This window comes from Manis javanica, chromosome 4, assembly GCF_040802235.1.
Source record: "Manis javanica isolate MJ-LG chromosome 4, MJ_LKY, whole genome shotgun sequence".
Classification (NCBI taxonomy): Eukaryota; Metazoa; Chordata; class Mammalia; order Pholidota; family Manidae; genus Manis; species Manis javanica.
In genome coordinates, this window is record NC_133159.1 from 82,696,041 (window position 1) to 83,758,711 (window position 1,062,671).

Here is a 1,062,671-nt window from a genome sequence, read left to right on the forward strand (position 1 = left end):
TACAAGTAGCAGGGGAAGGATAAAATACAGGAAGGGTAGAAGAGTTTGAAGTACTGAAAAGAGACTGTTATACTAGAAAAGACTGAGATATCATAAGGGAATGATTAAACAATTGGCTCTAAGTTTACCAGATGGGATTAACATGTCTTTCTCCTCTATTAACTGGTGGTATAGGTGCGTATATTTGTATGTGCTGAGAAGGATGGGAGTTTCCTTTCAAAGTGATGGGTTAGACTGTGAGAAGAGTGCATTTTTGGAAGGGAAGACAAAAGCTCCATTTTGGAGATACTAAATTTGAGATGCCTGATAGACATCTGAAAGGAAAGGGCGATAGGCATGTAGGTAGGTGAGCCTGGCATTCAGGGGAGAGGACGTGCTGGAGATAGAAAGGTAGGTGTTCTCAGCAAGTAGAGGTGTTTTAGTGCCAGAGAATGGCTGCCCCTGGCAACTTTAGTCTTGGAGGAACCTGCACCTTTCCCAGTTATTGTCTGACAACTTCTGCGTGCACAGCTGGGGCAGGGGGATGGACGCTTAACTGATTCTACTTTTTTCTTGATCATCAGACTAAGGAAAATAGAAGAGTAAGAGCAGACTTGGTTGACCTAGAGGGTGTGTATTGGTGCTGAGTACAAAATCTTTAGACATACGCATTTTTGCTCACGAAAGGGAGCAAGGCCAACCAGCCAAACTCCCGACCAGCTTCGAGGAATAGTGAGAACACTGTCTGCGTGGCATCCAGCTTGGTATTTCCAAAAGGAAAGTCCTATCCTTTTGTAGCCTCCTGGCTTAATACAAAGGCATGGGAAGAGAAGACATGAAAGGTTCTCTGTCTCTGACTGACCGCTAACAAAAGCCACTTGCCTCCTATTGCTTCTAACTTTTTACCTTCTAAAAATAACATCTTTGAGAGCTGGGCCTGCATATCCATCTGTCTACTGGGGTTCTCAGCGTCCTTGCATCATAGTCACGCTTTATTATGAGATGTTTAAGTCATGTAACCAGCTTTCCCTTCCTTCCCTTTGTACTCGCCACGCTTTCCTCTGCTTCACACATCCATCTTCCCTAAGTGTGCTCCGACATGACAGTGGAAGTAAACGCTCTATTTCACATCACCGGGGATGGATGCCGTCTTTCCAAGGAGACGGGTGTGAACTGAACTTCTCTGCGTCGCTGACATAATAGAAAACTCCCGCTCTGTGGAGGTGTCGGCAGGTCCGTTATCATACCTGACTTGCTTTCAGTTGCTGACTCCGCAGAGTCTGTCTTATTCTTGAAATGAATGTAGTCCCCTTTTCTGAAAAGCCCCAAGCAAGGGATAGGAGAAAAGTTAATAATAATAATGGTGGTAATAATATTAAGTATACTAATATTGTTAGCTATCATTTATTAAATAACATGTTATGTGCTGAGTCACTATGTCCATTCCTTTGCCTGCCTAAGTCAGATGCAGGGCAAGTGGAGTTGGGACGCCGTGCACAGAGGTCAAGCCCTGAAGTCAAACTGTGTGGGTTAAAATTTTGGCAGCATCACTCATCGCTGTGTGATCAGAGACCCCTTTTGCCTTGATTTTTTTTTATGTGAAAAAAGAGGATAATAATAAGGAGGATAATAAGAGTATTTACTAAGTAAGGTGGTTTCACGGACTAAATTTGGGCAACATAAAGAAAGTGATTTTGACATATAAAGGAATTTAAAAAAACACTTGGTATGTGATAAGTCATCCATAAATGTTAAATTTATGAATATTATGATTAAATTTGTCCTATCCAAAAAATGAGATAAATCAATCAACCTAAGTGATCCTAAACTGCATCATGATAGTGGGAAATCTGGACTTAAAGTCATTTGCTCACGACTGTACATTGTCCAGTGGTCCGGAGGCCAGGCACCCGCATGAGAGATTTCTGACCTTTGTATGTAATGGGGAGTTTCACTCTAATGTAAGAAAGAGATAGTGATAGACACATTAGGTGCTGTGCACACTAGTACACGGTATATCATTCTCAAGAGAAACCGCTGTGTTCCCATGACACCCGTCTTTGAGCTAGGTCAGGGGGCCCTGATTCGCGTGCAAGTGAGCAACCCCAGCACGAGCAGCTGTGTGAGGTCCACACGCCCGGCCACCCGCAGCACTTCCTGGGCCGCAGTCCTGGCTTTACGGTGGGGCCTGTGCAGGTACAAGTGCTTAATAAACTTTAAGGCTCTCCTAATTATTATCCTGGGATGCCTATTGTGTGAGTTTCAATACCTGGGAATATTTATGCCATCTGGGTAGAAATAAAAAGCCCCTGAAAGTTGATGTTATAACTCCCAGTGCATTTTCCTCTTTCTTTTTCTTGTTTCTAATGTTGACAACCGCCCACATGGTATTCACTGGTTCTCAGTGCAGCCCTCAGAAACGCCAGCTGGCTGCATGCCAGCGTCATGAGGGTGAGAGTGTTGAGAGCTCCCTCATAGCAAAACCTTGTCAATGACAAGCATTGTTTCTGAATCTGAAATATTTTTCTTTTTCCGGCCCTTTAGCTTTTCTTCCCACCTGGGAATGGGACCCAGAATGGGTTTCTAATTATATCGTGGTAGCTGTGATTCCTAACCACACCAGTCCTCCTATTTATGCAGCATCACTCACTTAGCTGTACCAGCTAATATGTGGAGACGGGATGGTGCTGTCAGCGTGCACATGCAACATTGCAGGGAGTCTGCTGTGCCTCCTTGTAGTTCCACGCTGTCTTTTTAAAATGTGATTTGTTTCCTCCAAACCTGTCCAATGCACAGCATCAGGGAGAAAAATAAAAACACAAAACCTGCCTCCTGCCTGTTTTTGGCAATTTTAACAATCTTTGTCTTAAATTAATACACATGCTAAATTTTCCTGTTTGAGAATCAATGACCACTGAAATCCAAACACAAGTATTTCAAAACCCAAGCTCTTTCTTCTATTCTAATAACAATTTTTCAGGTAGCAACACCGACTCAAAGGAATATTGTTTAGTTTGGAATCTGTTCTTGTGTACATTGAATTGCTGATTAGAGCAATAAAGGAAGGAAGCTTCCAGAGTCACAGCACTTACTAGACTGTATAGTAACATGTTATCTTTTACTCAAGAGGCATAATGCTTTAAAAATTGATCCTGACTGGCTTTAGGGACTATTTTGGCCTCTGAAATTTTCCAGCCGAAATCTAAGAGATCCCGACTGAATGTATTTTGCACATAATGAACATATGTGGTGAACCTTCAACCTGTGTGTGATGTTTGCACACCACTGTAATAACTTGATGTATATTAATAACTATATTAATCTGCTAAGAATGAGATCCGTTCACTGGCTTAAGATTTCTTTAGAGAATGATGAAGTTAGGATTCCTAGGCTTGTCTTTCAAGTGTCCTTGGTTTACATTTGACGCTGTGATAGTTCAGAAAACTGTATTATCTCATATGGAGCATGCTCTCCTACCAAGACTCCCAGGGGTTGCCAGATTGGATTCCAAGTGGCTTTGGATTTAGATGCTATAATAGAAGAGAGGGATTGTGATGACCCCTCTTCTACCATAGACCAGAGGTTTCCTTGTGTCTGTAACTCCTGACCCAGGGCTGTCCAGTAATTATTTACATTGCAACTACAGTTTGGAATAGTTTAACTGTTTCTCCTCTAGGTCTATCACGCATTTTTTTTGGAGATAAACGTGAGTTAGTATTTACTCAGTACTCTGTTCTAGGCATGTTCTAAGGGCTTTAATACATGTAAGTCCACTTAGTCATCACAACAATCCTATGAGGTGACATTATATTCCCAGTTTTCAGATGCACACACTAAAACACAGCAAAGTGAGGGTTACAGTTACTAAATGGAGGAGGGAAAAGAGGCCCAGGCCCTCCTACTCCGGGCGTAGTGCTTTTAACCACTGTGATCGTAGACATTCAGAGATAGCTTTTTTTTTTGTAGAAGGAAGAGTAAGGGAACTTTCCAATATCAGGTTAAGCCAGAAGAGAAGTAAGTTTTATAATACATAAACTTCCTGGCTTTCCAGGCTACTTCATCATTAGAAACAGCCTTTAAGATTCCTTAATTTGGGGAAAATTCAAATCTATTTTAGCTGCACATTTTCTTTTCTCCTTTGCAACAAATATATTCTAAGTACATACCATACTGAGAGTGCAAGAAGAAATTGAAAATAGTAAGAGGTATGAGCATAAAGATTCCCTCAACATGTATCATACTAATAGATGTTTTTGGAACTGGTAACGCCTAGCATTTTAAGCCTTACCTAAGAAAGAGAGAAGTTCCCCTCCGAGGGAATGCAGTGCTCATAGCAGTTGTATCATTGGAGAAGAAGCACTGCTGTGCCGTACAATCAGAGGGACTTCAGGCACCACATTTGTTAGCTTCATGCACATTTACAGGACATTTTCTGTAAACACATTGCATAGTGCATTGACCAAGGGCTAGAGATTTCAAGGGATGCCTTTGAATAGAATGTATTGATTTACTCCTATTAGGCTTAGCCCTGCCTCACAGTGATGGAAGGAGTCTTGGGTGCTCCGAGTCCCGAACTATTGCAGTTCGAACTCAGGCATTACTGAATGACCAGGATTTCCAAGGGACATAATGCAATGAGGACCACTTGGAACTCTACTCTTGGAGACCTATGTGTACACTTTACCTTGGTCTGTGACCAGGACACAGGACGAGCATGAGCCATTGGTTCATTTGTTTAAATACCTTCCATATCATTCCATATTACCCAATCCATCTCAACCTGGTATAAGTTCAACAGCATTCTCTTCTTGGCCTTAACTAGACAGTGAGTCCTTTAGATGTCCAGTGTTACTTTATGATTATATTCATTGTCTCTCCACAAAAGAACATTAGCAGTACTTTTGCATGATTTGGTTGATCCTCCTGCCTTAGAATTCTAAAGCCTCCCGCAAAGAAAAGGGTGTCCTAGTAAAAACTCCACATATTAGGATAATTCACTAACCAGTGGTTGCACTGTTAATTTGATTTTGCTGCTGATCAGAGATAGGAAGGGAATTGTAATTGAAATGCATTGCAACCAATTTGTAAATGTTGGTACACATTATCCACCATTGTTATGCTATTATGCTATTAACATAAATTATCACATGGAGATAATTTAAAACTGTTAACTGACACAGGTATATCTTACTGTTGGTGATAATTACACAAAAAGGAAGGAGGTCAGGCTAAATGTTGCATGGTCTTACTGCATGGACTATTGATGGACAGTAGTGATTAAGTGATGTTAGCATGTTAGAAAAATTACTTTGTTCCTGACATTTCTATTAATTTTCTGTTACACATGAACTTAAGATGTATTCAAATGAGCAACAGGTTTTTCTTAAGAACACACTCTAGGGGCTAACTTTTCTAAAGTCATTATTCTACTTCATATTAATATAATATTGATTTCAATGAGTCTGTGTTTCACATCTTTTAGAATCATACTTATTTTCTTCAAAGATATTTTCTTTAAAAAGATAGAAAACACTATTTTTTATTATAGTATCTTTGATATACAATCTTACGAAGGTTTCGCATGAACAGCATTCTGTTTTCAACATTCACCCATATTATCAACTCATTACCTCCAACTCCCATTTCAGTCAACTGTCCATTAGCATATTAAGATGCTATAGAGTCATTATTTGTCTTCTCTGTGCCCTACTGACTTCCCCGTGACCTATCTATATTGTGATTGTAAATTATAATTGCCCTTATAATCCCTCCCTCTCCCTCTCTTCCCCCTCCCCAACCTCTCTCCTTGGTAACCACTAGTCACTTCTTGGAGTCTGTGAGTCTGCTGCTGTTTTGTTCCTTCAGTTTTGCTCCATTGATTTACTCCACAAGTGAGTGAAATCATTGGATACTTGTCTTTCTCTGTCTGGCTTATTTCACTGAGCATAATACCCTCTAGCTACATCCATGTTGTTGCAAATGATAGGATTTCTTTTCTTTTTATGGCTGAATAATATTCATGTATATGTACTACATCTTCTTCATCCATTCATCTCCCTATAGACACTTAAGTTGCTTCCATATCTTGGCTATTGTAAACAGTGCTGCGATAAACATAGGGGTGCATGTTTTTTTGAATCAGGGATCTTGGAAAACACTAACTTTTTACTAGTGAATTCTTGGTTGACCACATGAACTTCCAATTCATATATGTACTGATTAATTGTGTTCTATATTTTTAAGTGAATTAGAATGAAAAATAATAAGCTTATGTTCAGAAGGTGAGTATTCAGTTTGACTAAGGGAACTGGGTATGTGGGCTAGTTCTTTGTTGAGGCTATGGCACTTTGAAGAAAGATATATTGTTTTTCCTATAGAATTTATCAGATTATGTACTGTATGTGGCCTTTGGGATATTAACCAACAAATGGAAAACTAACATCAGTTCTGTGGTGGAAAATAAAGCCAGATGAGAAACATTGGATTTCTTAGATGTAAGCTTTGAAAATCTTCAATGCTTGAAGCTTCTCAGCCAGAGGTTAGGTTGTCAATGGGTATCACAGGGAAAATGCTGGACAAGTGTCAAGCCTGGACATGTTATATGAAATCTTACTACAACTAGATGTCAAGGACAAAACATAAAATGATAAATGGGACCTTAACAGATAATGTGCTTTCATTTCATCTCATCCCAAAGGGTTCCATCAATGTGAACACTGTGGAGTCCATGAGAGGCATGTGTTTCAAGTATTTATGAGACAGATAAAACACCATACGTGGCCTTCTAGAGCTGTGAACAGGAGGCCTGGGCTGGTTTCCTGGTGCTCAGGTCAGGGGACAACTGCACATAAACTTAGAACAAGCTATAATAATTTTCTTATTCTAAAATGTGGAGTGTTAATCACTGCATCAGGTCATAGTGGAGATGTTTCTAAGTGTTAAATTTAAAGAATCATGAAGGATGAAAGATGTATATCATCACAATTACTCTTGAAAATCTCAGAAAGTTGCCACATCCATGACGGAGTCAGACTCCCATGAGCCCAGTGCTGCCAGCTTGATGGTTGGGGAGATCAGGATTTCTGGGAGTGCCAGAGGCAGTAGGTGCCTTCTATTTGGCACTGTAATGTACGAGATGTATGTATCTGTAAGTACCAGAATTTGAGTCAACATGGCAAGGATATTCACATGCTGAGGGGCATGTAAGACCTGGAGCTGGTTGAAGAAGCAGATTTTCATATTCTCACATTCCATCTACAATTCATTCTGGATATACACATACTGAGTGAAATCACTGAAACTGATGGCTTAATTTCATTATGTTAATGGTTATCTCTCACTTTTTTCCTTCCTTTGCTGCCTCCTTCTTTTTCTCTTCTCTTTTTCTCTCCTCTCTTCCCTCCCCTCTCAACAGTTAGCATTATTTAATATCTGACTGTCTCTTTCAGATAAAATAGAAACAATAAGCCTTTTAAAAGAAAAAACTTAAATGTGGTCTATTCTCAGCTCTAAGAGCTCTAATTTTTCAAATCCCTATGTCTAACTTTCTGTTAGCAGCGATTCATAGCTTTTTTGTAGTAGCTGATGAAAGCTAAGGACCCTTCCTTAAGAAAAATGCACTATATACTTTCAAATTCAATGTAAAAGAAAGTTAATACCCATGCATTGTCTTGTAATTCTTCATGAAGATTCTCAAGACAAGCACAGATCTCTCCTTTAGAGAGAAGGTGGTGTACATTCTTATGATCTAATATTCTTAGACCATCACTTTAGTGGGTGTCTATAATGACAATAACACCAATAGTGAATAGCTAGCATTCACTAAGTGCTTAAATCTATACAGGCACTAGTCTAAGTTAACTAATTTACCATTTTACCACATCCCAATGATAAATGTACTGTTATCCTCATTTTTTTGTTAAGGAAACTGAGATACAGTGAGGTTAAGGAATTTGCACAACTAGTGAGTGCCTGGGTCATGATTTGAGCCTAGGAAGTCTGGTTTGAGAGTGTGGGCTATTGTCCACTATGCAATACTATCTTGCTATATAAAATAAACTGGGTGTCTTTCTACTTGCCTTGGTAAAAATGAGAAGAGAATATTATCTTGGCTATACTGTATCATTCAATTTTGACTCTGAAAATATTCCTTACCAACCAGAAGTGCTTCTCCCCTTGGAAGAGAGGACATGCCTCCTCTTAGTATTTGAAGCTGGCTCTTGACCTACAACTAGCCAGTCCTACAATACCCTTGTTAAGTACATGATTTGATTTCTGGTAGTTTTACAACCTAATTCTGGATTCCTAAAAGGACTATGACTACTTTCCAGAACAGTTTAATCTCATACTACTATTTGTTTTAAGATCAAAATGCAATTTCAAAGAGTGTTCAATAAAATATGATATATTACTTTGTAAGTATAAGAAATCTAACTTGAAGTAACTCAAGGGAGAAAAGAAAAATTTGTTGGATCATGAGTTCCACAGAACTACTAAACAGTGATGTCATAGAAGTTCAGGGAGGCCATGGGCCTCAACAAAAATTCAGACAGGGAGGCTTGTGCTCTTGGATGTACCTGGTTCTCATCTGCCTTTTCCTTTTTTCATTTCTCTTACTGCCAACCGACTTTCTCCAAATGGCAAGAAACATGAACCACCATGCTTTACAAGCTTTGTATTTTGCACAAAGGGAGTCAGCTTTGTCATTTTTTTATGTCATATTCAAGAATCTAAGACTATATCATTTATATTGACCCCATTTGGGTAAATTTGCCATCTCTGGAACAAATGAAATGTGACTTGGGGTATAGGGATTGCATCATGTGAAAACATATTTGTACCACAGAAATATGTGGATGGGGTAGGGAGGGAGAAGTTCCCAGGAAAAGTGACAGAGTGATGAATGTACAATACTTACTGGTTCACTGCAAAGGAAAACTCAGCCAAAAATATTTGCTTGAGGTTATCATCAAATTACACAACATTATTAGACAGAGGGCTTGAAAGCATTTCTTGCTTTGTACAATTAGAGGAATGCATTGGGAAAAATGGTGTGCAAATTGAATGTGTGTTAATTTAATAAGTAGGTAGCTAGTTGGAAAATTTTATTATTAATATTTCAGCAATAGTAATGTTATTAAAGTAAATAATATCATCCTTGATTTGTGTTTTTTGTATCAGTTTCAAATGAGATAAAGTACACTTGTAGGGAGAATCCAGTAGGAATTATAAGCACCTTTCTTAGGAGAATAGCTGTGACTTTCTGGTGAATGACTTCTGGGAGAATCTGGCATTGTGATTAAGATGACTTTAAGCTGAGAATGAAAGTGAACATGCAAAGTTTAATGACTGACTTCTCAAAGGTTTTTTTTTTTATAGTGTAACTGCCACCTGGTACTTTTAATGAAGTAGTAAAATAGACTTAGTATGTATAGGACTTGAGTAAGAGGATTCTGAGCCTTAGGCTAGCCCAGTGCCCAGAAGAATCTGAAGTTTGCAACAGAATTTCAAGGGTCTATTTACAGGTGCCTTATATTGTTGTCATTGTGCTGAGTAAAAGATGGATAATTCTGGACAAGAGTGTACTTAGGAATTTTGTCAGTAAAGAAGTCTTGCATCTCTGGCACAAAAACAGACCCATAGATGAATGGAACAGAATAGAGAACCCAGATATAAACCCAAGCATATATGGTCAGTTAATATACAGTAAATATACATGGACATACGGGGGGGAAATGACAGCCTCTTCAACAACTGGTATGGGCAAAACTGGGCAGCCACATTTGTAAAAGAATGAAACTGGGTTATTGTCTAACTCCATGCACAAAAGTAAACTCGAAATGGATCAAAGACCTGAATGTAAGTCATGAAACCATAAAATTCTTAGAAGAAAACATAGGCAAAAATGTATTGAATATAAACACGAACAACTTTTTACTGAATGCATCTCCTCAGGCAAGGGAAACAAAAGCAAAAATGAACAAATGGGACTATGTCAAGCTAAAAAGCTTCTGTAAGGCAAAGGACACCATCAGTAGAACAAAAAGGCATCCTATAGTATGGGAGAATATATTCATAAATGACATATCCAAAAAGGGGTTAATACCTAAAATATATAAAGAACTCACATGCTCAATACCCAAAAAGCAAATAACCTGATTAAAAAATGGGCAGAGGGTATGGACAGACAATTCTCCAAAGAAGAAATTCAGATGGCCAACAGGAACATGAAAACATACTCCACATTGCTAATTATCAGGGAAATGCAAATTAAAACCACAATGAAATATCACCTCACACCAGTAAGGATCACCACAATCCAAAAGACAAGAAACAACAAATGCTGGCAAGTATATGGAGAAAGGAGACCCTCCTACACTGTTGGTGGAAATGTAAGTTAGTTCAACCATTGTAGAAAGTATGGAGGTTCCTCAAAAAACTAGACATACCATTTGACCCAGGAATTCCACTCCTAAGAATTTACCCTAAGATTGCAGGATCCCAGTTTGAAAAAGACATATGCACCCCTATGTTTATTGCAGCACTTTTTACAATAGCCAAGACATGGAAGCAACCTAAGTGTCCATCAGTAGATGAATGGATAAAGAAGAGGTGGTACATATATACAATGGAATATTATTCAGCCATAAAAGGAAAACAAATCCTACCATTTGCAACAAGATGGATGGAGCTAGAGGGTATTATGCTCAGTGAAATAAGCCAGGTGGAGAAAGACAAGTACCAAATGATTTCCCTCATTTGTGGAGTATAACAACAAAGCAAGACTGAAGGAACAAAACAGCAGCAGACTCACAGAACCCAAGAAAGGACTATCAGTTACCAATGGGTGGGAGTAGGGAGGGGTGGTTGGGGAGGGAAAGAGAAGGGGATTGAAGGGTATTATGATTAATACACATGGTGTGTGGGGGGGACATGGGGAAGACAGTGTAGCAGAGAGAAGGCAATAGTGACTCTGTGGTATCTTACTACACTAATGGAGAGTAACTTCAATGGGGTAAAGGGAGGACTTGATAATATTCGTGAATGTAGTAACCACAACATTTTTCATGTGAACCTTCATAAGAGTGTGTATCAATGATACCTTAATAAAAAAAAAAAGGAAGTCTTGCATCTTATGGAGGTCGTATATTCAGCATTGAATTAGAATTAAGATGTGAAGGTCCAATTTCTTTCTCATTCTTTCTGGTTCCTATTGAGTAAAAGAAATTTGCTTCTGGGACTTAATGTATTTGAAAATACATAGGAGTCAGATAGAAGCCTTCCTCCTAGACCAGCTTGAGGGTGGGACACAGTGTGGTGCTGTGGATGGGCCCTGCAGTTTCAAACTCCAACATTTGGAAAAATGAATATCAAAAAGTTTAGCTTTCACATTTTTGAACAGGTGCTTTATATTTATATTTATATTTATATTTATATTTATATTTAATATTTTAAAACTCTCATCTATCATTAATTCTGGGAACCTGATGATGGGAACTCTATAGTCAATTTTTAGCAATGTGTTTTACATCTGAGAATAAATGTGAATTTGCACAGGAAGTTCAAAGGACAACTTAAGATGGAACAAATGCAACTCCTGGTTTATGGTGACAGCTGGCCGTAACAGTAGCTTGAAAGGACAAGCAGGTATAAATGGAGGAGAGAGGGAACAGAGGGAAGAGATATGGGAGAAAAATGAGGAAGGGTACAAAATTGGTATGAAACGGTGTATTCATAAGAGATTGTCACTGTACCCAAATTATAGCCACCAATTCTATGTAGGGGGAAAAGAAAATAGGATGTTAGAATTATAATTTGTAAGAGATAAAAACCAGCATATTTTTGGTCATTTAGAATTATTAATCATTACCCATCATGTCACTGAAAGGCATTATTATATAGTTGCCCTAGACTGTGGGCTATAGAATTGAAGTTCAAAAATCTTCCTTCTTGTTGGTTGTATGACCTTGATAACTTAACCTCTTAAATCTCAGCTACTCCACCTTCAGAGTATAGATAATAATGGAAGCTTCTTGAGAAGGTTGTTGTTCTGATTAAATGAGCAAATCCATATAATGTTATTACCACAGTGCCTGCTATTCAGCAGATGCTTAGTAAAGTTTCCTGGTATCTAGGGCTCAATCTTAAAAATAAGCCATTAATTTCCCATCCTCACTTATGGACAGAAAATCTGTCCCATTGTGTGACATGCCACATCTGGTCCCATTCTTGGGTTCAGTACCCTCTGGAATGGCCTTAACATTATCTGGTTATGGATACCTCTTTGCAGGGAACAGTAACAGACTACTCAAAATAGAAGTGACAGTCTTACTTACCATTCCTACTGATGAGGAAGCTAAGTCCCAGAATGCTTAAGCATCCTTCATGGCCACCCAACTAGTTGGTGTTAGATTAACGATTTTGTCAACTAACATAAACTTTTTCCATTGTATCATTGGTTCTCAGGATTCTTTGGGAGATAGGAACCTCTTTTAGCATCTGATACAAGCCATAGACTCAATCCTCATCCAATGTATGTCTGAACACACATAAACCTTTTTGCATACAGTCTCGAGGAACTCCATGTCCTACTTGCTACAAGCTCTTGGTTACGGACTCTAACTGATGTTGGCACCATGACCAAAAAACCTTTTGGTTAATTTCATCCTTATTCCCTTTTTCTTCCATGTCTTTCCTCCCCTTATTATGTAGACCACAGAGTCAGGGGCAGGAGATCTAGAAGCAGTGACATATGTTATATTTTAGAGCTGGTTTGAATCTAGAGGTCTTACTCCATGCATCCTTAGGAAACATTTCAAGAAATATGGAACCCACTCCAAGAAAAATGTTTTCTAAAAATTGCCTCAGGAATAGGGCAAGGAATAAACTTTAGAAAAAACATAAATGTGGGAGTATGTCCATATGTGTGATAGTTCTAATTTGTATTATATTAAGAACATATGAAATGAGATGGTGCCTCCAGATTGTGCTCATAATGGTGAGAAAAATTGCCAAAAATCATTGCTTTCTTTACCTCCTGCAAATGAAACTTATATCCAAACTAAAGTTTTCTCATCAGTTGTGAGATGATTTACTTTCTCTTTGGGAAAAGTTGGAAACTATTTCTCTATATGCAGGAGTGAATAGTGGTAGGTATAAGAGAATGGAAAGATAGATTACTGTGTCTTCAAAATAATGAGTGGTTAATAGTGTGTTCCTGAAAGGATGAAAGGAGAGGCAAAGGGTCAGAGTGGAGTGAGGAGAGAGAACGGAGGAGACAGAAGCATGGTTGCCAGCTGTTCATCTACTCCCTGCATTTCTGTTGGTGGCAGAGAGGACCCCCACTGTCCCCTCCAACTTAGCCTAAAGTCCCTGGATAAAATGGCAAGTGTATTAGTGTGCTTGGGATGTCATTAAAAAATACCACTTACTGGGTGGCTTAAACAACAGAAATTAATCTTCTCACAGTTCTGGAGTTTGAAAGTTCCGGATCAATGTGTCAACAGGGTTGGTTTCTACTGAGGCCTCTTTCCTTGGCTGGCATTTGACCACCTTCTTGCTGAGTCCTCCTCCATGTGGTATTTCCTCTGTGTGCATGTATCTCCAGTGTCCCTTCTGTGTGACCATATTTCCTCTACGAGGACACCAATGAGATTGGATTTAGGGCCCACCCTAATGGCCTCACTGTAATTTAAGTACCTCTGTAAGAGTCCCATTTGGAGGTACTTGGGGTTAGGGCTTCAACATTTGATTTGGGGGGAAACACAATTCAGCCCATAACAGCAGGGTAGCTTGACAGCCTGCCAGAGGTAAAAAGGTCATCCTTTCAGAGGTAAGTGGAAGTTTCTGTGCTTTTTATTGGAGCAATATTTCTGTAAGGTAGAGTGATGTAAGGTTTGCTCACCACTTACCCTTTCAGCCATCAGGACTTGGAAGATGTAGAGTACACAGTGCTAAGCTGGCTCTTTAACCAAAGTGTGTCCTGACTCTTGAGCCAGCTGTCTCTGCAAAAAAACTGAAGTGTTTGGACAAAAGATTTTTCTGTAACCCTTAGAATGTATTTCCAAGAGGGCTGCCAACCCTGATCTAAAGGCTTTGCTCCCGTCCTGCTCTCACTGCTGTGTTTACCTACCATACTGGAGCATTTTCAATCCTGTCAGCTTGTCTACAACTTTACATTTTTTTATAGTAACTTACTAGCCAAATATCAAGGCTGCTCACTGCTTTTTAGATGTTCAAAGTCAAAAGTTGCACAGTATTATGTTTTTTACTTTATTTACAGGTTATATCTATTTTTGGCAACTTCTGACAGCCCTTTACAGTACGGGGGCTACAGCAAACCCACTGAAACTCTGGCTTTTATGGAGAGCAAAACAAGCCAGAAAATTATTTTCCCCAACTAAGTTGGGAGATAGATTTTTGTTCCCTTCAGCCTCCATAAATCCTCTCTCTCTCCATTACAGGTTTACCCTAAGAATGGAATTTTGTGTCTTGCTTGCATTTTATATATTTTGTCTGGAGTATTTCACATAAAATAGAAAAGTACTTTTCATATCTTTTATTTAAAGCCAGGACATCTTCTGAGCTTAAGAGGTGACTTTTAGAAATGGAGCTAGGATGTGACAGTTTGTCCCAGATGGGTGACAAATCTAAACTGTGCTGGGCTACGAAGCCAGACAGGTTTCAAAAGCCTCTTACCATATTTATTTTTATATGTATACTTCATCTCATGTCCCTTGCCATATGATCTGCCATCAGTTACCCAATGGTAATGAAAACCTCCCTTTTTTAAACAGGGTAGAGACACAATAAAGTAACTGGAGCCAGTGAGGCTGCCACTTCAGCTTTTTGTCTTACTGCCTAGCGCTGCACATCCTTGACTCCTTTCTCCTCCCTTTTAAAAAGCTGCCATTTGTATAGTTTCCTCTCTTCATCTTCTGAAATTCCCTGGGAAAATTGTAGTGTTATATTTCAGAGCACTTTGGAATCAGACCGGGAATTGGAATCCTGACTCCACACTTGCTGTGTGAACTTGGCAAGTTTTTTACCCTTTCTCTGCGTTGGTTTTCTCATCTCTGAGTGGGTGCTCATATGAAGAATAAATGAGATTTTATTTATTAAGTACTTAGTCTAGTGCTTGTTTACCCAGTATAAACACTCCACAACTGAAAGCTGTTTTCACCTTTCTTTTTCTCTCTTGCTTGTGTTTTGTAATTTTGGTTCCTCCTCCCTGCCCTCCTCACCCTCCTCCTCTTTCCTTTCTCTCCCCTCTCTCTTCTCCTTTTTGTCCTTTATTGTCCAGTCTTCTCTTTCTTCTCCACAAAATGACATTTTATCTATCTATCTATCTATCTATCTATCTATCTATCTATCTATCTATCTATCTATCTATCTATCTATCTATCTACCTACCTACCTACCTACCTGTCATCTATGTATCATCTACCTAGCTACCTATCTGTCTGTCTATCTATCTATCTATCTATCTGTCTATCTATCATCTATCTATTTATCATCTATCTATATCTATCACTTGTCTACCCACCTTGGCCTGTGACCTACTCCAATAAGTTTCTAACAAGGTGCTGTGTTGGGAATCTTTAGGGATATTTTAACTCTTTCACAAGCCTGGGGGAAGCCTTAAATTGATCTGTAATAGCACTTCTTTGTCTCTTTTCTTTGGGCTCCAATTAGATCTACTCAGTATAGAAAAACTAGAAAAACTGTATGGTTCATTCTTATCAGAGAGAAGATCTGTTGAGGAGTCATAAAAGTCTTACATTAAAAAGAGAGATGGAGTGGAGGAAAATGATCACTTTTTTTTTACAGTAACATCCTTCAACAATTGCAGTCCATAGGGATTAGGAAAGAGAACAAACAAATTAAATGCTTTGTGTTTCTCTTTTCTCATCTATAAAATTAAAGAGATGGACTAGAGGCTTTATACCTATTCTAAATACTAGTGGTGGACCATGTCAGCATAACTTTTTAATTGAGAGATGCTTTGGTGTCTGAGGACCTCAGCCTTTTCTTTGAAGGCTACTATAAGAAAAAGTTTTATGAATCACACCATTGTATTAGCTATTTAAGAAAATTATCGAGGACATCATCCACTACGTTATTCAGTGTGGCTTCTGTATATAATCCATTTCACTATTTCATATTGGCTTCTAGGAAACTTACATTCAAATTCTAGTCATTGAAGGGGTCTTCACAAGCTTACTAACTATATTATCCCTAATCCTGGTGTTTAAGAAATAACATATTCAGATTTTCTATTTTATAATATTTACCTTAAATTGTCTCTAGAAGAACTAAGGGTATACACTGATATGTAATTCTTATTCCTTCCTCTGGTTTCTCTAACTTCTTAGCATTCACAATACCATTTCCTCCAGATGCCTTTTCATTCACACACCTTCTTAGGCTTTGTTTATCTTTAGTGTAAAGTCAATGATTAATAATTTTTACACATGTATAAATGGAGGGAACCTCTTCTTTCTTCTCCCCTGAAGTCTAATTTTTGTTTGGCTTGTACAGGTCATTTTATGTTATTTGGTAAGAGAAAATCTACATACAGTGATAACTGATACTCCACATCATACATGATTTTTCTGATGATCTTAACTTTTCTGGTGAAGACTTTTTAAAAATTTTCTATATTACTCTTTCCTTTTGTTTGAGAATATGCCATATTTTACTTTGGAACATGCCATATTTTACCTTGAGGAGATGAACTCCAGACAAAATTCTTTCCAAATTGCTTAGTTTCTACCCTACTTAAAATCAATCACTTATTGCAAGCCAAATTACTCACAGAATGTATTTGGCTCATGGCAATTCTTGGTTTGGTAATTTACTGCAGGTTATTGAAGCAGTTTGGCATCTTAATTTAGCAAATTGCTTCAGGAGGATTTTGGTCATTTATAACAAAATTTTTACTAGGTGAGGGACACATGTAAAATTATTTTATAAAGAAAGACAGCTAAGACACTGATAATTAAAATAACACGTAAATTAACACACATTGAATGCCAGGCATCTGGAATAGGACTTCTTGGGTTTGCACTCCAGATTCTTAACTAATGCATCATTTGATTTTAAACAAGTCACTTAGTCTTCCTGTACTTCACTGTTTTTGTTTTTCTAATCTGTATAATGGGCTTAAAATTGCACTTTTAGCTTAACTCAGAGCCTGATGCATAAATAGTATTATTTCTTTGGTGACTTTTAATTTCTAGAATAAACTGTCAAAACTGGAAGATAATCATAATTACCCTATCTCCTGTCTTAGGGTCCTTTGTTGTTGGGTTTCTGTTATCCAGATAAAATTGTCTTTTTCTCCAGTTTTATCTTGGACATTGGGGAACAAAAAGAAGTAGTATGTGTAAAATCAAGATGAAAAAAAAGTTGATGATTTAAACAAATAAGCACAGTTTCTTATAAAACCCAGAAAGGATAGAGTGCCACTCAGTTCATTAACCAGTTACTAAATGGTGTTTGTGTTATCCCCGTGAATACTAAATGAACTCATTATGATATGTGCTATTACAGTGAATAGCAAATGAATTCATAATGATAGGATCCATAAAAATATTCCTAATGGAGGAGTTATGCATTATCAAGCTGGTTTCTAGAGTAACTGAGGCTTACATTTAAATAGGGGAAATAAATAATACTGGCACAACATTGGTTAGTTGGAGTTATTTGAGTAGGTCTACAGAACTGAAAACACAGTTAGTGCCATGGTAATGTACCAGTAGCCCCAAATGACTCTCTTTTTTTTTTTTTTTGTTTCTGTCCTTTATCACTGATGGCTGGTGTTTATTTTTGTCTTTGATTCAAAGAGAAGGATCCAGTTATATGCAGCTGGTCAGCAGTGAACCTGTGGCTTGTGATTAGATAGACTAGGTGAGAAAGTCTTGAAGGCTTTCCAGCCATTCTGCCCAGAGGCTATTGAAGGACTGGAGACCACGCCTGACCAAACCTCAGGTCGGCTGCCATGCATAAAATCCAGTGAACCCCCTCATCTGCCCGCTTCTGCTCAGCATAAGAATACAAGAAATTTTCAAATTAATGGCATGAAGGGTATACCGTTGAGGTGATGTTTGAATTTTATTGACCATCGTAAATAGATAATGAAATCATAGCAGCAACAAGAGCACAGATGTTGTCTTATTATAAACTTGCAAACGATGAGCTGTGAGCCTGAAGACCACACGAGGGGCACTTGTGGGCCATCAGTGGACTGGACACCACATTGTGATAACTTCTCATCTAAAGGCAGAATTAATTTCTTAGAAAAAAGAGACACAGCTTCTTGGCTTCATAATAAAATACCTCCAGGGCTAAAGTTTCAAGAACCAGCAGTATTATGCATGTGGATAAAGTGAAGGTTCCTAGGCCAGAATGCTCACCTGAACCTAAACTACTTGATGATGTAACTGGCCTCCTGCGAGGCTACTGCTTCCACACCCATAGGGATGAGCTATTACTGACTGAATCACTATATAAAGAGCTCTGCCCAGTGCTCTGGGTGGAGGTGGAGACGAAGGAGGGTTACAGACCTACAGACTGTTGGATGCAGATGTAATTCTAGTGCTCGACCTGCCCCGTTGGGAGAACAAGCAGGGTAGTAAGCCCTTTTGCCCAAGAATGTTCCATTGTCATTCTTTGGTCTCAATGAATCCACAGTGAACTTGCCCAGGGCTGAAACCCATTGGCAAGACAATATGTCACCCTAATTTACAGATTACATTTGAGCCAATGACAGTAAAATTTAGCAAGAAGTTTAAAAAGTAGAAGAAATAGAAGGTAAAACTTTACTAAGGAAAGCAATTCAATTAAATAACGTTACTTGTAGCCTACTGTATGCAAAGCATTGTGGGAGATACAGAAATAAGATACTAGTGGTTTTCAAGAAATTTTCAATATAGCTTGTCATGTCCATTTTGACCATGATATAAATTAGATTGGGATAAAAATTGGAACCATATACACATTATGGAATGTGAATAATAATAGCAAAATAATAGCAAACATTTATATAGAAGTTTCTATGTGCCAAGAACTTTTCTGACCACTTTACCTAAGTTAACCCATTTAGTCCCCATACCAGGCCTATGCTGTAGGCCCTGTTGTTATCCCTAACTTATATGTAAGAAAACTGAGCCACAAATGGTTAAGTAACTCAGATAGCTAAGTGACTGCCACCTTTTCTTACTTTCCTTCCATGATGGAGGGTTGTTGATGAGAAGTAGCTACTACGTGTAGAGAATTTTGAGGTTGAACAAGAGCGTGGAGCCACAAGATGGAACGAGGTTGGATTACTGATACCATGAGAAAGCTTTGACTTTTCAAGCAAGAAGGTGGTGTGAAATAGAATGGTTGGTGAAAAAATCAAAACAAGATGTTTGAGAATTAGAATATCAATGATATTTTTAAGTTGGTGGTCCATGGAGGTTGTCCATGGAAGTGGTTTCCAAATTACACCTCGTTAAAAAAGAGCAGGCTGTTAAGTGAGGACAGTAAGTGAAATCTGTTCTTCTGCAGAATTTGGCGTTCAGGGCCAAGAAAGCGAGGATGAGATCAGTTATAGGGCATTTTTTGAAAGGAGAGCTTTATGATTTAAAAATGATTGTCAGAGAAGAGTCATCAATGGAGATGGAGGGTTGAAGATGAAATCAGTTTTATAATTTGTATATGTTACACACTACTGGTAGCATAGGAAATTGGTCACACATACAGCCTTTTTGTTATAATGATTCACCATTGTGTGAGGAAAGGTTTGCTGGTGCTTTCCCCAGCTCAAGCTCTTCCTTAGCCAGTGGATCTACTTTATCTGTGACTGTGATCCAAAAAGGGAAGGAAAGGAATTCATGACCAAGGTAGAAAAGGAAGTGAACCCAGGAAGTCCCTTCAAGGAAGCCAAGAGAAGAGTTTTCTAATTCTTTCAATTGGCTCATTTCAATATCACTTCAATGGTTCCTGAAGAAATTTTTGGCTATCTTTCAGACCCTGACTGTAAATAAAAAATTTCTTAAAACACACACACACACACACACACACCTCCAGTCATCAGCAATTTCCTGTATTACCTAAATACATAATATATATTATGATTCAAGTATCTTTGATTATCTTAACCTTATTAAAACAATGGCATTAGAGCCTGTCTAACTTATCAGTGGCATGTTACACCTTTTGGAAATCAGAGAATTTTTCACATAGTGCCAACTGAAATGTTAAATGAATTAAATGTAATTAGATGTGAGCTTTAACACACATTACCTCATTTAATACTGACAAAAATCCTGTGAAACAGGTATTATTATCCTGTTTTACAACTGAGAAAACACGTTAATTGACTTGCCTAAGGTCACACAGGGAGGAGTAGAAAAACATGGTCTTGAATGGATTCCAAACACCCAAACACTCCCTCTTTCCCCTGCATTATATTTGTTTCATTTGTACTTAAAATTTAATGTACAGGGTGAATATAAACTCTAAATCTAATTGTACCATTAAAAATAATATTTTTTTTATCATGATGATTTCTAAAAACTGTTCACAGTCTTGTACTGCAGCTCACACCTCAGCAGAAAGAACTCTCAGCAAAGTGGGACCATTGTATACAGCTTAAAAAGGCTCCCAAATAGGGTACTTAGTAGCAGCTCCACTGACAACCTCCTGGATGTTAGTCTTAATGGGAGCAGATATTTCTGTGGGTGGAGAATGCTATTATTAGCATCCTTAGAGTCATCATGTTCTTAGCATGGTACCTGAAGAAAAAACAATGATGTAGATTTATTGAAACTGGTGTCCACTATCCTTCTGGAGTTAACTGATAATCAATTACTTAGCTGTCCTTAATATCTTTTCTATTTCTACCTAACAACCACAGTAACAGCACAAATGGATTACTGCAATAATTTATTCCTTCAACAAACTTTTTTAAAGTAATTATTCAGAGATAGGCACTGGGATTTGCATTTTGGACAAGAGGATGGATAGAGTGCCTAATTTATTCTCTTGAGGCTCTAATTCTCTAGTGTGTGTATTTCAGGTACTTAGATATAGGTACTTGTATATATGTATATAGTGTGTGTAGTTTAAGAAATCTTATTAATAATAAGCTGGCATTATGCTCCAAACTAGCAGTTGTCTCAGATGACTCAAGTTCTCAACTTTTCTAGGGGAGGAGCTGCCTTACATGCATTTCTCTTCTCATCTTCACTTCTCCCTTCCCCCACCAGCTGTACTTAGTGAGGCCAAAATATTCATTAAATGATTTCTTGATTGACTTTTGGGGATCCTTATTTTTTAAGGTATATACTTAGCATTTTCCTCATGGCAATAATGATTTCTAATAATTTATGATCAGTTAGATTTATTCTTTCATCAAACACTAATGAGTGCTACTCAGTGGTGTAGATAGTTTATGGATAGTGGTCACTGAGTTCAATATATATCTTAACAAAGTCTTAAACTCCAGGATTACTTAAGATGATTTGGTGTCATGTCAAAATTGTGTCCTAAAGTCAGCAAATCAGGCAGTGTCAGCATAATGCTACCACCATTAAATGATCTAACTTTAAAATCCACATGGTTATTCTATGTTGGCCCATCCAGGGGAGGAGAAAGAACTGAGGAAACAAGAACGCGCTTGGTCATAGGTGGCAAATCACCCAGTCAATTGTCTTGCCTTTCTAGGAAGCCTTGTGTCAAAAGCCTATTGATCAGATCTACAGCTGATAAAGTAGCTGAAGCTTCAAAAGCAAAACAACCCCCAGAACCCAATAAATCCGTTTGCTTAAATACAAAACCAAAGAAAGCTAAGTGACGTCATGAGAAAATCTTCTGTTTAGCAGTCAGGGATATGCCATGTAGTCTTTTGGGAGACTGGAGATGAGAATTTAGCTTGCATAAATGATTCCACTGTTTTAATGGATGATTATGAAATGACCAGAAAAAGCATATTTTCTTGTCTCATTTTGATCAGGGATTAAGATAATGCAGTGGAACAAGTTTGATCATTAAACGGCTCCAGGAAAACTTATGTTTACTAAAAAAAAAATTAAAACTAAACCATTCTTCTCTTTATATTATTTAAGTGACAATATTGTTTGCTTCTTTATTTTCATGATAACCACTTTACCAGGTCGGCTTATTTTTCCTGAGAAATTAGAATTATGTGACCTCAAAGTCGATAATGTACATTGCAAAGCAATAAAATGAGCTTGAAGAGTTTAAGGTCATTTCATGATTAATTAGATTTTGAATTAGCTCTTCTTTTCAAGGATACTTTGTGGTAAATCTCACAATCTTGCCTGCATGCATGTGTACATAGTGTGTGTATGTTTGTCCTTTGGACAATATTTAGCCCTACTGACTCCTCCTCACTTTTTGAAATATTTTCTACCTTTGGACTCCATGACTGCTGACTGTTGATTTCTTTCCCATCCTTTACTTCTTAATATTCCTTTTGGAGATTTCCCTCCTTCTCCCATCTCTTTAATATGACTCCTCAGCTTTCTGTACAGGTTCCCTTTGCATCATTCTGCACCTGCTCCTTGAGTGATCTCAGTGATGACTCCCAGATCTTCTGTTCAAATCCTTCCCTTAAGCTCCCTTTTACTGACTTTACTAGATTTCTCTACTTTGTTGTTTCTCAGACACCTAAAGTTCAGTATGTTAAAAATATTTATATAGGAATATATGTAAGCAACTGAAGTGTCCACCAATAGATGGATGGATAAAGAAGATGTGGTTAATACACACAGAGGAAAAGAGAGAAACCTGCCATTTGCAACAATATGGATGGACCTAGAGGGTATTATGCTCAGTGAAATAAGTGAGCTGGAGAAAGATAAATACTGTTTGATTTCACTTATTTGTGGAATATACAAACAAAGCAAAACAAATTGAACAAAATAGCAGTAGACTCACAGACACTGAGAAGTGACCAGTGGTTACCATGGGGTAAGTGCTAGGGTGGGTGAGGTGGGGAGTGTGAGGGGGATAAAGGGGCACAAAAATTCTTAGTCATAATAGTCATAATGTAGGCTGGTCATAGGGATGGTAGTACAGTATGGAGAATATAGCCAATGATTCTGTAACATCTTCCTATGTTGACAGATAGTAACTGCACTTGCGGGGATGAGGATTTAATAAGGTGGGTAACTGTTGAACCACTGTGTTGTATACCTGAAGCCAATATAAGATTGCATATTAATGAACAGGTGGAGGTGCACAAGCTGCCCTGGGACAAAAGAAAAGCGGGCACTTTAAAAGTCTTAAAGGGATAAGTGTTTAGGGTGATGGACATCTCCTCCCAAAACCATATATATTTTGAAAATACATCAAATACAACTATTCCTAAAAGAGAGACCAGAAGATGCAGTACAACAGCCAGGCTACAACTACATCCGCAATAACTCAGCATCTCATGAAAAGGGTAAGATACAAAGCCGTGACCCAGCAGGAACCGAGCATTCCCCCCATCCCAGCTCATCGGCTGGAGGAAAAGAATCAGAGTGGGGAGGTTGTGAAAGCACAGGACTGCTAAATAAACAGCCCTAGTAATCTGCATGGGGAGCATAGACACACACTGCATAGTGTACTGGATACTAGAGAAATGGAAAAGTAAAATCTGAGACTAAGACTGCAAACAGGTTCACACAGCCAGCTGCCCTGGGACAAAAGAAAAGTCTTAGAGGGACAAATGGTTAACAGGTGGACAAAATTGTCCTGGCACACAACCCAGCAGGCTGGGAACTTTAAGGAACTTCAGGTGTCCTAAGCCCCTGGGTGGCAATGCTATTCTGAAGCCATTTACAGTGATAAGCAGCCTGCTGTTCATTCCCCCCCCGCCAGCACTGCAAGCAAACTGGTTGACCTGTCATTGCTGTGGAGCAGACCGGGAGCAGCCCCACCCACAGCAACCACACAGAGTCTTCTCCCAGCACGCAGCTAACTGGGCCAGACACAGAGGGTACCCCCTGTGCGCAGTTGACTGGCACAGGCGGTAGAGATGGGTAAGTGGCCAGAAAGCAGGGAGGAACTTTATTCTCCCAGCTGACACATACACCACTCACCAGCAATCAGTTCTATCACCATGAAAAGGCAGAAGAACCTGGTTGAGTCCAAAATCACTCAAATGCCAGAGAGAGGGCCTGGTGAGATGGAAATAACCAATCTGCCTGGAAAAGAATTCAAAATAAAAGTCATAATCATGCGATGTAGCTGCAGAGAAATATGCAAGACCTAAGGGATGAATGCCGGAGGGAGATAACAGAAATGAAACAAACCATGGAAGAATTTAAGAGCAGACTGGATGAAGTGGAAGAGACTGTTAATGGAATAGAAATCACAGAACAGGAATACAGAGAAGCTAAAGCAGAGAGAGATAAGAGGATCTCTAAGAATGAAAGAATATTAAGAGAACTGTGTAACCAATCCAAACTGAACAATATTTGCATTATAGGGGTACTAGAAGAAGAAGAGAGAGAAAAAGAGATAGAAAATGTCTTTGACAAAATAATTGCTGGAAACTTCTCCAGTCAGGGGAAGGAAATAGCATCTCTTATCACAAGGGACCCAAGGAGGACAACACCAAGACATATAATAATTAAAATGACAAAGATCAAAGACAAGGACAGAATATTACAAGCAGCCAGAGAGAGAAAAAAGATCACATACAAAGGAAAATGATCAGGCTATTATCAGACTTCTCAGCAGAAACCTTACAGGCAAGAAGAGAATGGCATGATATAATTAATGCAATGAAACAGAAGGGCCTCGAACCAAGAATAATCCAGGACGATTATCATTTAAATTTGAAGGAGAGATTAAACAATTCTCAGATAAGCAAAATTTGAGGGAATTGACCACCCACAAACCACCTCGACAGGGTATTATAAAGGGACCTTTGGAAGTATGCTAGATGGAAGTACTCCTAAGGCTAAATAGATGTCACCAGAGAAAATAAAATCACAGCAAAGAAAGCAGGCCAACCAAATACTAACCAAATGCAACATAAAATCAGCTATCCACAAAATCAGTCGAGGGAAACACAAAAGAGTACAGAATAAACACCTAACATATAAAGAGTGCAGAAAGAAGAAAAAGAAGGGAGAGTAACAAAGAATCATCAGACTGTGTTTATAATAGCATAATAAGTGGGTTAAAGTTAGACAATTAGATAGTAAAGAAGCTACCCTTAAAACTTTGTAACCACGAATCCAAAGCCTGCAGTTGCAATAAGTATATACCTATCGATAATCGCCCTAAATGTAAATGGACTGAATGCACCAATCAAAAGACAAAGACTAAAGAAATGGATAAAAAAAGCAAGACCCATCTATATGCTGCTTACAAGAGACTCACCTTAAACCCAAAGATATACACAGACTAAAAGTGAAAGGATGGAAAAAGATATTTCATACAAACAATAGGGAGAAAAAAGCAGGTGTTGCAGTACTTGTATCAGACAAAATAGACTTCAAAACAAAAACAGTAACAAGAGATAGAGACGGACATTACATAATGATATAGGGATCAATCCAACAAAAGGATATAACCATTTTAAATATCTATGCACACAACACAGGAGCACCGACGTATGTGAAAGAAATGCTAACAGAATTAAAGGAGGAAATAGAATGCAATGCATTTATTTTAGGAGACTTCAACACACCACTCACTCAAAAGGACAAATCAATCAGACAGAAAATAAGTAAGGACACAGAGGCACTGAACAATGCATTAGAACAGATGGACCTAACAGACATCTACAGAACTCTACACCCAAAAGCAGCAGGATACACATTCTTCTCAAGTGGACATAGAATATTTTCCAGAATAGACCACATACTATGCCACAAAAAGCCTCAGTAAATGAAAAAAGATTGAAATTCTACCAACCAACTTCTCAGATCACAAAGGTATAAAACTAGAAAAAAATTGTACAAAGTAAACAAAAAGGCTCACAAACACATGGAGGCTTAACAACATGCTCCTAAATAAGCAGTGGATCAATGACCAAATAAAACCAGAGATCAAGCAATATATGGAGACAAATGAAAACAACAGCACAATACCCCAAACTTCTGTGAGATGTGGCGAAGGCAGTTCTAAGAGGTAAGTATATAGCAATCCAGGCCTATTTGAAGAAGGAAGAACAATCCCAAATGAATAGTCTAAAGTTACAATTATTGAAACTGAAAAAAGAAGAACAAATGAGGCCCAAACTCAGCAGCAGGAGGGACATAATAAAGATCAGAGAATAAATAAATAAAATTGAGAAGGATAAAACAATAGAAAAAAAAAATTAATGAAACGAAGAGCTGGTTCTTTGAGAAAACAAACAAAACATAAACTCCTAGTCAGATTTATTAAGATAAAAAGAGAATCTACACACATAAACAGAATCAGAAATGAGAATGGAAAAATTACAATGAAACCACAGAAATACAAAGAATCATTAGAAAATACTATGAAAATTTATATGATAACAAACTGGATAACCTAGGAGGAATGGACAACTTTCTAGAAAAATACAACCTTCCAAGACTGACTGAGGAAGAAACAGAAAATCTAAATATACCAATTACCAGTAACAAAATTGAACTGGTAATCAAAAAACTACCAAAGAACAAAACCTGCAGGCCAGATGGATTCACTGCTGAATTTTATCACAGATTTAGAGAGGCCATAATACCCATTTTCCATAAAGTTTACCAAAAAATAGAAGAGGAGGGAATACTTCCAAACTCATTCTATGGAGCCAGCATCACTCTAATACCAAATCCAGGCAAGGACACCACACACAAAAAAATTACAGACCAATATCCCTGATGAACATAGATCCAAAAAATACTCCATAAAATATTAGCAAACCAAATTCAAAATACATCCAGAGGATCATATATCATGATCAAGTAAGATTCATCTCAAGGATGCAAGGATGGTACAACATTTGAAAATCCACCAACATCATCCACCACATCAACATAAAGAAGGACAAAAGCCACATGATCATTTCCATAGATGCTGAAAAAGCATTCAACAAAATTCAATATCCGTTCATCATAAAAACTCTTAACAAAATGGGTATAGAGGGCAAGTACCTCAACATAATAAAGGCCATATATGAAAAACCCACAGCCAACATCATACTTAACAGCAAGAGGCTGAATGCTTTTCCCCTAAGATCAGGAACAAGTAAAGGATGCCCACTCTCCCCACTTTTATTCAACATAGTACTGGAGGCCCTAGCCACAGCAATCAGACAACACAAAGAAATAAAAGGAATCCAGATTGGTAAGGAAGAAGTCAAACTGCCACTGCTTGCAGATGACATAATATTGTACATAAACAACCCTAAAGAATCCACTCCCAATCTACTAGAACTGATACCTGAATTCAGCAATGTTGTAGGATATAAAACTAATACACAGAAATGTGTTGCATTCCTATACACTAATGATGAACCAGAAGAAAGAGAAATTAGGAAAATAATTCCATTCACACTTGCATCAAAAAGAATAAAATACCTAGGAAAAAACCTAACCAAGGAAGTGAAAGACCTATACCCTGAAAACTACAAAACACACTTAAGACAAATTAAAGAGGACTCTAATAAATGGAAATTCATCCCATGCTCTTGGCTAGGAAGAATTAACATTGTCAAAATGGCCATCCTGCCTAAAGCAATCTACAGATTCAATGCAATGCCTGTCAAAATACTGACAGCATTCTTCAATGAACTGAAACAAATAGTTTTAAAATTCATATGGAACCATAAAAGAGCCCAAATAGCCAAAGCAATCCTGAGAAGAAAGAATAAAACAGGAGGGATCTCACTTCCCAACTTCAAGCTGTACTATAAAGCCACAGTAATCAAGACAATTTGGTACAGGCACAAGAACATACCCATAGACCAGTGAACAGAATAGATAGTCCAGATATTAACCCAAACATAGAAGGTAAATTAATATGCAGTAAAGGAGCCATGGATATACAATGGGGAAATGACAGCTGGTGTTGGCTAAACTGGACAGCTACATGTAAGAGAATGAAACTGGATCATTGTCTAACCCCATACAAAAAAGTAAATTCAAAATGGATCAAAGATCTGAATGTAAGTCATGAAACCATAAAACTCTTAGAAAAAACATAGGCAAAATCTCTTGGACATAAACATGAGTGACTTCTTCATGAACTTACCACCCTGGGTAAGGGAAACAAAAGCAAAAATGAACAAGTGGGACTATATCAAGCTGAAAACCTTCTGTACAGCAAAGGACACCATCCATAGAACAAAAAGGCATCCTACTGTATGGGAGAATATATTCATAAATGACATATCTGATAAAGGATTGACATTCAAAATATATAAAGAGCTCATGCACCTCAGCAAACACAAAGCAAATAATCCAGTTAAAAAATGAGCAGAGGATTTGAACAGACAGTTCTCCAAAGAAGAAATTCAAATGACCAACAGGCACATGAAAAGATGCTCCACATTACTAATCATCAAAGAAATGCAAATTAGAACCACAATGAGATATCACCTCATACCAGTTAGGTTGGCCACCAGTTAAAAGACAAACAACAAATGTTGGCGAGAATGTGGAGAAAGGGGAACCCTCCTACACTTCTGGTGGGAATGTAAATTAGTTCAACCATGTGGAAAGCAGTATGGTGGTTCCCCCCAAAATTTAAAAAAAGTACCATTTGACCCAGGAATTCCACTCCTAGGAATTTACCCTAAGATTGCAGGATCCCAGTTTGAAAAAGACATATGCACCCCTATGTTTATTGCAGCACTATTTACAATAGCCAAGAAATATACCAACTTAAGTGTCCATCAGTAGATGAATGGATAAAGAAAAGGTGGTACATATTCACAATGGAATATTATTCAGCCATAAGAAGAAAACAAATCCTACCATTTGCAACAACGTGGATGAAGCTAGAGGGTATTATGCTCAGTGAAATAAGCCAGGTGGGGAAAGACAAGTATCAAATGACTTCACTCTTCTGTGGAGTATAAGAACAAAGAAAAATATGAAGGAACAAAACAGCAGCAGACTCACAGAACCTAAGAATGGACTAACAGTTAACAAAGGGATAGGGACTGGGGAGGATGGGTGGGAAGGGAGGAATAAGGGGGAAAAAGGTGCATTACAATTGGTGCACATAATGTGTGTGGGGGAGCATGGGGAAGGCAGTATAGCAGAGAGAAGACAAGTAGTGATTGTATAGCATTTTACTACACTGATGGACAGTGACTCTAATGGGGTATGTGGTGGACACTTGATAATGGGGGAAGTCTAGTAACCATAATGTTGCTCTTGTAATTGTACATTAATGATACCAAAATAAAATATAAGAAATAAAAAAGATTGTATATCAACTGTAGTTTAATTAGAAAAATAAAGTTTCATTTCCCTGTAACCTTGTCCCTTTTTCTTTGTCAATTATTATTATTATGCTAGCTTCCCAAGTATCACCAGCACAACCTGTTGAGATAAATTTCAGTCAATTATGTTAAAGGAATTAAGTAAGAAGGACATTAGTCTGAGGCTTTAATGACGTAGTAGCATATTTAAGCAAACCAAAAATCAAAGCCTATAATATCTCAAGGTTAAGGAATTCAAACCTAAGGACAACCAATCACAGCCAGCCATCTAGGCTTTCCCTAATAATGCATAGTTTCAAGTGTAGTTTATTTGCTTTGTTCCACCTCTTCCCTATCAAGCTCCACCCTGCTCCCATTGTTAGAAAGTATCCTAACCACTTCTAGGTTATCCCTGTGCAGTTTGATCACTGCCCACCTGGAAACAATTTTTGCTGAAACGCCTAAAATGTTTAAAATTCTCAGTTTATCTTTTAACAATTGTTCTGAGGTAAGAGAGAACACCATATTGATGCAATTTTACCAGTGTCTGGGGGAAGAAAGTAATATTTGAATTTACTGTGTTGAAACTTTGCTTTAAGAAGTGTTTCAGTATGGGGAGTTGATCAGGATTGCATAAAGATCACCATACAACCATCTAGGATGGATGGAAACAGCAAGTGAAGATTTTCGAAGGAAGAGATTCAAAGAATCACCTGGCTGATGACGTTCAAAGAAGAGTTGATGGGTGTTTGCGGAAGTGTCCCTAAGTAACAACCCAGCCATTCGCCTGAGTTCGAATCTCCTGGAAGGGGAAAGTTTTACTAATGAAGACTACAGAAGAGTAAAGTCATGCTGATATCGATGATAAATGTTGTTAGGACGAGGTAGGTAATTTCCATCCCCAGCTTCCAATCTATGTATTTGGTTTTGTTTCTCATTATGCTCATACTTGTTTTAGACAACTGGGCAGCTGATGCATGCAAATATACACTCGGTTCCCATATTCATATAGAGCTTTCCTACAATTTCTCAGAAGAATCCATTCACAAATGATCATTGCTAATAAAAATTGCTTTTTAAGGCCTATTTAAATTGATATTTAATTTAATTTAAATGTCTAAGAGTGAATTCTAGCCCCATCTGAGACTTGCACAGCTCTTTGGTCCCCAAAATGTATCTGTCACAAAACTCTTTTATACTATCCATGGCACTTATTTGCCTATTGTTTGTATGTATACTTTCCCTGACTAAAAAATCTTTGAAGGCAGTTCTAAGAGCTATTCTTGAAAAACAGAAGTTCAGTAGATATATGTTGAAAGAATCCAGTTTGATGGTTGTGTGGTTATTCTTAATATGAAGTAATTTTTTTCTGTAAAAAATGCTGTTTCATTAGCATTAGTTGCTTTAGGTGTTTAAGAGTCATAAACTCCCTATGCTATTATGTAATTCTAATTTGGAAAATTGTGTGAAGGCCTGAGGCATTGTAATATCTGCTGAGGAACATAAGCTTCAAGTCAGACTGATTTTGGCTCCTCGAAAACTATGGGCTTTTGAGAAAATATTCTAGCTTTGGAGACTTCATTTCTCCTCTTAATACACCAAGATAATTACTCCTGACTGTATTTCTTTCCCAGGGCTGCAGTAACAACATATCACAAACTGGATAAATAATGAATTTATTGTCTCATGGTTTTCGAAGCCAGAAGTATGAGGTTAGGTTATTATCAGGGCCACAGTCCTCCTGAAACCTGGTTTGCGTCTTTCCAGCTTGGTGGAAGGCTGGCAGTCTTTGGCATCCGTCAGCTTGCAGCTGTGTCACTCCAGTCTGTGCCTCTGTTATCACATGTGTTCACCCTATGTTTGTGCCTTGACGTGGCCATGGCCATCTCCTTAAAAGTAATATGATATTGTATTAGTGGCCCACCCTGCTCCAGTATGAACTCACTGTAACCTAATAAATTACATGTGCATAACTCTATTTCCAAATAAATTTACATTCTGAGATAATGGAGGTTTGGACTTTAACATATCTTTGGGGCAGGGGGACCATTTCAACCCATAAACACTGACATACAGAATCCTGTTTGAACTAGAATGAAAAACTAATTCCTTGGCATCTAGTAGGGGCCACAGAATTATATTCCATTCCTTCCTCCTTCATGCTGGGTTATAATTACAGTGACTTCCCATAACTGATTTTGGTTTGTCCCATTGCCCTTATGCTTGTCAGCAAATGTGAATTAAACATGGCAAAATTTGGGTCACTGTATTTTTCCCTGTTGCTCCACACCCTCATGCCAGTTTCTGAGGACATGAGCTAATTAATGTTTATTGGTATTTTTGTTAAAAGAATCATTTACTTGCCCCTCCTACAGTATTTATCCATTGCTGGCTTCTTTCTTTGTCATTTTGTCCAGTCTTGCTTCCTTCTCTTAAACACCACAATATGCTTTTGTGCAAGGAGCCAGCTCACTCCAGGGAGATGGCTGGCCCCACTGCCAGGGACCCCCCCCAGAACCAGCTCTGACACAGGAGGCAAGATGGCTCCAGGAGGTGCAAACTGTCCTAACTTAGGGTTGATCATAGAAGGGTAGTTACTTTTAATTGTAACACTTTACTTTTGGCTGTGCTCACCTCCTGCCAGATTTCTAATTCCCTTAACATTTAAGATTGCCAAATCAGGCCATCTGTAAACATGAAAAGTTGTAAAACTGGGGTCTTTCACCAAAGTGATAGTTTTAATTTTCTGAACAGAAGAAAACCTGTTTTTTCCAGTCCTGAAAATCCTAAACAATATAGTTTGGAGTGGGTTTACCCTCTCCCTTCTCCATCCTCTGCACTTCTGAAGACTTTCTAGATGTGGGTGGATTTTGGTTCAATGTCCAGCTTTTAAAATTTCCTTTTCCTTTTTCTTTCTGTCAAGAATGTGCCTTGGCAAACTGTTATGGAAAAGCCCAGCACAGCCTTTTTGAGCCAGAAAGGTTCAACCTATGCTGACAGGGCAGCCCCAGCTCTCTGCTGTTGGTGACTTATTCTGTTTATTCTACTTATGTTTCCTTTTAATTAAAATGTCATTTTTAATTAAAAATGAAATGTCAAGAAGGAAAAAAATTTGGCAAAGTCCAGAATTTGCAATGAATGCAAGCAGAAATAGTCGGTTGAGAGAAAAAACTTTGAAAGGATGAGAACAGTTCTATTCACCATTTTGGTAAAAAAAACAAAGAAAAAACTCAAGAATAGGCTTGGAGAGGTTTGAATGCCCTTTGTTGTTCATGACACACATGAACATCTGCTTTATAGCATGTTCCCATAATTAAAAAATATATAGTTGATGTATGGGCACATGCTTTAAGTTAATGAGTGATGCCAATAGATGCCACATTTTTCATGAGTGACAGAGCCACTAATGAGATGTAGCATTGACTGCAGAGGGCACCAATAAATTGTGTAAAACACCCCTGCTGGCCATTTATTTAATTTATTTTACTGAAGTGTAATCCCTTACAGTTTAATATGGAGCTTTTATTTTGTTATAAAGACCCAAGCCTACAATGGGCCTTTTAAGAATTATGCATCATTTATGCCTCCCATTTCAGCATTGCTCTGATAGAGAATGTTCCACGTTATGATTAAATCCTCTAAGGGGTGCTTCTATAGGCAAGTAAATTCCATAAAAATAACCTCACTTGAGTATACATCACCTTTAGTGGAGAGTAGGAGCTGACACGTGGTTAGGAAGATGGCGGGGTGTGGAGACATCAGTTGTGGAGGAATGACAGGAAGTAGTGTTGGTGCTGACTCAGTGGGGGACCAGTGGGGAGTGAGCGTCCCCCCAGCAGGTGGTGCCTTGATTCATTTCTCTTTTTATGCCTATTTGTTCTTTCCATCAGGCTGAAGAACTCCTCCTCCCTCTCTATCTTTGTTCAATTACCTTTTTCTTCCCTTTGTAGCACCATTTTTTTCCCTGACTTAGATCTTTGCATATCCTTCATCTCCTGATTGAAATGCAATTCTCCAGCGCCCCCCTTCATACTCTCACTACTACTTAACTATGAATTTTCCACCTAGCCACTCCCTCTCATCCTGTGAGGCTCAGTTTCTAAAATCAGTTCTCAGTATCACCCAAATCTATCCTGTAACTGCCTTTCCTCTTACCATCAATAGGTTCTCTGATCACTGACCCCCAAAATATTCTTTTATAACACCCTGGACTTCTTCTTTGTAGCATTTATAGCAACTGTATTTAAATGCTTAACTGACAACTTAATTTGCTTAGGTTTTCTATAATGTAAGCTCCAGGAGAGCAGCAATCGTGCCTACCCTGCTCATGGCACATGGTAACCATTAGATCAATATTTGTTGTTGACTGGAGCTTACTCTCAGTAAAGACTATAAAGTCTTTGGTTTACTAAAAAGCAAGTTAAAAGTAGTACAGGTTCATACAGATTACAAATGAGCTTTACAAATCACAGTCAGACAGACAAACTATTCTGTCTCTAGTCCTGCTGTGATTTATGAAAATGATAATAAGGCTTAGGATTTCATTCTCTAATGATATAAGAAAAAATTCAATTTATGGAGACATCATTTGGTAAACCTATACTGAGATTCTAGTGTTTGCTGGGAAGGGGTTGAGCTTGGCAGCTCTTGTCCCTACACTCTAGGTGCTCTCAATTTAGTAAAATTGTCGAGCAAGTGGCAATGAAGAACACTTTTATGTTGGCTGTCTTTTTTATTTCCCCACCAGTAAATGTCATCTACAGGCAAATGAAAGTCAAGGGTCTGCCCAACTCTTAACTGGGTCTATTTACAAAATTAAAACTAATGGAGATTGAAATGCTGTTCCTTGTTTACCTTATTAGCTGATTAACAAGTATGAAATAACTACTTCTGTTGAAAAATAAATAAAATGGTGGAAGTGGTATTAGGTATATATTAATTTCCCTGTCTAGTGCTCAATTTTGTAAATATAAGTAATAAAAGTAAAGACATCTCCTATCCATTTCACTGGATATTTTTTGACAGTTATCTTTAAAAAGTTATTGAAAAGCTTTGCCCATTTTTCTTTATCACCATGATAGTCAAGAAGTTCTGACTTGTGTCCAGTTGAAATCTCTCCTGCTATATTAAATTAATTTCAGCTTGTTTGCTTTTCTGTATCCATGGAGAACAGCTGATCAGCATCCTTCATATAAAACCCTTTATATTCTTGGAGACAGTAATTTCCTGTGAAATATTTAGTTGAAAGTTCCATAAACTTTAAGAGAAAAAAAGGGCTATGGTTAGCTTATATTTCACAAAAATATTATTCTAAAGCTTTGGACATAAAGATAGTTACATTTACTTTACTGTGTCACAAATTAATGTTAACCTCCTTTGCAATAGCATTTCAAGTCCCATCACGATACATTTAAATCACATATTTCCTGTCAAGTGTGGTTAATTATTTTGAAAGTGTGTGCATCCTTGCAACGTTTTTTGACTTTTCTTTATTTCTTAATACACCTCCTTGCCTATATTCTATAATTTAAATTTGTAATTGTCCTAATGTAAGTTATTATTCATTTTGCATTGATTTTAGCAATTCAAGTCTAAAACCTTGAAATCTGATTGCAGGTAGCCAAGAAAAAAATGTTTTTTTGAAATACAGAAAAGAAATATGTAATCTTAGGATAGAGTCATTTGATTTCAGGAGTAGTATTTTAAAAATACCTTACCCCTAATATTAATTTCAGGAGTTTACAATTGTCCACAGTAGTTTAAGAAATCCAAACATTTATTTAACAATAAAGCCAAAAATGTCACTGAAACTGAAAACATTTGTATGGTGATCTAGATGTGAAGCTATTTGTGGGATTGGCAGCCCATGGTATTATCCATTTTATAATTTCTTCATTCTTTACATCAAGAGGTTCTTCTCCTTGGATGTTCTGTTTGGAGGGGTCTCTGCACAAATTAACAAAGAAGTTCTGCCCAAGTGTTTCCTTGGTTTTGGTGAAAGGCTGCCCTCTTGTGCAGAGATGTGAAGCAACTGTTTAAAAAACTTCATTTACCTTATTAGCTGTTGTAATTTCTGTTGGATTATGAAACGGATATTACTACTGTGCTTGGAAGCCACAAGTCATTGCTTAGAAATACCAAGAATTCACCCTTACCCTTCTTTTAGACTCCTTGTACTTTAGAAAAGGATTATGATTTTCCTGGTTACTTTCTACAACTCAGGCCAAATTACAATCTCACCTTCAATACAAGAATATAGCCCACCACCCGCTAACAGGGGTTCTCGTTCGAAAAATAAGTGATGTGTTTATTCCTAATTATAAGATCTTCTGATATGTGCATAAACAATCATATAACTAAATGAAAAGTCAGAACTGCTCACTTCAGTCTCTTGAAGGCTAGGATTTGATTTTGTCACTTGTGGGAGAGAAGTAACTTGGAGAATCCTTCTTAAGATATGCACTTACAAATGAAAAAGTGTATGCATTCTCCCACATTTTGTTTGTCTTATTTTTCCAAGTATTTAGTTCCATTGAAGTAGTGCTTCTAAAGTGCATATTTGATAAGTATTAAAATAGGTGGATTATTTCTATCTGAGAATTTAACCATAAATTTTATTTTATGCAAATGTTTTCTTGTTCTTTTAAAATTTAGGGTTTTAAAGAACTTAACAAATATTTATTATCACTTAGGAAAGAATTAGTTTACTATCTTTGTGAAAGTTATGGGTCTATGAATCCTGAGTAATGTTATATGAGTGAATTACTCAGTCTCTAATCCACAGTTCACAGAATGTAGAATGATGTGGATTACCATTTAGAATTCCACAAGGCCTTTAGTCATAGGAGGATGTTTGAACTCCTTCCTTTTGGAAGATAAGAATGACTTAAAAGCAAACAAATCCTCCCCCCCAGAGAAAACATATGTCCACACAAAAAGTTGTACAAAAATGTTCACAGCAGTGTTATTCATAATAATGATAAACCCAAAAAGTGGGAACAATCCGAGTGTCCATCAATGGATAAAATGTGGTTTATCAATACAAGGGTGTATTATGCAGCCAAAAAAAGAAATGAAGTACTGACCCTACCACCAGGATGAACCTTGAAAATATTATATTAAGTGAGAGAAGCCAAACACAAAAGGTTACATAATGTTTGATTCCATTTTATAAAATGTTCAGAATAGGCAAATCTATAGAGATAGGAAGTACATGTTATGGTTTCATAAGGCTCTGGGTGATGTCAGGAGAGAGAGAGGGAGACAGGAAAAGGGGAGGGACTATTAATGGCACAGGGTTTTTTTGGGGGGGCTGATAACAACGTTCTAAAACTGAGGTGTTAGCTGCACAACTTCGTGAATATATTAGAAACCATTGAATTATACAATTTAGATGAATTTTATGGTACTAGAATTATCTCAGTAAAGCTGTTATTTAAACAGAAGACAAACTGAACGAAAGTAAAAAAAAGCAAAAAGCCACCCTGCCGAGTTCTGTAAAAAAATCTTTTCCTTTGTTTCAGTGGCTGACATTTGGCATTCAAAACTCTTCATGCGTGTGCATTCAGCCTCACAGAAGTATCTAGGTGTTTAAGGATTTTAAGGCACTGGTTCAAATCTGCTTCTTGTTTTATGAGTTTGATTATCACAAATAATATTCCTTCAGATTTTATTTTCCCCTTCCAGGACAAAATGTCTTGGAGGGAATGTAAATATTTTAAATGTTGTTACAATATTTATATGAGCAGAAACAGCCAAGGCTGGCATTTTGTGCTAATGGATACTAGCACAAGCTTTAAGGTCTGATTGATTGAGTCAAATCCTACCTATTGGTTTTAAAATTTTGCACAAGATTTTTTTTTTGTGCCTCAGTTTCCTTAGCTATAAAATGGGGAGAGCAGTACCTCTTCACACAGCTCATGTATTAGATGAAATAAAGCGTTTTAATCACTTTGCAAAGTTGCTTAGCACACAGGAGATACTCAAAAAAGACAGAAATTAGTAATGATACTTCTGAAGGAAATAATTCTATTTATTTAACTAAAGCACATGAATAGAAAACAGAATTAACAGCTTCCTCAAGCTGCTTTAATGTTAATTAGGGAGATTTTGCATTGGTCTTTAAAAATATGAATATTTATGGAACTCTGCGTTAAGATACATATTATTTTCCTTTCAAAGAAAAGCTAAATAGAACTATGTAAGGAATCATCACAGCTATGGGGGAAGGGGCAGAATTATTCTGTTCAGGTATTATTTTCAAAATAATGGATTTTACTTGTTTTAGGAGATTTTTTTCTTTTTATCACAATCGCAATCAGCACAGAACCCTCTTTCAGCAGCGACAGAAACAGCTGGACCACCCATTCTGATGAGGGTTTACTCTTCAGTATTTATAGTAACACCCATTTCACCAAGTGGAGCCCGAAGAAGGGAAAAACAAACAAGTGACTTTCCTTCTGCCAGGTAACTGTTTTCTTTTGTATTAAATTTCCTTTCCTGCAGTTTCACCAGCTTCAGATCCTGAAGCCTCTTTTGCCACTCAGGGGGTACTTGAAGGAGGCTAAACCCACGTAGCCAATAGGAATTTAATTTGAACAATACAAAGCTTTGCTTTAAATATCCTGTAGAAGCATTAAGAAAGCAAGTCCATAAACATACCAAAGACCTTGAGATCTGAAACAGACTTTGTTCGAAGTCTGACAGGCATAAATACGTGTGTTTTCTGGGGATATTAATGAAATGGTTAATTCTGTTGTCATGGCAACAAAGAACAGCTGTGATAAAAAAAGTGAAAGGTCTATACATAATGCCCAGGACAAGGTCTCTCTAGTTAGAAAGCTGATTTTCTTAGCTACAATAGAAGTGATGTGTTTTCAATATCATCCTAAGCTTTCACATCAAATCCTTCTAGGTAATCCAATAAATAGACCAATAGCATAAAAAAGGAATATATGTTTGCACATTATAAACCTCGTAAAAGAAGTTTACCTATGCTCAATCTTAAGAGGGGATCGGGAAAGTGAACATATGCTCCTGCAAAAATAAAAGCCTATATTGGGTGGAAATGGTAAAAAATAAAATCAGTTCAAGTGGGCTACCAGAGTAATTATCAAACACATTATTATCTAGCCATTCAGCAGGAATGTATTATATTTGAGATAACAGCATCACTGTCCACAACAGCAATGTCAACAGCAAAAAGAATTTAATTTTACAGACTCGCCAGAACATAAGAATGTAAGTGAAGAGAGTTTGTTTTCCACTCCCAGCAGTGTTGCTTGTGTGACTTTATTACAATTTGATGAATATATAATACCAGTAAATCCACCACAGACTGCAGATGAATTTCGGTCTCTATGATAAAGACCCATATAATATGTCATCTCCACACACCTCTTCTCTTCCCCATCTGGTTCCTAGATTTCTTGGTCTTCCTCCTCTCTACTCCTCCGAGGTCTCTGGCAGAACCATCCTCTCCACTGTGTTCCACGTTCTTGGGTGAGGCACCCACAGTTCCTCTCCTGCTTTACTGTACCAACCAAGGTCGCTCCAGTCTGCTCTCTACCCACATGTCAAAGTAATCTTTCTAAAACACAAATCAAATTGTGTCACTTGCCTTAAAATCTTTCAGGTATTTTCCCTTGCAGACAAAAATCCAAATTTTTTTGTTTTATTTATCTCTTTGTTTCTTAAAGAAAAATTGTGTATATTTAAGGTACATGTGATTTGGAATACATACACAGAATGAAATGATTATTACAGCCAAGCTAATTAACATATTCATCTCCTCACGTGGTTACCATGGTGTGTGTGTGGGGGGGGGGGGGGCACCTGAAATCTACTCCCTTAGCAAGTTGCCAGTATGCAATACAATGTTATTAACTACAGTCATGCTGAGCATTAGGTCTCTAAAGTTAGTCGTCTTATATAACGGCAAGTTTGTGCCCTGTGACCATCCTCCCCAATTTTCCCAGCTCCCTGCCTGCTGGTAAGCACCAATTCAAGTCTACGCTTCTATGTATTTGACATTTTTAGATTCCAGCTATAAGTAAGAATAAGGTACTCTTCTTTCTGTGTCAGGCTCATTTTACTTAGTAAAATGTCCTCCAGGTTCATCCACGTTGTTTCAGAAGGCAGGATCTCCCTCTTAGAAGACCCTTTATGATATGAGCCTTCATGATTTTACCCTCACGTCCTTTGATGCCCCACACCTTACTCTCTAGTAAGAAGAACTTCTGAAGCCCTCTGAAATGGCAATATATTCTCAATGTCTGTGTCATTTTAGAACTGCTTCTTCTCTTAATTTGAATGTCTCTTTTTGCTTCTCCATTTCATGTTCTCCAATATGTAATATAAAATTTAACTCATGTTCAAAGTTCGGCAACATAGTGTTATATGTAATGGTAAAAAGAAATGGTCAAAATTTTAAATGTCTGATAGTTAAATAAATTGTGGCATAGCCACAATATGGAATATTTTGAAACTATTATAAAGTATTCTAGAGACATACATATATTGATACAGAAAATATGCTATATTTTTAGGTTATTGTCAGGTGAAAAAGCAGTATGTTCCATATGATTCAACTTTTAAAAATTAACTTCATCAATGCATAATTTATGTATTAATAAATGCACACATTTAAGTGTGCAGTTTGATAAATTCTTTTAAAATGAATGCTACTATGTAACCATCATCACAAGATGTAGAACATCACCCAAAAATTTCTCTTGTTCCCCTTTCTAGTCAATTCTACTGTCCCCTCGTGCCTTAGGCAACCACTCATTTGCCTTCTATCACTGTAGATTAGATTTTCTTTCCTAGAGTTTCATATGAATGAAACCACACCACACATGCTTTTTCATGTCTGTCTTTTTTCTTTCAGCACAACGATTTTGAAATTTCCCCATGTTGTTGTGTCAATAGTCCCTTCATTTTTATTGCTGAGTAATTCTCTACTTCAGTATTCAATATTTTATCTATTCATATGTGGATGGACTTTTGGGTTATCCAGTTTTTGCCAATTATGAATAAGCTCTCTGTGAACATTCAAGTACAATTCTTTGCATGGACATGTGTTTTTGTTTCTCTTGTTAAATATATCTAGCAGTAGAATTGCTCAGTTGATTGACAAGTGTATATTTAACTTTATAGGAAACTGCCAAATTGTTTTCCAAAGTTGTGAACCATTTTCCATGTCCATCAGCAATGCACGAGAATTCCAGTTGTTCCATAGTCTTACTAAATTTAATATTGCCATTCTTTTAAATTGTGACCATTCTAGTGGTTGTATACTAGTATCTCACTGTAGTTTTAATTTGCATTTACCTATTGATTAGTGACATTGAGCATCTTTTCATGAGCTTATTGGCTTATGGTATCTTTCTGGTGTCTATTCAAATATTCTACTCATTTTTAAAATTTGTCTTTGTCTTGAGTTGTAAATTTTTTTTTTACTTTTTCTGGAAACAAGCCTTTTGTTTATGTGTTTATTACACATGAAACATGTATATTACCTAATATTATGTAGTGACAAAAATTATAAAATATATGATATTTGCACACTCCTATATATATTTCCTCCCTGCCTGTGACTTGACTTTCTTAAGAGTTTCTTTCAAAGAGGAGTAGTTTTTATGTGATTACATTTTGGTAAAAATAGAACATATAAACACATCTGTCAAACAGAGAAAAGAACCTGGAAAGATACACACCAAAATGTTCACAGTGAGTATCTGTGGGTGGTAGAATTATGGGTGATTTTTCTTTCTTCCTTTTTTTCTCCCCCTAACTTTTCCATAGCAAACATGAATTGTATTTTTATAATGCAAGAAAAATTAAATATACATGGTAACAAACTTATACCAGTTATCATGTTTCCTTCTGGAGATCTTCACCTATACTTCTCCAGCCCGAGGGAGGTTAGGCAACATTCTCCATTTTGATAAACTCCTGAATGTGTCTTTCATCTTTGCATTTCCAGAACCCAGCTCAGTATCTGCCATAGTAGGTGCACAATAAAATCTGATTGAACTCACTCAGCAAATATTTATTGAGCACTTACTATACACCAGGAGTGTGCCTGGCATTAGGAATACAGTGGTATATGAAATAGAGATCTTGCAAATAAATAGCTTATAGCTGAACAAATGAAATAAGGGACATTGTGTTATGGATAAACCTCTGTATTGTCTGTGCCTAGCATGATTCCTAGCACCTACTAGGTACTTGATAAAAGTGTGTTGATGAATGACATGGAGCAATAATAATTGAGCCTTGAATTTTTAGTGCCATTGTTTCAGATATATTACCTATTTATCTCACAAGTTTTCTTTTTCACTTATGTAACAGGTACCAGGGTGGACAGTTCAAATAAATGAGGATTCAATAAAAGACTGAGGAAAGTCTACAGTACAGACTTTTATTGGGAGTTGCCAAACGAACTGAACTATTATTCCTGGACTTTTACAGAGCTGATGACTACCCAGAGGAGAGGTTTAGGGAGGGATCTAGCTAAAAAAAAATTTTTTGTTATTATTTTTTTCTCTAGGAGAGTTCATCTTTAAATAAAAATGGGGTCCCTGACACCAGCCTGTAACTGTCTCCTTTCCTCTTTGTAGGGAGTGGTCAGATCAGATATCAAGGCAGTTAAAATGGTCTTAATTATTAACAAGACTATGATCATTCCTTACATAGGTTGTTGTCTATGTATTCCTCAGTCATCAGAATCAGGACACCAGTGTCATTATCTGTATAATCAAATTGGATGATTTCTTCTTCAGGCTCTCTAATCTGCATGATACTACTAATTCATTTCCTGTGAAACGTTAAGTCCCAGATATTAGATACATCATCATTGGTTACTCTGTTTGAACCTTTTCCTAATAAGGGCAAATGGAAGTGGTGATTGCAAGAAGTCTCAAGAACATATGAATAAAGAAAATGTTCTTTCAGCAGATGATAAATTCTAGTGATCGGGTCATTTCTGTGTAAATAGAAAAGGCAATCAGTGTGTGGTGGATTTTTTTCCTGAATAAATTGAACATTGACTGCTGTTTTAGAAGTGCAATGTATTTTTTTCTTTCTAAGCTAATATTTGGCAGGCAGGTTTTTTGAGTGTCAAACATTTAGAACTGGAGATTAAAGTACTTTTGTTTAAATTTTATGGTAGCATTCCACAAGGTGGGAATTTTTACAAACATTAGTTTCACTCCAAATATTGCTTCTGTCTTCTGCTTTGAGGGGAAGTCACTATCTGTGGGTGGAAATACATACTTTGATATATTTAGTAACATTATAGAGGCAGAAAAAAAAAGTAATTGAGTGCAAATAGAGAAAATGCTCATATTATAATCTTGAGCTTTCCAGACAGTAACATATTTGTGGGGAACACCTGCTGTTGTCTAATTATTGGTGAATTCTGGACTTCTTGTTAACTTGTGTTAAATTGAATTTGGATCATCCCTTACTCTGGCCATACTCATCGCCCTGCTGCATTTACAGACTCTTACTGGCTGACTCCGGATCGCCCCCTCAGTCCTTTTACAGGAAGACTGATTGTGCAGTTCCTTAAAGCAGCAAGACCTATGTTTCAAACTTTCTCATTTCTTCCTGTAGTTGAAAGGAATTACGGTAGGATGTCTTGGAGACAACAGTGGACTTTCGTCTGGTTTAGTTTTATATGAGAAAACTCTGGAAGGGGGAACACTTTTTTATACAGTAAATGCCCTGGAAGAAATTGATTACCCACTTGGGGGTTAAGGGGACTTCTACTATTCTGCCATAATTTCCTTTAAAATCCTAAAGGTTGAAGAAGAAGGTTCTTGGAGGGAAGAAGGGTGATGCATCATTCATTCTATCTTCAAAAATTAAAACCCAGCAAACGAAGACCCAAAGTCTAACACAGCTGTAATATTTCCATCTCATCAATAAAGTCAGGGATTTTTTAAGTTTGTAAGTTTGTAAATTACCTAATCATTGCCTCAATACACTGATTATAAAATGAAAATAATCATAGTATCTATGTCTTTGACTTATGTTGAAGTTAAACCAGATAATTTAAATAAGCCATTAAGACAAAGGATGACACACAGTAAGGGCTCAATAAATGTCAATAATTATTATTATTACTGTTAGTATTATTATTGATGCTGTTATTTTCCACTTTTGCTATTATTATTGATAACTCCTCCATGGTCCCTGTAGTGTTTAGCAGTAAACTCTATAATTTAAAAGGGTAAACATTCATCTTTGAGGGTGATCAGGAAGTAACATTGCCTTTCTGGAGAGAAGCATCCTAAAACATTAGAGATCATTGAATCCCACTTAGGAAGAAGGGAATGTTCTAAGCCTTTAAGGTCTGCAGCTTTGAGGGGAAGAATTCCATGGGTGGCTGTCTGAGCTTGAGCCAAGGTCCTGGAGCATGGCAGTGTTTCCCATGGTGCTGAGATAGCACTAAGTGTAAGTCAAGAGTTGGTGGGGATCTATCCACAGTTCTATTTGTCAGTATAAGTCCATGATCTCTCTTCCACAAATCTGATTCCCAAAAGCTCCAGAAACCAAGAGGATTATGATTTATTTATTTATTGGTAACATCATTTGTCAGCAAAACTGACCTGACCTTCCCTCATTTGAGGTGTAATCTAATCTGATGTGATGTGAATCTTTTGGAACATTTTCCCTTACAGTGAATACACTGATCTAGAAATATTAATGACTTTGTTCACGGAGTGCTGCCTTGATCTCACTGGGGATATATATGATATGCAGGCTATGCATTTTTCCTAAAACGTGAAAAATTTTGAAATAGGAAAGATGTGTGGTCCCAAGCTTTGCGGATAAAGGATTAAGAACTACACCTGCACACAGATTCCTTTTGGTCTGGCAAAGCGAGCAGCCCCAAGGTAATCCCTTGTTTCCTCCCCAGGGCTCCCCTCTGAATGCCTGATCCTGGGATCTCTCATCACCACGCAGGCCTGGCGGGCTCCCAGAGGGGAGAGAAGCCAGGCCGAGGTCACAGCCATGAGGGTCTGTGGTGATTCTTGCCTAAGAGAGAGCTGTGCATCCCCACTTTTGAAGTCAGGAGTCAGAATTTAGAGACTATTTAGACAATCAGAATTCAGTCTGTGGGGTGAGCTCCTCAGTGAGACTAAACTATGCCCTGTGTGCCTGACCTTTCTGGTTCCAGCAAGGCCTCCGTGTATTGGAGACCTGTGTTCTCAACACCTTCGGCTTTCCGTGTAGTGTTGAGAGCCCCTACCACCATGTGCTGTACCTTCAATGCCTCCTCCAGTGGTGTAGCCAGTTCTTGGGGCAATGCTGGGGTGACACCTTCCCTTCTCTTTCCACTCACCTTAAAAACAGGACATTACATTACCTTGAGATATGGACCAAAAGACAATATGTAACAAATCATGTTAGATACAGAAAGTCAAGTTAAAGAGATGCTAGGTTCCCAGACCTAAGCAAGACGTGGATATATCCTAGTGCTAATATATGCTAGAGAAGGTATCTGTGAGTTGGAAGAGTGTTCATTAATTAAACTCTAGAAACAGTATCATGGACAGAAATGATTGAAGCACCAGGGAGAAAGGAGCTTTGCCCTGGGGAAGTGACTTGCCAGCCCACATGCTCTGGACTATTAGGATCTCAGTCAGCAAACATTCCAACCATCAGCCAGCCCCCTCACTTTATTCCTATGGTTTCCTTGCCTAGAGGGAAGAAAATGCCCGTCTGAAGGCCCGAGAGCAGAGGCTCCTTTGTTCTAGTTCTCATGGCATATTCTGTTTTCTCCAACTGTGTTGTGTGTTGAGGTAGCAAGAGCGTGCCCCAGGATATGGAGCCAGCTGAGGTCTGTGTGCTGTCAAGCCCCTGAAGCTGAGTGACTGAGGCCAGCACTCTGGGAGGACTTCTTGGAGGTGGGTGCAGCCTCCCTGAGACTCAGCCTTGCTTACAAAGAGCAGACAGGTGATTAGATGAAGCTGACCGTGGCAACTTCTCTAGCTGTCAGATGGGAAATGTGCATCTTCCCCTCAGAGTTTTCTTCCCGAAGTGAAACATCTATTTTTGTAGCTTTATATATTTTTTAAGGTTTGGGTACATCAGGTTGACAACAATTAGTCTAATAAAAATATTTACTAAGTGTCGATTGTTTTAGCCTTGCAGTGCCAGGCCTCAGGGACATGCAAGAGAAGTGAAGATAAGTTCTTGCCTTGGGGAGACAAAACCAACAAATCTTAAACAGGAAGGAAATATTTCTGCAGCTAAACCAGGGCAAGTGACTGTGGCTGGTTTTATTGGCGGTGGGGAGATGTGGGGACTGACTCAGTTAAAGGAAAGCCAGAGAGGCACGGGCTGACTTGGTGAGAGGTTCTAAAATCTTTCAAAAGGAAAGAAACTTGAGTGTCTGAAGGACCAGGCATGCAATGCAAGGGGCGTGCTTAGATGGTCTGTCTCCCTGGGGAGCCCTGCCTAAAGAGATAGTTGCTTCTAATTTTAGCTCAGCTGTCAGCAAACTTTTCCTGTAAAGTACCAGAAAGTAAGTAGTTTAGGCTTTGCAGGTTAAACTGTCCCTGTCGCAGTGTCACAGCTCGACTATGAAACTTTGCTGCAACTTGACTAGGCATCCCTAACCCATAAAAGTAGCCATAAACAATTTGGTTAGTGAACGGGTGTACCTTTGTTTTCAGTAAAATTATTGACAATAACAAGCTGCCTTGCTGTGGCAACCAGGGTATGCCCACCTCTGCTCTGGAACTGGTGTTGCTAGATCAGAGTTTTCATAAGGATTTAGAAATCAGAATCGTAATGTGAAATATTTTTTCACATTTTTTAAGGTGTTGACTCAAACACATTTTTTAAAGGACAAATTGGATTTGGTAACTAAAGCAGAGAAAGGAGGGCCTTCTAATAAGATGAAGAGTATGAGAAGGATGATGGGTGGATGTAAGGTGCTCCTGGTGGATGGTGTAGAGCCAGACTGGCCAGAATCAGATCCCAGCTCACTGGCTGTGAGACCCAGGACAGAAGACCTCACCTCCCAGGCCTGAGTTTTTCCATTTCTGTATTATAAGGATTAAATGAATTATTATTCATAAAAGTACTTAAAACAATCCCTGGCATAGAAGAATCACAAATAGTTATTGGGCTGATGAAAATAGAAAGACCCACTAAAAAGATGTGTAAATAACAGGCTGGATGTTTAGGCCACCTTACTATTTAGGAATAAGTGCCAATTTAAGTGTCACCAATTGTAGATTTCCCAGGTTACTTAATTCCATATAGGCAGATGACTTTCATTCAGTCCAGAGTCAAACTCTACTCCTGACTGGTCCCTCACCCTGCAAATGAGTCTCTTGGTCCCAAGGGCACCAGATGGAACAGGAATAAATACTAAAGGGGAGGAAGAAGAGGGAAGGAACATCTAAGGAAGTTGATTAAGTGTGAATTTCTTCATAAGTTATCACAGTTCGTACCACAGTCCTGCACAGGACATTTACAGCTTTAGTCCTCCGAGTCCAGATGCCTGCTGCTGCTAACTGGCTGTGGCAGGAACCCAAACCGAATCTAAGGTCAATGCCCATGTGCTTTCTTCTATAGCTGGGGTTTTCAAATTGTGTCTCATGAAATGCCAGCTTTTGGGAAAGTGACCATGAGCTCCTGTGAGCATCCATCTGTCTGTCTTTATGTTGAAAACACCAAGGCCTAGAACACAGAGGAGGTGTTTGTAAATCAATGTGTTAATGCATGAATGAAGGCAGGCAGGCAGGCATTCTTTACCTTCATTCTTCACCTGTCTCAACCACAGAAATTCTATTGCATCTGTTTATTCTCTAAGATCCTAGAGAGAAGCTTATGTGAAAAAAAAGTTCGGAGCTAATGCAGTGCATCTCATTGTCTCTGAAAATGCACCTTTGCAACAGGAGACATTATTTTACACATGACATTTGCAACAAAACTCAACAAATTATTAAGTATCATTACTATGTTACTCTAAGAGGGTGTCACCTCCAGGCCTGAGCTGAGATGAGAATCATTTAGCAAGTAGAGACCCTTGAGATTGTCCCAGGCCCCCAAAATTCCCAGCAGTTCAACAGCACTCCCAGGACCTGCCCAGGCCAGTGGGTAGAATCCTCTTCCTGAAGGCCAATTCTACTGTGCAATGTGCACACTGCAGTGTGCACACCCCTAAGCAGAAGGACAAGATTTCTGGAGGAAAAGAAGGTATTTTTTCTTCATTGACCTGAACATCCCTGCTATGGTGTCCTCAGGTGTGCATCTAAGGCCTCTCATGGCCAGGAGCAGAGAGAGGTTTGGACTGGTTTCATTTGCACTTTTGTCTCAGGCCCCATAAATATTAGGGCCACCCTCACTGGGCCCACTTAACAGAAGCAGGGGCAGATTTTTTTCTTTTTAACCAAAAATAGAGCTGATAAACACAAAAAGGATTGAGAGTTTCAGTGGCTCTGGGGACTGGCAGGATGTGAATTAGTGGATGCTAATAAAGCCGTGTAAAATCAGATCAACAGAATCCAGGTGACAGCAATGGAACACTGGTGCCTCCAGGCCCAGCCTGGCACACAGGTGGTGGGGGCCCCTTGGAGACTCATGCTGATTCTTTCGTTGCTGGAAGTTGGGAGAGGGGTATAGGAAACTCTTAGAGAAGAGCTGACGTAAGTATGCTTGCAGGTGAGGGTTAATTAACCATTGACATTTATTTCACGTTGATAGTGTGACTTCATTGGGCCTCACTGGCTTGTGAGACCTGAGGATATTCAGATTAGGTTAAAACTCATCCTGGCCCTGTGGGACGAGCCCAGTGCTGAGAGTGGAGCATGCCACCCCATCAGAACAGGCCTCGCTAACATGCAGCCCCTCTTGCCACAGTTCTCTGAAAGTTCCCTTTGTGATTCTTTGGAGGAAGTTTTCTAAGAATCCATTCTATTAGGGAGCCCCAAATCTGTAGTTTCCTTCTAATGAGCCTGTTAATTTGATGACAGAATTATCAAATATAAACACCGCCCTCCTTTGGGCTGCAGGTGCTTCATAATGAGATTGGGACAGGGGAACAGAACTGCCAGACACATTAAAGAAGCTAGTGCTCCTGACTAAGGAAGGACTTATTAATGATTTTAGTCCCAAAGGAAGAGACGCAGAGAAATTCTTCAGAAAAAAAGAAATGGCAGTGGTGAAATCAAAGCAACCCAGATGGCCTATAAACAGCTAATTATGTGGAAGACCCAGAAGCAACTCTGAAGTTTCTTCCCCAGCTGCCTATGGAGTCTGCCAGGTAGCCAGATGCTAGCGGGGCACACACGGCTTCCACACAGGTCATTCGCAAAGTGGTGCTACACATTAAAGCAAACAATAGCCCTTTAGTATACTTTATGTACCAAAAAATATTTTAGATCTTTATGACTCAACTTCTAGGGGATTTATAAACCCCCCCATAGTATTCAGTGAATAAAAATTATTATACAGGTTTTTTTTTGTTATCAGAAAGGCGTGATATATGTTGATGGACAGTGACTGTGAACAGGGATGTGGGGGGGGGGACTTGGTGAAGGGAGGAGCCTAGTAAACATAATGTCCTTCACGTAACTGTAGATTAATGATACCGAAATAAAATTAAAAAAAAAAAGAAGGGCGTGATAGAGCATGCTGCCTGCATGTGTTCGTGCACGTCCATAAACACAGCTTCCGATTAAGGAAAGAAAATGATTCTAGGATATTGTTCATTAATTGTGATTAAAGATAAGTGGCAACATTTTGCTGAATACTCTTATTTCATGTCAAACTTTCCTTTGTCATCTTAGAAGAATCAAGTCCAAAGCTAGGCTCAGACTCTGAAATAAGAGGCTGTGATTGAAAAGCTCCGCTCAATCTCTAGTCCTTCACCGCAGCTGGGTGACACCCAGATGGACATTGGAGAGCAGGTAGCACAGGTGCTTCTCCCACACTGAGTCTGGTGATCTCAGCATTAACTGCACAGCAGCCAGACGCCCGGATCTAGGCTGGAGAACAAAACAGAAGGGTGGGAAAGGATATGCGGTGGCTTTCTGTTTAGAGCTAATAAACTGCCAGGATGGTGTTACCTAAGGCAACAGGAGGTGGGCTACTAGGGAGGCTGCCTTAATTTCTTAGCTTTTTCTTATCATGCTTAAGATTTTCTTCTTTTTAAACTGAGGAGTTTCCACCATTCTCTGTGCTTTGATTCTTGGTGATTACTAATTGATGGGGATTGTGTAAGAGTAGAAAGACTACTGCCCTCCAGAAATTCAGATACTTTGCAGGGGTCACTTTTAATTATATCAAATAAGAAGAGAGAACCACTGTGGTAATTTTATGTTCAATACCAGGGCTCAGTCTAGAAACCTAGAAGAAGACATTCATAGTTCATTCTTGTGCTTCTCTGGGCTCACACATGTTTATGTGCATTATCATTTTCTGGTGTACTTATCAGTCCCCTTTATAATACTATGAGTTCCTTGAAGAGAGGAGCCAGGTGGTATATGCTACTTAATTTAAATTTTTATTACAGGGGGAAGAATGATCTCTTCAACAAATGGTGCTATGACAAATGGACATCACATGCAACAGATTAAAGTTGGACCTGCACTTTACACCATCTAAAAATATAAATTCAAAATAGATAAAAAACCTAAATGCAAAAGCTAAAAATATAAAAATCTTAGAAGAAAACATAGGTGCAAATCTTGTGACCTTGTATTAGGTATGACACCAAAAATATAAGCAATAAAGTTAAAAAGTAAATAAATTGGACAGCATAAAAATTTCAAAAATTTTGTGCTTCAAAGAACAGTATCAAGAAAGTGAAAAGGCTACATACAGAATGGAAAGAAATTTCACAAACCGTATGTATAATAAGGGACTCACATCTAGAATATATGAAGTACTTCTGTAATTCAATATAAAGGAGAGAAGTAACCTAATTAAAAATAAGCAGAGAAACAAAAATTCTCAATCGTAATATAAGTTGGTTATGGGGATAGTAGTACAGCAGGGAGAATATAGCCAATGATTCTGTAGCATCTTTCTATGTTGACAGGTAGTAACTGTGCTATTGGGGGTGAGGGTTTAATAATGTAACTGGTGAACCACTGTGTTGTATACCTGAAACCAATATAGGATAGTATATCAACTATACTTCAATAAAAAAAATAAGCAGAGAGTATGAATTGAATATTCTCCAAAAAAGAAATAAGATAACCAATACACACATGAAAAAGATGCTCAATATCATAAGCTATTAGGTAAATGCAAGTCAAAACCACAATGAGATACCATTTTACATATAGGATTACTATATTCAAAAGAGCAGATAGTAAGTGTTGGTGAGGATGTGGGGAAATTAGACCTTCACACACTGTTTGTGTGAATGGGAAATGGCACAGGCACTTGGAAAACAATCTTATAGTTTCTATAGCAGAGGGATTATAGCCCATAACATTGTAAAATCTTTGTGTGGTGACAAATGGTAACTATACTTATCATAGTGAGCAATTAATAATATATGTAATTGATGAATCACTAAGTTGCTCATTTGAAACAAATATAATGTTATATATCAACTAAATGTCAATAAAAACAGTTTAAAAAAAGTAAAGAAGGTTAACATAGTTACCACGTGGCCTAACTATTCCACTCCTAAGAGAAATGGAAGCATATCTCCACACCAAAACCTGTATGTGAGTGTTTATAGCACAGCTTTATCAACAACAGCCAAAAAGTGTAAACAATCCAAATGTCCAGTAGCTGGTGAATGGGTAAATAAAACATCGGTATAGCTACCCAATGGGATATTGTGCAGCCAGAAAAAGAAATTAAATATTGATACATACTATAATATGGATGAACCTTGAAAACATTATGCTAAGTGAAAGAATCAAATGTGTGATTCCATTAATGAAATACCCATAATAGGCACATTTACAGACAGAAAGCAGATTAACGTTTGCCCAGCACTATGGCAGAGAGGCATAAGAAGAGACTGCTAGTGGGTAGAGGGTTTCTCTTTTTGGGGTGATAAAATTGATTGGGTTGATGGTTATACAACTCTGTGAATATACTAAAAACTAGTGAATTGCATACTTTTAATGGCTGAAGTTTATATTATGCGAATTATATCTCAATAAAGTTGTTATAAAAAATAATCTATTGTGAATCAGGCAAAGGTGAGCAGGGCAATTGCTTGCAGCCCAGTGCACCAACAGTCAGATGTGTAGGGAGCAGAGATTACTACCAGGAGAGAAGGATTAACTCTCGTTTCTGGGGATACTCTCAGAGAGGAGACCCCAAGTGCTTCAGGGAGTTTTTGAAAAAAGGAAAGAAACTTATTGCTCTGTGAGATGATGAAAAGCAATGCAGAATGAGGGAACAGCACATGTTAAGGCATTAAAGTATTTGATATATTATATTTTGACATAAGGTTGATTTTTAAAAATTCTGTGCTGCCAAAGGAAAAAATAAGGAGGCTTGAAAACATTTCCTTGGGCAATGGCTCCGGTACTGATGAGAGGTGGCCAGGATGTGCGGAGGAGTGGAGGGTGGGGGACACACAGATGGCACGTGTACGGAGCCCTCAAATCTGGACCTGAGCGAATCAGCCTTCTTCATCAGCACACAGCCCTCTGAGGTCTGTTGGCTCTTTTTTCTATTTTAGAGACGAGGGAGATGAGGCATGGAGAGGTTAGGTAACTTGCCCAAAGTCTAGAGCTGCTATGTGGCAGGGTTGGGATTCAAACCTGGGACATCCATCTGCCAAGCTGTGGGCCACTGCTTTGTTTTGAAGATTGTGTTTCAGTTTTGCATCCCCTGAGAACCCAGCACAAATCTGGGCCCATCCATGGTCCTTTGGAAATGACTGTTAGGGGAACGAATCCAGCTCGCCTGTCTACCCAGTCCAAAGAGTTCGTGCAAGGAAGACCAGCCCATGCATAAGCAGTGCGACCAGCTATGAGAAGTTGGAAAGGGAGAAGTTGGAAAGGGAGGAGGTCCTGGTCCATATTTCCAGATAGCTGCCTCTTTCCTGCCTTCTTACTCTTCATAAAGTCCAGCCAGCAGATTCTACCACACAGTGGCACTATTCTGATGAGCTAATATTTATTAATATTTGATATTATATTATATTACTAGTATAATCAAGTTAATATTTATTAAACACTTTCCATGCAAGGCACTGTTAAGCACTTTGCATGCATTATCTCCCTTTGACCTCACAATAAGGCTGAGAAGTCGATCCATGAGAGAGTGGTATATTGGTTAACAGCATGGAATCAAGTGTTAAACTGCATGTGCTCAAATCTTAGCTCTGCCATTTACCAGCAGGGAGGTTTGAAAGCTGTTTAATAGCTCAGCACCTCAGTTTCCTCATCTCTAAATTGGTCATAATAATAGTACCACTTCATAGGATTGTTGTGATCGCTGAAAAAATTGTGGGATATACAGTGTTTGGAATAAGGCCTGACACAGAGTGACAGCTCGTTAAGTGTTAATGGCTATCAGTAATCTCCGTTCTTCTCTATTCTACTTCTGTTTACAACTGAGAAAAGAGATTTAGATTCTTAAGGACCTTCCACAAGAAGACACAGCTATGAGGCAGAGCCAGGATCCAAACCCAGGGAGCCTGATTCCAGAATCTGCACCTCAGCCAGATACCACATCACCTTTCTACAAGGTGCAGTTCACCTGCTAGATGTCCTCTGTGAAGCATCCTTTGTCTTTGCCAGATGGATTTAGGATGCCTTTAGTGGTATTTCCATTACAGCACATTCGACGTTTTATTAGAAGTATATAATACTGTGTAATTCTAGTGTTTTCCTGCTGCTTTACACAGTACCTTGTATCTACTGATTCTTAATAAATATGTGTTGTTGTTCTCAACTCTATCACTACTTATATCTTCAATCCATCCCCTCCTCCCTAACCCCACCAGTGCTGCCTTATTAGTTCAGGCTCTCAAAATTTCTTGCTTGAGTGGATGTAACGGCACCCCAATTAGACTTTGTGCTACCATAAACCTCCCCATACCCATGATGTGAGATACCCTTATTAAGTTTCTGTTCTGTGCAAGCAAACAATCTAGTTTCCTAGCTGATAAAATTCATCCAAAAGCTAAATGTACATATACATTTAAGCCCAATAATTTCATGATAATTTGGACAATCTGGCACCCTGAAAATCCTTAATAATTATTATTTATGAATGTAGAACTTGTGCTATTTAAACAATAGTGAGGAAGAGTATTGACTTGTGAACACCTCTTGACTGAGTGTAAAAATGTTGACTTAATACTAGTATTCAAAGTATGGTTTTCTTTCCTGTCACTGTACCAAAAGCCATCTGAAATTTTCAGCTGTCTGAGAAATTCCATGTGGGTCTGTTTCTGATCATGACCATCCTCTTTAAGGAAGATATCTAGTTCTGAACTCTCTGAAATTGTTAAGCATTCACTCATTAAAACATCACTTGACACAGAAATTAATAAACTTCATTTCCTAAGTAAATAAATCCTTTACAATGCATCAAGATTAAGAGCACTTCATTTTCATTTTGCCTCAGCATGGAACTTGTAGGCTAAATTTTATTAACTGCTCAATTACACAGCCTGGTTAGGGCCAGGCAGCTTCAAAATTTTCTATTTGCTATAATTCTTTTATATATATTTTTTTATCCCGTGGGTTGCACCTGACTCAAAATTTGGATTCTGAAATTATACTGCTTTAGTTTTTAATACCTTGGTGACTAATGAGGTTAAGCACCTTTTTATGCATTTATTGATCATCTGAACATCCTTTTTTGTGTAGCATCTAGTATGTCTCTTGCCTATTTACTTTATTGGTGGTCTTTTCACTACTGATTTGTAGGAGTCACTTTTATACTTTGTACATGAGTCCTTTGTCAGTTATACGTGTTGAAAATGTAATTTCACTCTTGGTGACTTGTTTTCTTTACTCTCTTAATGGTCTTTTGATGAAAAGAAACTCCTAATCTGCACCAACTTTTTCCTTCATGATTAGTGTTTCTGTTTCTTGTTTATGAACTATTTATCATTCTACACCTATCAGATGGCTACTAGAACTTTTCCCCAACAGTGTAAGTGTTAACAACAATGTGGAGCAACTCGAATTCTGCTGGTGAAGTGTCAGTGACTATAATCATTTTGTAAAACATTGGAAGCACAAATAAAATTAAATACACACAATTTCCATTATTCAGCAATCATATTTTTGGTTATTTACCAATGGAAACACATACATTCAGGCACCCAAAGACACACACAAGAATTTTCATAGCAGCATTATTTGTAGAGTAAGAAAGCCTATCAACAAACTGTATTTCCTTCAATAGTAACTTAGATATAAAATGATAACATATCCAAGCACTGGAATACTATACAGCAATGAAAATGACCAAATTACAATTATATGCAATGATATAAATGACTCTCCCAAAGATAATCTGAGTGACAGGAACCAGTCATTTAAAAAAATACATACTGAATGGTTCCATTCATGTAATGTTCAAAAATACTTCAAACTCATTTTGGCATTTTGGAAGTGTTTACTCCTGGGAAGAAAGAAAGGAGGCCCAAGGAGGGTTTCTGGGCTGCAGAGAAATTTTTTGATTTGGGTGGTGGTTAAATCAATGTTCTCTTTTTGTTTTTCTCCTTGTGTGATAAGCTGAAACTTAGAACTTACACACTTTTCTGTATGTGTTATATATTAATAAAAGAAGTTTTTAAAAACTAAAGTCAACATGACAAAAATCATATTAAATTTCCTCTTGAAAAATATTTGACTCCACATTTTAATATGTCTTATTTTCCACATCAAGGTAATCTGCTATTTCTTGGACACAAATGCTGAGTTTTAGTTCTAAGGTCATGTAAGTAGCTACTTTAGACATTTTTTCTTCATGTTTTAGGTACTACATGCTAGAAATACAGAACTGTATGGACCTCAAAATCATCTTCAAATTCCCTAATAAAGAGCTGAAGTAGGGCAGTGAGAATGTAAGTTGGTATGGGAACACTTCTTATTTGAGAGGTAGAAATGGTAGGAGGTATTGTCAAAGGATGGGAGGAATGAAGTGGGACAGGTTGTAATTGATTTTTTTGGTTGTCAATTCATCATATATTCACCCAAATTTGGAAACAGCAGGGACAATGAAGAAAGATAGGAGCCCACAGAAGGCTCTTGATCTTTGCAGAATGTATTGTTTCCTATTGCTGCCATAACAATTCACCATAAATGAGTGACTTAATGCAACACAAATATTTATTATCACACAGTTCTGGAAGTCAGAGTCTAAAAAAGTGTCTCATTAGGTTAAAATCAAGTTACAGGCAGAGCTATTTTCCATTCTAGAGTCTCTTGGGGACAATCTATTTTCTTGCATTTTCCAGCTTTCTAGAGGCTGCTCACATTCCTTGGCTTGCTTTTTCCATTTTCAAAGCCATAAACGACCAGGAGAGTATTTCTCAATTGCATTGTTCTGACACCCTTTCTCTTCTGCCTCCCTCTTCCTCATATAAGAACTCTTGTAAGATTACATTCAGCCCACGAATGTAATCTAGGATAATCTCCCTGTTTTAAGGTCAGGTGATTATCAACTTTAATTCAGTCTGTATATTTGTTTGCCCCTTGCCATGTAGCATAATATGTTTACAATGTCAAGCATTAGGACATGAGCAACTTGGGAAGGAGATGTTATTTTGCCTACCACGCAATAATCAGATATTATTTGATATGATACAAAAAAAGATGACATGAACTTTGGGCTCCATTGGTGACATGTGGAGTCTGAAAATAAAGCCACAGAGGGCAGAACAGAGAGATGAAGGGAAATAGTTCTGATGATGCCACTGTTTGAAACCCTGCATCCAATAAAAGCTTTAGTGAGATCTACCCCTGGGTTTTTTACTTATGTAAGCCAATGAAATTCTTCTTTCTTTTCGTTTTGAATTGGGTTTTCTTTCCTTTGAAATCAAACTTCCTGAGTAATAAAGGGCAGAAAAGAAAGTAAGAGTTCATTATAATTCTAATTATCAATCCTGAAAGACTGGGAGAAGGATAAAGCTATCATATGTGCAGAAGGAGGAGAATATATGAACTAAGGAGGAGCTAGAATTGATGTGAGGCATATGGAGTTAGGGCTTGTATTTGAATATCCGTTGTCCAATAAGCACTCTGATACATAAGTTTGTGTTTGCAATTCAGGGAAACGGGATGACACAAATGGATTTTGGTCTCCAATCATTTTCCTTTTATCTTCCATGTAGATGTTTTATCTGTGATGTTCTGGGTTTGCTTGTTCCTTGGACTCGGACATAGCAGAAGAAAACATAAAGCTATGGCATTCTTGTCTTTAGGAAACCAAAAATTTTTATTTTGAGTGTTGGCTCAGAATAAATTGCAATAGGAAGCATTGTCATTGGCCATAATTGTTGGCAAGACTTTGAGTAAAAATTGCTTATACTCATAGTTTCAAAAAAAAATCATGATTAGCTTCCTTCAGTTGTCCCAAATTCCTAATCCCTCCCTCCCCCACTAATTCAAAAGAGTCTCTTTTAAAATAGAGGAAATAAACGTTTGACTTTCTAACCTAAAGATAAATTAGATCGAAAGGTTCTTATACCTCCAACAAATACATGCACTTACCATTTTCAGTAATCTTATATCTTTACACATCTTTAGGCACACTTATATATGTGTATATGTTTTTGTACATATGCTTATATATATAATAATGTATATAAATACTTGACATTTTATCTTTGACCAAATACCTAGGTTCCATGGAGATGGATACCACAGAAAGATGAATAAGCTAGCACTGTTAACAGGTTGGTAGATCTCATTTTCAATAAAAACACATAAAGGAAAATTATTGGTTAGAGAGGATGTTTGGCCCATGTGTTGACTGATGCAAATATTCAAAAACTGCCAGCAGTATATAAACTTGAATTCGTCAATGGTAGTGGAATAAAGAAGGCAGAGACACAGAAAGGAGCACACAGGAGGCTCTTGGTGCTTGTGGAACATAGCATATGGAAAGCACTTTGTAAATTCTGTAAATAAATAACTGCATGGATACATTAATCAATATGACTCACTACAATAGACTATTTACCAGTGACAGAATGACTTGGCTTTTTTTTTATAGCACAGCAGTTTATAGTGCATATGAGAACATAAATATGAATACAACGATAGCCAATATCAGAGTTTATAAATGCTCTAGATCAGTTAATGAAGGGCTAACTCACTCAAAGGGACAATCAGTCATTCATGTTTCCAACCTAATGAGACAACTCAGTTTGAAGATGTCATCTGTAATTTTAAAAGTTTAAGCAGAAAATCCATATTAATTAATAAGAGAGGTAACATATTAATTTGTGTTATCATATTAATTAATAAAGGAGAGACTTCATGAACTTCCCAGAATCCTTAAGGCTCTGTTCCAAATTTTCACTCTGCAGGCAGTTTCCTGAATTGCATGCATCTGTGGGTAAGAGGAAAAGTTACAGCTCCGGGTAGATAATACTGTGTCTAATGGCTTTTCTGTTAATTGAATTAACTTCATAGGATAGAAGTAGATCAGATCCTACCAGGTAATAAGCTCATTGCTAAGGGCAGCACCTTAACCCTTTTAGAAAATAGTTATAACATAATTTCTTCAGATCATTTTTCTGGTATCCCAAGACTACCAAAGTAAATAGTGCATCTCCAAATATCCATATTATAGAAAAATAAATAATAACTCCTGAGCAAAATTATCTGGAAGAGAGGGTATCTTGCCAATGGGTTTCAGCCCCAGGCAAGTTCACTATGGATACAATGTGACCAAAGAAATGACAGTAGAATATTCTTGGGGTGAAAGGGTTATACCCAACTTTACTTCCACGGTGGCAGGTCAATCACTAGAATACCATCCACTCAGAGTGAGTCTGCATGCAGCAAGCCGGTCTCTGCCTCTGGGCCTCACTTCCCCTGCAGCCGACTCAGTTTCTGTCCTCTGTGCTGCCAGGATTCCAGTCTCATCTCTGCCCTACTACAGCCTTGCAGCCGTGCCACTGTTCCACCCAGAGTCCTGGACAGGGCTCTTTATATAGAGTCAATATCCACATATTGCCCACATAGGGGTAGCAAGCTAGCCAACCAGAGCCTGGTGAGAATCCTGGCCATAGGAGCCTTCACTTTATCCACAGAGGGCATTACCTGAAAGTCAATAAACTGAACTTCATTTATAAATATGATACCAATTAAATATAATCAATTTATGTAAGGCATTGTTTGCTTGTCTTTGAATTCCCCTTTAAAATAAAAAAAGAAACAAAACATGTTCAACCCAGCTCATAGAATTGAGAAAGTAAAATTAGATAATTATGCATGTGCATAATTATAATATACATATATATGTTGTTTTATTACTGGAATAGAAGTCCAACTTGGAGGTACTGATGTACAAGTATCATCTGTCTAGAAGGGATGACTGCAATCCCCATAGTGGGAGGGAATAAAAAATCTCAAGAACACCTTGGAGACTGCTTCTAGTCCTCAGTTCTATGGATTTTAGGCATTGATTGCTATTACCCTACTTCAGTTTATCTTTGTGATAATTTGAATAACTCAGGCTATTTTCAACCTCAGGGCCTTTGCACTTGCTGTTTCCACTTCTGAAACACAATCTTACCTATTTTTTATGTGTTTGGCTCCTGCCCACCCTATGAAGATCAAGAGTCCTCCTTATCTCTACTCCATGCCCTTGTTGTTACTGTCAAAGTACTTACTGTGATTGACAGTTTACTTGCTTTCTGTGTCTTCCGCTGAGGCATAAGCTCTGTAAGGCAGGAGCTGTGTCTTTCTTGATTATAGTTGAATCACCACCAACCAGAAAGTGCTCAGCATTTAAGGGAAGTATTTAAGTGTGTTTGAATGAATGAGTGAATGAATAAAACATAGATTCTAATTCCCGGAGGGACTTATAGATGGTTCAAACGTGTCTCTCTCTCTCTCTGCCTTACCTCTCAACATATGTTCATTTTGTTCTAGCTAATTTCAAGTTCTTATAGTTTTCTGAATATTCTATACTTTTCACATTTCTGTGCTTTTCTTCTTGTCTTTACTGCTTGAGATGCCCTTTCATTACCTATTTAAGACATTCCTTTATGAGCTAAAAATGTGGCTTCATTTATCATCTTGTCAAGGGAGTAGGCTCTAGATGTCCCTTCTCTTAAAATTGTTTTCCTAGCACTCATCACACATGCTGTTAACGGTTATGTGCCCATTTCCCCTGTTGATTATAAGCAGCTTGTATTTAGGGAATCTTCATCATTTGAGTTCATACCCTCAGTCCTTAGTCCAGTGCTTGGTATGTGATGGTGGTTTGATAGATATTTGTAAAATGAGTGATTGGCTGGATGAAGAGAAGAGGGAAAGCAGATGGTATATTAGACATACCCAACATACCTAGAATCACACCTGACTTGCTCTGTGACTTGTAACAAGTTTTTGTGTGACTTCTAACAAGTTACTTAGGCTCTTTAAGCACCAATGTCCTCATAGGAAAAAGCAATAGAACATACCTTAATCATTTTAATATTAAAATAATGTATTTTGTATTGGTGAGGGATCTCCAGAAAACAGAACCAATAGTGTGTATATGTGTGTTTGTGTGTGTGCATTTGTGTGTGTGTGTGTGTGTGTGTGTGTGTATGAAGAGATTTATTTTAAAGAGTTGGCTCATGTCATTGTGGAAAAGACTGACAAGGGAGTATGGCCAGCAGGCAGAAGAGAGGTTACAGTTCAGGTCCAAAGACAGTCTGTTGTAGAATCAGGAAGAGCCAATGTTATAGAGGATGTCCAGAGGCCATCTGCTAGAGAAGTTTCTCTTGCTTGAGGGAAGATATACTTCCGTTTTATTTGGGCCTTCAACTAATTGGATGAGGCCCATCTCACTATGGAGAGCAATCTGATTAACTCAGGCTCTACTGACTTGAATGGAAATCTCTCATCCAAAAACACCTCACAGAAACATCTAGAGTATTCCTTGGCCAAGTATCCAGGCACTGGCCCAGTGAAGTTGACACATAAAATTAACCATCATACATGTAGAACAGTTAGTGCAGCTTCTTAGACATAGGAAACACTCATAAGACTCCTTGGTCTGATCCTGTCTTCCCTCATATCTGAAGGTCAGGAACCATGAGAATGTGGGTGTTGTGGTTAATAACATGTTGCTGGATGAAATAATGTGATTTTCATTTTTCCTCTATTCTGAGTCTCTGTAAGCAAAATTGAAGTATGTTTCCTATAAACTACATGGATAAGAAATGCTTCTTAGTGTAAAACAGTAAGTGGATACAATAGAAAGATATGTGGGGAACATACTAATATAAAATCATGAATTGCCATGGCCTAGCTCAAGGCCTGATCACCCCAAAGTAGTTCAAGAAAAGAGCTAACTTGCTGTGAGCTAATCCACTCTTTCTCAGAGGAGGATGCAAACGTCATAAACTACTACTTTCTTCAATCTCTATTAAGGGAATTTCTGCCTGGCAGCCAGTATCTTGAAGAGGACTCAGATATATGTGCATAGGCTGTATTTTCATAAAGTTCTCAGAGTAAAAACTTCTCATCAGATTAAAGTAAAAGGTAATACATTATGGTGGCATCAAAATGGCCTTGGCAAATTTCTGGATAACTTGAACTGTTTGCTAAGCTGTTACCATGTCCAAAAGGTAAACTGTCTCCACTGTGACAGAGCAAGAATGGAGTCAGTTTATATGAGTCCTTAATATTTCACAATGAACTTAAGAAGCATGGATGTTTCTTAAAGTGAAGATGCTCTTTCAGTGGTGGGCTACCATTTCCCATGCCTCTTGCCCCAGGGTCACTGTAAGAAGCCAGGCCTATGGCCAGTGAAAGGTGCACTTTGGCAGAATAGAGTTGAATTCAACAGAGAAACCTGGGTAAGAAGGACAGAACATGAAGCATTTGAATGACTGCACTGTCATCACCCTCGGTAGATCTGAACTAGCATTGTGTATACATGTGGATGGAATTCACTGTAGAATTAACCAAAAACTGCTCCACCTCAAAATCTAAATGGTTGACTTGTGATTGTATTTGCAAAAATGGCAGAAAAAGACCATGTTGTTCAAATTCCCTTATGAAATTTTATTTGATATTACTCAGTTATACAGATTTTGTAGTAAATGTGATTTTCTAAAAGTGCATAATCAAACATTTTATTTTTTATGATTATGCATTTGTCAGGAACATGCCACAGAGTATTATTTAAAGATTTACTACTTATGGATTCATATAAAAATATGTCACAAAGAAGAGATACATTAATTCACATGATGCTATTTGCTGATAATGAAAATAGAGAAATACAAAAATATTATTTGTCAATAACAGAATATTTTTTAAAATTTCATTACTTTTGAAATTGAATATAAACACTAAAATAGAGAGTAGTCAAACTGCTTTAGCACATTTAATATACATTACCAATACTACATTTTTCATCCTTGATTAATGAAGCACATGACCCACTGCTGTATAATTTGGGCTTTGTTCAAACATTAATTGCTATAATCATGAAGGTTACTACTGGAGGCAGAGAGAGCAGATCTGTGCATAGCACAAGGATGGCTTTAACCAGAGCTCCAACCTAACAGCTTATTTTGTTGGAAACATAGTTTAAATATTTGAAGAAGAATATCATGGTGTTTCATTGGTAGAGTTTAGACACCCATCTCAGGCATATGTGGTGCATAGCACAGAGTGACATCAATGGCCACTTATACTCTCCATGTCAGTATCTGGCACGAAGCTGTTTCAGTAAAGGCACCTTAAAGAAGTTTGGTAACCCCTTTTTGGTTTTCTTTGCCTCCGTAGTAAATCATTATTTGACTTTCTTCATTTGTGCTTTATGGGGCTAATTACATTTGCTTAGAAACAGTGTTAAAATTAAATGCATTTTTAAATGATCAAATGCTTACTTGGAAACATTTTCTTGTAGTTTAAATTACACTTTGTTCAAAAATACTTCATTTTGCTTACAGTTAGAAATCAAAGACAGAGCACAACAGAGGGAAATTTGGTAACTGTTGCATTAATTGCCAGACAAAGTTAATATTTTTCGCAATGGACAACTGATGGTAAACATCCAATTAACCACTACACAGTTATTTACCAACCATCCTCAGAAAATAATTATTCTATTACATGACCATTATTGAATGGTCTCTGGCAGTAGACTTTTTTCAATTTAGAAATTTCTTTAGCAATTATATGTGTATGTTTAAGGAATTAGGTGCTTGCTTGCTTTAATTTAGAAACAACTGAACATAATAATCACAATTAAAAAGATCAGCACATGTAGGTGACCTCAAAGTTCACAGCAACTGTTTCACAAATCACCTTAACACACCAGATTATTGGCAGCCAAGGGCAAGCCTCTCCTTGGCTCATAAGGTGTTGTCCTGGAAGCCATTTTGATGCAATCTATAATAGGGCAGACGCTGAGACACAGAGCACAGCCTGTGCAAGTGTCAGTAATGGTGGGCAGGTGGGTTTCGGGATCAAACTGGATAGCCTGCAAACAGAAATAAGGAGTATTGATGTCACTGTCCACAAAGGTCAAGAATGCCCCCATTTTAGCAGTGACATTTTTCTCCATGGCAGCAGAGCTGCGCCTGGGCAGGAGCATGACCAGTGCTCTGCTGTGGCTGTAGCAACAGCTGAGCTGCCAAAGAGAAGGGAAAAAAGAAAGAAAAGAAAAAAATTCTTTTCAATTAGAAACACAATGTTTAAAATTCCTCAGAGGCATTTTTCTTGTGTTGTGTGGGGAAAATATGTCATGACACAGTAGCTGTAGTTTCCTTTGTTCTGAGCAGAGCTCAGGTCCTTCCACCACCAGGATGGGGCGCCTGTTTCCTGAGGTTGGCGGGGGCCTCGCACACATCCTCCTGCCCCTCCACACCCTCACTGTTGTCCACAGTGGAGAATTATCTTCAGATGGGGCAATGAGTGTAGTTGCGTGGATTTCAAACTATACGGTTTATGTGGATTTCAATATACACGTGTAGTTTTTATAAGAAAGCTGTAGAAAAAAATTAGCTTAAGAGCCTGCTTTGAGGTTTGAGAGTTTCCGAGACAATTATAGCAATGTCCCACCACAAAGGGAGAAAATCCGGGACACGTGGCTTCATCTGAGCCTGACGTGACTCAGCTGTGAGAACCAGGGCACGGCCTTCCGGCTCTGAAACTGCTCAGGGATTGGAGAAACTCCACAGTTTATTCCTTCCTATCTCCTTTCCTTCCCCACTTCCTTCCTGCCTTTTTTTTTTTCAACATGAAGCAATCTATAATAAGCAATAAAAATACCTAATGTGAAATTTACAACTGAGATTTTTTTTTTTAAGTCATGATGTTTATTTTCCCATTAATGAGAAATGTTTCAACAACAGGAATAACATACAAGAATTTCCAGCTGGGGGGACTTCAGGGCAGCTGTGTGGGGGCAGAGGGAACTTAGGGGACTTGACTGGAAGTCTTACTTGCAGAACAAGTACAGTGTATTTACTCAGACTGTGTATTAGTCTGGAGTGATGAAGGAGGGGCTGTAAAAATTGTGAGGGACATTAAGTCCCCCAACCCCTAACATACTCCTTGAGGCCACATCTGCAAATCTTACATTTTCAAATTACTGCATTATTCTTTTTCCTGTGTCATATACAACGTGTTATAATCCAATTCAAAATAATTTTTTTTGTTAAAAATCTTCCTTCACCTAATGATGCTATGTAACTATAATTCTTTCTCTTGTGTGTATAAAAATGAAAATGGTATTATTGTTATTATGTCAGACTCCTTAATATAAAAAATAAGTAAGATCTTTAAGGAAACCACCATATTATATCTGAACAAGAACTGTCGCTATGACAAACTATAAGAAGATTTGTCCACACAAATTGTTGCCAGGTTTTATAAAACAACATCTCAGATGGCTGTTTGAGTGAATAAAATCTACATCTCTTCCTTATGTAGCTTTTATAAATAGAAACCCAAGGACCAGTTGATAAAAATAATACAATACTTACGTCTTAGAAGTCTTATTCATTGGAAATTTGCAAATGTATAAAACTTTACATTCAGTTGATTTCATCTTCTGTTTTTTTATCTTCTTAAGACAGACTTCTAGGTCTTTTTAAAAGGATGACTTATAAAATCTTTTTAATGCATAATTATGTTTTTTTCCTCATTGCTAAGGTTATTTTTCCTGAAGTTGTAACAATGTTAGGATTCCAAGGTGGGAATCATAACTTCTAAGATTTAAGATATGAGAACTCTAAAGCTGTGATTTTAATGATAGGAATTCTTTACTTATCTCTGATCCGTTAATTAGAGGAAAAATGAAATGAAAGTGAACATGCTATGATTAGCATTTTCAAAGTAACTATTAAAGACACCTTTCAGCTAGAAAAAAAGTGATACACTGGGCAAAAACTTGGTATAGAGCTGATGTCGAATTAAGGAGGAGGAGATTTTTTTAAAAATTAAAATATGTCTACCTTATCTCTATTAGGTGGTCAGAAGAATATGCAAAATCCTGCCATGAGCACCATGGGACCTTCCTCCAGGCTGAGTAAGGCAAATGAACTTCAATTTTTTAAAATGGGCCATTTTATCTACCTTGAAAATTCCATTAATCGTCTTAAAGGGATCTTATTTTACTTTATTATACTTCTTTACAGCTTGAGCAGTTTAATGAAAATAATATCATTCTGCAGGTTTTTGCCTGAAGACAGTTGAATCCTCACTTTTTCTTCACTGTCCCGTGGCAGATACTCAGCCAATGTGTGAGGAGCTGGGAGGAATCTACAGCTCTGCTCACGTGGCAGGAATACAGCTGGTTGGCTTTTCCAGCTACATAGGAATTTCTGGTCCCAACCTCCACAAGTAATTGGTGGGAAATGCTTTTTCTTTCTAACCATAGTAAAGACCCAATCAGTGTTGAACGGCAGAGAATTCTCTTTTGGTAGAAGGAATCAGGTCATTTCTGATAAATGGTCATTGCTTTGCCTCTGTACTGAAGCATAATGCTTCCTAATGACTTGCATTGTGTGAATTTCTCTTTTCAGTTAAATTTTTCTTCCAATTCCATGGGTGGTGAAATGATATTAAAATAATACTGTGCCCTGAATAGTGGCATAGTTAGTATAAGTTACAGATTTCCTTTAAAAATCAACTATGCCAAGGAGAGGGAGAGGACAGATATGCCCCTGCTGAGGAGCGACATTTGGCATGTCTGGTTTGCCTCTCACACTTAGCAACAGAAGATGCTTTCTGCTAAAAACACCAGAAGAAACATGCCTCACAGCATCTTAATTACAGCAGAATTCTTACCTGGTAGCCAGAGTCATTACAGGTCATGTAGCATTTACCACAGTTGATACACATTTCTTCATCGATCACAGCCACAACTTGCTCTATGTTGCTCAGTTCACCATATGTTCCAAGGTACTGCAGAGCTTTGCCAATTACATCCTAAAAGATAGGCACTGAATTACCGACAGTATTCATGTGAAAACATTACCTTGTAATAATTATTACTATCAGCCCAAATTTCCCTGTTTATATAATGTGGCACTATGTAACTTAGGAGGCTCTGGATATTGCAGTTCTCCATAGATATACTTTTCATAGTTGTAGCTTAAACATTTCTGCCTTCAGAAAGATGGGCAATATGTACATATAGATTTAGCTTTGAAACCCAAGACTTAATTAACTGCATTCCATAGGTTTTCCACTACTTATTCTAAAACGGCATTTTTGTGGACAGAAGAAAGGATGCCCTTTGCAGTGGCGGTGGCTTTCTTTTCTCTCAATTTTGGACTCTGAAGGATCCAATAGTAATGAAAAGCAACAAAGGGTAATGCATTTATACTGGAAAATTTTAGATTGCCAGGAATGAGGGGAATAAAAATGTGTAAGCTATGCATTTATATCACTGTATTTGAATTCTAGATTTCCACTCAGAAAAGTGCTATGATAGCATACCCACCTGTCATGCTTTGAAGAATATATTTAATTATTTAAAAATTCTAATTTATGTTAATTAATTGGGTTCATTTAATAGCTAAATAAGATGCTCTGTTACTTTTAAAGAACGTGGATTTTGTTCATTCACCACGGAGTATTTTTCATGCGGATGCACACTGCTTTGTTCTTCACAGTAATTGGAAAGTGTGCTTAATATGTGAAACACAGAAGATGTTTCATCAACAATAAAAAACACTTTTTTCCATAAAACAAAACAGAAGAATGTAACAGGGCTTGTCAAATTAGTATGCGGTCAAGATTTGCTGCTTTTGCTTTTAACTTTGAACAAGAGAATCTTTTGTTTGAATTCAAGATCCGTGTTCAAGGAGGTCTGGCTCTTCCTTAAAACCATCTTCCTATATTCTCTCAGGTATTGCCTTTTCTGCTCTTCTTTTTATGAGCTTGGTTACCCTTTTTTAGTTTTTTTTCTATTTCAGCTCTAAATGACAATATGCTCATGAGCTTTCAAACTACAAGTTTACATTAGTATATACAGCTCACGCAACTCTGCAAGAGTAAGATGATAGAAAACTTACAAGAGTTCACTATTTTCTTTTCAATGCGTTGAAGGTATCATTTCAACTACACTTCAGTCTGTTCACAGGTGGGCACTAGATGTCTAAATCAATATCTCTATTCTGAATTGCTCTCATAAACTCAAGATCTACATTTATCAACTGCATGATGAGTATTGTCACTAGAATATGGTATCTCAAATGCACCACTCACTGAACTCATCAACACCACAAACCTGGATCTTCCTTCTGATTTCCTCAGGTTTGTGAACAGTGTTAGGATTTTTCCAATCACAGAGGCTTGAAATTTCAGTTATATTTCATTCCAACTTCTACTCCAATATCTCATCTGTTGCCAAGTTTTCTGAGCTCTGGATCTGCAGTATCTTTTGAGTCCTCTTTCCCTGTCAACTACAATGTTTAATCATTGCTAATGAACTTCCCATTTCCTCTAATGCAGATGTAAGCACCTACTTGGTAAGTCTCCTCTTCAGATTCTTCCTTTCCTACCCTACCCTATGTAATGCTGTCATCTTAATCTAGGCTGTACAGCACAGACTAAATTTCTCACTACCTTACTAAAAAATCTGTTGAATTAAACACAGTCTCACATTTAAGTCTAGCATTTAAGGCTTCTACCAACGTGTCTTTTTTGGTCTCATTTCTCGCTTATAAAATCCACATGCTTCAGTCACACTGGACACATGCTCCATACTGAACTCATTCGACTCCTCTGACACCTGATGTTATGTTGAGTCCTCTGTCCAGAATACCCGACCTTCCCATATCTACTTTGCAAAATCTTACCCATCCTTCAAAGACATCCCATATGCCACCACTTTTTGCACATTTCTTCAGTCCTTTCCTAACCAAACTGAGGAAGGGGTCTCTCTCTCTTCCTCTTTCCCATATTCCTCATTGTCTTCTCCCTCTGTCCTTTTCTCTCCTCTGTATCCTCACTTTTGTTCCCCTTGCAAACAGCCTATAGTATTTTTCCTATTATGTGGAACTAATGATAACAAATACCTTTTGAGGTCCAAGTATCAGGCCATGCCATGATTTTTAAGCATTCTCTCTTTTAAACACCTGCATTTTATAGATGATGAGATTCATTGAAGTAAGTGATGAAGCAGGAATTCAGACCAGACCTACCTAACACCAGATTTTATGATCATGAGCGCTCCACCATGCTGACTCATCTGTTCTTTCTCTATTTAGCAAATTCTACTTCATGGTATAGAGAGTTTCTATATTTAGCTTCCTCCATGCAGTTCTTGGTAGGCTTTATGCATTTTTGCACCCCATGTGGTTTATCTTGCTCCTTCAGATGACTGTAACATAATGTGTACTCACATATTTATGAAAATAGATATTATAAATAAAATAAGTAGATATTTCATTCATCTATATACCAAATGTACCACATAAGTGAATAGTTGTATGGGCTAATAACTACTTGTTAATATTTATGGAACATTTTTATTAATATGGGAGCCATGAAAAGAATTGAGTACTTCTTTAAATACAAAATAATCATAGTCAAAGTATCTGGATATGTTTCAAATATTCTAATAACATTTTAAGGCAGTAAATGCATGAGGTTACTCTGGCTATAAAAGGCTACTTATATGTGATAGAAAATAAGTTTTTCAATTTGGTAAATAAGCCAGTCAAAAACAGTTGTTCCATTAAACCAGATCATGGCTTGACTGAAATTACCAGTAAATAATCAGAGGTGATTAAACAAGAAATTCCCTACACAGTCATCAAGCTTATAAAGCTTATTCAGAAGAAATAATATACATCTCTAATAAATTTTATTTTAAGAATCAAGTTCACATTCTGTAAACATTAAATGTGCCTTTGGCTCTATATTGGAGATTTTCTGCCGTCACTTACTAAAATATTATTGTTTAATGTCAAACTAAATAAAACAAAGTCCTTGGAGCCTCGAAAAGTTATAAGCATGTGGTGTAAAAAGTTACACTTCATTCATCATAGTTCTTAAAGAATTATGTATTTAATCTGGAAGAGGGTAAAAGAATGATGGCTATTTTAAATTATTTTGGGAAGAGTATCAAAGAAAATGAATTGCCATTCTCAGTGACTGAAAATCTAGACATTTGCTTAAAACTCAAAGCTTCCAAGTAGTAGTGCCAGTTTATGAATATCCTGAGTACACATTCCTGAAATTTGTTGTTCACTGAAGGACACACATAATCCGTAAAGCACATATGGTTAGTTGAGGCCTTCTTGGACACACATCTGTGGAGATTAGGAAACCTGCATTCATTATGCCAAGCAGGATATAGATATACAAAGGTTGAGTGATCTGCTATAGCCATTCCTGATTGGTGGAAATGTTTATGTGTGGATGTGTGTGTGGAGAAAGTGATACTAAATTCTTTTAAGGATAAAGGATGCATTTGATTTTAAATATAAGTGTTCTCAAAATTAACATTGTGAAGGACTACAGATTTCTAGAATCACATCTTTGTCAATTAATTATTTGTTTGGGATAATCAAAAGTATTTTCAAATCCTAGATCAGTCAAAATTTTTGTTAGTTATAAAGTTTAGGACCACAGAGTGAGGAACTAGAGGGCCTCAATCCTACCCCTGCTGTATCATACTTAGTTTATTATGCTTAGAATGAGTTTATTAGTTTTGGCCTATTCTTTATAGGTGAATGAACTATTTTCAAGTTGTGATTGTTATCTGGCACATTAACTGTTCTTCTTAGCTTTAAGTCTTCCACACATCTGATAGGCATGGAATATTTTCTATGACACCTATAAATAAGTGCTATTCAAATGGTGGGACCAAGGATGGCGTGCTGTGGCAATCACTGCAACTTCTGTCTGAAAGGGATCTGATATTTAAATTATTTGGTCATAGCTGCTTAATGGCTTTGCCATTTCTTTATCTGAACCATTACCAATGTTACATATTCTTATCTTTTACACCAAGTTCACTACTTGCCTAATAAATCTATCAAAATAGGAAAGGAGAGCCTTTGGTTTGTACTTAACTGAATTTACACCGACTCTTAATAAATTCTTCCTTTACTAGCACTCTCAAGTCAAAAGTTTAATGATCTTGATCAAGGTTACATGAGTGTATATACATGCCAAATTCATTAAGATGTATACTAAGAATTGTGCATTTTATGTATCTCAAAAAAAATTAATGATCTTTGTAGAATTTCACTGGGGTCAGATCTCAAGCTTTCTGGTGTTCTATCTTCTCTCCACTCACAGAACTACATCCACCTTTTCCTTTTCCAAAAAGCGGGGATCCACATTGATTTTGCAGCAATATCATGCATAAATACTTTGAAAAATGAAGCATGCAGTTTATTTCTGATATGCTATGTAACACCCTCTGTGCTAAGAGGCAGGGAGGGGGTACTGCACAGTGAGAAAAGGAAGGCTTGAGTTTAAATTCAACAGAACTCTGATAACTGAGGGCTGGGCATGAAGATGCTGAGATGGGAGGGCAAAGACAGAGCATGAGCCAGAAAATAAAGTAGTACATTGGTAGAGAAGGTGAGAGAAGCAAGTAAACCAGGAGACAGGACAGAAGCAAGTGAGAATCTGGGAACTGAAGTGAGTGAGAGAGGGTGTAGTGGGAGGGAGCTTGTCAGTGAGAGAGGCAGATGGGTGAGGTTTGCGTGTGACCAAGGTTGATTCAGTACAGCTTTGTGGCCTTGATCCCTGTATTCTTTCAAGCTTTAAAGTAGAAAATTCCTTGCCAGACACTTTGGATTTAAATTCATTTGATGAAGCAAAATGTGACATGTGTTTACTGTATCTTTACCTATTAGGCTTCAACTCTCAAATATGTTCTCCCTATCCTTTTAAGTTCTAAGAGCATTCTCTACAGGGAAGTGAGGACGATAATAAGAGTTGAACAGTTCCCTCTAATTGTAAGTTAACAGTGTACCACCTGCTCTAAGTAGTGGGTGTATTTTCTCTCTTTTACTTTTAATAGACAAAATACATTTCCATTTTTTCCTAATATTGTTTCCAAATTCAGATAACTCAAGGTTTTGGTACTTCTGAAACATCCTTAAATCTTGATACCACTCTTCCATGACCATCATTGGCAATGTGCTCTCTATTTTCTATGCTCATTGAACACTGAGTTATCTAATGCTTAACCCTTTCCCTACTCCGTGGGAAACAGTAATTGCTATCATCACATTGCTATTGGACAGGTTCTCATTCTTCTTGATCCATCTTCAGGTTATGCTTCTGACTATGGGATTGTTTTCTGTTATTTTCTCAAAACTTACTGAAATTAGATTTACTCAAGGTGTGATACGTCCACCCTTCTGTGGCCTAATGACCTCTAAGATGACATGGGCTGCTCTGCTGACTTCCCTTCAAGATTCTTTTAGCTGCATTTTCCCCAAATGAATTTTTATAAGGAGCCAGAAATACCTGAATGCAGCAAATCCCCTCATTGCTTCTCTTTTGTGAGATTAAATTTCCAAAGAGGCAATTCAATAATTTTTCAGATGTTTTACCTTTAGTGGAGTGGGATTTTCATCTGAAGTCGGTAAAAGCTTGCATGGCTCCTCTATATTGCCTGTCCATATTAACCATCTGGTTACAAGGTCTCTGATGTAGTCCCTGGATAACATTTCTGTTTTTTTCTTTCATTTCACTCTTGTGCAGCTGCTTCTTCTACACTTCACCATCAAATTTGTGGATTTCTATGCTTGTGTATATCTTTTTGACATATACTGCTCCTCCCTAGCCCTTCGATTAGACCTGTTTATTCCAAACAAGATACACCTTCCCACTGTCACATTCAGTGAGGAAGCACATCTCAAAACATCTCCATAAGACTTAGGAGATGATTTTTACCAAAATCTGTTCATGGTCTTTGGAGTTCAGTTTTATAATTTTTCATCTGCTATTTGTGGGTATATAGACAACTGAGAATGTTAATGTTACCCCCGTCTACTCCCTGGTATCTTCTGAAAATTGCTGGGAAAGCCGTCGACCATTTTTCTTTCTGTGCCATCCCTTTATTTGCCATAGTATCTAATATGGTCTTACAGCTTTATCTGAGTACTTTTTTCTTTCCTCTCACAATTCAATTGAAATAATAAACCACTCGATCAGGCTGACTGGTCTCCTGCCAACACTGTCTTGCCAGTCTTATGAGATGCAGTCCATCTCTTACTAGAAGCAGCAGGAAGAAGAGATGCAAACATCAGTAGCGCCCCTAAACCATTCATTTTCCTACCCAGAAATTCAAAGACGTTAGAGATACATTCTTGGCTTCATAAAGAGAATGAGAATTCATTCTCATATATATCAACAGAAGTGGAAAGCATTCGGGGGACTTTATAAGTCTTGGCAGACTCTCAAATCTCTGTTATATGCTGCCTGGGAATAAAGCACGTTTCTCATTTAGCGGGGCCAAATGTGCACACTGTCACCAGTTCTCTTCGGTGAGGAGACAAAACTGCCTCCTTTTGGTTTCTTTTCTCTAGCACAGATGTACCTATGGAATGTGTCAGGAGCTTTGTCAGAAAGTTCTGGCTCAACTTTCAGAAGGAGACCTTTACACCTATTGCAGGAGGCCAGGTCTGTTTTCCCTTATCTTATTCTTCCCCTTCAGCCGTCCAGCACTGGTTTTGATTGCCTTCTTCCCCAGATGCCTTTTCTTTCTACTTCTTTCACAAAACGGGCAGTTCTACAATATGGCATATGTACGGTGAATGCTGTGTCGTTATGAAATGGAAATGAAGGTGTGAGGCTGTTAAAGAGGAAGTCGCCTGGTTGCCAGGCTGACCCTAGCACCCCACACCTAGGTGTAAGATCCAGGACCTCTGGGGCCATTTTTAAGCTTCCAAGGAGGCAAGGAGAAGCTGGATGGCATGCTGCTAGCAAAGACTTCTGGTTCTCAAAGACCCCCTAGTCAGTATATCCCTGGGAATAACCACTCTTGATGCTCTAGCTGAAATTCTAAGCAATTTAACCAGCACATCCCCTTGACCTTTTATACCATGTTAAGACTCATAAGAAAACTGGGTTATTTTTCTCATTGTTGCCTCTTAGTTTGGTCCTTTTGATGAATTCCAGTTGAATAAAGGAATGAGATTACTGCTCTGGCGCTACTACCTAGTTGATCCAGGGATTGTGTGTTGGATTTAAGGTCCTATAGCTTATGTTATTGCAACTTTGTACAAATATTATGCTTTGAAAAACATAGTTGATGCAATTGAAATGACACTTTATTTTTGTCTTTTGTGAGAGACAGCAGAAGATAGTGCTTAAGGGCCCAAGTAAGAGAGCCAGACTTTGGAATTGAATCTGGGCTTTGATGTCTTCCCAGCTCTGTGACTTTGGGAAAGTTATTGAACCTATTTATCAACTACTTATTCAGTAGACTAGGGGAAATATAGGTACTTGATAGGGTTATTGTGAAGATTAAATGAGTTAATTCACAAGTATGTAGAACAGTGCCTGAAACCTCAAAAGTACTCAATAAATATTAGCTTTTATTATTAATTCTCTGCTTAATTAACACTAATTTATTAAACTCCATGTTAAATATCACCATCTCTGTGAAGCTTTCCACAATTACCCGAGGCAGAACTAATCCCTTTCACTCCTCTGAGTTCCCAGAGCATTTTGTACATATTTGAGTGAACTGTAAATAATTTTTAACATGTGTCTTTCTCCCTTGTTAGACTATGAGCTCCATAAGGATAGATGTCTTCCTTTTTAAAATTCATGTTGTATTCCTCGTTTCTAGCACAATTCCTGGATTGCAGTGAGTGCATAATGAATATATGTTAGTGGCACATCTCCACTCAGACTGGGAAAAATCCCTGAGCTTTGGACCATGCCTTGTATGTCTTCAGTCCTGGGCCGGGACCTTAGCACACTGCTAGTCACATAGCAAATATTCAATAAATACTTACTGATTGACTGATATTGAAAGTGCCTACCTCTGAAGCAACAAGCCAGTAAATCTTCTCTGAGGCATTTGAAAGGAAAAAGGAACAAAAGATGAGATCTACTGAGCATGGCTTGCTTAGAAATAATATTGTCACACTCATAACCAGGGAAGATGGGGTAGATTAGAAACTTGAATGCATGACTGAAAACCTCTTAAGACAAGCGGGGCTGAGTTAACTTTGTGGGGCACTGGGGCTCTTTCGATAGCAGATGGGGAATGATATGCTGTGCTAGCTGAGAGGGTAAACAAAGCAGTGTCATGGAGTTTAGACCATTGAGTGGGAGAATCTATAAAGAGGCCAGCAGAGAGGAGGGAAGAAACAAGATAAAACAAACAGATGGATTGGACAGAGAAAATATTCAGCATGAAATCAGATAGCCCGGCTCTCCAGGAAAAAGGGAAGGAAAAATGGTGTGTCAAGAACAGAAGAAACACTGTACAGAAAACATAAAAATAATGATGGAGCAGCAGAAGGAAATACATAGAGGCCTGGATGTGTGTGGCAGAATAAAACAGTGTAAGCACAAGAAGCAATGTCTGGTTTGCATGCTGAGAGAGAACGACCCTTGAAGGGAATGTGGTTGTTGATTTCAACGGGGACTAAACAATCACACAGCTGCGTCACGTGTATGGGGCCTGAAATAATGGGCAAAGAGGCAGGGGACTCGTATGAGAACGGCAATAACCATGGCCACTTACTTTTGTACAGCACTGTGCTATGTACTATACTTTTACACTCATTATTTCTTTTAAAACAATGGAGTGGAGGCCTTCTGATGTTATCTAGCATTTATTCTCCCTCCTGTTGGATCATTACCATAGCCATCTAACCGGTCGCCCTGCTTCTGCCCTGGCCCATCTAGGATCTTGTGTCAACGGCAGCCAGAATGATCCTTAAAAACATTAAGTCTGATGACGTTATTCTTCCTCAGAACAAAGCCTCAACGGTTTCCTGCCAAGGACTTCTCCCATTTCAAGGTGTCTGCACATTCTGTTCCTCCTGAATTGGAATGTTCTTCCCACAGATATCTATCCGTATAGTTCATTCTCTCACTCTTTAAAGTGTTTATTCAAATGCCATTTAATCAGGCGGGCCTTTCATGAATAACGTCTCTGGCAATTCCTGTTCTCCTAATTCTGCTGTATTTGCTCCGGAGCCGGGTGCCCATCACACATGGTATACATTTGGTTGCTTATTTGCGTGTGTCTCCTTACTGAAATGTAAGTGCTGTGAGACTTGGCCTTTTGTTTTGCTCACCACTGAATTGCTAGTGGCTGTGGCAGTGCTGGGACATGGTGGCCCAATTGTTGGATGAATGATGGAGTGGACCTTTGGATGAATGTGACAATTGATGCCAACAAGAGGTTGGAATCTCAGTGGTTACATGTGAATGATACAATAAAACAATACACGGGGTTGCCAAGGCAGGCAGTGCTTTCTGACCCAAGCACAACTTCCTTATTCTTAAGGTTTTCTCTTTTTTTGGGTTTCTCGTATCATCATTTCCTTCAGGTTCCTCTTCTGTTTCTCTGATGATCACTTCTTCTCATTTGCTTTCCCAGAACTTCCTACTTCTTTCTACATATGAGGTTAAGTAAGAGTTAAGAAAATAGATACGAAGCTTCTGTCTTGTGTCTGGCACACAGTAGGCAGTCCAAATGTCTATTCTTTTTCCTTCCTACCCTTCATCACAGGCCTATCATTTGCTTGACTTCACTAATTTCAATATGCTCAAATCTAAAGTTTGCATCCCACATCAAAAAGAAAAAAAAAAAAGAAAGCATTAAATCTAAAAGCATAAGAACAAACCTTGATTCATTATCTTTCATTTTTCTTTATCCTAGTTAGTGGGACAATCAAAAACCTAATCGTCTCACTTTCCTTATTCTCCTTACTAGCCCTGGTCTCTCAATTTATAATGAGAATCATTAAGTTTGAGAGGGAGAATAACAAGACTTCACCAACTTCACCTCTTCCTCTGTCTCCATAACCATGGCCACTCACCAAACTGGAGCCACATTATGGATCACTTGGGACATCCCTTCCCCCTTCCCCTTCTCATTCCTCCCCAGACCCCAGTGCTCCTAATGTGCCAGTTTCTCAGAAAGGCCTTCCTCAGCTCCTGAAATCTAAATTAGGTTTTGCTATGAAAGGTTGTTGTTTTTACATAGTTCATATCACAAATATAACTTTATATTTTTCATGTGATTCTTTGTTTAACATGTTTCTTTCTCTATTCTTATGCTTTATAAGAACAGGGGCTCTATCTGTTTTATTTATTGTACTATAGATGCCCAATTCCTAACTCACTGCTTGCCTCATAGTAGGTATGAAATAAAGATTTCCTGGAAAATATAGGGGCTTCTTCAAAACTTCCAACTTGGCTGGGCTCCAGAGCTTTATGTATCCCTACTTTCATTCTTGAATTCATTTTATTAGACAAAATGGAAATGGACACTCACCTTAACCTGTTTATCTTCTTTAACCTCTCCATTCCTAACATAATAACTAACAGTAGGTAATGTTTATTTAGGCCTTATTTGGTGCAGGCTAAGCCACTTCACACATTACCTAATTTATAGCTCTAGGAATCATACACTTTTATTATCTCCATCTTGCAGATTAGCTTACCGAGGTAAGTTCGTGCAGCTATAAATGGCACTGCCATAATTAGAACCCAGATAATAAGACAGAGTAGTCCCCTGCTTAATTCAGGAAACTCTTCTCCCATAAATGTAATCTGCTAAAATCTTTCAAACTTTGCTACATATTTCAATGAAGAAAACAGCTTTTAAAGACTTTTTAATGGTCACTTTCTTCAAACATGGCTACTTACTAAAATGAGCCCAAATTCAGTTTCATTAAATGCATAAGGCATGAAGCAGGAAGGAAATCATGAGATGTCCTTCCTCTATCCAAGATGACTTTATGTATTGTATGGACTCCATTCCTTCCCTACTTGCTCACTATAAAGTTTCCTTACTCATATCATTTCTGGTAGCTTAGCTTTTGTCTCTTAGTATATAAACACATGTAAACATAGATTATGTTCACATAAATAAATTGACAGTCCCTCTACAACATTTCCTTTTTTTTGTCACTTTCCTAGTGATTTTTAAGTTCTGGAAAGAGTATTCCAATATATTTTGTTCTTACTTTCTTAACCTTTATTCATTCTTCAATTTACCATCTCCTGGACTGTACTTTTCATAACTTCACTAAAGCTGCTTAGGCCAAGACAAGTGAAAATATGAAGGGTCTACAGGTTATGCCCAGGAGTTGACTTTAGGATCATGGTTAAGATGTGGGAATTTTAAGCAAAGGGTAAAATAATGAGATTTGCATTTTAAAAATCATATACTCCATAATAGTTGGGGGACACATTTAGGTAAGAATGACAAAAGAAGGTAGGAGGCCAGTTAGTAGAGTATTTCAGAATTCAAGGAAAGAATGTGTGAAGAACTGCATTAAGGTCTCCTCAGTGGGGATACCTCAGAAGAGGGGGGAGACATGAGAGATAAAAATCAGACATTGGTGAATTGCCCCATGGTCTCATTCATGAATTCAGGCTGAATTTCAGGTTTCTGGCTTAGGAAAGAAAGTGGACAGGGTGCAGTTACTGAGACACAGGACTCAGGAGGGAGAGCAGGTTTGAAAGCAATGGTAATCAGCTTAGTTTTAAATATGCTGGCCCTTGTGCTCCTTGTTTAGACGGTCTGGATGAAGGTACCTAGCAGATAGTGGGGAGCACAGGTCTGAAGCATTAAAAAAAAGGTAGTGATGGAGAATAGCTGAGTCAATGTATAGGAAAAGTTTAGATGAATCAGAAAGGGAGATGATATAGAAAGAAGGAAGCAGAGGGATGAATTCAAACATCATTATCACTTAGCAAATTCTGAGAGGCTGAACATTTGAATGTAAAGTAAGACATACAGTTTATGAAACATTTTTGTCATCGAGTCATAATTTGAGAGATGGAAGGGGCCACTTTAAAATACATGAATTGAGATCTTGGGACAGTTGTCTATTTGAGAAAAAAATTAAGTTATAAACATATCTGATACTTCAGAGCAAAACAAATTTTAAATCAATTCACAGGTTTAAATATTAAATTTTGAAAAGGAGAAATCACAAAATAAGCTTTTGCCAGGTATGATCACATAAAGTTAAAAATTCTGCATGTATTTATGAAAATACCATAATACAATGAGTCAAATGGCAATATATAAAAAGTTTATAAAAACTTATAAGATGAATAGAAATACCCCAACAGAAAATTGGTAAAAAAAAAATGAGCAGCAAATTCACAAAAGAACAAATGGTCAAAAATATATAAAAACATACCAGCCTCACTACTGTTCAGACATTCAAAATTAAAGAAAAAAGTGAGATACTTTTTTGACCTTTACATTAGCTAACATTAAAAATAAATTCATTATTGATGGGTGTCTATGAAAATGGGCCTGCTCATATTTTTGGGCAGAATGTAAATTTGAATTCTTCCTGGAGAGCAATTTGGCAATATGTATCAAATGTCCTAAGTGCACTTGTAATTTCTGTTGAGAAAACAATAAGGTATCTACACAAATGGTTTTGTATAGTGATAGCTATAATGGTCTTATTTGCATAAAATTCTGGAACAACCTAAATGTTCAACAGTAATTAATTAAAAAAATTTAATAATAAGTTCATACTATGAAATACTATGAAACCATTATTTTGATGTAAAAGTGACATATAAATTGTTATGAGAAAATTTAAAGTGGAAAATTTAAGAGTACTGTATGTTTATTTTAATATATTGTATTTAGGTATAGAAAAAGGACTAGACTTTTATAAATCTAAATTTTATTAGTGATTAAGTTTAGGTGGTGGAATGATTGGTAATTTTTATTGTGATCTTTGTGCTTTTAACATTAGAAATAAATGAAAACAAAAAATGAAACTACAGAAGTAGGGGAGGAGGAAGGAAAGGAGAAAGGAAGAGACTTCTTTGTCCACTAATATTATGTTATAGGTCTCTTATTAGATATTTGCCCCAAATTGAGTGATTAACAGTGCAATTATAACAAAACCCACCTGTTGCAATTCCCTTATTAAAGGTTTCTCTCATTCCTATCGATGTCTTCAGTTTTCATGAGCTGTCTCTTATATTCTATATATTTTCTAGGATGGATCCAAACTTTTCTAGTTCCTATTATGAGTTAATCTATTGAATCTCCTAAACCAGCAGTTTTCAGTTTCACCCTCATCCCCAACTCTACTAGTTTACTACATTACTTGACCAAATGATTTAATCTATATTTGTACCTCAATTTTCTCATACATAAAATGAATAAAGGATAGTACCTATCCCAGGTATTGTGAAATTTAAATGAGATTAACCACATATAGCATTTAGAACGGTAGAGACTATTCATTGCCACCTACTTCCATGGGTTCTTCTAGAAGGTAAACCTTCTCTCCTATTCTGAAAAATCATATTGGAGTAGGCAACAAAGTAGCTTTATTAGAGAACCATGATCGAATTAAAAATACAGTCACACACACGGGCATGCACGCGCACACCTGCACACACACACATACACCACACAAATGCGCACACACACACACACATCACTTGAAGTAACAACATCATGGCTCTAAGGATCAGGAGTCATTTAAAGCACAGATGGCCTAGGGATGTCTCTGGGGCCACAGAAGGTCTCTACATCTTCCCTCTTCCTCTAAAACATGAGTTGTCCCCCACTCTAAAGAAAGCCTTATAGAAAGCCAGACGAAGAGAGCACTGATTGTTGTAACGAATCTAACTCCTCATTTCCCAAGGAGATGGATGCACTTATAACTACTGAAAATACACCCCACCCCACCCCCCAGAAATAACCCCACCATTATCAGCCATCAGTATGTTTTCTGACGGGACACATCATCTTTCTAGAATCACAACAGGTATTGCGGGTATGGGCATCCTGAGAAGGCCCAGGTGGTGGAAGGTCCCCTGGATGTTGAGAAAAATCTACCAAAACAACCCACTAATACGTCAGCACTGTTATGGTCTTAGATGCTGAGAAGATGGTATCTACAATGTTTTGAGGCTTATGCAACACCAGGGCTCCATCTATTTGGATTAAAGCTCTTGAGTGAGACAATTTAGGAGAGGAATGTAAATCTACTGTTTTTAGTAAGACTCCTCATCCCTCCTTGATACTTTAAAAACATTGCCATACTTTCCTGACTTCATACGTTTTTGGTTTAGTTAATTCTGTTGTGTTTGATATTTTACTGGATAAGTAATCAACCAGCTTTAGTTCAGTTATAGCAGGCTTTTTGTTTGTACTGTTTCTGTGTTGCTTCTAGGTTACCAATACATTCTTGAAGAAAGAGAAGACTAGAAAAGGTCAGGACGCTTTTATAATCACCTTGCTCTTCTTTCATTTCCTAGTGTAAATAATACCTTTCTTTTGAATTTTTTACACATAAGAAAAAGATGGATATCTTACATGAAATTCAAATTCATTAAGAAGAGAGACAGAGCTAGGATAACTTCTACTAATCCTGAATCATACAATAACCATAGCCAAAGGGGGTGGTGGGGTGCAGACTTGTGAAGAATTGAAGGATCTGGACTCCTGTTCACCATTAGTATCCAGTTTATCCTTTCAGTAGCATACAAATAATTTAAAGGAATCAGCTCAAGAGACTATCTGAGGCTAGTATGCTGCTGGAAGTCCCAAGTGGTCACTTTATTTGGAATTATGACATTGAAGTGCTCCTAGAATTTGTGTTCAGCAACTTCCTTATTTCCTTTCATAATTCTGAATCACTTAAATTTTGCAGTATCAAGTTTAAGGTGCACTGTTTTTAGTATAGGACTTTTTTTCTCCCAATAAGTAGAGGGGATTTTTAAGGGTTCCAATTATTAGTTGACTACTAAAGATGAATTTCAGGGAGGTCCATGTGAGAGCTCCTATGGGGCAAGATTTTCAGCTGATGCTTCAAACAGAGAAAGGTAGTAAGGGAGTAGATTATTACTAAATAGAGAAGAGTGAGCTTCAGTAACTACAAACTACATTCAGTGATGGTGATTTCAGAGAGAATGTGGACCTTTAACACTCGCCACCCCCTTTTTTTCATCACGATTGCTTTAAGACAATTCCATCTTGAGAGAGGTGGGCAGGAGGGAAGTAGATTAGTGGTAAGTGTGTAAACTGAGGGATCTTTGTGGGGATGGTCCTCTTGTATCCTGACTGTGGCGCTGGATACAGGAACCTACACATGTGATGAAATTGCACAGAATGAACACACATGTGCATGCACACACATCAAATAAGAAGAGGTAAAACTGGAGAAATCTGAATAAGACCAGTAGATTGTATCTGTGTCATTATCCGGGTTGGGACATTGTAGTAAGAGTTCTGCAACAGGCTACCACTGGGGAAACTGGCTAAAGCATGCATGAGACCTCTTTATTTTTTTGTTACAACTGCATGGGAACCCAGTATCTCTCTCAAAATAAAACATTCAAAAGAAAAATGAGAAACATAATACACACACAATTCTGTCTTAATGATAATTTTTGCTATTATGCAGAAAATTATCTCCTGATGGTTTTGTTGTATGATTTAGTTGTGGATTAAAGTAATTTAAAAATGACAATGAGAAGATGAAGAAATCACCTAAATATTTCCTGGCCCATTTAATACATATGGAATTTCTATGAAGCTCAACCTTGAGAGTGTTCTCAAAAGTATAAAATATATAAATAGAAGAGGCTATCCTATTACTATAGACAGAATTTTTAAAACTGTCCATGTATTTTTAAAACAAAGTTAGTGATGCATTTAAACAGTAAATAAACACTTAAACTATATTGTATGTTAAACAGCAATATAGACATTTATACTATGGCTTAATTTTTACCTTGATGGTAGGAACAGGCTTTTGAGGGATAAAAAGCTTTCTCTCAAGTGGTGGAAAAACTGTCTTTTGTTCTTTCAGTTTAATCTTGTTCTCTGCTATGATTTTCTTGCGCTGCTCAAGATAAGGTCCAAAACTTGGCAGTTTCTAAAAGGAAAACATGTAAATAAGAAACCATGCTAGTTCATAGAAGAGAAAAATGTGAGGATATAAACAAATAAATATTATCAGCAAACAAATGTGTGTTTTAGATTATTTCTTATATCCTGTAACAAGTATACAACAAGATTTTCATTCTTTTTTGGGCCACTAGACTTCTAGGTATCAGATGCCATTAATCATTAAAAAGAACACAAGAGCACAATACCTTTACCAAATATGCACGTATTAAATATAGTAATGTTAATTAAAATTTCTTTCTAAATGGAACAAAGTTCACGGTGGAAAACCAAATCCATTCACTTAAAACAATAGCTATTAGTTAGACCATTTGTTTGGTTCATATAGGCAGAAGGTGAAACCTATTGATGTTTTTTTCTTTCCTCTTCATCAGGTTTTTAGCACAATATAGACACAGCCATAGTCCCTGACAAATGCTTTTGTCAATAGCAAAGGTACTTTGCCAAAGTTCTAATTTGTGTCTCTATTTTATTGTGTTCAAGTTCTTACTACATCTCTTTAAAGATTGTAACCAATGTTGATTGCAATTACTGGAATAGCTGAAAAAAAATGGTGAAAATATTGATTTCTCTGTTCAAAAAATAAATTTTATTTCGCATGAAGGATGCAGAAATAGAAATGAAAAGCAGAGGAAATACCACAGTGCTTAAACTCCATCATTATTCAAAATCACATGACGAAGCTTTAAATCTCAAGGTTATTCAATTGTACGTTACAAAGTTCATTTATAAAGATACCTGGGTGTCATGGAAAGACGCTAAGTGGTTTTAAGTTAACAAGAATATGCCCTCATTCTATTCATCATCTCACAATCATTTCCTCTTCACTTTGTTCTTCTCCTCTTCTCGAACCTTTGATCCTCACTTCTACTGACATATACTGCTGGTGACAGACACCACTGGATTCCGAATGTTCTGTGCCCTCCTGTGGCCTGGGATTGCTAAGTGTCTTTTCTAAGACTGCAAACACTCTCTCTCTCTCTCTCTCTCTCTCTCTCTCTCTCTCTCTCTCTCTCTCTCTCTCTCCTGCAGAATAAAGCCCACTTATCTAGCTGATGGAAGCTTGGAATACTACAGCCCTTCAAGGTCATCCTGATCTCTGACCCAGCAAGTACTTCAATGAAAAAGCACACTTATTTCAAAACACTGGCCTCCACTTGTCAGGTTGCATAATGCCCCAGGAAAATGAGTTCTCTGGTTTTTTAGAGATGTTGGTAGGGTAGATAAACTAAACTAAAGTCGTGTTACAGTTCAGCCAAACTGCAATGAAAGTCGATGTTAGGCAGAGCATATTTACATGGAGATGTCTAAGGTCATTACTTCCATTATCAACTTACTGTAATAACGTCAAAAAGTCAAGCAAAAGGAAAAGTGCTATGAATGTCAAATTAATTTATATACAATTAAACTAGAACTATGTCCTTCATTTCTATACCTTAATGATTCCCCAAATAACAATATTTAAAAATTGGATTAATATGAAATGATATGATGATGGGAGTGAACATAATGTAGACATTTTACCATGACATAAGTGATATTGTCTTGTTAAAAAGCAGAAAATAAATGAGAGTATAGAACAAATCCTCAATACTTATCACACATAAGCCCCTTTAATGTAAAAAAGGTAGTGCTTCTTTGAAATGCCCTCCTATGAAATGGTTTCTTCCTCAGGCAGATGAAGTGTTAGGGATCACACTTGGTGCCGAGGAAATGCCCCCGGTCCAGTCGCACCTCGTGAGGTGGCGAGCCACGTTCACGTGATGTCAGTCTTGTAGAATATCACTCTCTCCACTCTCCTCTTACATATCAGGGGCATCTGAAGCCTGACCTTATGTTCTTGGAGATTATCAAAAATTGTTAAGTGTTGAAACACAGCCTCTAGTTCTAGCAGATCTGTCATGGTGGCAAGTCTATGAAGATCTGCACCATTATCCTGATTCCCTGGTTGGCTCCTACCTTACTCAACACAATCTTAATTCCTCCTAAGAACTCTATGAAGGTTATTCAAAAGAAATCATTCTTGGAGCTTTTTGATTTATCTTCTGTTGAAAATAGATCAGAAGAGACTTTTTTTTCCATTTAGGTTATTCTTTATTGAAAGGGAGACAAATAAAGCAGCTACATTTAACCTGATGATTTCAAATTGTTCCAATGATGGTAATAATAATAATAAGCACCAACAATAATAATAATATTTGAAAATCCCTTGGTACTGAACAGAATGCAGACTGAGTAACCCTCTACCAGCCTGATATTTTCTGTAATTCTTTGCAGTGGTTGACTACATTTTCCATATTTAAATCATGCTAGTGTTTCCATGGCTAATAGTACTATGAATCTAGTGTGCTAATCTTTTACAATTAGTCCTAAAAAGAGGTTCTCAGTTCAACATTAAGATTCCTATAGGATTTTCCTTGTGTGCTGGTTAGAAGAATCAATGAAAAAGAAGGAAACTGATGCCAAATTTTTCTTTAACTTGAAAGCATATTCATGTAAAACACCAGTGACTGTTCCCTCAGTTTTCTACCATGCATCTCCAAGTGAAATAGGGTCCAGTTGTGTGCAGTTTCTCCTGCTCTCTGGTGATCCCCAAGCCCAGGGTTTAGTACCAGCTTCCCAAACTGCAAGGCTGCCATAATCATTTTGCTTTCTGTATTAGGATAAGAAAGCTAAGTGCTTTTAAAAATTACTACACTGTGTGCATTAAAATGCCTCTAGGATATCTGAGTACTGAGCACACTAAAAAGTTCAGTTTTCTGAAAACTGAAAAGACCATTTCTCCCCTGCACCAGAGGGTCACCTTTGCATGTACTGCGTTTGGACATATGTTCATGCTCTCATCTTGCAAAAAGCAAAACAAAAAACAAAAAGCAAAACAAAACAAAACTAAGAAAGAGTGAAGATGAATGCATAGTTGGCTACAGTGTATGAATGCAATCAGTGATTAATAAAGCATTTAGTTGAAGTCTCTGCTTGAACATATAGTTAAATGATTTCCTATTGAAGGAGAAGCAGCAGAGACCGGCAGACCCAGCAACAGGAGCTTTTCTTCTTCATTCATTATTTTCTTAAAAAGTAGTAGCGTGTGGTAACTCAAAGCAAGAGGTTTTGAGTGCCATGCTATATGTCTTATACAAAAGAAAAAGTTCTTTAGGACCATCAAAAGCTGCTTTGTAACTGATGAACTGAACAAAGCTCAGAAGTGGTATGATTTTTGTTTCAATAGTTTCTTCAGGGATTCATCATTGATGAATTTGTTCTCATCAGAAAAGCTAAATCCTACTCATTTAAAGATAACAGTATCTCACACTAAAACTGTCTCTATCCAGATACAAAAAGTATTACATTGCCAACAGAAAAGTGACAACATAATGAATCAACAATGATATCTTAAGCTAGCAAAGCTTTAAGGTAAAGAAGTCTACTTGGATTATAATTTATTCATGGATCAATCTAAAGGTAATTGAGCATATTATGAAGTTGAAAGGGTTCCTGTTTATAATAGAAGCAGGCATTGGTATCTTCCAATTTAAATTGCATGATTTTTATGGGAATGGCAGCAAGTTGGCTAATAGCTTGGTCCACAGGGCTGTAATGGATCAACTCTATTTCCCTAATCATACTCTCTTATCTGATTAGAAACAGTAACAGCAAGAAAAGTAATTACTTTGATATCCAAAATGGTAATAAGTTAAAAGATTTTCAAAAAAAGGATTTCAGGTTTATACTGAGTGTGATACACTTATATATATATATATATATATGTATATATATCATTATGTGTGCGTGTGTGTGTGTGTGTGTGTGTGTGTGTGTGTGTGTGTGTGTATACACCAACAGACTAAAGAATAAGTTAGATGTAAAGGATATATATTTCACAATGTCTCTCCTGAGGATTTCAGCCTCAGACTGGTTCACTATGGATTCAGTGAGACCCAAAAATGACAACAGAACATTCTTGGGGTAAAAGGGTTTATACCCAGCTTTATTCTCATGGTGGTATGTTTAGCACTAGAATCATGTCTGTATCCAGCAGTCTGCAGGTCTGTAATCCACCTCCATCTCTGTTTCCCTCCAGAGCACTGGGAAGAGCTCTACATATAGTGGCTCAGTCAATAATAGCTCATTGACAACATGTGTGGAAGCAGTAGCCTAGCAGTAGGCATCACATCATCAAGTAGTTTAGGGTCAGGTGAGGATCCTGGCCATAGGAACTTCCATTTTCCCCAAATATAACTATCTAAGAAATGACCTTTTGTTTTTCTTTACAGAAAACATGTTCACATATGACTTAGTTACACTATTAAGTTTTGCCATTTAGTCAACAAATACAGTATTGAATGGATGCTCAGGGCTAGGAGCTGTCCCATGCCACCTTTAAGGTTAAGTAATTTCCATATGATGTATGTACAGTTATTATTGTTATTAATTTTATAACTATCTCTTGCTATTCATTAAGGGCTACTGTCAAAGTGAATTATATATCAGGTATACGTGGGTACTGCAGTTATCTAAAGGAACGATATTCCAACATCCTTGGAAACTTTGGTCTCAATCAAATGACTAACAATCGGGCAGAAAAAATGAAAAAATAAGCCTTCAAAGAGCTGATCTTTAACAAAAGTCAGGGAGGCAATGGAGTATTCTTTGGATATCTAAAATAAAAACGTAGAACACAATGGCTGGGAGCGTTGCTTCTCTGAGTATGTTTCTAACACACCCTAATTTTAATCTCTGTGGGCCCTGCATGATACAAGATAGAGATCAGAAGTTTATTCTATTCTATCTGAATCATTTACTTTTCTTCTTCCCTTTCCTCAATTATAAGAGTAATCAACAGCTTAGTTTTGACTGTGAGTTTTATTTCAAAATCTATTTTAGCATGGCTTAGATTCAGAAACTCAGATTTTTCCCCATGAGTAATTGGCATGTAATGCTTAATCACTGATATAACAGTAAGCAGTTTTTCATGACATTATCACATTTGGATGGTAGGAAACAATAGGAAAACAGAGAGAAGGACCATCCATATAGTACGTTATCATAATACTATGTAGTGCTTAGTGTTGCAAACTGGGACACTGGACTTGGGCATGCAAAATATATGGAATTAATGAACTATAACTATTAGTTAAACCTGATAAATTTAAACATACAACTTTTTATAAAATATTGACATCTAAACCAGTCAAAAGCAATGATAGATCATGCTTCAGAGTGAAACTAGAAAGCCAACATTTACATAGTGGGTAGGGTAGATTTAGAAGTCAAATTTGCATTAAAATCATAGTTTTACATTCATTAGCTGTGTGACCATGAGCCAATTACTCAGCCATCCTGCTACTAATTTTTCTCATCAATGAAATGAGAGTGACAGTATCTAACACACGATATTGGTAGAAGCATTAAATGGACTAAAGTTTGTAAAGTGCATGACTGCCAATTTATTCCCATAAGCTTTAACTGCTTATATTTCATTGTGTAGCATGCTCTTTATTTCCATGTTTGCTCATGCACCCCCTCTGCTAGGAATGCCTCCTCCCAGTCTTTTTTTTATCTTGTACATGCCCGTTTGGTGTTTTGATCTCAGGTTGGTCTTTGTAGCATCCAAGTAATCCCCATTACTGACAGCCTTCCCCGCTTAGTGTTTGGGGCCCTCACAGTGCTGCAGAGCACTCGGGATGTATTATAACTCTTGCATTTGTGGCACTGCCTTATTGCTTTTAGCGCATTTCTCCATTTTCCCCATTCGATGTCCTAGAGAATTAGTTTGTTATCCAGCACATAGTAGGTATGCAATATGTTTTTGAAAACTTAACAAGTGAATGAATGGATATCTTTAATGTGCTTAAAAATTCCTACTGGTTTTTTGAAATGTCTGATAATCTGAAAAAATTACTTTCAGAAAGAAAATAAATTACATAAAATGGTTCTTTTAGTATTAAAAATTATGCAGAGTAAAAAATATTTACACAATAGTTGTGATTCATAAATTCAAAAAACATTTATGAACTGCCAGGCTCTTGAAATTTATAAAGGACAATCTGTGACCAGAAAGAGCCCATGGCTAGTAAGAATGTCAGCACCCCAAGACAAGGGCTAGGGCAGAGCTGACACAGGATGTTAGAGAAGCAATGACAGTGTATACACAACTCAGGCTGAGGGGCAGGGCTCTTCTAGAGGAGCTGATATCTGAGCTAAGTTTGAAGGATCAGGAGAAGGTAGGTTGCAAAGTAGTGAAGATGGAGGTGTGAGGGGCAGGAAAGGGGAAGAAAATTCTCCTGGTGGAAGAAACTGCAGAGAGAAGGGGGTGACACTTTGGAAGAGATACTAGCGAGCCAGTAGATTGCTATTCCCTGCTTTGGATTTAATAAGATGCAAGAGGGTGGGAAGTGTCCTTGTTGAAGGGGCAGCAGAGCATATTTTGTTGTGAAGTGATGGAGTCAGAATGTATGTTTGGAAGAATGTCAATCAAGAGAAGAAAATCCAGCACTCAAGAATGCCAGCACAGGATGAAGGAGGTAAGACTTGCTTTAGGCCAAGCATTGTGCCAGTGCTGGAGCCACAAAGACAAATAGAAGGTGGTTGTTTCTAAAAGCAGTTTATGGTCTTGTGAGGAAGACTGACTTATGTTCAATGGAACTGAGGTGAGAAAATTATTCCTTTATATTGATTATTGAAGGGATGCATATCAGATTCCTCTAAAGACACAGACTTCATTGTTTAAAGCAATAACTTGTAAAACCATACTGAATCCAAATTCTCTATGACCCCCAAAACTTTGATAAAGCCCCCTATATACTCACATACCTTGGGGAGAAATTTGGAAGAAAATCGGTGAAACAGGTTTGAGTGTCATAGTTGGGTTGGTATATAGCTCAAAGGACAGAAACCAACAAGAAGTAAGACTGAGGGAGATGCAGAATTCAGTGACAGCAGGAATTTATAGTCAGAATGGCCTAGAGATTTTGTAGCAGTTTCCAGAAGGACGGACTGGGTGATTTCAGTTGACATCTGGGTTAATATTAAGGAAGAATGAGAAGAATAGAGAAAGAGATGCACTGACAGTTTGTTGTAACCCTGATTCAAATGAGCAACTAACTCCAGCTAAGAAATGAAGAAAGATTTCCAGGTAAAGGAGGAATTTAAACTGTGATGAGAGATTATAAAAGGGAGATATAATGTGTGGTGCCAGAAAGAGAAGAGAGAGATAGAGGAATAGGTGAGTAAAGGAATGAAAAGTTAGGAAACTACAGGAAGAACTCATTCTTATGTGGTTATGATACAGTGTGACTGGGAATAGTGGATAAAGCTGGGAAATCTGTAGAAGGCTCTGAATTCTGGACAAAGCAGTTTGGGTTTTTATTCTTAGAGTGTAGGGAAATACCAGATATTTGAAAGCATGTGATCAGATTCCTGAGGTGGCAGAAAGAAGGGGTCTAGGGTTAGGGAGGATGTCTGTGGTTGAAAGAAGATGATCCAGTATGTTGGATCACATGAATGAGGTTCCAGTAGTAGCAGAAAAGCAAAATTGATGACCTATAAGATATGTTTGAAGAGCGTATGGTACTCTGGAAAATAGAAAATCAACATTGACTACAGGTTCCAACTTCAGCAGCACAATACCAATGTTCACTTCCATGCTACCTGCTGACTGTTACACCCCTACTCTGACAGGGTCTCCCACTGAAAACCACCCAGCTTTCATTCTGTCCGACATAGAACCCCTCTCTGACAGACCACAATCTTTCTTTGCTAATCATCTTTCTGCAAACGACCCCTGGCCTCTCATCAACCCCTACTTAGTCAGAATCTCAAACACTTTTCAAAATCACATAGGAACTTGTGTTAGCTGCTGGCTACATAGACTGAGTTACTTAGTCAGATAAAATAGTTACTTAGTCAAATAATAAATAAAATAATGTTGGTGGAGAGGGTTTAAATAGGATTAGTTTTTCTTTCCTGGTACTCTGGAGGACCTCTGCTTATATTTTCTACTGATGATGAAGTGGGGGAAGAAGGCATGGGGAAAATGAACTTCCTCAACAATAACTGTCATGAAAAGTGATTGTACATCTTCTATAGGAAAGAATTGTATCACCATCATCTTCCTTAAAAACAACACATTTATTAAGCATTGCTATAGACCAGGCCCTTTGCAAAGCACCTAAGTACACTCTGTTTTGTATTACAAACCCAGGTGGTGGGTATTGTTCTTGTCCCTTTCTACAAATGAGAAAAATGAGGTGCAGAAAGGTGAAGTAACCAGTTCCTATTCTCACCATTAATAAAAGGCAGAGCCAGGACACAAATCCCAGTCTGGCAGTTGTCAGCCCCTGTGCTGTGCTGTCACTCTTATTTCTTGCTAGCCCTTAAAAACTTTGTATGAGTATTTAATGTATTTTTGATTCATATAAAACAATATACTATGCATATACTCCAATCTTTGAAATCTATGCTTCCTGTTTTTCTCAACCCACAAACTGTGAAGGGAAAAATGTTTCACAGAGTAGATGTCATTAAAAAGAAATGCTGAACGCATACCATGCAAAATATCTGTATTAGTTCAGTCCTGTTTATTACTGGCCTCAAGTTTAATGAGCTCAAGTTAATACAGGTGAAAGGCCAGAATGTTGCATGCTGCAGTTAATGAAATACCATAGAGCTGCTGAGAAAATTATTAGCAACCAAATGTGAATTTAATATACTTCATCCTCAAGAAGGAGTGCCCCATGGGAGGCATTTTTCTGGGGGAGGTAATGTGGTATATTGGAAATAGCACTCGCTTGAGAGTTAGGAGATGGGGCCTCTGATCTTAGCCTCACTTTAGCTTGTTTTGTGACTTACAGCAGCCTAGTGACTCCATCTGAGTCTCAGTCTTCTCATGTATAAAATGAGGGGTTTGCACCAAAGGTTCCTTCCAGTGATGTTTTATTTTCAAATTTACAGTTAGAAATCCTCAGGATTTATGACTACATTGGGTTGAGTCACAAATTGTAACTCTTTCTCTCCTATTTAACTATAGAACAGTCTCAACCTTTCTAAGCCATAGAATGTGCATAATATGGATGATGTTTATCAAACTCCCAAGGTTGGATGAATTCATAAACTGTTTTAGCCTTCACTGGTGCAAGGTATAACCACAGACGTCAGGGCTATTTTCTCATTATTAAATAATCATGAAATCTGTATAGATAATTAGTAGAAATAATAATTTTTAAAATAAAAGTGATTATGATCTGTAGAAATTGGGAAATTCATACAGATCATGACGAACATTACATTATAATTATCTTTACAAACTTTGGTCTAGTTAAAAACTCACCCAAGACACATTCTAAACAAATCAACCACATACATATCAGAAGTGGATATAAGTGATACCAGGCATGAAATTGTCAAGTAAGAATATAACATATGTACATTTAAGGTTGCATTTGGTACATACTGGATGTTTGAGGATACCGGAGGAAAATAAAGCTTCTGGTAAAGCAGTGCAATATACAGAACTATCACTCATTCTCAAGTGCCAAGACAAAGACACTTAGTCTCTAAGACAAGTCACTGCCCTCTGTGTTTTCATCTGTGCAAAATGGGAATGACAGTGACCACCCTGCCTTCTTGTTCTTCATGATGATTATTTGAAAGAGGAAGGCACTAATATATTAAGATATAGTTTTTACTATTTTGAAAATTACATTTAAAGAAAGCAGTAAGACCCAGTGACATTTTATTATAGTGAACATAACATGCATTTAACAAGTAATGTAAAGATGAGATATTCTGAATTACAAAATGTCACAAAATATTGGCTACACATAAAGAAGGACATCCTGAGCTACACAGTCTTAGGAGGACTTGAATGAAATAATTTGCTTTAGAAATCCACCTTCAAAGTGCTATTGCTTTCATGGTTAAATATTGCATAGAATGTCAAGGGCAAAAACCAATGAGGGAAAATGGAATAAAAATTACTTCATACAATGGGATGGAAATGGAGGGAAACAGAAAAATGGGGTGATGAGGAAAATGGGACTGTCATAAATACAAAAAAGCATTCAGGATACAGGCTACATTTGAAGTAAGAGTAGGAGATTAATCAGCCTCTTCCATATTTATTCAATATAATACCTAATATTTTCATACACTGAAACACCTGGATGAGTGCTTTAAGCCTTTTTACCTGAAAGTGTGGCACAGGGCATGAAATATTACATTTGATCCAATCAAAAACCCTATTTGGAGTAACAGTTCATGACATATTGGAAAAAATGATAATCATTTTGAAAGTCAATTTTAAGGGTTTCTATGCTAAGCAGGAGATTTGTGTTGGAGAGAAAATGAAAAAGCAAGTGCAAGTTTTTAGTTGAAAGGAAAGAATTTTCTATGACAATTAATTCTCATACTAGTTGGAAGTATTTAACATGGGAAAGAATTTTCTATATGTGTGGCAAAGTGCTTCATAAACAATAGCTTCTGCATGCAGATATAGAAACACTAGCAAATATCCATTAGATAAAATTATCTCTGAGACTGGATCAGTACAGGAAGCAATCATTACCCCATGGATTTTGGGGTTTCCTCTGTCACTTCATCACTTTCTGAACTATATTACTGTTATTTATGTATTCTCCATCTTTCCAAATATATCATAATTACTTTGAAACAGGATACTTCTTGAATACGGCTTCTCATCTCTATAGTTCTTTTCACACGGCTGGCCTTAATTAAATATTTGATGAATGAAGGACTAAAATCAAGGATTAAATAGCTACACTGACAAGAAATTTCAGCTAACCCTATGTGGTCACAGCTTAATGATGACAACTGATGTAGTCAGAACACTTTTCATATGAAGTATTCAGAAAGGTTCTCTCTATGCAAGATGTTTCCAAGAGTGAGATTCATCTAATGCTTAACGACCAAACAAATAACATTTGGCCAGGTCTATAATATTACATAAACCAATTCCTGATAATAACACTTACTTTGAATTGTAACAACATCCTACAGCCCAGTAGCATTTGTAGTAATAAGGTATTGTAAGATAGAGTTCCACTCATCAATTTAGATTCAATGGCCAGAGCTCAATACAAGTAATTTCCCTGCGTTTTTCAGATTCCTTGCTTCATGTTTTCTATCAAAGAAATAATAATGATCAACTATTTCACTCTTCTGTTCATAACAAAATTAAACAACAAAAAAGTGTAGATCATAGTTATTATAAAAACCATTATTTTACTAAAGTTTTTGAATATCTGTGAATCTAGGCAATTATTGTATTAGGTCAAATATTCAGCTTCAAGGAAACAATAATCAATCTGATCGTGTGGGATTTGCAAAGGCTGTATTGCCAGGTTGTCCATGATGCTGGTCTCTACTAAACCCCACTGTCCTTGGCTACCATAGTCCATAGTGAAGGGGAGCTGACGTTTGGCGATGGTCAATATTGCAAAATGAGGAGAGCAGCCAGAGAAACCAGCCATTAGGCTGACAGCAGGATAATCTGTACAAAATATTCTCAGCTTCATCAGATATCAGCCAGTTGCTGAATGCCGCATGTCCCAGGAGGCATTAGCATCAAACTCTAAAGCTAAATAATATGTTTATAGCACTTAGGGCTATAGAAATAGTGTTTTCATATTATCTCATTTAATTTCCAGAACAGCCTAATTGTAATATTGATGAAACCCAAGGCCCACAGATGTGGCAAGCACAAAATGCCCAAGGACAATGCCACCTATGAGCAAGCAGCAGAGCAAACTCAAACCTAGGTCTCCCAGATCCAAGCCTAGCACCTTCTCCTCTACATTGACTGGCCATGACCTTCCTGAGCTTTTTGGCTGCTATTGCACCTAAAATTATTGCAAGGTGTTCGGTGTTTTAGGAAATGATGCCAAGAGAAAGATATAATAAAATGTATTTGTATGAAAATCTCAGTCTATGTGCTAAGTATTGACGATATAACTGGGGTCAGAACATATGATCCCTATCTTCATGGAGTTTGCAGTAGTTTGTAATATAAAATGATTAAACAGAAACAAATAATCCTATAAACACATACAACATTTATCACAATTTTCAATGATTCATATTTATTCAATCATTTATTTTAGGTCTAATGCCATCAACCTCTAACCATTATTGTACTCACCAGGCAAAGTCTTAGCTTGTATTTAACCCAGTTATCCAGTTTTTCCGTATTTGCTTTTCAACACTGAATATGACTGGAGAATGAATGCACACCTCACCACAGATTCATAACTGTAATCTCAAAGGGGCACGTAGGTCTGGCTGTGCAAAGCTTTGCAGGAATTTTTCCCCCGTTTCAAACCAACTAAAGTTGTTATGTTACCACCTACTCTTTAATTTTCTTTACCACATGACGCTTTTATACCTTCTCTCTCTTAAAATCTAAACTGCCACTCCTTTTCATTCTCACTTGATAATCTTGCCTCACATTATCAGTTAAAAATGCTGAAGTAATTTTTCTGTTCAGAATGTTATAAATCTACCTCATCTGTGCTATCATCCTTCATCTTTTCTTCTGCTGTGGTGGGAAGTATCCTGCCTCTTTAGAAGGCTTCATTGAAGGCTCTATCTCACATACATCCAATTATCTGAAGGAATTTGCTCCTGTAATTTTTATCTCGGACCATCTCATGATTCGCTCTCATTTTCTTATTAGTTCCACTTATAAATATGCTTTAATCCCTCCCATCTTAAAAACAAAAACAGAAAACAAATCCTTCGACTTTCTAGCCACTTTCAGACATCATTTATCTTTTTTCCCTTACAGCTTCTTGTAAGCATTGCTAATAGTGCCTGTCCTCACATTCTTACCTCTCATTCACCCCTCAATAGATTCTTTTCAGGAACTTGTCCCCCACAGAAATGCTTTGGTAATAGGGTCCACAGCCTTTATTTTGCAAATCATATGGCCACATTTTTGTTCTCATCTTTATCTCTCAGCGTCACTTAATGAAGACACCTCCCTCCTTCTTAAAATACTATCTTACTGTTCCTCCTGCATCATGCCTTATCTCCTTTGTTGGGTATATCTTTCTCTGTGAAACATAGAACTCAGAATATCTAAGGCTTGGTCTTAGAAATTTTTTTCCCTTTGTCGGCATACCCTTTCCAAGTGATTTAATCTTGTCTGTGGCCTTAAATATCATTTATGCTATAGCCTTTAATTTATAGTTCCAGTTGTGTTCTTTATACTGAGCTCCAGATTTTTATATTCAGCAGCTTATTTAATATATTTACTTAAATGCTGAACAGCAATCTCAAGATTAACTTGCCTTAGGTAGATCTCTTGTTACTTGACTCCAAATGTGCCTTCTCCAATCTTCCCTATCTCAGTTAATGGAATGACTTAACCATTTACTCAAATGAAAGACTTAGGGTTATCCTGAGTTCCTTTCTTTCCCTTACCTTCCCCTTTAGATATGATCCTTCAACAAAATTTTGGGGGCCCACCCCCAATATATACCTGAAATCTCTCCACTTCTCACCATCTCCATTGATATGGCTCTAGTCCAAGGCTCCATTGTCTCTCACTGCAGTAGCTCCCTAAATGGTCTGCCTACTTTCTTTTTTGACTTGCCATATGGATTCTTCATATAGTAGCAAGAACAATTGTTTTAAATAGAAATGAGAACATGTCATCCCTCTGCTTAAAATTCTCCAATGATTTCCCAATCACTTAAAATAAATCCTAAAACTTTACAATGACTGCATGCTTATCTGGCTTCTACCTGTTCAACTTCATTTTTTACCACTCTCTTCTTAATTTGCAACACTGCAGTTATTGTGGTCTGGCTGTGCTCAAAATGTCTTATAAGGTTTTATACCCTTTATACTTAAAGTAGACCCTCCAGATCACACCTGTATATCTCACTTTTCACAGCCATCATATTCTTTATTCATTTATTTTGTATCTCCATCCTCTCTAGAAGGTGTGAGCTATCAGAATAGAATGTTCATCAGTTGTACACTGATGCTTCCCCAGGACCTCGAACAATACCTGATCCATTGTACATTCTCAAATGAATGAACGTATTGGGTAGCAATATATTAAGAATAAACAGTACAGTCCTGGAGTTTAACTTGGCTTCCAGGCCTGGTTCTATTATTTACTAGGTTTCTGATCTGGTCAAATTTTGCTTAACCTTCTTAAGATCTCTGTTGCCTTATTATGAAAATTATACTTCATAGATTATATACATATTGTATAAAGGATTATTTATTTTATATAAAGTATATAAAGTGAATCCAGAGCTTGGTATACAGTAGCACTTAATAAATGTTAGTCCTTATCATCAGCATTGCTATCGTTTTAGAAATCCTAGCAATGTGTTATGGTTCTCTTATTAGTATTAACTTACATGTGCTTTAGCACATTTTGCTATGTGCTTAATATTATGCCAGAGTAAACATTCCCCTGACCTCCAGTAAACCATTTTTTCCAGATTTTTTAAGGGAAATCAATGGATTAAGCATGTTTTACATGATGAAGAATTGCTTGTTTCACATTTAGACTGCATACATAAAGTAAGGATTGTTTGCAGAGTTACATAATTTGATGCTTCACATGTTTAAATAAGTAAAATTAAGAAAATGAAGATTTGATGGTTGAGAAGTAAATGTAAATACTAGTGCTTAAAGAATGAAGCAAGACCATTCTGTAGCCTAAAGTAAAGCTGTCATCTGTGGGGGTTGGGGAACGATGCTAAGATCTGAGCCCATTACCATGCTACTTCATGAACATCTGGCAGTCTGTCACTTCACAGGCAACAACATCTTCTCTAAACAGAAGAGACTTGAATTCATCAGGGATTCCCATAGTACAGTATATGCTTAACTTAAGTACCTGCTTTCCACGATTTCCATAGATTATCATATTCATGACAGTGTGGAGTGAAGGCATTCTTCTCACTCTCTAACCAGAACATGAACAAGAAATTAAACATTGGCAGGCACTTTGTCTCCAGTTTGTTGGACAAGTAAGAAAAGGATTTTCCACCCATTTATGTAAATGAAATTCTGTCAACTTAGAACATTTTAACAAAGATGACAGCCGCCTGTCTATTAATAAATTCCTGACAGGATAACAATTACAACTGCAGTTGACTGTTTTGTATTTCAGTAAATGTAGGTCAGTGAGTATTTTTAAGGAATTTATTTAAAATAAATTTGCAAACCCCAATAAATTTTCCCTTCATCTCAATTAACTCAGAAAGGTATTTCAACATATATATTCTTGCCTTCTTAAGAGTGGTTTTAGAATATTATGCCTAAAAGCCTTTTAATATTTATAACTATGTAATTAAATATATATGAGCTTACTCTGTGTGTGTGTATATATATATATATATATATACATATACATAAAGACACATATAAATACAGGTAACACATCTGTACTGTAATCCAGTATTTTGAATTCTATAGACAGATTTAAAGCATAATAGGCTCTCTGTCACCCAGGAGTCATTATTCAGTTTAGGGATTATCTGGGTCCTTGTATTGCTTCTTCTTTCTGACTTTGGGTTTTTTCATTGTCGACCATCAGAAAGGAAGGGTAAAGATACATAACAAATTAATTAATCTGGTTGCCCATCAAGCTTTGGGAATGTGGTTAGTAGAGGAAAAAGTGAATTTAATGAATAAATTGAGTTTTGGTGGATTATCTATGGCACTCATTAATACACCCAGACCTGAGGCCCTATTAGTTATATTTCAGAAAGTGACTCCCTAAACAGAATGAGAATGAGACTTTTGAATTTCCTTTTGTGGAAGACCTTTCTAAGAGAATGTGTTTTTCTCTGTCTAGGGGAGCTTGTGAGAGGGTCTATGTTGATGTATTAGAATTACAAGTACTCCCAAAACAGTGAATAATTTTATTTTTATCTACTACAAATTGAAAGCATAACATTGCAATTCAGCACATTTAAGGTGTTATCATACATTGTTCTTGTGCATATAAAAAGAGAAAGAACAAAATAAATTGTTTAAAACACTAGTAAAACTTTTTTACATTTAGAGTCTGCTAATTTAAGAATATCATCAATTAATTGAAAGACATCCTGATTCAGAGATATTAAGACATGAAAAAATTACATGTTTTAGAATTGATGAAATGTATCATGTTTCCCAAATACTGGCTCAGTTCTAAATTTATTTCTCATTACTGTTATAGCCATAATAATGGCATCTCATTATTCCTAGAGCTATGCAATGTGAAATTTACATCATCATTCCTAAAATCCTATTTATAAAGAAAATTCTGTTTTCAGAAGTATAAAACAAACAAATCTTATCATCAGAGAAAAGCAGGGAATAAATGTTGCTCTATTTCCAGCTTTATCTTTGAAAACAATGTGGCGTCTGAAAGAAAGAAGGCAGAGAAGTCATCAGTCATGTTTCTGATTTGGGTTTGAGTCCAGATCTGAATGCTTCTGAGGTAGAGTCTGTTCTTTCTTCAATTCCATTTTCTACCCATATCTCCCCTGGAGGTAGGTGACACCAAAGTTTTTCTTTTTCAAAAAGCCAAGAACATGTACAAAGTGTATTTGTATTTGTATCTTGTAATGTGAAGTCAAGGAAAAAGTATAACTAACTTTGTTCCTTCAAAGAAAATCATATCTGACTAGTTTTTAATAGCAAGATTGACTTCTTGTATTTCTGTATGAATGTCTTTGCATGAGCTAAATATCTGAACAGTTGATGGACCTAGTTATTTCTAGGAGAAATTCTGTTGATCAGTGTGCAGAGATTAAGTCTAGCACTGCCCCTTGGAGATACTTTTTCTAGGACAGAATGAGCCACAGGGAGAAAGATACACAAGACAAAGTCTAAAGATTCAGCATCATTAATGACATTTAATGGCTGATGTGGGTTATGTCAGCCAACAGTCCTAGGAGAGTACATTTTCCCTGAATAAGAATGATTCAGAAAGATAATCTCATATTTTATTAGAACCAATGAAATCATAAGCAAATACTATATATTCCTGTTAGTCATCCAGTGATGGAACTGTGTATATGGATTCCTTAAATGCAAAGTACTGCTAAATTCCTAAGTAAACCAACCCCTACTTCAGAGTCATAGTAATCTATCTCTTGTGGCAGATGAACTGTGAGACTTATCCTTCTCATTACACAGGCTTTTCTGTGTTTCTTCATTCATCTCTCATACTCAATAATCCTTTTACCACTCTTTCTGAGTTCATAATTTAAATGTAATCTATTCACTACTGAAAAAAGGACCCTGAAGTAAATAGGATGCCTTTGAGTTGTAGCCAAAGAAGCTATTACTGGTCAGACAATGGTCCAGGCTCTGTTACATATATGACAATATGGGAAGCCTCACTGCTCACTTGCTTTCATTAATGTTTCATATCAACACACAGAATTAAGGCTGGGCACTGACTTTGGGGTCCTCTCCTGCTCTGGTCTTGCATTTCATGTTTGAAAGAAAAGTACTTGAGGGTCAGAACTGGCCACAGTACATTCCTTGGTTTGTCATTAAAATAGATTTTGATTTTATTATTTAGATGTTCAGAAGTAGCAGATTGGGGTAAATTGCCATTCATTCCACCAAATAAATGCTAGACAGCCATTAAAAAGAAAATAATATTTAGGATTACCAGAAGTATATAAAATGCTTACACAATAAGATAGGAAAAAGAGGGCAGCATGAGAAGTGAGGCAAACACTTCCTCCCAAAACCACATATAACACAAAAATACAGCAAATACAACTAATCCTAAAAGAGTGACATGAAGACTGCAGAACAGACTTCTGAGGAAAGTAGAAAACCTCATGGAAAAGGGTAAAGTAGCAAAGCCAAGATCCAGCAGGACCCAAGCCCTTCCCCAAACCCACCTCACAGGTGGAAGGAAGAGAAACGGAGCTGGGAGGGAGTAGAAGCTCAAGACTGTTAAACACGCAACCCTGGAGACCTGCTTGGGGAGCATGAAACAACCTTACATAGTGCTCTGGAGATTACTGAGGTTGGAAAGCAAAGACAGGCAGAATACTTGGAGAAATGGAGATTCCAGCCACTTGTGGAGAATGTGTACCCACAATCAGCAGCACGGAAATAAAAAAAGGTGTGCACTTTGAAACACTTGAGGGGCTTCAAAAGGGGCTTAAGTGAGAGGGGTGCTAAAGGGGTAGGGATTACACAGAGCTTGCTGCTCAGGAGAAAGGACAGGTGGACAAAATCATCCTGGCTCACTAAGCCCAGCAGTTTCAGAACTTTCAGGAGCTTCAGACACTCCATCCCCCTGGCTGGCAAATGCAGTGCTGAGGCCCCCAACTGTGGTACACAATCTGCTGCTGCTTCCTTCTGGTAGGCTCCAGTCCACTAACCTGAGGCCCCTGCCATCACACTAGGCCAGCTAGAGGGTGGCCGCAACTATGGTGCTAAAGGGGCATAATGCAGAGGCTCCTCCCTGCATGCACAGCCCAATGGACATGGCAGTGGAGGCAGGCACTGTAGCCGGGAAACAGGAAAGAGCTCTTTCCTCCTGGCAGGCACGGGGGACACCTGCCTACAACCCCTGCCATTGTTCCAGGTGCTTGTCATCTACACAGAGTAGAGCTTCTGGGCACTAGAGGGCACTGCCTACACAAAGATATTATTCCAGAGGAATCACTAGAAAAATGAAATGGCAAAAAAAATTGTACAAACAAAAATACAGAAGAAGATACCAGAAAGGGAGCTAAACTGAAATCACCAATATTCTTGATAAAGATTTCAAGACAAAAATCATAAACATGCTTATAGAGCTACAGAAAAATATTCAATAACTCAGGGATGACTTCAAGAAAGAGATAGAAACTTTGAAAAATATAGTGTCTGAAATGAAACATACAATGGGGGATTTAAAAGATTAGATGAGGTAGAGGAGACAGTAAATTGAATAGAAATTATAGAATAGGAAAACAAAGAAGCTGAGGTACAGAGAGAAAAAAGGATCTCTAGAAGTAAACAATAGTAAGAGAACTGTGCAACCAATCCAATGGAACAATATTTGCATTATAGGGGTACCAGAAGAAGAAGAGAGAAAAAGAGATACAAAATCTCATTGAGGAAATTATTGCTGAAAACTTCCCCAATATGGGGAAGCAAATAGTCTCTCAGGTCATGGAAATGCAGAGATTTCCCAACACAAGAGACCCTAGGAAGATGACAAGACATATAATAATTGAAATGGCAAAGATCAAGGACAAGGAGAGAGTATTAAAAGCAGCCAGACAAAAAAGATCACGTACAAAGGAAAGCCCATCAGGCTATCATCAGACTTCTCAGCAGAAACCTTATAGGCCAGAAGGGACAGGAGTGGCATGATATATTTAATGGAATGAAACAGAAGGGTCTCGAACCAAGAATAATCTACCCAGCAAGATTATCATTCAAATTTGAAGAAGGGATTAAACAATTTCCAGGTAAGCAAAAGTTAAGGGAATTTACCTTCCACAGACCATATCTACAGTGTATTTAAAAAGGACTGCTGTAGATGGAAGTGCTCCTAAGGCTAAATAGCTGTCATCAAAGAAAATAAAAACACAGTAAAGGAAGTAGACCAATTAATTACTAAGCAAATTCAAAATTAAATAAGCTACCCACAAAGTCAGTCAAGGGATAGATGAAGAGTACAGAATATGACACCTAATATATAAAGAGTGGAGGAGGAAGAAGAAGAAGGGGGGAAAAAACAGCCTTCAGATTGTGTTTGAAATAGCATAACAAATGAGTTAAGTTTGACTGTTAAATAGTAAGGAAGCTGGCCTTGAACCTTTGGTAACCACAAATCAAAGCCTGAAATGGCAATAAGTACATATCTATTGATAATCACCCTAAAAGTAAATGGACTGAATGAACCAATCAAAACACAGAATTACAGAATGGATAAAAAACAAGACCATGTATCTACATGCTGCCTAGAAGAGACTCACTTTAAACCCCAAAACATATACAGACTAAAAGTGAAGGGATGGAAAAATATATTTCATGTAACTAATAGGGAGAAAAAAGGAGTCACAATATTTGTTTCACACAAAATAGAATTCAAAACAAAGAAAGCAACAAGAGATATTACATAATGATAAAGAGGTCAGTCCAAAAAGAGGATATAACCATTATAAATATCCATGCACCCAATATAGAAGCACCTAAATATGTAAAACAGAAGCTAGCAGAATTAAAGGAGGAAATAGAATGCAATGTGTTCATTGTAGAAGAATTCAACACTACTCACTCCTAAGGACAGATCAACCAGACAGAAAATAAGTAAGGCGACAGAAGCACTGAACAATGCATTAGAACAGATGGATCAAAGAGACATCTACAGAACACTCCATCCAAAAGTAGCAGGATACACATTCTTCTCAAGTGTACATGGAACGTTTTCCAGAACAGATCACATACTAGGCCACAAAAAGAGCCTCAGTAAACTCAGAAAGACTGAAATTGTGCCAAACATCTTCTCAGACCACAGAGGTAAATTATGCAAAGAAACCAAAAAAGCCTGCAAACATGTGGAGTTTTAACAGCACGCTCCTAAATAATCAATGGATCAATGACCTAATAAAAACAGAGAACAAGCAACATATGGAGGCAAATGAAAACAACTCAACACACCAAAAGTGGGTGAGGCATCAAAGGTAGGTCTAAGAGGAAAGCATATTGCAACACAGGCTTACCTTAAGAAAGAAGAACAATCTCAAATGAACAATCTAAACTCACAATTAATGAAACTAGAAAATGATTAAAAGATGAGGCACAAAGTCAGTAGAAGGAGGGACATAATAAAGATTAGAGCAGAAATATATAAAATTGAGAAGAATAAAACAATAGAAAGAATCAATGAAATCAGGAGTTGGTTCTTCAAAAAATAAACAAAATAGATAAACCCATAACCAGACTTATCACAAAAAAAGAGTCTACACATAAATGGAATCATAAATCATAAAGAAAAAATCACTATGAACATCACAGAAATACAAAGAATTATTACAGAATACTATGAATGACTGTATGCTAACAGACTGGATAGCTTAGAAGAAATGGACAACATTCTAGAAAAATACAACCTTCTAAGACTGACTCAGAAAGAAAGATGAAATTTGAACAGACCGATTACTAGCAATGAAATTGAATTGGTAATTTAAAAACTACCTAAGAACAAAACTCCTGGACCAGATGGCTTCACTGCTGAATTTTATCAAACATTTAGAGAATACCTAATACCCATCCTTCTTTAAGTTTTCCAAAAAGTAGAAGAGGAGGAAATACTTCCAAACTCATTTTATGAGGCCAGAAACACTCCAATACTAAAACCAGACAAACACACCACAAAAAAAGAAAATTACAGACCAATATCCCTTATGAACATAGGTGCAAAAATACTCAACAAAATATTAGCAAACTGTATTAAAAAATAAATCAAAAAAGATCATCCATCATGACCAAATGGGATTTACTCCAAGGGTACAAGGATGGTACAGCATTCAAACATCTTTCAACATCATACACCACATCAACAATAAGAAGGAAAAAATCACATGATCCTCTCAATAGATACTGAAAAAAGCATTTGACAAAATTCAACACCCATTAATGATAAAAACTCTCAACAAAATGGGTATAGAGGGCAAGTACCTCAACATAGTAAAGTCCATATATGACAAACCCACAGCCAACACTGTATTTCACAGTGAAAAGCTGAAAGCTTTTCCACTAAGATTGGAAAAAAGGCAAGGATGCCCACTCTCCCCACTTTTCTTCAACAAAGTACTAGAGGGCCTAGCCAAGGCAATCAGACAACACAAATAAATAAAAGGCATCCATATTGGTAAGGAAGAATTTAAACTGTCACTGTTTGCATATGACATGATATTGTACATAAAAAAACCCCTAAAGAATCCACCCAAAAACTAGTAGAATAAGTGAATTCAGCAAAGTTGCAGGGTACAAAATTAATACACAGAAATCTGTTGAATTCCTATACACTAATGATGAACTAGCAGAAAGAGAAATCAGGAAAACAATTCCATTCACAATTGCATCAAAAAGAATAAAATACCTAGAAATAAACCTAACCAAGAAGGTGAAAGCTCTATACCCTGAAAACTACAAGACCTCATGAGACAAATTAAAGAAGACACGAATAAGTGGAAATATATCCCATGCTCATGGATAGGAAGAATTAATGTTGTCAAATTGGCCATCATGCCTAAAGTAATCTACAGATTCAATGTAATCTCTATCAAAATGCTAACATTACTCTTCAACAAACTAGAACAAATAGTTCTAAAATTCACATGGAACCACAAAGGACCCTGAATAGCCAAAGCAATCATGAGAAGGATGAGCAAAATTGAGGGATTATACTCCCTAAATTTAAGCTTTACTACAAAAATCACAGTAATCAAACAATTTGTTACTGGCACAAGAATAGATGCATAGATCAATGGAACAGAATAGAGAGCCCAGATATAAATCCAAACATATATTGTCAATTCATATATGATAAAGGAGCCATGCATATTCAATGGGAAATGACAGCCTCTTAAAGAATTGGTGTTGGCAAAACTGGACAGCTATGTGTAAGAGAATGAAACTGGATTATTGTCTAACTCCATACACATAAGTATACTTAAAATGGATCAAACACGTGAATATAAGCTATGAAACCATAAAACTATTAGAAGAAAACATAGGCAAAAATCTCTTGAATATAAACAGGAGCAACTTTTTTTAGAACACATCTCCTCAGGCAGGGGAAACAAAAGCAAAAGAACAAATGGGACTACATCAAACTAAAAAGCTTCTGTACAGCAAAAGACAGTAGAACAAAAAGGGATCCTATAGTATGGAAGAATATATTCAGAAATGACTTATCTGATAAGAGCTTAGCATCTAAAATATATAAAGACCTCACAGGCTTCAATACCCAAAAAGCAAATAACCCAATTAAGAAATGGGTGGAGGATCTGAAAAGACACTTTCCCAGGAAAAAATTCAGTTGGCCAACAGGTGCAAGAAAAAAATACTCCACATCACTAGTTATCAAGGAAATGCACATTAAAACCATAAGAAGATAATCACCTCACACCAGTTAGGATGGCGAACATGCAAAAGACAAAGAACAACAAATGCTGGTGAGGATGCAAAGAAGGGGGAACCCTCCTACACTGCTGGTAGGAATGTAAATTAGTTCACTCATTGTGGAATATGCAGGTTCCTCAAAAAATGAAAAATAGAAATACCATTTGACACAGGAATTCCACTCCTAGGAATTTACCCCAAGAATGCAGGAGCCCAGTTTAAAAAAGACATATGCACCCCTATGTTTATTGTAGCACTATTTACAATAGCCAAGATATGGAAGCAACCTAAGTGTCCATGAGTAGATGAATGGATAAAGAAGAGGTGGTACATATACACAATTGAATATTATTCAGTCATAAAGAGAGAAGAAATCCTCCCATTTGCAACATGGATGGAGCTAGAGGGTATTATGCTCAGTGAAATAAGCCAGGTGGAGAAAGACAAGTTCCAAATGATTTTACTCATTTGTGGAGTATATCAACAAAGCAAAACTGAAAGAACAAAACAGCAGCAGACTCACAGGCTCTAAGAAGGAACTAGCAGTTACCAAATGGGAGGGGTGGGGGAGGATGGGTGGGCAGGGAGGGAGAAGGGGATTAAAGGGCATTATAATTATCAGTCACAGTATAGGCATGTCATGGGGAAGGCAGTATAGCATGGAGAAGACAAGTAATGACTCTACAGCATCTTACTACACTGATGGGAAGTGACTTCATTGGAGTGGGTGGGGGGACTTGATAAAATGGGTGAATATTGAAACCACAATATTGCTCATGCGAAACCTCCATAAGTTTATATTATCAATAATACCTTAATTTTAAAAAAACTTTTTCACAATCTATTTTAAGAGAAATAAAAAGCAGAATTAGAGCAGTATATGCAGTATGACCCTAATGTGGTTTAAGAAGTTGTTTATATGTGTATACACACATCTTCACACACAACTGGAATCTCTGAGTAGTGAGATTACAGATAATCCTTTTTATACTTGAGTGTTTTGCAATTTTGTACAGTAAACACATAGTACTTTTATAATTAAAAAATGTTATTAAAACAATTATTGTCTTAAAAGGTACACTAATGGGAAATATAAAACTCTGTATGAGAACAAAATTACAATTATAACAACCAAAATAGTTATCCTGTTGTTGTTACTGTTATTTTTAGTATGAGCCTCAAATCATAATCTAGAATAGTAGCTCCCAAGCAAATCTAAACTGTGGGAGAATGCATAGGTAGTGAGTAAACAGACATAAATATGGTAAGCACACCTTAAGCCTAATTATAAAATCTGTCTAAATACATATTCAGTGAGAAATGTTCATCCACTCCAGCAAAGCATTCTATATATATGAGGTTAAAGATTTTTCCTTTTCTCCCCTTTTTAAAAAATTTTGGTTTCATTAATCTACAATTACATGAGGAACATTATGTTTACTAGACTCCCCCCTTCACCAAGTCCCGCCCCCACTTACCCCATTAGTCACTATCCATTAGAGTAGTAAGATGCTGTAAATTCACTACATGTCTTCTGTGTTGCACAGCCCTCCCCGTGCCCCACCCCCAACATTATACATGCTAATTGTAAGGCCCACTTTCTTCCTCCCCACCCTTCTCCCTCCCTTCCCACCCATCCTCCCCAGTCCCTTTCCCTTTGGTAACTGTTAGTCCATTCTTGGGTTCTGTAATTCCGCTGCTGTTTTGTTCCTTCAGTTTTCCTTGTTCCTATACTCCACATATGAGTGAAATCATTTGGTACTTGACTTTCTGTGCCTGGCTTATTTCACTGAGCATAATACCCTCTAGCTCCATCCATGTTGTTGCAAATGGTAGGATTTGTTTTCTCCTTATGGCTGAATAATATTCCATTGTGTATATGTACCACCTCTTCTTTATCCATTCATCTACTGATGGACACTTAGGTTGCTGCCATTTCTTGGCTATTGTAAATAGTGCTTGATAAACATAGGGATGTATCTGTCTTTTTCAAACAGGGCTGCTGCATTCTTAGGATAAATTTCTAGAAGTGGAATTCCTGGGACAAATGGTATTTCTATTTTGAGCTTTTTGAGGAATCTCCATACTGCTGTCCGCAATGATTGAACTAATTTACATTCCCACCAGCAGTGTAGGAGGGGCTCCCTTTCTCCACAACCTTGCCAATATTTGTTGTTGTTTGTCTTTTGGATGGTGGCCATCCTTACTGGTGTGAGGTGATATCTCATTGTGGTTTTAATTTGCATTTCTCTGATCTCTGATGACTAGCGATGTGGAGCATCTTTTCATGTGTCTGTTGGCCATCTGAATTTCTTTTGGAGAACTATCTGTTCAGCTTCTCTGCCCATTTTTTAATTGGATTGTTCACTTTTTGTTTGTTGAAGTGCATGAGCTCTTTATCTATTTTGGATGTCAACCCTTTATCGGATCTATCATTTATGAAAATATGCTCCCGTACTTTAGATGCCTTTTTGTTCTATTGATGGTGTCCTTTGCTATACAGAAGTTTTTTAGCTTGATATAGTCCCACTTGTTCATTTTTGCTTTTGTTTCCCTTGTCCAGGGAAATATGTTCATGAAGCAGTTGCTCATGTTTATGTCCAAGAGATTTTTGCCTATGTTTTTTTCTAAGAGTTTTATGGTTTCATGGCTTACATTCAGATCTTTTGATCCATTTTGAATTTACTTTTGTGTATGGGGTTAGACAATGATCCAGTTTCATTCTCTCACATGTAGCTGCCCAGTTTTGCCAACACCAGCTGTTAAAAAGGCTGTCATTTCCCCATTGTATGTTCATGGCTCCTTTATCATATATTAATTGACCATATATGTTTGGGTTAATGTCTGGAGACTTTATTCTGTTCCACTGGTCTGTGGCTCTGTTCTTGTGCCAGTACCAAATTGTCTTGATTACTGTGGCTTTGTAGTAGATTGAAGTTGGGGAGCAAGATCCCTCCCACTTTATTCTTCCTTCTCAGGATTGTTTTGGCTATTCAGGGTCTTTGGTGTTTCCATATGAATTTTAGAACTATTTGTTCCAGCTGGTTGAAGAATGCTGTTGATAATTTGATAGGGATTGGATTGAATCTGTAGAGTGCTTTGGGCAGGATGGCCATTTTGACAATATTAATTCTTCCTAGCCAAGAGCATGGGATGAGTTTCCATTTGTTAGTGTCCTCTTTAATTTCTCTTAAGAGTGTCTTGTAGTTTTTGGGGTATGGGTCTTTCACTTCCTCGGTTAGGTTTATTCCTAGGTATTTGATTCTTTTTGCTGCAATTGTGAATGGAATTGTTTTCCTGGTTTCTCTTTCTATTAGTTCATTGTTAGTGTATAGGAATGCAACAGATTTCTGTGTATTAATTTTGTATCCAGCAACTTTGCTGTATTCCAATATTAGTTCTAGTAGTTTTGGAGTGGAGTCTTTAGGGTTTTTTTTGTACAATATCATGTCATCTGCAAATAGTGACAGTTTGACTTCTTCTTTACCAATCTGAATTCCTTGTATTTCTTTGTTTTGTCTAGTTGCCATGGCTAAGACTTCCAGTACTATGTTGAATAACAGTGGGGAGAGTGGGCATCCATGTTTTGTTCCCAATCTTAGAGGAAAAGCTTTCAGCTTCTTGCTGTTCAGTATGATGTTGACTGTGGGTTTTTCATATATGGCCTTTATTATGTTGAGGTACTTGATCTCTACACACATTTTGTTGAGAGTTTTTATCGTAAATGGACATTTAATTTTGTCAAAATCTTTTTCAGCATCTATGGAGATTATCATGTGATTTTTGTCCTTTTTTTTGTTGATATGGTAGATGATGTTGATGGAATTTCAAATGTTGTACCATCCTTGCATCCCTGGGATGAATCCCACTTGGTCATGGTGTATGATCCTTTTGATGTATTTTTGAATTCGGTGTGCCAATATTTTGTTGAGTATTTTTGCATCTATGTTCGTCAGGGATATTGGTCTGTAATTTTCTTTTTTGGTGGGGTCTTTGCCCGGTTTTGGTATTAGGGTGATGCTGGCTTCACAGAATGAGTCAGGAAGTATTCTTTCCTCTTCTATTTTTTGGAAAACTTTAAGAAGAATGCATATTATGTCTTCTCTGTATGTCTGATAAAACTCCGAGGTAATTCCATCTGGCCGGAGAGTTTTGCTCTTGGGTAGTTTTTAAATTACTGCTTCAATTTCTTTGCTGGTAATTGGCCTGTTTAGATTTTCTGTTTCTTCCTTGGTCAGTCTTGCATGGTTGTATTTTTCTAGGAAGTTGTCCATTTTTTCTATGTTTTTCTCCTTGTTAACATATAGTTTTTGGAGTATTCTTTAATAATTCCTTGTATTTCTGTGGGGTCCATCGTGATTTTTCCTTTCTCATTTCTAATTCTTTTGATGTGTGTAGATTCTGTTTTTCTCCTAATAAGTCTGGCAAGGGGCTTATATATTTTGTTTATTTTCTCAAAGAATCAGCTCTTGGTTTCATTGATTTTTTTTCTATTGTTTTCTTCTTCTCAATTTTATATATTTCTTCTCTGATCTTTATTATTTCCCTCCTTCTGCTGACATTAGGCCTCATTTGTTCTACTTTTTCCAATTTTGATAATAGTGTCTTTAGACTATTCATTTGGGATTGTTCTTCCTTCTTTAAATATGGCTGGATTGCTATATACTTTCCTCTTAAAACTGCTTTTGCTGCATCCCACAGAAGTTGGGGCTTTGTGTCGTTGTTGTTATTTGTTTCCATACATTGCTTGATCTCTATTTTGATTTGGTCATTGATCCACTGATTATTTACGAGCATGTTGTTAAGCCTCCATGTGTTTGTGAGCCTTTTTGCTTTCTTTGTACAATTTATTTCTAGTTTTATACCTTTGTGAGAATTTGGTTGGTAGAATTTCAATCTTTTTGAATTTACTTAGGCTCTTTTTGTGGCCTATTATGTGGTCTATTATGAGAATGTTCCATGTGCACTTGAGAAGAATGTGTATCCTGCTACTTTTGGGTGTAGAGTTCTATAGATGTCTTTTAGGTCCATCTGTTCTAGTATGTTGTTCAGTGCCTCTGTGTCCTTACTTATTTTCTGTCTGTTGGATCTGTCCTTTGGAGTGAGTGGTGTGTTGAAGTGTCCTAAAACAAATGCATTGCATTCTATTTCCTCCTTTAATTCTGTTTGTATTTCTTTGATATATGTTGGTGCTCCTTTATTGGGTGCATATATATTTATAATGGTTATATCCTCTTGTTGGATTGACCCCTTTTTCATAATGTTATGTCCTTCTTTATCTCTTGTGCCTTTCTTTGTTTTGAAGTCTATTTTGTCTGATACTAGTACTGCAACACCTGCTTTTTTCTCCCTGTTGTTTGAGTGAAATATCCTTTTCCATCCCTTGACTTTTAGTCTGTGCATGTCTTTGGGTTTGAGGTGAGTCTCTTGTAAGCAGAATATATATGGGTCTTCCTTTTTTATCCATTCTTTTACTCTGTGTCTTTTGATTGGTGCATTCAGTCCATTTACATTTATGGTGATTACTGAAGATATGTACTTATTGCCATTGCAGGCTTTAGGTTTGTGGTTACCAAAGGTTCAAGGTTAGCTTCTTTACTATCTTACTGTCTAACTTAACTCTCTTATTGAGCTATTATAAACACAGTCTGATGATTCTTTATTTCTCTCCCTTCTTATTCCTCCTCCTCCATTTTTTATATGTTAGGTGTTTTATTTTGTTCTCTTTTGTGTTTCTTTTGACTGCTTTTGTGGGTAGTTGATTTTATTTTTTGCCTTTAGTTAGTATTTGATTGTTCTGCTTTCTTTGCTGTGATTTTATTTTTTCTGGTGACATCTGTTTGGCCTTAGGAGTACTTCCACCTAGAGCAGTCCCTCTAGAATACCCTGTAGAGGTGGTTTGTGGGAGGCAAATGCCCTCAACTTTTGCTTTTCTGGGAATTGTTTAATCTCTCCTTCATATTTAAATGATAATCGTGCTGGATACAGTATTCTTGGTTCAAGGCCCTTCTGTTTCATTGCATTAAATATATCATGCCATTCTCTTCTGGCCTGTAAGGTTTCTGTTGAGAAGTCTAATGATAGCGTGATGGGTTTTCCTTTGTAGGTGACCTTTTCTCTCTCTCTCTCTGGCTGCCTTTAATACTCTGTCATTTGCTTTTATCTTAGCCATTTTAATTATTATATGTCTTGGTGTTGTCCTCCTTGGGTCCCTTGCGTTGGAAGTTCTGTGTGCTTCCGTAGTTTGAGCGACTATTTCCTCCCCCAGTTTGGGGAAGTTTTCAGCAATTATTTCTTCAAATGCAGTTTCTATCTCTTTTTCTCTCTCATCTTTTCCTGGTACCCCTATAATGCGAATATTGTTCCATTTGAATTGGTCACACAGTTCTCTTAATATTCTTTCATTCCTGGAGATCCTTTTATCTCTCTCTGCCTCAGCTTCTCTGCATTCCTGTTCTCTGATTTCTATTCCATTAATGGCCTCCTGCACTTCTTCAGTTCTGCTTTTTAGCCCTTCCATAGATTGTTTTATTTCTGTATTCTCCCTCCTTAGCTCTTGCATATTTCTCTGCAAGTCCATCAGCATGTTTATGGCCTTTATTTTGAATTCTTTTTCAGTAAAATTGGTTTAGTCTATCTCTGCATGTTCCCTCTCAGGAGAGGATGTCTGTGTGATTCTGGTCTGGATCAAATTCCTCTGCCTTTTCATGGCAATAGAGGTAGTTTTGGGCAGTTGACGCATGTGTCAACTGGGAGAAGTAGGTCCCTTCCTGCTTGCTCCTCGCCTTCCTCTCCTGGGAGAATGGTGATCCCTAGCAGCTTGTGCTGGGCAGCTGCATGCAGATGGGGTCTCTGATTCTTGCCTGGGCCACTGTGGAGGAAGTTCTGTGTGGCTGCTCTGGGCATGGCCGGTCTCAAGACTGCTGCTCTGCTATGGTGTGGCAGTGCCGGAGGGAGAACAGGTTGGAGGCTTATTATCACCATGGGGGGTCTCAGAGCTGTTCTTCTGCCCAGGGGGGTTAGGGCTCTCAGAGTTCCCCGGGATTCCCAGCTGCTGGGCTGAATGTGCTGGGACACTTCCATCCAGCTGTGAGGCTTCTGTCTCTTAAGTCTTTCAAAAAGCACTTGCTTTTCTTTTGTCCCAGGGGCGCCAACTGTGGGAACCCGCTTGCAGGTTTTACTGTTCAGTTTTCCTAGTATCCAGCACACCAAGCAATGTGTGTCTACACTCCCGGTGTGGATGGCTAGGGCTGGGTATTTAGCAGTTCTGGGCTCCCTCTCCCTTCCCGCTCTGACTCCTCTCCTCCTGCCAGGGAGCTGGGGTATGGGTGGCACGCAGGTCCCACTGGGCTGTGGCTTGTATCTTAGCCACTTCATGAGGCTCTGGGTTCTCACAGGTGTAGATGTAGCTTGGCTATTGTCCTATGTCTTCTGGACTCTCTTTTAAGAATAGCTGTATTTGTTGTAGTTTCAAAAATATATATGGTTTTGGGAGGAGATTTCCTCTACCCTACTCATACCACCATCTTGGCTCCTCCCTCCTCTAAAGATTTTTATATCTGAATATGTGACTGTATTTTCCTTCTATTTCAGGTCTTGACAAATTAATATACCTCCAGTGATTAAACTGCAATGTGACCTTTCCAAGAATTAAAACTCTAAAGCTAGCATTTATTAAAGGAAGTTAATTTTCACTCATATTTTTCAGATGTACATTTAGATAGATAAAGAAATGAAAATATTTACACAAAAATGAAAAGAATACAATTTTATCCCTCCAAAGTTGAGCTGACTAAAACCTGTAGCTTCCTGAATGTCTCTCAGCCCCAAAATACTGCATCAGCAAAAGGATCTTTCGTGACAAGTATCATCTGTACTCCAAACAAAATGCACAGAGTTGAGAAGAGCTATGAAGTAGTGTCAACCTCACATTAAGTCTGCTGGGAACATTTGCAGATCGAAAAAGAACATTTTTGATTCGCTGGTGATCTCTTTTGTAGACTAGTATTTCTATGCAAGGTTAGTGATGATGGGAGAAGTTTCACTAAAACAGTGAAACCAATTATAAAAATATGAAACAAAGACTACATACACACTGGAGGAAGTAGCAACAAATGCAGTGATATTGGAAAAATAAGGTGCCCATAGGGAATTAGGGGATCTGTAAACAACAGTTGTTGAGAGAGTGTGAAGGCTTTGAAGACCTATAAATGGAATATCTACTTCAGGAGCATTTAAAAATGGGTATTCATATTTCCCTAAGATCTACTATACACACATATATAATATGTATATATGCTTACCTATACAATAATATATATTAATTATAACTTATACAATAATATTCTATATATGTATACACCCACACACAAGTGCACAGGGAGAGAAGCAAATTGCAATACAAAGCCCATCTTCCTCTAGAAACATGTACGAATGGATGAAAGGAAAATGGCATGTGTCCATAATCTGAAAAAGGTAAGTGGAGGAAAATATTAATGACGCAATAAAACATTGTTTTTTCCCACCATATATGATATTGAAGTTCAGAAAAAGTAGCTGTGGAGACTACAGATCCCAAGTTAAATGAAGGGATTTGAATTCCTGTATAATCCTGTGTCTGAATGTTGCAATTAAATTAAACCAGTGTATACTGGGTACCTACAATTTTTTAGACATTGATTTCTCTAGCTGACTCACTGTTCACTGAGGAGACCAAGCTGTCTGTACCATGGATAGCTTCTAAAAAGATGGCTATGGTTTGTTTTACTGCCATGTCAGCTTAGGAGGCTTGGATATATATGGCTGATGAAAAATGACAAGTCATGGATCTCCTGTAGAAATGGTGGCTTTTCTCACAGAATTTATTTCTATACACAATTTCTCTCCTGAAACATTCTATAGTCAGATAAATTACCAATTTTCATTATTATCTTCTAATATCTACACCAGCAGATGCTTGAACAGTCAACTCAAGTTCCCCTGGGATAAAAAGCATAATGACAGGTTGAATGTGGTAACACTACAGGTTTCCCAAATAAAACATTTATTGATTGAATGCCTTATCATCATCAAGAGTCACTCATTTATCTGATGCTTTCAAGTATATGTGAATGTATAGAGGAACAAAGACATTTTTCCTGAACAATCATCACTAAAAGATCACTTCTGAATCCTAGGCTAAAGCTTTATTATTGCCACACAATTGCAGAGAGCACTTAGAGGAAGCTAGGTCAAGCACTGTTACTGTCTTTCTCATGTACTGATTCCGCTTACATACTGGGGTTTACCCACATTCTGCAAAGCTAATACAGAGATTAGAAGAGAAAGTTAATCTGTTGTATAGACATTGCATGGAACTTTTAGTCTCATTACAGTGTCAAAGATGCAGTTTTTAATACCATTTGGCTTACAATTTTTCAACTTTATTCATAAGCGGAAAATGGACTGTAGCTTTTTTTACTGTAGTATTATTTGGTTTTGGTAGTAAAGCTGATTGAGGATAGACTTACTGGTGTATTTCCTATATCTTTCTGTAAACCAGATTTATTTAAATAACATAGAAACTCTGGCAAAACTCTTCGCTTGTCAGCTGCATAGCTACTTGTGGCTGATACTTTTATTTTTTTAATTTTGGTATCATTACTCTACGATTACATGAGGAACATTGTTTACCAGACTCACCCATCACCAAGTTTCCCCCACATTCTGCATTGCAGTCATTGTCCATCAGCGCAGTAAGATGTTGTAGAATCACTACTTGTCTTCTCTGTGTTGTACAGCCCTCCCCGCACATTATGCATGCTAACCATAATGCCCCCTTTCTTTCCACACCCCCTCCCTTCTCCCTCCCTTCCAACCCATCCTCCCTAGTCCTTTTCCCTTTGGTAACTGTTAGTTCATTCTTGGGTTCTGTGAGTCTTGTGGTGTTTTGTTCCTTCAGTTTTTCCTTTGTTCTTATACTCCCCTGATGAATGAAATCATTTGGTACTCGTCTTTCTCCACCTGGCTTATTTCACTGAGCATAATACCCTCTAGCTCCATCCATGTTGTTGCAAAGGGTAGGATTTGTTTTCTTCTTATGGCTGAATAATATTCTATTGTGTATATGTACATCTTCTTTACCCATTTATCTACTGATGGACACTTAGGTTGCTTCCATTTCTTGGCTATTGTGAATAGTGCTGAGATAAACAAAGGGGTGCATTTGTCTTTTTCAAACTGGGGCTGCATTCTTAGGGTAAATTCCTAGAAGTGGAAATCCTGGGTCAAATAGTATTTCTATTTTGAGCTTTTTGAGGAACCTCCATACTGCTTTCCACAATGGTTGAGCTAATTTACATTTCCACCAGCAGTGTAAGAGGGTTTCCCTTTTTTCCACAACCTCACCAACATTTGTTGTTGTTTGTCTTTTGGATGGTGGCCATCCTTACTGGTGTGAGGTGATATCTCATTGTGGTTTTAATTTGCATTTCTCTGATAACGAGTGATGTGGAGCATCTTTTTATGTGCCTTTTGGCCATCTGAATTTCTTCTTTGGAGAACTGTCTGTTCAGCTCTTCTGCCCATTTTTTAATTGCATTATTTGTTTTATGTTCCTTGAGGTGCATGAGCTCTTTATATATTTTGGATGTCAACCCTTTATTGGATATGTCATTTATGGATATATATTCTCCCATACTGTAGATGCCTTTTTGTTCTATTGGTGGTGTCCTTTGCTGTACAGAAGGTTTTCAGTTTGATGCAGTCCCACTTGTTCATTTTTGCTTTTGTTTCCCTTGCCTGGGGAGATATGTTCATGAAGAAGTCACTCATGTTTATGTCCAAGAGATTTTTGCCTATGTTTTTTTCTAAGAGTTTTATGGTTTCATGACTTAAATTCAGGTCTTTGATCCATTTCAAATTTACTTTTGTGTATGGGGTTAGACAGTGATCCAGTTTCATTCTCTTACATGTAGCTGTCCAGTTTTGCCAACACCAGCTGTTGAAGAAGATGTCATTTCCCCATTGTATATCCATGGCTCCTTTATCATATATTAATTGACCATATATGTTTGGGTTAATGTCTGGACTCTCTATTCTGTTCCACTGGTCTGTGAGTCTGTTCTTGTGACAGTACCAAGTTGTCTGGATTACTGTGGCTTTGTAGTAGAGCTTAAAGTTGGGAAGTGAGATTCCCCCTGCTTTATTCTTCCTTCTCAGGATTGCTTTGGATATTCAGGGTCTTTTAATGTTCCATATGAATTTTAGAACTATTTGTTCCAGTTCACTGAAGAATGCTGTCAGTATTTTGATAGGCATTGCATTGAATCTGTAGATTGCTTTAGGCAGGATGGCCATTTTGACAATATTAATTCTTCTGAGCCAAGAGCATGGGATGAGTTTTCATTTGTTAGTATTTAATTTCTCTTAAGAGTGTCTTGTAGTTTTCAGGGTATAGGTCTTTCACTTCCTTAGTTAGGTTTATTCCTAGGTATTTTATTCTTTTTATGCAATTGTGAAAGAAATTGTCTTCCTGATTTCTCTTTCTGCTAGTTCATCATTAGTGCATAGGAAAGCAACAGATTTCTGTGTGTTAATTTTGTATCCAGCAACTTTGCTGAATTTAGATATTAGTTCTAGTAGTTTTGGAGTGGAGTCTTTAGGGTTTTTTATGTACAATATCATGTCATCTGCAAATAGTGACAGTTGACATCTTCTTTGCCAATCTGGATACCTTGTATTTCTTTGTTTTGTCTGATTGCAGTGGCTAGGACCTCCAGTACTATGTTGAATAGCTGTGGTGATAGTGGGTATCCCTGTCTTGTTCCCGATCTTAGAGGAAAAGCTTTCAGCTTCTCACTGTTCAGTATGATGTTGGCTGTGAGTTTTTCATATGTGGCCTTTATTATGTTGAGGTAGTTGCCCTCTATACCCATTTTGCTGAGAGTTTTCATCATGAATAGATGGTGAATTTTGTTGAATGCTTTTTCAGCGTCCATGGAGATGATCATGTGGTTTTTGTACTTTTTTTTATTTATGTGATGGATGATGTTGATGGATTTTCGAATGTTGTACCATCCTTGCATCCCTGGGATGAATCCCACTTGGTCATGGTGTATGATCCTCTTGTTGTATATTTGAATTTGGTTTGCTAATATTTTGGTGAGTATTTTTGCATCTTTGTTCATCAGGGATATTGGTCTATAATTTTCTTTTTTTGTGGGGTCTTTACCTGGTTTTGGTATTAGGGTGATGCTGGCTTCATAGAATGTGTTTGAAAGTATTCCCACCTCTTGTATCTTTTGGCGAACTTTAAGGAGAATGGGTACTATATCTTCTCTATATGTCTGATAAAATTCAGCGGAGAATCCATGTGGTCTAGAGGTTTTGTTCTTGGGTAGTTTTTTGATTACCGCTTCAGTTTCTTTGCTGGTAATTGGTCTGTTTAGATTTTCTGTTTCTTCCTTGGTCAGTCTTGGAAGGTTGTATTTTTCTAGGAAGTTGTCCATTTCTTCTAGGTTTTCCAGTTTGTTAGCATATAGATTTTCATAGTATTCTCTAATAATTCTATGTATTTCTGTGGAGTCTGTCATGATTTTTCCTTTCTCATTTCTGATTCTGTTGATCTGTGTAGATTCTCTTTTTCTCTTAATAAGTTTGGCTAGAGGCTTATCTATTTTGTTTATTTTTTCAAAGAATGAGCTCTTGTTTTCATTGATTTTTTTCTAATGTTTTATTCTTCTCAATTTTATTTATTTCTTCTCTGATCTTTATTATGTTTCTCCTACTGCTTACTTTGGGCCTCATTTGTTCTTCATTTTCCAGTTTCAATAATTGTGACTTTCGACTATTATTTTGGTATTGTTGTTCCTTTTTTAAATAGGCCTGGATTGCTATATACTTTCCTCTTAGAACTGTCTTCACTGCATTCCACAGAAGTTGTTGCTTTGTGCTGTTATTTCATTTGTCTCCATAGATTGCTTGATCTCTGTTTTAATTTGGTCATTGCTCCATTGATTATTTAGGAGCATGTTGTTAAGCCTCCATGTGTTTGTGAACCTTTTTGTTTTCTTTGTACAATTTATTTCTAGTTTTATACCTTTGTGGTCTGAGAAGTTGGTTGGTAGAATTTCAATCTTTTGAAATTTACTGAGGCTCTTTTTATGGCCTAGTATGTGGTCTATTCTGGAGAATGTTCCATGTGCACTTGAGAAGAATGTGTATCCTGTTCCTTTTGGGTGTAGATTTCCATAGATGTCTGTTAAGTCCATCTGTTCTATTGTGTTGTTCAGTGCCTCTGTCCTTACTTATTTTCTGTCTGGTGGATCTGTCCTTTGGAGTGAGTGGCATATTGAAGTCTCCTAGAACGAATGCATTGCATTTTATTTCCTCCTTTAATTCTGTTAGTATTTGTTTCACATATGTTGGTGCTCCTTTATTGGGTGCATATATATTTATAATGGTTATATCCTCTTTATATATAACCATTATATATAAAGTTATATATATATAACTTGGGCTGACCCCTTTATATTATTTAATGCCCTTCTTTATCTCTCGTGACTTTCTTTGTTTTGAAGTCTATTTTGTCTGATACAAGTACTGCAACACCTGCTTTTTTCTCCCAATTGTTTTACATGAAATATCTTTTTCCATACCTTCACTTTCAGTCTGTGTATGTCTTTGGGTTTGAGGTGTGTCTCTTGTAAGCAGCATATAGATAGGTCTTGCTTTTTTATCCACTCTATTACTCTGTGTCTTTTGATTGGTGCATCAGTCCATTTACATTTAGGGTGATTATTGAAAGATATGTAATTATTGCCATTGCAGGCTTTAGATTCATGGTTATGAAAGGTTCAAGGGTAACTTCCTTACTATCTAACCATCTAACTTAACTCTCTTATTAAGCTATTATAAACACAGTCTGATGATTCTTTATTTCTCTCCCTTCTTATTCCTCCTCCACTATTCTTTATATGTTAGGTGTTTTATTCTGTACTCTTTTGTGTTTCCTTTGACTGGTTTTGTGAGTAGTTGAGTTTATTTTTTGCCTTTAGTTAGTATTTGGTTGGTCTGCTTTCTTTGTTGTGATTTTATTTTCTCTGTTGACATCTATTTAGCCTTAGGAGTGCTTCCTTCTAGAGTAGTCCCTTTAAAATTTCCTGTAAAATTGGTTTGTGGGAAGCAAATTCCCTCAACTTTTGCTTGTCTGGAAATTGTTTAATCTCTCCTTCATATTTAAATGGTAATCATGGTGGATACAGTGTTCTTGGGTCAAGGCCCTTCTGTTTCATTGCATTAAATATATCATGCCATTCTCTTCTGGCCTGTAGGGTTTCTGTTGAGAAGTCTGATGATAGCCTGATGGGTTTTCTTTTGTAGGTGACCTTTTTTCTCTCTCTGGCTGCCTTTAATAATCTGTCATTTGCTTTTATCTTTTCTATTTTAATTATTTTATGTCTTGGTGTTGTCCTCCTTGTGTCCCTTGTGTTGGGAGTTTTGTGGGCTTCCATGGTCTGAGAGACTATTTCCTCCTTCAGTTTGGGGATGTTTTCAGCAATTATTTCTTCAAAGACAGTTTCTAGCCCTTTTTCTCTCTCTTCTTCTTCTGGTACTCCTATAATGTGAATTTTGTTTCATTTGGATTGGTCACACAATTCTCTTAATATTCTTTCATTCCTGGAGATCCTTTTATCTCTCTCTGTCTCAGCTTCTCTGTGTTCCTGTTCTCTGACTTCTATTCCATTAACCCATTAACAGCCTCTTGCTCCTCATCCAGTCTGCTCTTCCAGAGATTGTTGTATTTCTGTATTCTCCCTCCCAACTTGATCCTTTGCCTCTTGCATATTTCTCTGCAGGTCCATCAGCATGTTTATGACCTTTATTTTGAAGTTTTTTTTCAGGAAGATTGGTTAAATCTATCTCCCCAGGCACTCTCTCATGTTTTATCTGGATAATTCTGGACTGGACCAAATTCTTCTGCCTTCTCATGGTGATAGAAGTAGTTGTAGGCAGGTAGCATGTGTGTCAGCTGGGAGAACGAAGTCCTTTCCTGCTTGCTGGTTGCCTTGCCCTTCTCCACTGCCTGTGTTGGTTACCCGCACACCTGGTGCAGCCTCCAGATTAATCCCCTATGCTGCTTTGGGCAGGATCACCGTCAGGGTATCCTAGAGCCCTGCAGGGAGTGGCAGGCATGCCGGGTGTGCTCTCTTGTGAGAATGGTGCCCTTTGTGCCTTGCCCTGGTTTGCTCTGCCTGTGTCAGGCAGTTGTGTGTCGGCGGTGGCCTCTGGGTCTGGCCTGGGCAGCTGCGCACTGGGAAAAGATTCTGGTCAGTTGCTGTGGGTAAGGCCTCTCACTGGCTGTTCTGCTGCTGCAAGTGGGAGCGCTGCCACTCCCCCACTGCTCCAGCACCACATGCATGTGCGGCCGTTTCCCGGCTGCTCGGCTGCTGAGTGCGCACATGGGGCTGCCCTCCAGATGCTCAGCTGCTGCAGCAGGGCCATGCCAGAAGGGGAATGACTGGCAGGCTGTTTATCACCATGAGGAGCTTCAGGGCTGTATTACCTCCCAGGGGTTGGGGCGCCCGAAGTTTCCCAGGATTCCCAGCTTCTGGGCTGAGTGTGCCAGGATGCTTCCGTCCAGCTGTGAGGCCCCTGTTCCTTTAAGACTTTCAAAAAGCACTCACTTTTCTTTTGTCCCAGGGGAGCTGGCTGTGGGGGACCCAGTCTCAGATTTTACTGTTCTGTTTCCCTAGTATCCAGCACACCATGCAATGTGTGTCTGTGTTCCTGGTGCAGATGACTAGGGCTGGTTATTTAGCAGTCCTAGGCTTCCGCTCCCTCCCTGCTCTGACTCCTTTCTTCCTGCCAGTGAGCTGGGGTTGGGGGAGTGCTCATGTCCCACCAGGCTGCGGCTTGTATCTTACCCCCTTTGTGAGGCGCTGAGTTCTCACAGGTGTAGATGTAGCCTGGCTGTTGTACTGTATCCTCTGGTCTCTCTTTTAGGAATACTTGTATTTGTTGTATTTTCAAAAATAAATATGATTTTGGGAGGAGATTTCTGCTGCCCTACTCATGCCACCATCTTGGCTTCTCCCTCTGATACCTTTTTAATGATAAATTTTACAATTTATTTTCATTTTCCATTTCTAAATTTGATTTAATGGTTATTTTCAAAATTTTGGTGATAAGAAATTACCTTATGTTTGATGATAAATTACCTCCTCTCTCTACATTTTATTGCCAAAGAGATATATATGTAACACTTTATGCTTTAATTCTCTTCTGTATCTGAGGTTGAGTTGTTGCCATTCTTATAGAATATATTTTTACTTTCTCTTATTTTGAGCTTTCCTAATAATTTTGTTTATTTACTATTTTATTTTCCATTGTTGCTTTTGGTTTTATTCTTCCTTTTTCCTTTTCTTTGTGGTTCTTCCCCAACACACCCTGTTAACACCCAGGAGAGCTGGGTATTCTAGGTTGATCCAGTGTGTGTCCTCCTGTCCAAACTAACCACCCTTCCCTGGGTATCCCGAGCCCTCTTTGTAATCTTCAGGTTCTGTGGTGAAAAAACCTTCTTTATTTTCCCTTCTATTTGCCCCCTGTCCTAACCTTCTGCCTAGATATTTGTTCTTTCCTCTTCTCTTTCTTTTTCACATCTTTTTATCAATCCAGAATCTTTGGCTTCCCAGACCATTTAAAGATACATGTGTTGAAAGTAACAGATAATTATAAAGAGATTCCACATTTCTTGATTTCTGAAAAATGACAGGGATGGGGTACGCATCAAAAACTAGGTCCAACAATAAGGAGCCACATTATTAAGTTTTTCTGTTTGCTTAAGTACCTGGAGATAGTAGTGTCTACTGAAAAGAATACTGAGTCTGGAATCAGATCAGAAGATTAAGGCTCTAGGTCTTTGGTTAAATTATTTTTTTCTGCTACATTAAAAAATTAAGTCTCTTTGAGGTATCTTGCACCAAATTTCTTTATTATTTTGCTCAAAAAATTAGGGAAGCACATAGAACCAAACTGAGAAAACAATTCTAAATGTCAGTTTTAGGGTCACTTGAATCTGCTTCAACACTTTAAAAGCTTGTCTGTTCATTTGTAATGAGTTACATTTCAGTGGTTTAGACCAGGTCACCTGAAGAACTTAAGTTTGGTGAAGAAATCACTGTGCCAGCTGAAAATGGAAAATAAATTTCTAAATTTAGGTGCCTGGCTTTGGAGACCAGAGTGATTTGCTATCGGCAAGATGACCTGAGCATGGAGCACAGCTCCCATAATGGACACCTCATAATGTAAGACAAAGCATATCATCATTTAACATTTTTAATGAGTGGATAGATAGATAACATAATATTAGCGATGAAGGCAACAAAACCCTTGTTTTTCACAGGGTTTGGAGACAAAAGGTTCTTGCCATCAGATACTGGCAATTTTCAACAAAAAGCCTTCAGTACAAAACACCCCTAAGTGCATTATTTATTGTGATTTGCAGTGATGTCATAGCCCAAACAGAGCAGTATTTGACAAGAAAGCTCTGTGCTGTGCACTCTCTGGCCCTTGTTCACAAACATTAGGAAGTAAGTTGCATGCCACCGACAACACACCTCAACCCTTCAGTGGGTCCCCAGAAGTCAGGTAAGACTTCTGTTTAACAGCTCTGCGCAGGAGGACCATTCAAGGCAAAGACATGGAAATAAGCACACTGAGTGTCCCGCTTTGCAGCCAAGTCCCTTGATTTCCATGATTTGACAGGAAGATGATATCAAAGGCTACAGAGAGGTGTTGAGGGAGTGCTCAAATGCTAGTGTGTGTGGTGGAGCAGGTGAGCAGTTAGGAGCGTGTGTCACACGCTGACAGGAGAGGGAGTGTCGGGCTGCCCTGTAAGCAAAGCGCTGAACACAGACCCTATCACAGAAAATATGCTTTTTGTTAAAACTCTCAGTATCTAGAGGGAGGGGCAACCTTTCTGGCATGAATGCTCCACTGCTGTGAGGATCCAGTAAAAGGTCGGCTAAGGGTTTGTTTAAAAAGGTCAGCCCAGGAACTACTGACCCCCATGACTTCATCCTGACAGTTTCAGCCCTCTCACAGAATCACTCTTGTCACTTCTAGCCTTCTGTGCTTTTCTGAAAACAAAACCCTCTACCACCTGCCGTCTATTATTCCATCAGCGAGCAACATGCCCTCTCTTCAGCTGATATTTCAATTTATTTGTGGTTAGATGTGCAATAATCCTCTGACCGAAGCTGAGGGAACAGTTTAAAACAAAGATTTAAAACAAAACAAAGCCAGTGCTTCAAACCTCTCTTCATGCAAAGCTTACCAGACACAAAAATGTGGCTAATTCTCATCCATACAAAAGCAAAGCTAAGACACGCAGATGGTCAGTGCCTGCCCTCTGCGGAGGGAGAAGCAGGGTTGGCTCCAAGTAACAAATAATTATCCAGGTCCTTTGTAAATCAAGTTGTACCACTTCTCCTGTGAGCATCCACAAAGACGGCTGCATATATTTGCTATTAGCTTCTTCTTTGTCTGGGGATTTTGTTAATGCCCTTTCTTCATATAAGTTTATGTCGCCTTGTTCTCACATTTGACACCAACTGAAATAGCCTTGCAGAATCTTTGTTTCTATTTTCTTCAAAATGTGTATTCCTCAATGAGGTTTCATCTTAATCTCCTCTTTTCAAAAGGATATGAATTGAGCATGCAGAGAATCAGCCTAACAGGACCGATTATCAATTTCCATTTCCTTTCAGCGCCTTTGCCACCCGTGGGCCTCCTAGACAGCTTTCCTTGGAGACAAAGGGTGTCTGAAACGGACAACTTTATTTTATACACTGGTCTCTCTTAGTGGATGACAAAGACTCATCGCCCATAATAAATCCTTCCTCTGACCCTTTTATATAATGCACAGCTGAGCTAAAAAGGAAATCAATGTTGCAATTTTAATTTAGCACTTTCATTCTGTTAATTTATCTAAAAAATCCTATGCCATGACTTTCCCTTGTCAAAACAGCCAATTCATGTCAATGTGAAAATGTGAAAATGCTCTGAGTTTCTTCCCTTTTATTTTAATAGTATGGCTGTAAAAACCATGGGTTATACACTAAGCACTCCATGTTTTTCTTGTGAGTGCAAAGCTCCTTTTGAAATCAGTGTGAGCACAGCAAGTTAGAGAAATGCATAGGGTCTCTAGGGAGAAAAAAATCTGAGTGTGCACAGTTTGTTAGCTTTGCTAAAGATGCTCATGAACCACTACAAAAATGGGACGCCAAGTGTCCGAAATGTTATTTGATGGTGAAACTTGGTCATTTTTGTAAACTGGGGCTATTTAATCAAGATTAATCCCTGGGGAGAGTTTAAGTAATGGAACAAACCTGTGCTTTCTATTTGGGCACCATAAAATGACTCTTCAGTTTCACATTTTTTTCTCTGTATTTCAGGACCTGAGAACAACCTGCAGACGTAGCATTACACTGCTCTGGGCACAATGCTGTCACAGGGGACAGACTGACTCAACACCACACAGCAATGGGTGCCATGGCGGCATGGGAAGCTGGGCAAAGGTGGGTAGAAGCTGCTGCCTTTTCAATAGGAATATGTCAAAGGAACTGTTTCTTAAAGGCTTTATTCAAATATCACCTTCCCTAACCATCCTCTTTAAATTGAAAATTTTTTCCTGCCTCGTGCTGCTTCCCAGCCCTACCTATACCCCTGCCATGCCTCTCTTTTTCTCCTTAGTACTTAACAATTTTCAACCTTACTTTGTAACTTACTTTGTTTATTGCCTATCTCTATTCCAAGTGAAATGTAATTGTCCTGACTCTTCACTCAATTTTCCTCAGAGCATGGCACAGTGTTTGACACATGGTTCATCCTGAAGAACTATGTATCTCAAAGACACGTTGCCAAGTTGTCCTTTGTGTGTGGGAATAGTAGCACTGCACCTCTAGTGTCACCCTACAGCCAAGGCCCCTTGTATAGGGGTTACTGTACGCTGACTCACACAGTGACTGTGTTTGGGAAGAAAAATACCTCTTGCTCTGAGTTAGGCATAATAGAGGAAGCCCAGCTGCAAAACCAGGATAAGAAACTACCTCCTGGGATTTGTGTGTTATAGAGACAAAGAGCTGATTTAAGTTTGACCTAAGGCTTCAGCTATTGGTCCATCATGCTCTAAGCCAAGTAATTCAGTGAGGTCCATTGTGGTGTAGGTACCATGGCAGGCACTGGAGGAGAGACAGTATCCTAACATACATCTATAAGCACATTATGATCTAAGGAGGTTAGTATGTTTCCAGTCCACAGCTGGACATGAATATTATTACCTTGAATCTTGAAGGATGCAATGTTTTCAGTAGCAGATATGAGATACATGGCATTTAAAGCAATGGGTTAAGAGAAGCAGAATGCATTTGAAGAGTAGCAATTAGCCTCATGTAGTCCACTTACATTACAGACATGTTTCTTTAGGTTGAAAGGGGAGACAATTCTGGAAAGATAGGTGGCTGGTTATATTGGAGATTGGGATTTATATGTCGTATTATTTTATTGGAGAACTACTATAGCTTTTAGGAGGAGAAGATAGACTCCTTCAGAAGTCTGTGCTTTAGGTTGTATGCTTTATTTTGTTTTGTGGAAGTAAATAGGGGTGGTCAAGTAAGTAAATATTTATAAATACTGGACTATAAAGCTTAAGAGCTGTGGAATTCATCCAACTTCTAATCTTTAAGAGATAGAAGTAGAATATTTGAGATTAGAATCATGTACTTGCTTTTCAAAGACCTCTCAGAAGACTGCAGATCTTACTCACCAATCTTTCCAGATTCTGAGTGGTTAAGAAATTCTTCCTTATCTCTAAACCAAACCGTTTAGACATCATTCTAATCAGTTTTATCTGATTTAATCCTCTATGTACACAAACAATTACAATATAGCATTACCAAAAATCAGCCTGCTCTATGCCTGAAGAGAAAAAGCCAAGGAAATTTTGTTGAAATAATCTACTGTTCTCTAAAAACTCCATTGCTTTAATCCTTCCCTTTATCACTTATTTTATCTCTTTGGTTAAAACACCCAGTTCTTAACTATCTTTTCTATCTTTATTTTTCTTTCTGAAAATTTACAATAAAAGTGTATTTTGACTTAAAGAGAATGTGGCTAGTATAGAGACAATGTATTGTACAATCATTTTGTGACTTTTATGCCATTGATTGACTTTTTAATCCTCAATTGCACTGCTCTGATTAGTTAAATTAAATATGAAGTTACCTGTATGCTCATATATTTTCTTCCCTACTTAGATCAGACCATCCCCTACTATTTTTCAAAGTAAAGGTAACTATCATGTGGCCAGGGAGCAGTGAAAAGCAGTCCTGACACATTTATTTAAGTTTTAAGTTAAAACTTCAGTTTTCAGTTGATGAAATACAGACTGAAAGTTTTAACACTAACAATAATATTGTACTTTCTCACTTGAATTCTGAAAATTGGGTATTTTTACATATCAGAAACATATAGGTTTTGCATACTAGGCTGTACTAAGATATACACACAAAGAGTTTATCACATTTCCTGTAGTTAAAATTTATTTTTCTAATAAATTCTGCTTCTTATATTAAGGCTGGGGTTTGACCAGTTCATTGAGGCTTGGTCCTTTATTATCCTCTGAAATTGGTACTATCAAATTAATTTAAGTAAACCAGTAAAAATTCAACTGAATAGAGTTTGAAATATAGTACCTTCAATAGCCCAGAGGACTCTCTTATTTTCTAAATCTGATAAACAAAGTAAATATATGAAGAAAAATATATATACTCCTTGACATCACATTTATATACTAGCTTATTCATGAAATTTTTCTTTATTGGAACTTTGAATGTAAAAAATTCACAATCTGGATGCCTTAAAAATGGATGAAAGCAGTTATTTAACCAAGAAAATATACATGAATGCATATACATAAATGCATTTCAACATTTACTTTTGTGTTTTTATTCCTTCATTCATCTTTCTCTAATTTTTCTATTTTATTTTCTATCTAATCTTTAAGAGTTTTATTTTTTTGAAGCATCATTATAATATCTTAACCATCCTATTTTCTATTTGGCCACTGCTGCATTTAGGCAGACACCTTTATTGAGTTGTCAGGTCAGTGCAGGTTGTGAGCCCTGCAGCACAGAGAAAGTAGCCTGGGTGATTCAGGTCAATGTGCAATAATGAAATTGGGTCCTTGCCAAATATGGTCTGCCATTGTGATGTCCCATCCCTGCATTTTAAATTGTGATGGTGTTTCTTGCATTTCACTTTTGTTTGGATTTTGTTTCATTAAACAACTTTGAGAGAAGTATTGTATATTCTCCATTTTTTGGGTGAAAGTCACTAATCAATCAGTGGACTTATAGCTTGGAATGATACAACACCTGATCTCTAGAAAGCAGAGGAAAATTTCACAATGAACTTCCTTTTTTTTTAATCACCTTGCCAAAGCAAATAGTTCCCCCTGCCCTGCTCCAAATAACACAAATATCTAGAATTTCAATCTATCATTAATTTGACCAGGAAGATTTTAATCCCTGACAAAATAATTCTGCTACTGTTCAGATTATTTCTCTTAATGCTTTGTTATGAGAAAAGATAAAAGGCCTGTTAACAAGGTTGTGTCGCTTTAACATCATGATTTTAGAAACTTTTAGAGTAATTTTAAAAACATGGAAAGGCACAGTTTCCCAAGGGACAGCCCAGGGAAACCAAAGAACTAGATTTATTCCAAACACAGATTTAATAGGTCAGTGTCCACAAAAGAATTTGTGTTTTGCATTTTATATTAACTCCTTCAGCATGCTTCAGTGTCTACCAAGAATAAAAAATATAGCCTCCATTGTCCACTTGGTATTTTTCCCTTGTAATTGGACAGATATATTAGGGATAAAATATTTGATTTCAACAGAAACAGGTCCACTGTAAAGTGCTATTCAAATTTGCCTGCATCTTTGGACACCTTGGATAACCCATCCCCACTTTCCTCTTGCCCCAAATGTTTGTGCATCTACACAGACCTGTTTATCTATCAGTCTCAGTGATCTGCTGGATGATGGTGTCTTTCAAATTCAGGAAAGTCACTTACTCCTTTTATCTGCTGAATGAGGGGACCATACATGTCTCTAAAAACCTGAAGAGCTTAGAATGGGAAGTTAAAGAATACTTAACTATTTCTAGTGGATGTGAAAGAAAAATTCTAATTTCACCCTGAATACCATTTGAAGGAAATGTATTAGTAACATAAAATCACAACTTCTGTCATATTGTTTTAGCCTTAATTTTGAAATCTTTAAAAGGGATTCTTTCAGAATAAACTCACTACTGAGAAAGAAATAAACCCCTTGCTTCTGAAAGCAATCGATAGTTTTAGGACCTCGGAGTAGCAACCTCACAAAATAGCTCTTAGATTATGATTCCCGGAAAAGAGAAAACATTTTAAAATAATCACCTTTTCCCATGTAAAGTGAGGACAGCTGGCAGATGTAAACTGAACTTGTGTGACTGTGTCTCCTATTTTATGTGGATGAATCTTCCTTTCAATATCTCAACCACATAAGATAATTTTTTCAAAAAAAGTATTGCATTTCAGACACTTGTATTCTCTCTAGTCACTTAGATTCAGTCTTTCTTTTGTTGATGAAAACTAAGTAGATTTCAGTAAAACCTCAGACAAGCTACATAAGCATAACAGAAATTCCAGTTGTATAACTTTCTAGTATATATAATTATATATATATATATATTAGAACTATGCTGAATACTTTCTTAGGCCTGGGTTTAAGAGATTCAATTTAATGAACAGGGCAGAATAAATGAGGAAAGGGAATAATTTTATATAAATGGATGCTTTAAAGGTGCTTGGAAATAAGTTGTGGGTAAACTTGCAATATTTCTAGATCCCCAGCCTGGCCTTAGTACATCTCCATATCAGTAGATGTTTCCAAGGGGTGGAGAGCAGTAGTCCATCTCCATATCAATAGGTGATTACATGGGGGAGCGAGGGTGTATCTGGACCAGAGAGGTTGGGTGGGATCCCTTTTTGGAGCTGGGTCATGAGAGACACAGGCGAGCAGAAGTAGACAACTGCTTGTAGGCAATAAATGGGTTTCTCCCACTTTATTTCTCCCTTTGACTGATTTCACTTTCAAAGGTAATTTGCCCTGAGCTGGGAAAATATTTTCCCCCCACAGTTATATCTGGCGGTAGCTGGCAGGACCTCTGAAACCAAAATCTGTCTTCATGGGTGCGACCCTTAGGCTGGCTGCCCCCAGAGGTGGTGGGGAGACACAAAAAAAAACCCATATGGATGGTGGGGAGAACCCAGTGGCTGCAGTGGTGGAGGAGGAGGCTTCACCTGGGAGTCCACTTCCCATAGGGCATCCAACTGGGGAGCCTCTAGTGGGGAACTCCTAAAGGTGTGGGGCCTTTCCCAGAATTGGGGAAGACATGGAAGCTGGGAAAAAGCCTTCCATGAGATAGAAGACTGTTTACAGGCCCTAAGTGGCCTGTAGCAGCCGAGATTATAGGATTTTGTTTCTTGAGATAGTGGAAAGGGTTATTGAGGAGAGAGAGAGACTTTGGCAGGAGAGAGACACACTTCAGCATTGCTTGGAGGAGCCGAACAATAATGTACGGGGATGCCCTTAAAAAAGAGACAGTTATTGAAAAGACAGCTAGTGTTCCTGGAAGATACATTAGCAGTAAGGGAGGAGACAGCCAGAGAATCCACATTGCAGGAGGCTGTGGGGCAGGGGGAGGAAAAAGCAGTGTCTTCAGCCCTGGAGATGGTAGAGGAGATGTCAGGGGAGGATGAGGGTATGGGGCCAAGGTTGAACTGTTGCTGAGGCCACCAACCAAAGCACTAGTCTATCCTGTATTAAGAATATAAAAACACAACGACTGTGGGAAACTCAGAAGGAGGAGCAGCTCCCTCCCCAGGTTGTGAAGCACTCCATGTTCCGCCCTTATAACCAGGATGAGCTGGTGGACATGAGCATCTGGTTTCAGCAGAAGCTGTTGGAATCTCTGCCTACATGGCTTTGGTGTTAGTGGGATGTGAAATGGAAAACATTGTTATGTTGGGTTCTGATATAGGTAGACTGGCTTGCCTGATGACTCAGACTTCTCCCATCACACTTCAGGGAATCAGGCGCTTCTGGATTGGCTGAAAGCAGCCATCAGGGCAGTTTGGCTGAATTAGGGTGATTTACCAAATTTACTCACTAGATGGAAAATGTATGCAGAGCTCCAGCAGGTGTTACAGGAATTGGGCATGAAAAATATCACCTATAATATGGATCCCCAGGGCCCTGATGAAGAGTTGTTCACCATAGGAATGAGAAATCTGGTGCTGCATACAGCTCCGCCATCTCTCTTTGGGTCCCTAATAACTATTCTTGTCCACATAGGGCAACCCATAAGTGAGGCTACTTGTACTTTAGCATATCTGGGAGGTTGAAACAATAAGAGCATGGAAGGAATTATGCTCTACAACTGTAAACAGAGGTGCAAAGGATCCCATGAAGGTTTCAAGGACCCAGATATGGGTTGATTTGATAAAGGTGGAGGTAGTGAAAGAAAAATTTTATGGGCAGCCCAATGAGATCGTGTTACAACTGTGGCAACAATTAAAGCCAGAGCAGCAGTTCTAGCCTCTGAGGTCCAGCACTCAGAAGCCAGAGGCAAAGCCCCATGTCTGGCCTGTGTCCCTGCAAGACTCCCTGGTGGACAGGACTCAGGTGTGCCTGGGCCCTCACCCCCACAGGAGGACAACTGAGCCTTGTGGTTTGACTGGGGGGTGTCAAGGTTCCACCTTGGGGGATGTGGTGGGGACTGGAGTCCACATGTAGAATTAGAAATTCATTGGTCTCCTATGGATGTACAATGTATCCTGGCACTGATGGACACAGGAGCTAAATTTTCTCTGAGTAATGGCAACCTTGAGTGTTTTCCTGGGACCCTTGCTGTGATAGATGGCTATGAGGGTAAGGCAATTAGAGTGAAGAAAGCCCAAATCCCATTGAGGATAGGACATTTACCCCCACAGAAGTATACTGTGTACATTTCTTCCATCGCTGAATGTATTTTGGTGGTTGATATCCTGCAGGGCCTGTGGTTACAGACCCCTGCAGGTGAGTTCAGACTGAGAGTGTGTTTGGTAAAGGCAGTTCTGAGAAGACATGCTCAGCATCCACCTGTAGCTCTGTCTGTACCTCAGTGGGTGACAAATACTAAGTAGTATAAATTGCCTGGGGACACAAGGAAATTGGAGAAACTCTACAGGAATTGGAGAAGGTGGGCATCATAAAGCCCATTCATAGTCCTTTTAATTCCCCTGTGTAGCTAGTGAAAAAGCCAGACAGCTCCTGTTGTATGACCGATGGGGAACTGAATATAGTCATACTCCCTATGAATGCTGCTCTCCCTTCTATAGCAGCCCTTATGGACATACTCATCATGAACTATGGATGTATAATTATGTTGTGGACCTTGCCAATGCTTTCTTCTCTACTGACATAGCACAGGAAAGTTGGAATAGTTGCTTTCACTTGGGAAGGCTGGCAGTGGACATTCACTGTCCTTCCACAGGGATACTGCCACAGTCCCACCATTTGTTATGGACTTGTAGCCCAGGACTTGGCCACAAGGAAGAAACTGCAAATGGTGTGGCTGTACCACTACACTGATGATATTACACTCATGTCTGATTCTCTTGCAGATTTAGAAGGGGCAGTTCCTAGACTGATGCAACATTAACAAGAGAAAGGATGGGCTGTGAGCAGCACCAGGGTTCAGGGACCTGGTTTGTCTATAAAATTATTGAGGGTTGTCTGGTAGGGTAAAACTAAAGTTCTTCCTGAAGCAGTCATAGACAAGATTCAGGATTTCCCTATCTGTACCACTGTGGCAGTATTACTAAAATTTTTGGGTCTTTTGGGCTACTGGGGAGTATTTATCCCACACTTGGTCCAAATTCTGAAGCCCTTATACTGGTTGGTATGAAAAGGCATCAGGTGAGACTACGATGAAACATGTGCAGCTACTTTTACTGCTATTAAACAGGCCTTGAGTGTAACGGACTCATCAAGGCCCTGTGAGCTAGATGTTCATGTAACTGAAGATAGTTATAGATGGGGTCTTTGGCAGTGGCTTGAATGGACATGCCAACCTATTGGACTGTGGTTAAAACTATGGTAAGGAGCAGAGGTCTGGTACACCTTGATAGAGAAGCAACTGGCTGCTGTGTACCATGCCTTGCTGGCTCTGGAGCACATCACTGGAACAACTCCGACCAAGGTAATAACTACCTATTCCATCTTGGGGTGGATGTGAGACTATGTGATGGCTGGCCCTTCTGGGAACTTGAGTACAAGGCCTGGAAGCTGGCCTCTGTGTATTCCTAGAGTAACAGCAGATTGGCCCCCAAAGATCACAGTAGTGTACCCAAAACATCTGGAAGGTAAGAGCATCTTCAGGGATGTTCTGTTTTATCTTTATGACCAGTTCATGTACTTCTCATAGCCCTATATATTGACCCATCTGTAACTCCCACAGGGAGAGGGGTGAAGGTCTGGTATACTAGACCAGGATGAGATCCCTGCCACTGTTCCCTACAGGACCACTCTCTTGCATGCATCCTACCTAATGGGCAAGATTTGCCTATGCTGGTGTCATTAAAACATGTATCTTTTCACTTTAAGCCTATTTTCTTCCATAGTCCCCTGGCCTGGACTCATTCCCTGGCTGCAGCTGCTGTGTGATGATTGCTCTGAACTCCCTACCTGTTCAGCTACTGCCTGCCTGTGGAATGGGGGAGCTATGGACTTAATCTGCATAGGACTTTGAACCTAGATGAATTCTCCAGCTTGAGGATTATCATGGTTTTTTTGCTGTTGTCATTGTATGTTATTAGTCTGGTTACAATGCTCAAGTTTTCTCATGCACAGGCCAGAAGATGGGGAGTGAGTAGAGTACGAAACAAGATTTCTGGAGGGTGAGTTGTGGGTAAAATTGCAATATTTCCAGAATCTTTCACCTGGCCTTAGTTCATCTTCACTTCAATAAGTGTGTCCAAGGGGTGGAGAGAAGTAGTCCATCTCCATATCAATAGGTGATTACAGGGCATATCTGGACTGGAAAGGTTGAGTGGGGTCCCTTTTTGCAGGTGGGTCATGAGAGACATAAGTGAGTAGAAGTGGATGACTGTTTGTAAGCAATACGCAGGTTTCTCCCACTTTATTTTTCCCTTTTGACTAATTTCAGCCTCAATGGTAATTTGCCCCAGGATGGGAAAATATTTTTCCCCCAGAGTTATGTAAGTTAACTTTGTTTAATGGACAAATAATTTATGGCATTTCCTTTCTTTTAAGACTATTAGTGGCTTATAAATGCTTTTGAGGATTTAATAGCACAATGATCAAGCTTAGCCTTCCTCCTGTCTGACTTGTCAGAGATTCTCAATTTTCAGGATAAAAATGAATGAAATTTACTGTACAGGTGAACTCTTTTTAGAACTGGTCTTTTGACCCTTATTTTAATAGATATGGCACTAAGAAATAGATGGAAAAATTAAGGTACAGTGGCCATTTTTCCACTTTCACCAAAAGGTTCCCAATCGATTTAGTTTGGAATATATTATCTTTAGATTCTAAATATAAGCATCTGATAAATTTGCTTGAGCAGAATTTCTAAGTGTGCATATTTGACAATCTTGATTCCATTCTAATGTTTATTATCTATAGATTAAAAAACATTCCTTTATGAATGTCTTGTGGAAGGCTCTGGATATTAATAACATAAGCATTTGGTTTGACATACCTCACTGACCCCTTCTTCCACTTGTCCATACTTTAGGCTCAGCCAAATTAAACTCCCTGCAGTCCCCAAATGCTCCATTGCATCTCATTCCTCTCAGCCTATGCACATGCTAGTCTCTGGGCCTCACATACCTTTCCTCTATTTTTAATCTGGAAAATCTTTACTAATTTCTTTAAATTTCTGCTTTGACATTGTCTTTTCTGGGAGGTACTCCCTGCTAACACTTAACTTTCATAACACCTGGGATGAACTCATTCATTGAATTTCCTCAATTACTCCGACTTTCCCCCTAGGCTAGTTCCTTGAAGGGCAAGGACTAAATGTTGTGACATCACTGACACGATACCTGTCACATAAAGGTGTTTAATTACATTTGCTGAGTCAATTAATGGATGGATGAGGAGTAAAAACTTCATCTCTTCTTCAATGTGCTTTCTGCATATGACTTCTCCATTTCAGTTCTTTTTAATCCCCTGGAAATAATACCTCGGAATTTTCTCAACTCCTGTATTTTCTTTGGGACTTTTCTGCCTCACTCTGCCTGGACAGTCATTCACTCATTCAGCAAATATTTCTGAGTTTTGTTTTTATATAAGGCACTTTGCAAGGTTGTGGAGAGAACTCTTAAGATAAATCACACTTGGGTGTTGCCCTCAAGCCTAACAGAAAAGTAAAGATAGGCATAAAGAGAACCATCATCAAAGTAGAAAATGGTAAGTGTCATGGAAGGGAAATGATATATCCAACTGGAGAGCTTAAACAGGAACCAGGCCTTAAAGCATGTACAGAGTATGGACATGATGGCATAAAGAGAAAAGACACTCCAAGCCATATTTAACATATGAGAAAAGAAGAAAGAAAACAGAGAACAAGTAAAGCACAAGCAAAAGCCTGGTTGGAGAGCAGGGTTTATGAAGCATTGTAACCATGCTGATTTTTATTTTGAAAAGGAAGCCTGGGTCTAGGTAGTAGAGATCTTTGAATGCTAGACTACAGAGTTAAATTTTGGGTGGACAGAGGGTACTACTGATGCTTACAAGCAGAATTGTAAATCTCTCATTGGCTGACTGAGTCTTGCTTCATCTTCCTACACAATATTTCTGTATCTAAGAGTTTTTTTCTACAAACTACAGAAATACTACTTATCCAGTTCCAGATTCCTTGTCCTATTATTTTATGACATTCTAAATGATTCTTCTAAAAAGCTCAATGTGAAGGCTGCTAGAAAGGTCACTGTCAAACCATTTTCCCCATCCTCATTAAACTTTATTACTCACATCAGGTTTAAAATCCCAATAATTAGGCTCTACTGTAGTTTCGTACTGGCACCCTTCCAATTCTAATTTACCTGCCACACATTTTCCTAGTCCTTTGGAGACCTTTGAACTCTACATTTTCCATTTTTGGAGCCATTTTCTCATCTTATATGCCTCCGTGTTGTCTTTCTTTTTTGAAGCACCAATTCATGATCAAACTCCCCTGGACATCTTGGATAATGGAGAAAGTGTATCAAACAGAAGCCATTAACCCCTACACATGCTGTTATATATTGCAATAAATTGCTGATCTTGCACAAACCAAGCACACAATAGTAGGTACTCAATAAATGCTTGATGAATAAATGAATGGGTGAATGTTGGTTCATGTTGGAATACATGTTCCTCAGTAATACAAATTAGTTTTTATGTTCTACATCCTCATCCACTCTCACAGCTACAGAGATTCAATAAATGCTAATTAAATGAATGTAATTAATCCCTTCAGAAAGAGAAATGCCTGTGGAAAAATCCCAAGGAAGTGCAAAAAAGAATACATTTTTTCACTTCAAAATACACAAAGCCTCATCTGTGGGACTGACATAATAGAAAAACATCCTCCAGCTCATTTACTGATGTCTGGTCTATATGCTTTCAATAAAGTACAGCCATTGTTGACATTTTTTAAAAGCCCAACTCTAAGGCTCTCTATCTTTGAACTAAACAAGAGTTTTGGGTTTTATGACTTGCACAAACAAACAGACGCCAAATGTAGTTAGAGTTACTCGTGCCTAATATTTTAATTCCATTGTTCAATAATTCCCATTCCTTTGCATTATTTTTGCTTTATTATAGTCTTATAGTACTCTAAAATATACCTATAAAACTTTACAACCCCTTTCCAATGGCATATGGTGTGTGTTCTGAAGAGAAACATGTTTATGAGCTGAAAGATGGAAGAAAACGGAAAGTGCTCTTACGGGACCTGGGAAGGGATTGCTGCCTGGCTGTGTGGCAGGAACAGGGCAGTATATCAGACTGTTGCTGCCTGAATCGGAGCCCTTCTGCTTCAGCGATGAATGTGAGCATGAAAATATACTGTGTTAACTTTGATGCTTCCTGAGTATTTTTTTTTTCTTGTTGGAGATGGAAGTCAGTAGTTCCTGAAATAGTACTTTAATTCTGTAAGCTGTAAAAAAATATCTGTTAAAAAGGAGAGAAATGTACAGAGTGGACAGAGGTAGAACACTAAATACAATTTTAATGTCCTCTCCCATCAGTGCCCACCTAACCCAGGCCAGAGTTAGCAACAGTACTCCTTAGGGAACCTGTCCTTCTGCAATCATTCTTGTAAGCTTGCAGGTCCTTGTTCAGAAAGGTCCTGCTGTGTTCTTAAAATGGTTTAACTGTTGAGCCCTCTACACTGAGTTTTCAGCTGCTTCCTATATACAGTCCCTATTTGTCTTGTCACAATCATGTATCTAATCACATAGACACAGAAACTAGAAACTTTAGCATGATCTCTAACCTCTCTCTCTTTATTCCCTAGCAGGTCTACAAGTGCAGTTTTCTTCTGAGATCTCGCCTGCCTGCTTCTATCCTTCATCTGCATTGTTCTTCCCTAGTTTTGGGTCTTGAACTTATCTCATGTGGCCCATTTCAATCACTTCTTAATCAGTCTCTTCTGACTGTAGCCTTTCTCACTCAAATTACCTTCCAACATGCCACCCACAAAACACTATTCCTTTAAGGAAGTCTTAAATAGTCCATTAAGTAAACAACACCCCCTTTCCCTCCTGTCAACTAAGTCTCAGATTGTTTCCGTGCAATTCACATCCCCTCACTATCTCAACCTAGTTCACCCTTGCAGCCTCACCCTCCAGCGCGCTGCTCTGCACTCCCTTTGTGTCAGCAGCGGTCCATGAACTTACGTAAGTCTTCTGCATACTGCTCAGCCTTGAATCTCTTCAACTTCACCCTTTGGGATACAGCTTTTCTGTTAAATTGCAGCTCAAGGGCTTTTATATGTATTCCTGGATTTCTCCAGTTAGAAACAATCCCCCCTTCTCTGCTCCCTGACACTACTGTGCTTGTATCTCCACTGCAGCATTTTTACTATAGTTGGTAATTTTGCTTCCTGTAGCTCCCAATGACTGTAAATACATCTTCACCATCTTCTCCAATTCCTATCTGACAGTGCTTTAAGTGGACCCTGAATTACCTTTGCACAAAATATTGGCTCTACTCATGAGGTTCCTCTGGTCTACATCTGACATTTCTCAGTGCCCCCAGCCTTTCCTGCAGGTATTCTAATAAAAGCTAAAATAAAAATGCATGGATCTGCCTTAGTCAGCAACATGGAGAAACTTTGCTGGAGGTCAGAGGGGGAACACTCATGCTGTTTGCCACTCAGTGATGAAAAAACAGACATTTTAAAATGAAGTATGTAAGAGAATGGTCAGAAGGTTCCACTTTTTCTGGATTTTCTAAATTTTATTTCTAGGTGCTCTAAATTTAGGCTTTAGAGCACTATTTATAACTTTGTAAAATTCTTGTCACTGTCAATAGGGAAGGGCAGTATGAAGTGCTGCACTGTGAAACCCACTATTGCATTTGTATCAGAGATGTGGTTCTAGGGCGTATCTTCCTTGTAAGGGTATACCATTTCTTGAGGGATTCCTAACTGGAAAAAGCTGTGTTCCTCTTCTATTGGTTTATACCTGCAGTTCTAAGAATTCTATGTATGTGATTGCTCCACTTTTTGTATTAGCTTTTACGCAGCTCAAAGTCTTATTTTCAGTCTTCCTTTATTAGGGTATATAGGGCCACTGATATATACCTGGCTACTAACTCCATTGTTTCTCCATTTTATTTTTTCACTTTAGAATCTGTCTCTCATTTCGTTTCTTATCTATCTATCATATGTCTATTCATCTATCATCTATTTATCCAGCTATTACATATTTATTGAAAATCATAAGAATTTTTAAATGTACACAGGGTTAGGGAACAAATAAATATTTTTGTAATTTTTATTTCCTGTGAAGGACATAAGATAGCACTTTATACAAAAAAGGTAGTCAGGATTTCCTGAATGAATCCAAAGGATTTCAAAGCAATAAAAATATCCCAGAGAAATAGGCTATAGGTCAAATGTAATCAGTCACTTGATGGAACCCAAATAGGCTTTTGGTGCAAGTTGAACACAGTAACATGGTGCTCATCATTACTGGTTTTTGTTTATTGTTATTAACGCACACTTCATAACTTTAGGTAAAACAGTAAGGCAACATATCCATTATTTTTCTCTACTATAATTCTCATACGGAGGATCTGAAAGAGAATGGTACGTTTCATGCTTTATATAATACCCAGGTTTTGCTATATCAGCTAACTCTCCTAGACAGCAGTCACAAAAAGAACATCAATATCTCTCTTACCTCTACCCGAGAAAGGTTAGTGTTATGAGATGTGCACAACAGGAAGGGCAAAGGGCATGGATTGCTGGTCCCTGCTATATGTCAGAGCAAGACAACTGAAATACTCTGAGAAGGTTAAGAGCACTGGAAGCTGAAGAGACAACTATTTGTGTGTGTGTGAATGTTCATAGGATCTGAAGAAACCTGAGTACAAATGTCAGTCTTCATGACCTGATCACATATGACTCAATACAGAGGTGAAATCAAGATGCCCCTACTGAGTTCAAAGTATAGACTCCTGAAGAACGAGACAGCAACAAGCCAAAAGATCCAGCCATAACAGGAAGGAAATCCATGAACAAACTTTTCGTATGCTCAGATGGACTAGCAGTTATTTAAAACTGAATAATTTTAGTTTCTACAGTTACCTTATTGTATTTTTTTACATAACAAAACTTTTTTGTCATTCATTTTCCTTTGCTTAAAATAATGTTTTTTAAATGAAGATATAGGGTTGCTAAGGTGCCTACAACTTAAAATAGATTTGAAAAGATTTCCATGACCTTCATAATTATTGTGCTATTAAAAGTGAACACAACTAAAATTGGGAGGGACATAGGGAAGGAAGTCCAGGAAAGATTATTTTTAAAAAGATATTTTTAAAGACAGTCAAAAAAGCTTAATTCCTTTATTATCTCCATTAGTCTTTCTTACATCTCAGCATTCTTTAGGTCAATTAGTCAAATCACTACTAATGCTTTCATCAAGAAGAACATCATGACTGAGGTTAGTACTTCACTGCATGAACTGTTGGTAATAATAAAAACTTACAATGTTAATTTTTCCTTTAAGTAATACAGAAATTCCCCTATAGATATATAAAATACTATATCATTCCACTAATTTATTCCACATTCATTAACTTGGTTATAGTATAGCTGATTAAGATAGGAAATAAGTAAAATAGAGGAAATCTTCACAGTCCATGTCTGGTATTTCATATATTCAAAATTTGTATTCACATATAAAATAAGAAATATGCATAAGAAATTCTGTCTCTATATTTTTCAATTATGGAGGTGAAATAGCATTGTAGAAAAATTTGACACATGAACAAAAGTAAAAGAAAATAAACATAAACCCAGCACTCTAAATGTTCTTATCATTCTTGGTCCTCCTTCTTTTTCATGTACAAGACATCATGATGTAATATGACTCTTAGAATACGCTTGCTCATTTCGCATTTTATCTTACGGAGTGTGCCAGACAGCTGTCTAGAAGTTAAAATACTCTATTCAGTGACATAGCTTGTTCCTGACTTTGTTCTGCCTCATAAGAACAACTAACAACTATTCAAGAACAACACATTACTGAAAGAATCCTAAAACATGAGGGTGAGGCACCCCCTGCACCAGAGAGACGAAGACAGCCAGCATTAGAAGGGCAAGAAAAGTGGCATCACATTGACAGCATTGTTCTTCACCCATGCCCCCAGGCCAGTGCTGTACAACACAGAGAGGTGTCTCCTGAGCCTCTGGCTCCTGAAGTGGAAAAAGAGAATGCTGGAGGGGTTATCAGCCCCTCACCTCAGCACTGTGGGTTGCTTTGTGGGAGCTTCTATAATCTAACCCCACAGAGATTTCAGGGTAATCTAAGAGGTTCAACCACCAGGAATCTGACAGTAATGTAGAAGAGGGAAGCAAAAATCAGCACATACATCTTGGCAGACTGAGCACCAGTTTTGCTCATCTGCAAGTACAACCAGATTGGTGGCACTCTCTGACCACAGAACTCATCAGGGTACAAATCTGTTTGATTTGGATCTTCAAGCAAGGAGTTTTGCTAGCCCTAGAGCCTGGTTTACCCGTGGTCAGGCAAGAAGGTGAGTTACAGCACCCCCTACTGCAGAGAATGTCTCTGGTCACATCTGACAAGAGAGACTGGCAAGAACATCTGGAACCTCGGTAGCCCATCAGTGCTCAAAACAAGAGGTGGTCAGACCAAGCTGACTGCCCCAAAAGCAAAGACAGTTTTGGACATGGAAATTTCCCCTGCTATACACAGGCAGAGGTGTCAATTCACAGTCATGGTTGAAGGTAGCTCTTGGCACCTCCAAAGTAGAGTTGCTTGGAAAACTGAGAGTTGCCTGGAGCAGCTCCTCTCCTTCTTGTTCAGGCAGAGAAACTGAAACATAGCTCCACTTACCTTTCGTGGCTTCTGGCTGCATCTGATGAGAAGGGCTGTTAAATACACCTAGAGGCTGTTTGGTCCAGTTGTACCTGAGCTGAGAGAAGGGAAGGAAAAGCCAATAGTTCCCAGAGCAAAGTCAGTGGACCTTTTTGACTAGGGAATTGGGGCATAGGTCAACTGGAGTTAAGAAAACAAACAACTTAACTGGCTTTAGAGTTGTTTCTCCTACTGAGCCTAGGTGGAGAATCTAATTAATAAGCCTGCACCTTACTGAATATGATTTCTAGTGTGCCCAACCAAGGAATCAACCAGGGTACATGGGAAACTGCTTAGCACATCTAACAGCCCTGCTTACAGAGGTGCTTAAACAGAGAACATAGCCCGCAGCATTCACGCCTGCAAAACAAAACCAGTGACATCATGTGACCAGAGAAGTCCATGTACACTCTTCCCTGACTCAGGTTCCCAAACAACAAGCTGTACAAACCCTGAGTCCCATAGTGCCTCCTTTCTAGGAGAGGAAAGCTAACTAATAGCCCCATCAACAACAGGATGTAGTATTCAGTTCAGATCATCAAGTAAGCCTAACCAGAGAATCCAGGCAGCCATGCAGACCATGATATAGCCTCATTTTGACAGGGAATCAAGCCAGCAGTCCTATCCAACTATTCTCATCTAGTGATATACCCTTTGACTCTAACTTCAGAGCTCCAATGATGGCCTAGCCCATAAATAAACCATAATGACAGGCCTTACCTGTGCAAGGACATTATCTGCAGACACACCCAGAAACCCAAACTGAACTGACTGGTGAAGCCCCATCTGTCAAAGCAAACCCATAAAGTCTGGAAGGAGGACCCAGTTACTTAAAAGCGCAGATACCAATGTAAGGAATCAGGGACCACAAGAAACCAGATAACCATGAAACTACCAAAAGAAACTTCTAAAACTCCAGACGCTGATTCTAAAGAAATGGAGATCTATAAACTCTCAGACAGAGTTCAGCATAACCTTCTTAAACAATTTAAGAAATAGAACACAACAGACAGACTAAACAAAATTAGGAAAACAGCACATGAACAACAAAAAAAGATTGTCAAAGTAACAGAGACCGTCAATGCACAGACACACACACACACACAGAAATCCTAGAGATAAAAAACACAATAACTGAGCTGAAACATTCAATGGAGTTTCAAAAGTAGACTTGACAACAAGCTATACAAACCCTAAGTCCCATACTGCCTCCCTGTCAAGATAGGAAACCTAACTCTTAGCCCTATCAAGAAAGAAGAAAGAATCGGTGATGTTGGGGAGGATAGGACATTAGAAATTATTTAATCAGATGAGCAAAAAGAGAAAAGAAAGTAAAAGACTGAAGAATACCTATAAGACTAATGAAACAAAATGAAAATAAATAATATTCACATTATGGTAACTCTAGGTAAAGAAGAGAAAAAGAGGTAGAAAGTATATTTAAAACAGTAATGGCTGAAATTTTGCAAACCTGAGGAAAGAAATGAACACCCAAATCCATGAGACCCAAAATATTCCAAATAGGTTAAAACTGAATAGGGCTACGATGAGACACATTATAATGAAATTGTCAAAATCAGAGAGAAAGAAAGAATTTTAAAAGCATTAAGAGAAAAGAGAGATGTTACATATAAAGGAATCTTCATGATTACTGGTGGATTTTTCAATAGAAACATTTCAGGCCAGGAGAGAATGGAATGACATATTCAAAATATCAAAAGAAAAAAAAAAAAGTGTCAACCAAGAATACTATACCCAATGAAAACTTCATTCAGAAATGAGGAAGGGATAAAGACTTCCCCAAGCAAACAAAAGCTCAGGGAGTTCTTTACCACTAGCCTTGTCTTATAAGGATTGTTAAAGGGAATTTTTTGAATGGAAGTAAAAGGAAGCTAATTAACATAATAGAAACATAAAACAATAGCATAAAACTCACTGGTATTAGTAAATATATAGTCAAAGTTAGATTCTGTATTGGTAAAGATACTGCATAATTTATTTACACCACTAGTTTTAAAGTAAAAAAGTATGTAGTAAAAATAACCACAATTAAAACAATTCTGTTACTAGTTACACAGCATAAAATATAATTGCAACAGCAATAACCTAAAATGTAAGGGAAAGAAATAAAAGTGTAAAGTTTTAGAATTCTGTTGAAGTTATCAATTTAAGAGAGACAATTACACAAAAGAATATGATAAAGAAGTCAAAGCATACTGATACCAAAAGACATCAAAACATGAAAAAAGATAGCAGGATAAGAAACAAGGAATAGTGGATCTACAAAACAAACAGAAAAGAATTTAATTGTAATTCCTTAGTTATCAAAACTTACTTTAAAGATAAACAGATTAAATTTTTTAATCAAAATATATAAAATGGCTGAATGAATTTTTAAAAAGTTAATTATATGCTCCCTATAAGAGAAACACTTTAGCTTTAAAGACACACATAGAGAATTAAGGGATAGGAAAAATCATCTCAACAAATGGTAACAAAAAAAAAAGTAGGGTTAGGTATACTTATATTAGACAAAATAGACTTTAGGCTAAAAAAGGTAAAAAGAGACAAAGTCATTACATAATGATGAAGGGTCAATCCATCAAAAAGTTTTAACAATTATAAATATTTATATACCCAAGATGGGAGCACCTAAATATATACAGCAAAAATTAATACCTAAAGGAGACAAACAGTAATGCAATAATGATTGGGTGCTAAAATACCCCACTGTCAACAAGAGATAAATCATCCAAATAGAGAATCAATAAGGAAAGTGCATTTGAACACTACAGACCAAATGGATCTAACAGACATGTATAGAACATTCTATCCAACAGCAGAACACAAATTCTTTTTAAGTGCAATGGAACATTTTCAAAGATAGATCATATGCTAGAGCACAAAACAAGATTCAACAAATTCAAGAAGATTGAAATCATACCAAGTATCTTCTCTGACTACAATGGCATAAAATTAGAAACTGATAATAAGAGGAAAACTGAAAATTCACAAACACATGGAAATTAAACAACATCTTCCTGAACAACCAATGGACCAAAGAAGAGATTAAAGGGAAAATAAAAAAGCTTCTTGAGACAAATGAAAATGGGAACACAGTATATGGTATGCAGCAAAGCAGCTCTAAGAAGGAAGTTCATAGCAACAAAAACCTACATTAAAAAGCAATAAAGATGCCAATAAACAACCTAACTCTATGCATTAAGGGACTAGAAAAAGAAGAACAAACCAAGCTCAAAAATAGCAGAAGGAAGGAAATAATAAAAATCAGAGCAGAAATAAATGAAATGGAGCACAGAAAAATGATAGAAAAGATAAACCAGACTAAGTGTTGGTTCTCTGAAAAGATAAGCAAAACTGACAAACACTAAGTAAGGTTAACCAGGGAATAAAGGGAGAGGACCCAAATCAACAAAATTATAAATGAAAAAGGAGACATTACAACTGATATCACAGAAATACATAGGATCATAAGAGCTATAATGAACAACAAACTGGACAACCTAGAAGCAAAGGTAAAATTTTTAGAAACATCCAGCTTACCAAGACTGAATCAGGAAGAAATAGAAAATCTGAGTAGGACAACTGCTAGTAAGGAAACTGAATCTGTAATAAAAAAAATCCCAATAAAGAAAATTCCAGGACCAGATGGTTTCACTGGTGAATTTTATCAAATATTGAATGAAGATTTAATACCAATACTTCTCAAATTCTTCAAAAAAAGAAGAGGAGGGAACACTCCCAAAGTCACTTTATGAAGTCAGCATTATCCTGATACCAAACCTAGAAAAGGCCACTAAAAAACAAACTAACAAACAAACAAGAGACAATATCCCTAATATATATATATATATAAAATGCAAAAATTCTATAAAAATAAACAAACCTAGAAAACCACATTTAGCAGCACATTAAAAGTATCATTCACCTTGATCATGTGGGATATCCCAGGATGCAAGGATGGATTGATATATGCAAATCAATCAATGTGATGCATCACAATAATAGAATGAAAGAAAAGAATCATATGATTATCTCAGTCACTACAGAAAAAAATTTGACAAAATTCAACATCCATGTATGGTCTATACCTGATTTAGGCATAGAAGGAATATATTAACACAATAAAGATTGTATATGACAAGCCCACAGCTAACATTATACACAATGGCGAAAAGTTGAAAGCATTTCTTCCAAGATCAGGAACAAGTCAAAGGTGCCCACTATCACCACCCCTATTCAACATAGTACTGGAAATCCTAGCTAAAGTAATTAAGCAGGAAAAAGAAATAAAAGATATAAGAAATGGAAAGGGAACAGTAAAATTGTCTTTATTTGCAGATGTCATGATTTTATATACAGAAAACCCTAATCATGCAATCAAAAAACTGTTAGGTTTAATCAATACATCCAGTGAAGTTGCAGGATAAAAAATTAACATATAAAAATCAGTTGCATTTCTCTATACAGTAAGAACATATTTTTTGAAAAATAAGAAATCATTCCCATTTACAATAGCATCAAAAGAAAGATACTTTGGAATAAATTTAACCAAGGAGATAAAAGATGTCTACCCTGAAAACTATAAGACACTGATGAAAAAAATTAAAGACACAAATAAATGGAGAGGCATCCCATGTCTATGGACTGGAAGAATTAATATTTTGTTAGTAGAATTAATACTAATATTTTCAATACTATAAAAAGCCATCTAAGCAATCCCTATCACAGGATTCAATGCAATTCAAATCAAGGGTCCAGTGGCATTTTTTATAGAAGCAGAAAATAACAGTCCTAAAACTTATATGGAACCAGAAAAGACCCCAAATAACCAAAGAAATCCTCGAAAGAACAAAGCAGGAAGCATCACACTTCCTGACTCCAAGCTATGCTACAAAACTATAGTCATAAAAACATTACAGTACTGGCATAAAAACAGACAAGTAGACCCATGGAATGGAACCAAGGGCCTAGAAATAAACCCAAGCATATATGTTCAGCGAATATTTGACAAGAAATTCAAGAATATCAGGGGAGAAAGGACAGTCTTTTCAATAAATGATCCCAGCATAATTGAATATTCACATTTAGGAAGATGAAACTGGATCTCTATCTTTCACCACTCACAAAAATGAACTCAAAATAAATTAAAACCTTAAATGTAGGACTTGAAATCATGAAACTCCTTGAAGAATACATAGGAATAAAGCCCCTAGAAGTTGGAAATGATTTTTTTGAATTTGACATCTAAAGCACAAGCAACAAAATAAAAAATAAACAGGTAGGACTACATCAAGCTAAAAAGCTTCTATACAGCAAAACAAACTATCAACAAAATGAGAAGACAACAACATATGAAATGGGAAAAAATATTTGCAAACCATTATATTCGTTAAGGGATTAATATCTAAAATATATAAAGAACTCATACAACTCAATATGAAAAAAAACAACATGTAACCCAACTTAAAATGGGCAAAGGACCTGAATAGACATTTCTCCAAAGTAGACACACAAAAGGCCAACAGTTACATGATAAGATGCTCACCATCACTGGTAGTTAGGGAGATGCAAATTAAAACCACAATGATGGATATCACATCATTCCTGTTAGAAGGGCCATCATCAAAAAGACAAGTGATAACAACTCCATGGATGTGGAGAAAAGACAATCCTTGTGCACTATTGGTGAGACTGTAAATTAGTACAACCACTATGGAAAACATTATGGAGGTTCCTCAAAAAATTGCAAGTAGAACTACTGTATGATCCAGCAATTCCACTTCTGGGAATATATCCATAAGAAATGAAAACACTAGCTCATAAAAATTCCTGCTCCCCTGTGTTCATAGCAGCTTTACTTACAATGACCAAACATGGAAACATCCTGTGTCCATTGGTGGATGAATGGATAAAGAATCTGTGGTATACATATTATTCAGCAACACAAAAATGAGGAAACCCTACCATTTGCAACAACATGGATGAACCTTCAAGGTATTATGCTAAGTAAACTAAATCAGAGAAAGAGGAATACTGTATGATTCACTTATATGCGGAATCTAAAAAAACAAAACAAAACAAAATTCATAATAAAGGAGATCAGACATATAGTTACCATAGGCAGGGGGAAGGGATGGGGTGTGGAAATTGAAGGATGGTGGACAAAGATAAAAATTTCCATTTATAAGAGGAATAAGTTCTAGGGATGTAATGCATAACATGATGTCAATAGTTGATTTAACATTGATGTATAATATATAGAAAAGTTAGAAAGTAAATCCTAAGATTTCTCATCACAATTTTTTCCCTTTCTTTATATTATATTTATAGGAGATGATGGATGTTAGCTGTCCCTATAGTAATAATCATTGCACATTATGTATGTTAATACATTTAAATCAAACCATCACACTGTATGCATTAAACTTATACAGTGATTATGTCAATTATTTCTTAATGAAACAGAAAAAAACCCTTTTCTTCTTGTTGTATGAAACCTTCCATGATATTTACTGAATTATTATACATATTAGGTTCTATTTTATATTTAAAATTGTATTCTAATTATATTAGTTGGTAACTATTATGGGATAGTTACACTGATAACATGCAATAATTATGGGAGGTAACACCCCACTGGTAATAATGTATGCAATGACTTCTGACCAAGCTGGGGGGCTATAGAGCTGGCTGATCCTAAGTTTTCAAGAATTAGAAAGAATATAATTTCTAATTTTTTCAGGTAAGTTATAATTCTATCTCCAAAATGAAAATAACACTTTTCATTAGAGTACAATTATTTGCTTTCCTTTGGTAAATGACTGGTTCAAAATTTCATATCCTCACATAATATCTGTGAGCATAGATTCTCAAGCTAGAATGCATGAGTACAATTCTCTGGTCTGCTACTGAAAAGCCGGAGAATTTAAGGCAAATGACTTAACCACTTGATGGTTCCTAATTTATAAAGTGACAATAATAACAGTCATCTCCTGAGTTTGTTATAAAAGTAAATGAATATTTCTATTATTTTACTGAGTTTTAGAGGAAAAGGTAGAAATATGTAAACAAAGGCTTTTTGGAGTTGGTTACCATTAGGCTAAATGTTAACGTATAAGTAGATGTTCACTCTCTGAATTTTCCATTTGACATGAGTATCTGAAGCTGGCTATTTAGCAGAGAAATTTTACTGCATACTTTCAGAAATTCCACTCAGCTCTACTGGGGCATATAGGATGGTGTTTGCTTAAAGCCCTAGGCTTGATAATGCAGTATGTCCATATTGCCTTTGATACTTACCTCCCTGCAGTGGAAGTAGGGTGCTGACAGTATACGGTACTGAGAATATAAATGCTAAAGTTTCTGATAGAACAATTTATACAAAGGTGAACAGTACTTCGTGGGTTATTCCTGACAGGCAGGACCTTATATACATTTTTTTTTAATTTAGAAAGTATCTCAGAGTCATTGATATTTTTAAAAGAATCAACTTAAATGACAGATTAATCTACCTTTGTTCTGGCTTGTAGACCATTAAGTTTGGTCACCATGAAGCAAAGTTCTTAGAATTTACTTGCTTAGCTTTGCTCAGATATACTACCACTGAGTTGATTTAGATGATCATTGGCTTCCAGTAACAATTGATATGGTATGGCTATTTGAAGGATACTGTTTATCTTTCACAAGAGAATATCCAGCATTTGGACAAATAAGGGAGAAGTAGTTTGAATCTCCCCCAAAAGAATGTCAGTGAAAATAAAGTGCTTCAGTCAAGGAATATCTTGAAAGAATGTAAAAATGCAAATTTGTAATGAGAAGCAAGGAAATATCTGCCAAAAGTAACTGGATCCTTTCTTGTCTTATGCCATCCTCAACCCTGGTGAAGAATGGCATTCTATATTGTCTTGGACTAGAAAGAATAGCTAAAATGGGCAACCAAGGCTATCATATTTAAAAATGATGCAAATCAGAGAAATTCTTGGCTAACAAATCTTTGTGTAACTGTGATATTTGCTACAGGTGATCACCTATTAATTTTTCTGATGGAGCCTAAGGAATGATATGGCAAGAGCCAAGGCAATAATTCAATTTGAACCAGAATTACTGTTCAACTGTTGGTACTATGGAACTGTGTGGTGCTCATAAGTCTGTAGCTGTGGACTAGTGGGTCTCCTGAAAATGCTGGTTTGTGTCTTCCCCAAGCTGATTATACAAGATGCCAGCCACTGGCGCATGTCACATCTAGCATACCACCCAAATCCACAAAGCTTTCTGCATGTTCAGCCTAAAAATATTTCTGATGATTCAGATGGATGTTTAATGTGTTGCTAAATTATAAATTAATATACAATGACCAATAATTTGGGTAATAATGTTAATTTTCCAGGTTTATCATCTCTCTTGAAACTTGACTATTTAGTACACTGTGTGGCATTAAATTTCAGACAGGAGAGTAGGTCTTAATAATACAAACACTTAATAGAACAACCTTTCCATATGTTTTTCACAATGGTATTAATGGGAAAAGACAACTATGTTTCTCTGCAGACATTTTGCTGGCTTTATATTGCTATCAGTTTTTCCATAATGTGCTCTTGGCACACTTTCATTAATAAGGCTGGATCAAAAGTACTGTCTTTTATATCCTTGTCACCAAAGGTGATATTTTGAGCACTCAAGATGTGCTCCAAGTAGGGATAAACTGATTTATATTGAGACTACAATGGAGGACCATGTAGGATTATATACCTCTTTGAAATGAGCCTTTTAGAAATGACTTCATCTTGTCTGGCTATTCAATACAACTTTCTAAAGGGCTAATCATTAATGTACCAAGACACACTCTTTTCTTATTCACTGCCTACAAGCAGAGTGGTCACAGTGGATGTATACTTTATATAAAGGAGGTAACACCTACATCTTCCTTTGCCACAGAGAGATTGACAACTCCATTATGCAAGCATCCACGATTCAAGATGTTAGTGAACACATTTCTTATTGGCAGTGGAGCTTTCAAAGTTTGTTTCAGTGCCCACTGACCACTTTCCAGTCTCAGTGAAGGATGTTAGCTGGGTACAGAACTAAACACAGATACAATCTGGATGTTCAGACTGACCTCACTGGTAAATGTTGGCTGCACACTGTGGCCTGGCTGAAACCTGTTCCTCTGTAAGTGTGGCATGTGGAAATCAGGACAGATGGTGGGGTCAGTAATAAGGAACTTGTTTGTTGTTGACAATCGGAGGCCATTTCTCCTGCCAGCATGACTCCACAGATTTATCCTGGCATTAGTGACCAAGGGGAGACAAACAACGTTGTTCAACAAGCGTTCTGAAAGATAACATATGGCCAGGAATAAATCTCTAGAGAATACCGGGATATGTTGTGTTGACACACTGTGGTAGTATTGCTCCTAAGCAGTAGGGGGCATGGTGAGTTCATCCGGTTAAAAGTATACATAGAAGTATCTGGAAACAGCAGGAAATACAATCTGGGAGCTTGTGAGCTGGTGAGCAATTCTATTGTGTGCTGCTTCTAAAATTATTTGCTTAATAAACTGCATTAGTTTCATCCCTTCACATTTTGCTCCCAGAAAATATTCATATAGATTGTGTTTTAGGGTGACAAAGTGTTGAGAATCTTTGTTGATTATTATATCTGTATGAACTAATAATAGAGAAATATTAATGATGCCAGTCTAGAAGCTTAGCTAATTGAGAGTCTCTGGGGGAGTCACTCAAGTTGGTGTCTGCTAATTAAGGCAATGCATTTTCCAGGCATTTAGAGAACCAAGAGTTCTTCTGGCTTTAGAACGAGTGGTCGGCTATAATGCAGTAACAGTGACCCACTTTCACTGATTATAGATGTATGGCTGACTTGGTTAGACACATTCTACTCTCATAACAAAGACTTTGGGTGGTAATATAACACTAGTCATTGAATAAAACACCAAGGTGATTATACTTAAATTTTTTCAGGAATTTGGAAATTCTATCATTGAGTTGGTCCTTTTGAAGAAAAAGAAATTTGCCACAATTGCATATTTTTCCATAAGCTTTGTGGATTCACCAATATTACTCAAATTATAGATTAAATTCTTGAGATAGCTCCCAATCAGGAATCTTGGAATTTCAGTGGTTCTGTTCTGATCCACACCAGTTTCAGCTCATCAGTGTTGAACAAGCTCTGGTGCCTTAGATGCCTCCCCCTCATTTCTGACCCTATACCAGTATCTTCCCAGTTACAACTGGGGCACATAGATGGAATCACTAGAAAACTGCAATTACTTTTCATCCCTCTGAGAAACAAGTCATAAAAATAAAAATATTTATTCTTGAAGTAGTTTCCCAAGATAAATCTCTTAAAGAAAAATCAGAGCAATATGAAAAAAAATTAGACTTTTTTGAAATTTATGAAAAAAAAACTTCTAGATATGTAATAGAAGTTGTATGCAATAAATATTGCCAATATGTAATAAAATATTGCAAAACTCAATGACTTGGATATATTCATGGATTTAAAAATGTTTTTTTGTTTGTTTACAAATAACAGATTGAAGTCAAAGGTAGAGATTGAAAACAAATTTAGTCAAACTTTACAATAGGATGTTACGGATTTTTTTTTTCTAAGTCTCGGATGAGACCCAAAAGATGAAAGAAGTATGGGCAATTTCCTTCTTTCTAAAGGAAAAATTGGGTAGGATAGGGTAAGACATGATTCCAACGTATTCTGTAGGTCTCAGATCTTGCTCCATCATCTATGTCAAGCCTAGCTTTAATGAGAGACTGAGAGAAGAGACTATAGACTAAAAGAACTTATTACAGCCCTAGAAAAAGTACTGTACTTTAATGTCCCCTCTGATACAGAAACCGTAACCTCAAGTCAAGTGACAGAGGCATCTAGAAAACCAATCAAGAGTGGGGTGCATGCCCAATGACACAAATTACATTTTTTTACTCTGGGCTACATGTTTGCTACTTGCAAAAATCTGTCTTCATGAGAGAAATGCTGACTATTAAGAGCTATCTTGGCAAATTGGACATGGACATCCTGCTTTGTTTCTGGATGGATAGAGCTCTGGGAGGGTGAAAGTAAGGAAGCTGATTACTGATTTTTGCCTAGAAAGGTCTATATGTTAACTTTCGGCTGTTTAGGGTTCCCCGCTAATAGGGTGTCTACACATGAGCAAGATCTGCTGCCACATGGCAGGCATGGGCACTTGTTCTAGGGACACTGCAGAAGGCTGCTGGGCTAGAAATGTCTTGAAATTCCTGTAAGGAGAAGTGATCTCAGTAAAGAGAAAATGCTGACATATAGGGCATCATAATGGGCAGAAGCAGAGGTTACCACCAGGGCTAGAGAAGGCCACAGGAATCTCTGAAGATCCCACAATGGTATCCCTTAAGTAAAAGCCAGCATTTGGGCATCCCCCCTTCTGTACTGGCATCAATTTCAAACCAGTACTTTTTAGCCTTAATGCCCCTCCTCCCTCAGCACACTGGGGGAGTCAGACGTGATATAGAGGAAAGGACAGTGGGGATGGAAGAGAGAGGTGAGAACATCTAAGACCTAAGCAGGCCTATCCTCTTCCCTGTGCTGATATAGAATTCAAGGGTCTACTGCAGTTGAAGTAGAGAATCTATAGACAGGAGGAAAGCTAGACGTTTCCTGGCTGGGCTCTTTCTAGCTGAGTGTTCTAACATTTGAAAGTGACTAGAATAGCCCTGAAGCTACTCAAGGTTTTAACCAAAAGCCAGAAAAGGAACCTAGTGAGTTTGAGAGGTAATAAAGATGTTTCTAGCTTGTTCTGAAAATGCAGCTCATTCCATAAACTGCAGTGTCATTTTTTCCAACAATCAAGTAATTAAGTTTCGTGTTATACCAGAAAGCTGAATGTAAATGGGAGCTGAGACTAGGCCTTCAGTCTTATAGGTTTGCAAACATGTAGAGAGTACGGAAAGTTCGCTTCTGATTGTATATTATACCTTCAAGCCTTGGTATTACAATCCAAAATAGGATAGAAGACAGATAGTACGGTGATCTGTCTTGGTGCAGAATAGTACTTGCATTTTCTAGCACAGACCCTTGTGCAATGGAACACTGGTAAAAGCAGGCCAGACTGAACTGCAAAGCTTGGGAGATAATGGGGCAGAGGTGCACTGAAGCTGGCCGACAGGTGCCTGAGTCAGAGAGGAACCAAGTTAGGGCATGAAGATGGGGACATCTCCTTCATCCTGCTTGCCACCCTGACTTTATCTCCGGTTACCTCCTCCACCCACTCCACTCCAGCACAGTGCTCCTGGTTGTTTCTCAGGGCTTTAGTATTAGCTCTTCCCTCTACCTGGAAATGTCTTCTTACAGACACCCATGTGGCTTATGCCTTATTCCCTTCATATCTGTGCCCAAATGTCTCCTTCTCAATCAAGTCTCATTCACTGCACTCCAACACTTAAAGTGCAACCTGTCTCCTCAGCACCATATGTCGGCTCCCTTGCCCTGCTCCACTTTTCCATTTTACATAGCCTTGAAACCTAACATACTGTCATTTCTTATCTTTACTGTCCAATTTTAAGTCCCCTTACTTGATATGCATTCTACAAGGGTGGGATTTTTTTTTTATTGATGTATTCCCAGTAGAATAGTTTCTGCCATAAAGCACGGATTTAAAGGCTATCTTAGCTGAATGCAGAATGACTACAGATGGCCAAGGGCTTCTGTGCCATGTTAACTGAATTCCCTTTGAGGTATCATAGAACACGTGCTTGGGGCGAGTGAGAGTTACTGACTCCTTTGCCAAGTAGCTGCAGTACCTATCCCTTACCTCCTACCAAAATCCAGCATCCTGGATATTCTAAAACTACATTCAAAAACTACTTAGGAGCTCTCAAACAGACACCTGCACCACCAGCTTATTGCAGCATTCTTCACAATGGCCAGCGTATGGAAACATCCAGAGTGACCATCAACAGATGAATGAATCAAGAAAAAGTGCCAATACAATATTATTCAGCCTTAAAATAAGAAGGAAACCCTGTCTTTTATGACAGTATGGATGAAACTGGTGGGCATTATTTTAAATGAAATAAGCCAAGAGAGAAAGACAGATGCTGCATGTTATCACATACATGTGAAACCTACACGAAAAAAAAAAAAGTTGAAATCACAGAAACACAGAATAGAAAAGTGGCTGCCAGAGGATGGAGGCTGTGGTAAATAGTAAGAAGCTGGTAAAAGGATATAAACTTTTAGTTACAAGATGAATAAGGTCTAAGGATCTAATGTACAACATAGTGACTACAGCTGAGAACATCACATTATATATTGAAATTTGGTAAGAAAGTAGAACTTAAATATTCACTGCGCACACACACACACACACACAAACACACACATACACAGGGTAACTGTGTGAGGTGATGCATGTGCTAATTAACCCCACAGGGGGACTCTTTTCACTCTGTGTACATATATGAAATTATCACATTGTACACTTTAAATATCTTATAATTTTGTCAATTATGCTTCAATAAAGCAGGAAAAAAAACCTAAGGGGTCTCAGGTCAAATGGCAGCTCAAAGAGCTCCTTTGGATTCTTTTTTAGTTGTTAGAATGCAGAAAATTTAGATTTGAAGGCACTCAAAATTTATGTCTTGAGAACTCTCTCTATATAATATAGGTAGATAGGAATTTAGACGCTAATGGGAATTAAGTTGAAATGGAATCAATTTAGATTAGCTAGTTCTTCAAATCAGCTTGCATTCCAAGCACACTGAACAATTTGGCAGAAAATGACCATATTTCACATTGAGGATAAATCTATCTTCAGTACGACTTCACCAAATACTTCCAGTGTCATGTGTGAAGAACTAACTTGAGAATTCTGATAAAAGTATTTTAAAGAAAACTTCATGTAACATTAGAGAAGGAAAAAAACCCTGCTTTCTTTGTATGAGTCTGCACATTTAGAATTAGAGATACTTGAGAATCTGTCTTTTCTCAGACCTAAGAAAAAAAAATGAAGAGAAAAGAAAACAAAAAATTTTTTAAATGACAAAGGACAGGAAAAGACTCCCCCACTTTTTTTCAGTCTCCTTTGAACAGCTCATTCTCAGGAAAGGATACCTTCTGTTAGATTCACTTCTTTATATTGACTTAGTTTCCTTTCCTTAGCAGTGGATTTAGAAAACTATTACCCTTGTTTTAAACTTTTGCATAAAAATCCTTTAAAAAATGAAGTAGCAATTTTTCTTTACCCTTTCTTTGTGGACAAATTTTAATTTATTCTACAAACTAAACAATGCCCGTCTTCTTATGCCCTTCCTGATTTTGCTTTATGGCACTTGAACAGTCTTGATTCTTTTAAATTTGGCTCTTATAAAACTAGTTTGATGAAACACTTTATCAACATTCTTTAGAATATTAGAGGAAAGCTACTACTTTCATTTTTAGTGTTTCTCACTATAAAAAAAACACCCCCATTATAAGAAATTTAGAAGAGAAAAAAAAAGGGAAAGCTAAACCATCCAGAATGTCCATTCTCAGAACTGCCTGTTAATAAAGGGATATCATCATAGCTCTTTTTTTTCTGTCCACATGCATGATTTTTTAACAAAATTGGAACTATATTTATATATAATCTGGTTTCTTGCTTTTTAGACTTAATAATATGAGCATTTCCTAAGGTCAGTATATGCTATTTTTTAAAGTATTAAATTTATTTTAAAAAGGAGTTACTTTTAGGCTACCAAGGATGTTTGAAAGAAAGTCTGTTTCTGAAATCCTGTTTGGTAGAACAGTTACATAAGAAGTGTCTCAGAATCTGCCTTAAACACAATGAAATGTCTAATGGCCAGGATATTTGGGACTGAGAACACTTGGCAAGTCAGAGTAAATCGTTTTAATTGCAAAGTGAATAAACTCAGAAATGTGACCTGATCATCACTAATTATTACTGACCAAGAAGTCAGAACCTCTTGCCCACAAGTAGAAAGAAACCTCAGGGATGAGAGGATCGAGACTACTGAGTAAGGGATCTTAGTAATACCTGGTGACTGTACCAACAAGGCAGAGCTTTCTATCAGTGTCAGCATCTGTGAAATAGTAAGTATAATCCTCATCAATATTCCACAAGGACATTCTTGGAATTTGAGTTCTCCAAACACTTAAATATTAAAAAATAGTTATTTTTAGTCATAAGAAATTTTTATCATGCCATATTACCAGTCTACTTAGCTATTTCATTACCTCACAGTTTTAGTTTCTGAGGTAAGTAAAATTTTAAGCCAAAAAGCATTGTGAAAATGACTTTTAGAACCCATCTTTGTAAGGCCATTTCTAATAGGCTACCTTGCTAATTTCACTCCACCAGCATTTGGGCAAAGAGAAATTTACACATTCTTAATAAATGTGTACAGGCTGCTCTTCTGTGCCATTAAGAAGAGTCGCTGGCTGATTTCTCTCAGGTATGCTCAGTTACAGGTCACCCTGACTGGTCATTTTTATTCCTGCCCTGTTTCTCTGATCATCAAACCCCAGTATGTTTTACCATGAGACAAATATCCAATAAAGGACTGATTCAGGATACCCCTAGAGCTGAATTTTGACTCTGAGACTATGGAAAAATATTCCCTGGCTTTAATGCTGTTGCTAATTCACATGACGTTTTATAGCAAAAATACAAGAAAAGGTTGTGCTTCCTTAACGCAGACACATAGGCAAATGTTTTTCTTTCTGCTTTACACAAAGATAGCTAATAAATTGGAACTCTATTAACTGGTAGATGAAGCAACACTAAATTATATGTTCCTGATGAAAGAGGGAACAAATACACTCAATCACTGGAAGGTAAAGTCATAGCTCCCAAGTGGAAAGAACTAAGTTATCAGGTCATTTTACATGAAAAGTCCATTTTGACATTTCTGTTGTCAGTCTGTTCCTGGTTTGGTAGCCTTGGAAGAATGAACAGCAATATTCATAATCTCTACCACTGGCTTTGCTAAATTTTTGTTGAAGACCACTGGATATTTTATTACCCTACAACTTTTGCTCCTTGCAAGGTTCTCATTTCTAAAAACAAGAGAAATTAATTAAAATTAACAGAAAAGTTCCAAAGAGTGATATGACTGTTGGATTTTCCTTGAGAATGTTATGATTACTTCTTTATCCACAGGTCATTTGAGCCATAGCAAAACATCAACTGTTCGGAATCACATGCTGTGTTTGTGCCTTAGGTAGATCAGAAAAACAGAGAACTTGGGTCCATCACGATAATCTGATGCCACAAGGAGGGGTGACAGCTGAAGTCTTCTTGGATGAGTTGCTTTTTCTTACAAATCACATTCTTATTCATCCTATAGACATGCTACAATTGCCTTAATTCTCTCACTCAATTTAGCAAATTAAAATAGGATACCTTTTAATGCGGTAGCTGAGGTTGGGTGATGTTGAGGGCAGAATGATATGGAGAGAGATGTTAGTATGGCACAGGAGGTTGGTAGTTGGGGGGGCAAGTGTGCCCCATTCATAGGAGAAGATGTCAAAAAAAATGAAGCATAATAATAGTGCAACTTATCCTTGCTAAATGTACTGCAGTGTGCTATAATTAAATATGAAAACCTAAATTTATCTCTATGTTCGGTTGTCATTAATTTAACAGGGAGTGCACATGTTCTAATCTAATGGCTGATTTTTTTCTCCATGTGCAGCATATTAAAATGTATATTAGCCTCAAGGTGCATAAACACAAAATAATAGACCAAAGGTTTTGGCCTGTGGAGAAAAAAATCCATGCTCAAAGGCCGTCAAGTAGCTGTGATGCAGGAGAGACACTCACTTAGCCTCATTAAGCCAAAGCTCTCTTTTGCTTGTCTTTTGTTCTGCATGACAGCAGCCTCTTTGTTGTATAATAATTCATTCCAAGTTCGTTCCAAGCTACCGAAACTGGTGAACTGTGGCCATTTTAATGAGAAGTATTGGTGGTATGCATAATCTGGAAGCCACGTGGGCCAGACAATCACAGAGCACTGCAGCCAGCAAAATGAGATATTGTCGAAATCACAAATTTGTCAAGTTGTTTTTGGACAGGGTATTATAATAAGCACTAAAATATGCATCCTATTACTCTGCATCTGCCAGTCAAAGATCATTGTAATGAATGCGTGCTGCAGGGTAAAACCAGGCCATTTTCCTAAGTAAAACAAACCCCATAGTACAGAAAAGAATTATATGCTTTTTTGTAGTTGTTGTGTTTGGGCATTTGCTAAACTTTTTTGGGTTTAAATCCTTTTGCACCAGAAGTCAGGATCTCCTGGCATGGTGTCCACTGCTAGCGGTGAACACACGGATCCTGCTGGTACCAGGGAGTTAATGTGAATACATTGCTTTTTAATAGGTGTGCTTACCAGCTGAGAATACAAAACCTCAAACTCAAGGCTTAAATTGAGTCTAATGAAGAATTCCTTGGAGACAAAAGAAAAAAAGAAGGATAAGAAAATCCCTCCCAATGATACTGAGCCTCGCATTTTATCCTTTCCCACTTCAAATGGCTTAGCCTTGGGACCTGTTTTTTGTCTGTGGTTTTTCTCTGTTTTGTTTTGCTTTTTGATCTGTCTCTTGGTTAGTTTGCTTTTTAGATTAACCTGAAGCTTTAAGAAGCAATGGGTGATTTGGGAATCCATCCTTCTTCCATATTGGTTTATTTAAGAAAAATAATGCAATAATGATATGTAAGGTGAGTTTTCACCTGTCAATAAAATGGTCTTTAGGGAGAGTGATCATATACTTCATCATCTACACCAGAACTCTTTTGAAAATAAAAGGGAGGGGGGAGGGGTATCAAAAATTACAAGACTTAAAACCTAGGTCTGTCACAGGCAAACTGGCCTATGGGAAAATCCCAACAGTAGGTTCTTGGGTTGGTGAACATCAAAGGAATCTCATAATGACCAAAGATGGTATAATACATTTCGCTATTTTAGATAGTCTGTATTAAATCTGTTGGTTAGTTGTTTTTTTTTTTTTTTTCAGATAAGTGGACTTTCCATGAGGTCTGGCTATAAGTACAATGATTATGGAAAACGATCTCAAAATATGATGAATCCACTCTTTTCTAGCCACTCATTTAAATAAACCTTATATGGAACCTTTGTTTTATGATCAGCAGGCATTACGAAGGACAGAGATATAAAATGGTCTCATGAGGTTTACAATCAGGTCTGGGTGTGGGAAAGTGGTTAGAGACAACTGCCATGATGATTCAAACAAATAGGTACACACACAGTGTTAATATAGGTATAAACTGGGTGATCTCTCACTTCAGAGGAGAGAAATATCCTTTCTGATGGAAAAAAATGAACAAAGCTTTCTGGAGTAGTAATGACATCTTGAAGAATTAGTAAAATTGCATTAAGCAAGGAAAAGAAAGAGTCAGGTGAATTAACTGCATGTCATAAGCCATGGTGTTGAGCTTGTGATGGGAAGGAGCAGGGCATGTTTGGGGATCACTTGTCAGAGATAATATATGTCCAAGAAACCAAAGCATAGTTAGTAAGTCTGCATAAAGAGCCTTGAATGCCTTACATCTGTTGAACAAGTAGTTTCATTGAAAGTCCTGAACAGGAAAATGAGTCTTTGAACGAGTAAACTTGCAGTGATATGACAAGGCTGGAGGTGGAGAGGCTGGTAGGAGAAAGCCTACAGTCGCAGAGCAGGAGGAGGGACATAAAAGTCGGATGGGGATGCTTGAAATGTTCCTATTCTTTCCTGAAATATTCCTACTGGAAGACATACACATATTTCCCAAGTTGCACCATATTTTCTCAATGTCTTCTGTATCCTCAGCCCACCTTGTTTTTAAGACCAGTTCTTCTGTGCACTGGCTCAGGCTCAGTGATTTAAGGGCAGGTGGCAGCTCTTGAGCTCTTCTTTGAGAATGTGCAGGACCAAGAGGGTGAGTCTATTTGCATGACTTCGTGTAGCCTAAGCTAGTAGGCATTTTCCTTCACCTTAATATTTAATAGTGTGAGCACTTTAGGGACAAAACTACTCTATTCTAGAGGTGTAGGTTTGAAAAGGAAGATAAGTAAAAGGTAAACCAGAGCCCTGAGTTGGTCTCAGATGATAGACGCTAAAGCTCTGTCCACAGTCAAATCGTGGGAGCCTGACAGTGAAACAAACAGCCTGGTATGTAATGTCTGGAGTCCTGACGCTGTGATGCATGACAAGCAAGGCTTTTCAACACCAGAGGTCTCTGTCTCTGAGGCACTAGTACATCCTTCCATTGCCCCAGTGTCTTCTGTTGAGGATGTGTGTATGTGTGCATGTGTGTGCATGTGTGTGCATGTGCTTATGTGTGTGTGTTTTCCTTTGGGACGTATGCTTTGAAGTCTGGTCTTCAAACTAGGCTTTTTTTCCGGTGATAGTGCTAAACTATAGATAGTTTCCGTATTTCCCTGCAGTTCGTATAACTTGCTAAACTGAAGATAGAACTATTATACAGCAGCCAGAATGCTTTCATTTATCTCTTAATTTCATTAGATTTCCATCTACTGGTCAAAATTCTCATTTTATTTTGCATTCCTATGATGAATACTTATATATATATATATATATATATATATTTTTTTTTTACTTACAGCTCTATTTTACTTGGTAGTGAATAAGGAGAGGTATTTTGATTTTTTTTCCTTTAAAAACCTCAATAGTATTTAACTTTTAATTGGAATCTTCAAATATATCAGGACAATCTTATGGCTTACAACATATTGAGAGATGTCTGTTATGCAATCCCTGGACATGTCTGGTTTTAATTAAAATGAAATGCCACAATAATGTCATTCCACATTATGATGTCATGACAAAGACTCAGTGAACTGTTCAATGAGCAGAAACACTTGATAAAACTTCTACTGATCCTTGTAAACAAAGGGAATCCCTTACAGTGCATTGCTTTTATCTCCTTTATATTTTTCTTGAACATTTTTCCTTGTATTACAGCCATTTAAGCCTTACTTTTAAACTAAATTGTAAATATTTAGTAGATAACACCTCTGTCACTCTACTTTCACGTAGAGAACCTTTCATGTGCTTTGAGCTCAGTAGATATCAGTGAAACAGAAAAGTAAATCTAAATGTTTCACACACTTCAGAGTTCATCACTATTACAGATACATGATATGAATGGTAACGTGACAAAAATAGCAATCTTTTAAAACTAGTATTTGTTAAGTGGATGGAATATGTGTTGGTTATAATAAGTTAATGTACAAAAAATTAAAATGCTCTATGTGGGCCAAACTGAAAGCTCATCTTGGAGGCAGTCTGATATTAGATTCTACTGCATTTCACCTATAAGACAGAGATCACTCTTCTCCATCCGCAGTGTCGTCATCATGACAGTCTGTGGCAATGTCATCTTACAACTAGATTTCTGTAACAGGCTCTACCAGCTGCATAAGTTGAAAACCCAGTGTAAAATAAAAATGCAAGGCCCTTTGTTTACAAATTATTAAGAACTTCAAGATGGAGTCGGCAGAGCATTAAACCAAGACTAGGACCCTTTTGAAGAGGGGAAACTTGTGGGTCTGCACAGGTCACTTACCCATGAAGCTGGCCCTGATAACTGTCTCCTAATGAGCTCTCTGACTTTGACTTTGCACCCTCCCTGTCTATTTTCACAGAGCAGCATGATCATGTATTAAAGTGAAGTTTGGATAATATCATTGTTTCTGCACAAAATCTTTTGACAGCTGCTCTTTGCACATTCAGTGCAATCCTAGTTTTTTATCATGGCCAATAAGGCTCTGCATTATGTGGCCACTGTCCACCTTTCTACTCCTATGTGTTTCTCTTTCACCCTTTTTCTCTAACTTTGACATGTAGGCCATCTTTCAGTTTCCTGCACACATTCACAGATGCTGTTCCCTCCCAGTGGGATGCTGTTCCTTGGCTCCTCTCATCTTTCAGATCTCATTTCAAATGTCACTCTCTCAGGGAACACTTTCCTGATATCCAACTAAAGTAGCTACATATTCCACATTATTCCCCAAAGCAGGCCTTCTGCTTCATGATAATTATCACGAACTGTAGCTTTTTTAAAAATTAAAATTGTTTCTCCCCACTGTCTGACTGTAATCTCCAAAAACTCAATTCTATGTTACTCACCACAGCCAAACAAGGAGAACACTGTGCCTAGCTTATGATAGCAGCTTAATAAACACTTGCTGAAGGAAGGCATTCGTTGAATGAATGGGCTACTCAAATGCTCGATGACCCTTTTCTCATTATTATTATCCTTTTCATGAAGTTAAGATATAATTTGCTTGCACAACCAGAAGTATATTAAGTTCACTCAGGCATTTTTGGAACACGGGTACTGAACTATGTTCTATACCAATGAAGAAGCTATTTTCTCAGGATAATGATTATTGATTAATTTTTACTTATTTTATACAAAGACCCTAGAACTAAGTACATTCCCACATCATCCGCTTTGATGGCTTGGATGAGTTGAGATATAATGCCTCTTTCTAGGGCCTTCTCTTTTCCATTTTCTATTCTTTTTCAAAAGAATGAATTGTTATTTGTTACTAGCCACCTTGTTCTTCTTTTGCTTCAAGTACAACTAAGGTTATTTTTAAGAAACTATACACAAATAGAGTATATTTTATCTTCCTGGGACTCTAGTACTGTTTTTCATAGCAATATTCATTGTACTATGTTGAACTATTTTTGTTGTTGGTCTGGAAACACTAGAAGTACAATCACTAGCTTTGATAAAGTAATAAAGTCAATGGAATAAAGCTATTCTGGTATTATGGCCTGTTGTTATAAGATAAGCAGCAAAGGTAAGTCAATGCAAGTATAGGAAATTAATATTGATATCAAATCCAGCTATCTAATGCTCAAAATGAAATATCATCACATTCTTATAATAGTTTTCTATGAAATGTATTCCTTTTATAACTGAACACTACAAAAAATGTTAAACTATGTTGCATATATTTACATAGCACCTTACTACCTTTGAGAGTTTTTGACTCTATAAATTCTGAAAAATCAACAGGGAAGATTTAATTATATCCATTCTCTAGAAGAGAAACCTAAGACTCAGAAATATTCTTTGTGACCATACAATCAGCTGACAGTATGGTCAGAATGCATTTCTTGAGATTCTCATCCTTTCCCTTTCCATTTTACTATTCTATATTTAACAAATACAGCAGATTCAAAATGCATTTTAGATTTAAAATATTCTACTCAACATACTGTACTGTTCCATGGAAGAACTTACCAGCAAAGTTAATTCATGAAAAGGTTTTACCATACTGTATTATCTGAATCTGTCTAGTATTATTTACTAAGCCTTCTTCAGTATTTTTCCATCAAAAAGAAGTATGTTAAAGTGACATTATAGTTATTTAAGAACTGACTTTCTCTAGCCTGATTTAATTTAGTGGATAAAATACTAATTATCATGACCTCTTGGTTTCCCATCAAAATGTAGTTGAGAATATTTATACTGGTATTTCCAGGAAGCTCCATTCACTAACTCTGAAAAGCACTTACTTCAAAGGAAGCATTTCAAACACCTGGTGGAAAAATACACTATGCAATTTCAGTTAAAGTTTCCAGGGATGAGCTGATTTATTTTCTGGCTTAAACCATCTCTAAATGAGATTGAGGAGTTTAAAAGCTGGGAGTGAATGTATGGTTGAGTTACATTATATTCAGAAGAATGAGATTTGAGAGATAAAGGTCAGCATTAAATTTAGGTGTAAAATGCAACAGTAGGAAGTTTGAATGATGTCTCCACTTTGTTAGGTGGTAACTGATGCACAAACATATACCACATATATGCAGATACATATATTTAATATCTAGTAATATATTAAATGATGTGATATCACATATACACACACAGCAACCATACTTTATATTACACATATGGCACACACACATACATACATATATACACATACACACAGACACACATAATAGATACTGACATATATGATATATATTAATATATATCATTATCTATATGATTTTAACACAAATAGCTCTTTTGTCAAGGTGTTACTCTCAGGTACAGTGTGACTGAGAAATGGATACTTATTCAAATTGATGTTTATATGCTTTTCATTGTATTCTCCCACTGATAAAGTAGAATTTTAAATATAACTTGTCTTATTTTTATCTGTCCTCAATTTGAGTGCTTCCTAGTTCATAAAATTTAGAAATCCTTTCTCACTGCCCCTTTGCCATGCACTTAATGATCTATAAAACACTTAAAAATACGAGAGGAGTTCATTTTTTAGAAGAAACCTTATGGGTTAGCCTTCTAAAATTTAAGAAAACCTTTTGTAATCAGTCATTTATTTATTTGTGCTATCACTACTGATTTTTCCCTATAGAAGAGGTGCTCTTTTGCAAGGAAAACCTGCAGTATGTTCTGTAACTTAATCTGCTGATAGCTGATAACACCCTGTGTTTTTCTCTTTTTTTTTACATTACTACTATAACAAAACTAGTGTAGAACCTAATGAGCAGAATTGCTATCCAGAAGAACAGGATTTACATTCAGATAGGGGGAAAGAGGAGAATAGCTACACTACAAACAACCTCTTCTCCCATCACTATCTTGTCCATGGGCAATGTGGCAACTTGCATGACATGTGAGGTTCGCCTGGCTGCAGAACATGGTAAGGACAGTATTAAAAGCATGTGTCTAGATAATTTACACAGTTGGTGGATTCATCCTATGTAAGTTAATGTGTTTTGCTTATGTCATCGCAGATGTGGAGCAAGCTAGAGCTAGCTGTATGAGACTGAATTTTCCTCTAGACCTGGTAATGGAGTGAGGAATTAGCAGCAACTGGTATCTTGTCTTTGGGGAATGCTTATCTGGCCTGATTAGTTGAGCACACAGACTTGGACTGGGTACTATAAAGTATGTAGAATGTGTATTAATATTTGGGACACAGTTTTCTGTTTGATTTCACTACTTTCAAATTTCATGCTTCTTAAAATCAAAGGCTTTTCACATTTCATTATTTCCATGTGTCACCGTATGTCCGACCTTGGAATCATCATTCAAACTATTCGTAGCACTTCTCAGCTATCAAACTTTATAACTTGTTGCTGTCTGGATCCTGTATGAAGCCTGAGCCTTTCTGCTTTTGTGCCCAAATATTCTCTTTACATTTTCACCTGAGTCATTAAAAAAGAAACATTACCTTCCTCTTCCATGATTTGTCTCTGGGTAGGAGGCTCCAAATTGCATTAGTTGTTTTTATTATCCTAATACATTGAAAGCCTGATTTTACTATAATTTTTTCTTCACTTTCAACCCAGCTCTAGGTCTCCTGATAATCCTGCTTTCTAAATTGTGTCTATTAAATGTCTTATTTGGCATTATTATTTCACAGATTCATATCTTACATTTACCAGGTTTCATTTCATTTCTTCTTCCTTATTCGTAACCTCTTTAGATTCTTTTGTGTGAGTTTTCTTTTCCTGAGAATTGAAAGTAGCTCCCAAATTATCACCATCTACACATTTCCTTAATGTTCTTTTGGCCTCACTTTCCAATGATGTCATTAAATAAGACATATGAGGTGCTTCCTACATTGAGACTTTATTTTATTATATTCCCTATCCCAATACTTCTCAAACTTTAACATACCTACCAGTCACCTGGGGATCTTGTTAGAATTCAGACTGTGATTCAGTAGACCTGGAGCTGGACCTGAGAATCTGCATTTTAAAAAAGCTCTAGGTGACACTGATGTTGCTGGTTCAGGTAACATGTTTTGAGTAGCATTTATTTAGACAATTAGAGTTCATATAGACAACAAAAATAACCTAATTGATTTCATATAAAATCATAAGGAAAATATTCATGTTTTTACAAATGGAGATGTCTTGAAGGGGTGGTTATTTGAAGTAATCAGTTTCTTTGACTTTGGATTAGAGAACGGATCTCACTTCAGTGTGACTTAAGAAGGAGATAAGAACTTGCTTTCCTCTTCTTCGGACTGTAGGGCTCTGTATGTGGGGAGGAAAATGCTTATTTGGGTCTTCCCAACCCTTCTGATGGTAATCTATATTACCTATTGTTTGTTCCCATTCAACACGTCACCCTTTCTGTCCATTATATGACTTTGGAGATCCCTTTTCTGTGTATCACCATCACCCTGCCTTTTGTTTATGGGCAAGACTTATCTATGTATGTAGCACTGTATTCCTTAAATAAGACAGCTTTTATTACTGACCTGTGAAAAACATAAATGCCTAGTTACTCATGTCTGTAGTTTCCTATTATTGTCAGTTCTCTATACAGGACAACAAAGTCCTTCTCATTTCCATGGTGACTGAATGTAAAAACAATGATTATAAGGAGTCAGCCTGAGCATGCGAGACAGAAAAAAGGAAGCTTGAAATTTCTTCAGACTCAGGAAATATGTGTTCCATGGCATGGAATGGAGTAGCACTTCTGAAATATTTCACTTTCTGTGAAAACTGCCCACACCTCTTGATGGATATATTTTCAAGTTGTACAAGCATTCCCATACCTGTAATATGTGTATAAGCTCTCCTTTGCTTTTGACACTTTTATTCACCCTTAATGGTACATGGAGCTAAAAGTGATATATTTTCAAGACATGGCTTGATTTCAGGTGATGTATAACTGCAACTAGAGAATAAGATGCTTTACAATGAGCAGTGTTGAATAGGTGCTTCTATAATAATCAGGCATCATGTATTTGGACTTGACTGCTCAGGGTAACCATATATATTCTTACTGAAGTGTTGGGTGCTTAAAAATGTTTTACTTCATTCCACAGTTAACAAAAATGACCCTGAAATGTACACTGATAGCAAGCACTATTGCACCAATTATACCCTTCACTGCATTTGATTGTAGGGTTTTCTCTTTATTAGCTTAAAAGTGAGCAATGCCAAGTCCAAGTCCCCAGGGCCTTTGTGCTTCTACAAATCATGTCAAGTTGCCCACAACTACTGAGTTCGTTGCTCTGAGTTAGAGATGGCAGTACATAGGATGAGAGTTCAAAAACAATAGCAAAGCACATTTAAGTCTTAAAATTGTATAAATTTGCAATTTCATAGAGTTTTCTATCTAGATGAATGTTCTTCCTACGAAGATTCTTCATGTGCCTTATTTACTATAGATGATTCTTTGGAGAGTTCCATTTCTGATAATGCCGAGTACCTAGGGTAGGTCTTCTGCAGGTAACTCACTACATACACATAAGCCATCCAAATACACTGAACAATGTCCCAAAGAAGGCAGAAACTAGAGGGGGGTCAGCACTTGGAAGAAGGGAATGACGCTGCCATTTTTGCCTGAGCACAGCCCCAAGTGATACCAAACAGGGAGGTTAAAATTCAAAGAAAATCCAAAGTTTTACTGGTTGATAAATCAGAGTTCAGTGCCATCAAAGCATCTAGAAACTTGGGGATATCTAGGAGAGGAGACGTTACAGAGAGAGTGTGATGGAGTCAGCATGTATACTCAATCCAAATCTCTGGCTGACACCAGAGCTATGCCAGTGCTTGGCAGACTCCAAGCAGCCCAGCTGAGGCCAGATAACAGAAAAGATCTCTCAGCTGCTCCTAAGCCAGAAGGAGCAGAGTTTGGGGTTTAACTATCTGCTCAAACAAACAAAAATCGGTACTATTAGGTAGCAGATAATAGAGTCCAGAGTCTCTCTATGCCATATCAGATACAATAAAAAACTATCAAACATATAAAAAAGCAGAAATTATGATGATTCTCAAGAGAAAAGGCTATCAGTGATCAATCCTGAGATGGTCCAGCTATTAGAATGAGAGGCCAAGGGTTTTAAGGGAGCTATTATAACAATGCTCAGGATGTAAGGGAAAATACACTGGTAATGAATGATAAGAAACCTTGCAAGAAAGAAAAAATTATTTATAAAAATGAACCAAAAGAGACATTCTAGAACTGAAAAAATGTGACATAGGAAATAAAAAACAATTCACTAGGTGGACTTAATAGCATAATGGAGATGGTTTAAGAAGGACTCAGTGAACTTGAAGGGAGATAAATAGAAATTATCCAATCTGAAAAAGAGAGAAAATAAACCATTCAAAAACAAAAATAGCAAAAGAGTCCCAGGGACCTGTGGAATAATATCAAAGAGTCTATTATACATTTAATTTGAGTCCCAGAAAAGAGAAAAGAATGAGACACAAAAAATATTTGAAGAAATGATGACTAAGTATTGCTCAAATTTGGTAAGACATGTACATTTACAGATTTGAGAAGCCCAGAGAAGCTTAAACTGAATTAATATTATAGATAGTTTCTAAAGGTTTGTAATATTTTGATATTATGTAGAGGACAAGTCAGGGAAAAAGATTTGGAATTCTGAATTTCTAATATGTTTGGAGAAAACTGTTGCAAAGTAGACATGGGAAAATGATGAGACAATAACAAAAATGAACTAGAAATGCATTCTGTGTCTATTAAATCTATTATTAGAATGTTAAATAGGAGTATTATAAGATGGAATTTATCCATTAGGTAACTTAATAGAAATAGTGGTATTCCGTTGCTATGCCACTTAAATAAATTCTACGATTTCCTTTCATTTTCCTCCCCCAATCCTTTCTCCTTTCCTCTCTTTTATGCTGAAAAAAAAGCAAATGATAAAAATTTTCTACTGATAGCATTATATTGAGGAAGAAATGGCATTTTACTATTTGGGTCAAAAGTTATTGTGCTAACTAATAGCTTTATATTTATAATATTGCATATTTAACTAGCTTCTCCAGAATTACTACACAGCAGTGTGCTGGGCTTTCTAAGATGATTTTGAAACAATTTCTATTTAGAGGATATGAAGTTAAAACAGAAAATTAATTTTACAAAAATATGTGAAAAAGAAATAATAACAAAGGCAACTTTATCCATTCAGAATATTAAAGTAGAGCGACTGGGAAGCTCTACTTGAAATGCAAGATAGAATGTTCTCTAAGCTATTCATAATGGAATGTTAGTTATATATCTTCAGCTGAACTAACTGAACTAACTCTGTATCTTTTCTACAATATTGATAAGAGAGTTGAAAATGGATGCCTCTTTAATATACCACCTGACAAATGTGAGATTAGAGAGTCCAGCAGGATTTCAAAAGCCAAGTAATGGGTGTCTCATTCTGACAGATAAGCTAACTTTTTAAGCAGAATATAAAGATTGTATGAGATTTACTCCCTCCTCTGAGGCCACCTCAAGTTCCCAAGGTTTAAACTCAATTATAATTTCACTGGCCCCCCGAATTTTCCCTTATTGCCTTATTGGATTTGAATTTCAAAGTAAACACAACAGCCTTACACACAGAATCTGTGTGAGCTGAAAGTGTATCACCCAAATTCTTTACTTTGTCCAAAAGAGACAGTACCATTATTGAGATTCAGTGTGATACAATGTGATATCTGAATAAAAGGCTTACTTTAATTAGTGCTTTCATTTAAAAAAAAAAACCCGATTTTTAACACATTTTGAAAATAGAAATTTGGACCTGGTCACTGTTTGTTTTCCAGTTAATTCTTTAAGTAGCTTTAGGATAGCTTTAGTTAACTTGGCAAAATGCCCTCAAAAATGAATTAGCATCTTTAACAGTTTGGCCAATATCTTCTTCACCCCCACCTCAAGGGAAGCCTGTTTAATTTCAAGCAGGCATTTTAGCATATAGTGGCTAAATTTCATCCCGTGTTCATATCTTGAATTGGCTGATTTGGAGGCAGGCAGACTTCCTTCTGTATCTCATGCAATTTAGAAGCAACAGCAGATTAGTGATTAAATTGGCTGAACAACTTCTGGCTCATATCAATTAATTTCTTCAAGGATTTTTTTCCCCTTAAATAAAGCATCTTTTCTACACAGCTGCAGGAAATGTTTCAAACAGCCTAACTATATAATACACCACTATCTTTTCATACTTTGATTTTTAATATTAGAAGCTCTGTCACAGAAAACAGCCTGGGAACTCTGTGGGGGCAATCTGCCACTCTTCTACCCCACTGATACAAGGAGAAGAAACAACAGTATCTGAGTTCCAATAAATACCAACTCTTTATAAACAACTCACCTTCTCAAAGTACCTGTAATCATGAGGGATCTGAAGGTATTTCTAAGCCAATCAACAAAGAGCAGTATTGTTTGGACTCTACAGAGGCATTCTCCTTCTTCATTTTTAATACAACATTGTTAAACCATGTGAAGTTAAAACGATTTTCCAAATAGAAAGAAAACAGCCAACCATTGAAGTCCATACACTGGGTCGTGCGAACATTTCAGAAGCAAATGGTATGACTCTCTTTTAGAAATAGGGTTGAAATGAGAGGTTGTGCTATTCACTTGTTCCCGTCCATAGAGTTCAATATTTAACAAAAAGTGGTAGGTTAAAAATTGTATAGTAAACCTGACGTTTTATGCCAGTGGAAAAAAAAATTACTGTCATTTTAAGGTTTCCTTAAGATGACCAGTGGTTTACCTGTATTATTCCTTCTGTCCTTGGCAGCTGACCAACCCAACTACCTACTCCTTCTAAAATTCCCTCTTCTCTCAGTTCACAGGTAACTGCAATTATCTGCCAGGAACTACATATTACGTTGAGAACTCACTCTCAAGGCAAAAGCAAGAATCCTGGAATTTGCCATATGGGCCAAAACTTGTGCTTTGAAATTAAAAATGAAAAAAATATACATATATAATAATTTAATGCAGATATAGGAATATTATCTAAGTACCTTATTTGGTATCCAGAACTAGATTTTAAATTTAAAACACATATCATTCCATTTCCTGTAAGGTACTACTTCTTGACAGTGTACAATTCTTGGACATAATTACTTTGAGTCTCTAGAGTAAGATCAGTAAGCAACTAATGAAAGGTTCCTGGTAGAAGCAGATAGAATGAGACAATGACTACATAACTGAGATCAAATTATATCCACAGGGAATATAGTGCTCTCTATAGTCTATAAAAGTCTACAGCAAAAGCTCGCTAATTTGGATGAATTGTGTGAAGAGTTCTTTAGCATTGGTGAAAAGTCTGAATTATAGATTATTGAGAAAGAAATGCATTTTCAAGTACTGGAAGGAATTGCTAACAAATGCTCATTTAAAATAGCAAATCCATTGTCAGTTTTTACATGAGTTTAGATCGCATACTTGAAAGCTGTTAATTATCTTAAATAGATTAAACAGTTTCTTGAAATGTTTTTATACTAATGATTTGTTTAGCAAAGCAGGCCTTTTTATATTATAACAGAAAGTATATCACAGCTTCTAATGACTAAATATCCTGCATTTTAAATTAGTTATATCTAAAATTTTCAAGTTTATAGTTTTCTGTTACTAGTTTCTGGAAAAATTCTAGCTCTTTCTTTCAGAGGTCCACTACTCTCACTTAATATTCACAAACATATTACTTTAAATAAATATTATCATATTCTGATAGAGTAATGTTTTCAAGGTTGGATGACAGATTTCTATAGTGGAATGTCATATGTTCATGGATTCTAATTGTAAATTTGAGGTACTCTGAGAATATGAAATTTTTTTATAAATGTGTAATTCTCCAAATAACCAGGTGAGCTTTTTGTAGGGGAAGAAGAATATTATGAGGCTTAACTAATGTCCATCTAGCTCTGTGACAGTCTTCTCCACAAAACCAACTGGGCATAACGGTCAGCTGTCAGATGGCTTCAGGAAATCAAGTTTCACCTTGCCAGCAGCTGTTCTTCAGGTTTTGGAACAGAAGTAGAATGGATTGGGGTTTGAGTTCTGATTTCCTGTACCTGGGTCCAGATACCAGCTGGACTATTTACCAGCCTTGCCTCTGCTATCTATAAAATAGGAAACCTTGTAGGACCTACTTCACAGGTTGCTCTCAGGTAATGTAACCCAGCACATGGAATTCAGTAACAGCCAGGAGAAACAACAATTGTTATCTATTGCCTAGAAACATATCACAAAGGAAATTAGGTTCATTTGGCATGAATTATTCTTACTGAGTTTTCACACCCCCCTACCTATACCCATGTACATTGCTTTAAACAATCAAATCCTACTTCTGAAGGAACATTGCTTACTTTCCTTTTTTACAAAAATATTTATCTTAAACAAATGAGTTTAGGTATCTTTTAAGGAACCAAATTCAATGTTAACATTCAGAAATTTTCAGAATTCACATTTTTTCCCTTTTGTAAAATTGATTCATTTTCAAAGTTTTGGCAATTCCCCTAGGGGTGATGACTTCTCAGGGATCACCAGTAGCTGTGTTTTGATCACAAACTTCAAGATTTTTTAGTTCCCTGACATGCAATTTGTCTGGGGCTGGAGATGTGAATGTAAAGTGGCTAAGCACTACCTGCCTAAACTAATTCACATAGATAGGACTTCAATTTCCATTTAGGAATTTTTGTTCTGCTCTTTCCAGATTGAGATGGTTCTTCTTAGTGGAGAAAAATGGAAACAAAATAGGAGTTGAGTAGTTCTGCCAACTTTGTCATCACCTATAAATATTTTATAATATTTAAATTTACTTTCCTTAGGAATGATCTAATCACTGCAATTTTCAGTTGGTAGCTCTAAAAAGTCAGTATTTACCAATGAGATCAGTATCATCCATAATTTATTTTTCTTTCCAACTCAAAATGTCTACATATTGGCATCCTCCTTACATTATGTCTCAGATGAAGAATCCATTTCTTTCCAAGGCAAAAGATTTGGGGGGAAATGCCCTTAGTATAAAGATATATTTACAGATGCCTATGGTAATGATCTTATATATACATATATATATATTCGATGAATTGGGTTAAGTTTTGAAATACTGCCCTATTTTCCTCTTTTGATAGACGCTATTTCTTGGTTTGTAGCAATTAATCACTACTGACTTGGGTTATACTGTTTAAACCTGCTTTTTCTGTATGTATTTGGCACCACAGACGAAAACTTCAAAAATAGTGCTGGTATAACTCACGCTGTTTGCACAGTTATGCTCTGCCTTGGCTTGACATTTGGCTTTGTACGCTCACTATGCTGAGATCTCCAAGACAAATGTAGAGCTCTCCACTCCACCCTGGACCCCTGCCACTGCCTCACCTCACCCCACCCGAGCTCTGGCATTTTACACCTTGTGACACTCAATAAAAACTAAGAAGTGGATTAAAATTTGAATCGCTTTTCAGGGTATTTTTATTTGACCCAAGAATGTGTGGACTGCTATGTTCTAGGGACTTCCAGAGAGAAATACAGGAAATACACAAGCATTGCAAGGTAGGGGATAATACCCACATACAGATCTAGAGTACTTCATCAGACTCCACTTACTGATCTCCTTCTAGTTCTCTGCAGACCTGCATAAAGCACCACACTTTTATAAGGACTATGTGAATGGGAGCTTCATCTGGAGCAATACTGAAGGTGCACTAATGTCCTTGGCAGATGTATCAAGGGCTTTGCTTGCCATTAAGTATAAACCAGTCATTGTCTAGTATCCTGAACCATAGAAGCCCATAGAGGCTGCTTACCAAAGAAAAAGTCCAGAAGGACTGGGCTCATTAAAGCAATTGGTGCATAGAAATAAATAAGCACATGAATTCATAACCCAAACTGGATTTGTTGCACAGGAGCTAAAAGTCAAATAATCCAAAATAAAGGGACTACAGAAGGAGGAAGAGATGAGTCTATGAACTTTGCCAGTGCACTGAGAGTCCATGATGAGGAGCAGCCCACCTGGCAGGATAGTAATGTGGGTAAGACTCTTAATGCCAGTGGTGAGGGGCCTGAGGAAAGGAGATGATATGCCTGCAAAAGCAATGATTTATCTTGAGTCCACTGAATACAGATAAGCAGGCATCATGTTATTCCCAGTACAGTCTGCCACAGGTCACTGGAAGAGAGGTGGGAAGTTCAACATGATACAGAGTTAAGAAATTAGGTGAAAGTAGATTCTGTGTCCCAAACAATTTAAAGCATCCCTGTTGTCACAGTCATAGGGAGATGATGTTGTCTTTCTTTGCAGCCATTACAGCCTTGAGTCATGGTAGGAGAAGGTGATTCATATTTTATAAGCCCCATAGTACATATATTAATGAGAAAAAGTGTCTCTTAGCCTGGTTAACAGTTTTTTTTTACATCCTTCAGGTAATAAAATACTTAAAACTCATTGCATTAAGTTCTGATGACCCTGGAAATGCTGAGAGAGAAAGGTATGCTTTGAAACAGGATTATAGATCTGATTTCTGTGTGAAAATTCATATAAATTTGTTTTTGTCACACTGATTTTGATAACCTGCCATAAAACTTTTGTTAATGCTAAGAGGAAAGACTTAGCTAACACTATAAATTCACTTAGATATCTCTGCCTTACATATTTTGTTAGCAAATTAAATTTATCACTTCATTATCCTTTCCTGGCAGTTGGAAGTTGTAGACTTTAATGGAAGGTGCCAAGGTTGCTAATAGAATCTTCTCGTCACAGATGAAGGAAATGTAAAAGCAAAACTCACAAAGATTTGATGAGATTTATGCTAAAAGACAACAGCACCCAAAAGCACAAACTAAGAATGAAGCCTGTGCCCTATCAGGGGATGGAATTAATTATCGAACAGATTTATAACTCTTTCACCACTACAGAAATCTAGCAACTTTCACAAGTGATCACTTGGCTACAGCCATTGCCAATAGGTTGGAATTAATGAGGACATTTACATAAAGCTTATACTGTTCTCATCCCTTGTCCTTCTTCTGTCCCTTCCCAGTTGCTCCTGATAACCCAGCTTGAGATGGACACTGTTCCTCTCCATTTCTATAGCTCCAATATCATAACAGCGCTTCTGCAGAGAGATGTGGTTAAGTAGCTAAGGGCACAATTCTGCAATAAATGGAATTGGGTTTGTACTCTGTGTGGATAAAATGAAGGTTCCTGTGGCCAGGATTCTCACCTGGCCCTGGTTGGCTAGCTCACTAAATATGTGTGGGCAATACGTTGTTATTGACTATATAAAGAGCTCTGCCCAGTGCTCTGGGTGACACGGTGGCATGGCTGCAAGGCTGAAGGAGAGCAGCGCAGAGGCTGGAGTGGTGGCAGTGCCAAGGACAGGTCCAGAGGACAGCTGTGTGGATAGAGAGGCCCAGAGACTGGCTTGCTCCCTGCAGACTTGCTCTGAGTGAATGGGATTTTTGTGATTGACCTCCCACTGTGGAAATAAAGTTGGGTATATCCCTTCCACCCCAAGAACATTTTACTGTAATTCCTTTGGTCATATTGAATCCATAGTGAACTTGCCTGGGGCTGAAACCCATTGGCACAACACCCTGCTTCCACTATAATAGCTAAAGCTCTTTAAACCGTAGTTTCCACCTTTGTAAAATTAGGATATATATATATATAAATAAATATATACACTCACAAATATATGTATATGTAAATGCATGTATGTATGTACACATATCATTATGTAAAGCATTTAAAGAGTTATTGCCATTATCTTATTTTTGGCAACTGACCATTCTTCGATAATAAAGGGTTTATCTTGTTCATCACTCAATCTCAATTACCTACCACATGTCTAGTATGTAACAGAGTTGAATGAGTGGATATATACTGAAATGATTAAAATCTAAACTGAAATTATAGTTTCTGCATTAGGCAGATATATGCCAAATACATTTTAATTAGTGCCAAAAATCAAATATACCACAAAAACTGTTTGAGCTCAGAAAACATATGTGATATTTACTTCCAGCCACAATTTGGGGGGAGATGGGTCTTAGACAATAAGACGTAGAAAAGCAGAAACTTGAAGGAAAAGCACCAGAATTAAAATAAGTTTTGGACTCTTCACAGCTTTGCAATAGTAACAGCCCACAAAATGCACAAACTGTACTTGAGTGAATGGAAATTCAATCTAAAGAGTTTTGTCTTTATTTATATAAATGATAATTTTATTATCTATTAGTAATAGAGCAATTATAAGACAAAATTTCCATGAATATATCAAAGCATTAAAAATGTATCTGGCTCATGATTTTCAGACAAATGTCCCACTGGGCTTGTTTGTGTAAGGGTGGGTAGGACATCAGGGCAAAAGAGCCCAGCCCTGCATGTAACCCTATCAGCTATCAATTTAAGGTTCTGCTCTGGGAGCTGTGGCCTCAGGCAAGGCCAGCTTTTCTTAAGAGAGGCTGCAGGCACTGGCGGATCCTACCAAGCAAAGCAAGCTGAAGGTGTACCAAAGGACCTAATCAAATTTTTCCATCTTTAAGGAGCAGCTTCCTCATTTGCATTGCGATGCCACATCACTTACCTGTGCTACTCTTCAAGGAGCCAGATGTTCCCCTTCTTGATTTCTGAGCCCTAGCCAGCTGCCCTGATGTGAAGGCGTAAAGCACTTCAATTCCACACCCAGCTGCCAGCAGGTCAGCAGAGGGAAACACATTTGTTTATGCCCCCAGCCATCCATTTTCTTTAAGCTGGTTTCTAGCCAAGATTTTTATCTAGGTACCCATTATTTTTCTCCAGTGGTGAAATTTATAAAGTGTTTAGTTCTCAAAGGCTACCTGATCAAACATAATTTGGGCATAAAAAAAAAAGTCTTCAGTATTTCTTATATGTCTACTTTTAGCCCTGAAACTATTACTGAATGCTTATTTTCTGGTTTCTTTCAGAGTTAGTTGTTCATTAAAAAATAATAATAATAATTAATTTATGTTTACACACAACACACAATACAATGCACAATAAAATGCATAGATTGTAGTACAGTTGGAGGAGTTTGGAAAAATAAATATATTCATGCAGCTATCACCCTAATCGAGGTATAGGACATTTTTATCACTCCAAAACTTCCCTGTGCCTTCTTCCAATCTCTACTTATCACTGTTGTGATTTCTAATTACATAGATTTGTTTTTTCCATACCTAGACTCCACATACACAGAATTATTTGATAAGGACACTTTTTTGCCTGGCTTCTTTCCTTTAACATGATGTTTTTGAAATTCATCTATCTCAAACTATATGGAGATGTATTTTTAATTCACTCAGATAAGTACCCAGGAGTGGAATTATTGGGTCTTATAAAAAAGTTCTGAAGAGTTTTTCAAAGTGGTTGTAACATTTTATACTCCCACTGGCAAAGTACAAGAGTTCTAGTTGTTCCACATTCTTGACAACACTTGATATAGTCAATCTTTTTAATTTTAGCCATTATAGTAGGTGTGAAGTGGTATCTCACTGTGGTGTTTTGCTTCACTTTCTAATACTCCTTAAGCATTTTTCTCTGGTTTTTCTTACCCAGGTTTGTCAGTTCTTACCTCATGAAATCCTTCACTTAGGAGAGTATCATTCCTAATCATAGGCCAGGTGATCTACACTATGGTGATGTACAAGGCTACCTGTGTGATGGAATATAAATTGGTAATGACAAAAGATGCATCTACCAATTCCTTGACCTACTCCTGCTAAGCTTTCTTTGAGTTTCCCAGGAGGGGCAGAATGAACCACCATTAATTAACACAGCATCACAGATAGATTTATCAGAATTTTAGTGAACTAATTAAACAGAGGTTGGCTTGATTTTGGTGCTAAAGTGATAAAGGAGGAATAAAATCAAGGAATTAGGGAAAGAAATGTCCATCCTTTAATTCTATCTTGTTTCCCTTATTCAACCATCACCTTCTCTGAGCCTTGACTCCTATTGAACCAGTTAATATATTCCTGTTAGCAGACAGAAATTATCCTTGAAGCTCATTAGAATTGAGTCCACCACTTATTAATTGATTCAAAGTGGAAAAAACACCACAGTTCATATAATTTAGGCTAAATACATTTTTAAACACAGTGCAAATCAACTGAACTGCCCTTTCAAGTTGCATCCTTCAACTGCTGAATATTCTGTATGGCATTTCACAGAAATATGATTTGATTTGAGAACATCTGCAGCAGTCTGGAACACATTTTCCCCTGTACTTGACTTTTAGCTCATTATAGCTCTCAGATGTTCTCTCAGCAATCCTGTGACATATTGGAGTGTTACTGAACAAACATCAGTGAAGCCTATGTCTTGAGTAGCGTCAATCTCAGTTGAAAATATTTCAGCTTTCTTAGCATCAACACTAAAATAATTTAATTAACCCACTGAAACTTAAAAAATGATAGTTAATGCATGTAAGAAATGAGAAATTGGGAAAGTAGGGGAGAGAGAAGTGCTGAACCTCCCACAAGCTGATGCCTGCCACCCTCAGCCTGTGCTAGGCAGCTCAGGAGAAGGCTTGCTGTTCTGGGCAGCCTCCCACACTTTGTCCTGAAACCTCTGGGTTGCTCTTTTGCCCCTAGGGAGATGGAGATGGTGGAGGTGGCAACTACTGCTGTCATACTCCCCTGGTCCACAAACACGGTCAGCTTCCAGCCTCTAATCAGCTCCCATCCAGCTGCTCTCATGTTTTTAGTAGGTGGGGTTGGGAGACCAAGGTCAGAAAAGCGCTGTTGGCAGTGACACGTTTTTTTGCCCACTGCTGCTATTACATTAAGGAAGCAGCTGGTGAGATAATGTATGCCAAAGTGCTTTGTAAATTATAAAGTGCTTATATAATTGTCAGGGATAATCACTACTGTTGTTTTATTCCTAGGTTGCAGAAAGAGCATTGAACAGGGCTACTAGGGGGCAAAGTCCACTAGAAAGCTGAGTAGATGCATATGTAGGGTCCAGAAAGAGGTCTGGGGTGAGAGTATAGATCTGGAAGATAATGAGAAGAGTAAAATTGGCTTATAGCTCTGATGAACCCATACAGCAATATGACAGCCACAGACAGGGAAACACTAGGACTTAAGGGCCCAACAAAAGGAGAGGAGCCCTAAAAGATTAAGGCAGGAAGGTTCTCTTCACACGCAGAAACGCTGTTTACCCCAGGCGTTTGCCAGGCCTGCTGTCTTAGCTTGGGGATTCTTCCTGCATGTTCTAGACCTTAAGTTCCAGATTACTCTGGAAAACATTCTCAAACTCCCCACCACCCCTGATAACGAGGGCATATCTCTGTATCACTGTAATAAATACACTATATTACAAATAACTCTTTAATTGACTAATTTCCATACTTGTCTGCCACCCTTTTAAGGGCAGACAAGTTATATTGTTACTAATATTTGCCTCAGTAATGCTTGGCATATACTAGGTGCTAACAATTCTTTGCTTGATAAGGAGTGAAGGAGAAACCAGGAGAAAAGTGTTCAAAAATTAAAGAAGAAATTCCAAACGTGAAGGAGCCATCAATTGTTGAATGTAACAAGATCTAGTAAAGTAAAGATTGGGAAATTAATGGATTTGGTAACCACTGATGACTTCAGAAAGAGCAGTTCTAGTGATTTAAGGGTTGAGGATGTGTAGAAATCTAATTTTGATGGGTTGAAGATAGAAAAGTAAGTAAAGAACAAGGGACAATGAATATAGATCATGTTTTCTAGAAACTGACTTGAAAGGAAGAAGAAATTAAGACCCTGTTCCTTATTTTTCTCAACAGTCCTATGAGATATATATTGTTATCTCAAGTTCTGGGATGAGGAAATGGTACCTAAGACCAAGTACCTAAGGGGCCCAATGCCCTACTACTAACAAGAAAGAAGCTAGCTATGTGTAAGGTATTTACTCTGCTCCATTTTCCCAGTAAGCCCACTGTTGGATATCTTCACAATAACTTCTTTAAAACCAGGGAAAATGCAGGAATAAACATTTTTGCTGAATGGTTTAGAAAGAAAGCCAATCTGGTATCTTCAGGCACATCGGCAAGAGATTGGACATGGGGGTTGAAGTGATGTAATGGGAAACTGTATCACGGAACTAGATGCTAGCATGTGGAAAGAGGTGCAGAAAGGAAAGTGAAGGTCACTGAAGATGAGCTCTTCTGTTCTACAACTTTTGAAAAGGCCACAGAGCCACCAGTCTCTCTGGCAACAGCTATAAGTTATTTGGAATTCTGTATTAATCCTCACTGTCTGATTGTACTGTGGCAATTATCAACTCCAAAATCTCAGTGACTTAATACAATAAAATGTGATCTCTCACAAAAGATTCTGTTATGTCTCTCCATATCCTATATGTGGTGTCTGAGCAATCTAGGCCATTCAGTTTATGTTACTTTCTCAACATGAGACTTCAGTGTTCACAGTGGCAAAGGAAGGGAATATGGAGAACTGAGTGCCAGCTCCTAAATGTTTCTGCCCAGAATCACACACCATACTTCACTCACATTTCATAGACTAAAACAAGTCACCCAGTCATATGGAACATCCAAGAGGCAAGGAGGTTTACTTCTGTAGAACCAGGAGAGATTAGTGAACACAACCAATGTCTACCACAAACATAAAAGGCACAGACAGAGTAGGTTTATCTTGCAGGCTTGTTCTATAATCTCAGTGAAAATGGCAGATTGTCGCATTGAAATAATTTTCTTTTCCTAGGAGATGTGGATTACCCCAAATGCCATATGTTAACATTCCTTAATTTTACTTTGGGATCTACATTAAATGGAAAGAAAGACTTGATAACATTAAGGTTCTGAAAGATAACCAGCTTGATCTCCCAGAAATGATAGGTGATATTCTACAGCTAAGTTAGATGGGCACCTGCAGAAAATAACTGCCAGCAGTCATCTAGAGAAGGGTTCTATAGTTTGAAGTGAAATGGGATAAACTTGATAAGCAGGAAAGACAAGCAAAATGCCTTAAAGATATACGGCAACAAACCTTCAAAAGGCACAGTCTTGACATGGTGTGCTAGGAAAAATCTATAGCAGACTAACCAGCATGGTGTGCGGAACTGGGAGAGAGGGCTTCAGGGCACTTTGGCCTATGAGACAGCTTCTCAAACAGCGCCTGCAGCTTCACATCAAAGGCTTCTCTGTGGAGCATTAGTCATACTCTCTGCACAGGTTGTGGCCACATGTCAGACACATTGCTGGGAGCCACCTGTGACCGAAGCACAGACTATTATGGGGTACAGAGTTGAGACACTAACTTTGCTTTCAAATGTCTATATGGCAAAAAATAAAGGGGATATTTAGAAATGAGGTGATTAGCTACACCAATATAGGCAACCAAATGGAGTAATTGGGTTTCTAAGAGGAGTAAAGGGGATGGATCTCTCATCTGAATATTTAAATTGATTTGGCTAACTGTGAGGTCACCAATTATCCAATGCAAATGAAGATATTTTGGCCTATCCTTCCTAAGCATTTAGGGTTTTGGTAAAGCTGTTCAGTAGCAGTGCCCATTCATAAGATTTGAAAGCCAAAAAGAAAACCTAAGTATATTTTTTGGTTTTTTTTTTTTTTTGTAATTCACATCCCCCTTCTTAATTTTAAATAGTAGATATTTTTCCTTTTTCTCAAATCTTAGATTACAACAAATTGGCAAAGCGCTGAATATAATTAGAATTTCTGTTGACTCTGTACATTATCAAAATGACTCCTTTTACTCCTTTAATTACCAGAAAACTGTACCTTTTATCAAGTACTGCTCTTATTCAAGTGGGTAGATGAGCTTAAACAGAAATATAACAAACACACATTTTGTCTTGTGGAGAATCTCAGGGGTATAGCTCAGAATACAGAGAGAGATTTTGATTTACTCCTTAAAATCAAGATTAGGAATAAAGCTAACTGGTTTGCAATAAATGCCTGTTGATTATGTAGAGTTCTTAGGAGAAAGGATAGGGAATGACTTCAAGGACAGTATTTGAATTCAAATTTTATCTTATATGCTTATAGTAATGATTTCTTTATAAATCCTCAATTCCCACCCAGAACAATAAAAATCTTATTTTTTCCCCCCTGGCTTAAAAGTAACATCAGAATTAATGTGGGTAAGTTGTGTCGAAGATGAAAAGCACTTTTGTACAAGTTCTAAGTATATAATTAATATTAATAAGGTACATCTTAATTAAGTTTATTTGATGAAGTATGTGGAATTGCACTTAACCACTTTCATGAAAGTGACAAAAGAAATAATTACATTTGTGCTTGGCAATTACCTATCAATTTAATGAGTGAGGAGAAATAGGAAATCATAACTGTTAAAAGTATGATGGGTGAAGGGAAAGCATGATGGGATGCTAGCAAAACAATAAAAATGTTTTCTGGTTTATATTTTGTTCAAGTGTGCATGAGTGGACTGCCATGAGGCAGCTACAGTGGTTACAAATTCAAAAGCCTACTGCTGCCCATTTTCCTAGACCAGGCAGGCTGTGGGTGCTCCTCACTCAGGAAAGTGGAAAGCCATGATCTGCAGCATCTTGTCCTGTATCCATGTCCATGCAGGCATTGCCAGTCAATTACATGTCTCTACTGGGCTTGGCCTCAAGCCAAATCCTCCTGTACGTAGTGCTCCCAGCAACCACTGCCAACCACTGCCAAGCCCCATGAACTGAACCCAGTCACCAAAGATGGGACAGAAGCAAACCATGCTGGGAAGGCTTAGAGGGGCACAAATGCTTCTGGTTACGAGTATTTCAAAAGCGCCTTTTCTACAATATGAGAGACTCTCACCAGCCCCTCCTCTAATGATTCATATTAAATCCTGATATTGTTCCTCTGATTTGGCAACAGCAGTAGGTCCTGCCATTCTACTTACCTCGGGACCAAATGCCAGACCACTCATGCCAGTTTACTGCCCAGACAAAAATTAACAAGTTTGTCTCCATTGTTATCTGGAAAGCAAACACTTCTGAATTGTTTAGACAATTTTTTTTTTTTGTGTGTGTGAAAGACAGTGCTTCACAGCACAAAGATGCTAGCTTTTGATCAGATCAAACAAAATTAAGCTAGTAAGATCATGTTGCCAATTGAAGGCCAAGAGGAAGTATATAAGGTGTAAGTATCAGCTGGAGAATTTACACAAAAGATAGAAGAAATTAACTCATAAAGTATTGTTCCAATGTTTTCTTTACCCTAATATTATCTAAATATTTTGGATATGGATAGATCACATATCTAAATTACACAATGTATCTATATCTACATCTACATCTATCCATCTATCATCTATCTATCTAATCTATCATCTTTCATCTATCACCTATCTATGTTTGAATTAATTATAACTGCCATGTGTTGAATGTCTACTTTGAGCAAAAGAAAAAAAAGAAAAAGGCAAGTGATCATAAATGGGAGTTAGCAGCAAGAGCTTACAGGCAGGTCTCTCACTGTGGATATTTCATTGTAAAAGTCCATATACTTGCTGATAATACTAAATTATTCCAGGTTGCATTTATAAAGTATTATATACATTTATTCTGGTCACAAGTTCTTTGTGAGATGAGTAGTATGGATATTTTCTCCATTCTGTGACTTCAACTTTCATTTCCTTAACTTGTGTCTTTTCATGAGCAGAAGTAAATTTTGTCACGTATATGTAACTTAACAAGTATGGTTAGTGCTTTTCGTACCTTAAACAATTTTTCTTTATCTTATGGTCATGAAGATATTTACTTATGTTCCCTTTAAAAAATTTTATAATTTTGCCTTTCACTTTTATATCAATGCTGTATTTAAAATTACTTTTGTGTCCTGTGTGAGGAAAGTATGAGGTTCATTTTTTAAATAAATAAATAAATAAATAAACCATTAATTGCAGCACTATTTATGGAAAGGATTTTCCTTTCTCCTTTGGTTTGGTACTTTTGTAAAAAATCAATTGAGTATATATGTCTGGGTCTATTTCTGGACTTTCTATCTGTTCCATTGATCTACTTGTCTATCCTGACACTGAAACACACTTGCTTGATTACTGTAGATTTATAGAAAATCGTGAAAACAGATAGTTCAAATCCTCTAACTTCGCTCTTTTTTCAAGATTGTTTCAGCTATTCTAGCTCCTTTGAATTCAAGAGTAAATTTTAGAATCAGGTTATCAACTACTACAAAAAATGTGTGTTAGGAGTTTGATTATGATCATGGCATTTCTATAGAACAATCTGGAGAGAAATGACACCTTAACATTTCTCTCCATTGATTTCTCTTCATTAATTTTTTTCATCAATCCTTTGTAATTTTCAGTGTGTGGGCACTGCATAAATTTTAATTAGTTCCAAAGTCTTTTACTGTTTTTAAATGTTACTGTAAATGGCTCTCTAAATTTTAATTTTCTGATTAATTGTTCCTATTGCTCATATTGAAATACAGCTAACTTTTGTATATTGTGTTTGCATTGTGAAACTTTGATAAGCTCACTCGACTAGTGTTTTTGTAGGTTTCTTTAGCATTTTCTTTGTATACGATATTGCCATCTGCAAATAAAGACAGCTTTAGTTCTTTGTTTCCAATCTGGATGCATTTATTTCTTTTTATATCATTTTTGCACTAGTTAAGACCACCAGAACAATATTGGATAGAAGTGATGAGAGTGGATGTTCATTCTCGGTTCTTGATCTTAAACAGTTTATTTTTTCACTGTTAAATACGATGTGAGCTGTAGAAGTTTTGTACATGCCCTTTATCAGATTGAGGAAGGTACTAGATTGCTTAGGGTTTTTATCATGAGTGGATGCTGGATTTGGTCAAATGTTTTTTCTGCCTCTAAGGACTTATACCCAGAATATAAAAAGAACCAACATTCAATAAATTTTTAAATGGTCAAAATATGTGAATAGACATTGTACAGAAGAAGATATATGGATGGCTCATAAAGACATGAAGAAGGGTTTAACTTAGTTTTCAAGGAAATAAAAATTTAAATCACAAGATACCAATGTGCATGCAATAGAATAGTTAAAAATTTAAAAAGACTGAGAATACCCAATGATGGCTGGAATGTGGAACCCAAACATCCACCCACAGAGAGTAGTAGTGTAAAATGGTACAACCACCTGGAAATCTATTTGTTAGTTTCTTACAAAGCTTAAACATTACCTTATGACCCGCTCCTAGATATTACCCAAGAGAGTGAAAATAGGTGCTCACAAAAGCAGTTATGCCTCAATACTTTATTTCAGATGTATTTTTAACATTGGAAAAGTGAAAATAGCTCAGCTGTCATTTGGAATGAATGATCATAATCAAACTGTGGTATGTTTATACAATAGAATATTATTTACCATACAAAAAAATTAGTTTCTTAATATCTACACCAGTATAGATACTACACTGTGTTGAGTAAAAGTTACTACACACAAAAAAAATACATTCTGTGGAATTCTAATTACACGATGCTAAAGAATATGAACAAACTAATCTGTAGGGATAAAAACTAGATTGTTTGCTTCCGGTGGTGGGGAGCTGGAAGAGATAATGACAGGGAAAATGCAGAAGGGACTGTTCTGAAGTGTCGGCAATGTTCTCTATCTTCACAGGAGTGAGGATTTCATGACTGTATGCATTTGTCACAATTTATCACATGGTTCAAGTAAGACATGTGCGTTCTTGCTTTATGTAAATTATAGCTCAATTTGGAAAAATAAAAAGCATGGGGAAATAAATAGCAATGAACACATAAAACATTGCTCCACTCTTCTGAGACGGTTATTATTAGGCCTTTTGTAAGGGTCATACTAGTGACATGATAAATTCCTCGGACACGTCTTTGTTTTCTGTGTTGGACATGCCAGAAACAAATAGATAACTAGATGTCAACATATAAAATACTAAAACCAGATAGGAGTAGTTTTATAAAATCATATTACTTTTAGCTTTAAAACAGCATGAGAATGACACATCTGGTCCTATGAATGCCCCAATTTTGGTTTCTGTTGCCACAATAAAGCCTTATTTTAGAAACTGCTAGACAAACACCATGACAATTAAAAATATATATATAGTAATGAAGGCTTTTTAATGAGCACAGACTATGTTTACTGATTAATATCATTGATATGTATCATCAACTTTTAATACCTACTGAAAAGTAATTTGACACATACATAGTTTTCTTCTAAAATGACTGCTATTCTTGAAAGGGCCTGGTTGGAATTTTAATTATAAATTGGCTTTTTCTCCTTCTAAATAAGGACACCACAGACAGTTTGTGAAGCTTAATTCTATAAACACATAGCATTTTGCTGGATGCTTGAAAATGCAAGTATAAAGAAGACACGATCTCTGTTTTCAAGATGCTCATAATGAGCTCGGTGGTGGACAAGAAGACATGTAACTAGAAGATAATGTAACATCTGCACTAGTTACAGGAGCGAAGGGCTGTAGGAGAGCAGTGAAAGGAGGGACTTAGTTTTTCTGGAAAGGGGGAGGAGGACGGGCACAAACAACTTCACAGAGGAAGTGACTGCTGGTATAGATCTTAACATAAATGAGTGACTGGTCAACATACTCATTCTGCAGTTCTAGCTACCATGCCACTGCTCCTGCACGGTCAATGTCCCATCAGGCACTGGCACAGAAGCGTGAGAGCTAGGCCCTCAGGAAGCTTATGCTCGAAGTACATTTTGCCAACCCAAGAAGGAAGAAAGGTTGGTCACCTGCCTACTTCACTCTTACCACTCTGGCTTCTTCCCATTTCATTGTACTAACTGAGATTCATACACAAAAAAGACTTTGTATTCAAAATTATTTTTTCATTTTACATTCTTTTCATTTCTGATGTAATGGCAAGAGGAATGGCTTGGTAAGTCAAATGACTCCTCATCTCTAATGCTACCACTTAGCTGTTTTCTCACGACATTCATTTGCTTATTTAAACATTTATTAAGAGCTTATTGTACATCAGTGGGTATCCAAGGAATTAGAACACCTTACAGTCTAGCAGAGGAAACAGACACATGAATGTTAAAATGCTGTATGATACCTGTCACAACTAAGGCAGAAGAAAAGAAGGAGAAATTAATTTTGGTGTAGTGGTCAGAGAATAACTCATAGAAGGAGATGCTTGAGAATTTTTCATTGGTGAAGTGGGAAGAGATTCCAGATGTAGGGAAAAGAATGTGAAAAGCATGCAGACCCTGATCAGTCAGTAGTTTTGGCCTGTGTTCTTTCCCTTTCAGTGGCTCTTGCTTAGAATCCTGCTCTCATCCCAAGCACAAAAAGTGAGGTTATTTCCTTCCATGCTTACTGATCGCACGATTTTCTGTTCCAATATTGGAGCATCCAATTTCTCTTATGTTTCTAAAGCAAATGATCTCAACATAATTCTTACTGGCCATATGTAAAAATGCCAAATGTTAATATTTTATTTTTTAATATCACTAAAAAAATATACTTTGCTTCCAACTCTTGTTGTTAAAGAGGGATTAGGGACTTGTAGTATCACTGTATTCATTTTAAAGTTTTAGAAACAGATTTAGAGGGATTAATTAATTTGTCCAAGTTGCCTATCTAGTAAGTAATGAAGCATGATGTAAAGCTAACAGTCTGAACTCTGAACTCTGCTCGCAACCACTGCCCTATATGCAGCAAGCACTCCCTTCACTTTAATTGAGTTGCCTTGGTTCTTGTTGGAGATGAGGGGAAACTAAGTTAACTGAGTATAAAATAACTGAATGTTTTGCTACTGAGACTCTTTCTAATGAGACTGTGAGTGGTTTCTGTATCCTTATCCTCACCAATTTCCTCCTTGCCAGCTATCTTCCTGAGCTCTGGATGTCTTGACTTTGATTACAAAACGTCCTCACAATTCTTTTTGTTTACAGGTCTTTGACCCAACTGCTGTACTAATTCCTTGTCCCTGTTTCCTCATCAGGTTTTTTCAGCTACTGGCCATTCAGAACCCTGTGTGCTGCTTCTCTGGATTTCATCTCTTGACTCTTTCTATTTTATTTCTCTTCTACCTCATAATCATTTATTGCCAGGTTTCTCCTTCAAGAGTAACTTGTGTTATGCTTACTGCTAACTTCTCAATGCCTAACTATATCCTATTGCTACTGTCTTTTTCATTCCTTGTGGCAGTGTGGCTCCTTAGATCCTTCTATTAGTATTGCAACATTTAAATGAATCTTCCTGGATCCACCTCTGGCCAACTGGATCAGGATGTCTGGGAGTGGGGCCTACGAATCTGCATTTTTCACAGACATGCCACGTGGTTTTTAAGCACTAGCAGTTCAAGATTAATACCTCTCCAAGGTGGTAAAGCTGGCGACTGCCCTTCCTATGGGATTTGCTCCCACACTTGCAGGTACAGATTTACACAACTCACTATAAGACCAGAGCAAACTATAAATGCCTGACTTCTTGCCTTTTCAAAACCACCTGAAGCAACATTTGCTTGGGAAGTTTAATTAATAAGTGAGACATGCATAGGGAGAGTATATTAACTATACTAATTACTTGAAAGATAACATAATTAATTTGGCCAAATCTTTGTTTCCATGGCTAAAGTCTCATTTTCTCTCTATCTTCAAACACTGTGTTGTAATTGGTTTCTTCTAAATTTCTTCTCTAATTTATTTTAGCCTGACCTCTGAGTGAAAGATTAAGTAGATTAACAATTGTACTTTCCAATGTCTAACGGAGCCATCTATTTCTAGTGGGTGTTTTAGAAATGAGTCCACATCTTCTCTTGTTTTCCTTATAACACGAAAACACTGTGAGGAACAGCATCCTCTCCTTTAGCTAATGAGAGTATCATATGAGTTGTTTTCAAAGACACACACACACACACACACACACACACACACACACACACACACTCCAGCAACGCTAGGAAGGAACGGTTAGGAGGCCACGTGTACCTCTGAACCAGAGCTCTTTGACTCACTATTAGAGATATTAACCTGAAGGGGATAGTCGCCTATTGTTTTAATCATGTCAGCCCACACCAGAGACTCCTGGAGCATAGATCTATTATCAGACCATCTGCCTGTTCCTGAACTTACAACTGAGAAATGAATCACTAATATAATCACATGGGCAAAATCCTTTCTTTTTTTAAACAAATGATAATGCTGAAAATTACACATACAATTCTGATAAAGGTTGGGCTTATCAAAATAAAGTCAGAATCTAGATTTAAACTATCAGAAAATCAATTTCCACTTATGTCACTGACACAAGTGTCTTCATGATTATCCATCTTTGAACAAGTAAATTTTGAAATGAATGTGGAAGTCCTTTCAAGACAAAACGGCTCCGTGCAATGTAATTACTTACATTTCAGCTCTGGTGGTGACCGCTCAGATTTGAGACAATGCTTTTATAGAAAGGCATAAACTATCAAACTATCATGTCAGAAACAATTTACTTGAGATATTTACATTGCATGAGTGTAAAGTTGCTTACTAATTTTTTTTAGTCATAAAAACGTTAGGACACTGATGGTCATTGATAAATGCAAGGACACTCTTTGAATACTGCAGAGTCAGTTTGTGATAATATGATTAGTTACATTAATAATGCTGCTTAGGCACAGTTTTGCTAATTACAATATTATAAATATTAATGTCGCCCAGCCTTTCTGTTTGATTGCCACTCATGGAGCCATTTGCCATGGTATTTGCCTGGAATCCACACTGCAAGATTTTATTTCTTTTTCCTTTTTGTTTTTCATAACTGAACTTGCAATCACACACATTATTCTTCAAGAAGCCATTATTTGTGGCTATCTGTTAGGAAAGGAACAGTGATATTTTTCATTAACATTAGCCAAATGTTAGTCAGTTTTATGATGTTTCTCTTTCTCTTTCTGAGTCCCTAACCCAGTCATCCAAGGCACAGCACCCAGGGTTTTTGTTTTCCATTCTTTTTCATGTGACCTGTTTCAAGTTAAGATTCATTTGAATTATTAAATGCTTCCTTAAAGAATCTTTTTATACTTGCCTCTCTTTTTTTTAAAGTTAATTATTGATGTAGTGACAAGCTGAAAAGACTAAGAATTATAATTTTTTCTTCCCCTCATTCAGGACTCAAGAAATGTCTTCTGACAATGGTTGTCTATTTAGAATAATACAAAGGAAATACAAAGGCGAAATGCTGAATGTTGTTTTAGAAAAGATCTGCTAAAATCACTGTATTATACAAAATGTAAATGTAGTGTATATTTCTCTGAAAATAGCAGTTAGTGAGAAAGTTGGGACACAACCTTTTGAGCCCAGGTTTAACCACAGAGCAGAAGTGGTTACAAAAGATGCTGATTAGATTTTAATTTTTAAAACTTCATCATATTATTCAGGGCTCCAGTGATTTGATTGTCTTGAAAACAGAAAGGTAATGTTATAATTTCCAGAGCTTGTTAAAGAATAAAGAAATCTGCAGCCTCCCACTGGAAGAATGCCAGTCATCACCACAGTAAGCAAGAATTTGGAGGCACTTTGCACTACAAACTTCAATCTTTCTCTTTTATATGACCTTGTGTTATATTGGTTTTATAAAAATGTACCTTGCAGATGTATCATATAACTGTAATCTTTCCTTCAGAAAGATTCTACTGTAGAAATCACACCCGGCAGGCATTGGGTTCCTCTGTTAGTGTGATGGTAGGCAGGCAAACCAGACACGGACCAGAAAGCCACCAAGGCAGAGTCCTCAAGGACTACCTGGCAGAGGCCAGCACATACCTTTCCTTTGAGTTCAGCAATAGGAGGACTTGGTTTCCCTTTCTGGTGACTCACGGTAGCTGGACTCTGCCCATCCCAGTCTTGAAATTCCTCAGTGCTTCTCAGGTAAAGCAGGGCTTTGAGGCCGGTGCAGTAGTCTTGGATCACAGTGAAATCCTGATTCTGTACAGCACTGCATACCTGGAAAAGAAGGAGCAGCCAATTGTCAAACCAAGAGCTAATTTGCCAAATGGCCTCCCCTTTCATTTATTCAACAAAGTTTATTTTATGTGCTAGGCATTGTTCTAAAGAGGCCAATCAATCTTTGCCTTGGGGTGGGAGTGATGGGGAGGGAGGGTTGCAAAGAGGCACAAAGGAAGCTTTCAGGGACGATGAATTCTGTCATAAACTTGATGCATGATAGTGTCACAGGTGTACAGGTATTTCAAAACTTATCAGGTTGTACACTTTAAATGTGTGAAGTTTACTGTATGTCAGGTATACCTCAGTATCACTATTGAAAATTACATACAGACAGTTGAGACTCCAAGGAGTTACATTTAGCACAACACAAGAAAGGACATTTTAACTCTCTTACTTTCATTCCACTGGGGTGTACTGCCTAGAAGTAGTTTTCATGTCTGGAGGTGGTCATGCTGAGGCTGGGGTCAGCTCACCAGTTATTTCAGCCAGCATGTAGCCCTGCCTACCTCCTCAGCCTCACCTACTACTGTCCTGCTTTCTTGTCACCATGTTCCAACCACCCAGGTCTTCCTTCTTTCCTCAAATGTGCTGCATTATTTTTTTGTCTTGGGACCTCATAAGATCTTGCTGCCTAGAAGGCCTTTCCCTGCCAGTGCAGTAGTCTTGGATCACAGTGAAATCCTGATTCTGTACAGCACTGCCCTTTCTCAGTCTCATGATAAACAATCACTTCTTTAAGGAGGCCTCCAGGAGCCCAGGTAAGGCTTTCTTTTATTCATACGTTTCTGAGTATAACTACGACACATTGACTGACAGCTCACTCCTCAAGTAGACTGAATCTTCAGGAGGGAAGAACCCACATTAGTCTTGGTCATCATATTATCCCCAGTGATGAGCACAAGGGTCACCACTTCATTTGAGCTTAACAAACATTATGTTGAATTGACGGATAATCCAGAAGAGTTTTTTTTCAATTTGAGTGACCATATGTTAAAAAGTCATGATTAAAAAATTCTAGAATTAAAGAAGGTTGAATCTGAGAAACTGGGATCCTTCCAATAAAAATATACTTGACAGTCTGTGTCAGAATTTTAGTTAGAGTTTGAATTTAGTGAACATAGATAAACACTTATAGGTTGAGAATTTCCAAAGATAGCTCTTCAATTTTGACCCCACATATAGACTCCACTCATTTTCAACTGCTAGTAGGACTTCCCCCAGTTGGCCCACAATCACTAAGAATTCAAAATTTACAATACAAAATTCAGTACCTTTCCTCATCTACACTCCAAATCTATCCCAAGAAGCAACCATACAAACAAAACTAAGCAAAGCAAAACTAATTTCTATCCTGTTTCCCCACATGTTAAATTCTTAGCCTGTGTCATGGTGCAAGGCTATGGCAGCCAATAAAGAAAGATCATGTCATACACGAGCAAAAATGAGGAAATACTTAAAAGCAGGAAAACAAGTCATACTTTATTTCAAGGTCTCTTAAAGCCTTCAGGGTCTTTAACTAATAAACTTATTTTAATCCTGTGACTAACATACTACCTGATACCTAGCTTTTACAACGTTGCTTGAAAGAATTCATTGAAAACACACAGGGATTTCAGAATAGGGGATGGGAAGTAGATAGAGAGAAAGGGTAGAAAAAATATATTCCTACAAATTCTCAGCAAAAAGTGGTAGTGACTTCATGATGTGTATGCAGAAGAAGACCAGCTGTGGAATTCTGGGTACACAAGCATGTAAAGGAAGTCTAAGGAAGATCACGAAGTTACATTAAGCAGGAGAGATCCAAGATGGCATCAAGGAAGATGTCAGGGCTACATGAAGGCAGAGAACATGGAGCTAAAAAGTGATCATTGGGTTTAGTAATCAGAAGGATACGGACCAACATGTGCATTTGTGGGGGAGTAGCTCTGCAACAGGACAGAAGCCATTTTATGGTGGGTTGAAGAATGAATGAAGATTGAGGAACTGAAGACATGGAGAGAGGATGCTCATACAAGAAGTTTGGTTCCTATAAGAGAAAGAGGAGACCTAGGGGTTAGAGGTAGGAGGGTTTTGTATCTGATTTTATAAGGATGGAAATAGCTATGTTTTAGGGGTGTGTGGCCATTTGACATTTCAGAATAAGACAGAATAACTTCGGTGTATTAAATTTCTATCAAAATTGGCTGAACAGGTGGTACAATAAGAATAAAATAATGTAATATCTAACATGATTTGAGCTCTTATTATGGACTGGGTGCTCTGTTTAAACATTTTAATGTTTTTTTTATTTAGTCCTCATAGTAACTGTAGGAGGGAGGTTTAATTTTTATCCCTATTTTACAGACAAGGTAACTGAGTCTTCAAGAAGTGAAATGACTTGCTGAGGCCACACGGTTACAGAGTGGATTCAATTGCATGATTTGTGACCATGTAGTATAATGTGAGTAAGATATAGGCATAGACTGAAGAAAAACTGTTTTAATATAACTACAGTTATCTTTTCCTTCAACCATTCCATGAACCAAACACATCTGTTTTTTTCTAAAAATGATCAAGTTATCTCGAACCCAAGAATAACCACCGGTTTTGAAAAATGTGTACTACTAGATGAAAATCCTCAGTGTTCTCCTGCTTTGTTTATCTTCTTACTTGTATAATATGAGCAAGAACAATAAGCAAAAACCCTTCATTTCCTATTTTATAGTGCTGTGTGTCACTGCAATGTAAGAAAGAGAATTGAATATCCACTAAATACAGATAAGGGTATTTTTCTATAAGCCCCTTTTATATTACATTTTAAAAAATCTGTTACAAGGGACAATCTGAGCATTAATTAGACCTGTTATAACTTCTTTAGAGTTGATTGTTTTTCAGAACAATTATAAAGAACATCATTATAATTTCCACCACAGGCTTTTTTTTTAACTGTAAAAGTCAACTGATGCTATACTTAATCCTCTTCGTTCATTGTGAGACTCTATCTTTTTGTAGTATATGCTTATGTGTATACTTTTATTAAGTCTTAAAATAGTTAACCATATGAACATAAGAAATCAGATTTTGAAAATCACATCATGTCATACAGTTTATGGGATGTTCAGGACTATTGTAAAAACCTGCTGTTAAAAGAAATCTAGAAACTTAATGTATGAACAATAAAGTTTAATTCTAGTTATTCCTTATTTTTCTGGTAAGAAGCTACAAAAGCCACTGATTCTCTTAATCCACAAACATGGCACAATCTGTGTATGGCAGACTAAGCCAAGTGGTGGTAGAGTGTTCAAAAAGAGGGCTTGTATTTTAACTATGGAAAAACATGCTGGGTCTCTTCCTCTTTCCCAGCCTCTCCTATGCTCATTATTCTGTAGTGCCGGGTTGCATATCATTGGGAGCTGCACTGAGTATGTGAAGGGAACACAAAACCTGAAAGGGGAGGGGAGCCTACAAGATGGCAACTGCTCATGGCCGGGATGGCGAGCTGCACTGGGAACACGGGTTGCTGCCGTACACATGGATCCTGCAGGAGACCACTTCAGATATGTTTCATCGTAAGGCAAAAGTCACACTATTTATATACCTTTCTAAAGTGAGTCATTTAAGTTCTACTTTCTTATAAAATTAAATGTATTAATTTCCTGGTGGAATTTCTGATCTTGAGAACTTTGCATTTTGTCACTTTCTTCAAAATTTTAATACATATATCCATGATCTGAGGTTCTTATTAAAATGCAGGTTCTCTGTTTCTATAGGTTTGGAGTGAAGCCTATGATCCTGCATTTGTGAGAAGCTCCAGGGATGTCCTGATGTTGCCGATCCACACTTAGAACAGCAAGGTTTTTAAGCATTGGTAGATGAATCTCGGCTTAACCTGAAATGCTCTGTGCAAAGTAAACTTCTCCCAGACAAATAATTTATTCTTGATTTTTACTATTAGATTGTAGTGACAGCTTCATGGCCTTTTAAAGAAGCACTACTTATAAGTTATGTCTGAGGAATAAGAATAATTTTCTGATTAAATAAGTAAAGAGACCCAAAATAAATCAGAATGCAGGCACACCTTTGGGCACAGAGCCCTGTGCATGGGATTTGATACTCAGAAAAAGATTTGCTCAGAAAGGTGCCTTGTTTTTACCTAACCTTTACACTCCACTGAGGGCTTTCTCTCTCGCTCAAAGGTAAACGGTTGCTTTTAAAACTCCAAACATGTAGCTGCTATTCCTCAATGGGTGTATTTTATATGACATTTCTTTGTTTGTTTAACAGCTCTGATTAGGACTCTTAATAGCTGTTAGCATGTTTGCTTAGTATAATTTGTAAATTCTTTATGGCAAAAGCTGGTTTATCTTTCTTCGCAGCAGGGCATCAGGTGCCATTATAAGGATCATTGCCACCATTAATTACTTCCATAAGCATGAGTATCCATGCCTACAGTGAGCTGTTTCAAAAAGGGGCTCTCGGATTCTCAGCAGGACAGCCCTGTGAGGGGCTGAGTAGGCGGTGGCCCCCTGTGCAGCATGATTTGAGGTGTGCCGCAAAGCTCCTGTTGCCACTGAATGGTCTCCTCCCGAGGTCTGACACAGTGCCCTGGATTTTCACTTTATGTACAGGCACATTCAGTTGAAGTCTGTCTATGCAAAAGTGACTGTGCAGATGCCTGGGAGGTGACAGAGCGTTGTGGTGGGCTATTCCTTTCTCATTATTTCTCGTTAAATGAGATGAACCACATTAATAACAAATTACCTGTTTATGGTGACTTACATCTTAAAAATTTCCTCTACACAGATTATTTCTCTCATTACTATATACCTACCAGTTACCATACAAACCTACCAGTTACACAGGAGAGACAGTAATAGTCTCACTTTAAAAATGGAAAGAGTTTGGATCTGAAAAACTACTTCTTAAGTCAAATGTAGTGGTTTTTATGCCATGTCACATAGCATGCCCTAGGGGTTAAGAGCAGACACTTGGAAGTCAGTTCGAATTGGACTTAAACTATGTCTTACCCATGTAAGTATGAGCAACTTTCTCCCCTTAAAGATGGAGATTAAATACTTTGCACACAGAAAACTGAAAGGCAACATACGTAAGTGATTAAAGGTACTTAGTACTTAGTAAGCTAGATTGGCACCAGAAATAAATTTCATGATGCAAATAAATCATTAGAGCAGGAATTAGGCAAGATACATATTTTTTAATCTAATACTTTTTTTTAATCTAATGCAGTAAAAAGAAGGTCATGGACCTTATTTTTATTTGTGTTAAGTAATGATTTCAAAAAAGCTTTGGCCTCGCTGTTAGAAGACATGTTTGAGACCTAGCTCTGTCATTCAGCAGCTGTGTGATGGAGGCTAGTCATTTAGCTTCCCGAGTCCCTGTCTCCCAACTCCCAATATCTGTGGATGGCAATATCTAATTTATTGTTGTGAGGATTAAATTACATCATGTGGGTGGATGTGCTGCAGAAATTACAAAGGTCAGACAGACAAGATGGCACTAAACCTCATAGTTATTATTAAGTAATCTAGAATTTGAAGTGCCTAGGAGGTCAAAATGGAAAGTTCTGCCAGTAAAGAAAAAGCCAACTTTTTTGCAAAGTAAGAGACAATTTACTAGGAAGTTAGAAAATAGAATCTAATGTGGATTAAAAATACTAATCCAAGGTAGATCATTTGGCAAAGAAAAGTTCTACAGAAGCAGAACACCATGGGGTTGGCACTTCTTTTGTGTATAATAGAACAGCACATCTTTCAAATGATATTTCAAAATGTGGTAAGGTTTTTAAATAGGGATCTTGAACTGTTAGACACAGCTTGGGTGAACCCGTGATCATAATTATCCCTTTCCATTTCTCATCACATAGGTGGACAAACTACACTCCAGGACTTAGAAATATGTGTCACCAGGCTATCTGCAAGTAAAATACATGTTTACAGTTTAAGTCCTAAGGAGTCCTGAAGTTTCTGTAAATTCACTAGTAAAAGGAATGATAGAGAGTAACTACATTTAGGTAAAAATGGAAATTCTTCTGCAATGCTTATCACATTTCAAAATACACTAGTAATGGTCTTATTATAACAGCTTGAAGAAGTTCAAAAGTATTCCTGTGAACACAGTTCACAGATGGAACACTGACTATGGAGGATTATCCATCCAATTCTTAAAGATTCCCCAGAAAAAAAGGATCCTATGCTCTCCCCTTATTAACCTATTTTGCTAAAGGGTTAAACTGTTTAAACAATGTAAAACATCTGCAATATTTTCATACTGCTCTATAGTTTTCAAAGCAGGATGTCAAAAAATCAGAAATATTTACATAATGATTTATAGTTTTCAAAGGATGCTGACAAATAAGACAAAAGGGAGCTTAGACATTTTTTCAGATGGGCTTCCTTATTTCACAGATTAGGAGCCCATTAAAGGTTACATGATCTGTGCAGGGTAACACAGCTTGCAGGGGAGGCAATGTTGGTCTGAAGCTCTCTTCACTACAGCGCTGCCTCTCAAGTATCATCTTACTTAGTCCACACACCACTTCTGGGAGGAAGACAGAGAAGGTGCTATTAATTGTTTAGTAAGTGAGGAACCTGAAACTAAACATTGAATGTTATGCCCCAAATCTAAAGATTAGAGGTGGTAAAGCTGAAGATTCAGGTCTTCTGACATCTGTTCCTACTTCGGTAAATTTCAAAATCTTTAATTTGAGAAGTTTTATATAATTAAATAAGCACATATTTATGATTTTTGTAGGAAGCACATTATTGTAAAATGATTTTGAATTGATTATTCAATGAATAATGGCAGAAATCCACAGATTTTTTAAACATAGGATATTACCAACTAGATGACCATTTGAAGGTTTAATACTAAAACTGGAAAATGGACCTCTGCTGTTGTTGGATGAAAATGTAATTTCAGTTCCATCTGTCCACACCCATTGATTAAAAACATCAGATATCCCAAAACGCGGAATGAGTAATTCCTCATTGAGTCGAGTTCTGTACAGTACTGACAAACAGAGATGTAAAAACCACATTGTACTTTTGAAACTGGTGTACAACACATATGGTTAAAGTAATAATTCAGATTAACAATATCCCCCTATGAGTTTCCGGTACTATATAAACATGGTACTCCTTACTAGAATTCATGAATAAAACACCAATATTATAATTTTATAAAGCCATAGGTGAAAGACAGGCCTTGGAGATACATAGCACATTGGGACTAGATGAGGATATATTGGTATATCCACATAAAACCACAAATCTTAGTTGTCCTATCATATTAGTTTCCATTTATTGAAGCTGTACAACATCAAAGTCATGATGTCCCTATATATTGCATTTAGCAGTAATGTAACAGACGACGTGAAGAAATCAAAGTGAGAGTTTCTAAGTAGTTTCCTGGCAATTGAGACAGCAGGCTCTTTCATCTGCTCTGTAACTGTGGCAGTGCATTGATTTAAACTCCTTCTGAGACCTCAAATGCTTTTATATTCTTAGGTTTCTCAAGCAGCTTTTTTTTTTCCAAAGTGATAAAATCCTAGTATTCAGCAGAATGCCATCATTTCCCCTCCCAAAAAGAGAGGGCTTATTTCTGCTTTACTACTAAACTGCACAGGATCACTAAGTAAAATAGCTGTCCAAATGCCATCTTATTAAGAAATCTGACTTGGAGTTCAGTCTTCTATGTTCTGACCATTGCAAACTGGATTGGGGAAAATACAAACAAACACATAGCTCCACGGATGTTGTTTTTCAAAAGTTTAGCTCAGAAAAAGCCTGATGGATAGGCAGTTTTGCTTATTCAATTTTTTCCAGTTCCTTTAATTGCTGCTCATTGATAAATCCTAGAGGTACAGGAGTCTCTTAACTTGTTTTGTTTATCATTTATTTCATTGCCAATCACATTACTTATCCTCTTACCCAGCCTTCTAAATTACATCTTCTCTGACAAATTCTAAGTATATTACTACTGCCTTTTTCCCCAATCAATGAGGAATTTTATGGAGCTTGAAAGGCTATTTTCCAATGTCCATCTGTGATCATTCTCTTTCTGAATAATTTCTTAACCCAAGTTCAGCTGAAGACAGAATTAATAGAATAAAGTGTTTTGAGGAATTTTCTACTGGGATCCAGACCAATGTTGCCAATGCAAATATAACCATCAGTCCTCCAAGTATTTTCTCAAAGGCAGCATAGTGAGAGGCCACCCACTTGACTATTGCTTAGAATAGCACTGTGGGACTGACCTTCTATATTGCACTTTGTCGAGGACACAACTTGACTGAAGGTGGCCTGAGCTGATTAGTCAGAGGACGGACCCTGCAGGCAACATTGCCTCTGTCCCTCCCTTGTATCTGTCATTACAAAGTCAGCTCCAACTGGCTTTAGATCTCAATAATGACCTGAACAAAGAAATAATAATAAAAAAGAAGCATAGAGAGACATAGCACCTCTCTCAGCCTTTTATGAGGGACTAGAGATAAAATGGGTGAGCCACACACAACATGTAGGGCCAAAGAACATTGACTGCCATCCTGCCTCTTCAAAGACACTGCTGTTGATGGCCTTGCTTCCCACAGACATAAATACAGGACTAAAAAGGCTGAGGCAAGACCTGGAGTCCACTGCACACCAGGTTCCTATGAAGCCCATTATTTTGTGAGGGACTGTGGCTGCAGTTTGAGGAAGCTTGGCCACTTTGCTTCAGAGGCAGTAGAATTTTTCGACTGAAGTAGATTCTCTCCATCCTGGGTGTTGCTTTGGTGGAGGATTAGCTCCCACAGTAATTTTCCACTGCCCTGAAGTGACACAGGTGTTGGTGCAAGGGTTTGTATGCGGTGTTGCACAAGCTCAGCTCCTCCCATGGGAAAAGTGAGGTAAGAGAAGGAGGAAACAAATATCCAAACAATAGCTGTCAGATGATAAAAATCCATACTTTTAGGCCATCTCTCTTTTTCAGTAGAGTCAATACAGCTGGGAAAACTTCACTTATAATATCATTTACTAAAATACCCCATGGAGTTTGGATAACAGGAGAATAAGTCATGATGTCTAGAGAGGAAAATTCTGTTGGGCAAATTAACCCACGGAAATTTTTTTCTGGACCTCAAAGATGGACAAAGGTCTGTAGTTATTGTTATCATATAATATAAAGGCCTTCAATATTCCAAGAAAAGAGGACTATTCGTCTGCCATGAAAAAACTATTGTTAACACAAAAATAGCATCTCAAAATAACACAGTCCACCTCTTAACTCCAAGTACTCACAGCTCAGTAGCTGATTTTATGGTTTATTTATTACTGATAAAACAGATCTGGGACAGCAGGGTGTGGCTGTTCTTAGTGAATCAACAATTTTGACTGAGTTGCCAAAATAGTTTGGGACACAAAAGTTAGACGAAGTTCAGCTTATTAAGAGTGAATAACCTATTTAAGAATTGAGCACTATAGAAAACCAACCAACCAAACACCTACCAATGTTCACATTAATATACTGAAAACACAGTACATGACTATGGAAGGTTGTAGAAGCGAAGCAAAGCAAAGCAAAAAGGTTTGTATTTTTAAAAAGGAACTTCTTACAAAGTAATAGACACTTGTTCTTAATTCCTTTATCATATAAGCAGAAAATATGAGACTTACGAAGTTTGTGATTATGTAGAAATAAATTCTATTAGGTTTTCCAGACATATATATATATATATATGTTTTAATTAATGAAGACCAAAAACCTACAAATGAAACTGTTGCCCTTTAATCTCCAAAGATGGATTGCTGGAATATAGTTACAGATGAGTGAATGCAATGACTAAAGCAGTTTTACTAGTGCATTTCTCATAAAATGGCACATATTTTATGACTTGTGAATATGACAATTAACCAGAAGATCAGTAAAATTTCTAGGCTGAGGGTTTTAGGAGGATGCTTAGAGGTGACCATATAATTCACTTTCCAAACAGTAACACTTGAGAGTAAACAGGGAACCTATTAATGAATATACCAATCAGAACAATCAACATAAAGTTAAATTGTCCCAGACAAACTTGCATATACGATTCCCTTACTTATTAGAGTGTTTGTCCATTATTAGACTGAAAGGAGATTTTTACTGACTATCACGGAATGACTCCTAAAATACCCTGCCACTTTCGGTTTGCTTTTACTTTGGTCTTCCAGGCACTAATTACGGCCTCAACATTAACACTGAGTTGAAGTCACAGACCTTTATTGCTTAGACGGGGATTTGGAATCTTAGAGACCTGACCTGACCTGGACAACCTTAGGTTTAAAGGGTCCCCTGGGTCTCCAAGGGTCTTTGGTGAAGAAAAACTCACGAAGGAAAGGAAGGGTGAAGGACTGCCCCGAATTTGAATCTTGTAAGCTGAAGAAACCACCCTTAAGAGTGAAAAAGTTTCTTGTACTTTATATATACTTAACAGTTTATTTTTTTGGTAACTGTCATTTCTTTAGGTTTTACTCAAATTCCATTAGGCTCATTGCATTTTGAAATTCACTTAGTAGTTATTACATTCCAAGCATTGTACTAAGAAAGTTCACATTTAGCACTACATTTAAACTTTACAATAACACCATTAGATAAGTATTATTATTTTCCTTAATTAGCAAACAGAAGGTCAGAGATCACACTAACATCATACAGTTAATAGAGCAGAACAAGGGTTCAAATCCTGGGTCAGTCTGCCCCTAGGACTCTATCTCATAACCACTGTGAAATCTTGCTTTTCTGTTTTAACCACTACAAAGGCACCTGGATATCATGTGACAACAGGGAGATGTAGAAAAAGATATAGATATCGATGTAGATAAAAATGTGTAGACATATACATTTTTTATTTAATAAAATATATTACATTTAATTTTTACACACACATATAATTTGTCTATCATCTATATATCTATCTAAAACAGAATTCTTGGGAAGATTATATCAAATAAAAAGACATGTAAGTATCTAGTGCAGTGCCCAGAATATACGTATGGTAGGTATTATGGTTTGGATCTCACTCACCAGCTTTCAGAGACAGTTAAAGAACAGGGACTCTATCTGTTTTATTCATTACTCCACACTCAATGTTCAGCACATAGAGGTCTTTGCCTGGTATATGATATGTTCAGTGAATGAATGAATGAATGAAGCAAAAAAAAGAGAGTAACAATACCATACAATGTCAAGCACAATTTTCTTTTCAATTTCCTGTCAATGACACATTTTCTCTCCCTCTACTTAGGCAGATACATTGCAGTTCAGAATTCACACCACCCGCAATAAAGGACTTTTATCTCAACCTCTACTGCATTTAGAGTCTGTGCCACTCATTGCATTATTAAACATTAATTTCTTTGCATTATTACTTAACTATTCTTTGGGTCCACCAAAGTCTTTCCAGGATGCAAAGAAGCAGCTCTACTTCAGCACTTTTCTTGATACTCAATGTACTATTTGTCACAGCCAGCCTTGACAGAGCCTGTATATGTATTACCGCTTATCTGGTTCCAATCTGGATACCTAAATCTTGACAGCAGCTATCATTTGATTCTTCCCCTCTAGTAGTCCCCTTTGACAACAACAACTCGAGAAATATGTAACTCGGAATTCTACAAACATCATTTAACAACTGAACTCATAGTATCATGTCTAATATATGCAATGTTCTAAACTATTGATTTCACACATATAGATACATATGTTGAAGTATTCACCTATAACTGTCCAGAGTCGAGATACAATGAAGAATAGATAAAACAGAGCCAGCAGAAGCTAAGAGAAAAGTCTTTATCCTGTTTTGTGTCTGGAGTCTCTTATTTAATTTTTTATTTTCCATATCATACATAACCAGGTTAGTCTAGTTGTCTTCTTGGTTCAGGACCAATATTTTCCTTTTAAAGAATTCTTTCTTTACTTTAATTATTTCAAGTTCATAGTTAAAATATAACATTCAGAACTCTATCAATTTACTCCATGTAGTCCAAGGTAAATAATCAAATTTATTACTGAACAGATTTGTGAAAATACTGGCATTTAAAATAGTTTGCATTTGCTCTCCTCTAATATATACTCTGCAAAACTGTTGTGTCTCTCCAGTAAAGGCCTCTCTCTGGTTTCTGGGGATGTAGCCAGGAATGTTTAACAGCTCAGTCTGGACTTCGATCATAAGAGCAATTCTAAGACATCGTTTCTTCAAAAAATGCTTTCTTTGTTACTCAAATATTACCCAGTCATTCATTTACACTTTTATTGAACAGGACTAACTTACGAAGCAGTCTTTGGGTTTCTTTTCAAGTTCTATTGTCAAACAAAACTGACTGCAGCATCTGGGGTTACACGCTGTTTATATCTGTCAGAATGAACCTTCCCCAAAAACCTGTTGTAAGGACCAAATGAGGTAAGAATGAAGTACTATTAACCAGGAAGGTTTTCTTGGAATGTATATAACAGACTGGGTCTCATTCAGAAGTAAGAATATTTATTCAAGTTCTTAATTATGTATCTTAATGTTAAACTGGTGAGTTTTCTTTCTGTATTGACTAATTTCTACATTGAACCCCAGGATTAAAATGAGCACATCTGTACTGTAAATAATTACCTTATCACACACAGATGAACATATCATAGAATGTTGACACCAAGAAATGACTGAATTTCAGTAGCCATGCTTTGTGAACATAAACTAAACCTGATTACAATCCCCTTCTCACAGATCAATATACTATAGGCTTTAAATCAATTATTGAGTATGACCTAGAATAAGAATATAAATTAAAGAAAAGATAAATAAGGTAAATGCAGTTAAGTGAATTTTATGTTTTACATTTCAGTCTTGTCTATAAAATGTAAATTAAACTGTTTATATTCTGAAGCTGTTATAAAGAACATTACTTAATGATATAATGTTCTGAAATATGAAAGAACTGTCTTTTTTTTTTTAACTGTCTTTATATTACTCACATTTACTTGGATTTACTTGGCGTGTTTTAGAGACATCAGGCCCTATGAGTATACAACATTATTCTTAATTTAGCTCTGTAAAACCAGACCTGTGCAATGCCATATTGAATTCACCAGTCATTAAATTGATTTTTAGCTTGCATCATTTTTTTCAGGCCCAATGATGAGTCATAGAACTTTTCTCTCACCTCGTATACCTTACTTCATCTGGTGTCATTAGGATGGAGTTAATATCCAGGATGTAGTGATTGATTTAGGGAGCTGATAATGAGATTATGGCTCATGCCCTTAAAGCATGACAACTGAAATCCTATCATTTTCCACATGAGGAAATATGCTAAATTTTATAATACCTGACATGTCTATCACTGTGGGATTAAGGCAGCTATACGAAACAGAGGTTTGAAATTTTGATCCTTAGACATACTTTCTTTTGTCTTACAGACACACCATAACTTATTTGAGGATAATGAAGGTTTATATTTGCATGGCCAAATGTTTAATTCCAAGAAGTTTTTAGGTCTTCTTGGATCAGATCTGTCAGGTTAAACAAAAGAAGCAACAGCAATTATTGTCTTGCCTCTGATTTTGTGGGGTGGGATCAGTGAACAGGATAAGAGAGGTGCTTAACTAGGAATATGTATATTTCAGGCCAGAAGAATCTGATTTTGAGGTTTCAAAAGACTTATGAGTGATTTTAAAGTCTCAAAAGACCTCTGAGTTACACAAACATTGAATGTGTGTGAAGTCTGAACACTTAAATATGACAGAGAAGCAATATTTCCTGAATATTTGAAGAAGATGAGTTAGGGAAGTGGATCAACATTTTTTTTAAGGCTAACAAATGTAGGATTTTTTTTCCTTTGGAAAGGAAAGTTTTCCAGACCTTTTATTTACTTTATTTAAAAGTATACATTTGATGCAAATCTTATTTCTTTTAATCTTTCCTGCTTACTGTTTCTAAATGTGCACTGATCTAGCCATCCACTGAGTCATTCCTCTCTCAATATCTATCCACAAGCCTATATCCATGTATTTAACTGCCTAATACTCCTAATCACTGTAAGGCATTCATAAGAAATGGGAAGGAATTTCCATCCTACCCAGGAGAGAAGACATACATTCAGTTAGTAGTTTTGGGTTTTACATACATTTGAAAGCTTGGTACATCTCTGGAGAGCAGGATAGAGAAAAGTAGATAAAATTGCCCATCTGACATCACTGAGATGTCTCCTAGGCATCTTAACTATGGCCAGAATAGCAAATTTAATTTTCCCACTCCCTACAACCTACATCTCCAGTAGTCCAAAATGTAGAAATCATTCCCCATTCCTCTTTTCCTGCTCACAAAATTCCAATCTCTAAGCAAGTCTTATTGCACACTTCAAATATATATTGTGAGTCTTCTCTTTCTCTATATACTCACTGTTTTTGTTATTCAAACCCATCATCACCTCTCACCTGGACTATTGCGATAGGTTTCACCTTCCACTATCGACCATCTTCAAATTAATTATCTGCACAAGAGCTAGAATGATTATGGAGTAATATAAAATAGATCATATTTCATCACTGCTTAAAACCAACAATGTCTTACCTAACTGAAAAATATAGGAGCACCTGATAAAGATCACTGTATGATCTGGTTCCTGCTCACCTCTCTGTCTCACACCCACTATGTTCCAGCCATCCTGGCCCTTTTTTGAACATGCCCAAAAAAGAACACACGTTCTATTGCATCATTTATTCCTTTATTTTTACCTTTGGGGCTTTGTCCATGTGCCTAAAATGCTCTTCTCCATATTTTCACATGACTGGGTGAATCTTCTCAGTTCTCTGCTTAAATATTACTTCTTCAGAGAGGACTTCCCAGCTAGACAATCCAGCCACCCCGTTACTATCACATTTTCTATTTAAAATTCTCTGCATAGCACTTATCACTATTTAGCACTTTTCTTATATGTTTGTTTCTTATAACTGTGCCTGACACACATCAGACACTCAACTATTTGCCAAATGAATAGACATTATGTCCACTATGTAATGCAGCTTGGTAACATGAACCTCATCACTGACATTCTCAACAGATGTTATTTATTGATATCATCAAAACCAACCCCTGATTTAACTTTTCCTAAATAATAGTTTGAAAAATTAAAATATTTGCATTAGACATAAACATTTATACCACATACAATCAGTGTTTATTTGTAAGAAAATAGTCTGATCTTAATACTTCAATGCACAGAACACATTTGAGAAATCAGGAAATGCCTCTACCAAGGGTGCCTTAATTAGGCAGATGTATTTGAATATGCTTACTTTTAAATTAGGCAGGGTTCATAAACATTTATTTAATTTGATTACACTTGAGATATTAATAATAGTATAAATATTAATGTATCTTTATAAAACATATTATGTCATTTTCCAGAAGATTAAAGAAATAGAGAACTCCTAAGCATTATGACTATCTACCTTTACCTTTCAGGTTTTTTATTATGAAGTGCTCTTAATTCAGATTTCAAACCTTTATATTTAATAACGTTGTTAAATATAGACCTTAAGTTATAAGCATATGAGTTTTAAAAACAACATCTAGGGTATAATTTAATACCTTATAATTTAAAACTTACCTCAATTTTTAGTATATTTAAAGAGTTATACAATCACCACCAAAACTCAGTTTTAAAATATTTGCATCACCCAAAACGTCCCTTGTTACCTTTTACAGTCATTCTCCCACTTACTCCCCAAGCTTCAGACAACCGCTGATCTGTCTTTTGTCTTCATAGATTTGTCACTTCTGGTCATTTCAAGTAAGTGGATTTATGTAATACAAATACTACAGTATATTTGTCTGCATGTCTTCACTCAGCATAATGATTTTTACACATGTTAAAACAATCTACATTGTTATGGTATCAGTGCAGTTTATTGATGGATACTATTCTATCGGATGGATGCACCGCATTTTGTTGATCCAGTCATGAGCTGATAGGCATTTGGATTGTTTTCAGTTTTGGAGTATTAAGAATGATGCTGCTATGGCCATCTGCATTCAAGTCTCTTGGTGAATGTATGTTTTCATCTATCTTGGATAGATATTTAGGAGTGAAATTTCTGGATCATATGGTATATTTATGTTTAACTTTCTAAGAAACTGCTGAATTATTATCCAAAGGAGTTGTTTTACCATTTTACATTCCCACAGGGAATACATGAGGCGTCTGTTTTTCCACAGCCTTACCAACACATTACTGTCTCTCTTTTGATAAAATCAATATAGTATAATGGTTTAAAATCACAGACACTAGGCCGATTTGTCTGAGTTGAGATCTAGGCTTTGCCACTTACAATCTTGTAATTTAACATTCCTATCTACACAGCATAGGGACAATACTAATATCTATCTCACAGGATTACTGGAGGAGTAAATGAATTAATATAACTATTAGCTTATACAGGTATCTAGCATACAGTAAGTTCCATATAAAACGTTAGCCATCATAATAGTTTTGTCATTATAATTTGCAAAGTTATAATGTACTTATAGCCTGTTTGTGGATTTTTTAGGAAAACTTTATTTTCTCTTAATTATCAGTTCCTTACATAATGTTGGCCTAAGAAATTTACCACAATATCCAGGTAGTAGAATGCTTACAGATCTCACAAATAATTAGGATGGGGAAGGCTCCATATGGTCAGAATGACCTAGTAGGCGACTTCAATCAGAAATGGGACTTAGACTAACAGATTTAAGCAGTGGTTTCATTTGTTCATAAAATGTACCTATCCAAGGACAAAACTTTGAAAACTCATATGGACAAGTTTCCCTATATAAAACTGCAATCAGTCCTCAATTACTTGACCATAATGACCTTCTTTCTTTTTTTAACCCCATCTATTTATTTCTTTGCCTCCTTGTTCCTTTGCTTGACTGAATGATTAATGGATTAGTGCTGCTTCTGACTGAGGAAAGAATGGAGAAAGAGCCAAAAGATGATACGCCCCCTTTTTAAATGACTGCAGTGCCCCTTTCAGGTACTTCTAGAGAGGCCAAGTCCCATTTGCTTGTTATATATATTTCTGATCAATAACTTTAGAATATGTTTTACATGCATGCTACTAAATTTTTTAAATGTCTTACTGAAAGCATTTTAGAGCAGTACACCTGGTTTTCCAGCTAGACGCATGGCTCACTTCTCTATGCTTAGGTCACTGCTGTCCTAATGTCTCCCTATTCCAGGAAGTCTTGGGGTAACCATTTACTTCTCTAAGAATAAGCTGACTTAACGTGAGATCACCCAACTTCTTAGCCTTCTGTATCATATTCTGGGAATAAGTGATCTAGGATATAGTATGGTAAGAATATTATACAAGTACATATTATATTCACTATAGTCATAAGCAATGGTAATAAGGACAATATGAATATAATATTTAACTGTTTCTACACTGATGAGGGTTTTTCCATTTCTGAAATCCTATGCTTATACAAAAATGACATGGATATATCCTGTATAGTTTTTAAAAAGAAGGGGAAGGGCCAATGTATAAAAGATATATGGACATAGGTTTCCACAGTATGAGGCAGAGTTTGCTTATAATTTCAACTAGGATAACTTGTAAGGTCATAAATTATCTGTCGCTATGAATATACAGTCTTGATAAACAGGTGTATAGAAGAGATTAGGATCCTGGTTGAGGTGCCACAACGGGCCATACCACAGAGTGTAGGAGCAGGCTCTCGCAGGGCGACAAAACCCGGAAGGAGGGGAGCTAATGCTCCAGTAAGATGAACTTCAACCGATGGGAGAGAGAAGGCTCAAGCGGATGGCAGGTACGTTTTCTCTCCATTTCCCCTGTAACAGGTTGTCTCAAGCACTGTTTTCTGTCTAGTCTACCCAGGGGTGTTCCATGTGACCAAGTGACTGTGCACCTCTGCAGCTCATGAAGCAGTGGCCAACAAGGTAATCCTTTACCTTTCAGTCAAATCCCATCTGTCTCTGTCTCATTTCTATTTTCTCTTAATTGGCTAGCTAACCGAGCATATACCTTCCAACATAATACTGGCACTTGGCTCTTTCCTTAGATTCTGGTTTCAATCACCCTGAGCTAAGGTACATGCTAGTCAAAAGCTAGAATAAAGGGCTGCAGATTTTGTTTTAAAATTATTTGTCAACTCAAAACAATGCTAGCAGGAGATGATGACAACGATCAGTTACAGCTAACTTTGTTGCAGGTCCTGTTTGAAGAGCTTAACACGTGGTAACATTTCATCCTCACAACCATCCTGTGATAACAAAATTGAAGTTTAAATGGTCCACATGTCTAGTAAAGCCAAGGTCACGTGGCTAACGAGTAGCTGAGCTAGGATTTCACTGCAGGCGGTTTGATGTGTTCCCATCAGTGCTGAAGCACTCAGGAGCACAGGGCAGTCCTCTGAGGCTTCCCGGGCCTAGCTGGCACTTCTGAAGTTGATAGCATTGCCTGTGCAGCAGACTGTGGACAAGGGCCCTGAGTCCCTGCCATGCTGGTTGTGATTGCAGTGTGGTCTCTAGAGAGCTAGGCTCCACTCTTTCAAAAGTTTGTGGTTGTTGGGACATTAGACTATGTACCTGCCAGGCTACTCAGCTTACATGTTCCAAAGGAAGCACCGCAAAACACATGCCTAGTTGAACCAAAGTCTCTCAGAATTTCCCTTGTTGTAGAGGTTTATGAAAGGTGGGCTTTATTTTATGCTAAATTTAGGGCATTTGTACTTTCATCTTGAATCCTTTTGACCCACCAACATAATGCATATTACATCCATCCTGTACACAGACATGCCACGCTCAGGGTCCTTACCCTCTCCTTCATGTGACCACTTGGAGCTACTACAAGTTCTCACTCTGTGTGGTATGATACTTACGGCTGAAAGTGACCTGCACTTCCTTTTTGCCTTTCTGTTGTGCTGTTAAAAAAAATGACTACAGAATCTCTTTCAACAAAAGGTCATGTGTGTCAATGGACAGAACACAGAGGATCAGATCACCTGCGGTAATTGCAAATTAATGCTCTCCTGGTAATGCATTAACTACACACTATTGATCTACAATTGATCATAGAGGCTATTGATAAGTGATTTACTTTCCCATTTTTTGTGCTTTCTTCCATAATGCATTTTTCTTTCAACTGAAATTTTCTCTAATTGTCTCCACTTTTAATTTTGCACAGTGAGATAACTTCTAACTTGTAATTAGAATCTGTAAAAATTCATGTATTTGTCTCAAAAGCCTTTTAGATATCTACTGAACCATAACTTTGATGCAATAAAATACATACATGATGCACTAATACATATTCCTAGAGTGCCCAAATCTTGAATGATTATTATTTACTTAGATAGAACAGAAATCCATTTGGTCCTCTATCCAAAATTACAGTTTATTGAATAGTATTTTATAAAACATTCAAAACTTTCCCCTAAAAGCATTTTACTTGGGAGCATTGATAATGTGATTTTCTTTCCTAGAGCAAACTTTTAACATAAAAAAAAATTTATTTAAAAGATGATTAAAGAGTGTGGAGTAGAAGATGCAAAAATCCAGTAAATATTTATATACATCTGCATAGAATACTTTGACAAAATCCATATTTCTTGATGTTTGTGTCAAACTCTTTAACTCATAATATTTTGTATATGGTGGAAATGATCATAAGCCTGTATTTCAATGCTAAAGGTGATAATGCTTATACTCTAGACAGAAGTCATCTGGCCTAAACCTGGTTTCTGAATTGTGAGTAAGGAGTCATGTAAGTGGAGAAATATCCTGACAGCAATTTCCTTTACAACTTCTCACAAATCTTACAGATATCACTGATTTTCTAAACTCAGTGGGAGACATAGTTGTGATTTCTAATAAAAGTCTTTAAAAAATATTTTTAGGCCCATAAGAACTTTGATATTTTACCGTAATTCCTTTCATTATCATTATTTGCATCAAGAGTCACAATTCTGCAAAAGTAAATGTGCACCCAAATTGTTTGCTTATTCTTTATTTCTCAGCAAATCATTGTCATCTGTATCAAAAAGCATTAAAATATGTCAGTTACATGATGAGAATTACATAATCCTGGTACTCTTTTTTTCTAGGAGTTTAGAGACAGATAGAATCAGATTTGATACTCATTTTACAACCGATCTTAGAGCTGGGCCAAGGTGCTGAAGCCTCTTTGATATGCCAGACATTTCTGGATGGCAAGAAGGGTGGCAAGACTAGGGCGGCTGGAGCAGAAGGGAGACACTCAAGGGACTGGGACTCTCAATTCTGATATTTCCTTTAACATATTAATTGTCTCTTTCTCCCTTATAACAACCTAATGAGATAAGTGCTATGAGGGCATAAATTTCTAAGGTTTGGTTTGTTATGATTACAAAAATAAATTGCTGCTGCAAAACACAGAGATGCATAAAAATTCAAAGGAACCAGTCTTAAAATAGCCTGGAAAGATATCTATTTCTGTTCTGTATCCATTAGAATAAGAATGGTAAGCATAGGCAGAGAGAGAAGTCATTTAAAAAGAAGAGTGGCCATCACCCAGGAACATCATTATTATAATAAGCTGATCATTCAGTGTCATTTTGAAAATGTAATTTAAAAGAGTGATAAATAATTGGGACAGCACATACAAAGCAAAATAGTGGGGTACAAAATCAAATGTCATCACTGGACACTCTTACAGAGGTAAGCACTTATGAGGAAGTGAAATGTCCTTTGGGGTTCCATGGTGTAATGGTTAGCAATGCTGGACTCTGAAATGTCCTTCTAGGGGCTGTATTTTCATTTTTTATTGCAAGAGAACTACTCAGAATATCACAATCTATTCTGATTTGGATGCTTGGAGGAAAAATTCAAATATATTAAGTACATAATAAAACTGAATAATTCTGGAAAGGGGTTTGGGTTAGTCTGATTTTTGGATTACCATTCAATAATGTCTTTTTTGAACAGCAAGTTGATGATGATCTACCATTAAAGAAACATGTACTTGGAGACATGTTTCCTCTAGAAGTGATAGATTTACACCGCTAAAGGCACATTTTGGGGGACACTAATCTTGGTAAATAGTAAAAAAATATTTGCAAGGCAGCTAACCAAAGCTGACGGAGGCTGTCAATAGCCCTAGAAGAGAAGAGAATTGAAATCATGGAGGATTAAAGCCATTAGTTAAAAAGTGAATAAGAGGCCATGTTAGTACAAAGTAGAAAGGGCCCACTGAACATTTATTTGATCCTGGACCTGAGAAGAGGCAGATGGCATGTGGCAGCAACCTGTGAAAATGTAAAGACCTTGTCCCTCTTCAACAGCTTCCTCTTGAACATAGAATAATATCTAAAATCTTCACCGTGGTCCACAGTACCCCACAAGATCCACCTCTGCCTACGACTGCCTCTTCATCTCCCACTATCCTCGCCTATGGTCACTCATATACCCATAGCTTTGTATTTGCCAAATGAATAGTAACTGGAAGGGACTTTCCAAAAAAAGAGAAGGTAATATTCATTGGACCATTAATCTTCATTGCAATATATTTGTTATGGACTAGAGTGTTCCAAATTTCTATACAGTCTGAATTCTGAACCCTAACTTAGTACAACAGAGTCTGTAAAATATTGAGGTGGATTTTTTTAAGAAATATACATTTATACACATCCAAATGAGTATGGATTTTTCAAAATAATCCCCTTGGTGGACGTTGCCATTGTTCAGAATAATTTTGTAACACCTCTTTTGAACTGTTTATTAAAATCAGTTTATAAACTGACAGAAAAAGAAACACATGAGTTTGTGTATCTAACTCAGTTCAATAACCAACTTTCCTCACTCATCTTGGCTCTCTTTAGCCTTGTTTACAGAAAATCAAATCCATTTTCAAAGTATGATGAGTAGTTCTTAATGGTATTCAAAATACATTACCTCCCAAAGTGCCTATTTCTAACAGTCATTTGGTTGGGTAAGTTATGGGATGATTATTTAAAAATCAGGCATATCCAATCACAACTTATTTCAAACGATATTGACAAATTGGAAAGACTCAGAGAAAAGTAACAAAGCAAACACAATGTTGAGAAATATGTGAAATAATATCTAAACAACTGGAATTTTTTTTAGAAACTGAAGAATAAAAGAGCAGTTTAAAACTTTGCCTCTGAAGATTCTTTGACAAAGGGGTGATATTTCTGCATACAGTGCAACAAGAAATAGATATAAAGGATCTGGTCAGAGTCAGGAACTGTTAGCCAGGGACATTTATAGAAGACCAGAAATTTCATATACCTATATCTGCAAACATCTGGGCTAACTCATGGTTATTTTTTCATATGAAATAATCCTCATGTGATACTGTTACTTTTTGTATAGTATAACTGTCTTTCAAAAAGATTCAATTTAACTTCAATTAATTTCCTTTGAATCTAGACCTTAATCTTTTTATCAAGTGGAGAGTATGTAATCATTTGAAGGCCTGGCAGGTTCCCATTTAATTTCCTCTACTTGCTTATAAACAACATTGTTGCACAGGAATCAAGATGCTTTTCAAAAATTAAAACCTCTTCCATTAAAGTAACCATCCATTAAGGTAATTTAAAATAATATAATAATTTACACAGTAATTAGAATTTCATCAAATGGATACTAAGAGCATATTTGTATCTTACATATTAGTTTAAGAATACAGGGTTCCTTTGTTTTTAAATACTTACATATTGTTCACGAAATTATAAGTGAAACACTTATTAAAGCTAGGAAACAAGAAACCACACAGTTGGCTAAAAATATGCCTTTTAATTAGTTATATGAAACAGTTACAATGCCATTTAAAATAACTTTGAAGGATATTATTCTTCCTTCATAGATCAAAACTTTAAAGTGAATGATGATGGAAGAAAAAAAAGAAATCACTATATAAATACTTTCTTCCTACCCAAAAAAATTTAGAATATAGAGTGCAAAATTTTTATTGCCTGAAGACCCCAATCAATATAGTGGAAGCACTGAAGTCTTCCTGTATGTTATGACCCAAAAAGAATGTCAGTAAGGCATCTGCACTCATGTGGAAACAGTGTGATCATGCTGCTTCAATTACTTCTTTTTCTCTAGTTTTAATAAAATAATACATCTCCTGATCACATTAAAAAATTCCATTTAGCTTGAACTAGTTCCATTAGAGCAGCTTTGATTATTGTTAAAAATTGATTTGGTTATCTAAGTCCAGTGAGTGTCTGTCACATGACCATGACTCTTCATGGCAAATGCCCACTATGCTTCTTTTTCTGTTGTATTTCAGGATTTTCTATTAACTTCAGTGACAAACCCTCACAAAAGAAATGGAATAAAAAAGCCACCCATACAATCTCAAAGAAGGCACAGGTCATAATTGTACATGAATGAACTGATAGCTTCCTATAATTTCCAATGTCCTGAATCAAAGTCGTTAAAAGATTGAATTGTAATGGCAATATCATTAACTAAAATTATAGAAACCCACAGTCATTCAGTTAAAAAAAGGTAGTATGGTTCTTATTTTCTCTATCTGTATATAAAAGAGGAAAGTGAAAATTTGTGACAAAACCTATCACTAAAAGCAACTGACTCAGTCTTGATTTTGTTTGATATAGAAATCCCCAGATAGTTTTTTATTAACAGAAATTGTAGACTGGTACTTAAATCACCAGGAGATACAGGACTCACTGGGAAGGCTAGGTCTGTGACTAAAAAAGTATAGCTAGAAGTAAAAGAAAAAAAAAGCCAGTGTTAATTCATTAAGGTCCTCTCTTCAATTAGCTTTTTGAAATTACAGTATCATTAATATACAATTACATGAGCAACATTGTGGTTCCCCCATTATCAAGTCTCCAACACATATGCCATTACAGTCACTGTCCATCAGTGTAGTAATATGATATAGAGTCACTATTTGTCTTCTCTGTGTTATACTGCCTTCCCCGTGCGCACCCTATACTATGTGTGCTAATTGTAATGCCCTTAATTCCTCTTATCCCTCCCTTGCCACCTATCTACCCATGGCCCATTTCCCTTTGGTAACTATTAGTCCAGTCTTGGATTCTGTTAGTCTGCTGCTGTTCTGTTCCTTCAGTTTTGCTTTGTTCTTGTACTACACAGATGAGTGAAATCATTTGGTACTTGTGTTTCTCTGCCTGGCTTATTTCACTGAACATAATACCCTCTAGCTCCATCCACATTGTTGCAAATGGTAGGATTTGTTTTCTTCTTATGGCTGAATAATATTCCATTGTGTATATGTACCACATCTTCTTTATCCATTCATCTACTGATGGACATTAGGTTGATTCCATTTCTTGGCTATTGTAAATAGTGCTGCAATAAACATAGGGGTACATATGTCTTTTTCAAATTGGGATCCTGCATTCTTCTTTGGTAAATTCCTAGGAGTGGAATTCCTGGGTCAAATGGTATTTCTATTTTTAGTTTTTTGAGGAACCTCCATACTGCTTTCCACAATGGTTAAACTAATTAAAATTCCCACAAGCAGTGTAGGAGGGTTCCCCTTTCTCCTCAACCTTGTCAACGTTTGTTGTTCTTTGCCTTTTGGATATTGGCCATCCTAACTGGTGTGAGGTGATAATCTCATTGTGGTTTTAATTTCGTTTCTCTGATGATTAGTAATGTGGAACATCTTTTCATATGCCTGTTGGCCATCTGAATTTCTTCTTTGGAGAAGTGTCTGTTCAGATCCTCTGCCCATTTTTTAATTGGATTATTGCTTTTTGTTCATTGAGGTGTGTGAGCTCTTTGTACATTTTGGATGTCAACTCCTTATCGGATATGTCATTTATGAATATATTCTCCCATACTGTAGGATTTCTTTTTGTTCTACTGATGGTGTCATTTGTAGTACAGAAGCTTTTTAATTTGACATAGGCCTACTTGTTCAATTTTGCTTTTGTTTCCCTTGCCTGTGGAGATACGTTCATGAAGAAGTTGCTCATGTTTATATTGAAGAAAGTTTTGCCTGTGTTTCCTTCTTAGAGTTTTATGGTTTCATGACTTATATTCAGGTCTTTGATGCATTTTGAATTTACTTTTGTGTATGGAGTTAGACAGTAATCCAATTTCATTATCTTATATGTAGCTATCCAGTTTTGCCAGCACCATTTGTTGAAGAGGATTTCATTTCCCCATTGTATATCCATGGCTCCTTGATCATATATTAATTGACCACATATGCTTGGGTTAATATCTGGACTCTCTATTCTGTTCCACTGGTCTGTGGCTCTGTTCTTGTGCCAGTACCAAATTGTCTTGATGACTGTGGCTTTGTATTACAGCTTGAAGTTGGGAAGCGAGATCCCTCCTACTTTATTCTTCCTTCTAAGGATTGCTTTGGCTATTCAGGGTCTTTTGTGGTTCCATATGAATTTTAGAACTATTTGTTCCAGTTTGTTGAAGAATGCTGTTGGTATTTTAATAGGGATTATATTGAATCTGTAGATTGCTTTAGGCAGGATAGCCGTTTTGACAATATTAATTCTTCCTAGTCAAGAGCATGGGATGAATTTCCACTTATTAGTGTCCTCTTTAGTTTCTCTTAAGAGTGTCATGTAGTTTTCAAAGTATAGGTCTTTCACTTCCTTGGTTAGGATTTTTCCTAGGTATTTTATTCTTTTTGATGCAATTGTGAATGGAATTGTTTTCCTGATCTCTCTTTCTGCTAGTTCATAGTTAGTGTATAGGAATGCAACAGATTTCCGTGTATTAATTTTGTATTCTGCAACTTTGGTGAATTCAGATATTAGTTCTAGTAGTTTTGGAATAGATTCTTTAGGGTTTTTATTTACAAAATCATGTCATCTGCAAACAGGGACAGTTTGACTTCTTCCTTTCCAATCTGGATGTCTTTATATTCTTTGTGTTGTCTGATTACCATGGCTAGGACCTCCAGTACTCTGTTGAATAAAAGTGGGGAGAGTGGGTATATTTTCATGCTACTGATCTTAGAGGAAATGGTTTCAGCTTCTCACTGTTAAGTATGATCTTGGCTGTGGGTTTGTCTTATATGGCCTTTATTATGTTGAGGTACTTGCCCTCTATAGCCATTTTGTTGAGAGATTTTATCATGAGTGGATGTTGAAATTTGTTCTTCTTTTTGTTGATGTGGTAGATAATCTTGATGGATTTTCAAATGTTGTAAGATCCTTGCATCCCTGAGATGAATCCCATTTGATCATGATGGATGATCTTTTTGATGTATTTTTTAATCCTGTTTGCCAATATTTTGTTGAGTATTTTTGCATCTATGTTCATTAGGGATATTGGTCTGTAGTTTTCTTTTTTTGTGGTGTCTTTGATGCCTAGTTTTGGCATTAGAGTGATGATGGCTTCATAGAATGAGTTTGGGACTATTACCTCCTCTTCTATTTTTTGGAAAACCTTAAGGAGAATGTGTATTATGTCTTCTCTAAATGTCTGATAAAATTCAGCAGTGAATCCATCTTTCCTGGAGGTTTTGTTCTTGGGTAGTTTTTTGATTACTGATTCAATTTTGTTGCTGGTAATTGGTCTGTTTAGATTTTCTGTTTATTTATGTGTCAATCTTGGTAAGTTGTATATGTCTAGAAAGTTTTCCATTTCTTCAAGGTTATCCAGTTTGTTAGTATATAAATTTTCAAAGTATTCTCTAATAATTCTTTGTATTTCTGTGATGTCCATAATGATTTTTTCTTTCTTATTTCTGATTCTGTTTATTTGTGTAGATTTTTTTTTTCTTAATAAATCTAGCTAAGGGTTTATCTATTTTGTTTATTTTCTCAAAGAACCATCTCTTGGTTTCATTAATTTTTCTATTGTTTTATTCTTCTCAATTTTATTTATTTCCTCTCTGATCTTTATTATGTCCCTCCTTCTGCTAACTTTGGGCCTCTTTTGTTCTTCTTTTTCCAGTTTCAATAATTGTGAATTTAGACTATTCATTTGGGATTGTTTTTCCTTCTTTAAATAGGCCTGGATTGCTATATATTTTCCTCTTAGAACTGCCTTTGCTGTGTCCCACAGAAGTTGAGGCATTGTGCTGTTGTTGTCATTTGTCTCCATATATTGCCTGATCTCTGTTTTAATTTGGTCACTGGTCCATTGATTGTTTAGGAGCATGTTGTTAAGCCTCCATGTGTTTGTGAGCCTTTTTATTTTCTTTGTACAATTTCTGAGAAGCTGATTGGTAGAATTTCAATCTTTTTGAATTTACTGAGGCTCTTTTTATGGCCTAGTATGTGGTCTATTCTGGAAAATGTTCCATGTGCACTTGAGAAGAATTTGTATCCTGTCTTCAGTCAGTTTTAAATAGGAATTAATTCAAGTTATTTATGTACTATCCCATAATAGAGTAGCCTTCCCATAAAGATTTTAAGACCTCAGGAGTTTATGAAGAGTCTGAGAATATAATTTAACAAGGAGGTATTTGTAAATTTCAGTATCTGAAATTAACTAATAATGTTAATCTGTCCCTTTTATAGCTCTAACTTGTGTACTCTAAATAATGAAAGCCTATCAAGAAAGAAGAAAAATCATATTTCAGACACTTGGGACTCACTTAAGTGATTACAAGTCAGTTGAGTTGATTGACAGAGGCATAAGAGCAGCTGCCCAAGAACACAGACCCATAATTAATTTTGAAACTTACTTCTTGGCTAGACTGTTGTATCTGCTTCTGCTCTAATAGTCATTTTCACTCCAAAGTTGTACTAGGGAAATGATCTGGAAACCCAAATTACTCTCTAGCTAATTCCTTAGTTTTATATTCAACATTCACTGAAGTAGTTTTAATGTAGTTATTGGATGCTTTACCACTGAAATGCTAACATCCTTCTCAAAGTAAATTACATTATAGGCTAATAAAAATAGTGCCGCCACTGAGAAATGATACATTCCTAGAAATGGTAAGAAGATTTCAAAAGTGAAAAATTGCCCATTAAAATGCAACCTGAAACCTTAAAAGGCATTTGTTTATAAACTGTAAGGTGGTCTACAATACTTTGTGATTTTTATATTTTAGTTAAACTCTCAATTAAGAATTTAAGCAAGTGATGCTACAACCTAAGAATTTTCCTTCATTAAAAATTTCCGTTTCACCATCTTTAATTTTTTTATACCAGTGCTATCCTTTCAATGAGGCTGTTTTGTTTTTCATAGCACTTATCATCTTACATACCTGATATATACTTGTATTTCATATTTATTATATATTATGTCTCTCTCTTTACTCAAATGTAAGCCCCATGAGGAAATGGACTTTCATCTTTCTATTCACAAAATTCCAAATTCTTAGAATAGTGCTAGGCATGTAGCAGGCTCTCAATATATATATTTACTAAAGGGATAAATGAATGAGAGATTCTCCATGACACCTATTGATTAACGAGGAAGGCATACTCTACCACATTTTTCCAACTTAAGAAAAAAATTTTAGCTTTCATTTTTTTAAATGTCAGTACTTTTTCTAAAGTTCAATTAGAAGGTCATGGTTATTGAGTTCATTTAAAACTGAATTTGAAATTACTTGGAGTATAAATCCTTATTCCAGCAGTGAACTCATCTGTCTACAGAGTCTATGTATGTGTATCAAGAAAATCAGAATCAAAGTATTTATCTGTATCATTATTTCTATACCCATTACTTCTCTCTCTATGTTCCCAAGTATAAGCACCATAACCCTGATACTTAAGTACATTTCATCTGTCTTGAAAAAAATGCATTTCTCAGCACAAAAAATTAGGAAGGGAGATTTGATGGTATTCCACTTAAAGATACATAACTGGATGAGTTCTCCAAGAGAATGTTCTAGAGGGAGAGAAGGGTATTGCACTGTACAATGAGAGACAGTGGACAAATGGCATCAATGAAATGGGAGCATGATGATGGAGGTCTTTAGGGCTTTGAGGAATATGAAAAAAAAATCTGAATGCTAGAAGGTATTTTCCTTTAAAAAAGATAAATAAAAAATGGATGCTAACTAGCACCCAAGGCACAGCTGACATTAAACACTGTGAATTTGGAGCAAGTCCAATTGGCAGAGTTACTTGAATTTCCCTAATAATATTCAGCAGACCAGAAGTATAGAAAATGAAAGGTTAGATTAACCCAGGACTAGAGAGTGGAACAGGGTGAAATTCAGTTACAATAAAAGAGAGACAGAAATATTATACATTCTCCACCCCATTCAAATGGCAAGCCAAAATTCTAAATGCAAGGGTTCTCCCATTCATAACTGCCCTAAGTATCTTAATACTGATTTGAATTCATACTTCAGCTAAAATTGGCTCAAAAATGCTTTCTGACTGAATAAAAATCTGATTCAAGCTGATGGGTAAAATCGATACATAATCTATAATCTTCTACCAGTGAAAGTCTATATGTGGAATTTACATTTTACCAATTAATTGGCAACAAATATTTTACTTAACCCAGGAAGTCTCTGGGCTGTTTCCCAGCCAGAGCTGAGTAGGCAGTCTCTGGAAACCACTTCTTACACCATGCTAACCCTTTAATCCCCTCCTCAAATCTTGTAAAAAAAATTCACAACTCAGGTACATTATTTAGTAAATTCATTCAACAAATACTTAGTGTGCTTCTGCTGTTTACAAAGCAATCAATATGCTGGGTGACCAGTGTTTAAGGATGGGGCCTGACATCCTTAAATGAAAAGATGAATTAAGCCAAACAGATTTCCCCTTCTGAAAATCCTAGCCAACAGGTATTAAGCTAGTGAGGCATGTCCTGTGGAAGTTAGGGCTGAAAGAGCACCATGTGGAGAGTGTCCAAGTGTCATGTGTGGAGAGGAATTCAGAGGAGGCAAAAGCAAGGAATGGGCTATGGAGAGAGGAAGAGGGTATGGAACTATAGGTTCTCTAGAGGGAGAAATCACACGGTCACAAAAGAGAGATGGACAAGATCTCTCCCCAGAACTGCAGTTCTAGTTCCACTTCCCACTTACATATAGAAAACATAAGGCTGAATTTTCCTTAGGTGGTTTGAGAGAGTCTCTGCTTTTGATCTAAGATGTGCCTAAGCAGAAACTGCAATCTAAGTGATTATTTCACCACACATTTTTATGAGGACACATAGAACTCTACATTTATTTTACATACTGTGGTCTACGTACTGAGTACATGTCTGTACTTGGAACATGCCATGTTGATTTATTTTCCTATGTCTTCACATTTCTTCTCTTTGAATCGTTACTCTAAGGAATAAGCTGTAGCCTGAGCATGTAAGCCTTGCGTAGGTGGGAAAGACCTGCATCTTACTGATACTCCTATCTTAGGCGTTCTGGGAGGGCCACAGGCAGCATGACCAGTTGGAAGAGCATTGGCCATATAGTTGTGAAACCCAAGGTGTGAGTTCTGGTTCTAGCAGTAGTCATGTGACTTTGGCTACATTCATTTCATCCTCCAAGCCTCACTTGATGTCAATCAAAGTAATATAAAACTAATCACTCTCAGAGAGGTGTAGAAACACTGTATTTAGTGACAAGTAGAGCCAGCACATAGTAGACAGTCAACAATCTTCACCCCCATGTGTGACTTTCTCTAGGTGACATGTTGGAAATAAACAGACATCTTCCCTGGGGCTCAACTTACTTGTATCATATAGTTCATGCATTTCTCTGTATTCATGAAAACATATACAGATCATATTCAAGCCTAGACATCTATTATCTTTTGGACTTTTCTTGCAGACACTGCTCATTTTCTTCCTTTCTTCCTCATGTCTGGAAGTCCCTTCTTTTATCACATCCTTTCTGCTTAAGGAACTTCCTTTAGCTGTTCATTTTGTTATGGTCCCCTAGCAATAAATTCTCTGAGAACTTTTTTTCAGCTAAAAATATCTTGATTTCCCCTTCATTCTTGAAGGATATAGGATTCTGGGGTGATAGTTCTTTTAACAATTGCAAAATATTGTCCCACTTTCTAGACTTTATATTTTGTGATGAGAATCTATTTTCATTAGAATTTTTTGTCCCCTGTATGTGACATGTAGTTTCTTTCTTGCTTTCAAGGTCCTTTTTTTGGTCTTTAGCTTTCAGAGGTTTGAAAATCATGTATTTTGGTACAGATTTCTTTAGATCTGTCATATTTGGGACTCATTCAACTTCTTAAATCTATTGGATTAAGTCTTGCAAATATTGGGAAGTTTCAGACATTTTCATTCCCTGCTTTGACCTCAACTTTGGTACTCTGATGACATGAATGTGCAGTCTTCTGTTATAGACCCAACACTCCCTGAAACTCTGTTCTTATTTTTTTTTTCTCTGTTGCTCAGGTTGATTAATTTCCATTGCTCTATTGTTCTGATTCTTTTATTCTCTCTATTCTGCTGTTGAGCATATTAACTAAGTTTTGCGCTTTGGTTATTGTAATTTTCAGCCTTGAAATTAAATTTCCATTTGGTTCTTTCTAATATTATCTATTTCTTTCTTAAGACTTTCTGGGTTTTTTTGTTTGTTTGTTTTAAGCATGTTTATAGTTACTTGTTAAAGTAATTTCATGATGGCTGCTTTAAAATCTTTATCAAATAAACCTAACCTTTCTGTTATCTTGGTGTTGGTTTCTATTAATTGTCTTTTCCCATTCAACTTGAGATCTTCCTGGGTCTTAGTCTGAAGAGTGAGTTCTAGATTGAAATCTTGACATTCTGGGTATTATACTGAGACTTTTTACCTTATTTAAACCTTCTGTTTTAGTTGGTTTTAACAACACCCTGGCAAGGGAAGGGGAAGATGCTGCCTCATTATGCCTGGGTTCCCTGCTGGGCCTTCTTTGACACGAGAGGAGCATATTGCTCCTGGGAGAGGATGGCCATTCTGGCTCCTCTCCAGGCTGCCACCGGTACCTCCCTGGCTGAGAGGGGCAGCAATGCCTTCGTATAGCTCCCACTTGGCCTTCATTGGCACCATGGGATGTGTATGGAAAGAGAGTAACTTTGTTACCACTGGGGGATGATGGAAATACTGACTCTCCATGCCAAAGGGAGAGTCTGACACCATCCCAAAGGGAGGAGAAGGACACCTTGTTACTGTTAGGCGGGGGTGGAGGTCCAGGCCTCCCACATGGGGGAGCTCATTATTGTCCAAAGAGGATGCTAGGCTCTCTTGTTACAGCCTCAAATGGTAGAATTCTGAGGCACTGCTTGTCCTTTGCTTGTGTGGATGGGTGCACGGCCATAGTTTTTGTGGTGTTTGGCTAGAGTATAGCAATTATTTTCTAGAAGTTTTCTGTCTTGCTAAAATGCTCCTTTACTGGTTCTTTGGCCAAAAGAAGCAAATCTTTTTCTCTGTACCTGTTGTTCCTGGGTTGGTGTTTTCTTTGGCTCAAACTCTGGAATATATGAGGCAAAAAGAAAACCCAAGAAATACCTTTGGGTTGTTCCTTGGGTCCTGAGGTCCCTAGTTAGACTGTCTTCTTTTCTCCTTTCTCTCTTTAGATTATTTCTACAAATAAAGATTTTTAGTTGTACTTAGTGGGAAGCATAGGGAAAAGTATACCTACTCCATCTTCTTGGAAGCAGAAGTCAGTCTCCATTAGCATTTTGATACATGTTATTTCCACCTTAGATTACATTTCATGAAAGGATGTTAACTCTGACTATCAAAATGGCAACACACCATATTTGCACTCCATTGTCTTGCCAGAGAATATAAGTGATACTAAACTCTCTGCTTCCTCATTACCATCAATGACATGTAGTAAGAAGCCAAATTAATGGAGGACTACCTGAGAGGTCATGGTGTTGTCACCATATGAAAAATTTAATCCTTGGGTCAAATGAGACCATCCAAACCTGCATATCTGGTCTCTCAGAGAAATGCTTATGCTGAAAAGCCCTAAGGCATTGTACTGAGCCTATTCTGAACAACATTATAAACAGCAAGTATGTCAGTAAAAAAAAAATTACCTAATATTTAAATTATATATATATATATATATATATATATATAGGGGTGTAATTAAGAGTGTAATGCACTATATCTCAAAGCAACCCTTTATGAAGACAAAGGAAGAATTACCCTCAGCTTTCCACCATAGGAAGCTAACAACTAATTTACATTTATATTTTGAAAGCTACGAAGCCAGTCATTTCATTGCTTTGGCTGCCAGGAAGTTCAGTCAAATTTGGTAATTTGACTTTGGTAATTTCCAGTACCTTATGGCATGTATTTTGTGTGTTGGCCTTACCCTTGATTTCATTTTATTTTTCAATCAAGATTTTACTTAGATTTCCTCATGTATTTTTTTTTCCAGTAGTATAGTATGCTTTTTGGTACCTGATTTATTTTAGCAACAAACGGGTGAACTGCACTTCAAAGAGGGTTTATAAGCCCTCAGCAGGACAGAAAATGAAATCCAGCTTTGTTTCCAACTCATAATAGGAACTTAAAGCGTAATGCCATTCTGATCTCACACCATCTCCTTCTTAAGAGACCCTATAAGAATATATTTGTTGTCACATAATTTATGCTATATTTGTTAGACAGAGGTTTTTGAAGGGACAAACACAAGTCCTACCTGGAGGACAGAAGCACCACTGTGGAGAAACTGAAGACCACTCTCAGCTGAGTCAATACCACCAGTGGCCAAAATGGGAAATCCAGGCAAAGCGCGAGCAATGTCAGTCACGGCTCTCAAAGCAATAGGTCTGATTGCTGTTCCTATAGAAAATGAGAATGACTAATGTTTAGCACATTCACCACTTGAGCACATTGCCTTATAATCACTATTATGTGATGGCAATATAGCAATAAACAAAATTCAAATTTTTGTCTATTTAAGATATACAAACACTGTTGTGCTTCAAAGTAAGCTAATTTGTAAATGGATGTGTATTTATTTTAAGGACCTTGATACTATCATCATATGTAGACATGTTATTGTGCAAGTGGGTATAGCAACCCTAGGATTCTTCCATAAAATACTTATATATTACAGTTTGATATACAATAATGTGTAAAAGATTGTATGGAACATTCAAGCATCTGTTTTAAAAAGAAAGAACAACAGATTTTGAAAAAGAAAAACAATCCCATACAGTGCATAAACAGACATACAGCTCTTTTATGTTTCCCCTAAGTAAAACGCAGCTGGTGTAAATAGAGATATATAAAAACAAGCAAGGTGCTGATGAACTTACAGATTTCATATTGCTTTTTCCATGTATTTCCCGCGATTTGAAACACAGTGAACCCAATCTAATGTTACATACATTAGGGAGTGTTAAACAAGTTAAAGAGAATTTACTAGCATTCAGTAATTGGAGAGTATGTGGTTAATTTTTATACTTTAATGATCCAGACATCACCAATATGTGTTTCCCTAATTTTAATAAAAACATCATGGGTGGACAGAATACTTTGGGGTCATTTTGAAAATGACTTTACTGTATTAAGCTTGCTTTTGACTCTCAAGAGTTAACACATCCCGGAGTAAACACATTCATCACATAGGAATACAATTTGATATTTCTGGTGTGGATTAATAAGTCAATGGTTCTTTAAAGGTATTTTCTGGGCTAAGAATAATTCTATTTGTCTAATAATTTGACATTGCTTCAAACCAGGACTCCACAAAAACATCAATCAGCACCTGGTAAAATCAACCCCAGGTGCTGGTGACTGTCATCACCTCCATCACCACAAGTGCCTGCGCCAGCATTATCAATATGTACTTACTGGAGTGCTCACTTTGAGGAACACAAAGAGCTTCCTTTAAAAACCAGTGGTTTTCTTTTCAGCCTGTTTATATACGTTTCAGATAAAACTGACTTCATGTGTAACTGATGCTTTGGCATTCAACACCAAACATGTTTGTAGAAATGTGTACTTGTTCCTCCCATTCCTAAAAAAGCTGCCTCTAGATATTAGTGTTTCTTAGTCAAGGATGTTCAATGCTGACATTTCAGAATTCCATAACTGATATTAAGATACAAGGCATTAAGTTAGGGCAAATCAGAACCTGAACGTCAAGATTCTATTTCTAGTAAAAATGTTTATCAGTGACTTCTTAGTCTGCCTGTATTAACCATAAATAAAGCTAACACAGAGGACAGGGGAATGCGTAGCAAGAACATACAACCACACAATATTCATATATATAAATCTTTACATATATTTTTAAAAATCTAAGAATAAAAGTTAAAAGAAAGCATTTTTAAGGAAATCTGTAATGCACACCACTTGGATAGACATCTAGCTATCTGCATAAGTGTGATATGTTCAATACCTGCTACGCTGATGGCTTCCTTACATACATGTTACTTTGAAGTAATAAAGAAATTTTGGGTTGTTTTTCTTGTTCTTCCTTATTTAGTTGACCTTAGAGGGTAAAGGATATTTGAGCTAAGCAGCTAAATAATTTATTTCTAACTGCACTGTTAGAAGAGTATCACTAACACTAAGGGATAAAATTTCAAAGTGGTGCCCAGGAGTTTGGCCACACATTCCAATTGATATTAATGGACATCAAATGGCAAAATCCCTGAACACAGTTTTGAAAACTTAACCAGTTACATTTAAAGGGCAACATTATTATACAGGTGTTAAAAAGCATTCAGCAAATCCTTAGTGACATTTGAAGATGTTCAATTAGGTCAATAAGACATTTTCTATTTCATGTTTTTCTTCCTTTTCTGAAAATTTCTGTCTACCTAATGAACATGCAAACCTTTCAGTCTAATAAATGTATCTTTTTAAAAATTAAGAGTAATTATGGTCTCTAAGGAAATGTGATCCAAAAGTGAAGAAATAGATCCTTCCATTTCTGCATAGTAATAAATTCAGTTTTTATTTTCATTATGAATTCCATTTGATTGGTTTTCTTTGTAACTCCAACGATTTAATATGAAATAAAATATACCCATTCTAAGCATTTTTATGGGAAATGGGTTTTAAAAATAACTTTTATCCACCATGAAAGGTTTCTGGAAGGGCACTGAATGTATGCAAAAGGAACCTTCTAAATTGTTACATAAAAATTTATTTTTAGTTCCAAAATGACAAAAATAAAGAAATAGGTTCAAGATAAAAATAAAACTTTTGGTGTAAAGAAAATACATATATCAACACCATACAGAGTTGCACATACATTAATTAAAACACATAAGTATTTCCAGAATCACAGTTACTGAGTTAAGGTTTTTTTAAACTTTGTTACTACTACAGTAACTAATAATTTTAGACCAAATTCTAGGGAAGAAGAAATCAGTTTAGGAGGTTCAGGGAATTGAATGTGGGCTCCATCCTTAAGGAAACAAAAAGGTTTAAATCAAGAAATTGAAATCCTATAAGTCTAAATGAACTAATCGGGAACATGCAATTTAAATTAAGCCCTCATCTACGTGGGGGGAGCAGATGAACCTGATGCCTGATGGGAAGTTCAGTTTCATCAAGCCATTCTGTTCAACTGTGTGGAAATGCTCCAGTGAAAATCAAACCATTCTGAATTCTCAAAGTTTGAAACAAGAGGCAGTCTAAAACAAGCAAAGACAAAATGAACTGAACCTCTAAGTTTATAACATTGCTTCCAAGAGTTCTGATTGGTACTAAAGTGGCCCTAGTAGAAAAGCTGGTGGACTAGACTGAACTACAATTTTTGTTATCTGATCAATCTAGGCCTTCTACATAGTCACATCTTAAGATACAACCCAGTGTACTGAATTTGTAGAACTTTGATAAATGTCATAGAATATTTTTGGATTGCTTCTTTTAGAAAAACATTTAGTAGGTCAGAGATTTTTAATTAAAAGTTAATCAATCTGAATTTTCCTTAAGAAAATGATGTCACTTTTCAAATATTATTTTAAATGCAATTTCAAAAATACTATCATTAGCCATAGTATTATGTATTGATACGTATTAATGTACTATGACATAATCAGGTTCCTCACATAGGCTTCCTTTATCCACCTAGCTAAGAAATATTTTTAAGCACCTATGCCTTTCTTTTTTTTAAAGATAATTGTACCTTAATATGAAACGTTTACAAGATAATTCCAAACATCAGTTGGATATCCTAACCCTGGTATTGTCACCCAGGACAGACACCCTGAACACCGATCCCAGTGATCTTAGGAGGTTGGTTATAAGGTAATGTTTCAGGGTAACAATATGAGTTCAATTATTTATTCTGTACAGATGTTTTACTCACATTCATTTAAACATCACACATTTTGTAAATACTATTAATATGAATTTTAGAATGAAAGCAATTTGAGGATGACCTAGTTACAAATCAGACAGGCAATAAAGCTAACTGCTTAGGTTTGAGTTCTTACTCCACTACTTACAAGTTGTGTGACTTTGTGAAAATGTCTTAATCTCACTTAATCTCTGATTTTTCATCTATAAAATAATAAAACTATAACAACTTCATAAGGTTGTTCTGAATAGTACATAATATAATATATAAAAAGGGGTATTACAGAATAAAATTGTAGAGATGCTTTCTATTCTATCTGTACTACCCACGAGGACAATTGATTTCAGAGGCAACATTCATTTAGTTTACTTTGACAGTGTTTTCTACATTGTTGTTGTGTGTTTAGTAACGTAATTAAACCAAATTTTTATTAGAGACAAATGCATAATGTTTGTGATCATGGAACTGCCTATCTTCCAAAACCTTAGGAGGAGCACGTATCTCCCTTACTTTTTCTCTGCTCCTACTGGTTCTTATTAAATAATGTCATGATGTTGGTAAAGTTACTTTAACTGATGCCAAAGGCAAAAATCTCAAAGACAGACATTGACATATTTAATACATTTTTTTGAGACTCCAAGGTCATTGCACAATACCAACATGCAAGGATTTTAATGAAAACATCAGAACTCATGTTTATTGGTGAAAAGGAGGCAAAGCTTTACTTTGCATGACTAAATCTGTGACAAGAAAAGGAAATTTTAACAAGCAATCTTGTTTAAAGCATAGGCCGTATGTTAATTTTGGATAACTGGACTTTTGAATAATTAATTGATGTTTTTTCCCTAATCATTTGACTCCTAGGACAGCTACTGTTACACAGTTAATTGTTAGAGCTACGTCCACAATAAACCCTCAATAATAGCTCTAGGAGGCAATAAAATAGAAATTGGGTTATAATACTCACTCATGCTCACTGTGTATACAAAAAGAAAATGTAGTTTTAATTTGCTTACATTAATTAAAATATAATGATTTAAGTGGATAACTAATTCATTAGAAATTGAACTTTGACTGTCTAATTTTTAATAGTTTTAACATCATCCAGAGGAAAGAAAACACTAGCAAATCAAGAACTTCAAGGATTTAGGTGTTGGGAGATTGATTTTTATAAAATACACATAATAAAGCACCAAAAAAATTGTACTTTACTAAAACAGGTTTACAATATTAATGGACCTAGTATATTGATAAATACGTGAAGCACAGCTTTTAAAGAATACATCTTTACACATGGATTAAAGTCCTCTGAGAAAATTAGCATAATTCAACAGAAGCTGAAGTACTAAAAGCATCCAGGGTTACATGTAGAGATATGAAATCTAAAGAGGAGAAATGGGAGAAAGAAAATCAATTGTTTATGTTGTTGTTACTTTAGTTTTACCAGAAAAAGCTGAAAATGTTCTTATGAAAATGTTTTGATTTTAGTTGACGATTTCAAGATATTTTTCCCTAAGTCTTCATATCTTTGCAGCTATGTTTACTTGTGTGATAACACATTCAAAATGTTCATACTCAATTCACATTCAATAACTTGGTAACTTAGCATGTCCCAGACCCTTTATTTCAAAGCAAAAGAATGAATACTATTCATCAAAGAGGAGGACATTTTCCTTTGTGAAAGTGTCAGGTGCTAGTTGTGGAAGAAACAGGGGTGCCCGTTCGGGAAGTGATTTCCACGGGCCAGACAGTGGGACAGTGACTTCATGTTCACTGTGCGATTTAACCCCTATGATTCTCTGAAGGTCAATGCTGTCATCTCTATTTTGAATATGATGAAAGGGAAGCTCAAACTGAATAAATGACTTGTTTGATGTCACACAGTTTAAAAGGGATAAGTTGGGATCAAACACCAAGCTCCTGTGACATGAAATTCATACTTTTTCAGCTGCTATTGAGAAATGACAGTGTAGCAAATATGAAGAGGATCATCTTCACATCTTTGCCTAAGAAAATCAGTACTAGTATGGCCAGTGGCCTAATGCTAGGAGCACGGGTCCCAAAGTCTAACAAGTTAGGTGTGTAAATCTCTGTTACTTTATACAATTGTGATATTAGCAAGTGCCTTAATTTCCTAAAATATCAGTTTTCCCTATCTGTGAATCAGGGACATTAATAACAATATCATAGCAATTTGGGGAGGACTATGTGACACAATGCATGGAAACAGTTTGGCATAGTGCCTGCTTCATAGTATATATGGGCTAATATTATTGTCAAAGCCAGATAAAACTAATCAGAAAAATAAACATTCAGCTATAAACATGTGAGGATAAATACCTAACACTTAAGGCTGTTAATTAATCTCCTAGATAACAAATTGTACTTTGCATGCCATTTCATGCTGAAAAATATATAGTTTGAGTCTATGCACATAAGTGCATATATTTGTGCAAATAAATCTGTGGTAGATTTATAATGAAATGTCAATATCTAAATGTATATGCTTCCTCATCCAGAAACTCTACATAGAGGAATTCATTTCATTAGTACATAGACACAATTTACATGTACAAAGATCATCCTTGAAGTATCATTTTTTATAGCAAAACAGTGAAGACAACTGAAATGATCACTAGTTGTTATGCTATTAAATAAATTACAGTTTATCTACATATGACATCCTAGGAAACCTTTCAAATGGACATGGAAGTATCTCTAGGGTAAAATGTTAAGTGTTAATCACAAGTAGCAGAACTATGGTATGATTCCACTATCAGTTAAAGAAGTATGATGACATTTAATATGTGGGCAGTAAATGCATAGAATGCCGTGTTTTTAACTGTTAACAGTTAACATCTCTGGGAAAGGTGTTGAGGAACTTTCAAGTTTCATACTTAACACTCCCATACTATTTTATTCTTTTAGACAAAAAAATGCTTGATTTCCTTCTGCAATTAAAAGTGATTATGTCTTTATGATGCTCCTAAAACTCACAATACAGGACTAGGCATTATTAGATTCTGTGCTGTGAAACTTTCCTATATGGGATGCGCAATGATTCTATGCTGTGTACACTCAGAAGAACACATTTGGTTCTGTACATCCAATATTTGAAATAAAACATTAACAAACTTAGAATATGTCCAGAACAGGGTGAATAGGATAATCTCTCTCTCTGTCATAAAATATGGGAGAAACACATATATTTTATTTTGTTATTATTTGTATCATTACTTGGTTGTAAATTCAGCCACAGAAGTAATTACATTGGGGCATCCCTATTTCTTGAACCTGGAGAGCTACTTGGCAGGTAGGATGCAACAGAAAAGATCTCTGTACCCTAGGAAATAACAGATTAGAAGATCTGTTCCAATTCAAAATTTAAGGATACTATGAACTTTGTCATGGTAGTTTAAGGACCAATTTTACACGCTCTGTGGTTCCCCAGTAGATATCAGTGGTAAAGTTAGCTTAGAAAAGAAAAGTATGAGTTAAAATGAAAATTTAACATTAAATATGCAATCAATTAGACTCTTCTGAGTTTTTTTCTAATTGCCAGGTGTTTTCCGAAGTGTTTTGCATACATTGTCCCAATGACTTTATTATAGGTATTTTTTGTCCGTGCTTTCATAGATGTGCAAATAGGAGTCAGCAGAGACAAATATCTCACTTCAAGTTCACTCAGTTAGAAAGTGTGGGTCCAGTATTTGAATCCAGGTCTACCTGACTCGCAGTACCATGCTCTTAACCATAATTCTATACTCCTTGCCTTTTTTAAATGTGTGGACATAAATTAAGTTAAAGAGAAAGGAATTAATAATTTTAAAACTAATAAAGATGTGTTGTCCATTACATTAAAGTCAAGAATATTAGCATGATATTAATTGTTGGCTAGGAATTAAAGCTATAGTAATTAGTAATTGTTATAATTAGTACCATATAACCTAGTTTGTGCAGGAGACTTCCAGTTTACTATACCTGTACTTCTCTGCAATTACATGATGTAATTATAAATAGAATTCTCTTTCACTCTAAAATTATCCCATCTTGGATGATAAAGTGTGATGGTAATTACATGCAGAAATTACAGGACAAATATACTTATGGAAGCAAAGTGAATTTGATTTAGAATAAAACCATAATCTATTAAGAAATTGGAAGCTAACTACACTGTCCAAGACTTAAAGGATGGGCATGAAAGGATAAATATCTTCAAATAGTAACAACTATAGGGAAAAACATATGGGATTCATATATGATATGTATGCATAATTAGCCTATATGTTTTTACTATTTTCAACCTGTAGGTGGCTACCACAAGCTACACTTTTTAAGCAACTCATTAGTAGCATTTTCAATACTGTCATCTTCAGATAATTAGCAATTTATTTAAGTAACCAATTTCTGTAGAAATAATTGCCATGAAATGCCCTGAACCTACTTTTTTATAAACTATAATAAAAGTGTTAAGATAATCCCTGACATTTGTAAATGCCATTAGTTCACCTTTTCTTTCAATAGTACTGTGGCATTATGTTTAAACAATTACCCGATAACACAGCAGTTTAATGAAACAGTACGATAAGCACATTCTTCAATATGGCCAGCAAGGACATTCAGGTTTAGAAAGAAATCCAGTGCACAGACATGTTTACACAGAGGAAGACACACAGCTAAAAGACAAAAAGATTGCTGACGCAAGTCCACTATTGCTGTTTCCAACTTGGTTTAGTTTTTATAGTAGATGCTACAACATACGCACTCTCTTCAAAAACAGGAACGCAGAGTTGTGAATTGATTCACATATGTGGCAGGTGTAAACTGACCATAGGAATCTATGAATATATTAAAAATTACTCATATTATTTATTCAGTAGCTTCCACACAGAAGAAACAAAGCAGGGGATTTTTCTATCATTTTTAACCATTTAAGTACATTTTTACTTTCACTAACAAAATGGTGCAAATTTTTCAAAGTAGACTTATTAAGGAATTCTATAAATGGACTTTGGATCTCTGCTGGTATTTAGCATTTAAAAAAGAGCCGAGTTCTAACTTTCAGTTTCTTCCTTGCTCTCCAACTCTCTTCCACTCAGACCTGTTGATGAGGGTCCAGGCAGTGTTTCGAAATTGCCAGTGATAAAACTCAGCTTTTTGTAATTTTGAAGCTGTTAGTCTTCATGTGGTAAAACAGAATTAGAATTCCAAGCCAATGGCAATATCATTTTACAGCTACAATAAGATAATTTTGAGAGTCTCCTCAGTATGAGATGCTCTGCTAAATTATTCACACATTATTTATGTACTTACACCAAGTCCTATGTTCATGATCCTCACTGTACAGATGAAGAAATTTGGACCCAGAGAAGTTAAATAGAATGTGGATATAAGAAAGGCAGGGTTGTGTGGTAAAATAATGAATTAAAACAGTGATACAATTAATATACACTGTGTCCATAAAGTTCATTGCTAGATTTGAATTTAAGGGTTTTTCTTTATTGCCAGATTAACGTATGCCTTGGTCTCTCCCAAATAAGTACTTCAGGCAGTGCTTTTAGCATATAAATACAATAAATATACCTATAAATTTAAATATATGGGCTATTTTTAAAAAGTACTCATATTTCCTTAGCCAGTAAGTTCTGGATCATGACAGACATGTATAAACATTTCTCATGTGATTTCACTTAAGGATCTTCAGGGCAAATGTTATCATACCATATAAAAAGCTCACCTATCTATCTGTATTCAAAAATGGTCATTTGAGGAGAAAGAGGAAGATTATAATGACAATGGTATTGCTGATGTCCAGAACTGCATTCTACCCTTGCAGAACCCAGGATCATTAGAAGTGAACATTTTTTTCTGAAATCATAAAAAAATAACAAAAAATAGTTTACATATCTGCTAGGATCCTATTCTTTCTTTCTTTGGAAAACCATAATTTCATTTCTCTCTGAGATGCTGCATTCTTTTTACTCTGAGTCTTCCATGGTCTGGGTCTACGGCTACCCTTGCCATAGTGTAAAACCTATCCACTCATCCTCAAGAATATGTTCCCTTTTCACTTTATAGTGAATTACATGTGTAAGGCCTGGGTCGTGTGGCAAGCCTGTGTTCCTCAGAGTCTGTTGAAACCGGGGCTGCACAGCAGGCTGTGAGGTCTGGCCTCCTCTGGGGGCTGGACAACTCTCAAAGACAGCAGTGAGGGCAAGGACGTGCCCCGCTGGCCCCTACCTGAGCCCTCAGAGAACCGATGCTGTCTGTGAACTGACCAGGCATTTTGGACAGGAGGGGCTCTACCGATTTATATTTGCTCTATTGATTAGTGATTGCTTTCTCAATTAGTTACAATAATATTTCCTTCTAAATTTCACAAGGGTAAAAAATGAGAAATCATTTTCCATCAGAATTATTTATTGTGTTCAGCGTTATGTCAATGGAGCTTAAGACGCTGAGTGGCTGAGATGAAAATATGAACAATGCCTCTCGATTGTGTGGGGCAGATGACAGAACTGCTGAAACGCAGGGCACAGGATTATCCAGGGAGTCCAAAGGGGTCCAGGAAGGCTGTGGGAGATGCAGGACTTCAAGTGAATCATGAAAGAGAAAGATGGGTCAGGATTGAGAACTAGGACATTTCAAACTCTGGCACAGGTTGGGAGCAAGGTGAGCAAAATTCCAGTAACAACCAAATTGTGTTTGCAATCCACTCACATTAATAGAAAAATTAAAGTGAACTCTCAGGTTGGGAAATGGTACACAATGCATTTGGGTGGCAGGGAGTATTGCCTCGTAAGTAGGGAAACAGCCCTTCCCCCACTTGCCTGGTTATTACCATCAATTTCTATAAGATACTTTATTTTAAGAATGCTTTTTAAAATATTGACCTGGCATAAGCATTAGAAGATTTGAATTTCAACAGTGTCTGAACAAAAGATCATAAAATGAAGGCAGTCCAGATTTATTTTATTGTTAATTAAAAAAAAATTCTCATGGGAAACTAAAGAAAGTATATACATTATGAACATGTCCCTGGCTTGTAGCCTTTCTACAGATAATAAGGGTCTTTCTAGTCTGGCTAAAATAGTAATAGGACTCTTACCCAGTCAGAAGAGATGAGGGTTACCATTAAAGTAGTAAGACTCCCTTTTTCACAGTGCAGAAACTCATGCAGTGCAAGAGAGTACAAGTTATACTCCATACTGTGTAAACCATTCAGCAACTGTTGCCAGTAATGTAAATTTTTACTTCCATAGATGCATTTATACTTTTAGCAAACATAAATATCACAGGAATGTGCAGCATGCATACCATAGAGCACATGATCAAGCAATTAGGAAAAGAAAATGAATTTAACATTACACCAGACCAGATCTCCCCAAGTATTGCCTAAAAGGGTTCTCATACTACCCTCCATCGGGGATGTGCATCAGTCTAGCAACCGCTTCTCCTGCCAGAGGGCAGCTATAGGCTGAATTGGTCATCTAGTCTCAACTTGTGCCTACCAGTGTGCTTTCTGGGATCCCTTTGGACTGCAAACTAGTCCTCAGGCAAGTTGGTGTTTAAAAAGCTGTAGCTATTTGGATAACCATGGAGTGGGAAAGAATTTCTAATGGACCTAGATAGGACCAGGTAAAATGGAGTAAAATAGTCGGTGTAACTCCCATAGCAAAATGAAAGCACATAGTAAGTGTTAATAAGCAGTACCATCACTAAGAGCAAAACAATATAAAAGAACAATATGTACAACTTCATGCAATAAGCTTGACTGAAATGTAGTGGACAAATTCCAAGCAAGTCTAACCAAAACGGACAACTAAAAGCAGAAATTCAAAATAAAAAATAGCCCTGTAAGTAGTATAGAAATTGAATTCTCAATAACAAATTTGTTTTTAACCAAACAAACTACAGGCCCAGATCACTTCACTGGTATATTCTATCAAATTCAGGGAATAAATAATACCAATCCTACATAAACTCTTGCATAAGATAGAAGAAGGAACAAATCCCAATGCATTTTATGAAGCCAGCATAATCCTGATATAAAAACTGACAAATAAACTAAAAGAAAATTATACACCAATATCCTTTATTAATATAGACCCACGTATCTATCTTGAATAAAATATAAGAAAAACAGAATTTAGCATTATATAGAAAGGGTAAAGTATCATGTTCAAACGGAGTTTATCCCAGGAGTGTGTGGTTGGCTTAACATTTAGAAATCAATTGATTATACATTTCCAATGTAATTTACCATATCAACATAAAAGAATAACAGAGGAAAAAACATGTTAGTCTCTCAAAAGGGTACAGAAACTGAATTTAAGATAATTAAAATTATCCATCCATGATGAAAACTCTCAGCAAATAAATAAATAGAAACAATAAAAAAGATTATCTCCTCTACCTGCCAAAGGTATCTAATGCAAAGCTTAACGGTAAAATATTCTCTCAATATATGCATTCTATACTTTCTGTGTACTATATACTCCATCCTTTTTTATATACTAGTGATAAACCATTGGAACATTAAAGTTTTAAACAATATTTACAACAGCCCCAAAAAGCAACAAATGGGATTAAATTTGTGAAAATATGCAAAATCTCTATATCAAACACACAAAATATTTCAGAGAAAAATCAAAGAGACTTAAAAAGAAGAGATATACTATATTCACAGGCTGGAAGATTCAGTATTCTTAAGATGTTACATCTCTCCAAATTGATCTATAGATTCAACAAAATCCAAATCAGCAAGTCTTTTTTTTTTGAAGAAACTTATAAGCTGATTCCAAAATTTATATGGAAATACAAATTATCTAAAATAAGCAAAGCAATCATGAAAACAGAATTCAACACAGTTTCACTTCAGGACTTGCTATAAACTTACAATAAAAAGAAACTATAAGAGTATAGAACAGGATATGGAATCCAGAAATAGTCCCTTCATATAAGGCCAACTAATTTTTGATCAAGTCATCATGTCAGTTTAGTGGGTGAAAAAAAAGTTATTATAGCAAATGGTGCTAGAAGAGCTGGATATTTATAAGAAGAGGAAGAAAAACAAATAAACCTTGACTACCATCTCACTTCATAAAATTAAAAACTAAGATTCAAGATGAATTGATGATCTAAATGTAAAACCATAAACTATAAAATTGCTAAGGGAGAAAAAAAAGCATAGGAGAATATCCTTGTAACTTTGAATTAGGCAAAGATTTCTTAGGGAAGACACTGAAAGCATTAACTAAAGTCCTAAAAAAGTTAATAAATTGGACTTTATAAAAAAATCAATAAAGAAGCCGAAGTCAAGGAAAGATATTCATAAACATGTATTTGGAGAAATCATACCTAAAATGTATAAAGAACTCCTATAAATCAACAATTACAAGATGGATATTTCAATTAAAATGGGCAAAACTTGAACAGATATTCAAATAAGAAGACAAACAAATATGTAATTAGTACATGAAAAGATGCTCCATGTCAGGGAAAAACAAGTTAGAACCATCATGAGACTTTCACACCCATTAGAAAATAGCTAAAAATCAAGATGACTAGACTGATAACACCAAATGTTGACAAGTAGATACGGAACAAGTAGAATACTTACACATTGCTAGTAGGAGTATAAAATGATAAAGTCATTTTGGATAATTGAAAATTTCTTTAAATTTAAGCAAACATCTATCTTATGACTCAGCAATTTCATTTCAGGAGAAATGAAAACAATACATAAAAGCATATGTGTAAGAATGTTCACAACAGCCTTATTTATTTATAATAGCTCCAAACTGGAAACTGGCCAAGTGTCCATCAACAAGAGAATGGATAAACAAAGTATGCTCAATTAATTTAATTAAAACTATAGGCAATAAAAATGACTCATCTAATAATACCTCCAATATAGATGAATATAAATAATATGTTGACATTTAAGATTGTGGCACACATCAAGCTATCATCACATTACTCAACAGAAACCTTACAGGCCAGAAGGGAGTGGCATGATATATTTAATGCAATGAAGCATGAGAGGTGAGACAGAGAATTCCTCCCAAAACTGCATATAGTGTGAAAATATAGTTAATACAACCAGTCCTAAAACAGCAACAGGAAAGAAGGCTACACCAGACTGCATACAGACCTCATGAACAGAACAGACCTCACAAAACAGGGTAATGTATGAAAGCCTTGATCCAGCAGGACCCAAGCCCTTTCCCCACCTCAGCTTACTGGCAGGAGAAAGAGAAACAGAGCAGGGAGTGGGTGGAAGCCTAAGACTGCTGAACACCCAGCCCTGGAGGTCAGCTTTGCAGAACAAACCTACATTGTGTGGTGCTCTGGAGGTTGGTGGGGTTGGGGAGCTGGGACAAACGGAATGCTTGAGAGACTGAGATTCTGGCAATTTTTGGAGGACGGGATCTACATCCAGCCGCTTTGTGACTGAGGAAAAGTAGGAGGTCTGAGAGGCTTCCTAGCAGTGAGAGGGCTGCTGAAGGGATGGGGTTTGCATGGAGCTTGCTGTGTGGGAGAAGGGATAGGTAGACAAGGTTGTCTGGGTGCACTTTGCCCAGCAGGTTGGGAACTTTGAGGAGCTTCAGGTGCTCCATCCCCCTGGCTGCCTACTCAGCTCCAAGGCCCCCCCACGGTGACACATAGCCTGCTGGGCCTTCCTCCTGGCCTGCCAGCACCTGCTCACAAACTGGCAGTCACTGTGCTGGCATCAGGCCAGCCAGAAGGAGGCCCCACCTACAACAACTAGAGACACCAAGCACAGAGGCTTATACCTGTGTTCTCGGCCCACTGACTCTGATACTGAAGATGGGCACTGCAGCCGGGAATCAGGAAACAGCTCTTTCCTCCCCCCAGGCACCAGTGTTGCTCCCCTACAACACCCAAACTTACACTAGGGGCTGAGCAGCTACAGAGACTAGAGCTTCTGGGCAATAGAGGGCACCATATAGAAATATGAAACATGAAAGGAACCTGGTTCAGACCAAAATCTCATAAACCCCAGAAAAAGGACCCAATGAAACTGAACACACCAATCTTCCTGAAAGAGAGTTCAAAATAAAAATCATAGACATCTTCATGGAGGTACAGAAAAATATTCAAGAACTCAGGGACAAATTTAAGACAGAGATTCAATCATTAAGAAATTTCATTTCTGAAATGAAACATACAATGGAGAGATTTAAAAGCAGATTAGATATAGTAGAAGAGACGGTAAATGGAATAGAAATTAGAGAAGATGAATACAAAGAAGCAGAGGCACAGAGAAAAAACAGAATCTCTAAGAATGAAAGAATATTGAGAGAACTGTGTGACCAATCCAAATGGAACAATATTCTTATTATAGGGGCACCAGAAGAAGAAGAGAGAGAAAAAGGGATAGAAAGTGTCACTGAGGAGGTAATTGCTGAAAACTTCCCCAATCTGGGGAAGGAGATAGTATCTCAAGCCATGAAGGTGCACAGATCTCCCAACACAGGGACCCAAGGAAGACACCATCAAGACATATAATTAAAATGGCGAAGATCAAGGATAAAGACAGACTTTTAAAAGCAGCTAGAGAGACAAAAAAGATCACATACAAAGGAAAACACATCAGGCTATCATATTTCTCAACAGAATCCTTACAGGCTAGAAGTGAGTGGCGTGATATATTTAATTAAATGAAGCAGAAGGGCCTTGAACTAAGAATACTCTATCCAGCAAGATCATCATTTAAATTTGAAGGAGGGATTAAACAATTTCCAGATAAGCAAAAGCTGAGAAAATTTATCTCCCACAGACCACCTCTACAGTATATTTTGGAGGGACTGCTATAGATGGAAGTGTTCCTAAGGCTAAATAGATGTCACCCAAGGGATAGACAGAGCATATAGAATAAGATACCTGACATATAATGAATGGAGGAGGAAAAAAAAAGAACCTTTAGTTTTTTTTGTAATAGCACATTAAGTGAGTTAAATTAGACTGTTAGATAGTAAGGGAATTACCCTTGAACCTTTGTTAACCACAAATCTAAAGCCTACAGTGGCAATAAGTACATACCTATCAATAATCATGCTAAATGTAAATGGTCTGACTGCACCAATCAAAAGATATAGAGTCACTGAATGGATAAAAAAACAAGACCCATCTATATGCTGCCTACAAGAGACTCACTTCAAACCCAAAGACATAAATAGACTGAAAGTAAAGGGATGGAAAAAGATATTCCATGCAAATAATAGGGAGAAAAAAGCAGGAGTTGCAGTACGTGTATCAGACAAAATAGACTTCAAAACAAAGAAAGTAACAAGAGACAAAGAAGGACATTGCATAATGATAAAGGGGCCAGTCCAAAAAGAGGATATAACTATTATAGATACCTATGCACCCAACACAGGATCATCTACATATGTAAAACAAATACTAAAAGAATTAAAGGGGGGAGTAGAATACAATGCATTCATATTAGGAGACTTCAACACAATCACTCCAAAGGACAGATCCACCAAACAGAAAATAAGTAAAGAGACAGAGGCACTGAGCAATGTATTAGAACAGATGGACCTAACAGGCATCTACAGAACACTCCATCCAAAAGCAACAGGATACACATTCTTCTCAAGTGCACATGGAACATTTTCAAGACTAGATCATTTACTAGGCCACAAAAAAAAGCCTCAGTAAATTCAAAAAGATTGAAATTGTACCAAACAGCTTCTCAGATTACAAAGGTATAAAACTAGAAATAAATTACACATAGAAAATGAAAATGCCCACAAACACATGGAGGCTTAATAACATGCTCTCAAGTAATCAATGAATCAATGACCAAATAAAAATAGAGATCAAGCAATATATGGAGACAAACGATAACAATAATTCAACACCACAAAAATCTGTGGGACACAGCAAAGGCCGTGCTAAGAGGGACCTATATTGCAATACAGGCATACCTCAGGAAAGAAGAGCAATCCCATATGAACAGTCTAAACTCACAATGAACGAAACTAGAAAAGGAAGAAAAATGAGGCCCTAAGTCAGTAGAAAGAGGGACATAACAAAGATTAGACCATAAATAAATAAAATCAAGAAGAATAAAACAGTAGATAGAATCAATGAAAGAAGGAGCTGGTTCTTTGAGAAAATAAACAAAATAGATAAACCCCTAGCTAGACTTATCAAGAAAAAAAGAGAGACTACACACAAAGAGAATAAGAAATAAGAAAGGAGAAATCACTACGGACACCACAGAAATACAAAGAATTATGAGAGAATATAATGAAAAATTATATGGTAACAAACTGGATAACCTAGAAGAAATGGACAACTTTCTAGAAAAATACAACCTTCTAAGGCTGACCCAGGAAGAAACAGAAAATCTGAACAGACCAATTACAAGCAAGGAAATTGAATTGGTAATCAAAAAACTACCTAAGAAAAAAACCACTGGACTAGATGGTTTCACTACTGAATTTTATCAAACGTTTAGTGAAGACCTAATACCACCCTTCTTTAAGTTTTCCAAAAAGTAGAAGAGGAGGGAATGCTCCCAAACTCATTCTACAAAACCAACACCACTCTAATATGAAAACCAGGCAAAGACAACACAAAAAAGGAAAATTACAGACCATATCCCTGATTAACATAGGTGCAAAATACTCAACAAAATATTAGCAAACCGAATTCAAAAACACATCAAAAAGATCATCCATCATGATCAAGTCAGATTCATGCCAGGGATGTAAGGATGGTACAACATTCGAAAATCCATTATCCATCAACATCATCCACCACATCAACAAAAAGAAGGACAAAAATAACATGATTATCGCCATAGATACTGAAAAAGCATTCAACAAAATTCAACACCTATTCATGATAAAAATTCTCAATGAAATGGATATACAGAGCAAGTACCTCAACATAATAAAGGCCATATATGACAAACCCACAGCCAACATCATACTTAACAGCGAGAAGCTGAAAACATTTCCTCTAAGATCAGTAGCATGAAAAGTACGCCCTCTCTCCCCACTTTTATTCAACAGAGTACAGGAGGTCCTAGCCACAGCAATGAGACAACACAAAGAATTAAAAGACATCCAGATTGGAAAGGAAGAAGTCAAACTGTCCCTGTTTGCAGATGACATGATTTTGTAAATAAAAACCTAAATAATCCATTCCAAAATTACTAGAATATCTGAATTCACCAAAGTTGCAAAATACAAAATTAATACACAAAAATCTGTTGCATTCCTACACACTACCTATGACCTAGCAGAAAGAGAAATCAGGAAAACAATTCCATTCACAATTGTATCAAAAAGAATAAAATACTTAGGAATAAACCTAACCAAGGAAGTGACAGACCTATACTCTGAAAACTACAACACACTCATGAGAGAAATTAAAGAAGATACCAATAAATGGAAACACATCCCATCCTCATGGATGGAAAGAATTAATATTGTCAAAGCGGCCATACTGTTTAAAGCAATCTACAGGTTCAGTGCAATCCCTATCAAAATACCAACAACATTCTTCAATGAACTTGAGCAAATAGTTCAAGAATTCATATGGAACCACAAAAGACCCCAAATACTCAAAGCAATCCTGAAAAGGAAGAGTAAAGTGGGGGGAATTATGCTCCCTGATTTCAAGCTCTACTACAAAGCCACAGTAATCAAGACAGTTTGGTACTGGCAGAAGAACAGACCCATAGACCAACAGAACAGACTAGAGAACCCAGATATAAACCCAAGCATATATGGTCAATTAATGTAAGATAAAGGAGCCACAGATATACAATGGGGAAATGACAGCCTCTTCAACAGCTGGTGTTGGCAAAACTGGACAGCTACATGTAAGAGAATGAAACTGGTTTCTTGTCTAACTCCACACACAAGAGTAAACTCAAAATGGATCAAAGACCTGAATGTAAGTGATGAAACCATAAAACTCTTAGAAAAAAACATAGGCAAAACTCTCTTGGGTATAAACATGAGGAAATTTTTTAAAATTTTGGTATCATTAATTTACAATTACATGAAGGACATTATGTTTACTAGGTTCTCCCTTCACCAAGTCCCCTCCACATCCCCGTTCACAGTCACTGTCCGTCAACATAGTAAGAAGATGTAAAATCACTACTTGTCTTCTCTGTGTTGCACAGCTCTCCCCATGCCCCCCCAACACTATACATGCTAATCGTAATGCCCCCTTTCTTTTTTTCTCACCCTTATCCCTCCCTTCCCACCTGTCCGCCCCAGTCCCTTTCCCTTTGGTAACTATTAGTCCATTCTTGGGTTCTGTGCTTCTGTTGCTGTTTTGTTCCTTCCATTTTCTTTTGTTCTTATACTCCACATATGAGTGAAATCATTTGGTACTTGTCTTTCTCCACCTGGCTTATTTCACTGAGCATAATACCCTCTAGCTCCATCCATGTTGTTGTGAATGGTAGGATTTGTTTTTTTCTTATGGCTGCGTAATATTCCATTGTGTATATGTACCACATCTTCTTTATCCATTCATCTACTGATGGACATTTAGGTTGCTTCCATATCTTGGCTATTGTAAATAGTGCAGCAATAAACATAGGGGTGCATCTGTCTTTTTCAAACTGGAGTGCTGCATTCTTGGGGTAAATTCCTAGAAGTGGAATTCCTGGGTCAAATGGTATTTCTATTTTGCGCATTTTGAGGAACCTCCATACTGCTTTCCACAATGGTTGAACTAACTTACATTCCCACCAGCAGTGTAGGAGGGTTCCCCTTTCTCCACAACCTCGCCAACATTTGTTGTTGTTTGTCTTTTGGATGGTAGCCATCCTTACTGGTGTGAGGTGATATCTCATTGTGGTTTTAATTTGCATTTCTCTGATGACAAGCGATGTGGAACATCTTTTCATGTATCTGTTGGCCATCTGAATTTCTTCTTTAGAGAACTGTCTATTCAGCTCCTCTGCCCATTTTTTAATTGGAATATTTGCTTTTTGTTTGTTGAGGTGTGTGAGCACTTTATATATTTTGGATGTCAACCCTTTATTGGATCTGTCACTTACGAATATATTCTCCCATACTGTAGGATACCTTTTTGTTCTATTCATGGTGTCCTTTGCTGTACAGAAGCTTTTCAGCTTGATATAGTCCAATTTGCTCATTTTTGCATTTTTTTCCCTTGCCCAGGGAGATATGTTCAAGAAGAGGTCACTCATGTTTATGTCTAAGAGATTTCTGCCTATGTTTTTTTCTAAGAGTTCTATGGTTTCGTGACTTACATTCAAGTCTTTGATCCATTTCGAGTTTACTTTTGTGTATGGGGATAGACAGTGATCCAGTTTCATTCTCTTACATGTAGCTGTCCAGTTTTGCCAGCACCATCTGTTGAAGAGACTGTCATTTCCCCATTGTATGTCCATGGCCCCTTTATTGAATATTAGTTGACCATATATGTTTGGGCTAATGTTTGGAGTCTCTATTCTGTTCCATTGGTCTGTGGCTCTGTTCTTGTGCCAGTACCAAATTGTCTTGCTTACTGTGGCTTTGTAGTAGAACTTGAAGTTGGGGAGTAAGATCCCCCCCACTTTATTCTTCCTTCTCAAGATTTCTTTAGCTCTTTGGGGTCTTTGGTGTTTCCATATGAATTTTTGAACTGTTTGTTCCAGTTCACTGAAGAATGCTGTTCGTAGTTTGATAGGGATTGCATCGAATCTGTATATTGCTTTGGGCAGGATGGCCATTTTGATGATATTAATTCTTCCTAGCCAGGAGCATGGGATGAGTTTCCATTTGTTAGTGACCTCTTTAATTTCTCTCAAGTGTGTCTTATAGTTTTCAGGGTATAGGTCTTTCACTTCCTTGGTTAGGTTTATTCCTAAGTATTTTATTCTTTTTGATGCTATTGTGAATGGAATTGTCTTCCTGATTTCTCTTTATATTAGTTTATTGTTATTGTATATGAAAGCCACAGACTTCTGTGTGTTAATTTTGTATCCTGCAACTTTTCTGAATTCTGATATTAGCTCTAACAGTTTCGGAGTGGAGTCTTTAGAGTTTTTTATGTACAATATCATGTCATCTGCAAATAGTGACAGTTTAACTTCTTTACCAATCTGGATTCCTTGTATTTCTTTGTTTTGTCTAATTGCCATGGCTAGGACCTCCAGTACTATGTTGAATAACAGTGGGGATAGTGGGCATCCTGTCTTGTTCCCAATCACAGAGGAAAAGCTTTCAGCTTCTTGCTGTTCAGTATGATGTTGTCTCGGGGTTTATCATATTTGGCCTTTATTATGTTGAGGTATCAGCCCTCTGTACCCATTTTGTTGAGAGTTTTTATCAAGAATGGATGTTGAATTTTGTTGAACACTTTTTCAGCATCTATGGAGATGATCATGTGGTTTTTGTCTTTCTTTTTGTTGATGTGGTGGATGATGTTGATGAATTTTCGAATGTTGTACCATCCTTGCATCCCTGGCATGAATCCCACTTGGTCATGGTGTATGATCCTTTTGATGTATTTTTGAATTTGGTTTCCTAATATTTTGTTGAGTACTTTTGCATCTACGTTCATCAGGGATACTGGTCTGTAGTTTTCTTTTTTGGTGGGGTCTTTGCCTGGTTTTGGTATTAGGGTGGTGTTGGCTTCATAGAATGAGTTTGGGCGTATTCCCTCCTCTTCTATTTTTTGGAAAACTTTGAGGAGAATGGGTATTATGCCTTCTCTGTATGTCTGATAAAATTTCAAGGTAAATCCATCTGGCCCAGGGGTTTTGTTCTTTGGTAGTTTTTTGATTACCACTTCAATTTCGTTGCTGGTAATTGGTCTGTTTAGATTTTCTGTTTCTTCTTGGTCAGTCTTGTATGGTTGTATTTTTCTAGGAAGTTGTCCATTTCTCCTAGATTTCCCAGCTTGTTAGCATATAGGTTTTCATAGTACTCTCTAATAATTCTTTGTATTTCTGTGGAGTCCATCGTGATTTTTCCTTTCTCATTTCTCATGCTGTTGATTTGTGTTGACTCTCTTTTCCTCTTAATAAGTCTGGCTAAAGGCTTATCTATTTTGTTCATTTTCTCAAAGAGCCAGCTCTTGGTTTCATTGATTTTTGCTATTGTTTTATTCTTCTCAATTTTATTTATTTCTTCTCTGATCTTTATTATGTCCCTCCTTCTGTTGACCTTAGGCCACATCTGTTCTTCCTTTTCCAATTTCGATAATTGTGACATTAGACCATTCATTTGGGATTGTTCTTCCTTCTTTACATATGCCTGGATTGCTATATGCTTTCCTCTTAAGACTGCTTTTGCTGTATCCCACAGTAGTTGGGGCTTTGTGTTCTTGTTGTCGTTTGTTTCCATATATTGCTGGATCTCCATTTTGATTTGGTCATTGATCCATTGATTATTTAGGAGTGTGTTGTTAAGCCTCCATGTGATTGTGTGCCTTTTTGCTTTCTTTGTACAATTTATTTCTAGTTTTATGACTTTGTGGTCTGAAAAGTTGGTTGGTAGGATTTCAGTCTTTTGGAATTTACTGAGGCTCTTTTTGTGGCCTAGTATGTGGTCTATTCTGGAGAATGTTCCATGTGCACTTGAGAAGAATGTGTATCCTGTTGCTTTTGGATGTAGAGTTCTGTAGATGTCTATTAGGTCCATCTGTTCTAGTGTGTTGTTCAGTGCCTCTGTGTCCTTACTTATTTTCTGTCTGGTGGATCTGTCCTTTGGAGTGAGTGCTGTGTCGAAGTCTCCCAGAATGAATGCATTGCATTCTATTTCCTCTTTTAATTCTGTTAGTATTTGTTTCACGTATGTTGGTGCTCCTGTATTGGGTGCATATATATTTATAATGGTTATATCCTCTTGTTGGACAGAGCCCTTTATCATTATGTAATGTCCTTCTTTATCTTTTGTTACTTTTTTTATTTTGAAGTCTATTTTGTCTGATACTAGTATTGCAACACCTGCTTTTTTTTCTCTGTTGCTTGCATGAAATATCTTTTTCCATCCCTTGACTTTAAGTCTGTGCATGTCTTTGGGTTTGAGGTGAGTCTCTTGTAAGCAGTGTATGGATAGGTCTTGCTTTTTTATCCATTCTATTACTCTGTGTCTTTTGATTGTTGCATTCAGTCCATTTACATTTAGGGTGATTATTGAAAGGTATGTACTTATTGCCATTGCAGGCTTTAAGTCTGTGGTTACCAAAGGTTCAAGGTTAGCTTCTTTACTATCTTACTGTCTAACTTAACTTGCTAATGAGCTATTATAAACACGGTCTGATGATTCTTTATTTCTCTCCCGTCTTATTCCTCCTCCTCCCTTCTTCATATGTTGGGTGTTTTGTTCTGTGCACTTTTTAGGAGTGCTCCCATCTAGAGCAGTCCCTGTAAGATGCCCTGTAGAGGTGGTTTGTGGGAGGCAAATTCCCTCAACTTTTGCTTGTCTGGGAATTGTTTAATCCCTCCTTCATATTTAAATGATAATTGTGCTGGATACAGTAGTCTTGGTTCAAGGCCCTTCTGTTTCATTGCATTAAGTATATCGTGCCATTCTCTTCTGGCATGTAGGGTTTCTGTTGAGAAGTCTGATGATAGCCTGATGGGTTTTCCTTTGTAGGCGACCTTTTTTTTTCTCTCTGGCTCCCTTTAATACTTTGTCCTTGTCTTTGATCTTTGCCATTTAATTATTATGTGTTTTGGTGTTGCCCTCCTTGGATGCCTTGTCATGGAATTTCTGTGTACCTCTGTGGTCTGAGAGGCCATTTCCTCCCCTAGTTTGGGGAAGTTTTCAGCAATTATTTCTTCAAAGACACTGTCTGTCCCTTTTTCTCTCTCTTCTTCTTCTGGTACCCCTATAATACTGATATTGTTCCGTTTCAATTGGTCACACAGTTCTCTTAAAATTCTTTCATTCCTGGAGATCCTTTTATCTCTCTCTGCATCAGCTTCTTTGCGTTCCTGTTCTCTGTTTTCTAGTCCATTAAAGGTCTCTTGCATCTCGTCCATTCTGTTTTGAAGTCCTTCCAGAGCTTGTTTTATTTCTGTATTCTCCCTCCTTAGTTCTTGCATCTTTCTCTGCAAGTCCATCAGCATGGTTATGACTTTTGTTTTGAATTCTTTTTCAGGAAGACTGGTTAAATCTGTCTCCCCAGGTTCCTTCTCAGGGGAAGATGTAGAAGATGTCGAAGCTGTCTGGGTTAGTCTTGTCTGGATCAAATTTTTTTGCCTTTTTATGTTGATAGGTACGATGGTGAACTATTGACTTGTCTGTCAGCTCGGAGAGTCAAGACTCTTTCCACTTGGCTCCTGGCCTTTCTTTACTGGGACAGCTGCTACCCCTAGTGGCTTGTGTTGGGCAACTGCGTGTAGACTGGGTCTCTGTATCTTACCGGGCTGGTGTGGAGGAAGCTCCCTTGCTGTGGGCGTGGCCAGCCTCAGGCTGCTACTTTGCTATGGCGGGGCCCTGGAGGGGTGATGGACGGGGGGCTCTTTGGCTGTTTACCTCAGTGTGGGGTTTCAGAGCTGTTGCCCAGGGGGTTAGTGCGCCTGGAGTTCCCTGGAATTTCCAGCTGCTGGAGTGTGACCCAGGATGCTTCCATCCAGTTGTGGGGTCCCTGTCCCTTCAAGACTTTCAAAAAGCACTCACTTTTCTTTGTCACAGGGGCGCTGGCTTTGGGACCTGCTCAAAGGTCTTACTGTCCTGCTTCCCTAGTTTCTAGCACCCCACGCACGCACTGTGTCTGCACTCTGGTGTGGATGGCTGGGGCTGGGTGTTTAGCAGTCCTGAGCTCCCTCTCCCTCCCCGCTTTGACTCCTCTTCTCCTGCTGGGAGCTGGGGTGATGGGTGCTCAGGTCCTGCTGAGCCAGGGCTTGTATCTTACCCCTTTCACCAGGCGCTGGGCTCTCGCAGGTGTGGATGTAGTCTGGCTGTTGTCCTGTGTCTTCTGATCTGTCTTTTAGGATTAGTTGTATTTGTTGTATTTTCAAAATGTTTTGGGGAGGAGATTCCCACTCTCCTACTCACGCCACCATCTTGGCTTTGCCCCACATGAGCAAATTCTTCATGAACATATCTCCACAGGCAAGGGAAACAAAATAAAAATGAACAAGTGGGACTATGTCAAATTGAAAAGGTTCTGTACAGCAAAGGACACCATCAGTAGAATAAAAAGTCATCCTACAGTATGGGAGAATATATTCATAAATGACATATCTGATAAGGAGTTGACATCCAAAATGTACAAGTAGCTCACACATCTCAATGAAAAAAAGGCAATAATCCAATTAAAAAATGGGCAGAAGATCTGAACAGACACTTTTCCAAAGAAGAAATTCAGATGGCCAACAGGCACATGAAAAGATGCTCCACATTGCTAATCATCAGGGAAATGCAAATTAAAACCACGAGATATCACCTCACCCCAGTTAGGATGGCCAACATCCAAAAGACAAACAACAAATGTTGGTGATGTTGGTGAAGATGTGGACAAAGGGGAACCCTCTTGCGCTACTGGTGGGAATGTAAACTACTTCAACCATTGTGGAAAGCAGTATGGAGGTTCCTCAAAAAACTAAAAATAGAAATACATTTGAACCAGGAATTCCACTCATAGGAATTTACCCTAAGAATGGTGGATCCCAGTTTGAAGAAGACATATGTACCCCTATGTTTATTGCAGCACTATTTACAATAGCCAATAAATGGAAGCAACCTATGTGTCCTTCAGTAGATAGATGAATGTATAAAGGAGAGGTGGTACATATACACAATGGAATATTATTTAGCCATAAGAAGAAAAAAAATCCTACCATTTGCAACAACATGGTTGGAGCTAGAGGGTATTATGCTCAGTGAAATAAGCCAGGCAGAGAAAGACAAGTACCAAATGATTTCACTTATCTGTGGAGTATCAGAACAAAGCAAAAACTGGAAGAACAAAACAGCAGCAGACTTACAGAACCCAAGACTGGACTAACAGTTACCAAAGGGAAAGGGATTGGGGAGGATGCATGGGAAAGGAGGGATATGGGTGAAAAGGAGGCATTATGATTAGTACGTGTAATGTAGAGGGATGGGGACACAGGGAAGACAGTATAACACAGAGAAGACAAGTAGTGATTCTATAGCATCTTACTATGCTGATGGACAGTGACTGCAATGGGGTATGTGGTGGGGACTTGATAATGGGGGGAGTCTAGTAACCATAATATTCATGTAATTGTACATTAATGATAGCAAAATTAAAAAAATTATGTTGAGCACATGAGGTCAAATACTGCACACACACACACACACACACACACACACACACACACACATAGGTAGGGGTGTGAGAGAGATGAAATGAATATTATTTCTTTTATATGAAGTTTAAGAACACTCCAAATGAATCTACGGTGTGTACGTCTCTGCTGGGAATGGAGGAGCTAACTGCCAAGCATTACAAGGGGATATTCTGGTGTGAAGGAAATGCTCTCCATCATGTTTCAGGCTGTAGTTACCACAGATATATACGATTCAAAGTTAATTTAGCTGAACACTTCATACCTCTGTATTGTATTTTATGTAAAGTAAATTTCATTCAAAAACTTAAAAAATACATAAATATATGAATGAAGTAGCAAAAAAAAAAAACCCATCTCAAAAGTGAGCTTCTCCCATTTGGATCTGCTTAAGAAACTTTTTGATGATCGGATTATTCATACTTGTTTTTATAAAATATGAGAGCATCTTCCCACTTGTGGATAGAAACTAAATCTGTAAGCAACTGAATCTTGTATTAAAGCTAAATGGGATTGAGGATCACCTTCCGCAGTCCATAATGAAAGACAACTCTGGAGAACTAGATGACCACTGGGGGCACATTTTATGGTGGTGTTGGCCTCTCAATGTTTGTAATCTCCATGAAATTTTCTTGAAAGCAATGCTTTGAAAAAAGTCATGTATGTTACATATAAGCATGTACACACACACACATATACAGAGTGATAAAAATCACTGATGGTTCAGAATAAGGACACATGGAGCACAAAAATGATGCAAATATAAAGACAGGTATTATGGATGGACCATAGATCTAAATCACAAGCCCTGACTTAGCTAGGCATGTTGAGTGCACTCTGTGTAGACGGGCACAGCTCCATCAAGCTACAAATGCAGTTTGGCCCTTTCCTGACTGTTGTACTGAGTAAGACCCAAGAGCCAAATTTCAAACATGGAATCAAGTGATCATAAATACTGTTAACATATAATGAGAGTTTCTGTTTCTGCATTTTATGCCCAAATTACTATTTGAGTATAACTTCACCTCTCCAAAACAAGAGAGCAAGCACTCAAGGGTGTTATTCCCATTAAAACCTTGTCATCATAAACTTATCTTCCCAGATGATTCTCTAAAGAATATTTGGCTTATTGCTTGTGTGAAGTCTATGATGGGTTTGCAATGAAACATCCTCTATTTGCTACTTTTCCAATCTTTTATCTTTTCTGATAAAATTTCAGGCTCTTGTCAAATTGAGGCCATTATTTTTTCGATTGGCATGGATATTTGGGCTGAACTGGCAAGTGTGCAACCATGATGATTCGATTCCTTGACAAATGGCATTTAGCTAACTTCTGCATGCGTGAAAAGGAGACAGCCTATTATCAGGACCAACTTGGTGGAAAAAGGCTATCCAGTCAGGTATCTAATGCACGTATCTAAACTGAAATGTGAATCATATGTTTTTCATCATTTGTAAATGCTCATTCAATTTATGTTGTCGTAAATGTTTCATCATCCAAATGCTTAAATTGTTCATGATGATTCCAAATAGCATTGGACCATTCAGAATTGGGCATTGGGCATCACAGATGTGCGAAATCCAGTTACAGAGGCATGGTTGGAACATGGGTTCCATGCATCAAGGGGCAGGCTTTTCAGTAACCTTTTCCAGAACTGCTATGTGTTGTTTTCTCAACAGAGCTCAGGGACTTTTTGTAATTATGTAGAAGCTGACAGACATCATAGCAGACTATTCCAGTTTTTCAAGTTTTTTCAAGTACATCTGCAAAGAGTGTAGATAGGGTCAGCAGTCACAATGTATATCTTTTTTCTAACACTAATATTTGTTTTACCCTAGGCAGTAAGATTGAAGGTGTGAAGAATGGCATGCTCACAGGCAGTTACATTGCTTGACAGAGGTCTCCTGTTTGCATTCTAGATGATCATTTATTTATAAAGTCCAGAACACAAATCATAAGACTCCCAGAGTTCTCATTTACTAAATGCTAAATTGTTACAAGGCAGTTCTTGAATTTGAAATTTAAAAATGGCAAAGGATTAAGAAGTTCCAGGAGAAAGTGATATATATCCCATATCTAGCACAAACTGAAATAGAGAAACATATTTGTGATTGCCAAAAAGGGCTAGCACGCTAAAGACTGAAGGCTAACAAAATGCTAACAAGTTTAATTATTCACAACAGCACATTTATGGAGAGTATAATGTCGCAATCAATAATTACAAGCCCACACCAACAGCATTGTAATAATTCTACAAGGCGTGTTCAGAAGCGAAATAATTCAGAATTTGAAATCAATAGGATTTATAGACATTAGAAAATGTCAGATGGAAAATGAACGCCAGTATTTGTATTCTTTTTGGTGCATTCTGACTATCCAGATTTTAATTATTCATTAAAAGATTTTCTAGTACCTGAGAACAAAAGCAAACGTTTGCCCTTTCATGTCTCAATTAACTCTTTCAGCAGATTAAGGATTGTCAAGGAGTTGTTTCATATACAGAAAAATGACAAGTCTTCATGACAACTAATATTTTTCCAAGTTGTGTCCCTTAGGCAATGTCCCTTCTTTTGGCTTCTCTCCCTATGTCCTTCTTAGCATCTGATCTTAAAATGGTTCGATTCCCTTCATTTCCCATTGCTCTTTGGTAGTCTCCATAGTAAAGGCTTTGGCCCAAATATTTTCTACCACAAGATATTTCTTTGGTGAAGTCGTTAATCAGAATACTTCTTATAATTAAAAACAGATGAAATTGGGTAAGGGGGTAAATGGAAATTGTATGTACTATCTTTTCACCTTTCCTTAAATCTAAAATCATTTCAAAACAAAAGGTTGTTTTAAAAAATCCCTTATACAGCAGTTGAATTCTTCCTGCTCTTATAAAAAAATATCAGTATGTCTATATTACTTAGCAAAAACAAAGACACAAACTGATGAATATTGGAAATAGTTTTTTTATAGTATATATAATTGTTTTTATTAATTGCCATTTCCTGCTGAGAAAGAATAGCAATAATAATAGCTATCTTTTATTGAACTGCCTAGTATGTGCAAAGATCTCTTTCAAGGCTTTTAACTTATGTTATTTCATTCAATCTCATAAAATCCCCAGGAGCTATTACTTCTGATATTCAAAATGAATAAATAATCTGGAAGATCTCAGATTCTACTCAGATCTGTCGTCTCCCAAGTCAGTGCTGCTGTCCACATTGTCTTGCTTCAGAAAGTTAATATTTGAATGCATTTATGTTCATACAGATATGGTTCCAGGCAATGTATTAGATTATATATTTGTAAGAGTGCTCAAAAATGGCCCTGCAAACAAGTTACTATTGGTCCTAAAAACAGAAGGAAAAATCCTGACATTTTCCAGTTAAAGTTGTAGTTATGAAAGCATTTCACTGTCAACTTGAGTCCTTGCTGACTCTTCTTCAGGTTTCTGGAAAAAAGATGTAGTTAGTCATTTCTCCATTAATGGAGTTATGTCCAATCACCTTATGTATCATCAAATTACGTATTAACTGAAAAAGAAAGAACAGAAGATTTAATTTCAGGTTACTCTAGAAACTATGGCAACCAGGCTGTCTGGCAGTCAAAGGGTTTAAATTTCAGATTAGATAGATGGATATATTTACATATTCACTTTTACATTAAACAGAGTGGATGACACATCCCTGTATAAAACCTATTATTTAAACACTTCAAGTGAAAAGTGTTAAAATAAATGGCTCATGACTTATGAAGTGTTAAAATAAACGTTTATTTCAACACTATACATGTCATAAGCCATTTATTTCAACACTTTCTACTTCACAAGACTCACCCAGACAATAAGGAAAGATTTCATTTGCTAAGATATGTCAAGAGGCCAAGGCACAGAGGCTAAAATTGAAGTTTTGATGCCAGAGCACTTGGTTTGGGGAAGCTAGGTCAGAGGTATGATAGGAGCTTTGACGTTTCACACCTGGTAAAAGCTCTGTGAAGTGAATGTGGTAAGCTCTTCACCACTTCCTGCACTGGCTTCATTTAGACATCACATTTATCTTAACAGATTTTGAGACTTCAAGGCATGCCCAAGCATCAGATCGTAAATGAAATATTGTTAGGGGTATTTCTTCAAACAAAACTTGTTTTATTTTATGTCTACACTTATTAGAAGAGACTAGTGTGACCTAAACTTTTCAGGAAACAAAGCTTCCAAGGAAAAAGGCAGTTTCATAACCATAACAAGTGCGTATGCTTACAGAGCACTTCTTAAATACCAAGTTCCATCCTAAGCACTTCACAAATATTTGCTGATTTAATCCTCACAACAATTTGGAGAGGTAGGCACTCTTACTTCTGCCCCACACCCCCACACTCCTTTTCTTTTCAGATGAGAAAACTGAGGTACAGAGTGGCTGAGTAGCCTATCCAAAGGCAACTAGCAAGTGGTGGCAACAGGACCTTACCCCGTAGCTCTGGAGCTTCTGGACTTCATCCCTGCGCTAGGCTGCTGTCTTTTAGAAATAGAATAGCATATATTTTACCTCATAGTCTAGAAGCTGTGTGAACTTGAGACATTGTTGAGTTTGTCATTCCATCTTTCAGGCAGGGCCAACCCTAATGTGTGAAACCTTCTCTCCAAATAAAAAGAATGAATGATGTTTCTAACGAGATACAATGAAATTAGTATTGGCTGATTACTGATGACAGTTGATTATGCTTTCTTTCAGTTTTGCCTATTTTCTTATTTATTTCCTATGAAAGATTGAACATCTATGGTTAAAATGAGAATATGTGATAGTGACTGAATTATTTCCCTCCAGGATGTCTCTAGGGCCTCCTGATAAAAATGCTGGTAAATTTTTCCATTTTTACACAAACCCAATAACAGTAGACTTGAAACTCTCTCTAGGATCTCTTTTAAAGGGTCGCTAATCCTGTTCACTCGGGCTCCAACCTCATGAAATAACCACTTCCCTAAGGCGCCACTTCCTAATACCTTCGCACTGGGACTGGGATTTCAACATAAGAAATTGGAGGACACATCCGGTCCAATAACACTAACCAGTTCCTTGGGCAATCTCAGGGCCCATACTTGCTAAAAAGAAGTCAGGAGACAGAGGGCTCTGTGACAGATGAAGAACATATTTTTAACATACCACAATGCAAAGAAAAATCCTGAGATAGTTCATGATAGGGACATTTGACATTTCAAAAGAGAGAACTAAAGTGTAGCAAAACTATGAAATGTACTGAACTAAAAAGAGGCATAGGATTTTTTTTCTAATAGGTTGGATAACATTAAGATATATACTCATATTTATAAAATCTCTATATTTGATATTATTAGAATACAAATTACTTGAGATAATATAATTTTCATGATTATTTACTACATACAACATATACTAGATAAATGAGATCTTCCTTTTCATAAAAAAGACCTGATATTTAAGGATTATTATTGAAAGCAAATTCTGATATTTCCTACTGGAACTAAAATAAAGGCCATCCATATATATATATATATGTATGGTCAGAGTGTGAATATCTTCCTGGTTTTTCTTGAATTTAAGAAAACTTCCATATCACCCATTGGAAAACAAAATTTGAATTAAAAATTAATTTTTATACAAATTTAAACTACTCAAGTATTTTCATCCATTATATCAACAGACATTTATTGACTGATAATTCTAAAGCAGATGTTATGTTTGGAGGTGGTGACATAACTTAATGAAATGCATGCTAACGGCTCCAGCAAAACCTGGACAAATGACCATGACAGCTCCGAGGAAGGGGCAATGTGCTTGGTCTGGGTGGGTTATCATTAACTGAAGGTGATCTGAGTAAGTCTCAAACAGTAAGTGGCATTTTGCAAAGCAGAGAAGGCAGAGATAGGAATCATAATCTGGAAAGGATAAAAATCTGGAAGTAATTGCAACATCAAGTGTGTAACAAGGCCTAGAGTAAAGAATAGATGAGGAGGGACAGGAAAGGGGCAAGTGTGGAGGGAGTACAGAGGAGTTAATGCTCCCTGGGACAGCTCTCAAGCAGGGCACGACTGGTTATCACTGCATAAATGCTCCAGCTTTCCATCCTTCCAGTGGACAGTTCCACAAGGTCTTCTGTCTTCTCTGTACTTCTTGGGGATTCACAATTGGGATAGCAAACAAACGCTCTTACATCAGCTTTTGCTTCTTGGCCTTATGCTCCCCCCTCCCTCACACCTGCTTCCTGAGATCAGCTCCCAAATAAACTACCAGCATCCAAGTTTCTGCCTGAGGGTTGGCTTTCACGAGAACTCAGACACAGGCAGTGAGAGATGCAGTAGGACCAGTTGGGGGTTCTATACTCTACACTCAGCATTTTGGTCTTTTCCATACAGGGAGGACCTCTGAGAATTTTGCACAGAGTGCAGATGGTATTTTAGACTTAATAAATGGTGGTGGTGTCACATTAGGATCAGAAGGAGATGAAAGTGAAGAGATTATTACAAGGTCATTTAAGAATTAAATGTGTAAGTACAAGAGCTTGGACTAAGGCAAGGCCATAGAGGTAGAAAATGTGATAAGAGTTCAGTCACATTCAGAAATGGACTATATAGGAACTTGTGATCAATTAGATGTGCAGGGTAAGAGGGTGGGAGTTGTTAAGAAGCCTCAGGGCTTAATGTCATTAATTATAATTTTTAAGGTTTTTAGAGCATAATAAATTTGGATTTGGGTAAGTACCTGGGATATTAAGGTGGAAAACATCTGAGCTACTTAAGAACATGGATCATAGCCCATTATTTATATATTGCTTTGCCATGCAGAGTATACTATATAATTGGTATTTTGTAAATGTCTTATTTATATATAGTAGCCTAGAGCTAAAAGAGGTCGTAACAGTGTTAACTACTGGAAAGCATTCGCTTAAACATTGTCCAGTTGAAAAACCGTGCGTGGACTTTAGAATCATACAACCTTGATAACAGTTCTTTTCTCTTTTAATAGCAACTGTGATCTAGATTTTAATCACTCTAAAAATAACACTAACAGCACCTATCTCATAAGGTTCTTGTAATGATCAAATGAAATTCTGAAAATACTTTGAAGCATTGTTACACAAATATTAGTTACCATGTCATTTTATAAATAGCTTTGGAAATGGTGAATATATAATAACATGGATTCTGAATTTCTGATGAGGCTGATGATGGTGTGGTTGAAAGTTAACTTTTACTACCCTTACTATGTGCTAGCCAGATCCTTAAGTATTTTATAATTATTATCTCTTTAATGATGAATGCACAAGTGAGAGTGATAGAAAGACCACTGAACCAAAGGCCAAAGGATTCAGTCAAGGTAGGGTAGGGACTTAAGCTCAGTAGATGAGACCGTCATTGAGGTAAGGTCAGGACACAAAGCCAAGGTGGTGAAATGAAGGCAAGGACTTCAAAGAATGGAAGATTGTACCACAGTGATTTGGAAGTAGTAGAATAATAAGACAATTATATTAACATTATTAAAAAAACATTAATTTTTGCTTATGTTGACACTCAACAAAAGTTTTAATTCTTATTTTCTATTCTCATCCTTCCCCCGTATTTGTTCAAGGTGAGCTAGCCAGACTGAAATAAGGACATGAAATGGACAATGGCAAACACAGATAGGTATGTATGCATATCTCTACGTATATACAGAAAGGTACCTTTCACCACTGTCATTCTTGGCAGACAAAACACTATAATCACTTTATAGTTGAATGGCATATAATGCAATGAGAGGTCTTCACAAGAAAAAAAAATTATGTTTTCACCGTTTTACTTTCTTCAGCAGTGATTAGTTTCAGAAATATAAGGTATCATCACTTCTCATGATTACACTTTATTACTATACTAATATATGAATTTGAGTCACAACAATTATGAATTATTTAGAAATCCAAATACACAAATATGGGGAAATTAAGTACCAAATAACAGTTGCTAGTAGGGAAGAAGTTATGACAACCCTCTTTGAGAAAGAGATCAAAGAAGACTACATATATCAAGAAATAACTCATTTTCATCTCTCTCCTATCTTGCCATAGGAAGGAAGAAAATTTGAGGAAATTGTGCCAATTCCTACTTGAGTTAAAGAAATTAGTTTCAGGAAGTAGCTTTGAAATTATTTCTGAAAGATGCACGGGATATGAATTTATTTGAGAAGATAAAACAGTGTTAGACTTGAGAAGTAGAACTATGCCGGGGATTTGGCATGCATTATCTCATTTATCCCTTCTAACAGGTCTATGGGGCACGATTTGGGGTATTACCTTCACTGAAGATACATAGGTCATCAGAAGCTGTGTTTCTGACATTTAGACTAAGTTATTTGCATCATATGTGTGGCCTCCAACCAGTAACTTCTGAAACAGTGAAATATTTGCAGTTTCTTGAGATCACATATGTGCACACCTCTGTGTCATTTCTCTTGTTATTCCCACTGTCTGACATGTTCTTCAACTTCTTTTATGTATCTTTCAAAGCCCATATGAAATATTACATCTTTTGGGGGCCTCTCTGGTCATTCTCTATCACCATGCTCCTTCCCTTTTGTTCCTTCTAGGACTAGCAGAATATTACCTTGAATGACAGTAATACATGCATGATGCGTTTTCTTTTATGGTATGCGCTCCCTAAGGGTAGGGGAAATATCTAGTTACTACCTTGACTGTGGGTAGGGCCATGGGATAGAAAATAAGAATAAGCTTTAAGAAACACAGGACATGGCCAGACAAGTTTCAGAAGCTCTCGTGTCTGTTCTTTTTTTCCTATGTTAAACAGGTCTAATGAAAGTATCTACCTCATATTGTTAAACAAAGTGCATGTAAAATGCTTTATGTAGAGTCTGAAACATTGTAAGCTCTTAATGAGTGTCAGCCCTTACCACCATTACCACCATCATTATTTCTAGTGCTTAATTCATTGCACAACTTCTTGAATGATTGAAAAGGGTTACATTTCCCTCTAAAACTTGAAGATAATTCAAGTTTTATAAATACTATGTCATTGGCAGATTGCCATTTGAGTTTTGAGTCATGATGAGAAATAAATATTTCCTTTATGATTCATATTTTATCTTGACTTTTGATCAAAGTCTCTAAAAACTAGCAGTTTGGGACACATTTGCTTTTACCTGGCAGATATGTAAAGGACAATATCATTCTTATTCCTCTTTCCCTTTGAAGAGGTGGAAATTGTAAGACATTTTCTGGTAGAAAAGATATTATCAGACTTAGGTATATAGTCAGCTTGGATCCATGCTGGGAGAGAAAACAATGAATGTTACACTTCATTTATAATTTCCACTGTGAACATAAGGACTAGTATATTCTCAAATCAAATTAATCCACAGTTGCAGCATTTAAGAGACAGTGAAAATCCCTAATTCAAGTGTACAGTATCACCTATAAAGCTAAAATAAATGGGGTAAGATAAGAGTTCTCAATCTCGGGTTGTAGTGTCAATGCAAGACCTGAGCTGTGTTAATTCAACAAGCTTGATCTTGATTGCCAAAGCATGCTTGTCAATATTTAGCTCCCAGGGGGCATGTCAGGGGCCTTTACAAAAACTAGTTTAAATACAAAATACTACAGCAGGATTTGTGATCCTTTTCCTAACACTCAGATTAAACTGCTGATATTTTTTCTTTTAGCTTTTAAACCAAGAACGTGTTTTCCATACTTCTATAGTAACGAGGAGAGGAGAAATTGCATAGAAGAATTGTAAATGCTGTTATTAGGTTTTCTTGAAACCCAGATAAAATTCTGTCACATGAAATCACTATAAGGTTTTTATCTGAGGTTTGAAATACCATTTCCTTACTCTGATTAAAATGTAGAAAAAAGCTTGGAAAAAACGCTAATCTTATTCAGAAACCAATGTACTACAGATGAGATGATAGGTAATGATTCCCACAAACTTAAAAACAAGTAGTTTTTAATTTTAATAACTCCACATTTATTATCTTCTGCTACAATGACACTGAAGTTTCTAAGCATCTGCAGCCAATATTCTTTACAATTTTAAGAAAATACGAGAATCAATTTTATAATGAAGAAAACCTCTGTCCTTCTGCAGTGATTAAAAATAAAACATGGTATGAAAATTGTATTTTTTCCTAAATTAATATATTTCTCTCTGCTATCTGACTTTTCTGGCTTAATAGGCATGGATTAGCAATCTACATTTTCCTTTCTATTGAGCCTAACAAAGCATTCCATGAGATTGGATATAATAAGATTATGACAAAAATAAAAGCAGAAACAAAATGTTAAGCACATGTAATTGAAAAATTACCCCCTTCAATGTGATCAGAATTTTCATATATGTCAAGTTCTTACAACGTGATTGAAAATGGCCTCGATGATATCTACATTATTTTTTTATCCAGATTAATGGCTAGCGATGAAATCAGATTGGTGCTGCAAATATGAGAGTTAGGCTAAAAATACCCAAGAAGAACCAAACCATAATCCAGCTATCTGATTGGCTGTAGATAGCTATGATTGGCAATTCTTATTTTTAATACATTAATGGTAAATTTCTCTTCTTGGTCTCAGAATTTCATAAATTTTTTTAACTGAAAACTCCACTGATTCATTGAAACAATACCAGTTTTGATTTACCACATTTGTTTGACTAAGGTGAGATAAATGTATAAGATCCATTCTTAAATTCTATTTGAACTTTCATGTCATAATATATGTTTTCATCATTGTCCCTAACTTAAGCTTCCTAAATGTCATTTGACCCTCACAGCCATTGTCATATTTTACAGATGAGAAACTATGATGGATCAAGTGAGCACAACTCAACACCACAAAGCTAACAAGTATTTGAAGCAGGACTGGAACCTGGATCTGCAGACAACCCTCTGATGCTCTTTATTTATCAACACATCAGAGATTTCTTCATCAGGGCAAAGCTTGTACACAAACATGCAGAGACTTCCATATCTAAAAATGTTTTTATTTTTGGAGAAACGATACTCTTCATCATGTGTCAAAGACTTGGTTATGGGAAAGATAAAACTACAGTTTCAGTTACATTTTGCCACGTTTTTCTCAGAAAAGTCACTTCAATTTCCCTCCCCCAACAGATAGTAATGGCAAAATCACTTTTTATTCACTATCCCTCTTGTCCGTGGATAGTGCAGTATTGGATGCTGGGAATCCTACTTGGATTGCACTACTCTTGCCCTTGTTTATCTCATTTCTGCCTTGTTAGTATTTGCTGTTTTCCAAATTCCCAGTCTCCTAGTAGTAGGTCCTTTGCATGCCCTTGTACTTCTGCCTGGTGCTCTAAGTATCATAGTATTTCATGATTGGCACGTTTTTTATCATACAAGTCTCAGCTCGAACATCATTTCTCAGAGATGCCTACACTCAGCCCCAATCTAAAGCTCCACCCTTGTCATCCTTTATCAAAATTCTATCACCTAGTCTTGCTATTTTCATAGCAGTTAGGCATATTTGAGCTTATCCTAATTTATTGTTTATTACCCCCTCCCTGCCCTCATCTCCTGCCCTGCTTGTTGCCCTATGCTCAGAGTCTAGAACAGTACCTATCTTAGAGCAGGCTCTCTTATAAATACATGTTTCATGAGTAAATAATTGAATCAGAGTCTTTTTAACATGGAGATATAATATATCCTACAAAAGTTGTTTTAAGAATAACATTTACCTTTATCAACCCCATCTCTGGGGAGTTGAAAATAGCAGAATTTGTGTCACTGTGTTTATGAACAACTTTGTTGTCTATTTATGTGGTGTATATTTCTTGTATCAATACTGATTATGAGACAGACCTGATATTTTAATCTTCTCATTAAACCTTTAAACATAATTTCTCTTTAATCATTTCAAGTCCCCTCCTGACTTGCTCAATTTCCAACACACGACCTATCTACTCATAAGCCAGAACATTTTGGTATTTTGCACATAGATGATCAGTTTTCTAAGGAAACCTCATTCCTTTATTGTAGTATAAGTTTGATTCTTCCACTAAGAATTTTATAAATTAAACATTCTACATCAAATGTATTCTACATTTTTATTGAGGAAAGTAATATACTGTACTTTGAGTAAAAGTAAAAATTACTTTGAAGTCATATGAACCTAGACAAATAGTACTACTGAATAAAGTTATTACCAATTACCAGATATTTTTAGATAAAAAGATGGAGGTATCCAGAAATAAAGAACTTATTCAGTTTTTCACAAAATAATGATTTAGTAGAATATGTATTTCAGAGAAATACTGTGCTATAAAATCTGTACAAATCGTCCCTTTGAGATCAGAAGGGTATTGATAAATGTCCCTAGGCAGGAACATCCACTTGGCTTAGCATGTCAAGAGAGAATACCAGCTAGAGAATAAAAAATAGTGCAGTTGTCCTCAGAATGTTCAGCTGTTAGAAAAAGACTCCACCATGGACAGAGTACACAGGGAACATCAAGGCACAGTCTAGGAGTACTCACTTGATTAAATAACATTGCTATGGACTGCAATTCAGGGTCCTGGATCTTTGTCCTTCCCATGCAATTCAATTCAATATGCCATTACACTTTGCCAAGTGACCTCTAGTGGATATGCAATTTTCTTCATGTTTTATGTGAATATTTCAAATGAATGCTACATCATCTCATTCTGTTCCTCCCTTTAGCAGACCGGTGAGAAACAAGAGTCTTATTTAGGTCAGAGTAATTTATCTGACCAGCAGAAAGTTCCTACACAGGTCAGCATCTTAGCCCAAATGCTGATTTAAAAAGAGGATATGGATTTGGAAACACATTTTTTTTCCCTCTTTGAGCTGGGATAAGCCTTCAAGGCAGCTTGAAGTTGTAGGTTGCAAAGGATTATAGTCCATATCCTTCTTCAATTTTGGTGAGGATAAGGAGGCTTAAGATCTGACTTCATGTCTGTCAGTTTTGAGGAAGTATAGAGTTAGAATCCAACTTCACACAACTCCATAGCCAGTCTGAAAGTTGAGGTGGTGTATTCCTTTTTCAGCAGTGTTATTTTCTGCTTAGCCACTGGAGAGAAGCTTTATTGTCAATGAGAGAGTATTGTACCTAACGTCACACCAGAGTCCTTTTATTCCGACCCCCATTCAGTTAGCAGACATGGACAGCTTTCTCTGAATCCTGGTTCTCTTACCTTGAAGTCTTCACCAGGATTCTTCAGAGGATTAAATGAGAGAAGAAACAGGAAAGCAAGGGAGCTCTGAGGAATCTATGGAGCCACATCATTTGGCTTTTCAGTCAGCTTTGTTAGATGACCACAGGAGCCCTCCTAGCTGTTGGGGTTGCTCAAAATTTGTGCTTGTGGCAAAGATCATACCAAGCAGAGACTTGACTCAGCAGGCTGCTTTTCCATGGCAATCAGGGCCACTAGGCCCTCAGGAGGAATGCAGTTATCAATAGTTCCAGTGGGCTCCACGTGTGCCCCAAAAGCTAGATCTTTGAGGACCTAATGATAGCTTTAAGTTCATTTGCTTAGTTTTTCTTATATTCTAAGCAATCTAGGAAGATTATGCTACTATTACCAATGATAATCATGCAATTTCAAAGTACTTTTGATAACATAATCTTAATGAAAAAGAATGAGAACAAAATTGAATATATAGTGTTTTTCTGTTATAAAATATAAATGACTGTATGTGTGTGCATACATACAAAGATATAAAATACATGCATGCGAACACATATACTAATAGTGAATAATGAGTAGCTCCAAATGAGAATTACTAGTGAATTTTACCTTCTTTTTTGTTTCTCTTTTAACCAGATAAAATCTTTCAACAATAACTTCTTTGTTTTGATAATAACTTGGACGTTTCAAATCCACTGAGTTTGATGTTACTATGATTTGCAATGATTTGGTATGAGGGACACTTGTGGTATTACCATTGGCCTTGTCACTCATTGTCTAAAACTCTTCTTCTCTCTTCCCCAGTCTCAAATGGGACCAAACACATGAACACAATCTCTGTCATCCAAGGGTATTATACTACACATAGAAAGGAGGAAAATTTTATGTCTTTACTCCCAGATCATATTCCATGACAGCTTGCCTCTTCCCATTACTGCTTGCCTGCCGTAAATGTGTACTTATTCACTGTATTGATCAGCTTGGGTGGCCATAACAAAATAACACAGACTGGGTGGCTTAAACAATAGACATGTATTTCTCATAGTCCTGGAGTCTGGAAGTCAGCTGGTCCAGTTCCTTGAAGGGCTCTCTCCTTGGATTTCAGTCAGCAGTCTCCTCCTGTGTCCTCACATGAAGACAGATGGAGAGGTCGGTGTCTCTTCCTCCTTATATAAGGACACTACTCTTTACTACTTCCTCATAGGTCTTATCTCCAAATAGACTGGGGACTAGGGCTTCAACATATGAGTAATGCTGTGGGGCACACAGCTCAGTCCATAGATAAATGATTCACTTGAACTGACATAAAAATACTCAAATTTATGTAAACATTCAAATTTAAGATGAGCTATAACTCTTCAAATTATCCCTTGGAAAAGTACTAAGTAATGGAAAGACTAAGATCTTCACTGTAAGATAGTCACCTTATGTAGTACTCTCCCAATAGACATTTTGAAAAAGAAACTACTTAATATGATATTTTTGATATTTTAGTATTTATCTGATAGAATTACTTTAAATAAACAGGCAAATCAATTTAAAACTGACTGAATCATTATTCTTGCATGGTAGGGAACAACCTCACAACTGAAAAGGCTGGATATTAGGATAAAAATCAGTGTAAAATTTAAAAGTTGTCGAAGTCATGAATATACTTCAATATAGTAAATAATAATAAATGTCCAAAATTGAGGCGAATTGGCATTTATAACTTGTTAGAAAATTTTCATTGACAAAATCATATATGATTTCAAGAACTGTTATATCTCAAATAAGTTAGGTGGAAGTAAAAATATCTTTGGAAAAACAGTATTAGAGGACTAAAAAGATAGCTTTGTTGATGAGGAATCACTGTTACTGATGATATGTGTGAAAGTTTGATTAAAATTTCTTATGAAATGAATTTTTCCAAATTAACATATTATTTTCCACACAATTCAATTTCAGATATGTATGGATAGTAAGCTAAGATGTTAAATATTATTAGCAGGTATTTGAAAGTTTTCTCACATTCAGAAATTTATTCATTTATATTGGCTAGAAATTGTTTTTTCTCAATCTTCTCACTGGAAAATGGAAATTGCCTTATAATCAGAGGCACCTTGCATTTGTTCATAAACTGCCATCATCTGATACTCAGTCTACAAAGGTGTGGCATGTGAATTGCATATAAAATAGTGTTTAACATTATTTATGTGGATATAATATTGAAATACTGGAAATAGATGCTCATCTAATTGATAGTATTCATTATACTATTTAAAACAATTACAATTAGCTATTTAACTTTTAAGAGTTCTTTCCTAAGTAGAAATTATTAACACCTTGAAGGCCTGGGGCCAGATAATGTATGTCCTCTACCACTTCATTCCAGCAGACTGCCTATCATATAGAATTTGGCACTCGATATTTGTTAAAGGAGGAAGAGTAGAAAAGAAGGCACGAAGGCAACTGAATCACTAAACAACCTAACAATTTTCCCATTAGGAGTCTGAATTAATAAAAAATGGAAAATGGGTTTAACTTTCCCAAAGAGAGGATTCGTGCTTGGATGGTATTGAAAGGCACTGTGGTATAGCAGTAGAATGCATGCAGACTGAATGCCTAATCCTTCTATTTCCACAAAACTGTCTGAAATAAATACTGACATTCTTCCTATTCCAACACTTCCTTTCAGTTAAGTCACAGATCGCCAGAAGAATTTAATTAAAATATATACACATTATCTGCAGAAATTAATTAACTAAGCCATGTGCTGCACTTCTCATTCACATGGATCTAAGCTACAGTGGCTGTAAGGGGACAAAACGTAAGACAGGTCAGTTCCACTGTGAATGTGGAGCCAGAAAATATTTGGAATACAGGCAACCACTACCCAAATATGTTTGGCTTAAATGAGTAAAGGCAATGCAGGCACTGAGGATTAGCTAAAAAGGAAGTAAAAGTGCAGGGCATGAAGAACAAACTTTGTCTAGCTAAATTCATCAAGAACCAGCTTATGCTGAATACTGTCAAGGAAGCTAGTTAAACCAGTGCTCTCACCAATTCTTTTTATGAATTTTGAGCGATTGTAGTCAGAAAAATTTCTGTTCTTCACTTAATATCTGCATCTTCTGTTGATTCCCTGAACATTTATTGAGCATTTACTACTACATACCAGGGAATTTGCTAATGGAAGTAAAAAAATAAAAAGACCAACAGAGTATTATCTGTGCTGAAAGAACTTTCAGACTAGTAAGAGAGAAATGTAAATAAATAACCACACAAAATGGTAAGTCTTTTGACAGCATCACACTGAGAGTATGGGGGAGCCACTGAAGGGAACATCTAATTTAGCTAGAGAGTTCACAGAGAAAATTTGTTTGAACATTGAAGGAAAACTGGGTTTTCCCCAGAGCAGAAGAAACCAGTAACAAGCCAGAAGCCCAGGAAGCACAGTGCACTGGGAGGGCAGAGAGTGGTTCCCCGTGAGTGGAAAACAGCTGAGTCTGGGCAGGTGTGTGCAGGGAAAACTAAGGCTATAAAGGTGCTTAGGGATGAATTTGTGAGCATACGGAGCTGAAAAATTAAAGGTGGGTGTAATGTAGAAAACAGACAGGAACCGGGAGAGAAATGAAGGAAGTAATATCAGGTAGGAGGGAGTTTTTTCCAATATTCCCAGTCAGAGTAATCTTGGGGGGTTGGAAGCAAAAGTTCAGCTCAGAAAAACATTAAGTAAGTAGGTTTTTTAGGTTGTAGAGGTCAATCAGATGCAGTAATACATACCACCCACCCTTAACATTTTAGAAGATGTAATGTGTGTTAAAGGTAAAATTGAAATATAAATCAGAGATTGTCATTTTTTAATTCAATATTTTTCAAGAAATCGGTATATTCTCCACACTCTGCTGATACTACAGTTTGTAAGTCCTGCAAAAGCATCAGTTTTATTAATACACATTAACAAAATACAGGGAACTAATTACTCGGGCATAAACATACAGGGTATTTTCAGCTTATTGCCGACTCACCTCAGGTTTCTATTTCACCACATCCCCAAATTATAGTCTTCATTCTCCCACTCGGTGACCAATCGAACCATAGCATTTGAATGAAAGTGTTGGGGCAAAAGATGGACATGAGTGGACAGGGAAGGGGAAGGTAAGGTTCAAGGAAAAAACACACCCAGACAGGGGGTCCCACTTGAAGACAACAAAGGTTTTGTAGAGAAATTAGTTCCTTCCCTTATAGGGACCAGTCCAAACCACATACCAACACAGACACCACTGAAAAAAACTAAGAACTGCCCAAACTAACACCTCATCATAATCTCAATAAAATAAAATTATGGTTTTACCCCAAACTTCCATGGGCTTTTCTGTGTACATCCCAGGAAAAGACAGGTGTACCAAAAGGAATGGGAACTGTGAATCAAACGATCTCAGCCTGTCAATCAAAGAGGCGCCACCCAGGTAAGATATAATAAATAGATCATCCCCTAAAAGTTTGGTGCCTTTTTCTACCTTGACTCTGGCTTGGAGTGTATTCCCTTGGAGTGTATTCAAATAAAGCTTTCACCCTACTTTTCTACTGTGTCTCTGCCTTTCAATTCTTTGTTTTTGTGGGACAAGAACTGAGAGCAAACTCAGTCAGTAACATATTTAGTGCCATGACTGGATTGCTACTCCCATCATTTAAGGTATGTTAAATAAAAACTCCCTGTGTGGCTTTAACCCTCAATCTGGTCTCTCGACTGAATTGTTTCCTTCGAGAAGACAAGAATTGGGAAATTTCACAATCCATTGCCCATAGCAGATAGGCTTCCACACTTCAAATAATTGATCTCAAGAATGCTTCCTTATGATTTAACATCCACTGTGTCCTTCTCTCTGAGTGTAATTATATCAGTAACCTTAACTTCATTTGCCTTTACATCATAGTGTTCTTTTTTAAGAGCAAACCAGTACCCTGAGATAGTTGTGAACCTCGTCATGAAATTTTTTTTTTCTGCAATTTGAACTTAGGGCACTGGATTTTGTCAAAAACAAACAAGCACATTTTTCTCTTAAAAAAACAAGTTTTGAACACCTGTGAAAGGTCTTGATTCAAGTTGACATGCAGCCAATTCCCTAGGAAAACCCAACTCACAGTTATGTTTATTTTTTCTCTACTTTCTCTCCAACTTCCACTACCTTTTAAAATTATTTCCTGGATAAATTACTAAAAACAAACAAAAACATGGCAGAAAGCACAGATGTAGAAATCTTATTTTTTGAGAAGGCTATATTTACCTCCAGCCATATTCTGTTGCTTCCAATTTGAATCCTTATTTACACAACAATTAATCAGTTATGGTATGTCTTTTATCTGAGTGAATGATCAACAACCCTTGCTAAATATGTTAAGGAGTTCATTTCCATCTGAATTCTCCTGACAAATACTAAAATAGATAACCTTAATAAGGCACTAATGAGATCATTATAACTAGTTTTGTCTGTATTTAAAGCACAGATTTAAGATCTTCATTAATGATTAACTACTGGAAAACTTTATTCAATCCCTGAAGTTATTTTTAAATCTTCATATACTATAATTACATATATTCAATCATGGAACTTTCTATGGTGCTGAATGCAATTGAGCTTTCAATATGAACAAGTACGTTACAAATCTTGGCTGTTTAAAGGTTACTCTTTAAGTAGATTAATGATGTAATGATCCTTACGCATTTCAAGCTTTTTTGACTGAGGAAAAGATACTTTACTACAAGTTATCTCTCTGGCCAGACTTATGGGTATAATTTCTCTAGAATATTTAACACCCAGCACCTTGAATGTTCTGATTATAATGTGTCTCTGAGATCAGACAAATAGCAAGTGACTTATCACTGGTCTTTACTTTCACTTGTGTTAAAATAAACAATGTGAACTTTGCTCCATTAGGTTTAGAGGAGAGTGGCAATTAACTGTAAAATTATATTTGGCCTGAAATGAAATCAATGTGTAAAACTTTCAACACTGAAGTTACTTGGGAGAATTGGAAATAAGGACATTTTACATGTGGTACCACAAAACCAGAGAAAGAAATCTGTGGGATATTTTCTTTCATTAAACACAAAATCGTTATTTAAAAAATAACTTGTGGATGAGTGCTTTTAACATCCATGATGTATAATTTTCATAATTAAATCCAATTTTAAGGCAAATTAGCTAATAGACTCCAGAAAAGAGATGAATTTTTAGAAATACAATTTTCTTACCTATTGAAGCCTTTCAAAATATGGTTTTGTTGTCCCCTCTTTCACCCTACTCATAGCTGTCTTTCTGCCTAACAGTTTGCCATGGCCCAAAAAGGCCAAAGATAAACCTCAATATTTTCTGACCCATGAAATCGTTGCAAAAAAGGGAATGCAGAAAATCAACACAGAAATTTACAAACTGTGCTAATGGGACAACATTTATATTCATCCATAGTGTTCCCTCTCACAAAATATAACTTTTTAAAATAGTACAATTACCTCCATAAAGACTGAAAATGGCAGTTAAACCTTTAAAGTATAAATCTTTGCTTTTGTGTATTTATCAGTCATGGCTTTCAAGTGCTGGAACAGGATGGGGAAGGTGGGTAAGTTATTTATAAATTGGAAGGTCTTTTGACTTTATCTAGAAATATAGATATTGCCAATATGTGATTAAATTACTGTACCATTTTTCCTGGAGGATTTCTGTGTTTATTGCTTTTTTATAAGATATTTATCCAGCTTTCTCAATCCCATTCGTTTGCTTGCATGAATTCACACATATTAAAATACAGGTGTCTTGCTTGTCTGATATATGTCATTTGCATTATTTGAAACCCTGCAGCCTCAAAATTTCTTGGTGTCTATACAATTCAGGAACAAAGTTATTTAGTAATAATATTCCAGGATAAGGTGATATCTAATGAAACATAAACACAACAAATTCACAGGCCATCTTTTCAATTTTTCTGTTGAATTTTAGGGGTAATGTTGGAGAAAATGACTATTTTGAACAAAGCATAAGACTCTAAATTATTATCATCATAACTTGTAGATTATTATTTGATGCCCATTTTGCTCACAGTACACTATACACCATAAAGTTAAGGCAGTCTTCACTTTAGATGCTCATACCTTAACAATAAAATAAAGTAAGATAAACTTTAAGTAAAATAAACTTTATCTCAGATACACACATCTAAGTACAAGGAAGTTGGAACAATATGAACCAAATTTAACAATGATAATAACAATAATAACAAAAAAAGATCCATTGAGCATTTTGTTAATGTTCCTACATTAGAAGCTCTGTGTGGGCAAGGAGTGATCAGTACTGGTGTCCACTCTACCCTGGTATGTGGAACTGACGCCAACGACATGCCAGGCAAGTCCCTTCTTTCCTGAAGCTCACAATCGAAGGAAGACAGATAAGAAATTAGAAGTAGAGTACCAAATAAACATGATAGAAAGATGTACAGGATGTATGAGCTCAGAAGGAGGGGCTTAGTGGTTTGGAAATGTGAGATATACACTGATCTGAGTCTTAAAGAATCCAGGGAAGAGTGGCTCCAATCATGAGAATGGACTTGAGTAGCCTCCAAGTCTAAGGGAGTAGTATGTTTGTAGGTACAGCAGCAACACAGAGCTTGATGTGATGTAGATGTGAGGAGCTTGGTGTGTTTGATCATGGCTTAAGATAGCTGTGAGGAATGGCTCCAGACAAGGTCAGCTATGTAGGCTGGGACATAGTCATCGAAGGCCTGTGTGCCATGTAAGGCAGCTTTTATCCTGGAATTCTATCCCTTCTTCAAGTTCTGGTTATAATACTATGTCTCCCACAGAGCCTTCCCTGATCCTTCCAGTGAGAAGTGACCTCTCCCTCCATGGGGATCCTATAGAACATTCTTTGAGTTGCTCTTTTGATATTCAACACATTTTCTATTGTAATAGATGGTGGAGTGAAAAGAATATAGTGAGCTAGGATTTAGAAGGCAAGGAATCTACTCTCAATTTAATCGCATAGCAGTAGCCTACAGTATCTGCCTTTAGACAGATTTGTTGACCTTATTTTCCTTATCTGTAAATTCTGGTTAATAAGACTTAAAGACATTTACCACACAGGATTATTGTGAGTATGTCAAAGTGCTTTAGAAATTTGGAAGTGTTACGGAGTTTTGTGAGGATATGTCGTGCTATTTCCTACAAGAATGCACACTCCTTCAGGGGCACAGTTTAGACTCCATGAGGGTTGGATAGTACCTTCTGCCGATTATTTATAAGGCTAAAACTTTGAAGATTTATCTCAATCATTACTTTTTCCAGGAAACCTTCATTTAGACTCTCTCTAAATGAAGGTATAGATTCCCCTCTTCTTTGTTCAAAGTCATGGCTCAGCTGTGACACTGGGCTTGCCATACTATGCCTTCTGATCTCGGTCCTCTCAGCTTCCTCTGTGGGATCCTCCTACTCTTCTTGATTGCGAAGTGTTGAAATAGTCTTCGGGTCTTTTCTTTAACTGTATGCTAATACATCTTATCAGGTTCCATGACTTTTAAATACCTTGCACTGTTTATGGCATGGATGCTTAATTTATATATTAAGCTCTTCCTTTCCCCTGAACTTCAAAATCAAATATCCAACCAGTGACTGTATATCTTTACTTTGATGTCTAAAACCTAACATATCCAAAAATGAACTACTGATCCTCCCTGCAAAGAGCTGTTCTTCTCCAGGATTTTTCATCACTTTAAGTGGCACAATTCATTCAGATGCTTGGCCCAAACCACCTGAAGTGATCTATAATTTCCCTTCCTATTATTTCCAACATTTACTCCATCAGCCACTCTCAGTGACATATCAACAAAATACACCTGAACAACATGCATTCCTCTCTACTGCCTCCATGCTACCACTATGGCCTTAGCTGTCATCAGTTTTTGTCTGGACTCCCTACGTTAGCCTTCAAAATGATCCCCCTGCCTCCATTCTTATGCCTTATAGTCTGTCTGCCACACAATAGCCATCATGGTCTGTTATTTAAAAATAGAAATCAGATCATATAACTGTCCTAAAAATTAAAATAAAATCCAAAATCCATATAAGGCCTCTGTGATACCCTCCAATCTCATTATTAACCTCTCCTTTACCCTCACCTCACCTCACGTCACCACGCCAGTGCTGTTTCTGAGCATTCGCCAACTCAGGGCCTGTGCTGCTTCTGCAGGTAGAACATGCCCTGTGCCATACTTCACTAAGGTCCTTCCTCACCATACTTTCTAAAAAAATGCTCATATTCCTCCCTTGCCCCTTATCCAATCCTTTCTTTACAGAACTGATCACTATATTGCATTGGATATCTATTTCTCTAATTCCTGTCCCCTCTATTAGAACATTACTCTCCATGGCGGAGCTTATCTACTGCATTCAGTTTTACTTTCCAGAGAAATTGAAAATACAAAGACATCATACTTATTGAATACAGATTCAATTAATAAATATTTAATAAAATAGGAATTATAAATATATTTGTCTGATTTCAAGTAATGGATCAATTGAGTATTCACATGCACTTTGATCAAGATCATGTTCAGTTTGTCTCCTAATCCACTAAGCTTTTCTTCATAACTTAACTGAACATCCATGGGTAATAGCTTACTCTCTAGATTTCCACTGTAAGGCACTTTCTTTAACCCATTTTCTATGACAGCATAATCTATGTATTTAGTTTGTGATTGCCTACTTCACCTTATGTAATTAACTCTAATGTGCCAGTAAGGGTTACTGTCATTCATCTCATGACTCAGCCTGTTCCAGGTAATATAAAGATCAAAAAAAGTAATTTCTCTTTTATTATGACAACATTTTTCATATTCAAAGATGTTTCCCCTTCTTTCCTGAACAATACTAAAGACTAGTAATGTTAATGAAAGTTTGCCTGGTCAGGGACATCATCTCAGATAAGAAAGTACTAGAGACGCCAAAAGTTGCATGTTGGTCTATCACAGAGCAATGTTCTTCTGAGGTGTCAATTTGTAAAAGTTACATTTACTACCTGGCAGCCTCTTTTATCACATTATAATTCAGGGCAGGACAATCAGAAACTCCAGAAGGTGAGTGGACAGGGAAAGAGATGTGTAATTGATGTTGACAATATGCTAGTACATGACTAAGCTGTGCTAGTTAAGTGCTCCTCAGTGCTCTTAACTCAATGCCTAGATTTATAAAGTCACAGACCAGGGCTCCAATTATGCTGAATTCCCTGGTGGTATTACTAACCCCCAAGCAGACTTCCTGTTGTCACTCCCCTTGAAAAGTTTCAAAACTGTGTACAGGAAATATAGGACAACCAAATGAGGCTAATTTGCTTGGTATAATTGGAAAGAAGGCCTCACTTAAGAAAGGAACAATGCTTCCTGCCATGTGGCAATGATGCAAAGGGCTTGAGAAATATAAAATTCTCAATCTGATGGTTCAGAGAATAGTTTATTTTCCTTGCACGAAGATATTTACTATTAGCTTATCAATTTTAACTATGTGTGCATGTGTACACACATACACAAAACCATACACACATATAGATATGCACATACTTCACTCTTACTAGACAATTATATTTCATACAAACAGTTTTTACATAGCTCTTGGTAGGCACTGAACTTGAATTTATGAGTGGCAAGAACGTACTTTAAAAATAATGTGACATGTGGCTCTCTCACCTTCTGATCTCTTATATTGAAATGTTTCAAGGAATTCTTTTTTAATTATATTAAATGTACACATATTTTGGTTAAACATTTCAGATTCACCATATCTATCCACTCTTTCCTAAAAATGCCACCTAAATAACAGCAAGTAGATATTAAAATGAAATAAGCATAAATGCATGAAGACAAAGAGAATAAGAAAGGCATCATTTGCAGATGAGAAATTTTGGAAGATAGAAATTGGGTTGAGAAGTCATAGCTGACTTGGTACAAACCTAAGAACATTCACCATGCAGAACTCCCAGAGCAGTTAAGGATTATGGAAGGCAGCAGGACAGTGAAGGCAGGGATCCCAAGGACTGCAGATGGGAACATTGTTTGAAAATTGAACGGTGGAGTGGAGTCATCTGGAGCCCCGGTCCCCTCTCTCACCCTGTGCAGTCAGGTTTCTAGTGGTCCACTGAGCTTGGAGATTTTATTTCATTGAGCAAGTATATCAGAGACACCCCAGACACCAAAACTGCTGGAAAGTTGTGGTTAAAATGATGAAAAGGAAGAAGATGAAATTAAAGTCTGCATCTTAAATCCTGGGACTGCCATTCACTCACCTTCCCTTCTAGATAGGAAGATATATGCTTTCATTATAGGAGAAGACTAGTTGCTCCCAGAGAAAAGACCTCAAGAACCTCAAAATTTGTGAGTGCTGGTAAAAAGGATAGCTTACCATTCCATCACTTTGCATTTAAATTCTCTCTAGTTGATAATTTCACTCGCATACTCAAAGCTTCCAAGCAGCTTTTTACTGTTTCACACTTAAAGCTAAATCAAGAAAGTGCACCCCAAATCCCCAGACATTTCAGAAGTCTCCTCCATAAACTAGAGAAACCAAAACAAATCATCAAAACAAATAAATGAATAATGATTCAGAGGAAAGAAAGATCAAAGAATTTAAGGAAAACTGAAAGAAAAAATAAAAAGCAATTAATAAGGAGAAAGAGTAAGAGAAAGAATTGCATTAAAAAAATCAGGATGCCATCAAACAAAAATTATTGGAAAGCAAGAAAGAATTTATAAGAAAGTTAAAATATGGAAACCAATGAAAAATTTTGAGTCAAAAATGATATCAAGAAAATCCCTAAAAAGACAGAACAACATATTTCTCAAAGGAGAAAACAGTAAGATTCAAATAGGATGGGAAAAAAATTAAAAATTAGAGAGAAGACTGACTAAAAGAAAGAATGGAAAAAAATGTTCAATAAATATTATTCCAAAGAAAAAAATGAAGAAATATTATTCCAAAGAAAATAGCACCAGAAAATTTTTAGATGTAAAGGTACAAATTTTAAGATAGAAAAGGGCTGAGAGCTTAACAATAAATTAAAAGAAAATCCTCATTATGAAAACCAGATCATAAAGGATAAAGAGTAGATACTATTAAAAGGATCTGAAGGTGGGAATGGTTGTGCATATATATATACATTCCAGGGAAATTTCAGAGCAGATATTAATTAAGATCAGATTTCTCAATACCAATGGAATAAAATGGAATAATGGCTTCTACTGTTTAGTTAAAAGTAATTTTTAATATTGAATTTTATACTTAAATTATTAACTATGAAGATAGCATAAAGACATTTTCAAATATGACTAAACTTGAAAATTTTCTGAAAATTTCTCAGAATGCTTAGACAATATCTGAGGAACTTCTCAAGCTAAGATTGAGAAAAATCAGTAAATATACTAAGAATGAGGAATAGATGCATTACTGGAATACTCTTCTCTAGTAAAGATGGATAATTATTTTAATATATTATTGAATTTCATTTCTTGGCAATTAATATACATTTGGATTGGTAAGGGAAATTTACCCAGAACTTTCCTTTGATTTTTCTTTTTTAAAAATCAATTTTCAGTATGCTAGCTTCATAAGACTTTTCAATTAAAGAAATATTCTGGAATTTTTTTTTGTAGTTTTGGCAAAGAGGAAGCACTATGTAATATTACCCATATAAAATATATATCATTTAACTTAACTATCACAAAAACCTTCTGAAGTGGGCATTATTCTTATTCCTATTATAAAGATGAGAAAAGTCAGGCAGTCCAATGTTAAGTTTCCAGAGGCCTCAAACTGTACTAATTAAAAAGTGAATGTTTTTGAGAGCAGAAAAAGATGGTGGTATGAGAAGTGAGGCAGCAACCTACTCCCAAAACCACATATAACATGAAAATACAGCAAATACAACTAATCCTGAAAGAGTGACTGTAAAGAAGAATGCAACAAATAGCCTACATCTGGGAAAAAGAGAAAACATCATAGAAAAGTGTAAAGGAAGTCATTAGAAATATCTAATGGCAAAAGAACCTTGTACAAACCAAAATCCCTCAAACATCACAAAAAGGGCAAAGTGAAACTGAAATCACCAATCTTCTTGATAAAGATTTCAAAATAAAAATCATAAACATGCTCAAAGGGCAACAGAAAAATATTCAAGATCTCAGGGAAGACTTCAAAAAGATAGAAACTTTGAGAAATACAGTATCTGAAGTGAAATGTACAATGGAGGGATTTAAAAGAAGATTAGATGAGGTAGAGTAGATAGTAAATAAAATAGAAATCAGAGAACAGGAATACATAGAAGCTGAGGCACAGAAAGGAAAAGGATCTCTAGGAATGAAAGAATAATAGGGGGACTGTGTGACCAATCCAAATGGAACAATATTTACATTGTAGGGGTACCAGAAAAAGAGTGACAAAAAGGGGTAGAAAGTATATTTGAAGAAATAATTGATGAAAACTTTCCCGATCTGGGGAAGGAAATAGTCTCTCAGGCCATGGAAGTGCACAAATCTCCCAACACAAAGGACCCAAGGAAGACAACATGAAGACATATAATAATTAAAATGGAAAAGATCAAGGACAAGGACAGGGTATTAAAATCAGCCAGAGAGAGAGAGAGAAAAGGTCACATACAAAGGAAAACCCATCAGGATATCATTATTAGACTTCTCAGCAGAAACTTTAGAGGAAAGAAGGGAGTGGAATGTTACATTTAATGAAATGAAACAGAAGGGACTGCAACCAAGAATACTCTACCCATCAAGACTATCATTTAAATTTGAAGCAGGGATTAAACAATTTCCAGATAAACTAAAGTTGAGGGAATTTACCTCTGACAAACTATCTCTACAGTGTATTTTAGAGAGACTCCTATAGATGGAAGTGCTTCTAAGGCTAAATAGCTGTCACCAGATAAAATATAATCACAGTAAGGGAAGTAAACACATTAATTATTAAGCAAATACAAAATTAACTAAACTACCCACAAACTCAGTCAAGGGATACACAAAGAGTACAGAATATGACACCTAATATATCAAGAGTGGAGGAGGGAGAAAAAGAAGGGAGGAAAAATTAAATCTTTAGATTGTGTTTGATATAGTATAATAAGCAAGTTAAGTTAGACTGTGAGATAGTAAATAAGCTGCCCTTGAATCTTTGGTAACCACAAAACTAAAGCCTACAATGACAATAAATACATATCTATTGATAATCACCGAAATGTAAATGGACTGAATATACCAATCAAAAGACATTGAGTTTCAGAATGGATAAAAAAAACAAGACCTATGTATAGGCTACCTACAAAAGAATTGCTTCACACCCAATAACATACACAGACTAAAAGTGAAGGGGTGGAAAATATATTTTATGAAACTAATAGGGAGAAAAAAGCAGGAATTGCAGTACTTGTATCAGATAAAATAGACTTCCAAACAAAGAAAGTAAAAAGAGACAAAGAAGGACATTACATAATGATAAAGGGGTCAGTCCAACAAGAGGCTATAACCATTATAAATATCTAGGAGCACCTAAAATGTGAAACAAATACAGAATTAAAGGGGGAAATAGAATGCAATGCATTCATTGTAGGAAACTTCAACACACCACTCACTCCAAAGGACAGATCAACCAGCCAGAAAATAAGAAAGGAGATATAGACACTGGACAACATATTAGAACAGATGGACCTAACAGATATCTACAGAACACTCCACCCAAAAGCAGCAAGATAAACATTCTTCTCAAGTGAACATGAAACTTTTTGCAGAATAGATCAAATACAAAGCGACAAAAAGAGGCTCAGTAGATTCAGAAGGATTGAAATTGTACCAAGCAACTTCTCAGGCCACAAACATACAAAACAAGATATAAGTTATGCAAAGAAAACAAAAAAGCCTGCAAACACATGGAACCTTAACAACATGCACCTAAATAATCAATGGATCAATAACAAAATTAAAACAGAGTTCAAGTAATATATGGAGAAAAATGAGAACAATAACTCCAAAACCTGTGCAATGCTACAATAGCAGTTTTGAGAGGAAAGTATGTTGTAATACAGGCTTACCTAAAGAAAGAAGAACCATCACAAATGAACAGTCTAAACTCACAATTAATGAAACCAGAAAAAGAAGAACAAATGAGGCCCAAAGTCAGTAGAAAGAGGGACATAATAAAGATTAGACCATAAATAAATAAAATCGAGAATAAAACAATAGAAAGAATCAATGAAAGCAGGAGCTTGTTCTTTGAGAAAATAAACAAAATAGATAAACCCCTAGGCAGACTTGTCAAGAAAAAAGGAGAGTTTACACATAAATGGAATCAGAAATGAGAACAGATAAATCATTATGGACACCACAGAAATACAAACAATTATGAGAGAATACTATGAAAAATTATTTTCTAACAAACTAGATAATCAGGAAGAAATGGACAACTTTCTAGAAAAACACAACCTTCTAAGACTGACCCAGAAAGAAACAGAAAATCTGAACAGACCAATTACAAGCAAGGAAATTTAATTGGTAATAAAAAAAAACTATCTAAAAACAAAACCTCTAGCCCAGTTGGCTTCACCACTGAATTGTATCAAACATTTAGAGACTTAATACCCATCCTCCTTAAAGTTTTCCAAAAAGTAGAAGAGAAGGAAATACTTCCAAACCCATTCTTGAGGACAGCATCACTCTAATACAGAAACCAGGCAAAGACACTCCAAAGAAAGAAAATTACAGACCAATATCCCTGATGAACATAGTTGCAAAAATACTCAACAAAATATTAGAAAATTTTTTTCCTAACCGACTTCAAAAACACATTATAAAGATCATCCATCACAATCAAGTGAGATTTATTCCAGGGATGCAAGGATGTTACAACATTCAAAAATCCATCAACATCATCCACCACATCAACAAAAAGGACAAAAACCACATGATCATCTCCATTGATGCTGAAAAAGTATTTGACAAAATTCAACATCCATTCATGATAAAACTCTCAACAAAATGGGTATAAAGGGCAAATACTTCAACATGATAAAGGCCATAAATGACAAACCCACAACCAACACCATACTTCACAGCGAAAAGGTGTAAGCTTTTCCTCTAAGATCGGGAACAAGACAAGGATGCCCACCCTGCCCACTTTTATTCAACAGAGTACTGGAAGTCCTAGCCATGGCAATCAGGCAACATAAAGAAATAAAAGGCATCCAGATTGGTAAGGAAGAAGTCAAACTGTCCCTGTTTACAGATGACATGATTTTGTACATAAAAAACCTTAAAGAATTCATTCCAAAACTATTAGAACTAATTTCTGAATTCACCAAAGTTGCAAGATACAAAATTAATACACAGAAATTTGTTGCATTCCTATACACTAATAATGAATTAGCAGAAAGAGAAATCAGGAAAATAATTCCATTAACAATTGCATCAAAAAGAATAAAATACCTAGGAAAAAACCTAACCAAGGAAGTGAAAGACCTATACTTTGAAAACTATAAGACACTCTTAAGAGAAATTAAAGTGGACACTAATAAATGGAAATTCATGCCATGCCCTTGAGTAGGAAGAATTAATATTGTCAAAATGGACATCTTGCCTAAAGCAATCTACAGATTGAATGCAATCCCTATCAAAATACTGACAGCATTCTTCAACAAACTAGAACAAATAATTCTAAAATTCATATGGAACCACAAAAGACCACATATAGCCAAAGCAATCCTGAGAAGGATGTAAAAAGCTGGAGGGATTATGCTCCCCAACTTCAAGCTCTACTGCAAAGTCACAGTAATTGAGACAATTTAGTACTGGCACAAGAACAGACCCATTGATCCATGGAACAGAACTGAGAGCCCAGACATAAACCCACACATATACAGCCAATTAATATACCATAAAAGAGCCATGTATATAGAATGGGGAATGACAGCCTCTTCAATAACTGGTGTTGCCAAAACTGGACAGCTATATGTAAGAGAATGAAACTGGATTATTGTCTAAATCCATATGTAAAAGTAAACTCAAAATGGATCAAAGACCTGAATGTAAGTCATGAAACCACAAAACTGTTAAGAAAAATCATAAGCAAAAATCTCTTGAATATAAGCATCTTTTTCCTGAATACATCTCCTTGGGCAAGGGAAACAAAAGCAAAAATGAACGAGACTATATCAAGCTAAAAAGCTTCTCTACAGCAAAGGACATCATCAATAGAACAGAAAGGCATCCTACAGTATGGGAGAATATTTTTGTAAATGACATATCTGATAAGGGTTTAACATCCAAAACATATAAAGAACTCATATCTCAGCACTCAAAAAGCAAATAACCAATTAGAAAATAGGTGGAGGATCTGAACAGACACTTTTCCAAAGAAGAAATTCAGATGGCCAACAGGCACATGAAAAAATACTCCAGATTGCTAATTATCAGGAAAATGCAAATTAAAACCACAGTGAGATATCACTTCACACCAGTTAGGATGGCCAACATCCAAAAGATAAGCAACAACAAATGCTGTCAAAGATCTGGAGAAAGAGAAACCCTCCTACACTGTTGGTGGGAATGTAAATTAGTTCAACCATTGTGGAAAGCAATATGGAGGTTCCTCTAAAAATTAAAAATAGAAATACCACTTGACCTAGGAATTCCACTCCTAGGAATTTACCCAAAGAAAGCATGATCCTAGATTCAAAAAGACATACGCACCCCTACGTTTATTGCAACACAATTTAGGATAGCCAAAGATATGTAAGCAATCTAAGTGTCCATCAGTAGATGAATGGATAAAGAAGAGGTGGTACATATACACAATGGAATATTATTCAGCCTTAAGAAGAAAACAAATCCTGCCATTTGCCACAGCATAGATAGAGCTAGAGGGTATTATGCTCAGTGAAGTAAGCCAGGCGGAGAAAGACAAGTACTAAATGATTTCCCTCATTTGTGGAATATAATAACAAAGCAAAACTGAAGGAACTAAACAGCAGCAGTCTCACGGACTCCAAGAAGTGACTAGAGGTAACCAAAGGGGAGGGAGTCTAGAGGTTGGGTGGGGAGGGAGGGAGAAGGGGATTAAGGGGCATTATTATTAGCACACATAATGTAGGGGGGTCTCAGAGAAGACAGTAGAGAACAGAAGATATAAGTAGTGACTGTCACATCTTACCACACTGATGGATAGTGATTGCAATGGGATGTCATGGGGGGACTGGATAATATGGGTGAATGCAGCAACCACAATATTGTTCATGTGAAACCTTAATAAGATTGTATGTCAATTAATAAAGTCAAAGATTGATCACAAAGAAAAAAAGTGTATGTTTTTGACTGCCACACTACTTTTCATTACTTTCAAAATACTATTTTCTAATTATATTACAATACCATTTATGTCCAACTCCACTTTTGAAGATTCATTCATTGAACAGTGTTTATTGACAAACTACTGTGTGCCAGATACTGTTCTACCAACAGAAGATACAACAGTTAGTAAAACAGCAAAACAACTCCATTCCTGAGAAGTTTACATTTTAGTGAGGAGAAGCTGATTGTAAACACAGTAACTAAACAATGATTTGTGGGATGTGGCTTAAACAGTGCTTGGAGGGAAATTTTAGCTATGTGTATTTATATTAAAAATAAAAAGACTTAAAGTCAATTATCTATACGTCAACTTTCCCCTAAGATTCCAGAAAAGACAACAAAATTAAATTCAAATAGGTAGAAGGCAGAATAAATAGAATTTTAAGTATATAGGATGTCTTTTTTTAATTTCAATATTTCAAATAATAGTTATCCTCAAGTTTTTCAAAAGGTTGTTTAAACTGATATATATATATTTTAAATTATCTAAGTGAAGAATGAAACTTAAAAAAACCTATTTAAGATAAAATTTTGCCCACCTGAATCCTCACCTGCTTTTGTTATTTCTCACAAATTATTCTTTGTTAAAATAATCTAGGATTTAGATCCAAGTTATTTCCTTATGAAATTTTGTTAGTACTTGTCACTTCTTTATCAGAATTCATTTTGACATAGGCATTAGTTTTAAAATATAATTTCCAATCATTATTTTGGCCTAAATATATGGTTAATTTTTTAAAAGATTAACATTTATTCCCTAATTCATTCAATTTAATTCAATTGGTCTCATACTTTAGTGTACATCAGCATCACCTGGAGGACTTGTTAAAACAGACTGCTGGGCCCCCCACTCCAGAAGTTTCTGATTTATTAAGTCTGGGGCTGCCCCTGAAATATTTGTGCTTCTAATAAGTTCCCAGGTGATTCTTGCTGCTGGTCCAGAAACCATAATTTGGAAACCACTGTTAAAATTTTTCACTTAGTTCTTTAGTACATACATCTTCAATAATATATTTAAAGAACAATATGTTATATTTTCCCACCCCTTGCATAGCTGAGAATTTTCCTTCTGGATTGACACATTAATATCACCTTGGATGTGGGATTACCCTTTCTCCTAAAAATATGTATCACTCTGTTTTAGTTTGGCATTTAGTGTTGTTGAGATCATATCTGTGTCTAGCCTAATTTTATCTATCCTTGTAATTCAAAATATTCCACAGAAAGTGCTAGGTAAAAGTCTCTTCACACATTTTTTTTTTGGCGGTGGTGATAGTGAATTCTTTCTAGTTAAATTTTGATTCAATTCAGGAAAGTTAAAAGAATATTTTAAAATGTATGCTTTCATTATGAATTAACATATGGGAAGTGCCTATTAAGGGAGCTAAAATGTAGAATACTGACTGGTACATGGCAAGTGCTCAGTAAATGCTAGGTATTTCTATTTTTTCTTTAATTATTTGCTGCCCCATTCCCATCCTGCTACTTTCATCATGAATTCCTTTTTGGATTTCCTGTATGTCCATCACCTTCTTTCATGATTTTGATTTCTCCCTATTATTTCTCTACATTTTGGAGAGATTCTTAAGCCTATCCTTCACAACACTGATCAAGTTTTCATGGTTTCAGTTTGCTTTGTAATAAAAGCTGTGTTTTTATTTGTGTTTCTGTATTTTTGCTTCCTTACTAGTCTTCCTTTTCTGAACTATTTCCTTATCCTTTCTGTATCTCCTCATCTTATCCCAGTGTGAACTGTCCCTGCTTTTTCTGTCTTCTGGGTTGGGCAAATCCCCTCTTCCAGACGAAAGACAGACACAATGTTAATGTTCACACTTTAAAGTCGAATTTGCAGGATCTAGCAGACCTTTGGTTTCTGTGAGACTAAAGAGGCAAAGTTATTTTTTCCTCCTTCCCTTGATCTCTGATACTCTGTGCAGATGGGATATATGTAAAACTATATAATTCCCAGTGAACGGATACTGCGAATCTCAGAGTCTCTAATTCTACTTGAAGATCTTAGCTTATGAGGATTATAGCTCTTAAACATGAGGCATTGCCTCCAGCTACTCTTTGCCACCCCTCACAGAGAGGGAGGTATGAAGTCTTCATTCCAGAATCTATCCCATGGCACTGGAACAACAATCTTCTTTCCTTAAAGTAGATATAAAAGTGCTAAGTGCTTCTTGCTTCTATTTTATCTATTCCAGATTTAGAACAACAACAACAAAAAAAAACTGGACCACTTATCAAAGATGTTCTTTTAATAACTACTCTTTTCATACATTTGATCATATACACATTCTCAAAAATACCTTAGTCATGGATGGGAGTGGCAAAGAAGGGCTTCTAGTGATACATACCATCACCCAAAGCTTAATATCCATAAGTAAAGCTCAGCAAAAAGAAAGTTAGTGAAAACTTCTGGACAATAATGACAATGACTAAATATCAAGTGAATTTTTTGTTCTTCCTTTTAATTTGTGTCACTCTTTCTGTCTTGATACATTTCAGTGAGAATTTTGGAGAGTCCATCTGAGAGTCTACTCATTAAAAATAAAAATTATTATATATGACTTCATAAGTAAGAATTATCATTGACTAAATTTAACCTACCAAAGATAGACCAGTTCATTTCATTCTCCTGAAACAAACATCTCAAACATTTATTGCACAAAAGTATTACACCTTGTAATGGTGGCATTCTTTATATTAGTTTTTTTTCTCTTCTCAAAATGGGAACTGGAAGTTGAAGATAAATGGCTATCAGAGCCATCTCGAGATTCTTGTTGAGAAAAATATAGATTCCTAGCCTCACTTTTGGTCAGCTGAGTTAGATCCTCTCTGGGCTCAGGATTCAGCATATTTAACAATTTCTTTAGGTGACTATTATCACAAAAGACTTACGTTATCTCTATTATATTATAAACTATATAAAAATGGTGAAACTAAAGAAAAGCCTTTGGGGAATGATTTAGAATCATGTACAAGGAGCAAACGCACAAATACACACAACCATTACTTTTACATACTTACCATACCCTCAACTGGTATAAACTTGCTATTAAAACAAGGATTTAGGGATATGGGAAGGCTCGAGTGAAAAGGTATTTCAACTATTCAAATATTATTGTTAGCCCAGTTCATTTCTATTATGTTTTTATTGTATACTATTTAACAGAGACAGTTATATTTCCATTGTAATATTGGGCTAAACGAAAGCAAGACCAAACATTTGAAACTAGTGAGTAAAAATCCAGCACAGAAATAATTTGATCTATTAAACCTTTGGCATCTGCCTTGAAAAGTACATATGTTTCTTTGTGTTATTTCTCAGTATATTAATATGAAGAATGCATGAGGCACAGAGGTTAATAGGAATAGTAAGAGGTTTACTAGACCACTTATAGTATAATTGTGACCTGTCATTACTGTGAATTTGTTTAAACAGTGATTAATCTTAATGCCATATTTACAGATTATTTTCAGCCTAATTTCTGTTAAGGAATTGCAAAAGTGGGTTTTTATGTATTTTCTCAACCACCTTACCATATGTTAAGAATATTACAAAAGCATAATAGAGGAAATGCAGAATAAGCAGGAGTGGGGAAGCTGATGTAACACAGTAGTTAAATTCATAATACTGAGTCCAACAGTATGAATCCTAATAACACTGGATACCAGCTGTGTGACATTACAAAATTTGACTTTTCTGTGCCTCAGTTTCTTTTCAGTAAAACACACCATTAATTGTGACCTCCTGACCAGGTTGTTGATTAGATGATATAGTAACAGGAAAAGTAGCAATTGGTGCACAGTATGATGCCCTACTTTCTATTACCAAGAATTTCTTACTCAGTTACCAAAAGCTCACCAGCAAATCGAGATGAATGGCAGAGATTAAGTGGCAGCTGATCTCCAAAACTTCTGACTTCTGAATTGTGCACAGCTGAACATTAAGAATCAGATGGTGTTTCTTACAGGCCTACCAGGGACCTGTAACTTTCCTAGGCCTTGGAGGAAAAATTGAAGACACAGCAATGGATCCTGCTTTTAAGGAGCTTATATAATCATTAACCTAATGTGCCAAATGAACTGTGAGCAATTTAAGAATATCCTTTGGATTTTTGGACCATACAGTTCTTGTCAAATTAATTCATACTGATTAAAATTTCTCATACCGTATCATGTCAGATGTGTACTAAGAGGGTTCATCTTCTTATTTTACTTGATTTATATTTTGTTTTGTTTAAACCAGGGAAAGTGAGAAATGGTGTACTTTTTATTTTTTCCCCTTCAGGAAGGGCTTAACATAGGTTTTTGGCCCAATTTCTTTCCCACGTAATCACCTTCAAAATGTGCATCTCTTTCTCCTCACTTAGTTAAAAAGTAGCATCTTTCAATTACCTAGTGGTGCTTTTTGCAAGTTCAGTTGAAATTATAAAGGATATGATACTGTGGCTGGGGAAAAAGATGGATCTGTCTAAAGAGAAGGTGAGACAGTTGTAAGAACACACAGCCATTTGTAACTGACTGAAGATTACAAAGTAGAAACTAAAATGGACAACGAAAATTTGTTCTTCACATCACAGTTGGACTAAGCCCTCATACAGTTTATCTAACTCAGGAAGGAAATTATTTATTGCCATATTGACAACAACTTCATTTCAAGCAAATGCTGCATCTTTACATTTTATGAAAAATGCTTGAATGCTTCCTGTCATTTCTTGTGTTGTTTGAATGAATTCAAGAATATTTCCCTAATTCACCCACTTGACTCAATTTTCCAATATGGAGACGGAGTGATACAGATAATAAGGGACATAATTTTTACAATGGTTACAGAAGATTACACCCACAGATTTTCAAATCCAGATGGAATAAATTTTTGATGAGTAAGTGACATTTGTAGCCTATTAGAATTTAATGAGTAAACTATATTTAGACAGGCATTTATGGCAGACATTGGATGAAGACATGATAAAAAATTGTTTAGGAGTTCACCTTAAGTGAAGAGAGTTTTGAGTTTGAATCCAAACTATGTCACGTCCTGGCTATGTAAACTTTAGATAGCTGCTTAACCACCTGGAGCTAATGTTTGTAAGGCTATAAAATGGGACCAGTGATACCTACTTCACAGAGTTATTTAAATAAGAATGCATATGAAATGTTCAATACAGTGCTGGACAAATAAAGATCATCTTATTCAAAGGCCTTGATATTTGCACTTGCTATTACTCGTTTCTGGAAGAGCCAGTGCTGAAGAGTGCAGAAACGTCTGGCCAGTTTTGCCAGTAACAAAAGTCTGGCAAGGTAAATTTTCAAATCCTATCACTAGCACTACTAACTTGTATACTGTGATTTATTAAACCCAGGCATGAAACATTTTTTTAATTGCTGGTGCTACTTTAGAAGATATAGTTGAGTTTATATGTAAAAATGAAGTAGTGCTCTGTTGTCATAAAGTTGTGTGAAGATTAGAAGAAATAAGCTAGTGGTCTTCTCACAGACATATGTACAACCAGTGCCGCACTTCACACTGATGTATGAAACCCATGGGTAAGCTGATTTTAAAGGAGACATTTTCTAGATCCCCAATGGTCACATGTATTATTTCTTAAATTTACAGCCTGAGAGAGGATGCATCAAGGTATCATGATGATTCTTCTGCTCTCAACTGTTGTGTCTCAATAGTTCTTTCCACCTTGGGAAGAAGCATATTTCTTGATAATCTCAAGTATTACAATGGCATACTGCTTTATAGTGTAAAAATTTTGGGGTACCAAAAAATTCAAAATATTTGGTTTTTAAGGAAGTGACTTGTGATTGGGTAACATATATTTTTGCCAGTTAGGTGACTTCCAAGTTACTGTTTCAAAAAAATTGAAAGGGGAACTCATCAAATTGCCTAATTATTTTTGTTGATGATCAATAAGTAATTTTAAGCTTGTAATATAGAAGATGTTCAAAGAAATGACTACAATAAAACTCCTTCCAGTCTCTTTTAATTATTTAAATGAACAAGGACTTCCAAATTCATATCTAAAAATAAAAGCAGAACAGAATGATGTTGAAACTCTGACATTTTTGGAAAAATATGCATCAATGAATAGATGACCAAATTGTTTTAAAAAGCTGATTTTTCTCAAAAAGAACTGTATGGGCCCAAAAATTTCCTTTTATGTTGAGTAATTATCACTATTTATAATATATTTATATTATGATTTTATAATGATAAATTATAAATTCTAACAATGTAGAAGGGAAAATTATCATTTAAAGCCTTAACCCAGAAATGTAAAAAATAAAGATGTCCATTTATAGACATACATTTAGTTAAAGAGAAGTCCCACACTGTGCTCCATAAAAGAGATTCAAGCTTAAAAGCATATGAAAACAGGACAAAATTAGGTGAGAAAATCAATTGGAAATATTAGCCCAAGGAAAAAATTATGTAAAACTTTTAACTATTATTTTGAATTTGTTTATGTATTTTTAAATAAGTGTCAGTGAGTATAAAATCACTTTGCTATTTAGACTCTATTAGGTTTATTTACAAGAGTGATGTAGCAACTTCATTTTAAGAATAAAGATTTGCAGAACATGGGAGATTACATCTTTTGTTGTCACTTAAACTTACAGTTAATATTTCTAAGGTTGACTTAAAATAGATGAGAGGTACATAGTTTATAATTTTTTAATATGAGTTATTTGTGAACAAAAGATTTGAAAAATAGTGAAATAATGTATGTAAAATCATTACACGCATTGAATCAAAATGCTGAGCTCTACAAAAGCATCGCAATTGAAGCTAAGCCAGCCTGACCAAGCTTTTTTGCCTCCTCTATTTGGATCCTAACTCTTCCTGTATCATCACTCCTGTATCATCTTGACCATCTGCACCTTCTACCATCAGGTTCTGCATGGTTCTCTTGAGGACTCACTACATCCACACTTAAAGATGGGTGCGGTTTGTCATCAAGGGTATGGTACCAAATAGTCGAGGCTGCACACCAGGACACTCCTTCATCCAAGAAGGCTTCAGGCAGCTTCCATGGTTGACAAACAGTATCAGAAACAGGTTATAGACATGACTCTGCAAGACTTTTGGTGCAAAATGTAACTATGCTAATGGGTAAGACGCTGAGCATTGAAACAGCTTTATCCCCACAAGGGGGGTTATCTCCTCCTTCTACTGATAAAAGGATACCATTGTATACGGCTGACAGAAAAGAAGTAAATGAAGAAAGAAAAGCAGAAGGCTACCAATACTGTTGTCTCCTCCATTTTAAGAGCCTGAGAAAATAACTAGATTTATTGATATGTAAGCCCTTGTCCTGGGAGAGAACTGTTTTTATTTAAAATGTTAGTATCTGCACAAAAATTAGAAAAGAAAGACATAGTATTTCATAATTTTGAGTTTAACCTTACCCTTGTCTGCCTCTGACACTTGTTTCACTTTCAAAGGACTACTGATATCCATAAATTGTCTTTAGTGGCACTTAGAATGGATTCTCTTTGCATTAACAAGTGTTCAACATGTAATCAAATGGAGTGACATGTTCTATTTGGAGACCTCAAATACTGTGTTCCACTACTTTTCCTAAGAATGAATTTTTACCCTTTTCACTGCAATTTGTTTCAGAAACTCAGCTCTGTGTAGATTCTGCATTTATTTATGAAATACCGTGATTCTCTAGTCTTACAATTGATTAAAGCCTTGGTCATTATTTTGGAAATAAGATATTCAAACCAAAATGCTCAATGCCATTACCCTTTCATCATCTATTGCTCGATGCAGATTCTCTGACCCTCCCAGAAACTCTGGGGAACCGGGTCCAATAATCTGTAAAAGGTCATTCAGGTTCTGGTGCACACTGAAGATTGAGAACCCCCAAATTTCATCTCACTAATGGGACTTGGGTAAGTAAAAATCATCTACAATTTAGAAGTAAATAAGCATATTTTCCTTACCAACATACATGAATCCTTACACATAAAAGAATCATATATATAATCTTAAATCCAAAAATTAAGAGTTAATCTCATTTGTATTATGTAATCAGGCATCCGCTTTTCGCAAGTTTCAAGACCTTGCGCTGCTGAGAACCAGTGACATTTCGATAGTTCTTTAGATGTTTGGGATGGATGTGTTGGCCTTATAGTCAGAGTAATGCTGGAGAGTTGGGTCTGATGCTTAAGCCCATGAATGGATAAAGATGGCGGGGAATCTTATTCTAGTCATGCCCTCCTTCCCTAATTTCCCTTTTTGCCGTTTGGTCTTCTTCCGCTTTTCCTTAGGGTGCTGAGTGATTGATAGCCTATCCCAGTGACTATATTACAGCCGCCTCGACTAGGGCTCTTTTCCTTATCATTAGCAGTTAGCCTATGGTTAAATTCACAGCTGACTGCTTGGTACAGCCCCTGAGATTTAAGGGTCTGGCCTTTAGAAAATATTTAACATAAAACTGAAATTTTGACATACTGAGAACTCAGTTCTCTGCAAGGCTGCTTTAATTAATCCAATGTACTGTACCATTGTTCTGTATAAGACTGTGACATGGTGAACTGTTCCTGAAGCTTACAGAGATGTGTAGTCCTCAATTAAACAGTCACTGACGTGTACCTACACTGATTTTTTAGTACAGCAGGTATGTATGAATCTGTGAATATTTAAATTCAAGCTCAAACAATGACACAATATGCTCTAGTTTTACTTTCACAATAGAACATTTTTTTTATTAATTTCAAGCTTGAAATCATTCTTTATGGAAAAAACACACAGAGGAAAGAAATTTAATAATTCATCACCACTGCTACAAAGGTAAGTTTTCTTAATATGCTTGTCAGAGTCCTTTAATTTACAAGTTTCCAAATATTTTCTTAGGAACAGGTACAGATATTATTTTCCTAATTTTGAACAAAATAAAAAAACATGCATACTATCCACATAAATATAAATTTGTTGGCTCGTAAATACTATTTGATTTTATCATTTATCGGCAGGACCATAGTTATTTTAAAATAGCTAAGGAAAGGATTGTAGACCTTGATCTATGCTTTAAACCTTTGCCCTTGCTCCAGTCTGTCGATGAGCTGTAAGCATCTATGAATATGGCAGCTGAGTCCCAGATGAAAAATTATGCATCTCATAAACTGCTATTCTGCTGAAATGTCAAGCCAACGCAAGGCTGTACCTCAAACTCAGCACTTGGCATTTTCCTCCTGTCTGCTTTGTTGCCATGAAGCAAACATGAACAGTGAGAATTTGTGTAGGGCAGGTAGCAGGCAAGCTCACCGTCAAAAATCTATTATTAGGGCTCTGATCTCCTGAGCAGACAACAGCCAAACTGAGAAATTCAAGCTTCAGGAAAGGCAATATAATGCAAAGAGAGAGTCTTTGTCAATCTGTACAGGAATATATTCAAATGAGTGTGATTAAAATGAGAATAGTTCTAATGGTGAGCTTTTCTAAACCAAACTGATAATTTATAAGGAAAATTATAATTCAGTATCTTTATTTGATAGGTCTATTTTTGACCGTTCTGCAAATATGGTATATATATATATATATTTCTATAACAAAGTCTTTAATAATTGGATCAGTTAAACTTTTGATAGTCTAAGAATATTTTTACATATGTAAATAATAGAGCTTTTGCATTATTTTGGCACATGCAAAAAAGAAGACATAAGACAGATGAATGAGTGTAAGGTGGAAGGGTCTGCTTTTAACTATTCTTTTGGCATGATTTGTCACTGCTTTTTAAAGTTCATTTAAATATTATCTTTGTCCGGTTATTTTGGACATTTTGGTATTAAAATGTAAGTTCTTATTGATAAAGATGGTCACAATAAATAGCTGAAATTTTATGACAGATAGGTGTGTTTTTCTAAAAGGATTTTATGCATCAGTAATCATGTGATTGATGCTAAAAAAAAATCCAGTCCATTAATAACTACTTCCTACAAAAAAAAATTCCATCCTACATTTTATGATATGATTATAATTTATACTGTAAGAACTTAGAGCAATCCTGCCAAAATCTTCAGCTGTTTGCTTGTGTAAGTAGTTATTCAAAGCAAAAAGTATAACTGAAACTTCTGAGTTCCCAATCTAGTAAATGGTTTCTCATCCATTTTATACAGTCATTAATAAATACATTAAAATAAATTTAATTTTATGATTGTAGCAGGTTACATTGGATTAGCATTTATGTAGTGCCCAGTAGCTGAGTTTAGGCAGCTAAGTCACTGCATGATCCAACAATTCATGCCTAAGCCACTATTTTAAAAATGAACATGAAATATGCAGTGTGGAGTTGAGATTCTTTTTTAAGCAAATATATTGATTCACATTTGTGCAAGTTTTCTAAACTATACACTTTGTACTCATTTCCAGCCCTACACCAGCACAGAGCTACAAATGACAAGCTTGCAACTTTCTGCCTTGTACCTTCTTTTATTGGCATTTCCCATGTTGGTTTTACAATGAAAACAACTTTAGGAAGCTTGTAATTCTAAGAGCTCAGTTAGAGTTCAGTGTCCAGTAGCCCTAGCTAGATTTCATATCATTCATTATTTACTTGTAGAATGGAAAAGAATTTATGGAGTATGCTGTTATCATTTGTTAAGAAATACATAGTCATTTTTTAGATTCTGTAATATCCTATATGTTATTAGTAAATTTGGGTTCCTGAAATAGAGATCATATCTTGAAGGCAGTCCCTGAAGAATTACTCACAAATCAGTAATAAAGTTTATTAGTATGAATATTTAATAAAATATATTCTGTAGTTTAAGTTGATACAGAATCAGTAATTTCAAACAAGTGTCCAGAATTGAAATTGAGAATAGGAATTTCCTTTTCTTTGTTAAAATAGAACAAATTTGGCAAATAAAATCATTTTTTTTCAAATAGTGAGTTAATTTTTCAAATGGGTAGGAAGTAAATTATACTGAACCTAAAGTAGCTATTATTTCAAAGTACCTTCTGCAGAGAAATTTCAGAACTTCTTGCTGTATGTGGGTATGTGCATGTGTATGTTTATATGTATAATAAACAAACTATGTACACAACACTGGAGTAACATAACAAACCTAAAGCATATGTCCCTCTGCCATTAATAAAACACAATAATAAATAGCAAGAAAAATTCTTCAAATGAGTTTACTCTGCTGAAAGATGCTTGATTACTGTTTCTCCATATATAGCTGTAAGTTAATAAAAGTTATCCTTGTGAAGTCAGTTGTGAAAGACATATCTTTAGTTATGCCATACAAAACTCATTCTTAGCACGTTTGAAAGAATCTTACTCACAGGGAGTACTAAATATGAAAATGTCACACCAGAACTGGTAACACCATTTATATAGGTTATAGGTGATGGTAATTACCAAGTTAGGAGCTATTTTAATATTCCTCACTGATGTGGGAACAAGGTCGGAGAAAAGGTCAATGAGAAACTAAAGAAAAAGTAACTAAATGGAATCTAGAAAAAATAATGAGTATTCTACTTGAGGCTGAAGTTTATAATGTTACTTATGGAATTACTGTTTCTTTCAATGAAAAAGGTAAAACCAAGGAATCCTCTCCTGCCTTCCCCTCTCCCCCAAAAACCATCGAGAACCTATTCAACTGTTTGGTGATACATGAATTAATTGTTATTTGACATTAACAATTAAATTGTCTGCATGGATTCTAGAAAAAGGAATGCTAGGTGGTAACAACTTAGAATGTAGTATTTACTGTCCAAAGCAAGGTTGATTCTTTAGAGCCAATGATTTAGACTGGAGTACTTATATGGTGGAGAGCTTAATTAGCTCTCTTAGTTTGACAAAAATATTCCCTATGAATACTGAACAAGCTTTCTATTAATACTGTTCTCACTATGAAATCACCTTTAATCTATAATTCAACCTTTAATGAACTCATACTGTGAGCATGCATCCTGCCAGGCATTTCTCCACAATTGAAATTCAGGTTTATATATCATTCTATTATGATTTGGTTCACATGCTCCCCCTGCCCCCCTCCCCCCCACACACCCATGCTCAACATCTTCAGGTGAGTTGGAAAAATGCAGTTTCTAAAATAACAGTTGAGGATGAGACCCTGGAATGAGGTCCTAACCCTTCCTCTTGATAAAAGTTTTCAACTGTAACAAGTAGAAATTATCTTCTTTAATGACTTCTATAGGCTAAATATCTTATTTCATATAACAAAGAAACTTCTTTCTAAAACAGTAGTTTTCTGACTTTTGAAGTTAACCACAATAAAAAGTGCATTTGACATCATGAACCCAGTACAGAAATATGTACACTTGTGTATATTACATATATAACTGAAAAAAAAAAAGATGTTTGACCAAAGAATGCTTATCCCAACTACATGCAAAGCATTGTGGCATTTTTTCTATGCTATGTCACTTTAAAATAATGTTGATTACAGCTCATTAAACTTTCTTTCATAGCACATACACGAGTTGGCAACCACAGTTGGAAAAACACTGCTTTAGAGACCTCTAGAATCCAGACTAATCATATTTGAAATAATTCCCCTGACATTCCTTAGCTGAGGTTCTGTCTTCCCAATGTTAGTCACTGCCCCTTCTTAGCTAGTGTGTTTAAAAGAAAAACACTACTGAAATGTGACCTTTCTACAGAATGTACACTATACCCCAAGTACCTATTTTCCCACTTAAACAAAACAAAACCTTCACTTTAGATAACATAAATCTTATTCTGAGAAAAAATAATAAAGACTGAATAAAGGGATAAAGAATACTGGCTGGAAAAACAGTCTTCCCAGGCAGTGGAAAGGATGTGTGTATTTCATGTGGCTCTCCAAATTGAACTCTGTCTGGCTTTGACTGAAAAAAAAAATCTGTGATTTAAGCAGCTCTTTCAAAGTAGACATTCCAGTACTCTGAGAGAACACCTGGGGAAGTATCAGCACTGTGCTGTGGGAATTTTTTTAAAAATCTTATGAAAATATCTAGTGTATTTTAGGACATTGTATACTGAAGCAGAGTTTAAAGTCTTGACAGCCATATTTGATAAAACTAGGTATGGTATTTACCCATTTTGATACTTCCATTACTGCTAAAATTTGAGGCCATTATGATTTAATGCAATTTTGCTAGGCTTGGTTTTGCTGTAACTCATTCCGAAGGTACTTTGTTACAGAACTTGCTTCTGTCCTAAAATATATTATCATTGCCTATATAAATGGCTTTTCAGCTTCTACTACCTTTAAATTAAAGCAAACATTGCTTTAAAGGAGAAAATCTCTATTAATTTTGTCAATATGGAGAAAGGCTGTTTTTAAAACAGACTGTTTAAAGGGAAGGGACTTATTATAGAACCTATTAGAAATGAGGTACAAGCCCTTAAAAATATTAGGGACTTTCTGTTCTGCCCAGTTTTTAGCTGAGCTTATAACCCAAGTGAATATTTATATATAAATCTATAAATCTTAGAAATAGAGTTTTATGGAAGTGTTAACAGGCCCTGAGGTATAGCTGAACTTGTTTTCAGACACAGCTATAATTTCCAGTGTGTGTATGTTTAAAGACTGCCACACAAAAGAATTTTTCTAATGCTGTAATTTTGTACTTTTATTAGACTGAGTTATAGTATGGGAGAATATTCAGAAATTGCAGCTTAAATGAGAAAACGTGAATGGTGTTACTTACATAAAATACTACTGCAATAGTTCTTTTATTAATTTTTAATGTTCAGCACCCTCTGTGACCTCCTTTATTCTCTTACTGTCAACATGGCAGGCTGGAGAAATTGAAATGGGCTGACAGAAAACATAGTGCACGTTGCAGCCCAACTCCAGAGTCTCTTGACTCTTTCTCTGAGGCACATGCTGACGCAGGGTGCACGTTATTATGCATTAAAATAATATTTAAGGCTCTGTTTGAAAGCTACTAGTAAACGAGTTGTGTCTGGACCCTGGGCAGGTGCTCTTCGTCAGCCTTCCCCTTTCTGACATTGTAGGAATGGGAATGGCATTTAATTAAAAGCAGATTATAATCTTTTATTTATTTATTTTTTAATATCATGGCTCATAGACACACTTCATACTCTCAAAACATAATACCTCAGCATGGATAGTGCTTTATTTGTGTCTAGACAGCCTCTTCCAAAAGCATATTTTGTTCTGAATCAGCAAGGCCTTCCTTGAACAGTGGGACACTGCTATGTTATGTATATTCACCACGATCTCTATCACCAAGGAGACTAATCCCCATACCAGTACAGTCAAGAACCTCACAGCATTGTCTTTGCAAGACCAACTTCATGTTGTCACAGCAACAGAGCACACAGGGCAAAGATACTGAACGGGACTTTGGGATTAAAGCTTTTCTTTCTTTTTTAAATGCAAGTGTTTGATGATGAGAAGAGTATGCAAAGGTGTGAGTTCTGCAAATGTGTTGTCAGCCGAAGCCATAAATGCAACGTTTTAATGGTTCATCTGGGACAGTTGTGAAAGTAAGATTTTTGTGCAGAAGGTAGATTTCAAAATTCTGGGAAAAGTGGAAACTAATCCAGACTATGAGAAAGATTTTCTAATCAGGGTTCTTATGTTTGTCTCTTAGCAAGCCTCGGTGTTACCCTTCACTAGTGACAAGACCACTGTGACAATGAGAAATTCCAAGAAAAACACAGACCAGATGAGAGGAGAATTGGCATAAAACCCTATGCTGGTATTCTCTCATCTCGTGCTATCAGCTACTTGAGTCTTCACTCTTGATCTCTTCTCTATTATAACTATTACGAATCTTGACCCGCAATGAGTTATAAGAATTTGGGATCATAAAGGCTATGATACTCTTGCTTGACTTACACGTGAACTTGTGGTTTTTCAGCAACTTCCACAGAAGCAAAGTACAAGGAGAGGGAACACCTACCAGATACCCCTCCGTATGTAGTGCGCTTTCCAGTGCCCACTGCTGGCCAGGGTGTGCCATCGGCTTTCAGTCCCATCAGACCGGAAACAGTGTTGGTGGCTGTAATGCCATCTGCACCACCTTTGAAAAGTATATTAACATTTACCTGCAGTTTTTAAAGGGACAATGGCTAAAACTCATTCAAACCCTCAACCCATGAAAACACACACTCTACATTCCCTTGAGAATATTTCCTGACAATGCCTTCACTAATTTCACTCCTATAATTCTTTTTAAAACGCTAAGCATACAAATTTTTAATGATCACGACTTCATTTTTCCAATTATCATATAGATTCCTATGACAAATATTTTGTGTTCAGGGCTATTCTCCAGGTAATTCACAGTATCTTTGCAAATCAGATACAATTTCCATTGGATGGAGCACATCATATATGACTTATAAAGTCATGCGTTGACTGCATGATTCATGTATTCAATAGATATTTATTGAACATAAGTTAAAGGCAGTGCACTAGACCCTACCACATATAAAAGGAGCACATAAGAAATTTCACATTGTGGAAGCAGGTGTCTTTGTTTTTCACTTCATTAAATGTTCAAAGGCTGTTGCTGGATTGTTACAATATCGGGTCATTTTTTTGGAGTGATTTGCTGGACTGAGGTTTTGTTCCATGATTCTTTGTGTGCAAAACAGGTGTTTAGCAGGAAAAATTTAAATGTTTTTGTTTTTGTAGGCCAAAGTTTGCAGTCCATTTACTAGCTTGAGTCCAGATGCAACACTACTGCATTTTGAGGTCTAGTGCCCAATTTAACACTTCTCTTAAACTCTGAACAAAGATATACATTTGTAGATAAAGGTGTAGTTTAGTAAGGCTGTATAATATAGACCCCTACTTACAGAACTAGGCCACTGATGCAAGTCCAGTTCTTACCTTCCTTTGCAGCTCTTGCGATGCTTACAATATCAGTGACATTTGGGGTCAACTTGGCAAAAAAAGGAACCCGAACAGCTTGCCTAACCCAGCGACAGATGTTCCGCACCAGCTCTGGATCCTGTTCAAATAGGTCAGTTAAATATAGAACATAATTAAAGAATTGTGATCAAAATGTGTATTGGAACAACAGCAAAGCTGGAGATGTGTGAGACAAATCCAACTTGACAACAAGCTACATGATATATTCCTCAAATTCCTCCTCAGTACTACACCTAGACTCATTAGGGAATGAAGGTTAACACACTTCCAGTGAACTGCAAATTTGTCACATAAAGGTTAAATTCCTCAAGAGAGCCTTTGGAAAATCAAATTACAAAGAACCAAATGGAGGAGTGTTTCCCACTTCCAGTTAAGTAATATCAGGAATAAAACATAAACTTCTGGTGGTGAGTTGAGGAAACATTACAGAATTTCTAGTGCCCTCATCAGTTTGAGCCTCATAAAAAGTATTTAAACTGCTAGCTCCCAGGTGAATAATATTAAATCTGTGGCCTGTTTTCATTATTGGAAGACTTAGTCTTGCTGAAGTGTATTCGCAAGTAAATAAATCTGCAACTTCCTAATCAATCTAATATGATATATAGTATATGCTAATATGGAATAATTCAGTCTTGATGATACATGAGCTGATCAGTAACTTTAGCTTACTTTTCTAAATGTTACCAAGATCTGTAGAGTACTTTTCAACACTCATCAACTTGAAAGAATTGATCAAAATGACAAAAATGAAATAAAATATCAAATGCTCATTTTTAAAAGCAAGGAATAGACATTTTCAGGCATCTGCTGCCTGTGATTTTGCAGGCTTCTATTTCCTCCAGGGACAAGTATCATTTAGAGGGCAATCACCTATCCTTTCCATTGAAACTAACATAGCTGTAGTAATGTTCTTTGATTTCAACACATACAATAGTCCTTTTTTTCATTACTTTTAGTGCAAAATTTATTCTGACAGGTACTGATAATGCACTTTGATAAATTACCTTAAAATATGCAACAGCAAGTCATTATTGAACATGGTAATATTATCTTAGCAAGTTAAAATGTTTTTTGAATAAAAGAAAACCCAGAAATACAGACATATATCTTAACTATGAAACAGGAGGCAAGAATATAATGTGTAATTAATATTTTTATATGTAAGAAAGTTGCTCTTTGCATTTTAACCTTTCAAATTCTTTTTAGATGAGATTTCTAATGTTCTAACCTTTAGAAAGAACCTTTTCATTTAGGTTTAATGTGCCTTGATCCATCATCTTGTATTACTTAAAAAGTTATGCGTTGATGTGCTAAGATACTCCAATGAAGTAATTTCTGTTGATTGCTACTGTCTCTATTCAGCAAAACTAACAATATTAACAAAAAAAATCTTTGGCTTGTTCTTTTTTCAGGACAGTAATTTCTTAATTAAACATAAATATTAAAAAAGGCAGTATATGGAATGCTCTACAGGGCATACTGTGCATTATGAATAGTAAAATCTGGAGACTTAGCTGAACAAATTCTAACTTATGAAAATGGAGATCTGCCCCTGCCCATGCAGTGTCCATGAAATATTTATAACTGCTGCATTGGCATTATGAAGGCAGTTGCATCTTTGTGACTTTCATTTTTAAGTTATGAATTTCCCTGGGACTTAGCCTGGAAATGACAGAAACTGTAGGTGATATGAATAGCATGTCCTTTGCAAAAGCTCTCTTTAAGGTAGAACTTGACAATAATTTAAAGATCACTTGAATTGCATAATACATGGAAGGTAGCTGGACAAGAATTACTGAAACAAATTTAAAATATTATGTGTTTCCAACAGAGTGAACGCTAATAATCCAACATAGGCTACTAAGTGGCTTTCAATACTATTGACCACCGTGTCTTTAACATTTACTCTGAACATTTGTCACATTTTTTTCTGTAGGTTTTCACTAGTTGAATACTTTAAATGAATGTCTTTTGCCCATTGTTTAGCAATTTGGAATTTTGTTCCAACTTTTTCATTAAAAAAAAAACTGTGGTCTCTTGGTACCATTATTATTGACTCACCTGTCTCTTTTTGAGACACCATAATTTGACCCTCGTATAGTTCTCTGGTAAGATACATGGTGTTCAGATATATTATTGTCATACTCATACTCAGCCAAACCAGCTGCTGACTAATTCTCATACCCAGTTGAAACACAATTTGATTACTGGGTGTTTTAAAAACAACTGACAACATTATAGTGAAAATTAATGACTGTCCTGTAAATTGCAAAGTTTTGTGTGACAGGCATAATAGGGAATATTGTAATATGCCTAGGAATGTGGTGAGCCTAATAACATGATAAAATGAATTTGTACACCTTGGGGAATTAAAGGATAGACTCTAACTATTCAAACTTTTTTAGTTTCCTCACACTTTTGATATTAACGTTGAAGATCTAAAGGCAATTAATAGTGTTTCTGCATCCTGACCTTCTCATTTTCTAGTGTTAGAATCAGATGGTGTTGCCCTTCCTAATAAACCATTTTGTATAGTTTTATTGAAATGAATACATTTTAGACAATTTCCAATCCCTGCCCCCCAAATCTTCAGTTTAGAAAATACAGAAATGTACTATTACTTAAGACAAATTGATACTTTAACATTATCCACATCAACAAAAAGTAAATTAAACCATTTGGACTGCTTTTCTATTTCTAGGCAAAAAACATTGTAGTTACTCAAAAAGCATTTGTTGTGTCAATGAAAGAAGAATGAATGAAATGGGAACATTTTCAGTTGATTTTTTTATATATTCATGAAAACATAGACTATGTCTATGTTAAAGAAAAACTTGCATATACTTTGTAATAGAAAATGTAATAGAAAATACAAACATGAAATCCAAAAAGACTTCTTCACAAATCTGGGATAAATCTGAAGAAAAATGGTGCATAATCAGGCAAAAAAAATTAAAAAATAAAACCCAGGTTAACATCTTTAAAAGAATCTATGCCACAGAAAGTCTACTTGGATTACCAAGTTTTTTTTTATCACCTCTTCCTACAGGTCTTAGTAATGTTAAACCCTGACCGTGATCTGCGATTTCTCTCACAGCAATAGTGTATGTGTGTGTGTGTGTGCTTTTTTAACATTGGTTGGCCATTTGGTTTTTCATGTGATTGCTAAAGAAAGCTCTGAGCAACAGAATGGGTTTTCTGTGATGGGGTGTGTGATGTGATAAGCAGGAAAGCACTAAAGCCCTCAGAGGAATGAGCACCTGGCCTGGGGAGCAAACAGTGGTCTTGAGAGGACCACATGAGGCAGAGGTCCCAGACCAGACTTACTGAGTCCTGAAGAGAGGATGGAGCAAGCTAGAGAAAAACTTGGCCTCTTTGACAATTTTAAGGAGAAGCAGCTCTGTATCTGCTGGCAATTAATAGACTCTGGAGTAGGTTCCTATGAAAACCAAACAACTATTACAACAGGAAAAAGTAGAAAAAGAAGTGCTGACTAGATTGTTTGCTGTAAGTAGTTTCTATTGTCCAAAATGGGTTGTTTTTAAGACTGAATCTTCTACCAGAAGATACTAATTTTTAATTCTAGTAACTAGTATGCCTCTAGTTACATATTACAGAGGTTCTATAAATGACACATCCCTGCATTCTCAGAGAGGCATTTATACCAATTACCTAGGGCATCAAATCTCATTGGTTTTATGCCCTATACAAGGAACAAGCATGAGAGAATGAGATGGAGAATTTTTTGATAAGTTAAATTACCAGTGAAATTTTTGACTTTAAGAAACATTTCTCTCCAATTTACCTGGTAATTTTTACTCTGTACAATTCTTTACAAAATGGCTTTTTTAGAAGGAGGAATTTCAATGAATCCACTGAAAAATGTAACAGTTATAAAATGTTTTCCACTAAGGAACTCCTAAATCTTAATTCACATGTCATGCCAAGAAGTAGCTGGCATTTTTATTATGTCCACTTTTCTGATAGAGAGAACTGGGGTCCAGAAGATCAATCTGAGTACCTATTTTCACCTTCTTAATTTTCTTTCCCATTATCATGTCCTAAACCATCATCTTCTTTAGCAAAATTGCTCCCTAAAGTGAAATTCAGCCATCAATTGTAAACTAGAACTATAAAAGGTTTCTACTCCATTTATATCTGTAAGCCTGGATGCAGCATCAAAGTAATAGGCAAGTGTGATGTATTTAGACTTCTATGACAATAAAATAGGACAGAAAGAGTTAACTACTCCAAGTCAATGTAAAGATTGTGCACTGGAATGGGAATGAAAATCAATTTATATTTTAGCATGTATCTGTCTTGCATCAGTTTTCCTGGCTTAAAAATTCTAACAATGAAACAATCACTTTGTAAAAGGGTTTGGAACTTTCCCATAAAGGTAAATATGCACTTACCAATCAACCCAGCAATTCTACTCTTAGCTACATATCCAAGAGACATGAAAACATATGTCCACACAAAGACTTGGTGCAAGAATGTTCATAGCAGCTTTATTAAAATAGCCCCAAATTGGAAACAACTCAAATATTTATTAATATGTTAATGAACAAACATATTGCAGCATATCCACACAATGAAATACTATTCCACAATAAAAAGAAACAAACTACTGAATCATACCACAACTTGAATTAATCAAGAAAACATTATGTTCAGTTAAAGAATCACACAAAAGAGTAAATGCTGTATATTTACATTTCTATGCAATTCCACAAGGGCAAAACTATGCTGATAGAAAACAGGGCAATGGTTTCTGGGATTGGAGTTGGAGGATGGGGGAGGGATTAATGGGATGATGTAAGGACATTTTGGGGACAATGGAGAAGTTCTATATCTTGACTGTAGTGGTGTTTAACATGAGTGCAGACATTTGCCAAAACACATGAAACTCTACAGTGAAATGTGTTCTTTCTACTACAGGTAAATTATACTCTCACAGATTTCTTTTAAAATTAAAAAAATGCTAAGGGTATTTAACTATAAGTAGAAAACTGAAAGCCAGTGGCATTGTGGGAAATGTGGGTTCTATTCTTTCAACAAATATTTATTAACATTGCAATTGTTTTGTGGTGGAGACTAAGATGAGAGGAATAAGGAGGGCAGAGTGTACTAGGAAATACAATTCAGGCATGCAAACAAAAATGCATGTTGGATGTTAAGTATAAAAAAGGAGATCATGATAATGCTCTTCTCATTTCACATTATTTTAGAATGTACAGCACAAGGTTGGGCACCTAGGCACTTAATGACTATTGTTGAATTGATACAGCTTACACTGTATAAATTGACACTGACTTTAGTTCTATTTATTTAGAAAAACTTGAGAATATTAAATTAGTGGGTCCAGGATAAACTAAAAAACAGCTGTTTTGTACTATGCGTTATGTTAGCAATGGGGATTTAAAGATGTATAATATACTTTCCCTGTTCTTAAAAATAAAACTAAACAAATACTTTTTAATCTGGGGGGGGAATACATATAACAAACATGTCATGTGAATATAAAATGTTTTAAGTATATTGTTGGTGACTAATAAACATTGCAAGTATATATACATATAATGTATGTGTGGTATAAAATATTTTACATGTTTTATATGTACATATACATACATATATATGTATATATATATATGTTTTTCCCCCTCTACTTCCCTTGTTCCTTAAGTTGAAGATGCCAGAACCGCTTGAGTGTTCTCCCTTCCCCAGGCACATACAGCCTTGCGTTGTTTCTCACTTCGGGCCTTTCTCTCACCCAAAACGTCCCTCATCTCTTTTCTTATATATAACAACCCTCCCACCAGCCCTTCCTGACCAATCCCCCCATCCTACCTCAGCACAGAACAGATTAATAAATGACTCTCTTTGAAATACTTCTAGACTAATACTTTATTCTTTCACTTACTGCGATGTTTTACAAGCATTCATGTATTTTTCCTCTCTCTCTCTCTGCTATACTGTTGGTCTTCTAAGGGATGCATCTTTTTTATTCTAAGCCCCTAGTATAACATCTGAGACATTAAAGACAATTAGGTACTGTGTTGAATGAAACAATAAAAAATTCCTAAATGTGTTCCAGCTTCCTACAATATACAAGAAAACATTTGCCTCTGGCCTTCCATGGAGCCAAAATATGATGGAGATGTTAGTAGTTCCTGCCCCCCATACCAGTGGAATTTGGAAACAATCTTTTGGTGCAACCAGCAAGCTAAAGTACTTGAATGGCATCTGTCCCCTGCTGTGGCCTGGCAGTCCATGAAACCTCCCTGAAGCACCAGACTGCCCACAGCCCTTTCTGTCTGAATCTTTAGGATATTGAGGGTTCTCCAGTTTGCACCCCTAACCCTGTCTCAATGCCCAGTTCTTAGCTCCTGGGGCCTGGTGGGGAAACCTACTCATATTTTTTGCCAGATACAGGGACTTGCTTTTGTATTCCCTTCCTTTACATTTGATTCCCTCTGACTATGGTTTAATGCTATTTTTCTTCCTTTCAGACATCATTCCTCCAACATCCCTAGTATCAATGCTCCCTATTCACATACACTTAGATCCAGAAGCTTAAATTCTTAACAAATGGACAAGAATTACCATGCACTGTTCAGATCATTCCTAGTGGCCAGGTATTCTATGAGTCTTTATATTTTCTTCCCTCTGGTGACCCTTTGGTTCTCTAGCTACCTTCCCACCAGCTCACTTCTTATTCTAAAATGACAGTGCTAGTGATGGAAGTCAGCTCTGAAAACTGTTTGAATTTCAGATCTTCCCCTCCACAATTTGATCCTATGGAATCATCCTCAGATTACCTAGAATTATCTTGATCCTACTGGCTAATCCAAACTAGAAATCCACTGCCTCTGCTGGCCATGAAAATGAAGTTAGAGAAGTACCTACCCAGTAAACAGACCAATGAACGGTCTCCTGTCCACAGGTCCATGTGTTATTCTAGCCATGTGTGTCTCAGGGAAAGTCTTCTTCATAGCACTACTGCTGTCTTATTGTGTAAATGCCTTGAGTGTCTCTTCCATGAAACCCATATTATACCAAAAAAAATAATAATGAAAAGAAGCTGGGATCAGATTCAAGGTAAGGACTTCGTGTGTTGTTGAAGATTGTATAGCCTTTTATCAGAACTAACGCATTGATATATTAAGGTGAATTAACTAGGATTAGAATTGTTCTTATGAAATATGTGCAAAAGCAAGCAATTGTGTTAGATACAGATGTACACATACACAATTCAGATCCTCCTTCAGAAAAAGACTCATTTTCAGCTGCAACCATGTGGTGAGCTGAGAGTCTAACTGATCCCTTCATCCAGTCATCCCAGCTGTCATGCTGAGGTCAGGCTCCTCTTAGGGAGTCCCAGCCCATGATAGTAAAACTGCAGTAAAAAGGATCCAGCCATTTCTGCCCAATGCAGGGCTCCTTTAATAGGCAAGCTTTGGTCTGGAGCTTTGCATTGGGCTGGCAAAGGTTTTTCTCAAATCTGTATGAAGATCTAGCTGCTCCCTTTGCCCAAACCTACCTTCTCCCTTTTTCTTTCACAGATACTACTCCCCAGGAAACATTTTCTACTCCCAATTTCACTTATGTATCTGGTTCCTGGAGGTCTCAACTGACATAGCAATTCTCTACTTAGGTTTGGAATTCTCCCTGTAATACAATTAGGCTATATTCTTTTTTTTTTAAATAAGTTATCATTGATACACAATCTTACGCTCAGGTTTCACATGAGGAACATTGTGGTTAGTACATTCCCCCCTATTATCAAGTCCCCACAACATACCCCAATACAGTCACTGTCCATCAGCATAGCAAGATGACAATTAGGCTATATTCTAAGAAAGAGAAAGAAAAAAAAGAAACTTGCCCAAATGACCCCAGGGTATCTGAGAGAAACTCAAGAAAGCTAAACTTATTCCATACAAATCTCTTAACTCTATTTTTTCTGGAACACCCTGGAAAAAGTCAAGCATAGTTTACCCAATAGCTAACAAATGTTTCCAGGTAAGAAGTGGCCCAATACCAAGAAGCAGGGCTAATTTTTCTCCTAAAAAAAGATAGCTTTGTAAGAGACATAGTAGGGGACAATGATAGGATGTTGTGGGTCAAATTGCAATACTTCCAGAATTTCCCAGCTGGCCTTAGTGCATCTCCATATCAATAGGTGTTTCTAAGGGGTGGAGAGAAGTAGTCCATCTCCACATCAGTAGGTGATTACAAGGGGGAGAGAGGGCATATCTGGACTGGAGAGGTTGGGTGGGGCCCCTTTCTGTAGCAGGGTCATGAGAGTCGTGGGTGAGTAGAAGTGGACAACTCCCTGTAAACAAAAAACAGGTTTCTCCCACTTCATTTCTCCCTTTGACTGATTTCAGCTTCAAAGGTAATTTGCCCTGGGCTGGGAACATATCCCCTCCTGCTCCCCAGAGTTACAATGTCCTCTTTCTAGAGACATCTAACCCTTTCCCAGTTCAGAGACATCCTTGGAGAGTTTAGACACCTCCTTGTTTCTTTGATTCAGAACCTGCTAAAAGAGTCACTACTGTGATGTGGAACATTGGAAATGACTGTGCAGAAGTCCCCACAGATAAGAAAATGATACCTTTGTTTCTGAGAGCCAGGTCCACCCATCAAGTGAGTACGGCCAGGTAAATCAGTAGAAATGCTAATCTCTACTCCAGTTTCATGTCTCTTGATAAAGTCAATTAATGACAACTTCTTTAATAACACCATGAAGAAGTCATCTGGAAACTTCTTCCAGCATGTCTGCTCTCTAATACTCTCATTCTGAAGTCTGCTTTTGCTTGTATAATCCATTATGTTTGCCCGAGTTCTCGCATTTCTGCACTTTTCCTTGCCCACTTCCTTCTGGATTGGACCCTTTTGAGTCTTGACATCTGCCTGAATTGCCCTGCAACTCCTCTGCTTGCATGCACACTCGAGCCAGGACAGGCAGTCATCCTTTTCTGTTTTGCAATGATTTTCCTTTGCCTCTATTTCCCTTGTCTTAGCTTTTTTTATCCTTTTTCTCCCCAAAACAAAATTGACACAGGCTCCATATGTCTACCTTCATAGGCAAGCAAATGCCCTTTGAGAACCATACACTGGTTTTTATGAAAACAGAAATTAAGACCATATATGATTTTTATGAAAACAGAAATTAAGACATTTAAAAATCTTCTAAAATATTTTTGAAAATGGTGTACTCTTTTTAGCATTCTTTATACTGAGCATCCTACCCCCCACCCATGACCATGGTATTTCCTTATAAGTGGTATGCTATTTAACTCTGTTTTAAAAGGATAGTATTAATGAGGTTATGCCACGTAACCTGGAAAATCTTAATATATAGAGAAATAAGCAATGCACAGGCTTTACAGATACCACCAGTGGGGGTTCAACACTGTGGGCCAGCTGAGCCAAACTGAAGCTCAGCAGGCCTCCCAATCACTGCTCAGAGCATGCTAAAAAGACTTCAGTGGGTAATGAAGTGCAGGCAGTCGCTTGCACTACTGTGTACAGATTCATTTTAGATAAGGGCAAGTGAGTATTTAAGTGTATAATAAGGAGTTTCTATTCTTTACAGACTTCAGGCAGCTTGGCATTTGTTTCCTTAATGCAAACCATTAGTGTAAACAGTGTAACAATTGATATTTTATACATCTGTTGGTCTATTCACTTAGCCTATGTTTTCCAGTGCTACAGTTAGAAAACAACCAGGAGCACACAACCTCAGTATCTTTGTGATCCTATATTGCTGTGAATGATTAACAGGCAGAGGGAGAAGGCAAATGTGAAACAGCCACTGCCCTAGAGCATCCATGATGCTGATACAGTTAGGATGAATATAGTCAAGGGAAGTCACGCTTCTGTCCTGGGAGCTTTATGAAATCTAAGCAAGAAGGAATTACTGCTGAGGCAATTTTAAATAATGTAGCAGAGAAAACCTCAATCCCTTGGCAATGAATGGTTTCAGCTAAGGGGAACTCATCCATAAAAAGTTGGTACAGTTCCTTAAGGGATTTTCTCCTACTGCTGTTGTAAGAGCTAGAAAGAAATATCTAGGCCTTTGTTTGTTTGCCAGCTCTGTGGACTGATTTTCCTCTTTAAGCTGAAAAGGATTTGGAGATCCTAAAAGTGGGGTGACTATTGAAAAGTCTGTGTGAAAATGTGGGACAGAGAAGATATTAAACAGCACCTTTTGCAAGTGTGATATCTACAAACTCTTGATATGAAATTCATGGATGCTAGATTTTACCTGAAATGTTGAGCAATCTGAACCTAACTTCATCTTTATCCATTTACTTATGTATACTTGCTTAGTGGTGTATGAGATGTGGGTTTGTGTAGAGGGGGCTCTCTAGGGTGTTTTGGGTGTCAAGGAGAGGTCAGCGCCCATTGTTGGAGGTATACATGGAGAAGGAAGATAGTAAGCGAAACATTTTGGTAAAGGGAGTGCCAGTCCTCTAGAGCCCAGGGAACCTCTCATTCATCCTGTGGGACATGCGGGACTCTGGTGACCCACCAGTGGAGCCAGTGACCAATACAGCTCTCACCTTCCTATTGTTCCTTCAAGAGCGGGTGCCTGTTGTTCAAGAATTAGAAACTCTGTGACACTGATGAATCTGCTTTACCTTCTCATTATTTTTCCATTTTCTATTTCTACTCACTTTTTCCTTTTCCTATATTGTCTTTTTGATTTTCTAATTCAGTATTTCTACTACCTACTGTAGAATCTACATGTTTCAAAAGCAAACCTGTAGAGGAGAAGAAGCAGAACAAACAGAATACTTTTTTTCTGACTGTCCTTCCTATTTTATGGGAAATTCCTACTGTATGAAGCACTAGTGGGACACAGAAACTATCCACACTATGTAATCCATTGTATGTAACCCACTGAAGAGAGTTTTCCTTTCTCTGCTCTCTGGCAGCCAAGACACAAGCATGCTATATAGGCATGACCAACCGAAGCTCCAGCCAAAAATTTTAATCTCACAATTAGAAATGTGGTTCAAGTGTATTTGCATGGTGTGTGGGGCAGTGTCCCCTGACAATATCCAGCAATGGCAGTAGTGGTGGACATCAGCAATGGTACAGGCTACATTTTAGTCAGACAATTCTTGCTGCCCATTCTTTGGATCCCTTCAGTTTCTGCCTGTTTTCTAGGCCTGCTATGTCTGCCTCCCCTGATTCTCTAAGAAATCTTGTATTTTGCCAATAAATCTCCTTTTCACTTCTGATATACCCAGAGACAGTGTCTGTTGCTTGCAATTAAGAGTGCTAATGATACAGTTATCCACTAGCCATCTAGAGTGACCTTATTGTCCACATTAATCCCTGAAGGCTGCTGATCCCTTTTATTTGGTCTAAAAGGGGTTGTGTTTTTCTCAGGATACAATATCTGGTTTAATGAATAGTGGTCAAGGTGGCCAGGATGCATACTTTTGTTGCAGCCTGTATATAATATATTGCCCTTGGTCATTTCCCTTAGAAAGGAGCTGTGGGTGTGACAGGCCCTTAGCTTCATGGGCAGTATAATAAGAAAATGTCAATTTTTATTGAGCACATAATAGTTAACCTGAACTTTCCATGGCAAGTGGGAATTACAAAACAGTGAGGCATCAACTTTGTCCTCAAAGAACTTAACATCAAGTTTAGAACCACTTAGGTCACGATCATTTTTCAGAGTCAACAGAATATATAAATGGCCTTTGGGATTATAATATGTCTCTACTCTTCTACACATCATTCAACATTTGAATATGTCATAATGAGCAAGCTTTCATATAATTCAAGAGACCCTCACAGAAAGAAGTGATATATATCATCTAGATCCAGGAAAGCTTGATTTGAAATGTATTAAGAGTAGCTATGATTTCGTAAAAGATAGATATGTAAACAGAGAATGGTAATATAGCCCATAAAGAAAAATATCTTGAGGCACTGAAATTAAATTAAAATATGATCTCCCTTTCACTCTGAATACCTGCATGATTACCAATTCGACAAGGGTCTTTCATTTATTCCAACCCAACTTTATGAAAGTGCCTGAAGCCTACATTGTTGATAGAACAGCTGATGAAGCTTGCATGGGGGAAAAATCTTCAAACTGCTTGATACAAAAAAATCATATTAGTACTAAAAACAGATGGGTATTTACTTTTGCAGTATTCAACAAATGTAAAGTACCCAAAGGGCTGCTAAATTGAGGTAGTTTAAAATTTTGCAGTTTTTCTTTCACTTAGAAACAAGCACACTGTGGTGAACTTTACTGGGTTATGTAATGTAAGTAACATCTAGATGCAGCAGCACCTCAGCAGGTTTTCAGATGCTTGGGCAAAGGCAATGCCCAGCATTGCAAAGATGACTTTACTCTCGTCTTTCCTGTTGCTAATATTCCTAGATTTTAACATGCAACAGTTGAAATCGCTACCCATGAAACACATACTCCTCTTCCTTTGTCTTGTCTCTGAGAAGTACAGGATTTGTGGGAATACTGAAAGCTATTTAATCTGGACCAATATCCCTAATTGGACATTTGTAATCATCCTGCAGCTAACCATGAAAGATTTATGAGCAGTTTCATTTTGTTATAGGAAACAGACAAAGAAATGTCCAACAACTTGCTCCCCTTAAAGTGTGTACAAAGTGAATGGCAACTTAGCAGTGGAGTGACTACTTTTATTTACTTCTGAAATGTATGTGGTGGGTAGCAGTAGTGACAGTGATTGTAGTTTGGAATCTTGAAGGATTCACAAAATGGAACCAGCTGGAGTAGAGCCTATGAAACCATACATGAATGAGAAATAAGAAAAAACTCTAAAGAATGGGAATGCATGGTGTGATGGAAAATAGGGGAGAAAAAAACTGATGAATACAAAGGAAGCAGGCAGAAGACATGACTAAATGGTTCGGCTAGAGTTTAGGGTCAGCTTTGTGCCTGATTCTGTGCCTCATCCTCTAGGCACTAAGCAAACATATAAGATTGTGTGTTTAGATCCATTATTTTAGAAATATTTCCCTTTATGTCTGTGGAGTGCATAGGGTAAGATACATACACTTCAAGCAGGGTGACCAATCTGAAAGAGAAGAAGCCCAAGTGAAAATCAAGAACTTCAGGTAGACAGGAGTATCAGTTTGAAGAAGAATATTCAAAACTTTCAAGATTAGAACAAATTGGAAAAGGGGAATGAGAATCAAGAATAATTCTGTGTGTAGTTTGTCACTGCTGAAAATAGCAATATCATCCACCAAATGAGGAAATATAAGAGAAGCAGGTTTTTGGAGAAAATGATGAATGAGTTATGACATACTGAGTTTGAGGTTCTTTAGGACATAAGGCTGAAAGAATCTAGTTGAGAGTTAATGGAAATCTGGATCTCTGGAGGTGTTTTGGAAGCATAGATTTCAGAGTTGAGAGCATGTAGACATTGACTGAATTCTTGTGAATAGATGAGAAGATGGAAAGAAGATGGACAATCTGTGACCTAAAGAAGGATCTTTGTTAATTAAATATATAATTAATCTCACAGGTCTAGATAGAACCCAAAGAGTTTATTTAGATAATTCTCAGACAATATTAAGACTAACAAACACACATTCAATGATTTACCAGATGCTCCCATACATTCTAGCTTTTTGTTTATATGAAATTATCCTCTGCAACAGATACAGTAGAACCCATTTTTTCACAAAATTTGAAATAAAAAAATTCATATGAATTTCTTTCTCATCTTGTTACAGATTAAAATTACATGTTTTTGTTTTACCTGAAAAAGAACAACTATTTAATAGAATTTATATAATACCTTTGTATTAAATCTTCAAATGCTATTTTTAAGAAAAAAAATTCCTGATTATAAAAAGATGCCACAATTATTATGGAATAATTTTTGAATACATTATTCTGAAACACTATTGACTAAACAAGAAAAATAAAAATTACTCCTAATAAAACAACCAAGCAACAAGGTATATTTTTGTCTATTTTATTTGAATAAGAATACACTTTCCTCAAAATGTAATTTTTACCATTTTTAGTTTTATATCCTTCACTTCTATATTATATCATGAACATTCCCTATATCAATAAACTTCTTTAAAAATGCCTTTTTAATATTCATAAAATATTTCACCATAGATATATGCCCTGTTTTACTTATTTCCCAATATTTTTTCACTCTGTTTTATTATAATGACATTGGACTAAATCTCTTCTTGTGATTGCTGCTCATAATTCCTATGCTTTCATTGCTAGTTACTGTGTTTACGGTAAAGCGTAAATATATATATATATATACTTTTAAATATTTTATTATATATATATATATATATATATATATATATATATATATATATATATATATTTACTTAAAGCAACCAAACAAAAATAGGCATTAAGCAGATACAGCTACCTGAGTAGTCAATAGTCCTGGGACTAACACCACTTGGAAAATTACATCACTGTCTGTTACCATGGGGGCAACTAGTGAAAGAGACAGAATTGGGTATATCATGCAAAATAGACCAGAGCCCACCCATAATCAGTCAGCCTTTAACATCTCTCTCTCTCCAGAAAATACAGTTTACATGTCTCACTCACAGGTAGATCTCCCTTAGACAGCACGTGTATAATTTGATTCCTCTACAATGTTTAACTTAAGCCAGTGTTACTCATAATGGGATTTTCCCAAACTGCTTATATTATACACCATTGAGACCCCTATTAATAGGGATAAAAATGATAAAGCTATTACACTATAGCCACACAGTTATTTCTAAATAATTAAAGTGAATAGCCTGTATTATACATATAAACAATGATATGCAGTCAAAATCACTCACTATGTAATTTTACGACAATCATATTAGTCCACTTATGTTTAAATACCATACCAGAATTTATTAATATTGTTTCTTCTATCCATAATATCCTTCCCCATTCACATCATACAGACTTGTTCCAGCCCTTGAGAGAATTTACTTCTTCATTTATCTTTTCTTAAGATTTTATATATACTTCTATTTTGATTCCTCCACAGATATGTACTAAACAGATGGATTAACACATATTATTTATTATATAAATGGATCATATGATGAAAAAATTGAAAAAATATCAATAGGGTTACAAATTTCCAAAGACACCTTTGAAAAGATAACAGAACTACATATTATAAAGTGGGGAAAAAGGTCAGACTACATATAATATAGATTTGCTTTTACAGGGCATCCTTAAGTAATTTCTTTCTAATCATCTGACAGTTATTTATTTATTTTATAAAACTAAATTCACATAAGGTTTACTGAAATTTTACTGTGGTCATTATAGAAAAGAGCTATTGTTTATGAATTTTAAGCTAATTTCATCATATCAGTTCTTCATATCAAGAGGCTTTTTAGTTTATGTCTTTATTTCACATTTAATTAAAGCTAACAATTTGTTTAGAGTGTGAAAATTTAAGAAAATGTTTCCCAAAGTGAGTGAGAGACAATTTCTACATATTACTTCCTAGACTTTTGGGTTATGAGGTAGAATAAACTTAATAACAAAAAGCAGCTATTAAAGAAAAAGGTAAAAGAGCAATAGTTGTAAATCAGAGTTTTGTTAAGATTGCATGAATAGGAATGAACATTAATAAAAATATATTTTAGGATATGGAACTACTACCAAGTTGAAATTTGCATAAGTTCATTTTTATTGTTATGTCATTAACTTGAATTATCCATATTAGAGTGGTAAAATCCATTTATATTATAAGCACAGTCAAAATCAAGGACAGTGTATTTCTCTTTGGGATATATTCAGGGTTACAAGATGTATACTGTTAACCTTCTTTATTTCCATTACTTAATGTTGGATTAAAGCAATGCTTGATGACACTTTGCTGGCTAGAAACAGGTATGGGTATGAAATACTTATAAGTCACCATGCATGAACAACATACTACATAAATATCTTACTCTGTATTTAAAACACAATACACACAAAAAAGAATAACTATCAGATTACCTTATGCCATATTTGCAAGTTTTGATCAATATCAAAATTCACAAAAGAAATATACATATTTTAATATTTTATTTCTATATTTTCTATAACTTCAATACCAAAAATACACAATATGTTTCAAGAACACTTAACTATATATTTAGACTTTCTGAAAATTTCCAACCCAAGCTTTGGTATAATTTTTATTATTATCCATACACATAAAATCTTAAACTACAAAGAATATTTTACTTATATTCCTCACTTCTTAATTATTAGGGAATAGACACCTATTTGAACATTAAATCCTGTAGTTCATCCTGATATAATATACAATGAAGCCATAGAAATAAATACTGATTTTCCTGGCTATAAAAGAAATGAGGGAAGTCCCATGTCAGTGAGTTAACAGGAACTCTAAAGATATTGTAAAGATGATCAGTCTGTATCCTGTGATCTCATTTACTTGTTATGTTGTTATAGCTGTTGCTTAGTGAAGATCTGAATTTGTATAATAACTAAAATCTGTGCCATGGTAAATAAGGCATCATAAGCCTTATTTATCTTATTTGCTTAGTATTTTGTGCCAGTAGTCCATCATGATCTTTTCCCTATTTGGTGATACTTCCTCATTAATTAGTCATTCAACATTTCTCATTATTAGTCTCATTAATAATTATTCAACTATTTTCTTAGTTGCTAGAGTTTACACAATAAATAATACAAAGTTATTTTGTTCCTATGGAGTTTTCATTCAAGTGGAAAATACAATAGGGAAAAAATGAGTAAGTATATAATACAACTTCAAGTAAGTAATGAAAAATATACATCAAGTAAGAAGGGGAGAAAGAACAACTGGGGTGTGGGTGTGGCATGCTGGAGGTGGGTTGCTTGGTTAACTCTGAGGAAGTCACCTTTAATTCTATGTATATTCTGTGGTCAACACAAAGTATCACTTGCTTTTATAGTGTCTTAAGCTAATTTTAGTTTCATGTAGTTGATTTTTTTTCTTTGTTTCTAGAATTCGAGTTGTTCGAAGTCAGGGACCAAACATTTTTTTCACCAAGCAATATCATCCATAGAGGCAACCATAATACTGGTATACAGCAGGCACAACAGGTGTATTAATCGTTGGCTAAATATTCATTGTCTTAAATAAAACTTTATTAGAATGAGATATGACTTCAAAGCAAATGCTATGTTGGTATATCTTATATGATCATTACCTGAGTCTATTACCCAGTTTTATACATAACATAATAATAGGAAACTGAGATGCAGGTGTTAGCCAATAGAAAGCTTATAGAAGATAGGCTAACTCTTAGCCAAATGATTCATTTACACTGATCTCATTTTACGATTAAAATTTTTTGCAAAACTATGTAATGCTATAATTTATATGAAATCATTAACAATAGTTAAAACTGGAAATATGTGCACTCATTTTCAACTGGGTTATGGCCAGATAGTGAGTTTCTTCACAAAAGGAAGGAAAGAAAGCAAGCAGACAGGCAGTCAGACAGGCTAAAGAAGACTAGACCTAAAAATTGAATTAACTCCTCCAAAGCATTATGACATTTGCTTTTTGTTACAAATTAAATGATAGTGTCATCTGTTTAGAGTAGCTTAAGAAAAATGGGTAATTTTTATTTTTTAGACATAGATACAGGATAAGATTAATTAAATGTCTATGCTTTTATTAAGAAAATAACCTTGATTATATTTCTACTTAAAGCTCTATAATGCTTATGCTAGAGCAGGAATTCAGAGAAATACCATTCCACTGTATTAATGGAATATTCTTGCTATTATCTAGGGATTTTTACATTAGAAGAAAAAAATGCTTTATTTCTCTCATCTTCAAGTTTTACATTTCCAGTTGATTTTTGTTCCATCTGAGATGCTACTGAGATAATCGCTATTAGTTATCTTCTAATTGTGTGCCCAGGAGCCCTGAGAACACACTGGGTATTTCTGGGCCTAGATTCACTGTCCAGAGCCAAATAGCCCTCTTGCGTAGCTCTGCTATTTGTAGCTCTGAGCTGTCTGCTTAAAGTGGTGGTACATCCTATCTACACATGAGATCTTTGAGCCAGTTCTCCCATTTTTATTTTTACAACTTATTTGCTTTAAAGGGCTACATTGCTTCTAAAAAAACTTAAAAAGCTAAATAAAATGTACATGTGTAAAGTAGATTTAAGATTTCTCATATATGCATTCAGTTTTTATTGAAGACAATCACATATATGTGCATACATACATGTATGTGTACATTTGTATATGTCTGTGTATATATAGATACACACACATGTATATATATGTATTTAGTAAATATATTAATGGTGCTAGTAATCTCAAAGTAGGACTAGGAATAACACCAGCATAGGAAAACTTTTGAACTAGGAATTCTGTCTGAATATCTGACCATTTCATTTCTGTTTTAAAGACAATTTTACCTGCTCCTAGCCAAGTAATCTGTCTTCATGCTTGAGCATTAATACAATTAAGAATAGTCATCAACAAATGATGGTGGTGCTACATCATGTGACAGACTAAATATTTACCATTTATTGTGTTCCTGGCATAGTAAAAGTAGTAATATAAAGCTTACACTCTGTGAAAATAAATTGTAAATGCATAGTCAGTAATTAAGTAAATTCCTTGGAAATCATAGAAGTGGCAAAAATTAAAGAAAACTATATAACATAGTAAATTTCTGATGTTCATGGATTAAATATCTGCAGTCTCAACCTTTTAATATATGTCTCATACCCGTATATTAACATATAATTGTATAAGAAATGGGGATCATGTAGTAAGGCTGGTGTGAGTTAGTGACTTGGCTAGGAATGAGCACAACTTTTGAGAGCTTTGCTAGTTAGCTCCTACCTTGCAGTGCAGCCTTGACTTTTTTTTCTTTTGCTGAGAAGTACAAAATCATTTTCTGAAATGATTAAAATCTTTTGTTCAAAGTGATCCCCAAAGTCAACGGCTAATTCTCACATTTCTCATGAATGGAAATTAAGAAAAAGTGAAACAGTTTGTAAAAGTTGATGCATCTTAGAAAATAGAAGTTCTGGATAAATTTGACAGTGACTCAGAGAAAAATGAGTACACCATATGCTCTATATGGGAAACAAGGAAAAGTGATGTTTGAAAATGTTTCAGCCAGTGCTCAATTCAAAATTTATGTTAATAGCATTATAAATGACTTTAGTTCTCTTTCTATAGAATAATTAAGGGCCTACAGGGATCGTTTAAATATTTCAGTTATACTTCACTGCTTTTTATAAGGAAATTATATATTATAGTGATACGTAGGGATTTAAGAAGGTCTTGGGACATATCCCTCATTAATACCTAAGTCTCAGCACTTTTGATTTAGTTTTCCCTTCTAATTTCTTGTTAATTCTTCAGTAATGATTGAAATTGGCTTGTTTGGCTTTTTATGAAACTTTTCTTTGAAGATGCAGTTTTCCTGCAAGTTACTGTTAAATTTGACAGTATAATGACTAGAAACTTATGCCTTATGACGCCTTAAGAACTACAGCCTCTCCAAATGTCCAGGTGCTAGCATACACAGTGGTTAAAGACTATACCCCCGGCGGCTACCCATTTCTGCTGCTTCGTCATTGTTTGACTCGTTTTTTTAAAACTATGGCACATATTACAGGATTTCTAACATGTGCATGGGTATTATTACACGGTCTGTGGCTGTAAGCAGCTTATAGTCTAGGAAGAAAGCGAAGTATCAAGCAATTGTAGTACAGGGTAGTTTGGGGTGGGTTGACAGCACGCAAGGCATAAAGCGAATATGGAATTGGGATCAGCTAAACCCGTTTTCCTTGCTCTGCCCTTCACCAGCTGTGTGACACGTACCAGCAAAGAGTATGAGCTCAGAAAACTACAACTGCAGGATAAGTAGCGCAAGCTGTGGCAGAGCTCAGAGAAGGGAAAGGTACTTGGGCAGCAGTGATCAGCAGAGATTTGAATCTGTCCTTGGAGAACAAATAGGCTCGACGGGGCAGATGTCAGAAATCTGTGCAGTGCACGGCCCCAGTGTGAGCAAAGGAGCCGCTGCGTGCGGGGGGGAGCAGAGGGTGCAAGCGCCGTAACAGAAAGGTTCTCTGTGGGGCAGGGGGCCTGACTGAAACTGGTTTTTAAATAAAAAAGCTTGCTGCCTCTGTGATAACCTTCTAAGAGTACACTTCTTTGTTTTTCACAGCGCTTTCCTTAGCAGCACCCACTGGAAGCGCTGTCAGCTTTTGTCCAGGCTGCTTCCTAAATTTAATTAGAAGGTGCTTCCTAGCGTGGAAGCAGAGCCTCTCCTTCTTTCCGTGGTTTCCATTTATCTAACCAAACTCAGCTCATCAAATTTCCAGCTTAGTTGTTCTCGACACTGGCTGAGCATCAGAACACTTAGAGTTAAACCCTGCTACACACACACACACACACACACACACACACACACACACACACACGCATGCAAGTATCTCATACCCAGAATTCCTGAAGAATCTTAGGGAAGAGGGGTCCACGTATTTTCTTTAAAGAGTTCACAGATGACTCCAACCTTCAAAAATGATTGGGGAATAACTTTCATCTCCTATCTTCTTTCTTAGCAATTCTTTAAAGTACGGGTGGAATAAATTACCTCCACAGATATGATAGCTCCCTTGCTTCTTCTTAGGATAACTAAATATTTCTCCTTAAAAAAGCAGAATATGTCACCACGTGATATTAACTGTAGAGATGTCGATACCCAGGATCCTGCTCCATCTGCCATAGCTCTCTCTTACGCCATTGGGTCCTTATAGTCCTCTGCCTTACCTCCTCCACTTGGCCAGTGCAATAGACAGGACCAGGATAACTTTAAATTTCCTTTTAAAATAGCATTGGAAAAATACAACAGTATAGTTGCTGCACTCCTAAAAGTAGTCCACACGCCTTTAGCAGGTGAAGACACAGTTCAGTTTACTCTAATTTTCTTTATTCTTACATTCTTCTATCTTCTTGCCACTGATGTGAGGCTACTCAGGCCCCCTTCTCCCTAACTCCCATGGGCTATCTTTTCTCAGTGCCCTATGTCCTGTCCTACATCCCATTCTCTCTCTCTCTTTTCAAGGTAACTGGTTTCATAAATTTAAGCCATGAAGTTATAAACAGCTTAATGAGTTTTCCTTATAAAGAACGTTCATATTTTAACAGAGGACTCCAGAAAACTACAATGTAACAAGATCTCCACCTCATAGAATGATTCAATAATGGTGGGTAATTTGGACACTATGGCACATACTAGAGAAGATACAGTTGAGCTATTAAGCCTTTACTAAGTTCCTCTTAAATTACAACTTATAGACTATTAAAAGCCTGAATGTATACTGGTGAATATCGTATCCATGAGCCCAGATCAATTTTAAAAAATTTGCAGCAGTGTTTAAAAATAATCACAAAAATATTTAAAGAACCAAATATAATAAAACTACCAGTAATTAAGTTTTGATAGATTTCAGATGTGGTAGGTGCTCAATAAGTACAATTAATGAAGGTGCCAACCAACATATTTCATTAATATAAAAGAAAGAGAACTGAACCAGGAGACAGGAAACCTGAATTCTAGTCCCAGCTTAGGAGCAAGATGAAAACGGACCAGAAAAGAGGGGAAACAAGTGTTCAGAGAGATTGGCAGTGAACTGGACAGGTGTACTGAGAGGGTGCAGCAAGATTTGGAGCAAGGTTTATCACAGGATTTCTATTATGCATGTTGAAGAGTGGGAAGGGGCCATGAAGAGGGAGAAATTAAAAATATAAAATATAGGGACTAGAGTAAGACATTACAGATGTAGCTGAGGCTGGCATTAAGCACATGAGCAGAGAGAATTGTCTTGGAAAGGAGGGGGGACTCTTCTACATGATATTGAGGTGAAAAGTGAATGCTCCTAAAAAGATCTGTTCCCAGGAGAGTTAGAGCAATGAGCAAGCAGAATTCCTCAGGACTCTGCCAAACACCTCCTGTTGTACTCCCTGGCCAGAGAAACGTACTAATTGCCCTCACCCCAAACACCACACATAGACCCAAGTCTGTGGTGCAACATATACACTCACTGTGTCTCCCAGGAGAGGTCCCTACTGTCTCCAACCACCAAGGCAGAAGACCTTCAAAAGACATCCAAGCTGATGGGCTGAACATATATGCCTTTTGCTAAGAAAATACTACAAGCAGGTCTAACTTGAAGAATAACAGACTCCACATTTTTGGGAATTAGTTTCTAGCTAAGACAGTATCGCCAAATGAAATTAATGAGCTGGGTAGGATTTTAAAGGAGTTGTATTGCCAAAGAGCACTAAATCTGAGAGAATGGCATGGGATTGCTTAATATCTAAGTACCACTTAACTACGTTAATAGGTTTGGCTGTATCTACACTGGACAGAGCTATTCCTCTAGCAGCAGAAACTGAATCTGTGGCAGCCAGGCTCACCAAATAAAGAACTTGATTTCCTTCATGGGACATTAAGTTACACCTGCCAGCAGAATGTGGTCTATGCTCACTACCATTTACAGCTATATCTCCATTCCCTCCTTCTCCTTTTCTAAATGGGTGGTTCCTTCATTATTGTTTATTAAGTATGTATATTATTATGTAGTCCATATGTTACATAATTTTGCAAGTGAGATAGTAAGACATTATGATTCCATTATTTTTACCTGCCATTTTAACCCCAAATATACTTTGACTGAGACAGTGGGAAAATCAGATTTGGTAGAAATAACTCAGAATCAAGGTGAAGTAAAAAATTGCATAAGATTAAGCCTTTACACCTGATGGTCATATTTAAAATTGTGTAAACAGATTTGGGGATGACAGGAAGTTGCCAGAATAACTCAACACTTAAATAAGCCCATTAGTACCTCTGAAGCTTTGAGTTCCCCAGAGAAGAGAGCCAGTGTGAGGTTTTATTCATCCTGGGGAGGGGAAAAGAACAGAGATATCAGCAGGTCTGAAATTAGTACAGCAGACTCCCTGGCCACTGGAGAGGGCTCAGCCAACATATGCTAGTGGAGCTCCAATCATGCAAAAAATAAAATATCTGCCAATGTTTCACATTTTATCTGGGAGACTACCTAATCCTGCTGTGGCCGACAGTCCTGGGAGGGTTGCATGGTGATGTACAGGTGGGATAAACTGTTTCAAGTATTCATACTCTGGGAGGAATTTTCTTTCTCCCACTTGTACCTAAAGAGTCTTAGTACCTGGCTTTACCCGCTTCTCAGTGAAGGGGTCCTGCAGGTAAGTGTGTAATCACCAACTCACTAGACAAAACTGCTATATCATTCACAAACTTCCCATTCACCATAGCTCAAGAGAACCTCAAATCTTGACCTGTCATTGTGTGAAAAACCTACTTTACAGGGAAATCAAAGAAAACTTACTACTTATTTCATGGGCTTTATAACTTGTGGGAAGGATAGGTCAAGCTAAACAGGTAGTTGCTATTAAGAAAGACCTAATGAATGAGATAGAGGAGAATGTTAATCTAAGTGTAATGAGTATTCTCAAGGAGATGCAATTACAAAATAAAAATAATAATTACTTGAAAGGACAATAATGATTTTCAGAGTTCTATAACCAAATAGAGGAATTGAAAAAGAGAGTAGCCACTGCTGAGAACTGAATTAGTTATCTGGATGATCAAATAAAAGAGGGAAGAAAAAGAATATTAGCAATAAAAGAAGAGATTTAGAGGAAGATCTAGGTGACATAATATGCAAAGAAGAGGAGTTCCAGATGGGGAAAAATTGAGTATGGAATTAAAGTGATAATCAAGGAAAATAATAGAATAAAAACTCCCCGAGTTGATAAAAGATTTGTGCCTTTTGACTGAATGGGCTTACTAAGACTCAGACAGGATTAATTTTACAAAAAGCCACACACCTAGACATAATCAGGGGAAATGTCTGACCTCCAATGCTAATGAAAAAAATTCTTTCTTCTACCCAGAACAAAAAATAGTTTTCTTACAAAAGAAAGATTATCTTACTATGTTATTAAAAGAAAAGGACTATGATCCAAGAATCTTTATACCAACTAATATAATACTCAAATGTTAAGGAAAAAGCACAATGGTTTTCAATGTTGAAGGATTCAGAAAATATGCCACCCATGTACTGATATCTTATCTGAAGAAAATACTCAAGGAAGTACTTCCAATCTCATGAAAATTCAATCAGAAGCAAATCTCTTCTTTCTGAGAAGAGGAAAGAAGAGCAGTACAATGAACAGTGTTAAGCAATTTGTTTTCATTTATATGATGACAATTCTATAACTAAGACTTAGAAGTTATGAGATGGGATTCTTAAAACTACATATACTTGTGTAGTTATATATTTAACTAACCTATTTAATTATATACTGAATATAATTATAATAAGTATATCATATAATAAATATGATTAATTGTATAGAATATACATTGCATATTTACCTGTTTAATTAACATATATTACTATATAATATATATTATTAAATATATTATCTTATATATAATATATATAATTAATAAAATTTAATAGAAAACTCTAACTAAAATTTTTCAACTATTCAGAAAAAAACAGGAATTATGGAGGGATGAGAGCAGAGGAAAAAGACTATTTGCTTAAAAGTCTCTAAAAGAGGAAGGAGGGGTTTAAGGTAAAATGAGCATGTAGATTTAGGATCATCATCTAATAGGACCACCATCACTATTGAATTGATATACTAATCTTTATATATCATTATGAACAGAATAATAAAAGTTCCATATTAACAGGGTAAAAACAAAAACAAGAAAAAAGGGGAAAAAAACCAACAGAGTAAACAAATAGTAAAGACACAGTAATGTGAAACAAATACCCCAATAGATCAATAGATTAGTATGTATAAATAGGTTGAAAATATAGACTGGGTTAAAAAATCAAATGAAAAAGCCAAAATAGAAAAAAAGAAAAGAGAATATAGGAATGGCACCTTAACATTTAGAAAAGAGTGAAAAATCTAGATCAAAAACAATAATGAAGGTAAAAGGCCTGATACTACATAATAATAACAGGTATGTTTTCCAAAACTATATGCACAAACTATACAGCAAACAAGATAAAGCATGAAACATAACTTTAAGGCTTAAAGTTGAGCATAAAGCTTATAACTCTAGGAAACAAATGGGAAAATATTTAAAAACAAAATGATAATAGGAGATTTTAAAAGATCTCTTTAACGTTATTGACCATAAGCTAGACTGAAAAATATTTAAGGATGTAGATGATTAGAATGATATAGTTAACAAGCTGGATTTAATAGATAATCATGAAACCATGTAATACACACAGCATATTTTCATTTTTCTCATATTCCTATATGAGTACACTGGACATACAATTGGCCACAAGATGAACACCTCAGCAGTTTCCCCCAAATGGTATTTCTATCCACTGGGTTCCTCTACTCGGATCTAATAAATCTATGCATTACGCACAAATAGATGACCTACCACACTCCATCTATTGCTGATATTTGCAGAAAGACAATAAAGCTAGTTACAGAGAGAAATCGGTTCAATAGATGGAAAGGTACTAAGGCATCAGGTTCTTGTCCCCACTTTTATCCTGAGTTACCTGTCCTACCATTCCTGTGATTTGACTACAGTCAACAATTTTCCTTACTTGGCTTAAGATAGCTTATCTTTCTTTTATGTTTTCATCAAAAAAAAAAAAAAGGACCAACTGACACAAGGTTCTCTCTCTCTCTCTTCCTCTCTCACTCTCTCTCTATACACATTCAGGGATGTATATTGAATTTATATAAACATCTTCAATTATATCATGTTGAATTGCAAAGATGCTAAATTAATGCAGACATCCTCAGATTTATTATCTGTATGCACAAGGCTTGAAAATTTATGAACACTTCTCATCCCCAGAATAGTATAATTTAAGAAGATCTGTTGAGTATAGGATATATTTAGGAACCAATAGAATTTTCAACTTTCAAAATTCTTTCACTGAACACAGATTACCCAATTAAAGACAAACATTTTGAGTTCTCTGGCTTAGCATTTAAAAAGGTGAAATTTACCTTAATTTTTAATTTTACCTACAATGTTAACATTTCTTATTTCCTTAATCTCAGAGAAGATAAGCATGACCATCCCATTAAGAGTAGCTGCTGTCTTGGCCTGCCATTTTACTGCTCTGTGTTTCTCTCCTTGATGAAGGTTGGCACATTCTATCTTGCTGTCAGTGTTCTAGAAGTGCTAATGGTGGCTGCAGAGCTAAGTTCTCCATAGATGAAGCCTAACATTCCAGGTAGGCCGGAGCCAACTCTGTCTTCGGTGACATTGGGCTATAGCTTGAAATTGGTCATGATGGGAGCAGTTACACCACAGAAACCAGTAAATGCTATAAATTAGGGGTTTCATTGCCTTGGTGGTAGTTTATCAGTACCCTGTTGGTTTTTGTCCCAGGTAGTTGACTTGACAAAGTTTGGAATTTCACAGTCTAGTGGAAGGAAATAAAGTAGAAAAAAATGCCCCTTAGAAATGGATTGCATTCTTCTTGAGTAAATGATTTTTATTTCTGAGAAGTACAGTTTTTCACAAAGTCATGGTCCTTAAACCAATAATTTTGAGAAATGTTAAGTCTGAAAGTTTCATCTTATAAAATTATAATCTGAGAAAAAATAGTACTTTTGCTTAAGGCAAGTTAAAAACATGATCTTGCTTACTTTTCTTTGTTTAATCTCCTATATTCTTGTACTATTGAATCTTTCTAGTTTCTACTCCCAAGAACAACTAATTTAATTTTTCAAAGGATGGTTGGGATGACATTTCAGTGAATAAGAATTTCTCATACTATACCTTAATAAAACTTGGAGACTTATTATATGTGAAAAAAAAATCACCAAAGCTTTTCTCTGGTAAAGCACCGAAACATTCTTACTACCTTGTACAACTCAACAGCGCTAAGCAGAAGTGGACTTATGTTCTTAATGGAATTAATCAATGGCCAGACGATTATAACTAGTATTAGGTTCAGAGTTGGCAAATACGCTTATCAAAGTCACGTATGGGAATAAACTGAAATCCCTTAATTAGCATCCTCAAAATGTCCGGAAAAATAAGAATGGTAGAGACAAGGTCAAAACAAAGAGCTGAAAGTTTAACACTGATGAATGCGCTGACGTCTAAAAGATGGATTTGTATTGGGAGTTGAATTCATGATAAGAGGGTTGTCAGGAGCATGCAGAGCTCTGGCTTTAAGGGTTTTTGAGTTGTTTTTATTTAGTGGCTTTTGAAATTTCTGCCCTTGCCAGCTCACGAAGAGGCTTATCATCCATCCTCCCACCACTCACTATCACTACCACTCTAAGAAGTACAATTCAATTTATTTTTATGACAGACCCGTTTTTGAGGTTGGATGAGGTCTGCTACATGTCCTGTGTTTGACTTAACAGTTTCAGGTATTTTTAAAACACTATTAAAACAAACTAGCAAGAAAAAAAAAATCTTATATAGAACACTGAGAATCAGTACATTTCCTTAATGATATAAGGTTTTCGGAGATTTGTGTGCACGTGTGTGTGTGTGTGTGTGTGTGTGCGCGCGCGCGCGCGTGTGTGTAATTGTCTCAGCTATCTTCTATGAACTGAGAAAGGCTTTCTTTTGTTTGAATGTGACAGATCAGTTAGAACTGTGGCAACTACCATTTACAGCTATTGATTTCAATGTGACATTAAAGGCCCCAAATTCAACCATTATTCTCTTCAATTGTCACAAACAAAGGTTAATAATAGTTGAGTTTGGACTGAAGGAATCAAGTAAAGATTGCCAACTGAAATTAGCACATTGTTTCTCTCTGAGTCACAAGTCAGTTTGAAGGTCTATGTTCCCCAGATTACATGTATATTATCATCATTTTAAAAATGTTCCTTTCTCCCAAAAGTAATATTGGTAATACAGAAAGGAAAATGTAGTTTCATAAGAAATCATGCCATTTAAAATAATAAATAATTTAAAAATGTATTTCTCCTTCCACAGAGTAAAAACATTTTGTTTTGTTGCTTCCATTGCAGCAAAATAATGTTTCTCATAACTGTAAAAAGTGGTATGTAGCATGATTAAACAATATTTCAACCCTTTAGTTCATGCAGAGGTTACCAGCTAGAGGGGAGAAAGGTTTGATTAGGTTTATGTCTTCCATGAGAAATTTTAAAGGAAAGCATACAACTTCTTTAATATATGAGTGCTGAAGCTACAAATGGCTTTCTCTCATGGGCAGGTATGAAAGAACAAAATCCCTTTACTATAATAAATAGGCAGAAAATAACTGGTAAAATATTATAAATCTTCACAAAGAGTAATGGCAAATTTAAAAAGTCTACAAGTCTTTAGAATTTCTACTTGTTTATATTTATCCTGATTTACTACTCTATCCTTTTGGTAAATGTTAAGTAAAATTTCATGTGCTGTGTATTCACTATGAAAATTTTCTAACAAGCATCTTATTTTTAAAAAATTATTCTAATAATTTTAATAATCATTTATTAATATATCATTCAATATTCATAGAGAACTATCAAATTATATTTCTCATCAGATGGAAACTAGTCATTTTTTTATTAGTTCAGGGAAAGAAATTCTGCATAGAATAAATAAATTAAGGATAATTGATTATTTATCATTATTTCTGAAACAAATGAATGACACTCTTTCTAAGAGCTAACCTGTACTTGTTAGTAAACTCTCTAAGGAATTTTGGAAGTGAGGCAATATAATTCCAAATAAATTTCGTTTATTCCTTGAAGAGACAGAACAACACTTGGGCCTGAGTTAATTCTGTGCAACAGCATTTCATAGCTTAATAATAGTAATAGTAGTGAAATTATTTTAACTCCAGAGTAGCATCCAGTGCACTCAAACATAAAAATATTCTTAAAACCTGACTTACTGGGACAGTTGCATTAAAAAAAACACAAGAACCAAAAATTGTTCTTACGTAGGCAGTTGTATAAAATAAGAAATGAAATTTCCCCTTTCCCCTATACACCACACACACACACACACACACACACACACACACACTGATAAATGTGAAAGCTGTTTTTCACTTATTTTCCCCTAATTAAGACACATCATTTTTTTAAATGGTGGCAAAGCATCCCACTTTATGGACATATCATAATTGACTTAAACTTTCCCTAGAAGATAAATATCTGTTTCCAGTTCTGGTGTTAATAAAAGAGTGCTGCACTGAACTACCTCAAATGCATTTATGTGCATGTTAAAGTTTTTATGAAACAGATTTCTAGAATTGAATCACTGGATCTAAAAGTTCATGCCCTGAAGTTTACTTAGATGTGTCAAAATACTTTCTTACACAGTGGTATGACTTCACTTTTTCACTGATGAATTGTGAAAGTGCATACTTCTCCACATTCTCAATGGGAAAGAGGGTAATCACTCTTTGCCAATCCAACTGATGAAAAATTTAGTATCTGTGTTGGTTTAATTTGCATTTCCATGCTGACCAGTTGGGTTGGACATCTTTTCATGTTTACTGGTCATTTGCAATTCTACCTCCTTGAATTGCCTATCCATTTTTTTATTGGGCTGTTTGTCTTTTTCTTATTAATTGACTGGAAATCTTTTTTTTTTAATTTTGTTTTTTTTTCTGCTTATGTGGATAATGTAGGCTCAGTTTAGAAAATGCATACAGGCAAAAAGAAGATGAGAGTCCATATTTCAACCCAGACAGAGATAATACTTTGGCATATGTCCTGTTAGTTGCATCGGTGATAAAATCATTCTGTCCATTCTGTTGCTCATGGCTGTTCTTCACTCAAAACATAGCCTTGACATTGTTTGTACCTTCAAATGTTTATCCACAACTGTGATCTTGTCTAACAGATGTAGAAAATTTGCCTAACAGATGTAGAAAAGTTGGTTGTTGTGTATAGATAACAAGTGCCATATGACAGTAGCCCCCCTCATCCACAGTTTCAGTAACCCATGGTCAGCCAGCCTGGAAGTCAGAAGGCCATGGCAGCCTAACACTCCATCACATTGCCTATACCATTCTCCTCACTTCATTTCATCATTGACTTTGAACTGTGCAGATCCACTTATACACAGATTTTTTTTTTCAATAAATACATGGGAAACATTTTAGGAGATTTGTGAAAATTTAAAAAGAATTTATTTTCTCTAGCTTACTTTATTATAAGAATACATATAACATACAAAATCAATGTTAATTTCTTAAATAAATAAATAACTCCTTATGTTATGATCAGGCTTCCAGTGAACAACAGGCTATGAGTACTTAAGTTTTGGGGGAGTCAAAAGTTATATGTGGATTTTCAACTGCACGGGGATCAGCACAACAGACCTCCATGCTATTCAAGGGTCAATTGTATACACAGGGTTTGGTGCTACCCACAGTTTCAAGCATCCGCTGGGGGCCATGGACATATCCCGATACATAAGGGAAGACTCCTATACCATTTAATTAAGAGTCCAACATTTTCACAGTGGTTTGCAATGATGGCTGTCATTGTACAGTTTCCATATATGTCTGGATCTTTTTGTAAGTTCTCTAATATGCAGCTTTGCTCAATGTATTTAAATCTTGGTTTACAATGAATATAGAGATCATTCTGGAAAAAAATGAAAATCTTTATATCACATATCTAATTCCTGAATACAATATTTTCCATTTTTCACATCTTTTAAAAACATCTTTCAATCAGAATTATTTAATTTTTCGATAAACTGATCATATACATCTTTTGTTAAATAAAATCTTATTTGTAGTTTAAATGCAACAGTAGTGTACAGTGTTTTTAAAAACTACATTTCTAGTTTGGTGTAGCTAGTGTATAGAAATGAAACTGATGTTTGCATATTGACTTTTTCCCAGCAATTTTTCTAAACTCTCATCAATTTTAATAATGTATTGCATTATTTTAGATTTTCATTGTAAATAATCAAAAGATATGTGAATAATTTAATCTTTTCCAAGTCTTAGATATTCTTTATTTCTACACTTTCACTTTATTTTTTACTTATTTTTCTAGTCTTACTGCATTGACATTGAATATCCAGTATGATATAGAATAGATATGCAAATAGCAGGCATCCTTGTTTCATTTCTGATCTTAAGAGAAATGTTTACCACACATCACTAAATTTGATTTTTGCTGCAGTTATTTGCAAACATGTTTGATCACCTTAAGGAAATTCCTTCTTATTCAGTTTTCTAAGTTGTTTTTAGAATTATGACAAGATGTTGAATTTTATCAAACATTTTTTCTTTATCTATTGAGATTATATTATTTTTTTCCTTGTACCTGTTTATACGATGATTTACATTAATTGGTTTGGGGAAGTAAACCAACTTTGATTTGTTGCAATATGCCCCACATGGTCAAGCCATGTTGATCTTTTTTAAGCATTATTGGATTCAACAGGTTAATATTTTGTTTGGTATTTTGTACTGATGTTCTTAAGTAAGATTAGCTCGCAAATTCCTTTTTACACACTGAACTTTCAATATTAAGGTTATGCTTGTTTCGCAAATAAGTTGAGAGGGAATTTATTTTTCTTTGTTATAATCTAAAATAGTTCAAAATATTTCAACTAAGCCCTTGCCACTTTTTAAAGCCAGTTTTGGAAGATCTGCTTTTTTCTATGAACTACAGACCAATCTGACTGGAATGCTGGTCAGACATTCTACAGTTAAAATGGAAATTAGGAATCTTTCTGATTAATTAGGTTTCAAACAGCTTTTGCTTGTACAGTATATTCATGGATGTTAAGAAGGCACTGTCAACAATTAAGGTTTTTGATAAACTCCTTTCCAAGAGGATGTTTTCCATCAACAAACAGAAGCAAAATTAAATGCCTGATTAACAAACATAATGTCCTCTTTAATAATTCTCAGCACTCTGGTAATTCTGCTAATATTATTGTGCTGCCTACAATTCTTTCCTTTTGTTTCATGTTTTGAATAATTCAATTAAAAGTCTGACAAAGGAGTAACAAGGGATTAAATGTTGTCGAATTGTAATTCAAAATAAAGACATAAGCTCTTTGGGAGTATCTATTAAAAAGTCTACAAAACCTTTCCAAGTAGGCACTGAACAACACGCTAGAACAGATGGACCTAATAGACATCTATAGAACTCTACATCCAAAAGCAACAGGATACACATTCTTCTCAAGTGCACATGGAACATTCTCAAGAATAGACCACATACTAGGCCACAAAAAGAACCTCAGTAAATTCCAAAAGATTGAAATCCTACCAGCCAACTTTTCAGACCACAAAGGTATGAAACTAGAAATAAATTGTGCAAAGAAAGCAAAAAGGCTCACAAACACATGGAGGCTTAACAACATGCTCTTAAATAATCAATGAATCAATGACCAAATTAAAATGGAGATCCAATAATACATGGAAACAAATGACAACAATAACACAAAGCCCCAACTTCTGTGGGACCAGCAAAAGCAGTCTTAAGAGGAAAGTATATAGCAATCCAGGAATATTGAAAGAAGGAAGAACAATCCCAAATGCATAGTTTAATGTCACAATTATCAAAATTGGAAAAAGAAGAACAAATGAGACCTAAGGTCAGTAGACAGAGGGACATAATAAAGATCAGAGAAGAAATAAATAAAATAGAGAAGAATAAAACAATAGAAAAAAATCAATGAAACCAAGAGACGGTTCTTTGAGAAAATAAACAAAATAGATAAGCCTCTAGCCAGACTTATTAAGAGAAAAATAGAGTCAACACACATCAACAGAATCAAAAATGAGAAAGGAAAAATCAGGACGGGGCCCACAGAAATACAAAGAATTATTAGAGAATACTATGAAAACCTATATGCTAACAAGCTGGGAAATCTAGGAGAAATGGACAACTTCCTAGAAAAATACAACCTTCCAAGACTGACCAAGGAAGAAACACAAAAGTTAAACAAACCAATTATGAGCAAAGACATTGAAACGGTAATCAAAAAACTACCCAAGAACAAAACCCCCAGGCCAGACAGATTTTCCTCGGAATTTTATCAGACACACAAAGAAGACATAATACCCATTCTCCTTAGAGTTTACCAAAAAATAGAAGAGGAGGGAATACTCCCAAAGTCATTCTGTGAAGCCAACATCACTCTAATACAAAAACCAAGCAAAGACACCACCAAAAAAGAAAATTACAGACCAATACCCCTGAAGAATGTAGATGCAAAAATACTCAATAAAATATTAGCAAACTGAATTCAAAAATATATTAAAAGGATCATACACCAAGACCAAGTGGGATTCATCTCAGGGATGCAAGGATGGTAAAACATTCAAAAACACCTCAACATCATCCACCACATCAACAAAAAGAAGCACAAAAACCACATGATCATCTCCATAGATGCTGAAAAACATTCGACAAAATTCAACATCCATTCACGTTAAAACTCTCAACAAAATGGGCATAGAGGGCAAGTACCTCAACATAATAAAGGCTATATATGATAAACCCAGAGCTAACATCATACTGAACAGCGAGAGGCTGAAAGGTTTTCCTTTGATATCGGGAACAAGACAGGGATGCCCACTCTCCCCACTGTTACTCAACGTGGTACTGGAGGTCCTAGCCATGGCAATCAGACAAAACAAAGAAATACAAGGAATCCAGACTGGTAAAGAAGAAGTCAAACTGTCACTATTTGCAGATGACATGAAATTGTACATAAAAAACCCTAAAGACTCCATTGCAAAACTACTAGAACTAATATTGGAATTCAGCAAAGTTGCAGGATACAAAATTAACATACAGAAATATGTAGCTTTCCTATACACTAACAATGAACTAATAGAAAGAGAAATGAGGAAAACAATTACATTCACAATAGCATCAAAAAAAATAAAATACCTAGGAATAAACCTAACCAAGGAAGTGAAAGACCTATACCCTGAAAACTATAAGACACTCTTAAAAGAAATTAAAGAGGACACTAACAAATGGAAACTCATCCCATGCTCCTGGCTAGGAAGAATTAATATCGTCAAAATGGCCATCCTGCCCAATGCAATATACAGATTCGATGCAATCCCTATCAAATTACCAACAGCATTCTTCAATGAACTGGAACAAATAGTTCAAAAATTCATATGGAACAGTCAAAGACCCCGAATAGCCAACGCAATCCTGAGAAGGAAGAATAAAGTGGGGGGGATCTCGCTCCCCAACTTCAAGTTCTGCTATAAAGCCATAGTAATCAGACAATATGGTACTGGCACAAGAACAGAGCCACAGACCAGTGGAACAGAATAGAGACTCGAGACATTAACCCAAACATATATGGCCAATTAATATTTGATAAAGGAGCCATGGACATACAATGGGGAAATGACAGTCTCTTCAACAGATGGTGCTGGCGAAACTGGAAAGCTACATGTAAGAGAATGAAACTGGATCACTGTCTAACCTCATAAACAGAAGTAAACTCCAAATGGATCAAAGACCTGAATGTAAGTTATGAAACCATAAAACTCTTAGAAAAAGACATAGGCAAAAATCTCACGGAGATAAACATTAGTGACTTCTTCATGAACATATCTCCCCGGGAAAGGGAAACAAAGGCAAAATGAACAAGTGGGACTATATAAAGCTAAAAAGCTTCTGTACAGCAAAGGACACCATCAATAGAATAAAAAGGAACCCTACAGTATGGGAGAACATATTCATAAATGACAGATCCGATAAAGGATTGACATCCAAAATATATAAAGAGCTCACATACCTCAACAAACAAAAGCAAATAATCCAATTAAAAAGTGGGCAGAGGAGCTGAATAGACAGTTCTCTAAAGAAGAAATCCAGATGGCCAACAGGCACATGAAAAGATGCTCCAAATTGCTAATCATCAGAGAAATGCAAATTAAAACCACGATGAGATATCACCTCACACCAGTAAGGATCGCCGTCATTGAAAAGACAGACAACAACAAGGTTGTGGAGAAAGGGGAACCCTCCTACACTGCTGGTGGGAATGTAAACTAGTTCAACCTTTGTGGAAAGCAGTATGGAGGTTCCTCAGAATGCTCAAAATAGAAATACCATTTGACCCAAGAATTCCACTTCTAGGAATTTACCCTAAGAATGTAGCAATCCAGTTTGAAAAAGACAGATGCACCCCTATGTTTATTGCTGCACTGTTTACAATAGCCAAGAGATGGAAGCAACTTAAATGTCCATCAGTAGATGAATGGATAAAGAAGATGTGGTACATATACACAATGGAATATTACGCAGCCATAAGAAAGAAACAGATCCTACCATTCGCAACAACTTGGATGGAGCTAGAGGGTATTATGCTCAGTGAAATAAGCCAAGCAGAGAAGGACAAGTACCAAATAATTTCACTCATATGTGGAGTATAAGAACAAAGGAAAACTGAAGGAACAAAACAGCAGCAGACTCACACAACCCAAGAATGGACTAATAGTTACCAAAGGGAAAGGGACTGGGGACGATGGGTGGGAAGGGAGGGATAAGGGCGGGGAAAAAGAAAGAGGGCATTACGATTAGCATGTATAGTGTGTGGGGGGCATGGGGAGGGCTGCACAACACAGAGAAGACAAGTAGTGATTTTACAGCATCTTACTATGCAGATGGACAGTGACTGTGAAGGGGTATGTGGGGGGGACTTGGTGAAGGTGGGAACCTAGTAAACATAATGTTCTTTCTGTAATTATAGATTAATGATACCAAAATAAAAAATAAAAATAAATTAAATTAAATAAATTAAAAAAAACCTTTCCAAGTATTTGAGGTTGTTGATCTACAAAATAAACAGTAAACTGTTCAGCCAAGTTATCCTGCTTCCTCTTTTGTACACAATTTCAGTTGGTGAGGACAATAAAATTGTGTAACCCTGAATGAAGTTCGTTCAAAAGAGACCATTTGGGAAGGATGCTAAATTATCTCTATTTGGCCTTCATTGAAAGAAGAGTGATGTCTTGCCCCCCCCCCTTCTCCTGTACTGTAAGGAAAACGTCTGTTATAACATAACAGCACTTCTTAATAGCAGAAGCACCCAGGAACCTCATCCATCAGGGCCCATAATTTTGGCCTTTTTTCTGGAACTGTTAATGTACAAGGCTATGTGAAAGGTAGGTATAATCCTGTTCTCATCAAAATGAATGATGAAGAAAGATACAGTGAGGAAATCACTTACTCTTACATCAAGATTAAAAGGAAATTAATGTAATCTGGCATCATTTACAAGAGGTACTATGGAGCAGCCATAAACTGTGCAGGCCTGTAGTCAGATGTTTTGAAAAAGTTGCTTAACTTTTCTATGCTTTGGTTTCTTTATCTGCAAAAATAGGGATGACGGTAGTACTCGCCCAGAGGGCTGTTTGCGAATGAAATGATATAATCTACTTAAAATGTTAACATATTTCCTGACATATAAAAACCTCTCAAAAAATCGAGAGCAATTCATTGTTCATAATCTAAGCTAATCCTACAAATTCTTATCCAAAAAAGTAGTGATGGATTTTAGAGAATCAGAAACCATAGGTAGATTAAACCTAGAAAAATGCTAAGCAAGCAATAAAAGAAGAAAAATATAATTAAAGAAATAAAAAAGATAAAGGTAAACAGGAGAAAAAATGAATTCAGTGAGACAAAAGTAGTCTTGGACCTGGGACTCCTCTTGAGGGCTGGGAAGGAAGAATGACAGGAGAGGATGGCCGAAAAAAAAGAAAGGAAATCATGAGAAAATTGAAACCCACTTTTTAACTAAGTAAAATTAACTTTATTATAACACTGGCTGGGTGGGGTATTAGTGGTGAGATGGAAAGAGTTAAATATTCAAGTCATAAGTTTAGGTCCAAAATAACCTACTTACAAACTTCCTAACCTGAAGTTTAGCATGCATACAACCCATTTTTTAAAAATAATCTAGCCCTCCAAATTGACCTACATTCTCTCTTTTTTATGTTCACAGTATATATTGAAATATGGGTTGCCTGTAACATTTTTATATTTACTCATCCACATACAAGGCTGGATAACTCTTGCAGGCAACTATCCCATTTGACAAATCCAAGACAATCTAAAAGTTTTGGGTACATGGGTCAGTGAAATAAATTAACTGATTAATTAAATAGCTTATTTTCAGAGAGGTTGTTTTTAAAGATGATGGATTTTGTATTAAAACTGGAACTAGTCAAAGCACAGGAAGGACTGAGGTCCACCTACTGAGGAGGCTGGAGGTCACAAAAACAGGAGAAAAATAAAACCATAGGACAACTGTTTTGGATTGTTTTATACTGATTCTAAAACATTCTTTACTCAAGCGTTTCTGTCGTAAGTGGAATGTGATTGCTAAAAATGAATTGGAGATTGCAAAGATACTGATACTGTTAACTTTTAAAAATAAGGGCAGCATGTCAAAGGCACATAACATAGGAGCAGTGCCTCGTCAAGGCAGAGCCATTTAGTGAAGACAGGAGTGACAGTCTAGAGAGTGAATGGGGTGCACTTAACACAAAAGTCAGTTTGGGTTGGTGGCATAAGCTGAAACAAAACCCCACCCTTTAGGAATGAATCTGCGGGAGGTTCCCTGAGCTTCTCATCCTATATCCTGTCATCGAAAATATTTCCTCTGTGACATCATTTAAGGATGTAAGTGTCCTCACGTTTACTTATTTACTTTCAGTCTATTATTTCCTTTTCACTTTTTACAACTATCTTCATAGGGCTTTATATCTGTTCCTCCATCTTCCCTTCCCCTAACTAAAAAGGAAATAATTAAAATTTGGAAGCACAAAATATATGAGACTCTAATATGAGCATTTTACTGCATCTGGAAGCTGAGAGGACAACTGATTTACTCTTGTGAGTGCATGAAACAAACTGTATTACTCCCAAGTAAAGCTTGGGAGTTTACTCTGAGAGCCCAATTAGTAAAAATAAAATAAGAGGAGTTGTTCCCATGGCATTTGAAAAATGATATTAAAGGGACCAGTGTATCTTAAAAAACAAAACAAAATTGATACAGGAAAAATTTAAGGGGCACAATTCAAAGTGGCAAGAAAAGAGAAAAAGAAATTATAGAATGAAGGAAACAACTAGAAATTTGGAGACATGAGAAAGAGTGGAGAGATCATAAATATAAGAAATGGAGAGAAATAGAAGAAACAATTTAAGTGGTAGGAAACAGTAAATTAACTTGCTTGAACTACTACAGCTATTCTTATTTAAAATAACAACAACAAAAATAAAAACAGTAATAACCCTGGAATAAAATAAAGTAAGAAAAGAAGGAAAATATAAAAACACAATAGGGATAGAAACAGAAAATTGGAGGTGATTCAGGAAAAAACAGATTAGAGGATAATAAATTTATTTAAAAAAGAAAATAAGCAAGTAAACACAATCAAATTCAGCTACTGCAAATATTACAAAAATCCACAGCCACATTAGAGGTGATGTAACCATTTCTGTTTGTTTTTAACTGAAATACAAAATGGTAATGAAGACTCTGGCACACTCTCAGGTGTTCGTTCACCAAGAGATTTGAGCTTTCTAATGCAATGCAATTAATTTAGGCAAAAAAGCCAGAAGGTCCTTATAAACATATCTAAATAAAAAACAGGAGTGCTAGGTCCAAAGGGATCAAGGAAAATAGAGAAGACAGAATGACAAATAACAGTAGGTGATGTGTCCACAGAAAGAGGAAAGAAGTTAAGAAAAAGGGACATGGCCAACTAGAGAAGGCAAAAAGGTAGGGCAAGACTGATACTGTATACTGTCCTCAAAGCCTGAGCAATTCCTGCCTTGTAATAGTAGCTCATTTAATAACTAGTCAATGAACTGAATCAGTGTCTGTTCCAACTACCAGAACTATCTTTTCCAGGCTGTGTTCAACCATGGAAAAACAAGGAAGGAAAAAGCAAATAGGTGGATGTGCAAGGAATGGTGTCAAAACAATCACCACTTTGAAAGAGACCGACTCTTGGAGAAAAGAAGAAGGTACTGAAAAATTTGAAATTAGGAAGAAAAATTTACAGGCCCTCTGTGAACTGAATACTGGGAAGAAACAGGTCTTCGCCATACTTGGAAGTATTTTCCTGGTTGCTCTGATTGCCCCCAGCCTTGCCCACCTCTGGACATGTGTTTGGGATTCCTGGAACCAAAATGAATGGTACCTACAGTAAACTGCACCTGTCCTGAAGAGAAAATGACAACACATACCAACATGTAACAGAAAGCCGACCAAAGGAGAATTTGTTTTTCTGCATCAAAGGCAACAATCAGGCAGAAAGAGAAAGAAAAGTAAAGCAAATGACTGCATGACAGAGAAGGAGAACGAGGCTCACAATACACAAGACCAAGCAAGGGATTGGGTTAGCCCACGACGGCAGAAACAAGGTAACAAAAAGGACAAACCAGCAGTAGAAAAGAACTGTCAGACACAAAACCCTCAAAATAGACAAGGAAAAAAAGGAACAAGATGACAGGAAAAGAGCAGCATGGAAGCTAGTAAGAAAAAGAAACAAAAATTTCAAATAATGGATTTCCTAACACCCCCGCTGTTCGGCGAGTGCACTGTGTCACAGTCTCACCGAGCGCCGCATAATTCACTATGGTCCCTGGCTGCCAGGCTGCTAAGGAGAGCGACAGCTGTATGAAGATACCCTCCACCACTGGACGGCCTAATGACCCGCCCTCTGTGGGGCGTAGGGCTGTGGGACCACCGAGGACAGAGCCACTCCCGGGGCAGGTGCCGCTCTGCTCGCTGTGCACTCTCCACCGTGGGAGGAAGGGGTGATGCACTCTCAGGGCACCTCCGTGGGGTTCTCTGCACCCCTCATCAGCTTCTCCTGAATAATCACCAACTATCAGGAGTAATTTCTTAATGCCTGACCCCACATATTGCTTCCTTTAGGGCGGGTGATGTCAAAATTAAACAACAAAAACCGGAGTTTCAAAAACAGACCTTGACAATTGACATTCATCATTTTCACACTGCATTACACTTTAATAATGTCTGGAGATGTAAAAAAAAAAAAGTAGGGTTTCTTTTTTGAAATGAATTTGGATACCGAAAAAATTAAAATCACATCAAAATACAGATCATTCAAACAGTTTTTACCATTTTTAGGAACCAGCCATTTCAGTAATGTTTATATAGAAGAGTTTTCATTACTTCCACAAATAGCACTATCTTCAGAGAGAGATGTATCATTAAGATATGTATCAATAATTTCTCTGGTTAGTAAAGCCAGGAATTACTTCCTTAAAATTCTTTTGAAGAGGCAGTCGTGCCCGAGGTTGGGCGCACAACCATTTGTGCCAGGTGGCCAGGATTGGACCCTGATGCCACCAGGACCCTGCCGCTTCACTCACACTTGGTGTCTCTGGGCTCTCCCATCTGTAAAATGGGAATAATAACATAAACCCACCATAAAGTCATAATGAGGATTACAGGAGTTAGACTTTGAATCGGAGCCGGGCAAAGGGCATGGAAGGAATCAGTTACTGATATGCTCTCAAGTAGTATGTGCGAGGACACTCAGGAAGCATTTGTAATCCCAAACTGTCCAACATTTGATACTGGGCATGTAGACTGGTGCAAATAATTTCTTAAATCCCGCTGGAGGCCAGGCTGTGGCAGTGTATATTTTTTCTCTTCCCTCATCCCTGGGTACAGACCTTGTTTATACAGGACAGCAGGTGTGCTAAAGGAAGCCATAGTCAACCATTCTGATGTGTTTCATCCTCCAAACTCTTATAGTGACATGTAAAAAATGCTTATTCTTTAAAAAACGATTATTGAGTTTCAAAGGTAGAACATTCAAAAAGGAGACAAACTCCTGTTCAGAGCATGGGGAATTGTGAATAGTATGTATATGTAAGTAGTGTGCACTCCTAGACAAACTTACTTAGAATGGATTTGAGACCCAAATTGGAGATATCAGACACATGAGACCAAAAATGGTCAATGTGGAAAGATAACAAAAAATCAGAACAAGGTATTGAGCCTGGTTTTAGAAGGAAATCAAATAATTTGAAACATAGGCTCTGAACTTACAAAATATCAAGAACTGCTCATTGCCAATGGCACACAGAAACACCTTATAAGAAGGATCAATTCATTCGATTATTCATTCATTCTTACCTTCATTATTCTGTTCAAAAACTATTTACTGAACCTACCATGTGCCAGACTAACATTAATTCCTGGGGGCTCTTTGTTTGTAATATAGAGAATATCCTATCTTCCTCTTCAAAGTTGACTGAAGAGTGGATGTGATCCCATGTGTAGAAATACCTTTGTTTGTAATATAGAGAATATCCTATCTTCCTCTTCAAAGTTGACTAAAGAGTGGGTGTGATCCCATGTGTAGAAATACCTAGCATGGAGCCTAGAATAAGTAAATAAACACAATTTCTATTCTCCATAAAAATCCTTCATGAATTTATTATCTTGGGATATGTCTATGTTATGGTAACTACAGTTTCATGACAGCCACCTCAAAAATATTATCCTTATTTACTATCTATTGGGAAAATAATATTTTGCTATATTTATTCAGTATCTATCATCTCTATAGAACAAGTGACTCCTTAATATTTTTTAATACTCAAAATGTTTTATGTGTAATTTTTAATTGTTTAAAACAAGGATGGCTCCATTTCAAAAAAAGTTTTAAGTAAGAGTCTCTTGGTGGGGTTTTCAGAGACCATACTGAAAACACCAGAATAACAGATATCAGTGGATGCTCTGGGGTGGAAAGGTGAATATCCCTGAGAGTTGGGATTAGGAATCGTGGATTCGTCTGAGCCTAGGTCATCAGATGGATGAAGGAAGCTTACCTGTTGTGGGTAAGAATGAGTCACCCATTATACCATGGAGCAAAGAAGAAAAAATAGAGAAGAGTAGGAATGCTGGAGACATCAACTGCTTCCTAGACTCAGACAGTCATGAAGTCAATTTTAATCTTACGCCATCAATTACATCAGCAGATAGATCTGTCTAAGTTTACTATTCCAGAATTTGTCTATCTGTACAAGTCAGAAATCCAAGAACTACCTAGTCACTTGTTTCTTCCTTAAAACCCATATCCAACACATCTGCAAATACTGTTGGAGATACTCCTTATGTTTGGCATGTTAGTTTCTCTATCTCTACCATCATTTCCCTAATCTAAGTGACAAGCCATCATTATTTCTTAAATGAACTATGGTAAGGGATTTCAGCCAGTCCATTTTCAAATCCACTTCAAACACGACAGGCCCGTGCACATACAGACATTTGCATGCACACGCACACAGGACAATCCTTTGAATAACTTTCCAGTGACATTTGGAAAGATTAGAATGCTTAAAGAGGCCTGAGTCTTACAAAATATGACTTAAGTTTTCCTCCAATGTCATCTTGTGCCACACATTCTAAGGACTCCATCTATTCTAAGGACCCCATTCTTCTTTCTGGCCCTTTAACATGCCTTATTTCAACCACAAGGATTTTTCTCATGCAGTTTCCACTTCCTAGAATGTTGTAACCCATCTCAGTCATTTCACTTACTTAAGAATCCTTTAAATATTTCAGTTATCAGATCAAACATCACTTCTTAAATAATCCTTCCTTGACCCTTCAGAATAATCCAGAAACTCACATGTTCCTCAAGTACCACAGACCACTACTTCATGGTTATTGTGCCAGTGACACTTTATTGTTTGTAGTTATTTGTCCAATATCTGCCTACTCTACCAAATGGAAAGTTTCATGAGGATAGAGAACATGCTACTTTTGCTCATTATTATATTTTCAGCCTTTCACACAATTCTTGGTTTATAGTAGATACTCTAAATATTTGTTGTATAAATGAAAATAGAGAAATATTTGACAATTGGGAAGTGCAATAAATATTTATTGGGACTCCAGAATCTCTTTTGCCTAAATAGAAAGCTAAGTCTATAAAAGTTTGAGACCTAGGTGACAGAAAATAAAAGGGGAATCAAAAGTGAACCCAAGAAAGAGAAATAGAGAGCACACACTAGAAGTGAAGGATCCGATTACTCCTTCATATAGCAAATTCTCCCATATTAGACAATACACAGTGAAAAACAGGACTGGTATGTTTACTATGTCACCAGAAATAATTTCTGGTGTAGGCCAGAAAAGAAAAATATTGGCAAAAGATAACTGGCAACAGAGACCTCTGTTCATTTGCTGGAGAGCTAGAAATCTTACAAATAAGAGAAAAATTCTGTATGCTCTATTGTGATGAGTGCTTAACATACATGGAGGAGTGTCACTGAATTTGCAACCTGATCTATAAGGACTTTCAAAGCTGAACACACCCAGTAACAACAGATAGGGAGAGAAATCAACCAACTCTGGAAAAATAAATAGCAAATAATATAAGGAAAGAACCAGAGATATTCAAGACATCTCAAAGCAGCTAAACTTGATATTTATACTTTAAGTTAGTATCTCCTTAAACAAAACTTCTGGTGGAGTATGTATTTATGAATCACATGACCACTTTAATAGGTGAACTTTTGATGAAAGAACACAAGCCAAGTTAGGTACAAAACAGTATTATCATTAAGATTTCTGCAATGTAATCAACACCAAGACAGATTTTATGATTGTGTAAAATCTGTGATTTCCAATTAGCATCATCTCGTGTGTATCTGAGGGTCACAGTGCCCCTGGGAATGTGGCTGCCAGATTATAGAAGCCAACGACTCTTCAATCTTGAATCAATACTCCTAGACTGTAAAATGCCATGATTTTAATAAATCTATTTTCCTTGACTTAACTATTTTTAGGGCAGCAATATTTATTTCCTTTTCTAGTTAGGCAAACCCACATGCCTCCTTTCTGACACAGCTCACCTACTCCCAGCTAGAAGCTTTAAACTGATGAAACTCTAAGACTGCTTCTACCCCCACAGGAAATGTGCAAAAACATTGTATGAGATGGAAATTACATTAATTTTTAGGTTCTTTTCAAAGTGTTCCCTCTTATGCGTTCCCTTGACCTTCTTATCTGTTATCTTCTCTTGCCTTATCTTAGACTCTGCTGCTTCTTGAGTCTCTTAGCTCTTGAGCACTTACTAATTTTCTGGTCCAGTTTTGTGTTTTAGCCTAATTTGCAGTGTCCTTTACTCCTGAGACTTTTGTGGATTTAAGGCATGATTCAGTCTTGTTGGCCAATTCTTCTAAATATTCTGGGTTCCTTGGAACCCTCCATTCATTGTCAATATTTATATCTTAGTACTTTTGGTTTCCAGATTTGTTTCTACTCTGCATTACTGATACCTACCTCTCTCATGTGCCGTTTTGCTATGCAAACTCTCCATGACATCAGAGACTCAGATTAGAGCCTCCTCCACCTCACTCCCACGTCTCTCTCTTTAGGTCAAAGACATTCTTAGTTACCTTTATGCTACAGTCAACACACATACAGAAAACTCTGCTATACTTACCAAATTCGCTGTGGCATGACCATTAATAAAAAATAAAAATGGGAGCCAAGATAGTGGCATGAGTAGAGCAGCAGAAATCTCCTACCAAAACCACATATATTTATGAAAATATAACAAAGACAATTCTTCCTAGAATAGAGACCAGAGGACACAGGACAACATCCAGACCACATTCACACCTGCAAGAACCCAGCGCCTGGTGAAAGGGGTAAGATACAAGCCCTGGCCTGGTGGGAACCAAGCACCCCTCCCCCCAGCTCCTGGTGGGAGGAGAGGAGTTGGAGCGGGGAGGGAGAGGGAGCCCAGGACTGCTGAACACCCAGCCCCAACCATCCGGACCAGAGCGCAGACACAGTGCATGCGGGGGGTCTTGGATACCAGGGAAACAGGGCAGCAAGACTGGTGAGAGGGTCCCTGAGGCCGGTGCCTGGGGACAAAGAAAAGCGAGTGGCTTTTATTTATTTTTTATTTATTTTTTATTTTTATTTATTTATTTATTTTTTATTTTTTATTTTTAGCAAGTGCTTTTTGGAAGTCTTAAAGGGACACGGACCCCAAAACCAGACAGAAGCATCCTGGGACACTTAGTCCAGCAGCAGGGAATCTGGGGATCTCTGGGCACTGTAACCTCCTGGGCAACAGGGAGCACAGAGGCCCCTCATGGAGATAAATAGCCTACCAGCTGCTCCCCCTCCAAAGCAGCTCCACCATATCGGAACAGGAGCCTGAAGCAAGCCACGCCCACAGCAACAGCAGAGATAAACTCCATAGCAGCTGGGCAGGAATCAGAAGCCCTGTAGGCGCAGCTGCCCAGCACAAGACACTAGAGGTTGCTGTTCTCCCAGGAGAGGAAGGCCACAAACGAACAAGAAGGGAAGTTCTTCCAGCCATCACTCATGCCAGCTCTGCAAACTATCTCTATCACCATGAAAAGGCAAAATTACAGGCAGACAAAGATCACAGAGTCAACACCTGAGAAGGAGACAGACCTAACCAGTCTTCCTGAAAAAGAATTCAAAAGAAAAATCATAAACATGCTGATGGAGATGCAGAGAAATATACAAGAGCTAAGGGATGAAGTCCGGAGGGAGATCACAGATACCCGGAAGGGGATTACAGAAGTAAAACAAACTCTGGAAGGATTTATGAGCAAAATGGTTAAGATGCAAGACGCCACTGATGGAATAGAAACCAGAGAACAGGAACGCATAGAAGCTGACATAGAGAGAGATAAAAGGATCTCCAGGAATGAAACAATATTAAGAGAACTGTGTGACCAATCCAAAAGGAACAATATCCGTATTATAGGGGTACCAGAAGAAGAAGAGAGAGAAAAAGGGATACAAAGTGTCTTTGAAGAAATAATTGCTGAAAACTTCCACAAACTGGGGGAGGAAATAATCAAACAGACCACAGAAATACACAGAACTCCCAACAGAAAGGACCCAAGGAGGACAACACCAAGACACATAATAATTAAAATGGCAAAGATCAAGGACAAGGAAAGAGTTTTAAAGGCAGCTAGAGAGAAAGGGTCACCTATAAAGGAAAACCCATCAGGCTATCATCAGACTTCTCAACAGAAACCTTATAGGCCAGAAGAGAATGGCATGATATATTTAATGCAATGAAACAGAAGGGCCATGAACCAAGGATACTGTATCCAGCACGATTATCATTTAAATATGATGGAGGGATTAAACAATTCCCAGACATGTAAAATTGAGGGAATCTGCCTCCCACAAACCACATCTACAGGGTATTTTAGAGGGACTGTTCTAGACGGGAGCACTCCTAAAAATAAACAGATGTCACCAGAGGAAATAAAATCACAGCAAAGAAAGCAGACCAACCAAATACTAACTACAGGCAAAAAAATTGTAAAATCAACTACCCACTAAAAGCAGTTAAAGGAAACATGAAAGAGCACAGAATAAAACAAGCAACATATAAAGAATGGAGGAGGAGGAATAAGAAGGGAGAGAAGAAAAGAATCTCCGGACAGTGTATAAAACAGCTCAATAAGCGAGCTAAGTTAGGCAGTAAGATACTAAAGAGGCTAACCTTGAACCTTTGGTAACCATGAATCTGAAGCCTGCAATGGCAATAAGTACATATCTTTCAATAGTCACCCTAACTGTAAATGGACTCAATGCACCAATCAAAAGACACAGAGTAAGAGAATGGATAACAAAGCAAGACCCATCTACATGCTGCTTACAAGAAACTCACCTCAAACCCAAAGACATACACACACTAAAAGTCAAGGGATGGAAAAACATATTTCAGGCAAACAACAGAGAGAAGAAAGCAGGGGTTGCAGTACTAATATCAGACAAAATAGACTTCAAAACAAAGAAAGTAACAAGAGATAAAGAAGGACATTATATAACAATAAAGGGCTCAGTCCAACAAGAGGATACAACCATTCTAAATATATATGCACCCAACACAGGAGCACCAGCATATGTGAAACAAATACTAACAGAACTATAGGGGGAAATAGAATGCAATGCATTCATTTTAGGAGACTTCAACACGCCACTAACCTCAAAGGATACAGCCACTGGGCAGAAAAATAAGTAAGGACATGGAGGTACTGAACAACACAGTAGAACCGATTGACCTAATAGACATCTATAGAACTCTACATCCAAAAGCAACAGGATATACATTCTTCTCAAGTGCACATGGAACATTCGCCAGAATAGACCACATACTAGCTCACAAAAAGAGCGTCAGTAAATTCCAAAAGATTGAAATTCTACCAACCAACTTTTCAGACCACAAAGGTATAAAACTAGAAATAAATTCTACAAAGAAAACGAAAAGACTCACAAACACATGCAGGCTTAACAACGTGCTCCTAAATAATCAATGGATCAACAAACAAATTAAAATAGAGATCAAGGAATATATGGAAACAAGTGACAACAACAATACAAAGCCCCAACTTCCGTGGGATGCAGCGAAAGCCGTCTTAAGAGGAAAGTATATAGCGATCCAGGCACACTTGAACAAGGAAGAACAATCCCAAATGAATAGTCTAACATCACAATTATCGAAACTGGAAAAAGAAGAACAAATGAGGCCTAAAGTCAGCAGGAGGGGCATAATAAAGATCAGAGAAGAAATAAACAAAATTGAGAAGAATAAAACAATAGCAAAAATCAATGAAACCAAGAGCTGGTTCTTTGAGAAAATAAACAAAATAGATAAATTCCCTCCTGTAGCCAAACCTATTAAGAGAAAAATTGAATCAACACAAATCAACAGAATCAGAAATGAGAATGGAAAAATCACGACAGACTCCACCGAAATACAAAGAATTATTAAAGACTACTATGAAAACCTATATGCCAACAAGATGGAAAACCTAGAAGAAAGGGACAACTTCCTAGAAAAATATAACCTTCCAAGACTGACCAAGGAAGAAACACAAAAGAAATTACAAACCAATTATGAGCAAAGAAATTGAAACAGTTATCAAAAAACTACCCAAGAGAGGCGGAACCAACATGGCGGCGTGAGTAGGACAGTGGCAATCTCCTCCCAAAAACATATGTATTTTTGAAAATACAACAAATACAACTAATCCTATAAGAGAGACCAGAAGACACAGGGCAACAGCCACACTACATCCACACGTGAGAGAGCCCAGCACCTGGTGAAAAGGGGTAAGATACAACCCTGGCCCAGCGGGAACCAAGCACTCCTCCCCCAAGCTCCCAGCGGGAGGAGAGGAGTTGGAGTGGGGAGGGTGAGGGAGCCCAGGACTGCTGAAAAACCAGCCCCAGCCATCCGCACCAGAGCACAGACACAGTGCATGCATGGAAGGCTGAATACTAGGGAAACAGGGCAACAAGACCTCAGAGTGGGTTCGGAAGCTGATGCCCCTGTGACAAACAAAAGCGAGTGCTTTTTGAAAGTCTTAAAGGGACAGGGATGCAATAGCTGGACGGAAACAATACAGGTTGCAGCCCAGCAGCTGGAAATTACAGGGAAAACCGGGTGCACTAACCCCCTGGGCAACAGCTCTGAGACTCCTCACGGAGGTAAACAGCCAAACAGCCCCCGCGTCCATTACCCCTCCGGGGCGCAGCAAAAGCAGAGAGGCAGCCTAAAGCTGGTCACGCCCTCAGAAAGGGAGCTCCCTCCATACCGGACGGGCAAGACACAAAGACCAAGTCTACACGCAATTACCCAACACAAGCCACTAGGGGTTGCAGTTGTCCCAGTAAAGAAAGGCCAGTAGCAAGTGAAAAGTTTGGCCCTCCCAGCTGACAGGCAACAGCACCTATCAACATGAAAAGGCAAAAAAAATATGATCCAGACAAGACTAACCCAGACAGCTTCGGGATCTGCTACATCTTCCCCTGAGAAGGAACCTGAGGAGATAGATTTAACCAGTCTTCCTGAAAAAGAATTCAAAACAAAAGTCATAAACATCCTGATGGACTTGCAGAGAAATATGCAAGAACTAAGGAAGGAGAATACAGAAATAAAACAAGCTTTGGAAGGACTTCAAAACAGAATGGACGAGATGCAAGAGACCATTAATGGACTAGAAAACAGAGAACAGGAATGAAGAGAAGCTGATGCCAGAGAGAGATAAAAGGATCTCCAGGAATGAAAAAATTTTAAGAGAGCTGAGTGACCAATTGAAATGGAATAATATCCTCATTAGAGGGGTACCAGAAGAAGAGAGAGAAAAAGGGATAGAAAGTGTCTTTGAAGAAATAATTGCTGAAAACTTCCCCAAACTAGGAGAGGTAATGGCCTCTCAGATCACAGAAGTACACAGAAGTTCCATGACAAGGGATTCAAGGAGGGCAACACCAAGACACATAATAATTAAAATGGCAAAGATCAAAGACAAGGACAAAGTATTAAAGGCAGCCAGAGAGAAAAAAAAGGTTACCTACAAAGGAAAACCCATCAGGCTATCATCAGACTTCTCAACAGAAACCCTACAGGCCAGAGGAGAATGGCATGATATACTTAATGCAATAAAACAGAAGGGCCTCGAACCAAGACTACTGTATCCAGCACGATTTAAATATGAAGGAGGGATTAAAAAATTCCCAGACAAGCAAAAGTTCAGGGAATTTTCCTTCCACAAATCACATCGACAGGGCATCTTACAGGGATGGCTCTAGATGGGAGCACTCCTAAAAAGGACACAAAACAAAACACCCAACATACGAAGAAGGGAGGAGGAGGAATAAGAAGGGGGAGAAATAAAGAATCAACAGACCATGTTTATAATAGCTCAACAAGTGACTTAAGTTAGACAGTAAGATAGTAAAGAAGCTAACCCTGAACCTTTGGTAACCACAAACTTAAAGCCTGCAATGGCAATAAGTACATACCTTTCAATAATCACCCTAAATATAAATGGACTGAATGCAACAATCAAAAGACACAGAGTAATGGAATGGATAAAAAAGCAAGATCCATCCATATGCTGCTTACAAGACTCACCTCAAACCCAAAGACATGCACAGACTTAAAGTCAACGGATGGAAAAAGATATTTCATGCAAACAACAGAGACAAAAAGCAGGTGTTGCAATTCTAGTATCAGACAAAACAGACTTCAAAATAAAGAAAGTAACAAAAGATAAAGAAGGACATTACATAATGATAAAGGGCTCAGTCCAACAAGAGGATATAGCCATTATTAATATATATACACCCAATACAGGAGCACCAACACATGTGAAACAAATACTAACAGAACTAAAGGGGGAAATAGAATGCAATGCATTCATTCTGGGAGACTTCAACACACCACTCACTCCAAAGGACAGATCCACCAGACAGAAAATAAGTAAGGACACAGAGGCACTGAACAACACACTAGAACAGGTGGACCTAATAGACATCTACCAAACTGTACATCCAAAAGCAACAGGATACACATTCTTATCAAGTGCACACGGAACATTCTCCAGAATAGACCACATACTAGGCCACAAAAAGAACCTCAGTAAATTGCAAAAGATTGAAATACTACCAACCAACTTTTCAGACCACAAAGGCATAAAATTAGAAATAAACTGTACAAAGAAAGCAAAAAGGCTCACAAACACATGGAGGCTTAACAACACGCTCCTAAATAATCAATGGATCAATGACCAAATCAAAATGGAGATCCAGCAATATATGGAAACAAACGACAACAACAACACAAAGCCCCAACTACTGTGGGATACACCAAAAGCAGACTTAAGAGGAAAGTATATGGCAATGCAGGCATATTGAAGAAGGAAGAACTATCCCAAATGAATGATCTAATGTCACAATTATCGAAATTGGAAAAAGAAGAACAAGAGGCCTAAGGTCAGCAGAAGGAGGGATATAATAAAGACCAGAGAAGAAAAAATTAAATTGAGAAGAAATAAAACAATAGCAAAAATCAATGAAACCAAGAGATGGTTCTTTGAGAAAATAAACAAAATAGATAAGCCTCTAGCCAGACTTATTAAGAGAAAAATAGAGTCAACACACATCAACAGAATCAAAAATGAGAAAGGAAAAATCAGGACGGGCCCCACAGAAACACAAAGAATTATTAGAGAATACTATGAAAACCTATATGCTAACAAGCTGGGAACTAGGAGAAATGGACAACTTCCTAGAAAAATACAACCTTCCAAGACTGACCAAGGAAGAAACACAGAAGTTAAACAAACCAATTACGAGCAAAGAAATTGAAACGGTAATAAAAAAAAATTACCCAAGAACAAAACACACGGGCCAGACGGATTTACCTCGGAATTTTATCAGACATACAGGGAAGACATAATACCCATTCTCATTAAAGTTTTCCAAAAAATAGAAGAGGAGGGCATACTCCCAAACTCATTCTATGAAGCCAACACCACCCTAATACCAAAACCAGGCAAAGACCCCACCAAAAAAGAAAACTACAGACCAATATCCCTGATGAACGTAGATGCAAAAATACTCAACAAAATATTAGCAAACCAAATTCAAGAATACATCAAAAGGATTGTACACCATGACCAAGTGGGATTCATCCCAGGGAAGCAAGAATGGAACAACATTCGAAAGTCCATCAACATCATCCACCACATCAACAAAAAAGAAAGACAAAAACCACATGGTCATCTCCACAGATGGTGAAAAAGCATTTGACAAAGTTCAACATCCATTCATGATAAAAACACTCAGGAAAATGGGAATAGAGTGCAAGTAAATCAACATAATAAAGACCATTTCTAACAAACCCACAGCCAACATTATACTGAACAGCGAGAAGCAGAAAGCTTTTACTCTGAGATCAGGAACTAGACAGGGATGCCCACTCGCCCCACTGTTATTTAACATAGTACAGGCGGTCCTAGCCACGGCAATGAGACAAAACAAAGAAATACAAGGAATCCAGATTGGTAAGGAAGAAGTTAAACTGTCCCTATTTGCAGATGACATGATACTGTACATAAAAAACCCTAAAGACTCCATCCCAAAACTACTAGAACTGATATCGGAATACAGCAAAGTTGCAGGATACAAAATTAATGCACAGAAATCTGTGGCTTTCCTATACACTAACAATGAATCAACAGAAAGAGAAATCAGGAAAACAACTCCATTCACAATTGCTTCAAAAAGAATAAAATACCTAGGAATAGACCTAACCAAAGAAGTGAAAGACCTGTACCCTGAAAACTACAAGTCATTCTTAAGAAAAATTAAAGGGGACACTAACAAATGAAAACTAATCCCATGCTCATGGCTAGGAAGAATTAATATCGTCAAAATGGCCATCCTGCCCAAAGCAATATACAGATTTGATGCAATCCCTATGAAACTACCAGCAACATTTTTCAATGAACTGGAACAAATAATTCAAAAATTCATATGGAAACACCAAAGATCCCGAATAGCCAAAGAAATCCTGAGAAAGAAGAATAAAGTAGGGGGGATCTCACTCACCAATTTCAAGCTCTACTATAAAGCCAAAGTAATCAAGATAATTTGGTACTGGCACAAGAACAGAGCCACAGACCAGTGAAATAGACTAGAGAATCCAGACATTAACCCAGACATATATGGCCAATTAATATTTGATAAAGGAGCCATGGACATACAATGGCAAAATGACAGTCTCTTCAACAGATGGAGCTGGCAAAACTGGACAGCTACATGTAGGAGAATGAAACTGGACCATTGTCTAACCCCATATACAAAAGTAAATTCAAAATGGATCAAAGACCTGAATGTAAGTCATGAAACCATTAAACTCTTGGAAAAAACATAGGCAAAAACCTCTTAGACATAAACCTGAGTGAACTCTTCTTGAACATATCTCCCTGGTCAAGGAAAACAACAGCAAAAAATGAACAAGTGGGACTATATTAAGCAGAATGGCTTCTGTACAGCAAAAGACATCATCAATAGAACAAAAAGGAACCCTACAGTATGGGAGAATATATTTGTAAATGACAGATCGGATAAAGGCTTGACGTCCAGAATATATAAAGAGCTCCCATGCCTCAAGAAACCGAAAACAAATAACCCAATTAAAAAATGGGCAGAGGAACTGAACAGATAGTTCTCCAAAAAAGAAATACAGATGGCCAACAGACACATGAAAATATGCTCCACATCGCTAATTATCAGAGAAATGCAAATTAAAACCGCAATGAGGTATCACCTCACACCAGTAAGGATGGCTGCCACCCAAAAGACAAACAACAACAAATGTTGGCGAGGCTATGGAGAAAGGGGAACTCTCCTACACTGCTGGTGGGAATGTAAAATGTAAATTAGTTCAACCATTGTGGAAAGCAGTATGGAGGTCCATCAAAATGCTCAAAACAGACTTACCATTTGACCCAGGAATTCCACTCCTAGGAATTTACCCTAAGAATGCAGCAATCAAGTTTGAGAAAGACAGATGCACCCCTATGTTTATCGCAGCACTATTTACAATAGCCAAGAATTGGAAGCAACCTAAATGTCCATCAATAGATAAATGGATAAAGAAGATGTGGTACATATACACAATGGAATACTACTCAGCCATAAGAAGAGGGCAAATCCTACTATTTGCAGCAACATGGATGGAGCTGGAGGGTATTATGCTCAGTGAAATAAGCCAAGTGGAGAAAGAGAAATACCAAATGATTTCACTCATCTGTGGAGTATAAGAACAAAGGAAAAACTGAAGCAACAAAATAGCAGCAGAATCACAGAACCCAAGAATGGACTAACAGGTTCCAAAGGGAAAGGGACTGGGAAGGATGGGTGGGTAGGGAGGGATAAGGGGGGGAAAGAAGAAAGGGGGTATTAAGATTAGCATGCATAATGGGGGGGAGAAAGGGGAGGGCTGTACAACAGAGAGAAGGAAAGTAGTGATTCTAAAACATTTTGCTATGCTGATGGACAGTGACTGTAAAGGGGTTTATAGGGGGCACCTGGTATAGGGGAGAGCCTCGTAAACATAATATTCTTCATGTAAGTGTAGATTAATGATAAAAAATAAAGAAAGAAAAGGGGGTTTACTCCCTGATAGGATAAAAGTAACTGCAAATCACTGATTAATGCATGCTTTAAATATCCTTCATTTTGATCATTTAAAGGGTGTCAGATGATCAGCTATGGAAGTACATTTTTCTGATAATATTCCTTTTCTTAAAAAAAAAAAAAAAGCAGTTCCTGTGTGGTGATCTCCAATAAGTTCTTCACAATGGTATAAAGGGCATATCAAAGGGTGGGGAAAGGGTTTCTTTGCATTTATACAGAGGATCAAAGCCTAACTGGGCTACCCAGAAAACGAATTAAGATATGATATGAAGAAGAACTTCCAACATCAACATTCTCTGGAAGAGTCATACCAGAAGATGATCATCAAAAAACTTTAACAAAGATCCTGCCGCTGTTGCAGTTGTAGCTGCATTCATCCCACTGGTTCCTGAACTTGCCATTGGAATGAAGAAGGAGATATCTAAGCTGGCCTGTGCATACAGTAAAACAACAAATTTGACTGTATCTATACTGTTGGAACTCAACCAAGAATTAGGAGAAGTGCAAGTTGCAGCGTTCCAAAATCTTGTGACTATAGACTATCTACTGTTAAAAGAACATATGGATGTGAACAGTTCCCAGGAATGTGTTGTTTTAATATGTCTGATTTTTCTCAAACTATTCAAATTCAGTTAGACAATATCCATCGTATCATTGATAAGTTTTCACAAATGCCTAGGGTGTCTAACTGGTTTTCTTGGTTTCACTGGAGATGGCTGGTAATTGTAGGTCTGCTTTGGTTACGTAGCTGTATTCCTATTATGTTAATGTGTGCACACAATTTAATTAGTAGTTTAAAACCTATACATGCTTATGTTACTCTACAAGAAGATATGTCAAAGAAATAATCAATCTTCCCATGTTTTCTTCCGTCTGCTACTTCTATAGCTTTTCTTCTTCCTTCCTAATTACAACCCTTAAGTAGAATTCATGCTTCATATCGAAATTACCGAGTATCATAATTCTTCCAAGTGGTAAAGATACCTCAAGACAAATGCTGGGCATAGAAGCTACAGGGCATAAATCTGCAAAGAAGTAAAAAGCTAACCTTTTCAAACAATATGGCTTCTCTCTCACTTACCAACTTTATATTTCCCTGTATGGCCCCGGAAGATGACTGCTTAGCCAGAGACTGGGAAGGTTCCTCAAAGGAGGAACAACCTAAGACAGGCACAGTTGCAGGGGGGCCATCAGGTGAGAAATTGGGGATCAACAGAGGTGAGGCTTAGAACCTCACCCCCCCTGTTTTGAGAGAAATCTTCTGCATCCATGGATGTTTTGTTGCCCTTGTCTAGCTTGGATTAATCCTATATCTATAGGCACACACCTGATCATCTACATTAGCCCTCTTACAGCACTAAACTATGTTTTCTACCTTTATCTTGCATCTACCTACCACTTCAGCATTTTATTAAAAATAATAATAATAATAATAATAAGGGAGAAATGTGGGATTCACATATAAAATGAGTATAAAAATCAAACAAATAATTATATTTGACCTGATTGTTTATAGTTCATGATGCGTGATCAAAACCAAAAGTTTCTGTGATAACTGCCCTTGCACTGTTTACCATGTAAGAACTTATTCACTATGTAAGAACTTGTTCGTTATGCTTCAGAAGATTGGAGACTGTTGAGAATTAGGCTTGGGGTTGATTTATGACTGTGCATTGAGTCCCCTATACAGAATTTTATTGTTGTTAACAACCATATGATCAATAAATATGAGAGATGCCCTCTCAAAAAAAAATTTAAAAAATTAAAAAAAATAAAAATGGTACTACTGCTTTATTTGGGGAATATAACAAATGATAAATACAATAAAACCACATTAATTAAAATACATAGTTTTAGATATTTTTCCTGCAACCAATCACCAGGTGGTTCACCTATTTATACATATACAATTTTTTTTTTAATTCCACATGATCACTGCCCTACACTAAAGCCATGACACTTCCTGACACAGAACTGGTATTTTCAGTTAGATTTAAATAGTGTTGCTTTCTTCTAAAAATTTAAAAAATTATAGATTTTTAGAAGAAAGCAATAAGTTTTGTATCATTAACCAATATTAATAACTAAAATGGAAAAACTCACAGAGAATCAGCTTAAGGCAAATTATCAGCAGATACATAAATGCCTCTTAACAGATCCCCCATCGTTATCTACTTATCTAAGCACTCATGTCTATGCAGATGGCTGAGAATTAAAATCAAATAAAAAGTTGGGCAACATAATACAGTATAAAGCAAATATTTCTTTTTGATCACTTTCTCTCATAAACAAGTTGGTAATTTATTTTAACATGCTTCTAAAAATGATAATGCCACAAGGAAAATAGAAGAGAACAGGAGAAGTCAAACATATACGGGTAATACCAGATTTCAGTCACGTTTGCAGCAGCTTCTTCCATGCAGCCATTTCTCGTAGCTGTTCATGGAAAGATGTCATTTCATAGGGCAATGATTTCCCAACCTGTGGATGTGATGTTTCAGGGGCTGAACCCATTGAGGCCATAACCTATCTCCTGTCAATGCAGTCACCTCATAGACCTCAGAGGCCAACTTCCTCGTCTGAATTTACGTGCATTCATGCTGATTAGAGCAAGATTTAACATCAGAACAATGTGGCACTTTGCCACACATTTATCTTCTAGAGTCAGAAGGAGTGAGAGGAATCAAGAACCTGAAACAGAGGGGAGTTCATGGACACTTACCTAACCAGGATCAAAAAAACAAATCTAGCTCAGCAGTGATCCTCACTTTAGGTGCCCCAAGAGAGACCAGGGAGGTCACTGCGTCTTCAGCTTGTATTTTACTGCTAGTAGGGCTCCCCTATTCCTTTCTCTAACCTTTAGGATTTCTCATACTCCTGAGGTCCTGAATGCCCCTCTGGGAATATAGGATACTATGACTTATCAATTGCATTAGCTTTAAAAGCAGGATCTTTATACTGTGTCCTCCACAGACATCTAACAGGCACCTGATCCAGAAGGGACATGGCCATCATTCCCTGGACCCTGTCTTGTGTAGGACATAATGGGTCTGTTAACCCAGCTGCTGGAGGAAGGTTTTATTTCCCAAGAGAAGTGCTAGCACATCTGGGGCAATGTGGTCCTCACATGTTGTTTTGGATTCTCCTCCTGGTGACAGACTTCTGCTCCCTGGCAAGGGTAAGAGTAATAATCTGTGGTTAATGTTTTATGAAAAACTTTGGCATGGTGTAACAAAAACAAAGCTTTTCTCTCTCTTTTTATTTAAATAAGCTACAAGTCTGTATAAATTAAATTTGGACACAGAACAAATCATGAGGGAAACAGCAAAATATTGCTTTGGGTGATCTTAGATTAAGTCAATAATTATTTAAAATCACTGAACATTTTAAGATTACCACTTTTAAATCTGTTTGTTATTGCTTAGCTAAATCATCCTGAGAGCAGGACTGTATATGTACTTTCTGATGATAAAATTAATGCTGACTGAGTTGAACATTCCAGTGTTTAGAATTCTCTGCAGAGGATGTGTGTAAATAAATGGAGGAGCAATGAGATAGCAAGACAGCGGGCAATAACAGGGGCACCACCACCCTCATCCAGGACATTGTTTTGACTGTGAAGCAAAAGCAGTCTTCTCTCTGATTCTACTATCATTTTGGAATTTTCCATTCAAAGGAATCAGTACTGAAATAGTTGTGCACCTATTCAGCAATCACACCTGCAAGGAAGGCATCCAAAGCACTGGGAAATGAGAACCCTGCAAGGGTCAGGGAAATAAATTCTTTGGAGCCTTTTAGAATTCTTAGGTCAAGAAATCCAAATTCACTGATGGTGATTCAACCTCTAGGTCTCTGTAGATTCAAATGAGACTCGGCATCTAGTTTCCACCTTTAAACCCGTTCACATATAATATCTTGCTTTTCTTTTCTCATGGAAAGTTTGGTTGATTGATCAGACATACTCAGTTAATTAGTTAGATGTCATCTGAAATAGAATAGACAGGTGGTTTCTATTTGGATAGTTTCAATTGAAAAGATACGAATTCCAGGCAGAGAGAATAGCAGTACATTAACAGGTAGAGTCAGGAGTTCCTAAGGCATTGCACTGACTCTCCAATTTCACTAAAGACTTGAATCCACAGAGATGGCATGTAGGAAATACTGGGCAGAGCACCAGAGGTAGGTCAGCAACTAGGGCACCAGTAACTACGGGTCTTGCTTGCTGATTAAGGCAAATGAAGCACTTTCCCAGCCCCTAGTTCCTTTCCTATAAATAAGGGGGTTGAACTAGAAAATCCTCAAGGTTCCTCTCAGTTCTAAAAGTCTGTGCTTCTCCATGCCACATCTTTGACTCAAGTCAAAGAAGTAAACAGTGTTGTGCAAAATAAAGAGAAGCCTTAAGAATTTATGTTGTCCGATGTCAGGAAAAAAATCCTTTCAGTGCTGAGAAGTCCTATAGAGCATGCTGCCTCTTGCTCATCTTTTTTGCCATGTGGAAGATAAAACAGGGAGGTAGAAGGCAAGGCATCTCATCCTGTACCTTCCACCCACACTCCCCATCAACTATTTCTTTTTGGTAGCTGACTGCGGGGGGAAGTGGGTCTAAGAATTAAAGGTACTGCTGACTGAAGAAGGCAGCCTAGAGACTCTGTAGTGTTAGGAACACAGAGGGTCAGCAAAAATCCTGGGAAGGGTTGGTTTCAATATTTAAAGGTTGAATCAGAGAGGCACATATTGATCAAATCCATGTTTGAGAGAGTGTTTATCCCTGGCTGGATGTCTGCTATTTCCATGGACCACATGCAGTGTTAAAGACTAATTAAGCTCCAGCTCCTCTTGGCTGCATGGCGAGGCAGACCATGTGAGGCCGTATCTCCCTCTTGTTTCAGGAGAGGTTAGAAATAGGACTTCTCTGTCAAATCTACCTGTTTTGTAAGTGCTGGCAATAATTCCAAAAACAAACAACCACCACTACAACAGAAAGCCATTCAAGGCCTATTCAGCTCCTGTCTGAATCTGGGTTAGAAGGTGCTGCAGGATAGAATTAAAAAATATTCAATATAAATATAAGAAGATAAGGGAGGGTTATTCACTTGATGCCATAAGAACAATCAGAATTTAGGAAAAAGAGACCTCAAAGAGGTGGCATTTTATCTGGATTTTACAGAAGTTATTATAGTTCAATTATGTTTATAAAGTAATACACTTGTCACAGGAAATTGGTTTACAAAGATTGCACGTAGACAACTTTAAATATGAATACTAAGACACTGGAGAAGCTTCCTTACTCCCAGGAGATGGAAGACCTAATCGGTAGGCTCAGGTTTGCTTGTGTTTCTATATATTGAGAGAAATGGAAATTTAGAGCTACAGAAGTCTTGAGAGATTACTTAGTCCTGCACTTAATTTTCAGTTAATAATATTTACAGCTGACCTAAGAATACCAATTTATTAGGAACTGTTTGTTCTCAGTGCCTTCCCTAGATTCAGGCATGCGTGCTGGTTATAGCTCAGCCCCCGGTGGATGCTGACCAGGTTTGTGACCTGGGAAACATGGAGGCTTCAGGTTTATAAAAAGATGTTAAATAGGACAAAACTCAACCTACTCAGAGGGTTGTTGTGAGAAGAAGGGAGAAGGCTAGAAGTTTTTTTCATGTTGTAATGTAACTTTCATTCTTTGGAGTGTACACAACTAAAACTATGGCATATTTTCACCTTCGCTTCAACATCAAGTTTATTGGGGGGTTACCATAAACTAAAATGGCAAAATCTGATGGAAAGGCAGGCTGGCACATTACAGACAAGGGTTCTGTTGTAATCATATTAAGCACAAGATGTCTTTAAAGCCAAAGCTTTTTGAAACACCTGCACTTAGATACTCATTCATTGAATAAAGTAAAATATACCAGAAAATGAGTGGCATTCATTGATGTGAAAATAATCTGGAATCACTTAGGTAACATTAGCTTTTATGCAGGCAAGGGAAAATGTTGAAGTGTTTTTTTTTTAAACAACATCATATGCATTCATTTATTTCTTTAGTCAGTTTTGTTTTATCAAATGTTCTTTATGGGTAGTTTAAAAAATATATATTAGCCTGCTACCTATAATGTTAGCATTCACAGAATATTAAAGCTGGAAGAGGATTTAGAGATCACCAAGTTCAAATTTCATACTTTAAAGATAGAAACTAATGCTTCAGGACAGTAACTGGCTTGATCAAGGTGACACAGATGGTTGATGGAAAGAATAAAGAACGAGACTAACTGTATACACTTAGCAAGCTTTATGTTTTGTGTTTAAGACTGTATATAAAGCCTCACTTGGCAAGAAATACACAATTCAAATTCCCAAGGTCAGCTTGACTTTCCTTTATTTCTACAAATTTCATACATAAACATGGTTTCTACCTGTTGTAGAATAGAGGTTCAGGAGCCTTGTCTCTTCATAAATTTCAGTTTTTAGTCACTTATGAAAACATTGATAGAGATTTAAATATACACATGTATAATTAATTTAAAAATCACTAAGGTACAAAGGCAGTATTTTTCACTTACTAAGTATTTACAAGAAAATATTTGAGATAAAAGAGGTAAAGACAGATGTTTAGAGAGGAAAATGCACTGTACTATCATACTATGACTCTGCCTCTTAAGGGGCTGAAATTATTAGTTTCTAGAAACAGCAGAAATGGGGAAAGTACAAGAGCATGTTTCTCATAGGTAAATATTCTAGCCATGGAACTAATGTCAGTTTGTTTCATTCATGAAGCAAACATTTATCAGGCTGTGGCAGTGCACATGGCTTTGGGCTTTGCACACAGGGAATGTGCAACAGATGGGATTCAGGATCACACTGTGATGGGGAAGGGGAGTTGGAAGGGCTTCTCAGCCCCCAGTGCCACATACAAATTCCCTATCCCACCACCAAGCAAGTATTCCAGACTATGAATCTTAGGGAGAAAGAGGCAATGGGAACAGGAATTAAAGACAGAGAAAAAGTGAAGGAAAAGATGACTGAGCTCTGGATGTGTTTGTGCCCACTCAAAAAAGTCAGAATTATAGTAAACCTATTTTTTAAATTCACTAATATTCTTCCCTCCCTCCATTTAAAATATTGAACATTTATGTATCCAGAAGCAGAATAGTCATTTAAAATATGTTGGAGCAAAAGTGATTAAATGAGCTTTATTTTTCAGTTACATGATTTATAAGAGAATATAATTCAAAAGAAAATCACTAAATTTGGCTAATAGAAAGAATTGGTTTTAGTTGTAGAGATTATAACTAGTCAGTGAAATGGAAATTTCCTGTTTCCTTCAGCTTAAGGTATGATTTTTGGAATATCTGTTTTCCAAGAGTTTTAGAAATCTAAATGACAACTTTAACCACAAACTTTAGCATTTGGCATCCTCATTCAGCCAAAGACTGTGAATAAATGTATTTGGCTAAGTGACTCTCTGGAGAAGTACACCTAAAACATTTAGGAGCTGGGTAAGTTCCAATGTGTTCAAAGAGCAAATGCCCACTCTAAGAAAGAAAATCAAGGTTTGGCAACATTTTCAAAATAAATATCATTTCTGTGGCAAGAAATACCTAATAAAATGTACTCTTCTTTAAAAAATTCGTCAATATATTTACAATTTTCATACTGTTTATATCCATGGAACTAAAATTTATTTTGGTTTTAAGTTGCAGAGACTGTGGAAGGGGTAAAGAGGGCCTTGATTCCCTCAGTCCCTGCTCCTTTCAGGCCTTATCCTTTCAGGAGTCTTCCTCATTTTAGTAAAGTTACCATCTTGACTGTTACCTGATCACTGACTCAGAAAAGTCATAGTTTAAAATAATGATATTTTCACTCTACTGGTAACTCTGAGGCTTGGTTCTGTTACACTTACTGATCTTTGTGAATCAACAGAGGATATACATGCGAAACATTTGCCTGGGCCCTCCTCTCCTGCTGCTACAGAAGAATGGTTTCTTCCTCAGTCACAAATCTTTTCTGAATGCTAATTAAATATTTACAAGGTACTTTAAAATCCTCCCTGAATACTAATATGAAAATAGCAAGCTATGTTCATTTGAATAAGCAGAAAATTTTGCCCTTCCAAATTAAGGGCTTCTTAGTTTAATTCAAATAATTTGATGACCTGAAAGAAAAAAAAAAATTGAGCACCTACTGTATACAAGGCCCTGGGCCGGATGTGGGGATAAAAGTAAACTTCCCAGGACTAGGAGAGTTTTCATAAAGTATAAAATTTCAGATTATTTAATTCACACCATTTCCCTCTGGGCTTAAGAACTAAATTAGATGCAAACACGCACCTTTTTAGCATTAAGCTTTTACATTCCTCCTTCACATACAACACTGTATCTAGTTATATAAAGTTTCTACATATTAACATATATTTCCAGATCTTATTCATTAGGTTTTTGAAAGTATTTTAGCATGAAGATTCCATTTATTGTATCCAAAAATAAAAATAGCATCATAGCATCAAAGTCTTTTTGCAACTCCCAAAACACAGTTAGGGAATAATGATCATATGCTAAAAAATGTAAAATGCAATTTGTGCCGTGCCCCATTTACTATAAAATCACTATGAACAATGCATTTTGTACAGTATATTGCTCCAGGGAAACTGGATCAGCATCAGGCATGAATAGAGAACACTGCGTTTGAAATCAGCTAATTCTGCTTCAGCGCTTTTAAAAACTATTTGTTATGATATTACTTCCTGACAAGTACATAATGTGATATTTTCCTCAATAAAACTAAACAGTTGCAGTAATTTTAGCTTCCCTTGTTTTCCACTTTTTAAGCACTAAATATTTAAACAATGCAGACCTGGAAGTCTCAAGCCAGTCATCTGATCCACACATCTTCGTGCTTTAGGTATAGTCACTACCTGTATGAAGGCCTGTTCTGCTACACAGCCACACATCATGACAGCTGTTGAGGTCCTTACCTGCCCACAGGCCAGGCCCATTCCTCTTTCTCCCATGCCATGTGGACACGATAAATTTAACTCCAGGGCATCTGCTCCAGAAGCCTTTAAGATGCAGAAGGAAAATGACAGAAAAGGCAAAGTTTTACTTGTACACTGATAAACTTTCACCATTGATAACTTAACAGAGGTCACATGTGTCAAATGTTAACTATTGTGTTTTCTGTATCACAGCCATTTTGTGAGGAATATTCAGACTCACCTTAAGAGTGTGTATAATAACAACAATAGCAAATATTCATTAAATAGTTATGACACTAACTGTTCTATGTGCTTTATATTTGGTTGTTAAGTGAGACAGCAGAGATTTTAACTCAGGTCTATTTGACATCATATCCATTGTGCCCTACACAGTTCTATTTTTACGAAAACAAATTTTACTGACTCTGGATAATTGGTACTGGAAGTAGCAGTGCAAAAAAAAAAATGTAGTAGACTAGCTGAAATGCATATGAGTAAAACTTAAAGCATTTCTAACTGAAAATGAATTGTATTTAAAGTAAGTCCAGGGTAACAAACATGAAATGCAGATAATTTGGTTTACTTTAATCATTAAATAAGAATTCTTCTAATTCTTCTAATTCAAACTCATTAATTCATTAGTATACAAATGGGTCCTAGAAAATGAACAAAATAGATTGACCTAAGTATTCTTAGAATACTTGGAGTATAGAATTCTTGAGAAGAATGTGAAAACTCTAAGAAAAAATCAAAATACTTTTGTATAGTTTAATATAATAATTTGAGGGATGGAGCAATCTAAACAATTCAAATTTTGTATCTTTTACCTAACTTCTAGAGTTTCTCCAGAGACACAATTTCTTAAATAAGGTCAACTAAAAGCTTGAATCAGTTTCTATCATATAACATATCTATCACATCATGCAAAGACTTACAAAAAGAGTGCACTATTTCAACAAATTTAAAAATCTAGCTATTTCTCAGTCAACTATCTTATCCATCTTTATTCATTAGTGACTCTGCTTTTTTTCCTGCACATTTGTGGAAGTTCATTTGATTATTCAACCTATTTTCTAAAGGCCTTGTGCTACTTGAAAATTAGCATGAGTCATGCTCCTTTTTTTCCTCCTAGTTTGGTTGTGAGCGTGGACAAACACAGCCTGCTGGACTCTGAGTTCTAATCCTCGTTCTGCTAAGGAACTGGGGATGCTTGGGGCAAGCCTGTCAATCTTCCTGGTCTCCATCAATTCAAATGTGAATGGTAGATAATATGACCTACCTCAAAACCATGCCATGTGGGAATCACCAACTTAATTAAAAGATTGTACTTTGCAATTATATACAATACTTACTTCACTTTTCTTTTTATTTCTGTTATTTCAAATATTTCCATTAGACTTCTTTATTTAGCTATAAGGCGGCAAACTGATTCAACAACATTTTGGATTAGTTAAGCTTTAGGTGGCATTTGTATACATTTGTACACATCATACACAATTCCTAAAATGTAAGTGCAAGCTTACAATTAGCGATTAACATAATAGACAATGGCAACTAACATATATTGAGCATTCATCATATGCCAGACAAATTACTAGGCTCTTGGTCATAGGCTGTATCATTATTCCCATTTTAGAGATGATAAAACCAAGGTACAAAGAGAGCTCAAGTGACTTACTCATGTCCCACAGCCTATAAATGAGAGTAGGGTACTGAAATACTCAAGTATTTTGAGTTCAGAACCTATGTTCTTCCTATCATAAATTATTAGATATCACTTATTCTATGGCTGGAGTTCTTATAATGTGTTAAGAGAACATAACGACTCAGCCTCCCTAACTCCTAAACTTGAAGTAAAAATTAAAATCTTGTAAACCACCTATTCTATCTTTTTGTTGACTAATTATTAAAAGTTTCCCCAGTATTACAGGCATATGCAAACATCCACCCACAAGCACACCTGGAAAGGCCTTTGAAATGAGCATCTAGGCTCCCCCCAAAAAATAACAGTGCTCAAGGTGATACAGAAAGGTCAGAGACATTCCCTTGGCCTCTGCCTGAGAAAGGGAATCATTCCTGTCAAAGGATGTACACTACCTTAAAAGGCAGTTAATTCCATTTTCAAACAACTATATGAATTGAAAAAGCCTTAATTGTTGAATTACATGAAATGTTAAATTAACTGCAACTGGGCATGAATTCTGACTCCTGTTAGTCACAAGCTTTTTAGTTTAGTCACATAGCCCAGAGTTTATTCTGATTCACCTAAATGATTATACAATAAAGCAATCTACTAAAGGCAGTGACATAGAAAATTTGCTGTTTCTAATTTCATATATTACCTATTTATCATCCATTTATTATATGAAGTGGAATGTGTATATTAATGTGTGCTCTGGAGTAAGACTTCATGGATTTAAACCCACTTTTACTATATACTAGCCGTGTGAACTTGGGCATACTTTTTGCCTCAGTTTCCCCATCTTGAAAAAGTAAAAAGGAGTAACTTACAGGTTTGCTTTTGTAAGGTATAAACAAATTTAATAAAAGTTAATGACTTAGGTTGCTTCCATTTCTTGGCAATTGTAAATAGTGCTGTGATAAATACAGGGGTGAATATGTCTTTTTCAAACTGGGCTGCTGCATTTTTAGGGTAAATTCTGAGGAGTGGAATTCCTGAGTCAAATGGTATTCCTATTTTGAGTTTTTTGAGGAATCTCCATACTGCTTTCCACAATGGCTGAACTAGTTTACATTCCCACCAGCAGTGTAGGAGGGTTCCCCTTTCTCCACAATCTCGCCAACATTTGTTGTTGTTTGTCTTTTGGATGTTGGCCATCCTAACTGGGGTGAGGTGATATCTCATTGTGGTTTTAATTTGCATTTCTCTGATGATTAGCAATGTGGAGCATCTTTTCGCATGCCTGTTGGCCATCTGAATTTCTTCTTTGGAGAACTCTGCCCATTTTTTAATTGGCTTAATTGCTTTTTGTTTGTTGAGGTGCATGAGCTCTTTATATAATTTGGATGTCAACCCCTTATCACAGAACTCAAGAATGAACTAACAGTTACCAAAGGGAAAGGAACTGGGGAAGTTGGGTGGGAAGGGAGGGATAAGGGGGAAAAAGGGGTATTATGATTAGCATACATAATGTAGTGGGGGTGGATATGAGGAAGGCAGTATAACACAGAGAAGACAAGTAGTGATTCTATAGCATCTTACTACGCTGATGGACAGTGACTGTAATGGGGTATGTGGTGGGGACTTGATAATAGGGAGAGTTTAGTAACCATAATATTGCTCATGTAATTGTACATTAATAGTAGCAAAAAAAAAGTTAAAGACTTAGAACAGTGTCTGAACTGTAGTAAATAGTATTTAAGTGCAAGTAATTTTTATCTATCTATCACGTCTTTCTGTTCATCCATCCAATTAGAATCTCCAACATGCCCTTCCTGAGCTTGGATCTGAAAAAGACTTTAAAGTAACTATGCTTCATGGGGTTGATGGGTAAAAACTACTCTGAGGAATTCTCAGAACAGTGGTAGCAGTGTAGTTTCTAAAATCCTCTGAGTCACTTTTTTTTTTTAAACTCTCAGAGAAACTAGGGTATTAAAATCACAAACCCTTGTAAAATATATACAACAAAACCAGGTACAAAACCCTTCTCCCCTTCACCTTTCCTTACCTTTCCCTTCCTCCCTGACCAATGTAGTCCTAAAGTCACTGGGTGGGACAGAGCAGAGTAGGTGACCAGGAGACGTAAGGAGGGGCTGTGAGACCCCAGTGCAGGGTTTAGAGCCCAGGCAAGGAGAAGGCTGTCCGTGGGAGGATGGCTTGGTGCCGGGTAACAGAGCCCAAGTGGGAAGGGAAGCTTCCATAGACGGGGCCTGGCAAAGGGCATCAGAGTCCAGGAGGCTATTAACCTGGTGGGGCATGAAAGAAAGCCACACTTCTTGGATTCTCTCTTAATTTTGTTTGTTGAAAGAATATTCAAGATCCAATGTTGACTTTCTATGTAGGAACACTCTCATTTAGTCTCAACTATCCAAAACTGGAATTCTCAGGGAACTTAAACTGCTCCAAAGAGGACCTGGGATGGGTAAACACTGAACTGGCTTGGACCTCACTAAGTCAGTGACTATAATTATCTCCAACTAGGTGCTACCTTTCCTGATTCCATTCTGCCCCACTTACCATCACTGTTCAGGGAATTATATCCACCTGGTCATACATATTTCATACATACATACATACAGTAATATGCCTCCATCTGCTTTTCCCCCCAGCCTGTTTGAGATCTCCTAACTCTAACATTGATTTAATTTCACAACACACTGCTAGCCCCAGTTCAGGTAAAAAATGACAGGAAGCTGGCTTTTAAGTGGTTTATTCAGCTTCTCTGCCATAAAGACTGTGACCACCTGGTTTTGATATCTGGCCTCCCCCCTGGACCTTCTTTATCTCCATCTCCCAGGTATGGCCAGACAAGCCCTCTTGGGGCCCCTGACTTGACATCTCAGCTTTGGATCTTAACACCTCAAGTTCACTGGTGCCAAAGAAAGTGCCACTCTACATGTACTCTGGAGCTGCTCTCTTTTTGCTTGTCACGTGCCAATACAACAACTCTGTACTTCTACTTTGGTGCATTCAACAAACATTTGAGGGATACCCACAGGAGGACAGAAGCAGTGAGCCTGTCAGGGCCCTCCACCCCCATGGAGCCCGCCTGTTACTAATTAGGACAGAGGTTAAAGAGCTAATGAGAGCATTGTTAATCACTTAATGAAATGAGGCAAAGGAAAGGCACAAGCAAAGGTACACAGAGAATTTGGGGAGTGTGAGGCTTAAACAATCTGGTGACACTCATTTAAGAAAAAAATAATTAAAAATTACGAACATAAAATTAGGCACAGTGGTTTGGAAGTGGCCTGTGCCAATGAGGGCCCTGAAGCTTATGTTTTTTACCTGAAGCATACTGGCATACTGGCTTCTGAGGACAGGATCTTAGGAGTAGGACAGCAAATTGAAAGTACCAGCCAAGAAATTTAGAATTGAGAAAGGGAGAACATTCCAGGCCAAGAGAACAGCGAAGACTCTCAGTCGGGAATGTGTTGGAGGAGTAAAAGATGGCCAGCCAGAGCTGGAACGCAGAGAACAAACCCAGGATGACACTGGGGAGGCAGGCAGGGGCCAGATCATGTAGGGATTATAGGTCAAGTTAAGAGTTTTGCATCTTAAGAAAGGTACTGGGAAGATCTTGGATTGATCAGGGCAGGAAGATTAGTGGAGCCATCCTAGATAAACTTGGGTTAGGATGGTAGTGATGCACACTGAGACACACCCACTTTATGCACTCCCTCAAATCTGATGGCCTTTCTTGTCACCCAGGCTTTTGCTATACTTACAAAGGAGCCATAGCCCCTGTGGCTACCCTCACATCTCCAATCACTGCAGCTCTCATAGCTCCCTCAGGGGCAGAGTCGGCCTTCGCCACAGCCTTCACCGTGCCTTCCAGGGTGGGCACTCAGGAGTGTCTCAGCAAGATGGTCTGGCTTCCCCGCCAGTTCTGGGGTTAGACCACGCATCCCACAACACTGTGTAGGGTTCAGCTACCCTAGCAGCTGCCAGAAGACAGCATGACACACAACTCAAAGTGCAAAGGAATGTAAAGCCTTGTGGTGTGAAATTTGACTAAGGAGAGACAAGAAACCAAAAGGCATTGATTGCACAGTCAGTTCCATCTCCTTGTGAAGCTGGAGCCAGCTCTGCTTTCCCTCTTCCTTTCCCTCTTGTCCTCACTTTTTCTGCTCTAGGACAGTATTCTTCTAAAAAGACTCTTCACATTAACTTTCACTCAGGCTGTTTTCTAAGCTAATATGTATTAAGAAAGAAACAGATTCAAGATCTCTTAAAATGAGTTCTAGATCTATTTAAGACCTAATATTGTGAGCCTTCATATAGTTCAATTTAGTATATATCTGATGGCACATTTAAACTGTGAATACAGCTACATAGCAGAGGCCGTATTTTGCTCACCTTTGTTTTGGCTGATCAGGGAGTTTGTACACAGTAGGGGCTTCACAGATCTTCCTTTGCATAGAATTGGAATACTTTATTAATGTCCCAGAAAAGTAGGGAAGGCTGTGATCAGATAACTGAAAATTCAGCAGAATGTAACAACGAACTGATTTGACACCAGGCTGTGAAAACTTTTCCACAGGCTGCTTCTTTTTTATGGTGCTCAAAAACCATGACAAATCCAAGCCAGGTTGAAGAATGCATAAAAGAAGTATTAAAAATTGGTACATTCTACAGATCAAGAGAAAAGGAAGGCTTGGTTCTGCAGGGTTCTATTTCCAGGAGAAAATAAAGGTTTCTGAAGATTATGCACATGATAAAGAAGATACACTGGATCTACATTAACTTCTAAAAACAGTATTTAGTTGAATTTACCAAATTTTAAGAATGTACCTAGTTTCTGTTTTCTTTAATCACCCACATGGTCTTAAATGTTACTCAAAATAGTAAATATGAAGGGAGCCTCCGGTGAACCAAATGAACAAATAATAATGATTCTTCCTTATGCAGATTTTTCATTCTAACAGTTTCTCAGTTCTTATTTTTTCATGTGCTTGTTCTGCTGGATTTGTTCTGCTGTTACACATGTCATTTCTCTTTGAAGTTATAATAGTAAAGAGCTGATAGCAGATTTTCTCAATTCCCTATCACATAATTCAAGAATGAATCTACTCTAAGGAGAGGAATTTCATAAATTTAAAGTATATGTGTTATCACATGAAGTCATTCGTTGAACCTAAAGCTGGTGCTTCCACAGCAGCTGAGGTGTCTCTGATTTCTTACGGTCCAGGATTTCTTACTCCCAAAGAATCGCACATTGTAAGTGATATGGTGACTTGGACTTGAATACCATTTTGTTTTTGTTGCTTTGTTTTAATGTAGACTCTCCCATTCTAAGAAAATCTGCTGTAACCTGTTTTGAAGCATGGGTTCATAATGACAAAACCAGATGACACTACAAAGCATTCCTGGCTGCCTACCACGTGAGCTCCGGCAGAATCACGCTGCCTAATGCTTCGTCCTTCCTTCCCAGGTTTCTTTCTCTCTTTCTTTTTTCCTGCAAGTACTTAGAAAATGATATGAAATAAAAACTGAAATTTAAAAAATAGATAAGGAATGTGGATGTGAAAAATATCTTTTGGTGGGTTAGTATGTTACTAATATAAACGCTTTTGACTTTTTTAAAGTAAAATTGCCTTTTAAAAAATTAATGCACATTGCTGCAGAAAATGTTTATTTTAAAAAGTATTTTAATCTACAGAAAGGCAGAGAAGCAAAAGGCATGATGAAGTCATTCATCATAGTCAGCTTAAAATTGACAAAGCTCATGCCAAGCACGGGTTCTGTGGAAGATTTCATGGTCAATTAAGTAAATGCATGTATAAAATGGACCCAGCACTGAAGATCACGAAGCCAATTACCTATCATGTTTAGTTTCACCCCTCAAAGTCCCAGAAGTGATTTTTCCCCTCACAGTTTTAGGATATCCAAATAAAATGTAGAGTCAACATTTTTGAATACTGCAGAAAGCTTTATAATAATTTATAACATAGAGTTTTTAGTTCATAAATATTGTTAGATTTTTTTTCTTCTATATTTCTGAGAGGTTTTCAAGAAAACCCAGCTAAAGCTGTCTAGAGTATTCTTCATGACAGCATGATGGACATAAGTGTACAATTTTAAGTATGTATTTTTCTACTTGAAATACAAATTTAAAGCACATGGTTAGTTGTTTGCATTTGTGCAAGATTCAATTTATATTATACAAAACCTGCTGACTAGTGTTCCACTCAGGAGCATTCTGTCCTACCATTTTATGCACGTCTGTATTCAAACTAGAATAGTATTAAATGAACCTTTTATATTTTAAATATTCAAGAGTTTTATATTCAAAATTTCTTCTTGCTGTCAAACTGGTTTGCCTAAAGGCAAGGTAAGATACTGTTACATTCTCAAAGGTAGAATTAAATTTTATCATGGCATCCATCATAATATACAGTTTGCTTAATATGCAAATAAAGAATATATAGATTCAAAGAATAAAGGATTTTTAGGTAGTGTGTGAAATCCAAGGGACCACTTTTATAGAACAGATTGCTTTTAAATTTACATTTCCATCATTTTAATGAAAACACAGGGTAAACAAATTTTAATAGAAATGTTCTAAGTTACCATTTATCATTCAATTTTACTTCTACTGGGTTATTTTTCATGGCAGCTTTTTTTAAAACTCATTAAAATGGAAGAAAAGAAATAAAATAAATACATACTAAAGAAATCATTACCTCTGCCATTTTGGAGAGTTCCATCCAGTCATTTCTGTTGTAACTGCACATGATGCTAGCAATCACAATCTTTAAAAAGTAAAAGGAAAAAAATCAGTTCAAATAGTTATACCTTTGTGCACTAGGGTATATTGAAATTTACATGTATATGTTTATAGTAATAAACTCTATTATAAAAACTAATTTTCAATATGTTGAAAGACAAAGCATTAAAAAATAGGATGTTACAGTGAAGTAAAGGATGAGATTTGGGGCTTATGTTTGAGACTTTCTCATTTACTATCTTTGAATGCTTGAGCAATTTACTTAATTTCTGATCCTCAGCATTCTCACTTTTAAAATGGAGATAATAATATTGACTTTGCCAACCTCAGAAAGCAACAGTGTGAATTAAATACATTTGGTATGTAAAAGATTATCTAAATTACACAATGACACAGACGTGCTTATTAATATTATTACTAGTATATTACTAGTAATATTACTAGTAATATTATTACTAGTATACCCTTCCAGGTATGGAAAATAAATAAATAAATGTCTTCTTCCATCAAATCTTATTATAGCATGGATAATAATACCTTACACATTCAAAGTGCATTACAGCTTTAAATTTTGTTAAATTTTGATTATTTAAGTATAACCTTATATTAACCCTATAATGGAGGCTACCTAGAGCTGTAGCTGCTAATACCTGCTCTGAAGCTAGAATGTCCAGATTAAAACTCTGACTACCACTTAGTCTGTGGCCTTGAATAAGACATTGGTTTCCTTATTGATAAATTATAGATAATAGTACTGCCCACTTAGAAAAGTAATAGAAATTGCTAAGACTCATATAGCTCTTATGATGTCCTAGTTACTCTTAATGACTTTTGCTTTAGTAACTTAACCATTCCCACATAATTCTCCACATTTTATAGAAGACAACACTGAGGCTGAGATGTAAAGTCATCTAGTAAAGGAGCAGAGCCAGGACTCAGACCCAGGTGGTTTGACTGGGTGTCTGGTTTGAGCCACTAGGTTTTGCTGTCGCAAAAGTAGGTGTTCAAAGCATGTCAGCATTTTTTTTATTATTACTAACCTTTATAAAAACTAAGAGATTGATATACAGGGAGTCTGTGCCAAACCTCAAGACACAGACTCCAGTGGAGTGATCCACTAGAAGCCCCTGTACTCTCATCAAGTGCAGCTTTTTTATGAATGTCTAGTAAACAAAACAAAACAAAGATATGTTTTCAAAGTCAGGTAAATGCTTCTAACATTGGAAAAAAAACTGAAAATAAGTAGTAACCATATTGGAGAGAGTTCTGATAATCAGGGAGACAAAGCTGTCCTTCCTGTTGGGTTAATATTCTCTCCCATTAGACCATAATCTCCATGGAATTTGGGACTGCTTAGCATCATTATTTTATTTACAATTAACTAGCACAGTGTTTGGCACCTAGTAAGATGGAGTGAATAAATGAATGAAGACACCAAAGGTTTAGGAACAGGGAGTTGCTTTAACAGCTCATCCTTTTAAGATTAAGCAGAAATGTAAATATCATGTGTTAGAAAAGGAAAAAAAATAAATAATTGGTGAAAGTCGTTGGCCAAGAATTATTATTATTATGAATTGGAGTAAGCAGTGAGTGGGTCTGATGGGGGTGGTGGCTTTGGTCATGGAAAAAGGAGTTAGATGTTAAAATACACAGGACTCATGTGAGAAAGAACAATTAAGACTAAGAGGTCCAAAGATCTGAGTGAGAACATTAGTTAGATAAAGGTAGGATGATGATGAGAAATAAGAAAGCCAGAGAAACAGCAGATTCAGATAGATTCCACTTTAGAGAAAAGAAAAAGAGTAAAGTAAAAGCAGGTAATGAACAGAGGTGGAAAATTAAGAATACATAATTAGGGAAAAAGATGGTGGTATAAGAAGTGAGGCAGAAACTTCCTCCCAAAACCACATATAACATGAAAATATAGCAAAGACAACTAATTCTGAAAGAGCAACTGGAAAGAAAACTGCAACAGATAGCCTACATCTGGGAAAAAGAAAAGACCTCATGGAAAAGGGTAAAGTAGCAAAGCAGAAATCTGGTGGGACCCAAGGCCTCTCCCCACCCCAGTTCACAGGCAGAAGGAAGAGAAATGGAGGGGAAAGGGAGTAGAAGCCCAGGACTACTAAACACCCACACCTGGAGATCTGCTACAGGAGTACGAACCCTCATTATATGGTGCTCTGGAGATAAGTGGGGTTGGAGAGCAAAGACAGAGAGAATACTTGGGGAGACTGAGATTCCAGCTCCTTGTGGAGAACAAGTGCCCACAACCAGCCACTCTGGCTCCAGGACAAAAGAAAGGTGGGTACTTTGAAAGAATTCCCAACAATGAGAGGGCTGCTAAAGGGGCAAGGATTACACAGAGCTTGCTGGTCAGGAGATAGGACAGGTGGACAAAATTGTCCCACCACACGCAGCCCAGCAGGTTGGGAACTTTCAGGAGCTTCAGGCACTCCATCTTTCTCCTGGCAATGCAGCACCAAGGCCTCCAAAGGGAACATGAAGCCTGCTGCTCTTTCCTCCCAGCCGGCAATGGTCTATACACTTGCTGCCCCCACCATCACACCAAGCAAACTAGAGGGTGGCCTCACCTACAGCAGCTACAGAAGCAAAACACAGACACTCTTGGCCCACTGGTCCTGGCAGTGGAGGCAGTCACTGCATCTGGGAAGCAGGAAAGAGCTCTTTCCTCCCAGCAGGCCCTGGCACCACTCACTTGTGATCCCCACAATAGCTTCAGGTGCTGGGCAGCTCCAGAGAGTAAAGCTCCTGGGCACTAGATGGTGCCACCTACACAAAGTTATTATTCCATAATAATCTTTAAAAATATGAAATGGCAAAAGAACCTGGTATAAATGAGAATCCCTCAAACACAGAAAAAGGGCTAAGTGAAACTGAAATCACCAATCTTCTTGATAAAGATTTCAAAATAAAAATCATAAACATGCAGATCCCAGGGGAGACATCAAGAAAGAGTTAGAAACTTTGAAAACTACAGTACCTGAAATGAAACATACAATGGAGGGATTTAAAAGTAGATTAGATGAGGTTGAGGAGATGGTAAATGAAACAGAAATTAGAGAACAGGATACAAAGAAGCTGAGGCAAAGAGAGCAAAAAGGATCTCTAAAAATGAAAGAATAGTAAGAGAACTGTGTGACCATTACAAAGGGAATAATAGTCACATTATAGGGGTACTCACAGAAGAGGAGAGAGAAAAAGGGATAGAAAGTCTCTTTGAGGAAAAATTGCTGAAAACTTCCCCATTATGGGGAAGGAAATGGTCTCTCAGGCCATGGAGGTGCACAGATCTCCCCACACAAGGGATCCGAAGACAACACCAAGATATATAATAAGTAAAATGGCAAAGATCATAGACAAGGAGAGAGTATTAAAAGCAGCCAGAGAGAGAGAAAAAATCACCTACAAAGAAAAACCCATCAGACTATTATCAGACTTCTTAGCAGAATCCTTTACAGGCCAGAAGGGAGTGGCATGATATATTTAATGCAATGCAACAGAAGGGTCTAGAACCAAGAGTACTCAACTCAGCAAGATTATCATTTAAATTTGAAGCAGGGATTAAACAATTTCTAGATAAGCAAAATTGAGGGAATTTACCTCCCACAAACCATCTCTACAGTGTATTTTGGAGGGACCACTATAGATGGAAGTACTCCTAATGCTAAATAGCTGTCACCAGAGAAAATATAACCACAGTAAAGGAAGCAGACCAATTAATTACTAAGCAAATGCAAAATTAAATGAATTACCCACAAAGTCAGTCAAGGGATACATAAAGAGTACAGAATATGATACCTATTATATAAAGAGTGGAAGAGGGAGAAAAAGTAGGTAAAAAAAAAGAACCTTTAGATTGTGCTTGTAATAGCATCCTAAATTAGTTAAGTTAGACTCTAAGATAGTAAGGAATTTACCCTTGAACCTTTGGGAACCACAAATCTAAAGCATGCAGTGGAATAAGTACATATCTGTCAAAAATCACCCTAAATGTAAATGGACTGAATTTACCAATCAAAAGACACAGAATTACAGAGTGGATAAAAAAGCAAGGCACATCTATATGATGCCTACAAAAGACTCTCTTAAAATTAAAAGAAATACACAGACTAAAAGTGAAGGAATGGAAAAAGATATTTCATGCAAATAATAGGGAGAAAAAGTAGGAGTTACAGTACTTGTATAAGAAAAAAATAGACTTCAAAACAAAGAAAATAACAAGAGACAAAGAAGGACATTACATAATGATAAAGGAGTGAGTCCAACAAGAGGATATAACCATTATAAATATTTATGTACCCAACATAGTAGCACCTAAATATGTGAAATAAGCACTAAGAATTAAAAGGGAAAATAGAATGCAATGCATTCATTTTATGAGACTTCGACACAGCACTCACTCCAAAGGAAAGATCAACCAGACAGAAAATAAGTAAAGAGAGGCACTGAACAATGTATTAGAACAGACATGTACAGAACATCTAACGGACATCTACAGAACACTCCAGCCAAAAGCAACAGGATACACATTCTTCTTAAGTGCACATGAAACATTTTCAAGAATAGAGCATATACTAGTACACAACAAGAGCCTCAATAGATTCAGAAGAATTGAAATTGTACCAACCAGCCTCTCAGACCACAAAGGTACAAAACTAGAAATGAATTATGCAAAGAAAACAAAAAAGCCCACAAACACATGGAGGCTTAACAACATTCTCCTAAATAATCAATGGATCAATGGTGAAATAACAACAGAGATCAAGAAATATATGGAGACAAAGGAAAACAACAACTCAACTCCCCAAAATCTGCGGGACGCAGCAAAGGGAGGTATATTGAAATACAGGCTTACCTTTAGAAAGAAGAACCATCCCAAATGAATAGTCTACACTCACAATTAATGGAACTAGAAAAAGAAGAACAAACAAGTCCCAGTGTCAGTAGAGCAGGGACTTAATAAAGATCAAAGCAGAAATAAATAAAACTGAGAAGAATAGAACAACAGAATTAATGAAACCAGGAGTTGGTTCTTCAAGAAAATAAACAAAATAGATAAACCCCTAGCCAGACTTATCAAGAAAAAAAGGGAGTCTACACAGACAAACAGAATCAACATCATACACTGATCTGAATGCCTTTTATTTTTTTGTGTTGTCTGATTGCTGTAGCTAGGATCTCCAGTACTATATTGAATAAATGTGGTGAGAGTGGGCATCCTTGTCTAGTTCCCAATCTTTTGCTGTTAAGTGTGATGTTGACTGTGGGCTCATAATATATGGCCTTTATTATGTTGAGGTACTTGCCCTCTATATCCATCTTGTTGAGAGTTTTTATCATGAATGGATGTTGCCCTGAAAACTAAAAGACCCTCATGAGAAAAATTAAAGACATCAATAAATGGAAATTCATCCCATGCTCATGGATAGGCAGAATTAATATTGTCAAAATGTACATCCTGCCTAAAGCAGTCTATGAATTCAATACAAACCCTATTAAAATACCAACAGCATTCTTCAACAAACTAGAATAAATTGTTCTAAAATTCATATGGAACAAAAAAGACCCCAAATAGCTAAAGCAATCCTGAGAAGGAAGTACAAAGCTGGAGGGATTATACTAAGCAACTTAAAACTCTACTTCAAAGCCACAGTAATCAAGACAATTTGATACTGGTACAAGAACAGACCCATAGATCAATGGAACAGAATAGAGAGTCCAGATATAAACCCACATATATATGGCCAATTAATATATGATAAAGGAGCCATGGATATACAACGGGGAAACGACAGCCTCTTCAACAACTTGTGCTGGCAAAACTGGACAGCTACATGTAAGAGAATGAAACTGTATTATTGTCTAACTCCATACACAAAAGTAAACTCAAAATGGATCAAAGACCTGAATGTAAGTCATGAAACCATAAAACTCTTAGAAGAAAACATAGGCAAAAATCTCTTAAATATAAACATGAGCAACTTTTTCCCAAACACATCTCTTTGGACAAGGGTAACAAAAGCAAATATGAACAAATGGGACTATATCAAACTAAAAAGCTTCTATACAGCAAAGGATACCATCAGTAGAACAAAAAGGAATTCTATGGGGGATATATATGGGAGTATGGGAGAATATATTCATATATGACATATCTGACAAGGGGTTAACATCCAAAATATATAAAGAACATACATGCCACAACATCCAAAAACCAAATAACCCAATTAAAAAATGGGCAGAGGATCTGAACAGACACTTTTCCAAAGAAGAAATTCAGATGGCCAACAGGTACATGAAAAAATACTCCACATCGCTAATTATCAGGGAAATGCAAATTAAAACCACAATGAGATAACACCTCAGACCAGTTAGGATGGCCAACATCCAAAAGACAAGCAACAACAAATGCTGATGAGGATATGGAGAAAGGGGAACCCTCCTACACTGTTGGTGGGAATGTAAATTAGTTCAACCATTGTGGAAAACACTGTGGTTCCTCAGAAAACTAAAAATAGAAATACCATTTGACCCAGGAATTCTACTCCTGGAAATTTACCTGAAGAAAACAAGATCCCTGATTCAAAAAGATAAATGCACCCCTATGTTTATTGCAGAACAAATTACAATAACCAAGATATGTAAGCAATCTAAGTGTCTATCAGTAGATGAATGGATAAAGAAGAGGTGGTGCACATACACAATGGAATATTATTCAGCCTTAAGAAGAAAACAAATTCTGCCATTTGCAACAACGTGGATGGAGCTAGAGGGTATTATGCTCAGTGAAATAAGCCAGGCAGAGAAAGACAAGTACCAAATGATTTCACTCATTTGTGGAGTATAACAAAAAAGCAAAACTGAAGGAACAAACCAGCAGCAGACCCAAGATTCAAAAAAGGGACTAGTGGTTACCAAAGGGAAGAGGCAGGGGAGAGTGGTTGGGGAGGGAGGGAGAAGGGGTTTAAGGGGCATTATGATTAGCACACGTAATGTAGATGAGTCACAGGGAAGGCAGTATTAGCACAGAGAAGACAAGTAGTGTTTCTATAGCATCTTACTACACTGATGGACAGTGACTGCAATGGGGTGTAAGGGGGACTCAGTAACATGGGTGAATGTAATAACCACACTGCTGCAAATGTGAAACCTTTAAAAGATACAATGATACTTTATTATTAAAAAAAAGAATGCCTAATTATTTTTGATTGGTTGAGTTCACGATGCAACCTCTGTATCCAGAGAGGATTTCATTTTTCATAATTTGGGAGACAAATGTAAGAATGATACATGGTCTATTCTCTGGGAGACAAAAGAAAATAAAAAGTCAAATTCCAAAGAGAACCATTTGCAGGCAAAAAAGAGTCACCAGCCTAATTATGAATCTTAAGTAAAAGCTCTTCATGCCCTTTCCACACGACCTAAGACCTCAGGGACACTGCACCACTCCACATTGTTTTGGAGCACAGAGAAGGGAGGAGAACCAAGGGGACACCAGGTCCTCCAGAACTGAACAAATCCCTCCAGATGAGTATTCTTTGCACGAAAAAAAAAGAAGGAGGCCCCATTTGCAAGGAAAATTAACTAAGCTGAAGATTCCTATTGTCCTCAGAGTCCTCAAGGTGGACTAAAAAAATAAAAACAAACACATTAAAAAAAATGGTTGGAACATGGCAGCGTGAGTAGGACAGTGGGAATCTCCTCCCAAAAACATATGTATTTTTGAAAATACAACAAATACAACTAATAATAAAAGAGAGACCAGAAGACACAGGACAACAGCCAGACTACATCCACACATGTGAGAGCCCAGCATCTGGTGAAAGGGGTAAGATAAAACCCCCAGCCCAGTGGGACCCAAGCACACCTCCCCTCAGCTCCTGGCGGGAGGGACAGGGAGCCCAGGACTGCTAAACACCCAGCCCCAGCCACCCGCACCAGAGCGCAGACACAGTGCATGTGTGGAGGGCTGGAAACTAGGGAATCAGGGCAGCAAGAACTCTGAGTGGGTTCTGAAGCTGATGCCCCTGTGACAAAGAAAAGTAAGTGCTTTTTGAAAGTCTTAAAGGGACAGGGACACAACAGCTGGACGGAAAAGAACACAGGTCACAGCCCAGTGGCTGGAAATCACAGGGAAAACCGGGTGCACTAACCCCCTGGGCAACAGCTCTGAGACCCCTCACGGAGGTAAACAGCCAAACAGCCCCTCCCCCGCCGTCGATCACCCCTCCAGGGGCTGCGAAAGCAGAGAAGCAGCCTAAGGTAGACCACGCCCACAGAAAGGGTGATTCCTCCATACCGGATGGGCAAGACACAAAGACCCAGTCCAAACGCAATTATCCAACACAAGCCACTAGGGGTCGCAGCTGTCCCAGTAAAGAAAGGCCAGTAGCAAGTGAAAAGTTTGGCCCTCTCAGCTGACAGTCTATAGCACCTGTTAACATGAAAAGGCAAAAAAATATGATCCAGACAAGACTAACCCAGACAGCTTCGGCATCTGCTACATCTTCCCCTGAGAAGGAACCTGGGGAGATAGATTTAACCAGTCTTCCTGAAAAAGAATTCAAAACAAAAGTCATAACCATGCTGATGGACTTGTAGAGAAATATGCAAGAACTAAGGAAGGAGAATACAGAAATAAAACAAGCTCTGGAAGGACTTCAAAACAGAATGGACGAGATGCAAGAGACCATTAATGGACAAGAAAACAGAATAAGAATGCAGAGAAGCTGATGCAGAGAGAGATAAAAGGATCTCCAGGAATGAAAGAATTCTAAGAGAGCTGAGTGACCAATCAAAACAGAACAACATCTGCATTATAGGGGTACCAGAAGAAGAAGAGAGAGAAAAAGGGATAGAAAGTGTATTTGAAGAAATAATTGCTGAAAACTTCCCCAAACTAGGGGAGGAAATGGCCTTTCAGACCACAGAGGTACACAGAACTCCCATGACAAGGGATCCAAGGAGGGCAACACCAAGACACATAATAATCAAAATGGCAAAGATCAAAGACAAGGACAAAGTATTAAAGGCAGCCAGAGAGAAAAAAAGGTGACCTACAAAGGAAAACCCATCAGGCTATCATCAGACTTCTCAACAGAAACCCTACAGGCTAGAAGAGAATGGCATAACATACTTAATGCAATGAAACAGAAGGGCCTCGAACCAAGACTACTGTATCCAGCATGAATATCATTTAAATATAAAGGAGGGACTAAACAATTCCCAGACAAGCAAAAGTTGAGGAAATTTGCCTCCTACAAACCACCTCTACAGAGCATCCTAGAGGGACTACTCTAGATGGGAGCACTCCTAAAAAGAGCACAGAACAAAACACCCAACATATGAAGCAGGGAGGAGGAGGAATAAGAAGGGAGAGAAATAAAGAATCATCAGACTGCGTTTATAATAGCTCAACAAGCAAGTTAAGTTAGGCAGTAAGAGAGTAAAGAAGCTAACCCTGACCCTTTGGTAACCACAAACTTAAAGCCTGCAAAGGCAATAAGTACATACCTTTCAATAATCACCCTAAATGTAAATGGACTGAATGCACCAATCAAAAGACACAGAGTAATAGAATGGATAAAAAAGCAAGACCCAACCATATGCTGCTTACAAGAGACTCATCTCAAACCCAAAGACATGCACAGACTTAAAGTCAACGGATGGAAAAAGATATTTCATGCAAATAACAGAGAGAAGAAAGCAGGTGTTGCAATTCTGGTATCAGACAAAACAGACATCAAAATAAAGAAAGTAACAAAAGACAAAGAAGGACATTACATAATAATAAAGGGCTCAGTCCAACAAGAGGAAATAACCATTATAAATATATATGCACCCAATACAGGAGCACCAACATACCTGAAACAAATACTAACAGAACTAAAGGAAGAAATAGAATGCAATGCATTCATTCTGGGAGACTTCAACACACCACTCACTCCAAAGGACAGATCCACCAGACAGAAAATAAGTAAGGACACAGAGGCACTGAACAACACACTAGAACAGATGGACCTAATAGACATCTACCGAACTGCACATCCAAAAGCAACAGGATACACATTCTTCTCAAGTGCACATGGAACATTCTCCAGAATAGACCACATACTAGGCCACAAAAAGAGCCTCAGTGAATTCCAAAAGACTGAAATCCTACCAACCAACTTTTCAGACCACAAGGGCATAAAACTGGAAATAAACTGTACAAAGAAAGCAAAAAGGCTCACAAACATATGGAGGCTTAACAACACGCTCCTAAATAATCAATGGATCGATGAACAAATAAAAATGTAGATCCAGCAATATATGGAAACAAACGACAACAAGAACACAAAGCCCCAACAACTGTGGGACATAGCAAAAGCGGTCGGTCTTAAGAGGAAAGTATATAGCAGTCCAGGCATATTTAAAAAAGGAAGAACAATCCCAAATGAATGGTCTAATGTCACAATTATCAAAATTGGAAAAAGAAGAAAAAATGAGGCCTAAGGTCAGCAGAAGGAGGGACATAATAAAGATCAGAGAAGAAATAAATGAAATTGAGAAGAATAAAACAATAGCAAAAATCAATGAAACCAAGAGCTGGTTCTTTGAGAAAATAAACAAAATAGATAAGCCTCTAGCCAGACTTATTAAGAGGAAAAGAGAGTCAACACAAATCAACAGTATAAGAAATGAGAAAGGAAAAATCACGACAGACCCGACAGAAATACAAAATTATTAGAGAGTACTAAGAAAACCTATATGCTAACAAGCTGGGAAATCTAGGAGAAATGGACAACTTCCTAGAAAAATACAACCTTCCAAGACTGACCCAGAAAGAAACATAAAATCAAAACAGACCAATTACCAGCAACAAAATTGAAGCGGTAATCAAAAAACTACCAAAGAACAAAACCCCTGGGCCAGATGGATTGACCTCGGAATTTTATCAGACATACAGGGAAGACATAATACCCATTCTCATTAAAGTTTTCTAAAAAATAGAAGAGAAGAGCACACTCCCAAACTCATTCTATGAAGCCAACATCACCCTAATACCAAAACCAGGCAAAGACCCCACCAAAAAAGAAAACTACAGACCAATATCCCTGATTAATGTAGATGGAAAAATACTCAACAAAATATTAGCAAACAGAATTCAACAGTATATCAAAAGGATCATACACCATGACCAAGTGTGATTCATCCCAGGGATGCAAGGATGGTACAACATTTGAAAGTCCAACATCATCCACCACATCAACAAAAAGAAAGACAAAAACCATATGGTCATCTCCATAGATGGTGATAAAGCATTTGACAAAGTTCAACATCCATTCATGATAAAAACTCTCAGCAAAATGGGAATAGAGGGCAAGTACCTCAACATAATAAAGAACATATATGATAAAACCACAGCCAGCATTATACTGAACAGCGAGAAGCTGAAAGCATTTCCTCTGAGATCGGGAACCAGACAGGGATGCCCACTCTCCCCACTGTTATTTAACATAGTACTGGAGGTCCTAGCCATGGCAATCAGACAAAACAAAGAAATACAAGGAATCCAGATTGGTAAAGAAGAAGTTAAACTGTCACTATTTGCAGATGACATGATACTGTACATAAAAAACCCTAAAGACTCCACCCCAAAACTACTAGAACTGATATCGGAATACAGCAAAGTTGCAGGATACAAAATTAACACACAGAAATCTGTGGCTTTCCTATACACTTACAATGAACCAACAGAAAGAGAAATCAGGAAAACAACTCCATTCACAATTGCATCAAAAAAAATAAAATACCTAGGAATAAAGCTAACCAAAGAAGTGAAAGACCTATACCCTGAAAACTACAAGTCACTCTTAAGAGAAATTAAAGGGGACACTAACAAATGGAAACTCATCCCATACTCGTGGCTAGGAAGAATTAATATCGTCAAAATGGCCATCCTGCCCAAAGCAATATACAGATTTTATGCAATCCCTCTGAAACTACCAGCAACTTTCTTCAATGTACTGAAACAAATAATTCAAAAATTCATATGGAAACACCAAAGACCCCGAATAGCCAAAGCAATCCTGAGAAAGAAGAATAAAGTAGGGGGGATCTCACTCACCAACTTCAAACTCTACTATAAAGCCATAGTAATCAAGACAATTTGGTACTGGCACAAGAACAGAGCCACAGACCAGTGGAACAGATTAGAGACTCCAGACATTAACCCAGACATATATGGTCAATTAATATTTGATAAAGGAGCCATGGACAGACAATGGTGAAATGACAGTCTCTTCAACAGATGGAGCTGGCAAAACTGGACAGCTACATGTAGGAGAATGAAACTGGACCATTGTCTAACCCCATATACAAAAGTAAACTCAAAATGGATCAAAGACCTGAATGTAAGTCATGAAACCATTAAACTCTTGGAAAAAAACATAGGCAAAAACCTCTTAGACATAAACATGAGTGACCTCTTATTGAACATATCTCCCCGCGCAAGGAAAACAACAACAAAAATGAACAAGTGGGACTATATTAAGCTGAAAAGCTTCTGTACAGCAAAAGACACCATCAATAGAACAAAAAGGAACCCTACAGTATGGGAGAATATATTTGTAAATGACAGACCCAATAAAGGCTTGATGCCCAGAATATATAAAGAGCTCACACGCCTCAACAAACAAATAACCCAATTAAAAAATGGGCAAGGGAACTGAACAGACAGTTCTCCAAAAAAGAAGTACAGATGGCCAACAGACACATGAAAAGATGCTCCACATCGCTAATTATCAGAGAAATGCAAATTAAAACTACAATGAGGTATCACCTCACACCAGTAAGGATGGCTGCCATCCAAAAGACAAACAACAACAAATGTTGGCGAGGCTGTGGAGAATGGGGAACCCTCCTACACTGCTGGTGGGAATGTAAATTAGTTCAACCATTGTGGAAAGCAGTTTGGAGGTTCATCAAAATGCTCAAAACAGACTTACCATTTGAACCAGGAATTCCACTCCTAGGAATTTACCCTAAGAACACAGCAATCAAGTTTGAGAAAGACAGATTCACCCCTATGTTTATTGCAGCACTATTTATAATAGCCAAGAATTGGAAGCAACCTAAATGTCCATCGGTAGATGAATGGATAAAGATGTCGTACATATACACAATGGAATACTACTCAGCCATAAGAAAAGGGCAAATCCTACCATTTGCAGCAATTTGTATGGAGCTGGAGGGTATTATGCTCAGTGAAATAAGCCAAGCGGAGAAAGAAAAATACCAAATGATTTCACTCACTGGTGGAGTATAATAACAAAGGAAAAACTGAAGCAACAAAACAGCAGCAGAATCACAGAACTCAAGAATGGACTAACAGGTACCAAAGGGAAAGAGACTGGGGAGGATGGGTGGGTAAGGGGGGATAAGGTGGGGGAAGAAGAAGGGGGTATTAAGATTAGCATGCATGGGGGGGTTGGATAAAGGGGAGGGCTGTACAACACAGAGAAGTCAAGTAGTGATTCTACAACATTTTGCTATGCTGATGGACAGTGACTGTAAAGGGGTTTATAGGGGGGACCTGGTATAGGGGAGAGCCTAGTAAACATAATATTCGTCATATAAGTGTAGATTAATGATAACAAAAAAAAAAGCAGTTCCTGTGTGGTGACCTCCAATGAGTTCTGCACAATGGTATAAAGACATATAATAGTGTAGGCAAAGGGTCTCTTTGTGTTTATACAGAGGATCAAAGCCTAATTTGGCTACCCAGAAAATGAACTAAGATACGATATTGAAAAGAACTTCCAACATCAGCACTCTCTGGAAGATTCATACCAGAAGATGATCATCAAAAAACCCCAACAAAGATCCACGTGCTGCTACAGCTGTAGATGCACTCATCCCACTGGTTCTTGGACTTGCCATGGGAATGAAGAAGGAGATAGCTAAGCTGGCCTCTGCATACAGTAAAACAACAAATTTGACTGGATCTATACTGTTGGAACTCAACCAAGAATTAGGAGAAGTGCAAATTGAAGCGCTCCAAAATCTTACAACTACAGACTATCTACTGTTAAAAGAACATATGGGATGTGAACAGTTCTGAGGAATGAGTTGTTTTAATTTGTCTGATTTCTCTCTGACTGTTCAGGTTCAGTTGGACAATATCCACCATATCATAGATAAGTTATCACAAATGCCTAAGGTGCCTAACTGGTTTTCTTGGTTTCACTGGAGATGGCCGGTAATTATAGGTCTGCTTTGGTTATGGAACTGTACTCCTATTATGTTAATGTGTGTGTGCAATTTAATTAGTAGTTTAAAACCTATACATGCTGAAGTTACTCTACAAGAAGATATGTCAAAGAAATAATCAATCTTCCCATGTTTTCTTCTGCCTGCTACTTCTATAGTTTTTCTTCTTCCTTCCTAATTACAACCCTTAAATCGAATTCATGCCTCATATCGAATTTACCAAGTATCATAATTCTTCCAAGTGGTAAAGATACCTCAAGACAAATGCTGGGCATAGAAGCCACAGGGCATAAATCTGCAAAGAAGTAAAAAGCTAACCTTTTCAAACAATAAGGCTTCTCTCTCACTTACCAACTTTACATTTCCCTGTATGGCCCCGGAAGATGACTGGTTAGCCAGAGATAGGTAAGATTCCTCAAGGGAGGAACAATCTAAGACAGGCACAGTTGCAGGGGGGCCATCAGGTGAGAAATTGGGGATCAACAGAGGTGAGGCTTAGAACCTCACTCCCCCCTCCCGTTCTGAGAGAAATCTTCTGCATCCGTGGATGTTTTATTGCCCTTGTCTAGTTTTGATTAACACATAGTCTACAGGCACACACCTGATCATCTACATTTGCTCTCTTACAACACTAAACTATGTTTTCTACCTTTATCTTGCATCTACCTACTTCAGCATTTTATTAAAAATAATAATAATGAAAGAAATGTGGTATCCACATATAAATCAAGTATAAAAATCAAATGAATAGAGGGCGGAGCCAGGATGGTGGCATGAGTAGAGCAGTGGAAATCTCCTCCCAAAAACACATAGAGCTATGAAAATAAAACAAAGAAAAATCTTCCTAAAATAGAGACCACAGGACACAGGACAACATCCAGACCACATCCACACCTGCAAGAACCCAGCGCCTTGCGAAGGGGGTAAGATACAAGCTCTGGCCCGGTGGGACCCGAGCGCCCCTCCTCCCGGCTCCCGGCGGATGTAAAGAACCGGAGCGGTTTTTTTTTTTGGCGAGTGCTTTTTGGAAGCCTTAGAGGGACAGGGACCCTGTTGCTAGGGAGGCAGGGTGGCGGGACTGGTGAGCGGGTGCCTGGGACCGGTGCCTGAGTACAAAGAATATCCCACATTTTTCCCTGCGGGACTGGTGGGCGGATGCTTGAGACTGGTGCCTGAGGACGGAGGAAATCGCGCATTTTCCCCCCCCCTTTTTTTTTTCTCTTTTTGGCGAGTGCTTTTTGGAAGCCTTATGGGGACAGGGACCCTGGTACTAGGGAGGCAGAGCAGCAGGTCCGGTGAGCGTGTGCCTGGGACCAGCGCCTGAGGACACAGAATATGGCGCATTTTTCCCTGTGGGACTGGTGGGCGGGTGCCTGAGACCGGCACTTGAGGACGGAGGAAATCACACGTTTTCCCCCTTTTTTTTTCTCTTTTTGGTGAGTGCTTTTTGGAAGCCTTAAAGGGACAGGGACCCCGGTGCTAGGGAGGCAAGGCGGCGGGACTGGTGAGTGGGTGCCTGGGACTGGCGCCTGAGAACAAAGAATATCGCGCGTTTTTCCCTGCGGTACCGGTGGGTGGGTGCTTTTTGGAAGCCTTGAAGGGACAGGGACCCTGGTGCTAGGGAGACAGGGCAGCAGGACCAGTGAGCGGGTGCCTGGGACCGGCGCCTGAGGACAAACAAAACCGTGTTTTTTCCTTTTTTTTTTTTCTGTTCCCTCTCTCATTGTTGCTGCTGTTGTTTTGGTTTGGAGAGTGCTTTTTGGAAGTCTTAAAGGGTCAGGACAGGTCACTTAGACCAGAGGCAGGGAATCTGGGGATCTCTGGGCACTCTAACCCACTGGGCAGCAGGGAGCACAGAGGCCCCTTACGGAGATAAATAGCTTCCCGGCCACTCTCCCTCCAACTGGGCTCCACCATTTTGGAGCAGCGGCCCCAGCCAGGCCACGCCCACAGCAACAGCAGAGATAAACCCCTTAGCAATCGGGCAGGAAGCAGAAGCCCTGTCTGCACACAGCTGCACAGCACAAGCCACTAGAGGTCGCTATTCTCCCAGGAGAGGAAGGCCACAAACCAACAAGAAGGGAAGCTCTTCCAGCGGTCACTTGTACCAGCTCTGCAAACTATCTCTATCACCATGAAAAGGCAAAACTACAGGCAGACAAAGATCACAGAGACAACACCTGAGAAGGAGACAGACCTAACCAGTCCTCCTGAAAAAGAATTCAAAATAAAAATCATGAACATGCTGACAGAGATGCAGAGAAAAATGCAAGAGCAACGGGATGAGATGCAGAGAAAAATGCAAGAGCAGTGGGATGAAGTCCGGAGGGAGATCACAGATGTCAGGAAGGAGATCACAGAAGTGAAACAATCCCTGGAAGGATTTATAAGCAGAATGGATAAGATGCAAGAGGCCATTGAAGGAATAGAAGCCAGAGAACAGGAACATATAGAAGCTGACATAGAGAGAGATAAAAGGATCTCCAGGAATGAAACAACACTAAGACAAGTATGTGACCAAGCCAAAAGGAATAATATTCGTATTATAGGGATACCAGAAGAAGAAGAAAGAGGAAAAGGGATAGAAAGTCTCTTTGAAGAAATAATTGCTGAAAACTTCCCCAAACTGGGGGAGGAAATAATTGAACAGACCATGGAATTACACAGAACTCCCAACAGAAAGGATCCAAGGAGGACAACACCAAGACACATAGTAATTAAAATGGCAAGGATCAAAGACAAGGAAAGAGTTTTAAAGGCAGCTAGAGAGAAAAAGGTCACCTATAAAGGAAAACCCATCAGGCTAACATCAGACTTCTCAACAGAAACCCTACAGGCCAGAAGAGAATGGCATGATATACTTAATGCAATGAAACAGAAGGGCTTTGAACCAAGGATACTGTATCCAGCACGACTATCATTTAAATATGATGGCGGGATTAAACAATTCCCAGACAAGCAAAAGCTGAGGGAATTTGCTTCCCACAAACCACCTCTACAGGATATCCTACAGGGACTGCTCTAGATGGGAGTACCCCTAAAAAGAGCACAGAACAAAACACACAACATATGAAGACTGGAGGAGGAGGAATAAGAAGGGAGAGAAGAAAAGAATCTCCAGACAGTGTATATAACAGCTCAATAAGTGAGCTAAGTTAGGCAGTAAGATACTAAAGAAGCTAACCTTGAACCTTTGGTAACCACGAATCTAAAGCCTGCAATGGCAATAAGTACATATCTCTCAATAGTCACCCTAAATGTCAATGGACTTAATGCACCAATCAAAACACACAGAGTAATAGAATGGATAAAAAAGCAAGACCCATCTATATGCTGCTTACAAGAAACTCACCTTAAACCCAAAGATAAGCATAGACTAAAAGTCAAGGGATGGAAAAATATATTTCAGGCAAACAACAGTGAGAAGAAAGCAGGGGTTGCAGTACTAATATCAGACAAAATAGACTTCAAAACAAAGAAAGTAACAAGAGATAAAGAAGGACACTACATAATGATAAAGGGCTCAGTCCAGCAAGAGGATATAACCATTCCAAATATATATGCACCCAATACAGGAGCACCAGCATATGTGAAGCAAATACTAACAGAACTAAAGAGGGAAATAGACTGCAATGCATTCATTTTAAGAGACTTCAACACACCACTCACCCCAAAGGATAGATCCACTGGGCAGAAAATAAGTAAGGACACACAGGCACTGAACAACACAGCAGAAGAGATGGACCTAATAGACATCTATAGAACTCTACATCCTAAAGCAACAGGATATACATTCTTCTCAAGTGCACATGGAACATTCTCCAGAATAGACCACATACTAGCTCACAAAAAAAGTGTCAGTAAATTCCACAATATTGAAATTCTACCAACCAATTTTTCAGACCACAAAGGTATAAAAGTAGAAATAAATTCTACAAAGAAAACAAAAAGGCTCACAAACACATGGAAGCTTAACAACATGCTACTAAATAATCAATGGATCAATGAACAAATCAAAATAGAGATCAAGGAATATATAGAAACAAATGACAACAACAACACTAGGCCCCAACTTCTGTGGGACACAGCGAAAGCAGTCTTAAGAGAAAGTATATAGCAATCCAGGCACACTTGAAGAAGGAAGAACAATCCCAAATGAATAGTCTAACATCACAATTATCAAAACTGGAAAAAGAAGAACAAATGAGGCCTAAAGTCAGCAGAAGGAGGGACATAATAAAGATCAGAGAAGAAATAAACAAAATTGAGAAGAATAAAACAATAGCAAAAATCAATGAAACCAAGAGCTGGTTCTTTGAGAAAATAAACAAAATAGATAAGCCTCTAGCCAACTTATTAAGAGAAAAAGAGAATCAACACAAATGAACATAATCAGAAATGAGAATGGAAAAATCACGACAGACTCCACAGAAATACAAAGAATTATTAAAGACTACTATGAAAACCTATATGCCAACAAGCTGGAAAACCTAGAAGAAATGGACAACTTCCTAGAAAAATACAACCACCCAAGACTGACCAAGGAAGAAACACAAAAGTTAAACAAACCAATTACAAGCAAAGAAATTGAAACGGTAATCAAAAAACTACCCAAGAACAAAACCCCGGGGCCGGACGGATTTACCTCGGAATTTTATCAGACACACAGAGAAGACATAACACCCATTCTCCTTAAAGTGTTCCACAAAATAGAAGAAGAGGGAATACTCCCAAACTCATTCTATGAAGCCAACATCACCCTAATACCAAAACCAGGCAAAGACCCCACCAAAAAAGAAAACTACAGACCAATATCCCTGATGAACGTAGATGCAAAAATACTCAACAAAATATTAGCAAACAGAATTCAACAGTATATCAAAAGGATCATACACCATGACCAAGTGTGATTCATCCCAGGGATGCAAGGATGGTACAACATTCGAAAATCCATCAACATCATCCACCACATCAACAAAAAGAAAGACAAAAACCACATGGTCATCTCCATAGATGGTGAAAAAGCATTTGACAAAGTTCAACATACATTCATGATAAAAACTCAGCAAAATGGGAATAGAGGGCAAGTACCTCAACATAATAAAGGACATATATGATAAACCCACAGCCAGCATTATACTGAACAGCGAGAAGCTGAAAGCATTTCCTCTGAGATCAGGAACCAGACAGGGATGCCCACTCTCTCCACTGTTATTTAACATAGTACTGGAGGTCCTAGCCATGGCAATCAGACAAAACAAAGAAATACAAGGAATCCAGATTGGTAAAGAAGAAGTTAAACTGTCAGTATTTGCAGATGACATGATACTGTACATAAAAAACCCTAAAGACTCCACCCCAAAACTACTAGAACTGATATCGGAATACAGCAAAGTTGCAGGATACAAAATTAACACACAGAAATCTGTGGCTTTCCTATACACTTACAATGAACCAACAGAAAGAGAAATCAGGAAAACAACTCCATTCACAATTGCATCAAAAAAAATAAAATACCTAGGAATAAAGCTAACCAAAGAAGTGAAAGACCTATACCCTGAAAACTACAAGTCACTCTTAAGAGAAATTAAAGGGGACACTAACAAATGGAAACTCATCCCATACTCGTGGCTAGGAAGAATTAATATCGTCAAAATGGCCATCCTGCCCAAAGCAATATACAGATTTGATGCAATCCCTCTCAAATTACCAGCAACATCCTTCAATGAATTGGAACAAATAATTCAAAAATTCATATGGAAACACCAAAGACCCCGAATAGCCAAAGCAATCCTGAAAAAGAAGAATAAAGTAGGGGGGATCTCACTCCCCAACTTCAAGCTCTACTACAAAGCCATAGTAATCAAGACAATTTGGTACTGGCACAAGAACAGAGCCACAGACCAGTGGAATAGATTAGAGACTCCAGACATTAACCCAGACATATATGGTCAATTAATATTTGATAAAGGAGCCATGGACATACAATGGCAAAATGACAGTCTCTTCAACAGATGGTGCTGGCAAAACTGGACAGCTACATGTAGGAGAATGAAACTGGACCATTGTCTAACCCCATATACAAAGGTAAACTCAAAATGGATCAAAGACCTGAATGTAAGTCATGAAACCATTAAACTCTTGGAAAAAAACATAGGCAAGAACCTCTTAGACATAAACATGAGTGACCTCTTCTTGAACATATCTCCCCGCGCAAGGAAAACAACAGCAAAAATGAGCAAGTGGGACTACATTAAGCTGCAAAGCTTCTGTACAGCGAAAGACATCATCAATAGAACAAAAAGGAACCCTACAGTATGGGAGAATATATTTGAAAATGACAGATCCGATAAAGGCTTGACGTCCAGAATATATAAAGAGCTCACACGCCTCAACAAACAAAAAACAAATAACCCAATTAAAAAATGGGCAGAGGAACTGAACAGACAGTTCTCCAAAAAAGAAATACAGATGGCCAAGAGACACATGAAAAGATGCTCCACATCGCTAATTATCAGAGAAATGCAAATTAAAACTACAATGAGGTATCACCTCACACCAGTAAGGATAGCTGCCATCCAAAAGACAAACAACAACAAATATTGGTGAGGCTGTGGAGAAAGGGGAACCCTCCTACACTGCTGGTGGGAATGTAAATTAGTTCAACCATTGTGGAAAGCAGTTTGGAGGTTCATCAAAATGCCCAAAACAGACCTACCAATTGACCCAGGAATTCCACTCCTAGGAATTTACCCTAAGAACACAGCAATCAAGTTTGAGAAAGACAGATTCACCCCTATGTTTATTGCAGCACTATTTATAATAGCCAAGAATTGGAAGCAACCTAAATGTCCATCGGTAGATGAATGGATAAAGATGTCGTACATATACACAATGGAATACTACTCAGCCATAAGAAGTGGAAAAATCCAACCATTTGCAGCAACATGGATGGAGCTGGAGAGTATTATGCTCAGTGAAATAAGCCAAGCAGAGAAAGAGAAATACCAAATGATTTCACTCATCTGAGGAGTATAGGAACAAAGGAAAAACTGAAGGAATAAAACAGCAGCGGAATTACAGAACCCAAAAATGGACTAACAGGTACCAAAGGGAAAGGAACTGGGGAGGATGGGTGGGCAGGGAGGGATAAGGCAGGGGGAAGAAGAAGGGGGGTATTAAGATTAGCATGCATGCGGGGGAGGGAGAAAGGGGAGGATGGGCTGCACAACACAGAGAGGACAAGTTGTGACTCTACAACATTTTGCTAAGCTGATGGACAGTAACCGTAATGTGGTTGTTAGGGGGGACCTGATATAGGGGAGAGCATAGTAAACATAGTATTCTTCATGTAAGTGTAGATTAAAAATTAAAAAAAAAAGAAAGAAAGAAAGAAAGAAAAGGGGGATTATTCCTTGATAGGATAAAACTATTGGTAAATCAAAGATCAACGCATGCTTTAAATATCCTTAATGTTGATCACTTAAAGGGTGTCAGATGATCAGCTATGGAGGTATTCTTTTCTGATAATATTCCTTTCTCTTAATAAAAAAAAAAAAAAGCAGTTACTGTGTGCTGACCTCCAATGAGTTCTGCACAGTGGTATAGAGGGCATGTCAAAGTGTGGGCAAAGGGTCTGTTTGTTTCTTTGCAGAAGATCAAGGCCTAGCTTGGATACACAGAAAATGAACTAAGATACAATATGAGGAGGAGCTTTCGGCATCAGCACTCTCTGGAGGACTTGTGCCGGGGGATGATCATCAAAAAGCCTCCACAGGGATCCGGACGATGCTGCGGTTGTGGCTGCATCCAGCCCACCGTCTCCTGGACTTGCCATAGGAATGAGGAGGGAGATGTCTAGGCTGGCATGTGCATACAGTGAGACAACGAATTTGACCGGATCTGTACTGTTGGAACTCAACCAGGAGTTGGGAGGGGTGCAAGTTGTAGCACTCCAAAATCTCATGACTATAGACTATCTATGGTTAAAAGAACATATGGGATGTGAACAGATCCCAGAAATGGGCTGCTTTAATTTGTCTGATTTTTCTCAGACTGTTCAAGTACAGTTGGACAATATCCATCATATCATAGATAAATTTTCACAAACGCCTAGGGTGCCTAAATGGTTTTCTTGGCTTCACTGGAGATGGATGGTAATTATAGATTTGCTTTGTTTATGTCACTGTATTTCTATTATGTTAATATGTGTGTGCAAATTAGTTAGTAGTTTAAAACCTATACATACTTAAGGTACTCTACAAGAAGATATGTCAAAAAAATAATCAATCCTCCCATGTTTCCTTCCATATGCTACATCTATAGCTTTTCTTCTTCCTTCCTAATTACAACCCTTAAATAGAATTCGTGCCTCATATCGAATTTACCGAGTATCATAATTCCTCCAGGTGGTAAAGATACCTCGAGACAAGTGGTGGGCATAGAAGCCACAGGGCATAAATCTGCAAAGAAGTAAAAAGCTAACCTTTTCAAACAATATGGCTTCTCTCTCACTTACCAACTTTACATTTCCCCGTATGGCCCGGAAGATGACTGGTTAGCCAGAGATGGGTAAGATTCCTAAAGGGAGGAACAACCTAAGACAGGCACAGTCGCAGGGGGGCCATCAGGTGAGAATTTGGGGATCAACAGAGGTGAGGCTCAGAACCTCACCCCCCCTACTTTGAGAGAAATCTTCTGCATCCGTGGATGTTTTGCTGCCCTTGTCTAGCCTGGATTAATACTTAGTCCATAGGCACACACCTGATCATCTGATCATCTACATTTGCCCTCTTACAGCACTAAACTATGTTTTCTACCTTTATCTTGCATCTACCTACCACTTCAGCATTTTATTAAAAATAAAAATAATAATAATAATAAAGGGAGAAATGTGGGATCAACATATAAATCAAGTACAAAAATCAAATGAATATTCATATTTGACCTGATTGTTTATAGGTCATAATGCGTGATCAAAACCGAAAGTTTCTGTGATGAATGCCCTTGTACTGTTCACCATGTAAGAATTTATTCACTATGTAAGAATTCATTCACCATGTAAGAACTTGTTCGTTATGCTTCAGAAGATTGGAGACTGACGAGAATTAGGCTTGAGATGGATTAATGATTGTACATTGAGCATTGACCCCCCTATACTGAATTTTATTGTTGTTAACAACCATTTGATCAATAAATATGAGAGATGCCCTCTCAAAAAAAAAAAAATCAAACGAATATTCATATTTGATCTGATTGTTTATAGTTCATAATGCATGATCAAAACCGAAAGTTTCTGTGATGACTGCCCTTGTACTGTTCACCATGTAACTTATTCACTATGTAAGAATTTGTTCTCCATGTAAGAACTTGTTTGCTATGCTTTAGAAGATTGGAGACTGACGAGAATTAGGCTTGGGGTGGATTAATGATTGTGCATTAAGCATTGACTCCCCTATACAGAATTTTATTGTTGTTAATAACCATTTGATCAATAAATATGAGAGATGCCCTCTTAAAAAAAAAAAGTACAGACTTCCAATTGTAAAATAAATAAGTAACGGGGATGTAATGTATAGCATAAGGAATATAGTCAAAATATTGTAACAACTTTGTATGGTGATAGCTGGTAGCTAGAACTATCATGTATATAAATGTTGAAAAATGTTGAATCACTGTGTTGTACACCTGAAACTAATGTAATACTGTGTGTCAACTACCCTTCAATAAAAACTAATTAAAAAAATTAAAAAATGGTTGATCTAAGGATTAAGGGAACAGGCAGAGCCCCCTGCTTGTTGTTGAAACTTTGAGGGCAGGGTTAGAGCCAAAGATCCAGACTGAAGAAAAGATTGGAGCACTAGATACTAGTTCTCTTGGGGTGAGTGACTAACAATAGACCTAGGTTTTTAGGGAGTTTTATTACTTCCAACCTATTAAGACAAAAACAAAAATATGCCTCCAGTTATGATGAAGTAATGTCCAAACTCACATTCGCATCCTGACATGAGATGGCTGCTGTTATCAGCAGTGTCCTCCTCTCTCACGCCCCTCCCAGGGGGCCTGCAGGACAAGGAAGATCCTTTCTGTGTCCAGGACCCAGCCAGGCAGATGGGCTGACTGAGGAAATCCACTGACTGGGCAGTAGAGTTTACTAGCACTGACAACAGCTTATGATTCATGCTCTCAACTACTGACTGACATAGTTCCTCTTTACTGAATGGCAATTTTAATTTTGATAAAGCTGTCCTTGTTTCGAATACATATTGCTTGTGCCAGTGGGGGGGTTAAAATCATCATTTGCCCTACAGGTCAGTAGAACCTGAAGAGCTTCAGTTGGGCTTGACGGAGAGAAATAAATATCACCCTGAGAACTGTCCTGAAATCAAATGCTTGGGGATGCAGCGACTGGATGGTCTGTCACTGGGAAGGGGTGACACAGGCAGGAGAGATGCATGTGTTGAGCAGAGGTATGTTTTATCTTTATTCTCTGAGCAGCCAAGTGCTACCCTGTTGTCCTTTCCTCAGCTTCTGGAAACAGTCTCTTCTACCTTCTTGCCCCAAAAAAGCAAGAAGAGTATCCCAGGCAAGGCTAATGATCATAGTGATCTGCCACTCTGCTCCCATCAAAGTCCTTCACTGGAGCTGGGAAGATACAAAGCTTTTGTTTGTTTGTTTGTTTTTCTCATTGGTCCCTAAACTAGAAAGAATGTGTTCAGAGCAGCTGGTGAACACTGACTCCTCATGTAACCTGCCCTCCCAGCTCCACCCAAAAGTTGCCCTGAGCAAAAATAAAGCCAAGACAGAGGAAAGTAGAAATGAGAGATGGGGAGAGACCTATGCTGCAGCCCTTGTAAGCCAGGTGTACTGCTAACATGCTTGCACATGTGAGCTGATATATCCTACTTCTGGCTTAAGAAAATTCAAGTTATATTCTGATTTCTATTGCTTAAGTCTTAACAATTGCTACATGCAAAATGAAAATTGTCAGTTTTTTAAGTATAATTGATATACAATCTTATATTGATTTCAAGTACTCTAGCATAGCTACTATCTGTCAACATAGGAAGATGTTCCAGAATACTGACTATATTCTCCATGCTGTACTACTACCCCTGTGACCAACTTACATTATGGTGAACATTTTGTGCCCTTTTATCTCCCTCACCCTCTCCACCTCTCCACCCCAACCCCTCCACCATGGTGACCCCCATCAGGCCTCAGTGTCTATGAGTCTACTGCTATAAAACTGTCACTTTTGAAATAACCTCCTCAGCAATGTTTTTAACAATCAAGTAAATTTAAGAGCAAAATAACTTTATACATTATTTTTAAAATGGAAATTGTCTAAGCAGTCTACAAATCTTAATCTAAAACCAAGGAATGGTATGTGAAAATATAAAGTGTCATTGTATTTTGGAGAAATAAAGATGACATTAAAATCATTTTATTCTTTATTAAAAGATACTAGGATTTTTCAAAGAATCAGGCTAAAAGATATTAAGCTAAAAGGACATTCGGCCCATAATTTAATATGTCTTTGATGATTAGTAAGCCCTTCAGTATTTTGCTGTGCTTGGCTTTTAATCAAGCAAGAAAGGACACTTTACCTTTTTTTTCCCATAAAAAAAGAATTTATGGTTATTTTATATTGTGCAACATCATGCAATTTTACTAGAAGTGACTATCCAATGAAATGTATTTTTAAATCAGAGTAACTTTTTTCTGTAATTCCCCTATTAATTTATGCCATTTCTAATGCTCATTTTTTATGGCTTATATTTTAAAACATTATTGGATGAGCTTATATGTAAAAGCCAAATAGTGTGTGGTGTTTGAACTACATCCTGTTTTAGGATACACAGTCTGATGAAAGATTCAAGCATTGTCAGTTAATCAATTAATAAGTAAACTGAGTACCTACTGAGGTCAGCACTAAATGATAAAGAAGTTTAAGACATTAACTTAGAGTTTTGTTCATTCAACATTCAACCACTATTTACTGAGCGCCTACTATGTGCCCATAACTGTTCTGGAGAAGTGATGAATGGAAGGGAAAAAAAAATCCCTGTCTTTCTGTAGCTTATATGTTAGGGAGGGAAAATGTCATAAAAAGTTTTTAAAAAAATGCATTATTAGGACTAGTTCCAGGTCAAGATTATTGCCATGAAGGCAATAATAAAGCAGAGCATGATGGGGAATCACTGGGCTCCAGAGCACCGTATCAGATGATGGTCAGGAAAGGGCTGTCTGTGTGAGAACTCAAAGATAGGAAGGCACTTGACTCAGAGAAAAAAATGGGGGACTGGGTGAAAGCTGGCAGCCTAAGTAGAAGTAAGTGCATGTGCAAAGATGCTGAGGTGGGGATGAGCAAGGTACATTTAAGAAAAGGTGAAGGCCTCCATAGATGGGGTTTCGTGATAAGGCAAGAAATGTATAAGAGTAAATGAGAGAAGCAGGCAGTAACCATATCTCTGGTAGCTGAACTATGTGAGAATTTGGGTTTCATTGTAGGTGTAATGGGAAACCATGAAAAGTTCTAAAGGAGGATGATAAAATGATGTGATCTGCATTTTCAGAAGACATTCTAATTTATGGGGAATGGAATTGAGGGGATTTGGGGGTGAAAGCGGAGTCCAGTTAGATTGAAAGAATATGGCTTGTAAAATGCCCAGAGAGATGAAGAAAAGTAGATAGCTCTGAGCTGGAACCAACAAGACTGGTCCGTCATTAGATTCAGGAGAAGAGAGAAAAGGAGAATTTAAACATGATCCTAGATTATGGGTTTAAGCTACTGAGTAGAATGTAGATACTTTACTGAGATAGAACAAAGCCTAATGAAGTAACAGGTGGGGGAATATAAAGAGGTTCAATTTTACTTTATTACATGTAATGTTGTGTAAGTATCTCATTAGTGAAGACATCAATTTTGCTCCTGGATACATGAGCCTAGAACTCTCTAAAGAAGTTAGGGATGAAGGTGTACATTTTAGAGACTTCACTACATAATGGTATTGAAAGCCACTGGGCTAGGTGACTTCACAAAGGGAAGATAATAAAATAGAGAAAAAGAAAGGCCAGGAATGCCACATGAGAATGTGGTATCACAAATGCTAAGAGAGGGAAGGGTTCCAAAAAGTAAAAAGCAATCAACTATGATGAATGCTCTGAGAGTTTGTGTGTGAACTGAGAGGATGGAATTCGGCAATACAGAACCATTGGTATCCTTTACAAGAAAAGTGAAGTCGGAGAACAGAAGCAAGACTGGAGTATATTGAGTGAATAGAATATGATGAAGGGGAGAGAAGTATACACAAATCTCTCTAAGGTTTTGGGGGAATGGCTGAAAGATAAATGAGGCAGGGTTATGGGAGCTCTAGTAAGAGATTTTTTTTAATGTACTCTATTTGAGTATGTTTTTATGCTGGTGGAAGTGATCTGGACAAGAAGAAGTAATTGTTAAGAAAGTAGGAGATGACGATGAATCTAGCAGGCAGGTGGAAGAAGTAAACTTTGGCGGGACCAGAGGCATTGTTTCCAGTTTAATGAGGTGGGAGGAAGAAGTAGAGAGAAAAAAACGTAAGGATGCAATTGAATTTATACATTTATACGGAAAGGGTGAGATTATCCTTCCCAGTGTTTAAATTTTCTTTATGCTGTAGTAGGTGAGGTCTCTTGCAGACTATGAATACAGGGTTAGAAGTTTGAGGGAGAGAACGAAGTACTAAAATAGTCATCTAAGAAAATGGGAAAGCAAATTTACCAGGAGACGATGGTAAGATTACTAGGCCTCAAAGGCATATGCATTTAATCAGGATTGATAATGTTTTGGGAAAATAAGAATAATTAGTGAAAGCAAAAGGACAGAATGACCTAAAAAACTGGAACACAGATTTGAGCCCCCTTTATATGGTTTGACTGTAAAATATCAATTGTATAGATTGTTTTAGAGTTGAGACCCATCTTATCAAGATGTTTTGTGGTATTTCAGTCATTAAAATTTGAAGTGTCCCATGAAAGGGCATTCTCATATCTAATTCTGCTTTATATAAAACACTTCTAAATTGCAGTTTTACATGATTTTGACTTTCATTTTGATTAATGAATATAACTTAAAATGTATACTCTTTGTAATAACACCTAATTCCTATATAATATTAATATTCTAAAGCATATAAAATACCAATTCCAATAATAATTTGATTCCAATTTTCCATGTGGTTTCTCCCTGAAAAACACCTCAAAGATGAAAAAAACAATAGCACACTTACTCTGAAAGAAAAAAAAAGTGATATTAAATGGTTTCCACTGTCATCCTCCAAACTTTTAAATAAGAATTAAAATTCATTCTCATATCATTTTTTATAATTATATTTCCTTATAGAATAAAGTTATTTTATTTAGTTTTTTCAAACTGAATTACAATAAAGTTTGCACATCAGAAATCAAGGTGAAGAATAACATAAAACTTCTAAATGGTTACAAGCAGGCTGTCTCATTAAATTTCCATTTACTTAAAGTCTATGCTTAAAACATATGTTGGCAACACTGTGTTGGTATTCTGTAATCATACTGTGAACTACATTGGAAATTCAGTCAACAATTCAGCTTCAAGACAACCTAAATTTTTTAGTAGGGAAAACCTGCAAAGTGACAAAGGTGAACAACTGTAAGTTACAAGTAGCCGAGTTAGGTTTTGTCAAACAATTTAACAAAATCATTTCTAGCACCCCTGGGATTATATTGAGGAGGAAAAAAAATAGCATGGGACATGTAATTTTCAAAGATATTTAAACTAAGAAAATACATTCATTAAATATTAATTAACAATACAACATTCAAAATTTAAATGTTCCTTAGTACAAATCTAGTGACAATGAGACTGGTACAATTTCCTGAAATGTACACACTGAGAGCAGAAAGTCAAAAGTGAAAATCGTAAGCTCTTCAAATTATGTGTAGTCATTGTTTAGCTAATGGTTGCAAGTGAGAATAGTATTCGTAAAGTTGTCTTTTTATATTATTTTAAAATTCATCATGTTTCTATATTTTGAGACCAACAAAGGTGTGCTTTATACTCTTCCTAACACAAAAATTCAAATCTAAAGTTGAACAATATGCACATAGTTAGAAAATCAGAGATGCTTTCCACTAGAACAGGAAAATAATGACCACTGAGACGACTGTGGAACTACAATAACTGTTGCTTTTTCCTTAAGAGCTTTCTTCAGCTCTTAAGACAGGTCACCACCTCCAGCTTCCTGGAACCCTCTTCTATATGAACCTTGGAGGTTCTTCTTTTCCTTACTTTTCCTATTTGTGTTGTTCCTTCTCAGGCTCTTCTACCTCTGGCTACTTTTTACATGTTGATGTTCCCAAGATCTACTCATGGTCTTCTTTAAGTGCTGCTTCCAACACATTCTTTAGAAGTCAATTTCACAATGATTTCAGATAACACCTATATGCAGAAAATTCATGAAGTGTACATCTCCAGCCTATTTCTTTCTTCTAAGTGCAAAAACAGTGTATCTCTCTTCTAACAACCACATTCAGTTTACCCAAACTTAAATATTTCCACCCTGAATTTATTTATTTCTCTATGTTAAATATGCTTATACTTTATACTTTTATCTCTTATAGAAAACTAGGATGAGATTTCCTTTCTCTCTCATTGCCTATATCCAATTATTCATCAAGGACTCTGAAGTCCACTCATTCTCAAACTTAGCTGACCACTGAGCTTGTCTAAAAAGTAAGATATAAATATCTCCAAGGAGTCAGAGTGAATTTGTGTGTAGCTAGGCTCAGATATTGGTGTTTATCAAAACCCCAAATAATTCTAATATGAGAACCACTGCTCTAGTTTCCTTCCCAAATATCTCCAAGTGTTCCTAACGCTCCCCATGACCAGCTTAGTTATGCACACCACTGCTCCCCTGGATTACTGAAGTAACTTCTTTATCAGTCTGCCACTCTCTGATTTCAGCCTCTGCCATCTGCCAGACCTTTCTAAAGAAACAAACCACATCATATCACAATTCAAATCCAACTTTATGATAAAGTCCAATTCTTTGATATGCTATACAAGACCACAATTCAACTTTTGCTCCAACCACACTGAATTACCATGCTTCCTGAATGTAACATGTATTCTGCCTTCTCCTGACCAAATGGCTATTCCTTTCGTCTAAATGAATAAGGAATGGCCCCTGCTCTAAGAGCATATGGTATAATAAAGAAGACATACGTAAATTGATACAAAAAAAATTGTAGTGTATGAACCAGCAGTGAGAGCAGAAAGTAAAGGATGATTATTTGTACCTGTGTGAATCAAAGAAGGTGTCATAGAAAAGTATCTCTTAATCGATTCTGAAATTGAAAATCGATTAGAAAAAAAAGAACAACCCAGGTGGAGGGAGCAGCAGAAGGAAGGCATGGGATGCTGTGTTTAAGGAATGTACTCCGTTTAAAGAATCACAGTAGTTCAATCTAGCTTTGTAGTTGAGTGGCTACACTTCAAGGGCAGTGGAGGTAGATGTATGGGTAGGAGCCAGGTTTATTCAGGGAAGGGGCTAAAAACAGCGGTTCTTAATCAGCCAAGCATTTGGATTTGAATTTTAGTCTTTTCTTTCTAGTAATCCTCTCCTTGTTTGGACACTACCTTCTCTCAGAAGGCTTTTCGGTTCACCCATTTTCCCCTGTGTCAGGCACCCTCCTTCTGAAGTCCCACAGCATCCTTTTCATTTATTTGCCATAACACAATATATTTCACTAAATTGTCATTTTATATGTTTTTCAAAGACCACCAAAGTATTTGGAGGGAAGGGCTTTTTTTTCATCTCTAGCACCAAGCATTGTACATTGTACAAAACTGGGATTCAATAAATATTTGCCTCAAAGGAATACAAAAGTAAGTGGTTGAAAAAAGGAAGTCCAAGTAGTGTACATTTTTATTACCAATCCCAGTATCTAAATATAAGAACATTTCCATATTCCAGAGAAAGAGTGAGGACAGGTAGGTATACAAGAGGTTTAAGAATATCTTATAATTAATAAAGTATATTTTATACCAAAAAATAATCCATTATATTTGCTTATATAGTTATAATTCATACACATTTTCACATACATTATCTCATTTATTTCATACAATCACTTTGAGTTTAGAAAAATTTATACTGGGGATAATGAGCACAGATAATATAAGTTATTTTACTAGGGTCGGGCTAATCAATAGCAGAGCCAGGGATTAAGCTCAGGTCTTTTGACTCTGAGTTCCCCTCTACTACATCAAGACTATACCATATTGATTTTCTATCCTTTCAATTTGCATTAGAAATTCTAGTTGCTTTTGTGTCCTCAAACTTCTTTTGGATTATTTGAAAAAACTAGAGTTCCTTTCCCTGTATCCATCCCCCTTTGCAATGTAACCATGCAGCTGCTCTCATCCCCTCTTTGAATCTGGGCTGACTTTGTGAATTGTATTACTCAACAGAACATGGCAGAAGTGATGTGCTAGCACCAAACCAAGGATGGAAGAGGTCTTCTGTTTACTCTCTTAAAATCCTGCCTAGCCATGTGATCAAGCTGGAATAGCCTGATGAAGGATCAGAGACCACATGGAACAGGGGCAGGTCATCTAGCTGAGACCACCTGAGAACAGCCAGCCCCTAACCCACAGGGAAGTTGACTACAGATGGAGTAAGACCAGTTGAGACCAGAAGAACCATGAGCTTTAGCTCAGCCCCAATTGCTAACATACGGAACTGTGAACTAAATTAATAGCTGCTTCAATCTACTAAATTTGTGTGCTTTGTTATGAGGAGAAGCTAACTGATACCACTGTTAGTTCATACAGTGTCAACAAGAACTAGCACTTGCTGCATACTTACATGTACCAAGCACTGTGTTACACATTTCACATGAATTATCTCTAATCCTAAGTACAATATAAAGTAGAAATTGTCAGCCCCATTTTACATGTAGGAAAAAAAACTTATAAGAAGGTAAAACTACTCATGGTTATTCATCTAGTAGGGGTAAACACAAATCTTGAACTGTCTGATCATAATGCCTTTTCTCTGAATCATTTTACTGTGCTCCTTAATCACACATTTATAGAAACCTTGCTGGCTCATATTAACACATATTGGATACCATTCAGTGTGTATCAATTTTTACTACTTTCATTATCAGAGGCTAGCCTTATTTCTATGTTCTTGGCCAACAGGTTATTTCACTGTAACCATATAAATATCATCTCAGCTAGACAGACAGTTGGAACTGCCTAAGAAATCATAAAGTCAGAGGGATGAGCAAGTGAGCAAGACTCAGTAACTTGATGCACTGAGTCCTAACCCCTTAAACTATGTGTAGGGAAAATGGACATTCCTATGGCCAGGATCATCACCTGACCCTAATCTTCTTGATGATGTAATTGGTCTACTGCTAAGCTGATGCTTCCACACCCATTGGCAACAAGCTAATATTGCCTGTGTTGCCATATAAAGAGCTCTGCCCAGTGCTTGTGAGGAGAGCAGAGGCCAGATGTGAAGGCAGAGACAGAGATGGGCTTGTTGCGTGCAGAATTGCCACAGGTGGATGTGATTCTAGCTCTTGCCATGCCATCATGAGAATAAAGCTTGGTATAAACTCTTTTACCCCACAATGTTTCATTGTCATAGTTCAGTCTCATCAAGTCCACAGTGAACTTGCCTGGAGCGAAGAACCCCGTCTGCCCAGAGCTACTACATGCTAAGGAATGCAGACGAGTAGTGTCAGCCCTTTACAATCTGGCCCCAGGTCACCTTGCTGCCCCTTATCCTGACATACCAAACTGAACTCTCCATATATTCTGCTCACCAGATGTCCATATAAGCCTTCATTTTTTTTCCCCAAGCTGGGCCTTCTTATAGCACTAACCTAACTCCTCTGGCAGTATATCTCTAATTCACTCTTTAAGGTCTAACTCAGAGCTAATTTTTATCATATCACCTCAATGACCTCAGAGAAAGAGTCACTTTTCAATGAGTATTTGAGTGTGGATCCACCACTATTCTAGTTTCTGCCACAATGTATCACAGACGTGTCTGTCTTACTTCACACAATGGGGTAGCAGGCCAATTTTTTTCACCTTTGTTTTCTTATCATTTAGTTCAGCACTGAATAACACCCGATGTGCATTCAATACATGTCTGTTGAAGGAAAGATACTCTTGTTATTTTATCATTAATTTTTAAACCTTGTTTTAGTTTATTCCTATAAAGACTGTTGTACTTGCTGCAAGCATGAAGTAAAAATACATATATGAAACTAAAATTACTATGACTGCCATATATTTTCATACCTAGAAGCCATTTACAGTCTTCATAGTATGATTTTAGCACTAAATTTAATCTATGATGACTAACTGGATTTGGGTTGTTGTTCTATCACTGTTGACCCTTCTCTGAGGGTACAGTAAGTCAACTGGAGTCAAGAGATTTGAATTCACTGTACACAAAAAAAGGTATGTTTCCTACATAAAACCCGTGTATGATATTTGGTTTTACTTTTATTTAAAAGGTCATGATATGTTGCCTGTATTGACATGGTTCATTCAGGGATACAGCCTTTCAAAGGTACATAAGGGAGTTGATTTGAAATATGAAGCATCTATATTCCACTTTTAAACTTTTCCTATTTAGATACTATAACAAATACTCATTTAATAAACTGCCTTTATAAATTAACAAATCTAATAATACAATGTTAAAATGTAATATAAGATGTATCCTATATGTATACAAATGTAATACAAATAAAAGTATATAAATATATATCATATGTGTGTGCATATATATATATATATATATGAAAAAGAAGGTTAAAAAGAAAATAATGAAAACTTTCAAGACAATTACATGGGAGGATTCACTATATTAAATAGTTTGGGTACTTCTTCTAATACTGGACATAGAGCACATGGGTGTTGTAAAGAATATTGAAACATTTTCTGTAAAGATTTTAGATTCCCAAATGAAAATGTTATGTAAATACTAAGTGTTATTGTAATTATTTTATGAGATGTAGTTCTTTTGCTCTCATTAACTATGAATGCATGTTTAATACACATTCAATTAGATAATCCTGCTGTGCAAAATAGTGGGATTGTGTCGTAAGTACCGGATGATGCGCTTCTGGAGGACATAGGCTGTCTTCCTCTCAGCATGTGTCCCTTGGAGGATGGGATCGCCTGTTCTGTTTACCAATGTACCTGACATATATTAGTAGCCCAAAAATATTTTTTGAATGAAGAACTAAATAAAATAATAGTTGAAATGAAATGGATGTTTGTTAATGCAGTGCTTTTAAGAAGTTAAGGACTTCAAAACACACAACTTACTCTTACCAACTATACACTACTACCTCACAGAAATTCTATAGGAAGGCTTAAATTCAGTTCACTGTGGAACATTCTGCAGAACCTTAGGAACCTCTGCCGTGGCTTCTTCCTCAACCGCACACACACTTTCCCTGTCCTCCACCGGTGCTCATCCACATTTCCTCCTGGTCTCTGCTCAAATGTCATTGTCTTTGTGACACTCTATTTAAGATTGCAAACCACCCCCTCCAAGCTCTACTTTCTTTTCCGTGGCACTTTCTATTATATCATTTCCTTATTTTAAATATTTAATGTCTACCACACCTCAGCTGGCATGTGAGTTCCACTGGAGTAAGAATCTGTTTTGGATACAAAACTATTGCATGTAATAGATAATCTGTTCTTGTAGAATGAATAATCGAATACTAAAATGTCACTTCAATTTCTTTTGCATCAACCACCTGATCTATAAAATGGGAATAATTTGATTTATGACACTTATTTCATAGTGATTATTCTGAAGATTTCATGTTATTATATATTTGACAAAGAATACTTTTCAGTGAAATTCAATGATTATTTTTATGACTAAGAATAATGTCATATTCAGATTTGTCATTTTCTACAATTTAGAGTGCAAACAATGACATTTTGAAATAGCACAATACTTTGGCTTTAAATATCCACAGATAAGACTTTTAAACATATGCCATTGGAAAGGGTAGAAAGCATCATCTTTATATGATCCTTTGATCTTTTTGTAGTTTCACTTTGAGAGCATATTATATTTGCAAATTCATGTAGTTTTAAAAAGACATGGATCCACAGAATTAAATTTTATGATAGATTTCTGTTTTATAGATATTTAAATTTTGTTTTTAGATTTCACTAAAATGCTACAAAATTTACTAATACCTAGAACACCTTTTTATTAGATCATGTTTGTTGGCTTACATTGCCTCATCAGAATTAATATTAAATTTTTTTCCCAAGTTACTCAGAAAACATTCTATGAACAGTGAGCCCCAGACATGTGTGTTCCCCTGATTTTAAGGCCCCAAAGAGAGCCACTATTGCAAACAGATGTCATGTTAAGGATGATCAGCATGCTGGGACCAGCTGCAGTGTTGGGTAAGGAAGAGTCGGGTGCAGTCAGGAGTCATGCCCTTTACCTGAGAGGTCTAAAGAACATGTGTTCTAAGCCTCAGAGCTGGAAGCTCTTCTTCTAACCTATGCTCGGCATGAAATGTAAATACTTTCATGGCAGCACCTTTCTTCTGTGCACTTCTGTAATTATTCACTCACCACCTTTCTCCCCATGAGATCACCCTTTTCAGTGCCCCATCTTGCAACAGGCACAGAAAAACTAGATGAATTCATGAACTAATGATCCCGTGTTCTCTCCTTACACAGATGATCCCATCTTCAGTTTTATTCTGCTCTCCTTCCTCCTTTTCATCATGTCCTATCCCCACCACAACTTCCCTCTACTCGATCAGACTTTCTCTACAGGGAGACATTTCCCAGCCTGGGCCCACGTGCTGCCTTCTCCTCTGTCTTGAGCTGCCACGTATGCCACAACAGTCACCTTGGTAAACAGCGATAGAAGCAAACCTCTAACATGCTTTACTTTTCAGGATAATGATTAATGGCACTCAACTAATAAAGCACTCACTGTATCACTGGAATACTGATAAATGATTCCCTTGCCTTAATATGCTGTTAATACTTAGAAATCAACCAAAGATGTTTTCCACATTTTGTAAACATCTTAGGGTTTCATCTATATTCCAAATTTCTGTTCAAAATGTTCTTTCTTAGAAGCTTGGCATAGTGATTTACAATAGAAATAATGACAGGACCTTTTTCAAAGTGATTGGAACCTTTCTGGTATAAACTTTATTCAGCATAATGAATGTGTTGGCATTTGGTCCTTATTTGCATACTATAAAAATAAAACAGAGTGTACAACAAAGTCCCTGTTAAATTCGCATTACCTGTTAAATGAAGATACTCAAAAGGCAATGTAACCTAATTAAAATCAAGAAATGGTATTCAAGCCATACTCACATACTTCTAAGATAACACATGTGCACTAATATTTACCATGCATGCAAAGGGTATATACCTCATTAAGCAGACTGCAAAATACATCCCCAAATTTCTTTGTTCTAATTAGTCATTTCACAAAATTTTTCTAATATAAATATTAGCTATTTCAACTGCTGGGTTAAAGTCATATTTGTCTATGATCAATGCATTAGAATTTGTTCTAATCCAGAGAAAATTCTGAAGGACCTTCTGGGAGGTTAAAATTTGACTTTTTTTTCACAGTAATATATTGAAAGTTTAAAAATAACAGTATTTTTTCTCTTAATTGTTCCTTTTTCTCACTGTTCATACTCTCCAGCTTGCTCATGAATGCACAGATGTTGATATCAATGCTGTTTTTAAGGAACAACAATGAGGTGTTTGTTTTATAATCTTTTCTCTCCTGTCTCACACATATAATTACATGATCTTTGAAACTTAGAGAAAAGTAGCCTTCAAAATGAAGTAATTGTATGGCTGGGATTTGTAGTCCTCTAAATTAAAGGTAGATAAGACATGTTTCTTACTATATATGACTTGCCAACTTGAAAATTTGATTAAAAAATAAATTTATAAGCATACATGTCTTAAAGATTATTGTACAACGGTATATAAAATAAAGAGTTGGAAAAAAGGTGTAAGATGGCAATTTTGGGCCATCAAATGCTTTCTGTTTTGATAATTACTATGTTTTCAAAGAGCATTATAAAAACCATAGTACTGACTGTTTTAATTACTTAAAATAAGGCAAAGAACATCCTCGAGAATAATTTGATATAAAAGAAAAGTTCTGGTTCAGAAACTTCTGAATTATTCATAGCCACCTTCAATTGTTCTACCATTTAACGAAGGAAGAGAAGTACCCTTCCCTCCCCCACCACACAACTCATCATAGCAGAATACCATAAAAGCTTGTGGTGAGGATTTTAGTCTCAGATGCAGCCCATGTCCCCACATGTCTCATAAATTCTTCTAATGCATTTTCACATGCATGATCGTGAATGCCTATTCAGTGAAAAGCTTTACCATATGCTACATTTTAAGCTACCAGAAACAAAGGGCACATGGTCCCTGGCCTTGTACTGGGAACAAAAAGTATAAAAGCAAACAAAAACCTCTTACATTTTTACTAAATAAAAGAATGAATCCAAATTGTAAAGACTGAGTGGAAGCTGCTTCTTTTGGCTGCTGTTCTTTCTCAAAATAAGTGTTCAATGAGGGACAGATAGGAAGAGAAGGAGATACAAATGTCGTAGGCCAACCTCATGATTCATGGCAATCCATCTTCTTAGGAGAGAACTATTTGCCACAGTCTAACATTATGTATTTCCTTCAGGATACTTTCAGAATGATATGGATTTTTGTTACTTCTTACGGGGGATTCATAACAGAGTAGGTAGTTACTGCTAAGGGTTTTATTTTTGTTTTTGTTTTTCTTTCCTCCTTCATGATACTTTCAGGTATGCCTCTTGGTCAGGTGAAACAATCCCTTTCCTCTTTTCTTTAATTATATCCTGACAGAATATTACTTCACAATTGATACTATTCAGCCAAGCCAGAGAAGATTTACTGTATTTACTAAATGTATAATATGCACTCACATATTATTTATGTAAATAATATAGACATATGTATATATAGAAATCATATATGTTACATACATACATTTACATATACACTTTACCTTCAGTCAACTACCCCAATAACTGTACAATGAAACAGTTATCTATGTACCCAAATTACTCGACCAACACACACACACACACACACACACACACACACACACACACAAATTCTGTAAATTGGAAGGAAAAAATCCTAGTATACAAAATCAATCTTAAATTTGTGTCTTGTCTAGGCAAAGTCCTTTTCAAATTGTAATTTATTACAATTAGTCTATCAGTTGGTTACCAGCCTTGGTTGGTTACACAAGCAATTTCTAGTAAAGGACTCACTGTATCAAAATACCACAGCAAATAAGTTGTAGGGTTATGAAGTTCATTACATGGGATGACATCCCCATCTTAGACGTATTGTCGCTAAGAAATGTCAGGAAAAAAATCATTCAAAGCAAATTAGTGTCTACATTTCACATATTAAAGGACATGTGGTTTTGGCCTGATGTCAGTTTCATGGTGCCATTTTTCTATTCATGCATCAGAAGGGACCCACATGGAAAATTAACTTGGTTTTTTTAACTAGAAGCACAAGATACTTGTCTTCTAAAAATACTAGTGCCCTAATAATGTTTTTTCTTCTTAGGTGGAATTGGCCTGCCCCCTCCATTTCTGACTGCCCTCTTACATATTTGTGAAAGAGGTTTCATTCTCCATTGACTATGCTGTAGCTATAAAATTTCTAAGAGTCAAGCCCTTCTAGGTGCAAAGTATTTTAGTTCCCAACCTAATCTTACTAATCTTGCTAAAAGCGAGCAGTATTGAATCATTGCAATGGCCTGCCTTGGCTTTTAGTCTAGTTTAAAGGGTCAGCCTCTTCATTTGGCCAGTTCATCTTAACTTTGTCAATGCACCTGTTTTAGGCCACTCTAAAGAATCTTAATTAAAATAAATAGCCCATTCTTTTTAAAAAAACTCAGCAACTTTCCCTGCTTTTTTGCTAAGTTTTCCTTTACAAAATTAAAATTTCTGTGCCAGTACCACAGCTGTTTTTACTTCATATGAATCCACCCTTCCTCAAGCTATTATGAAGAAGAAAAAAACATCTCTGACTTGTATAATGAAAATATGGGAAAACTACTAATATACATAGTTTTTACACACTTCCTTATTTAAGCTAGTGGTATAGCAGTCACTGATCCTAATTTAATAAGATGATATTTTTTCATAACCTCCATTCTCAATGAAACACTTCATTTGCAATAATAAAAACTACCATGCTTCTTGAGTTGTTTGTGTTTAAATTAGATACTTACTGGCAATGTGGCATCTTCTATGCTCTATTACTAATGAAGTCTTTCCAGACATTCCTGCATCATCACCCCTTGTCTGCTATATATACTAGCAGGTGTGTGTGGGTGTATGTGCGCATGTGTACAAGTTTACTACTGTAACATTTTTAGTTTGCAAAGGTAAGGATTTTATGAAGTAATGGCTTTTTAATTAATTGCTATTGTGTATGTGCTTTTCCTCTCTGCCCAACAAGTTCATATCCTGTGATGGTGGAGAATCTTTTTTATATACTTTATTTTCCCATATATAATGTCTTACATAAATTAGCTATATGCCTGGTAGTAGATACGGCAACTATTCAATATCACCTGTCTCACTTTAAAATAGATGAAGGTAATGATGCGTATAGTAACAGCAATCCAATAATATTGATACATAAAGACCACTGCCTTTTTCAGTTCTCATACTGTCAGATTTTGGTATAAAAATGGCATTTTATTGAGAACCTGAAAAACAGCTCACAATATAGGATGCTTTACAAAGAGGGCAATCTAATTCCTTGTAGCTCTGAAAGGATTTCAAACTTTCATTCCATTTACCTACAAGGATTAAATTCACATGAATTAGCCTCTCACTCATGTAATGTGGTAGAGAAATTTACTGTCTTGTCAGTGGTTCATGTAGGGCTATAATTTGGTACAGGTGAAGGAAATGCATCCAGTAACTGTGCATGGTGCTCAATACTTCTATAATCATTGAGCAAATGCTTTAAGCTCTCATTTGCCTTACCCATAAGCATCAAACATTTGGGCTTCCCTCATTTTTAACTTTGAAAGCACTACTTTGTTTTAGCTCCTAGGTATACAGCAACATTTTTTCCATCTGAAATGGGTACTAGAATACTTTGAAGCCATTAGCATAGCATTTCTATTGAAGTACTTTCTGTGGTAGTTAGCAGTTTCCAAAAATGTCACATTATTCTTGGTGAAACAGAAAAAAAAATTATATCTGGAAATCATTAGGGATCCATGACCCATAAGCCTATTTGCAAACACAACACAGTTTTAAACAAATATGAAATTGTTGCTCCACTTATTATTGGGATGACAGGATTTCCCCAAACTGCCTGGGATGTTCTTAACCCCCAGGTGCTCACCGAATCCTCCTTCATTTAGGTCCTGACTTCACCTCCAGCCTAAAGGATTTCTTATTGACTCATATTTTCCAAAAATTGGTTCTCATCATTTACCCTCAAATACAATACAGCCGCACAAACATTATTTAATTTTTAATTTTCTAAGTGTGTACAGAAAGATCTTTGACTAGTAAATCCCCTGTTTGCTAGCTGTTTGACTGGTGACAAAAAATACTTCCCAAAATACTGCAAGGGAGGTCATACGATATAGTGAAAAGAAGCACGGGCAAATTTCATAATCTCTTAGGTAAATTTCATAATCTTTTGGATAAATTACTAATCTCTGAGAGACTCAGTCTCCTTACTTAATGTAGGGTTAGTAAAAACTGCCTGAGTGAATTTTGAGCTATTTGTTGAAGCACTTCTATTTATTTGCCTATTTCTGTATCTGTCTTTATTGCTATCTCTAACCCTATGTCCATCTCTGTTTTTATACCTGTATTTCTAAGTGATAAACATAAAAATCTCAAAAGTATTAGCTAGTCCCTTTACCTCTGTAGTTCTCTAAAATTAGCACATATTTCTTAGAAACACTAAGCCAAATATGTAAATTTCAATTTAAATAAATAACATATTACAATACATGCCCCTGAACAGAACTGTGTTAGCTGAATGGTTAAAGGAAGTATAAGAAGTACATTTCTTTTAAACAAAGCAATGTATAGTAAGCAGAATATTCTTAAAATAGACATATTCTGTTGCCAAGTATAACTAATTTTGATTTTATTTTACTATGTTGTTTTCACTTCAATTTTTTCATTATTGAATTACAAATATGCTTCTTATTAAAAACTACCTAGAACATCAAATCCCCCTCAATAAGAGTGTTAACCATTGTAAACCCTGTCATGTCTCTGAGAAGCAGAGGAATTATCTTGTTATCAATTTAATAATAGAACATGGAAGTAAATGATGCCATCCACTGACACCAGTAACACTGTCTCTCTGGGGAAATTCATGTCTGTGAGAACTGTCAATCTAGATGGATATGGACATATTAAACATACTCCCTTCAATCCATAAATCTACCCTTTCTGGGATGCCTTAATAAAAAAGATTCCTTATTTTGATAAAGATAAGCTATGCAGAATATCTTGACATTACTGGTATATAATCCCTTTATTAAAAAAATTGTGGAAGAGGTTAGTAAATAATTTGCAAGATTTTTTTTAGCATAACCTGCATGTAAATATTTTTCTGAGATTTTAGATGAATGAATTATTAATAATTATATAGAGAGGTAGGAAGTGGATATAAGGTAGTGATTCAGCTATTTGCTTTGGCAGACTTACTGCAAAATATAGTTTACCTTCGTTGTTTTGCATTAAATTTGCCTCCAGTTCTAATTCAGAGGGATATAAGATGATGCCTTATATTGAAAGTATCATATACTTTCCCATGAGGAAATATGACAAGAAAAGTAAAAATTATATCAACCACATATAGAGTAGTAAGAAAGAATGAAAATTTCAGTACAAAAATACATTACAAGAACAACCAGAAAGTAAGAAATTAGTTCAGCTGAATTGTTAAATTACCCACATGTTTTGGTATCTTAGGTTGCTGGTACAGGTTAAATTGCATTAATGGATGCAGGATTCAGCCAAAGCTAAAAGCAATGACATCCTCAACTCATAAGGACTGAAAAAGAAAGAACAGATATTGATATGGGGAAAAGAATTTCAAGGTGGAGGTAGAGATTCTAGAAAGCTCTTGAAACCTCCAACTGATTTTGAACTCCTACTCACCTTGCCTCCAGACCCTGTACTCTGGGGTGGAGAAAGGGCCAGCTTGTCAGGACATCATTCAACCTGCTCTCGTCCACATGCTTCCTGGGCAAATCCATAGATATCCTAGGCACTTGTAATGCTCTCTACCCAAAACCAAACCCATCATCTCCTCCCCAAATCTATGTCTCCTGTGGCATTCTATCTTTAGTGATGGAGCCACCAAATACACAGTTCCTTAAATGAGAACTGAGAATCGTCCTTTAATACTTAATTTCCCTTATGTAATAAACCCTACCCTGTTACTTGAATAGGCACCATCTCTGGCAGTTCCAACTCCACACCACTCTAGAACTCATCATCCCTTATTTAGGTTGTTCTTATTATTACGTACACTAGCTCTTTTTATAGACCTGGTATCTAACAGCTATTCAAAATATGTTATGATTTTAATTCCCACAATGATTTTATAAGATAGGCACCAATTGCCATTTCAAAGATTTTTTTAAAAACTAAAAATAACTTTTATTAAAGATTAGAGAATGGAAACAGGTTCGAAGAATGCAATATGAAAATAAAAACCTACCTTCAACTCAATCACCCTAGGCCCTTTTCACAAATATGAACACTATTAATGTAGTTAATTTATATAAAAATGTATTTTATACCAAAGAGATCATATTATGCACACTGTTCTGCAACTCAGAGCTCTAATTCCAAATTTATCTTGGATATTTATTACATCAGCCTCTGAAGATAGGCATGTTTTTCCTAGTTTCTTTCAAACCACTAAACACCACCACAATAAACATTTTTCTACACATATGTTGGAGATTATATCTATTGGGTAAATTCTTAAGAGATTTCTGGGTCAAAGGGCACATGCATTGAAAATTTTTATTTTTCTGTAGGAAAGATACACTAATAATCTCACTGTGTACAAAACTGCCTATTTTCCCATATTCTCTTATATTAATCAGAATCCTGGCAGAAAAGAGATGGCATACTCAGTTTGGGTCACTTGAGTAAAGATTAATAAAGGGACTGTTTATAAAAACTTATATAGGAAAACCGCAAGAAACAATGGCCGCTACTCGACCGAGAGCCAGTAGGGGGCTATTACCACCCTAAGACCTGAAGATTGGTCAAGAGAGCCACCAGGCAGGAACCGAAATTTCAGTGACACTGAAAGCCACCTCAGGTGGCTCTGCCAAGAGGGGGCCTCTCCCTCTCCTTAGTCTCTCTGGGGCCCCAGACTGAGCCCAGCTGGAAGCCAGAGGACAAGGTACCTACTGATGCATGGCAGCCTGCCAGATACACACGCTCTAAGGAAGAGAAGAGAGTAGATTTGAGCACCAAACTGAATATAGTTTTCCATATGCCTTATAATTTTCCATAGTTGAAAAATAAAAAGAGTGTGTATATAACGCTGAAGTGTGTGGATATTTTTATTCCATCATGTTGGTTTCTGACCTATTATAACTCCTTTGTGAAGTGGTTTTATCGTCTCTGCTCTTTCTTTCCTTCCACCAAGTTTCTTCAGAGCCACTCAGGGATCTTTCCAAAATACAAGTAAGATCGTATCAGTTTTCTACATATACTCTCTCAGTAGTTCTCCATCTTTCCGGGATAAATTGGAAACTCCCAGGCAAGTGTGAATGGCCCTTCATATCTGGGTCCCTGTGGTCTGGCAGCATCTATCCAGGCATCATGCCTACTCCCCAAGCCTGCAACCCAAAAATGCCCATCTGTATTTGGCAGGCAGGCAGTACTGAGTCACCTGCAATACCCAGTTGTGAAACATTTTAGCTCACCTGTATGTGAGTGCATTACTTAGCCAGCAATTCCAGCTCCTCCTCTGCACACATGGTGAACTGCTAGTCATTCTTCAAGATCCCATCCAAGAGTCCCCTCCTTAGGGAGGCTTTTCCTGACCAACTCTCTTCTGGTAGAGTTGGGATTCTATACTCTCAATTTCTACATGACATTGTGCATTTCTTACCTGAACATACTATCCTGAACCTGTTCACTTGCTTATATCCCTCTAGGTTGTGGACAACTTGAAAGCAGGGGTTTGTAGCTTGCTCACTATTCATCTCTCTCTCTGGCATCCAGCACAGAATCTGATGTCTAATGGCTTAGGAGTGAGAGTCCCAGAGCCTTTGCTAATTCTTGTGCATACTTGGTAAAGTCCGTTAATTTTTCCAAGTTTCTTAGCTGTAAAGTGGATGTAATCAAGTTCCTTCCTCTTAAGATTGCTGTGAGAGTAGAGCCCATAGCACTATGTCAAGAATAGAAACACTCAGTAAGTATTAATCATTAATTTTGTTAGTCCAGAATGTTTATATATCATATCAAGCCACCAAGGACCCTATTTTCAGGGGGTTCAGAGTGACTGCACGAAAACCCGCTTGATTCCCCTGGAGAAATGTGAAAAGGTTTTGGCCCTGACATGAATCTCTCGAGGATATCAACTTGAAGATTTCTGAGAAAAGAGCAGGAACAAGCGGTTGTCCAAATCTCAGGTGACTAAGAAACATGAAGGTAGGGATTTTTTTTTTTTGTCAGTTATTGTTCATTGCATTATCCATAGCACACAAGAGTGCCTAGCACATAACAGGTGATAATAAATATTTGTTGGAAGAATGCACAAGCTTCAGTTTGGGATATGAGCTTGCCAGTACAGACCTTTGCTGCGGGCCTGAGGTGACACACAGGCCTTTTCTCTCGGTGCCAGGGGACATCACTGCAACTCTTCAGAGGGGTGGAAATACACCATTCAAAGAGCATGGTGACAATTTGAGGGTCTTAAAAACTGTTATCTGTGTGGGAAATTCTCCCTGAGCTTTCAAGGCCCCATGGCAGCAGCAGTAGAAAGAATGTTTCCAAGAGCAGAAGTAAGGAGAATTTCTATCAGAAGGGAAGTTCTGAAAGAGTAAGATATGTAAGACCCAGCCTCCGAGCACAGAGGCAAGAAGAAATAGAATAGGAACACCACAAGTTGGAATTCTGAAACAATACTGAGTGTCACTCCTTAGCCAAATCCTATTCCTTGTTTTTTTCTCTTGGGAAAGCAAGAGATATAGAATTATCCTCATCATTAATTATAAGCGGTATTATATATGAACTACTACAATTAAAGAGAAGAGGGCATTACAGTTTGATTGCTTACTGCTTACCAACAGACCAGAGAAATGACTGAATAGAGCTTCAGTGGGCAAATGACTTCAAGTGAGAGAGTTAAGGTCACATTCGCAGACTTCCTCCGATAACCTGCTCACTGTTGACCAGGGATTGTGGGTTGGCTGACCGAAAAACCAAAAGTGAGGTAAAGTACTTTAAACTTAATTTAAATGTATTTTTCTGATCTAGACCTGTGATGTCCCACTTCCAGGGTGTTGCCGGGTCAATGGCATTCCCTCAGACCCTGCAGGCCAGAGGAGAGACCTTGAGCACACGACAGAGCAGTGGGCTGTGGAGCCTCAGTCAGTGAGTGCCCATGAGGTGCCAGGATTCAAACTAGGTTCCAGGGATATGACAGTCAAGAAAGCAAACATGAAATCAGCATACATTCCCAAAGATTGTGGTCTAGTGGGGAACAGAAACATTCAAAGAACATAACAAAATGGTGCATGACCACAGACTGTGGTGAGTGCTGCAAACAGGTTTCTATGCTAAATAAATAAACACATAAACATACAAATAAATAAAATAATGGAAATATAATATAGATCACCTTTTGGGTACTGCTCTCTTATAGAAGTGATCTGCAAGTGTAAATTTGACTGATGGGCTGGGTAAAGAATGGCCAAATTGGAGTAAGGGGAATATCCTATATCAAGGCACAGATGCAGTGAGAACCAGGCATGTTTAAATACATAAACAAAGACCAGTGTTGCTGGATGGTAGTGACTAAGAAGAGAATGGAATGAGAGGCTGTCAGGAAAGCAGACAATAACTACAGTAAAATGTTGATCCTAGCAGGAGAAACCATATGGTGACGATTTTACTAGGGATGAGGTAGACAACTCTCCCAGGCTCCCCATATGCCCATTTTCTTCGACTCCAGGAGGAGCTGAACAGCCTGAATTCTTGATTTTACCCAAGTCTGTAGGTAACCACATATCCATACCGTAAGCTCATTTTCTGTCTGGTCGTAGTCTGGCCAAGTGGGAGGAGGGGCCACGATTATGGCTAAATGGGATGAGTGAAAGGAAAGCAGCAACTCTTTTGTTCCTTTCCTTTCAGCATTGATACTACCCTAAAGAAGAGAGTACAAAATGACATTGCATCCCTCCTGCTGGGGAGTGTGCAGAATTGGTCATGGGTAATTGTGAGCTCTGAGCTGACACAGTACCCTGGTGACCCGAAGGAATTAATGCATTGTCCAGAAGCTCTAATTTACAAGCAGGAAAAATTGGGGGTATTGAGAGGCAGATAGAATAGGTCCATTTTTACCCATTGTGATTTCAGTGACAGGTTCCAGTTTACTCTAGTCTAAACTGACTCACCAAATCATGCATTCAGACAATTAAATCACCAGCCCTTTGACATATTGTAGAATTTCTGCAATGTAACACAGCACTGTCACTTCAGGTTCTGGCTTAATGTGCCCTTTACTTCTCGGTCCTCTTTTTTTTCAGGCATTTTTCACTGAAAACCTTTGACAATGACTTTAAAATAAGATATTGATATTGTTCCTTATCTTTCTATTTAGCCTATGAATACAAAATCTTGTCTATAAGCCCACAATAAAACCATATATACAACCAGAAATACAGCTAGTCCTCTTGATTCTAAGATTTACCCCTCTTTAATACACCAGCACTATGTTGTACTGTTTGTCTTTTTGTGCAAAACTTTCTTAGTATATAATTATTACATTTGTTTTTTATCTACTGATGACAAAACACAAATGCAGTAAAATATATAGTCAAAAACAATTTCAAAAAACACCTCCAGAGCAGTTCATAAAAACTATTAAAAATGATATCTGGAAAACACTTGATACTCTTTCAACAAAGGGCATGTGAAGTAGTCCCTATAATAATGGGTGCTCAGTGGTTACAGGGGAAAATTCCAGAATTTCTGCTAGGCTGGTTCATGTAGGAACAGCCATGACACTGCTGGATGGTAACAGGATGGAAGTGTCTTTCATCACATGAACAGAAAAGACAACTGAGAGTGGAAGTCAAAATACAACTGGCAAAGAAAATAAACGTGCCGCTCAGATAAGAAAGAGAAATACCATGTGGAAGCAAGACCTGCTAGACCACGAAAGAAGGATCCTTTGGCCCCACTTGTTAAGTTATATCACCAGAACAACAGTAAGGAGGAAATGAAAGTTGACTATAGTACTAATTACACGTCTTTTATATGTTATGCAAATATTTATAGTGAAATTCTCTATAATACTCATTACAGAGTTTGGGCTCAGTAAGTCTTACAGAATCCTTCTGTCACCTTCATAAGATCAATGCTAAAGAGCATTCCCCTTCTCCAGACACCAATATTAGCATATGATTTAATGGGCTCATGAGTATTACATTCTAGATTCTTGTATCCACAGTGAACAAAACCTTTACAAATGCTGTTTTATTGAAGGTTAAATTTTTCTTAGAGTTTTCTACAATACATAGACCCAGTGAATTAAGAGTTCCTAGACTGGCCATTGCCAGCTTCTCAATCATTTTTATTCTATCACATACTAAATTTATAGGCTAACCAATTCAGTTTTTCAGATTTGAAATTTCTTTGTATTTAAAAATAAAAGCATATGATGACTTTGCTTAGGGGTAGTGCATTATAACAATTAGATACATTTGGGGGGAATGCATTCATTAATGTGAAATCACCAGACAATAAATATATATATATTTGGCATACATAATTAATTTTTTATTAAGTATAGATTAAAATCAGCAGGATAAGTGGATGTTATCAAAATATTTAAGCTTAAGAAAAACAAATGCAAAATAGCTGGTCGTCTTCTTGCAACAATACATTATAATAGATTACTAAGCTGATTTATTTAATAAACTGATCATTTGCCTATTTAGAATCTTTTGGTAAAACACAATTAGGCAAATCAACATATTTCAGTGCAACATGAGAATTCTATAAAAGCAACAATGAAAAAGAGCATGGTAGAATGATCATATTGTGTTATTAATGAAATATTAGCCAGAGGTATTTTTTTACTTAAAGTTTAAGATACCATAAATAAAGGAAAAATTAGAGATTCCAACTTTCCTTTGATGACCATGGCTTTTTGAAAACTCTAAGATTCTTTAATGATCCAGCTGTTACTCCAAAGGAAAATTTAGAAGGGACATTTTATAGAAAAAAGTGTCTATGATTAGTAAGGTTTCATATTTGGTTGTGCTCCTACATTACAAATAAACTTTAGTGGAAACTAAAGGTTATTTGGCATTTACAAAAGAGACTTCATCCAAGTATGCTATGGCTTCATCTTGACCCCCAGCTCTGGTCAATTCCTTCTGCATGAGATCCTTAGAACATTCTTACTTGAATCTTTGACAGCATTCTTATAATGATTCCCTTTTTCACAAGTTTCATTGCTTGCATTTCTTTTAACTGCACAATTTCATACACATCATACATGCTGGCTTAAGTTTACTGAAAAATAAATCTGCATCTTCTGAATTCTATACAGCTATATGTGAAAGAACGTATTAAGCAAACATCAAAAAAATCTTAACATTTGTTAGTTATGGGTGGTATACACAAAGATGTTTGTTACATTATTTTCTATAATTTTCATTCTTTTGTCATTTTTTTCTGAAAATTAAAATAAAAGCATTAGTTGAAATTAGTTTTTATTGAATATAGCCTAGAAAACAATGGTTGTAGAACCAGGAGTGGGCTGAGAGTTGGAGATAACAGAGACAAATCAGGAGGCAAGAGATTATGAAGATGACAAAAAATACATGCAGGGGGGTATGTAGAAGGCATGGACTTTTTTTAAGATAACAGGATCTCAGCTTTTTAGATGGTGGATGGCATACTTCTTTGGGAAAACAAGACTAGGAGCTGCCTATGGAAGAAAGCCAGTGATACACCATGGCAAAAGTACCCACAGAATCAAAAGTTAAGACATGTTAACAAAAAACATAAATGTTGATGTTAAAGTTGCCTATAATAATAACAGATGAAGATTAAAAATCATAAGCTAAAGCTCTCATGAATTTTTGGAGATGAGGAGGAAGAAGAGAAGGGGATGCAGAGCAAGGATCCACAAAGCTGTAGGAAAGAAAGAGTATAGTTGAATATTTTGGAATATGGCTCCATGACAATGCATGGTTGACTAAATACCTAGGAGGGGCAGTGGGAAAGGAGAAAAGTGTTGCCTGCAACTACCAGCCTCAAAACAGAGATGTGGATGTGTAGTAAGGTAGGGTGGAGGGTAGGCAGGGAGAATGGAAGAAAGTGACCTCTGAAGAAATAGATGTTTCAGTTAAGGCAAAGAGGTATATGCAAGAGTCTAGGACAATATTAAGGTTATTGGGAAATATCAAGGGGATATGGGGTCACACCAGTGGAAACTGTGCTTTAAGAGTTAAAATGGCCTGAATTTAAAGTCAGATCAGAGAGGACTGACTGAGGGTTGAATAGTTAAAAAGAAGTCCCGGGGCAACCAGTATGGTTGGATGAAGAATTAACAGAGGTCTGGGCTCAGTTTAAGGCCAGAGGGGCCTTTTGGCTAGAATATGAAACAAAGGCCTGTGTTCTGGTCATGCTAGAGAATCAGTGATGGTAGGAGAGTTAACAGAGACCCCTGTTTTTAAAGGCAGTTCAGAAGGCACTGATGGTAGAATTATTAATAAAAGGTATCAAACCAGAGCAGTGGGGATTTTGGAATAGTTCAAAATTGGATCAGAAGACCATGATGCTGGAATAGCTAACAAAAGTCTCCAGTCAGACCAAAGGGGCATCAGTGGTAGAAAGCTATCCAAAGCTCTGGGCTTTGATTGGATGCGGAATCTGTCATGTTGGATTAGTTAAGAAATACCCTTGTGAGAATTCAGATCAAAGAGGGTGTTGATGAGAGTGAAAGCTACCAGAGTCTTGATTTGAGGTCAGGCCAGAGATGCATTGATGGCTGCATAATTCAAAAAGGTCCAGTCTGAGAAGAAAGGCAGTGGTTGTGCAACATTAACCAGAGGCCCAGAGTCAAAGTAAGATCAAAGAACAGTCAGCAGAATTTCAGTTCTGAGTATGACCAGGGGGATACTAATGATGGAACAATTTGCAGAAGCTCGGACTCAAGGTCAGAACAGAACAGAATGATGATAGAATACTCACAGGCACACAAGTCTGTGGTCCCAGAGGAGACTGATGCCACACGTGTTACCAGTGTCCTAGGCTGAGATCAGGTCTGAGGGGAAGTTACAGGGAGTAGTAAATACAGGCCAGGACTCAAGGTAAGTCCATAGTCCATAGAGGTACAAACAGTAGAAGTGTTGAGTGAGGTCAGGCCAGAGAAGCACTGAGTGTAGAAAAGTTCACAAAGGCCCAGGTTCAAGTTTCAGACCTGAGGAGCATTAATAATGAATTAGCCAAGACCTGGACTCAAGAGCAAAGAATTATTGATGGCAGAATCCCACGTTGGAGTGTAGACTGCCATAACACCGGTACTGTAAGAGTTAAAAAGACCCAGGTTCCAAATAAAACCAGGGTCTTGCTGGTGGAAGCATTAATAAAGGCCTAGGTTTAAGAATAAACTAGATGGTTCCTGCTGGTGGTAGGGTTAAGAGTGCCTGAGTTTAGGTCATACTAGCAAAGCACTGCAGAGGAAACATTAAGAGATGCCCAGGTTTGAGGTCAGATCAAAGAGGCAGTGATGGTCAAATAGCTATGTAACAGAGGTCTGGGCTTAAGTGTGGACCACATGGGCATTAATGGTACAACTGTTAATATCGAAGTACAATTGGAATTGACTCCATAAGGGCATTGATGGTAAAATAATTAACAGAGGCCCAGACTCACTGTCGGGATTGAGGGTCCTCAAAGTTGGAATGGACCAAAAGGGTACTGATCAAAAAATAACAAAATCCCAAATTCAATGTCACATCAGAAAACAATAGATAGTGGGACATTACATAGAGACCCTGGTTTGGTATACCGATAGAGTAGTTATTAACAAAGACCTAGCTTCAAGCTCAGGCCAAAGAGGCTCTAGATGCGGTAGTTAAAAATCAGTAGGTAAAGTCAGACAAAGGGCATGGACTAGTTAGCGGAGGCTGGGGTGGGAGGCACAGCGAGGCTGGCACTGGTGGTGGGATGTTCAAAAGTTCTAGATCTGATGTCACCAGAGCCACAGGGATGGTAGACAAGTTAACAGAGGCCCAAGTTTGACCAATACAATTATTTTTTATTATTCATTCATTATTTACTTCCCTTAGGTTGTAACTCAAGAAAAGTTAATGTGAATTTAAAACAGAATGTCAACTCTGTCACCTCAAAATTTCACAAGGACGAGGCCCCCAAAATCATGGATAACAATATCCACGATCAGCTGTATTGTATCCAGATCCAATAAAGAACATAAAGAATGTGAAGAAACAAAGTGTTAGAGAAAAATGAGGTTTCCGCCAGATGATCTTGCCCTTTCAACCTTAGTTGAGATGGAGCACCTTTTTAGTATCACAGATAGTGCAGTAAAAGGTTAACAGAGCAGGCCTGAAATTCTCTCCTTGGAGAAGCCTGCTTTCCGGTTGACTCTTGCTGGTCTCTGGAAACAGATTTTACACTTTCCCATTAGTCTCTAAATTATAAGAGTGGCTCATATGGCTAAACTGTTCATAGAGGCACTGTGATTTACAGGGAACACCTGCTTTCCTTCTAAGAGGCTGGAAGTTGGTATATGCCAGGCAGGGAGTGCCTGTGCCACCAGTCCCCAGTAAAATCCTTGGGCGCTGAGTCTCTAACGAGCATCTCCGGCTGGCAACATTTTGCCTGTGTCATCATGGCTGGGGGATTAATTCACTTAATGTGTCTTGTGCGACTCCACTGGGAGAGGACCCGTGGAAACTCGTGACTGGTCTCCCCTGGCCTTTGCTCATGCACCGTTTCCCTCTGCTGATTATACTCTGCATATTTTTGCTGTTATAAATCACAGCCATCTGTACAATCATTTAAGAGAAAAAGAGGATATGCATTTCAGAGGGCAGAGCACACAGAAGGAAGGTACTAGAGGAAAGCACAAAATTAAGTTCTATTGGGTGATATTTCCTGATAGGAGGAAATTAACTTCCAGCACTGATCCAACTCTTACGGGAAAGTAAGGAGAGGAGCGAAGTCAGTATATATTGCTATTTAGGCCAGCTAGACTATTTTGAATTCTGTTTTACACAAATATTCCTGCAAAATCCTGTGGCAGAAGAGATTTCAGATTTAGAGTTGGTAGAAGGATTTCATCGTTTATGCAGCACATAAATAAGAATTTAGTTTTTTAATCCTGCATTATTTCATATTTAATTCTCAAACACATTTTTTGGGAAATTCCTACCAACAACCACCAACTTGGGATACTCTGGTATAAAAGGAGAGGCATAAAGGCAAGGATTTGTCCTGTATTTGTTCTTGAAGTTAATTACCTACTTGGTTTACCTATCAGAAGGATAAGTTTTCTGATATTAAAAATCTTGAAAATTAGACAAAAATGACCTTCTTGATTTTTTTCATTTCCTTATTATCATTTCAAGAGCCAATATAAACCTACTCCTATTTCTGCCTGGCTAATGACTATCATTTTTGTATGCCCAAAGATCTATACCTTCATCACATACAAGCTGTAATACAAAACTTTTGCTTGTCTATTCTAAGAAATTACTAAGAAAACATAACCCCAATCCTTCACTCTACACTAGGTACCAAAATAATTTCACAGCTGATTTAAAACTCTTACCCTCATCTTCATGCCCCAAGTACAATGTGACCTGTCTAGCCAGGAAACTAACAGAGCATTCTCTCCTTTCCTCTTTCTGCCACGTGTTTCCCAGCTCCCAGCAGTGGTCTGTTCCCATAGTTAACCTCACAGACAAGATAAAGCTTTCTTGTCCAATGAAGCAAGAAGAGAAAAAAATCTCTCTCTGAAAATGTACCTCTGTCTCAAATTTTTTTTCCAGAAATAGATATTAATCCTGCCCCTTTGTCCATTCAGCCAATAGTCAAAGAACCTCAGAATATAAAAATTCTCAGTGATTTTCTGTTGCTCCCATCAAACCATTTCATTACATGTAACTAAAATGGAGTAGGGAATAGAAAATGGTATGTATTCACCTCTGGAATGATCTCATATATTTTCTGAGCATGAGATCCCACTGGGTTCTCTTATGTGCAATTCAAAGATATCTAAAAAAATGACTAAGCATTTATGTTTCAGTTAAAATGTAAAAGCTTTTTCTTCTACTATTCAGTGCCCATTTCAACAAACACTACTGCAATGTAAATTTTATGCTAACAAAGTGATTTCTCAGCCTCAGTGAGACACCCATTTAATCAAACCATTGTCAGAAGTCTAGTATCTTTAGGGTAGTAATAACATCTTCCCACCTCTTTGATTATGAATGAGACTGTGACTTGTCCAAGTTCACACAACTGGTAATACAGCTGTGAAAGAATGTGGTTCTCTCAGCCTGGTTCACCATTTATTCATTCGTTTCCTTGCACGCCATGATTTCCCCCCATACCCATCCACCTCACTCCCACCCCCCAACCCTACCATCTGCCAAATGATAGGCTCCCTAGTCTATCAGTTGCTTGAAATTATTTTGGAAAGAAAGGTAGTTCATCAAGTTTTACACATGAAAAAGTTCAAAAGTTAATAGTCAACAAATGTTCATTTGAGTGATTACAATGTGCCAGGTATTATAGAACAAAATTAACAAAATGGAAGCAAGTAGAAGTAGAAATGCAGTAGGGTTTGTTTACTTAGTTAAGTTTCAGAGTTTGAGCTCATAATTAGAAAGAACAGAGAAGCCTAAATCAACCAGCCAATAAATAACTAAAATCAATACAGCAAAATTTACTTGAGGTCCTTAAAAATATAACTTGATAACATCTTACACAAATGACTCATATATTTGGAAATGAACATGCTGCCTGTTCAAAATCCAGTGAGACCTTAATTTTTTTAAATGTGTGTAGGTGTTTTTAAGTTTGTTCATGTGAATACCAGTAAGGAAGGTTTCTTTTCACACTGTGCATATGGTTATGATTAAACTACAGTATTAATTTGGACTGAAAAAACAGCTTATTTTGTTACCAGATTATTGGGTAAATATGGTATTAAAATTTTTAAAGCATTTAGAAAAATGTACAAGGTTGCAAATGACATCAAAATATCAGCTCAGGAAACTATAAGAGCTTAAGTAGTCAAATAGCAGACATTGTTAGAAGTGGACATAAATTTTGCATTGTGGTAGAGTTAATGCAAATTATTATTCATACTTTATAGCTGTACAGAGAAATGTTAAATATTTAGCTCAAACTATCAGTCGATGTAACCTCATATCCATCTTGGTAAATTTGACTTAATGAAGATAATATTTTATATGATGTGTATCCTTGGAAAGATTGGTATATTTCATAACTTGTTTTATTTCCTATAATTTGATTTTATACTTTACCTAACCAAATTATATGTTTCTTAATTTTTATTAAATCATTAATATATTGGTAAAATATTTACATGTAAGAAATAAACAGCATGAATTTGTCTGCCTTAATCTTAAAAGAAAGAAATATCTATCTCAGTGATCCATAATTTATTTCTTTTTGTCTCTCCTTTTTGTTTTTCATCTTTTGTTTTTGTTTTTGTGTTGTTGTTCAGAAGATATGGCTAGGTAGACATTGTTACAGGTAACTACATTGTATGTTGGAGAGACCGAAAACTTTGGGGTTCGACTCCTGGCTCTGCTACTTTCTAGTGCTTTTATCTTGGGTAAGTTACCTTTTAGTTTTTAGGATTAGTTCCCACATTTGTAAAGTGGCGGAAATCACATGGCCTGTTTAAAACTGTGATGAGCATTAGTGTTAAAGGACATTTATTACTTAGCATAATAGTTGGCACAATAATGAGTATTTACTACTAAAGAATTCAGTCATCATTGATTATAATACCCTGGTTAATAAACATTAGCAAAATACAATTCTAAAGGATGTGCACCTAGGATTTAATACTATTCTCCTCAGTGTGTTTTATCTGGTGGGAGGGGGCGGGAATGGGAGGTTGGTAATAATCAAAAAAATCAATTTAGGAAAAGAGGCATGGTGTGCTTAATAAATGTGGACAAACTAACCCTAGTTTGCACAACTTTGGAACCCATATCCCTAACCTTCATTTCTTTTTTTCTTAGTAAACAAATAAAGTGAGCCAGTGATGCTTCATAATTAATGATTCAAAGATTCTCTGACACTCAAGGACTTTATGATTCACAATTCAGTTATAGTTAGAGAATGCTAAAGAATGGCAACTCCAATTTTTTCTATTATCATCAGATTTCCCTCTAAGATTAGAAGGCTGTTCCAGTGAAGACTGGGAGTCAGTCTTAAATGGATCAGAAAATCACAGGAAATGTAAAGAAGTTCCTTAGAACTATGAGGATGGAATAATACACTTGGAGAATTCTAGTTTATGATTTGATATATTCTATGTAATCGGTCACAGACTGTGATCATCAGTTTTTAGATTTAGCCAACATGGTGTAGGGGACATGGATTTTTAAATAAGAATAATACTTAAAATATTTTCACAATTGCCCTTTAAAAGACTTTCATGGCATGTGTTCTTTATTTTATAGATGACTGAAAATGTTTACAAATGTCCGCTTCCATATGAATTTTAATAAAATGCTATAACATATATGAAAGGGAAGCAGTTGAACTGGGGAGACCTGGAGAGACAGAAAGATCACTGTCTTCAAGGAACAGAGACTTATATGCAAAGAATTACAGGATAGAGTGATAAATGCATTCATAAAAGTATAATGTCATTCTCCCACATCTGTTTCTTCTTATCAACTTCTAGTTTGCAGCTACACACCTTTTCATATCTGTAGAAATTGCCCATATGTAATTAATTCTTTTGAGAATGTAGAAAAAGTAGAGCCTAGGGGTTAGAGAAAAAAGAAAGAGAAATAGTTATAGCAGAACAGGTTTAGGAGTTTTTACAAGATAATCTTGGGAGAGAAAGTATAAAACAGGGCCTTACAACTGACCCTTAGATAAATTCATTTTCTCATTTTTTCTAAGAAATATTAATCGAGCTCCCACTATGCACCAGTTACTGTTCTTGGGGGTTGAGATTCAAGGGTAAATGAGAAAAGTTTAAGAAGGCCCCTATGTTTATGAAACTTAAACTCTAGAGATGAAGTAAGTTTCATGAGAAAAGAGACACCATATGTTTAGTTCCATACTATCTTCTAAAACAGGGTCTAGCACTTAGTATATATTCAATAAATATTGGTAGAATAAAATAAAGGAATGAATTCCTAATGAGCATTATTGAGGTTTAGGATAGGGACTGCTTTCCACATGATGGTCAAGGAAGGCCACTGTACGATAGGACCATTTGAATCAGAAACTTGTGTGCGAATCTCTTATTTCTTTGTGAGATTCAAGTACATGAATGCTAGAGCATTCCATATTGTCTCACAGATCTCAGACACGGTGACATGTTTTTCTTTGATTTTTCTGTTTGGGTAATTTTTATTACTCTGTCTTCAATTTCACTGATTCTTCCCTCTGCTGTATCCAATCACCCTCGAGACTATCCAGTGAATTTTTTCATTTTGATACAGTATTCTTCATTTACTATCTTTTGGATCTTTTAAATAATTTATAGCCTTCTGAAAAATCTCTGTATCTTTTTATGATTTTCCACTAGACCTTTTTTTTCACATCTATCATGGTAATTTTGAAGTCTTTATTTGATAATCCAATTATACATTGGATCTGCCTCTGCAAGTAAATGCACAAGAAAACTATCTTGATGCTGCATCACATTTTTTTTCTCATATCTTATAATTTTTTAGCATATGCCAGATAGCTTGGCATCCAAAGAACAGTTGACACTTCCATAAATAACAATTACCCTCCCAAAAGGGTGCACATTACTGGGCTGCTAATATATGAGTCTGAGTTGATCACCTTTGTAGTTAAGTTGGGTCTGGGCTTTGCTGTGGCTTTACTTAGATTCAGTTCTCCACTGGCTTCAATGTTTTGAGGGTTGAATCAGAACTTTTCCTCAGCAGGACTTAGTAACTGAGACCTCAAAAGACTTTAGAGTCTCCAACTTTTTAAACCATGGGATATCTCTTGCTGTTTACTGACCAGCTGCAAATTTTTTATTTTGCTGGGGCATTCTCTTTGCTCTCTAGTTTCGCATTGGCTTTCGGTGTTTCAGAATATCTTTCTACTGAGCTTCCTTTCCTCAAGCCTTCAAAAGAGCCACTTCAGCACATTTAGTGAGCATTTAGAGGGAATACTCTCAGGGTTCTGTCCCTGCCCTGGCCTTCAGCCAGGCTCTGCCCCATCAGTGGAGAAGGTCTTGCTTACCTTAGTGAGGATCTCTCCCAGCTCTGCTGACTTAGCCCCATCTGGGAGACAACTCGGCGGAATACCAGAGGAAAGAGTTGGTTGCTAAAGGCTGACAAGGTCTCTGCTGGGGATCCTTATGGTTCTCATGGATCACACTACTCCAAACACATATACTAGGTGCTCTTAAAAACTTCACTGACTTTGCTGTGATGACTCCTTACCCTCTTACCATCCCTCCAGGGAGCAAAGCAGGTCATGAGGTCCTTTCTCTTCCAAAAAGAGCTTGTCACTTTCTGGAGTTTAGTTAATGCAGGTTACTTTGCATTTTCAGATCTCTGAGAGGTCTTTACAAACCCAGTTTTGCAGGTTCTCTGACTTGTTCTGGGTGGGATTGGTAACCTATTCTGATTTCGCACATCTTAACTAGAAGCAGAAGTCCTCCCTAAATTTTAGTCACCATGTCATCATAATATATCTATCCCAGCTGTTTGGGTTAGAATTAGGAAAGTCTTGGAAGGTGTTAAGCACAGATAAAGCAACAACTAAGAATCATAAAGCATGAGACAAGACTCTGGAGTTGAATAGTTGGGAGGAAGGTATATGAAATGCAAGGTATTGGAGGTGTAATTAGAGTCTGGATAACAATAATTACTATTATGTGGTATACTATGTTGTTGTTCATGTTGATTTCTAAACTGTTTCCAATAATTCATTTAAAAACTTATTACACACACAGTTTTCCAGTCTTTAAGTGTGTTCATTTCCTACATTAAGACACCTCCCCTGCACCATGTAACACAAGAGCCATAACTAAATTTATAAATTAAACTAAATTGAGTACCATCACTGATTATTTTAATATTGGGGTTTTTAAAGGACACATTATTAGGATATTAAAATGCAAAAGCAGCACAAAGTTAAATTATTTATTATGGATAGACTAGTCAATCTAGTTACTTCCCTAAATTGTGCATGAATAAAATATTACACAAAATTTCCTTTTGGGTATATAGATTAGAAGTATATAGATTAGATTGGGTATATAGATTAGAAACTCCCCCAATGAAGCTGTATTAATAAAGTTAACTCATTCCTTTAATTCTTTAGGCATTTTAACATGTAAAGTAAAATATTCACCTCAAAAATGACTTGAATGATAAGTTATTTCTTTGCTTCATGTGCACAATGGATAATTAGTTCAAAAAAAAATCTCAAAGGGAGAAAAAATAGCCAACTGTGAAATTCCAAATACTTTCCTCGGATTGGGTACAAATGCTATTCAGGCCAATACCTGGGATGCATAAATTCTTTCTATCCTATTTACAATCCAATCTTGATTAGTTAGGAGCTCATTTTCCAGTTTGTGAATTATCTAGGTCTTTGATTCTTCTCTTCCCCCTGGCTGATTACCTTTCCCATTTCTCTGCTCATTAGCACCTCCACCAGCAGGGGAAGAAAATCCAGGTGAAAAGAAAAAGTGAATCATACATGGACATATTTAAGTACTCTGAAGCTCGACTTTAAAAAGATAATACAATTTTTTCTATGGTATGTGTACTCATTCTGTTATCAATTTGAAATTCTGCCACTTAAGAGTCTTAGAAATATCCTTTGGATATTACTTTCACCCAGCTATCATATTTTAATATGAAATGGGGATGATATTCCTTCCTTCCTTACAAGGTTATTGCAAGATCAACTTAGAAAAACACAAATTTGTTTACTGTAAATGGTTACACTAAATGAATAAGTTATTTTTGTATCTGTGAAACCCCTTTGTCAATTCTTGCTTCTTTTATTTCCCTTAAGATTTGGGCTTGCCTTAAGAAAAGACATTGCCAAAATATACCTTTTTTTTTCTTTCCCTCTTCTTTTTATTTAATCTTCCCTTTTCTTTCTAACATGGTTATGAAATGCACTCTCAGTAAAAAAGTGGAAAAGACTGGTAAAAATATCATTGCTTTTACTGATGAATTTCCTTCATCTGCTTTTTTATCTGCTATTAAAATGGATAATTGCAAGTTGCCTGTATTAATATGTATATGTATTCTTACCAAAATGGCCCTCATTCTAATGTACATTTTCATAACTCTGGTTCTAAAATGAAGACAACAGGGTACAGTTTTCAGTAAATCAGAGGATTCCTTGTACACATTTTTGTCCTATCAAAGTTTACCTCATTTGTGATATTTTAAGAATGTTTTGTTTGCTCACGATTAGCAGTCCAATGCCTCCAGACCCCATTGTTCTTTTAGACGGCTTGAAATTAAATAACATTTGTTAGTCACAGATACACCCTTAAGTTCTGCTTAAACTGAACCTATTACCCAACCATAAATAATGGTTAAAATGGGAAAACAGTTATTAAAGTACAGTATACAAACCTTTAAAACATTACTGTTAGGTACTTATTTTTTTTTAAACTATCTCAAAGAATAAAGAGAATGCTTTCAACTAAATGTCTTAGAAGACCTAAGGGGAAAAATATGAAATTAGTGCTTTGTGAAAAATACACCTCTGGAATATTCCCTGTAGGGTACAACATAAAAGAAGAAAAGAATAAAATACCTAGTGGCAAAAAAAGAAACTGGTGGAGAAAGGTTGTCATTACTGGGAACACCCTCTGCCCCAAATTAAAATAGGTAAGTTGTTTGTAACGCAGTTAATGTAACCCATATAGTTCTATAGTACCTTATGTTAAATAGCATCCTTTGTATTACCTCCTACTTTTAGGCTTCTCAGCAAACAGTGGTGATTTTTTTTTCTAAAATGGTTTAAATTAACAGATTAAATAGGCCCTTCAAGATGAAAAAGACACATTATAGGGACCTGCAGGGGAGGTTTTACTTGATCCTTTCTCTCTCCTGGTCGCTCTAATACTTTAAGAGATGGTTGCATTAGAATTGAGTTCTCCACAACAATAGAACAGTGACAGTTATGAAATATTACCAAACTGATATTAAGTAAGTGAGCCCACTGAATAAAACCCTTCAGCAGTTGGAGTATAGACTCTGTTTTCATTTTATGACTTGGTCTGTTTATGTAACAAGCATATACAATTTATAAATTGTTTCCATTGCCTCCCTCCTGAGCTAGTTTATAACCAGAAAGAGTCTAAATTCAATGTATCATCACCATCCCCAGGGCCTCTTTCAACATGGCTCAGTGTGCTCAATGCTACATTTCCAAACTCAGGAGATAATATTGTTACCCAAAAGGCAGGCTAACAAATTACAAAGTGAAGGGGAATTTGAGAAAAAATATGTTGTAGGCAGTTATGCTTGTATAATGTGACTACTTAAAAAGCTTTGATGGATTTTCTTATGATTTTTCCTCTACTGAATGACATGAACCACCAGCATTTTAATCTCCCACAAAGCAGAAGCTTAAAAATCCACCCAATATTTTTTTTGTTTCTTAACACTCCATAAGGTCATTTTTAACCTCCTGTTAATTCCCATGACTCAATATCAAAGTGAATGTGATCAAAATGCAACACAATTTCAAACAGGACAATATTTGACTGGTGACTCAGGTAATGTGGTTGGGGGGCAAAGAGCTGGGGGTGACAGAAATTTAACGATTCAACCCAACCTGGAATTAATTTCTAGGGCACATCCTATGAAAAGTGCTATTACAATTTTAAATTGAATTTATTTTTAAAAACAATTTACCAAAGGATAATCCTATACATGTCACATGTTATATAAAGCATAAATACAATAAATTGCATTATAGCATACAATTTTGAGTTTTGACATGTGTCTATACTTTGAAACTATCATCAAAATCAAGATAATGAACATGTCTATCCTATCCCACATATGAGAGTTCTTATAGTTTCATATCCTTGCTAACATTTGATATGATTAATCTTTTAAATTTTAGACATTTTAATAGGTGCATATCTCACTGCAGTTTTAATTTGCATTTCCATAATGACTAATGATGTTGAGCACATTTTCATGTCCTTATGTATCATTCATAATCTTTGTTGGTGAAGTATCTGATCCAATTTTTTGCTCACAGTGGAGAGAGTTGTTTGCTTTCTTATTACTGGGTTTTGAAATTTCTTCAAATATTTTGGATACAAGTTCTTTATCAGATATATGATTTGCAAATATTTTCTCCTAGTTTATGTTTGCTTTTTTCTTAACAGTAGGTTTGAAGAGCAAAAGTTTTTTGTTTTTTTAACTTGGTTAAATCACATTTATCATTTCCTTTTTCCTTTTAAGGACTGTGCTATATATATACATATGAGAAATATTTGCATGACCTAAGGTCACAAGAACTTTGTCCTGTATTTTCTTTAAGTTTTATAGTTTTACATTTTCCAGATGGAGGTATGACTATCTTGGATTAATTTTTATATATCATGTCAGATGTGAAACATTACATTTATAGATACTCAATTTTACTAGTATCATTTGTTGAAAAAAACTATATTTTGTCCACTGAATTTCCTTTTTGTAACTTCTCAAAAATCAGTTGTTCACAAAACTAATTTATGGGCTGCTTTTTAACTTGTTATTTTGCTCCATTAATCCTGTTGTTGATCTTTATGCCAATATCACACTAACTTGATTACTGTAGTTGTAAAATAAGTCAAAATCTGAAAGTTTTAGACTTCCAACTTGAATTGTTTTGGCTACTTAAGTTCTTTGTACTTTCATATAAATTTCAGAATCAACCTGTCAAATTTAACAAAAATAATTGTGCTATTATTTTTTGGGGATTACATGTTACCTTTAGGTCAATATGGGGATATTTCACCTATAAACAACAGTGAATTTTCTGATTATTGAATATGGAATAGCCTTCCATTTATTTAGGTCTTCTTTCATTTCTATCAGCAATATATTATATATTATGGTTTCCAGTGTTCCTGTTGTCTATTTATTTCAGTTTTCAATTGTCTGTTGCTAGCATACAAAAAGTACAAATGATTTTTGTAAGTTGATCTTGTATCTTGCAACCTTGTTCAACACATTTATTATTTAAAGGAGTATTTTGGTAGGCTAAGACCAGGATGTGGTGAGTTAGGCATTCACCTGGAATGCAGAATTTAAGGGAGTATAAGAAAATAATGAAGATAAACAGAATTTTAATCTAATATTATTTTAAAAATCAAACATGAAAACAGATTGTAGGAGAGTTGCCTGCTTTTTAAAATAAAGTATTTTTATTGGTTTATTCCATCAGGTTTTCTACATAAACAATCATGTTGTATGTGAATAAAGACAATTCTACTTCTTCTTTTGCAATCTGCATGTTTTATTTCTTTTTCTTCTCTCATTGAACAGGATAGAACTCATGTTTGAACCACAATTTGGAATATAAATGGTGAGAACAGATACCCTTATCTTATTTCTCTCAGGAAGAAAACATTCAATCTTTCACCATTAATATGATGTTAGCTGTTGGATTTTTTTTTTTTAATGCTTTTCACCAGGTTAAGGATTTACCTTTTTAGTCTTAGTTTGCTGAGATTTCTTAAGAATTAAGATTAGACTTTTGGATCTCTTCAAATGTTTTCCTGTCCAGTTTATGGAGATGATCATATAATTTGTGTGGCTGTTCTTTTGTTGTTTAGTTTGTACCTTCTGTGAATGACATTTTCAAATGTTAAGGCTACCTGGAATTCCTAGGATGAACCTCATTCGGTCATCATGTATTATATTCTTTATATATTGTTGGATTATATTTCTTAAAATGTGTTTAGAACTTTGGCATCTATGTTCATGAAGAATATGGGTCCATAGTTTCTATTCTTGTCCTCTTTCTGTCTAGGATGTGGTATCAGGGTGTTGGCCCTATAGATTAAGTTGGGAATTATTCCCTGTATTTTATTTTTCTAAAGAGTATATGTAGAATTGGTATTATTTCTACACTCAAGAAGCCCTCTGGGCCTGTAGTTTTCCTCATGGAAAATGTTTTTAACTAGAAATCCTATTTCTTTAATGTGATCCATTTCTCTTGACTAAGCTTTGATAACTTCTGTTTTTCAAGGAATTTGTCCAGGTCACCTAAGTTGATGAATTTATTTGCATAAAATTATTAATAATATTCTGTAATTTTCCTTCTAATATCTATAGAATCTGCAGTAGTGTTACCTTTCTCATTCCCTAAATTGGTAATTTCTGTTTCTTCTTTTTTCCCCTTATCAGTCTAGCTGAAGTTTTATCAATTTTATTTGTCTCCTTAAGAAATCTGCTTTACATTTCTTGATATTTTCTATTATTTTTGTTTTCTATTTTATCAGTTTTCTCCTCTGATTGTCACTATATCCTTTATTAATTTATTTTTGGTTTAATTTGCTCTTTTTTGTAGTTTTTAGAAGTGGAAATTGTTGTCATTAATTTGAGAGCTTTCTTTATGTCTGATTATGCATTTGATGCTATAAATTTCCCTACAAATAACTATTTTATTCCATAACACAATTTTGATATTTTTAATTTTAATTTCATTCAATTCAAAATACTTTCTAATTTCCCTTATGATTTCTTCTTTCATCTAAGGGTTATTAGATGTATCATTTTTTCCCTAAGTATTTGAGGATTTTCCAAATATATTCCTGTTATCGATTACTAATTTAATTCTGTTGTCATCAAAGTATGTACCTTGGATGACTTAAATTCTTTAAAATTAGTCTTTAAAATAAGACTTCTTTTATGGCCCAGAATATGGCCAATTTAATAAATGTTATGCATGTTTTCAACAAGACTGAGCATTCTGTTGTCATTGTATTGCATGTTCTATACACGTCAATATAGGTAAGTTGATAGCATTTCTTCAAATCCTCAATAGACTTATTTACTGAACATTCTATTCAATATGTACTGACAAGTTCTTATTGAAATCTCCATAATTATGAATTTTTCTATTGCTCCTTGCAATTCTATCAGTTTTTGCTTCATGTATCTTGAAACTCTGTTACTAAGTAGGTAAACATTTAGGATTATTATCACCTCTTGATGAATTGACCACTTCATCGTTACAAAATGATTTTTTTTGTCCTTCATAATATTCTTTGCTTTGATATCTACATTGTCTGCTATTAATATAAGAAAATTTTATTTGATTAGCATCACTATAGTATATCTTTCTATTGCTTCAATTCTCTCCTATTTGTGTCTCTATTTTTAAAATTGTTTTTCTTTATAAGCAGCATATATATGTGAGTCTTATATTTTAATCCAATCTGAAAAACTCTGCCTTTTAATTTGGGTGTTTGGACCATTTACATTTAATATGGTTATTGATATAGTTAGATTTAAGTCTATCACCTTATATATGGTTTCTAGTTGTCTCATCTCTTTTTTATTCTTTTTCCATTTTTCTGTCTTCTCTTGGTTTGTGTATTTTGTATGAATCTATGTTACATCTTGTTGCTTTTTAGCTATAACTCTGTCACATTACTTTAGTAGTTATTTAGAGCTTAGAGTATACATCTTTAAATTATCACAGACTACCCTCAAGTGATAGAAAACTTTACATAAGGTGTTGGACACTTACAGTAGTATACATTCATTTCTTCCTCACAATTTCTGTACTATTGTCATATTTTACTTACGTATGTTATAAACTCTGACACTTATACTATATTTTTGTTTAAATAACTGATTCTTTTCTAAAGTGAGTTAAGAAAAAAAGAAAGAAAATAATATATTTTCCCATGTAGTTACAAATTCTGGTACTCTTCATTCTTTTAACTAGATTTACATTTCAGCCTGGCATCATTTTCCTTTCTGCCTAAAACATTTTCTTTTAACATCCTGAAGTGCAGATCTCCTGGTGATGAATCCTTTCAGGTTTTTTGTGTTTGAAAAAGTTTTTATCTCACCTATATTTTTGAAAGATATGTTGCTGAATTTTTAAATCTAGGTTAACAGTATTTTTTTATTTTCAGAACGTTGAAGAAGTTGTCTTCTAGCTTGCACTGTTTCTGACAAATCACAAAAGTAACCCTTATATTTGCTCCTCTATATGGAACATACTTTCAGTCTCTGGCTGCTTTTACTATTTTCTCTTTATCACTGGTTGGATTAATTTGGTTATGATGTAGTACCTTGGTGTAATTTTCTTCATGTTTCTTATGTTTGAGTTTCTGCTTTTTTGTTTATTGTTTTTTGCAGGGGGTGAGGCTTGTAGTTTGAAGCAAAACTGGACAAGTTTGAGACATTATTCCTGCTAGTTTTGGGAAATCCAGTACATATTAGGCTACTTTAAGTTGTCCCTAGCTCACTAATTGTTATGTTTACTCTCCTCTCTTTTTTCCCCAAGACCCCCTGCATGTGTATACATTTCAGTTTGCATAGTTTTATTGTTGTATCTTCAAGTTTACTAATCATGTGTTATGTACAGCCTAATATGCTGTTAATAACTTCCAGTATATTTTTCATCTCATTCATTGTAGCTTTCAGTTCTAGAAGTTTGATTTAGGTCTTATATCTTTCATTTCTTAACTTAGGTTTTTGAACATATGGATATAGTTGTAGGAATAGTTTTAATGTACTTTCCTAATAATTCTAATATCACAGCAGCTCTGGGCACAGTTTTAATTGATTGATTTTTCTCTTATTTTGGGATATATTTTCCTACTTCCTTACATACTAAGTAATGTTTAATTGGATGCCAATCATAAAAAATGTGAATATTATCTTGTTTGGTAACTAGATATTCTTGAGCTTTGTTTTAAGTTATAGTTATGTTACTTGGAAACATTTTAATCCTTTTAGGTCTGGCTTTTTTGTTTTTGCCCTGTGGGTTATGAGCAAAACAGTGCTTAGCCTATGGCTGATTGTGAGTGAGAGAGTTTTCCAGTTTGGTGTATGTCTATGTAAGAACTGAGTGCTAATCCTTCTAATTCATTCAAAAAGTTCTTTCTGCAGTCTTTTGTAATTTATTCATATGTATGAACTGATCTATGCTCTGCTGAATATTCAAGAGGGACTCTCTGCAGATCTCTGGACTACTCTCTGTATGCAATGCTCTGCTTTCTGGTGCTCTGTCTCACGAATTCTGGTCAGCTTGGTCTCTCTGGCCTTTCAGCTCATCAGGTATATCTCTAAATCAGGTGTATCTCTAGCTTCTGCTCTTTATAGTGAGGACTAGAAACTTTAGGAAACAATGGCAGAACTAATTTTCTTTGTTTTCCATATATTAGTGAGCCCTGTCTGTATTTACTTATATTCTAGGTCTTAAAAACTATTGCTTCAAGTATTTTGTAAGTTTTTTGATATTGCTGTTTCAGTAGGGAGGGTAAATTCAGTGCCCATTACTATATCTAGGTTACATTTAATGTTTTCTTTTCAGAAATTAGGAATATCCTACTCAAGAAAACACTTGGCTACATGGAGTCAGAAAGCAATCACCTAACTATGAGCTGTATTATATATTCTGTGTCATATATTCTGATTTATTATATATTCTACTCTTGCAGAATTAAACATATTTTCATTTTTCTTTGTCTGTAGGCTGATAACAATAACATTACTGTCATTACTTAAGTCTTATTTTTAATTGGAAGCTGTTAAGTCAAATGAATGGATGATATGAAAGAAAATAAGTATAATAAATAAAAAAGTGGACAAGAAATCAGAAGACCCTACATTTTTTATGACATATAATGAACTCAAGTTCAGATGATCATTAAAAAGCATATTTAGTGAGTTGAGTGATTTTTGAATTGGTAATTTATTTCTAAAGCAGTGCCTTTTATATGAACTGTTTATAAATACTTTGAAAATCAACTGGGCAATATATTTCAAGAGCTATAAATATGCTGTTACCTTAGATTTGCCAAATTTCTCTCTAAGACTATTTCATGGAAACTGTTATCATATTATATAAGAATAAAAGCTAAATGTATAAAGTCATTCTATGTAATATAATTTAAAGTAATGAATAATTGCAATATGTCAAACATGTTAAATATAATATCTCATTTAATCTTTACAACAACTTCTGAGAACTGGTACTGTTATAACACAGATGAGAAGAATAAATCTGAGAGTGTGAATTAAAAGCAAGTCAGAGGAGATGCTGAGATTCAACTTCACTTTGACTCTAAACCCTATGCCTTTAGCACTTAGACTCTATCAACTGTAGGAAAGTGAAAAGAGATCTGTTAGGATAACTGGGCATGGACTGTTTTACCTCTATTCACCCTGTTTAAATTTTCATTGCTGTTACGGATCTTCTTTATTTTTATATTTTGTAGACTAAATGGATCTTTTAAGAAATCAATAGAATAATGTCACTAGATAATTGTCCTGGATTTTAGCAAAGAAGGGAGGTTGGGAGGTAAATTTGCCCTCTAGAATTATGAACAATATTAGGAAATAACTACATAAGCTCTAGTGTAAAACAGGAAGAGTTGCCTGGGGATATGTTAGACTTCCCTTCAATATTTGCTCCAGCAGCTTCCTAATTTATTTAAAATAAAGCAGCATGGGAACATGTAGAATCGACAGAAAAAGGGACTTGACAAGCTCAAAAACTTTTAGAGGGATCAAAAGAGGAATCTCTGCAGTGCAGGGATGCTGGTGTTCCTGTTGGTGAGTATCACCTTTGGGATATGAGGGGAAAAGAGTCAGGGTGATGTTTATGCTTTATAAGCTTTGTGGTAAGAAAAGAAAGGTAATGACCTTGAACTGGTCACTGTTGGACTGACAGCACATATAGTGTAGTTTTATATGTTACTAAATTTTATTTTTCTAAACAGATTGAGTGGGCAAAAAAATCTCCCTATTTCTAATGTGTGGGACTTAATTAGCAATAATCTGAAGGAAAGAAGGCCCTTTTCTGCTGAATCAGCCTTCATAGTGCCTGTGAGAAGACGACGCAGGGATTATGGGATGATGAATGTCCACTGAATACGCAGTGAAGATCTTCCTTGCTTGGGTGACACCTAGATCTGACTCAGTCCTTTGCCTTCCCTATTTTCAAATACAGAATTTAACACAGGACCAGGTAATTGTTCCAACCAAGGTCCGCATTGAGTCACTGACATTGTTCGCTATAGAGAGCTACATCCCTGCAGTGCAGTAAGAGATGGGCTATAAAATGTCCCATGCTGGGACAAATGACAAGATAATGGTTGGCTGGTGACAGAAGTTTCTTTGTCAAATAAAAGGTTGTTTTGTTTCATTCTGTGAGAGTCTGTGGGCTCAATATAATTGGCCCTCTGGAGTGGGTGGGCCGGGTAGGATTGGAGTAACATATATTTTTAAGTTCTCCAGGTTCTTTAGAGCCAAATGGAATATCTCTTCAAGGTGTAATGGAAAGAACTCTAACCTAGTGACTTCACCTGCTAGCTGTGTGACACAATATAGTTGATGTACTCTCTCTAAACATTGGTTCCTCACCTGTAAAATGGGGAAAGCTCTGCTTCACAGATAGATACAGCCCTTATTACAGGTCCTGGACATCTAAAAGGATTCCAGCAAATAGTTGTGACATAAGAGTTTAATAAATATTTAATGATATATGTCAAGGTTCGTAAATGATACTGTTTATATACACAGTAGAATCAACTGATGAGCTTTACAGAAAAAATAAACACGTACATACATACACACACACATATACACACATACACATACATGCTTACATACATACACACAGATATGTATTCACTGTACCCATGCCAGAATTCTGAAATGATTGAACTAGGATAGAACCTAACCATAAATACTATTTCTGGAGCTTTCCAGGAAATTTGATGTATCACCAGATTTGAGAACCACTGAATAAAGGCTTTTAATCTGAGGTCCATAGAACTGTTGATTGAATACAGAAAATTCATGAATTTGGATGGGAAAAAATGAAGACCCTTATTTTCACTAACCTCCCACTGAAATTAAATGTTTCCTCATGAATGCAACAAACCATAGTAGTGCTATCAATATCTGTAAGTTTGCACTAACAGGAACCACAGAAAATGCCCACCGTTGCTACACATATCTCAATGTGTCACTTATATTACCATTTTATCAAAACTGCAATATTTATTAGATCTGTCACTAGACTGTGTTTTTAGTGACTTACTAAAGAGGAGAATATTACTATATCATATTTTTCAAAATATTTTGAGCGTTTCATTTTAATACTAATCCTAAAAGAATAGGAATTCTTTATAAACTACTGAATTTTGTTTTATGCATTCAAAAACATTCTGAAAAGAGATCCTTAGGCTTCACCGGGGTACTTATCTAAGGAGTCAAGAGCATACACACAAGGTTAAGAATACTGGTCAGGAAAGCACTTTCAGGAATGCTGATAAAGAGCAACTTCTTTGGAATCATTGTGAACTTAATGTGTGCAATGCTGATCTCTCAGTAATGAACTGAGAAAGAGTTTTAGTAGAAATGAGGTGTTTTGTGTTAAAGTACATTTACATATGAATTGTTCTTCTTTTATTAATTTCTCTAACAAAGCCATCACTCTCTTTTCTATCTTCACTAGCTAATTCGCTGGTGAATCTTTTACCTAACTCTTACTTTAGCTGCCACAAATGATAGAAAATGTTAGTCTTTGCTTGCTAATTCAGTGCATTTAGACAAAATGTAGCATGTATATTTTAGTAAAAATTGTTGCCAGGCCTAAAACATATGATTCCTAAGGCTTCTGCATGAGAATGAAAGGACTCAGTTAAAATTGATTTTTGTAAGCCCTAATTATACAGTACATTTCATAATAAGCATTGCAAAATCTCAGCTTAGGAACAAAAAATACCTCTTTGTTAGTAATAAATTGTCACTACAATGATCAGTGTGCCAAATTTAATTCATAGATAAATAAAAGGAAACCTTGAGAGCTGAGAAGAAGTCTAGTATAAGTGTAGGCTTTGGAATAACTCTTGAGTGGTTAGAAACAAGTTCTGACAATACATTTCAGGGAGTCTTTATGCCTTTACAGTCAATGTATTTTTCCAGCTGTCTCCTCTAGCTCATGGTCAAGTTGCACCTACTCTCTCTGGAAACAGAGGTATTTACTAGCTGCTGGTATTAGTTGACCTATATGCCCCCAGCACAATTTCTTTTTCAGAAAAGTTAGCTCTTGCCTTAGAAGCTGTGATGGTGGGTTGAATGATCCGATCCCTGTCATTAAAGGTGGTAGCCACGCACTCAAGAATGATGTGGGAAAACTCCAGTGAGAGTGATAATTAAACTTGGAAAATAAAGGGTCACGTTTCACTCAGCTCATTGGTTTTGGCGTCAGAGTGATTCCGAAACAGTAGGGGTTATTCTACGCTCAGCATGGCTATATCTAGGTGCAACACATTATTTCTATGGGTTCAAATGGGAATGTCATTTTAATTGTATTTAAAATGTTATCTTTGATATGGGGAATAAAAATGTTAGAAATTAGTTCTAAGAATGCAGAAAAAGAATAATGAGCATAATCTAAATGGTGAAAGAATTTAAAACAAGAAAAGCATGCATTGTTTTCTCAGAAGAAAAAGCATTATAGGAGAAGAAAATTGTTTCCAGGGAAATTGAAAAGAACACTTAAATGCGTCTCTTCTTTCTACCTGACTGTGGAATCACAAAGCAAGGTTTCATCTCAGCATTCTTGTCTACTTACTGTCATTTTTTGGAGGCCATTATTATGACATCTTAGTCCTGCCCCAGAGAGGGTAGAAAACACCAGGGGAGCTTAAGCCATTGGTGGGAGTTATTTTCTAGGAAAAGGGATTTTTTTTTAAAAGACACATTGGCTTATATAAATACTAATAGAGTAATATTTGGGGAAATTATATTTCCTAGTGTTCTTATTTTGTATGAAAAAGTTATACTGAACTTTTAAGGACTTTCAATGATATTGCAATATAGTCAGGTGTACTAGAGAACACTATAATTAGGAGCATGGATACTGAAAGTAAATTTCATGTTCAAATTCTGGCTTCACCTTATTCATTAGTCTCTCCCTACCCATAAGGGATATGTTCCAAGACTCCCAATAGGAACCTGAAACTGCAGATAGTACCAAACCCTATACCCTATATATATATATATATATATATATATATATATAATGTATAATATAATGTATAATATATATATAATGTATAATATAATGTATAATATATATATATTATACATTTTTTTACTATACTTACATACCTATGATAAAGTTAATTTTTAAGTTAGTCACAGTAAGAGGTTAATACAATAATGAATAATAAATTAGAACAATATGCTGTGGTATAAGTAAAGTGAATGTGGTCTCTCTCAAAATATCTTATTGTAATGTGATTTTTGTTTTTGTTTTTCTGTTTTAAAAATTTAATTGTTTCAAACTTCTCTCTGTGATGATGTGAGATGATAAAATGCCTATATGATGAGGTGAATGACATAGGCATCGTGACATATATAGCATTAAGCTACTACTATCGACCTTCTGATAGTATGACAGATGGAGGATCATGTGCTTCTGGACTGCAGTTGACTGTGAATAACTGAAACCATGGAAAGTGAAACTGAAGACAAGGGGGAACTATTGTAATAGTGGTATAAGCTCAGGTATGTTACCTAACCTCTGTGTGTCTTAGTTTCCTCATCTGTGAAATGGGGAAAATAATAATACCAGTAAGTTTGTTGAAAGATTGACTGTTAAAATATATAAAGCACTTATAACTACCAAAGAGTATTATCATGTGCTCACACTGATTATTATTATTCTTGTTATTATTTTATTGCATTTTCAGTATTTAGCATAGCACCTAACAATACAGACCAAGTTTAAAATACATATCAATAACTCTTTTGAAGATTGACCACTTTTTGTCCTTGTCATTCTGAGAAAAGCTTCCCGAAAGATGTGGGTCCCATATGAAATGACTAACTTAACATAGTTGTGCTTAGAACTGATTGTATAAATGTGAAAAGAGAGAATTATAACGTCAAGCTCAGAAAATGAAAAATCCCTAATAAGCAGAAGCTATGTATTTCAGATGGGTCATGATATTAAGTTCACTACATATCTGAAGGGTTGACTAGAGGAAGATAAATTATATTCTATGTGATCATATTTTATTTCAAGGTAAGAAAGGATTTTGAAACAATTAGAATCTTCTAAACCAGAAAACAAAATAAAAAATAAAACAAAAATCCTTGATAGGTAGGCAACAGTATAATATCTAAAGGTCCTGTCCAAGATTTTATTTATCAGTTTGTAGACAAACATCCACAAATTTCATTAGATTTTAAATTATTTATCATTAAAAACTTGAAGTATTCTCACTGTCTTTCGATGTTTTCTACAACATAAACACACACACTGATCCAAACTTCTACCTCCATTCATCATCAGCTCACTAAGGTTAGATAGATGGATAAATAAATAGACAGACAAATACAGAGGTAGAGACAGATACAGAGGGGAAATGTGGACAAATATGTGTGTGTGTGTGTGTGTGTGTGTGTGGTGGAGGATGGGGACAGAGAATGAATGACATTAAGGACAACCCTAACCAACTATTGTAGAGAAAATACTATCTATAGGTTAAAAAACTACTGGCAACATATAAAAATCCACAAAGAGATGAAATATTATATGTAATCCTAATTTTACTATAGTATTGATGCATAGTATTTTAAAGGAAAAAAATATTTTATAAAAGATAGTTTACTCATTTGTATAAGCATATTAAAATTATTTGGTAAATTATTTCTCACTGAAAAAATATAAATAAACTATATAAGAAGATATTCTGCTTCTGCCTCAGGTTTATATTTAAAATGATTTATAGTCTGCAATTTCTTCCTAAGATCATCACCTTCATAAATACTAGCCACATACAGTGAAAACCAACTCAATAAAGTGAGTATTTCATTCTCTTCCTCCTGCTTATGTAGATACTTCTTTCTCTACATGGCACCCATTTATAACAAAGCCTCACACTGTGGGGATTTTTATGAGTTCTTGAGCTTTTCTTTCCTTTTTATCTTTCTATGCATCAGTAAAGCAACTGGCAGTTTCTTTAATAAAATATATAATACACATTAATATTTATAAGCCTATGAATTGGATGTTTAAATAAACATTCACCAACTTATGCCAATTCTTTTGTTTTAGACGTTAAATCACACTTACATTGTCTGGAAAGTCAGCCTTTAGTTCAGTGACACTTTGACACCAATATGCAGCCGTTTTTTCACTGATGAGCTCAATATTCAGAAAGGAGCTTTGTCCAGGGCCATACATGGGGCCAGCGGTAGTTCCCCGGATGATTCTGGGTGAAACATTTGTCACTATGTCCTGATGAAAGAGTAGAAATATTGGGTCTCCTTTTAACAAAGAAAAACCATTATCTTTATTCTATGCTCATTTCCATATGACAATATTTTACCAAGTCCCTTCTCACATTTGTACAGAAGAATTTTAAAAATATAATTTAAATTACAGTTGTACTCAAAAAACTTCCAAATGAAAGTGTAAAATAAATACTTGCTAGCATTATTTAAATTACTTCCCATAACTGTAAGGTTGCCACAGCGCAAAAATAAATATATGCAAATTCATATTGGGCAAGCACATTTTAATTTGTTTGAAATTAAATAATAAATAAAACCTGATAAGCAAAACGCAAGCATATCATTTCACTCTATTTAATCTAAGTATCTTCAATGAGATTTAAACTATAATAAGAGTTAATGCTTTGTAAAGGAAAAATACATATTTTTTCCTAAAAGTAATTCCAATGTAAATCAGCCAAGGAGTATATATTAATAGTACTGGCACATCAAACTTTAATACACACTCTAACAAGCTAACTGGGTCAACTTACCTGTAAGATTCTAACTATAAATTCACATTCAATGAGAACTCTTTCCCAAGACTGAAATGAAGGTATCAATAACTTCCTGATAACTATAAACAGTAAACAGTCAAATTAACTTGCTTGTTAAGTGTAATTAACAATCCACAACTGCTTCTAAAGCTATATTAACAAAGAAGAGCAACATTCCTACATTACTGAAAACTAAAAAGAAACAAAGAAGGAAAATGTTCCTTTAGCCAACTTCCAATTAAAATTAATTTTGAGAAAAGGTCATTTAGTTAAGGATTTATCAGAATTAGTCATTTAAGTACCCCTCCTCACCATCTTGTCACTTTTAGTGAGATAACATGAACCCCCATTAGTATATAGCAATTAAGGTCAATTTACATATTTTAATTAAGAACCACCCCATATAAAACAATTAGCGTAATAGGCATACTAACTGGATTTCATAACATTTGGACGTTTTTCCAACTAGATAGACAGGAAACCTTAATTAGCATTAATTAGTGCTGATCTGCATATGTTTGATAAGGCATACCCTTGCCACAAAAGATTATTTATTCCTGAATCTGCCAAATGCTACAGTTGCAGAGGATAAAAGGACTTTTCTTCACATTGCATGTTAATTTCTGGTAATTTACATTCACTTTTACGTTCGAATTAGTATATTATAAAATAAATGGCATAAATGTTACAATAAGCCTCCTTAAATATGTACATTTTTACTTATAGGAATCCTGCCAGTTCATGTTTTACTAATTAAGCCATTCTACTTCTATTGTAATTGTGGGCAGCATCACCAGCCTTACTTTGATTTGCTTATTGTGAAACCATGTTCCACAATCTTAATGGGCAAAATGTCATGTAGAGTTACTCCAGGAAGCTGAAGCCTCGTGGGTCAAATTTCTATCACGCCAAACCCTTAAGGGTGTGCTCTTCCTGCCTGCAGGTGGCTTCCACACCGCTCACCCAGATAGGTATGCTCGTGCTACCTTGGCTGAGAAGACAGTTCTAGAAATGTTTCACTCTAATAAAGCTGGTTCTTCTATGTTCTAGTTTTCAAAAGCTATACTCCTTCCTCTGCGCTAAACTCCTACTCTAAATGCTCTACACCTAGATAAGTCCAGGCTAGGCCGCAAGTTGTGCTCTGCACAGGAGAACTTGGCCATGGCGGTAAATACAGACCTTAGTTCACCAAGTCATGTCCCTGGGCAAGAAGTAGTGCCACAAGCAAAGGGGCACCTGTTTTAGATGACCATTTTGTAATTTAGTGGCAGTTTCCGTTTATTCAACAAAACTGACTCGTGTTAATAAATCCCTGCTTCTGCCATTTATTCAGGTCTTAGCTCAGACTCCAGTTTCTTCGAGCAGCCTTTTCTGATTTTGCCAGCATCTCCAAGTCTTAATGAGCTTCTTTGACTCATGCCCCTATAGTAAAACACACTTTCCCCAATGGGCACTGTTATTACCCTGTATTGTGATCATCTACATTCGTGTCTGAACATTCAGAGTGTAAACTTCGGAAGCGAAGAGACTGTACCTTATTTGCTATTATACCCCCAGCTTCTAGCCTTGCATTTACTAGGTGCTCAAATAATGTTTTTTTGAAGGAGCCTAGACTAAAACCCTAGGCACTAAAATAGGACTTGAGGCATGGGACCTATAAGGTATTATTGCAGCCCTCATTCTCTTGTTAATACATTTATGTTCAATACGTACCCGTTCTGTGCTTCCATCCTTTCCTCCAGTCCATTCCTCTATAACTGGGGCCTTTACTTGTCTCCCCTGATCCCTCGAGACCCCTTTTCTGAATATATTCCCTCCCCTGACTATGGTTAGAGCCTGGTACCAGGCCACCATGATACAAATCACCCATTACTCCACCTCTCCCCACCCCAGCCTACTGCAGAGCTTCGATGACAGGAAGTGTGCTTGAATTTCATCACCCCCATAGCCTCTAAGATCTTCCTGATTGTTGGCCCTAAATTGCCAGATATATCTGATTTCTAAGATCCATGTAGAATGGACTCATCCAGAAACAATCCAGCCCTCAGCTTTTTTCTGATTTAGGTGGATAAAAATTCTTTAAATGCTCCAAGGCCACTTAGGGATTTCTTAGCCATGAACATATCAATACCTTAACAAACTACAATTGTCTCTTATTTCTGTCCCCTTGGCTGGGCCCACATCTCCATACTATATTTGCAATTCTTTCTTAATATCATCAAATAAGAAAGACACAGAATGCAAAAATTGTACCTACACTAAGGGAAAACTCTGTGGTCCAGAAATTTTAAGCTGTATGCTATTTCACAGTAACCTTCCTATTGACAATTAGGCCAGCAACCCACAATAGTCAAAAGGGCTGATAAGCTGGAAAATTTAATTAGAAGACAGTCAAGCAAGTGCTTCTTTCTTAAAATGCCCCCCTTCAGTGATACTTCAAAAACCTAACATTCTAACAGTAGAGATTTTTCTTTTGTGTAGTATAAGTTTATTGTTAATGTTGGAGTTGTTTTATTTTTCTGTTCCACAATCTGGTGCTAAAAATGTAAATATGTCATGGAAGGAGTATCAATCATCTCCTTAACCAAGATGGAAGAGGAAGTACAAGAGTGATCAAAAGGAAATTTTATCTACTTTATAACAGGAATTGTTTATTCCTTTATGTGATTTTTTGATAGGCAGTATTTCTCAAAACAGGTCCGTGTTCCTTAACTCAAGCAAAGAAAATAGATCCTTAACAACCATGCAAATACAGATGCCTACAGTGTAGGACTTGTCACTTTCAGTGTCAGTTGTTACCATCATAGCAATTTAAGAATTCAGCATATTCCAAATTCAACTAAAGTGCCAATATTCCAATAGCACTCAGTGATAAACCAGTAATGAAATTCTATTCTAGGTTTTCTTTCCCAAATTCAGTCATATTTGCTACTACTTTGTCAAAACCTTTTCCACTGACTTAAGACTTGTTACATTTTTTAAATTAAGTAGAAGATGAATGAAAACTTGGATACAACCAATTATCCTTGGTCCTATGACTAGAGTTAGAGCTTCAATAATTGGGCAATACCTTACTAAAGCTTTTGACCTGGGAATACTAGAATTTGAACATGATCTCTTAAGATAATATCTTGCTTTAATATTTAATAGCTAAATCATATTAGCATTGCTTAAGGGAGTTAATATAACCAAATAAACATATTCAAGAATCGTTAGAACAGATAAGAGTTCATTCTCTATAACAAAGATGAATTACTATAGTACTAATCTTTAGTGCATTAACAGTATGCAGCTTTTTAAAAATTAATGTTTATAGGTATGGAAGTGTTAGGTGATATCTTTGCTTTATGTGATATTGTAACTACCATTATAAAATCAAGTGTTAGCGACCTTTTAACATTTGAAGGGAGGACAATGATTTTTCAGCATTAGTAAGGAGATTTAAATGGTAAACAGAATGATTATATTTGTTTGTTTAAGTTCATTTACTTGACCTCCCTTATCCTAAAAATACTATAGTGTTTCCATGGTTACTACTGAATTGAGACATTCACAATGGCCTCGACAAATAGAAAAAGGAAACTGCAGAGATGTCTTGGTAAGAGACTAGGAAAATAATTGGGATCCCAAAAAGCTGTATAAAAACAAAAAGCAAAATTTGCAGAGTGGATCACACCTATGGTAGTACAATGGATAATTTTACAAATACGTCATTGAGTGAAAAGAGCAAGCTATGGAAAAATATATAGAATATGATACCTAAAACAAGCAAAATAATACAACACATTGGTGAAACATGTAAGTCAGAAAATAATTAAAAATAATTCAGGAGAGTGGTGACATCTTGGGGTAGACAGATGCTGGGGGAGTAATTGGGTGTGGTGCAAGGGTGGCTTTTTGAAAGGATTAGTAACATATCATTATGAAGGTTTATCCCTGAACTGCAGAAATGAATGGTAGAATGAGAAATCTGTTCATTGAGCTTTGTGGTGTCATAATACGTATTGTTATAAACAATCGAGATAGTTTTATAGGTTTAACTAAAAATCTGTAACTTAAATATGAGACAGGTGTCTCTTTTTTAATTTCCAAAATTCTGCTGTGAACTGGTTCTTTAGTCAAACAAATCTCTTAGTTATTTGGTATTATAAACTAGAATTTAAAAAAAGAAGTACACTATATGGGACAAATTGTTTACTTTATCACTTTCTATGTGAGACTTAACTACACAATATTCTATGAAAGAGGAGAATCAGTTTACAAATAAAGCCAACAACATAATATGATTAAATGTTATATAATATGATTCCATCATTATAAACCTGGCACATTACTACCCTGGGAATACAAAAAGTAAAAAAAAAAAAAAATTCAACAGTGGCCCAGTTTGTTGCAACTCCTCTATTATGAAAGAACTGTCTTATATTTTATTTTCTTCATGAACTCAGCATATTAATATTTGGTTACTCCCCAAAATAAACATTATAATGGTCAGAAAAATATGTTTCATCGTTTTAGATGGGTGAAATGGGTAGGATGAAAATTTTTTAATACACATCTTTTTTTTTCAATTTTTTCACCTAGTGTTTTGCATAAAACAGCACTCAAAAACCTGAATTAGTGACAAGATTTACCCATTTGTCATCAGGAACTTTAAAATCTGTCTATCCACACAGAGAACTCAGTAAACAAGAATGACAATGTTATCTATCCTAGAAATACAAGATAAATAATAAGAGAACTAGTGGCATTGAAATTGGAGAAACAATAGTAATGTAGGTTTTTATAGCACACATCTTTCATATACATCATCTTATTTGATCTTCACAACTCTATTATCTTGCTGCTAATGCCCAAACCAGGGATCAGAGAAATTATGGTGACTTATCCACTCCTGCACAGCTCTAGTGCACAGTGGAGATGAGACTAGAAGTTAGGAGTATTTATACGATATCAAGAATAATAACATTAGTGACCTCTTAACATTTGATGTCTGTGATCATAATTAGGAAGATTTTAGTTATAAGAAAAATAAATCAACTTAAACAAGCTAAATTTTAAAAAGAGATGTAGTGTATTTACTTTAAGGAAAAGAAATACTTTATGTAATAAAAGGAAGAAAATGCAGTGAGGAATGTTTCTATCTCTTCTCTCTGCTTCTATTTTCATATCTCTTCATTTGTCTCTCTTTCTACAGAGGGCTCCCAAGTTACAGTTACTCCCAAATTGTGTAATCTCTCAGGCCCAGTTTTAACTGTGGTGGTAGATTCTGGTGGGCTTAACTTGGCTTTGATGTTTACCCCTTGTTAGGTAACTATATCTAGCAGGTAGAATTAGGATTCATATAGATGCTCATGGAAACAAAGATGGAGCAACTGAGAGCCAGATGAGCAGTCTAAAGAAGTCTACTACACCAGGACTAGTCTATGCAGGGTCACCTCAAGAAAGATTAGAAGAAGATTTTACGTGAACACTGATAAAGCATAATTAACTAGGAAAATGGTTGTAAAGCAGATAAAATTATTATCATTTAGTGAAATGAAATTGTCCATAGTTTGGATCAACCATGATAATCCATTTCCTATTTCTGTCGCCCCAGACCTTGCAAGATTAAAGTTCTAAGAACCCTTTGAAATCCTCTCAGGTTTTAGATTACACTGGGAATTCTGTAGGTTCAAAACGTTGGTGTGCTGAAGACTGTCAACACAAGATAGCTTGGGGTATACTCAATCTCAGTCTTGGGCTCTACTGAACTGACTGAATGGATACCCTATGCAAGGAAGGTAGCAGAGTGGAAAAAATAAGGGGAGAAAAAGCAAACACATTGTATTCTAGAGTGAATAGGATGCAGTTTACAACCTGATTTCACACTTAAAGAGGAGAACAATGGATAGAAACCCGAATACACTTACAGTATGTCAAGGAAGGGATTTTACTCACATTACTCACATTTGGGCCAAATGCCCCCACCTTTTAGATAGTGTCAAACATCTAGAGGATTTGGTGTCTCACATTGCACAAGTACAGAGACTAATTTTTTGAATTTTATTTATGTCTGACTGGTAAAACAGTGGGTCACAGACTTGCGTAGTTTTCTGTTTTTCATCTTGCCATTTTTCAAATAACTTATAGCTTTGTAAATAAAACACTAAAAAGTTATTTGTTTTGCTCTTTGACTTTCTTGTCTGTTAAATGGGCTTCATTGTATCACAGAGAGGTTGTAGGGTATTAAGTGAAATACTTGCTTGACATGCAGTATTTGATAAATAAATATTCAATTATTCATCAACTCCCCAGCCTCAGAAACAGTCTAAACCGAAGTTAAAGAGTTTAGGCAACTGACCTTAACTGGTGCATGGGCTGAATCTGAGAAAGCAACAGGAAATGAGAATGGGTAGATGGTAAAGGATTGTGTCAGACTGGAGAGCCTCGAATGATTGTTTTAAGTTCAGACTTTTCTCTGCAGCCTTTGGCAATCCATTGTCTTCTGTCTCCTATTCAAGTTATTAATACCAATAGCTCACAGCAGCTGTGAATTCACAGAGATAAGTTTTACAAGAAACAGATGAAGAGCTTTTTCAGAGCTGATATCAGATGGATTAGAACGTGATTAATCAACAGACAGACTGATTAAATTATTGGGTTCACTGTTCAGATAAGAGGTTTTGGATACACTCTGCCAAACTGTAATTAACTTAGAAATTTCTGCTGGCCTGCTTATAAGATGATCATGTGATATGCTTTGAAGAAATCTTTCAAGTCTCCAAATAGCAGCTGTGAAGGTGTAAGCATGAATAGGTCCTAATAATTATTAGTCATCTTCAAGTATTAGAGCAGAAATTTCAATGAAAATGTTAAGTGTATATAATTTAAAAATTTTACTTTTTATAAAACTTGTGTAAATTTCTGGTTTTATTCTAGAAGCCAGTGTAAATGAAATGGCTGTTACTTAAGGAGGGGAATATCTAAGAGATAGGAGTGATCTGCAATATGGTGATTTCTGCAATATGGTGAACAAGATATTGAGAGAAAACCTTCACAACACAGTACATTTAAAAGCACTGCACAGGATATATATTAAAAAAAAAAGATGCAAAATTGTATTGGTGTCAAAATAAGGAAATTTCTCCCAGATCAGAAATGACAATGAAGCAGAGATCCACAGGAACAAACTAGCTGTAGCTAGGGTGTTTGCCCTCAAGGTCTCTGCCAGTCCCTTGTGGCCAAGAGCCTAAATGCTAATAGTTTAGAATCACCCAACAGTAAAGTCAGGGCCTTTTAAAAACCTTTAGAAAGAAGTACGACAAATAAAAAGATGCTCTCAAATTGCGAGTAGAAAACAACTAAAAGACAATGGTGTAGTACATGCCCATTTCAGCCTTCATTATAGAAGATAAGTACGTCTCCTCTAAGAATTCAAGCTTGTGTGGGCCCCGAAACCATAAGCTGAAAATTTGGTTTAAAATCAGCTCCTGGTCATGTGGTCCTCAGATAACTTGAAGAAGCAATCTCAAATTCTCTGGAGGAATTTTTATCCCAGTTGTCAAAAAGCTCCCATAAATAAATTTCCAAGGAATGTGAGCTCATAATTGAAGAATCATGCTAATGAAATTGCCCGGTTTTGGGGGAAAAAAAAAAAACAGAGAGAACATAATTGGAGTTAATAGGAAGAAAAAGCTACAAAGTCAGATCCAGAAAATTGAAAAAAAATAATAATAATGCAAATACTGATGCTATCAGATATAAAATATAAAATAAGTGTTTAATACGTTTAAAAATAAAAGAAGGACCTGGATGTATAAATGCAAAATAAGAAACTCAAAACTTACCATGAAAATTTAGAATAATCACCAAAAGATAACTGCAAGAAATTTAAAAATATACATAGTTTTTAATAATTCAGGGGTAAAAAACTTTTATAGTTTGGGGTAAACAAGAGATTAGATATAGCATAAGGGAATTAGTCAACTTAATGCTACATCTGGGAAAATTACCTGCAAGGCAGCACAAACAAATGAGATGCAAAACAGGAGATGGAGGTTAAAAGGCTTGGAAAACAGAATGAGAATCAGAGGAAAAATCTAATTGGAGCTCACAAGATGATAATGGGGAGACTCAAGAGAGGCAATATTTCAATAGCTACTGTCAGAGATTAAATAGAATTAATGAGAGCATCGATCTTCAGATTGAAACACCAACAGACTCAAGGAAAAAAAATTAAATTGATGCCTTGTAGTAAATAAAATACCAAAAACAAAGAGACTTAAAAGTAACAGTAAAAAAAGACCATCTACAAAGGAAAAATGCATTGATAGTGAACTTTTTGTCAGGGCCAGTGGAACTCAGAAGAGAGTAAAACATTTTCTATACAGGAGCAATGTTAACTGAGAATTGCATACCTTCAAAAGTACAACTCAAGAGTGAGGATAAAATAATAACATTTCAAGCAAAAGGAATGATGAGCAAACGGCAGAGAAAATTAATAACTAATGCTAATTTAACTAGAATGTGAAAAGGTTTGAACAATAACCAGAGTAAAAGAAGTTGCATAAAAATATAAACTGATTGAATTTATATTAAGTATGAAAACACAAAAAACCAAACAGCATATTGCTTAGGATACATATGTGATGAAACATACAAGGGCAAGAAAATGATTATCACAAAATCTAAGTCATTAACTCCAGAGTGAATAGAAAGGGATATAATTGAGGAGGGGTGGATACACAGAGTCAAAGGTATAGGAATCTTATATTCTATATCTTATCCTGTGAAATGAGAAAAAAGGTATCTAGTTTATTATTTATTAAAATGCAATCCAAATCATATATGTTCTTTTGTATGCATGCTATATTTCATAGTTTAAAAAAGATAGATGCAGACCTGAAGGTGGCATTATTCCAGAGGCAGCAGGCTGGGGCTCTAAGATTGGTATCCCCTTGACATTTCCACCTCTGTGGCCATGAATGACATCTTAGAGAGAGTACTAATTGTGGCCATTTTCTAACAAAATGATGAAATTGTACGACATAATCTCTTATATCACTTTCAGCCTCCACTGTCTAGGATAGCAAAGTTATTTATCTATAAAACATACAACAAGGAAACATTTCAGATAGGAAATGTTGCTATCTGAAGCCTTTTTTGGTCCATGACACAAATTGATGATTTAGGGATAATCTCAAACTCATCAAAATCATTCCAGGAAAAACACACTATGTTTTGGCTATCTTAGAAAATCCTCCCTACTGACTAAAATGGGAAGACACAGTATGAAGGATGGAAAAAAAAAGTTTATTTCTGCCAAGATCTGCAAAACCATTCAGCTAACAAAAAATCATTCATTAGAGCAAATATACAAAGTCAAACCCCTAAATGTAAGTTAAGCAGCCATGAAATTTAATAATCAAAATAATAAAGTTTAAAGTCTGTTTTCTCATAATTCTAACACCCCAACTCAATAGCATTCTTTCATATATTAGTCCATAAGGATACTTGTATTATAATTACAAAACACCATTTAAAAATGTATTATGTCTTACAGCACTTAGCCTTGATGAACAATTGCTGGATATCGCATTCAACTGAATACAAAAAGCAATCTTTATCACAGGTTAAAATTAGCTTTGGAACAATAAATGCTTTCAAAGCTATTCTAAACTCTAAACTGCTTTGCACCAGTCTCTTTTGAGGAAATGCGAACAAGTAAACTGAAGGACGTTTGAAAAACTTTCTGCCTGTGTCCTCTGCAGTTTTTTCAAGTTTTGTTTTGTTTTTGTGTTTTTTTTTTTGTTTGTTTGTTTAGTTTCATAAGAGATAATCACCTTACACCTACAAGGTCATCAATGTAATTTCATAGGGAAAGATTTTATCAATTAGAATCAAAATAAAACAAAAACAAATAACCAAACAAACAAAGAAAATCTGAGAGTTCTGGACTGCAGAATGTGTTATTCATAGTAGGACTCTATATTTTCAGGACCATTTTTTAAGGCATTATCACAGAGAAGAATATTGAATGGCAAAGTCTTTGCTTTAATGGAGCTCAGGACAGACAGCACCAAAATATGACACCTTGGCATATTAAATATTTTAACCTGAAGACATTTTTAAAAATGGCAGATGCAGGAAGGTCACTCCGACCTCACGCCCCTCACACTTCTTCTCTGATACACATGACAAAACGCCCATGTGAAAGGTACACTCCCTCTACCAGTAGGAGGGAAGACATTCTTATCACCAGCAGGGAATTTGAGGCCAAGAAATCTGTGTAATGAAACCTTGTTAAACTCACCCATATCTTTCTTGTTTGCTTCCTCATTTACTACCCCTAGCCCAAAGCCCTTTGACTTATCAATTCTTTACAAATTTATTTTTTCTAAAAGGTACAAAAGCTTCCTATTCTGATCACTTGATCAAGTCTCTGTTTTCTTGTAAAGGTTCCCACGTGTAAAATTTAATAAAATTTGAATGTAAAAATTCAATAAAATTTATATGCCTCTCTCCTATTAATCTATCATTTTGATTTTCAGACATAGCTAGGGACCCTAAGAAGTTTTGGAAAATCTTTTCCTCCCCTAAAAATGGATTTGTCAGTTGGTGCAAAGCCAGTATTCTGAGGTAACATACTCTCTTGTCTACTCATGCCTTGGAAGATATTATGAAATGTAGAATTTCACCATTTAAATCAATGAATTACTTTAACCACGATAGCTACTAATTCCAAAAATGGTATAATCAAAATCATAACAAAAAAGATGTGGAAAGATGGAAATGTTGGATATAACTGTGTGGGTAAACTGCAATATTTCCAGAATCTGTCACCTGACTTTAGTGCATCTCCATATCAACGGGTAAATTACAGGGGTGAGCAAAGGCTTATCTGAACCGGAGAGGTTAGGGGTGTATTTGCTCGCTTCTGCCTCAGCAGGAGAGAGAGAGAGAGACATGGGACTACTGCTTGTAAGCAATAAAAGGGTTTTAAACTTTATTTTTCCCTTTGAGTGATTTTGGTTTCAGAAGTATTTTGCCCCGAGATTTCCTGTCCCAGAGTCACATCTGGAGGTAGTTGGCAGGACCTCTGAACCCGCAGTCTGTCTACATGGCTGTGACTCTTGGGCAGGCTGCCCCTAGAGATAGTAGGGAGATGCCTGGAACCCCCCTGTGAATAGTGGCTGCAGCAGGAGAGGGGGCAGCTTCAACCAGGAGCTCCCTATCTGTGGAGCTTCCAATCTGGGAGCCCCTAGTTGGGAATTGGTCTAGGGTAAAGTACATTCTAGATGGGTGGGGACTTCCCCACCACTGGGGAAGTGTGGAGACACCAGAAGTTGCAGAATTAGCCCTCTTTGAGACAGAGGACTGTTTAGAGGCCCTGGTGGCCATGTAGCAGCTGGCATTATAGGTTCTCTTTTCTTGGAGATAGTGGAAAATGTAATCGAGGAGAGAGAGATGGCTGTTGAGGAGAAAGTGAGGGTTAGTGAGGAAAGAGAGGGACTTCGGCAGGAGAAAGACGCAGTTCAGCATGGCTTGGAGGAGCTGGACAATGACCTACAGGATGCCCTTAAGGAAGAGACAGTTACTGAGAAAACGAGTCGTACTCCTTGAAGATTCCTTAGCAGTGGCAAGGGGGGAAGTGGCAGGAAAAGCCCTGTTGCAGGAGGCTGTGGGGGATGGGGTAAAGAGCAGTGCATTCAGTCCTAGAGATAGTGGAGGAACTGAGGGGAGATGATAAGGAGGCAGAGATATGGGCCCATCTGCTGCTGAGGCCACCACCCGAGGCACCAGCCTCTCCTACATTAAAGCCCCTGCCTGGCTGAATTTAAAAAATAAATACAAAACTGCAGGCTCCTCACAGGGAGGAGCTTCCCCATCCCCGACCCCAGGTTGTGAATCACTCTGTGCTCTGTTCCTATAACCAGGATGAGCTGGTGGACATGAGCGTCCAGTATATTCAAAAGCTGTTGGAATCTCTGCCTACTTGGCTTTTGAGTCTCTAGGATATGGGTGTGGAAATCATTGTTATATTGGGTCTTGAAATGAGTAGACTGGCTTCCCTGACGACTCACGCTTCTCTTCATCAGTAGGTGCAAAGTGCCCATCACACCTCAGGGAATAAAACACTTCCAGATTGGCTGATAGCTGCCATCAGGGCAGTTTGACCTAATCAGGGTAATTTACCATATTTACCCACTAGCTGGAAAATATATGTAGAGCTCCAACAGGTATTGCAGGAATTGGGCATGAAAAATATCATATATAACATGGACCCCCAAGGCCACAATAAGGAGTTGTTCACTATAGGAATGAGAAACCTGGTGCTGCATACAGCTCCCACATCTCTCTTTGGGTCCCTAGTGACTACTCTTCTCCCCCACAGAGGACAACCCACAAGTGAGGCTACTCGTACTTTAGCAGATCAGGGGGAAGTTGAAACAATAAAGGCATGGAAGGAAGTACAGGCTATGACTGAAAGGAGAGGTACAAAAGGCCCCTTGAAGGTCTCAAGAACCCAGATGTAGGTTAATTTGATAAAGGCCGGGGTAGTGAAAGAAAAACTTGATAGGCAGCCCAACAGAATATTGTTAGAACTGTGGCACCAATTAAAGCCAGAACAGCAGTTCCAGTCACTGAGGTCCAAGACATGGAAACCATAGTCAAAGCCTCATGCCCAGCCTGTGTCCCTGCAAAACTTCCTGGGGGACAGTACTCAGGATTCACCCAGGTCCTCACCCCCACAGGAGGACTATTGGGCATCATGGTTCGACTGAGGGAGGGAGTCAAAGTCCCCACCTTGGGGGATGTGGTGGGGAGCAGAGGCCACATGTAGAATTAGCAACTCATCAGTCTCCTGCAAATGTACAGTGTGTCCTGGTGTTGGTGGACATAGGAGCTGAGTGTTCTCTGATTCATGGCAACACTGAGCATTTTCCCAGAACCTCTGCTGTGATAGATGGCTATGGGGGTAAGGCAATTAGAGTGAAGAAAGCCCAAATCCCAATGGGAAGAGGGCGTTTACCCCAAAGGAGTATACTGTGTACATTTCTCCCATCCCTGAATATATTTTAGGGGTAGATATACTGCAGGGCCTATGATTACAGACCACTGCAGGTGAGTTCACACTGAGGGTACTTGTAGTAAAGGCAGTTCTGAGGGTACATGCCAAGCACCACCTGTAGTTCTGCCTGTACCTCAGCGGGTGACAAATACTAAGCAGTATAAATTGTCTGGGAGGCACAAGGAAATTGGAGAAACTCTACAGGAGGTGGAGAAGTTGGGCATCATAAATTCCACTCACAGTCCTTTTAATTTCCCAATTTGGCCAGTGAAAAGCCAGATGGCTCCTGGTGTATGACCATGGACTACAGGGAATTGAATAAAGGCACACCCCCTTTGCATGCTGCTGTCTCCTCTATAGCAGACATTCTGGACACCCTCAGCCAGGAGCAGGGAACATACCATTATGTAGTAGACCTTGCTAATGCTTTCTTCTCTATTGACACAGCACAGGAAATTCAGGAAGAATTTGCCTTCACATGGGAAGGCCAGCAGTGGACATTACTGTCCTTCCACAGGGATACCTCCACAGTCACACTGTCTGTCATGGACTTGTAGCCCAGGACTTGGCCACAGGGAAGAAACCAAAAACGGTGTGGTTGTATTACTACATTGATGATATTATGCTCACATCTGATTCTCTTGAGATCTAGAAGGAGCAGTTCTTAGCCTGATGCAACATCTACAGGAGAAAGGATGGGTTGTGAACAGCACCAGGGTTCAGGGACCGGGGGTTTGTCTGTTAAGTTCTTGAGGGTTGTTTGGTTGGATAAAACTAAAGTTATTCCTGAAGCAATCATAGACAAAGTCCAGGCTTTCTCTACCCCTACCACTGTGTCAGTATTACAAGAGTTTTGGGGTCTTTTGGGCTACTGGAGAGTTTTATCCCTCACTTGGCACAATTTCTGAAGCCCTTTTACTGGTTGGTACCAAAGGGCAACAGGTGGGACTGTGATGAGATATGTGCAGCTGCTGTTACTGCTACTAAGTGGGCAGCCAAGGTGATACAGGCCTTGAATGTAATGGACTCATCAAGGCCCTGTGAGCTAGAAGTTTATGTAACCAAAGATGGTTATGGATGAAATATTTGGCAGTGGTTTGAACAGACATGACAACTTATTGGATTCTGGTCACAAGTATGGAAAGGAGCAGAGGTCTGGTACACCTTGATAGAGAAGCAACTGGCTGCTGTATGTACCACACCTTGTTGACTATGGACCCCATCACTGGAACAGGTCCAACCAAGATTAGAACCATCTATCCCATTGCAAGGTGGGTGCAAGACTGGACCCAAAGGCCACAGAGTGGCATGGCAAAGATGCCTACACTGGCCAAATGGGGCACATATTTACAGCAGTGTAGTACCTTCTCTACTAGCCCGTTAAGTGGGTAACTCTAACACTTATTTGGGCCAATGACCTACACCAGTGGAAAGCAGGAAGAACTTGCTTTTGAGCCATTGGTAGCCAAGAACCCTTATCAGGAGGGAAAAGCCTCTATACCTGAAGATTCTTGGTAAACAGACAGCTCCATTTGTGGGCAGCCCCTGAAGTGGAGAGCTGTGGTTTTCCATCTTAAGGCTGAGACAATATGGATGTTGGATGGAAAGGGGAAGAGCAATCAATGGGCTGAGTTGCAGGCAGTATGGCTCATGACCACCCAGGAGCTTTCCCCCAGAGCTGTCTACACTGATATTTGAGCCATTTATTAGGGCTTGACCCTGTGGCTACCAACATGATATCATGCCAACTGGATGGTCACTATCCCCATGGCTGGCAAGAGTTGTGGCAAGACCTATGGGCCTCTGGTCAGACTAAAACTGTTACCGTATATCATGTGACTGGCCATTTGCCTTTGGCATCCCAGGGAATGATGAACCAGACACACTGGCCTAGGTGCATTGGCTAGAAGGAAAGCCTGCCTCTGATGTCACCCAATGGCTACATCAATGTTTGTTGAATGCAGTGAATGCAGGGCAAAAGACAATGTGGGCTATAGCACATTGGTGGGGCTTACCACTGACTTTTGAAGAAGTTAGCTGAGCCCGGAAGGAGTGCCTTGTGTGCTCTAAGAGGGACTTATACCAAGTCCCACAGCAACACGGGACAATAGTAAGAGGAACGATCCCACTTGTCAGGTGACATATAGACTATATTTGGCTTCTGCCAATATCACAAGGATATCGGGTATGCCATGACTTTTGTGGACGTGGCTACTGGACTATTGGTTGCTTTTCCTGCATGCTGTGCAGATAAGCAAACCACCAAGAGGGGCCTAGAGCATCTCTTTGCAGCCTATGACTGGCCGCAAGTGATTGAGAGCAATTAAGGCAACCACTTTACTGGACATGCAATACAAGATGGGTGTAGTGATTAGGAATAAAGTGGAAGTTTCATGTACCATATAACCCTACCGGGGCATGCATGATAGACAGGTACAATGGTTTGTTGACATCTGGCCTAAAGTCAGACACCAGTAGTCTACAGGGCTGGTCAGTTTGCTTATGGACAGTGATACAGTGTTTGAATGAGAAGCCCCATAAAGGAGCTCTGAGTCCTGTGGACATGCTAACACACTCTGCTGACTCTCCTATACAACTGTATGTGCAAACCAAAGAGGAGCTATTGAAGCCAGGATATGGCCAGCAGAGCAACATCCTGCTGCCAGCCCCAACTGCATTAAACCCTGGAGGCCCTATAGAGTGGACATGGACCTGGACATTTTGACACATGGAGCAGTGATGGCTGGCCCTTCTGGCACCTTGGGGAAAAGGCCTGGAAGCTGGCCTCATGTGTATTCCTGGGGTAACAGCAAAGTGGCCCCCAAAGATCACAGTAGTGTACCCAAAATATCCTGGAGGTAAGAGCATCTTATGGGAAGTTTTGTTTTATTTTTATGGCTAGTGCATGTACCTCCTACAGCCCTATATATTGACCCATCTGTAACTCCCACAGGGAGGGGGGTGAAAGTCGAGTATATTAGACCAGGACAAGATCCCATTCCTGCCACTGTCCTATCAGAGGACCACTCTCTTGCATGTATCCTACCTGATGGACAAGATTTACCTATGCTTATGTCATTAAAACATGTATCTTATCACCCTTAAGGTTATATTCTCCTATAGTTCTTGTGGCCCAGATGTGTCCCCCCACTGCAGCTGCTGCATGATAATTGCTCTGAACTCTCTACCTCTTTAGTTACTCTGCCTGTGGAATGGGTGAACTATGGACTTAATCTGCATAGGACTTTGAACCTAACTGAATCCTCTATCAGAGGATTATCGTGATTTTATTGTTGTTGCTATTGTGTGTCATTAGTCTGGTTACAGTGCTCCAGTTTTCTCACCCAGGGACTATTGTGGAAGATGGGGAACGAGTAGATTGTAAGGCAAGATTTCTGGAGGGGTGGCCTGTGGGTAAAATTGCAGTATTTCCAGAATCTCTCATATGGCTTTAGTGTACCTACATATCAACATGTGTTTCCAAGTGGTGGAGAGAAGTAGTCTATCTCCATAGTAATGGGTAATTACATGGGTGAGTGAGGGTTTATCTGAACCTGAGAGGTTGGGGGTAATATTCACTTGCTTCTGCTGCAGCAGTAGAAAGAGAGTGAGATATAGGATGACTGCTTGTCAGCAATATATGGGTTTTAAACTATTTCTCCCTTTGACTGATTTTGGTCAAAGGTATTTTGCCTCGGGATTTCACCTCCCTGGAGTTACAAACTGTTACACAGAAAAATAGATGAGTGGGTGGAGGAAGAATAAGACCAGTAAAGCCCACTAAATGGGACCCAAAGAGTTAACCAGATAAAAACAGAAAGCCAGAAAGGACTCTGAGTTAACACCCTTTTGCAATGAGTTCGTTCCACGTGCTCTGAATCTGGGCTGACCTTGAGACTTGCCCTAGCTAATGCAGGTGAGATAGGGCATACATGAGACAAGCATTACGATTGATTTTCCTGAAAATGCTGATACATGAATAGCATAGTGGGAACAATAGGGACTTACCTTGAGGCCAAGAGCAGAGAGTTGTGAGTTTAAATTTCTAACAAATTCTTTGGTGATCAGCCAATGACTTATCCTAAGGCAGGGCAAGCAGTCTTAACTGATGTGTTCCCAGTGCATGGACACTATCTTGTAGAGGAACAAAAAGTTTGTCCTACTGAATTACATAGAGGACTGACTATAGAGAATGACATATTGTCTCTCACTGAGATAGACAGTGTGAGACTGCCTCACAGGCCCAAGCCCCCTTTACCTTTATCCCATTCTTGAAAATCCTTAAAAATAGAATCCCAGATTTTGGGTGCACCTCCTCTCTGAGGTTACCCACACTCCCCCTTCTTTGAATGTACACCTTTTTGCTTTAAATAAACTTCTCACTGCCAACCTTAGTGCATTTTTTCTCTGCGGTCTTCCCGGGGTTACTGTCTTTGTTACTTTCCTATTTCATTATTCCAGGCTTAAGCACAAGCCTTCACTCTGTCTCTGTCCCATCTCAGATTAGTAGGGAGGGGCTGCTGAGAGCTCTGATTTGGACCTGCCGGTTCCCAAAGCCTGGTGACCCAGAAGGAACTGCAGCTATATCACCATGTTCCTTAGTAGCCTGCCTGAAAATCTCCTTTGTTTGCCTTTGGGAAGTTCTCAGAACATATTTTCCACTCCATCCAGTGCTCTGCAGCTCCCCCAAATCCTGGGGTGTAGGGACTTAGTTCCCATGCTGTGAAGATTCAAGCAGACACTAGACGCCAGGTGACACTGACTTTAGGAGTTGGCAGGGGATGTGCCCTGTGCCAAGCATCAGTTCAATGAACTTCCCTTTCCTCCCTCTGTATTTCCTTCATCTCTGCTTTATTCAAGTAAACCTGCCTTTGTCTACCTTGACCCTGGCCCACTCCTCCCTTGGAGTGTATTCAAATAAAGCCTTAACTCTGCTTCACTACTGTGTCTCTGCCCTTCAATTCTTTATTGCAGTGGGGCCAGGATCCAAGGAGAACAAACTCAACCCACCCCAACATAACCATAAAATAAAGATTCTTAAAGGCTAAACTAAAAATAAACTGGTTCCTAGTAGAGATATTACAATTATAATCTTCCAATCACTTGTTTAAATACGGATGTGGGGCTCTACCACTAGTCTGCTGCAGTAGCCTTAGAGATCTTTAGATTATTAGAGGAAACAACCCAGTGGTTAGTTTCCCTTTGGGTTGCAATCACAACCTAACTTTAAGTATATTCAAAATTTTAACTAACAATAACAATGATAAATACCTTTTTAAGTAGCAATTAATTCAGTCACTTAAATGTTCGGGTGCTAAGACTGATAAAAACATTTCCAAATGATAGCTTATATATGTATAGTTCTCTGCAATTACCATCTGTGCTTTCACATGTATGATAAAATTTCACATATATGATTTTAACATCTGTGCTTTCACATATATGATAAAAGATATCATGTATGATAATACTCTTAAACATCCTGTGAAATGAGAGAACATTTTCCAAGGATATCCGCTGAGCTATTGGCTGGTGGGAGGGCTGGTAAATGGGGAGTTCTGTGACCAGACCATCTTATGAAAACCAACAAGAGCTTTTGGTGGATCACAGTGCACATAAGCATATTAAAGACCTTAAGATATCCAGTACTAAATCAACCTGTAAAACTTTCTATAACTTCAGAAACCCATTGGTTTCTAAAAGTTTTCTCATGTATTACCAATTAATCTCCTGTAGGGCATTCGTAGTTCACAGAAAACAGATTATGATATAAATATAGGACAGTGGTGTCTAAAATTGTTTGGTCATGTACCCTTCAATAAAAACATGTTTTTGATCATACATCTTCAAATGAAACATTTAAAAAAACAGAAATCATTAAAAAAAAAAGATAAACATGACATAAACAGATATTGTCACAGTTTCTTACCACATCTCAGTGCTTTAGGGACATCTGAACCCACCATGGACAGGAGGGTATTGAAAGGAGGGTATTGAAAAAGAACTGTCTGGAGTGCAAAAAGAGAAGGGACCCATTCAGAGAGGAAGCTAAAAATCTGCCTAACAAAGCACAGGAATTATGTCTACAGCAGAAGTTGTAAAACTTAAAATTCTACTGTACAGTGTCAGATAGTAAATATTTCTGGGATTGCAAGCAATTTGATCTGTTTAACTTCCATGCAATTTTGCCATTCTTACATGAAAGCAGTCATAGACAAAGTATAATGGTAAGCACATCTGTGTTCTGATGAATATTTATGCATACTAAAACGTGATGTGCCTTGATATTCCTTGACCACCTGTTTATTTTATACAATTAAATGAATTTCATACAATTTTCACAAGCTACAAATCTTTCAGTTTTCTTCCACACCATTTAAAATTGTAAAAATCATTTTTAGTTCATAGGCTCTACAAAAATATGCAGGAGTCCCAATTTGGCTAGTGGGTCATATTTGCAGACCCATTGTCCCGAGTGTGAAGGTGCAGATTAAAGAGGAAAGCCAGGATGACTGCAGAGAATGAGGTAAAACACCCTATTGATTTTCCTACTAAGCTTTAAGGGTGAAATGCAAGTAATTAGCCAAAGATGATTCTGTTTCTTTAGTAGGACTTACAGACTTTTAGGCTGCTTAACAGTAAGTAACAAAAAGAAATAAATAGCTGGTAAATACATACCAACTGATTACAAAATTTAAAGTTTTAGAGAAAGACAGCTCACAGTATTTTTTAAAAATGATGGTGCTTTTCCACATATAAATCAAGTATAAAAATCAAACGAATATTCATATTTGAACTGATTGTTTATAGTTCATAATGCATGATCAAAACCGAAAGTTTCTGTGATGACTGCCCTTGTACTGTTCACCATGTAACTTATTCACTATGTAAGAATTTGTTCTCCATGCAAGAACTTGTTCATTATGCTTCAGAAGATTGGAGACTGACGAAAATTAGGCTTGGGGTGGATTAATGATTGTGCATTGAGCATTGACTCCCCTATACAGAATTTTATTGTTGTTAACAACCATTTGATCAATAAATAGGAGAGATGCCCTCACAAAAAAAAAAGTACACACTTCCAATTGTAAAATAAATAAGTAACCGGGATGCAATGTATAGCATAAGGAATATAGTCAAAATATTGTAACAACTTGGTATGGTGATAGCTGGTAGCTAGAATTATCATGTATATAAATGTTGAATCACTGTGTTGTACACCTGAAACTAATGTAATACTGTGTGTCAACTACCCTTCAATAAAAAATAATTATCTACAAAAAAAAAAAATGATGGTGCTTTGAACAAGTTTTCAGGAATCTCCAAAATTAGAGCTGGCTCCCTGGTACTTATGGCCCTCTGTGGATAGTCCTCACTAATATTTATCAGCAGGAATTGTCTTTGCAAATATAGTATAAACTAAATGCCTTTTAATATATCAATCTCATTAAGAACAGAATGCAATAATAATATCTGTAATGTTTCCTAGTACTACATATAATTATTTCCAAGTTTAGGTGAGAGTTACACGAACATCATAGATCTCCAGAAGCCTTTTATTTGATAAATGTAAACGTAATAAAACCTCATAGCTCTGATTACCAAGGCTAAAGAGTGAATAATCTATACACTGCAGACCTACAGAAGTACAACTTCTCTGCTAAAACAGCCCTAAGGGGAAGCTAAAATTGAAGACAAAGGATGGATAAATAAAATGCCAGATAAATAAAATGCTGGTATTTTCTCACTAATCATTTTGTTCTTCTTTTTTTAATAGAATTATTACTGATTTCCTGACAGGGAAAATAAAACAATAGTCATAAGTACTACTGTTTAATACTGGCTATAGAGAAGAAAATGTTGAAATTCATTCATTAGCATATTGATAAGTTTCTTTCTATAACAAAATTAAATTCAACTAAAGTCTACAATTTAGACTGTTGATACTAACCATAGCACCATATTAGGACGTTATGTTTGGATTATAATGTCTTGGATCAATCTTTTAGTGGAAGCAATTTCAAAATAATCTATTTTTTTAATGTTTACAAATGTAATATATAGAGAAATGTGGAAGATTCCAGATATCCAAACCATAGCAAGCAAAGAATCTGATTGCTTACTTAGATAAGAAGAAGGATATGAGCTAGAAAAAAATTGCTTAAAATAATTGCTTATTCACATGGAAAAGGATTTCTAATTTATACAAAAGGACTTACCTTCAATCAGATGATGTTCATCATTTTTTTAAAATAACCAATAGATAGCTACATATGGACCTTAATACAGACACAGAGAGAGATCATATTTACTAAATGTGTTGATAATATTGAGAAGAATTAGAAGAAGATACTCTGATGGGCCAGACTAAGAGACACAGGTCAATACTGATTACTCCAAACCTACTTCACCTATTTCCCCTACATTTTGGGGGACATTTTTTTGAGGCAGTACAGTATATGGGTTAAAAAGAATGAAGTCAAAATACCTGGGTTCACTTCCTAAGTCTTTCATCCTATCAGCTGTACCACCAAGACAACAGCCTCTTTCTACTTCATTCTCCTCATTGGTAAAATGAAGATAGAGATAATATCTCAAAAACTACCCTGGATAAGTTAAAACAAGGGACATATAAAGTGCTTTTAACAATGCATCTCACAATACAAATGCTTATTTTAATTTCATGGTCTTGTGGTCACTATCATTCTCTACTGTCCCTACTGTCCCAATATGTGCAATATAATATTGGTATCTACCTTATCTTTGGTAAATTGATACTGGGTGTTGGGGAGGCTGTGCATGGCTCTGAGCAGTACACCCCTACCAAGATCCTGGGAGAAATCTGGTCTCCAGGAGGGCTTCCAAGTGCTCATTTTCTGGAGCCGCACATGTTAGTGATACAGGTGGACTCACAACAGGATTATATGATTTGAATTAATTCTCCTGATAACATGCCACACTGCTTGTTCTGGAAAAGGGAAAGGATGTGAGCCAGAGATTGTGAGTGCTACAAAGTAGAAAAACTCTAGGGCATATCTATTCTTTTCTCTTAAACTTTGAACAAACCTGAGATGCTTATTTCTCTGATACAAGGGTGAGTAATGAGATCAATAAAGTTTCCACAAAAGTTGCAAATTATACTGTCTCTATTTTCAATACATTTCACAGAGATTATAAAGACCAATGTGGGGTTCCCAGGAAAGAGGAAAAATAAACACTAGCTTCAGGCAGGGAGACCAGTATGTAGGATATTTGGAATCTACATATTTCAAACAGATGTTGATAGGCCAGACTGACAGACTAAATTTAACAAAAATAACATGGAGCAAGTAATTATATTTTGGGTCTAACACTCCAATGAACAAGGACAAAATAGAAAAGGCACACAGTTCATCAGCTGAAAAGCTTAATAAAATACAGTGGAGCTTTTATTTCAATATGGCTAATAAAGGAAAGGAGGCTGCATTAAAAAATACTAATGAATATATTAGAATGAATTAGTATTAGAAAAAGGAATGTGACTGTCCCACACTTTTAAGAGCTGTTCATAGTACTGCCCCCAGTTTGGGGCAAATTAGTACACTTCCAGTGGAAAAAGAGCAAAAAGGGGTTGAGACTTAGGAGTCATATTATATGAGGAATAGTTAAAAGCAGTATGAATATTTATCTTGGATAAGGTAAAACAAGGAATATATACAAGGGATATATAAAAGCTTTTGCCACTTATCTTAAGAAGAGTCATATAGAGGAAGTTTAGAGTTTTTCTGAATAATCTTAAAATGGGGATAACCTGCACAATAATTAGGAACTTTTCCAAAGCATTCCAGTATTTATTAACATCCAGTTTTTTAGAGGCAATGATTTGTCTCTGTTCCTCTTAACTAAAGTATTTGAGAACAGTGTATTAGGTACCTACTGGACTCCTATCCAGCACATCTCTTCTGAATTGTCTTTTCTCTCTTCCAGCCACTTGGCTGCAGGGACTCCACATGCACCATTACATTGATTAGGAGGCAATAATTTTAGAGACAGTCCAGAAATAGTTTCCATTTTTTATTGTATTTCCTTCCTTAGGCAAACTATTTTCTTGTTTTGGGGATCTGTGGGACATCCTCTTTGATTTCTCAGTTAGATTTAAGTTGTTGCAACCAAAACAAGACTAACATACCTACTGGTGAGGGTACTAATTGACAGCAATGAAACAGACAGATGGCAGCAAATAAGCTTGTTATGTACCCTTCCAGCTGATATTTGTCTTTGTGTGATTCTCTCTTTTCAATTAACATCTATTTTTAAGGGCAGCATTTAGAAATTTTATCACAAATCCCAAACTTTACCCAAATCTTGTTAGTCCAAATAACCTTAAAAAGAAAATACGACAAAATGTTCTCCAAATCATTAGGATATTGAATATTTTAACAATTCGCCATCTCCCAACCCCGACTTCCAGCCCCTGGCATGCACCACTCCATGCCCTCTGCTCCTGTGCGTCTGACTGTTTCAGATACCTCATGTAATTGGAACCGCAGCCTTTGTCCCCCTGTAATTGGCTTATTTTATTCAGTAAACTCTCCACTAGGTTCATCCACATTGTCATAAATGGGGATTTCTTTCTTTTTTTAAGGCTGAATAACATATCATAATATGTATTTTCTTTTTCCATTCATCTGTTAGTGGTCATATGGGTTGATTCTCATCTTGGCTGTTGTGAGTAATGCTTCAATAAAAAGGGAGGTTCAGATATCTCTGAAATCCTCATTCCAACTCTTTTGGGTATTTATTCAGAAGTTTGATTGCTGGATCACATGGTAATTCTATTTTTAATTTTTCAATGAACCTTCACACTATTTTCCACAGTAGCTGCCGTATTCTACATTGCCACCAGCAGTACATAAGGGTTCCAATTTCTCCACATCCTTACCAACACTTGATATCTTTTGTTTGTCTGATAATCTCTAACCTAATAGGTGTGAAATGAAATTTCATTGTGGTTTTGATCTGCATTTCCCTGATTATTAATGAATGGTAGCATTAATTAAAGTTTCTGTAATACAAGATAAGCTTTAGAGATCTGCTGCACAAAATTGGACCTATAGTTATAACAATATGACATTTTGCACTTTAAAACATATTGTGATGACAAATCTCATGCTAAGTATTCTCAAAAAGAAAAAAAAGAACCCACAAAAGAGCACAAGGAACTTTCTGGAGGGATGGACATGTTGAGTATCTTAGCTGTGGTGATGGCATCATGGGTGTATGGCATATGTCCTAATATATATGCATATACATAAAAAATGTTTGCAATTTTGTATACATCAATATTCTTCAATAGGGCTTAAAATATATGGTATTTCAAACATATTAAATATTGATCATAGGTCAATGAAATGACAAAGTTCAAATTATAATAAAATATTCTAATGGTGAACAATGAAGTTCAGGAAGACAAAACACACAATCATTTCGTATTTGAAGTGAAAATATGGACCTTAATACAGCAAAGTGCAAATGCCAGTACAGCCCAATTATACAGACTCAAGGTTAGACTCAATATCTGAAAACATACCAAAGATATATTTAGAATTAATTAGATATAGGTCAGGAATTCTGGCAGACATATTTCACACATTAAATTTCTGGGCACCATTTCCAATAACATTTAGATATTTGGTGTTCTTTGATTAGTGTTTAGGTATTAAGTCAAGTGTCTTTAAAAAATTACTGATCAATATTACTTCTAATAATTGTATATAGATATTTGTGAGTATATTTTTTATTCATTCATTCACTGAATAATAATTTAGAAGTCAATCACTCTGTACCAGTTACTAGCCATTAAAGTTAGTAAATAACCCCAAAATGAATGACAAACATATGAAATATACATTGTTCATATTTAGGTGTAAAGTGTCATGTTGGTATATAATGTGGAATATGTTTACAGTTATATAATTTTATCATTTTGAATATTCTTCCTAATATTTTATTTAATCTGAATGAGCCATATGTAACAAGTCTTTGATAACATTTTTCTAATATAGAATTCTATAAATCATGTATGAAATCCAATTCCATTAAAAATTCCTATATTGGCTTTTGAAATTATTAAAAAATATTCCAAATTAAAAGATTCCTATAAAAATAAAATAACAAGAAAAGCTAAGAATATGTTGTAGAAACAAGAATAAAAGGGTAATAATATATAAAATTAATAAATATAATAAAATCAGTAATTAAACAGTATGTTTTGTCACAAGAAGAAACAGAAAGACTGATGCAGTGAAACAGAAGTCAATGTACGTAGGCATATGTATGAATGCAATGTATATTACCCTATAATAATTAATGGAAAAATATAGATAATTTAGTGAAGAATAAGCTAAAAATAATGATGATTTGCTATAAACCAAAGTAAACTCTATATGGTTGGGAAACATTCTACGTATAAAGGCAACGAATGTAAATGAAAAGGAAGGAAGGAAGGAAGGGTGAATGAACAAACTAGACTTAATAAATACTGAAAATATCTGAATTTCTATACCATATACTTAGAAAAACACAAATGAAAAACTGGGAAAATATTTTCAACATGACTAGCATGGATTAATATTCTTGATATACTGAAATGAAAAGTATTAACAGCTGAATTCTTGTCTCTCTTCCAGCTCAGCGGTCAGCAAACATTTTCTATAAAGAGCCACTTAATAAATATTTTATTCTTTGTAGGGCAGTCAGTCCCTGTCATAACTACTCTGCAGTGGTACCATGGAAGCCACCATGGACTATATAATGACTGTGTTCCAATTATACTTTATTACTAGACAGGGCCAGTTTGGTTGTGGGCCTAAGTTTGCTGACCTCTGCTCTAGCCTCAGAGATACCCAAACACTTTACCTCTGGCCAAATCCTCCTTGCAACAATAACTCAAATGTATATCCCATCCAAGATAAATGAGAGCTCTGCTGAGAATATGCTCTGTTCCCTGCATATTGCATCTTGCTGCTGCACTTGGTCATTAGGCAATCTGTAATTGATGAGAGGTGGCTGTTTCAGAGGATGGGAATTGGTACCTACCCATGAGGGAGCCATGAGCTAGCAAGGGAAAAAGAGACTAAATGAATCTTAGAACTTTGAACTGAGAGTCCTCACCTGGTAGACTTCATTTCTAGTAACCATGTAGGTCCACATTGCAGAATGATGTGTGGATGTTGGAGGCTGTGCCAGAGACTCGAGCCACTTCGACTCAGCTGTAACTGCGCATGCTGTATAGAACTGTCCCAGATCCTTTACAAAGCTATGTAAAGTTGATGCTGAGTCTGAACTTGACTATCAGTCCAAATCCAAAGACCACTGCTACCGGGAGGAGTCAATGATATAAGTATGATTATATAGCGTTTAAAATCAGCAAGAAAAAGATGAGTTCTCTACTAGGAAAATGGTCAAAAGATTAATAAACAGCTGACAAAATAAAAAATACATATGGAAAATTTAAAAACTGAAGTAATAAAAAATGTTTTATCTCATTAGTGGTCAAAGATGTAAGTGTTAAAATGACATTCCGTTATACATCTATCAAATCAGAATTTACGTTAATGATAAAACTGTATTGGTAGATGCTTGAGGAAATAGGGAACTTCATGCACTGTTAATGGAGTTTACACTTGAAATCTTGAAAAGATTAGGCAAAGTAAAGTGCCATAAAATGTACTTTTTGAATGATGGTCTCATTTCTAGAAATTGATTTCAAATGTGAATCATAGAAAATATAAAGCTATGTGCACATAAACAGTATGTATAGCATTATTTGTAACTGCAAAAATACTAAAAACAGACTAAATCAAATCAAATCAAATAAATCAAATAAAGTATGAGTTGTATGAATTATGGTGAAACCAAATTCACCAGACATTATTCATTGCCTATACAAAATCTGTTCCTGTTTTTGTTCTTACTATCAGAATCCTGATATTATTTAGGGGACAATGTGCCCAACTTAAGACTTGCCAATTTAAATCCCCTTGCACCTAAGGAGGCACTCTCACACAGACTTACTCAGTGAGAAATCATCTGAGAAATTCTGAAAAAGCTCTGTTTCATTTATAAAGCTATTACAGCTTCCTGCTTTTTTATTCTATTTCTTTCTGCCTGAAAAACATATTTCTCATTAGCAGTATGAAATGCTAGAAAGCAAGGGATAATGCCTTCAAATTTCTGGAGAGAAATAATTTTTAACCTGAATTTTAAATCTGCAAGAATTTAAAAAATAAAGTAAGAGATCAAACCAAGAAAGGATGAGAGGGGATTCAGGAAAAATAAGGAGTAGTAACATAAAATAATCTGAAGACTCAGAAATAGGGGTCTAGATTAGAAAAGGAAAGGTTGACTTCTAGAAGACAGAATGAAACTGATAGAATCTTTGGAACTTTGGAAGGAAATAGTAATTTTACATCTATAACAAATCAAGAAAAATATATAGGAAAAATCAGTGATGATTATATATATATAGAACCTCTTATTAAGTCCATTTAAAACAAACATTTGTAAGACAAAAGAAACAGTCATTGTCATGTACATTTGCTCTCTTACAACACTAAACTATGTTTTCTACCTTTATCTTGCATCTACCTACCACTCAGCGTTTTATTAAAAATAATAACAATAATAATAATAAAGGGAGAAATGTGGGATTCACATATAAATCAAGTCTAAAAATCAAACAAATATTCATATTTGACTTGGTTGTTTATAGTTCATAATGCGTGATCAAAACTGAAAGTTTCTGTGATGACTGCCCTTGTACTGTTCACCATGTAAGAACTTATTCACTATGTAAGAATTCATTCACCATATAAGAACTTGTTCGTTATGCGTCAGAAGATTGGAGACTATTGAGAACTAGGCTTGGGGTGGATTAATGATTGTGCATTGAGTCCCCTATACAGAATTTTATTGTTAACAACCATTTGATCAATCAATATAAGAGATGCCCTCTCAAAAAAAAAAAAAAAAAAGAAAGTCATTGCATACCACTTGGATCAACAATGAACAATAAATGTAGCATAGTAAGGTAAACATTAATAATTGAGAATTAAATCCTCAGGAACTGTAATGGGAAGTTAATAGAAAATGTCTAGCTAAGAAAAACCTGAAATGTAAGTATATTATTCAGAAGCATGGATTTAAAAAAAAGACCTAAAAAATGGTAAGAGTTGGATATAGCTGCTTTGCAAAGAAAAGAGAGCATGGACATGTGAGACAAGGAACAGATGAATTTTATAAAAAATATTTTAGTATTATTTGATATCTAACTTCATGTCCATGTTATTTTGCTAAAGGCAAACTTTTGTGTTAAAAAACATTATAAAAAGTAAGTCAAAAGAAAATATGATATGACAATTGATTTGTTAAAGATTAATATCCCCTATGTACAAAAATACTCAAAATGTTAGAGGCAAAAAAATGACTCAGTAGAAAAATAGTCAACATTTGTCAATTATTCCTCAATAAAGCTGAGAGGAAAAAAAGAAAGAGTCAAATGATGTGCACAGTCATTTCATAAAAGAGGAAAAGTAAGTACCAGTAATGACGGGAGAAGGTGCTCAACCCTACCAGTCAGTCAGGAAAATGCACATGAGAACCAGGTGATGCCATTTTCATCCACAGGATTTTGTTCAGTGGAAAAAGAAAAAAAAAGCTTAAAATATTCATAACATTCAGTGCTGGAGGTGGTGATGGGGATGGATGCTCTTATATTATTGAGTGTGTGAACTGCTAGAGTTATTTTAGGAAATTAATTTTCAGTGTTTCTCAAAATTAAATAATATACATACTTTTGAATCAGCATTACCCTTTAGGAATCTTTTTTAAGGAAATACAGGATATGAATATAAACATTTTATAGTGACAAAATTTGTAAAATCTAAATGTCCATCAAGAAATAAACAGTTGAATAACTTAGGCTATATCCAATCCATACTATGAAAATTATGCAGCTGTTAAAAAGGAGTGACTAACACCAATGAGGTACTTGACTTCATGGAGCTTATGTTCTGCTATGAGAAGCAGACAATAAACAGATAAATAAAAGCACAGGTATTAATATAACCATTTTATTGGAACCTTAAAAATCTGGTGAAGTTAAAATTATTTCTCAAAATAATGTAAGAACTCTACTTTCTTCTTCTCTCTCTGTATATGCGGGTTCATTCACACACACACACACACACACAGGAATGTTTAAACACAAGACGCACATATTCTCAAAGCACTGACAGTGGATTATAAATGGTCATTGCCTTGAACGTGTTGTTTGTTTCTATATTGCTTTGACTAAAGCAGATACATTACTTTCTCCTGCAGAGGTAGCCAAAAGGAATGGTCTATCACATTAGAAGTATAAAAAGTATATTACATGTCAACTTGACAACAATTGAAAATGAACAATACTGTTGTTGTAAGAAGGGTCTAGGGGATATATATGTAAAATCTAGATATAAAGATTTACTGTCAATCAGTGAACTATCCAGCTATTTAATACATGGATGTATCCAGTTCTTCCCATTGCATTAAACTGTCTTATTCCTCCTTTAAAGCAGTGTTATCCACCTGAACACATATTCAATTACATTTTCCACTAAGGATGGACTGTTAAAATCAATGAACACATCATAGACACCTATATTTTTCTTCCTCCATTAGAGTTTAAGACAGCTACAATTCTATAAGTATTGACTGACATCATTAGATTATTTAAGGTAAAGAACTTGAGGCAAAAAATACTATTTCCACGTGAGTACTCTACTACAAAATATATACTTAAGTTCCACTATGATTTTATTCAAGTAATGGCTGAACCAGATTCAGGTACACATAGCTAAAAAACTGGTGTGTATAAATAAAGGCTATATGCAGATCAGTTTTATAAGGGATAACAAGGAAGCATTTTATTACTATATTGGGAATCAAAGATAGCAAATTTAGTTCTTATAATATCAATAACAGTTGAAGGAGAAGTCCTTATCTCTGCTTTTATTAGACATTGAGAATAGGCCAATGATCTTTGTGCAAAGTCTTCCTCCCACCTCTGCCTTCTCCTTTAACTTCTAATACGGAAACTAAGATTTCAGTTCTTTTATATAACCTCTCATGCAAATTTATTCTCCAACTTCCCAACCCATCTGAATATCTTTTCAGTAAATCTACAACCAATATTTTTATGTTTGTAGCTTGGTACATCTTGGTCATTGTAGAGCTAATTAGCATTTACAATTGCCTTTCTTGGGCTACTCTCCCCACCCCTGCCCCCCACTCCCATCCCAGATTAAATGTTCTTTCTTCATGTCAGTCTAAGTCTGTCCACAAACTGTGGTAACTCATAAATATGCCTCATAATCTGGTTTCTTACAAGGTTAAACCTGTAAGTTAATTGAGCAGTTTCATCTATTTCCTGAGAAATTCTTCCTACAGGTTCTTGACTGTCTTATCCTAGATTGCTTCCAAGGTCTACTGCCCACTGCTTATCCAGAAACTTTCCTTTGCAATCCTACCAGAAATACCTTTTGCCTCAATCCTGTGCTGGCCCCTTAATTTTCTCATTTTGGTGTAGCATATTCACTGGTAGCTTTCTGAGAAAGGGCATATGGAAAGTAAATATATTTATTTTCCTTTCAAATCTATTTGATATTTTGGTTAGTCAGGATTCAATATTAAAAACGATTTCCTTTGGATTTTTAAAGACATGGTCTTCTAATTTCAGTGTTTCTTCTTTGAATTCTCCTTACTTCTATACAGTGGACCCCTCACTGTGTGGTTTCACTTTCCATAGATTCAGTGACCCACGGTCAACCACAGTCTGGAAACAGAGGATCCTCCTGATGTATTATCAGAAGGTTAATAGTAGCCTAACATACATCACAATGCCTGTAAATCACACACACGCATTTTATCATCTCACATCATCACAAGAATAAGGGTGAGTACCGCAAAATAAGATATTTTGAGATAGACCGTATACCGTATATTCACATAACATAGTACAATATGCTGGGACAGTTGCCCTATATTATTATTATTTATTAGTGTTAATCTCTTACTATGCATAATTCATATTAAACTTTATAATAAACTGTAGGAAAAACTTCATGTGTGTATGTATATATATATAGATATATATACATATATCTATATATATATATATATGTATATATATATATAGGGCTTGGTGCTACCTACAGTTTCGGGCAAATACTGGGTATCTGGGAATGTATCTCCTGCAGATAAGGGGGGGACTACTGCATGTGACTTGTTTATTTCTAAAATCTCCTAGGACCTTCTTCCTAAACCCATATTAAAAAATCTTACGATGATAAACATTGGGGAAGGTTTCTTATTCCACTGTGCACTGGTGGCCCCATGTTCTTCATATCCAGAACATTTCCTAGTATTATGTTCTTGAAAATTGCCTCCTCTTACCTGCTTCAACTTCATGTAGAACCTCTACTGTATTGAGCCTACTACTAGTCACATTCTCTGTTTATTTTTTCCTGTCTTTCTTCTATTTTCAATTTTGTCATCTTGTTCTACTTTCAGGAATATGTTCACAAAGTTACCTTCCAACTCTTCTAATACATACTTACTTTCCACTATGATAGTTTTAATTTCTAACATAGTTCTATCATTTTTCTGCACTATTTATTTATTTATCTGCTTCCTATATTTATTATGGTAACTATGACTTCATTTCTTATGTTTGATTAATATAATCTCTTTTATGTTAGACATTTTCCTTATGTTTTTTTAAATCTGGCTACTTTTAAAGTCTTCTCTTTGTCAAAATCTTCTGTAATTTCATTATGATGTATCTAAATAGGAGTCTGTTCACTTAACTTATTTGAGGTTCACTGAGCTTTGTGCATCTATGAATTAGATCTTTCAACCCACCTAGATATTTGGAGCTATCTCTCTTCAAATATTGGCTTTTGCCTATTTTGCCTATTTTCTGTTCTTTCTTTTTACTGAAGTATAGTTGATACATAATCTTATATTGGTTTTAAGTATACAACACAGTGGTACCCACATTATTAAATCCTCACCCCAAGTAGTGTAGTCACTATTTGTCAATATATTTTATTGAACTCTGACCTTCTCTCATTAGAACTTCTCCTTAGGTTCTCCATGTATTTTTTTTCAGGCATACCTTGTTTTATTGCACTTTATTGTGTTTCCCAGGTATTGCATTTAACAAATTGTAGGTTTGTGGTAACCTTGCATTAAGCAAGTCTATTGGTACCATTTTTTCCTACAGCACCTGCTCACTTTGTGTCTGTATGTCACATTTTGATAATTCTCATAATACTGCAAACTTTTTCCTTATTGTTATATTTGTTATGGTAATCTGTGAACAGTGATCTTTGATAGTACTATTGTTATTGTTTTAGGGTGCCATGAACCATGCACATGTAAGATGGTGAACTTGATTGATAAGTGTTGTGTGTGTTCTAATCCCCAACAAAACTTCCAAGAAAAGTGATGGAAAATTTAAGAGACTTAAGATAAATATTGACCAGTTGATATATAGGGATCTTATTTGGGTATACCTGACTCAAAAAAATCATGAAAAAAATTAAAAGCAAACATGAAAGCTGACTAGATACTTTATAATATTATGGAATTGTTGTTAATTATTTTTGGTTGTTATTCTGGCAATGTTTTCATTTTAAGAGTCTCTATTATTTCAGAGCAATATAGGGAAATATTTACCAATGAAATCATATAACAACTGATAATCACTTCAAAATAATCTGGAGTGGGAAGAGTGGGCTAGGTAAAAATGAAAGACAATTGGCAATGAACTTACAATTATTAAAGCTTGGGAATGGGTATGCTTTTACATTTTGAAATTTTCAAATAAGTAAAAGTTTTTAATATGACTGAATATTAAGTTCTATTATTCCTTGCAGATATTCAAAACAGGTTCTATAAGAAATTTGCATCTAATACCTCAATCCATTTCCCCATCTTAGATGATTATAAATATCAAGAGAGCATTTGTGTCCTTTGTAAACTGAATATTTACTTCATAAGTGAGTCATAACTTGGTATGAACCTACAGGTGTAAAGTGAAAAACAGTGGCTGTAACTAGGTGATACAACTATTTGAGTTCATAAAAGTTAGTTGAAAAGACAATCCATAGCTTTGTTAAATTACATATACACTCACAATGATCAGGAACTCTATTCTTAAGAGAAATTGTTTGAGAAAATATATTCTCAAGGAATTAATGAGTTTTTGGCATGTGCTACTGGTGTAAGATCTGAATTCGTTTTCTTATCTTGAAATCAATGCAAAAGGCCAATTTTAAAAACTGGATAAATTTAGCACAACAAAGATAGGGAAATGCTGATGCTGTAATGCTCAGCCTATTCCAGAAAGTTCTATTCCTATTACAATACGTGTGGTAGACTTACTCCAGGACACACTCAGGCTTTACCTGAGGTTACTGCTGTGGTTAATCCTCTGCTACTATAATGAAGATGACAGAATACATCCATAATGATAATTAGCCTTTGTTGAGCACTTACTATGCCCTACACACTTGCTAAGGCTTTAGTTGTTTTACATGCTAGAAGAGTACTTGACACATGAGCGGACTGAGTAAATTAGAGTTATTAACATTCTATTAAACAATTTTAAAAATAAGGATATTGAATAGAGTTGAAATGACTTGCAAAAAGTCCCCTAGCAAATTGCAGATGTGGGTTTCATTCATTAGCTCATTATTCAGCAAATATCTCATTCTTGCTCTAAACATGAACTTTAACAATAATATCTATAACATTTTTTGAGTACTCATTAGATGCCAAGCAATGTGTCTAGTATTTTGGCATAACACCAAATCGACCACCACATGATGTTGGTTGGGCAAGTCACTAACTTTTCTGTGACTCAGTTTCTTTCCTACAAATTATTAATAATTATAGTAGTGTTACTAATACTACATCCTCCTCATCCTCATCATTAACTCATGAATATTTATGACAATTCCTTATGGTAGATGTTCTCTGCTGCTATTTCAGAACCACTCTATGCTCATGTCCTCATCTGTTACATAGGACTAATGTTAATATATACTGCATAATTGTGGAGATACAGTGAGTTAATTCACCTGCAGTGCCTGGAACATTAACACAGTAATTGTTTTCAATCAGGGAAGCACCTAATGGATGGAGGAAGGGAGCAGGTATGACTGGCTGAAACTGTTTGCTCCTGAAACTAAAAAAAGAACTAAATATCATATATATTTGGTAACAGAAAGGACTCACTGCTCTTCTGTGCTTTCATTTTCTTTTTAAGATGCTTTTGATGTCATTTTTAAAGAATATGGGGAGGAAAGTGCTGTGTAGTAGAAAAGCATTGGTGTTAGATAAACCCGAGTAAGAATTCTGACTTCACAGTTTGGTAAGTAGCTGTATCACCTGTAACAGTTCACTTACTTTTCTGGACTTTTATATTAATTGTAATAGTATGAAATAAAATGAAAATATATAAAATTCTTACTTCTCAGAGCTGATGAAGATTAAATCAGATGATTTCTGTCATAATATTACATAAATTGTTTCTGTCACATTGTCCATTGTATAAAGTTTTCTGAAGGGGACTCTACAAAAGGATTAGATCCTAAGGTTTTGAACCCTCAGATTAAACATTTTCTTCCCCCACCCCCCAAAATGCAACATCAGCAGATATTTCAACCAACTTTTCATGACAGCACTGCCACCAGGAAGGCACTTTTAAACTAGTTTAAATGTCAGCATTTATGGCTACATTGTTTCTGGATACAGCATTACAGATGCATCTCATGTATTCAGTAGCAGGTTTCCCTTTTATGTCCCAATGCTTCAAAGAAGATCTCTTCCGATACTGTATTTTAATTCACTTCTACTTGTCAAGGAGGGAATATCAGGTTTTATTTCAAGTTTGTGTCATTCTACGGCTGCATGATACTTGACATCACAAAATATGATGCAACTCTCCACATATTAAGCTTGATACAGCCCTAAATTTGCACTCCAAGCCCTCATTGACTTCAGTAGGGCTTCGACTTGTAGAATGATTACAGATCAAGCCATTTTGATATAATGTAATTTTTTAAAGTAGCTTTTTTTTCATAAGTAGAAACATGCTGTGAATAGCAAACTACCTGCACAGCATACACACAGCAGTCAGTAATCCTGCTCCTTGTCAAAACATTTCTGTTCGTATGTGAGTGTTGACTGTGGTGAGAGACTTAAAAGGATTTTAAGGAAAATCTCTGTAGCCACACTCTTCTCCCTATTAGCATAATACAATTTGAGGAGCTTCATTAAAATCCATTCTTATAGAACCACACCTTGCCTGCTTTATTACAAAAAATTATCAATTGGACTATTGATCTTCTATGCATGCAATTCATAGTATGTTTTCCTTCATTTTAATATCAGCTTTTGTTTCCCAATGATTTGTTCTGCCAGTTCATCATAGTCTGAACATATATCATAAATCACAAACATAGTCTGCAAATATACATTTCAAGTTCAAGCAGCAATGATCTGCTACTTATAATCCTGAAGACAATAAACATTTTTATCCAATCAACCAGACTCTAAAGAAATTCAAAGAATGGAAAGTCTTTGAAATATACAGGCTTCTGGATATCAAATTACCTTTGAAACCCCCCGCCCAGAAGTATCTCTAACAAAATCCATTTGAAATACTGCTTCAATATTCTAAAAAATCAATAATTTAAACCACAGGTTGAACATTTTTACTGCTTCCACTGCAGACTGTCATTTTTCGAAATGAAAATGCTAATGATACCGAAGGGGAAAAGCACTAAGCAGAAGAGATGCATGAATGAAACCTTGGATTGGCTAGACCTGCTGCTTTGATCTCTTTCTCCCTCACTCATCTGTGACAAAATGTCTTTTAAAATCAACAACTTTCATTTCAGTGTTTCTAAAAAATGCACTTCTCTGTTGTACATTATATCCTTCTCTATAGGAAGTTAAGGAATGTGCTGTAGCAAGACATTTTATAGTAAATATAAATACAGAATGTAATGCCAAGTAGCCTGTATTATTTCAGCATAATCTATAATGTTGGGACACCTTTAAAATATTGCACAGCGTGCCGGGAAGAGGATAATCCCCTAGTACTAACAGTTTTCATATTCATATCACTGTACTAAAATGCAAGCAGTGAAGGAAGCCATGGAAATCCAGAGCTCAGAGGACTTCAATTTAAGAATAACTTTTTCATTGCTCTAAAATTATCTGTAGTGTGTAGAATTAAGGTGTGAGTCCAGAGTCATCACCTTCCCTGTGGGGGCCCTAGATTTGATTTGCCCTGCCTGACATACTACCTTGCTAGCAAACTGGGTGAACACTGATGTAGAGCCATTTTTGCCCAGGAACTGGGAATTATGATGTAAAACATTTTACTGGACCAAGGGCCAAAGAGAAAAGGCTAACAAACAATAGCCAAATGTGACCCCAAAAGCCATGGGACTTGTGGAAGAAATGTGTCCTATAAAATAAGAGTTAAAAAGAGGTTCCCATAGTAAGTCTTTTAACAAGTTTCTCATTCCTTTCCTAAAAGCCTACAGCAACTGAAACTCAGCCTGTAGCTAAATGAAAGTAAAAGGTATTATGGATCCGTTTCTATCATATGATAAATTACATCATATTTCCATCTGGAGGAATAAGAAATGTAAGAACAACATGAAACAAAAGAGAGGAATGCAGCCTGTGCTGACGGTCTGAAGGTCTGTAGCAGGAAGCCACGACTACAGGGACCTAAAGATAGAGAGGACACGGGAACCGGGAAGCCTCAGTCTACCCATGCAGTGAGGATCAGGGCATTTGCCAGAGTGAGTTGCTAGCAGTAAAAGAGAAAATGTAAAGTATGTGGCTTTCGAAGTTGCCTGATATGTAATATATACATAATGAATACCCACTGCTAGTTTTTCAGAGGGAGATGGATCTGGTTACCCAGATGATTCTAAAGAAAAATAAAAAATGTTCTGATTAAACACTTAGCATGGCAGAACATAAAGGAGCTGACTAATGGCTGTTTCATGCCCCCCCACCCCTAATTTTACAAGGCTATGGAGTGTGTTAACAGCAGGGTTGCAATTCCATTGTAATTTTTGTTGCCTTCCTATTAAAGTGGCAGTTGTAGAACTCCAAAGGTTTATGGGAACACAGTTTTAACGGAAGAGAAAATTTCCAGGGAAATCACATCTAAACTGAGTCCTGAGGGTGAATGAGGTTCCTGACAGGCAGGGTGCTGGGGGAGGTTCTCTTCAGACGGGAGCACATCCATGAGAAAGTGCTGGAGGAAGACAGGATGGGGCATTTACCAGGAACACACAGGGCACCCTGGGCAAGTGTGTCTTGGGCAGTGAGGAGTCTATGAATCCCTGTGTACAAGCATGTTCTGTAGACTGGGTAATAAAAAGAACATGTGGGGTCTGAGAAATATTGTAAGGTACAAAAAGTAAGTCTCTTATATTTTTAAAATCTTAGGTCTACTGTTATTAAACCTCCTTTTGTGAAAAGGTGGGGAGGAAACTGAAATAAAGAAAAAGTTGAATTGAGATGATAGAGGGCCTTAGATGGCACACTAATGAATGTGAACTTCCTACTACAGGTGGACAGGTGAGAGACATGTCCAAAATACTATCGGAAGAACAGAGTTGGTTGAAAATAAGTACATTGATTTTGCTAGAAGATACCATAGAAATCAGACACTTTAAGAGATTCATGCAATGTTCTGAGGACAAGTGAAGCTTTGAATAATGAAAGTCAGTGTGGGAATAGAAGATAAATAATTATGTACTGTTCTGGATTTGGTAACTGATTCTAGACAAATGATCAATGTTTCACTTGAGAAAGAGAGAGAAGGGGAGAGAGGGGGAAGGACAGAAAGAGGTCAGTTCCCACATCTTAATACATTCCAAATTTGTTTCTCCTGCCTTTCTCTGTACTCCCTTTTCCACTCTTAGTAAATTAAGAGTCAAAATGTAAATTTGGAATTAAATGAATGAAGTATTCTGTTTTGGTACTTTATTTACATGTTAACACAAAGTTTTAGTAAATTTCCTTTGTTAAGCTGCACAGAAAGTATTCCATTGTTGAGTTGATTATTGATTATATTATTCTTACATTAGCATTTGAATCTGAAGTGCTGTAAGACAGTTTAACAATTTGTCATGGCACTTCTGCTGGGTGGGTGGATGACACACATCATCGTCATTATTATTAAGATTTTCTTTTACAGCTGGTATCATGATAAATGATTTACAGATAAACAGCAATACTCGAGTCATTTATATTAAGTTAATCATATTGATTTAACATCCTGTTCTGTTATCTTTTCCCCTTTAGATGTTAGTTTTATATCTAATTTTAGAATAACTAAATTGAGTTCAAACTTTAGAACTCTACATTAGTACAACTCTCTCATCTGAAAAATTATTAATATTTTCAGTTCCATGTTAATAACTGCAGTTCTTTTATTAGAAGGACCTTTTCCTTCCAAATGTTTGGAGTACAGGCATCCCTTGGAGACAGTGGCAGCTAAGTTCCAGACCATGGCAATAAAGCAAACATCGCAATAAAGCGACTTAAACAGATTTTTTGGTTTCCCAGAGCCTACAAAAGTTACACTTACACTACACTGTAGTCCATTAAGTGTGAAACAGCTTTCTAAAAAAAAAAAACCAATGTATATGCTTTAAAAATACTTTTTTACTAAAAGACACTAACAATCCTCTGAGCTTTTAGCAAGTCATAATTCCAGATCACAGATCACTGTAAAAACTATAACAAAGAAAGGTTTGAAATATTAGGAGAATTACCAATATGTGACACAGTGACACAAAGTGACCAAGTACTGTTGGAAAAATGGTGCTGACAGACCTGCTTGGTGCCTGTACTTGTTGTTGGAGAGTAAAAGTATCAGTTGACAGTTTTCTTTTGATATTGAAATGTCCTGCTTCAGTTACTGGCACAGATCACAAAAACCATGTTTTTCCTCCCATATACAAGTCCTTGGTGAATGCAACAGCCATGAACAAGCCGCCAGGTCAGAGATCTTGGAGTCATTCTTGCCTTCTCCCACTGCATCTCTAACTTCATGCAATCAGACACCAAGACTGCTACTTTAAACTCCATACATTTTAATAGTTTCATTTTAGACTCCACGCTGGACCAATACCATTTCTGCCCTAGTATTTGTGCCTGCAAAACTGCAGGAAGATGGGGCCATGCTGTGTATATAACCATTCTACCTTCAGTGCCCAAGTACATAGCTTGGACATACAGGAGCTTGTTAAAAAATTGGGGGGGATTGAATATATTGATCTTATCCTACTCATGCATGGATATTTTCTAAATACTTTCTACACAATTTTCAGGGAAACCTTCTAAAAAAGCACATCTGATCCTGTTTTGTCATTCTTTGCATAGTCTGTTTGCAATCCTTAAGGTAAATAAATCCTTCTCAATGGAAAAACAAAGCCCTTTGTTGTCTGGTTCTAGTCTAACTCTCTCTATTCTCACTAAATCACCATTCCAGTGAAGCCTAATTCCCACTTCTCTGTCTCTGCCTGACTTTGCACATGCCAGTCAACCACAGGGTGCTCCCTCTTCTGACGGGCACTGTTGAGGACTCCTCTCAGATACCATCTTTTTTTCCACTGACATCCCTTGTCTCCAGCTTGTTTTTGTGCTTACTTTGTATTTTATAGCTCCTTGTTTCTACCTCTCAATAGCGTCTTTTCAGAAGTATATGAATTGGCTCCTGGTGCATCTCACCACCAGATTTAAGTTCTCTGAGAGCAAAGTCAGTGTCAAAGTTCTACAATACACAATCCATAAAAATGAAAAAAGGAGCTATAGAGACTATAAAATACTATAAAAACTGCTAAGAGTACAAGCTGCATGGATTGAGTGTGCCCTATCACCAACAAAATGAACCTGAATAAAGCTGTTAATTAATTTAAGATGAATTCTCATCACCTGTAAATAGAAGCTTAGACTAAAGTTAGAACTAAGGTAAGTCTTTTTAATTCACCATCTGTGCTGTTGAATCTAGAATGATAAAATTACCATGTAGAGCAACAGAGAGCAAGGAAAACATCTGATTCAGATTCCTGGGGCACTGGTCCTTATCCTTGCCATCTAGAGTATATTAAATGTTTCTCCTTGGGCTTCAAATTCCGAATGGTAAGTCAGAATTTAGCTTGGAACATTTATTCATTTCCTTGACCTATATAAATGACCAACAAGTGAGATACTACTGTTTGAACATAAGCCATTCTGTAACACTTTCCCTGACCTTTGGGACCCATATAAACTGGCTATTCATCAGAGGTTGCCTGTACCTCCACACCAAAGTCTATTTTCACACTCTTATGTCATGCCTCCAGTGCAACTGGGTCAGCCTTTCCTGATGGCCACACTTTCTGTAACAGACAGAGGGATGCAACATTCTAGCCACTAAACTGCCAGTTGTTTCAACTAGTTGTCACAGTGACGTTATTCAGAATATTAAGACAATGACTAAGCCATCATATCTTTATTATTCTAGTTATCAGCTCTACGAGGAGTCACTATCACAATGAGAAACAACTTCACACTCATTATGATGGCTTTAACAACATAAAAGAACAACAAAACAACAATACTACTGAGGAAGTGAACAAATCAGAGACCTCATACTTTGCTGATGGGAATGTACATCATCGTAGCCATTTTGGAGAACAGTTTGGCAGTTGATCAAAAAGTTGAACATAGAGTTCTCATATCACCCAGAAATTCTTTTCCTAGGTACATTCAAAGAGAATTGAATACACATAGTCTCTCAAAAACTTATACATGAATGTTCAAAAACACTACTTACAATAGGCAAAAAGTAGGAAAACAACAAGAAATATTCATGAGCCAATGAATAGGCAAATAAAAATGTAGTCTATCCACAAAAGCAATGAAGGTTTGATACATGATCCAACATGGATGATCTCTGAATATGTTGTGCTACATAAAAGCAACCAAATTCAGAAAGTCATATATTGTATGATTCCATTTACACAAAATATCCAAAATAGGCAAATCCATGGATATAGAATGTACATTAGTGGTCTCCAGGGGCTGGTAGATACGGGTAATGGGCAGAAACTGTTAATCAGTATGGGACTTCTTTTTTACAGTGACAAAAATGTTCTGAAATTAGTTAGATCGTTGTGATGGTTGCACAACTCTGTGAATGTACTAAAAACCATGGAAATGTGTACTTTAAAACAGCAAATTGTATGATCCATAAATTATGAGAAAATGAATTTTAGAATGGCTAAATCAGCCAAATGGTTGATGGCTAAGGTTGCTAAATATTGTACTTCTTTACGTTTCATTTGTAAATTGAAGGGATAAAAACTTTCCAAGGAATTAAAAATGAAACTGTAATTACATCATACACACACACACACACACACACACACACACACACACACACACATGTGTGTATACATATATATATATATATTTTTAAAGGCCAAAGTATTACAAGAAGTTCTCAACTACATGACTTCATGACATAAAGAATTTATTCTTGTGCTAGCTATATATTAATGGGAATGATCTAGATTTTTGACTTAATAGAAAAAAAAGCAGTGAAATTTATATGTAAAATAAGGGAGGAATTTTTCTTGAAGGCTGTGTTTCTAAAAATTCTTCTTTAAAACTTTAATTACAAAGAGAGATTTACTTGATTCCTTATTATGCAAACTTGTATCACTTACAATAAAGTAACTTTTTATATTATCTCTCTGAGGAATAGAAAGAAAAAATGAGAAGATCAAAATACAGAGTTGCAACACTGACCTCTATTTGATTTTTCTCCCTCAGGAGATACATCTTTAAATAAGTAATTTCAGTGTTTAGCCTTGTATTCCCTTTAGTAAATTCCCTTTTCTTGTATCTTGCATAATTTTTTTAAAGACTTCATAGCCTAAGACTCCAGTGGAATGAATATGATTTTTCTTTACTCTTGAAATAAAGAATATTTTTATTTTACATCTTCTTTATATCCATAACTAAATATTTAAAAGTATTGTATTAAAATAGGTTGAAAAACAATGTTTATGTTAAAATAATAAATATTTTCATTTATCATGCACATATCTCTAAGGTTAACATTAATTTAGACATTTAGGAAGTGAATAATGATTCTTTCTTTCCATTTAAAAATACATAGTATATAAACAACTTCAAATTCTCCATGGAAAATAAGGGAATAAAAACTACACATATCTATCCACTCACATGTAGACATATATATATATATATATATATATATATTTTTTTTTTTTGCTAAGAAAACAGCAAAAATCTTGATATCATAGTTTAATTAAGGCCTTCGTATCTTTTAGAAATCTAGCTTTGAAATGCTCAAAATATTCTGGTGCTTTATTAACACAAAACTTTAAGTCCAAGATTTGTTGTGCACTTGTGGCCTTTTATTTCAAATGAAAATTAATAGTCTATTTAAACTCTTAGTTCAAATTCTCAGAAATGTTGGAATCTGAGTGATGTGTATATATACCTACCTTCATTTGTAAAGGGACCATATTCTTCAATGTATTAGTTTAGTTTACTTACAGGGAGAACTAAACTGTGATTTCAATCACAGGTAACTCATTGAAATGAAAAGTTAAACTTTCTGAGCTATAAACAACAAAAATAGCAAAATAACAAATTTTGATATCTTTTCTTTCTAAAGTCACTCAAATTTTACAGGTAATTCATCAAACATCACTCACATCCACTCAGAAATGAAATGTATTTAATTAGGTATTGAAATATTCTGTTTTTACATTTTAGTAAATTATAAGCAAAAGCTGGCTGCATAATAAAATTGAATAATGATAAAACTGAAATTATCTCATTACAATTTTAAAAAATTTCTTTAAAGTATTATCCAAACTTACATCTGTGTTCTATCTAGTATTTTATGGTTCACGGTGATGCATAAATTAAAAATTAAATAATGAACTCCAAGTTCCTTTTTCAAATGTCTTTTAATCAGCCATATTTGTTACCTTCTCATATTTTCATAAAAGAAGTGTTTTTTTTCCTTAGATGCATGGGGTTTTATATATACATATATATATTTGCACATGAACACCAAATAGTATATGTTAAAAGGAGGAACTGTAGAAATACAATGTGTATATTACTATAATGTGACACAGTGTTTCACACATGAAAGCACATTTTAAACCTTCCTTTACTCACATAATTTTAGGCTTCAGATGCATTTCTCAATTGCTCACTGCAGAATAGCTGCAGCATTGAAACAAAACCTTCAGTATAAAAATGACACTTATTGTTTCCACTAAATCCTTATTCTGTCATCTACGGGCAGTGAGCTTTCCAGTCATGTTCTGTGCCAGTCCTTACCAGTTTGCCAATTACACAAGCTGCTTCCCAGACATCAGACACAAATTCCACAAGACTGCTGTGCAAGCGTACCCTAATTAACCATCAGCTTAATTAGACAATTTACTGTGTAATTAGCAGGCAATTAGTCAACACCTCTCAGATCTTATTGACTGCTGTGACAGCCTTTCCGTCTCTCCACATTCCAATACACAACAGCGACCATGTTTCCAGCACTCTTCAACCTACCCAGTACAACATGGCTCTGTATGGGAGTGGGTAATATTACATAACAAAGGAAAAATCAATATGTAGCCTGTCCTTATTGAATTGTTTTTAAACTTGTCTTTTATTTAATACTGGAAGTCTAAGATGAAATGTACTTTTAGTACCTGTTCCAAAAATGGCTATGGAGTCAACTTCTTAATATGTTTTAATGTAAAACACTGTGACTTTCATGTACAATGAATTATGCTCCATGACTGACTATGTCTATAATAGCTGGAGACAATTTCTGATCAGTGTGTAGGAGTCCTCCTCGGTTAAATGCCATTAATGGGAATAGCAGTTACAGACACAAATCCCACACACACTGATGGAAGGTGTTGTAAGGTTCAGAAGCATTTCCCCATGTTTCTTTTTCAGAAGCATTTCCCCTTTGGTTCAGAAAAGAAGGTTCAGAAACCAGGAATCATGACTTGGCATTTTAACATTACATTCATACTTATTAATTTTACATGAAAAAGAGTTTTTCAAATTGTTGCTCTCTGAGCCCATGTGTATGTTATAAAATATCCATTGGTCTCTGAAGTACAATTTCTGCTTCTATAAAATACTTTCCATTTTTGGGGAATTTTGTTATTGGTAACTAATGAAATCCCAGCAGCTATAAGGAAAAACAATTCTTCATCTTTTTTTCATTTCAGAAATACTGAAGATGGATTTTATTGAATGATCCAAAGCCATAAGATCTTCTGTTAATTGAAAGGAACCAGAAAGGAAGAACATGAGACCATTCCTTCATAATTTAATTTGTTAGTTGTCATCTACATTTTCTGATATCTGATAAACTTCAATAAACATGAAATTACTTACCACAACAGGATTAGTCCTATGTTATTTACACTTTTCCATTAGCAACAATTTCCTTCCTTCCTTTTGAGTGTCAGGACCCAAAAATTCTAGATAAGGAGAAGTAACCGTGAAAGCCATAGATGAAATGAAATTGACTTACTGGAAAAACACAAAAAAAAGGCCATTGTGGCTGTAGCTTAATTGGTACAGGGTAAAGTAGAGTGAAAGGAGGTTGAAACAGTGAAAAAGTGATTTCTACCAGCATTTTGGATCTCATTTTAAGGTCTATGGGAAGCCACTGGAGGATTTTAAGAAAAGGGACATGATATGACAACATTGTTTTGAGACCACTTAGGCTGTGGTTTGCAGGCTGGAATATAGGACAGACAAGAGTGAAAACAGGGGGCCACTTGGTGATGGTGGGTATAGTCATCAGTGAGGAAGGATGGGGGCTTGGGTGGGGTGGTACTATTGGAGATGACCCCTTAAATGAAAAAGGAGAAATGGTAGCGATTTCTCTATGCCTTAATAAGTGATTACATAACTATGAATGTTTCAGTTGGCATCAGGTTGCAGTAACAGTAATTATAACTTTTACTGACATTTAAAAATCATTTTTACACCTTCCATTTTTCCAAAGTGCAAACTGACTATTATTAGAATAGTATAAGAAAGGGAAAGCAGTTATTGTGGTCTCATAGGTGAGCATGCTGAGGCTTAGAAATTTAGTAATTTATTGACAGTCACATTACGGAGGAAAGAGATAACACCCTCAACACTTTCTTTCAAACAAAGGTAGACAATTGTAATACTTGAATAATGACTATTATGATTTACTGTGAAAACGACAATTCAAAATTTAGAGTCAAATATACTCTCCAGCCTTCTGCATGCAACCTTGTTTTTCTCTTTTCATACTATAGGAGTTAACAAGAGAGTTGTATACATTTAATGTACCTTTGGTGCCATACCATTCCTCTTTATATTGACCAAGAAAAGATTTGGAAATACAGTGGCAAAGTTTGTTTATCACCCATTTGAAAACCATATACTATGTGGCTGCTTAATTTATGCTGGGTGTTGAAGAAAATGCAATTGTCCCTGTGGCAACCTCACACAACTCCACCAACAAGGAACCTAACTGAGCAAGGGCGCCGGCACTTGTGCTGTGAAATCCATGCCTGATTTATATTGCACACCCTCTGCTAAGTCAGTGACGGACCAGGACAGACATACTAAGGCAGGCGCATTCCTGAGAGACTTGAGGACTCCTGTAAGGCTCTGCTGAACCTCACTCAGCAAGGCACTCCAGGATGCTTCCAGGAAACCTTCCTTCCACCCCCCTTCACTTAGGGCCAGACTTACACTGCTAACTATGGATCTCCTCGATTTCTCCACCTTCCTCCATTTTTCTTTCACAGGTATTTCACTTAATAAAATTCTTATATGTTTAATCCCATCCCAGCAACTGTTTCATGGAGGACTTGAAATAAGACAATTCTGATGCCATGTTACATGGCCAATAAATGATACCCACAAAAATCTAGAAAGAAAATCCTCACTATGAGAGAAATTTTATAAGGTTAAAAAAATCTTTATAATGTTTTCATCAAATTAATGTAGTCAATAATTAAAATTTACATAAACAGGAAAGTAACAGCATCAAAATGCACATTTTGGCTAAGCTCATAGGAGAACTAAAGTAAACTGCAAACATAAATTTTTCCCTTGAAGAAATGTGAAAGTAGATAACAAAGTCTGCTTAAAGAGCTCTTATACCCTTCACCCCCTATAAGAATACAAAACGTTAGGGATGCTAAAGATTGTCAAATCATTTCATTGGTGCATGTTAATGGTGTTTTGTGAGGCTCATGTCATCCAGCCCCAACTCAGGCATTAAAAGACCGTTCTGGACACTTGATATATATGTTCTCTACCATTGCTTTTTCCTTTTGGAGGGGGAGAGTGCAGTGTACACTGTGCCACTCTGTTTGCTATGTCTAAAGGGTAAACCCTGAGTTGTCTGCTGCTGAGAAATGAGCTAAAAGAGATGATACCACGGTACTATGAGCAGTCTTCATTCCTAGGATTTGTCAGGGCGAAAGGAAGTAAGATTTTCTTTGGATAGTTTAAGGGACCCATATAAAATAAGGCAGTGTGAAGTTACCCTCAGCCCTATTCCACAGAGATCCCTAGGAAGGTAAAGAGTATGAGCAGAGAAAAGTTTAAGGACTCAAAGAGCCTGCCAGGAGATATGGAGGGAGAAAGCTATGAACAGAGATTCAAAAGATCCACAGGGGACAGTTCCCTAAGGACGGAGGAATTTTTGAGGAAACCATGAAAGGACTCACAAAAATAAAAGCCTAAACAAATATATGCCCTAAGAAAGAATATTACAGCTGTATAACCTTATATTTATCCGTGAAAAGGAAATGAGTCATCATGAAGTAGATATTTACCAGTTTAATATTATATTCTCAATGTTGCTGAGCAATGTATTATACTCCAGAACACAATCACTTTGTTGATTAGACTAGGGAAATAGTAATCAACAGGTAGTCTCCAGGTCCTTCACTTACAGAGCCTGCCTTCCAAAGGCTTCTATTCAGGAGTGGAAAAAAGGAGCAAACACATAAAGAACCCATTCTGTCTTATGTCAACTGAGTACAATTTTATAAAAGCTCTGAGAAGGGACAGAAGATGGCCATTGGTCAACATAGCCCAAGAGGACTTGGGTCATCTCTGATAGTTTAATATTTGAATGGGAGAAGAAGTCTTCTTAAGAAGGAAGAATGATAAAATTAAGGCATAGATGATGCAAAATAAGTCTAGTAATTGGACTGGTTTAATCAGAAAAGAGAGACTGTGAGGAGAAAAGTGGAAGTGATTATTGAAATGATGAATAAGAGTTACACTATGATTAGTGGTGACTTTCAAACTGAAATGTGTAATTCCTCTCTTGAAAGCCTCTTCAGGTTCCCTGGTATCTATACAGTCACATTTAAATTCCGAGCCTAACAGACCTTTTCCATAGTCTCTGCAGCTATGTAGGCCACCTTATCTTTCTCCAGATTCAGCTGCCTAGTTTTAAGTATGCTTAGCATCTCACGACCATGGATGTCCATGTGCTCTTCCTTCTGTCTAGAACAAAGACAAAGCTCAAATGTAAAGTCATCTTTCTTTTTAAAAAAATTTGAGGAAAATACTGCTTACTAAGTAACATTTTTAGTCTAAGAAACTCTTTTTGCCTTAGGTCAACATTCAGTCAGTCATCCTTTGTCTTTTGGTCTATATTTTGAACTAGAGCTTAGTTTTCTAGAACAAAGACCACTTATATGCACACACACACACACACACACACACACACACACACACACTCATAATATATGAACTGTCAGTGCTTAACAAATGTTTGTTCCATGAAGGAGATAAAAGGGCATTAGCAAAAGCTCTCATGATGCATCTAGCCTATTCCAGACACATAAAAGCGACACTCGAGGACAGTTTTAGATAAATTTTAACTTTGGGGGAGAATTTGACAGAAGAGGAATGACAAGTTGTTCCAAACATATGGGATATTGGGGAAAAATGTGCAAATGAATAAACAGAGCAAGATGAAAAGGGCAGCGGGCTGAGCTGAAATGGAGGAGGCAGCTGGAGAAGCTGGACAAGCAAAGGTAACTGGTGTATGAAGAGGCAGTTGGGCTGAATTTCTCTAAAAAACCAGTCACTGCCTTCAATATCTAATGACACTTAATTTCAGAAATAGTGGGTATTGAATAGAAAGCCCATTTCAAGTCATGTAAGAAAAAGGAGCATAAAGAGAACTGTAACAAAACTGAGTAAGTCTTGAAATACATTGCCGATATAGGTATGTCTTTAATAAAAAGTTGGCACTAAGGTAATCACTTGGATTTATATTTAGAGTTTTTTTAATGAAGGATAAAGAGTATTGCTCTGTAGTAATGACTAGAATTTTGTTAAAAATTAGTGAAGAAACTACAAAGACAAAGAGAGTACTATGAGCCATGTTAATTTCAACCAAGACTGTATCATCCAAACATACTCAGAGTATGAATACTTTTAACCAGTTAAATTTAAAACCTGCAAAAGAATTATGTGAGATAGGAGAAGGATAAAATCAGTTATTCAAACAGCAGGACTGTACTTTAAGGAAATTTCCATTAGTAATAACTTTGAGAATTTTCTATTAAACTTGACACCATTTGCTTAAAAAAGGGGAATGGGGGTGGAGTAAGAGGTATTTTCCATTACAAGTCAAATTTTCTACCAGCTAACCCAGATCAAAATTGTGCATGTCAATTTATATTATTAAAAAGTCTATTTGAGCTTCACCTTGTCCACTCTTCCAAAATGATTAACTAATTAATAAGTGTGAAATCACAGCCTGAAAAGGAAAAGAGGTGAAGACGTAATTATATTGGAAAATTGATTGATCTGTTTCATAGTCAACTAGCCCAAATTGTGAAATAAAAGTAAAAAAAAAAAAAAAAAATATATATATATATATATATATATATATATATATATATATATATATAGGGAGTAATTTAAATAATTTTAATAATGTACCTGGTAAAAATATTACTTTGACTACAATGAAAGGATTTATGCTTAATACTGGAAATATGTACATTAACTTATGTTTGGAAACATCATATCTAGGTATTCTATTGAACAAACTAAGCCTAGGATACATGGCCTGGTTCAAATACTGATTTGTTTAGCACTTTGGGAAGAGATTGGAAATATTTTTTTTTATTAGAATCTAACTTGCAAGATTTAGCTTCATTATTGGAACTATACACACAAATGGGTGGGTAAGTCTTTTCTTATTGAAGAGACCAGGGTTGTTTCATGGAAGAGCTTGCTGAAGAGTCTTAAGGTAAACATTTGGATGAAATCTCCCATAGTACTTCAGCCCTTTAAAGAACATGTGGATTTTAGCCCTTTATAAAAGCTCATGCTTTTAATTTGAGGATGAGTTAACTTCATCAATTTCAATAAAATAAATCTAAGTAACAAAGAACATAAGCAAATGAAAATCAAACTTTTACCACATTGAAATCATTTATAGTTTCAGCAGGTTAAGTCTCCCAGATGAGGTGCTACATTTAATATTTTTAAACAATTTTAACTCCTTAGTTAATACATGTGTATACATCAGGTGAACAATGCAACATAATACATAGAAATTAATTATGTACCAAATTTGAAGCTGGAACTCCATCAATGAAAATAATGCACTGGATTGCTGTGTATTTATTGTTTCATAGACATTCATGATAAGGTAAGAAACTCAATCATAATAAAGATCAGTTTGACAATATTTTTAGAAGAATTATAAGAGTAAATTGTGACCTTCTGTACTGTAATCCAAAGAGAATTAGCCAGGCTCTAAAATATTATTACACAACATATTTGCGAAATTTTCCTTTACAACTTCAATAATTCTTTCTAGGATTTACAGTCCTGACAATGTTACTCCTGAATTCTTGTCTAGTTGATAGGTGCCAGCAATTTGTGCAATGCAGGCAACTTCCTCTCAGTTAAAATAATGTGGATCGAAACAAGTTTCTTGAAATCCACATGGGAGAACAGACAATGTACATGGTAAAAAGTCTGCAAATCTTATTATGGAAAGGAAAACAGGACTTAGCAAGGAAAAAGAAAAGGCTTGTGGATAGGACATGAGAGCTGTCCCCAAGTAACAGAAGAGCTGTCATGTGGAATTGTGGTTCAAATTAGAATCCTATAATTATTCATTCATCTCACAAGTATGTATTGAATCCTTTCTCTCTGCCAGACATAGTTCTTGGCACTGGGCATATGGCAATGAGCAAGAAAGACAACATCTCTCTTCTTACAGAGTTTACTAGAAATGGCTAAAACAGAACAAATAAACAAGTAAACAAAGAATGATCAAGAGCATGGTAATTTCATATGGTGATAAGTGCAGTGAAGAAAAAAACAGCCAGGAAAATGTGGCACAGAGACACTAAGTTTTCAGTGGGCAGCAAACACTTCTCTAAGGAGATAATTTTTAATCTGAGAACTGAATGAGGAGCAAGAGCTGAATGTATAAAGATCTGAGGACCAAGCATTTCAGGCAGAGCAAACACTAGCAAAATTGCCCTAAGAGAGGGAGGATCCTGCTACATCAGAGACTAGAAAGAGAAGCAGTGTGGCTGGAGAAAATTAGCATAAAACCAAAATAGAAATAAAACTATGCATAAAACCAAAAGAGTAATAAAATTACAGGTGCTGCTCTGCTTGAAGCAGGGGATAGAAGGCAACCTTAGTGCACCTGTTGAGCTGAACATCAGGTCCCTGCAGAACACTGATGGCATCAAACTGTCTTCCTCTTAGACATAAAGTAATGAGGTCCTGGAAGGATCAATGAGGAAATATGATACAGAGGAAAAAGCCTGATTTGTATCAAATAGACTTTGCTTCAATCCCAGTATAGTGGAGTTAAGCCTTTGAATGGGAAGACCCATTTCCATGGCCCTAAGCTCTGGTGACCTGCTCTAACCATCTGAATAAGGCTAGAAATCATACTGTGCAACTTCTGAGCCTCAGCCTCACAATTTCCCCTCTTGGCTTTTTTAGAACACTGCCACCTTGTGAAAAAGCCCAGTGAAGTCTCTCTGAAGACAGACCACATGGAGATCAAGGCCTAGTCAGGCCAGGTGAGGACCCACACAAGGGAATGAAGCCAGCCACCAGGCAGTCTGTGAAATGAATGCAAATGCATGAGAGAACAGCTAACGCCAGTGGGGCACAGGCAAGCCGACCCAGCTGAGGCCTAACAAGATTGCCACACTACAGAATCAAGAGCAGGTTACTCACTGTCTTAAGCCACAGTATTGTAGGGTGGTTTGGTATGCAGTAAAAGATAAGTGAATCAGAAATTGTTATGTTTGCTTGGATAAAAAAAAATCTAAAGTAAGTGGCACTGTCTTTTGAATTGAGAGTTTGAGGCCTCTCTTGAAAAATAAAGAATAAGCTGTTAGGAAAGGCTAGAGGAATGGTGAATAAACTATTAGCGGAGACTTGAAATGCAGTGTGAAAACTGCTCTTGGAGACTGGGAAAAGAGAGGCCCGTATTATGTAGTGACAGAACAATTGGCAAGAAGATAGAAGATAGAAAATGTACATAATGCATTTGTGGATCTGATGAAATAAATCCTAGACAGAACACTGAACATGTCAGTTGAGTGCTTCTACCCAAGTATAATAGGTTACTTTAAGAGAGAAAAGTGCTAAATAAGGATATATTTAATTTGCAAAGTAAACTTAGAGCAAAAACCAAAAGGGCCCGGGACTTACTGTGTTGGAAAATAAAGCTGTTTTTATACTCTTTCTCCCCTAAAAGGAAAAATCTTCAAAGTAAGAAACTGCCTTAGGGTAAAAAGCCTATTAAGAGTGATGTTATATGATACTGTGTTAAGGTTTTAGAAAGATTTAAAGGGTCCTAGTAGATTCTTGCAGGTAGACAATATCAATTCTAAGAATTGTAAGGATATTGTCCACAGCAGGAAGACATATCCAAACTAGAAGTCTGTCTCAGAAAGAATTATGGGTATAGCTTTGGGATATAGAGTCAGCCCTTCATTGATTCAAAAATTCTTATAAGAGTTTTATGATGATATCTGTGAGCTAGGACTAAAAGGGACAATTCAAAATAAAGACAGGAATAAGGGTTCTTAATTTTTTATGAGCAGAAACAGACTGAAAAATCTACTCAACTGCCAAGAATGGCCATCATTGGCCATTTCTAAACAAAACAAAACTCAGAGGATAGATCAAGAGTCCAGAGGACAGAGCCAATAGCAGATAGGAACAATAGATTAGGGAACCACTACCAGGGAGCAGAACTGGATCCTAATCAAGAAACATCCCTCATCCCTGGAGTAAGAGGCCCTGAAAACATTTGCCCAACTGAATTTTAAAATTGCTATGGATAAGTGATTGCTATGTTCCTTCCATTTTTCCTGTTTCTGAATGAGAGTACCTACTGCAGTTCTCCTGACCATCTCATGTTTTTGTTAGGTATACAGAGGATAGACAACCTGTCTTTCTATTTCACAGTACCCTGGATAAAGTCAGCTGAACCTAGGTAGCCTCATTTGCATTTGAACCCAATACAGATCACAAAACCATAGATGCTGAGCCTAAAATCATGATTGGATAATATTTTGGGTGTCTTGGAAAAGGTGGATGCATTTCACATCTGGAAGGGTTGTAAATTACTGTGACCAAAGAGCAAGTTAGTACTCTTTGCAATGATAGCTGTGATCATCTTTCCATGCTGCATACATCCCCCTTTGTGATATTATTTTGGTGTTCTTCCCATCAATAAGCAGATAGTATTTATACACTTCTTAAATACAACATATATAGCATACCTTGTAACTTGCTTTAACTAAGAGAGCGTGGTGGAAGTGACAATATGTGACCTTTGAGTCTTTGTCACAACAGGTCTTTCTGCTTCCATTCTTGCCCTCTCAGAACACTGATACCTTGTGAATGAACAAGCCTAAGCTAGCCTCCTTGATGAGACACTATGAGGCAAGAGAAATTATAAGGAGATGGAGAGATGGGCTCAGCCATCTCAGTAATTACAACATCTTCAACTGAGGGTCTGAACGCACAGGAGAGGCCATCTTGCCAGAACTCAGGCATCCCTCCAATGGACCATGGTATGAATGAGCCCAGTAGACACCATGTGAAGCAGAAGAACTGCCCATATAAGCTCAACCAATTTTCCAATGTACAGGATTAAGAACAAATAAATAATTGTTTTGAGTCTTGGGCAATTTACTTAGCTTTCTCAGTCCATTATTTCATTGGAAAAAATGTACTAGCTTATCAGGTGTTGTAAAAATTCAATGAATAACTTATGAAAAATATTTCTCAGGATCTATACTTTCTAAGTCCTCAATACATGGCATTTGATAATGTGAAAATAATAATAATGACAACAACAGAAACACTTGTTCAAGATAGTGATTTAGAGGGAGCTTTGGAACAGACTTGAGTCTCCCAGGCCAAATTTCTTTTCCCTGGACAGTGCTGTCTCTCCATGCTTGTTAGTTTTTTTCTAAAGTATTTATTTACTTGAGAGAGAAAAATAAAAAACCCTACATTTTAAAATCAACAATTCCTTTATGTTAATAAGTTAGGCTAATTTATTCCATTATGTCTCTGAACTTATGAGAAGGCTGGATGGAATTTATGAGAAGGCTGGTTGACTTGGGGTCAATAAACTGTAGATACTTCTAAAATAGATCTTTCCATGGCTATAACAGACTGCATTGCCTTAAAAACTTAGCATATTCCTTGTCACTAAAAGCATTCAAAAGCAGGAAACATTTCTTTCATCACAGCTATTGATGCATCAGCTTAGATAGTTGTCCAAAAGATTTTTTATTTCCCTCCCTAAAACTGTGTAATATTTATTGTTTTCTCAAAAATGTCTGTATTTTAAAGGCTTATTCAACAGCCTGTCTTAAAACGCAATCCCTGAACTTAAAAATCCCACTGACATTTTCATTTTTAGACAAGTATAGATGCACTATAGAAAGGAACATAGGATATGAAAATTTTAAATTGACCTTTTCTCCTTTGATTGAGATCAATACTCAGAACAGTCCATTTTTTTTATGTGCTAACTGTCTGTTCATATGGCTAGGAAGAAAAAAAAAGGAATTCAATATGCTGTTGCCAAAAAAATCTATTTATTCACTTATTGATTCTTTTATCCAATGAATATTTATAAAACATTTATCAAGCCCTTCCTATACACTAAGCACTGTGTTATGTGATATAAGGTAGTATTTTATGGAAACCACTATGATCAATACTTTGAGTCCAATGAAAGAAGGTAGAACTTTAAATATTTCTCATTTTTTAGTTTTCACTATTTTATGTTGAAAGACTCATTGTATGTGTACCTATTTATCTAATCTGGTATTTATTGAAACAAAATGCATGCATTCAAGATTTTTTTACTAAAAGTCAATCACAAGTTTACTTTAATATTTATATGTAGCTTATAACTGAAGCAAACTTTTGCTTAGTTTGAATCTGATTTAGGATAGTAATAAACACTTCTGAGCTTATTTATCTGTGTATTGATAAAGATATATGCAACTTGCAGTTACATATTTGAAGTATATATTACATAGCTACCTTAGAAAACAAAAATTTATGATATAATTAACAAAAACAAAATCTTTTTATCTATTTCTTATCATAATGTGAACACAGGTCAGGAGGTTATTTTATGTGAAGTCTAAACAACTACTAATATTACCAGTTAAACAGAACATTTCTCTGATTTGTCATGCTAGTTTAGTTTTTTTTTAATTAATTTTATTTTGGTATCATTAATCTACAATTACATGAAGGACATTATGTTTACTAGGTTCCCCCCTTCACCAAGTCCCCCCCATGCTAGTTTAGTTTTAATTAAGCTTGACAGATTGATTTTTCTCCTACTCTTTTAAATAGAAACTTGTACTCAGTATAGATAAAGATAGAAAAAAATTATAATTATATTTAAATAACACTTTTATGACATGTAAAATATCATCTTTATAAAACAAACAGAATCTCAAGAAAAGCAAGGTATTCTGGAACATTGTAGGAAAGACTGATTTGGAAAGGAAGAATATAGTTAATAAAAGCCATCTTTGATGTTATTTAACACAAAATCAAACACAAATCTTTTTATATTTGACATTAAAAATCTGATCATTTGCCTCCCCAAAGAAAGCACATACAGCTTTTATACAGACAGCACAGTAAAGAATAATAATAATTCTGTTTACTGAGATATCAACTGGCATTTCACTGTAAGTCAATGGTCTATTGTTGCTACAGCATATTAGACCTCAATCTGGCATCTACAAATGTCAAGAATATAAAAAAATATATAGGATGAAAATCACAAACATGTTCCAAACTCCCCAAAAAAATTTTTTAAAAAGGGAAACGTAGTTCACCTAAACATATTTGCTGCAGAAATCAGTGCAATATTCAGCTGTCAATCTAGAAAAACAACGAGGGATCCACACTGTCAGTAGGACAGGATAATAAAATTTCCAGCAGATGTTCAGGCAGGGCTCTAATTTTTACTGAACTCCCTTGGTAAGCATTTAATTTCTTTATCATATGCAGGCTCGGCAAATTGTACTTCATCAAAGCTGTATTGTGAAATGTTAATATTTCACATAATAACAAAACTCCATAGAATAACCTTTGTCATATGAAGTGCATCCAAATTTCATATGTCAAGATTCCGAACTTTGATATATATGTATACATATAAACTAGATTCTTGAATTGGCATAATAAATTATAATAAGGGCTAATCTAAATAGGTATGCTATAATGTCACACAAATGTAGAGTACATATAACATTTTCATAGATGTCTTTGGTAAAGAGCTGTGGGAAAAACACATGTTTATATTACTGAATTGTATACATTTACCAATAAGAAAGTATAGGAGTTTATAAGGTAATTATATTTACATAATTATATTTTTTTATATTGTCCTTACTCACTAATTAGGGACAATATAAGAAAACCAAAAAAAAAAAAGTAAATCTCTATAAAGCAAACTGACTACTTTGCAAAATCACGTATGGGAAATAATCCAAGGTAGTATCATTATTTATGTCACTACAATTTGCACAAATACATTTAAATTGTCTTTGCACAAATATTGTATCCAAAATCAAAGTAAGTGCAATAGAGCTTTCTAAAAAACCCCATCATTATATTTTATGTGCCAAATTTAATTTGCATCTGTTTACAACTCTCCTTTTGAACCAGCATCACAGAGTTCTGAATTGAGAGATTAAATTCAAATTGGAGGTTTGGAAGGAAGTTAGCTTCCATATTTATATCTGTTGGTGATTCTGATAAATGCAACTGCTCCTAGGTTACTGAAAGAGACAGCATCACAAATCAGTGTATGTTACCAAGAGAGTCAAGACAGATGTCTCTGATTAATCAGAATTCAATTTTGAAAGCAAGAAAACAGCAAATTCAAAACAAATACTTTTTTTTTTTACAGTTCTTCACTTATACCTAACGAGCCACCTATTTCTATTTACACATAATATTTTCAAAATAGCATAACTACTGTAGTCATTAAATGGTATCAGAGACTCAGTTTTTCTCAGTGGATTAAACATTTGACTACAGCTTCTTAAAGGATGAATTGCAACAAAGACAACTATACTATCAATATACTACAAGGTTGTAACCAAGTGATTAATGGTATTCTAAAGCTAAATCCAGTATGTTCTGTTTATTTTTACACTTTGTTTAACCAAAATATTTCTAAATATTCAGCCAATTTATTTGAAAAAAAAAACCTACCTTTGGCTAAACATATTTAAGATTATATAATTTAAATAAATAAATACAAATATTAAAACATTTAATATTTTTTCATGCACTGATTTTCCTAATTTTTGAGAATTCTCCAGATTTTCTTAATCACAGTTACACGTAGGAGCATCTTGTAAAGCTATCAGAGTAGGACAGCAGTATTGTCTAAGCCATGCTAATGCCAGATATTGATCCTCACAAAAGGAGAAAGAAGGAGAGAATGTGCTTAATGGGGCATATTTGTTCTCTATTATTTTCTTTGCCTAAGGATAAGATTTATTTAAATAATGATATGCTTTTCTTAGTCACTAGATTCACACACTCTTATACATTAATTATTACTAACTACCAGCTAGTACTAAACACATCAATGGGTTTAGCATTTAAAATTTTATCAATAAAGGGTCTAAGAATGTTAATTCTGCTGCTCTTTTCTAATTCAAAACCACATAAGGATGCAACCCTTTATTGCATGAATCATCCTACTTTGAAAACATGGATTTATATGCTTTGTGTAAAGAATCAATCTCAACTTTAACATGTAGTTTATATTCTACCAATTATGTCTACTTACGGTTTGAGTATAAAATTATACCACCAAATTAAACTCAGGCATATGTGTTTTGGAAAAATGTTGTACTTAAAAAATTCAAGAAGAATCTTGCTTATTATTGGCACCAATGAGTAACATTGACTTTTTGACACAAAGCGGATTTTAGGATTACATGCAAACCAAATCCATTGCATCTCTAACTTTGAGTCAGGCATATGTCTTTACACACAACCAGAAATCAATTGATAATGCCCAAACAAGAATTCATGAGTTTGTGATTATGAAACAAATAGTCACTTTTGTAATATTTATATATTCAACGCTTCCTAGACAAAAAAAAAAAAGAGAAATATAAGCCCTCCACCTTCCATGAGACAGAAAGATTGGAAGAAAAGTAAAAACTAATTATTAATAATAGGTCTTGTCCAGTAGTTTAATAATTATTATTTATTGGTCAGAAAAATCTATTATAGTATGTATACCCTAATTAAGATACATGACAGACACTTAAACACAGCTTCAAAATATTTTCTTACCTTATCAAGAGAGAAAGTTTTGGTCAGGGCAAAACCCCATCCAGCTTCAAAAGCTCTTCGAATCATTGATGTACTGGTAGCTGGGGTTGCACTAGCAAGACCAAAAGGATTTGTGAACTTTAATCCGGCCATTTCCACACTAATGTCCACCAGATCAATAGGTGTGTAAAAGAGGGGTAGTTCAGGCTTGGCAGAAACTGAAACTCCATATTGTGACTGCAAAAAGAAACAGCCAATAATTATTCTTGTATCATATCTGAATTTTCCATATAATCTTTTACAAAAAATCACTTCCACACAGCATTTGAATTAGTATAGATTTCACTGGACTGTTTACGATGATGAAAACTGGCAAAATGGCTGTTAGCTGTGAACCAAATTCACATAACAACATCGTTTTCTAATTTAAAAGGCAGTATAGAGAGTATTAACCGAAATAAAATCAATTAAACAAACAAAAACTCCATTTAAAATACACAGAGATTCAAACACAAAAAGGAATAATTTCAGAATTTATCTCCCTGGCCCCATTTATCCCAGCCTTTTTGTACTTAATTTGTAGAAATGTCTTTAGTGCTCAGAGGGATGGGCAACAACAAGTCAGGAGGCCTACATTCAATTTCCAGAAATCTTACACCTGTTTATGAGATTTTAAGGGAGCCACCTAACATGTCCGTGTCATTTCTCCTCTACCGGTTTCAATATAGCAGCAGGAATGCTGGTTGTTTAATTTCCTGCCCATAGGGATATTGGAAAATGCAGGAGATCATAAGCCACAGGGAGACATCTAATTTGGAAAGTGGGTAATGCACTCCTGTGCATAAAGAGGGTTTCTTTACTCAGAACCCAACAGTTACCAAAGGAGGTAATGCTGAAATCTTCAACTGGCTCTCAAAACGCTGAAGTTATCTGCATTAAATGAACATTATAATAACACTACCTTGCATTAGTGGAAAGACTTAATGGAAACACTTATGCAAAGTACATGGCACACTGACATCTACTAGGTGCTCGCTAAATGTTGTCTCTTTCTGACGGGGTTGCTCATTAAGGATCTCATCAGGCCTTTGTTTGCAGTATGCCTTTGTTTCTGTCTCTCCTTCCTTTTCTCTCTGAAAGACAATTAATACTGGCAAATATAAAAAGGCTGGACTGGCAAATATAAAAAGGCTGGATTGTCTCAGCCAAAGTGGTTCCTGAGTGGATAGGACTAGCAAGAACTCCTGCCTCTTGTGAATCAGCACTCAAAAGGAAAAGAAAAGTTGTTTGAGCAGAACTTTAATTTTACAAGAGTGTGTCTTCTGTAGATAAAGATTACCATAACTTACATAGAAATTATTTCTGGAACTCCAGCATTTATAGTGCAAAGTAAAGTTCACTTAATATGTAAAAAAGCACCAAACTTTTCAATTGAAAGACTAATATGTCTCTGGTACCCGTAAAGAGATACATGATGACGTCTAGCCTCCAGCTATAGCAGGCATCTTCTGCCAAGAATGTTCTCTGTTTCAAGGCACATTTCTGAATACTGGTCAGGACTGTTGTGAATATACATTATTTCTCCTGTCTTCACGTGGGATTGCAGTGCTATTAAAAGGACTATTAGTAATAACAAAACCTATAATGTATAATGTAGGGAAGTGGGAATAATTTCGGGCATAATTTGAGGGGTGTATGCGTGTCTGTGTGAGCATTTACAGGGATGGGCACGGAAAAAAACACCTTTGATGAGATTTTCTTAGCTCTGTATAATCATAATGTAAATTAAATCAAGCAGATTTAGATTATACTAAGGAAGAATTTCCTGACACCTAGGGATGGTCTGGGAAAAATTTAGATGCACCTTCCAAATTTGAGGAATCTTAGAAACTTCAGGCAACTTTTATCTGATGCCGGTAGCAGAAATGCATGTGGTTCTGTATTCTTTATTAGGTGAGGCATGTGACACTACAAGTTTTTTTCTCTTTTTTACAGTTTTGCTACATGGCACTAGGCAAGAACCCAAGAGGCAGATACATGTGTGTAGTTCAACTTGCATTTCTCAATTGACGTAGTTTTAAATAAATAAATAAAGCATTGCTCCGAAATTCTTCAGAAGGTTGGTGCCTTAATACTTGGAAAAGAAATGATTTGGACAAACTTTGCAAAATTTTCCTTAAGCTTCAAAACAAAACTGTAACACAAATAAACCAAAGCAAACAACAAATAACACAAAATAAACACCCATATGTACACAAAACACCTTCAAATGGGAAGTACAGCTTCTTATAAAATACGTATTTTTTTTTTTGACAGAACAACCCCTGTACTTGCAGTAGCCTGTTTTTTTACCATACTGAGCATACAGGGTTCTTTTTTTTGTCTTTGTGGCTTTTTGCCCCAGTGTGGCTCTAGAGCAGCCCGTCCAGTCAGCGTGATGATGTGCTCATGCCCTAACATGCACTTCCTGTTCTGAAGTCAAAAAGCCTGTTCTTGGCACCCTTGCTCAAGGAATTTGCAGCTCTCACGACAAGGTGAAGTCCTCCCAAATCCTAATTGCAACTTCCAAACAGTTTTCCAAGAGGCTTCAAGACCTCTGCATATGGGTGCTTGCCATTAATTCAAACTCAGCTCTTTCAAAACGCACCTCATCATATTTTCTCCTAAATAATATGTTAATCAGATGTTCCATTTCAGACAATGCTATTTTTCCAGTCATTCAATAGTGTTACTAAATAACAGATGTAAGAATTAGCCTAGATGTTGATCAATGAGTCTTGGTTCCCCAGAGATATTACTGAACAGAAGATTTTTATACTGGCATCACAAATGATACAGAAAAAAAGAATGTATTGATATGAAAGAGTGGTTATCATCCTGTACTGAGTAAAAAAAAAAACAATGGGTCAACATTACACATAAATTCAAGCTTTCAGTTAAAAAATATATATATAGCTATATGTCTCTGTTTATCCATCTATCATAAAAGGTAAATATCAGTATGTTAACCAGTTATCTCAATTAGGATTAGAATAATTTAAAAATTTTTACTTACTGTATTTTTCATATTTTCAACAACAAACATAAATTTATATGAAACAAATAGAATTAAAGGTATACTAAAGCAATTTTTTAGAAGAAGCAATGAAAACCCACTAGGTGAAGATGAAGACTACTCTTTAGTTTCCTCCACAGATTGCCCCAAATCAATATTTATTACATTTCATAAAATTCAAAAATACTTAGAACATTAAAGAGATGATCTACGTTAAATATCTTTTTTCATAAAGAGAAAACTAAGGGCAAAGGAAGTAAAATGATTACCTGGAGGTTACTCAGTTAGTGACAAAGCCAGAATAAAATACGTATTTTCTGTCTTGATGGCTAATGTTCCATTACCTTCAGCTTTCTGTCAGAAATATGTTTCAATCACTCCTCTTCAAAACTACTCTGTGCACCTATTCACTTTCTGTACCTTTTTTCCCCACCTACTGCAAATCACCCGTTCGGAAGTTCTCCTTGGCCACTGCAGAGAAATGACTTTATCTGGACTATTCCAGAATAAAAGAATACCAATTTTTTAATTTATTATTTGCATTGAAGATACTTGGTTATATGTTTAGCCACTAACATGCTAAAACTTATCCATATTGTCAGGAAACCAAATTCAAATTTCTTTGCATAGCCCATATTGATTGCAGCCCGTAATAGAGTTCCATGTACTTAGTTATACACAAGTGTTAATATGCTTATATAACTAGTCACTTTCATTTATTTATTCAGCAGGTATTTATTGAAAACTTCTAGATTAGAGACGAATAAACAGACAAGGTCCCTGGAGCTCATGTACAGAAAAAAATGTAAATAAAGCTAACGACCAAACAGCCAACAGATTGCTCATCATACTGCTACGTGTCTCCAGGTATTATCTTATGTATTTCTACCAGCCTAAAATATAATTCATGACTATCTTCATCTACCGAATTCCTAATTATCTTTCCAAACTCAACTGATTCATACAACCATATGCTTCCTGGGGCATTTCATTAAGATACTCCATACCCTTGTCTAATGCAGCTGACTCTCTTCTCTGCTACTTTATAATTTAAAATATGCCTCTACCCTGTAGTCATTATATAGGGCTGTGCCCTGATTTTCTCTTCAAACAGAACATAAGCTCTTTGAGAGCAGTGGCCATATCCTATTTAAATGAGTATCTCCATTAGAATTTAAAATATATGTAATATATGTGCATATTATATATATATGTATATATATAATATTTACTCTTATAGGAAACTGCCTATATAGAGACAAAGATAAATGAAATCACTTTTCCACATGGCAACCCTCAAATATGTTTTTAAAAACTATCATATACTTTCTAAGTCTCCTTTTCACCCTAAGCTAAGTATTTATATCTTTATAATTATTTTTAATACACAATGCTCTTCAACATGTTCATTGTCCTTCACTGGATATTTCATTTACTTTTTATGCTCTGATATTGAGGAACCTGCTAACATAACTGAAATGGTTAAATACAAGAACTCAGGTTTCTGCAATTTCCATTCCCTTTCTAAAGCAGGAACCATTTTATAATCTAGACATCACCACAACTCTTTGGTTGTTCAAAATACACTCAGTGAAACACCAGAAGAAAATTACAGAATCAAAAGGGGCTGAAATAATAAAGAACGGAGTTTAGGATAGATGGGGTGGGTAAAAATAGAGATTAAGGGAAAGCTAGATGTCCAACAGATTTTTAGAGCATATAGATAAAAGGTAACATTGCTTTATAGAAGACATTGTCAGATATTTAAGACATTGAAAATGAGAGGCATGTCTAAAGTTCACTTTTTTTAGAAAGTTTACTTCTTCCTCCTCAGACTTTTTTTAGGGGAGACTGAGTAAAAATTTTAGTCATGTACAATTCAAAAAATTAACTACATGACCTGCACAGACCCCGAGAAGTTCCACACCTATAGAAGTTATGCCTAAATTTTCTCATTTCATTTGCATCTACAAAATCCTTTAAGAAAAACTTTTCACTACCTACAAAACAGAGCATAAATTTTTTAGCAGCATATAATCCCAGTTGTGGTCTCCCCACATGTTCTAATCTCATCTACTACCATTCTCTCACAACACCTTATTCGTCAGTTTATTAAACCACATAGAATTTCTCAAACAAAACAACATCATGAAAGCATCTATGCATTTTGCCCACAAATGTTCTTTCCTGCCTGGCTTTTCTGTTTTAAAATTCAAACTAATCCTTCAAAAGTCGGTCCTGTGTCATCTGCACTAGGAAATTTCCCTGGCTATTCACATGCAAAGTTTTTCCCCATATCATACTCTGTACTTGTTTGTTTACATGTATGTGTCTCCTACCTAATTCAGTTTCAGCACCTAGCATAAGACTTGGCAAATGCTCAAAATATTTGTTAAATGCATCGGATGAGTGAACTTGGGTACTTAGCCTCTTTTTTTACATCGGTTCCTGGTAAAATGATGACATAATCATCAACTGTATTCCAGATATTTGAAAGTCCATTTTTCTATGATACTAATGTAAAGTAACAAAGAACTCTTACCTCTGGAAGATTGTTGCATTTAGCAAAGGTTCTCAAAAGATCTTTCCAGTGTGAATGGTAAATAATGACTCTCGGCAGTTAAGTTACTATGTAAATATAGGCATTCAGTCAAATAAAGTAAATTTACCAACCTCAGAATTTTGCCACCGTTCAGCCTAAAATAAAGCATTTTTCTTTCTGTTTTCCATGATTTTTAACTCCCAGCTCAGTATGGACTCCTTTGGTTGCAAGTAACAGAAACCAGACTCAAATGCATATTACGAGGGTTTAGAAGTAATTTGCGAAACTCAAGCAGGAACGCAGCTAGGCTTTCTGAAAAGCTGGAATCTTCACAGAAAGCCATATGGTCTGTCTCTCCTCTTCTATGTGCATCTATTTTATTCTTCTGTCTCTGAAAATTGGCTTCCTCTAATTCTTTATCCAGAACAGTTGACATTTTATAGGGCTAGCCTAGACATTTTTAACTCTACATATTAAAGACATCTGGAGAGTTTTTAGAATTCTAATGTCCTGGCCAGACACTTGCCATATTAGTCACATCAGAATCTCTCAGAGTAGGACTCAAGCATTAGTATTTTTTTTAATCTCTCCAAGGAATTGAACCATGCATCCAAGACAGAATTGCTTCTTTAGCCAGGTGAATGCTCCTCTTAATTCCCAGTTCTCAAGTGAGACATTCAAGTTTGGCCGCAATTGTGTTGGATGTCTACCTTATTCAAAGAAATGGCTATCTTGGGCCTGTTAAAGACAACAAAGTATTATTGTAACCTGGATAAATACTCTAAAGAAATGCTCATATGGGGACCTATATCTGCAAAGATATGAATTCTGACAATACATTGTCCACATGTCAAACCCTACTGTAAAATAGGACACTTGTATTAATGTCCTCAAAACTGGAAACCAACCTGAAATTTATCCATGACCTTTCAATTGAACATGCACACATACACACACAAACTGAAAAATCTATTATTAAAAATAAAAAGTGTATATCATCAGATATTAAGATAATCAACTGTAATGCCTTTCACTTGAGATAAGAAAACAACTACAAGCTATAATGGCTTACAATTTTATTGTTACATTATTATTCTTTATCAATGGTTTTCTTCTATTATACCTGGCTGCGTCATGGAATTACAGACAGATAAATTTGCATGTTTAATGGTTATGTTTTTGGGAAGAAGTAAAACACATAATAATTATGTACCCCAATTTCAATTTTCCCTAATTTGCTTTACTAGAATGAATTTTTTTTAAAAAAAAGCACCATTAAAAGCAAAACTATTGGTAGCATCATATTTGACTGAAGCAAAAATAACTACGACTATGTTCCATCCAATTTAAAATCATCAAACAGCTTTCACTTACTCATTTTATTTATATTTCATTGTGCTGTAACTGCAATGGTCCCTATCTTGGGGTATAGCTGCTTTAGAAGCATCCATTCTGAGATTATTTTAAGGCAAAGAATAAATAACATTGTGTGACTACTTATGGTTAGATTAATTCATAGGCTAGATTAATGCATTAATTAACTCTGGTCAGTTACTTTGCCCTTGGAGGAAATATGTATTGAGGAAAAAACTTGCAAAGCAGAAATTAATTTGGATTAACTGCTTCCATGGTGAAAAATAATTACAATTACATCATAAAATCAGATTTCACTTCTCCATTTTGAAAAATTACTGTTTGTAATGAAAATTTTAGAAAAGATATGAGGCTATAGAAAAGTCTCTAAAAATAATGACCCCATTTTATTCACTTCTTTAAAGGACTATATTCCATTGCTCTTAAGATATTTGTAACCTAAGCACAGAATAAGGCTACAAAATTAAATGTTATTAAATTAAATCCATGTGATTTTTTTCTCCATCTAAGCACTACTTCCAAATCCCAACTACCAGCTCTTAAGCAACTTAAGGCAGTATCATGCAAAAGCCCCTCTGTTCTTCAACAAAAAACTATCCCTCCCCAAGTTTTTCCCATTTACTTTGTAACAATACCATTCATCCAGCTTCAGCCAAATATCTGTGTATCATTTTTTATTTCTCTTTCATTCCCCATTTCTGTTCCACCAGAAATCTAATGACTCTGTCCCCAAAATACACGAATCCATGTACATATCCGTTCTCATTGCCACCATTATATCTTAGTGGGACAATTTCTTATTCATTTCCCCATTTTCCTTGCCTCCTACTGGAATCCACTCTTTACTTTGCACCAGAATAGCTTTTCAAAAACACAAATTCCATCATTTAAAATTTTTAATTAGTTTCTCATTGTGTTTTGTTAACATTCAAACTTTTTTCATAGCCTACAGGATTCTCCATGATCTGGTCCTGTCACACTATCCAAACCTTCTTTATGTCACTCTTTTTGTAAATATACATTATTAGTCAGTTTGATTTCCACCAAACTCTACCTTTCCATGGGGGTTTTCAGTTGCTATTTTCTTTACCTGCCATGCTCATTTTATTCTTTATTGTCTCCATGTAAATTATGCTCCTACTGCCAAGTATCAGCTCTTTCCTCAACTGCTACAGACAGAACTGTATTCCCCATACTCAAGTGTTGAAGCCCTACCCCACAAAGTGATGGAATTTGGAGATTGGGCTTTTGGGAGTAACTTAGGTGTAGATGAGGTCATGGAGGCACAGCCCTCACGATGGAATCAGTGCCTTATAAAACGAGACACCAGGAAGCTAGCTCACTTGTGCACTTGCTCATGAGCTCTTGTGCTCTCTCGCTTCCTCTCTCTCTGCCATATGAGGGCACAGAGAGAAGGGGGCTGTTCCAGAAGCCAGAAGACAGCTCGTACCAGGCCCTGATCATGCTCGCACCCTGGTCTCAGACTTCCTACCTCCAGAACTGTGAGGAAATACATTTTTGGTGTGTAAGACACCTAATTTATAGTAGTTTCTTATGGCAGCCTGAGCTGATTAATACAGCAACCTGAGGCAGAATCACCAATGAAGTTGTAAAATATGTTACCAAAACCTTAGGTGTTGCATGATCTAAAATGTTGGTTAGGCATATTCAATTTTTCAACAGCTACTTATGAAGTTCCTTGTACATGGTAGGTATTGTGACTAGGTACTAGGAACACAACAGTAAGGAAAGTGTGTTTTCAGGTAATCCTGGGAGGAAAAAAGGAGATAAGACAACAACACAGAAGAATGTGTGTTGATGTTGTGATTTATAAGTAATATATATTTGGTTTTTATCCTGTTTCTGGCACATTGCTCCTGAAACCCCTGGAATTTCTAATTGATGAGAGCAATTAAGGCGTCTTTTGTTATAATACTGAGGTGAGTTTTGGAAGCACCTAAGGATGGGGGCTGGTTACTATATGAACCAACCATGTGATTAGAGGGTTGGAACTTTCAGTGCCACCTGCCTGACCCCCTGACCTCCAGAAAGGGGAGAGGAGCAAGGTTGAACTAATCACCAATGGCCAATGATTTAATAATCGTGTCTATGTCATGAAGCTTCCATAAAAACCCGAAAGGACAGAGTTTGGAGAGCTTCCAAGTCGGTGCACACATGGAGATTTGGGGAAAGTGATACACCTGGAGAGAGCATGGCAGCTGTGTGCCCACTCCTCTTACCTTGCCCTACATAACTCCTTCATCTGGCTGTTCCCTAGTTATATCCTTTTATAATAAATCAGTGATCTAGTAAGTAAAATGTTTTTCTGAGTTCGGTGAGCTGCTCTAGCAAATTATTTGACCCCAAGGAAGAGGTTTGGGGAATCTCTGATTTATAGCTAGTCACTTAAGACTACAGTTAACAACCTAAGCTTATGACTGGTGTCTGAAGAGAGGGGCAGACTTGTGGGACTTAACTGCTCACCTGTGGGATTCAATGCTGTCTCTAGGGAGACAGAGTCAAAACTGAGTTAGATTACAGGCTACGCAGCTGGTTTCCTGAGCATTGCTTGGTGTACAGGGAACCTCTCCTACAACACAAACACACACATTGAATTAGATCCAGGAACCTAAGTGGCTTCTCCTCAGAAACTGAATGCAGAGTATATGGGGTAGGGAGTAGTGTGGCTGGGGCCAGGGAAGCTTTCCACTGGTGCCCAGATAGGCTTCTTTAAGAAAGTAACATCTGAGCAGATGCCAGAAAGAGCTGAGCACATATCAGCAGAGTTCTGGTATACTCTCCTTATGACTTTGAGATGAATTATCCAATTTTTCAACTGAGCTACAGAAATACACTGGTTTCTTTTACCTCTACTAATTGTAATATTATCCATTAAGAAAACAGTATGTAGTCCATTGCACAGAGCCTCTATTTCATAAACCCAAAGGGTGTGTTGAAAGGATAAACTAGTATATTAACTTTAAGGAATAGCTTGTAACTTAGCCAGGACTCCAAAAAAATAATAAATAACATGTTGACAAATTTTCAAAAGTGTCAGTCAAGAAGGTAACAACTGCCATATTCATGCCCTGGGGCAAAGGTGGTGGCATTGTTGACAAGATGTCAATGACTAGAGTAAGAGGAGCCTGGTGACCAGCACAGGTGGTGCCTGACAGCAAATCCATGCAGCACAAAGGAGGCAGTGTGATCCAGGTGAGACTGATGAACGTAAATAAAAGATGCTGACATTTAAGAAAGGTGACAGCAGCAATGTTAAATATTAAGACTTGGAATAAAATGCTCAAAAGCGTAAGTCAACAACCTACCAGGCAGTACCAGCTTTTGTGTGAACCTATTAACCCTTGTATTTTTAGGTGAAGTCTCTAAAATAGGCTAAGGTGGGGATAGCATGCAGGGAGAAAACCAGTGTAGTCACTTAGAGGTCACTTTGTGACTCTAAACAGGTCAGTTAAGCTTCTATAAACTCATTTGTCTCATCTTTAAAATACCTATTGTGAAGGATGGTTGTAAGGATCAAAGGCGAAAACACTGTAATACACCAGTAAGCTCTTTTCATCCTTCTGTTTCCATATTAACAGCCCCCCCCACTACCTGTGTTAGCATTCTAAAGTAGTATTTACCACCAATGAGCTAAGTGGATTTGTAAAATCTGCTTCCTAAACCTCATGTGCCCCATTAAGTATATCTTTCCTCAGCATATTCAATTTTTTAACCATAATCATCAAGCCATCTGGGAGGCATCTTATTGGCCAATCAGCTAGTATGAGGTAGGTATTGTTCTAAGAACCCAGGATACCACAGAGAACAAAACTGACAAAAAATAAATTTGAAAGCTATATTCCCATGGGTTGTTGTCTGGCATACAGCGACTGCAATGCCACATAAGAAGTGATCCAAAACTGAAATAAGATGATTTTGAGGACTAGTTGCACACATTTCACGAGTCCAGTACCATTCTTTTCAGCCCCACTCTGGCGCGGGGTTCACTGATGACTGCCAGGACTTAGCTATGTGTTCTGCCTCCCACATGCTCAGCTGAAGCTCAGCTAAAGAGAACACCCCATGGGGAAGAGGCAGGATGGTTACTGAAAAGAATGGCAGGGCTGAGAATGGAAAATGGTTCTAGCTCAAGCACAGCCATTCCCTAGTTTAAATACCTTAAGAAAGGCATTACATGTCTCCTGTTCTTTTTTGCAGATGTTACCGTTGTCTTTATCTCTTTGAGAGTCTTTACCATATTCATTTTAAAGCCTTTTCAGACAGCTCTATTATTATTCTATTCTCCTGAGTGAATTCTCTTATTACTCGAGATTGCTCTTTTAAAGTCTGTTCCTCAGCTTCTGGAACCACATGTTAAGTGGTTGAATCCAAAGGTCTCCAGGGCCACAGCCATCTCAATGAACTTCAGCACAGGTGTTCTGATTTGTAAAATGAGAAAAAGTGGTTACTCCAGAGGTAATTTTGAGTATAATGTAAATGCTAAGCCCCTAAAAAGATAATAACCAGTATATAGTGGGTAGTCAATAAATTAGATGCTTTATTGTTAACATATATTCATTGGGTTTTGGAATCATACAAAATTGTAATTTTGTCCTTTTTATGGATGAAGATATTGAAGCTGAAGATAACACATCTGAGATTTTAAGTTTTAAAGTCCTTAAGCTGTGAACTGCACCTCTGTGACTACACTGTGCTCAGAGCCACACATGAGATAACCAAAAAGCAACATGACATTCCCAAAAGTTGGAAGGCCGAGTTAATGAATAGTTAAATCAGGACTTAAACCCAGATCTTGTGACTTTTAGGCTTCCATTACATCACTTGTTTCTGGATATTTTTCAGTCTCCTCTTTACAACTTGTACATGATGCCACTAAATCACTGAATGCAGAGGAACTCACTGGTTGAAATTTCCAATTGAGTTAGTGACCATTTGAACTTCCTGCAGCAAAGTAAAGGTTTTCAGTGCTTCCTTTTCCTGTGATGTTGTCATTAGAGTTATGCAGCCCCGGGTATTAAGGTGGAGAAGATTTGGTATGGAATTCTTAACACCTGTGGCCCATTTGGACTACCTGATGCTGTTTTCATCTTTCATACTCCATCCACATATACTAATCTCAGGTTCTGTAAAGCATAAATCAGATTTTTTTAGTTACTTTTTCTACCCTTCCTAATCTTGAGTTATCTGCCTGAAGTAGCAATCTACTGCTATAATGGCAAGGAAATATTCTGCCTTTATGGAGATGATTTCAGTTTAAATTACTTCTCAGGTCAAATGCTGCTATTTAGTAAAGGTTTGGAACCCTATATAAAGTCAATAAAAGGCATTAAAATTACTTATTAGTCATGGTATTTTCTTCCTCTATCACCAACTACATAGTTTTATTTTGATAGCTCCATAAGATATAGGCTCATTCCTCATTTTTTTCCTTGACTTCCCTTTAAGACATAATAGATGTTACAAAAAATCAACCCCCTTCATACACAAAAAGCTACACATTATTACAAATATAATTTCTACTAGAAAAAGTGTCAAGTCTCTGATAGTTAATTTTATTTTTTGTTACAATATTTTTCACTATATTCCCTATGCTGTACTTTTTATCCCCATGATTTATTTTTACAATTACTTACAATTTTTATAATATTTTTATGCTGTACTTTTTATCCCCATGATTTATTTTTATAATTAGTTAAGAATATTAGTTAGAAAATACACCAAAAATTAATATGAACATACCATCAAAAAGGTGAATTCTATAGACAATACTATAGGGTTTATTGAATGCTTATTTACAAGCACTCGAAATGAGCTTCATTTTTCAATGTCTGTAAGTTTAACTTTACTACTTCTCTTCAAAAGGGATAAAAATAAGATCACATGCACTCAGTCTAAAGGCCCCATTTTCCAATGAGAAACTGGGCTGAAGTCATCACAATACTGCGATTCAAACCAAGTGGAAAAACTTAGCATGGAAACAACATTTAGCCATGACAAACTTCAGTATTATTTTTTGGAGGCTATCACTATCTCAAACTGAATCCATTATGATTTAAAACTGTCTTTTTATTGATATTCATTGTTTTTCAACCTGACAGCGGCCAATGATTTATATCAATCTTCTTTTAACATAGGTATTAAAGAGTTCACAATATATTTTAAAATGAAGGACACTTTTTCAATAGGTCTCAAGATTTTAATACAGTTGTCATTTGAAAACCTGTACCTCCTCTCAGTTGGAGAAGGGCTTAGAGAAGCAGCAGCCAGCTCTGTTGATAAGATTGTTTTTATCTGAAGCAATGAAGGATTCAGAATTAGTATGACATATTGATGATGCCTTTTTTAAAGGCATTTTTATTCTCTTAAGTGCAAGAACACTGCAGTTGACTGTCAATCATTAAGCCACAGAATGAAGTCCTTTGCTAGCTAGGAGGTCTGCAACTGCACCAGTGCTGGTAAACTAACCACCAAATTACAGCCTTTTCTCCTGCTTCACCCAGATTTCACAGGGGCTGCACACCCAAATAAATGCCTCTTGGCTACCCATTCATCTAACAGCTGGAAAGATGACACTTGACATTTGGAAACTTTCCTGTGAAGATTGCTGCAAGGCTTTCCCATTAGCTTCCTGGTGAGACTGTAAGGTCGAATAAGCTGCCTCAAAACCTGCAAAGGGTAACGGAAATACTCTAATATTAAGCCTGTGCAATTTAAATTTCTAATTCTCAAATCATAAGTTCTTCAGATATTGTAGAAACCACCGGTATATTTCAGGGCAAAAGAACACCTTTGAAGATGTGGAATTAAAGTAATATTTTAAGCAATGATAATGATAACAAATGTCTTTAAAGTTGGCATTGAAGTTCTTCTAAGCAAGAGACTTGGACATAGATAAGTTCCTCTAAGTTTGTTTCCTAAAAACCCGAGACTGTCATATTTTTAGCAACTGTTCATCTTTTTACGCAGAAATCTTTAACATGAGGCAGTTATACCATTCTTCAGATTTTATTTTCACATTATAAAAATTGTCACAGTAGTTTTAAAATCCTTACAATCCAACAATGTGGGTTCATTTTGAAAATTTTTGAGCCCAATATAAAGTAAGTAAAATTGTAAATATTTTGTTATTAAGAAAATGCTGTGATATTATAAATCTTTCCAGTTTGAACATATTTCTTTTTTCTCTTTAGGAAGGTAATTTTTTTAAGAGACCCCCAAAGTAAAGAGTTTTAATAACTTGGATGTTCACTAAAGATATTAGAAAGACAAAATTGCTCACATAATCTCAAACCCTAAAAATAGCAGAAGGTGAAAGATATCATTTATTTATACTAATGCACATAATTCAATTATCTTTATAGTAGTGATCTTTTTGCACTGTGCTCAGTTATTAATTCTCCCTCTTCAAAGTGTTCTTATAACTTTCTATTCTTGTTTGTTAACTCAATATTTCTCACACAAAAGATTGACAACAATGAATAGGCCTCTCTGAATGCTCATTTAGTCATATGTCCAAATGTAGGTAAAATTAATAATACAGTTAAAAGGAACATGAAACACTTAGAAACTATATGCAGGAGGGCACTGAAAAAACAGGAGGCATGCATGATGCAACTTTCAACCTTTAATTAATCACCACCTGGGACTGAAATCACTTTTTAAAAGTCAATTTAGTGATACTGAATTGCACCTCATTAGCGACAATGACAGGGATGCCTATGGATATGTATTGCGTGGTTCAGATCACAAACCAAGACAAGCACAGACCTGACTTTCCCGTACCACTTCATCAACAAATCCACAAAAAGAAGTCTCGGCTCACAAGAAGAAAATGGAATATTTAATGATTGTACTTCTCCTTTATCTTCCAACTAATACTACAACTAGCATATTATACTCACTCTAGGGCGGGACTATGGCATGAATCTCCCCAACTAGGTACTGAAATCAGAAATTCATTTCATATAGCCTATTGAAGTGTCATCAAATGGTAATGACTTTCTGTCACTCTTGACCTGGGGCAGATTTGAACTAGTGACCAAGAGGTTAAAGGATCCATATGTCATTACCAATCCCCTGAGATACCTAGTTCCCTCAACAACTAGAGATTCTTTTGTGCCTCAATCCAGCCAGAAGAAAATACACTAAAACCTCAAGCAGTAGAAAGGAGGTCATCAATGCAAGGAATTTAGGATGGTTTTAAAGAATTTTACAAACATCTATTTCAAAATACACATATGTACTAAATATAATTGAGTAGACTCATGTTAAGTGTCAGAGAACTTCCTTATAACCTTTATTAAATTATCATACAAACTTCACTGTTGAACTGAAAAACACTGTAGAAAGTTAAAACTTAAATGATACCTGTGCTCTGTGATCTTACAGGGTTAACAGACACTTCAGATCTAGCATGATGCCAGAATATTTATGTGTGTATCTACTGTATATGGTCTAAAATAATTCTGACACAAGAATTGGTTTCATGGGGGATTGACAAATTGGAAAGAATAACATAGATTTAGAAATAAAATAATCAAAAATTCATCAGGCATTTTAACATGGATACTTATTTTAGGAATACAGCGTATTTAATAAAGGATAAAGTTGGAGGAAGAAAAACAGGAAAAAAAACACTTGGGGACACGCTTATAGACAAATTCATGTAGATAGTAGAAGTACTGAAATTAAACCAATACTGAAAAAATTAACTTTTTGTTGTTGAAAGTTGTCCTCAAATGTTGGCTGCCAGTAAATCATATCCTGTAACAATTCATCTTCAATTATTCTGTATGCATTCAGTGCGTCCTAAAGCCACTTGTAAACACAATACCCAAAACTTTTTTTTTAATGTCAGTATCCCAATGTCTCCTTCCTTACCTTTTGCAGTTTCTCATAAGTGTTTGATTTTCACAGCATATCAGAATTCTAAAATTCTAGCTGGAAGAAGCTAGGTCTTCTTTTCCTTTTTCATTTCTTGCCTATATTTAAAGAAGCTCAAGTGCAAATTCTTTCCTTTAGTTGAATTTTCTCTTCCTACCAGTTCACTCCATTTGGTGTGAATTTATCCTACTGCAATAACTCACCTTTTGCCTCTCAATATTTATCTTTCTATCACTACAATTACTTTCATAGTAGCAACATGTACATTTCATTGACCACTGCCACTACTCATAGTGAATATTATAGTTTCTTCGTGCTGTGCTTAAGACATAGGGAATTTAAAACACAATTCTGAATCACAGCTTAATGACATGACAGAAGGATCACTCTGATGATGTAATCAAACCAGTGGGTTTGAGATGATCATTTCCATATATTTAGACAGATTTTATTTGACAGAATGTTTCCTGTTTATAAGATCATCTTCTCAGAAGTACCATGACTACTTTAGAGAAAACAGCTTCTGGTGCAGGATTAGAACTTACAAGAATTTAGCATGTATTCTGTCTCTAAGCTTGCTCTTGGTAGAGGACACAGCATGGTGAGATATCATACAGCACTTTTTTTCCCTCTACTTTTTATTACTATATTTGTCTATATGTTAATACTCGAACAAAGTAGGTGCTCAATCTTCTGAATGATTGTATTTTTGCAAATGAATAACATTTGGTATTAAGCCTTCTCTTTGGTGAAGAAGATCCTAGGCACCTTATAGTCTCTTTTAACCAAGGTGGTTGTATTTAACAGATTCACTGGACTAATTTAATTCTTCTCTCCTTTTCGTCTGTAAGACATACAAAGGATGATCAAAGAGCACTGCATCTTTGCAATAGGCAGGGCAACCCATGTGCCTATGAATTTTCTACTCCACCAGTTGAGTTGTGTGGTTATGAAGTCATTTGTAGGTTCCTTACCCCATTTGCATTGATTATTAATGTAAATAAAAATTACATAAGTTGATGAGTTATATGAATGTGAAAAGAAAGAGGGCTGATTTGGTGAAAAATAAGTTGAATGGTTTCAAAAGCAAGTTAGTTGAAAAAAGTTGCTGTCAAATTAGATGTGGGTTAAACAACTGAAGTGACTTCAGGGCAATCATATAAATATCCAGGAATCTGTGTTTCTTGAAGGTGTTGAGACACTTTAAAATACAAGATGAGAAGTTGCAAACAATACTTTGTAGATAGTTTTAGACAAGAAACATGATAGAATTCCAACCATTAGATTTAAAACGCCCTAGCCCTGCTTTTTTATTTTTTAAGAGAAACTAAAATGAAAAAACATTTACATATATATTCTTTACAATAAAATTGTATGCTTAATGTATGGGTATATCCTTTTTACAATTCCCCATTTTAACTTTTTCAGATTAACCAGATAATTACTGATTTTTATTTGATAGAATGAGAACTTTTTTGTACTCTTGTGTTTTTAAATAAATGCTATGTATTTAACCAATTTATTGTTAATGAATGCTCTAGATTTACCTATATAATTAAAATGCCTCATTTTTATCCTCAACTAACAATTGATTTGGGTTTTATTCATATTAATTGAGCTACCTGTTGCTTCATTTTCCTTCTCTGGAAGCTAGAAAATGCAGAATGTTCATATTAGTAACTTTTCTATCCACTTAATCATCATGGTTAAGGTATATATTTAACAGAACTGAGTTATCTAGACTCCAGCCTCCAATCACAATCTTCTAATTTCAATTTCAAACTACAGAGGAACTCTCAGGCAAGCCTAATGCATTGTTATATTCTGAAATTTTAACGCACACTAGGGGAAGATGTCAAGGATTGCTGCTGATTTGCAAGAAACTTAAGGATCCAGCATTGAAAAGTACCAGGAAACGTGTTCTGAACAAGGGAAAAATAATAGACGGGTGTGTTACATCCTGGTTTTGTTACTGACAAGATCTTAAATAGGTTTCTCTATCATTTGAGCCTTATTTTTAAAAGCAATGAAATAAAGATATTGATACCTACTTAACAGAGTCATTGTAACCCAAAAATATACAATGTATAATAGATGCAAAATAAAGAGCAGCCATTATTATAACGATTGACAGGTGAATATAAAAGTTATGTTTCAAGAAGAATTAAAATCAGGGATTACTCCTTTCATGAGTATACTCCAATAATTCTAGTCTACACTGATCTGTGCTCCGTTACTACTTGAGCATTTATAGGTGGCAGTAAATTTAGTTTTCCATTATGTCATATCATGCTTTCTCTAATTACTTCACACAGGTAATCCTTGAATTCAACATATTATAAGCCCCTTTAGAGAAGAAACATTGATGGATGGATGTGGTTTATTTCTTTTTTTCCTAGTACAGAACTTTTAATTTATCCATCTGTTCACACACACGTGTGTGCATATAGACACACACACACACACAGGCTAAGAAATCATTTGAAAAATGCAAGTAAAAGTGCAAATTAAAAAAAATTATACAGTATTTGTTTAGCTATAGCCACTCCCTGAGTTACATACTGTTTCTTTGGGTATACTGTTAAAATTGTAAGTAGAAGAAGACAACTCAAATATGCCTAGACTCCACTAACATTGCAGTGTTATAAACAACTAGGATGAAGTCATGTTAGATCACTTATAGTACAACTAACAAAAGAAGAGATAAGTTTCATTTTACAAAATAATGACTCTTAAGAAAGGGAATGCCGATAAATTTTTGAAATGTTTCTCTCCACATTAATACCAGACCTGACACTATCACTTCTTTATGCAAACAATTCCTACCACATTCCTGCCTCATTATATATCCCAAATCAAAACCCTAAACTGAGTATTCTTATCATGGTCTACTCCCAGTATAATTACAGATCCTTTCTCCCATTTTTTTCCCACATATTCTCTATATAAACCGTTTTTTTGGTGAAATAAAAAGAAGCTGTTGCACACGTACAAGGCTTATGGAGCAAGCAGAAAGTATTTTTGTGAAAATGCAAGGAAGGCATTCCTTCTTCTGAATAAGAGTAGCACCACAACAGATGTCATTGTTGGTACACGGAGCTTGGTGTGGATTTCAGCCAGCTGGAACCCTTGTCTGGGTATCCCTTGTGCAGTGAGCAAGCTATGCAATCTTGTCCAGTAGCCCTCATGAAGCTCTACCAATTCTAGTCACTCACTATTCTTCCAGTTTTTCTTATTTTCCATTTTTGTTTGTATTTTGACTTTCATTAAGCCTCTGCTCACTCCTCATCCTGACATCCACCTCCATACAGAATCAATCACTGTCTCTTCAGTGTTACTCCATATCTTTACATTTTTTATTATTGCATTTATTACCATGTATTAGATATATGTTTATATAACTGTCTTCTCTATTAGGTTGTGAGATTATTAATGGCAAGGTTTATGTTTAATTCACATTTATAAACCTAGTGAATAGTACTGTCTATAAAGATAGCACTGCTTCTTAAAATTTATTGTTCATTGAATGAATGAATGAATCTATGCATGAATGACTACATGGATAGACAATGGCTGTATATGGATGAAAAAATGAATGGTGAAATGAAATACTTTTATAATTACCTGAAATAGCCTCCTTTAATCTTCTGTTAAAATCATATACTTTGGCTTTCTATTCAAATCCTCTAGTTTAAAATTTTTCTCTGATGCCATTTTAACGATACAAAGGGAATGATTTCTAATAACTCACAATAAAATACAAATATTTATCGCTCAGACACTCTACTAAATAGCTTTCCATAAATACTCATACATAATATTCCCTGCAGCCCAATAGGGTAGCAACTCTAATTATTATTCCTCATTTATTAATAAATCACTTATTGACCCCTGAGAAGACCATTCCTGGAGTGATGAAGTAACTTGCCGAAGGTCACACAGTTTGAAGGTGTTGCTGGAACTGTGTTTGAAATAAGGTCTGTTTAATTCAGAGCCAAATTTCTAACCACTATATTATACCTCTTCTCATTTATTCACTTTGGTACCCTCCCAAAGTCAAGTGTTGGGCCTAACAGCTGGTACTCAATAAGTGGTAATTGATCAAATTAACTAATGAAATTTAAGCGAAGCTCTCTTCAGACAACTATGGGAATTACTGAAATCCCAACATGGATGTCTTTAAATGATCACATTTATCTGAAAAAGTGTATTACAAAGAAATTCTAAATATCCAATCACAATGATTGCATGCATGAAATTAATACTCATTTTTTAAAGTACACTGCCTAGTGTTACATTTCCTCCCTATCAAACTAATGCAAAACATAAGACAAAGTGTTATAAACCTTTATTCATGAATACACTTCAGATATTATGAAAATTTTTCTTAACAAACACTGTACAAAAACACAGTGTTAGTGAACATATAAAAAACTTATTAGTTTAATGGACTCCTCTTTAAATTCCTTTAAAATTACTTACCTCAGTCTACATATTTTTCCTATTTAATAGATAAGTACACTCTTGTGTTTGAAGGAATAAGAATAAGCAAGTATGGTCACCGGCTAGTATAGACACAGACTAGTAAGCAAGCTTCAGTCAGGGAAACTCACGGGGCTAGAGAACACACCAGGAGGAACAGGTCCCTGGCAGAGGAGGAGGATGCAGAACCTGAGAGACAAGTAGGATCTAGACAGACAAAATGCGTGGAACAGGAAAAGGACCAGATTCAGGAGAAGTCTTGGTATGCTGGGAGAAATCAAATAAGCATCACAAGCTAAGGAAGGTTTGGAATTTACCTTGAGTGCAAAGAAGACCCTCTGAAGGGTTTTAATTGGGGGAATTTAGGATCAAACTTGTTTTCTAGAAAGATGACTGTCTGCAGGGCAGGCAGGTACATCGTATTTGACAGGGGAGCAAGTGGATGCAATTTTAAGACACAGTAGAGGCCAGAAGTAAGTTAATGACAGTGTGAAGAGGGAAAAATCTCACGTTGTCTACATGTTCCTTTTTAGTCTTATCACTGCTTAGCACTTTGTATCTAACACCCTGGCAGGAAGGTGGAAGTGTTGATTTTAACTGACAGAGATTTTTACCTATCTTCCATTTCTGCTCCATTTTTAAAATGCAATTCAACACTTTGTTTGACAAGTCTGAATCCTTCAGCCAAATCCAGAATTCTTACTGGTCACAAAAGTCTTTATTTTATATTTCAACACTATCACTAATAATATGTATTTTTGAAGCATGTGCATTTATTTTTTCATCATACCTGAGGTCTGCTTCTTTCCTTTCATGGATAAGTAGAAGCTAAGTAAAATGATTGCTCATTTTTTGCAGTACACATTTATCAGATTCAGGGATGTAAAAATAGAACAGTGGAGTCAAAAGAAAAATACTCTTAGGAATCCTTTCGCATGATGATTGTAAAGCACTGAAAAGTCACAATCATCATAAAATAGAGCAAATATCTCTATGTATTTTAATTTAAAAGCTATCAATGGATTTAAATATTTAGAAAAATTTAACACATGCCATTCTCCACTGACCCATGTTCAATTTTGCCTTTTCAAATTTCTTTAGCATGTCTGCTTTCCCACCATTTTCACTTCCGCAGACTGAATTCATCTATTCACTAGGTTTCATCTGGCCTAGCAAAAAAGTTTCTTTTCTTATCCTGATTCCAATTTCATTTCTTCAAGTAGTTAATAGACTGGTCATTGAGATGTCTGGTCAACCAAAAATTGTACTCCACACAAAAAATAAGCAAATTAAAATAAGTGTACAAAAGAGTTATTACAGAGCAAGATTGACCAGCTATATTGAAGTAAGCAAGGAGAAAATTTAAATAGTGCATAAATAAAACTATATAGGCAGTACATTTTATAATGAGAAAAAAATGTGTGTGAACACACCAGTGTAAATCATTCAACTGTATTTTAAGTGTTTTTATTCTGAGACTATGTTGTTTCCTACATTTTTCATAAATGTGTTTGTTAATATGAGCAAATGTTGAGTGTTTTAGTGTTTGTCTTAATGCTGCCACTCAGTAAAATAAGAAACCATCAGCCCTATATTGGTTTCCAAACGGATTTGGAAAACTTTACTTGTTTGGATAATCTAGAAGTCTAAGGACCTGATTTGGAGAATTTGAAGCTGTGTATCAGAAATGTTAAGTACTGGAATAACAGGTTCTGGAGACTGTGCTTAATTTAAAAACAGGGAACTTGAAGCATGGGTAAGAGATAAATCCAAGTGGAGATGTCCAGGGAATCTGAAATGTGGTTAAACACACAGGTGAAGATGGACGGCATTCAGCTGAATCATGGAGAGAATGCCCTAGTGCAGACGGGGATTAGGGAGGTAGGCAGAAGGAGGTACAACTGGGAACCATGAGAGTGCTATGAAAATAAGCGTAGAATGACATAAAACTACTGGGTGAAAAGTCTGGGGGCTGAAAGAGCAAAAGGAGCCAAAGCAGGAGCTCATCCTGGGTAGCTGTCCTGAACAGCTCCCTCTATATTTATGAGGCCCTGCACTCTCCCCAAAGCACAGGTGCTAGACGAGGGCTGGAGCCACTACCAGTTTTTCTCCTGTGGGTTCCCATGATTCTACCTATTAAAATTGCATTTTTCCCCCTTTTCTTCCTAATCTAGCCCTTTTGGATTTATGACTGATTTGGACATCATTCTTGGTTGGTTACATCTATTCTTCTTTTTTTCTTTATTTTGGTATCATTAATGTACAATTACATGAGCAACATTATGGTTACTAGACTCCTCCCATTATCAAGTCTCCACCACATACCTCATTACAGTCACTGTCCATCAGTGTAGTAAGATGCTATAGAGTCACTACTTGTCTTCTCTGTGCTATACTGCCTTCCTCACGCCCCCTGCCAGCTACATTATGTGTGCTAATGGTAATGCCCCTTTTCCCCTTATCCCTCCCTCACTTCCCACCCATCCTCCCCAGTCCCTTTCCCTTTGGTAACTGTTAGTCCCTTCTTGGGTTCTGTGAGTCTGCTGTTATTTTGTTCCTTCTGTTTTTGCTTTGTTCTTATACTCCACAGATGAGTGAAATCATTTGATACTTGGCTTTCTCTGTCTGAGAAAGCCAAGTTATTTCACTGAGCATAATATGTTCTAGCCTGATCCATGTTGTTGCAAAATTTAGGATTTCTTTTATTCTTATGGCTGAATAATATTCCATTGTGTATATGTGCCACATCTTCTTTATCAATTCATCTACTGATGGACACTTAGGTTGTTTCCATTTCTTGGCTATTGTAAATAGTGCTCTACGATACACATAGGGGTACATACGTCTTTTTCAAACAAGGCTCCTGCATTCTTAGGGTAAATTCCTAGGAGTGGAATTCCTGGGTCAAATGGCATTTCTATTTTGTTTTTTGAGGAACCTCCATACTGCTTTCCACAATGGCTGAACTAATTAACATTCCCACCAGCAGTGTAGGATGGTTCCCCTTTATCCACATCCTTACCAACATTTGTTGTTGGTTGTCTTTTGGATGGTGGCCATCCTAACTTGTGTGAGGTGATATCTCATTGTGGTTTTAATTTGCATTTCTCTGATGATTAGCAATGTGGAGCATCTTTTCATGTGCCTGTTAGCCATCTGAATTTCTTCTTTGGAGAAGTGTCTGTTCAGCTCCCCTCCCCATTTTTTAATTGGCTTAATTGCTTTTTGTTTGTTGAGGTGCATGAGCTCTTTATATATTTTGGATGTCAACTCCTTATTGGATCTGTCATTTATGAATATATTCTCCCATACCTTGGGTGTCTTTGTTCTACTGATGGGGTCCTTTGCTATACAGAAGTTTTTCAGTTTGATATAGTCCCACTTGTTCACTTTTGCTTTTGTTTCCCTTGCCCGTGGAGATATGTTCATGAAGAAGTTGCTCGTGTTTATGTCCAAGAGATTTTTGCCTATGTTTTTTTCTAAGAGTTTTATGGTTTCATGACTTACATTCAAGTCTTTGATCCATTTTGAATTTACTTCTGTGTATGTTAGACAATGATCCATTTTCATTGTCTTACATGTAGCTGCCCAGTTTCGCCAACACCAGCTGTTGAAGAGGCTGTCATTCCCCAATGTATATCCATGGCTCCTTTATTGTACACTAATTGATCATATATGTTTGGGTTAATATCTGGACTCTCTATTCTTTTCCACCAGTTCCTGTGCCAGTACCAAATTGTCTTGATTACTGTGGCTTTGTAGGACAGCTTGAAGTTGGGAAGCGAGATCCACCCTGCTTTATTCTTCCTTCTCAGGATTGCTTTGGCTATTTGGGGTCTTTTGTGGTTCCATATGAACTTTATAACTATTTGTTCCAGTTCGTTGAAGAAAGCTTTCAGTATTTTGATAGGGATTGCATTGAATCTGTAGATTGCTTCAGGCAGAATGGGCCATTTTGACAGTACTAATTCTTTCTACCCAAGAGAATGGGATGAATTTCCATTTATTAGTGTCTTCTTTAATTTCTCTTAAGAGTGTCTTGTAGTTTACAGGGTATAGGCCTTTCACTTCCTCGATTAGGTTTAGTCCTAGGTATTTTATTCTATTTGATGCACTTGTGAATGGAACTGTTTTCCTGATTTCTCTTTCTGCTGGTTCATCATTATTATATAGGAATGCAACAGATTTCTGTGTATTGATTTTGTACCCTGCAATTTTGCTGAATTCAGATATTAGTTCTAGTAGTTTTGGAGTGGATTCTTTAGGGTCTTTTATGTACAATATCATGTAATCTGTGAACAGTGACAGTTTGCCTTCTTCCTTACCAAACTGTCTGCCTTTTATTTCTTTCTGTTGTCTAATTGCCGTGGCTAGGATGTCCAGTATGATGTTGAATAAAAGCAGGGAAAGTAGGCATCCTTGTCTTGTTCCTAATCTTAGGGGAAAAGCTTTCAGCTTCTCGCTGTTAAGCATAATGTTGGCTGTGGGTTTGTCATATATAGCCTTTATTATGTTGTGGTACTTGCCCTCTATACCCATTTTGTTGAGAGTTTTTATCATGAACGGATGTTGAATTTTGTTGAATGCTTTTTCAGCATCTATGGAGATGATCATGTGGTCTTTATCCTTCTTTTTGTTTATGTGGTGGATGATGTTGATGGATTTTCGAATGTTGTACCATCCTTGCATCCCTGGGATGAATCCCACTTGGTCATGGTGTATGATCCTTTTGATGTATTTTTGAATTTGGTTTGCTAATATTTTGCTGAGTATTTTTGCATCTATGTTTATCAGGGATATTGGTCTGTAGTTTCCTTTTTCTGGAGGTCTTTGCCTGGTTTTGGTATTAGAGTGATGCTGGCTTCATAGAATGAGTTTGGAAGTATTCCCTCCTCTTCTATTCTTTGGAAAACTTTAAGGAGAATGTGTATTATATCTTCTCTAAATGTCTGATAAAATTCAGCAGTGAATCCCTCTGGTCTAGGGGTTTTGTTCTTGGGTAGTTTTTTGTTTACCGATTCAATTTCATTGCTGGTAATTGGTCTGTTTAGATTTTCTGTTTCTTCCTTGGTCAGTCTTAGATGGTTGTATTTTTCTAGAAAGTTGTGCATTTCTTCTAGGTTATCCAGTTTGTTAGCATATAGATTTTCATAGTATTCTCTAACAATTCTTTGTATTTCTGTGGTGTCTGTAGTGATTTTTTTCTTTCTGATTTCTGATTCTGTTTATGTGTGTACATTCTCTTTTTCTCTTAATAAGTCTGGCTAGGGGTTTATCTATTTTGTTTATTTTCTCAAAGAACCAGCTTTCAGTTTCATTAATTTTTTCTATTGTTTTATTCTTCTCAATTTTATTTATTTCTTCTCTGATCTTTATTATGTCCCTCCTTCTGCTGACTTTGGGCCTCATTTGTTCTTCTTTTTCCAGTTTCAATAATAATTGTAACTTTAGACTATTCATTTGGGATTGTTCTTCTTTCTTTAAATAGGCCTGGATTGCTATATACTTTTCTCTTAGAACAGCCTTTTCAGTGTCCCACAGAAGTTGGGGTGGTTACATCTATTATTAGAGCCCTACATTTCTAAGACAGCACACTGTTGTCTCTAACCCAGTGTCTCAAGCCCCACTACTCAGATGCCGTAGTGAGGTGAGAAGAGGTAGGTGAAATGAACATTAAAAATATGATGTAATCTCTACAAAGCCCAACCCCAACCTGGTATATAAGCAGTCTTTTATAAATTACAGACCTGGTATGAGACAACTTGACTAGATTAAATGGTCATGGAAAAGAGGAAGGAAAATATTCACAGAAACATTAAAGAAAAATAATTTTGATAACATGTAAGAAACAAACAAAAGAACCCAAAAGAAGGGAGGCTGGAAGCATATTGTGAATAGTATTTCCTGAACAGGAAAGGAACAATAAGGAATACATTAACAAGAGCAAACTTTCTCAAAAAACATTTTCTGTAAATGAAATCACCGTATCTATATTTAAATTATAGAATAAGACGACCACAGCATTTTTTCAAAAAGTAAGATAACTGAAATTTAGTAGTGATGACTTTTCCCCTCAAATTTACACAGTTACCGTACCAGAGTATGTTCAACTTTATATTTTATCATTTTTACAATTCTTCATTTGTATAACAAAAGGAGTAAAAAAAATAATTATAATTGAAATTTGTAAAATATTTGTTTTCTTTTCAATTAGATGCATATAATTTGGGAAATGGATAGGAACTCATCTGATCCAAATGGATAGACAACATAGTTTTCTGAACTGTGCAACAGCTTGGAATATAGAGTCTATCTCCTATCATATTATATTTTGCTATCAAACCCACATTTCAAAAAATTTTGAAGTAAATATGTGATGTATTTCATATACAGTTGTTAAATACCTTATAGAAATGCTTATATTAATGAGTAGCAAAAATAATAAAGAAGTACTTATCCTCTGAAAACAATTAACTGAACTCGATGACAACTGCTTACCTGTATATATGTGTGCATGTACCACGAAGCTTGCTTTCCATCGTTCACTGATTCCACTGTAGTGTTGGACACACCGACAAGATCACCACCTGCAAACACCCATGGTTCACTGGTTTGCATAGTTTCTGGATCTATTTCTGGGAGATCCAAGTTGTTAAATTTTATAGGGCTCAAGGCTTCTTTTACTGGAAAAAAAAAAAGAAAGGCAAGAGGCAATGATTAATCTATGTATCATGTAACAATAATTTGAAGATTAAGAAAATGTTAATTATTGTTTATAGGATTTAAAGAACTGTTTTTAATGAACCACAAAAACAGAAAGTTACTGAAATATATAAGGTCATAATATATTCAAAGTGTACTGACATAACTAACTAAAAATATACCTCACTTGAAGGTATTAAATACCAAAGATTTGAGCAATGTTTCAGGTCTGGTATTTATGTCTAAGAAATACGGATCAGATCCATGAAGAAGGAAAGCACTTTGAATATTTTAACAGGTATAAAATCCATTTAAATGCTTTAAGTGGATATAAAATGAATTTTCTAAAACTTTATTTGTCTATAACCATTATTTTTACAAACTTGTTATTATTCATATGATCTCAAACTTGTTCCTGTGTGTTACAGGTGTAAGTTATATTGTAGAGTTGGGTCAATGGCCAATAATTTCCTTTCACAGCAAGTTTTATAAAGAAAACAAGACAGCCTTCTACATTTTCTCCAAACTTTTCGCACTTAATGGTAAGCAACTTAATGGACCCAGAATATAGCTACATTTACCCAGTACCATTATTTACTTGTGGGAATTGCTCTGTAAAAGAGTATTAAATTATTTTCAAAACATGCTGTGCTCCAATGAATTTAAACATATCATGAAACAAGGAAGAGGTTGAATTTCTTTAAAAAAATATCTAACGTAAACTTCAAATTGGTTGTTGAATATATTGACAAATCAAGTTTAAAATAAAATAACCAAATGTAAAAAATGTTTTCCAACACATAAAACCAATTTATTCTAGGCAATAATTTTAAAAAAACAACATAAAAATAAACCTTCACACATATTCATAGCTTTCTATTTAAAGAATATTCTAATTTAAAAAACTATCAACAGACTATCGTTGACTATGTTTCCAGATTATAGATTCCATGAGAACAGGATGTGTCCATACAGCTCGCCACTTGCCACAGATTCTGGTATAGTACCTAGAGCATTAGAGACAACTCAATGGATGAATGAATGAGTAGATGGAACCGTGTTATCATGCTCATGTTTTTATTTAGAAATCTTGTATATAGTTTATATCGCCGATGCAATTTCACCTTTCCTAGAGAGTATTATTAAATATTCATGTAATTATTTTCAATGCAGAATGGCATTTTGAGAAGATTTTTCTGATGTCTTTAAAGGTCACATGAAAAGAGGCCTTTATCATTTGTTCCCCATTGCATAACAGATCATCACTACCATCTGTTGACAGTTACTTGAGCTTCAAAAAAGTCAATAGTGAACATGGCTCATCAAGTCAATCTATTATAATAATGGTAACTGTAATACATCATCATTGAATGGTTTACATATGGGTTTATATGTATATAGTACTTTAAAAAAATTTTGTTATACAAGAAATGACTTTATTTGACCAAGATTTTGATGCAACTTTATCCTTTATAGAGAGCTGAAATAAAGATGATTTTTAAATGAGAAGGAATTCAAATTTATTTCGCTAGGAGATCAAAGCCCTTTTATACATTTCTCTCACTTTTTACAGGAATATCCCTGAAGATTGGTACAGATTTCACTCTAAACTTGAGTGAGGTAGGAATTATGCCTTAGTAATTTTTGATTTCCCACATCAACTATTAGAGTCAAAGACATATATACTGTGAAGTTACTGAAGCCTAAGGTTCAGAGTCGTTCACTTGCATGAGCTTTTTTCAAGGCCCTATGCCTAAATTGGAATTTGTAATTTTTTTCCTTTTTATAGAGGAGTCCTCCAACTATATAAGCTTTGGTCCTCACAAAACTTGAATCTACTCTTGGGTACAGAGCATTGTACACAGCAGGTGCTGAACAAATGCTTGCTGAATTAAATTAAGGTTCTTGAGTCATGTGCTTTATAATTTCTTATGATTTAAAAATGTACATAATATGATTCACTCTAATATTAGTGCTCCATCACTAAGTAAGTCAGTAAGTAGTCAGGAGACAACACTATAAATTTAATAAGTCAATCTTGCAATTCTTCAAATACTTAGCACCTACACCATAAGTCGCCCTAGGAACATTGATTTGTGAATCCAAAAGCACCATTCCATTCACAGTCTTTCCGTTGTATAGATATTGTGCTATTTTATATATGTAAACACTTACATATGTTTGTTTTTACTTTTAAAAATATTCTCTCTTCCCTCAACATTAATTCATTTATACCCTGAAGTCCTGGACCTGAATATCGACTTTTAAAATTGTTTTATCATTTGTAATATCCAGCTAACCTCAATAATAATTGAACAATTCTGACACAGTCTTCTAAAATAGAAAAGGATTTTTCTTTCATACTGAAAATTGTCTCATCTCCCTTTTGAAAATTACCCATTCAATTTCCCCCCTCCTCTCTTCAGAGACCTTCAAGTTTAGCATGCTCATAGTTTCATTTGAGAAATAAATAGAAAAAACAATGAGAGGTCAGTTAGGTGGTTATGATATTATTATCATATTATAGCAAGACAATCAAAATAAAGATTTTTTGTTCCCATTTTAATATCTAGTATTTTGACTTGTCAATATCTACAAAAGATCATTGAAAAAGTAGAACATAGACAATTCATGCATATAAGCAATGCTACAGTGTATCAGAAATGTTCTCTATCATTAGCACTAAGGAGTTCATGCAAAATGGCTAGTCTCTGCAACTGAAACATCAAATAGGATCATTTTCCTGTAGGCACAGTGGTCTCTATATTTCAGCATATCTAATATGCATTATGTATATTATATATGCTTAAAATGTATATATATTTAAATAATGTTAATCAAATACTTAATTTAAATGTGTGTGTGTGTGTGTGTGTGTGTTTATAGAGAAAGAGAGAGAGAGAATTCATTGATTTATAGAAATTTTATTGAATCTGATTATGGATCCCAATAACACTTTTCATCATTTCTATGACTCTTTTGAAATATAGTAGTTATTTCTATTATTTAACTTAAGTTTTTAAACCCCAAAGTATTTCAATTAGAACCTAAATCAAGTATTCAGTGAAGAAAATCCCTGTGCATTTTATTCATAATTTGCCAGAAAGTAGTTCATTTATTTAGCTGCTTCTTATGAGGAAGGCTTTCATCCTTCTCATCATTGTAACTATCCTATGAAATCCTCACAGCTCTTTTACATCTCTGCTGATATATTTAACTTAGAATACAATGAAAATAAATCTCAGTAGCATAACTTCTGTTCTGCCTTTATCTAGCTTGGAAAGAGTGAAAGCAGTAAGTGGATGAAAAATGTATATTTACATTTGCAAACCAAATAACTGTTTGCCATTTCCTATGAAGTGTTAAATGAATATTAATAGAAGAATTTTATTTTTTCCTTCTTGCTTCTAAAATAACAGGGGTGAGGGGAGAAGGATTTTCTGTTTTGATCAGGCACAGTTTTCCCACAGATTTCCATGAGATTACAAGTTGATGTAGACCACAACATATGTCCCGGTAGCTCCATAGCTGAACAGAAAAAGAACCCAAACACGCTTATTCACAGTCTATATTATTCTGCAAATGGGAGAAAAATGTGTTAAATGATATGGCGCCTGGAATTTTATGCAGTCTTTAAAAAGAATGAAAACATCCTTAATTCATACCAAACACTCAAGATTTATGCTAATTTTCTGCTTTAATTACTACTCTCTTTGAATGAGCTTATTTAAAAAACAAAGACACGCTGAGGTAGCTTTGAAACAAGAAATGGTTTAGAAATAGGAACTTTTAGTCAATTTAATGTTATGCATGAAATAATTTTTTATATAGACTTAATTGTATTGTGACACACAAGTTCTTCAAGAAGCCACAGCTTAAAATTGCAGAAACTGTCCCTCAGGGACACATCACGAGCAGACGCAGATTGCCAAGGTCAATTAACCCGATGTAGCTGCGCCGTCATATAGGCAGACACAAGCACATGACAAGTACATTTCTCAGTATTTATAAAAAGATGTCAAGAATGTTATATTTTATTACATAAATATAAATCAAATCTCCATAAACAAAACAGAAATCAGGATAAAGAAGGATTATTAGTATTCTTTGGAGCATTTAAAACAATGCTATAAAACAATGGGGGGGGAATAAAAATTTTCCACATTTATAATAAAATGATATCTTGAAAACAGAAGAATTCATCTATGTGCTTGCAGTTTAATTGCACAAACCATATCAGCCAATAGGACCAAAGCACATGAATATGGAAAGGTATGACAAGGCAGTAATCTCCATAATTCAGAGCTGAAAGCAAAATCTCATAAAGAGCTAATAACTTCTACTTACAGGCCCAGGTCATCAGAATTGCTGCAACCTGCTAACCTGTTAAATTCTGTTAACCTGGGTAAGGTCAGAGACAGAACCAGAGGACGCCTTCAGCTAAGAGTATCAGTCCGGACGGTGTGAGCTGTCTTCACATCTCCCTTCTGCTTCTAAGTGTTTGAGTCAGTACGCTGTCTGCTCCCAGACACAATGGGGAACACAGTGAGGCTCATCCTTTTCTTCTGTAAAGTCCTCAAAAGTTTACCTTGATTCTATGCCTTCCTTCTCCACGAAGACCTCAAATATCATCTCCTACTTTTCAGGATATTGTATTTCTCATATTCTTTCCTCTCCTATTTTGAAAAACTTTAGTTTTGACATGGTTCTCTTTTCTCACTACCATTCTTACGTCTTCCTTTACTGAATTTCTTTATTTGCACTGAATGCTTGCTTTTTCATACCCAATTATTCCTTCCAGCCTGTCCCTCTGATGAGAATATAGTCTTCATGGTCCCCAAACTCTGTGGCTCAGTCCTTCTCCCTTGTGCCTTTCTGCAGCATCCACACTGAATCACATTCATTTCGACCTCCGTCTGTGATTTGCTGAATGCTCCTCTCTCCAGGCTCTCCTTATATCTACCCATCCTTTTTGGGCTCTGGCTCTTCCTCATCTCGCCATCTTCCTCTTCCCGGCTCTGAAATTTTCAGTCTACTACACTTCTCTGTGAGAAATTATAGTCATCTCTTGCCTTTAGCTTCATCTATATGAACATGACCTCAAACACTAGCTTACTCTCTTTTATTCCAACAATTTTAGCTGTCAGTTAGAGTTTCCGAAGTGGATGCTTTAATCTCCCCTCCAAATCATCACATCCAAAGCTCCAGTTCAGCTTCCTGTGGGCTTTGAACCCTCTCATGATGGGTTATTAGTAAGCTTGCTTTTTCATGTCTTCCTGTCACTGAGACCACCATTCATACCTTTTCTACTCTCCTCAACGTTTGATGGACTGGCTCCTTTTTCTTGTTCCCAGTGTCAGGAGAAAGCCATCCCTCATATCATAAAGAATATAGAAGCTATTTTATGGGAATTCCCTTGTATTCTCATTGCCCAAACTAAAAACTTACTGGATCTGTACCCACTCTCTCTCTCTCTTCCTTCTTATCACAATTTTAAAACCTCTCCTTCCAATCAAAGGCCAGGCCTCCCAAGGGAGCCCTAGAATCTTTCCCCCTTAGTTTGAAGGGATTTTGCTCCCTAGGTTACATGTTCTCTCTTATCGATTATCAGCCACTCTCTCTCTGAATTAGATGTCTCCCATAAACATGTGCAGTCATTTATAGTACTCCCATTTTTAAACCCTTCCAGATTTTCATTTGCCTCCCAAGCTTCACTAAAACTCAAATTCTAAAACGATTAAGTGGTTCTAGGTTGCTCCACCCTGTGACTTCTCAGTAATCACCTTGCTTCAGGACCAGGACCAGGGTGCCGTGAACGAGACACCCACAGGACACAATTTAAAAGGGTCCTTAGGCTCATGATCCAGCCCATGTGAGGAGGCGCCTCTCGTCTCACCCTCCTGTGGTGTCACCTTCCTTGAGGTTCCAGCAGCACTCAACGTCTGACCCTTCCTCCTCATAAAAGCCCCTATCTCGGCTCCAAGGACACCATACTTCCCACCTTTCTACCTGCCTTCATGCTCACCCTTTCATCTTCACTTTCTTAATCTCCTTTCTCAAAGAACCTACAGACAGAACTTAAAAATCTTGGCATAATCCTTGAATCTTTTCTCTCCAGTTACATCCATATCCAATCAGTTACCACATTCTTACAATTCACCCAAAGGAAATGCTCCTAATTACTCCTTATATCTCATGTATATCATCTTTACCTAATGAATAATTTAACAAAAGCAATCAGTATGTATTGATCCCTTGAATGAGTCAGGTATGATGATGGATATTTCCATATAATAATCTCATTTAGACCACAAAAAAACCCTGTAAGGTAGGTACTGCCATCCTAAATATCACCAAGAACTGGCAGAACCAGAACTGAATCCAGTTATCTCTGACTCCGAAGTCCTCCTTGCCACTGACCCCTGGTGTGGGGACAAGAGGAAGCCAGAGATGAGCCAACAACAATCTCTTAAAGCTCCACTACTGAGGACAGGTACATAAGCAAAATGAAGCAGATGGGGACTGGAAGGACAGAAGATTCTCGTCTTGATCAGTTTTATAGTTACAGCCTCTAGGTGACTCTTCTAACCGAGACATTTCTTTTCCCTTTTCATTAGGTCAACTACAATCACTTTCTGTTAAACTAGGCACTGTGTGACTTTATTTCAGTAATTTGCTTTGCTTTCACCACTCCTTGAGTTTAGAGACCATATCTGAGTCAGCTCCTTCCCTAGCATCCGGCACAATGAGTGGCCCATAAGAGGAACTTGATATTTTTTTGGTTGAGAATGTAATAGTTGCCCATTCCATTTATTTTGCACTCAGATTATCCTGTCTTGATTATTTTACTTGTAAGTATTATTTTTACAATTATAGAGTCAGTTTATGTGGAGGGGAAATATTTCCTTTAAAAAACAAAAAACTTCTTAGGCTTCTGTAGTGACACACACAATGATTAATTTCTTTTGATTGATTTAACTATTTGATTTCCATACAGCTATGGTTAAATAATGTTCTGTTTGACTATACTGTAGAATTCAGGAGGTGTGATTTAATATTCTTCCCCTTCGTGCTCAGGAGAAACTTACATTCCCCAAGTTACACACACACACACACACACACACACACACACACACACATGGATGCCAATAATAGTCTGTAGCAACTCCTTTTGTTTTACTTATATTCTGCAGGGAGTCTCATTCTCATTTCCTAAACTGACCAAGTAATCAATTCAGAATTAAAATTGTCCAAGCACTTCACCTTGATTTGCTTATTCCTCTGTAATAATTCCATCTATTTAAAACTCTAAACTCCTTGAAGATTTGATTTCATTTTATCTGGGCGAGATCTCCTCAAGGAGGTCAGTGTCCTTGATGAAAATATATGGGGATTGTTTTCAAATTCTCTGTTGGATTCTCAAATGCTGCACTTTGATTTGCTTATTTATATTCAGTGATGCCATCTACTTAAGACTATAAAATCCTTGAAGAAATAGATCATTCTCTAATCTGATTTGGACCATAATCATGATAATTCTATGCACATTTGGGTGCTTAATACTTCTTGAAAATTAGGAGACAGTAAAAAAAGGATAAAAGCTACTGAAATATTTTACATATACTTCTCAGTGAAAGAACTTTTAAAATGCTGAATGATACCATCAAGTGATACAAATAATTATGGAAAGGGGTTAAGAAAAATGGTTAGTATAAAATTCCCATTTGCTTCATTTAAAGCATAAAAACAAATAGAAAGCAGTACTAAATTATACTACTTGCAAAAACAATATTATTAAAATATAACTGAATACTGAAAAATATTTTAATTAACAAAATAAATCAAATGGAAAAGATTCCTTAAATAGAGCTTTAAAAGTAAGTCTATGTGTGTTTGACTGCCATGACTAATTATGTATCCATGTAATGTGTGTTCAATTTGGGCTTATTTAAATAGCAGAAATGCTCATTAGCTGCAGTATATCTGTGAAGCTTCAGTAAACAGTTTAATGGTTTTTATGTTTAACCAATTTCATAAGTTCCTGTAATTTTAGCTTTAGCAGCTCATTAATGTTATTTTTTGATATCCATCTTAGGACTTTTTTCCCTTGTCAATCGGCTGTAAGCATACTTCAAAGCAAACTTAAAACATACAGTAGAATTTCTTTTAAACAATTTTAGTACAGAAGTAAAGGCATGATTCAAAAATATAGATTATTTATATAGATTTCTAGCTGTATTAGCATGCAGTCAAAAAATACCTTTGGTATTGGCAAAGACTATATTCAATAGGGTTCATAATGATAACGGCAAACATTTACCGAGTGCCTCCGTGATCATGTAGCTGGTTCTTGACGAGGCAATGTATTTATTGTCTCTATGGATCCTCACAGAATAAGTACTGTTTCAATTTTCTAATTAAGAAAACAGACTGAGGTAAGTAACCCTGGTCACATTCACAATCCAAACCTAACTTCAAAGCAGTACAGCTACCAACTGGAAATGCCTGGAGAGCTTCAGGGGCATTTGGAATTACACACATAGACCTCAGGAGAGGGCTCTGTACCTAGGATTAGACAGAGTTATAAGGATGGATAAAGTTCCTGAAAAAAAGAACACAAATCCAAGTAAAAACAGAGGCAACCACTTATTTTTTCTTTTCAGTGGCAGCAAATACAACCTGATTTAAAGACAGAGATTTCAAGAGAATCACGATGTTTCTGAACCACACAAGCCAAGAAGAGATAATTTCCAGAAGCGTCCAGAGAGATGTAAGGTAGGTAACTAGATTTGGTGATCTAAAGGTAATAAGCAGTAAAAAGATGACATTTGCAGGTAAATGATGAGGGTAAAGGGAGTTAAGGAGAAAGGATTTAGCAAAGATGGCCAAGCAGTGCGTACAGGATATTTTTTCTGGGAGTTTAATAATGATTGTACAGGAAAAGCTTAAGGCACTAGATTGCGTTCACTCATTAAATTACCAAATATTTTTCTTTCCCACTTACTAAATAAATCCTGCTGGAGGCACTGTAGTGAACCACAGATACGTGACCTGTCTTTAGGCGGTGTATATTTCAGTTGGCAAAAGATAAAAAATGTAGGATCCTATATAAGTGAACCATATGACAGTGAAAAACACGATGACGAGGGTCACATGAAAGAGGTGTTAGAAGGTAAGGGGAGGGGAAGGGGGAGAGGTGCTTAGATCATAGGGAGGGTGGAGGGGTTGGGGGTTCCTGGATGAGATGATATCTGAGCTAAGACGTAAAGGATAAGAATGAGTCATCATGGGAAGACCTTGAGGCAAAGGGAAACCAGTGCATAGGCATTAGATTGAGGTGAGGTTGCTGTACTTGAAGAGTAAAAGGGAGGGTTTATGTGGGTGGAAGAAAGGAAGCAAGATAAGAGGAGAGGATGCCTGAGAGATAGGCAGAGGCTTGATCAAGGAAGGCTTTATAATCTGTGGAAAGTAGGAAACTACTGGAGAGTATGAAACAGGGGAACGAAATGATATAAACCTGTTTATAAGGCTGATTCTTATACAGAAGAAAGAGTATAAAAGCTGGGTGACCAGTTACCAGGCTATTCTCATGCAAGTGAAAGTGGCCAGCATCAGACCACTCTCCCAACAGGAGGAGGACTTGCTGGCCTTCCTGTGACACTTACATAAATACCGCTTTCATACATTTTGTCTTTACTGTGAATTTTCTGTAGGATGTTTATAATAAAGCAATCGTTTCATTCTGTTCATCCCACCATCCATCCATCTCTTCATTCATTCATTCATTTATTCAGTGAATACTTGTTGACTGTGCTGGGTACTTGAATTAAAATGCAAATTAACTACCCTGACATACTACTGTCAATATAATTTTGAATACAAAAGATAGACAGAGTGAAATCAGAGAGGAACAGGAAACAAAAAGGAGACACATATTCAATTATATGTTCCCTCTGTGTACATTTGATTGACCTGCCCTGTTGGATTCCCAGAACCCACCAACTTTGGAATAAATTCAGATAACGTAGCCTAACACTAAAATCCTTTGGTGAATCAGCAATAGTTAGTATGTTTTTCCACTTTTCCTCTACTGTTTCTTGTTGTGCTCCTTATGATCCAGCCAAAGGAACTGCTCCATGTACACATGCACCTGCTCACCGTGATGGAATGTGCTTTGCCTGCCTTTATTCTCTTAATTCCCACCCAGTCCTCAGATCTATGAAAAGTGCCACTGTTCCCATAAAACTTTCTTTGATTCCTTTTCTTTTTATTCATTTAATTATCATTAATCTACAATTACATGAAGAACATTATGGTTACTAGACTCCCCGCTTCACCAAGTCATCCCCCCCACAAACCCCATTACAGTCACTGTCCATCAGTGTAGTAAGATGCTGTAGACTCGCTACTTTTCTTCTCTGTGTTGCACATCCCTCCCTATGTTGCCCCCACATTATACATGCTAATGGTAAGGCCCCCTTTCTTTTTCCCTGCCCGTATCCCTCCCTTCCCACCCATCCTCCACAGTCCCTTTCCCTTTGGTAACTATAAGTCCATTCTTGGGTTCTGTGATTCTGCTTCTGTTTTGTTCCTTCAGTTTTTCTTTGTTCTTATACTCCACATAAGAGTGAAATCATTTGGTATTTGTCTTTCTCCGACTGGCTTATTTCACTGAACATAATACCCTCTAGCTCCATCCATGTTGTTGCAAATAGTAGGATTTGTTTTCTTCTTATGGCTGAGTAATATTCCATTGTGTATATGTACCACATCTTCTTTATCCATTCATCTACTGATGGACATTTAGGTTGCTTCCATCTCTTGGCTATTGTAAATAGTGCAGCGATAAACATAGGAATGCACCTTCTTTTTCAAACTAGAGTGCTGCATTCTTAGGGTAAATTCCTAGAAGTGGAATTCCTGGGTCAAATGGTATTTCTATTTTGAGCTTTTTGAGGAACCTCCATACTGCTTTCCACAATGGTTGAACTAATTTGCATTCCCACCAGCAGTGCAGGAGGGTTCCACTTTCTCCGCAACCTCGCCAACATTTGTTGTTGTTTGTCTTTTGGATGGTGGCGATCCTTACTGGTGTGAGATGATATCTTATTGTGGTTTTAATTTGCATTTCTCTGATGACAAGTGATGAGGAGCATCTTTTCATGTGTCTGTTGGCCATCTGAATTTCTTTGGAGAACTGTCTGTTCAGCTCCTCTGCCCATTTTTTAATTGGATTATTTGCTTTTTGTTTGTTGAGGTGTGTGAGCTCTTTATATATTTTGGATGTCAACCCTTTATTGGAACTGTCATTTATGAATGTATTCTCCCATACTGTAGTGTACTTTTTTGTTCTATTGATGGTGTCCTTTGCTGTACAGAAGCTTTTCAGCTTGATATAGTCCTACTTGCTCATTTTTGCTTTTCTTTCCCTTGCCCGGGGAGATATGTTCATGAAGAAGTTGTTCATGTTTATGTCCAAGAAATTTTTGCCTATGTTTTTTTCTAAGAGTTTTTTGGTTTCATGACTTACATTCAGGTCTTTGATCCATTTTGAGTTTACTTTTGTGTGTGGAGTTAGACAAGAATCCAGTTTCATTCTCTTACATATAGCTGTCCAGTTTTGCAAGCACCATCTGTTGAAGAAACTGTCATTTCCCCATTGTATGTCCATGGCCCCTTTATCGAATATTAATTGACCATATATGTTTGGGTTAATGTTTGGAGTCTCTATTCTGTTTCATTGGACTGTGGCTCTGTTCTTGGGCCAGTACCAAATTGTCTTGATTACTGTGGCTTTATAGTAGAGCTTGAAGTTGGGGAGTGAGATCCCCCCTACTTTATTCTTCCGTCTCAGGATTGCTTTGGCTATTCAGGGTCTTTGGTGTTTCCATATGAATTTTTGAATGATTTGTTCCAGTTCATTGAAGAATGCTGTTGGTAGTTTGATAGGGATTGCATCAAATCTGTATATTGCTTTGGGCAGGATGGCCATTTTGACGATATTAATTCTTCCTAGCCAAGAGCATGGGATGAGTTTCCATTTATTACTGTCCTCTTTAATTTCTTTTAAGTGTGTCTTATAATTTTCACGGTATAGGTCTTTCACTTCCTAGGTAAGGTTCATTCCTAAGTATTTTATTCTTTTTGATGCAATTGTGAATGGAATTGTTTTCCTGATTTCTCTTTCTATTAGTTCATTGTTACTGTAAAGGAAAGCCACAGATTTCTGTATGTTAATTTTGTATCCTGCAACTTTGCTGTATTCTGATATCAGTTCTAGTAGTATTGGTGTGGAGTCTTTAGGACTTTTTATGTACAATACCATGTCATCTGCAAATAGTGACAGTTTGACTTCTTCTTTACCAATCTGGATTCCTTGTATTTCTTTGTTTTGTCTGATTGCCGTGGCTAGGACCTCCAGTACTATGTTGAATAACAGTGGGGAGAGTGGGCATCCATGTCTTGTTCCTGATTTCAGAGGAACAGCTTTCAGCATTTCCCTGTTCAGTATGATGTTGGCTGTGGGTTTATCATATATGGCCTTTATTATATTGAGGTACCTGCCCTTTATACCCATTGTGTTGAGAGTTTTTATAATGAATGGATGTTGAATTTTGTCAAATGCTTTTTCAGTATCTATGGAGACGATCATGTGGTTTTTGTCCTTTTTGTTGATGTGGTGGATTATGTTGATGGATTTTCGGATGTTGTACCATTCTTGCATCCCTGGGATGAATCCCACCTGGTCATGGTGTATGATCCTTTCCATTTATTTTTGAATTCGGTTTGCTAATATTTTATTGAGTATTTTTGCATCTACGTTCATCAGGGATATTGGTCTATAATTTTTCTTTTTTGGTGGGGTCTTTGCCTGGTTTTGGTATTAGGGTGATGTTGGCTTCATAGAGTGAGTTTGGGAGTATTCTCTCCTCTTCTATTTTTTGGAAAACTTTAAGGATAATGGGTATTATATCTTCTCTGTATGTCTGATAAAATTCCGAGGTAAATCCATTTGGCCCAGGGGTTTTTTCTTGGGTAGTATTTTGATTACTGCTTCAATTCCATTGCTGGTAATTGGTTTGTTTAGATTTTGTGTTTCTTCCTTGGTTAGTCTTGGAAGATTGTATTTTTCTAGAAAGTTGTCCATTTCTTCTAGGTTTTCCAGCTTCTTAGCATATAGATTTCCATAATAATCTCTAATAATTCTTTGTATTTCTGTGGAGTCTGTCGTGATTTTTTCCGTTCTCATTTCTGATTCTGTTGATTTGTGTTGATTCTCTTTTTCTCTTAATAAGTCTGGCTAGAGGCTTATCTATTTTGTTTATTTTCTCGAAGAACCAGCTCTTGGTTTCATTGATTTATTTTCTATTGTTTTATTCTTCTCAATTTTATTAATTTCTTCTCTGATCTTTATTATGTCCCTCCTTCTGCTGACTTTAGGCCTCATTTGTTTTTCTTTTTCCAATTTTGATAATTGTGACATTAGACTATTCATTTGGGTTTGTTCTTCCTTCTTTAAATATGCCTGGATTGCTATATACTTTCCTCTTAAGACTGCTTTCGTTGCATCCCACAGAAGTTGGGGCTTTATGTTGTTGTTGTCATTTATTTCCATATATTGCTGGATCTCCATTTTAATTTGGTCATTGATTCATTGACTATTTAGGAGCATATTGTTAAGCCTCCATGTGTTTGTGAGCCTTTTTGCTTTCTTTGTACAATTATTTCCAGTTTTATACCTTTGTGGTCTGAAAAGTTGGTTGGTAGGATTTCAATCTTTTGGAATTTACTGAGGCCCTTTTTGTGGCTTAGTATGTGGTCTATTATGGAGAATGTTCCATGTGCACCTCTGAAGAATGTGTATCCTGTTGTTTTTGGGTATAGAGTTCATTCTATAGATGTCTATTAGGTCCATCTGTTCTAGTGTGTTGTTCAGTGCCTCTGTGTCCTTACTTATTTTCTGTCTGGTGGATCTGTCCTTTGGAGTGAATGGTATGTTAAAGTCTCTTAAAATGAATACATGGCAGTCTATTTCCTCCTTTAGTTCTGTTAGTATTTTTACACATATGCTGGTGCTCCTGTGTTGTGTTCATATATATTTATAATGGTCATATCCTTTGTTGAACTGAGCCCTTTATCATTATGTAATGTCCTTCTTTACCTCTTATTACTTTCTTTGTTTTGAAGTCTATTTTGTCTGATACTAGTACTGCAACATCTGCTTTTTTTCTCCCTATTGTTTGCATGAAATATATTTTTCCATCCCTTGACTTTTAGTCTTTGCATGTCTTTGGGTTTGAGGTGAGTCTCTTGTAAGCAGCATATAGATGGGTCTTTTTTTTAATCCATTCAGTGATTCTATGTCTTTTGATTGGTGCATTCAGTCCATTTACATTTAGGGTGATTATCGATAGATATGTACTTATTGCCATTTCAGGTTTTAGATTCGTGGTTACCAAAGGTTCCAGGTTACTTTCCTTACTATCTAAGAGTCTAACTTAACTCACTTCATATGCTGTTACAAACACAATCTAAAGGTTCTTTTCTATTTCTCCTTTTTCTTCCTCCTTCATTCTTTATATATTAGGTATCAAATTCTGTAGTTATTGTCTATCTCTCGATTGACTTTGAGGATTGTTAATTTAATTTTGCATTTGCTTCATAATTAGCTGTTCTACTTTCTTTACTGTGGTTATTACCTGTGGTGACAGCTATTCAACCTTAGGAACATTTCTGTCTATAGCAGTCCCTCCAAAATAGACTGCAGAGATGGTTTGTGGGAGGTAAATTCTCTCAGCTTTTGCTCATCTGGAAATTGTTTAATCCCTCCTTCAAATTTAAATGATAATCTTGCTGGATAAAGTAATCTTGATTCCAGGCCCTTCTGCTTCATGGCATTTAATACATCATGCCACTCCCTTCTGGCCTGTAAGGTTTCTGCTGAGAAGTCTGATGTTAGTCTGATGGGCTTTCCTTTGTATGTGATCTTATTTCTGCCTCTGGCTGCTTTTAACAGTCTGTCCTTATCCTTGATCCTTCCCATTTTAATTACTATGTGTCTTGCTGATGTCTTCCTTGGGTCCCTTGTGTTGGGGGATCTGTGGATCTCCATGGCCTGAGAGACTATGGCCTGAGAGACTATCTCCTTCCCCAGATTGGGGAAGTTTTCAGCAACTACCTCCTCAAAGACACTTTCTATCCCTTTTTCTCTTCTTCTTCTTCTTCTTCTTCTTCTTCTTCTGGTATCCGTATAATGTGAATATTGTTCCAATTGGATTGGTCACACAGTTCTCTTAATATTCTTTCATTTTTAGAGATCCTTTTTTCTCTCTGTGCCTCAGCTTCTTTGTATTCTTCTCTATTTTCTATTTCATTTATTGTCTCCTCCACCATATCCGACCTGCTTTTAATACCCTCCATCGTGTTCTTTAACGATTGGATCTCTGACCTGAATTCATTCCTGAGTTCTTCGATGTCTTTCCTTACCTCCATTAGCATGTTGATGATTTTTATTTTGAACTCCCTTTCAGGAAGAGTCACGAGGTCCATATCATTTAAATCTTTCTCGGGAGTTGTATTAACAATTTTACTCTGGATGAGGTTCCTTTGGCATTTCATGTTTCTATATGGCGCCCTCTAGTGTCCAGAAGCTCTATTCTGGAGCTGCTCAGCCCCTGAAGCAATGTCCAGGGTCGCAGGGGAGAGGTACTTGGGGTTGGAAAGAGCTGTTCCCCGCCTCCCAGCTGCTGTGCCTGTCTCCACTGCCTGAGCCAGTGGGCCGGTCACACAGGTATAAGGTTTTGTCCCAGAGCAGCCATATATATATGGATCCCTGCTTTCCACAAGCCGTCGGGATTCCAGTCTCCCCAGGAACTCTGCCTGTATTAACTTTCCAACCCGGTAGTCATGCGAGTCTCATGAAAGCACCATGAAATGTAGGTTTGTGCTCCCAGAGCAGATCTCCAGAGCTAGGTACTCAGCAGTCCCAAGCCTTCCACTCCCTCCCTGCTCTGTTTCTCTTCCTCCCAACAGTGCACTGGGGTGGGGGAAGGGTTCAGGTCCCGCGGAGCCACAGATCTGGTTCTTTACCCTGTTCGGTGAGGTATGCTCTTTTCTTCAGGTGTGTGCAGTCTGGCACCATCCTCTTTCCTGTTGCTCTCTCAGGATTAGTTGCACCAATTAAATTTTCTAATTGTATCCAGTTTTAGGAGGAAGCCTCTGTCTCTCCTCTCACGCTGCCATATTTAATCCAATCTCCACTTTCTTTGATTCTTACCGCAGGAAGTCATCTGTCCACCCTGTGTATTACACTAGCAGTTTATCTATTTATTCTTGAGTCACTTTCTACTTATTGGAATTTTTATTTATGTGCATTTTTCTTCCTCAGACTGCAAGCTCCTGTAGACAGGGACAGTGTTTTCATTTTTGTGTCCCCAGGAGAAACTAACAGAGAATCTTGTATACTTAATGAATATAGAATGGAAAAATGAGCAATAAGGCCCCACAAGTATGTAGGAGGGCAGATTAGAAGGGTGTCAAAATTAAATTGAGGCATTTGGTTTTAATACTGCAATCAGGAGAGAGTACTTTTAAATTCGACAGTATGAAAATAATGCAGGGACACTGATGAAATAAAAGTTCATTTGGCAGCAGTGTGCAAATAAGGGAAAACATTGGGCCATATTAAAGCAAGAATTGTCAATATGCTTTTGAGAGGGTTTAGAAAATCAGTGGATATTTGCTGAACACAGTATGCTTAACACTCTTGCATGAACTTGTACAGAAAAAAAATGATTACGTCAGAATGCTGAACACAATATGCTTAACACTCTTGCATGAACTTGTACAAAAAAAATGATTATGTAAGTAAAAGTCCTTTGAAAACACTTTAAAGAGCTTCATAATTATCAAATATTATAAGTATGGCTAGCATGGAAAACAGGCTGGCACTGGACAGCATTACTCAATGGGAAGCTTGGGCAGGACCCCTGAATGGGAGTTCAAGTTAGAGCTGGCTTTTTCCTACAGCAATGCCAGCACACTTTGGATACCTAATAAATTACATGTGCACACTACTTTTAAACTGGCTAGTATCCACATTTGGGGAATAGATGATAAATACTATTCAATATAATTCTCTAACTCTTACAGTTGTGACTTAAATTTAGGCAACTAAATGTCTAATTTAACCACAACCTATCCTAAATAGGAATTTTGTTATTTTCATTTTGTGCTGTGAACCAAAAACAGAAATTTAAATAAACTCACAAAAAAAACACTCTGCAATACAGAATACATATTACTAAGAACATTAGTACAAGATATACACCATTACTTTATAATTTAACTAAATTTTACATCTCAGTTTTCTCTCCTAGAGCGGCTTAGTGTAGTTTAATATTTCACAAGAAAAGGCTTCAGCGTAAACTTTGAATATATCATAACCTCACTAGTACTTAACAGACAATTATAAAAGGCCGTGATCAATAAGGTAATTGATTACACTCAGTATATATTGAATAACACTGACTATATTTTACAATTTCTGTTCTCTGAAACAATTATATTATTTTTCCATTTTTCATCCCTTCCGCAGTAAAACTTGTTACGTGCCACTGCTCTACTGCTTGTATGTAATCTTTGATTTGATGAAAACTACTGATTTATCCACTGTCTCCCTGTAAGAATGCATATGATATTAACCACTAGTGAAACCTGGAAAATAAAGATAAGGGAAGGCACTGAACAGAGCTATTCACTGGGGAAACAAGCCTATTCCTATGCAGTTATTAGAGGGAAGAAAAATAATTACAGAAATATCATGTTGTACTTCAAATGGATGTCTAAGGCAGCTGTAAGTGATGTGATGTTGATTCCAAGTCACTTTCAACACTTATCAGTTTGACCTCCCTCCTCCATCACCTCCACCCTTTCAAAATAACTCCAAAGAAAATGTGTGCAACGATTCCATTATTTTGGTTCGTTGTTCTGCAGAAATGTCAGCACTTGCATTAGATTACACCTGTTTATCCTCACACTTCACAGTGTATTTTATAATAGAAATACAACAAATCTTTTAGCCAGAATAAAAATCCGATAATTAGGGCAATTTTTAAGAAAACATGCACAGTATTACTATTGGGTTCCTGAGAATGTTTCCTGTCAAAAATATAGTTAAAAAGCAAAGCAGATGGGATTAAAGATGGCGGCGTGAGAGGAGAGACAGAGGCTTCCTCCTAAAACTAGATACAATTGGAAAATTTAATTGAGGCAACTAATCCTGAGAAAGCAACAGGAAAGAGGATGGCATCAGACTGTACACACCTGGAGAAAAGAGCAGACCTCAGCGAACGGGGTAACATAACAGAGCTATGGCTCCACAGGACCTGAGCCCCTCCCCCACCCCAGCTCACTGGCAGAAGGAAGATAAGCGGAGCAGGGAGTGGAAGGCGTGGGACTGCTGAATACCTAGTTCTGGAGATCTGAGCTGGGAGCACAAACCTACATTTCATGGTGCTTTCATGAGAGTTGCATGACTATCAGGTTGGAAAGTTAATACAGGCAGAGGTCCTGGGGAGACTGGGATTCCAGCTGCTTGTGGAAAGCAGGGATCCATATCTGGCTGCTGTGGGACAAAATCTTATACCTGTGTGCCCGGCCCACTGGCTCAGGCAGTGGAGACAGGCACAGGAGCCAGGAGGTGGAGAACAGCTCTTTCATACCCCCAGGCACCAGTACTGCTCTCCTGCGACCCCGGACATTGCTTCAGGGGCTGAGCAGCTCCAGAATAGAGCTTCTGGACACTAGAGGGCGCCATATAGAAACATGAAATGCCAAAGGAACCTCATCCAGAGTAAAATTGTTAATACAACTCCCGAGAAAGATTTAAATGATATGGACCTCGTGACTCTTCCTGAAAAGGAGTTCAAAATAAAAATCATCAACATTCTAATGGATGTACAGAAAGACATCCAAGAATTCAGGAATGAATTCAAGTTGGAGATCTAATCATTGAAAAGCATGATGGAGGGTATTAAAAGCAAGCTGGATATGGTGGAGGAGACAATAAATGAAATAGAAACTAGAGAAGAGGAATACAAAGAAGCTGAGGCACAGAGAGGAAAAAGCATCTCTAAGAATGAAAGAAGATTGAGAGAACTGTGTGACCAATCCAAGCAAACAATATTCACATTACAGGGATACCAGAAGAAGAAGAGAGACAGAAAGGGATAGAAAGTGTCTTTGAGGAGGTAGTTGCTGAAAACTTCCCCAATCTGGGAAAGGAGATAGTCTCTCAGGCCATGGAGATCCACAGATCTCCCAACACAAGGGACCCAAGGAAGACAACACCAAGACACATAGTAATTAAAATGGGAAGGATCAAGGATAAGGACAGACTGTTAAAAGCAGCCAGAGGCAGAAATAAGATCACATACAAAGGAAAGCCCATCAGACTAACATCAGACATCTCAGCAGAAACCTTACAGGCCAGAAGGGAGTGGCATGATGTATTAAATGCCATGAAGCAGAAGGGTCTGGAATCAAGATTACATTATCCAGCAAGATTATCATTTAAATTTGAAGGAGGGATTAAACAATTTCCAGATGAGCAAAAGCTGAGAGAATTTACCTCCCACAAACCATCTCTGTAGTCTATTTTGGAGGGACTGCTATAGATGGAAGTGTTCCTAGGGTTGGATAACTGTCACCAAAGGTAGTAAAATCACGGTAGGGAGAGTGGAGCAACTGATTGTGAGGCAAATGCAAAATTAAATTGACTATCCCCAAAGTCAATCAAGGGATAGACAAATAGTACCGAATTTGATACCTAATATATAAAGATTGAAGGAGGATGAAAAAGGAGAAGAAATAGAAAAGAACCTTTAGATTGTGTTTGTAACAGCATACTAAGTGAGTTAAGTTAGACTCTTAGATAGTAAGGAAAGTGACTTGGAACCTTTGGTAACCACGAATCTAAAGCCTGAAATGGCAATAAGTATATACCTATCGATAATCACCCTAAATGCAAATGGACTGAATGCACCAATCAAAAGACAGAGAGTCACTGAATGGATAAAAAAAACAAGACCCATCTATATGCTGCTTACAAGAGACTCACCTCAAACCCAAAGACATGCAAAGACTAAAAGTCAAGGGATGGAAAAATATATTTCATGCAAACAATAGGGAGAAAAAAAGCAGGTATTGCAGTACTAGTATCAGACAAAATAGACTTGAAAACAAAGAAAGTAATAAGAGATAAAGAAGGACATTACTGCGGGATACAGCAAAAGCAGTCTTAAGAGGAAAGTTTATAGCAATCCAGGCATATTTAAAGAAGGAAGAACAATCCCAAATGAATGGTCTAATGGCACAATTATCAAAACTGGAAAAAGAAGAACAAATGAGGCATAAGGTCAGCAGAAGGAGGGACATAATAAATACTAACAGAACTAAAGAGGGAAATAGACTGCAATGCATTCATTTTAGGAGAGCTCAACACACCACTCACCCCAAAGGATAGATCCACTGGGCAGAAAATAAGTAAGGACACACAGGCACTCAACAACACACTAGAACAGATGGACCTAATACACATCTATAGAACTTGACACCCAAAAGAAACAGGATATACATTCTTCTCAGGTGCACATGGAACATTCTCCAGAATAGACCACATACTAGGCCACAAAAAGGGCCTCAGTAAATTCCAAAAGATTGAAATCCTACCAACCAACTTTTCAGACCACAAAGGTATAAAAGTAGAAATAAATTGTACCAAGAAAGCAAAAAGACTCACAGACACATGGAGGCTGAACAACACGCTTCTAAATAGTCAATGGATCAACAACCAAATTAAAATGGAGATATAGCAATATCAGGAAATAAATGACAACAACAACACAAAGCCCTAACTTCTGTGGGATTCAGCGAAAGCAGTCTTAAGAGGAAAGTATATAGCAATCCAGGCATATTTAAAGAAGGAAGAACAAACCTAAATGAATAGTCTAGTGTCACAATTATCAAAATTGGAAAAAGAAGAACAAATGAGGCCTAAAGTCAGCAGAAGGAGGGACATAAAAAAGATCAGAGAAGAAATAAACAAAATTGAGAAGAATAAAACAATAGAAAAAACCAAGAGCTGCTTCGTAGAGAAAATGAACAAAATAGATAAGCCTCTAGCCAGACTTATTAAGAGAAAAAGAGAATCCACACACATCAACAGAACCAGAAGTGTGAAAGGAAACATCATGACGGACCCAACAGAAATACAAAGAATTATTAGAGACTACTATGAAAACCTATATGCTAAGAAGCTGGAAAACCTAGAAGAAATGGACAACTTCCTAGAAAAATACATCCTTCCAAACCTGACCAAGGAAGAAACACAAAATCTAAACAAACCGATTACCATCAAAGAAATTGAAGCGGTAATCAAAAAACAACCCAAGAAAAAATACCTGGGCCAGAGGGATTTACCTCAGAATTTTATCAGACATACAGGGAAGACATAATACCCACTCTCCTTAAAGTTTTCCAGAAAATAAAAGAGGAGGGAATACTCCCAAACTCATTCTATGAAGTCAACATCACCCTAATACCAAAACCAGGCAAAGACCCCACCAAAAAAGAAAATTACAGACCAATATCCCTGATGAATGTAGATGCAAAAATACTCAATAAAATATTAGCAAACCGAATTCAAAAATATATCAAAAGGATCATACCCACAATGAAGTAGGATTCATCCAAGGGATGGAAGTATGTACAACAGTTGAAAATCCATCAACATCATCCACCACATTAACAAAAAGAAAGACAAAAACTACATGATCATCTCCATAGATGCTGAAAGAGCATTCGACAAAATTCAACATCCATTCATGATAAAAACTCTCAGCAAAATGGGTATAGAGGGCAAGTACCTCAACATAATAAAGGCCATATATGGTAAACCCACAGCCAACATCATATTGAACAGCAAGAAGCTGAAAGCTTTTCCTCTGAGATCGGGAACAAGACAGTGACCCACACTCACCCCACTGTTATTTAACATAGTACTGATGGTCCTAGCCACAGCAATCAGACAAAACAAAGAAATACAAGAAATCTGGATTGGTAAAGAAGAAGTTAAACTGTCACTATTTGCAGATGACATGATATTGTACATAAAAAACCCTAAAGGCCAGTTTTGCTGCTGCTGGAGCAGGAGAGAGAGATGGGCTAGACTGCAGTTTGGGGTGGAGCCAAGATGGCGGCGTGAGTAGAGCAGTGGAAATCTCCTCCCAAAAACACATAGATCTATGAAAATATAACAAAGAAAACTCTTCCTAAAATAGAGACCAGAGGACACAGGACAACATCCAGACCACATCCACACCTGCAAGAACCTAGTACCTTGCAAAGGGGGAGAGGAAGGCCACAAACCAACAAGAAGGGAAGCTCTTCCAGCTGTTACTCGTACCAGCTCTGCAAACTATCTCTATCACCATGAAAAGGCAAAACTACAGGCAGACAAAGATCACAGAGACAACACCTGAGAAGGAGACAGACCTAACCAGTCCTCCTGAAAAAGAATTCAAAATAAAAATCATGAACATGCTGACAGAGATGCAGAGAAAAATGCAAGAGCTAAGGGATGATCACAGATATCAGGAAGGAGATCACAGAAGTGAAACAATCCCCGGAAGGATTTATAAGCAGAATGGATAAGATGCAAGAGGCCATTGAAGGAATAGAAACCAGAGAACAGGAACGTATAGAAGCTGACATAGAGAGAGATAAAACGATCTCCAGGAATGAAACAACACTAAGAGAATTATGTGACCAATCCAAAAGGAATAATATTCGTATTATAGGGGTACCAGAAGAAGAAGAAAGAGGAAAAGGGATAGAAAGTCTCTTTGAAGAAATAATTGCTGAAAACTTCCCCAAACTGGAGGAGGAAATAATTGAACAGACCACAGAATTACACAGAACCCCAACAGAAAGGATCCAAGGAGGGCAACACCAAGACACATAATAATTAAAATGGCAAGGATCAAGGACAAGGAAAGAGTTTTAAAGGCAGCTAGAGAGAAAAAGGTCACCTATAAAGGAAAACCCATCAGGCTAACATCAGACTTCTCAACAGAAACCCTACAGGCCAGAAGAGAATGGCATGATATACTTAATGCAATGAAACGGAATGGCCTTGAACCAAGGATACTGCATCCAGCACAAATATCATTTAAATATGATGGCGGATTAAACAATTCCCAGACAAGCAAAAGCTGAGGGAATTTGCTTCCCACAAACCACCACTACAGGGCATCCTACAGGGACTGCTCTGGATGGGAGCACTTCTAAAAAGAGCACAGAAAAAAACACACAACATATGAAGAAGGGAGGAGGAGGAATAAGAAGGGAGAGAAGAAAAGAATCTCCAGACAGTGTATATAACAGCTCAATAAGTGAGCTAAGTGAGGCAGTAAGAGAGTAAAGAAGCTAACCTTGAACCTTTGGTAACCACGAATCTAAAGCCTGCAATGGCAATAAGTACATATCTCTCAATAGTCACCCTAAATGTAAATGGACTTAATGCACCGATCAAAAGACACAGAGTAATAGAATGGATAAAAAAGCAAGACCCATCTATATGCTGCTTACAAGAAACTCACCTTAAACCCAAAGACAAGCACAGACTAAAAGTCAAGAGATGGAAAAACATATTTCAGGCAAACAACAGTGAGAAGAAAGCAGGGGTTGCAGTACTAATATCAGACAAAATAGACTTCAAAACAAAGAAAGTAACAAGAGATAAAGAAGGACACTACATAATGAAAAAGGGCTCAGTCCAACAAGAGGATACAACCATTCTAAATATATATGCACCCAATACAGGAGCACCAGCATATGTGAAACAAATACTAACAGAACTAAAGAGGGAAATAGACTGCAATGCATTCATTTTAGGAGACTTCAACACACCACTTACCCCAAAGGATAGATCCACTGGTCAGAAAATAAGTAAGGACACACAGGCACTGAACAACACAGTAGAACAGATGGACCTAATAGACATCTATAGAACTCTACATCCAAAAGCAACAGGATATACATTCTTCTCAAGTGCACATGGAACATTCTCCAGAATAGACCACATACTAGCTCACAAAAAGAGCCTCAGTAAATTCCAAAATACTGAAATTCTACCAACCAATTTTTCAGACCACAAAGGTATAAAAGTAGAAATAAATTCTACAAAGAAAACAAAAAGGCTCACAAACACATGGAGGCTTAACAACATGCTACTAAATAATCAATGGATCAATGAACAAATCAAAGTAGAGATCAAGGAATATATAGAAACAAATGACAACAACAACTCAAAGCCCCAACTTCTGTGGGACGCAGCGAAAGCAGTCTTAAGAGGAAAGTATATAGCAATCCAGGCACACTTGAAGAAGGAAGAACAATCCCAAATGAATAGTCTAACATCACAATTATCGAAACTGGAAAAAGAAGAACAAATGAGGCCTAAGGTCAGCAGAAGGAGGGACATAATAAAGATTAGAGAAGAAATAAATAAAATTGAGAAGAATAAAATAATAGCAAAAATCAATGAAACCAAGAGCTGGTTCTTCGAGAAAATAAACAAAATAGATAAGCCTCTAGCCAGACTTATTAAGAGAAAAAGAGAATCAACACAAATCAACAGAATCAGAAATGAGAACAGAAAAAATCACGACAGACTCCACAGAAATACAAAGAATTATTAAAGACTACTATGAAAACCTATATGCCAACAAGCTGGAAAACCTAGAAGAAATGGACAACTTCCTAGAAAAATACAACCTCCCAAGACTGACCAAGGAAGAAACACAAAAGTTAAACAAACCAATTACGAGCAAAGAAATTGAAATGGTAATCAAAAAACTACCCAAGAACAAAACCCCAGGGCCAGACGGATTTACCTTGGAATTTTATCAGACATACAGAGAAGACATAATACCCATTCTCCTTAAAGTGTTCCAAAAAATAGAAGAAGAGGGAATACTCCCAAACTCACTCTATGAAGCCAACATCACCCTAATACCAAAACCAGGCAAAGACCCCACCAAAAAAGAAAATTACAGACCAATATCCCTGATGAATGTAGATGCAAAAATACTCAATAAAATATTAGCAAACAGAATTCAACAATATATCAAAAGGATCATACACCATGACCAAGTGGGATTCATCCCAGGGATGCAAGGATGGTACAACATTCAAAAATCCATCAACATCATCCACCACATCAACAAAAAGAAAGACAAAAACTACATGATCATCTCCATAGATGCTGAAAAAGCATTTGACAAAATTCAACATCCATTCATGATAAAAACTCTCAGCAAAATGGGAATAGAGGGCAAGTGCCTCAACATAATAAAGGCCATATATGATAAACCCACAGCGAGCATTATACTGAACAGCGAGAAGCTGAAAGCATTTCCTCTGAGATCAGGAACCAGACAGGGATGCCCACTCTCCCCACTGTTATTTAACATAGTACTGGAGGTCCTAGCCATGGCAATCAGACAAAACAAAGAAATACAAGGAATCCAGACTGGTAAAGAAGAAGTTAAACTGTCACTATTTGCAGATGATATGATACTGTACATAAAAAACCCTAAAGACTCCACTCCAAAACTACTAGAACTGATACCGGAATACAGTAAAGTTGCAGAATACAAAATTAACACACAGAAATCTGTGGTTTTCCTATACACTAACAATGAGCCAATAGAAAGAGAAATCAGGACAACAATTCCCTTCACAATTGCATCAAAAAGAATAAAATACCTCGGAATAATCCTAACCAAAGAGGTGAAAGACCTATACCCTGAAAACTATAAGACACACTTAAGAGAAATTAAAGAGGACAGTAACAAATGGAAACTCATCCCATGCTCTTGGCTAGGAAGAATCAATATCGTCAAAATGGCCATCCTGCCCAAAGCAATATACAGATTCAATGTAATCCCTATCAAGCTACCAACAGCATTCTTCAATGAACTGGAACAAATAGTTCAAAAATTCATATGGGAACACCAAAGACCCCGAATAGCTAAAGCAATCCTGAGAAGGAAGAATAAAGTGTGGGGGATCTCACTCCCCAACTTCAAGCTCTACTACAAAGCCACAGTAATCAAGACAATTTGGTACTGGCACAAGAACAGTGCCACAGACCAATGGAACAGAATAGATACTCCAAACATTAACCCAAACATATATGGTCAACTAATATTCAATAAGGAGCCATGGACATACAATGGGGAAATGACAATCTCTTCAACAGATGGTGCTGGCAAAACTGGACAGCTACATGTAAGAGAATGAAACTGGATCACTGTCTAACCCCATACACAAAAGTAAATTTGAAATGGATCAAAGACTTGAATGTAATTCATGAAACCATAAAATTCTTAGAAAAAAACATAGGCAGAAATCTCTTAGACATAAATGTGAGTGACCTCTTCTTGAACATATCTGCCCGGGCAAAGGAAACAAATGCAAAAATGAACAAATGGGACTATATCAAGCTGAAAAGCTTCTGTACATCAGAGGACACCATCAAGAGAACAAAAAGGTATCCTACAGTATGGGAGAATATATTCATAAATGACAGTTCCAATAAAGGGTTGACATCCAAAATATATAAAGAGCTCACACACCTCAACAAACAAAAAGCAAATAATCCAATTAAAAATGGCAGAGGAGCTGAATAGACAGTTCTCTAAAGAAGAAATTCAGATGGCCAACAGACACATGAAAAGATGCTCCACATCGCTTGTCATCAGAGAAATGCAAATTAAAACCACAATGAGATATCATCTCACACCAGTAAGGATGGCTACCATCCAGAAGACAAACAACAACAAATGTTGGCAAGGTTGTGGAGAAAGGAGAACCCTCCTACACTGCTGGTGGGAATGTAAATTAGTTCAACCATTGTAGAAATCAGTATGGAGGTTCCTCAAAATGCTCAAAATAGAAATACCATTTGACCCAGGAATTCCACTTCTAGGAATTTACCCCAAGAATGCAGCACTCCAGTTTGAAAAATACAGATGCAGGCCTATGTTTACCACTGCACTATTTACAATAGCCAAGAGATGGAAGCAACCTAAATGTCCATCAGTAGATGAATGGATAAAGAAGATGTGGTACATATACACAATGGAATATTACTCAGCCATAAGAAAAAACAAATCCTACCATTCGCAACAACATGGATGGAGCTAGAGGGTATTATGCTCAGTGAAATAAGCCAGGCGGAGAAAGACAAGTACCAAATGATTTCACTCATATGTGGAGTGTAAGAACAAAAGAAAACTGAAGGAACAAAACAGCAGGAGAAGTATAGAACCTAAGAATGGACTAATAGCTACCAAAGGGAAAGGGACTGGGGAGGACGGGTGGGAAGGGAGGGATAATGGTGGGAAAAAAAGAAAGGGGGCCTTTCGATTAGCATGTATAGTGTATGGGGCGGCACGGAGAGGGCTGGTCAACACAGAGAAGACAAGTAGTGATTTTACAGCATCTTACTATGTTGATGGACAGTGACTGTGAACGGGTATGTGGGGGGGACTTGGTGAAGGGGGGAGCCTAGTAAACATAATGTCCTTCATGTAATTGTAGAATAATGATACCAAAATAAAATTTAAAAAATAAATAAATAAAGCAAAGCAATGTACAGGGAAGACAAAAAAGGGCTCACTCTTCTCACTGGGCTAACCAATACAAAGGATCTATCGATGTCCTACTGCTCAGGCATTATAAAATGCAACGGCAGCATAAGGAAGCATGCACATTAGTGGCAGGGGGTAGGTAGAGAACCATGAAGTGAACTGTCCTGCTGCCATGCCCTCCTTTAGCTTTTTACCATCTGAAACGCAGCTGTGACAAGCTGACATTTTCTCTGCATCACGGGGTAGTGAGATGCTTCTGGATTTCCAGGAGAAACACCACAAAACCTCTTTTATCATACTTTCAAGAAGTTGTTATCTAAACTATAGACCATAAGAGCTTTCATTATTTAATTCAATCAGTGAGCTATTCTAGGCACCAGGCTGTAACAGTGGAAAGACTGACAAATGATAATGCAATGACTCCTAGCATCTGTTTTTCATCACTCTCTGTTGTCTTAGCTCCAGTCCCATTTCCGGCTGTGGAACGGATTAGCAAATCCAGACACCGTCCATCACCAGTTTCCTTCCATCTCTTCTACCTGCTGCACGTGTGAGTTCTATCAAGCGTTCTGTCTTGATTCCTTATTGTCCTTCCGAAGGTCTACCTCCTTTAATTTAATCTGGGCCTTAATCATTAGCCACTTAAACTAACAAAACCTGTCTTTCAACCGGTTTCATTGATACTGTTTTGTCTTAATTCCAGGCCATCTTTTTCAACATTACTGCTACCATGGAGCAAGATGCTTATTCCACATTGCTGACGCCTCCTTCCATGCAGGGAAACAATCACTGGTGTAAAACTCATGCTGTATCTCTGTATCTTACTTCCCTTTCCTCAAAAAGCTGAAATCAGTCACTGTAATTAGTGAATAGGAAAGGAGAAGCTAGGCATGCATACCTCACCCTTGTCATGACCGGGGTTTGGGAGCTGCCCATGTGAGCACAGGTCTCTTACTTTCCTTCACACTAAAAGCCCTACTGCAGCAGCTTTCCACCAGGGGACCTGAACTGTCGGACCATATCAATGACTGGGTGAGTAACTTTGCCTAATTCAGGTATTCAATACTAGAAACTACACTTACCTTCTGAAATGAAGCACCTCAAAAGTGATTTCGTGGTTTCAAATTGTAAACTATTTAAAGAATATTACAAATGGTTCAAACCCAACCAGAGGAATGGTAGATCGGTATCTACCAGAATTATCTCATTAATGACAAAGATCTTTCCCATATTTAAATTTGCCACCTGGATGTCTACAGAATGAAATTCAAAATCCTTAGCTTAGCATATCAATCTCTTGATTCCACATAAATCTGTAACTAAATTTCCTGCCCTCTTATCCCTACCCACTTCCCACCCTTACCTTACCACATATCATCTGTTCCAGCCAAACAGAATTTCTCACCATTTTCTGGTTACATGAGCTCACTAGTCACCTCATGCCTTTGTGTATGACATTCCCTCTAACAAACTCCTACTCAAGTTCTAAAATCCCATACAAATAAGATCTCAAATTAGCACATTACATTGCAATGTATGTACTTACATGCCTGTTTCTCCCACGGTCTATGAATCCCTGGAGAGCAAAGATCTCTTTTATTCATGCTTGTATTCCTAGTGCCTAGACAGTGTCTAAAACAGTTGGATACTGCGAAATGTTTATTCCATGTTGAGCAGTGAGAGAATGAATAGTAGAAATCATAAAAGAAAAAGTTAAATTTTAGAAATAAAGATGGAAAGTTGAGATCTTCATTTATAAAGATGAGAACATGCATGAAATAAGTAGGCTGAACAACTTTCTAAAGGCATGTTTTTTTTTTTAACACAGCTTTTTAAAAATGACTGTAAAATGACTATTTAATCTAACAATGTGGTGTTGAGCAAGTTGCATAATCTCCCTGTGGCTCCCTCCTTTCCACCCCCATTCCACCTGGAGACTCCTACACATCACTCAGACTTCAATTCACAACCCACTTCCTGTAGGAAGTTTCTCTGAACCCTGAGATTGTGTTCTGTGCTGCCATAATACTTTAAACTTCTCTCAGAACAATTTCTTATAATTGTGTCTGTCTGTCAAACTGCATTACTAGAGATTTGCATTCTCCCTTCACCAGTTTATCCCCACAACCTATCTCAGTGCCTGGACTAGCAGGCCATCAGAAATTATTAGTGAAGCAAATAAACCTGTGAAATAGGGGACTAGAATATACAATTCCTTAAGTCACTTCCAGCACGTTTGGAAATTTGGAAATGTAAATAAGGAAAACTCCACTACAAGTTACTGTATTGAATCCAGTAAGTTACACCGGCCTGACTTGATTTTTTCATTATATCTCATCCATTCCCAATTATATCAATCATCAGTAAGCCCCTTCCTTTAATGTTTGTGCCATTGATCAAAAGTTCTGTCCAGCAATAAAATGCAGTGTTACTTAATCTGTTTTTTGAAAGCATATCACAAGTAGTTCAATTTATAAAAAATGCAAAGAACAGCAAACATGTGACCAATTATGACACATTCTCAACTTGGGACCCCATTTTCCACCACCCAGTGTAACTAAATTTCCTGCCATTTTATTTTCAGTAAGGTAGAAGAGGAACTATGTAAACTGAAGGGCACAATGAGTAGACAATTATTCAAAGACATTTTGCTGAATCTCTGAGTGCCACCAGTAGTTTCTGGAGGAGACGTTTAATGGCTTGCAAACTGGAACATGCTGGTTAAAAAAAGGGGGATGTTTTTTTAAAATGTCTTAGTGTTCCTAATTCCATTAGCGAATTACCATAAGAGCAACATTTTAATAAGGAGTGAAACAAACTAAACATACTGATGACAGGTCTTTAAAATACAGATAACTATTATCACTGGGCATCTGACTCAGTAAGTGTTCACCTTAAAACATATTTCCTAGGTTTTTCTCAACACCCAAATAACTGAAGAAAAATGGACTCATCTGAAAAGTGCTTGAATGTCTGCATGATCAGGGTCACATGAAAGCCATTTCTTTCTCACCTGTGAGGTTAGCTAGCTCTGACTTCTGCCAGAACAAAGCAAATTAACACATTTTTCTCAGTATGGGGCAAGTGAATCAAAGCTACACTCAAAGCTGGTATTGGCAGAATCTTTGATTTACCCCATGAGACTTTAAAACTTTTCTTAGGCCCTTCTAATAAGAACTGGAAGCAATTTTAAAACTGTTTTTTTCCCTTGAAACACTCCCTCATGGAACTCACTGCAATGAATGCTATCAGGATGTTGGTTTCAGAGGGTTTCATTAAAGATTCAGAAATAGCTGGGCTTTGTGTCTACTTGCTCTCGCTAGTGAGATGAGCAGAAAGAAAATGTAGGCGCTGGGTGAAGTACATATATAAACTCCTTTCCTGGAGGAAGGGCCGTGCATGCCCTGCTACACCCAGGAAGTCCAGTCACCTTGCCATTTGCTCCCCAAGGCAGTGCCGTATAACATTTTGCTGAGTCAATTTTCTTGGCACCATTCATCCTATCTCTTCCTTCCAAAACAGTTTTTTGATCTTAGCTGTATCATCCCATAATTTTCAGGCACTTAAAAACTCTTTCCTTCTTAAAATAAAAATGGACAATCAAACAGAAAAATTAAACAAAAAAATTGGCCCAATTTTAGCTAATTAAGAGAAACCATTTATTAAAAATCCGTTTCTCTTTAAACATCTAATTTATGAAAACTCAAAATGCAGATTTCTAACTATTGAAAATAGTTATAAGAAAATTCCTTTTGATGGTATGGAAAAAATTAAAATAGATAATAAAATATTTTAAAAATATCTGACACAGTTAAAAACTGCAATAATTTTTTCTGCAAATAAAAATAACCAAATATATGAAACATTTTCTCATTTAACAAATCATAAATGTAGGAGTATCTGCTTTACTTATTTATAAAGACACATTGACAGAAGCTAAAAGGTCCCAGATAAAGTTTTGATTTTCAAATGTTTTTATTCCTTGACAACATTCACACCATCATAAAGATACACTGTAACTCAATTTAATTTTTAAAATATGGTTTTGTTCACAAGGATAAGAACATCTAAAACTTAAGATATACTCACTACATGCCAGATACAGATCTAAGTGCTTTAGGTACCTTATTAATTTATCCTTAAAACAACTCTAGAAGGTAAATATTACAATCATCTGCATTCGGAGATCAGGAACATGAAGTACAAAGAAACGAGGAACGCCAGGTTTCCAGCCAGGCAGCCTGGCTCGAGCACCTTGTCTAAGCTGCTATACCAGACTGACTCTAATTAGTGTAGTATTTATTGGTTTATAAGGAGTGGAACAATTTATGCCGAAACAAGAAAAAAAATAGCAATAGAAAAATAGAGCTATTTTTCTACCCTTTATATTGTCTAAGAAAAATAAACGACAATGACCCTTATAGTAGGAAAAAATAACAACTAGATGTAATAAAATAAATACATTAACATGAATCAAGTGGGATGTACAAATATACATTGTGCATTTTTATGGGCACATAAATATGTTGGCTGTTATTGGGCCTACAACTTACTATGAAGGCACAATCTCTGCCCTTTTGGGGTTTACAATCTAATTAGGAGATAAAGCATAACAGGTTTTGGGAGAGCAGGGCATATGGCTCTTTCCAACATGGGCATTGTGGAAGAATGCGGGGATGGCCGTGGTGTGGTGTACAGAGAGGCACAGGGGCTGTGGCGGGAGTTAACGAGCCCCCCTTCAGGTGTCCGCAAGCCCACTCAAACACACATGGAATTGTGTCATCCAGGCCTTCTGTGACTGTGAGGACAAGGCCAGCTATTATTACCTCTGTTGGAAAATAAAGCTGTAAGGTTGTGAAAATGATAACGGGTTCTCCCCTTCAATTCCAAGCTAACAAAAAGATGTGTACACTTTCACAGCGGGCAATTTGGTTCCGAGAAGAAAGAGAAGGGAGGAGAAACATAAAATAATCATGAAGTCTGTTACATCTCACATTGTCCAAACGAACAGACAGACAGAAAATTCAGTTTAGTAAACATTGACCTTGGTATTTAGCAGAAGAGGAGACTTCCTATTATGAAGTACATATTTTCAAAATAAATAAGTGTTTTAAATTTTCCAGGGTAAGGGCAATATTTGTGGAGTAGAAATGCCAGTTAGAGGCAGGCAGTGCTTAATTTACTGATAGTCCTTAAAATTAGCCTCTACAATAAAATTCCAATTTAATGTGACTTGGAATCTTACTTAGAGGGGATGGATGAGAATTTTAAAAAGGTGGAATTACTTTGAGTATTTCACAGGAAATGTATTAAATAAGGCTAAGACTTTATTATCTCAATCAAATTGGAAATCAGACAACACACTGCCTTTAGAATTTGGAACAGTAATTAATGAAGGATTCAATTAAATTATGCTCAAAATAACATATATTCCATGCACAGTGATAATGGAATATGTAGTCTTTTGTTCCTATTTCCCAATCACTGCTACAATCCAAAGAAGAGATATAAATGAAATAGAATTAGGTAAAATAATGATGATTGCTTATAATTGTTATTAGTCTCGGTAGCAGGGAAATAATTAGCAACTATAATCCAAGGATATTATCCAAACTTGTTTTATAAATTTGAAACCACTTATTTTTCTATAAGTTGTTTCCACTTTTATAGCAGGAAATATTTATTATAAATAAATATAAATATAGATATAGATATCTTTAGGGCTTAATACTAAATAATTTTATATTTTCCATTCTAAAATGTAGAAACCAGGGGACTTGCAAATACAATGCAGTGTATCAGAAAAAAACATTCAAAATTTAATTTCCTTCAAATTTTCCAATTTAGGTTACCTTTACAAATACATATATTGATATAGTTAAGACTATTTAAATATTGATATAATTGATATGCTACTAGTATTTTCATTTAAATTATTGTAATCAGAAAATGATGAAAGTGTAAATTATCACTGCACTTTACACATACTCATCAGGTTTATTTCATTCCTTGAGTTCTTCAGCATAGAGTTTAATACAATGCAGTCACAAGGACTTTCTGAATTACCACTATGGAATCTACCCTGTGTTACATACTGGGAGGAGTAATTCAGTAGGGAACAATGGAAAAGATAACTGTATATGTAATACACATTAATTATTTGCTGAAATTCTCAAGTGACAGGGAGTAGAAGCTTCCTCCTATAGTTTAGGATAACAAAGGAAAATTTAATGAAAAGAAGAAAAATGGAATTAGATATTTGAATTTGGGATAACACTTTGAACTACAGTGATTGGAGAACCATGGTACCATGGACAATAACAGCACAGTCGAGAAGAAATCTGCCTTAGGGAAACCTGGTAAGGTGAATCTTCCTTACACTGTAGTACTCCCTAAACGTATTCTTTACTTGTTAAAACAATTATTTGTTTTCAGGTCTGCCAACACCCCCAGCCAATGAGGTTTTTAAGAGTGAAGAATGCCTCATTCATCTTTGTGCTCTCCAGAATACAACTTTGTCCCTGGCTTTTATTAGATGCTCAGTAAATGTTTGTTATATGCATGAGCATAAATATAGGATGAAACATCTTCCATGACCAGGAGATTGGAGAAAGATTTGGAGTCACTTTACCTGTAAGTGAAACAGTGTCTACTATAAGTCTAGCCAATACCTGGCACACAGAACTTGTTTGTGTATTTCTTTTATCAGAATGAATCCATGTATGAATAAGTGAATGAATAAATGAAACAGTTCAAGGAAGGAATAAACAAATTAAGAAAGTGGACAAAGGCTGGGCTTTAGAAAGTATTAAAAAGTAATAAGCTAGAGGAAGAAAAGCAGTCAGTGATAGACTTGGGAAAGGAAGAGTTGAAAGAAAAAGCAAGCTGGAGTATCACAAACAATAATAATGTGTTACCATTTCATTTTCAAAGCACTTCCACATAATTTCATTTTCATTCTGACAAGTCCTGAGAGGTAGGGAAAGAAGGTATTATTATGCTTGTTTATTTTTAATAGAAGAAAATGCTGAGGCTCAGAAAGGTTAAGTGACCAGGAGGAAAGCATTTCAAACAGAAAGAATTATTTAATACCAAATCCAGACAATAGAATGAAGATTGAAAGATATCACTGAGCTTGGCATGCAGTTCACTGGAGCAATGCACAGTCAGGTTGGGAAGGAGGGAAGAAGGGTAGAAAGACAGGCTTATGTTTTAAGAAAGAGGTTACAGATAAACATGCTGAATCATATAGTTTCCCATATGTGATAATCACACAGGTATCATGTATATATAACAACCCATGGGTATCAGGATGGGACAACATTTAAGATGGAAGAGAGGGACATGAGTGTCTTCTCTTACCCAAATGGACAACTTGCTTCCCATAAACGGATGTTCACCATACCTAATATGTGTGTGCACATGAAAGTTTTTGACTTTGAAATTATTATTTTAAGATTTTAAATGTGATTTGGGTAAGATCTTGATCAACTCCCAACAAATATTGCGTTCATCTATACCTTTCTTTAATGTTCTGTTCAAAAACCAGTATTGAAAATATTTTGATGGGAGTAGAGACATGAATGCTATTTAACATTCCTGCTCTTCTAGCTCCCCTGTCACTTGGAAAGTAGCTTCTTATTCATGTAAACATTCAGGTAAAGCAAGTGATTCTATTTAAGGATAATTTTTCCAGGCAGTTTGTTATTTCAAGTCAGGAGGAGGGGGTGGGTAAAAAGGAAAGTGAAGAGCCATTTTTCTTTTGATTTCTCTAAGTGTATATGGGAGAGTACATGTGAAGCCCTAGAAAAAACATACACAAGTAAATTTTAGAATAAAATACACAAACTCTGGAATGACTTAGATAAATAAACATGAGTAGATCAAATTTTCTTCTACTTCGTATTTTAAATACTAAATTAAGTCATCCTTCACACACACATACGTGAGCGTAAGCTTTGTAAAAGCTGTTTTCTGTGATCTTCTGTGTCACATCTACTTAGGTTTGCTTAGGAAAAGATACCTTTTTCTTTACTAATATTAGAGTTGTTAGTTGTGGAAGATAAATTTAGATGAGTAAGCTAAATTATTTCTTGATAGGCAAATCATCAACAGAATTGCTAATTAAATATGATTCAACTTTTTGCTCAGCTTTTGTGATGTGCAGAGTAGTAGGAACAGTACGATTTTTTAGATAATAGAATGTGACTTATGTATTGTTTTTTTTCTTTTTTCTGAACCCAGCTAATGAATAAACAAGCCACACTGTGATCGTGTCTACATATCTCATAAACATCTAGGTGAGAAGTGACAAATTCAGGCCATTATCCATTTATCTTGATGACATTAAACATCTGGATGTTTCCAAATACCAAGATGTCTGATGTCCTGCAGATAAGATATCCTAATGGATGGTTGAATTTTTTCTTATCTGTTGCATAAAACCGCACATTTTCATGCATATATCTCTTCATATTTTAGATATAAAAGTGTAATGTTAGCGTGGACATAGTAGGAAGTACTAGGAATCGTCAGGTATAGATTATTATTGTTGTTCTTAATGAATCTCTGACCTAAAGAAATATCTTTCTTCTATTTCCTTTCAAAAAATAAGAGAGTCAGTTATCATTTCAACAGTGTATATTAAAAGGTAAAGGGCTTACAAAATTAAGGCACTTAGGCATCTAAGCTTTTGTATATAATGGTCCACAAAAAAACACTGTATATTGGGAAAACAAAACAGAGTATTGATTCAATTGGAATGCTATATAAAACACTTCCTTTTCTCATAATCTTTCTTTAGCATTTTTTTCTTCCTTAGCATGTCCATTTATGCCATCCAATGTTATTCACACTTTCTAATTTGATAATTTTGATGTTTCTAGCAATAGTTTGACATGAGGACAGCACTAAACATGAATTCTATTTTTGTCTATTCATTAGATCCTACTTTATCTGAATCATTGAAGACTGGCTGTTACAACCTCCCTGTCACATTTTCTTACTCTAAATCTAATGAAAGAAAAAGCCATTCTTATGGAGGAAAAAGGCAAACATTATTACAAAATAGAATATGGATTTTTATCAGCTTAAAAGAAAGATTAATATTCTTATCAATTCCCACCACTTTAAAAATAATTCTCTATAAGCATTAGATACCATTTCTAAGCCTTTTAAACTACCTTTTCTAAGCAAACTCAATATTGCTTGCATTCCATACTAGAAGAAAGAAATGAATATTGAAGTGTAAAACAGTTCCCTGAAAGCTGTAAACTATTACGGCACTAAAATAATAGATGATTGCATGACAGCTTCAGCTGCCCAGTACTTTACCTTTAGGATCACTCAGAGCTGAACCGAAGGCACTGATGACCACATCGGCTTTCAGACGGACCACCTGATCTTCATGCTCATTCCAGTTTCCAGTTTCATCTTGCTCTGTCCGGACAAACTGCACAGCAACAATTCTCCCACCTTTTACTATCACCTTCCGTGGGGATAGGAAAGGCAAAAATTCACACTTTTTTTCCATAGCAAGTTCCACCTAAAATAAATCAGAACAGAGAAACACTTGAAAATGTGTTTTCTCCATTTAATATTTGATTTTAATTCAATTATACATGCTAAAGCTTATAGCATAAACACTTAAAAATCAACATGAAGTTTTTTCCCTTACCAAAGCAGAAATTCAGGTATCAGCTATTTACATTTTGTAAATCACTCACTCAGAGGAATCTAGGATCGAACTTGTCCTGTGGAAGTATATAGCTATAGCATTACAAGGTATTTCTTAAGTTTTAGGGATTGAACACCCTATGGTTAGTGGTAAGTGGCAGGTGACTATAGTAACCTGGTCTCCTTAGGCTATCATTACTATAGGTTCTCTTTTTAATCATATCATGTGTGGAAATAAATACTTCTGTTTATAACCAGGCTGTATATACCTAAGCTGGGAAAAATTCAGTAAAGCCAGTTTCTGCAAGGACATGATTAGAATGGGAGGTAAGAGGAAAAAAGACAAGAGAAATGGTGGAACCAAAAGATAAGTGACACTTATTCTTCCTTTTGTAAAAGTACAAATAAAACATTTAAGAAAGAGAAACGAACGTGCTCCTCTTGACAAATTCCCAGTTTTTTCACATCTTGTATAACTCATTCTGCTATAAAATGGGACAGCCTGGTTTTTGTTTGTTTTAATGCCCATAATGGATGCCTGTCAAGGTGATGTTAATATTTATGTATTTGCTTAATTTTCCACTTACTGTTTTTTGAGGAAGTCCAGGCTTTGGTCAAGGTAATCCTAACTAGTATGTTGTGTTGCCTTTTTCAAAAAATGTAAGACTGTCCTACAGAAGAGATTGAGGGGGTGTCGGGTCTTGTTCTTACTCTCCCCCTATGGAAGATAGGTGGAGTTGCAGTAAGACCTCTGACAAGTGAGCCTGAGAAGGGTGTGCATGTAAGGATTCAAACCAGGAATTATCTGGGCTACATGAATATGGAAAAACTGAGACATAAAGTAACTTGCTCAATGTTGTGATCAAACCGTGGTCCCATCTCTCATCCATAACTAGCACTCTATCCATACCGAGTGGTTCCAAACTCTGGTGTACATCAGAACCACCTGGATGACTTGTTAAAACAGGTTACATGGGCCCACCCCCAGGATCCTACTACTATGGCATCCGATGAGGCCTGAGGATTTCCATTTCTAACAATTCCTAGGTGATGCTATTCAGCTGGTCCAGAAGAGACACTTTTGTGAACCACTGCCTTACTACACAACAATTGACGGACTCTGAATTTAATTGGTCTATACCATGCATCCTCAATGAGTGTAATACTCCCAGTAAGAGTGAACATAAATTGATTCCTGTGGAAGGAAACATTCTTAGATAGCATTATAATTTATGACACCTCCCACCAAATATACATTATGTAAACAAATACATAGTATATTGGTATTATTAAAATTACAGTTGTGCAGGGAGGTAATTAGGGGGAAAAAGCCTGAAAAGACTACCTAGAGGGATGATAATTTTTTTTAAAAACTGAGAAACACTGGTCATTACTACATACTGACATGAAGCTATTCAGTCTTATGTCTTACTTAGGATATATTTTGAATGTTAGCCTTACAGCTTTAAAAATTGGACCACATAAACTATTATTACACAGTAGTTCCCTTTCCATTGTAAAATTAAGTGATTGACAATATTGAAAATGCTAGCTTTGTGGGTTATTGTGGGTGGTAAGTATACAAAATAGTGGATCTCAAACCACTCACTTCAGACAGGGAAATTAGAAGTGAATGGTAATGAATCAGGTTTGAAAACCTGCTTCTATTACTTATTTGGGGTAGTCATTAAATCTCTTTGACCTACAGATGCCTTACATGTAAAATCAGGATAACAATACCTAATTAATGGCATGTGGTATTACTTAAGGCAATTCAGAACAGCAAAGCAATGAAAGCAGGACTTGACATACAGAAGGTACAAATTCATTTGTAGTTGCAATGCTCTGAATTCACTTTTTTCCCCTAATCATTTTTCAAATTATTCAATACCATCTAGCAATGGGGTTATTACTCTAATAGAAAGGTGGCCCGAGAGCAAAAAATATTGAAAGAGTAGGCCAAAGAAGCTTAAACTCCTCTTTAATTTTCTACAAAATAAAAATGTATGATTTCTGGAAGGCAAACTAGTCTCTGTTCAAATTACAAAACAAATATGACTCCATATGTAAGATATGTTTTCTGTATCAATTTTGTTACATTTGCACAATATAGCACCTTATAACTCATCAATATAAACCAGTTCATTGTGTTTCAGAAATGTCAGTGATGCCCAATTTTAATGATAATGCCAAACCTGACTGAATAACAATGACAAATGTTTATGGTTTGAATAAATCAATATATGATGGGCAGAAATAAAATTCTAAACTATCTTGTACATATTGGGAGCATGTTTCAGACTGATTTAGGGTCTGTTTTGTCCCTTTCTACTCTTCTTGTTTATTAATACTTAATATATATCATTATATGTAGATAATCTCCTATACTTTTTGGCAAATTTGTCATTGAATTTAGAAACAAAAGTTGGACACTGAAAACAAATCCACACTTCTAAGACTTTAAAACAAAGATTACCAATGATTTAAAGCTTGAACATGCTTTAGTTGTATTCTTACCATGGTTTTTATTATTGAGGGCCTAAAAACTATATACAGTTATGAACATAAAGAAACTGTGTTTTAATATATCTTCAACTCACATCATAATTTTCCATACACAGGGTTGATAATATATATTCAAATATTTAGTATCTGTGCCAACTATCTGACAGTGCACACAAGTCCTGGGGTATGAACAGAGGCTCCACTCAGAGTTTATTCTGAAATTCTGCTTTTGAAACTTGAGATGTTCTTTATTCTCTAAAACATGTTAAGGTTACACTATTGAGTGGCAGACATAAATCTCACCAGTTCTTGCTATTTTGCTATGAAGTGGCTGGAATTTGCCATTTTACATAAGGGAGGGAAAAACTTTTAAAGGAAAGATAGAAAGGTATCATTTGAACATATTTTTTTGGAAAGTATTGTTGCAGTGGGAAAAGAAGAGCCAAGATGATAAGAATTATCTGTCAATAGGGAACTTAGGAAAATGAGAACAGATGACAAGTGAAGTCATATGTCAAGCGAAATATCCTTTGAGTTATTTATGGACAACAGAGAAACTTACTACCACTACCTAAGAAATATGTCCAATAAGACAATAATAATAATAATAATAATAATAAATACTTAAATAGCAGGTATTCTTTTAAGTTCTTTACATATAACTTATTTTAATTTTCACACAGAATATATGACACTTACATGTAAGTTACTTTTTAAAAAGTAGGTAGCTTCATATCAACTCTTTCTCTCATTTGTGGCTTGAAAAGCCAATAACACACTGGGTATATTTCTAGCTGTTGAATCTCAAGACAAGGCCAATTGGAACAGAAAAGGATCCAGTCAAAGGCAATGTAAAGGTTAAGGGGTTGGCTCGATGAAGGTTTTCTCAGTGGGAAGAGAAGATTCAGGTTTCCCAGTGTAAGTAAGTTTAGAGGTAAAATCATGAAATACAGAAGCCAAATGATGGACTTATGTATCCAATAATGTAAATGTGTTAATAAAGACTCCTTGAATCCAAAGGTTAAGTTTAGAAAAAAGAAGTATATTTTCTAAAGTGGAGAGCAGGGACACAAAACACATTATCTCAAGATAAAAAGATGAACAATTAAAATAGAATTTAAATGAATTTATTTGTTAGTAAACTCCTTCACAAAACTCTGTAAGTACAGGAAAAAATTACCCTACTTAACTTTCTATCCCCAGTGTCCAAGAATAACATTCAAATATTTAACAAATGATAAGTATCAGCTGATGAATGTTTGGACTGATGCCTGGCAAATCAGAATACACTCAGCCAATATTGCACATGGAAGGGCTTCAGGTGAATTTCAGCCCTATTGGTATCTATCAAAATGACTGACACACAGTAGACTTAAACAACTATTTTACCAAGATGAATGACTAATATGAAAACCCAAAGGGGATTCAACTCAACAAAAGGACAACTAGCTAGTAGCATGTGGAGTCAATGAATACTAACCACCCATCCCCAAGTTAACACTGAGCATGCAGAAGACATGCTACCTGACTAGAGTATCTATTATGTAAGGTTAAAATAAAAAAGTGAATGACATTCCTTCTCAACTGTTGGTTACACTGCCATGAGAAAATGATGGACCAGAATGACAAGGTCTGGTCAGTTATATCTAACTTCATACAGTGGGTCTTAATATTTTATTGTTCAAATTAAACAGCCTTCTGTGCAAAGCAGTTCATAGATGTCAGTGTTAGTGTTTTTTAATTCCTAATATTTGTTTATGATTGTTAATAATCAGCAACTCTGCGCGTTTGGCATTTGTACACGTGTCCATGGCACATAAATTTGTTTATTTGTTTGATGGTGGTGCCTGTTCTCATGAAGACAGCATCAAGCAAACATATAACCTTATCCTCATCTCCATCAGTAATTACTCAAGAGAATAAGGGAGAAAAAACCAACATGTTTCCTTTTTTGAGGTTCAAATAAATCAAAATGTGACTTTCTTTTCACATCGTATGAGTAAAGTGAAGAGAAAAACATCGTCTTAGGTTTCATTTTTAACCTCCATATTCAGAGAAGATATGCATTTGATGCTGAGTGAAATAAAAATAGAGTGCAATAGCATGCAATAATGATCATCATTTTAATGATTAACTTTATGTAATGTGATGATTTGGTCTGATTAATATTACAGGCATCATACTGTGGAAATTATGAAACAACTTAATTAACTATAATTAAAAGTATGATGTCAATTCATTTTTAGATTGCATATAGGCATAGGTTATAAACTATAATGAGCAGAACTCAAAACCAGCATACATTAAATTCTAATATGCCAAAGTTTGAGAAACAATATTCTTCTTAAAGTGTCTTCTAATAGCTATTTAACAAGTTATTGATTCTATCTGAACATGAAGACCTTGGAGATGTTATTTCAAGTCAGAATTGTTTGGTAGTCTGCTTTATCCAGTGATAATCTTGAAAAATGTTATCTTTGATTTCATCACGGCTATTGTTGGAAGTACCACAAACATTCATAACTATACAGTAAGAGTCCAATTCATTAATAAATTTACCAAACATTCATTAAGTTCCTATATCTAAAAACAAAAACAAAACTATGCCAGGTACTAGTTAATAAAATAGTCCCTGATTTCAAAAATCTCCTAGAGACAGACAAATCAGCAATTATATTCAGTGTGATAATATATAAACACAGAGTGCTCTAATGGCACAAAAAAGAGGGCATTTTTATACAGCAGTAGTCCAAGTCAAGAAAGGGCAGTCTGGAAAACACACAATATAAGATAATCTTGAAGGATAAGTAGGAATTAGTTACTGAGAAAATTAGTTCTGGTATAAAATAGATTACCTCCCTTTGGTGAGGGATGGTATACTGAGGTAGAGGAGTTTATCTCAGGAAAGAGAAAGAAAATTTCCTGGTTAAATCCCTTTAGAAACAAACGACAAGGAAACAAACTATCAATTGGTATTTGCAAGTGGGAGAGCCCTTATGTGTGGAATGCTTTTGGCAAAATATCCCCATTAGTGAAGGATTACTATGGTAAGGAAACTTGTGAACTCTGGATTTATGGGCCAGAGCTCTCTGCAAGGAGTCATACAAACTATATAAGCACCTGAGCATAAACTGGAGATGTTTTATAGTTAAATAACTTCCTTTTGTTACAGTGATGGAGCTATTTATGTTACTTAGAGATTCCACATTAATCTGGGTTAAGGCACACCCTGATGAAGCAAGATGGGGCTTGAAAAACTGTGCAGCTGTTCCTGAACCTCTCCTTGTTTACCTGGCACTTCATGTTTACTTGTATCCTTGAAATTATTAATAAAGCTTGATGCAGATTATAGCTCTCATTCATATGAGTTTGAGCTATTCACAATCTAGTTTTCTGGTTAATTTGGTTACTGAAGAGATGAAGGAAGATAAAGAAAGAGGCAGTAAATTCTGCCCATCCACTCTTAATCTCATCTTCCTTTATTTATTAAATGGTTTGTAGTATATTTTTTACTTTTTGGCTTATGCAGACTCACAGTCAGTGGTGGAATGCACACCAATATTGATATGCTTGGTACTCTCTGGAATATATAAGCTAAGTTTGCAATTATTCTTTACTTAGGCAAAGAACAAAATCATTGAAATCACAAACTAAGGTTCTTTCCTTGAACAGCTACTAAGGTGTTACAAGCTTTCGCTGTCTTTTCACTTTAAGATTTTAAAACTGAAGAACCTTGAATAGAAAAATTTCTCCTTAGGACAGTTGTGTTACACATGGGGTATAGTTGCCCTTAACTATTTTATTTTGTCACTATTCAACTGCAAAAATCAGAAATGCAATGCATAGCATAATTCACAAAATGCCTTTGCAAAAGTATCATCAAATACATCTTTTTTTAACAAGAAGAAAGTATTTTTAAACACTACTCATGATTGACAAAGTTTTCTTCAATCTGACTAGCTCTTACTGCTCCTCATCTTAGATTTTGCTGCAGCCAAGCATTTCCGGCTGCTGTCTGAGTATCTCACAAAACTATTTTCTGCATAACTTGGTGCCTTTGCAGTACCTTCTTTAATCTTGAAATATCTTTTTATTTAAATTCTGTGCAAACTAGGATATTCTGTTTTCCTCTGATACCTGCTAATCCTCTCTGATTTTACACCTCTATATTAATTTTTACTTTTTTTTTCAAGAATTCTCATCTATCTTTTAAGAGACGGAAAACCAGAAACAATTAATTTCTTTCAACTTTTCATGTTAGGTTGATATTGCAATGTGATACATTGTAAAAATTTAAATTAAAAATAAAATAATAACATTTAAAAGCTATCAGAAGTAATTTTTGAGGTGTATATAAGCATATATACATATTTTGAATATTTCATATTTACTTAAAGTCTCCCATATTTTGAGTGAGACACAGGTTGAATGATGTAATTCATTTGAAGGAATTTGTATTTTATTTTATGGGATGAGTACAAAGTAATAAGTACCTTAGGTGAAAAATGATATAATACAGGAAACATAAAGAGCTATAAGATCCCACAGGAGGGAGAGATAATTAGGAGGAACTAAGGAAAAAAAATGACATTTCTCTTCAAAGAGAAAATGACATTTGGAGCAGATCTTGAAGGATGAGTTCACCTTTTTAAAAGAAAACAATTACTTAAAAAAGACAATTCTTTGTTTTTACATTAATTCGTGTGTGGTTTGTATTTATTTTTATACTTTGAATTGTATGTATGACCAACATGTTATTTTTTAAATTATACAAATTAATTTTTAATATATTTAAATCTTGTCAATTTATAAGACAAGCAAAGAAGACATTGGAAAGATGAGGTGAATAGTAAGGGGAGGGGGCTTCTAGCTTCACATAAAAGTTAATAGACTAAACATAAACATAACATAAACTAAAGGGCTGAAACATAAACAACATAAATCTAATAGAGTAATAATATATTTAATAAGACTTCATAGTGATTTGATAACAGCTTTTAATATCCACTGCTAATGAATATGTATGAGTATGTATGCTTATATATGTATATATATAGCTGTGCCTATATATATATATATATGTACAAATATATACACACATGTATATAAACTGTAATAAATAATGAGTAAACCTTTTGAAAAGATACAGTTTTAAGCTATACAGATATTCCTAGTCAACATAATGTAGTCACCTCCCTCTTGGAATTTTCAAAGACAGTTAAGCTTTTAAAATACATAATCTTGAATGGGCACAGGCTCTTGTTAGCTCCTGGCCTATTTACAGTCTTTTTTTCTCCCCACTCACCATCTGAATTATCACATGTAGTACAGAATTCTGACAACTTCACCTGTCAGCATCTTTGGTACCCATGTCTTGAATGCAGCAGATTTTACCTCACCAACTGACTGGGGACACATTAATTGCAACTTGCTTCAAGTGTAATATTTCTAGACATTACCAAAATTTTCAGTATGAGCTGCTGTCCTTCCATGAGGAGATAATGCCCTCCTGTCCAGATTCCATATCACTCCCGTATCTTTTTTTAAATGTTCAAAATATAGAATTTGGGGAATAAAAGAACCTTTAAGATGCATATAGTTACAACACTAATTTTACAGATGGGCATATTCAGACTAGCATACATAACCTAGAGCCAAGTACTCCAACTTCTAGTTAACTCCTACTGTTCCATTCTATCTTCCCACATAACACTGAATTTTCACACTTTTCAAAAATGAAAACACATACAGACTCTTGAAATGTCATTCCCATGCCATCATGAAGTGTTATGCACTTTATTTCTTCATCCCAGGGGAATCCCCAAGGAACTCTAATTAACTCTGTGTGCCAGGGACAACTGTGTGTGCTGATCTGTTTGTTTGCAGGTATCTTTACATTGCCCACCACGCTAACGGGTCTCTGGTTACTTTGCGTGATGAACACCAACTCAAATTATGTGCAGGTGCCAAATATTGAAGAGCTGCTATAAGCATCACCCTTAGTAAGTACAATTCAATTTGTCAGATTGTTGATATTATTTTCTGAAAAGAGTCCCAGGTTCCTATTTCTTATAATCAAATAAAAACTAGAAAGCACCAGTTACTGATAGGAAAATGCATCTGTATCTTAGCCAGCAAGATACAGATGAGGAAAGGATGTATGGTGCAGCTTTAACATGATCATGAATATTAAAAATGTCTGTGGGAAGGCCTACAGATCATGTTATATGAATGATCTATTATGGGATATGCTGTGTGGCACCAGAAAGATTCAATTAAAGGTATGTTCTTTCACATGAACATCAGTTTTTTAAAAGTTGTGGTAACAGACAATTTTTTAACTAATAGATCAAGCAATCTGGTACTGCTATTTTTATTATTAAAAATAATAAGATAGCATTATCAAAACAGTTAAATAGCTGAATAGCAAAAATAAGTGAGAACAAGCAAATCAAAGTTAAATCAGTTAATATTTTGCAAATGAATAGGGGCAAGCCAAGGAGCACTAGGGAGTGGTATAGAAAGCCCATTTTAAAAACAGAAGAATTAAAGATCTATCATGTTTTGCTGCTGTTGGGATATTGGATATATGAACAATAGATTCTTGAAATATTCTTTGTGTGTGAGATTTTGCTATTAAAATAATTTTATACTATTTTCTTCTCAGTAATAATTAATAAGAGCTACAAGCCCTTCCCCAACCTTATTCTTTAAATTTATCAACTCAAGTGGGTCTGTTGAGTCCTGACCTTCATGCCTTCTTTTAGGGATTCCCAACTGCCTAAAGCATTCTTGCAGTTCTATCTGATCTGTCAACAGCTTTTAATACCAGCATTTTGGGGGATTCTGTTATCCTGTGAAATTTAATCTCACCTATTTAAGCTTGCAGAAAATACTGGAGGGAATTATTAACAGATTTTCCCTCATCTTCTTAGAGGATAGTGTTGAGTGATTGGCTGGTTTCCCTAAGGACCAACGGCTGAGAAGCGCTAGTTTGTCAGTAGCATCCTATTTAGCATGTGTGTGAAGCCACAGGGGAGACTGAAAGACATTTGGAATTAGAATTACATCAATATGCTGATGATGCCTCTGTATCTTCGTTTCATCAAACCTATATCCTGTAGCATTAATGCTTTCTTAACTAAGATGGAAAGTGCCCCAAAACAGCACACTGCTTATGGCTCTAATTAGACAGCTGGAAACTACACTGATGCTACATTAGAGAAGTGGATCATCAACATCACCAGGGAACTTGTTAAAAATGCAAATTCTCAGGCCCACCCCAAACCTATTGAATCAGAGACTCTGGGACGATGGCCCAGCAAGCTGTATTTCATAAGCTCTGCAGGTGTTTTTACTGCATGCTAAAGTTTGAGAACCTCTGCATTAGAGAAATGGAGATTAGTTGTCACTGCAAAATCTACTGGAAAGTGTCTCGTACTTTAGTAGATTAAAAAATTTCTGGATCCAATCATATTGTCCTTTGTTAATAACAATGTAATGTTACATGTAACTGGCCTTTATAATAATTTATATTTGTCACTAAAGGATGAGAGAACTTTATATTACTCTGTATTTCCCTCCTTCAAAGCCATTTGAGAATTTGACTGAAGCTTTGTTTATATACATGCTGACATGCCTAATGTGAGGCTTTTAACCAACAGACAAAACATGTTATTTGCAAATTCCATCCAAAGCTCAAGCCCATTAAACAATACACGTTTGAGAAAAACTCATGCCCCTGTTTCTCAATCTTCACTGACTTTAAAGAAACCAAGCTTAGTTGTAGTGTGTACATACTGAGGGTAGATTACATAGGAGGAATAGGAGAAATGCAAAAAAGTTGGATATGATACTAAATTCTTCATGTTGGTTAAAAAATTGTCCTAAAAGATACTGTCTCAAAACCTCTATCTTGAATTAAATACATGAGATTAGACACCCTCCTGACTTGCCAGTTTCATAGAGTCAGCCCTGCCATGCCATGGGCCCTCTTTAGATGTACCTGAACTAAGTGATGGACAGGAGGGATTAACATTGGACCCTCTACAAATGCTGCAAGTCTTCAGTCCTAAAAAACATAAGCCCTGGCCCATGTCCCAACCTGAAATCTACACATATTCTCATAATGTATTATGTATCATTCCTTCTGTGATGTCTGAGGAATTTTGCCTAAAATTACCAAGTGAACTTTGAAAAGCCAATTGCAGTAACATTGATCTAACTTGGAAACTAGAAGCTCTCTTTATGTTAGAAGCCCTGGATGTTGATTCCCTCCATAAAACATTCATTCCACAATTCTTCACTGAACACTTTATATGTGATAACCATTGTGCTAGGCTGGGGGAAGATAAAACGGACCAAGAGAGTTGACCACAGCGCTTGCTGTCATGGAGCTGACAGTCTTTAAGGCAACCAGGTCCAAGAAGCAGAGAGAACTCCAAATAAGATGAACCCAAGGAGGCCTATACCAAGGCACACGATAATTAAAATGTCAAAGATCAAACACAAAGAGAGAATCTTAAAAGCACCAAGAAAAAAGCCATGAATTACCTACGAGGGAAATCCCATAAGGATGTCAGCTGATTTTTCAGCCTACAGGCTAGAAGGCAGTGGCATGCTGTATTCAAAGTGCTGGAACAGAAAAGCCTCCAACCAAGAATACACAGCAAGGTTGGAAGGGGACATAAAGAACTTCAGAGATAGACATAAGTTAAAAGAGTTCACTACCACTAAACAGGACTTACAAGAAATGTTGAAGGATCTTCTTTAAGAGGAAAATTAAAGACCCTAACTAGACACTGGAAAACTATGAAAGTGCAAATTTCACTGGTAAATGCAAACATATGCCAGGGGTAGCAGATCAGTCACTTCAAAACTAACAGGAAGGGCAAAAAGACAAAATCTATTAACAATTACATCTAAAATTAGGTAAAGCAAAGGCTAAGTAATAAGGTGTAAAAGAAGGCATCATATACAGAAAATGTGGAGGAGGGGAATGAAAAAGGTAGTGTTGTTAGAATGTGTTTGAACTTCAGTGGCCGTCAATTTATCAGAGATTGCTATATATGTAGGATGTCATATAAGAACCCCATGATAACCACAAGACAAAAACCTACAGTAGATACACAAAAAAACAAAGAGAAGGAAATCCAAACATAACACTAAAGAAAGTCAAAATATATGAGAGGAGAGCAAGAGATGAAGAAAGACTCATAGAAGAAAAACAAAAACAACCAGAAAACATTTAACAAAATGGCAATAACTTCATGCCTATCAATAATTACTTCAATATATTACATGCTCCAATCAAAAGACACAGAGTGACTGAATGGATAAAAAAAACAAGACCCAACTATTTGCTGCCTTCAAGAGACTCATTTTAGACCTAAAGACACACACAGTCTGAAACTGAAAAGATAGAAAAAGATATTCCATGCATATAGGAATGAAAAAAAAGCATAGCAATAATTTTATCAGGAATAGCAATAGTTTTATCAGAAATAGCAATAGTTTTATCAGACAAAATAAACTTTAAAACAAAGACTGTAACAAGAGATAAAAAAGGATATTATATAATGATTAAAGTCACAATCCAGCAAGAAAATATCACAATATAAATATCCATACACCCAACAGAGGAGCACTTAAACATATAAATAAAATGTTAATAGACATAAAGGGAAAGATTGACAGTGATACTATGATATTAAGGGACTTTAATACCCCACATACATTAATCATCCAAACAGGAAATCAATAAGGAAACAGTGGATTTGAATCCCACATTAGACAAAATGGAATTAATAGATACATATCTACATTGAAAACATTATATCCAAAAAGAGTAGAATACATATTCTTTTCAAGATTGCATGGAACATTCTCCAGAATAGATCATGTTAGGTCACAAAGGAATTCTCAATAAATTTAAGATTGAAATAATCAAGCATCTTTTCCAACCACAATGGTATGAAACTGTAAGTCCATTATAAAAAAAGTGGGAAGAGCACTAAACAACCAATAGGTCATCAAAGATAAAAGAAGAAATAAAAAATTACTTGGAGAATAATGAGAAGAGAAATACAATGGTTCAATATCTTTGGGTTACAGGAAAAGCAGTGATAAGAGGGAATTTTACAGCAATATGAGCCTACCTAGCGAAGCAAGAATTATCTGAAATAAACAGCCTAATCCAGCACTTAAAGGAACTAAAACAGAAGAACAAAGCCCAAATTACATAGAAGAGAGGAAAGAACAAAGATCAGAGCAGAAATAAGTGACCAAAGAGGAAATAGAGACTAAAACAATAATACAAAAAATCACTGACTATTAAGAGTTAGGTTTTTGAAAAGATAAACAAAACTGATCAATGTTTAGCTAGACTCATCAAGAAAAAAAGAGAGGACTCAAAGTCAGAAATGAAAGATAAGTTACATATGACACCACAGAAATACAAATGATTATGAGAGTATTATAAAAAATCATTGTCAACAAATTGGACAACACAGAAAAAATGGTAAGTTCCTAGACAAACAATCTTTCAAGAATGAACCAGGAAGAAATAGAAAATTTGAACAGACAGACAAATTACTGGTAATGAAACTGAATCAGTAATCTAAAAGCACCCAACAAACAAAATTTCAGGGACAGATGGCTGCATATGTGAATTCTACCAACCATTTAAAGAAGAATTAATACCTCTCCTATGCAAGTTATTCCAAAAATCTTAAGAATAAAGATGGAAAGTTCATTCTATGAAGCCAACATCAGACTGGTACCAAAAGTGATAAGGACATTGCAAAAAAAAGAAAGAAAATTATAGAACAATACCCCAATGAACACAGATGCAAACATAGCCAACAAAATATTAGCAAACCAAATTAAAAAATAGATTAAAAAGATCATTTGCCATGATCAAGTAGGATTTATCCAAGGTATATAAGGATAGTTCAATATCCACAAATAAATCAATGTGATCCACCACATTAACAAACAGAAGTACAAAAACCTTATGATCATCTCAACAGATGCCAAAAAATCATTTGACAAAGTTCAGTATCCATTCATGCTAAAAACCCTCTTTGAAGTAGATATGGAGGGCACATATCTCAATGAGATAAAGAATATGTATGATAAGCCCTCATCCAACATCATGCTCAATGGGAAAAAGCTGCGAGAATTCCCTCTAAGACCAGGAACAAGACAAGGATGCCCACTCTTACCACTTTTTTTCAACATAGTCCTAGAAGTCCCAGCCACAGCAATCAGTCAAAAAAAAGAAATTAAAGGCATCCAAATTGGTAAGGAAGAAGTAAAATTGTCACTATTTGCTGATGGTATAATACTATATATAGAAGACCTTAAAGACCCCACCAAAAACTGTTAGAATTATAAATGGATTTAGTAAAGTTTCAGTGCACAAAATCAATATACAAAAATCTGTTGCATTTCTATATGCAATGACTAATATAAAGAGAAATTAAGAAATCAATATCATTTACAGTAACATCAAAATACCCAGAAATAAATCTAACCAAGGAGGTGAAAGACTTGTAGTCTGAAAACTGTAAAACACTGAAGAAATAGAAGACAACACAAATAAGTGGAAAGCAATTTCATGCTTATGGATAGGAAGGATTAATAGTGTTAAAACTGCTATAGTGCCCAGAGCAATGTACAGATTCAATGAAACCCCTATCAAAATTCTAATGGCATTTTTCACTGAACTAGAGGAAATAATCCTAAAGTTTATAACCACTAAAAACTCCAAATAGCCAATGCAATCTTGGAAAAGAAGAACAAAGCTGAAGGTACTGTTCTCCCTGATTTTAAACCATACTACAAAGCTACAGTAATCAAAGCAGTATGATACTATCATAGAAACAATAGATAGACCAATAGAACAGAATAGAGATCCAGAAATAAACCTACACCTGTGTGGTCACTTAATATAAGACAAGGGAGGCAAGAATATACAATGGAGAAAAGAGTCTCTTCAATAAACAGTGTTGGGAAAACTGGACATCTATGTGCAAAAGCATGAAACTGGATAACTGTCTTACACCCTACACTGAAATAAACTCAAAATGGATTAAAAACCTAAATGTAAGACCCAAAACCATGAAACTCCAGGAGAAAACATAAGTAGTAACTTCATGACATCAAACATTAGAAATATTTTTTCTGAATGTCTCCCTAGGAAAGGGAAACAAAAGCAAAATAAACAAGTGGGATTATATCAAACTAAAAGGATTTGCACAGCAAATGAAACCATCAAAAAAGTGAAAAGGCAAACTACTATATGGGAGAATATATTTGCAAACAATATATCTGATAAGGGGCTAATATCCAAAATAAATAAATAAGTCATACAACCCAACACCAAAAAAAAAAAAACAAATCATCTGATTAAAAAATGGGTATTGAACCTGAATACATCTTTTTCCAATAAAGACATACAGATAGCCAACAGGCACATGGAAAGATGCTCAATATCACTAAAAATCAGAGAAATGCAAATGAAAACTAAAATGAGATATCACACCAGTCAGAATGGATAGTATCAACAAGACAAGAAATAAATGTTGGTCAGGATATGCGGATATGGGCACTCTTAGACACTGCTGGTAGAATTGCAGATTTGTGCACCCATTATGCAGGTTTCTCGAAAAACTAAAACTAAAAATGCCATATGACCCAGCAATTCCACTTCTGGGAATCAACCCGAAGAAAACAAAATCATTAATTCCAAAAGATATATATGCCTGTATGTTTACTGCAGCATCATTTATAATAGCCAAGCTATAGAAGCAACCTAAGTGTTCATCAATAGACAAATGTATGAAGATGTGGTACAAATACACAGTAGAATATTAGCCATAAAAAATAATAAAGTCTTGTCAGTTGCAACAACACTGATGTAACTAGAGAGTATTATAATAAATGAATTAAGTCAGAGAATGATAAATACCATGTGATTTCACTTATGTGGAATCTGACAAACAAAACAAAGAAACAAAACAGAAATAGAGACTCCTAAAGACAGAGAATGGACAGTTGATTACCATAGCACTGGGGGGAATGGGTGAAATAAGGTGAGCAGAGATAAAAAGGTACAAACTTCAAATTATAAAATAATTTAGTCACAGGGATGGAAGTACTATAGGGAATATAGCTCATAATATAGTAATATCTTTGCATGGTAACAGATGGTAACTATGCTTATCATGGAGAGCATTTAATAATTATATAATTGATGAATCATTAGGTTAATCTGAAACCAAAATAATATTGTATATAAATAATTCAATAAAAATCATTAAAAATAAATGAGAGCAAAAAAAAGAGAAGACAAACATTACAAAATTTTTGTCACATGTGGAGAGGGAGAGACAACCAAAGAAAATGCAGCCCAAAATGTAGGAAATTATAAAGCTATGAGAGACAGGCAATTAATAAAAATGTTATGAACTTCTCTGAAAAAAATAACAATGTATTTAGATCAAAACATATTTCTGAAGAACTTACTCTTTGCAGAGGCCCTATTCTATACATGGGGATACAAAGATTAATAAGATTAGCTCCTGTTCTCTTTAATCTTAGGTCCTTTAATTCCAGTAAGACTGTTTACTTTTTATTTGTAATCAATGCCTGAAACAGCACTCCAGAAAAACTCCCTTAAAACCATCTCCACCTTCAATTTTGGTAAAGGTCTATAAGGGTGGATTGGATGGAAGAAAGCCCAGAGAATTGAGCTGACATTTGAAATCCAGCCATGAATAAGTGGTGACTCTGATATTTTAGTGAGATTAATCTATAATATAATTAATCTACATGTGACAAATTACCAATTCTACAGCTATAATTATTGCCTAGTATAAAAACTCCAAATATGCTCAGCCATTATAAGGCAAATCAAATTCATAATACTGATTTGGATGAGTAATTTATCTTTCTCTAAATATTTTGGCTTTTGTTTTCATAACTAATATCCTTTATAAGGCATTACCTTTCTCTAATAGCATTAAAACATGATAAGTCTTTGGTATATGCACCCAGCGGATGCCTCATCCACGATAAGTCACCAGTAACCTATAAGATGAAATGATTTTATCTCTGTCATTTTTAGTAAGTTATCTATTAATTCTAAACAATGCCTACATTAGAGCTCTTTAAAAAAGATAGATGGCAATCTCTCTTTGTTCTATTGGCGGCAAAGCAGAATTAATTGACCATCAGTATAACCAAGGTATAGATCTCTGAATGCTTGTAAACTTGGCTTTTGGGAAATTCCAAATGTTTCTAATTACCACATTCTCTTAAAACCTACACATTTTGTGATGAGTACCTATTGTTGAGGATACGGAAGACTTAGCACATTCTACTGTTACCGGTTAAATACAACACATTTCAAACATATGAACACTGAGAATAAGATGTGCTGTGTATTACAAAGATAAATTTCTCATTTTATCCAAATCAGTATGATAAAATAATTTTCTTTTACTCTGAATGTCTGATTAGAGACGACAGCAAAAAGCCCAGAAATTCTTAAATTTGTACTTCAAAATTTCAAGAACATTTCAATGATTTACACTAGGAAACTGTACATTAACAGTTCATCTCCTAAAAATCCGTTGCATTGCAACTCCATATTTTCTGATGGTTCCATTTTACCTCCTCGGGGACAGCTCTTATATTAACAAAGCCTTTTCTGAAGACGATGAACACGCGGCGGGCTCCACAACATAAGGCGGATGTTGCACAGTCAAAAGCAGTGTCTCCAGCTCCGAGTACAATCACGACACCCCGTATCGATGGCAATGGAGAGTGACAGGCGCACATTCCTGAATGATGAAAGGAAAACCCCATTTTCAAGTAGAGAAACCATTTCTGCATGACAGCTCAAAAGATACTTGTACTCAAAGCAGTGTAAAATTGCATCTTGCAGTTTTCGAGGATGGAGTGTCACTATCAAATTATTCTGCTTCATTGAAAGACAGTTTTATTCCCATTTTAAAAATATGCTCATATCTGTAATTTCATAGTCAGTACCTTTAACTTCTTTTTTCCTCCTAAAAGGACAGCTACAATACATTTGGAAGAATTTAGGTCATAATAAACTGGAATCAATCCATTAAAGCTCTATCAAATTCATAGTATGTATTTTTAACTTGGCAACATTAAATTTGCTTGTTAGAAAAAAAAAAGATCTTTATCATCAAGGTTAATAAGTCATAGCATTTCATGAAAATACTTCATTTAGACATTATCTTATAGGATTTCTAACATATAGTCCTGCTATGTATTATATGCAGTAAACTTTGAAACTTTACATGCTGAATAAGTGCTTTTTATGTAACTGAAGAATTTCTGAAAAATATTTTTTTGAAATAGTTAAAATAAACTTTCTCACTTTTACCTCATCCCCTGATTTTATTTGTAAAATTGAGCAATAAAAGAAATATGACTTTCTAACTATCCATTTCTCAAGGACATGCATATGAAGATTTGATGTCTATATGAAGATTCTTATAAAAAAGTAAAACGTAGGTGTTCTTTATGTGTTAGTTTGCACTGCATTATCAGATTAAATAAAACTTGATAAAATATATTACTTTAATTTTTGAAATGGCACCACAGATTGTGTAGATCTATAATCTCAATAAGTATAATAATCATTTTGCTTTATAAGAATTTATAGTACATTACATAACTGGTCCTCTGTAATCCTCAAATATATGCTATGTATAGTTTGATATTTAGAGAAAGTTAAAGATACACAAGCTTCCTGTTCTCCTAGAAGAGGGAAGGTACACATCTTTTACTATAAACTTTTGCAGAAGGATCTAATAGAGAGTTTCTTATCTTTTTAAATTTAGAGAGAATAAGGTAAGTTCTTATCTATTCCACATTTAATTAGATGTTGGAACAACTAAAGATCAGACTTTTAAAATATTATGTTTAGAAGATTTAGATGATCTCGTTTTAGAGAATATATTATAGCTTCTTTATCACTAAGATGATGATTATAGTCTAGCCAAAGCATAGAAGAGATTTAGCCTCAGGTTGTTCTTTATGGGGTGTACAAAGTAGCATTACACAGAGATTACCTATTAGGGTGTCTGCCCAAGGGTTTTCCTTTAACCTCAAAAAATTTGTGTCTGTTTGGACACAAATTATGCAAGATATCTGACAATTTGTCCTATTTAAAAATTAAAAATAAAATGAAATAAAATAGTTCCCATATTGAAATTTATGTCATTTCTTTTAAAAAAACATCTTACAATGTTTGCTTAGGACTCTTATTTTGAAGCAATTTTACATGATGCAGTTTAGACCTGTATTTAATACAGTGAAAATCCTTATGATGATATGTTTGATTTGAAGAATGAACAAATGCAGTCTTAGCAAAGTGTTAAATCTTTCTTTTTTCTTTTTTTGTGCATCATTGTTATAAAAGGGTCACTCTGAGATCTGAAGAATGTCCTGCTGAGGCTGGATTTAATGAAAATTTATAATGCATACAAAAACATTAAAAATAGAAGATAATATGTCATACCTGCTTTACTGCTGTTGGCTACAAGTGGCAAAAAGTCTTTGGATGTGTAAAAGCCCTGGTCCTGTGTCAGGTCTTGAAAGATGTGGTTTTTATTGGGGTCTGGCAAACCTAAGTAGTAAAAATGTATAAAATATAATTAGCAGGAGGATGGACTTTTCCTATTGGCTATTTTTTGAAAAGTAGAAAGTTGCAATCATTAAAATAATGTGGTTCTTTAGGAAAAGAAAACTCTATAAGGAAATCAACATAATATACATAACACAATGTAACAGACTTCATTGTATATCTTTAATATATAACTAAGCACACATTATAAATCACACATTTATGTACACACACACACACAGAAACATGGATATATGTACATATATCTACATACAGTGTTAAGGAGAAAATCACAAATTTTTTTCCTCATATCACAGATAAAAATAAATTTCTGGTATTAAAGCACTATGTAAAAAAATGCATCACAAAAACTAAAAGAAAATATGGATCCATATGTATCTAGTTCTAAGTTTGGAAGATCATTATAAGAAAAAAATAGATGAAAGAACTTCAAAGGAAAAAAAATGGTATTCTACTACAAAAATTCAGCTATTCAGCTACTACATTTCAAAGATAGTATGTCTGTATTGTATAAATAAGTTAGTCAATTGCAATAAAGATCATATTAGCTTTTCAATAGAAAGATAAACAATGGATAAATTTGGGATAAGAAAAAATATAAATAGTTTATAAGCATCAAAATATTAACTCCATTAGTAATTTAAGAACTGCATTAAAACAATGAGATGGTTTCTTCTCTATCAGAAACCAAAGGCCTTAAGAAAATTAGACTATGTGGCAAATACAGCGATAGGACTTGTCATGCTCCTGTGGTAGAAGTACACATTGGTTCTCAATTTCTAGAAAAGTTTTGAATCTGAATGAAGGAAACTTTACAACATGCAAATAAAGGTTTAATGTACAAAAATGGTTAATGCTAGAGATAGAAAGATGAAGAGAAAAGATGCAGGAATATCAAAATGCCAAAAAAACGAATAAATGAATTTTACTTTAAAAAGAAAAGACAACAGAACAAAATGCAGTCATTAAAGAGAATATTTGAAAAATATGGTATCAGGCTGTAGTGAAAATATAATGTTGAATGAACCAGCAGGATTAAAAAGAAAAAAAACCTGTGTATAGTATGATTCAAGTTTTCTAAAACTTATATAATCTGAGCAGTGATCATTTCTGGTGATAGGATTATGAATATTCTTATTTTTCTATTATTTCCTGATTTTTCAAACTTTCTATAACATGAATATATCAACTATATAATTAGAAAATAATTGCAAAATTTTGAAAAGAAAATGAATAGCAGACTGAAGTTTTTTCAATGTATAAATGAAGCAAATCTGATAGCAATCATCCCACCATAGGAGAGTGGACACTTCATCTCAATTCCATAAATATAGGGGAAAACTTATAGTTTAATTTTACTTACTTTCTAAAACTCAGTCTACCAGTGGGCCATTCTAGAGAGCTGCCAGGTTATTTTGTAGTTAAATGAGTAGTTGCTGGTGGACACACAGAGCAATATGCATGGCCCACAGATGATTACTGTCACATCATGTCATGAGATAAGGTAGGTGCCAGATCTGATCTGAACTCTGGAGGTGCTTGTGAATTAAGTACATAACTGTCAATAAAAATCTACTTTCCCTTCAAATTAAATCAAAGAGTTTTTTCCTCTGTCCAGCATTCCCTTCCCCAGAAGGCCCTTTGCTCATAGGTTGTTTTAAGACCATTTGTTATTAAAATATTTTTAATCACCTCGGAAGGTCAGGCAAATCATTTGATTTGCCTTTGCCTGGGCTTCTTTATAAACGAAACAGGGAGAAAACTATTTCCTTATTTTCTGACAGAGAAAAATACTCCTTAGGTATATTTATAATGTGGAAACAATCACAAAAAAACATGATTATTTATGTAATTCCCCTAGAAAGGCTGGGATAGAGTGGTTACAGTCACATAAAAATAGCTGAATATGTATTTGAAGACTCTAATGACAAAACAGTTTTTCAGGAGAGCTCTTAAAAGATGATTGTAGTTTAAGCTACACTTGATTAGTCAAACGAACATATACATATGCTACATATCAAGATTTAAATAAGGACCTGTCTTCCCTCTCATACGACTTTATTATAGAGATAGAAACATTCTATAGCACTTCATCTTCCTGTTAAAAAATTGCAGTCAAACAAGAAAAACAACATGAAGTGCTGTACAATTTTAAGGTGGTATGATAAACAGAAACTTTTAAGGCAGCTCAAAAACAAGGCACAGAGAATGTTAAGTTGCAGGAGGATAAGAGTTCCACAGTAACTGCCAATAAGGCCTACGATCCTTCCTTTACTAACTTCTCACCTCAGTTTTTTAAGCTACTTGCCATGGTTAAAGAAGAAAGAGAGCTTTGTATCTGTGATTATGTTCTATAGCTCCACTGCTAAAATAATTTATCTAAAGAAATGCAAGGCATTCTTATTAAACACACCACTGGACCCACAGAGATGACTTTTCCTCTCCTGCCAGGATTATTTGATAAGAAAGAAACCTTGGCAAAATTTAAATTTCACTTTTTACTTGGATCAGAACACTAACAAAGACAACTGAGTTTCCTGTGCTTTCCCCCCCACTCTGCATTTATCACTATGACAAATTTAACATTTACTGGGTCACATTCTCCTTGCAAATGTTCAACAGGGCACCATAGAAGCTCGGACCTGTGGAAACTGGCTTAAGGAAAGGAAAAACAAGCCAGTGACTGACAGGATCACTATGTTACCCCTGCGGTATACTGAGCCACCTTCCAGTCAAGCACGTTTTTAGAGTCCCTAGATGTATGGAGTCCTTCTCCCTTACCTGGGCAACAGGTGATCTCAAGCCCTAGGACAGTGTGTCAGAAGCTCTCCTCACAGACCTCCTAACAGTCTGGCCCAGCTGACAGAAGTACCCAGGCCTCTACTAACCATGACACTGTAGGGTGATAAGGAGCAGGGTTTGTCATTAGACAGACATTGGTAAGAGTTCTCCCTCTCCCATTCACCAGCTCTGTAATAGTGTTGGTAAGTTCCTGTGATGGTCAGTTTTACATGTACACAGCTAGGCTACAGTACCAGATTATCTGACCAAACACTAACCTAGGTATTGTTGTGAAGGCATTTTGAAGATGTGGTTATTTTGGAGATGGAGCTCCAACCAGTTGAGTTTAGTTAAAGGAGATTACCTTGATAATGTGGGTAATGTCATCCAATCACTTGAAAGGCCTTCAGAACAAAACAGTTTTCCTGAGGAACACAAAATTCTGCCTGCTGGCCTGGCCTACAGATTTCAGATTTGTCAGCTCCCACAATTACATAAGCCGATTTCTAGAGACAAACCATATATGTATTTATATCTCCTAATGATTCTGTTTTTCTAGAGAACCAGCAGTTCCTTAATCTCTCTGATCTTCTACTACTGTATTTCTAATTGGGATAATAATTACACTTCCCTCCTAGATGTTAGATTTAAAGAAATACACACACACACATACATGTTTATGTATACATATATGTGTGTATACATATGAAGCCTTGAGAATTGGCATGTGGTGAATGCTCAGTACAGATGAGCTATTAATATTAAGATAGGTTTATTTATTCTGTACTTTATCAATTCTTTCAAATTTCACATCTTATGGCAAGAAAAGAATAGAACTTAAATCAAAGTAGAGTATTAAACCTTAGCAAATTTAAACAAAGTGCTACAAAGAAAGAAAAATGAAGCAACCTTAAGTGAAATATGAAAGATAATGAAACTTGCAAATACCCATCTCTCAAAGGAAGATTCTCTGAGAGTAGGTGGCATATTAATAAATAAGGCATGTGTCTATACCAGGATGATTTCAAAATGACACTGAAATGACTTTTTAATTCACTTTTCAGTGGGAAGAAGGAGGGTTATGAATAAAAAGGAATTGACAAAGATTTGACAAACAAAACAGCTCAGCTTCATAGATGTATCGTGTTTTTTTTCACAAAGGCCAGATAGTTTCTTTATTTCCCTTGAACAGTTACTGAAGTTTTGGTGTTTCAGCATGCATTTATTATACAAAAAAACACCTCCTTTGTGTACCACTGACATGGTAATTTTCAAGATCTCTGAAAAGAAATTCTGCTTACAGAATATCTAATTTAACATGCATTGATTACTGATATAACAGTTACTGTTCTAAATGCCTGGCATTTAGGTGATGTTTATATATCAATTCATTAATTCTCAAAATAGCTCTAAGACAGCTAATACTATTTTCTTCCTTTTGGATATGGGGAAATGGAGGCACATAAGTAACTCTGCTGTAGATCACAGAACAAGTTAAGTAGCAGTGCTGCTTTTTAACCTGGACAGTCTGGCTATAAAGACTATGCTTCAGTTTCAAAATGCCAACTTTTTCACATAGAAGGTTATAATTAAGCCCTGTTTTAATATGATGCTACATAACAAGTGATATCTAAATTAATCATTCACATATTTGTGTTCAGTTTCACTGTGAGACTACAGATATGCATACAACATAGGTTTGTCTGTGGCCAGGTTCCAATCTAGTGGTAGAAAAAAGACTGGCTGCTTCGCTAGGCTGCATCTTTGTTTTGTGATTATTTTCTGTAGTACAATTCCTCTCTGAAATGTTTTCCTTCATAAGTGTATTCCCCTTGGGTATCTGCTGGTTATTTTTCAATATTTGATCTTCTTTGAAATATGAATCTCTGCTTTGTTTCCAAAGCACCTCCCTCTGGAACAACTACCGAATAAATAACATCAGTGTAGACAGTAAATTCTTTGTGCTCATATTAAGTTCTGCACAACTTCAATTAACATTAATAGGATATTAAATATTCTGTTTCATGTTATCATCTAGTAGGTAATAGAGGAAACATAAGATATGAAGGCTGAGTCTTCCTAGCTATAGTAGGACGTGTATTAGAATTCCTCAGATTTTATAATGTCTGCCTGTGATACTTCACTGGGTCACTTATCCGGTGGTAATTTAATTGAGCAAGTGTTTGTGTGATGCCTCTCATTCTTGAAGGCATCCTCTTGAATGATAGCTAAGTCAGTGTGGGGAAGATGGTGATCAGATAGACCTGCCATTGAAGACAGCCTCGAAAAATCCCACAGAAGTAGAGAAGACAGCACAGAACACCAAGAGACTTCCTTAGGTTCCTGGCAAAAAAAACTGTGGCTTACAGAAATGGGCAATGTTCTAGTAAACAACTCTCTCCACAGGTACATCAATTCTTGTTATTTCACTTAAGTGCTTTTTCAATAGGAAGATTTGAGCAGACAGATAACATCCCCCTGATTATGTCACTACTCTCAGGTTTATTAAGAACAGCAAAATGTACCTGAAGGCAAATGTCCTAAGTTTTTCACTTGTCCAAGTACTTTTATATCTGAGGTCTCACCTTTTTCTCAAAGAAGAAAGCATGCTATGTGATCTCAGTCCTCATCTCCTAAGCATGGGTTGGGGAATGATGCTGAGTGAGGAAGAACATTAAAATGTGCAGATTAAATGTGGATTCATTAAACACTCTCATCACTAAGGGACACCAGGCAATTCACAACAGCTATCCACCTGTGTCTTTGTAAAAGACATGTCCCCATGTAAACACTGTTTTTAGTTATTTTTGTTTGTTAAATCTTTTTAATGCTATCTCACTTATTTCTATCATTATTTGCAAACAGAATATATTGAATAAAAGTAAAACTTCTGAAGTCAGACTTTCTGTGTTAAAGTTCTAGTTCTAGCACCTACCAGCTATTATAACCTTGGGCAAGCCAATTTATTCTTTTTGAGCAGTAGCAGTGTCATCTTAGAATTGTTAGGAGAACAAAATGAAAACAATAAATGTAAAGCTCTTTGCAAAAGTGTGAAATGTTTGCTTTTATTTACATTCTCTCCCTAAGAACCTTTGTTTGATATAACGAAATGATATATTTGGATAAACATAAATTTGATTTCATCCAACCTGTGATATACACAATTAATATTATTAAACATTAAGTGGTCAGTGTTGTACGGATTGGTATCAGAGTACATGACCTTAGCATCTGTGGCCATAATGAAAGGCTATGGCCAGACAAGGGTATTCTAACCTCATTAATTCTACAGACTATAATGAACTCAAACCACATGAGCTTCCAGACCAGAAAAGTAGCAAGAATAAGGCCCTCTACTGGTTAATGCATCATTCAAATTGGAATGTTAGAGTAACATTGTGCCTCACAGAGCACTGACCTAGGAGTCTGGAGAATTGGGTTGCAGTCTCAATATTCCCCCATTCTAGCTGTACTTGGGTAAAACTACTGAATATTAAGGCTCTCAAATTCCTTGACTTTAGAATGAAGGTAACACTTTTGACGTACAGGGTTGTTCTGAAAATGAGGTAGAAAAGTGCATATAAATGTACTCTCGTAAGTCTAAAGCAAAATTCAAATATAAGTCCTTACTGTATTGGGTAAAATATAAAAACCAAAAACATAATATATTGCAATTTAAGCAGAAGAAGTCTTTAAAATGGCCACATATAAGATATGTAAATGTAGGAATAAAATCATAAATATATGTACCTATAGATATATGTGATGTACTTACTAGAAAAGGTAAACTATCCCTATAGCTATCCCGAACAGTCGGGATTACAATATGGAAGCAAAATATTCCTTTCAAGGACCTAAGCACTCCACAATTTCATCATGGATTATGAAGTTTTTCATCTGTCACTTAAAGATCACTTACATGACTCCAAGGACATATATCTTATTTCCAAGGGACAATAGTGCCATATGGGTTATCATTCCAGGATCTATATATTGATTAGAAAGAGAACAGATCAATGATGCCCTATTGTGATTCTTTTTTCAATACAACTCCCTGTCTTTTCCCTGATGCCCCACTGTAAATACATTCAGTTCTGACTGCTCAGACTGAATTCAGAAAGGAGTGATTCAATAAAACACATATGAAATCAGATCACCATGCATCACAATAGTACTAATTTCATTGATTTTTCAATTAACCATTAAACATTTGTTTCGTATAACTGAGATCTAGTTTCTTTATCAATGTGACCATACACATGAATTGTGTGTATCACACAACTGGTGAGAGTATAACAAGATGAACACTTCTAAAAAATGTTATGGGGACACCATGTCAAATTGTATCTTTTTCCCATTACATTTTTCTGTACAGAAACATATAATAATTAAGTCCAGAAGCAAGAGGAGTACTGAGCACTCATACAATTTTGAAAATCTGACAGATTCTGAACTGTCTTCGTTTGTATTTAACTTACAAAAGAGTAAAATTTTCAAAGCATCAAAAATGGTAATTCCTACAAACTTAAGTTACAAAGGCATTTCAGTTTGCTGTTATGTCATCATGTAGAAAATGTGCACAAATTCTATCACCCCAATGAGATCAGTTCATACAACTTAATATTAGAACTTAATGCCAGGCTCCAAATTAGAGTATGTACAGGTGAGAAACAATATAAACATCTTACGCAAACAATGTATTCACAAGTGCAACATATATGAAATCAACTAATTCTAGGTAGTAAAAAATCTTCTAGAGATTTTTTTAATCCATAATAAATAATAAATAATCCAGAAATTTGATATAACAAAATGAGAATATGGTTCACTATGCATATTTGGTCTCATATATTTTATTCCCTTTATAATTTAAACAGGATATATATAGAGACACTTCACTTTAATTACTAAAATAATGTCCAAGAATTCAAAGATACACAAAATATCCTTGAATATATTTTACTTCCCTGACAAATGATTTCAACACTCAGGATCCATCTTATCTATTGTTCTTTTTGTATAAAGGAAGATATGAAACCACTAAAACAACAAAATATTGGATTGAAAAAGATGAAGTATTTTTCTACCTTTGTAATATTCTAATTTTCTTATAATTAGCAGAAGCAATTTTAATAATTAAAATTTAATTTTAATATAAACATAAGATCTCATTAAAATCCCTCCTCTAGAAAAATAATATATTGATGTAATTTCCAATTTCTGACATAAAATGCTACCTATCCCTTTGATTTTTGGTATTATTATGAAAGCATGCTTTACCTCTTGGGCCTTTTCTCTACTCCCCATTTCTCTCCTTTCTCTTTTCTCTGTTTCTCATTTTCATTTGGCTTTTGCTATAAAATAATTTCCTTAAAATTTAATCCTCACATCAGGAAGTAAGGGTAAGCAAAAAAACTCAAACAATATGCCTCAGGCAAAGATTTTTTTCTTAATGATTGGAATTCTTAGATGATGTTAGGAAATTACTATTTAGGACTATGTAAGTATACTATATTCCAAAGTAAAGAAATCATTAATAATAAAATACTAAAAAGGAACAGTTATATTACAAAATAAATCTACCAGGCTTACAAAGAAAACAAATTTGCAACTGCCACCTGCTGTGGAGATGAGGCAGTAATCTCAACAGCAGGAAATAAAAGGGAAGAGAGGAGAAAAATACAAAAGCACAGACATTAAAAAAGTAATTAAAACACTTATCTCCATCAACATACATAACGAAAAAAACCCTCAACCAACCACCTAAAAACATACTCTATTGAACGGCACAGCAGGAAACAGCATTAAAGCTGCCACCATAAATACACATTCTGTAGAAAGGAGAAGACCCCTTTAAAAATGTAATCTCAAAAGTATTACTAATGTGTTAATCACCAGTAAAGGTACCACACATTCATTGTATTAGTTACTTTCTCAAAGATTTTTTTTTAATTGTACATCTATGCTTTTCATTCAAATAAATTTTTAAATACAGGCATTGGTAACCTTTTTATTTGTAATTGTTCTAGTGAATTTTACAGCGATTGGACTAAAGCATTCTGTGTATTAAAACTTTATGAAATAATTCAAAAAAAATAATATGCATTTAGACAATGGAGTTCAACTATTCCCTTTAAAGCCAAACTAACCTTTGCTGTGGGTCTGGAATAAAATGAGGTGGAACATAATGCAAGAGTTAGGGTCACGGATTAAAACTGAAATGAAAGCTAAAAATCATTCTGAATTACCGAAGTATGCTCTGGCCTTCAGAGCTCTGCAAAGTAAAACAATGTTAGCCTGAGGAAGCAAGTGGTAGGCTTTACAATAAAACCCCACACCAAATGTTCGTGGTGACTCTCCGCCACAGGAACTTGTGTTCTGCACCTCTGTGATTCTCCCCAGACCAGTCTATGAAACAATGAAGAGCGGCTTGGTTTAGAATCACAGGATAGCTAATGGACTCCTGCTAATTATTAGCTGTTTGCTATAAGTTTATGCCCAAGTCATTAAACTTTAAACCTCAGCTTCTTCATCTTTAAAATGAGAAGAGTTACAAAAATGTATTTCTTTATAGAACTGTTATGTGGATAAGTAAGCATAATACAGCTCTATATTGTTTTAACAATAGAAATTACAATTCTCAATCATAGATAATTGGGTTTGCTGCCATATAATTCTTTTATCTTGCAGTGATATTCACAACTCAGTGTCACTTTAATTATGCATTTCCCTTTCATTCATAAAAGATACATTTCTGTGCAAATTTACTTATTTTACTCTAATTCACTATGGCAATTTCACAAATTTTACAAGAAAATACTCATCTCGATATTTTTTTTCAAGAAATGTGTATAAGAAAAAGATTAAGTTATTTTCATGCTTAAATATACTTGTGATGTGTTTAGTATTACATGTTGCTATGTAAGTCTTGAAATTAGAATAATTTTCCAGGAATTCAGAAAATCCCATAAAATAACTGCTTTCCAAAGACATTTCTGATGGATAGACATCGCCAATTTCAGAAACATGTGGTTGACCTTAAACCCCAGTTTGTTCACTCATAACATAGGTAGATTACCTAGAAAAAGAAGATCTGAACTTTGCTTGAGTTTCTTAGGATACTAAAACTATCAGATAACTTTATCTTTGTATATGTACTGCAGTGGAGGAAGAATTTCCCCTCTCCCTTCTAGGTTCTTTTGGCTAGTCTGTTAGTTCAATCAACAAAAACACAGATTTGCGGGAGAAAAACAAACTTAATTATGTACATATGGGAACTCCATAAGAATATGAAACCCTCAGGCAGTTAGACAATGGAGGTTTATATGCCATCCCAAACTGAGAAGAAAGGGGTACCGGGTCTGAGACATCAAAGAAGAGGACAATTTATGGGAAGGTGGGAAGAGCAAATGTTTGCTAAACAAATGCCATGTGATATGGAGACATGAGACATGGAGAGGACTTAGATCTCCAGGCTCTGAAGAGCTTCTCCCTGGTTTACCACACCTTGCCCAGGTTCTTTGTAGTGATTATCTGGTATAATCCTCTTCTAGGAGCAGGCCCTTTATCTAAATTCTTTGAGGCAGTTAATGGGAAGTAAAGGTTCTTCCTGAATCTTTTAGGCAATGATTGAGTTCAGCTCAAAGTAATCCACATGTCAAAGTGCAGCATCTTGGGACAGCTCATTCTAAACCCTTCAGTATGCATTTTATTGTAGATGTATGCAGAGGACCAGTACCCTTCATGACATTCTTTAAGGAGCCTGTGATTCAAAAATGGTAAAAGAATCACATTCACCAAGATGAAATAAATTATACTGTACCATTTATCAAAATGCCATTCTAAGTACCCAAAGTGTGTTCGTAAATGCCACAATATGATGTAATTATCCACCCCTGACAATCACCATACCATGAATGAATACCAATTTATATAAGAATTTGTCAGTATATTAGGCCTGGTATAAGAGAAAGTACCAGTTTTGACATCAGAGATCACTATGCCATAATCACTGCTCTGCTATGTATGTTAGCTATGTAACCTTGCATAATCATAGTTATTTAAATTTTAAGTCTCAGTTTCCTTATACATAAAACTTGCCTTGCAGGGAGATTAGTTGAGATAAGATCTCAATAATATGATAATTGCTAAGCACAGTGACTGGCATATGGCAAATGCTAATAAGTAAGTTGGCTTTTATGTATTTTATACTTCTAAAATCTTATTATTTTATATTTGTACCTTCCTTGATATCTAACACAACTTTAATGTAAAATACTATAACAACCATAACAACAATAAAACCTACAGATAATTTTTAAAATGTAATGCCAATTGATATTTCCTTAAATATTGGTAGTTAACTATACAAAACTTGGCAGATCCAACGTATATCCATTACATATTTAGTTCTGATGTTTCAGTTCTACAAAAAAGCCAAACAAAAAGTCTTCAATGGTCAACTTTAGATGAGACTTAGACACCAGTTGTGATGTTTTAATTCTGATTAAGATCAGTTGGAAATTAAAATATTAATATTTATTGAGTGCCTACTATGTGCTAGCTAACATATTAGGTCCTAGGGATACATAGATAAATAGCTTCAAGTATAGGTGGAAGACATGTAATCAGAAACTTAGAATAAAGCAAGACAGGGCAGTGACAGAGGGATGTACAGGTAAGTGCACAGGAGCACATACAAAGCACACTTCGCCTCGGCCAGCTGAATGTCCTACAGCTGATAAACAGGATGAAATCTAAGTTTCAATTCATAGCATTGACAGTGATACTCAAGGTGAGTGAAAAGAAGAATGTTCCCAGTGGTAGAAAGTGGGGAAGAATGAGCAGCATATACGAAGGCATGAAGGGGTAAGAAGTCTTTCTGACTGGGACTAAGGGACGATCAGAGGTTTAGATAGAATAGAAGGGGACAGGGAATAGAAAACTTCAAAGTTTGACAGCTGGGCAGGCACCACACCACAAATGGCCATGTAAGTCACACCAAGGAGTGTGTATTTTACTAAGGAGACACTAAAGGAAAATGAACTAATCAGTTTTGTATATTAACGAGGATGACTGAGGAGCAGTCTATAGAATTTGACTTGCAGGCAGGGTGAATGAAGGATGCAGATTGTCTAAGGAGAAAGGGGTACCGGGTCTGAGACATCAAAGGAGAAGAGGACAATTTATGGGAAGGTGGGAAGAGCAAATGTTTGCTAAACAAATGCCATGTGATATGGAGACATGAGACATGGAGAGGACTTAGATCTCCAGGCTCTGTAGAGCTTCTCCCTGGTTTACCACACCTTGCCCAGGTCTAAGGGGATGCCGCATAAATCCAGGTAAGAAAACCTTGTACTTCTCAGCCTGGATTAGTGGTAACCTGCACTAACACAGCATTTCAGGAAGTGTCCACAGCTTCAGCTAAACAAACACAGTTTACCCTTTTGAGGCAACAATTTCACTCAAACATAAGCAATTTAAGTTATCATGCTTATATTAAGACAAATATGGAAATAGGGAGAAATGAAATTTTGAATGAAATTTTAATAATTCAAGAAATTCTGTGTATGGCATTTGAAACTGTGCCTCTGGCTTCCCTAGAGGTATGTTTTCAATCTCTTCTCCTATTACAGCAACATTAGTGGGGAAAAAAAAGGGCTTATAGTAAGCAAAGAGATGGCACCAGAGCCATAGATACTGACAGTGGGACACAGGAGAATAAAGACATAATTTAGGAATTAATTTCATAGCATTTGGTACCTAATGGATGTAAGGAGTAGAGGGAAAGGCAAGGTCAAAGCCGAGTGTCCGCCTTCTGTTTTGGTGTGCTTGACCGCTGTCCAGGATAGTGCAGCAGGGGCAGATCCTAGTCTAGGAGAGTGGAGCAGGGGAATATTGTTGTTCTATTTGGACATAGGGAATGGAGTGTAGGACATCCAAAAGAGTTTTTCTACAGCTAATAAACAGGAGGAAATTCAAGTCTGAAGCTCATGAGAGAAATTTGACCTGAACAAATAGACTTGAAAGTGTCAGCAAAGAGATGGCACCAGAAGCCATTGATACTAATGAGCTAATCTCAGACAGAGTATATACAATGAGCAGTGAAGAAGGCTGAGGGCAGGGTCCTAGATAATACACTGGCATTTAAAGGAGGGAAAGAGGAAGAGGAGCCCAAAGAGAAAGGTCAGGTAGGAGATGCAGGAGAAAGTGATAGGTTGGAAGCCTGGAGGAGAGAGGTATGAGTTCAAACTTTCTTGTGTACAGAATAAAAAAGGACATAAAACCTAAGAAAAAGTATCTAGTATATACAAATTTATACTGTAAAGCACAAAGAAACAGGTGTTTCATAGAGTACTTTTGATTTTAGGGCTCATCCTTCTTGAATTGTAAGTATAGTGCAAGGGCAATGACCTACAATTAATTTTAGAAATAATACAAAAAAGGAAATATTAAGGAAGAATGTAAATCAGAAAAAAATTACAAAATACAAATACATGCATTGTAACTATGAAAATTAATTTAATTAAATCAAGGAAAACAGAAGAGGAAATGGGATAAACCACATACTTGCATATACCCACACTGCATGGTGACACCAGCCGAAGTATGGAAAGAAAAATCTTGCAGAGGAGGAACATATCAGATATCTTCTAACGTATCAATAGTAATGGAGAAATATTCACAATAGAGTACTTTCTTAAGAAAGAATTAGTCAATAATGACAACTCCACATTAAGTAAGTTGTGAGTGGATAATAAAAAATGGTTATAAGTTAGTTTACATAATATTGACAAGAACATCCTTTGGAAAGTCTTCTCTGAAAACTGCAGTTTGAATTAGGGAGGTATTGCTCTACCTCTACTGGGTTTGGAAATCCTACAGAAGGGCACATTCAGGTGTGGTTCATCCTGCAACAAATTTTCTGACCTCTGAAAGCAAAACCAAACAGACTGGCAGATGGTGAGGTACAGGACCAAGGTCAGCAACACGTAGGGTTGCGGTCAGTTCCCTCACCCTCCAGCTGTGTGAAATGCAGCAAATTAGCCCATCTCCCTGGAACTTAGTTTTCCCTCTTCTTTGAAATGAAGTTTTAGCATCCCCTCTCCTGAGCTGTTTTAAAGACCCTTTAATCATGAAGCATTGCACAAGCATGAGAGATTTAATTAATAAGAATTAAAATAATTTTCATTATAAGTGAAGCCCATTACACAGGTAAATGGTCTGCTCTTCTGTTTTCCTACTACTAAGTAGAGAAACTAGTAACAGTGGATGGTGGCTGAGTCCAGGGGATCCAACTGATATTCTGGATTGCTTTTTGGAAATTATTTAAATTTCTTAAATTCTCTATGATCTATACAATGTATATACATTCAAAATTAAATTATACTCAGAAGCACTTGAATCACTCTAAGCATAGTAAATAGAATATATATCTTGACAGTATCAATACAAATCTCATACTTTTTAAAGTCAGTGTAAAATAATAATGACTTATATGCCAAAAGAATAAATCTTTGGTTTAATGAACTGAGCAGGCAATGATTTCTTACCCTTTTTTTTCAGTTTCTGAGCAAGTGACTTCTATTCTGATAAATGGTTTTAGGGCCAATTCTTATCATTGCAAATATTTTCATATTAAAAGTCATATTCTTGTGTTAAGCTGTTTGAGTTCTTAGAGCATGGCACATATAAAGCCAAAATTAGCAATTTAATCTATCCCAATCAGTTTTAAATTCCAGCCACAACTGACTCTTTTGACCTAACTTGCTTCTTGCCAATGTATTCTATGTATCATAAAGACAAAGACAGAGAACGCACTTCAGAGATCTTTTCAACACCAACTGTCTTAAATACAGGCTCGACTTCACATAAGCTCAGTAATAATATACATTTTAAGAGTTTACATTTGTAGACTGTTTTATTACTTAAAATATTTCTTGTAAAGAAATTCAGGTGATAAGGGGAATAAAGGGCATTATGATTAGCACACATAATGTAGTGGGGGGAACGGGGAAGGCAGTATATCACAGATAAGATAAGTAGTGACTCTACAGCATTTTACTGCGCTGATAGACAGTGACTGTAATGGGGTATGTGGTAGGGACTTGATAATGGGGGGAATCTAGTAACCACAATGCTGCTCTGTAACTGCACATTAATGATACCAAAGGAAAAAAAGAAAAAAAAAAGAAATTCAGATGGCCAACAGGCACATGAAAAGATGTTTCACATCACTAATCATTAGGGAAGTGCAAATTAAAAGCACAATGAGATACCACCTTACACCAGTTAGGATGGCCAACATCCAAAAGACAAACAACGACAAATGCTGGTGAGGATGTGGAGAAAGGGGAACCCTCCTACACTGCTGGTGGGAATGTAAGTTAGTTCAACCATTATGGAAAGCAGTATGGAGGTTCCTCAAGAAACTAAAAAAGGAAATACCATTTGACCCAGTTATTCCACTCCTAGGAATTTACCCTAAGAGAGCAAGATCACAGATTCAAAAAGACATATGCACACCTATGTTTATCGCAGGACTATTTACAATAGTCAAGAAATGGAAGCAACCTAAGTGTCCTTCAGTAGATGAATGGATAAAGATCTGGTATATATACACAATGGAATATTATTCAGCCATAAGAAGAAAACAAATCCTACCATTTGCAACAATATGGATGGAGCTAGAGGGTATTATGCTCAGTGAAATAAGCCAAGCTGAGAAAGAGAAATACCAAATGATTTCACTCATCTGTGGAGCATAACAATGAAGCAAAACTGAAGGAACAAAACAGCAGCTGACTTACAGAACCCTAGAGTGGACCAATGGTTATCAAAGGGAAAGGGACTGGGGAGGGTGGGTGGGAAGGAAGAGATAAGGGGATTAAGGGTTATTATGATAAACGCACATAATATAGGGGGACACAGGGAAGGAAGTAGAGCACAGAGAACACAAGTAGTGACTGTATAGCATCTTACTATGCTGATGGACAGTGACTGTAATGGATTATGTGGCAGAGACTTGATAATAAGGGAAATGTAGTAATCACAAGGTTTCTCATGTGAAACCTAAGCATAGATTGTATATCAATGATACTTTAATAAAAATAAATAAATAACATAAAAAAATAAAAATACATATTTCTTGTATGTTTGAGCCCAGCAACAATTCTATTGGTTAGACATCTTTATGACAATTTAAAGATAAGCAAACTGAGGCTCAAGGTAGTGGTCTCTTCTACTACTGCATAAAAATATATATTTAGGATAGCATGCAATCTTTATTATTAGGGGGAAAAAAGAAGGAACCTTAAGCTAGTCTTTGAAAATTTAGCATATGATTATCTGGGGTGCCTTAAATTTTCTGAATGCTAATACAGGAGTTATATTCACAAGACAGAAAGAAACATGTTTTAAAGATTAGCAGGGAGTTGTTCACCCACGCTACATTTTCAAAAGATTTTAGATAAACCATGTCTACTTAAATGTAAATGATGTCTTGTAAAAGGATCTTCTAAGCACTGTTCATTTGTTTAAAGCACAGATCTACAATGACAAACCTATCATCAATTCATTTCAATGAAAGGGTAATAATTAAAGCATTATTTTCCTTCTTTCACTGCAAGTCATTTGACCTATGTTAAATCAACTATTAAATTTTCATTAATCATTTCTACATGAAGGACTTTGCCAGCTCAAAAAAGTATAAATCTTCATTTGTCAAATTTAAACCATACCTGTCCTTTTCTGCTTTCAGGGCTCATAGCTCTTATGTCTTAAAAATGGCAAAATATTGTCAAGTCACACAACCTCCCCACAGCCTCAGATGACCCCCTAGAATCAATAATATTTGTAACTTGTAAGTGCACCGTTAAGGAGAACAGAAGGCTAGTGCTGTCCTCGTTAACCACATTGAGCTGTGATACTGAAGCCGACTCCCTTGTGTGGCCTGTGATCAATTTTAATCTTCTGACCAAGAATAAAAGAATGCAGACTCCTGATTCTGGATTCAGCCTGAAAGGAGATTATAGATTTGTATGTCTGCACTGGGAATGAAAGATTTAATTCAACTGGCATTCCAGGAAAGAATGTATCTAAACTATCATTCCTCCTCATTACCCTCACCACTTCCAGGGTCCTCCATTGACAGAACTGAATACTGAAAAATGCGTACACAATGGGTTAAAAAACAAAGCTCTCTTTGTGGATGTATGATCATTCGACTACAGAAATAGACACCACAGAGGTTTGTTTTATTGTTATATGATTTAAGGTGGAATTATTTTTTCCATCTCATATTTCCTTATAAAGATTATAATTTTGTATCAAACTTGTTCATGTGGAACATTTATTTTTAAGCAATTAAAGAATGCATGATTTGCTATAATCATGATTAGTTGTTTCCAAAGCATATATACAGGTACATTGGTCTATTTGGGAGCTTAAAATGCAAATTTCTTTGATGTGAGAATGAGAAGACATTATCAGTTTAAGTATTAGTTGTGCATCTCTACCTATAACTATGCCCATGTCTATAGATACATATTTGCACATACACATATATGATAATGTAATTACACACAAATGTAAAAGTGTTCTTATTATTTTATAAAGATAAAAAAATAAAAACTTTTATTGTTAAAGGTAAATAGAAGGTGCTCTAGGGGTTTACAGAGACAATCCATGCAACTATAATTTAAAAACTTTAGAATTATTGTAAAACAGCCTTCTCAGTATATCAGACAAAATTGTCCATTCCACATCATCACCATTATCATTGTAGTGAACAGTTTTTGAGCATTCATGATGTATCAGATACTATGTGAGACAAAACAAAACAAAAATCAGTACTGTGGTGCAGGGCAGGGACCCCAGAGCCTATGTTCAATTCCTGACTGTTATTTTTCAGCTGAATGATATTGAGCACCCTAATTAACCACCCTTACCACAGGTCCTACTTCTATAAAACAAGATTATTACTAGCATTGAGCTTTTAGGGAGTTTTCTAAGAAGTAAATAAGAGAATATAGGCAAACACAGAAGTGTTTGTGGTACTTAGTGGGCACTAAATAGGTGTTAGCTGTAATAAAATGTATCCTAGGTCATTCATTCATTCATTCAATCATAAATACTCATTAAGTTCTTCCTGTGTTGCAAAGACTGTGTTGGGAAACAAAGATGAGCAAAACACTGTTAACAATCTAATGTTGGCAAGTTGTTTAACTTTTGGGTATCAGCCTTCTTATTTGCAAAATTAAGATAAAATACTTGTCTTATAAGACTGCTGTGAGGATCAGATGAAATTAATTATATATAGTGCCAATCATAACATCAGTTGCATCTAGGGGATGGTCAATAAATGTTTATTGAATAAAGGGATAAGGAAATGGATAGACAAATGGATGGATGAATGGATAGATATATGTTATGTTTTAGGTCAAATAAGAAGTAAGAGGAATCATTCAGTCATCAGTTCAGAGCATACATTTATAAGCAAAATTAAAGTATTACTAGCCTACAGGCAGAGGAACTGAATAGATGTTCTTCCAAAGAAGACATATAGATAGCCAACATACACATGAAAAGATGCTTAATATCACTAATCATTGGGGAAATGCAAATAAAACCACAGTGAAATGTCACCTCATACCAGTCACAGTGGCTAATATTAATTACACAAGACATAACAAGTGGCGGCGAGAATGTGGAACAAAGGAACCTCATGTAGTGCTGGCAGGATTGTAAATTGGTGCAGCCACTCCGGAAAGCAGTATGAAGGTTTCTCAGAAAACTAAGAATAGTAATAACCATAAAATCTATCAATTCCACTTCTGGGAATTTGTCCAAAGAAAAGAAAATCACTAATCTGAAAAGAAATATGTACTCCTGTGTTTATTGCAGCATTATTTAGGATAGCCAAGGTATGGAAGCAACCTGTGCCCATCTGTAGATGAGTAGATAAAAAGCTGTGAAAAAATATATGCAATGGAATATTACTAAACCATAAAAACAAAGGAGATCTTGCCATTTGTGACAACATGGATGGAACTGGAGTGTGTTATGTTAAGTGAAATAAGTCAGACAGACAAATAGCATATGATTTTGTTTACACCTGGAATCTAAAATACAAAATAAATGAACAGACAAACAAAATAGAAATAGGCAGAGAGAACGGATGAGTCACTCCCATGGAAGGTGTTGGAGTAGTCTAGGGGATGGCTGAAATAAGTGATGAGGGAAAAATTTGTGAGAATGTTTGATATGTTGATCTAGGTGATGGTTAAATGAATGTATACACAGGTCAAAATTCATGAAGCTATTCACTAATATTTTTGTATTTTACTATAATGTCAAAAATATTATTAGATTAAAAAAATTGAATATAACAGGTAACTTAAGGTTTTACATGAATTTCTGGCAAAAAGTACATTTTTCCTGTTTCCTCCAATATAGAAATCAGTGACCAGTGAAAATGTAAATATATACATATATATTATATATATATATATATACATTATATATATAATGTATATATAGTCCTTTCATAGGAGCTGCCTTATCTCTGTTTATTAATTGTGTAACAGGTTCAAAGTTCAAAACCCAAATTTGGCCATAGTAGTTAACTGATATTCTAAAACAAATAAAGCAGGGTATGATGCTGTTTGCCAGGCAAGGGTGATTTATTTTATCATTTGATTTTTAAATATTTAATGTAGCCCATGTAAATTTGATTGGTTTGAAAAGTCTCTGAAGAGAAAACAAGAAAACACAGAAGTAGTCATCATTTTGACATTTTTATTTTAAGAACAATGACTCTGCCTCAGCTAACAGAAGCGAATTAGTAATGGAACCTTTTTCTCTATGTGAATTTCAGTAATTGAAATGTATATTCATTCTGCCTCTTAAAATGAATATTAATCTGATAGCTAAAACATATGTTGAATTGAAAAGATAAAAAACATTTTAACCTATCTGGTACGCTAACCCAGTCCAATCCTGTTCCATGTACATTCAAAGTTAATCAGTTTTAATGAGCTGTTCTATGAAGGTAATATCACCAAGCCATTCATTATTTCCATAGATAATGCCATACTAAGTTTAGAAGTATAATGAAAAAGATGCTAAGATTGTGCCAGCATCTTAAATAGTAAAGAAACTGGTGAGTATCAGGCCTAGTCAAGTGATAAGTAGAAAGGTGAATCTAATTGCAGTGTGTTCTAGTAAAAGGCATAGAAAGCCCAGTGGAATAGCACGAGATTCAGAGTCCAGACCTTGCTTAAATGGACAAGGGGGCAGGAAAGGAAGAGAGAGACTGGAATTCAGAGCAAAATAAAGCAGCCCTTCTGACTGGATGAGCGAAGCTTTTACAGAACTAAAAACATTTCTTTTAGGTATCTTAGAAGTATTATAGTGACAAAAAAAATTACCAAAAATTCACCACTGTAAATGCCAATTTATATGTAGACTTTGAGAGAGCCAACTCATGCATTAATGAGGACAAACTTGCATGTATGTGTGTGTAATACATATTATATATGTACAGTTACATATTCACAACTACAGGTATGCAAGATCTGTATCTATCTCTGTATGATATGTTTGTGTTTGCATGTTTTAGAATTACTTCTTAATAGTAAAAATAGCATAGCTTTATCAAAAAATAAGAGAATGAATTGACTTTCCTGGGCCCCTCTAATAGCTCAAAAACCACTCATGAGAATCAGCAGGTATGGTTGCTTTAGGGAGAGTGTCCTCTTTCCTTTCCTATATTTCTTATCTCCCATTCTCTTCTAACCTCCTTTTAGGAAATGAATCACTAAGACTGCCATTATCGAAGGTGGCTTAAGACAGCCAGATAAATTAGGGATAAACCAACTACCATGCCAGGCTCTTTTAGCCAAACAGACAAGTCATTCACCATCAGTCCTTTATAGTTGATGCACCTCCTGATTGGTCTGTGCTGATACTATAATGGTTAGTCAGTATTTGACCATCACTCCTGAGATCTAACTAAATTTTAACGAACATGAGGATTAAAGGCCAGCAAATATTTTCTAAATATTTTCATGGCAAGAAGGAACAGGGTGAAGGTTGGGGTACGGGTATGGATGGAAATAACAGAGAAATTAAAGGACACAAAGCTATTATCTCTTTCCTCTTTTCAAAGTATATAACAAAATCTCAGAGTGCATCTTTTTTCAGTGACTCCTTAATTCCCCTTCTAACATGCTGAAGTAAATATGTTCACAGCTTTATTGTTAATATGACTCTCAAGCATTAGCTTATGACTAGATAAATCATGAATGGCACATCTATTATTTAGGCCATAATGCCAAATATTTGGGGTGTATCCTATTTCCACAGGTCTCTCCTTAAACCCTACATTTATAGTATGTGGTACGGAAAGTAAAAAGGGTGAAATAGAGCAACTTAATCCCGTGTTGCATTTTTATAATTCAGTATATTAATGCAACATGATATTGTTTCTGGGGAGCTTCATCTAACAAGATAAAAGAAACAAGAAGCATCTGATCAATAAATAGAAAATCAAGTTACATGATCCCACTAGGTTGTTCTAACAAGGATTAATCTCAGAAATGTTGGTGCATGCCTAATGTTGTAGCTTTTAATCCTCTCACATCAGTGGGTCTAAAATACTTGCTATTAGCATGAATGTAAAAAGAATTAATACTTTACATATGGTTCTCCACTCTACTCAATGAAGGGGTTAATGGTAAAATAAGACTTTAAAGAGGTAAATGATTCCTCCCATGTGGCTGGAAAATAGCTCAAGTGTTTTTCATTTACAATTATTAACATATAGAAACATTATTATCTCTGCAGTTAATATGCCCCTCACTGAAAAGCTCATGGTCTGCAAAATTAAGAAAGGTAGCATCCTTCATGTAGTTACCAAACACATATCATTTATTAAGCAGCAAATTATCTCTTTAATTTTGGCTTTAATATATCTTTACATTTAGCTTAAGTGATTACACGGAAAATGTTTTCCAAAACCCCAGGACAAATTATGCCAAGGCAATAGGGCTTGTTTCTTCCACCACCACCTCCACCCTCCCCCAGCGCTAAACAAGGTTGCAATTATCCTCAAGCTTCCTTTTTATGAGCGCACACTTCTCTGAAATACTGAGACAATCAAGGGCAAGACAGCACCATATGAATGTTTTTCAATTAAGAGTTTTATATCTGATTTTGACATTTTCTTAGTGATTAGTGTAGATATTGAATAATCTAGTGAATGTAAATCAGATTTCTACTGTAAAATGTGAAATGTTAGCATAAAAAGGATGAAGCCAAGTTGTTAGACATTTTTCCTCCTTCTGTCCGTTCCTCCCCTTTCTCTCTCCCTTTTCCTTGATATCTCTTTCCTTCAAGAGATATTTATTAAGCAGCCTGTATGTAAGCACTGTTCTCTTCCAGGCAAAGTTACCTAAATTTGTTTAAATCGTATAATTGATTCAGTGTAAAGTCTATTTACACAATCAAAGCATAATTCAGTTGTCAATAGTTGATAGAGTTTAAGTATAAGAATCCTCTTTAAGGAAAAATATTTTATGCCTTGCTAATTCAAGGGGATTAAACTCTTTGTTCAGTGTGCTTATAGAAATCAAGCACATCTCTTGAAAATTAAGAAAGCATATGTCGGCAAAATCTTTAATAAATTCTTTACCACTATTAATTTTCTGTTAACACAGTGTCATCTGTTTTACGTCAACTATTAGATAGTTTCAATCACAAAAGTCAGTATCTAGATGCTATGTCAAGAAATCTGGACTACATACCACTTCTCACTGAATCACTGAAGGTATGTATGACCAGTGTTTTTGACTGTGTAGCAGGCCAAAGTGAGGGGTGAGTCACCGAGAGGAGAGGTCAGTGATGTTGGAGGTGGGTGGGAGACGAGTAGACGGAGGAGGGGGAATGCTGATGTGTGCTAGTGAGTTTCCACAACACTTGTTTCCAATGACTCATCTGCCAATATGTGTCTAAATCTACACATTTTAATACATATTTACTAATTAATATGACAATCAGAAATAGTGTATGAATATAAATACATGTAATGAATGAATTCTAATTTATAGATTTTTATACACAAAGGACATGGTACAGAAATATGATAAATAAATAACAATGGGTATCATTATATGTCAATAAACACCAATAATGAGTAAAGGTCAAGTATAGAAAAGATAGCAAAACTAGATTCCTTGAACATACAGAGGATAATGGCACACAGAGCTGGGAGCTACAGGTACCACAGAAGTGGCAGCTATGGTCTTGTATATTCTTTTGTATATATGTACAACATTATAATTGTCTGTGAATTGCCATTACTACATCATCCTTGTCTCTAATTATCTAGCTTGTGAAGAGCCAGAGAGGGCTAGATCTTACTTGTAATCCCACAAGTCTCTCTCATAGAATTGGTATTCAAATGACTGATAAATGGAAATTTTATACAGCACCCACATATTTCCACTCATGGTGATGGAATATAGTGATTTAAAGCTAAATAAAGTCTTAAAATGAGCCATATTTTTCAGATAGATTTAAATTTTTAAGTTTTATAACAAGATATATCAAATGGGACCCTGCAAGAAATAGATTTCATGCTAGAATAACCCCAGGAAAACTTATTTACAAAGAAAAAATTATAAAAGTGTGGGTAAGGTATTAAGGAAACACAAGGGATACATGTTTGAGGCTAGAAAAATAATCTAACATCAATGTTTCTGCTGGATAATCTAAATACTTTCATTCTGTGTTCTCAGTAGATCAAGTCACCTTAGCAGACATTATAGCATATTACATTTGCAACAAAGTGTTGCTTCCCCCCATAAGTTTGATAGCAAAATCAAATACAGAAGCTTCCTGAGTGATAACTGCACTAGGACCATCTTTTGTTCTGTATTTGGTCTTTGACCCTGGTTCTTGACACGGGGCTCCTGAGACCATTGTACTTCCCTGGGTGAAAGGAGTGTGTTTTGTTCTAATGAGGTGCTGCTCAGTGGGCTGGATGAGGGCTGGTCACAGGAATTATCAGGCCATGGTTAGAATCTTGGAATTTTCAGCCCCACTGCCCATTCTTGTGAGAAGGAAAAATGGTTGAAATGGAGCTAATGATGCATTAAGCCTCCATAAAATTTCCAAAGTACAGGGTTCGAAGAGCTTCTGTGTTAGCAAACACATCCATATACTGGAAGGGTGATGCACCCCAACTCCTGCACTCAGGACCCTCCCTGAACTCACCCTATGTGTCTCTTCCTCTGGCTGTCCATGTGTATCCTTTAGCACATCTTTCAATAAACTGCTTTACATAAATAAGTGGTTCTCTGAGTTGTGAGCTGCCCTAACAAATTAATCAAACCCAAGAAAGGGGGTGAGGGATTCTTGAATATACAGCCAGATTAGATAGAAGTTGTGGGTTACCTGCGGACCCACTACTTAAGATTGGCATCTGAAGTAGAGTGAGAGCAGTCTTGTGGGATTCGGCCCTTAACCTGTGGGACCTGACACTACCTCCAGGTAGACAGTGTCTGAATTGAGTTAAACTGTAGCACACTTTGCTGGTATAGCAGAGACTTGCTTGGTGTGAAAAAATCTCCCACATATTCGGTGGCCAGCCACACTGGGAGTGCTCTGTGCGAGTAGTGAAGACACACAGGAGAAACACGGGAGGTAAAGGACTGGGTTTTTGCCTGCAACAGGGGGGAAGGACTGGAGGTTTATCTAATATACAGGAGTAGAAAAAATTTTAATTTTTAAGTACTGAAAATCTAGTTAATGGCAGAACTAAAGCTTAGGGGTCTAATTCAAACATCCATGCTCTATCCACACTCAGAACTGCCTCTTATTTGTGCCTTATTTGTTCTATGATTGCACGCTATTTTTTTTTTATTTTCTTAAAAGCAGGCTTTGATTTACTTATTTCTCCCCAGCTTTACTGAGGTATAATTGTCAAATAAAAAATTGTATATATTTAAGGTATACCATGTAATGATTTAATATACAAGTACTCTGTGAAATGATTATCACAGTTAAGTTACTTAACTGTTCCATTACTTTACATAGTTACCTTGTGTGTGTGTGACAGAGAGAACACTTACCTACACTCCTAGCAAATTTCAAGAATAGAATACATTATTACTAACTAGAGTCAACATGCAGTATTCATTTATCATATAACTGAAAGTTTGGACCCTTTGACCAACATCTCCCCATTTTCCCCACCCCTCAGCCCCAGGTAATCACCTCCCTACTCTCTGGTTCTGAGTTTGACTTTTTTAGATTCTATGCATGGATGGTCCTGAGTAATAATGGTACAACTTAGGAGTTTTCAACGTTATGATGGTGTGAAAGCAATATACATTCAGTAGAAAGTGTACTTCAAGATTTGAATTTTTACCTTTTCCCAAGCTAGCAATACACAATACCATATTCTTTCATAATGCCAAGTCAGCCACACAATCAAAAGTGTAAACAACTGATACACTTACAACCACTGTGCACCTGTACAACCATTTTGTTTTTCCCTTTCAGTACAGTATTCAAAAAGTACATAAGATATTCAACATTTCATTATAAAATAGGCTTTTTTGTTAGGTGATTTTGCCCAACTGTAGGCAAATGTAAGTGTTATGAGCATTTTTTTAAATAGGCTAGGCTAAGCTGTAAGGCTTGGTACATTGTTATTAATGTATCTTTAACTTACGATGTTTCAATTTATGATGGGTTTATCATATATAATCCCATTATAAGTTGAGGAAGACCTGCATAAGTGAGATCATAGAGTGACTGCCTTCCTGTGGCTAGCTGATTTCACTTTGTATAATGTCTTTCAGGTTTATGCATGTTGTCAAAAATGGCAGAATTTCCTTTTTATGGCTGAATAATATTCTGTTAGATATAATACATATAACATTTTCTTTAGTAATACTGCACACTGTTAATGTGAATGTAAATTAGTGCAGCAACTATGGAAAACAGTATGGAAGTTCCTTCAAAAATATAAAACACAACTACCATCTATGATTCAGCAATCCGATTTCTCACTATATATCCAAAGGAAATGAAATCAGTATCACGAAGCTATATTCGCACTTCCACAGTCATTGAAGCATTATTCACAACAGCCAAGATACGAAAACAACCTAAATGTCCATCAATGGATGAATAAAGATTCTAGGCTTTTAAAAAACAAGTCATTTCTAATTTTTCATTCATGCCTAAAAGAACTACCTTAGACTACTAAACCCTATGATACTATTTGAATATGTTGCTTACAATGATTCAAGTTAGCACACATTTAGAAACTTAGATAACATTGCTCTAGTGAATAAAAAAAAGGATGACTAATATATCCTTTAAAACATTCATAAATCCATGTATCTATAGTTCCAACTACTTACCAAACATTTCCCACTGGTTGACCTAGTAACACATCAAATTCAACATGCCCAAAACCTGATCCATCATTTTTTTCCCCAAAAGGTCTCTTGGTTCTACATTCCTTTTTTGGGAACAGGAAGATAATTCATTCAAAATGTATTTATAGAATATCTACTATGAGCCAGACACCATGCTTAGTGTTGAAAATCTACGGTGACTAATGCTGAATTGATTACTGCCTTCAGGTACGGAAAAAAAAAAACATATATATATATATATAATATATATATATTATATATATATATATATATGGCAATGTATCAATTATCCAGCTAATCAGATAAATAGACAACTAGGAATTGTCCATGTACAGATCTTCCTCTTCACCAACCTCATTTCTATTCTTTTCCACAAAATTCTATTCTTTTCACTTAATAACTTCTCACATTAACATTCTCAGTCTCATTACCATAGTTCAGGCCCTTATCATTTCTATCCTGGCTGATAAAAATAACCTCCCAAACTGATCTTTCTGTTTCTAGGATACCTTTGTTGAAATCATTCCACAGCAGAGAAAATTTTCTGAAATGGAAAATCCCCCTATCACTGGTCAGGGACTCCCCAGTATTGAATTTACCATGGAATATATGGCACTTTCTTACTTGTGCTCTGTTTCAACTGGACTTAACTGACCTCTTTCATTCCATTAATAATTATACTTTTCTTCTGCTTGACTGATTTGAATTTCATCATGGGAGGTGAACACAGCACTTCCTCTCATTACTCCATCTATTACTAATGCTATCTGATGGAATAGTCCTCCTTTCCTCCTTTGCCTTGTTATTTCTTAACTTATATTTAAAAAGCAAATCATAACTCCTCTGAGAAGATTTAAAACCAATGTCACTCTCTACCCCAAATGAGATATCAGGTTTGTACTCTGTGTTCCCCTCCTTATTATTATTATACCCAGTGATTGAGTCTATTTTATGGTCTGTATGCTAAACTCTAATTAATTTCATATGTTTTTGTCTATGGATTCCTTAAGGACAAATCCCTGCTATCTTCTTCTCTGTATTCTCTCTGCCTAGTACACTGTAGGTATTCAGTAAATAGTAGTCCAATGAAAGAATGGTAAATTCAGTTATTTGTTAATTTTTCAATTTTTCTCAGCATCATAAAAAGAAAGGTTCCCTACATATATAAATGAATTATCCATGTAGATATATTAATCCAAATGTAATCTGAGGATAATGAGATTAAAAATTATTCTAAGGTGAAAGTCTTACTCAAAATACCATCTTTCTGAGACAAGATAGGATTACCACTCAGAGATCAGAGAAAGAATACAGAGATGCTGGATACCTATGACTGTTCTCTTAGTTGTTCATGCAAACAATAGGATACTGTGCTAAAACCCAGGTTTCCAAGCATGGAAACATAAAAATCCAAGAATATCAATAACTGTCTCCACATATCAGCTCAAATTACTTAAGTGCTTAGATAACTATGATGACGCAGTAAGTAGAGAACTGGTTCACACAAAAAAGAAAAAATATATATATCCTGGCAAGTAAATTGTACAATACAAAACATAGTATTTATGATTTCTTACTTCAATTTTTAAAGCTATGGACAAAAAGAAAGCTCAAAGAATGAATATTCCACTGTTGCATTAACATTCCTGTTCATTAGAGCAGAGAGTTGTTCTACAATTAAGGCTATGAAAATAATATTTCTTTCCTTTTTTTCTCTCTTTCTCTTCCTGCCCGCTCTCTCTCTCCTCCCTCCTTCCTTCCTTCCTTTCATAAATTATCCAAAGAGCCAATTTTTACATAGTAAGATGGTGCTTGAGTGTGAAGAAAAAAACACACATAATGTACATTTACAACCCCACACTTTCTTCACCAGAACCGTAAGACTTAGAGTCCACAGAACTCACTTTTGAAAATTACATGCAAGAACACTAAAACAAACCACACTATAATAAAGTTAATTGGCAATGAGATTATGTCTTCAAGGAAATATACTTTTATAGACAACTTAGATATGATGACTGTATCAAACTAGTCAAATCTGTCATATTTGTGAGTTAACATTTAAAAAAGTGATTTAAAATTAAATGAAGTTAGGTTTAAAATGAAATGTCTAGACCTTTAGTTTCACTGGATCTTAGACTTTTGGTGGGTCTCTATGACTACTGAAAAAATACCATTACTGAGGATAAGGCCAGGCTGAGGATAAAACATGCCCTGTGCCCTGGAGAGAACTACTGAGCATTTGCAGGGAGACTGTCTAAGCGGGGGGTCTGCTGCTGGGTACTGGAGGGTGGGTTGCCTACCTGAGAAACAAAGCTAGTAAACTCACTTCTCTGCAATACCTGCATCATGCAGGAGTTGGTGAGATACACAGAGACTCAGACCCCCACCCAGACCCACTGAGTCAGAGCTAGAAGCAGAAGTCCAGGTGATTCACTTGCACATTAAGGTTTGGGAGGCACTATTAAACCATTAGTTCTCACTTTGAAGTAAGAATGTACTTTATGAAAAGAAGGAAAAAGTATCAAGCTTCCTTCTCTTGAAAAACTCTCTCAGTTTGCCCCTTGGCCCCCCTGAAACATGGGTCATGGCTGATCAGGCCTATTGTAGGACTGATAACTGCAGAAGAAACCAAATGGCCAAATATATAAAGAAAGAATTTTTGAAACAGTAGCCCCTTTTGAATGTTGTTACCAGAATTGTAAATAGTCACTACCCTGCCCTGCTTTTGATCCAATTTTATTGATGAGGAACTTAAAGCATTGCCCTTGTACTGTTCCAGCTCAGTGTTTCTCAAACTCTTTTTGGTGAAGGATCAGTCTTCTTTCATTCCAATCCATTTTGAAAAATTATTTCTGTAAAGCCATATAAAAATTAATTACTAGAAACATGAACTGAAAAAAAAATAGCAAGCATATGAATGCACGCCCTGATATTTTATTATTTGATTCATCAGACAGGAAATAACTCTGTCATGCTGATGTAAAGGTTTCTATACGTTCACTGTCAGTGTGTGGGTTTATCTCAGAACAGAACAGTAACAACCAGTTTAGGAAATGGCCCCAGTCTATGACTATACTATCAGTGGCACTGCTCTGGATCACACAGAATTTGAATTCAGATAGTCACAAGCTTCAGAAATAAACACATAGTTTGAATCCAGATAGTCAGGCTTCAGAACCACTGCTTTCAACCATGGCAGCATCAGTGACCCATGAGGGGCCCAGTTCAGCCTGGAGCCCAGGGTTCCTTGCTCATAGACCAGTACTTAGCTTTGTCAGTGAACCAGATCAGATCACAAGGTGGTGTGACACAGAAGGACTAATAATGCGCTGAGAATATCACAGGATGTAGTTTTATGTCTCCGTTTTGCAATACTAGTAAGTAATCTCTATAAAGATTTTTAAGATTTATCTTCTGTATTTTTCATTATTTTATTTTTGTTTAGATTTGGTATGTGATATGCTCCAGACTGTAACAGGATAATATATCACAGAACTGGGTAGTTATAAAGATTACATACTTTGACAAAGTTATATTATTTTATTTCACAGATTGGTAATTTACAAAAACCTAATGTTCTATAGAAATATAGTCAATTGTTTGGTCTAAAATTAAGGAGGTAGTCATAACATATTTAATTCATTTCTTTTAGAACTGCTAGAGATGCCAAAAAAAATTATCCCTGCTTTAGACAATTTATACCAAATTATATTCAGGTATCTTATTTATATCAAGATGACAACTACCAGTTTATGATTGAAATGGATATGCTGGTTGACAGGATAAAATACAGCGTTCTGTTTGATTCACTTGCCGTTAGCAGTCGATAATATGTAAAGGTAACAAGTTAATTACTTTCCATGAAGTTGGAATTAAGCATATTTTTGTATTTAATTGTTCAGAATGTTACGTGAGGATCATGAAAGAATAGTTTACTTTTCTTTCAAATGCATTGCATATAGTCAATCCCTACCTGTGTTTTAAGCAATGGAAGAGTTGCTAACTAATGTTAATGTTAGAATCACTGGTTCTTTTTTAATAATGCTGACAAGCATCAACAACCCAGAGGCTTTGTTTATCCCTTTGGAAAGTTTTTGGTTCTCTTCTGTAGTCTTGGTATCTTTTGTACGTTTATCACAAAAACAAACTCTCCAATTTCACTTAGTTTCTAGAATATCTGGAGGTAACTTTTTTTGAAGTGGATATTTTAAATGTGGCAACATTATTTTTAGGACTTTTTAAGTACTGCCAGTGAGTGACACTTGTACCTATACTGTTTGATACTTTTTCTCATGTTGAAAAATAGATTTGAGGAAGTTAAATTCAAACATCAGTGATTATCATGATTGAATTTATATTAAAAAAATCTGAATGCTATGAGAACAGCTCTTAGCCATTTTTCATTTAATTTTACAGTTTGGCAAAAATCCCTTAGTACAACTGAAAAAAAAAACCTTTGAAATTATTAACCTGAATCAACTCAGACTCCATAGAGACAGAGATTTGGCTACATCACTATCTCAAGGACACTAATCTTAAAGTTCTGCTATATGTCGGCATTTCCATACCCTTTTTGAATATATTTAGATTTCTTAATAGCAACATGTCATGGATTACTGGGAACTATTTGCATATTGCCCCTTTAAAATTAGATAAACTTGGTTGGCCAAAACTTATTTCACTAAGCTTCAAATAGCTTACAATTTCACATATTGGACTAGAAATCCATATTTACCTTTTATATTATTTACTACTGTAAGACTTTCACTAGTATATGTTCTTTCACTTTTCACTGTCCTAACCTGTAGAGGTCCAAATCTTCCTAGCCTTCCTTCATACTTCTGTCATCTAATCATTCTAATAAGAGTTTTCTTGTGCCATTTTGATTATCACGTTTTAATAAGAAATTGGCCTCCTACTTGTCAATGTATTATTATAGTTTTACATGAAAATGGAATAACTAGATGTTTTTATCCTATTAAGAGACCTATAATACTTAGTTAAAACTCAACAATTTAATAATTAGCATATTTGTACATCGACATTGTAAATCTACCTAAATTTATGATGACCATGGCAACTTTACAAAAAGCTGCAACATCCTTTGAAAATCCAAATATTAGAGTTTGACTGAGTACAATAAAAATAGTAACTATTTTGGAAATCCACCAATATCTTAAACATTGAGTTCCAACTATAAATTTATCATTCTTCTAGCCCCTTTGAGTAATACAGAACTATGATAAGTACATGACATTTATATGTTATTTTAAATATAATGTGATAGGATGGGGGCATGCATTAATTAAAATACCACTACACATGTACACTGGAATTGAACAATTAAGTAAATCAATGGTGGAGGATAGGAGTCACATTCATAACTGTTGGAGGTGAAGGTTACCAAAATATAAGGGGAAGATGCAACAATAATCCAAGTGGGAATGGATTAGAGTTGGACACAACAGGGTGTACTCATGTTTAGTTTGATATAGATACAGATAAATATATGTAGAAATATTTATTGATATATGTATATGCACAGATGAGTGTACACATACATAGTTCCTTACTCTGTCAGCTGAGAGGACCTAGAAGCAACTACACTGTAGTAGCAAAGACCACACTTAGCTCCCAAATCTTGGTTCCTAATAGCATTAGCCAACAAAAGAAATCTGGGTTCCTTGGAGAAATGGCAGATTCGAGGACAAGGACAAGAAATACAGAAGATATACCTGGAGCCTCTTGTTGTGTTAGAAATTAAGTGGTAAAATACAAATATACTGTGTGTGCACACACACACACACACTCACACAGGTGGAGATACATCAAAGGGACATAGGAGCAAACTGAAAGAACTCCTAAATGGACACAGCTGGAATAATTTGAGCAACAAACTAAAGTAATATTAGATTATAGCCCAAAGTATAAAATTAGAATGCATGAGACCATACTTACATAAATAAGTGATTGAGAAAATAAATAAACAGGCAGAATAGATTTCATGAAGAATAATTCCAAAGGTTTTCTGTAGATATTCCACCCTCAAGGAAGTGGAGCGTAACTCCCCAGTCCTTAAGTATGCTTGATCATACTGTCTTCCTTCCAAAGAATATGAAAGAGGGAGCACGGGGTAAGGGGAGAGATACTTTATAGTGAGGAATCCTGGCATACACTACTTCAGCCAGGCACAACTACAGGAGGACGTTAAAGGTGGTCTATTATGGAAAAGAACGTCCAGTCTACAATGAAGATGATTCATTACAGAATAACTGGGAATAATTTGGAACCATACAGAACTCAATTGTTACTAAGGCCTCATAAAGAAATAAAAGCATTTTGATGAGGGGGTGTTGGTCAAGAACACAGTACAATCAAAAGAACTATTAAAGAAGACAACTCTAGTTGGAAGAATGAAAGGAAATAAGAAATTCTGATAATAAATTGTAAAAGAAAATACTGTTGTTTATAAGCATCTGGATTAGTAGCAGACGCAATAAAAGAAAAAAGGATATAAAATGATAACAGACTGATTTCAGATGATATATAGGATGGCAATTGTTATGAGCTGAGTTGCTTCACCCAAAATTCATATGTTGAAATCTTAACCCCCAATACCTCCGAATGTGACTGTATTTGGAGTTAAGGTCTATAAAGACATAATAAAGATAAAATTAGGTTAAGATCATTGGGTTGGCTCTAATCCATTATATCTGGCATCTTATAAGAGGATGAAATTAAGATACAGACATGCACAGAGGACAGATCATGTGAAAACATAGAGGGAAGACACCAATCTTCTATCCATGATCCTGAAATATAGTAAGTATATAAATATTTGTTGAATGAATGAATTCATAGTTCCCACAGTACCAAGGCAGAGTCCCTTGTATTTGTTAATGGTCCATTAATGTTTGTTGAAACAAATTAATGGGAAAAATATTTTAAACTCTAGTCAAAGTTGTAATTATTTTTAAATGTCAATGATACCAACATAACTTAAATGAGAACACAATTATTAAAGTAATGGGAAAAATCATGCAAATATCCAGCTACTTCAAGTACTTTCATTTAAGATTACTTCAATCTCAATTTAATTTGGGAGTTAATACTTCCAATGTCTACAGTTGGTCACTCTAAGTAACAGAAAAAGAAATAAGCAAAGACTTACAAATTCCTCCAGATACCTCTGCCTAAGTAAAAGCAGGTTCATATTTTCTCTCATATTTCCACTTCAATCTATAGTTTCTAAATGTGATGTACATATTTTCCAACATGAACAATGGTCTTCTAAAATACTATTACATTGATACCAATTGTTGGTATTTGCCTAACTTGTACAGATGGGGACCAAGTCTTACTATGTCTTCCTTCTGTATTAGCTTGGCAGTTGTCTTAATGAAAAGATATATAGAGAGAGGAGATTGGAGTCATGGAAGGGAGTGTGGTCTGTGACTGAGAGGAAGAGTTTAAAGGGTCCTGTGAAGGTCACGAGGACCCAGATGTGGGTTGATTTGATAAAAGCAGCAGCAAAGAAAAATTTGATAGGAAGTCAAATAAGAGGTTACTGCAACTGTGGCAACAACTGAAGCCGGAGCAGCGGTTTTGGCCATTGGCTGAGGTGAGGACAAGGAATTGGAAGCTGGAGGCAAAACCCCAAGTCCAGCCTGTGTGTCTGCAAGACTTCCTGCTGAAGAGCAAGACAATTCCACCTGGACCCTCACAGGAAGACAACTGACTGACGGAAGGGTCAAGACATCCACCTTGGGGGTCTGGCTGGGGACCAGAGACCACACGTTGAAATATTAATTCATAGGTTCTCAATGAATGTGCAATCTGTCTTGGCCCTGAAGGACTCATTGACTTATGGCAACCCTGAGTGGTTTCCCAAGACCCCTGCTTTTATAGATGGATATGGGCATAAGGCTATTAGAGTGAAACAGGCCTGAATCCTATGGGAAATAGGGCATCTAATACTGTATATGATGTTCTGCTTACTTCTAATTCTCTTACAGACAAATGCAACATTATTGAAAGAGGTTTTGGGTTCTTTTAGGCTACTGGAGTATATTTAGCCTGCACTTGACACAAATTCTGAAGCCCTTGGTATGAATGAGTGTCAGGTGGGACTGGGATAAACTGTGTATTTGCCTTTGCCACTGCAAAGCGGGCAGTGAAGGCCATGCAGGCCTTGGCTGTAATAGACCCATCAAGGCCCTGTGAGATGGACGTTCATGGGACCAAAGATGGCTATGACTGGGGTCTCTGGCAGTGGCTTGAACAAACTTGTCAACCTATTGGATTCTGGTCACAACTCTGGAAGGGAGCAGACGCCATGTCATGCTGATATCCCCAGGAAATGATGAAGCAGATTAACTGACGTAGTACAAACCAAGGAAGAATTGTTGAAGCCAGGGTTTGGCCACCAAAAAAACATATTGCTGCCAGCAGTAACTGTAATAAACCCTGGGGACTCCATTCAATGAATATGTACTTGGATGTTTTGACACATGGACCAGCAATGGCTGGCCCTTCTAGCACCCTGGGGACAAGGCCTGGAGGCTGGCTTCCTATGTATTCCTGGAGTAATGGCAGAGTGGCTCCCACAGATCATGATAGTGTACCCTAAATGGCCAGAAGGTAAGAGCATCTTACCAGGGAGTTTCTTTTTTTTATCTTTATGGCCAGTGCATGTACCTCCAGTAGCACTATACATAAACCCCTCAGTAAATGCCATAGAGAAAGGGGTAAAGTTATGGTATATTAAACCTGGACAGGACCCCCTTCCTACCATAGTCCTATTGTAGGACCAATCTCTTGTACACATACTACCTAATAGGCAAGATCTGCCTAAGTTGGTGTCATTAAAACATGTGTTTTATCACCCTTAAGGTTAATCTCCTCTAATATCTTCATGGATTGGGCACACATCTTGCTGGATGTGCACAGAGCTTCCTATTAGTTCTGCTACTGGCCTCCCATGGAAAGCACAAGTCATGGACTCATTTGAGTAAAACTGGTTTGAATATGGCTGGAATGACCACTTGATGGCAATCAATCTCCTCAAGCTTGGGCATTATCATAATTTCTATTGTTATCTGTATCATAATTTTTTGTTGTTATCTGTGTATTATTATAGCCTCTGTTGCTATTATGGAATCTGGCTGCAATGTTCCAGCCTTCTCACACAGGGACCGTCACAGAAGATTGAGGGTACATAGACTGTGACGTGAGAATCCTGGAGGGGTAGAGTATAGGGAAAATGGAAGTTCTGTGGCCAGGATCCTTGCCTGATCCTAATCTACTCAGTGGGTACTTGCAATGATGTAATACTTAGCCTAAGGCACAGGTGCATGTTTGCACTATTGCTATAAAAAGAGCTCTGGGCAGTGCTCAGGGAAGAGGAGAGCAGAGGCTGGAGGTGAGTAAGAACACAGTCTAGAGTGGAGACAGAGCCTGGAGCAGAGGCAGCACCTGCGGCAGAGACGGGCAGGATGCTAGGGCTCACCTACCACCAAGAGAATAAAGCTTGATATAAGCCCCTTTTTACCCCTAACCTTCCATTGTCATTTTTTGGTCCCACTGAATCCTGAGTGAACTTGCCTGAGACAGAAGCTCCCTTCAGCCCTGAATTACATTTACTCATTACTCCTCCCCATGTACTGATTTTAACACAACTAAAACTTTGAGTAGTACATATTTTGTTCCTAGATATCAGCCTGTGTGCACAGTAATTCTCATTTTGTGTATGCCAAAGAGAAAATATTCTCAGACATTAACAGTTAAATTGTCATTTGAAAATCAGCTAGTTATAAGAGAAAATGCCTTTGGCATCATATGTGTTTTGCCTGCTGTTTTTGGTCCTGTAATCAAGCACAGAGCAAATTCTCAAATGATTGTATCAAATAAGAGTTAATTATAGGAAATCCAGTATCACATAGAAATCTTGCCAATAATAACAATAATGATAATAATAATACCTCTTCATAATTCTTATGAGATGAGAAGGGCCATGATTTGAGAAATGACAGCCAAGTGCTACTTAGATTTACAAAGTGCTTTATATAGGGAAAAAATCATGGAAGAAAAATTCAGGATTGTCATGTCCTTATATGCAAACAGACCTAGTGACACTAATGCTATAACTAATAACTATGCTGCTTTATAGCCCAGGGACTCTCTATGTGAAAGAACATGGCATTTATGTGCTCATACTTCAAAACTAGACAAACAGGTTCAAATCCCAGCCCCTTCATGCTAACAAAAGAACCTTAGATGAATTTTCCCCTGGGAATCACAATGATGGCAGTATAGGCATAACTCATTTGACTTAACATGTGTAACAGGATTAGAAGTTACCTGACTGTCAAACTATGTTAGATATTATTAGCTCCTTTTAAGTTAATAATTATCTGTTTTAAAAAGTACAAATAACTGATTCATTTGATTTTCTGCTTTCCTCCCATAGTATAAGTAATCTAGCAATAAATGCCATCAGCCCCACCTGTACATTACATTCTGGATCCGATAGCTTCTTACCACTTACATTGCTTTCACTGTCTTTAGTTTGGGTTCTCCCACAAGCAGAGCCTGGACAAGAAATCAGTCGCAAGTAGTTTGCTTGGGAGACGAATCCAGGAAACGCCAGTTGGAAAATGTGACAGGGAGGGGGAGAAAGCAAGCAAAGGGTGCTTTCAAGCAAGTTAACACTACGAGTAATGAGCTTGGTGCTGCTAGGGTTCTAGGAGCCAATGCAGAAAATGCCTCAGAGCTATCCTGCCCCAGAGGGCAGCCAACCGGGGGTGCTGAGGGGCATCACTCATGGTTTGAGGGCTGCTCACAGGTGCATCCTGCCTCTCCACTGTCATCTCATTCTGGCCCCTTATTTCAGTTTGATAGAGCCCTAGTTTACCAAATGCCATAAAGCCAGCATAAATGACATAACCACACAATTTAATTACTTAAATGACTCTCCTCAGAGAGGCCATTTCTGATTATCCTATTTAAAATAATGTCCCACTCCCATTAAAAGAAAAACTTATTTAAAATATTACCAATCTTTGCCCTATGTCAATATATTCAGCAAATTCTATGAATGGTTTTAGAAACTGGGATCTAGACCACACTATGATTTATATAACTCTTCTTAATTTTATTACTCACCTGTAAAATAGGGATAATAAAATCTATTCCACAAGGCTGTGAGAACTGAATAATGCCATATAATATGCTATAAAGCACTATATACATATAATATATATGCAATTTGTATATTAAACTTTTTAAAATTTTTGTTCTGTGGTTATCTGTATGGCTTGTTTTATTTCATTTCCCATTTCCCCTGCTTTTAACTATTTGCTTTTATTATTTTTGTTTGCTTCCTAAATTCCTTCAAATATGTTCTATGCCTCCCCATCTCTCATGTGTCTAGTTTGACGTTACTCTGTTCCTCCACGACTTCTCGGTCATTCTATTTCTAGCTCCCTTCCCATCCTCCTCTTGGGCAGCTCATGCCTCCTTCTGAGCACTCTGCCAGTATTGTCTCTCCTGCTGCTTGGAGCTAACAAGACCTTGAACTGCTGCTTCTCTAGGACCTCAGAGCTTAGGGTTTTGTCAGCTTCAAGCTGTTTTGGAAAAAGTGTTGGCTTATTTCTCAGCTGTAGCATTGACTTAGCAAGTCTTTCTTCTAAACTTGTAAATAATTCATTTCAGGTCAAGTTTGTGCTACCAGAAACTTTTCCCAGTAAATAACAAGTTTCTTATCTCTAGTAAGAAAGTACGGTCTGGTGGTAATAGTGGTAAGCAACTTATTAATAAAAGATAAGTTCTATAATAGGAAGGCACACGTGTTCCACTTTGGTGCAACACTGATTTTGCTACTGTTTTTTGATGGGAGCAAAGTGAAGAATTACAGTGGTAATACCATTTCCTGCCCTTTCCAAAGCCTGTTAATAGACAGATTGTCAAAAGCTTCAAGAGATAAGTTCAACCTCAGCGGGACACTAATACTTCTGTTGTCTGGATATGCTTCATTCTAGGTTCTCAAATAACTTAAATAATTGAAGAAATAGAGGTAATTGAAACAACAACAAAAGCAAGTAACATGACTCTGAGAGCAGCTTACCAAATCCATTTGGCTGCTGCTACACTCCATGTGGGTTATGGGGATCCCACAAGGATTTCTCAGTGGCTTCAGACTGTCACTGTCTGAGCTGTCCCGTGGACGGGACCAAGATCGGGCATTTGAGGCATTCTGATCATCACTTCAAGCCCAAAAGAGTAATGGCTGCAAGGTACAAAAGGACCCATATTCTCTTCTGATCAGTAAACTTAAAAACCCAGCCATCCACAATCAAGCCAGCTCAGAGCATAGTTTGTATTCTCTTGTCAATCTCAGCAAACCCTATTTGTTGTTGGCATTTCAACAAGCAAGATTTATTAAGGGTGAAATGTCGATTTGGGGCCTTGCTCCACCTCGTCCCAGGTCAGTAGGCAACCAAAGTGGCCATTCTAGCAAGTGGCATTTGGCAGTCGTAAGTGCTTATAGGAAACCAATCTGAGAAATGATTTATGTTGACAAAGAGTAAGACAGCAAGTTCATAAAGCAATAAAGAGATGGACCAAAAAAAGGTGTTTCTTAGAAAGGTTTTTTTCCAAACTAAGTAAAAGGAGTTTCATGTATAAAACTAGATACAAATTAATAATTTTTTCTGTTTTATCAGGGACAAGAATACACATCCACACCACTAAAATATAAGAACTTAACATAGAATTTTCCTGAAACATTTTGTGATTTTGGACAAATGTCTGTTCTTGGAAGTTATGAGGATGGGGAGAGATATTTGTGGAGAGACATTTATAATATAGTAGGGGGATAAAAGAGTCAGAATCCATAACATTAAAAAGATGCAAAATAAGAATATTAGAGCATTTTATGGGTAAGACACTTAGAGTTTTTAAAAATGATTTTTAAAGACCCCTTCTAAATTGAGATTGGAATTATACATAAATACAGCCACAGGGTTGGACTTCTAAAATTCCATACCACCGCTCAATTGTAACCTAAAAGTAGAGCCAAGAGTGCATAAGCACAGCCCACATAACTTCTTCCACAGTGAAAATAACTAATATAACAGGGAGGGAAATGAAAAGAGCTGGCAGTACATTACCCCCCCAGCATATCAAGCAGGTTTTCATAAAGAAGCTGTGGTCATCAATCACTACCTCATTACCAGCCCGTCATCTGGGCTTAGGCTAAATGTATTCTGGCTGGCTGCCATACTAAATGTTCAATGAAACATCCTTAAGGCTCTCTACAACTTCAGTTGAAGTTGCACATGCTATACATCAAAGAGGAACATTAGCGTTATCACAGTTTAATAAATAGTGCCATTCTGGCAATGTAATCCTATGTTCTAGAGCTATCTACCATTCCCAGTATTATACTGCTTAAGTAAACAATCTTGCTGTCTCCTGTGAGGTTTATTTAATGATAAATGCACGTAGAGATAATAAATCATATGACTACAGATATACAGATCATACTGCCAAACTTGGTCAAAAGATGGTCATGGATGAGATTAACAAAATATTTTAAGACACACAGCATGTAAAAAAATTTTTTTTCTTGCAATATTAGTCATATATATCCATTGCTACTCATCACTGATGTCTGACTTTCATGGGAAGCTTTCAAGCCCCAATCATACTTGTGACTTTCACAAATGCAGCTGGTACAGATGTTGGGTGATGTGTTTTGTACTGAAATGGTTGCTCACTGTCATGAGTCAAAATGAGGGTCCCAGAATTTTTAATTGTACAGGTGTTATTACTTTCATTTGTAAGAGCTATATAGTGACTAACTTTGAGGATGGGCTATTTTTTTTAAGGTGAAATGTACAAAATTGTTTAAGAGCAGTCAACATTTTTGCAGCTGCTGGTTAATCTTAGTTTGGTCTTTAAAGCCAAGGGGTATAAACAACAAGGCCATTACTAAGAAAAACGTCCCTGGCTTCTTTGTAGGTTTCAAAATACAAGTAATTCTAACACAAAATGGTGGAGCATGCATTTTTAACATTACCAAATTTGCTCAGGTCACACAGCCTTCTTTGGTTTTCTTGTTAATTACATGATTTTGATTAAGAGCCTCCAAAAATGCTAACAATAATATTTGAGGAATCCTAAAGGTAAATCTAACATGTGAAGTCAATCATGTTTATAATAATTTTGGGTAGAGATGGGCTATATCAACAATAATTTAAATTTTAAAAAAAGAAAAACCAATAGAAGTCTTAGTGTCATACATAAGGTAAAGATCATCTTGAACTATAAAATGAGACTAAAATATAAAAAGCAAGTTATATTAAACCCCTTATAAGATACAGGGGTCCAAAAGTGAGATGAGGACTTGAACTAGGTATCCCCTTCAAAGCCAAGGTCTGAGGTAAGACTAAGCTGCCAGGGAAAAGAAAAGAGGCCCAAACTGTTGCCAACCTCTTGACTAGAACTATGACGTTTTAAAATGTGAACTTAAAAGAGGATATTGGACATAGAAACAGTCTCTTCACTATTAATCAAACCGAGACATCAGCCATGTCAGATATCAGATTACTGTTGGAAGAAGACCCCAAACACATTATTAAGATGAAGAGGAGGAAAATATTTTCCTCTATTCCCTTAGGTCCTGTATCTGTGGGCCTAGAAATTAAAATGACAGAAGACAGATTAACAGGAGAAAAGGCATAAAATTTTAATTAACATTTACATGCATGGGAGTTCACAGAAAAATGAAATTCAAGGAAGTAGACATTGCTGCTTATGTACTTTTTTAACACAAAAGAAAGGGGATTTAGAAATGAAGGGTAAATTGTGGGGAAGTGACTAGTAAATACAAGGGGGAAATAAAGTAAGATAAGGGTTATTTTAGTAAGGTCTTTTTATGCAAACTCATCTCCAATGCTGAATCCCTTCCCTGGTGATAAGAATTGTTCTTCTTTTCCTGGTGGGAGAAAGAAGGGAATTCACAAAGGGAAATTTTAGGCAGGAAAAAAAAGGAAGATAAAGAACTCTTGCTGCATCTGGGATTCTCAATTGCTTTCACTCAAAATAATCCTTATGCCAAAGAGGCATATTTTGATCTCCTTCAAAGACCCAATTCAACACTAGAATTCTAGAGGAACAGGTGAGGAAACTACAAAACCTAAATAGGAAGGGAGAGGATAGATGAGGAGAGAGAGGCAAGTAAAAGCAACACAGTTTTTTTTTAAATCGTATTTAAAATGAGTCTGAAAAAACATCCTTCAATCATATAAAGGATTCTAATGCTATGAAAGAAAACCAATTAAGCCAATATGTGAACCATGAATTTACAAAAACTAAATTAATTTTTTAATTTTAACAAAAGTGCTAAAATAGTCTAGAATGCTCAAAATGGAAAGTTATAATTGGCTTTTCTTAAAGCAAAGCATTAAGTTATGACACAAAAATAAGGAAATTAGATATGAAACAAGAGATTTGAAAAAAAATAACTGATATGAAATAATGGAAATAGAATGGAATTGATCAAGTGAAATAATTCTTTTTCTGAAGATGTCAAAGAGATAACTGGTGATGATACTGAAGAATTCATCCACAAGGCAAAGGAAAAAAAAATGAACAAGCAGGTAGAAGATATGAAAGATACCAACAGATGTCTTCGAAGTTCCAAGAATAAAATGGGAAGATAATCAAAGAAACACTATTTGAAAAAAGTAGTAGGTGAGCATTTTACAGTATTGAACACTGGTGGCCTAAAGGGCATATACATTTCTACAAGGCTTATTGAATCTGAATCGTGTCAGAACAAAGCCTATTCGTGTCTGAGTGTAGTACGACTGACAGTAGCAGGATTGTTAGGGACAAAAAGAAGCCCCTCAGGACCAAATCTAATCTTCTCCATCTAGATGCAATTGCCTGAAATTCCTTTAACTGGAGACAAAGCCTTTCAATCTATAGCTAGAGATAAAGGGCTTAAAATGCAAATAACTAGGGAGAAAGAATGTGTTCAGTCCATGCTCTGTTTACTTACATGAAATGTTCAAAAAAGTGAAGAGGCACAAAGCACCAGAAGAGATGCTGTTGAGGAGAGTGATGCCTCTGAAGAGATGCAGGGATGGTACTCTCTTCAGGCTGAGCCAACCAGTGCCCCTGGCTTCAGACTTCAGAAGGCACTGGACCTCAGAAGACACTGCTCTGGCAATTCTTTGGTTGTACTCCACGGGATATAGAGTTCCAAGGATGATATCTATGTGCCCACCTAGAGCCCACACCTCTTCTCCTCCTTTGTAGGAGCCTGGAATTCCCCAAGCCTGAGGCCTCTTCCTTGATTAGTGCTCCGTCCGTCAGGATGACATGTCTGCACACCGAGGGCTGGCAGTGGCCAAGGTCCAATGTCCTCCCCCACAGTATTATGTGTGATCAACGTAACTGGCAAGCACAGTTTAAAACCATCAGCCTAGTTCCTACTCAGGGAACAGATTTACTTACAAATTACCCTGAAATTATTCTTTAGCTATTAAATACATGGATATGCTTCTTCATAAACTAGCCTGGATTCTTCAAAGGCAGGGAATGTGTGCACTAAAATCTGAATATCCTCAGTGTCTGTCTTGTACAAATAGCATGTATTCAAAATATGTGTCAAACCACTTAAAAGGGAAGATACTGCTGTTCCCATGAACTCAACATGCCTAAAGCTGAAATTGTCAACTTTCCCATAAACTGGCTTCTTCTCTGACTCTCAATTTCTGTAAAAAAAACCACTTGGTCAGCCTCCTTTTTGCATCATTCTTGGCTTTACTCCCATCTCCTTATTCCATGCATTAAGTCATTACCAAGTCAGTCATCAAAATAATAACATAAATAAATCATATATAATATAAATAATAAAAATCAATTAAACCATAATAATGATCCCTTTCATCCTTTCTTCCTGCTTGCCTTTCCTTTCTCCTGGCTCTATTCTCTTCCAGGTTGCTATCCCTTACTCCTGGCATGGATTAGAGCTAGGCAGACCCAGGTAAATCTTGGCTCTTCCACTTATAATTGTATGACCTTGGGTAAATCACTTGATCTTTATGATTTCATGTCCTCTATAAATAAACCATTAATTAAAAAAAAAACTACCAAATAAAGCTGTGTGACAATTTAGGAATAATTCATTTATAGTTCTTCATACCTGACAATATTACTTTAGGATTACTTGTATTAATTATTTTTATTTGGAAGAGGACATGGCAATGAAGACACATATAAATTACCATTTTATCACTATTATCATCAACAACAGAGCTCTGACTCTTGCAAGCCGACTCTTCCTCTGCTCTCAAATAAGCATTGCTTTGCAAATGTTATTTTTCTACTTGAAAGCTTCAATGGCTCCCCAGTAAAGGTATGAATTCTTCAATTTCTATAACAAGTGAAATTTTTGTTCTCTTACTATCTTAACACCAGGCATGAGAATCCCTGGTAAAGGCATTGTCTGTCCTGTGAAATGCTTTTACACACCTACTCAAAGTTATTAAATACTCCCAGTTGTTCTTACTATACTGGCAATTGAATAGCACAATCCAATAACCATTCTCTAAAGAAAAACATGTGCTTAAAGCTTCAAAAATATGTATTGACTCTATCATGATATCATCTCCTGATTTGATGGTTATCCCTTATACAGAATTCCACATGTATGGATGGAAAGAAGAAATTTCACATGTAGGCATGAAAGGTCTACTATGTTGCACAATGCCTGGTACCACCATCACACTGTGATGTGAAGACCCTGGTGGAACCCCAAAGTATCTTCTTAAATGAGGACATTTGAGATTCAGCAGATAAAGAAATCTCAGAGCTTTCCATATACATTGAGAAGCAGAAACTTGTGGTGAGCAAAGCTGCCATAAATTCCTTTTTTAAGGTGGCCTCTATACCCAGGAAGAAGGTGGGGAGTGAACCTACTATAAATCCCCTCTGGAGGGAGTTTTATGACCACAGAGAAGTCAGCAAGACCACCCACACCTGCATAAACAAATAATAAACAAAGTTCATTATCTCTGGTTCTTCTCCTATAAACCCATTTCTTTCTAAAGAAATCTGTTTATTTTTCACACAGATGTCTCCCCCTCCTCCTTTTCCCCTACTAAGTTAGGTAGGTAAGCTTTTAACTTTAACCATTTATTGAGTGAGCTACTTTTTTTGTTGGCTCCTGTGTGGTTACAAAACCCTTTTTCTCCCATTAATCTGTCTTTTGTCAGCTTAACTCATGGGGCCCCAGTCACAAATCTAAGAGGGGAGAGGAAACGTTTTTCCCTTAAGACAACACACAGCGGCCCAAGGTTGGAAAATGCACAGGAAAACAAAGCAAAGGGTTAAAGGGCTTCAACTAAGTTCAGGTGAGAATTTTTGTTTGTTTCAAGACAAAAGAGTGAAGATCAAAAGAGAGAGAAAAAAGGCATCATTTTGAAAGCAATAAGAGTAGCTGGGACCTGAACCCATGAAAGGTGATGGCCAAAAGATGTGTTAAAAAGGTGACGTCTACTGTGCTTTTAGTTTTTATCACTGCTTCAGCACACACCTCTTTTCCATATTCTACTCAAACACCTGAAGGACTGGTGGATTTTATGAAAATCTATAAGAATTCTTCTGAGAGCCCTGGGGTATAGAACAGAGAAAGCAAGGGCTTTGCTAAGAAAGTCCCCTGTATTTGAAATGTATCTAAATGCTGTATTAGTGCCCAGCATCATCTCTCAACTTGCCTCATGAACTCTCAGTATTCACTCTAAGCGCATGCACCTCACATAACACTAAATATTAACAGTCTTCCCAAGAAAAGGGATACTTGTTTTCCTCCTTAGTCTTAACAGTCTGGAAGAGTGTTTTTTTGTCTGGAAGGCAGAGTTACATATAAGAATCACATGGAAAACTTTTTCAAAATGCACACACCCTGTCCTAACTTCCAGTTGGTACATCAGGATTCGGGGAAGAGAGGAACACTGGCATGTGCACATTGCCATGTCCCTTTAAGTTATGCTCCCATTTTTCTTTCACTGAGAATTATGCCCTTGGAAGCTATACCTAACAGAGTAAGAAGGCATGTTTTTTCATGTGTGGGTACCTGTAGCCAATTACTAAATCACCTGAAAGAGGCTGCTTTCTAATAGAAGGTCATCCACATGCTTACCAAATCTTTACTATTGATGATATGGGCTAAGCAGCTAAAAAAATTCAAGAACTAAGTATAAAGCTCCTGATACTGTATAAGGGATAACCTTCATATTGGGAGATGATATCATAATGGATTCAATACATACTTTTGAGGCTTTAAGCACATATTTTCCTCCAGAGGACAGTTCTTGGATTATGTTATGCAACTGCCAGCGTTGTAAGGCCAAGCTCGTCTGCAGGGAATGGATGAGGCAGAAAGAATACGGACACTGGATTACTATGAACCAGCTCTCTCCATATACTACTTGTGTGACTTAAATAAAGTTTTAAAATAATTTAATCTTGGTTTCCCCATGTATAACATTGGGATAAGACTGTCTATGCTCAGGATTGCTACAGTAATTTTAAAAGATATTATATATGATTGGTATATAAGCATTTAATAAATGCTCATCCCTCATGCCTTATTGATAGTGCCATTACCATAAAATAAATGTGTGAATTAAAAGCAATATTCTATTACCATTTGTTATCTATTGCCCCATGGCTCAGACATTGTATAGCTGGTGGCTTCCTCTCATTTTTTTCTTATCTGTAAGTTTTGGGAAAATAAATTGCAATTACTGTGCATTTTCAAAATTATAAATAAGAAACAGCTGAATTTTCTGAAGGCTTAAAAACTCTCCCTTTCTAATGATCATTAAAGTGATGTGCTATATCAAATAATCAATGGTCTCATTAAAAACAAGAGAGCAGTTTTACAAATAGACTGTGAAGCTGGGTCCTTCAGTTTCAGTGGTGTATGTGTATGTATTAATTTCACATAATTGGTAGGTAAACAAAGAAATAAGATTTTTAGCTATGACATTGATTCCAATTATCTCATTGTTAATTTAAGAAGCCCACTGGAGGCTTAAATCCATTAAAAAAAAATATGACCAAATTAGATCCTCAAACACACATATGCCTCACTAGACAATGCTTCACATTTCTGTGCAAGCCAGTGTGATTTCTGATGACACTCGTAAGGTCAACAGTCCTGGGAAAGCTGGGTCTTATTCTACTTAAACATAGGGGTGGAAACTTGTGTTTTACAGCATCACAAATAAGGTGTTAATAAAGAGAACTAAAGCAACTCAAGGTGATCAACCATCATAGAAGGTACATCTTTATCTAGTCTGATTCATCAAAATATTTAAATATATATGAAAGAATATAGTGATTTGCAGAATTTAGAGAGTACAAATTCTTTATTTTTAAGAAGAAATCCCAAAACAGGAAGAACATTTTCTAAGTCCCATTGTCACATTTCATTATTTTTTAGTATTGTTTTCCGTCTCTTGCAAAGACATTTTTCTTTGTATATTTACTTTCTGTTAGAAGATTACCTGAGTTCTAACTGTACTGGTTTACAGGTTTTATAACCATACCATGGCCTTACCCGTGTGAGAGGTGCCCCAGTAGACATGCAGAAGTTTAGGACAAAGCCTGCATTTGCAAAACTGCCATGCAACTCCTGATCCTTTATTAGCCATGCATCATGGGAATTTTTCCTGGGTGAATAAAATGGTCATTTTTATAGGAAAGTCACAGAGGCTAATTCAGCAATGGCAGGGAAAAAAAAGTATGACTTATACTTGACTCTGTTTCTCTAGCTCTAATATCTGCAAGTTAACTTAAATATCTTATTCATTATTGCCTGCTTTGACTTTAAGGGGTCAATTCCCCCGTAGAGAGAGATCCCAGCAGGGGGCCTTCTAACATAAAATGCTTATCATGAAGTCCATGCATCACTTTTCCCCATCACTTTGAAAAGAGAGTCTTAGCTCCCCTGTCTCAGGTGAAGAGGATCACTGCCTGGCTGATGACTGAATGGGATGTAAAAGACATGTGGTACTGCTTAGCCCACCTCCTGTGTTGTACTGGAACACAACAAATGAGCCTTCCTTTGTACACAACTAATTGGCATGGGATGAAAACTTAACCCAGCTCTTACCTGCTAATCCACACAGGTCCTATATGCAGTCAGGAGTGGGGAATTTGGGTGAATTCTGCAATGAACAGGGTTAAGGACTCTTTCTGGAGACTGTACAATAAGCACATGGAAAGCTATATAGGAAAGCAGGGGAGGGAGATAGCAGAACAAGAAGGAACAAATCAGATATAAAAGCATTTGGGGCCACCAAGGAATGAAGAACTTTGTTTCTACTCCTGATGTTTCCCAGTTTCCATTAAATCTGTTTCATTTTCTGTATTTACTATGAATCAACCTTTCCTTGAACTGGCTGCAGTGCCTTTCTGCAAAGAAAAGTACCACTGTAAACAGGAACAAATGTACTCGTTGAGTATTAATCAATCCTCTATGTCTGTAAAGTAGGGGAATTAGAACTAGAAAACCTCAAGCTCCTCCATCTCTAAGATGTAACTTAAAAATAATTAATTTATATAATTACTAAAAGGTCATGTTAAAAACTCTTCTACTCTTAGTTATCAGGACTATACATGTTGCAAGCATTTGTGTACATACATCAGATGGTAAAGTAATACAAAGTGAAACTTACCACACATTTTTAAAAGATAATATTTTAAAAATATGTTTTGGAATATGTAATATATTCACACAGTTGAAAGATAAGATATACAAAGACACATTGTAAGAAGTCTCCCATTACTGTTGTTTCTCTTGTTTCAAATTTTTGTTAAGCATTGCATATATGAATATTTTAAACATACACAAGTAAACATCTATATTGCCCCTATTTTTTGCACAAATGACAGCATATACTGTTTTATATCAACTTTTTCACTTCACTGATCCACTCCAGAGCTTTTTGTCCCAGCAGTATACAAAGATCCTTTCAATAGTTTTTAAAAGTTTCCTAGTATTCTATTGTATAAATTCTATTTATTTTATTGGTTAATTAGCTAGTATCTCTTAACGGACATTGAGGTTGTTTACATTACTTTGCTACTACAAACAATACTACAGTTAATAAGCCAGCAGACACATCACTTCATATGTGTAAAATAATTTCCCAGAAGTGGAATTAAGTGTTACATAAGCATTGTATGGGAGTGTTTCCTTACAGCCTCGTCGACAATCTGCCAGTCTGATAGATAAAATGGTACCTCAGTGGAGTATTGATTTGCATTGAGCATTTTTTCAACTGTTTAAGGGTCAAAATTACTTCCTTTTCTGTGAAACGTGCTCCTCTATCTTAGTGTGGGATGTGAAACATGGGTCTGACATTATTGCAGAGGATATTACAGTTATATCCATGTCATGTGTAAATCATTTGTTTTTCCATACTTCTTTGGAATGCCACATATACTAAATTCCTGTATGCATTTGCATCTGTTTGTTTTTTTTAAATTTTTACTGTTCATCTGTCTATTCATTCACTAATTCCATGTTATTTCATTTGATTAAGTTTACTGATATCAGGTTTATTTATTTCAACACATTTTCACTTCTGCTGCTTTTATAAATACGGTTTTTCTTTCCAATACATTTTCTAATGGGTTATTGTTTGTATATATAAAAGTTTTTGATCTTAGTATATTAATTCTGAATCTGAATCTTACTTATTTTTTTTGGTGGAAGTTTATCCATTGCTTTTCTTTATAATATTCATCTTAAATTAAATGTTTTTTTCTCAACCAATTCTTATATCTCTAGATTTTTCTTTTCCCTCAGTCATCTCACCACTCTTCCAGTAAATGTGAAATAATAATAATAATAAATAATGGACAACCTTTTTTTGGTCCTGACTTGACTGTGAACGAAGATAGTGTTTCTCCATTAGGTGCTACATTAGAGTTGCATTAATATATATGTGTGTGTGTGTGTGTGTGTGTGTGTGTGTGTGTGTGTGTGTTAAAAATATATCCATATTATTCTTATAGTGTTTATATTTGAAAATCAATTATGACTATTGAAATTTGCCAATATGACTTCCCAATATCAATATAGATTATCATATTCTCCTGAGACTTATTTATATGGCATATCACTAGCTTACCTAATGCTGAACCACTTTTAAATGCTGTAATAAGCCTCCCTTATCCCTGGCATATTCTTTAAATGTGTTGGCGGAGTCTGCTTGCTAAATTTTATCGAACATTTTTGAATTAATATTTATAAGTGAGATTGTACATAGGGTTTTTTTGGAGTTTTTTGTTTCTGTTTTTCTTTATGAGGGGAACTGAGCAATTTTTGCAGGTTTGGTGTAAAAGTTATGAACACTGTAAGAAAAACTACAGAAGTATTCTTTATTTTCTAGGCATATTTAGATAACCTTGGAACTGTTTGGTCTATGAAAATTTCTGGATCTGATACTTTTGGGAAGGAAATTCTATAATATGTTTTATGTTTCTTGGTGGAAGTAATCTACTTTCTTTTTGAGGTAAGTAAGTTTTGGGAAACATTATTTTACTAAAGAATTTTCCATTTCAAATGCATTTGCCCTGAATTTTACAAATAATTTTTATGATTTATTAACAATAATACATCTTTATAATTGCTCTAAATGAGCCAAAGAAAAATTGTATCAAACTACATGTTATCAGACCATAGTATTTCTGCATAGTGCCTCCTGAGAATAAAGATACATAAATTAACTTCATATTTAAAGTTTTTCCCCAAAACATTAAAATCATTCCACTGTCAAGTAATACATCATAACCAAAATCATGTCCAATAAGGAATTAACAAAACAAAAAATCTCCTCAGAATCTCCTCTATTTTTTCCAGCTCTTACATTTGACATCTGCCAATTACTGATAACTCAACTCTGCTCTTTCACTTTCATTCACCTCATCTTCATTCCTGCTGCTACCAAATCAAATTTTCATTATATCTCACCTTGACTATAGTGTTATAGAAACATAGAAAGTTATTGTTAAAAGGAACTTTGCAATCACAACTAGGCCACTGAATGTCAGGTCTGGATTTAAATGTAGGCATTACTAAGTGATGGTTTCAGGCTATCAGTATATTTTTGGTTTGACAGAAACAGTGGTAAGGAATATAGGTAGTGAGATTCATTCTGGATTTGATCAAGTTGCAGCCATCATCTGAAAAACCCAACCTCAGACAGGACTGTGAAAAATCAGTCTGGATTTTAGAGTGCACGGCTAAGATATTATAAGAAAACTGATGTAAAACTAAGGTAAAAGTGGGCCAGATGCTATAGACTGTTAACATAATAGGAAGAAGAATTAGGGAGCTGGGATTTAGAAGTAATTTGGTGTCTGAGGATCATTTCAATAGGTATTATGTCTTGTGTTTGATAGGAAACCAGATACTTGGGGAAATAAATTTTTATTTTCTATTTTGTGATTATGATTAAAATTAGTGTTTTGAGAATGAAGTTGAGAATATAATTACTGAAAGTCTTTGTATAAATAAAAAGTGAGAGGAAGCAAGTAGAAGTGGAATTAGAACTAGAGATTATATTGATTTATATCAGAAGGGAATATAGTTTTATTCACTACTGAAAACTGTAAAACATGATAATAGCCAACATATTAGGCATTTTTTTTTCTAGGCACCATTTTATCTGTACCAAATAATTAAATCCTCTCTACGTGTTAGTGTAGACAGCTAGATAGACATAAGAAGGGAGGGCAGCAGACCACCCAGTCTCTACCCAGAGACCTCCTTGCCTCCCTTAGACCAACACTTTTTGTGGCTCAGCACAAACTAATAAGCAAAAGATATGGGTCACTGGGACTTCCCCAATTTTGGAGCATGTGCACTTAAGGAAGACCTTGTCCACTAGGGACCCGAGGCCATTATTCCTTCATTTACATTGTGGTTTGGGTCCCATGGGTTTCACTTTAGGCACTCAAGGAAAAAATGACAAATACAAACTTGCTTAAAGAGATTGAAGGAGAGGAACCAAGGTGGGCCCAAAGGATAATGCAAGAATGACTAAATGGGAGGGAGGAAACCAAATAAACCCCATAAAACACAGAATGTAAATCCTGGTGTGTGGCTACCCACTCTTAGGGTCAGCCCGCTCCTGTGTCTGGAGCTTACTGTCCTTTCACTTTGCTAAAAAAAAGTCCCTTTGCAGCTTTAATTTTCTTATTGGGTCTTTCAACTAAATTATCTCCTTTGAGAAGATACAAACTGAGGAATTCCACAATCCACTGCCCAGTAACATATAATCCTATTTGGTGATTACATTATTTTACAGACTTAAGAGTTACAGAGTCTGAAACAAAGAGTTACTGAGTAGTAACTTGTGCAATAACAGAACTGGTTTTAACCCCAGGGACCATGACTCTGAAGTCTTCAGTGATAATCATTTGGAACACTTGATTCTTTAAAACTGTGAATAAGCATATGACTCCAGCAATCTCATTTCAGTCATATGAAATCCTTTATAGAACAATTATCATGTAGGATGATTGTTCTAAAAGAGAAACCATCTGAAAAACTCTGCTTTTCCTTGACATAATGCACTATCTCTACACAGTGGATTGTTGGCTCAGGGGGCCACGAGTATGCCTCCTATCCTTGTACACATGCCCTTTGCTGATAACTTTGCCATACATTTTTGTAAGATGCAAGGGGAGTCTCTTACCCGCCCCAACTTGAGTTGGGGATTGTCCTGTGAATTGCTTTGGTGAACATAATGGGTAAGAGTAATACTGTGTGACTTTTAAGCCTTTGCTTCAAGAGGCCTTGAAGCTTACACATTCATTCTTTTGGGACAAGATCCCCTTGTGAATAAGGCTGGACTAGCCAACTTGAGGATGAGATACATGTTAATAGAAACACCATAGGTAGAGAAGAAGGTCCAGTTTTCCCAAATGAGGTGTGAGATACTGGGCCTTCAGCCCCTAAACATACCCCAGCTGATTCTAACACATGTAAGAACATTTGACACCACGTGTAGCAGAACTTCCAGCTTATCCCAAATCGATTGCCAACTTGTTGGTGATTGTTTCCAGCCACTAAGGTTTGGGTGGTTTGTTATGCAGCAATAGGTAACTAACATACTTTTAAACACAAAGATCCCTTAGAAAATTGGCCATCCTAGTTATTCTTCCTGATCAATCAATTTCATAGCCTACTGCCTGCTTATAGTATCTCTTTAAATTAGGTCTTTCCTGATATTTTATTTTGAATCCTAAAAATTATCTCCCTTATCACCTTCCATCTTTCAATACTTTCTCAAGTCCTCTGGGCTTTACTATTATTTGCAAAATAACTGACTATACCATATAATCTCTTTCTCTCTCTCCCTCTCTCTCTCCCTGTGTGTATATGTATGTATATATATATATATATATATATATATATATATATATATATATATACACACACACACACATAAAATACATATATATTTCTATATCTCTATATAGTTCTCCATATATGTCCATATATACATAATATCCATCTATATCTATAGATATAGATACATACATGAAATAACTCTGTGGGGTACTTGTCACTTCAGCCTCTCTCTTTTAAACCCCAATAACATTTAGTTCAAATTATCATGAAGTGACAGTTATATATATATGATATTTGTGTGCATGTGAGGAAGGAAGGAGAAAGACTATTAAATAACTAAGTGATGCAGTTATTTAATATATATACCACCCAGAATCATTATCTAACTTATCTCCCCAAAAAGCACATAGGTATACTTTTACATGCATTAATTTATTTCATACTTTTATTATAAAATCGCATATTATGGCACTTTTCTTTGTTACCTTGTGTTCTTTTCTAGGACAGAAAACCTACTGAAAATGTTAACTGTCAAATTTTATCCATTATGAATATCTCTCATTATTGACAATTAGCTTCTAGCTGTATAAATCACCAAGTGTGACCTTCCATCACCAAAGCTAGCCTAAAAAATGCCACACAATGCTAAGATGAAGGTGCAAAACCTAGGGAAAAATAATCTTAAGGGGTGATTGCTTAGTGTTCAAATCTTCTAATGAAGGACTCACATAAAGACATATGATGTCTATATATGGACCTGAAACGGTACTCAAATTCTTGGGTGATGAAAACTGAGTATCAATTTCAGCTCTAACAAGTAATATTTATAAAGGTTCTAAATTGATGTGTAATTATCAAAATTCTCACATGTACCATTTATATTTTTCTCACATCAATGACCTTGTGTTCAGGACCCAGGAAAGGTATGACTTCTCCAGGGCTGCAGACTCAGTTTAAAGATAGAACCAGAAACCAGTGTCCTATATTTATTCTGAATTCTTATTACATTCCTACTAAGTATGCCCTGGATCTTAATTTTGTTTTACATATGTTATATCTACATAATTAGGAAGAAGAACATATCTCTATATGTTCTTTGATGTTAAGGATGTTAGGCTATATTAATATTTGACATCTTAGCAAAGAGTTCTAAGAAAATTCCTAAAACTGGGTTTATATTTTCATATATTTGCCTAAATATTTCAGTTTAATTAAGGAAGCAAATTTTAGTCTTTAATTAATTGTAACTGTAATTATGCAGCCTGGAGAAGTCAATTTAATGAAGATTTTCAGCTACATAAGGAGCTCTCAAGATGATCATGACTATTTCCACTTAAAAACTGATTTATAAGAGAGCAAAAAAGATGAGGAAAATATTCCTAACAGTGAAGGTTAGCAAATTTTAGGAAACAGAAAGGTTGTAGATATTCTTTTTATGAATGTTAAGTCTTCCTTATATTTCTTATTCTAGTTATGATTTACCTACACATGAATAAGCCACATAACATATAATGATTCTTTTCCTGTTTTGAATGATTCCATGGCTGGAAACAACAATGTGTTTAAATTTGATCACAATGCAATTAATCTTGTATAATTTGGTAATAAAAAGATGGCATTAAATTTTTTTGACACTTCACTTCAGTGGAATCAAGTTTTTTTTTTTAGTAAGTTGAAAATATAAGAAAATCATATTGGAGCTGTCTTATTGCCAGACAAGTATGACTGTATTTAACTTAAACGATAGTTATGATTTCATAAATAATTCTAAACTGAATATAAGAAGAGTAGGGAGTACCAGAAAGTAATGGTGAAAGACCCTTGCAGGCCATGGCCACTCCCAAAGAACAATGTCATACTTTCATGTTCTCACTACAAAAGCGTCTGAAATGATTTTCCCACCTCTGCTCTTCTGTCCATATAACTGACAAAGTGATTCCCTAAAAAGGCAAATCTGTTCCTTTCACCTCCCTCCCCTGCCAACCAGCATTTCCCACTACCTGCCGCTTTGTTCTCGCCGAGCTCTTCTGGTGTGACCTCTCCCTTGCCTCCCAGTCAAGAGAGGTCCCCTTGGGATGTGGCCGCACAGCCCCTTAAACTTCTTTGTATCACTTTTCAAAATATTTCCCTGTGTGATATGTGATGCATTTAATATCTGTCTCCCAACAGTCCCAGAGCTCACTGAGAGCAGGGACTATGTCTCTTCTCTCCTCCAGTGTACTTCCAGACCCAGCCGGTGTCTAACATAAAGCAGGTCCTCCAGTTCTCTGTTAAATGAATGAGTGAACCTGCTGTGAGTATTTCCTTCACTAATACTTTTATTTAATCAATCATTCAATGAAACATTTAATAAGGATTTAGTTTATGCTCAGTCCTAAGGCTACAATGGTCAAAATGGATACATAAACCTTCCCCCAGTTGAGTTTTTAATTTATTAAGAATCACATATAAAGTTCCATACTGTCTCTAAAAACTATTTTCGTTCATAGAATTTAGTTTGCTTATGATGGTGATTATACATATATTTTAAATCCTGTTGGTCTGAAGTACAGTTTCCTTATAGTTGCAATATCCAACTTTGCAAAAATTCTTTTTAGAGGTAAGTTAAACAAGCAGATACAGCTTCCAAATCACAAAAAGAATCAACACTCCTGATGGCATAACTCATCTACAGATAGTTCCAAATTCATTTTCACATTGTTTTTCTTTGGGTATAACCAATTATTATTATTATCAGGTACTCTGAAATAATTTTAAATCTTATTTTCTGTAAATAACTAGCATATGTGAAACATAAGGTAAATACATTTACAGAATAGGAATGATTTTCACTGAAGGAACAGTGAATTATCCAAGGTGTGTATACACACTACAGTTCCGATAGTAGTACTTAAACAGTACCATTCCAATTCTTGCATTGTTATTTATCTGTAACATGTCACCTAACTGAAAACTGTTCAGTCATAAAATTAGAGATTATTCAAATGTCTATGCATAGTAGTTACAGTGAAAATCCTTAACCCTGAGTATTTGATGAGCGTTCAATTAAGACCTCGAGGCTTCAAACCTTTTTTCGGTTTGAAAACCTTGTTTCCAGTATCTACAGTATATTCATCTTTATACATAAAACATATGTGCAGTTTTAATAGTTGTATATGATGCAAAATTTGAACATTTAGGGGATGTTACACCACATTAAGTTTAGCCCTCATTTACGTCTTGAATGATAGATGCAAGAATTCCAACTGAGGCAATTTTATGAACCAGTTAAATGATTTGTATTCAGAACAGCATTACAAGTCCCCATGACAAAGTATACTTGAACAAAAATACCCTGCTTGTGACACATCCTTTACAAGTAATGTGTTTTCATTTTTCACATGTTGCATCTCATTTATTTTATGCAGGCACATATACTTAAATCTGCAAGATACCGCACGCTTCCAATACCTTTAAAATAATAAATCACTTCTTGCAGATGTTTTCACCCACTGCAAGGCTGCCGTTCATTAATCAAACATTATCAGCTTCTATCAGTGCCCAGTGTTAAACAGAAAAGGCACTTCATTTTGAGTTCTGACTTTCATTCACTGGTTAGTCCCTGACCCCAGTACTGACTGCTTGCATTTTAGAAATGTGAAACCTCCTGCAGTGTGATATATTTCACAGCAAAAATCGTAAATGGTATTATATTTTTTGAATTCCATACTGCTTTATCCTGAGGTAAATCAAAGTATATATCTAAAATGGCAAATAAATGCAGTAATAGCCATTTAAGATTAGGCCCACAAAAATGATAACTTACAATATAAGCTGTGTTTCTATGAATATACCTATCAAATTTCTAGAACACAGATGCAGAAATACACTTCTTAAAAATATAACTTACGCTATTTAAATCATTACGGAATACGATGATGGGCAATGTGTCTACCTATAATTATTCTTAAGCCCACAAAAAGAAACTGCAACAAAGTTAGAGACCACTGTAAAATCTTTCTCAATTATTTTCCTAAGGGATATTTTTCAGAAAATGGATCAACTTATAATACAAGATTTCACAGATGATCTTATGGATGTCTAGAGACATCCTAAAACATCCTATGACCTAAAGAAAAGACAACTGATAAAAACTGCATTTCTATACTGTGTTAAAAAAAAAGCCCAAAAATACAGATACTGCAGAAAAGAATTTCCGCAATCACTTTCATTTTCTCTTCAAAAACAGTTTCATTTTATTGATCTTCTTTGGCTAACAAATCCTGAACAATAAGAACCCAAAGCCAATAATCACTTGAAACTCTGATCTTACAATGAATTAATGAACTGGAGATCACCATGCAATTAAATTTTTTTAAAAGGCTCTATGAATATTGCATTTCATTATGAGGTGCTCTCATTAGTGATATTCATAAATCTTCTCCCATTAAGGTATGGTCCTAGAAGTTGTGTATGTTGATATGGCCCCCTTCTTCATAAATTTATAATAAAAATTAGGTGAATATTTGCAAGATAACTTTCCAGATCAGGATCTGTGGGATTCAAAGTCAATGAGAAAGGCTACAAGAAAAGTATGTTACCACAATTTCACTTAGGTCTCAACTACTCTTACAGAAGATTAATTTCAGGGCAGAGGGGAAAAGAACAGTATCTTTGTAATTTTTTGTACAGTGGCACTCCTGAGTATGTAGGCCTAAGGCAGTATCCTGATGACATCAACCCAGAAATTCTGATGCCTCGCCACTGCACTGCCTCTGGAATAAATCCAAACCTCATAAATGTCTTACTCATATGTATGACCTGTAACGATATCCACCCCATACCCTCATGCCCTATCTACTGCCATTTACTGTCACACCCCTCAGCATGCATGTTAGGAATGTGCCATACCATATTTGTCAGTTTTCAAATTTACTCTATTCTATGAAGTTTTGTGTTATGATGAACACATCTTATGTGCCAGTAATGGACTTGTTTCAACTTCTCTAACAAACTCCCACCTTATCATGTTATTCTCAGCCCTCTAGATGATTATTAGATATCTTTTCTGTTCTTCCATTGTACTTCAGTACAGTAATTGTTTCTTCCTTAAAATTTGATTAGTTTATCTGGGAAAAGAGTATCTCTAAATTAATCATTGAATCACCAGTGACTAGTGTAGTGATGGGACCAATAATAATTGTTTAAAATATGACAAATAATTGAATAAAATAATGGAAACAGGAAAGTTGTCTTTAGTGATCAGAATTTTAATCCATTTGTACCTTGATATTTTCCTGTCCTGATATTTTCCTAAGACCCATTTCATCCCTTAACTTCTTATAAGAAAGGATCTGAAATACTTTTCCATTAGGTTCTAAATGAGTGATAGTACAAAACTTTATTCTTCCTAGGCATGTATGCATTCAATTAAGGTGTTGTTCTTATCCCAAATAATACTTTAGTTATGAAACTGTAGGTTGGGCTTAAAAGTGTTTGAAAATCAGAATCAGACTTCTATTTAAGTCTGAACCTCATGGCTAGCAGTGATCAATATCGGGTGTGTACTCTAAAAATGTGTATACAATAACTTATCAAGGTGTCATCTACAGTTTATAACCCCCAATTTATCTCAACTAACCAACAATTTTAAAAGTTGATAGGGCAAGTAGAGATACTATTCACAAATTTTGTAGGTCCAAACAGTTTACAGAATATGTAGCTATAATACACAGGCCTGCTTCTATAATGTATTCAAGATAATCCAATATAATAGTTGGAAATGATTGAACACTAACATTAACTCTGAGCTTCCTGGCAATGGAGTCCAAGTGAAATTATTATAAATTATAGAGATATCAATGTTTGATGAATGTAAGTTTACCAGTTCATCAGTAGAGACAAACTATTTTCCTATCTCAAAATTCTTTAAGGAATTTTATGACTTCAATCAACATATAAAGTTTAGTGACCAAGAGACAATGTTCAAAAGTAATTTTACAAAAGATATATTTATTTATGCAGTCTTTTAATATTCAGAGAAGTCTAGGAAAATATAATAAAATGACTTTATATTTCCATAAGATTTTCAAGATTATGTGAGGTATCTTATTGTATACAGTCTTTTGTTGTATGGAATCTCTTATATGTATTGTTTGACCAGAGTAGCAAATGTATATCTTTAGAAAGAATAATTTGATGACTACACTGTCCTAGGGATCAGAAACATTTTTATACAAAGAAATTGAAACATACTATTAAATTGCAAACAATAAAATATGAAAAATAAAGTAAAAAATGGGCTACCATAAAAGAAATATTTTCCTGTCTGTTGTGACCTACTTGAATATACACAAATATACTTGAACACTTGCATTTCCTAAGGAAAAAAATCTTGACAATTAACTTGCAATGAGGCATTTTAAAAATAAACAATTTGTGATCTACAATGAAGCATCAGGGATTTGATTTTTAAAGTTATTGCAAGGCTTTTTCACACACACAAAAAAATATGTATCTCTTTTTCCTTAGAGGCTGAGACATGGTCTTTCTGAAGCTAAGCTCCACTAGTCTGTTAAGCTTCAAACAGAGCGAGACACATTTGTGACTGCTGTTTCAGCTCTCAGAAGATGCTTTGTGTGAGTTACTTCCAGTGCTGCCAGCCGAAACACAGCCAGCCCAGCTCCACAGTCATATAGGGAATCTCTCATGGAATCTCATAGTTTTGTTCTGTTTTTGTTTAAACAAGTTGATTTCTAAAACTCAGCTTGGGCAAGTAAAATCAAACTTTTGAGACTTAATAATAAAAGTTAAAATACCTAAAAAAGTCCTTGTATAGAAGAAACAATAAAATAAGCATAATCCCTCTCCCCGCCCCCCCCCCCCCCACACACACACATGTGAATCCACAAAGCACTGGCATCTCCCTCTCACTTCAGGAAACAAAACCTCTAAAAACTGTACACATATGCAACATAGATTTGAATGGGTTTGTATGTGTTGGGAGGTAATAGAAATACTAACGTATAAACAGTTTTTTTTTTGCATCATCTAACTTTCATTGTTTGGGGTGTGAAATAAGACTGAAAGGGGGTTAGTATGCCTAGGAAACTCAAAACAATAAATATTTTCCTTTTTAATTTTTAATGAGAAATAATTGCTAAAGAACATCATTATTTCTCCTGTAGGAATAAGAACTTAGAAGACTGTAGGGACTTTGCAAAATAGCAACATCTCTTGGCTCTGACTTTCCTTTTTTCTTATAAATCTAAATGCACCATTTTCCATTGCTTACTGATCATTACAAGTCAGAACAACTTTTCTTATGCAGGAAACAGTCATATCCAGCTGTTACAGTGTTCCTCCGAAGCTGTTGCTCTGGGAGCCCAGTGAGAGAAGGAATAAGGCTCTCAACTTGCAGCACGCAGAATTCACTTAATACCCTTTTCTCTGGAGTACCCTTCTGCTTGAGTCCTCCCGCCTTGGCACTGGGTTTACCCTCTCCCCTGAGCAAATGGGGTTCTTGAACTATTCGAGGTGAACAAGGGAATCACAGGATTTAGCTACTTTTTAGCAGACTAACAAATCCCCTTTTCACTTCCACTCCCACAGCTACCTGGTATTACTGATTTTGAAACTTGAAGTAGATTCAGTAGTGTGCATTAGGATACTTCCTGGGTCTGGTTCAGGATTCAGATTTTTTAGGATCTGCTCAGTCCAATGTCATACAGCCATCTGCTTTTCATATCAAAGTTTTATTGTCGCTTCCTCTCCTATTTTCCTGTTCCCTGTGGGCTTATGACATTTGAAAAATCCTGTTGCTTTCATTTTAGTTCCTCCGAAGGAGGATGGATATGATGGAAGATAGGATGGAAGGAAATGTTTGCATTTGGCCTGACATTTTCAAATGGAAGTCTCACTGAACTAATTATAAAACTAAGAATTTCCATACCTTACTTTGTGTTAATACTTGGGAAGTTTTCTATTTGCTTTTCAAAAGGCTGAATAGAACTAGAAAATTTATTTATAGGTGTGACTTTTCTTTCTTTGGTCTACATTCCAAGAATGAACTTGAGCTTGATTTCAAGTTCAATTGCAATTTATTATGCCTCTTGCATAATTGTATTCTTTAGCACATTCACTGTTCAATTAGTTCACAAGTTCACATCAGCTATGGCTTTCTGTAGTTATTTACAAAAAAATCTAGAGAGTATTAAAATATGCATTTTTAAATAAAACTTCTAAACTCTAACATATGCAGTCTTGCCCAAGAGTTGCCCTACTCTTATGATTTTTAGAGTTGTCAGTATTTTATGTAGGCTAAGTAGTATAAAACAGATAATTTTTTTACAGAGTTGGGGCTGCTGTCAATCAATGACAACACATCCTATTGCCTTTCCTAACTAAGCAACCAATTTTAGTTTTAATACATTTTATATAAATGAACAACCATCCATTTTGTGGTCACAGATAACATTTGATAAAAAATGGTTCCCTAAGAAGGAGCAACAGGTGTCCAGAAAAACATGGCATTTTTTTTCTTAATGTTGATATCAGAAAACTGGTAAATTAATATTAATAATATATTCCAATTAGAAATATATTTCTTATATACTGAATTGGGAGTATTAAAGATTAGTTGTTTCCTAAACTCTTCTCAGAGATCATCCTCCAGATTACTTAACTATAAAAATTGGCTAGTTGGAATTATTCCCGAAAAATTGTTAAAGCAGATACTTTGGAGCTTCACATGAAAATTTAAAAAATTTTAAGGTCAAGGAATTGTTGAATATACCTATTAGAACACATCTAAAAAATTAAAATTATTCACTGTTTGTTTCTATTCATAAGATTCTATCAGTTTTATTCTATAGATGGCACAGTTTGCATAAAATAAACCACAAAAATGAAACTGAGAAAATATTTTGTTTGATTATATAAGAATTCTATCATTCTTAATGGTCTATTAAGCATTTCAATTAATTGTTATGTTTACTTTTAGTTTTATAAATTAATCTTCTCTACATATCTAAATATATATTTCCTAATGAACTTTAATATTCATATGAGAAAATGCTTTTAAAACAATTATAGAAATAATCTTATATAATCTGCAAATGCTGAAGAAAGCATATAATTTCAATAACACCAATGCTGGGACAATATTGTTTTGTTTGAAAATAATGTTTTTGACTTTTACAATGACATTGTTTTATCCTATGTACACAGAGAATAATACAACACTTAAAACCCTAAGCTACAGAAATTTAGTACTGAAAGAATATATAATTCTAATAGCTATTTATGAAGTGGTCATTTGTTTCCAATGTTCTCATTAAAGTCTTGATTTTAAATCGTAAAGAAAAAGACCCAGAGATTTAGACTTATATATTAATTATTTAATTCATCCTTTTCCCAAGTTCAAGTTCTAATCCTTTCTTACCTGCATTGCATAACGCAGCAGCCCAACTGATCTCCATAGATCCAGTCTTGTTATCCTCAAATTCATACACAATCCAGAGAGATTATGCTGATTAAAACCTTTCTACCATTTTTCATATTCAATAGAGTAACAGCCCGATTTCCTTTGAATGCTAAGTAGGTCCACTATGTTCCGCTTTTTATCTAACTCTTCAGCCCAAAGACTTAACAATCAGACATTCACACACTGTTGAAACACTACTCTATACAGGATTTATCATGCTAGTTCCTGGAAACCTGCTCTCTTGAATCTTCCACCAAGAATAACACCCTCCCTCCAATTTCTCTTTTCCCTGCTAACTCCAGTCATCCTTTCAATTCAATAAAGATGTCACTCCTCTCAGTAAGCTTCCATGACTCCCCTCTCCCAGCACAATAAACATTCTTACACTTAATTCATCAGGGTCATGGATAACTTGGGCATCCCCATCGTGCCTAGACAAAACTCAAGTTATCTCTCAGTCATGTATACCACACAGTGTTGTTATTATGTTACTTTGACCCAGTGAGATTTTAATTTTCATGAAGTCAAGGAAAATGTTTCCCCCATTATGGAATGCTTAACAATCAGTACTTATGATATTTCTTGTTCAACCCAATGTCTATGAAAACTCACCCGTGCCTTTGCACATATCAGTGATTCCACTCCCTTTTGTTGCTGAGTACTATTTCATTGAGAGAATATGCCAGAATTTGTTTAATCCACTCATCTCTTGATGGGCACTTGTTATGTCTTCCAGTTTTTGGCTAATCTGCATACTCACGTAGGAGACTTTGTAGACATACTGTTTATCTCTCTTGGTTAAATAACTATAAGTGGCATTAATACATCATGGAGTAGGTGTATGTGTAACTACATAAAAAGTGTATAAAAATACACACTATTTTCAAAAGTACATTTCACACTCCAACCAGGTATGTATGAAAAGTTCCAGTTGCTTCATACCCTGGCCAGTCTTTGGGATCAGTCTTTTTAACTTTGGTCATTCTAGTGGATGTAAGTGGTTTCCCATGGTGGCTGTAATTTGCATTTCTCTAATGACCAGTGATGCTAAGCATCTTTTCATATGCTTATTTGTTATTCCTATATATTCATTTGTCTGTTTAAACCTTTTGCCCTATTTTTAAAGTTGAGTGGGATGTCTTATTTACCATAAATACTACTTCGCATATTCTGGAAATATACAAATACTTTGGAGATACACACATATGTATATATATATATGGAATATTTTATCCCAATCTATGACTTGCCATTTCACTTTACAACATAAGTTCATAATTTTGATGAAGTACAATTTATTCCTCAAATTTTAATTTTGCTTCAGTTTTTTATTTTCCTACCTAAAAGCTTTTTTGGGTTTTGCTTTTTGTGAACCTATGTAATGATGATAGAAATTTCTCTAAAGGTAATCCATCATTTTAATGAAAATTATTCTAACAACCACTAAACCCTGGGCCACAAGCACTGCACCAGATTAACTTAATCATCAGAGTGATTCCCATGAGGCAAATTATCATCTCCACTTAAAGATAAGGAAACCTAAACAATGAAAGGTTAAATAACGTACTCAAAGTCACACAGCTACTAAGAGACAGAGTTGGGATTAAATTCAGGTCTATCTAACCTGGAACTCCAAGCTCCTGAACTTTAACTGCCTCTATAATTTTAAACCTAGGTGACAGGTAGTTTGGGATTTTTAAGATCTTGAAGGTTTTAAATACAAGCGGTAAACTCTTGAATATCAGCATTAGTAATTTTTTCTAGATATATCTCCCTAGGCAGGGGAAACAGAAGCAAAAATGAACAATTGGGACTACATCAAACTAAAAAGCTCTGCACAGAAAAGGAAACCATCAACAAAACGGAAAGACAACCTACTGAATGGAAGGAGATATTTGCAAACGATATATCCAATAAGAGCTTAATATGCAAAATATACAAAGAACTCACATAACCCACCACCAAAAAAACAAGTAATCTGATTAAAAAATGGGCAGAGCACCTGAATATACATTTTCCCAAAGAAGAAATACAGATGGCCAACAGGCACATGGAAATATGTTCCACATACCTAATCATCAGGGATATGCAAATCAAAACCACAATGAGCTATCACTTCACACCAGTCAGAATGGTACTATCTAAAAGGCAAGAAATAACAAGTGTTGCCAAGAATGTGGAGTAAAGGGAACCTTTGCACATGGTTAGTGGGAATGTAAATTTTGTTCAGCCATTATGGAAGACAGTATGGAGGCTTCTCAGAAAACTAAAAATAGAAACATCATATATAGTAAATCCACTTCTGGGAAATTTACCCAAAGAAAACAAAATCACCAATTTCAAAAGATATGCACACTTCTATGTTTATTACAGTGTTATCTATAGTAGCCAAGATATGGGAGTAACCTAAGTGTCCACCAAAAGAGGAATGGACAAAGATGTAGTACATACAACACAGCGGAGTTTTACTAAGTCATTAAAACAAAAACAACAAAGAACGCTAGCCATTTACAAAAACATGGATGGACCTATAGAGTATTTGTTAAATGAAATAAGTCAGACAGAGAAAGATAAATATGAGATGATTGCACTTGTATATGGCATCTAAAAAACAAAACAAATGAACAAACAAACAAAACAGAAATAAACTCATTAACACAGAGAACAAACTTGTTGCCATAGAAGAAGGGAATGGAAGGATGGGCTGGATAGGTGAAGGGAATACAGAGGTACAGACTTCCAACTATAAAATATATTAGTCGTGGAGATGAAAGTGCAGCATAGAGAATATACTCAAAATACTGTAATATCTTCATGCATGACAGATGGTGACTACACTTATCATGGCAAGCATTTAGTAATGTACATAATTGTCAAATCCTGTGTGGTACACCTGAAACCAATATAATATTGAATAGACTTCAATTAAAGAAAAAATCTAGTTTTTATTCCTGGTACAGATCATGATAAATCTCTTTAGAATGAAATGAATACATAATTTTGATATAACTTTGTAGAATGAATATGTAATTTTGATATAATTAGATAATGGCCAAACAGGCTGCTTGTAAACTGACACTCTGGTGATTTGAGAAACAGATTCCATGATCATTTTAGTATTACAGAAAACATTTTGTGATGGGTATGTGGGTGGTATCTGCTCCGCATAGTCAGGGAGCAATCCTTCAGTAATCTGTGTTGCTCTGAATAGTTACTGTTTAAAATGATCAATCAATAATGAGAAGTATTTTCCACACCATATACATTGAACTACTGTTCTTTAACATATGGCTAATTAACACTGGCAGAAACCAGAACTTTTCCTTTTGACTAAAATTTTGGCCTAAAGGCTTAGCTCAAAATGAATTACCTCATTCCTCACATCAGCAAATAAGACTTTTCAACTTGCTATTTTTATCACGTAATACTATGCAGTTGACTTAGAATATTTAAAACTGAAATACATGCACATGGTGAAAGAACTTCATGAAGTTTTGAATAAGTGCTAAATTAAGCTGCCCTTCACTGAATTTTATATACTTGTCTCTCCTCATTCCCCTTCACTTCTTCTATTTCCACTGCACCATACATGAGTATTGTATATTCATATGGTCATCCACTTTTCACATAAGTCCAGCCTACAAAGATCTGGTAACATAGCATAATATGCATACTTAAGAATTTATCTTCAATTCTCAACTTATAAAATGCCTTATATTTTTCCTAATAGTAATATTCTCTAATGGCATGGTGGCTGATTTCATCACTATACTTAAGCAAAACACAGGTTGTTGTAATAATTTGCTAAAATGCTACTGTTCCTGTATTTTTGCAGAGAACATGTTTGTCATAATAATTTACTAATGGGGTTATTTAATGACCTGATAGAATTAACTCCTTTTCCAAGCAATTAATCACAACCTGAGGATAACTTATAGCTGAATGAACTGGCTCAAATCAGCTTTATCTTTATATGCTTGAAGGGATAGCAATTTTATAGGTCTCCTAGAATTATCAATTGAATAAACAATCACTAAATTTCACTGTAAGAAGTTCAAGAAAAAATTTTGTTTTAATTACAAGTAAAACTCATGTTCAATAAAGGCATTATCCCTACTTGTTCCCTCTACTTCATTTTATTCTTTTCTTCCTTCCACCCCATAAAAGTTAACTGGTATTAAGACCTACTATAAATGTAAAATTACCTAAGTAGCAATTTAATGTTCTTTGTCTATTTTTCTTCACCTTGCTATGTAGTTTCTTCTCCCTACTTAACATTTTCTGTTGTATTTATTCCTGGAGATAAGGTTCTCCCTGTCTTTCTCTCTCCTTTCCACTCTCTCCCTGACCCCGCCAAAGTAAAATTAATTTACTTGCCTGACATGTTCCACCTAAGATTTCTTTCTAACTTCACCAAACTATTTCTCTATCAATGAGGAAAAAATATCCTTACATTCCAAAAGTAACACTCCTGCCTATGGTCTTCTTTTCTAGTCTCTTCTTGTTCTTCCCCCTGCCTCCCATAAATATGGTTTCAAAATTCTGTTTTCCATTTACTTATTTACCTTGCCATAAAATGTGTTCAAATTTCTCTACCAAAACAGTAACAGTAATGTTCTCGCCTCTCCTCCTCCCTTAAGCCATTATGCCATCCTTCACTTACCCATGATTATTATATGGAATGCTGTGAAATGGTGAGGAAACCACAAGGTTTGGATTTCTGGTTCTATTTTTGAGGAAAACTTGGGTGCTTTAGGCAAGCCACTTGCTCACCCTAGGCATAGCTTCTTTGGCATTAAAATGGATGTAACTAATACTACTCCCTGGGATTACAGTGTGATTTGAATGAGGTCCAGTGATTCCATATGTGCAAAGCCCGTAACAGGTAGCAAGCATTCAAAAAATGTTGGCAAAACTCTTAGGCATTATGGATAATGCCAAATTTGATATTTACAATGTCAATATTTACTGATGCTCAAGCAGGTGTGGTTTAGTTGCATAAGAAAAATCTTTCAAAAAAACACCAAGTGTACTTACAAGAATCATTGTTTTTTCTTAACTTTCTTCAAGTTTATCAAGTTGCTGATAGAGCCTTTAATTCTTGTACAAATGTCTCAACAAAGGTACCTCCTATAATTTAGACTGACGACCCTAAAGAAAAGCTGCATTTCAAAATAGTCCTTACAGAGTAATCATCCCTAGACTGATTGATTAATAGAAATGATAATCTTTTAAATGACTTGGCCCAGGATTTTATTTTATTCTATGCAACCATCTGAGGAGAGTGAACATCTGTGATCAACAAGCCCATCTGTAACTGTTCAGTGTTCTGTCACTCATCTACCTTGGTAGGCAGAATGAGCAGGAAAATAAGAATTTCCACAAGACCTCAGAATCCTTTTACATTCCATTCTACATAAAAGAGAACTCTCCAGAGTTTGGTAATGAAGTTTACATCACTTTTCAGCTAAAAAGTAGATGATTTTAATAGCACGTTTGAGCATTTATAGAATTAGTTATTTTTTAAAATAGAAAACTAGTGTAATGTTTAAAATTAAACACTTTTAAAGAATGTAATTGTTTAATAATATTAGAAATTATTACCAGGATTATAAAAGTTTACAATTTTGGTGAGAAAAAAATTAATCATAACAATTCCAATGTTTAAAAAGATGTTTGATAACATCCACTGTATATGTGGTAATAAGTATTGAGTTTAATGCAACTCACTATTACAAATTTATTTTGCTAAGAAGGTAAACATAAAGGTAAAAAGTCCTGTCATCAAAATCTTACTTAAAATTCTAGCCCCTTCTTTTATTTTTCTGTACCAATCAACAGTGGCTAGTGGAGACCATATTTTAGTTACTCTGCACTACAGAACTTAAAGAATTTGTGAGGTTTGATCTTATGTTTCTGTAATATATAATGCATGTTTTCTTACTAGACATTAGGGGACTATGATATTTCATTCCAATGATGTGAAAAAGTTAATTTTAGATACTTATTTAACAGTTGTAAAATTAAGAGAATTAGTAAATATGTTGCCATATACTAATACTATAGTTTGATGAAATTGATGAAATAGAAAAAACAGAAACTCAGGAACAAAGCCAGTAAGAAGCAATCCTAAAAAGAAACAGATTTTGGCAAATCTGAATTTTCTTTTTTGGCAGAATAACTTTATTGTTTATTGAGAAAAAGGGACTAAATTTACATTTCACTTTGTATGATGAATGTCTCTATGAAAAAAAACAATCAGTTTTATAACTAGATCTTATGTAAATCTTGTTAAAGCAATTTGTTTTTTTAAGGACTCCAAGATAATATTTTTTTAAGTACAAGATTTTCCTTCCAAGTTTATCTCTTTTCTAAATATACACGTATTATACCAAATTTTCTTTCAAAATGTTTATTTTTCATTTACTTAGTTTTCCAAAGCCACTTAAGACAAATATCTAGTATTTTCAAGTCAACTCCTTAGCATATAACAACCATGTTCAATGGTGTTCAAGCATATTGGCTCCGTACATCAACAGCTGGCATGAAAACATCATGCCAGACAAGTTCAGTCCCCATGTGGGCTACATTTGCTTTATGTCTATTAACCAAAAACATCCACCTAACAACCACAGTGAGTTAGCTCACTGGTATATGCTATGGTCAAAAGGAGGACGGGACAGTAACAAAACTAAAATTACTCTATAAATAAGTCATGTTGAAATAACATTCTCAGACATGGAATTAGGAAGCATTCATTGCAGTGTGTCTGAGTGAGCAAGGGCACTCACACAATTTCATTAGCAGCAGCCACTGAGGATGGTTAGAAAGAGTGAATATGTAATCTCATGAACGCCAGGGCTTCCTTCCCATCATACTTAGGAGTTGATAATATTGATGATCATCATATTTTTTTAATTCCTACCATATGCCAATTTCAGTGAAAAGGTGCTTTTTATGTTATTCCTATTACTCCCAGGAGCCATGAATGATAGAATACTGACTGAATTTGACTAGCTTCAAGGTTTATAGTTTTTTCTGTTGGAGCATACACCACCACCAAATCTATATCTCCTGCCCACAAACTTCTCACCTGATTTCCAGAACTACCAGGTGCATCTGAGGGCTTACCAGATCTTTTCCCCAGGATATCACAAGAAATCCCAAGCATAGGAAGTCAGATCAGAACTCATCCTCCCCTTTCAAAATCTGTTGGTAAATTGTCACCACCATCCATCTAAATGGTCAAAAGAAGTGTTGAAAAGACCCGTGACTTGTAGCTGTTCTGTGTTCTCAACCTGCCTTACTGCTTCTGACTCCTACCTTTTCGCTACCCTGTCTAACCAGGTGCTAGGACCTACTCACTGTATTTCCCTGTATTAGTTCCCTGCTTTCAGTTTCACAGCCCTATTTCAGATCCCATTCAGATTACCAGAATTACTGCAACAGCTACAATGGAAAATCTCCCAGTATCTGGTCTTGTCCTTCCCTAATCCATTTTTGTAGTGCCACCCAATCAATCTTTCTAATATCTCACCTCTCATGCTGAAATCTAACGATGCATATACCATATTAAACCATTTGTATACCATGTGACACCTGAAGAATTGGACTCACACATCCATTTGGTCCTATTTTTCAGCACACATCCCTGGCAGTGAGAGCTCCAGGAACAATATGGAGCTGTCATATATGACATTTCCTATATCTGGGGCTCCTCCTCAGCTTCCACCCCCAACATATCCTCTGATTCATCTTTTCCCTACAGAGATTGACATTCTAGGATGAATAAGTAGAAATAAGTAAGTGAATAAAATGTTTAGATGCTGTGACACTATGTTACATATTGTGGGAAAGAAAGAAACTGTTACCTGGGGAACAATGTTTGCATGTCTACCTCCCCTCAAAATTGTAAGCTTCTTGATAGCAAGGACATATTAATCACCTACCTAAAACTTGATATTTACTAAATGAATGAGTATATGAGCAATAATGAGAGTGAAAACCTTAGCATTATAAAAATTATGACAATAAAAGTCATTTATCTTTGTTAATATTTTAAGTGCATGTCTGTTGCATTTTGTCAATGATGCCAGAGCTGGATTCTCAGGATAACTTATAAAAGAAAGATTTTTCAAACAACACTTTAAGGTTGTATGGGAAAAATTAAGTAAAAAATATAGATAGCTATGTGTGTTAAACTACTCAAACTAATGTTTTAATATGATGTTGAGTTAAAACACCTTAAAGCCTCCAGCTTATTTTGTTTCCTATTCTTAGACGTCTTGGTACTAGAAAACTTCTAAAATCGACAAATGAGGTTTGATTCTCCTAGGCTGCTTTCTGACTCTCCTACAGAAAAACAATCACAGAATGTACATAACTTTAAGATATGTTGCCTTTGCATATTTTACTTTTTCCTCACTTGATCTCCTCAAGCTTCCATTTCTCAGAAAGATAACTAAAAGTTGCAAAAAGCTGGAAGGTGAGAATTAAAACAAAACAAAACAAAACCCTCCCTCCAAACTTACAGAAATAAGTGGAAAGGTTTCATAACATACTTATGTATGTGTATGTATAATATACATATGTGTATGTATAAATCACACACCCTACATACACTCATGTAGGGGAAAAAAGAATACATTTAAAATAATGGAAAACAGTTGTAGAGAAAAATAATACAGCTTTGGGGCCAAACATGTTACCATCTGTTCCATGCTAATAGGAAACCTCACTGGTGGACCAGTCATCAGATATTTTGATCTCCTCTAGTTCCCATAGGATCCTATATTATAGCCCAGAATTTTCCCACCAGAAATGCTGGCCATCAGCTCTTGAAAATGCCTTAGAAGGGGAGAAAAAGACACATAACAACAAGCCAGCTTTCCTTGCAGTACTCCATCAACCAAACATGACTACAGTCAAAAACAGGGAAACATACAAATGCACACACAACTCCAAAAATTTATTTCTTTGCCTATGTCAGTCATATTCTTGAGAAAATAGCTTTAGTCTATATGCTTAAAATGTTATTTTAGTAATTAATATAATTATTGTACCTTCCAAAAATGGAAATAGTATTTTTCATTATTTGACTAGCAGTCTGTTTTTAATTTTTCCTTTTTTTTTTTGCATTTTTCCAAATAGCATGAAGAAAGAAAAACTTGAATCCAGCTTAAGTCAAACAGAACAAATATTGAGTTAATCAATCCCAAACTCACTATATTTTTATAGTAGGTTAAACAGATATTGAACTAAAACTGTTCAACTTCACAACTTGGCACTGGACAATGCCTTTCTACCTAATCTCATTACTTAAAATTTTTTTTTTAAATCATAAATTTCATTCACTATCCACAATTTTCTTCCTATTTAATATTTAATTGAATGTATCTCTAATTCATTTATCAGGGATACTTTGTCTACTGTCTTTAATAAACTTTTCTGCATAAAAACATTTTTTTATATAGAAATGATGGATACACTTGCACAAAAATTTAAGGCTGTATTCTAAAATAATGTCCTGCACCCTAGGAATAAGAGGAACTATGATCTGAATGGCTCTTTGTTACTTCCTGGCTAAATCAATTGGTGCTAATTATTAGACTTTCAAATGAAGACTTGAGAGAGACAACAATAAATAGGAAGAAAAAATTTAAAAGATTACATTGATCAAGCCTAGAAGCAAAGATTATATAGATCCAATCTAAAAGCAAAGAAGATTTTTATTGTGTGGGTGTATGTCCTTTTTTCTTAACTTATTAAAATTGATTATGAAACATAAAACTATGTATTAATCACAATTTCTATTATTACATGTCTAGAATTGTCAGTCACTTCATAGAAAACTAATTCCAGTTTCATTTTACTCCTTTTGTGATTTTCATTTGTGGATGTGTTTCTGTTGTTTTGTTGAAGGTAAAATCAAGTACGTACTTATTTACTGAAGATTACTTTAAAAGGATAAAACATTACACATGAGAAATAAATAAATAAATAGCTGATTTACCTATGTTAGTAATGTTTTTAAAAATTAACAGAGGCATGGCATCAGGAAGTTTTAAAAATATTTTTGGTTACGCCTTTCAGATAAGTTCTTTGTTAACATAGTAACTAAGATGTGAGAAAACCAGGTGCCTTAGTGAACACTACAATGTGGGGACTCACTTAAATCTGGCTATTAAAGCACTAGTACAGAATACCCAGTGATCTCATTTGCTTCAAACACAGGTGTTAACACTGGTGTTCTTAGAAGTATTCTACAAATAGGTCTGTATTCTCAAAACAAGTTAGGTCACATTAGACAAAAACATTAACTTGATTTATATTGCACATCAACTTTTCCTCTAAGGCTCCTCTTTCCTCAAAACTGTAAGAAAATATAAGTAGCTAATGTTTTAAAGTAATTCCTTGGTCCACAAGTCAGCTGACCACATCTGGCCCTCCACTTAAAATGCAGTTTGACAGCTGTACTGCCGTTCTCAGTTGTTTACCTCTACTCTATTTTATAGCTACTTTTGCACTACAAAGGCAGAGTTGAGTGCCTGCAACAAACACCATATGGTCCATGAGACCTAAATTATTTGCTATTTATTTATAGAAAAGTTTTGATGACTCCTCATTTAACTTTTTCCTAGTTAGAAGCTTAAAGAGAAGATATTTAAGTTCTATCTTTTAATATTCCTTTCTACAATTTGCCCCATCCAAGCTGATCTTGCTGAATTTGGCTCTCTCACCTCATCCTTTTGTCATATACCCCAACTGAGGCCCTCGTAATATCACAAAAGATCAATGCAATTGCATTTTTGAGAAAGATTCTAATTTGCTAACACATCCTGCTGATTAATTCTTCATTTAACCTATATATGTTTAACACTTATTATGTCTATATTACTACAGTAAACAATAGTCAGGATGCAATAAAAGCATTAAAAGTCACTATATGCCACACCTCACACCTAAAAGGATGGCTACTACTATTAAAAAAAAAAGAAAGTAAGTAACAAGTGCTGCCAAATGTGGAAAAATTAGAACCCTGTGCACTATTGGTAGGAATATAAAATGGAGCAGCCACTATGGAAAATAGTACAGTGGTTCCTCAAAAAATTAAAAACAGAATTACTGTATGATACAGCAATTCCATTTCTGGGCATATACCAAAAACAGAATTAAAAGCAGGGACTTTTATAAGGGAGTGTAAAAGAGATAGTTATACACCATGTTCATAGCAGCATTATTCACAAAAGCCAAAAGGTGGGAAGCAATCCAAGTGTCCATGGGTGGATGACAGGATAAACAAAATGTGGTACACACATACAACAGGATATTATTCAGCCTTAAAAGTAAAGGAAATTCTGATGTGTATTTTACCACAATTGTTAAAAATGAATTTTTAAAAGGATATTTATAAACTTAAAAAAAATTTGTGAGTGATATCAATTTAGAGTATTAGTTAAGAGAAGGGATTTGGTTTCAAACAGATCTCCTTTCAAATCCAGGTCCTCATACTGAGAAAATTACTTAACATCTCTTAGACACAATTTACATATGTGTGAAATGAAGGCATCAATAATACCAATCTAAAATTACTTAGTAAGAATTAAAATAATTTTGCAAAGAATTTAGCCAATACTCCAAGAAATTAGCTAGTAGATTTATTATATTCAAATGTACAAAATTCTTATTTGTTAATTGCATTAAGTTAATTTTATCATTTTTCTAAAAATGTATAACCTTTTAAATTTATTTTGCAATCTATAATCCCTAGCACACTGCTAACACATGGTAGGATTTTAATAATCAGCTTTAAAATGTTACCAGGCCAATGGTAAGATTTAAGGAATAAGAACAAAAGATAAGTACCTGACTAGGGTAAGGTCTTTAAAAAAGACAAAAGGATATTTTCTCCCAGTAAAAATGAAACTTAACCATAGAGATATGAAATAGTACTCAATTTTAAAACATGTTTTTGTAGCAATGATAAATTTGTCAGTGAAATATAGATATTAAGCCTCAACAAACAAAATAAGCATGTCATTAAAACAGAGTAGAAACATAAAATAAGAACTTAAAGTTCCAAAGAAACAATTTTCCAACTAAATCTGACTTTCTACAGCTACACTGGTTGTATTCACATAAACTGTAACTCATTAATCCAAATATCAATATTTTCATCTCCAAATTAAACTTATGAATTAAGAGCTGGACACATTTATTCAACACAAGCCAAGGGAACATCTGTTAACTTTCTGCTGTGTAAGTCTGTGTAGGTGGCGGGGGTGTGAACCAATCCTGTGATGTGTTCTGTTCATTCCAGCTCCACACCAGGTGGCACTGCGTGGTTAATCAGAAGAAGATAACACCCATCAAATCTTCTTACATATTTGGAGATAAGAAAGTAAATAAATCAAAATTTTGTTTCACAAACTTTTTTCTTAAATGTCCACCATAAATACGCCCAATAATGTACTTTTAAGGATTTTGTTATTGAGGTAATAGTATAAATTAATCATGATTATAGTATTGTGCTTCCCAAATGTTAATTCCTTATATAATTAAATAATATTACCAAGTAACTTTGGTGTAAGGAATTGAGAAAGAATAATCTAACTAGGTTCTCCCCTACTGATTTGTTTTTATTCATTTAAGTACAGTTTTGTCAGACAATAGAACCCTGGGAAATTTAGAATTTGATTTTGCAGGATGACCCTTAAACAAGTCTATAGGGTGATTACTATACTTTTTTAAAAAACCTATCATGATGTCCATAGTGTCTGTTTAAAATTATGCCCTTCCAATTTCAAATTATGATTTTTCACCCATAAAAAAATATAACCAGCAGTCATGAGCAACAGCTGAAAGAAAACATTTTGGTTAGTCCAGTATTTTCTGACTCTCTTTTCAACTTTTTAAGAGTTAATTAAACCACTGGAAACTACTATAAAAAAATAGTTTTTGAGCAATAAGAAGGATGAGACTGAGTTTTTTCTCCTTTAAGCAATTAGTGTAAATGAAATATATTTTCATGCCATAAAACATGTAGAGAAATATAATAACAATTCCTCATATCTCCATCAAAAGAAATCCAGAGAAGGTAAAAGTATTCAATACTTAAAATATAATTCACAGTCTTTTATAGAAATGTTTCATAAAAGGAGCATGGATTATGGAATATTTTAAAGTAACCCTCTAGCTGAATAAACTTTTTGACTGTACTATGGAAGAAATAGATGTATTTAACTAAATAAATAAATAATAATTCAATATTTATTGAGAGCCTAGAATATTCTAGAACTCTACCAGCAAAAAAAAAGCTTTTTAAAAAGTATTGTCTTATGTCATCATCCTCATCATACAATGCTTATTAAACACCTTCAATAACATTACTTTTACCAAAATGCTCAAAGAAAATGCCTAAAATTCAACATAGCAGTGTGATGCTTTATGTAATGTTAAGGCATAAATGTTGGGATGACATTAACTACAATATTCGAATTTGAAATTCATTGCCTTTGAGTGGGTAACCAAAACCATGGATATGCCTGCATTTTGTCAAAAAAAAAAGATACAAGAAGATGCTTGGAAGAAAGATCCATATATTTAAAAATGACATGATCCAGTACAGTTGCAAACTTCTCAAAAGTTTACTACATTGTTTTTCATTTCTTTGTTTCTCTTTTTTAATTTTTCCAATAATTTAACCTCAAAACATTTTACTGATATTACACCCTGTGTCACAAATATGCCGAAATTATAGAATACAAAGATTCATAAAACTACTAATAGGTTTTTAATATAAGGAAAACTATATTGTCCTATAAATGACATATAAAACCTTTTCTATGTATGAACACAGAATACATATTTATCTCAGCAGGATGAGTATGAATATCCTATGTAGGAAGTGGCATTTGTGATGAATATTGCAAGTATTGAGTTTACCATATGGAGACAGACTGAAAAATTTCTTAGTAAAGGGAAGAGTGTGAGCCAAGGCATTAAGGTGGGAGGGTGCTGGTTATTTCTGAGGAATGGCCAGATAGCCGGTGGTGGAAAAGGTCTGTACAGTGGTAGGGCTGAAGGGGAAGATCTGGACAGTTATTGTAGCTTTTTGAAAGTCATACTAAGAAATGTGATTTATTCTGAATGCAATGACGGCCACTAAAAATTGCTGAGACATTCACAACTTACTTTTAAGCAATGTTATCTAATATGGAGAGTTCTTCTTACCAGAGCATCATATTATGAAGAGAAGCACAGTGATTGTGGCCAACAATGAAAACCACCATAGGGACCAGGATTACTCTTACAGTTAAGTAACTCTTAAGGTTACTCTTACATTACTCTTACACAATTAGCATTACCTCCTAAGATAATCAAACTATTTAGAAATCAGTGCCAGTTTGGTGAACTGTGAATCAGAATAAAAAGATTTAGAGCTCTTTAAAATGGACTTCCCAGTATATCTTCATGATATAAGCTCAAAGAACCCTGGTCTCATTGATTCAGGTGCCTTTAAAGAGAAACTGTCAATATTTTCTCAGATTCTTTTTTTCCCTCCTTTCTATGCTTGTAAAGGTGAACAGTTCCCATTACCTGCTTCTGCAGATAAGATGTACCTTCTATAGATATGTTAATATGATCAAAGAATAATTGTCCTGTATCTATTCTATCTTTTTCTGTGGGCTTTGCTTCAACTCATTAAGTGGTGATTTAATGAACTCTCAGCTGGAATTCTACCTTTCCCTCATTTCTGAATTCTTGGGAACCATCTTACAATTACACCAGAGTACTTACAAGTGATACTAGATTACACAATATTACAAATTTAAAAAAAAGTGGATTGGCAAAATACTTATGTCTTTTTTTTTCTTTTGCTTAAATTAAGTTAGGTTTATTGTTTTAAAATAATCTATTTAGGAATGTGCAGAATCCCTAAACAACCTCAGTTTTTATCTGTGGTCAGAAGTAAAGAGAGTGGTCTAAAAATACCATATTGTATTTTCTTCTAAATAAATAGAGTATTCTAAATTGTGTACACTTTAAAAACTCCTGATTAAGAAGTTAATTAAGAATAACTTTTACAGAGAAGAATTCTGGCTTTAAGAAGGCACAAGAGATTTGACTAAAGGCCACACTGTAGCAAATTTAATACCACAATCTCTCAATGGAGTTTCTTAATTCTAATTATCTCTTTTCCAGCTATTATAATATTTGGGAATCATCATATTTAAGAAAAATTCTTTTCTGATGATAACTAGAAAAAACAATTGGTGGCAACAATGAAAAAAGGATTAGGCTAAACATAAAGACTAATTCTTGCAGAGCGTGAGGTCCCATGTTCAAGATCCTTAAACTGGACTCCTCAGCATAGGCAGGTGTCATCAGCTGAACTGCTGGCTTTCAGTCAATGTGTCTACAAAAGCTTTTTATGTTGAAGTATGGATGTTTGCATTTGTCACATTTTTCTTACCTTCTCTATAAAATTGTTTAGGTTTCTATTTACCAGTTTTCTTTAACCTTTCTTAATCTTAATTTTCTTATTCATAAAATAGAGTTAATAATAATCTACCTCAAGGGCCATTTTAAGACTTAATGACATGATTATATTAAGAGTTGGACAAAACTAATAATAATAATAATACAGAATATTTTAACTATGAGTACTATTACTACTACCAACATGACTACCATTAATACCACTACTCCTACTTGTTTATATTATTTATAGGGTAATACCAACTTTATGATAATGTAATATCTATTTCCCCTTGGATTTGGTCATTGTTCTAACACCCCCAAAACTACCAATATGTTTTAACATCCTACCAATTTATTCTGGTGAAGAGTCAAAACAGTTGTATTAATAATCAATAACTTAAAAAAACTTACAGAGTTCCTACTATGTGCCAGGTACTTTGTTAGACTCTGAAGATCTATGAATAAGGCAGACAGAATATTCATACTGTAAGAGTTTAACTTCTAGTGGCAGAAACAAACATGTAACTAGTCAATTGTATTACAGGAAAATAAGTGCTGCAATAAAGTACAAACTCTAGCCTGTATGTCAGAAAGGGAAGAGAAACATAATGGTGTGAACATTTATCAAGGCTAAAGAATGAAGGTAGGAAGGGGATCATTACAACTAAGGAGAACTACATCAAGAACTCGACAAAAATTTGAATATGAAAATAATGACAGTTCTAGGTCCAGGCAATATCATGTCCAAATACTGAGATAAAAAAAGCTGAGATGAGGTAAAACTGAAAACAGTTCAAAACAGCTAAAATATACAATGTAATGGTGTGTTTAAGTGACTGGAGACAGACTGTATCATGAGGGCCTTGCAGGTCTTACTTGAAGGAGTTTTCTTCTCTATCTGGAAGGAAACAGGGAGCTCTGTCAGGGAGAGGGTATTTAATAAGGGAATACCATCATGAGATTTATTTTTAGGAAGATCACTATTTCTGTTCTGTGGATAATGGTGGTGGCTAACGAGACTGGTTAGAAGGCTAGAGCAGTGGTCCAGTAGCATTAAGGGAGGGAATGGTGACCACGAGAAGTCATTCAGAGGTTATCTTTAGAGTAGACGCAAGTAAAGCATGTGGTGGAAAGACAGTGATGGTTTATTTATCTCTAGACCTTCCTGCAGTTACTGCTCTCTCTGTGTCTATTTTAACAGTAATAATGGATTTTACTGCTATCCTTTTTCTGTGCCAAGTATTAAAAACAAAATTTCAGAAAAAAATACTGTCAGAAGAACACAGAGTTTACCATTTATCCTAGGTGTCTTAGTGGGTGTTCTTTCTCTTACATGCTCATTTAACCTTTTCATTGCTGTCATATTTTGTGAGAATACAAGAGGTAAAATGCCAGAAAATGAACATTAGAAAAGGGAAAGAAACTGGGCTCCTCTGCAGGTAAGACTAAGGGTTTAACTCAGTCATTTAGAACAGTGGTTCTTATATCTGGCTCTAGAACATAATCACCCAAAGAACTTCATGCCCATAATCTCTTATGATTTTCTGTCTGAAATTAAAATCAAACTAAAAACTGAATTCATATTTCTTTCTATTTTAAATTCTTAGCATGACACTTGGAACATTGCAGTCATTCAATACTTACTCAATTTACTCTCCAGCTAGCTATTGATACATGCTAGGTATGCTATGGGAAAAAGGCAAGTAGTGCTTCAGAGTCTTCACAACGTTGATTGTTAAACCACATTTAAAAAATACATTTTTCACATTATATAGGGTACATGTGCAACACACACACCAAAAAGCAAATAAATAGCTGAAAAATTTTTTCACAAAATAACAATTATCTCAACTATACACAACACACTTTGATATTTTCTATTATTTTCTGTCCATGTTTGTAAAATAAAAAAGATGAAATTATGGTTATAATCCGTTATATTGATTTCAATAGCTACCGAAGAAAACCATCCAATACTTTCAAAAAGCCTTGTATAATGGATGTTCATGTTCTAATTCCATTTTTTTGAACATTGACTGTAACATACTGTGCAGGTGCTTTTATTTCAATAAACATACCAAAATTTTAGTCTTTGTAAAGATCCCAATTATCTCAAAACAGTTTGAATAAGATACAGAGCCTTATCTCACTTATCTTTATTTCACTTGTAGGAAACTAAATCTCTCATGGGTAAAGAGACGTACCTCTTTAAGCCTCACAATGATGTATACACAATGAGATGACTTTTTTTTTAATGGACTCTATTAGCATTAGTTATGGAAAAACCTGAAAGCAACTTTTCACAAGTAATATTATACACAATATTAAAATTCAGGAAACATGAGAACACACTTCTATTAATGCAATGGATTTATTAAGCTATTCTTAACAAGTCATATTTAATAAAAAATAAAGTCACTTTTTTCTTTTAGACAAACTAAAATAGAATGGACAGGACTTATAAATGTAAAGGGTCTATAATATGGTATTTCCAACTACAGAAAGAGAAAATACTCCATTTTCATTAATTGACCTAGGTAACCAGTATGTAAGTGTGAAGTTCTAAGACTGTCTTCTTTCTATTAAGTGCTTTGCTTAATAGCATTAAATAAACCATTTAATTTTTCCTCTCAATAAGGAATCCATCTGTCGACACCAGTGGTCATGGACACCTATGGCAGAGACATATTTCTTTCACTATAGTAATAGAACTTTAATGGAGCATATGTCCACCCAGCTACAGGCTACATTTCCCAGAATCCTTTGCTGCCAGATATGTTTATGTAACTAGGTTTTGAAAATGACATAAAAACAGAAGTGATATGTGCAACTTCTGGGTCATAAATGTCAAAAGAAAGGAGCTTCCCTTCCTATTTCTCATTTTCGCTGGCAGGAATGTGAACAAAGTGGCCACCTATGGACCAAAGATGGAAGTTAAGTGTTGAGGATGATCCTTACTGCTAGATGAGAGAGAACTAAACATGTATCTGTTTAAGCCTCTATTATTTACCTTTCTTAAGGGGGCCAAAGCACTAAGCTAAATAATATAGAATTTGTATTCCAAAATTGACTTCTCTAAACTGAGTGGGAAAAGGTAGATAAAATATAAATGAAGTTTAATCATAATATAGAAGCATGGTTAATGAATAAAAGCATGGAAGGATGTGAGGCTGTCCAAGTAATAGGCAGTTATTACAGTAACAGAAAGGTCATAAATTCCCAACTCGGCATCAAGAGTGTCAAATAAACAGTTCCTGGAGGATAATGCTACTTGTCTTCTATAGACAGAAGCTTTATTTTTTTGACATGATGAAACTTTCTTGTATTTATTTCATATAAAATACTGAAATAGAACATAACTGCATTCTACACATCACTACACCAAAATGTCAAAAGATTCGCCTCCCAGCATGAAAAATGCACAACATAAATATGAAAGGACCCCACATTTTAAATGCTGTATTCGCACCTCGGTACAGAGTGAAATGGTGTATTGTGAACAGATATGTTATCAAATAACATATGTAAGGGGACTTAATGGAATGAAATTTTCAAAAACCAAAACAATATTGATTCTTACAGATGGAAGATACTGTTATGGTTGAAACCCCTCAGAGTGATAAACCATTTCATTTTTCAAGGCTTTTGTTTTAATTTGCATCTTATACAATTAATTTGGAGATATTTCAATACATTGGTTATTTATCTGACCCCTATCTCTTCAGTACAGAGATTTTTTTTACAGTGATACAAAAAAACTGCACTAGCAGAGACTACTCTTATTAACAGAAAACAGTTATTTTATACATGATTGCTATAGGAAACCACACTAATGAATTTCAGATAGGTATTTGGAAACATCACTGATGTTTCAGACCTATTGCCTGACTAAATTTTCTATTGATTATTAACCAATTATTTTGAACATGACCTTGTGAAGAGTAACAGTAACTTCTTATCCAGTATTGCTGGTAGCATATTACTGATAGCAGAATATTCCTGATACATAACTTGCCTTAATTCTTTATGTTAAATTTTCAATACAAGCATAATGTTGAAAGTAAAACCAAAGTCAGGATTAAGTGCTTTACTTAATAGCCTTCAAAAATAGAACCTAGGGAAAAATGTCAGACCTTATCTCCTTGCTGTTCTTGAACTACACAATGATCACTGTACTTAACCAAAGACAATACAGAGAAATAGTGATGATAACAGCACTCAAGTTTCTGAAAGAAAGTAGGTTCAATAATGACACTTAGAAGCTAGAAGGCAGCGAAGAATTATTTTCCTCCCCTAATTTTTCATCTAAATAATGGAGTGACAGGGATGGTCGTAGACTTGGTAACAATTATCTAGTAAGAGAATACATGGTACACTGATAAAAAAAATTTAGTAGGGTAAAGAAGTGTTATTCCTAATGATTTCATTCTAGAAATTCTATGAGAAAGGAAAGTCCCAAAACAAATGTCATCCACTGTGTGATTAAAGAGAGAAGACAGTTATCATCTCTGGGTAGATTTATTACTTTGCTATTCATATTCAAAAAGTGTCGACTGCAGAAGAGATGGGCAAACTAAAAGACATGAGAATGAACTTACTCTGTACGCTGTAACTTGTCCCTTGTATGACTACTAAAGGGAATGAACACCAAGTTCATAAGACAAAGACTAAATTAAATCAACTGTTTGTTCTCTCTGCAATAAGTGGACAGATAACAATGCTAGGAAACTCAGTCTCCACAGAATATTTAGATTTACTATTCAGCTCTAGACACAGTAAGTGCTATGGCAGCTATATATTGTCCATATGACTATCGCTGTGATTAAACATCTTTAAAATTCAGCCAAATATAGTCTTTAGAAATGTTTGGAAAAAGATAATACAGTAAGAAAATGAGCCAATTGTGTCCTCTATGAAAAAAAATCACATTTTGCTTCTTAGAGATGTTTGCTGAGGATGGTGATATGGTGAAAGAATGGGAAGATTAAATCTGTTTTGCCAAAATCTATCCACAATGAAGGTAAGACAACACAATTAGTTATAAAATAGAAGATTTATTTGGCTACTCATTTCTATATGCTTTTCTATAACTTCTATCATGGAAATGTCTGAGGCAATTATTCTGGATATTGTCAGGAAAAAATAAAATATAAGGAATAATGTTTAAAAGTAAGCAACTCACCTATTCCAATGAAAGCAGCTTTGTACCCTTCTTCTTTCAAAGTGCTAAGAGTAATTTCATTCACTGAAAGGCTTTTACCACATATTATCTATAAGGAACAAATGAATAATTACATTTTAGCATTCAATGAATTAAAACCATAATCTTTGGCATCAAAAAGAATGGAAAGTTGATATATATAAAATTCCATATACATATAAGTGGGAATATATTTGTCTTTTAGTATATTGGCTTACATATACACAGTAGTATACAAAAAGAATATTAACATGTTTTGCAAAGTTCTAAATGCATTTCTGCCTTTTAATGAAAAGAAGAAGAAAAGTCAGTGTATTTAAAATCAAGTCAATAAATTTTGATATCTTGGTAAATATTTCCAAGGCACTATGGGGGGTACTTTAAGCAGTAAAATGATAAATGATTCACAGTTTCTCCCTCTGTATAGTCAAGATTTGTGTTGAAGATGTACATCAATAAATATAAAACACATGTCATGATCAGCACATGTCATGCTAGGAAACTCAGTCTCCACAGAATATTTAGATTTACTATTCAGAATTTAGAGGATGGAGGAATTCTTTCTGGTGAAAGTCGTAAGGATGAGAATAAAGAGAGAGGGTTGGATTTCAATAGGGCCTTTTTAAGGAGTGGATAGAATTTTGATAGGGGATATTGTCCAGAAAGATGAATAATGTCAGGAGGCAGAGGGTAGTCACCTGTATTAAAAGCCACAATACTTTGTTCAGTTTCCAGACATGAGCCAATTTTCAGATGTGGAACCTACTGACTGCAGAGGTGACCAGGTCCCTATGAGGAAGGACTCTGTAATGATTCCCTCAGTCCTTCTCCAGAGGGAACTATGGCCATTTACCCAAGTGACTGTACACTGGGGAAAGGGGAATAATCACACATTTCAAGGACACTGGACCCAGATGCTTAGTTGACGTTGATAACTGGAGATGCAAGAATGGTGACCTACAGAGATGAGGTATGAAACGGAGCCCAGCCAGCATCTGGCTCACAGTGGGCCCACTGAGATCACAGACCCAGTCCGTGATTATTCCTTCAGTCTTCAGCCACCTAATCAAACTGTTATACTCGTCAGTCAGAGTAATCCCCACATTGGGTCTCTGGGCTGTATAGTAATAGCTATAATAGCTACAATAATTGGGAAGGCCAGAAAACTTCTGAAACCCCAGTCAAGGGAGTAAATCAAACACACTATCATATCCTGGGTTGGGTGGGATGGGGAAAAGTAATGGTGATCCCTGTTATATTTCTGTTTCATGTGATAGTCTGGCCCCTGCTGAGACCAGACAATTCCTGGAAAAGAACTGTAAACTACTGCAGGTTTGAAAGAAGGGCAGTCCTGGTTGCAGTTTCTGTGACAGATGTGGTATTATTGCTAAAGCAGATTAATAAGGCTACAGGTACATTGTATGTAGCATATTTTTCCATCCTCCTGAGAAAAAGGGATCAAAAATAGTTCAGATTCATGGGGGAAAGATAAGAATGTTCATTTACAGTTTTGCCTCAGGAATAGTTCAATTCTCTTCTGTAATAATACACACAATCAAAAATGATCTGGCCATCCCACGGAACATCACACTCACCCATGACATTGAGAACATCATGCAGAAGGGGCAGCATGAGCAAGAGGTGTCTCGTATCTGGACACTGTTAAACACATGCACCGTAGAGGGCAGAATATGAACTGTACAAAGCTCACGGATTAGCCACGTGTCAGGTGTGTGCCAGTATAGCCTCTCTAAAGTAGATTTTGCTGCCAAGTCTGTTCTCATTTACCACCACAAAGAAGGAAGCACAAAGACAGCTAGGTTTCTTTGGGCTATGAAGACAGTATGTTCCTAAAAACTCTAAACTGAGTCACAGAGGAAGAACAAATTTTACCCATGAAACTATAATTGCAACTAACCTGTAGAGAGTAGAACTAAGTGCAAATTCTCTTATGAATATGGCATTATAGACACTTTAAATTCTCACAAGTACCCCTATGAGGTGGTATCAGTGTCTTCACTTTACAGATGATGCTATAAAGGAACAAGAGAGCTGATCAAAGTCATCTGTGTAGTCAGTCTAATTGCAGAACCAGCATGAGTAACAACTATGCTCTATGTCTCTTGAGGCAAAGGAGAATGGAGGGCACAATTGGCAACATCTTTGAAGGCATAGAACAACATAGTATGTGGAGATATACTGAAAATGTAGTGTTTCTAGAGTACAAAGTGTAAAGCAAAGAATGGAGAGAGAAAGTAGGCTGCAAAGATGACTGGGACTGTATCATAAATGGCCACTTTTTCCCTAAAATAAAATTCTATTTTTATATTGGCAGATACAGTAACTGTCGGAAAGCTTACAAGCAGGAGAAAGCCAAGGTGGTTTTAATAACTAACGTGCAGAACTCCAGAGCATATCAAATAACACAGACTGCACTCTAACATTAACTAAACATTTAATAGTTTTTAAAAGCATTTAATAGTAAGTATCTAAAAGTGTGTATTACTTTCAGAATTGTGAGATTTTAGGATTTTAATTTATTCTAAGTTTTAAAGACTAGATCTTTCCTTTTACTAAACCATTTCTGATCATAAAGAAAGATGGAAAATTCTATTCTTTTTTTATGAAATAGATAACCTTAATACCAGGATATAATAAAGGTTAGACATGAAAGAAAACTGTAGGTCAAACTTTCTAAATAAAGTTTTACAAAAGACAATAAGAATGCAATTTCTAAGCTGAGTGGTAGCACGCCCTATCACTGAGTTAATTACTAGAAGTGATCCTCAAAATATTTTCCCTTCAGGTTTAGGTTCAGTTTATCCACTGTCTCAGCAAAAAGATTCAAGAAAGACTACCCATCCTTCCTGAGGTATGTGTGTGTGTGTCTGTGTGTGTGTCCACATCCACACAGCAGGAGTTTATAGTGGCAGTCTGGGATTTATCAGGTGGGAATGAAAACAATCCCAATCCTTCCACTGTAGCAGGGTGAACATGTCTCTGAGTTTGTAACACTTAAGGGAGATGCATGGACATTTTCTATTTCTGCAGGTTGGTTCCACCCTCACAGGCAATGGTGTACAAGTGGGAAAGGAAAAAAAGCTGAATTATCCTTTTATGTTCTGAAAACTGGAAGACAAGTAGCTTGACTCTTGGTGTTAATACATAGTTACGGGACTGGCAAGACATTACTATACTGTGGACAGACCCTGTGGGAAAGATGGAGAATAAACATCATTGGGCAGTAGCTCCACAGTAGAAATACACAGAGCAATAATAACAATACTTGGTGGAGTGACATGCACTGGGCTCCCTATCTGTGCTGGGGCATCGCTTCCAGTTTCCCTTCCCTAAAAGCCTCAAGCTCCAAAACTTTTGTCATCCAATCAATAACTCACTCTCAGTCAGGAAGAAAAAGAAGAAAGATTACCTGACAAAAAACATAAAATTTTGCTTACATTTTATCTTAGGAAATTGGGCTGAGATGTGTAAAACTTAACTAAAATTGGTCTTATATGATAACTATGGATATCAGAAGCATTCCTGTGGCTGGCATACTATGAAATCCTAACATTATTTATTAAATAGGTATGATATTAGAAAAATCACACGATGGGCATTTTGTGTTTTGTTCCTTTTATTTCACTGCACTTTTATCTATGTAATATTTTTCCATCTTGATTTTCTTAAATATGGAGTACAGCATATATTACACCTTCCTTTAACAGCTTTAGGAATATATGACTAGGTACTCAAACTTCTTAGCTAAATTCAGAATAAAATTCATTCTACTGCAAGTTCAGTATGAAAGTTATTTCTATTCCAGTATATGGCTAAATATGACAATCCAGGAGCCAAAATTGATGAAAACCTTATACATTGATAATATGTATTCATATATAATAATATTGATAATGTAGATAAAGGCTTACATTTTCTGGAGGGGGAGTGTTTCTTTAAATGAAATATGTGATACCCACTATAAAAAATGTAGATAACAATGTACATGCTGTTCACAGTTTTCTTATAGGATATTTGACTAAATAGATAAAATACTTCCAGAATCTCTAGGGTAAGAAATCAGATAGAAGAATCTTTAAAATAATATTTTTCTTTAGACACAAAAATTAGTTTGTTCATTTAGTGCATACCTTTTTTTCCTTCCTGTAGAAATATGATATGATTCATATTAATTTTCTAATAACATCCTATAATAATGGGAATGATTACTGCAAATGACCATAATGAAAAATGAAATGATGCAGAGAAGTTACCAAGAAAGAGATTTAAGTTTGGATCTTCTTACACAAAATATGAAACAGAAGAAATGTCTAGTAATTACAGATTAAGTCAAAATAGAATTCTATCAAAATATTTCAAGAAATGGAAAATATACAATTTTAAATACATTTAGCAATGAATGAAAGATCTTTGTGATTTTCATAATGATATGAAACACAAATATTTCTATCTACCTAAATTCTGAATTGCAAAACAAACACAAAGGCATATTTAATCTAAAAGATCAGTGCCATCATCTGATGCAAACATCACAGGAGACTTTGCTGAAGTCCATCTAGGATTAAAAATAATTTACAGTGGTCTACACTGAATTGTAATTGCAAATCAAGATATTTTATAAAAATATAACAGCTAGGAGACTTTCTTCTAAGAAATAATTTTATTACTAGAAATGATCCTTTGGCATGAAATCAATTGAGAGCATACCTGATAAATTAAAAATTGTATATCCTGCTGACAAGTAAAGTAAAATGATAAAAAATTGAATTCTATAACAAGAATGCATAAATAAATAAAAATATTAACCTAAACAACCACGTAAAAGGGAAAACTAAAACTACAATTACTCAAGAAAAAAAATTAATGAAAACATATATTCTGACAAGGGTTCATTCAGAGAGAAATTAATAACTTTAAATAATTTCATTGTTCAACCTTGAAAAATGAAAATTTAGTAAGTATGCAACTGGAGAGGTTAAAAAAGAGTAACAAGTAAGTGAAAGGATGGCAGGGGGAAAGAATTAATGAAGGTAAGTCAGCAATTGGTGAATAAGCAAACATAAGACTCAGAGCTGGTTCGTTTGAAGAATACATTCATTAGAGAAACCACTTCCAAGTCTTATCAAGGAAAGAAGTTAAGAAAACACAGCATTAAGTTTAGAAATGTAAAAACAAATATAATTACAGGTACATATATTTATATTGTATACTGGAATACATGCTAAATCTATGCCAATTAATTCAAAAGTTTCAATGAAATAGGAGGGCTTTTTTAGAGAAATATATATATCGGCCAGATTGATATGAGAATAAAATAGCTGGAAAGACTGATAACCATATTTTTAAGAAGCCAAAATTCTGTTTCTTATATAAAGGCTTTTGGGTGAGAAACATAAAATTTTCCAATTTGGCAAAAAACGATACATCTCAAGACTATATTCTTACTAACAATAAAATAATGAAGTATTGGGAATTATATTTTTTATAAGGCTGGCATAACTCTATTACCAAAACTAAAAAAGATAATCAGATGAATAAAGCAAAACAACAAAAACAAAGTTTTCAGCAGATTTGAAACTCTACAAGGATAGCAACAGTATTTGACTATTGCCTGCTCTCTTTCCAGTTTTAATATTCATTACATAAATAAAGGAATACAAAAAGAAATGTTAAAAAAGACAAGCAAATCTAGTCCTATATATGCAGATATCTTAAAACGTGATACAAAAATGGATATATTTCTGAATGCAAAGATTAATATAATTCAATATATTAACTGAACATAAGTTTTTAAAAAGGACAATTTAAAAATTTAACACCTCTTCTCAAATAAAATTTTAAAAAACTGAGTAATATTTTAATATTCTAAGTGTAGAAAAATAAAACCTTTACTCAATACGATTTAAATTGTTATCTCATAGATAAGAAATAATGCCATGTATTATCACTCATCTACAATATGTTAGAGATTTCAGTCAATGAAACAGTGGAAGAAAAACATAAAGTACACACAGAGTTCAGATAAAACAGGTTTTTTTATGTGTGACACAAATTTTACTGGAAAAATTCATCTCAGAATTAACAAGAATCAATCTATCAAACTATTAGGTATTAAGTAAATTGAAATTATTCAACAAGAAATTTACCTAAGAAACATAGTTGAGAGTGACAATGAATTAAAGCTGGTTTTGGATGTGATGAGTTCTTACTTGATGACAGATTTCTCATTAAGCTACTAAAAATACAGGATGAGTTTGAAAGGATGGTTCTAGAGTTGTGATTAGCACACTACTTGTCAAAAGTACATTTCGGTAATTATTTGTTGAATAAATGAAACAAATCGATTGAAAAGAGAAAAAAGAAAATTTGGATAACTAAGATAATGCTAGAGCATGAAAGCCAAAAAAATATATGCACACACCCACATACACATAAATACATACATACGTACAAGAATGTGCCATATATGGCACAGGAGTCAAATAGTATGAATCCAGAGCAAAATTCATTTCATTGCCAGGAAATTATTGTTAACTTTAAAATATATATAATGTTAGTTGAGAGGTACAAACAGAAGGCAAGTTAAAATCTGGTGATGAGGAAAAGGACGTAACAAGTGTGGATCACTTTAGAAGTATATCCTCTTATAGCTAAAGTTGGTAAGTCACAAAAGCTGCAAGTATTTCATCAATGGATGCAAGTTTTCAAAGGTGAGCGGGAATCACATTGCTGCCTCTCCTCAGAATTGTACATAATTTGTTGTTTACAAAACAAGTTTGAATACCTTACCTCCTTTACATCTTAAAACAACTTGGGAGATGTACAGATAGTATTAACCTATTTAGTCTAGGTTCTCATTTTTATCTTGATAAATAACAAATTCATAATGTTTAAAATGCAAATGTACAAAATGGTGATAAATCCTTCCAACACCTTCCCAAAGGCAATCTATGCTATCAGACTTTTCTCTTTCCAAAAATATTCTCTGTGTATATAAGCAGGTAAGTTTATATTTTACACAACTGGTAGCAGCATACTTGACCCTTGAACCACTATTAATCAAAGCTAGGGATATTAATTGACTTTATCAAGTTTTTCTGACTATAAAATTAGGAAACAGCATGACTACAGCTAAAAATGTATATTTTCTGGCACTCAGTATACTGACTAATACTACATCTTGTGACGAGTTTCCTAATAAGAGTACTGGGTATGCCCTAATTTATGCAAATGTCTGGTACTGCAAACTGACTGCAGCTTTTCAGTTACTTGTAAGATACATTTAGAAATGCCTTAATTTCTGATTCATGTTCAGTTGGTAGTAACACCTAATATACTACCTTGAAGTCTAAATAAATAATCATTTCCTTATTTAATGAGATTTAGGTAAGAACTTGTATTCAAATGAAAGACATTTAAGCAACTTTTCAGAATAGATTTTTTTAAAAAACAAACAACTGCCATTGAATGACCTATTTTGAACAGTATTCTTAAACTGAGTTTTCATAAAGTTGTGTACTCTGTACTGTGTATGTGCTGTAATATTTTTTTTAGTGGTTATGTGTAAATGTTTCATCACACAACCATTGCTAAATAAACTATAATTAGAAGTGTAAAAGCACAAAATATTGCTTTGGGTGTTTCCCAGTTAATTATTTTTTATTTCTTAATGCAAAAGCCATGAGTGTTTTGTTAATCAGTTTTTAAAATATCTTTTGCATGCACTTACAGAACATATTATGTAAATCACACTACTTTATTAATCTATTGTGTTATATCTATTATGGAAAAATTAACATTACTGAAACAAAAATAGCAGTATGTTCAAATATAAAAAGCCAGAATATAATACTCTTAATTAACAGAAAAGAATAATAACTAAAGCTAGATTCTGAAAGTACAAATGTGTCAACTTTTTTACCATCTTTAAAAAAACAATACAATATTTATTTTGCAAAACAATGAAAATTACAAAGCTGTTGCCTTCTACCCTACTGATTTACTGTTTATGTTGAGAAAGGATTATCTCATTAACACTACTGACATGATACATATAATAAAAGAATCCTCTGTACAAAAATATGTTCCAAATCGTGAAATATAAATGTTTCAGAGTGCACACCACTTGCATGAAAAAAAAAAAAACGTGATTAAAGAATCCAAATCCTTCTATTAGCTGCATTGAACCCCCTAAAGCAATTTAGGAATTTGTTTCTTACAGACAATTAATCACATGCAGGCGTGCCAGATGAGAACTATTGATTGCCCTTTTCCAGGCTAGTGGCATTCAGACAGTAGACAGACAAATGCCCTAAGCAAGGAGAAGCATCTTTCTGCTTCTGGTGTAGCTTTTAATTGTTCTTTCTGAAAATATGTGACATTTTGCTGTTAATCTTTCATGCAGAGCTTACTTCTTTCTCTTTGAGCAATGCATATGTGTTATATTTTTCATTTACCTTTACACCAAGGTCCTTCATAAGCTCAACCTCAAAATTCACTGCATCATATGGCAGCCGAAACTGAGGGATTTCAGAAATGCTGAAAAAAAATAAAAGAAACATGTGTGGAAAAGTCACCAATCTTTAAAGATGAAACATGTCCATATTGATCAGTATTAAAGAATAAGAACCTCTTCGAAGAGTATTTTTGTATTAGATTAGGTAAGTATGAAGTCATCCAAATTTTTATATGCATGAAAAAATATATGTGCTACAGTAGAAACTGATATAAAAATAATGAATAAATAATGGAAAACAAATAATAAACGGGCACTTGGTTAAAAGCAATTCTAATACTTTTAAGTGTATTTAAAGTATTTAGATGCTATATCTACTAACAATTCCATGAATCCCTAGGAGAATAAAATTAGTTGAAAGTAGAGTTTAATTTATATATACATATATGCAAATATATACATATATATTCTATAAATATACATCTAGCTTGTTCAAATTCAAGTCCATAACTTTGTATTAACATGCTATTTAGGATATTACAGAATTAGTTCCTTGTGATCTGTATTACCTTTTTTGTAATAAACCAATCTTCTTCCATGAAAGCAGTGTACCAAAAGGATATAGTCATTAAATAGTAATTCTATCTGATATCAGTACTCATTATCTGCACTTAAAAAAAAAATGAGTCCTAAAATATCACTTCAATGGTATAATAGAGTGTCAAAGGTAAACACAAATAACTTTTCAATGTTTTCTACTATTAGAAAGGGTATATATGTTCATGAAGGTATAGCAATTCATTTGTTCATTAATCTATTCATTCAACAAGCATTTATAAAGTGCCAGGCACAGTGCAAGCTGCAGTGATTTGATGGTGAAATTTACCAAATCCCCAATTTGAATAAGCTCTCACTCTGGTGGGAAAAGCACACAAACAGATAATTACAGTAGAATGTAGTATATGCAATGAAAGATGTATCCAGACACTACAGAGATTAATTTGTAAAATAAATATTTGTGGAAGATGAACCTACTAGATCAGTCAATGCAAAGTCTTCTGAAGTACATATGCAGCCTTTTCATTTGTCGGCAATTTAAGAACTTGATTATTCAATTAATTTCTATACATCAAACAATCACCAAAAGACCACGCTCAGTGCTAAAAATGCAAAGTATTAAACAGGATAAAATCAAGGCCCTTTACTAAACAAGATTTGCCTCTAGTTAGGATATAATACTTTATATTAAAGAATGAATTTGGGCCCAGGACAGAGATGGGACTCCCTTAAGCTGACCTGTAGACTCCAGCCCCACTACTCACAAGTCATTCTAATGTTCTGGGTACCACCGAGGGCCCGGCTTAAGTATTGCATTAGAATATTTCAGCTCCCAAAATGCCACTTGCACATAAGGATTATTTTGAGCTGAAGGCAACTGAGAAGAAGAAGAAAGAAGAAAAGCTCTCTGGACCCCTATGATTTGCCTAAAAGTCATAAATTTACAAAAGTGCATCTCGTTTTCCCTCCCAGGAAGGCCAGACCTCTTCATCCCCCGGAGAGAGTTCTAGACCCTTATCAGCCCAGAGACAGGCTTTAAGAGAAATGTACATTAGAAACCTATTAAATAATATTTATCTTCCATGAGTTTCCCCCATACAACTACCTTCTCACAGTTTGTCCCCCCTAAAAGTTTAAACTTCATTTCCCTTTGCCTTGTTATTTTTCCACAAATGTATTATTGTTCTTTGTTAAGATGTTATATAGACCTCAGGTCTGACCACCTCTTTGCCACATCACAGTTCTCTCATCTGTATGCACAATGCAGATGTTAATAAACGCTGTTTTTCTTGTTAATCTGTCCTTTTTAAGTTTATTTCACAGGCCCACCCACTAAACCTAAGAGAGTAGAGGATGTTTTTTACCTCCCTATACCTTCAAAGACTAAGCATAACAATTCTCAAGTATTATGGATTGAGGGTGGATACAAACAGACATCTAGTCTTGAAAGGTATGAGGTTCTATGAGAGATTAGAAATGGACTAAAACAGGGGTCTGATGAAGTTCCTTAAAAAATTGGACAGGAAAGCAAAAACAATGGGCTGTGAATAAAGAATTCCAGCCAAATAAACCAACCACAGCAAGGTAAGGTTCTAAACATATCCAGATACATTGTGAGGATGAGCATCAACTCTGACTAAGCCCTAAACTAGAATTGTTATGCACTCTCAGTAGCAGTTTGTAGTATAAAAGAAAAGAAAAAAGATGCTTATACAGCCAATGGTTCTGACTTAAGAAACAGCTTTGAAAGAGCAGCCTACAGAAGTAAGAACAACTTTGCTCTTGACTAGAGAGGAAGGAGAACATTCTCAACCTAGCAGAAAGAAAACTAAGGAGAGAATGAAAGCCGAAGTAGGCATTGAGCAAATGGAATGCCAGGCTGCTGGGGTCTCAGCAGCTCTGCTTAGATCCTCATACTACCTGAAAGTATCCTAGCCAATACTTAACATAGTGCTGAGCACATGAATTAAATGAATAAACGTGTTAGAATCATATCTCCAAGCATCTCCTAAAGTAAGTTAAATATATAGTGATTTACTAAAAAGAGCTGGTTAGATTTGGTCATAACCAAGTAGGCAGGGGATAGGGAGGTGATTATTGACTGTTATGAATGGGACATTTATGTCCACCAGTGGATGAGGTCAGCAGAGAGACGGGAGTTATGCACGCATAGCCAGTACAATGTGACAAACATAAAATACCAATGTGAACAAGAGTGTTTCAAAGGAGATAATCAGGTGAATGAAATGTGACAGATGATCAGCTTTTGGATAAATGAACAGGGAAGGCATCTGAGGATGAGGAAAATGACAATGAAGAGGAACAGAAGTGGGAGGGAGAAAAAAAACTGTACATGCTTTGTTCGGGGATGGGAAATGGAGGTGAGCGGTGTCAGGAGGCTTTAGCAGGAACACCTGCCCTGGAGTCAGACACCCTGAGAATCAGGTGAATTCTTCTATGTTTCTCAGTTTTAAATGCCATCACTAGGAGATGACTCCCACATTTTTATCCTAAATTTCACACCTTTAGGTTCATTAGCATATCTAACAAGTGTCACAAATTTATATGCCCTAAGTAAACTTAGGTTCCTCCACTCCAACGCTGGTCCTCAGACAACTGCATTCCACGAGTTGTTCAAGCCCTAAACTCCATCACCACACTCTCCTCCCTTACCAGCATCATACCAAGTGCAGGCAACCAAGGGGCATATTGCTTTTAGACTATGTAAAGCAACTATAAAACTGATCAAAATAGCCTGCTTTGTCTTATCACCATGAGTTGGTAACTCTAAACAATATCACTGATGTTCTATATGCTGTCTCCCTCCAAAAAAACATCTTTAGTGGATCTAAATTCTAAATAATTGCTATGCCTGCTATAGGGTTTTTGTAATATGTGTATATGCTTTAAACGGTCCCATTTTTATTAGTCATTCTTTAATAAACATTAAGTTTATAGGGAAGTTAATGTGGAAAACTCTAGTTAAACAGTGGCCACACGCACATTCTGCTTCAGCTACAAGCATTCCTCATTCCAACTGCTGGTAGGCAGCATGAGCCTTCACCCCTGAATATTATATATGCCAGTGTTTAAACAGTTGGTTTGGAATTGATAAAATGATAACACATGAAGCAACATGAATTACTTCAATTCTGCAATTTTACACAACTACAAGGCATTTTTATTTGTGTTTAAGGCAGTGTGAACTATATTTTTAATACTGAAATTATTTTTTTGTAGTCAATGTTTTGTTTTATAGGAATGAATCAAAATGGTTATTACTGATTATTATATGAATCTCATTGAAAATAACTTCATTGTATAGACTAGAGGATAAGCATGTTAAAAAGAAAAAATCTGCTCCAGGCACCAAATATACTAGATGTACCACTAAACTGCCATTTTTTAAAACCCCCAAGACCTTTGTCATCACCCGACATAGTCTATCTATATTTAGGATATTCTTTTGTTTACTGTCTGCTTCCCTATCCCTGGAGTTAAGCCCCAAAAGAGCGGACAGACACTTTGCTTTGTCCACTTTTGTAGCTCTAGAGCATGAGGTGATGACGAGCACGCAGTAAGAGATCCATAAATATTGAGGGAAGAAAAGATGGAAGGAAGGGAAAAAGGAGGGAGAAAGAAAGGGAGGGAAGAAAGAGGAAAGGCGGAGAGAAGGAAGATAGGGGACAAGACAGGCAAATATCCGGTCATGGAAAGCTGTCTGTGCAAAGCCAGATCCTGTCTCTCTAAGGTTATGGGAAGTTATTGAGAGATTTAAAGTAGAAGAGTGATACAATCAGATTTGGAAAATGCAAGGAAAATGAATTTTAAAAAGACAAGGAAGCACATAGAGGCACTTGAAGGATACTGCAGTAGTACAGGAAGTGAAACGTTAAAGGCACAGAAATGAAGGGGTGAGAGGAGAGTTTGGAAAGTATTCACAAAATACAAACTGCCAGGACACTGAAGAGCAGTGCCAATAATTCCCATGTGTTCTGGTAATGGTGTGCACTGAGACAGCAAACTCAGGAAGAGAAGTACTGTTAAAGTGAAGTTTATGAGAGGAGATGTCCAGGATTTAAATGTATGACCAGGACAGAGAGAGAGATCAGAAGAGATACAGATTTTTAAATAATTTTCGTGTAGATGGTACCTGAAACCATGAGAGTAAATGAGATCACCCTCAAGACTGCATGGTGAGAAGAGGATAAAAGGTATAAAATAACTTATCTATAATGAGCCCCTCCCATTCTTTTTAAAGCACAGTTCTCATGGTCTGATAAAGCTCTGCCTCCATTTACTATGATAGAGGTACCAGACTAAACTTGTATTTCATCATACATGTTCTGAAAATATTTCCTAATGCTGTAACTGTTTCACCTAAACTCCGTTTTTCTTTATTGTCAATCAATATGAAATTCAACAGACACGGTGAAAACACTGTAACATTTGATACAGCTAAATTAAAGGATATCATTGCCCTATCCTGACTCACAAAAACGTCATAATTCATGTGTATTAATTTTTATAAGATAAAATCAGAAGATACACATGCATGCACAAACTATGTTTAGTTTTACACAAGCAAAACTATGGATTATTTGATAAATTCATTGTAGCATCAAAAATAATCAATTCTGTTCAATACAGTAGGGATTAAGTCCTGGATGTCTTTCACCAACTCTAGTGATTTTTTTAAAAGTGGTTGTGATACTAATTCACCAGGGATAAAAGAATTTGTTTGGATGCAAAGGAGAAGGAAAGATAAAACTTGACATTACCTCTTTAAGCAATTGACTTAAAATACAAAGCTAATTTAATCTTTTTAGCCACTTTGAGGATACAAATGAATGAGAGGCATTTGTAACTGAGAAAATAAATTAACAGGAAAGTGCTATGGTTGTAATTCTGGTTAAGTTCCAGTGTCAGTTTTTATAATCCTGTTACAGTGTCATATAATGCCTCTATCATGGGACAGTCCAAATGAGACTGCTTAAACACTTCATAGTGTCCCTTAGTACTGGGAAGATTCAAAGGCAAAGGAAAGTAAACAAATCAAAAAATATTTTTTTTTAATATATGCTTGGTCATTTATCCAGGGGAATCTGTTCCACTAAAAAATGTTCAGCAAATATATAAAACACAAGTTTAGTGATAATTTATATTATTTAGAAATGTCTATCCTGCATTTGAATTAAAAATAGAGATGCTAACAGCCATAATGATCTTTTATCAAAATTGTCAGCACAGAATGCTTATTCCATTTTAGAACTTATGAAAATGCAATTAAAAGGCAAAAAGATTTTGCCTAGTCTACTAGGTTATACAAAATTAAGTTCTTATTTTTTTAATTAACTCACATATTCATTGATGTGTATAATTGAAAAAAATGTACAATGCTTATACATATGTTGCTAATAGATTATGTTTTTTCTAATTAATAAGGCTGCAGTAAAACACCATTAAAAAAGATAGTCTAAATCATTCCAGCAAAATAATACATTAAGTATTTTACTTTCTAGGAAAAAAACTAAAATATGCATAATCCCTTAAAATTTATGGTGGTGAAACGTTGATACAGAAAAATAATTATTTCTTGACAATCAGGTTATTTTTTCTTCAGTTTATGCTTCATATCCTCTTCAATGGGTCTTCCTATTATATGATATTTTTGCTTGATAATTCAGTCAAATAGTTTTATATTAATGCAAGCTGACCTTGTGTTTAGCATATTGATATCTGACCAATATTGAAATTTATACATTTATTGACACATATTTATACATGCCCTAAAATGTTAGAAATATAAGCACAGATGTTAGTGACAACTTGATTAAATTTATTCTCTGTGATTACTAAATATGATGAATTTGCTCCTTAAAGAATAGTTGAGTAGCCATGAAAACTTAAGTGCCAAGTATAGCAACAGAGATGCCAAATGGCTGTATTTCATAATCTATGATTTTTCTGATGCAAGATGACACGTTTAAGAAAAACAGCAATAAATTGAGTAGTGTTACTAATTTACCATCCAAATACTTTCTCATTTTTACCTCAAATGTTTCAAGACATATCCACTCCCTACTTATAATAAATTTTATTTCTTTATGGTCATAAATGTAATATATGGCCACTATAGAGTTCCATTTATTTTAAATAAAGCAAACTCCATCCAATTTCTAGTTTGCTTTAATATCTGAAAGTCATGGATATAAAGTGAACATTTTCCATTTCAATGAATGAATTTTCATGGGAATAAAACATTTTGTGACTGAATTCTGGTTTGTAATAATGTTACTGATTAATATCAAATATTAATAAGGTATTTATGAGATAAACACTGCATAAATGTACATTAAAATGGAAAAAATTTCAGTAGACTGACATAATTATAATCAAATGCAAATTTTAGGAGATGGTAAATTGAAATTATGTGAGCAGGACAACATGTCTAGGAACACAACTAAATCAACTGTCCAGTATTCTATGGAAGTAGGTTTTCCCCATTTCTCATTTCCATATTTTTCATATATATCTGCAGTAAAGGAAACATTCACAGGGATGAAGTAAGTTTTCAAACAACTGGTTCCTCTACCCATAAAATACTTTTGCTGAGATTTCTCTTAAAATTCACATGACTATTCAGAAAAAAATCAAATAAATATTGCTTAAAGCCAACTGCAAATTTAAAATGAATAATCAAAATTTGAGCATTTGGAAAAGAACACTTAAAATACCATCTGTCCGCCTGAAGTTCCTATATGATTATGAACCAACAATATTCATAATTGTTGTACCCCATCATTTTTGACACTATAAACATCAAATAAATGTAGGCATTACCTTAAACCACCAACATATTCTTGTTTTTCAAATATGGTGATATCAGAGTAGCCTAATCGAGCCAAAAAGGAAGCACAACTTATACTTGCAGGCCCAGCACCCAAAAGAGCAATCTTCACTGCATAGGCTTCAGGCATTTTTTCTGGGGGAGGCAGAGAAGGATCTCTGATTTGGGGGATATTCATTGCTTTGAACACCTATGGAGAAATCAGTTGGCATGGTTAAAATTTTTAAACTAATCTTTATATCCTCAAATACATTTTTAATGTTTCAAATGCATTAGTGTTTTAAACAGAAATAAGCAGTACATTTCCAGTATTAATATGGTATACTTAGAAGTTGTATTGGGTCAAGTAGATGACAACGTATGCTTGGCTAACTCTTATTAATCTTTGAAATTCCTTTCCAGGGCCACATTTCCTATAGGAAGCATTCCTGGCTCACTTTCCTTGCACGCACTTCTAGACCAAGTTAAGTGCTCCTCCTCTGAGCTCCTGAAGCGTACTTTGTTTGCCCCTAATAAAACCACCCCCCAGGGTATCTGTTTATGTGTCATGTTTCTGTTAGAATTTTCCTTCCTTGAATCAGAGAATATGTCATATATAAAAAGGCATATATAGCTTAACTATGTGCTTTAGGTATTTTTTAAAACCATGTTACTATCAGTGTTAGCACCAACCCGGCACATAGTAGGCATAGAGTAAATAATTTCTTGACATATGCTTCTGATTATGATAGATTAGCTTTTGAAGGATAACATTTCAAACCTTTGTGGGAAGCATTGGAGAGCTACTAAAGTAAGGCAGACTAGAGGGGCCAAGACCTCGGAGAAAAGGGAACAGCAGAGAAGCGAAATGACGGTTCAGGAGTTACTTTTGCCCTGATCCACTGCTAAGATGTGGTCGACTCAGGAGGGAATCGACCACATCTTAGCAGAGGGAAGAAGGCTAAGAATCTTATAGAGGACAGCAGCTCAGAAGAGCCCACAAGAGAGCTTTGGGCAATCTTCTAGGACTACAGAGGCACAGGTTTTGGGGAGTATACAAGGTCAGCAACTGGAGGCAGAAGAAAGGGCAGAAAAGTGAGCTTAATTCTTAAACTGCATAGGAAAAAAGATTAAGAATCTAAATAGAAATGTCTGTAAAGGAAAAGGCAGCTTCCAGTACTCCAATGGTCCAGGGGAGACAAAAACTGGAGCGCAGTAGGAGCCCAAGAAAGAAAAGCACTATTAAACAAGCCAGCACACAGCTGGAACTGCTGACGGGCTCTCCTCTCCAAATGGGACAAACCGGAGTCAGACCAGCAATGCAGCCTGAGTAAGTTTAACCCCTGTTTTGAATGAAGATGATTATGCCTCACTGTGTCTGTCTACTCAATGTCTACTGTGCGGGGTAGTAAATCAACCACAGCATCTATAAATTTTCATATATAGTGCCTCAGTTTTGACAAAAAAGCCCAGGCCTGCCAACAATCAAGAATTAAAAACTCCCACGAACTAAGAAAATACAAAGAAATGCATATGTCATCCAGAAAGTACAGTTATCAAAGACTTAAGATAACAGTGATGAATATGTCTTTTAAAATAATACATAGTAAGAATGAGCTTTACCAGGAAATTAGAATTTGTTTAAAAAATAAATTTTAGAAGAGAAAAATGTACAATCTTTTTAAAACTAAATATATATATACGTATCTAACAGCAGACTGGATGGTAAGCAAAAGAGGATTAGCAAACTGAAGATGGGTTAGTAAAAAATAACTAGGCCAAAGTATGGAAAGCAAATAGAAAGAGAAAGACAGAAAAGAACATGAGACAAAAAAGACAACACAAACAGATCCACTATATGAATAACTGGAATACAAAAAAGAGAGGAGAAAAGAGAATGAAACAGAAGCAATATTTGAAGAGGATTTCTCCAAAGTAATAAAAGACATCAAGGCACAGTTTCAAGAAGGTCTAAAACCATAACATAGTAAATATAAAGAAATACTCATGCATATCACAGCAAAATTGCTACAAATCAAAGTAAGAAAAATAAAGCCTTGAAGAAAAACAAAGAATAAAAACACAGTAATGTAATGAGAACAAAAGAGTTAACAGCTTTCCTCTCTAAAGGAATGATGGAAGTTAGAAGACAAAGGAATAGTATTTTTGAGCAATGAAAGAAAATACCTTTATCTATAATTCTATTCAGAAAGAAAATATCCTTCAAATGTGGAGGGTAAAATGAAGACATGTATAGAGAATATTTGTTGGCAACAATAAATGGTGTACTAAAGAATATTTAACAAAGGTCTTCAGGAAGAAGGCATATCCCAGACTTGGAAAGGATGAAACAGCACTGAAAATTATAAATACGTTGGTAAATGTAAATGAATATATTGACTGTACAACATAATGATGTTACATAGGATTTAAGATAAATGAAAACTGAAGTACATGATAAAAGATAAGAGATGTTACTTTGAGTTAAAGTGTACTGGGTCATAGCATTGTATTCTGTAATCAAAGATGCATGCTGTATATAACCACTAAAAGAATAGTAAAAGAATAATTAACTAGTTAAATTATTGGTGGGGGTGAGTGCAATTTAAAAATACATACTTTATTAATAAAAAATAAATAAATTAGAGAAAATTAATGTGAATAGTTGGGTACAAGAGGAATAGAAAATCAGAAAGCAAATAGTAAGAGGGTGAATATAAGCACATACATAACAAGCAATTATATTAAATATAAGTGGATTAAAACTCTAATTGAAAGACCAAAATTAAAAATATATATACCATAAAAATTAGGACACAGAGAGGTATAAAGGATGGAAAAAATTATTCTATGCAAACACTAACCAAAAGAAAGCTGGTATACATAGATCAGTATCAGATATAGTAAACTTTAAGGCAAGATACATTACTAAAGTTAAAGAATAATAAATAGGTCAATCTATCAACATTCTACAATTCTGAATCTATAAGTACCTAATACAATTTCACAATCTATAAAGAGAAATGGACATAACTAAATGTAGAAAAAATAGATCAACACGTCGTCACTATTGGCTTCTCATCAAAACTTGACTATCTATAGAACTGACCCATGAATAAATACAAGTTAAACTAAATTAATTGTATATTTAATGGATTACCTCACAAGGTTATTTTATTTAATAGGACAAAGGGGTAAATATCTGTCCTTTGGAATCCAAGACAAAGATTGAGTCAGATAAGAGTTTTTCTTGGGAAGTGAGGAATTAGGGAGACAGGCTTCCATGTTTTCTTGAAATACTTCCACATATATCACTAACTACTCTGAATAAAGTAAAACCATTCAAAACATTTAAGGAACATCTAAATGATCCCATTTAAGAATTAAAGAGGGGGTTATCTTTATATTATATTGAATGTATAATATATATGTAATACATATTTATTTTATATTATACTGTAACAAGCAGTACAAGGCCAAATTTCTGTCTAAGCTAAATGGCCCTCACAAATGTTCCCATAGCATTTGATCCTTCTCATCATAATACTTGATCACATTTTATTGTTTACTTATGTTTCTTTTGTTAGACCATAAGATCTTCAAGTGCAGATACCATCTTTAATTTATTTCTGAATTCTAATGTTTTTATGTAGAAGAGGTTATATGTATTAATTAATGAAGGATTAAAATTATTTTAGTAATGTAACTATTTCTTATTTTCAACACAATGCAGGATTTTACAAATTACAGATAGATGTTATGGCTCCTTTCTATATTATCTAAATAGTATAGAAGTTCTCCCACATTTTTGAACCAAAACATGTTTTTATCTTTCATTTCTTTCAAAGAAATCTAAAACATAAGTAAATAAAACTCAATAAACTATTTTACTGAACCATTAATAGAAATGTATTTGAACTCTAATATATTCACAAGGTAAGATTTCATGTATTTTTTCACAAATAGGTATTTAAAATGTGCATTTAACATGATCAGAGAAAGTTAAAGGTAATTTCACTTAAGAAATTAGCATTGAATAAATGCTAATTTCTTTCATGTTCAATAGAGTACTTATATGGCTTTGTGAAGTAATAATTAAAATTTTAACTATCCCATGTTAAAATTTGCTACCATTTATAAATTAACATTGCATTTTAACAAGCTTTAGAAGCAAAAAACATGATCTTTTAAAGGAATCATTGCTCTCATACTATACAACACAATAGAGTTTAATATCATTAATCCTTTACAAACTGAAAAGTTTGTTATATTATGAAGTTAAGGTATGAAAACCAAATAGAATAGGATTTGTGTGTGTGTATTATTTCATTCACTCAGAAGGAAGAGATAGCTTAGTTTTGAAACAATGAACATATTGACACAAATTCTAGCCAATGGTATACAAAGGAAGTAGCAATTATCCAACACTAGACAATAGGTATAAATTTTCACCTAAGGACATTTTAATTAGTTTTTAATGAAACTTTGTGTTCTTTTAAAACTGCTCAAATCCAAATGCTGAGCTAAAAAACATGTTTATTAAATCTCTACTAGTGCCCAACACAGAGCTGGAGGTTCTCAGGCCTGGAAGGAATGGAGGTAAGCACACTCCTGCACATGCATGGCCCCATGGACACACACTAGAATGTAAATGATTCACCTCTGAGCTGTGTAAACACAGGCTCTGCAGTTTATGAGCTCTTGAACACATAGTACACTAATATATGAACTGATGTTATTCTTTCACCTCTCTTGTTTTGTTTTGTTTTGTTGTTTTACTGGATTTTTCCCCTTAGTTTTACGGTAGGTTACATTTACTTTGACAGTTTTCTAATAAAGTACATGTATGAACAAATTTCTGTAAATTTTATCACAAAGGGCAGTATGCTTTAAGAGGTCCGGATTTGAACTTAGACTACTTGAGGTTGAGTCTTCACCTCCATCATTCTCATGGTGTACAGTATTGAACATCTCTTAAGTCACAGTCTCCTCAAACTGTAAAGTGGAGTTAATTTTCTCTATCTCACAGGGCTACTAGAAGCTTAAATGAGTTAACTCAAGCACTTTAGAAAAGTGCCTGGTCACACAGCAAATATTACTTCTCAACTGACCTAGTGTTCAGATTCCATGAGACAGAAATTGAACTGTCCAACATGGTAGCCACTAGCCACATGTAACTGTGAAAATTCATATTTAAATTCATTACAATTAAAAAATTAGTTCCTTAGGAGCACCAGCCATATTTCAACTGCCCAATAACTACATGTGGCTAGTAACTAATGTATTGTAAAATATTTCCATCATTACCAAACTTAGAATTTATAATATGTAATAGACATAAATAGCCTCAAGAGTATAGGCAAAGTAAAAATGAAATAAATAATTATGAAATAATGAGTTTTCAGAATTTGTTACATTTATAATGATTTATATGATGATAAGGTTATATAATTTCATTTTTCATAATCGCTGTATTTAACAACCAGCTCACAAAATTCCTGAAAATTTAATTGGCCTCTCAAGAGCTGATCCAAGCTGGCTTCAGTACATTACTAGACTCAGGCAATTTGTGAGGGTCATTTAATTATTTTTTAACCTCAGAGATAGTTGTATCATCACTCCCAAACTCTGAGATATATCAGCTACACTTTCCAGCTTTTTTTCCCCCAACTTTTTCTTATAATATGAAGGAATAAGCAGCCTTCTATCTCTTCAAAACAGCAGGATTCAGCTCCTTTTCATTTAAAATGCACATATAATGAATAATTTCATATGTATACAACATACTTTCATATATGTGGCCTGATTGTGACAAAATTTTTTTTCTTTTTTTAATTGGCCAGGAAGTCAAGTAAACAGCTCCATAAACATTTGTGTGTGTGGTGGTGGGGAGGTAGGTAACTAAGTACTCTTAATCTATGCAATGTGAAATCAATCATGTATACATCTAAAATACTCCTTTTATAAAAGAGTTAATATTATTCTATCTAATAAAGTGAATACTGAACTATGTTTAAAACAATGAATCTTGAGGTATCTATTTTTAGACTACCAATACAGATAGCATGATTAAAAAAAAGGTAATTAATTTATACTATTGATTAAACAGAAGGAATTTTGTTCCAAAACTTTGTACATTAAGACAAATCCATACAATTTAAGTACACGAATAAATAGTGAAAAGGGTCCATTTTTCATTGGCTTTTTATAGAACTATAACCAGTCTTCAAATAAATATAATTTAAAACTACTTAAAATAAATTATATACATAAAACCTATAATAAGTCCACTTATTAACAATATCAAAAGAACATCTCTCAATATTTTCCTGGATATAGTTCTCATTGTTTCATGATGTAACAAAAACAATCCAAAACAATTAAGCTCTTTAGGTGAGAAAGAACCCTTTCTTTAAAACAAATTCAAGCTCAGTCAATTGATTCATTTTCTATGGCGTCATTTTTTTTTCTAAGCAGAAGATGCAACAACCAAAAACAAGGTGATAGAGGAAATGCACAGGTTAATCAGTACTGCAGGGTAGGAATTCAGATACACCTGAGCCTTGAACTGTGCTGGGGCTAGGAGTGCCAACCGCGCCCACCCCCCACACACACAGTCTAAAATCTATGTACAGCTTTGACTCCCCAGAGACTTAACACTAATAGCCTACTGTCCACAAAATGGATCAACTAACTTTAGACAGAACAAAGAGCAGAAGAGTAGAAAAGAAATGGGAGGGTTGTGGGTCTGCCAGAGAACAGAGAGCAAGCAGAGGGCGAATTAGACCTGGTCCCTGCCAGGGCAGATACCTGCCAGCAGGTGCTTCTGCTGGTTTGCAGGGACAGACTTGGAAAGGACCAAGGCATCTGCCTGTTTTACTCTGAGTTTCCACCCCCGCCCAGGCTCCTCTGCTTCTTTCAGATCCTGGTGTTTCCTCCTGGTCCGGACGGTGGCAGCTTAATTCAGCTGTTACAACATGCTAATGATGCTCATGTTGCAGGATTGATCCCTGTATGTACTGCATACAGCATTTTTCCTTTCCCATTTCTATATACCATATCACCCATAGAATCTGCTGCTTTATACCCAATTACCGGTACTGTATTTTTATCTAAAAAAATCCAGTTATAAGTGGGCCTGTGCAGTTCAAATCTGTGTTGTTCACGGGCCAATTGTATTTAAAGGTACATGGAAAGTATACCCAATAAGTATTCCCCAACAATAATAAGAAAACCAATATTCACTGAGCATACACTATGTATAGGGCTTTACGTTAAGGCTCTGTATAGATGATCCCACTTAGTCTTCAACAGCCATGTTGTGGAGGTACAATTATTATTTCCATTTCCCAGATGAATAAACTGTGGGCAAGTTCAGATACTAAGGATTTTATCCCAAGACTATTCTACTCCAGAACCTGAACTCTTAAACACTGTCATTGTCAAATGTTTATAGTGACTTTAATAGGAAATCATTATATACAAATAGTACTTCATCAGGAAATACATAATTGAAAATACTATTACATGAATTTATCTTTCCTAAGTCAAATACACTTATAATAATCAATCTGTTAACAACAAAAGTTGGTTGTTATACTTAATTAAATTTACAAACCAAAAATTATGAGGGAAGTGTTTGAAAAACACTACACTACACCACCTGATTTCCTGCCACGCTATTCTATGACCTGAAACACTGAGTTAGCAGTATTAAGAGGAGCATGACCTTGTAATCAATCAAAATATTTTATATGGGTATCCCTTTAAAGGTTTTTCCTTCACTCCCAATGCTGTAGCACATGTACTGTTTTAAGATTGTTTTACTTTTTGTCAGTAATATATAACCAACATTTATAGAGCCCTACAATATAACAGGCACTGTATAGAGAGCACTGAAAAAGGCCTTTAACTACCCAGGCCTGAAGGAGCTGCTTGAAGGATTATTACTAGTTTACTGCTACTGAAATTATGTTTAGCTTCCACTAATCAACCATTTTCTAGGGACTTTGCTAGGGACTTTATATATATATTTTTTCACTAACAGCATAGCTTATAATCTGACTTTCCCTATAGGTTCTGATGTAACCAGAGGGTTTTTCCTCCTATCTGTAATCCCAAGACACAGAATTCTACCACATAGTAGTCATCCAACAAGATTTGGATGAATTTCAAAATTCCTGAACTCCAGTGACAGGCTTCAACAAATGAGTAAATCACCAAGGAAACACAGTTCTTCAGTGGTGTGGAAGGACAGTTACTTATAAATAAACATTCTTCTGGGGGAGCATTTTAAAATAGTATTTCCTTGCACAACCACCTTGTGATATCTGACCTTTCACTCATCTGGAAAGTATATTTCTTTCATCTCTCCAAATTGACTTTACCAGCATTTTCTCCACAATTTTCACATTATTTTGAGGCAATGGAGAGACTGTCCTATTTTTAAAATGGAAAGATTGAGACACAGAGAAGGGCCATGGGATTTCCCCCCAAGACTCCTCACATTCTGGAGACAGAAAGGGTGTAATTTTCTAATCATTATCCAGTGCTTTCTAAATGGAAAAGGACATAACATGGCAAATGCAAGGACATTTACCAATTCTAATTTGAGAGTAACTCTCATTTTAATCTGTCTTACTTCCTAAAATGGTATCTAATGAAAATAAACATGAATGTTTGGTAACTTTCCTCAGTTACTCTATTTGTTCTTATTATTCAGGCAATAGCAAAAATAAACTATGGGGCAATCATGACAAATAAAATATTCTTGGAAATTTCAGAATATCTCTACTATTTAAATACTTAATTGTAAAAGAATGGTTGCATTCTGCATACTTCATAAGAGGTTTATATTTTTGCAAATATTTAACTTGATGTCATTATAAAATAAAACTTAATATCTGGTAATTCCTAAAGGGAGATTATTCCATCATCACTTTTATTAAGGTAAGTTTTAATAATAATAATAATACATTGATTTTCATTTTGCTAGTTTCAGTTTCTTTAGGTTATTTATTAGCAGTATGACAGTCTGGTTACCTTTTTGGATGCTTGAATGAGAAAAATTACTATTTGTGCATCCAGAGTAAGCTACCTCAAATTACATGCCTTCTAGGAGATGCTTTTATGTGCCTTCCTTTGTAACTTGGTTCCTTTTGTAGAAGTCAAAGGAAACACTGAGTACATACTATTTGCTGCACTCAGCCTTTAATAAGAAATATTCTTGGGTTGCCTGACAGTTGTCTTCACAACAATTAAATGAGAGATATCAAAACTGGGAACTGTGTTTCAAATGCATCAGAAATAAAGAAAACCTCACATCACAGCAGATTTTCAGTTATCAAAATGATTAATGCATCAGTAATTCTTACAGGTTTTGTTTCATGTTTTGCTTATTATTAAAACAGATATTATCATGAGACATCTCTAGCATGGAAAAAATACTGTGTAATTTGAGATCAGAATATTATGTTCCATTCGATTTCGACTTTTTATTCTGCAAATATATTTATGTGCTCTCTACGCACTAGACACCAGTATGAATAAGACAAACTTAGACTCTCTGGTAAGTACCTCCCTCAGTAACACAGTACTCATATGTCTTAAATACAGAAAAAATTATTGCATCAGTCTGTCATGCACGGGGTTCGGTTTTACATGTGGTGCTCTGAGCCCATGAGAAAGAAAACTTACCCAAAAGGGAGGAAAGATAACATCTGAGCCAAATCTTTAAAAAAAAATGACATCTTATCTCAGAGACTTCACCTCTCTAAATGTCAACTCTAAAATTAAGAAAGTAATAATTACTTCAGCAATTTATTGTGGAGACTGAGTCAATGATAATAACCTCCTGGGATTAACACTTTCTCTTTAAGGCACTCTCCTTGGTGCTTAACCTTTGTATCTCTAGTCCTAACAGTCTTCAAAGACTATAGAATTGTTTCCTAGGTTATTATCCTTATATTATAGTCCTGATTTTATTATGAATCTGCTATATATTATCTCTGGGATTTGAGGCTGAAATTGAATTAAATGAAGTTGGCCAAATACAATTTGTAAACATCAGTGTGTATTTGGTTATTAACAACTTTACCAACCAAAATCATGTGCAGGTTCAAATTCACAAGTACAAGCAAACTTTGCCTTTAGGATTTGTAAATGCCATTCTCTTGAATGCTCACCCACTCCTGACTTTGCTGCACTGAATAAAACCTTTAAGGACTCAGTTTAAATTTCATCTTCCCAACTCAACTTTCCATCCTGCTAGGCTATCTGTTAGGTTTCCTAGCTACCAGCTCCCATAGTACTGTCTCACTGACCCTTCCCAGCACTTTTTTGTAATTTGCTGGCTTAATTTTCTATCTCCCTGAGCAATAAGCTCCCTGAGGGCTAGTTTCATCCCTATCTCCATTCATCACTGTATCCTTTGCACCCAGACATTGCCTAGTAACCAGTCACTCAGATGTGTGTTACATGCTGGAGTTGGAGACTAACACTGCCAGGGGCCAGGCGATCCATGTTAGAGCTTTCTGGGTACAAGAGGATAGGGTGGATGCAACAGAGACTGACAGAAACATGCTGGACTGGAGCGATCCTCCCCTGTCCTATCAGTTTTAGCTGATTGTTCTATGCATAATTTTTCTAGAAACAGCAATAATGACTAACTATGGACCCAATGTTATTTACAAGAAGATTAATAAAATAATAAAAGGACAGTCTTTAGAAGGCAGTCATAATTGCCATACTGGCTATTATATGATATACCAGACATTTATCAAACTGTTTCTAAGAGACAGGCTTTTGTTATGCAGATTATCATTATTTTTGCTATTATATTCTATTTCCCTATTTTTCTATTATTTGCATTTCCTTTCTTCTATGTTCAGAATTTACCCCCATCACACCACACCTCCTCCCAGTTCATTTGTTCTCTTTCTAGATCCTTGAGATGAACACTACTTAAACATAATCTTTATCTTTTCTGTTATACACATTTAACACACCATAAATTTTCGTATAAAAATGGCTGTATTTCATAGGTTGTCAGTGGAAGTTGTCATTCAGTCTAAATATTTTGTGATGACTTCTTTAACCCATGAGTTATTTACAAATTTTTTTAAATTTCCAAACATCTTACAGAAAAATACATGGTCCATATGTACTTATTGGGAAAATATGTGTATATATATATATATATATATATATGTATGTGTGTATATATATATATATACACATATATATATAGGGATAGAAAGAAGTGAAAAATGTAGTAAAGAAGTGAAGAAGCTTAGAAGCTTCCAGTGTACACATAAAAGGAGCTCCTGAGGCAGAGCAGGAGATACTGGGAGAGAGCAGTTTGAAAGCAGTTATAGTGGCACATTTTCCAATAAAAAAGGAAAAATGTAAGTCCTTCACCTGGACCCATGGTTGTAATATTGTGAAGGACTAAGACTCACTAAAGAAGGAGAGTTTCCTCAAGCTCTTAAGTATCTTTCTCCTCCTCCCAGTGGAAATGAAAGGCCCCTCACACATGGGCATTACCCACAGCATTCCCCAGCCCCACCTCAAGCACATTCTTGCCAAAGGTTTGTAAACTATTATTTCCATTTTTATTTCAACAACCCCAAATGAACTGTTATTACTACTTTATTACAGTCAATATTTGATTATATTTACCACCAATTGTGCTGGTTTTATTGTTTTTCATTGTTTTTCATTATTGTTTTTCATTATTGTTTTTCATTTCATACACATATATATATATATATATATATAAAACTGTTTCTGACCTAGTACAGGGTTTATTTTGATAAATGTTACACAATTGCATGACCAGGTTGCATTCACTCTGTATTAGTTGGGTACAGGGATCTATAAATTTATTATATCAATCTAATAAACCTTATTCAAATAAATCTTACCAGTTTTGAGTAATATGTTACAATGTGTATATATGAGTTTATTAATATTACACCTTTTAGGACATTTAATCTTTTCTGGAATTACTTTCCTTTCTCTGTGTTTTTAATACTTTTTCTCTAAAATCCTACTTTTGTTACATATTAATAATACTATACTAACTTTCTTATGGTTACTGTTTGCAGAGTATACTTTCTTCAAAGCTCATATTTTCAAGTTTCCTGCTAAGGTCTTTCTCTGCTAGACATTGTGTAGCTGCTTATAACCTAAACCAGTGTCATTTATGTTTTAATAGGCAAATTTAATAAATATTAAATTATTGTGATTACTTACATATCTGGGTGCACTTCCACTATTTTGTGTTTCCTGTTTACCTGGTTTTTTCTCTGTGTTTTGTTTCTTCCATTCCTGTCTCTTAACTGGATTATGTTTTCTCCTGACCCACCCCTTTATTTCTATGATTGCTTGGAAGTTACGGATTCTATTTCCCTATTTTTTTGTGATTACCTTTTAATTTTTAACAGATTTTTTCAATCTGTGTAAAAACATATTCTCAAGCTCTTAAGTATCTTTCTCCTCCTCCCAATGGAAATGAAAGGCCCCTCACACATGGGCATTACCCACAGCATTCCCCAGCCCCACCTCAAGCACATTCTTGCCAAAGGTTTGTAAACTATTATTTCCATTTTTATTTCAACAACCCCAAATGAACTGTTATTACTACTTTATTACAGTCAATATTTGATTATATTTACCACCAATTGTGCTGGTTTTATTGTTTTTCATTGTTTATTGCATCACCACCTCTCTTTTATTCCAGATTCATTTTGCTGAAAAATAACTTTTTGTAGTTCTTGTAACAAGGTGAGTCATAAGCCACCTTATATTTAAAATGCCTGAAAAATACCTCTATTAATGTCCTTATTGTTAAAGGAGAAATAAAGTTCTTTATCTTAGCCCTTTAAAAATACTGTGCTCTTGACTTCTGACATCTGTGGATGCTACTGAGATGTCTGCTGTCCATCTAATTGTCATTTGGTTTTATAATCTTTTTTATCCTTCTCCAGAAACTCTCCTTCTTTAGTGAGTCTTAGTCCTTCACAATATTACAACCATGGGTCCAGGTGAAGGACTTACATTTTTCCTTTTTTATTGGAAAATGTGCCACTATAACTGCTTTCAAACTGCTCTCTCCCAGTATCTCCTGCTCTGCCTCAGGAGCTCCTTTTATGTGTACACTGGAAGCTTCTAAGCTTCTTCACTTCTTTACTACATTTTTCACTTCTTTCTATCCCTGTACTTTTGTTGAACTTGTCAGGTCTATTTTTTTTAGTTCAATTATATCTTTGTCTATATCCACTTCAAAATGTAAGTTCTTACTGGTATTTTCATTCTAGCAAATTATTTCCAATCAACTATTTTTTTCATACCAAACTCATTTATCGAATAACTTTATTGCACTTTATGGCTATTATTGTATGCCTACTTATTTTAAAGGCCTGATTATGGTATTGTGATTTATTAGGATAAAGTCATTTATGAGTTGAATCTTTGGATTATAAACGGTAGCATTAGCTTTTCTAATATTTTGAACTTTCTGTTTCAGACTTATTTTGAGTGAAATTTCTCTGTTATGGCACTTTCCCTCTTGCTTCCTATATCAGGTATGTGATGGACTGCACCCAGCATCAGTCCACTCCCTCATCACGACTGCAGAACCAGGTTTCTTACTGGAAGCCCAGAACTCAGGTGATATTGCGAGATATCAGAAGAGCAAGTAACTGTGCCGCTAGGCACATGCCCAGAACCCCGGGGCAGAGGTCTCTCCATGTCTCTGTAACTTTACATAAGCTCCAGCCCTGCACAGTAGTTGCACCTATGTTTTTACCTTTCTACCAGGGGTAGGCAAGTCTAGTTGTCGACCATGTGAAATGGTTTTGGTACCTATTACCTCATATCAGTCAAATTCAGCAGCTCTTGATTGTTTATGTGGATCCTAGCACAAAGAGGCGCAAATCCTATATTCACTGTTGAATATTTCTGTACCATTTCTGGCCCCAAAAATTACCTATCTTCCTTTTTACCTCAGCTATTTTTATTGTGTGCTTATTATTATTTCATTTTACATACTTTGGAGAAAAATGGAGGGTTTCAATCTTAACTCACAGCATCATGCCTCTTTAAAGTGATTCATACTGATACATTATTTCTTTATACTACTCATCAAATACATTTATGAAAATAAAGAAATATTTAAGTTGTTAAGACTCAAATCAATGAAAGTCAATCATTCTACACTATAAGGTACCCAAAAGAATATATATTCTTGGACTTATAAAATATATATGTTTGAACTTATAAAAAGCAAATTCAAAAATAAAAAAAATAGCAAATAATCTTAACCATGTAATTTTGGTAAATTTCAAAATCATTGCTCCAAATCTCTGAAACTTTTTTTTTATGTTTTAAAGCTCTAGTATCAATATATACTTCTAAAACAAACTAAAATATTGTTATGAAAATCATCCAGCAATTCATCCAGTCCTACAGTTTTATTATCGATCATTGTACCAGCACTGAGTATTTTTTATAGATTTCTGAAGATTTTTAGAGGAAAATGTCAGATACTTAGTGAAATCTATCAAGACATTATTCCTTTCTATCAATCATGGCACTAAGCCCAAAAGGAGAGATACAAATCAAGCCTTAACAGACATTACTTGCATTTGCACCCCCAAGATCAACATTTGACCAGGGTACAAACTATCATTATTATTTAATGTATATCTTTCATGTACATCTTATTTCTCCAAGAAGAAATAACCCTTTTGTGTGAACAGTATTCACAAATTATTAATAATCCTATTTCAAATAGGAGTAGTATGGAGAAACTTTATTTAAATATGACACAAGTTTGGGACAACAAGGTAAGTGTGATATCATTATTCTAACAACTCGCAAATCCATATTTTGCCTATAAATGACCTGCAAAAGGTATTAGCCATAAATATTGTTACCATTCATTATAATGGTAATTTTTCTTAGTTTAGATGAGGTGCATGAAATGATCTTATTGACTGGTTTGGCAAACTGTATCTATCATAAATGTGCTAGACTCACTCCTAAATTTACTTACAGACGAGCTATCACAAAATCAGGGTGAGACTTTCAAACTGAAATAAAACTTTAAATATAAGCATCAGCTTCAGGGCCTCATAAGGCATGGCCCTTTCTAAGGCTCTGTATTTAAATTTTGCAGTAGCTAAACTCAAAGTTTATTATCTTAAGTTCCACAAAACCTGAATCCTGGCTTTACAATAATCCTTCAATGGCCAGAAGAAAAGAAAAAAATGAAATAAAAGCTTTTCAGTAACAGGCATCAACAAGGAAAACAACTAAACCACGTGTCTGTCTCATGCAATATAGTTGTTTAATATAGGTATTTAATACAGCTGTTTAATATCACACAGAAATCTCATTTTGTGAGTTGTGAGAAATGCTGACTGAGGTACATGAGGCTGAGCCAACAAAATGCAATACCATGAATCAGCAGGCAGAAAACCTGGGTTTACACTGAGTTTGTATCAGCGACTTGTAACATATCTGGGCCAAATGAGTTGGTGAAATAATGGAAATTAGAACACTAGCTGTGTATTTTTAGATCTGCCTTTATTAGACTGAGCTTATGTAAGTTAATTAACTTCATGGAGCCTCTTAATACACAAAATGGAGATGATAGCATATACCTAGAGGGTTATTTTGAGTTAGTCAGGTTCTAAATAAAGTACCTAACATTGTCCAGGACAGTAGGAATTTCATGTGATTTTTTAATTACTTTGATCCTTAATTTCCTCATGTCCCAAAAGGGAAAAACATACCTACTTCAATGTCTCAACGGTGGTTTATCAACATTTTAATGTGAGATACTACAAAATACATTCAAGTGCTATGAAAATATGGTGTTTCCCTCGACTAATCCTTTATTTTGTACTAAGGTCTAATCACCTCCATAAGCACGTGACAAAAATTAATGAAGATTGGATTGTCAGTCCATGGATGTTAATGTGAATTCATATGTCATTTACAGTTTGTCATGGAATTTCAGCTGTTGGCTTTTATTATGTTTCTCAGGATTTGTAGTTCTGATGCAGCCTAAAACAACACTCAGTTCTAATCAATGCTTAATCAATGTTTGTTTGACTAATTGAATCCTTAGTAGTAGAAACTTACTACACTGGGTGTTCATATAAGCCAGTTTGCCTGGGATGGTCTTGGTTTGTGCCTGCTGCACTGGATGAATTATTAATAATGTCCTCATTCACTCACCAGAGAATCTGTCATCTGATTATCTTACTTATAAAGCAATCAACATAACACACAGAGTATATTCAATCTCACATTTCTGTTTATGTACATTTTGTTTTGATAATTGGTTTTAATCTGAAGACTGCTCTTACTGTTTTCTTGGACTTCACATTTTTATTGGATAGTCGAGATGCATCACAAAATACATCATGCAATATACTCTATTATTTATTAGTATATATATTTCTATGTTCTTGGATATGTTTGTAGAAGACAAAGGTTTAAGGCTTTTAGAGATCTCCATGCTTAAAATGAAGATAGAGTAGAAATAATATTTGTCTTATTAAAATAACTACAGACTAACTTGAGAAAGCATATTCCTTCTTCATTCACTATTTTTCAGATTACATATTATAATGTTAAAGCAAAATATGAATGTTGATGTAATGCAATTGAAAAATGCTCCTTAATGTAATCCCATAACACCTGGCTCTTTAAATTGTAGTAGTGTATTTTTTATCGTATTATAAGCACTGATAAGTTTTATTGGAATTGTGTTATCTCCTCAATAATATAAAGAAACAAATCCAAATATCATTTGATGTTGTATAAATAGCATATGATGGTAGAACAATAATTGGGTTATGTCAAATGAGAAGTAATTAAAAGTCTTCTTAGAGATACAACTGAAAATCTAAATATTAATTCTGTTTTCAGTTAGTGACCTGGTTTGGTATGACTTTCCATTTATCAGTTCCATTGTTAACTAAAAGTATAAAAACTAAACTAGAAGTACAGCGTGAAGAAGTACATATTACTCAAAACAGTGTATTTAGTAGGTATTAAAATAAGTAATCTCATAGAATGTTTATTTTGAAAAAAATACTGTTCTCAAATACTGATTTAATAATCTAATGTATTCTATAAAATTCATTAACTGAGGCAGCAATTTTAAGTACCAATCTTATGACCCTCATTCATTTTAACATTTAAAGTCAGACTTTAGAATCTTGGAATTTTAATTTTAATTTTTCTAAATTGCTTTCATAACTCTTTAACATTGGTAGTAGAGAACTAATTTAATATTATAGTTGATTAATTATCTTCTAGTTATTTTTCAAACTTTAGGAAATGAATATAAAAATGCATTTCCATTTCATTCCCCTTTCAGGAGATAAATTTGAGAGGCAATGAAGAGTCAAGGTAGTCTATTAAATGTGATAAATGTATGATTTCTTAAAATTCAATTAAATACTTACACATATTTCAAAACAAACTTTTCATGGGTTACATCTGTATAGAGAGATTTTAAATCTCTCATGAGATTTATAAGAAAATCTACACCTAACTATTATTTCCAAGTTATCTTATTCAAGCAATATTGCTATACCTAACTGAAGTAAGAAAAACTGCCTCCTAGAGAGGGTCAGAATTACCCCATAGCCTGTTTGTCCCACAGGCATACAAAAGGTTCTGAAGCAAGGTCACTGTAGATGGGGATAGCAAAGGATTGAATAATAATGACAACAGAGGACAAAAAAAAAAAGCAGCTGGTCTCCTGATTCTACTGCAGGCTATCCTTTGTGTAATTTATTTCTTCTCTACTACAGTGCCTCCAAATCATATGCCCATGTTCAAACAGAAAAGTATAAGATATGGATATAAGCAATAATGGCAGACTACAGAGTTGATATTTTTAAAAATCACTTAAAAGTTATAGGAAAAGCAATTTTGAAAAATATCATACTATTTTAGTCTGTTTTCCTAACCTTTCCTTAATTTGGTTGAAAAATAGATTTGTATTTCCTTAAAGGTCAAAAATCAATCACTGTTTTATCAAACCACCAAAACATAAAATTATCTGCAGTATGTTCTGTTTCATCTTAAAACTCATATTAAGAGTCTAGTAATTTGAAAGAATAATAGTAATTTTCACATTATACTTTTTCTTTTCACTGGCAGTCAATTAATATGTTGTTTGAGTTTTGCTTATCTTCACAGCAACATTGATAGTTGGGTAAATTTAAGTAAACCACCCTTTGACTTAGGGAATACACAACTTTGTAAAATAACTTGCCCTAAGAAGCTAACTTATAATAAATAAATAAATAGAACACTTTCCTACATAGTTACAAAGGGATATTTTTATTTATGATTTTACAGATACATCTGAAGCCACAATTATACAAAGTATGATTATAATGGAATAGGATGATACATTCCTATTCTAAACTCTATGATTCACTTAAAATACATTTAATGCCATCCTAATCTATGCTATGTCTTAACTAAATAGACATATTTATTTTGTTTTGGGAAGGAGTAATAGGAAGCTCATTAAAACCAAGTGAGAGTTGGAAAGGGGACTTCCACAAGATGGTGGCGTAGGAAGATCCTGATCTCACCTCCTCCCAGGGACACACCAGATCTACAGCTACATATGAAATCATTTCTCTCTGAAAAATATCTGGAATCTAGATGAATTGCATCTCCACCAGAATGGAAAAAAGACCTCCCTGAGATGGGTAGGAGAAACAGAGACACAGTCTCACTAAAAACCCTATCCCCAGTTTGGGAACACGCAACAGAGAGGGATCTCACCTGTCCAGTGCTTCTGCCAGAGGAGCAAGGGGTTGGTGCCCCACATCAGGCACCCCAGCCCCTGGGATCTGTACTGGAGAGACAAGACCCAAAACTGTTTGGATTAGAAAATCAATGGGGTTAAAGTCTAAGTGCTTTAAGGACTCAAAGTGCTATAGGAAACAAGAGATTCTCTTTTAAAGGACTTGTGTGTGGTAGCACTTGCTTCAGGACCAAGGGAAAAAAAAAAAACAGAACAGCAGTTTGAAAAGCACTTAGATCACATGTGAAGGAGATTCATTTGCTCACTTAGAAGCATCTGCTGGAGGGGTGGAAGACAGTTGAGATTTTCTCCAGGAACGGAAGTACTGTCAGACACTATTGTTAAATGCTCGACCTAACCTGCTAGCATAGGTGGGCAAGCCTGGATACAGCATTCTCCCTTCCTTACTGAGGAAGGGCAAGTTTGTGGGGCACCACCCCACTGCCTAGCTGGAGCACAAGGGAGGTTGAAGTAATCCTCAATTCCCCAGCTGGAACAAGCAAGCACAAGTAGTCACAGCATTCTCCCACAACCAGCCTAAAGCTGCACAGGTACACTGCTGTCTTCTCCTCTCCTGCTGCAGTCCTAATGCCGGTGGGCACACGCAGTCAAGACCTTTCCCCACTGCCTTTGTGAAGCTGGTGAGCATGCCCTAACCACATACACTCTCCAGCTGTGTCACTAAAGACCATGTGTGCAATACACAGGGTGTCTGTCTCCTTGATCATCAGGCCCTGGTGGCCAAGGGGCTTCATGTTCTTGAGCAACATTCAGAAAGATAGTTCTTGACAGACCCCCAGCCCAAGTGTACTGTGCAAATAGCAGACTAGAAAACAACTTAATCATCCTGTGAAAAAGACCTACTTACTTAACTTGGAGTTTCAGCCTAAGCAATAGGTTTCAGGTTTCCCTAGAAACACATCTAGAGACTGAGAAGATGCTCCCAGGGAATGTAAGCAGGGAGACACCATCATTGAGAATCCCTTTGGCCCTGCTAAAGCTCAATGAGACTTCCTAGAAATTAGTTTATCAACTTGTCTGGAGCTTCAATTATTGCAATTGCTACTCAGAGGACAGGAGGTCTGGAAGCCAGCAGGGATTATGACCACAGCCCCATAAGACTGTATATATTTGCCTACTTTAAATGCTGCTGCTTTTAATCAGCCTGAGACTAGATGCTAAATGAGATTCCTCCTTTCGGATAGCTGACAGATCTTGGCACACCCACAACAAAGGGGGAATATAAAGAATAAATCAGATGACTTACATAATCACAAAGGTTCAAGAGACAACCAAGACATAGGATAGGACTGAATGAGAATTTTCATTACCTACAAAAGGCCACCCCTTCAAGACTGAAAGATACTTGTTTCACCTAATATATAGAAATAAGCACAGAGAGTCAAGCAAAATGAGGAAACAGAGAAATATATTCCAATGAAAGAACAAGACAAAAACCTTAGGGAAAAGACCTTAATGATATGGAGAAAAGTAATCTACCTGATAAAGACTTCAAAGTAATGGTCATAAAGATGCTCACCAAACTCAGAAGAGTGGCTGAACACAGTGAAAAATTCAAGAAAGAGATAGAAAATAAAAGAAAGTACCAAAGAGAACTCATAGAGCTGAAGAAAACAATATACCAGTGGAATGCGACAGCAGACTAGATGAACCAGCAGAATGAATCAGCAAGCTGAAAAACAAAGCAATAGCATTCACCAGCACAGAGTAACAAAAAGGAGAGAGAATGTTTAAAATGAAGATAACTTAAGGGACTTATAAGAAACCAAGTGTGGGTAAAATTGAAACATTTCCAGAATATCTCGCCTGGCTTTGGTACATCTGCATATCAACAGGCGTTCAGAAGTGGAAACAAGTAGGCTTTAGTGCATTTGCATCTCTTATCAGGGGTGTAGTAGTTCATCTCCACATCAATGGATGATTACCTGGGCAACAGAGGGCTTATCTGTACCTGAGAAGTGAGGGGGAGGGTCGGTGGTTGCTGCTGGAGCAGAGAAGAAAGATGGCCTGGGACTGCAGTTTGTGAGCAATAAACAGGTTTTAAATTTCATTTCTCCCTTGGACTGATATTGGTTTTTAGAGGTATTTTGCCCCGGGATTTCCATTCCCCAGACTTACAATTGGCGCAGTCGGCAGAGTTCCTGTGAACCCGAAATCTGTCATAATGGGTGTGACCTTTGGGAAGGCTGCCCCTAGAAATAATGGGGAGAAGCGGCGTTCATGCCGAGGGACATGTGTCTACACTCGTGTGGTCATGGAGGTGCCACCACCGCTGCTGGCCACACCGACCTTGGCCCGTGGCCCAAGCCTAAGGCTACTGCTTCTGCCACTGCTGCTGCTCTTGCTGCTGGCTAGAGCCTGGACACAACCACAGAAAGGAGCAGAGGTCTGGATCACCTTGAAGTAACTGGTTGCTGTGTACCACACCTTGCTGGCTACAGAACCCATTGCCGGAACAGCTCCGACCAAGGTAATAACCTCCTATCCCATCGTGGGGTGGGTGCGAGACTGGACCCAAAGGCCACAGAGTGGTGTGGCACAGACACCTTAAAGACAATGTGGGCCCATCAGTGTGGCTTGTCTTTCACCTTTGAAGAAGTCAGCCAAGACCAGAAGGAGTGCCCTGCACATTGTGCAGATCAGCAAACCACCAAGGGGGGCCCAGAGTGTCTCTCTGCAGCCTATGGTCAGTCACTGGTTACTGAGAGCAATTGAGGTACCCACTTTATTGGACATGTGTTGCAAGGATGGGTGCAGCAATTAGGAATAAAATGGACGTGGCTCTGGACATTTCAACACATGTATCAGCGATGGCTGGCTCTTCTGGCACCTTGGGGAAAAGGCTTGGAAGCTGGCCTTCTGTGTATTCCTGTAATAACAGCAAATTGGCCCCTGACAATCACGGTTATTTGCTTCTATGGTCTTTGTGTCCTGGATGCGCCCCCTGGCTGCAGCTGCCGTGCGATGGCTGGAATGGATAAGCTTTGGACTTAATCTGCATGGGACTTTGTACCTAGCTGAATCCTCTGGCTTGAGAATTACGATTGTGTTGCTGTTTTCAAGAAAACAATGTTTAAAGAGAGGCTTGACTTTGTCTAATGTTTGGTAAAAGTTTTGTAAGCAATCTAGCATGATTGTTAGAAATGAGTAAACAAGTGTAGAAATGTATTTTGTGAGAGATTGTGCTGTAAAGTACATTTACTTAATCTGCATAGGCTGAATCCTTGGGCTTGAGGATTATCAAGATTTTATTGCTGTTGCTATTGCATGTTACTATATTGGTCAGAAGAGGGGGATTGTAAGGCAAGATTTCTGGAGGGGTGGATTGTTTGTAAAATTGAAACATTTCCAGAATATCTCGCCTGGCTTTGGTGCATCTGCATATCAACAGGCATTGAGAAGTGGAAACAAGTAGGCTTTAGTACATTTGCATCTTTCCTCAGGGGTGAAGAAGTTCATCTCCATATCAATGGGTAATTACCTGGGCAACAGGGGGCTTATCTGTACCTGGGAGGTAAGGGGGAGGGCCGGTGTGGTTGCTGCTTGAGCAGAGAAGAAAGATGGCCTGGGACTTCAGTTTGTGAGCAATAAATGGGTTTTCAACTTTATTTCTCCCTTGGACTGATTTTAGTTTTTAGATGTATTTTGCCCCGGGATTTCCTTTCCCTGAACTTACACCAAGAGAATTATGTTCACATTTTAGGTGTCTCAGAAAAAGAAGAGAAAGGAGAAAAAACTTATTTGCAGAAATAATAGCTGAAAACTTCTCTGACCTAGGGAAGGAAACAGACATCGAGGTCCAGGATGCCCAGAGAGTTCTAAACACTGAATCCAAAGAGGCCCACACCAAGATACATTAAAATTAAAATGTCAAAAGTTAAAGAGAGAATCTTAAAAGCAGCAAGAGAAAAATAAACTGCATGTACAAGGGAAACCCCATAATTCTATGAGCAGATTTCTTAGCAGAAACTTTGTGAGCCAGAAAGATGTATCATGACATATTCAAAGTGCCAAAATGAAAAAAACTTCTAAGAATACTCCATCTGTCAAGGTAATCACTCAGAATGGAAAGAGTTTTCCAGATAGTCAAAAGCTAAAAGAGTTCCTTACACCGGCCTTACAAGAAAGGTTAAAGGGACTTCTTTAAGCTAAAAAGAAGTGGCATGAATTAATGATGAAAGCAAAAGTAAAAAACACCACTGAAAAGAGATAAATATATAGTAAAGTTGGTATATTAATCACTTATAAAGATACTATGAAGAATAAAGCCTAAAGTAGTAAAAATAACAATAACTACAATAATTAGTTCAGGGAGGGATACACAAGATAAAATGATGTAAAATATGACATCAAAAACATAAAATGTTGTGGGGATATTTTTGAGATGTATTCAAGATTTGCTAGTAACTTAAAACAGACTGTTACATACAATGACATATGTGAACCTCAGATAACCACACAGCAAAAATTTATAGACAAAATGAAAAAGAAAGGAATCTAAACACTAAAGTTATTAAACAATAAGGGAAGAAAGAAGGAATAGAGAACTACAGAAGCGAACAGAAAACAATGAAAAAATGGCAACTACAGAGCTATTAATAACTACTTTAATTTAAAAAAATGAAAAGTAGAATTGTGACGCGGTCCAGCTGTGCCTAGTCGAGCAGGTCCTGAAGTGCGGAAGGGGGGCGAAGAAAAGAAAGAAAGACAGAAAGAACTGGGAGGGCTGACGCTCCCACACATCGCCAGCAAAACTTTATTGAAGGTCCAGGGTTTATATAATGCAGTGGGGTTACATGATTCCAGGACATAGCATTATTCAATAGACAATCAACCACACTATTGACATCAGCAGTAGCCAGGCAAAGGTAGACTCAGCAGGGTTCCAGTTAGTTGCTCATGGAACGCGTAAACAGAATGTTCTTTGTTCTCCATTCCTGCCACATCGGCAAGTGGGGGAAGGGCATAGCCAGAAGCAGGGGCGGTGTTTCCACACATCTTCAAGGTCTCCCTATTTTCAGAGTGAGGAGTCTTGGCTTGTCTTGAGGACAAGATATGTTTCTGTGGACAGATAACTTCCAAGGACTGCACCAGTTGTTCTCTAGCTGGTGCTTTCCCATGCTGCGTTCAGACATGGGGGAAGGTGCTTTCCCATTCTGCCTACAAACGTGTGAGAAGACAAAGGCGGTCCCCAACAGAATTGCCATATGATCCAGCAATTCTGAGTATTTATCTGAAGCAAACGAAAACACTAATTTGAGAAGATGTATGTACCCCTTACATTAGCTGCAACATTATTGACAATAGCGAAGGTATGGGAACAACCAAAGTGTCTATGGATAGATGGATAAAGACAATGTGGTAAACACACATGTTCGTGCACATGAGTGCATGTGCACGTACACACACACACATACACACACTGGAATACTACTCAGCTATAAGAAAGATGAAAACTTGCTATTTGCAACAACATGGATGGACCTTGAGGGTATTATGCTAAGTGAAATAGGTCACACAGAGAAAGACAAATACCATGTAATTTCACTTATATACAGAAGCTAAAAAATAAAACAAAACCCAAACTCATAGATATAGAGAATAGGTTGGTGGTTTCCAGAGAAGAGGAAGGTTGATTGGGTAGGTGGAAAGGGCAAAATATGGGTTAAGGGGATCAAGAAGTGCAAACTTCTGGTTAAAAAACAGGTAAGTCATGGTGATGTAATGAAAAACATGGGAAATATAGTCAATAATACTCTATAAACTTAGTATAGCCATAGATTAACTAGACTTACTATGATGATTATTTCACAATGCATACAAATGTCCAATCAGCACAGTATACACCTGAAACTAATATAACAATGTATATAATGTACCTCAATTTTTTTTAAAGTGAAAGTTCTCAGAAGAATGGTCTTTCTTTTCCTCTCATTCAAGTCACTGACAAACCAACAATACTGACTCATTTTGTTTTGAAATGTAGTGTCAGTTCATACACAAACTGTGTGACCTTCCACCTATTACACCCTTGCAAGTTCCCCCTAGCTTAATGAAGAGGCAATGAGTCCCTCAAGAAAGATATGGAAGAAGTAAAGTTAATCCTGTCCAACAACTAAGAATTCTCTCAGGTTGTAAAGATCATACCTTCCACTAGTCACATAAGCCTAATGCAATTTTGGATTTAGTAAGAAAAGAAATTAAATCCAAGAATTTATTGCAACAACTCACAACCTCAAATTGTTTCTATTTTCTCATTCCCAGGAGCCCTTCTTTAGAATTAACCTGTCAGAAAGCGGGAAAGGAATAACCCTGATTTATTACAGAAAGCAAAGTAAGACTTAAGCTTGGGGGTTATTATGGGAAGGGCACTAAAAGGAAAGACTAGGTTATCTTTAAGTTGACAAAACTAGATAGGGAAATCATTAACTAAAAATATAATGCTAACAGGAATTTAATTTGGCCTTCTAATCAACTGGATCACAAGGATTACAAAATCTTACCTTAACCTCCATATAAGCTGATCATTTAAATGATATATGGGAATTGACCGGGTAGATGATTCTAAACAGGAGACCCCAGAGAGCACAGGATGTCCCAGAGAATGAAAATCATTTTCATAGGACTCATGAAAGAGAAAGACATGCCCAAACTTACAGGATAAGTAGTGAAAAACTGTTCCTTTTCATTTCATTATAAATTTGTATCCAAATAAAACACTTACTTCTAATTTATAAGTTTACGAAATCTAATGTTAAAGGATATTATTAAGTTTCAGGGCTTTTGAAGGTTCTCTAACCTCTATTACTAAAAAAAAATTTTACAAAATAACACCAATGTATTACTTTAAGCTCAAAGATAAAACAGAGTTCTGGAAAAAAAAATCAGTTAAGCAAGATAGCCTTTTCATAATGGATAACCCTGCCACACTCAAAATTAAAGTTAATGAATGCATACTATTTTCAGATCCTCTACTTTATATAACTTCAATAACCTTCTGAGATTGTAATTTGTTTTACATATGGTTTTATAAAATTTCATTTTGTAGCCAGGTTATTGAGTAAAAATATTGGATGGCACAAAACACACTTTAGTTGTATATCAATCACACTAAAAAATGTTGGATATCAACAAAGCACGAAGAATTAAAGTCCCTCAAGATTTTTATGGCTTTTAGGGAAAAAACAATATGTATATTTTACATACCTCAGTAGCAAACTGCTGCAATCCACCAATATTAATTGGTCCCTCTTCAGTGGCATATAAATTACATCCACCTACACAAAGATCAGAGGTTGGACAAACCATTCCACAGGTCAGACCAAGTGGGTTGTCAGAAAAAATTATCTTAGCAGCTCCATAATAATTCTGCAAAAATAAAATAAGATAAAATTTCATTATGTAACAATGTACCTCAAACACTCAAATTAAGACCTAATTAGTTCTATTAGGTAATTTGATTGAAGAGCAAGATATATATGAGATACAGAGGTTGCAACACTGTTTATCATCAGAAACCACCGAGTAATAACTTTCAGAGTGCATAACATATAGGACTATTCAATATATGGTGTATTAATAAAAGAGCAATTAATCAATTTTGAAAAATTAATATTTAAAATATAAATGTTCTGAAAACAGTTTTCTTTCACAAGGCATCTAATTATATCCTGCCATAGATTCTTTTTATTTTCAAAAAAGGTAAAGTTACATAGATTGCTTGAAGAAGCTTAAAATGTAAATCTTAAAACTTAAAAAAAAAAAATTGTACTCAACTTATTCTTCCATTTAACTAAACTAAAGACAGCCAGGGCCCACTTTCCCTTCCTTTAATCTGGTTAATCCAGGGATACCATGTATTATGACATTTTTACTGATTATCATCTTTGAATAATATCCTACTTACTAAAAATGCAGAAGAGACTGATTACACAAGCACTCCTGCACCACACTTTGACAAATTCACCTCTCATCACTGTCTTCCACACATTTTAACTATTACAGAATACATTAGAATCCTACTCATTTTATTAAGAGTTTTTGGAACCCAATTTATTCATAAATTGTATGACTACATCATTATTTACTAAATAAAGAATGAATTGTAAGTTGGTTATTTGGGGGCATTTTTTCCTCTAATTAAAAGTAAAAATTGGACCTGGCCAGTATCCCTCAAAACTGTCAATTACTTCAAAAATAAGGATAATTTTGAGAAGCTGTACAGTCAAGAGGACTGTAAGGAGACATGGCAACTACATTTAACATGCTATTCTGTAGAGGATCCTGGATTGGAAAAAGGGAATTAGGTAAAAACTAAGGAGTTCTGAAGAAACTATGGACTTTAGTTAATAATAATTAATAAATAATGTTTTACTAATTGTAAGAAATGTGTTATACCATTGTCACATGTTAACAGAAGAAACTGCAGATGTGCATGGAAGTCTCTTTTCTACCTGTACAATTTTTTTGTAAATATGAAACTGCTCTAAAAATACATTTTAAAAAAGAGATGGCAGGAGGAGCCAAGATGGCAGCATGAGTAGGGCAGCAGAAATCTCCTCCCAAAACCATATACGTTTTTGAAAATACAACAGATACAACTATTCCTAAAATAGAGACCAGAGCATATAGTCCAACAGCCAGGCTACAACTACATCTGCAAGAACTCGGCATCTCATGAAGGGGGTAAGATACAAGCCGCGGCCCGGCGGGACCCGAGTGCTCCTCCCACCTCAGCTCCCGGCAGGAGGAAAGGAGTTGGAGTGGGGAAGGAGTGAAGCCCAGGACTGCTAAACAACCAGCCTTAGTAATTCACACTGGGAGCACAGGCACACAGTGCATGGTGTGCTGGATATTAGGGAAACGGAAAAGCAAAATCTGCTAGCGGGTCCCCACAGCCGGCTCCCCTGGGACAAAAGCAAAGCGACTGCTTTTTGAGAGTCTTATAGAGACAGGGGCCTCACAGATGGACAGGAGTGTCCCAGCACACTCAGCCCAGCAGGCTGGGAACCTGAGGAACTCCAGGTGCCCCAGCCCTCTGGGAGGCAGCACAGCTCTGAAACCCCTCATGGCAATAAACAGCCTGTCATTCATTCCCCCTCCAGTGTGGCCCCACTACAGCAGTGGAGCAGCCTGAGAGTGGAACACCATTCTCGCAGGACAGCACACCCGGCATGCCTCCCTCTCCCCATAGGGCTCTGGGATACCCCAAGGGCTGCTCCCAGTGTGCGGGGAAACAACACAAGCAGCGGAGAGAGGCAGGGCGACCAGCAAGCAGGAAGGGACTTTGTTCTCCCAGCTGACACAAGTGCCACCTGCCTATGACTACCTCTATTGCCATGAAAAGGCAGAAGAATTTAATCCAGTCCAGACTCACCCAGACAACCACCAAGAGGGGAGGGCCTGGGGAGACAGATATAACCAATCTTCCTGAACAAAAGTTCAAAATAAAGGTCATAACCATGCTGATGGCCCTGCATATAAATATACAAGAGCTAAAGGATCAAGTTGGGAGGGAGAATACAGAAATAAAATCATCTTTGGAAGGACTTAAGAGCGGACCAGATGAGGTGCAAGAGGCCATTAACAGAATAGAAATCAGAGAACAGGAATACAGAGAAGCTGAGGCAGAGAGAGATAAAAGGATCTCCAGGAATGAAAGAATATTAAGAGAACTGTGTGACCAATCCAAATGCAACATTGGGGTACCAGAAAAAGAAGAGAGAGAAAAAGGGATAGAAAGTGTCTTTGAAGAAATATTGCTGAAAACTTCCCCAAACTAGGGGAGGAAATACTCTCTCAGACCATGGAAGCCCACAGATCTCCCATGAGAAGGGACCCAAGGAGGACAACACCAAGACACACAATAATTAAAATGGCAAAGATCAAAAACAAGGACAGAGTATTAAAGGCAGCCAGAGAGAGAAAAAAGATCACCAACAAAGGAAACCCCATCAGGCTATCATCAGACTTCTCAGCAGAAACCTTACAGGCCAGAAGAGAATGGCATGATATATTTAATGTAATGAAACAGAAGGGCCTTGAACCAAGAATACTGTATCCAGCACGATCATCATTTAAATATGAAGGAGGGATTAAACAATTCCCAGACAAGCAACAGTTGAGGGAATTTGCTTCCCACAAACCACCTCTACAGGATATTTTAAAGGGATTGCTCTAGATGGAAGCACGACTAAGGCTAAATCGATGTCAACAGAGAAAATAAAATCACACCAAAGAAAGCAGACCAACCAAATACTAACTAAAGGCAAAAAAATAAAATCAACTATTCACAAAAGCATTCAAGGAAACACAAAAGAGTACAGAATGAAACACCTAACATATAAAGAATGGAGGAGGAGGATTAAGAAGGGAGAAAAATAAAGAATCATCAGACTGTGTTTATAATAGCTTAGTAAGAGTTAAGTTAGACAGTTAGATAGTAAAGAATCTATCCTTGAACCTTTGGTAACCACGAATCTAAAGCCTGCAATAGCAATAAGTACATATCTTTCAATAAGCACCCTAAATGTGAATGGACTGAATGCATCAATCAAAAGACACAGAGTAATAGAATGAATAAAAAAGCAAGACCCATCTATATGCTGCTTACAAGAGACTCACCTCAAACCCAAAGACATGCACAGATGAAAAGTCAAGGGATGGAAAAAGATATTTCATGCAAACAATAGGGAGAAAAGAGCAGGTGTTGCAGTACTAGTATCAGACAAAATAGACTTCAAAACAAAGGAAGTAATAAGAGATAAAGAATGACATTACATAATGATAAAGGGCTCAGTCCAACAAGAGGATATAACCATTATAAATATATATGCACCCAATACAGGAGTACTGACATATGTGAAACAAATACTAACAGAACTAAAGGAGGAAATAGAATGCAATGCACCATGATTAGCATGTATAATGTGGTGGGGGCATGGGGAGGGCTGTGCAACACAGAGAAGACAAGTAGTGATTCTACAGTATCTTATTATGCTGATGGACAGTGACTGTAATGGGCTTTGTAAGGGGGACTTAGTGATGGAGGGAGTCTAGTAAACATAATGTTCCTCATGTAATTGTAGATTAATGATACAAAAATAAAATATATATATATATATATATGTAAGAATTTAGATGACAGAAAAAAGAGATGGCAGAATTTACTTAACAATATGAAACTAATGCATTTATTTTTCCTTTGACTTTTGCTTAAAAGACTTTTGAATGTCTTTGAAAACACACCATGGCTTTCATAGCGAATCTCAATAATAAATACAAATCCCTAGAGACTACAGAACATTGATAAATATAAACAACAGTGATAATCTTTACTATTTATTTACTTTTTTGTACATTCCTAGCACTTTGCCAGGCCTTTATTTAATCTTTATCACCAATTATCTTACATAAGATGTCCAATGCTTAATCAAAAACTTCTAGTCATGAGAAGACACAGAATTACATGCCTGGTATTCAGAAAGAAAATAAATCAATCAGATTCACAGGTGATCCATAATTGGAGTAAACAGAAAAAGTATTTAAAATCATCTAGATGAAAATTCAGGTAAACAAAAGACAAACAAAATAGATAGAACAATTAAGAATATAACCAAAATTCTGTAACCTATCTAAAAAGAATCAAAGCAACATTCCATAATCGAATAAAATATTTAAAAATAGATTGAATGTGTGATTTTAATAGTATTTAGAGTTGCTTAACAGTATTTTTCTTATTCAGTGTGTATTCTTAGCAACCTGCAGTCATGTCTGACACATAAGAATGGTTCTTCACTATATATTTTCTGAATACACAGAAAGAATTTGTTATGAAATTGAATTTATAAATAAGGAAGCAGAGGTAGAAGAACAAATAATTTGCCAAAGTTTCATAGAGCATATAAGCAGAAGAGCTGGGATTCAAAGCCATATGTGTAACCATCTGCTCTTAAGGGCCAAGGTAAACTCTGCCTAATACTAAAACATAGTGTTCATCACTCATTAGATTATAAAATCTAGTTACTGTATTATTATTTAATTATAGTACATATGTTGATGTAAAATACACAATTCTCTTTTTAGTATAACTGAGAGGATGTGTCACTAGACCATTAGATTAACTAAGCTTTAGATTTCATTAAATGGTTTTTGGTTGTTTATTTCCTTTAATTTCTAATCTTTCCATCTATCCAATAAAGTTATATGGTAAAAATCTTTTTCCCTTAATTGAAAAAATTAAGATTTCTTCCCACAAACTTGGTCATATTTAGGACTTAGTGACAGCAAAGCACTAAACTGTCAAAGTATAAGTTTCAGAAGTTAACATAGGATTCCCTTACACATACAGAAGTTTCAGGTGTCAGAGATTTTACTTGATTCATTAATAATATGGAATCATTTACATAGTAGAGTTGATTCAAAGTGCATTTGATACTGACATGGCTTAAGTGCTGAATTTTACAAAATACCTAAATAACAATGTATACCAATTCTTCACAAATATTTCCAACATATACATATGGGATGTATTCCAGGAATGCAGGGTTGGTTTATCATCCCTCAAATCAAATCAACAAGTAGAATGAAGGACAAAAATAACACAATCATCTCAAAGGATGCAGAAAAAGCATTTGACAAAACGCAACACCTCTCAAGATAAAAACTTATAACAAACCACAAAGATAAAGCAACTTATCTATCTTGATAAGGGCCATCTGTGAAAAATGCACAGCTAACATCTCACTTTACACTGAAAACTGAATGCTTTCTCTCTAAGATCAGGAATAATATGAATATGTACCGCTTTTTAGCACAGTTCTGGAGGTTACAACCAGCCAATTTGGCAAGCGAAATAATTAAAAGCTGTCCAGATTAGAAAGGAAGAATTAAAATTATTTCTACTTGTAGATGAAATAATCTTTTATATAGAAAGTCCTAAGAAATCCACTAAAAAACTATTAGCACTCTTAAAACTTAGTTTTATGTGCTACCTTGGCTGTGCCATAGAGAGCACAGATTAAATATTATTTTTTGTGTATGAAAGTGTTTCTAGATGACAGCAAAATTTGAGTTAGTAGACTAAGGAAAGTAGATTTCCCTCTCCAATGTGGGTGGGCATCAGCCAACCCCTAAGGACTCGAATAGCACCAAAATGTGGAGGAAGAAGCAGAAACAGGTCCCTTTTTAGCTGCCTAGTTGAGCTGGGATATATGTATCTGTATAAATATACAGATAGATATATCTATACCTATCTTCAGATACATAGAAAGAGAGATGTATCTATAGGTATCTATATCTATAATTACATCATGTTACCTGTTTATCTGGAGAACACTTACATAGTACTAAAAACAATCAGGGCAAGCTTGTAGGATTAAGAATAATACCAAAAATCAGTTGTACTTCCATCCTTTAGCAATGAGCAAACTAAAATTGAAATCAAGAAAATAATTCCATTTATAAAAGTGTCAAAAATTCCTTAGAAATACATTTACCAAGAGAATGCAAAACATATTTTCTGAAAACAACAAAGCATTGTTGAAAGAAACTAAGGAAGACCTAAAAAAATGCAAAGACATCTCATGATCATGAATTGGAAGATTTATTATTAAGATGGCAATACTCCCCAAACTGATCTACAGGTTCAGTGCGATCCCTATCAAAATCCTAGCTGATTTCTTTGCAAAAACCAGTATGCTGATCTTAGAATTCATATGAAAATCCACGAAAATCAATGAGGAAAAAATATTCTCTTCAACAAATGATGCTGTGAAAACCAAATAACCTCATGCAAAAGAATGAAGTTGGATTTTCACCTCACAACATGTCTAAAAGTTAACTAAAAGTAGATCACAGATCTAAACGCGAGATAAATCCATAAAACTCTTATAACATGGGAGTAAATCTTAATGACATTAATTAGTAAATGGTTTTTAGATATAACAACAAAAGAAAATACAGATGAAAATAGATCACCAAAAAAAAGAAAAACAGATGATTTGGATTTTATCAAAATTAAAAACTTTTGTACTACAAAACACACCATCAAGAAAGTTAAGACAGCCCAGAGAATGGGAGAAATTCACATATGATAAGAAATTTTATTTTAGAATATATAAAGAACACTTACAACTCACTAATAAAAAGATAACCAATTAAAAAATGGGCAAAAGATTAGTATAAGCATTTCTCCAGAAATATACAAATGGCCAATAAAAATAAGAAATGATGCTCAATTTAGGTAGCCATCAGATGAAGGCTAGTCATAATAACAATGAGATACCACTTCTCACCTACTTGGATGGTTATGGTCAGAAAGCTATACAATGGAAAGTACTGGGAAGGATGTAGAGAAGTTGGAGCCTTTATGCAGTGCTGATGGGATTGGAAAATGGTATAGCTACTTTGAAAAATAGTTTGGTAATTCTTCCTAAGGTCAAAAATAGAGTTACCATACGATACAGCAATTCCACCCTTTGGTGTATACCCAATAACATTTACAACATATGCCCATGCAAAACTTTGTACATGAATGTCCATAGCAATATTATTCCTAACAGCTAAACATGTAGAAACAATCCAACTGCCCATCAACTGATGAAAGGCTAAAAAAATTAGGTATAATTATAAAATCAGATATTATTTGTCAGTAGAGAAGAATGAAGTAATGACACAGCTACAATGTGGCTATACCTTGAAAATATTATGCTAATGAAGAAGCTATTCACAAAAGACCACATATTATATGATTTCATTTATAGGAAATATCCTGAAAAAAGGAAAACTATAGAGACAAAGTAAACTGGTAGTGCCTATGGCTGAGGGTCTGACAAGAAGTGGAAAATGGCTGCTAATGCATGTACAGTCTCATTTTGGGACAGTAAAAATAGGCTCAATTTGATTGTGATGATGGTTGAAACCGCAAATATACCTACCATTATTGAATAGTAAATTTTAAATTGGCAAATTGTAAGGGATATGAATTATATCTCAATAAAACTCTAATATTTTTTAAAGTACATTTACAGGACAGACAGTTAGAAAGGTAATTTTTAAAAGGAGTATTTCAATAGATTGCTAGATAAGACAAAAAATTGGACAATATCCTAGAGAGCAACAGACATAACATTTGGAGTTATCTTTTCTACTGAACATAAATAATTTGCTTTTGCATCTCTACTGTATATAAGTCTACAAGTTAATATGTAAATTCTCAGTCTGAACTTTTAATTAGTATTAAATAGCAGAGTCAACCAACGGTTTTTTTTCCTAGAAAATTAAGTAACACTTAGGTGTCACCTTGTATTTATTAAACAATGGTTCAGTATGACAATAGTGAAGAGATACAGACTTATCTCTTTAGCCTTATTCTCTTGTTTTGGATAATGTTACTTAGTAATGGTCATGATGAACAATTACAAACTTAAAATTTGTTTGTCCCTAAACAAACATCAAAAGTTCCTGCTTAAACCCACGATCCCCTCAGTCAGCACCTGCAACTAAGTAGTTAGAGAAAACCTCAACGCCATTGTCAGGATTCTTTCCTTCTCTTACTTGACATCTCAGGAAGATTTAACATGATTGATTAACAAATATTTATTGACTGACTCACTGACTAAAAAAATCCTATTTCATTAACAGAAGTGTCCTTGTAACATAAAAGTGCTATCATGGATAGAGCTAGAGGGTATTATGCTCAATGAAATAAGCCAGGCGGAGAAAGACAAATACCAAATAATTTCCCTCATTTATGGAGTATAACAAAGCAAAACTGAAGGAACAAAACAGCAGCAGACTCACAGGCTCCAAGAAGGGACTAGGGGTTACCAAATGGAAGGGGCTGGGGAAGGTGGGGGAGGAGGAAGGGAGAAGAGGATTAGGGGTATTATGGTTAGTGCACATAATGTAGGGAGGTCACGGGGAAGGCAGTATAGCATGGAGTGACTCTATAGTGTCTTACTAAGCTGATGGACAGTGAGTGCAGTGGGATGTGGGGGGAGACTTGATAATATGCATGAATGTAGTAACCACAATGTTGCTCATGTGAAACCTTCATAAGACTATATCAATGATACCTTAATGAAAAATATAAATAAATAAATAAATAAATAACAAAAAGTACTATCATGGGAAAAAAGGTCAATTGCAGATCACTTCTGAGAGTATTGGAGGGGAGCAGAGCACAGAAAGAATATAATCTAATTGAATAGCTAAAGATCTTTCCACAAGAACACTGATTGTTTTAGGAGGCCTAAATTGAGTTCCATGATGGCACATAAAATGATGATAAAATAAGAGAAAGAGATACACATTTGGGGAAAAAAAGCTACAAATAAAACATTTAATTACACTATGGCTTATTTTTTGCCATAGCTGTCACTTCTAGGGCCTGATCTATCACCGTATATCATTGACAATGAAACTGCCTCGTAGTTCCTTCAACAGTCTCACAACTTCAAGTGTAAGTCCTCTTACACAAAAATATTTTCATAAGAGGCTATAATTTTTTTTTAATTGTAAGAATTAGTGAATGTTTCTTAAATAAAAAGCACCATGGGAATTAAAACAAAAGACCCCACAAATACGTGCTTCCTGACATTAAGATATTTTGGTATCAGCGTAAGAAGTGATTTAAGGCTGAGTTTTAGAATCATTTTTAAATAGGTGGCAATCAAAATGATTTTGGGGGTGACAAGACTAAGAGATAAGTGGAAATGACATACAAGTTATTTTGGGTTGATATTAGTAAATAATCAAGAGCAGAATATGCCTTGACACAGTGACTTGGCAATTTGGCTACAGTAGTTCATTCACTCACTTAGGAAATGATAATTAGATGTTTTTAAAAAATGTGCATAGACCAAAATATGAAGGGTGCTAATATTAAGGGACTAACTGGGAAGATTACCAAATAGATCATGTGAAAATTCCCAGAAAGGGAGTAGAAAGACAGGGAATGTGAAGAAGACACAATTACACCTAACAAAAGGGAAGTATAGGCATGCATGGTTTGGCAAATGGGCTGAGCCAACACTGAACAGTAATTCAGAAATCACCTCTGTAATCCACTTTTCACAAACAACTTTGAAGACATGATAGCTAACTCCACTGTGTAAGATCTGGGTACTCAGAGTCAATGACATTGAGAAACCTATTAGAAAGGTAACACCTTCTCAACTCTTCCCATTGAGAACATCAAGATCAATATCAATTTTTCTCTCACAGCAAGTGGGAAGATATATTTAGTCCTCTTTCTAAACAAGAGGTTGACTCTTATTCTGTGAGCTCTTAAACGTTTCTAACAGTAAAGACTATAAAATTTAAATTTTGAAGAGTACTTTACAGGCACCCCAGTTTTCTCCTTCTAGAAAATACACATCCACTTCAACTGGTTTCTTCATGTTATTCAATCAGTCACAAGCATTTTAGTCTTCTGTTGTGTGGGGAAAAAATGTTTATGGTTATGTTAGAAGGGTAAAAAATAAATATATGATCTTTTGTGAACACATTTATTTTATGTATACAGCATGTGGACTTTGACTCCTTCTTTGACCAAAAATCTAAAAGACAAAAATAATGTTTGATATATTTGTTGTTTTTATATCAACACAAAATAATAAGCATTGAATGTCCATATTTTACAGTTGTTGAATTTTCTGTTACTCACTGGGTTTATAAAGCATGTTCTAATACATAAATGTGCCATTTATGTGAGCTAATTTTAAGATAACTTTAACTTTTATTCTTGGCTTTTTCTTTTAGTTATAGCCTGAAACTGCATTAGTGACATCCCTCTATACAATTTAAGGATTTTTAAAGTCATTCTCAAGAACCAAAAAAAAAAATCACAAACTGGCTAGCCTCTCATATGGCATAACTAACTTAACAAATAGTCATATCATATTTAGGCCTTCATATCACTACAACATTATCAATACAGCTGGTGGATTTATTTTAAAGTGTTCTCCTTCTTCCAATTAAAATTTTCACAGATGGAAGCACACTTCCAAGATAAACTCCAATCTGTTGCATTTAAAAAATGGTTGTGCTAAACCTCAATAAGTTTATATGTGTGAGAAGGGTGAATTGACATTACTTATATTTATGGATTGAGTTAATGATGAGCATACGAGAATAGGTTAATAGGTTGGAAAACATCTCTAGTAGCATCTTCAGAAAGTACAGACACAAGGAGCACCACCATCCCTCCATAAGCAAACTAGGGGTCTTCACACGTTTGGCAAAGGAGAGTAGGGATACATCATTAACAGAACACCCCAATTCCCACTCTCAGAGTACACATATTCTTGTAGGGACAAATGGGGACAGAGTAATAGGTCTGGCTGGTTTTATGCTGGAAATCGTCCCTTCATATATCAGACATATTAAATTTTAGAAAAGTTTACACAATACAAGTAGACTTTTAGAACTATGAATTTGAGTATCACTTAAACTTAATGTGTAAGGAAACAATCTTTCTTATAGAAAATAAAATTTTTATCTGATCTTGAGAAACTAAACTAGAAAACACTCATGTACATTCACACAGGCATATATACATGTGCACGTGGGATTCAGAGCCATACACCCCTAGATCGGAATCCTGCTTAAAGCACACAATTGGGGGAACCACAATACTCTTAGCCTCAGTTCGATCACTTGAAAAATGGAGATGTTTAAATGTGTCCTTAAATACACACAACCACAGACAACATGTTTTTTTGTTTGTTTCATATAAAATTGGCTAAAGATGTAGAATGGAAATAGTTTCTCATTTAGTCATACTGACATCACTTTTAGATTTTAAATTGCTTACATTTTGCAATGGGTTGACTAATAATGCTTTGAGTTATAGAAGGTTTTTCAAAATGAAATACTCATTTTTGAAGCAAAAATGAAGAAAATCAGTTACTAGCACATATTTTATTGACTGTGATTAAAAGTAAATTAATGTAACCTTTTAAAGGCCCAAAGACATATATTACAAAACAGAAACAAGACAGATTTTGCACAAGCATTAATGATTCAATAGACAACATAATATCCATCTATCTTTTACAGCACAATACATAGAAGATGGGACATTTTGAAAATAATATTCTACTCCTTTGTCTTTAGCACTATTAATTTAGTATCCTACCATTTGCCAGATTCAACACTAGGATGTTATATATTAAAATTAAAGAATGAATTCTAGAAAATTATGTTAATGTTTCATCAACTGATAAATGAATGAAGCAAGATGGGTACACATTTGCATTAAAATTTTTAAATTAATATTGTATTATATTCTGAGCATAGTGTTCAATAATTATTTTATAGATTTTTTTCATTTTTATAAAGCTAGTTTTACATGTAAAGTTAGTATATTCTGAAAATAAATGTATTATCAGGGGAATGACCTTACTCAATGAAAAGGTATTTTATACAGCATAATAATTAAAATACCTTGGTCCTGTCAAAGATAGACAGAATGACAGGACAAATATAGGGCTTGAAAATAGACCTAAATAAATATGGAATTAAATATTAAATATATGATAAATATGGAATTTCAGAATAGTGGGAATATATTATTCAACAGATTTGGAAATTTAGTAATTTAGAAAAAGGTCTGCATCGTTCTCACTTTTTATGCCACATGTTACTCTGAAATCAGCTTTACTACTGAATTTTAATTTATAATTTTTATTTAAAAATACACATTCATTGTAGAAGTAGAATAATATGTAGATTTATAAGAAAAATGTTAATCTCTCTTCAACTCTCCTTGAACCTCAATCAATTGAGCAAACAAAAGTTTAAAATGTATTCTTCTATGCCATATTAGGCATACATATAAATTAGAAATTTTTCTAAAGATCATGTCATGCTATTCATATTAATATGCAATTTGCATTTTTCATTTAATAGGAATACCTATACATCTAATATGCACATATAATACATATAATAATGCATTTTTTAAAACAGCCTCATAACATTTCATAATATAAATATATTTGAACTTGAACAATGTGGGCATTAAGTGCTGAGCCCCCAAGGAGTCAAAATTCCATGTATAACTTTTGACCCCCCCAAAAAATACCAATAGAAGCAAGTCTACTGTTCACTGGAAGCCTTACAGAAACATAAAGAGCCAATTTAAACATATTTTGTATGTCATATGTATTATATTCTATGTTCTTACAACAAAGTTAGTTAGAAAAAAATTTTTTTCAAGTTATTGCAAATCTCCAAAATATTTCCCAATATATCAATTGAAAATATTGGTGTATAAGTGGAACCACATAGTTCAAACCTGTGTTCAAAGTTCAATTCTACATCATAATACAGGCATACCTCAGAGGTACTGCATGTTTAGTTCCACACCACCAAAATAAAGCAAATACAGATATAAAACAAGTCAAATGAACTTTTCAGTTTCTCAGTACATATAAAAGTCATGTTTATGTGATACTGCAGTCTATTAAGTGTGCAATAGCACTTTGACTAAAAAAATGTGAATACCTTAACTAAAAAATACTCTATTACTAAAAAATGCTAGTCATTACCTGAGCTTTCAGTGAGTTGTGATCTTTCTTCTGTGGAGGGTCTTGCCTCAATGTTGATGACTGCTGAGTGATCAGGGTGGTGATTGCTGAAGTTTGGGTGGCTGTGGCAATTTCTTAAAATATGTCAACCATGAAGTTTCCCACATCAACTGACTCTTCTTTCCATGAACAATTTTTCTGTAGCATGCAATGCTTTTGATAGCATTTTATCCACACAGAACTTCTTCCAAAATTAGAGTCAGTCCTTTCAAACCCTGTCTGAGCTTTATCAGCTAAGTTATTATAATATTCTTAATGCTTAATCTTCGTGACATTTAAACCAGGAAGAGATTCCATCTCAAGAAGCCACTTTGCTTATTCATAAGAAGTAATTCCCCACACACTAAAGTCTTACCATGAGAGTGCAGCAATTCAATCACATCTTTGGGCTCTAATTCTGATGCTAGTTCTCTTGCTACTTCCACTACATCTGCAGTTACTTTCTCCACTGAAATCTTCAACCCCCAAAAAGTCACCCAAGAGGGTTGGAATCAACTTGCAAACCCCTACTAGTGTTGACATTTTGACCTCTTCCCAAGAATCACACATGACATCTAGAATGATGAATCCTTTCCAGAAGGTTTTCAATCAACTTTCCCAGATCAAAGAAATTGCTATCTATAGCTGTTATAATCCTATATATGTATTACTTATACAAGAAGATTTGAACATCAAAATTTACTTCTTGATCCATGGGCTGTAGAATGGATGTTATGTTAACAGGCACAAAAACATTAATCTCATTATCTTCATCAGAGCTGTTGGATGACCAGGTGCATTAATTGTCAATGAACAGGAATATTTTCAAAGGAATCTTTTTCTAAGCATTAGGTCTCAACAGTGGGCTGAAAATATTCAGTAAACCATGTAGTAAACAGATGTACTGTCATCAGACCTTGCTGCCCCATTTCGGGAGCACAGGCAGAGTGTATTTAACATAATTCTTAAGGGATTTTTGGAATGGTAACTTAGCACTGGCTTTAACGGAAAATCACCAGCTGCATTAGGCACTAACAAGAGAGTCAGTCTGTCCTACAAGCTTTGCAGCCACGCACTGATTTATTTCCAGCTATGAAGGTCCTAGATAGTGTCTTCTTCCAATAGAAGGCCATTTGGTCTACACTGAAAATCTGTTGTTTAGTGCAGTCCACCTTCATGGACTCTTGGATCTCTGGATAATTTGCTGCAGCTTCTGTATCACCTCACAGTTATATGTTTTATGGGTGGCTTCTTTCCTTAAACCTCATGAAACAAATTCTGCTTTTTTCCAACTTTTTTTCTGCAGCTTCCTCTCCTCTTTCAGCCTTAATAGAATTGAAAAGAATTAGAGCCTTGCTCTTAATTAGTTATTGGCTTAAGGGAGTGTTGTGGCTGGTTTGATCTATCCAGACCCCTAATGCCTTCCCATATCAGCAATAAGGCTGTTCCACTTTCTTATCACTTGTGTGTTCACTGGATTAGCATTTTTAAATCAAGAACTTTGCCTTTATACTCACCATCTGTTTGGTGCAAGAGGCCTAGCTTTCAGCCTATCTCAGTTTTTGACATGCTTTCTCACTAGCTTAGTCACTTCTAGCTTTTGATTTAAAGTAAGAAATATATTACTCTTCCTTTCATTTGAAGTCTTAAGAAACCATTACAGGGTTGTTAACTGGCCTAATTTCAGTATTTCTGTGTCTTAGAAATAGGGAGACTGAGAAGAGAGAGAAAGATGGGGGCACAGTCAGTACGTGGGGCAGTCAGAACACACACATTGGTGGATTAAGTTTGCCATTTTATATGGGTGCAGTTTATGGTGCCCCAAAACAATTTACAATAGTAACATCAAAAATCACCAATCATGGATCACCATGAAAAATACAGTAATCATTAAAAAGATTGAAAAATTGTGAGACTTACCAAAATATGACACAGAAACACCAACTGAACAATTGCTGTTGGAAAAATGGCACTGATAGACTTTCTCAATGCAGGGTTGCCACAAACATCCAATTTGTAAAAATAAAAACACACTATCTTGAAGTACAGTTAAGTGAAATACAATAAAGAGGTATGTCTATAGATTTAGCAATTTTCCTAATGATGGGTACTACAATTCTTTCAAGCTTCTGCCACTTCAAACAATGCTACCATTTCTACAATAAATATTACTGTACACATGCCATTGCACGGTACAACTTTCATTTCTATAGGAATAACACATACTGAAACATTGTTGGTACAACAGTGCATTTATATTTGTAACTTTCAAATATATTTCTACTGTATGAGGCTTCTCGTTTCCTTCCTGCTGAATAGGACAGAGGTTCTTGAACTTTTTAACTTTAACAATCTGATGAGAGAAAACTGGTATCCCATCATTTGATTTTCATGTTTCTAACTCATATGGAAGTAGGACATCTCTAATATAATTATTAATCATTTACATGATCTCTTCTATAATGTTTATAATTGTCACCCATGCATATACTGGGTTGGTTAATTATTCTCATTAAATTGTCAATAACTCTTTGATTAGCAAGAAAAGGAGCACGTTGCCTAAAACGTGCATCAAAAAGATTTTTTCACTTGGTTTCAAGTTTGGTTAGCTTTTATTTTAAAATACATTTTAGCATGTGCTTAGTAAAATTTGCTATCACATAGTTTATAAGTTCAAAATTACCCTTAAATATGTTTCCTTTTTATATTTAAAAGTTTAGTCCACCTAAAATTTATGTTAGATGGCCTTATGAAAGATTCCAAAAGTAAAATGAAAATTACACCATAACCACTTTTAAAGAACCCATCATTTTCCACTGAAATGAAATGTCCTCCATTACATATTATGTTTTTGTATTTACTCAGTTCTATTTATAGGCTTCCATCTATTCCAGAAATGCGTATCACTGTAGCAACACTATAAGCTGATTTTGATAGCTTTACAGTGAATTTCAATAACTGTTGTTGCAAATATTTTTGTCTTAGTTTTCAAAAGATTCTTGCTTCTATATACTTTCCCAATTACTACTCTAGTATTTACCAATAAAAATCTGGGTTTCAATCAATCTAGACTACCAATCAGACCTTAAAAATGTATGGTACTCTCCACATGAATTAAGAAATGGTTTCTGTTATGATTCTTCTAATTTAAAAAGTTAAAATTATATGTAATTTGTTTTAAGTCATCATGAATGCATCCATGAACTGTCATATCCTGTAATAAATGGAATCATCTTAAAGGCATTTGCCAAACCAGCTGAAAACAGGCTTCCATTTTCAGGTTTTCTGAGAACTTTACAAACATGAATCCCTTCTAAAGAAACATATTCATTAGAGTCCTCACAGAATTTCCACAGATAAAGCTTCAAAGAAAATGAGCAACCATAGTAAAAATAAACAAATAAATAAAAACATGAAGAAACAAAGAACTGAGTGTAGCCAGTAGATATGATAGTACAACCAGATTTATAGAAACTTTGGATAGTGGAATTCTCACACTAAAAAAATAAGCATTATTGCTTTAAGAAATGATGTATAGGCTTGGGAAATAAATCAAAAGCTATCAGAGTTTTTAAAAAAATTAAAAAAGAACTCCTAGAAATGAAAGATTAAATGGAAGCTCAAATCTCAGTCGAACATTTTAACAACATATTTGAAATTCTTGAGGAAGTTATTAATGAACCTGAAATAGAATTAAAGGAAATTATCTAGAATGTACCCCCCCCAAAACAGATGAAAGTTTGAAAGATAAGAGTTATGGAGACTAAAGATGGTTTAACATGTATCTAATGAAATTTACAAAAAGTGAGGAGAGAGATGATGAGAAATTCCTCCAAAGGATGAAAGACATCAATACACACATGCAAGAATTCCACTTAAAATTACACAGGATAAGTAAAATGAAATTTAGACTTAGATAAGTTGTCATAAAATCACTGAACACTAAAGATAAAAACACCTTTAAAACAGTCCCCCTTCAAAGAAAAATTCACCTTCAAATGAGCAATAATCAGGCTTCTGTTGACTTTCCAATAGTATCAACACATGACAAAAGACACTGAAATGATATCCTATTTGAGGTGGAAAAATAACTATTTCCAACTCTGAATTTTATACACAGTGAAAATATTTTTCGAAAGTAAATGTAAAAACAGTTTCAGAAACAAAAACTAAGAGTTTGTCAACAACATATCCTTACTAAGTGAAAATGTAATTTATTCCAAGCAAAAGTAAACTGTTTTCCATGGAAATTCCAAACGAAAAGTGAATAAACAAGTAAATTTTAAAAGAACAGAATCAAAACTATTGGCAAAAGTATGAATAAAGGTAATCTAATAAAGCATTAAGAATACTATCTCATCGTTTTTAAAGGATAGAATATGTACTAAACATTCTCATGAAATAGACTGAAACGAACTAAAATTATAGTACCATACTCTGTACCACAAGACCCATGAAGATTAACACCCCAATGAAACAGAGCTATAAACAGTACATGTAAAATTTAGAATACACTCAATCCTGGAAAAAGTACATTTTATAACATTACTCAAAAATTGGCATCTCAACTGTAAAGGAAAGTGACACATGAGTTCAGAAATATTTATTTAAACCATGTTCAGCTCTGCAGGATAACAGCTTGTTTACTCTGGGAGAAAAACAGATTTTTTTAAAGCTGTGTTCTCTTCAGCACCATCCTATGACAGGTAGGTAAGTTTCTACTAGTTCTCTTGGAAAAGATGGAGGTGTTCATATTTACCATCTAGGAGTATACGTAAGGGAAGAAGTCTTGTATACCAATGAAAACCTGAACTCTTTTCCCCACTTTTTTTATATATATATTTAAAATATTCATATTTTTTAAATTAGTGGGTAATAAATTGTGGATTTCCTAATATTGTTTTTTTCATCTATTTACCTCTCTGTCATAATAGTAGGGAAAAAAGGCCTAACAGACTTACAAAATAGGTTATGTATTTGGATATTAGTTTCTAGACACTGAGCAGCTGCTGAGTTTTTGAACAAGGCTATGTTTTTGCAAAATTATTCTGGAAATGATCAGTGTTTCATTTGATAAGGGCATAAACCACTAGAAAAGGAAACCCAAATGGAGGATGAATAAATCTATTGACTGCACTTCTGCCTTTTAACACTATCATATATGCACATATATATATATATATACACACACACATGCATACACACACACATATATCAAGACATTTTTTTATGAAATTATTGTTGTCAATAGTGTTTAACAATAAATTCCATTGGCTAAATTTTTTTGCTCCTCTGACTTTAGTTACTTTCAATAAGGATCTATGATAAAGAAGACCATTTTATTTTACATTGAGTCATTTAGTCGGCTTTTCTCTAACATGCATTATTAAGTGTATTTATCTAGATATAAAAGCGAAACAAATATGAGCACACAGGCTCTATAAAATACTCAAATTAGTGGAAAATTAATGCTTTACAATTTAATGTAAAATTTAAAGAAAAGAAAAATATCTATTATTTAAAGTAGATCATGAAACAAAGGAACTTTCTTAAAAGTCTTTTTTCTTTTCACTACATTTATAGACTGAACTCATGCATTCTGATATTAAGTACTGGTTTTTGAAAAGAAAACTATTAAGAAATAGAACCCAGCATTCACAGTTTGATGAATCTGAAATGTGTACTTCCGATTGAGAGATACAATTGCAAACAACAGTCTGCATGAAGGAAACAGAGAAAAACTGACTGCGGAGGTACAATGGAATTGAGTGTACCTTTGGAAACCAAAGCTGTAATCCCGTTTGTAAGAAAATAAAGAATGGAAGTATTGGCCTAAACACCACTGAATCACAGAAAACTAACACAATACAAAACAAGGACATCCTTTTCTAAAAGAGGCACAAAGGCTCATTGAGTCTGGTGATTCAATTACCCTCTCAACCTGGAAAGAACCCCCCTCCTGAGTTGAGGTCCACTGGCAGAGCAATGCGGGACAGCCTACATTGTACACAGCTGGTAAATACCTAAAAAGGTGCAGGCTTTAAAGAACAAGAATCTCTGACCTTTTATGATTACTATAATGGTTTTCCACAAAACGCTACTGACAATAGAGTTCCTTAAATGCCTGGAAAAGATCGCATTGTCAATTAATATCTCCAAATATATTTTCTTCATATGGAAATATGTTTCAATAAGTACCTAAGCACGGAGCATCATTAGGTATTAAAGAATATGGACAAATTAATGAAACAAAGTTTTCCTAATAGAGATGATTCTGATCTTAGACATTTAATAAACTTTTCAAAGAATACCATTATTCCCTTTATATATTTCTTTTGTATAAATTTGTGTAGAACTTGAATGAATGGTGTATATGCTAATTAGAAACCATCACTTGAATTTTGGAACGTCTATGGGAAATTTAGCTAGCATGGGTCATAATTCTATCAGCTCCTCATGCTTGAAATCAGGAATGCTACCTTGGATGTAATTTTAACCCAAACACTTTGGACTTCAAACTTTGGACATTTGGTTTCACAACTTTCCCCATGAGGTCATTATTAAACAAGTTTAATATATATGTTTCACCCAAGTTATTTATTTTCACATATAAGACAAAGGTTCTGTGATGATGGATATTTGAGATACTACAAAGTTAATAAATGAGATTTCTTTCTGGAACTACTGTTAATTATTAAACAAATATAAAGCACTAATGATTTCCTACTACCTGTAGGATTAAGTTCCAAATATTAAGCATAGGCTTCAAGTATTTTCACAACCTAATCCCAATCTAATTACCTTGTCTCTTTCCCATCATTCTTTTTCATGTTATGTAGTCTCCATTCTAGTCACACTAAATTTACTACATTTACCCAAACCTACCGTGTACATGCCCACATTTCTTATGTTCACATGCTGAATATTTACCTGGATTATATGGATTGCAGCACCAACCACATTGAATTATGGTTAGGTTTCTTTTCTTTTAATGTATCTATTTTTACTCATAGATTATGAACTTCTAAAAGGCAAGGTCAAAGCAGGGACCCTATCATATACAATACCGGCCACTATGTTTGGTAGACAGTAGATATTCAATAAATCACAACTACAAAAGTGATCACTTTTATTTACCATATTGAGTGACAAGGGAAATTAATAATTCCACATCAACAAACAATGGTGTGGAATAATTAACTCTGTTAGAGATTTTTCACATACAAGTATTACTCAGTTTATACTGAAAGGGTTTAAAACAAGCCTCCCACAATGTGTCACTTTGGCATGTGAACAATTTTGAGCTGATGGCAGTGAAGACCCTATAGGCTCAAGAGAAACTTTGATCCCTCCCTTAACTACCCAGAAATATCTAAATTGGGAGTCTTTCCAAGAATAAGAGTTATTATCAGAAATAAATTTTATCCAAGTGACCCATCTGTACAGCAGAGCAAATATGTAATTAAAAACATCTACTCTTTACCTTATTGGCCTGTGAATATCTCTCCTCCCTTATGAAGCCTCAGGCCCCTATCCCACTCGTTAGCTCAGGATGGCATATATTCCTCATCTTAACCTTCTATCTTTGAACCTCTCATGTATGTGAGGTTGCTGTATGAAATTAAATTTTATTTTCTCTTGTTAATTTGTCACATCAATTTTATGCTTAGGCCAGCCAGAAGAACCTTTGAAGGGTAAAGGGAAATTTCTCCTCCTCAACAGTATCACCGCCTTGTGAGACAGAAGCTATCTTTCTTTTGTAAATGAAAGAATTAAGTAATTTTCCCTAGGTTCACAAAAAGTGGTGAATCTAGAAATGCAGCCTAGATTTCAAATCCTAATAAATCTGATCATGTTGATTAATACCATGCCCTATGCCTAAGTAATTACCTTTAATACTTTTGAAATTCTAAAGCCATACAAATTCATCATTTTTCTCCTAAAATATTTTTTAAGGTAATTGGCACACTGAGAAGTTGTCTTAATATCTAAAAAGATACTTAGTTGTTGACGGAGCTGTTGGGGAGGGAAAATTTTCCTTTACCCCTTCAGGTTCTTCTCCTGATCTAATAATTAAATTGATGTGAGACAAATTAACAGGAAAAATAAAATTTAATTTCATACCTAAGAGAAGTTGTCTTCCCTGAGGGGGGATTCTCCTGGACAAGTTCACTCTGGATTTGGTAAGACTGAATAACAACAATGGGAGGTTAATAGTAAAAAGCTATACACCAAGCATGATTCTCACGGTGGCAGGGTGAGTGCTGAAATCACATCTGCCTCTGGGATAGTCTGCATGCAGCAAGCTGTCTTCAGCTCTGCCTCCAGGCAGAGCACTGGGCAAAGCTCTTTATAGTGACACCGACTATAATGGCTCATCGCCAACAGGCGTGTAGGCATGAGCCTAGCAGTAGACCAATTACATCATCAAGTAGTTCAGGGTCAGGTGAGGATCCTGGCCATAGGAACTTCCATTTTCCCTATAGAAGTCCCCATATACAAAGGTTCAAAGACATAAAGGTAAAATGAGGTATATATGCCACCTGAGGTAAGGAACAGGACAGAGACCTGGGCTTTAAGGGAGAAAGGTGATGCACAGGGTAGTGAGAAGAGCAGATGGTTGGTAATTAGATATTTGCCCTGCAAACACATGGGTCATTTGGATATAATTTATCTCTGGTAGTAACCATTATTTTGAAAAAGACACCAATTTTGATTTTTCTAGATTTTTAAGGGAGGGATAAAAGTTTCTATTGAGCCCACAGAATCTTGAATGTCTTCAGTTTAAAACAGTTCATATGCCAAAGGGCATATTTTGGGGTCCTGCCCTTGGCCCCTTCAGAGCACTTACTGGTTTTTTGCAGTATTTAGAACATAAATGTTAAGCCTTATGAAAAGGAAGGTCTACATACTGAAGGGAAGACTTCCTTCAGCGTTTGCTCATTTGTTAAAGGTAAGACACTTGGCTAAGAGCATAGAATGCCCCTTTTCACAAACAAAAGATACTATTAATTATTCAATCAATCAGCCACTAATTTGGTAAGTGAAAAATGGGCTCATCCTGATTTAAAAAAAAATAAAAATTATTTTGTTCTACTCAATCCTATAAAAACCTGTTTTTTATTTTGGAGTTGAGGAATTTTTTTTTTTTTTTGGTTAGGTAGTGGAGAAAATTCTGCCATCCCAAGATTTGCTTCTTTGGCATATTGATTATTTTAATCTGCTTATTTTTAAGAAATTAGAAACAGGAGAAGCTCTGAAAAGGGAGTATAAGTTACCCTTTTGTAAGACACATTTACTGTGTGAAGGAAATCTCCATTTCTAAGGTATCTTCCTGCTGTACCTAAAAGAGGGTTGATTCAATCTCCAAAAACTCTTGTTCAGGGAGAAGGTGAAGACTTAAATATAAATCACAACCTTACCCTACCATTGCTTATTGTGCTTCCCTGATAACTTCTCAGAACTGGCTCTCCAACGCCCCAATATCTTCCTTTGTCTTTAGCTGGAGATGGCATTTAAGGTGATGGCTTTGGCCATTTTGGGGAGTTATTCAGTTTTCCTGGGTCTTTCCATGTTTACAGAAAGTATACATGTTATTAAACTTCTGTTTTATTCCTGTTAATCTGTTTCATGTCAATTTAATTCCTAGAATAGCCAGAAGAACCTTGAAGGGTAGAGGACAATGTTTCTTCCCCAACAGTAACAAATACACCAGTCTGTATGAATTACTCTAGATCTTAAAGAAATTAACTGAATTTTAGTAGAAGGGAAAAATCTAACTGCTAATGTTCTTTTGGCATGCCAGATTTAATATCAAAGCACATTTTAAAGCAAAGGTTTTACAGATTTGAAATGTGTTTTGATAATCAATGACAGTTCCTTTCTATGAGCATTTAACAAGCTTATTCTGCGATCTAGTCAGAGAATGCCTTGGATTAAAAAATCATTAATTTCAACATTAACTAATATGTAAGAAAATAAACAATGAATATGCATTTTCACAATAATCATATCACAATTTGGAATAGACTAATAAAATGTTGCCACATATTCACATGCTTATAAAAATCATATTTTTTATACTTTAACCCAGTTTACTAAGACAAGTTTATGCTTTAACACAGGTCATAATAGAGATCAAGATCACATGCTGTTATTAATGTTCATTTGCATAGCTAAATATGAATTTACCTTGTTTGCAATACTTGTGATGAATGATTTGATATCTAGATTAGTTGGACAGCTCTTCTGACAGGGGGCATCTGCACATTTCAGGCATCTAGGAATAAAATAACTGGATTAAAAAACTACAAAGTAACTGAGATAATATTCTATATATTCTCTACTTTTTACACATTCAGATTTAATGTCTAGTAAGAACAAACTATTCTCTTTAGGTACAAAATCTTTTTCTTAAGAAATACAGTAAACATAGACTCTTTGTTCCAATTTTGCACACCTGCTATTGTTTATGAAATAGTACCACTAATAACTGCTCCTCCTCTCAGTGTTCCTCCTAGAATTTAAGAGGATCATATTTATGATAGATCTTTTACTCATTTACTAAATTAGTCTTCTTTTGATCCCTCACTACACTGACAAAGTTTTGAAAATGCAGTCTTTTATGATAAAAGTTTTGTATGCCTTGTAGATCACAGCTGCATAAACACAAAGGTAAACTTGTGTTTGAAACAGCCTCCCTTCCTCCCTCCCTCGTTCTTTCCTCCCATCACCCCTTCCTCCCTCCAGTGTTCTGATGTCTTTCAACCCACATAGTATTCACATGGCAGTTATGCTTTGTAGTAGATCCTTCAATGCATAGTCCAGACCCAACCCCTTCCAGACTGAAGCATTTATTCCCCCAGCTGCTGTGCGCTCAGCTGAAGAGAACAGCCTCAACCATGGTTCTGCCTCCTCTTTCCAGTGGCAGCCCACTTCATATTACAGGCTTATGGGGGAGTTAGAGGCCCAATCCCTTCTTCCCTGCTTGGGGATCCAAGGCAGTCTTCTTTGTGGCTACATCTGTCCAATCCTGATTCCTTCATTCTTGGACAGACGTTATTTCTAATAAACTTCCTGTATACTCATCTCATCTCAGCATCTGCTCCCTAGGGACGTGCTAAAACTTTAGTGTACCTAGCCACCTGGGAAGCTTGATAAATGTCATAGCTTCCGCAGGGAAGGCCATTACAAGTCTCAGTAATTGGCCAGGGAATCTGTATTTTGGGGTCGGGTAAAGCCTTTGAGGTGATTCTGATATACATGGTTGGGCCCACCAAGTGAGAATCACAATTCTGTAATTACCACTCCAGGACTGAAACTGACAAGGCAGGGCAGTTCAGGAAAACAGCCAGACCTTGGGCAAGTAAAGAATCCACAGGCATTAGTAGCTGGAGGCCAATTCGTGGCAGTTAGCAAACAGTTTAGGTGAAGCTAGATTCTAGGAAAATTAGCTAATGGTTAAACAGAACACACAAGCTAGATTCTAGGAAAACTAGATGACGGCAAAACAAGCGAAAACAAACCAGCTAGATTCTAGACAGGTGTCTTGCCAATGGCTTTCAGCCCCGGGGAAGTTCACTATGGACTCAGTGTGTCCAAAGAAATGATAGTAAAATGTTCTTGAGGTGAAAGGATTATACCCAGCTTTATTTCCACGGTGGCAGGTCAATCACTAAAATCCCATTCACTCAGAGTGAGTCTGCATGCAGCAAGCCGGTCTCTGCCTCTGGGCCTCTCTACCAGCACAGCTGTCCTCTGGGCCTCTGTCCTCAGCGCTGCCACCACTCCAGCCTCTGCTCTGCTCTCCTGCAGCCTTGCAGCCATGCTACTGTGTTGCCCAGAGCACTGGGTGGAGTTCTTTATAGCAATTTATTGCCCACATGTGTAGTGAGCTAGCCAACCAGGGCCAGGTCAGAATCCTAGCCACAGGAACTTTCATTTTATCCACAACAGGCAACAAAGTTAGCCCATAGTTCCCCCAAAGTTCATTATACACTCATTAACATATTATAAATCACACCCCTTGGTGACTTGACAATTCCAAGTCTGACCATATCAGGACAAAAAGAGGTTATAGCCCCAAACCCTCCCCTTTGTGAGAAAACATCACCTACATTGATGAATATTCCCGTGAAACCCCACCCAACAGTAAGCTAAACCTTTTATAATAATTCAAGAAGAGATACCCCAGAGCTGTTTACCTCTCAGCATGCACTCCCTCCGTGGTTAGGTACTTCCATATTAATAAACTCCTGTTTGTTTGCACCTGACGGACCTATTGAATTCTTTTTTGCACCTGCTTCACCTGCTTGTGAATTCTTTCTCTACCAGAGTCAAGAACCCTGTCCTGGGTTGAGGTCTCACCGAGCCAACAGCGAGATTCCCCCAGACAGGACTGCCTGATAACAAAACCACTGCCAAGAATGGTCCTTAACTTGCACATTCATATATGTGTTTGTTCATTTGTTCATTCATTTAGTAAATATTTAATGAGCCTGTTACATGGCAAAACCTAGGATATAAACATATAAAAATGATAAAAAAAAAAAAGACCACTGTGGTCCTGCTCATATGGACCTTGCAGTTTAGAGGAAGAACAGATGTATAAAAGGCAATTGTAGTAGTCAATGTGAACAACGTGAATTTGGGTAAATACAGCATGCTAAGGGAGCTTATAAGGGGCAGCAGTCCTGGAGGGAGAGAGTCAGGACAAGCTCATTGGGAGGAGTAATAAAGGGAAGCTTGAAGAATGAATGGGCATTAGTGAAGTAAAGGGGGTGGGATTTGGAGTACAGGGTACTCAAGAGAATGACCCCAAAATAGAAACAGTATACAGCAAGACCTTGAGAGGAAAAAAACATGACAGGGTAGAGCTAATGGAATTCTGTCTCGCAAGTGGGAAAAGAGAAAAATTATGTTGATCATTTAAACTCAAAGAATATCACTGCCACATTTGTCAGAAGACTAGAATTCTCCAAGAATTTCACTGAGTATGAATCCTACATTGCTCAGTGACAAAGGTGACTAGCTACCTCATTTTCTATCTATTTCTATGTGTAAAGACCTTGGTTCATTTCCTTTGAGAAAACAATACTGGTCTCTTGTCATTCTTTTGTGAGCAGGAGAGTCCTCTTCATTGTCTGAACCAATTTCTCAGTACCTAATTAATATCTTGTTTTCAAATCTGATCTCTTTTCTCTGGTTTGTGCCCTTGGCCTTCCCTCTAAATTAAATTTTACACAATGAGTACCAAAGGGTTTTCATAATCAATTGTCCTCTCTGAAATGTAGTCATTAAACCTCTCCCCTATCATTTCTCTAAATGCCATTGTTAGATTCACATCTATCATTTAGCTGAATTCATATCTTTTCATACTTATGATTTTTTTCCCCAAAACACTACTACTGAGCTCAAAAAGAATTTGTTGAGAGCAGCACGATCAGCAGCAGATGTCATAGGACAATGCAAAATGGCATAATGTCTGTTTGGCCCTTGGTGTTGAAATGAGGGTATACTTGTCTGTGTTATCTTTATGTGGATAAATATATTGAGCATTAATAGTGGTTTGAAAGGATTTCCTATAGTGATAAAATAAAGTAGCTAAAAATTTAGCAAATGATATGTTATCTTATATACCTTCTAATTTGTAAGTCATTTCAACAGTTCTTAAAATATCTGCCACTCCATAGGAATAAAGTAATAAACACACACACACACACACACACACACACACAAAAGTATATAGATTCTGGTTATCCCTTATGAAGTCTTAACTTTTTCTTTTTTCAAACACTCAACTTGAATAATAAGGCAATTAAAAAATGGAATTATAATGTCAGCAGGTATGAATGAGCCAAATTAATGCACAAGGTATTTTTCCATTCTTCTACAGAAATCTTAAATCCAACATAAACAGATTCACTTAACAGCACTGACAATGTAAGGATTTTTAGTTGTGGTTATTAAGCCTCTTTACCAAATAATTCTCCTTTTATTATTGAGCAAGTTCACAAATAACAGCTGTTGGAAATGTCAGATGTTAATGAGGCAGGGCAACGCAAACCTGAATTGTAGCATTCTTTTTTCTTTGGTGCCATGAATATGCCAGAATGGGCAGACTCTGATAATAATACCATCTTGCAATTCTCTAAGCGCTCTGCAGACTAAAGTGCATCAGGCTGCCATTAATCCCACTTATCACTCTGACAGCTCAGTAATTACACTACTGCTATAGCCAGGTAGTCCTAATAAAATATCAACCACTGCACTGGAATGCATACTGGTGAGATGTTTTATTAAACTTGGGGGGGTGGATCATCAGGTGACATTAGTGTTGACCTATTTTTCTATTTGAAAATAAATTATCCTTTGACCATGCCATAATAGATATTACAAAGTGCATTTACTGTACCAAATCAGAAAGGTACTGCATTACAATGATGTAGGCAAATGGTGTAAATAAAATAGCAGACATGCATGTCAGAATGTTATTACCTAAATTGCTTTAAATGATTGATACCATGAAAAATCACAGACACAGTACTTAGGGGAATATGTCAACAATTATTGCAAAACACAGTTCTACATAAATTTTTCCTTAGAAGTAACATTTAAATCATACTTGTTTTTATCTTCAGTCATTTAATTCCCCTTTTATGTCTCAGTTACTCTGTTATAATGCAGTTTATTTTTAAATACATTGTAAAAAGAGGCAAAAGTTAACTCAGGTGAACAATTATGTAAAAATTTTAATCTCTAAATAATTACATTTATACTAAGAGGAGAACATTAGATTACTTTTTCAAGCAATGAAACATCTTAGATTTTTTTTACTAGTGATAAACTTTTCTCATTTCCATATTTAATAGAGTATAACAATGGATTTCATTAAAAACAAAATATAGAATCAGTAATATGTTAATCCTTCATGATTCAACATGACCATAAAAATATATGAAAACTTTTTGGCTACTCAAGGGACAAAAATTATTAAAGATATATTTATCCAGGGTATCTTTCTGTAGGCAAAGAGATCCATGATTCCTCTGCCCAAAGGTCAGGGAGGCTGGACACTTTGACTGCACAGAGCGACACCAATATATATTTAATTGTTAAGCATCTTAACATTCTTTAATTGTTAAACATCTACAGAGTTGAATTGTAAGCTATACTTGTTAAAGAATTTTCTAATCCATGAGTTTAAACAATTTACTTCTTTCTCAGTTCACACACACACACACACACACACACACACACACACACACACACACACACAAACACATTTATTTGAAAACCTTAAAAGCTCACTTGCACTGTCTTTGGTTTCTTGCTAGACTTAGGTTCAATCAAGTCATCACTATTTCACCAGGCCAAGCATAATCTATGTTACTCTCTGCATAATCAAACTGGGCAATTTAGTGTTAACATCAGAAAATTAAAATATTCTAATATCAATATTGTATTTCCTCATTGGTGTTCAGTATCTTTTTCAGAAGGTCTAATTAAGTGATATTTAGCAAATGAATGCAAGAGCTAACTCCCTATCCCTGTAATCACCAGTCAAATGTATAGTCTAATATCCTTCCCTAATTTGGCACTATTTCTACTGAAACTGGACGTAACTGAGTATTAGGTTGAACGGAAGAGGTGTAAAGTAGGAAATGGAGGTTAAAAATATCATACATATGTCTGAGTTCCACAGCTTGCATCAGCTTCTACCCAGATCCTGTCCTAATAAAAGGAGCTAAGAAAGATGGTTGGTATCTTTAAAACAAGATGGGACTAAGTCAGTATTCTGATACATTAAACAGTCAAGAGCCATTCTCAGCTTCCAGTAATCTCTCCACTTCTCTCAAAATTCCATTAACAGCATTTTCTACATACTTTCTGACTGGACTTTTAGTTTACTAGCTCAGGGGTATTTGGAACTAACACTGAATATTCCTAATATGTACCTTGGCCCAGCTTCTCCATTCTGCTGGGTTGGAAAGCTATAGCAACATCATTAAAAGCAACTGAATTTTTTATGCTATGCACCATTCTGCCTTTTAACCACACCAATGGCATTCATGTTTAAAGGATTTTTAGTGTTTATTTGAATTTATAGGTTAACGCCAAAACATAATCTTCATTTTTATTTTTTAAGTATAGTTGATACATAATCTTATATTAGTTTCAAGTACACAACACAGTGGTTTACCAGTTATTCACATTATTAAATCTCACCCAAACTAGTGCAGTTACTATCTGTCAACATAGGAAGATGTTATGGAATCACTGGCTATATTCTCTATGCCAAAATATAATTTTTAAATAAACTATCTACTAGAAATTTCTATTCACATGTGGATGTTTCAAGACAATTCAAAGAACCAAATTAAGAACAGTACACAATTCATATAATCAATGCACATGAGTCTAGATTGGATGATGATAAGTCTATAAGTAAAACATTTTAAAATTGTTTTCTACACTCTATAGTCTGTATCAGAGAATTATTTGTTTTCTCAGATACTAATGGCTAAAAAGATATGTATTTTACACTTATTGCATATTTTGATGAAATGCAGGGATTTAAGTTAAATTCGGTATTCACTTTTCATCTTCATATATAACAAATTTTTTTTAATTAGCAAGAGTGCTTTTATCATCACTTCATAGAGGAGAGTAATGAGGCTCCAGAAATCTCACAGAAACATAATGAGATCAATAGCCAAGGCAGCTGAAGAAACTACTAGAACACATTTGCCATCCTCCACCCAGAGCGATGCCATTCACATATGAAGACAAGTTAGAATTTTAAAAGGTGATGTCTTACTGACCTCATCTTTTCATAGCATCAGTGTCTCCTTGCCAGAGTAATTTGAAGACTGAGAAAAAAGCAGTTAAGAAGTCACACCTAGAAAAAAGGTTACAGTATCCTGTCTCCTGGAGTTCAATTTTAGTTTAAGAAAAAAAATGATAGTCTTGATAGTCTTAATTGTCTCCTCAAAAGGCTTCACAAGTCTAGATAAAAACATTAGGGTTTTATGGTATCAAGCAGTTTCAAAGGCTTGTACAACCTAAGTACTCACTGAAGCACCAATTCCAGAAATTAGGAAGCTAACTTTACTACTGTACCTGTACTACTGTACTATAACTACTGTACTGTAACTGTAAACTGGAATAACCACTTCTACAGGAAGGGTATTTTTTAGCATATTTTTTAAAAAGAAAAAATTTGGTATGCTACAAAAACCTTGATGGTATAAGAAGCCACAAACTTGCATTCACCATGTCCTGCAAGCAAATAAAATATTTCCATAAAATCTTAGTACCTATCACTTTCCAAAAAATGCCAAACAAACATTGTCCTATGTTACTACACAAGGAGTGTCATCATGAGTATCTGAAGAATTCTGCTCTTCAGCTTGGATTTTTCTCTTACAAAATGAGACTTGAAAAAAAGTTTTTGCTTCATGGAGGTGGAACAAGAAGAATGTGATGGAATCAGTGCACATTAAGAATTGCAGGAAGAGTCACTGCAAGAAAATAAAGACACATCACACTGATATGTATAAGATAAAACTAATTAAGTATGAAATGAGAACTGAATCTAACTCAAGGAAGTGGGGTTAGTCCTTAAGGTTTCCAGAACCTACTGGAGCTTTAAGATATTAGAAAAAGAAATGTTAAATAATATGGCAAGATTTAAATAACAACCAAATAATACCACAGCATCTAAAGAAAACAGGTTTATTTGCCGAATGAATAATACTGATGATAATTATGCCAAGACTCATGAGGGAGAAAGATCCCTCACTGCAAGTTGGAGCTGGAAAGGAAGAGTGCTCCCATTTCCAATTACTCTCTGTTACAAATTTATTTAAAGAGTACAAAATCCTAACTGACAAGCTGAACTGTTGAAATGGAATAAAAACAAGTTAACATATTGCAACTCTTAGACATAATTAATATTACACACTCACAAGTTTTTTATATGTCAGTAACACAGAAGCAGTTATGGTAAAGGCAATGAATACAAAACAAATGAAAGTATTTATTAAATGTTTTTCGGCCCAGTAGATATCTAGGCCCTAAAACTCTGATATAATTTGATCCCTGTCACTTGCAGCTACAACAGAGGCACACATTAATCAAGAAAACCAGAGAACACCATAGATAAAAACTCTGCTTTATGTCCTAAAGGGATGGTCCTCTTGGCAACACTCTTAGGAAACCATTCTTTATCCCCCTTAGAGAAGGCTGGGATTGAGAGTATTTAAAGGGATTAAGGAAGATGGCGAGATTCAAGAGGAAGATAAAGAGCTTCCTCTGTCTTGAAGTAATGAGATAGTGATAAACCATGTACCTAGGATAGGATTCCTTGTAAGATCTGGCATACTAAACACAGCCAGCATAAATAAGTCACATAACATATAGCACAAAGGCATGACACATAGTGTGTATGTATGTGTGCACAAGCACCCAGACTTACATGTATGCTAATATTGACTAAGTGCTCAAAGGGGCTTGCTTGGCCAAAGCCTTGTCAGAAACCTTAGCAAAGCAGTGTAGAGAACAGGCTCTAGTGCTTGACTGCCCCTATTTAATTCCTGAATTCATTTACTGATTTGAAGACTCTAGGAAAATGACCTAACCTCTCTGGGCAACAGTTTTCTCATATGCAAATGGCACACTTCAGAGGTTTCTTGTGAGAATCTTTAAAATTTATATACTAAACAGTATGTACATCTTTAGTCACTTAACAGGCATGCTCTATAGCCTTTAAAATGTTCTGAAAGTTATGTATTGCTTTTTCTTCTTCAGTGTGGAAGGGGTCAGTGAAGAGTTATAGTACAATGTTTTACAGTTATTTACATACATTACACAAAGTGGATATCTGGCAAACAATAATGCTTTAAGTCTTCATTTTCTCATTATGAGATTTCAGAAGAGGAAAAATTATTTCTGTCTCACGAGCATCAGAAGCCTTCTCAGAGAGAAATACTTAAAGAACAAGTAGAATTTTACCATGTGGAGCTGAGTACACTGGAGCTTACATTGAGAGCAAGTTCTGGATGCATATGCGGTTTTTCTCTGTATTCCACACAGCAGCTACCTCCATGCACATTAGCTGTCCAATAATGTGGAATGAATGAATGAATGAATGAATGAATGAAAGGAATGAAAGGAAAAGTGCAATCCATTAAAAAAAGAGACTTATGGGCTTATCCAGAGCAGAGACTATAATTCATATTTGTTTCCCAGTGCTTATGCTAGCAGCTGGCACATATATAGCTGCTTATACATGTTTATGGAAAATTCCTCAGTTAGTCACTGCACTTCCTCAGGAATCAAATCACTAAAACACAACATGTCAATCTCATCAGTGATAAAATGCTATTTATACAGAATCCTTTCTTCTTGAGGTTTCTCCATGCTTACACTATGAGGTAAAAATATTCTCCTCCTAAAATTAATTAAATTCAAAATGATAGGTTGGACTACATAATATAGTGTGAAGTTTGTGCTATATCCTAAGTAAAAGTGTAACTGATCTTTATTGTGGATGTATAGTTAAGCAGCTATATAAAGGATACAATTAATTAAATATGAGAATCCATGTGATAAAAAGAGGCTTTCCTTTATTCCTACTACACACATTATCTCCTAGCACTTCTGTATTTTCAATGCCCATGTTTAGGCATATTTCTTCCTCCTCCTTTTCAACTGCTGCCACCAGATGAGATGATAACAAAGTACTTCTTACCCTCCACAATAGGGTAGCACTTTGCCCCTGACAAAATATGCCATCTATATTACAAATACTGTCCTTACTTAGAAAACTTTATAATTGAGAAAATACCTATATTTTATATACCAGTTTAATTTGATACCAGTTTATATCCACGATAAGATCAGTTATATGTTTAGCTAGCATGTAGCCACTTTCAAAAATCCAATCTTCATAATATATTTATAGTCCAACCTACCATTTTTAACTACAAGCCACATGTAGTTTTTTTTCAAACCACTATACTGCTGTTCACAATTGTGGTTCCCCTCACATTCCAGACAGCCATTACATGATGCTCAATATACTCTTGATCCCTAACAGACCTTAAAGGGAACTGGGTGACAGTCCTGACAATTTTTATTATAGCTTTCCTACTACTCAATAATCTTATTTCACCTGAACTATTTCCCCAGTAGTGTCATAAACTCTTTGATTTATATTGAGAATCCTCCCAGGCTTCTTTAAAAAAGACATTGTTGTAGCATATCCATATGCTGTGTAAATTATCTTTTCAAATTTTGAAACACCTGTTGTATATTTATCTTTATGCAATGAAGCCCCATTTAAGAAAGGTAACAAAAAAAGTAGTTCATATTAACCATATATGTTCTAAAAGTAAATTCTTTAGTAAATTTCAAAACTAAAAAGCCGTATCTTTTATGACTTACTTGCAGGCAATTCCAAAAGTAAAATAATAATAGAAATATTGACATATACATTTTTATCTAGTTTCTAATAAAGTTGTGAAAGAGAAATAAAGCCACATGGTTTAAACCATAATAAAATAGATTATTTATTATGACACAACTCTTAGATTTTTGGGATATGTTGATTATGAAAAAAATAATATTTCTGTAAATTTGTCAACCTACTTAAGGGCATGTGGACTAAGATTGGTACAGATTTTACTTTATACAATGTTATATTGTTTGATTTTTTTTGTAATGAACATTAATAACATAATTTTAAAAAAATACTTGGATATTGATTGGCAACTAAAATCACATCATCCCCTGTATTTTTGTTTTGTTTTGTTTTACTTCGGTCATTTGAATTAATCAGGCCAAAGGAAACCCATGATGTTCCCATAGTATCTTTTCCTCTCTCAGAAAATTCTGAAAGTCCTACAGAGGATCCAGTTAAGGATTTTAGCGGGATGACCACAATGAGTGGTTGGTGGTGCACAAGAGAGCAAGGGGTCAGGTCTGGTGAAAGAAATAAGGAATAAGTGACAACACAAATGCTGGAGGGACTCATTAAGTTAAAACAACAGTGCAAGAAAATACTTGGCCTTAAAATTATAAGATGACATTCACCAGTATTAGAATTTAGAAACAAATAAATTTAGCCAAAGCTTAGCTATTTGGATACTATAGTGTATGAATAATTCAACTCAAAATCATTTATTAAAAAGCTACTATGTTCTAAGTTTTGTGCTGGCAAAGGAGAGGATTTATTGAAACTTACTTGGAAGATAATGACAAAAATACACTGGACTTGTTTCCTTTAAAAGAGATTTTTGTCTAGCTTTTTTTGTTTTTCTTTGTAGGGTAACAGTGACTGTAATCTTTCAGGTGTGGAGAACAGATCTGGAGAGCAATAGCCAGATCTGGATTTTCTTCTTTTGGAACTATTCAGTTTTATGTTGTGGAGCCCATACAAATCTATCACAAAGTTTTACTCCATAAACATGATGCCACTTCCCCTTTTTTTAAAAAGTAAAAAGTAAATACCCTCCACATGCATAATGTAGGTTAAATTTAAGTTTAGTATTCTTTGCTTTGACTTAGCTAAATCTATGTCAATTACCCCAAATAAAAACAAACGTATTCCACACACACATCATTTTTAAAAGTGTCTTTTGCAATTCTGGTGATCTTTTTTAAAAGCTCGAATCTGATCATGCCATTCTCCTACTTAACAAGAGAACATGAAAGTGACCTGTGCGCCTTGGCTTCTGCCTATTTCACTCATGCAGCTCCAGCGGCAACACCTGCCCACGTTAGAACACTGTGGTTCATAAGCAGGTCATTTTTCAACCTCTTTGCATACCAACATGCTCTGCCCCCGCCTGAAGAGCCACACTGCCAGCTTGCTTCAGAATTCAGCTCAGGTGTCTCTCGTGGAGCCCCTGGTTTCTAGCCTTTCTGATCCCCCAGAGCACCCTGTGGGTTCCCTTATCAAAGCAATTATCACATTGGACTGCAACAGCTGATTCACTTTTCTGGTCTCTCGTATTATTTCCTCCTCCAGTGAGAAAATGGTTGGGTTCCTTTGTCTTTGGTGTTGTCTGCCTGAAAATATATTAATTTGAAATTGGATGAAATAGACAGCCAGAACTTTGGGAATACTCCAGCTATTGCTTTTAATGTTTGGGAAAAATTATTTTTAAATGATTGTTTTTCAAACTTACATCAATGAAATACACTTATAATGCAAATGCTTTACATTTGGTTTAACTTATTTAATAAATACTTATGTAGAGGTTACTATATGCTAGCACTTATTCTATGTGTTTCCAAATATTAACCCATTCAATCTTCATAATCACTTGAGGTAGAAATAAATATTAGCTCACTGTATCTTTATAAGAACATGATGATGTAGACACTGTTGGTATTCTCATTTTAAAGAGAAAGATACTAAGGCACAAAATTTCCTTCTCTTATTTAGGTTTGAAATATTTTATTGCCAATTTCTGTGATCCTGTTGATCGTAAAGTTAATAAAAATCTCCTAAGGGTCTGTGATTCCCAGTTTCCTTTCCTACTTCATTCTAAAACCCCAGTAGCATGTGGTGGTATCAGGACTTGCCTCACAGTTTGTGAAAACCAGATTCAGGGCTCTAATCCAGGTCTGACTTTCTCTGAAGCCCAGCCTGTGTTCATCATCATTTTCTTTCCACAGGAGTTCTCGTGATAGCCAGTAACCCCAGAGAACTTGAGAAAGTTTTCTGATATAATATTTTAAAAACCATGCATTATAGTTATTACTATACAATACACCCCATAGATGGCTGACTTCAAAAGCAATCTAACAAAACTCCTCGTTTACTTTACAAGGTGCCTAGCAATTATACTTTCAGATCATGTTATTCTTTACAAAGCCTTTTCTTATATGTAAATTGCTTATAGAAATCACTAAGATCAATCTTTCCAGTAGAAATACCAGGCAGACAAAATAAAAGCAGTAAGAAACAATCTGTAGAAATATTACAAATATGAGTTATAATAGATAATAATATAATCAACGTCTATATTCACGACCAAGCCTAAAATGATTATGCCACTATACAACATTTGGAACATAAATTGTGGCAAAAAAAATAACTAAGACCAAAACTGCCCCCATTAAAGCTGTTCAGTGGATCACCTTTACTGTCCAGGTTTTGTGTAAAGGGACTTAGACACTATTTCAGTCCTTAGGAGTTTAATGTCTGAGAGCCAATGCTGACACTGCACATGAAGAAAATGCAGAAATTTCAGGAAATTAATGAATATGGGAGAAAAACAGATAAGAATATAAATGTTTAATCTTCTCAGTTTAATTCATATCTTAAGGTGGACAAAGGTTTCAGGCAATGGCACTGCTTGGAAAATGAACTAATGTGATGATGGTTTGATCATTATCAGAAAATTTTTCAAAGAATTAGCCTAGAAGCCAAAGAATACAATGTTCAGAAATAATATCTTGAACATAGCCATCAAAATTAGCTGCCTACAGCTTAATATGATATAAACTCTACAATCAGGAAAATAAAAAAGCTAAGGGCAAACAGTACATACTTTGGTAAAAATGGAAAATCCCATTGACTATGCTTCTAATAACACGCATTAGAACACTGACAAAGCCGTCACAGTACGTCACATGCATCATTAAATTTAAGAAAGCTGAATGAAGAATTTGAGTAAAGGTAATAGAACTTAAATGTGTTTGTGGTCTGTGGAATCTTTGACATATTATTTCCTTTGTTTTCTCCTTCCTTCCTCCTTCCTCAATCAACAAATATTTATAGAACACTTGTTATTTGCTGGGGATTTTTTAGATGCTGGAGGTAACAGGATGAGTAAGACCAGGGTTCTGCTCTCCAGAATCTCACAGAAGGGAAGTCAGACAAATGAATACACATTCTCAGATGATGCAAAGGAGTGATAATGGGGAGATGAGAGATGTACATATTTGCCCTGAGTTGAGAGGCACCCCCATCTGTTAACGTCTCTGTCTTCAGCACCCCATACAATGCCAGAGACACAATGAATGGACATGTTCCTCCAGAGACTGTGTGTGTATGTGTGTGTGTGTGTGTGTGTCTGGGTTGTATAAGTGTGCTCTGTGGACAGGCCAAGTAATACAGGGTTTGAGGAAGATACAGAATGTGAGGAACCAGCAGTATTTACTAGACAAGTAAAGTGTCTATTGGAAAAGTGTCACAAAGCTCTCTCCCCAGCTACTTTTTGTTTTACCTGGGATCAGATCCTCTCTTCTTTCAACCAACCTCTCTTCTTCCACACATCCGACACCCATTAGGTACCCATTACAACACAGTACCGTAAGAGACAATATAGTTTGATGGATTCTGGATTTAAATCCAACTCTACATTGATTAGCTTTGTGATCTTGGAAAAGTTGTTTAAATTTTCTGTGCCCCCTAGCTTCCTCATCTAACTTGCTAATTATAGGCTAGACACTACACCATTAAATAATTAATTATTTAGGATTAAATAAATCACTACTGTAAAGTATTTAGTGCCTGCCATATAGTAAGTGCTCAATTATGGAAATCATTGTTGTAAAGAATTCGTATTATTATCTAGGAACAATGGAGAATAGAATGGAATAAATGAGCACTCTTTTTCAATGGCTACTGGGAAACACAGTGTTATGGTGAAATTAAAAAGTAATGACTACCACACAGGTGACTATGAGAAGGACATGAGACGATTATGAAGAGAACCAACAAGTGTCATGCTTATCATAGCTCCTTAATAGATAATAATTAGAAAACATTTTGAAAAAATATCTTCCAAGCCAATTCAAGAGGGTTTGAATAGAATACGTGAGATGGTTGAATAAAAATAAAATGCATAATGATGAGAGGCCATAGGAATCAATTGTGCAAGATGTGCTATTGCATCCATAAAGTTCATCACGAATACAGCAACCACGCCACAAACCCAAACACACCGATCCCCACAGATACCCCACCTGCATGATTCACATCTAGCAATTCCTTGGCAGGCATATCTCATTTCTCCAAATGATCTCTTCTTTATTTCTTTCTTAACAGTTCTGATGAGACTGCATCAGGAACCAATTCTGTATATGGCTAGTTAGTGCAGGCAAATTTATATGTCTACAATGAAAAGAGTTATTGGAACCCAGAGTCGTGGGAGTAGGCAGGGAGGCAAATAGGTCTCTCTGTGTCAAGGGAACCTCTCTGAAAGAGGCATAAATTTTTGCCTTTATTTCCCACATTGAAAATGGATATTTTCCAATACATGAATGTTCTTCATATCATGAGACTTCTAAATTTCTTACTTGAAGTAAACAGAAAAAGAGAAGCTTTTTTTAAAAATAATTTTGGAGAATAAAATTTTCTTATGTAGTACCTACTCATTCAAGCAGCAAAATGTCCTACCTGTTCCCTTCTTGATATTTATTTTAAGGTGAACTTTTCAGAACAATCCCACTGAGAGAAATTGCTTTGCAAGCTAGGAAGATATTAATCTGTTTTCCCAGCATAGTGGGTGCATAAATCCTTTTTTATTGAAGAGGTGTTTTTAAAGGTCTATATATAAGACGACAGTACAGTATTGATTTTGGTAATGCTAACACAAAGCAGTAATTTTAGTTAAGCACGGCTATATTCTTTCCATTTTCCTGCCTTTCCTCTTGCTCTTCCCTCAGGAACAAATGCATGACTCCTCATTCATACTCCTCACCTGACAAATTCCTGGGAATTCTTCAGGATGCAATGTAGGTATCATCTCCTCTTGAGAAGCCTTCCTCAAGTATCTCCTCTCCCCACTTAAAGGTTTTTCATGTACCTCTTGGTATCCTCACATTTTTCGCACTATACTGTAATTATTGTTCAAACTAACCATATCCCTGATTGCTGATAGGTCCCAGGAGGACGTTCCTTCATTCAACAAATACTGTTTGAGTGCCTGATAGGTGCAAGGCCACGGGAAACTGACACATGGGCTAGTGAAGCAGACACGGATTCTTCCTTTTTGTAGCTTAGGACAAACACTTCATTGGAGATGAAGATAAATTATGGTAACATAGAGCAGTGGGCTCAGAGGCTCAGGGAAGTATTTGTGCCATCACAGGAGTTAGCTAGTGTGAGGAGAAGAAGGGAGGAGGCAAAAAAAACAGATGTGCAAATGCCAGGACGTGGTAGGAGGCTCAGCAGGTTGGACGCTTGAAGGAAAACCCAGCACCTGGAGCAGGAAGTGAGGGGGAGGGTAGCTGACCAGGGCAGGGAGAGGGCTGATTTAGTCTGTCTGGTACTTCCAGCAGCTAGCCAGACCAGTCCTCAACCAATGTTCATTGGGTAAATAAATGAATAATAATAGCAGTAATAAAAAGAGAACTATGCACTTGCTTGTATTTTGAGGGTTTGTATTATTCCTATCTTGGGAAAATTAAAAATTTTACAAGGTAATTTACTTCCCATTACTACAAACAGGAATATTTTTGCCTTGTTAAGACTTTCCCCTTTTCATATATTTAAAAGTAATTGAGAGTTATAATTCAATGTTAAATACAGTACATAAAGTACTTATGTTGCAGCTAACTTGAAAAACAGGCACCTTACACACATCTGCTTCCAGAGGAAATATTTATAAGATTTACAAAGTTTCACTGTTGGTTCCCGGGGGGGGGGGGGGGGGGGGTATAAATTGCATAATCTCCTTAGGAAAAAATGATCACTGTCTTCCACACAGTCTTACCAAATGAACACCCAAAAAAGCAGCTTGGCACTAATCATTTCTTTTGCCCGCACTACTAAACTGCCATAGTAGGCATGGGCCGGGGCACAGGATCACCAACCCCCAGTGGATATCTCACTTAGAGACATCTCCCCTCATAAAGGGATTCAGTCATGAGACAAAGATACCTAAAAAATAAACTCTCAGGGGAGGACAAACTCCAGTATCTGAGCCATAATTGGACTGTTCCATTGAAAGAGCACTGGACAAAAAGTGCTTTCTGGCTCCTATTTTGTTAACAAATTATATAACCCTGAACAAATCACTTAACCTGATTGGCCTCAGTTTTCTTGGTTTTTAGAAATTGGTGTATGATTAGATGGTCTCTAAAGTGCTAACACAAAAGGGCCAGGATCCCATGTCTTCTTCACATGTTTCTCAAATGTTACATTATTAGAGTAAAAAAAACAAGAGTAAGAACCACATTCAGTTTCTAGTTTTGGGGAGTCGAAGAATCATCCAAATTTTAAACTCTGGACATTTTCTTTAAATGATAGAAATCAATCATTCAATAAATGGAACATAGTTTGAACCTAATAGTGAGACTACTCCTAAAATTTTACTAGCAGCATGGAAATCCTTATTTTTAAAAGGAATGTGAAGAACTTGAAAGAAATCCAACTCATAGCAATAAAAATGGTAAAATATTCAACAACCCTGATCTGGTCCAAAATGTTCAGCTACATTAAGTGATGAGGATAGAGAATGTTTCCAATTTCTCTACTCCTGTATTTCATGGCAGTCTGACTTAATTGTGGAATAAGTCTTTAAGAAAGCTACTTAATTCCATTTTTAAGTGTTAGGAACTAACCTCCTCTACCTACACTACAGTCAGAAATTCCCACTTATTTCTATCTACATCATGCCATTTTAGCATCCTGCAAAGAAAATATCAAGCTCCTTTCCTGAAAGTATACTACAACATAATCAAAAAACACTCAGTAGGGCTAGAAAAAAAATGTGTTTATATCCTGTCATTGCTACTTGGAGGCTGTGGGGCTTGGATAAGCCACCTAATCTTTCCATGTCTAACTTTCTCTATCTGAGAAATGAGGTAACACTTACCTTAGAATTATGAGAATTTAGCAATGTATGTGAAGTGCAGACCACAAATAGCTATTCAACACATACTTACTTATTAACTCATCCATTCTGTTCACTGGCTCTTATACCTACCCCACCAACACCTTACCTGCAGCATACATCTCTGAAAGTAAGACTTTTGGTTTGTGGTTTGATTATTTGCTGCCCTACCCAGTATTACTAAGTCCCACAGACATGAACTTTTGCTAGGCTGATATTCAGAAATACTTCACGAACTCTCCACATATATATTACGTTAAAAGTACATAGAACAACTCAGATACCTCAATGAACCAAAAACAGAGTAGCAAGCCGACTTAAAGCAGCAGGGCTGATGAGCTCCAGGTTCTGAAGCAACACAGATGGCCTAGGATCAACTCCTTTGGTATATCCAAGACAAAGTACTCCACTTGAGGCAGGGGATGGGAATGAGACTCCCTCCTTAAATTCCTCAGCTGGGTGAGTATGATTCCCTTTCTCAGGTAAGAAGCTTTGAAAATATTGAGAGTTGTCTTAATTCAGATCAAGACTTATATAAACTCTATACTAAACAGAGACAGGAAGAAGTCAACGCAGACTTGAAACTAAGACATGGATCAAGCCACCCTCATGTGGGTGCCAGATACAATACCAACATAATATTATTATGGGATTACTCCCAGAGCCACCAATGTAAGACATGATTCTACATCAAGCACATTGAGATCCACATGGAGGCAACCACAGAGTCAGTGTATGGGAAGGGGAGAGTTCGCAAGAGAAAAACAGGCACCACAATCACTCAAGATTCACAAACGCACAATATTTTGAAAAACAGACAAGCGAAAATGAACACAAAAGACCCCTTGTTATCAGGAACTCAGTTTATTACAAAGCAAATTTATTGAAGATTACTATGTTTATAATCTTTAAAACAAAATAAAATTTAATTCAAAAAAGTTGTGAATACCATTGCTCAAAAACAAAAGAAGAATGTATGAAACAAAAACAGATTATGAAAGAGAATGGGAAGATATTACAAAGAACCAAATAGAAATTCCAGAAAGAGAAAAATTTGTCTCAGAATAAAAATGTATTATCTGGAATGAATTCTAGAGGGCCACACTCTTTAGAAAGAAATTTAGTGAATTGTAATATGGTGCTGGGGATTCATTCAAAATGCTGCAGAGTGGCAGAGATTACATTTATATTCTGGCATAAGGAATTTAGACATCGTTGTATAGTGGCCAGTGGGGAGTCATCAAAGGTATTGTTCAGGGGATTCTTTAAAAATTCAGTTTTGGTGGCCCTATAAAGAATGAACAGGTTACTGCCACAGGCCTGCCAAAGCAAGTGGAGGCTGTGAACAGGTAAGTGGGGAAAGGAATGGAAAGAAACACACTATTTTCCATAGCTTTTCTCTGACCTCATTGAGTTAGTTTCCACCATTTAAAGTATCTTAGGTCATAAAAATATCTCCAGTTATTGTCTGAATCCTCCTTGGCATCAGATACTTTCTCCACATTTATTCCCATTTCCGTCCTTTTTTCGCAATCCACCTAGCATAGAACCTCATGATTATTTACTACCCAGAATATTACACCTTTTCAAAATGACTATGTATTTCCAATTTATTTTAAGCATGGCAATCACAGCATTTTGCAAAATCTGTCAAATCAAGTGCAGACTCCTGAAATATGATAATAGCAATAGTATTATCTTAAAAGTCAAAGATGGGTCTGAGTTCAAATCTTGTCTCTCCTACTTATGATTTATGTGACAAGTCATGACTGTAAGCCTCAGTTTCATAAGCCCTATAGCATAGCTATTATGAGGACCAAAGAAGAGGAGATGACTACAGAATCTAGAGCAGTATTTTTCATATAGCAAGTGCTCATTAAATGTTATTTCCTCATTCCTGTTCACATCCAGCAAGAAAAGCATTTTCTAACTTTCCTGACTAAGAAAGAAAATAAACTAAAAATAACTAATTAAAAACCAATGCCTCTATTGTACCTTAGCTTTGTCTGTTTCTTTATTTGGTTAAACTAATTTATTTACTCAACTATCTCCCCTACTGCTCTGTAAAATCCTTTCAGAGCAGGGCCCACTTTTACTCCTTTCTGGATCACTCTATATCTAGCAGTGTCCAGCTAAGAGTACAAGCTTAATAACCATTAGGTGAAAAAATGAATGTGGCTACAGTCCGATTTTCCCCTACATGCAAGTGACGTTTTTCAAACTGCACAATATGGACTTTATAAATTATCTTTCCACTTCTCTTCCTCTTTTTTCTTCCATCATTCCCATCAGCTTTCTTCTTCCTGGCAAAAGCATATCCAATCTATCTCTTCCCCTCGTATTCTTCATTTTGTCCCCAGTACTGACTTAGCACTTCTCTGAACTCCTCAGTCAAGGAAGGAAAGAGAAAAAGGGTGGGAAGGAGGAGGAGGGAGATAAAGGAGCCCAAAAATTCTCATCCACAATATAAGTTGGTCATGGGGATAGCAATACAGCATGGAGAACACGGCCAATGATTCTGTGACACTGCCTAGTGGGGGTGAGGATTTAATAATGTGAGTAATTGGTGAATCACTGTATTGTATACTTGAAACCAATATAAGATTATGTATCAATGATACCTCAATGAAAAAAAATTACGGACCAAAAGGATCTTAACTATCATATCCAATAACATATTTTCTTACCTGGAGTAATTTCTCATGCATAGTAGGAACTCAAATCTGTCGAACTGACTTGAATAATCTTGCCTACTAATTAAAATGCTTTTGCATAGCATTAGAATGCATCATATAAAAAGGCATTGCATATTTTAATTATTATGATTTATTAATTTGATTACTTTGATTTATTCCCGGGAACTTGACATGAGGATTGAAAAATCCAAATAGGATATTAAGATTCTCAATATTCACCCAAACATCTATTGTGAATCTTATTTCTCTCTGAAAATAAAGCTTCATAACAGCCTAATTAGCATGCATTTATTGTGTGTGAAAACATCCTCAAGGATTTTACTTTTTTTCCAGTCAGTTCATAATTGTTTATACTAATAGCTATCACATATTTTATTAATTTAGAATGAACATAAAACAAGATATCATCATTATATTAAAAAATAAGAATTGCTGACAGTCTTTTAAGGCAGAATGGAAAACACGAGAAAGAGGAAGAAGGGAGAAAAGAAACTGGAAGGAAGAGGTGATAAAGCTGAAAAAGAAAGAAAAAGGAACAAAAAGAAAAGAATAAAAAAGAAAGGGAACTGATGAGGGGTTGAGGATAAAACAAGAAGTAACAGTGAAACAGAAGGAAGAGGACAGAAAGAAATGAGAGAGAAACAAGAGGAGACAATTGGAGAATTGAGATAGAAAAAATCTTATATGCACAAGGTATTTATTCTACATTTAGATGCATAAAACTCTAGCATTACAAAATTAAAACATAGTGTAACGCAAAATGACAGCCTTCCCAAGACAAAGTTTTTTGTTTGTTTGTTTCTGTGTTTTAGCTATTTGGTCCATTCATAACCCAGGAATTCTTGTGCAATTCCAAAACACGTAAAAGGCAATCTTGGTTTAGTTTATAAAAATCTATTTTAGTTTATCACAAAAGTGGCATTACATATGTGTTGCATGTTCAAGTTAATAGTAATGCATACTTTTCAGCATTTGCCATGCAGTTTCAAGCCACAGAAAATGTTTCAACGTTATTGCTTTACACCGTTACCTGTCAGATTTTAAGTTTTCATATTTTATGTTAACAGAGATAAATTAGTTCTACTCATAATTTACTTGCATTTTAGAATAATCATGAAACCCTAGGAATAAGACTTTTTCCTAAGAATAAATATTTATGGTTCTTTATTTTAACCTGCAAGGCTGACTTATGAATAGCTTCTCATATTTTATGTCTAAGATGCATTTTATAGGTTATACAATGTTCTTCCTGTAAACTGAAAATTCCATGAAAGTAATATTAATTCTAATTCTAATGTGGTAATTCTCGTTCTTTGTGCAGTGCCCAATAGTTTATATACTCAATAAATATTTGTCGAATGAATCAATGAATCAATGAGATGTTGTAGCTGAAGTATACTTTAATTTCTACATGAACTAACCTTTTCATACATTTGACATATTTGTATCTGAGCCTTCCTTTTGGCCCACCTATCCCTACCAACCTAGTCCTTTAAATATTTACTTCATAATGATAATCTCCTGTCTCAAAATATTAAAAGGACTCATCCTTTGTAAAGCTTAAAAATTTAAATGCTTTAAGCTTCCTACCATTCAGTCAGACATTTAAATGTTCTCTAATATTTAACTTTCATTCTGATGAGATTCTTTGCTTTTTTTTCTTTTTTCAAGTATATGCCATTAAATTGTTTGGGAGTTCCTTATATCATTTGCAGGAAGGAAATGCTTCTGCAGGTCAAGTTTCATAGCTTGAGTATTTAACTTATGTCAGCAAACTGTCTCCAGAAATTTGTGTTTAATACATTTCTATGGGCTATACATACAAACACACCATTGGACCACAACAAAGCCACTCTCCTCACCTTCACTACACTAAGGCAGAACAACTGAGCCTTGCAAGGGCAAGCTCAGAGGACACAGAACTAGAAGGACAAGCAACCACAGCCATCATACTTCCTCACATATCCTGAGGAATTCCAAATTTCATCTTTATTCAACAGCCCTCTCAGGTGGGCTTGGGACATGAGTAGGAAAGTAACTGGATAGCCTTACTCCTAAGGAGGTACTGCCAACTGGTAAGAAAACTGGCCACAACAAATTATATGCACATTGTTTGAAATCAATGAACTGGGAGTGATGTGTATGCAACAATAACTAATCGATAGAAAAACTATACCTAGAAATACAGTACTATCATAACCAAAACCTAAAATATGTGGCAGTGGCTCTATAATGACAAGGTGGGAAGAGGCTGGTAATTGTTACAAAATCTGGAAAAATGGTATGTAAATCATTAGTAAAGACTGGAGAAAATGATGGCATTATTATGGGTGCTGGAAAAAATGGAGACTTGTGTTATACAGCAGCAAGTGTAAAACTGCTACTTATAGTAAATTTAAAGCAAGACAACATACCTAATGAATTTATAGACCTTGGCAAAATGATTTTTCAGGTAATGTATTCAGAATGTCAGCTGGTTTTACTGCAGATGATATATGAATAAGGAGATAGTCAAAAAACACTAGTCCATCTGCAGGCCAATTTAAGAATAAAGAGAAGCCAAAGATAGCTAAATTGGACAATAAAATTGTTTCTCATTTCTAGTTTTACCAGCTGACAAAATATTTTCAAAGTAAAATGATGCCCAAGGACTATAACCAAATTAGGGCTGTGGCTCTAAGACCCTTTGCTAAGAACTCTTAAAGAACTAAGTGGTGTCCAGGAGAAATGAATAGAAGAGGGTGGGAGCCACTAGAAATCTTCAAGGTGTAGTCTCATAGATGCTAAAGCCCAAAATAGCATTGGTGAATTGTATACATAGAAGCAGTTCCTCAAAAACAGTTATCGTTTGGCTTTTGCAGCAGAGACTAGACTAGAATCACACTTAGAGAAAAGCCCATGAAGTTTTAAAGTCTTATAGGTACAGAGCTACCAACTTGTAATAACAGAGACTTAAACTCTTCAAATTGCAAGGCACCCTCTGAGCACCCAACTTCCTGTGGGCAGGAATAAGTCTAAGAAACTACACAGGTGCCAAAATGAACCTCTCTTCAGAAGTATCCAAGGAAAGGAATAAACTAGGAAGGACATCAGAGAGGGCAGAGCAAAGAAGGTGCCAAAAGCAGCAATGGGGCACAATGGACTGGAAAGTTACTTCCACGGAGGAGCTAGGACCTAATCAAGGAACATTCCCTTTTGGGGGAGTTGAGGGACTTGGCAATATTTTTTTCAGCATGATTTCAGAATTACTATGGACCAGTGACTGCTTGGTGCCTCTAATTTTCCCCCTTTCTGGAGCTGTATCTGAGGAGTCACATCAGAACTTTATGCAATTTATAAGACTGTGAAATGAACATGATGCTTGAAGGGGATGAGACATCTGGCAGTGCTAGGAAGGAAGTGAGCATATTTCACTTTTGGGGGAAACATGTAACTGAGACAAGATGTGGTCTGCATTAGGTTGGTGACAAAAAATGGGTGCATTTCTTTATCCCTTCCTGTATCCGCACCCTTTGCAGTGTGACTTAGTAGCTCCTCTCGTCAAAGAGTAAGGTCTATTTCCCTGCTCCTTGAATTTGAGCTGTTTCTGTGAATTGCTCTGGCCAAGAGAATGTAGAAAATGATGTGCTAGTTCTAAATGTAGGCCTCAAGAGACCTTACAGGCCTATGCTCTCTCTTTCCAGACCCTGCCATTCCTATGTGAACAGCTCCTAACTAGCCTAATGGAACTAGTGCATGACAGACCACAGGGAGGAGAGCCCAGTTTAAAAGCCAAGGCTACCCTAGACCACTCTACTGGCAGCCAACCTCAAATAAGAAAATTCAGTCAATATCACCAGAGCTATCTACACAACCCAGTCCTTATATGACATATAAGAATGCTCATGAACAATAATAAACACTACTGTTTTAAGCCACCAGTTTTGGGATGGCTTGTATGTAGCAATAGCTAACTGATACATGCAATGATCCTCCACAACTCTCAGATAAAACTAAGTAACAACCAAGTTCTAACAATGTCAATAATTAAATTCAATAGCTCTCTCTCTAAATAGGGCCAGACTGCATGATTAGTTTACGTTATTTCAATATAGACCTTGTTTTTTCTGCCAATAGACCAAGAAGAGGATGAGACTTGGCCAAGTTAAGAGAAAATCCATGTTTACAATAGAAAAGTGTCTGATTTTTAATTTTAATGTTTCTATGAATAAGTTTAGAATGGTTCAATTGAACAAGAGATAGACCAGAGAGAACATTCCATTCTTCAGAAGTTTTGGGAATCTGAGAAGTGTGTGTTAAAAATAATAATAAAAAATTTCACTACAATGAAGCTATGGGACTGGAAATCAGAAAACATGGGTTTTTGGCCTGAATATACTCTTATCAGTATTTATCTCAATATTATCTGATTTTAAATGTTCTTTCTGTACAAGCATTGACAAACATCATTATACAGGCAAACATTTCAAATAAATTGTAGACAGTAAAATTCACTCATCCTTTTTTTTAGCATCTTAGAAGACACATTAATATCTGTGATGATAATGTAAGAACTTCAGGTATCTTTTCACATTCTAAACTTAGTCATTTTCTTTGTAGTTTAGATTGCTGAGTAGTTACTGTTATGTGAAAATTGGAATAATTCAATTACAAATAATGATACAAGACTAATACATGTTCAACATTTTCTGTGTAAGTAAAACTACTTTTTATGAGTGTAGGACTTCCAAAATCACAAATATTCATTTCAAAATGCATCTTTTCCAAATAAGGAAAAATCTACATCAATCTATCAGATAAGGGAAGCTAAAAGGATAGCTCTTTCAAATATATCCAAATCAATTTAACAAAATACAACTCCAAGATACAATAAATATTTGTCATAGCAATAAAAGAGATGGGAAATAAAATATTTACAATATTAACTCTGTTATATGACATAATCCCCCAAAATAAAAAAGATAGCATTAAATTTTAAAAAAGAAAACTCTATTCAGTTTCTTATATAAAATTACTCAAAAAAAGCATTTACTAAGCTATAACTTTAAAGAACCCTTTCTATAGCTATTCATCTTCTATTGACAGAATGTCCCAGATTCTTATGAACTATCTAGAAATTGCTGGTCTTGCCTTGATTTCCATTTACTAGCACAATTCTGCAGGAAGGAAAAGGATTTTTTGGAAAGATGAAGTACTCCCTGGTATAACAATTTTCATGCTCAAAGAATACAAAAGCTAGACACAATTATACACATTTTTCTAAAGCAATAGAACAGCAATTTTCAACTAAGTTGTAGTAGATTTCTTTACCTTAAAAAAACTCAATTTTTTACCAACATTCTTCAAGCATAGAATAATCTCAATCACATACTTGAGTTATAAAAGAACATTTAACGTACCCCATTGGAAAAGAAAATTTCTCATTAAGAAACAATGTGTTCACTTTAAACAATTATGAGACTATTTTTTTGCAAATGCTAAACCATTCCATTTTTTTAGATTAGAAAACTGTTGTTTCATTTTAAACATTTTCAGTGTGGGATGAATCTCAAACTATCCCTCAAAGTGTTTTGTGGAAAACATCTCCAGGTCTAAATGTGAACTTAGTTTAGAAATGTATCCTAGCTGTTAAAATATAAATACATGTATTCTCAAACTTCTACAACATATTAGCTGCTTATTACACATGGGAAAATGCTTAAAAATAGGCAGACATTTTCTCCATAACTTATAAATGACAAAGTGTCTAGGGAAACAAAGCAGAAAATAGGATACATTAAGAAGAACTTATCACCCTTCTAGTTTGGAGCTTTTATTTGGGGTGGCAGTGGAGGTTAGGAAGAACATAGGAATAAATCAGTAAACAAATGATCAATGTGATTTCAGCTGATAAGTGCTTTGAAACAAACAAAAAACACACACAAAATAGTAATTAATTAATAGGAGTCAGGATCATTTAGATAAGGAACTTGGAGCTTCCTTTAGGAACAATATTTGAGCTAAGCCTGAATGTTATTAAGAAGCCAGTCATTGGAAGATCTGGGGGAAGAGCACTTTGGCAAGAGGAACTAAAAATGCAAAGGGTCACTGCTCATTAAACCCAGTTATGCCATCCTTCTAAACTAAACTGCAGCTGCCTGAGTTCACAGATGATATACCCTAGTTGTTTTACATAAACATTATTATAAGTATAATTCTACACTCTCAACAGCTAATCAATAAGTCTATTAGTTAATGAAAACACAACGTTTGCATGTATTTTTTCCTGAGTACCAAAATTTAACAAATTAAGATATAAAAAAATACCTTTGCATAATTAATGTTGTGCATGTGAATGAGAAAATACTGACCAGAATATAAAGATAATTGTAGTGACCAACACCTTATATGAGAATATGCTGTTTTGAGAAGCAACAAAGTATACTATGTTCACATGAGAGCTTTTTGATACAGGCTCTACCTTAGCTGACTGGATAACACAACAGTAATATCTATTTTATTTAACTGGGAAACTTCATAATACTCTTGTAAATAAGTTTCTATAAAGCTTTGTGAGATCACATGTAGGAAATAACATGAAATATATTGAATACGCTATCCCAAATCTCAATGTAACAATTTACTTGCTGTACAAGTCCAAGTCAAATAGTCTATTTCATACACTTCTTTTGTCCTTAATAAAACTTAAATTATTATAATCTAAAATATATACATGCACACACATACATCTATACATATAGAATATATTTGTGTTTATGTAGATATAATAGATAACACCATAAATAGTATATATTGGCAATTGTGAAAAATACACTCGACATGTTAAAAAAATGATATAACTTTTTAGTTATCAAAGAAATTAAAATTACATCAAAATTGGCTTTTCCCACATTAGTTTGGCAAACATTAAAAAGTTAAATATCCAATGTTAAAAAGTAAATGAGAAACAGACAATTTAATAATCTTTTCATGATTATCACCTTTGAAGGGCTAGCTATTTAACATTTATAAAAAAAGAAATACTGCTCTTTAATACAGAAGTTACCTTCTAGAAATATATCTTATGGAGACACTCCTGTACAAATACAAAGGCACCTGTGTACAAATTTATTTCCAATAAGTAAAGGAGAATGAATTGATCAAAGAAATATGTTGTTTTGCCTATAAAGCACTACTTTTATTCAAAAGTACAAGTTCTAAAGCAAGAAAATTAAAATTATGGTCTGATTTTGAAAAACACTTTATATGACATCATATTATTTTCTACATCTGATTAAAAACAGATAACACTATTAGTCTTCATTAAAACTATTTATTCATATCTATCAATATAAATACTAGTTATTTATAGTATTATCAATATGAATACTACTAATACTAATATAATACTAGTGTATATATATATACTATACTAATATGTGCTAGAGTACATTAGCTCTAAAGATTTTGTACATAATAACAGTATGTTCATATTGAGTGCATGAAGAAAGTGCTGATTTAAACTGGGTAATCTGGTGCTTAGTGACACAGACTAAACATTTTAAGTGGCATACTTTTGCTCTCTGTTTCAAAATACTTTGAGATAAAATATTATCTGCTACACGGTCCTTCTTTACCCTCAACTTATTTCCATTTATTAAAAAGGGGAAAGCCTAGGTCCTAGCCACAGCAATCAGACAACACAAAGAAATAAAAGACATCCAGATTGTCAAGGAAGAAATTAAACTGTCCCTGTTTTCAGATGACATGATATTGTACATAAAAAACCCTAAAGAATCCACTCCAAAACTACAAGATCTAATAACTGAATTCAGCAAAGTTGTGGGATACAAAATTAAAACACAGAAATCTGTTGCATTCCTATACACCAACGATGAAGTTGCAGAAAGAGAAATCAGGAAAACAATTCTATTCACAATTGCATCAAAAATAATAAAATACCTAGGAATAAACCTAACCATGGAAGTGAAAGATCTATAACTGAAAACTACAGGACAATCTTAAAAGAAATTAAAGAAGACACTAATAAATGGAAATTCATCCCATGCTCTTGGCTAGGAAGGATTAATATTGTCAAAATGGCCATTTTGCCTAAAGCAATCTATAGATTTAATGTAATATCTATCAAAATACCTACAGCATTCTTCAATGAACTAGAGCAAATAGTTCTAAAATTCATATGGAACCACAAGAGACCCCAATAGCCAAAGCAATCCTGAGAAGGAAGAATAAAGCAGGGGGAATTACGCTCCATGATTTCAAGCTCTACTACAAGGCAACAGTAATCAAGACAATTTGGTACTAGCACAAGAACAGACCCATAGACCAGTGGAACAGACTAGAGAATCCAGATATAAACCCAAGCATATATGGTCAATTAATATATGATAAAGGAGCCATGGACATACAATGGGGAAATGACAGTCTCTTCAACAGCTGGTGTTGGCAAAACTGGATAGCTACAGTAAGAAACTGGATTATTGTCTAACCCTGTACACAAAAGTAAACTCAAAATGGATCAAAGACCTGAATGTAAGTCATGAAACCACAAAACTCTTAGAAAAAAATATAGGCAAAAATCTTTTGGACATAAACATGAGCAACTTCTTCATGAACATATCTCCCCGGGCATGGGAAACAGAAGCAAAAATGGACAAGTGGGACTATATCAAACTAAAAACCTTCTGTACAGCAAAGGATACCATCAGTAGAACAAAAAGACATCCTACAGTATGGGAGAATATATTCATAAATGACAGATCCAATAAAGGGTTGACATCCAAAATATATAAAGAGCTCACACAACTCAACAAACAAAAAGCAAATAATCCAATAAAAAAATGGGCACAGGATCTGAACAGATACTTCTCCAAAGAAGAAATTCAGATGGCCAACAGGCACATGAAAAGATTCTCCACATCATTAATTATCAGGGAAAAGCAAATTAAAACCACAATGAGATATCACCTCACACCAGTTAAGAGGGTCAACATCCAAAAGACAAACAACAACAAATGTTGGCAAGGATGTGCAGAAAGGGGAACCATCCTACGCTGCTGGTGGGAATGTAAACTAGTTCAACCATTGTGGAAAGCAGTATGGAGGTTCCTCAAAAAACTAAAAATAGACTTACCATTTGACCCAGGAATTCCACTCTTAGGAATTGCCCCTAAGAATGCAGGAGCCCAGTTTGAAAAAGACATATGCACTCCTATGTTTATTGCAGCACTATTTACAATAGCCTATAAATGGAAGCTACCTAACTGTCCATCAGTAGATGAATGGATAAAGAAGAGGTGGTACATACACACAATGGGATATTATTTCACCATAAGAAGAAATAAATCTTACCATTCGCAACAACATGGATGGAGCTAGAGGGTATTATGCTCAGTGAAATAAGCCAGGTGGAGAAAGACAAGTATCAAATGATTTCACTCATTTGTGGAGTATAACAACAAAGAAAAAACTGAAGGAACAAAGCAGCAGCAGACTCACAGAATCCAACAATGGACTAACAGTTACCAAAGGGAAAGGGACTGGGGAGGATGGGTGGGAAGGATAAGGGGGAAAATGGGGCTTTACGATTAACACACATAGTGTAGGGGTTTAGGGACATGTGGAAGGCCGTATATACAGAGAAGACAAGTAATGATTCTATAGCATCTTACTATGCTGATGGACAGTGACTGTAATGTGGTATGTGTGGGGGACTTGATAATAGGGGGCATCTATTAACCGTAACATTGTTCAAGTAATTGTACATTAATGATATCAAAATAAAAAAAATTTTTTAAATGGGGTGAGCCTATAAAATTAAATAAATAGAAAAATAAGTAAAATGTAATTACTTTTGTTATGTTCTTTCCAGTAGTCTTCACCACACTACACCAAAAATAAATGATAAATATTTACTAATGTTCTCTCCCTCGGTCTTCTACCCAATGATGTTCTCCAAGTTTTTTCATCGCTTTATATACCATTCTCATAGTTCCTCATTCTCATCAGCAAATATAAAGAAAATGGAAGAAATATGGGAAGTCCTCAAGAGCCCTCTAATTTACCTGTCTACACCATGTTTTGAATCATTATAAAAGACCCTGAGGATAGTAGACAAGATGAATCCATGTTTGATCAGATGGAACCTAGAAATTGTATGCCTTTTCTGTCTCTTACTAGAAAAGTTAGTTATGCAGCCTTCAAAGTTAATGCAACAGTATTCTACTTCTTATCCCATCTTTTCTTTATAGAGAACTATAAAGAAGGAACTTGAAGAATCTATGGTGATCTTCAAAAATATGATTTCAATAGAGCATTTTGAAAACATAAGTGCAATTTCAGTGCTAAGCAGTATTTGATGAGGAAGTAGATACAGCATTTTTACATGCAGATTTGTTTAGAACAGTGGGATTGAGGAAGAAAGAATATAAATAGGACAGTAACTAGGAAGGGTAGCAATGTCAAGCTGAACTGTTTTCAGTATAGAGTGTGTCTCACATGCTTGTTTGTGAGTGGAGGAAAACTGGTAAGCAGAGGAGAGATGCGAATTGAGAATACAAACTACAACAAAAAATGCATATGTTTGAGGGATCAATATTTGGAAGGGGTAAAACTATGAGGGTATAGTTAAGAAAGTAACCTTAGAAAGAAGAGAAATATTTCTTCCACTACAGTTATAGGAAAAGGTGAGAGGACAGATTTTCTGAAGAAGGTGGATGGTTTGTGAACAAAAGAACTCTGTGAAGATACGACCTCTGAAGGAAAGTCACTTGGAGAATTGAGCGTCCTTCTCCTGAGAGAATAGAAAATAAGTAATCTAAGTAACCAGCTAAGGAGTTTAAAATCAGTTTAATTTTTTAAATTCCAAAGGAGGAAATGGGAAGCTTTTATTCTATCTCTAACAGTAGTTTTAGAATACACACTGAATTTTCACCATATGCCATACAACCTGCTAGGTTCTTTAACAGAGCAACTTGTGAATTACAACAATCCTGGGAGGCTGACACTGCCCGAGTGTCACTATTAACTCATTTAACAGGGCAACTGAGCCAGCAAACGTGAAATTGAAATTTGAATCCAGAATTCATGATCTTAATCATGAACAGATATTTCTGCTGAGTTTATTTCATAAGACATATAAGGAAATAAATAAATATATAGAGAACTTGATACTTTAAACCTTACATTCATGTTTTTGTCCTAAAAATAATACGGTTTTTATAGGCAATTTTAAAACACAGAAAAGTGCAAAAAAATATTATAATCAAGAGATTTCTTAATGTCTCCCACACAGGCAATTTTGGTCCACATTTTCTAATCTTTTAATGACTATAAGCTCACAAAAAGCACATGTACTACAAAAAAAAATCATCTTACCTGTTTTGAAATCTGCTTTCTACCTTTCACAATACATTAAAGTATTTTTCCAGGTCAATAAAAATAGATGAATGTCATGATTTGTAATCATTGCTTATTAATACATTGTATAGCTTTATTAAGATTTATTTAAACAATCTCCTATTGTTAGATATATGGATTTTTTAATTTTATTATTATGAGCAATTGTTCATAATAACGTTGTATATATAATTACAGTGTAATTTTACAATGTGTAAACTATTATTGTACCTTTGGTTCTGTTCTGTTTAAGTTTATTTTTATAACTTTACTGTTAAAATTCTGTAGCTTTCTAAAATGTTTTCCTATTTTGAAGGCAAATATAAACCACACTTGTTATATTTATTTTTCAAATATTTGACTAATATTTAATTTTGTAATTGTGGATTTCTTCAAGTTTCTTATCCTCTTTATATTTTATTTGTGGGCACATAAAACAGTTCTAATTAATTGCATTCATCTAATTCATGTACATTTTCTAATTCATGTATAGTTTCCAAAAATATTTTCCTGAAAGAGATTTCAAAACACAGTAGTCTAGAGTTCTATAAAGCTATAAATAATTTTCTACATCTATGCATAGATCCCTTCCTCATTCCTACTTTTTCTAATTTGTTTCATATCATTTATTATTAATCAATTTGTTCTATGTAAATAATTGTCTTTTTAAAGTACAATCTCTTAGATTAAATTTCAATTTTTTTTAAATTCTGTATTTGGTATCTTAGTAAATTTTTACTGATTTGTCTATGGCTACATATCCCTCACTACTATTTGGTTTCTATCAAACATTTTAATAGTTTTTTCATTATAAATATCAGTGCATTGTTAATTGACTCATAACATTTTTCTTTGTTTTTATCTCTACAATATTTTACAAGACATATTCTCCTTTTAATTTTTCTAGTTGTGCTCTTTGCATTTTACTTAAAAGGATAAGCTAACATTTTTCTCAAGGTCAATTAAAAGTAAAATTGCACACTTGAACTTCGATGCAAGGAATTTAATACTCATTTACTTTTCTTCATTTCCCTACTCCATAATTACTGAATCTTCATTATTATAGTGTGGGATTTTACATGCAGATTATCATCCTTATATTGACATGTTTATATAATAATTTATTCTTTCAAGAATATTTGTCCTTTACACTCACCTGTACAAGACATTTTAAATTCCATGATTTCTCGATTTTTTTCATTCAGTTGGAAAACATTTCCCAGTAATTTTTTTCCTAATAGGTTAGATAAATAGTATGTTTTATGAATACTTGAATGTCTACGGATATCTTTCTATTACTGCCATACATAAACATCTTGGCTCTATATAAAAACTATTAGACCACAATGCATTTTGCCCTTAAAATCCTGCAGGTAGAATTTCTCCATTGTATCCTGACATAAAGAATTGAAAAGAAGATATGAAGCTGATTTGTTTTTTCCTGCTTTTGATCATCAGTTTGTCTCTCTGGCCTAGATATTGATAAGACTTTTATTAATTATTGTACTACAGTAATTTGACTAGACAATAGTGAAATAGAAAAATTAATTACTTAAAGCTACACATTTAAATTAAGAAAATATTCCCCTACTATGTCTTTTATTCATGTCTCAGTTTCACTTATTTTCCTTTCTCTTTGGGGCACATAGGTTTCTGCCTTCCTCTCTATTCTCTTCATCTGCTTTGTTTTTACATAATGTTTATCATCCCCTCATATTATGTATTCCTATGTTGACATGTTCAAAATCTGTCTCCATCCACAGGATGTCAGCTCTGTGAGAGCAGGTACAGTATCTGCTTTGTTCATTGTTGTATCCATAGACAACTGAATGATATCTAGTGTAGCTAGAATATAATATGTTTTGAATGAATCACTGAAATCATATACTGGGTCATCATTTTTTTCTTCATATTATTGATTTTAATCTCATTATATTCAGCTTTCTCATTTTAATCTGCAATGTTAAAAGCTGATCAAATTTCTTCTTATCACTGATTTCATTTTTTTAAGCCCTAATTCTACTCATTTCCGCCTCCAGCCTGGGGTTTATTTACTTGTTTTTAGATTCTTAGCAGTTATGTCTCATCTCTGCTTGTATTCTGTTCTGTCTTCATAGAAGTCATGCCTTTATGACTGTGTTGAGGTCTTAAAATTCTGGCAAGATGTGGCGTGTCTATGTACTTATCATACAGGTTAATTTTTTAGTATGTTCCAGGATGCCAGAAGATAGTGCAAAACAGTTACAAGCATTATTTCTAGGGTTCATTTGCTTCTCGTGCCATGGCTTTATTCCTGGGGCTATCTTTGAAGAAATGTCCTATGACTTGATTAATTTTCCCAGGTTTCCTGTCCAGTTTCTCTAGGACTTTTTAAATCTGCCCATATGTAGAAGGAGGAGTGGTGAAGAAACGGAGCCCCTGGGTGTCACAGAAGTTGCAGAAGGGTATAAAGGAACTGACACCCGACTTCCTCGTTAACACGGGTGTAAGGTGGTTGGGTCAGGTGGAGCGCATTAGCACCTCCCTCCTACAGCCGCAGGCAGTCTTTGTGCCATATATCTGAGGCACAACAGATGAAACCTGGTTAAACTTTCTTAGGGTTATTTCTTTTGATGCATATTTAGTACACACTTCCTGAAGGCTATTAGAATGGACATCAGTCTCAGCATTATCACTCGTTTTGTAAGGTTTGACGTTTGTGAGAGTATCTCCTTAAGAATTCATAAGGGCTGGAAAAAGCTATATATGTAAATTATATTTACAGAAGTAATCAAGTTTATTTGACAGATATTATATACCTTTAGTGAAATTATCTAAAATACCATATAAAGTGTTGGTGTCATTTACCATGACTAAACTACTAATGGCTGTAATTAATAATTATTTATTTGTATGTCTTCCCTATGTATTCATTATTTGCCACCTACCAATTGGTAGTGAAAGTCCAAAATGATCAATTTTTTCACCCAGATTATTTAAAATGTTAATATTTTAAAATTAAAATATTCCAGGCTTTTTAAATGTGATGTATGTCTTATTTTTCACTTACAATATAGAGAAAATGATTTAGTCATGAAAATGGCTTTCCTTTTGCTTATGAGCAACTATAAATCTGTTTCTTGAAAATAGTGTAAAAAATATTCCAAATACCCAAGGCCACACTAATTTCTCCTCTCTTTGAACATCTATTTCACATTCACTCACTAGCTTGCAATTTAGTGCTTAATTGTTTGCAAATTCATACTCTGAAATGTTCTTAGTATAGAAGTGCCAGAAGGGACCTTACAGATTATCAAGTTCAACTTATAACTGAGAGAAAAGAACTGTAGAGACTTAGTTAAGATTGCAAAACTAGCTAATGGTAGAACTGAGGCTAGAATATAGGTCTTCCAATTTCTTTTCCAGTTTTATTTTTCTAGCCAAACAGGAAGGTATTTAAGGACAGAGATTATGTCATCTGTGTCCTGGTAACTTCCTTTATACTCATAATATTGGTAAGGAATGAAAAATGCTTAAGCATTGATATATGATGGATGACAAATAAGAAGTGTTTTATTTCTCTGTTGCTTTTGTCCTAGCTCAGATACATGGTTAAGTAGCAATTCTTAGCCATATCATAATAACATGACAAATAAATATAACAAAGCTCCACTTTTTCTCTCAAGATCACATCAGAAAATACTTAGAAATAAATAGGAATCTTTTCTTTAGTTGTAATAATAAACAAACTATCTCCAAGTTTTCTAAGTATAATAACATCATCTCATTTAATCTTTTAATGACCTTATTTAGACAGCATTATTATTATATCCAAATTATAAGAAGAAAAATCTCAGAGACAAAGAAACAGGCTCCATGTCTCAAAGTTAATGAGTGGGAAGGCAGGAAATTAAACTTAGTTCATTTCATTAAAAAGCTTAAATTCTATCACTTCTCCACAGGCAAATGTTGTTTATTAAACCATGTCCAAAAAACTCCTGTATCCAAAATCACCAAAATGAAAATTTTAATTACTACTTATTCAAAATGACTATTAAATATATTTCTTAAAACATGTACACTTACTTATCACCTCTTACTAAAACGTGTCAATGATTAAAACAGAAAGCACTCCTTTCCCCTGCTGTGGCCTTGTATGGAGGCATGGATTAGGGCGAAGGAAAAGATTTCCCTTTATGTAATAGTGGGCACTTAGTAAATCTATTTCCTATCAGTTTTGGAGTTAATTATAGTAAAATTCAAAAAAGGACCATCTTTGATAATTTTCCACATACTCCCTAAGACATAGCTGCTCAATTTTCCTCAGAAAACCCTAGGTACAGTGAATTTTTATGCACAGCTCAACCATGGCTAAGGAACCATTTGGTGCAACAAGCTCTCTTTCTATACTGATGGTTATCATTGAAACATACTGCCACCTTATGACAATTCTTTTTATATCTTAATTTTCAGAAAAGTCTGTCTTACAAATAAACTTTGGCCAGGAATATGATGAAAAAGTACAGAAATTATCTATTTTTTTAAATGTAAAATTACTAGCTCTACTGAAAGCAACCTGAAAGAAAAATACTATATTTTAAGAGAATATTTTTAGATTTTTGAATAACACAATGATTTTGGTGACACGATGTAAGCATTTATAAATCCAAGAGGCCAGGGTAGAATTGATTACTTGCTGGCAATGGAACTTAAAATTTTGAGTCTATTTTCTAATTCTAGTTTTAGAAGTTATAGCCAAAGTATTTGTCCCTTATTGAAGCTATAATATTGCACACACACACCCAAAAGATATAAAAATTGTAATGGCTCACATTGGCAGGAAGTACAGGGGAAAGAGACCCTAAAATTAAGAAAAGACTGTATACCTGAATAAATACATTATTGTGTGAATTTACAATAAGCCAAAATAAATACTGTAAAACACTATTACTATTACTACTACTAGAAAGTAAAGTACCTATTTACACATAGAATCCTCTTTTTTAAGTGTCCACAGTAGAAATTTGTGTCAAACCAAAAAACATACAGCTTTTATGCAGCAACTGGTTAATTTTACTCCATAGATCCAGTGATTCACTTTTCCAATGGCTACTGTTTCCCCTTTTTTGCATTAGTTGCTAAAGTTCTTACATATGAATTTATGATTCCCATTTATCAAGAATATAAGAAATCACTGCATGCATTTTGTACTCTACTATCACTCCTGGCTACAATTTATTTTTGTGCCTTATTTTCACTTTGGCCTAATAGTACCATGTACTTTCATTTTTATGTATATACCTGGTACTGCAGAAAAAAAATATGAATTTTGGAAACTGAACCAGAACCAACTCTGTTACTAGCTATAGGATCCAGATTAATTACTTTATCTCTAAGGTAAACTACAGATCTGAAATTTATAAATTGGGGCTAAAAACACCTACCTTGCAGTATCATCCTAATCATTAGAAATAGATAATATTTATTTGGTACCAGTTATATAGAATGACTACTTATATAAGTTAATTTCTATATTTTTTAATTTCAGTAAGCTTCTGAAATCAAGTTATATTTTATAATTCCATTTAATGCAGTAGTGCTCTCCTAAAAAGAACATTTTTCAAATCAGTGATGTCTTAGAATCAAAGAAAAAAATCTATTAACTTATCGTACTTTATAATCACCCTCATGCTCTTTTGGAACTAAGCATAATTATTAACAAAAATATTTCAGTGAAATGTTCAGTCAAGTTTAATTAGGAATGGAGAAAAATTAGAAACCAGTGAACAAATAAAGGATGTGATAAAGTTTGGCATTGTACTTTTAAGGAAAAAGTTGACAGTTCCCTACAGTTTTCTGTTTTTGTTTAAACTTTATGAGCAAAGGGACAAAAGTTTAAACAAAGAATTCATGCCCAATAACATATTTCTTAGTTTAATTACTGAATTGCTGTTTGCCCAAAGTTTTAATCAAGAGATTTCTTACATGTGGATAACAATAGAGACATCTGTACGAGTTAGTGCCACGTTGAAATCCTTCCGGCACTGCAGCACCTGGTGACGCCACAGGGAAGATACCGCGGATACTTCTTGAACATACTGCAACAGCTGTCAACTCAGAAGGAGGTATATTCTAAGTTCCACCAAGCAAGTAGTACTCTGCCAAACCTCATTCTGTCCCTTCTTTTAACTGAAAAGAAGCCAGATGGAAACATGCAACTTGTCAAATTGCAAATAAAGAATTACTATATGTCATACTGCATGGATCTCTGTAAGTTTAGCTTTAAATACTTGGTCACTCAATCTTTGGAATAATTGCACTGACATTTTAAGAAAACTAAAGATTCTTGATGCTATTCCAAATAAAGACAATACCACACCTTTAAGAGAATACAACTAAGGTAAAGAAAATGGGATAATATCTTTAACATAATCTTAGAAGGATGAAACAAAAAGCATCATTCTAGGTGCTTATTAATGTCCAGGATGACTATGACTGCAGCATGACTAGCCATCTCTCTCAGCAGTTAATGGTGCAATCTGCTTGGAGCACACAGCCCCAGAAAACCAGAAAACAAGCCATATTATGCACAACATGGCAGTCCTAGCTGTGCTGGTATGGCTAAACCTCCAACTGAATCTCCATTATAGATTTCTATTTCTATCCATTATATAAAACTACTGCAATAATTTAAAATACACTATGGCCAGATTTTGTTGTGGATGCACACAAAGATCAGAAACTAGTAATTTTATTTTGTATTTTTGCTACCAAAAACTACTTCTGATTTTAAGATTTTTGGCTTTTCATAAAATTGAACATATATAATTATTTCATATTTAGAGTACAAGCTTTACTATTTCTGAGGTGCCTCTGGGAATGTGTTACTTTGTTCATCCATTCTTGTATGCTTGTATAAAAACATTTGTTGGGTACTTAGTATACAACATATACCACACATTTTTATTTATAAGGAGACATCCTTTCAATATCACTAAGCATTTTTTTTTACTGCTGGAGTCTTGTTTAGGACAAGAAGAATATCCTCAAAATTCCCAAAGAGAATGATTGGTATCAAAAACATGAATCACATCATAAATAGTCTCCTTTGGATATGATATCCTAATGATGGTGTGATAGAGATCACGGAATCCCTGGAGCATTTCTAACATTTCTCACAATATGCTGGGGTACAAACAATATCTTAGCTTCATAATGACACAAATTACTTGCTTCTCTTCTAAATAAAGCCTAAAAAGTTATATAAGGGATTTTAACAAGTCAACTCTCATTTTCCTATACCAATAATACCATTTTAATGTGGTTTATCAACACTAAATGATATTTTATTTTTATCTGCTTTCCAAGTGATTATCATTTTACATTATTTTAATTCAATAATCACATCATTCATGAGAAACAAGCATCTTTACACCCAACTACAGATGAGAAAGCTGAGCCTCACAAAGATTTAGAGAGTTGCCAAAGATCTTAGGAAAGTCAGTCTGTGGTTCTGATTAATTGATTCACATTTTTGTCTAAGCCATGTCTCAATCTAATTCCTTCTTCCCTGATAAAGCTTTTAGGCAGAAAACTTAAATATTGAAAGGTGTTCTTTTATATACTGTGTAAGCAAACCACTTAGAGACAGAAAGATTGAATCTAAGTTGCTGAGAACAGAAACTCAGCCACTCTTTTCTGCTTTCTCTCTTCCTCATCCTCTCACACTAACCGAGGCCCATTTAAGCCACTGAAAACAAAGACAATCTATGTGGGAGGCATTGCTCATACCGTCCGGTTTCTGTGAGTCACACAACGCACTGTGGGAGATGCACTCACAACTCTACTACTTCTGTAATCCTCACTTCTTTACAGGTCGTTTTACCTCACCTTTCTTTACAAACCACCATCCCATTCCATTTTGTGGCACCAGATTGCTGCTGTGGTCAACAATACACTGGACGCAGTCACTGGCACCCTGCTTGGTGCCTGCTCTATGGCAGACCCTCAGCCCCAGCCGCTGCCTCTTTCCTGGAGCAGGAAGCCTGCCACAGAGAGCTCTTGAATATCTGCAGGTAGAGTATATGCATTGGGAATTGCTTTGCTGGGGACACTGGTGTGCAACTCACATTTCTTTCCAGCCTACCAAGCTGCTAATTTAATGCAGTTGCCTATTTACATTTAAAACTTCCAACTAAGGCACAGAAAGTGAAAGTGGTGCTAGGGCAAGATCCACAGGGGAAAAGGGGCCACTCAGAAATATGTCACAAAATCACAGCTACTATTGTACATATACTCTATCATTGACAGGATTAATCAACTGCCTTATTAAGTCATTTATAAAGTGTAAATGTTTTCCCTTTGCAATATTTGAATGCAGTATAAATGGCAAACTCCTTTTCTCCATTTGTCCATATGAATCGAGGCTGAGACAATATTCCCTGAACATCCGCTGACAGTACCACCAGGGTGTTGCTATGGTTCTTTGTGACTCAAAAATATAAAATGTGGACAACATAACAGAGGCACAATATGGAGAAATGTGCAATGACGTGGCAGGCACTGGAGAATTCCAAGTGTTGGAGAGGAATGGATTGAGGGAAAAGCACAAAATACTAACTTTTATAGTTATTGTGTTACCCATCTCTCAAACATTCCCTTCCTTGCTCTTACAAAATCAAGGCTGCTAAACATAAAAATTAGAATAAGAAACTTTGCTTTTTAAAAGAACAATTTTTGAAATAGTCATAACTATAAATGATTGGCCTCTTCTACAATATAAAGAACTCCATGGTCTAGTTTTGTATGGATATGTATTGGTCATCCTATTTAAAAATAATATTTTTAATCAAGCTGACTCAGACCATAGGACATCAGATATGCTTCCTTCGCTGGGTTGGGAGCGAAGAGAATGTCGCCCAGAGATGGTGTTTATCTCTCATAAAGGGTCTACATCCAAATGAGGGAAGAATCTACACTACTTATTTTCAGGAAATAAGAAGGCATCATATATTGGGGGAGTCATAAAGCTGGGAGAAGAGAAAGGAGCAGATTCAGATGACAGCTTGTTCAGTGGAAAGCCATACCTCTCTTAAGATCAGTAGTTTATCCTCAGTCCCAAGCCTGACCCCATACAGTGGTAAATAGGAAGTATCAGCTTTTCCACACAATCCCTCATACTTCTGTAAAATTAGACTTCTCATGGTAACAGATGGTATCTCAGGAGAAGCAAGTTCAAAGCAGAAACAACGAACATAATGTGGCTTGTGAAGCAGAATTGACACTACCCTGGCATTACTATTCTCTTATTTTTCTTTTTTTGTTAGTAGTAGTGAGAGTTTGCAAGAGACATGAGTCCATGAGTCATATTATGGTGTAGCAAATCTGACATGCAATACTTGATCTCATTTGAATTTCTATTGCCAAATGATTAAAATGGCCCATATGAAATGAATAATTTAAATAACAGCAAAACTAAGGACACCTCAATGCCCAGTGATCATTCTCTCTCTAAGCAAAAATGTTTCCTTAGGTATGAGCTCTGCTTTTCCTTTTCCTTTTTCTAATTTCTACAGTGTAAATGAAAACACATTTTCAGCTCTTCACACGGACAATTGAAAATATAGACATCTCTTCAGTAGCCAACATTCTGGCAGAAAAGCTCTCAGGAATATATGAAGTTGCTCTTTACAGAAGGACATACAGAAAAAGGGAATATGTTTATGTCTCTAAGTGATATAAGAAAATTGTAAATATACACAATTGTAAAAAAAAATTTTACAAGACCAAACACTGTCTTGAAGGAATGGAGTGTACAAGGCACTGAGTAGTTCTCACCCAGTAACAGGCTATTAATTTGCTAACAAACAAAAAGCAGATTATAGACCTCTCTCTCTCATAGACCGTCTTTGTTCAAATACTGCCCTACCCTTTGCTTCCCTTATTAAAATCCCCTTTCTAAAAACTTCTGGGCATGTGAAGGGTTCATATGACCAGACTGACTAGACTGATACATGTTATCCAAAGTGGCCTTGTTATGAGTGTTTTTTAAGGTCAACCATATCAACTTCTGAATGTCTCCATTTTTTTGTATTGTTAAGTATATATCCAAAAAAAGTATACCTCCAAAAAGGTAGCCAATACATAAAAATGTGTGCCCAGAGGAATTATAACAAACAGAAGCTGAAAAAATAGTCCCTGTGTTGGTAACTTTTGTGTCAGAAAATAATGTACAACTATGCTGAAAAGTAAAAAAGGCTATTTCTAAAAGAATATTTTATAACTTCATGGTGTTCTGACTTTAGTAAACATAAATATGTTGGTTCAATTTTTGTTGTTTAATGGGAATTAGATTTACATGTTGTTTGGTAAAATCATTAAATGAGAATACAGCTAACTCAGACTTAAATGTGTAGAAAGAAAGAAGAAAATATAATAAAAATATACTTATCTCTCCAACAAGTTTCAAACACCATGAAGTTCATTAAATGTTTAATCTAATGAATATGCATATTTCACTGACCATTTTGATAATATTTACTATATTTTTAAAAGGATTTACTGATTATGAGAAGGGTCAAAATTTATCTTTTGAGTATGTACCATAGATAGAACACATGTTTCTTCTACTACTATCACCATGAAGCAGTCTGGGCCATTGTTTTATGCTATGCATATTATTCAATTTGAATATATATTTAGAGTGGTATTTTACAAATCAAAGAAAATAACTACTTACACACCCATTTGTGATTCAAAGCTTTCATTTAGGCAATGACACCCATCCATCAACAGTTTTTCATGCCATATGTTTTTACAGCAGCTCCCTAAACACAAAGAGAACCTAAATATTCAGTGAGTTTCAAAGACATCAGACGACTGTTTATTACTAGATATTTATGCTAGTTGAAAAAGAAAGATGACCTTTCTTTATAGGTCACTGCCTCCTGACTGAAATGTGTGCCCAATTTGGCCTTCAAATCTTAGGTCAATGATACACCTCAACTAAATTTAAAAAAAAAAAACAAAAAAAAAAGACTCAACATTTTTCCAAAAATACTCAATTTAAAACAATCATTGAAGTCGAACAGTATTTAAATCTTATTACTCTAAAGGAGCAAAGGCAATTTTTAGAAAGTATTCTCTCCTCTTTTTACAGCATGTTTATTAGTAACCATTACTTTATCAATCCTATCAAACTTGATAGCTGGTGCTAAAAGAATTTAATATTTCTAGGGAAATCCATGCCTTCTCTTAACATATGAAAAAAGTGAGGTGATATACGAAAACATGTACATTTGAGACTTGTAATTAGCCTTGATTTCTACACAAAAGACATCATCCTTGTGAATTTTTTTTATAAAGCATAAAGATAAAAGTGCCCAGTCGACTCTAAATTATTGTTATGTTCTCATTTAAAGTCACCATCTGTCAGAGATTATCTTATTTTATACCAAGGGAACATCCGTTAAATATTCATCCTCCTTATCCTGGAAATATGCTCACACAAAATCAGGGCCCTACCTGAGCAGATATTAGCATTAGTCACCTTATTAGTTTGTCTCTGAATGAAACTTAGAATAGACACCTGAAGTTTACACCTAAAGAGTAGCCCTCTTTTTAGGCTGAAGAGTGTGATTTCTGAGGGCTGCTATTAATTTACACATTCTGAAGCCAATGAGTTAATTTATGCTATCTCGGCACTAAGCAGTTATCACTTATTTTGTTTGATTTAAAAATAGCAAAAATTTGCAAAGGTAGTTCATTAAAATATAGCATATACTTGCAAGAATGTGGGTGGAAATAAAAGGTTAATGCTAGCATGACTGCTGAGAAGAAAAACTGTGTAAATCGTTCTCTTTTTGCACGGAAGTCCCTAACTTCTAGACTACTTAATCACAGCTTCATATTTTATGCTTTATTTCCCTGGCTTTGAGGGGAAAAAAATATACAGGTCACTGTGAACTAAGAAAAGTACTTAAAATATTCATGCTGCCTTCTATTCTCCATACAATAGTAATGAGAAAATTGAACATTCTGTTCAATTACAGAACACTATCAAAAATTTCAAGTTATATATGCACAAAAATAATACCTAAATTCAAGAAGAAAATAAGGGCTGCCCTCTAATTTCATAGATTTCCCAGTATGATATTTCATACAGCAGTGGAAGTATTTGAAAGTATAATTTAATAAGTCATAATTGCAACTATATCTAAAGTAAATAAATGAGACTTTCATGCTAAACAGCGAAATAGATCATGTCAACACTTTGGCAAGAAAGAAGTTTCAAGATGTTATATCATAAATATCATAACTGCTGACTTAAATTGTCAACCTGTACTTCTAGTCTTCATTTAGAATAGTGGCAGTCTTCCATGACAAGGTTCCCCCGCTAGTCTGTAACACATGAAGAAGAAAGAGATCTATTTACAAGATTCAACTTACCTTTGGGCAGAGAAGCACCAAACACTTTAAAGAACAACTCTTGGCAAAGACTACAAGTCTAAGATACAAAATACAAAATAATGATCCTTCTGAAATTTTTATGATGTCCTCTACTAAGAAAAAAAAATAAGTCTTAGGGGAAATTCTGAACCAACAGAAGTTCAGTTCCATAAAGCTATGGTAATATAAGTATTACTCTTTTAAAAAGAGAGTCAATAATTCTCAAAATGTTCTTTTCTGAAAATAGTAGAAGATATTTATATGTAAGTGCTAAAATATATGTGCATATTAACATTGATATTATCATTACCAACAGCATCTGCAGAGTCCACTCTGACATTTACCTTTATTGGTCTCCTTCTGCACACATCTGAGAGGTAAAGTTTAATAATAAGTCTTCCCCTAGGAAATTTGCACTGTAGTTGGGAAACATGCAATAGTGGGTTGAAATAATAATTGTAATACAATGCAACAACTACTTTATTAGTAATATGTGGTAGATTTTCTTCAGAGAATACCAATAATTCCTCCCTTCCCATGTGCATGCTGCTTCTCCCATTAAGAGATGGAGTCTGTTTCCTCTCCATTTGAATCTGGACTACTTTTGGAACATCTGGTGACAAACAAAACGGGGTAGAAGTAATGCTGTACACTCTGAACCTAGGCTTTATGAAACCTGGCAAGCTTTCACTCTTGCTGTCTCAGAATCCAACTGCTACACTTTAAGATATGGCTATGCTAGTTTAGCCTACTAGAGGATGAGAGGCCTCCTCGGGAAGAACCACGGGACCTCAGCTGATAGCCAGCACCTGCGGCCAGCCATCTACGTGAGACCATCTTGGTCATTACTGCACCTGTGAGCTCCCGCTTGACAAAACCATATGAGTGAGCCCAAGCAATACGTGCAGAACTATACGGCTGAGCACAATTAAATAAAATTCAAGAAGCAGGACACTGGTGTCTTATAGACCATTAAATTTTGGAATGGATGTCATACAGCAATGGATAACTGATACAAAGTTAAGAAAAAAGTGATCATGTGTAGTATGATCATGTAGTCTGTGGAATCTAGCCTGATTTTCCCAAGAATAACCAGCCAGTAAAGGACAAAAAGCCAACTCTCCTGAATTCTCATCCAGGTCTGAAGCACAGAGAAGAGGTAAAATCACAAGCTCTATTCTCAAGTGGAGCACAAAATCCTGTGGCTGAATATGATTCCCCTTAGTCAATGCAAAAGATGACCTACACTGGTGGTACACATTAGTACCCTAGTTTCAATAATAAATTCACATCCACAAGGATCCAGAATCTGGCAAAGGTTCACATAACAGACCCTATTTAAGATATTATAATTAATATGCTAACTATTCAGTATTAAAATTTTGAAAGTGCTATCCATGTATTATATTTCAGAAACCAATAAACTGGACCATAAGAGTGAAGCCTCTTTTCAGAAGTACTTTATCTTAGATGTGCTTTAAGGATGTGGCTTCTGACTATACTGAGAGCAGCAATCATAGAACAGCATTTCTTTCCTTTGTCTAACTGAATGATGATAAGCTATTACCTGCATGTTTACTATTGATCACCAAGATACAAAAACCTGTGTGGCAAATTCTACTCATTTAATTTCTGGGAAAATAATTTATGGATATGAATCTTAATATTTTCTTCCCAGAAATAAATCATATTTTTATTACAGATATTAAGCAAAATTTTAAATAGCTCCATTTCTTCTCCACTTTTCTCTCACCTCCCACACTTCTTTCTCAATCCGTGGGATCTCATGCTGCCCTGCGCTCCTTTTGCTATTTCACAATATTCTCAATTCCCCAGAAAAGCAATACTTGAATAACAAAATAAAGTATAATATAAATATGTCTTCTCAGATAAAACCCCCAAGGGACTAGATGTCCCCAAATCACTCAACTTTCCCAAAATCAACATGCTCAGTCTCTAAGTACAGCTGACCTGACTGAGCTAGTTATCATCAAGAAAGCTTTAATGTAAAATGATTAATTTACATTGTGCATTAAATCTCTTATAGACTTAGAGATGGATGGTTTTGAAAAATAAAGGAGGGAGGCCTTCCAAGTTGCAAGGAAGAAAATCAAGTCAGGTAAGAGAAGAAACTTACTGGCAGCACGTGAAGGTGTCAGTGGAGAGGAAGGGGTCAGCTTGGAGAAGGGGCAAGGCAACTGAGGAGCCACATGAACAGGAGCTGGAGCCTACCCTGTGAACCCTTCCTCCACCTCCCCCAGGAACTCCTCAGCAATGTCCTCACTGCTCCCTAACAATTTCTAAGAGTCAACTCTTCCTGGTGATGGATAAAAGTGATAAATTATGTCTCAGAGTTGACTGATGCTTAAAACAGACACTGCTCATAGACCCAACCTACTCATGGACTTCAGGACTATACTCTTTTTAAACGGAAAAGTTAGAGCTGGAGGAGGTCACTCTTCTTGCATAAGAAGAAGAGCAGTTATTAACATTTTTGTCTCTGAAAGTTCCTTCTTACACATATTGAAAAAGCTGATACAATGCCTGAAGGGATCCTGCATCAGGGTGATGTGGAGAAAACAGATTTTCTACAGAATCTGTGCATTTCAAACAAGAATACAATGTTTCCATGGAGGGCACAGAATATTCTGCAACTGTGATTTTTATGGTTTTCTGACTTTTTTGACATTTGTTTTAGAGAAATTGCCTGAATACAGTCTATTTTTCTGTAAAATGTGGATAATAACATATGTTGGGAAACTGAAAAACAGTGTGATTATTTACTGTGTTCTCCTATCATTTAGATATTACTTGTTACTCTCTATTTCTCATCTTTACTCTTCCTTAGAATTCTTCAAAAAGCTAGACCCATAGAAGGTGATGTATATTGGAAAAATAATTACTACAGAGGAGATTCTGAGTTCAAAAGATTCGATTAGAAAAATAAATAGGTAAATTCATTACATTTATAGACATGATTAAAGATTACCTACAATCATATGGTAATATGTCCTTCTTTGCTTTAGTACAGTTGCAAACAAAAAATAGGTTTCCAATTATCTATTATATTCTTGTAATATAGTTTACAAGTAGATAAGCTACTCTATTGAGCTTATAGCTTTTTTATTAATGTTTGTATATTCAGTCAGGAAACAGGCAGTTGTTTCATCTAAAGAATGTCTAATTAAGAGTTTAATACATAATGTAAATAAATACTCAATATGACAGATTACTTATAGCCACAGTTTCTCAAGAGGCATTATTCACATTTTGTAAGAATAACTCTCCTTCTGTGTGATGACTGATGTTTCCGATCCCCTCTTATTAAATGCCAAGGCACCCACCCATCACTATGACAACCAACACCAACATGCCTCCCCACGTTTCCAAATGCCCCCTGAGGGGTAGTAACGACTAGATTCAGTTTATGATTCCAGAGGGAAAACATCTTTTACAAAACTGAAACTACTGAAACCTCTACTTAACTCGAAAACAGTAATAATCTGCTTTTACAACTGTAGCGTTAGCAGTATTGTAACAAGTTTTATGGTCTAGCGTGTATTTATAATATAGCCAAACTAAACATTTCTGAAGGAATGATAAATTTGCATTTGCGATAATGCAGAAAACTTACAGGGAAACCATGCTTAAGTCTACTGACCATATCATGGTCTCATGCATCAGTTAGCCCCACGCATAGTTCTTTTTTTTTAACTAGTTCAAAATTATCTTTCTTTTAAGAAAAACAATATTTAAATGATAGCAAATAGCTAAGATAAATCATTCTAGTCAGTATTTCACATTTGTGGACAAGAGGAAAACAAATATTTATAGACTTGGCCTAAAGCTATTCTGATCACTGAAATCTGTGCACTTAAATACTCAGCTACACAAATATTTTGTTAGATCTTTCTTTTTTTGTTAAATTGTGGGGAAAAACAAGGAAAATGGAATATACAGAATGAGTTGGTAATGGGAAAAAAGAAAAAAGAATCTTCTCAACTCTCAATTGTTCTAGGAAGCAGAGTGCTTGTCATATTTTGTGTTTAAGATACTATTTCAAGAAATTACAAATATTTTTAAAAAATGGAATACATTCATGCTTCCTAATAGCAATAAGTCAAAGAAAATCTTCCTCTGCCAACCTCTTATGCATAGTCATAATGCAGTACACAGTGATGATATCTAAATTAACCATTGTTTGTTCCTTGCCCTTTAGACACAGGAAGGACTATATTGTAAAACCTCCATCTTTTACTTCCCTGACACAATTTAGTCCTAGGGCTTTGCCCATCTTCCAGAAAGAAAAATGTGAAAGATACTGCTACTGAACTCTTTATTTAGTCTACTCAGATACTCCTTGTGCTAAATATTTTACATATATACTTTCTAACTTAGTCCTCACAGTATTTCAGTGTCTCCAATTTTCCAATGACAAAACTAAGCCTCAATAATGTCATCTCACCCATAAGTGTCACTTAAACAATATAAGATAACAGTGATGATTAATGAGATAAGCAGAAAGCTCAGTTAAAGTAATTCTTCTTTATATAAGTTAACAGTGTTGGATAAATTCAAAATGGATAGTAGAAAAATATAAGGGAGAAAGAAGTTGCTATTTGTAATTTTCTATCTTCTCTAAAAGGATATTCAGCAACTGCAGACAGCTCTCTATATATTCATCATTATTCATTTATTCATTCAACAAATATAACTACCTATAACAAATTTCATCAAGTTATTTCATCATCCATCACTTTTTACTAAATGCTAGGAGTGTGTAATTTATAATGTTGCAATAATATACAAGTAATCAACTATTGAACATTTAGTGAAAAGTGTTAACTCTAAGTCATATGTGGATCCTACTAACAGACTATATAAAATGTATTCAAAAGCAAACTAGACTAGAGAATAAAGACCATAGCGTACATTGTGACAAATAATCAGAATAAATATTTCTTAGATAAATTTGATTTTCCTTTATAAACTTTTACCTTTGTCTTAACAAATTCACTTTTGCCAAAGGGAACAACTGAAATTTCACATACATTCACCATTGTAGGGTCTTCTTTTAATAACAAGCATATTATGCACACTCCTATATTATTATTTTATGTTTCAATCCCTAATTTTATTTAACATATATACATGCCCAATGCAGTATAAAATATTAATTTCATTCCCTGAGGAATATAATTATTAAAAATTACTGTTATGATATCATAATTATTACATCTCATTTTTTGTGCCCTAGATCTAAACAAACATAATAAATACAATAAAATACAATAAAAACAGATCCTCCCTGTATTACTATTGTTATTTCAAAGTCACCCCTTAAACTTCTCTCACTAACAAGAACAGTGTTTCTTCAAGAGAAGCTCCCATTAAAGACATGGCAATCATGGTTAACATCTTAAAACTTTTATTGTACTGTACAGTGTAAAATTCACTTTTACACATATTCCTATTAATCTACATATCAATTCTGGTAGGTAGATATTATTATTACCCCCATTTTATGGACAGAACTACTGCAGCTTAAGGAAGTTGTTTTGCTTTGCCGACTCACACAGCCAATTAAGGAAGTTATTTGGGTAGCATTCATTTTGCTTCAATGCTTTTAATCACATTAAATGGATCCCTCTATTCAACATATGGACTTAATTTTCTATAAAAATAAGGCTGCAATTTCTCATTCCACACTAATCACAAATTGATTATATATACCAGGAAAATCTATGTTTTAGTCCTTTTACATCTTTGATGTAAGTAAAGATCTTAATTAGGGACATGACTTATATAAATGAGAAGCCTTCACCCAATTCACAGTAACCCTTTCTTAATACCAATATAAAAATTACATTATAAAAGGTATCAGGGAGATTCTGAACCAACAAAGGAAGGAAATATTGGAAGGGAAGGGGAAAGACAGAGAGAAGGAGGGAAAGACAGAGAAACAGATAGAAGAGAGAATAAACATTGAGCAGTAGTGATATGAATTATTTGCTTAGTTACCACAAAAGTAATAATTACACTGTAACTCCATGGGAACAATGGCAATTTCACAGTAGCTCACCTTACTGTTATTGTCCTATATCCTGATGACTGTGAAATTAATTTGTGGCACTACTGTAAGTGTCGGCCATGAGCGGTTCCCTTGGTAACAGTATTGTGCTATTGTAGAGAAAGGCTGTTTGGCAGTAAAATGGGCAGCAGCAAGCAGACTATACAGGGAAAAAGCTTCTACTTGAATACACAGAGCACAGCGATCACCCTTGAAAAAACTACATGGCCTACCAAAGAGTTCTCTCTGTTCCTTGCCATCATCTGTTGACTGTAATATTTCAAATGAATAGCAAGTAATGATTAAATTACCAGTTTATATTTAGTAACAGGGCCTTCTTATCTTTAAAAAACTGCAGGAGAAAATACAGAATGAATAAATTTATCCTGCTCTCTTTTCTCCTTTCTCCCCAAAATTATTACTGTGCTATTGAAGCCATATACATGTACACCATAAATATATGTGTGTGTGTATATGTACAAATATACACACACACACTTTAGTGAAAATCAGGCATGCAGCTGATAGCTAGGCAACCCTTAGGTAAAAGCAAAGATACCAGACAATTTTGTTTAAGGAAACTCATTTAAGAAAGATCTGTTATACCTGCAGTCTACAACCTTCAAAGTCACAGAAAGAAGACTTGAAATTTGGCCAAAAGGATAGTAGTTTACATTTACACTTTTTCTTTTGCAGCGTGAAATATTGAAGAGAGTATACACTAAAATGGGAGAGCATAACTATATGACATGATAAGAAATCCTGAATTAGAGGTGTGGATTTAAAAAAACATGCTCTCTGAGATTTGGATGGCTTAACAACCCAGAAGTAGAGGCCAGCTTCTCCAGCTTATCCCTTCTGCCATAATACTAACTAGGCTGACTACCATTCCAGTATGACTACAAATTGGCCAAGCATACTGTTTAGATTAGTTAAAATTTATGTGCCTGTGCTAAACTAAGCATTATGAAATGGCACTATTTTGTCATTTTTCGGATAGAAAATTCAGATATGAATACTTCAGAATCCAGTAAGTCTTTTTTTAAATCTAATTTTGTTTTGAAATTAGCAAACTGTACCTAGAGATATGACTGCATCTTACGATTTATGATAAGTTTTTAATGAGTAATAGCCACAAAAAAGAATGAAATCTTTCTATTTGTAACAATGTGGATGAACCTAGAGAACATTTTTGTAAGTGAAATAAGTCAGACAGAGAAAGACAAATACCATATGATTTCACTTACTTACGGAATCTAAAAAAATAAATGAATAAGCAAACAAACAAAACAGAAATGGATTCATCAATATAGAGAACTGATGGTTGCCATGGGTGTGGAGGTGGGATGGGCGAAACCAGTATAGGAAATAAAGAGGAACAAATTTCCAATTATAAATAAATAAGTTACAGGGATGAAAAGTACAATATAGGGCCTATAATCAATAGTAGTGTAATAACTTTGTATGGGGACAGTTGGTAACTGTACTTATCCTGGTGAGCATTTGATAATTTATATAATTATTGAATGACTATATTGTATACCTGAAACCAATATAATATTGTATATCAACTATATTTCAATAAAAAATATTCATCTAACATTGAAAAACAGAAATATCACAATAAACATGTTATTGACATAATTTATTAAATAACCAAATCTAAAGTACTTAAGATGTATTCATGATTATATTTTTATCTGCCATATAATGTAGCCCATGTATATTCAAAACCCTTTGCCAAGTAAGCTATTGTGTACCAAGAACTAAAGATGGTACTGAAAAAAGAACAGACTTTGGTATCAGGCAGACAAGAATAAAAGTTCCAGTTTTGTCACTTAAGAGAGTTCTCATTGGCAAACTACTGAAACTTTTGAATCTCAATTTTGTCTATATAAAAAAGGTACAGATTACAGGCCTGTATTTGCTTCTTATTATTGTTAACATTCATACTCCTTTCCATGGCCAACAGATCCTATGTTGCTTTAGAACTCAACTTCATCCATCAAGAAGGTATCTGAGAATGCTGGACATATAGATGATAAGTATGGAGATATAATTGAAGCCATGGAAGTAAGTGTAGAATGAGAGAAAGAAAAGCCCACAGTAGAATCTTGAAGAACTCCAGTTTTAACCATTATTAGATAAAGAATGGGAAAATACAAACAAAAATGCCTTCTTCAAAGTCCTCAAAATGCTAAGCTGGTCCTCATAGCAAGGAGGGCCTAGAACCCCACACAACTTATCACACCGGTACACCTCCCCTCACCCATAGAATGCAGCGTGGAGGCACAGAGGACTTATACAGTGGTTAGTCAAGCACATTGCATCAACTAAGAATAACAGGTTCCCACGAAATTTGTACATTTGAGTAACATTAGTACTTCTTAGGGAAAGACTAAAGACTTTCCTAGCCTTGCAGTGTAAGGTGGCCCTTATTTGTGTGGTTTAATCAGAACATTTTCAAGGAAGTTTCTCAGTATATGACAGTAATTTCTAAGGGCAAATTTATACCTTTATGAATAAGATCTCATTCTGAAAAAAAAAACATCTTTCAAAAGTCTAGATAGTTATCTGAAATAACAAAGGTGAAGTACAAACTATGTGATCCATAATAACGTGAAATAAACATGTGTTGCTACTCTGTGATTTTGGTCTTTATCCCAGTCTGACCCATTTCCTGAGATTGTTACCTCAAGATGCTCTCCCATGGAGTTTTCACTGAGAATACTTTAATCCTATTTCTTAAAAATCCATAACAAATTACTAGGGTCTCAATGACTTATCAAAAGTCCTATGTTTCAAAAATGATACATGAAAAACATAATCTTCAGTAAGTGCAACCAAAGTGTTTTATACCCACAGCGTTGAATTGTTCCATTGGAGGAGAGCAGGAAAAATAAAAGTCCACCTTCCAAGACCAGAGCCGTGTCACCTGATAGCGTATTTCTCCTGAATTTACTGATTCAAGCATCCCACACTTCCAGCATGGATCTCTTAGTCTCCCAGTTTGCTCGCTCATCTCCCCCGTTGCACTGCTCTTCACACTCCTCAAGACCTGCTATACCCAGTACAGCAAAGTAGTTAACGTGAAGACACCAGAACTAAAGTATCAAGTGGTTTGAACCCCTGATTTTTTAATTATAATCTGTATGCTCTTGACTGTAAAATTAATGTAAAAATAATACCTTAAATGTAAGTATATTTAAAACTTAAATTTAAATAATAATACCTACCTCGAAGGATGGCCACAACCTAGTAAACAAGTATTTAGTACATAGTGTTTAGAAACAAGAATAAAGTATTTAGAAAAGTTCTTCATATATGGTAAATAAGCCATGAATTATGATACTATTATTATTAATTCCTCCAATTTTTCTTTACCCATTTAGTTCATCCCTGTTTTATTCAACTTAATTAAGCTCCATTTTTAATCAGTTTAAAGAGCCTTTCTAAAGAGGACCAGCTCTTTCATCATACCTTTCTGAGAAAATTCATATTCTGGATGAAAATATCCATGTTCGTAGAGAAAACCACAGTGTCACCAATGAACTGAGATCTCAAGGCTCTGCAGCAATGGAACATATTTCTTTGGTCAACTTCCCACTCTTCCATTAACCAGAGCAACTATTTAAAAATCATCTTTCCTTCTGACTTCTAAGCCATTACCTTTTACCTTTTACTGTTCCATTCTTTTACCCTCAGCAGACAACCTTTCTTCATATTTTTGTAACAAAATAAAGGCCTTTAGGTGGTGATCCTTACAGCGCTCCACCACTTCTCTAAGTGTACTTGGAAGAGCCACTGTCTTTTCTTCTGCACCCTTATTATGTTGTTTCTGGCCCCACTTCTATCAGTGCAGACTCCCCATGAATATAACAGGATTCCACCTCCTTCTACCTTATGTCAAGTTAATTGCTTTCAATTTTCATTTCTTCTCCTTTTATTTTCTGGAACTTTCTTATAAGCATCTAATTCTTTCTGGTCACTCCAATCTGGTAATATTCCTCTCTGAATATTACCTCTCCCTCCTCCTATATACAGTCAAAAAGTCAAAAAGAGTTTGTTATCTTTATTGACTGTCCCATTTCCTTCCTGCACATTAATTTATTCATTCATCCCACAGTCTATCCCAATCTAGCTCTGCCTCTACTTCTCATGGGGATGGCTCATGTCACTAATTACGTCCATGCCACTCAATCCAGGGATCTTATTTTCAGATCTCTTAGTTTTTCAGAAGCATTAAATAAACTTAGCTACTCTTTCCATCTTAAAACATTCTCTTCTTTCATTTTAAAAACATTGTATTTCCCCTTTACCTATTTGGCCATTCCCCAGTCTCCTTTATTTTTGTTTGTGTTTTTGCACTTTACCTCAATAATGGTTAAAATTGGAGTTCTTCAAGATTCTACTGTAAGCTTTTCTTTATCTCATTCTACACTTACTTCCATGGCTTCAATTATATCTCCATACTTATCATCTATATGTCCAGCATTCTCAGATATCCACATGACAGCCCATCTCTGTCCCTAACTTTCAACTTGCATGTCAAGTGTAATTATTAAATTTATTCATTTATTCATTCATTCAACAAATACTTACTAACCACTTGCCATGTCCCAGGAACAGTTCTCTATGCTAGGGATGTACAGTGAGTAAACTCCTGCCTTTACAGAGCTTTATTATGTTGACCAAAGTGCATTAAAAACAAACAAGTAATATATATATATATGTATATATACTCAATTAGACACTTATGAGAAAGGAGAAAAATAAATTAGGAGAGATGGATGAGAAATGTTATGACGTAAGTTGGGTCACTTTTCAGTAGCAGTCAAGGAAAGTATCCTTAAGAGGCAGAACTCAACAGAGAAGTGGGGACTTAGAGGCAGCAAAGCATGCTGATATCTACGGGCAGAAGGAGCAGCAAATGCAAAGGATGATTTTTTTCTTATTTTTCTTTTTTCTTGTTCTGTGACATTTTTATTTGCCTCTTCTTTTACTGAATCTCCAGCCATGTACAAGAATCATTCACTTCATAGTATGTTTTTTTTTTACTACCAGACTCTTTTTCTTAATTGTTTACTTTGCAATAAACGATAAATATTATTTATGTTATTACTTGACTGGTAGTGTCTTCTCTTCATGCAAATGGATCCCCTTTTAATTTCTTTTAGAAACAGGATATAAATGACAACATGATAAATCAAATCAAAATACATCAATATGTCAATTGAGCTTTTACTGTGTAAAGGGCTTGATGCCTAATAGGAACAGAGATGCAAAGAAGCCAGACTGAGCCGGTTGAGGTACAGCTGGGAAGTAAAGACACAGAGTCATACTGTTGAGAGTCCGTATCCCAAAAGCTTAGCAGCAAAACACCTTCCAGGTAAACGTGTTGGATATAGCATGATTCTGTAAGTTTGCTCTTTGTGAATTCCTTCAGGCTTTAAAAACAATTTAATTATGAAGCCATAAATATAAGCCTTAATTAAGACAAATCTTTCTCCTACCTGAATAAGAACTGGCCAAGATGCCAGAGAGCAAAACTCAAAGTTTCTGTCTGAAACTTTGAGCCTCCACATTTGCACACTGAAAAACATGCCATGTTACCAGGAATTGCTAAGCATGTCCTCAAGTGGTTTAGGACTTGAGAATGTCCTCAAGAATTCTGGACTTGTACAAGAACTACAAAAGGAACCACTGATTCAGAAGCAATTTGTACTACTCAAAGTGTGGGACTCTGACATATGGAATCTTCCTGTCTTCAGTGTAGATGTCCAAGCTCTCCTACTTATCCTTCTTGCCTTGACTGGCCTTTTTGAAACCTAGACCTCTAATCATTAAAAAATATACATGTTTTAAATTTCCATAAATCCATATAATGAATATATTTTTCTTCTCATATTATATTCCAAGGTGTGGCTATGACAGAATTACAGGTTATTTTTCAAAAGTCTATTGGGTCCTCTATCAGTTTTGGTTGTTATTGCTATGGTTGTTGTTTAATTTACAGCACCAGTAACATTTTTTCCTCAAACTAAATTGAACCGCTTCATCAATACATACTCAAATATCTACAAAAAATTGGCGCAGATAAAAGCATTTCAATGATTCAAAGTTTTGCTCTGACATGTCTTCAACATACAAGTTTATTAATCTTTGCAAATAAGCATATTTTCTCAAACTGAAGGTATGAAATTATTACAATAAAAGCAAATTAAATATATTAAATACTATATAATTAGCTCATTTGTATGGCTAAGGTTATTAGCTTATATATGATGTCTTTAAAATAATTCCCATTTGCAGTTACATTTCAAACTGCATATTTGATGCACCAACTGGGGTACTGCCACAATTCCTGCTGTGCTAAGCTCACTGAAACAAATAGAAAAAACACTTTATTGTGTTTTGTTCCTGTTTTACTATTTTGTAATTGGAGTACCCTACAGGAAATACTATCCTTTATAATATATCACTGAGTTACTATAATAACCTTGTTGTTTCATGCTCTTCCTACATATACAACATAAGGATCTTTGAATTATTTATGTTCAGGATAAAAATAGTATAACAAAAAATTTAAAAAACATTAATCAAAAAGGTGTTTTAGAACTACTAGTAATGGCAATTACTTTTAATAACATGATTGAATATATTTTTTGAGAATGGAAATATGAGTACACATATCTGTATCTAAAGACCTAGGAAATGGGGCTTCACAAAAATAGAGAGGTAAGAAGCATTCTGAAAAATGTGTCTTCTCCAAAATTTTTAAATGATTAATAGCATGTGTTTTACTATTCAAAGATTCTAAAGTTTTAGGTCTTTTTATCCTCCTGATTATTAAATAAAATGCAGCTTAAAAGCAAAGCCACCTTGTATAGAAAGTAGCCTTGAAATTTATACCTGGGGACTGTTACTTAGGGTTATATCCAATAATGCTTATATATTGTCATGTGTCTCATAGTTAACTTTGTAAAAATAAATAACTTTTGTGAAAGTGTTAATATCGAAGATTTAAAAGTGATCTTTAGAAAATACTTGCTAGCTCCACCCCATTGCTGCCTAGATAGCACATATTAAGACCATCTTCAAAGTGAAAATAATCTTCAGTCATTTTGTCACTGAAGTAATAAACTTCATTTAAAGGGTTTTTTAAGGTGGAGGAGCTTAGTGAACAATCTTGGTGTATAGCAATAAATTTTCATTTCTAGTGAGAAATGAAGTCATCACTTCTCTTTAGGAATAAAAAATTTATTAATATGTTGGGTATTATTTTTCTTGACCCTAGTTCTTAATTTAAGGGAAAAAAAGAGTATGTGTAATGGGATATAACATCCAATTTGGGGCTTTATATAAATAACATGTTCCTTAAGCACTATCTACATTAACTGAGGATCAGATTATAAGGCTATCAAAATATTTTATTTCACATAAGAACAGATATAGAGTTCCTTCAGAAACAGACACACTTGTAATATATCACAGTAAGAAAAAATAAAATAAAATAAAAGGCACTAAATGCAAGTTTGCAAATTATATCCTGTAGTATGATGTCCTAAAACTCACTGCTTGTGAGAATTTTAACATGTCACAAATTCATTAAGAAAATAAATAAATCCATGTATTTCATAAAACTTTAATTAGACACATTCTACAATGTACCTTTCACATTATCTATCCCTAAAGAATCGCATCACTATTTATCTTCCTACACCAAAGTCTAAGTTATTTGATTGTGTTCACCCAGGTGTAACCTACTCAATGATAGAGAACTGTCTCTTGAGAAAAGAAGAGGGAATTAAAGAAATTAGAGATAACAGGTTGCATATTCTAGTTGTAAAAACAGACACTTTAAAAAAAGTCAGTGCTTAAGTGGTCATATAAAAGGCCCAATTAAAACTAATTTAACTTTGTCTCTTAGGATTTTTAAACTCACAGTTTCAAGCATTAAACTGAGTTGACAGAACCAAGTTATCCTTAATGGTTCCTTGCTGAACTTGGCCAATTAATAACTAATTCTTATCAAAGTAGTGATTTATTTCATTTAAATGAGAGGTAACCTGACTGTATACTATTTTGGTTTCGAAAAAAGAGAAATTCTGATTCAACACTGAATAAAATATTTTGTTAAAATAGGCAATAACCTAGGTCTATTTTAATTCATTTAAATGAAACATAACTGAAAAATATTTTGAAAAATAAGGCCCCAGGAGGGTAAGGGGCTTACTAAAAATTAGAGTCAGTCCAGTGACAGAGCCAAAATTACAACCCTGGGAATGCAAAAGATCACTGAAAGGCAAAGCAAATAAATTGTGGTTTTGAGCAGCTGAGCTTGAGGTTCCCAATGAATACTGAAATGTCCAGCAAGCATTTAGAACTCTGGAAGTGACTTCTAAGAGTTCAAGATAATGATAGATAGCATTATCTATAGGGCGGATAATACAGACTTAGGAGACACTAACCTACAGATTGTGAATAAAGGCAGAAGAGTAGATGAGATCACTAAAGGCATGAATGAAGAGTAAGAAAGAGGAAAGTTTATGTACCTATGTTTTAAAGAGAATAGGAAGAAAGTTCTCCCCTCCAAAAAAACCCCAGTGGATTAAATACTCTGATTGAAATGAATAAAACAAAAAATAACTTATAGAAAAAGCCAATATTTGTTTTCCTTTACAGTTATGACATGTAATTGCTTATATTCCATTAGCACATACTGATTACCAAAATAATGTATTAAAGTAGATGGAGAGGACTAGAGCTTCCAGGCACAAACTGGTAGGTCAGAGGAGGCCAATTAATGCTCCCATTGCCAAAGTATAAAAAACTGGATTAACCACAAACATCGTATTTTTAGAGGCATCACAGATGGGAGAAAGCATGGAAAATTACATAAACTTAAGTTTCTGAGAGAGGAGAATGTTCTCAAGATGAGCTGAGGTGAAATCAGCAAAACTTTCAGTAATCATTGGATTGGCATCGGGGGAGGGGGTGTTATAACTGGAAAATTAAGAGAGTAAACACATCTGTTTCCCTACTGGCAACATGCAGAATTCTAGTGGTGTCAGGGAGGCTTAAAGAATGAAACTAAAAGATACTAAAAGACAGACAGTTAAAGGGGAGGACTGAATGAAAACTGAAAACCGAAGGGAGAGAACTGACAAATCTCAAATCATAGTTGAAGATTTTAACTCTTTCACAGAAAAAATAGATATGTAAATAAACAAAGAATACTGAAGATCTAGATAACATTATCAACCACCTCTGACTGACTTTTATAGGACACTGCACCCAACAACTGCAGAATAAACATTCCTGGCAAGTCCACATGAAACATTCATCAAGGATAAAACATCTGCTGACTGAAATATTAGTTTTTGTTTTCCAGCTATAATATAATTGAATTAAAGGTCAATAACAGTAAAATCAAGAAGACTTCCATCAACACTGTCAGAGTTTCAGTAGTTCCACATCTTTGCCAAAATCTGGTTTTTGTGTCTTCTTAATATTAATCATTCAAGTGTGTATAAATTTGTTTTAATTTGTATTTCCCTTATGAGTACTGATGTTGAACTTACTTTCATGTGCCTACTGGATATGTACATACCATTTTTTTTTGGTATCATTCATATACAATAACATGAGCAACACTGTGGTTACTAGATTCCCCCCATTATCCAGTCCCCACCACATACTCTATTACAGTCACTGTCCATTATTAGCATAATAAAATGCTATAGAATCACTACTTATCTTCTCTGTGCTATACTCCCTTCCCCATGCCCACCCCTACATTATGTGTGCTAATCGTAATGCCCCTTATTCCCCTTATCCCTCCCTTCCCACCCATCCTCCCCAGTCCCTTTCCCTTTGGTAACTGTTAGTCCCTTCTTGGGTTCTGTGATTCTGCTGCTGTTTTGTTCTTTCAGCTTTTGCTTTGTTTTTATACTCCACAGATAAGTGAAATCATTTGGTACTTGTCTTTCTCTGCTTGGCTTATTTCACTGAGCATAATACCCTCTAGCTCCATCCATGTTGTTGCAAATGGTAAGATTTATTTCTTCTTATGGTGAAATAATATCCCATTGTGTGTATGTACCACCTCTTCTTTATCCATTCATCTACTGATGGACACTTAGGTTGCTTCCATTTCTTGGCTATTGTAAATAGTGCTGCAATAAACATAGGAGTGCATATGTCTTTTTCAAACTGGGCTCCTGCATTCTTAGGGTAAATTCCTAGGAGTGGAATTCCTTGGTCAAATGGTATTTCTATTTTTAGTTTTTTGAGGAACCTCCATACCACTTTCCACAATGGTTGAACTAATTTACATTCCCACCAGCAGTACAGGAGGGGAGGGTTCCCCTTTCTCCACATCCTTACCAATATTTGTTGTTGTTTGTCTTTTGGGTGCTGGCCATCCTAACTAGTGTGAGGTGATATCTCATCGTGGTTTTAATTTGCATTTCTCTGATGATTAGCAATGTGGAGCATCTTTTCATGTGCCTGTTGGCCATCTGAATTTGGAGAAGTGTCTGTTCAGACTGGGTTATTTGCTTTTTGTTTGTTGAGGTGCATGAGCTCTTTATACATTTTGGATGTCAAGCCCTTATTGGATATGTCATTTATGAATATATTCTTCTATACTGTAGGATGTCTTTTTGTTCTACTGATGGTATCCTTTGCAGTACAGAGCTTTTTAGTTTGATGTAGTCCCATGAGTTCATTTTTGCTTTTGTTTCCCTTGCCTGGGGAGATATGTTCATGAAAAAGTTACTCATGTTTATATTCAACAGAGTTTTGTGTATGTTTTCTTCTAAGAGTTTTATGGTTTCATGATTTACATTCAGGTCTTTGATCCATTTTGAGTTTACTTTTGTACATGGAGTTAGACAGTAATCCAGTTTCATTATCTTACATGTAGCTGTCCAGTTTTGCCAACACCAGCTGTTGAAGAGGCTGTCATTTCCCCCATTGTATATCCATGGCTCCTTTACAGTATAATTGACCATATACACTTGGGTTTATATCTTGGCTCTCTAGTCTGTTCCATTGGTCTATGGGTCTGTTCTTGTGCCAGAACCAAATTGTCTTGAATACTGTGACTTTGTGGTAAAGGTATACACTATCTTTTGTGGTATCTTTTATCCAAATATTTTGACCATTTAAAAACAACATTTTATAAACTTTGCTTTTTTACAGCAGTTTTAGATTCAGAGAAAAATTATATGGAAAGTACAGAGTTACCATATATGCCCTCCCACCACACATGCACAGACTACTCTAATATCAACATTTCCCACCAGAGTGAAGAACAATATTTGAGTTATAACTCATGAACCAACCTTGACACATCTCTCTCACCCAAAGTCCACAGTTTACATCAGAAGTTATTCTTAGTGTTCTATATATTTTGTTAGATTTATATTTAAGTATTTAATTTTTTTTGGATACTAATGTAAATAGTAATGTGTTTTTAATTCCAAATGTGAATTGTTCATTTCTGGTATTTTTTTATTTTAAAAATTACTTTTGAATATTAACCTTGAACCTTGCAATCTTGATATAACTGCTTATTAGTCACAGGAGACTTTTTGTCAGTTTTTTTCAGATTTTCTATATAGACATTCCTGCCATCTTTGAACAAATACAGTTTTATCTCTCCCTTTACCTTTTATTTCTTTCTGTTGTATTATTGCATTAGTTAGGAGTTCTGGTACATTATTGATGAGGGGCATTGAGAGCACACATCTTTGCCTTGTTCCTGATCTTATGAGGTAGACCATTTAATTTGCATTTTTATCTTTTTATTATTTAAACTAATTCCTTATATATCCATAATCTCATTTCAAATATGGTAAAAATGGCAAAGGTAGTTTAGTTTTATAATAAATTGTGAAACTATCTTCTAGACATTAATAGGCTGTAAATTTTCCTATAAATTATGCTTTAACTGCATCTGATAAGTTTTAATGTTTGATTTTTATTATTATTCAGTTCAAAATATATTTTTTAATTCCCCCTGTGAGTTATTCTCTGACTCATGGTTATTTTGAAATATGTAGTTTAATTTATAAATATATAGGCCACTGTAGTTAAAAATAAGTAACAGAAATTGAGTCATAAAATATAAGGTCAGGAAGGCAAGGGGGGGAATCTGTTATATATAGGACATTGTAGGAATTTTCCTTTTTATGACAAGCAAGATAGAAAGCCTCTGAGGGGTTCTGAGCAGAGGAGAAACATGATTTATAAATTAATAAGATCATTCTGGCTGCTGTGTGAAATAGAATTTATGGAGACCAATTGGAAGTGTAGTTGCCAACTTTGGTTGCATTTTGGAATCAACTGGGATGCTTTCAACCACACACACATATACACACATACTTCTCATTCCATTGGTTTGGCGTTTGGCTTAGGTATTAGGACATTTTTAACTCTCTTCCTCCCTAAAATGATTCAAATGTGTAGCCAAGATTCAGAACTGAGTTTGAACACTCAGAATATACTTTTAAAGGAACATCAACAATATTTTCTGATGGACACTGATGACAGAATATAAGGGGAAAAAAAAGAGTCAAAAATGACTCAAGTTTTGGGCTAGACTAACTTCTATTGAACACAAGGTAAATTAGTGGTAATGAGGATGTCTAAGGTGATAGATGCCCTTTTCTCATGTACCATATTACCAAAAAACTGTTCACCATAATGGTCTCCCATTTGTGCCATGCCCTCTTCTCTTAGCCTATAATTTCTTAGCCTTTCTTTAGATCTGATACAATTAACTAACTTGGGAGTCTTCCTTGTCAAATCCTATAATTCATACTCTTGGCATCACAATTCTCCTTTGGAAAATTACCTTAGTCATAATTTAATATACATTTATGTGATTAACAAATGCTCACCTCCTCTCCCATTAGAATATGATAGGTAAGCTCATGAAAATTTGCTTATAACTATATCTCCAGGGCCTGTTTGTGCTTCACATATTTAAAAACTCAATAAACATTTGAAAATATGAACCATGTATAAGAGCAGCTATTTCCACAAACTTTCAATCATTGTGTTTTCATTGGCCTTATACTATATCTATTATAGTAGTCAACCTTTTAAATATATTATTATATTCACAAATAATTGTTCAAAACAATAAATATTTTAATGTAATAGTAAAGCTGCCTTTCTTATTCAAATCCTCTAAAATGATATAGATGAGATCCAAGACTCTTGCATACAAAATATAATTTCATTATTAAAATTCAATAAATTATACTATTAATATTTTCAATTAAACCCTTATACATTTTTTAAAAATTATAACAGATAACCATGTTGCAAGTATATATAACATTTCTTAAATAATGATCTCCAAATTATAGATTGTAATTAAAATTTTTTATTAAGTTGCACTGTAAAGCTTAGCTACAGACAGTCCTCATGAACCCTAATATCATTTAATTACCACTCATCAATAAAGAACATGAGACCAGTAACTTAAAGAAATTAATTACAAATCAAAAAAATTTAATATATAAATATTTCAAGAATATCCATCAAGATAATATCACTAACTATAAACTGAGGTTTAAAAAACCAACACAGCGTAATCATCCCCTACTAATCATAAATCCTCTGTTTCTTATCAATAACCCCTTGTTACTATTTCTAGGTTCTCAGATTTGTCCATTGCTTCTCACCAGTGGTTTTGTTTTTATCTTCCTTCATGACTTTAATATTAATAAATGCTTGGGCACAGGGGTTGTTCCAGATGGCGACAGAGGAAGACCCTGAACTCACCTCCTCTCCCAGATAACCAATCTACAGCTACATGTAGAACAATTCCTTCTGAAAAAGACCTGAAAACTGCTAAACAGTTTCTCTGCAACAAAGGATAATAAGGCCACATTAAGATGGGTAGTAAAAGCAGAGATGAGGTCTTGCTAAAAACCACACCTCCAGCACAGCAACCCACAAGTGGGAGGGATCTCACAAATATGTCATGTATCCCTAAAGAAAAAGGAGCTTGAACAATACATCAAGCAGTCCAAGCCTGGGGGCCAGCACCAAAGAGATGAGACCCCCCAAAATCTGGCTTCAAAATCTGAGCTTACTTCCCCAGAGACCCCAAAGGACTCTAGGAAACTGAGATTCTGCTCTTAAGGTTGTGCACAGATTCACATTCCCCAGGACCCAGCATAAAAACAGCAGATTGAAAAGCACCTGGACCACCTGCACCAAATGACAGAGATTCACTGGCAAATCATATAGGGTTTGACAGGGGGTAGGAGTTTGTTAGAACTCTCTCCAGGGACAGAGGTGCTGTCAGGAGTCATTTTTGCACTCTCCTTCTACCTTACTAGTGCCAGCACTAGTGGGCACCATTTTTGCACTCTCCTTCTTCCTCATTAGCACAACTTGCCCAACCTTATGCTCCCAAGCAATTCCACTACACTAAACTCAATGGGCAGAATTGTTCTGGCCCCACATTCTCCTGCAGTTACAAAAGTTAAACTCAGAAGGCAGGATCATTTTGGTGTTCTCCAGTGGCCTTTCTACACTGAATCCAATGAGCAATTTTTGTCAGAGCCCAATTGCTCCTGCATCCCAACCCCACTAACCCCAGTAGGCACACACAGTTACACAGGGGGCACAGAATGCCTAACTCTGGTGGCTGGGGGACTTGGATTTTGGAGCCCCAAAGAACTGAAACAATAGACAGTTCCTTGGCAGCCTACCACACATTGGGCACTACACAGACAGTACACTGAAACATAACTTCAGTTTTCCTGTGACCACTCTTTCAAGACTGTGAAAGGTAGCTGTTTTGCCTAATAGATAGAAACAAAAACAGAAAGTCAAACCAAATAAGGAAACAGAAAAATATATGACAGATGAAAGAATAAGATAAAACCCCAGAAAAAAATCCTTAATGAAATGGAGATAGGTAATTTCCCTGATAAATAGTTCAAAGTAATGGTCCTAAAGATGCTCACCAATCTCAGAAGAATGGTTGAACAGAGAGATAACTTCAAGAAAATATAAGAAAGTACCAAAGGGAAAGCAAAAAGGTGAAGAATATAATAAATGAACTGAAAAATACACTACTGGGATTCAACAGCAGACAGGATGAAGCAGAGGAAAGGATTAGTGATCTGGAAGACAGGGCAATAGAACTAACTCATCCAGGGCAGCAAAAAGTTAATAAACAAAACAAAAAATAATGATATGAGTACCACAAGGAGAAGAGACAGAGAAATGGCAGAAATTTTCTTTGAAAAAATAATGGCTGAAAACTTCCCTAACCTGGAGAAGGACTCAGAAATCCAGATTCAGATCGAGAAAACCACAGAGTTCTAAAACAGATGAACATGAAGAGATCTACACTAAGACACATTATAAATAAAGTGGCAAAAGATAAAGATCAGGAGAGAATCAAAGCAGCAAGAAAAAAAACAACTTGTTATTTACAAGGGAACCTGCTATAAAGCTATTAGCAGATTTTTAGCAGAAGTTTTGCAGGCCAGAAGGGAGTGACAATATATTCAAAGTGCTGATAGAGATAAACTTCCAACCTGTAATACTCTACCTGGCTAGATTATCATTCAGAATTGAAGTAGATATCAAGAGTTTTCCAGATAAGCAAAAGCTAAAGGAGTTCGTCATTATTAAACTAGCATTACAAAAATGTTAAAGAAATTTCTTTAGGCTGGAAAATAAAAAGGGCAATAATCAGTAACAATAAAACACATGAAAGTAAAAAATCACACTGGTAAATATAATGTATAGTTAAAGTAATAGACTAATCACTAAAGCTAGGATTAAGGTTAAAAGATAAAAATTGTAAAAATCAACCATATCTACAACAATTAAAGGATACATACAATAAAATATGTAAAATATGACATCAAAAACATAAAAGGTGGGAGTGGGATAAAAATGTAGAATTTTAGAATGTATCAAAACTTAACTTGCTATCACAGTATGGAGGTTTTCCAAAAAACTAAAAATAGAGCAATTCCATTTCTGGGAATCCACTGAAAGAAAAAAAAGTCATTAATTCAAAAAATATATATGCACTGCTACGTTTATTGCAGCATTATTTATAATAGCTGAGATGTGGAAGAAACCAAAGCATCTATCAATAGATGGTTGAAGAAAATATGGTACATATATACAATGGAATATTTTATAAACATAAAAAATAAAGAAATCTTACTAATTGTGACAACATGGATGGACCTAGAGGATATTACACAAAATGAAAAGTCAATCAGGGCAAGATGAATACTGTATAGTTTAACTTATATGTGAAATCTGACAAATGAAATAAACACACGAATGAAACAAAAATTACTTATTAACAAAGAATGGACAGTTGACTACCATGAGGTCAGTTCGGAGGAGTGAAATAGGTGAAGGGGATAAACAGGTACAAATTTCAAATTATAAAATAATTTAGTCATGGGATGGAAGTATAGCATAGGGAATATAGCTCATAATATTGTAATATCTTTGGTGACAGATGGTAACTACTCTATCGTGGTGAGCATTTAGTAATGTGTATAAATGATGAATCACTTCATTCATCTGGAACCAATATAATATTATATATAAACTATATTTCAATAAAAAATGGAAAAAATAAAACTTAACTTGCTGTCAAGTTAAAATAGATGAGTATAGGCTAATATATATAAGCCTTGTAGTAACCACATAGCAAATCTCTATAATATATAAAGATTATATATTAGTGGAATCTAAACATGACACTAAAGAAAGGCATCAGACCACAAGGGAAGAGCGCAGAAGAAAAGACCAGAGAGGAACTACAAAACACACATAAAACAACGATCAATAAGGCAGTATGCACTTATCTAAAAATCAAAAGACTGGATGATTGGATAAAAATACAGTGGCTGAAAGGATTAAAAATGTACCCATCTAAATGTTGCCTATGAGAGATTCACTTCAGATGTAAGGACACACATAGACTGAAAATGAAGGAATGAAAAAAAGATGTTTTATGCAAATGGAAACTAAAGGAAAGCCACAGTGACTATACTTATATCAGACAAAAAATACTTAAGGCAAAGACTGTAATAAAAGGCAAAGATGGACATTATACAATGATAAAACAGTTGATCCAGTGAGATGCAACATTTTAAAATATTTATCCACCTAATAAAGGCGCACTTAAATATAGGAATCAGGAGTTAACAGACCTAAAGGGAAAAACCAACAGCAATACAATAATAGTAAGAGATTTAATAATCCACTTTTACCAATGAATAGATCATCAAGGCAGAAAATCAATAAGGAAACATCAGCTTTAAACAACACAGTAGACAAAATGGACTTAAAGATATACACAGAACAGTCTATCCAAAAGCAGCAAAATGCACACTCTTCTCAAGTGTACATGGAACATTCTCCAGAATAGATCCTATGTTATGACACAAAATAAGTCTCAATAAATTTATGACTGAAATCATATCAAGCATCTCTTCAGAACACAATGATAGGAAACTGGCAATCAGTAACAAAAAGAAAACTGGAAAAAAATCACAAACATATGGTGGTTCAATGTGCTACTGAACAACCAATGATGAAAGAAGAAATCAAAGGAGAAATTTAAGAAGCACCTTCAGACACATGAAAACAGAAACATGACATACCAAAAAAATCTATGGGATGCAGCAAAAGCAGTACTAAGAGGGAAGTTCATAGCAATACAGGCCTGCCTCAAGAAACAAAACAAACCTCAAATAAATCATCTACATTTACACCTCAAAAAGTTAGAGCAAAAAAGGAACAAAGCCCAAAATTCGTAGGGCTTTGTTCGAAGGAAAAATATATATCAGAGAAGAAAGAAATGAAAGAGAGACTAAAAGAACAATAGAAAAATCAATGGAACTAAAGGTTGGTTCTTTGGACTGATAAACAAAATTAATAAATCTTTAGCCAGACTCACTAAGAAAAGAAGGAGGGTTCAAATAAAACTGGAGATGAAAGAGGGGACATTATAACATACACAAGAGAAATATAAAGGACTATTATGAAAAATTAAATGTCAATAAAATAGATAACCTAGAAGAAATGGATTAATTCCCAGAAACATATACTCTTCTAAGACTCCACCATGGAGAAACAGAAAATCATAATAGACTGATAATTAATTAGTAAAGAGATTGAGTCAATAATCAAAAACTTCCCAGCAAACAGAAATCCAGGACCAGATGGCTTCACTAGTGAATTCTACCAAACATTCAAGGAAGATTTTATCCTACCATAGCCCAATTCTTCCAAAAGTTGAAGAAGGAACACTTCTTAATTCATTTTCCAAAGCCAATATTATCATGATACCAAAAACAGACAATGATACCACAAAAAAAGATAATTACAGACCAGTATCCCTGATGAACACAGATGCAAAAATCCTCAATATTATATAATTATATCCTCAACAAAACATTATTAAACCAAATTCAACAGGATCACTTACCATGATCAAGTGGAATTTATTCTAGGGATGCAAAGATGGTTCAAAATCCAAAAATCAATAAGCAAGATAAGTACATTCACAAATGAAAAATAAAATAACATGATTATCTCCATGTATGCAGGAAAAGCATTTCACAAAATTCAGCATCAATCTTATGATAAAAACTCTCAATGAAGTGAATATGAAGGAAATGTATCTCAATAAAAGGGCCATATTGGGAAGCCCAAAGCTAACATCATACTCAGTGTTATTCTACTCCAAGATCAATAACCAAAGATGACCACTATCCCCACTTTTAATCAACATAGTATTGGAGTTTCTAGCTGGAGCACTTATTCAAGAAAATAAATAAATAAATAAAAGGCGTTCAAATTGGAAAAGAAGAAGTAAAAGTTTCACTAATTGCTGACTTGCAGACAAGATAATCATATATGTAGAAAACTCTAAAGATACTACCAAAAAACTGTAAGAACTAATAAACAAATTCAGTAAAGTTACAGGATTCAAAATCAATATACAAAAAAATGTTGCATTTGTGTACAATAATGAATTACCAAAAAGATAAACTAATAAAACAATCCCATTTACAATTGCATCAAAAAGAGTAAAACACATAAGTATAAATTTAACCTAGGATGTGAAAGACCTGTACTATGAAAACACTAAGACATTTATGAAAGAAACTAAAGAAAACACAAATAAATGGAAAGATGCTCTGTGTACATAGATTGGAAGAATTAATATTATTATAATGTCCATCTTACCCAAAGCAATCTATTTAATGGAATTTCTATCAAAATCCCAGTGGTATTTTTCACAGAAATAGAATAAACAATCCTCAATTTAAAAATTTATATGGAGCCACCAAATATTACAAATAGACAAAGCAATCTTGAGAAAGAAGAACAAAGTTGTAGGCAATAGCTCCTTGATTTCAAATTATATTACAAAGCTAAATAATCAAACAGTATCATACTGGCATTAAAACAGACACATAGATCAATGAAACAGAATAGAGAGCCCAGAAATTAACTCATGTATATATGGTCTATTAATTGATGACAAAGGAGGCAAAGAGTATACAATGGGGAAAGTACAGTCACTTCAGTTGTGCTGAGAAAACTGGACAGCCACATGCAAAAGAATGAAACTCAAGCACTATCCTATGCCATACACAAAAATTAATCAAAATGAATTACAGGCTCGAATATAAGACAAGAATCCACAGAAATCTTTTGGAAGTAAGCTCCCTGACATTGCTTTTGGCAATATTTTTTGGATATGATTCCAAGGGCAATGGCAACAAAAACAAAAATAAACAAATGGAACCACATCAAACTAAAAAGCTTCTGCACAGCAATGGACATCATCAACCAAATAGAAAGGCAACCTAATAAATGGGAGAAAATATTTGCAAATCATACCTCTGATAAGAGGTTTATATTCAAAATATATATTCAAAATACATAAAACATTCATACAAGTCAATTTAAAAAATGAACAGAGGATATGAAAAGATGTTTTACTCAGAACATATCTACATGGCTAACAGGCACAGGAAAAGATGCTCAACATGAGTAATCACCAGGGAAATGCAAATGTAAAATGAGGTATCTGCTAACACCCGTCAAAATGTTAGCAGAATCTATTATCAAAGAGATAAGAAATAACAAGTATTGGTAAGAAAGTGGGGCAAAGGGAGCCCTCATGCAACATTGGTGAGAATGTAAATGAGTGCAGCCACTATGAAAACCCATCAAAAAACTAAAAATAGAACTACCATATGATTCACCAATATTATTTCTGACTCTTTATCTGAAGATAATAAAAGCACTAATCCAAAAAGATATACACACCCCTATGCTCACTGCAACATTATATGCAATATCTGAGATATGGAAACAACCAAAATGTACATTGATGGATGAATGGTTAAAGAAGATATGTTATACACACACACACACACACACACACACACACAGGGATACTACTCATCTATAAAAAAGAATAAAATCTTGCCATTTGTGACAACATGGATGGACCTTGAGGGTATTGTAAGTGAAATAAGTCAGAGAAAGAGAAATATTGTATGATTTCACTCTTGTATGGAATCTAAAATTCCAAAACAAATGAACAAACAAAAGAAAACTTATAGATGTAGAGAACAGACTGGTGGTTACCAGAGGTGAGGGGGCTTGAAGGGTGGATGAAATAGGAGAAGATAGTCAAGATAAATGAACTCCTAGTCATAAAATAAATAAGGAATGTAATGTGCAGCATGGTGACCATAGAGAGGAACACTGTATTGCATGCTGTATATCTTTATTGGTTGACAGGGTAAACTAGACTTACTGCACAGTGAATACAAATATAAATCATTATTTTGTGCACCTGAATCTAATATGTCAATTATACCTAAAAAAAAAAGGGCATGCTAACGATTTACACAATTTTATGCACATCACTGGCTTCCAGTGAAACACTTCCAAAAAGCCACCCCTTTCATTATTAAATCCACTCATGAGCACTATTCTTTGAAAACAGATATTGAGGACTGCTCATTTTCCACTCTGGCAACCCACCTGTGCTTGGTATTTGGCAGGCCCCAAATGAACTGAATTGAATAATCAAGAAGAGAAAAAGGTTTACCTACTTTTGTTTTTAGTAAACATATATGATAATTTCAATCAATTTCTATAGAACTAAAGATAAACCTAGGATGTGGTAAGATATTCAAATATATTCAATTTCAATTATGCTATGAGGAACATGTGTGTGTGTTTGTAATGTACACGTTTTATGTGTATTTTTAACATGTATGTTTTCAAACACTGAGGGTTTTTTCCAAAGTGCATTTTAAAAACTGAACAGTAACACAACAGCCAAGATTTAGTCAAGTCCAAATAACCCACCATACTACATACTTATGAGGATAAAAAGTGAAACAGTTTAAGGAATTTATTCATGGGTCTTAATAAGATTTTTATAATTCTTAAAGACAGTATTTCTATGTATCATCATATTTAAAATACATTCATTGCTATATATAAGCAGACAAAAAGTAAATAATCAAGAGGCTTGAAATAATTTAGATTTGTCTAAAAAATCTTAGTTCACTCATATCATTACAGGTTGCAAACAGTGTTTATTCATAGTCAAGTTATCCTTCTGGAAAAACTCTATCATCTATAGAAATATATGTGACAAAATAATTGTCATGGTCCTTAAAAACATGTAGATATTTTGTTGAAAGTACTGAAAGCATAATTGATTCACTAAAAATTTCAGATGAGCAGAATAATCCTGAACAACTATGAATTGCAAGACAAGTCTTACATTAATATCAAATAATAATAAACTTTCATTTTAATGGAATGACCCAACTCAAGGAATGATTCTCAGGCTTCAATTAATGGTAGTGACTGGCTCAAACTAACTAATGTTTTTTATATTAGTTAATATATCTTATTCACAGTCATTTAACTATAATGATGTGTCAAAATTAGTAATTTTTTTCTTTAAAGTGAAAATTTTTCTTATCCTTGTTTCACTGTTAAAAAGAAAAAAATCGGATTCCCCAAACAGCTTTTTCATCTAAACTGCTTAAATTTCAACACAATTCTTACCCCTAGGTGAAAAATGTCTCAAGCAATATTCCCTTACAGAATATGAAATTACAAACAACATCTAAGGGGATGAAGGAAGAAATGAAATATGAAGGAAAAATATGACAATGACAAATATAATACCAGTAAGTAATTTAACCTTATTGTAAATCATTTTTCTTCCCCATCTAAAAAAAAAAGAAATTACTCTAACCTCTTCTGAAAGATAGAAAAAAATACTGGTAAGATAATTGGTTTGTAAACACAGCACCAATATCAACTAAAAGTATTACCTCTGTGGTCCAATGACAAACACCCCTTTCCAGTAAAACTTGATAGAAGTTGATATTGCAAAAGATTTGTAAAAATGACTACTACTATGTCTTCTATTCACCAGCCAAAGTAATCACCCTTATGTGGGGGAGGACTGTAGGGAATAGTTAAGAAATGTAGTAAATTAAACTAAATTTCTGGGAAGGCTCCTGGGAAAATACCAGAAAGATGATTTTAAACATCAAGAGCATTTTGTAAAAAGAACAGTCGGTCCAATGTGGCATCTCGTTTAATCCTTAAAAACACTGTGTACTAGACTAAAAATATTCACTGTTCACTGATTTATTAAACACTGATTAATTTAATTCCTGAAATGGAGACAATTCCTTAGATAGCCGTATGGATATAAAACTTCATAAAGGAGTTAAAGTAATGAACCAAAGAACACATCACAATCAATATTTTCCAATCAATATCAGATATCATATATGTATTTTAGTAGATGCCATGACTACTCATCTGTTTATAAAGAAAATTGATAAACTATCACAATGTTATAGTTTTTTAAGTACCATATTGTGGTAAACTAGTGTCAAACTGTAGAATAACATTATACTGTCTCATAATGTTGATGGTTACTCAGTGGTTAGTCCACATTTTAACTATAAACCAAGAACAAATTAATGTTAATTGATTCAGTGGCATTGATACTGATACCACATGTTGGTTACATATTGGTGATTTTGCAACTGTAATTGGTAACTTAATTATTAATGATGCTTGTTTACCTCAATGAGTAATCTAGGGAATGTAATATTCAATTTCAAGGAGCAGACTAGAAATTGGGAAATATGACACCTTAGTAAATGTTCTACAGTCATGTTAAAATTGGGAGAACTTCATAATATTTTTTAGTATTTATCTATAAGAGATAATCACAAATTCACATTATGTTTACAAAACAATACTTTGCATTATCTTAGTTGATTTATATCAGGTTTGCTCTGAACTAGGGGCCAGTAACTATGACTCATAGTATTAATCCAGCTGGCTGCCTGTTTCTATAAATAAAATGTTATTAGAACACAGCCCCATCACTGTAGCCACACCCATTAGTTTACATATTATCTATGTGGCTGCTTCACACCGTATCAGTAGAACTGAGTAACTGCAAGAAAGACCATATGACCCAGAAGGCCCAAACTATTTACCATCTGGACCTTTACAAAAAATGTTTGCCTGCTTCTGCTTTAGACTATCAAATTATCATGCTTTGCCAATAGAAATAACAAATACAGAAAAAGTAAATCTAACTTAATAGCTCTTTTACAATTGTCAGAATAGGACAGCGTTTTTTTCCCCAAGAATAAACAAAAACACTCTCAATGGATGGAATTTGTATGCATCATAATAACCTGTAGAAATATTGGATAAAGAAAGGTACTAATTTCTGTTAAATGTGCTGATATATGAGAAAGGAGAAATAGCATAAGTAAACTGCTTCCAGAGGAGAAGACTATTACAGAAAAATAAAAAGCCAAGAAAAGAAAGCTATTATAGTAGTGTATATGTAGAATGAACTCAAATTAATTAGAATGGGCAATAACAAAATATGCCAATGTACTAATAAACAACAATGTATTATCTTATAAACATATCCTATTATTCTTCTTAAGTTGTAGAAATGCCAAATATAATTACAAAATATGTATTCAAAACATGTAAACCACTAATTTTCCACTCGTAAAAGCCTGTTTCAAAAAGCAATTTACTTTATGGTTTACTTAAGCTTTGCAACTACATTAAAATATGATAGTATATACACAACAGCTTGTTAACAAGATTATCATAACATTAAAATCATAATATGGCACTTCAATTATGGATACTTAAAATTAAAGCTAATCCTCACAGTACCAATTTTTATCTCCTAAATAATTTTAGCTATTAGCTGCTCATTCAAAGTCTGTATCTAAAACGGTAAGCATTCTAGAGTAAGACTTAGCTCGGCACTTTTCTTGGGAAGCAAAACAAAGGCTGTATCCCATTTCTCAAGACTTTAATACACAATCTTTAGCTGCTAAAAAAAAAAATGCATTTTTTTAAACTTGACCAAATTCTGTTTATTTATGTTGTTGCTAATGCTGTTGTTTTAAGTAGAAACATCCAATATACTAACAATACGTATTTTCTTTTCTGGTTTTATTATTCTAAATATATCAAGTTGTCATAAAATGGCAGTTACAATATTAATTTGTTTTTTCTCTGCATTGTCTAGCACATAGCAGACATCAGGTTGAGTGAACCAATGCTTAGATCAATGAAAATGGCAATGCATTTATATATATATTATATTACATATATGTGTGTATATATGTAACTGAATTATTAAACTATGCCTTATTTTATTTATGCTATTGTTTCATAAAATTTGTAGCTGATGAATATGTAATCAATATTTCTCACATTCAACTTCCAGTTGAAGTTCAAGGTACAGAGAAAGGTTGTAATTTAACATAGTTCCAAATCATATATTATGCCAATTGCTACCAAACCGTAAGTAATCCAGAAGTTTTAATGCTTACTATATATTTGGTTCTATTAAACATTAGTGAGAATTAATATAGGACTTTACTTCTATTCCCCACAAATAGTGAAAAATTAAGCTTTGGCCCATATGAAACTAAATGACAAACTGCTTTCACTCACCCATGGAGTGAATGAAAGTAACATTTCTAATTTATGTGGTCAACAGAAGATTTTTTACTACAAACCAAACACATGGGTGCACATGTGTGTGTGCATACATGTCTGTGTAAAATGTGTGTACATATACACATATATTCATATTATATAATTACATAAACTTAATTACATAGTATATTAAATACAATTAATCACATATATTTTATGTAATTAAGTATTTTCCTAATGCTTAACCTACCTTTTCTATGAGCCATTCTATTGATATTTATTATAGTAGTTGCATTATCATTCCCTAGAAAAAGTAATGGCATGCTTTTGTCTTTAGATTTCATAAAATCAAAGATATTCAGCCGGGTTGCCCTACCCATCTGGCTAGTGATATAAACCAAAACCAGGCCCCAAAACTGTAGGCATGGTGGAATTGCCTCTCTATACAGAAATGATAAAGAAAAGATGTTTTTGCCATCAAAGAAAAGACAATGCTCTTTTAATCTGCTGATTTGGGTCACTTGCTAGAGATTCCTGCTCATCCACTTAATCAAAGAAAACTTGAAGAAATAGAATTATGATAGGATCAATAAATCTGATTAAAGCACAAAGCTAACACATTGCTTCTGAATACAATTTCACAAGTCAAACTTTTCATGTAGTTAAAAAACACACATGTATTCACACACATACATGGGCATTTATGATTATAAAATCAATTTATATTTTTTTGAACTTTGAAAACAAAAAATATGTTACAAATGTTAAATCATCTGTAATCATTGATTTCATGATATAAAATTCAGGATTTTTAAAAAATTGTATTTACTTTCCACACTTTTAAACAACCTGCTGTTTTCACTAGAAGTATTTTATTAATACTTCCTCATTTTATTTTTTACATTTTTCTTCAATGCCACTTCAATTTTCTCATGCCTTACATTTGTTTTCTAAACTACGTATTCAATTCACTACTCACAAATATTTAGGTTGCCTTCTCCTCCTCCTCCACCTTTTAAATATTATAAAAGAATTTCATCATATCTCACTGTACATAAATCTTTGTAATCCTAATAGATATCTTTGAAAAGCGAAAGGATCTCCAAATTCCTAACACTGTCACACCGCAAGATTTCCTTGACTGGGAGGAGGAAGTTTAGACAGAGATAGAGGTAAAGGTAGAGATAGAAACAGAGACAGAAATACACAAACACGCAATTAAACATATGCAATATATGTACACACACAACCAAACTTCTATACAAGAATAAAACTATGTAGGATAATGACACTATTCTTACTTCAAGTCTCAGATGGGGAAAATTATTCATTGAGACAGTCTTTTGGTCCAGTTCATGTAGAGGTACCAGTTAAAGAAATATCAGTGTAGTTTAACCACTATGCTTAGCAAGAGGTGCAAGATTAATAAAACAAACAATAAAACCGCAAGCAACTAAATCAATACCTAGGTACCAACAGTAACACAACTCTTAGATCAGTTGGTAAACAGCCCTGGAACCACTGGATATTAACAGAGGAGTCAAATTAAAGATGCATTTTTTAGACTAATACATCTAGAAGAGAAAAACTGAAAAATACCTCTTATAAATGTTTTTGAATCTCTCTTCAGACCTCAGTCTTTCAATGAAAAGTTCATATTGCTATTTATATTCCTTCTACCTCTCAAAGTCTATTATTCTGAAGTAAAGAAACAAGCACTTTTAAGCAATTTTAACCTTTCGACTTAAATAATGTTTAGAATGTCATGTATATGTTAAAACTATTCTCCAAGTTTGCATAGTTATACATTATTTTAACTCAGTATGAATGGCGGGTTTATGGCACAACTACAATCACTATTACACACACCAGAAAAAAAGCCAAGAACATAAACTGTGCAACTCAATATCACCATCTAGTGACAGAATTCCTAACACGTGACAAAGCCAAGCAAAAAAGACTAGATTTCAAAGAACTAGTGTTGGTAGTTCACCTCTGTAACAACAGTCTAAATATAATCATTCTCATTAAGTAAATTTGTCTCTGCAGATAAATACTAACCACTAATGAGCAGTGTTTGTATTCCAAAAATGTGATTTATATTGTTACTATAGAGGTATATCATATATTTAACCAATCTATGTTTTTCTCTATTAAGTCATCAAAAAGCTTCAGATAGTATTTTTACTTTTTTTTTTCTTAATGAACTATACACCACATGTTCTCTTTTCTTTTTCAAAATTTGACACTCCCTTTTCTCCAATTTCATGTATGTTCTACATATGGTCCACTACTGGCTCTGGAACTGAAAGGGGGACAAAAATACAATGTTAAAAAGGTCCCACTTTAATCTTTGATGTTTAGATTTTATTCTAAGGGCTAAGGAAGACTTGTATACAAACATTTTAATATTTTCTATCTTCATTTTATTAATGTTTCATAAGTTAAAAAGCATTCACTACTATATTATCATTGTTCTTTATATCAATCCTATTTAGTTTTTGACCCTAGTTTACAAAAAGACAAAAAATATTAATTTACCTAAATCACAGTTGGAGTCTAAAATCTGATTTTTACCATGTACCCTGGTATTCATATTTTGTTCTTTCAATTTTTTCATTTCTCACTTCATTATTTTTCTAATCATACATAATATGTTTCCATTGTAGAAAACAGAAAAATTGAAAAGTGTAAGCCTGGAAAAAGTATCTGTAAGCCCATCGCTCAAATGTACTAACTATTTGGGTACATTTTATTCCTATATGTTTTCTCTGCACTCTTTTATTCAGTGGAGATCATGTTCTGCATGCAATTTTGTATCCTGGACTCTTTTTAGAAATGGAACATTTTAACATGAAGATTATTGTGTCAGTAAAAACACGGTGCTAAAGATCCAGATGTAATTTTAAAATGTCCCATGTACCATTATGTGTGTGTATGTGTGTATAAAACATATATAATATTATAAATATATGTTTATATTACACATACAAGTATATATAAATATATATAAGATATATGTATTATATGTATGTTTAAAATAATATAACACATATACATATAAAATCTTGATTTTCTTGTTCCCATAATACTAGAAAATTAGTTCCTATACAATTTGTTTACTCTTATATTCCATAGTTTGACGAAACCTTTTGGATTGCGCATAGTTTCTGTGTCTTCTGCATAATATATTGCAGAAAATCAAAGTAATATGAAAAAGGTTATATATTTTTTTAAGGCTCAGTACTTACTGGTGTACTCCTTCCTTAATACAGCATAATTTCCACTCCTTGAGCTCTAAGAATGAGAGGATGGCTCTCTTAGCATTTCCATCACTAGCATTCAAAAAAAACTTCTCCCGTTACTGAATTGCAGTAAAGTCAACAACCAAGAATTTCATACTTTTTTACGTAATTTAATTTATATTTTGTTTACCAGTTGAGCAGAATATTTTCAAGCCTTTGTTAATCATACTTTGCCAATTATCTATTGACCTTCTAATATTTTTTAATCTCTTAACCCAAGGCAATTCACTACACTGATGCTCTCTTAATTTTGATTTTTTCTATGTACAGAAGCTTTTTTTTTTTTAATGCACTCAAAGTTTAGTGATTTCTTCAATTGCTTTTTAACTTATCACCTCTTTCCCTATGAAAACCATTCCAGGATGGCTAGTCACTTCCATCACCTACTGGAGACTTTGGCTGTTTAATTTCATTTAGCTCTTTAAGATACAATGAAACTAATTTTAGCACATGTGTGGTGAAAATATAAAGTGATTTATTTTTCCAAACAGCAAAACGATTGCCTCTTACACTATTTACTGAGTAATTCAACAAGTCCTAAGTGATTTGAAGTACTTTATAACGATTTCATAGGATCTACTATCAATAACAACCATTAGCCTAACCGGTTAGGTAACCAATTACATAAGTGGTTGTAAGTAATATATAGAAAAACTCATGAATTTCAGTATTTCTCTTGAATCTGACCACATTACTAAATTATTTTACTGATTCCTAGAATGTATTGTTGTTACTTCTCTTAAGCTTCCTACCTCTAAGTCATGCCTTTAGAGAGTAATAGTTACTTTGCCTCCTCCATATCAAGTCATTCTTGTTGATTTTGGTTTTACATCCACTACTATGCTATGAACCCACCTTTTACTCTTCAGTTTCAGAGAAAGCATGTGATATAGATGTGTGGCATGTGTGAGTGTGGTTCAGCCTTACCCTCACTGCTCCCCTGAGAACCCCATCAGTGAGAGACAGTTAAATGTCATGTTAGCAACTCAGAAACATCCTCCCAGGGGGATGCTGTCCAAACTATAGCCACTAACCACATGCAGCTATTCACATTTAAATTAATAAAAATTAAATAAAATTAAATATTCAGTTATTCAGTTATACTAGCCACCATTCAGATGTGCCAGTGGCTGTCAGTCATACTGAACTGCATAGATACAGAACATTTTTACTAGAGACTGAATTTTTTTCCAGTTCAGATAAAGTTCTACAGGGCAGCACTACTTTATACATCACCATGAGCCACAGAACACTGGGCAGGAAGGCCACCCACACTTTTTTTCTTGCATACACCATATTACAGTCCCAACTTACTCTGTTGGAGAAGGTTATTCAGAATTTTTAAATCCCAAAGTGTATTTTCTTCTGACACATATTTTTCTAAGCCAAATATTTTCTTAGACTGGTTAGACTCCTCCTTTCTGATTAAATGCACTATGCTTAGAAGTCTCATGGTTTCCTATAGTTGCAAGTATCAAAATACTTACCAAGTCCCAAAGTACACATCAGCCCCCAGTCTTTTTCCTGAGTTGCATAATTGTATTTTCCCTCTGCTTATTGCAAATTTACACATTTGCCACAGCTGTCTCAAATTCATCTGAAAACAAAATTCTTCCTTAATCATCTTCTTTGTTCTCTCTCCCTATCTCAATTAATAAATATCCAAATACTCAAAATAAAAACATTCGACTTGCCTTTGGTAAGTCTCCTTCTTCTTACTTAATCATTATCAAGAATTCCACAAATAGTTATTTTGCACCTACTATATGCTAATAGTACAGTAAAGCTAATACAAATGAGAGTAAAATAGCAATTCCCCTACCCTCATGGGGTTTACTAGGTAGTAGGGCACACATATTAATTAGACCTTATTCTAAAAGCGTAAGAAAACTTTAAAATCTTTAAAATAGAGCAACACAGATTAAATCAGGTTTATGATTTAATGAAGTGAAGTCACAAAGTCTCATCAGATCTTTATTTTAAATATTTCTACATTTCTCAAACACACACCACTTGTTGGCCTCTACACCCTTCTACCTTCATTTTACTGAGGGCACTTATTTCTCTAACTCTCTCATTCCCTTTACTGTATACCCTCCACTCTGCTACTAAAATAAACTTTTTAAGTACTTATTCCCATTCTGGGTATGAGCTAAAACTTAATCAGACACATACTTTTTTTTTTAACTATTTTATTTTTATTGAATATAGTTGATATACAATATTATACTGGTTTCAGATATACAATACAGTGACTCAATAAATATATACTTTATTAAATGTTCACCACAGTAAGTATAGTTACTCCCATTAACATACCAAGATATTACAACATTATCAGTAACATTTTCTATGTTGTATTTTGATTCCTATGACTACTTTATTTTACTATTTGAAGTCTGCGCCTCTTTATCTCCTTCACTTACTTTACCCATGGTAACCTCTCCTGTGGTAATCAACAGTCTGCTGTCCACATTTATGGGTCTATTTCTTTTTTGTTTGTTTTAGATTCCACATATAAGTGAAATCATATGGTATGTCTTTCTCTATTTGACTTATTTCACTTAGAACGATACCCTGTAGGTCAATCTACATTGTCAGAAATGGCAAGATTTTCTTCTTTTTTATGGCTGAGTAATAGTCCATTGTGTATATGTACCATACTTTCTTTATCCATTCATCTCTCGATGGGCACTTGGATTGCTTCCATGTCTTGGCTATTGTAAATAATGCTTCAATAAACATAGGTTTGCAAAAACCTTTTCAAATTAATGATTATGTTTTCTTCAGATAAATTCCCAGAAGTGGGATTGCTTGGATGGTGTGGTACTTCTTTTTAAATTTTTTGAAGAATCTCCATATCATTTTCCACAGTAGCTAAATCATTTACATTCCTACTAACAGTGTTGGAAGGTTCCCCTTTCTCCACATCCTTGCCAACACTTCTTATTTCTTGTCTTCTGGATAGTGGCCATTCTGACTGGTGTAAGGTGATATATCATTGTGGTTTTTATTTGCATTTCCCTAATGATTAGTAATGTTGAACATCTTTTCAAGTGCTTGTCAGCCATCTATATGTCTTTGTTAGAAAAACATCTGTTTAGGTCCTCTGTCCATTTTTTAATTGGGTTATTTGTTATTTTGATGTTGGATTGTATGAGCTCTTTATATATTTTGGATGTTGGCCTCTTATCAGATATATGATTTGCAAATATATTCTTTCATATAGTAGGTTGCCTTTTCATTTTGTTGATAGTTTCCATTGCCGTGCTGAAGCTTTTTAAATATATGCTTTATTTACCCAGCACATTCCAGAATAGGTTATAGCCCCTTGTACTTTTTAGATAGCTGGCTACCAGTCCTCATGTCTGGGATCAGATCCTCACATCTGGGATTGGGGCAGGGGATGAGTGGGACTTGGGGTTAAGACTGCATGGCAAAGACTGGCCACAAAGAGGGACTGAATGAGGTGGCACAGAACTAAGCAAGATTGAAATCCTCCTTTTTTTGGTTCTAAGTTCATAAAAAAAGTAGAACCTTAATACAAGAGAATCTACCCAACTTGGTGGTAGGCCCCAAACAGCTAGCCACAAAATGTCAATCTTCAGATTTGGTCCAGTTCTTCTCCAGCATCTCCAGGCTAGACATATTCAGCAGGAGAGCACCACTGCGAGTGCCTGGAAACACCTGAGTCCTCTGCAGAGGTTAAACTAGTGAGAGAAGAGGATACTCACTTGGCAAAGCTACACCATGCCCATGGACCAACAGAAAAGCTACCACAGAATTCTAGGGACTAGGGAAACAAACACTCAATTACTGGGGTGCTGAGTCTTCATATCAAGCATTTGACTTTTGTGCTAGAAGTTAGGGACTCTTACTTATGTCTGTAACCCTCATACCTAGCATATTCAGAAACACAATAAATGTTTATTGAATACATAAATGATTGTTCTTTCTATATTATTTCTTCCCATTAGAATTCTACAACACTGTGCAATTATCTCCATAGTTTTTATATTTAATCATGTCATCCCTTTCCTTAAAAACCACAATGATGCCCTGAAATAATTTAAATTCCTTACCATGGCAAGCTGGGCTCTATGTAACTGGCCTGTAGAGTCCATACTCTACAAGATTGAAATCCTTCTTTCTTTAGTTCTAAGTTCATAGAAATAGCAGAACCTTAATACAAGAGAGTCTATCCAAATTCAATTATCAAACACATTCCATCCCTGAGACCAGCCCTGTGTTGAGGTATAGGCAGATCATTCACACCAGTTTCCCACTGGCCCCTCTTGCACTCTGAGATTCTGGGATGCTCTCATCATCCCTGCCAACCTCATAGTGCTTCGTTTTCACCCAAGGATTCCTGACATGTAAGGAGAGGTATTGACTGAAAAAATTCTGCCTATGTGAGTTTTGAATATATGTGAGAAAACATATATTCAAAAAACTTGAAAAAATTTGCTTTACTTTAGACCCCTTACTGTTTCCTTGCACCTGGTCACATGGCATTGTAACTGTTTGTTTACATGCTTCCATAATCTCACATGTAAAAGAATGAGCTCCTGCTGCATTTTTTAAAGGAAAAAAAACAAAAGCAAAAAAAAAAAAGCACTGGGACCATTGGAATGCTAAATTGTTGAATGCTTTTGATTACTAAATTATTTGTGTTCAGTGAGTCTAAACATTATGAATATGTGTGTGCATGTATGTAAAATAAGCAGCCTATGTAAACAAGGTACTTTACCCAGCCATATAATTAAATGCTGGTTTAAATGATCTATCTCAGAGCATGGGTGGTTGAGAGGTTACTTCAACCAGGTAATACTTGTTTTTCTCACTAGTTCATGTCTATTTTTCAAAAGCAGAATATCCTGTTATTTTCTATAATGTTAAGTATTACAAAATTTGACAGAACTTAATAATCTCTTCATACCTAGTTCTCCAAAAATCCAATTTGTTTTATCTTGATAATTTTCTGTACTAATTACATGTCCTTTCCTTGTTCATTATGTTTCCCTCAGTCACATCCATTTTCACTGACATTACTCCTTTACAATTCTTTCTATGTTTGGGCCTCCATTCTTTTATTCAAAGCTTCAGAGATGGCATGCTCTTTGTCTTCCTGTGTGTCTATGTGTTTCCTTCAAACTGAATAGATATAAAAATAAAGAACAACTGTAGTATTCTAAATAAATATTGGTGTGCACACTTGATATATTCAAAATTATTATAGTAAGCACACGCAAAAATAATGTGTTTGATTTATAACTGGTAGTTTTATATAGTGGATAAAGACCATATTGAAAAATAGCAGTTCATTCATAATTTCTGCACTGGCTTTTCCACAATATATTTTATACCTAATTTTTACTTTATTACTATTTTTCAATAACTTTAACTTTCTGAGAATGTCTGATTGCATTTTATATGGATACAAATTCTCTATTGTGTACTCAGTTTTATTTTTCCCTCTTTTTTTATTAGTAAAGACATTAACAATAAAATAGGCTCACTTGCTCCAGCTGGTAATTTCTCAGTACTAGTAATATATTATTCCACTTTTTGTGACATCATAATCATCTATACAGAAGTACCATGTATCTTTGTGTAGAAGCTACTGTTTCCATTAAATTTAATTACCTCCCCCTGTGGTTTTAAATAGAAGTGGCTTCAAAATGAGGGCAGCTTCTATTAAATTTAATTACTTTCCCCTGCTGTTTGCACGGTAAAAGCGAGGTTGCTAAATGAGAGCAGCTTCTAAACTAAAGTATATGGTAACTGTGTGCTAGCAATAACAAAACTGTACCCAAGCTATCCTTCCAGGAAGCCTCACAGGTTTATCCCTTCTCTTTTTAAAAAAATTTTTAGCCCTGATTTAAGATCCTAAAAACATGAGCACTAATAGAAGATATATTTTAAAAATCAATTTCAGTTTCATAGGTTAAATAAAGGTATACTATTTTTGTACAAATATATTAGAAATTATCCCACTTAAAGGTTGAAGCTTTATAACTTTTAAAATTATATAATTTGTTGTTTTCTAGCCCTAAGGATGATGAGTTTTATTTCTCACACATTTTTAATGTCTAATAAAAAGACTGCTTCATTTTGATCAGAAGGATTTAAGGACTGCTTCCTAAAAGTTATTAAAAAGAAAGATACCAAGTTTTGGGAAATTTCAGAGAAATATTCAGAAATAGTAATGTTAAAAAGTGAAAAAAAGAAAAACACCATCAGCTTATTATAGACTATATGAAAAAAGTTAATCTATATGCTTTAGAATAGTGTGGAAATGTAAATCAGTTTAAAAATACTATGATACAATCCTATAAAATCTAATAGAATATGAAATTTTAAATACCTCTTTTTAAATTAAACATTCATTATGAGGAAATACTACTGAGTTAAACCACTATTGCAGTGTTTATTTTTTTATATACAGGCAGAACTTAGATGAACAATATTTCCATTCAATCACACAGTTTAGTATAAATATAAAACAAGACACCCCTTAAGCATTTTAAGTAACAAATTAAACATTTACATTTTTTACTGTGCACTGAGGCTTAACATTTATGCAGCTTCAAAACCAAAGTACAGCCTCAAGGGAAGTCTCTCCACTGACAAATTAATACCTTAGAGAACAGAGCTGAATGGTGGCAATGAACTCATTTGTTCCCCCAATAATGAAGAATGACTTTTTCTTTACCACATCTGTGACTGTTGCTATGGTGACCCAGACTTACCTCATTGCTTCTCGGAGAGCTCCTCGCTCACCAAGAGTCGTGTGCTTGATGTCATCAAAATTATTCTCCAGCTTCTCACAACTCTGCAACATATTAAAAAAATCATTAATCCTCTAACATCCTTAGATAAAATTATATCTATGCAATTATGTAAAAATATAATTGATTATATTGATTACAGACTCATGAAAAATATGCACACAATTTTAATTGGGAAGGATTCATTAAAATTGACAGTGTGAATTCAGCAGTAACAAAATAAAAATGTCTTATGATACAGCTGTCACTGAAGTCTTTTATCAATTTTTCAGTTGAGTAACAGAAAAATTTACATTATATAAAAGTAATACAAATAGGATTTTGAGGTTTAAAAATTGGTTCTCCAAAATTATCTCAACTATAGCAAAGCCAATTTGAATTCAAAAGAGAAAGTCAATAAAGTAGGTCTGAAATCAAAATAAACTGTATATGATAAATATCTGGATGTAAAAAAATTAGCAGTCACTGACATTAACAGATAGAGCCCAGGTATAATATAATAAGAGTTCCAACATTTTGGAATCAAAATTTAATAGAAAGACCCTTAATTAGGAATTGTATTTATAAAATGTTTATAAATGTGTGTATGTGCATATATGTTTATATATATGTATATATACATATTTGGAAATACTAAATTTAATTCTTAAAATTAAATGTATCAGGATCTTAGCATTACTAGACTGAATTTTCTAAGATGATTTTTTAAATTTTACTTAACTTTTTACTATATTTTTAAACATAAAACTAACTTAATCTTACATGACCTTAAAAAGCTTTGAAAAGATAATGTAAAATGATTAAATTTTAGACTAAAAAAGTATCTATATGAATCTTTTGGCACATCAGATTTGATTGAGAATTTAGTGGTATTTAGGTATTAAAATAATTTTATTCAACATTTCAGCTGATTTAACAAACAGAAAAACTAAATAATAAAATTTTGAATATTAATGTTTCTTTGTTTTAAATTATAGGTAATTATGCTGGATTTTAGAAAAATACACAGTTTAGATCAATCATTTCCAATATATAAGAATTAACTGATTTAAAACCTATAGGTATATATACTATTAATTTTATCTTGATTTTCCTAGGTCAGCCAAATTAAGGCAAAGATCCTTTTAAGCATGTAGTTACATGCTTTTATAATGAAAATATTGAAAATTACCATAATGTACCTAAAGTAACTTGAATTCTCAATAAGTCTTCTTGTAGATACATAAACTGAAAATATCTCCTGTTTTGTGTCTTTTCATGAAGACAATTTCTTACTTTTATAATGAAGTCCAATGTATTATTGCTTAAACTTATGGTTAGTGCCTTTTGTGTCCTGTTAAGAACTTTTTGACTTCCTAAAGGCAGTGAATATATTTTCCTATATTTTTCACAAAGCTTTATTATTTTACATTACACATTTAGATGGGTCATCCATCTGGATTGATATTTGTACATGATATAAGACAGAAAATCACATCGTATAGGTAATCAATTAAACCACCATTAGTTACTGAAAAGACCATCATTTCCCAATTCATGTTTTCTACATAATAAGTCATTGTATAAATAGGGGCTATTCTGGAATCCATTATGGCTTACTTTTCAATTATTCCCTATATTTATGCTGGTATCACACTATTTTAATTACTTATGTCTATAGCAAATACAGAAGTCCTGCCACTATGAAAAAGACCAATAACTCAAAAAAAATGGGCAAAAAATTTATATAACACGATATAAAAGAGAATAGGTAGTGGTTAAAAAAAAAATAGGGAGAGAGAAAAAAGATGCCAAAAGTGAAAAAGATAGCTCATACAAAGTGGTTTTAGTATAAAAAGCAACTAAAGCACTGCTGCTGGAACTGTAAATTGTTACAACCACTTTGCAAAGCTTTCTGGCAGTATTTTCAAAAGCTGAATATTTATGCCTAGGCATACACCTAAGGTCATGTAGAAGAATGTTAATAGTAACTCTACTCAAAACAGCCCAAAACTGGAAACCAGTCAAATGCACATCAAGATGGTATTAATAAATTGTGATATATTAATACAATGGAAAACTATATAGCAATGAGAACAATCTATAGCTACATGGAGTAACAGATGCATCTTGCAAACAGTATTGAGCAAAATAAATGATGCACAAAAAAAGCACGAAGAAAAATTATTTCAATTACATGAAGTTGAAAATTAGGCAAAGCTACAATGAATAATCCAAATATGAAAGTAAGAATCCCATTGATAAGAGCATAAAAAGAATAAAATACTTCTAAAAATATTAACAAAAGATGCATAAAACTTGTGCACTGAAAAGTACAAAACATGAAACAATTAAAGAAGACCAAAATGAATGTAAAGACATCCCATGTTCATAGATTTGAAGACAATGTTACTAGGCTGGCAGAACTCCTTAAATTGCTCTAAAGATTCAATGCAATCCTGACAAAATTCCAACTGCTATTTTTGGATATTTTGACAAGGTGATCTTAAAATTAATTTGAAATGCAAGGGATCCAGAAGACTCAAAACATTCTTAAAAACAGAAGAACAAAATTGAAGAACTCATACTTCCTGATTTAGAAATTAATTACAAAACTAGAGGAATCAAGAGTGTGGTACCAGCCTAATAATGGCTATATAGAGCAATTCATATCTGCAAAAAAGACTTTTTTTGCAGATACAAATTTCATAGAAACATTTATTTATAACAGACAGTAAGTATGAAAACTTCAAAAGTCAATAAAATTGTAAATGGATAAACAAATGTGACATACTAATACAATGGAATATTAGTTGGCTATAGAAAGGCTAATCTCTGATACATGCTACAACACGGATGAACCTTGAAATCACTATACTAAGTGAAAAGGCTAATACAATACAAAAGGCTGCAATGTAAAATTTCATGTGTATGAAATGTCCAGTACAAGCAAATCCATAGAGACAGAAAGGAGATTACTGGTTGCCAGGGGCTTGAGAGAGGCAGGGAACGACTGCTAATGGTAACACGGTTTCTTTCGGGGGACATGAATCTGTTCTGGAATTAGTGCTGATTGATGCACAACTCTCTGAATATACTAAAAACTACTAAATTGTACACTGGAAAAGAATGAATGTAGGGGTATGTGATTATATCTCAATAACTGCTATTTTAAAAATAGGCAAAACTAATCAAGATATTAGAAATTGATGGAAAGTGACAAAAGGAGACATAAGAGGATCTTCTAGGTCTTATTAATCCATTTTGTAAAAATTCACAGAACTGAATACTTTTTACTTTTCCATATGTAATCATACTGTAAAAAATAAGTTTTGGGAAGAGAACCTGAATTTGGGTTAAGAAATCATAATGCAATCACATATCACTACAGTTAAAGAATGCATATAAATAAGTTCAAAGTGTCTAACATGGTAAATGTTAGCCACCGATTAATAATAATAATAATAATAAAGTATTATTATTTAAATTCCATTCTAAAGATACAATTCCTGCAATGTAGTCTAATTTATCCTGACAACCTTTTGATACCTCATTAACTAAACTATCAATTTTTCTCTCTGTAGTGAATTGTCTTTAAAGGACGACATTTATACAATTACAGTTGCAAAGATGAGTAACTAAATTATTTCAATTAGATGGCCCTTGCAGAATATGTCTCCACTACTTACGTAGTAAAAATTAACTTCAGTTAGAGTCTGGGCCTCTAAAGTAGGAAGCAGAGTTTTTCCTTTTCTTTGTCTAATACTGACAGTCCCACACACAAAAAAAGGGAGTGAGGTGGAGAAAATATAAATTTTACACTTTACAGATTATGGTGCTCTTTCAAATATTTCAACAGAAATAATAATAATTTTTTTAAGTTTTTATGTTCATGGATGTTCACTGTGTCATTTTTATGATAGTGAAATACTATGGGGGGATTCTAAATTTTCAATGATAGAGGAATTGTTAAATAAAGTACTTGAAATTTGAAGGATGTTATACATTCATTACAAATGCTGTTTACATAGATTTTTAACAAACTAATGTTTATATGACAGCATGTATTTTTTTTAAAAGACACAACAAACCTGAATTTATATTTTATGATGATTATAATTATGGAAAACCAACAAGTCAAGCCAAAAATAACTAGAAATTAATTGTAACTCAGATTATCTGAGATTGTTGAATAAATATGTAATGTGTAGTTTTCCATATTTCCCAATGTTCAGTTATGGGCTTGTATTCCTTTTTGGCTTCATTATTATTCATAAACAAATGAGATTTTCTTAAGTTTTTTGAAATATTTGTAGTCTATGTTGAATGTGCCATTTTATAAAATATAACACAACAAAGTAAGTGCTAGTAATAACTTTAATATAAAAATTTTTTCAATTAAATATGCAATTCAATGATCAATATTTTTCCTCCTCTGATTCTTTACCAATGAGCTCATGAAATTTTTCTTATTTTAAATTGTCCAAAAAAAAACGGTTTCCAATCATCAATTTGCTTTCTATATGTTTGCACACCCTGAGAGATATAAGGATGTGCACAAAGTAGTAAAAGAAAATAAAACTATATAATAAAATAAGTTACATTCATTTGCTACATAAAACCTGCAATATTGCTTAATGTTAATCGTTAATCAAATAATGCCAGTTGAGCTACATGAATACCTGAAAAGAACCCAAACACAACTATTAGGGATATAGTATTTGAAATGTACTGTTTTTAACATACATATATTTAAACTTAATAATATATGACTATTATCTATTCATAATTTAAACATACTTCACAATACAACTTTTCAAGTTGCATAATGTTCCACTGAAATCATGTGCTATTTTTTATTTAGCCAATTTGTTTTTATTTGTTTGTTTGCTAATGTATTTATACACATAGGATAGGAATAGAAGGCTGAAAATGAATTAAAAGCTTAAAAATTAGAAAAATAAAAGAGCAAATATTCATTAACTGGGATTATTCATTTCAACTAACTTCCCATTTAATACAAATTATTTTCACTTAAAATGTATTTAAATATGTGACTACTTTTATCTGACATAGAGGACTCAAATTCAGGATTTCTGATTCTAAATCTCACTGTTTTGACCCTCAGTTTAATCACTGATGGAAAACAATGTATGTTTCTCTGTGACCATATAATTTAATGTACTTTCCTAGGCAAATAGGTTTTCTATATATCTCACCCATCAATTTAGATGAATCACTGTTGAGTGTCTTACAGTTAAATCTTAAAGTGAAAGAAGGTTCCATAACCTTTTATTTTTCAAATTTTATTGACTTTAATATGGAAAACAGCACTTACCTCTAATTTGATGCTTCCCCACAGATGGTTTATAAGTTAAATGTAATGTTTAGATATTTCTATTTAATTGCTATGAGCATATTTATAATAATGATCCAATTTTGGGTATATATGCACATATGCATAAAATTCATATACATTTTTATACACACACACACACACAGTAGTATGTCTTTGCTAAATGGAGTCATTTAATAGAAATAAATCTGTCCCTTAACAGGATATTTTAATTTTCTATGGTTGCCTTTTAAGAAAATCTTTGAAACTTTTCATTTACCAACAGGGATTAACAAAAGAAAATAACACTACATTTGAATGTCTTTATTTAAAAACAATTGTCTTTAGTGTGGGTACTGTCTTTAAACCCACAGTGCTATTGGAAATGTGAGATTTAATCATTAAAACCAATGGAAGGACCTGATAATTGCACTACTGTAATTAAGAGAGAATTTTAAGATCTGTTTAGCCATTTAAAAGTTGCTCCCTAGACTAGAGCAATAATGCCCGTGGCAAAAGAAAATCACAGATAACAAATATTTAAGGCAGCCTGCTGCAACAGTGTGACATAGTAGCTTAGAATCAAAAGGAAACACAGATGGAGTTCACAAAGACCTCTTGTCAGCCCAATATCCATGTCTGAGGTTCATTTGGAAAAGCTGTATAATAAAATGCAATAAACAAAATTTAAAAATAAGCTTGTATTATTTCTTATAATTTATAAATGCTTCCAAGAAATGAATGTTAATCTGATTAATTTTTTTGGAACAGGTTATTTTACAATAAAATCCATGTGCAGATGACCTTTTAAAAACAGAATTCTTGAGGAAATTTTAGTTTTCAGATTTACATTTTTTAAAATTATGTAGAAGTTTTTGGAATCTCAAATAGGTCCAGATGTTACTACAAAAAAATGGATGTGCCTCCTTTTCTATGTGTTGAATTGAGAGCATAAGCACATTAAATTTCTTGTTTGTCTATTTTCCTTTGGTCCCTGAAATCCCTCATCTACCTTTTCCCTCTTTACCGCCTGCACTGCAATTTGAAACTTTATAATAGTCTCCACAGCTGCAGAAGAACAAGTATATGAAAGACACTGAAGAAACAAATAAAATTTCTGGATTTTGAGTTTTATTACTAGCATAAATGATAGGGCTGGAAGACTGACCATTTAGTTTTCACAAACAGGAGATAAAAACATTCTTTTGAAGGCAGATGAAAGAGAAAAGTTTGATACAGAAGCCTAAAGTAGCCTCTCTGAGCTCAATGTGGCTTCAGGAACTGAGGACAAAGTTCTCAGAGTTAGCTGAGAGTGTTCAATTGCACAGAAAACTACTTTATTTTAATGATTAGAAGCCTCAACTTTAGTACTTGATTTTAGTATTTTTTAATTTGATTTTGTAAGTTGAATCTAGATTTGTATCCAGAAGTGATTAAGATTGTGTATTTTGCCAAGAGGTGGAATGGAAACCCAAGATGAGTGTCAGGTTGACTAACAGAAAAGAGAGATCACTCCATGCTTTACACTCCAAGTCTGCACAAAGCTTACTGAGACCCACAGAACAATAAAGGAAATAAGTAAGCTTTAAACAGTCTAATTGCTATCTTCAAAAATACTCCTATGTCCAGAAATGGAAAAACAATCCAAGATTTTTTTCTAACTTTTCAGAACAATATATGAAAGAACCAAAGAAGAGATACATGAGTTGAATTATAATTCAGACAAATGTTAGTCTTCTATCTTAAACAACTAACATATTATCTGCTCATCCTCTTTATAAATGAAAGAAAGCATCAAATCCATGGGGTGAGAGACAGACTTACTGTCATGTCGACCATCAATAACATCTCCCTAACATTAGGGACAACTATAAGCAAAGTAGAGAGAACTTCAACCATCAAAGTCTATTCTTAGCCCAGATCACATGAATATGAATCTGAGGAAAATTACAAACTTATTCTTAAGTAACAAATATTTAAATATGGTGTTCATTCTAGAGAATTCTATGTGGTAGTGTAGGACTATTCTAGTAGACAATTTTGAGCATAAGTATGACATAGGGGACTTATTTTTCATAACATAAAAAATTTCCAAACAATTCTAAAAAATAACCTGTGGGGGCAGAGCCAAGATGGCAGCATGAGTAGAGCAGCGGAAATCTCCTCCCAAAACCACATATATTTTTGAAAATATAGCAAAGAAAATTCTTCCTAAAAGAGAGACCAGAAGACACAGGACAACAGCCAGAACATATCCACACCTGCAAGAACCCAGCACCTCACGAAGGGGGTAAGATACAAGCCCCGGCCTGGCGGGACCCAAGCGCCCCGCACCCCAGCTCCCGGCGGGAGGAGAAGAGTCGGAGTGGGGAGGGAGAGGTATCTCAGAACTGCCAAATACCCAGCCCCAGCCATCCGCACCAGAGTGCAGACACAGTGCGTGTGTGGGGTGTTGGAAACAAGGGAAACAGGACAGTAAGACCTGTGAGCAGATCCCTGCAGATGTTGCACCTGGGACAAAGAAAAGTGGGTGCTTTTTGGAACTCTTAAAGGGACAGGGATGCCACCGCCGGACGGAAACGTCCTGGGACACTTAGTTCATCAGCAGGGAATCTGGGGAATCTCTGGGCACTCTAACCCCCTGGGCAGCAGGGAGCACGGAGGGCCCTCACGGAGATAAATAGCCTCCCGGCCGTTCCCCCTCCAATGTGGCACCACCATATCCGAGCAACGGCCTGAGCCAGGTCACACCCAGTACAACAACGGAGATAAGCTCCATGGCAGCCAGGCAAGAATCAGAAGCCCTTTCTGCATGCAGCTGCCCAGCAGAAGCCACTAGAGGTCACTGTTATCCCAGGAAAGGAAGGCCACAAACCAACAAGAAGGGAATTTTGTCCAACCGTCACTTGTGCCAGCTCTGCAAACTATCTCTATCACCATGAAAAGGCAAAATTACAGGCAGACAAAGATGACAGAGACAACACTAGAGAAGGAGACAGACCTAACCAGTCTTCCTGAAAAAGAATTCAAAATAAAAATCATAAACATGCTGATGGAGATGCAGAGAAATATGCAAGAGCTAAGGGATGAAGTCTGGAGGGAGATTAGCGATGCCAGGAAGATTACAGGAGTGAAACAAACTCTGGAAGGATTTATAAGCAGAATGGATAAGATGCAAGCGGCCATTGATGGAATAGAAACCAGAGAACAGGAATGCATAGAAGCTGACACAGAGAGAGATAAAAGGATCTACAGGAATGAAACAATATTAAGAGAACTGTGTGACCAATCCAATAGGAACAATATCTGTATTATTGGGGTACCAGAAGAAAAAGAGAGAGAAAAAGGGATAGAAAATGTCTTTGAAGAAATAATTGCTGAGAATTTCCCCAAACTGGGGGAGGAAATAATAGAACAGACCACGGAAATACACAGAACTCCCAAAAGAAAGGACCCAAGGAGGACAACGCCAAAACACATAATAATTAAAATGGCAAAGATCAAGGAAAAGGAATGAGTTTTAAAGGCAGCCAGAGAGAAAAAGGTCACCTGTAAAGAAAAACCCATCAGGCTATCATCAGACTTCTCAACAGAAACCTTACAGGCCAGAAGAGAATGGCATGATATATTTAATGCACTGAAACAGAAGGGCCTTGAACATAGGATACTGTATCCAGCACAATTATCATTTAAATATGAAGGAGGGATTAAACAACTCCCAGACAAGCAAAAGTTGAGGGAATTTCCTTCCCACAAACCACTTCTACAGGGTACTTTAGAGGGACTGTTCTAGACGGGAGCACTCCTAAGACTAAACAGATGTCACCACAGAAATAAAATGACAGCTAAGAAAGCAGTCCAACCAAATACTAACTAAAGGCAAAAAATAAAATCAACTACCCACTAAAAGCAGTTAAAGGAAACACGAAAGAGCATAGAATAAAACAACCAACATATAAAGAATGGAGGAGGAGGAATAAGAAGGGAGAGAAGAAAAGAATCTCGAGACAGTGTATATAACAGCTCAATAAGCGAGCTAAGTTAGGCAGTAAGATACTAAAGAAGCTAACCTTGAACCTTTGGTAACCAAGAATCTAAAGCCTGCAATGGCAATAAGTACATATCATTCAATAGTCACCCTAAATGTAAATGGACTGAATGCACCAATCAAAAGACAAAGAGTAACAGAATGGATAAAAAAGCAAGACCCATCTATATGCTGCTTACAAGAAACTCATCTCAAACCTAAAGACATGCACAGACTAAAAGTCAAGGGATGGAAAAGCATATTTCAGGCAAACAACAGAGAGAAGAAAGCAGGGGTTGCAGTACTAGTATCAGACAAAATAGACTTCAAAACAAAGAAAGTAACAAAAGATAAAGAAGGACATTACATAATGATAAAGAGCTCAGTCCAACAAGAGGATATAACCATTCTAAATATACATGCACCCAACACAGGAGCACCAGCATACATGAAACATATACTAACAGAAATAAAAGAGGAAATAGAATGCAATGCATTCATTTTAGGAGACTTCAACACACCACTCACCCCAAAGGATAGATCCACTGGGCAGAAAATAAATAAGGACACGGAGGCACTGAACAACACACTAGAACAGATGGACCCAATAGATATCTATAGAACACTACATCCAAAAAGAAACAGGATACACATTCTTCTCAAGTGCACATGGAACATTCTCCAGAATAGACCACATACTAGCTCACAAAAAGAGCCTCAGTAAATTCCAAAAGATTGAAATTCTAGCAACCAACTTTTCAGACCACAAAGGTATAAAACTAGAAATAAATTCTACAAAGAAAACAAAAAGGCTCACAAATACATGGAGGCTTAAGAACATGCTCCTAAATAATGAATGGATAAACAAACAAATTAAAATAGAGATCAAGGAATATATGGAAACAAATGACAACAACAACACAAAGCCCCAACTTCTGTGGGACACTGCGAAAGCAGTCTTAAGAGGAAAGTATAAAGCGATCCAGGAACACTTAAAGAAGGAAGAACAATCCCAAATGAATAGTCTAACATCACAATTATCGAAACTGGAAAAAGAAGAACAAATGAGGCCTAAAGTCAGCAGAAGGAGGGACATAATAAAGATCAGAGAAGAAATTAATAAAATTGAGAAGAATAAAACAAGAGAAAAAATCAATGAAACCAAGAGCTGGTTCTTTGAGAAAATAAACAAAATAGATAAGCCTCTAGCCAAACTTAATAAGAGAAAAAGAGAATCAACACACATCAACAGAATCAGAAATGAGAATGGAAAAATCACGACAGACTCCAATGAAATACAAAGAATTATTAAAGACTACTATGAAAACCTATATGCCAACAAGCTGGAAAACCTAGAAGAAATGGACAACTTCCTAGAAAAATACAACCTTCCAGGACTGACCAAGGAAGAAACACAAAAGTTAAACAAACCAGTTACGAGCAAAGAAATTGAAACGGTAATAAAAAAAACTACCCAAGAACAAAACCCCTGAGCGAGACGGATTTACCTCGGAATTTTATCAGACATACAGAGAAGACATTATACCTATTCTCCTTAAAGTTTTCCAAAAACTAGAAGAGGAGGGAATAATCCCAAACTCATTCTATGAAACCAACATCACCCTAATACCAAAACCAGGCAAAGACCCCACCAAAAAGAAAATTACAGACCAATATCCCTGATGAATGCAGACGCAAAAATACTCAATAAAATATTAGCAAACAGAATTCAAAAATATATCAAAAGGATCATATACCATAACCAAGTGGGATTCATCCCAGGGATGCAAGGATGGTACAACATTCGAAAATCCATCAACATCATCCACCACATCAACAAAAAGAAAGACAAAAACTACATGATCATCTCCATAGATGCTGAAAAAGCATTTGACAAAATTTAACATCCATTCAGGATAAAAACTCTCAACAAAATAGGTATAGAGGGCAAGTACCTCAACATAATAAAGGCCATATATGATAAACCCACAGCCAACATCATACTGAACAGCGAGAAGCTGAAAGCTTTTTGTCTGAGATCGAGAACTAGACAGGGATGCCTACTCTCCCCACTGTTATTTAACATAGTACTGGAGGTCGTAGCCACGGCAATTAGACAAAACAAAGAAATACAAGGAACCCAGATTGGTAAAGAAGAAGTTAAACTGTCACTATTTGCAGGTGACATGATATTGTACACAAAAACCCTGAAGACTCCACTCCAAAACTACTAGAACTGATATTGGAATACAGCAAAGTTGCAGGATACAAAATTAACACACAGAAACTGTGACTTTCCTATACACTAACAATGAACCAATAGAAAGAGAAATCAGGAAAACAACTCCATTCACAATTACATCAAAAAGAATAAAATACCTAGGAATAAATCTAACCAAAGAAGTGAAAGACCTATACCCTGAAAACTATAAGACACTCTTAAGAGAAATTAAAGGGGACACTAACAAATGGAAACTCATCCCATGCTCGTGGCTAGGAAGAATTAATATCGTCAAAATGGCCATCCTGCCCAAAGCAATATACAGATTTGATACAATCCCTATCAAATTACCAGCAACATTCTTCAAAGAACTGGAAGAAATAGTTCAAAAATTCATATGGAAACACCAAAGTCCCTGAATAGCCAAAGCAATCCTGAGAAGAAAGAATAAAGTCGCGGGGATCTCCCTCCCCAACTTCAAGCTCTACTACAAAGCCATAGTAATCAAGACAATTTGGTACTGGCACAAGAACAGAGCCACAGACCAGTGGAACAGATTAGAGACTCCAGACATTAACCCAAACATATATGGTCAATTAATTTTTGATAAAAGGAGCCATGGACATACAATGGGGAAATGACAGTCTATTCAACAGATGCTGCTGGCAAAACTGGACAGCTACATGTAAGAGAATGAAACTGGACCACTGTCTAATCCCATACACAAAAGTAAATTCAAAGTGGATTGAAGACCTGAATGTAAGTCACGAAACCATAAAACTCTTAGAAAAAAACAGGCAAAAATCTCTTAGACATAAACATGAGTGACCTCTTCTTGAACATATCTCCCTGGGCAAGGAAAACAAAAGCAAAAATGAACAAGTAGGACTATATTAAGCTGAAAAGCTTCTGTACAGCAAAAGACACCATCAATAGAACAAAAAGGAACCCTACAGTATGGGAGAATATATTTGAAAATGACAGATCCGATAAAGGCTTGACGTCCAGAATATATAAAGAGCTCACACGCCTCAACAAACAAAAAACAAATAACCCAATTAAAAAATGGGCAGAGGAACTGAACAGACAGTTCTCCAAAAAAGAAATACAGATGGCCAAGAGACACATGAAAAGATGCTCCACATCGCTAATTATCAGAGAAATTCAAATTAAAACTACAATGAGGTATCACCTCACACCAGTAAGGATAGCTGCCATCCAAAAGACAAACAACAACAAATGTTGACGAGCTTGTGGAGAAAGGGGAACCCTCCTACACTGCTGGTGGGAATATAAATTAGTTCAACCATTGTGGAAAGCAGTATGGAGGTTATCAGTAGATGAATGGATAAAGAAGATGTGGTACATATACACAATGGAACATTATTCAGCCATAAGAAGAAAACAAATCCTACCATTTGCAATAACATGGATGGAGCTAGAGGGTATTATGCTCAGTGAAATAAGCCACATGGAGAAAGAGAAATACCAAATGATTTCTCTCATCTGTGGAGTATAAGAACAAAGGAAAAACTGAAGGAACAAAACAGCAGCAGAATCACAGAACCCAAGAATGGACTAACAGGTACCAAAGGTAAAGGGATTGGGGAGGATGGGTGGGTAGGGAGGGATAAGGGGGGAGGAGAAGAAAGGGAGTATTATGATTAGCATGCATAATGGGGGGGTGGGAGAAAGGGGAGGGCTGTGCAACACAGAGAAGACAAGTAGTGATTCTACAACATTTTGCTATGCTGATGGACAGTGACTGTAATGGGGTTTGTTGGGGGGACTTGGTATAGGGGAGAGCATAGTAAACATAATATTCTTCATGTAATTGTAGATTAATAATAACAAAAAAAAAGGGAAAGAAAAGGGGGATTACTCCCTGATAGGATAAAACTGACTGCAAATCAATGATTAATGCATGCTTTACATATCCTTAATTTTGATCTTTCAAAGGGTGTCAGATGATCAGCTATGGAAGTACATTTTTCTGATAATATTCCTTTCTCTTAAAAAAAAAAGCAGTTCCTGTGTGTTTATCTCCAATAGGTTCTTCACAATGGTATAAAGGTCATATCAAAGTGTGGGCAAAGGATTTGTTTGTGTTTATACAGAGGATCAAAGCCTAATTTGACTACACAGAAAACGAATTAAGATACGATATGAAGAAGAACTTCCAACATCAACATCCTATGGAAGAGTCATTCCAGAAGATGAACATCAAAAAACTTCACCAAAGATCCTGGCGCTGCTGCAGTTGTAGCTGCAGTCATCCCACCAGTTTCTGGACTTGCCATTGGAATGAAGAAGGAGATATCTAAGCTGGCCTGTGCATACAGTAAAACAACAAATTTGACTGGATCTATACTGTTGGAACTCAACCAAGAATTAGGAGAAGTGCAAGTTGCAGCGCTCCAAAATTGTGCAAGTATACACTATCTACTGTTAAAAGAACACATGGGACATGAACAGTTCCCAGGAATGTGTTGTTTTAATCTGTCTGATTTTTCTCAAACTATTCCAATTCAGTTAGACAATATCCATCATAGCATTGATAAGTTTTCACAAATGCCTAGGGTACCTAACTGGTTTTCTTGTTTCACTGGATATGGCTGGTAATTGTAGGTCTGCTTTTGTTATGTAGCTGTATTCCTATTATGTCAATGTATGTGCGCAATTTAATTAGTAGTTTAAAACCTATACATGCTTATGTTACTCTACAAGAAGATATGTCAAAGAAATAATCAATCTTCCCATGTTTTCTTCCATCTGCTACCTCTATAGCTTTTCTTCTTCCTTCCTAATCACAACCCTTAAGTAGAATTAGTGCCTCATATCGAAAATTACCGAGTATCATAATTCTTTCAAGTGGTAAAGATACCTCAAGACAAATGCTGGGCATAGAAGCCACAGGGCATAAATCTGCAAAGAAGTAAAAAAGCTAACCTTTTCAAAGAATATTGCTTTTCTCTCACTTACAAACTTTACATTTCCCTGTATGGCCCCGGAAGATGACTGGTTAGCCAGACGGGTAAGATTCCTCAAAGGAGGAACAACCTAAAACAGGCACAGTCACAGGGGGGCATCAGAAGAGAAATTGGGGACCAACAGAGGGGAGGCTTAGAACCTCACCCCCCGTTTTGAGAGAAATCTTCTGCATCCGTGGATGTTTTGTTGCCCTTGTCTAGCTTGGATTAATACTTAGTCTATAGGCACAGACCTGATCATCTACATTTGCCCTCTTACAGCACTGAATTATGTTTTCTACCTTTATCTTGCATCTACCTACCACTTCAGCATTTTATTAAAAAAATAATAATAATAATAAGGGAGAAACGTGGGATTCACATATAAATCAAGTATAAAAATCAAACGAATAATCATATCTGACTTGATTGTTTATAGTTCATGATGTGTGATCAAAACCGAAAGTTTCTGTGACATGACTGCCCTTGCACTGTGCACCATGTAAGAACTTATTCACTATGTAAGAACTTGTTCACCATGTAAGAACTTGTTTGTTATACTTCAGAAGATTGGAGACTGTTGAGATATAGGTTTGGGGTTGATTAATGATTGTGCATTGAGTCCCCTATACAGAATTTTATTGTTGTTAACAACCATTTGATAAATAAATTTGAGAGATGCCCTCTCAAAAAAAAAAAATAACCTTGCCCACAGTGATGACTTGCACTTCCTACTTTTCAAATGCCTCAGAATTTCCTTCAACCAAGGTAATTGCATGAGAGAAATCTGCAACCGTCAGAGCAGAAGCAAGGTGGTGCATATATTTTGTAGGAAAGACAAAAGGTAATAAAAGGGAAAAGGAGACACAGAGAGAGAATGAATAAACAAACTACTCCTCAGACCAGCAAGTACAAGAGCAAGCATAAAATCACTGATTGTAATGAAACACTGAAACAAGAAACCAGCCCACCAGCCTAGACACCATGAAGCTAGAAAGTGGGAAACCCAAAGGAAAAACCGAGAGACATGAAAAGTATTGAATTGAGTGCTGACTAGACATCCCATTTGCTACACCAGGCAAATGTTACCAATTAGTAGGAAACTGGAAATCCATATCAGCAACCACAACAAACTTCACAGGTTTTTGGCAAATAAGGATGAATTATAATAAACCAACTAACATTGATAGCTTAGTCTGTGTTAGACACGTTTCTAGGAGCTTTACCTACTTAATCTGCACAACCACCCTAGATAGCCATACTTTACAAATAAGAAACAGGCACAGGGAGATTAAGATAACTTGCCCAAATTCAGGTAGGGATAAAGCAGAGATTTTAACCCAAGTAGCCCATCTTCAGAGCTAGACTCAAATCCCTCAGAGACTCCTAGGAAAGAGTCAACTGAATAAAGTGAATATAATAAAGCTGTGATGAGGTACTCCTCTAGATGTTTGCTGTTTAATTCTGATACTGGGCTGGATAGATAATAGTTACTAGTAGAGTGGGGCACAAGTCTTACAAATTCTATCTTATTTCTTTCTAGATGTGCTGTACTTTATAATGCAGAAAAGTACAGAATTCAATATACACATGTTTAGGCCAAATTAATATCCATAAATATTTTGCATGCAACAGTCTGTATTTAGGTCTGTGACACCACCGTGACAAACATAATGAGCAATTAAATTCCCAAGTGCTCAGATTTTGGCAGCAATTAAAGTGGAAACTAGAAACTAAGCATCAAAAAGAACTGGTTTTGGTGGCCTCCTGCCAAATGAATCCCCATGGATTGAGGAAAGGTCTAGAATTTCAACTGTGATAAATTTTGTAGTGTTTTATATCTCATCTGTGTTAAGGATTGTATGAAAGTATGTAACAAATGAGTGGAATACCAGCAGCAGCATGAGCACAAAGTAACACACAAGGACATCTCTGAATGCCAAGAATTTCTGATTGTAAATAAAATCACTGAGTTACCTTTGCTGAAACTATAACCAGACAATAACAAATTCAACAGAACATCTACTGACTCATATACTAGATGGTGCTGGAAAGAAGCAAAAGAGTTAGCAAATTACACTATTAAATAAAATTATTCATGATGCTAGCATAGGGCTTAATTTCCATAGGACTACATTTCCCTTATGAAATAATCACAATAACTAGAACTACATAGGTTGATCTGAAATTTATATACTAAACTAAATTTTAAAAATTAGAAAACTAGTTTTAATAAATGGCAAAAAACACTTCTGTATCATTAAGGTCACAGAGAGTTAATGGCACAGCTACTAGAGCTTAAGTCTCAGAATTACTAAATAACAAAAGCTCAAATTAATCACTAAAATTTCAATTTAAAAAAAAACCCTTGAAAGCCTACTTTATTGAGCATCATACTAAGCACCAGAGATACAAAGGTAAATAAGACAGAATCCCAACTTGGTAACAATCAAGTGAGAATATAGAAAAGAAACAGGAATTCATTCTCCTGGAGCAGAGATAATTATGAATTTATTACTTCTGAACATGTCTTTGAAATGAGACAAAAGTTTCCAGATAAAGAAAAAAAATGGCTAAGGCAGTCGAGTTGTCTCTAGCCTCAGACCTCAGTGTTACTGCTTACTAGCTAGGTGTCATAGGCAGGACACTGTACTTATGTCAGCTTATTCTATGCTAGATTTATTTCCCTTCCAAGGCTGTCAGCAGAACTAAAATAATATATGTAAATCCCTTAGCACATTGACCAAACAAAAGGTTTTCAATAAGTGGTGGAAGAGGAGGAAAAGAATAATGAGGAGGAAGAGGAAAGAGCACCCATGTGGCTCACTACAATCCTAACGGATCCGATTTTATGGAGTGAGGTAGGAAAAGTACACTTTTCATGTTTTGCAGGTAATATTTAGGAATAACAAAGTAAAATAAATACATTCTTGATGGGAAAAAATATTTTTAACTTTTTGGTTATATGTTCCTTATAAGAATATAATGAAATCATGATCTTTTCCTCTTAAAAAACTAAATGTTCACAAAAAACACACGTGTGTGTGTGTGTGTATGTGTGTGTGTGTGTATAGCATACATACCTAATATGCTATGTACAATTTCAGTGGGCCAATGGAGCCCCTAAAAATCATCTAGAACCCTGTATCTATGACCATCAAATTTTAATATCTGGAAGGATGATTTTTTGCAGTAGACCTAGATAACATAGGAATGAAATTTATAAATATCATTAGTTGTCCAAGAACCCTGAGAAGCAAGGGGTTCGATACTTGGCAAATTTCTATTGGTGTTTGATAAAGATACTAATTCAAACACTCAAATTACTAATTAAAAATATGATATAAAAGTCAATCCTGTTGCCAAGCTAGAATTGAAAGCCAGTCATTCATTTGTTCATTCATTCAATATTTATTTAGAATCTAATAGGTGACAGATACTATGCTAGTCACTAGGGATACCAAGGTTTAAAAAAAAAAACTTTCTTTTCAAAAAATCCAATTTCAATTCAATAAAGTAATTGTTATCAGGCAAGTATGTCCCACATCCAGTGGGAGAATCATTTCCATATATTAACCATGTATTAATGGTCATTATGAATCTCAGATGGCTGGAAGCCTGCAGCATACAATATTTTGAAGGACCCATAGGGAATTATCCACCAAGGAGGCCAGAAGCCTAATGGAGGCAATTATAAACTCACATTTTAAAATCTGAAGAATTTGAGAAAAACAGCACTTTCCAAGTTATATTACTACAACTGTAAGAACATTTAACAGTGATTAATTTAATGGTTTTCTTTAGGCAGTAAAGTAAATCAGGAAAATATAATACCAGTGCATAAGTTTTTCATGTAGTTAGAAATTCCTAAGGTCTAAGTTCCTCAAAAAATGAGTAAGGCAAACTAACTCCTCCAGTAAAACGTTTTAATTTTGGCACTAAACAAAAAACTGGCCCCACTGAAGTTTTCTACAAGTTAAGTAAGAAATAATGACTATATTCCGAACTTTTTAAATTCCAAGTGAACATTCTAATACCAATATACAATTTCCAGTTCTAATCAAGAGATTCATATTTCAATAGATAATTGCTTTTCCCTTCGGTATGTCTTAACTAGTCTAATCCTTTCAGGGAACATTAAGACATAATCATATTTTGCTAATGTCATTTCACTAATGGTGGCCAGGTTACAATCAGGCCCTGTCTAGGAGAATCTTATATGAGTCACAGTGAAATGGAATATAATATAATAGAAGAGGTAAGAGTTGTGGAAACAGGAAATCTGTTTTTATATTCCAACTTTGCAACTAAACTACTTGTGTTCATAGGAAAATGCTTAACATCTCAATCTGTAAGTATTCCCTCAAGAAATTAAGATACCATTGAAGATGATAAAAGTAATGATACCCATTTCAAAGTGTTGTTGTGAGGATAAATTAAGAGATCATGTATGTGAAAATATATTCTAAACAAGAAAACGCTGCTCAAATAGTTGCATTTTTTCAAGAGAATAAATCTCATTTCCAGGTTCATAGTCTAAATCAACAAGTATTTTAGCTATATTTACTTTGAAATTTTAGTATTTCAACTCCCATTCATGGTAATAATTAGTAATATTTTAGTACTTTCCCAAGGTAAGCAAAAATAAAAACAGTTTGCCACAGAATTTTTCCAGCTGGTCATTAATTCCTATACCTAAGGGAGGATGACAAAATTCCAGATTTACTTTTAATCTTAATTTCTCATTCAAAATTACCATATAGTCCTTTATATAATTAATGGCTATGCTTTGGTTTTATTTCACATGTTACAGGATAATTCAATGAAACACAGTATCATTATTTCAATAAATGTTGTGGAGTATTACGTGCCAAGTACCGCCAATCGCAGATCCACCGCCAATCGCAGATCCACTGCACAAACCTTAATATCTTTGGAAGTCATTATTATTTACTTGTTCACTTAATCTTGACAAGAGGAAGGCTTTCAGAGAGCAGCTTAAATAATGAAAATCTACTCTCTCAAGCAGGGAAGTCTGCTCACCTCAAACTGTACATCTGACCGATCTCATTTCATATCAGGGCTTCTATCCTCAACTTGCTTGTTATAATGCTTTCTTGCTGTTCCTTCTACAAAAAAGCATCCCTTCTCTTCAGGGCCTTTGTACTTGCTGTTTCCTCTCCCTAAAATGTTCTTCCCCCAAATATCAACCCAGCTTATTCTCTCATCTCATTCAGGTCTCTGTTTCAATGTTACTTCTTTAGAAACATCTTCCCTCATAATTGTCTCTAAAAATGAACCCACACTCACTCTCTGCTCCGTTGCCCTTCTTTACTATTATTTTTCATAACATTTTTATACTTAACATTGTATTACATTGTTATAATATTTTAAAAATACTAACTGTTGAGTTCCATGAAAACAAGAGGCTTTTTGTTTTGTTTTAATTTACTAACTGTATTTCCAAACCGTAGTTAACCATGAAAGGCTTGGTAAACGGATGTTCTAGGAACTTTCACAAACATTTAGTCATCCGTGAGTCAGATGCTAGCTTCAATTAAAAGTACAAAGTGAAAGCAGTGAAGGCAGCCAGCTATCTTTTGTCCAGGAGACCTTCCACTGTAGCCTTATCTTGATTACTACATCATGGTTCAAATTTGGTTCTTCTGTCTTGCAAATTAACAAAGTTAATTTTGTCATTTCATGAAAATGAGTCTGCCTTTCATATTCTGTCTCACATTAACCAAGTTAAATGAAATAGATGTACGAAACTACACTATAAATGCATTCACTTATTACCTGAAAGTGCTACGTGAACCAGACTACCATAACATGATCAGTGAAATTTAACTTTTAGGAAACCCAATATGGAATGACAAACAAAATCAAATGTTGCTTAGTGAGCATAGATTCTAAACAAAAGAAATCAGGAGCTTTAAAAAGCTTTAGTTCAAAAAGATTGCATAGAATATTCGTGCATTCCACAAAAAGATCATTACCTGTGATAGGAGATGGTTGGAATAGACATTGCCCTTGTTGAGCACTATAACTCATCTTCTCCTTTGGGTATTTTGGTAGAATTAACCCAAACAAGTCTTGATCTTCAAGGTTGAACCTCCCAAACTCTTTAGGATAATTTTTCCTATATGTAAGTCAAAATCAAAATCTCTTACTGGTGTAAAAAAAGAAAAAGATATATTTGCAAGTCACATATAATAAGAAAACAAAGACTTCCATTAAGTATTCAACAAATTGCTAAGACACAGGAGGAAAAAGTAAGCAAGCAAACCTGAAAATGGCAGAAATTGGTGGTATTTACAGAAACTGGTAAAAATAAGAAAAGTGGAGAGAAAACTTGGATTATAAATCATAATCTATGTTTGTTTGTTTCAATTCCCGGTTCATTTCTAGCACTCTCTCCCAGTCCAGCTTTATGACATGGATATAATAATATGATAAATCCTGCTTAGGTTTTTTTGATGAATGGCACAAACCTACTGGCCAAACTCTCTTGTCTATGTTCAATGACACCATGAAAGATGGACAGCAAGCTACAGAAGGAATGGAAGCTTTGATCTTAGTTGTCTCCTAAGCTTGTCTGTGCACACTCACATTTAAATACTTCTTTAGCAGTGGGTATAGACCACAGCTGGCACCACAGATTAGCTCCCTAATGGAAGTCCCTGCTATGATCTTCACATGTGATCTTCACATGTGATATATTTATGAATTAACTCCTATAAAAGTATCCCTACCAAAACATATTAAATTCATTTTTTTAATACTAATAAATTCACAGTACCAAGCACTTCATATATTGGCTGATTTGTTATCGTACTGAAAGACTGCTCACAGCACTGAACAATCTGTATTAAAATCACCAACAACCACATGATCCAACATCTGTTTACCATGTAGAAGCTTAAAAGGAAACGAGTTACTAATAGTTTTTACTAATGTCAGTTTAAATACCACTTCAATAAATTAATTACCACTAGAAAACCACAGGTACAGAGATGTTGTATAGGATTTTAAGGCTATTTAAGAGTAAAAACTCCATGTGATCTGGAGATCTTAAATTTAAATCAATACCTTGTCCTTGAGGAGTTTGTTTCAGAAGCTGTTGGAGATCCTCCTAGAATAGGTGCCCTCTAAGCAAATGAGGAAAACTTTGGGATGAGGGGTGAAGAGGGGCAAAGTCAAATAATTGCATGATTCTGGGCATCAGTGGTACTTTTCTACATCTCAAAGACAATTTTAGGTAGTTAAGTTTTCATATATAAGACTATTTTTAGGAATATTACCCACTTATGAATGCTAACGAATGTCTCATTTACTGACTCCATTGTGTTAGTTCATGCATTTATTAATTACAAAGAAAACACATTATTCCCCAAGTTTAGCCATTAATTTTTACTACATTTAATTTGGTCAAAATCTACAAAAGTCTACTTAGACCATATATGGCTGTGCAATCCAGTATATGATGGATTAGAACAATAGCATACAAAATAGGTGAAATGTAAAGTTAGGTAAAGGTGATCCTACAGATGTGAACATAGTCTTTTCTGTAGCACTGGGAAGGACAACTTATTATAAAATTCTGTTTTTAAAAAATAATTAAAATCTACCTAAGTACCATTTTAGGCTACCTCAATCTTGTTTGGAATAAAACCCCTTGTGATCACAGCAAAGTGAGTTAAACAAGTAAGAGTTACTCAGTATATTGGGGAACTAAAATTTAACAATCTTTATTGCATCACAAATTTTAAATGTACATTACAATGAAACACAGACCAACCAACTCAACATAAGCCTCCATAAACAGTACCTAAATTGATAAACTGATTTTTGTTTATAAAAGAAAATAAACCTAAGATTTCCCTTTATATAGTTATGGAATGCTTGGTACTAGATAAATATCAAACAAACAAGCAAAAACCTAAAATAGTGTCTGTAATCATTTATCTTCAAAATCACATGTGCATTTTAAATATGTGAGAAAAGATTAATAGAACCATTTAAGTTCTTGTGTTAAGTTAAAATTCAGGAAAGCAATCATTTTTAAGTTGCAAAAGACAAAGCCTTTTAATATGCTTTTGGTTTTAAAGAAATAAAGGCTTTTACTTGACAGTTACTTACATAAATTTGTATCAAAAAGAGAAGTTGGCAGAGACTTCTGAATTCATAACAATTGTCTATTAGTCTGTTTTTAATAATTTTTCTTTGGCATGTAATCCTCTTTAATTAGATTCCACTCTCTGTTGTTTCAAGACTCCATAAACTGGTGTCTTATATACCAGCTGCTAAAGCAGGAGTTACTGTCTAAATGATATTCACAATGAGTATTTAGAAGGTTTACAATTATACCCTTGCTAATAAATTGTGCTATTTTCCCCAACAATTTTAAGTGCTAATCTTCAGAAGGCATTTTAAAATTAGCTAAAATTCTGTCAAGAGATTTACAAAAATTGTTAGCATGAAGATAATTATGTCACAGTCCTTGGACTCCATCTCTGATTGTGTGCATAAATCAGAAAATGTCAGCTGTGTTTTCCCTTAATAATTATCCTTGCAGCAATACATTATAGTCTAAACTCCTATTATAATTTCTGTTTCTGGTTTCTAAAACACTAGACAGTTATTTCAGAAGTTTGGAACTGATTAAATAATTCATAATCCCCAGAATAATAGGTGATTATCAGTCCTAAAATTTTAGTATCAGTAATAAATAGGTCAATAGGAAAGTATAAATTCAATGTCCATGAATCCTCCATCCTAGGAAACTAAACACTTGAATGTGACATTTTAAAAAAAATATTGATTAGGTAAAAATCTAACATAGCAGATAGGCACAAAGTGGTATAGATTTGAGCATAAATTCTAAGAAATATTTTTTTATTTCAACATCAGGGACACATGAAATACAGTATCTGTGGTCTAAAATATGTATCAAGGTACTTATCTGTCAATGCACAATTTTCTACCTTTCGTATAAAAATATGACCATTTCAGAAGAAATAAAATAAAAAATAATCACTCTTCCAATAATCATAAATTACAAGTATGTTTTCATTTTTTCTGACTAAATAAACCAAAAGATGGAATTTTGATATAAGCTCAGTGATCATATTAAAAAACAAGATCTTAGATAGTGATCTTTGTATTTAGGTATACCAGGAAGCATTTTCTTTGCTGTGTTTCTCACCATATCAGGCACTTTAGAATTAGGAAAGATAAAAATTCCAGCTCTCTAAATACTTCAATTCTGTAACTAATCTAAATGGATGGATATACTAGTTAAGGTATGTTGACTCAGAGTAGTGAGTATTCAAAGACAAATATAAAAAAAGGTGCATTTTCTTGCAACACTAGGTTTGTAAAAAATATTTTGGGAAATAGCTTATAAATTTCCCATCAACTATGGTCAGGAGTCATACTTTCCATGTTACCACCCAATAGTGTGTCCTTCCCATGAAATTTCATGAAATTTCAGAGTAGAAAAGAGATATGTGAATTAAGTAATTCAAATTAATTGAAGTATTAAATTTGACATTATAAAGCAGTTAGTGCTAAATAATGGATAAAGAGTATTATTACTGAATGTAACATTATAAACCCTGCCATCACAACAAATCAACAGGACCATTACTAGCCGAAAAACAGGGTATGAGCTAGAATCAGAGATTTCAGTAGATACTCATAAGGCAATTTTCTGAAAAGCAAGTTTGCAGCCTTAGAAACCAGGCTTCTTTCCTCTTCAGTTTAACCAGCCAACAGACAAAACTCTCCTACAAAATACATCAACATCCTATACCACAACTTTTTTTTCATAGTTTGGTGTATTGCCTTTCAACATTATTTTCCATGCATGTGTTTTTATTTTATTTTATTTTTATTTTTGTTTGTATTTATTTTATTATATAAATATATTTTTTATTAAGGTATCATTGATATACACTCCAGTTTAGTGAGGTCTGCGCAGCGTCCTTTAAGGATTAGTTGTATTAACTATATTTTCGTATTTTACACAGTTTTGGGAGGAGTTCTCTGTCTCACCTCTCACGCCACCATCATTAGTCCTCCACTGTGTACCAAAACTTCTTGAGGATGTTTGAGTAATAAACCATGATCAAGCTTTGCTCCTTTCACAGAATGGTCTCCAATACAGAAACAAGTTAAAAATTCTGCATTCATTAATGAATTAGTGCTTTTAGTGTTTAATTTTTCTTTCATTTCAAATTTTATTTAAATGCTCAATTGCAAAAGTAATATATGGCCTTTTAAAATTAGAAAAAAATACACTTATATATAAAAATTAATAATCTCCTACCTTCAACCTAACATCTAATTTCACTCCCTTGTGCTAACCATTTTAAACACAATTACTAACTTTCTAGTTTTCCATGCTCAAATAAATATATGCTTTAAGTTCTGTTTTTCTGTGTGCGTGCACACATGTGCACATGTGTGCAGTTGTTTTTCATTGGGCTAAACCTTTTAAAAAGTCAAATTTTTTTTCACATAACATGAATATATGGATACCCCACCACGTCAATAAATAGGTCACTAACATTCAAAAAACTGCTTAAAATTCGGTTTTAACAGTTTCATTAATATAGAAATGTAGTTTTCATCCTAGCATTTTATTGTTATGAATAATGCTATAATATGTACCATTGTACATGGTGATTTCTCTTATTGTGGGACAAATTCTTCATAGTGGAAATGTTAGGATCTTTTCTTCCATTTTAATATATATTACTAGGTAATTTACCAAAAGTTTGTACTAATTTAACACATACTAGCAATGTATGAAAGTGTCTAAGTTACCTGAAACTTTGCTAATGCCAAATATTATTAAATACGTACATGTTTTCCAATCTGATATTGAAAACTATTTTACAATTTTCTGGCTACTAGTGAGGTTGAGCAGCTTTCATGTGTTTAATTGGCTGTTTGCATTTTTCTCTTTTAGATATTGCCTATTCAGACCCTTGAAATTTTCTTTATCACTCTTACAAATATATTCCTAGGCTCTTCTTTCCATTTGACTTGTTTAGGGTACATTTTGCCACACAATTAAAGTTAGTTTGTTGTTAGTCTGTTGTTTGTTTTTGAAGTATATATATTAGGAACAATAACAAAATACTATTTAAAAATCTTGAGATGGAGCTAAAATGGACTTTTAAAGTAAAATGTATAGCCAGAAAAGATACAACTTAAGAAACAAACAAAAGTAAAGTATTAAAAATTATAAAAAGAAAGTTTAAAACAATGAATAACACACAAAAAACATTTGTCTAATGCAATAGGAGTAAATTTTTGCATCCCATGCTATGGTGTTCTGGTTGGATCTGGGCCAAAAAGAAGCACCCAAGCAGAAAGTGGGTTATTTGTTTAAACCTAAATCATAATAGTTAATACATTCAAATGACTCCTGACTAACTGGTCAAAAATAGAGGTTAACCAGATACTGTATTTTTCTTGTATGAAAGCATGAACATCACTAATTTCTCTTATTTTTGCCATGTTAAACATTGAACCCTATTTTTTTGTGATGTGCTCTTTTCCCAAATTTGTAAATTTAAAATATTCAGTGAAGAAAATTTCAGTAGGCTATTTTTTTTCCTTTTATTTCTTTCTTTACTATTAAACAAAAATTAGATTAATAAGAAAAAATGAACAGGGTCATGTGCAAAATGACACCAAGTACACGAAAGGCAGAATTATGAGAAGATTCACCCGCATCAGGGACATGCTGCTTTCTGAATGTTCCAGGAGTTAGAACCTCATTCTCAAGTTATACCTTGTCTACAAGAGTTGATCTCTTTTTTCTTAGTGAGTTTGAGTGACAAAACAGTCAAATTCTGTTTTGTTTTGTTTTTTCAAAATTTGAAATATCAATAACTTTATTTTTAGGTAATTTCTAATAAAGTAGGCTGGAATGGATATAGTTTTCTCTGATTCACTTCACTGGAAGGAAGTGTTGGTCTAAGAATTTTTGTTCTTTTCATTAAAGAAAAATGATCCTCTGTAAGAGGTTAAAAACTGAAATAAGGTAAATCTATTTAAATTCATTGTTCATACTAATATAAAGATTTGAAAATTTGTCCTGCTTAAATATTCTTACATTTGGGCATGATATATAAAAAAAAAATTATGAGTAAAACAGCATATTTATGGTATCTGACCAAAACGCTGCACTGCAAATGAAATTTGAAAACTGAATGAAGACAGTTGATTATGTAGATTGCAAGGCTCAGATAATTTACATGTAATGAAAATTACAGTATCAGTTTTTAAGTTAATGGCGTTATCAGTCATCATTATTCCCTGAACTGGTCCTTTTGTGAGATTATCATGGAGACAAGAGAAGATTCACCAAAGATTAGTGACCTTTTCATCCCTTTCATCCCATCATAAACCACAAGTGGCTTAACTTGCCATCCAAACACATCCTTATCAGAATTTCTGTCAACACAGCCTGGAAATATTGCACCGCGCTGCCTCTGACTTGATTCTGGATATATCTTATTAGTGATTCTGGATATGCTTGGTAAGCAGTGAAAAAGGAAACGGATGGTATCTCTCCCCACATGACCGTGTGTAATCTTCAGTGCTGGGAAGGCTAAGAAATGAACAATCATCACCATGTTACTGAATTAATCTGTGACATATGTACTTAATTTAAACCTGTTTCCTGATACTGGTATGATCACTGAAATAGCATCTTACCAGCTACACAAAATGAATACCCAGGGTACAAAAATGCTTGTTCCTTGGCATAAGCAATTCAAGTATTTTAATGTCAAATGAACAAACCTTAAACTAATCTGGCATACAATGTATTCTACTTACTAATTTTGTTTCTCCTTAATTTTATTAAACTAATATGCAATCTCTACAACATAAAAAATTTTACTCTCTTTTCTTCACTGCTGTGTCCCCAGGGCATTAAATAGTGGCTGACCCATACTAGGTGTTCAATGAATGACTACAAACCATATTATATGTAGAATACAAAATTTGCATGAATATTAAAATTAAATAAAGACTTCATAGATGTTTTCCCTGTGAGTTAAAGGCCTAGACCTTCTCTAATATGCATTAGTTTATTTTATAAGCACTGCCTTACTGATAGTTCTTTACAGTAGCTTGCTTCATAGGGAAAGATGGTAAGTATATCTTAATTCTATTTTTCAATGACCATTAGTAATACATAAAGTAATATTTCTATTAAACATATTAAATATTTCAAGTTGATAAACTGGGTAGCTTTCTTGCCATCTTTGATAGAATTATTAAATGTTGGCTGTAATCATTAACAGAAAAACAAGCATAATAAAATTAAATTGTCAATGAATATGTTAAAATTGCAGAGGAAAAAATCCTTCTAGAGCTTAATGTTCAAATGGATATTTTTAAGGAAAATCATACTATACTGCTATCATTTTTCTCTCTCACAAATATATTATTTTTGCATTTCTATCAGAAGACACCTATATATTATATTTAATAGTCTAAATATCTTAATGTCAATTAAGCATTACATACATATTATGTATACATATAACATATTTGAATATCCTACAATTCATATAGGAACTTAATGATTGTCTACTAAAGGCTACTATTGATACCTTTTATGTCTACACTTTTTACTAATCTCATTAAATAAGTATTATAGTTAACATGATTATGGCTATTATAATCTTAAATAGCTTAAATGTCAATTAGTTCTACAACGATCTGCTCAGCATTCTATTCATTAACAGATTGCTGAAATCATTAAACTGGAGGCGGCCTTAAGAATGCAATAAATGTTTGCTGAATTGAATTGACACTACTGCCTACTGGTGGAATTATGAAGTGAAAATCTATATTGTTTAAAAGACTTCCAAAAAACAAAACTCACAACTCTCAAGGAATTAATATCTTCACTCAGGATATTCTTTAGTTCTAATATAAAGCCCAAATGCTTCCCATCCTCTTGTTCTGCAGTCAATGGATATGTTCAATAAATATTTGTTAAATCCCATGCTCTTGTTCTGTACTCACTGGAGATGAAAAACAGCTAGTCATCTTTCTTTTGTAAGAACACTTCATCCTTAAAGACTGTTATTAACTCCCCACTCTTCTAGTCTCAAGCCTGAGCAATCCAATCCTTTAGCCTTGCTTCATCATTTTGATTTGTTTTTAACTCTCAATTTTATACATGTGCTTATCCCAGGAATCTACTTCAGGTTCTCAACTTCCCTTTTTAATAATGTAGCTCAAAATGGGACAAAGTGTCCTATGCATTTAACCAATTTTGAGCACAATCAACTAAATAATGCTTTATAGTTTCTCACCATAGCAATACTCCCTCCCCAATTCCCAATCTAGATGTTCTTAGGAATTAAATAACACTTAGAGTCACTAGAACATACAGATTTAGTGGCAGAAGCTATTTCCCTCATAAAAAATAATGTTTCCCTTCAGTATATTCAGCAGGATTTTATCATAATTATCCTTAGCATTACCTGACTACATGTAAACTGAATACAACTTGAAGACAAAACAAAACAGAGTAAAAAATACCCATGTGCCATCATATGATGGTTTTGAATAATTCCATTGTCTGGCTCAGGCTCCATTACAGAACCTTCTGACAGTCCCTAGTGAATAATATAATATGAGGTGCGTGAGAACTTTTATTTTCCAACCAAGCTGGAAATGTGAACTTGATTTTTTAAACATTTATATAGCATAATTCTGGCTGACCTTGTTTAGTATAATAACTAGCTTAAATGATAAGCACATCTCTTTTCATAAGAAGTCAGATATTCTTTGAGTGAGCAATACTCTGAAACAGACACTCCACAATACTTGCATACATAAAGCCTTTGTACAAATTTGACTTGTATGGATTTACTAGAAATAAATTAATAGTACTTTCAAAATTTGTTCTATATATTCTACCTCCCTGTCTTCATAAAACTTACATTTTAATGGAGGAAAAAGAGATGACACAAATATATACTTAAAATATCTATTTAAAATATGGCAAACATATACACTTTGAATGTCAACATTTAACAGAGGTTATCTCAGGTAGTGTTTATTGCTTTGGGGAAAGAAAGGGAGGTAATGTTATAATGAGACAGATATGGCCCTAGTACAAACAGAATAGTCAGGGAAGGCATTTCTAAGTCCATGACAGAGGGAAAAGGAATTGCCTAGGCCCTGAGATGGCTATGATATTGGCTAATTCTAAGTAAGAAGGTCAGTAGTGCACCAAACATATGATAAAGTACATAATGGTAGAAGATAAAATAGGAGAGGTAGACAGTATCTAAATCATATAGAATATAGAATCTTGCTAAACTATGGTAAGAAGTCTGTAATTTATTCAAATTCCAATGTGAAACCTTTAGTGAGTAACATTTATTTAGCATCATTGTCTTAAAAAAAGCATAGAAAAAAACCCCATTGTACTTTCTGTTCTCTTTTTAAATTTTTTTAACTTCTTAAAACATTAGTACATCATGTGATTCTTTAACAGAGATAGTCATCAAGAAGTTAAATAATTTCTTAAAAATAGCACAAAAGATATCTTTTAGTTTGTGGAATTAAATAAGAAGAATAGCTAGCTACCCAGCTATTTTTAGTTATTCACCTTCAAATCTAACTCACCCTGTTAATCTCACACTTAAGAATAAGTCTTATATTTCCAACTGACTTCTAGGAATTTAGAACTGACCTGTCATATAACATGTTTGATACTGAACTGTATATTTTCCTCAGAACAAATTATTTTCCTCCCAAGAACAACAAAATACTTTTGGGATAGAGTGCCTATTGAAAAGTAAGAATCCAAACTCTATAAAAAATCTCAAAAAATTATTCAAACAAGAAATCTCTCCAAGTATTTGATATCTTGACTAGATGATGCATAAGTATACACCTATGTCAAAATTCATTCAGCTGTACACTAAGATTTGTGCATTTTATTGTATGTACCTCAAAAAGAAAAGATCCAAAATAACTCCCCCCATTTACTTTATTTCTTAAGTACACAGAAGATATAGTATAAATAATGAAGAAAAATGAGGAATGAAAGTGTAAAATGCTTAAGCAATTGGTAATATAATTGTCCTTTTATACCTACTAAGCATAGTGAAAATATTTAACATTATTCTGAAAAGAGCAGTTTCATAGTACCTAAACAATAAAACAGATTTTATACAAGTTTATCTTAATGAAATAATAGAAGGGATTGTAACACAGGATACAAAAACATGCCAAATTTATCAGCTTAAAGCAAAGGACTCATGTATTGACTCTAGCCTTTATTAACTATGCCAGAGAATTCAATTAATTCAAGTGTCAAAAATTTAATATTACACACTTACAGAATCAAAATATAGAGTATGACTTACTAATTCACAGAAAAAAAATGAAAATATCAGGAAAAAGGAAGCAAAAGAAATATAGATGTGATGAGGGTAGGGCGGGAACTAAGTATTTTAGTTCAAATAATTGTTAAGCTTCTCTCAAAAACAGAGATTCCCAGAATCAAAAGTAACAAAATAATCAGACATACCTCTATATCAAATGACACTTTAAAAATAAAAGGATGAGCCGTGCAAATGCAATGCACAAGACTGCTTTACATTGATAAATGAAGTCACCAAAGATGATACAATAAGAAACTGAGATGAAAACAGTTATTTTAAATATTTTTAAAATAGTCAATGTCAGTGAAAAAGTTTAATATATCTATTTAACAGTAAGAAAATATTTCTCTTTAAGGACTTTTGTGTGTGGCTATTCCCCTAAAATATCATACTGAGTAAATAAAATTTTAAAAATCTGAAACAGTCCATCCTTCAAGAGGATGTGAAAAGTGTCACTGTAAAGGATATAAAAGGTTGAGCTGTGATATGCAATTATATATTATAGTATTAGGGCAGAAGATACACTAGAAGAAGTTTCCTTTTATGTGTATATAGGATATAAATATCAAACATCATTACTACATGGACATTTAAAATATGCATGTGTGAGCCAGAGACGGGTAAGATTCCTCAAGGGAGGAACAACCTAAGACAGGCACAGTCGCAGGGGGGCCATCAGGTGAGAAATTGGAGATCAACAGAGGTGAGGCTTAGAACCTCACACCCCCTGTTTTGAGAGAAACCTTCTGCATCCGTGGATGTTTTACTGCCCTTGTCTAGCTTGGATTAATACTTAGTCTATAGGCACAGACCTGATCATCTACACTTGCCCTCTTATAGCACTAAACTATGTTTTTTACCTTTATCTTGCATCTACCTACCACTTCAGCATTTTATTAAAAATAATAATAATAATAACAATAATAATAATAAAGGAGAAATGTGGGATCACATATAAATCAAGTATAAAAATCAAACGAATAATCATATTTGACCTGATTGTTTATGGTTCATGATGCGTGATCAAAACTGAAAGTTTCTGTGATGACTGCCCTTGTACTGTTCACCATGTAAGAACTTATTCACTATGTAAGACCTTGTTCACCATGTAAGAACTTGTTCGTTATGCTTCAGAAGATTGGAGACTGTTGAGAATAAAGCTTGGGGTTGATTAATGATTATGCATTGAGTCCCCTATACAGAATTTTATTGTTGTTAACAACCATATGATCAATAAATATGAGAGAGGCCCTCTCAAAAAAAAAAAGAGGGGAGGTCACTTCCAAGATGAAATTGTGAAACACTGCTTCTGTCTCACGAGCATTCCCTCCTGCCCTCTCATTTGCCCACTCTGATGAATCCAGCTGCCACAGGGAGAAGCCTACATGGCAAGGAACCCAGGCTTGGCCAAAAACTATTAGCTGGTCAACCAGCAGGCAGGAACTGGGACCGCAGTCCAATGCCCCACGAGGACCAGCATGCTGCCAGCAACCACTGGCGTGGTCCTGGAAACAGAGCCTTCCCTAGTGGAGCCCTAAGACAAATGCAGCCTTTGAGAGACTCAGAGCCAGAAGACCCCACTAAGCCACCCCTAGATTTCTGACCCACAGAAACTGTGAGATAATAAATGTGTGTTGTTTTAAGCTTTGGGGTCATTTGTTATGTGACAATACATAACAATGACACACCACCAATCTGTCCCCCGTAGGAAGGCTGTGGGAGATATTTTTCTCAGGCCTTGGAATCAGGAACAGCAGTATTTCTCCTGAGTACATTATCTGCTGTTTATCCCACAGAAACAATGAATCATTTAAGTGAGCATGTTTTCTTCTTTGCTTTGGCTACTAGGAAGCTCGGAGCCAAATCAGCAACCACTTCTAGTCACAGTGCCAGACCAGAGGGATGCATTTTTTATCATTCGACTTTTCATTTCCCTTTGTGCAGATATATCTATGAATATGCATTTAATTACCTCTGTATGCTGTCAGAAGTTTGATGATACTAATGAATGTAGTATTTTTTTTAATAGTCCTTTAAACTTTTAGAGATACACACTGAAATTTGTATGGATGAAATATGTCTTAGATTTGCTTCAAAATATTCAGGGTAAAGAAGTAGATGGAATTACAGATGCAGCAAAACTAGCCACTAGGGGTATGGGTTTTTTTACAGTGGGTAATGGAAATGTTCTAGAATTAGACAATGGTAATGGTGATACAACTTTGTGACTACACTAAAAACCACTAGATTATATGCTTTTAAATGGTGAATTATATCTCTATTTTTAAATCAGGCCATTAGTTGGTAATTGTTGAAGATGGATGATGGATACATGGCGGTTAATTATGTACAGAGCTCTACTTATTTTCTGTGTTGTTGGAGTTTTCCTTAATAAAATGCTTAAAATCCAAAAAAAAAAGAGAAAAATATCATCCCAGAAAAAAAAATATGCATGTGTGTAATTTAAATTGCCTATTTAAAAAATACTAATGCAAATTTATATGTGAAATGACTAATTTGTACAGTTATGCTTAGATATGAATCAGTTTTATTCATGTCATAGTTATAAAATAGTTATATAGTTAACATAAAGTAGTATTTCCCTCTGTATGTCATTGTTAGCACCTTGAGTGCTGTTTGTTTTAGAGACACTCAAATAAAAAAGTTTTTTTTATTTGAACAGAAGACAAAGAAGAAATACTGACTTTTTTCTGTGTATTATAAAATTATGAGTCACACGTTTCCAAACATTTAAAATGGGTTCAATTTCATTTTGAGTTGTAACTAATAACTGAATGTTAGATGTGAGACAGAAATTTCTTATATGTCTTAAGAATAATCTTAAATATGTAAATATGTGAAATGTTGGTCATTACAACAATCCTGAGTCATGGTTGAAAACTGCAAAAAATGAAATCCTGTATGAAAACTACATATTCAGCTATAGGGCATCAGATATGTAAGTTATCATATTACTGTGATAGTAAAAACACAAGTAATACATAACATGGTATGTGCTTATTTCCATATTTCATATGAAAAATTTACATATGATTGGATGTGAACAAAATGAAGTTACAAACCAAGATATATGCTATAATCCAATTTTTAATAAAAACATAGAAGCATACACAAGAATGAAACAAATGTTAGTGACATTTCTGAGTGGGAGGATTTCAAGTGATTCCATCTTTCTGTGTTCTGTGTATATATATATTTATGTACTTCCTAAAATTCTTTACACTGTTAAAAATCCTTTAACAGCTAACTGAATTCTTCTCTGTACCAGGCATTGTTGTAAGTGCTTTATGTGTCTTAATTCTTTTAAACTCTGCAACAGCACTCGCAGAGCTATTACTATATTCAGGATTTCAGATGAGGAAACTGAGGCACAGAGGTTAAATAACTTGCCTAAGATTTCCTGAATAGAAACTGACAGAGCCTAGATTTGAAATGTACTAGTTTGGCCCCCAAAACTGCACCACAACCTAAGTATTCCACAAATAAGAACTTAATTTTCTTTCATAATTTTCAGAGGAATATAATAATTATATTAAAAATTAAGGAAACAACCTGATGAATTTAAGGATTATCATGCTTGCTATTTGTCACCAAGATCAGTTCTATCTCCTTTATGCATATTTTCAGGGAAAAATATGGCAAATCTTCTGCAGCAATGTTTGAATAAACCGTTTTTCTGGAGACATGAGTATTCCAAACTTTCAATTTTGTGCCTTTCTTTTAACAAAAACAAAATATCACATGTTGTTGTGTCCTCAGGAGCACAAAGAAATTTCCTGCCTGAGAAGTAAATGACTGAGAGAAAAAATTATAGACCATTACGGCATGCTAATAATCCAAATTAGATAAACAAACACAGGCAATGGAAAGGAAGAAAGAGCAAATGCGTTCAGCAGAGAATGGTGATAAAGAGTAATGGACAGCTCATTCTCCACAGCTAAAATTGCACAAGCTGAGCTGTCTAAGGGAAATGAGTCATCTGGTTCTCAAGTTATAAGGGAATCTAACAGAATATTTTGAGTTTGAATAGCTAACACTGCAGGCAATTGAAATAGGTCTCCAAAATTCTGATTAAAGTTATGCCCAATTACAACTGGTACAGAATATTTGTGCACGTCTCTTACAAAAGGTAAATGCAGGTTAAATTTCCAGATTTCTCTGTTATTTAACTTCCAAAGTAGGTATTAATTAAGGAAGTAAATTAAGATGTGGTTAACTTAATTCTTAGTTATGAAAATGAAGTCTAAAACTCTTTATTAGGGCATTATTCACTTCCACAATGCTTCTTAATGAGCGATTTTGTGCTTTGATTCAATAGTCCTTTTATTTCATAGGAATTCTTTAACATAAAAGAAATCTCACACCGGATTCTCATTTTAAATGTCTAAAAAATCAGCCTCAGACTACTAGAGTGACTGAACAGGAGGAAAAATGAGAAGAGGAATAATATGAGGGGTGCTGTGCAATCATGAGACATAAGAAATGTATGAGATCATAGGGAAAATAAAACTATGTCTTCTATACAATTAATCTCCTGTTTTTCCACCTTAATTTGATCATGCAAATTGCCTACTAAAAACCATCAGGCTAGGTGATTTTTGTATTTTATTGCTTATTACTATAACTCTACCATCTGTTCTTCTAAAAATGATATATTAAAAATCAAATCAGTGATGATTTTTTAAATGCACCTTTTTAGAAATACATCTTCCATGATTCCCTACCAATTTGCTAATGAAAAGGGAAAATGCATTGTCCTCCTTGTTTTCTTAAATTGTCTGTGGAATAAAGTAAAACAACACATTTCACTGAACACACAGAAGTTTATCTAACATCTTTCATAAGTTAGGAATATCAGTGTTTTATCATTTCACATGGCAATGATGCTCAAAGATATAATATTTGAAAAAGGAAGTAGACATATCAATAGTCACATGGAAGGACATTTTAATTTATATTTTTAAAAATATGGTCTCTAACAAATTATAATTTTGACACAAATTATTTGCCTAATTCTCCCATATATGTCATTCTGTTACCCCCTTTTTTTATTTTGGTATCATTAATGTACTATTACATGAGCAACATCATGGTTACTAGACTCCCCCCTTTATCAAATCCCCACTGTTACCCTTTATTTAATATACTTCTCAAACAAAGTAGTGGAAAGTGGTTATAATAAGGCCACATTACAGTCCTCCATATTTTCACGTTAGTGCAATACATCACCTCACTATTATTCCTTTCACCTAAACTATGATATATTAAGTTGCCTAAGTACAGATATTACTTATAAGGTCCAGATCAAATAAAGAAAAACACTTGAAATGTTTACACCATCACAGAAATTCAAGATTATATTATAATCTTTAATATAATATAATTATATTAAATATGCAAGGACATTTAAACCTCTATATTGTCTTTTGAAGATACCCAAATCTTTACACTATGTGACAGAAGTTTTTGACTTTAATTCACAATTAAATATTCAACCCTGGTCCTCAAACTGCAAATACCAAATGAGACCATACCTACTTTTGTAATTTCCACAGTGGCTCATGATGCTAGCAGCAAAAATAAAGTATAATAATTAAAAAGGAGTTGGGCTTTGAACAAATAAATATGAATGCTTTCTGTAATTGTATAGCACTATAAATAAGAATTTTATGTCTATGTGAGTTTGTGTATAATTCAGGTGAGGAGGACTGCAAACCGGAAAGCAATGGAGTTGTTAAAGGTTGTGTCTTTAAACCAGTCAAGAATGCAGTTATATGATGACAGAAGAAAACAAAACGAAGGAATGGGAAAATAAAGTGGAAATAAGGCCAGTTTTGACAAATACTGAAGCACCAACATTTGGGACTAAACTTTTATTAGCTAGATTCTTAAAATCAGAAATTCCCACATTAAAAACTAATTCTTCAAATTTTGTTTTAATTTTCTTTCTGTTTTCTCTTAGTTATAATAATAATACCCAATAAGCCAATAAGTGTTATTATGACCTACATAGTGCTTCTTATGGGCCAAACATAGAGTGTCACATTTATTAATAGTATTATATATACTAATGGTATTAATATTAGTATTATTATCATCCTCATTTTATAAATGAGGAACTCGAGCACCAGAGAGTTGAAATAAACTTCCTAATATCACAGAGCTAGTAAGTTTTGAAACCTGTTTGCCCATCTCTAAAATGGAGCACACAGTGTAATACATGTAATCTATTATAATAATAATTATTACAGGTATACCTTGGAGATATTGCAGGTTCAGTTCCAGACCACCTCATTAAAAGAAATAACACAATAAAGTGAGTGAAAAGAATTTTTTGGTTTCCCAGTGCACATGAAAGCTGTTTGTACTATATTATATTCTATTTAGTGTGCAATAGCATTGTCTAGAGAAAAATGTACATATCTTAACTAAACAACTCTTTACTGCTAAAAAATGTTAATCATCATCTGAGCTTCATAGTGAATCATAATGAGTGATCACAGATCGCCATAAAAAAACATGATAATAATGAAAAAAAACCAAATATTGTGAGAATTACCTATGCGACACAGAGCCATGGAGTGAAGAAATGCTGCTGGAAAATGGTGCTGACAGACTTGCCCAACACAGGGTTCCCACAACATTTAATTTGTAAAAAATGTAAATATCTGTGAAGTACAACAAAAAAAGCTATGCCTGCATTTTATGAATGATAATGTTATACAAACTGTAAAAGTGAGGTTATAGCCAATGAACACTGAACTCTGTATTTTCTAAAATGATCATCTCCTTTGTGAAACTGCTTTCTACAATGCCAAATTTCTACTCATCTTACTCAAATTCAATTGATCTGATGCTCACATGCAACCTTCTGATAATGATTTGGCTTTCAGTGGGTTTCATTTCTCAATGATGGTGATTTCTGAGTTTAAACCAAGAGCATATTTCTGAGTTTGATTTGATACCCCATGTAGCACAAACCCAGTCAGGAAATTATGTTCACAGCAATTACAGTATTCTGGAAGATGGAAAAGTTATTTTCCACACTATAAATTAGTAAAAAGGTTCATCAAAACCTATTTTAGCAAGAAGCAGTTAAATATACTTCCTTTAGATATGCTTCACCAATTTATTAGTGAGAACCAGTTTGCTGTCGATATGCAAACTTCACAGTGCTGACTTTGTGTCTTGATATCATTTCCACTCATAAATCTCACTAAAACCCTTTAATCCCATTCTGGTTTAATGACTCCATGGAAGTGCTCTTTAGCATCTGTTTTGGCACCTCGGGCATCTTGTCCATCAAGTTATTTTTCCTTTATTATAGTCCTCCATTGACAGGTCTCTCTTCCTCACTAAACACTCTTCTATTATAAATGCTTGGTATATAGTCCAGTGCTTGATCTATAGTAGGTACTCAATATCCATTCAGTAGATTAATTAATGATTGATTTACACTTAAATCAGCTCTTCAGGAGCTGTTACTTAATTATGTGAAGTCAAAAAAATCTTGACTCAGTGAACTCCGTGGGCACGGTCATTCTTATATTTCTGAACTAGATGAATCTGAAAAGAATATTAAGATTCTGATGCCAAATGTGGGCATATCTGATGGGCAGCAGCCTTTGTGATGTTTCTGAATACATTCTCAAGACTGCTTTTATTACAATACAAATATGATATGTATCACACTACACCTGACTTAGACTCCAAACTAGAACATCATCTTGAGACAGGCAAAAGACAGAGGCAGCCCCCTGGCTGGTTAGAACAAGATAAGGGGCCTCAGGAAAACACAAAAGCAGGAAGCTTAGTGAGGACCTCAGGAATATACAAGAACAGGAACATCCTTGATTGATTGATTGATTGATTGATTTTTGCTAGCATGCCAAATTTGGAAATATAGGCAACTTTCAGTAAGATTGGTCAAAACAAGGAACAGTATTCCAGCAGGAACCAATAGAAATTAGACAACTAAGTCTGAGATATATACCCCTAGACACAGCCGAGTGTGTGCACTGGAAGTTCTGTACTATCAGTTTCTCTAAATAAAAAGGCTTTATTTCATGCATGCCTACCTTGAGTGTCTGCGAGTTCATTCTCTGACTCCAGTATCATCCTAAATAAAAACGTTTAGTAAACCTACTAAACTGTATAAATAAACTAGTAGCTGTAATTTATTTAACATTTTTTCTTTCAAAATGTTTTACATATTGTGTTCAATTACCTCCAGAATATACTTTTATTAGAAGGTAAACATGAAGGATATCATCAGATAATAAGAGATCATCAGCGAACACACCAAAGCCAAGTGACTTGTCTAAGACTGAGTAGTTAGCATAAAGTGTTCTTCCACTCTCCCTTATTGTTTTGCTTTATGAAACTACCTGCCAAAAAAAAGTTACAATAATAAACCAGTCAACATGGAGACAAACCTATCTTATCCTTGCAAAAAATATTTATAACCAAAAAAGAATAACATATGGGAAATAATCAAATGAAAAGTCATTTCAAATTGCTGTTTGCTTCTGAGCAAACATTCTGGAGGAAAGACAAATTTATGAGAAAATTAACCTAATTCAAACAGAATTCAGAGGACTTACACCAACTATAAGAGAAGCCTGATTCAAGAACATATTATTAAAATTATGAAAACTAGGAATCTTTAATAAAGTGCTGGAAAGTTACAACTCTTTACTTAGTCTCATAGCAGAGACTTTTGGAGAAGGATTTAAAGAAGAAAATCTAAATGTTTAGAACAAGTTAAGCTGGTGGCTGAGGTTCCAAGAAAGGTTCAGTCTTTATAAGATAGAATTTCATGTGGCTAAAATCAGTTTTCAAAACACATTAGAAAAATAAAGAACGATTTCAGATAGAACTAAATGATCCACTGGATAAAAATCCCAATCTTCAGGGAAGCACAAAGCGGCTTTCACAAGAAGCCAGAAAACGGAAAAGGGAAAGAGAACAAAATTACTAACCAGGACAAAATGTTAGAAAACTCTAAAGTGTGTATGAAACAAACTCTAAAAGATAAAGAAAGTCAGATCATGCCTCTGGGTGAACACTAGCAAAAGATGAGAGATTGGGCCACTGCTTTTGGAGAAAGAAGATAACATGGATGGTGGGAAACTGGAACTGTGTATAAAGAACATGTTAGAAAATGGAAACTTCTTAGAAGATGAATCAAAAGCCATTTTGAAGGAATTAATTGATGAAACTGAGTTACTTATTTAAGAACTCTTAATGAGAAAAAAAAGACAAATTCTGACTATATTAACTGAGGAAGGTAAAAGAACCGATCTAATTAAATATCATATTGAAAGTCTCCAAACTTACCAGAGCTTCAGGAAAAACACACACACAGAAAGGGAGAGGCAAAAGAGCTCTGGTGATAACTTCAAGTCCTTCCTGAACTGAACCAAAAAAATGAAATGCATTTTCAGAACATACTTGATTTAGAAAGAATTTACTCCATAAAGACAGAGGAGAATCTTTCCAACAGAGATAAAAACATCAGCCATGCATGTAAAGAGATGGGGACCTATAAAATTATAGCCAAAGGTCTTTTAGAAATAAATTGAGGGAAAAGTCATTGGCTATTGTCAAAGCCACCTTATTGTCCATGAAAGAGTACCTCACATAATAGATTGAGGGTTCTGTTGGCTGACAGAAACCCTGATCACGTAAGAAAACAAAATGCCTATATATTACCCAAATTATTAAGAATAAATATTCTGGAAAGTATCCTAACATCCTTGATGTTCCAAAGGGCCATTTAGCAGAGACCTGAAAGAACTGCCACAGATGCTCTGGATGAACGGATCTCTGAGGAAGGAGTAACATCAAACGATGATGCAGTACAGATGCAGAGTCTGTTGCCCAGTACGGACCACATGCTTCCAACACCCAGCCCAGGGTTAGAGCCTCATAAGCAGGGTCCTTCCATCAGGACAAATCTCTCCTGACACAGCAAGCCCTCCATAAAAGCAAAACTGAACTGTCCTGGATGACTGATGACAGGACCTTCTTTGGGCTTAACCCTCCCACCTGACATAGAGTTGCTGGTCCAGGCTTTGGTGCTCTGTCTACCAATCCAGCTATCAGAATTCAGATGTTTCAGAAGGGTCCCCACAGGCCGATACTGAGAAGAGGAACTCTTGACCTTACCCCAATTCTGTAAAGTGAGATTAAGCTCCTGAAGAATCCACTCCCCCAACGGCCTTCCCTCACCCAGTACATAGGCCCCTGTACAAGAAAGGACTCAAAAACAAGCCTGGATTTAGTCTTCATATCACACAGCCTTCAAATAGAAGTAAGTTGATTTTCTAGTTGATTCTGTTAGGCAGGAAAACAGATATGAGTCGGGTAGAAAGAGAATAAGGCCAGTAAAACCCATTAGAAGGGACTCAAAGAGTTAACCAGTTGAAAATAGAAAGCTCAGAAGGCCAGGAGCAACTTGGCCCGGAAGTTTGAATACTACCCAGATAAAGTGAAGTATCTCAGCATAACCTATGTTTTCAGTGTCAATTCGAACATACCACTGTAGATTTACTTTAGCAACTGCTAAAAGGCCCAGCTTATTCAGGAACAACTTCTATCTTAAAGCTAAGATTGCATTTTAATCAAATGGAAGGTGGCTCAGCCCACACTGGAGGCAGGGCAGACAGTCTTGATTGATACGCTTCCAGACAGAAGCTGATATCCTAGTAAGGAATCAAAGCAGTATGTTTCTTGTGTTAAGTTATAAAAGAAAGAAACTTAATGTCTTAACAAAGGTGAACATCCTGGGACAATTTGGCCCATCTGCACCTGGCTCCTTGTTGCATTCCTGAAAATCCTCAACCGCCTATAAAACCCTAGACCCTTAAGCGCTCCTCTCTCTGAGGTCGCCCGCCCGCACTTTCTAAGCATGTAGCCTTAAAACTTTATCTTAACCTTTCAGCATGCCTGTTCTATGAAATAGCTCACCTCCCCTTTCTCCAAGTATGCACTTGCTCTCTTTAAATAAAGCTTAAACCTTTCAGGGTGCCTCTCCTGAGGCCGTCTGCACTTTTTCTCTTTAAGTAAATTTAAGTAAAACTTTTACTCTGCTTCACTGCTGTGTCTCTGCCCTTTAATTCTTTGTTGCAACAGGGACAAGAACCGAGGAAAATACACAACATCCTCTTTCCCCCCAACAATCCCACCTTCCAATGAGTCTGCCTTTGAAGATCCAGAACCATAGCATGATTTTTTTTTTCTTAACTAAAGGAACTTTTCTTTTTTTCCCTTTTATTCCATTTACTATTAAGAGATTATACAATGGCACAAATTAAAGTCTGATAGGATTATAATCCATAAGAAAATGTTTGTGAACTATGTATTTTTAATGTGACTCTTCTAAGTAAATCAATTCAATCTGTAAGTAGTGTAATCACAGTATCTTTGTTGTTAAATCCACTAAAATAATCCAGAAACACAGCAAGTTTTCTTGTCTTTTCAAAATTAATTGTGAATTTTTTTCCTTTTTTCTGTTTTATAACTATTACTTAAGTGATTATGGAAATCTGATAGGATTATAATGCTTAGGATCATGTAAGAGTGAAAGGCATAAGCAATTTTCTTTTTTTCCTCTGTTTCTAGACAGTATAAAGACAATACCTCTGTTTTGCTGTTTCATAATGAGATAGGGCAGAGACAAGAGACAAGCATCATAGTTAACTTTTCCTGCCTATGATGAAAAATGCTGAGATATAAACAATCAGGTAAGAACAGGAAGGATTCCATCTCAAAGCTAAGATTCCATTTTAAAAACCAGTAAGTTAGGAAGTAAGACTCCTAACATACTCTTTAGCTAACAGACAATAACTGGATTCACTTTGGGGACAGAGTAGGTGGTCTTGATTGACATGCTCCCAGACAGAAGCTGCTATCCTGGAGAGGAAGTGACCAATTTCTTGTGTTGTTAATTTTGCAGAATTACCTGGAGGACTGATAATAGAAGATAAGAGATTTAATGTCTCTCAAGGAGATAAGCATTTTGAGACCATTTTACAAGTCCATACCTCCTGGCCCTTTGAAAAATTATTAAAAGACAGAAACCCCAGCCTTTTAGCATGCCTCCTCTCTAGAGACACGCACACTTTTCCTCTTCAAGTGCGTACCTTTAAATAAAACTTTCTCACTGCTCAACTTGCTGCGTTTCGTCTTTTTGCTATTTCATTCTGTTTCTAAGTCTCCATTTTACCCCTGGTAAGTAGGGAGGGGCTGCTGAGAGCTCAGATTTGGGCCTGCAAATTCCCATCGCCTGGGTGACCTGGACAGAACTGCAGCTGCAGTAACCTGCCTGAGAATTTCCTTTCTTTGGGAAGCTGTCAGAACATAATCTCACTGCATGCCATGCTCCGCAGCTCCCCAAGTCCTGGGATGGAAGGGGATTGTCCCTACACAGTGTAGATCCAAGTGGAGGGATGCAAAGTAACCCTGGCTTTAAATTAAGCAATGACAAGGGAATCTGCCCTATTCCAAGAAAATGTTTAGCAAACTTTCCTTCTGCAGCTCTACGTTTTTCTGCTTTCATCTGCCTGCAAGGCCACTGGCATTCATTTCTACTCTCACTCTAATGAATTCCTTCCTTACCTACACTCTTCCAACCTGCTCGAGAATTCTTTCTTGTTCAGAGTCAAGAACTCTCTGCCACCCAGGTTGAGGTTTCCCCTGGTACACAGGGAGAGACTGTCCAGATGCAGCTGCCCAGTAACAATGAGTGTAACATAAGCTGTAGTAAGAGTTTTACAGGGGAAATCTGACAAATGGGACATTTGAAACCCAAACTTTATTTCTGTAACCAATAATTAAATTTAATCTATTGATGTGACTAACATATTTACCAAAATAAACTGGCTTAAAAAAATTAAGCTACCTAAAAAGCATAGGCCCTTGGGGAAAAAAAACTGACATTACTATCTAATACTTCAATTAGGAATGACCAACTCTACACTATCGTCAAAACAACTTTAACACTAGTCATAATATGTCTTATTGAATATATACATGAACTCTGTAATCCCAAATGCAGGATGCATTTGATAAATATTATGTGGCAGTAGATCTTAATTGTGATGTAATGTAACATGTTCTATTATAGTTCTGTGAATTTACAGTGGTCTACATCCATTTAATTTTGGTTTTCTAATTTTTACTTGATTTTTTCTCTAATGTTTATTGTATACTGGTAATTTTAGTTTCCCTTTTTAGATCATTTACTCCTTTATTTTTGAAAATCGCAAGTGATTTTTTTTATTATCTTTGTTTTATTCTTCAGTTTTATATCTGCTTGCCTATGACCCAAATGATTCTATGTAGTATTTTTTCTATATTAAAGTATAAATAAATTAAAAGAAAATATTCTCTATGGTAGTGTTGTACTGTTTAGCAGCACCACTTCACTGCCCTTTCTAACATAAACAGTAGTAGGGATCCCTTCTCTTTCTATCACTTTAGTATACTGATATAAAAAAACCTTTATCTCACTATCCATTTACTCATTGGTAAGAATGACTGAAGATATGAGACAAAAAATACGTTCCACTATTAATACTAGTATTTGTAACAATTACTTTTTTCCCAATTGCTATCTGGTAGAGAAAATGACATAACTTTAGATTTTCATAATTATGAGAGACTAGAAATTCTAAATATTATTATGAGATCATACAGATAAAAATAAAATATAACCACTGATATTCTCAATGCACAATGGTAATGTTATACAAACGGCAAACCAGAAACTGAAATTCACAACTGAAATAACAGACATAAAATCAGTTAACAAAAAATGGGTATCAGTAAAGCATTCCTTGTGAAAGTATATCTAATCTACAGCACTGAAACCAAGAAACAGATATCAAAATTACAGCAAAAAAAAAAAACATTATATGGGTCATTGGAAAGAAAGCATTACTTTGAAAATATTTAGTAACAGAAAATGTTTGATCTTTTCACACAGGAAAAAACTATAATGTAAAAGAAAAGGACATTAAAAAGAGATAAAGATTATATCTTTTTAAGAGCTGACATGTTTTTTAAAATAACAAGGCTAAATAAGATGGGAATGGAGTGAGGGGAAGGTACCAAAGAAAACTAAAAAGCAATAGTAGAAATATAAATCTTCAAATGCATTAGACAACAAAACTGGTATTACAAGCAGAAAAACAAATTTACTAATACCAAGGATCAATATGACATTATTTCTCAAAATACACTGCAAATAAATAAATGTAAAACTAATAGAAAATGTGAGAAACGTGCTCACTGGTCCAAACTCAGTAAAAGTGGACACAGAAACAAAGAGACAGCAGAGCGAGGCTTTAATGGCAGTCTTGCAAGATCCAGTGTCTGATGAGTAGGCACACCTGGGGCAGTTGGCACAAGTAATTCATTCCCTAAATAAATTTAGCACGTGAGTCCCTCCCCTGGTTCCTCATTGGCTGAGTACTACAGGGTTCACATTCTTTCCCAGATTTCACCTAAGGGAGTTATATCCATATTAGGCTTTCCTTTACATTTATCTTAATTTTATTGGCAGGTTTAAAACTCCTTTCTTTTCCCAAATAGGTATAGCCCATTCCTTATCAATTCCCTCCCCACCCCCACTCTTAGCCTGAGCAATTTCCTGGCATATTTTTCTCCAAGTGGACCTTTGTGGATAAGTTACTGTTAAAATGTTTAAACCCCCTGGTGTGGATAAATCACATTTAGGTTTTATGTTTTTTCTTACAGAAAATAATATATATTATGTTCTAGTAAGGGAAAATTCAATCTATGGATAATGGAGAGCTGGAAGGAATGAAAACAAAATGAGTGATGCAGAAACAATAAGGAAGTAAAATAAAAGATGCCCCTCAACCGGGGAAAAAAAGATATTCTCTATAATTGAAAAGATATAAAATGTTTTATTCAAAATTAGTGGGAAAATGTCACATTAAGCCATAAATTCATATAACTTTAAATAAGAAGTGAAATCACTAAATGTAAAATAAAAGGATGATACATTCAACCTAATTAAAATTAAGAACATCTGTTCAACAAAACATAAAATGAGTGAAAGCCACAAACTGAGAGAAGGTATTTGCCACAGTTACAACTAACAAATTATTTTATCTATGAAATACAAAAAACTCTTTAATATGAATAAGAAAAAGACAATCAGGAGAAAAAAATGGGCAAAATACTTGAAGAGGCATGGCACAAAAAAGGAAAGTAACATGGCCTTAAGCATAAAATGATGGTCGACCTCATTAGATTCTTCCCTCATAAGTAACTAGAAAAAGGCAAATTCAGAATGCATCAAGATAAAATTTTACACCACTATATATGCCAAAATTAAGAGGCTGATAATATAATTGTTGGACACAATGTGGATTTACAGGACTTCTAAAATATTGCCGTGGTATTACAAAAGGCATAAACAGTTTGATATCATCTTTTAATGGTATACAACTTCAGCCCCGATTACCCAGTATATACCCTAGAGAAATCTTATGCACTTGTGTACCAGGAGAAATGTATAAAATAAATACAACAGTGATGCCATAATAGTAAGAAATTCAAAACAATACTCAAGGATAGAATAAAAACAGGTATTAACATCCTTACTATGATTACATTATTAACTTTAAAAATTACAAAGTCAGTTTAATTATGCTTATTAAGATATTAAGGAAACTGCTCTTTTCACCAATAAAGGAAATTCTCCTACCAAATCATTACAGAAGACATAAGAAAATATAGCATAGTAATTAATGCACTGAAGGTAGAAAAGAGTGAAAAAACTTAGAAATCAACACATGGAGGGCATTTAACACTAAATGGAAAACAAATTTATCATTTACTATCATAAGTTTAAATGATTTGCATCCATCTATAATAGACAAAGATTTTTAGCTTTAATTATAATTAAATCCAAACATATACTACTTAGGAGAAACAAGCCAAAAAGTAGCGGAGAAATGGATTTAAAGATAAAAGCATAGACAAAAATATACTAAATAAGCAAATAAAAATAAAATTGCCACAATTACGTACTAAGAGATATGGTAATTCAAAGCAAAATATGTAAATTAAAAGAATTTTAATGAATAGAAGATATGGTAGTTTAATTTAAATGCTATCTCTTTAGACCTTCCAACCTAAATTTGCTGTCCTCACTTCTTCTCACTTCCCTCTACTCTATATTCACCGTAGTATATTTGTAGTGCCTAAATTTGTATCTATTTATTTCTTGTTATTATTACCTAACTAGACTGTACACACCATATTAAGTCCTGTTTAAACAGAGACTTGATAGTATTATTTAAACAATATAACAAACAAGTTTAAATTAACATATATATATATATACACACACATGCAAAAGTGTATGCATATATATCAAATATGATAATCTGAAATTAGGCGATATACTTTACTTTCAATTGTTCTTAGGATATTAAAAAGCAATAGCCTAATATTATACCAACTTAAAAATAATATTTTACAGTCAATTAAAAAAAGTAATTATTCTATAGTGTTTCTCACTGCAGTACAGCATAATGAGAAAATGGTTACAACAGGAAAAATACAATCATTTGGATTAAAATACCAACCATTCTATTGAACATCTAATACTTAAAGCTATAATTTACAAGAAACTATTAAAAAATAAGTTGGTAAAACCTCATACTAAAGACTTATGCATGTTATGACTATTTTTTTAATCTTCATGTATTTAACTCAAGAAGTTGTGATTTTAAAATGCAAGAATGTCAGCAAAAGAGTGAAATACAATAATAATAATAGTAATTAGGATAAAATGTGATGTGGTATTCTCTGAGAGCATCTAGCAAATGAACATGAGGTAGGTTGTAGATTCAGGGGAAACCTTCCCTTCCTTTTAAGGGAAATACTATATGATCATCAGAATATGAAAAAATTAAATACACACACACAAGTAGTATATATTTACATCTATAAAGGAAAGATCTGCAAAGAAGGAAGGCTAACAGCAGTTATGCTACCTTGGAGGAGTGTAAATTGGCAAACACTTTTTGGAGATATTTGTCAGCATTCATTGTTTGAACCAGCAATTCCACTTTCAGGAGCTAACCTATAGAAACATGCAGATAGGCACATGAGAAGGTAGATACAAGCAGCTTCACTACAGCTTAGTTTGAAATGGTAAAGAACTGGAAATAAGTAAAAGTCCTTTTAAAAGTATGATTAAATATATAATTTCATATGTATGAATGGAATATTATGCAGTCATTAAAAATAATGGCAGGTCAATATGTACTGCCCAGGAATCAGTTAAATTATTTTGTATGTAGCAACTAACATCAGACTCTTCTAAAAGTACATAACCTTTTAGAAGCAATCCAATATAACATTAAGTTACAATGTGCCATATAATTTATATATAATATTAAGTTTCTGGAGAGTAATCAATAAAAAAGTAAACTCCCAATTTGCAATAAAAGGGAACTAATCGATGCATGTAAACAGTAATCTAGATCTGTTCAGAGAGATTCTTCTTAGAGTCCTAGTAAAGCATGAAGGTGTCATTAGTCTAAAGTTAATTTGTATAAGATCCTGGAATATAGAAATATTAGACTAGCCTAGTCTGGCAAAGGCATTCACCAATTAGCGGGAAAAGCAAATTCTTGATTCAATAAGTATTTTTAAGTACGTAATAAAATACTAGGCAGGAACTTACAGTATCATTGGGAAGACACCCAAAAAATAAGCAAGTGAATGCAATGTAAGTAATTTTTTAAATAGTGTAGTGTAATTTACTTATTTGTAAGTTTTTGTTTCTGTCTCTCCCACGGTTAGAATGAGAGTTCAATGGAGAAAAAAATGTTTGTGTTCCAATGTTTAAGCAGTGTCCTCAACACAAACAAATTGATTGAATGAAGAAAGGGAGAGAGAAGAAAAGAAGAGAAAACAGAAAGTGGGGAGGTGAGTTACATCAGAGGTGGGTTCAAGATGCTGTGGACTGGGGAGTAGAGAGTGGCTTTCCAGAAGATATGAAAGCTTAGCTGAAAATCAATATTGGATTTAGTGACTGTATTTAAATTTTATGAGATTGCTTTTGGTCCTAGGTCAAATGGAAGATGACTTAGATAGAGATAAAAGGAACTGATCACTATGAAAATATTGTTTTATTTTGCAATTAATGTTTTTGTGGGGTATCCAAGGTGAACATGTCCAAATGAGAGTGAGAGAGAGAGAGACAGGATGAATTTGATATATAAATATGCCAAGTTATACAGACACCTATAGTAAGAAAAATGACTGGAAATATGTTCACTGGACTTAGCAACACAGAGGCCATTTGTGACCTTGGTGAGAGTGATTTCATTGAAGCAGAAGAGGTGGAAACTAGACTGTGGTGGGTGGAGGAGTAAAAGAGAGGTGAGTGTTTGGCATTGCCAGAGAATGGACAGTGCTCTGGAGCTCTGAATCCAGACGACGGCAAGAGGTTTAGCTGGTTACATCTGTGAATGCTTCTAGTTGTAAGATATACTTCAACTGATTTTTGGAAGTACACAAGCCCAGGCTATGTTTATATGTGGAAGAAAAACATTGCTGCAGAGGTGGAGGGGAAAAAATGTGTACTGCACTATATGAAGAAGTTCATTAGGCTTTTGGACAATTTCACTAGAAGCTTTGAAAATCCAACAGAGTAAGATTAGTTACTGACTGACACTGGTTGGCAGGGGGAATGATTTGTGTGCCTACTATTTGGATTTGCAAAGAAAAGGAAAATTAACAGCTTTAAGGAGAAAAGTAAGCTTGCTCGCTGAGCCACATGAAATGCCTTTAATTTTTCTCACCACAGGTATGCTCAAGTTTGTATATACTCTGTGCTTTTGGGTGTTCTCAGACAACATTTGTGAAAATATCAAAATATTTCTCAGGATATTTTAAAATCATTTACTTAAAACAATATGAAATATTGAGACATAAAATTTGAGATTGACTGAGTATTCATTCATTCATAAAATAGAAAATTACCTCAGAATTTCCCATCACTCATTTCCTAATTGCTTATTTTTTCTGTTTCTTTCAGGCGATACATCTTCACTTTCTGATTAGCTATACAGTTCCATTCTTTCCACAATATATTGTCAGTAAATAGTTTTCTAAAGTCAATAATAAATTTTATGTTGTGTGTTATAGCATTAAGAGATAGATGTAAAGGAGCATGCCAATAACATTTCATGTATTTTGTTTTATTTAAATTTATATCAAAAGTGAACCAGAAATTTCATTTAAATGCTATACAAACATAAATGCATTACTTTTACTTCTAAAATTACAAAATAATCGACAAAATTATAATGCAGCAATTGGCACTGTTTTAAAGCTTCTTTTACAACTAAATGCAACTATTCAGGAATGTACAACTGGAAGGATAATATATGGGCCAACCAATAAGCATTTGAATAACAGCTATTCTGGTCAATCATGCCCTAAATGCCTATGTCTAAAACCCCAGGTTTTAAAATGAAGTCTAATACAAGTAAGTATCTAAAATAATTTAAAATATCAATACTGACACACATTTTAAACTGGCACACATACTACCACATCCATTTTTTATTATTCATTAAATTATTGGGTTTAACTGGTTATACAAATGTAAGTGAAGCAAAGAGGACTAAGACATAATCACTAGCCTCAAGTAGGTAAAAATCAACTCTGATGTTCTAACAGTAGAGATGAGAACCCATGCAATTACATGACCACAGAAAACTTCCTTCCTTAAAATGGGAATGAATCCTCAAGAAGTATTTCCAAAAGTAATATAAAATAAATCTTTATTTTACCATTCATTATCCAAACCACTTAGCCAGTTTATGAAGAGAAAGACTTAGTTCAATCAAGAAATGCCACAGGAGGGCAAATACAGAGTAATCACACATGTTGTGGCCTCTCAGCATGACTTCCATTACCAGTTTCTTAACTGGCCTCTGGGTTAAAAATGTGACAGGACATATTGATGGGTGTAAAGTGATAACATTTTCTATAGTGATAAAAATTATTTTCATTGTACACATTCAAAACTTACAACACCTGAAAACATATTAAAACATGATTTGTATAGGTACATCTGCTAACTTCCTGATCTCAATAATGTGAAAAGCAACCAATTTAAAAGTAATTTTTATAAACTATAAATTATAAATACTTAATCTTCCATCTGTATTAAATTTTCATAGTACAATATTATTTATATATTTATATTGCTTTTATATAAGTGACATAATTCTTATACATATACTTATATGTAAATGTTTATATTTATATAAATTTACTTTGATATAAGGAAATCTAATTAACTTATTCCCAAGACCCACACAGACAACTCCACATGCTCAGTGTGGCATGCAAAACGAAAGAAAGAATAGGTTGAGAAGTATGAATTACACAATTTCTCAATTTTTTGATAATGGGAAAACCAGTATGTCTTTGCCATAAAATCAGTGTTGCTCTCATCAGCTACATTATTCTGCTTGTGGGAATTTAACCGATAAAGTATGGGTCCAGGGATCTCACAGTTTTGTAAAATGTTCAGGTCTTAAGTGAATTAAGGTAAGAAACATTATTATTGATTTCATTTGGACACCATAGAAAAAGCATGTGTTCCTCTTTGAGTCCATTTTACAGAACAACTCCAGATAAAATAGAAACTTCTCATCAAAACAGTCCAAAGATATAAGCTATCTGATATTTTTTATCTTATGGCCTTTTCAGTTAAAGCCAATATGACAGCTATATTTTAAATTTGTTTATTGAATTTCAGACTCACTTTCCCTCAATAAAAGATACTGTTAGGGTCATCCAGTGAAAAATACAGCAGAATAGAAAGGCAGAAACCTCCTCCCATATACACATCAAGGAAGCAACTATAGCAAAAACAACTAACCCTGAGAATGACCTGAAGACTGCAGAACAGACCACCTACAACTAGCAAAGAAGAGAAGAACACAGAGAATGGTAAAGTGGCAATGCCCTGATCAAGTAGGACCCAGGCCCTTCCCTCATCCCATCCATAGATGGAAGGGAGAGGAACACAGCAGCGAGGGGGATAAATGCTCAGGAACTCTGTACTCCTGGCCCTGGAGATCTGCTCTGGGAATATGAGTCCACATTGCATTGGACTTTGGTGATTAATGGGGCTGGACACCAGGGAGAGATGGAGCACTCTGGGAGGCTGAGACTCCTGCTGCTTGTGCAGGACAAGCACACTCCATCAGTCCAACTCAACACACAGGCAGCAGTCTGAAAGATTTACAGCAGCAGGAAGTGTGCCAGAATGGTGAGGGTTGGAAGAAGCTCTCTCATAGGAGGAAGGACAGGTAGACAATGCTTCCTCAACTCTCCTTCAGCTCAGCTGATCAGGTGCTCATGCAAAACAGTCACCAAATGCTCCATCCCCCTCACTGGTGGCTTACCAAGGCATTTCTCTGTGCACCTGCCAGCCCATCCACCTGGCCTGCTCAGCCCGGCAATAGTCAGACATTGGTGCCCAGCAAGTGGAAGGAAGCTTTTGCAGCTTTCCAAGCCTTCTTTTGGCCCACCTGGGGAGGCACCTGCAAGAGCCAGCTCTATATGATCTTTCCTCTTCATGGATGGCCCAGCAACACCTGCCTCTTTTGCCCAGCAACACTGTCATCACTACGGGACAAGCAGGGGGCAGCCACACCCACAACAATCCCAGCAGAATCACTGATGCAGGCTCATGAAAGGCTGGCTGAGAGGAGATGCCAGCCACAGTGAACTGAGAACAGCCACTGTTAGCAGACAGACAGAAAGGCAATCTCCGCTCCCCTCCCCACCAACAACCCACCAACAGCAACTACAGCTCCACCACAGAGAAAAATCAAACACAGGTGAGCAAGACATCTTGAGCTTCTGGGCATCACAGGATGCCTTGTTTATAAAGTCATTACCTCTAGGCCAGGAGGCATAGTGGACTTATCTAATATGAAGGAAGAAACACAGAAACACAGACAAAATGAGGAGGCAGAGTACTTTGTTACAAAAAAAAAATAACGGGATAAGACACCAAGAGAGGGAAAAATTAAATGAAGATAACCAATGTTTTGATAAAGATTTCAAAATAGTCAAAAATATGCTCACTAATCTCCAGAAAAGTATTGACAATCTCAAGGAGGATTTAAACAAAGAGAAGAGTTGAAAAACAGCCACTCAGAGCTGAAGATTACAGTAACTGAAATATAAAATACAATGGAGAGAATAAATAATATATTGCTGCAAGTAGAGGAAACAATACTATGGAAAATAGAAAACAGAAAAACAATGAAACCAAGAAACAGGGTGAAAAAAAGATCTCTAAAACTGAGAGGATGCTAAAAGGATGTGACAACTCTACATGAAATAGTATTTATATAATAGGGGTACCAGAAGGAGAAGAGAGAGAAAAAAGAGTAGAAAATTTCTCTGAAAAAATAATTGCTGAAAACTTCCCTAATCTAGGGAAGGAAATAGACAACCAGGTCCTGGAAGCACAGACAAGCCCCTAACAAAAGGCACCCCACAAAGACAACACCAAGAACACATAATAATTAAAATGACAAATATTAAGGATAAAGAGAGGGTACTGAAAGCAGCTGGAGAGAGGCAAACCATGACTTACAAGGGAAACCCCCTCAGGGTATCAGCAGATTTCTCAGTAGAAATTTTACATGTTAGAAGGGAGTGTCATGAGATATTTAATGTTTCAAAAAAGAACCTTCAACCAAGAAACCTTTACTCATCAAGGATATAATTTGGAATTGAAGAAGAGATTAAAAGTTTTCCAGATAAACAAAAAGTAAAAGAATTCACCACCACTAAATCAGCCTTACTGAGGATGTTAAATGGACTCCTGTAGATGGAAATGCTCTTAATCCTCAATATTTTAAATCAGTGAAAATAAACCCACATAAGAGGTAGTAGAATAGACCAATTACTTACTAAACAAGTATGAAGTTAAAAATAAAAAAATAGTAATATCAACTATACACAAAATCAGTTAAGGGATACACAAAAATGCAGATGATGATATCTAACACATAAAGTGTGAAGAAGAAAGAAGAAAAAAGAAGTAGTTTTAGACTGTTTCAAGTACAGCAACCAAATACAGACTCATATATTTTAGAAACTAGTTATGAACCTTACGGTACCTCAAGGCTAAAGCATACACAGAAAAATTAGACAAAAAAGAAATCCAATCACAGCACTAAAGAAAACCATCAAATAACAAGAGGAGAGCATAAGAAAGGAATAAAGGAGCTACAAAAACAACCAGAAAACAATTAATGGCAATAAGAACATTCCTATCAATAACTACCTAAATGTAAGTAGACTGAATGCACCAATAAAAAGACAAAGGGTTGCAGAATGAATAAAGAAACATGACCAATTTGTATGCTGCCTACAAGACTATCATTTCAGACTTAAATACATACACAGACTGAAAGTAATAGGATGGAAAAAGGTATTCCATGCAAATATTAGGAAGAAAAAAGCAGAAGCAGCAGTACTTAAGACAGAATAAATTTAAAAAAAAAGGAAACAGGAAACCAATAAGAGACAAAGAAGGAGATTATATAATGATAAAGACATCAGTTCCACAAGAGGATAAACAATTATAAACATCTATGCACCCAATATAGGAGCACCTAAATATGTAAAACACATACTAACAGAACTAAAAGGAGAAACAGACTGCAACTTAATCCTATTAGAGACTTTAACACAACACCTACACCAAATGGGCAGATCAACCAGACAGAAAATAAGCATGGAAACAGAAGCACTGAACAAAGCACTAGATTAGATGGACTTAACAGATATATAAAGAACATTCCATCCAAAAGCAGCAGGATACACATTTTTCTCAAGTGTACACGGAACATTATCTAGAGAAGATCACATAGCAGGCCACAAAAAGAGCCTCAATAAATTTAAAAAGACTGAAAATTATCAAGCAACATCTCAGATCAAAACAGCATGAAACTAGAAATAAATTACATGAAAACAAAACAAACCCACTAACACATAAAGTAGAAACAATCTGCTTCTAAATAACCAGTGGATCAATAAACAAATCAAAACTGAAATCAAGCAATACATGGAGCAAAAAAAAACAGAAACATAACAGTTAAAAATATGTGGAATGCCACAAAAGTGGTTCTAAGAGGGAAGTATATAGCAACACAGACCTACCTCAAGAAGTAAGAACAATACCAAATAAACAGTCTAATCTCACAACTAAAGAAACTAGAAGAGGAAATACAAATGAATCCCAAAGTTAGTAGGAGGGACATAATAAAGATCAGAGCAGAAATAAATAAAATATAGAACAAAACAATAGAAAAAATAAATGAAACCAAGAGCCGGTTCTTTGAGAAGATAAATAAAATAGACAAACACCTAGACAGACTTATCAAGAAAAAAAGTAGAGAGGAAGAGAGAACACAAATAAAATCAGAAATGAAAAAGGAATAGTCACAAATGACACCACAGAAATAAAAAGAATTATTAGAGAATTCTATGAAAAATTACACCAATAAAATGGACAATCTAGAAGAAATGGACAAATTTCTAGAAAAGTACAACCCTCCAAGACTGACCCAGGAAGAAACAGAAAATCCTAACAGACCAATTACCAGTTTTGAAATTGAATTGGTAATCAAAAAAGTACAAACAAAGAAATAGTTTATTATCAGATGGTTTCATAGCTGAATTCTACTGAACATTTAAAGAAGAGTTAATACATATCCTTCCTAAAGTATTGCAAAATGTAAAAGAGGACAGAATACTTCTAAACTCATTGTATGAGGCCAGGATCACTCTAATAAAAAAAACAGACACTACAAAACAACACAAAATTTTAGCCCAAAATCCCTGATGAACATAGATGCAAAAATATTCAACAAAATTTGGCAAAATGAATAAAAAAACACATCAAGAAAATCATCCATAGTGACCAAGTGGGATTTATTCTAGGGATGCAAGGATGGTAAATATTGATAAATCAATCAATGTGATATACCACATTAACAAAAAGGATAAAAACCACATGATCTCAAAAGATGCTGAAAAGCATTTGATGAAATTTAACATCCATTCATGATAAAAACTCTCAACAAAATGGGTTTACAGGGTACATACCTCAACATAATAAAGTCTATATATGATAAACCCACAACTAATGTACTCAATGGCAAAAAACTGAAAGCTTTTCCTCTAAGATAAGGACCAAGGAAAGGATATTCACTCTTACCAATTTTATTCAACATAGTACTAGAGGTCCTAGACATAGAAATCAGAAAAGATAAAGTGATAAAAGATCTCCAAATTGGTAATGAAGATATACAACTGTCACTATTTGCAGATGACACTGTATATAGAAAACCCCAAAGAGTCCACAAAAAAACTATTATAACTAATAACTCAATTCAGCAAAGTTGCGGGATATAAAACTAATATACAGAAATCTATTGTATTCTTATATACAACAATGAACTAACAGAAAATCAGGAAAACAATTCAATTTATAATTACATCAAAAAGAATACAATACCCAGGAATAATCCTAACGAAGGAGCTGAGAGACCTGTACTCTGAAAACTACAAGGCACTCATGAGAGAAATTAAAAAAGACACCAATAAATGGAAATCTATTCCATACTTGTGGACAGGAAGAAATAATATTGTCAAAGTGGCCATCTTCCCCAAAGCAATCTACAGAATCATTGCAATCCCTATCAAAATATCAGTGACATTTTTCAATGAACTAGGACAAATAATCCTAAATTCATATGGAATCAAAAAAGATCCTAAATAGTCAAAGCAATCCTGAGGAAGCAAGGAAAGTTTAAAGATAAAGAAGTCAGGTGCAAAAGTATGAAACTGGACTCCTGTCTTACACCAGGTACAAAAATCAACTCAAAATAGATTACAGACTTAAACATAAGACCTGAAACTGTGGAACTCCTAGAAGAAAACAGGAAAAAAGCACCTTGATGTTGTTCTTGGGAGCAATTTTTTTTTAATTTGACACCAATAGCAAAGGCAGCAAGAGCAAAAATAAATATGACTACATTAAACTAAAAAGCCTCTACACAGCAAAGGAAATCACCTACAAAATGAAAAGGTAGTGGAAAGCAATATGGAGGTTCCTCAAAAAACTAAAAATAGAAATACCATTTGACCCAGAATTTCACTCCTAGGAATTTACCCAAAGAAAACAACCTCTCAGATTCAAAAAGACATATGCACCCCTATTGTTACTGCAGCACTGTTTACAATAGCCAAGATAGGGAAGCAACCAAAGTGTCCATCAGTAGATGAATGGATAAAGAAGAGGTGGTACATATACACAATGGAATACTATTCAGCCATAAGAAAGAAACAAATCCTACCATTTGCAACCACATGGATGTAGCTAGAGGATATTATGCTCAGTGAAATAAGTCAGGCAGAGAAAGACAAGTACCAAATGATTTCCCTCATTTGTGGAGTATAACAACGAAGCAAAACTGACGGAACAAAATAGCAGAAGACTCACAGACTCCAAGAAGGGACTAGCAGTTACCAAAGGGGAGGGGAGAGGGAGGGTGGGTGGGAAAGGAGGGAGAAGAGAAGGGAATTGTGGGGTATCATGATTGGTGCACATGGTCTGTGTGGGGTCACGGGGAAGACAGTGTAGCTCAGAGAAGACAAATAGTGACTCTGGCATCTTACTACACTGATGGACAGTGACTGCAATGGCGTATGGGGAGGGACTCTATAATAAGGGTGAATGTAATAACCGCATTGTTTTTCTTTTGAAACCTTCATAAGAGTGCATATCAATGATACCTTAATAATAATAATAATAATAATAATAATAATAAAACACTGCTGGGAAAGGAAAATAAAATAAAATGAAAAGGTAAGCAATAGAATGGGAGACAATATTTGCAAACCACATTTCCAATAGGTATTAATATCCAAAAATCTACAAGGAACTCATACATCTCAACAGCAAAACAAACAAAAAACTAATTTAAAAGTTGGCAAAAAACTTAAGCATATTTTCAAAAGCATATAAATGGCCAACATGTACATGAAAAGGTGCTTAACATCATTAATCGTCAGGGAAATGGAAATCAAAACCACAATGAGTTATCACCTGGCACCTGTTAGGATGTCTATTACTGAAAAGACAAGAGATAAGTGCTGAGGAGGATGTAGAGAAAAGGGAACCTTTGTACACTCATGGTAGAAGTGATTTGGGTAGATTAACTGATGATCTCTACTTTACAGAGCTGCTAGCTATAATGCCAAAAAGCATCACTGAAAAAAAGAAAGCATACAGATACATACCTAGAGATAAAGAGAGAGAAATAGGTAAGCATAAAGATATAGGTATAGATTTCAATTCTCATAAACATGAGAGGTAATTTAAAAGAAAATACAATAAATCTAAAAACAAACATAGAAATGGTGAACTGAGAGTTAACAAAAGGAAACTCATAGCTTAAATATTGTCCACAATCTTACTGGAGCTCAGGGGGAAAAAATGGAAGAACTCCAAAGTTACCAACTAAAATTATTTAATGAAACATGGAAACGTAATAAAAACACAATATCTGTATAAGTTTTGTCTCTAATAGTATAAGGGAGACTGAGACAGTTTATAAGGGGAGAACTGGATTTGTTTATCAAATACTAAAATTAAAATTATACAACATTTGAGAAAAGGAATACTTCGGATGAATAAATGTGGTATCTTAACTCAATTCTTAATATATGACAATTAGTACTGAAATATGTAAAATTCTTCAAAGAAATCCTAGATAAATCCTTTGTCATCTGAACCATGAAACAGTCACCATAATCATGTAAAAATAAAATAATAGCAGCATTTAGTTAGCATTTACCATGTGCCAAGCCTTATACTTTTCTTAAATTCATTAGTTCATTTAATCATCAAAAATGTTTAATTAGATTGCTACAATTATTAATATTTACATTTTTCATTGAAGGGAACTTGAACTAGCTGATAAGAGGTCAAGAATCATATGTGAGGTCAAGCTAGTAAATGCAGAAACTTGATCTGCACCCAGGCTGACTGTCTTTAGGAGGGAGTTAATTACATTATACTCTACTGCCTCACACAACATAAAATTTAACTATCCTCATTCCTTACTCCATTTTTCTTTTCCTACATAGTTATAACTTTGACATATACCCTAAAAATAAAATACTTTTATCTAAGCCATTAGAATTTGACATATGCCACTGTGCTCCTTTGGATTTTTTGGTTGTCTATATCTGAAACCTTCTTTAGATAGTTTTAGCTAAAAAAAGGAGACTGCATTTGGCTATAAAGTATCTCACAAAAGATAAAGTTGCAAAACCCTCCCCCAAAAATAAAAAAACAATGAATAACTAAGGTAGCTTTTTTGTCTAAATCTGCTTCTCTCTTTCAGATCTTCAAACTGGATTTCTCTGTATTTTAATATATATGGTAGGTAGAAAACTGCCACCCTTGCAAAACCTTGTTTTCAGTTCTTTATCTGCTCAAACATCCCAGAATGAAATAGAATCTCTTGTACCAGATTTCTGGGAAAGATTCTTCTTTTCCTGGCATGAGTCAGTTTTCCCAATCAGATTCAAGTCACCAGAAATGGGGTCAGAATCAAAGAGTTAAAGTACAGCTTCAAGGACTGTGGAATAAATGGAACTTTCTGACCAGGATCCCACCTGCCCTTAATAGGTATCCTGTTCGCATATCTATGGGATGTTTCACCGGGGGTCAGAGCATCTGTTCAGTCATGGGCTTGCCAGTCCAGGGTAGGGGTGGAGATGAAACACTCATTCTATCCTCCCCTCTTCCTGGTACTGGTAATTGGTCAGGCACCTGCCAGTCACCAGTAACCCACCCACAGAGTTCCTCCGGTGCCAGGGTAGGGGTGGTGGTGTCATGTGGCCAGAGAGGGAGAGATTGGGAGTGTTGTTAGAGGGCAACCCAACCAGTGTGACCGAGGAGAGGCTGAAGGATGAGAATAAATCCTTTAATTCTCAACCTCTCAGCCTTGCCTTAATTTGGTCTCACCAAATTCATCAGGAACTTGCCCCAGGCGGGGAACCTCTCCTCCTGGAACTACATTCTTGGCACAGTTGGCAGAATTCAGTAAAACCGAAGGATGCTTCAGTGGGCTGCCCCCACGGATGGTGGGGAGACACCCAGGGATCCCCAGTGGGGATTTAGTCTGGGGTAACAAGCCTCCTAGAGGATTAGGACCCTCCCGAGGGGTGGGGACACCTGAGGCAATGAAGCTGGTCCCAGGCAAAAGGGGATTCCTTAGGGGAACTGAGTGCCCAGGAGTGGCAGGAACTGTGGGTCGGATGTTTCTCACAGCACTGGAAAGTGTTCCGAGGAGAGAGATGAGCTTCAGAGGGATATGGCAGAATGGGAACATGAGTTGTGGGATGTGAGGAAGTAAAGTTATTAAAAACTGAGATCAGGATGTTGAGAGATGTACTAGTGGTGTGGGAGAGGGCAGAAGGAGAATGCAGGCGGGAGATGCCACGGGGGAGATGAAGGAAATGTTGAGACTTCAGCTCCAGAAATGGTAGAGGAGAAGCCCAGGAAGGACAAGGGAGTGAGACGGAGGGCTGAGCCATCAGCAGTGCTGCTGGTGCCAGAGTCGCTGGAGGCACCAGCTCCTCCCCTATTGAAAGGCTGCCACGGTTACAGTCAAGTAAAAACGCAACAAAAGCAGGTTCCTCCAGGAGAGGAAAACCCCTTCCTCGGGTTGTATAGCACTCCTTGCTCCGCCCCTGCACCCAGGCTGAGCTGGTCAATTTGAGCTCCCGGTTTTGGCAGAAGCCCTTGGAGTCTGTCAACCTAGCTTTTGTGTCTTTGGAACTCAGGAGTAGATGAAATTATTCTGTCTGGGTCAGAAATGGTGAATCTGGCTTCCCTACCACTCACCCCTCTCTCCGGCAGAGATCACAAAATGCTTATCAGACCCCAGGGAATCATGCTCTTCTGGACTGGGGGACTGCAGCCCTCTGGGCCCTGTAGCCTAATCAGGGAGATTTGCCATATTTTCCCACTAGATGGCAGAGGTATGCTGAGCTCCAACAGGTGTTATGGGAGTTGAGCATGAAGAATGTCATTTATAACATGGAACATCAGGATCCAGACGAGGAGTTGTTCGCCATGGGAATGAAAAATGTAGTGCTCCACACATCTCCCCCATCTCTCTTTGGGTCCCTAGTGACTATTATTACCCCTCACTTAGGGAAACCCATAAATTAGGTTACTCATACTGCAGCAGATCTCGGAAAGGTTAAGACAGTGAGAGCATGAAAGGAATTACAGTCTGCTTCTGAGAGAAAAGGTTTAAAGAGCCCCTTGAAGGTCTTGAGGACCCAGATGTGGGTTGATTTGTTAAAGGTGGGGCAGTAAAAGAGAAACTAGATGGACAGTCCAATAAGATCTTGATAGAGCTGTGGCAACAATTAAAGCTGGAGCAGTGGTTCCAGCCAGTGAGGTCCAAGACGCAGAAGCCGGAGGCAAAGCCCCATGTCTGGCCCATGTGTCTGCAGGACTTTCTGGGGTAAAGAATGCGTACCCCACCTGGACGCTACCCTACGACAATTGGGTGTTAGAGTTTAACTGAAGGGAGGGTCAAGGCACCCGCCTTGTGGGGCTAGCTGGGGCCTCTGGAATCAGACGCCATGTTGACCAATTTATTAGTCTCCAGTGAAGGTGTAGTGTGTCTTGGTCTTGGTGCAAAGAGAAACTTAATGCTCCCTGATTTATTGCAACTCTGAGCAGTTTCCTGGGGCCCCAATAATGATAGACTGTTGCAGGGGTGAGGCTGTCAGAGTGAAACAAGCCTGAATCCCCTTGGGAATAGGGAATGTAATACTGTGTAGGATGTTATGCTTACCTCTGATTCTCTTACAGATAACTGTGGAATTATTGAAAGAGGTTTGGAGTCTTGTAGGGTACCAGAGAGTGTTTACCACATTTGGTGCAAATTTTGAGGCCCTTATGCCATTTGGTACAAAAGGGCATTAGGTCGGGCCAGGATAAAATGTGTGTACTTATCTCCACCATTGCAAAATGGACAGTCAAGGCCATCAAGGCCTTGAGTGAGATGGACTCATCAAGGCCCTGTGAACTGGATGTCCATGTGACTGAAGATGGCTGTGGTTGGGGCCTCTGACAGTGGCTTGCAGGCCATTTGCCACTGCCATCCCCAGGGAACAATGAAGCAGACACATTGACCCAGGTGTGTTGACTAGAAGGAAAGCCTGCTTCTAATGTAGCTCAATGTTACATCAATATTAGTTGCACGCTGGCCAAAAGACAATATGGGCTGTAGCTCATCAGTGGGGCCTGCTTTTGACCTGAAAAAGTCAGCAGAGCCTGGAAGGAGTGCCTTGTCTGACTGAAGCCCTCAACACCCTAGAGACCATGTGGCCTTGGACATTTCGACATACAAACACATGGCTGGCCCTGGAAGGTGGCCTCCTGTATGTTCCTGGAGGAACAGCAGAGTGGCCCCAAGATTACAGGTGTGAACCCAAAATGTCTGGGAGGTAAGAGCATCTTACTGGAGAGTTTTGTTTGATCACTGTGGCCAGTGCCTGTGCCTCCAGTAGTGCCACATCTATGGACTCTTCAGTAACCCCCACAAGGAGAGGAGAGAAGGTATGGTATACCCAATCCAGTTAGGACCCCCTTTCCACCGCAGTTCTATCACAGGACCACTCTCTTGCATGCATCCTACCTAATGGACAAGATTTCCCTATGTTGGTGTCATTAAAACATGTGTCTTATTGCTGTTAAGGTTATTCCCTTCTACAGTCTTTGTGGATTGAGAGGACACTCTAGCAACAACTGCTGTTGTTGAGCAGGCCCAGAGCTCCCTACCAGTTCAGCTGCTAGCCTCCCATGAAATGTGAACTATGGACTCAATCTGAGTAGAACTTTGAATGCAGCTGGATCCTCAGGCTTGAAGAACAACCTCTGTTTCTATTGTGGAATCTAGTTACAGTGCTCTAGCTTTCTCACACAGAGGCCACGGTAAGAGATTTTGGGTGTATAGATTATAGGGTGAGAATTGAGGGGTAGATTGTGAGAAAATGGAACTTTCTGATGAGAATTCCTGCCTGGCCTTAATAAGCATCCTTTTTGCCCATCTATGGGATGGGGGCAGAGCAACTGGTCAGTCACAGGATGACAGTACAGGGTAGGGGTAGAGAGGAAACACCCATTCTCTCCTTCCCTCCATTCCTGGTATATAATTGGTCAGGCACTGTGGATAAAATGAGAGTTCCTGTGGCCAGGATTCTCACCTGGCTGTGGCTGACTAGCTCACTGAATACCTGTGGCACTACATGGCTGTTGACTCTATAAAAAGAACTCCACCCAGTGCTCTGGGCACAATATGGTGGCAGGGCTGCAAGGCTGCAGGATAGCAGAACAGAGGCTGGGGTAGTGGCAGTGCCAAGGACAGAGGCCCAGAGGACGACTGTGCAGAGAGGCCCGGAGGACAGCTGTGCGGGATGACTGTGCAGAGGGGCCCAGAGGACGGCTGTGCAGACAGAGGGGCCCAGAGGCAGAGACCAGCTTGCTGCATGCAGACTCGCTCTGAGTGAACGGGATTCTAGTGACTGACCTGCCACCTGGAAATAAAGTTGGGTATAACCCTTTCACCCCAAGAACATTTTGCTGTCATTTTCTGTGGTCACACTGAATCCATAGCAAACTTGCCCAGGGCTGAAAACCACTGGCAAGACAGGCACCCACCAGTCTCTAGGGACCCACCCATAGTGTTCCTCTGTGTGCAGGAGGGGGAGCAGAGTAGTGTGTCCAGACAGGGAGAGCTTGGGAGCAGTGTGAGAGGGGGCCCCAACCAGCGTGAGCAAGGAGAGGCTGAGCAATGAGAATAAATCTTTTAATTCCCAACTCTTGCCCCTACATTAATTCAGTCTCACTTAATTCATAAGGAACTTGCCTTGGGCGGGGAAACCATCCTCACAGAGCTATGAGGACCCATATCTACACACCTATAAATTTGAGGGACAGACAATCAAAAGTATACACCACAGTCACATTTATCCCAGAATTTATTATAAATATGTGTTTACCAGGGGATCAGAATATGCTACCCCAAAATATGCCACTTTAGTATAAAGATTATTTTGAGCTGAAGGCAATTAAGAAAAAAAAGTGCGTTAGATTCTTTGCCCACCCTCCCTCATCTGCGTAAAAGCAGAATATAAATTTCCCTTTACGGAAGTGCTCCTCCTCCCCTCTCCTTTTCCAGAAGAACAGCCCTTATCTCTGGACACAGAAAAGTTGGCATGGAGACATAAAACAAACTTTACTAAAGTAAGTCTTTTCTTCCATCGGTTTCCCCATATATCTACTTTCCTACAATTAACCAACCCTAGATGCAAATCCCTTTTGCTTTGTCTTGTAACTTCTCCACAATTTATTACCCTTTGTTAAGATGGTATGTAAGTCCATGAGTCTGCTTCTATGGGTCTTCACTCCTTTTCTATGAAGGCCTTCATGCACATAAAAATAAAATATTAATGTCAATAAAATATGGATGCCTTTTCTTTTATTAATGTCTTTTGCCAGTTTAATTCACAGGCCGCATTCACTAAACATGAGGGGCTAGAGGAAAAGTTTCTTTTTTTTCCTTTATATATATTTTAGAGATATATAGATAGGTAGATTATAGATAGATAAGGACAGTGATATATGGATTTTTGGAGCTATACCTTCAAATATTGATGTTGAAATTTTCACCAATGAGCCAATCTGCAAAGGTAGAATAGATATTATTTTCAGAATAAATCAGATGAAATGTTCCAGAGAACATGCTAGTAGAATCTAAATCAATATTGGAAATTCTGAGAGAAAAAAAGAAAGGGAAAGATTCCGTCCGTCTTATTAAAGAATTTGAATCAAAGCATGAACATTTGGATAGAGCATAACACAATTTTTATGCTGTTTCTTGTTAAACTCAAGAGGTGTAACACTAAAAATATTGCGGTTTAAAACAACAACTATGCAGTTAGGATGTGCTGATCTTGATTGGGTTATATGAAAATTCAAATATTTTTAAATTCATAAACTTCTCTGCTATAGGACTATGACAGCAGACTTCCACATTTCCATTCCTATTCAATTTTAAGTATACTACAGGAGGATCCTTTTCATGCAATTTTTCTATGGTCCCCAATAGTCACTGAAAAGCTTCTCAATTCTTACTCATTTCAATTGCACTAATGTAATATTTCCTACACTGAAAATCACGGCACTTTATTTAAGGAAATCAGTCTGGCCAAGTGAACTCTGAGGAGTGCAACCTGCATAGACATCAGTTCAAAGGATCAGATGTCAAAGTGCTCCCTCTAATGTCCCTTAATCATCACTCCGATTAGTGTTGAATAGGACTGTGATTAAAAACGGGGCTGCCATTGTCTACCTATTCAGGCATCTAGCATTCTAGTGAGTTCCACCGATTAGTGTTTGAATAGAGAAGCGATTAGAAAGACAGCTGCCATTGTATGCCCATTCGAAAAACAGCAAAACTCGCATATTTATTTGCAATGAGCACCAAATAAATGTTTTGCAAAGGTAAAATATACCATTATGCTCTAAAGACAATTTAGCTGATTTCTTTTGTTCAGAGCATTCTATTTTCTCATATGCAAAGATATTTCTTATTTGCAAATACAGTAATATGCTTCATTAATATCTTTTTAAATATATATATTCTGTTTTTACAGACATAGTCTTAGCACACATCTGCTTTATTATATAGCACTTATTGACCTACAATGCATCACAGAATTCCAGTTTAATATTTATGACTATGCAAAGAATTCTGTTTAAACAAATCAAATCAGTTTGGTTCCAAATCCTTTGGATCCCTTCTCAGTATTTTTGGATTAATATGTAATCTATATGAACAACTTCTTCAATGAGAAACTTCCTTGTCAAATGTTGGAGGGAAGAGCCATTCTAAGAGAGAGGGCATATTTCAAGATAGCACTGAGTACTATGCAGGGGCTCAAGCAAGACAGCGTCATCCAGGGTGAAGTCCCAGGACGACACAGAGCTATACACTATGATGACACTGGACAGGACCAAGGTGCCAGGTTGAAGCTTTCTGGAGATGGGAAAGTATAGCAAAAAAAATTCATAGGAAGATAATTCATTCCAACTCTATGCATATATTTGGGAGTGCTGGAAAATCTGGTATCTCTCTTTCTCCCTCTTTGTCTCACTATCTCACTCTCTCTCTCTCATACACACAAACACAATTTGCTGCAAGAAAATTTCTAGGCAATATAGGAAATGTTCTGTTTTCCATTACCATCCTTAATACCTTCCTGCTTGTTACCTCTTTATGTTCCTTATATATTTAGAACTGTCATGACAGACCTACATATGTAGTAACAGAAACACACCTAGGCACAGTAACCCATCAAAGCTGATAATAAAAAGCAATAATACTTATAGAGGATTATATATATATACACACACACACACACACACACACACATACATATATATGTCAGACGCTGATTTAAGTACACTATGCAAATTGACTCATTTAATCCTAAAAACAACTGTATCAGATAGATGCTATTACTATTCTCATTTTACATAAGAAGAAATGGAAGCAGACAGAGATTAAGGACTTCCTCAAGGTCATACAGCAAGTAAATGGCAGAACCAATAACTGAGAACAATTAGTTTATCTCTGTAGTTCAGTTTTAACCTTCTGCTGCCAGGTCACCCCTTTTGGTTCCACTGTCTTCTTTCATAAAAATCCCAACCTTAAATATAAGGAATCTAGAATTAAGGGGAAAGTTTTCTTTCTTTTTCTAATAAACCTAATTGAAACACAACTTACTTAGGAGAAAGTTTTCTTCAGTTCAATTTAAACCCTGACTAGATAACAACACTCCATTCTAGTTAACAATAAGGTTCCTTGAAAAAATACAAAGCCACCACTTAACCATTATAATATTTCAACTAAAGAAGTGTAAAATAAAAGTAACAGGGCTAACGGCAGACAATTACAAATGAGTTTAATTTGTGTGTCACATGTATGTGGGGAAAGTTGTGATCAGTCTGAAATAAATAATTAAAGTAAGGCCTTCTTATAACAGCCTCAGGAAATCAGGAGTTAACACTTTTCTTCCTTTTAGTCAATTATCATTTTATTACACATTTCTGCCTGGAGAATAAATCTCTGACACTACTACTCTTCTGTATGAAATGAAGCACCAAGAAAACAGACTTTCAAAGAGATGAACTAAGGGCGAAACTCAACGGTACATAGCAGAAGGTGATTTCTCAACGAGATGACATGTGCTCCCCTTAATGAAATAACCAGAATATAGAACTTTTCAATAAATGTAATTATTATTATCATTAACATCAGTATCGCTGCTATTGTTACTTAGGCCACTCCCTGCTGACCTCTTCTGTCTAATCACGTGGTACTTTCCCTCACACTCTGTACTTCAGCCAAGCAGTACTGAAACTGCTTCAGTACCTGAGGTTCAATATGCTCCCACATCGTGAGTCTTTCCAATACACCTTTTCCACTCTGATGGGAACCCTCGTCCTTTTCTTTCCCTCCTTCATCTTTATTTTCAACTTAAATTATTTTTCCTGGGGAGGCCAACCTTGAATCCTGCAACCAGGTTACATACTTCAGCTACAGTTCCCATGGTTGGCTGTAGATGACAACACATGATTGTGAATGAATTTAATGCCTATGCAAATGACTATAAGTAATCAGGGCAAAAATAGTGTCCCTTTAGCTGGCACATAGTAGGTCTTTGATTAATATTTGATAATTAACAAAACTCTACAACTCAGATGTAAAGCAAATACTTGTACTATGTAAGTCTTTAAATTAGATAATTTATCTGTAGTAGTGTTGTATAAATATGGAAAAGTGGGATGCAATACATTAATTCTTTAAGAGGGTTCATTGCAATGGAAAGTGACTTATTCCCAGCCATTGGATTAATGCCCACAAATATTCAGGAGGTAATCTTCAGAGTTCATATTTCATATATAAATAATGAAAATCAATCAATATTTTCATATTTTAATACTGATTCAGGGTATATTTTGTTTTCTTGAAGAAACTGAGATCACCTGAAATTCTCCTTTTGGAATCTGTAACTGGACTTTAAAACTTACACAAAAAATGCCTTCCTGTAAGCAGTATTAAGATATATTATATTAAAATAATGCATTACAATTACATTACAAATGTGTGTGTCAGAATTCATATGATGGAAGGCCCCACCCCAATTTCAAAATTATAAGGTCTACTTACATTAAATGACCACAAGGGAAGTTTTTAGGTTCAGAATCCTCATTCTACTTCAAGTTTTATATTCTGACTGCAGGATTTTAGGTTGCAATATTTCATAGTATATTTTTCCCTCTGTACATTATATTTTCTCCTCTACTGAAATCTTAAACTTGCATTTTCTTTACTAAAGGATCAAATAGCTTGTTCTAATTAGCATCTGTCCTCATGCACACACATAAAATTACTAAATTTATATAGTGACAACATCTCACCTTTGTTACAAGTATGGAAGAGATTGTCTAAGATCACTTAAACTATACTTATTTTAAAACTTATTTTTGTAACTCATTATAATATTCTCAACAAATGCAGAAGGATAATTGTTCCTAAAATATAAATGGTAAAACCGTATCAGGTTAATGATTCCAAAAAATCTAATAATGCATAATATGCAGTAGCATTACTGGGAAGTTAATGTAAGGACCAAGGAAGCCTACCTAGTTGACCAGCTTGGAGTTCTGGGATCACCTAGGCCACCCAAAGCCATCTGAGTCTCTTCATAGGCTGGCAGTGCTACCCAAGCTTGGACACTCAGTGGGAACATGGATGAGTTCTGAAGCTGACTGGGACCCCTGGGGCAGTGGGGGCACTTGTTTGGCAGGTGTTCTCAGGGCCAGTACTCAGGTGAGGTAATGAGTCCTCTGGCACAAAATTAAAGGAGGCACTCAACTCCCAGAGTCCTTCAAGTGCCCCCTGGACCCCACAGAGGAGCTTGGGGTAGCCTTGCTTGTCCTCATCCTTTCTTAGTCTCTCCAACCCAAAACAGAAATCTACCCTGCCCTCTCTCCCCACCCATAACAGAACTCATTTGAGAACCTGCTGGACAGAAAAGAAGAAATAATCAGTTTTGTCAAATTCAAATTCAAAATCAGACTTTATGGGATGGGGAAAGTTTTATTACTTATTATAAATACAAATATGTGTGTGTGTATATATATATATATATATATATATGCAATAATTATATAATAAATACAATTATTTATTATGAATTCTACTGTCCTCCAAAAATTTACACATTAGGCAGCAAGGCCACTGGGTTTCATTCCTCGAAGGAAAGGATGTAACTGCAGAGAGCAGTGAGACAAAGAGAGTTTCTATGCGGCAGGATTTTAGAAACCAAGTTTTCAAAGAAACTGAAAGGACTTGAGTGATTGACAGTGGGTTTAGGAGAAAGAGTGGGATGAAATAAATGTAAATTCTTTTCCTCACTCCTACCTTCCCAACTAAACTACATAAATATTTTAAGAATGGAAAGACAAGAGGAGGATCAAAAGGGAAGGAAAGAACCCAGAAATATTGGTAGACCCCAGAGAAAAGGGATCAGTGAACACTACTCAGGCTGGACACAGGGGGTGGCAAATACTAGCCAGGTGCATGGAAATCACAAGTTAGAGAATCTGTTATGATGTCACTACCAGAATGAAGCCCTGGGAGGAGGTGAGTGAACCATGAAGTTCCCTAAGCCCTAATGTTGAGTAAAACATTAGAATGATTATCGTGTGTCAAGAGGGGCTTCAGAGTTGTAGAGAGGTGGGAGGCAGGAAGGGACCTGGGAAGGAAGGATGATGGGTATTTGTGGAAAAGTATCATCAAGAATTAGCTGGGCTCACTTCACCTACCACACTTGCCACACCAAATCTCTGGGAACTCGGATGTTAGCGCAGAGAGGTAAGGGATGACAGTGATTGAGTTTCTACTCTTAGAGAAGCTCAAGACAGAAATTACTATAGGTTACAGGAAAACAAAAGAGATTACATTTTCTGTGTGCTTGAATTTCTAGTCTGATACTTTTATTCGATACAAAAACAATGTATTCGTTACCTGTTGAAGAAGGCATTAGGTTGCAAAGAATCTCGGTTATGGTTATTTTTTTATTTCAGAAACTCCTTCAGGCACTGAGTTTATTTTTGGAAGAAAGCTATTGTCAGCATTCAGGAAAGCAAACTCAAGCTTGTGAAGTTGTTTTAAAATATGGTGTAAGAAAAGGCAAGGGTAGAACAGGGATTGCTTTTCACTGTGAATCTGCTCAAAAATTCACTAAATTTTGGAGCTTAATAAATAGGAATCCATATTGTAAATCTGATATGTCCCAATATTGGGACCCCCATTCTATGTCAAGTTTAACAGAGCCACATAGCTGGGTATCCAAGCAAGAATGATTCGACCTTCTCTTTCTGATTGAGATTTGAGTAATAACTTTATTTGCTACATGGATCTCATTCCTTAATAGTCATGTAAACTTAAGAATGAAAAGTGGACTGTAGCTCCCAGAGTAAGGGGGTTCCCTTACCGGGGAAAAGTTTCCTATGAATCCGCTGAAAACCGAAGTAAGTCAAGGCGAAGGGCAGGTTGGGTTAAAGGGGTTCATTTCTCACAGCTTGCTTGGGTTTGCCAGCGGGGCCCGGCAACCCCCCGTGGCCCCCAGTGGCGGCAGGAACTCTCCCCCAACCCCCACCCCTGCCCTTCTGGAAGGAACTCTGTGGGTGGGTCCCTGGTGACTGGCAAAGACCACATCAATTATGTACCAGAAACGGAGGGGAGGAAAGAATGGCCATTTTATCTCCATCCCTTGCCCCAGAAGCTCTACAGTAGTAAACATCCACTGGTATGTAAATGGACTAAAGCCAGGTGAGAAATGCTATATATTCTGGGTGAAAATTTCCATTTACCTCACATGGACCCAGCTGGCAAGGCAAACCATAAGGATAATTTCCTAAGTACAAAGAATTACCACAAATCTGAAATCATGTATTAGAGGAAAAACACAATGCCCTCCTTCCTTGTAGGAACCGTCCCACTATGCTCTTGGAATTCTTATCTCTCTCCTCCTCATAATACTTGTTAACTAAATTATTGTCTCTGCCTGCCCTTGCCGACTAGTATTCAGTGCCTTGCTGAACCACACTAGAGCCTGGGAAAAGAGAAAAGAGGTGTGTTCCTCTATACATGTTTTATATATTTTTGTGTTATTTATATTCATTATTGAGTTTTTCGGTGGACATTTACATTATGCACATGAGGCCAGTGTTTCACTTACCTCTCCCTATCCTTGCCCAAATGTCCCAAGAGTCTAGACTCTACAAATTTTCTGTGTAACTATACCCACAGGCTTTCATTATCCACATGTATCCTGATGATTCCAAACTCTTCTCCACTCCTGACCTCTTTACTGAGCTAAAACTTTTAAGATACACAGGATGTCCCACAGGTACAAGCAACTCAAAACTGAATTCACTATTTCTCTCAATTTATCGCCAAAACAACTAAATGCACACATAGTCAACTCCCAAACCATATATATTTACCTCCTGTTATGGACTGAATCTTTGTATGTGCAAAGCAGTGACTAAGACTGTGAAGCCTACACAGGAAAAAAATGACTTACCAAAACCTATATATTACTTTAGTCATTTATTTCCTAGAAGGAAAAATGTCAATGATTTATTTTTATTTACGTATTCAAAAAATTCTAGTTAAAGAGCTCTGGTGTCAGATTGCATGGGTTCAACCTCTAGTTCTACCATATAGCAGTGGGCCCTGAACAGGTTCCTTAAGCCTCCCTGTGCCTCAGCTTCCTCATCTATGAATGACGATAAAATCTAGTGCCCACCTCACAGGATGGTTCTCAGGTTTAAACAAGTTACTTTTTTTTTTTTAAAGCTGTCAGACAGGAACTCTTTACTTTTTTTATTGGAATAAAATTAATGTAAAATATTATTTTGATTTCACATGTACAACACAGTGACTCAGTAATTATATACATTGCTAGATGCTTGACGCAGTAAGTGTAGTTCCCCCCACTATTGGTAGTATTCTCTATGGTGTACTTCCATTCCTGTGAGTAATCCATTTTATGGCCTTCGGTTTGTACCTTTTAATCCCCTATTTCACTCACCCCCACCCAACCCCCATTGTAACCATCAGTCTGTTGTCTCTATTTATGGGTCTATTTCTTTCTGTTTCTTTGTGTTGTTTTTTAGATTCCACATGTAAGTGAAATTATATGGTATTTGTATTTCTCTGCCTGGCTTATTTCACTTAGCATAATACCCTCTAGGCCCATCCATGTAGTTGCAAATGGCAAGATTTCCTACTTTTTTATGGCTAAGTAATATCCCATTATATATATGTACAACATCTTCTTTATCAATTCATCTATCAATGGGCAACTGAGTTGCTTCCTATATTTGCTATTATTGTAAATAACACTGCAATGAACATAGGTGTGCATATATATCTTTTCAAATTAGTGTTTTCTTTTTCTTCAGGTAAATTCCCAGAAGTAGAATTGTTGGATTGTATGGTATTTCTATTTTTAGTTATTTGAGAAACTTCCATATTGTTTTCCATAATGGCTGGAACAATTGACATTCCTACCCACAGTATAGGAGGGCTCCCTTTTCTTAAATGAGTTATTTTTTTTAAAGCATTTGGAAATATAACTGTAGTTAGCAAATTCTTAATATACACTATGGTTTATTCTCATTTCTATTTTTTAATGTGAGCATTTACTATGTGTCATGTGTTCAAGACAAATGAGCTAAAATCTCAAAGACATGTCTAATTGGCTGTCTTTAATTACCTTTGCTTTTCTTTTCACCCAGGATAAGTTTTCTGATTTGTAACATTTTCTGGTCTTTAAATACTGCTAATGGAAAATGAGTGTAAAATATTTACCAATTAGGGTAGTTCAACATTTTCAAAAATGGCAAAAATAAACAGCAGTTATGGAACACCTGCTAAAAAGATACTGGAAATAACTGCTTCGTGCTTCATTAACCAGTATAAACACATTTGCCAGTTTAAATACCCTACTGAATTCAGAATTTCCAATTAGTACTAGAAAGGTATTAAACTGCCAAGGGAAGAAATTCCTGGGTAAAAAATTTCAAAATTACTATTTTTAGGGCACTTTTACAGGCCAAATGGAAGCCCATTTTTCTAAGAAGCCTATACATTTATTTATTAAAACCAAATTTGTATCTATTTTAACATACAATTTTAGACTATTTATTTTGTAAATTTTATTCATCTTTGAGAGGCCTTCAATACAGTGCATGAAATAGGGTTGCTTCAAGGACCACAGTGGAAAGAAGGAAGACAGGTAGATAGAGAAAGAGGACTATAATGTCTCAGGAAAAACTTCTTTGGGATTCAAAGAAACCCAACCCACAACCCTGATTCAGATACACAAAGAGTGGTAAATCAGGGATTATCTGAATTAAATCAGAACAGAAAAATTTTAAAACCAAAGCAAAACAACTAGAAATTCAGACAAAATAAACATATATAATAGAATCTTTATCTTTGGTGTCAAAGAGTTGCCTGATAATGACCTCTGGCTATCTTCTGTAATGATGTAAGATTACTGGTCAAAAATGTGACAACCATTGCAATTCACAATTTCCTTAACTTCAATGTATCTTTTTTGTATCTCATTTGTCTTTTCAAGAGGACAGGTGATGTACTGGAAAGGACACCCTAGATCCAGATGACCAGGTTTCTAGACCTGGCTGCAACAGTTAGCAATTTTAATGAGGTTTAATTAATAAACAAACATTTTCAGCATAATCCTACTCATTAATAAACTAAGGAAACAAATCTGAATTGTTAAAACCAAACACAATCTTGTAAAGGTACTCTGGAAATGTATAACACTAAAGAATATGTAATCCTGATGTCTAGTATGTAAATAATATATAAATGAAGGGTTATATTCATTCATGAATTCATTCAACGATATTTAGTAAGCACCAACTGTTCTGGAAGCTGGGGACGCAATTTATGAAACAAAACACATGACGAACAAAACACAAAAATCCATGACATCCTGGGCTTTTTATTCCCATGGAAAAAGACAGACAATAAACAAATTAGTGAGTGGAAAATAAGAGTATATCACTGATTAATGTTATGAAGAAAAATTAAGCAGAGAGACCTAAGGAGAGCTAAGGTAGGGGGGCTTGTTGGATTTTTAAATAGGATGGCCAGAGGAAGTGACAATAGTATAAAGGAAACTGCACAGACTCTGAGTAAGCTGGAAAACTACTAAAAGATTCTGAACACAGGAATTTTAAAAGGATTCCTCAGATGTATTATTAAGTAGACTCCACCAGGAAAGGACATAAGCATGGAAACCGTTTCAAGGCTATTGAAATTATCCTGATGAGAGATAATGCTGGCAGCTTAAAAAGATTGATAGTGGTGGATGTGGTAAGAGGTAATCAGATTCTGGATACAGATGGTATTTAAAATGAGAAGACAAAATGAGATCACCAACCTAGTAAGTCTTTGAAGAGAGAGAAAGATCTGAGCCCTGCACGCTGTAATATTTAGGGGTATAAAGATGAGGAATAGCCAACAAGGAAGGAGATGCCAATAAGGAAAGAAGAAAGCTAGGGAGTTTGATATGCTGGAAACCAAGGAAGGACAGAATGACTAGCTTTATCAAGTGCTGCTAATAAGGGCCACGATTTAATGCTTCATTTAGCAATTTAAAATTCATTTTCTTTAAAAGCATAATTTGAGACTGGAATTTGGGTGTACCTGATTTGTAGTGAATGCTCTTCAAGAAAAACCAGTATACAGAAGGGGTGAGTAGGGTTTAAAAAAAAAGGGGGAATGCTGCAGTAGGATGCACGCACTGGTACCATCTGGTTTTCGCCAGAGCCACATGGCAAGACCCTGGAACACAACTGCCCACAGTTGTTCATACTTGGAGGAAAGTGGGATGGTTTCCTTCAAGATAATGCCTTTGTATTTTGTTTTAGAAGTTTAATTATGATGTCTCTTGCTACGGATTTCTTTGGGTTTCACTCAGGTTTTTGAATCTGCAGATTTATGTCTCCTGCCAAATTTGGGAACATTGTAGTTATGATTTCCGCTTTGAATATTTTCAGCCCCACCGTCTTTCTTCTCTTCTTCTGGATAGAGGTGGAGGTCCAGTGGACTCTCCACTGACACCACAGAGGGTGAGTGGGGCTGGCTCAGTTATTGGGTAGCTAATTTGGATGAAAGTCCTGGCTCCCTACACTTTGATGCAACAGAGCTGTCGGAGCACTTGGCTACCTCATCAGTGGGAGGAAGTCTGGGCTCTCCACAGAGCCCTTATGGAATGCTGAAGATGTGGTCAGGATGTTTTTTGGTGTGTTTGACTAGAGTAATTAATATCTAAAGGTTTTCTGCTTGCTAGGCTATTCCTTTCCTGCTATTCTGGCCAAAGAATGAAGACTTTTGTTGGGGCTTTTGTGTATATGTATGGTCATTTGGCATTTCTGGTTTTCTAACTTCATCATCTCCATGATTGGGATATATGGAGAAAAAAAAATGGAACTCACCACTGTGCTGTTCTTTAGGTTCAGTATTCCTACCTGATAAGCCTTTTCTCTGCGTTTTAGACTCTTCTTGATGTTTGTCTTATACATAAGGTTTTTAAATTTAGTTGAGTGATCATAAAATGCACATATGAAAATTTATAAATTAAAACATAAATCATATTTTCTGGTGATACTTTTATTCAACTCTTCATGTAAGCACAAAAGAAACATGATGAGAGGGAAAGGAACATCATTCTTTAGCCACAGTCTACAGTGAGGATAGCCATCAACCCTGGTTCCATATTTACCCTTTGGAAATGAACTTCACTTTAACTGTTCTTTGTTAACCCAGGTGTGTCACACAGAGTTTTCAAAATGGTATACATCCAGAGCAATAAATCTGAGATTATGTTAATTTATATTTAAAGCTTTCATTTTTCCACTAATCCTTGTTCATTATAAAAAACTTGAAATATGCAAGTGTGCCAAGAAAACAGACAACCACTATTAATATCCATTATATTTGAGGACTTAAGAACATGTGTGCAGGTATGTTTGCATATAAATGCATACAATAATTCTTAAATATAGTGATTTTTCATGCATTTTACATTATAATATAGTTTGTGTATTTTTCCAGATTGTTATTTCAAAATAATTTTAATGGTTACACAATTTATCACTGAAAAGCTCTGCCCTCATATGTTTAACCACAACCCAAAGGTTGGAGTTCATTGGTTTTCTTCTACATTTTTCTCTACTGAATAAATAATGCTGAATAAGCCCCTTTCTACTTAACTCTTAGCCTACATTCCTAATTATTTCCTTAGGATAGTTTAATTAAAGATCAGTTACTTGGTATAAGTGTTTGATAATTTAAAGGTACTGTTACAGATTGAACTATTGAACCGTACTCCCGCAAATTCATATGTTAAAGTCCTGACCTTCAGTACCTCAGAATGTAGTTGTGTTTGGAGTCAGTCTTTAAAAAGGTAATTAAGTTAAGGTAATTAAGTCATTATGGTGGGTCCTAATCTAGTATGACTGGTGCTGTTATAAGAGGAAATTTGGACACAAGCATGTGCAGAGGGAAGACCATGTAGAGACACAAGGAAGAGAGACAGACATCTATCAGCCAAGAGAGACCTAAGAAGAAATTAACCCTGATGACACCTTGACCTCAGAATCCTAGCCTCCAGAACATTGAGAAAATTAATTTCTGTTCTTTAGGCTACTTGGTCTCTGGTACTTTGTTATGGTAGCTCCAGCAAGCTAACACCAGTGTGTTAATCAATATTTTCAAAGATATTATCAAATTGCTGTTCTAGGAATTTATGTTAGTACATATTTAATAGAGAAAGCCGATCTCACTGCCTCTTTGCCAATTACAAAAATATGATAAAATAAGACTCAATTTAAAAGATAACATTATGGAATAAAAATGCTAATTCCCATAAAATAGAAACAACTAAGGCAACAATCATGACAGAGAAAGCCTCTCTTTCTCAATAAAATCTTGACCATAAATAGCCAAATAATCTATAAATGAGACCTAAGCAGTCATATGATTTATCTCACCTTTAAAATGAGAGACTTAGACTTGATCATATTTAAAGGCTTTCTAAGTATGAAAATTACATGATCATTTTTTAGTGCCCTTCAGTTGTTCACATCATTATACAGGATTCATGTCTTATACTCTACTCCTTGATCTAATTTGGACTACACTATAGTGTCCTTCCAGAGACCTCTACTGTAAGTATCATAGTAGAATGCAGAACTCACACAGATGGAGCAAGGAAAACTGATTTCCAAATCCAGATCTGCCATTGAGTGGCTGGGTTCTCACCTCAAGGTATATTGTTTCTCTGTATTTCTATTTATTTTTCTTCATTCTAAAAATTGCAGTATAAAACTTATACTCTGAAAATTATGACATTGATGAAAGAATTTGAAGTACAGCACAAATAAGTGGAAAGATATACTGTACTCATGGATTGAAAGAACTAACATTGTTAAAGTAGCAATACTACCCAAAGTAATCTACAGAAACAACACAATCCCTATCAAAATACCAACAGCATTTTTCCCAGAACTAGAATAAATAACCCTAAAATTTGTATGGAACCACCGAAGACTCCAAATAGCCAAAGCAATCTTGAGAAAAAATAACAAAGCTAGAGGTATCATGTTCTCTGATTTCAAACTATACTACAAAGCTATGGTAATCAAAGCAGTATGGTCTGGCTCCAAAACAGACACATAGAATAATAACAGAATAGAAAATCCAGAAATAAAGCCACACCTATACAATCAATCTTCAACAATGGAGTCAAGAACATACAATGGGGAAAAGATAGTCTCTTCAATAATACCAAAAAGCAAATGATTCATTTAAAAAATAGGCAGAGGAACTGAAGACATTTCTCCAAAGACAAAAAGATGGCCAACAGACACATGACAAGATGCTCAATATCACTAATCATCAGGGAAATGCAAATCAATACTACAAGATGTCACCTCATACCAGTCAGAATGATTAATATCAAAAATACAAAATAAAATATAAAGAGACAAAAAGTAAATAATGCACAGGGATACAGTATTGACCTAGATATGGAGAAAAAGGAACTCATGCAGTGCTGGTGAAAATATAAATTGGTACAGCCACTGTGGAAAAGAGTATGGAGGTTTGTCAAAAAATTAAAAATAAAACTACCATAAAATCCAGGAATTCCTCTTCTGGGTATTTAGCCAAAGAAAATGAATACACTAATTGGAAAAGATATATGTACCACTATGTTCACTGTAGCATGATTTACAATAGCCAAGATGCAGAAGCAACCTAAATGTCCACTGATAGGTGAATGGATAAAGATATGGTAAAACATAGATAATAGTGTATTAGCCATAAGAAAGAAAGAAATCTTGCCATTTGGAATAACATGGATTGGTTTTAGAAGGTATTATGCTAAGTGAAATAAATCAGACAGAGAAAGACAAATATCATATGATTTCCCTTTTATGTGGAATCTAAAACACAAAACCAAACCAAACAGAAATAGACTCTTAGATAGAGAATAATCTGGTGGTTAACAGAGCGTAGGGGGTTGGGGGGACAGGCAAAATAGGGGAAGCAGATTAAAAGGCACAAACTTCCAGTAATAAAGTAAGTTAGACATGGAGATACAATGCACAGTATATATAAAGAATGTAATTAATAAAATATAACAACTTTGTATGGTGACAGATGGTATCTGGATTTATCACAGTAATCACTTCTTACCATACATAAATGTTGAATCACTATGTTGTACACCTGAGACTAACAGTATTGTATGTCAACTACACTTCAGTAAAAAGAAAACAAAACAAAACCTTTTCTGGGTAGCCAATGACAAAAAAATAAATACAAAATCAGATAAACACATGTACACGTACCCTCAATTCCCATCCTCAGAGTTCATATGAAGAAAAAGAAGAGTTCATAAAAATAAACAAAAATCATTATTTTAGGTAGTATATACAAAGTACAAAAAAGAGCAAATGTTAAATAAGCTAATACTATTAATTGTCTCACTAGTTAATTTGCGAAAAGCAATTTTTGGGAAATTAATTTTGGAAAATCAGGTAAAAAGAAAATGGCCTTTCAAATTTAAAGATTTGTAAGATAAAGCTGCTGATAAAACAGTTTAAAATATTGCCTTCAAGGCTGTATTAAATCCCCATTTAAGGCTTCATTGTTCCAGCCCTAATTACCTCTTGGGCCCAGGTATATAACATTCTAGCAATCGGTAATCTCAGAGATTCTTTCTCCTACACCTCATCTGATATTAGACATTCATATTAAACATCAAATGTTCATATGTTTCCCCATATCATATTTTACAATAGTTTCTATATACAAGTATACCCTTATTCAGTAGAATTTAATCTCTAATATAGAAACTCTTCTGTATCATTGCATCACTATACAAAACAATTTTAACAAAAATTTTATCAATTTTTAAGAAAAGAAATTTTGTCACCAAACTAAATATACTTTTTACCTGTTTCAATAGGTTTTCTAATCAGTAAAATTAAACACACTTAGATTATTCAAATACAAAATACTTAAAATACAAAACAATAGTTGTACTTTCACATATTTATTTGTATTTCTAATATATGTAAAATATTGTCTGTGTAGTGTGATATCATTTCAGTGTGAAATCATGTTATCAGTGGTACTTACAAAGCAGTTCTTATCAGGGTTTCTTTTCCAATGTTTCTTGTCTAATTTCTTGGCCAAAGTAGAACGCAGAGTTGCATGAGTCTGTGTTCGAGGATTTAAAGCCAGGATACTCTAAGGACAGTATAAAAAATGTATAAACATATTTCAATCTGTTGGCATCAAAAAAATCAAAATTTTATGTTAATATTCTCCATACCCCAAAGGTATATACTAAAAATGTTTTCTTCTACTATTGCAATTCCACAATAAACTTATTTAAAGTTGTCATTTACTAGGTAATATCCCAGCTGATTTTATAAGAATATATATTAACGATAAGATGATTTAAAAATCACATGAACTGTAACAAATGACTGTAAGATAAATTTTATACTTAGTGTTCTTAGATAAGAATGAAATAAGAAAAGAGGCACTTCATTCCAGGTTTAATTTACACTAGTAATAACAATATTTTCCAATTTAACTTTTTAGAGTTTACATTGCTTTCACATGCACTATCTAATTTAACATACAAACTTCTACTACCTCAAAATTTTAGATAAGCAAATAAATTCAGGTTGTTTATGTAGAATAGATGAAACAGTGGAGACTAAGAACTGGGTGTAATACCAATGCAGGTAGACATTTTCACATAGCAATCAGAGAAAAAGGCACAGGGAAGCTTCTTGAAACCCTTGTTATCCCAGAGTAATGTGCAGCTGCCCAAGGCTTCACCCTGTGTGAGCGCTATTAGAAGTTCGTACATTGGAGAAAATAGACCTCTAAAATAGTCTATCAATTCACTAAACAAATGAACAAATAATGACAAGTTTCCATCCTGGGGTAAGGGAGAGAGAAAAGCATCCAGAAGTGTTACTGTTTTTAATTAAAAAATTATAAGACATTCAAGAAAACAGGGTTATGTGACCATGCAAGAAAAAAGGCGGACAACAGAAACTACCTTTCAGAGCACTCAGGTGTCAGATTTAACAAAAACTTCAAAGCAGCCATTTTAAGGATGATGTGATGACAATACCTCTTCAAATAGATACAGAGGAAATCATGAAACAGAACCTAAAGGTGAAATCTACACAACTAAAATGAAAAACTTGCTAGAGGGGCTCAATAAGTAGATTTGAACATAAAAGAAATCAAAAGAGATTATGCAATCTGATGAACAGAGAAGACGAAAGGGAAAAAAATCAACAGACTCTTAATATGTGGTATAGCACTAAGGACACCAAAAGCTGTAGTGGGAGTACCAGGAAAGAAAAGAAAAATATAAGAATAAATAATGGCTGAAAACTTTCCAAATTTGTTTCTTAAAAAAGGAAAAAAATATTAAACTATATATCCAAGAAGCTCAACAAATGGGAAGTGGGATAAATGCAAAGAGATCCGCACATAGATACATTAGTAAAAATGTTACAACTCAACCAAAAAGAAAAGCAACAAGATAAAAATAAGTCTTCATGTACAAGGGAACTCCAAAAAAGTTTAACAGCTAAATTCTCATCAGAAACAATAGAGGTCAGAAAGGAGCTGAATGAGATTGTCAAAGTAATAAAAGAAAAAATTCTCAAAAACAAAAAGGAAACAGACTCAAGTAACACTATAAACCAACTAGACCCAATATCTATACACTCCGCCCAACAACAGCAGAATTCATGTTCTTCTCGGGTGTACACAGAACAGTCTCTAGGATCAGCCATATGCTAAACCATAAAACAAGCCTCAAGGATTTTAAAAGAATTAAAATCATATAAAGAAGTTTTCTAACCACAATGGAATGGAATTAAATATCAATTACAGAAGGAATTTTGGAAATTCACAGAAAATGTAGATGAACACAGAAACTATGCCAACTGAGAGAAATCAGTTACAAAATACTACATATTGCATAATTTCATTTATATAAAATGTCCAGAACAGGCAAACCTATAAAAAAGAAAATAAACCATGGTTGCCAGGGACTGGGAGGTTGGGATAAATGGGGAGTATATGGTTTCTTTTTGGGGAGATGAAAATTGATCGTGGTGATGGTAGCACAACTCCACGAATATGCTGAAAACCTCTGAATTCAGCAGTGCACATGAGTAAATTGTGTGGTATGTGAACTATACCTGAATAAAGCTGTTAGTAGACTAAAAAAAAGATAAATTCTACCTTCAACAGATTTCACTGTTACTGACTCTAAAAGACACCACTGGAACTTAACTTTTTTAGCCCAATACAAATGAACATTATTTTTAGTAATCCCTATATATGGTAGACATGGTATTTCTTCAGTTGAACAATTTAGGTTTCTATATCTTCTGGACAACAAACATATAACAGAACTAAAGTTTTAAATGGCTTATTTCTTATGGTGAAATAATGCCAAAGCAACCTTTTAATAAGAGCCAACATCAGAAAATACGTGATCTCATTTTTATATTAAAAAGTTGAAAACATTTTCTTATTATAAAATAAATGCAGGTTTTTGTTTGTTTATTCAATCTGGAACCATTACTAATCTCATACATTAATTCAAACTGGTATATAAAAAGATGACATTTTTAAAAGGTAGTTATTGTGGCCAACATTTAAAGAAAAAAAAATAGATAATATGCAAGAAAGATGGCTGCATTTATTTTAGTTTTTACTTCCACAAACCATATTGTGATAAATGATTATGTTTATCTATGTCAGCACAGTAATGTGACTTTTGAGAATAACCATTCTAAATGCAATTTATTGGGTGCTTATCACAGTAACTTTTCTTCTACATTGCATAACTAGAAAGTATAACATAACATGAAATATTGGGTTAACCTTTTCCAAAAAGGCAGTGAGTTGAATTCAAAGGATCTTGGGTAAAAATAAATTGGATTGTGGAAAATGGTTACCAAGGATTTGACTTAATAATATCCCAAATGAAAAGTGATATAAAATAAAAATACAAAATATGAGTGGTTGAGAGCTGTTAAAAACAATTTTCCGAAGCAAGACTCTTCAAACTAAAAGTCAATATCATCAATAACTAAGCAGCTGGCAGAATAATACAGGAGAGTTCTAAATTGCATTCTTCCTAAGAAATGACTAAAGCCAGGTCCTAACAGGGTCATAGGGTCCCCTCTCTAGATAAATTGGGCACTTTAAGAGGCCTGTTAACCCCTTCAGATACAAGGCATATTATTTATAGAGGGGGATTTTTTTCCCTGCAAAGAATTTGGCCTTTGGCTCTCCCAATCACTTCAATAACACAATAAAAATATGCTTCTGATTTTAGAGGCGGAAAAACAGATTTTGAGAAAATTTCATGGCACTGATTTTATTTAGTTTAAGAAATGGTAAAATGTAATCCAGAGATAGATTTACACATGAGATCAAATCAGGGTTATGTATTGTTACTGTGTAGTCCATCAACGCTATTCTGGCAAACATACAAATTTGAAGTCTGCATCTAAGGACAGCTTCTGCCTTACAGAACACAAAGAGGGCCCCGTATTGACTATGATGACAAGCCCTCACTACCCAAATAAAAGCATTAAGTCTCAGCCCCAAAATATTGGAACTGCACTATTATTTGAGAGTGTGAATTATGACTGCATAAAGCCACTTGGCGGATGTGTCCTTTCTCTAAAAATCTGGCTTTGTTTTATATCACAATATTGATTATCCAAACATGATGCACCATTAAGCTTCCTTCATTTTATGCATTTTAAATTATAAACACATGCTTCCTCTTCAATACTGGTCATTACTCACTATAATTCTGAGCCATTAAATGATACACATATACTGACATTTTAGATTTACAGGTTGAACTTGATAAATTAAATTTTGTCTTATTTAAATTATGCTTAAATTTTGTCTTTGCTGGCTTATCCTCAATCTGCTGTAAGTTATCTCCTACTTTTCACTGCATTAGGTAATAAGTAAATAAATAAATAAAAACCATGCTTTTCTCACTCCTTCATAATCGGGCATAAATACCTTGATTTCAATCAAACATTGCTTTGTGCTGCCATTTTTTTCCTCAGTAAATATTCTCAGCTAATAGGACAATGAGAATATCTATTGATTAATGCTTTTGTTTTGTATTTGTTGCTTTGTCCAGAAAACAATCTGACAAATGTTGATTAATGGAAACATGAATTTTTTAGTACTTTTTTGCTTTCCAGCCTCTTGTTTACAAGCCTACCTCATAGGGTTGTTTTAAGGATTAAAGAAGATGATACATAAAACTATCTAGCATGGTGCATGCTGTAAGTATGTACTACACATATGTACATGTTATCAATTAGTATGTGACAGAACTAGATTTTAGAATACATTCAACCAATGTATATTCATGTCCTTCTATTGCCAATTCTGAATATATAAAAGGGAGTCATTTTTTTTAAATACAGGAATATAGAAAAAGATGAAGGCAACAGGTGAAAAGGTAATAATAAAAAAAAAAATAGTAGGAAAAAGAGATGTATCCCGGGCAAAATCAAATCACTGGTCTCCAAACTTACCTTTGCCCTAAGCCTGAAATTTCAAAGGCAGAGTGCCTAAAAATGCAAAATACTCTTCACACATAAAAATGTCAGGGTAGATAAGAAATACAACTGTATGTAACTCATGGACCAATGGTCCCAACATATTTAGGTGAATTCACATTGTATTTCCTTTCAGAGAAAGATAGGTAAAACCAAAAGTGATGAATTTATAAAACATCAAAACCCTGATCAACTGGAAATGAATAAACACCTTAGAATGCTAGTCTCTGGGAAATTTGATTCGTTCTATCAAACAATCAGTTAACACAAATAAAATTGCTTATTCATCCTCCAACATCCCATTCATCATGTCAATCTCCTACTCAACAAGCAAAGGTCTGCCATGTGACGCTATCACCTGGCTTTACAAGGCCCAGTATGTCACTGTCCTTCACTTACAAAATGATACACACCACACACCAGGCACCTAAGTGCTTTCTAATTGGAAAAAAAAATGTCTTTTTGTTATTTTTCAGAAAAGATTGAGAACTCAAACACAGGAACTGTAACTTAGACATCCGACATTAATCTCACAATTCTTAGTACAAAAGACAGCATGCCAGGTGATAACTGACTATGACTTAGACATATTAGTCAGTTCTAGCTATTATAAAAGAACCGTATGGACTGGCTTGAACAACAAACATTTCTTTCTTTCTCACAGTTCTGGAGGCTGGAAATTCCAAGACACAAGTGCTGGCCTGTTCGATTACCAATGAGACACCACTTCATGGTTCGCAGACAGCCACCTGCTCACTGTGTCCTCACAGGCAGGCAGACAGAGAAAGCTCTTCAGCCTCTTCGATAGGGCACTAATCGCACATGAGAGTCCCACCCTCCTGACTACAGCTAACCCTAAACACCTTCCAAAGGCCACATCTCCAAACACTATCACACTGAGAGTTAGGGCTTCAACACATAAAATTTAGTCCATAACTGTCATGGAAAAGATTCTGCTATCTGTGGAATTATGCAAATGCTGTTAATATTGGACATTAACTTAAAAGACAGCTTTATCTTAAGATTGTAAATACACTGAATCTAAACTTTAATCAAAAAGAAACTTAAAAATAAACAAAACTGGTATTATATGGTATGGCTTAATTTTTTTTAAACGAAATGAAAACAATGTTAATGAAAAAACTAACACGAACCATTAATTAGGCATCTTCCTTTTTTAAAACATGAATAGCAAAGCATTAATAACATATATACTACTTTATGCATTGTTCATATATTTTCATTAAAGGAATTGAAAACAAAGTATGTACAGATATATATAAAGTGATGTCAAAATATAAAAAAGATAAGAACCTGTACTACAGCTTTTATTTAAAAATTTCACCACTTAATTACCAACTGTTTTTTATTTAATGTAGTGCTGCAAAACATCCATGCATTATATATTTAAATGAAAACCAATAATCTCAAGAAGCATAACTATGAAAATCCATGCTAAAGTAGAATTTGGTGTAAAAGCTGAATATGTATATGAATCTACATTTAAAAAAAACCCAAGATCAAATTATGAAGGGAAAGAACTGATGAGTCACATAACCAAAAAAATTCCCCAGTTCACTGGGTAATTAAGAAAATTCATCTTAATTAATACTTTCTCATTCAAGAAAAATTAGTCATTTTTTCTAAAAACTTGCCTTACAGAAATGGTCTGGTCTTAAAGTAAAATCAGCTTTACAGATCCTTTTTAAGTAATACGAAAAGTATTACAATTTACCCTTAATTTATTAACACTGATTTTGGAAGAGCTGTGTTTACAAGACCAAAGGACATTTTAGTTCAGAGAGGCTAAGTGCATACCAGCATGCTAAAAATAAAGCAATACGGGTGAGCAAATAGAAAAAGCTGGAAAACAAGACTGCAGAGGAAAGACAGAAGTAGAACTTTGGCTGGCTAAGTTTAGGGGCTTTTTAATTAACTAAATGGAGCAATTAGCATGATTTTCAGGTTCACAAAATAGTAGTTCATCAACGGTTGATTAGTTGCCCTTCATCTATATGGTTAATAGCTAAAAGGAAACTTATATGGGTTAGCAAGTGAGTTAGATCAGAAATAAGAACTAAAATGATTTTTTTAATGACCTGTGAATTTCTGGATATAGTAATATGAATGATTATCATAAAATACTTTTTGCTATGAGAAAGATAAGAGTGGGGCAAGGAGTATATGATTAGGGAGTTAAACTATTTAAAATCCAGAAAATGAAACATTTGAAGACATTTTTTATTATTATGTGTAAGCCTTAGTTTAATTCTCAACTCTCCACGATTTTTCTGCAGTATTCAATGCTGCTAATTTGCTCTTCTATTGAGAAGCTCATCTTTCTGGGTTTCCAGAACTTCATGGCATGAAAACCTCTTTTTCTGCTCACTATCTTTCTTTTTGTGACTTCCACTTCCCCTCTTGACCACAGTGAAGGGTCCTTGGACATCTACTGCATGTCCGTCTACTGATTACTTTTCTGTAGCTGTTTTATATCTATATTCCAAACCCTGAGATCTCTGTCTTAATCTGTTCATCTACTTCACAGGAAGCCAAATAATCCACCTGCATGTTCTATCATTATCTCAATTTCTTTACATTAAAAAAAAATGCATTGCCCTTCCCTACCCCGCCACCTTTGTACCTCTGTTGAATTTTGTGAATCATACCACCACTTCTCCAGTAAATCAGGCTTCTTGTTGTGGTCAACCTATAACTACTTCTTTTGTTTCTTAAACCCACACAGTGTCAGTCAGTGTTACTCACACTGCCCTGTCCTTTGTATTTCTTATTTCTCCACCCTACTGCAGATGCTTATTACAGTATGCTCAGATCATAATATTATAGCATTCTCCTAATTAAACTGGTCACCTCAAGTCTGTACTTTCTTTTTTCCTACTATGACAGACATCCTCCATATAAAAATATAAATGCATGCACATACACACGCACAAACGCACACACACACACACACACACACACACACACACACACACACACACACACACAAAGCTTAAATGGCTCCCCATTACACACATAATACCAAAAAAACTATCACCTTGTTCTTCTATTTCCACCACTTCACCTATTTGTTTTTTATTGAGTCTATGTAAAAATTTACATCCACACCTTTACCCACTCCCTACATCTAGGATGCATCCATGTTATGTTAGTTTAAATGCTCTCTTTTAATTCTAAGAACCATTTCCTCCAAAAATAAAGAACTGTCCCTCCCTCTATTTAAACTGTACCCATGAGCTTCTAGAGAACCTAATGCCACTGTTATTCAACACACAGAATATGATATTAAGTAATTATTACAATATACCATTTCCCCATCCAATTGATCAGTAAAACTCTAAAAAGCAAGAGTATAGTTTATAAGTCCTCCTGTCCTTAAAACCAAGTGTAATACTTCATTCTTGAAAATATACAAATAATCCAAATTGGTAATAGGAAAAATTCCTAAGGAAAACAATAATACCAAAAAGTAGCAAGAAATTTTCACTACAAATCAGAAAGACTTCTATGTTGGCAAAACAAACAGAATTTTCTTCTTAGTGCTCATTCTATTGCAGAGGTCAAAAAGAACACCATGCCACACTTCACAGCAGTTAGAAAGATTTTCAGCCATATAATCATTAACTACCCCAAAACGGAAAGTCAGTGTTTTCCACACTTCCACTGTGAAGTTTAATCATGCAACTCACTTGGTGAAGCAGCAGTGAAACACTTTGATCAAACCTTAACATATGTGGTAATATAAAGTCAGCAACAAGTTCTGACAAGAAATCAAATGAATTACTTGTTGTCTGCTCTTAAAACATTCTAGGATCAAAATTTTGGACTTTATTACACAACACAGACACTTCCAACCTATGAAACACATGGTCCCTACAACACAAGCTGCAACCACTGGAGGAAGAAGATGCAAAAACAACAAAAATAAAATGGTTTAAGTACGTTCATAGACTACTGCACGGTGCTGTGAACCCAGGAAGTGAGGCTAAGAAAGGGAAGATTTGATGGATGTATATATTTTTTGAATGTATCTGTTATAATCTAGACAAGAAAAAAAATGAGATTCTTTAAGAAATTGCCCTTAAAAGAAGGTATGCCTTATTATTTACATAAAAAGATGGAAAATACTTGGCAGGCAGGAAAAAAGTTAAATCATGGTCTGTCTATAGTGGAGTAATACCTATTACAAATCACGTTTAAAAGGGTTTTTACTGATATGCAGAAATACTCTTCTTGGTATCATGGAAAGTTTTTAAAAGGAGGAGAAATCAAATAAATCTATTATCTGAAACAAGATCAGTTCTATTAGGACAATATAACTTGGTGTATTAAATATTTTTAAAGTATTTTAAACTAATATAAAATTCAGGAATAAAATTAGTGTTCAAGCCACTTTTGTTCTCTTAATTTGTGATCTTATATTCTTAATTAATGCCCTCTGCTTGAGTACCTACAAGGAACGGTCTCCATTTTAAAAGTAGTATTAGCTAGTGGAAATAAGCAGTATAAAGTCAGATCGAGATATCTCAATGTTTTAAAAAACATGACCTAGCAGTTCCAATTTAGGGGCTTAAATATCTCACTTCAAATAATTTAAATTCAAACTTAAAGCAAGATATTTAAAAAACGATGCCTTTTTTATAAAGCTTCACTTGCAATCAAATACTATTTAACCTAAGCTAGTTTGCTCCAGGGATAAATAAAATTAACTCCTGCATCTACTTTGGGTCTCTATTGAGTTGGAAGGGACTTGAGACACTAACATTTGATTTCCTATTCTAATTCAGGAAACCTATTCCAAACACTTGTTGAAATGTATCAATCAAATTTATCAACAAAATGACAAGAGGTTAGTTTCTGTAATATATTTTTAGGCTCACACAATAATTAGGAAAATAAGAAACTGTTATTAGATAAAGAGGAGAAGGGCATGAATACTTCACAGAGCAATACAGGCATATTTCCAATTTAAGGGAGGCAAACAGAGAAATTTTCAGCCACCCACTGGGTCTTCAATCCAAGTAAGTTTCTGTTCCTATCGCTACAGGAAATGTTCTTGTCAAGTCTCTGATGATGAAAATACATTGCCCAATATTTCTTTGTGTTATTATTGCCATGTATTTTACTTTTTTTCATATTTCTTTTCTTTTCAGGTAATGTAATTTTTGTAATAACTTTATTGAGATAAAATAGAGATATATTGAGACATAAATAAATAAAGAAAAATTGTGATTTACCACAATTTACCCATTTAAAGTATACAATTCAATAGCTTTTAGTATATTCACAGAGTTGTACAACCATCACCATATCAATTTTAGAACATTTCATCAACCCTCCCCCCAAAAATCCATAGCCATTAGCAGTCACTTGCTATTCCCCCAAACTGCCAGCTTTAGGCAACGACTAATCTACTTTCTGACTCTATGAACTTGTCTGTTACTTTTTCGAGCTTTATTAAGATTGACAACTGAATATTGTATATATTCAAGGTGTACAGGTGTTTTGATATATATATATATATACATCATGCAATGAATACCCCAATCAAGCTAATTAACATACCCACCACCTCACATAGTTACCTCTGTTTATTTTTGTGGGGACAATATTTAGGAACTATTCTCAGTAAATTTCAAGAACACAAGTATTATTAACTGTAATCACCATACTGTATATATTAGATCTCTAGAATGTATTCACCTTGCATGACTGAAACTTTGTACTTTTTAACCATGAACTCCCCATTCTCTCCTCCCCTAATGCTGTAAATCAATTCTACTCTCTGCTTCTATGAGTTCAACTTGTTCAGATTCTACTTATCAGTAAAACCATATGGTATTTGTCTCCCTGTTCCTGGCCTATTTCATTTAGCCTAATGTCTTTCAGATTCATCTACATTGTCACAAATGACAGCCTTTCCTTCTTTTTTATGGCTAAATAATATTTGTGTGTGTGAGTGTGTATGTTTTCTTTACTCATTAATCCATCAATGGACACAAGTTGTTTCTATATCTTAGTTATTGTGAATAATGCTGCAATAAACATGGGAGTATAGATATCTCTTCAGATACTGATTTTTATCCTTTGGATATATACCCAGAAGTGGGATTTCTGAGTTATGGTAGTTCCACTTTTAACTTTTTGATGCACGTCCATACTCTTGCCCATATGGCTGTAAATTTACATTCCTACCAATAGCATACAAGGGTTACTTTTTCTCCACATTCTTGGCAACAATTGTTACCTTTTGTCTTTTTGATAATAACAATTTCAACAGGTATAAGGTGAAAGAAAGCTCATTATGGTTTTCGTTTGCATTTTGCTGATGATTACAGATTTGAGCACTTTTTCATGTACCTATTGTACTAATATGTCTTCTTTTTAAAAAGTTTATTTGAATATTTTGCCCACTTTTTAATTTGGTTGTTTTCTTGCTATGGATTCACCTATTCCAGACACATCATATAAATAGAGTTGCACAAGAGTGGTCTTTGTAATTCATGTCTCAGCACAATGATTTCAGGGTTTATCTATTTTGCATTTTATTTTTAAATATATAATAAACCACACATCATATATTTTTTATTTAAACAATTATCCTTTAATGAGTAAGTTAAAGTTAACTTTTAAATAGTAAGGAAAAATCACACATTTAGCTGTGTGGCTACCATTTTTGTAGTTTTGTATTCCTTTGTATAAATCCATATTTTCACCTGGTATTCTCTCTGAAGGACATGATTTCCTTTAACATTTCTTATAATGTAGGTCTGCTGCTGATAAATTCTTTCAGCTTTTGTGCATCAAAAATTTAATTTCACTATATAGAATTCTAGGTCAAGAGGGTTTTTTTCCTCCAGTACTTTAAAAATGTTACTCTGTTGTTCTTCTCACATTTTTTTCCAACAAGAAAACTGTTTTACCTTACATTTTTTCTCTGTACCAAGTATGCCTTTCTTTTTTTGTGGCTGCTTTGAAGATTCTTGTTTTTTATTACTGGTTTTGCACAATTTGAACATTATGTGTTTTGGTGTCATTTTCTTCATATTTCTTGTGCTTGGGCTTCTTTGGTCTTTTTAGACCTATAGATTTACTTCTGCAAATGTTTTTTCTGTTTTCCCACCCTTCCATTTTTCCCCTACTTAGGCAACTCCATTTACATGTATATTAGGCCACTTGAATTTGTCCCACAGCTCACTGATACTCTTTCCCTTTTTTTTTGGTTTCTTTTTGGATAGTTACTATTGTTATGTCCTCAAGTTCACTATCTTTTCTTCTGCAGTATCTAATGTTTTTAATCCTATCCAGTGCATTTTTCATCCCAGACAATGCAGTTGCCATTTCTAAAAGTTCAATGTGTCTATCCTCTATGTCCAATTCTTTGAACAAATAGAATACAGCTACAATAACTATGCTAATGTCCTCTGTTGAATCTGTGTCAGTTTTGAGTTTGTTTCAATTCACTGATTTTTTTTTTTCCTCCTGATGGTTGTATTTCCTACGTTTTAAAAATGCCTGGTAATCTTTAATTCAATACCAGATATTATGGATTTTACCTTGCTGGGTGTGCAATGCTTTTGTATTCCTATAAGTATTCTTGAGTTTTGTTTTAAGATACTGTTTAATTATACAGAAATAGTTTGATCCTTTCAGGTCTTATTTTTAAAATTTGTGAAGCTCAGGTTTAAGATGCACTTTTAAGATATAGTTTTGCTTTAAGATGCAGTTTAATTATATAGAAATAGTATGATCCTTTCAAGTCTAATTTTTAAAATTTGTGAAGCTCAAATTCTTGAGCAGAATTTGGTTCAGGGTCAATTACTTCCCACTACCAAGGCAAGAGACTTCTGAGTTTGCAATAGTATCCTGTGAATCATGAAGTTTTCCAGGTCTGGCTGGTGGGAGCAAGCACTACCACCAGACCAGTGTGAAGGTCAGGTACCACTCCCTCTGTTTCTCTCAGATGATTCTTTACCCAGCTTTCAGACATTTTTCACACATACATCTGTGGAAGACTCACAGGGGACCCTCTGCGGATCTTCAGGTTTCTTTCTGAGCAATTCTCCCCTCTGTTCCATGAACACCTTTGTCTCCCCAGCCTCTTAGCTCTGTCTCCTCAACTGAGGGAGGCCACCAGGCTCTGAGAGGTCCATTTTCTGAACTGAAGCCTATAAACTCTCTCAAGACAGTAAGCTAGAGAAATATTTGGGCTTTCCCCATTTGTTTCCCATTTCTCAGGGAATCAGGGACCACTATCTTTCACTGCCTGTTAGCTAGTGTCCTCAACACCATTGTTTCATATATTTCACTTATATTTTATTGTTTCAGATGAAAATGTATACAAGAATGGGTTAATTCAATTGTTCAAATCCTGTACATTCCCATAAAAAGCTCTATTTGTAGAAGTGGCCCTTGATCCCCTCTTGGAAGCCATGCTGGGAATGCTGTGACAAGTCGTTACTATCATTACTGGGAGAATTAAGTGTGTCCTATCCTCCACTGACGGGACACCTGGAAGCTTGTGCCTGCTTTCCTCTAGACTTTGACCTGTGCCTTTCCTCTTTGTTGACTTTAATCTGTCTCTGCATTATAAAAACTGTAGTAACCATGAATAAAACAAGTTTTGAGTTCTGTGAGTACTTTGGTGAGTGAATGAGCAAGGCAGTGCTCTTGCAGACCCCTGACACAGCAAGTGGAGATACAGACAAGGGTATCTATCATATTTTAATGTCCATTCCCTCCACACAGCTTTACTTTGCAATGCTTCTTGACAAAAAACACAGAAAACTTCTCAAAATGGCAATAAAGTGTTATCTCCACTTACTTTTATATCCAATGAAGTGCCAGTCACTAAGATATATTTAGAAGGAGGGGGGGCGCACCCTTATTTTTCCCTTCCTCCCTCCTATGGGTTCTAACTTGAGCAATGAAGTGTATTTAAGCATATTAGTGTGGACAGATAGAAACTTTTGACAAGAAAAAGGCGCTGCATGTTCTGTACTTCTCAGGAAGAATAAATAAATTACTGTCTTGTTGAAGCCACTTTTATTATTTTTTTCTGTAATATGCCTCATAATCTGGTTCTTACAGTGCCTGAGGTAATTCTGTTGGCTAACTAGGTGTGGGAGGCACTGATATTCCAATCAACAAGGTAAAATATTCAGAGCCAGAGTGTATGTAGCGTCAAAATGAAATCATTTGGCTTATGTACTTAAAAGAAAAATGGGAAATCACATCAGCATAAGTTAGTATTTTTCTTGAAATCCATCAAAATGTCAAAAATCCTACACCAAAAATTACTCATTTCAAAAAATGATCAATGGAAATTTTGTTGTGCCAGCACAGAAAAAAATGATTCATTTTAATCTCCATTGATTGACTGCTAATAGGTTTCTGCATTTTCACTGACATGAATTTTTTACAATATGGCACTATGTGCATAACAATTAACCCAACATTCCTTCATAAACTATTTTCAGGAAACCTTCTATAACCAAACCCTGTACACAACTCCCTTCAATTCACACTTCCAGCCAGACTGTGTTAAACCCTTCCTACCAGGTTGCGATAGATAAACACACTACTGCACTCCCAAAGTACACCATCTCCTCTCTTTCAATATGCTCTTAATTACCAGGATTTGTTCTTAGTCTAATATATATTCCAAACTCCTTTTTCTCAAAATTTTACAAAGTCTCCTATTTGAAAAAAATACTTGGGCACATTTTTCTAATGCTCTCACATCATGTGACTGTTCATAATAGCTGGTGTTGAACAGGGGCTTCCAGTATGCCAGGCACCATTCTAAATGTTTTTCAAGTTGATGATCACAACAATCCTGTGATGACACTAATATTATTGCCAGTTTGTAGACAAGGAAACAAAATCGTTAAGAGGTTGAGTAATTTGCCCAGTAAGTGAGAGAGATTCTAACCACATATATAGAGGCTTCAGGTTCCACACTGTTAATCACTTTTCTATACTTCCTCCATAGGCAACAGTAAAATTAGCTTCATGTTTATGCTAATGTACATAACTCAAGGATTGCTGTATATTCATTGTAAATACTGAAATCAGTTTTTCACTGGAGTAGAAAACAATGTAAATAAAACCTGAATTAAGTCACTTAAAGAAAAGTCTATCATCTGTTAGTCATAGAATCTAATGGTACACACTGCATCTGCCTGGTTATCTGTTGTTAGTTTAAATGAAGAAAAATAGAAATACTGTTTTCAGGAAGCCCTAGCAGGACTTAATGATAATGAATATAAGTTATGAAAAGACAGATAATATATCTATACAGGGAATGGTATCCACAGAAAATAAAAGTTGGGATACAGAACTAGCTTTGGAAAAAATATTCAATTCTTTTTGGCATATCAACTGAATATTGGTGTCATCTTGCATATGACATATAGGCTTAAAAAAATGACAGGGGAATATAGCATGTTTCCAAAGCTTTTCAATTGTTGGACTTGAATTAAGTCCAGACATCTTATCTGAAAAGCTAAGATTTTTCCATAATTGTGGAGAAATCACAGATGCTCTGGTACCAAAAATACAGTTTACAACTCAGAAATGCCAAGTAACACTACTTTCATTATAATAGAAATTATATGCTTAACACTTTCAATTTATAAAATGTTTTTACATAATTAGATCATGTATTCCAACTGAAATCCACACTGTCTAAAATGTTCTGTTTATGTGCCTGTCTGCCCCATGAGACTTCGAGCTTTTTGAATAGTTAATCCATGAACAAGATAGGTTTGAACTATGTGGGTCCACTTAGATACGGATTTTTTCCAATAAATACATTGGAAAGATTTTTGGATATTTGTGGATCTGAAAAACATTTTCTTTTCTCTAGCTCACTTTATTATAAGAATACAGTATATAATACATATATGAAATATGTAGTAATTGTTTATGTTATCAGTAAGACTTCTGATTAACAGTAGGCTGTTAGTAGTTCAGTGTTGGCGGAGTCAAAAGTTATACACGGATTTTCAACTGCGATGGGGTTAGTGCCCTAACTACCACACTGTTCAAGGGTCAACTGTACAAAGACTGGCTATGACTCATCTCAGTATCCTCAGTGCCTTGTACAGATCTTAACAGAAAGTCTTGCAATGAATTAAATTGTACCTCCTCAGAGTGTTAGAGTCATAAGGGACCCCCAGTTGCAGATGCACTTAGTAATATGAAAGGAGGACCTGAGTTAAAGGCAGTCAAGATTAGGACTAAGTCTCCTGACTCCATTATATCACCACTTTCATACAAAAATATCACTACAAAGAAGCTTCCAAATATTTTGAATTATCCACTATTTCATATTGCCTCTGACCTTACTTCTGATTGAAAGCCATATATAAAAGCAGAAATGGAGCAAGAATTAGATGTATAAATAATTAGGGAGGCATAATAGGTCAGAAGTTCAGAATTTAAGATTTATTGTATAACTTTAGACTTCTTTGATTTCTACAGGAAAGATTGCATGATCCCTATATTTAAAATAAAATAATTCTTTAGGCATTAAAAGTTTTCCATTGCCATTGAAATACTCCTCAGTTCAAGATGAGTAAATTATCACCGTCATTTTCAATACAAAGCTTCTTACACTTCAGCTGTCATTTTACAGATTCATACTGAAAATAAATTTTAAGCAGTTACATTGCATATAATGAGTAATAATTTCATCAAATTAGTAACATTCAGCTTCTAGTGAGATTTCTTTATTATTTTTTTCCTAGAATATTTTGAAAAAGGAACATACAAAACAGAACCACTTACCTTTTAAGACTTTCTTAAATAGGGCATACCACTAGGAAACAATCAGCTATTATTCTCTATTTCAATCTAAACAATGGTAATAAAAGGCATTTCCCATCACTGTATAGGTCCATACTTTCCATAAGCCTTCCTAGCACTTAAACTTATTCAGAGGTATAAACATTTTCCTGAAGGATGACAGATATTAGGTAGTAATTACGGTTATTGTGCTGGCATAAAAAATGTGACTTATTATGGAAATTAACAAGTTAGCTATGTAATTACATAACAGGAATATTGTGTACAACATTTGTGCTGTTTACACACTTGCTAAGATTTAAGGAAGCATTTGATAGTATTTTGTAGTATTTACTATGAAGTGAAATAACTTAAAGGGCTATCTAGATACAATTTTGTTGAACAATATCACAAAAAATGCAATATATCAGACCTCCTTTGTCTTAAAATATATTACTTTGAACATAATATATTTTTGTTCGAAAAAAGCAAGAAAAGTTAGAATGTAAATGAAATTTAGCTCTCCTAAAATATGTTATGAAAACGAGGGAAGCATTTGAAAACTTTAAAAAACATATCTGAATCATGTTGCTCACAATTTATGAATCAATTTCAAGGTAGAACTTCTGCTATAACCAGAATCTTGAAATAGGCAAAATACATTAGTCTTGCAAAATAGTATCTAGCATGGGCAAAGCTGTGAAAATGTCCTGTGGCTATGAAATTAATTCTATTCTTAAAATAGCAACATGTTTAGGATCAAAAATATCTTCTAAAAATTATTCCTTGGAAAGCTTTTTCTGGCACTATCTTATAATCCATTGCTTTTGACTTCCAAGCTCCTTATTTGGTTATTTTAATTAGTTTAAACCAGTATACTAGAGAAATACAGAAATCCAAATATCTAATGTTTTAAAAATCTTTACTTAAACTTTAGTAGTCTTTTTAAAAATACACTTTCCCAAAACTGCTAGGCAAGTGGCCAAAGACAAAAAGCAAAATATCCAAAAATTTGATAGATGAATAAAAGTATAATCATACTAATAGATGAATTAAAAACAGGAACAGCTTTAAGTGTTGCCTCTAAAATAGGAGCAGACAGGTGCAGAGGAATCAGTGGTGTGCTGGACCCAGCTCTAATGGGCACTGGAGAATATGTAACTAATGTCTCTTCCCCACTCAATGTTTTTAGAGCTTAAAATCTGCTATGGAGATTGTGTTTACCCCATTGATAATCAGCAAAAACTACAGTCCTCTCCCACCACTCCCAATTAGTTGTTTATGGGCTTGTCTCTGTGGAGAATAGTAAAGGACACCGATGCTTTTCCTTAAAACCTTTTCTCAATTTATTTTTTAGTTTTGTGTATTCACTATACTGACAAAAATTAAACTACACTTAAAGATGTCATTATTAAAATAATGGGGCAATTCAGAGATGACTCCACAGGATTTACTGGGTAGCAAGGTAATAACATTTCAGTGACAATGCTTTAACAAGGAAAGAACTCAGAGTTGCATGTCAATCCAAAGTAGTTTCCCTGGGTATTAAAAGGCACTGGTGAGCTTGAGTAATGGCATGAGAATTTGCATAACTAGTCAGTATAATTTAATTTGACCAGAAAAATTGATTCAAAAAAGTTATCAAATGCAAATGTTACATTTACTAGTAAGCCATAGGTTCTTATGAAGCTATACCAGTTTTTAAAAATTGAGAAACTAAATAATTACACAGATTCCACTGAGAATCAGACAAATTGCTTTGTTTTGAACATTGTAGTGCAAATTATAATTACACAATATATACCTGTAAGTATTTGCCATTGCAGCATAATTACTTCAAAACTGTACAGTACTAATGATGAAAAAGAGGCAAGGATCAGATTAATATGAATTAACCATAGATTATACCCTTGTAATTACATTGTTTAAATCCTCAAATGTGAACTGGTTGTTTTCACAGTGGCATCATTATTATCATAAAGTAGAACGCAAAAGGAAAATGTCCATCCGCCAAAGTCCAGTGAATCAAACTTTCACAACACATATCTAAATGGATAGAAACTAAAGAAGAAAAAAAAATAGAATCCCTAAACCAATTCCAGTCTGACATTTTGCCTATTTCTTTTTCCTAATTTCTCCAACAAATAAAGAATCCATCATGCCTGAGGTCAAAGTAGCCTGGCAAAGGGCAAAAGTGGTCAGTTGACATCATGTTGAGAGGTGATTGATGACACCTCATCAGCTACCCCCACTGCAACCATCTGGCCTGTGGATTAAAGTCATTCATACCTTGCTTCATTTACACATGTGAAGGACTCCTTGAAGAACCGATTATAAAAATATCTGAGAAGTTTTGTGAATGCATGCAGTGGGGAAAAAAATGAGGTAACATTTGAAGGCCTTCCCACTCCCGTACTTCCTTGATGCCTCCTTTTGTCGTCATGTATTTTAATGTCTGAATAAACAGGAACATAACACTGGGCTCATATTCATGGGTTTTAGTTTCCAGTTCACTACTAATTTTAATCAAACCAGTTGACCTTTCTATGTCCTTGGTTTCACCATTTCTGAAACTGATACATATTTGTAAGGCTGGAAACATGTTTTTAAGTGAGGAAGCAGTAAAAAAAAATCTGTGTGAGCCTATTCACCCCTCTTAACTTAACTCTGCCAGCTTCTGTGCTTACACCTGTCCTATGCCTGACCCATTTCAGCTAGGGCAGCCCTCCTCCACGTGTTCCTAGAAACAGACACTTAACTCATTTTTGGCTCCAGAATTTTGGGAGATTGGAGTGAAAATGGGGTGAGATTATTACAAAGTTTATGTGAATATCCTTATTATCATTTATTAAATAAAATAAAAATAACAGTGTAAAAGTAAATCATTAAAATAACAATAAAAAGTAAATCATTCTGCTTGAATGTGAATGTATAGCATGTGTATTTTAATTTTAACACCAAAATTCTGAATAATCACCCTGCCAAGCACTTTTCACTTTGTATCTTGACTTACAGTTGTTTGTGAATTTGGCTCATCTTCCTTTGGTATCATAAGCGCATTTAGGAAAGATGTATTTATCTTTTTAGCCAGTTCTCACATAGTACTTAATGTAATGCCTAAGATAGCAGGTACTGAACAATTACTTATAAAATTGGATAAAGGTATATTTTATTGGTAACTTAAGCTTTGGAAAAAAATACATATTTTAGTGTGGACTTTAAAAGTTACCTACTTGGTTCTTTACCATATTTGATAAGAAACGTCTTGACTGTACATGTCTGTAAGTTAAATAACATGATACCAGTTTCCACTTGCATTTCTTCTTGATTCATCTGTTTCCAACTGTAACACTATAAGGTACAGAGGACAAACATCTCACTCTAGTCTTCACCTCTTATACTCTCCCACCTTCCAACAATTCTTTGACCTTACTGAGACCACCAACCTATTGAGTGAAGCCCTGTTCTCACTACCCATCTTTGGATACTATCCTGACTTCTCTCAAAATTAGACTCCATGGTCCACCATTACAACTTCTTCACAACACCCTTAATTCCTGCCTCTCTGTGGAGTAAATGGCAGAATTTCCAGGATCTCCCACCTGGCTTTAGCCATTTACATATCAATAGGTGTTTACTGCTGCAGCCTCCCACAGCCTGCAGGACAAGGGGTAGAGAGAAAAGTGCCATTCTCTCCTCCCCTCTCCTCCTGATACATAATTGGTCTGGCATCTGCCAGTCACCAAGGACCCGCCCATAGAGTTCCTCCCTGAAGAGGCTGGCAGGAAATAGAGAGTGCACCCTGGCTGCAGGAAAACGGAGCACGGAATGAGCTTTTGCTAACTGGAACAGGAAGAAAGGCCTTGGGGACCATGCACACTGCAGCTCTGTGGAATGCATGGAACCCTGACTGGCCAGTGAATTCGAGCAAGCTGTGAGTGATAAAGAACAGTTTTTCCCAACCTGTACTTCCTCTTGCCTTACTTGGGTTTCACTGTATTCATGGGGGAAGTTGCTCTGGGAGGGGGATGCCCTTCCCCCTGGAACTACACCCTCTCTCATTCCAACGTTGTTGCCCAGGCAAGTATCAACCCAATAACTACAATGTCGAATCCGGGTAGGTAAAAATGGCTAGAGAATCCTCAACTATGTTTACTGCTCTCATACTAAATTCTTACAGATTTCAAATGGAAAACAAACACTGTCTAACAATCCTACTGTACTTCCTTATTACTTTCATTCTCTCACTTTCAGGAAAGTTTATTCATACTTTCATCTGTTCTTCAAATCTATATCCTGTTTTCCTCTTAGCCTTATACTCTTATTGAGAAAATTAAAACCATCAGATGAGAACTCTCTCATCTTCCCCCCACCCAACATGGCACTTCTCTGCTTCCATCCCCCTCTAATGGTTACATTATGAATCCTATTCCCTTTCACCAAAAGAATCCCTTACAGAGGTACTTACCCCCTCTCTGTCCTTCAACACTGTTGTCTCTTTCTCCTGGACCTCTTCCATAAGCATATGTAAACGCTCTGTTCTCCCCTCCAGCTACTTCCCCATTTGTGCTCCTCTTTACAGAACTTTATCCCGAGTCTTCTGGTATCATTTTCTCACTTCTTTATATCCTCTTCTCTTCTCAACCCATTTTAATTGAGCTTCCTTCAGCAACAGCTATGATTAAATTCATAATTTCTCCATGTTACCAAATTAAAAGAAATCTCTCATACTCTCATCTTACTTTCTTAACAGCATACAGAGAGTTGAGTATACCATATCTTTCACATCCTTCCTTGGTTTCTGTGATACCATAAATTCCTGCACTTACTTTCTTCTCAATGCCTAAACCCCTAACCCCTTATCTAATTGCACTATCTCTAAGTGATCTTAGAGGCTTTAAACACCATTTCTATATCAATAATTATTTAATTTCTATCTCCAGCTATGAATTCTTTACTGACCTCCAGATCTTATTTCCAATTGGTAAAATTGTAATATTTCCAGAATATCTCACCTGGCTTTAGTGCATCTGCATTTCAACAAATGTTCCTCAGGGGTAGAGTGAAGTTCATCTCCATATCAATGGGCAATTACCTGGGTAACCGAGGGCTTATCTGAACCTGGGAGGTTAGGGGGAGGTCTTGTTTGCTTCTGCCTGAGTAGGAGAGATGGAACCTGACTGCAGTTTGTAAGCACTAAACAGGTTTTAAACTTTATTTCTCCCTTTTGACTGATTTCGGTTTTAAAGGTATTTTGCCCTGGGATTTCCTTACCCCAGAGTTACAGCACTATTGGGAATTTCAAACTTAATGCCATTAAATGCATCACATGTATCCCCTCACACCTGTTATTTCTTTTTGCTCCTCAGATTAAGTTCAATCCCACCGGTTTGATTTTTTTCTTTACTTGTTCTTCCAAAACTATGGCTGACTCATTCTGGTCTTTCAGGTTTGAGTTCAAATGTCACCTCCTCAAGGAGGTCTTTTCTGACTGCCACATGTAAAGGAGGCCCTGTGATTCTGCGTCGCATTATTCTGGTTTACTTTTACCAAAACTCATACTATCTGAAATTACTGCATACCAGAAAATTTTTTATTGCCTTTTATTCCACTGTTGTAATGCAATTTTACTGAGAGCAGACATCTGCAACTGGTGTTACATTCATTCATTCAAGATAAAAACCTGAGATTTATCCATTCAAGAGAACAACCTGAGACTAAACCTTCTATTTCCTGTTCTCCCAAGGCAGAAAAAATAAGGGACCTTCAGGCAGTCAAGCCACAATCTAGAAGGAAGCATCAGATCAGCACTGAGTACAAATGAAGTCGCCTCCACATCAAGGGACATTCCCAGATGCCTGAGTATTTTGTAACCTTGAATCAGTGGTAGGAGGATGAAGCAAATGGGTCATTGGTTCCAATTCCACTTACTCTTTCTGTCTTGACACCCAACGATGGGCTCATTTTCCTTTTAAAAAACGCTTTTTTAAAGATGCTTAATTCAACTGAATTGTTAGGCAGAAAGATAGATAAAGCCAGTAAAACCCACTAAAACAGACTCAAAGAGTTAACCAGACAAAACCAGAGAGCCAGAAAGGACGCAAAAAGTTAATGAGTTAATCAGTTGAAGTTTCAGAGGTCAGGAGCAACTTGGAATGTCCAGATATTTCCCAGATAAAGAAAAGTATCCGAGTGCAGCCCATGTCTTCATTGTACCAATTAGATCATACTATTGTAAAATCCACTTAACCTGCAAAAAAGACCCAGTTTATTCTTTAACTTCTCCTACATGCTGTTTTTTCCTCTTCCTCCAGCTGCTTGCTTCATCAAATAACTTTGTAACCAGGGCAGAAGACAGACCTCCAAAGTGTAAATAAACCTATGTGGATAAACAGATTCAGGCCAACACAGTAACCTAAATAACCCTATGTTAAGACAAAACTTCAAAGGAATTATGACTCACCTGTGTACATCATGCCTTATGCTGACTCCTATCCAAAAAGCCCTAAAAAAACCCCAGACCCTATATATCCTTAAGATTGCCTCCTCTCTGAGGTTGCCTGCACTTGCCTTTCTTCAAGTGTGTCACTCTATCTGTTCTACTCCATATAAGTAGGGAAGGGCTACTGAGAGCTCAGATGGGGAGTTTGCTAATTCCCATCGCCTGGATGACCCGAATGGAACTGCAGCTGCACGATCTGCTCTCTAGTAGCATGTCTGGAAATCTATTCTTTGCCTTTGAGAAGTTCTCAAAATATAATCTCACTCCATCCAGTGTTCTGAGCCTCCCCCAAATCCCAGGATAGTAGAAACTTAGTTCCCAGGCTGTGCAGATTCAGACACTGGATGCCAGAAGACAGCAGCTTTAGGAGCTGGCAAGAGATCTGCCCAATGATGAGCAGCAGTTCATTGAGCTTTCCTTTCCTCCCTCTGTTTCTCCTTCCTTTCTGCTTCATTCAAGTAAACCTGCCTCTGTCTACCTTGACTCTGTCTTGCTCCTCCCTTATAGTGTATTCAAATAAAACTTAAACTCTGCTTCACTACTGTGTCTCTACCCTTAAATTCTTTGTTGCAGTGGAGATAAGAATGGAGGAAAACAAACTCAACCCCCAACAGAATCATGGAGGTGGGAAGGGCAGAACCAAAATGCACTACATTATCAATGAAGCCAACCCAATCAAGCATATTTTAAACAAAATGCTTTTAGAAAAGAAATTTGTTGAAGCATTATTCTTAATAACTACTACTAAAAACAAAGTAAAAGTCTGAAAACAAAGTAAAGGCTCGCTAAATTTTGTTATCTCCACCCTTTGGAATTTCTTGGAACTATTTAAAACTATTTTTAAAAAGTTAAGAATGTGGGGAAATGACTCTGATAGAACAGGAAAGTAAATATAAAATTGTATATGATTACAGTATTTAGATCCCTAGAGATCTGTGAAAGGGACTGAATGTTTTCTTCTCCAAGTAATGGAAGATTACAAACATTTTACCCCAGCATTCCTACATCTGTCGTGGAAGAATAGCTGGATGAATGTCCCCAAAGCTGTGGAATCACTGTGACAAACACCAGGAGTCAGAGAAAAGTAACCTGAATTTCTCGTGGGGCTGGGAGCCCCTCAATTTGTACTCTGGCTTCCACCCATAATTACCAACCAGCAAACACTGGAGAAACTTACTTAAGATAGTCTCATCTCCTTTTTGGAATTTCTGGTCTTAATTTCTGGTTAAAGACACTGTGATCCAAGAACACAAAATATGAATTTATTAATTCCAGATGACCCTCATGGATTCAGCCACACACATAAGGACTTTTTGTGTGTGCTCAGGAGACATTTAGATTTAACTTACTCATTTGATTAAAAAAGAAAAGAAAGCAGGCAAGTATGAAGAAATTTTAAAACTCAGGGGAATAAGTACATCAAATCCATTTAGCTGGTTTAAATGGTACACTTAATCCTACCTGACATGTAAAGTAGAGTAACTATGACAACACCACCTCTGTATTTCCTCAAAATGATCACTTAGCAGGTCACATTTCCAAACAATTTCACCATTGCCGTATTTTATTATTAACCATCCTTAAGAGACTGGTCAATAACAAACACATTGGGAAATCAGCAAACTCTTCACAGTGGTTGAATGATTTCTACAGGGTCAGAAAGCAAGAGAGACAAAGTATAGAGTAAAAATATCCCCAGTCCTGTACTCTTAGTCCAGAATACTTACTTTAGTAAATGTACAGTAAATAGACATCCTCATCTACTGTTTTTCTGAAGGTTTTCACCTGGTCTTTACATTAGACATACTAATATTTTTAAACTTTCAACATCCTACTACTATAGTCAATTTTTAATATCATTCAAAGGATTTCACAAAGATTAATTAAACAATCTACTTAGATGAATCAATCCCAGGTAGGTAAAACAAGTTGAAAATTGTGGGGTGGAGTTTTGGCAGAGAATCGAAAGTGGGGTGGGGGTAGGATCAGCAGAGTGGTGGGTAATAAAATATGAGGGGTACGGGAGATGCTGTCAGAGCTCCATCCGTGAGCACCATCTGTAAAAATCAGGCCTGGAGCTGACATGTAATTTTGTGTAGGTCCCCTGAGAAGTGGCCCTCAGGGCTTCATTATTGATGAAGAGATTTTTCTTCAAAGTGGCCCAGTCAGGCTGCCTCAAGGGGACATTCATAAGCACTCCTAATATCAATTTCCAAACACCTAGGAGGTAGGGACACAGATTGTCTCTTTAATTATTATGAAAGAGGTAGAGGACAGTGAGAATACTATTACACAACTAAGCCGAAATTCTCAAAGAAATAAAATTATTACAACCAAGTATAAAAAGTTTGTTATCTCAGTCATCTTTTAGAAAGAACATGCAAAACAGGTTGATCTCCAACTCCCTCCTTCCTTGGAGTTAAAAGTTATTTGTCAACAAATACAGTATGTTCAGGAATAATTAGAAGTCAAGAGAAAACTATCTTTGAAGCTAATGTGCTTGCTTAGAGAAACTATAAAGTTATTGGAGTCTGTAGAAAGATATCTGGATTTTTTTTTTAATAATTGTGTGGGGATTTTTCAGAAGAGGGTAACACCAAATCCCTTCTAAATATCATTGAGAATGCCAAGAAATAATTTCCACCAATGCATTGATCCTGATATAGTCTCAAAAACATTCAGAAAAACACCAACAGATCAGTGCCAATGTATACTACTGTGTAACAGTAAGGGCTGCAGACTCAGCCCAGGATTTTAATCTGATTCTCCAACAATTAGATGTGGATAATCCTGGGTAGACAAAGCCTATGCTACATACTTCTTTTGAATCTCCTGCAGCTTACTTACACTAGAGGGATGGCAATATAGTGAATATTTTAGAATATTTTAAAAATAGAAACGAAAAGCAAAATGAAGTGGGTCTCTTTAATTTGACCTGAATTTTGAAAACCCCTCCATCTCCTTGTTAATACTGACAAACAGAATTCAAGAACTTTCTTGTAAGACATGCTAAGGAAAATTCTGAAATGTCCTAAAACTATGTGACATAGGGGCCAGAGAATGAGGGAGAGAGACAAGGTAATCAGTCTATAGCTGCGGGCTATTGCTAACCAGAAACTCATGTCAACAATTATCCAGAAGGTCCCCAAAACCACTGCATCTGACACCCTGCCACCCAATTCCTGCATGTGAACAGTGTCTGACCACCATCAGCAACCAATCTTTGAACTCACCACCTCTCCCCAGACTTTCCCCTCTTTGAGTTAGCCCACCTTCCTTATCTGCAGCCATCGTGCATTTAAAGAACTTTCTTTCCTTGAGACTTCTCATAAACGACCCCTGTTTCTTGAGTGTGGTGAACAAGTAGTTTCTGTGAATGGCCTTACTGCTGGGGAAGCAGAAGCTTCCTGGCCCAGGACTCAGTCCCTTTTCTGGTTAGTATCTGCAAAGGCTCAATGAACTCTTCTCTTTTGGAGTCTCTCTGTCTCTAGAATTTTTTATTTGTGGGACATATCTGCAACATTTTCAAATCTATAATGAGCCTCTCTCATAATTCTTTTAACTTCATTGACACTTCCCTCCCTCAGATATTTTAACAGACTTTGATACCACCAGTTAATTCTTGGGAGTTGAACAAAACTCTAGCTAACTGACATTTATGGAACACACATGATATATGCAATAATATTTAAAATTACTACTACTTAAAAAGTGTTTATTTTGTGTGACAGATACTCTGAGGCATTATATGTACATGACTCTAATTAATCCTTACAGCTATTGCATGAAATAATTAAGATTAAGTACAATTAATAGAGGAAGAAATGGCAGTTCAGGAAAGAACTGGACCACAATCACAATCACTCAAAAATATAACAAGAGTCAGGATTTGAAATCAAGCCTATTTTCATACAATGCCTTTTTTTTCCTTTTAACTGACCATGAAATGAAGCTTGATTTTATGAAATAAAAAGTTTTTCCTAAAGTGAATAGATATCTGGTGTGTCTAAAAGAAGTTATACATTGAGTTAAATGTAGATGATTCCTATTTACTAGTGTAACATTTTAATTAAATGCAATAGAAGCCATAATAATCATAAACCACAGGAAAGACATAATCCTATTAAGAGTTATCTCAGGAGTATAATTGGCTCCAAGCTCTGTGAACACCCACATTATTGATGTTTTGATGTTTGAGGCCAAAAAACACCTCTGTCTTGATAAGGAGGATCAAGAGCAAATGAAGTTCACAAGGTAGATATGTCACATTTGAAAATCAAAAACCTGATTATAGCTAATTTATAATCTTAGAATGACACAGTAAATATTTTTTTAAATTAATGCAGGGTATAAATGACACAACTTTTTCTCACAATTTTAAGGATGGAAGGTTTCTGCCTCATTTGTCATTGTGACCATATAGCTAAAAAACAGAAAAATAAATCGGCAAATCTTTTCCATCCCCTCTTTAGTTGCACGGAAGCCTGGACTACATCAAATCTCTTATCATATTTTCTTTGTCATGTTATTTTATGACTTAACTTTTGTTCAGTTTCATAGTCTTTAATTTAAGTGTTTCTAATTCTGTAACTTTGTTTATGCTAATTATTAGACTTCCCCACAATGACCAGACATAGTTACCTTTCTGGAAAGGGCTATTTCTCAGCTCTTGTGTTGCTGCCTGTTTATACACAGAGAGTGGGGAAATGTTGTATTCAAATAGTTAAGGAAAAATATGATTGCTTATAGGTCATCAAATTATCTTAGCATTTTGACTCAAGATCCTGTTATTCTTATTAATTCCTTACTGTGAATGGTCAGCTTTCCAAAACTGGATTTTTCTTCTAGAATGTAAGAAAGGAGGCTATTGAATTCTAGCACATTTTTACAATTAAGCAATCAGTCAACACTATCTTTTATGATTAAGATCAAGCAGATCCAATCTCAAAATTTGCCTAGTGATAGATTCATTAGTCATTAATCTCAGTTTTTAATTAAACTATTAAAAGTAGTCATCTGAATTCATGTGTAGGAAGTAGCTTTTTTTTAAATCATACTGAAATATTTATGTATGACCATGCTTAACTATAGAAATGCACTGTACCTTAAAACTACCTAGAGATATCATCTGGAATGAAGTAACTCCAAATTACATAATCAGACTCATTTCTAGTACCAAGCCGAATTCCTTAGAAAGGAAAAAATAAAGTAACATTAAGTACGGTCCATGGGACAGCTTAAAGTAGGTAGGACAAGCACATTTTTAATAACTGAAACTCATAAAACAGGTTTAAAGTTTTAAAAAAATTAATCTTTAAAAGGCTTAGCAAGCCAAGATAGCATTTTCATAGACCTGTGGTGCCCAATCAATAAAAAGAAGGAGATAAGAAAGGACTGTTGGTTACACACTGAGTAAAAAATATATATGTTTAAATAAATAAGTAACCCATAGTTTCTGCAAAGTTGAATCCTTATTCTCTCATTTGGATCCACACCCCTCCTCTCTCTCCAGGGGCAAAGCAGTTAGGATTAAAGGGTGTTCTCAGTTTTGCTTTATCAGTTCATAAGCCATGCTTGTTCTCTCTTCAAAATGCTCCTTAAACGTTTACTTTCTCCAAGTTGCTTCCATCATATTCCCATTTTCCAAATCCATTTTATCTTAACACAGAGAATTCTAAATTATATTCTCAAATGAATACAAACAATACTATAAGAAATTCAGAAAGTATTTGTATTTGATTCAAAATGCAATCTGATTTTGTGGACAGTGGGACTGAAGTCCCTTTTTATTCAGAGTAAATTTAAAATGAGTTTATAACCCATTAATAGTCATTAACTGATAATTCAAGGGATGGCCCTTGGCTTGTAGTTGTAGAAGCAGTAGAGTGGTAGGTAGCAATTTAGTTTGGTGGTAAATATTTACCAAAATTACTAGTATTCAACAAGTTAAAGGCTTCCTGCAGCTGCATTCATTTTCCTTCAGCTATTTTTATAATCTATCCTCAATTATCCATGTCAATGGAGGGGAACCAGATATTGAACAAAAGTGAACACTTCAAAATCATTCTTACTTGCCTTGAAATGTGCAGATATTGACAGTATATCAGCTATAAATTCAAACAAAATTAAGTACTGTGAAGGTACTGCAGAGGTCAGGAAAAGTGTCTGATACTCTTTTACCTTCTTTGAAACCTACAGAGCCTCAGTTTTCAGAGAAGCAGGAAAATTTGTGTTCCAAAGTCATCCTTGACAAAATTCAGCTATATCCAAAACGTAAGTCCACACAGTAAAATAACTTTTAAAAGTATATAGCTATCGTTAATGAAATGTAGGATACAAATCATTTCACTGGCAGTAATTTTCGTGATATTTTTCTAAATTTTCATTTTTTAACATGTTTTCCTGACATGAGTATGTCAACTTGCGACATTTATCTTTTTCTATTATTATTTTCCTTACTTAATAGATTGTATGAATGTGACTAAAAAGCTAAGTAACTTGCCTAAAGTCACACAGCTGAAAAGGGATGGAACTAGACCTTAACCCAGTCAGTTAGCTCTGGATCCCACATCCTGAACCACATTAACACATCTAGAAAAAGCCTGAACCCTCATGCAATATGAACCATTACTACAATAACACTTTTTAGTATATGAGCTAGGTTCTACTGCCTAGTTATCTATTACCTAGATTCCTTGCTATGCCTATCTTCCAAGCCAGTGGGACTCCAGCTTTGGTGTTCGGTAACTTTCTAATAGTTTCTCATGCTCTCAGCCTTCTAACCCTGATGTAATATTGGGTTAAGTCTAGAAATTATGGCTGAGCAAATAAAACAACTTTGTACACCTCAGTAACTTTTTTTTCCTCATAAACAAGAATATTTCTTGGCTACTTAGCTGAAAACTGAAATTGTGCAGGTAGTTTAAATCACTCGTATAAATTAAATCACTAGTATAGTGGATTGTCAAGAACCTTCTGTTCTTTTCACATTTACTAAGTGAACATATTTCATACAGATCTTTTTTTTTTAAAGATTACTTGCTTCTCCATGTATTTAAGACTAAGACAATGGTCGCAGTCAGATCAACATCTAGATAATAGTTTTAATGAATTCATTCAAGGAAGGCAAATCCAATGTATGCAAATTTGACAGAAAACTGAGCTTTCATAATTCATTATAATTCTTCAAACAAAAATGAACTTTGGTGAATCAATAGGATCAACTGAGACATCTACATTTGAATGTGTTCCTGTAGGCTTAATGTATTTTTCCTCACTGCATTATATTTAAATGATTAATTTCACGCTCTTTCATGGTACTCTAGCCCATGAATCACGGGTATTATTTTGAGGGAAAAGTAAGGTACTGTATGTGATGAAAGATATTACTGATTAAAGTGTGTTTCACATATGAACTACATAAAAGATGGAAAACTTTGCCTACCACTATTCTATATTGTAAATCTTAATAGGCAGACTTGCCCCACAGGATAAGGTTAGACTGAGCTGAGTAAGCAGGAGGGCTTACTTGGTTGCAACAAAATGAAATTAAGCCCGTGTCACTGGCATATTTTTCCTTAGAGTAATATGGTTAAAACTGATTCAAAGAGATAAAGAGAAAGAAATCAGGCAGATAACCTGCCATTCCGAAAATCAAAATGTTCTGCGCTCTGATATTCCTTGTCTCTGAAATAAGTACTGCCTGAATTTTGTCAGAAGTTTGTATTTGACTTAGGGGGGGGAAAAAAGAGATTTGGTTAAGTCAAGGTAACAATGACCAAAAAGGACTATGACATAAATCAAGTTATCTTTTCCGCTGTGCACACATGAATAAGTATTGGGTTAAATATATCATATAGAGTGATATGGAAAACTAAGCTGTCCACAAGAGAAACCGAAATCAAACTAACTAGAGAAGTCCATATTATATACCTTGGCTCTTGTTACTAGGATGGATTTTTTCAAACCAATGTGTCACGTCTAGAGAATACACTACTGCCATTCCCCAAACAGAACACAAAGTTCCTTAAATCACAAATACAGGCAAAACGTGGCATGAGCAGCTCTTCTTCAAACAGGTGGTTTTAAACTTTTACTTAAGCCGCTGAAAGGACTAAAGAAAGGAAAATCTTACCATTTCTAAAGAAAATATACAGGTACACATACACACACCCCTTTTATCAGAGTAGGAGACTCAAACAAAAGCCCAAACAAACACGACAAAAAACCTAAAAAGCAGTTTATCTTGCCTCAAACCTGTTGGCCTTGCGTTAGCATGTATAAAATCACTGTTTTGTAATTAAATCCTCATTTCTTACACAAAGGTTGGTAAGAACTCAAAGGACATGGCCATGGTATTTCAGGTAGGACTTTATTAACAGGGAGAAAGATGACATTTTTGAAGAAACACAGTGCAAGAGGGAATCAAAAACTGTTGAGAGAAAAAGACAGTTAATGTTTATATGACGGCACAGCATTATTTATGTTCTCCATACCTTGTTTCACTTTTCTCTGTGTTAAATAATTTCATAGGAGAGACTGTGGCCTAGCAAAGACTAGCGATAATAGCTGACACACAGATCTGCTTAATTTCTACACCCCACCTTTGCAAATATACAAGATTCAGCTGCTGGAGGTGAGGGCAGCAGACGGGTGTCCCGAGAGGCATACAGGAGGGAGAGGGTTAGCGTGGGGTAGAATGGGTGGCAAAGGTCGCTGCTTTCCTCCAAAGTTCACCTCTCTCGAACTCCCGTGTTTCTTCAGGCACACCTTTCAGGGCAGAACAAGACTAGCTTCCTTAACCCGCCTCCGAAGTGAACAGCCAGGTCTTAACCAAAGGGCCCCACGCTCCGGTCCCGCGCCTCCCGCACTTCCCTCCCCGCCTGCTTGGCCCCCGGCTCCGGCGCCGACCTCCCGCGGAGGCAAACTTTCCCGCGTCTCCCCCTCCTTCCCGGGCTCGGCCGGGGCTCGGAGGCCTCCCCAGCATCCGGCAGCTGCGCCCCCCGCCCGCGCCGGGAGAACCGGCGCGCAGTCGGTACCTCGATGTCCGCCGCGTCCTTGCTCAGCACAGTGGCCATGGCAGTGCCTGCAGCCTGGAGTCTCCTGGAGGGCGACTCTCCCTGCGTCCTCGGGCTCCAGCCGAGACCGAAGTGACAGCTCTCTCGGAGCCCGGGGAACGGGAAAAGAGGGGCGGGGCGGGCGCGGGCGGTGACGCCCCCGGGGCGGGGCTCCGCGGCTCCCCGCGCCCCGCGGCTCCCCGCGCCCCGCGGCTCCCCGCGCCCCGCAAGCCCGTCGAGCTGCGGCGACCGCGGTCGGGCTCCGGCCGCGCGGCCCAGCCCCCCGCGTGGCCGCCTGTTTCCCTTCCACCCGCGGAGTGAACGGAGCGGAGAGAGCGCCGGCTCAGGGCATCAACCTGCGCTCTAGGAGCTGGTAAAGGCTGAGCTAGGTAGGCGAGGCCCGATGCGAGCGACCCACAGGCAGGATTAAAGGTAAAATCAGTCGGCGCTCTAAGTAAACAATTGCTTCTTTTCTATCCTTCCGCCCGAACTCCGCGAGGTGCAGGAATACTGTTTTACGGGCAAGCGTATCTTCAGGAACTCCTCAGGGAAGAGGTAGTAGATGTTCCTCCATCTATCCAACAAATAGGCAGGGAAGGCAAGGGCTGGGATTATCGGAGAGTTGACGGTACCTGGAGACGCGGACTGGTGGAAGTCGGGGCGAGGGAGGGAGGCTAGCAAAATTTCTACGGCCAGAAGTGGCAAGTAGTAAGTGCTGCAGATGGTACAAAATCAAGGTTGTGTTTTTGCAGGACAGTCCATTGTAATCGCTATGTTTCAAAAACCGTTATTCTAAAATGCTAAGCTCTTTTGAAGAGTTGATCTTGAATGGTGTTTTTGTTTTGTTTGTTTTTCTAAAGCTTGCTTGGGAGACGGAAGCGATTGCATTTACAGATGGTCTCAATCCAGAAAATTGTGAGAAAACTCACTGCATCTTTGAGTATATCTGTACTCCAGACCTCTGTCCTTTCTCCCCGATTTAAGACAGATGCATCGCCCTCCTTTCTCACATAACGCGCTTGCTTACTCCATTAAGGGTTTTCTCACATTTCATAGTCCTCCTGGCTGTGGTTGGAGATTGTGAGTACGTTGGTTTCAAGTACTTCCTCTTTATCCTTGTGTTTCATTACAATAGCTCATTCATCATGTCAATCAACAAATATTTATTGAACATTTTCAATGTGCCAACGCTATGTTAGGGGGTTTGGATATAGTCTTCAAGAAGACACATCACTCTCATGGAGATTATACTCAGAGTAAGCAAGTAAGCAAAATAATAAGAGATTGTGAAGCCTGCTTGGAAGGTAAAAGAGGAGTAAAACAGGCTAATGGGGGTTTGGGTACTCACCGTCATGAATGGTCGGTTGAAGCTTCTTTAAACAAACCATCAGATTACCCTTCCAGAACCCAGAATTTACTGAAATGGATACATTTTTGTTGAATCAAATAGTATCACTAAGAGAAAATAGAAAGTTACATAGAAACCTTGGAATCATCTTTGACTCCCCTTTCGTCATATGTTTTATCCATCCCCAAGCTCTCAGAATTCAACCTTCTAAGTAGATCTTGGAATACTTCTTTTCTCCAACTTCACTGCATCAACCACGGTCCGAGCCACTGCTATTCCAGCTTCTACTCTTATCCCTCGCCACTGCAAATTGAGCTTTAAAAAGTATTGAATGGTTTATCACTCACACACGCACACTCTCATAGTATAAAGCATTCAGTGGTCACCACTGCAGTCAGAATGAAATACAAACGCCCTAGTGACCTCTCAATAACTTGTCCTCTTCCTCTTCCCCAGCCACGTGTAGGACCATTCTTGCCATAACCTCTTATATTCCAACCCCAGGTAATCTTGCCATCCTCCAACCACTTTTCTCCTTTTACACATGTTCTCCCCTTGGAGGCCTCTTACCATTTTACTCATCCTCAGCTCTCAGAGAAGCCTCCCTTGATCCATCCCCACCAGCAACAAAATTAGACCCACCCTGTCTCTGTTGTTCTCTTTCATAACTCCCTATATTTTTCTTCATAGTCCTGTCAGACTTTATCTGCATTTTTATTTGAGTGTGACTTGTTTAATATCTATCTTCTATTTAGCATGTAAGCTCCAGGAAGCTCCATGTCTGGTTCAGATGTCTACTGGATATTCATTTCCTAGCTGAGGCCTGAAACATAAGAAGCCAAGAATACTTGGTGATTGAATTAATACAATAGATCTTGAAGTTGGTTTATGCACTAAGCAGTACATTTTAGAAACTTTAGTTTGATTTTGCCATGTATTCTTCTCAATGTTCCACTTATTACTGAGAAGTAAATCACAGTATCTGTCAATGGCCTACTAGTTGAAATATATCCTTTCCCCAAAGTAGTGTTCCAAAGTCATCTCCCTGCATCTTCCTACAACCATACCTAATCCACCTGCAAAATCATTTATATCTTTTTGGAGATACACACACACACACACATATATACATACATATATGTATATTTAGAAGGAGAGAAAAGGATGTACACATGCATGCATATACACACACATTTATTTGAGACATAGAAATAAAAATTTAAAAATAAATATTCCTTCTCTAATTTAACCAAAATTGACTTAAATTCAAAAGTCAATTTCCTAACCATTAGACTTAAGTGCTCTTTTACACTGCACTATAATCTTATCAGTTAGCACTACATACTTTGTTTTGTACGTACAAGTGTGCAACTTATCCTTAATAGAGTTAGACACTGTATTTCATGCTTTTTTTCTGTGATTATTATTATTCTCCTAAGCCACCATAGGATAGGCCCCAAATTCTCTTTCCAAAGGTAAGAGCTTCTTCAGTGACACTCAATAATCAAATACAAAATTCAAATGCTCTTTTACCATCCTCCCAGCCTCACCAAACAGATGTATTCTGTTCTGAGATATTTAATTAAGGCATCTAATCATGTTGCTCACATTCCACACCTAGATCCTGTGATTGAATCTAATAATATTTTAAATCCATTGAAATTCCCCATTAAACACAGTTGTACCTGTAAATAACCCAAGCTGTTTAAAGCCTACTGCAAATGCATTCACACCACACTTTTTAAAAGTTGTAAATTATGATGGCATTTGTCAAGCTGTCCCTCCATCTGGAAGCACAGTCAAATATCAGGTGTTCCACATTGTTTTTTTGTAGGCTTTGGATAGACAGCTCATTTAATAGTCTAAAAACTTACCAAAATGCATCTGAGCCTACAGTACAGGAATGAATAATAATATTATGACCATAGTCAGAAGGAAGGCTTATAAGTTATCTTTATTTCTGAAAAATCATTCAGAATCATAAATTTAGAAATATAATAAAAATTCAGATTTCTATATGTTTTATTCTTCCCTGCTCCACCCTGTAGTCTAGCATGAAGTATTTTTTTTTTTCAAACACTTCTTGGAAGGTTATTTTCACCCAAATAGTTAGAGACTTTGATCATGAAATCTGTTTTTCCCCCATCTCATTTTCTAAGGCCAGATTAACTCCTATCCAAACTGACCAAGAAGATAATGACTAGAAGTCAGTAGGGCTCAAGTATTTCTAGTATTCCTATGCAAAAATGTCATATTCTATTAGTTCATATTTTATGGAATTCAGCTTGGTATAATTTATTCAACTACATATACCATGTGTCTTCTACAAGCATTCATGCACATGCACACACATACACACACACACACACACACGTGTTACATATATATTATGCACTGCCATAGAAAGCACAGATAAAACAGAGAAACTACAAACCCCTGTGAGGATATATTCAACAGTTACTTGCTGAGTGTTGTTTTAGGTGCCATGATGGGCATTAGTATATAAAAAGGACATTGTCCTTGTCATCACAAATCTTAAACCACAAACTCAAAACACACACACTGTCATGTAGTGATTTTGAGTAAGTGGTTTAACTGAATGAAGTTATTGGGAGAGTTAAATGGCAAAATGTAGGTGGTAGAATTTGGTAAATTGCCAAATGCATGTAATGTTAGTTAAATATTAAAAATTTAAAGATGTATTCTTCCACACTCATATTCTGGAAAAATGCCATTGGTGTATGACTGACTAAGAATGATTTTGGGTTAAATGCAGCATAAGTAGGAGGTTGATTGAATTATTTGACTTAAACTGGGAAAAAGTACTCTCTAGAATGCATATTCCCTGAAATTCTCTCATCACCTCATGGCCTCTCCCTTGAGCTTGTTGGCTTTTCCCTCATCATCCAAAGTTCCCATAATTCTAGCCACTGGCATGTAAAGCTCTTTTTTGTTTATTTGCTAGAATTTTACTCTTTCATAATTTCAAGTACATTTGCATTTGGGATTGAGACAGAATCTTGCTGTAAATTATTCATTCTTCCTTTTGGTATCTGTAGTGGATGCCCTGATGTGCCTCACAGGTCCCCCCTCCCCCTCCCCCTGTTCAAGACTGAGACTCCCATTCCCACAACTGCTGGGGGTATTGGTGGTGATAACTCTCTGCTGAGTCCCTCTTAGAAAATTTCCCAAGAAAGTCATTCACCTAACAGTCATGCTTCTTCCCAGGTCATTGGACATCAGTGACAGATTGATATGGGGCTATAAAGGCCTGTCACTTGCTTCAGTTCAAGACATCTTTGGAGGCCATCCACACTTCAGAGGTCCCTGAAGGATCATCTGAAAAAGTTGTTGGAATGGCAGTAGAGTTCAGCTTCTTCCTTTGTCTGTCCTGCTTTATCCCCCACCCATAGCAGTCTTCATCCAGTCAGTACATTTCTATCTCAGAGTCCACTTCCCAGAGGGCCTAAGCTGCATAATCACCACTATATTGTTATTTAACTGATAGGATATATTGCACATAAAATGTACTTAATTATCCACATGTCTGAGCACAAAAAAAATTTAACTCATATAATAAAGTCTCATCACTTATTTCAATGTTCTGAGATATTCCTACATTTATTCACATTACAATTAACTGTGTGCCTCATATATATGTGGTACAGTGACAAATCCCGGAGGTACCTTTATGAGTAAAATAGAAGTAAACTCTCTGCTTGTGCTGCTTGCAAATGAGTTAGGGAAACAGACATTTGTCAATCACACAAATGTGTAGTAGTTACTGTGAATAACAGTATCAAGGAAAAGGGGAGGACCATTATAGCAGAGGGACCTGGGAAATCAGTGAAGGATTCCTTGAGGAAATTATCTGGCTGCTAAGATCTGAAGGATGATAGGAGTTAAGAGGCCAAAAAGGGAGAGATCAGGAGCATTCCAGGCAAGGAAATACCCTTTTGCAAAGACTCCAAGATCAGGGGCATCTTGATAGGTGAGAAAGGAGGCTCTGATAGTTGGGGTTCAGGCAGCTAGAGGGAGAGTGACCCAGTGTAAGGCATGCAGTGTTTCAGTCTTAGTTTAGGATTTTGAATATTCTCCTAGAAGAAATTGAAAGCCATGGAAGTTTTTTAGAGCAAAAGAATGATATGATCAAATACGGATTTTTGAAGTATCACTCTGATTGCAATGTATGTGTAATTGCTTTTCACATAGTCACTTGGGTGAATGTTTTAAAATCAACCAAAGCAAGAGATTTCTGGAATGGGCTTAGTTGTTTCCTCCACATGCTGGCCTGAGTGATAATCATCATTCTTATTGGAAAACAAAATAGTTCATTTCCTACCATATATCAATGCCATTGTTATTTAGCATTTGTTACCCTTATGAAGCAGAGCCCTGTGTTTTTAATCAGAATCTGGAAAGAAAATCGACCACCCTAGAAGGACTTCTGTCTTTTATTCAGTGGCTGTATTTCTCTTTTCCAACATAAAATGATAATGATCAATTTTTAATCATCTGAATAATGAATGACATGCTGTTCTTGTTCTGTAGTTTGGTTTCATGTTTTCCGCCTCCCCTGGACTTGGGGTGGTTTTGAGTGTCTTCTCCTATCCTCTGTCCCTAACACAGTACCTAGTAATAGTAGGTACATAAATATCTGTAACTTAGTATTCATTATTACTCTCTTAACATAACAGAGGGTATAGAAAACCTAAGAGGAAAAGATACCTAGTAACATTTGGATAGTGGATATTAAAGGGCAATTCTCCTCCTTCCCAAAAAAGAATACAAGTGGTTGATGAAAGAGTGAATCAGCCACATTAGTAATAAAAGAAATACTGATTAAATCATAGCGAGTTGTGATTTTTCACCTATCAGACTGGCAAAAATTTTAAGGAGCTGTTAAGGTGTAGGAAAATTAACAGATTTGTGAATTTACAATGAGTAGAAACTTGGTACACTGTGTAAGGAGCGTAATTTAACAATACATAGCCAAACTTTAAAAAATGTGCATTTTCTTTGACCCAACAATTTCATTTCTGATATTTTTATATTAAGGAAATAATTATGCTGTATGTAAAATTTACCTAAAAATATGGTTCATTTCAAAGCTGTTTATGCAAAAATAAGAGGATAACAACACAAATGTCCTACAAATGGTGACTGATTAACAACTGTATTGAGTTGTTACAGTTCCATTTTATGCAGTGTTTAGAAATGAGGTTGTAGAATATTAACTGTAGGGAAAGATACTAACAATATATCCAGGAACATATGACATAAGAGTCTAAATACACAAAGAAAAGTAACAAACACACATTAGTTAATTATAGGAAAAAGTGAAAATTATTTTTAAAACTTCATTGCATTATAAGCAAATACACAAACTCATACACCTTTTTTAAATTTGAATGTGTGTGCATGCCAATAAAACCCTCATTGTTTCTATAACGATGCTTGGCAGAGGAATGTGTTAGGTGCTCTGTAATTTATATGGAGTATTTTATATGAAAACTGAATACCAAAATTCTCTATAATGTTCTACAGTCCATTATACAAAAATAAATATTAATATCACTCATATTCCTGGATGAAATTTTTTAAGGGTTATAGAAACTGGCAAGTAGAATTGCAATGCCGTCATAGTCCCACGTAAAATTGAAATTACAGTAACTGGCAAATAGAACTCCTGAAGTTTTATCTAGACAAAATAATCTGAATGTTTGAATAATGTCCTATTATAAAGTAATCATTTGAATGTATTGATTTGTTTAATCTAGAAAATAATAACCATGTCAGTCTTTTGCTCGAAATCCATCATGGCTTCCCATTTCACTCAGTACAACAAAGTCCTTACAGTGGCCTACAAAGCCTATGAGATCAAGCTTCTTATTTCCTCTCTCCCCCTAATTTCTGCTCTTTTTGTTCACTCCAGCTCCATCCATAAGGACTTTTCCACTTGCTGTTCCCTCTGCCTGCAATGATATTCCATCAGATGTTCCAATATCTAGCTCCTTATCAGCTTCAAGCACTTACATAAAGGTCACCTTTTTAGTAAGGCCTTCTCTGACTACCACATTTAAATTTGACCACATTCATTATGCCTCCTTCGCTGTCCTGTTTTCCTCTAGAGCACTTAATATAAACTTAGCACTTAATATAAACTTATATCCTGTTTGTTTTAATTATGTACTAGTCCATCATCCACCTTCTCTTCATAAAACACAAATTCCATAAGGGTGTCTTATTCACTGCTGTATTCCTAGTGTCTGCAACAGTGCCTAGCACTTGTATATGCTCAACATATATTTTGGATGAAGGCATAAAGCAGTTAACAGTTTATAGTCCCTTATCATTTTTTCATACTTCTATATTAGAATTTAATGTTGAATATAATACATTTCTGTGTCTGTCTCCCCACCAGAGAGAATTGTTCAAGGGCACGTGTTAAGCAAGTGTGCTCTAATGTATGTTGATTGAATGAATGAAGTGGATTAAAAATCAGCATGTTTGTGTACTTTCCCAATACCACTTGCCCCAATGAATCTTTTGATGTTTAAAAATTGAAATTTATCATCTGTGCCAATCAGAGAAACTCTAGCTAGAAGCTTACTCTGAAACATATTTCCTGTTCTCATTCTTGTCTTAGCAACTCACTTGGCAATATTTGATAAGTATAATCATCCATGTAAAGTACCTAGTATTTTCAGTAAATTTGAAAATATTTTCTCTTCCCTTGTTTCATGTCTTAAACACATTCAAAGAGTTTCATTAGTTTTGTTTTTTCAAGTACTCTGAGTGGTATCTTCTGACTTTATTAAAAATGTTATAAATTATGTTTTCATTTAAATATTCACATCCAATTTACAGAGTATAAGGGAACAATTATTTGATAGTTTGTATCTTGGGCAGAATAACCACTCCTAAAGTATGTTAATATTCTTTTAGAAGAGCTAATATATTACATGTCTGTGCCATTGTATATGATCTGTATGTCTATGTACATATATATATTTTACCACCCAGTATATTTCTTTGATTTATTGCTCAAGATAAGTCATCACTGAAACTCGTAAATTCAACAATCTTGTTTTAGGATTCAATTGAAAGAACTTCTATTCTTTTTTTCTTCTTCTTTTCCTTTCTTTGTGGGGAGGGACAGAGGGGTAGGGAAGAGTATTCTGACTCTTCCAAATAACACAAATAGATTTTACAATGTGATCTTTGATAAATGTCCAAATGGATTTTAAAACTAAATTAAACTGCCTTTTATTGAGTCCCGTAATTTATTCCAACCATCTGTGTCACATACACACAAAAGTTTGTTTCTTGAGGGCTTTATGATTTTTTTTTGTCCCTCTCAGCACCTCTGTTAGGATATAACATCATTAACATATTTCAGAATTGACTTTGGCCCCCTAAAGAATATAATACATTTTTCAGTCAAGAAACATTTTCAGCACAACTATTTGTAATTTGGAGATTAAAAAATATGGAACCAAAAGCATTCTTTGGCATCATACTTTCTATTTAAAGGCCACCAAATGTTTCTTTCTAAGAGATTGCATTGAGCCGTTAGGATCTTGGCATCCACTATTGTTCTAGGGAAAGATTTTCCTGGCCCACACTTACTGTTGCTGGATAATGAATGACTACAGTATATGAACAGAGCCTCCTTCCCATCTATACTAGCCTTAACTACCATTGATTGCTGTGTTGTGTCCTCTGTTGAACCATGCATGCTTAATCATTAATTTTACTTAGAGCTAATAAAAATACCTTCCTTTATTGATCATCTTCTGTATGCCTATGACATTACACATGATTTCTCATTTAATCATCACAATAATCAGCATTTACAGATAAACTGATGTTTTGTATATTTCATTGGAATTTCTGATAATTTTTATAGAAATTATTAGAACAGTTCTAGATATATGTGGATTTTGTTTATTTAAAATGCATTGTAATTTACAAAGTGTATTTTTACTTTTCTTCAGAGAATGATACTAATTTTTAAAGTTCCTATTTTGCTAAGCAGGGCATTAGACTTTCTTTAATTATAACAATGTAGGGAAAACAGGTTTAGTAAAGTTAACTGTATATTTTCACAAGACTGATAGGTGGCAGCTCCTGGATTCTTTTCCAGGATTCCTTCACTCAGTACACCTTCCATCTTACTATTCTGCCTTGAAATAGAATAATAGTAGCCTATTTTCCACTACAGAATCTATCATCTATCTATCTATCTATGTATCTATCACCTATTCTATTCTACTATGCCTGTGTATAATAATCCTGATGTTTGGTGAATGATACTATCTATATCATGATTTTTCTGTGCTACAGTAAGAAACAAACATATTATATATATGACTATATATAAGTTACATATAGGATTATATGTCTCAACCATATCCTAAGTAAATAAATATTTGTGACTGATCTGTATAGTAAACCCATGCTAGGTAATGAATTCTATCAGATTTTTATGAAACTGCAATGTAGTATATACTGTGTCCTTTCTCCCATCAATTGAACTAAGCTAAATTGCTAAATATATAATACACATTCCTAAATAAGTCATATGATGCATTGATACAGGAAGGAATTCATACTTTAAAAGAGATTGTTGTGGGAATAAGAAAAATTTTACTAACTGATAAAAAAAGAGAAAAATTAAAGAATTTGAAATCATTTTAGCCTAGAGAAGATAAAGCTAGCTATTTGAATGAATTATTATATTTAAATAGATTTTGTAAGAATAGTGAGTTGTTTTCTATTTTAATATCAGATCAGGAAATGGGTCTGAAATATTTTAATTGGATATAAGAAAAATAGTATTTTAATATTATAATTGAATATAAGAAAAATAGTCTCTAAGTCAAAGTAATCAAATATTAGCAAGGATTACTAGGGGAGATACTAGGTCTTTACACCTGGAAATCTGCACAAGGAAAACAACCATTTATCTCTGCCTAAGAAGTCTAACTATTGGGCCATGTGATTGCAAGTTGACTTTCTAAGTTTTGTTTTATAGACATCATTAACTCTTTATGTTTCTTCCAGCTTTCATTGCCATTTTTAACAACACCTTAGACAATAACAATTTCTGGCTTTTATTTTTAAATACTTTTGATTATAAGATTATTAATGCATTTTCTCTTTTACATTCCATTGTCACAGTGATATATCAGCCAGTTTTTCAGGAAAAATGCAGATGCCGAGGTAGATCACATTTATAATATATCCCTTGATGTACATATAGCAACTAGATTAGTGGTTGAAAAACATATTTAAATCATTTCACTCCCTTGTTCAAAACCTGTCAATGGCTTCTCATTAAAGCTTAAGTAAAACCCACATTTTTTTGTATAATTGACAAGGGCTGACATATCTGAACATCCTTATGTCTCTAATCTCATCTCCTTCCTTTCTTCTCCAGCTGATACCACTTCAGCCATGCTGGCCTTACTATTTATCCAACACACCAACTTCTTAGCTGTTTCTATTCTTTGTCCTGGGGCTAACACCAGCCTAGCACAGAACAGGCAACCATTCAACAATGCTGAACTGGAGTGTTCCACATATAGGGAGAAGTGAGCACAAAGCTCTGAATTCTCTCCTGTCATTTTCTCCTGAACACGTATTGGCACACATACACAACAATGCCTTTTTCTTTCTACTGAATATTTTCTTTGCCATGAGTATAAACTGGCATTATAGCTGTATTTGTATACTTGTTTACTGTCAGTTTCTCCTTCTGTATCATGTGTACTGTGATCAAGAATTGTTTTCTTCCCAATTCTCTTCCTCTTACTCTATATTGTCTGCACTTAGAATAGTGTCTGACACATAATAGACATTTAATGAATCAACCTTTCATTTCACTTTCAACTTAAAAGTAGGCATTATTTCTGCAGTGCTAAAATCTGATGACAAAAATATTGTTTATAGTTCTGACTATAGCCAAAGTCAGTATATTTGTGACTGAATATTATGCTTTCCATCAACATGGTTTTATCATCAAGGAAATGAAGCTGTAGTTTGAAGGTGAAGTGAGAAGTACAATTTTCAGAAATCATTTATTCTTTCTAAAAGGAATCAAGGCTTATTGTCTCTGGGTAAAAATATATTATAAAAAAACATAGAGTGAACTTCTTTCTGCATGTAAGAAAACATTTGCTGTTTAAAAAATGAGATTCCCTCTGTGATGTGAGAAAAATGTAATCCATTCCCTGAGAATTTCATTGCCATTTGCATGTTGCCTGGAATACAAATTGTACTTAGTAATCAATCAGTGTTTAATTGCCGCTCAAGTAAACCCTTGTAATCAGACTTGCTGTAAAAATGTTAAGGTGTGCAAAAAGCATAAGGTGGCATTTTCCCCTCCTTCTTATTATGCCTGTGTAACTTCCATTAATACTAATAAGAGGCACAGCTGGTCGTCAACAGGAGATTACAGGTTGCTGTTTAAATCATATTTTATTTTTATACCTTGGCAAGATTTATATATTGAAATCAGGTGGCCACATTTTTGCTGTTGTTAAGAAAGCTTTTACTCTGAAAGAATGAGATTGGGGGAGGGAAATTGAGTTTCATATTTTTTATTTTAGGAATATAAAGACTCGAAATCTAAGCAGCAGCTTGTTCTTATACAGCAAGTCTGTCTTATTCTTTAGCACCAGCTGGAGTCCCATTTCTAATTTGCTGTGAAGAATTAAGTGATTTGAGACCCACACCCTGGAGTATTTGACCTGCAATGTCAACCAGCTAGCTTGCAATTCCCTGAGCTGGAAAGTTTCCCCAGAATTGATTTGAACTAACATCAGTTAAAATACTCTGCAATATAGCAGTAAATATCATGGCCAATCTGAGTACGACTTTATAGCCTTGATAATAAACACACGGTAGAATATTAAGGAACAGAGTTTAGGAAACATGAAAAGTCTTGGTGATCAGAAACATTGTGATACTAAAACCTTTCACCTCAGTGTTCATTAGTTTGAGTCTAGCACAGCTGAGTGGCTCACTGGCTGAAGATGATTGTAGCGTGTGTGAACTGTGTCAGTACTCAAGCTCATTTCTTTGTGGCCAGGTCCATTTGTCATAAAACAGCTATTCCTGTTATTCTCAATTTCCATGGCATTGACAATCCTAGAGGAGAATGGAAGGACTAATAAGGACAAAGTTAGGGCAGTGTCCTTGTAACCCCAAATGCAAGTCAGTCTCCTTATATCTCAATTTCATTTTCTCATGATATTGCCCTCATCTGGATCATTGGCCAGTTTTTCTGTATACCTAATAGAGTCCTTTAAATCATTCAACTCATTCCTTCCTCCTCTCCATGATATTTCTCCCAATAATCCTTGCAATCAGTAGATGTTTCTCATTCCTGACCTTGCTTGGTGTTCAATTACTTGATGATAGATAGATAGATTACCAGTATGAGTAACACTATTGTAGATGGATGAATACATGTCACCATTCCCAAAGGTATTCTTGAACTCGTGTGTTCTCATTCTGTTCCCTCATTTTCTCCTTCCCCGGCTTCCACTGCTATTGATTAACTACTTCTCATGGGGCTTTATCCTGGTTCCTCCTTCAGAATCTCATCTGACTCTTCTCCTAAGACACATTCACATGATAACCTGGAGTTGTGGTCACCTTCTTTTACCACTGCCTACCCTAACTTGATGCACTGCCCTAAGCCAGGAAAGGTACAGTAAAAGCTTATAACCAGTGAAGTCTCCACCCAGCTGACAGGATGAAGTGGATAAAAGCCAAAGTAAATGGAAATTGTCAGACATGAGGTGAAATCAAAATGTGTAGTTATATTCTGAGAATCCCTGGTTGAAAAACTAATAGTGATTACCTTGCAGGGTTCATCTTCCCACGTGTATAGTTGATATGTTTGTAGGTGTACATATACATTTAACAGTATTTTTTAAGTATATTATGAGTTAACTTAGCCTTATGACTTCAGGCAATTCTCCAAACCTCAGTTGAACTTGTAGTTTTTTCCCATGAGTAAAGCTACATGGGGGACTGAGGAATAGCTACCCTTTATCAAGAGTTTGCTTTATTCCAGTTACTGCATTATGTGCATTATGTATGTTATCTCTTTTAATACTTAAATAAATCTCAGGAGATATTATTATGCTTTGTAGTAAAGGAAACTGGATCTTCAGGAATTTAAGTACCTGACTAAAGTTACACTGCCAGAGACATCAAAGTTTCAGGCTGAACCCAGATATTTTCAACTTCACAGCCTATTTTCTTAACCAGTATTACACACAATCTCTTCAAATCCTGTTATTCTGTGATTTGGTCATCCTATTTAAGCACCTAAAGATCCTGCATAAGATTTTACTGCAACATACCAAGTTTACTGTAAGAAATTGCTATGCTTTTACATTCAATTCAGCACTTTAACATATATAGTAGAACTAGAGAGGAGAGTTGTGTTTACATGCCTTTGTATACCAATTCTTGCTTGTCTAAGTCTTTGTTACCAGTTAAGATTTTGAGTGTGATCATCCAGTAATTGACTCATATATTTCTTTTTTGCCTTTGAAAACATATAACACATTATTGGACTCTGAATAAATGCTCAACAAAGGCTCATAGCTTTGAATTGATATTCTGATAAAATTATCAAATCATGGAAATTCAGAGGTTTGTGCCCCTACAAATGTTGGTTTTAATGTGAAAGAAAAAATTTATCCTACCTTCTGTTCCAGTATCTAAGACCATATACAATACATATTCTGATTTTCTATTAGTGAGGTTTCGAGGAATATGGGATTTTTTTTCTGTTTATATGAAAACAAAAAAGTAAGGGAGAAAATGTGTAATACTCATAATTTCCCCATCAGTGGTTTAATCCACATCAATTTACACAATTGTTTTACACAATTGAAATTATTTTAATAATCTTGATTATCTGATATTGTTTTCCTTCACATAAAGTATGATACTTAGTAAATTCATATTATTGTAAATACTGAGTGTTCTGTAACCTATTAGTAAGTATAGGCTAGGTTATGCTTCAGTAACCAATTACTCCAGAAATGTTGAAGCTTCCTATCACAAATGTTTATGTCTTGCTCATGTTATATGTCTCATGTGGGTTGATAGGAAGCCTCTTCTTCATACAGTCCCTGTTGGACCTAAATTGTCAAGTGTTTCATTTTTTTTTTTGATTGCTCCTTCTGTAAAAATGTGACCTTCTCAGCCACTTCAGCATGTTAAAAAACTGCAGGAAATTTTCACCTCAGCAATTAAATACTTAAACCAGAAATGACACTCCTAGTCCAATGGTCAGGTAAGTTCTGTCACCCAGTTTAATTGCAAAGGGGCTGAAGACTGTTAAGAAACACATGGAATATTTTATATTATCTTCTTCAATTTCTTCCTTTAATTCCTTCAGCTTTATATTTAACAGAGATTTTATGAAGTTATGATTATCAAGAAAGGCTTCCTTCTCTTTTTTCCGAGAGTTGATAAAAATGTAGTAGTTACCAGCCTTAGACTTTAGAGTTAGTTCACTTCACCAGATATATAACAATTAATTCTATAATAGAAATTAATTTTTATTCTGAGTTGTTAATCAACCAAATGGCAAAATCAAAATTTCAGCCAATTTAAGGCCTCTTCCCACTTTCATGTAGAGTTGCTTCTAAATTCTAAGGGGTTGCCCAGCATCACAGTACAGAAGGGAGGGCACTGGGACCTCAGTCACTTGCCTGTTCCTGTGTGATGGGTGATGGGATGACCATTATCCATTCTGTTCACTGATCCGCACATGTATAGTATGCTTCTCTTTGCTGAAGACAAGGCTTCCAGAGCATCCTATTCTCCCTCAGTCACTGCTGTGCTCTATGGGGCACAGGAACACATTGTTTTCCTCTGGCCATCCTGGCAGTGTGTGTCACAGATGGCATGAGGGTGAGGACAGTAAAACAGGCAGGAATCAGGTTCTTTTCTGGGAGACCTATAGTGACTAATTTCTCATCCTTGATAGGGAGAATGAGGAATGTAGAAACTATCAGGTCATGTATTTGCCAACATCTTATGATGTCACATAACTTTGTTCCTGGATTTCAGCTTTTGAAATGAAAAAGCTAAAATTTGATTCTTTTTATTCACATTCTGCTCAACAGCCCTCATCTGAAGCTATAATCTCACAGAATGAATGGAAAAAAGGCCAAAAAAAAAGAATGGAGAAAAAACACGCATACTAATTTATCAAAATATTATTCTGTTACCTGTTGTGCAAGGATTCATGGCCAGTTTCTTCTGTGTAAAGTGGTCATATTCCACACCATGCAATTGTGTCATCTTATGATATCTGCCTGTTGTCCAGGGTTCAGTTTGGATCCTGAAGCCAAAATTCTCTTGTAATAATATGTGACCCAATCAAATTCTCAACCTTAGAATTTCCCTTTGAGATTCAGGCATTCCCAAGAATAAAATTTATTATATACTTTTAGAAGTGGTGGTGGTGAGACAGGAGATTGTTTTTATTTGTTCACTTGTTGGTTGCATACTGCTTTTAAAAAAATCATTCTGCCTGTCCCTGGGGGAAGATGGTGTATTCATACTCAGCATACTTCCTCTCTCTCCTTTCACCTGAGTCTTGCAAAGGAGGAGCTGCCCCTGTGATTCCGAGGAGGTATTTTCCAATCCTCAGGTCCATCAAACAAAGACAGTTTATGTTCTCCTTCTGTTGGAGGATTTTTTGGATGAATAAGCACTTCTTGAAATATGAATCCATATTCTGAGAGAGAAAGAGGTAGAGATAGTGAAGGTCTTATGTTTTGGAGGTGGGGTGAGAATGAGAGCTGGTACTCAGTCCTGAGTGGGAAATGGAAAGGAGTGGAAAGAAGAAAAGCAGGTGCAGCTCTCCCCAAGCAGAGTGTGTAGGATCTCAGGAGAACGTTCCAAGAGTTCCTGAAAAGACTGAGCACTGAGTTTCACTGTTTTGAGGATCTTGGCAAGCAAATCAGACAAAGGGGAAGCTGACCTTCTTTTGGAGCCACAGCCATCAAAGGTTTTATGCTGTCTGGGAAAGAATCCTAATTTTAAAAAAAGAATAATAGAGCATGTTATAGAAGATCTAAATGTAATAGTGGTATTATATAGGTCCTAGATGGGCTTTTTATTTTGTTATAAATTTTTAATTTGTAATAGTTTTAGATTTACAGAAAAGTTGCAAAGACAGTACAAGGAGTTCTCATGTATCTCACATCCAGTTTCCATTATCATTAATATTAACATCTTACATTAGTATGGTACATATGTTGAATTCTTGCAGCAATAGTGGTCCACTATGTTTAACTAAAGTTCATACTTTCTTCAAATTTCCTTATTTTTTACCTAATGTTTTTGATTGTCACAGAATCCCATCCAGTATACCGTATTACATTTAGTCAGCATGTCATCCTAGATCCCTCTTGGCTCATATTGTTCTTGTTTTTGATGATATTAACAGTTTTGAGGCATATTGGTCAGATTCTTAATTAGAATTTGGTTGATATTTTTCTCATGATTATACTGGCTTAAGAATTTTGGCGAATAACACCACATAAAGCACCATTTTCATTGCCTTATATCAAGAGTGTATGCTATGAAGATGACTTTTTACTTTTGGTATAAAAATTGATCAGTTGTCTGAGATAGTGTTCCTTAGGTTCCCCCACTGCAAAGTTACTCCTTTATTCTCTCTTTCCTTACCTTTTTGGAAGGAAGTCATTATAACAAGTCTTTGCTTAATGTTTGGAAAAGAGAAAGACTAATGGTTGTGGGGAGGAGAGAACAGGTAGAGGAGTGTATAAAAGAGGTTGAATTTGATCTATACTTTGAAATAGAGGTATGTTTTGAACAGGAAGGAACAGAAAATGGGGATTTATGATCCTCCCTGTTGAGGGATGACTGTCTACAAATTATTTGGAATTCTAAATGGGAGCTTTTTTTTAAAATTCTTCATTTATTTACTAAGTCAATCATTTGTTTATATTAGTATAGACTCATAAATAAACATTACACATTGAGAGCTCTTTTAATTGTTGGCTCCCCTGTTGCTTTGAGATATGTGTGTGTGCACGTGTGTGTGTGTGTTAGTCTGCGCAGGCTGCTCTAACAGAATACCAAAGACTCGGTGGCTTAAACAACAGGAATTTATTTCTCATAGTTCTGGAGGCTGGGAATTGCAAGATCAAGATGCTGGCTCATTCAGTTCCTTAGTAAGGAATTCTCTATTTTGCTTTCACATGACTGCCTTCTCTCTTCACATGGTGGAGAGAGAGAGAGAGAAACACAAGCTTCAATCTCTCTCTTCTTGTAGGACAGTAATCTCTTCACGGGAGCCCCACCATCTTCTGAACCTCATCGTCTCTGAAAGGCTCATCTTCAAATATTATCACAGTGGGGATTAGGGCTTCAACATATTAATTTGGGGGAGACATAAACATTCAGTTCATAACAACGTGTGTGTGTATGTGTGTGTGTGTGTGTGTGTGTTAACACTTTCTTACTTTTTGGTGCTATAAGACGCTCCAAGCTTTTCTTGTATACTTGCTGTACCAGTTCTGGAAGCAGCCGTTTCTCCAAGAATTGCTGGCGCCTTATATTGGAGAATGGTATTAGAAACCAAGATCAGGGCACTTGGTGTGCTTATTGCTACTGGTGTGTTATGCTTCTAGGCCTTCTCAGCAGATAGAGCAAGAAAATGCATGTGCGTATACTAACTCTTCTATATAAATATTTCAATATGTATTCATCTGTGAGTAAATTAAACTAAATGTGAGTTCATACTGATGTCGCTAACTCTGACCCATTATCACACTGATCATTCTAACCTCCTCTCCTTCCTTTTCTGTAACCTCCTCTTCCAACAGTGAAAAATCTGATTCCCGCCATCCACCAATTATTGAGTCTCAGTCCCCATGTATAGCAATACCAGAATGTTAACCCGTTACCCTATGGGAAGCAACTTTATCAACTACATTATAATGATATTTACTGTTGACTTTTGCCTTTAATTTTAGGCTGCTAATTTCCACATTTTTGTCAGCACCTATTCTCCACTCCCTTCAGTAATGTTATTCATGCATTTGTAATACAGTTAGATTATTTTGTCACAATTTGCATTCCAACCTCGAATCTTTTGATTTCCTAAATGATTTATTTTTAATTTGCTACTATTAAGGTTTACTCTTTGTTTTGTTCTATGGGTTTTGACAAGTGCATTTTGTCATGTACCTACTATTAGTATCATAGAGATTACTTTAATTGCCCTAAATATCTCATATTTAAACTATTCAAATTTTCCCTTTTCTAGAACCTTTGGCAACTACTGGTCTGTGTACTAATCTATAGTTTTGCCTTTTTCAGAATGTCATGTAAGTGGAATCATAATAGGTAGCCTTTTCAGACTGGCACCATTAGTAATATGCATGTAAGATTCATATATATTTTTGCATGGTTTGCTAGCTCATTCCTTTTTTATAATTTAGTAGTATTCTGTTACATGGATATATATATTTAACCTTCTACCTACTGAAAAATATCACAGTTGCTTCCAGTTTGGATGATTATGAATAAAGTTTATATGTACAAAATTGATTTTGAGCCTTATCTTTAAACATTTTTATTTAGATATAATCCAGTACTGTAAAATTAATCATTTAAAAATGTATATTTAAGTGTTCTTTAGTACATTCACAGTGTTGAGCAACCACCACCACCATTATCTAATTCCAGAATAATTTTAGCATTCCAAATGGAACCTGTACCCATTAGCAGAAGATATTCCCCATTCTTTCTTGCCCCTAGCCCCTGGAAACCTCTAATCTATTTTTTGTCTCTTTGGCTTTGCCTATCTGGACATTTCATGTAAATGCAATCATACATATTGCCTTTGTGTCTGACTTCTTTAATTATCATAATATTTTCAAAATTCATCCATGTTGTAGCATGTGTTAATACTAATTACTCTTGATATCTGAGAAGTTTCCATTATATGGATATAGTATACTTTATTTTTCATCACTTTATGGACATTTGGATTGTTTTTACTTTTTGGCTATTAAGAATAATACTGCTATAAACATTTATGTACAGTTTTGCACAGATACATGTTTTCATTTATCTTGAGTATATAACTAGAACTGAAATTGCTGGGTCATGTGGTAACTATATTTTAATCTTTGAGAAATTGCCAAACTCTTTTCTAAAGCAGTTGTACTATTTTAAATTCCTACCAGCAATGTATGAAAAATGTCATTTTAAAAAATCATTGCCATATAATGGGTGTGAAGTTGTATCTTGTTGGGGCTTTGATTAGCATTTATGTAATGACACTCCAGTTTGGGTGACTGTGAGTAAAGTTTCTATATACAAAATTGATTTTTTAGCCTTATCTTTAAAATTTTTTATTTAGATATAATCCAATACCATAAAATTCATCTTTTTAAAATGTGTGTACATTAACCATATTGGGCAACTACCACCATTATCTAATTCCAGAATAATTTCACCATTCCATTGAGCATCTTTTCATGTGCTTCAGGCATAGATTTTTGTATGAGTATAGTTTTCAAATCAGTGTGGAAAATATGTAGAAGCACTACTGTTGGATTACATGTTAAGACTATGGCCTCTTTATTTTTATTCTGTCAAATAAATATGATATGAATAGCAGCTGACATTTGTGGAACAACTCCTACCTATTACACAATATGACAGCTAGCCATTTGCTAGCCCCTGAGGAGGCAGAAAGCTCTAATTACCCTATGCAGTTCTTTAGTGAGTGTGGGGAGGAGAGATATCGCCCTCTAGGGGAGCTTGGTGAAGTGTTGGGGTACTTTCTATTGTCACAATGACCAGTGAGTGTTAATATTGTAGTATATGAAAGAGTTTTGCACAATTAAGAAATGCCCTGTCTCAGATGTCAGTGAGTATCCCAGATGAAAATAATAGCCAGACGTATGAGTCAGCAGAAACCAAGAGACAGAAAAAGTAAAGGATAGAGTTCAAAATTTGCAAGTGTTAAAAACCAGTTTGGAAAGGAAATAGTCATCAACTGACAACTTTCTGGGACTGAGAGACCTTCCTAGAGATGTCTTGAGTCTTAAATCATCTCTGGTTCCTGTATATGATATAGTCTCTTTATGACCAGCCCTGGGTCCCTAAGATTCTTGTTTTCCTTATTTGTATTTTGTACCTACATCTTGATTACCTAATATTACTTAGATTACCTAAGTAATTGTCCCATTTTTTTCAAACAGAAGATCTATCTAGATACAATTTCTTTTCCAATAAAGGTAGGAGAAAATGCACTTTGAAGAGTGGGATTCAAGTTCCCACTTTACTCTGAAGTTATTCATTATAAGCTGTTGAGACTAATATTTGCATTGTGGTTAAAACACAACAAGTAATTATAATATCTTTAACTTAGCAAGGAAATTACATGATTAAGCTATGTTTTAAACTGATGAATTTGGCAGCAATTCCCAAGACAAAGTAGAAGGGAGAGAGATTTGGCAAACTCATTACTTAGGTTACTTTGATGAGTTATTTTATTCTTTGTGAAGCTGATAAATTGGTTTCTGAGAAACCCCAAATTATGAAATTAAAGCCAATTTCAAATAAAATATTGGAAAAAAACTTGCAGTACTTTGCACATTTATTCAAACTATGTGGTATATTATTTTTAGAGAGCTTAGTATTTTACTAATGTATTCAACATTAGAAACCAAGAATTAACATAGGAAAAAGTGAAGCTTTTCAATTTAATTCCCACTGGAAGGAATTATGTTGTGGTGAAGTAAAACTTTGTCAAAAGAATAACCAAGTCGTATTCCATACATGCTGAAGAATTTACTTTTCATGTATTTAATTTTGCATGTTGCCAAGATACTAAATTCATTTTTCCCCTAATGAGTAGAGACTAGAATACATTGTTTATATTACTAGATGCCAACTCAGAAAGTTGTGATTAAGCCATGTGGTGGTCAAAAAGTAGTGATTAAGCCACTGGGCGGCTCCTGATGATTCATTCTCCCGGTATTCATCTCGCTGTGCAATCCTCTCTCCTCGGATCTGGGCTGGAGCAGTGATGCGCTTACCTAAAAGAATATGTCTAGTATAGCACTGTGCCAGTTCCAGGCCTAAGCCTTAGGAAGTCTGGCAGCTCCCACCTTTGCATTCATAGGAGCCTGAGCCTCCAGACAAAAAGTTTGGGCAGGTTTCTAAAAAGACTATATGAGGAAGCACCAAGGAGAGGGAGAGGCCCTGAGACTACATGGAAAGAAAGAGATGCCTACCTCTCTCAACCTCCCTGCTGCCCACAGCTGACTTGCCAGCTGAATTCACCCACAAGAATGATGGGCAGGCAGGCCAGCAGAAGAATCAGAAGCTAAGCCTGGCCCAGACTGCAAAGTTTTAGGCCAAGGAAATAATTGTTTCAAACCGGTAAGTTTTGTGTATTCAGTTTTGAATCAATGAGTAACAGGATAAAGCACCTGCTGTATTTCTGGCACTACGGAGTTTGTTGAGGAGATACAAAAAATAGACAATACAGTGATGCATGTGCCGATTTTTAAAAATTTTATTTTATTGTGGTAAGAACCCTTAACCTGAGATCTACTCTCTTGACAAGTTGTTAAGTATACAATACAGTATTATTGATTACAGGCACAATGTTATAAAACAGATCTCTAGAACTTATTAATCTTGCTTAAATGAAACTCTGTGCCTATTGATTAGCAATTACCCATTTCCCCCTCCTCTGAGTCCTTGACAACTGACATTCCATGTTGATCCTATGAATTTGGCTATTTGAGATACCTCTTATAATTGATTTCCAGGTTTTGAACTGGAGTATGGTATACATCTTTTCAATGAGATTTTTGGAAGTTATATTTCTGTCAGCAATGGATTTCAGCCACATTTTTAACCTAAAATACAGCATGAAATATGAATTATACTTAGCATTTTTGTAGGCAAATGAATTTTCAACTTCTAATTAGTAATTTAAAAATGAACTTTTGGGACACATTAATTTACTGGGTGTTGCCTATATCATCATATGCAGTCCTTCAAGGTATAATTTCCAATTATTGCAGTAATTCAGGCAAGGGGGAAATTTGGACCTGCCTGAGCGATTCAAGAAAGATGCAAACCACTTTGGTATCAGGAGCTGATAGAAAGGAAGGAGCCGGAATGAGCCAGGCATAGGAAAACAACACAGATACTCTAAATGAGGTGTGACGTGCTCACAAGCACAGCAGCAGGGGGGAGCCTGCCATGTTCGAAGGGGACATAAGGACTTGGCTTATAATCACACTGGATGGGTGAAGATGATTTTTAAGAAATTACCCAAAGGTAACTTAGCAAGGAAATTACATGATTAAGCTATGTTTTAAACTGATGAATTTGGCAGCAATTCCCAAGACAAAGTAGAAGGGAGAGAGATTTGACAAAATCATGAAAAATCTTACAGACATGCAGTGTTTTCAGCCGCTTTCTCTACTATTCAGAAGAGGTTTTTAAAAACAGTAATATGAAATGATTGCAATAAATAACAGGAAGACCTTTTATTTTGCAGTTTAGTCAAATACATTCACATAATGTTATAATAACAACAAATTAGAAAGACAACCTCGTCTTCTTGATGACAAAGTCAATTCCTGATCGTGTAACTTTGATGATCATCCTGGGCTCTTCCATGGCACCTTACATGAAGAAATGAATGCGTAATTTTTGCTAGCATAACCTTTGTCATCCTGGTACAATTTTGTTCATATTAACTTTCCTTAGTGTTTTTATTGTGTATGTATATGTATAATTTTTTTCTTTTCAGTCTCTTATTCTAGACATGATTCTTCATATTTGACTTGACATTAAAAAGTAGAGCTTTTTCTTACATATTTAAATGTCACTAAAATAAATGCAATGTCTCTTTTGATGAGGAAAGATGTTCAAGGAAAAAAATACAGTTAGGCACCAAACAAAAAATTGAGTCAGAATGAAAAATATCTTCCCTAATTCTCAGTTTTGTCAAAAATATCTCCTAAAATATCTTACACAGTTTACACCTATACTTCATATTGTTATTTGCAGTTACATAGAGTATCACAGGAACTGAGAGATAAGGATTTTGTTAGAATTTATTACCTTTATAAACTTTGTAATGAAACATTTTATTTATACACAATTGCTATTCAATGGGAAGAATGGGAAGGCCTCATGCTTAGTATCCATTCATAGCTAGAGTTAGTGCCAAAAAAGCAGGTCCATAAGGTCTGTTCAATTTATATTCCTTGGATCATGAGCTGGGTTCAGACTTCTTCTCACACACAACGTGGATATTCTATTCTACAGTCTTGTGGAAATTTTTGGAGGCTTTCCAAATTAGGTAAAGCTTTTTAGAAAGCCAAATTGGTATCAGAGCTAATTTAGACTTTTGTAACATGCAATAATAACACGAGACATTTCCTATGGTCAGAATTGATGTAATATGTGCTTCTGTGATTTAGAGTATCATATCATATCATCTATTACAGATAATCCATTTCCCATTGAGATATGTACCCATAGATTTTAACTGAAATAAAGAATGAGTTGAATAAGAAGTATGGCAAATATTTCTAAACTGCAAAGTCTGCATATACTTTTAGGTTTGTCTACATTAGAATCTATACCATAAATTATGGAAGTTCTTTTAAAATCTGGAAATATGTTGTTGGAAAGACTACTCCAAATGTATCTAATTTAGGTTTTAAGAACTGTTTGTGATAAAATATCAAAAGTAGTTTTTGATTTGAAATATTTAGAGATGCCTGTAGATTAATTTCACAAATTAAAACTCATAATCAGATGTTAATTCTAATTCTTTTTACTGTCATTGTAAGTATAAATTGCATTTTTATCTCTAAGGTAACATAATGAACCACGAATCTTAGATTTGAAAAACTGTATACTAATGAACTTATAATTCCCTTGTGCATATGTTGGGAGGCTTTTTTTCAAATCATATCTGAAAGTATAAAGAATCTCTTTTTAGTGTTTGATTAACAGCAAAATTAGTGAGCTAGAAGCATTATTCATAATACAATAGAGATGTAGGAAAGTTGGAAACTCTCCAATTGGGTATTTGGAAACAGGGACAACTTAATTGTTCTGAAGTTAATAGACAAATTATTGATTACGCTTTTCCACAGAAGTATTCTCTTTAAAATTAAACTGAAATTGTTGGTATCTTTTGCTAAGAAAAACATCCTCTGCTGGATAATGTTTGGAATATAGTAGGTGCTGATAAATATATATTTTTAAATAATGCTCAGCGCAAATATGTACAGTATTATAAATCTTCTGAGCTTGCTGCTTATTTGAATTTAATGGAAATTATACTTTATTTTTCTGTTTTATGGATTAGACACAGTTAGTAGAAATGAATGTTGATGCCATTTTTGGTGGTTTTATGAATCAAATTTAAGATTTGTAATATTTTGACTCAATAATTCTATTTCTAATCTAAAAAATCTGGTTTCTAAAAAGTATTAAAGGAAATTTTGGGGGCATCAAATGCTTTGATGTTTTCAATAATGCCTCTTAAATGTGTAGTTATATAATTCTGAGCAATAAAAGAAAGAGTAAAAGTGTCTAGATAGTAAATGAAATATTTAGAGAAGTATTTCCACTCAAATTCAAGGCAAGAATTTTTGGGGCAACATAAGGAATTACACTAAAATGAACTGCCTCTGTGTGTATGAGTAGGTATATGTTTGGGTTAGTGGTATGTGTTTTACAATAAATGAAAAAACAAATTATACTTCTTAAGGTTAAGTGGGAATTTCAGTGTCCCAAGTTGTGTATGTATTAAATGAGAAAATTGTCTTAAATATTCAGAATCAATATATGGTTACATAGATCAAGGAAGTTATTTTTCTGTATAGGAGAAGCAATGCTTGCAGCAAGCCTGGAATTGAGTGAAAAGAAATAGTATCCAAGAGGAATAGGGGTCTAAGTAAGGATAGCCATGAACTAACCAAAAGTGTGAAAGTACTTTTATTATTCATTGGACAAGAAAATTACAGAATCAGGGATGCAGAAAATCCACACAATTGACTCGTGTGATTCAGTTTCATTTTAAAAGATGCTGTTAAATAGAAGCAGAGAAACAAGTTCAGATATTTCCAAATAAGGCTGGCATCTGGAAGAAGGGGCAGCATTTCATGCTGTATTCTACACTACTAAATCTATCTGAAACCATCATCAAGTATTTATTAATAATCTAACATATATATATATATATATGTTCAATATTACATTAAATAGCAAGAAGACAAGAATCATTAGCTGTAGTTTCTTAAGTTTTCTCATCTTGGTGGAAAACCAAGAGAATCACCTATAGAGAGAAAATAAGGTCTAATATAATCTGCTATGTTCCAAATATGTGTAACAAACAAAAGTGCTATATTCAGCTGTGATACAAGGTGGAATGTGATAAGTGTTAAAACCAAGTAGTATAGAAGCATAGAAGGTGGAGAGATTAAAATTAGGGAAGAAGAAATAGGATATTAATTGGTTACGACTGTAGATAGAACAACATGGCAAAGGTACTAACGATAGAAAGATGGAGTGAGATTATGGAGTTACCCTGACTGAGGATGAAACATGAATAGTGATATAAATCTCTAAAAATATAGCTCACCTATAGTAATGGAGAATTTTAAATGTTGGGATAAGAGATATACTAATTGTAGTAACTAAACCTGTAAAAATATTTAAAAGTCTTAACAATACTTCAACCCAAGTGACATGATGAGATGTTGGGTTTAGAGAGAAAATTCTGATGGAGGACAGTGGAAAGAATGGAGTGAAGGTGGGGAGACAAGTTGGAAATTTACTGTGATAAGCCAGATGGAAAGTGTTAAAAATCTGAAATAGAACAATAACAGAAAGAATGGAAAGCAAGAGGCAGATGAGTTTGCAGAGATCAGAACAAAAATACTGTGCAATCAAAGACATATTGGGGCAGATAAAATTGTTATTAACTACCATTCGTTACAGATTTTTACATCTGTGTTTATGAGGAATATTGTCTAAAATTTTTGTGTCCTTTAATGTCATTCCTCAGCATGTGTATCAGAGTAAATCCAACCTAATAAACAGAATTATTTCAGTTGTATTTTATACAAAGTTATTTGCTTATTTTGAAGCATCAGAGTATCAGTTGTGGGTGTTAAAAGATTTTTTGTTTTCAAATGAGGGAGGAATAATAGGCAAAATTGGATAGAAGTTAGAAAATAAAAAGCTTTTTATCTGAAAAGGATATTCAGAATCACTGTTGGAATATGTGCTGGGACAAGAAAATTTGCTCACCATCCAAACTGACTCACTTAAAGTGGGGTTAGATATTATATAGTTTGTGAGTGAGAAAAACAAATAAAAATAAAGGCCAAACCTGAATGTTTGAAATAACAGTACAAGACAATGAAAAGGAATCAGCATGTGGATGATGTGGTGAAAAAGGCTTTGTTTCTGAAAATGATTTGCTGCATAAACCAGAAGGAAATATTAGAAAACAAAGAACATTCCAAAAGGTATGCCAGAAATCAGTGTTTTTCATAACTAGAGAAATTCATTTAAAGAAACAATGTTCAGATGAAATAGTAAAACTGACTCAAAATAAGAAAGAATTGTAAAGATATTTGAAGTTATATTTAAAAAAATAAAAATCCCAAAAGCTTAATGATAATATAGAGGATAAACTTGGGAAGGTCAGCAAGAAAAGGAAGAAAACAAAACTAAAACAATAGATGAAATACTATTTTCAGTCTTTGATGTTTCAATTATGCAGAAAATGTCTACGTAGAAATTTGAGAATTAGATAAACTCCGTTATCTTTCCCTACAAATACGTACACATGCATTTACATCTAAAACTCCTATCAACTTCAAGAGGCTCACAGACCTCTTAAATTGCATTCATGTACCCCATGTTAAGGTGAAGAATTCCTAATATGCAGTGGATCTGAATCTAGTTCAGTATTTCCCAAACCAGTATTCCCAGAACACATTGTTTCCCCAAGTTACTGTGACCAAAGTATCCCATACTTGAGTTTAGGAAGTGCTAGAATAAGCAGATGCCATTACTTCATTACCTCGTGGAGATTTTTACATTCAGTGTTTCCTCAATATTTTTAAAAATACTTCTTCTCTGTCAGGCACAGCTCTAAGTGTTCAATACATATTCATCCACAGTCCTCTTAACAATCCTAAGAGATAAATACTATGATTTTCCCCATTTTACTGACATGGAGACTCAGTAAAAATAATATTAAATAGTTTGCCTAAATTCACATAGCCGTGCCTATTAACTAATTAAAATTAGTTTAATGAGTTAATTTTAATTAGTTAATAGGCATGGTCCATGGTAAGTTGAGGGAGCTAGGATTCAGACAGTGTGATTCCGAGTCTGTGTTATTAAACACTACAATAAAGACAGGGAACAAGGCATATAGGGATGATGAACCTTTTTATTTTGAAATGAATCTATTAATACTCCATAAATGTAGTATTTTTTAGAGCATAATATGGAAAGTAGTAATATTAGGCAGATTGAATAATATGTAAATATATGCAAAACATATATACATGACATACAACTTTGACAACTATCAAAATACAGGCAGTCTTTACAAAACTTGATCATTTGTGAGGCAACTAAATATATCTCAACATATTCTGGGCAGAAGATGTGCATTATATATTCTTTGATAACAATGCAAAGAAACTAAAAATTATTAACTGCATCAGTTCTGATATAATTACAGCTGCTGATGCAGAGTTTCAAAATAACAGCTCTTAAATGGGATAGTTTATTTTTGTCTCACCAACAATTCTGTCCTAAACTGTTAGTATAGATAGGGCAGCTCCTTGGTGTCAGGGACCCAGGTGTCTTCTATGTTTATTCCATACACCTCAACCTGTTGTTGCCACACTGTGGGCCAAGTTTGCTGCTTCAGCATCTCTCTCCTTCATGTCTGCATTTCAGGCATTGAGAAAAAGAAGGCACACTCTTATTTTCAGAGTAAAGTTTGCATCACTTTACCATTCCATCACTTTCAATCACACCTTCTTGTGGAGCTAAGATATATGGCAACATCTAGCTATAACAGTAACTGGGAAGTATGAGCCTTCAGATTGGTGACCATATATGTACTCAGCTAAATAATATAGTACCATATAAGAAGAGGATAACAAAATTTGGGGTGCTGGGAAGCCAGAACTTTGACCACTCTAAAAAGAAAAATTCTCTTAACTCAGATAAAAGATAAAATCAAAACCGTAATTACAGATCATTTAAAACTGATGGGATGCTGCCAGATCTATACTCAGAAGAAAATTTAATGCTTAAATGATCTTACATTAAACAAGAAAGAATGAAAATAAATGAATTAATCATTCAAGTGAAGAAGCTAGAAATTATTCTTTAAAATGAGTATAAGAAAAATATGGAAGAATTAATAAACATAAAATTGTAGATTAATAATTTATAAATAAGAAAAAACAGTAGAATGATAAATGTAAATGCTAGCTCTTCAAAGACCATTAAAAGAGAGAAACTGCAGAAAATGGAAGTCAGTAAAAAAAGAAGATGCGAGCCTTTTACATTATATATGAAAGAATGTAACCACACATATAAAGGAAGATTAATAATCATAAGCATATAACATCACCTAGGATAGTGCTTAGCAGATCAGTTGACACAGCATCAAGATCTTAATTTTAATTAGTTAATAGGCATGGTCCACAAAAAACTTTTGTCTATAAGGTAATTAAAATATAAATCTGCTATAATAACAAAATCAATTTGAGAAGTTGTAGTAAATATGAATCACCCAAAGCAGAGAAGAAGGAAAGAAATCAATATTTTTATAGCACATTCTATGTACCAGGTGCTTTACATATTTATTTAGGCTTCATAACTCTATAAAGAAGGATTACTACATTTCAGAGGTGAGGAAACTGAGACTCAAAGTGGTTAATCGTTCGCTCAGTCTCACAGTGTAAATGATTGAAGTGAGGTCTGTATTAATCTGCCGAACCTGAAACTTGTTCTTTCCACTGTTTTGCCCTTTTTTGTTCTTTCTAAGGCTTCTCTGCCAAGAAAATCTTCTCAGTTTCCCTATAAAAGAACAGGTCTGTTTAATCTAGTTTGCCGTTTAAAATAGCAGGGATTTATGTAAGACTTCCTTTGAAAAAATGGTTTGTTGCTCGAAACGCGATTTTTTTTTTTATTGTTGCATCTACATGGGATGGATCACACCTAAGTCAGAAATCCTCTCAGCTCTCAGGACAAACTAAATTGTTTCTAATCAACTGTTGTTTTTTTTTTTAATCTTTCAGTCACTTGAGTCATAATTGCCTGTTTCTGTCTCTGGCTGATAGGAAGCATAAAAAGCAAAGGCAGTTTTTCTCAAACTTGATAAAATCCATGCATGATTCAGTATTAACTTTATCTCTGATTTTATTTTCTCCAAACTTTTAATTTTATTTTGATATCTGTTATATATTTATTTTACCTGTGCTGTGTTCCAAATATTTTTGTAAGCCATTAAAATAGTACGTGTCCTAAGGTGGTGATATAAAAATATATAAACAAATTATTTCCCTGTTTTCTTGTTTTTGAACATTTAGTTGCTTTCATTGTATTTTTCTGCTTTCCCAGTATAACCTATTAGCTTGCTGACTCTAATGGTGTTTGAAATTGCCAACTTTACCACCACCTCATAAACGGTGGATATTATTCAAACTCATATATATTTTCATATTAGGAATAATAGGGCTTTGATGCAGAGAAGGAGGAAAGTCACAATCAAGGAGAGAAAGCATAAGGGGATTTATTTGATTATAGGATGGACACCAAGGAGGGTAGCAAGCAAACTAAATCATGGCTGAAGAGAATATGGCAGACTCAGACTTGATTCATTCTGACACTGACGTCCAAGCATAAGCTAGTGGATTGAAGCAGGGCAGCAGGAATATCAGGATGGTGGTGATGCTTGTGCTGAGGCTAATGACAGCACTAGGATCTAAAGAGAGTCACTTTTCAGCTTAAAGCAAAGTCCAGCGAACAGCTAACATTAGGCATCAGGGTGTAATAACAAGGAGTCACATCCAGCAGTTATCAGAACTGATTTAATGGACAAAAAATGCTTATTTTCATTTGCATTTTTGATAACATAAGCAGATTGGCAAATTCTTGAGTGTTAATCTATTGAGTCTACCTTCATATTAAAACTTTTATAAGTTGGGGGGATGGATGAGATAGGTGAAAGGGATAAGGAGGTATAAACTTCAAATTATACAGTAAGTTAGTTATAGGAAGAAGTACAACACAAAGAACATAACTAACAATGTTGTAATATCTGGTAAGGTAATGGGAGTAATTACACTTACTTGTGGTGAGCTTTTAGTAATGTATATAATTATCATGTCACTTTGTGGTACATCTGAAACCAATGTAATATTGTATACCAACTATATTCCAATAAAAATCTATTATAAATGTTATCCATTCAGTTATTGAGGTATTATCCAAAGTATCAAGTTCTATGATCTCTTTGTGCAATATAGTCATCCTTTTTATATTTGTTGAAAATATTTTCCCAGTCTTTTATTAAATATATATCATTTACAACTTGGAGAATTTATATGTCAGTATTAAGTTGATATTCCTTTATTTAATATACTGATCCCTTCAAAAAGTATTGCTTAGGAGATACATTCACTTGTTGAGTATCTTATCTTCCATTAGACCAACATTCCTGTTGAGAACAATAAAAAATATTTTAAAAATGTTTATGACCTCTGCCCACTTTCTACTCAATTTTTGTGTAAATATAAAAGTGCTCTATTCATTTAAAAAAACATGTGTTTAAAGGCACTGGGGAACAGCAGAAGCAAAAAGACTAGGAAGACACAAGATTTGGGGCAGAGGGAAATTTAAGGGTAGCAAGCTCACAAACTGATAGTAATTTTTTTATGAGATTATTTAGCAGTGCTGGGCTCAGGAAAATGATCTGAAAATCCAGGGTTTCCTTGTGCAGAATGAACTCAGGAACAGAGAAAACAGGAGAGCTTTTGGCATTCTCCCATGATGCCTCTGAGGTTAAGATCCTAGTGAGAGGCTGGGATAGAAACATGGTAGAAACTTTGCACATGGCCAAGTGTTCCTCTAAGGATATTTGTCAAATATCTGAAGCTGAACAGGTGAGAACTAAAAAGCTAAATAGTTTCTGAAAAACTGGTGATTTTTACACTCTTGTCAAAATGAGTAGACAAAATAATATGCCAAGAACTACTAGAGAAAGCAATCAAAATGAAGAAACTAAGCGCTAGTTTGGAGGTGGTGGGTATGCTAAAGAAAAGCAAACTAGAAGTAAAAACCACAACTGCATGACCTGGTTCACTCTAAGTCATCACTCATTTGTTGTGTCAAAAGAAAATATGAACCTGTCTGCAGGAGAATATCCTGTGCTGACTCTACAGTATCAACTTATGGATGACGTTCCATTATAAATTACTAGACATGTGAAAAGACAAGTCTACAAACATAAAAAAAAAAACAGGATTAAAAACTGAAAAAGAGAGAGAATAGCAGATGATAAATATATTAGAAATTACCATGCAAAAACTTTTAAGTAAATGCAGTTAATGTATGAAAATAAATAGAGGTTCATTTTTTGTTTTTATTTTTTTTTTTGCATTCCATGAGTAAGTGAAGTCATATGGTATTTGTATTTCTCCACCTGGCTTATTTCACTTAGTATAATACCCTCTAGGTCCATCCATGTTGTTGCAAATGGCAGGATTTCCTTTTTTTTTTAAGTAAAAGAATAATAGTCCACTGTGTATATGTACCACATCTTCTTTATCCATTCCTCTGTTGGTGGAAACTTAGGTTGCTTCCATAGCTTGCTATGGTAAAGAATATGGCAATAAACATAGGGATGCATTTACCTTTTCAAATCAGGGATTTTATAGTCAGTGATTCTGACACATCTTCTTATGTTGACAGATAGTAACTGCACCAGTTGGGGTGAAGATTTCATAATATGGGTAAATGTTGAACCACTGTGCTGCATACTTGAAACCAATACAAGATTATCAATAATACTTCAAAAAAGATAAAAAATAAAGAGGTAAAGATGGATAAAATGGGTGAAAATATTGAGAATTTTGCCAGTGAATTATAGTATGTAAAAGTAAATGGAAATTTTAGAGGTAAAAATAAAAATAAATTGAGAATTTTAAAGAGAGGTGAACAACAGATTGAACACAGCAGCATAGAGGATAATGAACTGCAAAGTGACTTAAATGAAATCATAGAAACCAAAATATAGGAAAATGGAAATCCAGAAAAGCAGAAGACATATATATTGGACATTGTAAAAAGATCTAATATACATGTAATTTGGTCCTATAAGAAGTGTAAAGAAAGAAAAGGGAAACAAATATTTGAATATATGATGACCACAAATCTTCAAAAAATGATGCAAGACATCCACTCTACAGTTCAGAAGTCCTTGCAGACCAGGGAAGGCTATATAAAACCAAAACTATGCCTAGGCACAGCATAGCAAAACTGCTTAAATGTAAAGACAAAAATAAAATTATAGAAGCAGTCAAGAGAATGGAAACATTGCCTTATAAGGGCAATAAGATTGAGAGTGCATTTTTAAAAGAAACAATAAAAGAACAATAAAACCAAGACACAATGACATGATATCCCAAATGTTTGAAGGGAGTCCTATTTCCAGAGAAAATATCCTCCAAAATCTAAAATGAAATAAATTTTTGCAGACAAATAAATACTGAGTTTGTTGCTAGCAGAGCTAAACTAAAAAACAACACACACATAAACAAAACCAAATGAGACCTTTCAGATGGAAGGAAAATAATCTCAGAGGAGAAAAATAATTAAGAAAAGAAAGAGTAAGTATATGAGTAAATATTTATATTAAATAACAATAATACTAATGTCTTGAGGGCTTTATAATGTATATATAATTAAATGCACTATAGTAATAATTAACTCAGGATAGTTTCACAATGTATACATTTATCAAATCATTATATGCTTTAAATATCTCATAGTTTTATTTTTGTCAGTTCATCAATAAAGCTGAGAGAAAATAATAACATGAAAGGGGAGAGTAGAATAAGTTGAGGAAAATCATTTAAAATCCTTGCATGGTCTCAGCAGCGAAAAAGTAATAATTTATAGTCAAAGATGAAAATATTAGTAACTATGGCGATCACCATAAGAAAGAAAGAAAAATGGGGAAATAAGAACAGTAAAAAATAATCCCAAAGAGGGTAGGAAAGGACATTAAAAGATAAAACAGGTTTTACAGAAAACAAAGTGTGACAATACCTATCAACCACCCATCAGTATTTATATTAAAAATAAAGGGATTAAATACTCTAACTAAAAGATTTTTTAAAACTTAATTATGCTGCCTTTTAGAGGTACATCTGAATTATAAGGACAGAGAAAGAGTGACTATATCATAAAACAATATTCAAATGAACTGGGTATTACATTAATATAAGACAAATTAGATTTCAAGGTGAGAATTCCTTCAGAAAAAGAAATATTTCATACTGATGAAAGGTCAAATCAACAACAGATTATAAATTATAAATTTGTCTACACCCAGTAACAGAGCAAATATGTTACCATGGGCATAGATATATAAACAAAAGTTGACGGAAGTAAAAAGGGAAATAAACAAATGCAAAGCATATGAGAGAGTTTTACTCACCACTATTCATAACTGATACAACAGACATAAAAAATTGTAAGAATTATAGATCTGAAAAGTACAACAAATGACTTATTGTGTTAAGTTATAGACTTATTGTGTTAAGTTATAAGTTAAGTTATACAGTTATAGAATACACATTTTAAAATGCATATTGAATATGTACTGTAAACTAACCTTAACAAATTCCATAAAAATGTTATTCATAAAAAAGATTTCGAATAATAATATAGTGTGTAGGATCTTCACAACTATTGAATTAAGCTATGAAATAATAATAGATAGGTAGAAAAATCTCCAACTTTTGGAAATTAAGCAATATGCTTTTCAATAATTCACAATTAACAGACAAAATCACAATGGAAATTTGAAAATCTTGCAAACAAAATTATAACAATACAGAATATGAAAACTTTTGGAGTGTAGGTAAGCCAATATTCTCTAGAGACCATTTATAGTTTAAACAATTATATTAGGAAAGAAAAAGTGGTGGTGATAATATCCAAGTTTCTGTTAGAAAAAGGAGCAGCACATTAAGTGCAAAAAAAAAGGGTCATTGAATGAAAGAATAAAGATAAAAGCAGAAATAAATGAAATAGCCAATGCAAAACCGAGAAATTCAGCAAACTGTGAGCTTGTTGTTTGTTTTTGAATAATAAAACTGATTATCTCCCACAGGCCTGATTATGTAAAAAAAGACAAAGAAAATCAACATATCAATATCCATAACAAAAAGTGGACATCACTAGAGGTCCTACTGCTATTGAAAAAATAATAAAGAAAATTTTGAATGACTTCACACAAATATGTTTGACCTTTAGAAGAAAGGGACAAATAACTTGAAAAACAAAACCTGCCAAACTTATCAATATAAGAAATAGAAAGTTGAATAATTATGTAACTATTTAAAAATTGAATCCATTATTCAAAATTTTATATGAAGAAACATCCTGTCAAGTTAATTTCACCAGTGGTCTTCCACATATTTATGAAGAAATAACACCAACCCGTCACAAACTTTCCATGAGGATTAAAAAAAAACAGGAAACACTTTCCATTCTTTTTATGAGGGCAGCATAATCTTGATACCAATGTCTGAAAATAATATTACAAAAATTAAAATCACATAAAACCTCTGTCATGCACACATATTTAAAAAACCCTGTACTCAACAGTGCAGTATATTAATAAATCAGTTTTATTCTATAAATTATAATGGTGTTTTAGCAATAAAAAATCTATGTAATTAACAATGGGAAACAGAAAACATACAATCATATCAATAAGTAAAGAAAAATATCATTCATGAAAAGAAAAATACTTTTAGTGAGCTAAGAACATATTGATCTTCTGTTCCTAGACAGGTAAGAAATTTTGATGTAGTATCTACAAATATCATATTTAGTGGTGTATTATTGAAAGCTTTCCTCATCAGTTTTATTCTATAAATTATAATGGTGTTTTAGCAATAAAAAATCTATGTAATTAACAATGGGAAACAGAAAACATACAATCATATCAATAAGTAAAGAAAAATATCATTCATGAAAAGAAAAATACTTTTAGTGAGCTAAGAACATATCGATCTTCTGTTCCTAGACAGGTAAGAAATTTTGATGTAGTATCTACAAATATCATATTTAGTGGTGTATTATTGAAAGCTTTCCTCAGAGATTGGGCATGGAACAAGGGTATCTAGAAGTTCCAGTCAGTGCAAAAAGACATAAAAAAGAAATGAAAGGTATAAAGATATTATAGGAAGAAACAAAATTGCATTTATAAATAATATCATTACATATGTAGTAATACAAAAGAATATGTAGGCAAATTTTATAAGTGAATTTAGCAAAATCACTAAATACAATGTCAATATACCAAAACTCAATTGTATAACTGTATACTAGCACCAGAAAATATAAAATAAAGATATAAGGTAACTTTTAAAATTACATAAAACAACTATCAAGAAATAAATCTAACAAAATATGTGAGAGAAATTTGTTGAGAGTAATTAAAAAACTAAATAAATTAAAGGATGTAACATGCTCTTGAATTGGAAGAAACAATAGTGTATAAGAAGGCCATGCTTCCCAAAATGATCTCTAGATTCAATGCATTCCCAGTTAAAATCACAGAAGAGTTTTTTTCTAGTGGAAACTGATCAGCTGACTCTAAAATTTATATGGAAATATAAAGATCCAGGGACAGACAAGGCAATTTTGTAGGAAAGTAAAGCAGAACTTCCAGTACAAATGATCATGTTTTATTATCAACCTACAGTAATGAAAACAGTATGGTACTTTCAAAATAACAAGTAGACCAAAGAAAAGATGAGAATCTAAAAACAGACCCACATTCATTTGGCCACTTTAAATATGACAAGATGACACTAGGCAGTGGGGAATAAAGGATACTGGTTCCATTAAATATCTATATGGAAAAATGGTAGTTTTCTTTAACCCAGCTTCATTAAGATATAATTGACACATAATTCTGTGTAAGTTTAAGGTGAACTATATGTTGATTTGATACAATTATATATCAGTATTGCACTCTGATTACCATCATGTTAGCTAGTATTTCCATCATGTCACATAATTACCATTTCTTTTTTATGGTAACACAATCTACTATCTTAGTAACTTTCAAGTATCTAATATAGTAATATTAATTATAATCACAATGGTGTACATTAGCTCTCCAGAACCTATTCATCTTACAACTGGAAGATTATAAAGGAAGTTTATACCTTTTGACCAACATTATACCATTTCATCACCTGGCAACCACCACCCTATTTTCTGTTTCTATGAGGTTGTTTTTTTTTCCACATATAAATGATATACAGTATTTGTCTTTCTCTTGTGTGACTTGTTTCACCTACCATAATGGCCTGAAGGTCCATCCACATTGTCACAAATGGCAGGATTTCCTTCTCATGTGACTGAATAATATTCCATTATTCATTCTTCCATTCTTTATCATTCATCTGTTTATAGACACTAAGGTTTCCACATCTTGGCTGTTGTGAATAATGTTGCAATGAACATTGGAGTGCAGATATCTTTTCAAGAATCTGTTTTTACTTTCTTTGGTTATATATGGACCATTTTTAACTTTTTAAGGAACTATTTTTATATTTTTAAAGGAACATCCATACTGTTTTCCACAGTGGTTATACCAATTTACTTTCCCACCAGTAGTGCATAAGGGTTCCAAAATTTCTTCACATTCTCAACACCTAGTCTTTTTGACATTCTAACAGGTGTCAGGTGATATCTCATTGTGTTTTTGATTTGCATTTCCGTGATGATTAGTATGTTTCGCCACTTTTCATATACCTGTTGGCCATTTGTATGTCTTCTTTGGGAAAATAAATATTCAGTTCCTCTGCCCACTCTTAATTGTATTTTTTGCTATTTAGTTGTGTGATTTTTTAAAATTATTAATCCACTACCATATACATGATTTTCAAATATTTTCTACCATTCCATAGATTGTTGTTTCATTTTGTTGATCATTTCTTTTGCTGTACAGAAGCTTTTAAGCTTCATATAATTTGACTTATTAATTTTGCTTTTATTGTTTGTGCTTGTGGTGTTTTATCCCTGAAATCATGGCTAAGACCAATGTCATGGGGCTTTCTCCTTATGTTTTCTTCTAGGAGTTTTACAGTTTCAGGTGTTATGTTTAAGTCAACCACTTCAAGTTAATTTTTTTGTGAATGGTGTGAGATATGGGTCCAATTTCATTTTTCTGCATCTGGATATCCGGTTTTCCCAGTACAATTTATTGAAGAGACTATCGTTTCTCCATTGGGTATTCTTTGCTCCCTTATCAAATTTAGTTGACCACATATGCAGGTGTTTATTTCTGGGCTCTTAATTCTGTTCCACTGTTCTAATTGTTTTTTTAAACCAGTACCATACTACCATACTATTTTGATTATTCTAGCTTTGTAGTATAGTTTGAAATTAGGAAGTGTGATGCCTCCAGTTTTGCTCTTCTTTCTCAAGATTGTGGCTATTTGGGGTCTTCTGTGGTTCCATACAAATTGAGAATTTTTTTTCTTTTTCTGTGAAAAATGCCACTGGAATTTTGACAGAGATTTTCTCGACTCTGTAGATGGCATCAGGTGATATGGACATTTTAACAGTTAATTCTTCCAATCTATATGAACATGGGATAGCTCTCCAATTTTTGTGTCTTCTTTAATTTATTTCATTAAAATCTTGTAGTTTGGTGTACAGATCTTTCGCCACCTTGGTTAAATTTATTCCTATTTATTTTATTGTGTTTGATGCTATTATGAATGGGATTGTTTTATTTCTTTTTCAGATGTTGTACTGTTAGTGTATAGAAACACAACTACCCATGCCATGTAGACAAGTAAATTTCAGTAGGATTATAGATCAAATTATTAAAGTTAAAAAAACAGAGAGCAAGAGAAAATAATTTTCCTTGAAAGAGGCAGAGATTTATTAATTGGGACACAGTATTAACTTTGCATAAAGAAAAAGTGATTAATTGGATAATATTTGAGTTAAGTATGTAAGTTTTACTGTACAGAACCAAGAATAATCAAAAACACCATTAAGAGAATCAAAAACTAAGACACAGTGGTAAACAATATATACATATATATATATATATGACATAAAGACCTTTATCTATAATGTACTAAGAACTTCAAATCAATAAGAAAAAAGCATACCATTCAGTAGAAAAATAGGTGAATGACTTGAATAGACAATTCACAAAAGAGGGTATCCAAAAGGCCAATGGATATGATAAAACGTGTTCTATTTCACCGATCAAGTTAGTACAAATTAAACCCAGATTGAGATGCCATTACTCACTCAAAATAATTGATAAAATGAAAAATACAGAAAATGCTAGTGTTGGTGAGGATGTGGTGCAACTGAAATCTCATGCAGTTCTAGTAAAAATATAAACTGATACAACTACTTTGTACAATGGACAATACTATTGCTGCATGTATGCACTAGCAGCAATTACACTACTAGGTATACACCTAACAGAAATGAGTACATACATTCACACACACAAAAATACTTATATACACACACACTAATTTATATCTATTATTATATATTCCAATGATCACAGCAGCACCATTCACTTTATCTGAAAGCTGGAAACACTCCAAATAGTTCATCAACCATTGAATGGTAAATTGTCATACAGTTCATGCAATAGAATGCTATTCAGGCTATTTAGATGATTCTTTACCCCCCGTTATCCTATAAAAAGAAAATGATAAATCATCAACAGCAGAATTTGATCCAATTGCATTGCTATCATAAAAAGAAAATACTGATATAGTTAGTATATTGGAAGGAAGAAAGACAAAGTATAAAGGCAATTTTAATGTTAAAGACAAGATATAACTAGGACTTGAAATGAGCCAGAAGATGGACAGTGACTTCAATGGGGTATGGGGGGACTTGATGATATGGGTGAGTGTAGTGACCACATTGTTTTTATGTGAAACCTTCATAAGAGTGTATATCAATGATACCTTAATAAAAAATAAATAAAATAAAGTGAATAGAACAGGGTCTGGTATGGAAAAAAAGAAAATAGAAATAAGCCAGAATGCAGCAGGAATAACAGTGTTAAAACACTTGAGATATGTTCATGAAGTATGATTGATGATCAACTAAACGTGAGCACCATCAAAGTATGGAAATAGTCAAAGGTAATTTTTCCTTCTAATATTTAGTAAAGGGTGATATTAAAAGCTCTAGATTTTAAGTAGAAGAAGAGGAAGAAGTTTGGACTCTAACAACTTGAAGTTTACCTCTAAATTGCTTGTAAGATGCCCAGATGGAAGTATTATCTAGAGCTCAGAAGAGAAGATGAGGCTACAGATAAAGATTTGAGAGTAATCAGGTTGTGTGAAAATGAAAAATCATTGGAATGACCTTTTTTTATTCATTAAAAGAAGAGGGATAGAGTAAAATTCTAAAAGAAAATTAAAAGTGGGGTGACATTTAAAATGGCTGCCATTTGTAAGGGCTCAGGTAGGTTCCCCCAGCTCAGGCATCCCGGGAATGCACTCACAAGTCTCTCCAGCTTGGATGTGGGTTCCTGGTCTGTTGTCCTGGTCCCAGGTTCAGCATCTCAGTCCTTCTTAGGTGTTAACAGAGCATTTTGTTTGATCCCAGTCTTGGATCTTCCCTTCCTAATATTTGTGTTTCTCTACAGCATCTTCTTTAATCTGTGAATGAATTTCACCTTAGACCAGGCCTATCTCACAGAATTCCAACCCTTGAATTGCCCTCAGAGTTCCTCCTTAGCTGGAAAGGGAAACTATAAGGCATCAGTGAACCAGGTAGAAAGTTAGCAGAGAAGGAAAAAAAAACCCATTTGGTTGCATGGGCACTATTCTAAAAATCTTGCCACTTTTATATCACCAATAGTGATATGTAATCCACCTTGATGAGTATTAGTTGTAGATATTCAAACTCACTGATATCGTGCCATTCTTCTGAGCATACCTTTATGATCAATATAATTAATGTTTTCAGATGCTCTGCTTTGGGAGAAAGTTCAGGCAGTTGAAGTCCCTCTTTAACAAACACTGTGCCTTACCTCCATGATAGATAGCCTTGTAGTAGTTACCAGGAGAATGTTGGAAATTTTGTACAAAATCCTCCAACGTTCTTCGCTTTTTTTTCCTTTTCTCTTGTTTCCCTATTCCCTCTGTTCCTTCCTTCTCAAGTTAGATTTCCACGTATGTGTAGAATATCTTCTTGCCATAAAATATCCCTATTGCTCTTCCAATGAGCCTATTTTTAAATATATTTACCCTTCTTCCAAAATTGAGTTATACCACATCAAGTTTACTCAGAAAACATTTTTTACTAACATTTCAAAACAATTTTTGCACTAAATGTATACTGTGTGTAGGGTCTAGAACAATCAACTTTCTGTTTTATTTTTACATTTTTTTATGATGGTTAACTTCATAGCCCCCTCACAGTTTCCAGTAAAATTGTAGGAAACTTCATTATCTAATTGACATTTTGCTAAATGATGGACCACTCATAATAAAATCAATTTTAGAAATTAAACAATAAATCCATTCTCACTGTACTTAGGAGAGGCTAAAAAATATGTTTTTCATTGTAAATGTATTCATGAAGGGGTAAATATTGAAAAGATAAATTCCATAATAATGAAAAATGTTTGGCATCTGGTTAGTGGGAGAGGGGATGAAACTAAGAAAAAAATACAGATAATATAATTTCTGAATCCTTAGAAGTTTTAAATAATCTAAACCTAGCATAATGCCATCTTCTCTTCTCTCTGAATTTCTGTTACTCTCTCTGCACTTTTTATTCCTTAAGTCCTTTAATTATAGCCCTGGGCCAGCTGCAGCAGTGAGGAATATAACTATGATTTTCTAAAACTCTGTACATTTTTCAGTTTCCTACAATTCACTACCTCCTAAACAGATTGGACTTGTAACTCAGCTTTCAGGGGAAAAGTGTGGGCATTTGTACTCACGAAAGATTGACTGTGAGCCAATCCAAGTGGTTCAGAGATGGATTGTACTGGGCTCAGTTTATTCACTGAGTTCTGCCCGAAACCACCTATGTCTCAAGGCAACAGCCACTTGTCTCTGTAGTGATGGGGTGGAGGGAAAGAGGTTCCACCAAATATTCACATCTTCCACAGTTGTGAAGCTGTGGACACTGCCACTGGTACTACAACCTCCATCATCACGAATTTAGGGCCTCCATACAGTGCCCCAACATAAAGACCCTGTATTTGCCTATTGGCTGTATGGGATGCTGGGAGGCTGTGCCTTCCCTACCATGTACCTAGATGAATCAGCTAACAGAACCCAGCAACTTGGGGAGGTAACACTGCACAGGGCAGACAATAACCAATAAAAAATAGGAAAGTGAAGGAACCAGCAAATAAACTGCCTTTTCCTCCCCTCAATGCAATAGTTTCACATAGCCCTTCTACAGATTTCCTGCAGCAATTAAGAGCAACTCCTACCACTACAACATAAGCATGTGGAAAAGTTGAAATATGTAAAATATGTAGCAGGTAAAGATTAATTTTTAAAAATCTGTAGTTCTATGAAAGACAAAGTAAACTTTAATGAATAAAACAGCATAATTAGGAATAGTGGCTAAATACCTAATAACAAAAAAAGTAATTCATTGGAAAGATTTAATAATTCTTAAGTTGTGTGTACCTAATAAAACATCTTCAAAATATCCAAGCAAAAATGGTTGAAACAATAACAAAGTGACAAATCCCTAATCATAGTGAGAGACTTCCATTCACCACTTTCAATTAGTGATATAGTAAGCCAAAAGAAATTTTAAAATAGCAATAATTTGAACACATAATTAACATATTTCTAATAGCAATGTAAGAAACTGGAAAAAAACATACTCTTTGGTAAGTGACTGAATTTTTAAAAATTGTTATATAGTCAGTGGAATACCATGTAGTAAACAAATTACACCTGCATGCAACAACTTGATAAACCTAAAAAACACAGCCTTCAGTGAGAAAAGCAAGTTACAGACACAGACAATGATACCATTTATAAACCTTGAAATCTAGAGAGAGATAATTTCTGATAGAAACTATTTGAAAAGCAAAGGAAGAATAAGCCCACCATTCAGAGTATCAGTTAACTTTTGAGATTGGCAGGGGATGGGATTTGGAAGAAAGCATATTTACAGCCTCACTGATATAGGTAATATAAATCTCCAGAGCTGGAGATTGTGACTGTTTTATTTTCATACTTTTGTGATTTTTTAAGTATCAAATATTTTATTGTTGTGCAGATGAAATAAATAATCATGTATCAATTTTTGAATATATTATGTAATAAAACAATTGTAAAATGTAAAGATTAGTTTTAAAGTCATGTCTATTCAATGGAGCAAGGTATATCACTAATTACTGATAAAATTACTCAGGAAAATGAATTTTAACACTTTCATTACCAAGTTTTATTCACTGTAGCTCTTGAGATTTGGTCTACTCAGAAAAGATCATACCTTACTACTCTGAACCCTCTAGATGATCAAAATCAAGAAAATAATTATTTTTAAAATGACAAACTTTGACTCAACTTAGTGGTCTGCTTTCTAATTTCACTTCAATACTTTGTCAATACAGAAGGGGTATATAGTATGTCCAGGAAAATTTGCCATGTTTTATCTAATTGTGTTCACTAGTGTGTCTATAACTGAAATTACCAGTGAATGTATAAAATTTTCTTAATGTAGAAGAATATTAGCATTTCTAGATGTCATTTAAATACACTCCTTTGAATTGCACATGTTGTATATATATATATAGAGAGAGAGAGAGAAAGCGAGATAGAGACACTTCCACTGCCGTTCCTGCAAACCATTAGCAGAGTCTGTACACACAGCTGTGATATAAGTGATAAGGTCAGAGAACACCAAGACGATGTGCTAGCCTGTTCATTTTACTCCTACATCCTGCCTGAAGTCCATGCATCGCTTATATCTTAAATATACACAGGCATTAAGAGATACTATAATGATTACTAGCTGATGCCTATCAGACCTTGAGTTTTTCATTTATTAGATGTGAGATCTTGGCAGGTTATTTATAATCTCTCCACCACATTTTCTGCGTTTAAAAAGTAGAGATAATGTTTTGCCCCAAGTGAGAGCAGATAAAATAATACATGTGATGTTTGTAGCACAATGTCCTGTGTATTTATTGAAAGCACTCAATAAACTGTAAGCTGTTGTCATTATTACTATATGGTTTAGGTAGTGCTTACACCTGTGACTAGTTTCCTTCTCAAAGGAAACAGTGCTGGTGTTATTTTAACCTTATTTAAGATTTTATGCTCTATAAAGTCATGCTTATATGTGTGGAGATTGGAAATAAAGGAACAATCAATGTATCAGTTTCAGCTGCAAGAAACAGAAAACTCAACTAAAAGTGGCTTAAGCAATAAGGAACATTTATTGCATCACATATCACGAAATCTTTTATAAAGGTAGGGTGGTACTGGGTTGCTTCAGAATCTTTTTTCTGCAACCCTTAGTGTATCCATTACTCTCCAGCCTTATAAGGTGGCTGCAGTAGCTTCTGATAGCTTCACACAAGACTGTTCATAAGTTGGATAAAAAGTGTCTGAAAAGTATGGAAAAATCTTCCTAGAAGATGTTGTTTGGGACTCTCCGGCCACAACTGCATTACGTGCCCCTGGAAGTGGGGCTGGAAAGCTAAGGTGGTGACGGACAGTATTTGTCACAGTGAGGATGTGAAGCAGGACTTGGAAGTAGCATTGAAAAGGCTAATTAATCAACAAATATTTACTGTATCACATCTAATGGTGTACAGAGAGCTATTTCTATGAATATTTGGGGAAAATAAAAAGAAATATGTCATTAAGAAGAAAATGGAAAGATTTTCTTTATATTAAAAAAGCAATTATTAGCAGAGACAGAGTAAAAGAGAAAAATTACAAAATTATAAAAGAATATGATCACATTATTTCTATAAAAACAAATACCTTATCTATACTTATTTCCTCTTTATCCTTAACATTTCCCACAAGGGAAATAAGACTCATTTTAGTTTCAGTATTAGCATGCCACAGGGTTTGAAGAAGTTCCTTCTGATGGTTGCCTGGACACTAACATTTTTAAAATAAATGGGGGACCCTAGAAAAGCTACTCAATTTGCAATTCAAGAGGAAAACTGTACTGACAAACTAAGCACTTAGCATGTATATATATATATTACTGTACTAGACTTTTAGGCTTACTGATGAATAAGCATGAAAACACTTAGACAAACAGGAAGAGATACTATACTTTAGTTCAAAGCCATCACAGGAGCTAAAAAATTCCTTTGTGTACATTTTTGAATTTTGAAAATATTGATGATTTATAATAGCATGTATTGAATCAAAATGGTCATCAGGAGAGTAACCAGTAAATATTTAATGGATTTGTGAACATTAGGCTTATTATTTTTAACTTGTTTCCATTATAGGTAAAAAGGAATATTGAAAAAAAAATTGCAGTGGTGGTTTTTGCTGAAGACACCATGTTTTAAAGGCTCTGAACTCATAAAATTTTTAAAGCTAATAGCAACCTTATAAATTATTTCATCCTGCCTCCTAATTTTACTAATGAGATGCAGGTAGAAAAGAGGTTGAGTGACTTCTCCCGGCTCAGGCAGCTGGCTTGTACCCTTCTCGGCCTGCTTGTACCTTTTCCACAAGCTCTTTCCATTTTTTCTCTCTAGTGTATTAGCATCCATCATTTTTTTCTCTTTCACTCTTGAAATACACAGTACCCTGAAACCAAAATTTTAAAGCAGACAAGTAATACATTTTGTTTAAATTTTAAACAACTCTGTCAGAAACAACTCTGCAGAAACAATCTGGAGAAATGGATAATGTTTTAAATCAATTGTGCTTTCCCCCACCTTTATTGAGGTATAATTGACAAATAAAGATTATATTAAGGTGTATAATGGATAATTTTACATATATGTGTGTGTATATATATATATTAGGTTTATATTGCTTAAGTCATTATCTGATATCAACACATGTGTATATATAGTGAAATGATTTCCACAATCAAGCTAATTAACACATCTTTCATCTCACATAGTTAAATACCTTTATTTTTTCTTATGGTAGTGAGAACCCTTAAGATCTACTCTATTAGCAAATTTCAGTTATACAATACAGTATTATTAACTATAGTCACTATGCTTTACATTGAATCTCCAGAATGTATTCAGCTTATAACTTAAATTGTTAAATTGTGTACCCTCTGCCCGACATATCCTCATTCTACCTACCACCCAGCCTCTAAAACCATCATTCTACTCTCTGTTTCTATGAGTTCAACTTTTTTTAAATGCCACATTTCAGTTATGCTTTTATTTGCTCAACTTTGGGTTCTAATATCTGAGCTGATCACTTCTCTGATAGTTGGGAAATCTCACACTAATTCCGTTCCTCACAAGCATACCATCATCAATATTAGCCAAAGAATATTAAATAGTATAGAATAACCACCATAATTATATAAGAATAACAGAGCAGAAAGCCAAAGTTGTTCAAAGCACCTTTCCTAAAGCTAAGTATAGTCCTTGTAGGGAGATTGGTCTGAATAAAGTATTTCATCTCTAATTCTTGGCCCTGCACTAAAATCTACTCCCTCTCCAAACTTGAATGTTTCAAGGGGACATGGCCCAACCTTATTTTAGGAATACACCTCTGTTAGGTTTATATTGCTTAAGTCATTATCTGTTTGATATCAGCACATTCTTTAGACAATTCCCTCCTGGTCTCATTGCAGTTCATGTCCATTTCAAAATCAACCTGCTGTTTTCCCTTCAGAGATACATTCTTTCAATAAATATTAGTTAAGCACTTGGCATATTCCTGGTGTCCTAATAGGCTGTAGAGATACTTTGGTGAGCAAGAAAGGAACAATTTCTTTCCTTACAGAGCATTTAGTTCAGCAGGGAAGACATGCAATTAAACAGCTAAACTCAATGGACTACTTGCTCTGACCTAGAAATTAGGGAGTATGATGAAAGCACATGACAGAGACATCTAATATAACTTCCAAAAGAGGTTGCTTCTAAGCTGGACTCTGAACAGTGAGTAGGAAACTCACAGGCAAAATGGGGCAATTTCATTTTTACTGTTGTGTTTGGTAATTCTTCCTTATTAGTTTTTCAACAAAATTGTTCTTAAAAGAGTATTTAAAAATCTAAAGTTTTTCTTTTGGAAACCTGGATTGGACTTTTTCTCCCGAATTTATTTGCCACATCTAGATTACTGTACTTCCTGGAACTGAGTCTTAGTATCTGAATTTAATTTCTGCTTAGAATCACATGGGGTAATATTTAAATATGAAGATTTAGGTATCCACCCTAGTTTGCTGAAACAGAATCTCTAGGAGTGTAAGAAGAGAAAGAGGGAGAACTCAAATTTGCATACTTATCAAGTCCCCCCTCATACACACTAAAGTTTGAGACTTATTGGCTACCATCATTGAGTATATATTCAGAATGTAACTAAAATCCTCTTCCCCAATTTCCTTCTAATAGCCTCAAAATGGAGTGTATGTGTCTTTTCAAGGAAAACTATTCCTAACATCCAAATGCCAAAAAACTACCCTGATTATTTCCCATTATATTACCTAAGGCACTATGTTTGTGTATAAGCATTTCCTGGGACTAAACTGACACATGCCTAGAGCAGTCACCAGTTACTGTGGCTCTCTTACTTGTAGAAGTAGGAATTAGAAAGGTCAGTTTTCAAAATTTCTGCATAGCCTATCTGGAGTTGTATATTTTTATCCAGGAAAACAAAATCACAGTTACTATAAGTGACTAGCCTCTGGCCAATTCAAAAAACTGGAGCAAAGTTTATCAAAGTACCCTAGAGTTTCTGACCCCAAATCCCATGTTCTACCAACTAAATCATCTTGGTGCCAACGAATATTGCAAAGAACTATTGTATTAGTTAGGATAAGAGTACCCTACTGAAGAAAAAAAAAACACACAATGATAATTCAATGGCTTAAGGAAGATTCACGTTTATTTCTCATGTTCACAGTCTAAGATGAGTGATCCAACTTGAAGGATCTCTCTGTTCCATAGGGCTTTTATGTGACTAAGGTCCTTTCACTGTGTACTTCTCCATTCTCTAGAACATTCTACCTGTCTGTGGGGTAAAGCAGTTTGTTATTGGTTCCAGTTAGCGGGGAAAGGCATGAGAGGGTAAAAAAGCCCAAGAAATGCATACATCACTTACATTCGTAGTCTGAAAGTGAAAACCTAGTGTTGCAGTCACACATAATGAGAACGGGCCCACAAATGTCATCTGTAGCTGGGTGGCTACATGCCCAGCCCCAACTGTATTACTGTGGGAAAAAGGAAGAACAGATATTATTAGTATAAGCACCAATCTTTATAACTGTGCTTTAGAAATGTGCTTTTGCCATAAAAGAGTTCATTGACCCTGAGAAAATTGAACATATCTTTTTCACGATCATAGGACTTTATTAGTTAAACAAGAAATAAGGCTTTTTTTTTTTAAATAAGTCTGCCACTTTTCTGTTGCCACATAACAAGCCACCCCAAAACTTACTGGCTTTGAACAGGGATCTGCAAACTTTTTCTGTAAAGGGCAAGACAGTAAATATTTCAAGCCTTGCAGGCCATACAGTCTCCATGGCAACTATTCAACTCTACCCTTGTAGTGTGAAAGCAGTGGTATCTGTGGAAAGAAAGTGGAAAGAAAGGACAATACACAAACAAATGAGTGTGACTGTGCTGCAATAAAATCTTATTTCCAAAAATATGGGGTGTTTTGGATTTGGCCTATATGGGCTGTAGATAGGTTGACTTCTGACTAAAAACAGCTATCCTATTTTTGATTATGATTCTGTGGGATGATAAGTAGTTTTCAGTTAGCAAGCAAGCACTCTGAGGCTGAGTCATGGAGAATGGCTTGGTCGATCCTGGTATTTGGCAGCATGGTTGACCCCGGGGAGCCTCACCTGGTATGGCTCATTTCCACACCATGTGGTCACTCATTCTCCAGGAAACTAGCTTAAATTTCTTCACATGGCGGTCTCAGGACAGCAAAGACAGTAAACCCTAACATGCAAGTGTGTGTCCAACCTCTGCTTTCATCACGTTTGCTAATGCCCTTTTGGCCCAAGAAAACCTCTTAGCAACACTGGATTGAAGGGGCAAAAAACTTTGTAAACAATCTACCACAAAGTCTTTGAAGTAATATAAGTCGTTATAATTTAATTCAACTCCAACAGTTTCTTTTCCTACTACTAAATTACTGGAATTTTAAAATAGTTTAACAAAAAGAGGATATTCATACTTCAAACGATAGTGGAAAATGTATATGCAAACTTACTTTAAGATATTATAAAAATTATATTCCAAAGTCAGAGAAATGAAACAAAGATTTTAAGAATAAGTATTCCAAGTTGAAGAATACCTAGGTGGGAGTGATAGGTAGACAACTAAGCAGGGTTATTTCCAGACCATTTAATCTTTTCTTAATTTTCTTATTTCCTGCAGTGCCTTCCTTTAAAGTTTCAGGGTATACACACTGCCTGTCATCTTGATAGACATAGTGGCTCTGGCTCAGAAATTTTCTGTTTGAGCTTTCCAAACAGTGGGGTGTCTAGCTAGCATCAGTCTTCATATAAACTTATCAAGAAGTTTTGAAGAACTGAAGACATGGATTAAATTTAATTCAGGGGTTGGTGTGTTAAAACCCCAAGAGATGCCCTTGAGCTTCTATATATGAGTCACAGTAGGAAACAGAATTTTTTTTTGACTAGTCATACAGAAGAAATTACTGTACACATATTGGGAATTATTTATCTTTACAAAAATCTAATAATATACAGGAGAAACCATTTCACTTATAAAGTGAGTGAAATAATTTTTATGAACTCTTCTCTCCTGAAATTTTGGCGAACTAATTGAAATGCTTTCTATTGCGTTAGAATAGCAAAATTGTTCTATGTTCCTGTGTAACAGGCTGAATTAAATTACTAGAGTGCTACCATTATTGATATTTACTAGGTACCAGAATCATATGAAATATATCATCCATTGAAAGGTCTGCAAAACCCTATGAGAACCTGTCAAGTCTGTTTTTAATTTTCATATAAAAAAACAAAAAAACAAAAAAAACTAAAGCTTAGAAGGATTAGGGAATTTACCCAAGATGTAGTGGTGCATTGGTAAAACAGCACATGGGGAATAAGCCCTGACTCACAGTGCTTGCCAATTGTAGGGGTGTAAATAATCTCGATTTGGCTGATTTCAAACTACCAGTGTGAGGTCAGTGAACATGAAGTTGGGAAGAGATGCACATAATCAGGTATTGTGAGCCAGTAGGAGGTGGCTGTGGTAAATCACTGCCAAGATCATAAACATAACAGGAAGTTGGGCAGCCAAGATTTGAACTCCTGGTTGCCTACAAAGTCTATCCTTTAACCCATCATACAATAATGCCTTTTAATATAATAAATTATTCACCTGATATATTACAAAAATCATGAATGTCAGTAATATCTTTAATCTCAGATACATAGATGTTTCTTTATTTTCTTTTGGAAATAAATACAGGAAATATTCTCTCAGAATTATTCAATAGTCATGTTAGAGGACAAAATATGTGCTCCTCCATCACCATTTCCAGTATACTTCCCTTTCCAGTTTTATCTTAAACTTCCACAATTTTAGCTAGTCTTACTTGTTCATATTTCCTTGCCACTTTTCATTTTGAAATCCTTATGTTTAGTCCTCAACAAATTACTTTGCTGTTTCAGACTGTTTACTACTTTCTTTTCATTTTCATAGTTTTTTTTTCCTACCTTATAGCATAACTTCACACTGCTGCTTTTTAGACCTTCAAGATTTTGACATTCCTGGTTTGAGCAAATAAGTAGAAATATAGAAGTTTAATTACTAAGATAAGATAGGTTCATACTTTGAGAATTATTTAATCTCAATTATTAAAAATTATTAAGGGTCTCAGAGTATCCTCATCTGTAAATGGGATAATAATAGTACCTTCCTTGTATTGTGTGAATGGTTTATCAATTAAAAAAAAAAATACCCGGCTGCTTCTGGAGAAACAAATACCGTGTGTCTGAGATGAAGGTGTGGGTGATGCCTTGAGAATGGATGAGATCTAGCATTTCATGCTTATGACGAACATACTTTGATGATTGGTAGGAACATATCTCAAAGATTTGAAAACAATAAACTTTTGAAAGTGATGGCATTTTTTTTTACACTATGAAAGAAAATTGTACTTGGGTATATTCTTTGTATCACAGGTTTTATACTAAGAATTTCCAGCCTGTGTTAAGAGAATTAAGATACTCATGAATACCATTTACAATTACCATGGGTTAAAAGATTGACAAATGAAAAAAATTGTTTTTTCCAAGTATTCTTATACATCTTAAGCTTTTTTCTAAAAGAAGAAAACAATGTGCAGATTAGTATGCATTTATATCTGATTGGTAAGAGGAAATTAGTGGAAGCATACCTGTGATGATAGATCAGTGCATATTTATACTATGCCAGAGCAAATGAAAGTATTAAAACTTATCAGAATTTTCATAATTTCTTCAAATGGCTGAATTGAAGTGAGTGGATACACAGCAAGTGTTTCCTTATATACCTCTGCAGAAAAATGAAAGAAAAAAATTAGGTTGATTTTTCTTTATATAAAATGAGCCCCATTGTATATTTTCTTCCCATGCAAAGACAGGTTATATACTGTGAAAGAACTAACTTAAAAATGATAATTCTCACCATCAAGAAGTAAAACAAAAATCTTACCCTCTTTTTGGTGTATTGTTCTTGTGGGTTCATACAAAATTCAGTGACATCTTGATTTTCCATTGAAATTAATATTTTTATTATGCAGCATATCCTAGAGTTTTGAAGAGTTGTACAGAGTGGTGAATAGGGGAAAGTTTTTTGGTGTTTTTGGCCTGGTGCATTTTCAAGTACATCCAGACAAATGAAGGTAAACAGGAAGCAGAGATAACAGAGGATTAAGGTTCCAATGTAATAAAACCAGCAAAAGGAATAACATTGAACTCTGAATCAGGAAATGAGCCCATGAGTGAATTAAATTTTAAATAGTGGTTAATTATAATTAAACTTCAAACATAATTTGTAAAGCATGTATCAGACTATTAAATAGAGCATTTAACAAAGTTTACATTTTGCATCTTCTTATTTACTCCTACTTCCTCAACTTCTTTTCTAACATTACAGTTATGTTAGAGAAAGCCATTTCATATGCCCAATAGAAGATAGTTTAAGACTGTAATAATGTTAGGACTTAGAAGGGGAGGAAAATCACTGACTTAAAGTTTAACCAATGTCCTTCTAATAAATGGAAAGTACTCATAATGAAAGTACACCTGCTTCAACATCAAGAAAATAAATCTATTGAACACAGTACCTCTGTTCTTTTCAAAACCAAAGGAATCTTCTTTATGCTTCCAATGGCTTTACTTATTAAATTTTATCATTTAATAAACAGCATGTGTAACTTGGCAATAACATTTATACAGGCATTTGTCCCTCTGCAATTATAAAACTTGAATTTTCTCTCTGTATAGCATATTACCATGTAGACTAACATGTTGTTTCTCTTCAAATATTGGTAGTACCATAAGGTGTGAGTTTAAATTATTAAAACATGATAGTTGAGAGCTTTATTTTATTTGGAGGAAAATTTGGGGAGATATCAGTTTGTGCATAACATTTTAGACAGCAGTAAATCTAATTTTTCTCATAATTCTGGGTATATTTTTTACTGACCAGTAAAATTAGACATTTTGGAAGTTTCTGATAATTTATTTGATCTGTAAAAAAAGCTTCACTGATGAGTATTAAATATAAATACACTCTAGTTTAAACAGATTGTAAAACAGAAGTAGTGAGAAAGCTAAATAAATAATAAATCAAGTAAAGAAGAGTCAGGATTAGTCACAAAATGAAAATGAAAGCTCTAATAATGACAAAGTTGTGAACAAAACATTTAAAGAAAATGCAAGACACATATCTTAGATTTCTAAGTTTCCATTTCCTCAGAAGTTTTCTGGGCTTCATTTTATTACTAGATTATGAAATCTAGCCTAATGAATATAAAGCATGCTGAACTCACCAGAAATGCTACCAAAATTATCTTACAACATAAATATCAATTTTGTAGGTCCTTAGTTTAATCACTCTATTGTAAAGATGTTACATTTAAGAGTTCTAATCCTTCACTGTAGGCTACCATAATTCCTCAAACCTTTATTTATTTATGTAAACAACCCATTTCATTACCAGATCTTGCTTCTTGTCTTGAACATTTTATTTTTATATTCTAATTTTTATAGAACAGTAGAGAATGTTTAAGTTGACCATTTTTATCGAATACATGGTTTGTCATAAGCAATATAAATGAATACATTAATTGCCTTATCATACTTTAATCTGACAGATGGGTCCCCAGGCACAGAGCCTAACCTTTTATTTTGACACCTGCCATATTTAGCCAGCCCTGACCCTTTTTCTTTGCCAGACTGTTGCTGTGCTGTTCACCATGGTTGCACTTATCTGCGGCTTTTAAAAGGTATAATATTGGAACCCTTCTGAGAATCACTACTATCAATCAGCTGATACTATAATAAAAATTATTTCACAGATCCATCCAATATCCCTTCTCTCCTGTGATTTAAACACATTCTCTCTTATTTCTGTGACCTACTGGCTCAATAAGATTACATGCACTTGTTTTAATATAATAACCTGTATTGTTAACCTCTGATAAAAGCCATTTAATTTAGTAGTAATTTAAAATTTAGAATTTATTGGAGAATTTAAAAAGTTACATTTTCATTTTTATACTGAAAGATATTTCTTTAGTACAAGGCAAGTATGCTATTTTAATACAGCTAAAGAGTTTAAAAAAATCTTAAGACATTTATTTAAAAACCAAACAAGCATCAGGGCAATAAAATACATATTTAGAATGCACTCAATCGCAGACCTGCACCTTTGATTTCTGGGGCAATTCCAGAAACCACTAACATGTGATATGTGCCTTGATTCATATGAACTAAAAGCACATGTCTGGTCCATTAGACAGTGGTCTGGTTCTGAAGAGTTCTGCAAATTGGAGGATGTACAGAGAGCAGATAAGCTGTGAAAACTCATCCATTACTGAAATAATTTGATATTCATTTTAAGGGATTCCTTTCTTGAGCAAAATGAGACTATAGTTAACTATAGAAAATGTAATCAAACTTCTTTGGGAGTATTTGGAAACAAAGAAATTGAAAAGTAGACATATAGATATATAGGAGATAATATTTGGTAGTAAACATAGTTTTTCACCTGAGCAACCCAGTCTGCCTTACAGTCTCACTGCAGACTGAAAGCCAGTTAGCGATTTGTACATTAACAACTTGTCTTTCAAATATGGCATCTATTGTTTCTGAAATAAGCTTACTTGGTATAAGGGGGGAAGCCTTGGACTATGTCTTAGATAAGCCAAGTTTCTCAAGTAGTTCAGAGTCCCACTTACACTGTAGTTTAGGATGTTCAAAGAAAATACTGTTTCATGCCTGGTGCTAAGGGATATTCGAGTTGAAAGGTAATCCTAGAGTTATAACAGCTTTTTATATCTCAGCATCAACAGTTTTTGAATTGCTAGTGAGCCACAGATAATATGACTCAGATCTATTTCACATCCTTTTTCTACTCTGCCCCAGTCCAACTTGCACAACTTGGGAGTTTCTGCTAGATCATATTTTAAGCATGTTCAAAACCTTAGACTATCACAGAAAATCCTTTCTTCTCTTATTAGACCTAAATTCAGGGGCAAAAATTCTGACTGGTCTAGCTCATCTTTTCAAGCCTGGCCACAGTTCATAGATTGCTGGCTAGCCTACCCTTATGTCCCAGTCAAATCAGCTGTAAATGTAAAAGCAGAGATCACTTGTGAGTAAACATAGCCAGTTACATAGCAGACGTTCTGGATGAGGATGATTCTCTTAGAAGCGGTATGTCATGATTGACAGACAGAACTCAAAGTGACTGTAGCTGGTTCATGTGCCATTTGCTACCCATCCAAAACAATAAGCTCATTTATTTAATGATACAAATACTAAGGACTGAAGATATTCAAAGGAAGAAGAGAGGATTCATACTATGGTGATTAGAGGAAAGTTAGACAGTAGGTAGGATTAATATAGTACCTTGAAGAATGAATGAGATTTGGAAAGGTAGGAAGGACAAACTAGGCTATTCTAGGCAGAATAAAACTCAAGCCAGAAGTGGAGTCAGAACATCTATGTATATGTGCATGAATATGTGTGGGTATTCCAGTAGATAAATGCCCGAAAATAAATTTAAAACCCTGAAAATTATATTTCAATTGGCAATCTTAAATTTTTTGCAGTTTTCCTCACCTAAGTATGATATTTCCTACCTAAAGCACCTAAAGCATGATATTAAATTACTAAAACTTGAATTCTTTAAAAATAGAACTGCTTTTACATTTATATCATTTACTGTCACATAATGCAAATGTTACAAATACAAAAAATTTAACAAATCATTTTCTGTAAGTAAAATACAGTAATTTAAATTAAATGGTAACTTTTAAAAATCTCATAAACAATTCAAAGAATAAAATGTTAGTATACTTTCCTGTGGATATCCGACATCTCAGCATAAGGTAAAGAACAAAAGAACTGAATGTTAAGAGAATTTCTTCCCTAATAAGCAACTTTATAACCTTAGTAATACTATTACTTTACAATAGGGTCATAATAATTAAATTATAGAAATTATAGAGCATTCTGTAAATTTGAACCACTGTACAAATTAGTACTTCTAGAAAAGTCCACCTAGTATGACTGCCATTATTTTAATACAGAAGAGCTATGACACTGTTAGTGATGCTGTTTAATAGTAGTGATTTTAATAAAGGTTTTTGGTACTTCAGCATTCAGCTATATGACAACAACTTAAATTACCAAGGTATTGACAATTCTGTTTGTATAATATTGTTTTATTTTTTATCTGAAGTTTTTTACATCATAAGATTAAAATCAATTATTTAATTGTTCAAGTTATATAAAAATAACAAACCCCAAATGATCTATAATTCTAAACTGGTCACTGGCTAACATAATAAGCTACCACATCATGGTGCTGCAAACTTGTATTGTAAGAATAATCCTACCTGGTGTCATATAAATAAGGTAGTATAGAAAGTGAGAGAGGTAACTCTGTGTAGAAATCTCCAAGTATGTAAAACAAATTGAAGATGGTAAGGCAAAACTGCAAATGTTTAAACAAGAGAAACAGCAAATACAGCTCTAATTTAATTTTTAAAACTGCAGTTCTGAAGAGGAAAAAGGTAAATAAAAAAGATGTTAAAATTATCAAACAAGAAGTAGAATTATTTGAAGATGAAGGAATCAGAGGACAATGTGTAGAAATAGCTTAAACTTATTCTTCAACATTTCCCTGACAATGTAGCTATGGAAAGAACTTACTGATTAGTTAGAAAATTACCACAAAATAGATTGAATGAAGCTTTCACTCTTAAGGTCACAAATTTATAAAACCAAAGAATATTATTCTGCCTTCAATTTGTCTTAAATAATTAACTGTTATTCATTTTTCTAATATTTTGCTTATTTTATACTTTAATTTAATCTAAGAATAATTTATAAAATGTTTAATATTCACATAAATTTACATTTTTTGCTTTTTCCATTTTGTTTGTAATGTTTGTAAATGTTTATATTTGAAAAATGCATGAAATATTTAGCTTTGATTTTTTAATTACTTTTTTAAAGTATTCAAATAAACTATATATATATATATATATAATACATATATATATATATATATATATGTATTATATATATATAAAACTTGAAACCGTGAAACTCGTAGAAGCAAGCATAGGCCCTAGATCTTTGACACTGGTCTTAGCAGTATTTTTGGGGACCAGTCTTCTCAGGTGAGGGAAAAACAAAGTTAAAATAAACAAACGGGAATACATCAAATTAAAAAGCTTTTGTAAGTGAAGGAAATTATCAACAAAACAAAAAACAACCTACTGACTGGGAAAAGATATTTGAAAATCATATATCCAATAAGGGGTTAATATGTAAAGAATTTACACAACTGAATATCAAAAAAACAAGCAACCCATATAAAAAATGGGCAAAGGTCTTGAATACACATTTTTCCAAAGAAGGCATACAGATGATCAGCAGCACATGAAAAGATATTCAGCATCACTAATCATTAGGCAAGTGCAAATCAAAACCACAATAAGATATCACTTCATACCTGTCAGATTGGCTATTATCAGAAGGACTAAAAATAACAAGTGTTGGTGAAGATGTGGAGAAAGGGGAACCCTCGTTCCCACTTGTGGGAATGTAAATTGGTACAGCCACTAGGAAAAACAGTATGGAGGTCCCTCAAAAAATTAAAATTATAACTACTATACGATACAGCCATTCTACTCTGGGTATTTATCCAAAGAAAACAAAAACACCTATTCAAGAGATATATACAGCCCCTATATTCCCTGTAGTATTATTTACAATAGCCAAGATATAGAAACAACCTATGTGTTCATTAATAAATGAATGGATAAAGATGTGGTATATACCATGGGATATTACTCAGCCATAAAAAAGAATGAGATCTTGCCATTTGCAACAACATGAATTGGTCCTACAGAGCATTATGCTAAGTGAAATAAATCAGACAGAGAAAAACAAATACTTATTACATGGAATCTGAAAAACAAACAAACAAACAAACCAAAACAGAAACAGACTTACAGATACAGAGATCAGACTGGTGGTTGCCAGAGGGGAGGAGGGTGGGTTGATGGGCAAAAGAGGGGAAGGGGATTAAAGGGTACAAACCTCCAGATATAAAATAAGTAGGTCATGGAAATGTATTGCGCATCATAGGGAACAGAGTCAGTAACATTGTGATAACTTTCATGGTGACAGATAATAGCTAGACTTATTGTGGGTATCATTTTATAATACATAAAAACTTCAAATCATTGATATGCACCAGAAACTAATAAGATATTAGTTTCCTAATATTCCTAGACAAATATTATAAGTCATATACTTCAATTAAAAGACAAAAGACAACCAAAAACACCAAAAAAAACTACCTCTAGCATCAACTTTATCATTTTATGTTACTATTAATTGTCTGACCAATTGAAGTTCAGTATTAATCAAGCCATACTAGTTGATTTCATTTGAGGACTCTTAAGGAAAAGGTGTCGTGAGAAAATACTGATTCTCAAATGATTTTTAGTCAACTACTTAACTTCCACTTTTTTTCTTTTCACTTACAGTCACTCCTTTCCATAAATACCTCTGCAAAAAAAAAAAACAATTAGACATATTCCTACAATTTAAGAAACATTTATACCCCTATAATATGTAATATAAAAAAAAGTCACCTTTTTGCTTTAAAGATTGTTCCTACAAAGAATAGTCAATATTCTCTGTCTTGCTGGTCTCTGCGCATTTGCTCTTCAACCACTTCTAGCTTGGCTTCAGGTATCCAGACTTGTCTGTTAAAGGCAGCAAGACTCTAGTTACCAAGTTACCAAGCTCATTGCCTTTTCTCAGAATCAATTCTGTATCATCTTTTGATTTTTGACATTATTGATTACTCTCATCTAAACCATATTTCTCTTGGCTTCCTTGACTTTAAACTCTGACAACTTTTCTGAATGTATCCCTTTTATGACCAGAATGCAGGTGTTTCAAGGAACAACTCCCTCTCTTTCGTGTGGTTTTCTCACCTTCTCTGAGTGGAGCTCTTGTCCCTTCCTACTTTCATCTCTGTGAGGTTTTTCCTCAAATCATGATCTCTTACTCCATGCTGCCTTCGGGACATCAGTCTGATATCCCACTAGTGCCTCAAAGCCGAACGTCCAAAATCAGTTCTGTCCTCCCTCCACACACTTGCCTGTTCTGTGGGTAGCAGGACCAGAATCCTAGAAAACCACACCTGAATACTGGACTCGGGTCTGACTCCCACCCCTCCCTTCTCACCACATCTATAATTGCTAACATCTGCTCTCCACCCCTGGATTATTCTCATTTTTACCATTAGTCTCTCATTTAACTTTGATCTAAAAAGTAAAAAATAATTATATAACTCTACTGTTTATATCCACTTCCTTCTTGCAAAATGTAAGTCTGATGATGTTCTGAATCCTCCAGCAATTTTAAAATGAGAATTCTAACACTTACTTTTTTTATTTCAATAACTTCTATTTGACCAAACATACTTGTCTAGCCTTATTTTTTTTATTCTGCATCTTCTCAGATACATATCCCTTGTTGTTTCTCCTTTATAGTAGACACTAAGTTTCTTGAGAGCTAGGACTTTGTGTTATTCATCTTCACACACTTTATTCCAGGATCTCAATATACATGTTCTCATGGTGAATTAATAAATTAATGAAATAGCATTTACCCACCATCTTCTCATTCCCGAATTTCTAACATACCCAATGAGCAGTAGAACTCTCTTAAGATCAAAGCTAGTAAAAAGACTGGAGTGGTCGATCTCAGCTCTGGATGCACCCTGGATTCACTGGGAAGATTTTAAGAAACACTAGTGCTCGCCTCTGGAGATTCTGATTTAACTGTCCTGGCTGGTTCAGTACAGTACACAATTCAGTAAGTAGTATTTTTAAATGCTCTTCAGGCAATTTGAGGTACACCTACAGTCAAAAACATGAACTAGAGAGTAAGTGTGGGCTGAAAAAATTTGAATTTTGAATTTAGTTTAAGATAAATTTTCATGTACTATATTACCCCAACAATCAAGTCCACCCAAATGAATCTTTTCAACTCTCTAGCATTGGAATTTGATACTTAATAGATCTACAGCTAATGGAAAATACATAGAGAAAAAAAAGAACTAATTTTAATAAAAAATTAGACTTTTAAAATCTATATGTAACTGAGATTAAATTATTCAAAAAAGTATTTTGGAAGACCAGGAGGTAAAGCATTATAGTTTAAGCTTGGTCCTTTTATTCTACTCATGCAGTTATCTACTCATCTAACCAACATTAATATTCAATTATGTTTGGGTTATTTATAATTTGATTTGTACAGAAGTGATTCCATATCCAGCTATTTTAAATTCTAGAGCTTATTGATCCTAATACATCTTATGTAATTATTAACAATATTGATTGTCCGGGACCCTGGCAAGACCTTTAAGTTCATTAGGGGTTTTGAATCCTTTAAGTAATGTTTAAAGAGGGAAAGGGTATAAATAGTATAATCACTTCTGAGTGATTAATGTTTCCATTATTTTATCTTACTTTCTCTTTAAACATAGATGTAATACATATTTGGAAATACTTTTTTAGATTGTAGATATCACCAAGCAGCCAATCAGTATTATTTAACTAACCCTTTTAGTTTAGAAAGTAACTCCCTGTGTTCAATAAAACCACTGGTGATTCAGTAATTCATTAACTAGTTTTGAAATACTAAACCATTTTTTTCTTAGTACATTCCTCCTGTGCCACCTCCCTCCGTTCTCTACCCTAACTCTGCTCTAAAGCTGTCACTTATTTCAGGATAATATAGAGATAAAAGCTGAAAAATATTTAGTTTTTTTCTTCTTTTTCTGAAACTAGTTACCAAAAACAGTGAAGCCCTTAGGGGAATGGAAAGGACTCAGAGTGTAGATATATACTTAAGAAGGAAATCCCTCAAAAACTAAAAATATATCACTTCCCACCCCCATCCAGGCTTGGTGGGCATGGAGGAGGTAGAGGGGAAGTTATATAAAGTTCTCTGTCTCTCTGGAAACGTAGAAGGGATATAATAAACTGACTCACCTGAGAGAGTGAATCAGACAGGAATAAGGAACGTGTAATAGATGGTTGGTTACAAGCACGGGCTAGAGCCAGACTACCTGGACACACATCCCAGCTCTGGCATTCCTTAGCTAGGTCACTCCAGGCAAGGTATTGGCAATTATTGTTGACTAATTTTCCTAAACTACAAAAATTGGGGATACATGGAGTCCCTACCTCATTAAACTGCTGCAGGGATTAACTGAATTGGGGATGCTGAAGAGAATGTGGTCTCCCTCCAACCTTCCAGCTCCCCATATACTTCCCAGAATCTTTTTCCTTCTTTGGCTCTGTGATGCTGCTTCAGCCTCGCTCCTTCCTACTCTGATTGTTCTCACCAAACTCAGCTCATGGAAGGCATTGCCTTTAGGAGCTCTTTTCTGACCAACCCAACCCTCCAGGTCACAGGCATCCCACAAACCCTGGGCACTGCTTAAGAAACATCTCCAAGTTTTGGCTCCTACCATCTAAGCTGAATGTTTTCATTTTTCTCTGCTCAATCCCTTTATGCAGACCTTCCACCCGGATGGCATACCAGGCTTTTGATTTGGCCTCTTCCCTCCCCTTTCTTCTTAGCACCAAGCCGTCCTTTCCGCAGATGAGTGGGACCCACACCCACACCCACCTGCCCTGCTCTGCACCGACCTTTCTACGTTCTGCCAGGGCCCCAGTTCTCACTTTTCTCCTTGGGATGATCACAGAGACTCCCCAGGAGACTTCTCTCCACCTAACCACCTCTTAAAGGCACGAGAATCCTCTTTTCTTTCCCCACATTTCACCTAGGCAGTCTCCTTTTCCTCTGTTTCACTTATAGGCTAATAAAAATAGTGACTGAACATTGATTGAGTGCCAGTATGTACCATGCACTTTTAACTGAGGCAGAGAATGGGTAGGTAACATAACCAAGGTTGTACAGCTCATAGATAGGAAAGGAAGGATTGATAGTCTAGGTCCTGCGCTGGGTTTATACTAAGCATGGATTTTAGATGCCAACAGTCTGGGTGCTGTGTGACCTGAGGCAAACATTAACAGATTTGTGGCTCAGCTTCTAATTTACAAAATAGGGTAAGTATGCATGTCTTCAGTGTTTATTCATTAAGTGTAATAATGTGTGTTAGGTACTTAAACAATACCAGCACAGAGAAAGTACTTTAATGGTTACTTATTATTATTATTAGTCCCCTGTATTGCCTTTCATGATGGCTAAATCTGTCTTTGTTCCCAATTTCTCAAGCTCCAAACATACTTATTTAACTCTACCACACTAGATGGCTCAGTTCATTGTTATCTCCCCAATTTATTATTATCGTATAGCTTCCCTTGGTGAATGCTACTATCACACCAAACATAGTCACTCTGGGATCCTCATTTTTAATCAATTAACCCCAACAATGAATCTCCTCCTATTTTTCCAGCTTCATATGTTGTTCTGTCTGCCCTCTTCTCATTCCTACCTATATCAGACTCATTTCCAATAATATTGAAATACTTAATGTTAGTTCATAAAAACAAACAAACAGGAACTCTACTATGTAAAGGCAAGTCCCTGACAATCTAAAGATGACTAGGATCTAATCTCTGCCTTTAAAGATCTCACAGTTCAATTAAGCAGAGAACATGTTAACAATTGAGCACAAAGTAGTGAGTATTTTACAAAAAAAAATATGTCTGGATATTAAGGGAAAATAGGAATGGGGGTTATGGATAGTATGGTGAAGGAGGTATTCACAGAGATCAGTCTAATTTAAAAAACTGATGATACCAGGCAGCGTGCTAGGTGTTGGGGGTATTGCTTGGACCTGGAGAACATAATAGTCTGTGGGAGAAACAACAACAAGTATATATTCCAATATAAAGAAGCAAATGCTAAGACAGACGGAGACGTTCTGATGATAATCAAGGTGTCTGTAGTTTAAGAATAAGACATTTTGGGACGGTCAGGATGTTTAATGATTGTTCATATAACACTTTCTCTGCTTGCTCTGACTCCTCTCGACTTGTCCGACTGGACAAACCTATTTTTAGTCTTCATCAGACATCACATTCGGTTTCAAGCTGATCATGGCTCTCCTTCCAGGTGGATTTGACCCACCATGTCCACGTCACCCCCGTCTACTCCACCACCAGCCTTTTGCCTTTTCTTGACCATTCCTCTATGAGAGAGTGTATAACTTATTTTTAAAGTCTGATTATTTAAGTAATATCTCTCCCAAACTATTACCAAGTGACACATCTGGCTATGTGGGGAGTTTTTCACCATAAAAGCCTCAATTTTCTGATAGTAATCCACTGAATTATCAAATACTCTACCCAATTAGTAGAGAACTGTGCTGATGACTTCAGAAATTTACCATTATCAAAAATTAGAGTTAACGATGAAGATTACATTTAACCAAAGGCATTCATTAATACATATAATACAAATAGGTATAAAATACCTTCAAGGAATTAATTTACTTTGTTATTAAAGCAACCAGATAATACTTGACTATTGTTTCCATTAAATGAATTTATTTATATTAGTCACAATTAAAACACGTGTACATAAGACTGCAAAGTTTAGCTATTGTTATTGTTAAATCTATTGTTACTCAAATTAGTTTCATTGAACCTATGAACATTCTCCCAGTGTCTTCTTTGAGCCAGGTGCTGGACAATCAGACCTAACAGAGTCACTGGCCACTAATTCATAATGCACTACATTCAATTTGGAAAAGACATCGTTCCTCAAGACATTTTATGTGCATGGTAGGCAATTTGTCATAATAAACTAATTTTATTAGAACAAGGCACTATACTGCCATCTTCCAGAAAATTGTAATAAATACTTAAATCTGTAAAGTCTACAATGTGAATGACTTCTAGGGTTGTGCAGTGAACAACCTACACAACCATTCCCTGTGTTCCAGCTTAGTCTCTCCTTGTTATCAATAGAGAATTTTGCATATGATAGGAAAAATGAATGCTTTAACAATACACTAAATCAGAAATCAAAAGGTTACATAGGTGAACAATTTACTACGAAATTATTACAAAGGAAGACCATCTTAGTAATGAGTGTCATATATGATTTCAAATTGACAAAACGCTATGCTGACTTGGGACTAAGAAATGGCTATAAATAGTGATGGACTTTTGTGAGTTTGACTATCATCACTAGTGAGAGGGTTGGGGTGGGTGGGTGAGGAGAGTGAGGGGGATAAAGGGACAGAAAAATTCTCAATCTTAATACAAGTTGGTCACAGGAATAGCAGTACAGCATGGAGAATATAGTCATTGATTCTGTAACATCTTCCTATGTTGACAGATAGTAACCGCATTGTGGGAGTGAGGATTTACTAATATGGGTAACTGTTGAACCACTGTGTTCTATACTTGAAACCAATATAAGATTGTATAGCAACCATACTTCAATAAAAAAAAATAAAGCTAGGAACATGCAAAGAAAACCTACTAGAATAAAAAAAGAAAATATATTATTTAATAAAAGCAGCTAAGAACCTGTTAGATGCAGAACTTGGGGGTTGAAATTAATCTAAATAAGTTCATATGTTCAAAGTCCTGTTTCCAGAAGGGAACACCCTTAAATCACCTAAAATAAATATCTATCTTTTAAAAATAAATATTAATAATTAATATTATAAGGGCACCTTCTTTATAGTTACGTCTATGGTGATTAAAATTTAATTTCTTTTGTCTTGTTTTCTCAGTGTGAGAATAAATGATAGAACAAATGTAAAGGGCCTACGTGTGGCTGGCACTCTATGGGTGATAAAGTTTTACATTCATGCAGAATGCCACTTCTTAATGCGTTTTGAATATTTTTCAGCCTTCTTATATTATGGCAAGTCACACTATTCATTTCCTACAAGCAGATATGGATGAATCAACTAGCTGATACAGTATTTGAAATTTTCTTTTTAAAATATGGATATGGCAGCCCTGCTTTTAGGTTCACATTAGAACATATGCTGTATAAGTACAAGATTTAACAGAGAGATAGTAACATTGTAAGCAGCATTTTAAATCTGAAAAAAAGGCTTTTTAAGATTTATACCAATCATTAACTTTCAGAAATTAGGAATGCCCAATTTTGAGAAACTGAGACAATGCAAAAATAAATGAATAAGTGAATGAATGAATGAATGAATGAATGAATGATAAATAGAGCCAAGCAGTGCCTTTTCATCACGATGGACTCCCTTTATGTACTCTCTTTTTCTGAACTATTTCTTCATGTGTAACTTCCTTCCAACATTTCTCAGTTCTCTTTCCATTCAGCTTCTTACTTTCACATGTAAGTATAGCATTCAAATTCCGCAATTTCTTTCCTTTCTTTCTTTCTTTACATTCTGTCCTTTATCATTAATATGTTTGGATTACTTTAAGGACTCAGTATAGTTCCAATACCTATATTGACCTGTTCAGTTTTATATAGCCCTATTAAAAGCAGATTTTTTGTTTGTTTTTGAACATTTTATGCACAGAATGTTTGTACTTTTTTGTAATAGTTTTTCTTTTAATTATGTTGGCACTTTTAGTGTATTTCTAGCCTTTTAACTGTACAGAAAAAAATTCCTCAACTGCTGCAGCATGAGAGATAAAGGGACACTGCTATCTTCATGTTTCATAATTATAACCTTCACTCAGAAATGGAAGTCACGGTAGCACAACCGGAGGGCTGCTTCTCAGGCACACAAGATTAGGGAGTTGAGAAAAGAATGCACCCATTAATTGTGGAGAAAGAAATAAGGGGATCATTTTCTTAATTACATGGAAATGTAGTAAGAAAAGAAATCTAGAAAAAAAGACTACAAATTGTATTTCTGTAGCAATTAACAGAAAAAGTAAAATTTTCATCAGTTTATTTTCACTCCCTGACACAAAAGGTTCAAAGAACATATTCACCCAAGAATGATCTGTTTATTTTTTTGGTGAATTGAGTAGCCATTTTTTTCCTGACTGAACCAAACAAGTGTTTGATAACTCCTATAATATGTTAATAATCTATTGATGTCAGTAATGCCAGAAAGTTTTTTTTATTAAATACAGAACTGAGATCATCCTTTGAATTTCTCATTGTATATATATATATATATATATATATATATATATATATATATATATATATATATATATATTTAAATTTTTCCTTGTCCTCTTATAGATACTTGTACCAACAGAGCCAGATGTCTCTTAGAGAAGAGAAAAAAAAATTACCTCTTTAACTTTACCAAGAGCAGTTACTCAAAATATATTATTGTTGTTCCTTTTAATTCAGGGGAAAACTCTACACTATTAAGTACTGAAAATATTAGAAGAACACATGCATTGTTTTTACAAAGGTATAACTATAATACAAAGGAGAGTTATTGATCTTCAGCACACCAACCCATTCTATAAGAACTCTAACTTATATAATAAACAAGTTGCTCTATTTTCTGCCACAGAGCTCCTTTTCTCTGCCAGTTCAGGCATACTTTGGGGATCCTGTGGGTTTGGTTGGGACCACCTCAAATAAAGTGAGTATGGCAATAAAGGGAGCCAAATAATTTCTTGGTTTCTCAGTGCCTATAAAAGTTATGTTTTTCTATACTGCAGTGTGTAATAGCATTTGATCTAAGAAAACAATGCACATACCTTAACTAAAAATACTTTATGCTAAAAATGCTAACCATCACCTCAATTCTTGGGTAGTTGTATTCTTTTTGCTGATGGAAGGTCTTGCCTTGATGCTGACGACTGCTGACTGATCAGGGTGGTGGTTGCTGAAGGCTGGGGTAGCTGTGGAAATTTCTTAAAATAAGTTAACAATGAAATCTGCTGCATCCGTTGACTCTTTCTTTCATGAACTATTTCTCTGTAGCACGTGATGTTGTGTGATAGCATTTTGCTCAAGGTAGAACTTTTTTGAAATTGGAGTCAATCATCTCAAACTCTACTGCTGGTTTTATCAGCTAAGTTTGCAATATTCTAAGTCCTTTGTCATTTCAGTAATCTTTGTAGTCTCTTCACCTGGAGTGTATTCACCAGAAGTAGATTCCATTCTCAAGAAACACTTTCTTTGCTCATCCATAAGAAGCAATTCCTTATCCATTAAAGTTCTATCATGAGATGGCAGCAATTCAATCACATCCTCATGCTCCACTTCTGACAAGAGTTCTCTTCTATTTCCACCACATCTGCAGTTATTTCTCCACTGAGGTCTTGAAACCCTGCAAGTCATCCATGAGGGCTGAAATCACCTTCTTCTGAAGTCCTGTTACTATTGATATTTTGACCTTTTCCCATGAATCACTTTTGTGCTTAATGGCATCTAAAATGGTGAATCCTTTCCAGAAGGTTTCCATTTACTTTGCCCAGACCTATCAGAGGAATCACTGTCTATAACAGCTTTAGGATTATGAAATGTATTTCTTAAATAATGAGACTTGAAGTCAAAATTACTCTTTGATCCATGGGCTGCAGAATGGATGTTGTGTTAAGAACAACATGAACACAACACTAATCTTGTGTATCTCCATCAGAGCTCTTGGGTGACCAGGTGTATTGTCAGTGAGTAGTCATATTTTGAAAGAAATCTTTTTTTCTGAGCAGTAGACCTCAACAGTGGGTTTAAAATATTTAGTATACCATGTTGCAAATAGATGTGCTGTCATCCAGGCTTTATTGTTCCAATTATAGAGCATAGACAGAGTAGATTTAACATAAATCTTAAGGACCCTAGGATTTTTGAAATGGTAAATGAGCATTGTCTTCAAGTGAAAGTCACCAGCTATGTTAAACCCCTAAGTTAGCCTGTCCTTTGAATCTTTGAAGTCAGGCATTGACTTCTCTCAACTTACAAAAGCCTAGATGGCATGTTCTTCCCATAGAAGGCTGTTTTGTCTATACTGAAAATCTGTTTGGTGTAGCCTCCTACATTAATGATCTTTGCTAGGTCTTCTGGATGTCTTGCTACAGCTTCTACATCAGCACCTGCTGCTTCACTTTGCACCTGATCTTATAGAGATGGCTTCTTTCTTTAACGTTACAAAGCAACCTCTACTAGTTTCATACTTTCCTTCTGCAGCTCCATACTTTCCTTCTACAACTTCTTCACCTCTCTCAGCCTTCATAGAATTGAAGACATTTAGAGCCTTGCTCTGGATTGGGCTTTGGCTTAAAGGAATGTTGTAGCTGATTTGATCTTCTATGCAAACCACTAAAATTCTCTCCATATCAGCACTAAGGCTTTTTCACTTTCTTATCATTCATGTGTTCATTGGAGTAGCACTTTTAATTTCTTTCAAGAACTTTCCTTTGCATTCACGATGTGGCTGTTTGGTGCAAGAGCCTTAGTTTTTGGCCGGTCGTGGCTTTTAACATGCCTTCCTCCCGAAGCTGAATCATTTCCAGCTTTTGATTTAAAGTAAGAGACGTGTGACTGTTCCTCTCACTTGCAACACTTAAAAAGTCATTGTAGGGTTATTAATTGGCCTAATTTCAATATTGTTCTGTCTCAGGGAATAAGCAGACCTGAGGAGAGGGAGAAGGCTGGGGGAATAGCCAGTCGGTGGAGCAGGGAGTGCACATTCAACATTTATCGATTAAGTTTGTCATTTTATGTGAGTATAGTGTGTGGCTCCCCAAAAGAATTAAAGTAGGAACATCAAAGCTCACTGATCACAGATCACCATAAAAAACACAATAATAATGAGACAGTTTGAAAAATATTACAAGAATTACCAAAATGTGACACAGTGACATGAAATGATCCAATGCTGCTGGAAAAAAATGGCACTGCTAGATATATGCAACACAGGGTTGCCACAAACCTTCAATTTACAAAAAATGCAATAAAGCAAAGCACAATAAAACAAGGTTGGCCTGAACTACTATAATGGTAGCTAATGTCTATAACTTGATAAACCAGACTCTGATAAGTAAAAGAAATTTTTAATGGGGGCCTTCATTCTTTGTGAACAGCTAACCATTCAACAATTGCATTTTTGACATATTTTACATGCCCAAAACTATATTAAGAAATTGACTGTAGCTTAAAACAAAACAAGCCTTTTAGGGGAAGCTGGTAAAAAAAAATCTGTTTTTAAATCAATAGAGTTCAAGCAGCTATTAAATTGATTATATAAAGGGAAATAAACTGATTTTGATTACACATTTAATGTGAATTCAAGTGCCTCTTGGTATCTCCTTAAATTAATTTAAGCTATAAAATTGCCTTTTGACAATCTATTTTTATAAATCTCTTGTCAAGAAAGATTTGCATTATCCATAATTTAGGTCTAGTTTTATTTAAACCATAAAAATTACATTATTCTCCTTTCTACCCTAAACTTATTATATTTCACAATACATCTTTACCAACTTATTTGTACATTGTTCCTTGCTGAATAACATTCCTTTACAGATTTATGGATTTATTTACTTATTAATAAAATACATTCTTTAGTATTTCTTTCAAGTGAAGCTAGGAAACTGTGTCATTGTATGTCTTTAAAATTTTTGGGTTAGGGTGGAGAGAGTGAGGGGGATAAAGAGACACAAAAATCCTCAAACATAATATAAGTTTGTCACAAGGATGGTAGTACAGCAGGGAGTATATGGCCAATGATTCTGTAACATCTTCCTATGTTGACATGATAACTGTACTACTTGGGGTGAGGATTTAAAAATGTGGGTAGCTGTTGAACCACTTTGTTGTATACTTGAAACCAATATAAGATTGCATATCAACTATACTTCAATAAAAAAATTATTCCACCCCCTCTCTTAATCATTTAACTTTAGTTTGAAGTTTATTCCTTTAGCACTTTGAAGTTATTACTCCACTGTCTCCTAGTCTCTGCTAATGTTGATATGATCAGCTATCAGTCTGATTGTTCCTTTGTAAATGTGAAACTTACTTCTCTTTAGCTTTTGATTCCAAGATTTTCTGTTTGTCCCTGGTGTTCTGCAGCCCCACTACTAAAGGACTAGGGATAATTTGTCTTATTGTTTATCTTACTTTTTGATGAGGACTCATCACTGTGTTCAGTTTAAGAAATTTTCAGCTATCATTGTAAATATTTCCTTCCCAATGAACATGATTATTTCTCACTGGAAATTTTGTTCTACATTTGTCACAGCTTCTTGTATTTTTTTATTCCTCCATGTATCTTAAATTCTCCTTAATATCTTTCACTACTTTCTTTGAGTGCTGTGTTTTGCATACTTCAGTCTTCCTTTTCACTGATTTCTCTTCATCTATTTAGAGTCCACTTTATATACTATCATTGTTTCATTTCAATGGCTATATTATTTTATTTGACTTAAAACTCTTTTTGGCTTATACCTGCAGAAGCAGGGAACTCAGGAATCTATAAAAAACCTTAAATAAACAATGTTATAATAATGAGGTAGTAATTCCAGAAAGGAAAATCCTATGATTAGGCTCTAAGATGAATGCGAGGAAGGATGTGCCTTTATCTTAGTCGCTCTACTGCCTAGACCTAGTAAACAGCCTGGCAAATTGTATATTTTCAACAAATGTTTTCACTAATAGAGTAACTAAAAACCAACTAAGTGTTCAACGCAGCAGTAGTATGCGTTAGACTCTCTTTACCAATTGACAGTGGTTGCAGTACAATGATTCACAACCCAGAGATATGAAGAAACACCTCTGGAGAACATTGAAATACAGGTTTACTAGCCTCACCAGAGAGGTTCTGACTCAACAGGTCTGGGGAAAGTTCAGGAAATCAGTATTTTCACATGTGTGATTTTGATTCTGGGAGCCCCAGAAATACCCTTGAGAGAAATAGTGCCTGAGTGAAATAAGACTTAAAAACGGTAGTGATAAATAGGTAAACCAGATTCCTCTACATGATTTAGTTTGCAGAGGGGACAGTGGAGACAGGTGTTAGAGAAGAGCTTTGGAATGGAGCAAAAGCTGAATAACAGGAAAAAAGTTTGAAAAAGGCTGATCCTGGACTTACCAGATCAGAGCTAGACCATTTATTAAATATGTAAATAATAAATGTTGGGTTATGTGCTTTAGAAAAAAGCAGCATTTTATAGCATACCTTTCTTTTATTCTTCACAGTTTCTTTTAATTAAAACCATTTGGAAAAAGGTAGTAAAGGTTAATATTGGGTCTGTTTTCTTATGGATTTATTTTTTTTTGAAAGCTTTGCACTTAATTTTGCAGCATGATAGAGTGATAATATAATGTAATTTAACTTAATATCTATTTTGTGTTAGATGACAGTTTTATTAAGCAGAACCAATAATCATTGTTATTCAGAGTCATAATGACCTATTATAAATGGTCTCATTTTCCCTAATTTTAATCTTACCTCTTAGAGTATTCCTTTCTAGAAAGCTAAAATGGTTATACTTGGTTTCTTTAATAAATATAATTTTAACAATCACTGTGGAAACATAAGTCATCCCATAGTTAAGTACCGCTATTCTATATATTTGATACAAAACTGTCTTAATGTCTTGGCTTCTCTTAATTAAAGTTTCAGACTAGCAAATTTCAGGAAATTCAATTACCATCCTTTATGTGTTGGAGCGTTAAATTTAGATATATAGCCTTTTCTTTCCGAGATGCCGTCTTTGTGACCCCTGTGTTTCTTAGGGTAGGGATTTCAACCAGATGAGACAAAAGAAGGATTTGTCCCTGACAACCTCCAAAGTAACTGGTCACAATCTCCTCTTAGAAAATATCAACAAACTAAGATGGTTTAATGTTTCTCAGACACTTTAGCTTGAAGCGAATACATTCAGGCAGCAATTAGATTGTTTTCTGCATCCACAATCGCACTGAGAGATGGAAGTTTTGAGAGGGGAAACAATGAAGTTGTTTAGGTCATAGATAATTCAGAGCAGAGAGGAATTAGAAGTTCCCCAATTTTAAGGCTCTTTTAAATAATATAATTTACAGAGCGTTCTCACTTACAGCCTTTCATACATGCCCACCCCATTTCTCTTAGGGAAACACCATAATGATTGTGAATTTGCACTGAAGGGACTAAGTGTCAGAGCAATTAACTCACACCCAAGCCAGTTTCCTAGTTTGCATGGAGGCAAAGCTTATGCTCTTTCTACCGCATCAGTCTTGACAGTCAGAGCCCATCCTAAAAGCTCTGGATGCCTGGGAATGGAGACAAAAGGTCAAAGAAGTTAAAAAACTGGAGGGCAAAGGTCATCTGAGATACAAACTTCACCAGCTCTACCTTATTGTCTAGGGACCAGCATACAACAATTGCCCAGAATTCAAGGCAACTCAACTCCTTTCAGCTTCTGTCATGGGCACTCTAGGTGGCTCCTTTTGCTTTTGAGTAATAATTCTACTTCATCTATACGTGATTAAACATGACTTTCTTCTACAAAATTTGTACCTGGATGAACTAAAGATATATTTTCAGCATTCAAGGGTTATGTGGGAAGAAATATTATTCATTCATGGATGCAAAGATGGATTATAAGCTATGATGCCATTATGTAATTTGATATTTTACTTTATAGTATTCATTTATTTATTCACTAAGTAAATGGTGAATACAAGAACTGATTTATACACTGCGTTCATAGAGAGAAAGACCCAGTCCTTACAAAGCATTGTACAAACCTTGCAAAGCTCATACTTTGGTTGGGGAGAAAGGCACTGGCAAAACAACATGGTAAGTAGTATAATAGAATTCACAGGAAGTTGTGGAATGCAGAAGAAGAACCTTTAAACCAACCTCCCAATAATTTAATGAAATGATTGTTTCTCTGTGATTCATTTACATACATGAATTCTGATGACTGGAAGTTTACATGTATGTATATATTATGTAGTATGTAGCTTTACTCTTGCTGAGTTGCCACCTAATTTGTAAATAAAATAATGTTCCCAACTTTATTCAGGCAGAGAAACTTCATACAGAATGGTAATTAGAATTGCTTTGGTCTGTTTTGGAGCATGTGGTTTAATACAATGGATATTGGGTTGTCCATATATATAGGGGTCTTGATAAGCCATGCTGATCTGATAGTGGCATTTTTAACTGTCTTGGATAAATTAATAAAAGAAATACTTTTATTTTAGACTTAACAGATGTTTAGTTTCTGGGTTATAACCATCTCTTAAAATATTAGAATCACTGGAATGCTGTAACTACCCAGGAATTCTGCCAATCTAGCAGTCTTTAAGATAGAGCTAAAATAACTGAGAAAATGGGGTATTTCTGTCAATACATCTTGTGTCTTTAAAACCCTAGGTCACAAATTATGATCATCTGAAAATCCATGTTCTCCACTTGGGTTTTTAAGTCAAGTAGTTATATCCATTGGCTAATATAAATAATACAAATTGTATGGATTCTATCAAATTGTTGGGTTTTATTTATTTTTATTTTAAATAAAAATGACCCTGAAATTTAGAGTAAGTGTTGCTGGCCATATTCTGAAGCTTTCACTCTGTTTGACTCTGGCAAAGTTCTTTACCCCAAGATTTAGTTTCTTATCTAGAAAATGAAGATAATGCTACATAGTTCTATTGTTAGAATTGAGCACAAAACTGGTATAGCACCTGACACAGGGTAGTTTCGAGTTAATGATAGTTCCTCTCCGTGCTTGGCTACAAAATCTGCACTAGAATGCTTTTGTCATTTAAACATAGCTGCTTACAACATTCCACCAGAGGCATTCAGTCAAAAAATGGAATGATTATTACTCAATTTATTTACTTTGTGGGGACCTCAAACTCACCTGCCAGTGACTGAGATGTCCCACAGGAGCCACTCATAATATTAGTTGGGTTGTGTTTCCCACCAAAAATAGGTTGAGACATATCAAGAATTTTCCTCTTATTTTCACATAGTTACAGAGTTAAGTCATGCCTGGCATCCTATTTGTAATGCACATGCTAAAGTATGTATAATAAGGAAGAATTAGGAATGCTTCCTGGAATTCATTGAGGTATAATGACATTGCTTTTTTTAAAAAACTGGATTAAATGTAGATTATTTGACACTATATGGATAGTTAAGCTTAGTCAAAACTTGGTGCTAATATGTCAGCTTAGGGTATTCAATCTCCTCCATGCACTAATTACAATCTGACTGATTTTCATTCCCTAAATTGTTTTGTATGTTTTGTTCTAGGCTCACAACTGTGGCTGTAACTTCAACTTGCCAGTGTACACTATTGCTCACAAGAGGACCAGATGAGAGAATGTGAATGAATGTATTGCCAACTTTTCATACTTGAAAAACAAACCTGTTTTGTAGATTTGTTGCTGACAGACCATGGCACCATCTTCATATACACATGACAGTATGTCATCTGACACTGTTTTCTGGGTAACTGATCACAGAGATCGTGAGGAGACAGTACAAAGTACAATTTTGTTTTCCACTCATTTACATTGTGACATCTTAGTTAATTATGTCATTTGCTTCTTTTATGCTCATTCTCCCCTTAGGTCTGGCATGACTATTCTTTTCTTCATTATTCTCTCTCTTGTTAGACTATTTATTTTCTCTGAGTAGCAGAATACCTTTTTTATTATTATTATAAGAATGCTAGGTATTTACCTAATTACCCTTCAGAGAACATTGGAAGACATTGCAGTTGAACAAAGGGATGAATACTGGAAAGGGATTACTGAATAATCACATTATTTCTGGATGTCCTCAGTGACTGTTTTCTTCTTACCTTCATGTATTTTTCCTCTAGGTTATTTTTTTCATGATAGTTTTCAAGCTTACAACTAGTAATTATTTTCATCCTGTTTGAAGAGTTCTTCTGGGAGTATGCAAGTACTCAGATAAATATTATCTACTAAAAAGCTCATGAATTTAAGAACATATTAATATATTTGCTCATTGTTTTGAATGAAAAATATCTAATACAACATTTATTTTTATATCATGGCTTTCAATTCAAGTATGAATTTAAAGAATTTGAAGTAAAATCTTATGCTAATCCAAAAATTGAATAACTGATACAAATAAAAGAGCACAGGTACAAACAAATAAAAATTCTGATTAATTCATTTAGGCAGTTAATTTGTCATCCATTGTACAACTATTGGGAGCCTAACTTGGTGAGAGGGATTTCTGTAGGTACACAGGTGAGTAAGACATAGTAAATTCCTGCAAAAACACATATTTTAGTAAGAAAGGTAGATGATGTAGAGGTGGAAACAAATTAATGCCAATGCAATATAGTTAGATCTATCATAGAGATACATAGTCACTAACAGACCACTTAGCTCAATGGATACTGCAGTCTGGCACAAGGGATATTACTTGTTTCAGTCTGAATGCATTCGGTTTCTGCCAAGCAAGTTCATTAGCTTTGTATTGGATTGGCTAATCTTTAATTCACTTAATTTCTTATATACATATTGTCTAAGAGTAGGACAAGTGACAGAACATGATGAATGATAGAATAAAGGGTCACATGGGATTAAACATCTGTGGAAAAAACAAGTTGAAAAGTGGAATTCATTCCTAAAATGGCAAAGTGATTGCAAAATTAGGACCGTGTTCGTGGAAACTCAATAACATAAGCCCAGCATCGACAATCTGATTCACTGCTCTCTTAGCATCTATTCACATTGTTCCTTTAGGGGAAATGTGACAATGATGTCTCGCAAATGTGTTGCCATGTTCAAAGCTTCCTGCTAGCATTTTAGCAAAGTGGAAAGCAGTTCTGGCATTTTGGATAAATGTTTCCCAAATCTTCCCTGCCAGATACCTCATTAAGTAGGAAACCTCAGAAGAGTAATCTGGAAAAGCAATTTCAAATAGAAATTTGATCCACAACATGGTGATTACTGTAAATAATATTCTGAGAAGTCTTCTATGCTTTTAATGGATTTAATTTTACTGTTGGACTTGTATGCCTCTCCCTGTCTATTGTGACCAGTAATATCACCCTGCCACTCATCACTCCTTTTCAGAGAGAATGGACTGTAAATAAATGTATAAAACCACTCCAAAATTCACAGAAGACTATGCAAGAAATGATTGTTTCTGAAAGGGTTATTTATTCATTATGCCCCTACATAAATTTTCTTTAAATCATTAAACCCACTGCTCTCTATTATGTGATGGTACTTTTTTAATAGTAACATTATAGTCCTTCTTTTAAATACTATGTAATTGTCTCAGCGTAATTGTGAATCCCTTGCTAAAAAAAGGCCACTGAGAGCAGGGTTTATGTCATATTCATGTAAAACACCTTTGTATCTTTAACTTGGCCAAGAACATATAAGTATTTGATAATATTTTTGAAGGAGCAAACATCATGATATTAATGTTCGAAGCTTGCTGATATCTACTTTTTTTTTTTTTTGTACATATGGCTTTCAATGCAATTGATTACCTTAATCCAATATTTTTGTTTAATAAACGGTATGAAAACAATCCTCTATCTGGATTGCCTTTGTCCTGGTGCATGTTCTCATCCTCTCTTGGGTGGACTACAGAAATATCAGAAATAGCCTTTTTACTAGTTATTTGATGTAAGTCTAATGTCCCCAAACCACCCTATGTGTGATGTGACTTCACTCCCAGAGTGCTGTTTCCAACACTCAGATCTGATGATATCACAGTTATGCTCAGGACCCTTGAGTGCCTCCCTTCATTCCACAATGAATCTAGATTCTGATGTCATTCTACCTAGATTTAGTTCCAGTAGTGTATGAAAAGTCCTGTCTTTTCATTTTTTCCCTGAAGTGCCTCACATATGACATTCATTAAATATTGTTGAATAAATGCTGCATGACTGAATAAATGAAGATGGTTGCTTTGGTCTATTTGTGCCAAAATTTGGGCAGGTGAGTTAGTTCATAGAAGTTTCTAACCATTGTCTGAAAATGGAGATGATGCTTTAGAAAAGCATTTCACATGCTGCCTATTCACTAAAAATATAAACATTTCTGGTGTCAGAATTTCAAAGGAAGACTTGAGAATCTTTTTTAAAGAATTGCTCTAATTGATTCTCATGTTCAGATGTGTAGAGCAAAATTCGTCACCTAAAAATGTGTCTCTGTGGCATGTGGATTATTTTAGGCTGATTATTTTTAAGAAACAGAAGACCGAGGAGGTTTTTATTTTTGCCTGTTCCCTTATTGCCTAAAATAATTTATGTAGAGGGCCTGTTTCAGGAAGGGAGCTATCAACATAGATAGCTACTATAGTTATAATATCAACTACGTATGGTAGCCAGGGAGGAAACTATTAAGACCTATTTGATCAAAGTCCTCTCTATGTCCCATTGTTTCTGGATGACCCAGCAAACATTTGCTTACCAAACATTTACTCTTTCCATACTTTCTGTAAATTGCCTTCCCTCCCTGTGAAGCTCCAGACCCCTAGCCCCCTCTCCTTGATCCAGAATGACATATCTACCTCATTTTGCCTGAATGTCTTTGAAATCTCTCATGTTTATGTGGATTCCCTGTATTTACATAATTAAATTTGATTTTCTCTTGTTAATCTGTCTCATGTCAATTTAATTAGTAGACCAGCCAGAAGAGCCTTGAAGGGTAGAGGAAATTTTTTCCTTCCCAACACAGGTTTGGGAAATACATTAGAGTAGCAATTTGGGGAGAGTAGATGGCGACTCAGTGTAGGAAGCTAGACTGTGTGACCCTGAGCTTGTCCCCCTTTCACAGAGTTTAGGGTACTATGATTCAAGAGGAGGTCACAGTTTATTTGTATGTGGACGCAGATAACTGGCCTGAGATTTACATGAACACAGATAAGAGGAGTTTGGGACATATGACTGGATCCAAGTGTCACCAGTTTTAGAGATTTATGACCAATTTCCAAGGATTCTAAGGAAATCCTTCTCTACTCTCCAAGCTTTCTTATTCATTCAGCAATTATTTATTGAACACCTATTATGTGCCAGGTACAGTTATAGGTGTTGGGAATATAGCAATAACATAGCGCACACAATCTCAGTGTTCTTTCAGCTGCTTTGTCCCAACTCATCATGAGTGTCTCTAGAACTCTCCATTTCAGAGTTTTTTTCACAGCCACTGGCTCATACATGAATTGAAGATCCCCAAAGAGCCATTAGCATCCTTGTTAAAAATAACTCCAAAAGGGTTCCCATGTCCTCCAAAGGTATGACTGTTGGGTTCAGATTATCAGGCCTCATTTCTCTCTCTGGGACCCATTCACATCCTGACTGAGTTCATCCTAGGCCCAGCCCCGAGTCTCTGAACACTAAATGCCCATCATTTTAAGTGAAAATTCATTCATATTTCTTTTTATCTGTTAAACTTGGCATTTTCCTGGTCCCTTTGATAGTCCTATGAATATTTCAAACTGTAGAGGCAGATGGTGAAGTGGGGAGAACAGTTCATACCTCACAAACTGTGAAATTAAATGAGATATATAGTGATGTTGTAGTGACTGGTACTTAATAGTTGTGCATTCAAATTGCTGTGTAGTTTGTCTGCATCTTAGAGGATGTTAAGAAACATGTTTGAGGTGTTTAAGATGACCTATAAATATATACTTAAAGCAATAGAAGTGTTTATAAACATTATCAACTTTTTAGTATACCTAGTGTTCCTATGAAATATGACCTGTTAAAATGTTCACTCTGAGACAGGCAATATTTTCTACCTTACTATTTCTTTTAGCCCTGTATGGCCATCAAGGCTTAGATATCTTGGTATTTCATTTCTCTGTAGTACTATTTGCATTTCAAAGAACAGATTATGGCACACGTATACAAGTAAATCACTACATTTTCACAAGGAAATTCTTTTAAAGGCAAAGTCTGCTAAATTAAATCTGAGGGCAATAAAAGGCCATATTGAAATGGGTTCAATTTAAAAATAGAACACCACACACACAAAAACTGAAAAAATAATAAACATGAGGTGTTTTTGTTTTGAAGTAAAAGTTTCATAACTGTAAATGCTTTGAAAAATGGAAGAATTTTCAACAGAAGCCAAGAATGTCATGATTTCTGTGGGTGTATTTCCAAAGCCAAGAAGAGATCTATTGGTCACTAAATGGGAATTAGACTCTAGACCCACAGAAAATCAAATAAACCACCTTACTTTTGGAAGTTTTCTAAAATTCTGCTTATAATTGCAAAATTAAAACCTGGAGAAAATGGTCTTTATTAGCAACAGTCTAAATGTCCATGGAGTGGTATAATTGGCTCATGGAAACAGAAAGCCAGGATATCAAAATAAATATATCCTTTTTGTTTTATTTGTAAGAGTGAGGTAGATGTTTACTAATCGTAATGCTGTAAATTTAAGAGAGTTAAAGCATTTAATAGTTGACTGCTCACATTTCCCTGGAATCATTTGAAGATGATTGTATCAAACACAAGCGTAGTTTAAAACCTAGTAGATTAAAAAGAGGAGTTTTCTGTCCTCCTTCCAAGGGATTTTAGGAGCCCCACATTTATGTATTTATCATTGTGATTAGGGTGATTACCAACACACTACCACTGACACCACTGTCTACCTTGTATATTGTACAGCAGAGCTTCTTAAAATTTTCCACATCATAGCACTCATTGAAAATAATATTTGTATAACACACCAGGGTTATAAAAAAAGATGGCTTCTTCCAGCAGAGACTGAAAGCTAGGGTAGGCCTGGGCCCTGGGCCCAGACCAAACACCCTGAGGACTGCAGGCCTCACTATGCTGGCACACCCACAGCTCCTTTGGTTGTATCAGCATCCCAGTTGGGAAGCTCTGTGTTTGATTTGAAAGAAATGGTAACATTAAAATGGCAACTTATTCCTTCTTTTTAGTTTCTTTGACTAAATATTTCTGTAGTTTTGTATCTCAGCTTTCTATTGAAATAGATTGCTTCTAATGTCCCTAATAAGACAAGAAGTACTCCAGCTTTATGTCTCAAGTAAATGCAATTAGCAAATGACTTGGGTGTTTCTTTTCTCTGAGGTTCTCAATAAAAAATTGGGTGTTCAAAGTAGCAAACTGAATTTCTGAGCAATTTTTCTGAAGATCGTTATTAATGCTTTGGGGGAAAGAGTAAGGTGGCATATAGATGTAACGATTTATTTTAGACATATATATATTTTAAATATGTTTCTCATCTAACTTGGGTATAAATAACAACAATCTTTAAAACAGAATGACACACACAAACCAGTTTAACGTTAGAAAGAAATGTCTTTAGAGAGATTAGAGAGCTGAGAGGGACAGAGAGAAAGAAAGGCTGACTCATCAGTTTCCTTCTGTGTTCAAAATATAACAATTCTTCCTGTCTAGAAATTTTTATATGTAGCTTTAATCTCTTCCACTACAATGCAAGTTCATTTTCTCTTTTTATGTCTTGGAGGACAGCAGTTCCCAAGAGTGTAAGAGGCGTTAAAGAATAACCAGCTGTACAACCACGACTGGGTAGTGTTGACACAACTATAAAATGAAAGCTATTCCACTTGTTCTATAGCCATTCAACTTTGGATATAGTGTCCAATAGTGGAAAGTTAGAAAAAAGAAAAAAAAGAAAAGTCTGCCTTGTTTTCCAGAGGGAAAGGATCCTGAGTCTGTCTACCCATGATAGATTAGGTCAGCTGTGCTTCTTTCAAAAGCTTTTAAAAACAAGTAAAGTTTAAAAGAAGTTGTATGTCATCATTATGATGTCAGTAACCTGTGACACTTCAGCAATTGATTCCTGTGCTCATTTTGCTTTACTCATAATCCTTTGTATATTTCCTGACACATTGTCATGCTCATACTTCCATAATAATCTCTTCAGTTTTGAAGATAGTCTCATTGCAACATGTACTCATGAGGGCTGGTCTCATCTGTTGGAGATTGAGATCATGTATCAGGAATAACCTTTGAGCTTTTGTGACCTTAAAACCAGTGTGAAATTGGATCACAATTACAGAAAAATACCCAGTCTGTAACTATTTGTCTCAGACTTCTTAATGGCAGCTTTTGTACTTGAAATGACTTAAGAAAACTGTTCAACATCAAATTTTTTTCTGAGAAACTTATTAAAGTACACTTGAAATATATCATATCCCTAGGAAGTTTTGGAGACAATGTTAGTTTCAACATTACGTATCCCTTCATTATACCTTTCGTTTTATGCTTCAAATGGATAAACAACAGGATTTTTCTCATCTTTATAGGGCATGACATATTCATTTCTTCATCATTTGAAATGCAGAGGACATTAAACTTACACCAATTATCTCTAACATACAACATTTCTGATCATCCTCAATAATTGCAGATGTAATGTACTAAATTTAGCCAATATGTTCACTATTGGAGTTTTACTGCAAACATTAAATTGATACGAACAGAAAAAAATGAGTACAAATTATTAGAGACATACACACTATCATTATTCTGTAGCATTTAGAGAAACAAAGTGAGTTGCTGCTATCTCATTTATTCTCTAGATATAATTCTTCCTCTCAGATTTTTTCCAAATTGATACATAAATAAATCATGAGCACTAGATTTGGGGGGAAGTTCTTTCTTTTCATGCATAACTTCTGAAGGTCTGTTTAGAGAAAATATTTCCAGATGCCCACACAAAAACTTTCACTCATGAAGGAATGTAAGTAATTAAACTTACTTCCCAAACACTTTCAATTAATATTTCCTATTAAGCCATTTTACAATTTTGAGTTGATATAAATTATACTATTTCTGAGTTATGATTTTTCTGATAATAGTCTCTAACAAATTCTCACTCTTTTCAAACAGACTGCTACTTTTTTAGATACTTGATTTGAACTACCAGTTAATTACAATACTACATTTTCTATGAAGTTCGTAGGGCCAAGGTTTTCTCTATATTTTAATTAACAATTTGAAAGAATTTATTTTGGCATTACATGGAATTAGTCTAAATGGTCTTTTGCTAAAGTGAGTTCAGTTTCATTTCAAGAATGTAGCTCCATTCACTCATTTATTAACTGATGCCAATAACCCAGTATGTGAACTAATAAGTGAACTATATTCATTAGGAAGTAGAAAAGTCAAAAAAATGTCCTGATTTTCTGATCTGATTATTAGTGACAGTGTTATATGGTCTTATCAGTTTCTATATATAATGCTATATAAAACAAAGTTAAAGATGAAACTGGTTTTTTTAGACAATTACATGAGGTTTCTAAATCATTCAGCAGCTACTCAGAAAACTGCTCTTTTGATTGAATAATTTTGCAAAGATAATTATCACTGCTACATCTAAAAATTATTGCTACAGCATGAATGGATTGATTATGTCCCTGGTTACCTACTAAAAAGTCATCTTCATCTATACACTAATATATTTTAATATGGATTCCATATTTTAAAGGCACAAAGACAAAGGGGGTACAACCCGGCTCTATGGGTTTGGAAAGTTCTTTCCTTTTTATTTTTTTAAAGATTTTTGTGATTATAAAAATAATTTCATCTAACTTTATGTAATTTTACAAAAGTGTGAAGAAATATAAAAGAATGGACAGGCCATTTCTTTATTTTCTTGAAGGTTGTTATGCATTTCCAATATACGTAGATAGAAAGATGAGGAAATAGGTATGAAGACAGAGATACATAAATATGCAGATACAATTCCTCATAAATTTATGTAATCCTTTCTCCAAATTGATACTTCAGAGTGGTCATTTGTTTGGAGGTCAAGTCCAAAGCATGTGCTGTGGAACATTCCCAGAGTTGTCTGGTCCCTAGCTTCACCTGGAAATCTAGTTATTCATTTATTAGTGAGATATTCTAGCCAGGCCAGATCACTTGCAGGATGTCACCATCTGCAGGATCCCATTTCTTCAATGCAGCCTAGCTTCCTCTGTAGCTGATAGGGGATATTATAAACAACAATTTTTAATGTTGTTTAATGATGTCACTTCCAAGGTTCCAAATTAGCAACAATTTACTGAAACTGGAACACATGAATGATGTAAGTACAGTGGGATCAACACTTTAAAGCATGGATAATGGGAATTAATTGATAATGCTTCTAAAAACCAATTTGGCAAAATGCATCAGGAACCTTAGAATATTTGTATCATTTGAGGAAGTGAATTCTATTTCTGGGGAATCTATCACAAGGAAAGACTAAAAGTTTAATTCAAAGGTGTTTATGATGGTGACATTTGTAATGCTGAAATATGGAAATAAATATCCAACGGAACAGAACTGAGTAAATAAATTATAATGCACCCAGAGGAGGAAAAGAGATGACAAATAAAAAGTTATTTATAATGTTGTTCATATAATGGGAACTGCTTTTAAATAAATGAAATCTGACAATTGAAAAACAACTGTTAAAAATGATTACATAAATTTATGAGGAATTGTAGCTGCATATTTGTGCATATCTGTCTTCATACCTATTTCTGCATCTTTCTATCTAACTATATTGGAAATGCATAACAACCTTCAAGAAAATAAAGAAATGGCCTGTCCATTCTTTTACGTTTCTTTACACTTTTGTAAAATTACATAAAATTAGACAAAATTATTTTTATAATCGCAAAAATCTTAAAAAAAAAAAGACTTGGCCCCAGGTAGTAGGAAAAACAGGTGCCCTTCATCAATTATAGTGTCTCTGTCTGACAAGCACAAAAATGCTCATAAGATTGTCCCTGCATCACTTACTCATGGGTGACAAATTGGGATGTATTTGACAACTTGGCTTGTGTGATTATGATCAATAATTGAGGTACTTGCCTTAATGTATAGCAAAATTTCCAATATTTCCCTTTTCTCAAGTGCAAAACAATGAGTTTTTCTAAAACTCTTGAGTGTTATTCTGAATTTCCAAGGAAGTATGAAAATATTAACTAAGAAATAATTATAAAATCATACAGAGCAAGACCTTTTTAACTCATCAAATATACTATATAATTATTTTTTTCCTGGGAAAGTTATTTCAGTGTATACTATAAGTTCCTTTTCAAAGCAGTGTTGGCTTTGGAGAACTTGAATCTGTTATGTTTGGAAACTAATAGGAGTTTATTTCATTTTACAGTGTTTCAAAACCAAGACTTACAGTTGATAAAGCATCTTTGCCTTAGTGCTAACAATAATTATGTTTTGTGATATTGCCACCAAGCTGGTAGCTACAGAAATGGGAGAATGGTCCTAGGAGAAGACTATGGGAAATAGGCATAACTGCTCAATTTCATTCCAATAACAGAGGTCCAAAGAAGAACAATGGTGCTACAATATGATTTTTGTTCGTGGTAAACGTCACAGTTAACACCTTTCCTTCACCACTTTTTCATTGAATAAATACAGGTGTGGAAAACCGGTATGAGTGAATTGTATTTAGCTGACGTGCATGTAGTTTGCTCTGCACCAGGCCCACCACAGCACAGGGTTCCCTCATCAATAGGAACAAGTTGAAAAGAATGTTGAATGAATTAGTAAATGACAGGCATTTAATGAATCCTAATTTCCTCTCTCTTCTCCCCTCTTTCTTCCTTACATACTAGGTAACTCAAAAATTGAAGTCTTCAGAGTGGTTTGGAAGATATCACATTAAAAACAATACTAAACAAATAAACTAAAATGTACTTGTCAGTGTATATCCTAATGATATTAAATTTATTTTGATTAACATAATTTTTTAATTACAGAGTAAAGTAAATTCAAATAGTAGGCAAAATGCAATGGTTGTAGCTAAATTCAAGTCTCAGGAAAGAGGAAATTTTTATATGTCCCTAAATAAAAACTCTGTAGTATATATTTTCATGATTACAATAAAATTCCTGACAGGCCCTAAGGTTGTACTACTGAGAGCTGCCATCACAATGGATTTGCATGAAGAATGCAAATTTCGTTTTTGCCCTAGTGATGTGATGTTCATCACATGTGGCTATTGCATTTTTAATGCATGCATAGTTACTGAATCTGTAGTTTTGTTTGGTAATGTCTATTTTAGGAAAATAATCACATTCAACGGGAGTTAGAAAAAAATCTGGTTTGTATATTGATTGATGCATATTAATTGTTTACCAAGATAGTTAAACATTCCTCAAGTCCATCTTCTGAATAAATCATTTGGAAAAGTATAGGGAAATAAAGCTTAATTGATGGGACTACCATTCAACAAATGCCTTGTGATATGAATTTTATGTGTATTTTATATACATAGTTTTATGGGTAGCAGGAATTGAATAATATGTTTACCTTTTGGTAGAATTTTCACAGTAAGTAAAAAACTAGACTTTTAATATCTTCGACTGAGCTAATTTTAAGATGACATTGTATTCGAAAATAATTTTGAACTTGAACTACTCAGTAGTACAAAATATGAGTTTTATTAAAAATTACAAATGCAAAGCAATTGAAATGATCACAATTTAAAAAAAGAGAAAGAAAGGAAAAAAGAAAGAAAAGGAAGGACATGTGAAATGGTTTTACTTCTCTGTCAATATGCCACTGCTGATTAAAGAATAATACGTGATTTCATTGTATGCTACAAAGGAGGATGACATCAAAGTGTCCTCTTGATAGCAAGCTAGTGATATAAACCACAAAAAAGAGCTGCATTAAAAATACAATATGTTGAAACAGTAATTTTTCAATGCTACGTAAATACTATAGACATTTTAAACAAAGATAAAGATAAGCAGAATCAGCAGATCTGCCAGTTTTACATTTGCTTAAAATCAATAGAAAAGCGGTAAAATGCAATTTTCCTAAACCAAACTATAACTTCAAGCAAGCTGAACCATTCTTGATTCAACTGAGGAATTTTTTGATAGGACTTAAGAAAGTGGATTTAACATTGTTTCACTTTATCAATGATTGAGCAATGTAAATGTGAAATGCTTTGAAGTAATCTACATTACATTTTTATTAGCTTCAGAGCTTCTAGATACATATTTTATGTTCTATTCAGAAGCTTCAATAGTATTACATTCTAATTATTATTTGCAGATGGTATTTGTTTTTCTCATAATGACCAGTCAGAAATCACTGCTCTGAGTTACATGAAAAAGAATCATTTCATGTTGAGTAGCAGTTATTCAGTATGCATTCTAGCTCTTGGTCTCTCAGAGGGAAAGATTTAAATAATGTATAGAGGGTTTCTTCGTAATGAGGGGCTCTTTTTTATGTTTTGTTGTGATTTTTGTCACTTTAGAGGAAATGTTGTTAGTTAAAGGGTCACAAATCATATCAAGGATTTCATCAATGCCATATAATTTATTTGTCTTTTAATGGGGGGGGGATGAATGTCATTCAAGGCTCTTGGGCATTTATTTCAAATACTAAATTTAAGACCATGAGCATATTGATGAGTTAGGAAAAGATACAGAATTGTACACATAAAACAAGACCTGGGAGAACATCTCTTTTTTTTTTCTTTCTTTCTCATTAAAGATTGATCTAAAGATTTTTTTGAGGGAGAGTTATTTGATAGCCAGAGTCACTTTTTGGGTTCCCAGAGTGGTAATAAAAAAAATCGTTCAATAAAGCACAATTTCCCTTTCTCTTGTGTCCTGTTCTCCCTTCCTCTTCAAATGCACCTGTTTTCTTAAAGCTTTTTTCAGAAGTGAAGACTATGAGGGGGAAAAAAGGCAGTTTCTGAAGAGAGCCGACACACTTCTTAAGCACTGGATTGAAGTCTCGCTTCTAAATACAACCCTAAAATAGGCTATCTTGAAATAGTAAAAATAACAGTAACAAATCTCATCAAATTTTATACTAACAAAAGAATAGTCTTCCTAAAGATATCCTTCATTCTCCTGTCATCTCTGTTCTTAAACGTTTCCTGCATGTGAAAATCTCTTGTGTCCTCTAGCACACTTGACTTGTTCAGGTATTGATATTTATTTTGTGCATTCCTTTTTATTGCCTACATATTTGGCTATTAAGCCATGTCAAGCCCTTTGTCAACTAACAGGATGTGTAGCCCTGTAGTTGAGATACATGTCTAGGAGGCATAATAAGTAGCTGCAACATATAGAACACAAATCAGCAGCCTCATATGACAGAAAAAAAACTAATTTTTTAACCAAAGTTCTGTAATATTATCTTAACTGAAAACACTAGCATGTTCATTTTACCTGTTTTCCAAAGATCATGCCATTATCATTGGCATGCTTCTGGCTTTATGGTCCCAGGATGAATGAATTATTAGTGTTGCTTGACATTTTTAAATCCCTAACTCTATATCCTATAGCTATACTTCCCGTTAGCTTTTATGGGCTTTAAGAGGCCGTGCTAGATCTTGATCAATGATTGCTCAGTAATTCAGAGGTGTCAGATTCTCTTGTGGGTTTAAAAAAGAAGAAGAATCTTGGTTGTTATTTCTAGACTTTATAAGACATGATCTAAATAAAATTTAAAGCACTGTTATGTATCTGTTGCCTAGAGGATATCTATCCTGCTTTTTGTGAAAAACTACACTTGCTTTCTTCTACCATTATTTTTTAAATGGTAAAACAATACTATTCAAATGCAATTATTATTAGATTTTAGTGCCTTTCTCTCAAAGCATTGCAATAAAATATTGTAACAGCACTAGATCATACATAATTGAAAATGTCTGAATATTTATTATCTGAGAAATCCACCTGATTAGGAAGAATCATGACAATATTTGAATTAGAAAAAAGTATATCATAGCATGAGTCTTTAATTTTCCAGGAATGCCGTACTGATTCCTGTTATGCTGAGTTTTCAAATGCCTATTTGCTTGTCATGGAAAAATACAAGCACTGAAAACATGAAAGACAAAAACAGAAATATCAGACATCTGCTTTTTTTTTGAAGAATTGTCATTCTTTTCTTTATATTTGCATTCTCTGTATTTTTCATTGTGAGATGTTAATTGACCCCCAATTTTGAAATATTTAGGCAAATCAATGCATCCACAGAAAATATATCTATGGGGTTTTTAATTTGTAAAAGAATCACAGGGAAATGCATTTGTTTCATTTTTTCTCTTTAATACACACTTAGCCTGCTCTATCAGCAGGAAACACTTTAAATTAGGACACCTGTAAAGAAACTCCGTACAATTAATTGCCTGTTAGTCTCTTACACTAGATCTATATTACCGGTTATGTTGCTAAATTGTGGGTTTGGAAACTTGCCTTATACAGATTGACTCCCATCTCATCAAAGGATGTATTCCAAAATCCCAGTGATTAGTTCCAGTGATCAGTTTAGAATAGGAAATGCATTTTCCAGTGTTTTTTTATTGTTAAACCCAATGACCTATTTTGAGTCCTTGTCTCACTGGTCTCTTTGAAGCATTTCATTCTCTGAAGAATTGTCAAGATACATTCTCTGTATATTGAATTACTCTTCTTTGGCTTCTGTTCTTCTCCTCTTCTCATCCCATCATCTAACCAGTGTTTCTCACTTTCCATTCTGGGCTCCTTCCCTTTTCCCATTCTTTCCTCTTTTTTTTGGAGTTCTTCTTATCTATTTACCCAAAGAACAGTTATGAAGTATTTGCTGTGTGTACTATAGTGTGAAATTCTCTGAGGGACTCAAAAGTGCGTGCAAGAAAGGACTGTCCTGACGACCTTGACTTTAATGGTGAAGAAAGTCTGTGAGCATCTCCTGCCTGGGATGACACTTTCCCGCTTCTCTGCGTGTACTGCCCGAGTATCTTGCTGGTCCCGAAGGCTTCAAACATAGTGTGTACTCACCAGCTGGACACTACTTATCTACAGCTGTATTTCCAACTCCTTACTGCACCTTTCTCTTTGGATGTCCTCCAGGCTCTTAAAATTTAATGTGTCACACATTAAATTTTCTCTGTAACAATGCTCCTTTAACCTCCAAAAAATACTAATAATAATTGTTCATCTACTGGATCACTAGTCTTTAATGCTGTCACTCGTGTTAACGCTTTCACCATCTCATAACCTCTAAGTCATCCTCGACTAGTGCTATGTCCTCTTTTATATTGAACCTGTTTAAAAAAAAAAAGAAAGGTCTGCTTATTTTTCCTCAGAAATGGCTTCTGAAGAGCAATCCTCATTGCCACTTTCTTATTTGCGACCTACATCACCTCCCACCTCGATGAATGGCAATAGTTTCACATCCTCTTTTCCTACCATGTAGACTAGGGGAAATATAAGGGGCTTTGGACTCTTTCAAATGATTAAAGCACAGTTGCACTGCTGACTAGTTTTGTGATCTTAGATCATTAACTACTCGACTTTCAATTTCCTCACAAAGGACAAAAAATAATAATCTGAGCATTTCAAGTTGTTGAGAAAATCACTGTACAATTTCTGGCATGTTAACATATACAGATGTGAGTTACCTTTCCATATCATGTATCCTGAATAACAGAATTATCTTCCTTTAAAAATATGATCCTATTCTCCTATTAAAAATATTCATTGACTTCACATAGTTTACAAATTAAACTCATCTGGATATTTTAACTCCAGCTTACTACAACTTTTTCCTCTCCTCTCCTAGCCCCTATTAAGCTGCAGTGATCACCTCACCACTGAGCATTCCTGAAAATACTCTGTTTCACCTTCTCTTTGGAAAGGTCTTCTCCTACCTCATCTCTTGGTAAAACTCCTCCTTATCTTCAAGAACAAGATCAAGTGGCACATCTTCTGGAAATCTACACTGACTCATCCAACAAGAAATAGTTTATTCTGCCCCCTGTAATTCTGCATCATTTTGTTTACAAACATAATAGTAAACTAATTTCTTGTGACTTTTTCTATATGGGATTCAGTTTGTTAAACAACAAAACAAGGACAGCAACAGTAATAATACTCATGGAGGATTTACTGTATGTAAGGCGTTGTGCTGTGCTCTTTATGTTGCCTATCTCATTTGGCCTTGGCTACAACACAAAGAGGTAGATGCGATTTTATTCTTATTTTAGAGATGAGCAAACTGAGGCTTAAAAAGTTTGCAGTGAACCTCAGGAATCACCGACACTAATCTAACTTCAGAGCCTATGCTTTTAAACAAATATAATCAGTTATTCCAAATACCATATGTTGGTTCACAAAGTCTTTTGAAAAAATGATAAAAGTAATAAAAAATGCCATTTGCATATCAGGTGGCTCATGGCTCCTATGAACACTTCTATGGACACCAAGGAATCCACAGATCTGAAGATAAGACATCCTTCTTCAAAGATCAAATTTTTAATTCTATCACCTAATGAGAAATATTCTCAACTTCTCTGTTTTTAAATAAAATCCACATTTCAAATGACAACCTTCACTTATCTTCATGATGTGGCTTCTTAGGAACTTTAAACCCTTTAGGTTTCATGGAACAAAGTCTGAAAAACTCTTGGGTTAAGTTACTAATACTCAATTCCTCAAAAAATATCTATTTCTCTTTGTGTTGGAAAGCAAGCTTGTTATGCATCCTATCATCAGTTTTTTAAAGGGTTATTTTATACAATCAAGCTTTTATTTGAATATTTCAGTGAGGTCAGGATTTAAAAGAAAAGCAAAACATCTCCACATGTAAGGTAAGTAGGGCAAATTGCCTCTTATCATTAAAGTTAAGCCTGGTTGGCAAGTGGCTGCCACAAATAGGAATATGTTAACGCAGATTATTGAGACCTCCCCCAGAGACATTTGGATCAATGCTCAAACATGTGAATCATAAATTAATCGGTAGATAAAATGAACAAAGTTGTGATTATGTATGGGTAACAGAGATTGTAAATTGGCTGCCAGTGGACCGAATTTGGCCCCTAAGTGTGTTGTTTGTCCTGCATAAAATTTTTCCAAAAAAATGTAAGCCCGTATTTAAACATGAGAGTTTTTTTTTTTTACATGAATCTCTGGTTTCCAGCTTTCGTTGAAAATCTGGAAGCTCTGACAACCCTGGGCCCACATTCTCATGTGGCAACGATTGGCTAGAGCTGAACAGCAGCTGTTCCTCTACGCAGAATTTGTACTTTCAAGTCCAGCACAGACTCCAGCAGACCTATTGCACACATTTACTGTACCTGCCTATCCCCTGTCGGCAGCCATAACCCTAGAAGACTAGCCTGGGAATTTGAAGAATTTATAGAAAACATATTTTTAATTATGCACCTTGTGTTGCAATGCAAGACGAAATCACCTCTTCTAAAATGTAAGTTAGAGATACACACCCCTCGACGGTCACTGAGGCTGCTGTGACTCCCAAGAAATGGTGTAAATAGAAAAAGACCACACTTAATTATATGGATTCATACCAGTTTGACTATGGAGAAACAAAAGACGTGAATTCTAGCCTACTGGCCAAAGACAGGTAAGTCCTTCAGGTAGTAGTAAAGCAGTATGAAATCCAGATACTGCATGAGGAGTATGAAATCAAATCCAGAAGTCCGGTACTATTTGAGTGAACAAAGCACTCACGATTAAACATAATTTATGATATTCAATATCTTTAAGAAAAATAGGGGTAGGGGAATGGGGTTAGGGTGGTGATCCATTTTATTTTCATTCTCTCTATATTGGTATTATTTAAATTTGTACAACACCTTGTAATTAGAAATGATATTACAAACAACCAAAACATAAATGGGCAAACATTTTAGTTCACCACCTTTTATAATTCTTCGTTTTCTAGTCTTTTCTATCTGATGATGATAATGACATTATTATTATAATTGTCCAGCAGATTACAGTATTTCCAGTTATTCTAAATCCTTCCAGTTCTATGGGTCTTGGAGGAAGTTTCCTCATGAGAAAAAAATAATTAATGTCACAGTTAATTGTCCCATAAATATAACAATAAATTTCTACTCCTTGTGCTCTTTTTGAATCTTAGACCAGAGTATATATTAGAGAACTGATCTGATTTAGGAGGACTTTGAGTCCCTTAAATTATCATGGAAAAACCAGCTCAAATCTCTCTGATGTGTCACTCATCTTTCAGGAGCCCTGCTAATATTAGAGCACTTCATTTTTTTCCAAAGCACTTTCACATACTGCAAACTTGCCTTTAGGTGTTAAGTCAATTTTAGGATAGTTAGCCTAATGGAAGTATGAATAAGGGTAGCTCAAAAAGAAGGGCTACTGATTCAGGACTTTTCTTTCAGGGTCTGCAGTCCTCAAGACTGAGAGATTTAATAATTCTGGTAAGTGCATAACAGGAGAAACAATACTTAGCAAGACTTTGGAAATGTGTGCTGTCATTTATATTAGGTCCTTTTCATTTAAGGACTTACCATTCAAAATTTGGCTATTCATCAACTACTCCCAAAGTTTATGGCATTTAAAAACTGTGATCATTTTTTGAAGCTCACAGTTTGAATTATTTTCTTTTCAACTCCGGTAATTTGGAGAGAATCACTTAGCTAGTATGTGAGTCTAGGTGTTCGCTGGACCTCAGTGCTGTGTGTTGGTCTCCCACCATCTCTGTATACAAAGCATCTTTCTTAGAACAGTTAAAGAAAAACCCAACTTTTTCTTTGTGCAAAGAAAATGGTCTTCAAAGGAGAGAGGTACTATAAGAAGAAAACAAATCTTAGCATTTGCAACAACATGGATGGAGCTAGAAGATATTATGCTCAGTGAAATAAGCCAGGTAGAGAAACACAAGTACCAAATGATTTCACTCATCTGTAGAGTGTAACAACAAAGCAAAAACGGAAGGAACAGAACAGCAGTAGACTCACAGAACCCAAGAATGGACTAACAGTTAACCAAGGGAAAGGGACCTGGGAGGGTGGGTGGGAAGGCAGGGATAAGGGGATTAAGGGCATTATGATTAGAGCACATAATATAGGGGAAGCATGGTGAAAGTATAACAGAGTAGACAAGTAGTGGCTCTATAGCATCTTACTATGCTGATGGACAGTGACTGTAACAGGGTACGTGGTGGGGACTTGATAATAGAGGGGAATATAGTAACCACAATGTTGCTCATGTGAAACCTGAGCATAAGATTATATTTCAATTATACCTTAATAAAAAAAAATGGAGAGAGACTCTTAGGCAGTCAAAAACAAAAGTGATTAACTTCTGGTGAATTGACTTAATAACTGAAATAGGCCAACATTCTATCTGTGTTTCTATGTATGGAAACTTGGAAATCTCAGATTTCAGAAATTGAAAATATCAGGAGTCCTACTACCCTTTTGGCATAGCCTTTAATACTGATTCTCTTATTTTCAATAATAGACAGATTTGAGTTTGCTAAAAGCCCATTTTAATCTTAATTTAGTCAAATAAAACCTACTCACTGGTGCTTATTTATGCATATGGTCCTCTGATTATTCACATTCCTTTTCACTCTTCAGTTTTCCATGTGCCCCTAAATGATCTCTATGCCTAAATGTTAGGTTCAGCTCAGGTGGTAATTCCTGCAGGAAGCTTGGCCGAGGAGACTTGCATCTTTCCTTAAGTCTGCCTAGCACTCTGAACAAACTTCTTGCGACATTTTCTATTGTATTGAGATTATCCATTCATGTGCTTATTTCCACATTGGTTTGTCTATCCCCAAAACTTCAGCTTATTGAGGGGTGAGGCTGTGTTTTGTTTTTTGCTTTTTGTTTTGATTAGTGGATGGCCTCAGTGCCTGTCAAAGTACCTAAAAGAGCAAACATTCACTAAATTTCTGATAAAGTTAAGAGAATCAGATGGAGGAAAATGCCCATCTGGAAAAAATGAGACAATGAGATGAGGCTGTCACTGTCCTGGAAAGAAGAAAAAGTTGAGAGGCAGCAGTCTCCAGTATATACAAAACATCAATGTGCAGTTAATTGAGAGCTGACAGTATTGCCAAATGAGAAAAGAGCTATTACACTAGAGAATAAACTTACATCAAATCCTAAAAATATAGTGGCCATTTGTTCAATGATTGGGGTTGATTCTGGCCCTACCAGGCAGTACTTTGTCAAAATGATGCAGCCAGATGTGTTTCATATCCAGAGGAAAGAAAACATTTAAGATAACTCCATAATATTTCAACTTTTAAATATGCAAATAAAATATCTTCTCGAGAGATGCATAAATCACAAAATTTAACTTCATATGTAATTTTAACTGTCTATGCAGTCAAAAAGAGAAACTGTAACTGTGTGCCACCGATTTATCTTTATAATGATCTTAATGTTCTTACATGTTCTCTTATAGTGTTAAATAATATAGATCCCAGATTTAGAGAAATTATTTCTTGGTTTGATAATTGTTGTAATTATGAGAATCTGATGAAGCAAGAATTCAATCTGGAATAGCTTTAAAATCTCTTTCTCCTTTAATATTTTTATATTTATGCCATTTGTGTTATTTGCTGTCTTCTGATACAAAGCAGTCTTTAATATGCTGTTTTATTTATAAAGGTATACTTTTTTATGTATATATATATAAAGGTTTGTTTAAGCTCCTTTCAGAATCTGTGCAGATTCCCAGAAAAGTGCTGATTTTTAAAAGATGGGCCTAGTTATTTGCTTTCACCTGACTGGGTGACTTACCTCAAGGTTTCCACATTATAATCTGAGGAAAGGAAAATCGGTTATATATAAAATTATTTTATAATCCAATGTTGTTATCTTTCTTCACTGAGTGCTGGGAAATCCTGAGCACAGTACTAGGGAGGCTCTGCGACAACCAAAATTCTTTAGAGAAAAGTCCCTGGTTTTGAGGCACTAATATTTAAGTAGGGAAGTTAGACACAAGAACAGAAAAAGTCAATATTTGAAAAAGAATTAGTTAGTTTTGTGGAAGCGCTATGGGAGCCCAAAAGGAAAGGCATAGGGCCAGTTGGAGGGCTTGATGAGTGTACGGTGGAGATGGTGCTGAATTGTAAGGGTGAATGTTAGGAAGTGAAGAAGGACAGGAAAGTCCCGGCAAGGGAGACAGCAAGTACTGAGGAACAGGGGTGAAAAACAAAGTACCTGATGAATCAAAGCCATGAACACACCAAGCACATTCCTATAGCCTTTACACTTGCTATTTTCCATTCTGGAATGCTTATCTGCCAGAAAGCCAAATGTTTTATTCTCTATTTCCAAAAGATGGGCCTAGTTATTTGTTTTTGCCTAACACTGTGACTTAAGGTTTTCACATTATAATCTGAGGAAAGAAAAATAGGTTATATAAAATTATTTTATATAATCAAGCATCTCCACTAAGCCAAATGTTTTATTCTCTATTTCAGTCAGTTCTCTGATCAAATGTCAGGTAGCACTCCCTGATCTGTGATTACATCACCTTACTTTGCCTTCTTTATTTCAGAGGACTTATTACCATATTCTTTTTATTTATTGTCTACAGAAGGAGGGCATGAACTTTGTATGTATCTGGACTCAAAGTTCCTATAACAGGGAATGGTTCTTATTATTTGCTGAATATGAAAGAATGCACCTGTAAGTGTTAGAAAGTGAGTACACCTGAGATTCAACTTTGCCTCTGTGACTATTTCAACACATAAATGACTTAGGCAGGAAATATGTTAAACCATCCTGAACTTGAGGACTGAAGCCTGGACAATGGAAATGAATTCTCCACAATCCATTGCTGATCCTAAAACTGCCCCATCAGTTTCTTAACACTTTTCTGAGTAAACTAGAAGCATCATACACTTGTAGGATTAAGAGTTAATCTTACATGTTAAAAGTTAACTTTCAACTAAAACTAAGTGATATTACAGGATCTAGATAAAAATATTTTTGAGGGAGCTTATGTCATAAATTATTCTTGCAATATAGTCATGACTATAAACTCTTTAGCAAGATTTTCTGGATGAGAAACCCTACTCCCATAAAACTTTATATTCTTGCCAGCACTTCTCAGTTATGTAATAAATGAAAATGTAAACCTCATGGTCACAAACTAACACATTCATAATTGTTTCCAATTTGATGTAATTCTGCTTGAAATTCTCAATAAATGTGCATTTTTTCCCAATATGAAATTGTATAATTTATATTTGTACATGTCTGAATGCTCTATATATGCTGAACTCAGATTGTGTGAAAATACTCTAATTAAATTAAAATTAAAAATTAAATAGGCTTCTAATTATTAATATTACATACTATACATTTTACATTTACATTATTCAATTACTCCAAGTTAATAAAAAAGGCAGATGTTTTATGATTATAGGGTAAGTGAAGAAATTTAATTTCCCAGTCCTAGAAATACAGGTCATGCACTTTAAAAATATTTGATAATATAATTTTATACCATTTTATGTGCTTGCCAAATGTCAAGCATGAATACAGCTCTAATGCTCTACAGCTCTCGGTGAAATTACATTTGGGGGAGAATATATAGGGAACATGTGTACATATGTTAATATGTATTTTATATGTATATGTTGAGAATATTCATATATAGTTTGATGCAGTCCCACTTGTCTATTTCTGCTTTCATTGTCTGTGATTTTGGTGTCATACCCGTGAAATCACTGCCAACATCAAAGTCATGAAACTTTTCCTCTATGCTTTCTACCAGGAGTTTTATAGTCAGAGATATTACATTTAAGTGTTTAAATCAATTTGAATTGATTTCTGTGGATGATGCAAGGTAAGGGTCCAGTTTCATTCTTGTGCATATAGCCAGTTTCCCAACACCATTATTGAAGAAACTGTTCTTTCCCATTATATGTTTTTAGCTAAGCCCTTGTCTAAGCTCAGTTGACTGTATATGTATGGTTTTACTTCTGAGCCATCTGGTATCTTTTGGGTATATGTCTGTCTTTATGCCAGTACCATACTATTTTGATATGTGAGCACCATACTGTAGATTTGTAAGATATTTTGAAAGCAGGAAGTATGATGCCTCCACTTTCTTAATCTTCTCAAAGTTGTTTCGGTTATTTGGGATCCTTCACGTTTCCATAGAATTTTATAATAGTTTATTTTTTAAATTTCTGTAAAAAATGTTATTGAGATTTTGGCAGGGACTGCACTGAATCTGTAAATTACTTAGGGTAGTGTAGACACATTAACAGCATTAAGTCTTTAAATCCATGAACACAGAATATTTTTCCATTTGTTTGTGGTTTCATTCCTTAACTTCTTTCATCAATATTTTGTAGATTTTAGTATGTATGTCTTCGGTCTCCTTAGTTTATTCCTAAGTATTTTATTCTTTTTTGGTTCTATTGTAAATGGGACTGTTCTCCTAATATCCTTTTCAGATAATTCATAGCTACTTTATAGAAGTGATTTTATGTGTTAATTTTGTATTATGCAACTTAACAAGATGTATTAACGCTAACAGTTTTGGGTGTGTGTAGTCTCTAGGAAACAACAATAACAGAGTGAACAGGTAATCTATGGAATGGGGGAAATATTTGCAAACCATGTATCTGATAAGGCGATAATTTCCAAAATATACAAGAAACTTTTATAATTCCATTACAAAAAAGCAAGTATCTCGATTTTTTTAAAAAAGTGTTGAGGACGTGAATAGATATTCTCCACAGGAGACATACAAATGGTCAACAGATGTATGAAAAGATGCTCAACATAAATAATCATCAAGCAAATGCAAATGAAAAGCACAGTGAGATACCATCTCACACCTGCTAGGATGGCTGTTATTTAAAAAAAAAAAGACAAATGTGGGTTAAGATGTGGAGAAATTGGAACCCTTGTATACTGTTGGTGGGAAGGCAAAAATAAGGCAGCTGCTATGGAAAATATATGGAGGTTCCTCAAATTCTTAAAAAATAGAACCTGGCAATCCACTTCTGGGTATTTATCTAAAAGAATTGAAATGAGCATCTGGAAAAGCAACCTTTCCATATTCAGTGCAGCACTATTCACAATAGCCATTATGTGGAAACATCATAAATGTCCACTAATCGATAAATAGACAAGGAAAAGTTGTGTATACAAGTTGGTCCTTGTACAAAATGGCTTTGAACTCCACAGATCCTCTATACGTGGCTTTTTTTCAATAACTATATTCGAAATATTTTTGGAGATTTGTGATAAATTTTAAAAAAATTCCTCTAGCATACTTAATTAAATCTTACTTAATGTAAGAATACAGTATGTAATACATATAACATATAAAATATGTGTTCATCAACTGCTTATGTTATCAGTGAGGCTTCCAGTGAATAGTAGGCTATTAATAGTTATGTTTTTGGGGAGTCAAACTTATATGTGGATTTTCAACTGTCGGGGATGAGTGCCCCTAACTGTCATGTTGTTCAAGGGTCAGCTGTACATACAATTAATTATTCAGCCTTTAGAAAATAGGAAATCCTGCTCTGTGAAATAGCATGGATGAACCTAGAAGACGTTATGCTAGGTGAAATCAGCAAGTCATAGAAAAACAAGTATTGCATAATTCCACTTATATGAGTTATATAAAACAAACTCATAGAAGCAGAGAGTAGAATGGTGGTTGTGAGAGGCTAGGGATAGGAATAAATGAGTAGTTACTAATCAGTAGGAATAAAGTTTCAGTTCTGTAAAATGAATAAGTACTAGCAATCTGCTATACATTGTGCCTATAGTTAACAGTGTTATTAACAAAATTGTATGGTATACCTCATCTAGAAATCTGTTAGATCTGTAGAACTCATGCTACGTGTTCTTACCAGTTTTTAGAAATATTAAATGTATGTTAACTATGTTTCAATAAAAAATGTGTGCATATATATAATTTTAAAATCTGTAGGTTGTTTAAAAATACTCACTGTTTTCTTTTTGTTTTGATAAAAATAAGTTCCATTATTAGAAGTAACTGGTAATTTATTTTAAATCAATTATAGAACAGGGGAAAGGTTTTTGCAAAACTAGATAGCTGAAATAGTTAATGAACTTGAATTACTGCAACTCGGAAGAATATAATTATGAAAATTTGAGAATCCTTCAAAATGTGAATATATATTTCAGAATTTTTCAAAATATATCTATATGAAGCCAACAGATGTCTGCTGTATTTATATTCTTTATAAGAAGTGTAAACAGCAAATATTTAGCATTTATATATCACCTGACAGAGCAGTCAAGCATCATAAAGACATTTATTCGTTAATCATTAAAGGAAATAGATGTCAAGAATAATTTGGAGTATGTTATTTATGTCACCAACAGGCTAATTTTATAATCCTTACAATAGAGGAGTGGAAGAAAAAAACTTGCACAGGGAAGCATTCTTTTGGTTTCCATAGGTAAAGAAATTGGACTGTTATTTATAATAAACAAAGAACATGTAAGAATTTTCTCCCCTATATGATCTGGGGGAATATTTTTTCATGCATAGTAGCTTGCAAAAAGAAAAAAGAGAGACAGGGAGAAGAAAAGGCCCTCGATATATCTATTATGTAACTTTGCATCCTGAGGAAGAATTGGCTGTGCGGTTATAGGCAGGAATCGGGTTTAACTCCTGTGTCTCAAGGGTTTCATGAATCACAGTTGCAGATATACACACTGTCACAGTAGAGTGTATCAGATCTCTGACATCTTCATACAAAATATTTAGATGTGACACAAAAACAGTGGACTCTTTTTCAGTCTCTTAACTTTAGAGTCCATAAATGAAAAAAAGTATGTTTCCTCATGGTTGTAGCTTATAAGTTGCTTTTCAGTTTGTAGTTCAACAGCATAAAAATATTAATTTGACTAAATCCAGTTCATTTATGCCTTTTTCATTCATAGCTGGAATTCAGCTCTCCAAGAAAAAGGGAAGAGTTATTTGAATAAGTGATTTCACCCATCAAAAGTTAGAGCAGCCAAGTAGTGACTTTTATATATTCAGGATCGCCAAATATTTGAGAAATTTTCAGGACTTCGAATGAGTCGGATGCTTGAAGTAAATTTTCCAAACCTTTAATATGAGTTATTCATATATACTAGGCATCATCAATATTTCAACTATGAGAAAAGACTACCTGTGAAGGGTAAAATACATTAGGAGTGTACTTATCAGTTTATAAGTAGAAATAATACTAAAGTTAATTTTCAATGAATTGGCAAAATGATTTACATGTATCAAGAATTTCTGGCATATTAATTTTTACCAAGCCCTTAGTTAAAAAATAAGTTGTATCAAATTTCATCTAGAAGCAACTAAATCATAATGGTAGTTACCAAATAGAGATATTTCTTTTAAATGCTGTGAGTTTTCTTAATTTCTAAAAATAAGGAGCACCAGAATGTAAATTATTCTAAAAGGAAGCAGCATAGCATGGTGGTAAAGGTAAAAAAAGGGCTGTTGAGTTGGACTGCTTTTTTTAAAGCCCTTCTCTGGCATTGCTAATATTTTTGTCTTCAGCAAACTGCTTAACCTTCTATGCCTGTTTTCTATCCATAAAATGCAGAAAATAATAATGCCTATCTCACAGGGTGGTTGTGAGAAATAAAATCCACTTAAACTAAGCACTGTGCTTGGCACACGGAAAATGTTCCATACGTTTTCAATATAAAAATCATAATTTCATTAACATTGAAGTAGTTTCAGTTTAAAAATAAATTAATAAATATTAAGACCATGATGCTTGAAGTTTTTACTTACAATTCATTTGGGAGTGTTGGTTTTAAGATATGTTGACAATATGTTTGTGGGAAAGCACATTTCTGACTTATTTCTTCCCTGAAAACTTGAATGTGGAACTTCAGTTGTTTGCATGGCATTTGAACTACCATTTATTCTATCTCTAAAATTCTATTCTATACCTAAATTCTATTCTATACCTAAAATTCTATCTCTAAAACCACCTGTTTTCTGTAGCTTGTACTCTGCACCGATGTAGGTAAGTAGAGTCTGTAGGTTAAAATATTTTGCAAAGGTTAGCATGGTTAAAAACATTTCATTGGTTCAATTAATATTGGCATTGTATCTATTTAAGTCATTTATAATAAGCATTCAAAGAAGATTCATAATAAAATTCTTAGTAGGAAGAAGTAACTAACATAGATAAGGAAAATCAAAATGTATCTCTTTATGCATATACCTATTTACATACTTCAGAGTTTTGCTGTTTTGGCTGAGGATTCCAATATTGGTACTGAGTGCACAATTAGTGAATTTGATGCTGATATAATTTCAGAGGTCAGAATCATGCAAGAATATAGTTTCTTGCTTTGTTTGAGACTATCCAAGACTTTATATGCTAAGTAGCAAATGAGTGATCTGCTATATTTTACACAAACCAAAAAAAAAAAAAAAACTCACTATAGGCTATAATTAGAATTTTTTCTCAATAATAGGTGTGTGTGTAATCTAATATTATAAAACAAATAAATTCTAAGTATTGGGTTCTTTTTAGTAATTTTTAAGTTGCTTTACTCCACTAAAATTTTAAAAAGCAACTATAAGCTCAAATAGTATAAGGTTGTGGAATTCACACCATAAAGAATAGTAGGTAATACTCCAAATTTACAGTGTTTGCATTTTTAGGAACTTTGATCCAAAAAAAAAAAAAATTCAGTTGAAATTAACTCATATTTTAACATACCCTTTAAACAAATTTTATTCTATTATTTCATGAATGATATTTTTCAAAGTTCTGGGACATTGTCATGCTTATAATATCCCAAAGTAAATTGTTTTAGCTAACACAGAATTTAGCAAAATTTAAGTCAGCAACTTCCTGTCAGCTAATGCAGTAGCTTTTAGTACCCTAGTTTATCCTTTTTCTCTTAAGAAATAGGTGTCCCTCAAATATCTGCATCTATCTTTCTTTGCCCATATGGTTTTGAACAAGTGGTGAAAGTATCCACTATGTGTTGTGTACCATAGTTTAGCTAGAATACCATTCAGGTGTGGTAATCTTCCTATTTTCCTCATTTGATTGCTTTCTCAGTCTGGAAAATGGTTAACTTGACTGTTCAACGGTCTCCAGATGGCTGCCGGATCATTCTATATAGTATCCATTAACAATATTTAATGGGTTATTTAAAGTTTACCTAAGTTGTTTGCAAGTTAATTATTTGGTCTTAAAAATACCAGAAATTTTATTTGGAGAGAAATCGTAATCTTAGATTTTAGGAATGAAACCTTTTGGATTAGTGCAAGGGAAGAAACAAGACAACAGATTCATATCTTTCTGAGAAGCAGATGGCTACTCACAGTTAGTTATTCAAAATTGTTTCTATTTTTACCTTTCTATACTGGCTAAGAGTACATCTTAGTGGAAACAGCATCCATGCATACAGACTATCTTTGTTCCTTAAAACACTATTGAAATAAGAAAGCATATGTAATTAAATTTCTGCAGAACAATGAGGCAGACAAATAGAAATAGAAGGATTAATCAGTGGAAATGGAACCAGATTATAATGATACTATGAAGATATGACGTAAGAGTGTAAAGATGTGAGGTAGTTTTGATGTATATCCTCTTGTAAAAATAAACATACCTAACAGAAATAATGACTTATCTACTACCTTCTTCTCTCCCTTCCTACCAAAACATGCCAACTCTTTTTTTGAGCACCAAAATTTGTAGTTTCTTAATTTATCATCAACATTCTTTTCTCCATGATTTTGTAAATACGATAGAGCAAAAAGGTTGTTTTCCCTGTCTTTAATCAACTCCTGTTTTATGCTCAGCTGATTTTATCTTGGTTACATTTCTCATTCTCTCTTCTCATTCATGCATTTATCTTTTCCTTTCACAGTTACTGAATACCTACCAGAGATTCAGGAAAGAGAACAGATGATTTAGAAAGGACCACTGTGTACTCAGGGCACTCTTAGTAAGAAGGAAGCACGTATGTGAACAAGTAATTACAATAAAATGTGGTGGGTACTAAAAGGTATTGATAAGGAAATATGAAACCACAGAAAGCCCCTTAACTCTGCTAGGTGGGTTCCAAGTTAATACATATTCATGTTTTCTTGAATCACTGTCTGCACCTAAGTATCTGCTTTATTTTATCTTTCACCCAAGATTTATCGAATCACATTCAATGACATCATTTGCTGTATATCATTTATATAAGGTTATATAATGTTCTCGCTTGCTTAAAACCTTAACAAGAAAACCCTGACTGAAATTGGAACATAATTTTTAATTTAACTGATCTGTGTAATGCATGTGTAAAATGTTTTTAATTAATTATCCCTCTTTCTTAATACTATGTAAAAATGGAAAAGATGTTTGTGATTCTTACCTGGAGTCTATTAATTCTTTGGATAAAGCTTGCATTTTATAACATTTAGAATGGGACTAGAATTTAGCTTTCTCCTTCAAGCCTTAGCCTACTTGTTAGATTATTGCAGGTCTTATTTCATGAACTTTCTGAGAAATTCTTTAAACCTTCAAATTTGGAAAATGCTTGCTCTAGAATTTTCTCTTCTTCAAATTGGATTTGGATTTTGTCACTTTTATCTCAGAAAAGATGTGTTAGCTCTCTATTAAGCTCTAAATTTATTTCAAAATAGGTTGAAAAAATGACATTTAAATGATATCGATATTTTAGAATTGTACCTAAATGAAAATTAAAAATTGTTGGAAATAATCTTAAGACTGAGTGACACTTCAAGTACTAGGCTAAGGCTTCACAAAACCTAATACTTTTAGTTTATTTTAAATCTCGTAGCATTACCATCTGATAGAGAAATGCGAAATTAGTTAACTCAATTTTGTACTTAGTTTTTGTCACATCATACCAGTCAATAACATTTCGACTTAAAAAAATTTTAGAACAGTCATAAAAAAAAAGTCCTTATATTTTGTACACAACCAATTTAATGTTTCCCTTTTCATTAATTTGTTATGGTGTTATGTAGATATCAATATTACAATGAATTTGTAAAACTTATTAAATTTCACTTCCGTAAAAACATCTTTAATACCTTCATAAAATGTTATTTTTTGGTGGTGCAATGTAAATATGTCAAAACAAAACAAAACACTCTTTAGCACCTGTGTATAATACAGTAAGATTATAGGATACTTATTAAGTCAGTCTTTCAAACAGTCCATTCATTTTTTTTCTGTTATGAATTCACTTGAAAATATTTTTAGATGTTTTGATGAAAATGTTTAGTTTTCTTTTTTGTCTTTCAAAATATGGCGTATATTTTGTGAATCAAATGAATTTCTTGTGAATAAGAATAAGTAAATAAGTAGCAGTTACTACTCTATGGGCAAAAATTTACGAGAATAAGATTTATATTCTATAAATACACATTATTCTTTCTCATAGACTATTATAAACAGAACATCCAAAAAGAGACCATATACTCTGAGAGATCAGTTTCTTAAAAACATAATATCCAGTAAAGAATAATATTTTAAGTATTAAGTACTTCACCCATTCCTACTCTTAAAGATGTTTCTTAGGAATAAAAGTTACCACAACTTTTCAAAAACGCCTCTCTTCAGTAAATCTTCGTGCAGAGTTGGGACTTGCTTGAGAGTCAAGCTAATTAATGAAACTGAAGGACCAAGGAGAGAATGTATCCTAAAATATTTTGATGTCTTAATGTCTCTGCATTTGATATTGCCTTTGCTTAGAACACTCTTCATCAAGCATGGAATTTCATTCTCGTCTTTCAGGATCTCAGAAATACTCCTTTTCCAGCTCATCTAAATCGGCCTCCCCCAGTTCATCTGTCTATTCAAGGTGTTAATTTCCTCCACAGAAGTCTTCACAATTTGTAATAATTTTTTCTCTGGATGGGTTTTGTTTACTCTTCTCTCTTATTATGCTGGAAGCTTTATGCAGCTATCAATTTTGTATTTTTAGTAATATAGACCCAGTGCCTAGCATATTGCCTGGCACATAGTAGGAGTTCAATAAATACATATTGAAAACAAAAATGAGTGAAACTAAACTTAACCACACATTTTCTTTTTGAGCAATATTCCTAATAGGTTAAAACTGCCCTAAGTGACATGTCTTTGTGTGTGTGAAAATCATGTTGCAACAAGGTGTTCTAGGTGCTTACAAATTATGTGGAACAATTATTTATTGTTTATAATACAAAAATTATGGAATTATGTTGATCTTTATACAAAAGCAATACGAGAGTGCAGAGTAAGAACTGCTAAAATGACAAATTCTTTTCACTTTGCCATCAATTACATTTTTGTCAACTTTAGAAAAGGAAAAATAGAAAAATCCGTAAAGAGTTTACACACAAAAGAATATTTCAATGAAGAAAGAAATGTCAGCTTACTATACTGTATTTTGTTCTTTCAAAATATTACAAAATTGACATAGGACATAATGGTGTTTGATGAGCTAAGAAAAATACAGTATGTTTAGAAAATTGTGTATGTGATATGGATGCATCACTATGAAAACTACATACAGAACTGCTAACATTTCAAAAGCACAGATTTTCAAAGTGGTATGTATATGCATCTAAAATTGCCAATGGGCTTTAATTAACTCTTATACTGTTTTATAGGGTCATCCATTTATCTTTTATATACAATTTTCACAGTTTATCATGAATCTCTAGGGCTGCTATGATTAAGTCAACATATTTACCTGAATAGTATGTAAATGTGCTAAGAATTTAAGTATAGTATTCTTAATATAGCCTAAGGTGCTTCATATGAATATATCCAGCAATTTGCTTTTTGAGGGAGATAAATGTATTTTTACCCTTCATCACACATACTATAAATATCCTTTATACTGTACTATATTCCCACCTTGCTTCACATCATCCATTTTTTTATATATGCATCATGATAAATGCATGATGCTAAATTCAGACTTTGTAAGAGTCTGACCCACTATAAGTCAATTTCATATCTTTCTCTGTGCTTCTCTGATTTGGTCAGAATATGGCCTTCCTTTTGTATCAAGGATTTTGTTCTGTGATTGAAGCCATGAAATCAGATAAGAACCTGGGAAATACTAGAGAAATATTGTTCAATAGTATTATTACTGTGAACGATTTTTTCAATTTTCTTTCAAAAAAAAAAACCTTCTCTGAGATGATTTAAATCACAGCAGGCTAAAGCTAGTTCCATCACCTAATTCTGCAGATGAAGCAAATGAGACACGAACTGCTAGGTTAAGGTCACATTTCAGCTAGTGGCAGAACCAGGACTAGAACCCTGGTTCCCAAGCTGATGTTCTCCGGCATCTCTCATCTTTGCTGGTTGGTTTTTAACAAGACGGAGAAATGGCCATGTAGTGGGAAGAACTGAATGAAGGCTTCAATATAAAGTAGCCTTAGGCTCCTGTATTTATTAGCGTGTGACTTTGAGTACATGACAACCCATGTGAAACCCAGTTTCCTTACTTATAAAATGTCAATAATATGACATAAAATAGTTTCTTATTAATAAAATGAAATAGTAGATATTGTATACAAGGCCTGTTATATGGTAGGCATTCAATAAGGTGTATCTCTTACTGTTAGGCTTATTTGTGATTAGCATTATTTTTATAGTAAGGATTAACTACACACAGCATTCCGCAGTGTGAGCCGCTCCTGGGTGGGCAGTGCTCACCTGACCTGGGATGAACTCAGCATTGTTTGGACGACTGTGACCGCACCCAGTTTAGAAGTAATTAGTCCTACTCAACCAAGGTCAGCTGCAAATTGGCTCTCAGACCAGATTTGTAATTTTATGTGGAGAGAAATGATTCAATATTCAGTAATGGTTAGGTACTTTCAGTGTTCAACCCTGAGGTCCTTGTGTAAATAGGATTGTTGTTGAAATGGAATGAAAGTTTTGTGTGGAAAATGACAGCAGGAGCAGCCTGTTAATCAGATTTACACAGAAAAGGAGGGGATGATGCTCTCATGGGAATGCCAATGAGGAGATGTGCTGAATGTGAAATTCAGTTATTTTTAATGTTAATGTAAATATTAGCAGCAATAACTGGACATAGAGTTGCCCTTCCTGCCTCTATGTTTCATAAAGGCCAAAAGAATTCAATGCTTTTTTATCATGTTGTTTGGACAATATTTTTACTCCAAATGAAGTCATTAAAAATAAATGAAATAAATTTCATAAGATTATCCAGTAATTGAGTAAAGAATGGGAAAAGTAGGGATAAACTATGGATGAGGAAGGAATATTTTTATAATAGTGATGATAATGATAAATGCTTGGTAGGTCAAACCACTTGTGTGCTGAGCTGGATGTGATCCATGTCTTTGGAGTTAATACTATCAGCAGAACTTTTACTGCAGAAAAACTATCGTGTTAAGAGAGAAAGTTGTGATACCTCTGAAACTCACTCAATTCCTCATCTTTAGAATAAGAGGGATTGTATGAAATGGCCACTTAAGTCTCTTCCAGCACTAAACTCTGAAAACAATTCTACCGTCGATTCAAAGATACCAATTCAAAAATTGTCTTTCTTCCTACGCATTGACACAGAATCCATCAGGACTCAAGCTTGAGGGGAGACATTTCACACTGTGAGGTTCTATTACAGATCAAATCAACACCTAAAAGTATTGGAGGATTTAGAAGTGAGACCAGAGGTACTGCTTCCATAATCACCACCTATTTTGTTCCTGACCTTTCAGAACAGCATAATCCTAGTTTTTTACTGCAACAGGAAGTCTCAGATTCCATGGCCAGAAGCAGAACTGCACCATTTTCTGGAACTGGGAAATCAGTTGCAGCATGCTAACCCAGTCCTTTCAGCTCTGTGATTCAAGTGAAATCACAAAATGAGGTTCCTTTTTTTTTAATGCTCACATGCATATGCTTTTATGCTCCTGACACTTACAGCTTATTACATCACAATTATCCTCTGTCCCTGTGTTGCCTTGGAGCATGGCTAAAAGTACTTAGTGGTCTTCAAGCCTCAGGATCCCAATTTTGCCAAATTTTAAAGAGACATCCATTCCAAATTTCCTTTGCTTAACCTATTCCAGAAATCGAAGTGCCTTTAAGTATAAGTGACAGGATAACAGAACTCTAGTTTTCTTTGTGGTGAATATTATATTCTCATTTTGCACAGTGGAACTCAAAATGCCTCATTTTATGCTGATGGTGTGCACTTTTAGAGTTTTTCATCCTCTCACAGCTAAAACATATGACTAAATGGCCACTTGCAAAAAGAGATGAAGAGGATAAGTGAGCATGAAATTCATAAAAATTGAGACCATATTAAATATTAAGTAGGTATGCATCTATCTGCCACTACTTACTGGTAATTTTTAAATTTGCTATACCAAGAAATTCACATTGACAGATTGTTTTTTTGGTTAAAATTATATACCTTGGGGAAAAATATTATAATCATAGTAAAGACAGGTCAGAAACACAATAATCCTCATAAATCAATGCACATTAAATACGCGGACATGTATGTATAACAGTTGATGATACATAAATTGTTCTGAAAAATATACTACTAAAGGAACTTAAATATTAAAGATTAATATATTTTTCCAGACAGTTAATTTCTGTAGTGGTATTGCTCTGGCCACACAAAGCAAATTACGTATATTGTAAAAAGTAAAACATACAAGATGCCTTTTCTGAATATAAACGTTACTACTTAAATTAGTTTAATTTTGTATTATAATCAATGTAAAAAAACAAATTCACATAAAAATCCCTTCTACTAAAAAATGGGGAGAAATCAAATTGAAGCTTATTCTTTTAAAACAAATTCCTATAAACGTATTATTACCATTAAGTGTTCTCTCTGCTGATAAACAGCATGTAAAGTTAAAGAGAGGAGAAGGAAAACAGTTATCACCATGCACCAAATACCACTGTTAAATCATTTCAGAATCTTTTAAGTCAAACTGGATTTGTATTTCTTGACCCCAAATTTTAATCTCTTGACACAATAAACCTCGTTTTTCAAATAAACCAATGTAATTAACAAGTGAGGATTATTTAAAATATTATTTTACATTTTTAAATGTACCTAAATATCTGTATAAAGAAACTGAGATAAACTAGGATAAAAGTTAATAAATCATGAAAGAATTTCAAATTTGATCTAAAGTTTCTCTTAAGAAAAATAGATAATTTAAAAAGGATATAAATGATAACTCTTCATATATTTTATAATTGTTTCCACACTAGACTAAGATAATGAATCACCCTGAAGACAGGGCATTTTGTAAGTGGTTATGTTCTTGTAAGAGATGTAAAAGCAAAAGTTTAATTGCCATGTATGGTCCTTTATCATGGCCTAGCTCTAATTTATAATGCTTAATCATCATTAATTTAGCTATTAAAAATATTTCAGATTGTACTTATAGATTTTTAAAAGCATTACAAATAGTATTAGTAGTAGAACAAGGTTAGAATTATTTGAATATCTTGCTTTATAATCATCTAGAATTACTCTACAATCAGTTTTCCTTCATTATTAGCATTTCATGGACATCGTTGTGTTAAAATGTCAGCCCCATTGTTTCATGAATCATTACAAAACATCAGGGAGTATCATTTTATAATGTACAACAGTCCATCTTGATCCAAGAAAATACACCTAGTTGCACTATGTCTTTTCTGGATTCTATTTTCATGGTATTTGAGTTAAGTGCTAAAATTATGATCTTGCCTGATACTTACTAGAGAGCCAGTCATGGCATTAAAATTGATATATATCAAAATGAAAGAACAGAAAGGAAAAATATTGTGATTTAATAAACATGTTACACTATTTCTTATTTTAGTATGCTAATAAACTGGATTTAATACCTGACCAAAGAGCGCCTTCATCTTTATTTCCTTCATATCTTTCTTGTCATCTTTTTCTGTGTGGCTAAACATTTCAAGTTTTCTTTTTAAAAGAAACATGTTATATAAATACTATTTGGGAGTCTGAGGAGAAAAAAAAATTCAGGGTTCAGAAAGACTATTAAACTCCTATGCCAGAAACCAGTATCTAAAAATTAAAATTAAGTTAGCATTAATAATTACTTGATAAATGTACTGTTGCCATATAATTATAATTGCAATGGTTTTTGTATTAAAAGTGAAAATCCTAGTAATAGTTTGTAATGCCATCCATTATTCATTTTTTAATTTATAACAAATAGGTTATTTAGGTTTTTATAAATGTAAAACTTCATTTACTATAAATTTTAAAACCTACATAATTTAAAAATTAGAGCTCTAAAACTACAAAATAACACATTTCAGGTGAATTATTATTTAAAATTTCCTTCATAGATTTGCTTTATAGGCATAATGAAAAACTTTCTAAGTAGCATAAAGTAGCAGTCTGCAATAAAATGGTTAAGAGATGTGACTAAATCAATTTTGTAAAACGCTTTAAGCATTCTACAAGAGAGATGTTGAAGTATTAATGTTTTATTGTTGATAATTAATAAGCTCACATCTGATAATTTTTCCAGCTATCAACATACTAATTTATATTAAGTGTAAATCTATGATGATGAGATTATCAGCAAAATAGGCCCACAGTAAACCAAATGAGAAGTGTCTAAAAATAAATCTGTATATTCATTTGAGAAAGATTGTAGTGGGCTTTGTAATAACATTAACAAATATTTTCAAACTGACTTTTCCTTTATAAAATGTTTAAAGTAACATTTGTAACATAAAAATCAATATGTGAAAGATCAACAATGTAACAGTTGAACAACTATGAATCCACCATACAACTTAAGAATTAAATCAATAGTGAACAGAAATATATAATAAAAACTTAAAGAAAGTAAGCTGTTTCTGACATTTCTAAATTTGATGTATCTTCTCTACCCTAAATACACTACTTGGTACTTACTCTGCATCCTTTTTTACACTCAAAACTCCTTTGTTTGAGGTTTGAAGTACTAACCTTTAAATTAGTGTCTACTTAATTTAATAACTAAATCCATCAAATTAGAGGCCTACTTAAAATGATTTCATTTTCCTTTCCACTTAATCTGAAGTGCTTAATCTTAAAATGTTAACTGTCAAAATAATGTACTTTTTTTCCTCCAGAAGAATAATTTGGATTTCTTACATATCTCTTGTCAGTTATTCTATCCAGACTGGATGTGAAAAATTGTTTTCCTAATACTACTCTCTTTTAACTATAGTTAAATCTGGATGGTTATGCTCACCTCTACCATGAAAAAGAAAGATAGCCTAAAATGGATTTACTGTTCTATGCTTACAGTCATTATGTATTATTAGAGAGAGAAATTTCTATTTTTCTGTCAAGCAATGGACCAACTATAAAAAGATAATATCTGAGAAAACAATATCACAGAACATATTAATATATTAGTTATAAAATACTACATAATTTATTAAGTAGTATTATACATATTGTCAGTTAAGAATATTTTTAATACTCAAGCCATCATCTTCTCTACTTACATATTATTAAAAGTTATATTTTTACTAAGAAATTTTTCATTAATTCTTCATTATATATTTTGGCACCCTATAATGTATATAACTAAATTTTTACTTTGACATAAATACAGTGTCACAGTAATAGAAGTATTTACACTGAGAAAAATCCCAGTTATATTATCAGTTACTTTAAACATCAAATCAAAGGTAGTTTGAGACTATTTTCAGTGTTAAATACCAATTTATATGGATCAGAGGATTATTCTAGGTGTTACAATCCAGAGTAATATAGTTTAATAGTTTTCCTTTAATGTTTAAACTTAAAGCATTAGCAAAAACAACTCACTGCATTTTAGGGCTGCATTTTAAACATGTTATCCTTTGAATTTCTAGCACTTCCAAGAAAGCTTGAATAAAAAGTTGTAGTCTGACAAACAAAATATACCTCTATGAAGTAGTCTGCAGTTGACATAATGAGAACTGACATAATCTAATTGTTTAACAAAGAACATTCATTTTTACCATTACAGAATAACCTATGTTCGAAGCAAATTTTGATTAAGTGTAGTTCTAATACACACATTTAGGAAGTTTATTGTATACTACTATAGTACGGGAGCATTTTGTAAATGCCTGAAGAATTTGGTCAGGCCAATTCCCTTCCATGAGAATTTAACAATTATTTGTGACATCGATGAATGAGAAAATTTTAATAATGGTCCATGGGACAGTCACACATAAACAAGATCTAAATTTTTTATTCAATGCTTTATGCTTTTTATAAAATAAAGCTGATTCTCCTTGCTTCTTACATATCTCTTGTCAATCAATCTATCCAGACATGTCTCCATGTCATGGGACATGACTTAATACCAGACTAAAATGTGGACAGCTATTGGAATTACCACAATAATAACTTAAAGAAAGAACTTAAGTCCTAGAAAAATTCAATTCAGTGTATATTATCAAAATTATAAAGCTATTAGCAATGAGTACTATGAAAAGTATTATATAATGCTAACAGAGTACAATATAAATTCCATATAAATACAACTTCAAATAAAGTGGAATATTTGGGAACCTGAAATACTTCCCAAATTTTGCAGAATTTGCCAGTAAGGTAAAGTCCTGAGTTTCAATTTTAAAAAATCTGCTATAAGTAGTAGTAACTTGTTATTATAAATCTACAACAGTGCTTAACTTATTTAGTTCAGTGTTGCATAGAACAGGACTTTAATTGTGAATTTTTTTCTTAATCGATAGAAAGCTGTGGTTCTTAAACTCTAATAGGCATCAAAATCAGGCTAAACACGGATTAGGAAATCCCCACCTCCAGAGTTGTGGATTCAGTAGGTCTGTGAAGCCATCTGAGAATCTGCATTGCCAGCAAGTTCCCTGGTGATGCTAAGGCTGCTGATCATGGGTCCACTTTTTGAGAACCACTGATCTGAATTGAAGCATAGCACTTTTAGCACCTTCTTTGATGATGCCTGTCAGGGCTTTCTCAAAAGACATTTACAGATTACAGAACCTAGTATTTTTAATGGATTTGGGAATTACATGTATTTACCATTATCTTACAGTTACTCAAATACACTTTATGACAACCATCGCTACACTAACAATTTTTTCTGGAATAAGATAATTATTTGTAATTATAAATGGTGTTATAGTAACTTAGGGTAATAGAGTAACTATTGCTTTGAAGTGAAAATTGTGAGCTTTATTCTACCCAAGGGCTTCCTTGGTCTATTCGGTTCTGAAAGACTGTCTATATTATAAGGGATTAAATATAGAGTAAGTTCACTTCTAGAAAGGACTTTTATTACTATTGTATCTGTGATGTGTAAGTGTATTCTGGTGAATAGAGACAACAATAATGGCTTGTAGCAATGTTCGCTTTTGCACAATATTTGATATATTAAGCACAACCTAGTAAGCTCCTTGAAATGCAGACACTGCTTTACATTCTTGAGAATTTCCCACAGCTCAGATTGCCTGGACTGTGAGATGTCCTACAGAGGGTGAATGCTTTAAGGGCAATGTAACCCCAACATTTAGAAGAATGTCAGGTACACAGTAGACACTTATTAAATGTTGACAAATCTGAATGTATACCTCATGAATAGTACATGTGTAATAGATATTTACTGATATATTCTGAAAAACACCATAGCTCTTCTTACTATACAAGATGCTTGATCTCAGATGTTCATCACATGCTATAAAAGTAAAGGTGGGAGGGCCTAAATATCCTTGTATGAAGGCAGATAACCTGGTAAGTATCAAATTGTCCTTAAGTTACTAATTTTATCTATGGCTATGCTGCAGGCATTTTGATAAAAACATGTTTCTACATTAAAAAAACATTTTCTTGTTTTTAATAATGTAGATATGATTTTGTGCACATAAAATATATATTTAAAATAAGTGCATCACCATTACTTGTAATATTAGCTACAAGCTTAATGAGACCAGAATTGGGGGAGCCAGATTTTGTTCTGTGTATGGCTGTGAAGGAGCTTTGTAACCTAGAACTAGGGCTCCTGAGACTTAAATAGACCCTAAAATGTTAATCTAATTTCTGTTCCTAAAGTATATTAACTCAGATATGTTTTTCGTCAGTTCTGAGAATTGTACCCCAAAATAAAGGGGGAATTAACTGCATAAACTGAAGGACAACTTCATCATTACAAAGGATGAGCTGAAACCCAGTGACAAAAAAGTTATGAAGGAGTTCCCACCTTCTCTCACTGATCAGTAACCTAAAAGTCCAGGAAAAACAATTGCAGTACAGAGTATATGTGTTAGGGGAGAAATTGCAATAGAACCTGATAAACCCAAATGTCTTGATAAAGCTGAACTAATTTTTTTTCTAACACAATATTAAGAACCATTACAGATTAAACACTTTAATAGCAGAAGTCATTTAAAGGCTTTTTAAAAAAAATTAATAAAAATGCAAGAAAAAGTTCTACTGCTCTGCATCTGTTTTTCATATTGGCACCTGATACACCAGTGCCTGTACCCAATCCCGAGGCCTGCGGGCTATGGCCTCTCCCACCCATATGACTCTGTGAGGAGGCAGAGCCCACACTAACATGTCAGCAGTGCTGCTTCTGGCAAGTATCCTTTCCTCGTGTCAAAGAAAAAACAGGGCGGCAAAGAACTCTAATGGTGCTTAACATGAAAGACTGCATTTCTGCTTCCTTCTCCCTTTCCTCATAAACTGAATGAACTGTTGTTATAAGACAACATACTGCTGAGTTAATGTAACTTAAAAATTTACAGCAGGTTGTATGCCTGGAGGCACATTATGGGGCCACCTGTAGGCATCTAATTCCACTGAAAATAATAAATAATTGTGCAGAATTCCTCAGAGTCTAGGGGAGAGTGGCTAAGAATCATGTTGCTGGTTCACTCCAATACAGATTCTGTTGTGGAGGATTAAAGACCTATACCGTCTTTAACAAATATGAGTAATCCTTGTCGCCACAAAAGAGTCCACTAAATCCAACACCAGACACCTGGGTGCCAGATTTACACAGCCATTTCCTGGGCACTTTGGATAATCCACCTGCAGAAATCGCTTAATATAGCACATCGATCCATTTGAGAACTTTTTTTTTTTTTTACAGTAAAGAAAGCTATTTTGTTTGTCTCTCTACAGCCTGTTTATCTCGTCGTATCCTCTTTCTCATATTTTGGCAAAGGTAGAAAGTGACAGTAGGAATAACTCTGGTACAACTCTAAGGTTTTATTTGGGAGAAATTAGTATGTGTATTTTAGCAATACTCAGGAACCTTGACCTTTTTCAACTGGAAGGTAAAATTAATTTACTGTAGAGCTGCTTTAAAGAAAAAGTAAAAGTTTTATGTTTTTGTCACAAGGCAGGGGGATTTAGGACTTACTCTGTAACTACTTAGGGTATAAATGTTATTTATTGTACATCATATTCTGCTATAAAATCAGTAAAAGTTTACACACACACGCACATGTATGTGAACTTTCATTGAGTAGGTTCCAAAAGCTAGCCTAATTTTTATTCAATTGGGTTACGAATTGCCCATAAACTTTGTTAATGTAGCTCTTACTTGTAGAAGCACTGCAAATACTGTTTGGGTTTTAAATCTAAGACAATCTTTCCCCACAATGATCACATGGCTTTGAATTAAGAAAACTATCATTTAAGTATTTAAGATTTGATTCTTGGTGGAATTAAGGTTGACATTTCCTTTCTATTTGTACTACATGAAGGGTTAATAAGGTTTGCATAACCTTATTATTTGACGGCTTTTCGGCAGAGAATTGCTGCCGAAATAGATTTTAACCCTTTAAATCATATTGTTAATGAACACATTGTGCAGAGGACAGACTGCCGCCAAAATAGATTTTCACCCTTTAAATCATACTGTTAATAAACACATTGTGCAGAGGACAGAGCATACTGCACATAAGGCAATATAGCTCTCAACACAGTTTGACCTGATATCCAATCAAGGAAAAGTTCCTAGAGACGCTTGCCATTTTGGTTGCTATGGTGAGCTTCATATTTTGTGGAAACCACTGCTAGATGTCTTAAAATAGACCTTTGCCAAGAAAAACATTGGTCCAGTGGCATATGCTGGCAGAGCACTGCAAGGTTGCTCAAATTCCCTTCCTTTGTTTTCCCTCTCCCCCCTGGGGCAACTGCTCCAAGCATCAGCCCACTAGTCTGGCAGGCTGAGAATCCAGAACTTGCTGCTAATTACAGTGTTGACAATTCCCAACCTGTTTACTGGCGCCAGCAATCAAACCGCATCCTCTCGAGTGAACCAAAAAGCACTTGCTGGCTTTAGCTTCCTGAGGTTCCAAGCTGGCTATATTAATTACTGTTAACTTAAAACTGTATGTTGTGCAAAAGAAGCTTATTAGCTGGTTTGAGGATTAAAATCTATCCTTTACAAATTTTAAAGCCTTCTGTTCTTGACCAAATTATGTGAATCAATAAAACATCTCTCTTTGGACAAAAATGTTGATTATTTTAGATGTGGCTCCTCAGAGTCAATTTTACCACTGTGTTTACCTTCACTGGAGCACCAAAATAGATCAGAAAAGATAACTGTCTCTCTTTCTCTCTTACCTCTCTTTTTATTTTCCTACCTTAGAGTCATATCTACATTTTGTTTTTAAAAATTGAGGAAAAATAATGGGCATAATTATTTACAGTTATAGTTTTCAGTTAATGAAAAAGGAAAATCTTTTGATGGGGACAATATGGTCAAAACGTATCTTTCTATCTTTGTGAATTTTAAAACAATGATAGTTACACAATTTTTTCAAGTGAACTCTCACTCCTTGATTTGGAAGCAGTTGGCTTTCAAGTTTAAGCAGCATGTTTCTCTGATTGATAAGGTGGGTGACCACATAGTGAGAAATTACCCTCTCAGCCTTCTAAATGGTTAGATTACAGGTAACCCAGATGTGTCAGTGGCTGAGCACTATGCAGTTTTCATAAATAGCACAACAGCAGTGGAAAAGGGTTTAGTAAAATTGAGATTTTTTTTTTGGCTCTGTTCTAGTCCAAGAGTCAATCTGCCTTTCTTAAATATTTAAGGCCTGAAATAAAAGAGAATAAGTACAATTTTAATTTGTATCTTAAAATGTGATTTTGTTTCTAGTTTTTGGGGTGAGAACATCACTGGGTCAGTGTTATTTACAAATCTTATTTTTAGTTTTCCATTGGACATATCACATGACAAAATATCTGTCATTCCAATCTTTCAGCCAATATTTTCATTTGGAAGCTTATTTAATTGAGATGAAAAATTTTCTGTTTTACTGAAACATCCACAACTTGGGTAAAAGATAAAGGTATCCATTAGTTATGACTTATATTTGTATCTACATTAATATTAATTTGATGTATAGAATTTTCCTAAATTCTGGAAAAATATAAGCACACTATAGACCTTTGGAATCTACTGGTACATTCACATCTGTATATAGAATATTTGAGCTTGAAAAGGTTTAACACAGGAATTACTGACTAATAAGAGTAATGTAAGAATTCAGGAAGAGTAAAGTTGTAAAAAACTTCAATACTGAAGTGTTAGTGTGATGTGTTAGAAAAAATCCAAATAAGATTTAGAATATGGGTTCTGAATATTTATATGGGTATCCATAGGGAAGTTAGTTAGATTCTCTGTGTTGTGAGGATTTCATGTATAAAACATGGAAGTAGGACCATAAGTCAAATAACTGCATCTGAGATTTAAAAACCATCATAACAAATAAATATATGGATTTACTATGGGCTTACAAGAAATTTTGCATTCTATGTGAATAATAGTCTGGAAAATAATTTCATCAAAAAAGTGATGAAGTGGAAATGCTGTACCTTGGAATACAAAGGCCAAGGCAGAGAAGAACAAGCCTGTCAGTCCTCTCTGTCTTTAGCATGGGATATTAGCAAATAGCCCTCCTCCCTAAAATCTAAATCAGCTGCAGTGGATAGGAAACACTAAACTTTTAGACACAAGTGTCTGCATTTTACATTGAGAAATGTTGCTAATAATGGACTTAAACAAATTCCCTTAGGTCACTTCTAAAGCACAGATTCAAATATAACATATCTTTCCAATAGAAAAATGGATGAAAAGGCTGTCTCTTTGAAACCATGGCCCCTTTGGGCTTAATTTTCCACAAGTCTGTCTTTTCAAAACTGATTATCTTTCCTTTGACTTTAGAAACATCCAGATTTTTCTCAATTTTCTACCTATAAGGTAAGCCCATTTTATTCAGATACTATTTCTCTACCAGAGCATGACTTTCTAAAAGCAAGCAGAAACTTTTAAAGACTACATAAGAGTTCCTAATACACACACACACACACACACACACACACACACACACACACTATATATATATAAGATCAATATTGTCAACTTCCCATTACAACTGAAACAAGGGCACTATATTAAGAACAAGATCTCTTCTAAAGTTTCCTAAAATCGATATTTTTTCAATGTATATTAGTTACAAGCTATTAAGTCTGCCAATAAGACAGCCACGAATAATTTCATGACTGTTTCTTTAACACATCACCAAACACTGCACAATCCTCTCTACAGTTCACATCCTTAATATTGTTACTTGCTATCACTGTCCCTTGTCTCTTGTCAAATTGAATTGTTAGCTGCGCAAATCGTCAGATCTAAATGTGAAACCGTCTCGACAATTTAACATCAACCCTGATTTTTAATACAGCAGCCCATGAACAAAAACCTGGTGTGGGGGGATAAGGAACCCACATATTTTGACTCTGTCCTAATATTTAGTATTAAAGAATCTCAAAGTTGTTTTGAACAACCATAGCCAGCAACAAAAAGGAATACAAGATATTTTAATAAAAGTTTAAATGGCTTCCAAAACTCTTGCCCCTACCACCAGAAATCTATTTGAAATCAATTGCATTTAAAAGCTTTACAGAACTTTTACTGAACCTGTTCTCAAAGTTTTAAATGGACATAATGTGTCATATCCATCATTAAACTGGGAAGAAATAGTATAATTATTTGAATAAAGCAATAGCTGACTAAATTACTTTAACTTTTAGAGAATGAATGTATTTTTTTTGTGGTTAAAAGGTCAATTTATATATACTATACTTGGAACATTTAAGGGAGTCACAATTTCAAATAAAATTGTAATTTAATTTTGCTCATAATTTAAAAATGCTTTGTTAGTAAATAATGAAAAAATACTGTGCAGATCCTTATCTTTGAAAATACACCTGTTACAGTAATTGTCATACTAGATAAAGTGAATTTCCATTTGTTAAAAAAATTTATGCATTCTTACAAGTACCTATACATTTAATATTAAATAAAATATATCACTTTTAGCACAAAAAATCACATGGCATGAAATTATTCCAGGTTAAACAGCTACTTGCAGTTCCAAAAAGAATGCCTGCTTAAAAGAAATGTTCTCACAGATTTTTCAATTATTTAGGAGTTATACCTGGAAGTCAGAGAAAAAGGAATTTTCTTTCTTAATAAGAGTAGGCACACTATTAGTAAAGAAATTTGAGAATTAGAATTTACATTAATGTTAAACTTAGATACATGTAGTTCAATAGCCATTTTATATAATAGCTACTTTTAAAAGTACATTAAATATGGAAAACAAATGTGAAACTCTCTATTAACAGATCCTGAAAGGATATCATTGCTTTCACTAATTAATATTTTTGAGCACCTATCACGTGCTAGACAGTGGATGAAATATTTTAAAAGGCTATGCTATTTGAGAATGAAATATTCAAGACAAATATTAGTCATTTTCTTTGCATCAGAATTAAAAACATAGTAATTTTCCCACTCCTCTGAAAATTGTAATTAGATTTGATAGCATAACATTTACACACAAAAACATTCTAAAAGACTCAATGTTTATTCTTTATCCACTATAACCACACAGATTGATTGAAAAGAGTTGTTTATGATTTGATCTTAGTAGGCTGAAATGTTTTGGAGGTGGATCCATAGTTTGGGGAGCCTCACATATATTTTATATAGACACACATACATGCAGTCCCACAATAACACACTAGGAGGAATCTTTAAGTTATTCCTTTTCTTTCCTACCAAAGGGCTTTTCTTCCCTATGAAAACTCTAAATAAAAAAATTGAACAGTAGTGACAAAAATGTTTCCATACGTTTCATGTTTTAAAAATTTAAGCATAACTCTTGAAGACCAATTACCTACTTGGTATCAAAACAAAATATGTGGATGAATACCTTTGAAAGATTTATGTCTTTTTAAAAGCTGCTTTCTTACTTGTGGTATTGATTTTCCCATCATCTATATGTAAAATGAAGAATAGAATTTAGACCACAAACAACAACAACAAAAAGGCTTTCTTTGAAGTGGAGTGCATTAGAGGTAGAAGGGCCTTGAAAGAATCTAAATTCAGGCCACCGTGGGAAGGACACACATAAGGCCAGGCAAGCTCGGTGGCTAGTTTGTTGTCATAGTTCTCAACCTGTATTCAAAATCTTATTTTCTAGCTTTTATTCCAAAGTTCTCTCCTCTTTGGATACACTCTTTTCACTTAAGTTTCTTATAATTGAGGAAAAAAATGAGATTTGAGGTTTTACCATAAAACTGCTTCAGTTCTCTAATTTGCTTTGTCTTTGTAAACTGTCAAAGCTTATTTAAAATAATGGGAAAACAGATTGTGAATAAAACAAAAATGGACCCATAAAGTAACCATTCTTAAATTTAATTACCCTACAGTTATGCATAAAACGATGCAGAGTATTTGTAAGTCTTATCCTAATATAGTGTGGTTACAGAGGAAAAGATCTTTTTCACATATATGCTTCTGATAGAATATTAGTTATGACATTCATTCATTCATTCTTCTTGGAGAACAAAAATGAATGGAATACTTGATAGATACACAGAAACTACTTTAAATAAGTAACTTCAGTTTATGATGGGACTTGTTTGAATCAATTCTTGAATTTGGTCACATTTGCCCTCAAACAATTTCCACTTGTGTATTAGGTATAAGATTAAAAACAAAATTGCAAGAATGTCCATTTTAATTAAATTATGTCATTGTTACAAAAATCATTTTTTAGAGAGTGTCTCTTAAAAGTGCACATTTTATTCAGGTTTAAATATAGATCCTACTTTTAAATTATGTGATTATGCCATTATTTCAATACAATTTGTCAACTTTAAAAAATGTGTACTATGATATAAATTGTATTTTAACCAGGAGAATAGTACTTTTAAGTCGATTATAGCAATATAAATGCTTTTTAGTCTGAAATTATTATATTTGAAAATGTACCATCACTGATGTAGAATATAATAAAAAAATAAGGTTTATGGAATTTTCCATCCACCAAAATGCTACTTCATTATTCCTCTCTTTTGCTTGGACATCCATTGACAGTTATGTTCTTGTTCTAGCTCGGCACAGCTGTGACACCAAGAACCACATCATTCTAGACCTAACAATGGACTTGGGGAGATGTCCTGACTGCAGGACATGATTATTTATTTGAAAATGTACTTGGTCAGAATCACCTGTCCAATAATTTTTTTTCATAATCACATTGAAATTGTCATCATCCTCAATGGATCTTTAACCCTGAATAGCATCATTCCTTGCAGTTCTAGTCAAGTAAAAATATCAGAACATGATTCACAAACACAAAGAATAAAATCAGCAAATTTGTAAAACAAGATTTCCATTAAGCTCCTTACCTGAGACTCAGTAGTAAACCATCAACCAAGATGCTGTTTCTTACACTTATTAATGAACATCACAGTATAAATTTAAATGCTCTAGACGTTATATAAATTTCAATGGGAAATCTAAAATCTTTCCTCTGTGGGCCATATATTGTGTTCATCAAAAAATTGAGTACTTAGACTTTGTTAAGGTAAAAATAGTAGACAAAAACAATTCTCAGAAGTTTTCTCCTTCCCCCTCCATCATAGTGCTCTAAGTATTACTGTCAAATGAATAGTCTAAGATGTATTCTCATGCTTTTCTCAGGCAGAAATTATATTACTTTTGTAAAGCAAACCAAAATTTAGAAAAAGAATGCATACCCTCTTAGTGTTCGGGCAGCAACTGAAAAGCAATCCAGTTCTTATGCTTACTTAAATGGTTTGGATCTAGCAAGAAAAACACAATCACTTTGTGATTCTTTAATCTTGTCTGTGGATACTGACTGACAGGGCAAAAGCGATTACTGGCTAATCGTGAGTTATATAATTTAAAATTGTTTTTTGAGGAAAAACAGCTGCTTTATAACAATGACAATTAACTACAGTAATTTCAATTTAATAAAGTTTTTTGTTTTGTTTTGTTTTTTCTTTTCCCTCCTCATCTAAAAAAGCCCTGTCTGGTGAAAATCCTGTTTTTTAAAAAAAATTTTCCTCTTCTTTTAAAATTTAAATAGGAACCAGCTCAGTCAGACTGACACCTAATGGAAACTTTTATAAGAAAATAATTCTGCAAAGGAAATAAGGCAATGAGATAAGTATTTAAACCACTTGAACCAAGAAAATCAAATACTTTTTGTTGACCATGAAAGGAGTAGAGGTTCCCTTTAGATTCCATCACTAGTTTACAATTACTCCACTCTAAAAATTATTATTCATTTATGAAGCAATTGCAATCATAAGCTAAAGTACTAAAGAGAAAGCATTGAATGAAATAGCTTATTTTTCAAAAGTTCTTCCTCATTCTTTCAACAAATGGCAGAGTATTACATTTTCATTTTTTGCAAACTCAACAGTAGGCCCCCAACTTTCTGCCTTTTAAATCTTATCCACTTGCTCAGCCTACCACACCAGCATGAGACCAAGTTTCCAAAGATCACCTAGTCACTAGATAACGTAGCTTTTCTATTCTCCTAATTTCCCAATAAAACAATGCTACCAGTGGACATGTTGAGTTTTGTTAAATACATAACAAGCACAATATTTAAAAACCCATAATCACCATCTAGTGGATCCCTAGAGAAAGAGGGTCATTCATGGAACAATGGAGGAAAGAACAGTAGTTACATACTCTTGCTAGTGATAGAATGTCCAATGCAAAGATAGCATCTGTGTTCTCTTTTCTACTTCAACTCATTCTTAAAAAAGACTAGCCCTGGGAGCTTATGAGAAAGGCCCCACTCATTTTCTTTGCAAACAACATTTCCTGAGCACAAAACCTTAAGCACTGATACCTTGAGAGTTTGTGGGATCAGACTTGGTGTAGTGGAGACAGGGACAGAGAAAGAGGTGGTGTAGCCTATTCCTCACTAGAAAGCCTGAGCACTAGAAGAAAGGCGAGGCTAGATGGGAAAGCGTGAGAGCCTGCCTGCCTCCTTTGAGGCACCTTACTCTCAGGGTCTCCAGGGCTCAGAGCTGCTCTTCTGGGCAACTGAGCACCAGTGGGATACACGAACGTCGTGTCCGGTAAAGGCCAGTCCTCCAAAGGGAAAAGGTGTATGGAGCGCAGCTCAGCTTAGAGCTGGCCTGGGAGCGCCGCGTGGGAGAGCGTCGCAGGCTTCTCTTAATTTCTCTTTTCGCTAGTGCTGCTTCGTCTTCTCAGGAATTTAGTCTTCGCATCCCGTGCGCAGCCAACGATCATTACGCAGCGAGGAAACCTAGTCTTAGAGTTCCCACGAGGTGCTGGCGAGCGTTGTGGAGCCTTCTGGTCACCTGGCACGTTCTCTTCCCCAGCATTTTCTCCTCCCACTTTGAAGCACCCACCACCGGGCGGGCCCTGGCGCCTCGCAAAAGGGAAAGAGTTGCAGAGACGCGTAGTGCGTCGCCCGCAAGGGCTGAGAGCTCAAGCTTCCTCGGCCCTCTCCTTCCACGGTGGGTCATCTTTTCCAGCTCCATCTTGGGCATCTCAACTCCTGCCACATCCGTGTACCCTCGGGGGTGTCCCGGTGTGCTTGAGGGGGCGGTGGGTGGTTGCTTGCTCTTCGCTAGGAAGGGACAAATCCGCATGGTTTTGCCGTCCATTAATATTTGAAACAAAAACTGTATGAAGGAGGGAAAGGCTCTCTCTTCCTGGCGTCCCTTCGTGGCACACCTAGGAGGGGAACGTGCCTTGAGTTGGCTGGTGTTTGACACTCGTCCTGGAGGCAGAAGTAGGGAAGACAGTGCCGAGGAGGTGTCCCAAAGACACTGGACGACTGAAGTCATTGCCTGCCCCAACCACGTTCAGGAAGGTTCCAGTTCTGTGCCACACTGCAACCAATCCGGTTCCCATCCTGTTTCTCCACCCCTTCGCCGAAAATCCTTAAATAAAATACGGGTTCCTGGGAGACCCGCCACACTTCCAATGTGAAAGTTCCGCGGGGACCCAGGCCCCCGGCCACCGCCCCTCCCCCCGCCCGCCCCGGCGCCTCGCGGCTGCGGAGCTGCGCGGCGGGGGTGGGGCTCTAGCACCGCCCCGGCCCGGGATTCGCGAAGTCACGAGCCTCCGCAGCTTGCGGGGGCACCTTCGCCCGCAGACACGCCCTTTCTGCGGAGGCAGCCCCCAGCCACCCCCTGCCGAGCTCTGCTCCTCACTTGCGACGCTGCCAGACCGCTCAAGGCCTTTCAATCATCCCCAACTTCAGAGAGCGCGTCCGCGTCTCTCCCCGAGCCGCATCCCGGCGGGAGAGTCGACGGCAGACTCCGGACACCGAACTCCCCTCCGGCTCCTCGGGACAGACACCCCTCCCCGCCGTTTCCCCGCCCCCGTCACCCTCGGCCCTCGCGCCCTGCGCGCGCCCATTCTGCAGCCCTGTCGCCAGAGGCGCGGCGCGCTGGGATGTGTCTTGGAATCACCACACACGCGACCTAGAGCGCAAACACCAAGGAAAAGAAAAGATAAAAAAAAAAGTGCTACCTTGGCAACCACAGGCTTTTAGAGTCCAGCTGGTGGGCTGGGAAGGGCGGCCGCTGCCCGCCTGCCGCTGGTACTCTCCTCGACTACGCGTATTCTTAAGCAATAACAACGTAATCCGTATTATCCACCCAAGAATACCCGTCACCGAAGAGAGTCAGAGGACCAAGCTGCCGCCGCCGCTGCTATCACCGCCGCCGCCGCCGCCGCCGCAACTCCTGATGCTGAGCCCGCCCCTGGCTGGGGCTGGGCTGAGCTTGACCGGGACCATAAATCCATAACTCGATTTCCCTAAAGAAGGATCCAAAGCTGTGCTCGGCTGCTTCCTGCCCAAATCCAAATGGCTGCTCTGTTTTCAATTCTGAAAGACAAATCACAAAACCAAGCACTTAACACAGGAGAAGAGTGCTTTCTTCCCAGCGAGGAAGGAGGATATGGGAAGGCTCTTTGGGCACAGGGTGGGCGGGACAAGTAACCTTTAGTTTACCTGGTGTTCTCCCAGTGCCTTCCTCTGTACTTGCTCTGCCTGGTACCCACTCTTGGTCTTGGCCAGCCCACTCCAGGTGCTTTGACTGAGTGTCATGGCAGCGAGAGAGCCCTGTAAGAGACATGCATAGTTAAGCACACAAATATTACAAATGTATTTGCCTAGACAGCTTTAAGAAGAAGTGAGGCTCAAATAAAGATAGGGTCATGGGTGGGTGAAATTTTCAGCAGAATGTTTTGGAAATGTATTTTCTCAAGCCCAAGATCACAGCAAATAAACACTCATTCAATTTACTACTTGAAATCAAATACTTATAGATTTACAAAAATAGGCATCTCTCCTTTGAAGACCTTAGAGCTATACACATAATGATTTTTAAGAGGGAAAAAAAGCTTCAAAGCACAAAATAGTTAAACTCATTTTCCATAGTATCAGAACTCCTGAGTTGACAAGCTTGTAGAGTTTCTGTGATTCAGGCATCGTTTTGTACTACCACAGAGTGTAATTCCATAGTCCACCTTTTAAATATACAGTGTATATACATTGCTGTGCATTTGTTGTGAACACCTTTACAGGAAAACCATTGAAGCTGTCTTTAGGAAAATTATTTTAAAAATAAGAACTGATTTGCAAAGTGACTAATTTTGGCTTTCAGGGAGAGAATTTCCGTGATTCTTTGATGATCAATATGGCTCTTACTGGAAAAGCTTTGTCTTAAGACCCTGCAGTGAATATTCTGATAATCAGGGTTTATTGTTCACTAAATAAAACGGACAAGTGCAACGTCACTACCCAAGACATGCTAGCTCTGTTAGAAAGTTCTCTATTTGCTTTTCCCTTTACTCTCAAATACATGGAAGAACATCCATGTGAGTGGAATAGGGAGGGGATATGGAAACATGGCAATAGGCATTATGATTCCTCAAATTATGTAAGTGCAAATAGCTCTTCATCAAGAAGTAATTATATAACAGAATCTCTCCCACTACCACAACTCATCTCTAACTGACCTGGTTGCAATTTAAGGTACTTAGATCATGCTTGCCCTTATTATTATTTTGTAATACATCACTTTTCCAGACACACCAACTCATCATTTTCCTGACACGTTACAAATAGAAAAATCAACATGAATTTTAGATTTTATGATCAGTTGTTTAATATATAATGTCAGATGTCCAAAATAACTCAAAAGAAAAGCAGCATTGCCCATTTCATAGCCTATTTTACAGTATTTTCAGGTGACTCTTGAGTGCACCTTTCATAGAAAAGCAGATGCCAATTAAACAAATTAATAAGCACTATTTTCTGCCATTACCTAACATAGCTATAAAGTAGAGCTTTTCTCTGGGTGTGCTACATACACATGCACACACAAACACACACACACACATAAAGCTGACAGGTTCTCTTCAGCTTGAACTCCTAGAAACAAAAGCCCTTAGGGAAAGTAATGCAATAGTCTATGAGCAAAGTGTACATTTGCTCCTGAACTCTTCCATTTAAATCTCAACTAACATTAGAAGGAAAACAAGAAACACATTATACAGATAGGTTTTGATTTAGCAAATGGAATGTTCCTTTTGAATTAAAAAGAATTATCACTATATACACACCACACACACACACACACATACACACATACATATATACATACACAACAATACATGGCATAGCAGAAATACAGCATAAATACCCACTTAGCTTTTCGGTGCTTTCCAAATAATCTCCTTTAGTTTTTCTTCCTCACAATTGAAACAAAATACACACACACACTGACCCACAGACTCCCAGGCTTTAAGAAACTAGAACAACGCAGTTGATATGCTTTCTTTTTATCCAAATAGCCAGTGTCAACCTTTTCCCTACCTACCCAAATGTTCCACCAGCTTCAGCACCTGGACCAGTGGACAGCTCAGCCCGGGCCGACTGCCGGCAGCACTGACGCTCTGAGCTCTAACCAAAGCTCTCTCGTGCTTCAGTGGGGCATCCTGACTTACGAGAACACCATTTCCTACGAGACCACTGCCGCTGGGTGCATATTCAATTCAAACCTCCTTAAGCTGTCGGATTTCCCCCACCCATCCACCCTCCCCTCTTCTCCACCCTCCACACAAAAACAGAGAAGGGAAAAAGCCCAATACCATCAGGGCGTTTGTTGATCAACTTACACTTTGCTTTTTGAATATTTAGATACTGCTAGCGGAGCAATAGCAACGCAGGCTTAGGTCCACGTTAAGTACCTTTGTTCATCGACTCCTGCAAGCCCTGTTTATTAGAATCTACATTTCTCTAGCTCCGCAATAACTAGAGGTGTGTTTTGCGGGCAGGGGCTTTCAGCACCTTTTGATCTCTCAAGGCCACCGCGACTGAGTCTCAGTCCCTACTACTTTCCCACCCTGTCCCCCACACTCCAACACCCATCCCAGTCAAACGTTTGGTAATTTGCCACCAAATATACATAAAGAAACGCGACAAAGCAGTCGGTTTGAGGAAATAAGCCAATTAAGCTAAAGCAGAAATGCTTCTCTTACTCCCCCTCCCCCTTGCCTCCCTCCCTCTCCCTCTCTCCTTCCCTCTCAAGTAGAAAGGGGGAAACACCAAGGAGAGGGGAAAAATAGGGAGGAGGGTGGTAGTCGACTCCTACAATCAATGGAAAATCACTGTACACATCTTTACTGAATAATGCTCTCGTTCTCAGACAAAAAGAAACACATTTATCGATGTAAACATAGTCTCCCTCTTCCACACATCCTACATCCTTTACGTTTGCAGAGATTTGTCTTGCAGTATAGCAAAGTAACTGTCACAAATCCATCTCGATTGAAAGTGCTTACCCTCTAAATCCAGGTTTCAAGCGGAACTCCAACCGTGTGCAGAAGCTAGAGAGCCATCTGAGGAGCGGTAGGGTAGGCTCTGGGCAGTGGGAGCTGCTCCCTCGGAGTGCCGGGTTACAGCGTTAACAAGCTCTGGAAAGGGACCTCGATGCATCGCGCTGGCTGTGCCCCAGTGCCTTCGCGTGGTGGCGGCTTGCTCACGCTTCCGATGTGTCCCAGGCGATAGCCTTCAGCTGATGCGAGCTTCCAGAAAGGAGTGGGGAAGGGTAAAAAATCATCTAATGCAATCAAATCGATCTGATCTACACCATCTGTCGCCTGCCACTACACACAAACGTTAAAATAGGAAAACGGAAAACACTGACAGCCCGAGAGGGTTGGTCTGCAAAGAGTTCATTTTTAGCAGAGCATAATTGGGTATGGTCGGCATACAGTTACAAAAGCTGCTGTTAACCATCCAGTAGTGGATCCCAAACATGCTAATGGTGGATTAATTGAGGAAGATCTGACGTGCAAGCTTCATAGTCTCTTATTCATGACTTCCCAATGGGAAAGGACCAATGCCTTGTGGGACTATGGTAACATACAGTCAAAAAGCTGCTAAGAAAATGGCTGTGTGTTCACAGCACCTCTCTCTGATAACAAACATATGTCGACTAAAACGGTTTAGTAGAATGGGAGGGGGGTGTTGGAGAATAAAATTTTCTTTCCTGGTATAAGCAATCCTCATCTTCTTTCCTTAAAGAAAAACAAAAATAGATACCATATCTTTACCACAGTGGAGGGAAAAGGATTTTTAAAAGGTTTTTTTTTTTTTTACCAAGATTAAACTATGCCATATAAAACAAACCGAACACTCCTGTGCAGCAATTCTAAAAAAAAATCTATTATCATTTTTTTCCTTACTGTGATCAAAGTGGATCCATAGCATGTGCAGTTTATAGAAACTCGAACCAGTTAATCCCACCAGGATTGACTCGAGGTTGTTTAATGCCAGGTACCCTTTTGACTTCTTGAAATCAGGATGCCTCTTGGACAAGACATTTTGCATCACTGAAAATTGACATAATGAATGTTAAGTGTGATTGCAGTGAGGACATGGGGGAAGTTCTCTTTTTTTAATTCTACATTTATTCCCTCAAGCCAAAACCCCTTTTGGTTTGTTTCTAGACTTTCAGATCAGCTGATGGGGAAGGTACAGGGATTGGGGAGGGAGTAGAGATACTGGGGGTGGGGGAGGCAGGGTGTAGATTATCAATAGCTAGTAAATTCTGTCTATCTGTACTAAAAATATATGGCAATAAAAGAGATCATTTAATTGTTGATCACGATATTTAAAATATAAGCCAGTTTTCAAAATTAATGGTTTATATGTGGAAAACAATATACTGCAAACAATAGGGTGACTGTCCCTAATCCATTTGTAATTTTAAGATTAGAAAAGGAATATAGTTTATTATCTAGATATGTAGCTTTCTTTTAATATCTGTATCTAAATAGTCCATATTTCCTCTAATGTCATCCATTTAAACATTGAAAACTGTTCATTTTGATTTTGCTGCCTTTTCTTTTTTTTGAGAACTAAATTACATGTACTCATAGCAAACAATCAAGTGTTTAGGATAATTCTTCAGATAGCTAAATATGTCTCCTGAAACTTTGATAATCTCTTAAGAAAAAAAGATCTAACAGTTATGAATTAGATTAGTCTAAAAATATAGCTCTAAGACAAATCAAACAATTTACCTGATCTTTTGTTTCAATATACATTAATTAAGCACTGTTTCCAACCTACACAACATTCCAGGGTCAGAGTCAGAAATCCAAGTCTAATAGCTCAGCAGCCTTTGTTGTCATTCGTGTCAAGCTATTGCCCCCTGCAGGTAAGGCTGAAAGTGCAGGCAGAATTCAGCCAAGTCCTCAGGAAATTTATGGTAGTCCTTTTATTTATTCTCTCTCAATATTTAAGTAGAGTAGACTTTTTAACTTTGTTTACACTATAGTTTTAAAATATTCATTCAAAAATATATAGTTAATTCATAAAAAATGAAATTTAGTAAAGGTAATCACAGTTTTCCTGCTGAGAATTTTGCCGGGTGGAATGGACCATCCACTTTGTTATCACCCAGGAAGTACCCTGATGCATTCACAATTTCTTCGTTTTCCCTTATTCTTTTTCCACAAGATTCAGCAAAATTCGAAAATGAATGCAACAGAATTGGAATTACGATTTCTGAATAATAAAATAATCATGGGCAATTTGCTACTTGATGTCAGTGTGCTCTTGGTAGATGCAGGGAATGCATTCACATCAAACCCTTTCAGATTCTTCCTACTACTGATATGATGGGGGACAATTTCACTGCTTTTCTTGATTATAAAATGAAACATCATTTCAACTTCCATGCTGTTACCATCCCATCCTCCTTTCCTACAATCAACTTTTCCAAACAAGTCACCTTGCCAAGACAAAAATAAATGTATTGTTGATAGAATAGAAATTAAATTACATCAACTTTTCCATAGTGTTAGAAAGTGGAGCAGGCTTATGAGAATAATTCAGGTTTACGGAAGATTCTTGAATATTTTGGAAGTCATGGTATGGCTACTCACACTGAAAAGAACCCTGCAGTGGTATATCCCTATTATTTAAATGCACGTCTCATTTAGCAGTGGGATAACATGATGCAAAATATCATCAATTTTAATGCCAAATTAGCAATCAGTAAGAATTTTACTCAATCAAATGTTAGTATTATTTCCACATTGTGTTAAGCAGTTAGAATCAGGAAAAGCATTCTGCTACCTTACAGTTATTCTGTAACATTCACAAAAAACTTATTTATAAGTGGCAAGACTCAGGGTTTTCTTGGAGGAATTTTTAACCTACTTTTTCCAGATCCTCCAGAAGAGAAACAGGGGACAGGAACAGGAGATGACTAGGTCATATTTTAAATAAATCTAAGAAGAAAACCAACCAAACAAACAAAAAACAAAAACTTGATGGCCTATTATCGTTTTATCACATTTTTAAAGCTTGTTGTTAAATTTCAAAAGGACACTACATCTATAAATTAAGAAAGATCTTTGCCTCTGCATTAACACTCTTGCTCCAAGCATAGAGAGGCTATGGAGTAGACTGTTGGACGATTAATCATACAACTTGTAGCCAGACTAGCAACTGGTAGCCTGCAGCAGTCATTGCTAGTTGTCTTTGAGTGGACATTTTTAAAGAAAAGAAAATTCACCTCTCCTTCAAAATTATAAATCATACACATGGCATGATTATATATAGAGACACACACACTGCTGATGAAGCAGAAAATTTCAACTTCTTTGATTCAAACACCTATCAAATACCTATCGACGTAGTTGCTTTTAATTAGCGCCCGGAAAAGCAAAATGGTGTCATTTGACCTGTGGATTTGAATCAAGGGGACCGTTTGTTAGTTCTCTCCAGACACGGCGCAGCAGATTGCTGGCAAGTGCCCTGAAAAACAATTATTTTCTCTTGCTATCACCACTATTGTTTTAATTGTTTCTAAAGGATTCTGAGTTCCAGAAC

The 1,062,671-nt window shown here is 35.6% G+C and overlaps 1 protein-coding gene and 1 long non-coding RNA gene across 12 annotated transcripts; both read right to left on the bottom strand.

Moving 5' to 3' along the window:
• Window positions 1–61,563: 61,563 nt before the first annotated feature.
• On the bottom strand, window positions 61,564–931,678 carry DPYD (dihydropyrimidine dehydrogenase). 10 transcript variants are annotated; one of them, XM_037024389.2, is made up of 23 exons: window positions 931,530–931,678; window positions 899,671–899,781; window positions 819,610–819,692; window positions 734,218–734,305; window positions 710,660–710,821; window positions 684,597–684,793; window positions 677,197–677,278; window positions 668,702–668,789; window positions 585,762–585,869; window positions 583,877–584,046; window positions 566,351–566,561; window positions 529,095–529,279; window positions 502,261–502,476; window positions 443,435–443,599; window positions 369,165–369,233; window positions 360,798–360,881; window positions 297,663–297,783; window positions 296,728–296,847; window positions 224,310–224,452; window positions 190,568–190,747; window positions 81,945–82,088; window positions 65,830–65,970; window positions 61,564–63,016 (listed from the first exon to the last, which is right to left on the bottom strand). In XM_037024389.2, exons 1-23 carry the CDS (start codon window positions 931,566–931,568, stop codon window positions 62,843–62,845), a joined length of 3,081 nt encoding a protein of 1,026 aa, XP_036880284.2. In that variant the 5' UTR covers window positions 931,569–931,678; the 3' UTR covers window positions 61,564–62,842. The 10 variants fall into 10 exon arrangements, 9 of the variants coding, with proteins under 9 accessions (XP_036880284.2, XP_036880290.2, XP_036880298.2 ...); XM_037024395.2 differs by lacking the exon at window positions 360,798–360,881; XM_037024403.2 differs by lacking the exons at window positions 819,610–819,692; window positions 931,530–931,678.
• A 44,026-nt stretch (window positions 931,679–975,704) lies between these two features.
• LOC108392518 (uncharacterized) lies at window positions 975,705–984,178 on the bottom strand. 2 transcript variants are annotated; one of them, XR_001852025.3, is made up of 5 exons: window positions 983,159–984,178; window positions 982,863–982,999; window positions 979,917–980,045; window positions 979,581–979,689; window positions 975,705–977,093 (listed from the first exon to the last, which is right to left on the bottom strand). It is a non-coding gene; the product is annotated as an uncharacterized lncRNA (long non-coding RNA). The 2 variants fall into 2 exon arrangements; XR_012129822.1 differs by having other exon boundaries at window positions 982,863–984,177.
• Between the last annotated feature and the right edge of the window lie 78,493 nt (window positions 984,179–1,062,671).

Coding starts and splice junctions, on each gene's coding strand:
- DPYD (XM_037024389.2), bottom strand. CDS start 931,568: ATGGCCACTGTGCTGAGCAAGGACGCGGCGGACATCGAG. Junction 297,784..360,797: donor TGGGCCTGGCCTGTGGGCAG/GTAAGGACCTCA, acceptor CTATTTGAACAG/GATCCAGAGCTGGTGCGGAA. Junction 63,017..65,829: donor GTAATGACTCTGGCTACCAG/GTAAGAATTCTG, acceptor TTCTGTTTGCAG/GCTATCCAGTTTGATCCCGA.